Raw genomic sequence first — 1153433 nt, 5'->3', positions numbered from 1 at the left:
GTGTAGGCACTTTTCGAACTATGACTTTATAATTTTTTCTTACTTATTTTGCTCCAGATGAAACAAGCGAGAAAGACCGTGAGGATGAGGATGAAAATGACAGCTCGCAATATGTCCCGATGGGTGATAGCGAATACGACACTGACGAAATACCAGACTCTGATGAACAGCTGGAGGAACCTGAACCGAACGAGAATGAAGTACCAAACTCTTCTCATGATAGAAGTGCAATTAAAGAAAATAATACATCGCAAAATTCTTCCTTGAATTCATCTGCAAACCGTACAAGTATCGGATGTGACGATGCCCATCTCAACGTAGATCCATCAAACGGCTCTAAAGGGGCTGTAAAATTGTATTATTGCATTTTCTGTGGTAAAAAACAAACCAAATTTGCTCGACATTTGCTACGAGTACACAGTGACGAAACTGAAGTGAAAAAATTCCGTTACTTACCTGCAAAAAACCCTGAGCGACTAAAATTCATCACTACGCTTCGAAACAAAGGCAGTTTGATACATAACAAAGATATCACTATAAATAATGGAAAGTTACTTGTCTGTCGAAGACCTCAGGCAAAAATGAAGAAGGCTGGTAAGGACTTCGTACCATGCTCGAAATGTAAAGGTTTTTGTGCTAAAAGCAATATTCGTCATCATTATCAACGTTGTGCAAATCCAAAGAGCGGCAATACTCGAACGATATTGATAGAGGGGAGAAAACTTGTTAAACGCAACCACCTTGAAGCATCTTTCAAGATTAGCAACAAAATTTTACCCGTACTGAGAGATGACATATTGCTACACATGATCGACTAATTGTATTATTTGGCAACAAATTATCTCGTAAATACCAGCATCCACATCAAGATAAAATGGTAAGAAGTCAATTGAGGTTTCTTGCTCGGTTTGTGATAGCATTAAAAGACCTAGATCCAGAAATTACGGATTTGCAATTTCTATATGATCCTAAATTTTATGATACAGCTCTGAAAGCAGTGAATAAAGTGGCTAAATTCCGCGATAAAGACGGTACTTATGAAACTCCAGCTCCAGCTGCGGCACTTGGAACATGCTTGAAGAAAATTGGGGCTATTCTAAAAAGTGACTGCATCAAACGACATGATGCTGAGAAGAAACAGCTAACTATAGACTTTTTGATATTACTCGAAGAAGATTACGGTTGCAGTGCAAATAAAACTGTTATAGAGACACAGTCCCAACAAAAAAGGCAAAAAAAGGTTGTTTTGCCAAAAAAAGGTTGTTTTGCCAAAAAAAAGATGATATTGCTCTGTTACAAATATATTTAAAAAGACAAAGAGAAATTGCTAGAGAGCTTTTGGAAGTAAAGGTAACCAGAGACGCGTGGATGTCAGCGGAGGCAACACTCTTCACAACTCAAGTTTTCAACCATCGTAGGGCTGGTGAAATAGAAAGAATTACAATTGAAGATTTCAAGAATAACGTTCGGTTGAATAAAGATACAAATAAGGATTTGTTTGAATCTTTATGTGCTTCAGACAAGGAATACGCCGAACGACATGTTCGATTTTTCATTCGTGGAAAGCTTGATAGAACGGTACCAGTCATTTTGGACGTAGAATTACTGCAAGACTTCAATACCATATTAGCGGCACGATCAAATGTTGGCGTAAACGATAAAAATCCATTTGTGTTCGGAACAAGCTCGGACAAGAAAGCTCACAAGTACCTGGATGCATGCAAACTCATGAGAGAATTTTCCAGCAAATGTGGAGCAGAAGATGCTGAAGCTTTGAGAGGAACAAAATTAAGTAAGCACATGGCTACTGAATATGCCACTATGAACATATCAAAAAACACACTGGAAAATCTATGTGAACACATGGGTCATCATGAAAAGATACACAAAACTATATATCGATATATCAAAAATGTTGGAACACGCACAAGCACGGTCTAGTCATCACCAAAACGACAATTTTTGCGACGAAAATGAGAGTGACCATGGTATGTAGAAACAAATAATTATCACCTACTTCAAACGTAAAAACTGCGATTATATTGCTCAATTATTTATTTTCTTTGATCGGTATATTATTTCTATTTTCATTTTAACTTTCTTCAGACATGACAGAAGGAAATGCTGCAGATGATTCGGATAACATCAAAAACATTAATAATTTGGATGACCTCAATGATGATACAGATCAAAGTTTGTGTAGGAAAAAAAAAAACTGAAGATCACGGATACCTAGCGAATCGTCGCTCTAGTGAGTATACAGCATTTTATACCAACTTCATCAACTCCAAGATCTCATTGTCTCGTATCTTAAATGCATTTTATAGTACCATTGCTTTGATTTTAAAATGCGGGATTCTAAGCAAGAACGACTAACTGTAAGAAGTGATAGAATAAAAAGGTACAAGTGAGTCTATGGTTGCCTTTCGTAGAAAACTAGATAAGCTTCACGTGTGATTTTTATACGAGATATTACTGGTTATGTACTCATCAGATGTCATTCCATGATCGTTTCGGCAATCTTGATTTCAATTTTCAGCATCACCATTTGAGAAAGCAAAGCGCCGCAGATGGAGTTCAGATGAAATCCAGGCCGTTCTTGCTTCATTTGGTGAAGCAATAGAAAATTACATTGTACCACCCTTACCACATATTCGGAAGGAAATTAAAAAATACGATTGTTTACAAAATCGCAACGCTCTAACAGTAAAGGCTTGGATTGATAATAGAATCCGAAAAAACCGAAGAAGAACAGCCAATGATAGACAAAGTGGCCGAAGGAAGTGAAGGAGACCACACATCAGGTCACATCCTTGTAATGATTTAACGTTGCAAATCGAATTCCTTTTCGAGTGGGCAGCTGTTTGGGCAAAACATCTATTATTTAAAAATAATGTACCGCATTTCATAAGGAAATCTTCATTTTCAGTTTTTTTGAAAGCCATATTTTGTTTGCTAATTTTAATCGAACTTTCGTAAGTGACTGATTATCCAATAACAATGATATTTCACGAGTTATCCTTTAAAACGTGATGCTCATTTTAATAACATTGGAAACTGTTTACTTCAATGATATCTGATAACAGATTTGATAGCTGATATATCGTGATAAAGACATGTACGTCGTTTTCAAAGTTTGTAAACCAAAGTCTAGTTTTTGTTTCTATAACCGAAAACTTCACTTTAACGTACTGTAATACTAGATATAATAATAAGAGTTCCTGTTCACACTACGTACTATTTATAGCAATCTTTTGGTGCATTACTTGATAAAAAAATTTTCTTCAACAACTATCTTTTTATATATGAGATTAATCTTTTTACTATTTTATGTGATCGTTTTTGTAAACATTGCTTAGAAGAACTTGGATGTTATTCGTCAGGAATATTGTATGCATGTATCGATTCGTATTGCAATTGTTATGTACAAGACATCACAAGTTCTCTTCTTTAACGATGTCCATGTTCACGCCATTATTTAATTTAGAGGTAAAAGAAACAGTTCAAGAAATGTCAATTTATTTGTTTTATGTTTTCAACGATAGTCTACGTATTTTTTATTTCTTTTATGATTCACTTTTGCTTTTGGAAAAATAAAATATTTCAATTTTTTTTCTTACGTATTATGTACACTGTAATCTGTACAAATTACAAATATCGATACGTATTCAGGGATTTGCATAGCACTATAGTCTTACTGAGTATTTTCAGGCCAATAGGCTTACAGAAGCTAATATTTACTGTTATTTCTATACCTGTGTATAAAATAAAAAGAGTGGCTAAAGGTTCCATAATTGCTTGAAATATTTTTCCTTTTATTAATCTTGTGAGTGTTCTCCTTTCTTATGGGCATTATACTTGTTAATCCAAATGAACTTCACTGCTATGTTCTAATCGATGAGGAATTATTTTTCATGTCAAGGTTGTTTTAACGACCTATTGAGTAATTTATTTTCATGTCTATTGATTTCCAAATTTTGTTTTTCAGGCAGACATTAACCCATTAACGCCTGAAATACAGGTTTCCTATATTGCAAGTTCAATTATGTGCCACTTAACAGGAATGAAAAATAAACTTATTCGAGATGCATATTGGGGTATTTTTAAGGTCCCTCTTTCGTTTGGCACCAATAGAAATACATAATAACCTTAAAAATTCATTGATTTTGTTGTTTTAATTTAAAAAATCGCATTTTTTTGGACTGTTTTTTTCTTTTTACGGTGATTTTCACTGTGGAATACCTTTTCTTTTCATGTAAAACCTATTTAAATGGTGTAATTGAAACTTGAACTAAAAAGATACATACATAGAAAAATTAATTTCAACATGGCGGATCCAATATGGCGCCTGAAATAATCTATGGCCAAGCTCAAGTTTCATGATTTTTTTACACCGAAATGGTCAACTTTAAGAAAAAATTTTATGGAAGCAAAAGTGCTGGAAATAACTCGAGCAATACCTCTGATTTTTTTGAGAATTTTTAGAGACATTTTTGGATTTTTTCAAGAATGACTTCATGCAAAAAAATGAAAAAAATCTCAGAATAATCTGAAAAAATTCACAAGTACTGTTTGAGTGATTCGAAACACTTGTTTTCTATCAAATTTTTTAAGTTGCATTTTTTCAGGGAAAAACTGAAGAAAACTTTTGTTCTTGTTAATCTCACACTTTCTTGATTTGTGCGAGTGTGTACATACAGACTAGTGTATGAGTTTGTATGCATACGGCTATACTTGGTGTATGTGTATGCGTGTGTGTAGGCCTATGTGAGTTTGTTTTGTGTGTGTGTGCGTAGTGTCTGTGTATGTGTAAGTCTACGTGAGTTTGTTTTGTGTATATGTGCGTAGTGTGTGTGTATGTGTGTGTATGTGTGTATGCGCGCGCGCGCGATTGTTTGTGTGTGTGTGAAATTATCCTGGTACAATTCCACAAAAATGAGCAGTATGAATATGAGATTTTGACTTCCAGGAGCAAGTCATGTCCTTAGCCAGAATAAAAGAAATACTCTGTTGCCCGATTCTCACCGCGTGGAGGTTGACATGAAGAGAATCTTTGTTTTTTTTGTTTTTTGTATTTTTTAAAAATTTTTTATAATTTTTGTAATGTTTTGTTATATTTTTTTATTTTTTTTTCGATTTTGCTTTTTTTCTTCTAATTTTTCTTCCTATTGCCCATTTTTTTTTGTATTTTCTTTATGAGTTACAAAAATGTATACGTCCATATACATGGCCATCATTCATTTTATACTCTAGTTATAATAAATTCAGTGAAATCTTGTAGTACATTCACAACATAAGTTCAAATTGCAAATTGGACAGAATCGTGTTGTCCTCTTTCCACATTTTCCACCACAGGCTTGGTTTAATCCTACTTTTATAAAATGTTTTCTTTTCTCCGCGTTTTCATTCAATTTCTGCAGGTAATCTTCACTTATTTTTAACGCAAATTCCTTAGTGCCAACCTTCTTTCCATCTCCTTTAGCCAAGTTATAGAGGACAGTTGCATTTGTGATAGAGGCTTGAATTACTCTCATCAGGATAACCCAAGTCCATTTCTTGGATCTTATTGAGGGTAGAAGTTTGTTGCAATGTTGGTCGTGAAGGTCCACACCACCCATAAACCTGTTATAAGCACGAAATGCATTAGGAAACTGCACTTCAGCTTTCTTCTTCTCAATTTTACTGTACCTCTTGACTGGCTGAAGTGGATACACTCCCACAGCGGTTGAGAGAATCGAAACATTCTTTGAATCCCGTACTGTTATAAAATTTGTTCCACTTGATTTATCATATTTTGAGCGGAAAGTACCTCTCGGAGCTTTGGAATCAATTTCGTTAGTTTCTTTTATCCTATCTTTCCTTACGGTACCAGTAGCTCGGACACCTATTTTTTTTAAGTGTACTAATAAATCTGGACTACAAAATAGATTGTCAAAATATATGTGGTACTTACCCAGATTTCGAGGAGACGTAGACAAAAGTAATCCCTTCAGCATCTGCAACACCACTTGACTGCCCTGAGCCACATTGCTTAAAACTCCTCTATCAGCAGTCTTACCACAATATACATCCAAATCATATAAAAATCCTTCAGGACTGCAAATGCCCCACATTTTTACGCCAAATCTGATTGGTTTCGTTTTTATGAATTGTTTTATCGACAATCTCCCAAAATATTTTATCATCATCTCATCTATTGAAAGTGCTGAAGTGAACATTCCAAATTGCATTGCATTTTTCCTGAATATGTCCAACATTTTTCGGACTCTCCAAATCTTATCATTATCATCTCGATCTTCTTGTTTGCTGTACTTAATATTTTTTTTTTATTGTTTCGAATTTATCTCGGGACATTGCAGAGGTCACCGGTTTAGCAGACAAATGCACATTTTTGGACTAGTAATCTCTGAGAATGCCTCTTATTGTATGATGAAAAAATTATTATGCCAACAAATGTTTCGAATTCTTCCTTTGATATGGTACAATTATTCGCAGCGGTTGCTTCAATTATATAACTTTTCAATTCATCTGAAAAAAATAATTCAAATAATTCGATGAAGGAGCTAGAAAGAATTTTTTTTCTTTGCTACAAGCGATAGTAATATTTCATTATCTAATCTATCATCATATACTTTTTCTCCTTCGACCCAGTTGTATATATGTTCTGGTTCTAGTTTTTTCTGGTTTGAGTTATAATTTTCTAAAACTGTGGTATATGAATGCGTGGGAAAAGTTATTTCTGTCAAATCAGAATCATTGTCGCTATTTTCAGTGCTGCTTTCATTCTCAGATATACTATCATCCGAATTACAAGAATCAGATTCTCCCGAATTATCAGCATTCGGAATAAGAGAAACCGAAAAATAATCATCTCTCTCTTCTACCTCTGTATAACGATTCCTGCGTGATTTTTTTGGAGTATCCAAACTTGAGATCTCGGTCGAGAAAGTTTTCATACGCTTTTTTGACATGATAGATGTTGAGGTGAAATAATATATAATAAAAGTAGTCAAACTATTCAGCAGGTTAGAACAGAGTACTTATCATACGCCCAGTAAAGTTGTTTGGAACTTATGAGTTACGCGCTCCACTTCTTTTGTGAGATCTGTCGCCACCTATTGGTGATCAGAAGATTCTATGGATTATATTTCGCGGCTATTTCAAAATCAACTTTGCAGGGACCGATTATCCTGAGCAATATTTTGGAACCGCAGGAATATACTTCTATGCTTAAACTTAAGAAATTTGATAGAAAAAAAGTGTTTCGAATCACTCAAACAGTACTTGTGAATTTTTTCAGATTATTCTGAGATTTTTTTCATTTTTTTGCATGAAGTCATTTTTGAAAAAATCCAAAAATGTCTCTAAAAATTCTCAAAAAAATCAGGGGTATTGCTCGAGTTATTTCCAGCACTTTTGCTTCCATAAAATTTTTTCTTAAAGTTGACCATTTCGGTGTAAAAAAATCATGAAACTTGAGCTTGGCCATAGATTATTTCAGGCGCCATATTGGATCCGCCATGTTGAAATTAATTTTTCTATGTATGTATCTTTTTAGTTCAAGTTTCAATTACACCATTTAAATAGGTTTTACATGAAAAGAAAAGGTATTCCACAGTGAAAATCACCGTAAAAAGAAAAAAACAGTCCAAAAAAATGCGATTTTTTAAATTAAAACAACAAAATCAATGAATTTTTAAGGTTATTATGTATTTCTATTGGTGCCAAACGAAAGAGGGACCTCAAAAATACCCCAATATGCATCTCGAATAAGTTTATTTTTCATTCCTGTTAAGTGGCACATAATTGAACTTGCAATATAGGAAATCTGTATTTCAGGCGTTAATGGGTTAAAGTACAAAAAATAGTTTGAAGAGTAGTCTTTGTACTATTCATTCACTTTTTCCTAGATATCGCGTTGTCGATTGAACAATATATATGTGAAATCAATACATAGTGATAAAGGAAAATGAATTCTCATGCAGAGGTTGTTTCCACATTTATTTCATTATATTCCACACAAACGAACAATTATGAGAGTATAATTCGGCTACTAGTAGAACATTATTCATCTTTGCGCATCGGAGAAGTGAGGTTTGGAAAAAACCTTCATAACCCGAGTCCTGAAAAGCACCGTTGAATGTATTTTTGTGATACATTTAATGGTAACTCGTGAGAAACAATTTAAAGTATTGAATATGAGCAACTTTGTATCTTTTTTATACTTGTATGTGTGACAAAGGATTTTATTTCTAGTATTGGATAAAATGCAAAGTACCTACCATAGTTGAGAAGTTCAATAAAACATGAGAGGCTACGATAAGGAATTCAAAGATATTGTGGGAATGAAGTCGAACACACAATAAAACATGATGAGTCTGTCGTGTTTGCCACGAATCCCTAAAATATTCAATCGAAATCGATTATGTCCCATCGAAAATTTCCCCTGGTGTCTTAAGTTCTGGATACAACTTTTACAGGCAGAATCCTGGGAAGTACCGTCAGATTTATTTTGTCATATATGCAATGGCAGTTTCCACACCCAAACAACAATTTTTTTTAAATTGACTTGAAGCTAATGAATTTATAAGACACAGTGTAAGCTGTTTAGTGAAACTCCTCTGTACCTTTTTCGGTATTGCACATGTGGAAATGGATTTTATTGCCACATTCAAATAAATTGCAAAACGTGTACCTTGGTTGAAAATTTCGGTAGGTCATGATAGATTACGGTAAGGTAATGTAAAGGATATTATGGGCAAGGAATCAGAGACGCAATAAGTTACGATAAGTGAAGCGTATTTGCTATAAATTACGACAATCTTGGATAGGGGCCATTCATGAATTACCTAAGACATTTTTATCCAATTTTCGACCCCTCTCCTCCCCCCTGTAAGGAATCGTAAGATGTGACGTTGCACCTAGAGTGCAAGTCACAACAAACCCCAAACCCGCGGGGAAGAGCCGAACGGGTGAGCCCTGTCCCGTCGGAAAAGACCCGAACATCATCGAAGCCCCCCGACGCTCGGCAGAGCCGAGCGCGAGATTCAGTACGATCACGGCCGTAAACGCAGCAACACCGTCGACGCCAAGGATACGAGCGAAAGAGAGAGAGAGAGAGAGAGAGAGAGAGAGAGAGAGAGAGAGAGAGAAAGAAAGATAGTGAAGCACAAATACACACACACCGATACAACCCCGCTACACGCACGCCGACGACTCCAGGAGAGAGAACCGGAGAGGCCCAACTACACTCCACCCCACCTCGATACACACCCACACACGTTGACGACACCAGGTTAGCCTGCACTCTACAGCCGATCTGCTCCTCCCCTCGCAATACCAACCCTTTCGACCTCACACTCCCCGTCACACGACATTCCCCGTCCCCTGGCAATACCAACCCTTCCTACCTCACATTCCCCGGCACCTCACACTCCCCCCCCCCCCCCCCCCCCCCCCCCGCGCGCGTATCTGTAAGTTAGTATTAAGGAACGCTAAGGGCTGAGGCGTGATCAGCCACCACTAACGTCTACAACCCTTTTGTACCTTTCCTAGTTTAAGTCGACTCATTCCCCCGATCGCAACACCTGTACACCCCCCCCCCGTCACAAATATACACATCAAGTTTTACCGATTATATCCGCCCCGTCTCTAATTGTCTTCCCCACCCATATTATTCGTGCGGACTCAAAACCCGTCACAAAGATTTTTCACAACCCCTCTCCTTCTTTACAGTCGGTCATCGATTGGGAGAAGAATTTGCCTTTTGGAATTCATTTGAGTGAAACTCGACCGCTTACGATCATTATTGAAGGAAATATCGTATGTGGAAAAACAACTTTCACCATGAGGTTTTTAGCAGATCGCCAGGTCTGTACACTTTCAGAACCTCTTGAGGAATATCGAGACGTACCTGGAATTAATCTTTTAGATTTGATGTATCAGAAGCCAGATCGTTATTGCTATTATTATCAGCATTTCGCTCAAATGGTTATGTTAGATAGACATCTTCAGACGACTCCATTACATGTAAAGGTGATGGAAAGATCGATATTCAGTAGCAATTGTTCCGTAGAAGCTCGTCGAAGGTTAGGTAATTTTTGCGACTTCGAATCTCATTTAGTGATGAAAAATTTCGATCTTCTCATTCGCTCGTCTGAGCTCAGAGTAGATTTGATTGTTTATTTGCGAGTTTCCCCAGAAACTTCTTTTGCTCGAGTTAGTTCCCGTTCCCGTGAGGAGGAATCGAGCATTTCTTCAGAGCTACTCAGAACTATTCATGAGGTTCATGAAGATTGGCTAGTAAAACAAACCTTTTCTTCTTTATCGGCTCCTGTTTTGGTTATCAATGCAGAATCTACAGCCGATCAAGTATATTCTAGTATCTGTCTTGCAATGACACACGGACAAGGTTAAACCTGTAAATTTAATTTTTATTCAAAAAAAAAAAAAAATTATTAAATCAAATATTTACATTCTCATAAATATTTAAACAGTAAAAACTAAATAATTTGGAAATAATAGGCAGTTTTGATAATAGTTTTTAATTCAGTTTTTACGGCCTCGCATTATGGACAGCCTTCGGTTGGTTTTTCAATGAAGATTAGACTTTCTTTACGGGCTTCACAGGAGGTATTATTCTAGAGAAAGGTTGCATGAAAGTCTGCTTCACCACGCAGATGTTCGGGACTGGAATTTTCAAAGATTTTCAATCGATTAAAGAAAAATTAATTAATTAATAGGAAGGGGTTGTTTCTTGTGTTTATTTTTTCATTTACCTGTGGGTGAAGCATGACGAACAGAGGAAACCAAGTTTCCCTTTTTTGATTTTTCCCTCAAAAAAACCGCAGGAAAACTTTTTCCATGTGTCTTGACATTTACTTTCCAATTCTTCTTCTGATAGGTTTTTGAAGTTCGTAAAATTGAAAGTTTGAGCCAGAATTCCGGCATTGATTAAATTATGGATTTGTGACATGTTTCTTTTAATAAAGATAACTGGATAATGATTTGTTATTTCTGGGTTGTTAATAAACTCGAAATTTGTTTTCTTCGATTGTTTCTTTCTAGAAACTTCTTTTGAATCGGATTTTGTGTCGGATAGGCTTTGGTTTCTTTTATGATGTGAATAGGGCCACGATTATTTTTCGAGGTCGATGAGCGATTGCTTGATTTTCACATTTTATTAACTTTAAGTGTCAGTTTTTGTGAGTACTTTTTCAGGTTATTTGACACAGCCTTTTCCCATCCAATCTTTCCCCGATTCCTGAAGATGACTGGTGGTCTTATTTTGAAGAAGGACGCAGAAATGATTCAGATAAGATCGTTTCTGTTCTTTTGAATACATATTTAATTTATTTTATTCGTGTATTCTCCCAAATTCACTTAGTGAATTTGAATTGTTATACCATCACTCACATTTGTCCTTCCAAAACTCTAGGGTGAGCTGTTTCTTAAGAAGATTAGGATCAGTCACCCATCTATTTCCCTATTTCCTGTGAAAAGGAGTCTGTTTCTATCCTGTTTGGACCTGGAATTTTCGGTTCCCGCCTCGATGTTTTCACCCGAACCTGTTTCGTTTCGGCAATCCTTCAGAAAGAGGATTGGATTTCTTTTCGACATCGATCTGGACCGATGCTGATAACTTCGAATTCAATATTTTTAATTCTTCAATAACACTTATATAATATCTCTTAACACGTAAAAAACTAAACTTAATCGATAAAACTAGTTACTTCTTATTAACTAATTTAGAAAGTAACGCAAGCATTTTTTCATCCATTTCCAAGCGCTTCTTATGTCGTTTCGCACGCGCTTCCTCCTCTTCCGATTTTTGCCAGAGTCTCTTTTTCACGAGGGATGCCACGTTTTCTCTTGTTTTCCGGCTCGAGGATTAATCTGAGAAATGAAAAATGTCTACAAAATCTGGAGTAGCAACTAGTTGCATAGAAACGAAATTGATAAACATACCGGATGACACTTCGCCCTCTGATTCCTGACTTCTTTGCGAGGAGACTACTGACGAAGACGCTACTGCAACTGGTGAAGCCCAGGCTTTTGCATGGAAAATAGTGTCCATTTTCTACAGAGGAATGAGCATATCATTTAATCCAAGAATGAAAATAAGTTTAGAAAACAAATATAAAAACATACAGACTTTGTTTTTCCTTCATAAAACAACCATGTTCGTCTTTCATTGCCACTTTTGTTATGGTCTTTGACACTCTTGTACGTTTTTCTTTAAACTCCTCATCTTGGCTGCACATTGAGGTCCAGTGATCAGTGAAATTTTGCTTCTCATAGTTTCCGCAATGTCTTCCCAAATTTTTTTTTGGAAAAACTTCCTGCTGGAAAATTTTTCCTCTCTCTCTGCGTATGTATCGAGGAGGAAGAGCACCATCTCCGTAGTCCAACGATATAATCCTAGAAGGCATATAGCATTTTCGAAATTATCGTTTGCATTAATTTATTTGGGTAATATGCTCTAGATACCACAGACTGATTAACGTACCACTCACTTGCTCTCTTGCGATTGCGAGTGACCCTCTATATTTTCTAAATCAAAAATACCAACAATGTAATAACCATTTTATTTTTGACTCTTCAATAGGCACGCCATAAAAACTTACAGATTTTTATGCCTTCAAACCATTTGTATATATGCATATTTAAATTGTTTAAAAGAAAATAGAGCCTGCGTACCGCTATCAGTATTGTCAGCATCTTCCTGCTGCAATCCCACAATCGTTGCGGCCTTTTCTTGTAATGCACCATTCATTAGTGCCGTTGCAAAGTGTAAATGTGGAATAAAAAAACTCAGTTCGTTAGAAAATGTATTAGAAACGATGAAAATACATGACCGTTCATGAACACATCTATCGCAAGAAATAATTAGAATTGAATGAAACAAAATCTCAAATAATTATTTATATTGATATTTAGAAAATATGATGTGTTCCATTTTTTTCAACAAATAGAATGACGCACAGAACGAAAAGTTCTATTTGAGTTTGGGATAAGAAAAACGCAATTTTTTCCCAAACCAAAGTTATTCAATTGAAAATTATATTTTATCTTCAAAATTAAGGGGCCACTAACCATTTTCGGCACGCCTCGCATCCTCCACTGACACTGTCACTCCCACTGCAATGTCAGTTTCAGGATTGTACAAAGTTATTTGTCTCGTCGCCATTGTTGTTTTTTCGAATTCCCGCCACGTTTTGGTGAAAGCCCACTCTGACCCACCAATATTTTGTGGGCGATGTGGGCGCGATGTGGTCGCCAACAGTGACGTCATCTATGACGTCGAACGATCGCTCGCGACGACCACGGGCCTTAGGTGGAACGATACAGAGGGTGTTGCAATCGTTGCGGGCGTTTAGTGGAACGTACCCTGTGTCTCCTGTCCTGCGGCCATCTTGACCGGGCCTAAGCGGGACGGTAAGATTGGAAGCTTTAAGGGGATAATTAGCGATATGGCTTTTGGGCCAAGAAAGGTTCGAGAAGATCCACAATCGAATAGTGCTGCTGTCACGAGCGCCGCATATTTACCCAAGATTATATTACCGATCATATATTATTATTATCTCTAGAAACAAGGAAGCATAGTTTTAGTTGGTCTATACAAAATATTTTATTATAATCAGTTCGTGGAGTAGCCAAGCGCAACGGCGTAGTTGGACAGCCCGCAACGTCAGCGTCTTCGCGCCCGCCAGATCCCGGGTGTAATCAACACCGGGATGAGGCGAGCGCGAAATCACGCGCTTCGAGGATGACTGTCGCGAGGTGAGCCTTTGTCTGGAACTGTGTATTTAGCGAAAACATCGAATTGTAAATTCAGCGGAAACTCGATCGCCGCCCGACGTTCCAAGGGGTGTCGGACGAGCGAGCGAAGTCAGTCCCCGTTAGAGACAGCTAAGAACGACATCTAAGGAACCCAGGCTCCTTCAGAGCTGCTGTGTGAAGAGTATCAGACTTAGAATCACCGACGATTAGAGCGAGAACACCTCTAATTCTACAAGCGGTATTCCGGAGCATCTCGCGTCGCGGCGTCAGTCTTTGAAGCTAGTAATAAGCGCAATCGTATAAGCCACGAACTCTATAGAGCAGTGTAGCCTGTAAGTGAGTGTGTGAAGGTGCGTAAACTTCGGCACCATCGAGGCCGAAGCAGCAAGCGAGAGAGAGCGAGAGAGAGAACGTGAGTAGAGTAAGAAAATATTGTAAGCTTCCTTGTTTAGAACCTTTTCTGCTTTTAGTTTTTGATTCATTAAACATCTTTACTTGCTTTCCATCAAACCATTGGTGCAATATAATTGAAATCTTCCAAACCTATTCCCAGGGAATGCCCTGTAGAGGACGTTCACCTACCAACCCACCTAAAAATTGAATATAAACCTTTGTGAGATCTTAGAGGGTTGAAGCCATCGCGTGCGAGACCGCTCCGCACGTGACACTGCTACTGGTTGCGATAAAATTTCGAAGTTAAGAAACAATAACGGAATCCTAGCGTTCGCTTGGATCGGATTACAAAAATCTAACGATTCGGGAGACGGAGGGGTTTCCGCAGTTCCCCGTTCGTGCGGCTCCATCACTGGTTTCCCGCACACTGTTTCGGGCACGTCACCTTAAGTGTATCCGACTGTCACACACCGAAAACAGTATAAACCAGTCGCGGTTCCGGGACAATTCGTATATCTGTGACCGGGTTTTCTACACTGGTAACAGATTAGCGTACGTCTCGGACTTGCCAGAAATGGGTTGCCAGCGATCTCAGGAGAGTTATTCGCGATGTCCGCGGTATCCGTCTGAGCCGTGGTAGCGGTAGGAGTGGTTGGCACACTGGTGTCGTTTCGACTACTGGATCGCGGTGCTTTACTACGTGGTTGCGCACTTCGAACGTTGGGTCTATTACCCTGTGTGCCACGATTAGGTGTCGATTGAGCAGATTGGGTCGCGTTGGCTAGTTCCGTCTCGGGTTTCGGGTCTTCCTCGAAAAAGTTGAGTGCTGCGAAATTATTGCGAGAAGGCCTTGGGTTTCTTTGCCCGCGGTAGGCTAATTCGGGTAGTACCGATCGTTCCGGTGTTGGCGGTGCATGGTAATTACTTGCAACCCGGAAGCTGATTTCTATTCGACTCGCAAGGTCTTCTAATTCATCCAGGTCCTGTAGTTCGTCTCGTCGAATTAAAATTTGTAATCGCGGTAGTAAATTGCGATATGTGTAATCTAATTGTTCATCTTCCTCCCACGCGGGTCTTAATCTATTGAAATACGCCCTCATGTATGTTAAATAATCGGAAACTGACTCGAATTCACCCTGGGTTCGTCTACGAATTTCCTCCCTTGATGCGAACTGTAACTCGGGATTGACAAACCTACGACGCCACGCGGCTTTGAACTCTGCGAAAGAATGCCACGTTTCACGTTTGTTGCGGAACCAGTAAATTGCGACACCTGACAAAAAGAAGGGGATGCTATTCAAGATATCCTCGTCGTGAATGTTAATGAGTGATCGCCCCTCGTCTATACGTGCGAGAAATGCTTCGGCGTCCTCGTTACGCGCTCCTGAAAACTTGAGGTTTCATTTCCTCATGACTTCGTATGCTGCTAGAGCTGTCGGCCTAGACGGTGATGCTGAGTTGCTATTCACGCTCGGTCGCGGGAAGTTATACTGGCTGTCTTCGAAACATTGATTGCGGAAGGCAGGTCTCCGCAGCGGCGGTGCGTCGCGATATTCATAACGTGGGGAACTCCCTGTGCGGTAGTCGAACGGTTGCGGATTCGCCGGGTGATACTCCCGTGGCTCTAACGATGGTTGCTGAACGAGCGCCGGTTTAGTCGGTGCGTTATTGCTGGGAAGGAATTCTGGCGATATATTTCGCGGGCTAATTCGGCTAGGTTGCGGTTCCGGTGGTTGTTTCCAAACCGCGCCGGTTACTGAAGTATCGGGGTTACTGTTCGAAGGCCGTGTCACGTCACGAATTTCGTCGTCGGTGTAAGTCACGGGATTAACCGGTTGTGTCTGTGTAGATAACGTCATGTTATCGCTGTCGTCTGTCGGTGTAGTCATATTAGCGTCGTCGAGAGTAGGGAGGTCGTGCATGCCTAGGCCGTATTGTTTACAATAGTTCATAAGCCGTTGACGACGGACTGGCAATATACCCGCTATTGACAATGAGCGTCCTTCCAATTCAGTGTTCAATTCGGCGTCCGTCAAGGAGTCTACCCACGCCGTGGTGGACGTGTGGATTGACATAAGAAACAATTACCAGCGATATGTGACCCAAAGAAAAAGAAATTTCGCTATTGACGGATTATTGAATCGGTTAAGCTAGCGTGACCCTATAAAGCCGGAAACTGCGATATAAACCACGGGAGATTATACTAACCTACCCAAGCCGATAGTTTAACAATAAATTTTGGCGCCCAAGAAAGTCAATACAGTAACCTTGTTGAAGAAATCAAAACACAGCGATCTAGAGAATCGATAACAAGTTTAATCACAACAGGGGATTACTCCTGCCATACACTGGACTCAGTAGTTTATAGAGTCAGAATGTTTACGTCGTATCGTATTATCCCTGGGTTTTTCTGTTATTATTATTTAACTAGGGGCTTCGCCCCTGCGCGCTTCGCGCGCCAGCCCCACCTCGGCGCTCGCTTTGCTCGCCGCCGAGGTCTCGGCGCTTCGCGCCTCACTATTTCTTTATGCATTGTCTATTAGACAGGTGAATTCATTTATGTTGATTTGATGACAGGTCTGCAACTGTTGATCGGTTGTTTCCGATCAACCCGACGTTGCTATTGGTTCCCTATGCAGGTCTGCTCAGATTATTTTCGTAAACAAATCCACTCACATGTACAAAACTCCCGATGCCATGCAATCCCAATTGCATTCGGCGACTTATTTTGCTATAGTTATTATTTTCAGATTTTTTGCGGATATCTACGTATAGAGATATAGAGTCTACTGCGTCTGGTTAATAAGTACAAATAATTGATAGCAATCCTTTTTCTTTCAAATAAATTTATTTAACATTTTTCACTGATTGATGAAAAATTTCGATCTTCTCCTTCGCTTGTCTGAGCTCAGAGTAGATTCAATTGTTTATTTGCGAGTTTCCCCAGAAACTTCTTTCGTCCGAGTCAGTTCCCGTTCTCGTGAGGAAGAATCGAACATTTCTTCAGTGCTCCTCAGAACTATTCATGAGGTTCGTGAGGATTGGTTGATAAAACAAACCTCTTCTTCTTTATCAGCTCTCATCTTTATTATTAATGCAGAAGCTACGGCTGATCAAGTTTTTAAAGATTTTTGTACTTCCTTGACATGCGTAGGTTAATCTGTACTAGCTTTATTATGGAATAAACCTAATTAAGTGAAAGACAAAAAAAAGTAAAATAGATTTTATATATTGGAATAACACAAAGATTGCATGAAATAGTGTTTCAAAATTTGCTTTCCTGCAATCATTATTTTGTGCAGCTGGTCTCCATTTTGTAGGTTCGAGGTGGGGTGACGCTTTATTAGTCGAAATCGGGTTTCGGTCAGTTTGATTTTCTGCGTTGTACCTAACGCTTAGTCGGAATCGGGTTTCGGTCAACTTCATTTTCTGTGTTGTACCTAACAATCGCCCCGAGCGTTGCTCTGTAATTAAGAGAGAATGATTTTAAGATAGGCTTGATTTTTTACGGAATTAGAATTGAATTATTTCTCATTAATTAACAAACTTTTCAAAGAGCTTACATTCGTTGTCATCAAGGCGGAGCAAGATGCGGGCACAGCTCCTTGGACCGTTAAGATCCCATTGCGCGGACCGATGTTGAGCCGTGAATACGTACCTTCTTCGATCCGCGCAATGGGATCTTAACGGTCCAAGGAGCTTCACCCATCTTGCTTCGCCTTAATGGCAACGAATGTAAGCTCTTTAAAAAGTTTATTAATTAATGAGAAATAATTCAATTCTATTTCGAAAGACCCGTAAAAGAACAAGCCTATCTTAAAAATCATTCTCTCTTAATTACAGAGCAACGCTCGGGGCGATTATTGGGTACAACGCAGAAAATCAAGTTGACCGAAACCCGATTCCGACTAAGCGTTAGGTACAACGCAGAAAATCAAACTGATCGAAACCCGATTTCGACTAATAAAGCGTCACCCCGCCTGGAAACTACAAAATGGAGACCAGTTGCACAAAATAATGATTGCAGGAAAGCAAATTTTGAAACAGAATCTCTTGTTCTTTTACGGGTCTTTCAAAATAGAATTGAATTATTCCTCATTAGTTAATAAACTTTTTAAAGAGCTTAAATTCGTTGCCATCAAGGCGGAGCAAGATGGGCGCAGCTCCTTGGAACGTTGAGATCCCATTGCGCGGACCGATGTTGAGCCGTGAATGTGGAGCCCTGGTCACATATTTTCTTCGGGCTCTCAGTCGGTTACCGTTTTTCTTTAAACGGCGTAGGGTTGTTGGCTTGTTCTTTTACGGATCTTTCAAAATAGAATTGAATTATTTCTCATTAATTAACAAACTTCTCAAAGAGCTTACATTCGTTGCCATCAAGGCGGAGCAAGATGCGGACGCAGCTCCTTGGACCGTTGAAATCCCATTGTGTGGACCGATGTTGAGCCGTGAATACGGAGCCCTGGTCACGTACCTACTTCGGGCTCTCAGCCGGTCACCATTTTTTTTTGAACGGTGTAGGGTTGTTCGACACATTATCGACCAATATTTGGAAGGGCTCTTGGGGGAATTGAGGAGTTGTGCAATTGTGGAGTTGAGGAGTTGAGGAGTTATGGAGTATAGGATAGGCCCCGGCCGGCGTGCGTGCCGGCCGGAGAACAACAACGAACTGATGTCTTCAATATTCGAAGTAGTTTGTTTTGTATTGGTCTTTTGCTTTTCCATGAGTTTTGTTTCTTTCTAGAAACTTCTTCTCTTGAATCGAGTTTTGTGTCTGATAGGCTTTGCTTTCTTTTATAATGTGAATGGAGCCAACATCATTGTTCGAGGTCGATTTTTTTACGTATATCTACATATAGAGATATAGAGTCTACTGTGTCTGGTTTATAATGTACAAATAATTGATCAATCCTTTTTTTTATCAAATAAATTTATTTTACATGTTTTACTTTAAATTTAGTTCGAAGTTGACCTCTTTTGTTTTTGGGACTTAGGGATGTTTTCGCTGTGGGAGGATAAATTTTTTTATCATTTTCTTTACATTACCTTGTATAATTTTCATTTACCATACGTAGACGGACCGCTCTTCGTCGTCCGTCTCAAGCAACAGCTCCTCCTCTGCTGCTTCTGCTGCTGCGCACAGCAGATCATCTAATCCGTCATCTTGTTTTGGTGAGGCGTTAAATTATTTGCTTAGGTATTCATACGTGTTTGACTATATTTTCAAATGTCGATATTTTTTTCTTTTTTTGACAAATGATTGTATAAAAGTAATTATTTTTCCATTTTTTATGGCTAGATGTAGAATTCACTGGTAATGATTCTCAAAAAGAGTCCGGCTCTTTGGTTTGCCGCGTTGAATTTGGATTTACATACAATTATATTATATCGATATGCTTTACCTGGTATTGCCTCGCCCGACCGCTGCAAAACCTCATCGCTGTCCTGTTTCGAGAATGTTCATTAATTTTATCATACTGCTTACTTTGCTATTTATTCATTCATATTTCCAATGGTATACTTACTTTGTTCGGCATGTTTGATTTAATTTATCCGTTTACAAAACAAAATATCACCAAACTGGGCAGCGTTCACCTATTCTTATTTTTTTGCTTCTTTGCTTCTTTTTATTAGCTACGGTGTTTCATTTGAACTGTCAAATGTCGGAATATAATTATTTGTAATTAATTTTGTTTTTGCATGTATAGGTATAATAGATATGTACTTATATATTTCTTTTATTTATCTAAAAATTTAATGTGGTGTTACGTCCGTGAGTAGAGTTACTCCTGAGCGGTAAGAGTAAACTGGTTGGCTTCGCTTTTAAGTTCCAGGACAACCGGAAATCAGGATGAGGATTGAATAACGTAGGGTTTGTTAGAGATATTACTTATATATTTATTTCGAGGAAGCTCAGATGGCGGTAAAAACGAAGTTTGCTGTATGAAGCTGTGTAAGAAGTCTAGATGTGACGTTGTTGAGAGTTATAATAGGAGTGTGCCTCGAGACGTGAAACGTACGGGTGCAGAAAAGGTGTGACAATGCTGGGAGTAAGGGATGGAATTTGATGAGTAAGCGCGATAGTGAATAGCGTGAGACTACGTAGAGATAAGAGGACAGGACAGAGACAATGAGATTAATGTAAGAACTGTGGGAGAATTAGCGAGTAGGAAAAATAGAGAGAAGTGGTATGCTGGACGTAACACTGGTATGAATATCGTAGAAATATTTGAAATTTTACATTAACAAATTTGCACTTTTACCATTTTTTTATTTCTCATAATTTACAATTTTTTCTCATCTTCAACTCAGTCAATACATGCTTATATCTTTTTTCTAATTTTACTATTTGTTTCCTAATTTCATAGGCTAACTTTTATTTTCTCACAAGTTTCTATTTCATTGCATGCGTTTCGGTTTTTTCAGCAAATGAGCGACACGTGTGAATTTACATCTGAATAATCACAAAATAGGAAAATACTTAGTGGAAGTGTTTTATGGATTTGAACATCCAATTACAAATCACGATTGTTTAAATTTCCATACGTTGTGCTTTATTTCCTCTTTATCGTTTGATACTGCTACCTATTTTTGCATCTTCTTGCTTCTCTTGGCTTTTCTTTCTCTTTTCTCTATTGTCCATGTTTTCAGTGATTTTTATATTCTTGCTGGTTTTCCTTTCGTTGCTGATTCTGTATTCCTTTCATTTGTATTCTCTCCTCCTTTTTCTTTTAATTTCGCTTTTTTTCTCCTTTATACAGTACTTTTTTTTCCTTCTTCGTATGAGGTTCCGGTGGAGTCAGTAGAGGGGGTCAACCCCTCGGCCTCTCGAACTCCTATCACCTCCTGTGCATTTTTCTTTTAAGTTCATCTATGTTTATTTGTTCGTTTGTGGCCTTGATGTACATACATTATGCAGTATTCATTCAATAATTTCCTTGTACACAATGTTCTTTATTGCATTTTCATTTTTTTTCTGTTGAATTTTTATACCTTTCTTGGACGTGCATCGTGACAATGCAACGTAGAGTTCACCATATCCAAAGATTGGTCGATCAATAAATAGTCCCACGTAGTCAAAACTTTGTCCTTGTGATTTATTTATAGTTATTGCCAATACCAACCTGACTGGAAACTGTCGCCTATGGAGGATAAATGGCATATCTGTGTCTCCCCGCATATCTAATTTAATTCTTGGTATTTCTACTATTTGCCCTTTTCGCTCTCCGGTTAGAAGTTCACCAATCTAAAATATAGAGTGAATTTCTCTTACAAATAACCGTGTTCCATTGCATAAACCATCTGTTATTGATAAATTTCGCAATGACATCACAATTCCTCCGACTTTCAGCTGTAGATTGTGTGGTGGTAAACTTGATGGCGTTAATCCATTTACATACTCTATCGGTTATCGCAGAGTAGCTTCTTCGTCAAGTGCTGCATCCGCAGTATCAATTCCTTGTAATGTTGCGTAATCTATGCGTCTTGATTCGAATATATTGCCATCCATTCTGCGTAGTATCTCTGTATTTAACTGATTTTCGACATCCAATGGAGCTAAGATGGCTCTGTTTGTTAATTCATCAAGTGGCAGATTTCTTGGATATAAATCGTCTATTAAATTGTTGCTTTGTATTTCTTTCTCTGGTACAAACAACTCCACTTCTCCATTACCTATACAATTAAGTAACCACTCAAGAAACTGCGGCATCCTCCTTTGCTCGCATATTTTTTTTCAAGCTTAATTTTTCGAATATACTCCAAAGTGTAGAGTATTTAATTGTTTCCTCTATTATTTGTTGTTTATCTCCTCGTCTCACAATTGGTAAAACTTGTCTGAAGTCTCCACCTAGTATTATAGTCTTCCCACCAAACGGTGATGCGTCTTCCATTATATCTTTTAACGTTCTGTCGATCAATTCTAAAGCATTTTTCGGTATCATCGAACATTCATCCCATAAAACTACATCTATACTTTGTATTTTTTTTTTTCATCGTTGCATTTGTGAAAATCGTTCCTTCCTTTTGCAGTGTCAATGGTAATCCAAATGTTTTGTGTGCGGTTGTTCCATACGGGAGTAAGATGGCTGCTATACCTGTCCAAGCAATACATGCAACATTTTTTTTTTCAGATTTCAACATGTACACTGTAAAAAATTTTGAGGGTAAATTTACCCGTGTGGGTGGTGCAACGCCTTGTTACCTAGTCTGGGTAGAGAAATATGCCTACCCATGGGTATGTAGTTTTATTTTTTTTTTGGGTCGATAAATTTACGTAGTATGTGGGGACATAAATCAAGATTATCCTCGTTGAAGGGTAAAAATAACTCCGAGGTGAACAGAGTGGATTTTACAACCCGTGTAGGTAAATTCAATCTGCGTGATAGGTGATTTGAACTACCCGCATCAACAAATTTATGGCATTAGTAATGAATTATAAATTTATACTACATATTATTATTTGTCTCTATCACTTCTTAGTTCATTTGAATCTACAATATAAATTATGGAGAAAATCATGTTGAAAAAAAAAACAAGTAATTATTTGAAGAGATTAGTCCAGTTCTGATCTGAAGGTTATAAGATAATCGCAGTAATTTAATAAATCAATTGATGGGTTGGGTGAAATTATATACTGAAAAGTGACAACGAACAAGCGTAAAAGTTGATAAATATATTTACAAAAAAATGGCAACAAAACAATTTGACAATCAATAACAAAACACAGTCATCAATCAATGAGTAAATATTATACTTGATAGCTGTAACTTGGAAACAATACTCTGATCAGTATAAAAGAAAAAAAATTTGAAAAAAGAGAAGAACTCGACGATCAGGCTGAAGCAAGTACCTTCGAACCTAACCTTAAAAAGTTAGTTTGAGAACTACATACGTGAAATAGAAGCAAACTCCACCATCTACACCAAAACATGCGTTGCTACTCGTACCCCAAACCCCAAACGCAATGTCAATTGATATCACATACCTTTATTCTCTGATGAAAAATGCAAAAAATTCCACTTGATCCACTCCACCTACTTAACCGCACACACAACGCGGAAGCGTGTCTAAACGCTTCTTGCGTATCTCCCGTCTGCGATGGAAGCGCCATCTCAGACTACGCAAAACTCAGCATAACTTGGGTGGTCACAGAAAATTTTTCACATTCTCACTTGAAACTAAACTTGAATCTGAATTATTATGTTGCCAGAATACAACTGCTGTAAATTTCGTAACGAAAATCACATCCATTTAATTTATCTACCGAAAAGATCGTTCGCGAACGCCTAAGTTTTGCCGAATTTCAGTCGGTATGCGCGTCGCACACATTATTTTATCGGTGATGCAGATAGATAATTTTACCACTTTGGGTACGTTTAGCCAAAACGCATACCCAAATGCTGAATTTACAGTTCGGCACCAAAATTTATCTGTCTGTATGCGAAAATTACGTATAACTTGGGTAGTAAAAAATGTCTGTATGGGTAGACGATCGATTGTAAAAGACCAGTGGGGAGGTAAAACTGATTTACAGTTGAATGATGAAAAATTACCTACCCATGTGACGGTTAAATTAACCCTTATTTTTTACAGTGTAGTATAACGTGTTGTATAACGTGTTGTATAACGTGTTGTATAAAAATGTTTTTCCTGTTCCTCCTGATCCATCGATGTAAAAGCATTTTTCTTGTTTTCTACCGGTACTTTTGTCATACATAATTTTATCAAAAATTTGTGTATAAATTATTTTCTGATCGTTGTTTAATTGTTCCACCAGTTCACTGCCTTTCTTTGCAAAGGTTTCCATATTTTCCACTGTTATTTCTTCTGCTTCATTTTCGAAAATTATCTCCGGTATTGGCTAGTGAAAATCTGCACATGATCTTGGTTCAGCATCTGAGAAGATGCTCAATTGCACATAGTGCTCTATTTTCATGCTGATCCACGAAGTCTTCAGATAGTGCTTTCTTCCAAGTATCCCATAAATCTATCGCGTTCGATGGCATTTCACCGATTCAATACCACAGAAAAAAATGACGCAACCGTTTCGGCATAAGTATTGAAACAGCTTCGTCGAATATCTTGAAAGCTTCGTCATTTGTCGCAGTTACACCCATATCCACTGCAGCATCTCTAAATGTGTTCCATTCTTTCTGTTCTGTTTGAATCACAACTCGTCCAACTTTCCTTGTTATTGCCATTGCATCTTGGTACTGCCGTTGCATATGTCGCATGCTGCCAGAAAATGTTGATGGTAAAATCATTTGGTTCTCAAGTCTTGTTCGATCCGACGTATTCGCTTCACTATCTGAGTAGATAGGATATGACAGTTCTAAATCAAAACAAACATTATGTAACCAGGTGACGTAACCAGGTGACGTAACCAGGTGACGTAACCGGTTGACGTGAACACGGCGGCCATTTTGAAAATGGGGGCCATTTTGATTTTTTGACGGCGGTCATTTTTTATTTTTTGATGGCGGCCATTTTGATTTTTTATCGTCGGACAGTTTGATAATGTGATTTTCGCTATGACGTCACCAGTATAATCGACCGATTTTACCGTCTGACGGCGGGCATTTTGATTTTTGCTTAGTCGGATGGGCAGCCATTTTGATTTTTATCGTCAGCCAGTTTGATAATGTGATTTATTTCTCGGTCGGATGAATAATATTTTCCACGTACTTCGAATACATTCTTTTGCGTTAATCGACCGGATGGTGACATCGCAATTAGATAGGCTGGGGATGTTGTTGACGATCACTAAACTTTCACGCTAACAGTTTGCCCCCAGGGCGAAAATAATATTTTCGATATACCATTTTGATTTTTCACCGTTACCCGTAAACTTCCACGCTAACAGTTTACCCCCTTGATTTTTCTCCGTTACCCGTAAACTTTCGCGCTAATAGTTTGCCCCGGGCGAAAAATAATATTTTCCACGTACTTCGAATACATTCTTGTGTGTTAATCGACCGGTTGGCGACATCGCAATTAGATAGGCCGGGAATGTTCACCACAATTAGATAGGTCAGGGAATGTTGATGACAATCCGTAAACTGTCACTCACGCTAATGGTTTGCTTTCACTATCACTCTCCCAAATTCTTACCTTACCCAAGTGCAACACGATCGTCACATGCGCGCAAAGAATTGCTCCATTTGCGAAAAGCCGTTTACCCCTGAGGAGAAAAAGTGCCACGACCACTGTCACTTCACGGGTAAATATCGTGGTCCTGCTCATAATCGGTGTAATTTGAATTTCAGAGAGACGCGCACAATTCCAATAGTTTTCCACAATTTGTCCGGTTACGATTCTCACTTTTTAATAAAATCCCTCGCGTCAACTTTTCCCGGTGAAATTACCCTGCTACCCATAAATAAGGAAAAATATATATCCTTCACGAAACGCGTTGATGGGACGATGATGCACTTGAGATTCATCGATTCGTTTCGATTTATGACTAGCAGCATCGATAAACTTTCCAAATATTTGAATGATGCAGACAAGCCCATAACACGTAAATTTTATAATAATCCGACTCAGTTCAGTTTGATGACCCGCAAAGGCGTTTTTCCCTATGGATACGTCGATTGTTGGGGGAAACTCGATGAACCGCGATTACCTGCAAAGAAACATTTCTACTCGCACCTCTGCGATGCAAATATAAACTAAAAATCTCACTTTGGGAAACACTTCTGACGGTATAAACTACTTTTCAACCATGGTTTCATAAAAGAAAAGAACGATAAATTTTCTGCTAATTTGAAAGAGTCCAATGAGTGTAATATAGTATAACGATAATTACCGAGGGTGGTGTAGACGGACAACCCCGAGTCGGGTGGATAAGGAAACTGTGGTGGCAACGAGGGTGATCTCGATGCCGAGAGGTACGACGGTGTCGTGCCGCCAAGGTATCCTCGAGGTGGTCCGCCGCCTCCTCCACCCCCACCACCCCCTGGACTCGCACCCTCACCGTCCATACCCATGTTGACGACTGTTCCGTAGCTGTCGTTGCTCAAATCTGTCGAAAAAATTGAGAAGGAAAAGTGTAAGCATCGATTTACAGTGGAATACATTCATCTACTAATTATCCAACAGTTGTGAGCGTTTTGTTTCAAGGAACTACGAACCTCGAAAACACGAAGAGAAGAATGTAAAAAAAAAAAAACTATAGCCAACTAAATCGAATTTTTGTCCGAAAACCACGGTTACCTGCAGATAAAATCGTTTAATAGGTATTTCTGATTTTGATAAAAGTATAACGAGTATAATTACATCTGCAATATTACACATCGATGAGCCGTGCTTGAGGTCTATGTGCTTGATTATAAGTTTATTTATATACCATCTGTAAACGCGTGTTCCGCATTATGTGAATATAGAAAGTGTTCTTCCTCTTCGAGACACAAATTTGTAAGAATGTCTGTAAGTGTTTACATTTTGGAATCTTACGCTTCTTGGTGCGAAGCTCGTAAGACGGTCAATGACCGTCTAATATTGAAATGCGGATATGCATCATCAATATTAATATTAATCACGAGGCAATTTTCATTTTGTGAAACGTATATAATTTTTGAACTACTGGTAAATTCGAAAAATTAACGACGGAGCCAGGAGTCGAACAGAGGAAGAACACTTTCTATATTCACACATACTATTTATTACAGCACAAGAAAACAAATTTGAACTTACTGGTGATGAGAGGAATTAACGACATCAGAGTCAGGGCGGCTAGGTGGTCTAGTGGAGTAAGGCTCCGGTAAAGCATCGCTAGATACCAGGTTCGATTCCTGGCTCCGTCGTTAATTTTTCGAATTTACCAGTAGTTCAAAAATTATATACGTTTCACAAAATGAAAATTGCCTCGTGATTAATATTAATATTGATGATGCATATCCGCATTTCAATATTAGACGGTCATTGACCGTCTTACGAGCTTCGCACCAAGAAGCGTAAGATTCCAAAATGTAAACACTTACAGACATTCTTACAAATTTGTGTCTCGAAGAGGAAGAACACTTTCTATATTCACACATACTATTACAGCACAAGAAAACAAATTTGAACTTACTGGTGATGAGAGGAATTAACGACATCAGAGTCAGGGCGGCTAGGTGGTCTAGTGGAGTAAGGCTCCGGTAAAGCATCGCTAGATACCAGGTTGGATTCCTGGCTCCGTCGTTAATTTTTCGAATTTACCAGTAGTTCGAAAATTATATACGTTTCACAAAATGAAAATTGCCTCGTGATTAATATTAATATTGATGATGCATATCCGCATTTCAATATTAGACGGTCATTGACCGTCTTACGAGCTTCGCACCAAGAAGCGTAAGATTCCAAAATGTAAACACTTACAGACATTCTTACAAATTTGTGTCTCGAAGAGGAAGAACACTTTCTATATTCACACTGTGACGGATTTTGAGTCCGCACGAATAATATGGGTGGGGAAGACAATTAGAGACGGGGCGGATATGATCGGTAAAACTTAGTGTGTGTATTTTTTGTTTTCTTTTGCCCCAGGGCTCGACTTAAATTAAGATTTACAAAAGGGTTGTAGACGTAAGCGGTGGCTGATCACGCCTCAGCCCTTAGCGTTGCTTAATACTAACTTACAGATACGCGCGCAGAGGGGGGGGGGGGAAGGAGTGTGGGAGGTGACGGGGAATGTGGGGTCGGAAGGGTTGATATGGCGAGGGGAGGGTGGTGTAGAGTGACGGGGAGTGTGTGGTAGACAGGGTTGGTATTGCGAGGGGAGGAGCAGATCGGCGATAGAAGGCAGGCTAACCTGGTTACGTCGACGTGTGTGTGTGGAGGTCTTGAGGTGCGGTGGAGGGTAGCTGGGTGTTCGGTGTGTGTGTGTGTGTCGGTGACTCTCTCTCTTTCTTTCTCTCTCTCTCTCTCTCGCTTTCGCTCTTGGGTTTCGTCTACGCCGGTGTGGCTGCTGCTACGGCCGTGCTCGTACTGAATCTCGCGCTCGGCTCTGCCGAGCGTCGGGGGGCTTCGATGATGTTCGGGTCTTTTCCGACGGGACAGGGCTCACCCGTTCGGCTCTTCCCCGCGGGTTTGGGGTTTGTTGTGACTTGCACTCTAGGTGCAACGTCACAACACATACTATTACAGCACAAGAAAACAAATTTGAACTTACTGGTGATGAGAGGAATTAACGACATCAGAGTCAGGGCGGCTAGGTGGTCTAGTGGAGTAAGGCTCCGGTAAAGCATCGCTAGATACCAGGTTCGATTCCTGGCTCCGTCGTTAATTTTTCGAATTTACCAGTAGTTCAAAAATTATATATGTTCCGCATTATGTCGGTCGACATGCTCAGGCGGGAGCCTGTAATAATTCATAATTAATCATCTGTTTTTTCTACGGTTTTTTTTCCATACTTTTATTTCCAGCCCTACCCCCCATAGATGTACCTGTTATAGGCATATGGGGGTAGTCGCCACACGTTACGCTGCAGATATAAAATACGAGTTAGCTCACGTCACAATCATCTGCCCCGATCGTGGGGTAGATATACTGACTGTACCGACTCCGATCGAGGGTAGATCGAAGCCCCGAGCCTCCCCGAATAATTACCATTTAGTCCACATCGCATCTCCGACCCTCGCTTTCACTATCTATCTGTCTTTTGATCTTATCAGTCAAGTTTTCTAATACGCTGGAACGCTTCAGAGTTTTGGTAAAAAATAGTTGAAAAAGACGCAATCATCGAAATATTCTATGTCGAACTAAAATGCGATGTTGAAGAACACGCTTAATTTCAGGCAAAAAAAATTAGTAATCGAACAACCGATCCGATATTCACAATATACTGTACTTGTCACTTTTTACGTGAAAAATAAAACATTTTCGAGTATATTCCGTAATTTTCCGAGTGCCATTATGAAAATAAGATTATAATTAAATCGCTACTGATATTCCAGGGGTATAACACATACATGGAAAATTCGAGATCCAAGGAAATTTTTCACACGGTAAACCAAAAACCATTAATTGAAAATATACAAGACTGAAAAAGTCGAAAATGTTGATTTTCACAGTTTCTTAACATCAGCTTCAAAATGAATTTCACATTCGGAAAGATCAGTCTTTTTTTTTAAATAAAAGACATGGTACGTCATATTTTTTCTGACAAAAGGAAGTGAGAAGACAAATGTTCAATTTGAAAACATGATGAAATCGATCAATGCGTTTGTCGAAAACGGTGAGACCAAAAGACCTAAAAATGTGAAAATTTTATGTCGCAATGTATTCTATATCGTGACCAGATTTTAGTCAGATCAAAGTTGCGACCGTGAAAAACTGGCCGAAAATTAGTTTTTTTTTTTTTTTTTTTTCACAAGGGGCGTGACAGCGATACGTTGACGCCCTTTGTAACAGCTCGTTATCGATCATCATCGCGTGCGTAAAATTTTTCACGAGGATGAATAGTCAGCGTAGGCTTGTGCGGCAGGGTTTTAGGCGGAAAAAGGTCTATGAACAAGTGCAGTTATAGGCACAGTTATTAGCTATAAGAAAAAATACGAGATAACACAGAATCGTACATTACTGCTTGTCAGTAGTAATAAATAACACAGTTTTCGTGTAACGCTTGGCACGTATAACAGGACAGGAGACTCCAACCCCCTGCCGATAATGACCTGGATCACCTCTTCGTCCGGTTATGCTATATAATGCCCTCCATATGTCGAGAGGAGTCACACTAGAACGACTTTGCACGCCGACCCGCAACGTGCTTCTATCTTGATGGCAGGGTGACGATGACAGGGGGAAAAACTTGTGGCGATATAAATAGATCACGAACAAAAGTTCGTAAAAAAATTAAACTCCAAGTATTATCAAATCGTTTTGTTCAGACAGCTTATTATGAACTTGAATTATAATAATTCTTACTATTAATAACTAATTGTGAGATAAAAATTTTATAACAGCTTTCTGTGGGGAAATATTTTTTGTGCTCGTTTTTCTTTCGAAAATTCATTCGGAACGAAATGCGCTGGTATATTTAGTTAAACCGAACGAACGGATGAACTTTTTGCACTATTCAAGTTGGCGGTTTTCAGTTAGATTTTTTCAACATTTTTTTCTATTCTGCGATTTGAAATTCTTATTTAGTTTCTTTTTCTTCGGTGACGCTTAATTTTTGTCAAAATTCTACGCAGGCTTATCTAATTATGCTTATTTCTAATACATGTATATTACTCGACTCTAGAAAAAGCTTGACATTGTTGTTCACGAGACAAGATTTTTCACTCGTTTCGAAAAGCCGTGTTACTAAAAATCAGATTCTTATTTTGCGCTGAAATATTTCACCGAATAACAAAACCAAGTATGCCTATTTTTATAACCGTGACACATAATCTCACATTTTCATAACTACTTGACCATTTAAAGTGAAAAAAAAGTTGGCAAAATATAGCACAAAATTCTGAAAATATCTCAATCAATTCACATGGATTATAGTCTGCTTCGAGAATTCTCTTACACTGAGAAAAATTTCAGTAAACAATTCAGTAAAACAGGTATCGTTAAAAAAACTGTTTGAATGTAGTTGGGATTATATTATAGACAGTTACAAGAAAATAGAGAAACAGCGATGATAATGAGAAAGAATAGTAATAACGGATACTAGACTTTCCGGTAACAGCTAGAAAACTAATTTTCATTTTGTACCTTCAACTATATTTTTCGATTGTGGTAAAAAATGGAAATAGTTAAGTACTGAGCTGTAACCGAAACTAAAAATTTCTCTCAGTGTAGGATGTTGATATCAGATGGAATCCCGAACCAGCGCGGCGGCGAGTGCAAAAATAATCCGGGAATAATTAATAGGGAAGAATACGGCACGTGCTGCGAAATGGCACTTCCGCCCGGCGTAACGGCGCAGGTAAAATATCAGCAGAATCGCGTGTTACCTAATCTCCGGCCTGAAATCAGGGGCTCACATTGCCGGCAGTTAGCGGTAGTCGTTTCTTAAATATTTTATCAGCTTGTGTATCCGCGAAAGATATCAGCTGCTGTGCAGGCGTTGGTTCCTTAATTCCGTGACGTGTGACGAACTTCCCGATTTTTACAGCTAATGCCCTTGAACTTTGAAACCTGTCCATTCTTCACCCTTGCCATTATTCTTCTCATTAACTGAAACGGACATGCGCAACTCACCGTGGTGACTTAAACTCGAGTCCAGATCCACTTTCAGCTCGTCTTTGTCCAAGAGCTTTTCGTGCCGAGGCGAGTGTTCGCCTCCGCTGCCGCCCTTCATGCCCCGGAAATACTGCGACCATCGAGTCCTTCCCGCGTCCTTTTTTAATCTCTTCTCCTTCGCTCTTCTGCGACAGCGGAAAGAAAATTTCAGTTTAGATTTTGAGGAAATGTAAACATTTTTTAACGCGCATATTCATTACGATCTTTGAGATGCAGACAAGTTATGCAGATAAGTTGGATAACCTGACAAATTCAGGCACTGGAACTTTGGATGGAAATTTTACATGGAATGTCAAATTATTGTTGATATTCACGTAAACAAATAACTTCTGCGACGTGGAGCAACAAAGAAGAATATCTCAAGTTTCATTTTGAAATTTTCGTGAAAGCGCCAAAATTTTTTTTCTTACATTCAATACTGTACCGTAGGTAATATAATATTGCTTTCGATCGTTTGATATCTGAGAAATCTACATTTTTTTCAGCATCTGACTTTAAAATTCCAAGAAATTACAGTAATCGGTAATATCGCACAATTTAAAAATAACGTCGTGTTGAACAGATTTTCAAATCAACCATTTCAACTAACTAAATAAAAAAAAATTTTCTAAAATTTGGGATATCGATTCAAAGTTTACTCTAAAATTTGCTTCCTAATTCTTCAGAAAGTTCGATGAATTCGGAGTTCCTTGAGTTATTATCGCAAGAAAAAATTAGGAAGTCCCAGAATAGTGAAATAGAATATCAATAAATATTGATACGATAGTAAAAAAAAAAAAAAATGATGTTTTTCGAGGGAAATTGTAAATGGTGATGCAGGCATAAAAGACACTATGTGTTGAGCATTTTAAAAATGTTCTCCGATCGTAAATATTCTTAGAACCTCTGCAAACTTGGATAATTCAGAATTTTCAGTCAAATTGTCGAAGAAAAATTTCGTCCGAGGTTCAATGCCCGAAAAAGCTTCGAGAAACTCCAATGTCTAAACAAAATCGCACGTACTGAGGTGTGGCCACATTTTGCGAGTTTTAAAGCCGCTTCAGACCTGAAATCTGGCTTATGATTACTCGGGGTATAAATTGCGGTGAAAATAGATTTTGATCGTTCATCTGTGGCACGTCGGTGCCTGGAGCTGGAGTATCTGGACCCTCATCCAAGCCGCGGGGCTTCGGAAGCCTTTGGCAGTTGGTGGTGAACCCCTTTGGACCGACCGAATACCATCAAGTTCAGAAGCGATATTAACGAGTGAGGCTACGAGTCCAAAGCACTATTTACACAGCGAAAATTTTCACCCGTGTCGATTAAAGTGGTCTATCAATTCATGGCTGAATGATATTTAAAATGGTTTTGTTTTAATTACGTATTTAAAACACAAAATTGAATCCAAAGGCATTTTATGACGTTTTGAAATTTTAGATCCGACTTCCCGGGACTTTACTTCATTTTCAGCTTAAAGAGGGTAATTATTTAGCAATGGATCAATTCTAGCATCTTCGGATGAAGCGGTGACTTGATATTCATATTGACTCAATTGTGCGTAAAGACTGTAAGAATTTTCTTTCGAAGCGTTCCAAGGAAGACTGGATATTCAAAACTCCAATTTATGGCTATTGAAAAACTGTTCTTAGAACACGACACTTGTTTCCATGTAGACATTTTTTAAGGTATTTCCCATTTCACTGTGACGGGTTTTGAGTCCGCACTAATAATGTGGAAGGGGGGGAACAATTAGAGACGGGGCGAGAAAGTCGGGGCCGATAGAATAGGCAAAACTTGGTGTGTATATTTGTGAGGGGGGGGGGGGGGGTACATGTGTTGCGATCAGGGCGGGGGGTGAGTTGACTTAAACTACGAAAGGTACAAAAGGGTTGTAGACATCAACGGGGGCTGATCACGCCTCAGCCCTTAGCGTCACTTAATCCTAACTTACAGATACGCGCGCGGAGGGGGGGGGAGTGTGTAGGGCGACGGGGAGTGTGAGGTAGGAAGGGTCGGTATTGCGGGGGGGCCCGGGTGGTGTAGTGTGACGGGGAGTGTGAGGTAGAAAGGGTTGGTATTGCGAGGGGAGGAGCAGATCGGCTGTAGAATGCAGGCTGACCTGGTGTCGTCGGCGTGTGTGGGTAACGGTGTGTGTGGGTAACGGTGTGTGTGCCGGTATCTCTCTCGTTTTCTCTCTCTCTCTCTCTCTCTCTCTCTCTCTCTCTCTCTCTCGCTCGTCCTCTTCGCTTCTCGTGGGTTTCTCTCCTTTAGACTAGTTACTGCCTCGCAGGCCGTGGTCGTACCGCTCGCTGGCGCTCGGCTCCGCCGAGCGTCGGTGGGCTTCGGTTACCTTCGGGTGTTTCCCGACGGGACGGAACTCACCCGTTCGGCTCTTCCCCGCGGGTTTGGGGTTTGTTGTGACTTGCACTCTAGGTGCAACGTCACATCACACATCAAATGCAATTTAAAGCAGTCTCTGAAACCAACCTGTTCTGGAACCAGACTTGAACGACGCGCATGTCCAGCCCTGTGTCTTGCAAAAGCTGTTCTCTCACGTGCCGCGCAGGTTTTGGACTGTTGTTGTACGCCAATTTCAGCGTTTCCAATTGCTTCGCTGTTATCGTCGTCCTTGGCCGCTTGTTTGGCTGATCGCCGTCTATGCTACTGCCGTCAGCCAACTCTGAAATTCCATTTCAGTTGATGTAAATTTCTGATGATGTGTATACTGCTACAGTAACATGTGACCTTAATATTAGATAAATGATTTCACTGGTTTTCATCTTCATGACGGTTTTTCATGATAAATTCCAGAAAAAATTCGCCATGATAAAGTTATACCGTGTTCATTTTTGCACTTTCGCAAAATCTTTACACGTTCCCCCTTTTTTTGCATAATTTTATTCAGAAAACTTTCACGTTATTTTAGTTTTTGTCTATAATTTCCTAAAATGTGTGAATATCACGAGTGGAAGATTTTAAAAATTACAGACTTTTGGAGAACTGCAGAAAAATCGTGAGGTTCTTCGGAAAATACAAAAATTGATTCTGAAACTCGAAATAATTGACAATATTATACTCATGCGACTTTTCTTTGCTAATTCGGCTTTATACGCAGATCTTCAATGTCTGTGTGAAATTTATACTGAAATTTTCAGTAAACCTTACATCAATATTCAACATTCAATGAGTACTTGAAATCAAATGATTGGAAATTTTTTTTTCAGCTTTGCATGCAAAATTCTTGCAGGTATCAAAGGTTCATTCTTGAAGGATAAAAGTTGGGTATTACTGACCTTTGGCCTTGGCCTGTTCGTAGTCGGGTTTGCAGACCAATTTCCTATCCTCCATGAGATAGAACTCGTCACCGGTGTCCAGTTGCCGCGAGCAAAGGGCGCATGAGAAGCAGGTGAGGTGGTACACAAGTTCTTGTGCTCTGCGTACAACCTGGGATGGTGCCAAGCCCTTCCCGCAGCCAGCACACTTCGTTCCGAAGCGCCTGCCACACCAACAACACACAACACCTTCACATTACATTCGTACATGTCATTTGCTTGGATCGGTATGACCGAATTTGTTAATTAATAAAATTTTCGGCATTTTCTCACCACTTTCAACAGCACATCGATATAACAAACCATCCGGACGATTCGCCGATCGGTTACTTTCTGAATCGGTTACATCCATTCTGTGGATGGGTTGTCTACACTGAACGACTTTTTGTTTACTCTGTTTTTCTTTTTTAAATCTGCAGGCTCAGAATTGTAGTATTGTTTATTAACGCATGTGAATGTTTTATGACATTCCCGGTGATAACCTCCATCTGTATATTCATCAGGTAAAATAATGTTCGCATATTTAAGGTTATGTTTTTTTCTAACTTTCAAAACAGTTTGACACTTCTTTAATGTCTCTTCAGAAAGCAAAATTAATTTTCCCTCACTTTTCTCACAAATGAAACAACTTAATTTGTTTTCATCCGTTTCTTCTGTTTCCATTATAACACTTTACCACAACTGGACCACTTATTCACGTATATGTATATTCATCGCGCGCACGCCTGGAGTAGACTTCAATGTGTCTGGGAAGATAGGGGAACCATCGAAAGTGACTGGGGATTGTGGAAACATTATTCGTATAATTTTCTGAATAACATATATAAAAGTCAGATTTTGTACTATGACGAAAGTGGATTTATAAATAATTAGACTGTGAGGGTGGCTGGAAAGGGGTTGTTACCGTCCTAAGTGTCCGCCAATAGACAAGGCGGTTTCTAATATGATGGTAAGTTAAAATATATGAAAACTAAGTTTTATACTATCACAAATTTGAAACACAATTTTACGCACCTTTACTACCTGTTACCTGCCAGAGCCACCGCGACCCAGGTTGTACAGGCTGGGTTTGCTTATACCTGTATAGGGGACATATATAGAAGAATTTCCAGCTTTTATAATATAACGAAGGTCTGGGCGTCGCAGGCTCTCACTCTATTACCGCGTGCACAATAAATCGGCGTCCGCGAGGTATCCTGGACCGAACACAATATCGGGAAATTTGTTGGGCGCCTGGCGTGATCAACACGCCTCGAAAGCGGTGATGCGATATACCGCGACCATATACTCGGCAGCTCAGTACCGCGAAGAGTAATTTTTGGGTAGAGAGAGATACGAAATACGTACGCCAACACGTTATTTTACAAAGCACTGATGAAATCGACAAATATATTTTCTTCGAATGATAATACTAACAAAAAATAATATACAAAAAAAAATAATTATTCAAACGTCGCTCACTGCGACTCAAAATACCACGAGAAGTTATAATTCGTAATTTGCTATTCGCGACTCATACTCCACTACGTAGATCTAACAAACAAAAGAAAAGAAAATAATATAACAGAAAAGAAGAAAGAAAATTAAATGACTAAATCGGGATGAACCCTCATTTCTACGGGCGCTAATCGCCACCTTACTGCCAAACATTAATTCAAAAGAAAAAAAAACAAAACAAGGGAGGTGACTCGACGCGCTAATCGCGACCAAATTAGTAATACTAGGAAGCTTTTCTTTTCGTGCTTGCTTATAGCGTATTATTACGCATCCGAGCTCCAGTCGTAGTTGCTACTTCAAAAAAAATTTGCAAACCGTCCCGCGAATCTGAGTGTCTACGCACGATGATACGCGACCTACACGAGAGGTGACACGTTTTATCTACGCAGACTCGACGAGACCCTGTGCAGCGGAATTTGGCTACATTCAATTTCGAACCGAAATTGGCTCCAAGCACAACCTTGACTTTACACGAGACCCTACAGGAACCGGATTGACTCCATGCGTTATCGCGAAACTCAGGCTACGGTCACCAACAAGGAGATCGGCAAACGAATTTCGAGTACTATTCTAACTCAACCAGGGCTTGGCCAACCGGGTGCCGGTGTGCCGATCCACTTACACTCGAAATGCATCCGCAAGGAATTAAAAACGCTTAGCGCTTCGTAGCCACACCAAGAACTCGCCTACGCCAGTCTCAGCCATCTCACTCACACAAAATTAAATTCTTTTTTTTTTTTTTGAAAGCTTGACCGTCGTGAAGCGTCGCCAGGACTCGAGTGTCGAGCTCCGCTAATCGGAGTCGCAATTCGAACATGCCTCGAACATAGGCGCTATTCGTCGTGAAGAACTCTCCTGCTCTCATTGGTGTTTTCTTTCCGAAATGCTTATGGCCTAACTTATCGCTATATTTGGCGCTCGCTGTGGCGGGGTGATGATTGGCTGTCCAGTCTCCGCTATCTCGTAGTTTGACAGTGGCGTGGTGACGACTTCGCGAGGTTGCCTGACGTCAGCGTGGTGAGGGGAGGCTACGGCTCGCCGGCCACCAACGGGAATCTCGTCCGCCTTGGGTTCCCTCCCGGCAGAGCTCTCCGTTGACGCTCTCTCCGTAGCCTCGTGTGGAGCCCTCCTTTCGTCGCGATCCGCCGCGACTGCCATCCGGTAACGTCGTTCGAATTCGCCGCCGATCCCCTGCATGATGCCGCATTTACTCGCAACAAAAAAAATAAACAAAAATCCTGAAAAGTCGTATTCGCTAGACCGACAATGGTCCCCTCTCAGAGTCTCGGATGCGTGACCGTTGTCCTGGCGCTCTTTTTCGAAATAAGTCGCGGTCTGATCCGCGGGTTCCCTAATTTCGTGACCCGTCCAGGGTTCGGGGAGCCGTTTGGAACGCGCATCGGAAATGCCACGTTACAAGGTAAATAATACTCAAGAGCATTAATACGCAACATACGACAAACCAAAGAGACCACGGACAACTAAAATCAGCGGTATTAGTGAAAATGAGTACATGAAAATAGAATAACAATAATGTAATAAAATATAGTGTAATAAAGCTTAACCTAAGAGCTTAAAACTAAGAAAACTAAGAAAACTAAGAAAACTAAGAAGAAGCATACAGAGTACAGAGTCAAGACGCAGAGAAACCGCGAGCGCATATAAACACAAATAAAGCATAAATATAGCACAAATAAAGCATAGAAATAGTGCAAAGAAAAAGAAAAAGAAAAAATAAAAGGAAAGAAAAGAAAAGGAGAGTGGCAAGCAAGCCGATTAACCGCACGCAATGAGAGCAACCAAATATATTAAAGTTGGGAAGCCAGCAAATGTGTCCGCAGATCTCTCTTGAAGGTGGAGAGACACTGCAGAGTTGTGATGCTGGGAGGAAGGGAATGCCAGAAATAGAATGCAGAGAGAACAGAGGAATTGCGTAATGTGGAGGTACGATGTAGGGGGATGGAAAATGTTGGTGCAGAGTGGAGACGAGTTGGACGAGTTGATGTGGGAGCAAGAGAGAAGAGGTCGTGGATGTAGGAAGGGAAATCTAATTTGAGGAGCTTGAAAATAAGAATGCCCATAAAGTAATTTCTGCGATTAGAAACCGTAAGCCAAGATAAGCTATTGCGATATGGGGAGATCTGGATGTCACGACGTACGTTGAAAATGAAGCGAATACAGTTATTGATTGATCGTTCCAATATCAGGTTCTGTTCACCGGTTAAATCGATATAGGCGAGGCAACAATAATCAATAAGAGGAAAAACAAGTGAAGTTATAAGCATGATGCGCCATTTCTTCGATAGAAGGTTCTTGTTATATTTTAGGCGAAAGAGAGTGAAGTTCACCTTGGACGAAATGTGCATAATGTGCTTGTGCCACGAAAGATTAGATTGCATAATGATGCCCAGGTTGCGTGCGTGCGAGACATAGGGAAGCTCATTTTCCCTGACTCGAATGCGAGGGAGAGTCGAAAAATCAATTTGATTAATGTAAGCACCACTGCCCAAAATCATAACCTTTGACTTCGCAAGGTTTAACATGAGTCCATTCACCACAGCATAATCGAAGATATAATTCACGTCGAGAGTCAGATCGGATAGAGCACGAGCCAGGTCACTGGGGTAGCAGGTGAGATAAATCTGTGTATCATCCGCATAAGTGAGGTATTGGGTATAGTTCAGACCAATGCCAAAACCCGGATGAAGATTGAAAAAAGAAGAGGACCAAGAACCGATCCCTGTGGAACACCCATATTGGTGGAGCACCAGGAGGAAACAGTTCCCCTGTCATCAACAACTGCTTGCGATCGCTTAGATAAATATGAGAAGAACCAGGCAAGCACTCCATCCGAGCAACCCAAGAGACGAAGTTTACGTAGAAGTAGGTGATGTGGAACCATGTCAAACGCCTTGCTAAAATCAAAGAGAACAAGCACCGTTAGTTTTCTGTCATCAACTACCTGTCTGATATCTTGGTTAAGCTTAAGCAGAGTAGTCAACGTGCTGTAACCCTTCCTGAAGCCCGACTGAAAGGGATTGGTAAGATCATTGGCCTGGAGAAAGTCAGCAACCTGACCGAAAACAATTCGCTCCAGGGCCTTAGAGAGCTCACAGAGGTTTGCGACTGGTCTTGTGTCAGATGGAGACGACGGAGGAACAGTTTAGAGTATCGGGCGAATGAAGGCACGTTTCCATAAAGACGGGAAATGTGACAGACGGAGGCTTGCATTGAACAAATCCAGAAGTCTGTTGAACAGAAGCGGGACAGCTTTACTAATCGCATACTTGGAGAGTAAGTCGGGGCCCTGGGATAATAAGGAAGAGTGGGGAACACTCAAAACTGACGACAATGACTTAGCGGTTATCTCGGCAAACTCGAACACAGGTTGAGAGGGAGACAGTAGGGGTAGACATAGGGAAGATAGAGAGTCTGGATAGGGAATATCAGAGGTTGAGACAGCGGAATAAAACTGATTTAGGCTATCAGGAGAAAAACAGGAAAAAGGAGAAGATCCCCTAGCTTTAGTGAGACCAAGAGACGACAGCTCCCTCCAAATTCCAGACGGATCAGAGATCGACGAGATGCGGGAGCAGTAGAAATTATCTCTAGCGATACGTAATTCACTACGAAGGGCATTGCGATATTGACGCTAGACGGCCATGGATAGCAAATCACCCGTACGCCTAGCTCGGGTATAAAGCGAATTTCTGTACTTAATTTTCAATCGTAGTGAATCGGTTAGCCGTGGCGCCATCCTTCTGATTGTGGTCCATTGCTTCAGCGGAGCGTGGGTATCAAAAGCCTGAGCGATGGCAGACGAAACACCACGGACCATATTATCAAAGTTATCAGATGAGGAAAGAGTAGAGAAGGACGGAGCATTTAGTCGGGACAGAGAAGATGACAGCGATGCCAGATATTCTGTCACAACAAAGTGTTTAAGATCTCTGCGGGCAATTATGTGGGCTGGGCGAGGATCGGGTTGAAAATTGTAAGTGAGCTCGAGCAAATCGTGACCAGCGATGAAAGGAGCCGAGGATTTATTGGAAGAAAGGACCTTAGAGGAAGAATCAACTAGGAAAAGATCAAGTAGAGAGTGAGAGGTAATTGTGTGAAAGGTCGCTCCAGCCTCAACAATATGAAGAGCATGTGTTCTGGCAAATTCACGGAGTGAGTTTGATTCGAAATGATTCTGTAGTAGTTTACAGTTAAAGTCGCCAGTTAGGATAATGTTTTGGTAGTTTATGGCAATAGAAGAGAATATGTGCTCAAAATTGTGAAATAAAAAGCCTTTTGGGCGTCGATATATAGTGGCAAACAGAACTGAGCGGTCCTGGGCATTGCGAGTCTCGAAGATCAGATATTCTGGAGCATTGGAGAAATCAGGCGTTGAGAGCGCCAATAATTTAAAGCGTCATCATTTGTGAATGCAGCAGGCAACCCCACCACCTCTCTTGCCAACTCGATCATTGCGTAAGAGAAAGTAGTCTGGCAGTTGTACGAGATCGTCTGAAATATTGTCATGAAGCCACGTTTCCGAAATAGAGATGATGTGATAAAAGTTAAGAGCAACATGCGCAGTGAAGAACGGAAAATGGCCAAGGAGCGAATTAGCATTAAAGGACGCGACCTTGAGAGGTGACATAGATGGTTGCATTATCATATTCGGCAAAGTCGGCTTAGTACGTCGCGGTAGTCAGGCAAATCGATTAAGATTCGACTCGGACTGGAGAATTATAATATCAGGACAGCATTCTCTCCGAACCTTGAGAACACCCCGATTAGCCCACACATGGCTTAGGTTGAGTTCACGAGCTCTAGATTTGGCTAACAGTGAAAGCTTATGGATATTTGATAGAAGCAATTCACTAATGTAGATGCGGTCATCACAGTTCATAGAGAAGATGTCACGGACGGTAAGGACCCTTCTAGCTGACACTTTTTTAAGGACAAAGTCACGAGTTGCCGATGATTTCAGGCGAACCACCAGCGATCTCTTGGACACAGCGCTCGAAGTGGAATTACGAACGTGAGGATCATTGGGCTGGCCCGTTTTCGGTTTCATGACGCGTGAATCCAGAACGTCGCCTAAGAGCTGAGAGACACCCAGAGTGGAGAAGATGGCACTCACAATCTCAGAGTCGGATAGGGAGAGCTCCAATGGTAGACCGCGAACAACAAATTCCGTTGTCGTAGATAAAGCTGGTGCAACAGATTCCCGAGACAAGGATGAAGTCGAGGCAATAAAGGAGGCCAAATCTTGCTTAATTGCGGATGTTTCTTCGACATGTCGTTGTTTTATCGAAGTGATCTCCTCAGCCGACACGAGAGCTTGGCATTCAACACCAGCAACTCTCGACAAGATAGTACTCTGACCAGCAGATAGGCCAGCAACATCCTCACGAATGGTGGAAATTGTTTGGATAACTCCGGCCACTGTGCCTTGAATATCTTCATACTGCTGCATCATGTCGAGTTTCAAGGTCTCAATTTTTTTATCGAGTTTGGCATCAAAGGCAATAGTGAGGTCCATTTTGAGTTAATCGATTTTTTTATCGAGTTTAGAGTCTCGGGCCACAGCATTAACATGTAGCTAGTACATCACATCGTCGATTGTGAAGCGAGGTGCAGCAGTAGACGCTGCAGTCACAGTGGTGGCCATTGCAGTTGCAGTAGTTGGCGCTGCAGTCGCTTGCATCGAGGTGGGAAGCTCCAAATTCAGATGGTCGAGTGATGATGTGGGCGAATGCTCGAGTATGGTCGACCGACGTCGCATGCATTGTTCGCATTTGAATTCCGAGGGGTCGAATTTGTATGCAGATTCAACGCATGAAAGGTGAAAGTCGCGCGAACAAACACCCGTACAGGAGGCAAAAGGCTCTTTGCGTTTGACAGCGACATTGCAGATCGCACAGGTTGGAGCCATGGTGATGTAAAGGAGAAATACTTGATCGATCGATCAGCGTGTTCACAAGTAGATAATTTGAATCTGTGTAGTCCCAGATGATAAGTGAATGATCCGATGATCGACAGAGCTCGTTATCGATAATTGCTCATGAAATGAAAAATGAATTCCAGCAGATGACGTCATGGTCTCACTCCGTGTGGCGCAAGTGAAAGTAGAATCCCGACAGATGGCGCCACCAGTCCACAATGGAAAAAAGGCGGGATTGACAGGTGAGCAGAAAGCGCGCCAATGAGTAACCCAAAGATTGAGGTTAGGAAAACCGTCAAATCCAAAACCAAAACGTGCCGTGCAGAGGAAGAAAAAAGGCCAGTTTCAAGAGAGCAGTTTGAAAAAGGCAGAAAAAGAGTATGCCATATAATAGTAGATATGCACGCGCTGAAGCACACAGGAACCCAGCATTGACGTAGATAGGTACTTGAAGATTGATTCCAGTTTCAGAGTATTGTTTCCGAGAGTTTCCCTAGCGGTCGTCCAATAGGAAGAGGGAATTCCGGAAGGTAGCGTAGGAGTTGTAAACAGCGAAATCGTCCGTCCGTCAACTGCCAAGTCGTTCCAGTCAAGAATTTTAGGTTATAGGATACCAGTCTTCAGTTTATTGCCTCATCCCGTAGCTCAAAAGAGAGAGCAACGACGATTTTCAGCTCAAATTTTTCCGTGAGCGACGGGGAAGGAAAAAAACCTGGAGGCAGAGCCCGAAAAACGGGCAGGGAACAGCAGAAAATGGGCAGAACGGGAGAGCAACAGAAAGTTAACCAGACAGGTACTCACCAATCAGAGAGAGAGAGAGAGAGAGAGAGAGAGAGAGAGAGGGAGAGAGGGAGAGAGGGAGAGAGGGAGAGAGGGAGAGAGGGAGAGAGGGAGAGAGGGAGAGAGGGAGAGAGGGAGAGAGGGAGAGAGAGAGAGAGAGAGATACGATATATTGCAAGTAATTCCTTAGTTTCACAAAACAGAAGATATAACAGGCATCGAAGATGCGGTAACAAAAGCGAGAAACTGAATTTACGATACAAGAGATACAAGAAATAGATAGTAATAGCTGTACGATATATGAATAGCACGTCTTTTTAGAGTGAAAACTGAGCGTAGAGTGTCGAGACGAGCGATGATCCTGATTTTCGTCGTGCTGCTGTCACGTGATTCTTCCTCAAATTTGCGTTATTCTGATTCGGCCAGCAGGTCGCGTAGGTCGGGTCTACAGGTAGACGGCGATAACCCCTCGCCGCTTGTTTTCTTCTTCATCGCTGACAGGTATCGAGGTATCGGGACGTCGGAAGGTGGTCAGAGATGTTTTCCCTCAGCTGTGCGGTATCGTTGGTGAGAGGGGAGGTCGTACTGCTCATGTGTTGCGATATTGAGGTGTGCGGTAATATGACGTCAACGGTCTCCTGGACTTGCGACAGACTGTAACTCACTCCTTGCTTTACTGGTACTCCCCGTTGTAGCTATTTCGTCGGCGCTGCATCCCGGCCCTCGCTCATCGGAGCCCTCATGCCGGAACGATCTGGTGGTGATGGCCCTCAACCCGGATCCCCACACTAGATCCACCAGATCCACGTGGTCAGCATATCATTAGCCTATTCCACGCCGCAGTCCTTCGATAGGACGGTTCGTGAAAAGAAAACCGTCCTCTATTTGATAGTCAACGACTTAGTAGATGTTAGGGTCGGTTCAGCTCCAGGCTGATAAGTACCGTCGACGGGAGGCTTCGTTGTGTTTTTGACGCACAGCCCTGTACGCCGCCTGACGATGCATCCGGGCGGTAGAAGCATTCATTCGTGGTTCGGCTCCTGGCCGATAAGTCTTAAATAGTCGGAGGTACTGTTTGTGCATCACGCACGACCCTGTTCGACAACTAGATAGGCATCCATCGGAAGTTGTTTCAGCGGTATTCGTTCGTCTGTAGTCGGTGGTGGTCGATGTTGAGCTGGTACGTGACCCCTGTCAGGCAGTGTCCTGGTATCTTGACGCGAAGGTCTCGTAAATGGTTCTCGTAGAGCGTTACAGAATTAGAAAATAGCATACAATTAGCTTAGTAAAGAGAATTCAACTTAAAGATAATTAGTCGTTCATTTTTGGAGTATTGGCCTCAGACGTGTTTTCGTTATTTTTAGCGATATCTGCACCTAGGGGAGTGCGATAATTAAACAAAGTTACGGGGTACGAAATACCACGTCACAGGAGATACGTATTCATCCCGCCTCACGTTGAAAATGAACCTAATACTGAAATTTATGAGAATCTGTAGTGTCGTATTCTGTTCTCCCGTCACATCGTTATAAACCAAGCAGCAGTAGTCCAAAATCGGAAATATGAGCGAGACGACTAAGGTGGTTCTGAGTTCACGTGAGAGAGCGTTTCTGTGAAATTTGAGTTTATGGAGCGAAAAATGGACTCGCTTCGAGATTGACAGAACATGATTGCGCCACGAGAGGTTAGAAGTCATGATTACACCAAGATTGCGCACCTCGTTTACATAGGGAATTGTTATCCCATCTACGGTGATGGGTGCCAAACTATGCAAATCAAGCTGGCCGATGTATGCACTACTGCCCTGAATAAGCACTTCAGATTTTTTAAGGTTGAGTTTAAGGCCATTACAGTTTGCATATTGTGCTATTACTTCAACATCACGTGTAATCTTGGCAATCCCAGTATTAATCTCGGAAGGCGAGCAGCTCAGGTAAATCTGGGTGTCGTCAGCAAATATTTAATATTGTGAATATTTTAGATCGCTGCCAATATCATTAATGAAGAGGGAAAACAAGAGCGGTCCAGCGGTAGAGCGGTACCCAAACTTGAGGCACTCCCGTTGAAGTACTCAGCCAGTCAGAGCAGCTACCATTATTATCAATCACGTATTGGGTCCTTCCAGTTAAATACGAAAAGAGCCGTCTGAGCACGCTGGATGAGAACCCCAATTTTCGAAGCTTTATATGTAAATGAAGATGAGATACCGTATCAAACGCCTCACTGAAGTCGAACAAGAGGAGAATGGTTAATCGCCGTTCATCGACTCCTCGCCTGACATCTTCACAAATGCGAAGCAACGCTGTTTGCGTGCTAAAGCCCCTTCTGTAACCTGATTGAAGCTGGTCGAATGAATTGTTTTGTTCGAGGAATAGAGTAATTTGGTTATGTACTATTTTTTCACGGATCTTACAGAGCTGACATAAATTTGCGATCTGTCAAGTGTCAGACTCAGAGAGAGGTGGGTTAAACTTCAGTAAAGGACGTATAAATGTATGCTTCCAAGATGAAGGCAAGTAAGCAAGTGATAAAGAGTGGTTGAAAAGAGATGTAAACAGATTTCCAAGTAGCGGTAGAGATATGTGAACTGAGAAAAGACAAATTCGATCCGGGCCAGCCACATAGGAAATAGAAGTGGTGGACGTGATCAATGTAAAGACATACTCAGAAGTAACTGACGAAAACTCAAAACAACCCGAGCCGCTGGAATATGCATAGAGGCAGAAATGAACTCGTCCCAGTCACGTGTAGGTGCGGCTTCGGAAATGCCCGCAAAAAAGGAATTCAACTCATTTGGTGTGAAAAAATTAAGCGGAGATGACTGATTGGGTTTGACAAATCCCAGATTAGCCAACTCCTTCCACAATTTCGATGCATCGGTTATACTATTAAGTTTTTGCAGGAGATAGTTATTCTTAGCGCGCTTTGAGTCCTGTGTCAACTCATCTCTGAACAGCCTGAAAACAGCTAACTCCAACACACTATCTGAACGCCTCGCACTCTTGTAAAGACAATTACGTTTTTTGATATGTAGTTTTAGATCAGCAGAGAGCCAGGGTGTGTACGGCTTGTTAACAGTGAAAGATTGAACAGGCGCATGGTTCAACGCTAGCAGAATCGAATCACAAAGGCGATCGGTAAAACAATCTAGATTCACTATCGAAGTGCATTCGCGGATTGTCGTTAACTGGTGAGATTGAACATTCAAAGTGAGTGAATCTAGATAAGCAGCTACATCAAAATGTTTATAATTGCGACGAGTGATGATCTCATCACTAATGGTTGGTACATCAAACTCATACCGTAACTCTATGAGGTCATGGGCTGCAATGAACGGAGCATGTGATTTCGAAAAGCCAAACTTTATTTCAGAGGAATCAATAGTAAAAACATCTAACCAGGTATCAGCTGAAGAAGAATAGTATGTTGCTTCTGATTGCACTACATGAAGAGCTCGCGAAGAGACAATATCGCTAAGAAACCTAGCTTCGAAATTAGAGCTCAGTAAATTGCAGTTCAGATCACCACTAGTAATAATATTTTTGTAAGCTAAGGAGTAATTATCAAATATATCAAAAAAAAATCATTAAAAAAAAGCCCTTTTGATCTTCTGTATATAGAAGTAAATAATAGTGATTCAGCATTCGGACCTACTATTTCTAGCATGATGAATTCCGGCGAATTTGAAAACTCACTTGGTGACGACGCAAGTATCTTACCTCTAAGGGATTCGTGAATATAGCACGCAACACCCCCTCCACGTTTTCCTACTCTATCACTTCGTAGTAGTAAATAACCATCAAGTCGTACTAAATCATCAGAAATCCCTGAATGAAGTCACGTCTCAGATATCGATATAATGTGATAAAAATGAGAAGTTAGATGCACTTCAACAAGATCGATATGGCTCAATAAAGAATTCGCATTGAATTGCGCAATATTAATGAAAGTGGCACCATCACGAGAAACCGTAGGTGCAATATCAGTAGACAGTGTAGGCCCGGGCAAGAGTCAGGTGAAGTTAGCGAAATCTGCCTCCGATCTAATGCTCAAGACAGGAGCACCATCATGTTTCCGAACCTTAATCTCGCCAGACCTTTGCCAAACATACTTATATCCACATTCTGCCGCTTTGGTCTTAGTGCGTCGTAGCAGATTATAGAGTGGTGCCGGTAAAAACTCATTGATAAAGATATTGCCTCTCGTATCTATTGAGAATCCCTCGGCAATAGTCAACTTCTTTTTCTCACGCCTTTTAGTTATAATGTGGTCACGCACTAATGGAGACTTGAGCGTAACAACGAGGGATTTACGGGAAGGAGGGGTCGCGCTCAAAGGTCCCTGACTATCACCTATTACATTGTTCGGTTTCTTAATTAAATTCCGAATATCAAGCACCTCACTAAGCAATTCCGGTACACTTAAGCCATTAAAATTTTTTTGAACTATCTCTTTTGGTGCATCAGCAACGGTGGTCGGAATTCCAGTTAAGAAAATTTTAGCATAAGTATTTTGTGTTTCAATTTTCAATAGGCGATTCGCTAGATTAATAATTTGATCTTTAATCTCTCTGTCTTATTCTTATAAGGCAACAGTTTCCGCACGTACCTCATCGACATTTGCTTCGAGCGTCTTAATTTCGTTCGTCATTGCCCCCATGGGAAGCAGAGAGGTCTGAGACATCGGCTCGTATTTCTGCAACATTTTGCTCTACGCCTGCAAGCGTATTCCGTATAAGCTCAAGCTTATTGTCTGTTGAAGCGCTTGAACGCTGTAGTTGTGACATCAAGTCTTTGAGGGTCACCAGTTTCAGCGCCTCAGTATTAGATTCAAGATGAGTAGAAGACAGATTTTCTGGTGAGCGTGGTGTAATAAAGGAGCGCTGCATAGCGCAAGAATCGCAACGGAAGGATGATACCATACTCAAACCAGAAAGGTCAAAAGGAAATTTTTCAGTTGCACATTTCGCGTGGAAACTCTCGCCACATTCGCCCTGACAAGCGATAATATCTCCACCTCTTACCCCACCTACAATTTTTTTAGTAAGCGAGTACAAATAGTGCACCGTGTCGACATCTTTGTGCCGAGAAAGAACGAGCTTCGCAGATAAGAGTACAAGATAATAATTTGGAAAAGATATTATCGATAATCAATCGTCTGTAAAATAAAAATTCATTGAAAGATAAAATCGACAACGATCCTTGACAGCAATAAAGCAGTAAGCTTAGTCCACATGATAAACAATTAACAGTCGATACGAGAGTAGAGATGACAAGAAACCTGTGGGGGTTCACGTAAACAGAAGCTCATGAAGAGAGACTTAAGATGTACACGCTTAGCACGCCAGAAGACAGCTGTAAGACATGTCAACATTGATCGAATAGTTCGACTAGAAACTTGTAATGAGAAACAGTGCGAGTATTGAACAATCAATACAAGCACAAGCTCAGTACTCACGCGCACGCAGTAACGTCAGGTTCAGAGAACAACAGAGCGAGATGGCGGAAGTCATCCATTACTTAGTCTCTCTACCTGTGGCCTATATCCGAGCAGGTTCATGTTCGGAACTGCATTTGGGGGATGCATGTGATCGGGTAGAGGTTGTCAGGCTTCAAACGCCCGATTGGCGTTTTGGTCTATCGTCGCTTCAACGAAGCGGGATGTTACCAGTGGAGAGACGTAGCATTCGTAGCTGTTGTGGTTGGCTGCTCCACAGACTCCGAACCCTCCTGAGGGTTGGGCTGGCAAGTCGTCTTGGGCTGGGACACTCGGTTGCGGAATTCCAGCGTTCGGGATATTGGTTCTCACCAAATCACCTGCTGGTGTCACAGCGTTATTTATAGCTCGACAAAAGTCGGCTATTGGTTCTGGGATCAAGTTGATGGGGGATTCCTCATCGGCGTACCTGTCCTCCGCGTTGATGGTGCGAACGTGATCTATTAACGTGGCATTTAATATGCCTGTCATCACGTGCTGAAATGCACAGAACGGCATTTCGCGTCTCAGTTTGGGGTTTTCAGCCTCAAGGTCTGAAAAGGTCCTTTCACATAAGAGCGGAAAGGTTGACATATCCAGGTTTTGGGCGTAGATCCATGCCAATGAATGAGTTCCGGAGAATGGACCGTCTGCCCAGAGGGGCTCATCTTGCAGAGTCTCCTTTGTAGCTTTTGTCACTCCCGTAGTCTCCGAGGCGTCGGAAATTTCCCTCTTTGTGGTTTGAGACGAATTTTTCTTGTCTCTCCACTTCTTTGCCCTCTCCATCTGTTTGGGTTTGGGCTTGACTTCTCTAGAAGGGTTCTGATTTTTAGGCCCCCATGCGGGATCCCAATCGTCTGCCCAACTGGAGGGAGAAGGGGACTGCGCGTACTTTGCAGCATTGAACGCCTGCATCCTTCTTTGGCTCCTATTCATAGGGGGTTTTCCGCCCTGTACTTGGTTCGCCATCCGGCGTTCTTGCTCCATCTTTGTTTGCACAAAGGAATTAGAATTAAAAAAAATCGACTGTGGATACACAGTAACCAGTGTGTGAGGTAAGTAGCTTGGTGTCTGCGATCTGTATGTGAGGTTTGTGACATGTAGCGCATGCGTAGTAGATGAGGATTTCGTAACGGCTCGGTGAGAAAGATGATCCAGAAAGTGACGGAGAGAATCGGCCAACAATTTGTCGATTTTAAACTTTTTGATGATTTTATCGCCACTGGAATGTTAGGTCAATTGGTGAGAAGCAGAATTTAGCAGGCTCGTATCCTGAAACAACAACGCCCACAGGCAGTACGCAGCAGTAACGAGCCAAAATGACAAGAGCGATGTGAAAGACGTCAATTCGTATTTACAGAGATTGATTGATTTTTATTATGCCTTGGTTGTAACTTCAGGCAACGAATTATAAAATGTGAAAACATAAATCTGAACAGTCATAGATAAAGCAGAATCAAATATGAAGTAGAACTAAAATAAGAGTTTTAACTTGAATTATAATAGTAATGACTGTACCATTGGGTATGCCAACAATAAACAGTTATGGTTGATTGTAGGAAAATTTATAATAATAAACGTAAAAAATATGTAATGATATACAATGAGATACATATTATACTTTCTAACTGTTGATTATGTAGGATTAACATCACGTGTGAAAAGGTAATCAAAAAGGCGCGTTTTAAGAATTTTCACAGTAGGCGCAAGAGTGATATCAGTTGGCAGGGAGTGCCAGAAATAAATAGATGCGAGATGGAAGGAATGACGATATGTAGAAGTACGATGATGAGGTATGTGGAATGTCCGAGCAGCTTGCTGGCGCAACAAACGGTTTGGTGGTTGTGATAAGGTGAAAATATCAGACAAATAAGCTGGGGCATCATTATGTAAAATATTAAATACAGTTGTGCCTAAGAAATACAGCCTCCTAGATCGCACAGTCAACCAACGGAGCTGTCTCCGATATGGCGTGATATGCTCATCTCTGCGTGAATTAAATATGAACCTAATACCACAGTTTATTAATTGCTCAAGATTTGTGTTCAGCTCACCCGTTACATCATTGTATGCCAAGCAACAATAATCGAGTAGTGGAAATATGAGTGAAATAACCAGTGTAACTTTTAGATCAAAAGAGAGAGCATTCTTGTTGTACTTCAATTTATAAAGGAAGAAATTCACTTTTTTAGAAATAGACATAACATGGCTTCTCCACGATAAATTGGATGCCATTATAACTCCCAAATTTCGCACTTCATTGCCATATGGGAGCTTAGTACCATTGACTGTTATCGGGGCAAGCTCGTCAAGTGTTACACGATTATCATACTCATTACTACCCTGGATTAACACTTTGGATTTACCTAGGTTAATCTTAAGACCATTCACATTTGCATAATCAGCTATAACGTTGACATCGTGCGTTATTTTGTCAATACCATCATTCAGTTCCGCTAACGGGCAACTCATATATATTTGGGTATCATCAGAAAAGATCATATGCTGTGAGTATTTTAAATTTACTCCTTTGTGTCATTAATATATAACGAGAATAAAAGAGGGCCAAGTACAAATGCTTGAGGTACTCCAGTTGTTGTAGGTAACCAAGTCGAGCAATTCCCATTATTATCGCTGACAGCCTGAATCCTACTAGTTAGATATGAAAACATTCAAGTTAGAGCACTATCGGAAAATCCCATTTGCGAAGTTTAATAAGCAGATTGATATGTGGCGGCATGTCAAAAGCTTTGCTAAAATCGAATAACACTAAAATAGTGAGGCACCTCTCATCTACTCCTCTCCTGACATCATGACAAATTCGCAGTAACGCTGTCTGTGTGCTAAAGCCACATATATAGCCAGATTGACGCGGATTCAGTATATTGTTTAGATTTAAGGGATCGTCTCAGTGTGACACTCCGAAAAATCACTGATTTTCGCGAATTTTTTTTTTAATGTTCACATAAACTAATCGGTCCGGTTTTTTTTTCATAAATAAATACGTTTATGAAGAATACAAAATGATTTTTTTAAAGTTTATTCATTGAGTGCATCATTGTTGTATAAATTATTGTATTTTCACGTGAAAAAAAAGGTGCTGCACGGTTTCCACGATGACGGCCGCAATTTTGATCTGAAAAAAAAATTTCAAAAAGATTATTGATCTGTAGGAAAGTCGCTATCGCGCTATGGAGGGTTTTTTTTTTTTTCAAATTTGACAAAATGGCGGCGGTTTGAACAAAAAGTGTCGAATGTGGCCCTTTTTTTCGACAGTTTTTCGTAAAAAAAATAGGAAGTTTTCAAAAAAAAAAAAAAAGCTTCCATAGCGCGATAAAGAATGACGTTTAAAATGTTCTCCCGAAATTGGAACTAGATATCTTTAAAACTCTTCCTTTGAGAGTGGAAACCGTTTTGAAAAACACCATTCTGAGAAAAACGCGTTTAAAGATTGAAGTTGGAAAAGTTTATATAAATCGTTTACTTACGATCAATCGGCGATGCCAGGTCTTGATTTTTTTCTTGGGGGTTTCTCTCGTACATCTATCCGTGGTGGATGTCAAAAACGAACTGAAATGCTTGGACAGTTTATTCTGCAAGGTTATAGAACCTAAGCACCTTAGTACTCGCGCAGGTAGAAAACCCGTTCCCTTTCTACAAGAAACGCTGTAGCGACCGTAATAATTTGAATTTCGATTTGAAAATTTGAGAGAATGTTTAGAACAGTGTATACTATACGATAATGCAAAAAAAAAAAACAATTTTTTGAAAATTTCACACTGAGACGATCCCTTAAGAAAGTTACAATCTGCTTATGGATAATCCGTTCATAACATAAATTTGCAATCGGTCGCGTATCAGACGGGGATCTAGGAGAACTCAGTTTTAAGAGCGGTCTTATATAAGCTCGCTTCCAAGGCTGAGGAAAGTGAGAAAATTCCAAACAATAATTGAAAAGTGCTGCGAGATGCTTTGACAATTGTGGTAACGACTTGTGCAGTGCAAACAGAGATAAACCATCAGGACCTGCAGCATGAGATGGTGATGTGGTCGAAGTTATAAGAGACTTTACATAATCAGAAGAGATCGTAGTAAATGCAAAAAGCGGATCAGTTTGAGGCCACTCAGTAATAATATCGCACAGATGTACATTGCACTCTGGTAAAGTATTAGATATAGTCACATAATATGAATTGAGTTCGTCGACTGTGAAAAAGTTTAAAGGAGAGTGTTGATGTGGTTTTACTAGTCCCAATTTTGACAATTCTCTCCACAATTCCGACGGTTTCGTTATTTGAGATAGCTTGTTTAGATAATATTCATTTCTAGCTTGCCTAATAATTACAGTAAGCTCATCTCTATATAGCCTGTAAATTGCTAGATCAAGTAAACTACGTGAGCGTTTGGCATGCTTTTGCAACCGATTCCTTTTTTTAATGCGCTGTATAATGTCTTCTGAAACCCACTGGGCATGCATGTCGAGCAGTGAGACCATCATTATACTTACTGAATTCGTGAGATTTTCAATATCTAAGGTAGATGCGCACTTTACATGAACAGGCGAGGTCCTGCCACGTAGTATGGATACAAGGGAATTACAATAGACAAGGTCATTAAATCGCTTAAAATTCCGGCGAGTTGTAATGCGATCAATAAGTGGCATCACTTCAAACTCATAATGAATCACAATTAAGTCATGTCCTGCTGTAAACGGTGAATCAGATTTTGTAAAAAAAGTAATCTTATCCAGGGAGTCGATTATAAAAACGTAAAGCCATGTTGTGACGGGTTTTGAGTCCGCACTAAATATGTGGAAGGGAGGAACAATTAGAGACGGGGCGAGAAAGTTAAGACTGAGTGAATGGGTAAAACTTTGTGTATGTATTTTTGAGGAGTGTAAACGTATTGAGATCGGGGGGGGGGGGGGGGGGGGGAAGTTGACTTAAAACTACAAAAGATCTGTAGTGGTTGTAGACGTTAGCGGTGACTGATCACGCCTCAGCCCTTAGCGTCACTTAATTCTTACTTAAAGGTACGCGCGGGGGGGGGGGGGGGGACGGTGTTTGCCGGCAGTCGGCGGGGAGTCGGAAGGGTCGGTATTGCGGGGGGGAGGAATGGGAGGAGGTGCAGATCGGCTGTAGATCGCAGGCTAACCTGGTGTCGTCGGTCGGTGTGGCTGAGTGGCGGTGTGGAGGGGGACGTCCTGCTTGTCACTCCGTGTCTCTCTCTCTCTCTCTCTCTCTCTCTCTCTCTCTCTCTCTCTCTCTCTCTCTCTCTCTCTCTAACTTAAACTAGACTAAATAATGAATGAGATTATATACTTAAATTTAACACAACGAAAGCATAACTATATCTACATTTAAAAAGTGGTTTGCATTGCTGCCAAAATCATAGGCAGAGAGGGGTCATTAGATCTCAGTGTGGAGATGGATCGGATTGCATGATCTCGTGCAGATCGTATCTCTGCATTGAAGCATTTAGCTTCTAGTAGTTCCCACTTCCCAAAGTAGGAAATCCTCACTTCTTCAGGAACCATCTGGGATTGATATGATGCTAGATAGAATTGCCACATTTGTTGCAAGGGTGTACGTTTAGCTGGGGTGTTAATGACATCATCCACAGAGATAGAGATCAGCATCAGCTGTGGATGGATGTTCACCCCTACTCCTTCTAATTTAAGGCTGCGGGGAGTACAAGCAGGGAGGAGAGGAGAAAAGAGGGTGTAAGGAATTGCAAAGTCCGGGAATAGAATCTCTGGTTGAACCAACAACCTGGCCTGTTGTTCATAGTAAAACCCAGTTGTCAGAGCAGGGAATGATGCTGCTACTCTAGGTATGGTTATGGCATTGGCAGGTAATGTCTCCCCGGTGGCCCGTTTCGACGTATTTAGATTGTACTTCTCCTTAATCATGTTCATGAGGGAAGCAAATTCTTTGTTACTCTTGGAAGAGATCTTAGCAAAGGAGGACCCTCTAGTTGCGAAGATCATACATATCAATTTAACATCCTTGGATAAAGGTTCGTTATCTGTGTAATCAATGCTAGTAGTCTTATCATTCATTGTGACTGTCAGAGTCATAGTTTGTAATGCTCTTTCCTTGTCCCTTATTGACTTAGCCCTGGCTTTACGAGAGTTGTTCATCATGGTTATGACCAAAATCGGGTTGAAGCCTTCATACTTCCCACACTCGATCATTTTAGCCCAGAAATTGGTTTCATCCCTATAGTGTATAGGCATTTGAGAAGTAATCCAGTCTCCAATGTCTTCTGGTTTGATGTTCGTCATCACAAATAATTTGAATATATGCTCTCCAAATGAAGCTGGCATATGACTTCTATGAGCATGCCTAATGCAGATGTCTTTCAGTTCAGCCTGGCTCATAGCTCCAGCTTCTGGGTTTCTCCTGGGAGAGACTGGTCTAGGTTGTTTGGGCCTGGCTCCTGTAGAAACAGAGGGTGCCTCCCTGCCTCTGGTTTCTTGCAAGATGGGAGAACCTCTTCCTGAAACACCAGGTCTAGTTGGGGATCCCCTACCTGAAACAGTTTGTCTAGTAGGAGAACCTTGAGGGCTTCTCTGAGACTGCTGCCTTGGAGATCTTGGGGATACTTGATTTGGGCTGTCTGATGAACCCCTTTCTGAGTCCTCTGGAGTGGATGAATCAGTGAACTCACTGATCTCCATTCCTCTCACTTTTAACTCATTCTGTAACTGTACAATTTTAGTTCTGATGAAGGATTTGTCTATCACACGTTCATCAGCTTCTTCTGCTTGACAAGCTGCTAATTCTGCCCACAGCTCCTCTGCTGTGAAGTCATTAAGACTTCTTGGCTGTCGCTTAGACATGGTTGGACTCTAACTCTCAATCAGTCACAAGACAAACTGGTTTGACTCGTAAGATACTCCTAATGATCAGATTTAGTATTGTTTGCTTAGTGTGATCTGTCAATGTGCGAACACTCTCTCTCTCTCTCTCTCTCTCTCTCTCTCTCTCTCTCTCTCTCTCTCTCTCTCTCTCTCTCTCTCTCTCTCTCTCTCTCTCTCTCTCTCTCTCTCTCTCTCTCTCTCTCTCTCTCTCTCTCTCTCTCTCTCTCTCTCTCTCTCTCTCTCTCTCTCTCTCTCTCTCTCTCTCTCTCTCTCTCTCTCTCTCTCTCTCTCTCTCTCTCTCTCTCTCTCTCTCTCTCTCTCTCTTTCTTCCTTTCTGGGGTTCGTGTTGGATTACGTCAGTCCTGGTGGCGAGACGTGGTCGTACTGCTGGCTGGCGCTCGGCTCAGCCGAGCTTCGGTGGGCTTCGGGTAGCTTCGGGTGTTTCCCGACGGGCCGGGACTCACCCGTTCGGCTCTTCCCCGCGGGTTTGGGGTTTGTTGTAACTTGCACTCTAGGTCAGTGCTGCCAGAAAGCGAGTAAGAAGTACCCCTTCCACAGATCCCGCGCATGATTTCACACAACGTCAGCGGTGTACGTCGGTGTGTCGGGATGGCGACGGAAGCCGAACGATGCCGAGTTAGCTGACAAATCGAGGGGAAATGTTCCCCTACCAAGCAATGAAGAGAGCGCACACACACAACGACAGCTGTGTGTACGTGCGAATTCCACGAAAGCGAGCGAAGCCGAATGCCAAATTTTAAACCAGGAGCGCGGGGAAAATCCTGCATTTAAAATTTATCTTTTTGTCAATTAAATTAATTATTATACTTATTAAATTGTTAATTATTATACTCGTTAAATTAAATATTATAATATTAAATTTATATCAAAGTTATACATTTATATTAAATTAAAAAAGCATGAAAACATTTTTTATTGAACTAACCTTACTAATAATAACAATAAAAGTAATGGCAAATATAATTAACGATAATGGATTCTGGTTACTGGTTACTGGTTACTGGTTACTGGCTACTGGTTACTGGAAATACCCAAACACAGCTTTTATATAAGTAATCAGCTCAACATCTCAACTCCACTGTGGGCCAATGGGCTACGAGTCAGCCTGGCAAGCGGGGAGTCTTGTGTTCGCGTCCGCGGCATACTATTTTTTTTTTTTTTCTAAAATTTATTAAATTATTTATATTTAATTTTACAATAATAATTAAAACAATTTTACTTAAAGTGTCTGGAAAAAAGTAGTTTACAAATCGGCTATCTCAAAAAAATTTATTTTCCAACCCACACCAAGTGACTGCCAGTTGAACGAGCTTCACGCTGAATCAAAATTACGGTCGCATTCAACTGGCAGTCATTTGGTGTGGGTTGAAAAATAAATTTTTTTGAGATAGCTGATTTGTAAACAACTATTTTCCTGACATTTCAAGTTTTTCAAGAGTCCGATAGGATAATTAGATAATGACATTAGTCCAGGATTTAAAAATGTTTTTGAAGCCAGGATTTACTGTTAAAATTTCGAAGCGATTCGTTAATTTTTCACCGAGCCACATCATTCGTTTATAAACATGTCTAAATTTCGATTATTTATAACTTTTGATCTATTGGTCAGACGGGAATCTACTAAAAAGCAAATTATAGCTTTTATGAAGCTCTACAGTTGTTCTATGAACATTGAAAATGTACGAGTTAAAGTTTCAGACAAAAAATTATGCCAGTGCAGTTTTTTAAAACGGCCTATTTTTTTTATAAACTAATTGAAAGCGCGCTTAGGTTTTTCTATAATTTTATATTATCTTATGGGATATCCAAAAACAGCCTATCAAAGAAAATCGGAGCTATAGCTAGTTAAGTAAACCTAGGTAAAATTAACAATACTTTATGTGGGTGAATAGTTTATCTTTTATATTCATAATTGTCTACAACATTTCAAAATTTCAAAAATTCATGAGCAAATGAAGAAAAGAAAATTCAATAATTAATAACATTAATTGGGTTAATTTAATAAAAAAAAAAAAATAGCTTCGCCGGGAATCGATCGTGGAGCGTCAGCATGGAAGAGTTAAATGCTAACCCTACACCTGCAGTGCGAAACGAATATGAAAGGCTGGAACTTGTACAAGCTCATACGCTTGAAAAAAAAATAAAAAAAAAAATAATAATAATCAGCAGCTTCTATGGAGGAAAGTCCTATCTAAAAAATAAAAAAACTATCAATTAATACTGAATTCATTAATTAGCACAAGACAGTATTGCACCATTCATAATACTGTTATTTTTCCAGAGGAAACGAATAATGAAACGAGTAATGAAACGAAAAATCATTCACTGTAAAAAAAGTATTAGTTTTATAGATATACGCGTTGGTTTTACTGTTCAACCATTTCCCAATCATCACCATCATCATACGCTAGCAAACTCGCTTTCTTCGACTCGGGCTTCCTCTTTCTCGGGTACAAACAACAAGAAGACATCAAATCAATGTAACTCTTATCAACCGTCATCTCCGTCGCATCTTGATTCCGCGATTTGGCTGAAGTTTTTATAACACAAATCGAATTTAAGGTTACTGGACTAAGACTGTTCCTCTTTTTTATTTTAATGTCAGGTATGAGAGAAAACGCCCTCTCAGCAGCAGCATTTGAATGGGGGAGTGTTCTTACCATACTCAACAACGTGCGTAAAGCTGGAAACTGAATGATCCCATCTGAATCAACGAAAGTGCAAATTTCAAGCCACATCTGGTCAAATGATAATTCGCTCCATCGTTTTATCAGTTCAAAATCCGCACAGAATAAGGAACGCCATTCCTCTTCCAGAGATTCCTCTTCCGGAATACCAAGTGTACGGCAGATGTTTTTTAATCGACAAAACGAGGTTTCTCTGTCAGAATCACGAAGAGCTGATTCTGGCTCCAGAATAGTCAAATCTGAAAGAAAAACTCATCGTCAAACGGGAGCCTTTCGCGAATTTGTTGCGAAGCTTTCACATAAAAATCTAAACAACGAGTACGAACCTGGTCGATGTCTGACTGTTTGACATCCGGAGAACCCTGTTGAGCGAGCAAATAATTTCTACAATCGTCTCCAATATCAATCTCAGACAAATCGTACTGATTACCAATTTTTTGGAAATCAATATTTCGAGCCTCTTTGTTGAATATTACAGGATCCAACAGCAGCGGCTTCAAAAACCTCTGGAGCACTCCACGAAGCAATCTCATTGAGGAAGGTTGCAACTGCTGAACTAATGTACCACTGCCTTGGAAATGAGCATTAATCTTGTTAAAAGAAGCAAGTGCAAATCTCAAGAAGACCAGATACGCTTTCGTCATGGGGTCGTTCATGACGTCGAGCAAGTCAATGGCAGTTGCAATTTTCTCATGAGCCTGATCCGTTAAAAAAGTATGAATTGACGACCAATTATCCAAAATCCGACCAATAACTATTTGACGAGACAGCCATCTTGTTGGAGCATACTTCAAAACTTTGGAAGGATGATCGTCGAAAGTAAGCTGAAAGTCACGAAACAGGGCTAATCTTTTAGGGCTTCCATTGATGAAGGTAGGAATCCCTGCAATGAAACGATGGATATTTAGTGGAATAGCAGAACATGCATCTTTACAGATTAGAGCTAAAGAATGGCATATACACGGCAGCGTGAAGATGTTCGGAAGACTTCGGACCATACGAGTCATGAAAGAGTTATTCTCTCCAACCATCACTGATGCATTGTCACATGCAAAGCTGATGATTTGGTCCATGGGAATTTTATTTTCTGCTAATGCATCTGTGAACTCTTTGAACAGAGCCTGCGCAGAACAATCAGCTGCGTTGATGTGAATTAACTGCGGTAATTCAGTCAGAAGTCTCGTCAACATATGTAGAAAACTTTGCTTTTTGCAAATTTTCGACAATACGTTGTGATTCGTGGACACTGACAACTTTGTTGATGATTTCGGTTGTTTTGGTTTTGCCCATTTTCATAGCCTGCAAGACAGCAGATTCTCTACCAATGAACTTAAACAACTTTAAAATTTCAGGTGCCATCGCTAAAGGTATATTATTTTCAGCGCTGAATGACGCATACCGTATTTCAGCTTCTTGTACTCGTTCAGAAAAGGTCAGTTCAGGTGAAGATGAACCAACCTCTTCTCGAGAGCAACTTGAACAAGGATTAACTACTGGAGGAATCACGCTAGCAGATACTGCATCATCGAAACCCTTCAAACGCATGTTCTTTTTATGCGGCTCACATAGGGAATATTTTTTTATTTCTGAAACTCCACAAGTCAAAGTTTTATTACACGCAACAAAAATATATTTTTTTGAATCAAACGAACATTCTTTAACCCATCTCTTCCAACAAGGATAATCGTCGTACCATTTATGATTAAAGCTTTTGGGGCTTCTCACTTTTTGAGCTAGGGGCTCATCTGGCACACTCATGATAAAATAAAGATTAAAAGCACAGACGCAATGATACTTTCAAAAAGTTCAGAAAATTGTCGAGGAAAGATGAGAATGCGAACAACCGTGAAATGTCAGCAAAGACAAGTAAAATATAACCAATCACGATGAAATGGACGTAAAAATTATATTAATAATAAATAAAATGACTCATAATCATTAAAATTAATTAATTAATGACAAAAGAATAAAATCTTTACTTAAATACCTTCAACAGTTGCAGGAAAATCACTAAAAACATCCGATGTATTCCAATGGCTCTTTGAGTGACACGCACTAGCTTAGTATTCACAAAGAAGTGAACTACGACTACACCACGGCCCGAGCATGTTTACCGGAGAAACAAAAACATCGTGCTGTGGAAGCGTCGTCTACGCGACGTCGAGCACTCCCGCGCTGAAAAACCGCGGGACTTGAGCGTGAGACTTTTCTATTTGTTGATATGACATTGAAAAAGATTTTCATTTTTCTAGGCAGGTGAATTAATTATTAATAAATTAAATAGTACAATCAGAAGGCATCATTAATGGTTGACAATAAAACACGAGAAAAATTGTCTTAGTTGATGTTTCAGGCGCGCGAGTTGTCGGTAACCAGGTAAAGTCTCACGACCAGTACGATTGGAGAGCATCAGAAGTCATACAACTAGATGAAACTTTTTCCTCAAAAGCTGTTTTAATTGTTTATATAAAATATAAATAATCTAATGCATTTTAGCAAAAAAAAAAAAAAAAATAGTATGCCGCGGATGCGAACACAATCCCCGCTTGCCAGGCTGACTCGTAACCCATTGGCCCACAGTGGAGTTGAGATGTTGAGCTGATTACTTATATGAAAGCTGTGTTTGGGTATTTCCAGTAGACAGTAACCAGTAACCAGAATCCATTATCGTTAATTATATTTGCCATTACTTTTATTGTTATTATTAGTAAGGTTAGTTCAATAAAAAATGTTTTCATGCTTTTTTAATTTAATATAAATGTATAACTTTGATATAAATTTAATATTATAATATTTAATTTAACGAGTATAATAATTAACAATTTAATAAGTATAATAATTAATTTAATTGACAAAAAGATAAATTTTAAATGCAGGATTTTGCCCGCGCTCCTGGTTTAAAATTTGGCATTCGGCTTCGCTCGCTTTCGTGGAATTCGCACGTACACACAGCTGTCGTTGTGTGTGTGCGCTCTCTTCATTGCTTGGTAGGGGAACATTTCCCCTCGATTTGCAAGCTAACTCGGCATCGTTCGGCTTCCGTCGCCATCCCGACACACCGACGTACACCGCTGACGTTGTGTGAAATCATGCGCGGGATCTGTGGAAGGGGTACTTTTTACTCGCTTTCTGGCAGCACTGCTCTAGGTGCAGCGTCACAACTCCCCCCTCCCCACGCGGGGTGAGGCCTATAGGGTGAGCCGGCTTCATGATGTTTTTGTCAATTTGTGATGGGTTTTGTGGTCATTTCGTCTGTGTTTTTCCTTTGGGGTTGGTTTTCTCCATTTGGTATTTTCCGTCGTTTCTGTGCGCTGTCGTATCCTTTTGCCGTTGTCCGGGTTGCTGTTTGCTCCGATCTGTCGGGGTTGAGGGATTTGAGTCGGGTTGTATTTGCGGGGGTGTGTGTTGTGTGTTGGGGTTGTTGGTTGTCTTATATCTACTTATTCTATGTTTTGTACTTGCTTTTAGTGGTTGTGTTGGTTTTATTTATACCCTACTCTGTCCTACTTAGCCTATTTTTGTTTGTGTTTTAATCTACCCTATTCTACGTGGTCTCCTGTATGTATTTATCAAAATTATGATTTTTCTCTTGTACTAACTTATACTGTTCTTATACTATTTTGTAGGAACTTTGGTGTTCTTTTTGTACTTTGTGTTTTTCTTAAGGGCGTTGCCTAGCTAGAAAGCGCGGGCTACTCCGCTTCCCGCGTTAACCGTGGCGAGAGAGAGGGTAAAGAAACAAGTGAGACGGAGCAACCGAGCTGTCGCCGGAGTGGGGCGGGTGACGCGGCTAGCCTCTTCCACCCCTCACGGCATTCGGTTTCAAATACTTTTAAACAGCCCAGTGTATCGCGCTCGGCACGACGCAGCACCTGATGAATAATAGAAAAAAAAGTAGACTCCTTTCAGATTCCACTTGAAAAATTTACTAGTAATACAGAATTTAATAAGGAACCCGAAACTATTTTTTTTATAATTCGAAAACTTGTCATTAATGAGGTAAAAATCGTCAAACATTTGAATTGTTTATAAAAATTGGGATTTTCAATAATGTTCAACATTGCATTTTTTTTATGAAAGCTTATTCGTTCACCTTCCGAATGCACTGTAAAATGATGTCTTTACGTCGAATAGAACCGGATATATCCGAGCTCCTTTTGGATCAAAATTGAATGATTGTCTTGTAACTGTGATGGAGCTGGAACATTTCTAATGAAATGTAACAGTTTATATCCTCTCGTAGGAACATGCCGGGGGTCATTTAGATGAGTACAAAATTTATCATGCAGCGTAGCCCGCCTTATGCGCTTGGCTTTCTTATCGGCAGCAGTGCTCAAATTACGCGATTATGCACTTCATATGCACTGTCGCCGAGCCCGGCGAGAGGCCGTGTGAGCAGTCTCAATACTGCTTCCAGGCGTAACGCACGTCTAATTTAATATAATATAACGTTAACACTTCCTTTTACCATTTTTGTTATCAATCATCATTCAATTCTCTGTTTGAATAAACATATAAATACCTATATAATCGTTGCGCAATATTTGCATGACAAATTTGGCGATCCTGCCAGGATCCGGTTTAAACCAACGAACGCGGCGCGCGTATCAAACGGCCGGATCATAGTGACGAATTTTGGAAGTGAGTGCGTAAGCCCAATAAATTCACGCGCGAACCTTCGGCTACGCGTTTATAAGTAATTATTACGAATTGTACCTAGCAAGGGATAGAGTGAAAGGCCGCCTTGCGTAGACAATCAAGGACTGCGTGTAGACCACTTGATAACCAGGGACTGAGTGTAGACCGCCTGATTCTACACTGGACAATTCCTATAGTGAACTTGTGTATTTATTGGAAAGGAAGCAAGTATAAAATTCTGCACTCCTTAGATACAATAAACTTCGCGTTTAAACCATCTAAGTGAAGTGAAGTGAGAATAAGGACATCGAGACTCGAACCGCTCTTATATTCTTGCCCCCGGTGCCTGTCAGAGACTCCAGGACATCGAAGCCTCGTACCGACGGCTACCACGATCTTCGAGTGTGATGCTTCACACCTCAATTTGGCTACTCCTAGCGTAAGTACAAGCATTTTGTTACTTACTCGAGTCACCATAAACTTATCGAAGGACAAATCGTGATCGAAACTAAGAATTTGATGGTCAAACTTGAATCATTCAAATAAATAAAGTCAAAGCTTGACTCAAGGTAAATTTAAAAAAAAAAAAAAAAAAAAAAAAAAAAAATAAATTCACAATGGACGTGAACGAAAACAATGACCGGAGATCGGCAGTACCTCCCACTATTGTTGAGACTGCAGAAGATGGACAATCCGTCACTTCTGAATCCCGGTTTGAAGAGAGATTTTGGGATTTGACGAACCAAATGACTCAGCTTGTGAATAGGCTACAAGAAGCCACCGAACGTAATGATTTAACTGCAATGGGTAGATACCGTCTTGGTCTAGAGCAATTAAACGGAGAGAGGTTAACTGCGCGTCAACTTGCTCGCCGCGAAGATTTGCCTATAGAAGAGGTTACCCGTTTTATTCAATTGAGAAATCAAGAACGCCGTGAACACGACTTCATTCGTCGCAATAATGTAGAAATAAATCGAAACTCTGAAACAGTTCCGCGTCCCGAAGACACGCTTGAAAGCGTCACCAACCGTATGTTTCAGGAAATGCAACAACCGAATAACCAATTAACCGAAGAAAACCGTCAAGAGGAAGCTCTTACAAATAGTAATACCAATCGAGAAGCAATCAATAACTATTATCGCTTAACAACTAGCGATGATCCGAATGTTTCTAATATTTTGAGACCGCCCGGAAACCATACCGGAGCGATACCGCGAATTCAACTAGATACCGCGCGTCTCGTTGAATCAGAGGTGGAAGGTCCTTCTCAGATAGCTCCCTCAATCGTAACAAACCCACCACGTTACTCGGCATTATACGGGCTCGCTCAAAACCGATTGCTGCCACCGACACCGCGCATCAATGAGGTGGGCTCCCCAGCCAATTCAGACTCGGACCATCAAGGTATAAATGCGATGGCAGTACCGATCCTTCACCAAAATCGCTCATTAGAAAACGACCGATTCTCCACCGCGCGAGCCAATGTAAACCATGATATCTTGTCGGATACGGATTCGACACTGCAACGCGTTCTCGAGGAAAGCCGACGTTTATCACGGATGCCGAACGTACGCCTTACACCAAGGCCTAGTCCACAGTGGCCTAATGGTCCGACGGATTACGAAATCCCACGAGGTACTGGTAGCAATACCCGTAACAACGTCCCGCGTCGTCGTCTAGAACAGCAAGAAGAGGATGAACTTCGAAGAGCCTTGGAAATGTCTGCTACTTTACCACATCGTCGTCCGGACACTGTGACGTTCAGTATGTCCCAGTTGCTGAGTGATCCCGAAGCTTTACGCCAACAGCAAGAGATAATGAGAAACATTGAGGAACTTGCGCGAAGAAACCAAACAAGAATTCAACTACCGGCAACTGCGCCACCCCGAGACGTGCTTCCCCCTCGGAATCCAAGAGACCCAGGCCCGTATGCACGAACGGAAGCTTACTTGAATGATGTCAGCCTACGCCCCGATGCTGCCGGAAGATACCCCGGAGAACCAAATCGCCCAGCGGACGAGCCCTATGCGATCCAAGATTTCCTACCCGCGTTTCAAGCCATCAAGATGATTGATTGCAGACTGGAAGGAAAAGCAGGCGAAGACGTACACGCTTGGATCATGCAAGTAAAAGCCGCCGATATGGTAGTTATGCCAACCCAACGTTTCCCGTTTTTGAGCATGGTAATCAGCTTGAAGACAGGAGGAGCTCTTCAGAAGACCATCAACCAGAGGAGACCTCGTACAATCCCAACTTTACTCGAAGTCATAAGATCAGCCGTTATTGTCGAGAAAAGTGCCACCACATTGGAAATGGAGCTTGGCAGAACAGGCCAAAAGGGCGACACTGTGGACGCCTACAATCTCAAATTCAATCAGATCTACCAAGACCTCGTAGCTGCCTTCTCGAATCAACAACTACGAGCGAACATCGATCCTAATCTTCAAGACCTCGAAAATAGAGTGTGCCAGTACTATCTATATGGACTTAATCCGAGGATATTCCATCAAGTCAAAAACCGTCAGTACTTCAAGTTACTAGAAGCCCAGAAGGCCGCGAAAGAAGCCGAAGGCGAGGAATTGAATTTCCGAATGCATCAACAACAGCTGATGAACAGTAACGACACAGCCTCGAAACCCACGTTTTGGAACAAGTCCCAAATTTACGGGCTAGGCAGCGCATCAGATACGCGAAGATTCCAGGTACAACAAAGAACCTCGACGAACTCGCCAAGGTCAACTCCTCGACCACCAGCGTCTGTCCACCACCACGATGAAGCGGAACAAGATGAAGATAAAGAACTCCAGAGATGTGAATGCCACACCTGTAACACACATCGGACCGCCCATGAACAACAAGCAGTATGTCATAATTGCGGAACCAGAGGACACTACAGCCGGAACTGCTACGCTCCGCGCCGACCACAGAACGACCAACGCCCTAATACTAACGGCAATAAGCGAGACGCAAATTTTCAAAACGCCAGCCTCAAAGACAAACCGCCCAACGACCAAGTCAATTGCACGTCAGAGGAACTCCAGTCAGAGGAAGAGGAAATAAAGGGACAGGAGGACGAACTAGAGGACGAGTGCCAACAGGAGCCCGTGTATGTTCAGTTTCACAGGGGTTACTACAGTGTGCTGTAATAAAATTTGGAGAAACAAAGCAAGGAGTAGCCCTTATGGTCGATATAGGTGCATCAATAAACCTCATAAAACGGAAGGTTATTTATCCATCGGATAAACAAATTTGTCCAATTATCAAACGCAAAATTTCCTTTAAGACTGGCAAAGCGCTAAATTCCGCGAATGAAATTGCTGTACTAACTCACATGGGGCTAAAGGACGAATTCGTCATTATACCAGACGATTATCTGCCTGACGAAGAAGATGGAATCATGGGAAACCCGTTTATGAGGAGGCGAGATTTCCAGTTGAATGCCTCGACGCTCACCCTGAAGAATAAGATACACCACCTTAGTAGCGACCGAAAAATTCGATTTAAACCAAATTCGGTGAACAAAATTGCCATCGATACCGACGAAAAGAATCTCGATCTCATGTTACGCATGGTCTATAAAGACGGAATGCCTATGGAAAATATCCCGGTGCAGATTGTACACACGAACAATCATGGTACGGCTTATGGAATCATCACCACCGCTGAAGACGAAGATATCGAGCTCGGACTGGAGAACGTCCAAGTCCACCGAGTAAAGAGTATGTCAACCCCGGGTGTATGGCAACAACCACGTGATGAAAGAGAGCAGGCGCTCCAAAATACTGTCGACTTGAAACACCTACCGGAGGAGTACCAGAAAGAAATTTGGAGTATTCTTCAGGATTTCAGCGATATCTTTGCCTTACAGGAGGAAGACATGGTCAATGGAACTTCAATGACTGAACATCGCATCGAGTTGTCAGATCCTCAACGCATTGTAAATGTGAAAAGTTTCCGTGCTCCACAGCTGCACCAGCAGGTTGTAAAAGAGGGAGTAGAGAAAATGTTGAAACAAGGAATAATAACGGAATCCGAGTCGCCATACAACTCGCCAGTTTGGGTCGTACCCAAAAAACCGGTCCCCGACGGAAAGCCCAAGTATAGAATTGTGATCGATTTCAGGAAGATTAATGAACTTACCGTTCAGGATTCTTATCCGATACCGATAATCGAGGATTTACTCGATCACATGGGAAGGGCCAAGTTCTTTACTACTGTCGACATGGCCGCAGGATTCCACCAGATCAACATGGCTACTGACTCCAAGAAATACACTGCCTTCTCAACCCCCGACGGGCATTTCGAATACCAACGAATGCCTTTCGGATTACAGAACGCTCCTGCGACCTTCCAACGCATGATGAACGATGCGCTGAGAGGATTGAATCAGATGATCTGTTGCGTCTACATTGATGACGTAATAATTTTTGGTGAAACGGAGGAAGAACACCATCGAAATGTAAGAACCGTATTTCAGCGTTTAAGACAATGTAACTTGAAACTCCAGCCAGAGAAGTGCGCCTTCATGAAAACTGAAGTGAGATACCTCGGATATGTCATCACTGACGAAGGAAGCAAACCAGATCCGGAAAAGACCAGGGCGATACAACAATTACCCGTTCCAGTCAACGTTAAGACGATTCGATCCTTTCTTGGTTTGACGGGGTATTACCGAAAGTTCATACAAAACTATTCAATGTTAGCGAAACCATTAACAAGGTTAACAAGAAAGGACATCCCATGGGATTGGTCAGCAGCCTGCCAAGAAGCCTTCGAAACCCTGAAAGAAAAGTTGGTCACACCACCGATACTTGTGAGATCAGACCCAGCTAAACAATACGTCGTAACCACCGACGCGTCAAACGATGGAATTGGAGCGGTACTATCTCAAGACGGCCACCCCATATATTTCTTATCTCGAACCCTGAATGATGCGGAAAGGAATTACAGCACGACGGAGAAGGAGATGCTTGCTGTTGTATGGGCCGTCAAGAGACTAAGAGTATATTTGCTCAATACACCGGATAAACCCTTCATCATCCGCACCGATCATCGTGCACTCGTATGGCTGAAAAATTGCGTAGACCCCAGTCAACGCCTGCTGCGTTGGAGACTAAGATTGGAGGAATACTCATTCCTGATAGAACATGTTTCGGGAAAAAGTAACGTGGTAGCGGATGAGTTATCTAGAGTCTTTCGCACAAAGGAAGAGATCTTCGGAAAACTCACCGAATTGGAAAAGGGACTATACGAAATCACACCCATTGACAGGAATCCCAAGTGGGTCCACCATATTGCCGCACGCCACATTGACATCGAGAGATTGTCACTCACAACAGGCAGAACAGAATCTCACGTCAAACTCGTTCCCAACCGAAATCGAAAAGGGGAGGACGGCAAATGGGTGAAGATTACCCTAGAAGAAAAGGATGCCTCTGACAACACCCTGATTATACCAAAGAATCAGACTGATAGACGTGAGAAACTCAGAAACTACATTCATCCGAAAAGGTACGAAAAGATATACTTCTGGATTGACCCTAAGAAAACCACCAAAGAAGAAACCAATTCGATCATTGAAGATCTCAAGAGGATACGTCAGGACTCAGGTGCAGACATATCATTTTGCTTGACAGGAAAGGATGTGCCTAACAAACAGCAACAGAAAGAAATCATGGCCAGCGCTCACAACGACATCAATGGACACTTTGGCCTAGCAAAAACAATTGACCGAGTAAAAGAAACGGCCGTATGGTCACGCATGGAGAATGATATCAATTCATTTATCCAGGCATGCCCCACGTGTCAGATGTATAAAAAGGAAAGGATACAAATGAAATCACCCGCCATTCTTTTTGAAACCTTTGCTGAAAAACCTAACGATCAAATTTCAATAGATATCGTCGGACCTCTGGTCGAAACTTGGAATAAACACCGATATATCCTCACGATGCAGGATTCAATAACTAAATTCATTAAATGTGCCCCACTTACGAACAAAACCGCGACAGAAGTTATCAAGGCTCTATCAGAGTACTGGATAGGTAACTTCGGGTGCCCCAAAGTAATCTTGACGGACATGGGAAAGGAGTTTTGTAACGAGCTGACCGATTCCTTTCTCGAACACTATAATATCAAACATATCACCACAACTGCATATCACCCGCAGTCGAACGGCTCTATAGAACGAATGCATAGTGTCTTGAAAGACTATATTCGAACTGCCTGCAAAGAGAGAATACACACTTGGGACAAGGTTTTAATAGAAATGGCACGTGCCTATAACACTTCCGTTCATCAATCAACAGGTGAAACGCCTCACAACCTCATGTTCTGTCACGAAGCCAACAATCCTGACGGTTTCCGCGAAAACCGATTGGAAACCGTGATTAGTAAGAAAATGTTGTGGATACGAAAATGGGAGGAACGGTTCGAGAAAGCTCTGGTCTGGCTTACCAAATCCAGAGAGAAAAACCAAAAACAAGTGGACCAAGGAACACGACGACAAACTCCTTTATATCAAGTGGGAGATAAAGTAATGATCAAGAACCATACGCGACAGAACGCCTTGGAAAGGATTTGGAATGGACCATTCGTCGTCGTCGAGATCAACGAACAAAAAGGAAATATCACTTACAAGAAAACCGCGGATGATTCCACAGCGTCTTATTGGAAGACCCATCTGAATAATACCAAACCGTACTACGAATACGACACCGGACCAAGGGAAAACGATCCAGTCCCTAGAATTAAACTAAAACGGGTTCAGGGTAACGATTGGATCTCCACGGAATAGAGTCTTAGTTTCTTTTGTTATAGGTGTAGCAGTCTGTCCCTAGCCTACTTCGATGTCTCAGTTATCAATGGGACTTTACTCCAGGAGGGAGTGGGCAAAGTATACATGTACCAGGAAAGATGGAAGATATTCCAATCCATTGACGCAAGTGGGTTCACCAAACCATTACTCGACATTCACGACAAACTCGGAGGCCTCCAGACGATACGGGATACCTATCTGGACCATTGGAACCCTGGTCAGCGATCCCTCGCCCAGTCCGCCCTGGACGCTTTAGATTTAGAATTTGCCCGCGCCTCGTCACACAAGAATATTTTGGAAGTCATTTTAGACTTGGGTGCGCCTATTCTTCAAATGACGCGCCGCCCCTCTAAATTAAGGGAATCTCAATCCCACGGAACCAAAACAAGTACTCCGAAAGCGCTCGCGTCGGGCGATGTTACTTACGAAGCCTCGCGCGAAGCTGAGGCGGTATTTGGAAAACATGTCCTCCTGACGGGCCTTGCAAATGAAATGTATCCCCTAAGGAAATCTTATCTCACGCCAAATATCAGACCGAAAAGAGGAATGTTTAACTTTTTAGGAACAATCCAAAAATCAATCTATGGAACTGCTGACGCGGATGATTTGGAAATAATTAATGGGAATCTAGCCTCACTAAAAAATGTAACGGACACTCTAAATCTTGTTGTAACCAAGTCCTTGCACATCAATCAAGTCCAAATTAATATCTTGAATACAAATCAGCTCAAACTTAAACACTCTTTGGAAACTGTATGGGGACAATTAGAATCATTAAAAATAAAAGGTAACGAAACGCTTGCTTATCAGGAATACATGGAAGCTATAACTCTAAGTTTATTTGAAATTAAGGAACTGCAACGACTAATCGACCTGGTAATGACTGCCGTGCAATTAGGAAGGCATGGTATCATCGATAACACCCTTTTTACTCCAAAGGAGCTTATGACAGCTCTTCAAGCTTTCGACGCCAATGACAAAAAGACACTAATACCTATTAAAGAGGAAAATTACGAGAAGTTTATTAAAATAAGTGATTTAACTATAACCACAGATAAAGGCAAACTTATCTATATACTCACAGTGCCTTACTTAGAAAAGGAACCTTGGGTAATAATTCAGAATACCCCGGTACCCGTAAGAATAAATCACACTTATGTAACGCTTAACCCAACATATGCTTTGAAATTAGTACGTAAGAATTTTATAAGAGAAGTCACATATTCTCAACTGAAACAGATAACCGATTATTTCATTGGTGATTACCGCGATGTGGGACATCGCAACGATACTATTGAACTTTGTGAGAAAATATCTGATCCCATACCACGAGGATGCACTCTGAGTCGTTTTCTCGTCACAGATATTGCTTACATAAGAACGCAGGGATCGCAAATAATCTTACCTTCGAAGCCAATTGAGGTAACCATAACATGCGCTTCAATGCAGACTTTTATTATTCAAATCACCAAGCCATCCCTGATAACCACGAATCAGAGCTGCGAACTTCAAACTTTGAAAACGCGAGTCAAATTAATCGTAGAACATATGACTTCTCAATTAACAGAAATACATGCAGATACCATTTCCCCGCTAAACAAATTTGTAACAGGCCGGGAAATTGTATTGCATCACGTGATTAACTTGGATACCCTCAAGGATCAAGGACAAGCCATTTCAGACCTTGAGAGTGTCCTCGCGAATAACGAAGCGACCCTTCGGGTCAACAATACATGGGCTAACTTCAAAGGTATAGGGATCCCATCAATAGCTGTCGTTTCTGGAACGATATCCGTCTTGTCTATTCTACTCTTGCTGTGGAAATTTAATATACCAACCTATATTTCGGCGTTCGCCGGATATTGTTGCCAAAGGAATCCCTCTGCTTTGGAAGTAGTAGAACGAAGGAAATTAAAACGCAGGATTGAGACACAGGCTAAACGTAACGAAAGAATCCTACGAGAAATTAGAAGCCGCAGAGACGCGCCTTTGTCTTCGTCGGGGGATGTGATGGAGCTGGAACATTTCTAATGAAATGTAACAGTTTATATCCTCTCGTAGGAACATGCCGGGGGTCATTTAGATGAGTACAAAATTTATCATGCAGCGTAGCCCGCCTTATGCGCTTGGCTTTCTTATCGGCAGCAGTGCTCAAATTACGCGATTATGCACTTCATATGCACTGTCGCCGAGCCCGGCGAGAGGCCGTGTGAGCAGTCTCAATACTGCTTCCAGGCGTGACGCACGTCTAATTTAATATAATATAACGTTAACACTTCCTTTTACCATTTTTGTTATCAATCATCATTCAATTCTCTGTTTGAATAAACATATAAATACCTATATAATCGTTGCGCAATATTTGCATGACATAACTTTCGAAAACAAACATAATTCGGACGAACACCAAAATGCGTGTCGATTCTTTTTACCTTTATTTCATGTGAAAAAAAGTATGAATAGATTGAAAAAATACGAGGTCATTTTTTGATTGACGTGACGTAGAATTCCTTATACGTATGTTGATATAGATATACATTCTTCATATTTCAACGAAAATTACATTCACCGGCGTCCGTATTTCTACGCAATGCGATCACGTGACTGGTAATAGTCTAATAGCCGGTATTCATAGTCAGGTTCGATTTGCAGGACTGTCTTGAGGCAGCTCAAAGCATAGCTTGATCGGCTGAGAGCTGTTCCTAATACAGTCTCGAAAATAATACGTAACTATTTACGAATACCGGCCAGACGTCGTCACAGGTCATTTTAAATTGAAAATGCAACGAATAGCTGTGAGCAAATTCATGATATAGCAACGAAAATATCATCAATCTCCCAGGTCTCACCACGTGGAGGTCGCTATCAAACAGAGACCCGTCTAACCCGTTCCTGCCTCCCAACCATGATCGGGTTTGCACCAAACAAATACAAAATGATGAAAAATAATATAAAATGGTAAAAGTAAAATTGAACTTGTTTAAACTTGATAAACATAATCACGAAATCTGTATGAGAAGAATCTCATAGAAATTAAATTAAAACAGTATAAGTGAAACATGACAGTAATCTTGATAAAGAAAATTGATATAACAAAGCATCGAGCATTGTATACATTATATGGCTAAATAAATTCTATAGAAAGCGCAAACTATGGAAAGTAGTACGTCACGAGTGCAGGTCACAGATAGTAATGAAAAAATAGGCTATAGAATATTTACATAATATATAGGTATACACGCAGTCTGGTCCGACTGCAGAAAGTATTCCTGGAATGAATAATCAGATATATAATTATAACGATATGACTAGCACATTTTAGCACAGTAATACATATAACTAACTAAACATAAATCACAGAAATATTGCACGTAAGCTATATACAAAGCTATTATATTTATGTACATATGTACATATATTTAGATTACAGTGTTCTGTCGTCTGTCGGTCGTGAATTTACTGTTTCTTACGCGCGGCCTTATCTGGGCTTCGATGATTTGAGAGGGTTCGCGGATTGAGCGTTGTCGGGCGCGTCTAGAATCTACGATTTCGGGTTACAAACAAAAGTAAAAGAAATCTGCTCATTTATTCTCCATTTTTTCGGTCCAGAATTTATCGTCACGTTTTATTTCATCAAAAATCAATCCCTTTGGCGTCCAAACTATAAAATCGCACCACTTCCTATTCTTAATGTGCAGAAGACCTAGGACCTGATACATGTAATTATGAGAAAGCTTCAACTTGGCTTTTCCACCGATTAATTTCGTCTCAAATATTAATTCCGTATCCCAAAAATCTATCGAGCGAGCGCAGCAAACGAGCAAAATTTTTAAATGTTCAAGCGAAATCCCACAAAAAGTACTGATATCCCCAAAAAGCACCTCTGTTGCAAAAACCTTTCGCTAAGTATATTAATGTGACAGCCACCCAAAAAACAGTTACCTACAAAACTGTCATCAAATCAGATACTGCTGCCAAGTATAATTTATTTAGAAGCTAATGATGATTTTGATATACTATAATTAATGACGACAAAAAAAAAATTGAAATCAAAATTGAAATTGAAAAAAAAAAATGATTTTTATAAAAAAAAAAAAAAATTGGAGATAGTGGTAAAGGCGGGCTTTTTTAAAACAAGCACAAGAAAATACAAGTCGAGCTATATCAATGTTGTAATGGCAATATAAACATGGGCCCGCCAAGTACCACGTACTCCAATTTTTTTTTTTTTATCAAATTTTTTTTTTTTTTTGTCATCATTAGTTATAGTATATCAAAATCATCGTCAGTTTCTAAATAAATTATACTTGGCAGTAGTATCTTATTTGATGACAGTTTTGTAGGTGGCTGATTTGTAAGTAATGTGTGCATGTATGATTACCCCAGAATTACGTCAAGTTTATTTCTAAAAACAAAACGCGCGTATTTTAGTGGCCTAATACGTACGCGCCGTATTTACTTTATATGGAAAATTCTGCCATGTACATTGTAATTCTACCTTGGATACTTAGGTAGTCACAATAAGTGATAAGAATATTCCTTATGATCGACAAAGTGTAAACACTCATGCTAATTGCCGAATATCGATTTCGATCATTTAACCTGAACACGTAACAAATTGATGACATATTTTAGCGACTAATGCAAACCGGGCTAGTACCACACGTCACAATGCATTCTAGTTTATATTTTCGTATGTATAAAAAAAACTAGAGAATGAATTTATACTGCTATTATGAACAGCAATATTGGCTCTTGAAAGTACCTTCTTAAATTAAAGCCCTGCGATTGTTCGTACTCAAGTGATTGAATCTCGAAGTCAGAGAGGGTGCACCATCAATCATATAAATAATTCGATTTACCTCCTTTTTTCCTGAAATTTAGCCAAAATCTTTATGCCGGGTCGTTTCTACTTCTTCAAAGACACATTCCCTCTCTTCTTAGCCATCGCGGGAATAAATACTGATTCGAAATAATAAAAAACACTGTAGAAAAACACAAGCAAAAATAAAAGCGCGGAACACTATCCACGTGCCGAGCGACGAGGATTCGAAGGAGGGGAATTGTAGTGGGGGGGTTTGAGTCTACTCTCCTCGCCTGTAATTCGCATGGTCGCCCTCCAACGCAGTCGTGGCGCTAGCAGCCGCCCGCCTTTTGCGCGAAAAATTTGCTGTTTTATGTTTCGTGATTTTCCTTCTCATTTCCTCATTTGTAAAGATACTTAGGTTCTTAGGGAGTCATTTTGAAGATAAAGAATAGATCTGTGTCGCCTCTTTCGCCGAATTGCGAAAAAAAAATTCACTGTCCGCTGTGTTTCACTTCAAACATAACGTACTTTCAAGTACGTTTTACGCAAATCTGAAAGCGAAATCGAAAATTCGGCCAAAAAGGCGACACAGATCTATCCTTTACCTTGAAAATGACCCCCTAAGAACCTAATTATTTTCAAAAATGAGGAAATGAGAAGGAAAATCATGAGTCTCTGTTTTCGCGCGCTCTTCGAGGCATGGGCAACGCCCTTAATCTATTTTCTTATGTGTTCTACTTGTACTTAAATTTTTGTTTTTGGTTCGTTGGCTCTCGTTGGTGTGGGTCTTGATAAGTTTCTGCGTTGTTCCTTGTTCCTTGTGGCTCGTGGTTGCTTCTCCGTGGTTCTGCGTTGGTGTTTTTGGGTTGTGCTTTGTTCCTCTGGCCTCCGTCTGTCGTTGTTCGTCCGTCGGTTTGGTGTTGTCAGTTTATCTAGTGTTTTCTGTTTTGTTCTTTTTTCTGTTGACGTATTGTTTTTCTTTTTTTGTATCGTCTTGCGTCCCGTGTTGTGTGTGTGGTTGGTTGGGGTGTTTGTGTCTGTTCGTCTGTGTCGGTGAGTGAGGTGGTGTCGGTGTTATTGTCTGTGTCGTCGTCTGTCTTTTGTGTCTCTTGCGTGGTTGTGTGTGTTGTTTCGATATGTATGACTGTGTCTGCGGTGGAGGTGGTGGAGTCTGTGTCGGTGTCGGTGTCTGGTGTGTTTGAGGGGTGTGTTTTGTGTGGTACTGTCTGGTGCGTGATGTGTGGTTGGTGTGTGGAGGTACTGGCTTCTGTCTCGTCTGTGTTCGTACGTTGGTGTGCCCGTCTGATCATGTATTTGTCTGTTTCTGCTTGTAGTTCTTCGTCCAGGGTGCTTGCGGCTTGTATATTTGCGATGATTGCAATTATTTCTGGGGTTGGTCCCCAGTGTTTTCTGTCTGTCTGTCTTGTATGCGTTGGTTCTGTGGGTGTGTCCATGTTGGCAAATGTTTCTATGATTCTCTCTTCCATTGTCTGTGGTCTTCTGAGTCTGGTGCGTGTCCATAAAGGAGGTGATGCGGGGAGTAGTGTGTATCGAGGTTGTGTGTGTCGTGGTGTTGGTGTCGATGTGGGGTGTGTGGTTGTGTGGGGTGTTTATTTGTTGGTGAGTGGGTGTGTCATCGTGTGCGTGGTTGTGGTTCATGTAGTTTGGGTGACTGTTGGTGGGCGTTGTGTGTCTGTGTTTGTTTGTGTGCAGGTCTGTATGTGTTGTGAGTATTTTGTGCCCCGGACCAGCCCGTTGCACTTTGGGCATTGCATTGGTCCGGAAAGTGTGACTGTGCGTGTGATCATTGGTGTGTGTGTTTGTGGGTGTCTCTGGGTGGTTGTGGGTGCGGTGGTTGTTGTGTGTGTTGTTGACGTGGCATTTTTTGTTACCTGTGTGTGTGTAGTGGGTGTCGGGAGTAGGGTTCGTCGGGTCTCTGTCTGGTGTGTGCCGTCGCGTCCGTATCTGTGTGGGTGTGGGGCCTGTCCTGGTGTTTGTAGTAGTGGTGTTCTTGCTCTGTTTGTCTGTGTGTCCGTTGTTGCTGTCGTCGGTCTCGTTAGTTGTAGTGACATTAGGGGCGGTATTTTTGGTCGTCTGTCTGCCATGTTGTCTTTCTGTGGGGTGAATACACATGTTAGTTCATTTTCGAGATGTGTTATCGGGCGTGGTTCTTTTATTGCTTATTTGATCATGTATATAATTTCAGGTCTTCTATGTGGCATTTTCCCATATTTTTACCGCTTTCTGCTGTCAATTCGTATATTGTGGGTGAGATTTTCCTTGTTATTATGTATGGGTCTGTGAATTTTTTACTTAGCTTTGCTGCCGTTCTTTCTGGTCCGGATGAGAGTGTATGGTTCTTTTTCAGTACTCTGTCTCCTTCCTTGAATTGTATGTCTCGTCTTCGTAGGTTGTAGTAGTGTGCTTGTTTTTCGTTTGCTTCTATTAAGTGCCTCTGTACTTCGTCTCTAAGTGTTTGTAGTTGTCTCAGGTGATCTGTCCATCTGTCTGTGTCTTGTAATTCTATTTCGTCGTCGGTCTCTAATTGATTTCTTAGGCATTGTGTAGGATTTAATTCCCTTCCTAGGTTCAAAAAGGCTGGTGTGTGTTTAGTTGATGTGTGTGTACATGTATTGATTGCGAATTGTAAGTCTTGTAAGTGTGTCACGAGCGCCGCACATTTACCCGAAATTGTAACATATTACCAATCATAACAATTATCATTTTTTCATTATTATTATCTTTAGAGACAAGGAAGCATAGGTTTAGTTAGTACATATAAAATATTTTATCATAACCAGTTCGTGGTATAACCAAGCGCAACGGCGTAGTTGGACAGCCAGCAACGTCAGCGTCTTCGCGCCCGCCAGATCCCGGGTGTAATCAACACCGGGATGAGGCGAGCGCGAAACCACGCGCTTCGAGGATGACCGTTGCGAGGCGAGCCTTTGTTCGAAATTGCAAACGTCAGCGAAAACTCGCTCGCCGTCCGACGTTCCAAGGGGTGTCGGACGAGCGAGCGAAGACAGTCCCCGTTAGAGACAGCTAAGAATGACATCTACGGAACCCGGGCTCCTTCAGAGCTGCTGTGTGAAGAGTATCAGACTTAGATTCACCGACGATTAGAGTGGGAACCCCTCTAATTCTATGAGCGGTGTTCCAAAGCATCTCGCGTCGCGGCGTTAGCCCTTGAAGTAGTAATAAGTGTTGAACCTCGAGCCACGAACTCTATAGAGTAGTGTAGTACGTAAGCGAGTGAGTGAAGTGAACTTCGGCACCTTCGAGGCCGAAGCAGCAACCGAAAGAGAGAGAGAGAGAGAGAAAGAAAGTGAGAGAAAACGTGAGTAGTATAGGAAAATACTGTAAGCTTCCTTGTCGATAACCCTGCTGCCTTTTAGTTTTTCATTAAATATTTCTACTCGCTTCCATTCAAAATTGGTACCACATAATTGAAATCCTCCAAACCATTTCCCACGGAACGCCCTGTAGAGGACGTTCGCCTCCGAATCCACCAAAATTAAATATAAACCTCGGTAATAACAAAGAGGGTGAAGTCGTCGCGTGCGAGACCGCTCCGCACGTGACAAGTGTATGTCCCATTCTGTGTGGTCGTTGTTTACGTAGGCTTGGATCATTGTTTTAGCGGTTCTGTTGACTCGTTCTACGGGGTTGGCTTGTGCGTGGTATGGGGGGATTGTTGCGTGTCTTATATTGAATTTTTGTGTCAGTTCGCGTATGAGTTTGTTTATGTATGGTGTGCCGTTATCCGTTAGTAGTATGCGTGGTGTACCCCATCGTGATATTACGTGTGAGTGGAATGTCTGTTCTACTGTTTTTGCGTTTGCTTTGCGTATCGGTATTATTTCCACCCATTTGGTGTATAGGTCTTCGAAAACTATGATGTATTGGTTTCTTTGTTTTGATAGTGGGAGTGGGCCCATGATGTCTGAGGCTACTACTGTCCATGGCTATTTATTATTCTTGTACCCATTAGCCCTGCCGGTCGCGTTTGTATTGTTTTCATTCTTTGGCATGTGTCACATTTTTTTATGTAATTTACTGTGTCTCTGTACATACCTGGCCAATAATATTCTTTGGCTACTCTTTGATATGTCTTTTCGATCCCTAAGTGGCCTGCTTGCATTACGTCGTGATTTTCGTGTAGTATGTGTGTTATTTTGTCTTTGGGTATTACTAGTTTCCATGGGTTTGTGTCTGGTAGGAGGTTTGAGTGTGAGGGGTTGGGGCGGTGAAAGTATAGTTGTTTGTTTCTGATTCGCCATGATTCGTTTTTCTCTGGGCGTGTTTGTACTTGTGTTTTCTTGTATGTGTACCATTTGTCTGTCGTGTCTTCTATTGTCTCTATGTGTTCGTCGTCTTCGTGTCGTCTTGAAAGTGCGTCTGGTACGTCGTGCATTGTACCTTTTCGGTGTGTAATGTCAAAGTCGTATTCTAATAGTTCTAGTGCCCATCGTGCAAGTCGGCCTGTGGGGTTTTTTAATTCTCTTGGCCACTTCAGTACGTGGTGATCTGTGATTACTTTGAAGTGGTATCCTTCCACGTAGGGTCTGAATTTTTTTATGGACCAGATTACCGCCAAACATTCTCTCTCAGTGGTGGAGTATTTTCGTTCTGCCTCGCTCAGCGCACGGTTAGCGTATGCTACGACATGCTCTTCGTCATCGAGAGATTGTGTTAGTACGGCACCTATCCCTGTTCCGCTAGCGTCTGTTTGTAGTGTGAATGTTTGTGTGTAGTCTGGGCATGCGAGTGTGGGTGGTGATGTGAGTGCGTGTTTGATTGTGTTCATTGCGTTTTCTTGTTCTTCTCCCCAGTGCCATTTCCGGTCTTTTTTCAGTAGTCGTGTTAGTGGTTCTGTAATGTGTGCGAAGTTAGGTATGAAGCGTCTGTACCATGATGCCATGCCAATTAGTCTCCGTAATTGTTTTATTGTTTTTGGGCTTGGGTAGTTTTCTATGGGTTGTGTTTTGTCGGGGTCTATGTGTAGTCCGTGTCTGTATACTATGTATCCGAGATATTTTACTTGTGCGCATCCGAATTCGCACTTCTCTGGGTTTATTGTTAGTCCCGCATCTGTAATCCTTTTGAGTATTTGTTCTAGTCTTTGTAAGTGTTCGTGAAATGTTTGTGTTACTATTATTATGCCGTCTAAGTATGCGAATGCATATGGTTCGCATTCTGGGCCTATGAGTCTGTCTAGTAGTCTTTGGAATGTCGCCGGTGCGCCTGTTAGTCCGTATGGCATTCTTTTAAATTGAAATAAGCCCATTCCCGGGACTGTAAAGGCTGTTATGTGTTTACTGTCTTCGTCGAGTGGTATTTGGAAGTATGCTTGGCTTAAGTCGATTTTTGATATGTACTGTGCTGTCCGTAGTTTGTCTAATATTGCCGTCATGTATGGTAGTGGGTATGCATCTTTTTTTGATACTGAGTTTACTTTTCTGAAGTCTATGCAGAAACGATATGTGTTATTTGGCTTTTTTATCATGACGATTGGGCTCGACCATTCACTTTCTGATGGTTCTATCACGTCTTCTCTTAACATTTTGTCTATTTCTGTGTGGATGGCTTCTCTAATTTTTGGTGATACCATATAGTATCTTTGTTTTATGGGTGCGTGTCCTTGTGTGTCTATTTTGTGTTTGATTAGGTGTGTTAGGCCGAGTTGGCCCGGTAGTGTTGAGATTTTCTGCTGTATTGTCTTCTGTAGTTGTGTGTGTTGTGATTGTGTGAGTTCTTGTATTCCTGCGCATATCTGTGGTTCGGTTTCTTCGTCCGTTTGTGTGTCGTCTGTTGTGTGTGCGTTTGTGGGTATGATTTTTTGATTTGTGATTTGTGTGTTCTGTGGGTTGTCTTTTCGGGGGGTGTTTTCCGGTGGTGTCTTTGTGCTGGGTAGTGTTGGGGTTAGTGGTTTTTGTTTTATGGTTGTTTTTTCTGTGTTTTCGTGTCTTTCTGTTGTTTTCGGGTGCGTTTGTTGTTTCGTTGCTTCTAGTTTTTCTGCTTTTGCTTGTTTTGTGTGTGTTTGTGTTGATTGATGTCGTATTTTTCTTGTTTGATGTACTTGTGTGTATTCTTTGAGTGGTGTAGGTAGTTCTTGTGGTCTGGCTTGCATGTCGTAGTGTGTCTGTGGGTCGTCTATAAGTGACCATGTGCTTTCTCCATAATTTATTTGTATCCCAAATCTCATTAAGCCGCTGTTCCCAATGATACATTGCGAGCCTAAGTTTGGTATTAATCCGAAATTAATTTTTTTTGTTATGTTACCGAGGCGTATTGGGAGTGTTACTGCTCCTTCTATCGTCACCTGTGTTCCGTTTTCCATTGTAGCTGTTCTGTCGGGCGTGTCGGCTATTGGTGTGTCTGTGTTGTGTAGTATTTGTATTACTTCTGCGCCTAGGTATGAGTGTGTCGCGTCTGTGTCTATTAAGGCGTTAAATTCGTGACCGTGTATTTCGATTCTGATGTGAAATCTACTTTCCGTTCTGTTGTTATCTGTTGTCGGTGCTACTGTCTCGGGTGTGTTTGTGTTGTTTGTGGGGCTGCCCTCTACCCTTGCTGGGTCAACCCTTACTCGTTTCCCCGGTTCTGTACCTGTGTGCATTGCCATCTGAGGTGTCCGGGTTGGTTGCAGTTAAAGCATCTGCGTGGTGTTGTGCCTGTGTTCGAGTTCGTTTGTGTTTGTTGCTGAGTGTAGTGTGGTGAGTTATAGGTGATTGCGGGGTATCGAGTTTGTTGCGTGTTTTGGTTTGTTTGGTTTTGTCGTATGTTGTCTGTGAGTGCCGGTGGTATATTTGGTGTTGGGAGTATTGCTGGGCGGGGTTGTGTTTGTGCGTACCTGTATGGGATGTATTGTGTGTGGTGTGTTTGGTGTGTGTAGGTTTGTTGTGGGTGTGTGTAGTTATTCAATATTGTTTGTCTTGTGTTTTCCCATTCGATATTTGCTTCCCATTCTTTCGCGGCTATTTCCAGCTGGTCGAAGTTCGTGAAGTCGTATGGTTTTATGTATGCCTTGTATTCTATTTTCATGTTTCTGTATGCCAAGTCTAATCGTGTTCGTGGGTGGTATGGCGGTTTTAGTTGTGATAGTAGTGTTCTAAATTGTATTAGGAATTGTGTAATTTTTTGTGTTGGTCCTTGTACGTAGTTTTTGATTTTTTGTTCCAGTCTGTCCCTGTGTTGTATGTCTTGAAATGCGTGTATAATGTCTCTTTCGAATTCTTCCAGTGTTCGCCATTTGCCTCTATTTAATCTGTACCAGTTTTTTGCGTCACCTTCGAGTATCGGGTTGAGGTTGTTGATTAATTGTGTATCGTGTATTTCGTATCCCGTTTGGTAGTCGCGGAGATTATGTAAAAATTCGTGTATGTTTTCGTTTGTATTTCCCGAGTATTTTATGTTCCATGTTTGTATTGTTCTCATTGCCATTGCTGGCTGATTCCAGTATGTACTGTTCGGGTTTGGTGTGTGGTTTAGGTGTGTCGTGTTTTGGTTGCCTGTGGGGTGTATTGACTGTGTGCTGTATAGGTGTGGATCTTCGTATTCGTTTCTGTCGCTTGGTAGTGCTCCGAGGTCTATTAGGTTTTGTATAATTCGTGTGTTACGTGTGTTGGTGGCTAAAAATGTGTCTGTTCCCGTGAAGTGTCGGTTCGTTTGATTGTTTATTGCCGTGTTAGTTTGCGTGTGTGTAGGTGTTGGGATTGTATTGTATGATTGTGTGGGGTTTGTTGGTTCTGAGCTTTCTTGTGGTTGGATTTGTGTACTATGTAAGTTGTGGGTATTCTCTATGATAGCTGCATCGATTATATTTATTGCGTTTGGTGAATTTATCGTGGGTCGTCTATTTATTTCCTGTGGTTGGGTCGGCGTTTGTCGGTCTCGTGTCGCGCGCGGCTCGCTCTGTGTCAAGTTGTTTTGGTTTCGTTCGGGTGTGTGTATATCCACGTGTTCGCGCGCCAGACCTTGCGGTTCCCTGTGTCCTTGGTCTGCCATTGTGTATATCGTGTTTGGTAGTGTGTGTGTTCAACTGTCTTAATTCCAATTTTCGTGACTGTGTAGCTTTGTTTCGTGAGTCTATGTGTACTTTGTTAGCGTTTATTCTAGTGTTTTGTCTCTTAATTGTTCGGATTTGGGGTAAAAATGTGGGTAATTTACGTTGGGCGCCACTTTGTGACGGGTTTTGAGTCCGCACTGAATATGTGGAAGGGAGGAACAATTAGAGACGGGGCGAGAAAGTTAAGACTGAGTGAATAGGTAAAACTTTGTGTATGTATTTTTGAGGAGTGTAAACGTATTGCGATCGGGGGGGGGGGGGGGGGGAGTTGACTTAAAACTACAAAAGATCTGTACAAAGTGGTTGTAGACGTTAGCGGTGGCTTATCACGCCTCAGCCCTTAGCGTCACTTAATTCTAACTTAAAGGTACGCGCGGGGGGGGGGTGCGATGTAGGGCGACGGGGAGTGTGATGGTGGAAGGGTCGGAATTGCGGGGGGGAGGAATGGGAGGAGGTGCAGATCGGCTGTAGATCGCAGGCTAACCTGGTGTCGTCGGTCGGTGTGGCTGAGTGGCGGTGTGGAGGGGGACGTCCTGCTTGTCACTCCGTGTCTCTCTCTCTCTCTCTCTCTCTCTCTCTCTCCCTCCCTCCCTCCCTCCCTCCCTCCCTCCCTCCCTCCCTCCCTCTCTCTCTCTCTCTCTCTCTCTCTCTCTCTCTCTCTCTCTCTCTCTCTCTCTCTCTCTCTCTCTCTTTCTTTCTTCCTTTCTGGGGTTCGTGTTGGATTACGTCAGTCCTGGTGGCGAGACGTGGTCGTACTGCTGGCTGGCGCTCGGCTCAGCCGAGCTTCGGTGGGCTTCGGGTAGCTTCGGGTGTTTCCCGACGGGCCGGGACTCACCCGTTCGGCTCTTCCCCGCGGGTTTGGGGTTTGTTGTGACTTGCACTCCAGGTGCAACGTCACAATGTATCGGATGATGCAGAATGATGTGTCGCTTCAGATTCAACAATATGCAATGCCTGTGATGAAACAAGTTTACGGAGATAAGCTCCTCCATAATCATGGCCAAGCAAGTTGCAATTTAAATCACCTGCAATGATTATATTAGAGTAGGCAAACGAAAATTGATTAGATAATTTCATAAAATCATTAAACATGCGCCCTTTCGGTCTTCTGTACTGTAACGCTAAATTCTGTTACCCTCGGAGGAGGACTTACCGTTGACACTTTGGCGCGATTCTCCACTTATTCAAAATATCAAACTATAACAAATCAATTATGTTGGGCGCCAGACGCGTTAGCGTCGATTTTCAAACAATAATACGAATCAATAAAAATAACACAAAACCGTACAAAAATAAATAGAGAACCCATTGCATGGCTGGCTAGACTCAGGTACGCACACGTACAACCTGGTAGAGTGGCGGTATTCAAGGCAGCTAACAGTAATTACAGAATTAAAGAAAATAATGAAATAGAGAATAAACTCAAGTCAGAAAGAAAATGAATAGGTCAATCGATCATATATTGTCGAGAAGTTTACATGGTTGAGACAGGCAAATAAAATGGTATCGACAGCGGTAGTTAATAAAATAAGCAATCGTCGTTCACATTAATTTCGGTAGAATGGCAGTAAACGGTAGCTTTAGAACGAGAGACGGCAGTCAACAGAGAAAAATGAACGTAGGTTGGGAGATGCGATATAATGCAAGAATTTACTTAAAACCACACGTCACTGGGCGACGTGATCTTACCCAAGGTGCAAATGACGGTACGGAAATTATTATTCTGTCAATTAGAAACGAGAGAACTTTACTGCACGTACACGCTTGGATCATTCGTCGCAATAATGTAGAAATAAATCGAAACTCTGAAACAGTTCTGCGTCCCGAAGACACGCTTGAAAGCGTCACGAACCAAATGTTTCAGGAAATGCAACAACCGAATAACCAATTAACCGAAGAAAACCGTCAAGAGGAAGCTCTTACAAATAGTCATACCAATCGAGAAGCAATCAATAACTATTATCGCTTAACAACTAGCGATGATCCGAATGTTTCTAATATTTTGAGACCGCCCGGAAACCATACCGGAGCGATACCGCGAATTCAACTAGATACCGCGCGTCTCGTTGAATCAGAGGTGGAAGGTCCTACTCAGATAGCTCCCTCAATCGTAACAAACCCACCACGTTACTCGGCATTATACGGGCTCGCTCAAAACCGATTGCTGCCACCGACACCGCGCATCAATGAGGTGGACTCCCCAGCCAATTCAGACTCAGACCATCAAGGTATAAATGCGATGCCAATACCGACCCTTCACCAAAATCGCTCATTAGAAAACGACCGATCCTCCACCGCGCGAGCCAATGTAAACCATGATATCTTGTCGGATACGGATTCGACACTGCAACGCGTTCTCGAGGAAAGCCGACGTTTATCACGGATACCGAACGTACGCCTTACACCAAGGCCTAGTCCACAGTGGCCTAATGGTCCGACGGATTACGAAATCCCACGAGGTACTGGTAGCAATACCTGTAACAACGTCCCGCGTCGTCGTCTAGAACAGCAAGAAGAGCCTTGGAAATGTCTGCTACTTTACCACATCGTCGTCCGGACACTGTGACGTTCAGTATGTCCCAGTTGCTGAGTGATCCCGAAGCTTTACGCCAACAGCAAGAGATAATGAGAAACATTGAGGAACTTGCGCGAAGAAACCAAACAAGAATTCAACTACCGGCAACTGCGCCACCCCGAGACGTGTTTCGCCCTCGAAATCCAAGAGACCCAGGCCCGTATGCACGAACGGAAGCTTACTTGAATGATGTCAGCCTACGCCCCGATGCTGCCGGAAGATACCCCGGAGAATCAAATCGCCCAGCGGACGAGCCCTATGCGATCCAAGATTTCCTACCCGCGTTTCAAGCCATCAAGATGATTGATTGCAAACTGGAAGGAAAAGCAGGCGAAGACGTACACGCTTGGATCATGCAAGTAAAAGCCGCCGATATGGTAGTTATGCCAACCCAACGTTTCCCGTTTTTGAGCATGGTAATCAGCTTGAAGACAGGAGGAGCTCTTCAGAAGACCATCAACCAGAGGAGACCTCGTACAATCCCAACTTTACTCGAAGTCATAAGATCAGCCGTTATTGTCGAGAAAAGTGCCACCACATTGGAAATGGAGCTTGGCAGAACAGGCCAAAAGGGCGACACTGTGGACGCCTACAATCTCAAATTCAATCAGATCTACCAAGACCTCGTAGCTGCCTTCTCGAATCAACAACTACGAGCGAACATCGATCCTAATCTTCAAGACCTCGAAAATAGAGTGTGCCAGTACTATCTATATGGACTTAATCCGAGGATATTCCATCAAGTCAAAAACCGTCAGTACTTCAAGTTACTAGAAGCCCAGAAGGCCGCGAAAGAAGCCGAAGGCGAGGAATTGAATTTCCGAATGCATCAACAACAGCTGATGAACAGTAACGACACAGCCTCGAAACCCACGTTTTGGAACAAGTCCCAAATTTACGGGCTAGGCAGCGCATCAGATACGCGAAGATTCCAGGTACAACAAAGAACCTCGACGAACTCGCCAAGGTCAACTCCTCGACCACCAGCGTCTGTCCACCACCACGATGAAGCGGAACAAGATGAAGATAAAGAACTCCAGAGATGTGAATGCCACACCTGTAACACACATCGGACCGCCCATGAACAACAAGCAGTATGTCATAATTGCGGAACCAGAGGACACTACAGCCGGAACTGCTACGCTCCGCGCCGACCACAGAACGACCAACGCCCTAATACTAACGGCAATAAGCGAGACGCAAATTTTCAAAACGCCAGCCTCAAAGACAAACCGCCCAACGACCAAGTCAATTGCACGTCAGAGGAACTCCAGTCAGAGAAAGAGGAAATAAAGGGACAGGAGGACGAACTAGAGGACGAGTGCCAACAGGAGCCCGTGTATGTTCAGTTTCACAGGGGTTACTACAGTGTGCTGTAATAAAATTTGGAGAAACAAAGCAAGGAGTAGCCCTTATGGTCGATATAGGTGCATCAATAAACCTCATAAAACGGAAGGTTATTTATCCATCGGATAAACAAATTTGTCCAATTATCAAACGCAAAATTTCCTTTAAGACTGGCAAAGCGCTAAATTCCGCGAATGAAATTGCTGTACTAACTCACATGGGGCTAAAGGACGAATTCGTCATTATACCAGACGATTATCTGCCTGACGAAGAAGATGGAATCATGGGAAACCCGTTTATGAGGAGGCGAGATTTCCAGTTGAATGCCTCGACGCTCACCCTGAAGAATAAGATACACCACCTTAGTAGCGACCGAAAAATTCGATTTAAACCAAATTCGGTGAACAAAATTGCCATCGATACCGACGAAAAGAATCTCGATCTCATGTTACGCATGGTCTATAAAGACGGAATGCCTATGGAAAATATCCCGGTGCAGATTGTACACACGAACAATCATGGTACGGCTTATGGAATCATCACCACCGCTGAAGACGAAGATATCGAGCTCGGACTGGAGAACGTCCAAGTCCACCGAGTAAAGAGTATGTCAACCCCGGGTGTATGGCAACAACCACGTGATGAAAGAGAGCAGGCGCTCCAAAATACTGTCGACTTGAAACACCTACCGGAGGAGTACCAGAAAGAAATTTGGAGTATTCTTCAGGATTTCAGCGATATCTTTGCCTTACAGGAGGAAGACATGGTCAATGGAACTTCAATGACTGAACATCGCATCGAGTTGTCAGATCCTCAACGCATTGTAAATGTGAAAAGTTTCCGTGCTCCACAGCTGCACCAGCAGGTTGTAAAAGAGGGAGTAGAGAAAATGTTGAAACAAGGAATAATAACGGAATCCGAGTCGCCATACAACTCGCCAGTTTGGGTCGTACCCAAAAAACCGGTCCCCGACGGAAAGCCCAAGTATAGAATTGTGATCGATTTCAGGAAGATTAATGAACTTACCGTTCAGGATTCTTATCCGATACCGATAATCGAGGATTTACTCGATCACATGGGAAGGGCCAAGTTCTTTACTACTGTCGACATGGCCGCAGGATTCCACCAGATCAACATGGCTACTGACTCCAAGAAATACACTGCCTTCTCAACCCCCGACGGGCATTTCGAATACCAACGAATGCCTTTCGGATTACAGAACGCTCCTGCGACCTTCCAACGCATGATGAACGATGCGCTGAAAGGATTGAATCAGAAGATCTGTTGCGTCTACATTGATGACGTAATAATTTTTGGTGAAACGGAGGAAGAACACCATCGAAATGTAAGAACCGTATTTCAGCGTTTAAGACAATGTAACTTGAAACTCCAGCCAGAGAAGTGCGCCTTCATGAAAACTGAAGTGAGATACCTCGGATATGTCATCACTGACGAAGGGAGCAAACCAGATCCGGAAAAGACCAGGGCGATACAACAATTACCCGTTCCAGTCAACGTTAAGACGATTCGATCCTTCCTTGGTTTGACGGGGTATTACCGAAAGTTCATACAAAACTATTCAATGTTAGCGAAACCATTAACAAGGTTAACAAGAAAGGACACCCCATGGGATTGGTCAGCAGCCTGCCAAGAAGCCTTCGAAACCCTGAAAGAAAAGTTGGTCACACCACCGATACTTGTGAGATCAGACCCAGCTAAACAATACGTCGTAACCACCGACGCGTCAAACGATGGAATTGGAGCGGTACTATCTCAAGACGGCCACCCCATATATTTCTTATCTCGAGCCCTGAATGATGCGGAAAGGAATTACAGCACGACAGAGAAGGAGATGCTTGCTGTTGTATGGGCCGTCAAGAGACTAAGAGTATATTTGCTCAATACACCGGATAAACCCTTCATCATCCGCACCGATCATCGTGCACTCGTATGGCTGAAAAATTGCGTAGACCCCAGTCAACGCCTGCTGCGTTGGAGACTAAGATTGGAGGAATACTCATTCCTGATAGAACATGTTTCGGGAAAAAGTAACGTAGTAGCGGATGAGTTATCTAGAGTCTTTCGCACAAAGGAACAGATCTTCGGAAAACTCACCGAATTGGAAAAGGGACTATACGAAATCACACCCATTGATAGGAATCCCAAGTGGGTCCACCATATTGCCGCACGCCACATTGACATCGAGAGATTGTCACTCACAACAGGCAGAACAAAATCTCACATCAAACTCGTTCCCAACCGAAATCGAAAAGGGGAGGACGGCAAATGGGTGAAGATTACCCTAGAAGAAAAGGATGCCTCTGACAACACCCTGATTATACCAAAGAATCAGACGGATAGACGTGAGAAACTCAGAAACTACATTCATCCGAAAAGGTACGAAAAGATATACTTCTGGATTGACCCTAAGAAAACCACCAAAGAAGAAACCAATTCGATCATCGAAGATCTCAAGAGGATACGTCAGGACTCAGGTGCAGACATATCATTTTGCTTGACAGGAAAGGATGTGCCTAACAAACAGCAACAGAAAGAAATCATGGCCAGCGCTCACAACGACATCAATGGACACTTCGGCCTAGCAAAAACAATTGACCGAGTAAAAGAAACGGCCGTATGGTCACGCATGGAGAATGATATCAATTCATTTATCCAGGCATGCCCCACGTGTCAGATGTATAAAAAGGAAAGGATACAAATGAAATCACCCGCCATTCTTTTTGAAACCTTTGCTGAAAAACCTAACGATCAAATTTCAATAGATATCGTCGGACCTCTGGTCGAAACTTGGAATAAACACCGATATATCCTCACGATGCAGGATTCAATAACTAAATTCATTAAATGTGCCCCACTTACGAACAAAACCGCGACAGAAGTTATCAAGGCTCTATCAGAGTACTGGATAGGTAACTTCGGGTGCCCCAAAGTAATCTTGACGGACATGGGAAAGGAGTTTTGTAACGAGCTGACCGATTCCTTTCTCGAACACTATAATATCAAACATATCACCACAACTGCATATCACCCGCAGTCGAACGGCTCTATAGAACGAATGCATAGTGTCTTGAAAGACTATATTCGAACTGCCTGCAAAGAGAGAATACACACTTGGGACAAGGTTTTAATAGAAATGGCACGTGCCTATAACACTTCCGTTCACCAATCAACAGGTGAAACGCCTCACAACCTCATGTTCTGTCACGAAGCCAACAATCCTGACGGTTTCCGCGAAAACCGATTGGAAACCGTGATTAGTAAGAAAATGTTGTGGATACGAAAATGGGAGGAACGGTTCGAGAAAGCTCTGGTCTGGCTTACCAAATCCAGAGAGAAAAACCAAAAACAAGTGGACCAAGGAACACGACGACAAACTTCTTTATATCAAGTGGGAGATAAAGTAATGATCAAGAACCATACGCGACAGAACGCCTTGGAAAGGATTTGGAATGGACCATTCGTCGTCGTCGAGATCAACGAACAAAAAGGAAATATCACTTACAAGAAAACCGCGGATGATTCCACAGCGTCTTATTGGAAGACCCATCTGAATAATACCAAACCGTACTACGAATACGACACCGGACCAAGGGAAAACGATCCAGTCCCTAGAATTAAACTAAAACGGGTTCAGGGTAACGATTGGATCTCCACGGAATAGAGTCTTAGTTTCTTTTGTTATAGGTGTAGCAGTCTGTCCCTAGCCTACTTCGATGTCTCAGTTATCAATGGGACTTTACTCCAGGAGGAAGTGGGCAAAGTATACATGTACCAGGAAAGATGGAAGATATTCCAATCCATTGACGCAAGTGGGTTCACCAAACCATTACTCGACATTCACGACAAACTCGGAGGCCTCCAGACGATACGGGATACCTATCTGGACCATTGGAACCCTGGTCAGCGATCCCTCGCCCAGTCCGCCCTGGACGCTTTAGATTTAGAATTTGCCCGCGCCTCGTCACACAAGAATATTTTGGAAGTCATTTTAGACTTGGGTGCGCCTATTCTTCAAATGACGCGCCGCCCCTCTAAATTAAGGGAATCTCAATCCCACGGAACCAAAACAAGTACTCCGAAAGCGCTCGCGTCGGGCGATGTTACTTACGAAGCCTCGCGCGAAGCTGAGGCGGTATTTGGAAAACATGTCCTCCTGACGGGCCTGGCAAATGAAATGTATCCCCTAAGGAAATCTTATCTCACGCCAAATATCAGACCGAAAAGAGGAATGTTTAACTTTTTAGGAACAATCCTAAAATCAATCTATGGAACTGCTGACGCGGATGATTTGGAAATAATTAATGGGAATCTAGCCTCACTAAAAAATGTAACGGACACTCTAAATCTTGTTGTAACCAAGTCCTTGCACATCAATCAAGTCCAAATTAATATCTTGAATACAAATCAGCTCAAACTTAAACACTCTTTGGAAACTGTATGGGGACAATTAGAATCATTAAAAATAAAAGGTAACGAAACGGTTGCTTATCAGGAATACATGGAAGCTATAACTCTAAGTTTATTTGAAATTAAGGAACTGCAACGACTAATCGACCTGGTAATGACTGCCGTGCAATTAGGAAGGCATGGTATCATCGATAACACCCTTTTTACTCCAAAGGAGCTTATGACAGCTCTTCAAGCTTTCGACGCCAATGACAAAAAGACACTAATACCTATTAAAGAGGAAAATTACGAGAAGTTTATTAAAATAAGTGATTTAACTATAACCACAGATAAAGGCAAACTTATCTATATACTCACAGTGCCTTACTTAGAAAAGGAACCTTGGGTAATAATTCAGAATACCCCGGTACCCGTAAGAATAAATCACACTTATGTAACGCTTAACCCAACATATGCTCTGAAATTAGTACGTAAGAATTTTATAAGAGAAGTCACATTTTCTCAACTGAAACAGATAACCGATTATTTCATTGGTGATTACCGCGATGTGGGACATCGCAACGATACTATTGAACTTTGTGAGAAAATATCTGATCCCATACCACGAGGATGCACTCTGAGTCGTTTTCTCGTCACAGATATTGCTTACATAAGAACGCAGGGATCGTAAATAATCTTACCTTCGAAGCCAATTGAGGTAACCATAACATGCGCTTCAATGCAGACTTTTATTATTCAAATCACCAAGCCATCCCTGATAACCACGAATCAGAGCTGCGAACTTCAAACTTTGAAAACGCGAGTCAAATTAATCGTAGAACATATGACTTCTCAATTAACAGAAATACATGCAGATACCATTTCCCCGCTAAACAAATTTGTAACAGGCCGGGAAATTGTATTGCATCACGTGATTAACTTGGATACCCTCAAGGATCAAGGACAAGCCATTTTAGACCTTGAGAGTGTCCTCGCGAATAACGAAGCGACCCTTCGGGTCAACAATACATGGGCTAACTTCAAAGGTATAGGGATCCCATCAATAGCTGTCGTTTCTGGAACGATATCCGTCTTGTCTATTCTACTCTTGCTGTGGAAATTTAATATACCAACCTATATTTCGGCGTTCGCCGGATATTGTTGCCAAAGGAATCCCTCTGCTTTGGAAGTAGTAGAACGAAGGAAATTAAAACGCAGGATTGAGACACAGGCTAAACGTAACGAAAGAATCCTACGAGAAATTAGAAGCCGCAGAGACGCGCCTTTGTCTTCGTCGGGGGATGTGATGGAGCTGGAACATTTCTAATGAAATGTAACAGTTTATATCCTCTCGTAGGAACATGCCGGGGATCATTTAGATGAGTACAAAATTTATCATGCAGCGTAGCCCGCCTTATGCGCTTGGCTTTCTTATCGGCAGCAGTGCTCAAATTACGCGATTATGCACTTCATATGCACTGTCGCCGAGCCCGGCGAGAGGCCGTGTGAGCAGTCTCAATACTGCTTCCAGGCGTAACGCACGTCTAATTTAATATAATATAACGTTAACGCTTCCTTTTACCATTTGTTGTTATCAATTACCATTCAATTTCTCTGTTTGAATAAACATATAAATACATATATAATCGTTGCGCAATATTTGCATGACAATGGATTATGATACTGAAAATTCAAATCATCTGCCTACTTGGAAATTTATATGGAGAACAACATAATAGAGATTATAGTTAGCATATTCTTGACTGTATTATATTTTGAGCAGGTATGTGATATATGATTAGGTCTTGACGTGTAGTAGGATCAACAGTGTTGACAATGTATAACCAAATGTAAATGTTGTCACCCTAAATTCTGCTACCCTCGGATGAGGACTCACCGTTGACACTTTGGCGCGATTCTCCACTTATTCAGAACATTAAACCATAACAAAATCAATTAGGTTGGGCGCCAGACGCGTTAGCGTCGATTTTCAAACAATAATACGAATCAATAAAAATAACACGAAACCGTACGAAAAATAAATAGAAAACCCGTTGTATGGCTGGCTAGGCTCAGGTACTCACACGAACTGGTAGAGTGGCGGTATTCAAGGAAGCTAACAATAATTACAGATTTAAAGAAAATAATGAAATAAAGAATAGACTCAAGTCAGGGAAAAATAAACAGGCCAATCGATCATATATTGTCGGGAAGGTTACATGGTTGAAACAGGCAAATGAAATGGTATCAACAGTGGTAGTTAAAAAAATGAGCAATCGCGGTTCAAAAAAACATCGGTAGAATAGAATTAAACGGTAGCTTGGAAACAAGAGAGGGTAGTTAACAGAGAAAAATGAACGTAGGTCGGGAGAAGCGATATAATGCAAGAATTTACTTAAAACTACACGTCACTGGGCGACGTGATCTTACCCAAGTTGCAAATGACGCTACGAAAATTATTATTCTGTCAATTGAAAACGATAGTGAGAACTTTACTGTAATTGGTATAAAACAAAGTAACGATAGCTCGGTAGATAATACGACGAATTTACCATAGATTATAACCAGTACGAAAGATTGACATTTATAGACAATTTACAAAATCGGTAGCGTAAACGATCAACTAGATAATTTTCGGTAGAGTTATTCATAAACGATAGAATCGATAATTTACAATAATTACGGATCGGAGAAATTAAACAATCAAATCCTAAACGTAACTTTCGAGAGAATACAAAATACGAAATCATGAGAGAGTGAGAATTTCGGAGAGTTTACAAAATAAAGAAATACACTAAACACACCGCAGTACAAAAGAATCAAGAATAATACGCAGAACTTAACTTGACAACATACAGAGAAAAGAATAACAGGCAAAAATAATATAAAATTGCCAACAGCAATAGAAAAAGGTGCGGTAATATTTAGAGGCTGATTCTACGCTCGGTTAAACTCCAAGGAACTCGATATACGATACAATAGGCACGAAAATAAATAGAAATATAATAAGCAGTAACAGAAATAAAATATAAGGCACACTACTATCACAAATAATTATGAAACGAAAGGTCAAGCCACTAGGGCTCAAAATACGATAGAAACTACAGAAGCAGACTAATAGAAATTCATAAATAATCAGGAAAGTCGAAAATACAAAAGAATTAATTATTCGGCAGTTACGAGGTCGCTCAGACACGAAAATAATTAATTACTGAAATCATGCAGTCACACAGCGGCTTACTGCAACTCTAATCCGTGGACCATGATTCACACAAAGTCGATGAATACCATAAGAAAGGATAGAAACTATGAGCAACTTCGTAACGATACAATACAGAGGCAAAAGCCTTACCTTAACAGACGATCTCAGGCACACAACACTGAGTCTTATTTAAATAAAACTTATTATATTGAACAAGTGAAACAGGAAGGACAGAAAGGACTTGAATTTAAAGGAAGAATCTAACGGTAGAGCAAAACGAAAGTAATACTGAAACGGTTGCGGGATGAAAGACGGTAGTACGATAGAAACGGTAGCGGTAGAGGAAGAAGTATCGAGAGCTTATATCGGGAGGATTCGGAAATTCGTGGCTGTCACTCAGCAGGTCAGGCGTAGAATAGACCAGGGGTACGACACTCAATGCTTTGGGACAGGGACGAATTTCGTCCACTCTGGGAAGGCATTCCCGCAACTTTCCGGAACTAAATACAAAAACCTGACGAATATTTACTTTTAGCGGATAGTATGTTGGTATTGCGTTGAAGTTTTATTATCGCCCTCTGGTGATCGTAAGATATAGCGGGAAAACGACAATGATTTAAAGAAGTAATGATTAAAAACGAATATAAAAATAAATATAAAAATTTGTCAATGATAAATTATTTATTAAGAAAAGTCTTGAAAATTTTTAGATGTATTAGTATTTTAGTATCATAAATAAAAGAAATCAGCACACATTAGAAATTTTTTAGTTTAATAGAAAAATTAAATTATTTCTGAAGGAATATTTTTTTAAGAATTGCATTTATAGCTTTTTTTAATTTTTACACGTGAAACTCTGTTTATAAATTGTTTAACAATAAAAGATGTATTAAAAGAAGTCGCAAAAATTGTCAGATGTCTTCTTATTTCAGTATCATAAATAAAACGGAAAATTATGAATAAATTAAGTGATACCCGCATGGAAAAATATATATTATTATTATTATTATTTATTTATTATTTTTCATTATTATTATTTTTTTTCATACATGTGGAAAATATATCTGACATATATGTCACATATACAAAATATATGTGCGCAAAAAAATAAATGTTGAAATATATATATTGTGACGTGGATTTTTCCCGCTCCTCGGTCACTCGGAGCAAATAACCGAGAACTTACCGCGTGCACAATAATTTGGCGTCCACGATGTCCCCTGAACCTGCAATAAGACCGCGAAATTTGTTGGGCGCCTGGCGTGGTCAACACGCCTCGAAATCGGTAATACGATATACCGCGACCATATACTCGATAGCTCAGTACCGCGGAGAGGGGAGGGGTAATTTTTGGGTATAGAGAGATACGCCACACGTACGTTGACAAGTTATTTCACAAAGCAGCGAGAAAATTAAACAATATATTTCAAAATAGCGATAATACAAAAAAAAAAATAAAAAATAATAACAATACTGCGGAAGCTTGTCCTCGCGATCCCAAACGCAAGCGCTTAGCTTACATAAAAAAGAAGAACGAGCAAACAAAATAATCAATCAAGAAGAAAAAAAAAAAAAAAGAAAACAAAAATATGAAGGGATCCCGAAGACCTCTACGGCCTACGTGCGCTAGTCACTATACTACTAGTGACCACTAATTGACACACTAAAAGAAACCAATAGCAAAATCGGACACGACGCGCTGCTCGCGAACGTCCTTTACAAAACGGCGCTGATCGCCAACTTAATACTAACTGATTATGCCAAAAAAAAACTAAACTGAGGCGAGGCTCGTCGCGACACCCACGACCCTTCTCTAAGAACGCATATTTTTGTCAGCGCGCACCCGAGCTTCACTTTCTCTACGACGGCGGGACGTAGTCGCGAATTCGAATGCTCCCCGTGAGACTGCTCGCGACCTACACGAGAATGGAGGGTGTACCGGACGAAGTAAAATGACCCCGTGTAGCGGACTTCGGTTACACTCAAACTCGAGGCAATAATGTCTCGGCTCAACCCGTGACTCGACTCGATTTCCTGGATCCCCCGAAATTAACGCTACTCCCTTACGCGCAACTCAGGCTACGGTCACCAAGCAAATGTATCGGCTAAAGAATCTCGAGTACAGTTGTTAACGCCAATCCTCACTGGCTATCCGTCCTCGGCAAGCCTTTACTAATGATCTCTCGAGATTCTCTCGCAAGAAGGTTAACAGCGCTTACCGCTCCACATCCAAGACACAAACGGGCCCACTCCCTCGTGATCCCTGGTTGCCATTTCTCGCAAACTCGCTACCACAGAGAAAAGAACCAACGTATACTCGACTAGCTCACCCGCTCTCTACAAACGCCAGAACTTGAGTGATCTCGGATGGTCGCAACGCCGATCTCGTCACGCTAATTTTTCGTGACGTCATCGCCCTAAGAATGCGCAACAATCGATCGGTCATCGATTTTGGGGATTGCGCAACTTGCCGCGCACCTGTCGTCTCTACTCGGCGCAGAACTTAATGCTAGATCGCGATGTCGTCTCCCGCGCAGCTCTACGTAGGGGAGACCTAGGAGGGTTGTGACAGTTTTTACTTTAGGGGCCATATTTCGCTCAAGAAACATTCCACAGTTATGACCCATGTGATTAATTTAGCGGCATTCCTCCTGTTTTCAAAACAATCACCAAAATTAATTTACGTATTATGGTTTCTGAGAAAATCGATAAAATTAAAGACCACTCCCTCTGTCACAACTCTCCTACTACCGAGGTAAGTTGTGACCGGTACCGAGGTAAGTTGTGACAGCATTATATTAGGTATAAAAAATATCATTACACTTAATATTAATAAATCAAACATTTTTTTTTAGGAAAAAGTACTCGTCGTAAAAGTGTCGTTGCATAAATAGCTTGAGCCACACATCTCCTGCTTTTTCATTTTTGTCCCATGACTCTGGAACTTTTTTTTTATATTTTTTGGCTAACTTATATGCAATGACTCTAGTTTCTTTCGTTGTCAGCCCATAATTAGATGCTGCACATGTTAGCAAATAGTCGCTTAATATATTCTCCTCCTCTTTTGTAAAAATAGTCGGAATGGTATAACCCATAGACGGAGCTTCGCCTTCTGGGTTTGCTTGAAAAGCCTCTTTCTTCTTAATATATCTTGATAAAGACATGTAGTTTAGATTGTAAGAGGCCGCAGCATCTCTTAAACTTTTACCTTTTAACTTAACTTCTTCAAAAGCCAGGTCGTAAATTTCGACACTAGCGGTTCCTCTATCAGTCTTTCGTGTATATTTATTAGACATTCTGAAACAAGAGCCATTCAGCATGCAGTATGCCATTATATACATTATGTACCTACCTACTAAGACATAAACAAACATCTAAAATTAATAAAAAACATTAAGGAATTAGCCACGGTTGAAAATGGAATAATATAGGAGAGTTGTGACAGGCTGTCACAACTCGCCTAGGTGTTTCAAATGACGACTTGATCTGAATAATAATTCATATTTTATAAACACGATGCGCACACAAAAGATTATTGCAACGTTTTGAGAGTTGAATAACCATACAACTCAAGAAAAAATAAGAAAGCAAAGCACATATAATAAGGAATGATATAAATTCAAATAAAATTTTAAAGAAAAACTTACTTTTCGCATTTTTTTGTACACAACCGTCGTATTTACGCAACAGCGCCTCGTGCGTCGCCGGCATGTGCTGAGTCGAGTAGCGCGTATCGAAAGCGTCATGCATGCGGCTTTGCCAGCTCGCTACCTATAATAGGTTGGGAGAAATCGTCCTTGTCACAACTCACCTCTGTCACAACCCTCCTAGGTCTCCCCTAGTCCTGGGGTTGGGCGGGGTGGTGCTCCCTCGTCGCTAGCTGGTATCTCGCGGTTGCCTTGGTTGGGCGTAGGCGGGGTGAGCGTGGAGGCTGCGGCGCGCCGGCCGCCAGCGGGAATCGCGTCCGTCTTGGATTCCCGCGCTGCAGGGATCTGCGTTGCCTCCCCCTCCGCAGCCTCGGTGTCCTTCTCGCGAGATCTCCGTGGTTTCGCCTTGCCTCGAAAGATGTTCAGCGTCGGAGTTGGTCGCTGGAGGGTAGCCGGTGCATTAAAAATAAAAATAAGAAAAACAAAAGCCTGAAATATCTTGGTCGCAATGCGCTATTTCGTCCCTGTCGAAGCTAGGGTGCGTGACCCCAGTTCTGGCGCTCTCTAGGATTATTTCGCGACTCGATTTTCTAAACCCTGATTCCGGGATCTCGCCCAGGGTTCAGGGAGTCTCTTGTAACGGGCAGGCCTAACCGAACTGCCACGTTACAACCCCCCGCCCCCCTAGACGGATCGTGGGGTGCCAGAGCGCCAGCGCTGCATCCCGCGAGCCGAACTTCGCGAGGTGACCGCAAGCTCGAAGTACCCACACGCTATTGCGCGGTACTCACCGAGAATCCCCTCCCAAGAGGACGATAAAACAACAAAAAAAAACAAAAAAAAATTTTCTCCCGTGTGGCCAGATGCCCACTCGCATGTCCTCCGGGATTCTTCGCGAGCTCAACTGATCCCCTTCCTCACGCCATGGTTGTCTAGGGGAGCTCTCTACTTCGCCACTGGACCTGAAATTTTTCTCAAAGCCCGCCATCTGGGGTCTAAGAAAGAAAGCGGACGCCATTTATAGTCGATAACTAAGAGTTTATTATACATACAAACAAAGAAAAGATAGAAAAGAAAGAGAAAGAAAAGAAAATTGTTATTATAATAACAAAAAAAAAAAAAGAAAAAAAAAAAATTCTCGCTGTTTCGGCCTAGCCGCGCCGCCCCGGCCGGCCTCGATCCCGGCCCCGGCTGGTCGTGGACGCCACGATCCGTAGGCGGAGCATCTCGACCTCCACGCATAGTTCCGCCTCCCTCGAAACGGTGGGGGGTGACTGGGTGGCTTCCCTCGCAATAGGGGGGTTCGCGGGGGCTTTCCTCGCAATTTCGGGGTGCGGCGGGATGACTTCCCACGCGAATCCGGGGGGTGGTGGCACCCACCCCGCGAGCAAGGAAGGGATCGCTGCAACCTCCCTCGCTACGGGGGTTGCTGGGGTTTCTGCTGGTGACCAGCGAGGGGGTCCCCTGCCGGGCCTGCTGGGCTGGTTGTAGCAGTCGGGGCAGGTGGTTTTGATGTACCCCGGCCATCCGCATCGGCGGCAGAAGACCCCCAGCTCTTCCGCGCAGTCCCGGTAATCGTGGAACTGCCACCAACAGTTCCAGCAACCCCCCTGCGGCAGCCACTGCCGCCAGGTCGCCGGTGCAGGCCGCCCTGGGTGACACCCGGTGGAGGCGGGTGGGCGCGGGATCCTCTCCCACGCCAGCAGGTCCCGGATGGCCCTCACGTCCTCCTCTTCCCTCGCCACGTCTCCGCCAACTAAGGAGAAGAGTCAGTTAGGATCGTGGCTATCGTCGGTTCCTCCCCCCCCCCCCCCCCCCCCCCGGGGAGCCTATTTCCCCCTCACGGTTCCTCCCCGTTTCTATGCGCAATTGCCTCAGACTCCACGTACCGCTTCAAAACCTTTATGTGGTGTCTACCGAGACCCCCTCCTTCGCTATCCTCTAATTCGTAGACGACGGCCGAGATTACCTGCGCAACGCGAAATGGACCGGCAAACTTGGGGGCTAGCTTCGCAGCGACCTGTTGGGCGGCCGAGGACAGAACTCGGTTCCGCTTCCACACCCACTCCCCTACTTCGAAACGGATATCCCGGTGCCCTTGGTTATAATAGCGCGCCTGTCGCTCGTGGGCCTCCTCGAGATGTTTTGTCACTAAGTCACGCAGCTCACATAATTTCGCCATTCGGTCCCCCCATACTTCGGGACGGGGAACGGGGATTTCCGCGGGACCTTCTACGAGCCGTCGCAACTGCATCCGTGGTTTGGGATCGCGACCCAAGTTTAAAAACGCGGGACTGACTCTCAGCGAGCTGTGCACAGCGGTATTGTACGCAAATCGAAACTCGTGAAGGTGCACGTCCCAGTCCCGATGAGCTGCCTCGATGTACGCTACGATCATCGTCTTTATTACGCGATTTACCCTTTCCACGGGATTGGCTTGCGCGTGATACGGTGGTACCTTGGCGTGGGTAATATTGTACGCGACGCATAGTTCGTCGACAGCCTTATTCGCGAATTCCGTGCCGTTATCCGTCAGGAGCACCTCCGGGGTACCCCATCGGGACAGCACGAGATCTTCCAGCGCGGCAAGAATGTTTTTCGCGTTTGATTTTCGCAACGGCGCTACCTCCACCCACCGGGTAAATAGATCTTCGAAAACCAATAAATACTCGAACCCGGCGCGACTTCGGGGAAATGGACCCATGACGTCGGCTGCAACCACAGTCCAGGGCGTGTCGACGACCCGTCGACCCATAAGGCCCGCTGGTGGCACCTGCTGTACCTTGCACTCCTGGCAACGCTCGCACGCTCGGACCATCAAAACTATATCGCGATACATTCCAGGTCAGTAGTAGTCGGCTCTCGCTCGCGCGTAGGTCTTTTCGACGCCAAGATGCCCTGCCTGGGGGTCCTCGTGGACTTCCGCAAAAATCCGCGATCGCTGCTCCCTCGGGAGCACCAATTTCCACGGCGCCAAGTCCGCCAGTATTGGCTCGACTAAGGGGTCCGCCCGGAAATGGTATAGACGCCCCTCGACTACCGACCAAGTTCGGAACTTGTGTGGGTAGTCCAGGACGTCCTTGACGCGATGTTGGTACCAGGGATCGACGACGGCTTCCCAGGCGGCCTTACGCTCCGCGCCTGGTCTGCCGTTCCCAGCGACGTCGAGGGCGGCCAGCGTGTCCGTCCCCTCGTCTCCGCCTTCGTAAATCCGCGATAACGTATCCGGCACATGGTGCATCGCTCCCTTTCGATGTTTGATTTCGCAATCGTACTCGAGCAAATCGAGCGCCCACCTAGCTAACCGACCCGTCGGATTCCGCAATTCCCGCAACCATTTTAGGCTCACGTGGTCGGTTATCACCGTGAAGTGATATCCTTCCAGGTATGCTCTAAACTTCTTGACGGCCCAAATCACCGCGAGGCATTCCTGTTCGGTAGTGGAATACTTACGTTCCGCGTCTGACATGGTCCGACTCGCGTACGCGATCACACGCTCAATTCCGCTAATAGTCTGTGTCAAGACGGCGCCAATACCAAAGCTACTCGCGTCGGTCTGCACGACGAACTCATGCTCGAAGTCGGGACACGTTAGAACCGGAGCCGACGTCAACGCGGCTTTTATGCGTTTGAACGCCGTTTTCTGCTCGCTACTCCAGCCCCATTTCCTATCTTTCCGCAACAACCGGGTAAGAGGCTCCGCCACACTCGCGAACTCGGGAATGAATTTCCGATACCACGAAGCCTTACCCAAAAATCGCCTCAATTGCCGCAGGTTTTTCGGCGCGGGATATTCGAGAATCGGTTCCACCTTGTCGGCATCGACCTGTAGGCCGTCCTGGTTCACCTTGAACCCTATATACCGAACTTCGCTACGACCAAACTCGCACTTTTCCGGGTTGATGGTAAGCCCAGCCAACACTATCCGTTCGATAACGCGGGATAGCCATTTTAAGTGCGAACGAAAATCGGTGGTCACTACAATTATGTCGTCGAGATACGCGAAGGCATGCGGCTCCATCTCTGGAGTAATTAATTTGTCAATTAACCGCTGGAAGGTGGCCGGGGCTCCGGTAAGCCCGTATGGCATTCGCACGAACTGGAATAATCCGCGACCCGGGACCGTGAACGCCGTTATTTCGCGACTCTCGCGTGTCAAGGGAATCTGGTGGTACGCCTGACTCAAGTCTATAGTCGAGATGTATTTGGTCGACCGCAATTTATCTAAGATGCCGTTCATAAACGGTATCGGGTACGCATCCTTCTTTGAAACGCTATTTACTTTCCTGAAGTCCAAGCAGAACCGATATTTTCCGTTTGGCTTCTTGAACATCACGATTGGCGTCGACCACGAGCTTTGGGAAGGTTCGATTACTCCCTCCGCGAGCATGCGATCTACCTCCTCGTTGATTGCCTCTTGTACTTTCGGAGATACGAGATAGTACCGCTGCTTGATAGGTGCGCTAGCCTGCACGTCTATTTCGTGCTCCGCGAGATGAGTGAGGCCCAAGTCTCCCGAGACTTTCGGTAACTCCTTCGCTAAGAATTCTTGTAATTCTCGATTCTTGCCATCCGCTAGCTCTACGATACCGCTACAACCTGACACATCGGTAACTTGGATCGGCCGACCCTCCTCAAATTTTCCCATGTATTCCGGAACATTCGCGATCCTCCATGTTTCGCGCGCACCGTCTATCGAAAAGCCGAATTTCCGTACAAAATCCATGCCGCGGACGCAATCTCCAATTAAGGGGGGGGGGGGGGGGGGGGGGGGGGTAAGGTTAATTCGGTGAAAAAAAAGCATGTTTTTAAGATTTTTTTTGGCAATACAGATGGTATTAGTTTATTCAGGCAATCCATACATGATAATGTAACATTTGAACAATATTTCCCTAAATTTTCATTGCAAAATATCAAAAATTGAGCGACTGACGGTGAATCTCCGGAGGCGCCTCGAGAAAAAGTTGTTTTGCGGTGCCCATCATAACTCGCAACCAAATCATCTGAAACGAAAAAATCAAAATGCATTTGTTAAAGGAGATGTTTGTCGAGGTATTCACGAGAGGATTTTTTTTTTCGATTTTTAGATTTTTCGTAGCACTTAGAAGCCAAAAACCAGATTTTCGCTAAAAAAATGTCTAATTTGTTGTTGTAAAATTGATAATTATTGAAAAAAAAAAGCTCTCTACAATACCTGGTGAATAATGTGAAAAAACACTGTGCAAAATTTCAAAACGATTGGTCCAGTAGATTTTTAGTTATGGTGGGCACGGACTCCAAAAATGACAAGTCTCAGAAAAACGCTTCAAAGTTTTGCGTACTGAAAAATTCAACATAAAATTCGATAATTTTTTTATACTCACACAGAGTCGTCGATGCCAGGTCCGTAGAGCAAAAGGCTTCCATCAAGATGGTCTGGAGCATCTTTTTGCATTTGCCTACGCAAAACTCTTTCTTCTTTACTGTCACGCGCTGCTTGCTCCTCTGCTCTACTAATTCGCAACTCGTCAGCTTGTCGTGCCCATTCGTGAGAACTTGGCCCTGTCGGGATGTGCATCTCTTGCATAAAGGCCAGCAAGGCAAAAGAACCTTCATTGAAAGTACATGCAGCTACATGAGCTGCAATTTCAACGATTGTAGCGGTGCCACTGACAGACTTTGGAGAGATTTTCCAAATGAGCTGATTGAGACTCTCATTATTATTTTGCGTAAAACCTCCAAGACATCGCTGCAACAGTTCGTCCTTGCTCAAGTCGTGACAAATGGGCCTGATGGCTTCCAGAATGTCAGTAGGAAGAGCTGTGTAGCTGTGTTTGAATGATCCTAGAGCATCTGCAGCTGGAGCTCTCTGCCATTTGCACCAGGAGTCTTCGCCGCTCGGGCATTTCTCGTGCTAAGGGTTCTCGTCGGTTGAACTGTAGTGATGATAAGTTGCCCATATGGCATTTTTCATCTTCTCAACTGAATCATGATTACGTCGAATAGCCAGTCCATAGTAAACAGTCAATTTGTCGATCATTTTAGCAGTAAGCTTTCCTCTGCCAGAAAGGCTTTTCACAGTCTTTCCAGCCTTGGTTTTTGTTTCAACTACGTGTTTTTTTACTAGTTCACGCAGGCGTGTTCCCATCCTCTTTTAGACATGCCCTATGCATTCTTTTTTGTTTATTAAAAGATCTTCACCGTAAGGTTTCGCATTAACAACGCCGCTGTACGTCTTTGAGTCACCGTCTCCGATGTAGTTACGAAACTTCACTCCAAGATTTTCCACCGATCGTTGGAACATTTCTATAACTGCTGATACCTCCATGTTTCCAGCGGGTCCGTCGTGGTTGGCTTTGCAATTGCCACTATCAACATGCTCTTCGTATCACGCTTCGTATTCGGCAGAATCCAATTTGTTTGTCCAAGTCTTACAATCGTGGCAGTAACTGCTTTTCACAAGAATGTCTAATACCTTTCCAGTATAATATTCAATTAGCGAAGTAACGCCAAACAACGAAGAGAACCCTCTTTTTTTCCATGTGCCATCGCCAGACACGGTCAATTCTGACGGTTTTTCTGCATCATTCGCTTCACACATTGCTTCTTTCTCTTCTCGTACAGCCGATGCGAAGAACTTCTTGGCAAAATTTTTTATCGATTCACAATTTTTGTCAATATATGAATGATAGGTTGGTCTCGATGAGAAAGTACTAGCCAAATCCATTAGTCCGCAAAACTTATTGCATCCGGATAAACCTAAGCCTAACACTCGCATTACGAAAGCGAATCGATAATTGACATCGTAAGCACCAGCATTAATTCTTTCACTAGATGGAATGTAATTCGGCTGTTTACACTTTTCACATGTGACCTTGATTTTGAAAACAAGACCCTCTTTTTTGCACGTTTGGAATGTGATTTTTCCATCACACTTTACACATTTGACCAAAGTAGCAATAGTCGAAAAAACAAGAACAAAATCTACGATTCTGTAATGTTTTTGGACATCTTCTTCTACTTCTACTACAGGATTATTTTTAATTTTTTTCGCTGACGCGCTAGTAGCTTCCACTTCGTCGCTTCCACGCTTTTGTGGAGGCAGTTTTTTTTTAGGTCGGTATAACCTCTCATTAGTGTTCCTACGATCTTCTCTGCTAATTTTTCGGGGCATTTTTCGATGTACGAACACGAACGATAACAAAGTCAAACTTTCGAGGTATGAACACGAAGATTTTTCGAGGTGCGAACACGAACGAGAACGAAGTAACACTTTCGATGTACGAATTGAAGGAAAACAGAGTCAAAATTTTAGCGTCACTTGTTACTGCTCAGCGCGGCATACAGTGTTTAACTGATGTATATACCATGCCTCGAATATTCTTGACTCTACCTGAACAGACCCGTTTGGTTTTGTTTGGGCCGGGTGAGCGCGTTGCGCAGCTGTCGGTCAGGTATAAAACCTCATCCCGGGGCAACGGACGCTTACTCATAACTTCGTCAATTTTGCTTCAATCGACTTGAAATTTTAACACAATATTCTTGACATATTGTGCAATCAATTAGAAAAATAAAAAAAAAAATGGAAAAAAAAAAAAATTTAATACCTTACCCCCCCCCCCCTTAAGGTGGGGATAATCCGCAACGAAAACTCATGCGCGACACCCAGCAACGTTATCAGAAGCTCTACCTCTCCGGTTATTGCTTCTACCGATCCATTCGCCGATACGACACTCGAACAGCTGGTGATCTTACTTGTCGTCCGTACTCTAACACGATCTGATGTCCGACTGTCCCGAGAAATGTTCGCGATGAGCCGGTGTCTAACAACGCACTGACCCATTTGCCCTCGATACATACCCGCAAAAACCAGCGTTGGCCGAACTCCATGGTCTGCATCGGAAAGCACGTCGCGATTTCCCTCTCGACGCCACGCAATGTCGTGGTGCCTTCCACTCGGGGCGCCGCCTAACGAGGCTGCCCGTCCTGGTTCCCCGAACACCGCGGACAATCTGTCGAATACACGTCGTCGTATCCGCAATGATAGCAAAAGATCCGCAAAGGGTCCGGACAGCTATTAAACCGGTGACCGGGACGATGGCAATTCATGCACAAGTTCTTGTCCCACACCTTGTCGCGACGAAATTGTACGGCCCGGGGCACCCGCGTTGCTGGCTGGTCAGCAGAGGTAGCCGCTCCCCTTCTTGTTCCTCGCGCGGGTCGCCTCGGCGAGGTTGGCCTCCACGGAGCCGGGATTCCGCCACTTGTCCGTGCGCCGCTCGCCTTCTCCTTCTGGGTCGCTACCGCCATTGCCTTCAACAATTTCTCCTCGAGCCCCTTCACCTGGGCCGCTAGCATCGTCTCTATGGTCTGCGCTACCGTTGGCTCGACCCCCAGTTCCGCCAGCGCGGCTAACCCAGGCTCGCTACGAGTCGCCGCGGTTTTGGTCCGGCACGCTAATTCACTAATAAACGATTCTTTCGGCAGTAGTATAGCAAGGCGGGTTCTGAGTACAAACACCTTCTTTACCGACCGAGCCGCTCCGCGCAGCCCACCGAGGCGCTCCGCGCAGCCCAGACTCGAACCCTTTTCCGCTCCGCGTAGCCCAGACTCGAACCCTTTTTCGCAATGACGTCACAGTCTGCCGTACCAAAGGTCAAAACCGTGCAACCTTACCGACAGTTATTCGATCGAAGGTCAAAATCCCGCGATGACGTCACAGTCTGCCGTACCGAAGGTCTGTAGTGCTCGCCTGCCGACGGTAGAGGGCGCAGCGGGGGGCGAGAACTTTTTTACCGTCCCGCATTCTTTTCCCACAATATGACTGCTGATGTGTAACATTAACCACTCCGAATTCCTTTCCCAATATCACTGATGTGTAACATCAACCACCCCAACATTCCTTCCCACGTTATCAACCACGTGACATTCCAAAATTAATGGTTCCGAGAATCGTGTTTCACTTATTCGGATGTCGGTTTGATATCAACCACGTGACATTTTTTGGCTTGTAACTGCCGTGTGAACTCAACGATGAATTTTGAACGGGTTCAGTCAAAACCAGCGTGCAAGGTCGACCGATAGCCGCGGTACATTCAAAGTCATGGATCTGCGGTGTTGGGTTACTATCGCCCTGGGAATGCTAAAAGGTGCGCGCGCATACACAAACATACGTACAACTGCCCTATAAAAAGGACGCTCATCACTGCAAACGATCATTACGTCACAACTTGTCAAGTATACGTGAGGAAAAAACTCAAGATGGAATCCGCGAAGTGTTTGAGATTGATCGATGTTATGGAAACGGCGTTCAAGATTTTATCTGAAAACTCGTCGCTGGCAGAAATTGCAAAATGGTTAAAATTTGGAAGTCAAAATATTCGGCTTCTGAACAAAATTTTGCGAAAGGCTTCATCGATTGGAGAAAAGATGAGAATTATCACAACGATCGGACTCTTGAAAGCGCTCACGGAAAAATTCAAACGTCTTCAGAAAACGGGTGGAGGTACGCGGAAAGTAAGAAGAAGCGATCGAGTTCACTGGGAAGATTTGGAATCAGCTTTCGAGGAGAGAATTGGAACTGGATCCATCGTCAATTTGAAGCATAAAGATGTGGAGAGATTTCTAGAAGACGCAAAGGTACTAGCTGTGACGAGACTGAAAAACGCTCTGAAGAAAGACAGGAGCTTGAAAGCCAACGTTATCCTGGCTTGTAAATTTGAAGTTAGAAAAGACGATCGCACGGTGGAAGAGATCAAATTTTTTAATACGAAAAATGAAATCATCCTCCAGACAACGGATATCAACGAATGGTTCATCGAAAACGCGACGGAGCGTTTGTTAAAAAAGGTGAAAGATTTCCAGGAAAAGGATTCAGGCTGGTCGCTGACTGAAATAATCAATTTGACTGCGAATATCAACAAGTACGTACCACTACGAGGCGGTGTCTTAACATACACACCACTACCCAAAGATATTCAAGATAAGAAGGCTGTCGTCAACATCCGTAACAGCGACTCGTATTGCTTCCTCTGGTCGGTCACCGCAGCTCTGTTCCCAGCCGACAACAACAATTCCAGCAAAATTACTTCGTATCCACATTTCAGCTCAGTGCTACAATACGACGGTTTGCATTTTCCAATGCCTTTAGACCAGATTCCAAAATTTGAGAAACTCAACAAACTTTCAATTAACGTTTATGGTATGGATAGTGCGGAAAAACAAAAGCGCAGTAAAATCGTACCCATTTATTTGAGTCGAAACAAGTCTGATAAACCTGTAATTCATCTTTTGGTGATAGAAACTGAAATCACTGACGATGATGATGACGATGATAGTATGGAAAATATTGAAAAGAATGTAACACGTCATTTTGCATGGATTCGAAATCTGTCTTGATTAACAAGTTCTCAAATTTCTAAACGTAAACGTCGTACTTGGTTATGTGATAGGTGTCTATCACACTTTCAATCGGAAGAGTGTTTAACAAAGCACAATGTAGATTGCATGAATTTAAACAAAACCAAAGTTATTCTACCTACAGAGGAGGAAAAAATACTGAAATTCAAAAATTTCAAGCACAAAGAAACAGTTCCATTCTGCATTTACGCGGATCTCGAATGTTTACTGGAAGCTACGCTCAAAAAGATGGGTACAAGAACAATTTATCAGAAGCATCTCCCGTATAGTATAGCTTACTATCTACATTGTGCGTTTGACGATTCGCTTTCAAAATTCAAAATTAATCGCGGAGAGACTTGCGTTCAATGGTTTGTGAACGAGTTAACGGAATTGGCACTTTCGTTAGAGGGATATTACAAGACTGTTGTACCGATGGAACCACTAAATTTCAATCAAATCAACGAATTTCACTCAACAACAGTGTGTCACATTTGTGAAAAACCGTTTACACTCGCAGACGTGAAACATCGTGATCACTGCCATTTCACGGGAAAGTACCGTGGTGCTGCTCACCGAGGTTGCAATCTATATTACCAAAATTCGCACATTATTCCAGTGATATTCCACAATCTGTCGGGTTACGATTCACATTTTCTGATCAGAGCACTGGCTACATCGTTCGAGGGCACAATTGAGCTTCTACCCGTAAACAAAGAGAAGTACATTTCTTTTACAAAATATGTCGAGGGGACAGATATAGGTAAAGTTTAGATTCGTAGATTCGTACCGTTTCATGCCCAGTAGTCTTGAGAAATTAGCAACGTATCTCGGTGATGATCAGAAATCAATCACACGAAAATTTTATCGTAGCTCAGATAAATTTCAGTTATTGACCAGAAAAGGAGTGTTCCCGTACGAATACATAGACAGTTGGGAGAAGCTCGTGGACACACGGCTACCATCCAAACAATAATTTTACTCAAAATTAAATGATCGGGATATATCAGACGACGACTATGCACATGCATGTAAAGTTTGGCAAACTTTTAACGTTCAAACTTTGGGAGAGTATTCGGACTTGTATTTACAGACGGACGTGTTTTTACTAGCCGACATTTTTCAAAACTTTCGACAGAGCTGTTGGACGACGTACAAACTGGACCCGTTACATTACTACACAGCGCCCGGTCTGTCGTTTGATGCAATGTTAAAATGTACAGGCATCGAACTCGAGCTTCTCACCGACATAGACATGGTTATGTTTATCGAAAAGGGTATTCGAGGTGGTGTATCACAGTGTTCGAACAGATACGCAAAGGCCAACAATAGATAAATGGGAGAGGAATTCGATCCTGAGGTCGAAGAATCTTATCTCATGTACTTTGACGTTAATAATTTGTACGGTGCTGCTATAAGCTTTGCTCTACCATACAGTTCCTTCGAATGGTTATCAGACTTCGGACAATGCGACGTTCTTACCATCTCGGACGATGCGGAGTTTGGTTACATACTAGAGGTAGATTTGGAACATCCTGAGGAACTGCATGAAATTCATAAGGATTTACCACTGTGTCCGGAGCACTACATACCTCCGATCTCGAATAGTAAGCAACCGAAATTGACGCCCACGCTACTTTCCAAGAAAAACTACGTTGTTCACTATAGGGTTTTGAAACAATGCTTACAATTAGGCTTAAAATTACTCAAAATACACAGAGTTCTCAAATTCAGACAAACCCCGTGGCTCAAAAAATACATAAATTTGAATACCGATTTGCGCAACAAATCTCAGAACGAATTCGAGAAAAATTTTTACAAACTGATGAACAACGCAGTTTTTGGCAAAACAATGGAAAATGTTAGGAAGTATAGAGATGTCAGACTGATCACGAAATGGAATGGAAGATACGGTGCTAGAGCTACCATAGCCAAACCCAATTTTCACAGCTGCACCGTTTTCGGCAAAGATATAATTATCGTTGAAATGAGTAAGACGAAAGTCAAGTTGAATAAACCATTGTATGCAGGTTTCTCCATCATGGATCTGGCTGAAACATATATCTACGATTTTCATTACAATTACATTGAGCAGAAATTCGGCAACCGAGCAAAATTAATGTACACGGATACCGACAGTTTGATTTACAATTTTACCGTCCCCGACATATACGACCACATTAAGGAGGACTTGCACAAATTCGATACGTCTGATTATCCGCTTGACAACGTTTACGGAATACCTCGAGCAAACAAAAAAGTTCTCGGCTTGATGAAAAATGAGAATAATGAAAAAATAATGCTGGAATTTGTAGGATTAAGAGCTAAACTGTACGCATTCCGAGTCTTGGGAGATGAGAAAGACAATAAACGTGCCAAAGGTGTCAAAGGATCAGCGTTGAGAAAAATAACTTTCAACGATTATTTGGAATGTGTTTTGAACCGTGAAAATCTATCCTCAAATCAGCATTTGATATTGAGTCGAAAGCACGAGGTATACACCGTAGAACAGCAGAAAGTAGCACTGAGCTGGAATGACGACAAGCGGATCGTGTTTCAAAATACAACCGACACGCTTCCGTGGGGCTACAAGCCTACACCTTAGCTTTGTAATTTACAACTGTACCATGATGTATAAAATATTATTATGTAGGATAGTGAATAAGAACGCTCCGAAATATAAGAAATTATACAACGATGCATATGTCTGTCGATTGTCTAAAAAATAAAGACGCATACTTGTTGAGCGTCGGATATAAAATCAAGAGGGCCATACGTTTTTACAAAAAAATTCATTTATTCAAATGTTACATATCCGATTCGTTTATCCAACTGTTGTGTGTATTGTCAAAACCTAACCATTTAACGTATATTTTTCTTCCGCGCTTCTTGAGCACCTTCTCCACCAGATAGGTATCCGGATGCTCAACCTTGAGGAGCTCTTGTTCGTAGAAACCACCAGCGATGGGTTGATCTCGGTAGTCTCTGAGCTTGTACGTCGCAGGATGAGTATTTTCCACTCGACTTATCGTGAATATTTCAGTCGTCCAATTGGGAGTGTAACCTTTCTCGAAGACATTTTTGAATTTGCTGATTCGAACTTTGTCGTCAGATTTGAATTTTGCCGATATGTTAGGTATCGCTCGAAGCCCTCCGTACGCCTGACGTAATAACAGCCTCTCGTTTGCAACGGTGACATCCGACGGTTTCATTCTTATGGTTCGGTGTTTGGTGTTGTTGTAAGCCGAAACCAAATCGGATAAGATATCGAGCCACTTGTAGCTTCCTTGCATGCTGAACCGTGTCCACATTTTACCTTTCAGCGTGCGATTGAAACGTTCACAGATCGAAGCCTTCCAATTACTGTACGTGGAGTAAAGTTTGATTCCGTAACGTGTCACAAGCGATTCAAATTTCGAGTTGTAAAATTCCGTTCCTCTGTCGACGTGTAAATTTTTCGGCACCCGTCCTTGAACAAGCACAGATTCCATTGCCTTTGTAACATCTCTCCAGACTTGCTCTTTATCGGTACAGCCCACGCATACTTTGAAAAAATATCAATGACTGTGAGCATGTACTTGTAACCTTTGTTTTGTCCAGCGTATGACGTCATATCAACAAGATCCGCCTGCCAGGTTTCGTCGATGCCGCGCACGTCTACACGTCGACGCGGGTAATTCCGTCGTGCAGGCTTATGCAGTTCCGTCCCCAGTGCTTGCTTTTCCTCGTTCATATTCCAACGCTCTTAGTCGGGTGTCCAATTGAGAAATGTTATCAGCGTTTCGAATCGACAGGTCTCTGCCTGTTTTAAAGTCTGTGTAAAAGGTATCCAAGGCTTTCCCCGTGGTGAGCTCTAAAGCTTTGATCATTTGATCGAGGTTGTCGATTTGTTTTTGCAGCACGTTGAATTTTCGTCTCAAGATTTTTAAAGTTACAGCATTGTTCGGCTCTGCGGTGTGACGGATTTTGAGTCCGCACGAATAATATGGGTGGGGAAGACAATTAGAGACGGGGCGGATATGATCGGTGAAACTTAGTGTGTGTATTTTTTTTTTCTTTTGCACCAGGGCTCGACTTAAATTAAGAGTTACAAAAGGGTTGTAGACGTAGGCGGTGGCTGATCACGCCTCAGCCCTTAGCGTTGCTTAATACTAACTTACAGCTACGCGCGCAGGGGGGGGGAAGGAGAGTGGCAGGTGACGGGGAATGTGGGGTCGGAAGGGTTGATATGGCGAGGGGAGGGTGGTGTAGAGTGACGGGGAGTGTGTGGTAGACAGGGTTGGTATTGCGAGGGGAGGAGCAGATCGGCGATAGAAGGCAGGCTAACCTGGTTACGTCGACGTGTGTGTGTGGCGGTCTTGAGGTGCGGTGGAGGGTAGCTGGGTGTTCGGTGTGTGTGTGTGTGTGTGTCGGTGACTTTCTCTCTTTCTTTCTCTCTCTCTCTCTCTCGCTTTCGCTCTTGGGTTACGCCGGTGTGGCTGCTGCTACGGCCGTGCTCGTACTGACTCTCGCGCTCGGCTCTGCCGAGCGTCGGGGCTTCGGTGATGTTCGGGTCTTTCCCGACGGGACAGGGCTCACCCGTTCGGCTCTTCCCCGCGGGTTTGGGGTTTGTTGTGACTTGCACTCTAGGTGCAACGTCACAACTCCCCCCTCCCCACGCGGGGCGAGGCCTATAGGGTGAGCCGGTTTCGGTGACGCATTTTGTGGTCCTTTCGTCTGTGTATTCTCCTTTTGTTATTTTTGTTGTTTTTGTGTTGTCTGCTCCGATCTGTCGGGGTTAAGGGATGGAGGTTGGGTTGTATTTGCGGGGTGTGTGTTTGGTGTGGGTTGTGGGTCGTCTTATATCTGCTTATTCTACTTAGTCTCTTTTTTTTTTTTTTTTTTTTTCTTATTTTTTTTTTTTGTATCGTATTGCGTCCCGTGTTGTGTGTGCGTCGTTGTTCGTCCGTCCGTTTGGTGTTGTCAGTTTGTCTAGTGTTTCCTGTTTCGTTCTTTTTTCTGTTTCCGTATTGATTTTCGTTTTTTGTATCGTTTTGAGTCCCGTGTGGTGTGTGTGGCTGGTTGGGGTGTTTGTGTATGTTCGACTGTGTCCGTGAGTGAGGTGGTGTCGGTGTTACTGTCTGTGTCGTTGTCCGTCGTTTGTGTTTGTAGTGTGCCTGTGTGTGTGGTTTCGATGTGTATGACTGTCTCTGCGGTGGAGGTGGTGGAATCTGTGTCGCTGTCGGTGTCTGGTGTGTTGTGGGGTTGTGTTTTGTGTGGTGCTGTTTGATGTGTGGTGTGTGGTTGGTGTGTTGAGGTGCTGGCTTCTGTTTCGTCAGTGTCTGTGCGTTCGTGTGCGCGTCTAGTCATGTATCTTTCTTTATGTGCTCGTAATTCGTCGTGTAGGGTGCTTGCTGGTACTAAACTTGCGATTATGGCTATTATCTCGGGGGGTGGTCCTGTGTATTGTTTGCATGTTTGTTTTGTCTGTGTCGATTCTGTGTGTCTGTCCATGTTAGCGAATGTCTGTAAGATCCTGTCCTCTGTCTTCTGTGGTGGTCTCGCGAATGTGGTGTGTGTCCATTGGGGGGTCGGTGTGGGGGGTGGTGTGTACCGTGGTGTTGGTGTGGGTGTGGGGCGTGTGGTTGTATGGGGTGTTTGTTTCTTGGTGGGTGGGTGTGTAGTCGTGTGTGTGGCTGTGGTTCGTGTGGTGTGGATAACTGTTGGTGGGTGTGTGATAGTTTGTGGTGGGTGTGGTGTGTCTGTGTTAGTTTGTGTGCATGTTTGTATGTGTTCTGTGTATTTGGTGCCCCGGACCAGCCCGTTGCACTTCGGGCATTGCCTTGGTCCGGAGGGTGTAATTGTGTGTGTGGTCATCGTTGTGTGTGTTTGTGAGTGTCTCTGTGCGGTTGTGGGTGCAATGGTTGTTGTGTGTGTTACTGTCGTGGCGGTCTTTGTTACCTGTGTGTGTGTAGTGGGTGTCGGTAGTAGAGTTCGTCGGGTCTCTGTCCGGTGTGTGCCGTCGCGTCCGTATCTGTGTGGGTGTGGGGCCTGTCCTGGTGTTTGTAGTAGTGGTGTTCTCTCTGTGTTTGTTGTTATTGTCGTCGGTCTCGTCAGTCGTAGTGTCATTAGGGCCGGTATTCTTTGTTGTTTATTTTCCATGTTGTGTTTCTGTGGAGTGAATACACATGTTAGTTTATTTTCGGGGTGTGTTATTTGATTATGTATATAATTTTAGGTCTTCTATATGACATTTTCCTATATTTCTACCGCTCTCTGTTGTTAATTCGTATATTGTGGGTGAGATTTTTCTAGTGATTATGTATGGGCCTATGAATTTTTTATTTAACTTAGCTGTCGTTCGTTCTGGTCCGGATGAGAGTGTGTGGTTCTTTTTTAGTACCCTGTCTCCTTCCTTGAATTGAATGTCTCGTCTTCGTAGGTTGTAGTAGTGTGCTTGTTTTTCGTTTGCTTCTATCAAGTGCCTCTGTACTTCGTCTCTAAGTATTTGTAGTCGTCTTAAGTGGTCTGTCCATCTGTCTGTGTCTTGTAATTCTACTTCGTCGTGGTTCTCTAACTGATTTCTTAGACATTGTGTGGGATTTAATTCCCTTCCTAGGTTTAAAAAGGCTGGTGTGTGTTTAGTTGATGTGTGTGTACATGTATTGATTGCGAATTGTAAGTCTTGTAAGTGTATGTCCCATTCTGTGTGGTCGTTGTTTACGTAGGCTTGGATCATTGTTTTAGCGGTTCTGTTGACTCGCTCTACGGGGTTGGCTTGTGCGTGGTATGGGGGGATTGTTGCGTGTCTTATGTTGAATTTTTGTGTTAGTTCGCGTATGAGTTTGTTTATGTATGGTGTGCCGTTGTCTGTCAGTAGTATGCGTGGTGTACCCCATCGTGATATTACGTGTGAGTGGAATGTCTGTTCTACTGTTTTGGCGTTTGCTTTGCGTGTGGGTATGATTTCCACCCATTTAGTGTATAGGTCTTCGAACACTATGATGTATTGGTTTCCCTTTTTTGATCGTGGGAGTGGGCCCATGATGTCGGAGGCTACTACTGTCCATGGTTCTTCAATAATTCTCATGCCCATTAGTCCTGCTGGTCGCGCTTGTATTGTTTTTGTTCTTTGGCATGTGTCACATTTTTTTATGTAGTTTACTGTGTCTCTGTACATCCCTGGCCAATAATATGTTTTTGCTACTCGTTGGTATGTTTTTTCGATCCCTAAGTGTCCTGCTTGTGTTACGTCGTGGTTTTCGTGTAGTATGTGTGTTATTTTGTCTTTGGGTATGACTAGTTTCCATGGGTTTGTGTCTGGTAGGAGGTTTGAGTGTAGGGGGTTCGGGCGGTGGAAGTATAGTTGATTGTTTCTGATTCGCCACGACTCGTTTTTCTCTGGGCGTGTTTGTACTTGTGTTTTTTTGTATGTGTACCACTTGTCTGTCGTGTCTTCTATTGTGTCTATGTGTTCTTCGTCTTCGTGTCGTCTTGAAAGTGCGTCTGGCACGTCGTGCATTGTACCTTTTCTGTGTGTAATGTCAAAGTCGTATTCTAATAGTTCTAGTGCCCATCGTGCAAGTCGGCCTGTGGGGTTTTTTAATTGTCTAAGCCACTTCAGTGCGTGGTGATCTGTAATGACTTTGAAGTGGTAACCTTCCACGTAGGGTCTGAATTTTTTGATGGACCAGAGTACCGCCAAACACTCTCTCTCAGTTGTTGAGTATTTACGTTCTGCCTCGCTTAGCGCACGGCTAGCGTAGGCTATGACATGCTCTTCGTCATCGAGAGATTGTGTTAGTACGGCACCTATCCCTGTTCCGCTAGCGTCTGTTTGTAGTGTGAATGTTTGTGTGTAGTCTGGGCATGCGAGTGTGGGTGGTGATGTGAGTGCGTGTTTGATTGTGTTCATTGCGTTTTCTTGTTCTTCCCCCCAGTGCCATTTCTGGTCTTTCTTCAGTAGTCGTGTTAGTGGTTCTGTAATGTGTGCGAAGTTAGGTATGAAGCGTCTGTACCATGATGCCATCCCAATTAGTCTCCGTAATTGTTTTATTGTTTTTGGGCTTGGGTAGTTTTCTATGGGTTGTGTTTTGTCGGGGTCTACGTGTAGTCCGTGTCTGTCTACTATGTATCCGAGATATTTTACTTGTGCGCATCCGAACTCGCACTTCTCTGGGTTTATTGTCAGTCCTGCGTCTGTAATTCTTTTTAGTATTTGCTCTAGTCTTTGTAAGTGTTCGTTGAATGTTTGTGTTACTATTATTATGTCGTCTAGGTATGCGAATGCATATGGTTCGCATTCTGGGCCTATGAGTCTGTCTAGTAGTCTTTGGAATGTCGCTGGTGCGCCTGTCAGTCCGTATGGCATTCTTTTAAATTGAAATAAGCCCATTCCCGGGACTGTAAAGGCTGTTATGTGTTTGCTGTCTTTGTCGAGTGGTATTTGGAAGTATGCTTGGCTTCAGTCGATTTTTGATATGTACTGTGCTGTCCGTAGTTTGTCTAATATTGCTGTCATGTATGGTAGTGGGTATGCGTCTTTTTTTGATACTGAGTTAACCTTCCTAAAGTCTAGGCAGAAGCGTTATGTGTTATTTGGTTTTCTTATCATGACAATTGGGCTCGACCATTCGCTTTCTGATGGTTCTATCACGTCTTCTCTCAGCATTTTGTGTATTTCTGTGTGGATGGCTTCTCTAATTTTTGGTGATACCATATAGTATCTTTGTTTTATGGGTGCGTGTCCTTGTGTGTCTATTTTGTGTTTAATTAGGTGTGTTAGCCCGAGTTGGCCTGGTAGTGTTGAGGTTTTCTGCTGTATTATCGTCTGTAGTTGTGTGTGTTGTGATTGTGTGAGTTCTTGTATTCCTGCGCATATCTGTGGTTCGGTTTCTTTGTCGGTTTGTGTGTCGTCTGTTGTTTGTGTGTTTGTGGGTATGATTTTTTGATTTGTGATTTGTGTGTTCTGTGGGTTGTCTTTTTGGGGGGTGTTTTCCGGTGGTGTCTTTGTGTTGGGTAGTGTTGGTGTTAGTGGTTTTTGTTTTATGGTTGTTTTTTTTTTTGTGTTTTCCTGTCTTTCTGTTGTTTTCGGGTTTGTTTGTTGTTTCGTTGCTTCTAATTTTTCTGCTGCTTTTGCTTGTTTTGTGTGTGTTTGTGTTGATTGGTGTCGTGATTCTCGTGTTTGATGTATTTGTGTGTATTCTTTGAGTGGTGTTGGTAGTTCTTGTGGTCTAGTTTGCATGTGGTAGTGTGTCTGTGGGTCGTCTATCAGTGACCATGTGTTTTTTCCATAATTTATTAATATTCCAAATCTTATTAAGTCGCTGTTACCAATGATACATTGCGAGCCTAAGTTTGATATTAATCCGAACTTAATTTCTTTTGTTATGTTGCCGAGGCGTATTGGGAGTGTTACTGCTCCTTCTATCGTCACCTGTGTTCCGTTTCCCATTGTAGCTGTTCTGTCGGGTGTGTTGTTTATTTGTGTGTCTGTGTTGTGTAGTATTTGTATTACTTCTGCGCCTAGGTATGAGTGTGTTGCGCCTGTGTCTATTAGTGCGTTAAATTCGTGACCGTGTATTTCGATTCTGATGTGGAATCTACTTTCCGTTATGTTGTTGTCTGTCGTAGGTGCTACTGTTTCGGGTGTGTTTGTGTTGTTTGTGGGGTTGCCCTCCACCCTTGCTGGGTCAACCCTTACTCGTTTCCCTGGTTCTGTGTTTGTGTGCATTGCCATCTGAAGTGTCCGGGTTGGTTGCAGTTGAAGCATCTGCGTGGTGTTGTGCCTGTGTTTGGGTTCGTTTGTGTTTGTTGCTGAGTGTAGTGTGGTGAGTTATACGTGATTGCGGGGTATCGAGTCTGTTGTGTGTTTTGGTTTGTTTGGTTTCGTCGTATGTTGTATGTGAGTGTCGGTGGTATATTTGGTGTTGGGAGTATTGCTGGGCGGGGTTGTGTTTGTGTGTACTTTAATGGGATGTATTGTGTGTGGTGTGTTTGGTGTGTGTAGGTTTCTCGCGGTTGTGTGTAGTTGTTTAATATTGTTTGTCTCGTGTTTTCCCATTCGATATTTGCTTCCCATTCTTTTGCGGCCATTTCCAGTTGGTCGAAGTTCGCGAAATCGTATGGTTTTATGTATGCCTTGTATTCTATTTTCATGTTTCTGTATGCCAGGTCTAATTGTGTTCGTGGGTGGTATGGTGGTTTTAGTTGTGATAGTAGTGTTCTAAATTGTATTAGGAATTGTGTGATTTTTTGTGTTGGTCCTTGTACGTAGTTTCTGATTTTTTGTTCCAGTCTGTCCCTATGTTGTATGTCTTGAAATGCGTGTGTAATATCTCTCTCGAATTCTTCCAGTGTTCGCCATTTGCCTCTATTTAATCTGTACCAGTTTTTTGCGTCACCTTCGAGTATCGGGCTGAGGTTGTTGATTAATTGTGTATCGTGTATTTCATAACCCGTTTGGTAGTCGCGGAGATTTTGTAAAAATTCGTCTATGTCTTCGTTTGTGTCTCCTGAGTATTTTATGTTCCATGTTTGTATTGTTTTCATTGCCATTGCTGGCTGATTCCAGTATGTACTGTTTGGGTTTGATGTGTGGTTTGTGTTTGTGGGATGTATTGATTGTGTGCTGTATATGTGTGGATCTTCGTATACGTTTCTGTCGCTTGGTGATGCTTCGAGGTCTATTAGGTTTTGCATAAGTCGTGTGTTACGTGTGTTGGTGGCTAAAAATGTGTCTGTTCCTGTGAAGTGTCGGTTCGTTTGATGGTGGTTACCGTGTTAGTTTGCGTGTGTGTAGGTGTTGGGATTGTATTGTATGTTTGTGTGGGATTTGTTGGTTCTGGGCTTTCTTGGTGTTGAATTTGTGTACTGTGTAAATTGTGTGTATTCTCTATGATAGCTGCATCGATTATATTTATTGTGTTTGGTGAATTTATCGTGCATCGTCTATTTATTTCCTGCCGTTGGGTCGGTGTTTGTTGATCTCGTGTCGCGCGCGGCTCGCTCTGTGTCGAGTTGTTTTGGTTGCGTTCGGGTGTGTGTATGTCCATGTGTTCGCGCGCTAGGCCTTGCGGTTCCCTGTGTCCTTGGTCTGCCATTGTGTGTATCGTGTTTGGTAGTGTGTGTGTTCAACTGTCTTTATTTGAATTTTCGTGACTGTGTAGTTTTGTTTCGTGAGTCTATGTGTACTTTGTTAGCGTTTATTCCTGTGTTTTGTCTCTTAATTGTTTGGATTTGGGGTAAAAATGTGGGTAATTTACGTTGGGCGCCAATTTGTGACGGATTTTGAGTCCGCACGAATAATATGGGTGGGGAAGACAATTAGAGACGGGGCGGATATGATCGGTAAAACTTAGTGTGTGTATTTTTTTTTTCTTTTGCACCAGGGCTCGACTTAAATTAAGAGTTACAAAAGGGTTGTAGACGTAGGCGGTGGCTGATCACGCCTCAGCCCTTAGCGTTGCTTAATACTAACTTACAGCTACGCGCGCAGGGGGGGGGGGAAGGAGAGTGGGAGGTGACGGGGAATGTGGGGTCGGAAGGGTTGATATGGCGAGGGGAGGGTGGTGTAGAGTGACGGGGAGTGTGTGGTAGACAGGGTTGGTATTGCGAGGGGAGGAGCAGATCGGCGATAGAAGGCAGGCTAACCTGGTTACGTCGACGTGTGTGTGTGGAGGTCTTGAGGTGCGGTGGAGGGTAGCTGGGTGTTCGGTGTGTGTGTGTGTGTGTCGGTGACTTTCTCTCTTTCTTTCTCTCTCTCTCTCTCTCTCGCTTTCGCTCTTGGGTTACGCCGGTGTGGCTGCTGCTACGGCCGTGCTCGTACTGACTCTCGCGCTCGGCTCTGCCGAGCGTCGGGGCTTCGGTGATGTTCGGGTCTTTCCCGACGGGACAGGGCTCACCCGTTCGGCTCTTCCCCGCGGGTTTGGGGTTTGTTGTGACTTGCACTCTAGGTGCAACGTCACAGCGGGATCTGCGACATTGCACAGTCTCTTGTTCCGTATATTACGCTTCGACTGCCATGACTTTGACGTTGATATAAGCTGAACTTTGTATAACTTTTTTGACTTGCATGTATCATGTAAGACTGACGAGTCTGCATCGGATGCGTTGAACTTATAGAGGTGTGTTCAAAAAGTAAGGTGACTTTATATTTTTATGAAAAACTATTTATTTATTCATCAATATTTATGTTGTCCCCTTCAAAGTAATCCCCCTCAGATATAATACACTTGTGCCAACGCTTTTTCCAATCCTCAAAGCACTTCTGATAAGCACTTTCTGGTATAGCTTTGAGCTCTTCCAGCGATGCAGTCTTTATCTCCTCAATCGTTGCAAATCTCCGTCCTTTTATAGGTCTCTTCAGTTTTGGGAACAGGAAAAAGTCGCATGGGGCCAAATCCGGTGAATATGGTGGCTGAGGCATGATTGTGGTGTTGTTTTTGGTCAAAAAACCTCTCACAAGCAACGATGAGTGAGCAGGTGCATTATCGTGATGCAAAAGCCACGAATTGTTTTTCCACAATTCCGGACGTTTCCTTCGTATTGCTTCTCGCAAACGGCGCATAACTTCAAGGTAATACTCTTTATTGACCGTACGACCTTTTGGTAAGAACTCCTGATACACTACGCCACGGTAATCGAAGAAAACAGTGAGCAAAACCTTGACATTTGATCGAACTTGGCGTGCTTTTTTCGGTCTTGGCTCTCCTGGGCTCTTCCACTGGGACGATTGGACTTTGGTTTCGATGTCATAACCATATACCCATGATTCGTCACCAGTTATGACCCTTTTGAGTAAATCAGGATCATCATTGACGTCATTCAACAGCTCCTGAGCGATGCTCATGCGACGATTCTTCTGGTCAAAATTAAGCAGTTTCGGAACAAACTTCGCTGACACACGTCTCATACCCAAAACATCCGAAAAAATTTCATGGCACGAGCCAACCGATATGCCAACATCCTCAGCAACTTCTCTGATAGTGATTCGACGATTTTCAAAAACAATTTTCTTCACTGCTTCAACATTTTCATCTGTTGTTGACGTGCTGGGGCGTCCAGAGCGAGGTTCGTCATTGTCATCTTCTCGGCCATCTTGGAAGAGCTTGTACCACTTATAAACGTTTTTTTTACTAAGAGTAGACTCACCGTATGCCACTGTCAACATTTCAAGTGTTTTGGAGCACTTAATTCCATTTTTTACACAAAATTTGATGCAAATTCTTTGATCCATTTTTCTTGATAGCAAAAAATCGCCGAGCACACCAAAATACGTCTCACCTTTGTATCTGTCAAAAACAAACTAAACATGCTATACACTTGAAACTGTGTACAGATGTTCGGGACAAGTGTACCAACATAACATAAAAAAAAAATCGAAGATCGAACGGACATAGCCCGCGAAATTAGAAAAGTCACCTTACTTTTTGAACACACCTCAATTTCGCGATATTGTTCTAGGTCCAGGATACATCGCGGACGCCGAATTATTGTGCCCGCGGTAAGTTCTCGGTCATTTTCTCTGAGTGACCGAGGCGCAAGAAAAATCCACGTCACAGCATATGCTACGTATGATTGAAAAAACTGTATTACTTACGTTTTGGACACTTGATCAATGTTTGAACTTTCGTGTGATGATACAGTGGACCTAATATGGCAAAGTCCAGTCACAGCAAATACGAAGAAACATTTGATTTAAATTCCGAATGCTCGATCCGCTGTTCAATAGTCAAACTGTGCATCAAATTATGTATGTTAAATTTGAAAGCTGACGATGGAATAAAAAGTGTATATCAATTGCAGATTTATTATTGATTTATTTATGCAAGAGATTGCGTATGACTGAAAAAACGGTATTACTTACGTTTTGGAGACTTGATCAACGTTCGAAATTTGGTGCGAAACAGTGGACTTGTATATGGCAAAATCCGGTCACAGCAAATTAATATTCACCCTATAAATGAGAAATCGATTACTTATGTTTTGAACAGTTTCAGCTACAGTTTATGTGATTGATTACGAAAGGGAACTGGATATTCTACATATTTGTCACGTATAATACTGTAACGTAGTTTAGTAGTTTTATGATAACCAAGAATATATTTTAAGTAATAACATAAACGTTCATTCAGATTAGTGAGTTTACAGTAGTCTAGGAATATATACATTATAGATGGGACTGTTGCCTAGCGGATAGCATCTGTCTTATGGTGCTACATATGGCTAACTATAGTTGTCTATCTATTTCAAAATTACGATTCGCTTACTCACGTTTTAAACATCGACACCTCTCTAGGTCACACGAAACTGACAGCCACCAGCTCTGACGAACGGCTCATTTCAGACGCGAACGGTCTTCGAGTTTCCTGCACAGCCGATCGGAGCGTGAATGAAACGACAACAATTCATTGTAGGCAGAATTCGATAGTAGTATTTCTCCTATTAAGTTGCGCAAAGTTCGACCACTACAATTATTTTTAATAATTGAAACGTATAGAACGACGGCGTTACGGCGCTGGGACGGGAGGGGGTTCGGGGGGGCAGAGCTCCCCCGCGCAAAAATAAACAAATTATAGAACTATTATAAATTTATTAAATACAGAAAAATCTGATTTATTTATTATTTTCAATTATTATTAATATTTATCGTAACGTGACAATTTACAAAATGAAACGGTATATTTTGACGAACGTCAAAGTATCGCTCTCACTTTTTAATGCGAAAAGAGTGCCGCAGAGATGGCGCGCGCGTATATACCTTGGAATCGCTCGCATACTCTTATACATTCCCGCACGCTCACCACATTCCCGCACGCTCAGCTACATCCCCGTTCGCTCAGTTGTATTCCCGCACGCTCTTGTCAACGTGTGGAAAAGTGGTACTTTGCGAACGCAAATGCATGCGCAAAATCGAACTTTGCGTACGATAATAGGAAAACTAGAGAAATCCGAAGGTATTACGATTCCACATGTGTTACACATTATCGAAACATGAGTCTTATTGACAATGAATCAAATTCACGGAAGTATGGAATTGTCATTTGAGAAACCACAATATGTTAGTATTTAACCAGTGATAGTAATTTTACTTAAGCTCGTCTCCACACCACCGTAAGCGGTAGAGCACTCAGCGTGTTTTTTGTACGTTGTATCCCCAGTGGGTCTACTCCACAAAGAATGGTTGAAAGATGGATCTTACGTTCTTCAAAAAATTACAGATGACTTTTTGTCACATAATAATTATCTTAAATTGATTTTCACAATCAATTTTCACTCGCGCCTATTCGCAGTTCATTCAAAATCTTTGAATTCATATAACCCGCTGACTATTTATTATCGATGAAAGATGACTGTTTTAATGATGGATTAAAGATGGCTGTTTTATTTATGGATGGAAGATGGTTGTTTCAATTATGGATGAAGGGTGATTGTTTTTATCTCATATACGAACGGCGATTGACTTTGGAATCTTTCGTACTGACGATCGACACTTCGAAATATGCAAATGGTTCTATACTTGACCTTAACAAAGACGGGAATGACCTTCCGGTGGCATACGCATACAGAATTCTGAAAAGTGCGAAAGTTAAGTACTCCTATTTGATGAAGAATTTATAGCCGTCGTCTGGTCCATAAACATTCGCGACCTCGTTTATATGAAAGGACATTCACACTAATCAGTGATCACAAACCCGTACGATGGATCAAGAACGTTGCGGACCCGACATCCTGACTACTATACTGGAGATTAGAGCTAGAATAGTATTCATACACCACTTGTGACGTCCCGGAATAATTAATCAACAAAAAAACTAAATCAATTTGTTTTTGCAGATCGCTTACATCGAAAAATCTACAAACTATCACCGAAACCCTGTTTTTGGTAGGGGACTCGGGCCCCCGCTACGGACTGATACGATCGGAGGGATAACCGCAGCTGAGTAATTTTTATGTTATATAGTTTGCGCGTACCTTTTAATCCACGGTGCTCGTTTCTACCCCGGGCTCTGGACTGCTCTTTCGGATGATCCATCCTTCGACCTCATGTTCTGGAAGTAATGAATATGCTCGAGGACTCGGAATGTAAATCTCTAGCTGATTCTTGATGCCTCGGATGCGAGCGGATTTCGTTGCCTATCGGTTACGACGGCGTCTTATACTGATGAATTGGCGACGTCGAGTGGATTTAGTATTGCGTTTTGGCATTTTTACCAAGGAATGGATGATGGGTAAGTGAGAGGAGTGCACTGAGTTCACTTTAACTTATTTTGCAAAGAAAATTTCACACGATAAATTACTTTTTCGGATCTTGTGTTAATCCCGTATATTGTTACAATCTAATGTCTTTTAACTTATAGACAGTTTAAATACTAAAGATTATTACAATCTTATGAATATAGTTTATGAGTTTTAACTCGAATATGGATGAACCAGCCTTTTGATTTTGAGATATTATAATATTTCTACATAGGAATTCTACTGCTCAAGTAGTGAAACCAATGCGACTGTTCAGTTCAAATACTGAATACAAAGTGATGTCTTGGTCAAGGAGGATGGGATAAAGAACCAGCCAACCGTACAGATTTTTATCAGCGCCATCTGTTGCGTAAGGGAGGAACTATCTGATATATTCGAGATTCGAAAAATAACCGATTTCACGTTGCACCCAGCCAAGCGGCGTAGTAACCTATTAACTTGCTATTAAGCTCTTTCGCGTCGGCATCTCCACGGTGTCCGTAGTACTGTTCAACGCAAGTAGGAGTTCAACGTAGTCGTACATAAAAAATATAACGGTAGCGATTAATAATGCCGCGTAAATGTGACGTGGTTAATTGTCGAAATCGTTCGGAGGAAGACTTTCATTTCTTCACGTTGCTGAAGAACGAAGACCGATACGTATATTCTCTCATTCGCGCATTTAAATAGTAACGTAGCGTATTCGAATTACGTGAATTTTGTGCTAGCTATGAAGATATCTATTTTTTCAGTGCGACGGAATGGATAGAATTTTCAGGACGAGAGAAAACCATCAACCGGAAAGATTTTCGTATCTGCAGCAAACATTTTCCGCCAGACAAAATTTGTAAACTGAAACCTCGTCCTCTTTTGACCCGCGATGCTGTGCCATCATTGTACGGCCCAAAAAACGGATCGGCTTCGAATTCGTCCAGCATCGAAGACAAGATTTCAGGACCGACTGTTAACCATAATTTGACATTTTTTTAAATAAATTCTCGGTGTTAACCTGTTGTAAATTTACAGATGTGCCACAGGAAAATGAAGCCGTTCCGCAGAATTTGGCAAGTGGCAGTAGTTTAGGTAAGATTGTAAAACAGTAGTAATAATAACTTCTAAAAAAATCATGAATTTTTATAGCCACTGAAGGTTACAATTTGTACATACAGAAATTTATTTTCGTTTATTTAAAAATATCTATTCAATCAGATCAAGTATTTAGCATCCTTAATTCTGATAATATTGTATTAATTAACGATCAACGTTGCAAACTCAGTCCCACTGTGCAAAAAGTTTCCGATGAATTGTAAATAATGACAGATATTCCATTGTAATGCGGATTATAATTCTTGAGTTTAATCATTTGAGTTGCATTTTAATTTAGATCAAACAAATGCAACGGAAAAGTATACAACTTCTGTGAGTTACAGCACAAACACATTATCACTTCATCTACATCAGGAAGAACAAAGACTAGGTCACCTAAAACCTTACAACTCATTAACCGATTAAATATGTCTAGGAACATGTGGCGTAACAGACACCTTAGGTTAAGATCTCAACGTAAGAAAGCAAATAAACCGAGCACTATTAATGAGTATAAATTTAGTCTTAGTAAAAAAGCTCAAGCGTTATTTATGTTCCAGATCAGAGTAACAAAACAGAATAAATTCCATCGCAGGTACTCTGATAAGGTGAAAGAGTTAGCTATGAATATATATTATCATTCCCCACGTACATACAGATACCTCAAAACATTCCTATCCCTTCCATGCATCAATATGCTGAAGTCTTACCAGAACGAGATCCCTGTAAATCCGGGTTTAAATGAAGTGGTATTATCAGCATTGAAAAGAACTTCGTCATTAACGTCAGACAAAAAACTAGGGAACCTATTATTCGACGAAATTCATTTGACTTCTGAAATCCACTATGATTCGAGGCTAGATAAGTTCGTTGGTTTTGCAGACGACGGGATTACCCTACAATTTAAGAAAGCTACTAGCGCACTCGTGTGCATGATAACTTGGATCAGCTGCAAGAGAAAGCAGGTTTTGGGGTTTTGGTTCTTGGCTTCCAAAGGAAACCAGGAGCGAATTGACATTATCATTGCGGATTGCATGCAAAAAACTTGCGAAACGGGTCTAGAGGTTAAATGTATAATCAGCGACCAAGGACCCCTCAATCTCAGCTTTGTCAAACGGCGCAATGTAACTGGAGAAAAATCTTTTTTCTTACTCAATGAGCAAAAAATATTTGTTATTTTTGATCCGCCGCACTTGCTTAAGGTCCCGCTGACCTGGCATGTCCTATATATATTTCGTGACGTCAGAAGCGGGGAAATCGCCCGCACAAATCCTGATAAAACGGGGGTATGAATCTGACTGGGAAAATTTTTAAAAGATAGCTTGAATAAAATTGTACGTCTGTATCTCAGTCACTACTATCGCAGATCACTGATAACGTCTAATAAAAATAATGATGAACTCAATAAAATCACGTCGCGTCAAAGATGGCCGATCGGGCTAGCGACTTGTTGAATATTCACCGTTTGTACGATATCAGAATTTCTTTCACTTTTGCCAGGGAGATACAGACGTACAAAAACACACACATAATCCGGGAAAACCTATAGCACCAGTCAGTTTTCTGTAAATATGTCACGATTTGTGCGGGCGATTTTCAGGTGACAGGAGCCCATTCTGATGCACGAGAAGTCTGTAATTTAGTTCAACGTTGAACCTCCAGAAGCGTTGTAGTCGACCGAAGCGGTACCAGATGGTAAAACGACATGGTAATACGCACACGTCCTATGTTTCTGCTAAAGCAACAATCTGCAGTGCCGACGAGAGCATAGGCTTTTAGGTGGATACGAAAAAATGTACAACTCACTCAGAATAACCGCTAGATTTTGAAATTCGTGCACATCATAAGGCATCGTTTGGAAATTGTAACATCAGTTCACAATCGCGGTAACTATTCGTAATCGCACGTACCCGACTGTATGTGAACGAGGCATTCCATGCGAAACCGACCAACCCGTGACCCCGACCAATTTTGATTCTACCGAAAATTTTACACTTTCTTGTACCTGCCAAAAGCAGTCTTTCTGAAATATTTTAGATGTTTGTCTCAACCCATCCAAACACCTTAAATTTATCAAAATTTCGCACAATTTTTTTTTAAATGCTCATGGCTTTTCCAAAACCCGATATTAAAATAACATACTGTTTCTTTTCTCGTTTTGAGTCGTAGTTCCGCAAAAAAAATTATTCTTTTTCATTTTATTGAAGGGTTTTGGGGCATTCTACATAGAGTACGCACCACTTAAATCTGCCTTTTTTCATCGATTTGATAGAAAATCATTAACAAAAACGAAAATACCTATCCTATAATTCCTGTTCCTCGAAAGGGCAGATATAAATGGAGAATAATTGACATAGAATGCCCCATATACGCTCCGGATATCCTCATCTAATAGGAGCATCGATGTCCGCAAAATTGTCATACTTACAGATTATTGACCGAAAGATTAGATGCGGCAGTAAAATTAATACCGAAATTGCAGAAAACACGCAAGTATAGGCATGAGGGTTTAGGGTTGAGATAAAAAATTGTGCTCTTGAACAGACCATTATTTATTTATTTATAGCAAATTTGGGGGAGGGGGGGGGGGCGGTTGACAATCGTCCGAACCTGTTTTAAAGATTACCCTAATATATACGTGAAATTGTTTCTGAACCGGATGTGTTTAACAATAGTAGAAATACATCCCGCAAAAAACCTATGTCACTGTACATACATACAATTACCGCATACAATGGTTCAAGATTCGTTGCAAATATTTTACAGGGCCGATCCTTGTTAAAACTCTGATGAAGATTTGCTTGCCAATTTTTTCTGTTTTTAATTCTCAACAAATAAGGATTTCATGCTAAAATTTGCTTCATTTCATTGGTCAATTACGCCTAGTTCTGAATGATGCTACCAAATTTTTTTTTTACATTAGACGAATTACCTGAAAGTTACTCATTTGGTAGAAATCGTTATAAAACTACATACCGTGACTTCTCGTAGATGGTATACGCTACGGATACGCTAGTGAGTTTTGGGTTGGTTTCCGCATCGTATACGACCTACGAAGTCAGGGTATGTGTTACTGCTGTACATCAAAGTCCGGCACGGTCAATCATGCGCCCAACTGAAAATTGCTACGAAAAACCATAAAAAATCATTCGAAGACGTTACAATTTTCTACGGATTCACTCCAATCTTGTAAGATTTCACAGAAATTTGGAACTCTCGAAGGAATCAACTTCTTCGGATTCCAAGTACTATCCCTCCTTTTTTGAAATTCAATACCACTCGTTTATATTATAATCCTCCCTCTAGTTTATTGAATGTGAAACAATAACAGTTTTCCGTGAATTTCTATCAAATGAGGAACTTTCATGAAGCAATTTTTCTAATGACGAAATAACTTATGTAACATCAATGATGTCTGGCGAAATTGCCAAACAATGCAGAAATAAAACATTGATCAATAAGTAAAATTGATTCCCTCAACCATCGCACGAGAGATTTTGTCATGAATATAGGACTTTTTACGTGTGTATCAATAAGTGCTATGAATGAAAAATTCCTAATATTTTAAACATTATTACCTGCATTTCTTCTCTGCCAGATATTTATTTTCCATCAGATTGACGCGGACGGGTAAAGTACAATATAAAAAAAACATTCGCGTTTTATTGTATCGGTATAGGGAATACGTGTTACGAGTGCTGACTTCAACCCTGGTTTTCTAGTAAATGCATGAAACAATTGTGTTAAAAATTTGTAAAGATATTAACCGTTATCCAAATGAAAAATTTTAAAAAAACCGAGCTCGATTACACACCACAGAGCTTACCGTAGTAATATCTTAATTTTATTTCGCAGTAAACAGATAATTCGGGCATGAATCCAAACTAATTCAAATCAGCTTGACTTCATTTTCCAGAATTCATTTATTTTTCAGTTAATTCTCATTATTTCAGTTAGAACTTTTAGTAGTTCAGTTTTCAGTTATTTCGTATTAATTCAATTAATTTTCATTAATTCAGGTGCATTATAATGAATTCACAAACCTATCGGCACGACAATTCACCGAGTTATTTCCCCCTCGGGCTGCACGGTAGGGTTTTCTTGAACGTGATTCGTAAATAGGAGGATTATGGGAAGTTGTGGGATGAATAGTACTGACCAGATCAAGGAGAGTATTTTGAAAAATTATATTTTATTATATAAAAAAATATTTAATAGAAATTAAATGTAGGTTGGTTCCCCCCCCCCTCTCCCGCCCCTTCGATTTCGCCGACCACCTCCTCGACGGCGGCGGTTTCGGTTGCGGCGGCTGCCTTCCCCTCGAGGAACGGGACCGCCGGTGGCCATAGCGGCTGCCACTGCCACCCGGACGGCCTCCGTGATCCGTTCCTATCAACAACCAAATAATTGTGATCCAATGTCACGAGCATATTTGACCGATGAGCAGCTATTCTATATGAAATTATAAAATACGAAAACAGTGAAAAGTAAAACTGTTTCGCCACGGCAGTGACAGTATACAGCGGTTCACACGCGGCGAGGGTATAACATCCCAACTCCTTGGGCAATAAAAATGTGTCAGAAAAATATGGTATGCTTCGCGAAGATATCTACTGACGGTCATCGTTACATTATACTGGCTACTGCATAGTTTTTGAAAATTACACAATTAAACCACTTTTTAATTCTTAGACAGACTCTTTCAATAACTGCAAAAAAAAAAAATTGGAAACAATCAAATATGTAGTTGGGGACGTACCTCAAGCGTCGGGCTAGCCGCGCGATCAGGCCTCGCCGCCGAGGAGGCAGCAGGTGAGGGGGGCGGAACCACCATCGCCGGGGATTGAATTGGCGGCGGTGGCGGCTGTAAAGGGGCCGCCATCAACAGCCCCTGTCGGTCGCCGTACAATTCCGGAATCTAGGCAAAGAAAATGCATAAGCACACGCGTAATTGCGTACGAAAACACAAGATTACTTACCGGCGTTAGGGGCTGTTGGGGCGCCTGCCGCCAACCATACCACTGGGGCGGCGCGTAGCCCCAGTGGTATCCCGGATGCTGGGGATTCGGGGTGACCCCCCACGCCACCCCCGGCTGTTGGAGTGGGACCGGGGGCCTCAGCCGCACATTCACACCTCCGGGCCATTGAGGCTGTGCCTCAACGCCCGGAGGTGCTGGCTGGTCGGGGTCCACCCGAATCCCCGCCGGATTTGAATACCCTTCATTGATATTTGCTAAAAAATAAAGTTCGCAAAATTAGTCCCATGCCAAATCAACGATTTATCAAAATCAACGCGAGCGACCTTCCCTACATCTGCGTTGCTAGTGCGGCAGTTGCCAGGTGTTTAGGTATACATACAGTACTTGGAGATACAGAAAAATATATCGCTCACGAATAATATAATTCATCAAAATCTTGGTCCCGAATTCACAGCCTATATACCGGATCGCGATGGCCACTAAGCTAAAAATAATCGATGCATCGGTTAATCGAGTCGAAAAAAAATTATGGAATAAGACTCGATTGAATCGGTAATAATTTATCGATTAATCGATCATTTGATATTTTACTGAAATTGTGCATTCGAATCCCTAATTTAGTGCGGTTTATAAATATTCTCGAGCTGCTGAAGCTGAATAGAGGGTGGCTCAAAAAAACAAAAAAAAACAAACAGAAAAATTAACGCCCCAATTCAAAACCTGAATAAACTAAGATCGCGTTTCTCTATCCGCAAGATCTTTTTGAAGCGAAGCTTTCCAAATCAAAGCTCTTACGCACGTTTGTAATGGGGATCTAACTCAAGAAAAGTGAAACGTCAGAAAGGGAAGTTGCAACGCGTATTGCTGCTGTGAGTAAAGCGAACCAGAGTACTAGAGAAGGTAACTGCGAAAGTTTCAGTGTAATCGGGTTATAAATATTATAACTATGAATGATTTTATAAAAAAACGCTCGGTGTGCGAGCGGCTTGTACAGCGTTCGTGCGCTGCGGTAACGGAATATTACGCGTTATTCGCAAATTTTGTTAACACTGCGATGGTACATTGCAAAGTTTATTGTCATTTAATTATTTACAATGTTTATGTGTATCGTTGATCGTACCCACGTACCATTGGTCTCGCCGTTAATTATTTTCAGACATGTGTGAAAATCAACATTTGTCATGTGTTAATAAATATTTAACAACAGAGAGCGTAGAATAGGTATGCGAAAAAATTGATTAACGAGTACAAAATTTTTTATTTCGAGAATTTCGCGTGGATTTCGACGTAAAAAATGTTGAATTTCACAATGAAAACAGTGGGACGTATTTTCATAAAAAACATAGTTAACAATTCCCGGAGTTTCCGAAAAAAAATCCACGACATTTCCATGACTATTCCAGAATTTCCGAATTCACAGGCTTTTACAGGTTTTCCAGAATTCCCTGACCAGTAGCCACCCTGTTATTTATAGCTCAAATGATATACATACATTACATAAAAAAACCTAAGAAGATGTAAGATCAACATTTTTCACGTATTATGTGAGGATTAACATAATTTTGATTATTACGGAATTTGGCTTTTTGCGAATGGCTTTGGATTGGACCTACTACCTTAAAATATTTTGTACGCTATTGATGTTTTTCGATAACACCAATAATGCGAAAGAATGCATTTTCTGCGTGGAAAAAAGTATTTACGCGCCAAATATTATGATTGGTAACAAATTACTTACGGTTCATCGTTGTCGAAGGTTCGTGAACGACTGACTCTCTTCGGTGTCCTTTGGCGGCGACGCTTGCGCTTCACACACGCCACTGTCCCCCACTATCCGCGCGGCCGTCACTTCTGCGTTTGCTCGCGTACCGTCTACATCCACTTTTCGCGGCGAACGAAGCAAACGCGAGTGTTTTGGTAATTTGCCGTGTCACAAGTTCTAATCACGTGCAAATTTTCACGCAGCCAGTGTGTATACATATATTTGTTACAAAAAACAATAATTTTGTGAGTGCAACAATGGATAAGTCACGTCGCACGGCTGAATCGAAAAAAAGGTTAAATTTGACGCGCCGACGAACGAATCGTTCGTTGCAATGGTAAGTGTTTTATAAAAAATATATACTGCAAATTTCTGTTATGCAATTATAGATATCATTTACAAGAATCCTGGCAAATCTGCACTTGCTATGCAGGGTGATTCGTAATTCACAGCAAATACTTGACAGGGCGAATCCTTATCAAAATTGGAATCGAAAGAACGATGAAAAATTAGGGAATAGAAAACTTTGAGGCAAGATTATTAATTAATTTGAAATCTGACAATAAAAATGCATCCAACCTTTTTTATAGAGGATTTTGTTATAAACAATTAGACTTATTATTTTTTTTTTTTTTCGCTTCGTTGTTATTGATTCTTATGGTAAATACTGACTAATAATTTGTAAATTATACTCTCAAACAGAACAATATAATAAAAGGAAAAAAACGGCTCGAAATCACTCATCAACTATTTTGAAATTTAAATATAGCGAAAAATAACTAAAGAATTCGTTTTTACAGTTTTATATTAATTCGATATTTGAAAACAAAAATATTATATCTGAATGAATTCAAACAAATCATTGAATTTAAAAATTCTCTATTAGAAATCATTTCGAATTATTAACATTCAGTCAATTCAAATTAATTAAATAAAAAAATAATTAACCTCAACGTCATATAATAAATTCCAATAATCCGTAAGCAATGGATACCTTTTAAAACTAAAAACAGAACGAATAAACTTTCGAGAAACGACAGTTTTTTTTCTCGATTACGAATAATTAAGAATTTAATAATCATACGAGTTTTATATTCTTATAAATTGCTAAACTTCGGATTATTATTATTTACTTTCAGGAACAAATAAAAGAAGAAAGGAATTCGGATGTATTCCGTTTAAATTAAATGAAGAAGAAATAATAGAATTTAATTACCGTAAGAATCAATAACAACGAAGCGAAAAAAAAAATGATAATTCAAATTGTTTAGAACAAAATCCTCTATAAAAGAGGTTAGATGCATTTTTATTGTCAGATTTGAAATTAATTAATAATCTTGCCTCAAAGTTTTCTATTCCCTAATTTTTCATCGTTTTTGGTTTATAATTTTTTTATTATTAACATTAGTGCAAAAAGTTATGGGAAAAAGTTATGGGTAATTGTATCAACTACAAAAAAGCTCTTGACAAAATTTTTGTCAGCCTCACGGTTACGGAGGTAAATAACAAAAACCAATCACACCCTTGATCTCAATATGGCGGCCGTTCGCTAACCCTTTCGGATCCGGAAACTGAGTTTCACACTCATGGCCGACGCCCCAGAGAATTAAAAAAAAAAATAGCGTTCTATCCAAAATTCTCAGCGAAATCACGCTTTGCCTGGACTAATAAAGATGACCCCGACACGCGCTCGTAGAAAAATTAACAATGCTCCAGAACAATAATAGGTAGGAAGCCGAAAACTTTCACAAAACTTCTTCGAAGCATTGTTAAAATGTTGGTGTGATTGAAAAATGAAAACTTCAAATTTCGTCGTACAACTTTTTCATTGTATAGTATAATAAGGAATCCTGCATGAAATCTTTGGAAAAAATCGCAATTTTGTTTATATTTTATATTCAGGATTGTAAATGGGCTTCAAAGTCGAGGGATACATTCAAGTTTGTCGTGTTAAAGTTTCAAAAATAAATATCAATACTGAATAAAGTTACGCCGATTTGAAGTGAAAGAAAAAATATCTTTTGCTTTTACAAAAATGACCTCTTGTATTTCAGAAACTATAAAAATTATCAGTAAGGTGTATTTGGGATAAAGATGCGTAATGAAACCAAAACAAGTTGTCATAGTGTTAGACAAGTGCATGGTGATCAAGTTGTAACACAGTTAGAAAAGTATGGTGACGCGACATACAATAATTAAAATGTTCCAACATGTTGTTTACAACAATTTGCTTATTATTGTTATTATTACAACAAACGCCGGTAGTTGATAAGATAAGAAAACTTGTTTTGGCTTTCATTTTCCGTGCCGTTGAGAAATTGTTTTTTATTCTGTATCTCTGATTATACCGGGCAATGAGCTATTTTCGGCAAATTTAGTTTCCGAAGATAATTAGAAGTGAGGTCCGCGAGGTATTTGCTAGTGAATTTGTCCATCTTCTCTTTGTGTAGGCGGCGCCGCGCGGCGTTCAATCGTGCAACAGCCGAAGAGACCGCCAACTCTTCGGCTACGATAGCTGCTGCTACGCACGCCGAGACCCCGCCTGCGCAGGCAGGTGAACCACTCGAGGTCGTATTGAACCTCGACGAACCGAGCACGTCTGGAGGTACTCGCCGACGCATGTCGACTCCCGAACTGTTGCGCATCTTGCAATCAGAAGATGATGATAGCGACGCAGAAGAACTTGGGGACCACGATAACGTTCGCGACAATGATTGCGACATAGAGAGAGCCGCTGCAGTATCCGACTTTGAATGGCCTGAAGAAGACGGCCTGTCCGATTACGAGTTGGTTGTATCTGACGCTGAACCCGACTCGTACCGTTTAAAAGAAGCGCACATCGATGGCCGCCGTATTGTAAACTTGGAGCATCTTTTCACTGATTTCATTCGGAAATTCGGGAATCACGCACCGGCCCTAAATTGTCCGATGAGTTCCCTGGTAATCGTGGATTCGCGCCGGCAAGGCTTGAAGACACAAGTGTTTTTTCAATGCCAAATGTGCCTTTACAAAGACAGCGTCTGGACTGAACCGGAAAATCTTCAATCCATGGACATACATCATAGCGCGGTGGCCGGATGCATTACGAGCGGAATAGGGTATTCACAATTGGAACAACTCCTTGCAGCGGTTGATATCCCAAACATCTCGCAGCGGACCTATCTGAGGTACGAGAACGATATAACGGTCCAGTTCATGAATGCCGCCCACGATGAAATGCGAGCTGCTGGAGAACTTGAGAAGGAATTAGCTCTCAAGCGAGGTGACGTCGTTGATGGCATCCCTCATATTCCCGTCGTAGCGGATGGTAGCTGGATGAAACGATCTTACCGAACCGGAAAGTACGACTCTCTGTCTGGAGTTGGAGCGATCGTCGGGTATCATACGCAGAAGGTCCTCTTCATCGGAGTGCGTAATAAATTTTGTGCCACGTGTGAGAGGGCGGCCCGTACTGGGAAGGAACCTACGGAGCACACGTGCTACAAAAATTGGGATCGAAACCGCAGTTCGACCAGCATGGAGAGTGACGCTATCGTCGACGGATTCACGTCCAGCATTGATACGCATGGACTTATCTACTCCACTTTGATCGCCGATGGAGACAGTAGCGTGTACAAGAAGATCTTGGACAGCAATCCGTACCCGAATATGATTGTTAAGAAGGTCGAATGCATCAATCATTTGTTGCGTAATCTGGCAACGAAAATAAAAGACACGCTGAAAAATAAAGGTCGCATAGGGAAATTGCGCCAAGTTGTAGAAGGTAGCGTACTCAGGCTGCGAACTGCCGTATCGAAGGCTGCAAAGTTCAGATCGACGGAAGACGGTCCCACAAGCCTGAAGGCCCGGAAGCTTTCTGGAGATATTTTGAATATCCCGAGCCACGTGTTTGGTGAGCATAAGAAGTGCGCTGAACTGGGCTACTTTTGCGATGGATCGTTGAAAGAAGGCGAAGAAAACCACGTTCCAGCTCTAAAGGCTTTCGGACTGTACGACAAGATACAGGAAGCCTTTTCTAGTCTACGTTGCTACTCTGACAGCATAATATTAGGCGTAAACAGCAATAGCGTGGAGAGGTACAATTCCATCATTTGCAAATACATCGGTGGTAAACGAATAAATTACGGGGCCAGAGGTTCGTATACCGGAAGATGTGCCGCGGCTGTCCTACAGTTCAATACGAATAAATCTTTGAGCGTATTGAGTGAAGCTGTCAATGAGGAACCAACAGCGACGTTGAGGCACATGGAAGAGCGGCACATTCGGAGGAATGAGAATAAAGCAGCAAGCAGAGACAGGTGTGCCGAGAAACGAAAAGCTGAAAAGAAAAACGACTCGAGTGCAACATCGCGAAAAGTTGGACGTTCGAACACAACCGAAGACTACGGACCTAATTGTCAACGTCCCGACTTATCGGCGGAAGAAAACGCAATAAAAACGCAGTATCACTACGATCAGCTGCTCGAATGGCAAGCGAACCGCGATGAAATTGAACGGACAACAAGGCAGCAAGGACAAAGCGAGCGTTGGCTGTCAATACGGAAAAAGATATTGACTGCATCGAATTTTGGACGAGTGTGTCGCATGCGAAGTGATACATCGTGTAAAAACACCGTCAAATCGCTGCTGTTTCCGACACCGTTGCGGCTTCCTGCTATTGAATATGGCCGGCAATGCGAAGAACAGGCGCGAAAACAATTGGCCACCGAGCGCAATATCAACATCACGGAGTGTGGCTTGTTCATCGATGAGGAGCTACCGTACATCGGCGCGTCGCCAGACGGTGTAATCGGCGACGATGGGATTGTGGAAATCAAGTGCCCGTTTTCCATAAAGAACTTCGCCCCGGAAGAAGCGATCGCACAAAAAAAAGGAAATGTGCATCGTATTTTTGACAGCCGAGGCGAGAACATGAACGAGAGTCACGAGTACTTCTACCAAGTGCAAGGTCAGCTGCACGTCACCCGTAGAAAGTACTGCATCTTTGCTGTTTGGACACCACGAGGTATGAAAAGTATAGTCGTTGAGAGCAACGCCGACTTCTGGTCTAAAAAAATGCAACCCTTCTTGACGAGATTCTATAAATGTTGTATGGTACCTGAGATCATTGACAGCCGCCTGCTAAGAAATATGGAGATCAGAGAACCACAGTACATTTTAGACGCTCGTCAGGAAAAAGAAAACAGGGCTGCGAGTAAGGCAAAGGACCAAGCCAAATAAATAATATTTCAGTTTTGTTTCCTCGTACCACGTTTCTGATGAATGTACAAATCACAGTTACTCACAGTTGTCCGTAATTTCAATCGAGAGATAGGGTTATATCGTTCTAGCGGGCAGTCGTGTGACAGATAAAAATTCTTCGTGACGAATCTCCTGTGACGTAATTTGTGTTGTACATTTATCGTGGTGCAGGTAATCGTTAGAATACAAAATTCCATACTAGTATAATTTTGAGTTTTTCATACAATCAAGCTTTCGAATATATCTATCATATGTATTTAGTTGTGAGGTATTTAAAATATTTCAGCCGCCTATGTTGCTGAATTTGTAGTACTGTGCGTGATATTCGTTTGTGAAATATTGGAGGTGATCAGAATATTATTTAAATTAGAACCATTTTATGTTATTTAAGTACATAGCCATTACACATTCCTGTGAGCATGCCGCGACGCGTTACAAGAATTCCAGGAAATGATTACATGAATAATGGCATAAAGACATTAGAATCTCTAAACATCCTGATGGGAAATATGTTTATCGAGCCTGTCATACGACTGTCAGCTAGAACGACACCCGCTCTCGATTGAAATTACGACCTACGGAGATTCAGATCGATTACTGGCGCATTAGCGGTTTGCCGGTAATCTCTTGTGAATGTTCAAATGATTTGTTATACATTTTTTAAGATATTCAGTAACCAAATTGTATACGTGTTGCAAATTTTTTTTTCTCTGTTTTACTGATATATAATCATTTTGATTTTTCGTTAGGAGTGTGCAGAACAAGAATTTTATCGGAGCCTAGATTCGAATGCTCGGAGGGTTCAATTATTATAATCGTACGGTAATTTTTTTTTCCGATAATTGGTGAAATTTACACGTGTTGACATATACCCTAAGTACGATGCAAATATGCGAGAAATTTCAAATCTTGAGGAAAATAAATAATACGACTGTTATTATTTCATCATATAAACCATAAAACGTCAGTTGGGACGAAATTTAGGTTCTTGAGTCCGAAATATCATCCTGACAAAAAATGACCGCGTATTTTCCAAAACAATGAAAGCTTTTTCGAAGTGATATATGAGCATAAAAAGTCAAAACCTATTTCTACGATTTTTTTTCCGGAACCGCCGAGTCATTTAATTTTGTTGCAAAATGAGCGCGCAGCAAACTTGAAGAATCAATATCTCATCTCCGGTTCTATTTGACGTAGAAAAATGATTCACAGCACATTCGCGAGCAGAGAGGATAAGCTTTCGTAGAAAACTTTGGTTTATCCGGAAACATTGAACATTGTAATTGTTATTAACGAACGAATTGTTTAATGGTACCATTTTTTGGCGAGGCTTCTACCATTTTATACATTCTGTAAAAAATCTTTCCGATTACAAATAATCCGTCGGGTTTGACGAGGAATTTCCCATTCATATTCATTCCGAATGACCATACGTTAGATATCTGCTATCGGTAGTAAAATATTGAACACGGTGAAATTTAGAGTGATTCGTAAAAAATGAATATCTTAATTTCAAAAGAATTATCTCAACTTTTCGGATTATTCAAGACCATGCAAATTTTTAATCACATTATTCCATTTCATCAGATTCGACCATTCGCTTTTAACATTTTTGGGTATAGTGAGATGTCGCCGACACATGGTTGTAAGAGAACAGAAGAGGACCCATGTATTTGTATGTGTCTTTATATGATAAGGAGGGGAGGGCACGAATTCTCTGCCAAAGTATATTTTTATCGACAAGTACTCATCATGTTATGGATTTTGCATTGAAAAAGCGAAACAACCACATGAACACGCTTATATTTTACAGGATAATTCGTCGTAACCGTTGGACGGACGCAATGTCACATGCCGCGAGGATATCTTCATGGAGTGGTGAACTATGTTCAAATTACATTACTTCGCAAAGGATGTTATAAACTCCCATCAACCGGGAGAAGGAACTGTTTCGCACAACCCGCAGCTTCATAGTACCTCGAATCTCAGATACTGTTTGCTTGCATTTAATATTTCAGAGGGTATAAAAATAATCCTCAACGTCGATGTCAACAATTGTTTCATATATCCATAGTAACATGAATAAAGTGTTACAATATTATATATAATCATTTTTTGAAACCCTTTTCACTAGTAAAATAGCTTCGAACATAAAATTATTTCATTATTGTCAGTAGAGTTGTGTGTAACAAGCGATGTACAATTTCAGAATGATTCCGATACAGTAATACCCCGAAGTTACGCTATGGGTCGTTCCGGCATTGACGGCGTAAGTCGAAAAAAACGTAAGTCGGGGTGCACGTTTTATACGACTCTATAATGTACATATATATATATGTATAAATACTCACCAGAGATAATCATGTATGTACCTCATAGAAAACCTCTGAAGAAGAATGAGAAATACTCTTTATTTTGGAAATATAAAATGTCGAGCACAGTCGTCTGCCGACACAAAGTTTTTTTTTCTCGCGCACAGTCACTATCCGTAGACTGAGCGAATAATCGAATACAATGTAATGCACGGACGGAAAATAAACATGACCATTCAAGTTTGCCGACAAGGAGTAGCGGAGTTGGGCGGGGGGGGAGGGGGGCGACCGATGGCGTAACTTCATAAAACGAAACCACAACGATTCGTACCCGTTTTGTTTCAATCGTATTTTTCGAACATATTTCCAAATATTTACGAATGGTGAATGGTGATATTTATGAAATCATTTTGAAAATACTTCGTGCTGTGTAAAATTAATATTGCGCGATACGTTTTAATGTACTCGTATATGGGACATTCTTTTACAACCAAACACCTTTGTGACCGACACATTTTTGATTCAGCTGAAATTTTTTTCGACGAGTTCTATACCGAAAAAATACGGATACGTATTCGAGGATTTTTTATTTCACATATTTCGTAAAATAGAGGGGATCGAAAATTTGATAATTTGGTATTTTTTGGCTTGGAGGACTCACTTTCAAAAATTCATAACGCCAATTCTATTTGAGCTGGAAAGTTCGTTTTTTTCATCTCAAAGCTAATGAAATGAATTTTATTACAACAATTGTTTCATTAACGATTATTCCGAAATTTATACTGTTATAAACAATTAATATGTTTTAATCGATCTTTAACAATTGCCCCAACCTCGTAGCGAGTTCTTAGCACAACCATCGTATTCTACGTCAAATTTTTTATCCATAACATATTTTGAATTGATGGAGAATACGATGGTCGTGCTGAGAACTCGCTACGAGGTGAAGGCAATTGCTAAAAATCGATTTAAACATATTAATTATTTATAACAATATAAATTTCGGTTAATCGTAAATGAAACAATTGTTGCATTAAAATTCATTTTATTAGCTTTGGGTTGAAAAAACGAACTTTTCAGCTCAAACAGAACCGGCGTTATGAATTTTTGAAAATGAGTTCTCCGTGCCAGAAAACACCAAATTATCAAATTTTCGATCCCCTCTATGTTACGAAATATGTAAAATAAAAAAATCCTCGAATACGTATCCGTATTTTTTCTATATAGAACCCGTGAAAAAATTTTAAGCTACATCAAAATTGTGTCGGTCGATTTTTATCTAAATCTCTCCGATTCGTCAAAGAATGTCCCATATTCAAGGGTGTTTCACGGAACAATAAATTGAATTTGCTATATTCACCGTAAAACCATCAAAATAATCAGTTCGGTCGTGATGCAATCGTTACACACATGACGTCATTATTTGCATGCAAAATTCGGGTCAATCCTGTTGGTATGGTTACCGACTCAGATTCAGGCCTCTTACCGACCGCGTTTTGTCTAATATTGTGTTGCGCTACTCCCCGGTGGAGAGTACCACCTTCGAATGGTTTAGAACCGAGGAAACTTACGCAGAGGGCGCTTCGATCGATTACAACTTTTAGATCCAGGTCAGCGGCACCTTAAATCAGAGCGAAACAACCTTAGCGATAGAGATCTCATCTATGACGGCAAAATAGTTTCTTGGCGAGTAATACTTCAAGTTTACCAACTTAGTCAAAAATCTCTATTGAATATCATTCTCAAAATTAAGGACGAACACTTTACTTTATCTAGATCTTTTACAAAAATGAAAGTATCCTACGCTGCTCAGATATTTAGTCATTCGATGCACATCGCAATTACTTGCTATAACATGACGTTTCCAGAAGAGTTCCACCATTGGCCTACTGAAGGCACGACTGCTTTCGTGAAAGAATGGAAAATTTATTTGATACTGCTAATAGATTACTTGCTGAAGAAACGATTTCTGAAAAATACAATTATGCCATATGTGTCACATCGAAGCATCAAGCCTTCTTAGAGCAAATCAAAATTAAATTACAAGCCTGTAAATTTGTTAGCGGACGAAAAAGATCTCCCTGTGTTGATGGATGGATCCTTACAATTAACAGTATTCTTCTATTGTGTGAACATCTCAACTCTAAATACCACATTGACCGACTGAAAACTAGACATTTATGTCAGGATCCGTTGGACAATTTTTACGCAATCTTACAACAGCATGGTTCAGATACAAAACCCTCTCCAAGTCAATTCACTTCCGGATTTCGACAAACCATCATTTTACAAGTTTCTGAATTGTCGGAAAGAGCAAATTGTAATACCGACGACAATATTGTTGCTTTGCAATTAGGCGGTATCCAGGCTGAAGTATCCAGACAGAAGAATGCACAAGTGCAAAGCTTTGAAGAAGTGGTCCCTCTTGTCATTGATTCATGCCGTTTTCGAGTCTATAAAAGTATGGGAAAGATCATTCAACGTTTTTATGAAAAACCATATGCACATTAATAACGTGTCGCAACTACTTTATGGGATTCTCACCACGGAATCTGTATTGCATTGTGTTCTCCAAAACACACTGAAATATTTATGAGATCGTACATAAGTATCAAATGCTACTAGGAAGCTCGCTTTGATAGGATAGCGTCCGGCCCGAAGAAAATGGTAGATAAGTACTCCAGATTTGAGCGTTAAATTCGTTTTAGAATTTCTCGAGGAATTTCTGTAGTTATTAGACTCGATGGAGCTACGTCATAGTACATATTACATGTAATGTATCGGAGAATAGAAATGAGTTAAGGCAGTGAGTATATTTAGAAGGCATTTATTTACATTGATATGTGCTGTACACAGATCGAAGGTTGGTCGACGACTGACTGTGTCGTAGTGTTCTTCGCGCATTAGCGCTACAATTCGTGAATGCCATTGTTATTACTTAACGTCGCTAGTAGCTAGGCTTACATATGTTACACTTTCTCTCCGCTTAATTTTTGTTCTCTGTCTAGGAGCCGAGCGGATCCACGCAATAACACAGTTTTCTCAACGTTAGCTTTTTCGTTTGTCTGTGCAACGTCATCTAATTCAACCGTTTCACGAGTTACTATTTGATCGACGTGGCGTTTATCCACTTTACCTGATTCCCATTCAATCAAATAGTTTACTGGTCCGATTCTACTCTTTATTTTTGCTTCCAACCAAGGAGCAGCGTTTTTGCTAAAATTCATCGCCCATACTAAATCGCCTTCTTTAAATTCGATTATTCTTTTCCCCCTTTTATGTTGAATTTGACAATCATGTTTTTCATTAACTTTTTGCTCCGTGTTTGGAAGTAAAAGAGTGAATCGTGTTCTCAATTCTTTACCGAGCATTAGTTTAGCAGGGGTTTCTCCGGTTGTACAATGTTTAGTAGTTCTATAGTCGAATAAAAATGTGTCAATTGCTTTTTGAGTGGATAACCCCTGTCTTTTCAATTTTTTATACGCTTTTTTGAAAGTTCGCACTAAATTGTCCGCAGCCCCATTAGTTTCTGGGTGCTTGACAGCTGATTTTACATGTTTTATTCCTGATTTTTTTACAAATAGTTTAAATTCTAGAGCTGTATACTGCGGTCCGTTGTCAGTTATTAAACACTCAGGAAACCCGAATCGTGCGAAAACTTGACGAAACATTTTTATTAAACTTTCTGAAGTAGTGTTAGGCATTAAAAAAATTTCTGGCCATTTCGATCGAGCATCTAATATTAATAGGAAAGTCAACCCGTCTATCGGCCCTATTAAGTCGGAATGAATTCTCACCCAAACGCCGCATGGCCATTTCCACGGATTTAAATAGCTCGCCGGCGGATTGTCTCTCTCGCGCGCACACTCGTCACACGCCTTTGCTGTACGCTCAATGCACGCGTCAATCCCGGGCCACCAAAAGAACGATCTCGCAACTGCTTTCATTTTTACTATTCCTAAGTGCGTTTTATGCAGTTCATTCAAAATTGTATTGATCATTTTTCCTGGTATTATTACTCTATATCCCCATAAAATGCAATCTTGCTCAATTGTGAGTTCGTCCTTTCGGTTCAGGAAGGGTGTAATTTCGTCTGGCAACTTGCCTTTCGGCCATCCGTATTTAACGTAATTCATAACTTTTGCTAATACTAAGTCTTTCCGCGTTTCTCTCGATACAATTTTCCAATCTAAACATTCATTTGTTTCATTTTCTATATAATTCAAATAAGTGTTTTCTTTTACATTTATTTCTTTTTCATTAAGGTTAACCAATCGTGAGAGTCCATCCGCACAATTAGCAGATGATTTTACATATTTTATGTTATATCTAAAAGCACTTAGAAATTCTGCGTAACGCTGCAGTCTTCGAGCCGCCATTATCGGAATCCCTTTTTTTGGACCGAAAATACGCACTAGCGGTTCATTGTCGGTTTTTAATGTGAATTCTCTACCGTAGATATAATCATAAAACTTGGTGACACCGAAAATTATTGCTTTCGCTTCTTTATCAATAATTGCGTAATTTCTTTCATGTGAATTTAGCGCTTTAGCAGCGTATGCAATTGGACGCTCGCCATCTTTAGTTAGATGCGACAAAACAGCTGAAATTCCGTTATCGGACGCATCGCATGTTAGTATAAGCGGTTTTTTTGGATCATAATTGATCAGTAGATTGCCTGCTTTTAATTCAGTTTTCGCGTTTTGAAAGGCTATTTTGCATTCTTGCGTCCAATTGAAACTATTCTTTTTCAAACAATTATAAAGTGGAGCGAATTTTTCTGCTCGATTTTTAATAAATTTTTCGTAATAATTTATTGTGCCTAGAAACGATTGTAACTGTTTTAAATTTTTTGGTTCTGGAATTTTATCGATTGCTTCGATCCTCTCATTTATTGTGCGTACACCATTTTTATCAATTTCCACGCCTAAATAACGAATACGATCGCGCAATAAGTCACATTTTCTCTTCCGTATTTTTAACCCGCATTCTTCCAAAATATTGAATACAGTTTCAAGCGTTTTTAACATTTCACCTATATTTTTAGCTTTGATGTAAATATCATCGATAAATATGTAAGTTTGTGGCCTGTTTACCCAAACTTATCTCTGAAAAACAACAAACACGCTGAACGGGTTACGGAAAGGATAACCAAGAGTGACCATCGCGGAATCATCGCCTCGGGAGAGAGGGGAGTGATTGACAGGCGCTCGAGACATCCACTAGTGTTATAGTGGATACTCAGTAAAATATATTGTAAATTATATTGTAAATTTATTCTTTTCATTGTCAACTAAGCCTATAATCCCGATCGTCAAAACCGACATTGTTGTTGATTTAGGTGACTATAAGTGTTATAATTATTTTTGTTATTATTTATGTAATTATTTGTGATTGGTGTTAATATAATGTTTTAGTATCGTTTCTACATCAACCCAAGTCGTTGAGACTCAGGAATTATTATTTCCGCAACCCTTTTAAGTTATAAGAGTCACGCTTATAACTTAAAAATCAACAACAAGATGGAGAAGGTCAAGGTCAAATTCCAGTTCGCCGCAGAAGCCTGGGATGCCAAGACGACCGTCATCAAGGTTAAATCCATCCAAGTATTGGAACAGGAACAAATTTTTTCTTTTGAACAAAAAGATCAACCGATTTCGAATCATGCTGAGCTGGCCAAATTACCAGTGGTCAAAGGAATTATCAAGAGTCTGGATAAAAGAGGGAAGCAGAGAAAAGCTATCGTCTCACTGGATGCGCATCTGCAAAGGTTATACTTCGATGAAGAGGGTAATGTAGTGTTCAACGATTATTACCTGGAGGAAATAGAAACCCCCCAACCCACTCCAAACTCATCCAGTTTATCAGTTCCGGCACGTGAAACCCCGATCCAATTGATTTCGAAGGGCATTTTATTAGAAAAATTTTCAAACAAAAATCAGAACGCTAAATCATGGCTCACTTTATTTGTTCTTGAATGTGAAAGATTTAAAGTGGAAGAAAATCAATTCCCCGAGGTTCTGAAACTAGTTTTAGAAGGACCAGCCGTAGACTGGTTTACATCAATTTTTAAAACTTATGGTATGACGAAACCTTGGAGCTTTTGGGAAAGTTCCTTTCTGGAAACATTCGGGGAAAAATCGTGGTCAGAGGTCGAATACGCTTACTCTTTTCGTTGGATAAGTGGACCATATTTAGATTTTGCATTAAAAAAGAGAAACCTATTAATAGATGCAGATCCAGAATTAGGCGTCAGTTCACAAATAAATTTTATCGTTATTGCCCTGCCAAAATTTGTTCGATCACACCTTCATAAACGTGAATTGAAAACAATAGAAAATTTAATGTCTAGTCTGAGTCAACTTCAACCAACATCAAACAATAACAGCTCACGTATAGAAATAAATAAGCAAAATCGAAAGTTCGATCCATGTCGTATTTGCGAGAAAGCCGGTTATAAAAATAGATTCCATCCAGAGGAAATTTGCAGAAATGCAAGATCAGCGATTATCAAATCTGCCGAATCAAAAAACTAGATAGCCTCCCACTTATAAGACTACATGTTATCGTAAATTGTAATGAAAAGGCAGTGGCTCTTTACGATTCAGGAGCCAATGTGTCCTTGATTAATTATACATTTTACAAAAAATTAAAAATGAATATCTCTATGAGTGGGGGCTCAACAATAAGAACAATGGGCGGCGTAGCAAGTACGAATGGAAGGGTATTTCTGAAATTAAAGATATTTGAAATAGAAAAAGTAGCGCCATTCCTAATAATGAAAAATGATTTATTTGAAGAAGATTTGTTGCTTGGCTTGGATTGTATAAAATCATTCCGATTGCGTCAAAACGAAAATCTTGAAATTTCTCAAAATATAAGTTCGAACCAAAGTTTTGATTGCGTTAAAATAAACTATGCTTCGAACAATAACGAAGATAGTCTGAATGGTGTGTTAAATAAATACGATTCAGTCTTCGCCAAGGAAAAGTTCGATATAGGTACAGTCAGAAACTTCGAAGCAAGAATAAAATTAACGGAAAATAAGTACATATCGAGAAAACCATATAAGTGCTCTATTCCCGATAAATTAGAAATAGAATTTCAAATAAAGAAATTATTGGAATTAGGATTGATCGAGGAGTCGTATAGTCCATATGCCTCACCAGTGACCATAGTACACAAGAAAGATGAAGACAAAAAATCGCGACTATGTATTGATTATCGCGAACTAAATAAACTCATAGTACCAGAAGGTTACCCCTTTCCTAGAATTGATGATCTGATTGCTCGTGTTGGGAGGTGTGTTTACTTCTCGAAGTTAGATATCAACTCAGCATTCTGGTCAATACCATTACGTGCGAAAGATAAATATAAAACGGCTTTCGTCACACACCACGGTCACTGGCAATGGGCGTGTCTTCCTTTTGGTTTACAATCGGCTCCAGCAATATTCCAACGAATACTTTCAACCATAATTAGAAACAACAATTTAGACACCTTTGCAATTAATTATATCGATGATATTCTGATATTTTCGAAAAATTACGACGAACACGTACAACATATTAAACAAACATTGGAAGTTTTACATGAGCAAGGCTTGAAATTAAACACGAATAAATGCAGTTTTGCTAAAAAAGAAGTTACGTATCTAGGACACACAATATCAAACAATAGTGTAAAACCGATTAATGACAATTTAATAGCGATCAAAAACTTTCCGATTCCGAAAACAAAAAAACAAGTTAGACAATTCCTGGGGAAAGTAAATTTTTATCTGAAATATATTCCTAGATCCTCAATTATCTTGGATCCATTGCACAATCTCTTGCGAAAAAATGTGCAGTTCGATTGGTCCGCTAGATGTCAAAACAGTTTTGATAAGGTTAAGGGTTGTTTATGTGAAGCACCAATTCTAGCAATATTCGACCCCACTAAACCAATTTTCATATATACTGATGCTAGTTTAGAAGGCGTGGGTGCAATACTAAAACAACCTCAAGGAGATAACACACTTAAACCGGTCTTCTATTTTTCGCGAAAGTTGTCAGAATCTCAAAAAATAAAAAGAGCTATATTTATTGAATGTTTAGCAATCAAAGAGGCGATTCTATATTGGCAATATCACTTAATAGGACAAAAATTTAAAATATTCACAGATCATGAACCTTTACGTAATTTCAACATAAAAAATTGCAAAGATACAGAACTTTTACACATATTAAATTACATTTCACAATTTACATTTGATATCGAATATAATCCCGGCATAAATAATTCAGAGGCTGATTGCTTATCAAGAAACCCGGTTCTATCAGAAAACAAAAATGATGAAGGTTCTAAAATACAAATCGTCAACTTCATAACTATGCAAAACATCTTACAGAACCAAAAAGAATTAAAGTGGGACAAACACTGTAGTAAAGAAAATGATATTATATACAAAACCTTGAACAGAAGGAAAAAGATCTGGTTAACAGAAGAATATGGTATTGCAGCCCTTGAAAACTTACATAGGTCACAAGGTCACATTGGAACTAAACAGATGACACTTACGATTACACCAATATTTTATTTTAAAAATATGCACAAACATATTAAAATGATCTGCAGATCATGCGAAACTTGTATCAAAAATAAAACAAGATTTGGAAACTTTAAGGCGCCATTGTCGCAGTTGGGTCCTGCGTCCAAGCCGTTAGAAATAGTTTCATTAGATACAATAGGCGGTTTCACGGGAAATAAATCTCAAAAAAAGTACATGCACTTAATGGTAGATCAATTAACTCGATATGCATTTATCTCCACTTCAAAAACACAAATAGCAAAAGATTTTATAAACCTAGTCCAAATAATAGAAAAGAGAGGTAAAATTCAAACAGTTCTGACAGACCAATATCCTGGGATAAATTCCAAAGAATTCAAGAAATATTTGAAAGAAAAAAATATAACACTGATTTTCACAGCGGTAGATTGTCCGTTTTCCAATGGACAAAACGAGCGTACAAATCAAACATTGGTGAACAGAATTCGCTGTAAACTTTACGAAAACCAAAATAAATCATGGACAACAATTGCCGAACAATGCATAAGTGAATATAACAATACAGTACATAGCTCTACAGGTTTTTCACCAAACTATTTGCTCTCGGGAATGGACAGGTCAATAATTCCAAAGGAATTAAATGAAAACACAAAAGAAAATTTAGATGTCAATAGAGCAAAAGCATTAGAAAATTCCATAAAATCGCATAACAGGAATAAATTATACTACGACACTCACACAAATGCAATAGAATATAACGAAAATGACTTAGTGTATATACAAAATGGGAATAAATTAAATAGAAAAAAATTAGATCCCGTCCGAACTGGACCATTCAAAATTACAAAAAAAATATCTAAATCCATTTATGAAATTGATATCGGTACAAGAAAAAAAGATGTAAATATTTTTCACAAAAGCAAAATGGTCCCATATTCACAACCCGTCCCAGAGTCCTAACCAATCCTCTCCGGGAAGGGGGGATGTAAGTTTGTGGCCTGTTTACCCAAACTTATCTCTGAAAAACAACAAACACGCTGAACGGGTTACGGAAAGGATAACCAAGAGTGACCATCGCGGAATCATCGCCTCGGGAGAGAGGGGAGTGATTGACAGGCGCTCGAGACATCCACTAGTGTTATAGTGGATACTCAGTAAAATATATTGTAAATTATATTGTAAATTTATTCTTTTCATTGTCAACTAAGCCTATAATCCCGATCGTCAAAACCGACATTGTTGTTGATTTAGGTGACTATAAGTGTTATAATTATTTTTGTTATTATTTATGTAATTATTTGTGATTGGTGTTAATATAATGTTTTAGTATCGTTTCTACATCAACCCAAGTCGTTGAGACTCAGGAATTATTATTTCCGCAACTCTTTTAAGTTATAAGAGTCACGCTTATAACTTAAAAATATATAAACGTTTGGTACTTTTGCGAAAATTTGCTCCATTTTCTTTTGAAAATAACCCGGCGCCGAAGCAACACCATAAAACAATTTATTTGGTCGATATAACCCTTTGTGAGTGCTAATCGTTAAACAATCTTTGCTGCTGTTTTCAACTTCTACTTGTGCAAACGCTTCTTTTAGATCAATTTTTGAAAAAATTTCACCGCCTTGGGCTTCAGCAATTAAGTGTTCGACTCGCGGCAAAGGGTGTCTATCGATCACCATCAAAGGGTTAACGGTTACTTTATAATCTCCGCATATTCGCACTGTGCCGTCCGGCTTTAGTACAGGAACGATTGGTGTTCCCCATTCACTTACGTCGACTGGAGATATTATTTTCTCTTTCGTTAGGCGATCTAATTCATTTTCTATTTTTTCTTTTAGTGCGAACGGTACACTTCTTGGTTTATGGTAAATCGGAACTGCGTTGTCTTTTAAATGTATTTTTATTTTACCTTTAGTAAAAGTTCCGATCCCCGGGGAAAATAAATTTGCATGTTTTTCAAAAATTTTTTCTCTTAAAGACTCTAACTCGTTTTCTTTTTTTATGCAATTTATAGTATTGCTTAAGCAAGGTTTTACAATTTTTTGTTTTATTTCTAAGGGCCACAGGCCTAGTTTTGATAACCAATCGCGTCCAAGAAGTGGTACCCCGCTTCCTTCCATAACATATAAATTTCCAGTAGTCGCGATTTGTTCGTATTCAATTTTTAAATCTCGTAAAATTCCTACCGGTCGACTTTCTTTACCGCAGTAATAATTAATTTTCAAGTTACAATTTTTTAATTCATTTTTCGCAAAATATTTTTCGTAATCTGATTGACTTATAACCGAAATTCCGGCGCCACCATCTACTTCCATTTTCAAAACTTTATTACCGACTTTTACATTTAGATATTGCGGATCGATTTTCTCTTTTTTTTCTAAAGAGTTAATTTTCATTACAGGATCACTTACGCTTATTCGAAAAAAATCGTCAAACCATGATTCATCGTCCGTGCTTGACTGCTTATCTTCTTTCTTCTCTTGTAGATTTTTCAATGTTGCTTGGTTTTTACCGCCGCTCCAGCAGACTGATTCGAGATGCCCTTTCTTGTTACACTTGTTACATGTTTTGTCTTTATGCCAACATCTGCTTTCTTCGTGATTCGGCTTTCCGCAACGATGGCAGTTTGAGTTCGAATTGTTACGTTTATTGTTTTTGTTTCGCTGCTGGTATCGTGAAGAATTTTTGCCTTGGAATTTTCCTTTGTATAGGTGAAATGTAGAGCCTCGCTTGTGATTGAACCTTTTATTTGCGGAGCCCCGGAATATTTCTGATTTAAGCTGTAACAAGTCTTGTTTGTTTTCGGACTGTTCACCGTTTGCCTTTACCTTACTCGACGCTACTTTTGCTTCTTCGCAAGCCGTCGCTGTTTTCAAGGCTAATTCTAAGGTTAGATTTTCTAACTTGAAAAGTGTTTCGCGAATGTCATCGCTGAGTATGCCGCTTAGAAATTGGTCTTTAATGGCATCTGAAGAATCTTTGAATTCACACTTTGTCGCCAATTCTTGCAATGCTGCTTCGTATTGCGCAACAGTTTCACCCATATTTTGATTTCTTCTACGGAACTGCGAACGCAACACAGTAACATTCACTTTTGGTTTTAGATGATTTGTTACTTTGTCAATAATTTCAGTTAGTGTTACATCATTGAGTTTTTTCGGTGCACAGATTTGTCGAATTTCCGCGTATATTTTTGAATTCACTTTTGATAAAAATATCGCTTTTTTCTTTTTTTCTTCTTTAATTTCGTTTGCTTCAAAGTAAAATTCCATTCGCTCTACGAACTGCTCCCAATCATCTTGACCCAATTCGAAATTCACTTTTGCGTTAAATTCCATTTTTTTCTTTAGTGTGATTGTTTTCACTCCAAGTTCTTTTTTATCTAAGTTTTCTGTACTGTCTTCAGAACTCTCACTAGAATCTTTTTGTTCACTTTTAACTAACTTTTTTAGTATTTTTCGCAATTTGTCTAATGTTAATGATTCTTCTTCAAATGTTTGCCTTTTTTTTAACTCTTCAATTACTTGAGATTTACTCAAATCATAAATCCACGAGATGTTTTTCTTATTACTCATTAGTATTTTTAAATGCGGTATTTATTCACTTTTAATTTTTAATATTTTATTTTAATACGCGCACCAGTTTACCTCGTCGCCACTGTAATGTATCGGAGAATAGAAATGAGTTAAGGCAGTGAGTATATTTAGAAAGCATTTATTTACATTGATATGTGCTGTACACAGATCGAAGGTTGGTCGACGACTGGCTGTGTCGTAGTGTTCTTCGCGCATTAGCGCTACAATTCGTGAATGCCATTGTTATTACTTAACGTCGCTAGTAGCTAGGCTTACATATGTTACATTATAAATATTGTATTTATCTTATTATTTCTCTTTCTTTATCTTTCTCTATCTTCACCCTTCAAAATCTACATCAGTCTGTATGTACGTGGGATAACCGCATGGTATTTTTCTTCACTAATGTGGTGTAAAAGTAGGAGGGCTTAATAATAAACATGTCGATTCGAAGCATTATAATGCACAGTATACGAAGCGAAGTAGAAAAAGACAAAAAAATGAAAAATGACAAAGACTGTAAGGATTCAAACATTTAATTAATAATATTAAGCATTATTTACCTAAAAAATAAGATTATTGTGATATTTTACTAATAATGTTTGTTATATGCTACAAAAACGCAAAAAAATAAAAATGAATGTATGGATACTTTTGTCACATGCCAAAAGTGTTATGTTTTTATTTCATGCCAATGAATATCACCCTAATACAATAAATAATACCTCTATTGCAGCATTTAACTTTTCTCACCTACGAGGCATGACTGCTTAAAACAATTCTCCAACGTTAAAGTACGTCCGTATAATATGATGAGTTTCAAATTAAGCGGTCATGTTTGCTTTCATTAACATGAGATTCAAAATCCATATGTATTGCAGTGATGGGAGGTTCTTAGTTCCGCCCTGACTCAACAGAGGTGCTACAAAACTCTGTCCGAAGCTTAACATTGGCACTTTATGGCGGCTGGTTCTCTATCCCATCTTCCTTGGTCTTGGTCCGCTGCGGTTAACCGTCTCGCTTCGGAGGGAAAGGATCCCGATTCGCATGTCCAGTTCCCCTCACTTTTGGTTGCTGGTGACCACGTAGGCCCCGCTCTCGCTCGGACCGTCAGCTAGCGGTGTCTTCTCCTGACCCTCGTGACGTCAATGTCACGTTGGGGCTGATTTTGTAACTTTTGATCTATTCGTCTGTAGCGAGATTCTGTGGACGAGATTCGTTAGCTAACGATATCGTTAACTGCAATTAACAACGAGCGTCGCCACGAACCATTCTGTAGGTAGAAGATAGCAATGCTTATCACTAGAGTGTACCGCTACTTCGCGAAAAGCATCGTAAATTTTTCGAGGGATCTCGGAGGTCTCGATAATGTTTAGCAACGCTCGATAAGCATATTATATACGTGTAGAACGATTTAAAAAAACAGGCCCGTGTGGGGTTATGTACTCAAGTCTCAAACGCATTGTTCTGATATTGTGAAATTATCAGTACATATAATATTTATTCAAGTAAGTATTTCCAAGTAATTTTTGTTAATTATCGAATTAATTATTCCGATATAGACGTGGAAAAGTGCATCTTTCATAGGTTATGTACTCTGAAGTGTTTTATTATTCAATTGCAGCATATGATATCATTTTTTAAATCTTGTATAATATTTCGCATGTGATGACTTATTTAAAAAATTCCGATTGTATATACTGTAATCCTCTTGATAGTGCAGAATGGCAGAGGGGTAAGAATCTGAAATACCTTAATCGTGACGGCTGGTGGAAGAAATCCAAAACCATTATAAAATGTATACCTGATGTAATTAAAATAGAAAAACAATTAACGGGACCCGGTGGTCTAGTACTTACGAAAAATCGATTTTTTTTTTTCAATATTTCGAAAGCATAGTATCTTGAGAATATACTGTGAAAATTTGATAATGATATTCACAGTATTTCAAGTTTTACAACCCATTGAACGTCGGCGCGAAAGTAAGTAGAAGGGTCGGTCCGCTCAGTGAGTAGTTCTATTGTTCGTAGAAAAGCAGCTGCTACCTGAGTTGTAGTGAAAATGTGAGAGAAGAGTATGAGAAGACTGAAGGGATATTGCATAGTGCGGGCATTTCAGATTAATGTAAGTACACGTTTAAATCTAATTTTTTTGAGAAAATACTTATTTGAAATTTTAAACGCGTTTATCTCGAAACTACTTTTTTCGGTACAGCGGGGGTGAAAACAAAAAAACTATTCAACCGAATCACTTGAAATTTGGATATGTTGTACACAACATGTATGGCTATCGTCGGAACTAGAATCATAATTTTATTTAAATAATTTTCTATTGTTTACACTAAAAAACTAGTGAAAAAGACCCGATTTTACGATCTTTTTTTTCAAACGCGCGCCATTTTGTCAATTTTTAATTTTTTCGATTTGTTCAAGTTCCGACCATAACTGCACTCTTTCTGATTAAGAATCTTCTTGAATTTTGTGTTTCAGATAAGTAGAAGTCTCGAAATCACCTACGCCGTCCGGGTCCGATTTTTCGAAAGGGTCATCTTCAGCGGCATTTTTGTAATAATAAATATTGTTTTTAAAATATGAAAAAAAAATTTTTTTGTAAACTCAATAAACGTAGTAATACGCCCGAAAAGTTGAAACATCATTTTTGAAATTTTTAATGGCAAAAAAAATAGTGAAACTAGGTAAAATTTTCGTGCTCTAGACCACCGGGTCCCCTTGAGGGCGTTGCCTAGCTAGAAAGCGCGGGCTACTCCGCTTCCCGCGTTAACCGTGGCGAGAGAGAGAGTAAGAAACAAGTGAGATGGAGCAATCGAGCTGTCGCCGGAGTGGGGCGGGTAGCGCGGCTAGCCTCTTCCACCCCTCACGGGCATTCGGATTCAAATCCTTCTAACCAGCCCAGTGTGCCGCGCTCGGCACGACGCAGCACCTGATGAATAATAGAAAAAAAATAGACTCCTTTCAGATTCCACTTGAAAAATTTACTAGTAATACAGAATTTAATAAGGAACCCGAAACTATTTTGTTTATAATTTCAAAACTTGTCATTAATGAGGTAAAAATCGTCAAACATTTGAATTGTTTATAAAAATTGGGGTTTTAAATAATGTTTAACATCAAATTTTTTTTATGAAAGCTTATTCGTTCACCTTCCGAATGCACTGTAAACGATGTCTTCACGTCGAATATAACCGGATATATGCGCGCTCTTTTTGCATGAAAATTGAATGATTGTCTTGCAACTTTCGAAAACAAACATAATTCGGACGAACACCAAAATGCGTATCGATTGTTTTTACCTTTGTTTCATATGAAAAAGAGTATGAATAGATTGAAAAAATACGAGGTCACTTTTTGATTGACGTGACGTAGAATTCCCCATACGTATGTTGATATAGATATACATTCTTAATATTTCAACGAAAATTATATTCACCGGCGTCCGTATTTCTACGCAATGCGATCACGTGACTGGTAATAGTCTGATAGCCGGTATTCATAGTCAGGTTCGATTTGCAGGACTGTCTTGAGTCAGCTCAAAGCATAGCTTGATCGGCTGAGAGCTGTTCCTAATACAGTCTCGAAAATAATACGTAACTATTTATGAATGCCGGCCAGACGTCATCACAGGTCGTTTCAAATTGAAAATTGCAACGAATAGCTGTTAGCAAATTCATGATATAACAACGAAAATATCATCAATCTCCTAGGTCTCACCACGTGGAGATTGCTATCAAACAGAGACCCACCTAACCCGTCCCTACCTCCCAACCATGATCGGGTTTGCACCAAACAAATACAAAATGATAAAAAATAATATAAAATGATAAAAGTAAAATTAAACTCCTTTAAACTTAATAAACATAATCACGAAATCTGTATGAAAAGGATCTCATAGAAATTAAATTGAAACAGTATAAGTGAAACATGACAGTAATCTTGATCGAGAAACTTGATATCATAACAAGGCATCGAGCATTGTATACATTATATGGCTAAATAAATTCTATAGAAAGCGCAAACTATGGAAAGTAGTACGTCATTGTTGCAAAAATTAATTATTAGTTATCATCTATTTAAAGTAAAATGTACGCTTCCTTTTTTGTAGAGCATTCAATTTCCTACAAAAATCTGTGTTCACAACAACCTTGTGAAACCAACTTGTCGGTCACGCGCCGTACAATTCACGCACCGCAACAAGCGTTTCACGGTTTCCAGTCGCGCGCCACAGAAGAAAGCACTCTACGTCACACGCGCCGCTCACGCCACCCACGCAGCCGAGCGCGTCCCGCAATCAGCTAACGTGGTCTCCCGCTGCTGAAGTGGAACCGAGGCTGAGATAAGAGACCACCGATCTCACCGATCGGCAGGACAACTTCGGTCTCGCCGGAATTGACCAGACAATACGACCACCACTGTTACGCTACGTCACCAGTACGCTACAGTTACAGAACAGCACGCATGCTTTTTTGGACAACTGCATGACTGACTCTTACAACCTGCCACCAGCCAGTCCAACAAAAAGGGCAAGCTTCCTCAACCCCCCAGCTCCTTGGGTGCTCCGACCGGTGGACCTCTCATCAAGGCCTTTGACAAGGCCACCCAGCATTCTGCTGTCGCTGTGGGACGTCCGACGAGCCAGGGTCACATCGCCGAGATACAACCGCAGCATCCCGGCAGCGGTCTCTCCATTTGTGGAATCACCACCCACATACGTGTCAACGGCCACGCAGACAACACCATCGGACAGCGAGTGGGAATCGTCACTACCAACGACCGGACCGGAGAATCGCCGTCCTCCAACGCCGCCTAGCTCACCAAAGAGCCATTACACGCCGCCACTGAGCACCGCATCGATTCATCGCCGCACATCATCGCTGCAGCCTCCACCGCGGTGCAATAAGACCACGACTATCCCTTCCCTCGCGTGGCAACCAAATAACTAACTACCTTTGTATATATATATATGAATAAATAAGGTGTAAATACAACAACATCAAATTCTCATCTTTCACACCACAGCGATCAACTCCTTCCACGCGGCTCGGTCGAAAAGCTATCAACAAATAGCGAACAATCTGTCTTTAGATTTTTTTACGACGCTTCGTTAGCTAGTTATAAAAACTAGAAGAAGCAAACAACATTTATCCTATGTTATTCCTATGGAAAATCGAAAAGTGCTATGCGCCACCCCTTAATATTAATATTGAAATCCTAAATTTTAACTAGTGACTTTGTATACCTGAATGAGATTTTTGAACCTGTTTGGAAAGGAAAAAAAAAAATTTTTTTTTTTCTGAATCACCCTATACACGCAGTTCGGTCAGACTGCAGAAAGTATTCCTGGAATGAACAATCAGATATATAATTATAACAATATGACTAGCAAATTTTTGGCATAGTAATACATATAACAAACTAAACATAAATCACAGAAGTATTACACGTAAGCTATATACAAAGCTATTGTATTTATGTACATATGTACATATATTTATATTACAGTTTTTTGTCGTCTGTCGGTCGTGAATTTACTGTTTCTTACGCGCGGCCTTCTGGGCTTCGATGATTTGAGGGGAGGTTCGCGGATTGAGAGTTGTCGGGCGCGTCTAGAATCTACGATCTCGGGTAACAAACAAAAGTGAAACAAATCTGCTAATTTATTCTCCATTTTTCCGGTCCAGAATTGATCGTCACGTTTTATTTTATCAAAAATCAATCCCTTTGGCGTCTAAACTATAAAATAGCACCACTTCCTATTCGTAATGTGTAGAAGACCTTGGAGCTGATACATGTAATTATGAGAAAGCTCTAACTTGGCTTTTCCACCGATTATTTTCGTCTCAAATATTTATTCTGTATCCCAAAAATCTATCGAGCGAGCGTAGCGAGTGAGCAAAAGTTCTTAATGTTCAAGCGAAATCCCACAAAAAGTACTGATATCCCCAAAAAGCACCTCTGGTGCAAAAACCTTTCGCCAAGTATATTAATGTGACAGCTACCCACAAAACAGCCACCTACAAAACTGCCATCAAATCAAATACTACTGCCAAGTATAATTTATTTAGAAACTAATTATGATTTTGATATACTATAACGACAAAAAAAAAAAATTGAAATCAAAATTGAAATTGAAAAAAAAAAAAAATTTTTATTGAAAAAAAAAATTGGAGATAGTGGTAAAGGCGGGCTTTTTTAAAACAAGCACAAGAAAATACAAGTCGAGCAATATCAATGTTGTAATGGCAATATAAACATGGGCCCTCCAAGTACCACGTACTCCAATTTTTTTTTTTTTTTATCAAAATTTATGTTTTTTTTTTTTAGAATTTCAATTTTGATTTCAATTTTTTTTTTTTTTTTGTCATCGTTAGTTATAGTATATCAAAATCATCGTTAGTTTCTAAATAAATTATACTTGGCAGTAGTATCTGATTTGATGACAGTTTTGTAGGTGGCTGATTTGTAAGTAATGTGTGCATGTATGATTACCCCAGAATTACGTGAAGTTCATTTCTAAAAACAAAACGCGCGTATTTTAGTGGCCTAATACGTACGCGCCGTATTTACTTTGTATGGAAAATTCTGCCAGGTACATTGTAATTTTACCTTGGATACTTAGGTAGTCACAATAAGTGATAAGAATATTCCTTATGATCGACAAAGTGTAAACACTCATGCTAATTGCCGAATATCGATTTCGATCATTTAACCTGAACACGTAACAAATTGATGACATATTCTAGCGACTAATGCAAACCGGGCTAGTACCACACGTCACAATGCATTCTAGTTTATATTTTCGTGTGTATAAAAAAACTAGGGAATGAATGTATACTGCTATTATGAACAGCACTATCGGCTCTTGAAAGTACCTTCTTAAATTAAAGCCCTGCGATTGTTCGTACTCAAGTGATTGAATCTCGAAGTCAGAGAGGGTGCACCATCAATCATATAAATAATTCGATTTACCTCCTTTTTTCCTGAAATTTAGCCAAAATCTTTATGCCGGGTCGTTTCTTCTTCTTCAAAGACACATTCCCTCTCTTCTTAGCCATCGCGGGAATAAATACTGATTCGAAATAATAAAAAACACTGTAGAAAAACACAAGCAAAAATAAAAGCGCGGAACACCATCCACGTGCCGAGCGACGAGGATTCGAAGGAGGGGAATTGTAGTGGGGGGTGTTGAGTCTACCCTCCTCGCCTGTAATTCGCATGGTCGCCCGCCAACGCAGTCGTGGCGCTAGCAGCCGCCCGCCTTTTGCGCGAAAAATTTGCTGTTTTATGCTTCGTGATTTTCCTTCTCATTTCCTCATTTTTGAAGATACTTAGGTTCTTAGGGAGTCATTTTGAAGATAAAGAATAGATCTGTGTCGCCTTTTTCGCCGAATTGCGAAAAAAAATTCACTGTCCGCTGTGTTTCACTTCAAACATAACGTACTTTCAAGTACGTTTTACGCAAATCTGAAAGCGAAATCGAAAATTCGGCAAAAAAGGCGACACAGATCTATCCTTTACCTTCAAAATGACCCCCTAAGAACCTAATTATCTTCAAAAATGAGGAAATGAGAAGGAAAATCGTGAGTCTCTGTTTGCGCGCGCTCTTCAAGGCATAGGCAACGCCCTTAAAGGCTTTCGTATGATCGCTTTTCCACTCCTAATTCACATTATCTTTCAAAAGGTTACGCAGGGGTGTTACTTGACTTGCATATTTGATACTGAATTGCCTATAATACAGTCCGACCTCCAAATAAGAAACCCGGCAATAAGAAACTTTCCCCAGTTCCTCACTCGAGCGCTTCCCCCACTCCGACTTAAACTCCGAGCTCGAGATTTTTGTGCGCGAAACCTCTGGTTAAGAAACCAGCCCGAAAGGGAATATTTTGGCGAAATAGAGTGAACGCTGTGGTGTCAATTAATGTGTGGATGCGTGCGTGAGTATGTGTGTGTGCGTGTGTGAATGTAACACAAAATTTGAAAGTTCATTTGAATCTTTTTGTATTTACTTGACAGATATATGTGGGCGTTGACAATATTTCATGGAACATAAAAACAGAGAGTAGGGCATTTAAAGATTTTCATATAAAACAGCAAAAGATTCCGAGACGTAATGAAAATCGTTTTCGTCTTGTTGAGTATCATTTTGTTCCACAACGCACTCAGCTGACGGTCGAATATTTTCGAGGCAGTCGAACTCTGCCATCGAAGATTAATCCTCAGAAATATCGACTGTTTCTTCTTTTAGATTAATGGGATAAAATAATATGGACATAAAATTAAACTTTTATACTCACTAGACGATGGCATGACGAGCATAGCTCATGGCCAATTTTAAAGAAGAAACAAAAAAAATAATACGTTACTTTTTTCGGTTTTTTGAATCCAATTTAATACCGTTGTTGCGCCTACCTCTTCATATCCGTCGACTTTTTTCATGAGATTCAATAGCTCGATTACGTCTCGATCGTCTGCAGTTATCGATTTAAAGGTGATGTCAGTGCCCACAGACATATCGAGATTATCGATAATAAAAGAGTCCTCGTCCGTTTGAGTCGACGCATCTCTGATTTCTTTGGGCCATAAGTTTTTCCAGCATTTCTGGATCGTTGTGGGTTTGACCTTTTTCCATGCATCAGCAATCCAGAAAATCACTTTGTGCACGTCAATTGTCTTCAAAAACTCGATCAGCGTCACGTTTTCATTTTGAGCCTCAACGATTGCATTTACGAGGTTAATCTCGTAATGTAATTTGACGGTTTGGATAATGCCTTGGTCCATAGGCTGAATCAGAGAGGTGACATTTGGCGGAAAAAAATTTACTTTGATGTCGTTAATTTTTACGTATCCATGAGATCGACAATTGTCGACGAGAACTACTGCCGTCTTTGGTAAGTTCTTGGAGTTGAGAAAACTTTCAACTTTTGGAACAAAAACATCTGTGAACCATTCCTCAAAAATCTCTTATTTATCCACGCGTTTGTCTGACTGCGGTACCAAACTGGCAATTCATCTTTATTCACGTTCCTCAGACAGCGTGGATTTTTTGATTTTCCAATCAAGATTAGAGGCAACATGAAAGAGCCATCGGCATTAGAACACGTGGCTATAATAACCCGTTCCAACTGTTTTTTCCCACCAGCAGCTTGTGCCTGATCAGCTGCAACAAATGTCCTCTTGGGGGTACTTTTATACACTAGCCCACTCTCGTCCATATTGAAAACTTGGGACCCTTCAAGTTTTTTTGTAGCCACCATTTCAGCAAATTCTGCTTTATACACATTAGCTGCTTCCACATCGGCTAATAGTTTCTCCCCTTAAAAGTCCATAAGACAAATATCATCATTTATTGGACAATTTTATTTAACTATTTACTAGTTTTTTTGATCATTTATTTAAAAAATAATTCTATTTTTGTTTACAACGGAAACCGGAGCAAAGAGAGTAAAAGAAAGTTCAGAATCAAGTAAAAAGCTAAATTAAGTAAAAAGTAGAATAATGAAAATTCCATTTTGAATAACCCGAAAAACAATCATAAAATGAAACATATAAACCTCACAAAGGCCAGGTTTCTAATCTAAATACAAGAGTCGCAATTTTTCGCAATACATTTCGAGTAAAACACAAAGATATTCCTTAATTACGAGGAAAAAGGAGGAAATAAGGTAAAAGAGTGTTTTTACTAACACAAAACTATACATATTTTGTTAGGTGCTCCGATCTTTTTCCTCCCCTATATCTCCAATCACCTGTGACCTGTGATAATACTTACCGGTGATTTTTAAATTTTTAATGTGGGTTCGTCTCTTCCATTTCTCTAGCCACCCGTGGCTTGCTTTGAAATTTTCTGGTTCGCCGATTCGAGAGTTTATCACGAGAGCTTGTCGGCATAGCATTGGTCCAGAAACTGCAATGCCTTTGCAACGATAATCAAGAAGCCACATGAATAATTCGGCGTCACGTTCATTTGTTTCTGAAACTTTTTTCAATGTTTTCGAATGGCTCGTTTTGGCGGCATTCTTTATTATCTCCTCATTGGATCTCCATTTTCTGAGAACACTTTTATTCAAGCCGTATTTCGCACAGAGTTCTCGAGAGTTCAGGGTTTTACACTCTTTCAAAATTTTCTTCTTTTCTTCAAACGTATGTCGATTACGTTTGATCACAGCAACCTCTTTGTTTAAATTAATATCACTTTGTGGCGGAGATTCCGTAACATTCTCTTCGACTTGTACACTGCAGTCTGATCTCTTACGCTTTTTCAACATTTCGGTCATTTTAAGACAGTTATATGATCGAAATTCAGACGTGAAACAAAGATTCGCTAGATAAATGTCCACGCGCAGTCAAAAAAATTTTTGCATGAGCGATGGGAATAACAAGTAGGAACTTGTTCGAGTGTGTTTCCTATTGAGAGGATCGCATGCGGAAAAGAGTGAGAGAGACGGACAGTGTCACTGAGCGTGGAGCGCGCGCCAGATGGGGGTATGCGATATATACGAAAAACGCTTCCCCTTGGGGGCTTTTGGTTTCTTATTGGGAGGTTGGACTGTAATTACATACGCCTAGAAATTGTTGAAGTTGTTTTTTATTGGTAGGTACTGGAAATTTCTGAATTACTGCTAACTTATCTGGATTTGGATGTACACCAGCGGGTGTAATTATAAAACCTAGAAACGGAACAGATTCTCTGCACAGTAATGTTTTCTTTAAGCGGATAGTGAAATTATGTTGCATCAAACGACCAAATACCAAGTTTAAATGGTGCATATGAGAATTAAAATCAGGTGATGCGATAAGTAAATCATTTACATAACAGGTCAGAAAAGCAGAATATTCATTACCAATTGCTAAGTTAAGCGCACGAATGAACCCGCTTCCTGCCGTTTTAAGACCGAAAGGTATCCTGCAAAATTGGTATACCGTACCTCTATATACAAAAGCAGTAAACTTACGAGAATTTTTCTCAAGAGGAATTTGCCAATACCCGTGTGTTAAATCTGTTGTCGTCATAACTTTTACACCATGATGTTTTCTCATCAGTTCTTCAATCAATGGCGGTGACTCGTTATCTGATTCAATAATATTATTTAAATGACGCGCATCTAGACAAATTCGCACTCCACCTTTGTTTTGAGGTACGATTAAAAGTGGATTACAAAAAGGGCTATTAGAACGTTCTATTATACGATCTCGTAACATATTTTACAGCTCTAAATCTACAGCTTCTCTATATTTTAATGGTATGGGATACGGTCGTTTTACGAATGGTCTATTAGTTACAAGTTTGATTGAATGTTCATAAATTTTAGTACAGCCTACTTTATCAGAAAACAGGTGCTCATACTGACACAGCAATTTTCAAGAGCGACTCTTTGCTCCTCGCTCAAACCCATAAGACTTGTCACGATCGCTCGGACATCTTCAAAAAAACTTTGATCATTTTTCGTACTTCTAATTGTTCTACTGAAGCAATTTAAAGATTCTTCTATTACATTATTATCTTCACACAAGTTATAATCTTCTTTTGGATTTTGATTTTTCCTATCATTTGTTTTTCATTATTGATTATCAATCTATCACATTCATCAATTTCATCACAATTAATAGTAACATTTTCTATTTCACTACTTCTTTCTATTTTTATTTGCAGATTTTCGTCAGCTTCTTTCTCTTTATCTATACTTTTGATTACATCATTAATACTCACAAAGTCTATATTATTGTTACCTTTTACACAAATATTTTTAACTACGTTTTCAGATTGTTTGACATTATTCATCACATTATTGCTTATTGCTAAATTATCATTTTCACATGACTTCAAAATGACTTTATTATCAATATTAGATTCTTTTCTATAATCTAATTTAATTGCATTATTACTCATTTTAACCACTTGTATATATGTTTTTTGATTCCACGCAAATGATTTTAGCTGTTCTGAAGATTTCCGACCGTACGAGTAAAACGATGGTGCAACAAGCACCACATTTAATCCAATAGTTTTACATCCATAATCTAATACGACTTTGTTTATAAACAACCAATCGTTGCCAAAAATAACATGATTTACTAAATGCGGTACGATTAAAAAAACTGTACGCATAACTTTGTTCCCTATACTTACATCTACAAGTATTTGTCGCCTGACTGCAGTAGTTTTTTGTCCTATAGTCGATAATACTAAAACATTACTTACAGGAAGTTCATTCAAATCATGTTTATTTTTCAGCTGTTTATAAAATTTTTCCGACATGCAAGTTATTTGACTTCCAGTATCTACCAAAGCTGAAACTTGATTTTCCAAAATAACAATATGTATGTGTGGCTCCTTGAATAAGTGGTGTTCTGTATCATGAGTTTTTGTTACATACGGATTATTGTCAATATCACCTACAAGGTCCTTAGCTAAATTTACGTAGTCACAACACGATGCGGGACCCAATCGCAGCGCGTTGTTATTTAGTTTAAATTTCTATTTATCACGTTATCAACGCCTTGTTTTCCTACGACTTGATGATGTGTACTTAATGATGGAGGTGGTGGATATCTTAGATTAGGTAATATTGTATGATTATTTGTAGACGCTGAAAAATTATTCGGATTTTGCCCATTTGACATCACATTGCCTGTATTTGCAACTTGCGAACTGTTATGGCTATAATTCTGATAATTGCACTGAAATTGTGGACCAATTTGGTTATTAGTGGGTTGATAATTTATATATTGACTATCATTATATTTATACGTTGTATTTCTAAAATTTTGAGATTGAGTCATCGGATTACTGATATTTTGACGTTTTTCATTCTCTCGCTCTTGATATGTGCTGTCCAATTGTGATAATGTCTGTTGTATTTGTTTGGTATCAGAACAGTTTACTGTTGTTAATATATCACGCATTCTGTTTGGCAATTGTTGAATAATAGTGTAATTAACTTCAAAAACATCTAATTTCGGAGTAAAATATTTGGCTTCGACAATTTGCTTGAAAAAATACATTTGTAACTGTTGAAATATTGAGTTCGTCTACAAAAGTTTCTCTCTTTTGTGATATTATATTTCTCATATTTAAGTTTTGTCTATTTGTTTTAAAAGTGAAAGTTTTCACTTTTTGCAACATCTGGTAAACACATTGTCAGCCCTGTAGCGATTGCTTTTATGATTTTCTGGAAGTAAGGATGGGAGCACTCGAACAGAGCCATATAACCAGGTATAATTTTGCACATGGTATAGACCCTTGAAATATATATTTTTACAATACAGCTGCAGTGGTATGGCTCCAAGGAGCCAGTTCACTCTGGCAGTTCACTCTGATCCTTCAGTTGAGAAAGACATACCTCCGACACTCTACTTTAAATAAAAAGAACAATGTTCCTAAAATAAATCTTTGATTATTTGATTAAAATTAATCACACCAACATCCATAATCCCAACAGTAACGATTCATCTTGTGATTTGTATTTTCGAGGACTCCACCTATTTTTTGTCTTAACTTGTATGGGAATTGATAAGAGTAGAATTTCGAAATTTTCAGGTGAGTTGAAAAATTAATGACAGAGCCAGGAATCGAATCTGGTATCTAGAGATGCTTTACCGGAGACTTACTCCACTAGACCACCTAGCCGCTCTGACTACAGTGTCGTTAATTTCTCTCATCACCTGTATTTCGAGGATTGTTGTTTTCGTGTGCCATTGAATATGTTTACATATCAGAGGTTTGAGATTCGTCGCGAGGAGACACAATTTTGACATGTGTGTAAAGCTTGTTGGCATGCGTACACATGTGCTATACGTGGATATTTATGTGGATTAAATTTAATTCACTTACCACTTGAACGGCCGTGCCGTTTTATTATTGTTGTTCGCTATTTGATAGCTAGTAGTTCGACCGAACCGCGTGGAAGGTGTGGGTCGCTGAAGTCAAAGATGAGTTTGTTTTTCTTGAGTTTATTTTACATCTTATTTATTAGTTATTTTATTTACATATATACAAAGTTAGAGTAATGGTTGCCACGTGAGAGAAGGAGAGGTCTTTGTCTTCTTGAATTGTGGTGGAGGCTGTAGAGAGGATGTTGGGCGTCGAGGGGAGTCGGTCTCGGTCCTTGGTGGTGGCGTATGCCGGCTTTCTGGAGAGCTCGGTGGTGTCGGGGGACGGCGGTTCTCGATCGTCTTTATTGGAGACTCCCACTCACTCTCCGACTGGGTCGTCTGGGTGGCAGTCGATACGAATGAGCACTGCGGCTCGGGAAACTGGGAAACTGGAGCCGGGATGCGTCTGCAGTAGCTAGGTGATGTTAGACGAGCTCTCCTCACGTCCCACAAGGAAAGTAGTACAGCCGGGGGTCTGGTGAGAGGCCGCGACGGGATATCTATCGGGTGCAATACCCAAGGAGCTGGAGGGTTCGAAGCTGCTGTGTTTGGATGTGGGCTGGCCGCAGCCAGATAAACAGGATCCGTCATGCAAAGAGGCTGCTATCCGGTCTGTCTTGGAACGTGGCGTCGTAGCGTCAGTAAAACGTCGTAGTGGCGTAACGTCAGCGTGGCGTTGAAGCGTAGGCAAGGCGTGGCGTTGTAGCGTCAGCGTCAGTAGAGTCGGTCAAGTCGAGGTGAACCCGAAGTGTCCTGCCGATCGGTCTGATCGGTCGTCTCTTATCGCAGCCTCGGTTGGTCTTTGGCATCGGGAGACCACGTTGGCTGATTACGCAACGCGCTCGGCTGCGTGGGTGGCGTGAGCGGCGCGCGTGACGTCATACTTTCTTCTGGGTCGCGTGACTCAGAAAGTGTGAAAGGCTTGTTGCCTCGCGTGGGTTGGAAGGCGCGCGACCAACGAGTTGCGTTCACAATGTTGTTGTGAACAATTGTTGATATGAAATACAACATATCATATTTTATGGGAATAGAGTAAAATTTTTCCAGAAATGTTCGTTTAAACGCATCATAACTTTCAATCTGCTGTTTGATCGAACTCCACCATAACTTAGCTCTGCCTTTCAATTTATTCTCTATAATTCCTAATTTCTATTGACCAACAATATTTTTTAAATTAAAATAGCTTTCCATGTTACCTAAGAATTCTATTGGATTTGAACTCTCTTCGTCAAAAAATTCCGGAATATTTAAATCTATATGTGTCCTTTGCAAACTAGCTACCAATCCACTCACCAACGTATCATCATTATTCACTGTTTGCGCCTGTCGAGGACGAATCGTTTCGAGCATTTCCCGCTGTTCTTGATTCTGAGTCTTCAATATTTGAATTTCTCGGGCTAATTCGTCATTTCGTGTTTGTTGATTTTGTAACTGTGTCACACATTCCTTTATACTAGATAGACTCGCTAACTCTTCCTTAAGACGTTCCAACTGTTCTTCCATGTTCATATTTATTGTGCGTTTTTGTGTACTTGACTTTGTCTCTTTCTTTGTTGTTATTGGTGAATGTACAATTTTGGATCTAGTTTGAATAGTTGAACGGTGAGCCATCAATATATATTACATCTATTTTACATGACCTTATTGCTCTTCATGCTGTATAATTATCATAAAACAAAATTTACAAATATATGAAAAAGATAAAAGGACTTTCGTTCGGGCGCCAATTTTGTAACGAATTTCTTGTTTTGCCAAGCCAAGTGCTATAAACGCATCATGGGGAAGGAGATCTTATAATGATATGAATGGTTAGACAGATAAAAATTGGTTAGGAATCGTGGTGGAAGATGAAATAAAATACAATAATAATAAATACTTAAAAATGACGCTTATCTTTTGGAGGCGTCGTATGATAAAAATAAATGTTTTTCCGTTTTATTGATTCGTCAGTCCTTATATAATGTTTATTGTCATCAATCTGATCATTGGTGTCAGAATTTTGTCACTTTCCCAACAGGGTTCGCAAATATTACAAAAAAAAAAAAAATAAATAAATAATTAAAATTCTGTCTTGATACGGTCTTTACATTTATGACAGATGTTGATGATTTGATGGATACTGACCGATTGACCATTCTCGCAGCCTCGCGATTATCGACACCACACGTATATGTGTTAACTTATACGTGTGATGTCCAGATTCTTACAGCTTATTGCAAAAAAGCATATGACTGAAAAACTGAGATGTAACTTTTCCCCCGCGTAACGACCATCTCTGGTCTCTTCTCTTTTTTTCCTTGGTAAAGGGTGATTTCTTGAAGAGAGGAAGTGGAAGTGGAAGATTAAAGCGCCATGGATCTGTTAGATATGGTACAATTGACAGCTTTTTCACTAAAAAGTCAAAATCAGTATCTGAGGAACTAGCTGGGTCATCTTCTTCGATGCCTTCTATTTCTTCGGAACAGGATAGTCACGCACCCATTGATGCTGATGCCGGACTTGTTAGTATTGGTTGCGGATCGTCTGACTCTGCTGTCGAAAAGGAAGACGAACCCCGGGCTCAGTTTCAGTTTTCATCAGATATCAGTTGCTACAGAGGACATACTAACGTTATAGATGATTTTATTAAAGCTATGCTACTCGAGCGACACTGGACACCGCCTCCAAATTATCATTTTCCTTACTGTGTCGTTCCAAGAAAGGGAAAGAGACAAAGAAGTATGCCCAGAGATCGCATCTGGAAAAATTTCACTGGCTTGTGCTGTCTCACAATGATCGGGGACCTTATTGTGAATACTGTGTTCTTTTCGCTAGATCTTCGGGTGGTGGTCTTTTGGGTCATGAGACATAAATACTCCTACACATCGTTTAGTTAAAGGACCCTTGAAAGCTTTCGACGACCTGCTTGGCGAAAAAGGAGCACTTTGAACTCATCAGCGAAACCAGTACCATCAACGGGCTGTTGAAGCTGGAAAGGACTTTCTTTTAACTTATCACCAACCTGCCCTTGATGTCGCTAATCGAGTCTTGTTGAAATATAAATTGAACGTCGATATTAGTTGTATATACAGGATGTCCCTAAATTGGGGGACACGGACCAGCCAGCGTGATACCTGACTCAAATCCAACCGAGAATTTCATTGCCGGAAGCTCGTCCGACGCATAGTTTTTGAATTATAAGCGATAGCGTTAGGCCAATCAGAGTGCACCATTTCATCTGGATTTGCCGCCACGGAAATTGCTGTTTTGTTCGTCTGGGTGAATTATTATTATTCGGTTAGAAAGTTAATATCGGCACCTCCCCTCTCTCGCTGTTGTACCACTTCTCGAGCGCTGACCTCGGTATTGTTGCCGCGGCACACGCTGCCGGCCGCACACCCACGGACGCACACTCGTGTGTGTGAAACATAAGTGAATGCCCAGCTGCACAATACTACGAAACACACATCTACGAGTGAAAATAAAAATAAATCTCCAAATAAATCAGCGGATTTAAGATTTAATGTTATAAAACACTTCCAATCATCGATGTATGCATAAAACTGGAGATTTTAGATGATTGATATGCCGTTAGGGTTCATAATTAGTCATTCAATCAATCTGAATTATGCTTTCCGAACATTTTTTGTGTCTTTGCAACATAATTTTTCCACTAGTTTGAAATTCATCATTGACATCCGATTTTTCAATAATGCGAGGGAAAAATAACTCGCTGAATTGACGTGTCAATAGGTTTGTAAATCAATTACGATTCACCTGAGTTAACACAAAATAACTGAATGAATGAGAATTCACTGAATCACTAAAAATGATAACTGAAATCATGAGAATTATTTGAGATATAACTGAATTAGGAAGAGTTGTAATAAGTCAAGTTACTTTGAATCACTTTAGATTCGTGCAAAAATTTTATGTTTGGAGAGAAAAATAATTAAATTCAAATAAAAAAGTAATTTTAAGTGAAGAAGAAGGAAATTCCCAAATACCTGAATTCAAATGAAGCAATTTCAATTTAATAAATCTATCTGAATTTGAGGAAAAATAATTATTATTATTCGGAATAGAAAAATGAAGTCGAATTACATGAATAAATTCAATTAATTCAACTCAAAAAAATATGGTGTCATTCAAATTCCCAGTTATTTCCTCGTCGATTCAATGTGGGTCTGGAGTGGCAAGTAACGTTAAGATTGTTGAGATCAATGCTAGTGATGGCCGCTTATCTGAGAATAATCGATGTATCGATTAATCGATTTCAACAAAATAATCGGACACGGCTCGATTGTATTGGTAAAAATTAATCATTTTGGTAAATTTCTGCGTGTAGTCTTAAAATCAGAAGAGATATTTTGATAATTCATAGTCTTATTCAAAATATTTTTAAGTTTGATAAATTTTGAGTAATTGATACTTAAATCACATACATCGATACTGTATTACATCGTTCCTGTGAGTTAACAAGCAGCTCCAGACCCACATTGAATCGACGAGGAAATAACTAGAAATTTGAATGACACCATATTTTTTTGAGTTGAATTAATTGAATTTATTCATGTAATTCGACTTCATTTTTCTATTCCGAATAATAATAATTATTTTTCCTCAAATTCAGATAGATTTATTAATCTGAAATTGCTTCATTTGAATTGAGGTAATTGGGAATTTCCTTGTTCTTGATTTAAAATTACTTTTTTATTTGAATTTAATTATTTTTCTCTCCAAACATAAAATTTTGGCACGAATCTAAAGTAATTCAAAGTAACTTGACTTATTACAACTCTTCCTAATTCAGTTATATCTCAAATAATTCTCATTATTTCAGTTATCATTTTTAGTGATTCAGTGAATTCTCATTTATTCAGTTATTTTGTGTTAACTCAGGTGAATCGTAATTGATTTAAAAACCTATTGACACGTCAATTCAGCAAGTTGTTGTTCCCTCGCATTATTGAAAAATCGGATGTCAATGATGAATTTCAAACTAGCGGAAAAGTTATGTTGCAAAGACACAAAAAATGTTCGGAAAGCATAATTCAGATTGATTGAATGACTAATTATGAACCCTAACGGCATATCAATCATCTAAAATCTCTAGTTTTATGCATACATCGATGATTGGAAGTGTTTTATAACATTAAATCTCAAATCGGCTGATTTATTTGGAGATTTATTTTTATTTTCACTCGTAGATGTGTGTTTCGTAGTATTGTGCAGCTGGGCATTCGCTTATGTTTCACACACACGAGTGTGCGTCCGTGGGTGTGCGGCCGGCAGCGTGTGCCGCGGCAACAATACTGAGGTCAGCGCTCGAGAAGTGGTACAACAGCGAGAAAGGGGAGGTGCCGATATTTAATTCGTAAACGAATAATAATAATTCACCCAGACGAACAAAACAGCTATTTCCGTGGCGGCAAATCCAGATGAAATGGTGCACTCTGATTGGCCTAACGCTATCGCTTATAATTCAAAAACTATGCGTCGGACGAGCTTCCGGCAATGAAATTCTCGGTTGGATTTGAGTCAGGTATCACGCTGGCTGGTCCGTGTCCCCCAATTTAGGGACATCTTGTATATTCTGTTTATGTCCATAGGTAAGAGTAGGTATAGTACGTATGTGTGTGTGTGTAGGCTGAGCAGTAGCGTACCGGCAGGTAGATCGGCTCAGTGCGTATTGCGAGTTAGCTCTGAACGCAGCGTTTGCTGGATAGCCAACATTTGTACTTAAAATAATATTAGTAAAGATCCGGGTCTTAATTAAAATAAACTGCAGTATAAATAAATAAAATATCATGTGTACATTTTTCATTTTACTTCCACAACCTATATCAGGTTATGGGCCCAGTTACAAGGTTTAACGCGAAAAGTCAGTGATTAGCTCATCGACGGCTTATTCAAAAGTGAAAAACCAATATGGCAGCCAGTACGTCGTTGAGCGGGCTTCAGACAATTGAAAAGTTGAAAGGCCGCGAAAATTACGATGATTGGGCAGTGGCAATGGAAACTTACTTGACTCACGAAGATTTGTGGGATTTTATTAATCCCGACGATGCAGCGGCAGTTCCTACCGACCCCCAGAAAGATAAGAAAACTCGCGCCAAAATCATTCTTGCGGTCGAGCGGCAGGTATACGGACACGTAAGAGATTTGAATACGGCCCGTGATGTGTGGTTGGCTCTAAAGAAAACCTATGCAGATACAGGAGTGACCAGGGGTCTGCAACTGATAAAGTTGGTTACAGACACGAAGCTCGAAAATTGTTCGTCCGAAGAAAATTATATTGATACAATTGTATCGGCATCTCACCAGTTGAAGAGCATCGGCTTGGATTTTCCGGACAAAGTAATAGGAGCAATTCTGTTGAATGGTCTTCCTGAAGTATACAAACCCATGGTCATGGCTCTATAAAGTTCCAAAGTCGATCTAACGACAGACTTGGTGAAGACGAAGATTTTACAAGACGTTAAGTCGTTTTCAACGGAACAAAACAGTGACTTGGCATTCTTTTCGCGCGCAAACGCTGGATACAAACAAAACAGAGGTAGAAGAGGCGTTCAGAGAGGCAGATCATCATTAATTTGCTATAGATGTAACCGTCCTGGACATTACGCAAGGAATTGTCGTCGAGTTAGTGGTAATAGCAGCAACGGGAGTCAAAACAGTAACAACAGCGGTAACAACAGGAGAGATGGGTCTGGTGCCATGGCAGCTCAAGGCGGTGATGAAGAAGACGAGTACGAGAGCGCCGAGATTGAGTATGCGAGTGTGTCGCTGATAGCGATGGGCACATGTAGTAGCGACTCATGGATGATAGACTCAGCTGCTTCGAGGCATATGTGTAATAATAGAGGTATGTTCGAGAATATGCGTGATTCGAAAATCAAAATAATAATAGTAGCGAATAAACAGAAGCTCAAGGTATGCGGAGAGGGCGATGTAAATCTGTATACGCACCATAATAATAAGAGAGTATTAATTAAATTAAAGAATGTTTTGTATTCATCAAAGTTAGCTTCGAATTTATTATCCGTAGGTGTAATGACAAAATCGGGTTGGAATATTGATTTCAAAGAGAAAGATTGTAAGATTTTTAATAAGCGTTCAGATATTGTTATTGTCGGAAATAAAAGTAAAAACGGTGTGTATGTCTTAGATATTAGGAATGATAAAATAAATAGTTCTAAATCTATTTTCAGTTGCCCTGCAGTAGTGAAGAAGGTTCAAAGTAAAGGAGAAAGTTTGGAATTATGGCATCGGAGAATGGCTCATTTAAATGTTGATGCTTTGAAAAAATTGTTAAGCAATTATGTAGATATTCAAGTAGTAAATGATAAAAATTTTTTCTGTGAAATTTGTCCAATGGCCAAGCATCCAAGACATTATTTTAAATCCAGTTTTAATAGAGCCAGTAAAAAATTAGAGTTAATCCATTCAGACGTTTGCTAAGTTCCAACTTAGTCTTACGATGGATACAAATATTTTTTAACTTTTATAGATGATTACAGTCGAAAATCAGCAATTTATTTCCTTAAATCCAAAGATCAAGTTACTAATATGTTTTTGCAATTTAAATCTTTAGTTGAAAATGAAACGAGTAGTAAAATTATTAATCTAAGGTTAGATAACGATACTGAGTATTTAAATAAACAATTTAAGGATATTTGTATTAAAGCAGGAATAAATATTCAAACAACGATTCCAGGTAATCCTCAGCAAAACGGCCGAGCGGAAAGGCTACATCGTACGTTACTAGATAAAGCTCGTTGCATGTTGATAGATGCGAATTTGTCAAGTAAATTTTGGAAAGATGCCGTAGCGACGGCCGCTTATTTATATAATAGGTCCCCTCACGCGGCACTTGAATGGAAAACTCCCGAAGAACTTTGGAGTTGTAAACTTCCGGACTTAACGAGCGTTAAAATTTTTGGTTGTAAAGCGTTCGCTCGAGTGCCGTCGGAGAAAAGAAAAAAATTAGATCCTCAATCTGTAGAATGCAAATTTATAGGTTATTGCCCGAGTCAAAGAGGTTTTAGACTTTGGGATATTGTAAATAAAAAAATTTTAGTAAGCAGGGATGTAATATTTGTTGAAAAATCTGTAAATTCTAAATGTTCTGTTGATAATGTTCAAAATAATTCTAAAAATATCGCTTTACTACCTATTCAAGAAAAGTCAGAAACGATTGATCAACCGAATCTCGAACGAAATCGAAATCGCGATAACGTGGACGAGATGGGTGCCGATGAACAGGCTAAACAACCGACTGAACCTGTAAGTGGAAGAACATCTACTAGAGATAAAAAACGTCCAGCATATTTACAAGATTACGTTACAAATTTTTCGTCGACGTCCAGTTCAAATCCATTTTCAGCGAATAGTACTTTAAAAACAAATCAATCAATTGATAGTAATAATTCTTTTGATGATTATCAAATGGTCCAAATCGGTTCCACTCCTGCAACATACCGAGAAGCGATCGAGAGTCCTGAAAAATCTTCCTGGATCCAAGCGATGGATAAGGATATAAGTTTTTCATATTTATTTTGGAATGAGTAACATAGATCTTTTTTACACACAAACCATTCACGCATGCATTCCCTCACGTCACATACACTCCTTCACACACCGAAGATTTCTATACATGATATAAGTGAACCTTCCCGTTCGCATTCAAACACTCAGGGACAGTTTCGTTCATACAGGCCAATAATAAGGATATTCACGCCTGCATTCCCTCACGTCATACACACTCCTTCACACACCGAAGATTTTTATACAGGAGATAAGTGAACCTTTCCGTTCGCATTCAAACACTCAGGGACAGTTTCGTTCATACAGGCCAATAATGAGGATCGCTTATCTGATATCGGCGGCCTTTCCCACGTTGGCTCTTTCCCTTGTTCCGAGGTCTGCTGATCGGCGGGTTGGGCGATTTCGTCACGTTCCTTGCCCTTGAACAAGGAGGAGATTCGGGTCTCTGAATTTGCCTGGCCAGGACGAGTTGGGACCTCCCGGATGACCCCCGAACACGCTGTTGATTTGATCCTGCTCAGTTGACGACCCCGGAACGAAAGAGGCAGAGCTCCGGTCTCACGTGTCGATCTCGCTAATAATTTGGAGGGTTGGGATTGGCGTGTCGAAATATCGATTCGACGAACTTACTTCGAGAAATCGATGCGGGATACTCGATGTTGATCCTCGCGATCAACATTGTTCGTTACAAGGAGATGAGCTCGATAAATAAAAATAATACTTGGACACTTGTAGGCTTGCCTATCGATCGAGAACCAATAACTTGCAAGTGGGTCTATAAGAAAAAGGTTGATGAAAGGGGTAATGCTTTCTGTAAAGCGAGACTCGTCGCTCGCGGTTTCGACCAAGTTCCAGGAATAGACTACAGCGAAACGTAATCGCCAGTAGTGCGCTATACGACTCTACGCGTGTTGTTCCCCTATGCAGCTAGAAAACGTTTGGATACTTTTCATTTCGATGTGGAATCTGCATATCTTCACGGTGAGTTGGATGAAGAGATTTATTTAACTCAGCCGGAAGGCTATGAACAACAGGGTATTGAGGGAAAATTCTATCTATTAAAAAAGGCACTCTACGGTTTAAAACAAAGTGGCCGAGCATGGAATAAAAAGATAGATGGTGATTTAAAATTGATGAATATGACGCAGTCCAGGCAAGATCCATGCGTATATTTTTATATCGATGAAAATGTCATTTTAATTACAGTTATTTATGTCGACGACATTCTTATGTTCACAAATAGTATACATTGCGTAAAAATTCTTTTTGATAATTTATCTAAGAAATATCCCATGAGGAATTTAGGTGAAGCGAAGAGATTCTTAGGAGTAAATATAAGTCGCGATAAAGAAAACGGTTGGATAAGCTTAGATCAGGGAATCAGGATTTGTTTGGCTATAGCGATGCTAGCTATAATCGAAGTCTGCAAGATCCGAGACCAGTCGTGGCTTATGTTTTTATTATGCAAGGAGGCGCAGTCAGCTGGCGTTCCACAAGAAAAACTTTAACCAGTATTTCGTCGGAAGAAGCAGAATTTGTAGCAATGTCAGATGCAACCCAAGAAATCATTTGGTTGAGAGAATTGACCATTGAATTAAACATCATATCAAATAGTCCTATCCATTTAAAATCTGATTGTCGACCAGCGATTGATCATATCAAAAACGCGAATTATAGTTGTAAAACTAAACACATAAATGTAAGAATGTCTTTTGTCAGAGATCATGTACTTCAAAAAACTATCACATTAGATTTTGTCCCAACAAACGAAATGGTAGCTAATGCGATAACAAAAGCTGTAAGAATTAATAAATTGAATTTTTTCACCACCCATACAGGTTTATGTTAAAAAAAAAAAAAAATATTTTTTTTTAACTTTTCATGTAAATACATTTTTTTATAATATATATATTGTAACCAGATATTTTTATATTTGAGGGTATAAACAATATAACGATAATTGGTTACCCTACGGCGCAGTCGCTAACCTAAATAATTAGATAGAGAGAGATACTAAGGGAGAAAGATACAATTGTTGGGCGCCAGACGCACATGCGTCAAAAATAGATAATTAGAGAAAAAGACAACGATAAAGATAAAGGTAATAGATAAAGGTAAGGTCAGGTTCTACGACGGTTTTGCACAGTTCGCTCAGAGAGACAAGATAATGGTAGAGGGGCGGAGTCGAATCCAATAGATAAAATAAGAAACAGGTGAAGCAGGAATAATATCAAATATATTAAACAAGAAGCGATAAGTTTACTGACAAGCAAGTAGCGGAAGAGTTTGCGATACAAATACGATATATGCAATAATTAACAATAGTTACAGCCAGAGAAAGGTTAAGCGAGAGAGTTAACAATTAACGGAACGTTTTCCGAATAAGCGGGAAATATGAGCAAGCTCGCGATATTAAAGGTAATGATTAACACGGTTTTATGACAGGTAGGCAGAACAGAAGAGATACACTGTACTTAAATTAAGCGGTAAGCAAATAAATCATAAAATGTGAGAAGCGATTATAACTCATGCGAAATACAACAATTGAAATAGTTATCACATTACCAGAATGATCAGAAATAGGCAGACAGGGAATTATGAATTACAAGGTAAATTCAAGCGATAGGTCAAATAGAAAATTATTATAAAATATAGAGAATAAAAGATAATACGTAGTCTCTGGTTTGCGGTAAGTGCGAGAGAAAGAAAGATAATAATCGGTACGATAAAAGGTAATTCAAGATAAGGCAAACAATATTCAAGGTAATTAATATGCCACGTACGGCAAACCCAATAGACTACGGACAACTACGATCAGCGATATAAGCGAAGAAAATAGTGAAAAAGATGTTATGCGATATGGCACAATACTCCAATGTCAAATGAACGACGAACGGGACCGCGCAGCGATATAAGATCGCTCCCGCGGTACTCTCACTAAGATGCGATAATCAACGATAATAGATAAAGAGACAGATAGAAACTAATCAGAGAAAATATAACAAAATAGTAATGCTCAGTAGCTAAGATAAAAATTGATCCTTTAACGGAACGCGCTGCTAGACAGCGATATTAGACATTCAAATATTCTAAAAGAGAAAGATAATAAGATAAAGCGATAGTCACTACAATGCGTAAGTAATAATCAACCAGTCGCGAAGTTACTTGCAATAAGACAGAGAAAGGGACAAGATAAGAGATAATAAGGTACGAGCCCAGGTGGCTCAAGCAGACCAACTGCAAGGTAAAGAGAAAAGATACGAGCCCAATTGGCTCAAGCAGACCAACTGCAAGGTAAAGAGAGAAAGAGATAAAGGTAAAGGTACGATATATTGCAAGTAATCTCGTGGCTTCACAAAATAGAAAAGGAACCTCACTTACGTAAAAGAAGATATAGTAGATACTACAGGATGCGGTACACTAGCGATAAACTTAATACAATGATAGCCAAAAAAAACTCTATTACAGATATCGAGAACACGTCTTTCTTAATTGACAACTGAACGTAGAGTAATGAGATGAGCGATGATCCTGATTTTCATCGAGCTGGTGTCACGTGATTCTTCCCAAAATTTGCGGTATCTTAATTGGACCAGCTGGTCCCGTGGCCTGGTCCACGGATAGGCGGCGATAATCCCTCGCCGTTTGATGTTCTTTTCCCTCGACGACGGGTATCGAGGTATCAGGACGTCGGAAGGTGGTTAGAGATGTTTTCCTGCAGCTATGCGGTATCGTTGGTGAGAAGGGGGTGGGGTCGTACTGCTCAGGTATTGCGATATTGATGTGTGCGGCAATGTTACGTCACCGGTCTCCTGGACTTGCGACAGACTGTAACTCACTCCTTGTTTTACTGGTACTCCCCGTTGTAGCTATTTCGTCGGCGCTGCATCCCGGCCCTCGCTCATGGAAGCCCTCATGCCGGAACGATCTGGTGGTGATGGCCCTCAACCCGGATCCCCACACTAGATCCACCAGATCCACGTGGTCAGCATATCATTAGCCTATTCCACGCCGCAGTCCTTCGATAAGACGGTTCGTTAAGAGAAAACCGTCTTCTATTGTATAGTCAACGACTTAGTAGATATTAGGGTCGGTTCAGCTCCAGGCTGATAAGTATCGTCGACGGGAGGCTTCATTGTGTTTTTGACGCACAGCCCTGTACGCCGCCTGACGATGCATCCGAGCGGTAGAAACATTCGTTCGTGGTTCGGCTCCTGGCCGATAAGTCTCAAATAGTTGGAGGTGCTGTTGTGCATCACGCACGACCCTTTTCGACAACTAGATAGGCATCCATCGGGAGTGGTTTCAGCGGTATTCGTTCGTCTGTAGTCGGTGGTGTTGATGTTGAGCTGGTACTTGACCCCTGTCAGGAAGTGTACTGGTACCTTGACGTGAAGGTCTCGCGGATGGTTCTCGAAGAGCATTACAGAATTAGAAAATAGCATACAATTAGCTTAGTAAAGGGAAATCAACTTAAAGATAATTAGTCGTTCATTTTTGGAGTATTGGCCTCAGACGTGCTTTCGTTATTTTTAGCGATATTTGTACCTAGGGGAATGCGATAATTAAATCAAGTGACGGGGTACGAAATACCACGTCACAATATATATATATTGTTACAAAGGGTGAAATCACCCGTTTTGCCCCCTCTTTAATGATCTAGTAGTCAGCATAGATAAAAGACGTTTATAAACCTCTTATGTCTTTAAAAAGAATAAGGTTGCTGCGCCAACCGATATTATTGTAAAAACAGTCTTGTTTCAGACTTTAAACAAGAAACACGTATATTGCATTAAAAGCTTTTCACAACATTTTAATTTCGCCTTTGATTTTGGCTTGTTATTCACGCTCTTGATTTCGTCGACTTGATAAGTAAACTCGCGGATCCATATTTTATTAACGTAACGCCTAAAACGTTACATTGGTGTCAGAAGTGCGATCTTGAGTTCTTGTTAATAAAGTCGATTCAGTGCGTGTAATAAACGATGAGTTGTAGTCGTATGACGCGCTCACGTCGAAGAGAAAGTGGAGAAGAATCTTCTCTCATAGAAAATCCGAGGGTTCCAGAAGAAATTTCAACACCTTCTGTGGACCTTCTTTCAACTCCTTCGACGGTCTCTCAACTTGATCTATTAAAGATCTTAACACAACAACAAAAAGCGGCAAGACAACAACAAGAAGCGGCAAAACAACAACAAGAAGTTGCTGCTCGACAGCAGCAACAACTAATCCAGCTGCTTCAAGAGCAACAAGAGCAACGGAGGCGAGAAGGGGAGGCTCGAGAACGTTCCGAAACTAATCTGCAAGACCTTCTTCGGACGACTGTGGCGGCCCTTCAATCCGTTCATCAAATGAGTGGAGTTGGAGGACCGGCTGTTACACCACAGGGTTCTAGAGTCGCTACTCCTGTTCCCTCTCCTGTTCCCTCGCCTGTTCCTGTTCCCGTTGTTCAAGAGATCCGACATCCAGGGCGAATCCAGGATGTTCGAGATTCAAGGTCTGTGCCTTTTACTAGGGGAGTAGTTGAATCCCCAGTTTGTAGAAATAGAGTAAACAATGAGGTTGATTTTTCCGAGCCTCTGTCTCAGGTCCAGCCTCGATACTCTAATTTGAGTCAATTAAATAATTCGAGACTTCCTGGGGTTACTTCTCAGATTAATGAGAAATCCTTTTGTCCTTTGAAACCGCCAATTTTTGATGGAAAGATTCCATGGGCGGAGTATGAACGTCAATTTAATACAATAGCTAAACATAATCAGTGGGACTCCGCCATGAGGGCCCACAGCCTTGCTTCTTGTCTTCGGACGCCGGCTCTGAATGTTTTAACGGCATTGTCTGAAGAAGAAATTTCTGATTACGAAAAACTTAGTTCTGCATTAAAGTTAAGATACGGGAATGACCACTTGACGAAACTGTACACGGCTCAATTACAGACTAGGAGACAAGGACGAGACGAAGACCTCGCGTCTCTTAGCCAGGATATAGAACGGCTTTCACGTGTAGCATTGCCAGATCACGAGCCGTCTCGTAATTTATTAGCTACTCAAGCCTTTTTAAATGCAATTAGTGATCCAGAAATTAAAATGGCCGTTGGAACATCGGGCCTCACTTCTCTGCGGGAGGCAACGGCCAAAGCCCTCGAGGTGGAGGCAATGAGAAAGCAATATTTTGGGCTGAACAAGCTTCGTCGGATTGAGGTGTCTGAAAACGCCTCAAAAAGGCGAAGTTTTGAACACTCGGAGGAGTCAAAACCTCAAAATTATAAAAATAGAAATAACAGTAACAATTTTAAACCAAGAAATCGAGGTTCTTTTCAAAACCAACAAAACCAGCGTATAAATAAAAACGTGGTCGTGACAAGTCAAACTAGCTTGACTTGTATATTTTGTAAAAAAACAGGCCACGACGCCAATCATTGTTTTTTAATTAAAAAAATTAGTGGAAAGCCGATGCAAGGCTCGAATCCAAATTCTTATAATTGGCGTAAGAAAAATATAGAAAAAGGGGAAGCAGATCCTCAATCGAGTTCTTCAACAGGAACTCACTCAAAAAACTAGTTTCAGATGATTTGTCAGGGCGAAAATCATCGCAGATTGTTAATAGTGAAAGCCCTCTTAGAGAACAGTTTTTAATTAGAAGTCTACGACAGTCTGGTCTTCACGCGCGCGGTACTGTGAATGGCGTCGATTGTCTGTGGGTAATAGACACGGGCGCAGAAGTAACCGTAGTTCGATCGGATCTCTTTAAATCCGATGACCGGATTGTTCCCTCTTTTTCTCTGCGAACAGCGACTGGAGAGACGACCCCGGTTTTGAGACAGGCTACTGTCCAAATTAACCTTTTTGGGTGTATCGACTCTCCACATAAGGTTTTTATAGCAAATATAGAGGATGAAGGTATTTTGGGAATAGACTTTCTTACAGCTCATAACTGTGTTATCTCGACTAGGAGAAATTCACTAGCTTCAAACAATCGCGAAATAACTCTTTGTACAAATAGGAATGGAATTTATTGGACTCCTCCTAGAATTCGAGAAATAGAACTGTCGGAAGATGATTTGCAACAACATTTTCCTCTTCATTTACGGAGCCTTGTTGAGAAATCTTCGATTTCGTTAAATTTAGCTCAGGAAGAATCGTTTAAATCTCTTTTACTAGAATTTAAAGATTCTTTTGCGAAACATAGTAGTGATAAGGGCCGATGTACTTCTGTCAAGCACAAGATCGATGTCGGAGAGAGTTCGCCAATTAAACAAGCTCCTCGAAGACTCGCTCTCAACGCCCGAGAAGAGGTGAAGAAGCTGGTGGAAGACATGTTAAAGAACGATGTTATTGAACCATCGTCTAGTCCCTGGGCCTCACCAATCGTCCTTGTTAACAAAAAGGACGGATCCAAACGATTTTGTATCGATTACAGGAAGCTGAACGATATAACGAAGAAAGATTCTTACCCTCTACCCAGAATTGACGAGACACTCGACCTGATAGCTGGTGCAACTTGGTTCAGCACCATAGATCTTCAGAGCGGATACTGGCAGGTCGAAATGGATCCTCTAGATAAAGAAAAAACAGCTTTTGTTACGGGTTTAGGAGGATTATGGCAGTTCAAGGTTATGCCGTTTGGTTTGAGTAATGCCCCGGCTACCTTTGAACGAATGATGGAGGCTGTTCTCCATGGGCTCACTGGCAAAATATGCCTCGTTTATTTAGACGATATAATCGTTTTTGGCAAGAACTTTGAAGAAGAAGTTCAAAATCTCAGACAAGTTTTCGCTAGGCTGAAGCAAGCAGGTCTGAAAATGAGCCCGAAAAAATGCCATCTGTTCCAAAAAGAAGTTGGCTTCCTTGGACATATCGTTTCAGCACAAGGTGTGAAGACCGACCCATCCAAAATAGAGAAGGTTTCTTCTTGGCCGACACCTAAGAATAAAGAACAAGTTCAAAGCTTTTTAGGCCTTTGTACGTATTACAGAAGATTTGTAAAAGGTTTCGCTAGTATAGCTAAACCTCTCCATCATTTGACCGGAATCAAGATTCCTTTTGACTGGACCCCGGAATGCGAAGAGGCTTTCAAGAAATTAAAAGAAAATCTTATTTCTTCGCCGATTTTAGCTTATCCAGAGGTCGAAATTCCTTTTATTTTAGATACGGATGCATCTCTTTCAGGAATAGGCGGGGTTCTGTCACAAATTCAGGGAGGTCAAGAGAGAGTGATAAGCTATTTCAGCAGAGTTTTGAGTAAAACCGAGAGGAATTATTGTGTCACTCGTAGAGAGCTTTTAGCTGTTGTTAAGACCGTAGTACATTTTCACCATTATTTGTACGGCAGGAGATTTTTGATACGTACAGATCATGCTTCTTTCAGGTGGCTACTTTCGTTTAAATCTCCCGAAGGTCAGGTAGCTAGATGGTTAGAAAGGCTCGGTCAGTACGATTTTGATATTCGTCATCGAGCAGGAATTCATCATGGAAACGCCGATGCTCTCTCTCGTAGACCCTGCGAGGAAATGCCAGAGTGTAAACAGTGTGCACGATTAGAGAAAAATCGTGACCCCTCTCTTGTAATACGGAAGATTTCTTTCGAAAATAACCAGGAGGAATGGAGAAAATCGCAACAAGAGGACGACACTTTGAATCAAGTGAAGTCTTGGAAAGAAGCAGAAACTCGCCCAGACTGGCAGGATATATCTTTAGCCGAGCCAGATTTGAAAATTTATTGGGCTCAATGGGACTCTATCCTTTTAATTGATGGAATTTTATACCGAAAATGGGAATCTGCAGACTTGAAAGAAATCAGGTGGCAACTTTTGGTTCCCAGGTCAGGAGTTCCGGAGATTCTTGCTCTTTATCATGATTCTCCTGCAGGTGGACATTTCGCTTCAAATAAAACTCTGGGCAGAATTCGCAACTTCTACTTTTGGCCTCGTTGCCGGATGGACGTTGAAGATTGGTGTCGAAGATGTCGAGTCTGCACGGCAAAGAAAGGACCTCGAGCGAAGGGACAAAGCTCTCTTCAAATTTACAACGTGGGAGCTCCATTTGAAAGAATAGCGATGGATATTCTCGGACCTCTTCCGATAACCCATTCTGGAAATAAATATGCTTTGGTTATTGCTGATTATTTTACTAAGTGGCCTGAAGTGGTTCCTCTCGCTGATCAAGAAGCCTCTACTGTAGCGCAGGCATTCGTTAAAGAATTTATTTGTAGACACGGAGTTCCTCTAGAACTTCATACTGATCAAGGCCGAAATTTTGAGTCGACCTTAATGAAAGAGGTTACTCAGATTTTAGGGGTTAGAAAAACTCGTACAACTCCTTTGCATCCGCAATCTGACGGCATGATAGAGCGTCTGAATCGGACTTTACTACAATATTTGTCGTCCTTCGTAGAGCAGAATCAGAGAGACTGGGACTCCTGGATCCCTTTCTTCCTCTTATCTTACAGATCTGCGATTCACGAGACGACGAAACAGACGCCAGCCCTCATGCTTACTGGAAGAAATCTTCGACTTCCGTCAGATTTAGAGAAAGGCCCTGTTCCTGTGCAAAGACAGCATCAAACAGATTATGCCTTTTCATTACAACAACGTTTAGAAGAAATTCATCACTTTGCTAGGAATAGAATTTCTATGGCTTCAGATAAATTAAAAACTCGTTATGATATTCGAGCCAGAGATTTAAAATTTAATCCTGGAGATTCTGTTTGGCTCTTTCAACCTCGAAGACAGAAAGGACGATGTCCAAAGCTACAAAGAAATTGGGAAGGCCCTTACTTAGTGGTTAACCGGATAAATGATGTTGTTTATAGAATCCGAAGATCCCCTCATTCGCGTCAAAAAGTGGTTCACTTGGATCGTCTTGCTCCTTTTGAAGAGGATCAACCTGGAACAGTCTCTCCAAGACCAGGAACATCCTTTGAGGTTAGATCTTCAAACGAACACCCTTGACGACTGTGATCGATTTGGCCTTCTTTACAGTCGGTCATCGATTGGGGGAAGAATTTACCTTTCGGAATTCATTTGAGTAAAACTCGACCGCTCACGATTATTATAGAAGGAAATATCGGATGCGGAAAAACAACTTTCACCAAGAGGTTTTTAGCAGATCGCCAGGTCTGTACACTTTTAGAACCTCTTGAAGAATATCGAAATGTAGCTGGAATTAATCTTTTAGATTTGATGTATCAGAACCCAGATCGTTATTGCTATTATTTTCAGCATTTCGCTCAAATGGTTATGTTAGATAGACATCTGCAGACGACTTCATTGCCTGTAAAGGTGATGGAAAGATCGATATTCAGTAGCAATTGTTTTGTAGAAGCTCGTCGAAGGTTAGGTAATTTTCGCGACTTCGAATCTCATTTATTGACGAAAAATTTTGATCTTCTCATTCGCTCGTCTGAGCTCAGAGTAGATTTGATTGTTTATTTGCGAGTTTCCCCAGAAACTTCTTTTGCTCGAGTTAGTTCCCGTTCTCGTGAGGAAGAATCGAGTATTTCTTTAGAGCTACTCAGAACTATTCATGAGGTTCATGAAGATTGGCTAGTAAAACAAACCTTTTCTTCTTTATCGGCTCCTGTTTTAGTTATCAATGCAGAATCCACAGCCGACCAAGTTTATTCTAATTTTTGTCTTGCAATGATACACGGACAAAGTTAAACCTTTGAATTTAATATTGAAAGAATTTTATTCTTAAAAAATTTGGTTAAAAAAAAAAAAAAAAAAAACTACATTAAACTACATTAACGGGAAAAGGCGAGTAATATTTAAAATCTTCTTAATTTCTTCCTTGACATTATCGCATCCCTCGCACCCTTCCGTTTTCTTTACTATATCAAAAAGACTCTGTTTGCATGAGCGACAAAGCACTTTTTCTTTGAAAAAGGTCAGATGAAGAGAGACTTCTTGAAGAAGAAATTCGGGTTTAGAACTAAAAAGAAATGATTGAAACAAAAAATTATTTTCTTATAATTTATTTGTGTTATTCGATATGATGTACTCACTGTGACTCAAAGCAGCTTTGGCATAGCAAGCCGCTTCTTCCTTTTTCGGAAACGGCGTTCAGCTGGCCGCAAGACATCTCTCTCCAAAGAGAGTTAAAATAGTTAGAGCTTTCCATTTCGCTAAGTTCGTCCGAATTTTCGAGAGGGAATACTTTTATCAACATAGCTGCATTCGTGGAAGTATGCTCTTTTGTATCCATGTCTTGTCTGTCTTTAACGACTACTTTTCTTATAATGATTTGTTATTTCTACGTTGCTAATCAATTTGAAATTTGTTTTCTTCGGTTGTTTCTTTCTAGAAACTTCTTCTCTGGAATCGAGTTTTGTGTCGGATAGGCTTTGGTTTAAGGAATAATGTGAAATGAGCCAGGATTATTTTTCGAGGTCGATGAGCGATTGCTTGATTTTCACATTTTATTAACCTTAAGTGTCAGTTTTTGTGAGTACTTTTCAGGTTACTCGACACAGCCTTTTCCCATCCAATTTTTCCCCGATTCCTGAGGATGACTGGTGGTTTTATTTTGAAGAAGGACGCAGAAATAATTCAGATAAGATCGTTTCTTTTCTTTAGAATACATATTCAATTTATTTTATTCAAGTATTCTCCCAAATTCACTCAGTGAATTTGAATTGTTATACCACCACTCACATTTGTCCTCCAAACTCTAGGGTGTGCTGTCTCAGAAGAAGCTCTGGAATCAGTCACCCCCCGATTTCCTTATTTCCTATGAAGAGAAGTCTGTTTTCGTCTTATTTGGTCCTGGAATTGTCGGTTCTCGGTTCGATGTTTTCATCCGAACCTGTTTCGAAGGGATCCTTCATGAAGAAGATTGAATTTCTTCCCGACATCAATCTGGGCCGTTGCGGATAACTTTGAATTCATGAAGCCACATAACACTCATTAACACTAACCTTTATAAAACATGGCACATAAATTTTTGAGATTATTTAACGCTCAACTATCTGCTCAAGGTTTTCTGTGGTTTACCTTGAGACTGTGGGCAAATGCCAGATAGTTAAAAAGGGAGTTCTTGAATTTTTAGAGCCACAGCTCCAACTCACCTTTGAGCACTGACTACTAGAATACTTTTATAATCATTTTATCTTTCCCGAGTCGGGACGACTCTTTTCCTCGGGGGGGAGTAGTGTTACAAAGGGTGAAATCACCCGTTTTGCCCCCTCTTTAATGATCTAGTAGTCAGCATAGATAAAAGACGTTTATAAACCTCTTATGTCTTTAAAAAGAATAAGGTTGCTGCGCCAACCGATATTATTGTAAAAACAGTCTTGTTTCAGACTTTAAACAAGAAACACGTATATTGCATTAAAAGCTTTTCACAACATTTTAATTTCGCCTTTGATTTTGGCTTGTTATTCACGCTCTTGATTTCGTCGACTTGATAAGTAAACTCGCGGATCCATATTTTATTAACGTAACGCCTAAAACGTTACAATATATATATATATATTATATTATATATATTATATATATATATATATATATTGTTACAAAGGGTGAAATCACCCGTTTTGCCCCCTCTTCAATGATCTAGTAGTCAGCATAGATAAAAGACGTTTATAAACCTCTTATGTCTTTAAAAAGAATAAGGTTGCTGCGCCAACCGATATTATTGTAAAAACAGTCTTGTTTCAGACTTTAAACAAGAAACACGTATATTGCATTAAAAGCTTTTCACAACATTTTAATTTCGCCTTTGATTTTGGCTTGTTATTCACGCTCTTGATTTCGTCGACTTGATAAGTAAACTCGCGGATCCATATTTTATTAACGTAACGCCTAAAACGTTACAATATATTTGTTCTTGTAAGTAGAGTTCAATTTAGGGGCAAGTGTTGAAATATAAATTGAACGTCGATATTAGTTGTATATATATTCTGTTTATGTCCATAGGTAAGAGTAGGTATAGTACGTATGTGTGTGTATGTGTGTAGGCTGAGCAGTAGCGTACCGGCAGGTAGATCGGCTCAGTGCGTATTGCGAGTTAGCTCTGAACGCAGCGTTTGCTGGATAGCCAACATTTGTACTTAAAATAATATTAGTAAAGATCCGGGTATTAATTAAAATAAACTGCAGTATAAATAAATAAAATATCCTGTGTACATTTTTCATTTTACTTCCACAACCTATATCAAGTCTCTGCACAGCGTGAACCACAGGTTAACCCTTTACGGCACAGGGGACCGTATACGGTCCACCTAGATCGAGTGAGTTTTTAAAGTATTTTGGGGTGCAACTGATCGTTTTTCTTTCGGTTTTTTACTTTTTCAGGTTTGTTAGATGTTGAAGAACACATGTTAATGTATCCCCGGACATTGCCAGTGGCCAATTTCCCAAAATCGGCCAACAAAGTCCAAAAAACGTGTTTTTTTTCGAAACAATTCATTATTGATGACATCCTTCACCGTGTTTGTGCCAAATTTGGTACAGGGACAGGTTCAGTGTTGGAGACTGTGCTGCTGTCGGGAGGTTAGTTACTATATGACGCCAGAGAATATGGTTTACAAGTTGTCTATTGCCAGAAAAATCGGGTTACACAGTTGGATGGCGTAGTAGAAATTGCGGAAGGCAGGGAAAATAAGCGAAACGAGTTGATAGATACGTATGTGCCAAGAGCGTGGCGAAGACTGGGTAGAGATGAAGAAAAAGTCCAGGCTCGCCCCCGAGTCGAGGCCAAGGGTCGCGTCGCGCCATAAATGCGACATGTAGGGAAATTTCCGGCGCGGTCAAACCCTTAGCCCTCGGCTAGCGAGGCGAGGCCTGGACACTCGAAGGTTAGTTGTAAAGAACTATAGAAAAAGATACACATGGAGAAACGGAAATATTTTAATGGTTTTTCGCCGGCTTGCCGGTGGCGGGTGTCCGCCACAGAGACCACGAATTTGGGGTCAGAAATAGGAAATGTCCATATTCAAGATGGCGACGATACAATAGAGTGGACGATTTTTGGTAAATTTTTTGTAAAATTTATTTATTTGATCTCTGGCAATCCACCCGGGAGCTTTCGTGGTCCCTGAGCACGAATCCGAGGTCAGATTTTCAAACTTTGCAGATGGCGCGCCCGTACCGCACATGCGCAGGAAGGAACTGATTGAGAATCCGCAGGTTTACATTCAAATTTGGTACTCGAGGGTTTTTGAAGTCGCTGATCACAAATCCCAGGCCAGATTTGGAAAATTTGCAGATGGCGCTACCATACGGCACATGTGCAGGAGGAAAACGGTTGAGGATTCGACGGATCACCTGGAAGCGTGGTGCTTGTGGGTTTTTGTCGATCCTGGCCATGAATCCGGTACCAGATCTCGAAAATTTGTGAATCGAAGTTGCGGAACCGGTGCAAAGGACACACAATCTATAAAAATTGGAACATTCTGTCCGAATCTCGTTACTCGAAGGTTCCTGTGGTCATTGATAACGACTCTGCAGTCAGAAAATGTCCCTCTCAGATTATTACCACACTCAGCCGGGCCCAGAGACACGAATGGGGACGTGGTGATGATTGTCTCCATCTTTTTTTTTTTTTTATATTTTTTAGTTTTTTTTTGTATTTTTTAATATTTTTTAGTTTTTTTTTGTGTTTTATAATATTTTTTTAGTTTTTTTTGTATTTTTTTGTATTATTTTTATAATTTCGGATTTTTATGTTGTTCTTGTATTTCGGAACTATTTTTCCCTCTTCATTTGTAATTCATGATAAGATTCCATTCAAGTATGAAAAGATAAGAAACAGTTACTGTCCGGTTTGACACATAATGGTACATCACAAGTGCTGCATTTCCAAATAGTCCGATTCGTATGGGCTTTTGTACTGCAATGAGTACAACGGCTTCGACAGTCTATATAGATAGGTAAGTGAGCCGATTGACTCCGCCTTTTCTCGCTCGATACCTGAGGTTTGGAAAAATTGTTCTCTGTTACAGAACGTTTCCTGCCTTTTTTTGTCAGTACTTTATGTCCAACTATTTCTTCTACTAGCTTCAGACGAAATGTTTTTGAACTCATGTCTCGGTTGAGACCCGTTTGCTTGTAAATAATAAAAGCATTTACGAAGGTAGCATCTATAAAGTGCCAGAATATTCGGTGCCACCACTTCTTGGACTTACGACCTATCTTATACGTTGATATTAATTGGTCTGATTTATCAACGAATCCCATGTAACGGTTATAATCGGAACATATTACTGGGGAGCTTACTTCCTTCAATGAGCCATCTTTTTCTCTGCGATTAACGGTTGTCGTTTCGGAAGGGTCATGATAATTTGATAGGAACTGGACTGGTTTCTTATCCATCCATTTGACCCACCGAATTCCTGTATTTGAAGTCTTCCATTCCTATTCCCCATGTCCCATATTTTTGTCAGGTATTTCACTCTTTGGTAGTCTCACGCAATCTTTACGGACAGTACCACACGCGAAGATATTATCTTTCTTTAGTTCGATCATAAGACCAACGCTGGTGAAATAATTATCAAAATATACGTGGTGATTTTTCCCAACTAAGTCACGGGTAAGGTCTGTTACAACTCTTGGTCCTAGTCGATTTTCAACACGTTCTTTTTTACCTATATATATTTCGAATTCGCAAATATAACCCGATTCATCTGCACGCACCCAACATTTATACCCTCGTTATATTGGCTTCGCTGGCATATATTGTTTGAGACTGCTCCGACCTTTGAATTTAATCATTGATTCATCTACAGATTGATACTTACTTGGCCCCCAGTGCATTTTATAAGTATCATTCAATTTATTCAACATGGGCCTTATTTTATATAATCTATCAAAATTGGGATCAGTTCTCGTTGGTTCCTTATTATTGTCAGCCATATGTAGATTCCCAAGGAAAAACCCAAATCGAGTGATTGTCATTTTTGAGGCTACGTAATCATCATGTAGTTCAGGGTTAGAAGACCAATAATCTCGATATGAGGGTAGTTTTTTTACTCCCATTAGAATATTTAGACGCAAGAAGATCAGCAATTCATCTTTCGTTATCGGGTCGGCTTTTCGCTTAATTTGTACTGCATAGAGATTGGTCTGAGCTACTATTATATCTAAAAGCTCATCCGGAAATAAGCATAAAAATATCTGCAGTGGTGTTTTAATATCATCTGGGAGTTTAGGCCCGAACTCCTCCGTGAATGGAAGGTCATCCTTTGTTTTCGTGGCTTTCTTCCATTTTTCAATGGCTAGGTTGTTTGATTCTTCTTCATTATCTGTATCGTCATCTCCATCATCATCATCTTCTATAGGATTTGATGCCAAATTTTATCCAAATCCCTTACGTTTCCAACGATACGTCTTCTACCAACCACATGAGATGGTGGTTCCGTATCTTCAGTTCCTGAATCACCTAGCCCATCAACAGATTCAGAATCACTAGGGATGTCAGTGACAATCCTCTTACGTGTCCTCCCCATTGTGATTCTAATACAAGAGAAGTGAGAGCAGCCCCCTGACACACGCTGCTAAAAGTGGTTCGCAAAATGTCCCTCGATTCTGCCGCCAATTTTCACCACTAGTGACGTTAGTAGTTACCTGACGAGCTTGCGCGCGGTCAGCGAGGGCAGCGAGCGTGTAGAAGTCTACTAGCGCCACGCAGAGGAACTAAAAAACGGAGACAAGACGCCTACAATTTTTTAGTATACGAGCAGTGGTGAGTATCAGGGGGCTGATTGAGGGTCACTGATGTGATTTGCCATATTGGATCGGCCATCTTGAATCCGCCATCTTGAATTTTTAACTTTTTGAGTGCGGGTTCATAATCAGCGATCTCAACAACGCCCGAGTACCAATTTTCGCTCTCGTCAAACGACTTCTGCGTTTTGATCCGCCATATTGGATCCGACATCTTGAATTTTTAACTTTTGAGTGCGGATTCATAATCAGCGACTTCAACAACCCCCGAGTACCAACTGTCGCTCTCGTCAAATGACTTCTGCGTTTTGATCCGTCATATTGGATCCGCCATCTTGAATTTTTCACTTTTGAGTCCGGATTCATAATCAGCGACCTCAACAACCCCTGAGTACCAACTGTCGCTCTCGTCAAACGACTTCTGCAGGGTTCGTACGCACCCGGAAAACCTGGAAAACCGGGAAAAGTCAGGGAATTTCTTACAGCAGGGAAAAGTCAGGGAATTTCGAAAATAACAGTGGAATTTTATGTCTGTCAAAGAAATAAACTCTTTTTCTGTACAAAGTACTATTGATCTTAAGGGGAAAAAATTGCCCTTAAAATTCCGTTTCGTCACACCACTTCATATATTTTATATGTTTGGCGCGTAAAGTCGCAACGCTATAAAAACTTCGGGCAACGTCGGCCTCGCTCGGATCAACGCCACTCGTTAACGCCTCATGCCAGTAGAAACTCGTCACCGGAATACGTCACGGTCTAGCTTGCCTGTGTGCGTAGCGTTTGTGAAACTCATACATATGTAAATCGTGAAAATAGTATTTACCACCAACGCGTCAACGTATAAGGAAATTGGCGAATCAAAAAGAAGAACGAAAATTAATATAACGTAAGTAGATCATCATTATGTCGCGATAGGTTATACAATATACGTAAAGTGCATGTATTTTGTTCAACATGTCAAGTATGATCACCATTGTTTACCCGCGCTTTTCGATGACTTATCTCTCGGAAGTGAAAAAGTTGCAATTGACGTAATAACACGCAGATTAATCCTTACACATTTAATATAGAAACGATAAAGTCAGTCGAAGGGTTTTAAAGATAACTATGCATTGAAAAAATTGCTAACTTATAAAGCCTAGTCTACGCTTAAAATTTTGAAATACGAATTCATGTGAAATGCAGTCGATGTGATTATATAATGTTATTTTTGGAAATTGATTGCCATATCACTTGTGATCATTGTATGGCCAAATAACTGCAGTAAAATATGTTATGAGATTACATTGTATGAGTTCTGCATTGGAATGACTAATGAGGAATAAACTTTGTATGTCATAAGTATTCTAAAATAACATTTCAATGGAGGTCAATGCAGTGCGGTCTTGATCGAAATGATGAAATTTTACGTATGCTATCCTTTTTTCTCAGATCAATGCCTTTTTCTAAATCAAGGAGATCCACGTTCAATATTCAACGGCTTAACGAAGATCAGTTTTCGCCATGGCTGAAGAATGCAAAAATCACAAGTTTGCATTTTATTGCATCATGTGTAAGAAAACCGTGCTACTGAGCAACATGGGCCGACAGGCTTTAACTAGTCACATGAAAGGACGTAAACACGAACACGCTGCGAGGAGTCAAAATAATACTTTTGGAATCGGAGTATTTGTATCACCGAAAACAATAGACGTCCCAAAATCTACTACACTTAGACTTGGTGAGTAGGCTGCTTAACGTTCGAAATTTTTTTTCGGTCGACTATCTGTGAGATTCTTCCAGCCTTCAGCGAAATCCAAATTGCTCAGCGTCTCCAGCCACGGTTAAAAATTGAGCACGCCGATCACAAAAGGGCGTCTCCGCGCGAAATTCGGCAAAAGTATTGTGCACAGGCAGAAAGCGGAATGAAAAAATAGGTGTCAAATAAAAGAAAATAAAAGATACTAATAACTAAACCTGCCGAAAGTCAACATTTATTGCTGATATCATTTATAAATCCGATTATTAGTTGAAGTAATAATTAATAAAAATTGCATTTTTCACCGCGACCAAATTCGATGTTATCAAAACTCAGCTCGCCGATTCTAGCTCAATGACTAGTGAAATGATTTGAAATCTTTACTGCATGTTCAGAGTACATACGTTACACCTCCAAAGTCGATAAAACACATAAAAACTGCATTTGTTTACTTATATTCAATAACAAGTGGCGGGGTATCGGTAAACGGATTTCGGACAATTATTGGCGGAAAACAGTATGCGAAGAACTTCAACTTTGAGAAAACTTCCACCGAGCCGTTTTCCCATGACGTTTAAAAAAAACTTTCCAAAAATTTCAGTGTAATCGGGTCATAAATATTGTAACTATGGATGATTTTCTAAACAACGCTCGGCGCGAGCAGCTCGTTCAGCGTTTGGGCGCTACGTGCGGTAACGGAACATTATGCGTTTCTCGCAAATTTTTTTAACACTGCAATGGTACATTGCAAGATTTATTGCTATTTCATTATTTAGAATATTTATATCGTTAATCTTACTCACGCACCATTTTTCTCATCACTAGTTTTTTGATTTTATGTCACGTGCGGAGCGGTCTCGCACGCGACGGCTTCAACCCTCTAAGATCTCTCAGAGGTTTATGTTTAATTTTTAGGTGAGTTGGGAGGTGAACGTCCTCTACAGGGCGTTCCCTGGGAATAGGTTTGGAAGATTTCAATTTATTGTACCAATGGTTTGATGGAAAGCAAAGTAAAAATGTTTAATGGATCAAAACTAAAAAGCAGAAAAGGTTCTAAACAAGGAAGCTTACAATTATTTTGGTCTTATACTACTCACGTTCTCTCTCTCTCTCGCTTGCAGCTTCGGCCTCGAAGGTGCCGGAAGTATACACGCCTTCACACACTCACTTACAGGCTACACTGCTCTATAGAGTTCGTGACTTAACGCTTGCACTTATTTTAGCTTCATAAAACTGACACCGCGACGCGAGTAACCTTTTACGGCCGTGGGTAGATTAGGCAATTACGCTCTAATCTTCGGTTTTGGAAAAAGGATTTATATCTCTATACGCGGTCGCTTCGAAGGAGCCGGGTTCCGTTGATGTCGTTATTCAGACGGTCTCAAGACGGGACTGACTTCGCTCGCTCGTCCGACACCCCTTGGAACGTCGGGCGGCGAGCGAGTTTCCGCTGAATTTACAATTCGGCGTTTTCGCTAAATACACAATTCCGGAACAAAGGCTCGCCTCGCGACAGTCATCCTCGAAGCGCGTGATTTCGCGCTCGCCTCATCCCGGTGTTGATTACACCCGGGATCTGGCGGGCGCGAAGACGCTGACGTTGCTGGCCGTCCAACTACGCCGTTGCGCTTGGTTACTCCACGAACTGGTTATAATAAAATATTTTATATAGACTAACTAAAACTATGCTTCCTTGTTTCTAGAGATAATAATAATTGATATAATCGGTAATATAGTCTTGAGTAAATATGCGGCGCTCGTGACATTTATTTATATTAAATATTAATTTCCTCACCTGTCTGAAAACAATTTTTATGTGTTTTATCGACGTTGGAGGTGTGATGTATGTATTCTGAACATACTGTAAAAATTTCAAATCAGCTCACCAGTTATTGAGCTAGAACCAGCGAGTTGAGTTTTGAAAACGTCGAATTTGGGAGCGGTGAAAATTTATAAATGATATCGGCAAAACATGTCGCCGTTTGCCAGGTTTAGTTGATGGTATTTTTTTATTTTTTTATTTGACACCTTTTTTTTCATCCCGCTTTTTGCCTGTGGACAATAGTTTTATCGAATTTTGCGTGTGACGCCCTGTTATGATCGGCGTGCTCGATCGTGGAACCCAAACGTTGCATCTCATGAATGGTGTTTCATTTCAGATGGAAGTTTGATTGCAAATGTTGAAAAAATAGCCGAAGTACAAGAAACTGAGAAGACGAGAACGATTTCGCAACCAAGCACGTCAACACAACTAGAATCAACGCCCCTCTCGCACATACTACCAAAGTAGCGGGGAATGGATCGTTTCATTGAAAAGGAGAAAGTTACGCGAGCAGAGATAATCTGGTGTCTTCAGACTGTATTCTGCTGCCCTTGCTGCCGCAGGGAAATGCACAGAAATTTTCAAACCAATGTTTGATGAAAATGGGACAGCTAAAGCAATGACACTGGGCTCCAACAAAATGGGTTATACAATTTTGCAAGGCCTCGCCCCGTTCTTTAAAAATGAGTTACTAAATGCTATACCGCAAAACGAGTGCTTTGTCGTATTGTTTGACGAAAGCTTAAACAAAGTATGCCAATTAGAACAGATGGATTTTGTTTTACGGTACTGGAGCAAAACCAAAGACGAGACCGTTAGTAGATATTTTGGATCTGCTTTCCTAGGTCATACTACGTCGGCCGATCTCTTGACTGCTTTTAAAAAGGAATTGTCCTCACTGAATATGAAGAATCTCCTTCAGGTATCTATGGATGGGCCTAACGTAAACCTCAAGTTTCTACGTGACCTAAAGAGCGAACTAAACGATGGTCCTGATACTTCAGTTCTTTTAGATATTGGAAGCTGTGGGCTTCATAATCTACATAATGCGTTTAAAGCTGCCGTGAAAGCAACGGGTTGGAACATCGTACAATTACTACGCGCTATTTACAATTTTTTTGCATATGTACCCGCTCGCAGAGCGGATTACATTCGATTCTCCGGGTCCCGGCAATTTCCTATGAAATTTTGCGCAGTAAGGTGGCTGCAAAATGGTGCTGTTGCTAAACGAGCCGGCTTGATATTGCAGAACTTAGAGAAATACATTTCTGGAGTTCAAAACGAGACGAAAAAACCAAAATCCGATTGTTACGAGTTGATGAAAAAGGTCACGAAGGACAAGTTTATGAAGGCTAAGCTCGCATTTTTCCAGACTATTGCTGCTGAAGTAGAGCCATTTTTGACTGCCTATCAAACTGAACAACCGATGGTGCCATATCTTTACACTGATCTGAATGAAATAATTATTTCAATCATGGGCCGATTTGTTAAAGAAGAAGCATTGGAACAGTCCACGTCAGTGTGTGACGTGGAAGTTTCAAAAGCGGAAAATCTAAAAAAAGCAAAAAATATCAACATCGGACATGACACTCGTTCAGCGTTCCGGGCAATGGACGGTTTTAATACAAAAGAGGAACTTCTTTTGAGGCAAGATTGCCTACCGTCTCTACAAATGTTTTTCCGAAAACTGCAAGACAGATCCCCTATCACATATCGTCTGACGAAAGCTCTTTCTGTCTGTGATCCTAGAATTATCCTAGAATCTCGAAACATCGCCTCAAAATGACTTTCGGCCGCCTTGACTGAGTTCGTTTCTCATAAGTGGATCAGTGGCATCTCAGCAGATAGAATCGAACGAGAATTTATAGCGTTAAGCGCAAAGCCAGCGATAATCGAACAGCTAAAGGAGTTCACAAGAGACGAGCGTTTGGACCATTTTTGGAAAAACATGGCTGTAAGCAACAATCTTTCCTCAGAGTTTATGTCATTCGTCAAAAAGCTCTTTGTCATGTCACACGGAAACGCGTCTGTCGAAAGAGGATTTTCAGTGAACGTGAGTGTCTGGTTGAGAATCAATCGGAAAAATCATTAGTTGCCCAGAGACTTATATGCGAAGCTATTCGAAGTGCAGGAGGAGTTGACAAAGTATCTATCACTAAGCACATGAACCACTATGCGAGAAATTCTCGTGCTAGATATCATGAAGATCTTGAGAATCAGAAAAAAGGTGCAACAGAAAAAAAACGTCAAGAGAACGAGAGAAAGAGATCAACCAGATAGTAAAAGAATTACAATCAAAGAAACGAAAAGTAATGGCAGAAGCACACAAAGAAGCCGAGATATTGGATGACCAAATCCGTGCCATTTCTAAAATTTAATTTATTGTGTTGCGTCTATTTTAATTTCTCATAAGTTGTATTCCTTTAATTCTGTGATATCGAAATATTTTATGCTAGTCTTTTAATTCATGAAGTACCTGCAGTTACTAGTCGAACATTTGAATGTAAGATTGTTACCTATTTCAGTTTTTTATTATTTCTTGCGAAACAAATAGAGCTGTAAAGTTGTAATATTATTTTGAACAAATATATTAATTCAACCTTCTTTCATCTTTTCGCTTACAGAAAATCGCAGTTTGTCGCTTGTAAATAGATGGTCAGACAGAAAGATATTTACTAGGTGATATTGAGTATTATTGTGTAAAAAAATTGTCATTAATCAGCGGCATATTTCGTGAAAGGTTACTGGAAAAATTGTATTTTCAGGCTGGAATACCTGGAAAAGTCAGGGAATTTCAGATTCCAAAAAGCGTACAAACCCTGTTCTGCGTTCTGGTCCGCCATATTGGATCCGCCATCTTGAATTTTCAACTTTTGAGTGTGGATTCATAATCAGCGACCTCGAAAACCCCTGAGTACGAACTTTCGCTCTTGTCAAACGACTTTTTGCGTTTTGGTCCGCCATATTGGATCTGCCATCTTAAATTTATAACTTTTGAGTGTGGATTCGTAATCAGTGACCCTGAAAACCCCTGAGTACCAATTTTGGCTCTCGTCAAACGAGTTTTTGCACGTTTGGTCCTCCATATTAAAGCCGCCATCTTGAATTTTCAAATTTTGAGTGCAGGTTCGTAATCAGCGATTCCAAAGGTCTCGAGTACAAAATTTCAAGTCGATAGTAAGTGAAGAAAAATGTGTGCCGGTAAGGGTTAAGGAAAATCGAAAGCGTTTGTGACCAATTATCAACAGCATTATATTCTGTGGTTGTCAAAATATTCCTTCGCATGGTCACAGGGATGATGGTTCGTTGTACCATTCCAGTACTGATGATCATGAAGAGGAGAGCCCTGTCGCTAATGATGGCTACTTCAGAGCTTTGTTGCGCTTCAGAGTTGATTCTGGTGACTTAAACCTGCGCCATCATCTAGAAACCGCTTCTTCCAATGCAACGGACATAAGCAAAACTATACAGAACTAGCTCATCGACGTACGCAAAGGAGAGATCCAAGAATTCATTTTGGACAGAGTTAAAGAAGCAAAATTCTTTTCCATTATGTTTGACGAAACAAGTGATATATCTCACATCGAGCAACTCAATCTATCATTTCGCTACCTTCACGATGGAGCTCTTAGGCCGGCATTCATAGTCAGTGATTAAGACCGGACTCGAATAAGACGGTCTTATACGAGGCCTTAAGATGGCGTTTGGTTCCATAGATGTCAAACAAGACGGTCTTGAGACGCGGCAAATAAGACGGTCCTCATCAAGTCGGTCTTATTCGAAGCGTGCTTACAAGGTTGCATAGTCCAGTCTTATTTGAAATAAGCATGGTCTTGAGCACGCAACGTTTCATACTCAATTAACGCAGTCTTATTTACGTATCTTGATCAAGTCGAGTTCGGACTGCACTTAAGCAAATGCTTGTTGCCTAAATATTACTCAATTGTTCTGATGCGTACGAAATTGATAATTACGAATTGTTTGGAAAATATTATATTCGAACAATATAAATTAACAGGAATAGATTGTGAAGGAATGTTTGGGAAAGTGCAGCTGGGACGGGATTATTTACTGTAAAAGGGTAGCAACGGAAACTTGCAATTGAAATAGAGGTTATGAGAGCATTCGCTTTGAAAAATTTGTGAAGTGAAGTGAATAGTGAAATTCTATTGACATGGCGAATATGCAAGATATGTTTAATTTCTACGATCAGATCGAAGAAATGAATAATATGATTGAGGTGGTTGCAATGGTCAACGTTGGGCCGAATGACGAAGACAAGGGTGAAGTACAGCGAGCTCCGAAGAGATACATCAGAGATGGTCAAAACCCGTTCGAGTTTTATTCCGAGCAGGAGTTCAAACGGCGATTCCGATTTTCAAAGGATGGTATTATGTACGGAATACTACCTAGAATTGAAGCTGCCTTAGTCAGTGCCAATAATCGTGGTCTACCAATTCCACCTGTCATGCAATTATTAATATGTCTACGATTTTACGCTACCGCTAGCTTTCAAGTAAGGATCATTGTGATTATAATTCCTGACATTCTACTGAAAATATAAAGTGATTTCATTGCTTCCTGTGATCATGGAATAAATGATTGCTAATACATTTTGTACTGTACAGCTCGTCAACGGAGATCTGATGACTATATCGCAGTCTACAGTATCGAGGATAATACATAGAGTATCGGCTTAAATTGCATCATTGATTCACGCAATTATCAAAATTCCTAGTACGGAAGCTGCTATGATCGCAAACAGAGATCTATTCAGACAACTTGGTGCACGCAGGGAGGGTATCGGTTTACCTGGCGTTGATGGCGCTATCGACTGCACTCACATTCGATTATGTCATACGAAATTTGCAGACCTGCAGGAGGTTTATAGGAATCGTAAGGGATATTTTTCCCTCAATGTACAGGTATGTCGCGTTGGCGATAACCGTTTACAAATACCATAAGTTGCAATTAATTTTATCTAGGATACAAATAAACAATACTATTCTATGAAAATCGGTACTTTTAATTTAAATGATACCACAGGCAGTTGTCGGACCCAATATGGAATTCTTGGATGTGGTTCCGGAATGGCCTGGAAGTAACCATGACAGTCGAATATTCCAAAATTCACGAATTTACATGCGGTATCATGAGAGACAACTTACTGGAACCCTGGTTGGAGATGCCGGCTATCCGTGCTTGCCATTTCTGCTGACTCCACTGGCAAATCCAATTACAGACGCTCAACAAAGGTAAGATAAAGATTATCGCATTACTTTAGATTTCGATAAGTAGTCATAAAATTGACAAAGTATACATGTGTGAATTAACCAAGTCGGTATCTTGATAGGTATAACAACGTACAAAGCAGAACAAGGCAAATTGTTGAAAGAACATTTGGAGTTTGGAAGCGACGTTTTCCTTGCCTATCCCGAGGTTTGGGAACCAAATTGTTGTGCTCTACCACAATTGTTGTAGCTTGTGCCGTACTACACAATTTATCACTAACATTGGATAATGCTCTTCCGGAAGATAATCGCATCGAAGAAGAAGAAGCGGATGAATTGCCACCTCAAGCACCGCATTGGCAGCCTGGAGAGGGTTTTGCAATACGCGAAGCTCTAATCGAACGGTTATTCACTTAATCAAAATATATGTATATCAAGTTAATTTAATTGTAAAGACTAATTGATTTTAGAATGAATATACTCCAAATATTTAATAAAATTGAATGTAATTTGTACAAACAGTTAACATTAGAATACATATTTTACTCATAACTTATCATTGGTTCTCATTTTATTTTTAAACCCCTCACTTACTCATGAAAATACTGATATGTACGTAATTGTACTAAGCGTCAGTCTTATAGTTACGATAATGCTTATGAAAATTTGTCTACGTAAAAATATTCAATACATTATAAATACAGCCATTAAATATAACTAAAGTTGCTCTTTTGAACTTTGAAGATCAAAGGTTGTCCCTTTCACGCGCATTTTTTTGCAAGTCTGCACCGGGATTCCTTTTAACATATCAATACAATTTATTTATCAATAACCGGTATAGAGGTTTACATAATGATATAGGTTAAAATATGTGAGATTTTTACCTGATGAACAGCTTGGAGTAGGCTCTGTCGGTGGTCTATCAATTGACGCATCTAACAAGTATTCGACATCTTGAAATTCAAAAAGTGAATCATCGTCATTCTACAGAACGCTACCTGGAATATGGAAAACATTATTGAAATATAGTTTTTTCAAAAAAACAATTTTGTATTAATATGATAGGTAATTTGGTAATATAATAAAAGTTTTCTACGCTTTGTAGAAAACCTGTACATATATTTAACGTCTATAAAGCGAGCTTGATAAAAGTGTTCCTTCATCCTGCGGAGAAGCTTATTGCCCTGCAAACTCATATTCAGGAACAGACTGAAGTGGCACCATTTTCCCAGATACTACTACTGGGTGAGATCCTGCTTTTGAACTTGATAAAGGAATCCACACCTGGAAAAGGATATCCAATGACTACAGAAGAAAAACCATTAATGTTGTTTGCTAAAGAAAACAATAACGTCGCTCTACCGATCGATTTGGAGCTTCCAGATCAAAGGTTGTCCCTTTCACGCGCAAGTTTGAATTCAGCCAACTCTGCTTCTGCTGTGGCTTTCCTGATTTCAAGTTCTTGAATTCGTAAAAGGTGTTGAACTTTCAGCAGATGAATGTCGTTTTCGTTATCTTCCATTAATTTTGACATTCTTTGCTCACGGTCTTTCTTCATCTGAAAGAGCTCTCTGTCCTCAGCTGAGAGAGCGTCTAGTCTCTGAGTCACAGCTTCCTCCATCGCCTTCTGAGCTATAGATTTTGACGCTGAAAAATGGCTCGATGATTCTGACCGACTTCGCTTTGCCGCCGCACGCATTTTTTTGCAAGTCTGCACCGGGATTCCTTTTAACATATCAATACAATTTATTTATCAATAACTGGTATAGGGGTTTACATAATGATATATGTTAAAATATGTGAGATTTTTACCTGATGAACAGCTTGGAATAGGCTCTGTCGGTGGTCTATCAATTGACGCATCTAACAAGTATTCGACATCTTGAAATTCAAAAAGTGAATCATCGTCATCCTCCAGAACGCTACCTGGAATATGAAAAACATTATTGAAATGTAGTTTTTTCAAAAAAACAATTTTGTATTAATATGATAGATAATTTGGTAATATAATAAAAGTTGTAATCACCCATGGCTATTGCTTGCTCCCCCGGAATAATATTGGAACTGAACTCGGTCGGGGCAAGAGTCATTAAATGCGGCACAATTGTCTACCTGTGCCTCTGGAATCTCCGGACCACCCCCAGTAGCTATACGTGCTTGCTTTTCCTGGGTCAAAGCATCCCGCTGGCTCTGTTTCATGTTAGACCACAGCTTTTTAAGTTGTGGCACTGTTCTCTAAAAGAATGAACATAAAATATAAGAAAATTCTGTAGACTTTAATGAAGCGTCGAAAAATTTATTATCATATTTAAGTGATCAAACGTACAAAAAATATGGCCAATAAGTGAATTGAATAACTCACCGTCTCACCGATTTGTAGTACACCATTGAATTTGTCAGCAATTTCATTCCATGCTGACTCTTTCTCACGGAGAGATCCTCCGTCACGCTTTTTTTGCTCAACAATATTTTTATATTTTTTCAAAATTTCTAAAAATATTTTTTTATCAACCGCAGTGTAATGCTTGCCGCTTTTGCCTTTCGGAGCCATGGAGTATTACAAATCTCAAACTCCACACACCGTAAACTTCAAGTTTTTGAAACAAGGTTAGAAAAGTATACGGACAACCCCTGACACTCACCACTGCTCGTCAGTACTGCTGCTCGTGTACTATAAAATTCTTCTTCTTCTTCTTCGTTTTATAGCTATACCCCCACTACAAAAAATTGTACGCGATTTGCTCCCGTTTTTTAGTTCCTCTACGTGGCGCTAACGTTGTTGTGTTCATAAACTATAAAAATACTCAAGAGCTGCATGCCTATACGAATATCTTGCACAGGCTGAGAAATAAAATCCGAGCATCTTATTGGGGGATACATCGGAAATATTCCGAACATAACCGAACGTCGAATAAGACTGTCTCAAGCTCAGTCTTCGCCAAGACGGTCTTGAATGAAATAAGCTAGCGCTTGAGACCAAATTCTTGACGAAGACCGTCTTGTTTTCCGACTATGAATACATAGCATCTCAAGACGGTCTTGAACGAATAAGACGATCTTCACCAAGACGGTCTTAAGCACCGCCTTGAGACCTGACTATGAATACGGGCCATAGAGAGGATTTTATCACATTCTGTAATGCGTATGAGATTATTCGTCCCGAAGATGCATCTGAAGAACTTCGTCTCACTGGCGTTGCCCTGGCACACATAGTTGAAGATCTTTGCAAAAGATTCAACGTGGATCTGACGAAGTGCGTTGGAATCGGCACTGACAGTTGCTCAGTTATGGCTTCTGAAACGAAAGGTGCCGTTCAAGAACTCACGAAGACAGCCATTCACGCGAAACGTTGTCCTTGTAGCAACCATAACCTGAACAATTCACTAGCAATTTCTTCTAAGGACGTGCTCTGTCGCAATACATCGGCAACAATGAAGAAAATCGTTGCGTTTGCTAACGTCTTGGCAAGGAGACATAAAGTCTTTCAAGAAGCACTTGGCGGAACTGCACTTCAGGGGATCTGCGAGACGCGTTGGGTTGAAAGGCACGACGGGCACCTACAGTTTCGGAGTGACACATTAGTGAAAATATGTGATGCTGTCGACCAAATTTCATTGTGGAAAGATAGTAAAACTGCATCTGATGCTCAACGCCTTCAACAAGCTTTGCGCAGTCCGGAGTTCATTATCTCTTCTATTTGCCTGAGTGACGTATTGGGTGAGAGTTATTTTTTAGTTCCTTCCGCAGTAACAGCGCTTAGCACTATTCAGAGCTTTATTTTCACTTACTTTTATCCATAACGTTTCAGGGACAACTGTGTCATTCAGCCGCTTTGTTCAAACATCGTCTATAGACTTGAAAAGAGCAACAGATGCCATGAAAGATACCGTGAGCGTCTTAGAGCAGAAGAGACAGGAAGCTGAATCTGTTTTCAGGCAACTGTTTTCCGAAGCGCAAGAGCTTGCTGCACAATTGGATATAGAGCTGAAGGCACCGCGTACTGTTTCACGGCAGATATATCGAGAGAATCATCAGCCAGGTCAGTCCACTGAGGAGTATTTCCAGAGAGCAACATACGTCCCTCTCCTAGACAATATCATCTCCGATCTAGGAGAAAGGCTCTCCCCTTGTTTGCGCGCAGTTTATATTATTTCGTATATTTCAAGTGTAGCGCGCCAATCGTAATTTATCGACCAGCCGTATTGTCGAGAGAGCGCTCTCGCGGACGAAAACAAGGACAAAGGTGGCGAGAGGTGAACTGGGGCAAGAGCGAGCAGTTGCGAAGCACGAAAGCGACGAAACACACGCCTTATTTCTATTCCTCTTTTGTTAACCAGATATGTATTGAAATAAAATATATTAAAATGAGAAAATAAACCAAGAGTGGACTCAAACCATTAATTTGAAATCCCATCCTTGACACCCCTGATGTAATGAATCTTTTCAATCTGAAAGTTTTCTTGCCTCGTACAACGTATGCGGAAGAAGATCTCATAGCTGTGCGCAAAGCCGCGAATATATACTGTGACGTGGATTTTTCCCGCTCCTCGGTCACTCGGAGAAAATGACCGAGAACTTACCGCGTGCACAATAAATCGGCGTCCACGATGTACCCTGAACCTGAAAAAATACCGCGAAATTTGTTGGACGCCTGGCGTGATCAACACGCCTCGAAATCGGTAATACGATATACCGCGACCATATACTCGGTAGCTCAGTACCGCGGAGAGGGGAGGGGTAATTTTTGGGTAGAGAGAGATACGTCACACGTACGCCAACAAGTTATTTCACAAAGCAATAAAGAAATTAGACAATATATTTCCAGATAGCGGTAATACAAAAAAAATAAAAATAATAACAATACTGCGAAAGTTTTTCCTCGCGATTCCAAACACAAACGCTTAGCTTTAACCAAAAAAAAAGAAAGAGCAAAAAAAATAATAAAAAAAATGAATAGATCTAAAAGACCTCTACGGCCTACGTGCGCTAGTCGCTGTTCTAATCATAACCGCTAATTTACAAAAAAAAAAAATCCAAAAACAAAATAGGACCCGACGCGCTGCCCGCGATCGTCCTCTACAGAATGGCGCTAATCACCAACTTAATAATGAACTCCTCGACGGAAACGGAACCGACTCCTCAGCCGACGCTGTCCGCGATCGGTAATAAATCAAGCGAAAGAAATAGAATTGCTTATGACTACGGGCGCTGATCGCCACCTTAATCCTAACTAATAATACCAAAGTCCAAACGGAAGAGAGGCTCGTCGCGTCCCCCGCGACTATCCTCTACAAAAGAATACTCTCACTAACATGCACCCGAGCTCAACTTTCTCCGCGACGTCGGGACGCGGTTCGCGAGTTCGAACGCTCCCCTTTCGACAGCTCGCGACCTACACGAGAAATGAGAATGTATCGTACTGATTTGACGTGACCCCGTGCAACGGAATTTAGTTGCACTCAAATTACAGTAGTCTTGCCGCGACTCAAACCCGGGACTCTATTTGACCTTCTCGGTCGCTAAACTGTGGCTCTACGTTAGTACGCGCAACTCAGGCTACGGTCACCAAGCAGATTTATCGGCTAAAGATTTTCGAGTAATTTCGTGAACGCAAATCCTCAATGGCTATCCGTTCCTCGGCAAGCCTTTATTTATTATTCCTCGAAATTCTCTCGCAAGAATATTAGCAGCGCTTACCGATCCACATCCACGCCACAAATTCTCCAACTCCCTCGTGACCGTGTCCGTCCATCGGGCCTCGCAACAACACTTCACCCTTCTACTCAAAAAAAGAAACGGAACTCAAGCACCAAGTCAACGGGATAACCGTTGCAGTTAACCGCCAGAACTGGAGTGATCTCTAATGGCCGATCGGCCGCAACGCCGATCTCGTCACGCTAATCCTCTGTGACGTCATCCCCCTAAGAATGCGCAACAATCGATCTGTCATCGATTTTGGGAATTGCGCAACTTGCCGCGCACCTGTCGTCGCTACGCGGCGCAGAACTTAAGGCTAGATCGCGACGTCGTCTCCCGCGCAGCTCTACGGGGTCCTGGGGTTGGGCGGGGTGGCGTTCCCTCGTCGCTAGCTGGTCTCTCGCGGTTGTCTCGGTTGGGCGTAGGCGGGGTGAGCGGGGAGGCTGCGGCGCGCCGGCCGCCAGCGAGAATCGCGTCCGCCTTGGATTCCCGCGTTGCAGGGATCTGTGTTGTCTCCCCCTCCGCAGCCTTGGTATCCTTCCCGCGAGATCTCCGCGGTTTCGCCTTGCCTCGAAATATCCTCGGCTTCGGAGTTGGTCGCGGGCTGGTAGCCGGTGTACTCGAAAAAAAAAATAAAAAAAAACAAAAGCCTGTAATATCTTGTTCGTAATGCGCTATTTCGTCCCTGTCGAAGCCCGGGTGCGTGACTCCAGTTCTGGCGCTCTCTAGGATTATTTCGCGACTCGATTTTCGAAACCTTGATTCCTGGATCCCGCCCAGGGTTCAGGGAGTCTCTTGTAACGGGCAGGCCTAACCGAAATGCCACGTTACAATACAAACCACTCCTAGATGCTCCTGTCTCCTCTGTCTTGACGGAGTTTCAACTGTGGATTGCCAAATGGAAACGCGAAGTCGGGAGCGGTGTTGCGAGTCACAATGATTTGATACAGATTGTAGAATCGTAAGACATAGATCTATACCCTTCCATCAACACATTTCTTAGAATTCTAGCTACATTGCCCGTTAGTGTATCGACTACGGAGCGTACGTTTTCAACTCTCCGCCGTGTCAAGACTTGGCTCAGGCAACTATGGAAGAGCAGCGGCTCACTGGGCTCGCTTTACCGTATATCCATCGAGACATTGACCTCGATATCGACGCTGTCATTACAAAATTTGCTAAGTGCACCAAAAGATGTCTTGAATTCGTTCTGTAACTGTAGGCATTCTTTGGCGAATCCAAGTATACCCATGGATTAGAAGAATAGCGATGAAATATGTGAGCTATGAGTTTTGGTTATTGTATGTACCCGAGCTCACTAAAAATATCCATTATACTATTATATGTTTGATATTAATTAAACTATATCTGAGTTCTTGAAAACGTTGGACTAATTCGGTTCACCTGTACTCCGATACGACCGTGACCCCCCCCCCCCCCCCCCAAATCAGAAGTCTGGATTCGCGCCAGCATACATGTATACATACATATAATTTTCTATCAATATACATGATATAACGTATGACCAGGTAGAAAATAAAAAATATTGAAAAACTTGGTTATAGAAGAAAGTCAACTACACGTACTGCAGAATAATTCACGTGCAATAAGGTCAGGATGAAAAAATATTGAACACTGTATTGTTTGATATACATATGTGTTATAAACAATATTATTTTTGTGTGTAAGAGTTAGAGAATAAGTGAGATGAGATTGGTTACCCTACGGTGCAGTTACTAACTTGAATAATTAGATATTGACAGATAATAAAAGAGAAAGACATGATTGTTGGGCGCCAAACGCACATGCGTCAGAAAATAGATAATTAAAGAAAAAGATAAAGATAAAGACAAGATCAGGTTCTACGACGGTTTTGCACAGCTTGCTCAGTATAGACAAGATAATGGTAAAGGGTAGGGGTTGAATCCAATAGATAAAATAAGAAACAGGTGAAGCAGAAATAGTATCGAATATATTGGCTAAGAAGCGATGAATCTTAATAACAAGCAAACGACTGAAGAGATTGAGATACAATTAAGATAGGTGAGATAATTAATTTACAGCCAGAGCAAAGTTAAGCGGGAGATTTAACAAATAACAGAAGTTTTCAGAATAAACGAGAGATATGCGTAGGCTCGCGATAGTATGATTCGAGGTAATAATTAACAAGGTTTTATAATCAATAGGCAGAACAGAAAAAGATATTCGGTACTTAAATTAAGCATTGATCAAGAAAACCATAAAATACGAGAAGCGATTATAAGAAACATGCGAAAAACAAAAATTGTAATAGTTATCACATTACCAGAATTATCAGAGATATAACAGAGGCAGGGAATTATTAATTACGAGGTAAATTCAAGGAAACAGGTCAAGTAGAGAATTATTATAAAATATAGAAACTAACAGATAATACGTAGTCTCTAGTTTGCGGTAAGTGCGAGAAGAAAGAGAGATAATCTTCGGTACGGTAAAAGATAATTTCGGGATTAAGACAAATAATACTCAAGAGAGCTAATATGCAACATAAAACAAACCAAAGAGACTACTGTTTATTCATGAACGAGGAAACTTACGAAGACACTTATTCTATGTGAAAATAACTTGGACCAGGGAATTTAGTTGGGAAAAAGCCGTAAGGCATAAAAAACCCAAATTTATTTATATTTCAACACAAGAACAAAGGTTAGATGAAATCAATTAAATATCGAAGAGGTATGAATATTTAATAACGTGTGAATGATTAAGTGTGGGAATTGGGAGGAGACCGCTCGACTCCACGAGGAAAGTCAGGAGGAGAAAATGCTCGACTCCTACGGACGGGCTCGTCAGCCCGTCGCGTTATATTGTGAGAGACAAGCTCGATCGTATGATTCAATTGAGAGACAGCGCTCGATCGTATGATTTAGTTGAGAGACAGCGCTCGATCGTATAATTCGTTTGCCAAAGGCAATTGCTTTAAGAAGGTGTATTCGATTTTATATGGGTTTATATGTTTTTTGCTCCGGGACTCCGTGCGTACGATAAGAAGGTTTCGCGATAACTGAAACTTCAGTTGCTACAACAAGAGTCCTTTTTTTGAAAGAAGACTCTCGCGAGCTAGCAAATGTTATTTGTTTATGTGTGTGTTGTGACGTGGATTTTTCTGCACCTCGGTTACTCGGAGCAAATAACCGGGAACTTACCGCGTGTACAATAATTTGGCGTCCGGCGAGGTATCCTTGATCTGAAACAATGTCGCGAAGTTTGTTGGGCGCCTGGCGTGATCAACACGCCTCGAAATCGATAATACGACACACCGCGACTATATGCTCGGTAGCTCAGTACCGCGGAGAGGGGAGGGGTAAAGTTTGGGTCGAGAGAATTGCAACACAGGTACGCCAACGCGTGATGTGGCTAATTACTATACAATTCCAATGATATATTTCTCATTAGCGATAATACAGAAACAAAAGAAATAAAAATAAAAAAAAAATAAAAATGATGATAATACGACCACGCAAGTCGTCTTTCACGATTCCAAATACAATGTTACTTTTTTTTCTAAACTAAATAAGAAAGGTAGAAGTACTCCAAATGAAATAAAAATAAAAAAATAATAACAACAAAAAAAAAGGTGAATAAATCTAGGAGACCTCTACGGCCTACGTGCGCTAGTCGCCGTCTTAACAATACCCTACTTCCTAAAAACCAAAAACAAAATCGGACTCGATGCGCTGCCCGCGAACGTCCTTTACAAAATGGCGCTGATCGCCAACTTAATACTAACTGATAATGCAAACAAAAAAAAAGAAGAAAGGAAAAAAAAAAAGGATATTAAATAACTAAAAAGAATATTAAATAACTAAAGTGATGCGAGGCTCGTCGCGACACCCGCGATCCTCCTCTAAAAACGCATACGCTTATCAGCACGCACCCGAGCTTCACTTCTTCGGCGACGGCGGGACGCAGTCACGAATTCGAATGCTCCCCGTGATTGCTCGCGACCTATACGATAATCGAAGATGTGCCGGATGACGTGAAATGACCCCGTGTAACGGACTTCGGTTACACTCAAGCTCGAGACACTAACGTCTCGGCTCAACCCGTGGCTCGACTCGATTTTCTGGATTCCCCGAAGTTAACGTTACTCTCTCACGCGCAACTCAGGCTACGGTCACCAAGCAAAAGAATCGGCAAACGAATTTCGAGTACTTTTCGACACGCAAACTACCAAACGGCTATCCTTTATCTGATCAGCCTTTACTCAATTACCCTCGAAATTCGATCGCGAGAATGTTAGCAACGCTTACCGCTCCACATCCACTCGACAAAAGGGCCAACTCCCTCGTGGTTTCTTCCGGCCATTTTCCTCGCAATCACTCAAAGCCCAAACAACAAAAAACGCACAATCGCTACGCTCACTAGTTCTCGTGAACCGCCAGAACTAGAGTGATCTAGGATGGTCGCCACGCCGATCTCGTCGCGCTAATTTTTCGTGACGTCATCACCCTAAGAATGCGCAACAATCGATCGGTCATCGATTTTGGGGATTGCGCAACTTGCCGCGCACCTGTCGTCTCTACGCGGCGCAGAACTTAAGGCTAGATCGCGATGTCGTCTCCCGCGCAGCTCTACGTAGTCCTGGGGTTGGGCGGGGTGGTGCTCCCTCGTCGCTAGCTGGTACCTCGCGGTTGCCTTGGTTGGGCGTAAGCGGGGCGAGCGGGGAGGCTGCGGCGCGCCGGCCGCCAGCGGGAATCGCGTCCGCCTTGGATTCCCTCGCTGCAGGGGTCTGCGTTGCCTCCCCCTCCGCAGCCTCGGTGTCCTTCCCGCGAGATCGTCGTGGTTTCGCCTTGCCTCGAAAGATGTTCGGTGTTGGAGTTGGTCACTGGAGGGTAGCCGGTGCACTCGAAAAAAAATTAAAAACAAAAGCCTGAAATATCTGGGTCGCAATGCTCTATTTCGTCCCTGTCGAAGCTCGGGTGCGTGACTCCAGTTCTGGCGCTCTCTGAAATTATTCCGCGACTCGATTTTCTAGACCCTGATTCCGGGATCTCGCCCAGGGTTCAGGGAGTCTCTTGTAACGGGCAGGCCTAGCCGAACTGCCACGTTACAACTCCCCCCCCTCTAAACGGATCGTGGGGTGCCAGAGCGCCAGCGCTGCATCCCGCGAGCCGAACTTCGCGAGGTGACCGCAAGCTCGAAGTACTCACACGCTATTGCGCGGTACTCACCGAGAATCCCCTCCCAAGAGGACGATAAAACAACAAAAAAAACAAAAAAAAAAAGATTTTCTCCCGTGTCCTCTGGGATCCTTCGCGAGCTCAACTGATCCCCTTCCTCACGCCATGGTTGTCTCGGGGAGCTTTCTACTCCGCCACTGGATCTGAAATTTATCCCAAAACCCGCCACCTGGGATCTATGAAAGAAAGCGGACGCCATTCATGTTCGGGGTTAAGAATTTATTATAATAAAAAAAAAGAAGAAAGAAAGATTACAAGAGAAAAGAAAGAGAAAGAAAAACAAATCCTGGCGGTTGTCGGCCTAGCCGCGCCGCCCCGGCCGGCCGCGATCCCGGCCCCGGCCGGTCGCGGACGCCACTATCCTCAGGCGGAGCATCTCAACCTCCATAGTCAATTCTGTTTCCCCCGCAACGATGGGGAATGACGGGGCGGTTTCCCTCGCAAAGGGGGGGTTCGGCGGGGCGACTTCCCTCGCGACAGGGGGGTTCGGCGGGGTGACATCCCTCGCGAAAAGGGGGTTCGGCGGGGTGACTTCCCTCGCAAATCCGGGGGGTGGTGGCACCCACCTCGCGAGCAAGGGGGGGATCGCTGGCAACTTCCTCGCTACGGGGGTTGCTGAAACTTGGGTTGGTGTCCAGCGAGGGGGTCCCCTACCGGGCCTGCTGGGCTGGTCTTGGCAGTCGGGGCAGGTGGTCTTTAGGTAGCCTGGCCACCCACATCGTCGGCAGAAGACCCCCAACGCCTGGGTGCAGTCCCTGTAGTCATGGAACTGCCACCAGCAGTTCCAGCACCCCTCTTGTGGCAGCCACTGCCGCCAGGTCGCCGGTGCCGGCTGCCCTGGGTGACGTCCGGTGGAGGCGGGTGGTCGCGGGATCTTTTCCCACTCCAGTAAATCCCGGATGGCCCGCACATCGTCCTCTTCCCTCGCTACATCTCCGCCAACTAAGGGGAAGAGTTAGTTAGGATCGTAGCTATCGCTGATCACTCCTTTCCTTTCCCCGAGAAGCCTATTTTCCCCCTCACGGTTCCTCCCCGTTTCTATGCGCAATTGCCTCAGACTCCACGTACCGCTTCAAATCCTTTATGTGGTGTCTACCGCGACCCCCTCCTTCGCTATCCTCTAGTTCGTAGACGACGGGCGAGATTACCTGCGCAACGCGAAATGGACCGGCAAACTTGGGGGCTAGCTTCGCAGCGACCTGTTGGGTGGCCGAGGACAGAACTCGGTTTCTCTTCCATACCCACTCCCCTACTTCGAAACGGATATCCCGGTGCCCTTGGTTATAATAGCGTGCCTGTCGCTCGTGGGCTTCCTCGAGATGTTTCGTCACTAGGTCACGCAGCTCACCTAATTTCGCCATTCGGTCCCCCCATACTTCGGGACGGGGAACGGGGATTTCCGCGGGACCTTCCGCGAGTCGTCGCAACTGCATCCGTGGTTTGGGATCGCGATACATTCCGGGCCAGTAGTAGTCGGCCCTCGCTCGCGCGTAGGTCTTTTCGACGCCAAGATGCCCTGCCTGGGGGTCCTCGTGGACTTCCGCAAAAATCCGCGATCGCTGCTCCCTCGGGAGCACCAATTTCCACGGCGCCAAGTCCGCTAGTATTGGCTCGACTAAGGGGTCCGCCCGGAAATGGTATAGACGCCCCTCGACCACCGACCAAGTTCGGAACTTGTGTGGGTAGTCCAGGACGTCCTTTACGCGATGCTGGTACCAGGGGTCGATGACGACATCCCAGACGGCCTTACGCTCCGTACCTGGTCTGCCGTGCCCCGCCACGTCGAGGGCGGCTAGCTGCTCCGTCCCCTCGTTTTCGCCCTCGTACATCCGCGATAGGGCATCGGGCACATGGTGCATCGCCCCTTTTCGGTGTCTAATTTCGCAATCATACTCGAGTAAGTCGAGCGCCCACCTAGCTAACCGACCCGTCGGATTCCGCAATTCCCGCAACCACTTTAAACTCGCGTGGTCGGTTATCACCGTGAAGTGGTATCCTTCTAGGTATGCTCGAAACTTCTTAACGGCCCAAATCACCGCGAGACACTCCTGTTCGGTTGTGGAATACTTCCGTTCCGCATCCGACATTGTCCGGCTCGCGTACGCGATCACACGCTCAATACCGCCAATAGTCTGTGTCAAGACTGCGCCAATGCCAAAGCTACTCGCATCGGTCTGTACTACGAACTCGTGCTCAAAATCGGGACACGTTAAAACCGGAGCCGACGTTAACGCGGCTTTTATGCGTTTGAACGCCGCTTCCTGTTCGCTACCCCAGTCCCATCTCTTATCCTTACGCAATAGCCGGGTAAGGGGTTCCGCCACGCTCGCGAACTCGGGGATGAATTTTCGATACCACGACGCCATACCCAAAAATCGCCTCAATTGCCGCAGGTTTTTCGGCGCGGGATATTCGAGAATCGGTTCCACCTTGTCGACATCGACCTGTAGGCCGTCCTGGTTCACTTTGAACCCGAGGTACCGGACTTCGCTACGACAGAACTCACACTTTTCCGGGTTGATGGTAAGCCCGGCCAACACTATCCGTTCGATAACGCGGGATAGCCATTTTAAGTGTGAACGAAAATCGGTGGTCACTACAATAATGTCGTCGAGATACGCGAAGGCATGCGGCTCCATCTCGGGAGTAATTAATTTGTCTATTAACCGCTGAAAGGTGGCCGGGGCTCCGGTAAGCCCGTACGGCATTCGCACAAACTGGAATAATCCGCGACCGGGGACCGTAAACGCCGTTATTTCGCGACTCTCGCGTGTCAAGGGAATCTGGTGGTAAGCTTGACTCAAGTCTATAGTCGAGATGTACTTGGCCGACCGCAATTTATCCAATATACCGTTCATAAACGGGATCGGGTACGCATCCTTTTTCGAAACGCTATTTACTTTTCTGAAATCCAAACAAAACCGATATTTCCCGTTTGGTTTCTTGACCATCACGATTGGCGTCGACCACGAACTTTGGGAGGGTTCGATCACTCCATCCGCGAGCATACGGTCTACCTCCTCGTTAATAGCTTCCTGCACTTTCGGGGATACGAGATAGTACCGCTGCTTGATCGGGGCGCTTCCCTGCACGTCTATTTTGTGCTCCGCGAGATGAGTGAGACCCAAGTCTCCCGAGACTTTCGGTAATTCCTTCGCTAAGAATTCCTGTAATTCGCGATTCTCGGTATCCCCTAGCTCTACGATACCGCTACAACTTGACACCTTGGTAACGGGGATCGGGCGACCCTCCTCAAATTTTCCCTCGTATTCCGGAATATTCGCGATTCTCCATGATTCGCGCGCGCCGTCAATCGAAAAGCCAAATTTTCGCACGAAATCCATGCCCAGAACGCAATCTCCAACTAAGGTGGGGATAATCCGCAACGAAAACTTATGCGCGACACCCAGCAACGTTATCGGCAGCTCTACTTCTCCGGTTATTAATTCCACTGATCCATTCGCCAATACGACACTCGAACAGCTGGGTGATTTTACCGGTCGCCCGTATTCTAACGCAATTTGGTGTCCGATCGTACCGAGAAATGTTCGCGATGAGCCGGTGTCTAACAACGCACTGACCCATGTGCCCCCGATACACACCCGCAAAAACCAGCGTTGACCGAACTCCATGGTCTGCATCGGAAAACACGTCGCGATTTCCCCCTCGACGCCACGCAATGCCGTGGTGTCTTCCACTCGGGGCGCCGCGCCGACACTTAGCGAGGCTGCCCTCCCTGGTTTCCCGAACAACGCGGACAATTCGTCGAATAGACGCCGTCGTACCCGCAATGGTAGCAAAAGGTTCGCAAGGGGTCTGGGCAGCGGCTGAATCGGTGACCGGGACGATGACAATTCATGCATAACTTTTCGTCCCACACCTTGTCGCCACGAAATTGGTCGGCCCGGGACACGCCAGGGGCCGGCTGGTTAACCGAGGGGGCCGCTCCCCTCCTTGGTCCTCGCACGGGTCGCTTCGGCGAGGTCGGCCTCGTTGGAACCGGGCTTCCGCCACTTGGCCGTGCGCCGCTAGATTTGTCCCTCTGGGTCGCCACCGCCATCGCCTTCAACAATTTCTCCTCGAGCCCTTTCACCTGGGCCGCGAGTAGCTTCTCGATCGTCTGCGCTACGGTTGACTCGACCCCTGCTTCGGTAATCGCGGCTAATCCAGGTTCGCCTCGAGCCGCCGCGGTTTTGGTCCGGCACGCTAACTCGCTAATAAAGGACTCTTTCGGCGTGGGCGGGGGGCGGTATTCGCGAGATAACGCGAGGTTTCTTTCCCGCTCCGTGGCGAGATAGATCAATTCGCTCCACGTACGAATTTCCCTTCGACGGAGGACTTCGCGAATTTCGGGACGCAGGTTCTTAAAGGCCAGGTCTATTTGCTGTTCCAGAGTGTACGGACGCGGCATCCGTCTCAACAACCCTCGAACGCAGGAAAGATATTCAGTAACTGACTCTACTGATCCCTGAGTTCGCGACCTAGCCTGGTCCTCCACGCGACTTCCGACTGTCCCGTCCCCGAACCACAAACGCAAGGTCGCGCGAAACTCATCGTACGTGACCCAGCTGTCCCGTTCGCAACGCAACCATTCCAAGGCTACGCCCGAGAAGATCATCGTGAGCGAACTCAACACTTCGTTCTCGCTCAATTCCGACAAACTACGCCACTCTTCCAATCGCGTCAAGAAATCCTCGACACTCGGCTCGCCAATCCCAGAGAACTTGAGGTTCCACCCTCGCAGGGCCCTCGGGATGTCACGTATTGTTTCCCGGGTACGCGATTCGATATTTGAATCCCGGGTACAGGTCGGCCGGGCAGCGGTCGCCATACCGCGAGGAATTGTTGCGGGATCGACCGGTAACGACCGGAATTCGACCCGCGAAGCTGGTGGCCCCGCGACTAGCCGGGTAGAATCCACGATGGGTTCCTCGAGCCCGTGTCGGTGCCCCTGGATCGGGGAGGCCTCCCCCCAGTGCCCCTGGGCTCCGCTAGCCATTGAAAACGGAATCGAGTGGAAGGGTATTCGCGTCGGAACCTGGTACGCGGTCGGTCGCGAGGTGCTACCATACACCGCCGAGGTGGGGGTAGCCGCCGAGGCGACGGCTACGCTCACCACCGTACTCGTCGTCGCTACCGTGGTTAGCCGGGTCGCGATGGTAATATTCACGGGCTCTAACAGCCGCGAATCGCTAGCCCTTCGGGGCTGTTCCCGCACCGGTTCCGTGATGGTCGCTAATTCGGCCAATCCCGCGAAGACATCCTCGTCCTCTGGTTCCCAGGTGACCGACAAATCCCCGCGCTCACGCAAGAGGTGTCGTACGTACCGGTCACGACGCACCAGTAGGTCACCGGTGGAATTTACCCTCGCGGTCACTAATGCCAACTCGAGCTCATCGCTCGTCATCTCGTACAACCATGCGCCAACGGTTACTTCCGCCATGTTGAATTTACCCGCGAAATTGAAGAGCAGGAATAAAGGTAAAAGCACGCAAAAGAAAAGAGAAGCGATGAAAGTGAAAGCACGCACAACCACTATTCGCACCGAAAGACAAAAGCCGTAGGTAGAGTCTGAGCGCAAGCAATGATACCCAGTATGGATACTTCCGCGAAACTTGTTGAATTAATTCGCTATTTTCCACCAGCACCAACAGAACGTGAGAGAGATGTTTCCTCGTATTGGTGTAATCACCTCTATTACCTTAGCGATATCAAAATTGCGAATAAAAGCGACAACAAAAGAAATACCGTAAACAAAATAAAACAGAACAACAAAAAAAAAGACAAAAGACGGGCTGGAAAAAAAAAAATATGTTGTCGCATCAGCAACAAAACCAAAAAAAAAAATTTTTTCAACCGCGATGCTGAACTCCGTCTTTGAAACACACAAAAAAAAACAAAAACAAAAAAAAATATTTCGAAATCGCAGAAAACAAAAGAAAACAAAAGAAAACCAAAAGGGAAGCAGAAATCCAAAAGCGATAACAAAGAAAATAAAATGACACAAGCAAGAGATTGGCGGTAAAAGCAGGCGATCTTATCCCTAGTATTAGAAATATACGGTGTGAATATACACGGGGTACTTTTTCGCCACCCGATATATTCGTCAAATCGTAGCCTGAGTCGTAAATCGCCAGTTTCGGTGTTATTTGCCACCCTTTGTATCCAATTTTATTCTCGTCCTCTGTATTCAAAATTGTCTCGCTGTACTGCAAACGTCAACACGCTTATCCGAAGTGTCGCGCGACCTCTCTCTCCCGTAATCTCCGACCGCTATTTTCGTTACGCGAGCGCTATCCGTTACTAATTCGAAATTTCCAAAGCGCGCAACGCTACTTTCTTTCTCGGAAATTTACAGCGGAAATTTCGCGAAGGCCCCACGTTGGGCGCCAATTTGTGACGTGGATTTTTCTGCACCTCGGTTACTCGGAGCAAATAACCGGGAACTTACCGCGTGTACAATAATTTGGCGTCCGGCGAGGTATCCTTGATCTGAAACAATGTCGCGAAGTTTGTTGGGCGCCTGGCGTGATCAACACGCCTCGAAATCGATAATACGACACACCGCGACTATATGCTCGGTAGCTCAGTACCGCGGAGAGGGGAGGGGTAAAGTTTGGGTCGAGAGAATTGCAACACAGGTACGCCAACGCGTGATGTGGCTAATTACTATACAATTCCAATGATATATTTCTCATTAGCGATAATACAGAAACAAAAGAAATAAAAATAAAAAAAAATAAAAATGATGATAATACGACCACGCAAGTCGTCTTGCACGATTCCAAATACAATGTTACTTTTTTTTCTAAACTAAATAAGAAAGGTAGAAGTACTCCAAATAAAATAAAAATAAAAAAATAATAACAACAAAAAAAAAGGTGAATAAATCTAGGAGACCTCTACGGCCTACGTGCGCTAGTCGCCGTCTTAACAATACCCTACTTCCTAAAAACCAAAAACAAAATCGGACTCGATGCGCTGCCCGCGAACGTCCTTTACAAAATGGCGCTGATCGCCAACTTAATACTAACTGATAATGCAAACAAAAAAAAAGAAGAAAGGAAAAAAAAAAGGATATTAAATAACTAAAAAGAATATTAAATAACTAAAGTGATGCGAGGCTCGTCGCGACACCCGCGATCCTCCTCTAAAAACGCATACTCTTATCAGCACGCACCCGAGCTTCACTTCCTCGGCGACGGCGGGACGCAGTCGCGAATTCGAATGCTCCCCGTGATTGCTCGCGACCTATACGATAATCGAAGATGTGCCGGATGACGTGAAATGACCCCGTGTAACGGACTTCGGTTACACTCAAGCTCGAGACACTAACGTCTCGGCTCAACCCTGTGATGGAGCTGGAACATTTATAAATGAAATGTAACAGTTTATATCCTCTCGTAGGAACATGCCGGGGATTATTTAGATGAATACAAAATTTATCATGCAGCGTAGCCCGCCTTATGCGCTTGGCTTTCTTATCGGCAGCAGTGCTCAAATTACGCGATTATGCACTTCATATGCACTGTCGCCGAGCCCGGCGAGAGGCCGTGTGAGCAGTCTCAATACTGCTTCCAGGCGTAACGCACGTCAAATTTAATATAATGTAACGATTTAGGCGTTACGTTAATAAAATATGGATCCGCGAGTTTACTTATTATCAAATCAAAGGCGTGAACAAAAATATCGTGATAAATGCTTTTAATGCAATATACGTGTTTCTTGTTTAAAGTCTGAAACAAGACTGTTTTTACAATAATATCGGTTGGCGCAGCAACCTTATTCTTTTTAAAGACATAAGAGGTTTATAAACGTCTTTTATCTATGCTGACTACTAGATCATTAAAGAGGGGGCAAAACGGGTGATTTCACCCTTTGTAACACTACTCCCCCCCGAGGAAAAGAGTCGTCCCGACTCGGGAAAGATAAAATAATTATAAAAGTATTCTAGTAGTCAGTGCTCAAAGGTGAGTTGGAGCTGTGGCTCTAAAAATTTAAGAACTCCCTTTTTTACTATCTGGCATTTGCCCACAGTCTCAAGGTAAACCACAGAAAACCTTGAGCAGATAGTTGAGCGTTAAATAATCTCAAAAATTTATGTGCCATGTTTTATAAAGGTTAGTGTTATTAAGTGTTATGTGGCTTCATGAATACAAAGTTTTTCGCAACGGCCCAGATTGACGTCGGGAAGAAATTCAATCTTCTTCATGAAGGATCCCTTCGAAACAGGTTCGGATGAAAACATCGAACCGAGAACCGACAATTCCAGGACCAAATAAGACGAAAACAGACTTCTCTTCATAGGAAATAAGGAAATCGGGGGGTGACTGAATCTAGAGCTTCTTCTGAGACAGCACACCCTAGAGTTTGGAGGACAAATGTGAGTGGTGGTATAACAATTCAAATTCACTGAGTGAATTTGGGAGAATACTTGAATAAAATAAATTGAATATGTATTCAAAAGAAAAGAAACGATCTTATCTGAATTATTTTAGCGTCCTTCTTCAAAATAAAACCACCAGTCATCCTCAGGAATCGGGGAAAAATTGGATGGGAAAAGGCTGTGTCGAGTAACCTGAAAAGTACTCACAAAAACTGACACTTAAGGTTAATGAAATGTGAAAATCAAGCAATCGCTCATCGACCTCGAAAAATAATCGTGGCTCATTTCACATTATTCCTTAAACCAAAGCCTATCCGACACAAAACTCGATTCCAGAGAAGAAGTTTCTAGAAGGAAACAAAACCCTTAATAAAGCAAGTACAAGTTAACTATATACTATCCGCATGTTAAGGAAGTACAAAAATCTTTAAAAACTTGATCGGCTGTAGCTTCTGCATTGATAACTAAAACAGGAGCCGATAAAGAAGAAAAGGTTTGTTTTATTAGCCAATCTTCATGAACTTCATGGATAGTTCTGAGTAGCTCTAAAGAAATACTCGATTCTTCCTCACGAGAACGGGAACTAACTCGAGCAAAAGAAGTTTCTGGGGAAACTCGAAAATAAACAATCAAATCTACTCTGAGCTCAGACGAGCGAATGAGAAGATCAAAATTTTTTTTGTCAATAAATGAGATTCGAAGTTGCGAAAATTACCTAACCTTCGACGAGCTTCTACAAAACAATTGCTACTGTATATCGATCTTTCCATCACCTTTACAGGCAATGAAGTCGTCTGCAGATGTCTATCTAACATAACCATTTGAGCGAAATGTTGAAAATAATAGCAATAACGATCTGGGTTCTGGTACATCAAATCTAAAAGATTAATTCCGGCTACATTTCGATATTCTTCAAGAGGTTCTAAAAGTGTACAGACCTGGCGATCTGCTAAAAATCTCTTGGTGAAAGTCGTTTTTCCGCATCCGATATTTCCTTCAATAATAATCGTAAGCGGTCGAGTTTTACTCAAATGAATTCCGAAAGGTAAATTCTTCTCCCAATCGATAACCGACTGTGAAGAAGGTCAAATCGATCACAGTCGTCAAGGGTGTTCGTTTGAAGATCTAACCTCGAAGGATGTCCCTGGTCTTGGAGAGACTGTTCCAGGTTGATCCTCTTCAAAAGGAGCAAGACGATCCAAGTGAACCACTTTCTGACGCGAATGAGGAGATCTTCGGATTCTATAAACAACATCATTTATCCGGTTAACCACTAAGTAAGGGCCTTCCCAATTTCTTTGTAGCTTTGGACATCGTCCTTTCTGTCTTCGTGGTTGAAAAAGCCAAACAGAATCTCCAGGATTAAATTTTAAATCTCTGGCTCGAATATCATAGCGAGTTTTTAATTTATCTGAAGCCATAGAAATTCTATTCCTAGCAAAGTGATGAATTTCTTCTAAACGTTGTTGTAATAAAAAGGCATAATCTGTTTGATGCTGTCTTTGCACAGGAACAGGGCCTTTCTCTAAATCTGACGGAAGTCGAAGATTTCTTCCAGTAAGCATGAGGGCTGGCGTCTGCTTCGTCGTCTCGTGAATCGCAGATCTGTAAGATAAGAGGAAGAAAGGGATCCAGGAGTCCCAGTCTCTCTGATTCTGTTCTACGAAGGACGACAAATATTGTAGCAAAGTCCGATTCAGACGCTCTATCATGCCGTCAGACTGCGGATGCAAAGGAGTTGTACGAGTTTTTCTAACCCCTAAAATCTGAGTAACCTCTTTCATTAAGGTTGACTCAAAATTTCGGCCTTGATCAGTATGAAGTTCTAGAGGAACTCCGTGTCTACAAATAAATTCTTTAACGAATGCCTGTGCTACAGTAGAGGCTTCTTGATCAGCGAGAGGAACCACTTCTGGCCACTTAGTAAAATAATCAGCAATAACCAAAGCATATTTATTTCCAGAATGGGTTATCGGAAGAGGTCCGAGAATGTCCATCGCTATTCTTTCAAATGGAGCTCCCACGTTGTAAATTTGAAGAGAGCTTTGTCCCTTCGCTCGAGGTCCTTTCTTTGCCGTGCAGATTCGACATCTTCGACACCAATCTTCGACGTCCATCCGGCAACGGGGCCAAAAGTAGAAGTTGCGAATTCTGCCCAGAGTTTTATTTGACGCGAAGTGTCCGCCTGCAGGAGAATCATGATAAAGAGCAAGAATCTCTGGAACTCGTGACCTGGGAACCAAAAGTTGCCACCTGATTTCTTTCAAGTCTGCAGATTCCCATTTTCGGTATAAAATTCCATCAATTAAAAGAATAGAGTCCCATTGAGCCCAATAAATTTTCAAATCTGGCTCGGCTAAAGATATATCCTGCCAGTCTGGGCGAGTTTCTGCTTCTTTCCAAGACTTCACTTGATTCAAAGTGTCGTCCTCTTGTTGCGATTTTCTCCATTCCTCCTGGTTATTTTTGAAAGAAATCTTCCGTATTATAAGAGAGGGGTCACGATTTTTCTCTAATCGTGCACACTGTTTACACTCTGGCATTTCCTCGCAGGGTCTTCGAGAGAGAGCATCGGCGTTTCCATGATGAATTCCTGCTCGATGACGAATATCAAAATCGTACTGACCGAGCCTTTCTAACCATCTAGCTACCTGACCTTCGGGAGATTTAAACGAAAGTAGCCACCTGAGAGAAGCATGATCTGTACGTATCAAAAATCTCCTGCCGTACAAATAATGGTGAAAATGTACTACGGTCTTAACAACAGCTAAAAGCTCTCTACGAGTGACACAATAATTCCTCTCGGTTTTACTCAAAACTCTGCTGAAATAGCTTATCACTCTCTCTTGACCTCCCTGAATTTGTGACAGAACTCCGCCTATTCCTGAAAGAGATGCATCCGTATCTAAAATAAAAGGAATTTCGACCTCTGGATAAGCTAAAATCGGCGAAGAAATAAGATTTTCTTTTAATTTCTTGAAAGCCTCTTCGCATTCCGGGGTCCAGTCAAAAGGAATCTGGATTCCGGTCAAATGATGGAGAGGTTTAGCTATACTAGCGAAACCTTTTACAAATCTTCTGTAATACGTACAAAGGCCTAAAAAGCTTTGAATTTGTTCTTTATTCTTAGGTGTCGGCCAAGAAGAAACCTTCTCTATTTTGGATGGGTCGGTTTTCACACCTTGTGCTGAAACGATATGTCCGAGGAAGCCTACTTCTTTCTGGAACAGATGACATTTTTTCGGGCTCATTTTCAGACCTGCTTGTTTCAGCCTAGCGAAAACTTGTCTGAGATTTTGAACTTCTTCTTCAAAGTTCTTGCCAAAAACGATTATATCGTCTAAATAAACGAGGCATATTTTGCCCGTGAGCCCATGGAGAACAGCCTCCATCATTCGTTCAAAGGTAGCCGGGGCATTACTCAAACCAAACGGCATAACCTTGAACTGCCATAATCCTCCTAAACCCGTAACAAAAGCTGTTTTTTCTTTATCTAGAGGATCCATTTCGACCTGCCAATATCCGCTCTGAAGATCTATGGTGCTGAACCAAGTTGCACCAGCTATCAGGTCGAGGGTCTCGTCGATTCTGGGTAGAGGGTAAGAATCTTTCTTCGTTATATCGTTCAGCTTTCTGTAATCGATACAAAATCGTTTGGATCCGTCCTTTTTGTTAACAAGGACGATTGGTGAAGCCCAGGGACTAGACGATGGCTCAATCACATCGTTCGCTAACATGTCTTCCACAAGCTTCTTCACCTCTTCTCGGGCGTTGAGAGCGAGTCTTCGAGGAGCTTGTTTAATTGGTGAACTCTCTCCGACGTCGATCTTGTGCTTGACAGAAGTACATCGGCCCTTATCACCACTATCTTTGGCAAAAGAATCTTTAAATTCTAGCAAAAGAGATTTAAACGATTCTTCCTGAGCTGAATTTAACGAAATCGAAGATTTCTCAACAAGGCTCCGTAAATGAAGAGGAAAATGTTGTTGCAAATCGTCCTCCGACAGTTCTATTTCTCGAATTCTAGGAGGAGTCCAATAAATTTCATTCCTATTTGTACAAAGAGTTATTTCGCGATTGTTTGAAGCTAGTGAATTTCTCTTAGTCGAGATAACACAGTTATGAGCTGTAAGAAAGTCTATTCCCAAAATACCTTCATCCTCTATATCTGCTATAAAAACCTTATGTGGAGAGTCGATACACCCAAAAAGGTTAATTTGGACAGTAGCCTGTCTCAAAACCGGGGTCGTCTCTCCAGTGGCTGTTCGCAGAGAAAAAGAGGGAACAATCTGGTCATCGGATTTAAAGAGATCCGATCGAACTACGGTTACTTCCGCGCCCGTGTCTATTACCCACAGACAATCGACGCCATTAACAGTACCACGCGCGTAAAGACCAGACTGTCGCAGACTTCTAATTAAAAACTGTTCTTCAAGAGGGCTTTCACTACCAACAATCTGCGATGATTTCCGCCCTGACAAATCATCTGAAACTAGTTTTTTGAGTGAGTTCCTGTTGAAGAACTCGATTGAGGATCTGCTTCCCCTTTTTCTATATTTTTCTTACGCCAATTATAAGAATTTGGATTCGAGCCTTGCATCGGCTTTCCACTAATTTTTTTAATTAAAAAACAATGATTGGCGTCGTGGCCTGTTTTTTTACAAAATATACAAGTCAAGCTAGTTTGACTTGTCACGACCACGTTTTTATTTATACGCTCGTTTCGACGGTTTTGAAAAGAACCTCGATTTCTTGATTTAAAATTGTTACCGTTATTTCTATTTTTATAATTTTGAGGTTTTGGCTCCTCCGAGTATTCAAAACTCTGTCTTCCTGAGGTGTTTTCAGACACCTCAATCCGACGAAGTTTGCTTAACCCAAAATATTGCTTTCTCATTGCCTCCACCTCGAGGGCTTTGGCGGTTGCCTCCCGCAGAGAAGTGAGGCCCGACGTTCCAACGGCCATTTTAATTTCCGGATCATTAATCGCATTCAAAAAAGCTTGCGTTGCTAATAAGTTACGAGACGGCTCGTGATCCGGCAAAGCTATACGAGAAAGCCGTTCAATGTCCTGACTAAGAGACGCAAGGTCTTCGTCTCGTCCTTGTCTTCTCCTCTGTAATTGTGCTGTGTACAGTTTTGTTAAGTGGTCATTTCCATACCTCAACTTTAATGCAGAACTAAGTTTTTCATAATCAGAGATTTCTTCCTCAGACAACGCCGTTAAAACGTTCAAAGCCGGCGTTCGAAGACAGGAGGCAAGACTGTGGGCCCTCATGGCGGAGTCCCACTGATTATGTTTAGCAATTGTATTAAACCGGCGTTCGTAATCTGCCCATGGAACTTTTCCGTCAAAAATTGGCGGTTTTAAAAGATAAAGAGGCTTCTCATTAATCTGAGAAGCAACCTCAGGAAATCCTGAATTATTTAATTGATTAAAATGAGAATATTGAGGTCGAACTTGAGGCAAAGACTCGGAAAAACCAACCTCATTATTAACCGTTACTCTACCAATTGGGGATTCAACTACTCCCCTAGTAAAAGGCACAGACCTTAAGTCTCGTACATCCTGGAACTGTCCTGGATGTCGGACCTGTCGAACAGCGGGAACGGGAACAGGAGAAGGAACAGGAGAGGGAAGCGGCGTAATGACTCCGGAACCTCGTGGAGTGACAGCCGGTTCTCCTGAGCCATTCACCTGATGAACAGCCTGAAGAGCTGCCACAGTCGTCCGGAACAGTTCGTGTAGACTAGTTTCGGATCGTTCTTGTGCCTCTCGATCAAGCCTGCGCTGTTCCAGCTGTTGTTCCTGTTCTCTTCTTTGCTGTTCCAACTGTTGTTCTTGTTCTCTTTTTCGCTGTTCCAACTGTTGTTCTTGTTCTCTTTTTCGCTGTTCCAACTGTTGTTCTTGTTCTCTTTTTCGCTGCTCTTGTTGATCAAGAAGCAGCTGAAGAAGTTGCTGTTGTTGGCGCTCAGCAGCCTCTTGCTGTTGAGACATGATCTTCAGCAGATCAATTTGAGAGATTGTCGAAGGAATTGGAAGAGGGTCCACTGAAGGCGATGGAATTGTTTCAGGGACCCGCGGATTCTCCATAACAAAAGGTTCTTCTCCGCTACTTTCTCTTCTTCGTGAGCGCGTCAAACGACTGCTACTCATAATTAAAGTTCGCGCACTGAGTTGATTCAATTAATAAGAACTCAAGATCCCGCTTCTGACACCAATTGTAACGATTTAGGCGTTACGTTAATAAAATATGGATCCGCGAGTTTACTTATTATCAAATCAAAGGCGTGAACAAAAATATCGTGATAAATGCTTTTAATGCAATATACGTGTTTCTTGTTTAAAGTCTGAAACAAGACTGTTTTTACAATAATATCGGTTGGCGCAGCAACCTTATTCTTTTTAAAGACATAAGAGGTTTATAAACGTCTTTTATCTATGCTGACTACTAGATCATTAAAGAGGGGGCAAAACGGGTGATTTCACCCCTTGTAACAATAATATAACGTTAACACTTCCTTTTACCATTTTTGTTATCAATCATCATTCAATTCTCTGTTTGAATAAACATATAAATACCTATATAATCGTTGCGCAATATTTGCATGACAAATTTGGCGATCCTGCCAGGATCCGGTTTAAACCAACGAACGCGGCGCGCGTATCAAACGGCCGGATCATAGTGACGAATTTTGGAAGTGAGTGCGTAAGCCCAATAAATTCACGCGCGAACCTTCGGCTACGCGTTTATAAGTAATTATTACGAATTGTACCTAGCAAGGGATAGAGTGAAAGGCCGCCTTGCGTAGACAATCAAGGACTGCGTGTAGACCGCTTGATAACCAGGGACTGAGTGTAGACCGCCTGATTCTACACTGGACAATTCCTATAGTGAACTTGTGTATTTATTGGAAAGGAAGCAAGTATAAAATTCTGCACTCCTTAGATACAATAAACTTCGCGTTTAAACCATCTAAGTGAAGTGAAGTTAGAATAAGGACATTGAGACTCGAACCGCTCTTATATTCTTGCCCCCGGTGCCTGTCAGAGACTCCAGGACATCGAAGCCTCGTACCGACGGCTACCACGATCTTCGAGTGTGATGCTTCACACCCCAATTTGGCTACTCCTAGCGTAAGTACAAGCATTTTGTTACTTACTCGAGTCACCATAAACTTATCGAAGGACAAATCGTGATCGAAACTAAGAATTTGATGGTCAAACTTGAATCATTCAAATAAATAAAGTCAAAGCTTGACTCAAGGTAAATTTAAAAAAAAAATAAATTCACAATGGACGTGAACGAAAACAATGACCGGAGATCGGCAGTACCTCCCACTATTGTTGAGACTGCAGAAGATGGACAATCCGTCACTTCTGAATCCCGGTTTGAAGAGAGATTTTGGGATTTGACGAACCAAATGACTCAGCTTGTGAATAGGCTACAAGAAGCCACCGAACGTAATGATTTAACTGCAATGGGCAGATACCGTCTTGGTCTAGAGCAATTAAACGGAGAGAGGTTAACTGCGCGTCAACTTGCTCGCCGCGAAGATTTGCCTATAGAAGAGGTTACCCGTTTTATTCAATTGAGAAATCAAGAACGCCGTGAACCCGACTTCATTCGTCGCAATAATGTAGAAATAAATCGAAACTCTGAAACAGTTCCGCGTCCCGAAGACACGCTTGAAAGCGTCACCAACCAAATGTTTCAGGAAATGCAACAACCGAATAACCAATTAACCGAAGAAAACCGTCAAGAGGAAGCTCTTACAAATAGTAATACCAATCGAGAAGCAATCAGTAACTATTATCGCTTAACAACTAGCGATGATCCGAATGTTTCTAATATTTTGAGACCGCCCGGAAACCATACCGGAGCGATACCGCGAATTCAACTAGATACCGCGCGTCTCGTTGAATCAGAGGTGGAAGGTCCTTCTCAGATAGCTCCCTCAATCGTAACAAACCCACCACGTTACTCGGCATTATACGGGCTCGCTCAAAACCGATTGCTGCCACCGACACCGCGCGTCAATGAGGTGGGCTCCCCAGCCAATTCAGACTCGGACCATCAAGGTATAAATGCGATGGCAGTACCGATCCTTCACCAAAATCGCTCATTAGAAAACGACCGATTCTCCACCGCGCGAGCCAATGTAAACCATGATATCTTGTCGGATACGGATTCGACACTGCAACGCGTTCTCGAGGAAAGCCGACGTTTATCACGGATGCCGAACGTACGCCTTACACCAAGGCCTAGTCCACAGTGGCCTAATGGTCCGACGGATTACGAAATCCCACGAGGTACTGGTAGCAATACCCGTAACAACGTCCCGCGTCGTCGTCTAGAACAGCAAGAAGAGGATGAACTTCGAAGAGCCTTGGAAATGTCTGCTACTTTACCACATCGTCGTCCGGACACTGTGACGTTCAGTATGTCCCAGTTGCTGAGTGATCCCGAAGCTTTACGCCAACAGCAAGAGATAATGAGAAACATTGAGGAACTTGCGCGAAGAAACCAAACAAGAATTCAACTACCGGCAACTGCGCCACCCCGAGACGTGTTTCCCCCTCGGAATCCAAGAGACCCAGGCCCGTATGCACGAACGGAAGCTTACTTGAATGATGTCAGCCTACGCCCCGATGCTGCCGGAAGATACCCCGGAGAACCAAATCGCCCAGCGGACGAGCCCTATGCGATCCAAGATTTCCTACCCGCGTTTCAAGCCATCAAGATGATTGATTGCAGACTGGAAGGAAAAGCAGGCGAAGACGTACACGCTTGGATCATGCAAGTAAAAGCCGCCGATATGGTAGTTATGCCAACCCAACGTTTCCCGTTTTTGAGCATGGTAATCAGCTTGAAGACAGGAGGAGCTCTTCAGAAGACCATCAACCAGAGGAGACCTCGTACAATCCCAACTTTACTCGAAGTCATAAGATCAGCCGTTATTGTCGAGAAAAGTGCCACCACATTGGAAATGGAGCTTGGCAGAACAGGCCAAAAGGGCGACACTGTGGACGCCTACAATCTCAAATTCAATCAGATCTACCAAGACCTCGTAGCTGCCTTCTCGAATCAACAACTACGAGCGAACATCGATCCTAATCTTCAAGACCTCGAAAATAGAGTGTGCCAGTACTATCTATATGGACTTAATCCGAGGATATTCCATCAAGTCAAAAACCGTCAGTACTTCAAGTTACTAGAAGCCCAGAAGGCTGCGAAAGAAGCCGAAGGCGAGGAATTGAATTTCCGAATGCATCGACAACAGCTGATGAACAGTAACGACACAGCCTCGAAACCCACGTTTTGGAACAAGTCCCAAATTTACGGGCCAGGCAGCGCATCAGATACGCGAAGATTCCAGGTACAACAAAGAACCTCGACGAACTCGCCAAGGTCAACTCCTCGACCACCAGCGTCTGTCCACCACCACGATGAAGCGGAACAAGATGAAGATAAAGAACTCCAGAGATGTGAATGCCATACCTGTAACACACATCGGACCGCCCATGAACAACAAGCAGTATGTCATAATTGCGGAACCAGAGGACACTACAGCCGGAACTGCTACGCTCCGCGCCGACCACAGAACGACCAACGCCCTAATACTAACGGCAATAAGCGAGACGCAAATTTTCAAAACGCCAGCCTCAAAGACAAACCGCCCAACGACCAAGTCAATTGCACGTCAGAGGAACTCCAGTCAGAGGAAGAGGAAATAAAGGGACAGGAGGACGAACTAGAGGACGAGTGCCAACAGGAGCCCGTGTATGTTCAGTTTCACAGGGGTTACTACAGTGTGCTGTAATAAAATTTGGAGAAACAAAGCAAGGAGTAGCCCTTATGGTCGATACAGGTGCATCAATAAGCCTCATAAAACGGAAGGTTATTTATCCATCGGATAAACAAATTTGTCCAATTATCAAACGCAAAATTTCCTTTAAGACTGGCAAAGCGCTAAATTCCGCGAATGAAATTGCTGTACTAACTCACATGGGGCTAAAGGACGAATTCGTCATTATACCAGACGATTATCTGCCTGACGAAGAAGATGGAATCATGGGAAACCCGTTTATGAGGAGGCGAGATTTCCAGTTGAATGCCTCGACGCTCACCCTGAAGAATAAGATACACCACCTTAGTAGCGACCGAAAAATTCGATTTAAACCAAATTCGGTGAACAAAATTGCCATCGATACCGACGAAAAGAATCTCGATCTCATGTTACGCATGGTCTATAAAGACGGAATGCCTATGGAAAATATCCCGGTGCAGATTGTACACACGAACAATCATGGTACGGCTTATGGAATCATCACCACCGCTGAACACGAGGATATCGAGCTCGGACTGGAGAACGTCCAAGTCCACCGAGTAAAGAGTATGTCAACCCCGGGTGTATGGCAACAACCACGTGATGAAAGAGAGCAGGCGCTCCAACATACTGTCGACTTGAAACACCTACCGGATGAGTACCAGAAAGAAATTTGGAGTATTCTTCAGGATTACAGCGATATCTTTGCCTTACAGGAGGAAGACATGGTCAATGGAACTTCAATGGCTGAACATCGCATCGAGTTGTCAGATCCTCAACGCATTGTAAATGTGAAAAGTTTCCGTGCTCCACAGCTGCACCAGCAGGTTGTAAAAGAGGGAGTAGAGAAAATGTTGAAACAAGGAATAATAACGGAATCCGAGTCGCCATACAACTCGCCAGTTTGGGTTGTACCCAAAAAACCGGGCCCCGACGGAAAGCCCAAGTATAGAATTGTGATCGATTTCAGGAAGATTAATGAACTTACCGTTCAGGATTCTTATCCGATACCAATAATCGAGGATTTACTCGATCACATGGGAAGGGCCAAGTTCTTTACTACTGTCGACATGGCCGCAGGATTCCACCAGATCAACATGGCTACTGACTCCAAGAAATACACTGCCTTCTCAACCCCTGACGGGCATTTCGAATACCAACGAATGCCTTTCGGATTACAGAACGCTCCTGCGACCTTCCAACGCATGATGAACGATGCGCTGAGAGGATTGAATCAGAAGATCTGTTGCGTCTACATTGATGACGTAATAATTTTTGGTGAAACGGAGGAAGAACACCATCGAAATGTAAGAACCGTATTTCAGCGTTTAAGACAATGTAACTTGAAACTCCAGCCAGAGAAGTGCGCCTTCATGAAAACTGAAGTGAGATACCTCGGATATGTCATCACTGACGAAGGAAGCAAACCAGATCCGGAAAAGACCAGAGCGATACAACAATTACCCGTTCCAGTCAACGTTAAGACGATTCGATCCTTCCTTGGTTTGACGGGGTATTACCGAAAGTTCATACAAAACTCTTCAATGTTAGCGAAACCATTAACAAGGTTAACAAGAAAGGACATCCCATGGGATTGGTCAGCAGCCTGCCAAGAAGCCTTCGAAACCCTGAAAGAAAAGTTGGTCACACCACCGATACTTGTGAGATCAGACCCAGCTAAACAATACGTCGTAACCACCGACGCGTCAAACGATGGAATTGGAGCGGTACTATCTCAAGACGGCCACCCCATATATTTCTTATCTCGAACCCTGAATGATGCGGAAAGGAATTACAGTACGACGGAGAAGGAGATGCTTGCGGTTGTATGGGCCGTCAAGAGACTAAGAGTATATTTGCTCAATACACCGGATAAACCCTTCATCATCCGCACCGATCATCGTGCACTCGTATGGCTGAAAAATTGCGTAGACCCCAGTCAACGCCTGCTGCGTTGGAGACTAAGATTGGAGGAATACTCATTCCTGATAGAACATGTTTCGGGAAAAAGTAACGTAGTAGCGGATGAGTTATCTAGAGTCTTTCGCACAAAGGAAGAGATCTTCGGAAAACTCACCGAATTGGAAAAGGGACTATACGAAATCACACCCATTGACAGGAATCCCAAGTGGGTCCACCATATTGCCGCACGCCACATTGACATCGAGAGATTGTCAATCACAACAGGCAGAACAGAATCTCACGTCAAACTCGTTCCCAACCGAAATCGAAAAGGGGAGGACGGCAAATGGGTGAAGATTACCCTAGAAGAAAAGGATGCCTCTGACAACACCCTGATTATACCAAAGAATCAGACTGATAGACGTGAGAAACTCAGAAACTACATTCATCCGAAAAGGTACGAAAAGATATACTTCTGGATTGACCCTAAGAAAACCACCAAAGAAGAAACCAATTCGATCATTGAAGATCTCAAGAGGATACGTCAGGACTCAGGTGCAGACATATCATTTTGCTTGACAGGAAAGGATGTGCCTAACAAACAGCAACAGAAAGAAATCATGGCCAGCGCTCACAACGACATCAATGGACACTTTGGCCTAGCAAAAACAATTGACCGAGTAAAAGAAACGGCCGTATGGTCACGTATGGAGAATGATATCAATTCATTTATCCAGGCATGCCCCACGTGTCAGATGTATAAAAAGGAAAGGATACAAATGAAATCACCCGCCATTCTTTTCGAAACCTTTGCTGAAAAACCTAACGATCAAATTTCAATAGATATCGTCGGACCTCTGGTCGAAACTTGGAATAAACACCGATATATCCTCACGATGCAGGATTCAATAACTAAATTCATTAAATGTGCCCCACTTACGAACAAAACCGCGACAGAAGTTATCAAGGCTCTATCAGAGTACTGGATAGGTAACTTCGGGTGCCCCAAAGTAATCTTGACGGACATGGGAAAGGAGTTTTGTAACGAGCTGACCGATTCCTTTCTCGAACACTATAATATCAAACATATCACCACAACTGCATATCACCCGCAGTCGAACGGCTCTATAGAACGAATGCATGGTGTCTTGAAAGACTATATTCGAACTGCCTGCAAAGAGAGAATACACACTTGGGACAAGGTTTTAATAGAAATGGCACGTGCCTATAACACTTCCGTTCATCAATCAACAGGTGAAACGCCTCACAACCTCATGTTCTGTCACGAAGCCAACAATCCTGACGGTTTCCGCGAAAACCGATTGGAAACCGTGATTAGTAAGAAAATGTTGTGGATACGAAAATGGGAGGAACGGTTCGAGAAAGCTCTGGTCTGGCTTACCAAATCCAGAGAGAAAAACCAAAAACAAGTGGACCAAGGAACACGACGACAAACTCCTTTATATCAAGTGGGAGATAAAGTAATGATCAAGAACCATACGCGACAGAACGCCTTGGAAAGGATTTGGAATGGACCATTCGTCGTCGTCGAGATCAACGAACAAAAAGGAAATATCACTTACAAGAAAACCGCGGATGATTCCACAGCGTCTTATTGGAAGACCCATCTGAATAATACCAAACCGTACTACGAATACGACACCGGACCAAGGGAAAACGATCCAGTCCCTAGAATTAAACTAAAACGGGTTCAGGGTAACGATTGGATCTCCACGGAATAGAGTCTTAGTTTCTTTTGTTATAGGTGTAGCAGTCTGTCCCTAGCCTACTTCGATGTCTCAGTTATCAATGGGACTTTACTCCAGGAGGAAGTGGGCAAAGTATACATGTACCAGGAAAGATGGAAGATATTCCAATCCATTGACGCAAGTGGGTTCACCAAACCATTACTCGACATTCACGACAAACTCGGAGGCCTCCAGACGATACGGGATACCGATCTGGACCATTGGAACCCTGGTCAGCGATCCCTCGCCCAGTCCGCCCTGGACGCTTTAGATTTAGAATTTGCCCGTGCCTCGTCACACAAGAATATTTTGGAAGTCATTTTAGACTTGGGTGCGCCTATTCTTCAAATGACGCGCCGCCCCTCTAAATTAAGGGAATCTCAATCCCACGGAACCAAAACAAGTACTCCGAAAGCGCTCGCGTCGAGCGATGTTACTTACGAAGCCTCGCGCGAGGCTGAGGCGGTATTTGGAAAACACGTCCTTCTGACGGGTCTGGCAAATGAAATGTATCCCCTAAGGAAATCTTATCTCACGCCAAACATCAGACCGAAAAGAGGAATGTTTAACTTTTTAGGAACAATCCAAAAATCAATCTATGGAACTGCTGACGCGGATGATTTGGAAATAATTAATGGGAATCTAGCCTCACTAAAAAATGTAACGGACACTCTAAATCTTGTGGTAACCAAGTCCTTGCACATCAATCAAGTCCAAATTAATATCTTGAATACAAATCAGCTCAAACTTAAACACTCTTTGGAAACTGTATGGGGACAATTAGAATCATTAAAAATAAAAGGTAACGAAACGCTTGCTTATCAGGAATACATGGAAGCTATAACTCTAAGTTTATTTGAAATCAAGGAACTGCAAAGACTGATCGACCTGGTAATGACTGCCGTACAATTAGGAAGGCATGGTATCATCGATAACACCCTTTTTACTCCAAAGGAGCTTATGACAGCTCTTCAAGCTTTCGACGCCAATGACAAAAAGACACTAATACCTATTAAAGAGGAAAATTACGAGAAGTTTATTAAAATAAGTGATTTAACTATAACCACAGATAAAGGCAAACTTATCTATATACTCACAGTGCCTTACTTAGAAAAGGAACCTTGGGTAATAATTCAGAATACCCCGGTACCCGTAAGAATAAATCACACTTATGTAACGCTTAACCCAACATATGCTTTGAAATTAGTACGTAAGAATTTTATAAGAGAAGTCACATTTTCTCAACTGAAACAGATAACCGATTATTTCATTGGTGATTACCGCGATGTGGGACATCGCAACGATACTATTGAACTTTGTGAGAAAATAACTGATCCCATACCACGAAGATGCACTCTGAGTCGTTTTCTCGTCACAGATATTGCTTACATAAGAACGCAGGGATCGCAAATAATCTTACCTTCGAAGCCGATTGAGGTAACCATAACATGCGCTTCAATGCAGACTTTTATTATTCAAATCACCAAGCCATCCCTGATAACCACGAATCAGAGCTGCGAACTTCAAACTTTGAAAACGCGAGTCAAATTAATCGTAGAACATATGACTTCTCAATTAACAGAAATACATGCAGATACCATTTCCCCGCTAAACAAATTTGTAACAGGCCGGGAAATTGTATTGCATCACGTGATTAACTTGGATACCCTCAAGGATCAAGGACAAGCCATTTTAGACCTTGAGAGTGTCCTCGCGAATAACGAAGCGACCCTTCGGGTCAACAATACATGGGCTAACTTCAAAGGTATAGGGATCCCATCAATAGCTGCCGTTTCTGGAACGATATCCGTCTTGTCTATTCTACTCTTGCTGTGGAAATTTAATATACCAACCTATATCTCGGCGTTCGCCGGATATTGTTGCCAAAGGAATCCCTCTGCTTTGGAAGTAGTAGAACGAAGGAAATTAAAACGCAGGATTGAGACACAGGCTAAAAGCAACGAAAGAATCCTACGAGAAATCAGAAGCCGCAGAGACGCGCCTTTGTCTTCGTCGGGGGATGTGATGGAGCTGGAACATTTCTAATGAAATGCAACAGTTTATATCCTCTCGTAGGAACATGCCGGGGATTATTTAGATGAATACAAAATTTATCATGCAGCGTAGCCCGCCTTATGCGCTTGGCTTTCTTATCGGCAGCAGTGCTCAAATTACGCGATTATGCACTTCATATGCACTGTCGCCGAGCCCGGCGAGAGGCCGTGTGAGCAGTCTCAATACTGCTTCCAGGCGTAACGCACGTCAAATTTAATATAATATAACGTTAACACTTCCTTTTACCATTTTTGTTATCAATCATCATTCAATTCTCTGTTTGAATAAACATATAAATACCTATATAATCGTTGCGCAATATTTGCATGACAACCCGTGGCTCGACTCGATTTTCTGGATTCCCCGAAGTTAACGTTACTCTCTCACGCGCAACTCAGGCTACGGTCACCAAGCAAAAGAATCAGCAAACGAATTCCGAGTACTTTTCGACACGCAAACTACCAAACGGCTATCCTTTATCTGATCAGCCTTTACTCAATTACCCTCGAAATTCGATCGCGAGAATGTTAGCAACGCTTACCGCTCCACATCCACTCGACAAAAGGGCCAACTCCCTCGTGGTTTCTTCCGGCCATTTTCCTCGCAATCACTCAAAGCCCAAACAACAAAAAACGCACAATCGCTACGCTCACTAGTTCTCGTGAACCACCAGAACTAGAGTGATCTAGGATGGTCGCCACGCCGATCTCGTCGCGCTAATTTTTCGTGACGTCATCACCCTAAGAATGCGCAACAATCGATCGGTCATCGATTTTGGGGATTGCGCAACTTGCCGCGCACCTGTCGTCTCTACGCGGCGCAGAACTTAAGGCTAGATCGCGATGTCGTCTCCCGCGCAGCTCTACGTAGTCCTGGGGTTGGGCGGGGTGGTGCTCCCTCGTCGCTAGCTGGTACCTCGCGGTTGCCTTGGTTGGGCGTAAGCGGGGCGAGCGGGGAGGCTGCGGCGCGCCGGCCGCCAGCGGGAATCGCGTCCGCCTTGGATTCCCTCGCTGCAGGGGTCTGCGTTGCCTCCCCCTCCGCAGCCTCGGTGTCCTTCCCGCGAGATCGTCGTGGTTTCGCCTTGCCTCGAAAGATGTTCGGTGTTGGAGTTGGTCACTGGAGGGTAGCCGGTGCACTCGAAAAAAAATTAAAAACAAAAGCCTGAAATATCTGGGTCGCAATGCTCTATTTCGTCCCTGTCGAAGCTCGGGTGCGTGACTCCAGTTCTGGCGCTCTCTGAAATTATTCCGCGACTCGATTTTCTAGACCCTGATTCCGGGATCTCGCCCAGGGTTCAGGGAGTCTCTTGTAACGGGCAGGCCTAGCCGAACTGCCACGTTACAGTGTATATATGTGCTGATATACATATATATTTATGTTTTTACTCTTCCTACGGAACATACTCACCCCGTTGCGAGGGAAACGAGGAATATTGTGTCAATTTTTGTGTAAAGGTTTGTGAAACGTTTAATATTTAATTCTCGGTTGGGAGCGGACAAAGCTGCGTAATGTTTCTTTGGTACGTTCCGTTTGCCCTCTTTATAGTAGCTACTCGAATGATGCCGTCTTTTCCTGGGTACACTTCGACCACCATACCCAGTCTCCACTGCATGCACGGGATATTCTTGTCGATGATGATGACGATTGTGTCGACTTTGATTTCACCCTTTGACTTATGCCATTTTTGTCGCCTTTGTAATTCATGAAGGTATTCTTGATACCATCTTTTCCAAAAATCTTGGCGAGCCTTCGTGATGAAGTGCCAACTCGAGAGACGATTTTCTGGAACAGATGAAAAATCATTTTCGACTAACATAGTCATAGGACGACCAATCAAAAAGTGAGCCGGCGTAAGTGCAAGGGGATCGTTTGGGTCTGTAGAAATAGAGCAGATAGGTCGCGAATTTAATATGGCCTCTATTTCGATTGTCAAGGTGTTGAATACTTCAAAAGTCAATAATTGGTTGCCTATTGTTCGGTAGAAATGGTGTTTGAAAGACTTGACGGCTGCTTCCCAAATACCCCCAAAATGAGGAGATATAGGAGGGGAAAAGTGCCAAATTATATTCTTTCGGATGGCAAATGTATTCAGATTCTTCTTGAAATCTTCTGAGTTTAAAAGAGCGTATAATTCGCGTAATTTGTTATTTGCACAGACGAAATTTGTACCGTTGTCGGAATAAACGTGTCGAGGTATTCCCCTTCGTCCGATAAAACGTTTAAACGCGCCTAAAAAGCCATCTGTTGTCAAGTCACTCGTTATTTCAATATGAATGGCTTTAATTGACATACATATGAAAATGCACCCGTACGCTTTTACCCGATTGCGATTTGGAAGTTTCTTTTCTTTTATGTAAATGGGACCGAAGAAATCGACCCCTACATGGGTAAAAGCTCCCGTAGCCTTGACACGCGACTCCGGAAGATCTCCCATTCGAGCATGGAGTAAACTCGGTCTATGTCGAATGCAGCGCACGCATCGTCGTACAATCTTTCGAACTTGATTTTTCCCGTCTGTTATCCAAAACCGATGACGTATCGCGCTCAAGGTACCTTGAATCCCGGCGTGAAAGTTCTCATGGTGAATCTTTTTGATAATTAATTCGGTTACATGATGCTGAGGGGGCAACAGAATAGGGCACCGATAATCGTCCGTTACTTCAGCATGTCGTAAGCGTCCACCTACACGAAGTAATCCATACTCGTCTAGAAACGGATTGAGAGAGGAGAGTCGTGAGCCTTTTGCGCTACCGGTCTTTTTTATATATTTTATTTCGTCTTGAAATTGTTCTTGTTGAATAATTTGCAGAATTCGGCGCTCTAATTCGATTTTTTCTTGCACGCAGATATTTTTTTGAACATATGTATTGTTTCGACGTACACGAAGACAAAATGCTAGCACATGTAACATTGTTTCATACGAAGAAAAAAGTTTGAACAGTTCGTTAGGCAATTCGACTAAGCAACAGGTGTCTTTTGACCTTGAAATCACAATTTCTAAGTTCTCTGGCCATTGATTTTTTGGTTTTGAAAGCCACGATGGTCCCTTGAACCACGTCGTGTTTTTTAGAAATTCAGCAGGAAGTTGTCCTCGCGAAAGTGCATCCGCTGGGTTATCCTTTGTACGCACGTGTCTCCACTCGACCTGATCTCGAAGAGATTGAATTTCGGAAACACGATTTCTTTCGAAAACTTTCAAGGTCTGTGGAGATTTTTGAAGCCATTGTAATACGGTTGTCGAATCTCTCTATCTAATAAAAAAGTTTCAAACAAATGAACGTAGAAAAAGATTATAATAACAATAGTAAAAAAAAAGATTATAATAACAATAGTAAAAAAAGATTATAATAACAATAGTATACGCATGAAGTTGGCGGTGGGCCGAGATCCCGAAAACAAAACAAAAAGCATCTAGGAAACCCTTTGACAGCTGTCATCGGCTGTTTATGACAAATATCTTCATAGGTATCTGTTTCTGACGCGCAAAAAATGACAATGCAAATGAAAATTATCAAGATGATTCCCGACGGGAATTGTCTTTTTCGCGCGTTGGCGTATTGTGTATACGGGACTCAAGATCGACACGCAGAGGTGAGACTGAGTATCGTTTCAAATATAGTGGATAATTGGTCTACATTTGCGGGTTTTATTACAGGTAATGAGTCAAACGGTGCTGTGATTAGGTCACTTGGTGATTACAAATCGCACATGAAGAAAAATGGAATATATGGGGGAGAAGCAGAATTAGCTGCAGCTGCGGACATTTTTAAAATATGTTTAATCGTGTATCGCGAAGAACAAATTCATCCGCACCGGATCGGATCACAAAATGAAATACAATTCTCACTACTCTTTACCGGCGACGGAGACAGTGGACACTTTGATGTCTTGCAGAACCAAAATAAAATTCAGACAGTGAGTAATAAGTATGAAAAGTAACAATCAAATAATAGTAAATCTAAATATATCACCAAACAGTCAAAAGGACAGCCCGGATTTACGATGACAATGGAGAAAGAAGGAGTTTCAAGCAGCAGACAAGGCGATGAAGATGGTGGATGGTCGGAAGTATCACAAAAGAAAGAGGAAAATAAAATTGTAAGTGCGAAGAACCAAACAAGCCATAGAATAATATCCATCAAATATTCGTATAACTAGGTAAGAGGACAACCAGGATCGATATTGACCACAAGAGAAGGAGGTGTTTTGCGGAATGAACAGCAACGCAAATATAGAGAAAAAAATAATATAAAGAAGGTGATTTTGGAGAATAACCGGCAGAGCGGTAGTAAAAATAATTCAACGAAGGGTGTAGAAGAATTGGAAGAATCGATTGTGATGATTGATTTGGAAAATAAATCAAGAGGACGACCAACCAATGTGATCGACATAGAAGAGCGAAAAATTAGACGACGAGAACAGCAGCGAAAATATAGGGAAGCGAACAAAAAATATCATACTGGCTTTTCAACCAACGAACAGAAAGGAGGAGTTTCAACCAGCAGACAAGGCGATGGAGACGGTGGATGGTCGGACGTATCACAAAAGAAAAAGGAAAATAAAATTGTGATGATTGATTTGGAAAATAAATCAAGAGGACGACCAACCAATGTGATGGACATAGAAGAGCGAAAAATTAGACGACGAGAACAGCAGCGAAAATATAGGGAAGCGAACAAAAAATATCATACTGGCTTTTCAACCAACGAACAGAAAGGAGGAGTTTCAACCAGCAGACAAGGCGATGGAGACGGTGGATGGTCGGACGTATCACAAAAGAAAAAGGAAAATAAAATTGTAAGTGCGAATAACCAAATAAGCCAGAGAAGAATAATAAACAAATATTTCTATAATCAGGCAAGAGGACGACCAGGATCTATGTTAACCACAAAAGAAAGACGTGTTTTGCGGAGTGAACAGCAACGCAAATATAGAGAAAAAAATAATATAAAGAAGGTGATTTTGGAGAATAACGGGCAGAGCGGTAGCAAAAATAATTCAGCAAGTCAAGGAGATAGATCGATACCAATAGAGAAGGAACACCAATTTTCAACCAACGAATGGAAGCTTAGATTGATGAAAAAAAGAAAAGCAAGCATAGAAGGAATTGAAGTGGATAGCAAGAGACAACGAGATAAAACGACAGACGAAAACGTGTGTCGACGACTTATAAGCAAGAATAACGTGTCGGAAATTCATGTTTGTGATGAAATATTAAGTGACAGTGATACGTTGAAATCGATGGAGAAGGAACTGTGTGTATTCAGCCAAACAATAGAAGATAACAGAGACAGGTTGGAATTAGACAGAAACAGAGAACGAGTGGAAGCAATGAACAGTGAATCAATCATTGCTGAGCATCGTTACAACGGGGATATTGAAAAAGGCACTTTTAAAACTGTAGAATAACTACACATGGGTGAAATGAACGTAAAATGTAAACATTGCAATGCAGAAAGGTTCAAATATGAAACAGGAAGGGTGGCAAATAATTGCTGTCATGGAGGAAAAATAACATTACCACCATTAACGGAATATCCTGATGTACTTCAACGTCTGCGAGAAGGGAATGACGAAGTATCAAGACACTTCAGACAACATATACGATCATATAATGACGCGTTTGCGTTTGCATCATTTAATTGTACCGTGGCAGATATGGGGAATTCAGGACCATATGTGATGAAAATAATCGGGGATGTGAGTTACAAAATATCTACAAGTTTAGAGACCGCAAACAATAACCGACCGAGATATGGACAAATTTACATCTACGACTTACAAACTCAGCTAGCGCTGAGAGAAAATGATGCAAGAAGAGCAAATCTGTTAGAAATTATTGGTAGACTGATAATAGATATCAATCCTTATGCAGCAAATTTTAAAACAACGTACGAAACACAATTTCATGTAATCTTTGTGTTATTTCAATATAGAAAATCTATTTTACTTTGTTTTGTCTTTCATTTAATTAGCTTTATTCCTTCATAAAGTAAGTATAGGTAAACCTACGCATGTCAAGAAAGTACAAAGATCTCTAAAAACTTGATCAGCCGTAGCTTCTGCATTAATAACCAAGATCGGAGCTGATAAAGAAAAAAAGGTTTGTTTTATCAACCAATCCTCACGAACCTCATGAAAAGCTCTGAGGAGCTCTAAAGAAATGTTCGATTCTTCTTCACGAAAACGGGAACTGACTCGGGCGAAAATAGTTTCTGGGGAAACTCGCAAATAAACAATTGAATCTACTCTGAGCTCAGACGAGCGAAAGCGAATATCGAAATTTTTCATCAATCAATGAAATTCGAAGTCAACTTCGAACTAAATTTAAAGTGAAAAATGTTGAATAAATTTATTTAAAAAAACAAAGAATTGATATCAATTATTTGTACTTATAAACCAGACGCAGTAGACTCTATATCTCTATACGTAGATATACGTAAAAAAATCTGAAAATAATAACTATAGCAAAATAAGTCGCCGAATGCAATTGGGGTTGCATGGCATCGGGAGTTTTGTACATGTGAGTGGATTCGTTTACGAAAATAATCTGAGCAGACCTACATAGGGAGCCAATAGCAATGTCGGGTTGATCGGAAACAACCGACTAGACAATACGTAAGGAAATAGTGAGGCGCGCAGCGCCGAGATGGGGTTGGCGCGCGAAGCGCGCAGGGGCGAAGCCCCTAGTCTGACCAAAAAATAATTTTATCGAGATGAAATTCGAAGGTCGACCGAGCTTCAATGAAAAGTCGCGAAAGAGTTAGAGCGCCGCAAAGTTCCAACCGAGGAATAGTAGTCCCATCTTCATTTCCCTTTAAGGGAGAGACACGAGATTTTGCGCAAGCTAGTCGTACGATCGTTTCGTTATTTTGATTCGTAGAACGCATATATAAGCATGCTCCATAGCCTATCTTACTTGCGTCACAAAAACCATGAAGCTCAATTCGCGTTGGATCTTTGATTAAAAGCCGTCGTTCTACGGATACATCGCGTATGAGATTCATTTGGCTCGCGAAAGAGGACCAAATAGTAAACAAGTCCTGTGTGACTGATTCGTCCCAATCGATTTTCGCGTTCCAACATTTTTGCATGATGGATTTTGCAGTTAAGATTATTGGGCCTAACAAACCGAGAGGGTCGAAAATTTTAGCGATTTCCGATAAAATGATCCGTTTCGTAATTTTTGTTGTTAAATCAATGGGCTTTGCACTGTAGACAAAAGTGTCACGTTGCGAGTTCCAAGTTACTCCCAACGTTCTCAACACGGTATTTTGCTCCACCGCGCAATCAACTCCGAAAATTTTCTCATTAATGTTGTCGAGAGCGTGTGTATGATTTGACATCCACTGACGTATAATAAATCCGCCGCGTTTCAACAACTCGATGACTTGATCACGTACTTGTAAGACTTCTTCCATAGAATTCCCTCCCGTAAGAAAATCGTCGACGTAAAAGTCGCGTTTTAGTACCTTCTGCGCCAGCGGAAAAGTCGCTCCTTCATCATCCGCGAGCTGTTGAATTGTCCGAATAGCTAAATACGGTGCGGACGCAACACCAAACGTCACAGTGTTCAGCTCATACGCTTTTATTTTATTTTCGTGGTACCAGAAAATACGCTGGTATTTTCTATCGCGAGCGTCAACGAGAACTTGTCGGTACATCTTTGCGATATCAGCTGTGAGCACGTACTCGTACATGCGAAATCGGAGTATATGCTCAAACAATTTATTCTGTATGGTCGGGCCGACCATCAACGCGTCATTTAAAGAAATGCCCCTTTCAGTTTTCGCGGACGCGTTATACACTACCCGTAGTTTTGTCGTTGAGCTTGATTCTTTAATCACAGGATGATGAGGCATATAATATCCTTCTTCAATTTCATTTTCTATTAATGACATATGCCCAAGAGTTATATACTCTTGCATTACTTTGCTATATTCCGCAAAAAGATTTGAATCCGTTTTGAATCGACGTTCGAGACAATAAAAACGACGCAAAGCTGAAGATCGAGAATTGCCTAGTTCGATATTCTCTTCTCGGAATGGCAAGCGCACTATGTATCGTCCAGCCGTATTGCGCGTTGTATTTTTCCTATAATGTGACTCACACAACGATTCTTGGGAATCTTTTGTGTTTTTCGTATAAGGCTCTTCGATTACCCAGAACTTGTTCATTTGTGACGTTAACTCGCTATAATTGCACGTCACACGATTCTTTGCATCTTGAGAATTATTTCCTCCCACGATTGCCCAGCCAAGCAAAGTCTTTTGGGCGTAAAGGTCGAAATTTCCTTGGGATAAATTGATCTGATCGATAGACAACAATGATATTGTAGCACCCGAACCTATCAACATATCTATTGGACGGGGTATATTGAATTGCGGATCGGCTAGTGGTGAATCAGGGGGAATGTTGAAGTGTTTTCGCGGGAAGATTTTGTTCGGTGAGAATTCTGCGATTTTCGGAATCATTAGAAAATTCAACGATTTTTGATAATCGCTGTGCAACGATCGGAAGCTAATATCAATACACCCGTTTGATTTCGTTTCCATCTCGTCGATCGCACTGATGGATATCGCACATTTGCGTATAGGTAAATTTAATGACCGCGCGAGTTTTGTTGTGACAAAATGTGCTGTTGCGCATGTATCGAGTAATACTCTTGCTTGAATAAATGTCCCGTTCGCGTTTCTTACACGAACAATCGCACTTATTATCAATTGTGGTTGAAAAGTGTGTGCAGCGGTACTCAAAGCAATGTTGGCTAGTCATGCTTGTTTTTGAGGATTATTCGTGTCTTGATCTTTTTTCTGGTAGGACAACTGTCCCAATTTCGTCGCAGATTCTCCGTGTAAGAGCGTATGGTGATAAACGTTACATCGCTTGCAATGGGTGGCGGTACAACGCCCGGGATGAGCGCGAAGACAATTGCGGCAAAGTCTTGCTGTTTTAATTACGTTCCATCTTAGATTGATCGGTAATTTTTCGAAAATTGGACACTTGAACAACGGGTGAGATTCTTTGCATTTGGGGCAAGAGTCTGAGGTACCCGTGATGAAAGCGCGAACGCCCGACTCGTGTCGTCGATATTTGTTTCCGCTCGAAATTTGATGTCCGCCCCGTTTTATAGCGATACTTCCTCCCCGCCGCGACTCATCTCGTTCAAAGGTGCGAAGTCTAAATATCGTCTCATTAATGAACTGATAAAATTTGTTTAATTCCGGTAGCTCGTCCAGGCTCAAAGACTCTTCCCATTTTCTATGAATATGCACTGGCAATGCCCTTTCTAATATTCTGATGATGACTCTCTCGTCTGGCTCTACTTGCAAGGATTGTAACATGCTCATGCGTTGTCAATAGTCGAAATGTTTAATATGGCATCGAGATGCTTGGATACGAGCACACGTTTGCGGTCATAAGAATCGGTCAAAAGTTTCCACGCGTTCTCGTAATGTTCCGCGCTAAGATCGTAGATTGATAATTTGTTGAGAGCTTCTCCTTGTAACGCGTTTCTCAAGTAAGTGAACTTTATGACGTTATCTATGTCAGTACGCGACTCTACCATAGACTTAAAAGTATTCTTGAACGATAGACACTTGTCGTGATTTCCATCGAATTTCGGAATTTCGGCCGCTGGTGATTTCAACAATCTCTGTCTCTCCATGAACGTTGAATTTCCGATAGGCGCGGTAATATTATTTTCGGCGTTAGCTACTTGCATCGTTTGAATTCGGCTCGCGACCCGGTAATATTTGTCTCTGAGACTGTCAATCTCTTGTATTTGTACGTTATCGGCATCGAGAATAGCGAGTTCGTCATGGTGTTCTTCATACGCGTGAAATAAAACAGTAATTCTTTCTAAGCGAAGTTTTGCATTTACGTAATCAATCTCCGCTTGTTCGAGCCCGTTGGTCAATATATTCAATTGTTCGTTAAGGCCTTTGCCTTTTTGAACGATAAGGGCAGCCTTTTTCGCGTCTCGACTCATTTTTTATCAAGGAAAATATAATATTACAATCAAATTAAATGAAACTGGTAAAAATGTAACAAGGAAAAACTGAACGTATTCTTTCAACGAGGTATGAAGCGCGTAACGATAATCTTCGAACTTGTTATCACAAGGAGTGTCCAATTGTGTTCACTTATCTTTTTTGATTGAAGTTATCCGTGGTGAATGCTGCTGGTGGAGACTGGGCGGCTGTTGTATCGTGATGATGTAGTCCAAAACGTTGACAAAGCAGAATTATAATCCAATGGGAAATGCTGACCGAGCTTCACAGGATGTACTGCCACAAATTCGATGAGACAAGCTCGATCGTATGATTCAGTTGAGAGACAGCGCTCGTTCGTATGATTTAGTTGAGAGACAGCGCTCGATCGTATAATTCGTTTGCCAAAGGCAATGGGTTTATATGTTTTTTGCTCCGGGACTCCGTGCGTACGATAAAAAGGTTTCGCGATAACTGAAACTTCAGTTGCTACAACAAGAGTCCTTTTTTTGAAAGAAGACTCTCGCGAGCTAGCAAATGTTATTTGTTTATGTGTGTGTTGTAACCAATATTTTTATAACGTTGAGGGTAAAACGATAGAACGATAATTGGTTACCCTACGGCGCAGTCACTAACCTGAATAATTAGATAGAGAGAGAGATACTAAGGGAGAAAGATACGATTGTTGGGCGCCAGACGCACATGCGTCAAAAATAGATAATTAGAGAAAAAGACAAAGGTAAAGGTAAAGGTAATAGTTAAAGGTAAGGTCAGGTTCTACGACGGTTTTTGCACAGTTCGCTCAGAGAGACAAGATAATGGTAGAGGGGCGGAGTCGAATCCAATAGATAAAATAAGAAACAGGTGAAGCAGGAATAATGTCAAATATATTAAGCAAGAAGCGATAAGTTTAATGACAAGCAAGCAGCTGAAGAGATTGAGATACAATTACGATAAGTGCGATAATTAACAATATTTACAGCCAGAGAAAGGTTAAGCGAGAGAGTTAACAAATAACGGAACGTTTTCCGAATAAGCGGGAAATATGCGCAAGCTCGCGATACTAAAGGTAATGATTAACACGGTTTTATGATAGATAGGCAGAACAGAAAAAGATATACTGTACTTAAATTAAGCGGTAAGCAAATAAATCATAAAATATGAGAAGCGATTATAAACACATGCGAAATACAACAATTGTAATAGTTATCACATTACCAGAATGATCAGAAATAGGCAGGCAGGGAATTATGAATTACAAGGTAAATTCAAGCGACAGGTCAAATAGAAAATTATTATAAGATATAGAGAATAACAGATAATACGTAGTCTCTAGTTTGCGGTAAGTGCGAGAGAAAGAGAGATAATATTCGGTACGATAAAAGGTAATTCAAGATAAGGCAAACAATATTCAAGATAATTAATATGCAACGTACGGCAAACCAAATAGACTACGGACAACTACGATCAGCGATATTAGCGAAGAAAATAGTGAAAAAGATGTTATGCGATACGGCACAATACTCCAATGTCAAATGAACGACGAGCGCGACCGCGCAGCGATGTAAGATCGCTCCCGCGGTACACTCACTAAGATACGATAATCAACGGTAATAGGTAAAGAGACAGATAGAAACTAATCAGAGAAAATATAACAAAATAGCAATGCTCAATAGCTAAGATAAAAATTGATCCTTCAACGGAACGCGCTGCTAGACAGCGATTTTAGACACTCAAATATTCCAGAAGAGAAAGATAATAAAATAAGCAATAGTCACTACAATGCGTAAGTAATAGTCAACTAGTCGCGAAGTTACTTGCAATAAGACAGAGAAAGGGATAAGATAAGAGATAAGAGAGAATAAGGTACGAGCCCAGGTGGCTCAAGCAGACCAACTGCAAGAGAGAGAGAGAGAGAGAGAGAGAGAGAGAGAGAATGAGTGAATGAATGAATAAGTTTTATTATGCCCTGGAGAAAAGACTCCGTGGGCAATGCGTACATGAAAATAGAGCAAATATAATCTAATGAAATATAATGTAATAAAACTTACCCTAAGAGCTTAAAACTAAGAAAACTAAGAAAAAGCGTGCAGAATCAAGATGCGGAGAAACCGCGAGCACAAAAGTGTAAATAAAACATAGAAATAGTGCAAAGAAAAAGAAAAAGAATAAAAGGAAAGAAAAGAAAAGAAAAGGAGAGTGGCCAGCAAGCCGATTCACCGCACGCAATGAGTGCAACCGAATATATTAAAGTTGCGAAGCCAACAAATGCGTCCGCAGATCTCTCTTGAAGGTGGAGAGACACTGCAGAGTTGTGATGCTAGGAGGAAGGGAATGCCAGAAATAAGATGCAGAGAGAACGAAGGAATTGCGTAATGTGGAGGTACGATGCAAGGGGATGGAAAATGTTGGTGTAGAGTGGAGACGAGTTGGACGAGTTGATGTGGGAGCAAGAGAGAAGAGGTCGTGGATGTAGGAAGGGACATTTAATTTGAGAAGCTTGAAAATAAGGATGCCCATAAAGTACTTTCTGCGATTAGAAACCGTAAGCCAAGATAAGCTATTGCGATATGGGGATATATGGATGTCACGACGTACGTTGACAATGAAGCGAATACAGTTATTGATTAATCATTCCAATATCAGGTTCTGTTCACCGGTTAAATCGATATAGGCGAGGCAACAATAATCAATAAGAGGAAAAACAAGTGAAGTTATAAGCATGATGCGCCATTTCTTCGATAGAAGGTTCTTGTTATATTTTAGGCGAAAGAGAGTGAAGTTCACCTTGGACGAAATGTGCATAATGTGCTTGTGCCACGAAAGATTAGATTGCATAATGATGCCCAGGTTGCGTGCGTGCGAGACATAGGGAAGCTCATTTTCCCTGACTCGAATGCGAGGGAGAGTCGAAAAATCAATTTGATTAATGTAAGCACCACTGCCCAAAATCATAACCTTTGACTTCGCAAGGTTTAACATGAGTTCATTCACCACAGCATAATTGAAGATATAATTCACGTCGAGAGTCAGATCGGATAGAGCACGAGCCAGGTCACTGGGGTAGCAGGTAAGATAAATCTGTGTATCATCCGCATAAGTGAGGTATTGGGTATAGTTCAGACCAATTCCAATATCACGGATGAAGATTGAAAAAAGAAGAGGACCAAGAACCGATCCCTGTGGAACACCCATATTGGTGGAGCACCAGGAGGAAACAGTTCCCCTGTCATCAACAACTGCTTGCGATCGCTTAGATAAATATGAGAAGAACCAGGCAAGCACTCCATCCGAGCAACCCAAGAGACGAAGTTTACGTAGAAGTAGGTGATGTGGAACCATGTCAAACGCCTTGCTAAAATCAAAGAGAACAAGCACCGTTAGTTTTCTGTCATCAACTACCTGTCTGATATCTTGGTTAAGCTTAAGCAGAGTAGTCAACGTGCTGTAACCCTTCCTGAAGCCCGACTGAAAGAGATTGGTAAGATCATTGACCTGAAGAAAGTCAGTAACCTGACCGAAAACAATTCGCTCCAGGGCCTTAGAGAGCTCGCAGAGGTTCGCGACTGGTCTAGTGTCAGATGGGGACGACGGCGGAACAGTTTTAAGGATCGGACGAATGAAGGCACATTTCCATAAAGACGGGAAATGTGACAGACGGAGACTAGCAATGAACATGTCCAGAAGGCTGTTAAAAAGAAGCAGGACAGCTTTATTAATCGCATAATTGGAAAGTAAGTCAGGGCCCTGGGATAATGAGGAAGAGTGGGGAACAAACAAAACTGACGACAGTGACTCAGCGGTTATCTCGGCAAACTCGAACACAGGTTGAGAGGGAGACAGTGGGCGGAGACATAGGGAAGATAGAGAGTCTCGATGGGGAAAATCAGAGGTTGAGACAGCGGAATAAAACTGATTAAGGCTATCAGGAGAAAAAAAGGAAAAAGGGGAAGATCCCCTAGCTCTAGTGAGACCAAGAGACGACAGCTCCCTCTAAATTCCAGACGGATCAGAGATCGACGAGATGCGTTAGCAGTAGAAATTATCTTTAGCGATACGTAATTCACTACAAAGGGCATTGCGATATTGACGGTAGACGGCCATGGACAGCAAATCACCCGTACGCCTAGCTCGATTATAAAGCGAATTTCTATGCTTAATTTTAGATCGTAGTAAATCAGTTAGCCATGGCGCCATCTTTCGGATTGTGGTCCATTGCTTCAGCGGAGCATGAGTATCAAAAGCCTGAGTGATGGCAGACGAAACACCACGGACCATATTGTCAAAGTGATCAGGAGAGGAAAGAGTAGAGAAGGACGGAGCATTTAATCGGGACAGAGAAGATGACAGCGATGCCAGATATTCTGTCACCACAAAGCGTTTAAGATCTCTGCGGGCAATCGTGTGGGCTGGGCGAGGATCGGGTTGAAAATTGTACGTGAGCTCGAGCAAATCGTGACCCGCAATGAAAGGAGCCGAGGATTTATTGAAAGAAAGGACCTTAGAGGAAGAATCGACTAGGAAAAGATCGAGTAGAGAGTGAGAGGTACTTGTGTGAAAGGTCGCTCCAGCCTCAACAATATGAAGAGCATGCGAGCTGGCAAATTCACGAAGTGAGTTTGATTCAAAATTATTCTGTAGTAGATTGCAATTGAAGTCGCCAGTTATGATGATGTTTTGATAGTTTATGGAAATAGAAGAGAATATGTCCGCAAAATTATGAAATAAAAAGCCTTTTGGGCGTCGATATATTGTAGCAAACAAAACTGAGCGGTCCTGGGCATTGCGAGTCTCAAAGATCAGATATTCTGGAGCATTGGAGAAATCAGGCGTAGAGAGCGCCAATAATTTAAAGCGTAACGATTTGTGAATGTAGCAGGCAACCCCACCACCCCTCTTGCCAACTCGATCATTGCGTCAGAGAAAATGGTCTGGCAATTGTACGAGATCGTCTGAAATATTGTCATGAAGCCACGTTTCCGATACTGAGATGAAAGTGGGAAGCTCCAGATTCAAACGGTCAGGTGATAATGGGGGCGAACGCTCGAGTGTGGTCGACCGACGTCGTATGCATTGTTCGCATTTGAATTCCGAGGGGTCGAATTTGTATGCAGATTTAACGCATGAAAGGTGAAAGTCGCGCGAAGAAACACCCGTACAAGAAGCAGAAGGCTCTTTGCGTTTGATAGCGCCATTGCAGATCGCACAATTAGGAGCCATGGTAATGTGAAATGAGAAAAATACTCAATCGATCAATCAGCGATCGATAAAAGTGTTCGCAAGTAGGTGATTTGAATTCTTGTAGTGCCAGATGATAAAAGAAACATCTGATAACCGACAGAGCTCGTTATCGATAATTGCTCGTAAAATGAATCCCAGCAGATGACGTCACGGTCTCACTCAGTGTGGCCCAAGTGATAGAAGGATCCCGACAGATGGCGCCACCAGTCCACAATGGGGAAAAGGCGAGATTGACAGTTGAGCAAAAAAGCGCGCCAACGAGCAACCCAAAGATTGAGGTTAGGAAAACCGTTGAATCCAAAACCGAAAAGCGCCGTGCAGAGGAAGAAAAAATGCCAATTTGAAGAGTGCAGTTTGAAAAAGGCAGAAAAAGAGCACGTTATACAATCTGTAACCAAAAAGCCTGGAGGCAAAAAGCGGCAGAATTTGAGCTTGAAAGACGAGCCGAAGAGACACACAACAGGCTGTACTCACACAGAGAGAGAGAGAGAGAGGGAGAGGGAGAGGGAGAGGGAGAGGGAGAGGGAGAGGGAGAGGGAGAGGGAGAGGGAGAGGGAGAGGGAGAGGGAGAGGGAGAGGGAGAGAGAGAGAGCAATGTGCCCCCTAAGGACAACACAATATAGAAAATATTTAAATCAAATTTGCGCAATTAAACAACAATTCAACAGTATTACTGGCCAAATATTCCCCAAGTTTTAACCTAAAGACATTCACGGAAGATGATTCGCGAATTGAGGTAGGCAATGTGTTCCAGCCGACACAAGCCGATACAAGAAACGATCTTTGGTATCAAGTTGTTCGGTGTAAGGGAACAAACAGATCCTTTGGGTCACCTCTAGTTAATCGGTGACGTATTGCTGACAAGAAAACCAACTCATCAGAGATATAACTAGGTGACCCGAGACTCATAGTATTGAACAGAAAAGTTCCCAACAGGTAATTGCGCCTATCAGCCAAATCAAGCCATCCAAGCACACGGTAGTATGGGCTGATATGCTCAGATTTGTGCACATCAAATACGAATCGCACGCAAGAATTGAGGGCGCGCTTTAGCTTCAGCTCCAGACCAGCTGTTAAATCGCAATAAACTAATGCACAGTAGTCGAAGACAGGTAAAATTAGCGAGTTTACCAACGAGGACCGCAGGCGAGTTGGCAGAAGTTCTTTATTGGATTTTAATTGCCAAAGAGTATTATGCACTCTCCGCGAGATAAACAGCACGTGTTCCGACCAAGTCAGAGTATTGTTAATGATAACACCCAGATTCTTGGCCTGGACAACGTACGGGATAACCTCATCTTTAACCCGGATAGGAGGAACATACGATGATTCAATTGAGCTGCGGTACCGAGCACTGCTAATTATGAGTGCTTTCGTTTCAGAGGTATTGAGTGATATCATATTCTTCAGCACCCAGTCATGAATCATCGCGACGTCCTCGGTAACTCTCTCCACAGCCTGAGGAAGCTCATCAGGATAACAATGTAAGTATATCTGTAAGTCATCCGCATACATCATATGCTTACAGTGTTTCAGCGCGAGGGGCATATCCTTAATAAAAATAGAGAAGAGGAGAGGCCCTACAACAGTACCCTGAGGTACACCGCATGAGACATCTTGCCATGAAGAGAGATTGCCGTCATGTCCTACAGTAGCCTGTTTTCTGTCGCATAGATAAGAGTGAAACCAATTCAAGGCCGAGCTAGATAATCCAAGGTCCGCAAGCTTAGTGACAAGGAGTGGATGGTTTACCATATCGAAAGCTTTTCTTAAATCGAAGAGGACAAGTACTGTGCATTTCCTATCATCGATGGCACGCCTTATATCGTCAGTGACCCTAATAAGTGCAGACTGCGCACTATACCCCTTCCTGAATCCCGATTGGTACGGATCACGATGACCATAAAGGTCAAGATAATCAGAAACTTGGTCGAAGACTATTCGTTCGAGCGATTTGGAAAGTGAGCAGCCAATGGATATAGGCCGAAAGTCCTGCTTACTACCAGGGTGTTTAATCTTTGGAACAGGCCGAACAAGCGAGCTTTTCCAGAGTGTGGGATAGACACTGTTTGTCAATGAGAAGTTAAATATATCAAGTATAGGAAGGAGTATAGCAGGCATGCATAGTTTCAGAAAGGCAAGTGGAATAGCATCAATGCCCTTAACATTAGATCTTGACTTGAACAAATTACGCATAAGACATTCCGTAGTTACTGACTTAAAATAAAAGTTACCGTCTCTGAAGGGTACAAGGCGCGACGTCATTGTAGCTAGTTTATCCACAGTGCTGGCATGCCTGTCGCGTTCAAAAGGTTCAGCGAAAAAGTTGTTCAGGTCTTCTAGAGATATATTCCCAGGCACATTGTCTTCATTCGATTTGGCTATTCCAATACTCCGAAGTTCGCGCCATATTGACTTCTGATCTTTGAGTCCTCTAAACTTCGACATGTAGTGTTTGCTTTTTGCAGCTAAAATCATGGCTTTGACACGATCACGCAGGACTCGGTATTTATCTCTGACGACAAGTGATCTAGTTCTCCGGAATGCTTTGTAGAGAGCGTCCCGCTCTCTCATGAGCGTCTTAATATTGTTATCCAGCCAAGGAGCTGGAGGACCCCTTAGCTGGACTTTACGAACTGGAGCATGTTTATTTATTGTCTCTAGTACGAAAGTATTTAGTAGGTCAACTTTGGCGTCAATCGAGGTAGCAGTAAATACCTGCGACCAGTCGCAGGCTTCAATGTCAAGTTTAAAGGCTTGGGAGTTAAGGAGCTTGAAGCCTCTATATATGATTTCGCGTGGTTCAATCTTATCAGAAATAAACATAAAACTGACACTAATCAGGTCATGACTTGATAAAAAGGCAACAGGTAATTGTGAATAACCCGAGACTTTGGAGAGGTCATTAACCGCGCAGACGTCAAGCCATGTACTGCTTGTAGCAGTGTGATGCGTCGGGCAGTAAGGAACAATATCCATACTCACACTTGAAAAAAATGACTTAAGATTATTAGCATCAAAGCTATTCGAACACAAGTCTGCATTAAAGTCACCCATGACAATATTACTTTTATAGGCTTGACTGTACTGCAGGAAAGCTTCCTCAAAGTCTGACATGTAACCAATCTTAGGCGGACGATACACTACGCTGAAGGCCAACTTAGACCTACATGCGCTGGAAATTTCAGCAATTAAAAACTCCGGCCTTGCAGAATAGGCAGAAGAGGAGCATACAAGAACTTTCGCCTTCAATGATCTATGTACATATAACGCTACACCTCCTCCGCCAATGCCAGTGCGATCGCAACGAAGAATATTGTAATCCGGCAAGTGAACAGCTTGATCAGCTATATGAGGTTTCAGCCAGGATTCCGATACGGCAATGATGTGATATTGTTTTGAGGAGAAATAACCCCGAAACTCATCAACATGAGATACCAACGATTGGGCGTTCACGTGACAGACATCAATATACTTACACATAGCCATTGAGAATATAATACTTAGCAAGAAAAACAAAACAAATCGATGAGACATGGCCCAACCTAGCACAGCTAGACAGACTAGCATAAGTATACACAGTGATCATACATATATAGAGGTTAAAGACGGAAGCCAAAAGGCCTAAAAGGATTAACGCGCAACGTAAGTAATGTAAATATAAGACAAAAAGCAAGTTTAACAGGTGAAGCCAATTTCCTAATACAATCAGGTAAGCGAATAAGTTGGCAGAAACAGGAGTAAGTAGGACTATTTGCTATGAAGATATAGTAGGTATATCTGTAATCTTGACGACGTGTATAAGTGGTGCCCCATCCCTTTCTCTCACGTAGACGTTGCCATTCTTTGTCCAGGCATACATGACAGTTTTCGCCCGCCTGGCTGCCCTTGCCGCAGCAAAGAGTTTACGCGATAACGGAGTTAAGCTTTCGCTGACAAATATATCATGAACCTCGTTGTCCTTCCATTGCAGGTCCCGCGTTGTCAGTTTACCCCTTCGCTTCCGGATGCAGGTTACTAGATTCACCACTGTATCACGGCGCGTGAGAACGGCTGTGATTGGAGATGGACGAGTTGGATCTTTGGATGGTAGCCGATAAATTGAGCTGACATCTGCAGTATCTAGAGTTGATCCAAGTACATTGCCAATTGAATGGAGGATACTGTAGAGGTTCTCATTAGATTTTACCGGAATTCCTCTAACTTCAACCGAGTTGAGAACCAGTTTTTGGTGGAGCCTATTGTTCTCGACTTCCAGCGCATCCATCTGCAATTTGAGTTGCGACAGAGAACCCCGAGTGGATTCACCTTGCGCATCATATTCCGCCAACCTGGCTTTCAATCCAGCGATTTTATTAGAATTAGCCTGAGCAGTTTCATGGCAGGCTTCTAATGATTTTATTATCTCCGCCGTTTGTCGATTTTGACTGTCCTTGTACTCATGCAGTGCCGCCGTATTAGCCTGAATAGCCTTCATGATATCCGCTAGCGAAGGTTGCAAATTCGAGTTGGCCCCACTGTCCGATCCTCCGCTGTTAGTGCCAGCCATCGTAGATTTACGCGTAGAGAGTGAGCCACGCATTCGGCTTCTATTCTGGCAAGAAGTGCAGGAGCCAGACGGTGAAGTAAACTTTTTACAAACAGGACACCGATTTTGATCAAGACTCATAACGGTCGAGCAGCAATGAGTGGTGTGAAGTGTATTATTCACCAGCACACAGAGAGATAACTAGTCTGTATTACACCCACAGTAAGAGAGGGAAGGTCAACACAACACAACAGTCCAAGCACAGTATATTGGGCGCCAATGATATTGAGTCAGCTGATAGCAAATCAGCTGTCACTGTGGTCAGCTGACCGAAGTCAAACTGTCAGCCGTTACACGTTAACCGCAACGAGCGATCCTGCTAAATTGTCTAACTTGTAAGAGAAAGTGTTGAAGAGAGTACCACTTCCTCGCCACTTGCAGTTGATAAAAAAAAAAAATTTAGCCACATGTATTAGACTCAGGCACTCAACAACCATAAAGGACCGAACACCCACAATGATCGAATTAAGGAGGTGAACTATGAAACTGTCAGTGAGCCCAGAAGATGCACGCCGTTCCACTGGTCGAAGAGATAATTGTTTAATATTTCCGAAGAGTACCACTTCCCAGAAAAAATGGAGAAGCACCTCAATAACAACCAGTGATTAACTGAAGATCTATACTATTATAGCTTGTACTTTACGCAGCAAAATGTACACTTATTCACTTTCCTGACAGAGCAACTTCAAACACGTCTATCCGTCACCGCGTCACCGGCAGAGAGAGAGAGAGGGAAAGGGAGAGGGAGAGGGAGAGGGAGAGGGAGAGGGAGAGAGAGAGAGAGAGAGAGAGAGAGAGAGAGAGAGAGAGAGAGAGAGAGAGCTGTTTATTTCGTGCTCTGGGACTGAGGTCCCCTAAGAGCACCGTGCAAAAAAAAACGATACAGGAGAATTTAGTAGAAAGGTTACAGGCAATCATGGAAGCTTAAAACTTAAAAGTAAACAGTGAAACAGTAAATATAAGTATTAAAGAATAAGAAGGAAAATAAATTTTCACATATATGAAAATTTGTACGAGAGAGCGCACAAGACGCACTTACTCTAGATGGAAACTAGAAATAAAGATAAATGAAGATAAAATCAAATAAAATAAAATAAAAATGAAATAAGATATAGTTGTACATTAATAATTAAATTAAATTAAATTATGCTGACTCTACAAGCTTACATACATTGTGGACTAAGCATCACCACCTGCAAGCAATAACGCACGAAAGGCCGTCTTAAAACCTTGCAAAGAGGCTCTCCTCCTGAGGTCTATTGGTAGAGAGTTCCAGAGTGTGCAGGCTGAAACCGCGAACGACTTGCGGAAACACTCCGTACGGAATGGTGGGATCATACAGTCTAGATCAAAGCGCACACGTCGAGTGCCATGCAAAGCGACGGGAACAGGACGCGCAATAATGTCGAGCAAGTAACGCGGTGCTCCAAAAAACCAAGTTGCAAACACAAAGGACCCCAGGAGGTAGCGACGTCTTTCCGCCACCTTTTACCAACCCAAGGCCTGAAAGTAAGGCGTTATATGCTGATCCCGGCGCACCTCAAATATAAACCGCACGGCGCGATTCAATGCCCTCTGCAAGAGAAGGTCCAACTCGAGCGTAATATCCGTAAATAGCAGATAACAATAATCAATATGAAGTAGCACTAGAGACCTCACCAGCATTTTGCGAACATCACGGGGCAGTCTACAACGACAAGTACGCAGACGGTACACGATGCTGTTAATTCGACGCGAGGTCCGCAGAAAATGTTCACGCCACGACAAAGTGTTCCCGATGATAACACCCAAGCACGACACCGAGCTTGATAGCGGGACAATCACGTCCTTCACACAGATGGGCGGAAGCACTGACTCCTGAAGGGTACTTACATAGCGCGCGTATCCAATGATGATCGCTTTTGTTTTTGCAGGGTTAAGCCGTAAGCCACGAGACTCAGCCCACTCACAGATGGCTCTAACATCCTGATTCATACGGGCAATGCTCTCTTCTATTGCTGCAGGAGGACACGACAGATAGATCTGTAGGTCATCGGCGTAGAAACTATAATCACAATTAGAGAGAGCATCCCTGAAACCGTCCAAATATAGCGCAAATAATAAAGGGCCAAGGACCGAACCTTGAGGAACCCCGGAACTAAGCGAGCCCCCACGAGGAACGATTTCCATCATGATCATACACAGCCATACGACGACCACCGAGGTAGGACGCGAACCAGCTCACTGCAGAAACCGAGAAATTAAGTTCGGCAAGAGTGACAAGCAGTAGGTCGTGACGTACATAGTCAAACGCTTTTGAGAAATCAAAAAAGAGCAGAATAGACACATTCCGGTTGTCGATGGCCATACGAGCATCGTCGACAATACGTAGTAGGGCTGATTGCGTACTATGATACTTCCTGTAAGCTGAGTGAAATGGATCGCGGAGATTACGTGAGTCGAGATAAGCCTTGACTTGCTGTGCCACAATACGCTCAAAAACCTTGGACAACGTGCAGAGTAGCGAGATAGGTCGATAATCCGAAGTTGAGGTCGGTGTAGCCACCTTGGGAATAGGACAAACAAGCGCGTGTTTCCAGGCCAAAGGAAACTCAGATGAGCAGAAGGAGAAATTCAGCAGGTGCAATATATGTTCGCGGATGACAGGGAATGCCAGTCGAAGCATTGTTGCCGATATCCCGTCAATACCCAGTGCATCTGAAGCCGTAGCGCGCAAGGCCGCCTCGAGACTCTCTCGCGAGGCCGGTTGAAGTCGAAAGGCATCCACCACACCCACTGAAGACACTTGGAAATCCTGTGCAGGCACACCAAGGCCGGCGGACGAGAATTGCGCATTCAGCGCTTCGAGGGGAAAAACCCGAGCAGTCTTGGCCTTTCCTGATGTAAGTAGTCCCAAGTCCCGGAGCCTGGACCAGATCTTCGCCGCATCGTCCGTTTCAGCTTGGAAGCAGTCAAGGAAGTAGCTGTCACGTGCAGCCCTGAGCATTGCCTTAACCTCATTACGCAATGCTATAAATCGAACATGCAGATGAGGCAGGCGCGTTTTCACGAAGGCTCGACGGAGCCGATCCCTGCGACGAATCCACTCTCGCAATTCAGCGGTGAGCCACGGGGCGGGACGCCGCTTCATATAGACCTGCTTTTTTGGCGCATGAATGTCAAAAACTCCCAAGATAGCTGCGTTTAGAAAGTCCACCTTCTCGTCGACGGATTGAAGTTGGTACAGGGGCTCCCAGTCCAGGGCCGAGAGGTCTTGGAGAAGAGCCTCCGCGTTCACCCTCCTGAGCCCGCGGCAAGTAAATGAGATAGGCTCGCGCGCCGGCACGATAGCATCGTACACCACGAAAATAAGGTCATGTGCTGATAGGAATGGCACAGGATATTGGCCAAAAGATCGAACCTTAGATGCGTCATTGACAATGCAAAGATCCAGGCGGGTACTTGACGTCGCAGTGTGATGCGTGGCCCCATGAGGGACAATATGTAGTCCATTTGCCGTACAGAAATCGCGGAGGTGCACAGTATCGAACGAGGCCGCGTTTAAGTCCGCGTTGAAGTCTCCAAACACAATACCGTGAGAGTAGTCCGGAATAATCTCAGTGAACCGATCCTCGAACACAGAGAGATGGCCCAGATGAGGGGGGCGGTACACTACCGCCAGCAAAAGCGCCGGAGCATTGGGAAGCTTGAGTTCCACAATAAGAAATTCAGGCAAGCGGCAGTTAAGTTCAGGCGACGCCGAGAAGACAGAGACTTGAAGACTGTCAGCCACAAATATTCCCACCCCTCCTCCAAGTTTGCCCACCCTGTCTCGGTGCAGTAACTTATAACCCGGTACCTCTACCATCTTGTCCAAAATCTCGGGCTTAAGCCAGGTCTCCGTCAGGCAGATTACATGGTAAGTTTTGGACATGAAGTGCAGGCGAAACTCATCGATATGAGGCAGCAGCGACTGGCAATTTACATGGCAGAAGGAGAGATGCCGGCGCCTAGTAGAAGATAGGGATCTATCCATAGTTAATTAGGCACGCTTTGGCCTCAATCCTCCTCCGTAGGATGGGACAATGAACACTTTCCAAGGCCGAATGTCCGCGATCAGGTAGCTTTGCAACTGTACAGTTGTGACACACCACAGGAACGTCTTCAAAGACACAGGTGTTAGAGCGGTGATTGCCAGCACAGTGGCCACAGTGAACCTCTTTGTTACAATCCTTGGCCAAGTGTCCGAAATTAAGGCAATTAAAGCACTGGAGCACCCGAATGTGATCCGCGACACGAGACGAATTCCAGCCCAGCGAGATCTCAGGTAGCGTAAGAAGACGCTTCCGATTTTCCGCCGTGGTCTCAATAACGCAACGAGTAAAACGACGCCCCCGAGGTGGATACATATATACGAGTTTTGTGTCTTCTGCTTTACTCCCGACAAGGTTTAGCGCGAGAAGGTTTGCCAAAATTGCATCGCGACTCATTGCAGGCGGGACATTGTGCAGGATCATTCGAGGGTTGAGTCTTACGTCCTCCTTGACTACGAGACCGGCCGCTTCCAGACTAGCAAGTCCTTTTAATCTCGTGAGGTCTCCTTTCCTAGCCTGCAAGCGCACGCCATGATTGCGCACACTTGAGTCTCGCGATATTTTAATACCCAGGGCCGCCGGGTCTACCGATCCATGGAGCGCTTGCCTAGTGACCTTGACAGACGTGAAGCGGGCTGCTTCAGACGCCTTAGGTTCGATAATAACGCGGTTCTTAGCGGCTTTTGGCACCATAAACGAGGAGCCACGTGCAAGGTACACCGTTTCACCGTGCCCAGCAACGGCTTCAGCAAAAGAACGCGTAGCAGGGGCCCCGATCCCGTGCGTAGCACCATCGCCCAAGGGTTCTTTGGCTTGATTTGCCTTAAACAGCCTATCACACGCGACGATAGTTTCAAGACTAGTGAGCAGTTAAAGATACGCGGAGCTTATGGCGTGAAGAGAGTCATGATAGTGGTTCAAGGCCCCATTTACCCGCTTGCGCCTATCCACCGATTCCTTACTTGTCAGTAATACAGAGGCTATAACTTCTCTCGAGTTAGTCATCGAATTTAGCATTTTAGTGACGTCTGTATGTGAGTAAGGAATATCTCGCATAAGCCCAGCGAGCCCAGCGAGGTGTTTAGGCGTCATCCTGACCACTGACTCCGGTGACTTCGCGTCAACATCTTCAACGGACTCGAAGTCCGACTCATTCTCCGTCTCATCGCAGTCTTGCCGTGGAGTGAGAGGCGACGACCCGGAACCCGCCATAGGAGTAAGAGAGAAAGAGAGAGAGAAGTTCAAAGATTAGGCTGCCCACAGTGCCGTGTACGCCCCAGCCAGCCAAGAGAGCGACCCGCTCCCCACTATCACTTGAGTGTCAACCGTCAACCGTCAACCTTCACCTCACACACAGTCCCCACTCGCTTACACACTGCCAGTCGAGGGAAACATCCTCGCAACTAGACGGACAGGCGATAAACAGACCGTGACCGCCCACGCACACCGAAAGATCTCTGTTTGTTTGTTTGTATTTAGTCTAAGAACAGCACTAAAATAAAACCACACGCACACTTGCTCACGGTACACAATCTCGTGTCACCTTTGAGTGATGGCGAATCCGAAACCAAGGAAAAAGGTACGAAACTATTACCAAAAATCGCCGAGTTCAGTACTTTACAGTATAATATGCTGCACCCGCCCCCCCCGCTGTTACTGCATACGCCCAAGGCAAAGCTGCCAGCAAGGCGGCAATGTACACAACGCCTCGTTTAATAGAGAAAAACTTCAAGTAAACGGAGCGATTTAATAACACGTCTATCCGCTATTTAATAACGTCTGAGAAAGAGAGGGAGAGGGAGAGAGAGAGAGAGATTTAGATTAGATTTATTTTGATTTTATGCCGTGGCCTGTAGGAGCCAATGGGCAAGTTTAACAGAGACAGAGAAAATAATAGAGTATCTCAATAGTATAACTAGAAATAGACATGACATAAACAGGAAGAGCAACAGCAAACTTATAATACTAAATAGATACAATGCTATATAGTGTAACGTGGCAGTTCGGTTAGGCCTGCCCGTTACAAGAGACTCCCTGAACCCTGGGCGAGATCCCGGGATAAGGGTCTAGAAAATCGAGTCGCGGAATAATATCAGAGAGCGCCAGAACTGGAGTCACGCACCCGAGCTTCGACAGGGACGAAATAGAGCATTGCGAACAAGATATTTCAGGTTTTTGTTTTTTTTTATTTTTTTTGAGTGCACCGGCTACCCTCCAGTGACCAACTCCGACACCGAACATCTTCCGAGGCAAGGCGAAATCACGACGATCTCGCGGGAAGGATACCGAGGCTGCGGAGGGGGAGGCAACGCAGATCCCTGCAGCGCGGGAATCCAAGGCGGACGCGATTCCCGCTGGCGGCCGGCGCGCCGCAGCCTCCCCGCTCACCCCGCTTACGCCCAACCAAGGCAACCGCGAGGTACCAGCTAGCGACGAGGGAGCACCACCCCGCCCAACCCCAGGACTACGTAGAGCTGCGCGGGAGACGACATCGCGATCTAGCCTTAAGTTCTGCGCCGCGTAGAGACGACAGGTGCGCGGCAAGTTGCGCAATCCCCAAAATCGATGACCGATCGATTGTTGCGCATTCTTAGGGTGATGACGTCACGAAAAATTAGCGCGACGAGATCGGCGTTGCGACCATCCGAGATCACTCGAGTTCTGGCGGTTCACGAGAGCGAGTGAACGGAGCGATTGTGCGTTTTTTTTTTGGTATTTTGAGTTTTGAGTGATTGCGAGGAGAATGAGCCGACACGAGGGAGTTGGTCCCTTTGTCAATTGGATGTGGAGCGGTAAGCGTTGCTAACATTCTCGCGATCGAATTTCGAGGGTAATTGAGTACAGGCTGATCAGATGAAGGCTCGCCTTTTGGTAGTTTGCGTGTCGAAAAGTACTCGAAATTCGTTTGCCGATTCTTTTGCTTGGTGACCGTAGCCTGAGTTGCGCGTGAGAGAGTAACGTTAACTTCGGGGAATCCAGAAAATCGAGTCGAGCCACGGGTTGAGCCGAGACGTTATTGTCTCGAGCTTGAGTGTGACCGAAGTCCGTTACACGGGGTCAATTCACGTCATCCGGCACAGCTTCGATTATCGTACAGGTCGCGAGCAATCACGGGGAGCATTCGAATTCGCGACTGCGACCCGCCGTCGCCGAGGAAGTGAAGCTCGGGTGCGTGCTGATAAGCGTATGCGTTTTTAGAGGAGGATCGCGGGTGTCGCGACGAGCCTCGCATCACTTTAGTTATTTAATATTCTTTTTAGTTATTTGATATTCTTTTTTTTTTCTTTCTTCTTTTTTTTTGTTTGTATTATCAGTTAGTATTAAGTTGGCGATCAGCGCCATTGTGTAGAGGACGTTCGCGGGCAGCGCGTCGAGCCCGATTTTGTTTTTGGTTTTTAGGAAGTAGGATATTGTTAAGACGGCGACTAGCGCACGTAGGCCGTAGAGGTCTCCTAGATTTATTCAACTTTTTTTTTTGTGTTTTGTTTGTTTGTTAATATTTTTTTTTATTTTTATTTTTTTTATTTGGAGTATTTCTACCTTTCGTATTTAGTTTAGGTAAAAGTGAAATTGTAGTTGGAATCGCGAAGGACGACTTGCGTGGTCGCATTATCATTCTTTTTATTTTTTTTTTTTTTGTATTATTTACTTTTATTTCTTTTGTTTTTGTTGTATCGCTGATGAGAAATATATCATTGGGAGTTTATAGTAATTAAGCCACATCACGTGTTGGCGTACCTGTGTTGCAATTCTCTCGACCCAAACTTTACCCCTCCCCTCTCCGCGGTACTGAGCTACCGAGCATATAGTCGCGGTGTGTGTCGTATTAACGATGTCGAGGCGTGTTGATCACGCCAGGCGCCCAACAAACTTCGCGACATTGTTTTAGATCCAGGGTACATCGTGGACGCCAAATTATTGTGCACGCGGTAAGTTCCCGGTTATTTGCTCCGAGTAACCGAGGTGCAGAAAAATCCACGTCACAAATTGGCGCCCAACGTGGGGCCTTCGCGAAATTTCCGCTGGAAATTTCCGAGAAAGATAGTAGCGTTGCGCGTTTCGGAAATTTCGACTTAGCAACGGTCAGCGCGCGCGGAACCAAACAGCAGCGTTCGGAGAATTCGGGGGAGAGAGGTCGCGAGACACTTCGGTCAAGCGTGTTGACGTTTGGAGCACAGCGGGACAGGTGTAAATACGTGGCGAGGAAATAAAATTGAATACAAAGGGTGGCGAATAACATCGAAAAGTTGCGATTTACGACTCAGGCTACGATTTAACGAATATACCGGGTGACGAAAAAGTACCCCGTGTATATTCACACCTTACATTTCTAATAATAGGAATAAAATCGCCTGCCATTATCGCCTATCTCTTGATTGTGTCATATTTTATTTTCTTTTGTTATTATTTTTGATTTCGAATTTCTTTTTGTTTTTCACTGTCTTCTGCGGTTTCGGAATTATTTTTTTTTGTTTTTGTTGTTTTTTTTTGTTGTGTGTTCAACGACGGCTTTTAGCATTGCGGTCAAAGATTAAAATTTTTTTTTTTTTTTTTTTTTTTGTTTGTTGCTTGCGCAACAATTTTTTTTTTCTCTTCTTTCTCTCTTTTCTTTTCTTTTCTTTTCTTTTTTTTTTTGCTTTTTCTTTCAGCTCGTCTTTTGTTTTTGGTTTGTTGTTTTCTTTTGTGGTTTTGTTTCATTTTGTGTGCAATATTTCCTTTGCTGGCGCTTTTGTTAAAATATTAGCGGTGATTTCACCAATACGAGGGGTCCATATTGGATACCCTTGCTTGCGCTCAGACTCCACCTACGGCTTTTGTCTTTTGATTCGAACAGTTTGATTTTGCGTTCTTGTAATTTCATCACTGTCCCTTTCTCTTTTTGTGCGTGCTTTTACCTTTATTCCTGCTCTTCAATTTCGCGGGTAAATTCAACATGGCGGAAGTAACCGTTGGCGCATGGTTGTACGAGATGACGAGCGATGAGCTCGAGTTGGCATTAGTGACCGCGAGGGTAAATTCCACCGGTGACCTACTGGTGCGTCGTGACCGGTACGTACGACACCTCTTGCGTGAGCGCGGGGATTTATCGGTCACCTGGGAACCAGAGGACGAGGATGTCTTCGCGGGATTGGCCGAATTAGCGACCATCACGGAACCGGTGCGGGAACAGCCCCGAAGGGCTAGCGATTCGCGGCTGTTAGAGCCCGTGAATATTACCATCGCGACCCGGCTAACCACGGTAGCGACGACGAGTACGGTGGTGAGCGTAGCCGTCGCCTCGGCGGCTTTCACCACCTCGGCGGTGTATGGTAGCACCTCGCGACCGACCGCGTACCAGGTTCCGACGCGAATACCCTTCCATTCGATTCCGTTTTCAATGACTAGCGGAGCCCAGGGGCACTGGGGGGAGGCCTCCCCGATCCAGGGGCACCGACACGGGCTCGAGGAACCCATCGTGGATTCTACCCGGCTAGTCGCGGGGCCACCAGCTTCGCGGGTCGAATTCCGGTCGTTACCGGTCGATCCCGCAACAATTCCTCGCGGTATGGCGACCGCTGCCCGGCCGACCGGTACCCGGGATTCAAATATCGAATCGCGTACCCGGGAAACAATACGTGACATCCCGAGGGCCCTGCGAGGGTGGAACCTCAAGTTCTCTGGGATTGGCGAGCCGAGTGTCGAGGATTTCTTGACGCGATTGGAAGAGTGGCGTAGTTTGTCGGAATTGAGCGAGAACGAAGTGTTGAGTTCGCTCACGATGATCTTCTCGGGCGTAGCCTTGGAATGGTTGCGTTGCGAACGGGACAGCTGGGTCACGTACGATGAGTTTCGCGCGACCTTGCGTTTGTGGTTCGGGGACGGGACAGTCGGAAGTCGCGTGGAGGACCAGGCTAGGTCGCGAACTCAGGGATCAGTAGAGTCAGTTACTGAATATCTTTCCTGCGTTCGAGGGTTGTTGAGACGGATGCCGCGTCCGTACACTATGGAACAGCAATTAGACCTGGCTTTTAAGAACATGCGTCCCGAAATTCGCGAAGTCCTCCGTCGAAGGGAAATTCGGACGTGGAGCGAATTGATCTATCTCGCCACGGAGCGGGAAAGAAACCTCGCATTATCTCGCGAATACCGCCCCCCGCCCACGCCGAAAGAGTCCTTTATTAGCGAATTAGCGTGCCGGACCAAAACCGCGGCGACTCGAGGCGAACATGGATTAGACGCAATTACAGAAGTAGGGATTGAGCCAACCGTAGCGCAGACGATCGAGAAGCTGCTCGCGGCCCAGGTGAAAGGGCTCGAGGAGAAATTATTGAAGGCAATGGCGGTGGCGACCCAGAGGGGTAAAGCTAGCGGCGCACCGCCAAGTCGCGGAAGCCCGACTCCAACGAGGCGGACCTCACCAACGCGACCCGCGCGAGGGCCCAGGAGGGGAGCGACCCCCTCGGTTAACCAGCCGGCCCCTGGCGTGTCCCGGGCCGAACAATTTCGTGGCGACAAGGTTTGGGACGAAAAGTTATGCATGAATTGTCATCGTCCCGGTCACCGATTTAGCCGTTGCCCGGACCCCTTGCGAACCTTTTGCTACCATTGCGGGTACGACGGCGTCTATTCGACGAATTGTCCGCGGTGTTCGGGAAACCAGGGAGGGCAGCCTCGCTAAGTGTCGGCGCGGCGCCCCGAGTGGAAGACACCACGGCATTGCGTGGCGTCGAGGGGGAAATCGCGACGTGTTTTCCGATGCAAACCATGGAGTTCGGTCAACGCTGGTTTTTGCGGGTGTGCATCGGGGGCACATGGGTCAGGGCGTTGTTAGACACCGGCTCATCGCGAACATTTCTCGGTACGATCGGACACCAAATTGCGTTAGAGTACGGTCGACCGGTAAAATCACCCAGCTGTTCGAGTGTCGTATTGGCGAATGGATCGGTAGAATCAATAACCGGAGAAGTAGAGCTGCCGATAACGTTGCTGGGTGTCGCGCATAAGTTTTCGTTGCGGATTATCCCCACCTTAGTTGGAGATTGCGTTCTGGGAATGGATTTCGTGCGCAAATTTGGCTTTTCGATTGACGGCGCGCGCGAATCATGGAGAATCGCGAATATTCCGGAATACGAGGGAAAATTTGAGGAGGGTCACCCGATCCCCGTTACCGAGGTGTCAAGTTGTAGCGGTATCGTAGAGCTAGGGGATACCGAGAATCGCGAATTACAGGAATTCTTAGCGAAGGAATTACCGAAAGTCTCGGGAGACTTGGGTCTCACTCATCTCGCGGAGCACAAAATAGACGTGCAGGGAAGCGCCCCGATTAAACAGCGGTACTACCTCGTATCCCCGAAAGTGCAGGAAGCTATTAACGAGGAGGTAGACCGTATGCTCGCGGATGGAGTGATCGAACCCTCCCAAAGTTCGTGGTCGACGCCAATCGTGATGGTCAAGAAGCCAAACGGGAAATACCGGTTTTGTTTGGATTTTAGAAAAGTCAATAGCGTTTCGAAAAAAGATGCGTATCCGATCCCGTTTATGAACGGTATCTTGGATAAATTGCGGTCGGCCAAGTACATCTCGACTATAGACTTGAGTCAAGCTTACCACCAGATTCCCTTGACACCCGAGAGTCGCGAAATAACGGCGTTTACGGTCCCCGGTCGCGGATTATTTCAGTTTGTGCGGATGCCATACGGGCTTACCGGAGCCCCGGCCACCTTTCAGCGGTTAATAGACAAATTAATTACTCCCGAGATGGAGCCGCATGCCTTCGCGTATCTCGACGACATTATTGTAGTGACCACCGAATTTCGTTCGCACTTAAAATGGCTATCCCGCGTTATCGAACGGATAGTGTTGGCCGGGCTTACCATCAACCCGGAGAAGTGCGAGTTTTGTCGTAGCGAAGTTCGGTATCTAGGGTTCAAGGTGAACCAGGACGGCCTACAGGTCGATGCCGACAAGGTGGAACCGATTCTCGAATATCCCGCGCCGAAAAACCTGCGGCAATTGAGGCGATTTTTGGGTATGGCGTCGTGGTATCGAAAATTCATCCCCGAGTTCGCGAGCGTGGCGGAACCCCTTACCCGGCTATTGCGTAAGGATAAGAGATGGGACTGGGGTAGCGAACAGGAAGCGGCGTTCAAACGCATAAAAGCCGCGTTAACGTCGGCTCCGGTTTTAACGTGTCCCGATTTTGAGCACGAGTTCGTAGTACAGACCGATGCGAGTAGCTTTGGCATTAGCGCAGTCTTGACACAGACTATTGGCGGTATTGAGCGTGTGATCGCGTACGCGAGCCGGACAATGTCGGATGCGGAACGGAAGTATTCCACAACCGAACAGGAGTGTCTCGCGGTGATTTGGGCCGTTAAAAAGTTTCGAGCATACCTAGAAGGATACCACTTCACGGTGATAACCGACCACGCGAGTTTAAAGTGGTTGCGGGAATTGCGGAATCCGACGGGTCGGTTAGCCAGGTGGGCGCTCGACTTACTCGAGTATGATTGCGAAATTAGACACCGAAAAGGGGCGATGCACCATGTGCCCGATGCCCTATCGCGGATGTACGAGGGCGAAAACGAGGGGACGGAGCAGCTAGCCGCCCTCGACGTGGCGGGGAACGGCAGACCAGGTACGGAGCGTAAGGCCGTCTGGGATGTCGTCATCGACCCCTGGTACCAGCATCGCGTAAAGGACGTCCTGGACTACCCACACAAGTTCCGAACTTGGTCGGTGGTCGAGGGGCGTCTATACCATTTCCGGGCGGACCCCTTAGTCGAGCCAATACTAGCGGACTTGGCGCCGTGGAAATTGGTGCTCCCGAGGGAGCAGCGATCGCGGATTTTTGCGGAAGTCCACGAGGACCCCCAGGCAGGGCATCTTGGCGTCGAAAAGACCTACGCGCGAGCGAGGGCCGACTACTACTGGCCCGGAATGTATCGCGATATAGTTTTGATGGTCCGAGCGTGCGAGCGTTGCCAGGAGTGTAAGGTACAGCAGGTGCCACCAGCGGGCCTTATGGGTCGACGGGTCGTCGACACGCCATGGACTGTGGTTGCGGCGGACGTCATGGGTCCCTTTCCCCGAAGTCGCGCCGGGTTCGAGTATTTGTTGGTTTTTGAAGATCTGTTTACCCGGTGGGTGGAGGTAGCGCCGTTGCGAAAATCAAACGCGAAAAACATCCTTGCCGCGCTAGAAGATCTCGTGCTGTCCCGATGGGGTACCCCGGAGGTGCTCCTGACGGATAACGGCACGGAATTCGCGAATAAGGCCGTCGACGAACTGTGCGCTGCGTACCATATTACCCACGCGAAAGTACCGCCGTACCACGCGCAAGCAAACCCCGTGGAGAGGGTGAATCGCGTATTAAAAACCATGATCGTGGCCTACATCGAGGCAGATCACCGGGACTGGGACGTGCATCTTCACGAATTTCGATTTGCGTATAATACCGCTGTGCATAGCTCACTGAGAGTCAGTCCCGCGTTTTTAAACTTGGGTCGCGATCCCAAACCACGGATGCAGTTGCGACGACTCGCGGAAGGTCCCGCGGAAATCCCCGTTCCCCGTCCCGAAGTATGGGGGGACCGAATGGCGAAATTAGGTGAGCTGCGTGACCTAGTGACGAAACATCTCGAGGAGGCCCACGAGCGACAGGCACGCTATTATAACCAAGGGCATCGGGATATCCGTTTCGAAGTAGGGGAATGGGTATGGAAGCGAAACCGAGTTCTGTCCTCGGCCACCCAACAGGTCGCTGCGAAGCTAGCCCCCAAGTTTGCCGGTCCATTTCGCGTTGCGCAGGTAATCTCGCCCGTCGTCTATGAATTAGAGGATAGCGAAGGAGGGGGTCGCGGTAGACACCACATAAAGGATTTGAAGCGGTACGTGGAGTCTGAGGCAATCGCGCAAAGAGACGGGTAAGAACCGTGAGGGGGAAAATAGGCTTCTAGGGGAGAGGAAAGGAGTGACCGACGATCGCCACGATCCTAACTAACTCTTCCCCTTAGTTGGCGGAGCGGTAGCGAGGCAAGAGGACGAGGTGAGGGCCATCCGAGATCTGTTGGCGTGGGAACGGACCCCGCGACCACCCGCCTCCATCGGATGGCACCCAGAGCGGCCGGCACCGGAGACCTGGCGGCAGTGGCTGCCAACAGGGGGGTGCTGGAACTGCTGGTGGCAGTTCCACAACTACCGGGACTGCGCCAAGGAGTTGGGGGTCTTCTGCCGCAGGTGTGGGTGGCCAGGGTATATTAAGCCCACCTGCCCCGACTGCCACGACCAACCCAGCAGGTCCGGTAGGGGACCCCCTTGCTGGCCACCGACGGAAGTTCCAGCGACCCCCGTAGCGAGGGAGATGGCCGCGATCCCCTCCTTGCTCGCGAGGTGGGTGCCACCACCCCCCGGATTTGCGTGGGGAGCCACCCCGCCGACCCCCCCTGTCGCGAGGGACGTCACCCCATCGAACCCCTCTGTCGCGAGGGAAGCCCCAGCACTCCCCCCCCCGATTGCGATTGCGAGTAGCGAAATCGAAGCCCTCCGTCAGCGGATCCTCGCGTCCGCCACCGGCCGGGGCCGCGATCGAGGCCGGCCGGGGCGGCGCGGCTAAGCCAACAATCGCCAAGATTTTTTTTTTCTTTCTTCTCTTTCTCTTTCTTTTCTCTTGTAATTTTTCTTTCTTCTTTTTTTTCTTATTATAATAAATTCTTAGCCCCGAACATGAATGGCGTCCGCTTTCTTTCATAGATCCCAGGTGGCGGGTTTTGAGGAAAATTTCAGATCCAGTGGCGAAGTAGAAAGCTCCCCGAGACAACCATGGCGTGAGGAAGGGGATCAGTTGAGCTCGCGAAGGATCCCAGAAGACACGGGAGAAAATCTTTTTTTTTGTTTTTTTTTGTTGTTTTATCGTCTTCTTGGGAGAGGATTCTCGGTGAGTACCGCGCAATAGCGTGTGAGTACTTCGAGCTTGCGGTCACCTCGCGAAGTTCGGCACGCGGGATGCAGCGCTGGCGCTCTGGCACCCCACGATCCGTCTAGGGGGGGGGGAGTTGTAACGTGGCAGTTCGGTTAGGCCTGCCCGTTACAAGAGACTCCCTGAACCCTGGGCGAGATCCCGGGATAAGGGTCTAGAAAATCGAGTCGCGGAATAATATCAGAGAGCGCCAGAACTGGAGTCACGCACCCGAGCTTCGACAGGGACGAAATAGAGCATTGCGAACAAGATATTTCAGGTTTTTGTTTTTTTTTATTTTTTTTGAGTGCACCGGCTACCCTCCAGTGACCAACTCCGACACCGAACATCTTCCGAGGCAAGGCGAAATCACGACGATCTCGCAGGAAGGATACCGAGGCTGCGGAGGGGGAGGCAACGCAGATCCCTGCAGCGCGGGAATCCAAGGCGGACGCGATTCCCGCTGGCGGCCGGCGCGCCGCAGCCTCCCCGCTCACCCCGCTTACGCCCAACCAAGGCAACCGCGAGGTACCAGCTAGCGACGAGGGAGCACCACCCCGCCCAACCCCAGGACTACGTAGAGCTGCGCGGGAGACGACATCGCGATCTAGCCTTAAGTTCTGCGCCGCGTAGAGACGACAGGTGCGCGGCAAGTTGCGCAATCCCCAAAATCGATGACCGATCGATTGTTGCGCATTCTTAGGGTGATGACGTCACGAAAAATTAGCGCGACGAGATCGGCGTTGCGACCATCCGAGATCACTCGAGTTCTGGCGGTTCACGAGAGCGAGTGAACGGAGCGATTGTGCGTTTTTTTTTTGGTATTTTGAGTTTTGAGTGATTGCGAGGAGAATGAGCCGACACGAGGGAGTTGGTCCCTTTGTCAATTGGATGTGGAGCGGTAAGCGTTGCTAACATTCTCGCGATCGAATTTCGAGGGTAATTGAGTACAGGCTGATCAGATGAAGGCTCGCCTTTTGGTAGTTTGCGTGTCGAAAAGTACTCGAAATTCGTTTGCCGATTCTTTTGCTTGGTGACCGTAGCCTGAGTTGCGCGTGAGAGAGTAACGTTAACTTCGGGGAATCCAGAAAATCGAGTCGAGCCACGGGTTGAGCCGAGACGTTATTGTCTCGAGCTTGAGTGTGACCGAAGTCCGTTACACGGGGTCAATTCACGTCATCCGGCACAGCTTCGATTATCGTACAGGTCGCGAGCAATCACGGGGAGCATTCGAATTCGCGACTGCGACCCGCCGTCGCCGAGGAAGTGAAGCTCGGGTGCGTGCTGATAAGCGTATGCGTTTTTAGAGGAGGATCGCGGGTGTCGCGACGAGCCTCGCATCACTTTAGTTATTTAATATTCTTTTTAGTTATTTGATATTCTTTTTTTTTTCTTTCTTCTTTTTTTTTGTTTGTATTATCAGTTAGTATTAAGTTGGCGATCAGCGCCATTGTGTAGAGGACGTTCGCGGGCAGCGCGTCGAGCCCGATTTTGTTTTTGGTTTTTAGGAAGTAGGATATTGTTAAGACGGCGACTAGCGCACGTAGGCCGTAGAGGTCTCCTAGATTTATTCAACTTTTTTTTTTGTGTTTTGTTTGTTTGTTAATATTTTTTTTTATTTTTATTTTTTTTATTTGGAGTATTTCTACCTTTCGTATTTAGTTTAGGTAAAAGTGAAATTGTAGTTGGAATCGCGAAGGACGACTTGCGTGGTCGCATTATCATTCTTTTTATTTTTTTTTTTTTTGTATTATTTACTTTTATTTCTTTTGTTTTTGTTGTATCGCTGATGAGAAATATATCATTGGGAGTTTATAGTAATTAAGCCACATCACGTGTTGGCGTACCTGTGTTGCAATTCTCTCGACCCAAACTTTACCCCTCCCCTCTCCGCGGTACTGAGCTACCGAGCATATAGTCGCGGTGTGTGTCGTATTAACGATGTCGAGGCGTGTTGATCACGCCAGGCGCCCAACAAACTTCGCGACATTGTTTTAGATCCAGGGTACATCGTGGACGCCAAATTATTGTGCACGCGGTAAGTTCCCGGTTATTTGCTCCGAGTAACCGAGGTGCAGAAAAATCCACGTCACAATAGATATAAATAGAAAAAGAAAATAGAGAAGTACATTTGTCAGATTATCAAGGGCAATGTAACAAGATAACAAAATAACACCTATAATTACGATAATGAGGTAGGGAATAGACTTAACCTAAAAGGGAGTGAACGAAACTTAGTAATCAGAGCCTCGGCGACGGTGCTAGATTGACGGCTGCTAACTCCAATGCGAAAAGCCGATCGAAGAGTTTAGCCTCGAAGACCGCCAGAGAGGAGGATTGCCGGAGTGATAGGGGTAGACTGTGCCAGAAATAAATAGCCGACAGGAGAAATGAATTTCGGTAGCAAGTCGTGCGATGAGCGGGGATATGAAATGATGATGGGTAATCTGTAGTTGGAAGCCTCAAAGAGCGACGTACGTCGGGATCTGTTTCGACAAAAGAATTTCGTAAATAAGTCGGTATAGACGTCAATAGAAGCTGATACAGAAAAGAGCCTAAAAAGTACAGGCGACGATTTGCTACCGACAGCCATTTCAACTGAAGACGGTAAGGTGTAATATGAGTGTCCCTACGACAGTTGTAGATAAATCGGATGCCACAGTTTACGAGCCTCATTAGTTTAAGATTTAGATAATCAGTAAGGTCGCAATAGACGAGGCGACAGTAGTCAAGATGAGGGAGAACTAGCGCATGAACGAGCAGCGTTTTGACTTCCGGTGATAGAATATTTCTATGTTGTTCTAATTTATGAAGAGTCCCATGGACTCTGCGAGAGATGTGAGCTACGTGAGCGTTCCAAGATAAATCGGCAGAAATAAAGACGCCAAGATTTCGAACTGAGTTAACGTATGGGATACACTGTCCATTTATAGTGACTCGTGGAAGATTGTCGTGACATAGTTGAGTAAGATAGGAAGAGCTACCAAGGATAATGGCCTTGGTTTTCGCAACATTGAGCTTTAAGCCGTTTTCGGGCGCCCAATCCAACACGGCCCCTGCATCAATACTGACCCGGCCGAGAGCCGAAGCAATGTCGGTCAGGGAGGTATGCAGATATATCTGGAGATCGTCGGCAAGTACAATATGCTTCGTGTGGGTTAGTACATGGCCAATATCGTTAATGAAGATAAGAAAGAGAATCGGACCCAGTACCGAGCCCTGAGGAACTCCTGAATGGTTTGTTAAGAAACTAGAATGTGTGCCGAAGAGAGTTTGGACGGCCTGGGATCGGTTTGAAAGGTAAGAGTAGAACCACCTAACTGCATCGGCAGTCAGCCCGTAACGAATGAGCTTAGCCAGTAGTAAACGATGATTTATACTATCGAACGCCTTCGAGAAATCGAAAAGGACTAAAATAGTAACGCATCTATTATCAATCGCTTCTCTCGCATCGTCCAGTAACTTGAGCAGGGCCGACTGGGTACTGTAGAATTTACGAAAACCCGATTGATACGGATCTAGTATGGCATTCTGCTCGAGGTAGGCCATAAGTTGAATTGCTACTAGCTTCTCAAAGACTTTCGAAAGATGAGCTAGATTGGCCACAGGTCGAGTATCTGATTCGGAGGCAGGTGATTGACATTTGTTCAACGGGATGACATAAGCCCGTTTCCAGATCTCAGGAAATGAAGTATGACGAAGGGAGCAATTGAAGAGGTTTGTCAGAAGAGGTGCGATCACGTTTAGGTGATCCCGGAGGTGTAATAATTGGATATCGTCAGGGCTCTGACCGCGCGATTTAGTAAGACAGGATGAGAGTAGGCGCAGGACTTCGGATTCAAGGACAGGTGAAAACGAAAACTGAGATTTAACCAAAGGTAAAACGTCTTCTAGCAGCTGATCTAACTCATGAGTTGAGCAGGGAGGATGGGCATTTGAGATGGAAGTATAAAAAACATTTAGTTGGTCAGCCCCGAAGTGATGTAAGGGGGAGGCCAGCGGACCCTTTGATACAATAAGCCCAAGGCGGCCAAGTTCGCGCCAGACGCTCGATACATTGGAGAGATTCGATAAGCGATCATTAAAATATACGTTTTTTGCTCTTTTAATCTCGACTTTGATAGGGCGGCGTAGAGCGCGATATTGAGACACCAAATCAGCTGATTTTAGACGTTTCGCCGAGGTATATAAGTAATTTCTAGCGCTTATACGCCGCTTAATTTCTTAATTTATTAATTTCTAATTTATCAGAGAGAGAGAGAGAGAGAGAGAGAGAGAGAGAGAGAGAGAGAGAGGGAGGGAGGGAGGGAGGGAGGGAGGGAGGGAGGGAGGGAGGGAGGGAGGGAGGGAGGGAGGGAGGGAGGGAGGGAGGGAGGGAGGGAGGGAGGGAGGGAGGGAGGGAGGGAGGGAGGGAGGGAGGGAGGGAGGGAGGGAGGGAGGGAGGGAGGGAGGGAGGGAGGGAGGGAGGGAGGGAGGGAGGGAGGGAGGGAGGGAGGGAGGGAGGGAGGGAGGGAGGGAGGGAGGGAGGGAGGGAGGGAGGGAGGGCGGGAGGGAGGGAGGGAGGGAGGGGGGGAGGGAGGGAGGGAGGGAGGGAGGGAGGGAGGGAGGGAGAGAGAGACATTAGATACAAGATCCGGATTGTACAATAGATCCAATGATAGTAGTGTAACATAACAGAAGTATAACACAATAAAAAGGATATATTACTAACTATCGAACCAGAAAGATAAAGTAAATAGATAGCTAACTAATAATAGATATACAATTTAGAGTTGATAATCGTTGAAAATGATGATGGTTTATAATTTAAAGAACCGACGGTAGGAATAAAATAATAGTGCACAATTAGATAGATACAGGATAAGAATAGGTAGTACAAGAAAATATATAAAATAAATTATGAATAGTAATAAAATTAAGAATAACAATGAGAATAAACGTAAAACATAATAAAACAGAAATAGATTGAGAAATAGAACAACAGTGGATAGACGAAAACCAGATAATTTATAGTTTGTCCAGGCTGTGAATTTTCCTACTCTACGGCCGCTGCTAATCATAGCCTAGATCTTATTTGGGTCACGGAAGAGCCCGATTCTGCTGCTAGGAGATAGTGGTGGAGCTTAGTTCTGAAAACTTCAAGCGACGGGGAGTTTTTTAGGGATGATGAAAGGCTGTTCCAAAACCGCATGGCAGATAAGAGAAATGAGTTTTGGTAGACCGTTGTCCTGGCCAACGGAATAGGCAGCATCATGCCCTGAGAAGAGGCCGCTAATCTGGATGATCGTCGCGTACTACTGTCACGTGCGGAGCGGTCTCGCACGCGACGGCTTCAACCCTCTAAGATCTCACAGAGGTTTATATTTAATTTTTAGGTGGGTTGGTAGGTGAACGTCCTCTACAGGGCGTTCCCTGGGAATAGGTTTGGAAGATTTCAATTTATTGTACCCATGGTTTGATGGAAAGCCAAGAAAAAATGTTTAATGGATCAAAAACTAAAAAGCAGAAAAGGTTCTAAACAAGGAAGCTTACAATTATTTTGGTCTTATACTACTTGTAACATATGTAAGCCTAGCTACTAGCGACGTTATGTAATAACAATGGCATTCACGAATTGTAGCGCTAATGCGCGAAGAACACTACGACACAGTCAGTCGTCGACCAACCTTCGATCTGTGTACAGCACATATCAATGTAAATAAATGCCTTCTAAATATACTCACTGCCTTAACTCATTTCTATTCTCCGATACATTACAGTGGCGACGAGGTAAACTGGTGCGCGTTGAATAAATACCGCATTTAAAAATACTAATGAGTAATAAGAAAAACATCTCGTGGATTTATGATTTGAGTAAATCTCAAGTAATTGAAGAGTTAAAAAAAAGGCAAACATTTGAAGAAGAATCATTAACATTAGACAAATTGCGAAAAATACTAAAAAAGTTAGTTAAAAGTGAACAAAAAGATTCTAGTGAGAGTTCTGAAGACAGTACAGAAAACTTAGATAAAAAAGAACTTGAAGTGAAAACAATCACACTAAAGAAAAAAATGGAATTTAACGCAAAAGTGAATTTCGAATTGGGTCAAGATGATTGGGAGCAGTTCGTAGAGCGAATGGAATATTACTTTGAAGCAAACGAAATTAAAGAAGAAAAAAAGAAAAAAGCGATATTTTTATCAAAAGTGAATTCAAAAATATACGCGGAAATTCGAAAAATCTGTGCACCGAAAAAACTCAATGATGTAACACTAACTGAAATTATTGACAAAGTAACAAATCATCTAAAACCAAAAGTGAATGTTACTGTGTTGCGTTCGCAGTTCCGTAGAAGAAATCAAAATATGGGTGAAACTGTTGCGCAATACGAAGCAGCATTGCAAGAATTGGCGACAAAGTGTGAATTCAAAGATTCTTCAGATGCCATTAAAGACCAATTTCTAAGCGGCATACTCAGCGATGACATTCGCGAAACACTTTTCAAGTTAGAAAATCTAACTTTAGAATTAGCCTTGAAAACAGCGACGGCTTGCGAAGAAGCAAAAGTAGCGTCGAGTAAGGTAAAGGCAAACGGTGAACAGTCCGAAAACAAACAAGACTTGTTACAGCTTAAATCAGAAATATTCCGGGGCTCCGCAAATAAAAGGTTCAAATCACAAGCGAGGCTCTACATTTCACCTATACAAAGGAAAATTCCAAGGCAAAAATTCTTCACGATACCAGCAGCGAAACAAAAACAATACACGTAACAATTCGAACTCAAACTGCCATCGTTGCGGAAAGCCGAATCACGAAGAAAGCAGATGTTGGCATAAAGACAAAACATGTAACAAGTGTAACAAGAAAGGGCATCTCGAATCAGTCTGCTGGAGCGGCGGTAAAAACCAAGCAACATTGAAAAATCTACAAGAGAAGAAAGAAGATAAGCAGTCAAGCACGGACGATGAATCATGGTTTGACGATTTTTTTCGAATAAGCGTAAGTGATCCTGTAATGAAAATTAACTCTTTAGAAAAAAAAGAGAAAATCGATCCGCAATATCTAAATGTAAAAGTCGGTAATAAAGTTTTGAAAATGGAAGTAGATGGTGGCGCCGGAATTTCGGTTATAAGTCAATCAGATTACGAAAAATATTTTGCGAAAAATGAATTAAAAAATTGTAACTTGAAAATTAATTATTACTGCGGTAAAGAAAGTCGACCGGTAGGAATTTTACGAGATTTAAAAATTGAATACGAACAAATCGCGACTACTGGAAATTTATATGTTATGGAAGGAAGCGGGGTACCACTTCTTGGACGCGATTGGTTATCAAAACTAGGCCTGTGGCCCTTAGAAATAAAACAAAAAATTGTAAAACCTTGCTTAAGCAATACTATAAATTGCATAAAAAAAGAAAACGAGTTAGAGGCTTTAAGAGAAAAAATTTTTGAAAAACATGCAAATTTATTTTCCCCGGGGATCGGAACTTTTACTAAAGGTAAAATAAAAATACATTTAAAAGACAACGCAGTTCCGATTTACCATAAACCAAGAAGTGTACCGTTCGCACTAAAAGAAAAAATAGAAAATGAATTAGATCGCCTAACGAAAGAGAAAATAATATCTCCAGTCGACGTAAGTGAATGGGGAACACCAATCGTTCCTGTATTAAAGCCGGACGGCACAGTGCGAATATGCGGAGATTATAAAGTAACCGTTAACCCTTTGATGGTGATCGATAGACACCCTTTGCCGCGAGTCGAACACTTAATTGCTGAAGCCCAAGGCGGTGAAATTTTTTCAAAAATTGATCTAAAAGAAGCGTTTGCACAAGTAGAAGTTGAAAACAGCAGCAAAGATTGTTTAACGATTAGCACTCACAAAGGGTTATATCGACCAAATAAATTGTTTTATGGTGTTGCTTCGGCGCCGGGTTATTTTCAAAAGAAAATGGAGCAAATTTTCGCAAAAGTACCAAACGTTTATATATTTATCGATGATATTTACATCAAAGCTAAAAATATAGGTGAAATGTTAAAAACGCTTGAAACTGTATTCAATATTTTGGAAGAATGCGGGTTAAAAATACGGAAGAGAAAATGTGACTTATTGCGCGATCGTATTCGTTATTTAGGCGTGGAAATTGATAAAAATGGTGTACGCACAATAAATGAGAGGATCGAAGCAATCGATAAAATTCCAGAACCAAAAAATTTAAAACAGTTACAATCGTTTCTAGGCACAATAAATTATTACGAAAAATTTATTAAAAATCGAGCAGAAAAATTCGCTCCACTTTATAATTGTTTGAAAAAGAATAGTTTCAATTGGACGCAAGAATGCAAAATAGCCTTTCAAAACGCGAAAACTGAATTAAAAGCAGGCAATCTACTGATCAATTATGATCCAAAAAAACCGCTTATACTAACATGCGATGCGTCCGATAACGGAATTTCAGCTGTTCTGTCGCATCTAACTAAAGATGGCGAGCGTCCAATTGCATACGCTGCTAAAGCGCTAAATTCACATGAAAGAAATTACGCAATTATTGATAAAGAAGCGAAAGCAATAATTTTCGGTGTCACCAAGTTTTATGATTATATCTACGGTAGAGAATTCACATTAAAAACCGACAATGAACCGCTAGTGCGTATTTTCGGTCCAAAAAAAGGGATTCCGATAATGGCGGCTCGAAGACTGCAGCGTTACGCAGAATTTCTAAGTGCTTTTAGATATAACATAAAATATGTAAAATCATCTGCTAATTGTGCGGATGGACTCTCACGATTGGTTAACCTTAATGAAAAAGAAATAAATGTAAAAGAAAACACTTATTTGAATTATATAGAAAATGAAACAAATGAATGTTTAGATTGGAAAATTGTATCGAGAGAAACGCGGAAAGACTTAGTATTAGCAAAAGTTATGAATTACGTTAAATACGGATGGCCGAAAGGCAAGTTGCCAGACGAAATTACACCCTTCCTGAACCGAAAGGACGAACTCACAATTGAGCAAGATTGCATTTTACGGGGATATAGAGTAATAATACCAGGAAAAATGATCAATACAATTTTGAATGAACTGCATAAAACGCACTTAGGAATAGTAAAAATGAAAGCAGTTGCGAGATCGTTCTTTTGGTGGCCCGGGATTGACGCGTGCATTGAGCGTACAGCAAAGGCGTGTGACGAGTGTGCGCGCGAGAGAGACAATCCGCCGGCGAGCTATTTAAATCCGTGGAAATGGCCATGCGGCGTTTGGGTGAGAATTCATTCCGACTTAATAGGGCCGATAGACGGGTTGACTTTCCTATTAATATTAGATGCTCGATCGAAATGGCCAGAAATTTTTTTAATGCCTAACACTACTTCAGAAAGTTTAATAAAAATGTTTCGTCAAGTTTTCGCACGATTCGGGTTTCCTGAGTGTTTAATAACTGACAACGGACCGCAGTATACAGCTCTAGAATTTAAACTATTTGTAAAAAAATCAGGAATAAAACATGTAAAATCAGCTGTCAAGCACCCAGAAACTAATGGGGCTGCGGAAAATTTAGTGCGAACTTTCAAAAAAGCGTATAAAAAATTGAAAAGACAGGGGTTATCCACTCAAAAAGCAATTGACACATTTTTATTCGACTATAGAACTACTAAACATTGTACAACCGGAGAAACCCCTGCTAAACTAATGCTCGGTAAAGAATTGAGAACACGATTCACTCTTTTACTTCCAAACACGGAGCAAAAAGTTAATGAAAAACATGATTGTCAAATTCAACATAAAAGGGGGAAAAGAATAATCGAATTTAAAGAAGGCGATTTAGTATGGGCGATGAATTTTAGCAAAAACGCTGCTCCATGGTTGGAAGCAAAAATAAAGAGTAGAATCGGACCAGTAAACTATTTGATTGAATGGGAATCAGGTAAAGTGGATAAACGCCACGTCGATCAAATAGTAACTCGTGAAACGGTTGAATTAGATGACGTTGCACAGACAAACGAAAAGCTAACGTTGAGAAAACTGTGTTATTGCGTAGATCCGCTCGGCTCCTAGAGAGAGAACAAAAATTAAGCGGAGAGAAAGTGTAACATATGTAAGCCTAGCTACTAGCGACGTTATGTAATAACAATGGCATTCACGAATTGTAGCGCTAATGCGCGAAGAACACTACGACACAGTCAGTCGTCGACCAACCTTCGATCTGTGTACAGCACATATCAATGTAAATAAATGCCTTCTAAATATACTCACTGCCTTAACTCATTTCTATTCTCCGATACATTACACTACTCACGTTCTCTCTCTCTCTCGCTTGCAGCTTCGGCCTCGAAGGTGCCGAAGTATACACGCCTTTACACACTCACTTACCGGCTACACTGCTCTATAGAGTTCGTGGCTTAACGCTTGCACTTATTTTAGCTTCGTAAGACTGACACCGCGACGCGAGTAACCTTTTACGGCCGCGGGTAGATTAGACAATTACGCTCTAATCTTCGGTTTTGGAAAAAGGATTTATATCTCTATACGTGGTCGCTTCGAAGGAGCCGGGTTCCGTTGATGTCGTTATTCAGACGGTCTCAAGACGGGACTGACTTCGCTCGCTCGTCCGACACCCCTTGGAACGTCGGGCGGCGAGCGAGTTTCCGCTGAATTTACAATTCGGCGTTTTCGCTAAATACACAATTCCGGAACAAAGGCTCGCCTCGCGACAGTCATTCTCGAAGCGCGTGATTTCGCGCTCGCCTCATCCCGGTGTTGATTACACCCGGGATCTGGCGGGCGCGAAGACGCTGACGTTGCTGGCCGTCCAACTACGCCGTTGCGCTTGGTTACTCCACGAACTGGTTATAATAAAATATTTTATATAGACTAACTAAAACTATGCTTCCTTGTTTCTAGAGATAATAATAATTGATATAATCGGTAATAGTCTGAGTAAATATGCGGCGCTCGTGACACTACGATCATCCTCAGGGATTAACTTATTTAGATAAGATGGCCTAGACATTACGAGCACTTGATAGAAGAGACATAGAGTAAAATAAAGCCTACGGTTCACGACAGAGAGCCATTGGAGCTTGACACGATGAGGGGTTATATGGATGTCTCTCCGCAGGTTAAGGATATATCTAATGCCACTATTTACTAGTCTTTGTAACTTGAGATTTAAGTACTCTGTGGCATCATGGTAGACTAAACTACAGTAATCAATGTGAGGCATGATGAGCGCATGGACTAGCATGGCCTTCACCCGAGGAGAGAGCATATCGCCCCTGTGTTTGAGCCTATAAAGCGAGGCATAGACTTTTCTCGACACTTGCGCTACGTGTCCATTCCAGGATAGGTCCGCAGATATATGAACACCGCGATTTCGGACTGTGTCAACGAAAGGCACTGATTTACCATCGATGATAATCGGTGGTTTTGATTGGTGTTTTAATTGCTCAACATAGGCAGAACTACCTAAAATAATTGCCTTTGTTTTGCTGACGTTCAACTTTAGGCCATTTGTCCGGGCCCAATCCGCGACTGATTTCGCGTCCAGATTCAATTTGGTTATAGCCTCTGTAATACAACTGGATGAGGCATGCAGATAGATCTGAAGATCATCGGCGAAGATTACATGCTTGGTATACCTCAACCCGAGTCCAACATCATTTATAAATACCAGAAAAAGCAGCGGCCCAAGAACAGAACCCTGCGGCACCCCGGAGCTGTTGGGCAGAAAAGTAGAGTGGTGGCCGCTAAGATCTTGCACGGACTGGGTTCTACCTGTAAGGTAGGAATGAAACTACTTTATCGACTCATTGGAAAAGCCATAATCCTTGAGCTTGATCAGGAGCAGTCTATGATTAATACTATCGAACGCTTTACTGAAATCAAACAATAAGAGAACGGTAACATACCTATCATCAACAGCTTTCCGTCAATCATCAGGCACCTTGAGGATAGCAGTCCGGGTGCTATGGTGCTTTCGAAAGCCGGTCTGTACCGGGTCCAGAATGTTATTTTGGTCTAAGAAGTTAGTAACTTGCTCTGACACTAATCTTTCAAGTACTTTGGCCAGGTGACTGAGATTCGCTACAGGTCTTGTGTCCGACTCGGACCTGGGTGGGTAAGATTTGCTCAGAGGAATGATGTAAGCAGTTTTCCAAATGGTCGGGAACAAACAGGAGGACATCGATGCATTGAAAATGTCAGTGAGGCGCGGTACTAGTATTGACAAAAGATCCCTTATATGGATCAGCTTGATGCCGTCAGGGCTTTGACCACGCGAACTTGTGAGAAAGGATTTCAAGATTTTCGATACCTGCTGGTCCGTGACATGAGAAAACGCAAAATAGGAATTTACACTTGGTTGCTGAGTCAAGATAAGTGCTAGTTCTGACGCTGAGCAAGGAGAGTGGGCACTTGTCACCGAAGAATAATAAGTGTTCAATTAATCTGCCGAAAAATGGTGGAGCGGAGATGACGATTCCGTATTTATGGCAATGAGACCCTGACGTCAAAGTTCCGCCCAGATGCTATTTGGACTGGTAAGTTTAGCTAGCCGCTCCTTATAGTGTATATAGATTTTAAATAGATTTTATATAGATTTTTCGCACTTTTTATATTATGCTTGACCTGTCTCCGAATGACTAGAAACTGACTGAAGAGTTCATTGGAGTTAAGACGCTTGGCAGCTGCGTAGATTTCATTCCGCAGTTTGATGCTACATTTGAGCTCTGGTGTAAGCCAGCCAGCAGGAGGTTTACCTACTCCACGTGCGATTAGTGGAGCCTGATTATCAAGCGCAGTCACGATAGAGCGACACAGCATCTCTGTATAGAGATCGAGATCTGGGTTTGCACTTATATGCTCTAGTGCATTGTTTAGAGTTGAGAGAACGCTATTCCGAAGGGCATTGACATCACACCCTCGAAAATTGCGATATATTTTGACACTCTTGGCGAAGGTCTTGATTTGCAATCTATATTCTAGCTCGAGTAGTTTGTGACCCGCTCTAAACGGAGATGAGGACTTATCATGTGAAATTAGTTTCTCAGCTGAGTCCAATATGACGACATCCAGCCATGAGTCCGAGTGGGCCGTATGATGTGAACTTTCATGGGAAACAAGAAAGAGCGACTGACTATAAATAAGATCTCGTAGATAATCTGCCTCAAAGTTCTGTCTGTTTAGATCACAATTTAAATCTCCAGTGATTATGACATTAGTATAGTAATGAGAGAATTTGTCGAACTCCACTAGAAAGGCATCTAATAAAACGCTCTTTGGCCTACGATAGATGACGACAAATAATATTTTATCATTCTGAACTGTCAGCTCAAGTATTAGGAATTCTGGAGAATTTGTAAACAGAGATGGAGATGAATTCAACGTCTTGCATTTTATGGATTTGTGGACATACACGCCCACTCCTCCTCCTATTTTACCGAGTCTGTCATTCCGCAAAAAGCAATAATCGCTAATGGTCACCACATCACTAGCAATGTCCGTGTGTAGCCATGTTTCAGTGACAGAAATTACATGGAAGGATTTCTTGGAGAAGTGAGATCTTATCAAATCGATGTGGGCCGGTAAGGAGTTCGCATTGAAGCTGGCAATCCTCATGTTGTGATGGTTTCGGCCAGCTGAACCGCCCGAAGAGTTCGCACCGTCAGAAGCAGCTCCTGTAGACCCCGCAATAGTCTCCTCTGTCGGCAAATCCTCTGGGTGGCGTCAATCTCTCGGAACACGAACTAACAAGTCTAGGTCCGCCTCCGAGTTGATAATAAGTTTATCTGCCCCTACGCTCTTTTTCACGTGGACAGTTCCATTCTGTATCCACACAAAGCGATAGCCACATTCCTTTGCCCGAGTCTTGACTGTCGCTAAGAATCTCACTAATGAGGGGGGAAGATGTTCATTGATGAAAACTGGTGTATGCGGGTGGTTTCCGGCAAGACTGATCTCATCAGCATGGATGGCACCTTTCTCTCGCTTGGCTGAGAGAATCTCGTTCGAGCATTGTACAGTCCGTAGACGGAAGAGGATCATTCTGGGCTTATTTGTGACTTTGGTGCTCCTGGTACGAGTGGCTTCAATGAGGTCATTGCGAGTAAGTATGATTTCAAGTTGCCTAAGCAAGGACCTAAAAACGTCTTGGAGATTTTCGGACTCCAGCTCCGCGACTCCAGATACTAACAAATCACACATTAGATTTTTCAATTCTAGATTTTTCAGGCGATCACGAAGTTCTGCGTTAGACTCTACAACCTGCCGGACATCCACATGGTGACTTTGTTGGACATTCTCAAGTTCATCTAGGCGAGCTGCGTGCGCTCGATTTTCTGTAGCTGCGGCTTCTTTTTGAGCAGCTAGCTCAGCGTTCAGGTCGGCAGTTGATCGCGAGAGTGCATCAACTTTCAATGACAGTTCGTTCATCCTAGCTGGTAGGGCCAAGAGCCCATCAATTTTTGACTCTAAATCAGCTTGTTTTCGCTGAGACTCCCTAAGAGTTTCCGCATTCGCTTCAATCGCCGCAAGAACAGTCTCCAAGCTGGGTTGATGTGCCGGAGAGGATACAGTGGCGCAATTTGAGGGAGTAGACTGCATACGCCTCATGTTAAACTCCGAACGTTCAGATGCACTCGCTGCGGATGAACAAGGTCTGCACCTGGCAACCGACTTGCTTTCATACATAATCCTTGTCATTTTAGTACACGCTGAATGATAGTGATTACGGCAGAAATGGCAACAGACAGCGTTCTTCACCTCCTTCTTGCATCTTTTGCAGGTTTTAAGGAATTGGGCCGACTGGGGCTGATTTTGCGAAGTGCTTTCCTCAGACATTGTAAGCTGTCAACTTGGATGCGATTTTCTCGTGTAAACAGCTGATGTTAGCTTGGATGACAGCTCCGACTGTATACAATGTAACACTAGCTTACTGAAGCAACACACACAGTCCTCATACAAATAACAACATGATCCACTGAAAATCCGAATGTCAAGGTCCAATCCTCACACTCACATTTGCACATATACTTAAATCAGAGCACACACCACGAGGGTCTCGACAATAAGTAGAGCTAGGATCATACACACAGATCAGCTGTTTTGGACACGCACATACACAGTACACAGAGTTCAAGGTGCTCCGACCAATTCAAACGTCACGCTATCAGAGTGGTCGTTAATATTTTTGAAGAACTTTGACAGTTTGTGATTTAAACGAAAGCAATTTCAAAATTGCGCATACACAGTCAGCTGGTGAGTGTATTATGCAACTGTCAGTACACAGTGACACACATATGATACACACGCAGATGATAATACGCAATTTACCATGGCGAAAGACAACGATAACGGTTCACGCACAATCGATAAGAAAGTTTTTACGAATAGAATTTGGAGTAAAACTGGAAAAAAGGTCACAAAATTCCGGTAGTTGAAAGGTATATGTTCCGCACTTCCATTAAACTATGCTAGAACTTTTTATGACAGAATATTCCGTTAATAAAGTGATAAGAACACGGAGCGAAACAGAGCACGTCAACTCAACGAAGGGGTTAAACAGAGAGAGAGAGAGAGAGAGAGAGAGAGAGAGAGAGAGAGAGAGAGAGAGAGAGAGAGAGATAGATGGATAGATGTTTTATTATGCACTAGAACACTTTGGGGCAGGAGAAAAACTACAGTGTAGGAAAAGTATTATAAAAGTATATGAGTATAAAAGTAAAGTAAAATAAAATAAAATAAAATCAAATGTAATATAAAATATAAAATAATAAAATTTAGATAGAATAAAGTAAAGTAAGTAGATTAAATGAGAAACACAATCATATAAGCGAAATAAAATAAAACAAAAATAAACTAGCACTACGCAATACTATTACTTCGGGTAGTTTAAACATAGGTTAATTAATCGGGCTAGCTAGGGCAGAAACCTCATTTGATAAGAAGTACTCATCCACCTTAGCCTTGAAAACAGCACATGAGGACGAGGAAGTAATGTCAGGAGGAAGAGAATGCCATAGGTAAACAGCAGTGAGATGGAAGGAGTTGCGGTAAATGCAAGTTCTATGTAGCGGAATATGAAAAGTATCAGCCATGCCCAGACGTGACGAATGACGAGCAGAATCATGATGTAGGGGCAATAGTTCAAGTAAGTACGACGGGGCATTGTTATGCAGAATATTATAAGTAACTATAGCTACAAAGTACTTCCTCCTGTTTGACACTGACAGCCACTTCAACCGTAATCGATGCGGGGTGATATGTACATCACCACGTAGATCAAAAATGAATCGTATCGAACTGTTTACCAGTCGCTGAAGTTTTAAGTCAAGCTCGTTTGACAAATCATTATAAACAACACAACAATAGTCAAGTAAAGGAGAAATTAGAGTAGAGACTAATTTTATGCAAAGTTCAGTTGATAGTGAGTTCTTATGATATTTTAATCTATGAAGGGTGAAATTCACTTTGCGAGATATTGTTGTTACATGACTAGCCCAAGAAAGATTTGCTTGCAATATAACTCCCAGATTACGAGCCTCTAGTACATAAGGTATAGAGGTCTGATTTATTGCCATGACCGGCAATAGTTTAAATTCAATGGACTGAACGTTTGATCCACTACCACAGATCATTACAGAAGACTTCGCTAAATTTAATTTAAGGCTATTTTCATTCGAATACTCAGATATCTGGTTGATATCATACAGTACCTTAGCTAACCTTACCTTGAGCTCTGACAGGTGACAGCTCAAGTAGATTTGAGTATCATCAGCAAACACTATGTGGTCGGAATACTTGAGAGAAGCTCCTATGTCGTTGATAAAGATAGAAAACAATAAGGGTCCTCATACAGAGCCTTGCGGAACACCCGATGTAATAGGAAGCCAGTCCGAAATATTAGTTTTATCTATGACAGTCTGAGTTCTACCAGTGAGATAGAAGTAAACCCAGCTCAGAGACGATTCAGAAAAACCAATGTCACGGAGCTTCTTCAGCAGAATGGAATGAGAGACCGTGTCAAAGGCTTTGCTGAAATCAAAGAGAACTGAAATAGTGACACGTCCACCATCAGCAGACTTTCTAATGTCGTAGCAAAGGCGAAGCAAGGCTGTCTGTGTACTGTGAGCCGTGCGATATCCTGATTGGCGAGAATCCAAAATATTATAGTCAGTAAGATATTTAATGATCTGGTTATGAGCAATCTTTTCATAGATTTTGGAGAGTTCGACAAGTTCGCAATTGGTCGAGTATCCGAAGGAGACAAAGGTGTATTTTGTTTTGACAAAGGTCTAATGAATGATCGTTTCCAACTCGCCGGAAAGGACGAGTTATCAAAGCAGGAATTGAACAATTTCTGTAAGAAAGGAACCAGCAATGGAGCTGCTTTTTTAATAATGAAAGACGAAATACCGTCAGGTCCAGTCAAATGAGAATTAGAGATATAAGACATAATTAACCGGAGCACATCATTCTCCGTTACATGCTCGAACTAAAACAGATGATTCGAGGTATCAACATAACTTTTAATTGACTGCAATTCACCTTTAGAACAAGCTGGTAAGGAACTAAAGATTGAGGAATAATAAGAGTTCAATTGATCAGGCGTGAAAAAATTAAGAGGGGAGGTTGACGATGTTTTTACTAGCCCAAGGGTCGCAAGCTCCTTCCACAGTTTGTTAAAATTGTTAACATTGGCTAGTCTGGTGAAGTTGTACTCACTTTTCACACGTTTCAACTCAGACGTCAACTCATCTCTGAATTTTCGATAAATTGCATACCCTAATGGGCTATTAGCCCTTTTTGCTTGTTTATAAAAGACGTTGCGTTTTCTAATACGCAATTTTAATTCTGGTGTGAGCCATGGTGCAATAGGCTTGCGTACAATAAAATTCTTGAAAGGAGCATGAATGTCTAGAGCTAAAAGTAAAATACCTTCTAAGGCCTTGTCACGTGCGGAGCGGTCTCGCACGCGACGACTCAACCCTCTAGGTATCTAGGTAGAGGTTTATATTTATTTTTTTATGTGGGTTAGGAGGTGAACGTCCTCTACAGGGCGTTCCCGGGGAATAGGGTTGGAGGATTTCAATTTATCGTACCAAAATGTTATGATGGAAAGCCAAATGAAAATGTTTGATAAAATCAAATGAAATAAAAGCAGAGAATTTTGAGACAAGGAAGCTTACAATTATTTTTAACTTAATGCTACTCTCTCTCTCTCTCACTTACTCTTCGCTGGTTCGGCTTCGAACTCGCTGAACAGCTCACACCTTCACACTCACACTTGCTTACAAACTACACTGCTCTAAGGAGTTCGTGGCTTAACGTTCTGCACTTATTACTAGCTTCGCAAGACTTATATCGCGACGCGAGAAGCCTTTCCGGCCGTGTGTAGGATTAGAGTACTACACTCTAATCGTCGGTGTCGGAAAAAGGGCTTATAGCTCTACACGCGGTAGCTTAGAAGGAGTCGGGTTCCGTTGATGTCGTTACTCAAGCGGTCTCAAACGGGACTAACCTCGCTCGCTCGTCCGACACCCCTTGGAACGTCGGGCGGCGAGCGAGGTTTTTTTGCTGAATTTGCAATTTTGGAACAAAGGCTCGCCTCGCGACGGTCATCCTCGAAGCGCGTGATCTCGCGCTCGCCTCATCTCGGTGTTAATTACACTCGGGATCTGGCGGGCGCGAAGACGCTGACGTTGCTGGCCGTTCAACTACGCCGTTGCGCTTGGTTGTTCCACGAACTGTTTATAATGAAATATTTTATATAGATTAACTAATATATTTACGCTATGCTTCCTTGTCTCTAAAGATAATAATAACTGACATAATCTGTGATGTATACAGTGTAAATATGCGGCGCTCGTGACAGCCTCAAGAAACACGTTAATATCATCAGAGATTGAGGAATTTGTGGGTACAAGCTCTACTATCTTAACAAGCGATAATTCCACAGTTGTATTGAATGCACAAACGTAAAAATTCTTGAAGTTGCGGCGAACTATCATCTGGTCAGGATTTTGCGGTGTAATTAAGGCATACGAGAGTTCAAGAAGGTCGTGCCCCGCGATAAATGGTGTTTTAGACTTTGTGAAGGCAATGTTTTTGTCACTACTATCAATAATTATGACATCAATAAGCGTATCAGACGTGGATGTATGATGCGTCGCTTGGGATTCAACCAGGTATAATAATAGGGAAGAAACCATCTCACTAAGATATCTAGATTCAACAGAGTTAGACAAAAGATCACAATTCAGATCACCAGCAATGATGACATTTTTGAAGGAATGACTAAACTCGCAGAAAGTGTTTATATAGTCAGTGAATAGTTTACTTTTGGGTGGCCTGTACATGGACGTGAATAATATAGAGTCCTGGTTAGGATAGTGTATGTCAAGCAGGAGAAACTCAGGTTGATTAGAATACAAACAGGGTGAAGCTGCTAATAGATTGGCTTTCAATGACTCATGAATATAACACGCAACACCTCCACATCCCTTTCCTATTCTATCATGACGAATAATAAAATAGTTCGGAATCTTAACAAGATCGTTAGAAATTTCAGGTTTGAGCCATGTTTCAGATATAGAAATAACGTGATAAAAATGTTCGCTAAGATATGATTTGATATAGTCAATGTGGCCCAATAACGAGTTTGCATTAAATTGACAGATTTTCAAGGACGTAGCACTATCATGCAATCTCACTGCTTTTCGAGAGTTCCGTACACGATTTAGTCAACCTAATTTGTCTAGATCAGCCTCAGAGGTGATGCGAATAGGCTGAGATCCATCTTGCTTACGTGCATAGATCTGACCCTCCCTAGACCATACATATTTCCAATTTCTGTCAGACGCGATCTTTTTAGTTTTGCGCAACAAATTATAAGTGTTTGGGTGAAGAAACTCGTTGACAAAAATATTGCCACGCTTATCACATGCAAAAACATCACTAACCGCTAATACGCCGTGCGAACGCTTTTTCCTTATAATATGGCTACTGATCTGTGAGGATTTAAAGAAGACAATAAATGATTTTGATGCCTCACTAGTGTTAACCCACTCAGGATTTTGGCTCGAAGGAGCTCTGCGGGTGATTAGACGAATGTCGAGTATGTCAGAAGCGAGTTCAGGGACACCAAGCACAGTCAGAACTTTAGTAACGACTTCTAATGGATTATCAGTCACTGTAAATGGTATACCAGCAATGGTGATCTGGGCTGAGGAGTTGACAGGTGTATTGGCTAATGAATCTCGTAAAGAATCAATTTCCCTAGTTAGTAACACGTTGCTGGCCTCTAATTGTGCTATTCTTTCACCTTGATCACTCACTGTTTTGACAATATTTTCAATGGTATTAAGTTTAGATGCCATATTAGAATTAAATGTATTCTGACAGTTAATGAAAGCATTAAGTGTTTCAACATTTTTATTTAGAAGGGCTGCTATCGAGTCTAGAGTTTTGCCCGATTGAGACATGACTGGTGTATCAACAATACAATTCAACTGTTCTATGATATTTTGAGTACTACTCGATGGCTTGTTACCAAGATTTTTATAACAACAGGGACTAGAGTTTCTACTACTCGTATAGTATCTATAACACCCTGGATGAAAACTTTTTGAGCAGTCTACACACCTGAGTTTTTCACCGGCTACAAGCCGTTTGCACTTAAAGCAAGTGTCAGACATGCAACCGATTTGGTGTAATGAGAAGCAACAACAATACCGGCTGAGAGAAATGTAACAGAGACACGGTAAAAGGTCGTGTTGATACTAACACACCGCATAAATCGAACTCACAGTAGACACGCACACGCTGAAGCACACGGGAACCAAGCATTGACGTAAACAGGTACTTAAGATTAATTCCAGCTTCAGAGTATTATTTGAGAGAAATTCCCTAGCGGTCGTCCAATGGGAAGAGGGAAGGTAGCGTAGGTGTTGTATACAGCAAATCGTCCGTCCGTTAACTGCCAAGTCGTTCCAGTAAATAATTGTAGGTTAAAGGATACCAGTCTTCGGTTTATTGCCTCATCCCGTAGCTCAAAAGAGAGAGCAACGACGATTTTTAGCTCAAATTTTGCGTGAGCGACGGGGGAGGAAAAAAACCTGGAAGCAGAGCCCGAAAAACGGGCAGGGAAGAGCAGAAAATGGGCAGAACAGGAGAGCGACAGAAAGTTAAGGGAGCTTTCCAGTGTGACAGCCCGAAAAATCGCTGTTTTTCGCGATTTTTTTTTTTAAAGAAAAAATAATCTAATCGGTCTGGTTTTTTTTTGTATAGTAATTGGGTATTGAAGAATACAAAACAATTTTTTAAAGATCGATTTATTTATTAATTAATATCTATAAAAATGATGAAACAATTGTTGCAGAAAATGCACTTGGATGTGGTGTCCACGTTGGGGGTCACAATTTTGATCTGAAACAAAAAACGCAAAAAGATTATTGATCGGTATATAATTGGCTTTCGTGCTATGGAGGCTTTTTTCTTTTTTTTTTTTTTTTGCAAAAATGGCGCCGGTTTGAACAAAAAGTATCGATTTTAGCATTTTTTTTGGCAGTTTTTTTTACAAAAAAATAGGAAGATGTCAAAAAAAAAAAAAAAGCTTCCATAGCACGATAAACAATGACGTTAAGTATATTGTGTAAAAAATTCAACTCGATAGCTTTAAAACTCTGCCCTCCAAGTTGGACACCGTTTTGAAAAATGCTGTTTCGAGAAAAACGCGTTCAAAGTTTGAAGTGCGGAAATTTTAGGTAAATCGTTTACTTACGGTCAATCAGCGATGCCAGGTCCATACGATATCCCTTCTGCTTCTTCGAAAAGATCGTGCTCAATGGATTGTTCAGTCCGACGAGCTGTCCTCGCCTCTTTGCTATCCAGAGACGCCCGGCGGTTTGCTTGGGTGATGCGCGCATTCTTGTACTTAGCGGCGAAATCTGCGGCGCTCGGCCCTATCGTGCATCCCATCGTCTCCAAAATTTTTAAAATTGGGTCGTAACCTTCATTGAAGATGCACACAGCACACTGCGTAGCGATTTCTACTATCTGCTTGCCGCAGAATACGTGCTTTGGGGCTAGTTACCATACACAGTGATTGAAGCTCTCGTTATTGTTTTGAGTGTTCGCGCCCGTACACCGCTTTTTTTTTTGAAAATCGAGTGCGACAAAAAAATAAGTCGCGCGACTAATTTACGGCTAATTAACGGCAAATTATGCAATAGTCTGAATTCACATTTTCGACAATTGGCGAACCAAGTTCATGTACGTGTAGGTAGGAACGAGACAATAGAAATGACGGTCGCACGGGCAGACGGCCGACGCGGCAGCTGTAGCGCTCCGTTACCTTCTTCCAAGAAATGCTGTACAGTAACCGAAATAATCTGAATTTCGGCATGAAAATTTCAGGGAATATTCGGAACAGTGTATACTATTCGATAAAGCAAAAGAAAAAAAATCGATTTTTTGAAAATTTCACACTGGAAAGCTCCCTTAAACTGACAGGTACTCACCAATCCAAGAGAGAGAGGCACTTGAGAGAGAGAGAGAGAGAGAGAGAGAGAGAGAGAGAGAGAGATTTGTTTATTTGTCCATGACAATGTTGGACAAGAACAAGACTACCTGCATTTACAGTGAAAACATGCAGGTAGACTAGACAAAGACAGAGTGTGAACAGAAAAGATTGAGAGATAGTTACAGAATTAGATGTGGAGAGAAAAAGATACAGAGTGCTTAAATCTAGGAAACCTAACCTAACTTAAGCTACAGGAGGACGAGACGAGGACACCAGAACCAGCTATACCAGGGACGGAGAAGATGTCAGGCGAGATAAGGTTAGTAAGATAAGGCGAAATAGATATTTAGTTCTTTTAGAGAGAACCCGGCGCACTCGCTAATCTGGGAGGAGGCCAGCCCGGCGATGAGTGGGCAGAGGAGGGGCTGGTGCGCGCCTCCTGTGTCACCTCACATTCAGCTAAAGGAGGCGGACGCGAGACGACGGCACCCCTTGGTGTATCGCGGGTGGAACCACGCGAGCCACGATAGAACGGTGGTTGCAAAGTACGGCCACGCACGGAACCGGGCTTAGGTTGACGGCCACAGGGACCCGGGCGGGACGGAGAGGCATCAGAGCCACTGCCGGGAGAGGCGGAGGGAGACTCGACCTCAAGTGCTTCGAGGTCCTGAACTGTGCGTATACGCCGAGTACGCTCGCCGTCCCTGGACTTCAGCAAAACAACGCCATCGCTATGCCAGACATATTTAAATCCTCTAGCTTTGGCCACAGTACGGGTTGTGACAAGAAGTTTGTAGACATCCCCTGGGAGAGCCGCGTTCACATTTATGACAAGCGGAGGAGTGGTGCGCCGGGGGAGAAGGTCAGAGGTGCGGAGAATCCCGTGTGCCTTCTTGGCAGCAATGAGCCGGAGACACAAGTCTCGAGAGCGATAACTGGCAGCGGAGCATCACCCTGGGAGGTATCCCGGCGGGCACGGGATCGTGGGACTAGGAAGCGCGAGGATAGGACGTCCTCGTCTCCCAGAGTAACGCCAAGGGAGGCTGCAACCTGCAGAATGACTGCGCGAGTGCCGTCAGGGGATGGGCAAGGAACCCCTGAAATAATGAGCTCCGCCTCACAGAGCCGGGCAGAGGCGTGCCGCAGTTCCTGTTGACCAGCAGCCTGGTGACGATGAAGGTCAGCGAAGGCTGTCCGCAACTCATCGAGTCTCTCAGTGAGGGTACGGTTTTGGTACTCGAGATCTTGTATGCGGGCTGCATTTCTGTCAACTTGCTCTTGCATAGCAGTCAATGGGCCAAGACGATCATCAATTCCATCGATGCGACCTCCAATGTCGTCGAATCTGCTGTCGATCCGGCGCATCATTTCTTCGAGAAGCGTAGTGTGAGTCGTAACGGCCGGGGTAAGGAGAGATCCGGAGGCAGTAGGAGCAGCCGAAAGCGGAGGCTGCGAGCCTAAGACAGAGCTAGAGCCGAGCACGGGAGCGGAAGGCGAGGACGGTGGTAGTTGAGAGATCTCCATATTTCGCACCTGTTGCAAGTGAGTATCACGGCAGCAACGAAGGGTGCCAGTGCGGGTTGCCTTAATCTTTAGACAACTTCGATGGTAGTATGAGTTGCATTGGGCGCAGTGGACGGCGTCAAGGACCGGCTTGTTACAGCCAGCGCAGAGTCTGGCAGGACACATGACAGCTGGGCCGGCTGCCGAGGAGTGGAAGTTCCCTACCTTATCAGCTGGACGAGCAAGCGGCGGCGAGGCAAGAGAAAGCGACGGTGCCGATAGAACCGGCGGATGGAGCCACAACTGCCACAGTCACGCTATCGAGAGAGACCCAGCCAGACGGAGATGGAGAAGTAAACAGACCCAGGCATGCGCAGAAAGGAAGCCGGTGGCAGGTGCAGGTTAGGTAGGCCCAGGTAGCCCAAAAGTCCAAACCAGAAAAGTGCAGCAAGGGCGTGAGAGAGGCAGCTGGACGTGGAGATAAGCAAGGCAGAGGTGGCTTGCAAAAAAAGCGCGTGCAAAGGGTCTGCAAATAAAAGGGCCCGAAGGCAGAAAGAGGCAGAAAAAGCTCGGTAAAGGAGGTGCGAAATGAAAGCGTGCAGGCACTACTTACGCCAGAGAGAGAGAGAGAGAGAGAGAGAGAGAGAGAGAGAGAGAGAGAGAGAGAGAGAGAGAGAGAGAGAACATTTATTTGACTCTGGAGCAATGCTCCCTAAGGGCCACAGGCAAATTGCAAAGAATACATGTATATCATAAAATAAAATAAAATAAAATGCAATCATATAGATAGTATAAATATAAAAATAATAAATGTACATAAAAATATAAAAAATTGTAAAATATAAATATATAAAAATATTAAAATATAAAAAATGAATTAAACTTCAAACTAAGGTTACAATAGAGATTAAAAGTAGATTACACTCCGGTCAATCACCCGGACATCCCAGCCTCGCGCTCCTCCTCGGATAGCAGATACTTAAAAACAAGATGGCGAAAAGTTAAAAGTGTGGAAGCACAAGTGATTTCTGGCGGCAAGGAGTTCCAGAATTGGATTCCAGTAACCAGAAAAGATTTCTGGAATGTAACCGTCCGGGCAGAGGGGACATAAAGCGTGTCCGTCCGGGTCAAATCACGGCGTCTCACCAGGTCAGACCTAAGTTGAAGCTGGTCACCGAGGAGTCCCAGCTCACCCAGACACAGCGTTCTAAAAAATAAACAGCCAATAAGAAGCCTTCGACGGTTAAATGGTCTGAGCCAGCCGAGACCTCGCCGGTAAGCTGAAATGTGTTCGTGACGTGGCACCCTTAGTAGGAATCGAACACAGTTGTTGAGTGAGACCTGAAGTTTGAGTTCCAGCCCTTCTGACAGATTGGTGAGCGCAGCCACGCAGTAGTCGAAATGGGGGAGGACCAGGGCAACAACCAGGCGACGCCTTAACTCTAGAGTAAGATGATTATCGTTCATTCGAACGCGATAGAGGGCACATGCAGCCTTACTGCACACCTGTGCCACATGCCGAGTCCACGACAGGGTACTGTCAAGCATGACCCCGAGGTAGCGAAACACTGGCACAAAGTCAATAGACTCCCCATGCAGTGAAGGTGTCGGTAGTGATGAAAAGTCAAAGTCGTTGATAAACTTAAAGCTACCAAAAATCATTGCCCTGGTCTTACCCGCGTTCAAGCGCAGATGGTTTTCGAGACACCAAGATACGATAGACTCAACATCCTCATTTAACAAATGCATACCTTCGGCGAACTGTGCAGGCAGATAACGAAGGTAGATCACCAGGTCGTCAGCATAAAGTAGGTGCGAGCAGTGACGAAGACATGAGGGTAGATCGTGTAGAAAGAGCGAGAACAGGAGAGGACCCAGAACGCTGCCCTGCGGAACACCTGACCGAATGAAGAGCCAATCAGAGAGACCATTCTCACCGTCGCGAACCGCTTGGAGGCGGCCGCTTAGATACGAACAGAACCATGAGATCGAAGTCTCCGAGAATTGCAAGCCTCGAAGCTTTTGGAGCAGTAATGAGTAGTCAACTATATCAAAGGCCTTGCTAAGGTCGAAAAACACAGCGATAGTGACCATACGGTCGTCTATACCTTGCCGGATGTCATCCACTAGTCGCAGCACAGCGGTCTGAGTCCCCATACCTTTCCGGAAACCCGTCTGACGCGGGTCGAGTAAGTTATTTACCACGAGATACCGCGTTACCTGGTCAAAAACTACACGCTCTAAAACCTTTGAGATAGCGCAAAGTAGTGAGATAGGCCTAAAATCAGTGTATACTTGTGCACTACGCACTTTAGGGAGAGGTGTCACGTACGAGAACTTCCAAAGGGAGGGGTATATGTATACCGTCACGAGGCGAGGTGTGAAAGAGAGACACGATGAAAGGCATAATTAGCTGACTAAACGACTTATAGGCTTGGATAGGCAGATCATCGGGGCCGTGCGCGCGCGTAACAGCTCTAGCCATAGCATCACCAACACACTGTTCATTTATACGAGAAAAGGAAAATTGCCCGTTCACCGCAGTGAGACTTCGAGAGACGGCGGCATGTAGAACGCTGGGAAAGAGATCAGGAGGGGATACTGACGTAAAGTATTCATTCAGTGACGATACGGAAAGGTGAGACGGAAGCACACGGTCTGCAGATTTACGGTTGGTTATCCCTAGCCGATCTATTACCCGCCAGAAAGAACGAGTATTTCCGGAAGCAACGAATTTCGATTGAATGAAGGCCGACCTAGCTATACATAGTTCTTTTTTAACGTTCCGGCGCAGCAAGACATATCTCTCATGTAGTAGTGGTGAGCGAGATCGCTTAAAAGCCCTAAAACATGCGTCTCTATTACGCATTAAGCATCGTAAGTCCTTAGAGATCCAGGGCGCTGCTGGGCGCTTTGCGACAACTTCTTTTATCGGCACAAAGTGTTCAATAAGGCTATTCATGAGAGAGTTAAATACAGATAATTTGCAGTTAATGTTTGGCTGATGTTCTAGAAGCGTCAAATCTAGTGCAGAGACTATACCAGCAGCGCCATCGAGATCGGCTGCATCCCAGCACCTATAACGAAAAGACCTCGGCACGAGCTGCGGCACCGCATACCTAATGGACACATATATAAGGTCGTGGCCTGAGAGAAATGGCTGCGCAGATTGGCCCCAGGTGGCCAGGGAGCTATGTACACTGCCAGCGCAGACGTCCAGCCATGTATGCGATGACTGTGTGTGGTGTGTTGGCGATAAGGGAACGATGCGGAGGCCTTGTGATGAGAAGAAATCGTTGAGATGAGTAGAGTCGTAGGATGATGACAGTAGATCGGTGTTGAAGTCCCCGAAGATACAAACTAATTTGTAGCGGGGAGCGAGTGCTACCAGTTCCGCTTCGAACAGATTCAGGAATCCGACCTTTGGCGGTCTGTAGACTACTGACACCAAGATCTTAGGGCGGCCGACAGCCCACACTTCAGCGATAAGAAATTCGGGGACTCCGTCTCGCGCCATCAAAGCTGAGGAGGCGACAATCTTCGCGCTGAGTTCTTTGCGCAGAAAAAGGCCAACGCCACCACCATGTCGCCCTCTGCGGTCTATCCGGAGGATGGAATATGAGGCAAGTGCAATCTGGTCATCCTTGATGCGATCATTCAGCCATGTTTCTGTGACGGCGATGAGGTGATACGGATTGAGTCTGAAAAATTCGCGAAACTCGTCGATGTGCGCCGGAAGAGACTGCGCGTTTAGGCAGCAAGCGTTGAGTACCGGATCACAGGTGGTAAAAGGTGGGGGCGCGCGAGAGTTCTTTGAGTCAGATGGTCAATCAGAGAGTTGAGTCAGATCGGTGGAAGGGAGAAGTCTGATAGGTTTTGAGGAGGGATCTTTGCGAATAAAAACGGACGCATCTGTGATCCATACTTGTTTAGGCAGAAGAGAGGGGCACTGCTGGAGAATCCGAGCGCGCAGTCGATGTAGCTGAGCAGGCTGGCGATGGTTCACGTAGACCTTGCGATCACCAAATTTAGCGTTGAGCCTGCAGGCCCGTAAGTCAGGTACCGATCTTTTCCCTTCAATGAGCTGTTCGCACTTCGCCTTAGTTGTAAGCTCAAGAAGAATGGTACGAGTACTGGCAATAGCTGGATTAGCGCCTGGATCTTGAGTCCGCTTCTTGCCCATGCGCTCCACCGTAACAATATCTGCGACAGACAGGGGCACATCCAGTACTTCAGCTAGTTTGAGTGCAAGGCGATGGGGGTCTTCTACTCCATCGGAGGCCTCAGGTACACCAGAAACCACGAGCTGTGTAGCCATGTCGCGACATAACATGCGCAAAAGAATGGCTTCGTTACCTTGTGACAGGCTGGTGGACTCGCTGGACGGGTTCAGTGGCCCGTGCGGCTAGCGCGGATTCGCAGAGAGAGAGAGAGAGAGAGAGAGAGAGAGAGAGAGAGAGAGAGAGAGGGGGAGAGGGAGAGGGAGAGGGAGAGGGAGAGTGAGAGTGAGAGGGAGAGGGAGAGGGAGAGGGAGAGGGAGAGGGAAAGGGAGAGGGAGAGGGATTGATTGATGTCGTTTATTTAGCCCATGGCTACTTCAATGGTACATTTTACAGAGGTACAAATATGACTGTCACTTGGGAGACTTATTTTAGGTCCCGGCATTAAAGTACCGCGTGCATATCTGCACGGATTAGGGAAACCCAAGAAAAACCCAATCAGACCTCGTCTTAACAGTCACATAACGGTTCATTGTTCACACAACTTTCTCATACATACATCTCTTTGATATATTCTTTCGCTTTACGTCTAAATGTGTTCACATTGTCAATTGATTTTATACCGTTTGGTAAGTCATTATAAATTTTAAATCCGCTATATATTAGTGTGTTTTGTGATGTTGTTTGATTACGCTTTGTGATGTGTATATTATTTCGCTGTCGTGTGTTATAACTATGTATTTCGCCAACTAGAGTTACACTTTCCGCAAGGTAAGATGGACATATCTTTAATTTAATTTTATGCACAAATATAAGCGTATTTAGAGTAATTCGCTGTTTAACATTAAAGAAATGTAATGCATTTAACATTTGTTTCATCGGTGTAAATTTACTACATCTAATTATCGCTCGCATCGCTCGATTTTGCACTTTTTGCAATGAATCAAGTTCAGTTTCGCCAATGCTTAAGAAAATCGTAGGACAATAGTCAAAGTGCGGGGCAATCAGACTTTTATAAATAATAGTCCTCGTTAGCGGCGACACAGAGTCTCCAATTCGGAACAAAAAATCTACTTTTTTAGCAATTTTTTTAATTGTATACTTTACGTGTTCTTTAAAGTTTAAATGCTTGTCAATAATTATACCAAGGTATTTAATTTCGTCTACATTTTCAATTAAGTTATTTTCAATTTTTATATTACATTTAAAATTGTAACCAGAGGTTCGCACTCCTCTTACCAACATGAATTTAGTTTTAGCAACATTTAAACTTATCATGTTTCTGTTTAGCCAAGTAGATACCTTAGTTAAATCATAGTTAATCTTATTTTCAATGTCAATGAAATCAGAGCTACTATAATATATTATTGTGTCGTCCGCAAACATTTTACATTTACAATATTTTAATTCTCCTTTTAAATCATTAATATAAATCAAAAAGAGAAGTGGGCCCAATATTGAGCCTTGTGGAACACCATATTTCGTCTTTCTCTTTGTGGAGATCACATTGTTAAACTTTACTTGCTGAGTGCGCTCAGTCAAGTAACTTTTGAACCATTTTAGCACATTATTTTTAATACCGCATTTGTTTAATTTTTTTATTAATATATTTCTGTCAATTGTTTCAAACGCTCTCTTAAAGTCCAGAAACGCAACGCCAGTTTTTAATCGATTATTACAGTTAATTTTCCATTCGTTTAATACATTTTGCAAGGCAGTTTCGCAGGAATGACTTTCGCGGAAGCCAGATTGCTCTGGTACTAGAATATTTTTATTATCTAAATATTTAACTAATTGCTTACGAACTACAGTCTCTAGTATTTTCTCAAAGGTCGGAAGTACATTTATTGGTCTGAATTCACTCGCATTTATTGTATTTTGTACTTTTTGAATAGGTGTAATTAGTGAATTTTTCCAATCAGATGGAAATTCACCCATTTGCAATGAAACATTTACTAGATTAACAAATTGATCATCAATATAAGTTTACGCTTTTTTAATTATTTCCGCATTCATTCCGTCTTCGGTACACGCTTTGTTTTCCAGTTTATTTACACTTTCTGTCAATTCTTTTATCGTAACTTTACTAAAGTTAGACCATCTGTCATTATTACTATCATTAGTTGGTACATTATCACAGTTATTATTATTATTATTTTGATTAGAATTTAATATTGCATGGTTAATTTCATTTATACTGTTGATAAAAAATTTATTGAAATTATCAGCAATATCTTCATCCTTATCACAGATTTTATCATTAAATTTTACTTTACTTACGCTACTTGTTCGCTATTTGATAGCTTGTAGTTCGACCGAACCGCGTGGAAGGTGTGAGTCGCTTGAAATCAAAGATGAGTTGTGGTGTTGAGTTTATTTATACTTATTATTTATTTTATTTACATATATACAGTTATTGGAATGGTTGCCAAGTGATACATGGGGTAGTTTTAGTGGTAAAACAATGTGGTGGAGGCTTCAGTGCAGATGTCGGTCGTCTAGGGGGTTCGGTTACAGTCCTGGGTGGCGGAGTGTATCGGCTCTCTGGTGAGCTGGGAGGCGTTGGGGGACGGCGGTTCTCAGCTGTTTTCACCGGAGACTCCCACTCGCTATCTGTCGTCTGGGTGGCAGTTGACGCAAAAGAACGCTGCGGCTCAGGAAACGGGGATACTGGAGCTGGGATGCGCCGGTGATAGCTCGGAGAGGTCAGGCGTGCTCTGCGTACATCCCATAAAGAAAGAAGTATGGCTGGTGGTCTGGTCAGTGGTCGTGATGGAATGTCAATTGGATGTAGAATCCAAGGGACAGGCGGGTTGGATGCAGTTGTTCTTGTCTATTCGCTGGCCGAAGCCAGATAAAAGGGGTCCGTCATACAATGTCTTGTATTCCGGTCTGTCGTGGAGTCAGTCAGCTGTCGCAGAGTCAGTCACAGTCGTTGTAGCGTCAGTCAAGTCGGCGTAGCGTTGATGAGCTGGAACGGCGTGGGGTTGAAGCGTCAGTGTCTGTTGGGTGCGTCAGGACGAGTTGAACCCGAAGTGTCCTGCCGATCGGTCTGATCGGCCGTCTCTTATTCCAGCCTCGATTGGTCTTTGGCAGCGGGAGACCACGTTCGTTGATTGCGCAACGCGCTCGGTTGCGTGGGTGGCGTGAGCGGCGTGCGTGACGTCACACTTTCTTCTGGGTCGCGTGATTGGAAAGTGTGCGAGGCTGGTTGCCTCGCGTGAGTTGGAAGGCGCGCGACCAACGAGTTGCGTTCACAACGTTGTTGTGAACACTACTTTTTGATTTTTTACTTACAATTTGTTTCAAATGTTTCCACAACTTTTTACCATCTTTTTTGTTTTTATCAATTACCGTATCATTATACTCTCTTTTCTTTTGCTTAATTAATTTAGTTACTTCATTTCTAATTTTCTTAAAGTTCTTCCAATCAGTTTCATGATTAGTTTCTTTGGCACTTTTATATAATTCATTTTTCTTATGTTTCAAAGCTTTTATTTCGTCGTCGAACCATTCTTTACTCTTCCACTTATTAATTACTTAAAGTTTAGTCAATGGAACAACTTTGTTTAACGTCTGTTCAATTGATCCGATCATATTATTGGCCATACTGTTTACATTGTTGTCATCAGATTTATCTATCCTATTAATCATCTCATTTAAAATTTTTACAAATTTAACATTATCAAGTTTTTTAAAATTTCTGCCAATGAAATAGTTTTGTTTACTTAAATTATGTTGATTTTTGGGTAATTTAATACTTAGGATGTCATGGTCAGTTATTTTTGGGGAATCCCAAACGTCACAACTTAAAAATTCATTTGAAAAGGCTAAATCAATCATTGTTTGTGAATTGTTAGTAACGCGTGTAAACGTAGGGACATAGTTCTTTAGTCCCATTTTACTCATTATTGATTGAAGCTTAGTTGAATAGTAACTATTTTTACTAATGTCAATATTTAGATCTCCCAGTAAGATAAATTGTTTATTTTCAGTAAAATCATTTATAATTTCTTGTAAAATATCCATAAAGAGTGCATCACTCGTACTTGGTGAGTGATACACTACTGAAATAGTTATCTCATTCAATAATTGAACAGAAAACGTTAAGTTCCACGTGTTAGAGGAATAGTTTTTATTATTAATTATTTTAAATTGCGAGTCATTTCTAAAATAAACAAGAATGCCGCCCGTAAATTTATTTTCTGAGTTTACTCTTATAAAATTATAATTATCCATAATTAATTCTGAGTCATTTATATCGTCAGTTATTCTGGCTTCTGTTAAGCGAACGATTAGAGGTTTCTTGTCAATCATTAATTGTTCGATTTCGTCTTTATGTGCTAAATAACTTTGTGCATTGAGATGTAGTAACAATTCATGTGGCTGTAATTGCTAATTATTCTCTTCTGCTCTTTTCTTATAGCTCTCAGCAATTCTAATATAAATAGGACAACTTTTGTCAAAAGCATTGTGCTTGTCATCATAAATACTATCATTATTCTTTATCATATTTTTATGCGCACAATTAGTGCATTTTAACGCAGTTGATTGGCATGTTTTGCTGCAGTGTGCACCTTTACATTTGCCACAAGTGACCTCTCTCTTACAATCATTCGCGTAATGGTTAAACCCGCAACATTTAAAACAACGAATTACGTTAATGTGCTCAATCACTTTGCACTATTTCCATTCAATGGAAACTTTTTCCAAAAATAGTAAAACTTTTTGCAACTCGGGATTTACCTCAACAATTACGCTGAACTCGTCTTTCTTGGTATAGCCAATTCGCTTGACAATTTTCATCTCTACTTTCTGGCAGTACTCGTTCAATTTATTTTGTTTCACAATGTCATTGATTAATTGTTCATTTTCCAACGTCGCTTCTTCGTCCTCAATGTAAAGAATTTTAACAAATTTCTTTTGAGCTTTAAGAGCTTGAACTTTAAACTCTTCTCCGATTTTTTCTTCAAAATCCTTTTGTAATTGTTCTTTGTCATTAACATTTTTAAATGTGACAACAACCGTTCCGTTCTTTTTCTCTTTAATATTTTTGACTCCGACTCCAAGATCTTTAACATTAATATTACCTTTCACGTTGTTCAAATTCTCGTTTTTTTTGACACCGTCTTGGGCGGCAGTGTCGACCTTTACAGGCTTTACAACGATCACTACGTCTTTCCTTTTATTTTGAACAACATTAGCATACGACGCAACACCATTACTATTAGCTTGAACGTTATCATTAATATTTTGCAATTTTACATTTTCATTTGTTAATTTATTTACAGTTTGTTTCAAGCTAACAATTTCGCTTTGCAGCTCGTCAATTTTATCCGATAGTGGACGTACCTCGGCCCTAATTGCGTTTAGAATTGGCCGCCTTAGTACCTCCTCGTCACCGGCGTCGCTGCTGTCTATCCATGAGTCTTCAATCCCCACCTCTCGTCTCGTTCTCTTGTTTCAGTTGCCGTCTTGTTTCTTCTGCTCGGTCTGCCCGCATGTGCCATCATCGCTGTTTGACCCCGTATGAGTCCCGTCGCATTCCATTGGAGTTGTTGTCTCTTTTTTTTCTGTTTTATTTGAATGGTCACAAAGTTGTTTTCGCAATCCACCATTTCGCCCTTTTCGTTCTTTGCTTTGTGATATTTGACACAGGCTGGGTGATATGCCTTGTCACACTTTTCACACACACATGCAATTATTTTCAACTGCTGCTTGTCTTTTGCACAAATGTATTCTTCTTTGTTCTTATCATTCATTTTTCATCAGTGGTTCGACAACTCAGTATCATGAAGTGACCGAAGTTCCGTAGCACCCCGTGTTGATTGCCACTATCAGATACCCAGAGCCCCGAAATGATTGTCAATTCAAACCCTTTGAATGTGTCGTGCTGATCGTTACACAATAAAGACGTCTGCGCAGTAAATCGGCGCAAGGCACTGTCGAAACCGTTTATCGCGAGATTGAAACATGAAAGTGGAAAAACTTGATAACAGACCGAAAAATGCACTCGCGAGTCAGAAATTACGGCTACTGATAAATTATTGAATTAGGCATCTGATGAGCCATAGAAAATAAAAAACTGATCCCTCCTTCTCGAGTAAATTGAACGGGTTTACACAGGTCGACGTGACATACGTCAAACCGCAGAGAGAGAGAGAGAGAGAGAGAGAGAGAGAGAGAGAGAGAGAGAGAGAGAGAGAGAGAGAGAGAGAGAGAGAGAGAGAGAGAGAGAGAGAGAGAGGGAGGGAGAGAATAGAATAAAATAGAATATGGTTTATTATTATACGTAGCAATGTTGGACAAAGATAACAGCAAGGTACAGAAAGAACTTAAGACTAGTTAAGGTAGGCTAAATCTAAGTATACAAGTAAGTAGGTCTACGCGTAGGTAAGAGAAAGCAGGGAGAGGTGCGCAAAGGATGCGAAAAGGATGCGCAGTGAAGCGAGACGCCCTGCCATCACCGAGCATCTTCCGTGCTGAAAAGAAAAACATGCAAGCGACGCTTGAACGACTGGAGTGAGAGCGCAGACTTAATGTCGGCAGGCAAAGAATCCCAGTGATGGACCCCCGCAACAGCGAAGGAGCTCTTAAAGAACTCTGTGCGCGGGTTTGGGACGATAAACTGGGAGCGCACAAGTCGCTGCGAGTGGTGCACAGGTGCATCGCGATCAACAAGAAGCTCACGTAGGTAAGAGGGGCGGCCAGTGCGAACCGCAGTAAAGAAAACCGACAGAAGAAAGAATAGTCTCCTATCCCTAATCGTCAGCCATCCTAGTTCCCACCGAAACGGAGTGATGTGTTCATCACGTGCTACACCACGTACAAAGCGTACGCATGTATTGAGAAGACGTTGCAGCTTTGTATTTAGAATCCCAGACACATCATTGTACACAACGCAACAGTAATCAAAGATCGGGAAGATTACCGTTGTAACTAGCATCTTACGTAACGGCTTCGAAAGGAGGCGCCGGGAGGCAGAAAGCTGACGAAGAGTGCCATGTACACGGCAAGAGATGTAATTAATATGAGCTGTCCAGGCCAGCTTATTGTCAATGATAAGTCCCAAGTTGCGGGCCGACTCATTAAAGGAAATGCATTGTCCATCCAGCATCACTCTAGGCAACCCCAAGAGATCTATTTTTGAGACGAAGGAACCGCTGCCGATTAACAGAGCATGAGTCTTTTTCGTATTCAGACGCAGAGAGGATTCCCTCGACCAAGCAGACACCGCTTCAATATCCTGGTTTAGATGAGCTATTGCTTCAGGAAGATCATTGGGTGCACACTGCAGGTAAATTTGCAGGTCATCGGCATACAACAGGTGATCAGTATGGCGAAGCACCTTGGACAAATCATTGACGAAAAGCGAGAAAACCAAAGGATCCAGTATCGAGCCTTGCGGAAGTCCGAGATCGAGAGGAGCCCACGAGGACAGACTCGTGCCATTAATTGAGACCGCTTGAGCCCTATTCTGGAGGTAAGATGCTATCCACTTCAACACGTGCTGCGAGAATCCAAGACCAAGAAGCTCAGTTAGTAAAATAGCATGGGAGAGCGTGTCAAAAGCCTTGCTATAATCGAAAAGTACCAAAATAGTCACCTTCCGATCATCAACACCTCTACGGACATCTTCAGTAAGCCGAAGCAAAGCAGATTGGGTGTTATGGCCCGGTCGAAAGACAGTTTGGCGAGGATCTAGTAGGTTCCGCTCCTCAAGGTAATCGGTTATCTGCTCTAGGACGATTCGCTCAGAGATTTTGGACAGCAAGCAGAGGTTTGAGATGGGACGAACCTGATCGAGTGAGGTTGGAGACTTCACTTTCCCTATCGGACGGATCCGAGCTTGCTTCCAGAACTCCGGAAAAACAGAGGTGCTGAGCGAGTAGTTAAGCAGAGAAAGAAGGTAAGGAAAGATAACTGGAAGCGCAAGCTGAATGTTGGAGAGCGACAATTCATCAACTCCACGCGATTGCGAAGAGAAATGACGAATCGCAGATTGGAGCACAATAGGCTAGGTGTCCTTGAAGTAAAACTGCTCATCACTATAGCACGCGGGAGGAAGGTCCGCGCAGAACGCACGTACTTCCGATGAGGAACTCAGTCGCTGAGAAACTGCGGCAAAGTGAGAATTAAGCTCATCCACCGAAAAGTCACCAATGTCATTCCCTTGTGCAGGGGCAATGCGTAGATCCCTGAGCTCGTTCCAAAGCGCACGAGGTTTAGTGATGGCCAGAAGACGAGATGCAAAGAAATCGGAGCGAGCCGCGGAAATAAGCCTATGAAGCTCATCCCTAGCCTCTCGATACCGAGCAAGGGAAATTTCCGTACGAAGGCGCTTGTAAGAACGATACAATGAGTCCCCCGCCCGTGTGAGAGCAGTGAGGACCGGTGAGATCCATGGGGGCATACTACGCTTGACAGTGCAAACGCGGTAAGGAGCGTGCCGATCTAGGGCCAGAGTGACATTGTCCTGTAGGCAACGCAATAAACTATTGACCGGATTCTGAGCCTCAAAAGATGACCAGTCGGCGGACGCTAAGTGACCCAGGAACGCATCAAGGTCAAGGCTGCCGAAAGAAAGTGCTCTGAAGGATCTGCGACCAGGTGGCGGAGCAGGAGTATGCAGTTCCACCGAAATTAAGTCATGCCCAGCAATGAAGGGTGCGGAGGACTGGCAAAACGAGAGCACAGTATTCTGATCACTAACCAGGCACAAGTCAAGGAGGGTATCCGATGTATGGGTATGGCAAGTGGCCCGGAAGGGTACAAGATAAAGAGCCCGAGAGGCGCAAAAATCACGCACGTTATCCGCATCATAGGACTGGCTTAGCTGATTAGCATTGAAGTCACCCAACACTACTGAAAGACTATAGGCAACAGATGTAGCGTCGGAGGCAGATTCAAATGTAGCAAGGTTGGCTGACTTAGGCGGGCGGTAAACCACAGCAACAAAAAAAGGCGGGCTAGATGGAGAGTTGATTTCCGCAATAAGAAATTCCGGACTATGCGTATACTGCGACGGTGAGACAGCCAGCACTTTCGCACGAAGCGAGGCATGCACATACAATGCGACCCCACCTCCTATTTTGCCGGCACGATCATTACGTAGAATACCATAGCCCGGCAGTGACACCATAGAGTCAGGAATCAATGAGTGTAGCCACGATTCACTGATAGCGATGATATGGGTAGAGCAGGAGGCAAAGTGATATCGTAGTAAGTCGATGTGACCTCGTACGGAATTGGCATTAACATGACATATCCGCAGATGTTGATTGCAAGAATATTGCATATGTCCAGCAGGCTTTGGAGAGTGCAGGTGATGGTCCACGGATGGTCGCAGGGATGGTCGGCGTCAGTCAAGGGCAGCCGATTCAAGATCCACGGCAGAGCAAATTCGAACGACAGGGGTGAGAGGGAGAGAGGGAGAGAGGGAGAGAGGGAGAGAGGGAGAGAGGGAGAGAGGGAGAGAGGGAGAGAGGGAGAGAGGGAGAGAGGGAGAGAGGGAGAGAGGGAGAGAGGGAGAGAGGGGGAGAGGGGGAAAGAGAGAGAGAGAAAGAGAGAGAGATAACATGTACTAGAGAATGCGATACGATAGCGGTACGAAGAACTTTGATAGCGATAGCAAGAACACGTCTGTTATTGTTGAAAACTGAACGTAGAGTGTCGAGACGAGCGATGATCCTGATTTTCGTCGTGCTGCTGTCACGTGATTCTTCCTCAAATTTGCGTTATTCTAATTGGGCCAGCAGGTCGCGTAGGTCTGGTCTACAGGTAGGCGGCGATAATCCCTCGCCGCTTGTTTTTCGTCTTTCTCGCTGGCAGGTATTGAGGTATCGGGGCGTCGGAAGGTGGTCGGAGATGTTTACCCTCAGCTGTGCTGTATCGTTGATGAGAGGGGAGGTCGTACCGCTCATGTGTTCCGATATTGAGGTGTGCGATAATATTGCGTCACCGATCTCTTGGACTTGCGACCGATTCTACTTCACTTCTTGCTCTACTAGTACTCCCCGTTGTAGCTATTTCGTTGGCGCTGCATCCCGGCCCACGCTCATCGGAGCCCTCATGCCGGAACGATCTGGTGGTGATGGCCCTCGACCCGGATCCCCACACTATATCCACCAGATCCACGTAGTCAGCATAGTCTAGCCTATTCCACGCCACAGCCCTTCGATAGGACGGTTCATTGAGAGAAAACCGTCCTCTATGTGATAGACAACGACTTAGTAGATGTCGTGGTCGGTTCAGCTCCAGGCTGATAAGTATCGTCGACGGGAGGCTTTGTTGTGTTTTTGACGCATAGCCCTGTACGCCGTCTGGCGATGCATCCGAGCGGTAGAAGCATTGATTCGTGATTCGGCTCCTGGCCGATAAGTCTCAAATAGTTGGAGGTGCTATTTGTGCATCACGCACGACCCTATTCACAACTTAGATAGGCATCCATCGGGAGTGGTTTCAGCGGTATTCGTTCGTCTGTAGTCGGTGGTGGTCGGTGTTGAGCTGGTAGGTGACCCCTGTCAGGCAGTATCCTGGTATCTTGAAGCGGAAGTCTCGTAGATGGTTCTCGTAGAGCGTTACAAAATTAGAAAATAGAATAGAATTAGCTTAATAAAGAGAATTTCACTTAAAGATAACTAGTCGTTCGTTTTGGAGTATTGGCCTCAGACGTGCTTTCGTTATTTTTAGCGATATTCGTACGTAGGGAAGTGCGATAATTAAACTATGTGACGGGCTTCGAAATACCACGTCACTGTGTTAACGGCGAGCTTTACTATATACTTATTATGAGCGCGAGAATGAAAGCGAATGCGATATGACTGAGAACGAACTATTACGTATACGCATGTAGGTACGTACGTACGTATGAGTGATAGGATTAAGAGTGCCTATAATTAGAGAATAAGAAAAGTATCAGTATGTTCAGGATTATCAGACATACGGGTCTGCGCATGTTCACGTACGCAAAACCCTTGCTCCGAATTCTTATAATTTGGTATTTTTTTAGCTGTCTCTATGTTAAAGTTGCTATTGAGCGCATTCTGTGTAACGTTATGTGTTCTTGTTAAATCTAATTGTCTTGAGACGGCAAGTACGCCGAATATCTCTGCGGTAAAATATGTTATTAATTACCAGTTTTCGAGTTATAGAACTTCTACTCGTAGTTCCTGCCATTCTCCTGACTTTAACCTTTAAACAAAATGTAACTCGCTCTTAACATATGTATAAATATAATTCTGTCAAAATAATATAAAGTGTGATGAAAAGATTCAAAATAGGTTGAAAAGTATTTATAAAAAAATCTAAACCATATGCGGTACGATATTTGAGAAGTTTATAATAAAAGGTGTATGAATATAATTCTCTATAAGCATCTTATATAACAAAATGTATTACGAGAAGACTGGAATCACTATAAAATGTTTCTATGAATATAATTTACGTATGTTTTAAGTTATGAAATTTAATAATGAAATAATTTTTTGAAAAAATTCGATATTTTCATTACTTTATTTGCCTTTAAATCCGGATATGATCAACCGACGGATGAAAGTCAGTTCGACATTTCAAGTTATGTTAGAACAACTGATGGTGTCAGTAAACTCGAAAATATTCACAATGTCACATCAACTTTAACTAGATATTGCTTAATACTGGTATATGAAATTTCTCGTCAACATTACATTTTATTTGAGTGAAACTTGACAGTACGAGTTTGTGGATTCAACAGTATTGGTCGTTTAATTGACATTTAATTTAGTTTTTTGTAACTTCTACGTTTATTCTTTATTCCATAATTTCACTGTTGGTACAATCCTCGACTATATTACATTTTGAGTTGATATTGCATCTTATTTATGTATGTAAAATATGACATTACCAATCTGTAGGATTGACAGGATCGACGTTTTAATCTACATACAATGACATTCCTTTAAACGGTTGCGTGTATTCTTTAGTACTGTCCCACGATGTCAGAATAACTATAGAACTTGTATTTCCGAATACATTATTATAATGTTGGTACCACTCTCGAGAACATTAAGTTTGGAGTAAATAATGCACCTTATTTATGTAGATCTTGAGATTACGAATCTGTAGCTTGCTATATGCTCAATGTGACGAGAAGGGGGGGGGGGGGTGGCGGTGAAGAAAAAAAAAGGAAAGGGAAGAAAAGAAAAAAAATGAACAGAGGCGGAGGGGGGGGGGGGGGGGTAGAGAGAGCTGGGTTGGAGAGGGGCGGCGAGCCAGGAAGAGAGGAAGGTGGATAGGGAGAGGAAGATGTGAGAAGAAAGAAAAGAATCCTTAGAAGGACTGTTGGTTCGTTATATTGCTTCTTTTATTCTTGGCTGGAGCCGAAAGCGGGATGCAGTGGTGTGGTTGCCGGGGCGTGCCAGAGAGTTGTGTTCTCTCCCGGCCGGTAGCCTCAGGCTTATAGACCGGCGCGGACCATGGAGAGAGGCTGGCCAGCCGAATGACTGCGCGGAGCGGCTGCGGGGGCATTTGCGCCGTGTATACGGCTGTGCGTGTTTTCCATAAGAATATGTGCAAATTTGCCCGCGCCGGGTCCGTTCGCGCTTTTCGGGCCGGCTATGGCACGTGAGCGTCGGGCTGAGGGTTGTGGGTAACAAGCTTCAACGGTATCAATTTGTTGCATCGACATTAGATTGCATTCCTGTTAACGTATGCGTTCGTTTTTTAGAACGTCATTCTGATGCTGAAATAATCATATCATGTGTTTATATTACGGAAACCAAATGTTCTTTTAATGTTCATTTTTTTAACATACTACCATAGTTGTTCACAACAACTTAGTGAAGTCAACTAGTCGGTCGCGCGCCTACAACTCACGCACCGCAACAAGCGTTTCACGAATAAATGTTCGCTATTTGTTGTTAGCTATTCGACCAAGCCGCGTGAAAGGAGTAGATCGCTGTAGTTTCAAAGATGAGTTATTTGATTTATTGTTGTATATACACCTTATTTATTTACAGTCTTTAATACATGTATATAAGGCAGTTAATTCATTGGTTGCCACGCGAGGGAAGGAGTAGTCCTAGTCCTGTTGCACCGCGGTGCAGGCTGCAGCGATGAAGTGCAGCGATGAATTGGTGTGCTCCTTCGAACCGGATACAGAGGACAAGGTCAACGCTTCAACAACCAGAGAGCACCGCAGCACCTTCGTCTTCGTATATAACCACCCAACGCAGTCATGGATCGTTCATTCGAAGAGCTGATCCGGAGCCAGACGGAGCTACATGGAAGGATCACAAGGATGGTTGAGAACCTCGGGAAGACCGGCCAAGCAAACATCAGCGCCGGAGCCGTCCAAGCACGCATCTTCAATCTCGACAAATACTGGGAGAAATTCGAGAGTCAACACGAAGTTCTTCTCAACAAATTCAAAGATGAGTTAAAGAAGCACGATTATACAACGTTCTCATCAATGGTGGAAGAAGAGTACAAGTCTCAACGCGGCACGCTCATCGACTTTGCTACAAGGCTAAAAGGAGAACCAAGGAATTCTTCTGCAAACACCCAACCACAGCAGAACAACAGCCGAGTTTCACTACCTCGCATCCAGCTGCCAATGTTCTCGAGCAATTACGAAGACTGGCCATCCTTCAGAGACCTGTTCAAATCTTTAATCGACCAGGATGCATCGATCAGCGAAGTCGAGAAACTCCACTACCTCAAGGCGAGCCTGAAGGGGGAGGCCAACTTATTGGTAAAAACTCTCAGCATCACTGCAGAAAACTACAAACAAGCCTGGAACGCGTTGAGCGGCCTATACGAAAACAAAAGGGCATTGATCAGATCATGCCTCACCAAATTCACATCCATCCCAAAGGCAAAGGCGGAATCAGCAAGCGAACTTCAAAGGATCTTCCATGGCATGATCTCAACCAGCAGCTCACTTGACGCCATTGGAAGACCCATCGGGCAGCACAAGGACTTGTATGTCTTCCTGGTGGTCGAACTATTCGACAACAAAACACGTCGAGATTGGGAGACCTCTATCGCCGAGACAACGGAGCCTCCTACCTACAAACACCTCAGGAACTTCCTCGAACGCCGAATCCAGACGCTTGAGGCAATCCAGCAACCAAAAGGAGAACAGAAACCTCCCGAGCCATCACCATAATGGAAAAATGCACATCAAGCCAAGAACAACATTGGAAAGAAGAAAGCAAGCGAGTCCGACCAAGAGCAGAGGCGCAGTGCACCCACGGAAAGCTGCATCATCTGTAACCAGGCACACTACATCATGTTCTGCCCAACCTACAAGGGCAAACCAGCCAGGGAACGGTTGGACACAATTTTGCAACACAACCGCTGCACCAACTGCCTGGGCAAGCACAATCATCACGAATGTCCATCCAAGAAGACGTGCCGAACTTACTCGGAGGGACATCACACCACGCTGCACGATGCCTTGGCCGCTCCGAAGCCAGCAACCTCAGCCAATTGACTCATTGCCAAGCAGCGCCCAGCGACAACAGTATCCGTTCTGCTAGCCACAGCCCGTATCCGGGTAGCAGATCGCTTCGGCAACCTACACCACACACGAGCGCTCATCGATCAAGGTTCCGACACAAGTATGATCACCGAGAGGCTAGCACAATGCCTCCATATCACTCGAGCAAAAACATCAATCGCCATTTTCGGAGTAGGTGGAGACCAAACCGCAACAGCAAAGGGGAAAGTCGAGCTGAAGGTTACTGCTCGTCACAAGGACACCACCATCGGAACGACAGCACTGATCCTCCCCAAACTGACACTCTACCGCAACAACGTAGAAGCATCTAGGCGGGAGTGGAGTCACATCAAAGGTTTCGATCTAGCAGATCCAGACTTTGAAGCCTCCGATCCCATCGACGTCCTCCTCGGGGCCGACATCTACGCTCAAATCATGGACACCGGTTCCCGGAAGGGAGGCAAAAATCAACCCATCGCCTAGAAAACAATCTTCGGATGGATTCTATCAGGCACCACCAATGCGTCAAACGCATCCACCAATACCACAGTGAGCCACCACTGTTCAACGAGGGACTCACTATCATCCATAGTTCGACAGTTCTGGGAACAGGAGGAACTACCCAACGCTCCTCCTTCCTTGACATCCGACGAGCGAATTTGTGAGGACACATACGCCACCGGACACTCACGAACACCCGAAGGTCGCTACATCGTGCGACTATCAACGTCATCAAGAACAATGGACTTGTCGGACACCCGGAGAGCCGCCCAAAGAAGTTTCAATTACACCTTCAAGCGCTTTAGACACAACAAGGGGCTTGAACAACAGTACCAGAAGTTCATGTCCACCTACGAAGCCATGAAGCACATGGAAGTGGTCGAACGACCCAAGCCAACTAGCAACGTCTGCTACCTTCCTCATCACGGAGTATGGCGAGAGTCCAGCACCACTACATCACTTCGAGTAGTGTTCAACGGATCCTGCCTAACTCAACAAGGAATCTCTCTCAACCATTTCCTGCTAAAGGGGGAGAATTTGCTGCCAGCTCTATCTGACCTCTTGCTCAGATGGAGAACCCATCGCTTCGTCATCGCTGCTGACATCGAGAAGATGTACAGGCAGATTCTCGTACATCCAGACGACAGAGACCTCCAAAGAATACTGTGGAAAACCGAGCAAGATCAAGACCCACGCGAATACCGATTCAACACCGTGACGTACTGTCTCGCTTGTGCTCCCTTTCTAGCCATCAGAACCATCCAACAACTGGCTCATGATGAGCAGGCAAATTTCCCACTTGGAGCATCTACTCTTCAACGAGACATCTACGTTGATGACATCCTCACTGGGTCAGATAATCAAACGCAACTCCTCAGTCTTCAAAAGGAACTTTGGGAGATATGCATGGCGGGCGGATTCCCACTCAAGAAATGGATGTCAAACGACTCCACTCTGCTCACACACATTCCAGAGTCAGATCGTTTGGTAAAGGGCAACATGTCTTGGGCTCCAACAGAGGAAACTCACTCCACTCTAGGGCTTCAATGGAGCCAGCAATCGGACACCTTCCCATTCACCGTTCGACCAACCACCACCAAAGCTACTACGAAGCGATTATTTTATCGCAGGCTGCTCAACTCTTCGATCCGTTAGGATGGCTCACACCCGTAACAACTCGAGCAAAAATCACCATCCAGTCAACATGGTTGATCAACGCCAAGTGGGACGATCCTCTTCCTCAACACATCTTACAAGACTGGAGGGAGTTTCACACTCAATGGACAACACTCTCCAACATTCGCATCCCCCGCTGGCTAATTAGGACCAACAGAATCGAACTCCATGGGTTCTCAGACGCCTCCGAACAAACCTACGCAGACGTACTTTACTTAAGAGCTCTCCAGGAAAATGGCCGTAGCGAAACATCATTAAGGTAGTTCTGTAGTTTTGTCCAAATCTTAGGAACGGCCTGAAATTTTATTATGGTGTAAAAACAACCTCCATGGACCGACTCACAAAATTTGAAACCGATTTACCGTCCCGTTTGGAAGATATTTGCAATTAAAAATCGATCTTTTTGCACGCGCGGCCTATACCTAACACGCAAATTGACGGACTTTGTCTAGATTTTTTATGGTAGCTCCCGAACGGATCTTACGACTTCATTGAAAAATCACTCTCGTGTTGAGCACTACTGTAGGATTAATTTAAAAAAAATATACATATTTTTCACCGTTTAGTTTCGAAGATATCGATTAATGAAAATGAATAATCTTACGCGACGGGGAACGGAGATACGATCAGCTGTGACGAAACGGCAACAGTGTACGGCGGCAGGGAACAGATGCGCGCGTCGTAAAAGCCGCGATGGTAAAATTTTTCGTAGGTTTCAATAATTACGACAAGGATAGAAAATAAATTTGTTGTTTTATTTAATTAAATTTCGTTTATTTATTCGTATACATTGTGTACTATTCACGTATATTGTGTCATATATACTATGGTCGTGTGTGTGAATATACAAATGAATAGAATATATATATTGTTGTAAATATATATATAAAAACAAAAATTGCGGACAAAGTAAAAATAAATTCAATGAATAACTTTTTTTTTTAAATTCTGATAACGATAATAAAGTTTTTGTCAAATAAAAACTTTCAAATAGAAATATCAATTAATGATGAACAAAAAATAACGCTTGTTTCTCAGGTGTTCAACAACGGTCTTGATTATTTTTTTTCACTTTTGTAAAGCGTTAGTTTCATGTATATTGTGTCATATATATTATGATCATGCGTGTCGAATATACGTATATAAAAACAAATATTGCGGACAAAGTAAAAAATAAATTCAATGCATACATTTTTTTTCAACATTGATAACAATAATAACATTTTTTTTCAGATGAAAACTTTTAAATATAAATGTCAATTACTGATAAACAAAAATTAACCCTTGTTTCTCAGGTGTTCAACTAGCGTCTCGATTATTTTTTTCGCTTTTGTAACCCGTGGTTTATTTGAGATCGTTTTCTCCGATAATAAAGATTTTATTCCGATGTCGCCATCTTTCGCGTACACCTCTTTTAAAATTTCATAATGAATTCCGGCTCCTGCTATTTTCAGAATCATTTGATTTGATATCACGCCTTTCAAATATTTTAGACTTGGTGACAGGAGTTTCCCCATTATCACTTCTTTATAAAGCTTACAAACTTCAAGAAACATTTCCTTTGTGGCAAAAGTATCACATAGTTTCTCGAGAGTTTCAACATCGAATAGGGCTTCATGAAATTTATCGGATGTTCCGAAATTCAATAAGTCGCGGGCTAAAATTGGTAAATTGAAACTTTTTTTTTCGGCTTTTCGTTCAGGCAAAACTTTTTTCATCACAGTCAAACTGTCTGAAAACCCTGCGATATTTTTAAACTCTCGATCATACCGTAATCTATTATATATCGCAGTAAATGAGAGGAGTCGAACGATGCATTATGAGCAACCAAAACGCATGGCTTCGATGAAAATTCGAGAAACTGTTGAAATGGAATTAGAGCTTCACGAGGCGTAATTGTGGCTACTTCTTTGCTGTGGAAATACAGTTTTCCTCCAACGTATTTCAACCCCGTAACCCGGGAAGCATCAGCATCAATCGACTTGGACGGATGGAGATAGACGCTGAATGTTGAATTCTCAAATTTTGCTGCGATTTGTAAAATTTCTGAGTCCTTCGAGAACTCACACGTCTCCAAATCGAAATATATTATATTGCAGCTGTCTACCGATACTGCGATGGTTGGCAAAATATCTAAGAGAAGTCGAAAATCAACAGTTCCCCTGCTCTCTGAACAAGAGTTGATGCCGCAGTTAGTTTCATATTGAATCTCTTCAGATTGCTCCATCGACTTCCTGGAGGCTTCTTTTTTTCGTGCCAATAAATTTCTTCGAGCTTTAGTTGTTGGTAATTTTGCCTTCATCGCTCGTTTTTTTCTTTTTGTGTCCAACACCTTCGCGAAAGATGCAGTGTGCTTCTCCGGTGATACATTCAATTTCGAGTTGACGTCCATGATGTGTTTTTCGCCTTCGTTTTTTGTGCATACAGTGCTAGCTAATCGGTAGTCCCCTGATTCGCTCAGGCTGTAGCAGCAATTTTTAGGTACTTTGTGAGCCATTATATTGTTAATACTTTCATTCGCTTGACTGGAGGCAGCAACAGAAAATTTTGCAGCATTTTCAGCATATTTGCCAAATAGCTCTGAAAGCTTGGTGTATAATTGCTGATTTTTCAGTTCAATTTTATGTGTACCTTTACACCAAACTCCACAATTTTCATACTGGCCAAAAACATGCTCAGGGATATTGCGAATAGTTTTCCCTAACTCGGCACTATGTCCTTTATTTTGCACGAGTGCGTAAGAAAAACATTTTTTCAAATGAGGAATAACTTTCTTGTTTCTCATTTCACTGTAACCTTTTCGTAGTTCATACAAAGCATTGGCAAAATTTTTCTTCAAATGATTGCTGTCTGCGAGTTTGAAGACTGTTTGAAGATTTTCCTGTCGTACTGCTCCGATAGTTGAACTATCCTCGTCCCCTATCAGAACTCTCACGTTCAGCCCGATATCTTTGAGAATCGAACTCTCGTTGACTAGAGCGGCGCCTACGTCAGACTCCATCGCCTTCGCACTGCCGCAAAAATTTTGCCTACACTCGTGATCGGATTTGCTGTGGCCGTTGGTACACATTCTACATTTCCGATTTCGCACTGCAAAGTCCAGCACTTTTCCACTCAGAAAACCGACAATCGTACCATAGCCATTTAAACTATTGTAGCTTCGACCATTGCCCCGCTTGCTCCAGCCCATATCATAGGAAACGATGATATTCACGATGTTCCCTATTGCTGTGTCAAATTCCTCTCTTCTCCTTACATCATCGTCGATTGTTTGAGGATGAAGGTTGGGGTTAGTGAGAGAGCCGAGGGTCCGCGCGAATGGATAAACTTCGTCGACTATATCTAGTGGCCTGATAACGAAAAGAACGATAAGCATTTTATTCCAATTTATTGTTTTTTATCATCACCATATATACATATATCTATTACATATGCCATTATGTCACTGTTGCAATAGTTTCAACAGCGAAAAGTTATATAAAATTTTCCACCTTGTAGCCGTACTCTAAGTTACAAATTCTTTAAAATATCAAGTATAACCGTATTTGCTATTTAAAAAAATATTATTTTACAGATGGATTTGATTCTCACCGCTATATACAAATTTAATATAATTACAATAAGGGATTCATAAAAAGGGAGATGGAGTGCCACGCTGATAAAATGTTATGCTCAACGCAGTGAGAATTTATCATTTCACTGCAATGAATATTGACTGCGATGACACTAAATCTATATCATTTCACCTGACGCAGCAGTAAAACTGATTTTACAAAATTTCTTACAGTGTTGTATACCATAACTATTTCCTCTACAATATCTGTCACCACAGTGAGAATTTATCATTTCGCTGCATTGAATGTTAACTGCGATGATACAAAATCTAGATTCCTGACGCAGCAAAATTTATTTCACAAAATTTCTTACGGTATTGTATGCCATGATAACTATTTTCGTTACGATAACAGACACCGTGGAGTTAATTATTGAGATAAGTCACATTTGCAAAAATTACACGTACGTTTTTTTTTCTCAACAATAAACACTGAAATCACAATAGCAGCTTGACCGCAAGTTAATACTTGGTGTCGAGGCGCTGGAAAAAATCTATAGCAATCCTGCATTCCAGTATGCAAAGGTGACACTGCGAATGAACTCAGATGCTAGTGAGAGCTCTTGCGCCGTCTCAGTCTTATCCACTGGGATGTAGGATTGTTATAGAAATATTAGATTGTTGTGAAAACTTACAATTCCAGGCACAATCTTTCCATATTCTCTATAACTAATTTCTTTTCCTCTTGAGCAGCTCTACGGCAGGAATCTTTCGCAGCAGCTTCCAATGCTGGTCCAATTTCTCTTTCATATTTTTTAAAAACATGGGACCCGATGGTTGGGATGTTTAAACAATTCAATAATTTGTTCAACGCCGTTTCTCCAATGCCAGAATGAACTGCACCTGTAAAATGCATTTTGATATTAGGCATATCCTTGGCAGGTTAATCCGTTCTTCGAATTAATTTCTATATTTTGCACAATTGAAAAAATAACTCACCCAATACAGCGTTCGTATTCACATCACCGTGCGTCTTATTTTCCAACGTTACGTGTGTTTTGCCTGTGCGTACTTGGGTTATAGAACAACACTCGTCGCAGGCAATGTGCAGAATTGAGTTCAATCCCATTCGCGTTTCTTTCACCGCTTTCCTCAATAAAATATCTTTTTTGCAGCGAATACACTTCAATTGTTGGGCCAGATATTCTAAATCGACGATTCGGCGCCTTTCGACAGCAAATTCTTGTTGCCGATCATGGAGGCTATGTCCACTGTCCTCTCGTTTAGCGGCATTCGCTGGACACATGGCGGAAACTGCTTTTAGTTTTTTATCGAGCACTTTTTTCTTCACAAACTGACCCTTGAATCGCGTTTGGGTTGCCATTATCAAGATTTTTTTTTCACAAAACAAATATAACTTTACAGAACTCTGACACTTTCACGTTGGACGCTACTATATACTGAAAAATTGCGATGTTGCCAAGTTTACAGAGGCGCTCTCTATATGTGTAGGGGCCCTATCCATGCATAAGGTGTGATTGTGTAGGACATGAAGAGTGTACAGCATCGCCAAAAGTTCGAGACAGGCAGCGCCACGTACGTATGAGATCTTACTGTACACTGCGGTCGAAACTTTTGGCTGATACGTGTACATTAGGGTGCTTTTTTTTTCGAATATTTTTTTTTTTTTCGGTCCCATCGTGAAATTTTGTTGGAAACACCTAAAAAAAAATTCCCTGAAAGTTTTAACCCTTAATATTAATTTTAAGTGCTCGCCCTGGTCATCCAAAGATTTTTCGTCTAAAATACACGTAAACTTGGATTTTTTTTCTTAAAAATTCTATAGTTCAGAGGCATTTTATGGCATAATTATGGCGATTAATAGGTTCTCTTCAGAATTGAACGCTCTACAAAAGTGCCCATTGCGGCAAAGCCATAACTCATACTGACGAGGTAGTACGGGCCACTAAACCTATTTTTTCTATGAAATTCGCGTTTTTTCGCCTCTATCTCATTACTAACATGAGTTACATGAAAAATGTAAATGAGAAACTTAAAGGAAATTTAATTTCCTACAAAAAAGTCTTTAACGCTATCTCGCTAACATCAATACTTCTCGAGATATTTCAATTTTAAGTTTATGAAGTTTTAAATTTACATAAAATATCACGTCAAATTATTAAAAAATATAATTTCTCTATTATTTATCACTAAGTTTTCAACAAAGTACTTTTTTTTTGAAGATGAAAGGGTAAGAAAATGTTAATAATCGAAAATATGTCAGACATAAAAATTTTATATATAAACATAATAACAAAAAATTCTTTATTTATCTTTTCTTTGACTGTATAGTGATTTTGTACACGATGGGTGCTCTGAGCGATGGTTTTGAACAGTCAGAAAAACTTTTTGCCTCACCTCTTCATTATTTGTCAAAGCTTGATTGAATTTTTCAGCTAGTGCTACTCCTCGCTCGGCAATATCATTCACTACCTTCAAATTGTTGAATGTTTTAAGACATTGCTGATACTCTTGATTAGTTTCCCATGTATTTGGTTCTGAATTCAAAAATCCACAAGGAAGATTAAATTGTTTAACGATAAATAATGAATTGTTCGTCACAAAATCACTTATATTTTGATCTGCCATCGAAGATATTGCACTATAGGCTACTGCATAACGTTTACTAGACTTTTTAGGGACTACTGTAGTATTAATTTTCTCTACAATTTTTAATTTTTCTTCTAGTGAAACAGTTTTATCAAAAAGTGCCAAGCCAGCTAGCTGCTCATGTAAATACCACAAATGCCTGCATAATTTATCCAGAGCTGCATTTGCAATATCAGGATGAATGTCTCGATATTGTATGAGACTTTTCACTAATTCCAAATCTGAATTCGGTGCTTTTATCGCATTTGGAGCCGTGAACCATATTTTAACATAGAATAATACGATAAAAACACATATTTTACGTAAAACATTCACTTCTTTGATTGAAATTTTGAACTGACTGCGGAACATATATATTTTTAAGCAGTAGAGAGCTTTTGAAAGCCATCTTGCATGATGACAAGCTCCTGGCGCTGTAAATTTAACTTCATGACTTTCTACACCATCCAAAAATATACGACTCAGCATCAAAAACTCTTTGTAGTCATCTCTTGGATGATGAGTCTAATGAGATAAAAGAATAAATAATTTAAAATAAATACACAGTAAAAAAATTGATCTTTTGAAAAATCGTAAAATTATTTCTGTTCATAAGAAAGTATGAAAGTAATGGAATTGAAAGTATGAAATTAAACAATTATTTGAAAGCATACCTTTAACTGATCTTCGATAAAATCCAGTATATCTTGTTTTTTATCGTTTAAAATATCTGCTATAAGCTCATCTTTTATGCCAATTTCATACACTGATGTATCAATCTTTGGCCAATAGTCTCGGAATCTTTTGAAAATTGGCACAGTTGGACCATTCGTAACTGGCCAAGCCACTTCTGCCACATTTCTCAACATTAATTCCGATATATGATGCCGACAAGCAAGGTACAGCAAATCACGACCAATCATTTTTTCGAAAATAGTACAAGCGCCATTTACATCACCTGAAAAAGTTTATTGTATTTTAGAATTTAAATTTATTATAATTATGAAATCTAAAATTGAATTTTTCAACATGTTTATTCATAAAAACTTTCGTTGTTATAATTCTTTGTTGCTTCAATTCGCCGTATGGATTTTAAATATTACATCAATAAAAAAAATCTGGAAAACGGTCGACCCTAAAGGCCATCCCTGCAACTTCCCGCTAATTTTTAGCACCAAGCGTTTATGTATATGATGTTTTCGAGCTCTTCGAGCTCAAAAATGTATTGTTTCTGCTGTTTTTGAGCTCTTCAAGCTCAAAAAAAATTAGTTCTCCAATAGACTAAGCTCACCGAGCTTCAAAAGATAGCTGTTCTATGCTTTTGAGCTCAAAAATTTAATGGAAATTTAATAAAATACAATTTTTTAATTTTCCAGCTGCCATAACTTTTGAATGAGTTAACCGATTTTCACCTGGTTGGCGATGATCGATGTAGTTTTTTGAGTATTATAAAAGAATTAAGACTACTAATCGATCATATGAAAAATTTCGGAGTTATTGCAAAAAAACACTTTTTTCGATTTTTTTCGTTCACGATATCTCACGAACAAATCAACCGATTTTCAATCGCTTGAGCGCGATCGACGTTGTTTTTCAAGCTTGAGAGCTGATTAGTTTTTGGAATTGATCGGTCAAGCCGTTCAAAAGTTATTCCGCAAAAACCACATTTGAAAAAATTTTTTTTCTTAGTTTTTTTGAGTTTTTTCAAAATATGCTGGTCACACACACACACACACACACACACATACAGACACAGTGATAACCTCTCAGAAGGAGTCAGGGAAGATTCCTAGGGCCTCAAATATCGAGATCTGTTGAAAACTCGATTTTTGCAAAACGGGGTAAAACCAATAACTTCCCGATTTTTCGAAAATCTTGGATTTTCTTAGCGGGAAGTTAAAAAAACTAATTAAAGCTTTGTAAATTATTTTGGGAGACTTGACTTGACTATGTACTTACTTTTTTGAAATTAAAGTATGAATAATTTATTACTTGAACAAAATGAAAATTTACCAGTATTTGAGCTAGTTGTGTCGAAACACATCGCTTTAATTTGATCACAAAGATCCCATTTAGTTAAAGTGTTGAATATGGCTGAAGCTTGACTCGATCCAGTGCCATCAGAAAGAAATGGAGCTTCTAGAATTCTTGAAGTATTTGTTCCAGAAATATGTATGTATCGCCAGTCGTTCTGCTTTCAGTGTACCCTGTCCTGTAGGAAGCTTCTTACCATCCCAGTGAACTACAAAAGAATCGTCGTCTTCTTTCCTCTTCTTTATTGTATCAACAATTTCTTCACGTTTTGCAATACGTGCGTTACGAATTGAGGAGTAACTTAAATTATATTTATCGATATCAAGGCCCAGGCTTTTTATTACAGCTGCTATAATAAACATCGCATTTCTATCGGTAGTTTCAGTACGATCAAGTGCTGATACGAGTTCAGAAGTCAAAATGTTGAACTTTTTTATTTTCGGTGCAGGAATTTCATTTTCATAATCGGAGGAAGGTCGTTTTAATTCCTTAGAACTCGATACGTTACTGGAGAAACTGGTTAAGGTTGTTTGTTGAGATAATCTAAGACCTAGAATGGAACATTTTTAGTGTTTAATAATTAAACTTAATAGTTATAAAGAAGTGAAGAAAAATCTTTAAAAATACAAATTTTTTTGGTAATTGTTTATAATCGCGGCTTCACCATTTTCGGAGCATGAAATTAATTTTCTTTAACCAATTATTTATTTTTTTTCTTAAATTTCATCAGAAATTGAATATTTGAAAATAAAAACAGCCACGACTCTGAACAATTACCAACTTTGTTAAGTATTTAATATTTTATTTATTGTAACCATTGAGTGAATATTTAAAAACTAACCTATTTCTTCTTCAATGTTGTCATTAGCTTCATTATCTACGTCGTGTTCCATAGCTGATTGATTATCAGAAATCATTTCTGGTGAAACATAGGTTACTGGCAAACGTTTATTACCATTCTTCCCTTGACACTCAAATAAAAAGTTTCTAAGTTCTTCTGGCAAGTTTTTAATTGCAGCGCCATTGGAAATATCAAACAATTTATCAAGTTTTTCCGAAAACTTGTTTACATTGCTTTGTTGAACTTTTGATTTTTTTACTTTTTTACGGTGTTTTTTAATGTTAATATATTCCTCATAAAACTTTTGTAGCTTTTGCTTACTGTGCTGAGGACAAATAGTTGGGATCAAAAAGCCGGCCCAAACAGCATTAATCTCATTAATAACATTCGATGCACTATTCCCAACAGTTTGTTTTAAAGAATGATGCTTGTACATAAACAAGCTCAAAACATCGCGATATGAAGGTAATTTATTGTTATTGACTGTTTTTATTTCAAACCCGATTAAATAATTATAGATTTTGTCACCAATTTTTTCACACATTGTTAATAATTATGATTTTAAAGAAAAAAATACGTAACGCAACGTTAACCGCAAACAATAGACACTTTGAGGTTAGCGTACACGAATCTTTGTTTATTACCCCCGCGACACTAGTAATAAGTGGTAGGAAAGAAAGAAAGCGCTGTAATTAAGCGGAAAATTCAGTGAGTTAATTAAAGGTCAAGCCAAAATCTGATTGTTACGCGGAGAGGAGTGGGGGATCTGAGTTAACAAGAAATAATCAGCGCTAAAATACACACGTACATTTTACCTCTTTCTTTTTCTCGTTACGCATTTTAACTTTAGCTAAAATTTTATAAGCCATAAAAATTTCCACTGACATATTTTCGATTATTAACATTTTCTTACCCTTTCATCTTCAAAAAAAAAGTACTTTGTTGAAAACTTAGTGATAAATAATAGAGAAATTATATTTTTTAATAATTTGACGTGATATTTTATGTAAATTTAAAACTTCATAAACTTAAAATTGAAATATCTCGAGAAGTATTGATGTTAGCGAGATAGCGTTAAAGACTTTTTTGTAGGAAATTAAATTTCCTTTAAGTTTCTCATTTACATTTTTCATGTAACTCATGTTAGTAATGAGATAGAGGCGAAAAAACGCGAATTTCATAGAAAAAATAGGTTTAGTGGCCCGTACTACCTCGTCAGTATGAGTTATGGCTTTGCCGCAATGGGCACTTTTGTAGAGCGTTCAATTCTGAAGAGAACATATTAATCGCCATAATTATGCCATAAAATGCCTCTGAACTATAGAATTTTTAAGAAAAAAAATCCAAGTTTACGTGTATTTTAGACGAAAAATCTTTGGATGCCCAGGGCGAGCACTTAAAATTAATATTAAGGGTTAAAACTTTCAGGGAATTTTTTTTTAGGTGTTTCCAACAAAATTTCACGATGGGACCGAAAAAAAAAAAATATTCGAAAAAAAAGCACCGTACATACAGAACTACCTTAATAGCCGCAAAGAGTAAAGTCGCACCACTAAAACAGGTGTCACTCCCTCGACTGAAACTTTGTGCGGCACATCTCTTCACTAAGTTGGCTCACCACACCCTCAGGCTGACCAACTGGAATAATATTACAACATACTTGTGGATAGACTCCACTGTCACGCTGGGCTGGATCCAGGCGCCTCCACAGAGATGGAAGACATACGTCGCAAACAGAGTCGCTGAGATCCAAACGCTGCTTCCAGAAGCCTAATGGAACCACATTCCAGGTCAGCACAACCCCACGGATTGCGCCTCACGAGGGCTCTCACCACGGGACCTGCTCACAAACCAACTTTGGTGGAAGGGACCAGAGTTTCTCTCCAATGACGAGAAACCTCCACGGAGTAATCTCCAGACAGATCTTGACAACCTTCCAGAAGGGAGGTCAACAGCCCATGCAGCAACAGCCAGAGAACCACCAACTGAACCCGAGATGCTCAGTCTGTTTTCCAGCTACAGCAAGCTGCTCAGGATCACTGCTTGGTGTAGACGTTGGCTTCTCCAAAACTGCAATCACGGAAATCTCGTGTCCCCAGCCGAGATCATCCAAGCCGAGATCTGGTGGTTAAAACTCGTGCAACAACGCCATTGGAAGGAAGAGCTCAGACACCTTGCAACCAGCGGCATCAAAAAGGGAAATTCAATAATATCCCTAACTCCCTACCTAGATGACAAGGGCATTTTATGAGTCGGAGGAAGACTCAAACATTCATCACTCTCCCTCGACGAGAAACACCCAATAATCTTGCCACACGATTCAAAATTCTCATCCTTTTTGATAGATCACCTGCAAACGAAGACACTATATGGCGGGGTTCAACTTGTCCTAGGAACATTACGCCAGCGGTATTGGATCCCCCGAGGACGAAACCTCATCAAATCACGCATACGCCAATGTGTCACATGTACGCGATGGCGGGCGGAACCACCGCAACAACTCATGGGAAATTTACCGCGCTCACGAGTAACTTCAGCAAGACCGTTCCAATTCACTGGAGTAGACTACGCAGGATCGCCTTAAAAACTTCACCAGGACGAGGGCACAAGACCACCAAGGCCTTCTTCGTCATCTTCGTGTGCATGGTGACCAAAGCAGCGCACTTAGACATAGCTACCGACTACTCCACGCAAGCCTTCACAGCAGCCTTGAAGCGATTCATATCAAGAAGAGGACTCTGCACCAAGCTCTACAGCGACCAGGGTACCAACTTTGTAGGCGCAAACGCCGAGCTGCAAAAGCTGATCAAAGCTGCAACAAGCGAACACAACTCTTTCACAAAGGGGGTCGCGCAACTGGGCATCACTTGGCGGTTCAACCCACCAGCAGCTCCACACTTTGGCGGGCTATGGGAAGCTGCCGTGAAATCTACGAAGTTTCATCTTCGCCGAGTCATCGGAGAAGCTTCGCTTACATACGAAGAAATGAGCACCGTCCTCTCACAAATCGAAGCGTGCTTAAACTCTCGACCTCTCAGCGCACTGACTGATGATCCTGGCGACGTAATGGCCTTACCCCTGGTCATTTTCTCATCGGTGCACCCCTCAACACAGTTCCTGAACCAACGCTTGAGGACACACCAACATCACGATTGTCTCGCTGGCAACAACTCACCCAGATGCGAGATCACTTTTGGACAAGATGGTCCCACGAACACATCCAAAGGCTCATCCCAAGAAACAAATGGCTCCAAGCAACAGACAACATTAAAAGGGGTCGTCTCTGCCTCCTCCGCAACGAAAACACTCCTCTATCAAAATGGCCGCTGGGACGAATCATCGAAACGCTACCAGGAAACGATGGTCTGATCAGAGTTGCCGTCATAAAAACCACCGCAACCACGCTGACCAGACCAATCACCAAGATCGTTCTCCTCCCAATTGCTGCAGAAGAATGACGATCAACAACATCACTATGCTCACATAGTAAGGCGGGCGGAATGTTCACAACAACCTTGTGAAGTCAACTAGTCGGTCGCGCGCCTTACAACTCACGCACCGCAACAAGCGTTTCAGGCTTTCTAGTCGCGCGACACAGAAGAAAGTATTGCTTCACACGCGCCGCTCACACCACCCACGCAGCCGAGCGCGTCGCGCAATCAGCCAACGTGGTTTCCCGCTGCTGAAGATCAACCGAGGCTGCGATAAGAGACCACCGATCTCACCGATCGGCAGGACACTTCGGTCTCGCCGGAACTGACCAAGACGAACGAACTGCACTGCTACGCTACGCTACGCTACACCACGCTACGCCACGCAACGCCACGCTACGCTACGATTACAGACCAGCACGCAGACTTTTGACAACTGCATGACGGACTCTGTTCAACTGGCAACAGCCAGTCCAACCAAAAGGACAAGTTCTTACAACCCACCAGCTCCGTGGGTGCTTCACCGTGTGGACCTCCCATCAAGGCCTCTGACTAGGCCACCAGCGATCCTGCTTTCACTGTGGGACGTCAGAAGAGCGAGAGTAACGTCTCCAAGTTACTACCGCAGCATCCCGGCAGCGGTCTCTCCGTTTGCAGAGTCTCAACCCACCTACGTGCCAACGGCCACTCAGACAACACCGTCTGACAACGAGTGGGAGTCTCCACAACAAGCGACCAAGCCGGAGAATCGCCGCCCTCCAACACCGCCTAGCTCTCCGGAGAGCCGATATACGCCGCCACCAAGGACCGCACCAATTCATCGCTGCACTTCATCGCTGCAGCCTCCACCGCGGTGCAACAGGACTAGGACTACTCCTTCCCTCACGTGTCAACCAATGAATTAACTGCCTTGTATATATGTATTAAAGACTGTAAATAAATAAGGTGTATATACAACAATAAATCAAATAACTTATCTTTGAAATTACAGCGATCTACTCCTTTAACGCGGCTCGGTCGAATAGCTAACAACAAATAGCGAACAATAGTCAACACTCGACATTAACGATGTATGTTGAATTAACATGAATTTCGTAGTGGACCTTCTAGGACATGCAAATCATTATTAAAACATTTTGAATTTGACATTTTTTTTCTAACCGTGTACATTTTTTCCGAAATTCTCCTTTAAATCTTGATATGCTTTGGCTAATTCTTTTGTCCATTCATAAGGTATGTTATTTTTTAATAACATTCGTAAGGCTTCGAAGTAATACGCGTGTTTAGTACTGAATTGGTGGTCAAAATTACATGCACCTAAAAATCTTTGCAACTGTTCTTTATTTGTTGGTTCTGCACAATTATTCAGGTACCCCACTTTCAAATCCTTAATTACATATACGCCACAAACAACTCACGCAAATACACCACTGCCGACTTAAGAATATGGACTGAAAGCTGGCAGCACACAATGACTGCAGTTATTGAACTGGCCGCCCGAACTTGCAGTGAGAATTTAAACAGCCGTGAAAAAGGAGGGGACAAGCTATTTCATTTTTTGAGCTCCAAGTTTTTTACGTTCCATTTGACCAGAGAAACTAATTTATTTTTATCGTATGTTTCGCATGATACGTCGGAACAGGCAGATAAAATTAGAACTTCGCCGAAATAAAATGTAATTGTTTTGGTGCTTCTGCGTCACAAGATAACCTTTATTTATTCGATGGTGTACAAGCCGTTCTATGTTAACTTTCTGATTTCTTTCAATTTTATGGAAAAACGAATAACCAAAGTTCTAAATATTGACAGCATTAGCCATGTTGATTCCAAAATTATAAACTCACAAACTACTAAAATATCGGGCTCCGGAAGATTTCACGATCGGAAAAGAAACTGCCAGAAACCGTTCCGCAATTTGAGGGTATAACGAATTTTATTTTTATTTTAAAGAATATGTTGTGACAAGCGTGACACTTTATTTATTGTCTGAAAAAAGGACTCTGCTCTTTACATGAGCTGTGCATGTATGACGTGGGTTTGCAAGAAAGAAAAAGAGAAATAAATAAGAGAATGCCAACTATCTAACCTAAGCTCTAATCGCTAACAAACATCGAATGTTTAAAATTGTGAATATAAAAACTGTTCGAAAACCGCGCCATGTCCGTATGGCGGCAGCACCTCTCGAGAGAGGCAACTGACGCGCCATCCGACGTCTCAATTTCAGATTGCCCGCGAAAAGCTGACCAATGGGAGAATTACCAATTCAAATACTTGCGCCTGCGCAATTAACTTATCAAAACCACGTGCACCTCTGGAATTTTCTCATTGGTCAAATATCACGCCACAACTCGTGTAATTTTTCTTTTGGTGAAATTTCTCGTCGTCTCATCGCGGAATTTTCTAAATGGTAGAAAATTCCAGTCATGCGCAATTTAGTCGTCTCCAACGGACAACACAACGTGTTCTCAATTCTTCCGGAAGAAGCTATCTAACAGTGCGGACGCCATTCTCTTGTTATCAAATTACTACGTGTATTCCCAAATAGTAATGTCAATTTTGTAGTACCATCTCAAGCAAATCTCATAGTTTTCTCTTAAATATTGAAGCTCAACATTATTCTGAGTTTTCTGCAACAATTATTTTGTTTAACAGTTTGCTAGAACCTCTCGTCTTCGTCTCAACTCAGTTCAACGTGTTAACGAACACGTGCAAGCCACGTTCTCAATTACTTCATTAAGTTTTGTCGTAATTAGCAACATTTCGTCGTCTCAACGAGTTTGTTTGTAAATAGTGTAAATATTAGCCGTGATAACAAAAATAAAAAATTAATATCTTTATAATAATCTAGTGTCGTCTCGGTGTCAAAATTCTCTAGCAATGAATCCTAACCTACCTACCTCATCACCAGTATTTCTCTTAGAACATCTCAAACAAAAACAAAACCAATCGAGGCCATACAGGAAATTGAAACTAAAGAAATATCAGATAAATTACACATGGCGAATATACAGGGTGGTTCATTTAAGTTGACACAACAGAATATCTCAAGAACCAGCCATTTTAGAGAAAGATGTTTAAAATAAAAGTTTGATGGTTCAAAGAGGGAAAAACACTGTGCCATCACACTTTCGATTTGGTGAATGTTTACGAGGTCATTTGGAGGTCGACATTATTTTTTTAAATAGAAACATGGATTTTTTTCCACATATTTGCATCTTACACATAAAAATGAAAAACTTTTAGCCCAAACTTTTTTTCATGCGACATCAATTTTTCAAGGTATTTGATATTGTGCAAATAAACAGTAAATTACAACATAAAAAAAAAATAGCCATTTCGGTCTATGCTCAAAATTATGCCTGTCAACTTCAATACATCTCTCAATACGTTTTATAAAAGATGCGAGACAGCGTAATAAAGTTCCTCTATCGATGCCCTTGCAAGCATTTCCAATTCGTTCCTTAATATTTTCTGGAGTGGCTGGTATGGTGCTTGTTCATGTGATAGGGTATTTTCATTGTAAGACTTGGCAACCGTGGAAATAAAGAGATCGAGGCGCCACCTCAACCAAAGTTTAGAAGTAACAAAAACATGGCGACGAGCGAGCGCCAAGAAATTACGCGTGCTCGTTTCATTAAAGTATTTACAGCAAATTAGTACAGCAAGGGTTTTAATTTCTTAACCACACCAAAACAAGTGCTGTAGACTTTTTCTTTAATGTCGTATAAAAAATTTTTGATGAAAGTTCTTTATTTTTATATGTAAAATGCAAACGTATGGAAAAACTACATCTTCGTATTTAAAAAAACAATGTTGACCTCCAAATGACCTTGTAAACCGCCACCAAATCAAATGCACGATGACACAGCGTTTTTCCCCCTTTGAACCATCAAACTTTTATTTCAAACATCTTTCTCTAAAATGGCTGGTTCTCGAGATATTCTGCTGTGTCAACTTAAATGGACCACCCTGTATAACTGGAATAAATATATACTAAGACCAGAATAAAAAAAAAAGCACGCAGCAAATAGACACTGAACTAGTTTTCGATAGATAGAGCGCGGCGATCTCGAGAAACTATGATGGCGCGATATCCAACGACCTTCAGTCACCAAACAGTGCCATTTTATTGGGAATTCGGCTGCAGTGTATAAGGGTAGTTCCCCCCTTAACTGACGTTATTTTGAAAAACGCATAAACACGTATCCCCTACTTTTTTCTGCTGTTTTAAATTCAATTAATTTCATTGAAATCCGAACAACGGTTTTTTAGTTACAAATTTTTTTTAACTTTCAAACCCCTATAATTTTCGACTATTCAACCCCGTCGTAGCCGGTCAGAATGCATTTTTCATTATTCGCCATAAGAATTATTCTCCAATTAGTTTTATTCAAATATCTCAATTGGAAGTACGCGAAACTATGAAACTACCACTGGGGATGCACAACTTTGGGGGGTAATTTCACCCGTTTAAGCCGTTTATCCCTCGATAAAAAAAAATACGTGTCACTTAGATTTTGATAAAGAATATCATATCCTTAAGTGGACGATATCGAGCGAGGACACCTCAGGCAGTTTCCTTGTCAGTGATATCTACACCCTGTAAAAGTTATGCTACATAAAAGAGCATTCTGAATCGTATTAATCTTAAATATTTCGTGTTTTAATCTCGATAACCAGAAGACCTCCAACACAATTAACCCTAATATTCGATTGCGAAGGATTTGGTATATTATACAGTTGTGGGCGTTGGCTGTTATTTCGCGTCTGGTCTAAGGCTGGTTTGCTGGGTCTCCTGCGCGATATTGAGTGTTTGTATTGTCCTGTTTTTGACGATTAGTGTTATTTTGGAAAACTTGGCGCTTGGTGGACATTTGGATTCTGGAGATATTGGGAACGATTTGAACGGCACTTATCGCTTGAGTAGCCTCTGCGACCACAAAGCGTGCAAGGTGTATTATTGCGGTGCCTTGTTCAGAAGTTTAAGTATTTTAAGTCTATCTGATAATAGTTTTTCTGCTTAGTGACCGTATCTATAGCCACTTGTAGAGTTTGTGGATCCTCGTGAGCCAGTCTTATTTCTGATTCGTCTAGTAAACCTTTCATAAATCTTTTTAAATCTAGTTTTGCGGTTTCTTTGATATTTTTCTTCAGCATCTGAGCATCACTGATAGACTCTGAGCCTTCTATTGATTCGCACGATTGTCCTCACAGGTGTTTTATTCTAGCACCATAATTTAAAACACTTTCGTCTCACTTCTGTGCCGATTATGCGAGGTCTAACTAGATATCTGGGAGGTGTTGTTTAGTTGAGTAGGCCTGTCTTAGACAGTTTAGCAAATCTCGAAGAGAATCTGGGTTATCTGACTCGACATACTTACTCGCGTTGCCTTCGATTTCCGTGCGAATGAGTGTGGAAAATAAATTCAGATCTCTGGCTAAGACAGCCGGCTTTGTGCATTCTACTTTAGTTATAAATTCGGATACGGGCATATTAGTTCCATTAAACGTGAGAATCAGAGCAAATGCATCTTTAAAAGGCAGGTGCAAAAAAGTGGTTCCAGTATCCATATTATAAGTTTTAACTTGGGAGTTGTGGACTTACAAAGTGGAGATGAAGAGAAGGAATGCAAGTAGATGCTACATTCTTCCATAAAGATAGTCGTATAGCGATGTCATGTCTGTAGGTAATCATGACGTCGACGTGCGTTATGTTGTCTTAGACGTCGTGAAGAATGAAGATTTCCTCGTAGTAGCAGCAGAAAATAGTTTGGCAGAAATATACATTTGGAGATGCAGATTTGTTTTTGGCGTTTGTATGAATCAGAGATCTTTGATTATTGCGTTAGACATAGAATGTAATTTTCTTCGGTGTGTCCTCAACACTATGACACAATAGTGTCACTTTTATATTAACATGATTGAGCTTGTACTATTTGGAATCAGTCTGTTGGAAAACACTTCATACGTAGCACACACGTGAAGAATTGTAGTGTTGAATTTCAGAAAAGCGAAGACCACCGCTAGCCACTAATGTTACGTCCGTGACGGGGGATTACTCTCGAGCGGTAGGAATTGACTGGTTTGGCTTCGCTTTTACGTACTAGGACAACCGGAAGTTAGGATTTAAGTGGAATAACCTTGTGTTTGTTTGAAATATCAATTATATGTTTATTGTGAAGAAGTTGAGACAACGGTAAGAACGAAGTGTGCAGTGCGAAAGGTATATAAGAAGTCTAGATGTGACATTCTTGAGAGTTAGAATGGGAGTGTCCCTAGAAACAAAGCGTATGTGTGCAAGAAAGATATGAGAATATAGACGGAAGGGAATGGAATTAGCTAAGGGCGATAGTGGAGTAGCGTGAAGCTAGATAGAGGTAAGAAGACAGGACAGAGACTGTGATATTAATAAAAGAAATGTGGGAGAGTTAGTGAGCAAGAGAAATATACGAGTGGCGATACGTCGAACGTAAACATCGAGACGGTTTTTGTATTTGTTTCAGTGAATATCCCATATTGCTCATTCCACGCCAAACCAAACGTTTTTCGTTAAAATTTATGATCAATAATTCCGACTTTACTTTAATTTTGCAGACGTGTTCTATATATGAAATAATGATACACGTCTTTCTCGAAAGAAATTTGTGAGTTTTTGGAGGAAGATATGGACGGTTGAAAGTTGCAAGAAATCACAAAAACGTCGCGCATACGAATATTCAGACGACTATTGTCGAACTCATTAGTCGTATAAAAATATGCATGAGGTCGATTTTCAAGATCTTGCCACATTTTGTGTACTGGTATATTTAAAACTTGTGTTTGACATTAATAAATCATTACTAATTTGTTTATAAATTTCATTAGCATTTTTCATCAACTTATCAACTTAGAATTTTGAAAATATATCATCGTGTTCCCACTTCAATTCGAAAGAAACAGTGAAAATTCGAAAATGGAAGTTAAACGGGCTCTATGATCAAAAAATTCTTTTAAAGGTTTCGTCGACAATATTGAATACTTTATGCTGAGAAATAAATCGAAAAAAATCAACCTCGATAAAGACAATAAGAAAATTTAATTTAAATGATAGTAAGGTCCAAGATTTATCAATTAACTGTTTGAACAAAACATTGTTTAAAAATATTAAGAAAAATCTTGACCTCAATAATATAGTTGGGTGGAGAATTTCTTGGAAATGTAGGTTAGGAAATGTCGAAATACAGACTCCAATTTTTTCCAACGTTTCGGCTCTTTCTGTGAGCCCTCCTCAGGGAAACAATTTTATTCTATTCAGTCATAAGAAATCAAAAAATTGTATTGTACAATCGCACAGTGATTAAAGATGAAAGAACAACCTTGTTATATACTTACCATTAAGAGTTAGGCGCAGACTTATATTACTTATCGCTGTGGAGTTCGTCTTCAGACAGTTTTAATTTGGTTATAATACATGGTAAAAAAGATTGAGGTCCTTCATGTCCATAACAATTGGTTTAAACATAGACCATTTCCCATGATATCTGTGTGAACAAATGGTCTTACTTTGCGACCAACTATCTAAAGTAGTAAAACAAAAACCAAAACAACGACATTAAATTAAAAAACAAAGATTTTATTCGTACTCCGTAACTGTAACCGCATACTTTCAAGCGGTGAATCTTTTTTGTGGATGACTGTAGAAAAACGATAAGACTCAATCGTGAAAGAAACCGCTGAATTTGATTCGAAAAAAATTAGGTATGAGATAGAGTAACGACTAACCTTAAAACAAATCTTTAAATTACATGAAGAGAGAAACCAGTATCAAGACACGGAGACAAGCTCGCTAAATAACTTTCCTCTTTTTCCATCATTTCCATGCCTCCATACGTCCAAATTGAATTTCAAACTACTAAATTGAACAGAAGAACAAAGAACACGTGCGTGCTTTTCAACCAGTATAGGCAGAAAGAGACCCAAAAAGAACCCTAATTATGTAAATTGAAGATTAGATGGGCTATGCTATTGGTCTGATGACCCGATCGATAAATTATCCCTAGATCCGTTCGGTAATCAAATGAATATAGATATCACTAAGCTTTTCCACATCCTGTCTAAGGTTTACAGAATCCTGGTGTTTTAGAATGTTACACATCTCCAATCAAATACGTTTAAAGTAGTTTGATTCTTGGTGTAAAACACTAACATTTTCGTAGTGAAACTTGTGATGTGTTCGGTTAAAACTGTATAATGATCTTCGTTATCCTTAATATTATTTTTATGTTTATTACTTTTAACTGAAAGATATCTACTGGTTTGTCCTAAATAAGGTTTTTTATCATTTCTTCAGTCAATTTTGTGTACCAAATTCGACTTTTTCTCTTTCGGTAGTCTATCCGGAATCAAACACAGAATGTAAGTCATTCATATTTTTACCCACGAATTGAATATCATAGTTATTGAAAGATCGATTTAGAGATTCTAAAGGGCCTGCGACATATGTGATGGCCACAAATGTTTTCCCTTTTTCGATTAGTAGCAAGGACCCTGTGTTGTTATTGTTCTCATGCGTAGACAAAGTATCCAAACGCACATTAATGGTTTGGTTTAAGACTACTAAAGGGTAACCATTGTTTAACAACGCCTCTTTAATTGTAGATAGATTTTTTTCCCGGAAGCATTGATTTGCCAGTTTAATTCCTCTACCCACTAAATTGTTTATAGTGCCAATTTCGTATGCTCTCGGGTGATGTAAGTCAAAATTTAAATAGCGTTTAAACCATGTCGGCTTTTGGTACCAATCCATCAAAATAGTCAAATCACAGTTGATAATCCATACATCTCGAAAACTAATACGACCTGAGTTTTCAATTTCATACGTGAATTGTAACCGCTGGTGGTATTCGTTAAAGCAATTAATTAACACATCAATGTGTGACCGAGGAATTGTCGTTAAAATGTCATCAACGTATCGAAAGTGAAAAGACAAATCAAATGGAAGTTCGTTGATGCAATGAGACTCCAAGTCGTCTATAATAAGATCTGCTAATATCGGTGAAAGCGGTAAACCTATCAGTAAACCAAAGGTCTGAGTATGTAACTTATAACTTTTACTATCAGATTTGAAGAATGGCGCATCAAAATAAAGGTTGAGTGCAACTAACAGTTGGTCGTTTCAGTTACCAGGTTACGCATCTTTCGGTCAATCTGGCGCGGCTTGAGTGACCTCAAATGATAGCCAGACTGCACTTTTTGATAATTGTACAACGCATTAAGCCATCTGACAAATTTTCGAAAATACGAGAATAAGTTCATGCCAGACTCATTTCCCAACTCCAAAAACCCCCAGACTGATTTTTTAATAATTTTCATTATGATGCTAACTAGTACGAGTTTCGTCTATGCCAAAATAAGTACTGGGAATCGAGAAGAAAGCCCGATTTTTGTAAATAAAACAGAACCTGCCAGACTAACTTTCCAACTCCGGAAACCAGCCAGACTGCGTTTTTAATGAAGCTTTAGGGTATTAGTAATTAGTACAACAAATTTCATCATTGCAAAAATAAGTAGGATGAGTTTGCAATTTTCATTCATAAATTCCATTGGAAATCAAAAACCAGACTGTCGATTTGTTGAAAAACATCAATTGACCCAAAACTGCAATTAACATGGGCGTAAAAAATAAATTCGAAAAAAAGTTCACCAGCTCCCAGACTATATTGGGGGAAGAGAAAAGAAAAGCTATGCAGATTGTGCCATACGTAAAAAAAAACTAGTGGACAGTAGTATAGCAAGGAGAGTTCTGAGTACAAACACCTTCCTTACCGACCGAACCGCTCCGCGCAGCCCAGACGCAAACCCTTAAAAGTTACCCCCACTCTCGTTAGATAAGACCATGCAACCTGACCGACAGTTGTATCGGTCGAAGGTGAAAATCGCACTGCTTTGCCGGCAATTCTTATCGATCGAGGGTCAAAATCGTGCTGTTTTACCGGCAATCTTACCGACCGAAGGTCTGTAGTGCTCGCCTGCCAACGGTAGAGGGCGCAGCGGGGGTGAGAACTTTTTTACCGTCCCGCATTCTTCTCCCACGATAGGACTGCTGATGTGTAACATGAACCACTCCGAATTCCTTTCACACGGTAGGACTGCTGATGTGTAACATCAACCACCCCACATTCCTTTCCCACGTTATCAACCACGTGACATTCCAAAATTAATGGTTCCGAGAATTGTTTTTTATCCACTCGGATATCGCTGATGTGTAACATCAACCACCTCACATTCCATTCCCACCTTATCAACCACGCGATATTCCAAAATTAATAGTTCGAAGAATTGTTTTTTACCCACTCGGATATCGCTGATGTGTAACATCAACCACCCCACATTCCTTTCCCACGTTATCAACCACGTGACATTCCAAAATTAATGGTTCCGAGAATTGTTTTTCACTTACTCGGATGTCGGTTTGATATCCAAGGTCGACCGATAGTCGCGGTAGATTCAAAGCCATGGATCTGTGGTGTCGGGTTACTATCGCTCTTGGAATGCCAAAAGGTGCGCGCGCATCCGTACAGCTGCCCTATAAAAAGGACGCTCATCACAGCAAACGATCATTACGTCACAAGCTGTCAAGTATACGTGAGGAAAAAGCTCAAGATGGAATCCGCGAAGTGTTTGAGATTGATCGATGTTATGGAATCGGCGTTCAAGATTTTATCGGAAAAATCGTCACCGGCAGAGATTGCAAAATGGATTCGACTCGGAACCCAAAATATCAGGCTTTTGAATAAAATCTTACACAACAACGCCTCAACGATCGGGGAGAAGACAAGAATTTTGACTACAATTGGAATTCTGAAATCGTTGACAGTCAAATTTCAACAATTGCAGAAAGTGGGTGACGGATTACGAAGCCGACGAAGAAGCGATCGAGTACGGTGGGAAGATTTGGAATCAGCTTTCGAGAGTAGAATTCGAACTGGATCCATTGTCAATTTGAAGCATAAAGATGTGGAGAGATTTCTAGAAGACGCAAAGGTACTAGCTGTGACGAGGCTGAAAAACGCTCTGAAGAAAGACAGGAGCTTGAAAGCCAACGTTATCCTGGCTTGTAAATTTGAAGTTAGAAAAGATGATCGCATGGTGAAAGAGATCAAATTTTTTAATACGAGAAATGAAATCATCCTCCAGATAACGGATATCAACGAATAGTTCATCGAAAACGCGACGAAGCGTTTGTTGAAAAAGGTGGAAGATTTCCAGGAAAAGGATTCGGGCTGGTCGCTGACCGAAATAATCAATTTGACTGTGAATATCAACAAGTACGTACCACTACGAGGCGGTGTCTTCACATACACACCACTACCCAAAGATATTCAAGATAAGAAGGCTGTCGTCAACATCCGTAACAGCGACTCTTACTGCTTTCTCTGGTCGGTCACCGCAGCTCTGTTCCCAGCCGACAACAACAATCCCAGTAAAATTACTTCGTATCCACATTTCAGCTCAGTGCTACAATACGACGGTTTGCATTTTCCAATGTCTCTAGACAAAAACACCATTTCAAAATTTGAGAAGCTTAACGGTCTTTCAATTAACGTTTACGGTATAGACCAAGGTGATCGGAAAAAAAATGAAATAGTACCGATTCACCTGAGTCAGAATGAGTCTGACAAACTTATAATTCATCTTTTGGCGATCGAAACTGAAATCTCTGACGATGATGATAATGATGATGATATGGAAAATTATGAAAAAAATAGAATCTTTCATTTTGCATGGATTCGAAATTTATCGCGGTTGACAAGTTCCCAAATTTCTAAACGCAATGGTCGTACTTGGTTATGTGATAGGTGTCTATCACACTTTCAATCTGAAGAGTGTTTAACAAAGCACAATGTAGATTGCATGAATTGAAACCAAACCAAAGTTATTCTACCTACAGATGAGGAAAAAATTCTAAAATTTTAAAATTTCAAGCACAAAGAAACCGTTCCGTTCTGCATTTACGCGGATCTCGAATGTTTACTGGAACCTACGCTCAAAAAGATGGGTACAATAACAATTTATCAGAAGCATCTTCCATGTAGTATAGCTTACTATCTACATTGTGCGTTCAACGATTCAATTTCAAAATTCAAAATTAATCGTGGAGTGACTTGCATTCAATGTTTTGTGAATGAGTTGGAGGCATTGGCACATTCTTTAGAACCTTATTTCAAAACTCTTGTACCGATGGAACCGCTCAATTTCAATCCAATCAACAAATTTCATTGAACAACAGTGCGTCGTATTTGTGAAAAACCGTTTACATTCACAGACGTAGAACATCGTGATCACTGCCATTTCACGAAAAAGTACCGTGGTGCTGCTCATCGCAGCTGTAATCTGAATTACCAAAATTCGCACACAATCCCAGTGATATTCCACAATCTGTCGGGTTACGATTCGCATTCTCTGATCAAAGCACTGGCTACATCGTTCGAGGGAACAATTGAGCTTCCACACGAGAACAAAAAAAAGTACATTTCTTTCACATAATATGTCAAGGAGACAGATATAAAGTTCAGATTCATAGATTAGTACCGTTTCATGCCCAGAAGTCTTGAGAAATTAGCAACGTATCTCGGTGATGACCAAAAATCAATGATACGAAAATTTCATCGTAGCTCAGATAAATATCAGTTAGTGACCAGAAAAGGAGTGTTCCCGCACGAATACATAGATAGTTGGGAGGAGCTCGAGGACAGACGTCCACCATCCAAACAACAATTCTACTCAAAATTGAATGATCGGGATATATCGGACGACGACTATGCACATGCATGTAAAGTTTGGCAAACTTTCAACGTTCAAACTTTGGAAGAGTATTCGGACGTGTATTTACAGACGGACGTGTTTTCACTAGCCGACGTTTTTCAAAATTTTCGACAGAGCTGTTGGACAACGTACAACCTGGACCCGTTACATTACTACACAGCGCCCGGTCTGTCGTTTGATGCAATGTTAAAATGTACAGGCATCGAACTCGAGCTTCTCACCGACATAGACATGGTTATGTTTATCGAAAAGGGTATTCGAGGTGGTGTGTCACAGTGTTCGAACAGATACGCAAAGGCCAACAATAGATATATGGGAGAGGAATTCGATCCTGAGGTCGAAGAATCTTATCTCATGTACTTTGACGTTAATAATTTGTACGGTGCTGCTATGAGCTTTGCTCTGCCATACAGTTCCTTCGAATGGTTATCAGACTTTGGACAATGCGACGTTCTTACCATCTCGGACGATGCGGAGTTTGGTTACATACTGGAGGTTGATTTGGAATATCCTGAGGAACTGCATGAAATTTATAAGGATTTACCACTGTGTCCGGAGCACTACATACCTCCGATCTCGAATAGTAAGCAACCGAAATTGACGCCCACGCTATTTTCCAAGAAAAACTACGTTGTTCACTACCGCGTTTTGAAACAATGCTTACAATTAGGCTTAAAATTACTCAAAATTCATAGAGTTCTCAAATTCAGGCAAACCCCGTGGCTGAAAAAATATATAGATTTGAATACCGATTTGCGGAAAAAATCTGACAACGAATTTGAGAAAAATTTTTACAAGCTAATAAACGACGCAGTTTTTGGCAAAACAATGGAAAATGTTAGGAAGTATAGAGATGTCAGGCTGATCACGAAATGGGATGGAAGATACGGTGCTAGAGCTACCATAGCCAAACCCAATTTCCACAGCTGCACCGTTTTCGACAAAGATATAATTATCGTTGAAATGAGTAAGACGAAAGTCAAGTTGAATAAACCATTGTACGTAGGTTTCTCCATTATGGATCTGGCTAAAACATATATCTACGATTTTCATTACAATTACATTAAGCAGAAATTCGACAACTGAGCAAAATTAATGTACACGGATACCGAAAGTTTGATTTACAATTTTACCGTCCCCGACAGATACGAACACATTAAGGAGGACTTGCACAAATTCGATACTTCTGATTATCCGCTTGACAACGTTTACGGAATACCTCGAGCAAACAAAAAAGTTCTCGGCTTGATGAAAGATGAGAATAATGGGAAAATCATGCTCGAATTTGTAGGATTAAGAGCTAAATTGTACGCATTCCGAGTCTTGGGAGATGAAAAAGACAACAAACGTGCCAAAGGTGTCAAAGGATCAGCGTTAAGAAAAATAACCTTCAACGATTATTTGGAATGTGTTTTGAACCGTGAAAATCTATCCTCAAATCAACATTTGATATTGAGTCGAAAGCACGAGGTATACACCGTAGAACAGCAGGAAGTAGCACTGAGCTGGAATGACGATAAGCGGATCGTGTTTCAAAATACAACCGACACGCTTCCGTGGGGCTACAAGCCTACACCTTAGCTTTGTAATTTATAACTGTACCATGTCTGTCGATTGTCTAAAAAATAAAGACGCATACTTGTTGTGTGTGTCGGATATAAAATAAAGAGGGACATACGTTTCTAGAAAAAATTCATTTATTAAAATGTTGCATATCCGATACGTTTATCCAACTGTTGTGTGTATTGTCAAAACCTAACCATTTAACGTATATTTTTCTTCTGCGCTTCTTGAGCACCTTCTCCACCAGATAGATATCCGGATGCTTAACCTTGAGGAGCTCTTGTTCGTAGAAACCACCAGCGATGGGTTGATCTCGGTAGTCTTTGAGCTTGTACGTCACAGGATGAGTATTTTCCACTCGACTTATCGTGAATATTTCAGTCGTCCAATTGGGAGTGTAACCTTTCTCGAAGACATTTTTGAATTTGCTGATTCGAACTTTGTCGCCGGATTTGAACTTTGCCGATACGGTAGGTATCGCTCGAAGCCCTCCGTACGCCTGACGTAACAACAGCCTCTCGTTTGCAACGGTGACATCCGACGGTTTCATTCTTATGGTTCGGTGTTTGACGTTGTTGTAAGCCGAAACCAAATCGGATAAGATATCGAGCCACTTGTAGCTTCCTTGCATGCTGAACCGTGTCCACATTTTACCTTTCAGCGTGCGATTGAAACGTTCACAGATCGAAGCCTTCAAATTACTGTACGTGGAGTAAAGTTTGATTCCGTAGCGTGTCATAAGCGATTCGAAGTTCGAGTTGTAAAATTCCGTTCCTCTGTCGACGTGTAAATTTTTCGGTACCCGTCCTTGGACAAGCACAGATTCCATTGCCTTCGTAACATCATCTCCAGACTTGCTCTTTATCGGTATAGCCCACGCATACTTTGAAAAGATATCAATGACTGTGAGCATGTACTTGTAACCTTTGTTTTGTCCAGCGTACGACGTCATATCAACAAGATCCGCCTGCCAGGTCTCGTCGATGCCGCGCACGTCTACACGTCGACGCGGGTAATTCCGGCGTGCAGGCTTATGCAGTTCCGTCACCAGTGCTTGTTTTTTCTCGTTCATATTCCAACGCTATTAGTCTGGGGTCCAATTTGGAAATGATTTTCGCGTTTCGAATCGACAAGTCTCTGTCTGTTTTAAAGTCTGTGTAGAAGGTATCCAAGGCTTTCTTCGCGGTGATCTCCAAAGCTTTGATCATTTGATCGAGGTTGTCGATTTGTTTTTGCAGCACGCTGAATTTTCGTCTCAAGGTTTTTAAAGTTACAGCATTGTTCGGCTCTGCGGGATCTGCGACGTTGCACAGTCTCTTGTTCCGTATATCGTTATGCCCGTCCGCTGTTATTCGAAACCCGACACCCGGAGGACCGCGAGTGTTCGCGGTCGTGTTTTTATTCAGCTGACGTCCAAACACGTCGACGCTCATCTCGGTAATGAATGCAAAAATGACGGGAGCTGCTTAATAAATGATTCCTGCTTCGCGTAGCTCTTCGATAATGGAGATTATTTCGTTATTGTGACTCGGATTTCCCGCTGCCTGAGATGCCAGGAGTAAACGAAGACGCTCCACCAACTCGATTGGATCATCCCAGAAGACGTATTCCGTTTCAACACCTTGTCTAGTGATCATAGCTTGCGGAAGTAGACCTTTACCCTTTCGGCGAGGTGATGGGGAATAATCCATTAATTCGGCAATGACATTTCTAAATTTGTAACTGTTATCGTTTCGAACAGCTCCATCGGATGAGTGATACTTCTTATGCGCGTTCGTTGCGAGGATTATGTTTTTAAAATTTTCCCGATCTCCGGCGCTCACAGAAGAACCGTCAGCCTTCTTTTTAAACAAAAGTTCCAGCAAACCTTTCGTTTTCGGGTAACGCGTGTCGCCAATACGAACGTAGTCACTCTCAAAAGATATCAACGAATCACCAATCATTAGTCCGATGGAGAGGTTGCGTACACCGTACACGTTGTCCAATTCGCCTTTTGTCTTCGCATCTCTCATCAGTGCAAAATACTCGTCCTCGACCGGTGTTTCTACGACTGTTTCATCCCCCGCCGAAGCAAAGGAATCGTCCATTTCCGAGACAGTTTCATTTTTCGTTTCATTTTTCATCTCCTTTATTTCTTCTTTAATTTCTTCCACCTCTTGTTTGACAGGTTTGGTATCTTTTGTAACATTCACCAGTTCTTGCAACGGAGTCACTACTGGTTTGAAAACGTCACTCAATTTCTGAGTCGTAGATTCCCTGCCCGACTTGAGCAATCTGTGTTTTCGACGGATCGCCGCACTTGCTTGAGCGATCTGATGTGGGTCATCTTTTTGCTTGGAAATCTCAGAGCTCTGCATGTTGACGCAACTGAGTCTGCAACGCTACTGCGTCTCTCGCTCGAAAACGGTAGATTTTATTCCTTTTCCAGGCTAACAAAAGAATCGAATCCCCTCCTGTATCGTCCTTCGTTGAGCTCACTGTCTTTGTCGATCACCAGAAACCCGTACTTCTCACCGTTTCAGCATGCAGAGCACACACTTTTAAACTCTGTGTAAGACATATCGGTGTTCACATGGTCGTTGAATACGTGTCTCAGGTTCATATCGTCTTGTTTGAATAACACGAGTAAGTTTACGTTGTCGCGCACGAGATGTTTGGGAATACGCGCGTACGTCTGACAGAGATAGCAACAGTCAACGTCGTGATGTCTACCCATGCAAAAGTAGGCTCTAATATTGTCCTGCTTCTCGCACGCTACATCGTCAAATATGATTATTGAGTTGGGCCGTGCTTCTTCCGGTGGAATCACTTGCTCACGCTTGGTAAACGCAAAATACTCCGTATTCTCAACATGGTCCAGCAATTGCTTCACTAATTGGTATTTAGGTTGGTTGAGAGATTTCGAGTAGATGTAGATATTTTCAAATCTGAGTCCATTGGGATGGGTTATAAGTGTGAGCAACGCATTAGTTTTACCACAATTCGACGGTCCACAGAATATCGCACGTACACTGTTCGGGAGTAATTCACCGTGCCGTTTGTGCTTTTCGACATTTTGCTCCGAAAGTTTGTCAAAATTCATCACGGGAAGCTTGGTAGGTTGTTTCTCAAACCGCATCTCGGACATGACTGATCGGATTTGCTATGAATACCCCGTTTTAAAGCACTTTTCTTCAGTCAACGCACGAACATGATCGCGTACAGAGGTAAACAAAGCAGCAGCAGGCGGCAACATCGTGGCAAGGGTCTGGTGAATAGAATCATCAACAAACTTCCGATCGAGTTGCATGTTCCCGGTTACCAATACTGCGGTCCTGGTACGAAGTTGACGAAAAGACTCGCGAGAGGCGATTCCGGTATCAATCCTCTCGATGCAGCGTGTAAGGAACACGATATAGCGTATTCGAAAAATCGTGAGAACCTTGAGATTAGAAACTAGGCTGATAGGGTGTTGGCTGAGAAAGCTTGGAAACGGGTTCTCGCAAAGGACGCAAATTTGGGTGAGCAGGCAGCCGCTTGGGCAGTAGCTAATACAATGAAAGTAAAATCAAAACTCGGAATGGGAATGCGAAAGTCAAAAAATGTGACCTTGAGAAAAATTGTAAATGCTGCAAAACGTTCTATGGTTCCAAGCAACGATGCAAAAGTAGCTATCGAATCTGCGCTGAAGGGAGCTGAGAACGCCGTTAAAAAGCGGGTGGTAAATGTAAAGTGCGAACACCTCGCGTCCTACCGGTACCTTCGAAAGTCGGTGGTTTTCTACCGTTTCTGATTCCTATTTTTGCTGGTCTCAGCGCTACGGGTGCGTTAGCCGGTGGTGCGGCAGGTATAGCAAAAGCTGTGAACGATACGAGCGCGGCTAAACGAGAATTGGAGGAAAGCAAACGACACAACAAAACTATGGAAGCTATCGCGTTGGGCAAAGGGCTTCATATGAAACCGTACAAAACAGGTCTTGGTCTCCATCTTTCAAAAAACTAGATGCGATGCTACCACGTCGAGCGTTGACTGATTGGGACTTGTTGAAATATGCAAAAATCTTGAGGGTTCCGCATTTCCGCGGTGTTTTCATGCGAAACGAAATGCCCGAAAACGGTCCACGAAAAAACGAGTCAGCTATAATCAACCTTGACGACAAAGACGGCCCGGGAACACACTGGGTTGCATACAAGAAACGTGACAATAATATCGATTACTTTGACAGTTTCGGCAACCTTCAACCACCCTCAGACCTCATAAAATACCTCGGCGTTGGTAGCGTCAAATACAATCATGAGAGGTACCAGGATTATGATGCATTTGAATGCGGACACATGTGTCTGAAATTTCTAAGTGGTGAGCTATATAAACATGGTGCGTGATTCGTCAAAGTCAGTCTACCACTCGCAGTCATGGATGATTCGTTAACGTTAACGATTTCGGGAACCTCTTCGATACTCGAGGCACAATATTTCCCACCGATCGAACTTGCTCGTGATAAAAGTTATGCTCTTGGCTTGGTAGACTTGTTAACCTTTAATTCGATTCCCAACGTTGATGTCGGTCACAATAAAATTTACGTAGCTGACAAAGTGATCACCATACCTACTGGCAGCTACGAGATCGAGGACATAGAGAAGTATCTTCAAAACGTGCTAAGAAATACTGATATCAGGCTCGCCATCAAACCCAACAATAATACATTACGCAGCGAAATCACATGCAACCACACGATTAACTTTGAGCCGAATGATTCCATTGCTCAACTTTTGGGATTTACACCACGTGTATTGGAGGTTGATAAAACTCACGAATCAGACGTGCCTGTAACTATACTCAAGGTCAACGCGTTGCGAGTCGAGTGTAGCATTACAACGGGCGCCTACGTCAACGGACACAAAGTACACACTATTCACGAGTTTTTCCCGACCGTCCCACCAGGATATAAGATCGTGGAAGTACCGTCGCACGTCATTTACCTTCCGATCACCGTCAAGACCATAGATCACGTTCAGCTCCGGTTAGTGGATCAAGACGGAGACCTGGTTAATTTTCGTGGAGAAGTTATTACTGTGAGACTACACATCAAATCGCAATAAACGATGGGAATTGTATATAACAGACTGTCAAAGAGTAGGTATATCAGTAAGTCGACATGCCCCGATCAAGTCAGTCGTCGTTCGATTCCCGAACCGCTAACACCTCGAAACGTGGAGTTCCTGATAGCTCTGGGTCTGAAACTGACACCTTTTGGAAGAGGAATTTCCGACAAATAAAAATCCGATTTTGTTTTTTTATAATCTGCTACGTGCGATGGAGGAGGAAATCTTGAGCATTCAAACACCAGTCGTCTTTGACGAATCCGTTGCGCATTACGAGATTCACGCTCACAAACCTTACGCCTCGTCAACTTTCAACAACAGCGATGAAATTCGAATCACCGTTCAGCATCAGGATTTATGCATATTACCCAGCAAAAGTTCGGTACATATCCACGGACGACTCCTCAAACCTGATGGTACAGCTACTGTGAACACACAGCTCGTAAACAACGCCATCTGTCATCTGTTTGAAGAAATTCGCTACGAAATTAACGCAGTTGAGGTTGATAGAAGAAAGAACGTTGGCTTGACAAGTCTCATGAAGGGTTACGCTTCCCTGCACCCTGGTCAGACTTGGCTGATGGAGAACGCTGGATGGCTCGATGTAGAAGAGAAGAAAAAATTAACCGATGCCGATGGTAACTTTGACGTACTAATACCGCTCAGCATGATATTGGGTTTCGCCGAAGACTACCGCAAGATCGTTGTCAACGCTAAACATGAGTTAATTTTGACGAGATCAAAAACTGACGTCAACGCCATCATACAGACTCAGGAGGAGGAATTCAAAATCACGGTCAATGCAGTGGAATGGCTAATACCGTATTTGAAACTCGCGGATCAGAAAAAAGTAGACCTACTAAATTTCATTCAGAGAGATCCGCCTATTTCGATGAGCTTCCGCAGTTGGGAATTGTACGAATATCCCTTACTTCCCACAACATCGAAACACGTTAGGACTGTGAAAACTTTCACTCAGCTTGAAAAACCTCGGTACGTCATTTTGAGTTTCCAAACAAGTAGAAAGAACAAGACCGGCAAGAACGCAAGTCATTTCGATCATTGCAATATCACGGACGTCAAGCTATTTTTAAACTCTCAATCTTATCCGTACGGTAACCTGAACCTCAACATGAGTCGTAATCTGTACGCGCTCCTGTACGAGATGTACGCAAACTTCCAAGCTACCTACTACGACAAGAACCCCGAGCCGTTGCTGACAAAGAGTGAATTCCTTCGAGACGTCCCCTTATTCGTTATCGACTGTTCAAAACAAAACGAATCTTTGAAGTACGGACCTCTCGACATCCGTCTTGAATTTGAAGCTAAAGCCAACTTTCCCGCTGAAACATCGGCGTACTGCTTGATCGTTCACGATCGTATTGTCGAATACAACCCGCTCAGTGGTGGGGTGAAAAAGTTGGTATAAAAGCTGACCCGTTCCCACCATCTCGCACAATTCAAAGATGGAGCTTATCGTTGACATACAAGGCTTTCGTAGACCTTTCAACAACACCTTCACATTAAAAGAATTGGCTATAATTTTAATCTACTCGGAAGCATCTCCATCAGTGTTTTTCTTCAAACCACCTTACAAATGGAATTTACTGGACGTCAAATACAAAAGCCAAAATTCTTGGTTAGAACGCGATTCTCACGGCTTACGTTGGAGCTGTGGAACCATACCTTTTGAGGAAGTTGAGCGGACCATTCAAGACAGGCTGTGCAAAGCTCAAACCGTGTACGTATAAGGAGAAGAAAAACGAGATTGGTTGCTCAAAATCGTTCCGAAAGTTCAAATCATCGATATGTTGGACTTTGACTGCCCGTCGCTTGAAACCCTGCAAAAAACTTCAGCTGTGTCTCTGAGATGCAACCTTCACACAATACCCAACGCAATCTGTGCAGCACGAAACGTTTGCATACTTCAGAATTGGCTACAAAATCATCGTACTGTCCGGATGGCGAGGCTGTACGATTTGTGTTACTGCGCAGAAGCGTCTACAAGAACGGTCCCGCATTCCTGGCGAATATATCACCCTGGTCATGATACTGTTGAATAGAATTATTGTACTATTTTTGTGAAGTAATTGTCAACCGTACTCTCAAAATTGTACTCAATAAAACTGTTTTTTTAAAGAATATTCATGAAATAATTTTATACCTTCACCTTAGCTCTTAAGAGAGAATTTTTTTCGATACGAAGCTTATGTAAGATTCGACCTTGCTCTCCATCCTTGACCGAGCTGTACTCAATCCGAGTTATGTTTTGCATTCCTAGAGCGATAGTAACCCAACACCGCAGATCCTTGGCTCTGAATGTACCGCGGCTATCGGCCGACCTTGCACTCCGGTCTGAACCCGTCCAAATACTCATCGTAGAGTTCACATTACATGACGCAGCTCGAAACCCTCCATCGTTGCTTAGTGGTGTTCGGAGTAGCATTTTCTTAGGTTTTGAGACTTAATTCTAGATACAATTACAAGGTACAAAACGTACGTAGGATCAAAGGTATACAAGATGGATAAATGAAAAAATATTCATAATTTAAATCTTTTTTTTTGTTTATTGAACGTAAGACTTACACAGAACATTGGATATTTGAATGCGATACTCAGATTATACGTATACAAATTCAAGTTGACCGTACGGTCCGCCAAGATAGCGTAGATGCAACCGTATCTCCTTACTGGCTGTCGTCACCTTCTGGAACAAATCTTCATTTTCGTGGAGGGCCTTGGTCAGTCGGTTGGGCAGAAAAATCGTGAAAGCGTCATCCAAGTCCAGAACGATTTTGTCTCCAAATTTCGTTTTAACCCGACGAACGCCACTGACCCGGTATTCGAAGTAGACTTCGAGGTCCGAGAGCTTTTTCAACGGCAGAAATGTCTCCAGGCGAGCGACTTCGTTCAATTTTGAAAAGTCCATGATCGTTACGGTCCAGTTGTAGGTGCTCGAAATCTCTTGTGAGTTGATTGAGGTCGGATCTGATTTTCAGCAGATGTTTTACTTCTTCAATATTCTTGAGGAGCAGTTCTAGTCGTTTCTTCAATTCACGTTGTTCCAGAGCACTTCTCATTTGCAAGAAGAACAGCTTCAGACTGGCGATGAAGTTTTCACTTTTCGCTTATATAACGTTCCCCCACCACATAATTTGATGGAGGGTAAGGAATGTCACGGGGCTGATATCAAATACGTATGTTTGTGTATGCGCGCGCACCTTTTGGCATTCCAAGAGCGATAGTAACCCGACACCGCAGATCCATGGCTCTGAATGTACCGCGACTATCGGTCGACCTTGGATATCAAACCGTCATCTGAGTAAGTGAAAAACAATTCTCGGAACCATTAATTTTGGAATGTCACGTGGTTGATAACGTGGGAAAGGAATGTGGGATGGTTGATGTTACACATCAGCAGTCCTACCGTGGGAAAGGAATTCGGAGTGGTTCATGTTACACATCAGCAGTCCTATCGTGGGAGAAGAATGCGGGACGGTAAAAAAGTTCTCGCCCCCGCTGCGCCCTCTACCGTTGGCAGGCGAGCACTACAGACCTTCGGTCGGTAAGATTGTCGGTAAAACAGCACGATTTTGACCCTCGATCGATAAGAATTGCCGGCAAAGCAGTGCGATTTTCACCGTCGACCGATTCAACTGTCGGTAAGGTTGCATGGTCTTATCTAACGAGAGTGGGGGTAACCTTTAAGGGTTTGCGTCTGGGCTGCGCGGAGCGGTTCGGTCGGTAAAGAAGGTGTTTGTACTCAGAACTCTCCTTGCTATACTACTGTGGACACTAGCAGACGAAAGGGTAGTCTGAAGTCAATAAGGACCATAAACATATTAATGTATTCACGATACTCACAACGAAAACTGTACAACGCAAGCAAAGATAATGGAATTAAATGTATCACGAAAACTCAGCTGATGCTGAATATGCAAAGGTTAAATAAATACTACGATTATAATTATTGCCAAGTACAAGAATTACAAGACAGAAATAAAATCATGTGGGAATAAAAATCTGTAGTACTTACGATATTTTTTAACCAAAGGTTTCATGTTTGGAGAGGATTTCCTCAACAGTTACGTATTGTCAATTACATCAAAATTTATTGAAAAACACAGTATACGAGTGATATGATACAAGGATAAAATGAAAATTAAGTGACATCAAAAATCATACAAAACATCATGACAACTTTTAGGAATTATAAGCGAAAAAAATATGGAGATATTGTACATATTCTTATGCAAAACATGTAACTATGTATGTATAATATTTATATTTTTCCACCTATTTTTGATATTATGATTTCACACACAACCATGAATAAATCAATATTTCTCATTGTCAAAGTTTAAAATATAATCAGGTATAATATCATATAAAATTTGATTGGTTGTAACTAACGATTTAACGTCAGTAAATGTATCTGTTACGTTTGTTAACCTGAATATCTCATTAACTGATGTGTGGTAATATTGTACAACTACGATATTCAAGACTAACATTGCCGATATAAAAAGTAGATGTTTTAAGGTTATTACGTGTAGTCTATCTTTATTATATCATCACATAGTGAGAATCCAGAGTCGCCAAATAGCACTAAAGTTTCCTGTGGTGTGAATTGATACGTAAAGTATTATATTAGGTTTACTGCAAAATTTTATATGGCGGTGATTACAGGGGAAAGGTTCATTAACAAAGCAAGTACCTGTGTACAATTGTAGCTAACTGGTGGTATTATATCTCCCTTATATGCACCCTCATATATAGTTGATCTGTATTTTCACTGTACACGTACTCGTCTTTGCAAAAAAATGTCCTAATAGTCCAGGAAATAATCCATTTTTGCATGACACAAATTCAGAACGGATGAGACCGTCCTCTATATTCTTATAGAGCTGATGGTCGTGATGAAGGCCTATGTGTTTCCGACCACAATTCTGTTGGAAAATAAACAAAAATGCGGAGCGTCCAAAGTTGGTGATCGCTCAGAATCTATTGATCGGAGAGAAAAAAAGTTGCATGTACATCTTTGAAAGTCTCGTAATATATGTCTCTTGGTATACTAAAAAAGGGTGCAAAACCGGAGCTCTATCGGATTAATACTTTTTGATAAAAGCTTTTTGTTATTAAAAAACCGACTTTTTTGGCACGGAATTTCCGGGCTGTAATATTATCGAAGAGCAATAAAATTGGCAAAATATTAATTCCGAAGAGTCGCACTATCATGTAAACTATGTGTAAGGCAAAACGATTTTCTACAATTAAGTGGGTGAAAAATGACTCTAAAAAAGGGTATGTTTTTTACTCGCAAACAAATAGAATTACTCGGCCAATTTTGATGTTACAGAATCGGGATTAGTATTATTGAATAGCTGATATTTCTACACGAATTTAGAAAGAAATGAAATTGATCAACGTTAATTAGTGGGGGAAATAATTTTTTTTTCAAGAATTATCGCAGCTGCTCTTTCAAACATAAAGAGTTAAAATTTGGGTACAATACAGACCAAGACTCTTACTAACCGGCATATAATTTTCGAAGACATTACTCATGAATGGACTGTTCATTTTTACGGTCAATTGGCGGACAAGATGTGTGCCCGCGTATGGCGACGGAGTGGGGGAAATCCATCTCCGCCTGGGAGGCGCTGGCGCTGAAAGTGGATTCGCGGGTTGAAATTCCACGAACTTCGAATATCTCTTGAAGAAATAAACGTATGTATGTATGTAATATTTATTGATCCCCTTGGGGTTGCAAGGACTTCCCTTTTCCTCTTCCTTTACAATATTTTTTTTTTACATGTTTTCTTAACATATTCTTACCCTATTCTTACTTCCTACCTTATCCTTACTTAATTTCTAATTGCCTGTGCCCTGTGCCGTTGCCTTGCCATTCCCTTACTTTCCCTCTTATCCTTTTCTTATTCTTTATCCTTATCTTTACTTAACCTTATCCTATTTTACCTTATTCTATTCTCTAATTCGTCCTTATCCTAATCGACTTCCATTTCCCATTCAGCTCTCACTCTTTCATTCTCTTGTACATCCCTGATCCTTTCCAGTTCTCTCATCCAGACTTCTCCCACCCCCTCCTCACCTAGCATCTCCCTCACCACCTCCTGCCAGCTTTCCCCCCTTCTATCCCAGCCCACGCACCTTTCCCATACGTGCTCCCATGTTTTCTCCTTCCCCCCGCACACCCTACACCTTCTCTTTTCCTCTTCTTCCCAGTACCTTGCCTCCTTCATCTCGCTTCCTAATCTAAATCTTGCCAACCTTGTCCACCTGTTTTCCCTCCATCCCTTTCCCAGATACCCTGGTATCCCTTCTCCTTTCACTAGCCTGTACCATCTGTTGTACCTCGATTCCCTTATTTTCTCCCACCTCTCTTTTCTCTGTTCTTCCCTCTCTCTCTCTCCTCTATTTCCCTAAACTCCATCTCGCCCCTCTCCCTTCTCGCGACTACCTCTCTACTCTCTGCTCCCCTTTCCGCAAAGAAACTTTCCCTTTCTCTTTCCCACCTCGATCCCTGCCTCCCAGCTTCTGCCTTTTCCCTTATCTCTTCCCAGCATATCCTAGCTAACTCGCTACCATCCCCTCTCTCCAGCTTCCTTTCAAAATTCCATGCCCTTCTCCCTGCCCTAATCCTTAGCTTCTCCCTCTGTAGTTCCTCCCTTACTAGATATCCCGGTGTTCGCCCATCCACTCCTAATGTCCATCTCAAAAATCTATCCTGTACCGCCTCGACCGCCCTCCACTCCCTCCACCCCCATATCTCCGATGCATACTCTATTACCGTCCATACTAGCCTGTCAAATAACCAAATCCTTTTTTCCCAATCCCTCCCAAACCTTCTTTTTCCTATTCCCCATACCTGCCTCATTACTACCCCTGCCTTCCGTACTCTCTCTTTCACCTGTGCTTCCTGTCACCCATTGCACTTGACTCTATACCCTAGATAGCTGAACTCTTTCACCTCCTCTATCTTTTTCCCTTTCCATCTCCAATCTGTGTTTTTCCTTCTACCGCCACCTTTCCTAAATCTCATAATCTTTGATTTCCCTACATTTACCGTTAGCCTTTTCCTACCCATATACCTTTCTAACTTCCTAATCATTACCTCCATTTCCTCTTCACTTTCCGCTAGTGGCACTATATCATCCGCATAAGCTAACGTACATACCCTGCCGCCGGCCAACTCCACCCCCCCAACCCTTCTCCCTCTCCCCATTTCCTCTTCTAAATCCGCCAGCAGCAGGTTGAACACATGCGGACTGAGCGGGCATCCCTATCTTACCCCCCTCGCCGTCCAGAACGCCTCTCCTACCTTTCCCCCGCTCCTCACACGACTCTTTGTTTCCTTGTAAATTTCCTCTATCCTTACCCTTAGCCCTTCCCTCACCCCTCTCCTTTCCATAGTCTCCTACAGCACCTTCCTGTTCACTGAATCGATCGCCGCTTTCAAGTCCACAAAGAACGCCACCATCTTTCCCTTATCCTTTCCCACCTGCCTATTGATTAAATAATTAAGTACATATACATTATCAATTGTACCCATGCCTTTTCTGAAACCCGTTTGATTTTGCGGTATCAAGCCCTTTACCTCTACCTCTCTTTCTAGCCTATCCACTAATGCCATCGCATACACCTTATATAGAGTTGGCATCAACGTCACCCTCCTATACTCTTCTACCCTTTTCCCCTCCCCCTTCTTAACTATCGGCGCTATCAATCCCTCACTCCAATCCTCTGGCCAGCCCTCTCCCACCCAAACTCTGTTACATGTTTTCCATATCCACTGCTCCATTTCTTCCCCCCCATATCTCCATATCTCGCTAACTATTCCATCCCCCCCTGGTGCCTTTCCATCCCTCAGCTTTCCTAGCACCTTTTTAATCTCTTCCCTCTGCAGCTCCCCTTCTCCGTCCCCCTTCCTATTTACCGTCTCCCCGCCTTCTGTTACCTTGCTTTCTACTCCGCCTAATAATCCCATGAAATACTCCCTCCACTCCTGATCTCCTATTTCTTCATTCACCCTCTTCCACTTCTTTCTTTCCCTGTTCACTATCTCCCATACCTTGCTTTCTGTCCTTGCTTCCGCTGCTTCTTTTATGAAACCCTCATTTTCTTTCTTTTTCCTCTCCTCGCATAGCCTATTATATTCCCTTCTTTCCTTTCTATACGCGTCCCCTTCCCCCTCCCACTTTCTCCATTTCCTTAGACTCTGCCTAACTTCCGCTTTTTTTCGCCTACATTCCTCATCCCACCATCCCTTTTTCGCTTCCCTCCCTCTCCCTCCTACATCTAAGGCTAGTCTAAACTCCCTTATTCTTTTCTCTATCTCTTTGCCTACATACGCTTCTCCTATCCCCTCCCATTTGACTTCTGTTCTAAACCTCATCCTACCCTCCTCCGTCCAGTCTCCTCTACTAGTTCCCCCTACTCTTTTTCCCTTCCTTGTCCTAGTCACTGCCCCCCTCATCCACACTATTACCGGGTGGTGATCCGAGTCAACCCTATCCCCAATCTCTATCCTTTTGACCCTATCCCTTACCTCGCTATCTCCTATAGCGTAGTCTATCACCGTCACCCCCGCCCCTCCTACATACGTAAATTCTCCCTCCTCATCCCCTTCTATGTTCCCGTTCATTATTGCCCATCCTGTCTCTTCTAAAAATTGCACCAGCTGCCTACCTTCCGAGTTTATTTTCCTGTAATTTGATTTCCTACTCCTACTCTCCTCCTCTCCTTCCCCCCAACATCCTCCCCCCTCCTGCCCTGTCCTGGCATTAAAATCACCCCCCACTAGCACTTTTGCACCTCCCTCTAACCCTTCTGCCCGCTCCTTCAATTCCCCTATCTTCTCTTTTAGATCCCCATTTACGTATATTCCTATTACTACCCATTTTTCCCCCCCTACACTTATTTTCCTCATCATCATGCCCTCTTTTACCTCTTCCCTCCCTCCCTCCCCACTTACTATCTCCTTTCTTACCCCTGACAGCATTCCGCCTATTGCTCTTCCCTTGAAGAAATAAACGTATCGAAATGTTTTTTAGTTAAATCCCGGCTAACTTTTTCCGCTGATCGTGAATTTGCTATCAACATTTCAAGAAAACTATTTTTTCAGTTCGAAATTCGAATATTAATTTTTTTTACTTATATTTAATCAATTTTCAGATTTAATGTGAATTGCCTTTCATCTATGTGAAGTTCCTCAATGACTTTACCGAAAAAAAATCGACTCAATGAAAAATATATTGTTTCCGGAGCACGGGTTGTTACGTTCTGAGGTAAATGTCATGAGTAATGTATTCTAAAATTGTATGCCAGTTGGTAAGAGTCTTGGTCTGTATTGTACCCAAATTTTAGCTTTAACTTTGATCAATTTCATTTCTTTCTAAATTTGTGTAGAAATAACAGCTATTCAATAATACTAATTTAGGGTTGGTGGTCGAGTGATTGAGGTAGATGACACAATAGGTTTACTTTAACACAGAAGAATTATTTATTATAAAACACTTGATTAGATTACAAAGAAAATAAATGATGTAATGTAATATTTGAATACGCGCTGGCAGAGTTGATGAGCGCGGGTGACTGTTGACTGTGCACGTCAGTCACTGTTGAGTGTCAGAGAGAGTCCCCGAGTCTGTACTTGCGCTGTGTCCGTGCATCGGTTTTATGCACGAGGAAACAGTTAGGAAGTAGGTGGATGGAAGGGATTTCTTGTCTGTGATAGGACGAAAAGGTACAAAGGAGATGACATGCAGAAAAAATGGGGAAAACCCAGTAATTAGGAAAACGTGCCTAAACTGCGCATGCACGATCAAGTCATAAAACTTGGATCTGCGTGCGGGCGGTCGAGTTGTAAAAACTCGAGACGCGCGGCGGCGTCGGTTGTAAAGGCTAGAGTACAGTGTATTGAGAGAAAAAACGAGAATACATTTAAGTACTTAGGAGTTCATAATTGCGGTGCAATAATTAAGGATTAGGAGAAATATGGATTTTTAAATGCATTTGGGATTTTTGGGATTTGTCGCGTCCGGTTGTAATTTTCTGTTTAATTTTTGTGAGGCGAAGCCGCCACACTAATCCCGATTCTGTAACATCAAAATCGGCCGAGTAATTCTATTTGTTTGCGAGTAAAAAACATACCCTTTTTTTGGAGTCATTTTTCACCCACTTAATTGTAAAAAATCGTTTTGCCTTATAGTTTACAAGATAATGCGACTCTTCGGAATTAATATTTTGCCAACTTTATTGCTCTTCGATAATATTGCAGCCCGGAAATTCCGTGCCAAAAAAGTCGGTTTTTTAATAACAAAAAGCCTTTCTCAAAAAGTATTAATCCGATAGAGCTCCGGTTTTGCACCATTTTTTAGTATACCAAGAGATATATATCACGAGACTTTCAAAGATGTACATGCATTATTGGATAAATTATTCGTTGTTGTAGAAATGACGGTTTTAACAGGTTTTTATTACATTGCAAGAAAACGAATCAATCATTTTCAATTTGTGACCAGCCAAATTGTTCGTTTTTTTAATACCTATAAATTTTTATGAAACTTTTTTCTCTCAGATCAATAGTTTCCTCGCTATCGCTCAGTAACTTCGTTTCACCAGCTTTGGACGGTCCGCATTTTTTCTGTTGCCAACACAATCGTGGTCGGAAACAAATAGGCCTTCATCACGACCATCAGCTCTATAAAAATATATAGGTCCCATCCGTTTTGAATTTGTGTCATAAACAGACCTTTTTTGGCTTTATTTTCTGGACTATAATTACCACTTCACATTTTTATAACACGTTCAGTGCATACTCCTCGCCATAATAACTGTAAAATAAACATTCCATAATCGTGTTGGTCAGAGGTGATATTTTTTCTCTGCTCGCTTTGTATTGCGGTATACACCAAGATAAAATTTCAGCATTGTTTTTTTTTACTTCTCTTATGTATTGTCATTATTATCCGATCTGGCGTTTATAATAAATTTCAATAATGAAAATTCATTGGTAGTTCAAACGAATATTCTGTATGGCTATAATAAGATTGTGCAGACCTGACAGTTATGAACCTTCAATTTTAAACATTTTTCAGAAAATTTTAGAAGGAACGTATTTCCCCATATTTTTTTAAAGTCATTATCAGATTTGGAATGCTGGAAAGAATTTCTGGGTGTGTCTCTTCAGCTGCATAAAAAAAATGCCACTGAGAATTTCATTCCTTTGAAGCCGAATCTGAGAGCATTATAAACGCAGGGACGTTTGAATAACTCGTCTCGGACTGCACTATTGACGTTAAATAGAAAGTAAGAGAGTTGTCCGTGCTAGAAGTTTTATGAAGTATCAATATGCCTGCTTTTAATGTGATTGTTCAAATACCGTTTCTGCCGGAAAGCTAGACTACATTTGCTACAAATAAACGGTTTTTCTTCAGAGTGAACCAGTTGATGCCTCACAAGCTCTGATTTTACTCTGAACCTCTTTGAGCACACTTCACAAGCATGATTTTTTTCTCCAGTATGCGTTGTTATATGTGCTAACATTTCTTGTTTGCGTCGAAACTTTTTGTGGCAATAAGAACATGGATGTGGAAACTCATTGGTATGGAGTTTGCTGTGTATATAAAGCGACGCTTTGGACTTGAATGTGGATCCACACGACTCGCAAATGTATGGTCTTTCGCCCGTGTGTGTGCGTCGGTGGTCTTCTCTGGTGGCCTTGGATGCGAACGATTTTCCACACATATCGCAGGGAAAGTTTTTGAGCTTAGCGTGAACGTCTTTCAAATGCCTAGATAAGCCGCCTGAATCGCGAAACTGCTTTGCACAAACGTGACAAGTGAAAGGTCGCTCGTTCGTATGAATTCGAATATGCCTTTGATATGAGTCTTTCAACTTGAAATGTTTTCTACATTCGCTACATTGATACGATCCTTGGATATCAGGTATACCTTTCTGAATGTTGAGGTGATCTGTTGACTGTTTCGAATGGATCATAGTTTTCACGCAATTATTATCAGCTCCTCTGTTTTCCATTATTGTTTCTCTGACATCTGATTTTAGACATTTCCGAGTCGATTCCGTATTATGAAGAAGGTGACTATCTTGTAATGAGGTATCACCAAATTGCAATGGATCAGATGCTTTTTGGGGTTGTTCAACGGCAGACTCTGTTACTGCAATCCATATTGATTCCGTATCGTCTTCACTGACAGCTTTCTTATTAGCTCTGAGGTTTGATTTTTCGTATGGCTTCCAAAACATATTTTGCCTTTCTAGGAATACTTTGAATGGCATCTGGATTCTACGGGACCTGCAAGATAATAAAAACTTGACTTCACATTCCGAGTATTAGGCAGTGTGGCAGCAAGGTGAGTGTAACACATTAGATTAACAAAAAAGTGACTTACATCTGTCATTTTTTTGTATAGATTTGTATTTACTGAATTGACGAATTTTTACTGATTAGCACAAGAGTTGGAAGACATTTGAATATGGCTGTGAACTAGATATAAAGACACCCAATTCACTTGATACTGACTGCTCAAATGATTTCAATTCAGCTATCATTTTCATACCATTTTCTGTACTCACAAGGGGAAGGTACGGCAGTTGAATTTTTTTAAGTTTTCGTACTCATGGTACGTGAAGCTGAGAATTCTAATACTAATTTCCCAAAGCAGTTCAACGCCATGTTCGGAAATTCTCGAGAAAATGGACTTCGAAGTTTTCTGAGCGCTTTATGTACACCAAACGTTTTACAATTTTACATAAACACATATGCGCACGCACACACACGCAAACACACTCACGCACACGCGCATTATATCAAATCAGACTTTGATCGACGAAGAATTGGTCGCGGAAGACATGCCAACCGAAGACACGATAAGAGATAATGTTATCGAGTTTGACGAGGTAAGATCCCCGACAGAATTCTTCGAAGTCGATCTGTTTTGCTCAAAAGTAATACCCAACTCTCCGATTTCTATAACGGCAGCCAATAAGGAGACGACAGTTATAGGTACAAGCACATCCGTAAGTGTTTCGCCAAGAACCGACAGTAATGTGGTAGCAGACCATGAGTTGCAATTAGAAAGGATAGTGGATCAATCCAAGATCGAATCAAGTCCTCACTACCGTACAAAATATGATCCTCTTTCGGGTGTAGCAGCAATAGTAGGGTATAGGGCGGAAAAGTTTTGTTCATCGGGGTTCAAAACAAGTGTTGTTCCATTTGTAATAGGTCGAAACAAAGGGAGTCAAAATCAGTCGTGGATCATAAGTGCGCCAAAAACTGGCGGGGTTCTAGTACCGCGATGGAATCTAACATAATAGTAGAGGGATTCAAATGTAGCTTAGAAATGCGCGGCCTAAAATATAATAAATTGATAGGAGATGGAGATAGTAGCGTCCACCGGAAGCTTATCGATGCAATGCCGTATGGACCGGAGGCACTAGTCGTAAAAATCGAATGCCGCAACCATGTGCTCCGAAATTATGGTACTCGACTGCGAGATATCTGTGTCAGCCGTATGGTCAGTACAGTGATTCTCCAAAATTCTTTGCGCAAAAAATTGAAACGCCTGTGTTGTGCAGTAACTTCTGCTATTCGTCAACGAAGAGCAGAAATGAATAAGCCGCGATACGTTCGGATCGAGGACTTGCGTAAAGATATAAAACACGGTCCGAATCATGCTTTCGGGGAACATCGGTTGTATAAAGACCGCGGTTATTTCTGCGACGGTAATTCGAAGCCAGGTGAAATAAACCTTGTGCAGGATATGAAAGTGACTGGTATCTTCCGCGAGATGCTTGCGGCGATGAATCGATTTACTGAGCACGTATCTAGCCTGATACGAGACGTCGACAACAATGTGGCCCAGTTGTAAAACGCACATGTTGCTAAGGCTATAGGGGGCAAGCGTATCAATTTTATCCTTCGCGTATCATATCAAGCAAGATGCGAATCTGGCGTAGTGAGGATGAATGTCGGTGAACAGTTCCATGCGTTAGTCAGTAAAAAATTCGGTATGGGTGGGCCGAGGAAATTCACCGCCAAGTACTGCACAACTGAATCGAGAGCTCTTTACTCTTGAAAGCCGGCTTTCAAATCCAAATCGACATCTTTCGTTGTCCAGTCCGCTGACACCGACTACGGCCCGGACGCTGCATGTCCGTCGCAACCAGACATGCTCGAAGAGAAATTGGCTGCCGCTAAGAAGGATTTCCTGCAAGCCTTGTATTCGGTGTATACACTGGTAATCGAACGGCAAACTAGAGGACAAAGCATGTTTGACGAATGGTACGATGAATGTAAAAAGCGGTTAACTACCTCGATGTGTGGTGAAATTTGCAAACGACGGTCACAAATATCTTGCACAAAATTAGTTGAAAGAATTCGCTATACCGATTTCAATGGTAACACGAGTACAAGGTAGGGTATCGAAAAGGAGCCTTTGGCGATCAGTCAGTTTGCTTCGGAACATGGAGTTATGGTGGAATCCTGTGGTATGATGATGGACAAGGAGTTACCGTTCCTCGCGGCGTCACCTGACGGATTAGTGGACGAGGACGCAGTTACCGAAGTGAAATGTCGGGCTTCTGCCAAAGGGCTGACTCCAATGGAGGGCTTGGAGTCAAAAAAAAAAATCAAATTTATGTCCATTACGAATGGTGAAGTCAAGTTGATCACATCGCATAATTATTTTCAACAGGTTCAGGGTCCTCTCCACATTACGAAAAGGAAATGGTGCGATTTCGTAGTTTGGACACCAAAAGGACTGATCTTTGATAAAATTATTCGAGACGGCAATTTTTGGACATTGAAAATAGAAAATAAATTGGCCGACTTTTTTCATTTCTGCCTTTTACCAGAAATAGTAGACTGCAGACTTGCTCGACGACAGAAACTGCAATTTGTACAAATTTTCCCGAAACTCATGAATTAAATTGAAATTGTTTGAATTATTAACAAAAAACTGTTAAAAATAGTGTGCATTGAAGTTTGACGGTGAATATCTTCTGAACAGTGAGGTATACAAAAAAATTGTAGGAGACCTTTTTTGTAGAGAATTCAATTTCCTACGAAAATGTCGTACACATTTTTTTTTTATAAATAGTAGATACCGAGATATGTATTTTTCTTCCTCACCATGAGAAAAAAATAGAAAACTGCGAGGCGGAGGACCTTCCTATTAAAATTAAGAGCTCATACTTGGAGAGAATGTTTCTGAGGTCTCTACCAACCAACTTTTCAGAGTACAAAGTGAAAAAAAAAACAGTCGATTTTTTTGGCCCCCCTTACTGTACATATTTGTATATTTTTTCTTTCATTTATAACTATTTCACAATAATGTTATACAAAAAAAACTATTCTTGATTCAAGAATATTTCATTTCTTAAAGCAAGAATATGCTATTTTTTTAATCAAAAATATCACATATTCTTGAATGGACAATGTACATCACTTGATTCAAGAATTTTTTTTTTTGATCCAAGGATTGTTTTTTTTTTTTGTGTGCAGGCCATTTTTTTCATTTTTTGTATTACAAATCAATCCTCACATATAAATATCCTGCTTGTCAAAATTTCATTTTTTAGTTACAGCCCATTCGAAATTTTGCACGGATACAACGTGGTTTCACGTTATGTTTTCAAGTGCAGAAATGCATGAATTTACGAATAACAATCTTTCATATTCGTTTCCTAAATGTTTTTGGATTGTGTTCGGTCGAACGAATAGTCAGAGGTGCCCAGGCACGAACGGTCGCTCGCGCGTGTATACGAACACATGCGTCGCGCGGCCGACTCTCTCTGTTTAGTCTTTGCATGTGTTTTATTTAGACGAGCATGAAGGTGGAGGAGATAGCGCGGGCCAGGCCGCGTCAGTCAAGTAGTCGGGTGACTCGGGGTCAGTCGTTCATTCTTTCTGGGTTTATTTTCTCTGTGCGTTTTCGGAGAGATGGATAAATCTAAGGGGTCTCCCTGCAATTCGATCGGTACTTGTTCGAGCACCGAACTTCGCGGGCATCGTTTTCCCCGTGAGCGCCTTTTGCGGCGAAGCAAAGACCGACGACCGATAGAAAAAGAAAACATGGCATCGAGTTCAGCACGCGCGATCTTTTTGTTACCATTATTTTCTTATTAAAGTTATTATTATCAATATAAAGTGCACGAATTCCTTCATTATCCTTCTCGGATCGACCCATCAACATTTACGAACATAATTTGGTCCTTCGAAGTTTTGTGAGAGTTAGTGCTAGAATGAAAACCGTCGCAGAAATTTCGAGAAGGTTCGGGGCTCGGCTCGTGTAGAGCACTTCACGACGAGCACGTTTTTTACGAAGAACGAACTTTTTTGCAGTGCTCGCAATTCTCATTCCACGAAAAAAGTTGGACATGGGATCTTGCGAGAGTGAGTACAGTGAAATTTTTAAAATTGAGACGCAAATCATCAAAGACGAGTCTTGCGTCATCATCACGACGCAGGCCGGCCGTCGAACCGTCGTTCGCTCGGCCCGGCTACCGCCGAGGGCGTACGCGCGACTGACATCGCTTCGCGTGCTGGGCAGTCAACGAAATACTTCGAGGATTTTGAGGTTACGCACACGGTCGTACAGCCTCAACGCTCAACAACGCGGTCAACGCAGAACGTCGGGTTTCGAGGTTAACGACACACGGTCGTACAGCCTCAACTCTGAACAACGCAGTCAACTTCGGTGGATGCTGCCAGTGTGAGCCAGCACTGACATCACAGTCACCAAGCGGGATATTTAGCAGCTCAGGAGAGAAGCTGAATCAACGACACGACAGCAATCAACGATACTTCGTAGTCGACAATCAGCATCGACGACGAGTCGTCTCAAATGACTCTGAGGTCACCACCCGCCAAGGAGAAAAATAAGACCACGAACTCTTTCGGCGTCATTAACTCAATTAAAAAAAAGCAAAGCGACTATTAAAAGTCAGCTAACGCGCACTCAGACTACTTTTTCGGGTTTAAGGTTAGGTGAAGCAGACCCGACGGAGGTGGAAGCGAGACTTCAGAAAGTCTACGATCTGTAGGAGACGTTTAATATCACGCAGTCAAGTATGGAAGAAATCGATGAAACGGAGGCTCAAATCGAGAAGCGCGAGCAATTTGAAAACGCGTATTACAAGACGGTCGCAATGGGCAAAAGGTTTCACGCTCCGCCTCCGACGGCGAGCACTAGTAGGCAACGTACACCGTCAGTCGAGCATGACGACGACGAGCTCGGTACCGTATCAAATATAAAGCTTCCGACGCTCAGTCTTCCCAAATTCGATGGACCGTACGTTCAGTGGCTTCCATTCCGTGACACGTTCAACGCATTAATTGACAAAAACAGAAATCTAACGGATATTCAGAAATTTTATTATTTGCGGTCTTCTCTGCAGGAAACTGCGAGTCAAGTCATTCAGTCGTTAGAGATTAGCGCGGGAAATTACAGAGGAGCGTGGGCATTGCTCAAAGACAGATTCGAAAACAAACGTTTGTTAATTCATTATCACGTTCAGGCATTGTTCGGTCTCGAGTCAAATCAGAAAGAATCGGCAACTCAATTGCGCAGGCTTGTGGACAACGCGTTAAAGCATCTCCGTGCTCTCAAGATCCTCGGTCAGCCGGTTGATAGTTGGGACAGCTTAATTATTTACATGATTACCACGAAGCTCGATCCTGTCACGCGTCGAAAATGGGAAGCGGGTATCAATAACGAAACAGTTCCAACGCGAAACTCGCTCACTGATTTCTTAACGCAGCATTGTTCAATGTTGGAGACTCTTCACCCCGCAAAATCAACTTCCGGTAAACCAGTAAAACCCTCGAACGCGTCAAAGAAAGCCGAGGAGTCAATTGCATGTATTAGCAGTAAAGGCGAGCAACGTTCGAACGATACAAAAACGTGTCCGAGTTGCGGAGGTGAACACTCGATTTATCACTGTACGAAGTTTAAGGGACTCAATACGCAAGCAAAGTGGAGCGAAGTCAAACGTATAAAGATTTACTTTAACTGTTTACGCGAAAATCATACTGCAGATTCATGTCGATCGAGTAATTGCAAACATTGTAGAAAAAGACACAACACGGCTCTTCACATTGAGGAGTTTCATCCCAAGAACAACTCGAACAGTGATCAATCGACTACCGGGTCGGGAGGACCGTCGAACAGCGGCGAGCTCTCGAATAATGTAACATTGTCAAGCGTGCAAACGAACAAGACAAGTGCGATGTTGTCAACGGCATTAATACTTGTAAAAGATAGATTTGGCGAGCCTCATGTATGCAGAGCGGTGTTGGACTGCGGCTCCCAATCAAATTTTCTCACTAAGGCGTTACATAGCCGATTGCAGCCGCCAGAACGTTCCGAAAACGTGTCAATCTCAGGCGTAAATTTGAGTCAGGCTCACACGAAGCAATCGGTCAATGCAACGATTAAATCTCGAGTAAACGCGTTCAGAATTGAATTACCGTTTCTCGTCATCGATAATATTACGCAACCGTTACCCACGATAATGATACGCACTCAAGAATTCCGAATTCCGGATAACATAACGCTCGCTGACCCTTCATTCAACATTCCAGGTGAAATTGACGTGCTGCTGGGTGCCGGCGTGTTTTGGGATCTCTTGTGTGTAGGGCAACACATTGTCAATCGAAATCAACCGCGTCTACACAAAACCAAACTTGGATGGATCGTCGGAGGCTTAATGGCGGCTCCAAACACGCAGTCGGAAAACGCGCGATCGGCGATTTGCTGTTTCACAACCGAAACAACACTGCACAAGCAAATCGAGCGTTTTTGGAGCATTGAAGAGTACCAGCCAACGAAACATTTTTCTGAAGAAGAATTACGTTGCGAGGAAGATTTCGTAGCAGCGCACCACAGAGACGAACATGGGCGTTTTACAGTCGCACTGTCATTCCGCGAGAGTCCGGAGCAACTCGGTGAGTCGAAGGACATCGCGATCAAACGCCTACGCGCTCTGAATCGCAAACTCGAAAAACAGCCCGAGTTGAAAAAACAATATGAAGCTTTTTTGGACGAATACATTGCTCTCAGACACATGACGGAGATTTCTGACACGGAAAAAACGATAGACAAACCTCATTGCTACATCCCTCATCATTGTGTAGCGAAGGAGTCGAGCACGACCACAAAATTGCGGGTGGTTTTCGATGCATCATGTAAAACAACGTCCGGGAAATCACTCAATGAGATTCTCAGAGTTGGACCCACGATCCAGCAAGATCTGTTCGCAATTCTCGCACGTTTTAGACAGCATCAGTACGTGTTGAGCGCAGAGATTCAAAAGATGTATCGTCAAATAAGAATTTGTGAGGACCATCGAGATTTCCAACGAATTGTTTGGCGTGCCGACTCCCAACAAACTATCAAAGAGTACAAACTTAACACTGTGACGTACGGCACAGCTACCGCGCCATTTCTCGCCATACGCAGTCTGCACCAGCTGGCCTACGATTGCAAAGAAGACTTTCCCGAACTCAGCGATATCATTTTGCGGGATTTTTATGTAGATGACCTGCTGACAGGCTGCGACGATGTGACTAACCTCAAGATGACGAAGCAAAAGCTTAAGCGGGTCCTGCTGTCCGGTGGATTTTCACTGTCCAAATCGGTTTCAAATGTGCCATCGATCGTGAACGCATCACCCGAGGACGATGGGAACACCGAGCGCCCCATCGGTGAAGAAGTAACGACACTCGGACTGATTTGGAATCCCCGAGACGACACTTTTCGGTATCGTACAAAACTCGGAGACATCACCTCGCGACCCACGAAAAGGAATATTCTCTCAACGATTTCTCAAATCTATGATCCACTAAGTTTGATCGGTCCAGCGTACATCTCAGCAAAGATTATTTTGCAGCAACTTTGGAAGCTAAAAATAGGATGGGATGAGTCGCTGCCAAATGACTTACACGAAGCATGGAAAAGGTATCACACGCATTTAACGGCTATTAACGAAATCTCGATTCCTTGTGCAGTCGTGTGCCAAGAGCCCACGAAAATCGAACTGCACGGGTTCTGCGATGCCTCGGAAGCAGCCTATGGAGCTTGTATCTACGTTCGATTTTGTTCACAAGGCAATCAATATACGACACCCTTACTCTGTGCGAAATCACGAGTAGCTCCACTCAAGAACGTCAGTCTCCCAAGACTTGAACTTTGCGGCGCTGTTCTGCTCGCGCGAATTGCGCAAAAAATAACACAAGCGTTTACGCTCCAAGTCGACACGAAATATTACCGGTCAGACTCAAAAATCGCGCTCAGCTGGATCGCAGGCGAGGCGTGTCAGTCGAAGACATTTGTCGCCAACAGGGTGGCAGAGATTCACGAGTTAACAGACAAAGCACGCTGGCAACATGTACGCTCAGAAGAAAATCCGGCCGACGTGATTTCCCGTGGAACTACGCCCGATCAGCTGCGAACACACGAGCTGTGGTGGATCGGCCCAGCGTGGTTGCTGGGACCCGTGGAAGATTATCATGGTTCAAGTACGGAAATCCAAAATGAAGACGTCATCGATACTACATTGCTCGAAGCAAAACAAGGTCTTTCGTCTCTCACTGCCATCGTCAACGACTTTGATTTACTAGGCAGATTTTCCTCGTTACGCAAATTAAAACGTGTTGTCGCCTACTGTCCACGGTTTGCATACAACTTACGACACGTGACAGAACGCAGAAATGGTTCTCTTTCGGTCGACGAACTCAAATCAGCCGAGAAAACCGTCATAGCGATCAGCCAATCGGAACAATTCCCACGAGAAATCCACAACCTACGTGAGGAACTTCCGGTACCCTCAAACAGCAAGCTCGCATCGTTACTCCCATTCATCGACGTCGACGGACTCATAAGAGTTGGAGGAAGACTACAAGAAACAGAATTGCCCTACGCACAAAGATTTCCCATCGTTCTTGCGCCTAGCAGCGCGTTGACACGTCTTATAATTCGCGATGCTCATCTCAGAAATTTACACGCGGGGTTGCAAGCACTCTTGGGCACTCTTAACGAAACCTTTTGGATACTTTCGGCGAGATCCACAGTTAAACAAGTTTTAAGCAAATGCGTTACGTGCTTCAGATTTCGACCCAAAGCATTGCAGCAAATCATGGGCAACCTTCCTTCCGTTCGGGTCAACCCGTCTCGAGCATTTTTGAATGTAGGGGTTGACTACGGCGGTCCGTTCCGAATCAAATTCTCGAGGAATAAGACAGACAAGGCATATTTATGTCTCTTCGTATGTCTCACAACGCGCGCAATTCACTTGGAATTGGTCTCCGGCTTAACAACTGTAGCGTTCCTTAATTCTCTTAAGCGATTCATAGCACGACGTGGCAAGTGCGCCCACGTGTACTCCGATAATGGAACCAATTTTACAGGAGCTAACAATGAACTCAAAGAACTAGCGAAATTACTCCAAACCGAAGCTCATAAGAGAAATGTTATCGATTTCGCTGCGGACAACTCAATTCAATGGCATTTTATTCCGCCGTATTCTCCACACATGGGTGGAATATGGGAGGCCGGAATTAAATCTGCAAACCGCACTTGAAGAGAGTTCTCGGCGAAGCGTTATCGACGTTCGAAGAGTTATATACGTTGTTCACGGAAATCGAAGTGATTCTAAATTCGCGACCGCTAGTGCCGATGTCGAGCGATCCTTCCGATCTGTCAGCACTCACGCCCGGGCATTTTTTAATTGGTGCGCCTTTAACCGCGATACCGCAAGTCGATTTACAAGAAATTTCTTCCAATCGGCTCACGCGATATCAACTTTTGATCAAGTTACAACAACATTTTTGGGCGCGTTGGAGCCGCGAATACTTGACTCAACTACAAACACGATCGAAGTGGAGGGACCGTAACGCGAATAGCGAGCTACAAATCGATAGTCTCGTTCTGTTAAAAGACGACAAACTGCCTCCACTTCAGTGGAAGATAGGACGCGTCATTGAGTGTCATCCAGGGCGAGACGGACGCGTCCGTGTAGTCAGTGAAAAACCTCCAACGGAATTACTCAACGCAGTCTGCCAAAAATATGTGTTCTCCCTGCCTACGATTAGACATAAGATTTGACATGTATTAGTTGTAAGCACGATTATTCTATGTTTGTTTCTCTTTTGTTTTATTTTTACTTGTTGACAAGTACGTATTGTCAAGGCCGGCGGGATGTTCGAGCACCGAACTTCGCGGGCATCGTTTTTCCCCGTGAGCTCCACTCGCGGCGAAGCAAAAACCGACGACTGATAGAAAAGAAAAAACATGGCGTCGAGTTCATCACGCGCGATCTTTTTTTTACCATTATTTTCTTATTAAAATTATTATTATCAATATAAAGTGCACGAATTCCTTTATTATACTTCTCGGATCGACCCATCAACATTCACGAACACTCAGAGAGAACTTGAGCTAGTTTGTGCAGGTGCTGGTCCAGCAGTGGGTGAGAGGCAGCCCAAGGACTTATTGAGCGATTTTTCCGGAGCTCCGAATACGTTCTCGAATTGGGAGAAACAACTGAATCTATTAACCCGTTGAGGACACATGGGGTCCAACGGACCCCAGACAAATTTCAATGCAATTTTAAATCTACAAAGACCCTTAGGAATGAGATATATAGCACCATTTGTTGTTGTTTGAAGTTTCCACAACAAGTTTTGACACGTTACGAAGGTCTCTTTGGCATTAGTCATCCTGCAGAGACATATTAGTGCGCACGTGTTTTTTTTTGGGGTTCTGTAGACCCCGTGTGGCCTTACTGTGGCAAAATCTTTTTTTTACTGTGACAAAATCATGCTTTTACATTTTTCTGCATGTTTAGTTGTACTATTTCTTTATTACAAGAATGACCGAGATTCGTGACGTCAAACTTCAAAATAAATATACTTTTTTCAGACTTCATCAGAATTTTATTTTTTTCTCGAAAAAATATTGTTTTTTGAATAAAACGCCGTCGTTTTTTTTTTTGATATTTTGAAAATTAAAATTTCTAATACTATTTTTATAAAAAAAGTTCAATTTCGTGAGTTTTTTTTTCTTAACAATATTTTAGTATTTTAAAATCATAAAAAGATTAAAACAATCATAAGATTATTCAGAGAGAATATAAAATTAAAGTTTCGCACCGGTTTTAAGTCGATACATAGCGTAAAACACAAATGAAAACTGTTTTTCTGCGTGGGGTGCGCTGGACCCCGTGTGTCCTCAACGTTATTTTTTCGATGTGTGTCCTCAACGGGTTAAAGAGCTCATACGATTTAGACGACCACTCGAATCGAATACTAGTGGGTTCAAAACTGAAAGCGAAAGCACCCGACTGGTTTTATTCAAAACCTGAACATATCGAGATGGATCTTGAAAGATTACTGGCAGAAATGCGAACGATGTTCGACCATCGTTCAAACAGAGTTACTCTTCGCTGACAGTTTGAGAACAGGCAGTGGAAAAGTGGGAAGACATTCCATGTTTATCATTACGAACAAATAATATTGGCCAATCGGATTGGTGTACCGGAAGATGAAATCGTTGAATACATCATTGAAGGAATCCCAGATATGCGACTACAGGATCAAGCTCGAATGCAAGGATTTAACGATAACGCTTCTTTATTGGCAGCTTTCGAGAAAATTTCACTCCGCCGCGCCATTCAGAACTGAGGGGAGTAAGGATCGCAGTAGATACATCGCGCAACACGGAAATGTTTCAACTGTGGTAAGGACGGGCATATAAAACCGCAGTGCCCTGAACTCTCGAAGTAGGAAGTAACTTGTTTCATCTGCAACAAATCGGGGCATTATGCGAGGGAGTGTCCGAATAAGCCAGCTCCCGTCAACAACGTGTATCCAGCACCTGTCGAAGACGACGAGTATTGTAGAAATGTTTTGTATACAATGTACTCAGACGAACAGAAAAAAAATTTTGAATTATTGACTTTGTTTGATACTGGAAGTCCGATTAGTTTTATTAAATTGCGCTACGTTCCGAGCAATGCGATCGAAAATACCGATGATTATTCTCACAAATTCCGAGGAATTAATAGCAGTAGTTTGGTAATTCTCAGTATAGTTTATCTCGATATCCAAGTAGACGGAAAACAGATAAGAAATTCGTGTTTGATGGTTGTCCCGGATTTTACGATGGTATCGTGTGTAATTTTGGGTCGTGATATCATGAAACAATTAGGTCTAGGTCTAAGAGAGTTGACAACAAACGAGTACAAGATCGAGGTCATGAATATAGCAAATATTGATGTTTCCTTACCGAGAGAGGACGAAGCCGATACGCTGACTATAAATCACACGATACCGATTGAAACACAAAAGCAGGTTCAACAGATTTTTCGGGAAAAATATTCGGAAACCCGCTCGCCCGGAAGAACCAAAAGTAAAAGCGGAATTAAAATTAACATTAACTAACGAGCAGCCTTTCCATTTCGCGCCTAGAAGATTGTCGTACGGCGAGAAAGAGTAAGTGTGTGAGATAACGGATAGATTGTTGCAAAAGGGGATCATTAGGTCGAGCGAGTCAGAGTACGCTTCACCGATTGTATTGGTTAAAAAGAAAAATGGAGAGACGCGAATGTGTGTTGATTATCGAACTCTGAATGAATTAACTCTTCGGGATAATTATCCCCTCCCTCTCATTGAGGATCAACTCGATGTATTGCAAGGTAAACAGTATTTCACGGTGCTCGACTTAAAAGACGGGTTTCACCATATTTCAGTAGCCGAAGACTCGATTAAATATACGGCGTTTGTTACACCTGTCGGGTAGTTCGAATACGTAATAATGCCGTTTGGGCTTAAAGGGGCGCCACCGAAGTTCCAAAGATGGATTAATCAAGTTTTGAAAGAATTTATCGTTCGCGGTGACGTGATCGCGTACCACGATGATTTCTTGGTCGCTACAAAGTCCATCGAACGGAGTCTTTACATACTCGAGGCTGTTCTCACGACGCTTGTAAACAGTAAATTAGCGCTCCGTGTTGACAAATGTAAATTCTTGTTTACAAAAATCGAATATTTGGGATATCAAGTCTCTCAAGAGGGAATTAGTCCAACAGAAGATGGAATCGCGGCAATAACACGATATCCCCCACCCCAAGATGTACGAGGTGTTAGGAGTTTTCTCGAAATGAGCTCATACTTTCGGAAATTCGCTGAAGGGTTTTCAGTAATCGCGAAACCGCTACATGAATTGTGCAAAAAAGATGCGGTGTTTCAATTCGGTGAAGTCGAGATAAAAGCATTCGAATCATTGGAAAGAAAACTTGTTGAAGCACCGATATTGGCGATTTATAATACGAAGGACAAAACTGAGCTGCATCGCGAAGGTAGTGCACAAGAGTATGGTAGCGTGCTGCTCCAGCGAAAGGCTGATCGCAGATTTCACCCTATATTCTATTTTTCTAAACTCACGAGCGAAACAGAAAGTAGATACCACAGTTTTGAATTGGAAACTCTGGCAATTATCTACGCCTTGCGAAGATTTCGAGTCCATTTGCATGGAATCTGGTTCAAAGTTGTGACGGACTGCAATTCCTTGAAAATGACCTTGAATAAGAAAGAAATCAATCAAAGAATAGCAAGATGGGCGTTAGAGCTTGAAAATTTTGATTATGAGGTCGAACCTCGAGCGGGAAATAGGATGCAGCATATCGATGCGCTCAGTCGTGTGAAAAACGTGTGAGTCGTCGAGGATAACCCGTTTGGGGTTAATCTCGCGGTAAGTCAGAGCCGTGATCCCGTAATCAAAGATCTACGAGAACGTTTCGGAAAATCCGAACATCGTTTGTTTGAAATGAGAAACGGTCTTGTGTACCGAAAAGACGGAACGGATTTATTGTTTTATGTACCGCAGGGTATGGTCACTCACGTAATACGGAAATCTCGCGATGAGATGGCGCATTTGTCGGTCGAGAAGACGTGTGGAGCGATAAAGTCCACCTATTGGTTTCCAAATATGAAAGAGATAGTAAAAACCTATGTTCAAGATTGTTTAAAGTGTATCGCTTTTAAGCTAATCACGGGAAAAGTTGAGGGTTTCTTACACAGTCTCCCGAAGGGTAACGTGCCATTTGCAACGGTACACATCGATCATTATGGTCCGATAGAAAAAGAGCGACTGGCAAAACGTCACATTCTCGTCGTGAATGATTCCTTCACAAAATTTACCAACTGTATGCGACCAAAACTACATCGTCGAGTGAGGCGATCGATTGCTTGAAGCGTTTTTTTGTAAATTATAGTAGGCCGAAATGCATTGTCTCCGACCGAGGTACGAGTTTCATATCGTGCGAATTTAACGAATTTCTCAAGGAAATAGTGTTTTTTGATACTAGTGCGTGAAGGTGGCAATGCCCGCACAAGCGTGAAGGCGCAGCACGAGCCCGGAGACGAGTTGAAGGGCGAGTGTGGCGCATTCACGCGAGATAGGCATTACCAACTTTCGTACGTGTATCGAACTCTATTTTTTGCTACACCTGTAATGGAAAGTCCGACATACACGATTATTTTTAGACGAAACCACGGCACGATGTCTGTTCAGTGACGATGTCGAACACGGCAAAGAGTGACAAACTATGCCATCGGTGGCACTAGTGCAGCTGTTTGCGAAATGCGCAACTGTGGATAAAAGCGCGACCGTCTTTTTCGCACACCGCTATCAATGTGCGAAGGTTTATCTTATACCGCCGGCAATGTGCGAAGGTTTTTTTCTCACACCCCTAGCAATGCGCGAAAGTTTTTCCCGCACATGTGTATAAAAGACTACTTTCGGTGCTTGTAAATGGTGCATAAAAATGGACTTTCCATGCAGATGTTGCAAAAATAATATTAGACATGTGTAAATTGCGACGGCTTCACCCAAGGCCAATGGCCAAGTCGAACGGGTTAACCGAGTATTAGGTACCATGCTTGGAAAATTAATTGACAATGTATCTGGTCAATATTGTTACAAAGTTCTAGACGACGTCGAGTTCACCTTAAATAACTCGATTGATAAATCCACGGGTGAAACGCCCTCAAAGCTTTTATTTGGTATTAATAAACGGGGAAAAATTCCTGACGAAATAAAAAACTATGTAGAGTCTACCGTTGTAAATGAAACGCGCGATTTAGAAACAATGCGAGCGAAAGCGGCTGAGAGAATAGAAAAATCTCAGGATTATAACAAGAAGAATTTTGATAAAAAACCTAAAGGAGCGCATAAATATGAGGTAGATGACTACGTAATGATAAAAAACTTTGAGAGCACAGCAGGGGCAGCTCACAAAATAATTCCGAAATTCAAGGGTCCATATCGAGTAATTAGGGTATTGCGAAATGATCGTTATGATGTCGCGGATGTGGAAAACCATCAGGTTTCGCAACTACCATATTGTGGTACCTGGGAAGCAATGAATACGGAGGTCCTGGTGTTCTCGCAAGGTTCCGAGTACCAGCAAAGATGAGAGTGCGAATAAATAAAAAATTATATATATTTTGACGTGCACTGCGTGAAAGATAAGTTGTACCCGAATTTTAAAGGATGTAAAATATTGCTGTATGCTGACGAATACTATTGTACTAAAAAAAAAAAAAAAATGTATGTATCCTTGTGTTATCGAAAAGAGGAATTTCTATATCGTCCGAGAGGGACTTTTATTAGGAAAGGCCGAATTGTGAGCGTCGGGATAAGTGTTACGACGCTCGCCTGGTAATCGCTTAAGGGTGTATGGGTTGTTTACTGTGTGTCGACTGTTCGACGCGAGACTCCGTGCTCTATTGACGACACGAGATATTTGTTAAATACCACTCGAAATAAAATAATATTAGAAACCCAACAAGCCATCTCTGTCCTGCCTAATTTATTTAATTCTGATTTTTATTAACCCTTACACATGACAATATATGAATTTTAACTTCACTTTCATGCTCGTTTTATTCAATCCGTAAATTACAATTTAATAAAGTATTGAGAATAGCATATGTATTTAAAAAATACCATTTTCCAAACCTGCTTAGATATAATGTGGGGCAATCAATCAGTACACCTTACAACGCTGATTTTTATCACAATAAAAAAATTTTTCGAAAACGTACAAAGACGAAAAGCCAAGAATGACGTGTAAATCTCCACCTCCTATCTTCGCAGCACTATCGCTTCCCGTGGCTGCATTTCGAACCCAAATTTTCACCACTTTCACGGTTCACGTTTATAATTGGGAAATCATCCACTCAGATACGCTACCTGACAGATCAAATATAAACTACTCTATGCAGGTCAAGCTTAAACTGCTGATATCAAATATAATATGTGAGAAATGTAGTTTAAAAGTGTTGAACTTTTTTTTAAATATTAAGTAATCAATTATTATCTATAAGCTTAGTTATTACTTAAAAACATCTCAAATTTCAATATTTGATCAAAAAATTTAATCATGGAGTTTCCACCACGAGAAAATAAAAATAAAACTTTCTGCTGCGTGTATGGGTGTAATAGCAAGTCTAGTAAGAACAATACAGTTCGATTTTACACTTTTCCTTCGGCAAATTCTAGTTTTGTAGTAATCAAAAATAAATTTGGTGAAGATGAAGTAATTGATCGTCGATTAGCTTGGATAAAAGCATTGAAAATTGGGAATGAGGTTACACAGTCAAAAAAAGTGTGTTCATTACATTTCACTAAAAATGACTTCATACCAACATGTAAGTAATTACCTATAGAATTTCATTTCATAATTATTTGTTTATCATCAATATGAAATGAAATTTTTTGTAGTGTAATATTTGTCAGAAAAAATAAAAAACAATAAACATTAAATTTTATTTTTCATTGCAGCCAATGTCAATCCTCTTCGTTCTCATTTGAAAAAAACAAGCGTTCCGTCATGCAACCTTCCTCAAACATCATTAACATCATTTGATAAACCAAATGTGAGTCAAATCCAAAGCAGAAACGAAAGACAACGTCAAAGATCATTGAAGAAAAAATCATCTATTATCACTGATACGTTTGAAGGTATTTCCACAGCTACTCGAGATGACCCCTTAGACCAGACACGAGACAATCCGTGTAATGTAGATCCGTGTAGTGGAGATCAATCTAATGTTGAAGTAACGACTGAAGACTTGCTGCTGTTGTGTAACACGGTATCTGTTGATAACGTGACAAGATCCGAAAATAGTTCTCCCTATTATACATCGTGATGTTGCGATTCAAGTCGAGAGTGATTATCTGACTCCCAAATTATCGAGTAAAATAAAAACTGATAAACAGCTTAGTATGTTGACTGGATTATCTAATTTTCAAATTTTATTTACTATCGAGAAGTTAATCATCAAAGCACAATCAATGCGTCGTATCTCAATCGCTTGTATTACATTTAATTTACGAGAGTTAATTATAATGACTTTTATGAAATTGAAGCAAAACATGTCATATGCAACTCTAGCAATTTTCTTTGAAGTATCCAGTCAAGCTTGCAAAGAATTGATTTGGAAAATGATCGACATTTTATACGTTGTTTTAAAACCCAGTATTCGATGGCCTAGCAAAGAAAATATTTTAAAGAATATTCCTTTGTGCTTCAAAGATTTTGAACAAGTTCGAGTAGTTGTTGACTGTACTGAAATTAAAATTCAGAAACCTTCCAAACTGTGCTGTCAACTACAAGCCTACTCTTACTATAAATCTACATGTACGATTAAGTTTATGACTGGTGTTACATCAGCAGGGCTCATTTCTTTCGTAAGCCTTCCGTATGGTGGACGTGTGTCAGATAATGCCATATTTGAACAAAGCAATATTATTACTATGATGGATAAAAAAGACATTGTACTGGCAGATAAAGGATTCACCATGAATGAGTTTTGCAGAAAACATGACGTCACGCTGTGTACACCTATTTTTCTCAGAGACAAACAGCAATTTTCAGTTGCTAAAGCTCGGGTACATATTGAAAGAAGTAATCAACGCTTGAAAGCTTTTGACGTTTTAGGCACAACTATGCCTGCATGTCTTATGAGTAAAGTTAAAGAAATTTTCACGATTATTTGTGGTGTGGTAAATATGAGTGCGCCGATTTTAAAGAAAGATGAATTTTATAGCTGAAAAAATAGATTTATTATTTTTTTTGGTTTGTAAAAATTCACAAGTAATTAAATTTTGTAAATCGATGTTTATTTATAATATTTCCATATAAATATAAATATTTTTTTATTCACAAAAAAATGTTAATTATAATCTGTGAATTTTTTAAGTCCAAACATTTTTAAAATTCAATAAAAAATAGTAATTATAGTTGTGCTTTTATAACTACAGTAATAAATTACACAAATAATTATTAAACAAGTAAGAATGTTATTTAATCAAACAAACAGTTGTTAAAGATATAATTATTAAAAAGGTTAATAAAGAAATATTTTTTGATGGTAAAAAAGTAGTTAAATTTTTTTAAAACATAAATATTGTCAATTACAATGATAAAAAATAAAATTTGTTCAATTATTATTGTTAGGATCATTTGCAGTTTGAGCGATGCAGATGTAATGAATCATTTTATTAAAGTAAATACCTTTCAAAGAATGCAGCAATTCTTTTGCATACAATTCATCAAAATTAACAGTTAATACAGCTAATTTGTTATCAAAAGATGGATAAATAATAAAATCAGTGACTGACATGTTTAAAACAGCCATACCTATTTGAACTTGAGCGTAATAGGAGTGTTTTTTTTTTAAGCTTCAAGTTCCATTTTCAAAAACTAACCATGTTGATAATTGTAATACTTCTTCTAGTTTTCGCTTTTTACCCTCATAAGGACATTTTATCTCAACCAATTTTACAGGATTATTATTTTTGTCAAAAACCACACCGTCTGGTGAATATGCTAACCATGGGTTTTTTTCAGAGACAACAAGACCACATTCAGCTACTGTGATAGAAGGTTCAGATTCATCGTACAGGTTTCGAGCTAAAGGCTCATTATTTAAACCGTGTTGTGTGTAAGTATTAGTTATCGATTCTGGATAAAAATATTTTTTTGATTTTTGACGCCAATCAGGTTTTTTATTATTGCGATAGGTAAATAATTGATAAGAATCACTACCAGTTATTCTAAACTGTCTTTCTTCCAGCCAAGTTGAATGAAACTCCATTGTTTTTACACAGATATCAACAACATTTCCATTCAACCCAGATACTATTTTTTGGCAGCATTCTTTGATAGGTTTTACTTTAACTTGCTCTAGCTGACTTAAAAAATTAGAAGAAAGTTGATTTTTGAAGAGTGCTTGGATTCTAGATAGATCACACGTAGAATTATTATTAATAATCTCAAGAACGTCGTGTCTTCCAGTTCTAAATAAAACAAAGAATTGAATAGTTAACAAATGTGCAAAATTAATAATTGTATGACATAGAAACCAGTAATTCTACAAAAAAAAAGAAGAAAAAAAATATACAAATTATTTAGTTATATATATTTCGTTACATGTGTTCCTTCAATGCACTGCAGGGTAAATTTTCTAACATAATACTTAGCAGTTCGTCATTTTCTTCTTCAGTCAGCTTTATTGGTTCCACACAAACCGGTGGGTCTTGATTTTTTTTTATGTTTTTTACCTGGAGCCTCCAAATTTTTCTGTAGCTTTAATTGAAAACAGTCGTGTTCTTCCAATGGTTTAGGTTCATACTTTTCAAGCGCAGCCTTTTGCAGAGCACTCCACGTGCATTTTTTGTCAGTGCAAGTGATAAGCTGCAATTTTTCAACAGCATTTCTAAAAAAATTGAGATACAATATTAACAGTAGAGTCATTTTATAGAATTAAATTTTACTATGCTTGTTAAATTTATTTATAAGCAAAAAACTAACCTGTTTCAGTAGAGAAGTGTAGCTACTACAGTGAAACCTCGTTTATACGATTCGCACTTGTACGTTTTTCTCGTTTATACGTAACATTCATTTGGCCCCGGCGGTTTCCGCATATAAACCATGTAGAAAGATTTCATTTCTACGTTTCTCGTTTATACGTTTTTCACACTTATACGAATACTTATTCGGTTCCCGAACGGTATTTTCTATTCACTTATACGTCATTATGACAGCTGATTTTCTGATGGATACTCGCGTTACTGTATTTCATTATCCTACCGCTAGATGGCTGAGCCTAATGTTTCGCTTCGCAACCGCTAGATGCCGCGGCTTACAATTTATGCGTATTCGCGTATAAGTTGTCTCGAACAAGTTCTGGCGTGTTCTGGTGTGTAGTGTCACCCAATATCGTGGTACGTCATGGCAAATCCAGCAGGGGGGACGTAAAGAAAAGCAATATCGCTGCAGAAGAAGCTGGAAATTTTAGAGGAAGTACATGATAACCCACAAGAACCGAAGATCAGTGTTGCAAAGCGGCTCGGTCTTCCATATTCAACACTGATGACAATTATCGCCAATTCGGCAGACATTAGGTCAAGTACGTCTAAGGCAAGACCTTTAGGCGAGAAAAGAACACGAACTCAAGAGGGCCCATTTTCAGACTTGGACAAAGCATTGCTCACATGGTTCCAACAAAAACGGGCCGCGAACATACCCGTTAGTGGTCCAATGCTGCAAGAGCAAGCTTTAATTTTTGCAAAAAAATTAAATGTAACTGCTGACTTCAAAGCATCGGCTGGCTGGGTGTTCAAATTTAAAAAACGTTGCGGCATAACCGGCAGAAGTGTTTGTGGGGAAGCTAACAGTGTCGACGAGGCTACTGTAGAGCAGTGGAAGAACATCGATTTGCCTCGAATCATAAAGAACTACGATCTCCGAGATATTTACAACACCGATGAGACAGGTCTGTTTTTCAATCTCCTACCATCTAAAACATTGGCTGAAAAAGGAGACCCCTGTCACGGAGGGAAACAGAGTAAACAGAGACTGACGGTGCTTCTAACAGCGAATGCAGATGGCTCCGATAAACTTCGTCCCTTGGTCATCGGGAAATCACAGAAGCCGCGTTGTTTTAAAGGCGTAAAAAGCTTTCCTACAGAGTACGCAGCAAACAAAAAAGCATGGATGACTGGAGCATTATTTGAGTCGCAGTTAGATAAGCTGAATAACAGAATGCGTCGTGAGAAGAGGAAAGTCTTGTTGTTGCTTGACAACTGTGCCGCTCACCCCCCGGCACTCCGTTTTAGCAACATTGAACTGGCTTTTTTTCCGGCCAACTGTACAAGCCATCTGCAGCCCCTGGATTTAGGAATCATCGCTGCTTTGAAGGCCAAATACCGCAAGATGCTGGTACAGCGGGCAGTCGCGGCACTCGACGCGGGAGAAACGATGCCGAACTTGCATGTTCTGCAGGTGAGTTCGTGATGTTTGGAAATTTTCAACATAAGCACATAGGCCTATAAAATCGGTATTATGCATTCAATTAAGAATGTTTCCGACACGTGATGTTTAGGCAGTGTTTAAATCTTGGAATTTGTTTCTTGTCTATAGGCAATGCAACTGACCGGTATTGCATGGAACCAAGTACAGTCTGACACCATTGCCAAGTGCTTTCAAAATGCAGGAGTCGTAAAGGCGAATGATCTCGATGCCTCTTCTAACGAAGAGAATGAGCTTGAGGGTTTCGAAGAGCCCGGAGATTGGGCACAAGTGTGTGCTGGGCTTCAGTTCGAGGATTTCGTTCATTACGATGAAGACTTGAGTACATGCGCGGTACAGGATGACGATGACATTGTAACTGAAATTCTTGCACAAGACTCAGACGGGGATTCGGACGAAATAGACGAAACTGTCAAAGAAGTCCCGGTGAAATTTTGTGAAGCTTTGTCGGCACTGGAAATTACAAAGCGATATATAATGTCCAAGGTTATCGATGGTAAAGGCATGCAACTCGTCAGTGACTACGAACGTTTCATGTACGAGTGCTCGTTGGCAGAAAAGAAACAAGCCACCATTGACAGCTTCTTCAAACCTAAATAACTGAATCAGCTTTCCTTATCTGACTTTTGTTCCTATTTTACTGTGATTGTTTTTAATCCGTACTTAAGACTAAATAATATATATGATACATAGTACAAATGTAAGAAATGTGCAATATGTACAATACAAATACATATTACTGATTAATTGCGGCGAGTTTCGTTCATTCAATAATGTGTGTGGGTGTATGATTCTAACCTCGAAATGTACCTTGATTTTCTTCGGAACATACAAAATTGGGTTATATGTATATTCCAAAATTCGAAATTTCACTTGTACGATATTGTCACTTATACGTAATTTTTAGCGTACCCCTTGAAATACGTATAAGTGGGGTTTCACTGTACATGGTTACAGCTTTCACTTAGACCAGCCTTGCACGAACATGACATTCCCATTATTTTCCCATTTTGCGATATTGCACCCACAATTTCATGCGGTGGATCTTTTAAACGAGAAGTTTGGAGACAGAATGCAATTATTTTATACTCATTATCACAACTAGTATCTGATTGCTGTAGGCCACATTTCATTAGATGTCCCGCATCAAGTATATCTTCACCACCAATAAAATTTTTATGACTAGGCTGAGTATTTGCAAACTCACAAATTTCTTGTATTGAAATTTTCATATTTTATTGAATTTTTTTGGAAAATTCGAGTTTAATAACTGTAAATAAATACACGCTTTCACATAAGAACACGACATCTGATTTGAAAATGCGTTTCAGAATAGTTACTGCTTCTGCCGCAAGGAGAAGCCACGCCCCCGGCAGATTTCCCAATACTTTTCCTATAGGCGTTCGGGCTCCTTTACTCTAGGCTCCATGGCGCCGCGCAGTGGCCAGTAGTGGCAAAAAAAAAAAAATCTGGACAATAACGCGGCTACTCCCACCACTCAAATTTCAGTTGCTTGCAAGACCTGTATGTCAGACCGTGGCCGCGATAAACATTTGGCAACACTGATCGGACTGGTTCGGAACGCGGCACATGCGGCGGACGCGTGCGAACCTAACCAGATGAGTTGACTACGGGCTACCTAGGACGAATGAATTATCTATTGTTTTTTTTTATTTCATAACACTACAATTTAATATTAACGACATCGTTTTTGAATCTTGGAACACAGAAACAGGTCTATACAGGTGAGTTAACATTTTAATTTCTTTGTTATAGTAATGTGTCTAGACATTCTATAATATTAATTGATTTCTAAATAAGACACAATAGGGACTGTGCACACTAATACATGCATACTAGTTGCGACATCTTAAGTCCAGAACGAAAACTTTGGTCGTGAAAAATGTATGCACGTGCACTAGACCTGTCCTTAAGAAGGCCAAAATCGAATTTTAATGGTCTAACCCCCCAAATTGGTTCGTCATAATTCAAAAAAAATATCAGAATTTAAAAAAAATTTTCCCTCCATATTTACCCACCGCTAGGAAGCCTTACTTTTTCCCATAAGAAAAGCATTGATTTTTCGTGATTGTTAATCTTTTTTTTACCGCTGCCCTAATTATCAGCTAAATAATCGTGTTAAGATTAATTACTTTAACCATGATACATGGAAACTAGATTTAAGATAGCACTAAGCGCAATGTGAATGCGCCTTAAGAATCTCTTCCAGTTGTGTAGCGACATGCGCAGAACACAAAATGACAAAACTAGTCAGTCAGTCAGTAATGGACGTGTCAAAAGACAATAAGAAAGCTGTAAGAGAATCCGTCTCGATCGTCATTACCTTGTGCAATACACCGTCAGTCAGACAACAAAATTAATGTCAGAATATCACTCTATATTAACACATAACGTTTTTACTGAAACAAGAACAAAAGGTATGTAAAAGTAAAACAAATAAGTTGGGATTATAGAACCCTCGTGTAAACGACCGCCATGCAACATGATATATAAAACTACTATAATTTCAATGTTGCAGGCGCCTTTTTTTTGTTATTATTTCAAGAATCTTATTCAACAAATAAAGTCAACAAATACAATAAAAGGCTGTATTTTACTTCACTCTCGATACCCATCTTCAAGTCGCAACAGGTTATGGGCCCAGACATGACCAAGGGTATGTAAGAGAGTTGAAAGGAAAGTCTGGATATAATCGAGTCATGGATACAGTAAGATCGCAACTGGAAAGTCTTGCCCAAGACAGTCAGGGCGAAGTGAACTACGAGTCATGGAGGTTCAAGCTGAATCTAACCTTAAAAACGAAGGACCTATTTCAAGTCGCAACAGGCGTTGAGAATAGACCGCATGGACCAAACACGGACGCAAGCGTCAAGGCCTGGTTGAAGAAGGATATCGAAGCTCAAACGCTAATAGGGTTAAATGTAAGTAGTGATATAGCAAAGAAAATTTGTAATTGTACGACTGCGATGTTGATGCTTGAAAAATTAGAAACGTTGTATGAGAAAAAGTCAGATATTACCATTGAAAATTTGCAAAGATTATTCTTCAGTTATAAATACGACGAAAGTAAATCCGTAATTGAAAACTGTATGAAAATCCAACAATATGCCGACAGACTAAAAGCTGGAGGCGAGGAAATTAAAGAGAGTTGGATCATGTCGAGAATTCTAAATATGTTACCGCCAAAACTATATCATTTTAGAACTTCTTGGGATTGTATGAGTGCTATGGATAAAAATCTAAACAAACTTTTTGAGTTCTTACGTTTAGAAGAAGACAGGTTAAATGAAAGTAAAGACGAAAGTCAAAATTCTCGAAATGCTTTTATATCAAAACAGACAGGAAAAGATTATAAGCCGCCAAGTCAGAAAATTGAATGTCACAAATGTGGAAAGTCAGGTCATATGAAGAAAGATTGCCGGGGTAAGCCATGTGCAAAGTACTTAGAGTACTGTAAGAAAACCTACGGCTGTAATATATGTAAGAAAAGGGGTCATTTTGCAAAAGACTGTTGGAATAACAAAGAAAAGAACGACAAATCTGATAAAGAAGAGTCGACAAAAAAATAAAAACGATAGACGAGCATTCATAACAATAGGTCTATCAGCTGTGGATGTGAAAAATATAAATTCTAAGCAAAACTGTAGTAAATTATGGTATCAAGACTGTGCTGCGACACAGCATATGACTTCTCATGTAGAGTGGATGAATGATTATGTAAAACTCGAAAAGCCTGTGATGGTCTTAATTGGTGATGCAACCCAAATTGAAGGTGTCGGTATGGGGAACGTTAAGTTAGAAGCATTTGATGGTGAACAATGGTGTAAAATCGAACTAAAGGATGTATTACTTACACCAAAGATGCCCTTCAATTTAGTGTCAGTGACAAAAATTTTAGACAAAGGTTATACCCAAACCGCGGATGCCAAAAATTCGGTTTTCATGACCAAAGACCAAAGTGAGATCGTAGCGATAGCAAATAGAGAAGGAAATTTATTTAAAATGATGTTTCGCATGGACAAGTCAGAAAACATACAGAGTGATACAGTCCACTCAACAAGTTGTCTAGTTAGTATCTCTATCAAACAGTGGCATGAACGAATGGCGCACCAAAATATCAAGTACGTCAAAAACATATTAGATAAAAGGGGTGTTAAATATATCGATGACTGGGAAGACTATGTTTGTGAAGGATGTGCTTACGGGAAGCTACACAGAGTGTCTCATCCCAAAAATACCAAAGTAGCCTCGCAACCGTTAGATCTGATACACGTAGACTTAGGCGAAATAGACAATAGATCTCTAGGAGGAGCGAAGTATTTTCTGTTACTAAAAGATGATTTTACACACTACCGAACAGTGTATTTTCTTAAAACAAAAGACGAGGCAGTTAATAAATTAGACACATTTTTAAAATTGGTGCAAAATCAATTTGGCAGGAAGGTTAAAAATTTAAGGTCAGACAATGGTACAGAAATCAAAAATTGTGACACTAAGAAATTGTTAGACAATTTAGGATTGTTTCATAGCAAAACAAATACATACACGCCAGAACAAAATGGTAGAATTGAACGCGAAATGCGCACAATTGTCGAGGCAGCTAGAACCGCAATACAAGCTAAAGATTTAGAAGAAAATTTGTGGGCCGAAGCAATAAATTACGCAGTATTTACAATAAATCAGACAGGTACAAGTTCGCAAAAGGAAAAGACACCAGCTGAACTGTGGTTCGGACGCACGATTGATATAAGTAAGCTAAGAACCTTTGGATGCGACTGCTACGTTCTACTACCAAAACATAAACAAACAAAAATCGGTAAAAAGTCGATGAAAGGTATATTCGTGGGTTATGACTTGGATTCACCAAGCTATAGAGTTTATGTCAATGATAAAAGTGATGTGATTAGTTCTGAAAATGTAATTTTTGATGAAAAATTTAAATCCAATCAAAGCGGTACTGAAATGCAGATACCTTTGACTAAAAACGAAGACAAAAATAATGAAATAGAGCCAGTAGACTCAGATTACGAAACACCTGATAACGATACTTCGGACGAGAGTCAAAACTCTGAAGTAATCGAAATCGAAGATCAAAGTGAGGGTGTAAACTTACGAAATCGTAGTAAAGTAAGAATGCCTAGAAAGTTTGATGATTATGAAATGGGCTGGATAAACAGCTCAGAAAACTTTGCAATGATAGGTGGAGTAGAAGATGTACCTGTGTCTGAAGCTTTGAAAGATAAAAATTGGTACAAAGCAATGCACGATGAGTGCAAGTCTCTAGTCAAAATGAACACATGGAAATTAGTAGACCTACCGAAAGATGTTAGACCTTTATCCTGTCGTTGGGTTTTACGTCAAAAGTTCGACGGCACCTTGAAAGCTAGACTAGTAGCGCGAGGATTTGAACAAGAACAAGGCATAGATTATTTTGAAACGTTTAGTCCCGTTGCTCGACACACATCTATTCGACTTGTGTTAAGTCTCGCCGCGTCAAACAAATTGAAACTAATGACTTTCGATGTCAGAACAGCATTCTTGCATGGTGAATTAGAAGAAAGTATATACATGTATCAACCAGAAGGATTTGACGATAATTCGGGACGCGTTTGTAAGCTTATTAAAAGTATATATGGGCTAAAACAATCGCCTAAAAATTGGAATGAGAAAATCTCATCGTATTTAAAGACTCTAGGATTTGAAAATACTGATGACGATCCGTGTGTCTATTACAATAAAGAAAAAGACATCATTATGATTCTGTTTGTTGATGACGGCATAATTGTGGGAAAAGATGAATCTAAACTGATCCAAACTTTAAGAAGGGTGAATCAAAAATTTGAAATAACATTTGATACTGCAACAAGCAATCGTCTGTCATATTTAGGTATGAATATTGAAGTGAAATCAAATGGCATTTTTGTAAATCAATTCCAGTATACTGAGAAAATTGTCAAACGATTTGATTTTGAATATTCAAATCCTGTATCCACACCAATGGGACGTGGTATGATAACTGACGAAGGAAAACTTGTAAACGACAAACCTCTTGATGGACTAAACTCATATCGTGAAGCCATAGGTAGTTTACTTTATTTAGCTACAATCAGTCGTCCAGATATTAGTTTCGCGGTAAACTATCTTAGTAGGCAGATGAGTAAACCCATGATGAGTCATTGGAAAATGGTGAAACGTGTCTTTCAATATTTAAGAGGCACAATAAACTTTGGAATTTTCTTCAACGGAGACGATAACGTCATAGCTTATACAGACTCCGACTACGGAGGAGATTCAGTGACTGGACAGTCAACGAGCGGTATACTTATTCTAAGGGGAGGTCCTATTGTATGGTACACACAAAAGCAACGTCATGTAGCAAATTCAACAGCCGAAGCCGAATATCGAGCAGCAGTATCATCTATCGATGACATTTGCTGGATAAGACGTTTGGGTAGTGAGTTAGGCTTTGTAAACTTAAGTAAACCTACAACCCTATATATTGATAACAGATCAGCTATTTTTATGTTACAAAATACCCATGAAGGGAAAATCACTAAAGGAAAGAAACATATTGACATTTCACGAAAGTTTATTCAAGAACATTTGGAATCAACTATCACTCTAAAGCATGTGAAGAGCGCTGAACAAATAGCCGACATCTTAACAAAACCTTTGTCATGTACAATCTTCAAACAATTGCGAAGTAAAGTAATTAAGGAGGAGTGTTAAGATTAATTACTTTAACCATGATACATGGAAACTAGATTTAAGATAGCACTAAGCGCAATGTGAATGCGCCTTAAGAATCTCTTCCAGTTGTGTAGCGACATGCGCAGAACACAAAATGACAAAACTAGTCAGTCAGTCAGTAATGGACGTGTCAAAAGACAATAAGAAAGCTGTAAGAGAATCCGTCTCGATCGTCATTACCTTGTGCAATACACCGTCAGTCAGACAACAAAATTAATGTCAGAATATCACTCTATATTAACACATAACGTTTTTACTGAAACAAGAACAAAAGGTATGTAAAAGTAAAACAAATAAGTTGGGATTATAGAACCCTCGTGTAAACGACCGCCATGCAACATGATATATAAAACTACTATAATTTCAATGTTGCAGGCGCCTTTTTTTTGTTATTATTTCAAGAATCTTATTCAACAAATAAAGTCAACAAATACAATAAAAGGCTGTATTTTACTTCACTCTCGATACCCATCTTCAAGTCGCAACAAATCGTAATTCTCAGAAAATGTTGACAGTTATGTTACCTTTTTGTCGAATTTTTTGGAATTCGTTACAAGCATTTCTGGGCTAGATCAATCACATCTTTATTCTCTGTATGTTGCAAAAAACGCGGAAAAAAGCAAAAAATGTCGAAGAACGTCGTTTTGAGAGCTAAAAATAGGAGGAATAAAATGGCAGAGGTTACTGTTGAAATATAGATAGACAATAAAGCTGTACTAAAGTTACTAGGGATTTCTCGCTGTATCTAGTCCCTAGAGACTTTTGTAAGGTGGTACCTAACAACCTTTCTGTAAGACTCGCTCTCCTTTTCTTTCGAATGGGTAACGCGCACGGTCGCAACAAAATTAATACACGTGGTTTCTCAAAAGATATATTGTATTACAGACATATAAATGTGTTGAATAAAACAAATATAACCTGATTCTAAAACACCTAGCCTCGTTAAACATAATCCCAACAGGTTATGGGCCCAGACACCGCGGATCGGCAAAATAAACGTGGATTACAAAGCGAGGTTAGGCTACGGCGTGCAAAACGCCGGTCGGTAGAGTTCGGTAGAATCAGTGTCCGGTAGATATGGAGAAAGTGTACGTAAATACGGGCGTGAAACTCGAGGGGAGCAGCAACTGGAGTATATGGAAGTTCCAGATTAGAGTGATATTACAAGCCATGGGGTTATTTGGTTTGGTCGAGGGCAGTGTGCCAAAGCCGGTGCTAGGCGCGGAAGGATACGCCGACTGGATTTCAAAGAACAGTAAAGCACAAGGAATCCTAGTGACGCACTTGCAAGAAAAAGTCATGGTACATGTAATAACAACGAATTCAGCTCCAGAGATGTGGAACAAACTCATGTCAGTGTACGAGCGGAGATCAGCGACAAGCCTGCATCTTGAACAACAGAAATTTTTCGCGTTGAAGTGCGAAGGGGATGATATATCAGTCTTCCTCGCAAAACTCGAAGAAATGCGGGCCAAAATAGCCCAACTGGGAGAAATAATCTCAGAGCGAATGATCATAACGAAAGTGTTAACGTCACTGCCAGAGAAGTACAAGCATTTTGTTGCGGCATGGGAGTCGGTACCAATACAGAGCCAGAGTATGGACGAGTTGATAGCTAGGCTACTCGTTGAAGAAGAACGATCGACTGACAGAGACTCACCGGTAAAAGAGGAAACGTCGGTAGCGTTAGCGAGCGACAGCTCTCAGAGCGTTGTGAAGTGTTTCGGGTGTGGTAAAGAAGGACACTATAAACGTGATTGTCGGACAGTAAAAGGACACTATAAACGTGATTGTCGGACAATGGAACCGAGTTCGTCAACAACGAACTGAGGCAAGCGTTCGACGAGCGAGGGATAAGACACCAGACGACGGTAGCATATAACCCACAACAAAATGGTAAGAGTGAAAGAGAAAACCGTACAGTTGTAGAAGCGGCAAGGTCCATGCTCATGGCAAAAAGTCTCCACAAAAATTTGTGGGCTGAGGCAGTTAACACTGCAGCATATGTAATAAACAGAACAGGCCCGAGTAAAGTACCAGGAAAAACACCGTACGAAGTATGGTTTAACAAGAGTTGTGACATCAGTAATTTCAAGATCTTTGGTTCTAAAGCAGACGTCCTCGTCCCAGATCAACGCAGACTGAAATGGGACCCAAAAAGTAAAGATGTGTTGTTTGTTGGATATGGAGAGAATACAAAGGGCTACAGGGTGTATTCTCCAGAAACAGGCTCGGTGGACATAAGAAGAGATGTGGCTTTCTGGCCAAATCAACAACAAGAACAGGTCATATTACTTAACCACCCGAACGAAGAGGAACAGCAAAACGAGGAGAGTGAAGACGATGATGATCAGGCAGACCGTCAATCGGGCAGCAGCGTCTTTGAAGAGTGTTACGAGGAGTTAAGTGAAACAAGTGAATCAAGTGGGTCGCAAGTAGATTTAAATGCCACAATAATACGTGAACCGGGGAAACGTAAAATCGTTAAGCCTAATAGATATGCTGATTACGAAACCGGCTTTATAAGTGTACTCAACGAACCGACTACCTATGAAGAAGCAGTTCAAAGCATCCACTCCGATAAGTGGATAGACGCGATGAACAGCGAGCTAAGTGTGTTGCGAGAAAACAAAACTTGGACCGTAGTACCGACCCCGGTAAACAAAAGAGTAATAGATAGTAAGTGGGTTTATAAAATTAAGGAAGACAACGATGGTAATCCATCTCAATTTAAAGCGCGATTAGTAGCAAAGGGTTTCCAGCAAAAAGAAAACTTTGAGATATATGAGGTATATGCACCTGTTGCAAAAATAACAACATTCCGAATGGTATTAGCTATAGCAAATAGGTTAGGATTACCGGTGTACCAGAGGGATGTTAAAAGTGCCTTCCTATATGGAGAGATAAATGAGGAAGTATACATGAAATTGCCAAGAAACGTAGAGAACGGACAAAACACTGTGTGCAAATTAAACAAGTCGATTTATGGTTTAAAGAAATCACCAAAATATTGGAATTTAAAGTTTGATGACATAATAACCAAAAAGGGATTTGCCCGTTCTCAAAACGATTTTTGCCTATACACTAAGTGTAATTCTGTCACTAAAGCATTCTTATTATTGTTTGTAGATGATATCTTGATTTTTGGTACAAACGAAGCAGAAATCTGCGACTTGAAAGTATATCTGGGAAATATATTTAAAATGAAAGATTTAGGTCTGGTATCAAATTATCTAGGCATACGCATCACGCAAAACCTAGAAAAGGGAATTACAGAATTAAGTCAAGCTGCCTACTTAAAGCAAGTATTAAATAAATTTGGTATGGAGGACTCGAAGCCGATGTCGACACCTATGGAAAATAAATTCCAGTTTACTAAACCTGATATGACTAATCCGGTACTAGAGTCAAAATGCCGAAGAATAATAGGCTGCCTTATGTATGCAGTCCTAGGAACCAGACCAGACTTATGCACTAGCATATCGTACCTAAGTAGATACCAAAATTATGCAAATCAAGAACTATATGTAGCACTAAAGCGAGTACTGAGATACGTCCATAAAACTTTGTATATAAAACTAGTATTTAAGAAGAAGACAAGTGTTGAGACCCTATGTGGTTACGTGGACTCTGATTGGGGTAGCGACATAAATGACCGAAAGTCAACGTCGGGATTTGTATTCAAATTATTTGATTGTACAGTTGCTTGGTCGTCACGGAAACAGCAAACAGTTAGCCTGTCCTCTACGGAAGCGGAGTGCATAGCTCTAAGCTCTGCGGTCGTTGAAGCCTGCTGGCTGTTGAAAACCTTAAAAGATTTTAAGATAGCAAATAGAAATCCGATAACCATTCATGTCGATAACCAAGCAACCATAAATCTGGGAAACAACCCAGAAAACAACAAACGAGTCAAACATGTAGACATCAAGTTCAACTTCATTAAACAAAAAATTGAAGAAGGTATTATAACTCTAAAATATATCAAGTCAGAGGACCAACCAGCTGACCTATTTACAAAGCCACTCCCGAAAGAAAAGTTTGATAAATTTGTGAAAGAATTGAACCTTATCTAAAGGAAAAAAAGGGGCGAAACAAATGCAATAATATATGTATTTAGACAATAGAAATGTGCTCCTAAATCGTCCAAAATCAGGGGGCGCACAAGAAGTTCTAGAATAAGAAGAAATCCTATATGTTTGTTAAAATTATATGTACAGTGTATGTAAGATATTTAAAAAGAAAAAGAAAAGAAGCTTTATTGAGGGGGCGTGTTGAAATATAGATAGACAATAAAGCTGTACTAAAGTTACTAGGGATTTCTCGCTGTATCTAGTCCCTAGAGACTTTTGTAAGGTGGTACCTAACAACCTTTCTGTAAGACTCGCTCTCCTTTTCTTTCGAATGGGTAACGCGCACGGTCGCAACAAAATTAATACACGTGGTTTCTCAAAAGATATATTGTATTACAGACATATAAATGTGTTGAATAAAACAAATATAACCTGATTCTAAAACACCTAGCCTCGTTAAACATAATCCCAACAGTTACAAAAAATAGGAAACTTTTCGCTGAAGATGGTAAATTCTCAGAAATCGGTGAAAATATAAAAATATTGAAAAGTATCTTTCAGAGGTCTAAGTAGAGAAGTTAAAATCGGTTAAGTCTTCACAGATTTCATTATTATTATAGAATAATAGAGCAGAACTTCTAGTTTATAAATATTATTTATAAACATTATTTATAAAAAAAGTAACATAACTGTGAACATTTTCTGAGAATTTACGATTTTTTGGCTGATAATTAGGGCAGCGGTAAAAAAAAGATTAAAAATCACGAAAAATCAATGCTTTTCTTATCGGACATAGTAAGACTTCCTAGCGGTGGGTAAATATGGAGGGAAAAGTTTTAAAAAATTCCGACATTTTTTTAAAATTATAACGAACCAATTTGGGGGGGTAAGACCATTGAAATTCGATTTTGCACTTCTTAAGGACAGGTCTAATATTATATCTATGAAGGCCAAGCATTATAGCATTTTTACATGACATACATTTTTTGCGTATAAAACCGAAACTAATCAAGCAATCTTAACGATGTGAATGAGAGAATTGTAGATAACTGAATTACGAAGAAAATTCGGGGTCGATCGACCCGATCGGACGATTAGAAACGGATAAAAGTCGGAAAACCCGTAAAATTTTTGCGTTTTCATAAAAAATTCACAACCTCGACATTTTTAATATTAACAGCTGTTACTTGGCTCAGTAGTAGCTATTTACATGTACTTTATGTATGCGAAACCTAGACTCGGTCGGATGAATAGTTTTTGAACAATTGCCATTTGAATTTTTTCTTTGCGATATTTTCGCGGAGGGCTGTTTGCTCCTGAGGTCGTGGGATTTAAATGTGAAATATGGATTTCGAAACTAGCTGTCATCAGCAACAAAACGTCTATTTCGGTTTTTCTATAAAACGCATTGAAATTTGTTAATAACAAATTAACAAAATAATCTCGAGCTGGAAACTATGCAGTTTTCATCTACTAACTGTCTTAAACATAATTGCACAGTCAGTTGTCAAGTAGTATTCACTTCAAATTTCGGCTGTTTTTCTGCTCTGTTGCTTGGCGTAGTACATTATATTTATTCAGCCAATAGGGGTATACAATTACATTAGGGGTATACAATTAGTTGTGAAAGAAGACGTTTTACCAATACATGCTCGCTACTTTCACGAACGATTATTCGGCTGAGGATAGGAGGTATATGTGGCGGCGCGTGGAGGGGACACACAGCGGGCTCGCCGAGTCATAGACTTATAAAGATAGACTGAGCGCTCCTATTGGTAAGTGGTAAGTACAAGTACTGTCGCCTGGTGTTCAAAATTTAAACTAGCGAAAACGGGTCAGCTGTCATATGGATATTGCTCAACATATTGATAATGTAAACTTTAATTTACAATTATTGAGTTTTTTTTATTGTTAGCTAAGAAACAAACTAAAATTAAAATGGAAAGTGTTGTTGATGATTCGGGTGTACGTTTTTCTCCGAGGGAAACAAAAAGTAAAGCTTTTTGCAGTGTGTATGGATGTAAGAGTAAAGCTTGTAGGGATTCAGATGTCAGATTTCATCTTTTTCCTAAAAAAAACAATTTCATAAAAATTATAAATACGTTCGGTGAAGAAGAAAAAGTAGACTGCCGAAAAATGTGGCAAATTGTGTTAAAAATTGGTAAAAATGTTACCGATAACATGCAAGTTTGTTCTTTGCATTTTAAACAGTCCGATTATTTTTCACCAGGTGATTATATTATATTATATTTGTTTTTTAATTATCTTAATAACTTTTTTATTTGCAATATTAACTAAGGGCATTACTTTCTTATGTAGATTTAAGCTCCAAAGGCAAACGAAGATTAAAACAAAATGCAGTTCCTTCATGTAATTTACCTTCTACAGACAAGACACCAAGATTAATCACCAACAAAAATACTGACAGAGAGACAAGAAGATTACGAAGAGATAAGAGTAGGAATGAAGTATTGCCAGCTAGTCAGCTTAGTTGTCAAGATCAGGATGTGTTAGATACTAATAACTTAGATACTAATAATTTGACAGAGGAACCGGATGACCAAGGAGAAAGTAGTTCCATCAGTTTAGTTCAAGATACACCTCTGCTTACAGAAAATGACCAAATTTTGGCTACAAAACGCCTGGTTGATATTGGTGTTCAGATTAAAAGCGGGGATTTAATCACAGATTTTTGTGATATTTTAAAAACTGAAAAAGAGCTCAACACACTAACTGGTATTATTAATTTTGATATCTTAAAAACTATTATTGACGTGGTAAAGGATGGCTTTCCTAAATATAGATTTGAAACGATGAACCTTCGAAGTAAAATAATAATGACATTCATAAAATTGAAGCATAATTTATCATATGCAATCTTGGCAGTTTTGTTTAAGTATTCATCTTTATCACAGTGTCGAAGAGTAGTCCTTAAGATAATCGATATGCTTTATGTTTGTTTGAAAGAAGGCATTCCTTTTCCGGATAAAGATGAAATTTCTAAGAATCTCCCAGTATGTTTTGATGATTTTAGAAATGTGAGAATCGTTCTAGATTGCACTGAAATATTTATCCAAAGACCAAAAAATCTATGCTGTCAACAAGCAAGTTATTCTCGGTACAAAAGTACTTACACAATAAAATTTATGACTGGAGTAACTCCTGGAGGAATAATATCATTTATTAGTGAAATGTACGGAGGAAGAGTTTCAGATGATGCGATATTTGAACAATCCAAAATATTAAATTATCTAGAAAAAGGTGAAGCAATAATGGTTGATAAAGGGTTTCGAGTTGATAAATTATGCAAGGAAAAAGATATTAAGCTTATAAGGCCTCCATTTAAGAAAGAGCAGCTTCAATTTACCAGAGAAGAATCACGATTGAACGCTAAAATAGCGAGAGCTCGTGTACACGTGGAACGTTCTAATCAACGACTCAAAGTCTTTAAAGTTTTAGGTTCGCGAATGCCAATTGGTTTAGTGAAGAAAGGCAAAGAAATTTTAACAATAATTGGTGCAGTTGTCAATTTAAGCTCTCCGATTTTGAAAGATGATAAATTTTTGTCTGAAAAGGAATAACTTTATTATAAATTAAATCTATTATTCGTAATATTACATTAAAACTATGTAATTCACCTAGAATGTTAATAATAAATGAAAACACAATTGAATATGTTGCAGGTATTTATTTAAATTTAAAAATATTTTTAAAGAACGGTTATTCACAAATAATCAACATTTAATTTTATTTATGTTCATCTGTGCATGCATAGTGTAACATTTCATTGAAATATATTAATTTTAAAGATGTGAATAAATCGTTTACGAATTGTTTATCAAAATCTACTGTTAAAACTTTCATACTTTTATCAAACGAAGAAAATATAATAAAATCAGTTTTTTGAATATTTAAAATACCCATTCCGAACTGAATTTGGCCATAATACTTATGATTTTTTTTTAAACTCAAAATACTTTCATCTTTTGGATTTGTTTGAATGAAATTGAGTTTAGAAATAACTTCATTTACAGGTAAAGATTTACCCTCATATGGACATTTAATCTCTAACAATTTAATTGGTTTATCCTTATCGAAAATAATACCGTCAGGAGAATATCCTAACCACGGATTGTCTCTAGAAATTATTAGTCCGCATTGAAATACATTGGTAGATGGATTTAATTCTTGATATGTTTCTCGAGCAACAGGTTCAAATTTTAGACCATGTTTCATTGCTGGAGTGCTAATATTTGTCGGATAGAAATATTTCATAGACTTATTTTTCCAATTGGGTTTTAAATTTTTTCGATAAGTGTATAACTCGTAACATCGCGAGCCAGTTATTCGAAATTGACGTTCTTTCTGCCAAACACTATAAAATTTTTGAGTTTCTAAACAAATATTATAAGGATTCCCAATTAATTGCTCTAAAAGTTTCTGGCAACATTCTCTCAGTGGTCGGAAGGGTTTTTCAGAAAGATTGAGTAGGATTGATGACGAGAATGAGTGTGAAATCAAACGTTGGATAAGTTGTAAGTTCTCAGGAGGTACAGTTTCAATAGTAGGTTGTTGCAGTGGAGCATGCCTTCCAGTTCTGTGATAAATACATTCAAAAACGTGTGAAAATAAAAATTAAACACAACATGATTGGAGAGTCATAAATTTTGATGAAGTAAATGTTACATACAAGTCATGATTAGAATTGATTAAATTATTCCATCGAAATAGTAAAAAAGTTTAAATTCATCGGCAAATATATACAAAATTGATTAAATTAAAAACAACAATTGTTTATATAAACAGTGAATCATAAAATTGTTTTCATGAAAATTTACTTCAACAAAATTTTCATTAAAAAAAAAATCAATCATAAATAAATTAATCATTCACGCTCGTACGCATGCTCTGACAAAGCTGATTTTAAATTCTTCGAAAAAAGTTTTTCCTTGATTGACTTCTTGACATCATCACTTAGTTCCTTGTGATTTTTCTTTATATTGAAGCAGCCGTGTTCACTCAAAGGCTTTGGATTATATTGTTCCAAACAAGCATTGCGAGGTGCACTCCAAAGACATTTCCTGTCTGTTGATGAAACCGTTTTGAAGCCAGCCAAATCATTACTAAAAAAAAATAATCAAAATATAATTAATTTGGCTTGGTAGTAGAAATTACATACCAAGAAACATTGAAAAAATATATCCCACTGTTTAAACTTGCCGTGTGCAAAACACCAAAACACCAGCACTATGTTTACATGTTCCACTGTTCCCAGCTGTACAGCTGCACACTGAGGAAATAACCTTATCAGTTTTACTAATAACTGTTGTTATTTCGTGAGGATCTCCCCGAGTATTGGATGATTGTATACAATATGATAATAATTCATACTGCTCTTCATTTTCACTCAAAATTCCCGTATAAATTAAATGATTCGCATTGACAACTTGCTCGCCTTCAATAAAATTTCGGCTTCTCGTTGTAGACTCCAAATAATCCAATACTTTGCACATTGATAAAAACATTTTTTTTATTATTAATAGAACTTAGGGTAATGTCCTTTTTTAATGTTTATTATTAATAAAATTTAAGAAACGGATTTGTTTACATACAGTTTACATATGACATTAATCAGCCGACCCGTTTTCGCTAGTTCAAAATATAGTCACCAGTTGGCGTGATTGCAACTCCCGCTTACCAATAAGAGGCACTGACAATTACATATAAAGGACAGAGATATACCGGGAGTACTGCTCTCTCTTTTCAATCGGCGTCATGGTGGGAGACAACGGAGCAGTGGAAGTGGAACAGCTATAGATATAGGCGCATAATTTCGCCTCATTCTCCTCTACCGCCTCGATCCCCGCCACAAATATCGTCAGAGAGAGAAAGGAGTACTCCCGGCATATTTCTGTCCTTTAAATGTTTGCTTCAAGCGGCTCATAAGAGCGCTCAGTCTATATAAGTCTATGCGCCGAGCCTGCTCCTATATCTATATATATGTTACGGCTAAAGTCTCATATTAGCTAAAACTAGGTTCAGTCGGCTGAACTTAGTTATACCCAAAACAGCTGGATAATGCTGACAAAAATAACGAATTTTGGGCTTTAGCCAGCTAATGATAGTATTAGCCAAACACCGCTGGATAAAGTTGAGATTTGTTCTATATCATTTGAAAATGTAAACAATGATTCATACTTCTTGGCGGTTAGTCTTATACTGTCTCGTGTTGGTGTTACTTTTTCTTCTCGAGTCGTTATTATTATCATCGATTAAAATTATCGGTTGATACTTTCGTTCATCAGTGTAGTAAATGTTCTCGAAGGAGCCTGTCGTTTCAGTTTCTGTGTGTGAAAATGTGTGCTAATCCAAAAGAAAGCTTTAAAAAAAAGTTTAATGAAGAATTTGCTGAACTATTGAAACATAAAGATTCGAACAATTTTTACATGGACGAAGAGCAATACAAAGCGTATTTACACGACATTAAAAGTGCGAAAGAAGCCAAAAGTTTGACAATGTTACAGCGTAGACGATTGCACCGATTTGATATTTTTCTCGTCAGAAGTGTAGAAAAATTAATTGTTCCTTTGAAAGAAGGTAATTGTTTAAACATATTGAGAAGTAAATTTTTTTAATCTATCCAAAATGTATTGAATTTTGTCACGAACGCCGCATGTACATACACATAAATTTATCATTACACGAATATGTCATTACTTATTAATATTTGCTTAACGTAGACGAGGAAGCATAGCCTTAATTTCACTATTAAATACATATGAGTTAACCATCTTATAATTCAGTTCGTGGCACGACGAAAGCGCAACGGCGCAGTTGACCGCTGCAACGTCAGCGTTCCCGCGCCCGCCAGATCCCGGGTGTAATCAACATCGGGATGAGGCGAGCGCGAGATCACGCGGCGAGCCTTTGTTCAAAATTGTAAATTCACAAAAATCTCGCTCGCTGTCCGACGCTCCAAGGGGTGTCGGACGAGCGAGCGAAATTAGTCCCGTTAGAGACAGCTAAGAACGGCATCTACGGAACCCGGCTCCTCCAAGGCTGTTGTGTAAAGAGTATCAGACTTAGAATCGCCGACAATTAGAGAGGGAATCCCTCCAATTTCACAAGCGGTATTCAAAAGCGTCTCGCGTCGCGGCGTTAGTCCTTGAAGTTAGAATAAGTGTTTAAAGCTCTGCCACGAACTCAGTCGAGCCGTGTAGTGATAAGTGTGATCATAATCAAGTGAGAGAGTGAGTAGAAACCACCCAAGAGTGAGTAGACGAATGAATGAAACATTAGGTTAAGAACGTTTCCTGTAAGCTTCCTCGTCACCAATTATCTTGCTTTCCAATTTCATTTGATCATTAAAAAGCTTGTCCTCCATCGTAAACATTTCTAAAACTTTAATAATCAATCCTCCATCCATTTCCCAAGGATCGCCCTGTAGAGGACGATCACCTACCAACCCACGCAAAAATAAATATAAACTTCTGCGGATAACTTGGAGGGTTAAGTCGTCGCGTGCGAGACCGCTCCGCACGTGACAATTTCATAATTTTACAGGAGGAACAAGCATAAAATATTATGTTAAAAATGACGAAATGTTCGATGTCTTATATGAAGCCCATATTTCTGTAGGGCATGGCAGAAAACATCGAACAATCTCTGAATTGAGTAAAAAATATAAGAACTGCACACAAGAAATCATACTGTTGTTTTTGAAATTTTGTGTTTCGTGTCAAAAGAAACAAAAATCAACGAAAAAAGGCCTGGTCGTAAGACTTATGATTTTTTCAGAGATGAATAGTAGATGTCAAGTTGATCTTATAGATCTGCAATCAAGTGCAGATGGACCATACTTTATTATGGTGCACCAAGACCATTTAACGAAATTCATTCAATTATGACAATTGACTTCTAAAAGAGTCGTAGAAGTGGCCAAAAATCTACTTGACATTTTTTGTATTTTTGGAGCACCAAATATTTTACAATCTGATAATGGGCGAGAATTCGTTAATTGTATTATACAAGAATTGTGCACGATGTGGCCTGGACTACAGATTGTTCGTGGAAAGCCTAGGCATAGTCGGTCGCAAGGCAACGTAGAAAGGGCGAATCAAGACATAGAAAACATGCTTATGACTTGGATGACAAATGAAGATAGCAATCAATGGTCAGAGGGACTACGTTTTGTTGAATTTATGAAAAACAGGTTGTTGTTTGTAACATAAGAATATATTTTTTCAATTCAATTTATTCAATTATTAACCTTTTTTTAATTTTGTAAGAGCACATCATGCTGGTATACAACGATCTCCGTTTCAAGCGATGTTTGGTTGAAATGCAAAATTAGGGTTATCCACAACAGCCCTACCGAAAGAGGTTTACTTAACCGTTCGTACCGAAAAGGAATTACAGGAAATAATGGAACACAATAGCGCGATTGCAACGGAGCTAGAGATCAACCAATTCGCTGACGACATCTCTGAACAAGAATGCGATTCTAGACAAGATGCAGTAGGCACGCAGACAAAAAGTCTATGTGAATATTGTAACGCCTCGGAAACGGAAAACGGAATATGTGAAATTTGTAAAAAGGAGGCTGATATTACTAACACCAGAATAAATGCTAAGGAATGTTTAATGTCACAAGCTAAAAAAATGAAAACACAATCAAATTCACAATTTCCAATTTGTAAAATTGGTGACACTGTCAGAGTACCGATACCTGGCGTCGATAGAAGACGAAGTGACTTTCAAAATACTTTAATGGTTAGTATTGACGTAGATGACACAAGATTGTATAAGTTAGGGAATGCTGACGGTACGATAAACACAAGATTTACTAGGAATCAATTTACACCATGCAACGCAGAACTAGTCAATCTAACAGCGGTATCAGATGAATTAAAAAGTTTGCGACAACTCGCGAACATTCAATCGCATACTTGTTGACTTGGTTCGAGCGGGGTCCGACTATACCGGTACCTCGACTCTCGAGCTACCGGTAAACGACGCGAGAGGCGTCGTACCAAAGTACAGAGAGAGAAAGCATTCGTATTCTTTTTCAGTTCGTCTCCAGCTCTGTGAAGGAGCACTTACAGACAAAGTCATTCCGAGCTTAACCTGTTAACTAATTTTCGCTATCATTCTAATAAAGTTTACTGTCGTAATTATTATTGTAATTTTCGAGTGTAACAATTTTATTGCAACCCCTTCTACCAGTCATCCAATTATCACTTCTCTTTGAACTTATTGAGTTTTTCTTTTCTATCCAAAAAAAATCCAATAGGTTATGGGCCCAGTCACGCTGACTGCGAGAAGGGATCTAGATTGGTAGAAAAGCGGTTCTCGGAGTGTCGCGAAAAGAGCGGTTTCGCTACGCGAGAAGCGTAAAACGCGGTTTAAAAATGCGGGAAGCGTACCGGTAAGCAATCCCGGTTTGAAAGTCACGTGGTGTAACCGGCGGACGGCCATCTTGAATATTGTACCTCGTGTGAGAGTTCGTGCCACGGAGGCTAGATAGAAGGATTGGGTTTTCCGCAGATAGTGGGTCCGGTAAAGTGAGGATACCTCATTTTCGTAAATATGCCGCTAGGGCGACGCTGCGTTCGGTAATATCAGGGAAATGGCGTCTATTTGTTATTGTTTAGTAGCATGACAATAAATAAGTTTTGAAAGTTTAATAGTTATAAAATAATTAAATGTTGTGCTGATCAATAAAAAATGGTTAATCGTTGTGTAGTTAATGGCTGCACAAGTGGCAGTGCAAGTGATCGTAATAAGCATGCCAAATTGGGAACGAGAAATACGTCCTTATTTACTGTGCCACAGGTAACCTAAATTTTTTCATTTATGATTTACTATTAATAAAAATATTTTAATTAAGTAAGGCAATGATAAACATAAGCAGATAATTATATTTTTTTTTTAATTAGCTTAAAAAATGCTTGACTTGTATTTTTTTCTTTTGAAAAATATAGTTAATTAAATTACGACAAGCTGAGGGAGTGGATTTTTATTTTTTATGTCCATCTAAAAATTATGTGTTATTTTAAAATAAAAAATTGAATTGTTATTTTTGCCTACCTTGATCTATAAATAATAAATCTACGCAGTTCATAAGCTTAAAATTAATTGCAATGCTCATATTCATATTTTTTTTATAAAGCATCCTGATCTGTTGGAATTGTGGGAGTGTGGACTTGTTCAAAAACTGGTTCCGAAAAAAAATTATGTTTGTGAACTGCACTTTAATGAAGAGGATATAATTAAAAGTGATATAATAAAAATGCCCAATGGCACTGAAGAATTAAAGAGGCAACGATATGCACTGAACCAAGGTGCTATTCCAACTTTGAACCCTACAAAGTTAAATGAGAGTAGGAGCACTAAAGATGATGATATTTCAAATATTTCGTATACTCAACCATGTACGAATGAATCTAGCAATATCGTTCATGTAAATGAAAATTGTTTGCAACAACATGCAGAATTACTGAGTGGTCTTGAAAATTGCAATTCAATTATAAACTCTGAAGAAATGAATCACGAGAACGAAGAACCGGTAAGATAAATAAAAATTGTGAATGTTATGTACTACTAGATACTAATGTCCTAAGGGTACAACTGGTTGCAAATATCAATTTTTTATTTCATAAGTGCTATTATTTTATCAAAATAAAATTGGTAATTTCATAGTTATATTATTTTGAATAAAGGTGCTAGAACCACCTATTTCGGAAGTGAATATTGAAGAATTTTCGTGGTTAACAATTGTTAATGCACTTAAATTTAATTCTTTAGCTGAAAATTGGAGCTGGACTACCGATTTGCTTGATTCAAAGAAACTTGTCTTATGTTATATAGAGAAAGTTTCCATGAAATTGAAGTTGCGTGTTAAAATTAATCAAAACTTTAAAGTCTGGGTAAGGAATTCTCGTAGAAGTATTTTCTCTAATAATCTAATTTAAAAATTTTTTTTATTAGCCGACCAACATTAAAACTGAAAAGGTAATTGACGTTAACAAAAGTTTTTCCGATATATCCGACTACTGGAATTTTTTAAAAGAATTGGAGAATTACCCGTTATGTGATGGAACTGGATTTGATCAAGAAAAGTAAGAGTTATGACTCTTGATATTTTTTTATCCGGAAATTAATTTTTAAATTCGACTTTTTTTATGAAATTATAGATGTTCTTCGGATTGCACTGGTGTGGCATTGTCTCATGAGAAGTATAAAAAGCAATTGAATATTTTTCGTTGTGTAGCTTGTCGAAAAGCAAGACACAAATTACAAAATCAATCATACAAAACTAAGCCTGATTATAAAGAGCGTTATGATGAATTGAAGTACCAGGAAAGTCTTAACAATAAACAAATTCAACGTCTCAAACGCAGAGTAAGTAATAACAATTTTCTGTTTTATTGTTGTATCAGGAAACTACAAAGCTTGGTCGTCAACATATTATTTATCTCGACGTACTGTAATACGAATTTTTATTGTTATGCCTTTAATTATTTGCGTTTCTATATAAATACGTTATTTTAAAACCCTAAAACATTAAACGATAAATCTAAACATTGTCTGTTAAATTTTCTTGAACTTTTTACCTCTTTATAAAGCCCTTAAAAATGCGCAATGCAGACATAAAACGTCGCGCCATAATAAATTTCTTTTTATTTTTATATTAAATTCTTTACCATCTCAAATTGCAACATAAATTATTATACAAGTTTTAAAATTAACACAATTTTTGGTATTTAAAACTTCATCATTACTGGTGTTTCATTACATGAAAAATGCCTCAAAATTTTTTTAATGTTTACAGAATAAGATACTCAAAGAAACAATTAATATACAAAAAGCCTATTGCTTAGCTATTAAAGATGAAGCTTTAAGAGCTGAAATTTCAATTTTACCTCCTATTCAACAACAAGCAATACGTGCTTGTTTCAACGCTGCAAAAGTTTCAGATCCGAGGCAAAGAAGATATACGGTGCAGTGGGTGTATGAATGTCTCTTGCTTCGCGTTAAAAGTGCATCCGTGTATGATAGATTAAGAGAACGAGAAATCTTACCTCTTCCTTGTAAAGACACTCTTAACAGATACATACAGAAGTTGGACAGTGCTTTTGGCTTCCCTAAAGCTGTATTTGATACTCTACGTATAAAAAGTAGAACTATGGAAGTATACGAGAAACGGGGTATTGACTTACAATTAAAGCTGTACTTCTACTGCGAATCTTCGATAAAACATTTTCAGTAGTGTATCAAACTTACAATTCGCCTAACACAACCTATCGACACGAGAACTATTCTCATAAGATAAGCTTCCTATAACTATTCCTAACAAGTTGACTTAGATTTAGACCATGCTTTTATTAACCAACCCATGCGTAGAAAATTTGTGCTTAAAAAAGTACATTTCTTCTAGTATTGTAGAATAACTTTCTGTCAAGCTTTATCAAAAGTAGTTATGATTAGTGTTATATATCAATTTTAGCATTATATTCTAATTATCGATAATTGACTTTTAATAGGTACACTTTTAATCGACGAAGTTGCTTTAAGCGAAGCCATCAAGTTAAATCGTAAAACCATGCAGCTAGATGGTTTTGTCAATTTGGGAACACATACACCGCAAAATCTTCAAAACACGCGGGCTGATCACGCCCTAGTGTTCATGTTCCAGCCTTTCCAAGGCGATTGGGTGCAAGTTGTTGGCAGTTTGCTCAGTAGGAATTCTGTCACTAGTGCCATTCTCCACAAATTGCTTATAGAATGCATTATACTGTTGGAAAATGCTGGGTTTTTTGTGGATGTTGTTACCTCAGATGGTGCACAATGGAATCGAGGAGCATGGACACTTTTTGGCATAAAAGATGGCCAGTGTAGCTGCGAACATCCATGCAACTCCGACCGAAGACTATGGTTTGTTTCGGACTTCCCACATTTGATTAAATGTTTTAGGAACAAAATTTTGGAGAAGTTGTTTTTTTGGGTACGCTATAATATTTAATGTATGATCAATTTTTACGATGACTATGTAATCAGCAAAATAATTGTCTTTCTTGATACTTGATGCTATTGTTCTTTTCATGTAGACACCAGATGGTTTTGTAAGAAAAAGTCACTGGGAAACTTTGTTAATTCATGAGAATTATCTTAAAGCTAATTTAACAATAGCTTATAAATTAACTCCACAACATTTGAATGCTGAAGGATACCAAAAAATGAATGTTCCTTTGGCCTATCAGGTAATAATGAAAATATAAACTTATTTCTTTTATTGTTTCAATACTAATGTTTATAATTATTCTCTGAAATTTTAATGATTATAAATGATATCTTTTGTTTTTAGTTATTTTCCAAAGAGATTCAAGTTGCCATGAAAGTATATAAAAATAGAACGGAAGAACTCAGAGATTGTGATTCTACGATTGCTTTCATGGAAAAAGTTAATAACTTAATTCTAGCAATGAGTTCACGTACTCCATCTGATGCTCCGCGTTCCGATCCAGAGTGTCCTCCAAAAAGGGTAACATTTAATATATTATCAAAGCTTGTAATAATTTTTTGCAGTAATAGAGCGAAAATTGAAATTTTAAATGGATACTCATTATCAACATTAAAAATTCAATATTTGTGAACTTAAATACTGGAATGAAAACTGAAACAATTCATAAAGTTTGTGTAAGTAGAAAAAAACTTGAATAGCTCAAAAACACTACAAACTAATCATGACATTTCTCCTATTAATGGTCAATTCATAATCAATCTCGAAAATTTATTTTATCCATCACTATCATAAACCAATACTCAGTGGGATAGACGAATTCAACTAACTTGAATTTACTCATTTAAAAATGCTTGGGACTTATTGTAAGTAAGATGTACTTCTAGCATTTATCCTAATCTCTTCCAAATTTGAATATTTTTATTATAACTATAATTCAAATACTTCTTGTTGTATATTCTTTTACAATTGTCACCACAAAAAAATTAACAAACAAAATAATAAAAAACTTTGTTTTTGTTAGGCAATAAGTGACTTTTTAAGTTATTTGAAAATTTGGGAAGCTAAAGCAAATGAGGAGAAAGAACTCAGTAAAAAGAAGAAGAAAAAGAAGAAGCAAATAGAAAATGTTGCAAGTGAAGAAAATGAAAAATTTTTCTTCGCCATTACTCCGAGTACTCTGAATGGATTGAAAATAACGTTGCAAGCTACTCTTGAGTTAAGTGAATTTTTGCTAGGAGAGTGCAAATTTGATTATTTAATGACGTCACGCCTAAACCAGGACCAGTTAGAAGTATGTATTTAACCAAAGATACTAATAATTTACTATTTTGTGGATATTTTAATATTTTAACTTGAATTCTTTTTCAGAAATTTTTCGGCATAATGCGAAGTGTTTGTCGCTGTAATGATCATCCTGATACCATTCTTTTCGGCCAAGTTTTCCGCCTATTATGTTCCTACTCATTGGTCACCCCGCCGAAAGGGTCAAACGTCACCGCTGGTGAGCTTCTTCAATCATTGATGCAGACGAAAGAATCTTTGGCTGCAGCAACTGCGTTGAAGAAAAATTGGCTCGCAGATATTGATGCTATTATTGAAAATGGGATTCTTAACAATGCAAATTCATCTCACAGAGATATTAACAATAATGCTGTTCTTCAAAATCTTTCTGTTGCTAAGAAACCTTTTGAGAGTGTGCTGGACGAAGACAGTGATGAAGAAGCTGTGGACAATGGTTGTTCTTTCATTAGAAAACCATTTGATAGTATTTTAGATGAAGATAGTGATGATGATGATGATGATATTCATGAAGATGTACATTCACACCAGGATTATTATTGTCCGTTTAATGATGTGTTGGACACAGAAAATGATAACTCTGTAGATAATGAGTACCAAGAAAACACTGACCATAGTCAAGACGAAGAAGAAGAAGATCCTGATTTTCGCGATGATCCACATTGTCATCATGATTATGATGTTGTTTCCACAAGTGATGGTGTGGTAGCTTACATCGCTGGATATATGGCAAGAAAATTTCAACGATTCTCCCCGTGTTGTGATTGCATCGATACCTTACGTTCTGATAATCCTTCTAAACGTGATGAAGTGATTGAGTTAATGAGCAACGGTGAATTAATATTTCCTAGTGATAATCTCTTTAAACTGATAAAGAAACTTGAAAAAATTGTTCTAACTGTGGTCGGTACTAAGACAGTGAATATAGACACTATGCATAAAGTGTTAGAAAGAGTAGCTAAAGCTAAGTATCTACCTATTTTAGGCTGTGATACTCACAAAAAAGAACTTATGGCTAAAATTTTAAATAATTTTATAGTGATGCGTGGAAATTTCTTAGTAAATTTAATTAATCGAACTCTGAATGAGCGACGTAGCATGACAAAAAAACACCGTAAAAATTCTAAATTATCTTAAATCATAATGTATTAAAATAAAAACTTTTTACTGTTCCTAGTCTTTTAAAATTAGAATCACTAAGCTAATATTTAATTATTTTTCAATATTAATTGGATTATTTTCTTTTTTAATATTCTACTTTTCCTTAAATACAGCCGGATACGGTAAGATAAAATATTGTATTTATTATTATACTATTAATATTTATTTATTGTTTATTGTGCATTAATAAACAATAAATATTCATTTCTTATAGTATTTTATTGTAGCACAGTTAATATGTTTTGTAGTTTTTTTTTAAATTTAACTTTCAATTGAAATTGTAATAAAAATAATAATAATAATTATTATTATTATTCTAAAAATTGATTTTAAAATTTTTAATTTTCTTATCAATTAACATATAAATACAATCACTACATTCCGCGGTGAAAATTTCAAAAACCTGACATTAGCACATTACCAACACTCACGCGCTCTAGCGAGAGAGTGCGAGAGATGATGTCTCCTTCAACTCTCGTGCGCTTGCAACACTTGGCGAGCGTCCTCCTTCTATTTAGCCTCCGTGCTCGATCTGGTTGCCGAGTTAGGCAATGCCATCGCCGACGCAACTCCGCGCCACCAGGTCGCTGAGTACGCGGGGAGTGCGGGTAGTCTCGAAGCCTTGGTCGAGCAAGTAACGGCAAGCCTGGCTACCGCCGTGGCCATGCAGAAACAGCACCAGCAGGACATCGCGGCAATCCAGCGGAAGGTGGACGACCAGCCGAGCCGATCACGCACACGTTCGCGGCAGCGTTCGCTGACCAGGAGGTCGATTCTGTACTATACGCAATGAAGGGTCGCTATGAAGCGACGCAACACGAAAGGTCGCTTGCGAAAGCGACGCTATTATAAAAAGCGATTCTGTACCGGGTGCTATTTTGCGTCAGGCGTTACAAGCAAGCGGTTTCGCCGGCGCAATGGTTGCGTTCAAACCGTGGTTTGAACCTCCCGTTCTAAAGGAAGCCGTGAGCCTAGACTTGTCAGGCGGCGATGTAACAGTTTTTTCATGTTACATTGTATTTGCAGTTTTGTTGCATTGTATTGCATTAATAAACCATCGAAATTTTTGTGATTTCGAAATTTGTGAAGAATCAACGTACAAAATGAAGTAAGTAAGGAAATAATGTATGAGATTAATATTTATATGAAATTAATACATAAGTAATGAAATAATACATTTATATTAATATATAAGAGATCATAACCTTAATTATGATCTCTAGAAAAGTTTTTTTTCATTGTTCTGTGTGTTACTTCTGTTAGCTACATTTATTCACAAAATTGCTATTTAAAAAATCTGTTATAAGACGTTATAAGACTAGGCATATTTATAAGATGATAATGGCAGGTTTTATGATGTCACATTAATATGAACATGGATTTGTTACAGTCCTACTGAAGCAGCAAAACGTTCCCACAAGCACAACAGTAAGCAAAGGAAATATTTGATTGAATATATGTATAACCATAGAGAGTTTGCAGCAGGACGGCTTATACCGGGACAATCTCTTGAAACTATACATATAATGCGCATGCGCGAGTTTTATCGCCTGCTCGGGCAGGTTGGCCACTCCGAGTTTCAGCTGTCAAACTCTGTTTCTGGCGGCGTTGTAGTTCATACGAATTTTTGAGGTTAGAATCTCAAACAGTCGAGGTAATGACTCGGAAAGTTGATGATAATGCTCTTTGAAAATTGGCTTTATTCGACTAAAATGAGAAATCTGTTTAAATGTTGGGTGCTTGGAAGAAACGCAGCAGGTAGGTGCGAACACTTTATTTAATCATTTTTATTATTTCGTACATTAGAAATAACAGTGGAATTTTTATCTATCAACAGGTGATACGACTAAAATAATTACATCTCTGATATTCACTGTTATCTGCCAATTCAATTTGTCAGACGTACAAAGATCATCGCCACTTTCAAGCAACTAAGCAACTTTTTCACTCTTTTGTGATTTCAGGCGGTAATATTGAATTTTATCACTTTCGAAAATGATACATTAAATCGAGCGTTCAAGAAATTTAAATATCTCACTATCTGTAACGGAACTGTGAATCTTTTTTTGCTTGAAAATAGTTCAACAAAATTTACGAATAGTCGATAGTCAATGTATTTTTTCCGATTAACAAATTATTGCTACTACTATTTAAAATTTCCTAATGATTATCAGAATTTATTTCGCAAATTTTCAATGATGTTCGATTAAATAAATGAAGGGAACCTAATACTCAAATTGAAAATTCAAGTAATATTAGATTTATTAAAATGATTTCTGTATTTCATGTAAGTGCGGTTCGAAACAAAGAAAAACTAATCGAAAGCGTAGAACTCAGGAACGTAAATCACATCCTGTGACACAAGTTGAAAATCAAGTTTCTCAAAATGCGCCTTAATGTCACAATTAGCTTCAAGGACAATCATGTTTTAGAGTAATGTCAATTTTAAAGTAATGTAAAGATTGTGTCCCTTGTTCCATCAAAATAAATGAATATCTAATTTTTAACGAAGTTTATGAAAATTTTTTTCCAAATAATGTAATCCGATACAATATCTTGTTTATAGTCCTCCGAACATCACGTTCTAACAAGGATATTTGGAAAGAGTCCCTTTGTTGCAGAAACCATTATAAAATTCTTGGTTTTCAATTCGTGCTATTGAATAACTCTGTGTTTCAGGTTCCATTTTCAATCTCAAAATGGGATTTTTTTTGCTCCAGATAATGCTAACATGAAATGCAGAAATAATTGCGGTACATGGAGATTCACAAGCTTTCAGTCTTAGCGTAGGACCCTATAAAGAGTGTAAAATTGAATTTGGTTTCAAGTTATCGTGCAACTAGCTAGCCAGATGACACCGTCAACTAAGATTAAATTTAAAGACATTTTTACTGAACTTATTTAACAGTTCTAGATTTAGATTGATTCAGTTTGCCTAGCAAAATTCAACCCTACAATCTAATTGAGGACTTGAAAAACTATTTATCTGAATTCAATGCCAAAGAGAGTAAAAGTAAGCTTCAAAATAAGATACCAAATCAAATGGTATAAAGTTTGAAAAACAATGCTGGTCAATAATAATGCTTAAATTACAATGGTGCACAGAATGATTCCTCGGTAGAATGAATTGGCAGCAACGGTTAAGTAACAAACTTATCGCTATTGGCTCGATCAAAGTAAAATGATGGGATATTCAGCCATTATGATCTGTAGTATATCCCGCTCTTCAATTTTGCCTCAACTGATGTTAAGAAGGTGGCGATGGCCTGATAAAATTCACTCTGGCACCTGATGTCTGACGAAACAACCAGGTTCGATGGTTCTAATGATTGCACCGCTCGAGAAACCAGGATCCTTGCCACCTAAACGTTTTGACCATCAGGTAAGGCATAATTTTCCTCGTGTTAATTAAAGTTTAAACTTCGAGCCTGCTGAAAAAAAAACAATTTTATCATTGAATCCATGTTAAAATATTGTCATTGTCAAAGATCACGTAATTGGAAATTTACTTACATGCTTCCGTGCCTGACAAATTTAGTCCCGCTTTGACAATGAATTATTTCGTACCTGAAAATATTAGAAGCTATTATTATCAAACAGGATCTTTCGGTATTTTTGAAGGCAAAAGAAACGGCAGCACTTTTTGAAAGGCCACCAATGGCCAGACGAGGGGTGATCAGAAGAGTGGAGATTGGTCTCCCAGTGTTATCGGACGATTGTCTTGTAAGTTATTGTTTGTTTCCTAATTTTTCATTAATAGCATGATTTACACTGTAATATTAACTGTTGTTCTTTTTCTCTTTTGATTCTTGGATATCTGGTGAACCCTCTTTGTTAACGGAACATTGATTGTTGTACAATGGAGCTGCAAAAACTTTGTCAACTAATCAATGATGTCGGCGAGGTTTTTTGTGAGTATTGCGTCGGGTACGTTTTCTGTTAATTGCTACTCTTTGTCCTCCTAAGCTTCGTGTTTAAGGTGAATAATTTCTTTATTCCTTGTTACTCATCTCTTTTATTTATTTCATGTTCATCGGCACTAATTACTGACTTCTGGAGCACTGCACCGTAACGAATCTACTCTGGAAATACCTTCTACTGGGTCTCAACCATTCATTTATTTTTAATTTTATGTAAATAAAGAATCTGTTCACAATAAACATTGTTTTTACTTACCTACCTCTGTTTGTCCAGATTCCCACTTGTTAATGACATTTCACGTTGAATGTTAGATTTCTTCTTTCAATAAATAACACCCAATTTCTGTATCATTTGATATTTGCTTTTCCGTTAAATTCTTTATTGCGTCGGTTGAATATCTTCCGAAATCAACCACGGTATTGCTGAACGATACTATTCTTCTTAGACAATTCACGCTACGTAAAAATAAACAGCAGCATAACCTCAATCCACGGCTTTACGCGCGAGAGAATTACAGCTTTTGTTTCATTTTGTGTACGTTGGCGCCTTGCTCAGCAGATGAAAACATCACCGCGGCGCGATTTCACCGACCAATGAGATTAAATTATTTGGCGCATGCGCGTTATATGTATAGTTTCAAGAGATTGTCCCGGTAGGTGCTCGAGGAAAAGAAAAAGGGGACGAATTGTGGAAGGCACTGACAAGGGAATTGAACTCCTTAGGGTTTGAGAAAACTCAAATTCAGTGGCAGAAAGTGAGGAAACTTCGAAAACCTTTATTCCTTATAAAAACGTTGATTTTTTTAACACTGTTTATTTGCAGTTAGTGTAATTTACTTATAGATGAAACCATAATAGGTAAATTTTTTTATTCTCATTCACCAAGTTTCTACCAGAACTGAAATAAAAGTTTTAAAACGAGACTGAAAGTTTTGTGACGGTGGAAACTCTGTTTTTGAAGAACAGTTCTTATGGCATTTTTTAGGTTCGGAAGGATATAAAAACTCGAGTCAGAGCCAAAGCTGTCAGCCTTAAAAATGCCCGCATTAAAACTGGCAATTTTCCTGTGGATAGTAATACGCTATCGGAGGAAGATTTAATGATCCTCGGATTGATAGGACCTGCTGTAACAGAAGGGTGCAGGGTCCCTGATTCGATGCCTGAAGAGATGGTATGTAATGAGAACATTAAATACAAAAACTGCTTACAGAAGATATTCTTTTAGATAGATTATTTACCGAGAACAAGACGAGATCAAAATTGTGGCAAATAATTTGAAAAATATGCGTGAATGAACGATAATAACTGATAGTATTAAAGTAAGTTAAATTTAACGCTGAACAAAGGAACTCATTTATGTCGTATCAACTGCTCTAGCTCAGCCCCCATAAATGGTATACAAATTAATCCCTTCCATTTAAATGATTGAAAAGCCAAACATGTTTATTCATGTACATATTTCAGTCTGCCATTACACAACTGCGGGAAGCAGACGAGTCGGTGTTAAACGAGATACCTACTCATATATCAGTATTCGAAGAATACAACATAGTTTCGACAAACACCACAATTGGTAAGCGTATGTCCCGAGCAGCCACGTGTATTACTAACAATAATGATGTACGATATGATGTTGTGGCAACGTGTTTTATTCGTAGAATCAGACACGGCAATAGGACAGGAGGAGGAACACACCATACAAGAAGCTGATGAATTAAAGCACCTTTCAGAACCCAAAACATTGGTAGAAGTTGTCTGCAGTGATGATGGCATAGCATCATCATCGCACACACTGGCACACCCATCATTGCAGCAGACAACCCCAAAGATAAAAACAGCCACACACCCTGTCAGAGCCTTGCGCAAGAAGAAAAACAAAAGAAGAGATGATGTCTTTAAGACGGTTGTAGAAATGCAACAAAAGCAGAACGAAATACTTGAGGTATTTCTGTTTAAACTGTATATGAATAAATCAATCTGCAAATTATTATGCCAGTGGAATTGTGCAAATATTTGTACTTATATGTTTTAGAGAATGTCACAGGCGATGCTAATGTCTGCAAATAACGAAGCCAAACGACTGGAGCTGGAGAAAGATAAATTATGCCTCGTGTCTCGTTCTCCGATCACTAGGTAGTACCGCTAGAGTACGCAGATGCCGCCACAAGCTTCAGCGTCTAAAACTTTTCCAATCAGCTAGCCGGCTCATGCTCCCGCTCGCGCTCGTCATAACGCTTTTTGTGCGCGAAGCGGGAGGCCACAGCTCAGCACGTGGGAAGTATTTTGAGGTTAACAATGGGAAGAAAGAGGAATCGTTCACCTTCGTTGAAGAAGTTGAACGCTCAGCTGAAGGAGGTCCAAGAGCATATTGCTAGAAAGTTAAAGGAAGATGGGCTACAGCCCGACGACAGTGTGAATAAAAATGCGGATTTAATCAACGAATTACTCGAGGCTACACCGCCGTCTCCGCCGCCGAGAAAGGAGGACGTTGAGACAGATTCAGCAGGTAGGTCAGGTGGTCAGAGGCACGTTTGTTTAGAGGCATGGTTACTCGGAAAAGCGATGAGTTTACACGAGAGGTAAAACAGATCGCACATATGGACGACGAGCTCACACGAGAGGTGAGACATGTCGGACATTTCTACTAGGTTTATGCAAAGACCTCGGTGTCGAAAATGTATAACCTAGAAATCTTGCCCTTCTAGATTCGCAAGAAGACGACAGAGAAGCGTCGGACGATCTAGAGGAGGACAAAGAGAACGATGACTCGACTAATCAAGCGGGCACAGTCGAACCGCCGACTGAAGAATTCGCGGAATTAGACAGCGAGACGCTGCAGCTCTTGAGTGACGACGAGGAGTCGGACAAAGGCAAGAAATTTAGTTTGCATCCTAAGTTAGCCAGTACTTGGCAGAAAATTTTGTCGGAAGGATTAAAGAAAGAGAAAAAGATGGCACTGCTGGACAGATACCCGAGAACGGGAAATTGCCCCTTCCAGACGCCTAAGCTCAATGTTGAGATTGAAGCGAGTATTAAGGAAGCCAGCCTAAAAAGAGATAAATTTTTTGCGGTTGATTTGGACCTGTGTGGCTCTAGTCTATCAGCTTTGGGATCTGGAATCTCCATGATATTCAATGGCTCGACACAAGAAATCGATACCAAGGAATTGTTGACGAGACTAATTGAGTCAGGCAAATTAATGTGCGAGTTGCACAATCAATTAATAAAGGCAAGAAAAGCCTTTCTCTATCCATGCGTCGACAAGAAAGCTCGACAGATCTTAGATAAGACACAGCATGGAGAATTTTTATTCGGTCCCGATTTATCACAGAAGATTAAGATTGCCAAGGCGGTAGAAAAGTTGGGCTTGTCGTTAAAGCAACCAACGGCAGAGAAAAAGCCGACATTCCAAGCGTCGTCATCTTTAAACTGGCGAGGCCCGTCTGCACGAGGCCGAAGCAAGGCGGGTTTCAGGCGCTTCCAGAGAAACTCCGGCCAGTACGGATCGCAAGGATTCGCCCGCCAGCCGAACCGTCAACAGAACAACCAGACGCAACAGAACCCGACCAGCGCGAACTTCAAGAAGTAGAAGCGGTAGGTCGTATAGCGGGACGTTTGAAACAGTTTTTAAATGCCTGGTCCGATATAACGAGTGATTCGTTTATTTTGCAATGCCTAAGAGGGTATAAAATAGAGTTTAGTTCTAAACTATTTCAAAAGAAAGCTCCGAGACGTAATTGTTTAAACAAAAAAGACGAACCCCTTTTGGGAGAAGCTATAGCAAATTTATTAAATTTGGGAGCGATTAAGAAAGTTTCGAAATCAAGTAAACAATTTATTTCATCTTATTTTTTAGTGCCGAAAGCAAATAAAAAGATGCGATTTGTATTAAATTTGAAGAAATTAAATAGGTTCATTCCTAAGAATCATTTTAAAATGGAGGATTTTAGGACAGCTTCGAAATTAGTTTCAGAGGGATGTTTTATGGGTTCGGTAGATCTAAAAGATGCTTACTTCTTAATTCCGTTGCATAAAGCAAGTCAAAAATATGTATGTTTTGAATGGAATAATGTGAGGTACGAATGGAATTGTATCCCATTCGGACTGAATGTAGCCCGCTGGTTATATACGAAAATTATGAAACCAGTAGTAAATTTTCTGAGGAGCAAGAATTTGTTATCGGTAGTGTATTTAGACGATTGGTTATGTTTTGGAGATACATATAATGATTGTTTACGAAACTTAAATTTAACTATACAGACGTTAGAGTCCTTTGGGTTTTATCATTAATAGGCAGAAAAGTAGTTTAATTCCACAGAATAGGTGTCAGTTTTTAGGCTTGATTTTAGATTCAATAAATATGACGATTGAACTACCAGAGTCAAAAAGACAACAAATTGTCAATTTAATAAAGGAATTAAGAGGTAGGGGAACTTGTACTATAAGAGAGTTTGCAAGGCTAGTCGGTTGCATTGTCGCGGCGTGCCCAGCCATACAGTATGGGTGGCTCTATTCTAAAGGGTTAGAGAGAATAAAGTATCTCAGATTACTAAAAAACGATTTAGACTATTCAGCCACGATGGTTATACCACATTCCTTATCAGCGGATATGGATTGGTGGGAAGAAAAAATTTCTTTTAGTAACAATAAAATTCGCCAGAATAAATTCGAACTAGAGATATTCTCTGATGCCTCAGGCTCAGGTTGGGGTATTGCTTGCAACGGAGAAGTTGGTTTCGGTGCATGGAATGAAGAGGAACTTAAAAGTCATATTAATTATCTCGAATTATTGGCTGCATTCATTGGATTGCAGATTTTTTGTAGAGACAGACGTAATTGTGAGTTGCTACTTCGGATTGATAATACTCCCGCAATTTCGTATATAAACAGGATGGGCGGTATTCAGTACCCAAAATTAAACCAAATAGCTAGACAAATTTGGCAATTTTGCGAACTGCGAAACATTTGGGTGTTTGCATCGTACATCGCGTCAAAAGAAAACGTCGATGCAGATTTCGCATCGCAAGCGAACAACGTTGATACGGAATGGGAATTGGCGCAATGGGCATTCAATTGTATTACAAAGAAATTTGGCAACATAGAGATAGATTTATTTGCGTCTAGCGGGAACAAAAAATGCGAGCGGTATTGTTCATGGCATCCGGACCCGGAGGCATTTTGCGTGGACGCATTTACAGTAGACTGGAAGGAGTTAGCATTTTTTGTATTTCCTCCTGTAGCACTTATCTTGAAAACTATTCAAAAAATAAAAAATGACCAGGCACAGGGTATACTAGTTGTTCCATTCTGGCCCTCACAACCATGGTATCCACTATGGAATACCATGTTACTGGGAGAGCCAATAATATTTCCACCGGATAATAATTTATTATTATCTCCATGCAGGACGATTCAACACCCCTTGGCGTCAAAGATGCAATTAATGGCAGGGGTATTATTTGGGAGGCTTACCGGAGACAAGGGTTTGAAGACGAAGCGATTACGATAATAGTCCAATCTATTTCGGAATCAACATTGAAACAGTATTCGAAACCGCTCATGGAGTGGACTAGTTTTTGCGGAGATCTCAATTACGACATGTACAATCCAGAGATCGTAGCTTCCTGGCTATGCAATAAATATTCAGGCGGTGCGGCGTTTAGTACAATTAATACTTGTAGAGCTGCTTTATCTTTAATTTTAGGTGATAGAATAGGTAAAGACCCTACGATAAGTAGGTTACTTAAGGGTATTTATAACAATAGACCAGCAAAGCCAAAATATGATAGAATATATGATCTAGATCCTGTATTATCAGAGTTAGAGAAACTATATCCTCTGGAGAGATTGAGTCTACCAGAGTTGACTGATAAATTAGTAGTCTTATTAGCATTAATCACTGCACACAGAAAACAAACAATCTCCTTGATCTCAATAAAAAATATAATCAGAAAAGCTAGAGGATATGAAATAGAGATTCCTCAGAGAGTAAAAAATTCCAAATCAGGAACGTTTCAACCATTACTGCTTTTACCGGAGTTTACAGAGAAACCCGAGTTATGTATTGTTCAGACTCTAAATAGATATTTAGAGGTAATAAAAGATTTGCGTAAAGAGAGCGATAAGTTAATCATTACGGCAAGAAAGCCTCACAGGGAGGCATCCAAAGATACCATAAGTAGATGGATAAGAGCATTTTTAGTTAAATGCGGAATAGGCAAGGAGTTTGCTCCGCATAGTTTACGTCATGCTGCTACGTCAGCAGCTTTGAAAAAAAGAGTAGATTTAAGTGTAATTAAGAGTTTAGCCGGATGGTCTAATAGGTCTAATGTCTTTAACCGTTTTTATAACAGACCTATTGTCCCAGATAGAAGCGAATTTGCAGAGGCAGTAGTGTTAAGGAGAGAATCAATAACAAATTGTTAGTTTGTATTTTGTAATTTTGTATGAAAAGTTCATATTGTTCAGAAGAATGTATTCAGGTTCCAAAAAAAAAAAAAAGATCTTTTAAATGTAGGAACCAGCTCTAAACATCTACCTAGTGATCGGAGAACGAGACACGAGGCATAATGGACGGATCAAGCGAGTCCGCCGAAGGCGAGGGCGAAGCTTGATCACGATTATGCCGAGAGTTTCGTTCGAAAGATCACTCCCACCCTTAAACGCATATGAAAAGTATTTGCATATATCGAAAAACCTCATATCAGTTTTTTCCCCCACCCAAGATAAATTTTAGCAACAACAAGGCATGCAGGCAACAAAACTCTGAACTCATGACGAGCGCGAGCGGGAGCATGAGCCGGCTAGCTGATTGGAAAAGTTTTAGACGCTGAAGCTTGTGGCGGCATCTGCGTACTCTAGCGGTACTACCTAGTGATCTTTCGAACGGAACTCTCGGCATAATCGTGATCAAGCTTCGCCCGCCTTCGGCGGGCTCGCTTGATCCGTCCATTATGCATCATTTTATAATCTGATGATATTGAATATCAGTACGACATAATTTATAAACGTATATCTAAACGCTTCGTAGAAAAAGAATTAGAAGCGGACGGGCGACGGATGCACAATTAGCGGCAATGGTGCAGTTTTTCGAAACACACAAAGGGATTGCGGAAGGGAAATTCCTAATTATGAATTGAAAGTAAGAACTCCGTAAAAATGGGATCAATTGGCAAATGCTTTAAATATGACCAAAGGTGCAACCAAAACCACAGATCAATGGCAAGTAGTACGTATAATCCAAGACATAATATTTTTAATTATATTCTACCAATTGCAATATAAATAACTTGAACGATCAAATTTCATGTACACAGACTTGGAGAGATATGAAAAGTCGAACATCACAGAAAGCACGTAATATTAGTAATCAGCGTAATGCAACAGGCAATAAAAAAATTGACGAAGTTCCATTGACACCATTAGAGCTAAGAGTCATTGGAATCATTGGCAAAAACTACGTTGAAGGTAGCTCTGACTGTCCTGATAGCGTTCCTGAAGAAGAGGTATTTATTATATAGTTTGTGGAAATTACATTTAAGTTGACATTGAAGTAGTTGAATACATGATTTGTAGCACTATTGATACTCCCATTGTACCATTGAATTTTTGTTTCATTGACTTGAAATAGGAGTTACAACAACAGCTTGCTGCAGGCGACTCCTCACCATTATTAAAACCTCCACGTGTAGTTAGCATCTTTGACCACATAGCGAGTACATCAACATGCACTGATGTTTTTGAATCAGACATTGCCAATAACTATGGAGATAACGGTATGACTTTGTTATTATGAAGTATTCTGAATCGTTGTTCCATTTCGAACATTATTATTTTTAATACCGATAGAAAACCCCAATGTTGACCTCATTGACTGGGAATATATGGAATTGAGCAACACTGAAGAAGGCATTTCAGAAAGTAAAGTGCAAGTCAAAAATATAAAAGAAAATATAGAAAAACACGCACTAATAGAAACATTGGACGTACAAAACAAATCGGCAGCAGTCAAAGCCAAGAGCCGCCGATACTTCAAAGATTCACAAAAAAAAAACCTTACACAACCGACAGTGCCCCAACTACACGACCAAGAAAACGTATACATTCTCAATTTGCATTGAACTTAGAATGTTGTACGTGATTCTGTCATGAATGTTACATGTGTACAATATTATCATTTATGAATTTTAAAGAACACTGATACGATATCGAATATAGACTATGTACTAACAATTATGCTATTCTGTTTCAAGGAACACAATCTAAACAATTATCTTCTACACGGGACCAGTTTGCAGCAATTGCTGAGTCACATGCCCAATCAATGATGGTTAGATTGTAATTTCAGTAAAACTGCTATCTATTTACTATATGATATAGGATAATTTTTATTTACATGAACTATTTTCGCAGATGCTAGCTGAAGCTGCAAAATTACAGGCAGAAGGGACAAAGCGTCATGCCGATGCTATGGGTCGATTGGTAGAAGCGATGGAACAGCAAGCTGATGCAGCTGTGCAAAACGCTAACAATGAAAAAACGAGAATCGAAGTCATGTCTCAGCTAGTAGAAGTACTATCACAGATTTTACCAACTTACCAATAATAGTACAGTATAGTGTAGTGTAGTGTAGTGTAGGACTTCATCGTAAACAACAAACTATTGAACATGGACCAAAGTTTATATCAATAAGTATTATTTAAATTCAATATGCCAAAACGTATTATAGTCAAAATATAGACATTATGTCTCGTTTTATGATATACAAATATAATATTAAAATGTTAAACCGATAAGTAATATAGTGAAAATACAGATATATGTACTCGTCTTGCAATATACAAATATAATATTAAAATGTTCAACCAATAAGTAATGTATAAGAAATTCAAATACACATTATAATTTTATAATAATAATAAATACGTACATTATTATTCAGATTTTACAATTTATTTAAAATTCGGTGAACCAAATTTAATATTATGTCGTATTACATTGTGATATCCCTTGGTTTCACGGACGCGAACCAAGCAAGAACTACCCATCCCTTTGCCCAGGGTACCGCTATCCCTAAACAGCTAGCAGGCCCATACACCCGTATACTTGAGTATAGCCTACGCGCCGCGTCAGCCAAGTCAGTGGTACGGAGTTTGCCAAAAACAAAAACATAAAACCACCCCTGATTTGTGCCACCTCCACTGCGGTACGTAAACATATATTGAGTCTATAAAGAACGGCCGGACCCAAAAGTCCCAGTGTATTGACAGAAAAACTAGAGCCAGAATTCATAAAATGCGCGATATTTATAGAAAGTAAAATTACCAAAAAACCGTTTGAAAATAATAGAAGTAGAGCGGGAGAAATTCCGGAAGTTATTCATACGGATCTTAATGGGCCTCACCCAACGGAAACGCCGGGGAAAAATATTTTTTAAGCTTTATAGATGAATACAGTAAATTAGCAAAAGTCTACTGTATCAGAGCCAAGTCCGATACATACAATTGCTTTGTCGACTACGTGAACTTAGTTGAAAACATTGCAGGTAAAAAGGTCAAAAATTTGGTATATAATAACGGAAAGGAGTACCTAAACGCAGAAGTTCATAGATTCGTCAGAGAAAAGGATATAAAAATGATCCCGTGCCCACCGTATGTTCACGAGCTAAACGGGGTAGCGGAGAGGTATAACCGATCATTAATGTATATAGGACGATGTCTTTTGAAAGAAGCCAAGGTTAATAGAATGTTTTGGCCAGAAATAGTAAAAGCAGCAGCTTACCTGAAAAACAGAACGCTTGCCAACACGTTAGAAAAAAAAACACCCTACGAAATATTTTTTAATGCAAAACCAGATGTGAAATACTTGAAAATCTATGGGAGTAGAATATTTGTTAAAATCCCATGTTCGGTCGAACGAATAGTCAGAGGTGTCCAGGCACGAACGGTCGCTCACGCGTGTGTACGAACACATGCGTCGCGCGGCCGACTCTCTCTGTTTTGTCTTTGCATGTGTTTTATTTAGACGAGCATGAAGGTGGAGGAGATAGCGCGGGCCAGGTCCGCGTGAGTCAAGTACTCGAGCGACTCGAGGTCAGTCGGTTCATTCCTCTTGCCTTTTTCTTTTCTGTGTGCGTTTCCGGAGAGATGGATGAATCTAAAGGGTTTGACTGCAATTCGATTGATACTTGGATTTTGTGGTGTCTTGTATCTTCAAATCTTTCCTGATTGTTGCATGTAGGGGAGCCGGAATAACTTCGGAAGTACACAAACACAAGCGCAGTACGTCCCGCCAGGCAGACCGGCGCAGCCCGGTTGTACCAATGAGCAAGCGCAATGCTTGACGGAAGTAATCTACCGATTACTTGTACATACTTGGATTCACACAAGGTAATCCTTCAGGTACACCGAATCAAGCGGTGATACCTGAGCACAAGCGCAATGCTTATACGAAGTCGCCAGCGACTTTATTTACCACGATTACACTGCACGAAACAGTCAAGACGCCCAGCGCAATTATATATAAATATAGATTCAATTCGGATTTTTTCAAACCGTCTCCTAATCGTAGATTTCACCTCCGAAATAATTCATTGTGTGAAATATATTTGATATGATAAATATCCTATACACATTGTAAATTCAACATTTGCGAGGGGTTTTTTCTCTGAGATTCATACCTTAAAGATTTTCCTCTCTGAGCCATAATAAAACATAGAACTGATGGCTCAAAATGTATGTTTATTTCATTTATTCCTATCCCCTAGATCCTTGTTTTGTAGAGTTGGAAATCGTGACCAAATTAAAAAATACGCGGCCTCGTTTTTATTAAAGAGGACGCGCTCCACGAAACATGGTGCCTCCTGTGAGGTGAAATCTACGTGATACCCTCTGTATATGTTTTTTTTTTCTCTTTTCCTCTCTCTTGCATGATATAAGGTGAATTCCGCATTGGATTTTCCTCTTGCTACTGCATTTCATTTTTTCATTCGGTGGTCCTATGATGCATGCAAATAACTCATAAGGATCGTTGGAATGGGACGTGTAAAGGGGAAAACCGATTACGCGGGAGGAAAGAAGTTTTCGAGGAGCAGACCGGGGCCGTGCGTCAACGGTCCCGAATGTTTTCACTTGCTTATCTTCAGCAATAACACTTATAGTCCGGGAGCCAATGACATTTTTAGGTTGATCATTTGAAAGTGGATGGGCCTTTCAGAAATACTTAAGGTAGGTGTATAAAAAAGAATTATAAGCATTGTTAGCCGCACCAACGATGCAAAAGGTTTCCGCGCGCCCGGAAAAGTCGGAAAAATAGAAAATAGATTTAGTGATGTGAAAGTGGATGGGCCTTTGTCAGATGTTAGTTTATATAATATAATTAAGAAAGAAACACTTCAGCGCGATGTGGGACAATGCAAAACCCTTCCGCGCGCCCGGAAAAGTCGGAAAAATAGAAAATAGATTTAGTGATGTGAAAGTGGATGGGCCTTTGTCAGATGTTAGTTTATATAATATAATTGAGAAAGAAACACTTCAGCGCGATGTGGGACAATGCAAAACCCCTCAGCTCAAGCATAGAAAGGTGTAAAATTAAATGTAGCGGAGCGCGCGGTTGTCTTTAAATAAAAGACATCAGCCGAAGGATTTTGCATTGCCATACAACCAGCTGAAGTTTTTTTTTCTTTTTATATTGTATAAATTTACATTTTACCAAGTTTCAGCCACTTTCAAATGACAAATTATAATTTTATATTAAATAAATCACATATTACGCTTGCAAAAGGAGAGCAGGTCGTAAATTTTGTTTGAATGTTGAAAAAGATAATCCGAAAATTTTTATTTAATAGGAAAAATTATTATGTCATCATAGTTATTCGCACTGAATTTTACTTCCACCCTATTTTAATATACCACGCAAATGTATAAATATATGCTCAAGTATACATACATGTATACCGTATGATTTCGAGCAAAGCGCACGTGTGAAGATCCATACTAATAGATGAGTTCGAAAAAAATTTTCTACACACGAAGAGAGGGTATTTCACTATAGAGCACAACACAGCTCCGTCAAACACGTTGCACGCTGTACACACATGTTTGACGATGCATGCATTGTCCTGCATATACCTTGCAGCGTTCGGTAGCATTCGTAAGCTCTAAACAACAGTGCGTGCTCTCTAAGTTACTTTGCACCAAGGCGCTCGGCTCGTATTGTGTTTGACTAAGCTGTGCTGTGTTCTATAGTAAAATCTCCCCTTCGTCACTACTATGTAGTAGTTTGGTCCTATTCCAATACTCACACGCGCGAGAATAATATAACCTATAAGTTCCGTACAGCGTGGGTGTGTTGAACGCATACAAAGCATTGAGCACACGCGTTCAGGAAAAAGTACATGGCGGCGAACTTTTAGTAGAGTCTGCAAAATGGCTAACGTTAATCCGTATTGTGTATTTTGTAAAAAAAGAAAACCGAAAAAGTTTTTACCCTTCGTTAAAGATAGTTTATCCAAGTGTCAAAGTTATCTGAAAGTACGTATAGAGAATAATTTAGTTTTTAAAGATGTGATTTTGCCAACGGAGTGTAATAATTTTCAACTGTATCACAGTAAATGTTACGCAAAATTCACTGCTTTACCACCTAATCTCAGAGAATCAACTTCAGTGTCCACCAATGCAGATTCCAATGCAAGGTACGTAAAAACTTAATAAATAATAACTGTTATTAAGTAGGCTTTCTAACTTCGAGTATCATTTCTTCTTCTAAATCAGTTTCGCTTCGACATTTTTTGGTTAGGTTTCTATTGTACGCGTGATCTATACAATTAATCGATTTTTTTACCTCTTTTTTTCGTTTTGTTTTTTAATATTAAATTTCACCAAATTACGAACTTAAAAAATAAAATCTTAAAATTAATTTTCATACAAGATGCAGTTGATGAAGATTCTACTGGCCCGAGTGAGCAAGTATGTGAAATTGTTGATGAAAATGTAGCCGGTCCAAGTAAGCAGGTTATTGATACTAACAAAAGTGATATTGACTCAAATGACGATATAAATGTTGATCGTGAATGTGTAAACGACAATGAAAATGTAGTCGTAGGTGCAGATGATAAGTTGACAGAAAGTAATATAGTTTGTTTTATATGTGCCAAAAATAGAATGACTCTCAAAGGTAGGAGAGTAAATTTATCGATTTTAAATGAAAGTGGAATTGATTCAATAAAAATCGTAGCACAAACAATTGACGATGCTAAAATAATTGAAAAAGTGCAAAACTTAACGGATGAAGCGCATTTTATACATCAGAACTGCAGGGTCGCTTACATGAATAAAAGTAGGGTAAATTTATCACAAAACGAAGAAAATAGTGATTGGCATGTTTCTCGAAAAATTCAAGCTGAAGCTTATAAAAAAGTTGAAGAGTATGTGATGAAGGAAATAATTCAAGAAGAGCAATCGTATTTTTTATCGTTTTTAAACGAAATTTTCGTTACACACTTACAAGAAAATAATCAGGATGTTTCGTCTTTTACTCTAAAACCATACCATTTAAAAGAGAGATTGCTAAAAACATTCCCTAAAAAAATAGATATAATTACTCTTTGCGGTAAAACTGTTGTAAAACCTTATAGAGGAGTTGTAATGAAAGATTATACTTCCAGTCTCGCCCTCCTGATTACATGTATACAATTTGTAGTGCCATCTCTTCTAGCTATTCTAACCACGTCTTTTAGAGTTTAAAGATTTAAATTGACCGCGTATGGTGCCTCCAGTGGAGGTGGCGGCGCCACACGGTCACTTTCGTCATAACATTTTTTCGTGCTAACAAGTAAACACGTAAGAGTTTTTTAATCAAAACATTTTAATTTATTTAACGGACGATTCAAGTTTTTATTACTTAAAAATGGGTGGACATAAGAGGAAATCTTCTGATCGAGACAAAGATTATGAAAAATTAAAAAAGCGACTGCGTGAAATGGAAAAGAAGCTGGAAAAACGCGAACAGAGGATAAACAACGACAAGGAGAATGACAATGGCGGTGCTCAGAATGGAAAGTTAGGTGAGCCGGAACAAACAAATGTCCAAGCAGCTCCCTTAAACCTGTCAAAAAATCGAAGCAAGTATTATTTAGGCAATTATTGTAAAATATATATATATATACATACATATCCGTCAAGGTTATGCGAGACATAACGTAAGTACGGAAATTAAAAACAGCTGAGCTTATACGTGAGATAAGACAAAGCTGAAAATATTATGGTTGAACTTACACGAGAGGTAAGACATAACCAAAATAAACTATTTTCTCTCTCTCTTTTACAGAGACTCCAGGGAGCACTGTGAACGCCACACCGAAAAATCCGGAGGAGAGAGAAACTCCAGTTATAGATTTATCAAATGAAAATGAAACTGGGGAAACATCACAAGAAACACAATCAGCCAGTGGGGTTACAGAAACTTTAGACCTGGACCCAGAGATCCTAAAAATCATCGGAGAAACTCCAGCGTCTGAGCCAGAAGGCTTAAAACTATCAAGTCATATTTCTAATCGCTGGAAAATGTGGCTCAAAACGGGACAAACTAAAGAAACTAAAGAGCTTCTACTCAAAAAATACCCCAGAAAAGGTGAATGTTCTTTAGAGGCCCCGAAGTTAAACCCTGAAATTGCTGCATCACTAAATGATGGGTCTCTTAAGAGAGATAAATACTTCTCAAACACCCAAAACTTAGCTGGCTCTGCATTATCAGCATTAAGTTTGGTCATCGATCCCTTACTCACAAAGAAACGAGAAGAAATTGACATAAAAAAGATGTTAGAAAATTTATGGGATTCTTCACAAATTTTAATTGAGTTGTACCGAGGACAGACTATAGCCAGAAAAGCTTGTATTCTGCCTAGTCTAAACAAACAAACGGCTGCACTATTGGGGAAGACTGAGACTGGTGAGCTGTTATTTGGAGACAAGTTGGGGGAAAAGATTAAGGAATCTAAGGTTATTGATAAAATAGGGACAGATATAAAATCCCAACAGTCTTCTAAGAAACCTGGAGCTCCAACGAGCCATTTAAATGTGAAGAGCCCGTCTGTTCCACGATACCAAGCTCAGGCGGGCACAAAACCAAAACCATCCAAGCCGAGTTACAATCAGAAATATTCCAGCCAATCGAAAGGTCCACAGAGTCACCACCGGGGTCAGAACAGCAAGAATCGGAGCCGATATTAATCAACGAATCTCAGGTAAATATTGCAGGAAGGCTAAGCGCATTTTTAAGCAAGTGGCGTACAATTACATCAGATCCCTTCATACTGCAAGCTATTAAGGGGTATAAAATACCCTTTAAGTCAAAACCATACCAACCGAAACCACCACTCGAGCGCAATTGGACAGATCTTGAAATTTCCGCTATAAAAGTAGAAATTCAGAGATTATTAAAATTAGGAGCAGTAGAGAAAGTTTCACCGACGGAAGACCAGTTTATATCCTCGTTCTTCTTGGTCCCAAAGCCAGATGGATCTAACAGATTTATAATTAATTTGAAAGATCTAAACGAGTTCATCGAGGTGGATCATTTTAAAATGGAAGACATGAGAACAGTTTGTAGATTACTCGCACCAGGAGTTTTTATGGGTACTATTGATCTTAAAGATGCCTATTTCTTAATGCAAGTGAATAAGTCAGATAGAAAATATCTTAGATTTGTTTTCCAAGGGGAAATCTACGAGTTCACATGTGTTCCATTCGGTCTTTGCTCAGCCCCGTTCGTATTTACGAAGGTATTAAAACCTGTTATCAATATCCTTCGAGAGGAAGGATTTTTATCCGTTGTATACCTTGATGATTTTCTCTGTATGGGGCTAGATATCAAATCTTGCTTGGCAAACTTAAGAGCGACGAAAGAATTTCTAATTTCTCTCGGTTTTATTGTAAACGAAGAAAAAAGTAATTTTAAGCCAAGCAGACGATGCAAATATTTGGGGCTGATCATTGATTCAGAGAAGTTCTGTCTACAGTTGACTGACCAGAAAAGAGAATCCATTTTAAATCAAGTAAATATTTTAATGAAGAAGCAGACATGCAAAATAAGATTTTTAGCCCAAATAATTGGGACACTCATAGCTGCTTGCCCAGCTGTTGAATATGGTATGCTACATTGTAAGCTACTCGAAAAAGCCAAAACAGAAGCTCTAACAGCAAATTATAATAATTACGAAAAAACCATGTTGTTACCAAAATATATTTCTGAAGATCTCAGATGGTGGGGGGAAAAAATCCCCATAGCTTCACGTAAAATAAGGATAGCGGATTATAAAAGAGAAATTTTCTCAGACGCTTCACTTACAGGCTGGGGAGCGTATTGTGACGGAAAGCATGCTCGAGGTTTCTGGAAACCAGAGGAAAAAAGCTTACATATTAATGATCTTGAACTACGAGCAGCTTTTTTGGCATTAAAGTGCTTTGCAACAGAGTTGAGTGATTGCGAGATTCTAATCAGAGTTGATAATTCAACAGCAAAGGCTTATATAAATAAAATGGGTGGTTCGCAATTCCTGCACTTACATCTACTGGCCAAAGAAATTTGGGACTGGTGTGAAGAACGGAGGATCTGGCTTTATGCTTCTTACATTCCATCAAGAGAAAATTATACTTCATGTCTCGCCCTTTGAGATTACAATGTGTAGTATAGCTACTTGTTGCCTTCAAACCACACGTTCAGAGTCTAAAAGAAATTTTAAATTCCCGCCTGGTTGCTCCTGGCGCCACCAGGTGTTCGCTTTCGTCATTAGTTATTTGTGTGCCAAACAGACAACACGTCAGAAAAAATCTACTCGTTATTCTTCATTATTTTGAGAGAGAAAAAATTGCAGAAAAATGGGAAAACATAAAAAACGTACACGCAGCGAAGACAGGGAGGAGGAAACGAAGAAATTACGGCGTGAATTGAGAGACCTGAAAAATTTGGTGATGCAGTGTCTGGCAGCGAAATCCAGAGATGATGCGTCCAACAGGGACGCCTACGACAGTGATGACAGTATCAGCGAAGGTAAAAACCAATTAAATATTATCGGGCGAGAATTAACACTTAAAAACTAGGAGAGCTCGTACGGGAGACGAGTCATATCCTAAGTCTCGGGTCAAGCCTGCACGAGAGGCAGGATTAAGACCTAAAAATTAAAAAATACAAAGCACAAAAATTTTGGTAATGACACAAGATCACACGAGAGGTGATTAAAAAAAAAAAAAAAAAAAAAAAAAAAAAATTAAATAAATAATAATCACACGAGAGGTGATTTAAAAATACAAGAATAATAATCCCTATCAGTAATACTGGAAAGTGGGAGATCATGAAAAATCACACGAGAGGTGACACATGATCGTTTTAAAAAATTTCTACCAAGTGAGCTAACCTTAAAATTTTTCGGAATCTATTTTATTACAGAAGATCCCCCAAGCGATGTGGACAGTCAGGATATACGAGAAGATGTAAGGGACCCAGAAGCGCCACAGACCCCTGAGACAGGGGCTAAAAATGGATCACCAGACCGGCCTGGTGACACAGGCAGCGCGCCAGAAACAACTTCTCAGGCTGCACCGGCTCAGCAGGAGGATACAACAACTGGGACCAAAACTCCCACGGAATCCGTTAGTCAGAAGAATAAAGAGCCCGAAGGAGCCCCAAGCCTAAATGAAGAAGTTATAAAAATAATTGGCAAACCGCCGGAAACGGAGGAAGCTTGTCAAAAAATTCATCCGGACGTCTCAGTCCGGTGGAATGCGTGGCTGAAATCCGGACTAAAGAAAGAAGAAAAGGACGAACTGTTGAAAAATTATCCTCGAGGAGGATCCTGTCTCTTAGAAGCGCCAATCCTGAACCCGGAAATAGCATCCACCTTAAACGAATCGGCGCCGAAGCGAGACAAGTATTTCTGTGCTACCCAGAAACTAGCAGGATCCAGCCTTTCAGCCCTGGCGCCGGCTATTACCCTGCTCTTGGAGAATGAAACAGTTGACTCGAAGACAATTCTGACTAACATCTGGGATGCAGCAAAAATTCTGGCAGAGCTTCATCATTCACAATCCGTAGCTCGCCGAGCGTACATTTTACCAAGTCTCACAAAACAGGTAGCGTCCTCGCTGGAGGAAAGGCAAGTCGACACATATTTGTTTGGGGAAAAACTGGGAGACAAGATTAAAGAAATAAAGAGCATGGACAAACTAGGACGAGACTTAAAAATCCAAAGTGCGAAGAAACCTGTCCCAGCCAGTTCGGGAAACTGGAGCGGCCCGTCAGCAATTCGAAGACCGACCACCTTGACGGGCCAGAGATTCAAATTTCAGAAGTCGGCAATAGCCCAGAGGATACCATCGAGACAGTCCAACCAGAGCAAAACGAGCCAGATCCAGAATCAGGCTTATCGTCGTCGGCACTCGTACAACAGCAGCAGCACCAGCAGCAGATCGAGGACTCATTGAGTGACCAGCAAATACAGGTAAAGTTAGCAGGCAGGTTAAGTAAATTTCTGAAGGCATGGGAACAGATTACACCTGATAAATTTATTAAGCAATGCGTGACGGGCTATAAAATTAATTTTAAAGAAACACCACATCAGGTATCCCCTCCGGGAGAAAAAATCTGGTCTTCCCAAGAAACCTCAGACATCCAAAAGGAAATAGACAGACTCCTGTCAATCGGAGCGATTGAGAAGTGCTGGGACACGGCTGATCAGTTTCTATCCAGCTATTTTCTGAGAGAGAAACCAGATGGCTCAAAAAGATTTATCCTAAATCTACAAGAGCTAAATCTTTTCATTAATACCGAGCATTTCAAATTAGAGGATCTCAGATCCGCGTGCAGGTTACTAGATCGATACATGTACATGGGGTCAGTAGATATTAAAGACGCGTACTTTGCAATACCGATTCATAAAAGCAGAAGGAAATATCTGAGATTCAAATTTCAGGGCCAAGTATATGAGTTTACGTGCTTACCTTTCGGTCTCTGTGAGAGCCCGTACGTATTTACGAAACTCATGAAACCAGTGATGTCATATCTCAGGCAGAAGGGTTTTTTATCAGTAATTTACCTGGATGACATTCTATGCCTAGAAAACTCGATAAAGGAATGTGAAAAATCCCTACAAAGTACTATTAGCTTACTTGAAAAACTTGGTTTCATAGCTAACAGGAAAAAATCAAACCTTTCGCCTAGTCAACACTGTAAATATCTCGGGTTCATATTAAACTCTAGAGATATGCTAGTAGAACTGCCGAGGGAAAAAAGAAACTCTCTTATTGCACAGGTCGGATCGCTAAGAAATAAAAAGACGTGCAAAATAAGAAAATTTGCACAAATAATAGGTACGCTGGTAGCTAGCTGCCCAGGGGTTGATTATGGGATGTTACACTGTAAGCTGCTAGAAAAAGCAAAACTAGAAGCTCTTGAACATAGTAGGATGAATTATGATGCGCGTATGGACATTCCAGGCTATATAGCAGACGACTTAAAATGGTGGCATAACAAATTACCGACAGCAGTCAGAAAAATCAGAAATTTCCAATTCCAAATGGAAATTTTTTCGGACGCGAGTTTGTCGGGTTGGGGCGCTTTCTGCGGCGGCGAGGGAGCCCATGGAATATGGTCTCAAGCCGAAAAAGCTTTGCATATCAATCACTTAGAGATCAAAGCAGCCTTTTTAGCTCTAAAACTATTCGCGAAAGACCTGGTTTCCGCGGAGATCCTACTGAGAATAGATAACACGACTGCAATAGCATACATAAATAAATTAGGCGGGACAAGGTCCGAAGATCTGCATGACTTAGCGAGAAAATTATGGGACTGGTGCGAACAGAGGGACCTCTGGGTACACGCATCCTACATCGCATCAAAAGACAATGTTGAAGCAGACTCGTTATCACGACTATCAAACCGAGATACGGAATGGCAACTAGCAAATTACGCATTCAAAAGCGTAACTCGAAAATTCGGTGTCCCTGAAATCGACTTATTCGCATCCAACGAAAATAAAAAGTGTGCTATCTACTGTTCATGGGACAGAGATCCAAAAGCTCTCGCGATAGACGCCTTTACAGTTAACTGGAACCCATGGTTCTTTTACGCGTTCCCACCGTTCGCGACAATCGCCAAAGCAATTCAAAAAATTAAAGCCGACAAGGCAGTAGGAATCCTCATAGTGCCTTTTTGGCCCAGCCAGAACTGGTTTCCCAGCCTTCAAAAAGATGGTAGTAGGCGATTGGATGACATTTAAACCTAACAATAAACTATTATTTTCTTCCAGCGGCACGGCACATCCACTGAACAAAAACCTTACCCTGGTGGCCGCGAAATTATCCGGCAGGCGCTGTTAAATAAGAACACATCGGAGGAATCCGCTGAAATCATGATCGCGTCAGTGGAAAACTCAACTCTCAAGCAATATGAATCTTCGTATAAACTTTGGTGGGAATTTAATCAAGAGACCCAGTCTGACCCTTTCAGCATCACAGCCAAAAAAGGGCTATCTTTCTTGACGAAAAGATTCCAAGATGGTGCCAGCTACGGAACCATCAACTCTGGAAAAGCGGCGCTAGCACTGATAGCGAGAGAGGAAATCGCTAACTCCGATCTCATCAACAGGTTTATGCGAGGCGTATACAAGAAGAGACCTGGCCGACCTAGGTACGACACAATCTGGGATGTAGACCCAGTGCTGGATAAACTTGCGGAGTGGTATCCCCTCGAACCTCTCAAACTAAAAAAGGTCACCAAAAAACTAGTACTACTCTTAGCACTAGGAACAGCACATCGTATTCAGACGCTAGCCGCTATAAAAATAAGTAACATAATAGAGACTCAAAAAGGTCTGGAAATAAAGATTCCGGAACACATAAAAACATCCAGGGCAGGAGCCGTTCAGCCCCTGCTAAAACTACCGTTCTTCGAACACAAACCTGGACTATGCATCGCAAGAACTTTGCTACATTACTTAACAATAACTAAAGACTTAAGAGGAAAAGAAGACTACTTGCTGATATCTTTCCAAAAACCACATGCAAAAGTCTCAAGAGACACCATTGGGCGATGGATAAAAAGTACGCTTAGAGAACTCGGAGTAGACGAGCGATATACTGCCCACAGTACACGACATGCTGCGACGTCGAAGGCGGCCGAGAAAGGTGTCAACATAGACGAAATAAAAAGAATCGCGGGATGGTCCCAGAAATCGAAGGTCTTCGCGGATTTCTACAACCTCCCGATCAAGATCCAAGACGACGACTTCGCGAAGAGGGTCATGTTGACATAAAAACAAAAAATTTTTAATAGACTCTAAAAGTCCACATTGTAATCTCAAAGGGCGAGACATGAAGTATAATTGAACCATCAAGCGAGGCCGCCGAAGGCGGCCGAAGCTCGATGATAATTATACGAATGTCTCGCCCGAGAGATTACCCACCCAATAAAGGTTGTGAACCATTTGAGGTCAATTAAAAGACAATAAAATCAGAAATGTACAAATCGAGCTTATTTTTCCCAACCCAATCTCTCGGTAAAGTATTAAAAATTTTTTATTTTTTCCACAAGAGGATAACACTCTAAACGTAATGACGAAAGCGAACACCTGGTGGCGCCAGGAGCAACCAGGCGGGAATTTAAAATTTCTTTTAGACTCTGAACGTGTGGTTTGAAGGCAACAAGTAGCTATACTACACATTGTAATCTCTCGGGCGAGACATTCGTATAATTATCATCGAGCTTCGGCCGCCTTCGGCGGCCTCGCTTGATGGTTCAATAAAGAAGCAGATAATCAATCTCGCGTAAAAAATATAGATACTGAATGGAGTTTAGCGGACTATGCGTTCAAACGCATCATAAAACGGTTTGGTGAACCGGCAATTGATCTATTTGCTTCACGAAATAATTCTAAATGTAGAAAATATTGCGCTTGGGAACGTGATCCGGATGCTATGGTGATAGATGCTTTTACAATTAATTGGAAAAAATATAAATTTTACGCATTTCCACCTTTCGCTTTAATAGCGCGAGTATTACAAAAAATTATTAATGATGGAGCATCTGGTGTCATTGTAATACCACTGTGGTCAACACAACCGTGGTTCCCACTGCTTGAAAACCTTATGACTTCTGATATGTTAATATTTAAACCTAATAATAATCTTCTAATTTCTCCGCTTAGCGACCAACGGTCCCATCCCATGGCGGCGACACTTACCCTGGCGGCCGTCAGATTATCAGGGAAGCGTTCTCAAGAAAAAATCTACCAGAATCATCATTAGAAATTCTGACAGCGTCTCTAGCAGAGTCTACTATTAAACAATACAATAGTGCGTTAAAGGACTGGTCGATGTTTTCAGTAGCAAAAGAACGGGACCCATTTGTCGTTGACGCAAGTTCAGTACTAGATTTTTTATCACAGAAATTCAAGGATGGCGCAGCTTACGGGACCCTCAACACTACAAGATCGGCTATATCTCTAATATCAGCAGTGGACATTACTACTGATCCTAATATTGCTCGGTTTTTCAAAGGAATTTTCAAATTGAGACCTATCAAGCCCAAATATGACTCAACATGGGATACTGAGCCAGTATTAACAAGAGCTGCAAACTTATTCCCATTAAATAAACTGTCGTTACGCCAACTAACAGAGAAACTAGTTATTTTATTGGCTCTGGGAACTGCACATAGAGTTCAAACCCTGTCATTGATTGCAATCGAAAATATTTCTCGCTATAAAAACAACGTGCAAATTAAGATCCCGGATATTATCAAGACATCACGGCCTGGAGCTTCACAACCCCTGTTAGTTTTACCTTTATTCACTGATAGGCCAGAGCTTTGTGTTGCAAATACTTTACTGGAGTATATAAAAAAGACAGAGGAGTTACGAGTAAATGAAAAACGTTTGTTGATTTCTTTTCGCAAACCACACAAAGCGGTTTCATCGCAAACGCTTAGTCGATGGATCAAAAAGTTTCTCAGCGAGTGTGGAGTAGACGAAAAATTTACTGCCCATAGCACTCGACATGCATCGACTTCAAAAGCAGCAGAGGCAGGAGTAAGCCTAGATCTGATAAGAAAGACAGCTGGTTGGTCAGAGAAATCACAAGTCTTTGCAAAATTTTATAATAGACCAATAAACAGTCAAAATAATAATAATTTTGCTGAGGTGGTTCTGCTTAATCGCACTAAAGATAAGTAAACAACTATATGTATGAATAAGTGTTTCCTGTCTCTTGGTTTTTCTTGAAAACTTAATAAACAAAAAAAAAAAAAATTTTTGTCTCTAAACATCTACAAATTGTATACATGTAATCAGGAGGGCGAGACTGGAAGTATAATTAAACGATCAAACGAACTTACCTGTACGTGAAGTTCGATCGTTATTATACGATAGTCTCGCCCGAACTGATTACAGTCCCACCCGAGTTCCAATGCACCCTAGGATATTTAAAGAATATCCTTCTCCCATGTAAGAATCAAAAATTTTCTTTTTTGCTTTCAACGATATGACGAAAGTGACCGTGTGGCGCCGCCACCTCCACTGGAGGCACCATACGCGGTCAATTTAAATCTTTAAACTCTAAAAGACGTGGTTAGAATAGCTAGAAGAGATGGCACTACAAATTGTATACATGTAATCAGTTCGGGCGAGACTATCGTATAATAACGATCGAACTTCACGTACAGGTAAGTTCGTTTGATCGTTTAATTATCTTACAAAGGTGGAAGCTATTGATACAGCTGCACTTATTTTGTTTGATGAAGCTAAAGAAATTGAAATAACTAAATTACCGACTAACTTTACAACTCAAGATGTAATAAAAGGAGAGTGTGAAATTCCAGAATTAGTAATACGCTTTTATAAAAAAGCACTCTCAGGTCGTAGTAATCGAAGATTTAAAAGTAAAAAAACTGCAAGAACAGCTGAATCATATTCAGAAGATTATGTCTCTGCAGTCTGGAATGAACGAATAAAAACTTCCAAGCACATGACATTGGGTTTAACTTTAAAAGTTTTAACAAATGACAAAAAAGTAATTAGTTTAGTCCACCGGCACGGACATTGTAGCAGCTATACTGTATTGGAAGGCATCGAAACGGAAGGAACTTACTCATCTTGCAATTTAACCGATGTTTGCCCCGACGGTATTATTAGATTACCAGGAATAAATACTGGAGTTGCTTTTGACAACTTTGACAAATTTGTCGATACGAAGACGGGCAAAGATACTCTCCACGATACTGTTGGCATTATCTTCCAAATTAATGATGAATCAATTTTCAATGAAAAGAGTAACGACATTCCTTCTCTTTCAGAAAGTCAAAATAAAATTGAAGGCGATAAATCTGTGGATACAAATATCGTGAGAAATGGTAACTCATTAACCGCACAAGCTTCTCGAAAATTCAGGCGAAGTTTTGATGCAATTGATCGAGAAGAATTACAACCAGTAACAAAACGACCTCGTTTAATGGAAACTTTATTACCACTTGATTCTCCATTGCGAAAAAATAGTGCTAATGTTAAATCATTCAATCACATCGATCTCGCATGGATTCTTTCACATTGGAGTCATGTGGGGCAAGTGTGCGCAGCGGGTAAGTGTGCGCAGGCTCATTTTTTATAAAACTGTTGACAGTAGAGTAGGGGAACTGACTGCCTTTAGTAGTCACTACGACGTTGGACAAAAGACTGGAGTCTTGTCTGACAAGGTTACGTAGTTTTAGTAATATTGGTAAGTAAAAATTTTGGTTATAATTCTTACGATTTTTCTCAAGTTGTGATCGAAATACTTTTATATTCATATTACGGTAATCAGTATTTGTTGTATCCAAGTATATTCGTTTATATATCTAGTTTTACTAATTACATATCAAAACTTGGTAGAATGACGCAACAGTGTTTAAATTTAACCTAATTTTGTACAGGCGGTTTGGGTTAAGTGTGCGCAGAAGGTTGTGGGGTAAGAGTACGCATATTTCAATGCGTACTTTTACCCCGATGGTCATAGTTGTTTGTGTATTGACATTTCTTTTTATTTGTTTCAAGTTATACTTATATATTTTATAAAAACAATCGACAATGCCTCGAAATTATAAGCGGAAGGCTCCACATAGATCCGTCGTTTCAAGTGATCAATTTGATGCTGCTAAGCGATTAATTGCTGAAGGCTTAAGTAAAAGAAAAGCAGCTGAACAAGTTGGAATGAAGGAGAGTACTCTGAGGAAACGTTTGAAATCTGACTCAACTGCAGCTAAATTAGGAAGATTTAATCCAACATTTACTATTGAGCAAGAGAATGAGATTTATAACTATTTGAAAAGATGTGATGATCTCTATTATGGCCTTAATATGACCACTCTAAGAACACTGATCTACGAGTATGCTGAATTAAATCATATTTCTCATCGTTTCAATAAGAATTCAAAGATGGCTGGACGTGATTGGGTATATGGTTTTTTAAAAAGACACCCTGACTTAAATCTACGACAACCCACGCAAACTAGCATAGCTAGAGCAATGGGATTTAATCGTATTCAAGTTAATCAGTTTTACGACAACTTACAGAGTCTTCAAGATAAATATAAGTTTAAACCTTCTCGAATTTATAATATGGATGAGAGTGGTATCAATACTGTACCAAAGAAGATTCCTAAAGTTATTTCAATTAAAGGTGAAAAATTAGTAGGTAAAATAGTTTCAGCTGAGAGAGGTCAGACAATTACATTGGTTTGTGCCATGAGTGCTACGGAGAGTTATGTTCCACCAGCTTTTATATTTCCTCGTAAGAGAATGAAGGGTTATTTACTGAATAATGCACCTTCAGGAAGTATTGGAATGGTTTCTGATTCTGGATTTATAATTACCAATCTGTTCTTGGAATATCTTCACCATTTCAAAGAAAACGTACAGCCGACTAAAGAGAATCCAGTGCTGTTAATATTAGATAACCACAGTAGTCACCTTTCTTTGGCTGCTGTCAACTTTTGTGGTGAGAATGGTTTCCACTTACTTACGCTTCCACCACACAGTAGCCACAAAATGCAACCCTTAGATCGTGGATTTTTTGGACCATTAAAAATTAAATTTGCTTACGAGTGTGACAAATGGTTAAGTAGCAACCCAGGGCGTGCCATTGGGCAACCGGATGTGGCCCAACTAGTTAATGAGGCTTTTAAGAAAGTCGCGACAGTTAGTAATGCTACTTCAGGTTTTAAAACTTCTGGGATATGGCCTATCGATAGGGAGATTTTTTCAGAAGAAGATTTCACGGCAGCGTCTGTGACTGATATTAACCTTCCATCTACGTCATCAGAACAAAATATCTCACAGAATATCATAACTACTATATCGACAGCACTTTCCGTATCAGAGTCTTTGCCAAGTACTTCTAATGCTTCAATGTTACCAGAACCTCAACCGAGTACATCTTCAAAATTATGTACGCTACCAACTTCATCACACTCGAGAACTGGAACAGATTCGGCTTTAGCTGTCGTGACTACACCATTAGGTTCTCCATCAGCTGTAGATCCACATTCTAATGAATTTACTCCACTCTCATCAATACAACCGTTTCCAAAAGCAAAAGTACAAACTAGACGAAGAAAAGGCAAAAAATCAGTAATTGCTACTGATAGTCCTTTTAAATCAGAGTTAGAAAAGAAAAGTCAAGAAGAAGAAGAAAAAATAGCTAAAAAAAAGCGACGTTTAGAACTAAAACAAGACAAATCTTGTGCAAATAAAACTGCCAAAAATTCTAAAAAAAAAAAAAATAAGATTGATACTACTAAAAATAAGACTGTTGAAATTAAGGCTAGTCAAAAAAAAGTAGAATCTAAGGAAAATGATTATTTTTGCGCGTTGTGTGGCGAAAAATACGTTGATCCACCTACAGAAGATTGGATTCAATGTAGCTCATGTCATAGCTGGTGGCATGAACAGTGCACTCATTATCAAACAGGTACTTTTATATGTGATATATGTATAACTGATGACTAAGATTTTATTATAATTCGTTGAAAATGATCTCGTTTTAATTTATCTCGATACAAAAATGTTAATTACTTTAAGCCTTATTTTCGATATAAATTGAGATAAACAGTATTTATGAGAGTATATATTTAATATATAAATATTAAAAATAAAATAAATAATGATAAATGTTGATAAAAAATGATATTTATGACATTAAATATAGTTTAACTATATTTAACAAGCTACCGTTTAAGTTATTATAAGTGCGTACACTTACCCGCAGTGCTGCGCACATATACCTCGATATTGGGGTAAGTGTACGCATTCTGACTAAGTTTTATTTTATTATTTTTCTAAAATTACCATTAAGTAAATTTGATTTCATGTTATGTAATTGTTAAATCAATAAAGCCTTTAAATGAATAACTTTTTTTTAATTTATTTCATACGAAAATTATAATTTTATAATAATTGAATAAAAAATGCGCACTCTTGCCCCACATGACTCTATTGGTGACCGGATATAGCCACCAGATCGTGTAAGATGCCGGCAGACGCTGTAACCGACGTGCGAGCTGCGCTAGATCGAGTCGCTGCGCATATTCCACCGTTTTGGCCCGCAGACCCGGAGATTTGGTTCACACAAGTCGAGAGCCAGTTCGCGTTAGCGGGGGTGGTGGGAGACGAAACAAAATTTAGCTACGTCGCAGGCAATATAGACGCGAAGTACGCCGCGGAAGTGCGGGACATTCTTACGCGGCCGCCCGCGAGCGGCAAGTATGAAAAATTAAAAACGGAACTAATCCGTCGTCTCAGCGCGTCGCAGGAACAGAAGACGCGGCGATTACTCGAGCACGAGGAGATGGGTGACCGCAGGCCCTCGCAATTTCTACGGCATCGTCAGGCGCTAGCAGGCGTCGTTGTACCGGAGAGCCTCGTGCGCTCGCTGTGGCTCGGCAGGCTACCCTCGTCGATGCAGGCTATCCTCGCTACGCAAACGACCGCGAACCTCAATACGGTTGCCGAGTTAGGCGATGCCATCGCCGACGCAACTCCGCGCCACCAGGTCGCTGAGTACGCGGGGAGTGCGGGTAGTCTCGAAGCCTTGGTCGAGCAAGTAACGGCAAGCCTGGCTACCGCCGTGGCCATGCAGAAACAGCACCAGCAGGACATCGCGGCAATCCAGCGGAAGGTGGACGACCAGCCGAGCCGATCACGCACACGTTCGCGGCAGCGTTCGCTGACCAGGAGGTCGATTCTGTACTATACGCAATGAAGGGTCGCTATGAAGCGACGCAACACGAAAGGTCGCTTGCGAAAGCGACGCTATTATAAAAAGCGATTCTGTACCGGGTGCTATTTTGCGTCAGGCGTTACAAGCAAGCGGTTTCGCCGGCGCAATGGTTGCGTTCAAACCGTGGTTTGAACCTCCCGTTCTAAAGGAAGCCGTGAGCCTAGACTTGTCAGGCGGCGATGTAACAGTTTTTTCATGTTACATTGTATTTGCAGTTTTGTTGCATTGTATTGCATTAATAAACCATCGAAATTTTTGTGATTTCGAAATTTGTGAAGAATCAACGTACAAAATGAAGTAAGTAAGGAAATAATGTATGAGATTAATATTTATATGAAATTAATACATAAGTAATGAAATAATACATTTATATTAATATATAAGAGATCATAACCTTAATTATGATCTCTAGAAAAGTTTTTTTTCATTGTTCTGTGTGTTACTTCTGTTAGCTACATTTATTCACAAAATTGCTATTTAAAAAATCTGTTATAAGACGTTATAAGACTAGGCATATTTATAAGATGATAATGGCAGGTTTTATGATGTCACATTAATATGAACATGGATTTGTTACAGTCCTACTGAAGCAGCAAAACGTTCCCACAAGCACAACAGTAAGCAAAGGAAATATTTGATTGAATATATGTATAACCATAGAGAGTTTGCAGCAGGACGGCTTATAGGTGCTCGAGGAAAAGAAAAAGGGGACGAATTGTGGAAGGCACTGACAAGGGAATTGAACTCCTTAGGGTTTGAGAAAACTCAAATTCAGTGGCAGAAAGTGAGGAAACTTCGAAAACCTTTATTCCTTATAAAAACGTTGATTTTTTTAACACTGTTTATTTGCAGTTAGTGTAATTTACTTATAGATGAAACCATAATAGGTAAATTTTTTTATTCTCATTCACCAAGTTTCTACCAGAACTGAAATAAAAGTTTTAAAACGAGACTGAAAGTTTTGTGACGGTGGAAACTCTGTTTTTGAAGAACAGTTCTTATGGCATTTTTTAGGTTCGGAAGGATATAAAAACTCGAGTCAGAGCCAAAGCTGTCAGCCTTAAAAATGCCCGCATTAAAACTGGCAATTTTCCTGTGGATAGTAATACGCTATCGGAGGAAGATTTAATGATCCTCGGATTGATAGGACCTGCTGTAACAGAAGGGTGCAGGGTCCCTGATTCGATGCCTGAAGAGATGGTATGTAATGAGAACATTAAATACAAAAACTGCTTACAGAAGATATTCTTTTAGATAGATTATTTACCGAGTACAAGACGAGATCAAAATTGTGGCAAATAATTTGAAAAATATGCGTGAATGAACGATAATAACTGATAGTATTAAAGTAAGTTAAATTTAACGCTGAACAAAGGAACTCATTTATGTCGGATCAACTGCTCTAGCTCAGCCCCCATAAATGGTATACAAATTAATCCCTTCCATTTAAATGATTGAAAAGCCAAACATGTTTATTCATGTACATATTTCAGTCTGCAATCACACAACTGCGGGAAGCAGACGAGTCGGTGTTAAACGAGATACCTACTCATATATCAGTATTCGAAGAATACAACATAGTTTCGACAAACACCACAATTGGTAAGCGTATGTCCCGAGCAGCCACGTGTATTACTAACAATAATGATGCACGATATGATGTTGTGGCAACGTGTTTTATTCGTAGAATCAGACACGGCAATAGGACAGGAGGAGGAACACACCATACAAGAAGCTGATGAATTAAAGCACCTTTCAGAACCCAAAACATTGGTAGAAGTTGTCTGCAGTGATGATGGCATAGCATCATCATCGCACACACTGGCACACCCATCATTGCAGCAGACAACCCCAAAGATAAAAACAGCCACACACCCTGTCAGAGCCTTGCGCAAGAAGAAAAACAAAAGAAGAGATGATGTCTTTAAAACGGTTGTAGAAATGCAACAAAAGCAGAACGAAATACTTGAGGTATTTCTGTTTAAACTGTATATGAATAAATCAATCTGCAAATTATTATGCCAGTGGAATTGTGCAAATATTTGTACTTATATGTTTTAGAGAATGTCACAGGCGATGCTAATGTCTGCAAATAACGAAGCCAAACGACTGGAGCTGGAGAAAGATAAATTAGAAGTGAAGAGGCAGATATGCCAGGCTCTAAATTCAATAGCGGTAGCGATGACAGGATTCCATTAATCTCCATCATATTCTTATTAAAATTTTTTTTTTTATAATATGAAACTTTATGTATGATTTCTTACACACGGACGTGGTTTTGTTTTTAAGAATTTTGTGCCAGTGACATGCACGGAAAGAATGAGATAGATATGAGCGCCATCTCGGATTGTACCCAGACCCATCTGTAAAAAAATAATATTCAGATGGTAGCTACGACTATGTGAATTGTACTGGGTACAGTCTGCGTTTAACTCACTACTACCCGAGATTGTACCCAGACCCATCTTACATTGTTAGCTAGAGATAGTCGTGGATACTATGCGCATGTCTCTAGGACCCATGTCACACGGCAGCAGCGCCCACTTCGCATTGTACTGAAACCTATCGGTAGATAGTACCTATTCCTACGTTACCATTTACTCTGTATCCATCTTACATTTGCGTGGAGACCGTAAGCGATTGTACACACAACTATCTCAGATTGGTCTGAGACCCATCTCATTATTTTATGCGCTTAGACTCATTCATCTTGCGAAACACGTCATATAGTTACAAATAAAGTGAAGTGCATAACATTTTCCTTGACTCCGTCAGCAAATTAATATTGCTCCAAAGAGATATTTGTCACTTGAATGTTTATTTCTGACAGAATATTATTTTCAATAATAATTTGAAAAATATAAAACTAAAAGGTAAGTTATTAAAAGTACAGAATCTTAACCTCAAAAATTATGAAAATTATTCAGGGTTGTTTTTTACTTGAAAAAATTATTGATGAATTTGATTACTTGTTATCTGCTTCTCTGTTGTAAAAAAAATCCATTGTTTTAAACGCAGTTATCATGCACGATGTAATTTTCATGAATTTTCTTTCACCGAGTTTTAATTTTATAATTACTTTACTTTCACTGCTTGAAATTTCATATTTTGTAGGTGTGAATGACAAATAACTGTAGTTCTACATTTCATCTCAACATGTCGGAGAGCTCCCATAAAGAACCACAAGGGACTGAGATATCAATAGATAATTTTGAAAACATAATTTCTCCAAGTTCCTTCAATATTGTTTGCAAAAAATGTAGTAGTCTAGTCGATTCAAATTCGGTCACCTACGTCTCTGAAAATACTGATTTAGTAACATTGTTAAGAGCCACATTGACAGGACAATTAATTTTAAGTTATCATAATATTCACAAGAATTTATCAGATAGTTTAGCTAATAACCTAGCGGAAATAGTAATTCATCGAGAAATTCAAAAACTAATAAGAAACAAGAACGTTACCCCAGAAACACGTTTGTCGACACTGGAGTAAGAAATTACTACTACCATTGTAAAGCTTTTACCATTAACATTTAATATTCGTAATTTATAGGGCAGAAGTATTGTTTGTAGTCAATATATCCGTTTCAGCCACTTTCTGCCCAAATTACGGTATAAACAATTTGATTAATTGAAATGAATACAATGAATTTCTCTACATTAACTTGAATTTGAGTGCGTCTAACAGAATACTTCTACCCTATAATTATCAGTATTTTAAAATTGAATTTTTTAATACAATCTTTCCTCATACTCATAATAGTTATCATAATAAAAAAGCTCTACTTTTCATAAACCTACACTGCATTCTTTTTGTACATTCTTTCGGTATTCATGTGTTCCAATTATTATTATTTTTCCATGCACGTTTCATACTTAGCGAAGTAAAACTTTTTGATTGTTCTTAAAATAACATTTTTTAGATTTTCCACAACCTTACTGAAAGATCTAGCAAAAGAACTGAGCGGCCGTTTCGGTGGTAGAGCCGGAATTTATTATTCACCAGGACTAAGTAACGGAAATGATAAAATAAATCCAGCGGGCAAACTACAGAATCAACTTAGTCATGTACGGAAACAACTAGCTGATTCAGGATTATTAATTACTTCACATCGAAAGAATTCACTAGCGGTGGCAGGATTAAAAAGTAAATTCATCCGTATTATATATATATATTATTATTATTATTAATTTTCTTGATTTATATGAACAATATTTTTTAAACAGCCACTCCAAGTTCCGAGGCTCATCTTAAAGTGCTTAGTAGAAAAGATTTCAGCGATTGGGACGCAATCAAAGTAGTTTGGACAGAAGCATATACCTGTAGACAGCAATTGAGCCTATGGGTCAAATAACGACTTAAGTCGACTTAAGTCACTTTTTCAAAGAAGCTGATCTCGGTGTTCTGTATAATCTTCGCTATAAACCCTGTGAATCTTGGATGTTTTCGTCAACTTTTAATGCTGTAGTAACCATAACAAGCGGTGCGCGCACCGCCATTGAGTTAGCCGGCAGTAGCAGCGAAGCGAAGTAGGCTAATCCACGCGCCTCCGCTAAACAGACGCACGTGTTTATCTGCCTGTCTGTTAGATTTCGTGTAAAGCTGCAATATTTTCTGCGCGAAATAATGAACGAATCTACAACAACTACAACAGCATCGACTAGCCCTACTGCTACAGTTACGGGGAAAAAGAGAAAAATTCGACAAGATAGATGGGAACAAAATAGAAAGAAGCTTAAGCGTGACAGTGGTAAAAGTTACGCTTCTCAAAGTGGGAATAAAATACCTCGAAAAAAATTCAGGCACACTACCGACTGCTGCAAGAAAAACTGTTCGTCTTCTTTCGATTATAAACGTCAGCGTGAAATTTTCAAGACTTTCTGGGCAATGGCTGAGAAACCGAGTCAGGACACTTTTTTAATCAGTTGTATACAACGTGAAGAAATCAAATACGTCAAAACCGTAACAAAACGGAAGAACAGATCTTGGTCTTGGAAATATTCTTTCAAAGTAGATGGCCAGGATAAAACTGTCTGTAAAGGATTTTTTCTGTCTCTTCTCCAAATAACTGAATCCAGAATGAAAACGGTGCTCCGATTTTGTAAATCAGGTAAATGTTTATATTATTTTCTTTCTAAATAAATCAATATTTACGAATGCTTGACTCGTTTATTGGCGTCTTATAACAAAACAAGTCAGGTCTGGATTAAAATATGAAAATACTGATTGTTTCAGGTACGACAGTTGCTACAGAAAAAAAGGGTAAGCAACCCAACCCTGCCAAAATTTCGAACGTGGTATGGAGTTTAGTGAAGGAGCATTGGTCGACTTTCCCGAACAAAAAATCGCATTATGGAAGCTCCAAAACTGAAAGAAAGTACTTCGAGAATCCAGACTTAAACGTAAAAAAAATGTTTCACGCATTCCAAGAATATTACTTTGATAAAACAGGGAAGCAGCTCTCACTAAAGTACCCAACGTACCATAGATATTTTCGGGAAAATAGTGATTACTCGTTTAGGCAACGTAAAACAGACGTCTGTGATTTTTGCACCGAATGTAAAATCAAACTATCGGCAAATTCATCAGATCCGTGTAAGGAATCGTTCCGTCTACATGAAGTAAAAGTTGCGGAATACAAGGTTTTGCGGCAACAGTGCACAAAGAATATTAACGATGATACTCTAACTGTTGAGTTCGACTACGCACAAAATCTTCCGCTTCCAAAACTGAACGTTAGCGCACAATTTTACAAGCGATTATTGTGGCTGTATGTTTTCAACACACACTGTTTTAATGACGGTGACAGCAAATTTTTTTGCTTCTTAGAATGTGATGGTGGCAAGAACGGTAACTCTGTGTGTAGTTTTTTGAACGATTTTCTGGTAAAAAAATTGACTGAAAATCCAGAATTAAAAAAAGTAGTTCTTTTGTCTGACTCCTGTGGGGGGCAAAATAAAAACAAGACTCTCGTACGATATTGTGCTTGGTTGTCGGTCAAAATGGGAGTTGAAATAAATCACATCTTTCCGGTGCGAGGTCATTCATACTGCCAATGCGATAGAAATTTCGGTGTTTACGGAACTGTTTTAAAAAAAGTAGAGACCGTCGAAAATCCTATCGAGTATCTCGAAATAATGAGGACCGTAAGGCACAAACCAAAAGCTTTCGAAGCAGAGATGAGTGCCCACTTATTAAAAGAATGGGATAAAACTTTGGATTCATTTTTTCTAAAGGTTCTAAAAGCTAAGGGAAAGAAATTCACGATCCAAAAGTATGTGAAGTTATCATACAAGCCAACAGGCACCATGTCCGTTTACGCGGACTATAATGGCGCTCCGCAAAATTTCAACCTGTTCAAATTAAACGCTTTTGTAAGTAAAGATACCGAACTAGCATTAGCAAACCCGGCTCCTGTTGGAATTAAGACAGCTAAAAAAAATGACGTGCTATCTTTAATGCCTTTTGTAAAACCGGTTAATAGGGAATGGTATAAAAATGTGCTGCGGGGTACCTGCAACGACAATGATTCGGCTGAAACAGACGAAATGGACTCTGATTGAACCTGATACATGCCGTTTTTTAAATGTCAATTCCTAGTTTAGCTTTTTTTATATGTGTTCACCGCGACCATGAAACACCCATTACAGTAGAAACTGGATGGACTATTATCGTCATCATATTATTTTAATCCAAAAACGTGTTTGTACAGATTAAAAGTCGTTCTACAAAAAAACGACTTAAGTCTTACTCCGAATTTCCGTGATAGCACTGTATTGGACAATATTTAATAATTGTTATTACGTTTGTATATCATTTTTGGGTACCCCACCTATGTAAAAAAATAAAAGTTCCTTGTAAAATGCCTTGTCAAAATTGAAATATCGACTGTTGAATCTTTACTTGCCTTTTTTATGCCAAAACTTAAGTCGACTTAAGCCGTTATTTGACCCATAGGCTCAATTACGATCGGATAAAAAAGACAAACTCATCGAATTTAGTCTTTTCCCTTGTTTAAATTGTAATAATGCTTTAAGCTTGGTAAGATAAAATAATTAATACATAAAAATACCTAGTAATAATTGCTGTTATAGGTATTAAAATATAATTTTGTTCTCCAGATTAATGACGACTTCAATAGAGTCTACAAAAATTTAAAGCCTTTCAGTGATTCATGGAAAGTAGTTCAATCTACATTAGAAGACTTTATCTTGTCTAAGAGAATAGACAACTTTAAGCATAGCAGTACCATAGAACAACTTTTTGAATTGACTAATGGTTTGTTTCGGCTTGATACTTAAAAAAAAACTTATCATATAACAATAAAAGTAATATTACATTTTTTAATTGCAGCTGACACAGATGCAATTATTCTTGCATTGTTACTCGACGCAATAAAGTCTACGACACCAAGTTCTACGAAGCGTCGTAAAGTAGACGACGATCAACCCATTGATGAAAAAAAAGGGCATCACAGAATCATTTGTTTTAAATGTAGAGGTAAATTTTATAATTTTGAGACATAAACTTAGAAAAAAGTACGCTGTTCATTGCTATAAAAATGTTTAATAAAATTTTTTTTTTACAGAGCGCTGATGATTTGGATACGGAAATTGATAGAAGAAGAAATTTTATAATTGCCAGCAAAGAACCCGTTTATCCGTTCATGGTTTTTGTTAGACCTTTTTCTTCGCCAACTAATTTTTACGTTGTTGTTAACAAAGTTAAATATTCTTGTGACTCGGCTGTTGCTGCATTACATCTAGCTTTCCAAGTTTACACAACTACTACGTGTTCATTCCCAAAAACTTCTTGGTTTGTGTGGGTGTTTATTAAAAAAGTTGTTTACCGAATAGTATCTCAGGATAAGTCATCAGTTCTTCTCCAAAAAGCATTGAGTTTTATAGAAGAAAAATTAAATATTAAATTGACCGACTAAGTTATAAAAAATTGATCCGAAAAAATTTGCCGAACAAATGCAAGAGTCTGCGGCACTTTTTGTAGCTAAACTATACGATCTATCGGATTTACCTAGAAATCGGGTCAGTGAAATAACGAAAGATATAACTCATATTCTCCAACAACCACCTATAAAATTATTATTCAATCAGCTTCTCAATAGATTACAACATTTAGGCGAATCATCAAGTAATATTTCTGCCTATACCACAATGCTAAACACGTTACGAAATCCATTTCAATCAATAAGCACTGAAAATCAATGTTTTGAATATTTTAAAAATCGTCATACCTACATACCACCTTCTGAAATAATAATTGGAGAAAAATTTATATTTAAATCTGAAAATGACAGTACTGTGATAGGCACCCAAAATTTATATGTACAAGTTGTGCCATTAAGAGATGTTTTTACCAAATTTTTCCATTTGCCCAATATCTTTGAAGATACGCTCGCTTACTTAAGTAAATTACAAAAACAAACTAAATTAATAACGAATGTTACACAATGTACTATATGGAAAAAAAAATTATCTACTTTTGCTAATAAATTAGTTCTTCCGGTTTTTTTGTATCAAGATGACTATGAAACAAACAATGCGTTAGGTAGTCACAAAGGTTTGGGAAAACTCGGAACAGTCTACATCATCATTCCATGTCTGCCACCGCATTTGCAATCCAAAGTTGAAAATATTTTTTTATTAGCCTTGTATAAAGCTGAAGATTTAAAATATGTTCCTTTAGAGACTGCACTGCATCATGTAATAGAAGAAATAAAACATCTTGAGTCTACTGGGGTTACTATTAATACTTCATCAGGTCCAAAACAATTATATTTTTCATTAGCCGGAGTCATCGGAGATAATCTTGCCATTCATTTGCTACTGGGATTCATTGGCAGTTTTTCATCACATCACCCGTGTAGATTTTGTACAATTGACCGTGAAGAAATTAATACCACATTCAGTGAGTCAAGGTGTAATTTGCGTACACAAGAAAGCTACGAAGCAGATCTGATCAAAAATACACCTTCTGTAACCGGAATCGCTAGACAATCAGTGCTCAATAGTATTGAATCATCAAAAACCATTGATCTTTTAACAGTTGACGTTGTGCATGATATTCTGGAGGGTGTCTGTGAATATGACTTGGGTTTAATTTTAAATTATTTTATAGTTACTGCTACATTTTTTACTCTTGAAACGATTAATGATAGGATTGAGAGTTTATTTTATGGAGACGAAGTCCGAAACAAACCAAGAACTTTAAAGAAGTCTCAAATAACAGATAAATATGTCAAAATGTCTGCTGCGGAATCACTCTGCTTTATCAGAAACATCGGAGTATTAATTGGACATTTGATACCGGAAAATGACCCACACTGGAAATTATGCATAATGTTAAAAGGTATAATCGACATAGTAACATCACCAGTAATTCATTCCGACTTGTGTGATTATTTAGATAATTTAATATGCGAATACCTGAAGCTGTTAGTTTTATTGTTTCCTGGATCTCTAAAACCTAAACATCACTTTCTCATACATTATGCCAGAATAATGTTGCTTATGGGTCCTCTCTGGAATTTAAATACAATGAGAAGTGAGAGTAAAAATAAGGAATCAAAAATTGCCGCACGAGCAGCTGTTAATCGAAAAAATATTATAAAAACTATAGCAATCAAACACCAACTACATCTCAGCTATAGATTTCTGCTAAATGCACACACAAGTCAATTCAGTTATGAACGTAGTGCGTTTACCAAACTATTAATTAATGATTTACCTGAATTTCAATCTTTCGCAAGTTGCTTGCCAAAACATATTGAAAACCAGGTTATTGAATTAACTTTTATTAAATATAAGTCCCGTACAATAAAAAATAATAGTATATTAATGTTAGCATCAGAAACAGGTCCTCAATTTTTCTTGGTGCATACTTTATTTGAAGATTATCAGAATAATTTGTCTGTCATTACGAAAGATATAACTATGTATGCATTTTATGACGAGCACTTCCATGCATATCGGATTTATGAAAATGCTTTCCTCGATACTTCTGATTGGAAGCGATTTAATCTTGAAGATTTGGAACAGTGCAGTATAACTCATTTTACGTTCAGTGGTAATGGGCATAAATATATTGTTAAACGCTGGGTTTAAAACCTTTATCTTTAATTTCATATTAAATAGTTTCATTTATGTATTAAAAATGTCTTAAATAAATTTGCATTCTTTTTATTAATAAATTTTAATTGATTGGAATATTATTTAACCATTAGCCTTCTACCTCCCATGGCACCGACATGAAACAAATCACATGAAACATTCAAAACAACTATCATTTTGACTGTACCTGAGTTGTTTTAATTTTGTGCATTTTGTTACTATTTTATTCATTCAAACTAGTGATTTTTGATTTTTTATGATTCGATAACACTAATGAATAAATAAATTATGTAATTTCTTTTTTGAATTAAGACTGACAATTTAAATTATTATGGACTTGAAGATTCGAACGTTCAATCGTAAAAAATAAATAATTGTACATGTTCTTTGACCGTGCTGATTTTAATTTTAAAATACTCAGGAGACTTCCAAAAATACACAAGATCCTCCGACCGTCGGAATCCTTTCAAAAAAATTTTCTGTGGCTATCGATATAAAAAAATGTATAAAAAATGATTGCGACAACGTTCAGATCATCAGGAACACAAATAATTTTTTATCATCTGTCAAAATTTCTCATCATCAGAATAATAAAAAAATTTTTATAAATACAAAATACACTACTGTTTCCAAGAGTGAATTGTGATAAATACTTTGTACGCCACATTTTCTTAAACAAATATTGTGTTTTTTACCATCGCAAAAGTAATTTTTTTAATTTCTAAAAAAATTAATTTTCTGTAAATTTTTGTTTATTGTTCTAATTGGTTTTTATATTTATTAACTCATATATACACATTAGAAATCATTACTCCACCTTAATACATTTCTGTTCATTTTTATTTTTATTTAATTTGTTATATCATACTATAACAATTTGAAATTGCTGTTTTTCGGTTTTTTATACAACGACTCTTGATAAGTTACATTAAGGAATTCAACTATTTCGGTCAGATGGATCTCAGACCAATCTGAGATAGTTGTGTGTACAATCGCTTACGGTCTCCACGCAAATGTAAGATGGATACAGAGTAAATGGTAACGTAGGAATAGGTACTATCTACCGATAGGTTTTAGTACAATGCGAAGTGGGCGCTGCTGCCGTGTGACATGGGTCCTAGAGACATGCGCATAGTATCCACGACTATCTCTAGCTAACAATGTAAGATGGGTCTGGGTACAATCTCGGGTAGTAGTGAGTTAAACGCAGACTGTACCCAGTACAATTCACATAGTCGTAGCTACCATCTGAATATTATTTTTTTACAGATGGGTCTGGGTACAATCCGAGATGGCGCTCATATCCATCTCATTCTTTCCGTGTGCTCAGAAATTGAGATGTAAAATAAAAACGCCGAATGAGTTCAGGTTAAATAAAGTTTTTAATTTTTTTGAACGCCCATCTTTTTTGGCAGGTTATGCACATTTTTTTGTTCGTTTTCTCTTAAATTCCGTAGGATTGCCATGGAAACCTTAAAACATAGTCAGCAGCAGAGTAAATCACAAAAGTTACTTTTCATAGCGAAAAATCGATGAAAGACAGTAGACTTTAAGGAAGCAATACAAATTTAAACTCACGCGCTCTTTCTCATTCAAAAAAATTCAAATTATATACAATTTCCGTCACGTACAGGACATCTCAACGCTAGAGATATGGTATAAGATATATATCTATCAAGTCTCACCAGAAACATACAGTAATGCTCCAAAGTATTTTGAGAATATAAAATTCGTCATCACTTTGATCGATCGTTTCTCTTACTTTTCTTCATTTCAACTTTATTTTCGAGTAATCGAGAGATCATTTTTAACAACTATATAGAACATCGAATTTGTTTCAACAAATAATATTATTGATTTTTGTAGTTTATTCTTGCATGTGATTAACTCAATTACTATGTTTGTCAAAATACTTTTGGGCGCTACTGTATTTCATATGATTTTCCGGATTTTTCACGAAGTCACATATACACCGCCAACTACAAGTGCATAAAGTTGTCTCGGATAAGTTGTTGTTGTACACGGCGTCCCTCAGCAAGGCGTGCTCTTCCTTCAAGAGGTTCAGCAATATAAGGTCCGGGTGCTGGCATAGCATTAGCCTGTGCGACATCTTCCTCGGCGATCTCTTCAAATGGTATTCGATAATGCAAACGCATATTATGCAACATGGCACAAGCATTGATTATTCTTCCCGCCATATCAGGCTCGTACATTAATAAACGTTGCTGAAGTAGAAAAAAATATAAAATGACAATGAGAATAATTCGCTCTAAATTGAGTTTATAATTGTTGACTATTCTGACCACAAACTCACATGTGACAAGCATCTCCATACCGATTTGAGTGCACCAAAACATCGCTCTATAACTGAGCGGGCACTACAATGTGCAGCGGTATATATATATACTCAGGTGATCCATTTGGAGCATTCGATATTGGTGTCAAGAGCCATGGTTCCAAAGGATAGCCTGAATCATCTAAGTAGTAAGATAGGTAGATGAAATTGGGAATATATAACTAGTGAGAAGGAAAGAATAAAATTGACATTCCGATTCCGGAATTACTAACCCAACAACCATGTTTGCCTCTCGCCTTGCCTGTGACACAGCTCCATAAGATTGCGCACAGGTGATTGCATCCAAATTACAGCATCATGACGAGATCCTGGGAATCTGGCGCTCACATTTAAAATACGGTGTTCTGGATCACAAATCTAAAAACAGCATTTTCATTTCAATGGATTCATTATCGACAGTGAAATGTATTTTGCATTATTGTTCATCGATAGTATCAAGAAAATAATGATAATCAAAAGCACCCATTTATTTACAAATTCGAGTGATTACCTGGTAGTGAACTCATGCGTTATGTATGATAATATACCTACATTAATTCTATCATGCATTACACTTGTACTTCAATTTCAGCTAACCATTTGAACATTCATAGAATGATAACCATGGTGATTCACAAAAGCTTCCTCATTCTCTTTAGGAGCAACAATTCCGACATGAGTGCAGTCTATTGCGCCAATTGCTCCAGGAAATGGTCGTGGAGCATTAGCAAATTTTATTTTAGCTGCCTCTCTTTGCTCCGGAGTGGCAGGGAATTTAATCCATCGGCAAAGCATATGATCGTTGATAGCAACGGACACTGATCTGATACACCGGCTGACTGCAGTCTGACTCAAAGCCAATGCAAAATCCTGTCCTATTGCTCTTTGATAAGAACCAACTGCATAAAACCGAATGGCGCAAAGAACCTGTAGGAAGATAAAGAAAGGATCATTAATTGTGAAATTCTTTTGTGATAAGCGCACAGAATGCGCGTATGATAACATTTGCTTGTAACTCAATCGACATACTTTCAGATTATATACTCACTTGAGTTTCCACTGAAAGACCATTTGGGCGTTCACGTTGCAGATGTGGTCTCAGTTCTGTCACGAGGTCCCTCACTAAATCTTTTGAAACTCTGAACAAATTTTTGAACTGAATATCTGGTAAATTGAATACATTCAGCTCATCGCGCAACCTCTTGCAGGTGATTCGTAACTGTAATAATTCTTCGTCCTCTTCTTCAAAATCTGCTATATCGACGAGTAACATTACCATAGCCATCTAAAAATTCAATATTTGATACATGATCTATGGAAAGAAATAGAAACAGCACTTCACTGCTGTTAAGCATACCACTATTAATGCAGAATTCACAGCACCTTATATTAATTGCCGTACACTCGACATCATTCAAATATTATATGTGTACTAAAGCCAGACACTTTAAGGGAATGTGAAACCCTATCCCCTCCTCAAATCTTAAGATGCAGATTTTTTCAAAAGAGTGATGAGTTTTTGGGAATAAGAAAAATATTGGCTTGCGTAAAATTTATAAACGTAGTCCGTAATATTTTGCTTTTTTCCAAAATATTAGAGCACCCATAAAAAAATTTTTAAATATTTTTTGATGTCGGCCGTCGGTGTTTCACATACTCTCAAGAAGAGGTCCAATTAAGTCCCTTCTCTGCCTTTTCGCAGCGATTAGCGCGAGGGAAATGGAGCAAAAAATTCATAACATATTTTTCCCTTAAATGAATGACTAGAAGCATTTAAAATAGTGAAGGCTTCTGCATCTAGCAATTAGACAAACAGCCCAACAATTTTAGTTTCCAATCCATCAAACGATCTTTCAGAAAAATCTGTTAGTATTAGTTTGAGGTTATGTCGTACTGACGCCTCGCTGTAATCGTTTCCCCCTGTGTTCTTGAGCTAATTACTCATTTACAAGTGTATCGTAATTTCTTTTAACATCGTCCTTGTTGTATAATTTACACACATATATGTATATGATGCGCATCTTTTATTTAATAAAATTTTTGGTTTGCTTAGTTCTTAAAGTATATCGCGTAAATCGTATGTGCAGTGTACTTACATTTTAACACTCCGTTCACAAGTATTTAACAATACAAAAGATAATGTAGCGCGAAACACGAAAGTACGGGACTCTAACCTCACTATAACACACTTTCCACAAGTAATTCAATAATAAGATACGTCACATGTTACATTTTACCTCACCTTGCAACGCAATGAAAGACGCAATCTTGATTGCACGGGATCGACAGCCTGCACAATATTCTGACGCTGAATATCGTCACTGACGCAGTTACTGCGCCAATTTGAGATGATACAGAATCGCGTCGTACGCAATATATAACGCTTCCGACGCTATGTCGACTTTGCGTCGGACGCTATTCGATTGCGCCTAGTACAGAATCGACCCCCAGGGATCGTCAGCGTGACCGAAGTTGCAATGGTGAGTGTTGGTACCACGCGCGGTTCGGAGCCAACGCTACAAAGTGCACAACACCGTGCACCTACCTGTCGGGAAACGCGACGGGGGGGGCGTTAGAAGCGGTAAACGACCCCTGCCCAAAATCGCGCAGCTTATACGTAATGGATCGGGCAACGAAAACGCGATTTCTTGTAGATACCGGGGCCGATTTGTGCGTGTTTCCGCGAACTCAGGTGCGCGGCCCGCGCGCCAAAACATCCTACGAACTTTACGCGGCAAACGATACAACGATCGCAACATACGGATTCGTTACGCTCAACCTGAACTTCGGACTCCGTCGGGAGCTCACTTGGCGTTTCGTCGTCGCTGACGTCACGAAGCCGATTATGGACGCGGATTTTCTCAGCCATTTCAGGCTACTCGTCGACATTCGCAATCAACGGCTCGCAGACGGGGTCACTTCTTTTAAGACACCCGGCAAGATCGCAGAAGATAGCCCTAGTATTAAAGCCATTTCCGGAGAATCGCAATACCACGCACTCCTCGCTACGTTTCCGGAGATTACGCGACCAGCGGGGGCACACGTTGAGCCTAAGCACTCAACCTGCCACCACATCCGCACGACGCCCGGACCTCCAGCGACCAGTAGACCACGCCGTTTGGCACCCGAAAAACTACAGCTCGCGAAGAGAGAATTTAGAAATCTTCTGCAACTGGGAGTCGCTCGCCCTTCGTAGTGCAGTTGGGCATCACCGCTGCACATGGTACCCAAGAAAGGAGACGAGTGGCGACCTTGCGGAGATTACCGTGCTCTCAACGATCGGACCGTTCCGGATCGCTACCCGGTTCCGCGTATCGAGGATTTCCCCCAGAGCCTCCAGGGGAACAACATATTCTCCACAATAGATCTGGTGAAAGCGTATAACCAAATCCCCGGAGCACAAGAAGACGTTCCGAAAACAGCTATCACGACTTCATTCGACCTGTACGAATTCACATTCATGTCGTTCGGCTTACGCAACGCAGCACAGACGTTTCAACGTTTCATGGACGAGGTACTCCGCGGCTTGGAATTTTGCTACGTCTACATCGACGATATCCTCGTAGCCTCACGGACAGAAGAGAAGCATCTGCAACATCTGGGGGAACTTTTCAGGCGCTTGAAAAGCTACGGAGTGCTGGTAAATCCAGCAAAATGCATTTTCGAGGCAGTAAAAGTAAAATTCCTGAGCTATAGCGTGTCCGGCGAGGGCACTCGGCCGCTGGCGGAAAAGGTTGAAACCATCCGCACCTATCCAAAGCCCGTAACTACAAAACAGCTACGACAATTCTTGGGTATGGTAAACTTCTATCGTCGTTTCATATCCAAGGCTGCATACCTGCAGGCACCCCTGAATGATCTTCTTCAGGGAAACGCTAAGGGACGAACCCCGGTAAAGTGGACCACGGAGGCTGAACAGGCTTTTGAAGCGTCAAAGGAAAGCCTAGCGCAAGCTACGTTGCTAGCTCATCCCGCAAGCGACGCCGAACTCGCAATCGTCTGCGACGTTTCAGATTTCACCGTGGGAGCAGCACTACAGCAACGCGTAGAGGGAGATTGGCAACCATTGGGTTTCTTTTCGAAGAAGCTCAGCACAGCCGAGCAGAAGTACGGAGCGTATGACCGAGAATTATTAGCCATCTATTTAGCTGTGAAGAACTTCCGGCATATGGTCGAAGGCAGAGAATTTGTGATTTTCACCGACCATAAGCCGATCACATTCGCGTTTCGACAAAAGTCCGATAAGTGCTCACCACGCCAATTCAGACACCTGGATTTCATTGGGCAGTTCACCACGGACATTCGACATATTTCGGGGCTGGACAACGTTGTAGCCGATGCTTTGTCGAGGATCGACGAAGTAGCAGCACCGATCGACTATAACGCTTCAGCGCGATCGCAGGAAGGAGACGACGAACTGCGAACGTACCTACGTGGAGAGTCTGCCTTCCAGCTCAGGCAGGTGCAGATTCCGGGAACCGACGTAGCCGTCTACTATGACGTTTCCACTCAAACGGCGCGTCCATTTGTGACAACGCCTTTCCGAAGAGCATCTTTCAACGCCGTACATCACCTCTCGCACCCTGGAATCAAAGCGACGGTCAAGCTCGTGACGCAACGCTACGTCTGGCCGTCGATTAAGGCGGATTGCCGGCATTGGGCAAGCGGCTGCGTAGAATGCCAACGAGCAAAGGTTTCACGACACACGTCCGCTCCGATCGGGAAATTTTCTCCACCATCTACGAGATTCGAGCACATCCACATCGATCTGGTAGGTCCTCTGCCGATGTCGCAAGGGTTCAGGTACTGTCTCACCTGCGTGGACCGTTTTACGCGCTGGCCTGAGGTATTTCCGGTCGAAGACATCAATGCTGCCACCGTCGCTCGTACCCTTTTCGCGGGCTGGATTGCGCGGTTTGGCACCCCGCTGAGGGTGACGACTGATCAGGGACGGCAATTCGAGTCGCAGCTGTTCAAACAACTAGCAGTTTTGGCAGGCGCGACCCACCTGAGGACAACGGCGTATCACCCAGCAGCCAACGGACTCGTGGAACGTTTCCACCGCCAGCTGAAAGCAGCAATTAGATGCCACACGACAGAGGGATGGACGGAGATCCTGCCTACGATCTTGTTGGGAATCAGGTCTGCATGGCGCGAGGACCTTGGGGCGACAGCAGCGGAATTAGTGTACGGCGAACCATTGCGTTTAACCGGCGAATTCCTCGTATCACGTCGTTCTTCAAGCTGCGAGGACGCTGCCGACTACATCAAGGAGCTCAGGCAACACTTCGCAGAGCTGCGCCCCATACCGGGAACACGACATGGCGAAAGGCGAACTCTCGTTTCGAAGGACCTAGCGACGGCCAGCCATGTGTCCGTACGAGTGGACACCCAAAAAGGTTCCCTGCAGCAACCGTACGAGGGGCCTTTCCGAGTGGTCAGCAGGGGCGCCGGACACAAGACCTGCGTGGTCGAAGTCCGGGGGAAGCACGTCACGGTTTCAATCGACCGAGTAAAACCGTCGTACGTAATCTCCCCGGATGAGAGGCCAACAGAGGGAACAGCCGAAGACGACGACATCGACCTGGCTCGGCACGAGCCAGCCAGAGACAACCCCAACCCACGGAACACCACGCGATCGGGCAGACGCGTCCGATTTCCGGATCGCCTGCAAGGCGGCTTTTCGTGACTCCATCACTAGCAGGGGGGTGATGTGGCGGACACCCGCCACCGGCAAGCCGGCGGAAGACCATAAAAATATTTCCGTTTCTCCACGTGTATCTTTTTCCATAGTTCTTTACAACTAACCTTCGAGTGTCCAGGCCTCGCCTCGCTAGCCGAGGGCCAAGGGTTTGACCCCGCCGGGAATTTCCCGACATGTGGCATTATGGCGCGATGCGACCCTTGGCTTCTACTCGGGGGCGAGCCTGCATTTTTCCCTCATCTGTAACCAGCCGTGCTCTTTGCGCATACGCATCTACCAACTAGCTTCGTCTTTTTCTCCTGTTTTCACATTTCTATTATACTATCCCATTCTTGTAACTCGATATCTCTAATAATAAACAGTTTGTCAATACCATATCACTATCAACCACAATCTCTGGCGTCATCCGTTTCCTAACCTCCCCATAGCACCACAAATCGTACGGTTGCGTTTTCGTCTGCATGGCCACAAAGACCGTCCACCGTGAGATTGTGAGCGATCTCAGTACTGACGCGTTTCTCGCGGCGTTTCGCCGTTTCATCGGTCGTCGTGGGGTCCCCAGCCACGTATTCTCGGACAACGGGACAAATTTCGTCGGAGCAAACAAACAGCTGCGCGAACTCTATGAGTTGCTCGAGACCGAAGAGCTGCAACGGACCGTTGCCACATACGCGACTCAGCGCAACATCATATGGCGATTCAACCCTCCCTTGTCGCCGTATTTCGGAGGTTTGTGGGAGGCCGCGGTGAAGTCCTTCAAACACCACTTCATACGGGTCGTACGAGATCAGGCCTTCACCATCGAGGAGTTCAGCACAATGGCGATAGAGATCGAAGCGATTTTAAATTCCCGACCTCTCTGCTCTCTCTCCTCTGATCCAAATGATCCAGTGGCCCTCACGCCAGCTCAGATCCTCATAGGACGTCCCCTCATAAGGTTGCCAGAGGCCGATATGTCCGAAGTTCCAAACAATCGGTTAACGGTCTGGAATTTTATTACCAAGGCACGTCAGGATTTTTGGCGCCGATGGTACCTCGAGTACTTGAGCGAGTTCCAGAAGCGGCAAAAATAGCAGAAAACCACAGGCCAACTTCATCCAGGGGCTGTGGTGATTCTGATCGAGAAGAACCAGCCGTGTACGCGGTGGCCGTTGGGAATAATCCGCAAGGTTCATCCTGGCGACGACGGAGTCGTTAGAGTCGCAACCGTCAAGACGATGCAAAGAGAATACAAACGAAACTGTACTCGACTGTGTTTATTACCAGACAAACTTTAAACAATATCAATTGTATCATTACATAACCATTTACATATTTGCAGAATATACGATTATAAAAAAGAAAAACATGTTGCTTGCTCTCCTCGCAACGGGGGAAGTCTGTTCGGTCGAACGAATAGTCAGAGGTGTCCAGGCACGAACGGTCGCTCACGCGTGTATACGAACACATGCGTCGCGCGGCCGACTCTCTCTGTTTTGTCTTTGCGTGTGTTTTATTTAGACGAGCATGAAGGTGGAGGAGATAGCGCGGGCCAGGTCCGCGTCAGTCAAGTACTCGAGCGACTCGGGGTCAGTCGGTTCATTCCTCTTGCCTTTTTCTTTTCTGTCTGCGTTTCCGGAGAGGTGGATGAATCTAAAGGGTTTGACTGCAATTCGATTGATACTTGGATTTTGTGGTGTCTTGTATCTTCAAATCTTTCCTGATTGTTGCATGTAGGGGAGCCGGAATAACTTCGGAAGTACACAAACACAAGCGCAGTACGTCCCGCCAGGCACACCGGCGCAGCCCGGTTGTACCAATGAGCAAGCGCAATGCTTGACGCAAGCAATCTACCGATTACCTGTACATACTTGGATTCACACAAGGTAATCCTTCAGGTACACTGAATCAAGCGGTGATACCTGAGCACAAGCGCAATGCTTATACGAAGTCGCCAGCGACTTTATTTACCACGATTACACTGCACGAAACAGTCAAGACGCCCAGCGCAATTATATATAAATATAGATTCAATTCGGATGTTTCAAACGGAACCAGCAATCAATACAACCACATATATATATATATATAATGTCTCCTAATCGTAGATTTCACCTCCGAAATAATTCATTGTGTGAAATATATTTGATATGATAAATATCCTATACACATTGTAAATTCAACATTTGCGAGGGGTTTTTTTTCTCTGAGGTTCATACCTCAAAGATTTTCCTCTCTGAGCCATAATAAAACATAGAACTGATGGTTCAAAATGTATGTTTATTTCATTTATTCCTATCCCCTAGATCCTTGTTTTCTAGAGTTGGAAATCGTGACCAAATTAAAAAATACGTGGCCTCGTTTTTATTAAAGAGGACGCGCTCCACGAAACATCCCAGAAGAGTTGAGAAAATCAAAGTGGGATGACAAAGCGAAACTGGGAGTACTGTTAGGTTACACTGGAACGGGCTACAGAATGCTAATTAATAATAGAGTATCCAACGCCAGGCATGTAGATGTGATAGAGGAAGGAGAAAAGTGCATAGGATTAACAGAGGATAATGAGACTGATAACGAGAGTGAGCTTAGCCAAGCAGAAACCGAAAATGAAAGTTACCAAACTATAGAGTCAGACCAGTCAGAAGAAATATTGACAGAAACAAAAGAGGTGGAAAATAATAATGAACAAAAAACCAAAACTATAGACAAACAACCTGAAGTAAGACGTTCCTCACGAAAAACACAAAGTAATATAAAGTACTTTAACAATGATTTTGTAAGTAACTGCATTTATGTAAACTACTGTGACGCGAATGCACTGAATACGTTTGAGGAGGCGATTGAGTCTCCCAACTCAAAAGACTGGAAAACAGCTATGGATTTTGAAATTGCAAGTCTAAACAAAAATAAAACATGGAAGTTAGTCGATAAGCCAAAAAATAAGAATGTGATTGATGTGAAATGGCTATATAAGAAGAAAGATGAAAATAGATATAAAGCAAAATTAGTCGTCAGGGGCTACCAACAAAAGGATCAGTTAGAAAATGTTTACTCCACAGTTGCAAAACCACAGACGCTAAAAATACTACTGTCCTATTGTTGCCAAAACAATCTACTAATAGACCAAATGGACGTTGAAACTGCTTTCTTAAATGGTAATAGTATCTCTGAGGTTTATGTAAATCAACCTGAAGGATATAGAGTAGGAAATGGTAAGGTCTATAAACTACTAAAGTCTTTATATGGATTAAGAGAAAGCCCACGCTTATGGTATGAATGCTTCAATGATTTCATGACTAAGCGAAAGTTTGAACGAAGCGATCGTGACTATTGTCTGTATACAAATAACCAAGACCAGCAACCAATTTATGTACTACTATTTGTAGACGACTTGCTCATATGCAGTACAAACCAAAACAGTATTGATAATATAAAAGGAAAATTGTCAGACCGCTTTTGTATGAAAGACTTAGGTAAAATTAAGAATTATATAGGTATTAACATTGACTACAATATGGACAAAAATACTATGTTTTTAAGCCAGGAAAAATACATTGACTCCCTAGCTAAGAAATATAACTTAGAGAATGCAAAACTATACAATATGCCCATGGAAACTAATTTAAAACTAGAACCAGCCAGTGATATCGATGTCACAATTAAATATAAGAATCTGATTGGCGAACTTCTATATGTGAGCACAGGCACTAGGCCAGATATTTCTTATTGTGTAAACTACTTAAGTAGATACCAAAACTGCTACAACGAGACACATTTTAAATACGCTTTAAGAGTTTTGAAGTATCTATATCTAACCAAACAACTAAAATTAACCTACACTAAAACCAATAAGACTGATGTACTAGACTGTATGGTAGATGCAGACTGGGCCGGAGATAATACTGACAGAAAGTCTACAACAGGATATGTTATCCGATTATTCAACAACGTTATCTATTGGAAATCTCATAAACAAAATACTGTAACCAAGTCTTCAACAGCCGCAGAATATGTAGCCTTATCCGAGGCAGTAACCGATGTAACTTTTGTATGTAATATGATACGAGAGATTTTTGATTTTGAAACCAAATATCCCGTAAAACTATATGAAGACAATTCAGGGACAATAACCATTGCGAAGTATGGAAATTTCACGAAAAATTCCAAACGTATCGAGGTACAATATCACTATGTAAATGAAAACTGTGAACAAGGTATTATGGACGTTATTAAGATTAAGTCTGAGGACAATATTGCCGATATATTTACTGAAAGTCTATGCAAACGTAGTTTGTAAGATGCCGCAATATGTTAAATATTATATAACCGAAAGAAAAGAAAACTGTTAGATATAACTAGAGGTAAAATACTAAATGTAAGGAGGCGTGTAATAAGAAGAAGGGTAATAAGAAAGAAGCAGTCGCACTATGTTGTAATAGGAATATAGGATAATCGTATCTAACTCAACGTCAGAGTCGAAATTCCTAATGATAAGGTACCCACAATTAATAAATAGCTGCCGAGTCACTTAAAGTCATTTAAATATTACGCGCCGTTACGCCATATTGACTCGAGACGAATAGGGTACAGACATTCAAATTCAGGCTAGCGCGCAGGCGTCAAATTGTCGAGCGAATTATCGATCCAAGCCACGTGCGGCAGGAGCCGACACACTTCTATGTCAGCTTCAGTGGGTAGCATTGGCGTGGTTTGACTCTTGTGTCAACCTATTACACGATTTTATAATTCGACTTTTGTGTCGACCTTTGTACGTGACAATTACATAGTTTATTCTTGTGTCAACCTTATTGTTAGTGCAGTATATTTTGTGACTTGACTATTGTGTTACTTCCGTACAGTTTGACTCTTGTGTCAACTAGTACGTAGTATTGTCTTGTAATTTGACTGTGGAATCAATCCCATCGTAATTGCGAGAGTCGGATTTCGATAACAATTTGTAAGTACAAATAAACTTGTATATCCTGTCCAATTCTTTATCTATGTTCTTGGAAATTTGGATTCTCCCTTCCTCGGGTCCCCAAATGAACTCCCTTGCGAATAGAGTCTATAAATGAAACTATTATTGTTATTTGTTAGCCAACTGAGCTTAGCCGTTATTTCGTTTTCGTTAATTTTGATAATTAACTGGCGCCCAACATAGTATAATAAAATTGTCTGAGCCTCGACAGCACTTGACCCAGGCCGCGTCGAGTAGAAGCAATTCAAAATAAAATATAGTTCAGTATAAATTGTTAATAATCTTGATAAATTATTAAACAAATACAAGGGAGTGAGTTGCTTTTGTCTCAATGTATTATTCTAATTAATAAACATCTAATAATGAAATACCTATCCACGGTTATTTAACAAAGAGAAACCAGAAACTCAAATTTATAAAGCTGTAAATAATTGTTTTCATTTTTGCCTGTTCTTATTAATGTGGGAGTAAAATAACATATGTCAATACGGGGATATAAATAATATAAATAAGGGAACGGTAAAGAATTTGAATCTCTTGTTGACATAAAAGAAAAAGATGAAATCAATGGACAGGCTTAGAAAAAAATAAAATAAATGACGAAAACGATAATAAATACGACTTTGACTATCAATTGAATAAATTAAATATAAATAAAATGTAAATGAAATATAAATAACATATAATAACTCTTTAAATCCTGTCCATCGTCAAAATAATTAAAATTACACCTTCATTCAAACAGTCACAAATAAATTAAAATAAAATACGCCGGAATTAATACACACTGGGATACAAAAATCTTCTATGATGATAATTAAAAAAAAGTTGATAAGTCATAAATATGTTAAAAATCACTCATCCCTTAATTTAGTCCTCGGCAGCAGCTCCGTTGTGTGATTAATTAGATTATGTTGGGACTTCTTCGATGAGGTTCACGATCACGGCTTTTTGAAAGTTTTCCCTTCTTATCTCAGTATTGAGGGACCGACAGGTTTCGTAGACTGCACACGTTAAATTTGTAATAACAGTAGCGAAGTTCACATAGATTCCTCGTATTTGGTGTAATTCGTGTTGTGAATAATTGAAATAGGTATCGAAGTTAAGACAAGACTGAAATTTTGACTGCTGCGGAGTATTCCATCGGAGGACTATTCAGGTTGGTGTCTTTCCGCAGACTCTTTGAAATACTCAGCCGTTTCGCCCGCCTGACGCCGAAATCGTGATGGCTGTGCTAGGTAAGATTTCGCGGGCAATTTTGAATTTAAAATATCGTCACAAAGCAAAGAAAATTCTTGATAATGACGGAGTTCAAACCGATACTACTAACAACAACGAACCGAAAAATTCAATCCATTTAGCGGATAATAAAGATATGCTAGATAACAATGGAGTTGAAACTCACTCTTCAAAACAAAACAAACAAGAATTGACTGTATGTAGAAAGCTTTTTCCAGATGATTGGAATAATTCCAACTATAATAAAATAGTTTTGCTTACTTCCTCTGAACTCAACGATGCTCCCAATATTACTGCCTATGACAAATCTTGTGGCGCTAATGTAAATGGTACATTCACAATGTTTGGAGAACAACAATCTGCAGAATTTCTCTCACTCGATGGTACAAGCGACATCTGCAATATAACATCCCCAAACACTTATCAATCGTCACATTCTGTGAATTTTTCAACCAGTGTGAATCTTAATGGATTTTTTAATGATATTCGTTGTAGCAACCAAAGTATAGCTGAGCAATGAAACTTGAACAGGTTTTTCGTTGAAGTACCTGAGATAAATACAAAGGACAGTAATGTACAGCGCGCAAAAAAGTTGAGGATAATATCAGATGAGATAATCAACATTTCCACCGGAAATGAAACAACACATATCTCAGGAACGGAAACGTCAGGTGATTTTACAGACATGTTCTATCCTGGCATTAACAAAGAGAACTTACTTAGTTGTGAAACAGCATTACCACTCATAGGCACCTCTAACATCCCTTCAAAGAGCTTAGCTTCAGAAAACGTAGTTGATGCTCCACATAAGTCGGGCGCAATTAGTACACCGCTACAAGGGAATCCAACTCTTGGGAACACGAATGAGAATGGTGAGTCTGATTTTGAAAAGATAGTATACCAAGAGTTCTCCTGTATATCGCACCTGTTACAACTATCGCTTGAACTACTAGGCGGTTGAGTGACGCTGCCCCAACTATTTGAGTAGCGAACAGGGTGATGTATGGCAGACAGCGTTAAATTTAAAAAATTGGGTTTGAGAGTCAATTGTAATTGAAACAACATTTTGGGTGAATCACTTTATCGCAACAGACAGTAGTATTAATGTCATTTCAGACCAAAATCATGTATTTTTTATTCTTAAATGTTTGAAATAAGGATAAAATAAGACACTTGTAATATTAGTAGTAACTCATTTTTGTTACTGTGAAGATGAATAGACAATAAAGTAGTTGGCTAGGGAGTTTTTCCTGCTCTTCACCAAAGAGTATAAATGATAGAGTGGAAGGTACCCGTATCGCCCTATTCCAGTGCCCCTAGCGACTCAGAGGAAAAATATAACGCGTATGTGTAGCGTCAGTGAAGATGTGATTGAGTTAGTATAGTCGGTGTGATGACGCGTCGCCCTAATCTTCGGGTAAACATTGGGTTATGAACAAACATTTTTCCAAAGATGCCAATTTATTGTAACGTCAAATTATGTTACAATAACAAATATGTCAAAAATCAAAGCATAGATAATGGACAATGACGTTTTTCGCGTTACCAAAAAAAGAGCAACTGTGAGTAAATATGAATATATAACCTCACTTTAACGGGAATGTTTTGGGTCCTCACGTATCTTCGTATATTATGAAAAAAAATGTACATCGTGATTTTTCATAATACAGGCGTAAAAAATGGCTTGAGTTCATTCAAGCCAAGAATCCGAACCGGCGAGATTTTCGTGTATGTAACATACACTTTGAGTCAAAGTATAGTTATAATAGTTTAAAAGACATAGCTCTTTCTATATATTATCATTCATCAAAAGCATACAAATTTTTAAGATCCTTTGTAATATTACGGACAAGCAGAACCCTTCGAACGTATCAGAGCTTTTTTTCTATTAGAGCCGGGATTAATGAACAAGTACTATTGAAGTTGCAAGATAAATTTAAAGATGAAAAAATTGAAAACAAAGTAGTATCCCTTCTGCTTGATTGATTGAATATGCTTCATTTAGCTCGAAGCTACTATTTCTCACATGGAGGTTATATTTTTACATTTCTTACATTCTATGCTTTATTTATCTATGCTTTACTTCATTCATTATTACACTTCCACTTACATTCTTCTTTCACTCTTTACATATTCTTTTAGCAGTCGCTTAAACATATCAATATTCCTCACTTCATTTATTGCTTGTGGTAATTTGTTGTAGTAGTCGAAGCCTGTGTAAGTTATACTTTTTTTGCCCTGCATTTGTTTTGCAGTGCTGTATATTTATGTTTCCTCGTTGTCGTGTGTTATAATCATGAGTTTCTCCTACCAGCCTCATTTGCTCTCGTAGATAGTTGGGCGCTAGAGCCATTTTTATTCTATGTAAAAACAAACAAACATTATATTTCATTCTCTGTCGTATATCGAGGAAACACAGCGCGTCGAGCATATGCCTCACTCTTTTATACCTGTCACATCTCAGTATTGCTCGCGTCGCTCGATTTTGTGTTTTTTGTATTATGTCCATCCAACATTTATTTATGTTTAGCATTAACGTATTACGATATTCAAAATGAGGTGCAACGACTGTTTTGTATATGATGAGTAGAGTTGGGACTGAGATATATTTATTAAGCCTATACATGAAATTCATCTTTTTTGCTACTTTTTTAACGATGAACATTGCCAACTTGTCAAATCTTAAATATTTGGAAATTACTACACCTAAATATTTTATCTCTTGTACCTCCTCTATCTTCTTTCCTTTTAGTTTCATGTTACAACAATCATTCGTATGCATTTTCCGCGGGTCATAAATTACCATAAACTTCGTTTTGTTTACATATTGAAACTGGATGAATTAGAATTACCGCGAAGAGAAGATTTCTATTCAGCCCTCAGCAATTCGCACATAATGGAGGACGATTATCAGCACGCGAAAAACGTTTGGCGGAAATTCAATCTGTATACGTTGGGCGAATACTCGGATTTATATTTAAAAACAGACGTCCTTTTGCTTGCCAATATATTTGAAAATTTCCGCGCTAGTTGTATGAAAACGTAAGAGTTAGATTCCCTACATTACTACACCGCATCCGGGCTTGTATTCGATGCTATGCTAAAGCAACCGGGGTCAATCTTCAACTCTTCGATGACCCCGAAATGGTGTTGTTTATCGAGAGAAGCGTACGAAATGGTGTGGCTCAGTGTTCCAATTGCTACGCCCAAACGAATAATCGGTTTATGAGCGTCAATTTCGATCCTAGTAAAGAGGAATCATATACTTAATGTATATCGATGTGAACAACTTGTACGGTGTGGCTATGGGTATTTACCCCGTCATTCTTTCGCGTGGTGTGACAACAAAGAGATTCAGGTATCGTCCATTCCCGATGATTCGCCAGTTGGACACATTCTCGAGGTCGACTTGGATTACCCGGTGAAATTGCACGAGATTCATAAAGATCTACCACTCTGCCCTGAACATTTTACACCTCCGGGTGGCAAATCGGCAAAACTTGCAACCACACTTCTACACAAAAATAAATACATCTTACACTATCGTAATTTGAAACAGTGCTTAGCTTTGGGCATGAGTGTGGTTCAAGTGCACAGGGTTTTGAAGTCTGTACAATCCCCATGGTTGAAACCCTACATTGATCTAAATACCGAAATGCGGTAAAATCTAAAAACGAGTTTGTGAAAAATTTTTACCAACTAATGAACAATGTGGTTTTCGGCAAATCCATGGAAAATGTGCGAAAGCATAAAAATCTAAAATTAGTACAGATACGGGAGGGTAAGGGTGGGGCGAGGAGTCTGATTGCGAATCCGAACTTCCATAGCTGCACAGTGTTCGATGAGAACATGGTTATCATTGAGATGAAAAGGTTGAGGGTCTATTTCAACAAACCTATTTTCATCGGCGCCGCCATTCTGGACATATCCAAAATCGTACTATACAGTTTTCATTGCAACTACATTAGAAGTAAGTTTCATAATCAGGCTAAGTTATTATATACCGATACTGACAGCCTTATATACCAGTTCAACGTGTTCAACATCTACGAAATCGTCAAACCTGATGTGGATGAGCATTTTGATACCTCAGACTATCCCCTCGACAGTGCATATGACATCCCCGGGTGAACAAGTAGCGTTTGGGTTTGGTGAAGGATGAAAATATTGGTAAAATTATGACTGAATTCGTCAGTCTACGCGCAAAACTGTATGCATTTCGAACTATGGGGGATAGTGACAAGAAACGAGCAAAGGGAGTCAAAGGTTCAACCCTAAGAACAATCACGTTTGATGATTATAAGGAATGCCTGCTTCGACATGTAGACGTTAAAAAGCCTCAGCATCTCATTAGAAGTAGGAGGCATGCTGTCAGTACAATTGTGCGAAATAAGTTAGCTTTAAGTTGGCGCGACGACAAAAGACAGTTGCAGGATGGTGAAACAGATACCCTACCCTGGGGTTTCGAACCCAAATTACCTGGGGCTATTTAAGAGCTCAGGTCAAAAAAACCTAGGGGGGTAGGGTATCTGGCGCCTCAAAATCGTCGCGTCTTGTATATATATCTATATGTATATATTTTAGAGTAGAAACAGTGTAAATATGTATAAATATTTTCTAGTATGTATAAGTATAAATAAGTATTTAGCATTTAATTTGAATATTACCAGCCTCAGTGAAAAAAAAGAAGTTCCGCGCGCGCGCGTGTGTGTGTGTGTGTGTCTGTGCGTCTGTGTGTAAATAATATATCCTCTAACATTTTAAAAATAGTGGATTAAGCCTACTGGGGATATCAATAAAAAAAAAAAAAAAATGCACAGAATTATCTACTTCTACTAGTGGTGTGGAAACGATAATACTATATTTTAATTACATTTGATCAATTACCCTAGTGTATATTATTATTTTCTAAGACTGTTTTTTTTTTATAGACAAAAAATAAAGAGAGTACCGAGTTTATGCCTCTACACTGTAAAAAATTAGCGGTGGAAACTGGTTCGGAGTTCGTGCTCTAAGTGAATTTGGGAGAACGCACGAATAAGACGAATTGAATATTTATTGAAAAGAAAAGAAACGATCTTATCTCATTTATTTTGTGTCATTCTTCAAAACGAAGGCCACCAGTCATCCTTAGGAATCGGGAAAGGTCGGAAGGAAAACGGCTGTTCGGCAAATAACCTGAAAAGTGCTTACAAAATCTGACACTTGAGGTTAATAAAATGTGAAAATCAAGCAAACGCTCATCGATCTCGAAAAATAATCGTGGCTCTATTTACATTTTAAAAGAAACCAAAGCCTATCCGACACAAAACTCGATTCCAGAGAAGAAGTTTCTAGAAAAAAACAAAGAAGGAAACAGATATCGACAGAAACAAAAGCTAATCATCGACGTCTTCATTTCCCTGACAGGCAATAAAATAGGTTGGGAATGCCCGTCACGCATAACCAAAATATTTCAAAGAAAGAGGTTAACTCAAATAATGATTTTATATAAAAACGTCTGAAACTAGTTCCTGAAACCAGCCTCAGACGAAGAGTTAGATTGAGGATTGAGGATTACCTTCCCCAACCTCTATATCTCTTCTTCGCCAATTGTAGGAATCTGAATGCGAGTTTTGTATCATTTCTCTACTATTCCTTTTAAGTAAAAAGCAATGATTGGCATCATGTCCAATTTTATTACAAAATAAACAAGTTACTACGGTTTGATCTGTCGTAACTGCGCCTCTAATTTCGTGTTTGTTACTCTGATTCTGAAAAGAACCACAATTTCACGATTATAATAATTATTATTATTTTTATTTCTGTAATTTTCAGGCTTTGTCTTTTCCGAGTGCTCAAAATCCCGTCTTTCTGAGGTGTTTTTGGACACCTCAATCTGGCGAAGCTTATTTGTCCCAAAATATTGCTTACGCATAGCCTCCACCTCGAGGGCTTTGGCCGTTGCCTCTCGCAGAGAACTGAGACCCGATGTCCCAACGGCCATTTTGATTTCCGGATCACTAATTGCGTTTAGAAAAGCTTGGGTCGCTGATAAGTTACGAGACGGCTCGTGGTCTGGCAAAGCTACACGAGAAAGCCGTTCAATATCTTGGCTAAGTGACGCGAGGTCTTCGTCTCGTCTGTCTTCTGGTCTGTAATTGAGCTGTATATAATTTTGTAAGATGGTCATTTCCGTATCTTAATTCAAGCGCGGAGCTAAGTTTTTCATAATTAGAAATTTCTTCTTCTGACAATGCTGTCAATACATTGAAAGCGGGAGTTCGAAGGCAAGAGGCAAGGCTATGAGCCTTCATGGTGAAGTCCCACTGATTATGTTTTGCTATTGTGTTGAATTGCCTTTCATATTCAGCCCATGGAATTTTTCTATCAAAAACAGGTGGTTTTAAAGAACAAATGGGTTTCTCGTAAATCTGAGAAGCAACCCCAAGAAACCTCGAATTATTCAATTGACTCAAATGTGAATAACGTGGCTGGACATGAGACGGAGGCTCGGAAAAGCCAACGTCGTTTTATACTCTGACTCTACAAATTGGGGATTCATCTACTTCCCTAGTAAAAGGAACGGACCTTGAGTCGCGAACATCCTGGGATCGTCCTGGATGTTGGACCTCCTGAACAGCGGGAGAGGGAATAGGAGAGGGAAGCGGAGCAGCTGCTCTGGAACCCCGAGGAGTGACGGCCGGTTCTTCAGAGCCGTTCACCTGATGGACAGCTTGAAGAGCCGCTACAGTTGTTCGGAACAGGTCGTGTAGACTGATCTCCGAACGTTCCTGTGCCTCACGATCCAATCTCCACTGTTCCTGTTGATTGACGAGTTCTTGTTTCCGCTGTTCTTGTTGATCTGCGACTTCTCTTTTCCGCTGCTCTTGTTGTTCTAGAAGCAGCTGGAGAAGTTGTTGTTGGTGACGCTCGGCGGCTTCTTGTTGTTGTTTCATGATTTGAAGCAACAGGCCGAGGATATTTCGAGGCGAGGCGATACCGCGGAGATCTTGCGTGAAGGATGCCGATGCTGCGGAAGGGGAGACAACGCAGATCCCTGCAGCGCGAAAATCCAAGGCGGACGCGCTTCCCGCTGGCGGCCGGCGCGCCGCAGCCTCTCCGCTCACCCCGCCTACACCAGACCATGGCAACCGTGAGAGACCGGCTAGCGACGAGGGAGCACCACCACGCCCAATCCCGGGACACCGTAGAGCTGCGCGGAAGACGACATCGCGATTTAGCGTTAAGTTCTGCACCGCGAAGCGACGACAGGTGCGCGTCAAGTTGCGCAATCTCCGAAATCGATGACAAATCGATTGTTGCGCATTCTTAGGTTGATGACGTCACGAAGAATCCGCGTAACGATATCGGCGTTGCGGCCGATCGGCCATCTGAGATCACTCTAGTCCTGGCGGTTAACTGAGGCGCTGGCACACTGTGACAGTTGCGTTTTGTTTCGTTGGTTTCGGAGAATTAGTGTGGTTACGAGTTACGATGACCCAGACGTATCACGAGGAAGTAGGCGAGTTCGTCGCTTGGATGTGGAGCGGTAAGCGCTGCCAATATTTTTGCGAGAGAATTTCGAGACACATTAACTAAAGGCTTGCCGAAGAACGGATAGCCATCGAGGATTTGCGTTAACGAACGTACTCGAAATTCTTTAGCTGATAAATCTGCTTGGCGACCGTAGCCTGAGTTGGGCATACTAACGTAGAGCCACTGTTGGGTGACCGAGAGGGTCGAATAGAGTCCCGGGTTTGAGTCGCGGCAAGACTACTGTAATTTGAGTGTAACCAAATTCCGTTATACTGGGTCACGTCGAATCAGTACGATAAAGTGTAATTTCTCGTGTAGGTCGCGAGTCGTCAAAGGGGAAGCGTTCGAACTCGCGAACCGTGTTCCGACGTCGCGAAGAAAGTTGAGCTCGGGTGCGTGATAATAAGTTATTCAGTAGAAGACGGTCGCGGTTAGCGCATCGAGTCACATTCTTTGTTTTGGGTTTTTGAATTATTGTTTATCAGTAAAGTGGCGATTAGCGCCCGTAGGCATAAGGAATTTTCGAGATTTATTAACGATCGCGGTTAGCGCGTCGATTGTGATTTCGGTTCAGTTTTTGTCGAGTGGTTTATTGTCAAGTTGGCGATTAGCGCTGTAGTTAGTAGAGGACGGTCGCGGTTAGCGCATCGAGTCACATTCTTTGTTTTGGGTTTTTGAATTATTGTTTATCAGTAAAGTGGCGATTAGCGCCCGTAGGCATAAGGAATTTTCGAGATTTATTAACGATCGCGGTTAGCGCGTCGATTGTGATTTCGGTTTAGTTTTTGTCGAGTGGTTTATTGTCAAGTTGGCGATTAGCGCTGTAGTTAGTAGAGGACGGTCGCGGTTAGCGCGTCGAGTCAAATTTTGTTTTTAGTTTTGAGTTATTGTTTATCGTTCAAGCAGCGACTAGTGCACGCAGGCCTTAGAAGCCGTCCAGAGTTAATCACCTTTTCTTTTCTGCTATTCTGTTATTTTATTTTATTTTTTTTTTTGTTAAATCTAAGTATTTGAGTGTCAATCGCGAATAGCGAATTATGAATTGGTATTTCTCTCGTTTTGCCGTTTGACTCGCGAAGAGCGAAGTTTGAATTATTATTTTCTCCATTTTTTTTCTTTTGTATTATCGTTGACTGAAATATATTATTTTGATTTCATATTAATTTGGTGACATAACGTGTTGGTGTTGCGTCTCTCGCTCTCTCTATACCCAACAATTACCCCTCCCCTCTCCGCGGTACTGAGCTACCGAGCATCTTGTTGCGACATAGCGCATCACCCATTTCGAGGCGTGTTGATCACGCCAGGCGACCAACAAACTTCCCGAAATTGTTTTTAGGTTCAGGATACATCGTGGACGCCGAATTATTGTGCACGCGGTAAGTTCTCGGTCATTTGCCCCGAGTGACCGAGGTGCGGAAAAATCTACGTCACAATATATGTAAAAGTTGTTTGGTTGTATAATAGCCTGGTCATCACAGCTTCAGGCTCAGATGTTTTCGCAGCTTGTTGGCTATCAAAACTATTAAAAGACTTTCACGTAACTATGGAAAATCCAATTTCAATCTTGGTAGATAACCAAGCGGCTAGCGGCTTAGGAAATAACGCAGAAAATAATAAACGAGTAAAACACGTAGATATTAAGTTACATTTCACTAAACAAAAAATTGAGGAAGGTTTCATAACGTTGAAGCATGTCAAAACAGAGGAGCAAATGGCTGACCTATTTACCAAACCTTTACCAAGGCAAAAATTCGAAAAATTTGCTACAGAATTGAATCTTGTTTAATTTAAAATAATACGTCACGTGCGCTCACAACAAGGGGGCGCCACCATAAACATTTATAATTTTCTTTTTTGTGTTATAAGAAAGAAGGGGATCAGGACTTTATTGAGGAGGCGTGTGAAGATAAATAGACAATAAAGTAGTAGGCTAGGGACTTTTTCCTGCTCTTCACAAGTTCTAGTCTAGTATTCACTAGTGAATATTACCAGCATGCAATGCCTTCTTGCACCTCTCCCTTTCCCCTGTCGGTTCCTGCTCTGTTTTGTCTTGCCTCCCTCTCTGTTGAACGTTGATTAAGTGAGTCTAACTACCAGGACAAACGACTGCGTGTCAAGTTATTATTTGCATAATAAAATATTACTTCATACTGCTAAATACATGTTTTCTAACTCAAACCTTCATACTAATGCTCATTATACAGTTACTATCTCTGCCTTGATGTACAAGAGCACCACATTTATTACTAATTAAATGAATAACTAAATCTAAATAACTAAATATTTTATAGAATTTCGTACAGTTGAACAAATTTTAGTTTACTTATAAGACTCATCTATTGAGAAAAGGTAAGTTTAAAAATATAAGACAATTCGCTAAATCCGTTTAGATCACACTTAAAAGATGAGAAATTCGGTCTTTGAATTTAGAACCAAATTTTGCTAGGTACTCAAGTTGTTTGCAATAAGTTTCCCTTATGAGGGAGATTCGACATCTAGCGGTGATTCAAAAATAGTATTCCATACTTTCTCGTAGATATTCGTAGTCTTATTGATCTATATTATATTCTAAACTTGTCGATCGTCACAATTTTTCGCAGAAATTTATACTTTTTAATGAGAATTTATGGAGTTCATGGAGAGTTGTACTTGTCAATAAAATTGTGAAAATGCTACGAAAAAAAATGTATGTAATCTGGGTCTGAAAGGATAATTACCTTTTATAAAAAATTGTATTTTTTATGGAAAATAGTATAATTTTCAACGATTTTCCACAATGTTCTACACTTTCTGACGAATTCCTACTAATTTTCAATGAACTGCAGTTCATCGTAGTTTGGCGGAAACATCATTTTCACCAGGCAATAAAGCAATTTTTTTCACTTTATCTGTTTACACATGTTTAATATTGAATGATGGATAATTTTTACTTATTCTCAAATGTTTAGGAGTATTGCTTTACAATAAAGTATGCATCGAATTTTATTTACAGTTAGATCAAACTTTTACATGCTACCTTCTGGGAAATAAGTTTGATGAACAATAACAGTTTAAATAAAATCCTTACTAGGGATAGCTAGTGCATGTACTAGTACTAATTTTGATAAAGCTCGATCCATTTGAAATCAAAAAGTTCAAACTTCAATGAAACCCATTCAAAAAACAGTTTGAAAACTTTTCATCGTCTAAAAATCAAGTATGTTTGGTCAAATAACGGTATTTCAACCTATTCAGAACTCGAAGAGACCAAAAAAATGTTTTCGCAAAATACGCCCCACTTTTCTTCACAAGTATAGATTTCAGTAACTTTTATCTCCAATCAAAATGAAGCCTTTCGGAAAGATTAGACGACATTGAAACACTATTTCATTTCTGAGGATAACATCAAAAAACTCAGCAGAAGGTATTACTTACAAAATACGAATCCTTGTAACAAAACTTATTGTTAACTTCTGTTTGCAAGTGAGGTGCTTCAGGCCGTTTCGACAAAGTTTAACTTTCACCCTTTTCGATTACTACCTTGATTTTTTATATTGTAGTATCACTGAAAGTAAGAAGCTACGATTTTTTTCAAATTTTTGAGGCCATCATCTAGCGAAATTTTTTTTCCCATTACTTCAATATTCATTATAATTCAGTCGAATGAAGAAAAGGATCCCGATATCAGTATTTCTAATATTGAGGATTTTTATGCAATATTACATAAAACCGATGACTGAATTGATCAATATGATATCAATGGGTGAGTATCTACTTACGACTAAAAAACATCAACATCATATTTCATAAATGTGCATATGTAGATGTGAAATTCATCTGTAAATGAAATAAGCAAAACTTTCAAAGTTTGAATTACAATTATTTAGAATTGTTTTTACAATTTCAAATAACTCGTTTTACTGCATTGTTTTGAATCTTGATCAAAGCATTGTAACGTAGATCGGATTTTCGATTAACAATGATAAGCTGTTTATAACACTTAATTAATTAATGATGCGCAACGTATCTGCTATATATTTCATAATATAATGTCACGAACTGGTATTACATAGAAAGGCATGTTAATTTTTATTGTCTAACTATATTATAGGTTATATATGTTACATCTCCCCCATTTTTTTTGGAGATTCATTGGTTGGACTGGTTTGGTTATTCTTCCTGATCTGGTAATTTTTTGACGTTTCTTTGTTGGTATTGGCAGTGCCTGTTCTTGTACTTTTTCAGGTATCACGTTTCGTTTTCCTGGGTGTCCTTCCATCGTCTTAGTTGATGAATTTTGTCTCTCATCGGGTCAATTAATCGTTCCGTTATGACTTACTTCTTCATTGGCTTGAGTAGATTCTGATAGGACTACAGTATGTGTTTCATTGGTAGTAGCCCTCGTTTTATGTAATTGGCTAGTATTTCTTCGGAACGTCTTTCCACCTTCGATTTTATTAATTTTTTATCTTCGATTAGGGGTTTTTTCTATTACTTTTCAAGTTTTCCAGTTTTGATGTGACATCTGAATACTGATTTTATCTCGTGTATCTAGTTCTTTGGATTCTTTTGCTGTTCTGTTTGCATAGCTTCTTCGTTTTGAGCGTAGTTGTTTTAGTTTCTCGGTAGCTTCTTCAACTATTTCTGATTTTAATTTTTCTTTGGATATTGGTAGAGTTGTCCTGGTTATTCGATTAACGAGTTGTTGGTTCGGGGAACGTATTTGGTCATTTCTCGGTGTATTTCTTTAGTTAAGTACCACTAATACGATATCGGAGTGATTCATCGTATAGTTACTAAGAATGTTTTTCTCTGTTAGGACTCCTCTTTCTGCTAATCCATTACCTCTGGGGTGATAAGGACTCGATGTACTATGCTGAAAACACCAGGTTGTTCCAAATTCTTGGAATTTTCTTGATGCATATTGTGGTCTGTTGTCTAACTCTAAGCCTTCGGGAATGCCATAAGTAGCGAACCAATTCTTGAGGTGGTTGATAATTTCATCTGAGGTGTGTGATTTGAGTAGCTTAAAATCAATGAACCCTGAGTAGCTATTACAAATGACTATATATATTCCTTTCCTTGAAAAACAAACAGGTTGATTGTGCCTTTGTCACGGCAGCGTTGGCATATCTTTTATGACAACTGGTTGTTTATCGTTTGATTTTTGTGTTTTCTTGGCATATTTTCCATCTTGCAACATAATCTTCGATATCCTTATATTGGCATTTCCAGTATAGTAGTTGTCGGGCTCTTCGTAGGCAGCGTTGTATTTCTGAGTGTCCTGTGTGTATGTTTTTTAACATTTTCGGTATTTGTACTTCGGTACTACCATGTAACGGAATGCCCGTTTTCCATCACAACGGAATAAATAAATTAAAAGAATAAATAATTTGGTGTATATAATAAAACTGTCGTTATTTGTATAAAAATGATAGAATGTGAGGAAAAGGAATATAAATAGATGTATGTTAAACTTATCAACAGCAATCCACGTGTGATTTTATCCTCGTTTTTGGTCCAGTTTCGTCCGTTAATTTATTCGACTGCGCTGTGTTGTGTTTCCGTATGTTCCTTTAAAGATATATATTTTTCCTTTTTTTGTCTTTATGCGTAATTTAAGTGAATATTCAACTATAAAATTTAGTGAATTTTCAAATACACAATTAGTTTTTCATTTACAAGTTCACTCCATTTTGATAAGTGTATCTATTTATGTGTTGACCCATGTTATTCGTTTGGTGGCCGTCGAGGGAGTGAGAGCGAGAGACGGTGAGGATAAAATTTATAGGCTACGACGGTCTAGCCTTTACATCTACATTAAAATCTTGTTGTGATTTAGGTGGGCTTATTCGACTGTTACAACCAGCTTTTCACCCTTAAAGATGAGTCCGTTGTATTGTGATAGTTCAACACAAAAGTTGGAGTAGTGTTCAATAGTATTTGGTAGTTTTAATTTGTCGTCTGCAAATCCGTTTTGAACGAACTGTAGAAGTGTTTATAACTCTTCATCTTCTTTCATTGCTTCCGTTCATTTTATTTTTGCTTCTTTCGATCCTGCGAGTATTATTTGTATTTCTAATTTTTCTTCCACGAGATCACTGTCTGTTTGTTTGCAATCCCTGCTGAGCGCATCTGCTATTGGGATCTCTGTTCCTTTTTTATAAATTACTGTTGGCGGATATTGCCGTACATCGATAATATTCTTTGTAATCTCGAAAGTGCGTTTTGAATTGGTTTCTTGAAAATTATTTCTACGGGTTTGTGGTCTGTTTCAACCGTAAGTTTCTTGTCATAAACGTATTCATGAAACTTGGTGCATAAAAACTTGATTGCTAAATCTTCTTTTTCAATTTGCGGATAATTTTGCTGGGATGTTGTACCAGTAGAATTTGAGGACTGGTGCTGTAGATAGAGTTGTCCTGGTCTGGTTAAATGCTTCGGTATGTTCCTGTTCCCATCTCCAAGCGACTTCTTCCTTCGGTAAGTGCCTTAGAGATTCCGTTAATTCAGACATATTTGGTATGAATTTGTTGAGGAGCGTAACCATACCCAATAGTCGTTGAATTTGAGTTTTGTTTTCTGGTTTGATTAAACGTTTTATGGCCTCAAATTTTCCGGGTTGATTTCAAGGCTTTTTTTTAATATTATATGACCTAGAAATTTAATTCTGGTTGCTTGAAATATACATTTATCTTTGTTTAGTTTTAGTCAAGCTTCTTTGATGACTTTTAGAACTTTCTGTGTATTGCTTTTTAGTTCATATATCGATGCAGCGTGAATCGAGTTGTCATCCATTGAACATTCAACATTTGGTAAGACTTGAATGATAGCATTAATGGCTTGCTGAAAGATTTCAGGTGCCGATGATAAACCAAACGGTAATCGGGTGCAGCTATATCTGCCCCACGGTATGGAAAAGGTTACATATTTTTGTGTCCTTTCACTGACCTTGATTTACGAAAATCCTCTTTTGCAGTCTAGTAACGTAAAATAATTTGATCCACTTAGCTGTGCACTAATTTCTTCCACTGTCTTCACCGGGTTTCTTCTTAAAATATTTTTGTTGACTTCGGTTGGGTCTATGCATATTCTAATTTTATTGTTCTTCATTACAATAACGATGAGGCTTACTGTCGGAGTAGGTTCTACCGTCGGCTTGATGACTTCTAGTTTTACTATTTTGGTCTAGTTCTGATTTGACTGCTTCTCAAATCGAGTGTGGGGCTCTTCTTGAATGGATAATTTCGAATTTAGGATCGTCTATTGGGTCTATATGATATTCGAAATTTTTTAGACAGTCTAATCCTTTGAATAGTTCCTCACCATCGGGTTCCAAGTTAATTTCGTTGACTCTTGAAATCAGCTCCAACTTCTCGCACGATTCTCTTCCGCGTAACGACGGAACTCTTTCACCTACAACTCTAAATAAAATTTGAGTCTCCTTATTTTTAACCTCGCATATTATTTTGATTTCGCCTATGGCCGAGATTTTATGCTCGGTGAAACTAATTAGCCTTTTTGTGTTTGAAGGTTTCATGTTTGCTTCTAGTATTTTGTGTTGAATTGAGCACCTGGGTCTAACTTGGCTACAAAGTTTATTTTATTAGCAAGTATTGTCTCCTGCCAATCTCCTGATTTCTTGGCTTTTAGCTTACTTCTGTAGACTGTTATGTTACTGTTCGTCATTTTCATTTTCTTCTTCGGCTTCTGCTACGTTGACTTTTTTGTTTTTATTACTTTGGTGTTTATCAGTTTTAGACCAGCATATTTTTGCGAAGTGACCCAGTCCTTGGCATTTTTCACATTTATTTTTAAATGCTGGGCAGTTTTGTCGGTTTTGTCTGACGGTCTCTCGTACCACATCTTTTGCAATCAAATTCTTCTGTTTGGCTGCTAGCAGTCGATTTTTGTTCCTTTTTTACCAAATTTATTTTTTGAGAATCGGTGTGAGTGATTTCTTGCAATTGTTTGGTAGCTTATTCACTTGTTCGACATAATACAATAGCTTTATCTAACGTCAGGTTTTCTTCAGTTAACAATTTTTCTTTTAGTAGACTATCGTGTAGGTTTCCGAATTCACAGATTTTTGCCTGTGTTTTTACTTTTCTTAAAAAATCGTCTAACGTTTCTCCTTGTTATTGTGTAATCTTGAAGAAATTGTATCTCTCGAACGATTCATTAATTTTTGGCATGAAGTAGTTTTTGAATCTATTTTTGATTATTTCTAATGTCTGTTTGTTCTACCTGAGTAAGATTAAAGTTGTTGAATACCTGTATCGCGTTTGGCCCTATTGTTGGCATAAGTGTAGCTGCTTGTACCCCCTTCGCTTTTTTTCCTAGCTAGCTAGCTATTACATACGACTCGAATTTTTTTACTTAAATTTTTCCAGATTGTCTACATATCGTTGGAGAAAACTAATTGCTTGGGTGGTCAATTTCCTTGAACTGGCACAATTTCTTTGCCATTTGCAGGGTTGGCGTTGCTCGTGTTTTGGTGTGGCATCTTTAATTCATGTTTACTTTGACTTCTTTTCTTTCTATAGCTTGCTCTTTTTCACGATTGTTAGTCACTTCTGACATGTAACGTGGATAAGATTCTCGATTAACAATCATAAGCTGCTTATAATAATACTTTATTAATTAATGATGCGTAACGTATCTGCTAGATATTTTATAATATAATGTCATGACTGTGTGTTACATAGATGGGCATGTTACTTTTTAGTGTCTAACTATATTATAGGTTATCTATGTTACAAACATGTTATCTAATTTAAAATGAAAATAATTTCAAGTTTTGATATCAATATATTAACGTCGCAATTATCAGGATAAAACATCAAGTACACCCTCAGTTCACAAGTACATCACCACGAAAAATCATACGTAAGTTAATTCGGACGCTCACCGGATCAATAATAATAGGGACAGTTCATTGGACTACTCGTCAAAATTGTAAGCTGGATAATTAATACAATCCCCAGTCATCATGGTCAATCTCAGTGTTCATTTCAACATAATAAAAACTTGCTCAGTGCATTAATACATTTTAGAATCATTGTGTTTCATTTATTATTTACCATCTTCACTAAATTCCTGAACCGCTCAAGTAATTCTCAAACACGTATGTATCTCAAACGCTAAATACTGAGTCGCGGAAAGGAATGGGACGGAAAAAGGGACGGGCAAGATAAACCTCACTTTCTGTAACTCAAGGCTTGCAAGGCGTACATGATTTGTAGTCTGAGATAGGTGATGCAAGCATCGTAATAGTATGTAAAACCTGGTGCGTTAACACACCTAAGATAGAACTTGCGATTCCGAATATTGAGATCTCAGATTGTCCAGGTGTAAAGCATGTTGTAAAAGGCAAAGCAAAGGGTAGACTCGTCATTAATTATGATAATGAAACTTACGGGGTAAACACTCTATTTACATTTATTAACGCAATTCTGGTACACATTAAATATAGAAAATTTGAATTTATACTAGGCCTAATTTACATAAGCCCCTTAGTCGACATGAAGCAGGTCACGACGAAGTCTGAGAGAAGTGCTGACATGTACCTAATCTATTTTGATGTACGATTACGCAGAAGTAGTGCTCACTGTGCTCGCGTATAATTTTTGCCTTGGAAAAACAAAGGTAGGTATTCCATACAACCAACTGTCGATAACAAATAGCGACTAAGCTTCATTTATGAAAACTTACCCTTCAGAATGATCCGAAAATATCTATTATGTACTATGCACGATTCGCAAAACTTCATATCAATGTAAAGATTGTGGTGGTGGTAGTAATTTAGGCAGCTCACACGATATGATTTGAGTTATTTTATTCAGTATGCGAAAGAATGTTAGTTACAGCAGCCGCGTCTAACGAATTGGATCCGCGTTGCTTGACGAACAGACTGAAACTATTTGGTTTCTCCCAAGAGTCCCGGGTTGTCTTTCTTCCTGCTAGTTGTCTTTCTTCCTGCTAGTTGTCTTTCTTCCCGCTAGGCTTAAACTGGTAGACTGTCGTTAAACCTCAATAGGTGCTTTCCATTTACTTGTGTCGACTTTTGTCGCCTAAAGTGCTTTCCATTTGATTTGTGTCACCGTATGTCGGCGATACAAGGTCCACTCGGGAAGACTCTGCTAGAATGGTGAGTTTATGACAGTTGAACATTACACATACAGCACTGTTGAGGATTGTCCCCCCATTTGATTCACGTAGTCGGAGCCCACCGAGGGCAAGAGAGTGGGGCGGCCATGCTGCGAGCGCGTAACTAGTCAAAGTTAGTCGTGTGAGAACACCCGTTGCGCAAAGCCAAAGCATTCCACACTCCAAAGCGATATTGCCAAAAGTTCTTTTGTAATAATTCGAATAAAAAAAGCATTTGTTAAACATTTCTCTACAACAAACTGTTTGCGTACCTTATTCCTACCCACTAAGCCTTAACAGGTTATGGGCCCAGGTTACGCGCTCGGAAAAAGGTTAGGAAAAAAGTGTGGAAGCGGGCGGAACGGCTTGATCGAGTCGGCCATTACAGAGCACGCGCCAGAGCGCGTAGCGATACCAGTAAAGTGAAAATCAAGAAAAATCACGGGCATCGCGGGTGCGAGCGTGGTGATAAATACATCGTTGAGTTTCGCGGAGTTTTGCAAACGTGTTCGAATGTATATTTTTCTCGTCTCGGGCGATCAGGGCCGGATTTAGGGGGGGGGGGGCAACCGGGGCTACAGCCCCGGGGCCTCCACGAAAGAGTGGCCCCCACAATTGAGACTTCGAAAAAAAAATTTTCAAATTCCAACTAGTATATAAACACTAGTAAACATTTTTTTACGCTGTTTTCGCTTTTAGAAATTTTTCTTTCACTGTTTTACCTTGCAAGTGGCAAGTGTGAGTTTTGTTTCTTTTTATTGTAATCTTCAAAAGCCCTTTGTCTGTTCGTGGCTATCTAGAATAGAATAAAAGTTGCCAATTCGATAAGGAATTGATAGAGTATATTCTGCGGATTTTGGCAGTCTATTCCCCGTATTTGCGTGTCGATACAGCGATACCCGTTTCCCCCGTTTTTTGTCTGTACGATCCGTCGTAGCCTCGACAAGTGTTCGCTGAGTGGCGTGCTTGTAGCAGGGAATCCCGGAGTTTTATACATTCACGTGTGTCCAAGAAGCTACGAACTTGCGAAAATTGTCCAACAAATGTAAATTCTTTCGAATTTGTACGGACAGACGTAAGTATTTTCATCTTTATCTTGTAATCTACAATACAAACTGAATGTGATAGTTGATTGTGCAATACGAAAAGAAAAGTTGTTTTTCTCAACATTTAAATATACGAAATATATGCAAAGAACAAGAACATAAAAAACGTTTACGGAGAGGTTATGATTTATTGTTTATCATGCGTTTGTTTGGTTCTGCGTAAGTTAATTATTTAATCGTTTAGGCGACTGGAATATCATGATCAAATGCCAATATTTAAAAGGTAAATTAACGCTTGCTCATTCAATTTTGAAATACTTTTTCTCAATTCACTCCTGTTTTTGTCTCTTATTTTTGAGGGCATGCACATAACTGGTCAGGTTTCGATACATAGCTCGCAGCTTCTCTATTCTTTCCATTTTCCATGTGCACTGCTCGTAACTCTTTTTTGTGTTTCTGCTAATATTTTTGTTTGCTCGACAATCATCTCCAGAACTATTTTCCTATTGGTTAAGGGCTTTTTCAGGCGTATGTTTTCTTAACATTTCTTTCATAGTGGAATCATGAGTGATCGTCACAAAACTCCTCGAGTTTTTGCCAGTGGCTCTCAGAAGAGGAAATTGCAAGCAGAACGGGTCAAGAAATCCGAAGAATCTTTAGCTAAAACACCCAAATTGACCAGTTTTTTTACGTCGTTGAGTAAAGAAGAAATCCCTCAAGATCCTATAAAAACAACAGGAGATTCAACAGTAAATAGAGATGTCGATAATATCCAAGATAATCCTGAGGGCCCAGAGGCTGAAGTTTCATCAGGCGACACCACACAATTTTCTATAACCGAATCTCAAACCCAAAAAAAAGCAGAGTTGAGCGAGGAATTAAGCGGTCTCAAAAATGACATAGGTCTTTGGCCTGTTAATATAACAAAGGAAATGATCGATTATTGGGCGAAAAAAGGTTCCACGGAACTTCAAAATTGCGATCAAGTATCGTTGCAGAATTCAGTTCCTCAAGATCAACCTCGAGACACTTCCAACTTTGTTCGGAAATGTACAAAGAACATGTTTACACGCCGCAATAAAAATCAAGAGACCGTCAATCGATTCTGGCTTTGCTTTTCTCCAACTACGGGGAAAATATATTGTTACGCGTGTAAATTGATGTCCACTCAAAATACGAAATTCAGTGGACAAGGCTTCAGTGACTGGAAGCATGCATCTGATCGTCTGTGTGAACATGAGATTTCGAAGACTCATTTGGAATCAGTAATGAGTTTACTGCAACGGGGAAGAGTCACAGGACGCATCGACCAAGAGCTAGCCATGCAAGAGGCACAACAAATCGAGTATTGGCGAAAAAATCTCAAAATTATCGTTAGTACGATCAAATTCATTGCTGAACGCGGATTGGCCTTTCGAGGTGACAATGAAATTGTTGGCTCACCGAGAAATGGAAATTTCTTGGGAATTTTGGAATTGTTAGCCGAGTATGAACCAATCCTGGCTACCCATTTAAAAAGGCATGCAAACAAAGGGAGTGGTCATGTCAATTACCTTTCGTCCACGATTTGCGAAGAACTGATCAGTTGCATGGGAGATAAAGTCCTAACTGAAATAGTATCCAGGATAAAAAAAATCCAAATATTATTCGGTATCAGTGGACTCTACTCCCGGTGAATCTCACATCGATCAGCTAACTACAGTTGTTCGATATATGGAAGGATCAACGCCAAAGGAAAGATTTCTTACTTTTTTACTAAACTGCGGTCATAGTGGCAAAGCCACAGCAAACGCTCTACTCACATTTTTAGGTGACCATCAAATAGACATAATGGATTGCCGCGGCCAATCGTACGACAACGCTGCAAACATGAGTGGCAAATACAAAGGGATGCAGGCTCTTATTTTGGAGAAAAACCATTTATCGGCGTTTGTACCATGTTGTGGTCATTCCCTTAATTTAGTTGGAAAGGCAGCTGCCAACTCTTGTCCATCAGCTGTTCAATTCTTTGATTTCGTCCAGAATTTATACACGTTTTTCACAGCAAGTACAGAACGATACGGAATTCTGATCGAGAAATTGTCGAAGAAAGAAAGCGGACAGTTTTACGTCTTGAAAAAGCTAAGTGACACTCGTTGGTCCTGTCGAGCTGAAGCTATGAAAGCCATAGTCGACGACTCTTCAGAAATCGAAGAAGCTCTAACCAGCATATCTTCCGATAAAGAGCAAAAAGACATCGCGAGGAATGAAGCAGCGCACCTTCTACAGAAGATGAGTAGTCTCGAAACCGCTTTATTCGCAATCTTTTGGAACGACATCTTGGAGCGATTCAACGCTACAAACAAGATGTTGCAAGACCCGCAAATGATTCTTGAATCGGCAATGCGTGCATCAGAATCATTGAAATCATTCGTGGAATCTAAAAGGAATGATTTCGATAAATACGAGGAAGCTGCCAAAAAAATATCTCAGACTGACGAATACGTACAATCACGCACCAGGACCAGAACGAGAAACGTGAGGTTGAATCCGCTTGATTACGGGAAAGCACAAGACGCAAATCTGTCACCGAAGGAGAAATACAAAGTACCCGCTTTTATCCCAGTGGTCGACCAGCTATGCGTTTCGCTTACCGAAATATTGCATGCTTATGAAACTGTACGTTCGAGATTTGGATTTCTCAATCACATCGACAAGATGGATGCTGAAAATCTGCACGCTGCAGCAGAGGCATTGGTGAAAGTTTATCAGGATGATTTAGAACCTAGTCTTGGTAATGAGTTGGTTCAATTTGTATCTTTGATAGACTCATACAAAAAGGACTATGGAAAAGACCAATTTCCGGAACTATTTTACTACCAAATTCTCGAAGATCAAAATTTCAGAGCTACATTCCCAAACTTTGAAATTGCATTGAGAATGTATTTGGTTTTGATGGTATCAAATTGCACGGGAGAGCGCTCATTTTGAAAAATCAAAATTATAAAAAATAGGCTTCGAATCACGATGGGACAAAATCGTCTATCAAAGCTTTCTCTCCTGAGTATTGAAAGTGATCTACTCCGGGAACTGGATTTCAGCGAAATCATCAACGATTTTTCGGCAAAAAAAGCTCGGAAGATTCCGTTCGTTAACGCTAGAATTTAATTTCAGATAATTCTAGTTTCCGATTATATTTATATGTTTGTTAAATAATAAAATAATCTATCCTTGGTTCCACAACAAATTATTCATTGAAAAGCTCGACGGAAAAAAATTGTCCACTTTTTTTGGAAAATAATTTGGGGCCAGGGGGCCTCCACTCCTTTGTTACCCCGAAGCCTCTCGACCTCGAAATCCGGCCCTGCGGGCTATATTTGAAAATTAAATTGAAAAAAATCACGGGCATCGCGGGTGCGAGCGTGGTGATTAACACATCGTTGAGTTTCGCGGAGCATCACGAACGTGGTCGAGTGTAAACTTATATTTCTTTCTCTCTTGTGCGAAGAAAAAAAAGAAACACAATGTCCGACGAAGGTCTAGTGAGGTCAGTCAAACGGTTCGACGGCAAGAACTTTCAAGCCTGGAAGTACAAGGTCACCGCCGTGCTAAAAGCCAAGGAAATCTTCGACGTCGTCTGTGGAACGAGAGTGAAACCTGAAAATGAAGAAGGTGCGAACGCAGGTAGAATGAAACAGTGGCTCAAAGACGACGCGAAGGCGACGGCAGTCATTACGCCGACAATGGAAGACGATCAAGTAGACTGTGTGCTAGTGTGTGCCACCGCCAAAGAGGTGTGGGACTTGCTCGGAACGATGCACGAGCAAAAATCGGCATCGAACGCCGGAACACTCGAAGAACGCTTCTACTCGTACAAAATGGGGTTAACGGACACCGTAGTTCAACACGTGAGCGCGGTCCAGAACATGGCAAGCAGATTAAAGGATCTCGGAGAGCCAAAGAGCCAAACAGTGATCAACGCAAAAATTCTCTCGAGCCTAACGGCGAAATACAGCGTGTTCAAAGACCACGTGGGCAAGTGTAAATCCAGAACGGCAAACCGTGGCATACTTATTGGAGCGTCTCATCGAGGAAGACTCAAACCTCGCGGGTGACGGTGAATCAACGAGTGCGTTGTCGGTGACGTCAAAGAGCGGGGCAAAGAATAACACGAGACAGAAAAACTGGATCAAGAAAAAGCAAAAAAGGGAAATAGAGTGTTACAGGTATCAAGACAAGGGACATTATGCGAACAAGTATCCGAAAAACAAGAAAACGGAAGCGAACAATAATTCCGACAAAAGTCAGTCGAGAAACAAGTGTGCGTTCGTGGTTGACTCGAAAGTGAAAAACAGTGAAGTGCTGACAATAGACACAGGGGGGAAACTACCGTCGGTCGAGCAGATACGACAGTTGCAGGATGCCGATAAAACCGAGGTCTGGATAACCGACAGCGGAGCGTGGGAACATGTGACCTAGAGATGTACACCGGTCACGTGACGAGTAATTTTACGCACTTTCGACCGTCAGAAAACGGTTTTGTGACCGATAGAGTTGTGACGAGACAGTCACAAATGACTGCCATCTAGCGGAATATATTTCAATTACAAGCGATAACGTATTTTAGCGGGAAATCATCGGACCTGGAGTGTATTTGTCCTTTTCTATTTCAGTAATATGCACGTGGTCATATCGTCAATCTGTTTCGATTATTAATTATTTAATCATTTTTTTTTTGTATTCACTTGAATGTGTGAGTATGTTTATGATTTAAAATATACTATTTATTCTAAATTTCAAGCATAGTTACTAATTTGTTTCTGTCAATAAATCAAATGATGACGTTTTTTTTTTCCTAAAAGTTAGGTTACTTTAAATAATTTATATAAATTTATTTATTTGAAATTTCAGAATTATGACGAGGGCTCATTTAAAAAAAATCATTATTCGAAACTTTGCTGGAATTAATTTTCATCCAAACCAAAAGATGAAACAATACAAGTGTAATCATTGTAATAAAAAGTACGCAATCAACGTCACAAGAATGGCTAAACATCTACGCAAAGAATGTAGGACCTGTCCAAAAACGGTGATTGACCAATTAAACTCCATGTATGCTACTAACACAAGAGAGGAACTAAATCAATCATCTGACCATGGATCAACAGACAACTCTTTCGTGGTCGAAGAAGTTGATGTTAATAGTAGCAGTATTCCTTCAACTCCTGATGATTCGACGGAGAATCCAAATCGTTCTGATCAGATCTCAAGTACGCCTAAATCACCCAAGTGTTCGTCCAATTCTATGAGTAAATTTTATGATTCTATGACTGAAAAAGAAGAAAAGAATCTCAATAATTTATTGGCACTAGCTATTTACTCATCAGGTACGCCATTCAGTATAACTGAAAACACTTATTGGCAAAAATTTTTTAATGCTATTCGTCCATCTTTTAAATTGCCACCAAGACGTAAAATTTCCAATATTTTACTTGATTCTACTTATGAAAAAGTTAAAGGTCAAGTTGATGAAAAAATAATATCTGCTCGAACTGTCGGTATGCAATGTGATTCATGGTCAAACATACGAAATGAGTGCATTATGAATTTTATTGTTACAACACCAACACCCGTATTCTTTAAAACTTTGACTACATCCAGCGCATCTAAGTCAGCAATTAATTGTTCGAGGAAGATGATGGAAGTAATTGAAGCAATTGGTCCACAAAAAATTATGGGTATTTGCACGGACAATGAGCCAGTCATGAGATGCACTTGGGAAATTTTAGATGAGCAATATGAGGAACAGAGTATTTCATTTTACGGTTGTACTGCTCACATTCTTAACTTATTAGTCAAAGACATAGCTAATATACCTTCGGTCAGCGAATGCGTGCAGAATTCAACTTCTATTATTAAAGAAATTAAAAAAAGTCATGTTCTCAGCGCTCTCTTCGTCCAAGCTCAAAATCAAAACTCGAACAACGAGAAATGTACTTTAAAACTACCAATTAAAACTAGGTTCGGCTATTTGCTTCACTGCTTGGAGAGTCTTTTGAAAAATAAAAATAATTTAGAATTATTGGCTGTTATGCCAGATGCTCAAAAATATTTGAGCATAGCGACGAGGAATAATATTCTTAATAATGAGTACTGGATTCGAGTGACAAAAATCAATGAGTTAATTAAACCTATCGGGCAATGGATTCTTTATTTAGAAGGAGATGATCCTAAAATAAGTCAAGTAACTGAAGCGTTTGGTGAGCTAAGTCAACACTTTATTAACGAATTGGAAAATTCAAATCTAAGAGTTTTGAATTCAACTGATATTAATAATTTTTTTACGAATTTTCGTAATAGACGAGTAATGGCTTTAAAACCGATTCATTACGCAGCTAACTTATTGGATCCCAACTATAAAGGGGCTAACTTAACTATTGACCAAGAAGCTGAAGGTTATGATTTAATCTCAAAAGTATCTAAAAAATTAGATCTCGATTACAATCGTGTTATGGCTGAATATTCAGACTACGTAGGCAATGATGGCATTTGGAGTAAAGATCATATTAAACAAGCCATTACAGTGATTTCTCCTTTAAAATGGTGGCAAGTTTGGTGTGGTAAAACTCAACTCAGCAAGATAAGTGTTGCTATTCTAGGATTACCACCAACTTCATCTGCTACAGAACGTTCTTTTAGTACACATGGGTGGATACATTCTTCAAAAAGGAATCGCTTGACAGTTGAACGAGCTGGCAAAGTCACTTACATTGCACACAATGTCAGACTTTTGGATAATAAAAAAACAAAAAAAATTCAAGGCGATGCAGATGATGATGATGATGAATCTTATGATGAAACGTCAGATGATAATGAGACAAGATAGAAACAATTAATGAGGTAGAAGTGTCTTAAATAATATTTAATAATAAAAAAACTTGACTAGTCATGAATTAGTCACTAATATTACTGATCTCACAGGATTTAAGTATTTTATGGTAAAAATTGATATATTTAAAAAAAAGATTGATAAATTATAAGTAAATAATATAATAAAAATTATTTTTTTATTGAAAACAGATTATTAAAATATTCAAATGATATTAAAAATATCCAAAGAAAAAAAAATAATTATATGTTTTAATGAGATGTAAGTCGTAATGTAAAATGAATCTTTAAATAATAAAATAATAGTTGACATAATTTAAATTTTTTTATGCGATCGTAAGTAAATTGAGCCAATTCCAGTCTTGAAATTCTATTTATTTATGCAAAAAATTATATTTTTTAATGAAACATTTCATTTAATTTGTACACTAATTTGTTTTTTCCAATTAAATCAGCAAACATTCCTATTTCTGAACTCTACACAGCATCGACAATGAAATTGTTGTCAATTAGGTAAGTAATTAATTTAAAAAAAAAAAACCGTCACGAAACGTCTATCTAGTTGTATTTGACGGTAACAATTGTGACCGACCTTGTGACCGTCATTTACACAACAGACCTACTGAAAAAAAATTTGTGACGTCACTAACCGTCAGAAAACGGTATTTGTGACGGTCACGTCACATAAATTGAAAATACCGGTAATTGCACATCTCTAATGTGACCTCACGGCGCGACTGGGTTGAGAATCTGCGGTCGGTAACGGGAGAGACTGTTGTACTTGGGGTTGACGGCGAGTGCGAGATAGCGGGCGTCGGTAACGTTCGAATCGAAAGGTTTGTCGACGTCAAGTGGGAGAACGGAATTATCGAGAACGTGTTACTAGTTTCTCGGGTAAAAAGAAATCTGCTCTCGGTTGGCGTCTGTATGGACAAGGGTTTTCGAGTAAATTTTCAGAACGGGATCGTCGAGGTGCTTCGCGGTGGTTCGGTCGAGGCGACAGGGATAAAACAAGCAGATGGCTTGTGTCGAATGTTTTTCCGGAGACCCAGGCTGAAACGTGGCACGAACGACTCGATCACCTACACAAGCGGGCGCTTTCGAACTGGTGCGCCGAGACCTGGTGGAAGGAGTAAGCGTGAAAAATACGGAGAAGTTTTTCTATGAAACATGTTAGTACGGCAAGCTCCACAAACTCCCTTTTCGAAAAGAAACCAGGAAAGTCGCCAGCAAACCAGGGGAGCTGATACACAGCGACGTGTGTGGCCCGTTGCCAGTCAAATCACTAGGAGGAGCACGTTACTACGTGCTGTTCAAAGACGAAGCCACAAGCTTCCGGTTCGTATTCTTCATCAGTCACAAATCTGACGTGTAAGATCGTTTTATAGAATTCGAGTGGTTGCTGAACAACAAATTCGGGCGCGCCATGAAGACGTTGCGCACCGATAACGGCACAGAGTTCCGCAACGAGAAAATGAAGAGCTACATGAAGCAGAGAGGAATCACACTGGAGACAACGGCGCCATATACACCAGAGCAGAACGGCAAGTCGGAACGGGACAACCGAACGATTGTTGAGTCGGCAAGAACGATGCTCCAGGCGAAGAAACTCCCAGCGACTCTGTGGGCAGAGGCGACAGCAACTGCAGTTTACACGCTCAACAGGACCGGACAGTCGAGAGTGGGCGGAAGCTGCACCCCGTACGAGCAATGGTACGGAAGAAAACCGAGTCTCGGGCACATGAGAGTGTTCGGCTCAGACGCCTATGTTCGAGTGCCAAAGCAGATGACGACGAAGCTCGAACCTCGGGCTAAGAAAGCCACAATGGTGGGCTATGACAGCGAATCAACGAACTACAGGTTGTATAATCCTGTGTCGCATAAAGTATCTGTTTCAAGGCACGTGGTGTTCAACGAGCAAAGAGTCGGGACGAGTCCAGAATCGTCCACAACGCAAATCGAGTTCACTCTGTCAGGGTCAGACGAAAGCGAAGACGAGGATAACGGCGACGATGAAAACGAAAACGGTGCCGGTGTGGACGACGCAGCTGTCGGCGATGTAGGATAAGTTCAAGCAGCGGAGGACGTTGTCGAGGCCGAAAACTAGGCTCAAGATATTCAACAAGATGGCGCAGCAGCAACAAGGTCGTTGCGCGACCGCCGGACTCTGCGTCCACCGACAAGGTACGCGCTGTGCTTTGTCGAACACAACGCTCCCACAACGTATGAAGAGGCGATGTCGAGTCCGGAGGCTGCGAATTGGGCGGAAGCAATCGAAGACGAGCTGAAGTCACTCGAGAAGAACAAGACTTGGGAGATCGTTCCGAGAATCCCAGGGGGGAAAACCATCGATTCCAAGTGGGTGTTGAAAATCATGAGGGACACCGAAGGCAACGTGGCAAGGTACAAAGCCCGCCTGTGCGCTCGCGTGTTTATGCAGCGGGAAGGCGTGGACTACACAGAAACGTTCTCACCAGTGATGCAATATGACTCGCTCAGAGTGCTCCTGGCCATCGTCACACATGCGGACATGGAGACTGTGCAATTCGACGTACGCACAGCTTTCCTGCATGGAGACCTAGACGAAGAAATACGGATGGAGATTCCAGTGGGACTTCACGGCATCAAGGAAGAAAAACGTCAAGAAAACGCAGTGTGTCTGTTCCGAAAATCGCTATACAGGCTGAAACAAGCACCGCGTTGCTGGAACCTAAAATTCGCGAACTTTTTGAGACGTTTTAACTTGGAGGAGACAGACGCGGACAAGTGCGTATTTTTCGGTGTTTATGAGGGGCGCGAAGTGTATCTCGCGTTGTTTGTTGATGACGGGATTGTCGCGTCAAAATCGTTGGAAACAATCAAGAAAATAATCGGAGCTCTGCGGGAAGCGTTCGAGATAACGCTCGGGGACTGTAGCTCATTTGTTGGGATGCAAATTTGTCGCGATCGAACAAACAAAACTATGTTTATACATCAATCGGCATATGCGCGAAAAGTCATTGAACGGTTCGGGATGAGCCAGGCAAAAGGGGTATCCGTGCCGGCGGATCCACACTCGGTGCTATATCCAGTCGAAGACGAAAGCGAAAAACAAGCTGTACCTTATCGCGAGGCGATCGGGTCCTTAATGTTCGTCGCAGTAGCGACGCCTCCAGATCTCGCGTACTCGGTCAACGCTGCCAGTAAATTTTTAAATAATCATAACAAGAGCCACTGGGCAGCAGTGAAACGCATAATTTCATACTTAACCCCGCTGCACACGGCGCTTGTTTTGCTGATAGATCGTATGCGGGGTACTAGGATGGCTGCTCTGCTGGGAGCGCTGCTAGAAAGTGGCGCCTCTGATGGCTCTGAAGCGTGGTCGCGTGCTGGATTTCGGTGATAGAACGTGTGCTATTTTTCGTGATGGTTTTCTTGCGCGTTTTCATTGTTCTCACTTTTTTCGACTGAGATCCACATTAAAAAATGGCGCAAAGGTGGTCCGCGGAGCAAATAACAGTTTTAATTGACGCATACAAAGAGGAGCCGTGTTTGTATGCAACCAATACGCCGAACTATCATAATAAAAACCTTCGAACCATGGCTCTTAATCGAGTGAACAACGCAGTATTGAGGTTAAGGCCAGCGTCGACGACAAAAGAGTGCTCAAATAAATTCCATAATTTGCGAAATCAATTCAATATCGAGCACTCAAAGGTTAAATCCTCTTTAAAAAGCGGGACTGGCACCGATGACGTAAGTATTCTTTACTATTCAACTAAAAAATCTAAACTAACCTTAAATAAAAAATATAACCAATAATAAACATTTATGTAAACATTTCCAGATTTATAAACCGAGCCTGTGGTACTACGAAAAACTTTTGTTCCTCGATTCCTACGTGATCCCGCGTAGAAACAGGACTTCTCTTGATAGTCAGGTTTCGCTGTCCGATATGCCGCTGAGTCAGGTAATGCTAAAAATGATAAAACATGAAAAAAACCTTTGTGAATGCAAAACTCATGCCTTTTTGTTTGTAGGGTACAGCAACACACATGATGGAAGAGAACTCCGAAGACGGAGCTTGTTACGAGAACGATGAGTACGTGGAAGATGTTTTTATCACAGAGCTTGCCGGGATGATTCGAGCGCAGGAGAATCTCTGTGGATCTTCTTCGACAATACAAGTGTCGCATACGAATAGTACTTTGCTGCAGATCCATAAACATTCATCACCATCTCCACATAGGAGTCGCTCATCATCCCTTTCATCAGTAACGGCCAAGCACCTGCAAGAAAATACATTTCCACGTCCTCATAGTTCCTCGCAATCCAGCTCTTCGACGTCTGGAGTAGGCTCTTCGGCAAAACGTAAAAGAAAGAATCCGCGATTGGACGACAGTGACGAATTTTCCACCGTCATAAAAAATTTAACAGATTCAATAAATGCGCCTATCACCATCAACACGCCTCCGACAAATTCAACTCCGGACTGCGTAGATGGATTTTTAACATTCATGGGGAGCTTACTGCGACAGTTTCGAGATGAACAATTGAAGCTGGAGGTAATGAATGAAGTTACCCAATTAATTATCAATGCCAAAACTACCGACTACCAAGGATCAAAAAATTAAAAAAAATACCTCAGCTCTTGAAGCCTTAAGCAATGTACGTAAATCGATGTTAAAAATTGAGAGAAAAAGAAACTAAAAATCCGAATTTATACCTGTACGTGATTGATCTTGATGTATAAAAAAAAAACAACAAAAAATATGAATTTTATTCTGGTTGATGTGTAGCACTACGAATATAAGCCACTGTATTTTGCTATGAATATCGATGTATCGTGTCTCTACCTCTGTAGAAAAGCAAAATACTATTTTTAAAAACCTGATAAAAAAACGACGAACGAGAAATTTTTATTTTCCACGTGTTCCTTTTCAAAATTCAAAAGTCGAAAAAAACACCCTATCGTTCCTCTATCTCTGTGAGAAAGTGAAACATTTTTTGACGAAAACAATAATCAAGAGAAAATTTTATTTTTTCCGTTTAAGTCAAATTTTCAGAATCTGTAGAATCGAAAAAAACACCCTATCGTGCCTTTATCTCCGTAGAAAAGCAAAAAAAACTTTTAAGAAGCCTGAAGGGAATGATAAATGAGAAATTTCCATTTTTCATGTGTTCCTTAAATTTTCAAATTTCAAAAATCGACAAACAAACCAGAAAAAAATGATGAACGAAGGAAATTCTTGTTTTCCACGTTTTCCTTAAATTTTCAAAATTCAAAAATCGAAAAACAACAATCATGACAATTTCTTCGTTGTAAAATCTTGTTCGATCGAGGGGGAATAAATTCGGGTTAGAAAGTGAAAGAAAAAGAGTACACCAACCTGTTTCGACATCACCGACAACCAAAAAATCTTGATTTTCATTTTCTTTTATAAAAATTCCATTCCATAAGTCTCCTGTTTGTTTTTTCATTTCGTTATTTATGTTTAATATTTCACGTCATTCTTTATGTATAATTGTAAGCATTAAAAATTACTCCAATTGCTAAAATTAAGGTCAACGCGAAGCGGCGAGATCGATGAAGGAACAAAAATTAACTACAGTTCACAGTTCTCAGGAACTATGGATTTTTCTCGGTCGAACTTTTCTCTCTGACACCAGCTTCGATAATTGTTGAGAAAAAGTCGTAAAAAAATATAATCGTTCCCTTCGTCGCTTGCACTTCGGACGACACTCTGGCCATTCACACTCTCCGGAATTTCTCGAAATTTCCCAGAAGTCCTCGGCGAATATCCAAAAACTCGAGAATCTGTGTAATTTTGGAGGGATTCTTTTTTCAATTGTCGATGCTGCTTAGTCAAAGAGATATTTTCAAAAGTCTTTCGTACACAAACAAAATTCGAATAATATAAAACCAGTAATGGTATTTATTTATTTCTGTATAAACATAGTACAAATACTGTCAAATACAAATACAAGTCGCGGCCACAGTGCTATTAAATAAATCAATAAATGAATAAATACTATGAACTTGCTCGTAGAGCAACGACTAATAGTTACCTCGTTCAATAGCGGTATATTGAAATGGCACTATGCCTGTAGTATTAAAGTATTCACAAAATTTATCTCGTATCTCTAGAGCTTCATTACTGCTTCGGTTATTTCTCAGATATTGGGATCTGACATGGAGGCGTGGCCTAATTCAATATGGAGCATACCGGGGTGCAGTCGCCTGTCAAAACCGTGTAGTAGTAGGCTTACCGTGTAAATATAATATAAGTTATAAATATGAATGGCCGGCAATGGTAGTTATAACTATTCAGGATATTTGTCAATGGTCTGGTTCAACTCCTAGTCATCGAAACTTTCGAGAGGGTGAACGCTTAGTGGCTGCGAAACATTTACTAAATTGCGGTATCGTAAAAGAGGATAGTGACGTTTTCGAGATATCGGCGTCGTGTATTCAAACGTCAAATGTGCGTGGATCTCCTCATGAAATACACGGAATTTTGGGGAAAAATGGAGAAGTTAAGTCAATTACGTGTTCGTGTAAAGCTGGACTTGGCGAAAAATGTAAACATATTATGGCTGCACTACTGTTCTGTTCCAGGTACGTTCATAACCTCAAATTGTGCTCAAAAACAAAGCTTCCTTCGAAATTACCCTGTTGTGTTTTTTTTTCTAGAAATGAAATTTCAGTACTTTCTTGCACTGATATTAAATGTCAGTGGAAGCAAAAGTATAAAGACACGCTACAGAATTACGTGGCTCGCTCTTTGGAGGAACACGAATGTCTGAAATCCACGAACAACAATAATCCCCTGAGCGAAGATGTAGAAATGGCAATAAAATCGATACTGTTGCAAAATTTGCCATATTCTGCGGTAAAATGTAGTCTTCTTGTTGAAAATGCAATGAACACACTTTCATGTGAGCATTTATTTTACAGTCAATCCTCAAAGCGTTCTTCCATGCTTTTAGTTGCTCCACTTTTTCCATTTTACCGAAAAAATTTTTCTGGTATACCCAACGTGCATTTTTTTGAGGGAACTTATGAAATGTCAATTCACGGTTTTTTTGGAAAGAACTTCCACAACCATGTACGGAACATGCAATTCTTCTTTTAGATGGTTTGCGAGACGTAAACACACCTTCTTCGTTCATTATTTCTTTAATTTATCAAAACCTCCTATGTTAAACATTACGTTGCGACGAGCGATACACCCCGGTTTTAGTTTTGAAATGTACCACCAGATGTCTCATTGATTTTGTCAGTTCCCAATAGGGAGGCATTCTGCCCTTCGGATAATTGTACTGCATTACAATTACTATCAACGCGGGTTGAGATTCTGTAATTATGCGGCACGTACCATTGACTGGAATCATTGTTAGATTTATTGAGTAAATAATTATGTAAAAGCACACACGCGTAAGTTATTGTCTCTACTTTTTGAACGGAGCGAGATATCGTAGAAAGTAAAACTCGCCATCTGTTTGCCAGTATGCCAAAAGCGTTTTCAACAGTTCTGCGAGCACGGCTCAATCTGTAGTTGAATATTCTTTTGTCAAGCGTCAAGTTTCTATCCGGATACGGCTTTAACAAATTAGGTTTCAAGGCAAATGCGTCGTCACCGACAATCACGTACGGTAATTTGTAACAAAAGCCTGGAATTTCACATGGAGCAGGTAAGTTCAACGTTCCATCGTTGATCTTAGTCCATAATGGGCTCTCACGCAAAACAGCAGAATCGTGCATACGTCCATTTCTTCCGACGTCAACGAACAAAAATCTGTATTCAGCATCGACAAGACCCAGAAGCACAATGCTGTCTTTTTCCTTATAATTACGGCAAATCGATCCGTCACTTCGAGGGGGACGAAAATTGATGTGTTTCCCATCCAGCGCACCGATGCAATGAGGAAAATTCCATAAAGTATCGAATTTGTGAGCGATAACCTGCCATTCCTCCGGCGATGATGGGAAATTCCATACTTTTGAGTCGACTACTTCTACTATTGCTCTTAAAGTTTCGTCAATCACTTTTGAAATTGTGTTCGCGGCTATGCGAGTGGAGTAGCTCAAATCTTGAAACGTATTGCCCGTTGCTAAATATCGGAGAGTCACAATGAGTCTGTCCCTCGGTGATATAGCTTGACGCATAACGGTATCCTGTTTTTTTATGGCCGGAGTCAGAAGTGTCAACAACTCATTCCAGTCATCTTCCATCATTCGAGTATAATTGGTGAAACTGGCTGGATCTTCAGGGCTAAACAAAAATTTAGTATAAATATGCATTGAAAAGTCAAGTATAAAATTGAAAATCCAAAAAAGTAATAATAAATAAAATGAAAATCATATGGTTACATACCCGAGCTCACGAAATACCATATTTAGAACATTCTGTCCTCTATCACGCCGTAACAGCCACTCGCGACTCCACAATTTACGTTTTCGTTGTTTCAGTAGATATCTACGTTTAAAAGCAGTTACTACAGCTGACACGATAATTGCTTTCCTACGTCGAATTATTTCAGCCGCAATAGTTTGTTGCACTCGAGCGTCCATAGTACTGTTGAGGTTAGAAATGCTGGGACTACGTATTCGCCTATACTTTCTCTCTAGGCTCCCTGCACGCCAGCACGCCTAGCGACAAGCATCGTGTGAAGCCAACCCAACGAGGGCGCCATCGTTGCACCCAGCGCCACAGCCAACTTGGAACCCAGCGGCAAAATTTAGCAAGCAATCTAGCAGCAAAACAAGCGTCGTGTGCGGGGGGCTTAACTTACTTACGCTGATAAATATTTCGGCATTTCTTACAGTTCAGAAGTGGGATAAAGAACTTGTTTTTATCTTTTGTGGTGTGCGTGTAATAGTGTGACAACTACTGTGAGGACGGTGTGAAGTGTACGAGTGATCGTGAATGTGTTAAACTATTATACGATGGGTCGCTCGGACGGCAGATCTCGTAGATCTCGATCGAGATCTAATTGTCGTAAGACAACCTCTCGATATACACCGCCTCCGCGATCGAGTCGTAGACGACGCGAAGAAAAGGAGAGATCATCGGAGATTCGCCGCGAGCGCTCTCGGGGACGATCTCGCAGCAGACATTATCGGCGGCGTACACCGATCGATCTATGCACACCTAGTGACGATCGTTCTTCGGACTGGCAGGGAGCCTTTCAAAAGTTAATCGAGACAGTGACAATCGTCGCGGAGAAGCACGGACCGCGAAAGACAACGGAGGGCAAGCGGTCAATTCCATTGTTTGACCCTAGACAGAAGAGTCAGACGATCGAAGTGTGGATCCAGAAGGTGGAGGAGTTGAAAAAGATCCACGAATGGGATGACATCGCCGTTAATAGCTTCGCGCTGCAGAATCTACGAGGTGTGGCGAAGACGTGGTACGACGGATTGACAACCGTCGACTTCAGTTGGACCGAGTGGAAGGAGAAGTTACTCGAGGCATTCACCGACCACACATCGCTACCCGATAAGCTTGCTGTAATGTTGGCACGGACGAAGACAAAGAACGAGAGTATGATGCGATACTTTTTCGAAAAAGCAGCCCTTGTAAGAGCATGTGGGATCGAAGGAAAAGACGCTGCAGATTATATTGCGCAAGGAACCTTCGATCAGTCCTTGAAAAACGCAATCAAGCAAAACGATTTCCAAACACCCGAGGCACTACGTATCTTTTTGAGCAAAACAGATACTTCAACGGAAAAGCGTGTCGACACATGTGCTGGCAGAAAGGACAACGACCGTGGACGGCAAGACTCGGGCGGCCATAACAAGTGGAAGCCCAAGTGGGTCCCGCGAAACGACGAAAGGGAAAAGCGAGGGCCAAGTGGATCATCAGGGGGCCCTTCGAACAAGCTGGCAACTATGCGGTGCTTTCGCTGTAACGAGGTGGGACACATGTCACGGCAGTGTCCGAAGGTGAAAGAGGAAACAGTGAAAAATGTGCGGAGTATCGGTGTTGAACAAAAGAGTGGGGATATGCGGCTGTATGACGCGATTCTCGACGGTACACTTTTACGAGCGTACATCGATGGCGGGAGCGAATGTGTCACTCTGAAGAAACGCGAAACGGACAAGATGCAGCTACACCTGCAACCAACGGACGTGGTCCTCCGAGGGTACGGTGGAGAGGAGGTTCGCCCGTATGGCACTACCAAGGCGAACATGAGGATTGACCTGGCAGAGGGGCAAGTGGACGTACTTGTCGTCCCAGACGAGATCCAAGGGGTACCGCTCATCGTGGGACAACCCTTTTTGGGGTTACCTGGTGTCACCACGGTCCAGAGAGATGGCAGCTTGCGGCTGTTCGACGTGTCGCTGGCTACATTGCCGGAAATGGAGCAGTTGCCACCTCGAAAGGTGACTCTGAGGGCAGCGGAGGAGACTATCATTCCCCCGCGTCATGGAGCAGACATTAAGGTAGCGGTGCAAAATAATTATTCTGGTGATTTATACATAGAGCTGAGTGTACGAGTCGAAGAGGGCAGAGAATACCGCATCCCAAGATGCCTTATTAGTACTAAGTCGGGAACATTGCCAGTTATTAATTTGTCGGATCAATCGTTGAAAATTCACAAAGAAATAATTATCGCTAGGGCAGAGTTAGCAAGACCAGAGTCGCTTGCCGAAAGTAAATTTCGAGTTGTTTGTAAAATTAAAAGTGCAGGGAAAGAAGGTCTTCCAAGAGATCAAGTTAAAGTCGACCCTAGTGTATCAGAGGATACAAAGAAAAGCCTATTCGAATTACTTGACTCGTACCGCGACTGCTTTGCACTGAACATTTCGGAATTAGGGGCCACTCAAGCCGCGGAAATTCAAATAGAATTGAAGAGCGATTCAGTTGTAACTTGTCGACCTTATCGACTCTCTTATTCAGAGTGGGAAAAGTTTAGTAAGATTATAGACGAGTTAAAGGAGAATAATATCGTGCGAGATTCGAATTCTCCGTTTTCAAGTCCCATTTTACTAGAACGCAAGAAGAACGGGGACATTAGGATGTGTGTCGATTACCGCGCGTTAAATGCAATTACGAAGAAAGATAGATACCCACTACCGCTGATCGAAGATCAGTTAAACAGTCTGCAGGGCAGCGCCTGTTTCACGAATTTATTTGGCCTCGGGGTATTATCATATACCATTTGCAGAGAAATCAATAGAGAAAACATCTTTTGTAACACCGGACGGGCAGTATAAATTTCTTCGAATGCCTTTTGGGTTGGCAAATGCGCCCGCAGTCTTTCAACGTTTGATAAACAGAGTAGTAAACCCGCTCAAGGGTCAGATTTCTGTCCTAGCGTATATGGACGACATTCTTATCCATCTAAAGACGTCACATCGGGTTTGCATGCACTGGAGTTAGTATTGCAGGCATTACGAGAGGCACAACTAAAACTAAATATGGGTAAATGCACATTCCTCGAAACAAAGGTCGACTACCTCGGGTACGAAGTGACCCAGCAAGGGATACGGCCGGGTAGTCATAAAATCGACGCCGTAAAAAATTTTCAAGTGCCTTCGAACGTGCATCGTGTGAGACAGTTCATCGGCCTTGCGAGCTATTTCCGAAAATTTATTCGAGACTTCGCCGTTATTGCTTGACCCCTTACTACGTTGACAAAGAAGACTGTAGCTTGGTGTTGGGGTGATGAGCAACAGCGTGCCTTCGATATGTTAAAACAAAAACTGATTTCGAGGCCTATCCTAGTGATATATAAGCAGAGTGCAGAGATCGAATTACACACGGACGCGAGTCAGCTAGGGTTGGGCGGTGTCTTGTTGCAACAACAAATCGAGAATGATTTAAAGCCAATTGCTTACTTTAGCCGACAGACCACTAAAGAGGAACAAAAATATCATTCGTATGAACTCGAAACGCTCGTGGTCGTAAACAGTCTGCAGAGATTTCGTGTTTATTTATTAGGAGTCCGGTTTAAAATCGTAAGCGACTGTAGTGCGTTGCGCGCGACTTTTGTTAAACGGGATCTATTACCACGCGTGGCGCGGTGGTGGATCCAATTGCAGGAATTCGACTGTTCCATTGAATATAGGGCTGGAAGGAAAATGCCATATGTCGACGCATTCAGCCGCAACCAAGACAGGACCGATGATAAATGGAAAGAGATAGAGGACGTAGGGTTATTATATACCGAACTCGGAGATTGGTTGTTAATTGCGTTGATGCAAGATCCGCGATTAAGATACGTGCACGGAGTGTTAAACAGAGAAGCGAAAGGTGCTTAGGAAAAACAAATCAAATCTGATTACGCGCTCAAAGAGAACCGGGTGTTCAGAAAAACGCCGGACGGCCTCAAGTGGGCTGTGCCGAAAGCAGCGAGACAAAAGATTGTGAGACTTTGCCACGCCGAAATGGGTCATTTCGGGGTGACAAAGACGCTTGAGAAATTGCAGGCGGACTATTGGTTTGGTTAGATGCGGCGTTATGTGAGACGTTACGTCGCCACATGTTTGGAGTGCCTTTATAACAAAGAACCGGCCGGAAAGCGGCCAGGTTATTTGAACCCGATAGAAAAAGTCTCTATGCCTATGCACACGGTACACATAGACCACTTGGGACCGTTCGTAGAATACAACCAATAATTCATATTTACTCGTAGTGGTAGAATCATTCACGAAATTTGTATTTGCGAGAGCGGTTAAGAACACCAAGACAATGTTTATTGAACGACTGTTAACCAGCATTGGTGAAACATTCGGGTTTCCGCAACGTATTATTAGTGATCGAGGAAGTGCGTTCACTAGTAAAAAATTTAAAGAATTTTGTAAGGAAAGAGGTATCAAACACATAGCAACCGCAGTAGCCACTCCAAAGGCGAACGGCCAGTTCGAGCGATATAACAGGACGATCCTTAGCACGTTAGCGGCTAGCTCGAGTGAAGAAAAGAGATGGGATCAGGATTTGCCGCGAGTACTCTGGGGTTTAAATAACACGGTCAATAAGGCAACGGGAAAATTCCCTTCGGAATTATTGCTGGGTTTTAGACCTCGCAATGCGGTCGAGTCACAAATCCTTAATAGCATAGGAGAACCTCGGTACGATGACAACCGAGAAGAAACTCGAGAGGCAGCCGGTAAAGTTATGCGGCGGAATCAAAGCGAGCAAGAGGCAAGGTTCAATAAAAAGAGAGCTGCTCCCAGAAAATTTTATTGCGGAGACATTGTTGTAGCCAGACGTATTGTCTGTACGAACGATGGTGCGAGTAAAAAGTTGTTGCCAAAGTACGCTGGGCCGTATCAAATCACTAGGGTAATAGACCGTGATAGGTACGTCATCGAGGACGTCAAGGGTGCTCAGCGCACGCAGAAGCCGTACTGTGGCGTGGTTCCGGGCGAAAAACTAAAGCTTTGGAATACAGGAGTCAGTGACACCGAGTCGGATGATAGCGAGGAAGAGCTTCAGGTCCCAGGCCCTGCTGAGACGCGCAACGTGGAAGGTGAGCCCTTGCAGCCCGTCCAGGTTTCGTCCTCAGGGGATGATAAATTATCGACCGGTCACGGATCCGGAATGACTGGGTGACCGGGAGGTGATCGGCATTATACGAGCTAATGCGCGATCATTGGAGATAGTTGAACGGTCACGGATCCGGAAGGACGGGGTGAAGGGGTGACGATTGGCATTATATGTGTTAATGCGCGATCGTTGGAGGAAGTTGGACGGTCATGGATCCGGAATGACGGGGTGACCGGGTGACGATTGGCATTATATGTGTTGATGCGCAGTCGTCGGGGACGATCGGATGGTCACGGATCCGGAATGACGAGGTGATCAAATGATCGAATCGTTGGATCAATATGATCGTTGCATGAGTCGTTTAATGAGCATTAAGCGATTAATTGGGCCCAGCTTGGATTATGCACACAAACTGCACGTGAAATAAAACATGCTAAGTGGTGAAAAAGGGGGGTAACGCTGCAAGCTATTCAATGTTGTTTTATGTCTTCAGACGAGCGCAGAGTAACCCGAAGCATGGCCACGCGGGGGGGCATGAACATCCACACGGTCTCCCACGGGTGCGGGTCAACCGAGTGCAACATCGTAAGACCCGAGATACTACCTTCGCGAGGACGCGAGTACGTCAGGATGGACGACTGAACGCAACGAACGCAACAGTTTCTCTCGATGCTCGTGTTGACGAAAGGGGCCCACTTGAGACCAACGTCTCGCTTTCGGCGACGGTCACCCGAGCTGCTCATCTGAGGCGATAAGTGGCTAGGACAAAAGGGCTAGTGAGCCCCACGAATCGCTAAGGGATCGACGCTTCGACCAGCGAGGCGACGATCACTTCTCGATAGAGTTCCAAACGAACAGCATCGTCATCTTGAGCTCATTATTACTTGTTGCTTACGACTCTACGTAATTTTGCACTGATTATCAAATATAACTTACTTACGCTGATAAATATTTCGGCATTTCTTACAGTTTATATATTTTTTATTATTTTTATGTTTTTGTATTAATTTAAAATAAAAAATTATTATCAATATTAATGTTAATATTAATCTTTTTATCATTAATATCAATTTTCTAAAGTAAAAATTCAAAAATTTGAACTTCTACTTTTGCGCACCTCACAAGCGCCACTCACGGCTGTCTTCAATAGTACAAGTTTTCACGTAGTCTCGGTTTTCCTGTCTACAAACTGCATAACCTATTTTTATCCACTTCAGTTTGAATTTATATCGTGACGTCTACTTCTTGGAACATTCTGCTTATTAATATGATTTAATTTATTTATATTGTGATAATTTAATTGAAGCTGATAAAAGTTGACTCAAAACAAAAAATAAATGAGGTAAATGAGTCGTTAATTAACAATGGAGTAAGAAAAAAAACACGGGCTTGACCGCAATCAGCATCGACTCAACATGCTCAGTATTTACCCTTATTAAATGATATTTTTCAATACAATTTATTCTGACGAAAATCGAAATCGATAATTGATTTTTTGTTTTATTAATCACGCTGACAAAAACCGAATAGGACATGATTTTGAATCACCATGTCATCATCCTGCGAAAAGTAAATTGAAATGCTCCAGTTTGACAATTGATGAGATTTTACAAAGTCGAACACTTTTTTATAATCAGAAAACTAAAGTTGCGCAAGATATGTTTTTAACCAGGCTTATGGGTCCAAATAAGCCAACTCAAATCAACTATGCAGCTACTTCAAATAAATCCAAGCCTCGATTATTTAGCAATCATTTTTATTTATATAAAAAAAATAAACGTGTGATAAGCGTTTGCAAAAAACTCTTTCAAGCAGTTTTCTCTGTAAGTGCAAAAAGAATGACAACTGTCGGTAAAACAATTTTTCGTGGCAAAGTACCAAAAAAGAATAGAGGTGGAGATCCAAAATCTCCTAAAAATTTGAGAAAACGGGAAAATGTTGCTAAATTAATTAGATTATTGCCAGCAACAGAAAGTCATTACTCAAGAAACAAATCAAAACGAATTTATTTATCATGTAGATTAAACATAACAAAACTTTGGATGATGTACAATAACACAACTGAAAATGAAAGTTTAAAAGTCAAAGAATCCACGTTTCGTGATGTGTTTTTAAAAAGATTCAATATTGGATTTTCCTCTCCAGCATCAGATGCGTGTAATACGTGCACTGTGGTGCTGTCAGGAGGTTAGTTACTGTATGACGCCAGAGAATATGGTTTACAAGTTGTTTATTGCCAGAAAAATCGGGTTACACAGTTCAGATAGCGTAGTAGAAAATGCGGGAGGCAGGGAAAATTAATGATCCATCGTCGGTGTTTTATGTTTTGTTATTCCTTTTAAATAGTTTTACAATTTGTTCATTAAATTATTTGTTAATTATAATTCAAAAATTATAACTCATTGTTTCTAATTCAGTATTTTATATAGTCAATTGTTCTAATTTTCAATAGTTAATTTTTCATAGTGGTTTTATAAAATATGTTATTATTTCCAGAAATAAATAATTTGTTGAAAAATTTTTGTTTGTTTTGGATAAGAAAATATTTTTCGATGATTATTTTAATCAAGTAATCCAGAAACATCTTTAATTATTTTAGATAAAGAAAAAAATTTTTTTTAAATCACCCGAAATAAAAAGATACATTCTTTAATAACTTTTGATCAAAAGGGTATATTTTTTGTCACTTTAAATCAAAAGGGTACTTTATTTCATCACCTCGGATCAAAAGGGTGCTTTTTTTCTATGACTTTAGATCACAGGGGTATCTTTTTATAAACTCGGATCAAAAGGGCACTTTTTCTAATTTTAAATATTAAGGGGGTATTCTAGTGTAGAAATTTGAAAAAATCGATTTTTTTTTTTATATTTTCAAAGCTTTACCTTTCAAGAATGTGTCCTTAAAAGGACAAGTCAAAATTTCAATTATTTTCAGAAATATAGCTATTTTAGTGACACGTCTTCAATACTGGCTCGGCTGGAACGAATCGAACAAAAGGCGTTGGGGATAATCTGACCACCTGCGGTCTCCTTCGGTTGCAGATACCTATACATTCATACTTTTGTATTGTACCCTTTTATTCTAGTCGTATTATAATATATATGTGTATATAATTCAAGGTTACCCGATTGATCTTTGAACGTTTTATACACTTAGTGTTTATCAACAGCCAGTTTCCAACAGTTGAATTTTAACCTTCCAGCAACGTAGATGCACGTGCTCTGAGTAAAAGAGAAATATTTTAATTGAGTGAATATTTTATTTTAGTGAATTTTCGAAATTTAATTTAGTTAAAATGGATCGAAAACACGCCAAAAGTAGTACTTCTCGTGCTGACCGATCAAAGAAACGGCGATTCCAGGGCAATAGATTTACTGTAGAAGAAGATACTAGTTTTACAAGTGCATCAGCAACTAAATTAAGCAAATCTAATGATGAAGAAGTGATCATTTCCAATAATTATGGATATTGTATTTTGGAGTTTTTCTTGGTTTTCACAGCTATTTCATCATTAGTTTTGTGTGCTACGTGCAAGAATGAAATAAAATTTTCTCGGACAGCTCATCGTGGACTGGGATTTAAAATTGCAGTACAATGCAGTTGTGAAAGTCCGCAATATATAGCATCTTCTCCATTTGTAAATAAATCATTTGAAATAAATAGAAAAATGGTTTTCGCTATGAGACTTTTGGGAGTTGGAAGGGAAGGAATCAATATCTTCTGCAGTATGATGGATATTTGTCAAGGAATATCCATCGGCACATACTACAGTTGTCTTGAAAACGTGTATACAGCTGCATCTATAGTTTATAACTTGATTATTTCCAAAGCTGTTGAGGAAGAGAAAAATTTAATTTCAGCTTCTGATCCGAATGCTGATTCAACTAATTTCACGGTTTCTGGAGATGGGACCTGGAAGAAAAGAGGTTTCAGTTCTCTATTTGGGGTTACCACACTCGTTGCTAAAAACTCCAAAAAAGTTGTAGATACAGTTGTCAAATCTAGCTTTTGTCAACGCTGTAATGTCTGGAAAAATAAAAAACATTCCGATATTGAAGCGTACAATGATTGGTATGAAGACCATGAAGAATCTTGTACGATAAATCATAAAGGAAGTGCAGGTAAAATGGAAGTTGACGCTATTATCGAGATGTTTGGTGGATCAGTTCAAAAACACCAAGTAAAATATGTCAAATATATTGGGGATGGTGATACTAAGACTTTCAAGGGTATATTCGACATAGATCCCTATGATGGTGACCCAATTGTTGAAAAAAAAGAATGCGTGGGACATATACAGAAAAGAATGGGTACAAGATTGCGGAAAGCAAAAAATGAAAATAAAAGCAAAGGAATTGGCGGAAAAGGTCCAGGGAAATTAACCGATAAGATGATAAATAAATTGTCTTTATATTATGGATTAGCGATTCGCCGGCATCCGGATTCTATAGAGGACATGAAAAATGCAATTTGGGCAACCTTCCATCATAATAGTTCTACAAATGATAATCCACAACATTTATATTGCCCACCTGGTGCAGAAAGCTGGTGTAAATAGCAAAAAGCTGCACATGAAGGTACATCTGAAGAGTTTGACCACGAAAACCCGCCTCTGTCTGACAAAGTATTAGAAATTATAAAGCCGATCTACGAGAGTTTATCGTCAGAGGATTTACTGGTTCGGTGCTTAGGTTCTGAGACCCAGAATAACAATGAGTCCCTGAACTCATTAATTTGGACTTTTGCGCCAAAACATATACATGCCGGCTTGCGTGTAGTAGAAATTGCAACTTTTATTGCAGTTTCCATATTTAATGAAGGCTTCATTCCTATTTTGAAAATGATGTCTCTGATGAGGATAGACATTGGTTCAGAAGCCCATGCGTTCGCCACCAAACGAGATAATGCCCGGATTAATCGTTCAGAAATCCGAACTTCTAACGCCTCCAAGGAAGCCCGAACTGCTCGTTTAGAAGAAAGGAATGCAGAAAATGATTTGTTTGAACTAGAGGAAGGTCCCATGTATGGAGCAGGAATCGCGGATTAAAGAAATGTAAGTATAAAATGTCATTTAATGGTTAACATCGGGCGTAATTTTACTCGAAACTTTAAACGCGTTTTTCTCAAAACTACATTTTTCAAAACGGTTGACATGATTTCTCAAGTTCTATTGAACCGATTTACTTGAAATTTGGTGAGAATCTTCTCAATACATGTCTCTATCGCACGAACTATTATTATGACGAAATAATAATTTTTACTATTTTTTAAAAATTCAGAAACGTCCAAAAAAGTAAAAAAAAACGTATTATTTTATCGGACAGCCGTAATTTGGCAAAAAAAAAATTTTTTCGACTTTTTTTTAGTTAGTACGATAGCTGCATTTATGTAGATTAATAATCTTTTTTTTTTTTTCTGATTTTGAAAATGCTTGCAATCGTGACAACATTGGCGCGCCATTTTTTTTGTACCCCCCACTTCAACAACTCATAGCACTTTCAATTTTGTATTTTTTGACTTGTTTTTTTTTTTGTAATCGTGAAATAGTAATAAACGCCTGATAAAAAAATGGATGGTAAAAATATTTTTTGTTTTTTGTTTATAGCACTTCAAAAAACACCTCAAATTCATGCCTCTACACTAGAATACCCCCTTAATTACACTAAGAGTTAAAAAGATTTTTTGGTAAAAATTAACTCACGGCTTCTATTACCACAAGCACTATGCACGTGAATCAAAAAAAAAATAACAAAAAAAATTATAGCTTAGAGTAGACAGTTTTTTACTTGTATTGAAATAAAAACTAAATAAAAAAGATACCCTTTTGAAATTCAGCTCCTCATTTACATGTATTGCCTGGCCAGAAAATTACGTTTTAATACACCTAAACGCCAAGCTTCATCGTTTATAATAAACTCTCCTTCAGGCTCAGGTGCTGCCACTTAACCGATTAACGTCCGAAATGACACTTTTCGTATAGTCATGTTTGACCGATTGCCAACAACGCTAGGATAATAAGATTTTGATAAAAATTGGTACCCGACTATTTTCAAGGGTGCACTTTTAGAAGAAGTTGAGCACGTACTTGTTTATCGTTATAGTGGCTAACAACGTCAGCGATGTAATTTTGGATGCGCGGAATTTTGCGTCTTCTATTGGCGATATTCCGCAATAATAAAATATCTTCTACGTCATCGGAATTCTGTGACGAGTTTAACTCCTCGATTATTCGTACTTCATGAAATGGCTCTGCCATACTTGTTTTGCTCGAACCGCTCTGACCCCTGCTGTCTTGGCAGATTTTTGTTCATAGACCAATCAAAATTTAGTATCTCAACCGTCACTCGAACATGCGGTCACTACACTCAACCTGCTCGGTTTCCACTCGAACACAAAACTCGCTCCTGGAGTGCTCTGTGAGCATTCATTCGAAAACGTCACAAGTTCTCGGGCTTGTCAAGCTCTTGGCGTTCAATTCAATCTCCAATATTGACACGGGTTGCAATAAGTTTTACATAAAAGGAGCGAATAGAGACGATAATGATGTTTTTACAATACTCACGGGAAGCTATGAACTTGAGGATATTAAAAATTCTCTGTAGAAGACTCTACCTAAAGATATTGCGATCAGTCTAAAGGCTAATATCAATAAGCTGCATAGCAAAATTAGGTGTAACTAAATGGTGGACTTTAGACCACGGGATTCCATCGGGCGATTGTTTGGTTTCAAGCCGAATCTTTTCGGGGGTGGCATGAATCATAAATCCAAATTACCCGTGGCTATACGCATAATAAATGCCTTACGCATTGAGTGCAATATAACAACGAGCGCGAGTAGCACAGCAAGGCGGGTTCTACTTACAGATTCCTGTTACCGACACTTACCGACATTATCCCCAGACTCAACCTTTTTCCGCGATGACGTCACAGTCTGCCGTACCGACTAGAGGTCAAAACCATGCAACCTTACCGACAGTTGTATCGGTCAACGGTAGATATCGCACTGCTTTACCAACAATTCTTATCGGTCGAAGGTCAAAATCGTGCTGTTTTACCGACAATCTTACCGAACAAAGGTCAAAGTCTTTATTTAGTGCTCGTCTGCCAACGGTAGAGGGTGCAACAGGGACGAGAACTTTTTTACCGTCCCGCATTCTTTTCCCACGATAGGACTGCTGATGTGTAACATCAACCGCTTCAAATTCTTTTCCCACGGTAGGACTGCTGATGTGTAACGTCAACCACCCCACATGCTTTTCCCACGGTAGGACTGCTGATGTGTAACATTGAACACCCCACATTCCTTTTCCACGTTATCAACCACGCGACATTCCAAAATTAATGGTTTTGAGAATTGTTTTTCACTTACTCGGATGCCGGTTTGATATCAACCACGTGACATTCTTTTTGGCTTGTAACTGCCATGTGAATTCAACGATGAATTTTTGAACGGGTTCAGTCAAGACCAGAGTGCAAGGTCGACCGATAGCCGCGGTACATTCGGAGCCATGGATCTGCGGTATTGGGTTACTATCGCTCTAAGAATGCTAAAAGGTGCGCGCGAATACACAAACATACGTATTTGATATCAACCACTTGACATTCTTTAACCCCCACCAAATTTCAAATTATGTGGTGGGGAAACGTTATATGAGTCGAAAGTGAAAACTTCATCGCCAGTCTAAAGCTGTTCTTCTTGCAAATGAGAAGTGCTCTGGAACAACAACGTGAATTGAAGAAACGACTAGAACTGCTCATCAAGAATATTGGAGAAGTAAAACATCTGCTGAAAATCAGATCTGACCTCAATCAACTCACAAGACATTTTGAGCACATACAACTCGACAGTAACGATCATGGACTTTTCAAAATTGAACGAAGTCGCTCACCTGGAGACACTTTTGCCCTTGAAAAAGCTTTCGGACCTCGAAGTGTACTTCGAAAACCGAGTCAGCGGCGTTCGTCGGGTTAGAACAAAATTTGGTGATAAAATCATTCTGGACTTGGTAGACTCTTTCACGATTTTTCTACCGAACCGACTGACCAAGGCCCTCCAAAAATATGAAGATTTGTTCCAGAAGGTGACGACAGCCAGTAAGGAGATACGGTTGCATCTACACTATCTTGGCGGACCGTACGGCCAACTTGAATTCGCATACGTATAATCTGAGTATCACATTCAAATATCCACTGTCTTGTGGAAGTCTTACGTTCAATAAACAAATAAAAAGGATTGAAATTATGAATATTTTTCCATCTATCGTGTAACCATTTTGTATACCTACTTAATCCTCCTGTTATTCGAACGTACGTTTTGTACCTTCTGATTGCAACTAGAATTAAGTCTTAAAATCTAAGAAAATGCTACTTCAAACACCACTAAGCAACGATAGAGGGTTTCGAGCTGCGTTTGCGTAACTGTAATGAGAACTCTACGATAAATTCTGAACGTGTTCAATCAAGACCAGAGTGCAAGGTCGACCGATAGCTGCGGTAGTATACATTCAGAGCCAAGGATCTGCGGTGTTGAGTTTCTATCGCTCTAGGAATGAAAAACATAACTCGGTTTGGGTACAGCTCGGTCAAGTATGGGGAGCAAGGTTGAATCTGACATAAGCTTTGTATTGAAAAAAATTCTCTCTTGAGAGCTAAGGTGAAGGTGAAGGTGTAAGATTATTTCATGAATGTTCTTTAAAAAACAGTTTTATTGAGTACAATTTTTAGGGTGCAGTTGACAATTACTTCACAACGATAGTACAATAATTCTATTCAACACTATCATAACCAGGATGATATATGTATTCGCCAGGAATGCGGGACCGTTCTTGTGGACGCTTCTGCGCAGTAACACAAATCGTACACCCTCGCCATCCGAACAATATGATGATTTTGTAGCCAATTTTGAAGTATCAAAACGTTTTGTGCTGCACAGATTGCGTTTGGTATTGCATGCACGTCACATCTTAGGGACACAGCTGAAGTTTTTTGCAAGGTTTGAAGCGACGGACAGTCAAAGTCCAGCATATTGATGGTTTGAACTTTCGGGAAAATTTGAGGCAACCAATCTCGTTTTTCTTCTCCTTTTACGAACGCGGTTTCAGCTTTGCACAGTCTGTCTTCCATGGTCCACTCAACTTCCTCAAACGGTATGGTTCCACAGCTCCAAGGTAAACCGTGAAAATCGCGTTCTAATCAAGAATTTTGGCTTTTGTATTTGACGTCCAGTAAATCCTATTCGTAAGGTGGCTTGAAGAAAAACATTGATGGAGATGCTTCCGAGTAGATTGGAATTATAGCCAATTCTTTCAATGTCAAGGTATTGTGGAAGGGTCAACAAGAGCCTTGTATGTCAACGATAAGCTCTATCTTTAAACTGTGCGAGACAGTGGGAACGGGTCAGCTTTTATACCAACTTTTTCACCCCACTACTGGGCGGGTTGTATTCGACAATACGATCGTGAACAATCAAACAGTACACCGATGTTTCAGCGGGAAGGTTGGCTTGAGCTTCAAATTCAAGACGAATGTCGACAGGTCCGTACTTCAAAGATTCGTTTTTTTTTGAACAGTCGATAACGAATAAGGGGACGTCTCGAAGGAATTCACTCTTTGTCAGCAACGGCTCGGGGTTCTTGTCGTAGTAGGTATCTTGGAAGTTTGCGTACATCTCGCACAGGAGCGCGTACAGCTTACGACTCATGTTGAGGTTCAGGTTACCGTACGGATAAGATTGAGAGTTTAAAAATAGCTTGCGTCCGTGATATTGCAATGATCGAAATGACTTGCGTTCTTGCCGGTCTTGTTCTTTCTACTTGTTTGGAAATCCAAAATGACGTACCGAGGTTTTTCAAGTTGAGTAGAAGTTTTCACAGTCCAAACGTGTTTCGAGGTTGTGGGAAGTAAAGGATTTTCTTACAATGCCCAACTGCGGAAGCTCATCGCAATAGGCGGATCTCTCCAAATGAAATTAGATAGGTCAACTTTTTTCTGATCCGCGAGTTTCAAATACGGTATTAGCCATTCCACTGCATTGATCGTCATTTTGAATTCCTCCTCTTGAGTGTGCATGATTGCGTTGACGTCGGTTTTTGATCTCGTCAAAATTAAATCATGTTTCGCGTTGACAACGATCTTGCGGTACTCTTCAGCGAAACCCAATATCATGCTGAGCGGTATCAATACGTCAAAAGTACCCTCGGGATCGGTTTATTTTTTCTTCTTTTCTTCTACATCAAGCCATCCAGCGTTCTCCATGAGCCAAGTCTGACCAGGGTGCAGGGAAGCGTAACCCTTCATGAGACTTTTCAAGCCAACGTTCTTGCTTCTATCAATCTTAACTGCGTTAATTTCGTAGCGAATTTCTTCAAACAGATGACAGATGGCGTTGTTTACGAGCTGTGTGTTCACAGTAGCTGTACCATCAGGTTTGAGGAGTCGTCCGTGGATATGTACCGAACTTTTGCTGGGTAATATGCATAAATCCTGATGCTGAACGGTGATTCGAATTTCATCGCTGTTGTTGAAAGTTGACGAGGCGTAAGGTTTGTGAGCGTGAATCTCGTAATGCGCAACGGATTCGTCAAAGACGACTGGTGTTTGAATGCTCAAGATTTCCTCCTCTATGGCACGTAGCAGATGATAAAAAAGCAAAATCGGATTTTTATTTGTCGGAAATTCCTCTTCCAAAAGGTGTCAGTTTCAGACCCAGAGCTATCAGGAACTACACGTATCGAGGTGTTAACGGTTCGAGAATCGATCGATGACTGACTTGATCAGGGCATGCCGACTTACTGATACACCTACTCTTTGACAGTCTGTTATATACAATTTCCATCGTTTATCGCGATTTGATATGTAGTCTCACAGTAATAACTTCTCCATGAAAATTAACCAGGTCTCCGTCTTGATCCACTAACCGGAGCTAAACGTGATCTATGGTCCTGACGGTGATCGGAAGGTGAATGACGTGCGACGGTACTTCCACAATCTTATATGATGGTGGGACAGTCGGGTAAAACTCGTGAATAGTGTGTACTTTGTGTCCATTGAGGTAGGCGCCCGTTGTAATGCTACACTCGACTCGCAACGCGTTGACCCTGAGTATAGTTACAGGCACGTCTGATTCGTGAGTTTTATCAACCTCCAATACACGTGGTGTAAATCCCAAAAGTTGAGCAATGGAATCATTCGGCTCAAAGTTAATCGTGTGGTTGCATGTGATTTCGCTGCGTAATGTATTATTGTTGGGTTTGATGGCGAGCCTGATATCTGTATTTCTTAGCACGTTTTGAAGATACTTCTCTATGTCCTCGATCTCGTAGCTGCCGGTAGGTATGGTGATCACTTTGTCAGCTACGTAAATTTTATTGTGACCGACATCAACGTTGGGAATCGAATTAAAGGTTAACAGCTCTACCAAGCCAAGAGCATAACTTTTATCACGAGCAAGTTCGATCGGTGGGAAATATTGTGCCTCGAGTATCGAAGAGGTTCCCGAAATCGTTAACGTTAACGAATCATCCATGACTGCGAGTGGTAGACTGACTTTGACGAATCACGCACCATGTTTATATAGCTCTCCACTCAGAAATTTCAGACACAAGTGTCCGCATTCAAATGTATCGTAATCCTGATACCTCTCATGATTGTATTTGACGCTACCAACGCCGAGGTATTTTATGAGGTCCGAGGGTGGTTGAAGGTTGCCGAAACTGTCAAAGTAATCGATATTATTGTCGCGTTTCTTGTACGCAACCCAGTGTGTTCCCGGACCGTCTTTGTCGTCAAGGTTGATTATAGCTGACTCGTTTTTTCGTGGACCGTTTTCGGGCATTTCGTTTCGCATGAAAACACCGCGGAAATGCGGAACCCTCAAGATTTTTGCATATTTCAACAAGTCCCAATCAGTCAACGCTCGACGTGGTAGCATCGCATCTAGTTTTTTGAAAGATGGAGACCAAGACCTGTTTTGTACGGTTTCATGTGAAGCCCTTTGCCCAACGCGATAGCTTCCATAGTTTTGTTGTGTCGTTTGCTTTCCTCCAATTCTCGTTTAGCCGCGCTCGCATCGTTCACAGCTTTTGCTATACCTGCCGCACCACCGGCTAACGCACCCGTAGCGCTGAGACCGGCAAAAATAGGAATCAGAAACGGTAGAAAACCACCGACTTTCGAAGGTACCGGTAGGACGCGAGGTGTTCGCACTTTACATTTACCACCCGCTTTTTTAACGGCGTTCTCAGCTCCCTTCAGCGCAGATTCGATAGCTACTTTTGCATCGTTGCTTGGAACCATGGAACGTTTTGCAGCATTTACAATTTTTCTCAAGGTCACATTTTTTGACTTTCGCATTCCCATTCCGAGTTTTGATTTTACTTTCATTGTATTAGCTACTGCCCAAGCGGCTGCCTTCTCACCCAAATTTGCGTCCTTTGCGAGAACCCGTTTCCAAGCTTTCTCAGCCAACACCCTATCAGCCTCGTTTCTAACCTCAAGGTTCTCACGATTTTTCGAATACGCTATATCGTGTTCCTTACACGCTGCATCGAGAGGATTGATACCGGAATCGCCTCTCGCGAGTCTTTTCGTCAACTTCGTACCAGGACCGCAGTATTGGTAACCGGGAACATGCAACTCGATCGGAAGTTTGTTGATGATTCTATTCACCAGACCCTTGCCACGATGTTGCCGCCTGCTGCTGCTTCGTTTACCTCTGTACGCGATCATGTTCGTGCGTTGACTGAAGAAAAGTGCTTTAAAACGGGGTATTTATAGCAAATCCGATCAGTCATGTCCGAGATGCGGTTTGAGAAACAACCTACCAAGCTTCCCGTGATGAATTGTGACAAACTTTCGGAGCAAAATGTCGAAAAGCACAAACGGCACGGTGAATTACTCCCGAACAGTGTACGTGCGATATTCTGTGGACCGTCGAATTGTGGTAAAACTAATGCGTTGCTCACACTTATAACCCATCCCAATGGACTCAGATTTGAAAATATCTACATCTACTCGAAATCTCTCAACCAACCTAAATACCAATTAGTGAAGCAATTGCTGGACCATGTTGAGAATACGGAGTATTTTGCGTTTACCAAGCGTAAGCAAGTGATTCCACCGGAAGAAGCACGGCCCAACTCAATAATCATATTTGACGATGTAGCGTGCGAGAAGCAGGACAATATTAGAGCCTACTTTTGCATGGGTAGACATCACGACGTTGACTGTTTCTATCTCTGTCAGACGTACGCGCGTATTCCCAAACATCTCGTGCGCGACAACGTAAACTTACTCGTGTTATTCAAACAAGACGATATGAACCTGAGACACGTATACAACGATCATGTGAACACCGATATGTCTTACACAGAGTTTAAAAGTGTGTGCTCTGCATGCTGGAACGGTGAGAAGTACGGGTTTCTGGTGATCGACAAAGACAGTGAGCTCAACGAAGGACGATACAGGAGGGGATTCGATTCTTTTGTTAGCCTGGAAAAGGAATAAAATTTACCGTTTTCGAGCGAGAGACGCAGTAGCGCTGCAGACTCAGTTGCGTCAACATGCAGAGCTCTGAAATTTCCAAGCAAAAAGATGTCCTACATCAGATCGCTCAAGCAAGTGCTGCGATCCGTCGAAAACACAGATTGCTCAAGTCGGGCAGGGAATCTACGACTCAGAAATTGAGTGACGTTTTCAAACCAGTAGTGACTCCGTTGCAAGAACTGGTGAATGTTACAAAAGACACCAAACCTGTCAAACAAGAGGTGGAAGAAATTAAAGAAGAAATAAAGGAGATGAAAAATGAAACGAAAAATGAAACTGTCTCGGAAATGAACGATTCCTTTGCTTCGGCGGGGGATGAAACAGTCGTAGAAACACCGGTCGAGGACGAGTATTTTGCACTGATGAGAGATGCGAAGACAAAAGGCGAATTGGACAACGTGTACGGTGTACGCAACCTCTCAAACGGACTGATGATCGGTGATTTGTTGATATCTTTTGAGAGTGACTACGTTCGTATTGGCGACACGCGTTACCCGAAAACGAAGGGTTCGCTGGAACTTTTTTTCAAAAAGAAGCCCGACGGTTCTTCTGTGAGCGCCGGAGATCGGGAAAATTTTAAAAACATAATCCTCGCAACGAACGCGCATAAGAAGTATTACTCATCCGACGGGGCTGTTCGAAACGATAACAGTTACAAATTTAGAAATGTCATAGCCGAATTAATGGATTATTCTCCGTCACCTCGCCGAAAGGGTAAAGGTCTACTTCCGCAAGCTATGATCACTCGACAAGGTGTTGAAACGGAATACGTCTTCTGGGATGATCCAAACGAGTTGGTGGAGCGTCTTCGTTCACTCCTGGCATCTCAGGCAGCGGGAAATCCGAGTCACAATAACGAAATAATCTCCATTATCGAAGAGCTACGCGAAGCAGGAATCATTTATTAAGCAGCTCCCGTCATTTTTGCATTCATTACCGAGATGAGCGTCGACGTGTTTGGACGTCAGCTGAATAAAAACACGACCGCGAGCACTCGCGGTCCTCCGGGTGTCGGGTTTCAAATAACAGCGGACGGGCATTACGATATACGGAACAAGAGACTGTGCAACGTCGCGGATCCCGCAGAGCCGAACAATGCTGTAACTTTAAAAACCTTGAGACGAAAATTCAGCGTGCTGCAAAAACGAATCGACAACCTCGATCAAATGATCAAAGCTTTGGAGATCACCACGGAGAAAGCCTTGGATACCTTCTACACAGACTTTAAAACAGGCAGAGACTTGTCGATTCGAAACGCGGAAATCATTTCCAAATTGGACACCAGACTAATAGCGTTGGAATATGAACGAGGAAAAGCAAGCACTGGTGACGGAACTGCATAAGCCTGCACGCCGGAATTACCCGCGTCGACGTGTAGACGTGCGCGGCATCGACGAGACCTGGCGGGCGGATCTTGTTGATATGACGTCGTACGCTGGGCAAAACAAAGGCTACAAGTACATGCTCACAGTCATTGATGTCTTTTCAAAGTATGCGTGGGCTGTACCGATAAAGAGCAAGTCTGGAGATGATGTTACGAAGGCAATGGAATCTGTGCTTGTCCAAGGACGGGTACCGAAAAATTTACACGTCGACAGAGGAACGGAATTTTACAACTCGAAATTCGAATCGCTTATGACACGCTACGGAATCAAACTTTACTCCACGTACAGTAATTTGAAGGCTTCGATCTGTGAACGTTTCAATCGCACGCTGAAAGGTAAAATGTGGACACGGTTCAGCATGCAAGGAAGCTACAAGTGGCTCGATATCTTATCCGATTTGGTTTCGGCTTACAACAACGTCAAACACCGAACCATAAGAATGAAACCGTCGGATGTCACCGTTGCAAACGAGAGGCTGTTGTTACGTCAGGCTTACGGAGGGCTTCGAGCGATACCTACCGTATCGGCAAAGTTCAAATCCCGCGACAAAGTTCGAATCAGCAAATTCAAAAATGTCTTCGAGAAAGGTTACACTCCCAATTGGACGACCGAAATATTCACGATAAGTCGAGTGGAAAATACTCATCCTGTGACGTACAAGCTCAAAGACTACCGAGATCAACCCATCGCTGGTGGTTTCTACGAACAAGAGCTCCTCAAGGTTAAGCATCCGGATATCTATCTGGTGGAGAAGGTGCTCAAGAAGCGTGGAAGAAAAATATACGTTAAATGGTTAGGTTTTGACAATACACACAACAGTTGGATAAACGAATCGGACATGTAACATTTTAATAAATGAATTTTTTGTAAAAACGTATGTCCCTCTTTATTTTATATCCGACACACAACAAGTATGCGTCTTTTTAGACAATCGACAGACATGGTACAGTTATAAATTACAAAGCTTAGGCTTGTAGCCCCACGGAAGCGTGTCGGTTGTATTTTGAAACACGATCCGCTTGTCGTCATTCCAGCTCAGTGCTACTTTCTGCTGTTCTACGGTGTATACCTCGTGCTTTCGACTCATGATCAAATGCTGATTTGAGGATAGATTTTCACGTTTCAACGCACAGTCCAAATAATCGTTAAAGGTTATTTTTCTTAACGCTGATCCTCTGACTCCTTTGGCACGTTTAGTGTCTGTCTCATCTCCCATGACTCGGAACGCGTACAGTTTAGCTCGTAACCCTACAAATTCGAGCATGATTTTGCCGTTGTTCTCGTCTTTCATCAAACCGAGAACTTTTTTGTTCGCTAGAGGCATTCCATAAGCGTTGTCAAGAGGATAATCCGACGTGTCAAATTTATGCAAGTCCTCCTTCATGTGTTCGTAAATGTCGGGGACGGTAAAATTGTAAATTAAACTATCTGTATCTGTGTACATTAATTTTGCTCGGTTACCGAATTTCTGTTTGATATAATTGTAATGAAAATCGTAGATGTATGTTTTGGCTAGATCCATGATGGAGAAACCTGCGTACAATGGTTTATTCAACTTGACTTTCATCTTACTCAATTCAACGATAATCATATCTTTGCCGAAAACGGTGCAGCTGTGAAAATTAGGCTTGGCTATGGTAGCTCTCGCACCGTACCGTCCATCCCATTTCGTGATCAGTCGAACATCTCTGTACTTTCGCACGTTTTCCATAGTTTTGCCAAAAACTGCGTTGTTCATTAGCTTGTAAAAATTTTTCTCAAATTCGTTGTCAGATTTTTTTCGCAAATCGGTATTTAAATCTATGTATTTTTTCAGCCACGCAGTTTGCTTGAATTTGAGAACTCTATGAATTTTGAGTAATTTTAAACCTAATTGTAAACATTGTTTCAGAACGCGGTAGTGAACAACGTAGTTTTTCTTGGAAAATAGCGTGGGTGTCAATTTTGGCTGTTTATTGGTCGAAATCGGAGGTACATAGTGCTCCGGACACAATGGTAAATCCTTATGAGTTTCATGCAGTTCCGCAGGATATTCCAAATCTACCTCCAGCACGTAACCAAACTCCGCATCGTCCGAGATGGTAAGAACGTCGCATTGTCCGAAGTCTGATAACCATTCGAAGGAACTGTATGGCAGAGCAAAGCTCATAGCAGCACCGTACAAATTATTAACGTCAAAGTACATGAGATAAGATTCTTCGACCTCAGGATCGAATTCCTCTCCCATGTACCTGTTGTTGGCCTTTGCGTATCTGTTCGAACACTGTGATACACCACCACGAATACCCTTTTCGATAAACATAACCATGTCTATGTCGGTGAGAAGCTCGAGTTCGATGCCTGTACATTTTAACATTGCATCAAACGACAGACCGGGCGCTGTGTAGTAATGTAACGGGTCCAGTTTGTACGTCGTCCAACAGCTCTGTCGAAAGTTTTGAAAAACGTCGGCCAGTAAAAACACGTCCGTCTGTAAATACAAGTCCGAATACTCTCCCAAAGTTTGAACGTTAAAAGTTTGCCAAACTTTACATGCATGAGCATAGTCGTCGTCTGATATATCCCGATCATTTAATTTTGAGTAAAATTGATGTTTGGATGGTAGCCGTGTGTCCTCGAGCTTCTCCCAACTGTCTATGTATTCGTACGGGAACACTCCTTTTCTGGTCAATAACTGAAATTTATCTGACCTATGATAAAATTTTCGTGTGATTGATTTCTGATCATCACCGAGATACGTTGCTAATTTCTCAAGACTACTGGGCATGAAGCGGTACGAATCTACGAATCTGAACTTTATATCTGTCCCCTCGACGTATTTTGTAAATGAAATGTACTTTTCTTTGTTTACGGGTAGAAGCTCAGTTGTGCCCTCGAACGATGTAGCCAGTGCTTTGATCAGGAAATGTGAATCGTAACCCGACAGATTGTGGAATATCACTGGGATGGTGTGCGAATTTTGGTAATTTAGATTACAGCTGCGGTGAGCAGCACCACGGTACTTTCCCGTGAAATGGCAGTGATCACGATGTTTCACGTCTGTGAGCGTAAACGGTTTTTCACAAATATGACAGACCGCCGACAAATCAAATTCGTTGATCTGATTGAAATTTAGTGGTTCCATCGGTACAACAGTCTTGTAATATCCCTCTAACGAAAGTGCCAATTCCTTCAACTCGTTCACAAACCATTGGATGCAAGTTTCTCCACGATTAATTTTGAATTTTGAAAGCGAATCGTCAAACGCGCAATGTAGATAGTAAGCTATACTATACGGAAGATGCTTCTGATAAATTGTTCTATTTTCCCCAAAACTTTCACGCGTGGGTTGCAGTAAACATTCGAGATCCGCGTAAATGCAGAATGGAACGGTTTCTTTGTGCTTGAAATTTTTGAATTTCAGTATTTTTTCCTCATCTGTAGGTAGAATAACTTTGGTTTTGTTTAAATTCATGCAATCAGCTCGGTGCTTCAACAAACATCTTTCGAAATTGAAATGAGACAGACACCTATCGCACAACCAAGTTTGACATTTATGCTTGGAAATTTGAGATCTTGTTAATCGAGACAGATTTCGAATCCATGTAAAATGAAAGATTCTATTTTTTTCATAATTTACCATTTCATCATCATCGTCATCGTCAGTGGTTTCAGTTTCTATCGCCAAAAGATGAATTACAGGTTTATCAGACTTATTCTGACTCAGGTGAATCGGTACTATTTCACTTTTTTTCCGATCACCTTGGTCTATACCATAAACGTTAATTGATAGGTCGTTAAGCTTCTCAAATTTTGAAATGGTGTTTTTGTCTAGAGACATAGGAAACGTTATACCATCATACCGTAGCACTGAGCTGAAATGTGGATACGAAGTAATTTTACTGGGATTGTTGTCGGCTGGGAACAGAGCTGCGGTGACCGACCAGAGGAAGCAATACGAGTCGCTGTCACGGATGTTGACGACAGCCTTCTTATCTTGAATATCTTTGGGTAGTGGTGTGTATGTGAAGACACCGCCTCGTAGTGGCACGTACTTGTTGATATTCACAGTCAAATTGATTATTTCGGTCAGCGACCAGCCTGAATCCTTTTCCTGGAAATCTTCCACCTTTTTCAACAAACGCTCCGTCGCGTTTTCGATGAACCATTCGTTGATATCCGTTGTCTGGAGGATGATTTCATTTCTCGTATTAAAAAATTTGATCTCTTCCACCGTGCGATCAACTTTTCTGAGTTCAAATTTACAAGCCAGGATAACGTTGGCTTTCAAGCTCCCGTCTTTCTTCAGAGCGTTTTTCAGTCTCGTCACAGCTAGTACCTTTGCGTCTTCTAGAAATCTCTCCACATCTTTATGCTTCAAATTGACGATGGATCCAGTTCGAATTCTACTCTCGAAAGCTGATTCCAAATCTTCCCACCGTACTCGATCGCTTCTTCGTCGGCTTCGTAATCCGTCACCCACTTTCTGCAATTGTTGAAATTTGACTGTCAACGATTTCAGAATTCCAATTGTAGTCAAAATTCTTGTCTTCTCCCCGATCGTTGAGGCGTTGTTGCGTAAGATTTTATTCAAAAGCCTGATATTTTGGGTTCCGAGTCGAATCCATTTTGCAATTTCTGCCGGCGACGATTTTTCCGATAAAATCTTGAACGCCGATTCCATAATATCGATCAATCTCAAACACTTCGCGGATTCCATCTTGAGCTTTTTCCTCACGTATGCTTGACAGCTTGTGACGTAATGATCGTTTGCAGTGATGAGCGTCCTTTTTTATAAGGCAGCTGTACGGATGCGCGCGCACCTTTTGGCATTCCAAGAGCGATAGTAACCCGACACCGCAGGCTCTGTACCGCGACTATCGGTCGACCTTGGATATCAAACCGAGTAAGTGAAAAACGATTCTCGGAACCATTAATTTTGGAATGTCACGTGGTTGATAAGGTGGTTAGACAAAACAATGCGTTCGACAAGTTTCGACGGCGAGCGGTATGCGGTCAAAGGATTTCGGTGCGACGTTGGGACAAACAATTCTCGGAACCATTAATTTTGGAATGTCACGTGGTTGATAAGGTGGGAAAGGAATGTGAGGTGGTTGATAAGGTGGGAAAGGAATGTGAGGTGGTTGACGTTACACGTCAGCAGTCCTACCGTGGGAAAGGAATTCGGAGTGGTTCATGTTACACATCAGCAGTCCTATCGTGGGACAGGCGAGCACTACAGACCTCCGGTCGGTAAGATTGTCGGTAAAACAGCACGATTTTGACCCTTGATCGATACAACTGTCGGTAAGATTGTAGGTAAAACAGCACGATTTTGACCCTCGATCGATACAACTGTCGGTAATTGACGTTCGGTACGTCAGACTGTGACGTCATCGCGGAAAAGGGTTTGAGTCTGGGCTGCGCGGAGCGGCTCGGTCGGTAAAGAAGGTGTTTGTATCCAGAACCCCCCTTGGTATACTACTAAAACACCAGCACTATGTTTACATGTTCCACTGTTCCCAGCTGTACAGCTGCACACTGAGGAAATAACCTTATCAGTTTTACTAATAACTGTTGTTATTTCGTGAGGATCTCCCCGAGTATTGGATGATTGTATACAATATGATAATAATTCATACTGCTCTTCATTTTCACTCAAAATTCCCGTATAAATTAAATGATTCGCATTGACAACCTGCTCGCCTTCAATAAAATTTCGGCTTCTCGTTGTAGACTCCAAATAATCCAATACTTTGCACATTGATAAAAACATTTTTTTTATTATTAATAGAACTTAGGGTAATGTCCTTTTTTAATGTTTATTATTAATAAAATTTAAGAAACGGATTTGTTTACATACAGTTTACATATGACATTAATCAGCCGACCCGATTTCGCTAGTTCAAAATATAGTCACCAGTTGGCGTGATTGCAACTCCCGCTTACCAATAGTACATGAAAAATTATACCGAAAACATATTCTCAAGTTGGTTGTTACACGTTTATCGGAACCGCGTGATATTCGATTAAGTGCATTCAATTAAACGTATAATAATTGTTTACGGATATCGTTTTTACGTTAAATCAACACACATTAAGTACGTGTATTATTATAAAAAAAATTTTCCAATGAACACGCTTATTAAACGTGTTTGAACCACGAAAAATGGTGGCTATAACAGGTATATATTAAACGTCTACGTTAACATTTAAATTGCGTTCTTTCATACTTGTTTCATTACGTTTCCGAAAACCGTAATTTCGACGTTTACTTCAACCGTGGAATATCCGGATCATAATCACTAACAGAAAACGTTGATGAGCGCAGTCGAAAAAACCTATATCAGGGCGGACATTTTTCACAAGAAAAAACGTATGTGCTGAACGATTATTCAACTATATACAACGTTATTTTTCGACGAATTTCTTAGGATTTATTTACCAGCAATGTTTATTGGGTAGCAGGCAAGCTAGCCGCGAGTTACAGGAGAACCTGCTGACTCAACGTTTGAAAATCCTAAAAAAATTCTTAAAAAATTCTCAAAAAATGTTGTTTTTTATCCTGATTATTTTGACACCCACGCCATGATCGAACCATTTTCGACTACTTCTTGTGCACCCGAAACATTTTAATCACAAAAACACCAGGAGGTGTTGAGGATTTTCAAACGTTAAAACATGGTTTTTTTGTTGAGCCAAAATATGTAAGTGCTAAACAAAAACCGAAAAGAAAATCTATAACCCCCTCATCCATTAATTACAAATATAGGAAATACTATAATTTCCCTTATATTTTCCTAGATGATTACAAAAAAGCAACGGAGAAAAATGTTAACTTTATTGCGCATGGGACATCTGATAGCGGAGGCAATGCAGATCATGCAGACGTTACTGGATGCGAAGATGAAACGTTTTCAAGAAATGAGAATAATAAAAAAAAGCGCAGGCATGGAAAACATAAACACAAATCTAAAAAATCTACAAAAAAAGCTAAGAAGCATGACAGGTACGAAACTTCCAGCATTTCTCGAAGCCCTAAGGCGTGCACGTCTAACTCCTGCGAGCCCAGTACCTCTCGAAGCTCTGTACCTAGCACTTCTGAGGATCTCGAATCCAGTACTTCTGGAAGCCACATACGCACTTCTCGGAGCTCTAAATCAAGCACTTCTAAGTCTCGCAAACCTAGTACCTCTCGAAGCCCGACACCCAGTACTTCTCGAAGCTCTAAATCAAGTGCTTCTAGGTCTGGCAAACCTAGTACCCTTCGAAGCCCGATGCCTAGCACTTCTGACAATGAATCTCATGAACCTAGCATTCATCGAAGCCCCACACGCAGCATTTCTCGAAGCCCCATACGCAGTATTTCTCGAAGCCCCGATTCTCAAAAGATACACAATACGCCTAATGCTATGTCAGAACACATGTCAGATGACATATCGGTCGGCCATGGTTCGATGAGATTGCTAACCTCAACACCAGTTCAGGCCGCTGAAATGTCTGCTTTTCGTAGCACTTCCCGAGGTGTGTTGAGTGGAGGAACGAACGTTACGTCTGGCATTCGTATGGACCCACCGATGTCATTCCAGCAGCAACTTTTAAACATATTAAAGAATGTTGGATCCATGTGCGAGCAAAATCAGATCCTACTCGGTGAAATATCAAGAGGACAGTTAAAAGCATTCGAAGTAGCAGAAAAGCCAGCTGATACACCGATATTTCCTTTTGAAACTGTCCACGAAATCGAGAAATACGATCGGCGTTTAGGAAGTAGAGAGACTCATCGTTTGTACCTCGTAAGTAAGAATTTGATCACACCTTCACCTTCAGAGATTCAGTTACTGCATTTGCACATTCTCAATGTACATATGTTACGATCGCACTTTTTTTTCTACGGACCTCATAATAAACCCGTGGTTTTTTCTAACTTTCATACCAAAAAGAATCCCGTACAAGTCATATTTCGTCATTGAGAAAATAAACTGGTCATTGGCACCAATCAAATATATTATTGATTTTTGTCATAAGGTGATTTTGTTCTTGTAGGGGAGAGCGGGACAAAGCGAGCAGCGGGGCAGAAGGGGCACGTCGGCAAAGAGAAAAAAAAAATCCGAAAATTTTATATTTCTTTTTTCAATTCAAAATATGTTAAAAAAAAATAATAAATCAGAAATTTGATTAGAACCAAAAATTTTTAATTTTTGCCTTTGTTTTTTGAAAATTTAGGAAATTTTTTTGTTCGAAAAGATTATTAATTGAAAAAAAACCTAAAATTTTAGCACAATTTTTTTTTCTGAGGTGCCCCCTTTGCCCCGCTCTCCCCTATACCTTTGTTTCCTTAGGACGTTAGTTAAATTATCAGTAGTACATGAATCTCAATATTTTTGCATTGTTGCCAAAGCTTTGTGCTTTTATAATTTGAATTTTCCACGAAAAATGTTGTCCAGTGTAAATTCGAGACTATTCAATACATTTTTTTCATTAACATATAAGGCCGTTCAAAGAAGTCACTAAATACTCACGTATTCCTCATTCATCAACCAGTGTAACTAATAAATGCTCATACAGATAAAGAGACTTGCTGCATTGGGTGGCTTGAATCCAAGAAAGGCAGCTATGAATATGATGCGCTTCCTCATTGCGGATAAAGTTGGAATGGAATATAACTGGCTTGGACACAACGAGAAGGAGCCCTTCTACAAAAAAAAATACAGTCACATGCATTTTGGGTGAGAAGACTATTCTTGTAATCTAGTTCATATTCTATACGAAATGGATTATGTGAAAAAAATTACAGAGCAGGCTCCTAAATTAACCCATATAAATTCATTTTTTATCTGATATGACGATAGAAGGAAGAGTACTTGAAATAGAAGACCATATAGAGAATCAAAAATCGGTCTTTTATGCTTTCTATGACCATGAATAATCCTAGAACGGATACCATTATTTTTATATCATGATACTATGTGACAAGAGAAACATTTTCAACTTTGAGCGCAGGGGTTTGAATTTTTTTCTCTCACATGCTACTGACACTACTCAAATATTAAGGTATGTCATTTAGGATCTCGCCTTTTATAGTCATTTAGTGCTGCAACAGCTGATTTTCATCCAAGATTCCCTAGGGTCTTCCCTTAACCAATAGTATGAATAAGAAGTGCTCGTACATACGATTACACAGCCACACAAAAAAAAAGTGTAGAACTTTTTTAGAGACCATTCTCTTCCTATGTATTTTGAGGCGCTAAATCCGAATTTGAGGTCAAAATACTTTCAGCACGTGGTTGGCTGTCAATACTTGTAGTGCCAACCCAATCGTATATTAAGGTAATGGAACAACGATAGTAATATAACTGATCTGACCTTATTATTGAATTCAGTGGCTTGAAATCCATAATAACACCATGTTTTTCCATCATATACTCGAAAAATAGGTTTTTCAATGTTATCTCCAAACTGAATCGGATAAGATGCTATTTTGACCTCAAATTCGGATTCAGCACCTCAAAATACATAGGGATACAATGGTCTCCAAAAAAGTTCTACACCTTTTTTTTGTGTGGCTGTGTTATTTGAATAGCCTTTCGTCAATGAGATGTCAACATTTTGTAAGACAGACAAAAATATAATCTCGAACCACATTTGTCATGTTTATAGACAATTAGATCCACTCCATAAAAACCAAAACGATATCTGTCCAGATATTGTCGTAAATTCCTTCGTAATATTATTCTGGTAGACCTTGCTTTTCGGTATAGAAAGGGTAAATTTTTCGTGCCAGTGACGCTCGTTTACAGCAATTTCTTATCCAGTTTTTTGAACCGCTTGTTTTCATCCTCAAATAATTAGAAATCTTTCAGTACAATTCCAAACACAGACTTTGATCTGTGTATCACTCAACATTCTAATTTTACAAAGTGTTGAATTAAAAACCTATCATTTGCTTAAAAAGTGAATACGGATGTTCATAATGCGCTTACGCATATTTTATCAATTTCAGAAGCAATTCGTTTGGTCTTCAAGATAAAAGAAGGAGCTACAGACAGAGCTATAGAAGACGCGATTGAAGATTGGTTGAAGCAGTCGAAGCGAAGACGGGATCTGCGCAAATCCTAATATAATGATCGACTTTGAAATACAAGTTCAAATTTATAAGTTTTACGTATAATTAGTGTTTTAAGGAATGTTGTTGATCATACATTTGTGAGACTACGATAGTGTGTGTTTATCAGCCAAGAGATGCGATTATTATATTTGATGTCGAGTTATTGTTTTCGAGATTTTAGTTTGTTTCTTGATAGAAGTATTTGACTTATATAACCTTCCAAAAAAATTAATATCATGTCATTAACCTAAGGAACAGAGGAAACCAAAGTAGTAGATGTTCGCCTTTATAATACAAGTTCAAATCAATAAGTTTTACGTTTAATTAGTGTTTTAAGTGTGTTTATCAGGCAAAAGATGCAATTATTATATTTGATGTTGAGTTATTGTTTTCGAGGTTTTAGTTTGTTACTTGAAAGAAGTATTTGACTTATATAACCGTCCAAAAAATTGATATCATGTCATTAACCTAAGGAACAGAGGAAATTAAAGTAGTAGATGTTCGCCTTTATAATACAAGTTCAAATCAATAAGTTTTACGTATAATTAGTGTTTTAAGTGTGTTTATCAGCGAAAAAATGCGATTATTATATTGAATGTTAAGTTACTGTTTTCGAGATTTTAGCTTGTTACTTGAAAGAAGTATTTGACTTATATAATCGTCCAAAAAATAAATATGTCATTAACCTAAGGAACAGAGGAAACCAAAGTAGCAGATATTCAACTTTATAATACAAGTTCAAATTAATAAGGTTTACGTATAATTAGTATTTTAAGGAAGTTTATTTAAAGTAAGAGCGTTATTATAACGATGATATAAAAGACCGAAGAATGTACGTCCATACTCCATATAAATAAAGAAGATTAAGTATTGTAATTGCTGTCTCTCGTTAATTCCTCCCAATAAGCATAAGTATTTCAGCATATTAAGGGAAGCAATGCGCAATTCCACTTTTAATGAGATCATATGAATACATTTTCTTATTTATGTTGTTCAAAGCTGTTTCGAGTTCATATCACTGTAAGATTGATTGCTGACGGCAACGGAAAATTGATTATACGTTTATTGCCCGTATTATACAGGCTAAAAACCACAATTCACATTTGGGTAAAAAATAGTGAGTTACGCAAAATACACGTATTTAAGATAAAAAATATACGTGTCATTAGACGTGGAATAGGCGTATAATTCACGCGAATTGTACAAATTTCATGAACTACAAGAATTCCGTATACCAGGCGGACATCGTACCTGAAAATACATAGTATTTAACACGTGTATTCTGGGTAGAATAAACTTGTATAGGGCCGTTTCAACGTTCTCTCAACGTGTCTTGACACGTTTATTATATATCATTTCAACCACTGTGTGTTTATTGGGTAACTTTCGAGTGTCCAGGCCTCGCCGCGCTAGCCGAGAGCCAAGGATTTGACCGCGCCGGGAATTTCCTTACATGTGGCATTTATGGCGCGACGCGACCCTTGGCCCCGACTCGGGGGCGAGCCTGCACTTTTTGCTCATCTGTAACCAGTCTTCGCCGTGCTCTTCGAGCATACACATCTACTAACTAGCTTCATCTTTTTCCCTGCTTTCGCATTTCTATTATACCATCCAATTCTTGTAACTCGATTTCTCTCATAATAAACAGTTTGTTAATGCCATATGACTATCAACCACAATCTCTGGCGTCATCCGTTTACTGACCTCCCTACAGCACCACACAGACGATCGAGGTCTGGATTCAAAAGGTAGAAGAATGAAAGAAAATCCACGATTGGGATGACATCGCTGTCAGCATTTTCGCGCTGAAAAATCTACGAGGCGTGGCGAAAACGGGGTACGACGTATTGACAACCGTATTCTTCGAGAAAGCAGTGCTTGTAAGAGCATGTGGGTTCGAGGGCAAAGACGCGGCAAATTGTATTTTGCAGAGAATCTCCGATCAGCCTTTGAAAAATACCACCAAGCAAAACGATTTTGGAACACCCGAGGCACTACGTATCTTCCTGAGCAAAACAGATACTTCGACAGAGAAGTTTGTTGACATATACGCTGGTAGAAGGGATAATGACCGTGGACGGCAAGACTCGGGGGTCATAACAAGTGGAAGCTCAAAGGGGTCCCGCGATACAACCAAAGGGAAAAACGAGAACCAAGTGGATCGTCAGGAGGTCCTTCGGAAAATCTGGCAACTATGCGGTGTTTTCGCTGTAACGAGGTGGGGCATATGTCACGGCAGTGTCCGAAAATGAAAGAAAAGGAAACTGTGAAAAATGTGCAGAGTATCGGTGTTGGACAAAAGGGTGGGGATATACGGCTGCACGACGCGATCCTTAACGATACCCTTTTACGAGCGTACGTCGATGGTGGGAGTGAATGTCGGCACTCTGAAAAAGAGTGAAGCAGACAAGATGCAACTACACCTGCAACAGACGGATGTGATCCTTCGAGCGTACGGTGGCGGGGAGGTTCGCCCGTATGGCATTACCAAGACGAATATGAAGATTAACCTGGTGGAGGAGCGAGTTGCCGTACTCGTCGTCTCAGATGAGATTGAGGGGGTTACGCTTATCGTGGGACAGCCCTTTCTGGGTTTACCTGGTATCTCTGCCGTCCAGAGAGACGGTAATCTGCGGCTATTCGACGCGTCGCTGGCCACACTGCCGGAAATAGAACACTTATCACCACGCAAGTTGATTCTGAGGGCAGCGGAGGAGACTATCATCCTGCCGCGTCACGGAGCGGATATTGAGGTCGCGGTGAAAAACAATTACTCTGGTGATTTATACGTAGAACTGAGTGTACGAGGCGAAGAGGGTAAAAAATATTGTGTGATAGAGCTGGAACATTTGTCATAAAATGTAACAGTTCTATATCCTCTCGTAGGAACATGCCGGGGATCATTTGAATGAGTGCGAAATTCATCGTGCAGCATAGCCCGCCTTGCGCGCTTGGCTTCCTTATCGGCAGCAGTGCTCCACTTACGGGATTATATGCACTTTATATGCACTGTCGCTGAGCCCGGCGAGAGGCCGGGTAGTCAGTCTCAATACTGCTTCCCGGCGTAACGCACGCCTAATTTTGCTTATAAATAAATTTAATATAGCGTTAACGCCCGCACTCACTATTGTTGTTATCAATGATAACGTAATTCTCTATTTTGAATAAACGTATGAATATATATAATCGTTGCGTAATTTTCACATGACAAATTTGGCGATCCTGCCAGGTTCCGGTTTAAACCAACGAACGCGGCGCGCGTATCAAACGGTCGGATCATAGTGACGAACTTTGGAAGTAAGTGCATAAGCCCAATAAATTCACGCGCGAACCTTCGACTACGCGTTTATAAGTAATTATTACGAATTGCACCTAGCAAGGAATAGAGTGAAAGGCCGCCTTGCGTCTAGTAGACAATCAAGGACTGCGTGTAGACCGCTTGATAATCAGGGACTGAGTGTAGACCGCCTGATTCTACACTGGACAATTCCCATAGTGAACTTGTGTATTTATTGAAAAGGAAGCAAGTATAAAATTCTGCACTCCTTAGATACAATAAACTTCGCGTTTAAACCATCTAAGTGAAGTAAAGTCAGAATAAGAACACCCAGACTCGAACCGCTCTTATATTCTTGTCCCCGGTGCCTGTCAGAGACTCCAGGACATCGAAGCCGCGTACCGACGGCTACGACGATCTTCGAGTGTGATGCTGCACACGTCAATTTGGCTACTCCTAGCGTAAGTACAAGCATTTTGTTCTTTACTCGAGTCACCATAAACGTATCGAAGAAAAATCGTGATCGAAACTAAGAATTTGATGGTCAAACTTGAATCATTCATATAAATAAAGTCAAAGCTTGACTCAAGGTAAATTTAAAAATAAATGCACAATGGACGTGAACGTAAACACCGACCGGAGATCGGCAGTACCTCCTACTATTGTTGAGACTGCAGAAGATGGACAGTCCGTCACTTCTGAATCCCGGTTTGAAGAGAGATTTTGGGATTTGACAAACCAAATGACCCAGCTTACGAATAGGCTACAAGAAGCCACCGAACGTAATGATTTAACTGCAATGGGCAGATACCGTCTTGGTCTATAGCAATTAAACGGAGAGAGGTTAACTGCGCCTCAACTTGCTCGCCGTGAAGATTTGCCTAAAAAGAGGCTACCCGTTTTATTCAATTGAGAAATCAACAACGCCGTGAACGCGACTTCATTCGTCGCAATAATGTAGAAATAAATCGAAACTGAGACAGTTCCGCGTCCCGAAGCCACGCTTGAAAACACCACCAACCAAATGTTTCAGGAAATGCAACAACCAAATAACCAATTAACCGAAGAAAATCGTCGAGAGGAAGCTCTTACGAATAGTAATACCAATCGAGAAGCAATCAATAACTATTATCGCTTAACAACTAACGATGATCCGAATGTTTCTAATATTTTGAGACCGCCCGGAAACCATACCGGAGCGATACCGCGAATTCAAGTAGATACCGCGCGTCTCGTAGAATCGGAAGTGGAAGGTCCTATTCAGATAGCTCCTTTAACCATAACGAACCCACCACGTTACTCGGCATTATACGGGCTTGCTCAAAACCGATTGCTGCCACCGACACCGCGCATCAATGAGGTGGGCTCCCCAGCCAATTCAGTCTCGGACCATCAAGGTATAAATACGATGCCTGTACCGATCCCTCACCAAAATCGCTTATCCGAAAACAACCGATTCTCCACCGCGTGAGCCAATGTAAACCATGATATCTTGTCGGATACGGATTCGACACCGCAACGCGTTCTCGAGGAAAGCCGACGTTTATCACGGATGCCGAACGTACGCCTTACACCAAGGCCTAGTCCACAGTGGCCTATTGGTCTGACGGATTACGAAATCCCACGAGGTACTGGTAGCAATATCCGTGGCAACGTCCCGCGTCGTCGTCTAGAACAGCAAGAAGAGGACGAACTTCGAAGAGCCTTGGAAATGTCTGCTGCTTTACCACATCGTCGTCCGGACACTGTAACGTTCAGTATGACCCGGTTGCTGAATGATCCCGAAGCTTTACGCCATCAGCAGGAGATAATGAGGAACATTGAGGAACTCGCTCGAAGAAACCAAACGAGAATTTAACTACCGGAAACTGCGACACCCCGAAACGTGCTTCCCCCTCGGAATACTAGAGACCCAGGCCCGTATGCATGAACGGAAGCTTGCTTGAACGATGTCAGCCTACGCCCCGATGCGGCCGGAAGATACCCCGGAGAACCAAATCGCCCAGTGGACGAGACCTACGCGATCCAAGATTTCCTACCCGCGTTTCAAGCCATCAAGATGATTGATAGCAGTGGATGGATTGCACCCTATATATTTCTTATCTCGAACCTTGAATGATGCGGAAGAGAATTACAGCACGACAGAGAAGGAGATGCTTGCTGTTGTATGGGCCGTCAAGAGACTAAGAGTATATTTGCTCAATACACCGGATAAACCCTTCATCATCCGCACCGATCATCGTGCACTCGTATGGCTGAAAAATTGCGTAGACGCCAGTCAACGCCTGTTGCGTTGGAGATTAAGGTTGGAGGAATACTCATTCCTGATAGAACGTGTTTCGGGAAAGAGTAACGTAGTAGCGGATGAGTTATCTGGAGTCTTTTGCACAAAGAAAGAGATTTTTGGAAAACTCACCGAATTGGAAAAGGGACTATACGAAGTCACATCCATTGATAGGAATCCCAAGTGCGTCCACCATATTGCCGCACGCCACATTGACATCGAGAGATTGTCACTGACAACAGGCAGAACGAAATCTCACATCAAACTCGTTCCCGACCGAAATCGAAAAGGGGAGGACGGCAGATGCGTAAAGATTACCTTTGAAGAAAAGGATGCCCTGACAACACCCTGATTATACCAAAGAATCAGACTGATAGACTTGAGAAACTCAAAAACTACATTCATCCGAAAAGGCACGAAAAGATTATTATATTATTAAAGATATTATTAAAGATAATTATATTTCTAGATTGACCCTAAGAAAATCACCAAAGAAGAAACCAATTCGATCATCGAAGATCTCAAGAGGATACTTCAGGACTCAGGTGCACACATATCATTTTACTTGACAGGAAAGGATGTGCCTAACAAATAGCAACAGAGAGAAATCATGGCCAGCGCTCACAACGACATCAATGGACATTTCGGCCCAGCAAAAACGATTGACCGAATAAAAGAAACGGCCGTATGGTCACGTGTGGAGAATGATATCAATACCTTTATCCAGGCATGCCCCACGTGTCAGATGTATAAAAAAGAAAGGATACAAATGAAATCACCCGCTATTATTTTTGAAACCTTTGCTGAAAAACCTAATGATCAAATTTCAATAGAATATCGTCGGACCTCTGGTCGAATCTTGGAATAAACACCGATATATCCTCACATGCAGGATTCAATAACTAAATTCATTAAATGTGCCCCACTTTCGAACAAAACCGCGACAGAAGTTATCAAAGCTCTATCAGAGTACTGGATAGGTAACTTCGGGTGCCCCAAAGTAATTCTGACGGACATGGGAAAGGAATTTTGTAACGAGCTGACCGATTCCTTTTTCGAACACTATAATATCAAACATATCACCCGCAGTCGAACGGCTCCATAGAACGGATGCATAGTGTCTTGAAAGACTATATTCGAACTGCCTGCAAAGAGAGAGTACACACTTGGGACAAGGTTTTAACAGAAATGGCACGTGCCTTTAACACTTCCGTTCATCAATCAACAGGTGAAACGCCTCACAACCTCATGTTTTGTCATGAAGCCAACAATCCTGACGGTTGCCGCGAAAACCGATTGGAAACCGTGATTAATAAGAAAATGTTGTGGAGACGAAAATGGGAGGAACGGTTCGAGAAAGCCATGGTCTGGCTTACCAAATCCAGACAGAAAAACCAAAAACAAGTGGACCAAGGAACACGACGACAAACTCCTTCATATCAAGTGGGAGATAAAGTGATGATCAAGAACCATACACGACAGAACGCCTTGGGAAGGATTTGGAATGGACCATTCGTCGTCGTCGGGATCGATGAACAAAAAGGAAATATAACTTACAAGAAAACCACGGATGATTTCACAGCATCTTATTGGAAGACCTATCTGAATAACACTACACCGTACGTACGATGCTTTACGGCACCACACTACGAGTATCTGGAGAATTTTTCATCAACCAAGATCTTCCGGCCGACCCCCAAATCTTCATCGAGAGATATCGGGAATTGATACGAGGGATTCGACCTACGCCTACGGCTCACCACAACAAAGCACGATTATTCGTCCTGAAGGACCTGTATCGATGCTCACACATGTACCTACGAGTCGACGCCGTCAAACTACTTCTGGAACCGCCCTACGCGGGCCCCTACAAAGTCATACGACGACTCGACGATCGAAGATTTGTCATCAACGTGGATGGCCAAGAAAAAACAGTTTCGGTGGAACGATTAAAGCCGGCTTACACGGCGAAGGAAGAAACAGCAACACAACCCGAAGAAGACGACATCCAACCGCACCAGTGGGGATCGATGATGGACAAACCTATAAAAACATATAAAAAAAAAGTTTCGTTCCCCGACACTAAAGTCTCGCTCACTGGAGGGGGAGTAGATGTGGCGGTCGAGCCACCTTTCTCGCTAGAGAATGCTCCCCAGCGCGACGACAGCGACAAGCGGCAGAGACGAAAACAAGAATTGCAACCACGGAAAATTTTCTCGATGCTTCGAGAGGTCGAAAAGTAACGAGCAGATCTCTCCCCTCTTGATCACGGCAATGGCTGTTTCTCTTGCTTTAATATTAACAAAACTTGTGATATTAAAATAATAAATAAACATTGGTTAGTTGGTAGCGTCATTATAAAGTGCAGCGTTTGTCTACAATCATTTCTAGCTATAGAAGCACGAACCCGTACAAGTGGGAAAGGTGGAAGATATTCCAATCCATTGACGCAAGTGGGTTCACCAAACCATTACTCGACATCCACAACAAACTCGGAGGCCTCCAGACGATACGAGATACCTATCTGGACCACTGGAATCCTGGTCAGCGATCCCTCGCCCAGTCCGACCTGGACGCTTTAGATTTAGAATTTGCCCGTGCCTCGTCACACAAGAATAATTTAGAAGTCATTTTAGAAGAAAACCCAGTCTTCGACAGAAACCATAGCGGTAAGAAAGATCGCTGGGCGGCTATCTAACTTCTTTAAAATCTGGAAGAATATTACGTCAGACAAATTTGTTTTGGCTTGTGTACGGGGGTACGAGCTAAAGTTCAGTAGACCCCCTAATCAAGCATATATTCCTTTAGAACCCTCGTTTAATCCTGAAGAATTTCTTAAGCATAAGGAACAGATCAACCATCTTCTAATGCTAGGAGCGGTTGAAAGGTGCTCTTACTGCCCAGGCCAATTTATTTTTACTTATTTTTTAGCCCCGAAACCAAACGGTTCTGACAGATTCGTATTAAACTTGAGAAAGTTGAATACCTTTATTGACACCGAACGTTTTAAGATGGAGGATATACATTCGGCCACGCGCTTGATTTCTTTGGGAGCTTTTATGGCCAATTTAGAACTGCAGGATGCATACTTTTTAATTCCCGTTGGTAAGAAATGTAGAAAATTCTTGAGATTTTCGTTCGAAGGGCAATTATATGAATTCACTTGCCTGCCGTTTCGACTTTCCTCAGCACCTAGAGTCTTTACTAAGGTCCTTAAGCCTGTGCTTAATTGGCTGCGTAGCAGGGGGTTCTTATCAGTTGCCTACTTAGATCACATCCTATGCATCGGGGATAATTATAAATCCTGTTTGGACAATGTGAAGAGCACATTAGATATATTTGAGTCTTTGGGATTTATCGTTAATAACAGAAAGAGTAATCTCACACCCAGCACCCAGTGTAAATTCCTAGGATTTATCTTAAACTCAGAAAATCTAACACTGGAACTACCTCAGGAGAAACGAGATAGAACCCGAAAACTTATCGTGCTTTTTAGTTCAAAGAAAGTGTGCAAAATCCGTGATTTCGCTCACTTCATCGGCATTATAACTTCTTGTTGTCCGGCTATCAAATATGGCTGGCTTTACTCAAAAAATTTTGAACGAGCCAAATACTTATCTCTATTGGTAAATGAAGGAAATTACGAGGCTCAAATGCTTCTTCCCGAATGGCTGCAAGAGGATTTTGCTTGGTGGAAGGTTAATATAACACTTGCGGTTAATCCAGTTAGAAAGTTCAAATTTGAAAAAGAATTTTTTTCAGACGCATCTACTACCGGATGGGGTGCATTTTGCGATGGGAATACAGCTCACGAGTTTTGGAAGAGCTCTGAGATAAACTTACATATCAACTGTTTAGAACTCATAGCGGCTTTTATGGCCTTAAAGTGCTCTGCTAAGGATTTGAGCAATTGTGAACTCCTACTCCAGATCGATAATACTACGGCAATTTCTTATGTTAAAAGAATGGGGGGAGTGCAATACCCAGGCTTAAATAAGGTTTCTAAAGATATCTGGCGTTGGTGTGAAAAGAGAAATATATGGCTTTTTGCAACGTATATTCCATCTAAGGAGAATGTAGAGGCGGACAGAAGTTCAAGGATTAAAAATATTGATACTGAATAGGAGCTGGCAGATTACGCTTTTGGTATGATTGAAAGGTCTTTTGGAGTACCAGAAATCGACCTGTTTGCTTCTAGAAGTAATACAAAATGCATCAAATTTTGTGCTTAGCAGAGGGATCCAGAGGCACAGGGTATCGACGCGTTTACTTTAAATTGGTCCCAATGGCGTTTTTATGCATTCCCTCCATTTGCTCTCATTCTGAGGGTATTAAGAAAATTAATTCAAGATGAGGCGGAGGGTAAAGTTGTCGTCCCATATTGGCCGACGCAGCCTTGGTACCGTCTGTTTAGGTCCATTTTGGTTAATGAACCGATTATTTTGAAGCCATCGGCTAATTTTCTGTCATCTCCTTGTAGGTCCCAGTTGCATCCTCTAGCCAGGACGCTGGCTTTAGTTATAGGAAAGTTATCGGCGAGGCCTACAAACGAAAAAACGTTGCAGATGCAACGATAGATCTCCTCATCGCTTCTCTGGCAGATAACACTATTAAGCAATATAGTGGTCCATAAAAGACTCGGATACAATTTTGTGGAAAATTCAAAATTGATCCATTTACGGGTCATGAAAACCAAGTATTGGAATTTTTGACGGAACGCTATGAAGCAGGTGCTTCATATGGTACCCTCAATTCCTGCAGAGCAGCGATTTCACTAATATCTAACGAGAATATAGGAAAAAGCCCGACAATTGGCAGATTTTTCAAGGGTGTTTTCAAAACAAGACCTTGTAAACCCAAGTACGATAGAACCTGGGATATAACCCCAGTATTAAACAAGATTTCAGAAATATTTCCTTTAGAAAAATTGGGTTTACAAGATCTTACTGTCAGGCTAGTCACGCTGTTAGCCTTGGTAACTGCGCAAAGGGTACAGACTCTGGCTTCTATTAAACTTAGCAATATTAAAGAAACTCGTGACGGATTCGAAGTCAAGGTTACGGATATTTTGAAGACTTCAAAACCTGGGTCTAGTCAACCTCTTCTGTTGTTGCCCCGCTTTGAGCAGCAGCCTAAACTATGTATAGCAAGTGTACTAGAGCGGTATATCGAAAGGACTAAGCCCCTAAGAGGCAATTGCAATACTTTACTAATTACAAGTAAAAAACCGTACAGAGCGGCTTCGTCGCAAACTATTAGCAGGTGTATCAGGAGCATGCTAGCTCGGAGTGGGATTGGCGAGGAATATTCCGCGCATAGTACTAGACACGCATCCACTTCTGCAGCCTTAAAGAAGGGTATCGATATTAATATAATCAAGTCGGCCGCGGGATGGTCTAAAGAATCCCAGGTGTTTGCCAAATATTACAACAGACCTATTGCTAGTCTTAAAAATGGTTTTGCTTCCTTCTTACAATAATAGGCACATAGTATATTCCTCCATATTTATGTTACCATTAAAAATAGTTGATAATTATCCACATATGTGAAAATTCTAAGAGTTGAAGGTCCTCCAGAGGCTTTATATATAAAATAAAATAAAATGTAAGATTCTCTAAACATCTACCTTGTAATCTGGAGAACGAGACTCTCGGTATAATTGCTCGATCAAATGAACTTACCTAAGTGAAGTTCGATCGAGATTATGACGAGAGTCTCGTTCGAAATGATTACAACCCTCCCAGTGTGCTAATTTTCCGGCAGTGAAAATTTGTTTTTACCCTACCCTGACATTTTTTATTGTATATATAAATGCTATACTTTAAACATAATGAAGCATGAGCGGGAGAGCGGGAGGAAGAAGGGAGAATGGGTTGTGAATTTTATATTCTGAAGATTGTGGCGACATCGTGCGAGAAGTAGCGGTACTACCTTGTAATCGTTTCGAACGAGACTCTCGTCATAATCTCGATCGAACTTCACTTAGGTAAGTTCATTTGATCGAGCAATTATATGAAGGGCCTCGTTCGAGATGATTACCTCCCTTCCAAAAAAACCAGCCTTTTCTTTTCGCTAGTGCCCAAATATAAATTCCGTAATCATCTCAAAATTTTTTGACCGCTTTAAAAATATGAAGCATCGAGATAGAAGGCATAAGAGTGGAGACAAAAAGTTTCTCTCTCTCTAAAGACTAGTGGCGACAACGTACAGACTTGCGTACTACTTAGTAATCATCTCGAACGAGGCCCTTCATATAATTTAGATCGAACATCACTTGGTAAGTTCGTTTGATCTATTAATTATAAGGTTATACATAATTAATAAATAGCTTCCGAGTCACTTAAAATCATTTAAATATTACGCGCCGTTACGCCGTATTAACTCGAGACGAATAGGGTACAGACATTCAAATTCAGGCTAGCGCGTGTCACGAACGCCGCATATTCATACCCGAAAATATCATTATAACCATGTCAATAACTATTAATATCGCTTTAGAGACGAGGAAGCATACCTTTAAATTCATTAGTAAATTCATAATTATTCATTTTTTAAAACAGTTCGTAGCACGACCAAAGCGCAACGGCGTAGTTGATTGTCAGCAACGTCAGCGTCTCCGCGCCCGCCAGATCCCGGGTGTAATCAACACCGGGATGAGGCGAGCGCGAGATCACGCGCTTCAGGAATGATCGTCGCGAGGCGAGCCTTTGTTCTAAATTGTGAAATCAGCAAAAACCTTGCTCGCTGTCCGACGCTCCAAGGGGTGCCGGACGAGCGAGCGAAGTCAGTCCCGTTAGAGACAGAATAAAATCAACATCTACGGAAACAGGCTCCTTCAAAGCTGTCGAGTATAGAGTTATCAGTCTTAGAGTCACCGACGAATAGAGAGTGAATTCCTCTAATTCTACACGCGGTGTTCAAAGCGTCTCGCGTCGCGACGTTAGCCCTTCGAAGCTAGACTATGAGAGTAGAAAGTTGTGCCACGAACTTAATCAAGTTGTGTAGTCTTAATTGAATGTGAGTGTGAAGGTGTGAGCTGTTCTGCGAATTCGAAGCCGAACCACCGAAGAGTAAGTGCGAGAGAGAGAGAGAGTAAACATTAAGATAAAGAACATTGTAAGCTTCCCCGTCTCCCATTTATCTTGCTATCTTTTTCATTAAGCATTTTGGTTCCATAGAAAACATTCGTAAATTTAATATTGAATCCTCGAACCCTATTCCCGGGATCGCCCTGTAGAGGACGATCACCTCCTGACCCACGTAAAAAAAAAAATAAATATAAACCTCTACAGATACCTAGAGGGTTAAGTCGTCGCGTGCGAGACCGCTCCGCATGTGACACAATCTCTTGTGCCCTCCCAACACTTGCGAGAACCCTAACCCAAGTGACGCATTACCGCCTTGGCTAACCTGGGCTATAGCCTAAGGCAGCACAATTTGGGGGGGCGGCAGATTCTACGATTTTTTTCCGATTTTTTTTTCCTTTTCTAGCAAAAACCTGTGCTACTCTTTTTTCTTCAGTTTTACCAAAAGCGCAAATTGACTCTGTTAAATTTGTTTTGACTATTTTTCGTCTAATGCTGAATGTGCTTATTTATTTTATTTTATTTGAATAAAGCGTTCTTAAAATTTCATTTGAGATTTGCTACTCAGCGCCATCAGACGGTCCAGTGGAGGAGCTACAATAGCGTTGGGAGTTCTAATGGTAGGGCAAGAACATCAGATGTCAGATTAGAAAACCTAGGAGTCCCGAGTTTCTGAGAGTGTACAAGATTGTTGATGGTGGTATTCCTTGTGATGAATCTAATTCCTTCTATTATTATATTCATTTATTCGTATTCATTGTTAGAATCAAATCAATATCATTGTTGCGATGAATAACGCCCGAAAAAAATTGAGTGGTGCTGAGTATAAGAAAAGAGGACATGAGAGGTTAAAAAATGAGTCGGAAATTCTTCAAAAAATTCCAAAACTCGACAATTTTTTCGGAAAAAAGAAAAGTCAACAGCGATTGAAAACACTGGGCAGCAAGAACAAGGACAATTAGGTGTCTTGCCAGTGTATTCTGATGGTAAAAATATTATGTTTCAATGCTACACCTCGTGGGCTATCGAAAATTGTTCATGTTCATGATTTATATCTTCATATCTATATGTAATGTATCGGAGAATCGAAATGAGTTAAGGCAGTGAGTATATTTAGAAGGCATTTATTTACATTGATATGTGCTGTACACAGATCGAAGGTTGGTCGACGACTGACTGTGTCGTAGTGTTCTTCGCGCACTAGCGCTACAATTCGTGAATGCCATTGTTATTACATAACGTCGCTAGTAGCTAGGCTTACATATGTTACACTATATATATAAATTACAGCTGATTACGACGTACCCGGAATTCCCAGCAATCCTTCTCTCGAGAATGACTCTGCAGAAAATCCTTATACTCCTAAAAATGAAGAAGGTTCGCTAGAGAGCCAACACGCATGCGAAAATTCTTTTGAAGTTCACCGGGAGAAATTTGATAAAGCGTCAAGGACAACCACGATGGGTCATAACGATTTAGGCCAGATTGACCGACTAAAGCTTACAATCGCTACAATAATTACCAATGATCCCGCTGAGTGGATCGTCAATGATACAACCCGCGATATTATACTCAAACGTGGTATAAAATCAAACTCAGATGCGGATTGTTCTCGTACGAAGCGTGATTACCCAGACCAAACGAGATTTATGTCGAAATCTCTCTTTACTCGAACTCTCATAAATGGTGAAAGTCAATTGCGTTCATGGTTAGTTTATTCGGTCAGTAAATTAGCTGTGTTCTGTGCACCCTGTAAACTTTTTTCGAAAACGTCTACGCTTGCAACGGTCGGGTACAATGATTGGAAAAATGTTTATCAGCGCCTCAGAGAACACGAAAATTCTTTTGACCATAATTTTGTTGCTTGAACGCTGTCGAATAAATGGAAGAATTGACGAAGCTTTAGTTGCCCAAATTGGGAGGGAATTAATTTATTGGCGGAGTGTTCTCGCACGTGTTGTTGAGGTTATAAAATCGTTGGCAATGTCTGACTTAGCCTTTAGAGGTTCAATCGCGCATTTCCACTCCGAATCCGGTGGAAATTACATTGCAGCGCTTCAATTGATTGCAGGGTTTGATCCGTTTTTGCCGGAACACATACGATTGCATGGGAATAAGGGTAGAGGATCTACATCATATCTATCGTCAACTATCTGTGATGAACTGATAAATCTGATGGGAAAGCACGTTACCATGAAAATTACATCGCAAGCCAAATCTGCTAAATACTTTTCGATTCGCATTGACTCGACCCCAGATATTTCTCACGTTGATCAGTTAATGTTTATCATACGTTACGTAAGCGAAAAGGGATATCCCGAAGAACACTTCATCAAATTCCTTCCTAACACCGGTCACAAAGCGGAAAAAAAGATCTCTCACATTTTATCAACGCTCGAAGAATACGATCTGGATATCCAAAACTGTCGTGGTCAGTCATACGATAACGCGAGTAATATGTCCGGAGTATACAGCGGTCTTCAAGTAAGAATTAAAGAGATCAATCCCTTAGTTCACTACGTACCATGCGCAGCTCATTCATTGAACCTCGTCGGAAAATGCGCGGTCGAGTTAGGTTCTACAGCGGTTCGATTCTTCGCGGTTTTACAGAACTTGTATACATTTTTTTCGGTATCAACTCATAGGTGGGAGATTCTATTAAAATACCTGAACCTTAACGTCATTGACGGCCCGCGCTCTGTAGTAAAAAGTCCCTCTCGAACTCGATGGTCTGCTCATTCGGATGCCTGTAAGAACCTATGTCAATCGTGGGATGAAATTCTCGATGCACTCACTGAAATTTGTGAGAATGTTGATGAAAAAACTGAGACGCGTGCAACAGCAACAGGGTTACTGAATTCTCTAAATACATTAGAAAATTGTTTTATTGCCGTCGTATGAAACGAAATACTGAACAGGTTTCACGCCGTAAGTAAGGCTTTCCAACACGGAGAAAAATCTCTCTGTCCAGATTACCGTACTTCACAGGTAAAAATTTTATGGTACTGAGTACTAAAGATTTTTTCACACTTATAAATGTGTACATTTTAAAGTACATGCGTGAATGTAAAAACTGCTACAAAGTTACGGTGTTTTTACTGATGTCATAATGGTAGAGTGTACCATTATTCTAGTACTATATACATTTCGCATAATCGAGTTAACTAGATACAGACGAACGCATGATTCACCGATTAGTTGGTAAGTTCTATCACACAGCGTAGCGAATTGTGTACCAGCCTCGTCGGTGAAAGTACCATAGAAGCGGTATGCATTACACGTCACTCTGGTGAAGTTTACTAGTCTATGCTCGTAACACGTTTGGAGGGAAAATAACCGAAACGCGAGGTGAATTTTACCGGCTCTGTCGTAGAAAGACTAGAAGACCAGTTGGATTTTTCATGCCGCTACGGTGGTATTTACTAGTCCCTGCTTGTAAGACGTGTTTTGGAGGGAAAATTACCGAAGTGCGTGGATCGGTAAACGGTAAATTTAGTTTCTAGCACAGTTATGTTTGTAACCCTCTATCAGTCGTAAAAAAGCGGGTTAAACTTGAGGCATCATGGCTCATTATGTTAGTGGCGTGCAGTGTTCAGCAAATAGGAATAATCTGTCTTTCCAAAGCTTGGATCAAGACCAAAACTTAGTACCAGGCTACTTTTCTTCCCTTTCTTCATTGTTAGAGCTGGGAAATGGTAAGTACTTTTGTTCATTCACTTTTACTCGTATATAATCAGTGTTTTTGTTTATTGGCCTCAGTTTCTATATATATATATATCTATATATATATATATATATATTTTCGGGTTCTTGATTTCAGACCCGCCTTGAAAAAGGTTATCTTACCGTTGAATATTTCAACAAACCACTATAGATAACACAGAATATGAATCTGTGAAGAAAAGGCTTCTTGAAAGCCAAAAAAATCCTTTGGCAAAACCAGAATTACACAGTTCATCTTGCATAAAATGTACCCATCGAAAAATAAAGCCACGCTCAGCAAAATCAGCTGAAAAGAACCGTGCCAGACAACAAGAGTATCAGAAACTCAAGAATCTAGGAGGCCAAGTTCTAAACGACATGTATCTTGAAATGTCAAAGTGTGGATACGCTCATGAACACAACATTACATCAGCTTTCTCAAAGAATTTGTTAAAAGTGTACAATGAGTATCTCGAATCAGGGTATCTTGAATCTTTAAAATATACTGCAAGTGTAATCGCCGCTTTATCTGAAAAGTCGTTACTACAACAGACTGTTTCCTCACTTTATATTGAAGAGGAGAAGATAAATCAAAGCGGAGCCAAACAGGATACTGGAACCGAAGATCCTACTTCAGAAGAAGATTTAGAAGCACAACAGTTCGTTGAAGAATATGAACAACAGCTTCGGGATCAAAGAGAAATTAAAGAAGATGCACAGGACATCTATGATGAACACAAATCCGGTCAGATTTCTACTGCCATAAAAATGAGCTTTCCTAACTCTAAAAGCTTCTTGGGCAAACAAAAGTTCCCAATTAAAATGAAGACAACTCAGAGTTTTAAAATTCTATACTCTGAAGAAAATGGTGTTGATGACTATCATCATTCTATCTTATTTCATGAGAAGAATGGATATGACGAACGGAAAGTATATATATATATATATTTATATATATATATATATAACCGCGCAATGTACACGGCACGATCGGATGAGGTTAGACCCAGGGAGTGGGGCACCTGGTCGCGAATTTGAGGAGAAAATTAAGGGTTTTTGTCTACGTCTCTCCAGGAGGAAGGAGGTGCGGAGGTGTTCCTCTCTGAAACGAAATCGTAACTGATCGAAAGTCGACTAACTGAGAATAAAAAGTAAATTTAAACTACGAGGACAAACCGTTCAAAATAATCATTAAACACTCGAAAAGCCAAGCCAAATTTAAAAAGAGACGATAAAACGAAGATCATTAAAAGTGAAATCAGAAAATATAGTGCCTCGACGAAAAACCATGATTAACAATAATTGATAATTTCAACAATATCCACCAATTTTAACCATATACACTGTTTTTAACCATATACACCTGGAATGAATGTATTGTGGAATGGATGAATGAATGAATTTTAAACCTAATGACGGCTCATGTGTGGATATATTTATAAATAAATTAAAATTTTCACTCCAGTACTCATAGTTTGTAAAATATTTTTAATATTGATTTAGCCTAATTTTTAATTTTCAAATAATCTTATAATATATATATTAGGGTGGTCGTTAAAAATTAAAATCTTTGCGGCGCCCGAAAAAATCCTTCCTTCTGATGAGAAACTACGGAGAAAATTTTGCTTATGCGATTTAAACAAAAATAACACGTGCCGACGGCCAATTGAAGTTAATTTTTCGATAAAATTATGGTTTTTTTTTTTAATTTGTCTCAGTAGTTAAGTTTGGGTAAAAATCATCAAAAACGGCTTGTAGAAAATTAAATTCTCTATAAAAATGTTCCTTTAAGTTTCTGATAACGTTCATATCCATCGCAATAATCTCAATATCAAATTTATAAATTCTAACTTATTATCAAAATCACTGCTGAAAATTTTGTTTTTGCTAAAATATAAATAATGTTCTAAAACTATCTTGAATTTTAGATATTTCGTTATGTGTAAATGATTTTCAAAAGGAACCTCTATCGGTAAGTTATCTATGATTAATCTGTAATGACGTCGATATCGATATTTTTCTATGTTATCGACACTTCTAAAAAACTGTTTACAGTAGACGTTGCGTGATTCATTTATTGTGACTGTACTCATCACATCATTGACTTTAATGTGGTGACGTGTAATTTATTTCTGTATTTCAAATTTAAGCCCTTAATCGAGGTATTGAATTATCGGATTGTATCTATCATAATGAATACATTGTAAAATGTGATTGCTGCAGTGTAACGTCATTTGCATTCGTGAGGTTATAAACTGAACTAAAGTTCAACAATTCGATTAAAATCTGCTGATCATCTGTTATAAAAGTTGCTCATCAAACATTAAAATTTTTTTCATTAATTTGATCATTTATATATTTTAATATAATCGATAAGATAAATATTTGTTTTTCTCTTTAAAACCATCATGGCGTTGCAAGACGTAAAAGAAAACATATTTTTAATTGGGGACACACTTTCTCAGATTGACGGAAATCAATTACCATCTAATTTACAAGTTTTACAATTTTTATTTCATAACCTTCGAGTATTAAAGCATACTTTAATTGATAGTAAGAATTTAGTTTATGAACAAGTGATTACCTTTTGGCAAAAAGTGAAAATACCAACACAGCAAAAATCTCGATGCATTACAAAAATTGACAAATTATATAATGAGTGGCGCAATTTGCAAAAAAGCTCTTCATTGAAAGGAATTGCCCAAAAAAGAAACGAGGAACCTTTTTCATCACACCTTAACAACTCATTTGACATTGCTCATAATGATGCTTTGACGATGGTTGATGATAAGACTAAAATTTTTTTATTAAATCAACGTAAGCCTTGTCGTGTTGGGTTTATCGAAGAGGTCGAAGATTCAATTTCTGGTAAATATTGAAATAATTGATGTATTCTATGGATTATATTTAGAAATTACAATTTTTTTTATTTTCACTTTAGAGAGTTCTGAACCTAGTTCACAAATCGTGTCATCAGAAACAAGTTCTTTCAGTCAACGAAGTCTTCAGAGAGATCCAAGTTTTGTAATAGAATTAGATGAATCACCACCATTGAAGAAATCCCGAGGAACAATCGATATTTTCACTCCAAAATTATGCACAATGTTGGATAAATGTAAAATCAGCGATCGTAATGCGACTGGTTTAATGATAAGTTTTCTTCAAGCTGTTGATCTCGATGCTAGCCAATACGTTGTTAATAGAACTTCAATAAAACAGAAGCGTGAAAAGTTTCGGGAAAGAAGAGCTGCAGAAATTCAGCAGAGATTTAAACATTCAGAACTCAGCAGATTAATTATTCATTGGGACGGCAAACATTTACCTGACATTACTGGTAGAAATTTCGTAGAGCGTCTTCCTATTATAATTTCAGCAGAAAAAGAAACTAAAATATTATCGATACCCAAACTTGACAATTCCACCGGTCGTGCAATGGCCGATGCAGTTTTCGATGCTTTGCAAGAATACGGAATTAGTGAATTCGTAGTTGGTTTGTGTTGTGATACGACAGCTTCAAACACGGGACAATTCAACGGTGCAGCAGTGTTGATTGAACAATCATTGGAACGAAATCTCATTTTATTACCATGTCGACACCATATATTTGAAGTAATACTGAAAGCTGTATTCGATTGTCAAATTTTCAATTCATCTGGGCCGAACGTACCTTTATTTGTAAGATTCAAGAAAGAATGGGATAAATTAGACCTTACAAAATTTGAATTTGGAATAAATGATCCAATGATTTTTGATATGTTGCAAAATGATATTCTCGGCATTCGTGAGTTTGTAGAGATTCAATTAACTTTGAATCATAATAGAGACGATTATTTAGAATTTCTAAAGTTGACATTGATATTCATAGGAGTAGTACCCGATAATTTTACGTTTCATGTTCCTGGAGCTATGCATCAAGCAAGATGGATGGCAAAGGCTATTTACTCTCTGAAAATTTATCTTTTAAGATCTACGTTTAAGCTGAATTCAAATGAAAAAAAAGCCTGGGTATAATTTGCGTTTTCATTGTAAAAATTTATATAAAAATATGGTTTATCGCATCATCATCGGTCAAAGCTCCCAATACTGATTTTAAATTGATACAATCGATTTACAATTTCCAATTAATTGACAAAAAAACGTCCTCTGCTGCTTTGAAAAAAATTTTAAATCATTTATGGTACCTAGCTCCAGAAAACTGTTTAATGGCATTGTTTGATGACGACGTTGACAAAGGAACGAAAAAAAAAATGGTTCAAAATTTGTTCGATACTTCAAATAAAACACATGATTCTTTAGATGAAAGTCAAATCTACAATCCGAAGAAATTAGTTATTGCTGAAAAAGATGTACCAACATTCTTCGAACAAGGATTGGAACAGTTTATTAACCCTTCTTCAATTAATTTCTTTCTTAAGCTGGGTTTGAACACAAGTTGGTTAAAAGAAGATTGCGAAAAATGGCAAGAAAATGAAAATTACCAGAGCTTTTTGAAAGTTGTAAACAATTTATCAGTTGAAAACGATGTTGCTGAACGTGGTGTAAAGTTAATGCAAGAATATAACGATTTATTTACAAAAGATGAAGATCAGAAGCAGTTTATAATTCAAATTTTGGATGATTACAGAGCTCGAAACATAAAAAATACAAAAGAAAGCTTAATTAAACCTTGGGATTGATAAATTAATCCATAGAAAATGATATTGTACTTTTTCGTTCTTTAAATAAATAAATAATATCAAATATAACTTGGTAATCATTAACTAAATCTATTTAAATCAATAATTGCGAATAGAAGTTAGAAAATTGTTCATATTTTAGGAAAAACAGAATTTTTAGCTCTAAATATGGTGATAAAAAAAAAATTTTGTAGAGAATTTAATTTTCTACAAGCCGTTTTTGATGATTTTTACCCAAACTTAACTACTGAGACAAATTTAAAAAAAAAACCATAATTTTATCGAAAAATTAACTTCAATTGGCCGTCGGCACGTGTTATTTTTGTTTAAATCGCAAAAGCAAAATTTTCCCCGTAGTTTCTCATCAGAAGGAAGGATTTTTTCGGGCGCCGCAAAGATTTAAATTTTTAACGACCACCCTAATATATAAGATATATACGAGGTGTGTTCAAAAAGTAAGGTGACTTTTCTAATTTCGCGGGCTATGTCCGTTCGATCTTCGATTTTTTTTTATGTTATGTTGGTACACTTGTCCCGAACATCTGTACACAGTTTCAAGTGTATAGCATGTTTAGTTTGTTTTTGACAGATACAAAGGTGAGACGTATTTTGGTGTGCTCGGCGATTTTTTGCTATCAAGAAAAATGGATCAAAGAATTTGCATCAAATTTTGTGTAAAAAATGGAATTAAGTGCTCGTATATATATATATATATATATATATATATATATATATATATATATATATATATATATATATATATATATATATATACAATTTTCCGATATATAGATCAGTATATCGTCCCACATCAACCCAACACTACTTCACATGGCGACCCCCCTATGAATGCAGAAATCCTAAATTTTGATGAAATAAAACAGCCGGAGATATTTAGTGGGTTCGATATTGATTCTGGAAAAAACCACAGTTTATCCGATTTTTGGTAAAGTAACAGATATTTTTATGGTCGGACACAACCCCTACTTTTTAGTTAATATTTTGCCATCTTGTAGATTCGATCGTCATTTTTGGGGCTACGAAATAATTGAAAATCCAGGTATTGATAAACATCCAAGTCTCATTTCTTTTAAAATGTTACCAGACTCACGTCCGTGTAGTTTGTTACTTATAAAACAGTCTAAGACTTACGTAACTACACGTTACGCCTTGTAATTTCTTGCAATTGTTATATGTACCTGATCAATGTTCATGTTTCATGTAAATTGAAGGAATGTTGAATAAACTGCCAAACATTGTAATTACAGACTTATTATTTCTATAACTATACCTTGCATGTTAAATTTACTTAACTTCTGGTAAATTTCACTAGACTGGCAAGTCCGTATATGGATAGAATGCCTGTACTGTTAATTTTACCAAAAACTTTAGTACAACAAACAGAACAATATTTTAGCTACAATTGCACCGATCGGTACTCTCAACTATAGACACTGGTAACCAGTGCATGGATTATTCCTTCAGCTTGATAAGGATACCGTACAGTTTGGTTATTCCAACAATACCAGCAGGCTCAATGAACCACATTGGGGCAGTAATTTCAACTTTATGGTCTTGTAAATTTATCGTTGTTTTGTCGTAGCAATTGAAGCATTCACTAATAGATTTATTGTTGTTTTGTCGTAACACTTACAGCATCGACTAATAAATAAGCTGTCTGGACAGAGTAAATATAATATGCGTTTTTGTAATTCTGATGCTCGGGATTGGTTTTTAGAACCAAAATTTGAGTTTCGAGCCTTACCAGACAAATAAAATAGGAATTACCGTACAGGCATTCTGTCCATATACGCGCCAGCGACTTCAGTAAAAGTTACATTCATTACGGTATTCTGAACCCGGGATTTTTCTCCGTGAAGCTATTGGGATCCAACATGTGGGCGGGGCCTATCCAAAATGGCGCAGAAAAGTTCCGCTGTCACATGACAGACGGTATGTGTGGCATGAGTTTTGTTGTCTAAATGTTGCTTAATTTAGAAAATATTTGCGATTGGGCAGGTACAAATCCTGCTCAACGAAATTTTGTAGAAGGAGAACGGGTATTAGCTGCGAATCACATATTAAAATGTGGTTTGAGCTACGAAGGTGCATCGAGTGACGAGATGTGTTTCACAGCTTTGTGTTTACAAACATCTTGTATCCGTGGTCCACCGCATGAAATAAATGGCAAAGTACAAAAAAACGGCAAAATAATATCGGTGAAGTGTTCGTGCAAAGCAGGGCAAAGTGAAAAGTGCAAGCACATCATTGCAACTCTCCTCTATTGCTACCGGTTATAAGCTAACCTAAAAATGTGACAGCCTTAAAAAATTTTACGCCAACAGCATGAGATTTGTCTTCAACTCAAATATACGTTTACAGGGCTGCCACTCTGCCTCTAATGCCACTATGTTGCCACTTTTTTTTATGATGCCACTTTTTTGCCTCTTTTTTGCAGAAATTGCCTCTAATGCCACTATTTACATGTATTTCATTGCGAAATTGAAAATTTTCATAACATTTGCGTGAAAAAAAAAATCGTGTCCATATGCTGTTAATTCGGTTTCAAATACCGCGCGTACGCTTAGTGCTAATTTGCGCCGTAGCGTCGCCATTTTCCATGGTGGTTTGTGTCGTCTGTCACAGCCACCATAATGGATTTTCGCCGCTAGTCGCAGCAGCCCCCCGAGGCACCACGTGGTCTCCGCGTTCCGCGTTTTATGTAGCAGTGACAATACAAGTGACGTAAGTATTTATTCTTATTTGTACGCAAGTTATTTCAAATAACAATGCCGTGGATTTAGTATATACTGCTGATAATGAGTTACTAGTTCAGTTAATTTGAGTTAACAAGTTAATACCCATTTCTAATGAAAGATTTGATAGAGGTTATGTCGCATCTGTCGTAGTATAGGTATTTCCAGAGCTTGACCAGACTCTGTCTTTATTATTTGAAGGCGCCAATGTTCTCGCGTATTATTCAGTCGAATTCAGTGTAGAGTGACATTATTTTCTTTTTCTTTTATAGTTGAGCGATGGTCCGTCAATATAAATTTCAAAGCAGCTGGCTGCTGAGGAATGATCCTTTAGGATATAAGGTATCCACGTGGTGCAAACAAATTGATACAGGCAATGAATTGTATTGTCAAAACTGCAATACCTCATTTTCGTACGTAACGAAGGGTTTTCATTCTATCATTCAACATTCTTCCTCCACAAAACACAAGCTGGAAGCTCGTACTAAACTGGATCAAAAGCAACTAAAATTGGATGGATCTGTTCCTGCTGAGGACGGCCGTGCCAAGGAACCGCAACGAATGGTGTTGTGCAACCAACTTGACGCTGATATGAAAGCTGAAATCATTTGGGCAATCAAAAATGTCCATAGTAATATGTCAGCAGCATCATGTGATGATTTGAAAGAAGTTTTCCAAGCCATGTTTCCAGGAGCTATTTCTGAGAAGTTCAGTCTCGGCCGTACAAAGCTAGGATACTTAATCACTGAGGCCTTAGGACCATATTTCAAGAAAATTCTTACCGACGATGTTCAGCAGTCTACAAGTTACTGTCTCTCATATGACGAAACAACTAATGTAGAACATAAAAAAGAGTTGCAGGTTAGAGTCCGATATTTTTCTGAAACTAACAAAGAAGTTGTTGCCCATCATGTACAAACATTTTTCATGGGTCATGCAACTGCCGAAGAATTAGCTAAATGCATCAATAAAGCTATTGTGGAAGCTGACTTTCTACAGGATAAGTTAATCATGCTGGGCGCTGATGGTCCGAATGTTAATAAAAAAGTATGGTCAATCTTAAATACAGAAGTAAATCAACTGCGTGGCAAGGGACTACTTGATATCGGATCGTGTAATATTCATATTATTCACAATGCATTTCTAAAAGGCCTCAGTGAACTTGGCAACGAAGTCAGTGACCTCATATTGCAAATTTACTATTTTTTCCATGGGTGGCCATCTCGCTGTGAAGACTTTGAGAAGTGTCAGATTGAAGAAAATCTTCCAACTAACCACTTCATCAAACACGTAGCGACTCGATGGCTGACACTAGAACCTAGTGCACAACGCGTTTTGGAACAGTGGAAAGGACTTACCAGGTATTTTCTACGGTTTATCCCGAATAAGAAAGATTGCAAGCAACTCATGGCATCACAAAAGTACCTTACGATATGTAAATACATACGGCAGAAAGATATGAAAGCTCAATTCTATTTTGTCATTGATAGTGCTGCTATTTTCACTAAATTTTCGTTACAATTCCAAAAAGAGGAACCTTTAATACATATTTTGTTTGACGAACTTCAAAATGTAATACTTACACTCGCTGGTCGAGTTTGTAAAGTTGAGAGCCTAAAGAATTATAAGAAAAATGATATGAAAGGACATATATTATTCGCGGACACCAATTTATGTCCAATAAATTCTATCGTGATTGATAAAACAGTGCAAGAATGTCTCAATGACAATGCATTGAGTGATAAGGAGAGACAACACTTCTTGCTGCAAGCTCGAAACCACTACAAAGAAGCAGCATTGCACATCTTGAAGAAATCCTCACTTCAAGCATATCCACATTCAAATCTCATCTACTCGTGCCGATGTCTACAACCACAGAGAATAAAGCGAACCATAAGCTGCTCACACATTGTAAAAATAGCGGAAGCAATGCCATTGCTGGAGGCTATTTCATCAAGTACACTCTTAGATGAATGGAAACTCCTACAATTAGAAGATCTACCAGAACTTGAACAAGATCGTATCGATCATTACTGGCAGAAAAATGTCTTCAGTGTGAAAGATTCAAGTAACATCCAAAAGTATCCAATAATCACCAGAGTTGTTAAAGCATGCTTGGCTTTAGCTCATGGTAGTGCGGACGTAGAACGAGGTTTCTCTAGATCTAAAAGGATTTTATCAATAGATAAAGCTGCAATGTCTGAAAGGACATTGAATGCTCGATTGGCGATTTGTGATGGAACTAAAAAGTTCAAAAATAAACCCCATCTAGTTCCTATAACAAGAGACTTAATTACCAGCGGACGCTTAGCACATCAAAACTACACATGCTTCTTAGAGGAGGAACGGAAGAAAAAATACAAAACTGCCGAAGCGGCAAAAGCCGAAAAAATGAGACTTGAGCAAGAAAAAGAAAATTTGAAAGAGATAGAATCGAAGAAACAGAGTATTGAAGACCTTGAAGTGAAACTCAAAGTAGCACAGAAAGAGCAAGACATGAAGAAACAAAGCGCTGACGCTCTGTTATCAGAAGCAAATAAACGATTACAAGTAGCGCTTAAAAACCAGGATTTACAAGCAGCCCAATTGGCACAAGGTTTGATTGAGGGTGCCGAAAAATTACGAGAACAAGAGAGAACTCAAGAAAATGTTGCATCCCGATTGGCTAAGCAAGTAGAAAAAAGAAAGAGTGGACTGCTATCAGATTTATTTGCCAAGAAACAAAAAATAACCAAAGATATTTAAATCGACTGATCACAGCATATGCTCAAGTTCGGTTAAACGAAGACTAACTATATGGTAATAATAGAATTAGAAGACTAGGATTAAATATATTAAAAAAATGTTTTTCTGGTCAAGTACGAATAGTACCTAATACTTTCGTCATTATAAAATATTCTAACGTACTATTTTATATTCCTTTATCAATGTTCACGTCCAATTAATAAATGTGATGAGTAATGTTATTTTTAAGTATATTAAGTAAAAGTAATATGATTTCGTGTTATGTTACGTTGGAAACTAAATGTGCAATGTAGATATATTTGATACACACTGTGATGAAAAATAAATAAATTTCATAAAATTATCGAAAATTCTTGCATATTTTTCACACGTTATTGAGATTATGATCTATAACCAGTGAAAAGATGTGATTCTGTTAGGCATTTAAGGCCACTTTTTTCCTAATCCTGTGCCACTTTTCTCCTGATTTCATGCCACTATTGCAACTAATTTGAGGTCCACCAGGTAGTGGAAGCCCTGCGTTTAATATGCATAAAAAATAGTGAATTTGAAGAAGAAATTCCATTCAAATTTTACTAATTTGATTTCAGAAATGACCTAGATAAAATTGGCACTATCTCTTGCACCGACAAACCGTGCAAATGGAGAAACTTGCAAGATGCTGCACTGAAATCGTACGAACCAGTTCCTTTAAACAAACATCAGTGCCTTCAGCCTCCAGAAAAGAAATACCAGAATAATGAGAGCTTGGATGACGCCCGCAAAAAAATAATTATGGAAAATCTCCCCAACTCGGCGTATGTGCAACATAAGTAAGACCAAAAGTACTTTATGAATTTTGACTAATTTCTACTGAGTGTACGGTCCAATAATTGTAACCAGAGAAATATTGTTTTCAGGAAAGGCCGTCATGAGCCCATTTTTTCGGTGTCAAACGATGCCAAAGTTTTAACAGAAACTGAGCTCAAAAGCATCGAGTCAATCTTTGACAATCAGTCAAGTGAATTCATGGAAATAATTAAAAAAACAACTGTACAGCTGTTGAAGTATTGCTGTAAACAAACATTGCAGTTGTTAGAAACAGATTGTCGTCAAGTCTGTAGAGAGACGAAATTGTCGTACGGCAAATGGCTAGACGAGCGAAAATATCGCATCACCGGCACTACTTGCTACAGTTTGTTTACTTACTCCAGCAACAAACAACCTAATTAGGATAAAAAGTGCTCTACATTCTTTGAACCGAAAGATTTCAAAACCGAGTACACCGAGTATGGTAAAGTCACTGAAGCCAAAGCAGGTTGTCAATTTGAAGAAGTGACGAATCAAAAAGTTGTGGAAACTGGGCTCGTAGTTTCACAACAAAATTTTTGGCTAGCATGCTCCCCTGATGGTGTAATTTTCGAAAAGGGAAAGCCAAACACATTGGTAGAAATTAAATGCCCGTTTGCAGGCAAATCGATGCCAATCGACGAGGCGATGAAATCGCAATTTGGCAAGTGTTTGTCACGAAATGACAAAGGAGAAATGAGCTTGAAGAAAAAGCATTGTTATTATGGCCAAGTACAATTGGGAATGGCTGTGCTGAATATTGAAAAATGTCTGTTTATTATTTATGCAGATTACGATAAGAGTTTTATCAGTTTGACCGTCAATTTTGATAAAATATTTACGTTGAAAATGTTGACAACGCTGAAAAAAGTCTATTATAATATTATGGTGCACAAAATTTGTGCGAAGTCAGCTGATATCGATATCAATAATCAGAATATTGATACGAACAACAACTTCAGTGGTAGGTAACTTCTATTAGGCGATTAGTCTAATTATAATGCAATGACTGAAAGTTAGCTTCCTATGATACAAGAATTTAATTGTATGTGATACGACTACCAAATTATTTGTAAGCCAAAGAAAGAAAATAAATTTTTCTACGTTTTGAAATACTTTTATTGTTCACACATGATTTTTTCCCTGTTTACAAAATATTTATTTTATTTAAAATTTCATTTTGTACGTTTACAATATCAATATGTTGACAAGTAATTGAATGAGTGTTTTCATTGATCTTTCATGAATTTATCATTTGCCAAGATAGGAGAACTGAGATTGATTGTGGCACATCCCGTGCAGAAATTTGAACTGGAAAGCCAGGCTACTCTCTAGCACCTCGTAGTGATTTACTGGCCAGCGCAACCTGTACAGGCCCTGCCTCGGCATTGGCGAGTTCGGCCCAATTCCGCGTTCCCTAGCCAACACTGTCCAGAAACTGGTCGTTGTTCGCTGATGAAAACTTATTACCGGTGTTTACCATTATTTATCAGTACTCCAACTTATAATTTTTAAAGTTTACTCCAGACGTCCACTGTGATATTTGTGAGTTGATTTTCGTAATCTTCGTAATGGGAATGTAGAATACCATAGTAAATATGTTTTGAAGGTAACATAACCTAAAAATTTCTATCCTATCATTTTTATGTTTTATTGTCTATCTATTTCAGCATAATGAATAACATAATTGAAAAACGACGACGAACACGCGACCGTGTGCGAAGGCATCGTTTCGTTCATCAAAACACTATTGTGCCACAGAACCATCCGCTAAATGATGACAGTGACTCTGACATCAACTCCGAAACTGAATGTGTGTAATATAAGCATCAACCTATAAGTGAAATAAAATTTCAGTTGTTATAAAGCAAGTATGAATTGCAGGTGTCAGTGATCAAGAAAATAGTAATAGGTCTGAAGAAGATGTATCCGAGGGTGGTATTTCTGAACAATTACTTGAACATAGCCAAAGTGAGATCGACGAAGAGAATGGTGACTCAGGTGACGGTTCTCAGATAGACCACGAAGAAAGTGTATCATCAGCCAGTGTCATTGATGAAAACAGTGATATCGGCTCATCTATAAATGAAGCGACTGACGATAGTTTGAATGAACGAAATGAAGCTGAGGAAATTCGAAAATGGGCAATAAAAGAACACCTTAGTCATTCTCAATTGGATGGGCTTTTGGTGATTTTGAGGAGAAGATTGCTGCCTGAACTTCCAAAGACAGCAAAAACATTTCTACGTACATCGGCAGTGGCCTATGATATACAAGACATGGAAGATTATGATGGAAATATGGGACAATTCGTGTACTTTGGTATTGCTGAAAGGCTTCGAGCCTGTGTCAATGAAGAAGTGCACATAGGTAATGAAATTTTGATCCAAGTTAATGTCGACGGACTGCCTCTCTTTAAATCAAGTAACACTCAACTGTGGCCCATTTTGTGTAAAGTTGTCCACGAACCAGACATATACGAGCCGGTGCCTGTAGCTATATACGCAGGTTCTACAAAACCAAAAAGAGTTGATGAGTTCTTGGATGAGTTCATTGAGGAAATGAACCAACTATCAGCGAATGGTATTGACATTAATGGCAGACTGTTTCAAGTAAAAATTCAAAGTTTCATATGTGATACGCCAGCTAGGTCTTTCCTCAAATGTGTTAAGGGTCATACTGGATATTATGCGTGTGAAAGGTGTACCGTGAGAGGATGCAGACCTGGCAGATCTACTGTATTTCCTGATGCGGATTGTCCTGAACGAAGTGCTGAGGACTTTAATAGACAAAGGCAGCGAGAGCATCACAATAGTGTTTCGCCATTGCTACGTTTAAGACCTGCAGTAAACTTGGTCTTGTTATTTATTCTCGATTTCTTGCACTTAGCTTGTCATGGTGTGATGAAGAAACTTTTGAAAGACTTTTGGCTTTTAGGCAATCTCCATCTCAGACTAGGCCGCAGAAGTCGAATCGAACTGTCTCGCAGAATGGAGTATTTAAAAATTCTGGTAACTTCTGAATTTCAACGTAAACCACGGTCCGTAGCGTTTATAGCAAAGTGGAAGGCCACCGAGTTTAGATTTTTTCTATTATATTGTGGAGTTGTAGTCTTGAAGGGTATTTTGAACAATAGACTATATAAACATTTTTTATTATTTCATGCGGCATGCAGAATTTTATGCTGCGAAGATCTAGCCCTCAGGTACAACAGGTTTGCAAAGAAGTATCTCAGAAGTTTTTTCTTAGTTATGCGCCAATATTATGGCCCAGATTCGCAAATCATGAACCTTCATAACTTAATTCATATGGCCGATGATGCTAAGAACATGAAGTGCTCCCTTACAAAGATAACTACATTTCCTTTTGAAAATGCACTCGGTCACATAAAAAAGTTAGTCCATTCGCCAAATCGACCATTGGCTCAAATCTGTCGCCGCTTGAATGAGAAATTTTCGATAAAAAATCATAAAGCAACTCTACCCCAGTATGTAGAGATACTCAAGGAGAATAGTGATATCCCAAATTGTAGGATGAATCACAAAGCGATATCGAAACTGAAATTCAAAGGGAAATATATACTTTCGGTCAAGGCTCCCGATAATGTAGTTCTTCTTAAAAATGGCACTATTCTCGAAATAAATCTTATGTCGTACCCTGATGACAATCTAGAAGACGTGACAATTATTGGAAAAAAATGGAAAATCAAAGAGTCGCTGTATATGTATCCGTGTGATTCGAGAGTGCTGGAAGAATGGGTGCTTGAAGACAGATCATCTGCAACTACAATTACGTGCCCTATTGATCAAATCAAACGCAAAATGATAATATTACGTTTGCCTGGAAGAGAGAAAACATATGGAATATCTCTATTACATTAATTTAACACAGGTCGGTTGAAACGTGGTATACAGTGTAATGTTACGTATATACTTGTATTAATCCGAAAAAAGTAGCTGGATATCTTTTTATATTTTAACAATAAATAATATTTTTCAGTACTCTAACCTCAAAATCTCGACCAACGCGACTTCGTCGTGATTTCGTGGCTCTAGTGATGAAAAGTACAACTCGAAACTCGTATGGATAAGGTTTTTTGACATGCGTGTTACAAGCACTCGCCTTCGGCTCGCGCCGTAAACCTCACGTCTCGTCAAAAAGCCTTATCCATACTTGTTTAGAAATGTACTATTATCCCTATTTAATTTCAGGGCGAGTGTCACAAGGTGTAATGCGCAAGCTTATTTTCACGAATAATATATGTATAAATATACATATATATTATATATGTATAATACATATATCAATATTATTCGTTTGAGTATGGGAAGACCGTCAATCAATTGCCGACACTGGAATTATTTTTGACGAGGACGTTTCTGATGTGTCTCGATATTTAAATAACGCGCGTGACTGTGGCGACATGTCGATAGTGGCGACTTGTTGACTATCGTCGTTCTGGCACGTGTTGTGTACAGCGTCCTAAAAGCCTAGAAGTGCCTGGATTTTTCTTTCACGAAAATTGCAATCATTTGAAAAAGCTGGAATTTTTTTGTAAGTGGTTCATTAAAATTATTACGAAAGCAAGCTGTTTTGAACTTTACGAAGTGAGAAGTGATCAAAAGTGTACAAAACACAAAACGTGCTGCGCAAATACCGAACGGCTCGCTGAACGTGTTATCCCACGTGCTAACCTTACATTGCATCGCTTATCATTTTTTATAACAGCTACCTGTGCCATCGACTATTCTTCGTAAGTTGTCCTTGAATATTCAAGTACAGACATTTATATTTATTACGACACAATAAGAAACTATTTATATAAATATGACACGTGCGTACTCTACCCTAACCTAACCTAATCTTACTAAACCTGTAACAGCGCATATATACATATAACAGACGCCTTTATATTATGAACAGAATCCCTCTTCGTATTTTAAGCATATAATGGGAGATGATAAAGAGGCAGAAGAGGCCATCAAGGCTTTTCAATTAGTCGAATTCGATCCACCTAATAGAAAACAAAAACGAGGCACGATAGAATGCGTACCATCGACTTGGATTTCCTATAACCCATCGACTGGCAGATGCCAATGCAAATTCATGCCACCTCCGTATTCAGTAGAGGACTCTGAACTTTTGTGTTGGCTCGTCAAAGAACAAAGCCCTCTACAAGAATCTTGGCCTGTCTACCCAATAACACTCAAGGGACATGCGAGTAAGTAAATGATCTGTTGCGTTTTCTATTAGATTTGTATATTGTTCGGAAATAATCATCAAAGGGGAATAACTGTTAAATTTTGAAAAGATGACGTATTCAGTTCATATCACAAAGGTTCGTCTGTATAGTCTCACTATAACGCCATAAGATTCGATCAGTATTTAAAGTCACTGCTCTCAGAGAGTTATAAGTAAACCCAGTTATATGTCGACGGAGCTGAAATCAGAAGATATGAAAATCTTGGGTTCTGAGGGTCATCCGAAGCTCACAAGCTTGCACTGTGTAGCCGTCACATAGTCTACGTCTGAAACTTTTAACAGAGTCAATATTGTAGAAGCCGGCTTTGCAAAAATTCATATATTTTTGTGGGTTGTGGCAACGAATAACACAAGCACATGATTGATTTCGTGTCTTCTGATCTCAGATCTAGACGTATACCGATCAAATATACATTGAGCTTTTTAACACATCAATTTTGAATCGTGTACATGTGAAGACGAGCAATAAAAAGTTAAAATTATCAAAATTTATTTTTCACTGCCAAATAATTTGTATAGCATCAAAAAGTTCAGCTGAGAGCAACATTTCTTGTAAATAATGGAAGGTTAAAAATTTCTGTTATATTTTTTCTTCTTCTAGCAACTTATGATGATGCAATGAAACGTCTCAAAGTATTAGCAGACAAGAAATTTGTATACACAGAGGATGGAACGTTACCAGAAAAAAAATCAGAGGCAGCTAAAAAAGCATATCAGAGAATCAAAGTCAAAGGCGATAAAGCAATTGCTGAAAAGTTGATGCAAGTGCAACCCATTAACACCTCCAGGAATGACGATTATGCATCAAATGTAGACTGTAAATATAATATATACAATATATATATTATACATATATAAATTAGACACTTGGGTGACCAAAATGGCGGCGCAATTTTCGCTTCTTCGATAGGGCCCTCAAAATTTTCACTCTTGTGCAAAATCAGAAGTGCGGATATATTGTTACAGCATCCTTTGAAACATCTGACCCAATTCCTTGTATTAACAGCATCAAGGCCAAGAAAAAAAATACAAAACTTAAAAATATGACAGAAACTGACAATGAGTCAACAGCTGATGAAAACAGCAATGTGATCAAACCCAGAAAAAAACCGAAGCAAAAATCAAAACAAGAACATGCTTCCTCTACCGGCAAAAACCACGTTCAAGGTGTGTACAAAAACTATTTAAATTGTTTAATTCAATTGCCGTTTTTCGACATTTCTGGAACCTAATTTGATATGAATAATTTCTAGAAACACCAAGAACCTCGTCGAATAATACATCATTATAATTAATTTTTTTACATCAAAATTTTGTTCTAGAAATTGAACGAAAACTGAGCAAAAGATCATCACGTGAAGTGTCAAAATCCACAAAAAATGTGCCTAAAGAAAATAGCTCTGAACTGAATCAGAGAGATTGTGATATCCTTAGCGGACTGAGATACGATGTTCAAATGCTAACCAAAGCCATCGACAAACTCAAGGCCATCGTTGAAAAATCGGCCTTAGCGATGGATGCTCATGGGGCAAATGTCCAAAGTTTTACGACACAATATGATCTGAACCTGCCTGTAACGACTTTGAAGGACTTTGACGCATTCGACGAGAAATTAAAAGCTGACAAAAAATTTCGTAAAGAATTCGTGAGTAAAAAAATTTGGATACTGAATTTGTATTGTCACTTATACAATATCTCACTCATTGCTTCAATCTCTCTATAGACTAGTACATTGCATTTCGTTTTCGACCACAATGCAACCTTACCAAAAAATGTGACGGCATTATTGAAAAAAAATATTTCACGGGATGTGGCCTTGAATTTCAACGCAGTGAAGGCTGGCATGGATAAACGCATTTTCAAAGAGACACAACTTTGTGGAATATTGCTGGGTAACACAATTATCGTTAACCTCAATCGTTAAATCATACCTGATAGATTTTTGTTCACTCATCTTCGAAGAATCCGTATAGGTATGCCAAAAGGTTTTTCCCATTTTAAAAAGAGAAAAGACAACTGCCTGCTTTTCGTTTTTGAAGTAAATTACAGTACAATTCAGGGTATGTCAGACTTCGCCTTGTAGGTATAGTTGGATTCAGTCTAGGTAAGACCTATCATCGTGAAGACTTAAAGCAATTTTGAAATTGATGACACCAACTTTACAAACTAATAGACTTTCCACCACGATTTGCTCTTTTAGAAGAAAAAGAAAGCAGGGTTGTTTAGTTTTTTTAACTAAAGTCTTTTCTTCCAGATGTGCTTTTGTTGAAATACAAAGAGGGAGCGCAGGGATCAATGACACATGTAACTGAAAAGAGTGTTTATCGAGAACTCGGTAACTGCCTGAGTAATGCCGTCGATTGGGATGGGCATCGTAAATCTCGACTAAAGAAAAAAGCTGCAAAGAGTACTACAATCGCTGCAGTCCAATCAGTTTGTGTCAATGTACATTGCAGCGGCACCAGCATGGAATCGTTGTCTCGTAAATCCACAGACAAATCTTCTTAGTAACGTATTCGAAAACTTCCCAAAATAGTTGTGTACTTTTGTGCTTACTGATTAAAAAAAAAGTATTAAAAAAAAAGTCATTATTTACGTACTTTTCTACTCACTGATGGGTTTGAAAAATAAAAAAAATATGTGTTACTTACGTATTTTCTATTTAGTGATGTATTAAAAAAAAAAGAAATTCACTACTAACATATTTTTCACTTACATGTTTAAAAAAAAAAATCCTACGTACTTTACTGCTGACTGATATGATGTATTGAAGAAAATAATAATATAATAATATAAATGAATAGAACTTTCATACGTTGCGAAATATTCATTCTAGAATTTATCCTTTATCCTTTTTTCCGATAATTATATGAATAGCTACTTGCAAGGATTCTGGCTAGACCCTATTAACTTTACTGGTTAGACCCTAGTCAGACCTTCTGGCTAGGCACTGCGTAGAAATGTGTTACACGCCAGGACTGGCTCAGCCCAGCTGACCTAGCCATTGCCAAGCCAGATTCATGGAAAACTAGCCAGGTGCTAGGCAGCACCGGAATTAAATTTCTGCACGGGATATGGTTGTAAATATTTCTCTAGCAAATGGGAGGAGACTGACAGGCATTGTATCTCCTAAAATACTAAAAGTTTTTATTCTCTGATTCGATCTTTCAACATGAACTCTAGCTTTCGCAATATTGCATGTCAGTAAAGATTCAGATTTAGAAAATTGTTTTTTTTTCTTTAAAAACGGTGGTCTAATCAGCTTCCAACCACGTTCGGCACACATTTTATCAATTAAAAAACCACGATCAACCATAACGCCATCCCCCGGCTCCAACAAGTCTTTTAAATCGCATTGCTCAAAAATATCGGTGTCAGAGACTCTGCCGCCATAAGGGTTTGAGATGTACGAAATATTTCCTGCGGGTGTAACTGCAGTCATAACTTTAAATGTCTCAGACTTTTTGTAATGAGAATAACAAATCACTTGACAGCAGAGCTTTGACGGTCTTTGAATAAAAATTTCAGTACAGTCGATAACTGCTCGAGTATTTTCAAATCCCTCAAAACATTGTGGCAAATTTCGCGATATTTCGTCTTTTGAAGGCCACTCTATTGCTACTTTTAAGCTCTCACTCAACAATTGGATCATTTCTAGGAAGACTCTTTGACAGTGCTGTGCTGTGTAATATTGAAACAAGCCGGCCAAAAAGCTGTATGTTATATTTTGTTTCAACTTTACATACGTCATGACCACTTTGTTTCTTAAACTCATTCTTGAATTATATTGATCTGGATGTTTTTGTAACGTTATGCCGACAAGATTAACAATACAGTCTAAAATCGCATATTATTCTATTCCTGTGGCAGTGCTCAAAGCACTGTCATTGGGGAACAAATCCAAAAAATTAGGCATGATATCGCTCGTTTTTACTTGAACTCCGATATCTTTAGTCAACTCAGGAGTAATTGACTTGTTACAATGCGTTAAGACATCATTAATTGAAATATCATTGTCAATTGAGTATCCAAGCGACCGATGTAGCGAATCATCAAAGGATAGCGCCGGTAACCGCTGCGCTGAGACATCACTCTTTGTCACCTTGAATTCTTCTCCCATCTCTTCGTGAAAACTGGATTCGCACTTCTCGAGTCGAATGGTCTCTTCTTGAGGTGCAATTGCATCGAGCCTCTCGACGTTATTTCGTCTTAAACGTCTCTCAAATCGTTGACGATCAATTTTTTTTTTTTTCGCAGATTGCATGAGACCGCTGCTAGATGGCAAATTAATAGAAGGGATAGCGTTTTTCTTTAAAAAACGCTTTTTTGCTGCAACATCTGTAAGAATTAATTGCGTCATGAAAAAGTCAGTCACTGAAGTTTCATAATTTCTAGGTTATGTTATGCTAAGATTTCTTACTTACCAGGCAATAAATAATCCTCCTTTGTAAAGTGTAATGCACACACTCTCATTTGACCCGTCACTGTCTTAATTTTTAAAGCCTTTGTCCATGCTTTAAAACGGTCAATCGTTTCAACAGTGTCGAAATGATTTTTGACATAGACAGAGCGCGCACCAATTTTTGGAAAGGCGTGAAAACTTAAGTCTATGTTTTTTTTTGATGAACTTTCACACCCTTGTACAACACAGTGAAAATTTTTTTTCCCTGGTGGTGCACGTGACGAATATTTTGCGGGGTGCATTATTGCAATTGCAATGTTTTGCAATCGATAAAAATCCACATAAAAACACGTGAACTGACTAACTACTATTCCTCCTTTTTCTGTTTCCGCTTTCGACCACCAGATGTCATGTCTCCCTATGTTGGATCCCAATGGATATCGAGTTACCCATTGTCGTAGAGTTATACAACTCTCTCATCGAGTTTATAAAAGGGTTTCGAGATCAATTCGATGTCTACGAACGCAAAGCTCAAGAGAAGTCTGGTATCAACGAGTATGTACAAGATACGTCGCGACCGCGTAGGTGTGCAACGAGGTTTCAAGAAAATTGCGAGAATGAGAATATTTTTCCGGCAGAGAGAATCTCAAGGTCAACACCTTCTACTTTATAATAGATAAACTTATCAGTGAGTTAACTTCTCGCTCAAAATCGTACGTGACGTTGTGAAAAAAATTCAATTTTTTTACACGACTTGGAGAGATGGACCACAATGAAATCAGATCGAGAACACGTGATCTGTAATACCTCTATTCCGGAGATTTAGAAGAGTCGATTGAAATTGAATGTCAACATCTTGGTGCACATTTGAAAACCTTAAAAATTCAATCAATTTCAGCAAGTTAATTGTGCACAATGCTGCTCGAGAGAAACTTGGGTCCAGTATATCCAAACGTCAACATTGCTCTTCGAATATTATTGAGTATGCCAGCAACTAACTGTTCGGCTGAGCGCTGATTTTCGGTATTACGCCAAGTTAAAAACTATTTAAGATCGACTATATCACAAGAGCGTCTTAATGCTCTTGCCATCTTGTGTATCGAATCAGAAATTATAAAGAATACCCAATTTGACAACCTTGTTACAGAATTCGCGCGTGCGAAGTCTTGCAGAGGTTATTTCGGTTCAGTAATGGTACAAATAAATTATCTGTACTTGGGAGTCACGAGTTTTATCTCTCTATCTAATAAAAAAGTTTCAAACAAATGAACAGGTAGAAAAAGATTATAATAACAATAGTAAAAAAAGACTATAATAACAATAGTATAAAAAAGATTATAGGAACAGTAGTATACGCATGAAGTTGGCGGTGGGGTGAGATCCCGAAAACAAAACAAAAAGCTTCTAGCAAACCCTTTGACAGCTGTCATCGACTGTTTATGACAGTCTTTGACAAATATCTTTATAGGTATCTGTTTCTGACGCGCAAAAAATGAACATGCAAACGAAAATTATCAAGATGATTCCCGACGGGGATTGTCTTTTTCGCGCGTTGGCGTATTGTGTATACGGCACTCAAGATCGACACGCAGAGGTGAGACTGAGTATCGTTTCAAATATAGTGGATAATTGGTCTACATTTGCGGGTTTTACTACAGGTAATGAGTCAAACGGTGCTGTGATTAGGTCACCTGGTGATTACAAATCACATATGAATAAAAATGGAATATACGGGCGAGAAGCAGAATTAGCTGCAGCTGCGGACATTTTTAAGATATGTTTAATCGTGTATCGCGAAGAACAAATTCATCCACACCGGATCGGATCACAAAATGAAACACAATTCTCGCCACTCTTCACCGGCGACGGAGACAGTGGACACTTTGATGTCTTGTAGAACCAAAATAAAATTCAGATAGTGAGTAATAAGTATGAAAAGTAACAATCAAGTAATAGTAAATCTAAATATATCACCAAACAGTCAAAAGGACAGCCAGGATTTACGATGACAATGGAGAAAGGAGGAGTTTCAAGCAGAAGACAAGGCGATGAAGATGGTGTTCAGTGCCTACGAGTCTTTTGCGTCCGGGGCCATGACGATTTTCGGTTGTTAGCGCGTTCGACCAACTCGCGTCAACAGGGATGCCAAATCTCCAATGAGCGAGGAGGCGAGCGTGCAATACACGTAAAAATAGTCAGTAAGACGCGGTCGTCCGTCGCGTAACGACACCAAGGCGAGAGAGTCCTGTGCTCTCTCACATACGACTTCCCAAAAGAAGGGAGATAATTCGATAATCGAAGCGATCGGGTGAACGGTCGTATGGTTCCAGATTCTCCGAACGCGGGTGAACAGCCATACGATCCTCGATTCTCCGATCAAAAAATCAAACGCAAACCGAGGATTGCAATGGCACGGACCAAACTGGCTTCTTGACAAAGGAAAAAACGTAAACAACATAAAACGTCGTGGGTTTTTATGCCGCAAGGCTTTTCCCACAAGAGCCAACAAACGACAAAAATCCGATGGCTCAAATCGCGAGTGTACTTTATTTCGAAACCAAAACCTTCAACCTTTATCCTTCAAAAGAAAAAATCAAAAAAAAATCAAATATACAGAATCACGAGGCAACTTTGAAAATAAAGGAACTTCGACTATAAAAAATGGTGTCAGAAGCGGGATACGAACCCACGCCCACATAGAGGACAAGAAGAAAAAGGTGCAAACGTGCATCGTATTCAAGAAATCGTGACACTCTTCGACTAGCCAGCCATCGTCTCCAAACTCGTCACCCCCCAGTTCGCCATCGGTGGAAAACGATCATCATCTACAAAAATATAAGTGTACAAACGGTTCACGATTCTTAATATCGTATTATACACTTTCTTTGGCGTTATACGTCTTTCTATAGTTCATAACGTTCGACGTAGTCGAAAACACATTTCGGTCCAACGCATGCTTTGTGTGAAGAACGACAATCACGTGTATAAAACATAGGTCTCGTTTTGTTATGAGAGTTTCGATATATAGGCGTTGAATCGTAACCGCCGCACGGGGGGGTTTGTTTACACTTGACGCGGGCCGCGCTCGGTCTCTTGATCTTTGTCGGTGGACGGACGAGTTCGTGCGCGTTTTCGAAAAGATACGCGCTGTGCGGGGAGAGGCTTAGAGCCGACCCTTGAGAATCAGTCGAGCTTCGACATCGAACGCATAGACGTCGTATCTCGAGGCGTCGATTCGCCTGTTTTTCTCGAAGATCTCGTAAATATTTTGTCCGCACAAGCTCAGTAAAATGGCTGCCCGCGTAAAGTTTATTAATCAAAAGCGTGCGACTTTAAAGGCGAACATTGCAAAACTCGAGCGATTCACGGAGGACGCGGATTTTGAACCCGCGAACATAAAAATGCGGGCGGATCGTGTAAAAAAACAATTTCGGACATACGAGGAATTACACGATGAACTCGCATTATTAACCGACGGAGACGGTGACAACGTCGATGAGTTCGACGAGTTGCAGGATCGATTCTACGCGATCGTAACTAAAATCGAGACAGATTTATTATCGACAACGCCACAACATCCCGGTACAGCAAACGTAACGTCGCTGCCACGGTCTTACATACAGGTCTTGCGACTCAATAGAATTCCAATGGTAGAGAGTGGCTCCTCTGTTGAAGAAAAATCCAGATGGAGCTGCGATCGAGGGATGAATCAACATAACCTACAATGTTTGAATAAGCCTTTGACGACTGACGTGCGTGTTCCGTATCGTGTTTCGTTCACAATTTCGAAGTCCAAACTTATTAGTGAGTTGTGAAGAATTTACGTGGATCAAATCGTGAGATAAAGACTATTTGAGACATGACGAAGCCCTGTATCGTACCGCAGTGTAAGACTGGGTCAAGAAGTGTAAAAACAAAACTTTCGGTCTTCAAAGTGCCATCGAATAGTGAAAGACTCAAAAAGTGGCGAAGTGCTATTCCCAAAAAAGTTTTGACTTCTTCGCATTATGTATGTGAAAGAAATTTCGAAGATCAATGTATTTTGCGAAAGTACATCAAGCATGATGCAGATGGAAAAGTTATCGCAGAGGTGAGTTCTGATTTCTTTCTATCATGTAGAGGAAGTGAGTAGAAAAGAAACTAGTAAACTTCACCACTGCTGTCTATGTAATTATGAATGAAGAGAAAATGACATTGCTAAATGTTTTGTTCTAATAAACCCTGGTGTGTTTCCTGGTTTTTTTGTTCACAGGTTTTGTACAAGCGACCTCGCCTCAAAGAATCAGCAATTTCGACTATATTTGATGAGGCAATGGATATCGACGCAGTAACGAATTCCAATGATGCACCGTTGGATGGCCTTATAAAAGGTGTGTACAATGTATGACGCTTTATTTTTTGTCTATTTTCTATCGGTGTATTTAATTTTGTTATTTCTTCAGAAACAGCGTCGATTCAAAGTTCCAGCTCGGGTAATGAGGAATCGTCGATACATGCAACCGACATCCCAATGAAGAATACACCAGGTAATATATTCATATAATATTTGATACTGTTTACTCGAGTATAAAAGTGGAGCAGGGTTTGGGATGGTTTCTTTCTCCGATCTTTGGCGCTGAACTGTTGCCACGATCGTTGATGAATCGAAATGTTTTGCTATGCTCCGAATTCATTTAATAAATGCAAAAATATTGTTCTTTTTTCAGAAACAGCATGGACTCATTATTCCAGCAGCACTGATGACATTGGAATACATGCAACCGAGGTCCAAATGATAAATGGACCGAGCAATGCCTTATTTCCATCTCACCAGGTTGTCGCAGACATGAAATTGGACATTTCACCAGTCGCCATTAGCCGAAGTAAGTTTTTTGTTGAATCTTCATTGTTTGCAGTACCTTGAAGATTGAAAATAATTATTTTCAAATATATAGAAATTTTGATCTTATATAATAAGATTATAATGTTACGAAGTGGAGTTTGGTCCGTCGTAGCTCCTCTTTCTAATCCTCGGTTGCAGCAGCGACTGTTGATTTGTCGAGAAATATTTCACTCTAATAGAACTTAATTTTATAAGGGCAAAATTATTGTAATTTGAGATTGAATGAACATAATACTAAAAATTAAAACTTAACTAAAATAGAAAGAGTAAAATCTGCTTACCACGGTCCTCGGTACCTTACCTTGTAATGATGTATTCTTACTCTTGATTATCCTATTCGGCTCGCACGTCGCTGCTTCTCGGAGTCATTGGTTCTTTGTAGCCAAGCATTCTCACAATAGTGATGCTGATATTTTTTTTTGCACAATCCGCATTCTTTTTCCACCCGACCAGAAGTAAGCCTTTGCTTAGCACTCGTTGCTTTCAAGCCAAAAAATATTTACGCAGGAATTCTTGGGGATATTGCAGATGCGTCAAGTGCACATCTCGACGACGGTGCTCATTCTGTCGCAAGTCTACCAGTGCCTTGGGTTGCGGGTAAACTATCCTCATGGCCAGATCAGAGTCTTGTATTTCTGTATCCAGAAATCATAAAAAAACGTGGCATCGGATTTCCTATAACGGCCAAGACTGTAACAGTTGACAAGGAGAAAAACGTGCGTTACTTCGTCCATGGCAATCTCGTTAAGTAAATCTTCAAGGAAAATTGGACTCTCTGACCGATCTTCCCAATATTTTAATCAAATTCGCAGACTTGAAAATGTGTTGCGGTATAGGAGAAGTAAATGTTAATTTCTTGCCAGCTGAGGAAAGCTTCAAAGATTATACAGATGGATGGCACCACAAAAAATGCTCTTTACTATGGAAAAAACGTAGATGCGAGAATTGTTGCAAGCTCCGGAAACGTGTTCTGCAAAAAGTAAAGAGAACGGAAAGTCTGTATTCCTTTAATCGAATCTCTGGCCTATCAAACCCTGTCGACAACCAAAAACTGAAAATCATTAAAAAAAGAATGAAATGTGAGAGACGCGGAAGAACTCGAGCCAAGTCCCGGCTTTCAATCCTGCGAAATTCTTTCAAAGCTCAACAGCTGGAAATCGCTGCGATTCAAGAAGGATCACTGGAACAAAGATGCTCCAAGTTGTTGGTCCCAGCGGCTCAGAAAACAGCCATGAAAGAAATCATCGCAGCTGCATCCGCAAGAAATGCGAAAGGAAGACGGTACTCCGAAGATTGGATCATGCTGTGTATGTTGATGAACATCAGGTCGCCTGCGTATTATGAGTTTTTGAGAAAAAACAATGTGATGCCGCTGCCATCGAAACGAACGATCCGGTCTTATTTGTCATTAATAAGTACAAAATGCGGATTTGACGAACAATTTAGCCATCTCTTGAAAAGGCACTTCGACGAAAAAACTTCCATGCAACGACACGGCGTACTCCTCATAGATGAAATCAATCTAAGGAAATCTGTTGCTGTTTGTTCGAAAAATCTCACGTATGTTGGCTTAACGGAACTCGGCGACGATGGACCACAATCTTCGAACGTGGAGAAACAGGCAACGCATGGCCTCGTTATGATGTTCCGATCATTGGCCGACAAACACACCCAACCGATTGCTGTATTCGCGTTGAAAAATTCAGTTAAAGGCGACGAGTTGACTAAACTACTCGTAAAGGCGGTTGTTTATTTGGAGAATTGTGGTGCCAAAATGCAGGTGCTTCAGCACCAACAGATCGTTCGTCCCAGAAAAGGAATTTTAAATCTAAGCGTTCAAACAAACGCATGGATAAGTTCAGAGCTGTGAAGTCTGACGCGAACACTTCTTCCGAAATACGCGCCTTGACCGAACGGCTGTTCTTTGGCTTTAGGACCGAAGCAGAGGCTCGCAATGCTATGCAGATAGTGACCGTACCTCGCTCCATCGTCCTGAGCTTGTCCACTAGAGGCATCGGCTTTGCCGTTCGCTTCATCATATCCAAGTTTGCTCGTCTGGCAATAAGGAATTTAAATTTTCATAACCTTTGTTCTTCTCTCTATCGAATATTTTTATTACAATTGGAAATTAAGACAATGAGGGTTATGGCCAATGAATTTTCTAGGAACATTGGTCATCATGATTTTAGAAATCTTGAGATCGAGATTGGTTTCGTACGACGCGTTGGTGAGCTGGGTGCTCAATATACACCAATAGTCAACCTCATTTCATCTGTAGGTGTATTGAAGGCTTTTGGTACACAGTACATCCCTAGATTCGCAAATTTGCAATCTCGTAATAATATTATTACATGGGATCCAACGCAAGTCACATTCTCAAATCTCCGTAACTACGTGACTGCTATGTCGCATCAAGCGACACCACAGCTAATTAGGCAGTACTTTTATGATCATAGTCCTCTCCCTAATGCGATATGGAATTGTCCTCCTCGCAAGAGAGCTATTGAAGGTGGTCCCGCCGTTGATGAGCAATTTCCGCTGTTGCTTCATCCGGATGAGATCATGCCACCTGATTATAACCTGCATAATGTAGGATTTTGGAAAAACGGCGACAGCGCCACGAGCGAGTGCGAATGATGTGTGTGTGTGTGTGAGAGTGCGTGTTTGAAAAGATCGCCGCCAGAGAGCGCGCGAGAGCCACGAGGCAGTTGACACGAGGCAGTCGAAGAGTAAAGTCGACGTCGCGAAATTAGCATCGTAAGATTCTTTGTTCAATTCAATAAAGTATTTTCCTCTTTTTTCATCAACCCCATGAATTCGTCATTACCCGCGCGTATGTTCCAATAACACCAGGAACAGAAATTAATCCCATAAATTTGGGGGCTCAACCGGGATGACGCGCAGTATGGCGAATTTTCTAACCGCCGTTTAGAAAAAGTGTGAAACAAAGACGTAAGACGAGGTAAGACGAAAAGACGAAAAGACGAAAAGACGCAAGACGAAAAGACGAAACGACGAAACGACGGAAAGACGAAAAGACGAAAGACGAAGATAGACGAAAGACAAAGGACGGTAACGACGAAAAGACGAGATCGAACGTGTTGAAACGCGGTAGCAACCGCGTGTCGAGCGTACAGCGTGTGCCCAAGACGCATAGAGGACACGTAGAGGTCGCGCGAGGCGCGTTCAGTGTAAACACGCGTCAGAGTAAAGAACGTTCGAGAAAGTGCTACGAGTGAAAGACAAAGACACGAACAGCAAAATGTTAGACCCGAAGAAGTGTACGACGAAAGCGTTAAAAGAAGCGCTGGCGTCCTTGGACTTGCCGACAACTGGCAATAAAGCCGAGCTGTTGCTACGTTTGACGAGAGCCGAAGGTTTCGATATGTCGACTCTGGAAGGATCCGACGGTCATACCGAAACAAATCAAGACGAAAATGACGACGAAGGTGCCGCTTCGATGCAATGCATGTTGGAGCTGTACAAAAAAGAGAAAGAACTTGCCGAACGCGAAGTCGCGTTGCTACGACGAGAGCTCGAGATGGCGCAGCGGAGGCAGACGGACGACGAGGCACGAGGTGCGACGAGCGCGGAACAACGGCCCGCGGTGACCTCGAGCAGAACGGTTGTTCACAACGATCAAGGCCCCACGCGCGTGAGTCTCTCGATGCTCGCAGATCTGTTGAGTTTCTTCGATGGAAACAACGAAGCGTACGAGAGATGGGAGAGACAAGTGCTTTTCCTGAAAGAAGCGTATAGACTAGACGAAGATTCAACGAAAATATTAATTGGAATGAGACTGAAAGAGAGGGCGCTAGAGTGGTTTCACTCTAAGCCCGAACACATTCAAATGGCGACGGGCGAACTGTTGCGTGAGTTGCGTGGAATGTTTTTCCAACGCCCGAACAAAATCGCTGTGAGACGACGCTTCGAGGAGCGAACATGGAAGAAGACGGAGACGTTCAATGATTACGCACACGAGAAAACGATCCTAGCGAACCAATTGGGTTTGCCGGAAGAAGAGATATTGCAATACATCGTAGACGGTATTCCGGATGCCAACCTGCGCGACGCCGCGCGCATTCACGGATTCACGACGAAAGCGGGGCTTCTCCAGGCCTTCGAAGAGATAACGCTGCGCGACCGCAGCGACACGACGAGAAGTACGGCGAAAAGTGAAAACAAACAAAGTGCGACGAAGACACCGGCGAAAAGTGAATCGAACCGATCGAGCGAAAGACGCGAAACAGTGCCAAGTGTCAATAAGAAAGATCGAGCTGTTGCACAGCGCTGTTTTAATTGCGGTGAGCGAGATCACGTAAGCCCAAAGTGTCCGTCGAAAGAATTGGGTCGAAAGTGTTTCAAGTGCGAAAAGTTTGGACATATCGCGGCGGCATGTCCCGGTGCGAGTGAGACGAAGAAAGCGTGCGTGCTTGCAGACACTTCGGCGAAAAACCAAAAGCAAGCGAAGCGTGTTGTTGTGAATGGAATGATTGTAGATGCGATTATCGACACTGCGAGCGATCTTACGATTATTCGAGAAGATCAGTACGACGATTTGGGAAAACCAAAACTCGTAGGTGAACCGACGCCATTCCGTGGCGTGGGGAAAGAAGTAAACAAGACGGTCGGGTTTTTTAACGCGACAATGAAAATTGACGAGCACGAATACGAGGTTCGGTTGTACGTGGTTAAAAAAGAATTGTTAGACCACAAACTCCTGATCGGTACCGATTTTCTCGATTGCGTTAAACTTTTCCGATCCCGCGGAATTTGCAAAATCGAACCATTAAACGATGTGAATGATGAGAGTGCAAGTGTGCCTGAGGTTTTGCGAATTCAAGCGATCGAGTTGAACGACAGCGACACAGCTGATTTGTCAAACGTATGTGTGAACGAAAATCGAGAAAAGATTGCAAGAATGATTAAAGAGTACAAGCCGGAAAGACGACGCGAAGTGGGTGTTTGCATGACGATTGTTTTGAAAGACGATGTGCCGATATATCAACGAGCGCGTAGGCTAGGCGAAGCGGAAAAGCGCGAGGTAAACGAACAAATACAAGAGTGGATGAAAGACGGGATCGTGCGCGAATCGCATTCCGATTACGCTAGCCCGATCGTCGTAGTTAAGAAAAAAGATGGTTCGAATCGTTTATGCGTCGATTATCGATTGTTAAACCAAAAGATTATTAAAGATCGCTACCCACTCCCGCTTATCGAAGATCAGCTTGATCTTTTGCAAGGAGCGAAAGTTTTCACGACGTTAGATTTGCGGAATGGATTTTTCCACGTCCAAGTTGAAGAAGCGAGCAGGAAATACACGTCGTTTATTGTCCCAGACGGACAATATGAATTTTGCAGAGTTCCTTTCGGACTTTGCAATTCACCTGCAGTTTTTCAGAAATTCGTTAACGCAGTTTTCCGAGAGTTGATTAAAGAGCGCGTTGTGTTAACGTATATGGACGATTTGATAATTCCGTCGAAAGACGATGCGAGTGGAATCGAGAACCTCGAACGCGTGTTTCAAGTTGCGAGCGAAGCGGATTTGATTTTTAAATGGTCGAAATGTAACTTTTTGCAACGCGAAGTAGAATTCTTGGGTCACGTGATTGGTCAAGGACAAGTTCGACCATCAGAGAGAAAGACGGAAGCCGTGCGTAAATTTCCGGAATTAACAAACATCAAACAAGTCCAAGCGTTTTTGGGGCTTACAGGTTATTTTCGCAAATTTATTCCCAAATATTCTTTGATAGCTCGTCCGCTGACAAATCTTTTAAGAAACGGTGTAGAATTTCGTTTCGAAGACGACGAACGAAATGCTTTCGAGAATTTAAAGATCGCTTTGACAACTCGCCCAGTTTTGAATTTGTACAAGACGAATGCTGAAACTGAATTGCACACGGACGCGTCAAAACACGGGTACGGCGCGGTGTCAATTCAAAAGAATGTAGACGACGACAAGTGGCACCCAGTGTATTTCGCGAGCGGCAAGACGACCGCAGCCGAGGAGAAATATTTTAGTTACGAACTGGAATGTTTGGCGATCGTGAAAGCTCTGAAAAGGTTTCGAGTTTATCTGTTAGGGATAGAATTTAAGATTGTAACCGACTGTCGAGCGTTTGCGCTTACGATGAAAAAGAAAGACATTTGTTTGCGTATTGCGCGATGGGCTTTTTATTTGGAAGACTTTAATTATAAAATCGAACATCGCCCAGGAAGAAACATGATGCACGTCGACGCGTTAAGCAGGAATCCGCTGCCTACTTGCCTGCTGATCGACGGCCGAGAAGACGGTCTTGCAGCGAAACTGAAGAAAACGCAGCGTGAAGACGAAGATTTGAAGAAAATTATTGAAAATGTCGAGAACGGAGCGAAGACGGGGTACGTCATGCGCGGAGGAGTTCTCTACAAAGGAGTTGACGACGATATACGTTTGGTGGTTCCTCGATCATTGTGTTCGACGATTATTAAACGTGCACACGAGAAGGGACACTTTTCGGTAGCCAAGACCGAAGCAATTTTGGTAAAAGACTATTGGATTCCAGGGTTACGCGAAAAACTCGAAAAGATAATAAGAAATTGCGTCGATTGTATCGTGGCAGAGCGTAAACAAGGAAAACAAGAGGGCTATCTCAACGCCATCGCGAAAGGGATCACGCCATTGGACACGTTCCACATCGACCATCTCGGTCCCTTACCATCGACAAAGAAGAGCTATAAGCACATTTTGGTCGTTATTGATGGATTCACGAAGTTCACGTGGCTTTACGCAACGAGGTCTACGACAACGCTTGAGGTCATCGATCGTCTGAGCAAGCAAGCCGCAATTTTTGGCAATCCTCGTAGGATAATATCCGACCGTGGTACCGCGTTTACCGCGAAAGAGTTCGAAGATTACTGCAAGAAGGAAGAAATTGAACACGTTCTAACGACGACAGGAATACCCAGAGCGAACGGCCAAGTAGAGAGGGTTAATCGAACGTTAATTCCTCTGATCTCCAAGTTGGCAGCGCCGAAAGTAGGAGAATGGTTTCGATACTTGAGTCTAGCGCAGCAGTATCTCAATACATCTTTCCATCGCAGCATCGGATCCTCGCCTTTCCAAGTGATGTTTGGAGTACGTCCGCGTTTACGAGAAGACGTTTCGCTTCGAGAGATGGTAGAAAAAGAGTTCATCACGTCATTCGAAGAAGAGCGCGACGAGATCCGATGTCAAGCAAAAGAACGAGTGCAAAAGATCCAAGAAGAAAACAAAAACAGCTACAACAAAAAACGAAAGAAGGCGAGAACGTACAAGGAAGGTGACTTGGTCGCAATCAAGAGGACACAGCAGGGTCCAGGGCTGAAATTTGCGTCGAAATTTCTTGGTCCGTACGAGATCAGTCGCGTGTTGCGCCATGATCGATATCTGGTCCGAAAAGTTGGAGAACACGAGGGCCCACAGCAGACTTCCACGGCAGCCGATCACGTCAAGCCATGGGTCGAATACGAAGATTCGGAGGACGACGCAGGAGATGTCGAAGAGCCTCATCCGAGGGCGGATGAAAAATTTCAGGACGGCCGATTGTAGGATTTTGGAAAAACGGCGACAGCGCCACGAGCGAGTGCGAATGATGTGTGTGTGTGTGTGAGAGTGCGTGTTTGAAAAGATCGCCGCCAGAGAGCGCGCGAGAGCCACGAGGCAGTCGACACGAGGCAGTCGAAGAGTAAAGTCGACGTCGCGAAATTAGCATCGTAAGATTCTTTGTTCAATTCAATAAAGTATTTTCCTCTTTTTTCATCAACCCCATGAATTCGTCATTACCCGCGCGTATGTTCCAATAACACCAGGAACAGAAATTAATCCCATAATAATTTATATGAGGACCTTAATATCTTAATGGATTCTACGGAACTCATAAGCAGGAAGTACCCTAAATATGTACACGTCGGAGTTATAGACTATGACGCTAACGGACTTCAAACACAACTTGTATCAAACAAAGTTGAGAATATCCGTTGTACCGATCTCGTTCAGGCCAACCCCATCTTGTATACAGATTCTCATTTAACTGGTACTGTACATAACTTTTGGTCACCAGAGCATTTGAATGACTCCGAGTTTTACCTTGGAACTATGCATTTAGTTGGTGAACAACCTCGTTGTAATTCACAGACCTATGCTATGAAACCCTATTTGATATCGATACGCAGCACGTCGGGAACGCCAGAGCATGTCCAAAGATAACCAAGCGTCACATCCAATTGGATAACACGTCCAAGATGCGTGTCCGTCTAGCGACTCAGGTATTTTGAATCTCTATTTTTTTTTTGACTTCCAAATATTTCCTGCACGGAAAAAAAAATTCAGCTCGTGGAACTAAATATTAGATAGTTACTTGTAAACAGTTCGTCGAACTAAACGTTCTGTTGTTGGAAGAGCACTGCATGGTTCGTATAACTGACTGTTAGTCAGCTGTCATAGCTGTACGTTGTTCAGCTCTCTCAGCTAAACAGCTTCGTTCGAAGAGCTAGACCAGAATTTTTCGGCTCCGCTCACAGCGCTTATTATTAAATAGTACAATTATATTGCTATTAGTATTATTTTTCATCATTATTATCATTATTTATTCAGTGTCATTTACATATTTGAATGGACTATTTAAACAATTATCTATCAACTGTATTTAAATTATACTCATGAAATTTGAAGGTTATGAAATATGTCAACGCACCAGAGCACAGCGCAACTTACAGCTCTTAGAGCAAAACCATTCAGCTGTGAGAGCTGAACAACTTGCAGCTATCAGAGCTGACTAATATATAGTTGCTGTAACTACAAGATAGACCGTAGAGTGCGTATAGTTACTGGAGCTGTAGAATACAGCTCGCCGAACAGAATTTTTTTTTCCTTGTGTAATCGAAATAGATGATAATGTAGTATCATGTCCAAAAATTTTTTCAATTCTCATGATGTTCACAACAACGTTGTGAACTCAACTCGTTGGTCGCGCGCCTTCCAACTCACGCGAGGCAACCAGCCTCGCACACTTTCCAATCACGCGACCCAGAAGAAAATGTGACGTCACGCACGCCGCTCACGCCACCCACGCAGCCGAGCGCGTTGCGTAATCAACGAACGTGGTCTCCCGCTGCCAAAGATCAACCAAGGCTGGAATAAGAGACGGCCGATCAGACCGATCGGCAGGACACTTCGGGTTCACTCGTCCTGACGTACCCAACAGACGCTGACGCTTCAACGCCCCGCCGTTCCAGCTCATCAACGCTACGCCGACTTGACTGACGCTACAACGACTGTGACTGACTCCACGACAGACCGGACTACAAGACATTGTATGACGGACCCCTTTTATCTGGCTTCGGCCAGCGAACAGACAAGAACAGCTGCATCCAACCCGCCTGTCCCTTGGATTCTACATCCAATTGACATTCCATCACGACCACTGACCAGACCACCAGCCGTACTTCTTTCTTTATGGGATGTACGCAGAGCACGACTGACCTCTCCGAGCTATCACCGACGCATCCCAGCTCCAGTATCTCCGTTTCCTGAGCCGCAGCGTTCTTTTGCGTCAACTGCCACCCAGACGACAGATAGCGAGTGGGAGTCTCCGGTGAAAACAGCTGAGAACCGCCGTCCCCCAACGCCGCCCAGCTCACCAGAGAGCCGATACACTCCGCCACTCAGGACTGTGACCGAACCCCCTCGACGACCGACATCCGCACTGAAGCCTCCACCGCATTGTTTTACCACGAAAACTACCCCATGTATCACTTGGCGACCATTACAATAACTGTATATATGTAAATAAAATAAATAATAAGTATAAATAAACTCAACCCCACAACTCATCTTTGATTTCAAGCGACTCACACCTTCCGCGCGGTTCGGTCGAACTAAGAGCTATCAAATAGCGAACACATGATGTATCCATTTTTTAAAAGAACCATATTGTTAGGTGCTTTGGTCGTTAGAAATGTAGCGTAATTTGTAGTCAATTTCTTTATTATTAGGTTACCGTTTACGATATCGCTTTTATGAATTGTGAATTCTTTCGGCAAAGTGACGTTTTCACTCTGGAGCATTTTGCGCTCATGCTCTCTGCGACAGACTTGAGCCAATGGTTTCACAGCAGTTTGAAGCCTACGTTTGATTGCGCCTAAAGCGCTTTCGAATGGAAAACAATTTATTCGACTCGGCGAACAACCAAGAGTTATAACATCCCCCACGTCGGTTGCCACCTTGTCGTGGTGTGGGGGCTTGATGGCCGCGATGAATCTTGAGGACCCGACGCCTTGGGACTCTAAAATCCTGGGGCGGGAGTGACTCTAGACGAGTGTCCACTAAGAACAGCCGGCCCAGCCCCCCCGGGGCTGGGTGTATGAATGGCGGTATGAATGGGCGATTTGTACATGGGATGCGGCTGGGGCCCCTGGGGCGATTTCCCAGAGACTAATCAAGGAAGGAGTAGTAGCCGACCGACCGGGGCTGCGGGTGAAGTCAGTACCTTTACCGGACCTCTGTGGCGTACTACGGGTAAACGTAAGGCCACGGAACCTCGGTTCCCTGGCGAAGGTCCCAGGAAACCACATGTCCAAAGTGGGCGAACCGCTCCCCGCGGCCGTCTGGAGCCAATCTGGGAGTCAAGCCTGGTGCCCCGGGCGCATGCGTGGAGGATTATCTGGTCAATATTTCCTCATACCCGACGTCCGGTAGGAGGTTAAATCCGGTAACGTCTTACTGGGTCGGCGCGTACCCTGTTTCGGATTGACAGGGGAATCCCCGGCCTGGCGACGCTAAAGATGTAGGGATGGGGGGTTCGCGCGGATAGGGCAGACCACCCGACAAGTCGATAGCGGCTTCCGTGCGAGGGGGGTAGGTACATTCCGGCGAGGATAGACGCCACACCGCGGTGTGGCTGCCATGATGGCCGAACCGTCGTAAGATCTTAATAACCAAATATGGATTCTTTCAGACACCAAACACAGGTAAACAAACAAAGGATAGGGGACGCAGGACAGGAGGCGGAGAGCGCGGGGGCCCGAGACAACGCACCGAGAAGGCCGATAAGCGGGGAGGGCCCGAGCACCCTCCGCGGCAACGATACGCCGGAACCAGGAGGTGGAGAGGAACCGCTCTTCACGGCATCGGATGCTACACCGCTTCCGCAAAGGAACAAGCGGAAGGGAGAGGAGCTGATACCACCGGACGGACGCCCGGGCTCGGATGAAGAGCTGTTCCAACCAAGGCAGCTAGGGGGAAAGGCAGGGTGAGCACAGTGGGATGGGGCTCCCCGGCGATCAGAACTCTCCACAACAGAGGAGGAGATAGGCGAGGGGGCCTCCTCGGAACAGGAGGAAGAGGGAAGGGTGCGGAGAGGCCTGCGCCCCAAGGGCAAAAAGAGGCGCAAGGCCACACCTAAGGCAAAGCCCAGCGAGGGGCCCGCAGGGACGGCGAATGAGGGACCGGAGTGGGACGAACCAGGTCCGAGCACGAGGCCGACGACGGGGCCCGCCCCGCCAGCACCGACAACGTCGCGGCAACCAAAACCGCAGAGGAGAACGGTCGCAAGTTTGCTGGAGGGCTCCCCAGAGGGAGTAGGCCCAGTGGAATACCGGATCATGTCAGCGGCGGACCTAGGGACCCAGATACGGGAATGGCTGGAAGAGACGGATGCCATCCGGGTCAAGTGTCGGTCCATCTCGGGAAGGCTGAGTGGCGACATGAAGAAGCGGCTAAGCTGGGCGAAGGAGGCACTGCTAACCCTCACAGGGAAGGCAGTATGGCCCTATGACCCTGCACCGCTGAGGGCGCGAAATACAGAGCTCTCAGCCCAGCTCCGCAAGGCTGAAAGGGAGAAGGAAAAGGCACAGCGGGAATTCGCGGAGGTAAAACGGGAACTGGAGAGAGCCAAGGAACAGGCGGTCGACCGTAGCGTGACGACCTACGCCCTCGTGACCAGAGACGGGGGGGCAGGAGGAGGGGCGAGAACCACCTCACGAGCCGACAGAATGGGACAGGGCCGAGCGCTCACCCCGCTCAACATAAAGACTGCTAAAAGCAGACACGAATGCCTCGACCCAGCAGCGGAAACGCCGACGCCTGGTAGCGCCCCGGATTCCGGGCTGCGACTACCGGAGGCCGAACTTGGGCTACTCCCGGCCAGCCTTAGAGAAAGGGAGACAGCTCTTGAACGGCAGCTGACTTCCATCGGCGAAGTCTGGAAGGAACTGAGGAAGATGTCGCGACAGATCCAGCTTCTGGGGGACATGGACAGAAAGAGGGCGTCGCAAACACCGGGTGAGCCCGAACTCCCCGCACCAACAAGCGGGATAACCGAGACCCGCGGAGGAACAACCGCCACACCAAGGGAGGGTGGCGAAGACGTGTGGACATCCGCTGGTAACGGTAGGCGGAACCCAAGGAGGGACCAGGGCGAGGCCGTCAGAGTAGAGCCACCAGCAGGTGCTTCCGCCGCAGCCCAGCAAACTGCCGCCAGGCCCACTGACGGACAGCAACGCGAAGGAAACAATCAGGCACAGGCGACGGCGGCTAAAAAGAACGCGAGACGGAGGCCCCTGAGATCAGCCGCCGTGGCGATCAAGGGGACCGGGGACAACGTTAATTACGGGGACATACTGCGTAGGGCGAGAGAGAAGATCTCCCTCACGGGGCTGGAAATGCCAGCGACAAAGATCCGGCGCTCTGCTAACGGGGGGGTACTAATCGAAGTAGCCGGCCCAGACGGAGCACAAAAAGCCGACGTACTGGCGGCGCACCTCAGCGAGATGACGAGGGCCGAATATGGGGACGCGGTTCCAATCTCGCGCCCCACCACCAAGGGTGCAATTCGAGTCCTGGGCATGGACGACTCCGTGACGGCGGAAGAGCTTGCCGCCATAATGGCTGCAACAGGAGGGTGCGGAATCGAGGCGGTAAAGGTCGGACCCCTGCGGGAGATGATCAACGGCCTGCGGACCGCGTGGATCCAGTGTCCGCTGACAGCGGCCAAGAAAATAGCCGCAAAGGGGAAGATACGAGTAGGATGGACGACGGTGCGAGTCAACCTACTCGAGGCCCGACCGCGGCAATGCTTTCGGTGCTGGGAATTCGGACACATCGGGGCGACCTGCAAGGCACCCAAAGCACGCGGGGCAGCGTGCTACAGGTGCGGCGGCGAAGGGCACCAGGCGCGAACGTGCATGGCGGCCCCCAGATGCGCCATCTGCACAGAGAGGGGTGGTAACAGCGCGCACAGAATGGGCTCCGGACAATGTCCGGCAGTAGAGGAGCGGGGTCGGAGGCCCGCGGCGGTGACAAACCGAAATGGCCAGGATACCCCAAGCACTACGAGTGTTGCAGTGCAACCTCAACCGTAGTTGGCCGGCCCGGAACCTGCTGGCACAACATACGGCGGAGACGGGGACGGATGTGTGCCTCATCTCGGAGCCACCCACCGCCTCGGACACGCCGCGCTGGATCAGCAGCAGGGATGGACGGGCCGCAGTAACCTGGGGGTCAGGGGACTTTCGGCATGGTTGCCGGTAAGGTAGCAGAGGAGAGGGGTACGTTTCCGTTATCTGCCGCCAGATAACGGTCATTTCCGTATACATCTCCCCAAACATCACCCTGGAGGATTTCTCCGCACGCCTCGATAACCTAGGGGAGGCCGTTCGATCAGCGGACCGTACTCAGGGGGTAATAGTGGGCGGGGACTTCAATGCCCGCTCACCAGCGTGGGACCCCACAGGCGCGAACCGCCGAGGAGAGATCCTGGAGAGCTGGGCAGCATCCCTCGGGCTCTGCCTACTCAACACCGGTGCAACGGCGACCTGCGTCAGACCCCAGGGGTGTTCAGTCGTGGACACCACCTGGGCCACGCCGGGCCTAGCCGTAAGGGTAAGGGGATGGAGAGTTTCCGCGGGGATCGAGAACCTCTCGGACCACCGATACATCGCCTTCGAGGTGGCGGACCGTCCTCGCGCCGGTGAACCCCCGCCGAACAGAGGAACGACTGGCCGCGAATGGAACTTGAACAAGTTCAAAGAAGAGAGGTTCCACGAGTCCTTAGCGCTACAGCTGGCGCGGGGACCGACCGGACCGGACCGCACGACGGCAAATGGGCTTGCCAGGTGGATCGGGCAGGCGATGACAGAAGCCTGCGACGCGGCGGCGCCCGGGTCCCGCCCACCTCCGCACAGGAAATCCGTGCACTGGTGGACGGACGAAGTAGCCGAGCTGCGCAGAGCCTGCATCCGAACTAGGCGACGGATGACAAGGTGTGACCACACCCTGCGGGCGGACTCGCTGTGGGAGGCGGAACACAAAGAAGCCAAACGCAGACTGCGAGAAGGTATCAGGGCAGCCAAGGCTCGGGCCTGGCAGGACCTGATCAGTGCAGTGGAGACGGACTCCTGGGGACTGCCGTACAGAATGGTATTTAACAGGCTGCGGGGGTCCTCACCGGGATTGACGGAGACCTTGGACCCGGTCATCACCGAGCGGCTGCTGTCCTCCTTATTCCCGCATCGGGCTCCGCGCGGCGAAGACCAACGGGAGGAGGAGGCGGAGGCACACGGAGAAGAGGGATGGCGAGACGAGTGGGCAGTGAGCCCGGAAGAGGTCCGCACGGCCCTCAAAAAGAGGTGGTGCCATACTGGCGAATTGGGAGGAGTGGTTCAGCGCGGAACACGGAGGGGTAACTTTCCACCTGACCCAAATCGCGACGGGTCATGGATGCTTTGAGAGCTACCTGCACAAGATAGGCAGAGCCGCGGAACCAGTATGCAAGCAATGCGGGGGGGCCGTGGATACAGTGGAACACACGGTGGAGGTGTGCCCGGCCTGGGAGACGAAGCGAGAACAACTACGCGGAGTCACGGGGGCGGACCTGACGCTACCGGCGTTGGTCAAAGCTATGAGGAGGAGCAGGGAAGGGTGGGCAGCGGTCACGAGGTTCGCGAGCGCCATCATGACAGAGAAGGAGCAAGCCGAGCGGATGCGCCAGCGGGGCCGGGCGCGCGCGGCGGAAAGAGCCTCCAGCGACACGGGCTCGGGGGGATAAAGGAGGGGGGCATCTCGGAAATGGGAAACGGGATGAGGGGGGGCGCAAGCAGATCCCGGTAACTACGGGTAGGGGCCCGGAAGAGCTGGCGGGGCCGGGTGCTAGGCTTGGGTAAAAAATATCGATACATCAAAATATCGATATTTTATCAGAAAATAATCGATATAAATCAGCGATATTTTTTTCCCGCGATATATCGACTTTCGATATTTATTTTTAGATATCAAAATCGATATATTTTTTAAAGTTCTGCTGTCTGCTTTTGCGTCACATCATGTATTTGACTTTTTACAAATCTGATGTCTTAAATTTAGAAAAAGAGTAAATAGGCAGTGCAGTAAAACACAAATAAAAATTACAGTCTATGACCTGCTTGTCTATGACAATGACACTGCTTGTTGGTTTGGTTGGTATCACTGCGCTTACTGCGTGTGTGTGTTGGTACGTACGTTGTTTATTGTGCTGCGAGTAAGCTTAGCGTAGCTCATTGTTATTTTTTGTGGGAATTGTGTTAATCTGTTAATGATAAAAAGTCATGTCTGCTGTATGGAAGTTCTTTAAAAAAAAAGTGAACAACGAACCTGTTTCTTGCATCTTGTGCGGCAAAACGTATAAAACTTGTGGAAACACAACAAATTTGGCAACACATTTAAAAGTGAAGCACCATTATGCTTATTTGCAAATGGTAAACATACAAAATTCATCGAAAACCGAAAAGTTTAGGAATGATACTATAGATGTTGCGTCGGTAAACTTTGATGACACCAGTGTTGATGTAAGTCTCAAAAGATCCAAATTAAAATTGCAATAGTTAGTCAACTTTGAATATAGGTTATGAAATTATTTTTGTTCTGTTGATTATTGTTAGGTTACTCTTCCAAGACCAAGTAGGGATACGAATACATCTAATGACGATTTTCAAATACAAGAGATTAGAGAAAATTCTGCACATTCTCCAAAAAACCAATTCTCCAATCAAGCCGTAAAAAAAAGAAAGCCAATGCAAGAAATGCAACTTATGCAACCTACATTAGCAAGCTGTTTAGAGAGAAGTTCAAGCTTTGAGGGTAAGTTAGTGCCATGGTTTAAAAAAAAAACATTTTTATCTTAGTTTTGATAATAATAACATTCATTCATACATTCCGATAAACAAATTAGAGTGATTCACGACATTTTAGTGATGTTCCTCAATCGATTTGCAAATATATATAGTTTAGGCTTGACTTTATTTATATTTGTGTTTCAAACATTTTTTTTTAAGTAAGTAATTATCAATTATATTACTTAAAATAATTTATATATTTCAGAAGGTGGACAAAAGCATTGTGAAATTACACAAGCATTAATTTACATGATATGTAAGGACAACTTGCCACTATCGTGCGTTGAAAAAAAGGGACTACAAAAATTTATTCGCACTGTTTGCCCTCTCTATAAACTGCCTTCGAGAAAAAAGGTTGTCTTTAAATTACTTTTGTTCTAATTTATATTTTTAATATTAAATTGCAGTGAAATAACTGATACTTTTTACTTTCAGGTAACTCGCCTAGTAGAAAACAGATACAATACTACAAAGGAGGTCATAATAAAAAGATTAAAAGAGATAACTTTTTTATGTTTCACAAGTGACATACTTACAATTACTAATTCTACAAGGAGTTTCTTAGTATTGACGGTTCACTTTGTTGACATTGTAAACGGATCACCTGTCCTCCAGAGCTTAAACCTATGCGCCCAGAAACTTTCTCAGGTATATTTGATGTACTTTATAAATTTTAACCCCACCTCTAAATTATTTTGATTCGCAATTACTACATTTTATACAGTGTACAAATATAATAAACTTATTGTAGGGTCATTCAGGACAGTACATCCAAGAATGTTGGAGAGAAATATGTGAAGAGTTTGAAATTGACACAACTAAAATAGTATCTATTACTACTGATGGCGGTGCAAATATAGTGTCAGCGGTACGATTGTTTTTAGGTAATAATCATCGGATTTCCTGTATGGCTCACGTCTTAAACCTTGTAGTCGATGGAGTATTGAAAGAAATTAAAGAATTTTCAGCACTCACCGACCAGGTCAAAACCATTGTGACGTTCTTTAAGCAGTCAGTCAACGCTATGGACCAATTACGAGCCGAACAAGAATCATCTGGTAAAAAAGAAGGTGAGGTGTTGACATTGATACAAGCTGTCAGCACTAGATGGAACTCTTGCTTTGACATGCTAGAGATATTCGTCAAACTGTCTGCACTAGTAGCTAAAATTTTAGCCACAAAAAGCCAAACTAGCAAGAATACACCAGATATGGTTCCATCGTCGCACCTTAATGTAATACGGGATTTTATTGCTCTTCTTGGCCCTTTCAAAGAAGCTACTGAGGAAATAAGTGGTGCGAATTATGTAACGTCCAGCTTAGCCATTCCTCTTACAACTCTAGTTACCCAAGTAACAGATCAAGCAACTCCATCGACCTCTTTAGGGCTGATTGTAAAAAAGGCTTTACTCAAAAAAGTTGAAGACAAACTGGCTCCTTTAGAACAAAATCCTTTTCTTTCCGTAGCTACCATTTTGGATCCTCGGTTCAAGCGTATCCACTTTACCTCGCCAGTTGTCGTGTCAAATGCTATATCCAAAATTAGTGCTGAGATTCGTGCAGAATATCGCCGTAGAGGACAACGTTCTCCGGATAAAAATCCTGATCAAGCAGCATCAGAACAAGCTAGTGGGTCCTCTATCTGGTTAAGACATGAGAAATTATTAAATCTGAACATAGCTACGTCAGAGGTTCCAAGCAGTGGCTGTGTCCCCAATGAACTGAAGCAGTATTTGGACCAACCACTTTTAGAAAGAAAATCTGATCCAATAAAGTTCTGGATAAATTGTCGTCATTTCACGCCGGTTCTCTCGGATATAGCTCTAAAATATATGATTTGCCAAGCTTCTTCAGTGTCATCTGAAAGGGTTGCTTCAGTGGTGAATTTGGCTGTACCGAATGAAAGGCGCAGATTAACAGGGGAGCACATCAAACAAAGAGTGCTCCTGATGTCAATATCAGACAAATATTGGTATGAATGAATAATGTATTTCTGTTGTGTTGATGATGTTGATTTTTCTTGGCTTTTCTGTATTTTCAAATAATAAAACTGATGTCAAAACCACCAGATGTGTATTTGCTTTAAAATTTCGAATATTTCGGCAATTTTTATAGATAATCGCTAATTGCACAGACAATATCGATATATCAACATATCGATATATTTAGTCACTACTTATCGATATATTTGAAAAACATTGATACGATATATATCGATATTTTTTCCTCATTTGCCCATCCCTACCGGGTGCCGGCGGGCCTCCCCTCCGCCCTCTGCGGTGGGGCTGCGGTGTGTGCGGGGCGGGGGTGTCGATCTCGGAGGTTGTGGGGGTGGGGACGGGCGGGGGCGCTCGTGGCGTCGTTGATGATAGGGTAGCAGGTGACAGATCAGAGGTATCGTCACGGACGCCCGTGCTTCGTCTCCTCCCCTTTCCCCTCTGCTTTTCCCCTTCCTTGTTCCCCTCTCCGCGGTTCATGCCTATACGGGGGTGGAGAAGGACGGCTTTGCTGGTGCTTCTTTTCCCCGGCGCCCGAGGGGATGGGCTGCCAGCGGAGGGGGCAGAAACCAAGCCGCTGGCGCAGGGAGGCAGCGTCCGCACGCTGAGCGGCTCCAGCGATAGAGCGTCAGTCAACAGCGAGAAACCGGAGCTGGTCCCTAGGTATGACGCGAGCCAAGCATCGTGAACCGAGCGGATTGGGAGGGAGGGGAGACGCAACTCCCAAGCTAGGAGTGAGCGCACGCGCGCTGAGGTGCCGGGAGACCCCCCGAAGTTATGCTTCGGTGGTTCCGGGGAGTCTCCCATCCCGTACCAGGGTGGCCGGTGGGTTTTTAGTGGGGGCGGGTCCCACACTCACGCAAGAAACGCAGGGTGTGCATGAGGCATTTTCCCTTCGAAAGAAAAAAAAAAAAGAGTTATAACATCGTCAGCTATATGGAGAAGATTATGCATATTCATCACTAGCGCTGCGGTACCATATAAGAGGGGCAGGGCTAGAACGAATTTTTGCAAATACCTTTTAGCAACTGCATTGGAAGATACTGCAGACTGGTCGCTACATAAAATTCGGAATGCGACGTGCAATAGCAAAAAATGTCTGTATAACTTCTCAGGAATAACATTTTTCAAGACAATTGGACCGGCGTATAAAAGAAAGAACCTGAACTCTGTCGCCTTCCACTGTCGAACATGAAAAATGGATCTCGTTTTCCTTTGAAATTCTGAAGGCAATTGCAATCTTAAGCACAGAAGCCTTCTCGAGATTTCCATTTTTTGTCTTCTACTCAATCTAACTGACAACGGACCAAACATTAGCATCTCTAACAATTTTTTTATTACACCCGATCCCAAGTGCATAAAATCTGAAAGACTAATCTTCGGCATATCTATTTCGGGACAAATTTTTTCTAATGGGGAAAACCCAGTGTGGTGTTCAGGGTCATCATGATTACGGAAGGAAGTGTTCGTTCTTTCTGGAAAGTTAGAACCGGGATAAACGGTAGATGAGCCTTTTCCGACTTTGATTCGCATCCCATACACAGTGCATCTCTCACATGCACAGTATCCTCCATGACCTTTCGTACACTTTAAGTACGATCGCGCCGGTGTGTCTGCAACCAGGCACTTTAATTGAACTGTGTATTTTGTTTCACATATTATAATTCCGTGTTTTTGTAAGTGGTTTAATTCAATTATGAAATCCTCATGATAAAATGAAAGATCCTTCGGTTTGCTATCACCGCAGTAATTAGCCACTATAAAGGGCTTATAGACATCGGGTATATAATGCACCTTGCATAAAATTGGCCAGAAACACTTCCCACCTGACTTTGTTAAAGGCAACCCATATATGTTTACAATTAATTCAATGGCTTTTTTGTGAAAACTGGTATTTATGCAAGACTCCAAACCTGTTGCAATTCCCAAGTATACAAAGTCTCCAGGAACTCCATCGGGAGAGGAATCTTGCATTTCAACGATGTTATATTCAACCAAAGTTGTCTTGAGAAATGTTTTCGAAGATTTTGGCAGGTCCGGAAGTAATCTTTTTCGCAAGATCTTCAACAGTTTGTCCAAAGCGGAACAGCTAAGATTGGACTCAATGGCCCAAGTTCGTATGTCTTCGATTTCTGTATTTCCTGCTTCTGTTATATTTTGTGAATCAGCGTCTTTTAGGCCATTCTGCAGATCAGCTCGCAATAATTCCTCTCGAAAATTAACGGGATTTTCAAAGTCCAGAATCTCTTGTTCCATTTCTGGTTCACACGCCCCACCTAGTTCGATGCCATGCTCTTCGATATCTCGATGAGAGTTTCGTAAATTGTTATCACCTATAGTAAATATTTTATTATAGTATAACATTATGGTATAGTAACAATTTTTGTGGTTATGAAATATATTTTATTTAATTTACCCGTGACATCTGTATTTTCCTTAATACCATCCGTACGCATGTTTTCCAGCACTTTATCCAAATCTTTGTTACATGCTTTTTTGAGCGCCCGGTATTTACGCTGCCGATTGCGGGCACATGCTTTCTCTGAGAATTCGATTGCAAGTTTTCACAGAAAATCGACAGTTTTTTTACGATTTTCATTTCGAAAAGATAGGTTGGAAATACCGTTGACTGCGCGCGCAGCATATCACCGCTGTTCCCGCCAAAGAGTAATATGCACGGTAATATGTTCCCGCGCTGCATGGCATGATGCCACGCGGTGGTGAACCGGATACAGCAACGAGGCTATCTTGTTCGCGTTCATTTTGATATCGCATGAAAGTGCCGGCAACAGTTCATTACAGTTACTCCCCGAAAAAATACAACAACGAAGTGTACCATAAGTAAGTAGAAGTACTTCACCGCTGTTTATTTCACTTTTGATGTATAAAAATTTCCTGCCATAACGCACCGAATACGTATTTTGTTTGGGCGAAGAAACATAACCTCACTCGCTGCATTGCGTCTTGATTCATACCTACAGCATTTTTTTTCTACTCACGATCAACCACCTTTATCATGAGCTTCGTCGATTTGACTCGGACTCCTGATTTTCTTTTATCCCACAGTACTATAAGACAGGGTGGCCACATACTTGGAAAACCTGGAAAACCTGGAAATGTCAGGGAATTAAAAACGGGTCGTGGAAAACCTGGAATTGTCAGGGAATTTTTATTTTGGTCATGGAAAAATATGAAAATATCAGTTTTCTTAAATTGGGATACGAAATTATTTTTTTAAGTGACGAATTTATTTTTTTTTTCGTAGAGAAAAAAATTGTCTTAAACTGACTTTTTGTACATGATAGCAGTGAGTGCTCCCATCTAGCTGTCGTTTATTATTCATTGTCGTTTTTCTTTACCAATATCATTGCGTTGCCCGGATTATGTCCACAGCCTTCTTATAAGTCCAAGTACTCGACTTATAAGAAGGCTGCATCCAAGTACTGGACTCTCCATCTCGCAGATCACCAGAGCTGACCGATTTAGGATTTCAGTCACTCACTAGAACTGGCAAAATGTCTGGGAAAAACTGGGATTTAGGTCCTGGAAAACCTGGAAATGTCATGGAATTTTTTTCGCAAAAATTTGTGGCCACCCTATAAGAGAAAACAATTTCAATTTTCACCGAGGTTTCTACTTTCGTTTTGGAAATATAATTTTTGGAAAATTTCCCACTTACGTTCTTGTAGCTACCCAGGTAGCATTTCATGCGCCGTCAGATCATGCAAGATCTTGATCAGCAGCGCCATACGGCAGAATAATGCATGATTGGTGTATGGCGACGCAAAACAAGCGAGCCAACAGCAAAGCTGTAAGGGACTGTCTAACAGCGCTTGCTGCAGCATTCATGCGACGTCTGCCGCAATTCTGTTCTTCGTACTTCGCAACCTTCCCGCACGTGCGCGCAGGATGCTTATACCCTATATATTACATACAATAATAGCGGGAACCGGGGAAGCTTGGGGATCCCAGTAAAACGTGTAAAGATATTGTCGACGACATTTTATCAGCCGTAAGACGTACACGCGGTGCTGGAAGGAAAACAAAAAGAAACACAATACTTCATTTCACAGAGTAAGTGTCGTTTCAAATTATCTTTCAAAATTAATGCACATATGGAGACCTGCATGTCGGGTTCAAATGTTGACATATAATACAATATTACCTATATTAGCTCACTTTTTAAGTTAAATTTTTGGCCATTGCTATTACTGTTACGTACGAAAGTGATATTTCGTCAAATTTCAAGTCCCGTAATTCTCAAAGATTTGTATTTGTTGCCTCTACTATAACTATATATGCAATATTATTAATAATTTCTGTAGCTTGTCTATATACATGCCTGAATCATGATTAGGCTGAAACGAAACCCCTTTAGTCAACTCACACAAAGGCAACGGCGTAATCGTTTAAATGACCGTAGAATGGCGAGGCATGCCGATGCTAATCCTTATTTACGTTGCAATATCGTCAATAATGATAGTTCTGAGGAAATATCTTTGAATAATGGAAACGTCGTAGCATCTATTTTACCAAATGACAGTCCTCCTCACGAACCGCAAAGTTCGGTTACTTGGAATAACTTAGCTCACGAGGCGAAAGATAATTCTTCCGAATATGAGTGTTCAGATTCAGATGCTATCTGTGAAGACGATAGTAACAGTCAGTCTATGGGTGAAGAAGGCAGTATTCGATTAAAAAATTGCTTTCGAACACAGTTAGCTGATTGTTTTATTGAGAATAACATCAACAATGTCCAGGCGAACTCAATACTTACAGTTCTCAGATCACATCGCTGTTTGGCCTCTCTTCCACAAGATGTAAGAACATTGATTGGGACTTGCAATCGTCGCGTTGAATTGATTGATGTTGAACCCGGAAAATATTGGCATGTAGGTTTTGTTGCTGGAATTTTAAAAGAACTGTCGAAACACACATATGCCATACCTAATATCTTAGAAATCGATGTTAGTACTGATGGAGCTGCTGGTGCAAAAGACGGTTCAACTCAGTATTGGCCTATCCAGTTCCGAATAATAAATATTCCTGATAGCTCTATACTTATCGCAGGTGTTTATTATGGAAAGGGTAAGCCAAAAGACCCGAACAATTTCTTTTAAATGTTCACAAATGAAGTCCAAGAGGTTTTCGCCAGCGGTGGTATCCATTTCAAGAATCATTTAGTAAAAATAAAATTCAGATGCTTCATAGCTGATGCTCCGGCTAGAGCTTTTATATTAAACCACAAAGGACACATGTCTTCAAAACCGTGCTCTAAATGCAAAGTTATAGGCTCAAGGTTCGAAGGTAGAATGATATTCCGAGGTACTGACCACTGTTTGCGAACTGACATAGAATACGACCAGGAACTTGAAGAGGATCACCACAAGGAGGGAGGCAGCCCTCTCACTCTTCTTAGAATAGGTAGGGTAACAGGTGTACCATATGATGAAATGCACCTTGCATTCTTAGGGGTAATGAAGAAACTGATCGAAGCAGGGGTTGACGGTAAGTTTTCTCGTGCTGCAAAGTGGTCAGGCCGACAAATCAGTGTAATATCTTCACGTCTAAAAGATATTGGAAAACTATGTCCACGAGAGTTCTCACGTCCTCCTAGGCCAATTTCTGAATTCAAACGCTACAAAGCAACTGAGTTTCGCCAGTTCCTCTTGTATACTGGCCCTGTCGTGCTATATGGTGTATTAGAACCTGACTACTACCTACACTTCCTGCTTCTTCATATAGCTATTCGCATACTTTCAACTTCGTCCGCATCACCTGAAGATCTTTTATTCGCAGAATATGCTTTGAAATTGTTCGTCACATCTGCAGAAGACTTATATGGCCCAGCATTTCTGAGTTACAATGTACATGGTCTGTTGCATCTGGTTGACGATTACCGACGATTTGGTGCTCTAGATTCATTTTCCGCTTTTCCATATGAAAATAACATGCCTATCTTTCGTAAATATGTAAGGAACCAACATTGTCCTCTTCAGCAATTTGCTCGGCGACTGATGGAGCGTGATTGTTATACAACATTTAATAAAGTATCCCACAGCCATGAAAACAGATTATTAGGAATGCACAACGCTGGACCCCTTCCTGAGAATTGCGATGCAAGTGCCAGGCAATTCGCTAAATTGAAATCTGGCAAAAAAATTTTCAGTATTAATGACGGTAACAACACTGTTATGCTTAAAGATGGATCTCTTTGTGAGATTTGTAACATTCTAGATATAGGTGGTCATCAGGTTCTCGTAGCTAGGAAGTTTAATACTGTACAAAATTTATACAATGTTGGCAGATCATCATCGTCCGTAGGAATTTTCAAATGTACTAATGTCTCGAGTGATATTGAATTAGTGGCAGTGTCAGACGTCGCAGCAAAATGTTATCGCATGCCGCTTTGGTCTGGTACTGGCACAAATTCAAATAGAGTTGTGGTTGTAATTATGACCCTGTTGCATCATGCTTGAGTTTTTTCGGAAGATTTTCCAAGTATTTCTACTTTCCTATCCTAGATTATTATGTAAATTTCTTTCTTTCTTCGCAGTATAATTTTTCTTTTGTTTCATGTGTTCAATAACTGTGCAGTAAAATGCAGAAGAAATCAATAACACTGAGCAGCCAAGGACGCATTATTCAAAAGCCAGAGCGATATTGTACAACCGAGTCGTCCGCAGATGAGAGAACTGCAGCTCCAAACCTACTAAAGAAGCGCGTATCCATGGAGCAACGCATTGCGATGATGGCGAATCAAATTACTTCAAAAGACTCACAACATTTTGAATTGGCCAGTGATCATGATGACTCTGAGGAAATCATCCCAAATTCACAATTACACTCGAGCAACTCTATAACATTTAGCGATGTAGTACGACTAACCACAAGACGACAAAATCACGCGGAAGAGCAAAATAATCATATTCCTTTGAATTCACATGGAGCATCAGTGAATCTACGTCCGGTCACTGTATCAGGTTAATATAACAATTCTGATCTTTGCTGTAAGAACTGACTCAAGTGTTTTTCATTCACTAGGGGCTTCGCCCCTGCGCGCTTCGCGCGCCTCGTTGTTCGGCGCTTCGCGCCTCACTATTTCCTTACGCATTGTCTAGTAGACAGGCGAATTCCTTCATGTTGATTTAATGACAGGTCCTGCACTTGCTGTCCACTTCAATTCCTTCTGTGCTTACTTTTCTTTTTTTCATCAATCTAAGCTTCCATTCGTTGGTTGAAAATTGGTGTTCCTTCTCTATTGATATCTGTCTATCTCCTTGACTTGCTGAATTATTTTTGCTACCGCTCTGCCCGTTATTCTCCAAAATCACCTTCTTTATATTTTTTTTTTCTCTGTATTTATGTTGCTTTTCACTCCGTAAAACACCTCTTTTTTTTGTGGTCAACATCTATCATGGTCGTCCTCTTGCCTGGTTATAGGAATATTTGTTTATTATTATTCTCTGGCTTATTTGGTTCTTCGCACTTAAAATTTTATTTTCCTTTTTCCTTTGTGATACTTCCGACCATCCACCATCTTCATCGCCTTGTCTGCTGCTTGAAACTCCTCCTTTCTCCATTGTCATCGTAAATCCTGGCTGTCCTTTTGACTGTTCGGTGATATATTTAGATTTACTATTATTTGATTGTTACTTTTCATACTTATTACTCACTATCTGAATTTTATTTTGGTTCTGCAAGACATCAAAGTGTCCACTCTCTCCGTCACCGGTGAAGAGTAGCGAGAATTGTGTTCCATTTTGTGATCCGATCCGGTGTGGATAAATTTGTTCTTCGCGATGCTCGATTTAACATATCTTAAAAATTTCCGCAGCTGCATATATTGCATTTTTATTCATATGTGATTTGTAATCACCAGGTCACCTAATCACAGCACCGTTTGACTCATTACCTGTAATAAAACCCGCAAATGTAGACCAATTATCCACTATATTTGAAACGATACTCAGTCTCACCTCTGCGTGTCGATCTTGAGTGCCGTATACACAATACGCCAACGCGCGAAAAAGACAATTCCTGTCGGAAATCATCGTTATAATTTTCGTTTGCATGTTCATTTTTTGCGCGTCAGAAACAGATACCTATAAAGATATTTGTCAAAGACTGTCATAAACAGCCGATGACAGCTGTCAAAGGGTTTGCTAGATGCTTTTTGTTTTGTTTTCGGTATCTCACCCCACCGCCAACTTCATGCGTATACTATTGTTATTATAATCTTTTTTTACTATTGTTATTATAATCTTTTTCTACGTTCATTTGTTTGAAACTTTTTTATTAGATAGAGAGAAATGAGAAAATCTCACAATATATAGTTTTCTTTTTTTTTTATTTGCCAATGAGAACCTGTGCATTCTGCTCTTCGTGAATACCGGCAGACCCTTCGAGAATCATGCATGATCTGCAGCAAGCTTCTGTCGAAAGCACACATGCGCACGTCTTCCTACAACTGCGGAAACAGGCAGATAGTGGTCTGCCGCCAGAGCCATGCACGCGCCACGTGACGACCATAACGTGAACTTGCGACAGAATGCTACCTGGGTATATTATAGCATATCGTAGTATTTCTTTTAGGAACAGCTCATGTCTTTGCTATAAATTAAAATGCTGAGATAAACTGTTTCTAATACACAACCGCTGGGATAAGCTGCTTTTGTTAAGAGGCATCGTCTGATGCTAATATATTTCAAATCTCTGCTAAGAAAAAATCTCTAAAAGCTTATTCATTGCTGTCATTTACTGATGAGCGTACAGAGACAGGCCTGAAGAAGATAGAATGTGTACCTAGTGCGTGGATAAAATATGACGAGGCGCTATGTTCATGCGTGGTTCATTATATGGGTCTTCCTTACAACACAGAAACTGAAAGATTATTAACCGATCTTATTAAAACCCAAGGAGAAGCCCCAGCAGATTGGTCCTGGTACCCGATTGAACTACGGGGCCATGCAGGCAAGTTCTGGTTTTCATGACATTTTTTGCAGTCTCATCAATTTTCATTGCGACATACTATGTTTTCATCATTTTTTACAGCAAACTATAAAGAAGGGATCCAAAGGCTGCGGGTGCTAAAAAAGAAACCGTATGCGTATTCAACTGACTCCGAGACACATGGCAAAGAACAAGCTGTTAGAATGACAAAAATCCACAAAGATACAATTCCCAAGTCTGTCACTGTTGGGGAAATTTTGGCAGAAAGCGAAGAATCAAGTTCGTCAGAGGTTGATACACCTAGCAGTACATGTAAGGCTGTTCCCTTACTTGATTGGTTTTATGGACGATTTTCATACAATACTGCCCGTTGATTGTTCTCGTTCAATATGTGCTCACTCGAGTATCATTATCTTTTTGATTATTCTATCTCAAACCTAATTATAATTAATATCCTAACATCCATGGAATCATGATATACAGCGTGAATTTTCATCATCTGAATACTTCCATAAACAAAATCTAAATATCATAATTTGAAACCTGCGCCATTACATATAATATGATATATGATATGATTTTTACCTAATTTACTTATTTTTCAGCATACGCTACTGAAGATTCTAACTTATCATCAGACGATGTGTTAACAGTTGTCAAAACCCGAGGCAAAACCAAGAAAAAAAATTCAGAAGGCGATAGAGATAGATTTGTAGCAGAGCAACAGAAAAAACAGCCAGTTATACCCACAACTCCAACATCCAAGCTGCAAAAAGATAACGGTCGAAAGAATGACAGTACTTCAAAAAGTACCTTGAATACATTCAAACAGCAAGGTATTGTCCCTTATTTTGTACAAATAGGACTATTTTCAAGTTGTCAAATGAAAAGCTAATCTAAAAAATTACTATACAGTTTAAACTAAAAATGCTATAAAATTTATTGTTGTAGAAAACAATCCCAAATTTGTGCCTGGCAAAAACGTTGTTGAATTGGAGGAAAATCTTGTAATACAAAGTACAGTTGAGAAGTTTCCTGCGTTAGAGGAGCTGCTTCAGCTTGGAGACCTTTCCAAAGGTACATACCTACTAGTTCATAGTTCTGTTATACATTAATGTGTATATTGCACATATGTATAATTCAGTAAAATATCCATAATAACATGCATTTACTGAATAAAAATTTGTTACAGACACAGCAGTTATCTAGGGCTTTTGACTCGCCAAAATAGCAGGAAAAATTAATTTAACCGGAGAATAAAATTTTTGAGAATTTTCAACCGTCGAAACATGGTTTTTTCTCGAGTCAAGTTGTTTAAAGTGCTAAAAGTCTAGAAAAAAAGTCAGTCTCATCATGGGAATGGTACCAAAATGATCGGAATAAAAAATGAAATTTTTCAGAATTTTTGTACATTTTTAAAAAATGCTGATTTTTAGTTGGGTTTGGATAATCATGAAAAATTAACGGTTGGAGAAGAAAATCTGAAAAAATTCATAAGTCCTTTTTTCAGGTCGGAGAATCGTACAAAAAATTGTGAAGCAAATAAAAAATATTGGGCGAAAATCATTGGTCGAGTTGACATGGAATGCCCCACAATTTATGAATATCAAAAGCTCCGAATTTTTCGGTACTTATAAAAATGCCTCTTGAAAAGTGGTGAATTTTTTCAAAAAAATCGAAATGGTCCAAGTTTTGAAAAAAAAATATTTTGGGTTTAAAACTGAAAAAAACATATGAAAATAAATTTCGATTTTTTTCGTATTTTCTTTGTGGAACTACAACTCAAAACGAAAAAAAAACCTAGTATTTTATTTTGATATCTCTGTTTTTGAAAAAGGTATGAGCATTTAAAAAAAGAATTGTGCGAAATTTTGAAAAATGTATTGTGTTTGGACGAGTTGAGACAAAAATCTAAAAAAATTCCGAAAGACTGCGTTCAGTAGGTACAAAAAAATAGAAAATTTTCAACAAAATCAAAAATGGTCGGGGTCACGGATTGGTCGGTTTCGTATAAAATGCCCCACAGTCAAGTAGATGAAATAGATATGGTATGGTATATAGAAATGGTTCCAACGCTAGAATGACTACAGGCTCGACGTTTGTTCAGCATTGGAACCATTAATTCATCTCTTACTTGACGTAACAAACGCACCGTTACTTCTTACTCCAGTTACTTCCAGCCCCGGCCTCCCATACAAAACGCATTATGTATGCATTGCTCAGCAATAAATTATTATTGAATAACTGCTACTTTTATTCTTTATTCCAACACATAGGAGGGGCTTCGGCTTGCATTTGGGCCCAAGTTTGATACCCAATGTAGGCCCAAGTTCGATATCCAATGTCGGCCCCAATTTGACACCCAACGTCGGCCCCGATTTCACACCCAATATCGGCCCCAATTTCACACCCAATGTCGGCCCCAATTTCACACCCAATGTCGGCCCTAATTTCACACCCAATTTTGGCTCCAATTTCACATACAATCTAGAGGCCCCAATTCGACGCCCAATGTAGGCCCCAGTTTGACAACCCATATAGGGCCAAATCAACAAAGCGTGACAAACCGATATTGGCCCAACACGGGTGACCAAACTTGGGCCTACATATTATTGAAGAAAATTAACTTGGCCCCTACTAGTGCCAGAAAAGAATTTCTACACGGGAAAGTGCCGAAAAAAAGTTGAAAATTTTTTTCCACATTTTTTTTCACGAACAGTTTTATGAAGAATTTTTTTCTCTGATAAGAGCCTGCTTTTCTGCACTATTCTTGTTTAAAGAACATTGGGAATCTGTAAAAATCGTTTCTAGAAAGACAAAATTTTTTTTACCTTACTGCCGGTTTGGTTGTCATTTCCGCTATGCGAATATGTAAAGTATTTTGTTCAACACGTCCATGAAATAGGCCCTTTCATGTAAAGTGGATGGAAAATTGCGCATTTCTAGTGCAGGGTGGCCACAAATTTTTGGGGAAAAAATTCTATGACATTTCCAGGTTTTCCACAACCCGTTTTTAATTTCCTGACATTTCCAGGTTTTCCAGGCATGTGGCCACCCTGATTCTTATTCCTTATTATATAAATATATAAATATTCAAAAGAACTTATACATGCACTTTTTGAAAAAACCATTCTGTGCAGAGGGAGGGTAATTTCTAGCTCGGGTAAGATGATGGTGCACTCGACTCCAACTTGTGGACCATCATGGGACCCTCATTGGAAATAGCCCCCCCCCCCCCCCCCTCCGTTGTACAATGTACTATTTTTTGCTGTACAATGACTCATAACTTTTCATCTTCTAGTGCCTATTGCAGCAGCTGATAAAACAGTACAGCTGAAAAAATTTTCATTATTATCATTTACCGGGGAACTTTCACCAGAAGGCTTAAAAGAAGTGGATTGTGTACCTAGTTCTTGGGTCAGATACGACGATGAACTGTGTTCATGCGTTGTCCATTACCCGGGTCCTCCTTACACGGCAGAAAAAAAAAATTATTGCAGGATCTTGTTAGTCTACAAGCTGGAGCACCTGCGGACTGGCCGTGGTATCCTATTGAACTGAGGGGTCACGCAGGTAAGTTCTGATATCTGTGAAAAATTTTGCACTCTTTTCAATTGTCACAGAAACCTCATGAGTTTATCTCGTTTCTCAGAAACTGATGCGGCAAACATGCGAAGGCTAAAGGTATTAGAAAAAAGGCCATACGCATACACAACTGACTCAGAAGCACATGCGAAAGAAAAAGCCGATACGATGACGAACATTTACAAAAATCAAAGTAACGCACGTACCTCCAAAACACTTGAGGAAATCTTGTCGAACAGTGAGCAGTCAACTTTGTCAGAACATGAAGATGATTCCGACGATGGTTAATGTGATCCTTCAGTTAATTGATTTTAAGCAAAGATCAATACAATATTTTCACTTGATTTACTTACTTACTGTTTTTAGCACACTACATTGAGGGCTCTAGCTCAGACGAGGTGTCTGCAGCTATCAAAGAGATGAAAAATAATTCACGAAAGATTAAAAAACTTACTGTATCGAAGGGTGTGCATGGTTTAAAAAATCTAAGCCAATCAAAGCATGCAAGTTCACTTCATACTGGAGCTAAAGGAATAACTTCTACTGACAGTGAAAAATCATCAGAATGTGTAGGAACATCTTCAAAATGTAATCATACGCCGCAAGACAAAGGCGATCCTTCGAATATCTGCAGTATGTCTAAACGTATATTAGAGACGATTAAACAACAAGGTAGTAAGGTTCCTTTTTTTTTTTTTTGTAAAATTATATTTATTTTGTACTTGCAAAATAAAAAGGCAATTAACTATTTTTATAGCGACAAATCTGAGCTTGGTGCCTGAAGAAAATCAAGCAGAAATACAGCATTTGCTTGACGAGCCAGCTGCGTTGGAGGACACGATAAAAAAGTTTCCTTCAGGTAGTGCAGGTTCATATTTTTGTTTAGTAGCTTCTTCATCTAGGATCATTATTGTCAAGAAATGAAACACCTGATTTTTAGCTCTACAAGTAAAGTGGATTATTGATAATGAAATTGAAATAGATTTTAGTAAATTTCAAATGATTGAGTGAGTGATTAGTATAAAACAAAATTTATGAAAAAATATCGTACATTCACCTATTACGAATTTGTTACAGAGACTGTGTTCATTTACATGGCCATAAAAAAGCTGACGACAACAGTCAATACCGTTGTAGAAGAATTACAAGCACTGCGTAATTCTGTTGAACGAATCTTGAAAACCAAAGTGGATCAAGTCTCTATAGTCACCTTCTTACAAAAGTACAATTTCGAAAAGCTGTCAACTGTAGCCGAATACGAAGCCTTCAATGAACGATTGGAGATTGATGCTGAATATGTGAAGGATTTGGTGAGATTGTTGAATGAAATTATGGTGCAATAGTCCTAACTTATCAGTTAATAATGATTTTTGTAGAAAATTGCGATGGAATGCTTGCTGGATTCAGATGTACAACGAACGATCACAGGAACTATTAAAAAATTGTTTCATCGAGATCTCGCTATGCAGTGTACTGCTTTTCGAAAGTCGAAAGACAAATTTCTACTTAAAGGCACTCTGTTCTATGACTTGCTTTTTGGTATGAATGCATATTTTCTCACTCACAAATAATTTTTCTTTTCCCGAAAAAATACACAATTTGTTACTAACTTTTAGACTTTGTGACTCGATTTCACAAGGGACCATCTGGCGGGGTTGTGACTGAAAAGGAGTTCTATCACACACTATCATCTTGCTTGACCAATTCCAAGGATTGGGATGGCAATCGGAAACGACGCCCGCTACAACCTCCGGCTGCAGCAGTTCCCAAACAGTAAAGTATTGACTCCGAAATGAACGTAAATATCTCGGTAAATAGGTATACGAACCACTTGAATCAAGACTCAAGTTACTCACAAAATATATACTCCAAAGAATATAAACTAATCTCATTGAACGTACTGAAATCAAAAGTTCCTAAGTAGTAGAATACCGTGTTGCGTCGAACATACGTCAATATACAGATAATTATGTTACAAAACTTTATGCGCATTATACGGTGGATACTGCATAAAATCATTTCCTGCAATACTACACGGAGAGAATTTTATAGAAAGCGTTGTCTTACTGATATAAGTCGACTAATCTCAGACTTCTGAGGCCTCGTATTATGGCCTCGTAGTTTGGTAACAATTACCTCAATTGTGACACCGGTTACCATACTTATAGTACCAGGTCTCAGAAGTCTGGGATAAGTCAACCAACCTATACCAGTATGACAGCGCTTCTCATAAAATTCTCTCCATGTATAACTACCTAGCCCGTTCCGATGTACATACTCATCAATAGGTTAGGCCACTTTGGGATTCGAAAAAATGATCCTTATTTAGAAATTTTCACCTCGAATGAATTGTTTCTTCGAAAAAAAATTCACTTAAATTTGGTTATTCAATATTAATGATTCAAGAAAAATATCGAATCAAAAATATTAATAGTTAACTGTGGCAAGTTCCATCCTGTAATATGCTGCATTTTCGATGAGCAGTATGATTCCGGGCAAACGAGTTATTTAAAATCAGCAAAAAATATGCTTTCTACTTCTTATTTAAGTATTTTTCAATTATGTACGATAATTTGAAAATTTGTACAATTGAGGTAATGGTGATGAGTCAAAAATAATCACGCAAACTGCTACTACTTTTTAATAATTCATCGTCATTATTTCAAAATTTGAACTCTTCAAATTTCCGTATGTGACATAAAAATAACTCACAAGTAGAAAACATATTGATCATTTGTTCCACATAAGACATTTATCCGAAATCATGTATAACGTTCACACTGATCGAAAATACACCTCGGGATCAAACCTGGCACAGAAAATAATTAATGTTTTCTAATTACTCCTTTTTACATCATTAATACACCATGTAACTGTACTTGAAAACAAGTGAAAATAATAGAGTTGTCATATAACCTATTTTCAAATTTCTGATATAGTTTTGAAGGCCCAGGATGATATAAATTCCTAAATATGATCAATATCGAAAACCAACAATTTTGACTCATATTTGGTCCAATACGGTATTTTTAAACAACTAGGGGCTTCGCCCCTGCGCGCCTCGCGCGCCAACCCCATCTCGGCGCTACGCGCCTCGGGCACTCGGCGCTGCGCGCCTCGTTGTTCGGCGCTTCGCGCCTCACTATTTCCTTACGCATTGTCTAGTAGACAGGCGAATTCCTTCATGTTGATTTAATGACAGGTCCTGCACTTGCTGTCCACTTCAATTCCTTCTGTGCTTACTTTTCTTTTTTTCATCAATCTAAGCTTCCATTCGTTGGTTGAAAATTGGTGTTCCTTCTCTATTGATATCTGTCTATCTCCTTGACTTGCTGAATTATTTTTGCTACCGCTCTGCCCGTTATTCTCCAAAATCACCTTCTTTATATTATTTTTTTCTCTATATTTGCGTTGATGTTCATTCCGCAAAACACCTCTTTCTCTTGTGGTCAACATCGATCCTGGTCGTCCTCTTTCCTGGTTATACGAATATTTGGTGGATATTATTCTATGGCTTATTTGGTTCTTCGCACTTACAATTTTATTTTCCTTTTTCTTTTGTGATACTTCCGACCATCCACCATCTTCATCGCCTTGTCTGCTGCTTGAAACTCCTCCTTTCTCCATTGTCATCGTAAATCCTGGCTGTCCTTTTGACTGTTCGGTGATATATTTAGATTTACTATTATTTGATTGTTACTTTTCATACTTATTACTCACTATCTGAATTTTATTTTGGTTCTGCAAGACATCAAAGTGTCCACTCTCTCCGTCACCGGTGAAGAGTAGCGAGAATTGTGTTCCATTTTGTGATCCGATCCGGTGTGGATAAATTTGTTCTTCGCGATGCTCGATTTAACATATCTTAAAAATTTCCGCAGCTGCATATATTGCATTTTTATTCATATGTGATTTGTAATCACCAGGTCACCTAATCACAGCACCGTTTGACTCATTACCTGTAATAAAACCCGCAAATGTAGACCAATTATCCACTATATTTGAAACGATACTCAGTCTCACCTCTGCGTGTCGATCTTGAGTGCCGTATACACAATACGCCAACGCGCGAAAAAGACAATTCCTGTCGGAAATCATCGTTATAATTTTCGTTTGCATGTTCATTTTTTGCGCGTCAGAAACAGATACCTATAAAGATATTTGTCAAAGACTGTCATAAACAGCCGATGACAGCTGTCAAAGGGTTTGCTAGATGCTTTTTGTTTTGTTTTCGGTATCTCACCCCACCGCCAACTTCATGCGTATACTATTGTTATTATAATCTTTTTTTACTATTGTTATTATAATCTTTTTCCACGTTCATTTGTTTGAAACTTTTTTATTAGATAGAGAGAAAAGCTATTATTAAGTATTATTCTAAGTACCAAAAAAAATTTTTATATTATATATTACATTTTATATATTACTGTTACTACCTACATCAAAGATGTATATTGTTTATTATTTGTGATATACTGCATTAAAGTACAAACGTGATAACACTTAAGTTCAAAGTATTGTACTATCGTATATACTGTAGTACAAAACTGTGCATTGTGTGTGTGCAATAACCAATAAAACATTATTAAATGAACATTACTATTCAGATTTATTTCAGCATAAATATGAGGGCATTCGTGGGCCTGGCGGGGGTTTTATAGGGCTAAATTAGGCTTGAAATTGGCTTATAATTTGACCCAAGGCTGGCAGCCAATATCGGCCCGATCTTAATATCCAAGTTGGACAGCCCATATTATATTATGTAGGCCCAAATCTGATCGCCTGTATTAGGCCAATGTCGATTACTGTCCCGTTTATTACATTTGGCCTGATACATGCTGTTAAACTTGGGCCAATATTGGTTTTAATATGTAGGCCCAAGTCTGGTTGCCCGTATTGGACCAATGTCGATTTGTCCCGGATTCTTCTTTTGATCCCATATACGCTGTCAAGCTTGGGCCAATATTGGAGCCACTATTGGCCCAAGTTTAAAGGCGCGTATGGGGCCAAATGAAAAAAGCGGGACAAATCGACATTGGCCCAATACAAACGCCCAAACTTGGGCCTACATAATAACGAGGAAAATTAACTTGGCCCCTATTAGCGCCCAGATAAAATTTCTACACGGGTCTCGGCTTCGGTCAGAAATTATTTTATTTCAAATTTCTGTTTGAACCGACTCATGACTTTCATGCGCAAAAAAGTTGCGTCATGAAACTCACGCATACTCTGGGACCCTTTCTCTACGCTGCATGTATGCATTCGGTAGAGCTCACATGCGCTGCTCACGCGGTAGAGTGGGAGTTGATGAGCTGAACAGTTTACTCCTGCTTCAGTTCGATTTGAAGCGGCGGAGAGTGAACACCTTGAATTTCCTAGAATTATCGTCTTCTGAATGTCTTTGAACTGGTAAGTACACATTCTTTTATCCTATAAAAATAGATACACGATTGATAAATCCGTTTAATTGTCACTCTGTTGTAGTTTATGATTAACGTATGACGATCTGCGTAATATGCAGCACACGTTTGACCGTGCTTGTATCTTTGTATACATGAACGTAATTCCACCTCAGTAGGATTTCGAAACCCCAAATAGATGGCGCTACGGAGCGTATAATACATACACCCATGACTCACACTTGTAACGTGCTTGTGTGTTACTCATACATCGTATCTTAGATGTTTTCGAATTGTGTAGGTCAAGACTAATAGAATTACTGAGATTTACTAATTTTCCTTCAAGGCTCTAAAGATGATCAGGTTCAATTTCACTTTGAAGTTATCGACAAAGTACTTTATGGAATATCGTAGTGTACTACAATTGTCGCTTTTCGGTCAAGACCACTATTAACTCACTTTATTATGCTCATTGTGACATATTTCAAAATCCAAACAGTTTTCTTGAATTATCGAGGTGAGGTTTTTGCAACTTTGAATTCTAGAGATCAACAATATTCTTGGCTGATTTTGAATTACCGTTATATTTTTTTTCGAATTATTTTAGCAGTTTTCTGAAGGTGAATGGGTTTAGTTTCAAATTTTAAATGTTTTTGGATTGGGGAGGTTCGAATTTGATCAGATTCACCTTAGTAAAGAAATATAAATGTATCGATGCTTCACCAATGGTTGTTGTTATTTTTCTGTGTAGTTGTGATTAGCATGACGAGCGTAACTCACGTTTTTTGTTTAAATACACAACCGACGCCGCTGATGCGCTGAGTGGACACATGATATAATAAAGAATACACTGTCGCCTGGCTCTTGTTCAGCGTGCCGACACTGGCTTTATGCGTACATAAAGTGTCGAAATAAAGTCATTCTTCGCCGACTCTTACCATTTCTGAAACGAATACATTCCACTCATTTCAACATCAAACGAATACATATCAACGGGGCCGATGGAAACAGATGTATTTAGGCGAGAAATTTAGAACGGACGTATTTCGTCGAGCGGCTAGAACGGACGCTATAGTTAGTATATACAAAGTTCTACACACATCTAGTAGAGTCGACTGATTGTGGGATACGTCCGTTCTAGCCGCTCGATGAAATACGTCCGTTCTAAATTTCTCGCCTAAATACGTTCGTTCTAGAAGGTCCACCGAATTACGTCTGTTTCCATAAGACCCGTCAATATGTGAAAGGCAAATTCAATAGGACTCATATTACAGGCGTGAAGCTGCCCCTTCTCGATTTAACTGATGCGCTGCCTCAATATCGCAGTTTCGGAGACGTTCGCGGAATCCCGGATGCCAGAAGAGTATACCTTGGTTGGTACAGACTGACTATAGCATGCACTTAATCATAATCTTACATTGTTTCAGTACAATTGAAATTCAGATTTCAGTACATAACATAAATATTAAGCAATATTTAATGCAATATGTTTGTTCCAGGAAATATGTTTTCTCTTGTCAAATTTGACGACGAACAGTATGAAGTCATCTCCTCCAAGCGTGTCAAAGTTGTACAAGACGCGGAATGCATAGTTAAATATAAAAATGGAGCGAAATACCACGCATCTCTCCTGGACACAGCAGGTGTTATATTTTTTTCCGACAGTAAAGTAATGAACTTATAACAAAAAGCAGAAGATAATCATTTGTTCAATCGTCTTATTTCTTTAATCACGTAATTTCTTTGTGCTCTTTTTGTAGTGCAAGGCGAATTTTCTTTTTCTTGACCTTGTTTAGAAGAAACTGATAATATGAAAGTTCATATTGCCGGCCGATAACGTGGTTGGGTATTTTTTTATTAAAATTTCGTGAATGATTGGAAAAAATTGTTTTCGTATCAAATTATTTTGTTTATTCCATAATACTCATTCAATTTCCAAAAAGAATTATCATGAGATTTTTTGTAAAGTCAAAAGTTGAATTTTTAAAAATTTCAAAAAACATAAATCAGCCGGTCTTTAACCCCTGGAGAGTGAAATGAAAGAGGAGGTTTTTCGATTATTAAAATTTTTCATATCTTCTGTGAACTTCAGGTAATAACATCTACATAAACAGATCGACATATTTTTTTTAACTCCTAAACTTGTTTCTTAATTTATTGAATCTAAAAAATAACTCATCAGGTTGTCAGCAGGAATTTTTATATTCAGCTCCTTCTGAACACGATAGCACGAAAAAAAATAAAAAATTGAACCGACAAGTTTTTTAGAGGCGTGCGCCTGTTCGTCGTGCGCTCTTATTTTGTTTCTTGATAATTTTAGTTGATCCTCGTAAATGCTGGTCTTGTTGCAGAGACTGAAGAGCAGTTAATCGAATTTTTGGTGAAAATTCAGCGGAATGACGATAATCGACAATTGATATCACCAAAAAATATTGAGCAGGACGATGGTCATTATGAACATCTGATATTACCGGAAAATATTCAGCCGAATAATAAGAATCGAGAGTCAAACTTACCGGACACTATTCAGTAGAATCATAATAATCTTGAGGCCATGTCACAAAAAAATATTCAACACAATAATAACAATCGAGAATCAACATTACCGAATAATATTCAGTACGATAAGAATCAAAAATCAACATCGCCATTGTCATCCATTGTTGATTTGAATATTATAAATTCGATATTCGTATCTAATTAACAGTCATTTTCGAACAATTCATCAACACCGGAAAATGTTACACAGTCAAAGTCAAATTGCTTTTTTGAAGAGATGGAATTGTTGAATATCCTGGATAATTCATCGATACATGCCTCCATGTCTAGTGATGCACCAACTGGCATTACTGAAATTGAAAATGCAATCGGCGATAGTTGGTTGGGTGTTTCTGAGCAGTCCGATGAAGGTCAAAATGAGCATGTCGCCACGAGGGAACATGCCGAAGAAAAAAATACCCGTGAATCATTGAGCAGCAACGATAATGATTTTGTAAATGACGATCTCAACGAAGATTCTGAGTACCGGCCCGATCAGTCTACTATTTTTATTAATGAAACACCTCAAACTTCAACAAACATTTCTGAACTGGAAAAATCGTCGTTATTGGACGAAGCACCCGCTGTTGACGTACGTGAGTAGAAAATTCCTTCATCAAGAAAGCATTAAAAAATAGGTACGAAAAAACATTTTTGTTTATACTGTAATACATTGCAAGCAAAGATTGCTCGTCATCTGACGTTAAAGCATAAAGACCAGGCAGACGTAAAGAAATTCATCCATCTTCCTCCGCTATGTCCTGAAAGGAAAAAAATAATCGAAGCAATCAGGAGAAGAGGTGATTATCTTCACAATACGAAATCTGAGTTAAATACAGGAATCCTCATCTTATGTAGACAACGTCAGGTAAAATTCAAAAAGTGTGCTGAGGACTATATTTGTTGCAAGAAATGTAAAGGATTTTTCTCCAAGGCAACTCTTCGCATTCATTATTCTAAATGTGACAAAAATCATAAAAAAGGGGTCCGTGAAATTACTGCCGCTGGTAGAAGACTAACCGGTTACATTCATAACGAAGCCAATGAAGTCCTTCGACGAATCGTTTTTCCAGTACTCAGAGATGACAATATAACAAGGTACATTAAATATGATAGGTTAATTATTCTATACGGCAACAAACTTTGTGATAAGTATACGTTGGAGCATCAACATAATATGATTCGGGCTTATTTAAGATTATTGGGACGTTACAAATTGGCCATAATTGAAATTGATAAAGAAGTTTCGGATTTCGCCTCGATATTTAAACCTCAACGCTTCGATGCTGCAGTACTAGCTTTACGCCATGTTGCTCATTGGGATCCCTAAGCTATGTGGTTCAAAACACCGGCAGTGGCCAATAACGTGACAACTTTGATCAAAAATTTAGGCCAAAAGTTGATATCTGAATGCATTAAAGTTCAAAACTACTCTCAGAAAACTGATGCGGAGGATTTTCTCTTATTATGGAATGAAGAAGTCCTTGCTCTAATTAATAAGAAGGCTCAAGAGGACCAGATTTTACAAAAGAGACAAAAGAAAGTTACGCTTCCATCGAAACATGACATCAAATTACTGTATGAGTATCTCAAAAAGAAAGCTAACATTGCATATGAAATTCTTCAAGAAGCTTTCCGTTTAGATGCGTGGAAATTACTAAACGAGTGCACGTTAATATTGATACAAATTTTCAATCGACGAAGAGCTGGTGAAATAGAACGATTGAAATTGTCAGATTATGAGAATAAACAGAAACTGCATGACAATCTAAATGAGGACCTCTGTAAAAATTTGTCTGAGGAAACTAGAAAATGTGCCCAGCAATATGTCCGTCTTACTTTACGTGGTAAGTTGGATCGAACCGTTTCTGTACTCTTGAGTCTTTTTATGATGAACTATATAGAAACTCTTATCAACTATCGCAAGAATGCTGGAATCAAAGCTGATAATAATTACGTTTTTGCTGTGCCGAATACGAATCACCTAAAAAAAAAATATATAAGAGCTTGTCCATTGATGAAACGATTTTTGAACGAATGTGGTGCAGATATTCCTAGCGCACTTCGCGGTATGACGCTTCGCAAACATATCGCTACATTCACAGCTACGTTAGACGTGCAAGATACAGAAGTCGACCGACTTGCAAATTTCATGGGCCATCATAAAGATATCCATAGGACTATATACAGAATGCCAGTGCCCGTGGCAGAAATGACTGACGTATCCCGACTTTGAGTCGCAGCAATGGATGGGGACGAACGTTACGAAGATGAAAGTGAGGCTGAAAATAGTGACAGCAGCGTGGATAATGATGCTGATGATCAGAACAATAATAGTAATTTATCTCCGATTCAGCCTTGTTCTCGAAATGCAGCAAGTCCTGAAAATGACTCTGATTCCGATCTGTCACTTTCAGTCAACAATCCAACTAAACGAAAGTCTCGAAGCAGTAGGTATTCCACGTTATTTCGCAAAAGGAAAGTATCAGGCTTCTGGGTCACAGACTTGAAGAGGAGTGTTGCAGGTGATTTTTCGGATTGAGACTGGAAGTCCGATCAACTTCGGACTTTGAGTTTCGAGCGAAAAATCATCTGAAACAGTCCCATATCCATGATCAAGAATGCCGATACTCTCATGGTAGTAGGGATGTTATAAAAAAATTTCTTTACAAAGAAAATTATTCAATTACAGCTTCACCTTTTGGAAAGACGAAACGCGTCAGGTGGACTGACGAAGAAAAATGAGTAGTTACGAAACACTTTGGAAAATTAAAAAACTTGAAACGTTTGCCAACACTACAACAATGTAAAGATGCGATTAAAAATACAAAGTGCTCCAAAGACGGGGTCCACAGCAATTAAAAACATGGATCGACAATCAGCGTAAGTCTGAGAGCCGACGTATGGCTTATAGTAAAAGAAAATCATAGTTATATTTCGTGCCTCGTTCTTCGTGATTACTAAGTAGTACGCAAGTCTGTACGTTGTCGCCACTAGTCTTTAGAGAGGGAGAAGCTTTTTGTCTCCACTCTTATGCCTTCTATCTCGATGCTTCATAGCATTTTCTAGTGCGTAGAACGCCACTGGTTTCTATAAGACCTCTCATATAAAAACATTAAATTCACATTATATCGTATAAATAAATACAGCAAGATGGGAAAATCTTCAAAAAGAAAGAGAGCACGCAGTTACGAAGAAGAAGAAGAGAGGCTACTCAGGAAACTTCAAAAAATACACGAAAAAAAGATGCGATAGCGATCCCCCGACAGCTTTTCGCCGTCGGAAAACGAGGAAATACAAGAAATTGTTGCTGAAATTGAACCTCAGGGTGAGTAAAATATACAAAACACGACTGAGCTAACACGCGAGGTTAGACATAGTCGATGAAAAGTCTGGGTTCGAGTTCGCACACGAGGCGAAACATAACCTAGCAAACATAACCTAGCACGCGGTCGGCCACGCCCGCATCCGCGACGTGTCGCGACGAGACCAAATAAGATAATCGCATATAATAAGGAAACAGCGTGCGCTTCTCTCCTTTACGGAGAAAAACTGTCTGAACGCATAAAAGAAAGCCAATCCATCGAAAAAATTGGACAAAATATAAGACCGCAAGAGAATGTTAAAAAACCTTCCATCCGAAGCATAATTTCTTTAAACCGAAATGGCCCACCTGCGAAAGTGACAAACCAAACGGTGCAGAGTGGGCCTCGAAAGTATTAAACACGATACCCCCACCAGGCCAGGACTTCATCGTTCAGCTACAAAACGCCGACATACCCCAGGAGGAACCTAAGTCCAACGAGGAATCGGAGTTCTTCATCTCAGCCGTACCGTCACTGTCGTTAGAGGTACAGAAAATAGCAGGAAGGTTACCAAAATTCATAACGAACTGGAAAACTATCACGAAAGATGAGTTTATCCTCCAGGCAGTAAGAGGATATAATATTCCCTTAAAATCAGCGGTTTATCAAACAGTAATGCCATCGGAGACAAATAGATCGCCAAGGGAAAAAATGGAGATGGAAATTGCCGTTGAAGAGCTAATTTCGAAAGGGGCTATTGAGCCATGCAAACCAGTAGAAGGACAATTTATTTCAAAGTATTTTCCAGTCGATAAACCTAATGGGAAAGAGCGTTTTATCCTGAACTTGAAGAAGTTCAATGAATTCGTGGAAACGAGCCATTTCAAAATCGAAAATATAAGAACTGCGGTCAAATTATTAACTCCTCAATGTTTTATGTGTAGCATAGATCTACAGGACGCATATTTTCTCATACCTATCCACTACGAAAGTATAAAATACCTGAGATTTTGCTTTGAGGGAAAATTTTTCCAATTTACTTGTATGCCTTTCGGACTGTCCTCGTGCCCCTATGTGTTCACAAAGATAATTAAACCAATTATTGGTACGCTCAGGGAAAAGGGTTACGTATCCACCGCATACTTGGACGATTTCCTAATTTTCGGAACGTCTAGAGAACTGTGTAGAAATAACGCTCGCACAACCTCGCAATTATTAGTTTCGCTTGGTTTCATAATAAATAAAGATAAATGCAGCTACGAACCGAAAACTGCCTGCAAATATCTCGGTTTCATCTTAAATTTGAGCAAATTTAAATTGAAAACACCAAACGAAAAGGCAGAAAAACTCATTGAATTAGCTTCAACGCTCAACAAAAAATCACAAATAAGAATTCGAGACTTTGCACAAGTAATCGGCTCCTTAGTGGCCGCATGCCCGGCAATAGAGTATGGGTGGATGCACACGAAAAAATTAGAAAAAGAAAAATATCAAGCATTGCTGAGATCAAGAGGGGATGACGATTGTTATGTGAATATTCCAACTTATCTAAAAGAGGATTTAGAATGGTGGATCAAAAAATTACCTGATGGATATAACCCAATAAGAAAATTTCAATTCGAAAAAGAAATTTTCACAGATGCCTCACGGACAGGTTGGGGTGCGGTTTGCAACGGACGTGAAGCTCAGGGTTTTTGGTCCGATACTGAACGAAAATACCATATAAATTATCTAGAGCTCCTTGCCGTGTTTTTTGGACTGAAATGTTTTGCAACAGAATGTCGCAACTGTGAAATTCTATTGAGAATCGACAATTCAACAGCAGTTTCATATATAAACAAAATGGAGCGAAAACAGAAAATTGTGGCTATTTGCGTCGTATATACCATCGCAAGAAAACAGCGAGGCTGATAAACTCTCCAGAATAACAAATATTGATACTGAATGGGAATTATCTCAAAACGTATACGCTTCCGTCACGTGCAAATTCGGGTGTCCCTCCATAGATCTTTTCGCGTCAAGATTAAACTCAAAATGTAAGCTTTACGTTTCCTGGCACGCCGACCCTGAAGCGTACGCTATCGACGCTTTCACCCTATCGTGGAAAAATCTACGGTTTTACGCGTTCCCTCCGTTTACACTCATTTTATGAGTTTTACAAAAAATTCGGGTAGATAAAGCAACGCGTATTGTAGTTGCGCCGTATTGGCCAACCCAGCCATGGTACCCCATATTTAAATCAATGCAAATCGGAGATTTACTCATCATTGAACCACATGCACAAATGTTACTTTCTCCTTGTAGGTCGATGCAGCGTCCACTGGCGCGCAAACTGTCGCTAATTGTAAGCGTATTATCAGGGAGGCTTTCAGACTGAAAGGGACACCGGAAAAGACAACGGAAATTATGATCGCATCCCTAGCCGAATCTACGCTCAAACAATACAGCGGATCTATATCAAAGTGGATAAAATACTGCGAAAAAACGAATGTGAAGTGGTTTCAACCATCCGTAGAAGAAATTATGGAATATTTAACGGGCAAATTCCACGAGGGAGATTCCTATGGAACATTAAATTCACACAGATCGGCGATTTCGTTAATTATCCAGCAAGAAACTCCCAAAAACGAATCGCTACGACGTTTCTTCAGAGGCGTATTCCGACTACGACCGCCGAGGCCGAAATATAACGAGCTGTGGAACGCAGACCCGGTTATCGAACACTTGGGTTCTCTAAACCCCTTATCAGAGATAAACCTAGAAAAACTGTCGTACAAACTAGTAGCGTCCCTGGCTTTAGCCACCGGACATCGAATACAGACATTTTCTTTGATAAATATCGAAAACATAGTCTTTAACGCGGAAGGCGCAAAAATTAAGATTCCAGAGTTAATCAAAACCTCTAGACCCGGGTCGCATTAACCGTTGTTGATTTTACCTTTTTTCGAGAAAAGAAAAGATTTATGCGTGGCTCGAACCTTGAGAGAATACGTAAAAAGAACAGAATCAATCAGAAAAAATACAAATAGATTGATTGTGACTATTGAAAAACCGCATAGGGCAGCATCGCCACAAACGATTAGCCGATGGATCAAGAAAACCCTTGACCAAAGCGGTATCGATACAGAAATCTTCACAGCACATAGCACGAGGCATGTGTCTACCTCAACTGCATTCAAGCGAGGCTTAGATTTAAGTGTAATCCGGGATACAGCCGGTTGGTCGAAGACTTCCGAAGTCTTCGCAGTTTTTTTATAATAAACCGTTAACTAAAGACAGAGCCAAATTCGCCTCAGTCGTATTAGAATAAGATAAACACGATCGTTAAAATAAGACTTGTGGAAAAAAGTTTATACTTTTGGTTAAAAATCATTAAAGATAACATGGATGTGCAAAAAATTTCTATCCTTTTAACATCTACTTAGTAATCACGAAGAACGAGGCACGAAATATAATTAATAGATCAAACCAACTTACCAAGTGATGTTCGATCTAAATTATATGAAGGGCCTCGTTCGAGATGATTACCTCCCTCCCAAAAAACCAGCCTTTCTTTTCGCTAGTGCCCAAATATAAATTCCCGTAATCATCTCAAAATTTTTTGACACGCTTTAAAAATATGAAGCATCGAGATAGAAGGCATGAGAGTGGAGACAAAAAGTTTCTCTCTCTAAAGACTAGTGGCGACAACGTACAGACTTGCGTACTACTTAGTAATCATCTCGTTCAATGTTCATGTTTCATGTAAATTGAAGGAAGGTTGAATAAACCGACAAACATTATAATTACAGACTTATTATTTCTATAACTATACCTTGCATGTTAAATTTACTTAACTTCTGGTAAATTTCACCAGACTGGCAAATCCGTATATGGATAGAATGCCTGTACTGTTAATTTTACCAAAAACTTTAGTACAACAAACAAAACAATATTTTAGCTACGATTGCACCGATCGGTACTCTCAACTATAGACACTGGTAACCAGTGCGTGGATTATTCCTTCAGCTTGATAAGGATACCGTACAGTTTGGTTATTCCAACAATACCAGCTGGCTCAATGAACCACATTGGGGCAGTAATTTCAACTTTATGGTCTTGTAAATTTATCGTTGTTTTGTCGTAACACTTACAGCATCGACTAATAAATAAGCTGTCTGGACAGAGTAAATATAACATGCGTTTTTGTAATGCTGATGCTCAGGATTGGTTTTGAAAACCAAAATTTGAGTTTCGAGCCTTACCAGACAAATATGTAGGAGTAAAGAATATTTTCTATGTTAAGTTTACATTTTAAAGTAAAGATAAGATTGTGTTTATTTTTAAGTGTCGTAAATTTAAGGATTATGTTGTGACAAAGGCTATCCAACATGCTGTTGCCAGATGAGGAAACGTGGCTAGTTGGTGAGTCTCGGTCACTAAAGTACGAGTCGTGTGAGAGCGAGAGAGAGAGCCAGGTATGAAGTATGGAGTACAAAGTATAAGTAAGGGTATGAGGGTGGGGGTAAGAAAAGGCCAAGAGGCCCTGCATGCACCTAATAGCTAAGCAAAAGTCAGTCTAAGACCATCGGGACTACTGTAAAGATGTACTTGTCACTTTGTCATAATAAAGAAATACTTCTATAAAATTCAAACCTGCCGTCACACTGCAAATCTTTCTTTAGTAAAATTAATAGCATCAAACCTATTATTATCATTATACTACATTTGGGGGCTCAACCGGGATTGCAGTACGGCAATTATTTTACAAAAGTTTAATAAGCTACGACGTAAGACGAACGGCAAGTGACATTCAATTAAAGACGTGGAGTGTTGTTTCTGTTCAAATAGTTAAGTGAGTTGCGTGGAGACAATGGCTGACGAAGTTATTGACAATGTTGCGCGGGGTGTTAACGCGATGGAGCTGGGCGAGGATCAGCTCGCGCGAATGAGGGTCCCTGAGCTCAAAGCGGAGCTCAGACAACGGCACCTGCGAACCGTTGGTCGTAAGCGTGAGCTACTTAAACGTCTGCGAGCGGCACTTTTAGTTGAACGGGAACGAGTTCGAGAAGAAGAAGAAGCAAAGGACGACGACGACGACGAAGAAGAAGAAGAAGAAGAAGAAGAAGAAGAAGAAGAAGAAAAAGAAGAAGAGGAAGAAGAAGTGGTTGATCCCGAAGGGAACAATCCCCAGAACCGACCCCAGGTTCAGGAAACCGACGACGAAGAAGGTGCTCAAGGAACACCGCTTATCCGCCGGCCTCGAGCTAACCGGCAACGCGTGCTTTTGACGTTCAAGGACGTTGAGGGTACATTAAAGAAGTTCAGTGGGGATGACCATACTGATGTACAACGATGGCTCCAAAAGTTCGAGGAGATGGCCGAGCTGTGTGAATGGAACGACGTTCAAAAGGTCGCGTACGCCAAACGACTTCTAGACGGTTCCGCGGAATTGTTCGTGGAGTACGAGGGCTGCTGTAAAACATGGGCGAAGCTGAAGAAGGCACTGAAGGAAGAGTTCGAGAAAACCGTTGATAGTTTACAAGTGCATCGAGAACTTGTGAAACGAAAGAAGAAACCAGATGAAACATTACAGACTTACGCCTACAAGATGCTTGAGATCGCTGCTCAAGTTAACCTTGAAGTAAGTGTAGTTATTAAGTACATCATTGAGGGTATACCGGATGAAGCGGTAAGCAAATCTATTTTGTATGGAGCTCAAACAATTAAGGAATTGAAAAATCGATTCAGCCAATACGAGAGTATGAAGCATGAAGCCACGAAAACGAAGCCAAAAACAACGGAACGGAACGATAAATCTGGAAAACCCGATGATAGAAATAAAAAGAAGAACGGTGACGCGAAAACGAACACAGTAGCAGTGAAACGTTGTTTTAATTGTGGAAGTGATAAACATATGAGTTCCGCGTGTCCTGATGCGCAAAAGGGCAAGAAGTGTTTTAAGTGCAATGGGTTTGGGCATATCGCTGCAGAGTGTCCAGATAAAGATAAGCCCAAGGATGTCTACGTCATTTCAAGACCCAAGGAAGAAAAATATCAGAAGATTGTTTCTGTTAATGACTGTAAGACGTAGCATAGCGATTTGACGCTTATTTGTAAGAGTGAGTACGAGAGGTTGGGGGCACCGACCCTTAAAGAAACACAGGTATGTTATGAAGGCTTGCCGTCTGGAATAAATGTAACTTTGGGTGAGTTTGCTGCTAACATGACTGTAGAGAATGATGTCCATACTGTTAATTATCATGTTGTACCTGATACTATGTTAAAACATCCTATCCTCCTGGGTACTGATTTTCTAGACCAAGTTGAACTCCGAGTCCGTCACGGTGACGTTACATTTTTAAAGATTAATAAAGACGATCATGTTGAATTAAATGAATCTGACGAATCTTATATTCACCGGATTAATGTTATTAGTAAAGCTGACGATGTAGATTTATCTCATACGACGGACGAACGTTATCGGGAAGAGATTCGTAAGATTATAACAAATTATAAGACAGTTAAAACAGAAGATGTTGGAATAAAAGCCAGAATAGTTTTAAAATCTGATGAGCCGGTTGTTTCTAGACCGCGAAGACTGTCTCCGTCTGAACGTCGGGAAGTTGACGATATTATAAACATGTGGTTGGAGGAAGGCATCATCCGTCCTTCAAATTCAGAGTATGCGATTCCGATTGTTTTGGTAGGGAAAAAAGACGGATCAGCCCGTCTTTGCGTAGATTACAGAAAATTAAATAAACTTATTTTGAGACCGGTTTCGCCTTTGCCGTTGATTGAAGATCAAATAGATAGGCTAGCAGGAGGGATATATTTTACGATTGCTGATTTAGAGAATGGATTTTTTCATGTCGAGGTCGCGGAAGAATGTCAAAAATTCACAGCTTTTGTAACGATGGGCAATATGAGTTTCGAGTACTTCCATTTGGAATGTCTCTCTCTCCTACATATTTTCAACAATACATAAATGCTATTTTTAGAGATTTAATACGTGCGGAAATATTGGTCGTTTACCTAGACGACTTAATTATCATTGCGAAGACTTTGGAAGAGGCTTTAGAAAGAATGAAGATAGTTTTTGGAGTTGCAGCTAAGCATGGGTTGAAAATAAAATGGTCAAAATGTCAGTTTGTGAAGACTACAGTAGAGTTTCTGGGGCATATTGTATCCGGAGGTACAGTAAGACCCTCAGAGCATAAAACTTTAGCTGTAAGCAATTTTCCGGTTCCAAATATGATTAAGAAAGTACAGAGTTTTTTGGGTTTAACAGGGTACTTTAGAAAATTCATACCCAGGTACTCCTTTATTGCTAGACCCCTGACTGATTTGTTAAAGAAGGACGTTCCGTTTCACTTTGGTGCAAGAGAGATAGAAGCATTTAACGCATTAAAGGCCGCATTAGTATGCGGGCCTGTTTTGAATTTATATAGAATAGGGGCTGAGACGGAGTTGCACACTGATGCGTCACGCTTAGGGGCCGTTCAATTATTACGTAAGCACTATGGGGGGGCGGGGGGGTCTTTGCTTTGCTTATTTTGGATGACATGGGGGGTAGGGGAGTCTAGATGATGATTACGTCATCGGTAGTTATTTTCTTTTTTACACGAATGGCAACCCACACATTGTCTTTGCTTGAAAACGAAAAGCATTTTCGGGGATTCCCGCAAGTAATACATACATTTAGTGAACAGTGCGCGGTAATTCCCCTACTCGCTTTAGAACCGAGTAAGGGAATTACCGCGCGCTGTTCACTTGTCTAAATTTCCTCTATCAGTGTATTGTTTCGTTTGGCTGCTATAGCGAGTAGACGTATTGTAAGCATAGTAAAGCAAGTTAACATTTGTGTTACCATTCATTCCATTATCCAAAGTTTAATGTTTAAATAAGATGTCATTTCAAATAGACAAATCCAAGTTATACCAAAAATTGTTTGAAAGTTTTAAAAAATCTCATACAAGTACGAAAGTACAAAATGTACAAAAGTTAGTTAACGAAGTGTGGCGAAATTATAAATTACAAGCAAAATCCGACAAGGAACTAGATATTATTGTATCTAAGAGAATCGAAAAAGAATTGCAAGCAGCGACTAAGAATAAATCCAATTTACTACATTTTTTTTCTAAGGTGAGTGACGAAATCATTTTAGGTACCTATGAGTACCTACTAGAAATATTAGAAATCGCCAAAAAGTTTCTCTTTGCTAATTAGAAAATATTATGGCCTATCTTAAAGTATAGAGGTAATATTCATTATATAGATTTATTTCTTATAATTGATTCCGTCAATTGGTCACAAAATACAGGATGTCAGTTTTATACATATATATATATATATACCTACAGAAAACTATACTCTATTCAAATAGGTATTTAACAGAATGTAAACGATCTTTATATGTCTTTTTATTGAAATATGTGGTTTAAAATGATAAACTGTGTAAAATCTGTTGTGATTCATTTAAAAACTCAACCAATATTAAAAAATTGCTTTTCTGTAAGTACATAAAGGTGCGTACAAACATCGTGAGGCGTGCGCCGCGAATGGTTCGCACGTATACATGTGCCGTAGCATGCCTCAGGTTGATGTATGCGAGACGAACCATTCGCGGCGCAAGCCTCGCGATGTCTGTACGCACCTTTACAGATATCTGATTTTATAATTGCATATTTCAATAAAAAGACATATCAAGATTGTTTATATTCTTTTAAATACCTACTTGAATAGACTATAACACCCTGTATTTTGTGACCGGAACGATTTGCTCGTTTAAAGATATTAGATTTAAAGCCATAGGGTTTTGTATTTACCATATTTATTGCCATACTTTGTATTTATGTAGCTTAATAAGAGAATCTTTAGCAGAACCCATAGAAAGTTTTTATTTTTAGGCAACCTGTAAACCTCCAGAAAAAACACAAATTACACAGCCAGCTTCAAATATTGAAAAACAGGAAGAAGATAAAATAAAAACCGGTAATGAATCACAACAGCAATGCGAAATTAATAAAAATACAGATAAACAGAGACCAAAACCTTCTCAGGAAGCTATGAAAAATAAGATTGCTCTACTCGAAAAAAATTTGAATGCTTTGTATTCTGCCAGAGATACTATGTCAATCCGTGCTGAAGTTGATAAACAGATCATTAAGTTGCGCGAGGAAATAAAAACAGCAAAACAGTCTTTAAACAGGAAGGTTCAAAACGCAGTTGCCCAGAAGAAACACAGGGATGGTATGAAAAGAAAGTTAGAAGATATTTGTCATGAAAATCCAGAAATGAAAAAAAGACTATCTCTGAGGGATTCAGTGGGACGTCCTAATCTTGAAAGCAATCAACCTTTACTATTGAAAACAATCGCGGATATAGCTTTATTTGGGAGTGCAGCAGATGATAGAAGACGAACGGAATCAATTCGCAGCGTAAAAACTCTTGATGAACTCACACAAGAATTACGTAAAATGGGATTTGACATTAGTCGCAGTGGGACATATCTTCGTTTGATTCCCAGAAAATCTAATTCTGCAGAGGGACGAAGACATGTATCGACAGTCCCTGTTAAGCTCATTCGGGCTCAAACTGATCACCACAAGAGCCACTTAGATAGCAAGTTCGCTGAAACATCAATCCATTATTTAGAGAACATAGCATCCATACTAGGACCAGATCAAGTATTTTTCATATCTCAAGATGATAAAGCTCGAGGCCCTATTGGCGTAACTGCGGCAAATAAGCAAGCACCTCTTCTAATGCACATGGAATATAGAATCAAATTGCCTGATCACGATTGGGTAATCGCTGAGCGTCATAAATTAATACCATCTGTTTATGCTGGTATCAAAATCACTTCCAATATGCTAGGACAACCGCAAGCCGTTGGATATTCTGGACCAACATACATCGCTATTCGAAGTGGAAAGCATAGTTCATCTACTGCTAATACTCATGCTCAGGATTTCGAGACGCTTCTCGAACTTGAAGAGTTTCGACCATTAGCTAAAACTGACCATGGACTAGTAAAACCAGTGGTAATCATGACGGTTGATGGAGGGCCAGATGAAAATCCGCGTTATCAAAAAGTCATAGGGTTTGCTATACAACACTTTAAGCGACATGATCTCGATGCATTGTTTTTAGCTACCAATGCTCCCGGAAGAAGTGCGTATAACAGAGTAGAGCGCAGAATGGCTCCTCTTAGTCGGGAACTGGCTGGTTTAATATTGCCTCATGACCATTTTGGGTCTCATTTGGATGAACGTGGCGTTACAATTGATGAACATTTAGAAAGATCTAATTTCGAATTTGCAGGAAAAGTATTAGCTGAAGTATGGAGTTCAATGGAAATTGATGGCTATAATGTTAATGCAAAATATGTTGGGGCAGGTGAACAAGATCTTCCTGATTTTCCAGACATTAAATGGTATTCAGAACATGTGCGTGAAAGCCAATACTTGCTCCAAATTGTAAAATGTAGAAATACAGAATGCTGTCGTCCAAGAAGTGGACTATTTACGAGTAGATTACTAGACAACAGGTTTCTTCCACCACCTGTAAAAGTAAAACAAACAGTTGATGACTTGGTTTTAGATGAAGGAGGGCAATTTCTTAATCTTCCAGTCAATTTAGCTCTACGCTTAAGTGCTTCACTCAAAGATTTCCTGCAAATGCCGTACGATTATTTTTGTCCGACGGTACAATTGAGGCTATCAAGTCGAACATGCAAAACGTGTGGTCTTTATCATGCTTCCGTCAAGTCACTAAATCGTCACATCGAAAAGATCCATAAGAAAGTAAACACGCACACTGATAGGAAAGTTGGACCTGTAAGAGTCGCTGCTCGTCGTGCTAATGAACTGATGTGCATTATTCAAAATTTAGAGCACCATGATGTTGAATGGCTCGATGAGAATGACGTAGACATTCCAAAATCGGATGAAAGCGAGCAGACTCACAACACTGAGCAGCAATCGAAGCAATCCAATGTCATCGAAAACTTAGAATCATGGATTCGGGTTTCATGGACTGAAGACTGTTAATTTGAATTTAATATATGTACCAAAAATTTAAAATAAGTTTGTTATGTTAGTAAGATATAATATTTTTGTCCTTTACTCTATGTTGAATACCGTTTCAGTAAAATATAATCTCTATCCTAAATCTATTTTCTTATTTTTCAAATTATAATTATAACATTATAAAATTAAAAAAACAATACATTAATTGACAAATGTTTACGTAAGCATGGGGGGAGGGGGTAAGAGCTTTGCTTACTTTTGCTGACAAGGGGGATGGGGGGGTAAATAATTGCAATAAATCTGCTCACGTAATACTTGAACGGCCCCTTAGGGTATGGCATGATTCTGATGCAAAAGAATTGTAACGATGGGAAATTCCATCCAGTATATTATGCGAGCGGTAAAACTACCGAGGCCGAGTCTAAATATTGTAGTTACGAACTTGAAGTGTTGGCAATAGTAAAGGCCTTGGAAAAATTTAGGGTTTATTTATGGACTATACCTTTTAAGATTATCACGGATTGTCAGGCCTTTACGGCCACAATGAAAAAAGAAAAGTTGTGTTTACGAGTAGCCAGATGGGCTTTACTATTGGAACATTTCAATTACGACATTCGACATAGGCCTGGTAGAAGTATGATTCATGTGGATGCCTTAAGTAGAAATCCATTACCGACAGTTTTAATTGTACGCGAGAATGATGATGGAATTTTGGCGCGTGTGAGCAGTGCGCAAGAGAAGGATGATGATTTAAAAATTATATTGAGTAATCAAGAGTGTGATGATACGAACGGGTATGTTGTGCGCAATAAGTTAGTTTATAAAGATGTAAACAATCAATTGTTAATTGTGGTGCCGAAAAGTATGCAATATCAAGCGATAAGACGAGTGCATGAAAAGGGACAGAAGAAATTCTCAAAAAGGACTTCTGGTTTAAAGGGATGAGGCCAAAAGTTGAGCAGGTAGTCGAAAGTTGTGTTCCTTGTATCTTAGCTGAGAAAAAACACGGTAAGCAAGAGGGACTGTTAAATCCCATTAGCAAAGGTGACGTCCCTATGGATACCTACCACATAGACCACGTGGGTCCGATGACGAATACAGGTAAAAACTACAAACACATTTTGGTTGTAGTAGATGCATTTACAAAATTTTTGTGGTTATATCCAACGAAGTCGACTGATACAGCGGATGTACTTAACCGACTTCGAAGCCAATCAGCTATTTTTGGGAATCCAAGAAGAATTATTTCAGACAGAGGAACGGCGTTTACATCCAATGATTTCAAGCGGTATTGTGAAGAAGAAGGAATCCAACATTCATTGATAGTAACTGGAGTGCCACGAGGAAACGGTCAAGTCGAGCGAATCGATCGAACTATTGTACCTTTTTTGACAAAGCTGACGTCTCCGACACCTGAAAAATGGTATCGACATGTCGACACGGTACAACGCTACCTGAATGCTACCCCGAGTCGTAGTACAGGTAAAACACCGAGTCAGCTGATGTTCGGTGTCAATATAAGACTCAAAGATGATTTGCGTTTACCTGAACTATTAGAAGAAGAATGGACCACTCAGTTTGTGGAAGACTGTGAAGAATTACGTCGAGAAGCAAAACAACAAATTGCGAAGGCTCAAGAGGAAAATCGCCGAGGATTCAACAAGAACCGGAAAGCAGCAAGAAGTTATCAAATTGGGGACTTGGTAGCTATCCAGCGAACCCAATCTGGTCCAGGATTAAAGCTGAAGGGTAAATTCTTAGGCCCATATCGCATAACCAAGGTCCTGAGGAACGATCGTTATGTGGTGGAGAAAGTCGGAGAGCACGAAGGACCGCAGAATACATCCATTTCTGCCGATCACATGAAGTATTGGGCCATGGAACCTGAAGAAAACAATAGCGACGACGAGTTGGAGTCCATTGACGACATCTGAGGGCAGATGTCACTGCAGGATGGCCGAATGTAGGAGTAAAGAATATTCTCTATGTTAAGTTTATATTTTAAAGTAAAGATAAGGTTGTGTTTATTTTTAAGTGTCGTAAATTTAAGGATTATGTTGTGACAAAGGCTATCCAACATGCTGTTGCCAGATGAGGAAACGTGGCTAGTTGGTGAGTCTCGGTCACTAAAGTACGAGTCGTGTGAGAGCGAGAGAGAGAGCCAGGTATGATGTTCAGTGCCTGAGCGTCGTTTTGTGCCCGTGTCATTGCGATCTCCGTGCGAGCCGCGCTCGAACGATTCGTCTCCGCAGGGATGCCAAATCTCGCGTAGATGAGGAGGCGAGCGCGCATCACGCATTTTTTAAAACAGTCCAGTTAAGTCGTCCGTCTAGTGACGATCGTGAGTGACGCCGTGCGTTCTCTCGTACCACGACCAAAAGACGAGAGGCCCAAATATACTCTCGTATACGTTCGCTTTACGGAGTAAGGTAGATGAGTACGGCCCGAGTGTCTCTCATTCTACACGGGACCGAGTGCCCATACACGCATACCAAGGGTCTTGCACCCTTTCATCATACAACGAGCCCGAGCGCTCTTGGTGTACTACCAACACCAATCATACTCTCATACACGTTCGCTCCTCGGAGTAAGGCAAACGCAAATCATACGAAATTCGATCGAATCGAATAAAACAAAAATCGCAATACGAAACGCACTCGAGATCGCGGTGGCACGAGCCAAACGGGCTGTAACCGGCATATACACATTCATATACACAATCGACACATGCTTTTATACGTTCACAAATACACGTTCAGACTTCGTGGGTTTTTATGCCGCAAGGCTTTTCCCACAAGAGCCAATAAACATTCATAATTCGATGGCTCAAACGCGGGAGTTTTTTATTCAAGAAAACCTCAACCTCTATCCTTCACACAAATAAAAAAGGTTCAATTCAAAACTACGAGGCAACTTCGCCTATGAAGAAACTTCGACTATACATATGAAGTATGGAGTACAAAGTATAAGTAAGGGTATGAGGGTGGGGGTGAGAAAAGGCCAAGAGGCCCTGCATGTACCTAATAGCTAAGCAAAAGTCAGTCTAAGACCATCGGGACTACTGTAAAGATGTACTTGTCACTTTGTCATAATAAAGAAATACTTCTATAAAATTCAAACCTGCCGTCACACTGCAAATCTTTCTTTAGTAAAATTAATAGCATCAAACCTATTATTATCATTATACTACATATGAATTCAGTAGTACGAGCAGACATCGGTCTGATTTATCTATGACCGTCACAGCGTGTGGTGACGCACGTTCACCGACGCCTAATAGTCTAGAAAAAACGAAGCCTCAGTTTTTTGGCAATAACTCAAAGAGTAAAAACGCTAGCGAAAATTTCAAAAAGATTCGTAAAGACGAGGAAATTTCAAATAAAAAAGTACAAGCACCCGGAATTCTATTTTCAGTATTAGTAATTTTAATTTAACGCTGAACATAGGGCTCTGCGCAACTGTTACGGCATGGACGCGCCGCGTCTAGACAGTACACCGCTCAAAATAATTGTTTTACTGTATTGAATGTCAATTTAAAAATTTTGATAAATTGTGGTGTATTCTTAACACTTGAAAGAAAAATGTCCCGTTGAAAAAATATTTTTAAGTATATTTTTCAAAAAGTTACACATTCGTTAATTAGCCATAATTCTTCGAACCTCGATTTTTATTGCAAACAGCATAAATGTTCAAATAATAGCTCTAAAAATATTTCGCTTCTTGGAGCCCCTTCTTAAATATATACTTAACAAGACCACGGAAATGGAAATTTTCATTTCTTGTCAACTTTCAAAAATCATAATGAACGAAATAAACAACTTTTAAAAACTTTTATAACGTGGTCTTGTTGAGTTTATATTTAAGAAGGGGCTCCAAGAAGCGAAATATTTTAAGAGCTATTATTTAAACATTTATGCCGTTTGCAATGAAAATCAAGGTTTGAAAAATTATGACTAATTAACAAATATGTAACTTTTTGAAAAATAAACCTAAAAATTTTTTTCCAACGGGACATTTTTTTTTTCAAGTGTTAAGAATACACCATAATTTAACCGAATTTTTGAATTGATATTTACTACACTAAAGAAATTATTTTGAGCGGTGTACTGTCTTTAGACGCGGCGCGCCTATGCCGTAACGGTCGCGCGGTGGCCTATTTTGAACGTTAAATTAAAATTATCACTACTGAAGATAGAGTACCGGCAATCCGCACTTTTTTATTGGAAATTTCCTCCTCTTTGAGAATCGTTTTTCAAATTTTCGATAGCGCTTATACTATTTAAATTATTGCAAAAAAACTGAGGCGTCGTTTTTATTTTTGTTTGTTTTTTAATAATAACAATTGCAATTTTCATCGGTGGGAAAAACGCAAAAAACGTCCTTCTCAGAATCGCATTTCGAATCGAATGAGCTGTCGCTCATATTTTTAGGAGACTTGGAACGATTTTTCGGAGGAATCACACTTTTTGACTAGACTATAAATGTCTCGATAAATGTTATACATATAGAATATGTTCTACAGAACTGCATTACTCGGTATACGGCTGGCTCGGAGGTGAAGTATACTGTCTCTTGGATCGGTACAGTCTTTCCCTTCGTACGCGTTTTATTTGACTTAAAATGTCCCACGCATACGCAGTGGCTGGTAGAAAGAGACAGCATTCTCCTTCGAGCTATCTCTCTCTCGGGTGATTGAAACGCCACCACCGTGGTGATACTTTCAGTTGTTTTTATAGTTCAGTGATCAAAACACCGGCATTCTCGACGCTCGATTCAACGGAGAATTACTCAAAACATGGTTTGTAAATATATAATTACTACTTTTATCTACATTTTATTGCATTTGTTATCGAAGTTACTGTACAGCTCTAATTTAAATGGCGGGATTACTGAAACCGAAAACCCATTCACAAATGCATGCGTTCGTTTAATAATATAAACGAACGTTAAATAACGTTTACTGCTTAAAAATCAATACCCATTACTAATAATAATGACTACGAGAATTACCCTCATTATTAATTCTCGCTATGCATTTAATTAGTTTCCGTAAACTCGTGAATTCAAAAAGTGAGCGCTACGGTGTCACTATCGAAGTAAGTTGGGTAATCCCACGCTATTTTACCGATTATTCAAGTATATGTAATATTTATAAATGTTATTAAATAATATACATAAATATTATTTAATAACATTCATTTAACATGTGGTTTGAAATTTTTTTCATGTATCAAATGTCTAAATAACAAATAATGAAACATGCGAATGTATATGTCATGTAATATCTGAACGTTTGACCAAACCCTTGCTTGCAACATTGTAATTGTGCGTGGTCATCCGTCGCACCGTACTTCAAACATACTATGCCCGAATGAAATACGAAAAACGCGTACATAACAATATAAAAAAGTTGAAGTTCGGATAACAGAATTAATAAAATTTTCAATATTTCCGAAATTATTCACATTCTTGGTTGTGGCGCATTCGTTTTTTCAAAAATTCATAACTCCGGCTACTATTTTCGTACGGGAACTGGCTCCGGCTCATTTTCTTCGCAAAGAAGGAAATCGCAAGAAAAAATAGTCTACTCGATCTTTTTGGCCTAAATATAAAATATTCTCAACTTTCTAAAACAATTCTAGGTTTTAGCAAAGGTTTTTCTTCAATCTGAAATAATTCACAGGCATATAGGTATTTGTATTCTCTCAGTGCTGTGTAAATTTGGTCCTGGGACACGAGGCGAGTTTTTCTGATTTTTCATTTTTTCATTATTTATTCTGAAATGCTTTTCACCATAATTTCTTCGGACTAATCAAAGTGTAAAAAGAGCAGCTCACAACCATTCTACGTATACCGTATTGTTACATATTAACACATTTTTTGTTCCAGAATATCCACTTATAATTTTTGTTTGATTTTAACATGTTTTTATCTCAGAATAATTAATTTTTATATTGTATTATGAAAGAAATGTAGAATAAGTGCATATCCCACGCGAGAATACGAATTGATTTTCTGGAACAAAATTCTCTACTGAGTACAATGCTGTAGTACGTTTCACAGCGTGTATACCATGCAATGCATAGACTTCTTTTCAGATACAATGTCTTCCAAAGCGAGAAAAACTTCTTTCACTGAAATGTGGCTTTTGGATCCTGCACTTTCTTCCTGGTTGCGACGAGTCGAAAAAGACCCTTATTCCGCCTATTGTTCAACATGCCGTACATCATTTTCTCTCAGCAATATGGGAAAACAGTCAGTAACGAGTCACATGCGTGGGCGGAAACATACGTCTGCTGTTTCGATCACAACAAAATCTGCGAGTTTAAAGTTGTATTTTCGAAGTAATGACGCAACAGGACATAATCAAACAGTTCGAAATATCCACTTGATGCGGCTGGACCGTCATCACGAAATTCTTCAGAACCAGCTCCAGTCATTACACCAATCGAAGACAGTGGACATCGATCGGCGTCACAAACAAATTGTAGACAACAAAAATCGCAAGGACTTCAGCCATTTGTTATGAATGAAAAAGTCACGACAGCTGAAATTATTTGGTGTTTACACGTGATCATGCACCATCACTCTGTTCGCAGCAGCGCATCTACGGTATCTGTGTTCAAATCTATGTTTCCTAACTCAGAAATCGCGAATAAAGTACAACTTGGACGAACCAAAATCGGGTATACGCTCTTGTATGGAATCGCGCCATTCTTCCAAAAACAACTATTCGACATGATCACTACTTGCTCTCATATAGTCGTCGGGTTTGATGAATCTTACAAAAAAATTGCACAACAAGGACAAATGGACATCTCTGTACGATTTTGGAACTCCAAGTCTAGTGAAGTATGCGTGCGATATTTTGGCTCATCGTTTCTCGGATATGCAACGGCTGCAGATTTGCTGCAAGGATTCACTGAGACTTTGAGTGGAATCAACCTAATAAGAAACTGTTGCAGGTGTCCATGGATGGCCCCAACGTGAACCTGAAGTTCCACAAGGATCTGCAGACTTATCTGCAAGGTGACCCTGATGACCCTACGTTATTGCAGATTGGAAGTTGTGGGCTCCATGCATTACACAACGCATTCAAGCAAGGGATGAATAAGACTGATTGGAAGGTGGTTGATTTTCTTAGAGCACTATATAATTTATTTAATCGTGTGCCAGCGCGACGCGCGGATTACACTCATCACTCGGGGTCCAAAAGCTTCCCTTTAAAATTCTGCGTGATTAGATGGCTCGAAAACGCCAAGGTAGCTGAGAGAGCCATATCAATTCTTCCAAATATTATAAAATACGTTGATGCCGTTACAAAGAACAAACGGACGCCCACCTGCAACAGTTTCAAAATCATCGCGACAGCTATAGAAAATAAGATGCTGGGTCCAAAACTAAGCTTTCTTCAGTCATTGGCATCAGACGTAGAACCATTTCTGCGAAAATTTCAATGTGATGCACCGCTGGTACCGTTACTCTATGGGCCTTTAATCGCAACGATGCGGACTGTAATGACGAGATTTGTGAAAGCAGAAATTATTGACACTGTGAAAGACTTATCGAAAGTGGACCTTTCTGACAAAGAAAACCTTATTGGATATAAAGAAATTGATTTGGGTTTCGCAACACGAGACACTCTCCGCCGTACTCATGGCTTAAAGGATCGTGACATTAGCGATTTTCGCCGGGACTGCCGCAACGCAATGGTAACACTATGTCAGAACTTAATGCAACGTTCACCCCTCAAATTTAAACATACGAAAGTTATTTCTTTTCTCGATCCTCAAATTTCTGGGCAGTCTACTATTCGTGATAAATATCTGGCAACCACATTTGAGATATTTGTAGAATATAAATGGCTGTCTGGTATTGTCGCAGACAGAATACAGCGACAGTTCAAAGACTTATGCGCTACAAGTCACTTTGTCGAAGCTTTGAAGACATTTTCTGGTAATGAAAGATTGGACCATTTTTGGTTCCGTACAGTGTTGAGCGAATCTGAGGTTCCGGAAGAACTATCATCCTTTTTGAAAATGATTTTCATTCTTTCCCATGGGAATGCATCACTAGAGAGAGGATTTTCAGTAAACAAGGAATGTCTCGTGGAAAATCTTGCCGAAGAATCACTGGTCGCACAAAGGCAAATATACGATGCTATTATCGCCAATGGAGGATTGGAATCGGTTCCGATTACAAAGCCACTCATTCTTAGTGCTAGAAACGCTCACCGCAGATACATTGATGAATTGGAGAAACGCCGCACTGAGGCAGATGCCGAAAAGATTGCATTACAGGAGAGAAAAAGAGCTGCGATTAGGGTAAAAGAGTTATCTGCGAAGAAACAAAAGGTGTTGGAAAACGCTGCGAAAGAAGCAACATTGATAGAAGAGGAGATACAAACGCTTCGTAAATAAGCGCTTGGTGATACTACGAAGTCTTACTTACTATATGAGACAAATTTAGTAATAAAAATCCGTACTGTGATGTACTGTTTGTGATATACTGCTAACTTTGAGCAATTCCTATTTCTGCTAACAATGTTTATTCTATGTTGATAGTAATATGTATAGGTGTAGAAGGAGATACAAACCCTTCGTGAATAAGCATCAAGACTTACTAAATATAAAAGAACGATGTACTAACCAAAATCCTTACTGTGGTATACTAACTTTATGCAATTTTCGTGTTTGTTGATAATTTTTATTTGATGTGTTTAGTTCTATAAGTTTATTAGTAAGCGATTCAGTGATGTCTGATCATTCAATAAATGTGTGTCATGTTTTTAAGGCGTCAATTTTATTCCTTATCAACGATTAAAACTATAACACAACCCGTAAAGATGAATGTATCGTCGTTTTTGGCCATACTTTACCTAGGTTACTATAGTTTTTAGTGATTTCTGCACAAATTGTGCATCAAAATGTCAGGGAAAAATAATGATTTTAGTCAGGGAAAACCGGGAAATGTCAGGGAATTCCGTGAGCGGAATTGAGTGGCCACCCTGTTAATAGCATAGGAGAACCTCGGTACGATGACAACCAAGAACAAACTCGAGAGGCAGCCGGTGAAGTTATGCGGCGGAATCAAAGCGAGCAAGAGGCTAAGTTCAATAAAAAGAGAGCTCCTCCCAGAAAATTTCATTGCGGAGACATTGTTGTAGCCAGACGTATTGTCTGTACGAACGATGGTGCGAGTAAAAAGTTGTTGCCAAAGTACGCTGGGCCGTATCAAATCACTAGGGTATTAGACCGTGATAGGTACGTCATCGAGGACGTCAAGGGTGCTCAGCGCACGCAGAAGCCGTACTGTGGCGTGGTTCCGGGCGAAAAACTAAAGCTTTGGAATACAGGAGTCAGTGACACCGAGTCGGATGATAGCGAGGAAGAGCTTCAGGTCCCAGGCCCTGCTGAGACGCGCAACGTGGAAGGTGAGCCCTTGCAGCCCGTCCAGGTTTCGTCCTCAGGGGATGATAAATTATCGACCGGTCACGGATCCGGAATGACGGGGTGACCGGGAGGTGATCGGCATTATACGAGCTAATGCGCGATCATTGGAGATAGTTGAACGGTCACGGATCCAGAATGACGGGGTGACCGGGCGGCGATTGGCATTATATGTGTTAATGCGCAATCGTGGGAGATGGTTGGACGGTCACGGATCCGGAATGACGGGGTGAAGGGGTGACGATTGGCATTATATGTGTTGATGCGCAGTCGTCGGGGACGATCGGATGGTCACGGATCCGGAATGACGGGGTGACCAAATGATTGAATCGTTGGATCAATATGATCGTTGCATGAGTCGTTTAATGAGCATTAAGCGATTGATTGGGCCCAGCTTGGATTATGCACACAAACTGCACGTGAAATAAAGCATGCTAAGTGGTGAAAAAGGGGGGTAACGCTGCAAGCTATTCAATGTTGTTTTATGTCCTCAGACGAGCGCAGAGTAACCCGAAGCATGGCCACGCGGGGGGGCATCAACATCCACACGGTCTTCCATGGGTGCGGGTCAACCGAGTGCAACATCGTAAGACCCGAGATACTACCTTCGCGAGGACGCGAGTACGTCAGGATGGACGACTGAACGCAACGAACGCAACAGTTTCTCTCGATGCTCGTGTTGACGAAAGGGGCCCACTTGAGACCAACGTCTCGCTTTCGGCGACGGTCGCCCGAGCTGTTTATCTGAGGCGATAAGTGGCTAGGACAAAGGGCTAGTGAGCCCCACGAATCGCTAAGGGATCGACGCTTCGACCAGCGAGGCGACGATCACTTCTCGATAGAGTTCCAAACGAACAACATCGTCATCTTGAGCTCATTATTACTTGTTGCTTACGACTCTACGTAATTTTGTACTGATTATCAAATATAACTTACTTACGCTGATAAATATTTCGGGCATTTCTTACAACTATAATAACAATAGTATGAAAAATATTATAATAACAATAGTATACACATGAAGTTGGCGGTGGGGTGAGATCCCGAAAACCAAACAAAAAGCATCTAGCAAACCCTTTGACAGCTGTCATCGGCTGTTTATGACAGTCTTTGACAAATATCTTTATAGGTATCTGTTTCTGACGCGCAAAAAATGAACATGCAAACGAAAATTATCAAGATGATTCCCGACGGGGATTGTCTGTTCCGCGCGTTGGCGTATTGTGTATACGGCACTCAAGATCGACACGCAGAGGTGAGACTGAGTATCGTTTTAAATATAGTGGATAATTGGTCTACATTTGCGGGTTTTATTATAGGTAATGAGTCAAACGGTGCTGTGATTAGGTCACCTGGTGATTACAAATCACATATGAATAAAAATGGAATATACGGGGGAGAAGCAGAATTAGCTGCAGCTGCGAATATTTTCAAGATATGTTTAATCGTGTATCGCGAAGAACAAATTCATCCACACCGGATCGGATCACAAAATGAAACACAATTCTCGCTACTCTTCACCGGCGACGGAGACAGTGACACTGTCAGAGACGGAGACACTTTGATGTTTTGCAGAACCAAAATAAAATTCAGATAGTGAGTAATAGGTATGAAAAGTAACAATCAAATAATAGTAAATTTAAATATATCACCAGTCAAAAGGACAGCCAGGATTTACGATGACAATGGAGAAAGGAGGAGTTTCAAACAGCAGACAAGGCGATGAAGATGGTGGATGGTCGGAAGTATCACAAAAGAAAGAGGAAAATAAAATTGTAAGTGCGAAGAACCAAATAAGCCATAGAATAATATCCATCAAATATTCGTATAACCAGGTAAGAGGACGACCAGGATCGATGTTGACCATAAGAGAAAGAGGTGTTTTGCGGAGTGCACAGCAACGCAAATATAGAGAAAAAAATAATATAAAGAAGGTGATTTTGGAGAATAACCGGCGGAGCGGTAGTAAAAATAATTCAACGAAGGATGTCGAAGAATTAGAAGAATCGATTGTGATTATTGATTTGGAAAATAAATCAAGAGGACCACCAACCAATGCGATGGACATAGAAGAGAGAAAAATTAGACGACGAGAACAGCAGTGAAAATATAGGGAAGCGAACAAAAAATATCATACTGGCTTTTCAACCAACGAACAGAAAGGAGGAGTTTCATCCAGCAGACAAGGCGATGGAGACGGTGGATGGTCGGACGTATCACAAAAGAAAAAGGAAAATAAAATTGTAAGTGCGAATAACCAAATAAGCCAGAGAATAATAATAAACAAATATTCCTATAACCAGGCAAGAGGGCGACCAGAATCTATGTTAACCACAAGAGAAAGAGGTGTTTTGCGTAGTGAACAGCAACGCAAATATAGAGAAAAAAATAATATAAAGAAGGTGATTTTGGAGAATAACGGGCAGAGCGGTAGCAAAAATAATTCAGCTAGTCAAGGAGATTGATCGATATCAATAGAGAAGGAACACCAATTTTCAACCAACGAATGGAAGCTTAGATTGATGAAAAAAAGAAAAGTAAGCACAGAAGGAATTGAAGTGGACAGCAAGTACAGACCTGTCATCAAATCAACATGAAGGAATTCACCCGTCTACTAGACAATGCGTAAGGAAATAGTGAGGCGCGCAACGGCGAAGCCCCTAGTTATATAAATAATAAATATGCATATATGTAATACAAATACATACGTATATGTAATATTAGCGTGTTTCAAAAAAATGGACTTTTTTAATTTTTTCAAATGGTCAGCGAATTCTTTCAGAGAATGTCAAAATAAAGACCTCGTCAAAATATGAGTTCTTAATTTGAAGATTTAGAGGTCGCGGATCGTAATTTTCGATTTCCCATTCATATAACGTAGGAAAAAAAATTTTTTGACTTTAGAATTTTATATCTCTGTATTGAATCAACATATGGTAATGATCATCACTGTTTCTTATACAAAATTTAACGCTCTACAAAAAAGGTCTCCTATCATTTTTCCATAAATTGATTCCTTCCCAAGTTATTCGAAGTGAAAATTTGATTTTCATCAAATTTTCGGTTTTTTTTTAACTTTTATAGAACAATTATGATTACAAAAAAAAATTTATTGTTTATTTTGAAATATATTGAATTTCATTGGAAATAACTATGGATTATATTGAATTTCTATGAAATAGTTAATATAAATTAATGGCAAATTCTGATTAATGGAAAATAATATACCCTTTAACTATATTTCTTATTATTGAGTAAGAATTTCTTCTCTGCATGCACTATGTAAGGAGACTGTAGTGTGTAGATGTTTATGTTTACCCTTTTCAATCCTTTGCTTCCGATGAGAAGCCCGTAAGACGGCAATGCCGTCTAATAAATGAGATGCGGGTGTGCAAATCATTAATCTACGAGAGAATTTTGTTGAGAATATGTAAATTTGAACAACTGGCGAATTTGAATTTTTTTTTATTTCTTATTATTTATATTTCTTATTATTAGTGACAAAAAATCATTGTGATAGATTCATTATGTTTAGTAAAAAAGTATTGTTAACAACTAACTCTGTTTAAGTAATCATTTTACTATCTGATTTTTGATTGGTTATCGATTCTGTAATCCCTCTGCTGGTTACATGAGTCAAAATCGTGCTTATATATGAGTGTATCGACTACGAAGAAATATATACGTATTTCTTTGAAACAATGATTGTTAAATAATTTAAAGTGGACATTATTATTTCTATTTATTTAAAAGATTCAAAATTCACCATCATGGGAGAAGAAATCTTTTTAATTGGCGAAATAACTCAAGATTGTGTTGGAAGAAAGCTTCCATTACTCAAAGAGGTTATGTCGGTTTTCTTTTACCACCATAAAACCTGTAATTTAACAGTTAAACAAAGTTCAGCAAGTAAGACAAAACAACTAATAGAACTTTGGCGACAAACAGAAATCCCACTGCGTCAAGAATCTTCTATAATCTTGTCAATAATTCGATTTCATCACAGAAGGATACTTTTATTAAAGAGTAAACGTCAGAAAAAATCTCCAACACAAAAGAAAAAAGAATCAAATTTTTATAATGATTTAAACAAATTATTCGATATTTCCCATGCAAATGCTCTCAATGAAATTGATGCTACAAAAAAACTTTTTTTGCAAAGCCAAAGACAACTATCTCGACGTGGTTTTATAAACAATTTTGAGCCTAGTACCGAAGCTATGGAAATTTGTTGTATAGATCAGAGTGAAACGAATTCAAATAAAAATTGTAACATTGTTATTTCTATTTTGTTCGTAAATAAATATCTATGGATGATACAATTTTTTCATTAAAATGATATTCATTAATCTTAAGATAAATTCTTAAGGTTAATTAGGGCCTGTTTACATGAATGATACCGATTAACAATTTTTGATTAATAACGTTTGATGCCGTCAGAGTGCGTGGTTGTAAGTGCGCGGTAATATTCGAATATCTATTTGAATTATTAACATATTTTTTGATTATTTCATTGCTAAATTTTTATATGATGACGTATTTTTCTATTTGTCTATAATCGAAATTCATTAAAACATTACTTTTTCCTACATTAATTAAATGAAATAATATTCGCAAATTATTATCATCCGTCTCAAAAATTGCGTAAAACTAAACATAATTTTATTTAAAAATAGTTACTTGTTGGAGTAATATTGATGATGAATTATCAAAATAGTTTTTTTTTCTTGTCATTCAATTCACTTAGTCAATAGGCTTTATAAAGTCTATAACTTATTGTTTTAAAATTTTATCTGATTTTTTGTTGTAATTATAATTCATTTTAATTTGAACGTTTTAGAAAATGAGGCACTTATGAACACCGAGACCCTTCTTCTTACTCAAAAATCAAAATCTACCGTTTCTACCGTTAGTCAAGCTTCTCGCAATATCTCTGATTTTGAAGATGAAATCATCAAAAAGAAATGAAAACCGAAATCTCCTCTAATGAATATCATGACACCGGAACTGGCAGCTGCCCTTGATCGTGGAAAGGTTAGCAGCAGAAATGCCGTATTTATTATAGCTGCTATTCTCAAAAGGGCTAACATTGACATCTGTTGAAGATATATGTACAATAAGAGATTCGAATAATACCGCCAAAAAGGGAACCTAGAACTAAGAAGGTTGGCGCCTCTGTCGGCACCCCCGCCTTTAACTTACGTATACGTACAAGAAGTAATAAGCAAGTTCTTCGGATCATATATAAAAGAAGACTCTTATGTTAATCAATAAATATCGTCTCAATCAACAATCGTATATTAATTAACCCGATAATAACAACAACATCAAAGGCTGTAAATTGAGTCATTCGACAATTCATCGAGCTCGCAAAATGTTTCGGAGACTTATGGCTGCTAAATTAAAAGATGGACTCAGAAACCAGGATAATTTTGTGTTGCATTGGGACGGGAAAATATTACCTGATATTGTTGGTACAGAAAAAGTTGATAGACTACCAATTATTATATCGTCATCAGGCAGTGAACAAATCTTAGGTGTACCCAAAATGGGGTCCGAAACTGCAAAAAATCAGGCTGATGCTATTGTGAAAATTCTTTTTGATTGGAGAATTAGTCGTAAAATAAAAGCACTGTCATTTGATACGGCGGCAGTTAATACAGGTGTTAATTGATATTGTTGTCTTCTGAAAATCTTTATCATGATATAAATTATATCATATAATCTGCATTAATATTAAGATTTTAACTGATAATTATCACAAAAATTCATTTTATACTTATATTCAATTTTATATTCTAATATGTAGGAAATCATGGCGGAACTTGTAAACTGATTGAAGACGAGTTGGAGAAAAAATTGGTATATCTACCATGCAGACATCATATATTCGAAATAATATTAAAAAAGTGTTTGAAATCTACTGGCCTGCTTCATCCGGCCCAAATGTTCCAATTTTTTTACGCTTTTAAAATAAGTGGAGTAATCTCAACACGTCTAATTATACTCCAGGAATTTTGGACCCAATCATACTCAATGCGCTTGGAGATGTAAAAGAGGAAATAGTAACGCTTATTACGAATCATTTACAAGCAAGGTTATAATATATTCAAATGTTTTTAGTTATCGTGTGCAAGTCTTAAGGACGTTGTATGCGAAATCCGAGCAAAAAGTTTGTGACGTCGTCTTTTATAAGAAATAGTGAATGCAATATTTTTTTATTGAAAATTGAATTGAGACGCCGTTAGAATTGCGAAATATTTACGATAAGAATAGTAAAAAATAAATTTTTGATCCGAAAAGCGAAAAAAATAGTCGAAATCGTTCATGTTTTTGGCATCAAGAACGATATTTATCGCCGCGTCTGTACCCACTACAGCTGTAGAGCCCTGTCACGCATAGGCAACGCGGGGGACAATACTAACGCACGACACGAAAATTCGGTCGTGGCAGCGTCGCATGAACCTAACCTATAGGCCACCCGAGCTTGAAACGAGTAACAAGTGATTTACCAATATTGTTGAATTTTCTAAAGTTGTTGTCGGACGAATAAAAAAAAATGAAAAATGGAAAGAACCCGCTATAAAAGCCGATTTGTGCGAAAAAAAAGCTGGATCGGAATTTGAAAGCAGTGGTCACATTGCGTGAAGGCAAAAAGAAAAAATCAAATATAACCTCCGAGGAAACCATTCCCGAAGGAGTTTGTGAAGGACGATCCATAGTAGAATTGCGGGAACTGGCCAAAAACTTGCAGTGTACGAAATGTCAGTGCTTACTACACTTGAGAGACATAACTCAAGAAATGAAGAATGGTGTTAGCGTAAGCTTATTAGTCAAGTGTACGTCATGCGGGACTCTGAATGAGGTTCATTCTGGGAAAAACCACATCTCGCATAACCGACAAAAACTTTGTCACGACACCAATACAAAACTGGTACTAAGTGAGTACAGTATAATATTTAGTCTTGTATAACAATAAATTTTGTTTCTTGCTGTACATTTTTTTCTTTGCGATTCCTTACAAATGTCTCGTTCATTGTTTGTTGCAGGCGCTATTCACGCTGGAATTGGCCGTACAGCTTTGGACAAGCTTTTGGCATGTTTGAACTGCCCGACAATCAATCCAGCATTGTTCAAAAAATATGAGCGTGAAATTGGACCAGCCATTGAGCAAGCAGCGAAAGAAAGTTGCAGAGTTGCTGCTGAAGAAGAGCGTCAGCCTGTCATTTCCAACATCGAAAAATTTTGCACCGAGTTATAAGATGCTATGTTATTGAATTTTCACATTGATAACAATTATATCTGTTTCGATGATTACACATGTAATTTGAAAAAATATAAATTTAATAAAATGAAACATCCTTCTCATGTAAACGTAATATTGACATATTTGCACTTTATTAACACTCAATCCTATCCCCCTTTCTCTTAATAGGCCTTCACACATTGTGAGTGAAATTTACCCCGAGCTATCCACAATTCGCAATGATCAGGAAACTTATGATGAGAAAAACAACAGCGAAACTGCACAGAAGGATTTCGATTCAACATTGGGAGAAATTGTCAACATCATTGTCTCCTATGATATGAGATGGTCAAAAAGAGGAACCGGCAGAAGTTACGACAGCCTCAACGGTTATGGAGCGATTATTGGTTTTCTAAGTGGGAAAATCTTAGATTACGGAACGCGTAACAGAAAATGTCGTCTCTGTGACAAGGGACATGATCCAAACGATCATGACTGTCGCAAAAATTTCATGGGTAGTGCGAAAGCTATGGAAGCTGATCTAGGTGCTGAACTCACAAATAATAGTCAAATTTTGAAAGAAACGAAATTGAACGTTCGAGTCCTTATCGACGATGAAGATAGCTCCACAATTGCAGCTGTCCGTCGTGGTAGCTCTCACAGTATACTAAAATTAGCAGATAATAATCATCTCCGCAAAGACTTGGTAAATGAATTATACGAGCTCAAAAAAATTCACTCGGAAATGTCTAAGAAAGAAGTAATTCCCCATTTACAGAAATGCTTTGGATATGCCGTCGCCCAAAACAAAGGAAATGTTAATTTGTTAGCAGCTTCACTCCGGAGCATTCCCGATCACGTCTTCGGTGATCACGAAAATTGCGGTGACTGGTGTCATCGACACTCTGAGCCGAATAGTCAGTCGCAAACTGTTTTGTTGAAAGATCAATGGCTTCGCGAAAAACTTCGTGCAGTATTCGATAAATATGCAGGCAATGCATCGAAATTTTCCAGTGCTGCATCTAGCCAAGCCAATGAAAGTTTCAATAATACCGTTGCTCATAGAAATCTGAAAAAAGATTGTCATTCGCTGAGTGAGTCGAGCGATTATCGAGTCGCTAGTGCTGTATGCACAAAAAATAAAGGTGATGGTTATTTGGAAAGGGTACAAGACATTTTGAAAGTCTCGCCTAGAAAACACTCGGCATTATTCGCAGCCAAACAAGACAGAATGAGGATAAAGCGGGCTGAGATGGGAAAGCTGCGTACTTCAAAGTTACGAAGAAATATTTTACGGCAACAAAGAGAGTCTTTGCGAAAAGTCAAAGAAAAATCAGAAGGCACTATGTACGAACCAAATTGTGGTCTCGATTTGGATATAGCCGTAAATATGGAACAAGACGATGAATCTTCCGCGTCTTTTCTTTCACCAGATCAGTGTCACTTTATATATTTTGACTTGGAGACTTCTGGACTGTCCCTGTCGGCAGATATTCTGCAAATCGCTGCTGCAGATCAAGATTCGTCGTTCATGGTGTATATTAATCCTTCTCAGGCTGTTACAATATCTGCCTCTAAAGTTACAGGCTTAGAAAATATTCAAGGAGAATTATTCCATCATGGAAAAAAAGTTGATTCAATTCCTATCAAAAAAGCTTAGGATGGAATATCTTACAGTATCTAACAACGTTATCACGACCAATTATTCTCATCATTCATAATGCTTCATTTGACTCTCGTCGTTTGCTTCGTGCGATTCTTATAAATTCGATGACGGATGCGTTCAAACCATTGACTTTTTTTGACGGTTTTCCGATACATTGTCGATCCTAAAAAAAAAGTTTCCAACTCGCAAAGGGCCAGGGCAATTTAAATTAGCTACTCTAGCTAGAGATTTTTTTGATATAAACTCCATTGAGCAATTTCATGATGCCACATACGATGTATCTGTATTAAAAAAATTGTGTTCCTCGTTAGTTTCGGTGTTACGTCCAGCATACCATTTCTCTCTATTTTTCCTACTCGCTAACTCTCCCACAGTTCTTACATTAATCTCATGGTCTCTGTCCTGTCCTCTTATCTCTACGTAGTCTCACGCTATCCACTATCACGCTTACTCATCAAATTCCATTCCCTACTCCTAGCATTGTCACACCTTTTCTGCACCCGTACGATTCGCGTCTCGAGGGACACTTCTATTCTAACTCTCATCAACGTCACATCTGAACTTCTTACATAGCTTCATACAGCACACTTCGTTTTTACCGTCATCTGAATTTCCTCGAAATAAATATATTAGTAATATCTCAAACAAACCCTACGTTATTCGATCCTCATCCTGATTTCCGGTTGTCCTGGAACTTAAAAGCGAAGCCAACCAGTTTACTCTTACCGCTCAGGAGTAACTCTACTCACGGACGTAACATTGGTGGCAGCGGCGGCCTTCGCTTTCCGGAAATCCAGTGATACTATTTTACGTATGTGCTACGCATGAAGTGCCATCTGATAGACCGGTTCTGAAGTGTGCGAGCTCAGTGATGTTAATAGAAAAGTAATACCACTGTGTGATAGTGTTGAAGACACTCTGAAAGCCATATTCTACGTTAACGCAATCAACGATCTCTGATTCACACGAACGTCACAGACAAATCCGTATCTCCAAATCGATATTACTGAAAGACTATCTCCTGCTGCTACTACGACGACATCTTCATTCTTCACGACTTCTAGTACGACACAACGCACACCGACGTCATCACCGGCTACAGACACGAAATCGCTGGACCAACACCCTCACGGAAGAATGCAACATTTTATTCCGTTCCTCCTCTTCATCTTCACTTTGTAAGTCGACAAATCCTAGATTAAAATTTACAACATGGCTACCGAAGGCACTTTTCCGCACCTGCCTCTTAAAGATGCATTAGCTCTGATTCCCACGTTCAATGGCACTAATATGCCCGTATCCGAATTCATAACTAAAGTAGAATGCGCAAAACAAGCTGTCTTAGCCAGAGAACTGAATTTATTCTCCACACTCATTCGCACGAAAATCGAAGGCGACGCGAGTAAATATATAGAGTCAGATAATCCGGATTCTCTTCGAGATTTGCTATACTGCCTAAAACAGGCCTACGCGTCTAAACAACACCTCCCAGATATCCAGCTAGACCTCGCACAATCGGCACAGAGGCGAAACGAGAGTGTTCTAGATTACGGTGCTAGAATAAAACATCTGTTAAGACAAGCGTGCGAATCAATAGATGCCTCAGAATCTATCAGTGATGCTCAAGTGCTAAAGAAAAATATCATAATGAACCAACAACAACATCAGCAATCAGCAACGATGGAAAGCACAACACCTGCAACTGAAGAACAAGCAACCTCATCGAGAGGAAGCTCAAGAGGCAGAGGAAGAGGCACCTCATCCCGGAATGGGAGAGGAAGAGGCGGAGGCTTCAAGCCCAAACCTCAGCCAGGACCCATAGCTACTGCGCCCAGGCCAGAGCAAGGAGCAAAACCTCAGCCGAAAAAGTTGTCAACTGTAGAGACAGCACCTAGGAACGACCCGATGTGGCTCGATTTCGATGCCGAAGGGTTCGAGGGTTTGACACCTTACGCGGCCCGTAATGATTTTGCAGATACGTACGAAGGCTTCATGCCTTTAGTAGAACGCGAGTATGACTTGATCCACACTGTGGACAAGAGTTTCACAAAATTCGTATCAAAATCTGTATTTACGTGGTACTGCGTACAACACTTGTACGCGCGTAAAATAGTGATTAAAACAACCAGAGGCGACACGACATTTGACGAAGATAAACATCTCATCTATGTTAAAGGAGCCCAACATCCGGTACCCTCGTCAATATACGAATATCTTAGGTCGATAGGGGATACTCAGGATAACGCAACTACTAAATATAGATTAGCGTTTCCCAACTGGCCGAATAGAACGGGAGACTTTGGCCGTGTCAGTGCGCAAACGCACTATAAGTATGAAACGACACCAGCCCCGGCTATATTAGCCCAGACAATACTAGAGGATCTCAACTACACACTCGATCCGACCAGAAACCCAACGTGGAATCTTCCAGACAGGTTGATCCCAGAAGAAGAAGGAGCGGGATTACCTACGAAGAATTTACTAGGGTGGTCTAGGGCAACAGCCCTTACAGCAAAACACGACAGTACACATTATTCACCTCACCAGCTGATCTTCGGCTCGGAAGCTAAACTACCGACAGATGCGATACTAAGCAACACATCCACGCATACATATGATACATTCCTCCTCTATCTAATAGCGAATCTCACAGACATCCATAAACGCGCCGCGTTGAACCTGAAACAAGCTAAACAGAAAAGTAAAGAACACTACGACAGAACGATTAACCCACAACGATTTGAAGTAGGACAAACTGTCTACCTATTGAACGAAACAAGGTCAAAATTCCAAGATCATTATAAAGGCCCGTATGTAATCAAACGAATAATAGATGACGTTAACGCCGAAAAATACCTCACTCTAAACAAAACTAAAATAGTTCATCTCAATAAACTGAAAATCGCACATACATAGTAAAATCCCACATTAACCCCTTCAATAGCAACTACTATATTGCTACCAAGATCTGCTGTTGCGCTGTCAAACAGACACAAGTAAAGTAAATACTTGTGTACACTACTGCACTAAAATGATTGTAATGACGATCTTATACCCTTAGTTTACAATTAGCCCAAAATATATCTACACTCATAACCGATATCATTGTACGAATAGGTCAAACTCTGTATCTCGATATATCAAGAAAAAAAAAAAAAATATAGTATTACTTAGTACCCAGCTAATCAGAGAAATCATTGTTGTTTAGTCTTAAGTGTACTAACCCGCTTCCATGCGCATTAACCCTAGGCGCCTAGCTTTAAACAACATTATGTAACCATAGTATTATAACTATATGCCTTACGCTCATTCGTGATCCAGAATATAAACCATACACTACCTATAATAAGATAAATTGTAAAACTAATTTTAAGCACATACTTTAAAATCATGTTTCACATTTCCACCTTCTTGCTTCCCATATTCGGGACCATACCTACCGCTATGCTCCCTCTGACGGGGGGGGGTGTTACGTCCAGCATACCACTTCTCTCTATTTTTCCTACTCGCTAACTCTCCCACAGTTCTTACATTAATCTCATGGTCTCTGTCCTGTCCTCTTATCTCTACGTAGTCTCACGCTATCCACTATCACGCTTACTCATCAAATTCCATTCCCTACTCCTAGCATTGTCACACCTTTTCTGCACCCGTACGATTCGCGTCTCGAGGGACACTTCTATTCTAACTCTCATCAACGTCACATCTGAACTTCTTACATAGCTTCATACAGCACACTTCGTTTTTACCGTCATCTGAATTTCCTCGAAATAAATATATTAGTAATATCTCAAACAAACCCTACGTTATTCGATCCTCATCCTGATTTCCGGTTGTCCTGGAACTTAAAAGCGAAACCAACCAGTTTACTCTTACCGCTCAGGAGTAACTCTACTCACGGACGTAACATCGGAAGAAACATTATTCGCTGGGATCAAAACGACGAAAAATGTATTAATCTCCATGGCACGATCAAAAAATGTGGGTGCAATAACGAAAACATTGGAGCCATTGCAAACTGTTATTTCAAATAACATGATAAAAAAAATTGCTCAAAACGATATCAGTTACGATAATTTGAGAGCTGTCTTGTCTGAAAATGGAGAACTCGGAATTGTGAAACTGTTATCGAATAGAGGGGACGATGGAAAAGTTCTCGTTACTAAAAATAAAAAAATCCTGACGAGTATCGTCAAGTTCCTCCAAAATGTCTAAACCGAAGAGTCCTGCGTACTTTGCTAAAGTGAAAGACATTCTGCGACTCTCGTCATTATATTCATAAGAGAAGGAATAATTCCAAAGAAGATAAATATTCTTATAAGCTTCATTTAAGTACAATCGTCCTTAGAGTATCTGATTTTATAAAAGTGCAAAATTGTTACGAATTTGAAAAAAAATTATAATGATGTACGTTATTAAAAAGTGATCACAGAGATTAAAAACATGATTGAATACAATTATTTTGGCAAAATTTTTCATCCCAACCTTTTTTCATAACCATTGTTGTAATGACATTCAGTTATGAAAGTCATAAAAAAATTGAAAATTAATAAAAAATATAAAAAATTAATATATAAATTATTAGTTATTTTAAAAAAATTGAATGGTCAAAATCATTATTATCCGATAAATATATTGCTTACAATTATTATCATTCATAATCGTCAAGATTCCAATTGGGACTTCCGAATGTTGTGAGACGGGGGAATGAGGTTGTGTTGCACAACGGACAACTCAGACGGCGTTGCCAGTTTGGAACAGCTGACTGCTCGGGATTGTTCTCCTCATGCAATCTTCACGAACTTTCCCTACTTTCGGAATTAATTACGAGATAACGACGTGGTGGAAAAATATTAAAAAATTCTAATGGATCCAAAATTTATTGAATAAGATGATACTAGTTTTTCAAGCATTTCTATCGACCCGTTTTCCAATTACATATGCAAACCTGAATTTTGTCAGGTATTTTGCGGATTTTCCCATAAGCCCTGTGTTAATTTTCGGATTTTCAAATTCGATTTATTCTCAAACGACGTGGTCAATCGTATTGAAATTTGGCAAGAAATTTGGAAATATTACAATTAAAAATCGAGCAAAATTTTAACAAAATCTGTCGAAAAGGGTGTTTTGTATACAACGTCCTTAGGCGTATGTCTTACATTTTATTTTTTGAATTTAAAAATCCAGAAAATGTATCCACTCGTGTAAAAGTTTACATTTTAAATAATTTCTAGTAATATATAAAATAAAATATACGGATCACTTATCATGTCAATTGATCATTTTATTAACTAATTTTCTAGGTATCGCAACCAAGAGATGATTACTGTGAACTTCTGGAGCTATCATTACTATTCTTAAATACTACTTCAACTACACAAATTTCTTTTACACGACCTGGTGCTATGCACCACGAACGTTGAATGGCAAAAGCGATCTATTCTTTAAAAATATTTATGTTCCTCAACCAATTTAACCTTGACTTTAGAGAAATAACAGGAATACGACAAATTTGCATTTTTGTTCTAAGATTTTATATACCAGCGTGGTTTCAGGCTCCATCTGGCATATCAACAACGCATAGTGATTTAACTTTAATGAAAGACTTATTATTATACAGCCAAAACAATCCTTCTTTCGCTGAAATTGCTGCTGACAAAATGTCCGATCACTTATGGTATCTGTCTGAGGAATTAGTTGTTTTAGCTTTATTCGATGTAAATGTTTCAGTGGATATGTGTTTAGAGAGGTGGCAAAAGGATATGGATCATCGACGTGGGATCCGCGAATTAGTGATGAGAACGAGTGTAAATGAAACGAAAATGATGTTGAGAAGAAGAGAGATAATGAATACCGATAAACGAGACTTTTATTGGTTTCGATGAGGCGAGACATACCGTATCGCAAGAGAACGTTACAGAGAGTGATGATTTTACAGAGCGAGAGAACACATAGACTTACACACATACATGATTTTGAGACAGTAGACAATACATGAGATACAGCTGATAGGTTTTGAGTCGCGACACGGGCAAGCGGCGAGATTTGACGCAGAGACGGCAAGTAAACATTGCACGTGAGTGTGCGTACATGTGTTACATCCTCGATCTCCTCTGCCCCTACCCACTAGTTTTATCTTTTCTATTACCTCTTAATTTAATACATTTATATTTTATATTTTTATCTTTTACTTTTATTTTTGCGTCTCCGTATGCATTGCATGCATACGGCTCTCTTTATCACCTTTTTATAACTTCTGGAAATGAACACGTGCAACGGATAGATCCGTATGGGTCTATCTCAAGTGTCTGTTTGGGCAATATTGGCCCGAACATTAAAATAAGGATATCTTTATTATATACAAACATAAAACGGAAATTCCTACCCGCACGTGTGGTAAAGGCGGGATAGTTAATGATAAATTCTCATGCTACACCGTACCCGATGGGCGGGGGTAGTCTTGACGAATAGAAAAACTCAAAATTTTATCAGGCCCTCCTGATTGGTCCAGCATCCCCTAAAGATACTGGTAACCAATCAGGAAGTAGTTCAGACAAGACCACCCGAATCTTTTAAAAGAGAGTTGTCAATGGGTAGTCAAACAGTAGTCGATCAGTAGTCAGTCAGCTTTAAAGAAGAAGTCTTTCTCTCAGTTTTTTATTACAAAATCCAATCACGTCAAGCGCTGAGCGAACTCCGCGTTATTTTACTCAAACACAAACTTCCTTTCTACCATAGTACATAACTAACCTCATTTTTATCGAATAAACGTATAATTGTAATTAAACCCATATCGAGTGTAAACCAGTCATTTAATACCGTATACCTCCTCGCCGAGCACGCAGAGCCGCCCCACAGAGCCCGAAAATCAACTGCTAACAACAAAGGTAAGTGACCATTTTTACATCAAAGCCAGTTTAATTAAGGGGGGAACGGTGTCAACAAATTCAAATAATATATCCGGAAAATTTAGTCTCAACTAAGCGTTATACGTATCGAGTGGTTTGGTCTTCAGCCAACCCAGCTCATAACACATGTGCGAGGACGATTTTGAGTGTCGCGAGACACACATTTAACTATTCGATACTTTGCCGAAACAATATGAAAAAAAAAATGGTTGTAAATATTAAAACTTCGAAAGGTAATCCAACAAATTTTAAGCGACTTGTGATAAAAGAAAATGTAAAGTCACTATCAACAAGTGATTTATGTGACTTTGTCTCAGAACGATCTCTGTTTTTGTTAAGAACATTTAATTTACTGTATAATTTTCTCAATAATGATGTTTCATTATGGCCAGCTAATGAGAATTACCAGAAAGCTGTCTTATTTTCAAGTGAAATCCGAGTAACGAATGATACAGCAGAACGTGGTGTATCTTTAATAACTGAGTATAATAAAACTCTGACTGAAATGAAGAAGATTTTCAGTATTTGTTACAAGTTATGAAAAAACATAGAGAGATGTATCCTAATTGTAATAAAACAGCTTTACTATAATAGTAAAGCAATAAATAACGTTCAATTTTTACAGCTTTTTAGTATATAATATATAATTTGCTGTCGAAGTATTTGTTTTAGTTTTTTTTACAACACTTCCTATGTCTCAGATATAAATGTATGATTTTTTTTTACTTGTATAATGAAAAACCTCAAAAAAAACCCGAAAATTTGATGGAAATCAAATTTTGACTTCAAATAACTCGGGAAGGAAACAATTTATGGAAAAATGATAGGAGACCTTTTTTGTAGAGCGTTAAGTTTTGTATAAGAAACCGTGATGATCATTACCATAAGTTGATTCAATACAGAGATATAAAATTCTAAAGTAAAAAAATTTTTTTTCCTATGTTATTTAAATGGGAAATAGAAAATTACGATCCGCGACTTCTAAATCTTCAAATTAAGAACTCATATTTTGACAAGGTCTTTATTTTGGTATTCTCTGAAAGAATTCGCTGACCATTTGAAAAAATTAAAAAAGTCCATTTTTTTGAAACACCCTAATGTAATATATATAAATATATGTGTAATATAATATATAAATAACATAATTTTATACGACATTATATTATATTTTTAAATTTGTACTTCACTGTGATTACTATACTTGGATTGGATGACGAGTAATTGCGGAGGGGGCGGCAAAAAATGAGATTCGCTTAGGGGCGCCCCAGACCGTAATCCGACCCTGCCTAACCCAAGTTAGAAATTTGCCTTTAGCATCCAGTCCTTACACTGATTCACGTGAATACGACATTAAGCGCACGTCATACTGATCTCCAGACGTATTAATTTTCATTGTGACGCGCTCACCTCTCCTTTACGGTTCACAGCTGTGAAAATATTAAATCGCTTGCCAATGTAACATGACTTAGAGCATACCATTTGAGCGATTAGAATCATGAAGATCATGAAAAAGCCAAGCCTTCGAACTATGAACGAATAAGAATGGTGTTGGTTCGAAAACGCTATCTTATACATACTCTCACAGCAGGAGATAATTACGAAAGTTTAATAAAATAAACCCAGAGGAGTGTTGCTGAAATGAGCAAATTTCTATGCCTAAAGTCCAAATTCTTGAATTAGGCATATTATGACTGATACGTTTTCAATTTTATTTCTGGTTCGAGTTTGATAATCCGTCATATAAGAATAAGTTATACACAAATCAGGCACAAATTATACTTTTAAAAATACCAAGACGGTAAAATAGAAAAGTACAGATAATTCGAATTTATATGAGTCGCATGAAGGAAATCATTTGATACGATAATTTATGAGTCAGATAATTGTATTTGAGTTTTACTTGCATTTTTAATGATCTTCAAAAGATACGGTGTCCGTAGTAATTTCAAAGTCAAGGTGACATTTGAAGAAAAGAAAACAAACAATAGTATCAATGAAAAATATTTGTGCATAACGAATGTGAAAACCATTATTTAAAAAATATGAGATCGTTGCCAGATATAGAGAATCGTTGGTTTAGATCTAAGATTCAATCTGATACATATCTCGCTCAGTATCCTTTATTATCCAAGCATATGAATAATTCAGGTATCTTTGTATTGATTAGATAATTCTGAAAAAAATATATAAGCTGTAAACAAATTCTGGTTGAAATATGTTAAGGATTCAGATTTGGGCGCATAAGTAGTAGGATAGTCAAGTAAGCAAAAGGTAAAACTCGAGGCTGTGCGACAGCATTAGCACACCATCCCATCCTTGGTAGAAGTAAATGAGCGAGAACTTGAGTCGAGTGCGTGCGTGATCAAGAGTGCTCGACGTCTTCTAGCCGTGATTTTGTAACTTTCTCGGCGTACATGTGCGGAAAGTTGTTATTAATTAACTTTACTTTGTTCAACTTCACACTGTGAAATCTTATCCAATGCCTTACGCACAATATTATTAAAATGAAGTGACATGAAGTGACGTAAATATCAATTCTTGAACGCAACCTAAACATCTTTTTTTTTACCATCCTAACCAGTGAGTCGCTGATCGATTTGCAGTTTCTGATAAACAGTAATAAAAATTCGTTTCTATATAATTTCCATAAAATATTGGCGATCCTACCATCCATTCCTCAATAACATGATATCATTTTTATGAATAAATGATAATTACTCATTGAGAAATACACGATTGATCCGTCAAATGTGAATATTTTATTCACGATTCAACTATAATTTTTCAACTAAATGTAATGGTATATTCAAAGTTCATTTTTTGGGCAAAAGTTGCGGTGACTCACAATCACTCATATCGTGTGTCTTTCAAGCATATGTTTTTATGGGTGTAGAAATGGTTTGACTAATTCCGTATCTATTCTGTGGCATGGAGTACAAAAAATACGAAGTTGGGAGGATAAAAATTTTTTTGTTTTACGACACTACTCAGTCATTAAATTTGCAAAATTCGAGTTCAATACAATTAGTCCGACATATTTTGATGTTAATGTTATGTCCTCCAGACCTTAGATTCTTTTCCCACACTCTTACAACTATCTTATACTTTGAATCCTCTTGTTGTCATCACCTCGCTGCCTTGCTTCCCATACCGCATCAGCAAAATGCTCTTTCAATTCCTAAACTATAACTAGCCAGTCCCGTACATCCTTCCTCCCATATATTCACTCTCGAGCCATCTTTCATTCGGGCAACATCCAAATTTATCTCTCTTCCTTTTTTTGTTCTCCACATCTTCTCATTGTACTATCTTCATCTTTTACAATAAAACAATTGTGTACTCAATTATTCAACTCCTCAATATAAGTTCCCCTCATTTCCCCTTATCCTTCGTACGTACGCATAGTCGACGGGTTGTGAACACAAAATATGCCGCAATAACATCATGGCTGGGCGTGGATGCGGTCATCGACAGCCAATCGCCGTGATCACAACTATTCCCGCCGTAATACTAATTCCATAAGTTGATTTCAAAATAATTTCTAAGTAAATTACCTCCTGGCATCAATTGTAGTCACCGCTTCATTGCAATCTCCTCTGACCGCAAGCTGCTCTTCTGGCTAGAAATAAACACGAAATATTAGTAGAATAGTTACAAAACTAAAATTTAATGGATGCAGCATCAGATTTACCTATGGGCCGGAGCGGCCCGACAAAAACATAAACTGACAACATTATCTAAAGACGGTACGAAATTTAGTCTGTGAATACATATTTTTTTCCTAAATCAAAAAATGATACTCAATTTTTGTAATATAAATTTTGTTTTTAGTAGAAATAGGTGTTTTTGTAACACCTGCATGGGAAGTTGAACTTCGCGCACTAAAAAGTACATGCGAGACGTTCGATTCGTCTAAACTGCGCAAACTGTTCGATAATATTGAAAACTGTTAGGTAATGTTCATTACGATACAGGTTTCTGTCAGGTAATACTCATTGCCTAACTGTTTTCGACATTAGCTAACAGTTTTACGACATAACCCAACAGTTTGGGAATTGTTGGGGAACTGGCCGCCACGCGCACCCTCTTTGATTTTGATGCGCGGTGTCGATCTTCCCATTATTCTCTCGATGCGCCAAAACAACTAGCGCCACGCGCGACGACCAGCTGAAGTTATCAATGGACGCGATGTGAATTTGCTAGTGTAAATATGTGCTAAAGTATTCTTTTTGCTGTATTATTTTCAACAGACTGTGGCATTTCGAAAAATAATTTGCGTGAATCATGCAAAAATTCCTGGAAGATTGTCTTTAACTCGTTGTAAGTATAAATTTCTCACAATTTGACAGCGTATAACCGCTGTAATCCGGTGACAGTGATACCTGTCTAAATGAATGCCCCTATATTCTTTAATACAGTAATTCATAATTATTCATAAATATAATACGTTGTCATACTGATATACAAATACGTATAAACGTAGATCTCAGGTTTGGAATGAATATTCTTATGAATTTGATTTGTGATAGGATTTGGTCACTTTTAAAAATAACTACGTACAGTCTTTATACATGAAAAATGGATCTCATCATTAAAACTGGATTTGAAGCAGTCACGCATTCCATTAGGTTCAACCTGGACGCGATAATAAAGGGCAAAGCTTTCACAGTTACTCATATAGTCAGAGTTGAAAAACTTCGAAGTGGTGGAAAACCTGAATGTATTAGATGTAGCGTAATTCGGCAAACAGCAGTAACATCAACTCCTTATAAATTCGTGTTAGAGGTACATTTCAAAAATCTACACTCCCAAGTGAATGGAAAACCTCCCGGAGTATATACATTACTATTATGTTTCTAAATGACTTATGATTCCTTCAAATCGTTACAGCTTGATTCAAATCGCCACATAACTTCAGTCTCATGCACATGTGTCGCACAGGCAGGAGAAAAGTGTAAGCACACGGATAGAAGTTCAAGCAAAACAAGTATCACACAAGAATGGGAAAGCCCTTCTGATGCATAAATAGCAAAAGACTTATATGCAAAAGGTATCCTATTTACTGACGTTTTCAAAACTAAAGTTAAACAACAAGAACCACAAGTTCTTCCATACCGCCTTCAATTGTCTGAACTCTCTGAGCCATGTGCTTTACGCACGTATCTTAGAGAATTTACTAAGGCAGAAGGAGAGTCCATTGTAAGGTACATCTTACGTGCCGTTCTTAATAACGTTATCACATCAAGACTAGAAAGTAATTTTTGAAATTTTTAGTAAATTTCTAACTGATTCACATGAACAGATTTTTTATTTGGATTTAGTGCATCACAATATGTGAGAAATATATTTAATCGTGTTAAATCAATTTTTTTATTAATGTAAATACAATTTATAACACTTTTTAGGGATTTTTTTTTGCAATTTATTAATATTTTTAAGGGCCTACAGGCAAAATAAACTTCAGATTTATACTCAGCGGATCGAATCACATGTAAAACTTATTTGATTTAATTTAGACATGTTTTTTATCACCAACACTGCAGTTTTTTCCATTTTTTACGGTTTTTTGTACTTTCTCAAAATTTTGAGGGTGTACGGACCAAACGAACCTCAGATTCGGATTCAGCGCATCAAAATAGATGAAGATAGGTGGGTCTGTTCAGATGTATAGACAACTTTTTTTTGTGGGCCGGTGTAATCATTGCACAATTTTAGAATGATTCTCAAGAAGTCGGTTTTTCAAAATAAGTGTATTTTCTGTTTATCATGGTTTACTAAATTTCAGATATGCTTAAACATTTGAAGTAACGATTCTTCTTAACTATGCATCGTTATAGTAATGTTACTAACTTTATCCTCATAATATTTTATTATAATAGAACATTGATAATTTTGTACAGATTTGTCTTTATCACCAAACAGATCCTTTAAAGGAAACTGTCAAAAATGATACAAAGCCATAATAATGCACAAATAGAATTATACGAAGATATAATAAGGTGAATTGTGCGACTTTCTTTTTTCAACAGAATAAATACATTTCATTTCAACCATATATTCGGATCTACAGAACTATGTATTTTCAAATTGATCAGAGTCGCTATCCATAATAATTGGCGGTTGTAAATTTACTAATACACCGCACGTAAATATTATGTCATCTTCAAAAGGTATCTTGTTCAAAGTGAATTTGGTAAGTATGTGATATGTTTTTAATCGCTGCTTCGCTCAATGTGTATTCTGATACTGGCAACTTTATGAGTTCCTTCTACTTCTTCTGCAAAGAAAATGTAGTTATGCAAGAATGGTGGCATTACAATTATGACACCCATACCATTTTCATCAACTGTTGACTTTATTCTTGGAAAACCTTTGTCAGCAAGAATCAAGTCTCCAGGTTCTAGCAATTCGAGAAATCCAGAACGGTTGATTATCTGAGAGTCGCGTCCGTCCACCATAGCATCTCGATAAGAAAGAAACAAGCTCCCCCGGAGTGCATCCAACAAGAACCTTTACTGTTAACCTGTTCTTATAATGAGAATACAGTTGCACACGTTGCTCCACAGTAGGAGGCTGTTCTACGAGAATTTCAGTGCAGTCGATAATGACTCTACAATCTTTGTAAGAATAGGTAAACTCGGTAGGCATTGTAGCTTGAATAATCTCTTTCGATGGCCATGTAACAAAATCTTTAGTTGCAGCTGCCAGGTACTGCGGAGTAGAAATAAAAATTCATGATACGGTTGTTCGATGGATATCAAAGAGCACTCTTAGCGCAGAATATGTTAAACCGCACTTCATTTTAATTAGAAAAATAATTAATCTGTTTTCTTTCGAGATCTCTGTTCGTTTAGCAGTGGACCGAATTTTGAGAAATAGTCTGAAAGTGCAAAGGGTGACACCAGCAAGGTCAAGCATTTCTTCAACTGTTTTTATGTTGGATACTCCATGAAATCCAGACTTACATGTCAAAGAATTTTTGGAATCTATATCTTCGCAATCTAGCCCGACAGCTCGTTCAACATACACAATGTTTTAGCCACAACTCTTCTCTGCTGTGATTTTTTTTCAGTACACTAATTCCCCTATGTTCGTCAGGAAGGTACATTTGAGTTCCAGCACTACAAATATCATTTTCGACTAATCGATCACACATAAATACCGTAGTGTCACCCAACTTAAATGTTTCTGTTTGAAAATACACTTGTGTCTCCGCCTTAAATTTCTCAGGCAACATATTGTTGTCTGCTTCATTTTGTTGACACGTATCCATTAGTTGCAAGGCCTCGTCATCAGCTGTATTATTGTCACGAACATCAGTTACACGAGCTTTTCGTTTCAGATGACATTTATACCTGTAAATGTGACGATGATTGAATTATTCATATAATTTTAATAATTGCAGCTTCTGTGCTATTGAAGAAAAGTTAATGTGTAACTGATGGAACCAATGTTCTCGCCTTTTCACAGCAGAGTCCGTATGTGCAGCCTGTTTGTGATAAACTTCAGGAAAAATGGTTGCATTGTATGAAGGGCTTCGAGGACCTTCTAATTTTGCATTTCCAACAAAGTGGTGACAGCATTTACGGGAATGTATGTTTGGCTCCCACAATGATTTGTCCGGACTAGAAATAATTGAATTATATGCAAATCAATACGCACAGAGATCGCAATAAGATCCAGGTTAGGTTATAAAGCTGTAATATCCCCAGATACTTACTTGTTTCTTTTGACGGCAATTATCCATCGCTTACGACGTTTCAGTTTGTACTTAGAGACAGGCAACGTGTAAAAATGAGTCCCAGGAGGTGTATTACGAAAGGTATTATGATAGTTTACAACACAGCAGTGTGTATTACCCTTACGTGATTTTCCTGATGTCGACATTTGTACACACGTCTCCGAATGCATTCCACAAAATATTCCCACAGTTATTTTCACTTTTTCGTTACTACTTTCAACAAGATACACGTGAAACTAACACATCATCACACATTTGGCTGGATTTGACTGCACAACTGCAGTACACAACTGCTAAACCATCTACTGAAAAATGCACAATTTCGCCACTGCGCGTGCTGGTAGTCATGCGGCTCGCTGGTTCAAGGTCGTGCACGCAGAGAATAGGTATTACAAAACATAGAATACGATACTATTAGTCTGACTGACTCAGGTGAGACATTCTGTAAAGTTATTAAAATGTGTAACCTAGCATTTTTGATGACCGTTACAAAAGACTCCCTGAACCCTAAGAGGGACCAAAATTATAGATCTTACAGTGCCAAGTAGCAAAATATTTGAAAAAGAGCGCCAGAACTAGATTCACACATCCTGGATTTCAAGACGGGATACTATAAAGAATAGCGAATACGACGTTTCAGGCTTTTTGTTTTTTCTATTTTTCGAGTTTCAACGGCATCAAGCATGCAGTCAGTAACAATTTTCAGGAAATTGCTGAATTGCGGAATACCGACTACTTTGAGAGAAGGATGTCGAGGCTGCGGATAGGGAGCCGATGAAGATAGATATATCGCGGGAATCCAAAGTGAACGCGATTCCCGCTGATGGCCGGCGCGCCACAGCCTCTTCCTTGTTGCCCGCCAACGGCTGACCGCCGAGTTCCGAGTAGGCAAGTTGATTTAAAATCGATTTTTTGGATCCATCAGAAGCACTGGATCGATTCGGTGAATCGATTCATGAACCTCTGGAATCCGTCCGATTCACATAAAAAAGTAGTAATTGACAATATGACTCATTTAAGTTATGTATGACAAGTATTTAAATAATCACAAAACGCGTTTCTTTTTAAAAATAGTAAGTACAAAATACAATTTATTTTTCCAGATTTTTTAATATCCTCTAATTGTTAATTATTGAGGATAGTTTTAAATTGAGCGCACCCAGACATGGTACACAGAGAGCGATGCGAGATGGCGTTACAATAGCGGTACTAAAACTAAATAGAAATTAAAAAAAAAGAAACACGGTGTTCAGTAAATTTTAAGGTTATAGTCATTTAAAAGAAAAATTTTAAAATAAATATGTGTAGACAAGCATTGTCTACTGAAAACTAAACTGGAGTGTGTATCTAATCTATGAACCCTTTTCTTACTAAATATATACCGGGATAATCTCTTGAAACTATACATACCATGCGCATGGGCGAGTTTTATTGGCTGCTCGGGCAGACTGGCCACTCCGAGTTTCAGCTGCCAAACTCTGTTTCTGGCGGCGATGTAATTCATACGAATTTTTCAGGTTAGAATCTCAAACAGTCGAGGTAGTCGAATATTTTTTAAAGGAAGATTCGATGATTAATAATAGGCTTTAGCATAAAAAAAAGTTGCAAATGTTTTTTCCATAAATTTTAACATGTGTCTGATTTTTCAGAATTTTTTCAAATTTTTCGGTCGCCTCTTAGTATTTAATAACTGCAAAAATCGAAAAAACACGTTTTTTCGTCAGAAAAACCCCTCGGAATTGATGTGGAAAGCTGTAATTTTGCACAAAATTTTTTTTTTAGGTTAGGAACTTGAGAAAAAATCGGTACCACAAAATTCGGTGGAGGCAGATTCACCATTCTTATCCGGCTAGACCCTTTCGTTGCTCAAAAACCTTTTAAAGAAAAAAATGGTATTGAAGGTGCCAAACAACTGCTAAATATTGTGAAGGATATAACTAGATACTGGAAACAGAACGTAAATGCTGCTCAAGCTATTCGTAACGTGCAAAATAATACAGCAGTACCATTCGAGCTGATTCAGTGAGCCTGTACGAGATGGAACTCGATTTACTATCAACTACTATGGTTTGTAAAATTATCGGAGCTAATTGCTGCAATTTTACTCAACCACCCGAAAGCTCCATCTATGTTGACAGTAAGTCAACTAGATGATGTTTAAGATCTTGTAAATATTGTAAAACCTGTGGAAGCTGTGACGAAAGAAGTGTCTGCAAAAAATCTGTAATTTCAAGCAAAATTATACCAATATTATGGTTATTTTCCCAACCCGCCCAGGCGGAATCGAGGGAGAAAGCGCGGGAAGGAGAAAGCAACGAGGCGAATACTTCTAGGCCAGAGATTTTATTTTCAGGTGTGCTTCGTAATACATTCGATTGGCGATTAACTCTCCATGCAAAAGTCTGCCGCGGCTGGCCTCAGAATCTTCTCCCATCTCCTTTAGTTCTAGAAGCGTTCGACTATCGTCGGCGTAGGCGCTCAACTTTCTGCCTTTACAACCAGCCGATGTCTCGACACGTTAAACCTCTTCACACAGCCGCCTCATGCCGCGGGCCCATGTTATCATCATCTGTATGGTCTCTTACTCTTTTTTACCACCTTATGTAACAGATCAAATTGCCGCCACCCTATATGGCTGACGACCCCCTTTGATCACCCTATGTGACAGGCCAGACTTTGCGGCCACCCTATATGGCGGACGACCCTTTTTGGTCACCCTATGTGACAGGCCAGACTTTGCCTCCACCCTATATGGCGGACGACGCTTTTTTGTCACCCTATGTGACAGGTCAGTCTTTGACGCCACCCTATATAGCGGACGACACTTTTTAGTCACCATATGTGACAGGTCAGTCTTTTGCGTTTGATGACTTATATTTTCTCGTTGTTTACCCATTTTACATATATATGTCGCATCACCATATTGTGTCATTGTTACATTTTGATCACCGGTTGTATCACGTTGATGGAACTTGTTTTGGTTTGATTTGTTTTGTTCTTGTTTAACTTAGTTACTTCTTTTTAGAATTATTTCGAGACGATTTGAATAAAGTTGTATTTTTCCGTGTCACTGCTGTTTTCAATGAAATAAACGGAGTAATTCTCTTTATTAATCTTCGTATATCTCACATCAGAGGTGGGATAAAGAACGTTTAAGCGTGTAGAAGTGGAAACTGAGTAAATTTTAGAGATAGAGATGGAACGAAACAAGGAAGATTTTAGTGTGGCAGAAGATGTAGAAGAAAGTGTGAGGAGAAGTGCAAAGAGTGACACAGGCAGAGTAGAAACTTCTCGAAAACGAAAAAGAAATCACCAATCCCCGACGACATCGGAATCTGAACATTCTGATGATTTGCGAAGAAGGAAGCACGGAAGACGTAGGCACAGTAAACGTCAGGCAAGATTGGAGAAGGAAAATCTGCAACTGCTTGCACTGCTTTCCAGACGAGAACGTGTTCCGATGGATCTCATCAAATTTGATCCGAAAACGACTGACGCGATTGGTTGGGTGAAAATGGTTGACGAGTGGATTCGCCGTTATAATCCTGATGAATATGAAGTTGTCCAACACTTGGCCAAAGCATTTAAGGACGAAGCGGCACAGTGGTTCACAGGTATGGTTCCCTCAGGAAAAAGCTGGGTAGAAATACGATCTGAGTTTTTAAGTGCGTATGCAAAAAATAAGAACGTTGCGTCGGAGCTGCACACGATTTGGATGGAAGACGCAGAGTTTACACTTGAAAATTTTATGAAGAAAGGGAGAAAATTAAAAGCGTGGCTCATTGAGAGAAAAACGGTGGACGAGACTGCAGCTCAACTTACGGGATTATCCTATTCGGCGCAAAACAGATTCGTTCGCAACATCTTTGTGCGTGAATCACCTAAAAGTCTGCAAGAAGCGATGGCGTAACTTGATGGACGAACGAACGACTTCCATCAACCGCGTGCATCCTCCAGAGCCCCTGGTCCACATACTAAGACTTTGGCACCGCGAGATGGTAAGTCGCACCGTTTTGACATCGAGTGCGACAATTGTGGAAGAAAAGGACATCGGAAGGCCGAATGTCGATCAGATCTACAGACACAGCGTGGCAGCGACTCACGGGTCACCAAGGAACTGGACAGTAGAGGTTTGGGGTCAAAGAAGCCAATAACATGCTACAACTGTAAGGAAGAGGGACACATTGCCCCGAGTTGTCCTAAGAAGAACGAGAAGGTAGTGAGGCTTTGTAATTCTACCTCCACTGAGAATACTCTGAAGCTTGCTGACGGTAAGGTGTTGACGTTCATTTTTGACTCTGGTTCGGACTGTTTTCTTATAACAGAGAGTTTGGCAGAGAGGTTGCCTGGTAAAAGACAAGTCGTTTGTATGCGTTTGAGGGGCTTATGAAATGGGTATGTGGATTGCCGTGAGATGATCTCAGTGTGTGCAGAGTTGAATAGCATCAATGTTGAAATTGATTTATATGTAGTACCGGACGAAAGTTTGTCCACAATAATAATTCTGGGTAAAGAATTGCTAGCTAATGGTATCTCAGTCACTTTAAATGGAACCATAGTTAAATTTGCAAAATTAGACAAATTTGTTGGTGCGTGTGTTGTAACAACTAATTTTGACACTGTAGATTGCGATGTGGATGAGATGAAAGAATCACTTATAAAATTGTTGAAACTGTACGCGGGACATATGAGTGTTGATACTCCTAAGATTCGTGTAACATCTGGCAGCTTTGAGATTAGACTGAAAGATGAAAATAAAACTGTACAGCGAAGACCTTATAAGCTAGAAATTTTAGAGCGAGAGAGTGTTAAACATATGGTAAATAAAATGCTCGAGGCATGAATCGTTCGAGAAAGTAGGAGTCCGTTTTCTAGTCCAGTAATCTTAGTTAAGGAAAAGGATGGATCAGATAGATTGTGTGTTGATTTTCGGGAGTTAAACGCCAACACAGTAGCAGATCGTTATCCGCTACCGTTGATTCAAGATGAATTAGATCGATTGTGCGGTGCGTACTATTTCTCGTCATTAGATATGACGGCAGGCTTTCATCAGATATCTGTAAAAGAGAATTCAATAGAAAAGCTTGCTTTGATTACACCGGACGGATAGTTTGAATATTTAACAATGCCATTCGGGCTAATAAATGCAACTGCCGTATATCAGAGAGCAATCAATAACGCTTTGGGTGAATTGAGATATTCTTTTGTGATTGTTTATTTGGATGATGTTCTTATACCCGGTAGAACTGCACAGGAAGCTTTGGATAGGTTGGCAGTCGTGATGGCAAAACTTGCGGAGAAAGGATTTTCATTCAATTTAAAAAAATGTAAATTTTTGAAAACAACAATTGATCATCTGGAGTATACTGTGTCACATGGAGAATTGAGGCCAAACCTTCGAAAAATCGAAGCCCTGGTGCAATCACCTATTCCTCGGACACGGACCCAGGTAACGCAATTGTTAGGGTTAGCATCCTATTTTCGTAGATTTATACCGAGATTTTCACAAGTGGCTGCTCCTTTATACAAACTTACTGCAGGTAGTACCAAAACGATCACATGGACAGACGAACACACTGACGCCAGGGCCAAGCTTGTCAGTTATTTAACATCAGAACCGTTATTCAGAATTTTTGACCCTAATCTTCCAATCGAACTACATACCGATGCTAGTGTACTCGGGTATTGTGCCGTATTGTTACAATGTGTTGAAAGAGAAAAACATCCCGTCGCTTATTATAGCAAACGTACCATAGACGCTGAAACTCGTTACCATTCTTACGAACTTGAGACTCTTGCAGTTGTTAACGCAATCAATTTTAGAAAATATTTAGTAGGACGTAAATTTTTAGTTGTGACTGACTGTAATTCGCTTAAAGCCGCAAGCCTCAAAAAAGATCTTACTCCACGAGTTTATCGCTGGTGGGCATATTTGCAGTCATTTGAATTTTAAATAGAATATCGCACGGGTGAACGAATGAAGCATGCGGACTTTTTGTCAAGAAATCCAGTTACAAAAAAAAGTGTACTCAAAATAGTTAAGAAAGATTTGAATAAAATAATTGAATTAGCTGATGACTGGTTCATGGTAGCTCAGCAGAAAGATGACGAAATAAAAACTTTGTACCGTGAGGTAATAGAAGGACCAGAGAGAGCAAAAACATATTCAATTAGAGACAAAATTTTAATGCGGGCGATAAACAGAAAATCGAAACAGATAACGTTACCTGTAGTGCCGAGACTGATGGTATGTATGGTCACTGATACATCGCGTACATGAGAATATCTGCCATTTGGGCTGGGAAAAGACTTTAGATAAGTTGTACGAGCTGTATTGGTTTCCTCAAATGCCAAAGCGTGTTAAGAGATTCGTTGAAAATTGTATTTTGTGCCAAACTTGTAAATCGGTGTCAAGATCGACACAAGCTCAGCTGCATTCTACAGAAAAACAAGATATTCCGTGGTATACGATCCACATAGATATATCCGGAAAATTATCAGGTCCTTCTGACAAGAAAGAGTATGTTATTGTAATTATTGATGGATTGACGAAATTTGTAACGCTAAATTTGATAAGTTGTTTGGATACAGAAACAGCAATCAATCAGTTGGCAAAACACTCGTTTATTTTTGGAGTTCCGAGACGAATCATTTGTGACAAAGGTTCAAGATTTACAAATGCACGGCTTAAGAAATACTGCGATGAAAAGAATATTGTGGTTCACTTCATAGCTTCAGGAACGCCTAGAGCTAACGGTCGAGTTGAAAGAGTTATGTCAACCATCAGGAATATGTTGTTAGTATGCAAAGCTCAGGGGAAACAATGGCAGTCCGAGTTAGGTAAAGTACAGCTTGCAATAAATTCAACTGTTCAGAAAACGTTAGGAAAAAGTCCCGCTGAAATTTTGTTTGGCACAAAAATAAATTCAATAGATATAGGACGTGTGAAGCATAGGTGCGTAAAGACTGACAATGTAAATTTAACTCAGCTCAGGTTAGAGGCTACAAGTAGCATTACAGCAAAAGCCATGAAAGACAAAGAACGGTTTGATAGAAAGAACAAACCAGCTAAACCATTTAAAATTGGGGATTTTGTTATGGTTAGAAACATCGATAGAATTAAGACAAAGTTAGATGCGAAATATCGCGATCCTTTGGAAGTTGTCATGGAGCTTCCGAATGATAGGTATTTAGTTAAAAAAATAGGCTCTTCCGGATTTAGAGGTCGTAATAGCATTAAGGTGTCTCACGATAAACTGATCGCAGCTTCTGGACATGGTGCGTGTCAGGACATCTGTGTCGCAGGAAGTGAAGAAGGTAAGAACAAAGTTCCGAAGTGACTTGTTTGTTTTAAAGAGAAAAATTGTTGTAGTGCACAAAGTCATGAGTGCAAACATGTTTTGCTGAGATGAACCATAAACCCTTGTGGGTTAGTACAATCGGTTGTTGAAAACAAATGTAGCGATAATTAGCAGAAGCATGGTTCTGGTTGAGCCGGATTGAGAAGTAGAAATTCGAAGAGAGCATGGGACTCTGTTAATTGATTTAGCCGGATTTACTTGAAGAAATCCGAAGAGAGCATAAGACTCTGTTGGCTATCGCTGTTTCATTTCGAGAGTGCGACTTTGGCTTTCGAGGCTCGCTGGACTTGATCACCCAGAATCCTTGAACCCAAAGCCTTGATGTAACTTGAGAATGATTCAGTAAGTCACAATAGTTAGAACATGTACGGATGCGTAAGGCATGCCTGCAGAGCTATTGTGGATGAAGGCAATAGTTAGAACGTATACGGATGCATAAGGCATGACTGCAGAGCTATTGGTGCCTTGGATAAGGAATTTGAGAGAAGTCATGAAACAAATAAAGCAAAGCACACGGTTGCACACATGATGTAGAGATAACAAGGGATTTGACTGAGCAAAGATGCCAGGCTTGTATGATCAGGAAAGCCGAACGAGATTTAATGAAGGTTTCTTCGATGTCTTTTTTTGTTTCAGAAAGAAATTAGAAGAATGAAAAACTGGCACTCGAGACGCGTGCTAGTCAGTATGGCCGTGTCGCATCACCATATTGTGTCATTGTTACATTTTGATCACCGGTTGTATGCCGTTGATGGAACTTGTTTTGGTTTGATTTGTTTTGTTCTTGTTTAACTTAGTTACTTCTTTTCAGAATTATTTCGAGACAATTTGAATAAAGTTGTATTTTTCCGTGTCACTGCGGTTTTCAATGAAATAAACTGAGTAATTCTCTTTATTAATCTTCGTATACCTGATATATATATTTTTACGTTCCAACTGTGCATTTACGCACTAAACACACGACAATAGCGGTGAAGCAAGTATAAACAAATGATTATCACTGTGCACAAGTGACTAACGCGAAATTAACTGGTCCTCTGACCATTATATGACAATTAACTAAGGTGACTCTACAAGGACGAAAATAGGACTAATAAATTCACCTTGCGCAGGTTTGGTCTGACATAAGTATCTTACCTTTTAGAAACATACAGTATAATAAAAACTGAAACAGATATTGGGGCAGCAACAAAAAAATGTAATATCAGACGGCTTAAAGAAGAGATTTGGAATGGTGGAACAAGTTCACATGCTAGCTATCATACTACTGGGTCCAAGGTGTAAGAAAATTAACTTTTCCGGTAGAATAGCATGCTCCAGAGCTAGGGATAAAATAAACTATTAAACACCATGATTTTTTCTTCAGAAGAAACAATTGGAAAATAATTCAAGTTTTGAATTCAGAAAATGATTCGAGACGGCAGATTAGGGAGGGAGAAGAACCCAATATTTGGGAATTTCATCATAAACTAGTACAAGATCAGCTTCAATTAACTCGACAAGAAACTCCAGAGGAAGGTTTACAAGATGAATTGAAGCATTATTTGACACAGCGCATCGTTGACCTCAAAATAACAAATCCTATCACTCACTGGTATCATCAAAAAAATTTGTTGTATAGCTCAATAAAACCGATTGCCGATAAATATTTGTGTATTGTCGGAACATCCGTTGCTTGTGAGCAACTTTTCTCCGTTGCAGGAAATATTACGACTGACGAAAGAAGTCATCTAGATCCAAAACGATTGAATAAATTGATTTTTTTTAAATCACTTGACTTAAAATATTGGGAAATGTAATAATTCAATTACTTGATTCAGTAAAAAAATATAATTTATCTATTGTTTCATTTTTTGATTGTAAGTTTGTATGATTGCACTGAAGGCAATATTTTTTGTACCTTGTCAGCACTGTCAAAAAAATCAGAGAAATGCTGCTGCGTAACCGAACAATCGGAAAAAATAGAAATGGATTGAGAATTTCAATACGATCTATTCCGATTTCTTTATCCAAACGGATGTTTCGTATTCTTTGAAAAGAATTAATTCGGATAGAAAGAATTGAATCGTATTGATAATTGCCATTCCTTATTCTAAATAAATAATTGAAACGAACAAGCTATTAGAGGTGTCATTGTCGCGAATATGACGGGATAGGAAATAACAGATAAAATCGAATAGAAACGAACAAATAAATTAAAACGAACAGTGTCTGATTGAAATAACTCATGCTTAATTCGGAAACTTAAAGAAATGGGATTCATAATTCTGCTAATCGTTCCGTTTCTATTCTTTCCCGATTGTTGGAAACCATCTAAGCGCCTCCAGATTTGACTAACACGAATCTGGCGGGTAACATGGAGAACGTTGGGTGTGCTCAAGTCACTTTTAAAACATTTGTAGTAAAGAGGAAGAATTGATCACTTTCAATTCAATTAAAAATTTTTGAATAATCAATTTTCTTAGCGAAAAGTTAAAAATCTACTTATGATTCCACTAATCGAGAATCGATCTTTTAATGCTCGATTCAATCGAGAATCGATTCTAATACGTTCGATTCGAATCGAATCGAAGATCGATTTTTTTTAGAATGAATCGACATGCTTAGTTCCGAGGAACCGACTAGCTATGAGGGATCATCTGCCGCACCATCATAGAGCTGCGCGGAGGACGAAATTGCAATCTAACGTCATGTTCTGCGTCGCGATATTCCAATAGGTGGGCGTCGAGTTGCGCAATCTACCAAATGGATGATGGCGAATTTTTCTCAATGGAGAGGATTGCGAAGATTTTGCCGTGAAATTTTGCGGATGTTGACGCATTTTCATTCTGAATGTGGAACGGTAAGCGCTGCTTATATTCTTGCAATCAAATTTTGCAAGGAATTGAGTAAAGCCTTGCCAAATGACGGACAGCCATTTTGGACTTGCATTGCCGACATGTGCTCTAAATTTGTTTGTTGATCTTCTTGCTTGGTTACTGTCGCCTGAGTTTCGCGATTTTGAGAAGAGTACATTTTGAGTTTGTTGAGCATGTCGATCGAGTCATGGTTCCGAATTACGTCTGTAATTTGCGTACAGCCTAATTTTTCAGTGTCACCTCTCGTGTGGGTCGCGAATTGTTGAAATTGAGAGTTCGAATTAGCGAATGGAGTGTTTGAGAATTTTGAGGAAGTTGTGAGTCTGGATGAGTTTCGATTGTATTTGTAATTTCGGATTAAATTTACGATTAACGAAGAGAAGTCGCCAACTGAAACCCACGGATTTGTATGAGACTTCGTGGAATAAAAGATTAATAAAAATAAACTCACACGTATTTCGGCTTATCCATAAACACTTGATTTTTTCCGAGAAAATAACGGTTGAAGTTTCAACACCGCTTCATGAGTCCGCGCAGCATGCTCAAGTGGATCGGTGGCATAGAGACTAGCGTTACAGCTTCGAGTTTTTGCGCCTGATGTTGAAGTCCCTATGAATTATTTTTTCTCATTTCTTCGTCAAAGTATGCTGCACGAATTATTCTTATTTTATTGATTTATACAAAAGTACAATATTTAAATTACAATTTATCATTCCAAAGAAATTGTCCGTCATTTCGAAATATGCTACAGGGTATTAAGTTTAAAAATAATTGGCACTAACAAATGTTTAATGCGGGTAGCTTGATTTTTGTGTATATTATTACATTATTACAATTCAAGAGGATCCGGCGCATTCCTCGGGATGATAGTTATCATAAAAACATTTGGAGTATAAGAATTCTGCACACAACGAGCAGCGCAGGAAGCTACTTTTGCAGCAGTCTCATATCTCGGTGTGAACGTTTTATTATAATACAAGTAGAAATGACGTTATCCAAATACACGCCTTGATTTGTAATCAGTTGCACGCGCCTGCATTTGAGAAAATGATTCGGTATGCATGGTTTGTCGCAAAATTATCACCGGATCGCAAAATTTGGAATAGTCTGAATCCTTTTCCAGGAAACATTCACACCGAGAAATGTGAATGCGTGAAAAGTACCTTCGTGCATTACTCGTGGTGTACAGAATTTTTATGTTTCGAATGTTTTTATGATAGGCCTCACCTCGAGGAATGCAACGGATCCTCTTGAATTGTAATAATGTAACAATAAACACAAAAATCAAGCTATTCGCTATTATACATTTATTATTTGCAATTATTTTTAAACCTAATACGCTGTAGCAAGAGGCCCAAATACTTTAAGCTGTAACGCTAGGTACTGCGCGACTGATCCGCCTGAGCACGGCACGCGCGAGTGGACTCACGTAGCAGAGTTGAAACTTCAACCGTTGTTTTCTCGGAAACGGTCGAGTGTTTATGAATAAGCCAAAATACGTGTTCTTTTATTTTTATTAATATGCCATTCTACTAAGTCTCGTGCAAATCCGTGGGTTACAGTTGGCTGGTTCTCCTCGTAAGATTTAAATTTCGTTAAGTCGGTTTCATTAACGGTTGCGATGCGAATTTTATATTTTTGAATTGCGATTACGTTTTGTATTTAAAATTATGTTATGTCGTCCTGAGTCGAGTACTGTTCGATTTTATTTCATTTGAACTAAGATAAAGTTGAAGTTACTAGTAATTTAGTCGAAATTTCGTTACATTGAGTTGAGTTTCGTGCGATGTTGAGTTTTGTTAGATTTAGTTCAGTTAGGTTCAGTTAAAGTTAAGGTTTAGCTTCGGTCTAGTTATTAGTTTAGTTTGTTAAATAATCTCGCGGTCGCATCGAAGCTCAGAGTCGGGTGATACCGAGAACGCCGTCTGTGTGGTAGCCGGGTCGGTACGCCGTCGAGAAATTAGTTACAGTGTTATTTTGCAGCAATGATCGCTTTTTAATTAAGATTAGATTTAAACTTTAGAGTTTGGTTGCGTCTTCAGGATGTCGAAAGTTGAGTTTAGTTTGTACCGTATCCGGGTCGGCATGCCGTCGACAAATAGGATAGTTTCTGTGTGATAGCGACTATCGCTTTTCGGTTGAACTCAGGTTTAGAATTTAGAATGAAGTCGTGTTGTGAGAATTTAGAAGATTGAGGTTAGTTTCAAGCTATCTTACGGTTGTACCAAAGCTCCGAGTCGCATAATAAAGGTGAATGCTGTCTGTTCGCTAGCCGGGTCGGCATGCCATCGAGAATTTAGGATAATTCTGGTTTTAAAGTGATTGTCGCTTTTTGAGTAGTGTTAAATTTAGAATTGAGATCAGAGCTTATGAGAAATTTGATTCGAGATTGATTTTAGTTACGAGCGGTAGAGCTCGACGAATTAAGTTGAGTATAGTTTATTTACGATGAATGTCTGTTATTTTGATCATGAATTGCGAAGAGCAGATTTCAGATTATTTTGTTTCTTTTTTTTTTACATCGCTGTTTCACAGAATATATATACATACATTGCAATTGTTATATTGCATGTTATGAACCGCCACCTTCACCTCAATTTATCCTAAAGATCGGTAGCGACGAGAAGTCTTGGCACACCACAGGGGCGAGATTATAATTATTTATAATATATCCGTATCCCTTTTGTTTGTAAATATCTGTTCCTATGTCCCGCACCTCCCATCCCTTCCCACGGGCAAGCGGCCCGAGATAATACACTCGCCAGAAAAAGGCCGACACTACTAGGAATACGCTGGACTACCTTCCTATCATCACCCCTCACGGGCGATTCAACGCCTCAGCCAGAATACCTGGGTCACAGGTTACATAAGTACCGAAATATCAGCAAAACTATTGTCCATACCGTCAATCACCCAGACTGTGTCAACTAGCTGATGGGACGGATCAAACTGGGTCAAAACGCCGTAAAGTCGGGTCATACCTGTACCGAGATCGCTACCTACCTATCGTCGAAGCATCAAACTACGAACTCCCGTACTCTCGCATTGCAGTCCCATCTACCGTGAGCGGGCACAAACCCTTCTACGGAGGACTGGGAACAGTCCCAACTACCGGCAGTGCCCGTAACTATCTTTGTCTGACCTCACTAAACCTGACGGTTCGCGGCCTCTCGACTCACGCCGGAGACCCGGAGAAAAAACTGAGTGCCGCGAACCCTGCCTAGACATCTATCGACGAGCTTTCCTAAAATCCACGCAACAATGCCATCTCCCGACTGTCTTCTGTTTGTCTTTTGACGAAGCTTCCGAAAAAGAGTGGAAGAACGCAATGATAGCGTCACTTCTCGTGCTGCTCTCGTCTTGACTTAACGCATACGCAAATTTTTTCCTGGTTTTTCTTGTTTGTATTTCTCCCGTGCTAAAAACGATTTTTATGTTTTTGTTAGTTTTTTCTTCCGTTTCTTATCTCTGCACGGATATTGAATCTATATTTTGTCATAAGCTTTCATTCCCGGACGACTCCCCGAGTTATTGTCTTGAATTCTATCTATTGAAATTATTTCGTTAAAATACGATGCCACCAGTCGAAGTCGCCATTGTCGATCTCTCGACCTGTTGCATCTTCGCTCAGGTTTTCGTGTATTATTACCTTCAATTAAAAATATCCTTTTCTCTCGTTATTATTCTGGTGTGTGACTCTACTTCTTTTTGTAATTCCATGATAATCATTCCGTCTTCTTGTATATCGCCTACATCACTCCCTTTGTGTGCGCGCGTGTGTGCGTAATGTGTGTTGGTGTGAGTAACGTATTTCCGCATTTCACCCATATCTGAAACCCACGGATACTACTGTACTATATTCTAACGAGGCCCGACTACAAATAAGATTGTTCTATTATAAATCATTCGTAATTTAATGATGTACATTATTATCCGCTAATTCTTTAACGTGTTATTATTCGCCTAATATCAGCGAATGCAAAGCATTCCTTATCGTTTTATGTATTACAGTTTTCTTGAATATTGCTTAATTAAACTGAATTCAGTTCGGGCTGGTTTGTTTATTTTGCCTCTTTCGAGATATTCAAAGCATGCCGTTTATGGTATAACATACCGTGAATCACAGTTATTGTTAAACGAAAAGTGTTATTTTTATGTTCATGGTATATTTGTGAAATTTTATATATCTGTGCATGTGCTGAGTTTGCCCCCCCCTCCCCCATCTTGGCCTTCCGCAACGCGTCCCGGGGACTCGACTATATTTTGTATTGTCGACCGGATGAAGTGCATATAAAAGGTAGTGTTCGAGATTTGCCTTACCCTTCTCCAATAAAGTTTCTGTTTTACCTCTAACCTCTTCTATCGTATGCATTCAAGTTATAAGCGTGACTCTTATAACTTAAAAGGGTTGCGGAAATAATAATTCCCGAGTCTCAACGACTTGGGTTGATGTAGAAACGATACTAAAACATTATATTAACACCAATCACAAATAATTACATAAATAATAACAAAAATAATAACACTTATAGTCACCTAAATCAACAACAATGTCGGTTTTGACGATCGGGAATGTAGGCTTAGTTAACAGTGATGAAAAAGAATAATTTACAATATATTTTACAGAGCATTCACTATGACGCTAGTGGATGTCTCGAGCGCCTGTCAAGCACTCCCCTCTCTCCCGAGGCGATGACTCCGCGATGGTCACTCTTGGTTATCCTTTCCGTAACCCGTTCAGCGTGTTTGTTGTTTTTCATGGATAAGTTTGGGTAAACAGGCCACAAACTTACATGCATATGTTATGTTTCACTCATCGCCGCCACGTTCCCCTCTGCAAACCTGACAGCTGAGCAGATCGAAAGGTCAAAGTTAACGGCTGAGAGCAGCTATTCGCCTTCTTTTTTCTTTTTATCAAGTCGAGATTATTTGTTTACCGGATATCGTCTTTTCAGCTTTCAAAGCCTGACACCCAACTGTTTTATCGTGTTTTGAATTATCCACTTGATAATACGTTACATGTTTCTTCAATTTTTGATATCTCTTCTCGTTGATTCCTGGAAAAGTTTATTAATATTGTAACGTTCTTTGACGTTACGGAAATAAAATATGGATTCGCGAGTTTAATTATCAAGTCAAAATCAAGAGTGTGAATAAAATGTTGTGAAAAAGCTTTAATTGCGTAATATGTGTTTCTCGTTTAAAGTCTGAAACAAGACTGTTTTTACAATAATGTTGGTTGACGCAGCAACCTTATTCTTTTGAAAGACATAAGAGGTTTATAAACGTCTTTCATCTATGATAACTACTAGATCATTAAAAGGGGGCAAAACGGGTGATTTCACCCTTTGTAACATTATATATTAATGGCATGGTGAACGAACTCTCAAATGACTGTGATATAACTTTATTTGCGGATGACATGATAATTTATACGAAGGGAATAGGATCAGAGGATATAGAAACTAAATTGAACGAACAGCTGAAAAAAATAGAAACCAGGCTATGCAAAAACATATTAAAAATGAACGCGAAAAGAACGAAATTTATGATAATAAGAGGACCAAGGCAGATAGCTTAACAATCAAAACAAGAGACGAGGAGGAGTTAGAGAAAGTGTCGGAAATAAGATAATTAGGAGTTACGATTGACTCACGACTGAATTTTAATGCGCAAAAAGATTTTGTAGTAAAACAACCGGGAAAAATAATAAGTTTCTTAAATAGGCTAGGAAAATTTTTATCTCCGATGACACGATGTATAGTATTGTTACGTAAGAGGGCGAAATAAATAATTAGGAGAATTCAAAAAGATTGGGGCAGTTTATTTAGGACAAAAGTACATGGAGACGTGTGTCGTTTAAAGTTTGTTCAAGGGATTATCCAGAAAGATCCTCATTGATTTCAATCATTTTGATTAATTAAATGAATACATGCATATTTGAAGGGGGAAACCGTAACACTACTCCCCGCCGTGAAAAGAATGCCGGCCCGGCAATCAGACTAGGGACTATTTGAGGTATTGCAACGTTCAAATTCTCAATAATTGAAAATGAAATAACAACTATTAAAAGAAAAGAGAAATTTGAAAATTGAAAGGTCTCACATAAGGAGGGCCCTTGTTTGTTCTTCAACTAAAACCTCCCAGAAATCACCATTGAAGAACAATCCCGGAACATTCACACGTGTTTGATTCTATATAAATAAGCAATTTTAGAGGGAACGTGTAATACAGGGATTTAAAATGTTTTAATAATCAAAAACTGAGTCATGTGTTAATCTCCATTCATACAAATCGTTGTTGTTAGAGTTTGTGAGATGAGACTCCAATAAAAGACAAATGTTGATTGGACATTTTCCTCTGGCAAGGGAACAAAATCTGCAAACAATAAAACACAAAAATTCCTCGAAATAGAGAAAGGAAACAGAAGACATTCAATAATTTCTACAAGGCAATTACATTTCCAAAATTTACTATTTTTCTGGTTTAAACAAAATCTTTGGTTTACTGCTTTCAAACAAATGTTTATGAACTTTTACACTCAGGTTAATTCTGTTAAATCCACAGAATGATTCGATATATCCATGAATACTTTTAAAATAGCTAGACTCCGTCAAATCCACGGATGAATAAATGTTACATTCCGTTAATCCACAGAACAATTCGTTGAATCCACGAATAATTTTTTTTTTTTTTTGCCAGTTCTGTTAAATCCACAGAACAGTTCGTTATATCCACAAATAATCATTTTTTTTGTGGCTAGATTCCGTTAAATCCACGGAATAGTTCGTTGAATCCACGAACATTTTTGAAAGCAGTTTTGTTGAATCCGCAGAACAATTTGTTAATACCACGAGTTTGTGATAGGTGGCTAAAAGAAATAAACAATAACGAAAAAGATTTTGTTTTGAATCACAGAAAATTAGTTGCGATAAAGAAGCTAATTTCAAATAAGTTGAAGAATTAAGGTTCAGGGTGTTCCTCCTCAGAGGGTGCCATACGTTCAACATGCAGATTGGAATGACAGTGATGAGGTTTGGGATAAATGTTGTGTGAATTTTATCATCCATTGTTGAGAAAACGGTTATTGTAAGACTGTGACATTTGACGTTTACTGTTTAAGAGAGACGAGATCGATTTTGATTCAGTAGCTCTTTCGATCGCTTTTTGTAAAGATTCGAGACGTTCAGAACGAAAAGTAAACTCGATTTTTGGGTTCTCGATTCCATTAATAAAAGAAAGGAAAGCGATTCGATCTTTATGTTCTTCGGGGAGATCGAGATACGCGAGTCTGACAAGACGTTCAATGTCTTCAGCGAATTTAATGAAATCTTCATCTTTCGTTTGTTTCTCGTTTGTAAGTCGTTGAAATACATTCGAGATAAATGTTTATCGTCGAATCTTCCATTTAGAGCGTTCGTGATTTTTTGATAATTTTTTAAATCATTTCCCGAAAGCTTTTCAAAAATTATTTGAGCTTTATCGTGAAGACGAGTTAAAAGTTGAGCTGCTCATCATCATCATCGTCATCATCGTTTACAGTCTCTATTATTAAAAGATGGATTGTAGGTTTATCAGACTTGTTTCGGCTTAAATAAATGGGTACGATTTCACTGCGCTTTTGTTTTTCCGTACTATCTATACCATAAACGTTAATTGAAAGTTTGTGTAGTTTCTCATATTTTGGAATCTGGTCTAAAGACATTGGAAAATGCAAACCGTCGTACTGTAGCTCTGAGCTGAAATGTGGATATGAAGTGATTTCGCTAGGATTGTTGTTGGCTGGAAAGAGGGTTGCGGTGACCGACCATAGAAAGCAATACGAGTCGCTGTTACGGATGTGACGGCAGCCTTCTTATCTTGAATATCTTTGGCTAGTGGTGTGTATGTGAACCCACCGCCTCGTAGTGGCACGTACTTGTTGAGATTCACGGTCAAATTGATTATTTCAGTCAGCGACCAACCAGAGTCTCTCTCTTGAAAATCTTTCACCTTGGTCAACACTTTTTGCTTTACGTTCTCTTCGAACCACCCGTGTATGTCAGCTGGCTGGAGGGTGATCTGGTTTCTGGTGTTAAAATATTTCATCTCTTCAACAAGTTCGGCGTTTTTCGTTGTATTGAATTTACAACACAAGACACAGTTTGCTTTTAAACTTCCCACTTTTCGTAGCATTTTCTTCGGTCTTGCAACGACGAGGTGTTTCGCATCTTCCAAAAACCTGTTCAAATCTTTATGCCGCAGATTGATAATGGCTCCCGTTCGAATTCGGCTCTCGAAAGCTGTCTCCAAATCTTCCCACCGAACTCGATCGCTTTTTCGTCGGTTTCGTAATCCGTCACTCACTTTTTGAAATTGTTGAAATTTGACTGTCAACGATTTGAGAATTCCAATTGTAGTCAAAATTCTTGTCTTCTCCCCGATCGTTGAGGCGTTGTTGCGTAAGATTTTATTCAAAAGCCTGGTATTTTGGGTTCCGAATCGAATCTATTTTGCAATCTCTGCCGGTGACGATTTTTCAGATAAAATCTTGAATGCCGTTTCCATGATTTGTATTAATTTCAAACACTTTTCGGAATCCATTTTTCTTCTTCTTTCGATCATGCACTTGACAAAGATAGAGTTGCAAAGCTTGCTCTAGAATGATCGCTCTAAGCTGACACGGTCCCTTTTATTGGTAAACAACGACGCGACTCACACGTCGAGGCGGCTTCTTCACACGGCTCATGAACTCAACGTTGCACCGCAATCCGTTGTCCGCAGGCCGTTCGCCGTCAAGTTGAAACTCGTCGGACGATTCCGAGTATTGTTTTCGTCTAACGATTCCGAGAATCTTTCAGGGTCAAAGAAGCTTTTTCTCACGGTCCCGGACCGCTGGTCGTCAAGTCGAAACTTGTCGAACGCATTGTTTGTCAGCCTACATTCGTTTAGGGTCGAAGCAGCCGCATACAAATTCCAGAAACTTCCAGAATTCGACGTCGCACCGAAATCTTCTGTCTGCATGCCGCTCACCGTCGAGTCGAAACACGTCGGACGATTCCGAGTATTGTTGTCGTCGGACGATTCCGAGAATTGTTTGTCTGAAATTCGTTCAAGGCCAGAGCGGGTCTTTCAGAATTCAACGTCGCATCGAAATCCTTTGACCGCATGCCGCTCACCGTCGAGTCGAAACACGTCGGACGAATTGTTTGTCAGTCTAGATTCGTTCAAGGCCGTGTGAATCTTCTCGAGCCTTCTGGAAGCTCTCAAAACCTGACACATGCCAGGATTTTCGGTCGAACGTTCGAGGATCCACGGGGTCCGCTCGAACGCCTGAGGATTCACGGAATGCGCTCGGTAACGCAGTTATCGATCCCGCTCGATGGTGTGATTTTCTTTACCGACAAAGAGCACAATTCATCCCACATGGAGTAATACCACGGTAATTTCAGGCATTTTTTGCCGACGATCATGGTCATTTGAAGGATTTTTTACCGACAATCATGGTCATTTGGAGGATTTTTTACCGACGATCATGGTCATTTGGGAGATTTTCTTACCGACGAGTGCACAGCAGAGCACGTTTTATCTTATGAGAGTGGGGGTAACCTTCAAGGCTTTGCGTCTGGAAAGCACGGATAGGCGGATTGGTCGGCTTGGTCGGTAAAGAAGGTGTTTCTACGCAGAACCCGCCTTGTTATACTACTATGCATTTTTCGTGACATTTTTTTTTTTTTTTAAATATGCACAAACGTCACTTTCAATCCTTAATTTTGAGCACTTATTTTTTCCTTTCTACTTTTAACACCAATGTTACGTAAGAGGGCGAAATAAATAATCAGGAGAATTCAAAGAGACTGGGGCGATTTATTTAGGACAAAAATACAAGGAAACGTGTGTCGTTTAAAGTCCGTTCAAGGAATGATCCAGAAAAGTCCTTATTGATATCAAGAGGCGATCGTTGTCCGGGAACATCAGATCTTCATTCTGATTAATTAAATGAATACATGCATATTCGAAGGGGGAAACCGTAACCGTATATAAGTCAATAATAGCACCGCACTTTGAGTACTGCAGTACCATAATGATAAGTATGACGAAAACTGATATAGAGACCATACAAAAACAACAAAATCGAGCGACGAGAGTGATACTATAGTATAACAAAGAAGCAAGGATGAAAGATATGCTACAGGCACTATGCTTTTTAAACATAAAAGAGCGGATGGAATTGAATGTTTTAGTATTCGTGCATAAAATGATATTGGAGGAAAAACGAAAAGATCAAGAACAGAGAACATCAAGATACGTGGGGATAAGGGGAGGGATGGGAACAAGACAAGCCGGAAATTTGAATATTAATTTCACGAAAAGATTGATAGGACAAAGAAGTGTGATGTACGACGGACTGAAACTGTATAATGAGCTCCCAAAAAATATGAAAGAGGCAAAAACGACACAAGAACTCAAACGAAAACTTGCCGAATATGTAAAACGCGGGAGAGTATGAAGTAAAATATGGTATAATGTAGTAAAAATAATGTTAAGGATAGAAATAAATAAAGATCGTTTATTCATTCGCATTTTTCACGTTTCACATTTGTGACAAGAGATGTCGATTATTGGCCTTACCGTCGGAGCACATTACCCGGGGCTCCTCGGGAATCTTAGGAAGTAGGGATCGATTATAAATTCATACTTAAGCGCCCGAATTTGAGTTGGGAGAATAATTAGACCCATCGGAAACGTATCGAATATGCGTATCGGTGACCCACGCGAAAAGCGTGGAGGTAGGCTCGGGCATTCTGCGCCGAACCCTCGAAGGAAGAGGTTTAGTTTTAACGGCAGATAAGCCGATATTTGTAATTGTATAACGTTCTGTCTAAGAACATTTGTGCCGCGTCCAATTAGCATCGTAACATCGATTATTAATATTATAAAATGATATTTGTAATTGTATAACGTTCTGTCTAAGAACATTTGTGCTGCGTCCAATTGGTATTGTAACATCGATTATTAATATTATACAACGAAGACTATTGAAAGAGTCGATCCCCGAGAAGCCCGGACTGAGAATAAAAGTACGAGAAACATACAAGTACAACGAAACTGTAAGTAAGAATTATTTGATCCTATCTATTGAGTTTTCTATCTTCATTGCCTCTCTACACTGAGTCTTCCAACTCACTTTCACTCCCTAAGATTTAATTGATCGTTGTTGTTAAACGTTGAAACAACTGGCACCCAAACATTCCGAGGATTGTTATAATTAATCAAATTTATTATTGAACGATTCTTGAGCCCCGGCAGCTCTGACCCAAGCCGCGCGGGTGAAAGGCTTTCAAGAGAGTAAAATTAGCTCAAGAAAGGTGTATATGTGTTGTTAAAAAAAGCCTGCTTCACATTTATATGTATGACGACTACTGTGGTCCATGTGCTGCTGAATTGTGGCATAGAGTTGTGGTTATATAGTTTCCTAAACTATCTTCGGTTTGGGCGATCGTTGCGCCATTGTGCTGTGAATTGACACTACTCAGCGGAGAGATTTCTAGCAACATGTCAAAGTCCAAGCGTGCTCTTTGTTATCTTACTAGGGAGTCGCATATGGTTTCCACTCAGTTGAGTTGTTTACATTCTTTTCACTTAGATTGTGTAACTGTTAAGTATGCGGCAGATCCCGGTCTTGTTGTGGATATTGTTAAAAGAAAGTGTCCTTGCTGTTCTTTTGAGAAACGTATGAGTGACTTGTTAGACAAGATCGACAAGAGACTTGAAACGTTGGGAGTTATGAAAGAAACTATTAATGGTGTTTTTAAGGATGTTGCAATTCTCAAAACTGAGCAGGCAACGTTGCGTGATGGTCTGACGGAGTGTAAGGGCAAGAGTGCTGCAGCTTCTGATGGTGCGCAACAAAATGTCACTAAAATTGCTGAGTGTGATTCACGGATTAAAGTTGTAGGAGAGAAAATTAAAGGGAGATCTTTGGATTCAACGTCTGTGGCTTATAGTACTGCTATGCTACGCGTGGCATGTTTGAGCGCTGCAAATCAACTTGTTGTGACAGGAGTACCTGAGACGAAGGGTACTATTGACCCTCAGCGATTACGGTTAGAGTTTGTTCTAGCATTGGATAATGTGTTGAATGTTCCTCTGGTTGAATCAGAAGTTATACGAGTACAGCGTATGGGCCGTAGGCTTGATAACTTGCCGGATGGAAGTCCCAGTAGATCACGTTCAATTTTATTGGAGCTATCGTCGGTGGCGAAATGTAATTTAATGGTAAAAGAGAGGAAAGAATTGCCAAATTCTCTGGCTTCATATATTGATGCTACTCTTTCAGCTAATAAAGTAGGCATCAATATACAGATTCCTCAAGAGTTGCTAAGATTGCGAGAAGTGGTTTATAAGAAGTTCCCGAATGTTGATCGCAAGTTTATTTGGATTGCGAAAGGTGCCGTCTTTATGCGTGAGGATCGTTCGTCGAAGGCAATTGAAATATTGCCGGCTACGGATTTAGATAATATTAATTTATAGCCATCATCAGGGTCAGCGTTTGAAAAGGAATTAAATTCGACTGGGTCATCTAGATTATCTGCTATTAATCTGCGCTGTTTTAATGCTCAATTCCTGGTGTCTGCTACTCATATTGATGAATTTAGAGACTTTTTTCACAGAAATAGATACGATATAATTGCTGTTACGGAGTCCTGGTTGAATTTAGATAATAATTTGATTGAATATGTCACAAGTTACAAGTATTTGGGCGTAGTTTTTGATAATGCTCTTAATTGGCACGCGCATATTGCTAATATTAGGAAACGAGCGGCAGGAGCGTTATATAGAATACGAATGAATGATGCACAGCTGAGTGTGGCACTCAATAGAAAGCTTATTACAGGAATGGTTTTACCAATTTATGATTATTGTGCTTGTGTGCTAACGAATTTATCATTTGATCTCGAAAGATCGCTACTAGTTTCTCTGAACAACTGTGTGCGTTTTGTTTTGCGAATTCGACGAGTGGAGCATATATCGGAGCATCGGCGGGCGCTTGGATGGCTTAATTAAGCCATAGAATAGTAGATTGCAATTAATAGCTAGTGAGTTTTATAAGGCGCTTTGTCTAACGTGCCCAAGTCTTTTTAGTCATCAGTTATTGTTTAAAGCAAATGCTGCAGAACGTCGTGATTTAAGTAAAACAAATTCATTGCAAGTGCCTTTTGCACGTACAGCTGGTTATTATAAATCATTCATCATTACGGGTTGTAATTTTTGGAATGGCGTGCCAGTCACTGTTACGTCAGCTGTGACGTTAGATAACTTTCGTTGTAAATGTCACTTGCATTTATTAGAAATAGAAAAAGTCAGTACGATCTGAAGTGTTTGATTATGATAAGATATTAATTGCGAGAAAAAAATGTCTGAGATTGCTTAATGTTTGAAATTATAGTTATAGTCATAGTTATAGCTATTATATTTTAATTAGCATTATGTTTATGATTATTATTATTTGTATTATTACTATTACTTGTATTATGTTATAAATATAACAACTTTGTAATAAAAAAAATTTTTTTTGGGATTTGTGATCGAAAGGGGAATTATCTCCATGATCAATAATAATAAATAAATGAATAAATAAATAAATAAATAAAACGCGGGAGAATGTGAAGTAAAGTATAGTATAAGGTAGTAGAGAATTTAAGGGAGAATGGTATGTTTAATTAGATGATAAAATAATGTTAAGGATAGAAGTATAAAGAGAAATAATGTAGCGTAAATGGGCAAAATAGCAAATAGCTAAATAAATAAAGATCACTCATTCATTGTCTCGCTCTCTCTCTCGCTCTCTGAATCTCGCTCAATTTTATGTGCGCTAGACACACAGGCGCCATTAGTCACTAGGCAAGTAGGTAAGCCAACCACTGGTTGGTTTACGCTTGAAATCAAATCCCGTATTCGGGCTCGAAATAACTTGTATGCGTCGGCAAAACGCCTAAGTTCCAGTGTACTTTTTGCCTGCTATCGGGCCTTACGTAGTGCTATAAAGTCCGAGATAAAAGGTGCAAAAATGCGTACATTAAGGACCGCTTAGCTAATCTTTCAGACCCTTCTAGTATCTGGTCTGAACTTAAACGCCTTGGCCTTGTTGGTGGCGAGAGTAAATCCACATCTCCCCTCCATCATTTCTCTGCTGACCAGCTGAATCGGTATTATTGTTCAGTGACAAGTACTCATCCCAGCTGCTCCTTAGCTGAACTGCCTCACATTCTTGAAGTTCAACAGTCTAACGTTGATTCTCAATTCCTCTTTTCTCAAGTTTCTGATGATCAAGTTTCCGAGGTACTTCTATCTCAAATGGCGAAGTCGCGCGAATAAAGCCCTGATGGTATCAAACTCGTCTACATCAGGAAATTGTTACCTGTATTGTCACTGCATATCACTGCCCTTTTCAACACCTCTTTACAAGCCAGCTCCTTTCCCACTATGTAGAAAACTGCGTACGTTGTCCCACTCAGCACGTCCTATCCACCTGCCACTGAATCTGATACTAGACCAATAGCTAATCTTTGTCATCTTGCCAAAGTCTTTGAAAGGCTAGTATCGAATCAGCTCACCGATTACCTTGAGAATGCCAATATCCTGGATTCAGCTCAGGCTGGCTTCCGCAAGCACCATAATACGCAGACAGCTGTGCTTAAAGTGTTCGAGGATGGCAGAAAAGCCATCGCTGACAAGAGCATTACCATTCTATTGTTATTTGATTTCAGTAAGGCGTTCGATAGTATACACCATAGGTTACTCTGTCTAAGCTCAAAGGTTATGGCTTTTCAAACGATGCGATCACATGGTTCCATTCGTACTCAACTGATATAATACAGGCATTACAGGGTATTTCAGGCGAGCCCTCCAGTTTCCTAACCAACTTTTCTGGAGTGCCTCAAGGCTCTGTTCTCGAACCCCTACTTTTTCTCATATTTCTCAATGATTTTGGCTCGGGATTGAGGCACACCATGCATGTCATTTTTGCAGATGACTTGCAAATATATCGGCATGCCCCGCCCAGTGGTATCCTTCAGGCAATTGCTAAAATTAATTGCGACGCTCAGGTCGTTGGTGATTGGGCCCTGAGAAATGGCCTGAAATTGAATGTTGGAAAGACTACAGCGATAATCCTGGGAAGTTTTCTGTACACTGAACAATTAAAGCGGCAAAACCTTCCACCCATTCTTAATAATCAACAGCCTGTACCCTATGTTGACTCGGTTCGCAACTTAGGGGTGCACATAACATCTGATCTTACGTGGAATCGGCATGTGGCGCAAGTGGCTAGGAAAATTTATGCAACACTGCACAGGCTCAAGTAGCGCAGCGATGTTCTTTCTTCTCATGAGAATCCATGCTTGTCCGAGCATTAATTTTACCCCACGTTGACTGCTGTAGTTTAGCATACCATGATGCCACAAATTATCTGAATCTCAAACTTCAGCGCCTAGTCAATTGCGGAGTCATGTTCGTTTTCAACCGGAGAAGGGATGTGCATATTATGTCTTATGGAACTAGATTACGGTGGCTATCAGTTGTTGATCGTCGGCTATACTTTCTCGGCTCAGTCTTATATCAACTCATTGAATCGTCCTCGCCCTCATATCTGCGGGAACTATTCCCTGAAGTGACCTCCGATAGCCGCCGGTCTTATAGGCTGGCAGCTACAGACCGGGGCCCGCCGCTAGTCGTTCCTCCTGCTGGAACGGCCATGTATCAAAACTCCTTCGCCGTGTTCGCGATTCATTTTTGGAACAGTCTGCCGTTATCTATAAAAAATGCCCCGTCTATTGATGATTTTAAGTCTCAGATATATGATTATCTTTTAACAGTGGAGTCCAGCTCCCACACGGAAACCAGATCCAGGTCATGACTGCAAATTTCATGTAACTGTTCCTATTTTGTTCACATTGTCCTTACTCTTATTATTGTACCATGTACTATCCATTTATAGCATTCTTTGTTATGTATTGAGTCATTTTCAGTTAAATTCCCTTGCTATGTTGAAATGCATTCCCCAGTGGGCTACGCCCGCATGAAAATCACACATTGCAATGATTTAGTGTTTAAGTCTATTCGCATTTACTGTACCCTAATTGTAACCTAATTTAACTACACCATACTGTTACTGCCTTATGCATGTAAAATGTTTGTATCCATTTATTACTTCTTTGTAATTTGTCTTGCCTCAAAGCCTTGTTAAGCTAAGGCATAAAGAACACATATTTATCTATCTATCTCTCTCTTCAAAATGACCCCTTGCCTCTCAACCGCACTGAGCTACCGAGTATGTTATCCGACGCTTATCGAAAATAAAGATTGCGAGGCGTGTGAACCACGCCAGCCACACAACAAAATTTTGCGATGTCTTTTGTAAAGTTTGTTGCAGTTATTATCGCGGGTGCCAATTTTGTTATGAATACGATAAGTTCTCGGTAACTTCTCCAGGTGACCGTATCATAGGAAAAATCCGGCGTCACAGATGTCATTGATTGATCAATTTGTTTAGTTTGCACGTTCATTGGTAATAAAAGGCTATTCCTCTGCCTCTTTATCGCAGAGTTGAAGAGGAAAAATTGGATATGATAGTTTGTTAGATTGAATAATTTATTAAACCTATTATTACTGCCAATATTATATAATTACTATTGTCGTCGTCGTTATTATTATTATTAATCAATAACATTTTTATTTCATGTATAACTTTTACAAAATGTCTCATTTAAGTGAGCCAGACTAATAAACACCTATTCCTACGATAAACAAAGTTTTTTTCACAAATAATGCAAACAAATTATTTTTTGATTAACGAAGAAGAAATGCATTCACAGAACAAATTTTTCCGCGAAGATAACGCCCCTCTAGGCCTAGGCCTCTGCGGCTTATAGGTAAATCCGGCGCTGAATGGATGACCGATTTTTCAACCAATATTATGTGTACAAAGTTGGAAGGCACGCTTTAATGCACGTAAGAGTAGATTATGTGACGAATTATGGAACGAGAATATGCAGTCTCCTGTCTTAAAATCGAACTCCTATGGATGTAGAATTTAGCTCACTTACCAATTGACGTTTGAATGATATACGAGTGTCCAGTACTGTCGATCCAGGACATTCTTCATCCAGTGAATTCTCCAAACTGGTAAGCTATAAAATAAACGTAGAATTATTGATACAGGATGATTACAAATTCTAAATACCAGTATTCGGTCAGAGGGCTACTAACACGGGAAAGTAATACCAAACGCATGTTAATTAATTGAATTTAAAATTATTTATGAGGGTGGTTCTTTCGCTGAGGAGCGTATAAGGTGGGTTCCAACTTAGAACGTATGTAAAATTGCAAATAAACATATAATTGTCACTCAAACAAAATTGATATGAATCATAAATTTGATACGACAAAGATTGTGCTGTTTACCAATGAATTTACAAAAATTGTAACAAGTTTTATCATGACTTGCGAATTTTTATCACCCTAGAAAACGACAATTGTATCAGCATCGCCACCTTCTTTCACCTTCTCATCATCGGACCGTTCGTTATCTACGTAGTATACTGATTTTCTGTTATCTGCTGTTGTAACACATGATAAATTGAAGGAAGATATAGGTGCTATTTACATCACTAATTTCAAATCTAGCACGACATTGATTACAGGCCTTAGAGCGCTCACGATCAAATGCGTTTTGTATACTTTTTATTCACTTTTTTATTTAATATTTCTTCAGAAGTTGCGATGGCCTATATATATTTTTTGTTATGTACAAAATTTTGATATACAGAAGTAAATATACCGCATTTATTTTCCGTGTCTGAAGATGAGACTTTATCATTTTTTAAGATAGTTTTATATCGCCTATGTTCCCGATAATTGACTCCGAAACTTCATATACATAGACTACTGTATTTTGTGATCGAGTTATCAGAGAATGAGACACTCCATAAACCAGTTGGTTAGTGGAAGAACCACTTTAATTAGTCTTTCAATTATTAAATTCCATTTCTACATGTGTACGTTATATATTGTTTGAAGATAGCGGCCATATGATATGTAATACTTTTTTGTGATTCATTGACATACGGCTTGACCATTGAAATATACTCTACCTGAAACACATAACGCGTATGCTTTACTACAGTAGAACTCCTATATATTCGAACCACTTAAATTCAACTTCCCTTTCTTTGGAGGAGAAATTGCTTTTCCTACTCCTTACTTCGTGACAATGCGTCTACTTTACTGCGCAATGCGTAGAGTATGCGCAGACCGCGACAAAGTGAGTTTTAACGGTAAAAAATAGAAAATAACCTTGAATGCGTTTTGTTTACTGTAGTTGAATAGGACTTCTTTTAATGAATAATCTTTAATTCGCTGTTATTAATAATGGCGTGACATTGTATGATGATGAGTAGAAAAAAACTGAAAGATAAGTTGCAAAAAAGAGTAGACAATGAGGTCTCAGTATTCATTAAAATGAGTTAGAACGAGGTATTTCATCAACGATGAAGTACCTATTACTGGACCCATGATGAAGCATGATGACCGAAGCATTCAAATTTAGTTTACTTTTTAACACGCCAGACACGCTGTAATGATTCGAATATACCCGCTAAATGGACACACCGAGAGCGGATGAGAGTTTGATCCATGATGTGGGACACGTGGTGTTTCTTCACCAATTTCGAATATATTCATATGAAGCGGCTCTTGGTCAAAGACTTTCTCGGAGGACCGAAGTACGGAGGTTCCCGACTTGGTAATCGAACATCAGATGCCAAAGGTCGACGAATATGTAATGAAGGCAAATTTACAATAAAGATAGACATTTCGAAACTAAAAAGTAAAAACTTCAAAAACCACATAAAAATTAAAGAGAGACTATTTAAAAGGAGGCAACAAAATAAACAAAGTGAAATCCAAACGTAAAGTGCATCGACGGAAGAAAAATTATTTACAATTTTACCAATGTACACCATTTTAAAGAATTTACACATGGAATGGATGAACGAATGAATTTTAAACTTAATGTTTAAACTTAATGGCTCGTGTTTTAGATATCGATAAAGAAAAGAACAAAAGAAATAGTGCTATGTTCGTCGTACTTTATGAAATATGTGTAATGTTTATTCGTTAATTAATTGAATAAATTTATATATTAATAAATTCTTATAACGATTACTGCTAGCAATGGCTGGTTGAGGAGTTGGAAGAATAATTTTTCAATCTCATTAAACACTATTTGTGGCGAAAAGTTATCCGCTGGTACCAAAGTAATCGATCCTTTCAAACAAAATTTTTTAGATTACGTTGAAAAAAAGAATTGACACCTGATCAAATAATTAATGGGGATGAAGGACGACTTTTTTTTATCATAAACTATTACCTAAAATAATAATGTATTGTAACGTGGCATTTTTACTGCGCGTTCCACACGGCTCCCCGAACTCTAGATGGACCACAGACTTAGGAAGCACGCGGAGCAGACCGCGGCTCATTTCAAAAAAAGAGCGCCAGGACAACAGTCACGCATCCGAGACTCTAAGAGGGGACCATCGCCGGTTTAGCGAATAAGACTTTTCAGGATTTTTGTTTATTTTTTTTTGGGTGGCGAGTAAATGCGGCTTCAGACAGGGGATCGGCAGCAAATCCGAACGACGTTACTGGATGGCAACCGCGGCGGATCGCGACGAAAGGAGGGCCTCGCACGAGGCTACGGAGAGAGCGTCAACGGAGAGCTCTGCCGCGAGGGAATCCAAGGCGGACGAGATTCCCGTTGGTTGCCGGCGAGCCGTAGCCCCCCCCCCCCCCCCCTCCGTCGCCCAACTGACGACAGGTACCCTCGCGAAGTCATCACCACGCCACTGCCAAGCTACGGGGTACCCGAGACTGGCCAGCCAATCAACACCCCGCGACAGCGGAATTCAACGATAGCGATACGCTGGATTGTAAGAATTGCGTAACGAGAACCCCAATGCGATCGGGGAAATTTTGACTATGGATGGCGCCTACGTTCGGGGCATGTTCGAATTGCGGCTCCGATTTGCAGGACTCGTCACTTGAGTCCTGGCGACAGTTAGCGACGGTGAGGAGCGCAAAAATAAAAAAAAAAAAGGGAAATAGAGACTTGTGTGTGACATGGCAGAAACTGGAGTAGGAGAGTTCCTCGGGTGGCTGCGGAGCGGTAAGCGCTTATAATTCTTTGCGGGCATATTTCGAGCGCAAGTCAAATTGGCACACTGATAAACGGTCGGCCCACGTAATCTTAGAGTTAGAGTAGCGCTCGAAATCTGTTTGCCGATCTCCTCGAGGATGACCGTAGCCTGAGTTTTCGCGATAACGTGTAGAGTCAAGGGGATCCCTGTAAAGTCTCGCGTCGAGTCACGGTTTCGAGTGGGGAACAATTTCGGAGTGAAATTAAGTGCGGCCAAATTCCGCTGCACGAGGTCTCGTCGAGTCTGCGTACGTAAAAAGGGTGGTGAACTTTGGGGAAATAGGGACTCCGACTGGAGCTCGGATGCGTCATAATACGCTATACACTCGCACGATCAGGAAAGCTTCCTAGAGTGATTAATTTGGTCGCGATTAGCGCGTCGAGTCACGTCTTTTTGATTCAGTTTATGAATTATTGTGCATCAGCAAGGTGGCGACCAGCGCCCGTAGAAATAAGGTATCAGTTAGATTTAATCACAATTGCGATTAGCGCGTCGAGTATGATCTAGATTACGTTTTGTTTAGCGGTTTATAATTAAGTGACGAGTAGCGTCGTAGTTGAGGCCGATCGCGGGCAGCGCATCGAGTCCGATTTTGTTTTTGGTTTTTGCGAGTTAGGGTATTATTCAGACGGCGACTAGCGCACGTAGGCCGTAGAGGTCTCCTAGATTTATTCATTTTTTTTTATTATGTGGTTTGTTTCTCCCTTTCTTATTTCTTTTGGATTAAATTTAAACCTTTGTATTTGGAATCGCGAAGGACGACTTGCGCAGTCGAATGATTATTTTTATTTTTATTTTTTTTGTAATATCGCTGACGAGAAATATATTATTGGAATTTTATAGTGATTTGGCCAAACCACGCGTTGGCTTACTTGTGTTACATCTCTCTCTACCCAAAAATTACCCCTCCCCTCTCCGCGGTACTGAGCTATCGAGTATATGGTCGCGGTATTTCGCATTACCGATTTCGAGGCGTGTTAATCACGCCAGGTGTCCAACAAATTCCGCGATATTGTTTTAGGTCCAGGGTACATCTTGGACGCCAAATTATTGTGCACGCGGTAAGTTCTCGGTCATTTTCTCCGAGTGACCGAAGTGCAGAAAAATCCACGTCACAGTATTAAAAGAAAAATGATCGCCAACTGGCATGAAAGGATGTCAAGCAGCCGTAACTGTCGTGACGGATTCTAGTGCCTCTGGTACTTGTAAATTACCTCTTTTCATAATTGATAAATCAGGAAATCCACGAGCGTTAAGAAAAAAAAAAGAAAAGTCGTTGCCTGTATCTTATAAGAGTCAGAAGATAGCCTGGATGACTGGTGTCGTGTTTAAATCTATGTTCAAAAATGAATTTTTGCCTGCTGTCGAAAAGTCTACACAAAATGTTGGACTACCCTTCAAAGCTCTATTTGTAATTGATGATTGTTCGTCTCATAATACAGCAGTACGCACGGAAGGTATAACTGTTAAGTTCCTTCTACCTAATACAATTTCCTCGATTCAGCTAATCAATCAAGGATGTTTGCAGCCTTTGAAGTTGTTATACAAACACCATTTAATGGAATATACAGCTGACTCGATTGATAAAAAAAGTATCTTTATTTCGAAAAATTAAAAATATTACTTTAAAAGAAGCAATGAATTGAATAGCTGCTGCTTGGAATGAGGTGTCAACTGAAACAATTCAAATATCATGAAATTGAGTAAGTTAATTTCATTATTCCACGAGAATATATTAAAACATCTGTATAAAATATTAATTAAATTATGTTTTCTTTTGTCAGGTGTGGCCTGGGGCGATGTAAACACATGGCAAGTTTATTTGACTCAACAACCACATATCAATGATTTGTCCAAATATTTTTGTACTTGTTTACAAAATCTTAATGCTTTTAATATGTTGAATGCCTTTAAATTAGAGCAATCGCTAAATTCTATTCATGATAGGGGGGTACAGTTGTAATAGGGTACGGTTGAAGCAAAGTGAATATCTCGCGAATTAGGGCGAGGGGGGGGGGGGGGGGGGGGGGGGAGCAGTTTACGTGTCCGAACGTATTCATCAATGTTACGCCAGTTACGGCATACTACAGTCACGTACAAGGGGCGCTATTGTGCGTGATCGGAACAAAGTAATATTGAAAATAGGATACTAAGTGTTTTTCTGCTTGATCAGTAGACTTTATATGTATGTATGTATGTAACATTTATTGTTCCCCTTGGATTTACAAAGACTCCCATTTTCCTCTCCCTTTACAATGGTTCTACATGTTTTCATCACCTATTCTTATCCTATTCTTACATCCTACCTTATCCTTACTTATTCTCTGATTGCCTGTGCCCTGTGCCGTTGCCTTGCCATTCCCTTACTTTCCCTCTTACCCTTTCCTTATTCTTTATCCTTATCTTGACTTAACCTTATCCTATTTTACCTTATTCTATTCCCTATTCGTCCTTATCCTAATCGACTTCCGTTTCCCATTCATCTCTCACTTTTTCATTCTCTCGTACATCCCTGATCCTTTCCAGTTCTCTCATCCAGACTTCTCCCGCCCCCTCCTCACCTAACATCTCCCTCACCACCTCCTGCCAGCTTTCCCCCCTTTTATCCCAGCCCACGCACCTTTCCCATACGTGCTCCCATGTTCCTCCTCCCCCCCGCACACCCTACACCTTCTCTTTTCCTCTTCTTCCCAGTACCTTGCCTCCTTCATCTCGCTTCGTAATCTGAATCTTGCCACCCTTGTCCACCTGCTTTCCCCCCAGCCCTTTCCCAGATAACCTGGTATCCCTTCTCCTTTCACTAGCCTGTACCATCTGTTGTACCTCGATTCCCTTATTTTCTCCCACCTCTCTTTTCTCTGTTCTTCCCTCTCTCTTTCCTCTATTTCCCTAAACTCCATCTCGCCCCTCTCCCTTCTCGCGACTACCGCTCTACTCTCTGCTCCCCTTTCCGTAAAGAAACTTTCCCTTTCTCTTTCCCATCTCGATCCCTGCCTCCTAACTTCTACCTTTTCCCTTATCTCTTCCCAGCATCTCCTAGCTAACTCACTACCCTCCCCTCTTTCCATCTTCCTTTCAAAATTCCATGCCGTTCTCCCTGCCCTAATCCCTAGCTTCTCCCTCTGTAGCTCCTCCCTTACTAAATATCCCGGTGTTCGCCCATCCACTCCTAACATCCATCTCAAAAATCTATCCTGTACCGCCTCAACCGCCCTCCACTCCCTCCACCCCCATATCTCCGATGCGTACTCTATTACCGTCCAAACTAGCCTGTCAAATAACCAAATCCTTTTTTCCCAATCCCTCCCAAACCTTCTTCTTCCTATCCCCCATACCTGCCTCATTACTACTCCTGCCTTCCGTACTCTCTCCTTCACGTGTGCTTCCTGTCCCCCATTACACTTTACTATATACCCTAAGTAGCTAAACTCTTTAACCTCCTCTATCTTTTTCCCTTTCCATCTCCAATCCATGTTTTTCTTTCTACCACCTCCTTTCCTAAATCTCATGATCCTTGATTTCCCTACATTTACCGTCAGCCTTTTCCTATCCATATACCTTTCTAACTTCCTAATCATTACCTCCATCTTCTCTTCACGCTCCGCTAGTAGCACTATATCGTCAGCTTACGCTAACGTCCATACCCTGCCACCAGTCAATCATTAGACTTTATAGAATATGGAATTTAACTTTTCTTTTGGGTTCCGAATTGTCATCACTTTCAGCCACAGAACATAGATAACGTTGACGAAACGGGCGTTACTACGGTTTAGAAGTCAGATAAAATAGTACCAAGATGTGGCACACGATAAGTCAGGGCACTGTCGTCTGCAGTAAACCTTTGCGTATTCCCTCGAGGCCGGTTTATGAAAACTTGCTCGGTTTAAGCAGGTAATCCATCAGACTGGATGCAAAACGAAATATTCATTGTATTACTAAAACACTTTCAAAAAATAACTAACTTCTAATTCGCATAGAGTAGTACTTCTGAGAAGTCTTCTCTAGAACTTCTGCTGGATAACCACCCATCGCACATTCACATAAGTGTATTGGTTTTTTGCAAATAAAACGGAATAGTTTTGCTTTCGTTCCCTCCCCATTGTTCTCATAAGCTCTAGCCTCTAGATCGATCTGTATTCAGACCATTAAAGAAAGCTATAAATTCTACCTGCGAAACTTTGGGTGAGAGCTGATGCTTATGGATTTGTTTATGAATTTCAAATCTACACTGGAAAAATAAACGGTAAATCAGAAAAACTTTTAGGGAAAAGATTAGTCAAGGATTTGGATTGTGCTTTGGTACACAAAAATTATCACATTTATTTTGATAATTACTTTAATTCTGTAGATTTAATGACACGTTTATTAGTAGATGAAATTCTAGTGTCTGGAAAATTGGGAAAAGATCGGACGGATTTACCAAAGCTTCAAAAATATTCTCAAGAAATGTCACCAGGGGATAGTGAACTCCGAACTTCGTACAAGGGTGTTTGATGGTTGAAGTGGATTGATAAGAAGTCAGTATTTTTTTTATCAAATTTTCATAACCCTTCCGTTGTATCTACAACAAACAGGAGACAAAGGGGTGGTACTTTGAAAACTGTTACTTGTCCAAAAATGGCAAAAGACTACAACACCGACATGGAATGTGTTGATAGAGCGGACATGCTTAAATCATATTATGAAATCAACCGCAAGACTGAAAAGTGGTGGTTTCGTATTTTTTTTTTCATTTCATTGATGTAACTGTACTTAGTAAACGCATTTATTTTACTCAAAATGCTTATTCTAGACAAAGACGTGTCACTCAAAAAATTTCGATTAGCAGTACTTGAACATTAAGTAGGGTTCCCGGAGCACCCAAAACAAGGAAGACCTAAAAAAATTACTTCATCGAAGAATTACAAGCCGAAAGTATTTGATACAGTTGGAAAGGCTCAGAGGCAACATCTTCCAGGTTTAAGGGACAGTTTTAGAAAATGCGACTATTGCAGTACGAAAAATCATGATAAGCGAACAAGATATTATTGCAAGATATGCAATGTTTTTTTCATGCATTGAAAAAGTTGATAATTATTATCAAAAGTACCATGAAGCACAATAAAGTAACAAAATAGCTTAGAAAATATTCAAAATTGAATAATAAGGTCAAAAATCAAAAATCATAAATAAAACAGGAAAAAAAATATAAAAATAAAACAAAAAAAAAAACATGAAAGGAACTAGTTTCATCTCACTTTCATGTGGTTCGTTCTACACCCAGAAAAATGGTTTGTCATTTTCAAATGAAACCCTCTATTTAAAAAACATTTGCTTCAATGAAGGAATTTTCTTTTCTGATCAAGTGAAAAACCTTTTACAACAAATAGAAGCATCTATTTACGCCAACTCTAAAACTCTATTTAAATAATAATTTAGTGTTAACAAATAAAACTCTTCACTTGAAATCCTTCTATTTGGACTAAATTAATTTTTCCTCTTGTCAAAAAAATGTTGTTTCTTCCCAAATAGTGTCACTTAATGGCGTCGAATAAAATCTTCTTTCCGAAAAATGAATAATTCTTTGAAACGGATCCCTTGATCACATATAGGTTTAGTCAACCCAGTTAATGACTAATTCTAATGAAGTAAATGTTATTTTCCCTCAAGTAGTGTCAATTATTGGCGTCAAATAAAAAACTCGTTTCTGAAAAATAAATAATTCTTCGAGACAGATTCCTTGATCACATATACGTTTATTCGAGCCAGAGATTGATTCATTTGATTCGAGAAAGTGTTATTTTCTCCCAAATAGAGTCAATTATTGGTGTAGAATGAAAAAATTCTCTCTATTTCAATTTTTTTGTTTCGTTATTCCGTGGGTCAGTTATTTGTTCGCAGTAAGTCTATATTTTCCTAGGCTGCCTCTACAGCTATTTGTGCGTCATTAAAATATTATTGTTATATTATCTAACTCCTATAATTATTCATTATTCCTTCACTTTGTGTACTTCTGTGAAACATATCTGTGATTTTATTGTGGTATAATACTTACATATTTTTACTATAGTTCCTTCTAATTTTTCACATAATGATTTCTCAATTGTCAGAAATGTATTTTCAAAAAATAATTATTTCATTTTCATGAGTGTGATTTTGGCAGACAAAACAATTTCAAAAAAATAAATAAACTGAGGAAATAATTACAAAATTGAAATTAAAAAAAATGCACATACTAAATTTTTAATTTTCTAAACATGCATTTTTTTCTTTTCCACTTATTACCTTTTTATTTGCTTTTTTATTAATTTAAAAATGTCATTAATATCTGCTAAGTTCACACTCATTTATTCACACATTTGTTAATTCGATCGCTGTAAACGAATCTGCCTTTCATTTTCATTTTATATTACTTTTACTATTTCATGCAAAGAAAGTGTTTCAACATGGCTTGTAAAAGATACATTCATTACATATCATCAAGGTACTTTCCGACTTTACGTTATTTAAAAAGTGCGCCAAAGCAAAGCGGAAATTCGTCGCTGCTTGTCAATTTCTCTATTACTTTTGGCGCTTCCTTTAGAATTTATTCTTCGCTACTCTAGCGCCACCCTTATTTTCGGCGGATAACACAGAGTTCAGTGAGCGAACCCTGCGCGATGTGTCGACGCAAGGCGCCTAGCAACGAATGCGCATGCTCGGCAGCGCGCGTGACTCGGTAATCCGGAAATGTCTTTCTTTCTTGTTTCGTCCATGGCGGGATGAGGTTCTTGTCGGAGACCGAGCTACGCATCAACCAATTGTGGGCACGTGTCTCAAATAGAATATAGAAAAAGCCACGGTCTTCTACACAAAATTCTGTGAGAACAATGGCCGAAGAAACCCGAACAGTGCTAACCGGCCGAGGATTGACAGAATATATCCCAATATTTCAAGGTTAGTACATTTTATATATCGTATTCATAATGCTCACTTCCAGCTTGTATATTCGATTCAGACGCACGCGGATATGAAACGTAGCTGGGGCTGTAGATTCATTAAACAAACTGGATATTGCCGCTATTGTCTTACGATTTTTTTGGAATAGGTTTTCACAAATTTACTTCGGCTCAATTTACACGGATTCAACTAAAAATCTACCCAAATAGAATTTAATTTGGGGCAATGATATATTGATTCGTTTTACCGAAATTTCTACCACATTAAATAAATTTTGCTTGAATAGAAAGATATTTTTCTTCAAGCAACTACGCATTTATTAATCGAATGAAAATAGCTTCTTATGTAGGTATAATAAACATGCGAAGCTGCCGCCATTTCATGTTAATCCCCTTTATACGCAGCTTGAAAGTACATAGAAACATGCAAACTACATTTGTATCCGCATTCAGAGAATATACACCGAGAAAAGAGTATTTTCTATTAACAAACTTATACTAGGATATGGCGAAGTGAATGTATAGTTATTATTATAAAATTTCAATTCAGCCAAATAATATTCATGACTGAGTTTTTTATTCAACTACTGACACATTTTCATCGAGCTTTATTCGAAATAACTAAATCTTATTTGACTGCACGAAATTTTTCTTCTCCATTTTATTTTACTGCTTACTATTAATCAGTTGAACATTTTGAGAGATCAATTTTTTAAATGAAATAAGTTCCACTAAGGTGACTTGAAGATAAGATTTATTCATTTAAATGGTGAGATTATTAGAAACAAAGTTTTCTCTGGATTCTTTCAATATTAGGGCGGTCACAGTTTCCAATTCCTGCAACACTGTGGACGACACCACGTTGACAGGAGAATACGAAGACTGATGCTGCCACAGGCCTACAGCGAAAAAAAATCTTTGTTTTGTATCGCAGCAGAGTCAAATAGGAGGTGCCAGAGACTGTGAGGATTGACGCCGTAGCCCTACGCTCAAAGTTTTCCTTGTCCATAGGGCCACAGTTTTACATGCATTTTCCCTCTTCTACACACATATCGTGCATACGTATATCAGGCGCTAGCACAAAACACTTTTTTTATTTGATCTGAATCAAAAGTGTATTTCAAACAATTCGTTACTTTATTTCAAGTAATGCTGTATATTCGATCCGAATCGAAAAATTTATTTCACCCAAGTAACTATTTTATTTGGACCAACGAGTTCATATTCCATCCGACTAAAAAATTTATCTCATTCAAGTAATTATTTTGTTCGAATTAAAGAAGTACATATCCCGACTGATCACAAAATTTATTTGAATTAAGTAACTTTTATCTGAACTAACGAGCTACAAATTCCGTTCAACTAAAAAATTTATCTTATTCTGGTAACTATTTTATTTGAATCAAAGTAATACGTATTCCGACCGATCAAAAAATTTAGCGTCTTCAAGTAACTATATTATTCGAATTAAAGTAATACGTATTCCAACAAATCAAAGAATTTCGCTGAATCAAGTAACGATTTTATCTGAACTAACGAGGTACAAATTCCGTCTGACTAAAAAATGTATCGTAATCAAGTAACGATTTTGTTAAAAGTGATAGAATAAACATTTAGATTGAAGAAACGAATTCTTTCTGTAAAAAAAAATAGCAAGATTTATTTGATGTTTCTTTGATTCAATTGCTTAACTTTAATGTTCAGCAAGTGCATATTTATTGATGTCAAATAAAATACGTGCGCATAAAGAAACGGTTAATAGGTTCATATACAAACAATTTTTTCCACATGAATGTAGAGCTACTAATGCTTGGTTGACAATCAACACGGAATATCATGGAATGCTGGCGACAAATCTCACGAGGATGTGACTCAGATTGTGAGAAAAATGTTTGAAAATGCGTGCTACGTGTACGTCAAAGGAGTAGAGAAGAAAACATGGCTGACGGAGATTATCAACGGTACGCCGCAAGTTATTAATATGGAAGATTTGCACGTTGTACCCCCTACACTGGAAAAACTGAAGTTTATGGAGGCGGTACCCCGGCATGACTTCAATCATGGAAACTGCCCAAACGCAAAGTTCCAGAAGTATATGAAAGAAGGCTCGATTGGGGTAAATCTTAATTGTAAATACATCCCGACGTATGATTGTGCGCTGGAAAACGTTCAACGTCTGCAGCAATGGTATTCTAAGGAATGTACAGCTTCTCTCGAGAAATCTTTCTACCTCTTCAAAGAATTGGGCGACTTGAGAGCGATGAGACCCGAGGATATAGCGTGTTTGCCAAAAGAATTCGTCTACAAGTTCGCATCAAACTCCATCAATGATGCGTGGGATAAACTACCAGAGAATATGAAAATGGACTACGTCATCGCAAGTTTGCGCAGATGTAGCACACATTATACACCAGGACCTAATGGCGATATAGTGGATGGACTGAATCCTCTAATTAAAGACTGTCTAGGTTGCAATCGTGTGTATAGATAATATGGACAATATTTACCAAAATAGCAATAGAATTTATTACAATATATACAATTATATTCGAGTTTATATGTAGAATATTCAATAGAATTAATCTCAATTGTATTATAGCTTATACATAGAATTAAAAAAAATTTACTATTCGATAAAATTATAATCTAGAAATAGGATACATTACAAATATATATCTTTATAACTTTCACCCATTCTTGTCATACAAATGTAAATGTTATGAATTTTTACTTGTGAAAAATATATAATTGTTAAGAATATTTGAAAACCACTAAATGCTACATATACTATACATGAGTATAGGCCCAGCGAGGGCGCTGTAGCTTAGCCTTAGCTACAGCACTGTACCAATTAGTCTGCGTCGAGCTGCGCTTACGCTCGCACGTCCAAGCTCGCGGTCCGTTCGGAGCACACGCATGTCTCCTCAATTCTGTAACTCACTCTCTAATACAATAAAGCTTCCTATATACAAATAACCGCAGTCTAGTTTTTATCAGGTTATGGGCCCAGGCTGTTGGGTGTGACACATACAAGGTTAAAGTATAGTGTTGATTGCAATTGGACTCTGTCGCCAGCCTCCGTGCGAAAGTGCAAAAGAGTTGTCTTGTGAAAATGGATACCGATCCAGTGAGAATCGCAAAGTTGAAAAACATTGAAAACTGGGGAGTGTGGAAGTTCCAGATGCGTGTGTTGTTAACCTCTCATGATGAATTTAATGTTGTGAACGGAACCGAAATTAAGCCGGAAGCTCCACCGGAAGCTGCCGAACCGGCAGAAGTGCTAACATACGAAAAGGAGCTGAAGGATTTTCTAAAAAAGGATGGAATCGCACAAAAGTTCATTGCTACTTCAATCGAACAACAGCCGATGACGCATATTATGAATTGTGTGAGTGCAAAATCCATGTGGGACAAACTCCTGGCGATTTATGAGAATAAATCTGATATAAATGTGCATGTGCTTCAACAGAAGTGGTTCAGTTTCAAGAAAGATCCGAGTGATGATATTGCAACGCACATTTCGAAAATTACTGATTTGTGCAATTCACTGAGAACACTCGAAGAAGAAATCTCAGAAGGCATGTTAATCACAAAAATTCTGATGACTCTTCCATCTAATTTCAACCATTTTCGTTCAGCGTGGGATTTTGCTGCAACGGATCAGAAAACCGTTGAAAATTTAACATCGCGCTTGATCATGGAAGAGATGAGAATGAAAAGTCAAGAAAGTGCCGAAAACAGTGCGTTTTTAGCGGGAAACGAAAATAATCAACGCTTTCCAAAGAAAGTTCAAAATTACAAGTCAAGAGGGCAAAATTCGGAGAAGAACGCAGAAGGCCAGTCAAAACAAGGTAAATGCTGGCATTGTAATAAGCCGGGACACCGCAAGAGCGAGTGTTGGAATCTTCTGAGAACTCCGGAGCAAAACAAGTCCGGCCCGAAGCAGTTCAACGGCGAGTCGACGAGAAGGAGGGACAACGCGCTGGTAGGAGAGGTAGCTGCATTACCGACAGAAGAGGTACTCATCACTCCGTCAGCTGACTGCCAAGATCGTTCGACATCGTGGTTTCTGGACTCCGGAGCATCAGCCCACATGTGCGACAAGCACGAATGGTTTGCTACATATGAAGATATAGAGCATAGACCGGTTACATTAGGCGACGGTAAGATTTTGTACGCTGTAGGAGAGGGAGATATTGATGTATTAGCATTTAATGGGACAAAATGGGAAAGTAAATATTTAGAAAAGGTTTTGTATGTTCCTGGTTTAAAATACAATCTATTTTCAATGGGTAAAGCTCTCCAAAAACAAATGCTGTTTGAATCAAACAATACGAAATGTACCTTTTATAAAAATGATAAGACTGTTGTTGTCGGGTGTAAAAAAGAGCACGAAACTATTTTTACGATGAAAATTAAAGTTGAGATTATTGAAAAAATATTGATGGGCAATGAAAATATTATTTCTGATAAAAGCGAGATGCAATTATGGCATGAACGATTGGCACATCAAAATTTTTCTTACGTAAAAGAATTTCTCAAAAATAATGACATAAAAGTTAAGGGTGATTGCAAAAATAATTTTTGTGATGGATGTGCACTTGGTAAATTACATCGTTTTTCATTCCTACCTAGTGACTTTAAAACAAGCAGAGTAGGAGAATTGTTACATGCAGATCTCTGCGGTCCCATGGAGGAAAGTTCTATAGGAGGTGCTTTGTACTTTTTCTTGATAAAAGATGATTATTCGCAGTATGTTACTTTGTATTTTTTGAAAAGCAAAACTGAAGTTAAAAGTTGTTTTAAAAACTTTATACAGAGATTTGAAAAAGAAACCGGAGAAAAAGTAGATACATTTAGAACTGATAACGGGTTTGAATTTACTGAAAAAGACATGAATGAAATGTATTTCGCGAATGGTATCAAGCACCAACGTACTGTAGTGTACACTCCGCAACAGAACGGCAAAGCCGAACGCGAAAATCGCACGTTGGTAGAGGCAGCGCGTACGATGCTGTACTCTAAAGGTCTGCCGAAGCGTCTTTGGGCAGAAGCGGTAAACACGGCCGCGCATGTTTTGAATAGAAGCAGAAAAACTCGCTTTGTAAACAAAAGTCCGTACGAACTTTGGCATGGTCGCAAGTGTAGTGTGAAACACTTTAAATCGTTCGGGACGGAAGCGTATGTACACATTGATAAAAGTCGTAGAAAAAAGTGGGACGCGAAATCGAAATTAGGAATTTTCGTGGGTTATGACGATTGCACAAAAGGTTATAGAATTTTAACTGATAAAAACAAAATTGAGATACATAGAGATGTTTGGTTTAAAGATGAATTTAAAACTGATAACTTGGAAGTTGACCAAGAAAAACATGATGATTACTTTTATGATATGTTAATCAAATCAAAACAGTTTGATGCAGTTGTTGAGCCAAACATTGTTGCGAATGATAACAATCAAAATGTTCTTGATAATCAAAACATAGAAAATGATTTTGAAAATGATAATTTAGCTGAAAATAATCTTGAAATTGAAAATAATCTTGGTGATGAAAATGTAAACCAAAATTTATTTGAGAATAATTTAGAAATGAATGATCAAAATAATTTTGAGATGGATAATGTGAATAATTTTGAAAATGCTATTGAAATAAGAGATCAAAATGTTGAAATGCAAAATGAGCCTGCCAATGTAAACAATGTAAATAATGAACCAAGGTATAATTTGCGAGATCGACGAAATTTACAGCCACCAGACCGTGGAGATGTTGTTAACAATTTTGTATTTGATTTCGAAAATGTAGAAGAATTATTTTTAGCAGAAGTTGATACTCCTAAAAATTTTAAAGAAGCGATAAACAGTGTTGATTCTGAAAATTGGAAAAAGGCTATGAAAGATGAGATGATCGCATTACATAAAAATAAAACTTGGATTTTAGTAGAGGCTCCGAAAAATGCAAAAGTGTTATCGAATCGATGGGTTTTTAAAATAAAATATGAGCCTGGAGGGGAAAAGAAATTTAGAGCTAGATTAGTTGTTAAAGGTTATTTACAAGAAGAAGGCGTAGATTACACTGACTTTTTTAGTCCAGTGGCTAGGTATACTTCATTAAGAATTTTCTTATCTATAATCATTTCTAAAAATATGTACAGTCAAAAGTTCGATGTTACCACAGCCTATTTGAATGGCAAAATCGATGAAACAATTTATATGAAACAACCTGAAGGGTTTAGTGATAACTCAAATAAAGTTTGTTTTGTGAAACAAAGTTTGTATGGTTTAAAACAATCAGGCAGATGCTGGTACAAAATATTTATAGAATGTTTGAAAAAGTTTGGTTTGTATCCTACTGACGAAGACTCTTGCGTTTTTGTTAGCAAAGATTCGAATGACTTTGATTTTCTAATCATAATAACTTATGTCGATGATGGTATCGTGGCTTCTAGAAATAAAAGAAAAGTTGAAGAATTTCTGACATACCTTAAACAAAATTTTGAAATCAAAACTGATGAATTAAATGTATTCTTAGGAATCGAGATTAATAATTTAGCCAATGGATCAGTACTTATAAATCAAAGAATGTATGCTGAAAAGATTGTTAATAAATTTAATATGTTAGAAGCGAACACTGTACGTATACCAGCTGATCCAAATAGTATGTCAAGTATGTTTGAAACGAGAAAATGTAGTAAAGAAATTAATTTTCTATACAAAGAGGCGATCGGGCACTTAATGTTTCTTGCATATGGATCACGTTTAGATATCGCTTACGCAGTGGGAGTATTGAGTCAGTTCAATGAAAATCCAGATAAAATCCATGTAAGTGGCGTAAAGCGAATCTTAAAATATGTAAAAGCGACGCTTGATTATGGTTTAATTTATAAGAGAAATAACAATTGTAAAGAAATTTGTGCTTTCAGCGATGCTGACTATGCAGCAGATCAAATGAGCAGAAAATCAATTACTGGTTTTGTTGTAAAATTGGGTAGTAATGTAGTATCATGGGGATCTCGCAAACAATGTACGGTTTCTCTGTCTACTACTGAATCTGAATTTGTAGCAGCATGCACTGCAGTCCAAGAAATCGTCTGGACAACGCGATTAGTCAAGGCCCTGTGTGGCAATGATATACAGAAACCTCTTCTATTGGTTGATAATCAAAGCGCCATACATTTGATAAAAGATCTAAGATATCACTGTCGTACTAAGCATATAGATGTAAGATATAAGTTTATAAGGGAAAAATACAATGATAAAGTATTTGATGTTAGATATGTAAATTCTGCAAATCAGCAGGCTGATATCTTGACTAAGGCGCTTCCTGTAAAAACATTTGAATATTTAAGAAATTTGTTAAATGTAAACTCTAAATGAAATGTATGTTATGAATAGAAATGACATGTAGCATTTGCGATTTTCAGTGGGAGTGTTAAGAATATTTGAAAACCACTAAATGCTACATATACTATACATGAGTATAGGCCCAGCGAGGGCGCTGTAGCTTAGCCTTAGCTACAGCACTGTACCAATTAGTCTGCGTCGAGCTGCGCTTACGCTCGCACGTCCAAGCTCGCGGTCCGTTCGGAGCACACGCATGTCTCCTCAATTCTGTAACTCACTCTCTAATACAATAAAGCTTCCTATATACAAATAACCGCAGTCTAGTTTTTATCAATAATCAATAATTGCGAATTTAGCGTGGTTTATTCCTCAAAATAATCCATAAGATCATTATCGTTATCCTGTTCGCTAACATTATCATCATCATTATCATCATCATCATCATCATCATCGGTATTTTCGGCATCTATAATTATAGCTATAGTTTCCTCTCCCCATTTTTTTATAATAACGTCCATACGTGTATCACCATAATTTATATAATGTTAGCTGTTTGGCCTCAATCGAGCAGCTCGCACGTCCTCAATGAGGTCCCGAAGCTCCTCCAGCGAGAACTCAGGAGTTGCTCCGGAAAAGCCTATAATTATCTCGTCCTCAGCCTCTTCATCCTCACCCCAATCAACGATTGCCCAATCGTCATCATAATCATCACTCGAATCATACTCGCAATGGGGATGAGATGTCATTTTTTTCAAAATTGATTCGTGATGAAAAATCTGTAAAAAGAGCAAACCGAAATAGAAAAGTTGATACTGCTGCACTCGTCATTTATATGCATGATAAATCTCAAACCCAAAAAAGTTTCCACATATTCAAAATGAGTGATACGACGAAAGTATGGAAGATACTAGAATTTTATTTTAATGTGGTGTTACACACCAATCCTCGTTCGAATAATAACCATCATCGTCAGCTCTGTCGAGGTCTCCCAGCAGTTGATGGATTTGATCGATCTCATCCAGAAGCAAACCGAATCTGATGTGTATGTCTTCACAACCGTCAAAATCATTATCAAACTCAATGCCCACTTCCCGTACATTCACCTCTACCCACTCGTCATCACCATCACCGCCATTCCAAACACCCTCCTCCTCCTAGTCATTGCACACTCCAAACACTGCTCGCTACCTGCTTTTCGTTCACCGATTTTTCCAATCACATGTCCCACGCTGATTAGGGTTGGTGTGTGCAGGCTCAGACCTGTTTATCATAAAAATTTTTGATTCTTTGATGGCGGGGATGGTACAAAGCTTGGACCCCTCACCATCACACTTGAATTCTTGCGATCTATCGGCCTATATATAAGCTCAACGCATCCGATGCAGACTTATCAGTCTTACACGTTACGTGCGAGTCAAAAGTTATACAAAGTTCTGCTTATATCAACGTTGAAGTCATGGCCGCTGAAACATACTCTGATCTCGTCAAAATGATGGAGAACGCACACGATTTGTTGGGCGAGATGCATCCCGAGCAGGAGAATGACAACATCTTCAAGCACTGAATTGGCGTTGGAATGGATAATCTTCAATTGCTGCGTGATGTTTCCAAGCATCCGAGAACGAGAATAGGGACGAAACTGCAAATCCAGCATACAATCACGCTCGTACAGTCCTGGATAGCAAAGATTCGGCAACAACTGCGGCAGGGACAGCAGCAGCGGCAGCAGCAGCACGCCGTGGTGATGAGTGCTAATATCGGCAGTCCTGCAAGCGTACAGTGGGACGACGTCGATAGTGCTTTTGCCAACCGGATCCGAACGGGAGTTGTCACAAATCTCGGGCATAAGAATTTGGAAGCCTTTTTGGACGACGCGCAGCGAATCGTTGTTGAGCGATCGAGGCTGATACTACGCGAGGAGGGAAATGTGAAGGTTAACCTCACATTATCGTGCAAATTTGAAAACATAAAGCACGAGGGGATTGCGGAAGAAGTTAAAAGCTTCAAAACGTCCAACACCGCGATCCTCCTCTCGAACGGTATAGACGGTTAGTTCACACACGCAAGGAACGATCTACTTGTGAAGGTTGAAGATTTTGAACAACGCGATTCTGGGTGGAGCATGATCGAGATCTTCAATACTGTCGTAAACATCAACCGGTACCAGCCGCTCGCCGCGGGGCTTTCGACATTCGTTGAGCTGCCCAAGGATATTCAGCGGAGGAGAGCGGTGGTGAAAGTGAAAAACAAAGATGAAAAATGCCTTCTCTGGTCCGTAACAGCAGCCCTCCACCCGGTCAACATCAACACCGATAGGACTAGCCATTATCGCCGCTATATTTCCGAGTTGGACTGTACGGGTATCAAATTCCCTGCTACTCTACATGATGTGAAAAAGCTTGAGAGATTGAATAATTTGCGCATCAATGTATATGGTATAGAATCTCAAACTTTTTCGCATCATGCAAAATCAAATACAAGCGTCATAGTGCCAATTTATTTGAGCGATCATTTGAGTACCGCGAACTTTGACACGATTCATCTTTTGATGGTTGAGAGTAACCCAGAAAATGATATGGCTCGCGAGTTAACACCAAGATTCCACTTTGCTTGGATTAAAGATCTTTCACGATTGGTGAGCAAACAATTGTCTGATCATAATGGTCAACTGTTTTTATGTGACAGATGTTTGTGTCACTTTAGTGTGAAACATGCCTACGACAACCACCGACAAGATTGCATTATGCTAAATAAAGTACGCATGGAATTTCCCGAGTTTAAAGATTTAACATTTTCAAATTTTCAAAACAAAGGCACCGTCCCGATTGTCGTTTACGCCGACCTCGAATGTATATTAGAGTCTGTACCAGTTGATCAATTCCAAAATCACGTTTCAAGCCGTAAAACATGTGAATTTCAAAATCATATCCCGCACAGTGTAGCATACTATGTGCGTTGCGCGTACGATGAGACTTTATCGGAGTTCCACAGTAAACGCGGTGTCGGTTGCATAGATTGGTTCATGCAGCAGCTTAAAGATTTATCGACTCAAGTAGAGTCACGCATCAAAAATATAATTCCGATGGAGTCTCTTACCCAAGTGCAACGCGATCGTCACATGCGCGCAAAGAATTGTTATATTTGCGAAAAGCCGTTTAGCCCTGACGAGAAAAAGTGTCACGATCACTGTCACTTCACGGGTAAATATCGTGGTCCTGCTCATAATCGGTGTAATTTGAATTTCAGAGAGACGCATACAATTCCAATAGTTTTTCACAATTTGTCCGGTTACGATTCGCACTTTTTAATAAAATCCCTCGCGTCAACTTTTTCCGGCAAAATTACACTGCTATCCATAAATAAGGCAAAATATATATCTTACGTGGCTTCTTATCGGAAGCAAGGATTCAAAAGGGTAAACACAACATCCAGACATTATAGTCCTCCATATACACAAGTGCTTGAAGAGAAGAAACTTGTTATTCACACATAAACTGGGCACAGGAAAACAAATTCGAAACTCTTTCGAAAATGAAAAAAAGTTTTCCAAAATATACAATGTACATTAATTGTATGGAAAAATTGTGTATTGTCGTCGTCGTCGTCGTCGTTATTATCGTATTTATAGTAACGCGTATGACACATGTGCGTACAAAGGGGATACAGCGGTACAGCAGAACAGAACTGTGAATCTTAAATCCGTCATCACAGCAATAAAGGTCGCCATGCGACTGGGTTATAAAGCCGTCGAGTCGGCGTTGGCGGGTGCTCGTGCAGTTGCGCGTGGGACTGAGAAGAATGTTCGTATGCCTCGCGTTATACCTGTGCCTGATAAAATTAGCGGCATCCTGCCATTTCTCATTCGAATTCTGGCTGGTCTAAGCGCTACAGGGACCGTGCATAAACTGTAGAGGCAGCACCGTCGCTGACGCCACCGCACTCTTGTGTCAAGTAACCGAACTTTTGTGATGCAGCCTGTCAGTTATCAAAAATGAAAAAAATTATAACATTTGGGTTTGTTCCCATCGTTTATAATTTCACTCGAGGCCAGAATGAAAGAAAAGGCGAAAAATTATTCAGATCCGGACACGTTAGAAACGTTGTCGAAACCGTAGATTCAAATCAACCGGGTACAATAACCTGCACGGTTGTAGCGCAGACCAAAGTTTCGAATGTTTACACAGTGAAACTAATAGTATGTATTTAAGAATCATGTATATGAATTATCATAAAAATTATGGTTAATTTTAGGAAAATAATCTTTCAGCTTGACCACAATAGGCACGTTACCTATGCCACATGCACATGCAAAGCCGGTCTTTCCAAAAAATGTGAGCATGGATGCGCTTTAGTGCATTTTATAAATTCACCAGAGTCTTCAGCATCGACAACCAACCAGCCGCAAGGATGGGGAAAACCATCCCATCGTCAGCTACTGGGCTATGATAAAGATGCGAAGATGTCCAGCTTGTTTCCAACACCGTCTTTATTTTCAGAAACAAGAAAAAAACTTGCACCGTTGGAAATTTCTACGTCTGAGGTGGGAGATTCTTTAGCCAAAACACCACTGTTCACCATGCTGAAGGTTGAAGAAAAAAATGAAAAAGAAATACTTACAGCCGCGTCGTTGGTAGAAATAATCCAAGCTACCGAAAAGAGTATCTGTGAGGAAAGAGCAAAGCAAATAACTTCAGAAATATTAATGCTTTAGTTCGCAAACATTTGATATAATCCTGAAATCATTATCGCGAAGGAATTATTTGATTTTTATTCAAAGAACGTATGCTGTGATATTAATGCTGCATTGACGATGAGCGTCCAAACGATCACTCAATCGAAAAACCCAGAATGGTTCAAGGAACGAAAATTGAGAATTAGGGCAAGCAGTGCACACAGATTAAAAGGGAACAAGTTCGATAAGGCCAAAGTAATTGGAAGTTTCTTAAATCCTGGGAATGTCGAGACCGCATCGATGTCGTACGGATAAAAAAACGAAGATCGTGCGCTCCAGGAGTACAAAAAGTTATTAAGTCTAGGATGCGAGGTGGTTAAAGTTGGGCTCATCGTTTGCATCCAGCAACCATGCTTGTGCTGTTCACCAGATGCTATTCTGACCTACGGACGGAATATTTGGGATAAAAAGCCATTGAGATAAAATGCCCCTTCACGTGTCGGAATAAACCGATCTTCGATCAAGAGAAAGTTGAATTGAATGTCAAGTACTTAAAGTTGGGTGAAAATGGCATACAACTCAGCAAAAGCCATTCGATTTACATCCAAGTACAAATACAAATGTATGTGATGAATATCGCGCTCTGTGATTTATTCATTTATTCTCCAAAAGCAAGTCTTCTCATCCAAGTAAAGAGAGACGACGTACTTTTGAGTAATCTAGTCCCTCGATTACAAAAATTCTATTTCAACGATTACATTCAAAGATTATTAGAAACGTATTCATGAGTGATGCATCATTCGTAACATTGTGATCTGCCAAAGAAATATATCGCACTGTTATTCATCACTGTTACAAGAGTTTATGAAAACGTTAGATTTAATACAAAGTGATTAATATAAAGTTATGTATCATTCGTAAGATTGTGATATGCCAAAGAAAAATATCGTACTATTGATCTTCACTGTTATTTAAGTTTTTAAAAAATGTCAGATTGGAAACACATTCGAAGTGCATTATTTTCCAATCAAAAGAATAATAATCATAAAAGCATCGTGAATCAAATTTAAAGATTTATTCAATCCCATAATTTACATTACAATCGTGACATATGTTATTTATTTCAGAGCATACAGAATAGTTTAGAATATTATACAATTATTATTTGATTATAGGTTTACCCAAATTGACCAGAGCGCAAATAACGAAAACAATTTCATCAATATGAGGAAATAATGCTACCGGTATTTTGTTTAAAATATTAAATTCTTTAGTCCTTTGATTTACTCGCTCAATATGGATTCTTACTGATGCAATATTATATGTCTCTTCAACTTCTTCAGAATTAAATTGATCACCATGAGAAAATGGAGGCATAACAAGGATTGCATTTTTTTTTCTTTACTTCAGTTCTTATCTGTGGAAAACCTTTATCCGCTAGAACAACATCGCCTGGTTCTAATAAATCTACAATCCCACAGTCATTTGTAATAAAACAGTCACCAGCTCGACCGCCATAACATTTCGAAACGAAGCTGATGAATCCACTCAGTGTACATCCTACCACAAACTTAACTGTGTGGTGATGCTTGTACTCTGAGTACATTAAGACTCTTTCTGTCACCTCCGGCGGTAATTCAGTATTAATTTCAGTACAATCGAGTACGACACGTGTCTCAGGGTAGTTTTTTTCGAACGCTTCCGGGAGAGTTGCTCTTACACTATTTTTAGAAGGCCAAAATATAAACTTTTCCAGCAAAATATTTAATTGCTGTAAAATATCTATAAAAATTCGTTGCGCGGTAGTACGATGTATACTGAACAATACAGATAGTGCAGTGAAAGTGAGTCCCGTTTTTAATTTCATCAACGTGAGTAATAATCTTGTTCCTTTATCCATTTTCGTGGTTTTATAATCTGGAAGTTTGCCCAGAATATATGAATATGTCGCAAAAGAAACACCAGCTAAACTGCTCAAAGACTCATCAGTTGTAATCGAAGTCATTCCATGAAAGCCCTGACATAGTAAATGTCTTTCCTCTTGATCAATCGGATCACAACTGAAATCTTTAACAGTTTTCTTTAAGACTGGTAAATCAACTTCACAGATCTTGTCAACGGATTTTTTCTCATGGATATGCACTTGTAATTCTGCAGTACACACACCGTTATCGCACCTCAAATTACAAAGAAAATACGTTGGCTCATTCGGAATATTACTACTAACTTCATCAGTTTGGCAAGTTATACTGCGTCACGCAACTATAGGAGTAATATTTGAAGTATCGGTCTCCATGCGATGCTGCGTCTCTGCTTCAGTGTAATTGTCTTGCTCCATTTCAGTGCTGCTTGTTGATGCCATCGCTTTCACTGTTGTCTTTGATTGACGTTGTTGGAATCGCTTATATCGCTGCAGTGATTGAGTGCATTATCTCAAATTTTCTTTGCCAGGAAAGATGGTCGGAATGTACGAAGGGTGCTGAGGATTTTCCGATTGTTGGTTCTGGATGAAATAACAGCTACAAATCCTCGTATTCTTCATTGGTTGCCAATCCACGGGCTTTTTGCTAAAATTATTTGAAAAATATGGAGAGGTTATGTTGTGAAATAAATGTATATTCAGCATTGTTTCTTAAACATTATTCCTGAGTTAAATTTAATTCTTATAAACACAAAATAATTTTATATCGAACACAGAATATCGCAATGTACTAATTAATTCACTTTTGTTTGAATTTATACTCACACGTGTTTTTTATAGCACTTATCCATTTCTCACGCTTCGCTGTCACACATGGAGAATTAATCGCACTCTCCGGGATGCGATAAAAAAAAAAAAAGTCTATTTTGGTTTAATTAAAACACAAAAATGATCACTGACGTAAATAAGCCCGATCACTTGCATCACTAGGTCTTCGCTTATCGCCACCAGGCAGCGCTGAAGTCATCACGCACGGTCCCTCCTGGGGCTTTTGCGGGTGGTGCTGCGGGTATAGCTAAAGCTGTCAACGAAGCTAGTGTCAACAAATATCGGTTGAACGAGACCAAACGGTACAATACAACAATGGAGGCGATTGCTTTGGGCAAGAGATTATACCTGCGACCCTACCGCAGCGGAATGGGTCTGTACTTATGTACGGCAAAAAACTAATAAAGCTACCACACCAAGCTCTCACCAACATTGATTTACGCAACTATGCTAAAAATATGAAAATTTCACATTTTCGTGGCGTTTTCATGTGGAATAATCTGACGAAATCAGGTCCAAAAATGCGAGAATCCGTAATTATTAATCTTGACGATAAAAACGGTCCAGGGACACAATGGGTTGCATACAAGAAAAATGGTGACCATGTCGTGTATTTCAATAGTTTCGGTGATTTGAAACCGCCTAAGGACTTCATGAGGTATCTCGGTGTTTTTAGCGTTGAATACAATCATAAGAGGTATCAGGAATATGATACTGTGATTTGCAGCCACTTGTGCCTCAAATTTCTCAGCGAACAACTATAAAAAGACAAGTGTTACATGAGCAAGCATTAGTCATGTCGGAATCGTTGACGTTAACACTGTCAGGCACATCCTCCGTGCTGGAGGCTCAATATTTCCCCCTAATCAAGTTATCACCAGAGAAGAACTATGTTCTCGGACTTGTCGAGTGCCTGACATTCAATTCAATACCCAATATTCATGAAACGTGTAATAAATTTGACCTGAAACGAGCGGACAACAGCAGAGAGAGCATCACGATACCCACGGGAAGCTATGAAATTGAGGATATTGAAAATTTTCTGCGTGAGGAGCTACCCTCCAACATCACCCTTAGTCTGGGAGCTAACGACAACGAGCTGAACAGTGAAGTCACGTGCAATCATGTGATAGACTTTAAGCCCAAAGATTCCATCGGCCGATTATTGGGATTTGAGGCGGTTGAGCTAGCACGAAACGTTACTCATAAATCTGAATTACCAGTAGCCATACTGAAGGTTAATACTTTACGCGTTGAGTGTAGCATAACCACAGGGGCTTACATAAACAAACGTCTAGCTCACACGATTCACGAATTTTTCCCAACCGTTCCATCGGGATATAAGATTGTCGAAGTGCCTGCCAGCGTCATTTACCTGCCAATCGCCGTACAGTCAATACATCATTTACAGCTGAGAATAGTCGATCAAGACGACGAGCTGATCAATTTTCGCGGCGAAACGATTACTGTGCGTTTACACGTGAAATCACTCAAATAATGGGAATCGTGTTTGAGATGAGAAAGTTGGGCAAAAGTTATAAAAGTCAAACGTCATGGTCAAAAATCATCAGTCGCCCGACACCTCTGACAACGTTTACACCGCCTACGAGACTGACACCTCTGAACGTTCGGTTTCTCCAGAGCCTGGGTCTTCGACTACGTGGAAATTTTGGAAAATAAGAATTCGTGTTCGCTGCATCCTGTGTATGTTGCCATGGAGGAAATAATAAGAACACAGAAACCCGTGATATTCGAGGAATCGATTGCACACTCTGAGATTCATGCTCATCAGCCGTTTGCGTCATCCACCTTCCATAACAACGATGAAATCCATATTGCTGTTCAACATCAAGACTTGTGTCTACTGCCCAGTAAAAGCTTTCTCCACATTCACGGAAAAATTACAAAGGACGATGGTGTAAATCCTGTGATGAGCACGAAATTGATCAATATGGCTGTTTGCCATTTGTTTGAGGAAGTTCGCTACGAGTTGAACGGTGTGGAGATTGATCGGAATAAAAATATTGGTATCACCAGCGTCATGAAGGGGCACTTATCCCTAAGCCCGGGTCAGCAATATAGTCTGGAGAATACCGGTTGGTTGAGCGGTGATACCAAACTAACCAATGCTTCCAGAAATTTGACGTTGTTCTACCATTGAATTATATGCTGGACTTTGCCGAAGATTATCGTCGAGTCATCGTCAATGGCAAACACGAGTTGATTCTCACACGTTCCAACACCGATTTGAATGCGGTGATTCAGACCCCGCCCACGGAAAACCTTAAAATTACCCTTAATAAAATCGAGTGGTTGCTACCCTACATTAAACTAGCCGATAAACCGAAAATCCAGTTACTCAACTACATTGCTAAGAATCCGGCCATATCCATGAGTTTTCGTTCTTGGGAAACGTACGTGTATCTGGTACTCCTGTCAACGACGCGACATGTATGGGCGGTCAAGACATCGACGCAGTTGGAGAAGCCGAGATATGTCGTTCTAGGATTCCAAACTGCAAGAAGAAACGATCCCCAGAAAAATGCCAGTGAATTTGTCATTGTCGAATCAGCGATGTAAAACTCTTCCTCAACTCGCAGTGTTATCCCTATAGAAATTTGAATCTCGAGATATCCAACAATCAGTACGCCATTCTCAATTCAAACCGTCTACTACAACAAAGAGGCCGAATCTTTGTTATCGAAGCGTGAATTTATAAACCAAGCTCCCCTCATCGTTATCGATTGCTCGAAACAGAATGAATCATTTAAAACCAGACTGGTGGATCTTCGATTGGAATTTGACGCGAGCGTGGAATTTCCCGCAAACACCGCAGCCTATTGCATGATCTTGCACAATCGTATTGTCGAGTACAACCCGATTAGCGGCACGGTTAAGAAATTGGTATAAGTCAATTTTGAGATGGGATGTTTAATTATTATTATTATTATTATTGTGCGAATAATGAAAATATGTGTAAGGTTATTTGCTCAATTTGAAATATGATGATCTATTTCCATTATTATGTATAAGTTGAAAACAGAATGTAATTGTTAATAAATAAAATAAACAAATATTCAAAGCATCGGACCGTTATTTTTTAAAACGTTAACCCCCAACCATACGATGAATGAATAAAAAATTTGCCATCTTGGTGCAAGCATTGGAAACATCGCGCAGAGTCAATCGATGGAATATCGATTGATCGATGATGCGATGGTGGGGGCGCGACATACCACGAACCTGCGGTAACACCCCGTAACACCAACTGTCGGTAAAATTGGGGATAACAATTTCGTCGGTAGAATGTTTACCATCTAACAATTAAAAAAAATAAAAAATTTGAAATGTTTGCTTATCCGACGATGAAAAAATCAAAATGGGAGCTCATCCGGCTAAGCAAAAAATCCCATTATCAAACTGTCTGACGATAAACAAATCAAAATGGCTGCTCATCCGACTAAGCGAATAATCAAAATAACTGCTCATCTGACAAAGCAAAAATCAAAATGGCTACTCATCTGAATAAGCAAATAATTCATTGTCAAACTATCTGTCGGTAAAATCGGACAAAAATAACGGTGGCGCTACCTATGGTAACGCTACAGTCGGTAACAATATCGTAGGTAAGGCTCATCATCGCGGTGGTAAAATACCGACTGTCGGTAAGGTAGGAAGGAGTCGGTACACCGCCATCCTGAGTTAGAACTCTCGTATATAAACTACTGACCATTATATGTAGATTGCATACGAATATTAAAGCTGAAAACGTTATTCAATAAAACAAGTTGTCCCATATGATTACACGTATTTCTCTACGGGATATTAGTTTCTGTCACCCCCCCATTTAAATAAAATTCCGAGAGATGGCGGTGCCGCTCCGCGCCAAAGATCGCATCTTTAAAAATTTATTTCTAATATAATGATATATTTTATGTTAAAATAATCTATAAAATGTTCAAATAATTTGTAACATAAAATTTTCAGATAATTGTAATTCAATCAAAATATGAAATAATAGAAAACTGTAATATCAAGTGTAAAATTGGTTGTATGGGCTAGTACCCAAACCTTATGTATTTTCTTTTTATCTCTCAGTTGAGAGAACTTGATAAAAAAAAAATACGTTCGTAGCATATAGCATTCAGTTGTTTAACGATTCACGGCACTTACTGACATACCCATTGACATACTATATGTCGATGTACATACCACTGGAATATATTTTACCCACAAGAAAGCAGCAGCCCGAATAGGTTAATCGCAACTCCGTTGTTGATTAAACTCTATTTACCAATATTTTACAACGCGAAAATTCATTGACATAAGATAGCGCCACCATTAATTTTTCGGCTCGGCGCTGAGCCGGCGAGGCCTTGCCACGGCCGAACCCAAATCCCGTGGGCCCCGTCCGCTGCATTTTAACCGATATGATAAATTGACGCTGAAATATACAGGTAAGTATTTGAACAAAACATATGAAACTATTTAGATTTATTATAATTTGCTAGATCGTCGTAGTGTCCATATGAAATGCTTATCAATTTTGAATAACTCGCGAAGGTAACCATACGTAATTTGCGTGTATAACCTAAAACTTATCATTGTTCACTTGTGACGAAAATGTCTCTACCGTCGTATAATTAAAAAGAGATAATGAGATCCATTGACAAATTTTTCTGAAGTACATTATTCATTATTCTGCTTTTGACTTTAGATAGAATGTTATTTTAAGACTTGCCGCCAAATGTTGGAGATATATATTTTAACTCCAATATTACGAAAACAAAGTTTGAATCATGAAGTATGTTACCTAGTAGAAGGAAAACTGGTTACGGTTACTGCAGTTATAGTTTTGTTAGAGACATATTGAGCCTTGCCGGAAAAGTGAGATATATATATGTATATTAGGGTGCTTTTTTTTTTGGACTATTTTTTTTTTTCGGTCCCATCGTGAAATTTTGTTGGAAATACAACAAAAAAAAATTCCCTGAAAGATTGAGCCCTTCATATTAATATTAAGTGCTCGCCCAAGGCATGTAAAGATTTCCCGCTTAAAATACACGTAAACTTTAATTTTTTTCTTTAAAACATCTACAGTTCAGAGGCATTCTATGGTGTAGTCTAGGACGTCGGTAGGTTTTCTTCGGAATGAAATGCTCTACAAAAGTGCTCATTGCGGTGAAGTCGTAACTCACACGGGCGAAGTCGTACGGGCCACCCAAACGCAATTTTTTCATGAAATTCTTGTCTTTTTACCCGTATCTCGTAAATAACAAGAGCTACACAAAAAAAATTTTCAACAAATTTGTAGGAAATTTAATTTTCTACAAAAAACTTTCAGAAAACCAAATTGCTAACATCAGTATTTATTGAGATATTGGGCTTTTAAGGTGAGGAAGTATGGAATTCTCATGAATTATTGAGTTAAATTGTCGAATTATTGATTGTCGAATATTTTTTTGTTTTGTAGCTCTTGTAATTGTAATGATGTACAAATAATGTAATGTACAAATTTATTGAACATTTCTTTTTTTGTAGCTCTTGTCATTTACGAGATAGGGGCAAAAAAACAAGAATTTCATGAAAAAATTGGGTTTGGGTGGCCCGTACGACTTCACCGCAATGAGCACTTTTGTAGAGCATTTCATTCCGAAGAAAACCTACCGACGTCCTAGACTACACCATAGAATGCCTCTGAACTGTAGATGTTTTAAAGAAAAAAATTAAAGTTGACGTGTATTTTAAGCGGGAAATCTTTACATGCCTTGGGCGAGCACTTAATATTAATATTAAGGGCTTAATCTTTCAGGGAATTTTTTTTGTTGTATTTCCAACAAAATTTCACGATGGGACCGAAAAAAAAAAAAATAGTCCAAAAAAAAAGCACCCCAATGTATATACATATATAGATGGCGCGTCGAGCGAATGCGACGTTGATAGGGAAGCAAGTGTGGAGCGGGCGCTGCCATGATGAGAAGCGGTTGGGCAGTTGCGAACAGATAGCGGAAGAGAGTAGAGACGTAGTCGAGTGAAATGCGTACGGCAGTTAATGGCCGCGGCGGAAAAGTGTAAAGCGTACGGTAGTTAATGGCCGTCGTTAGGCGACGATTGAGTCGCGTAGTCGAATCAGTGTTGCCACTCTATTACAATTGTAACAGATCTATTACCTTTGAATAGGATTTAGTACGCTAGTACGCCGATAGTCGATCTATTACGTTTGAAAAAGTAGATCGCGTCAGTAGATGGCGCTGATGGCAAAATTCATCTTGAGCTTACTTTTTCTGCCGTGCAGGCACATGTGCGCTTCTTTAGCAACGATTGACCAATCCTCGCTCGTAAACAGTGAGTGCGCCGAGCCGAGCCGCCGACGGCGCGGACGACAAACGACAAACGAACGACGAATTGACACAAGTGACTTATTCTTTGGTGTGTTTTCCTGAATATTAAAACCATTTCAAAATTAAAACTAATCAACTAATGTCGAGATTTTCGCGATCGGCGCATTGAGATTATTCGAGATGGTCAAAGTGTGAGGAGTGAACTCGGGGCTTTACCGCCGAGCCGCCGACGACAAACGACAAACGAACGACAAAGTGACAATTGACTTTTATTCTTTGTTGTGTTTTTACGAATGCTAGAACTAATATCGAGATCTTCGATATGACTTTGGTCAAAGTGTGAGGAGTGAACTCGGGGCTTTACCGCCGAGCCGCCGACGACAAACGACAAACGAACGACAAAGTGATAATTGACTTTTATTCTTTGTTGTGTTTTTGCGAATGCTAGAACTAATATCAAGATCTTCGATATGACTTTGGTCAAAGTGTGAGGACTGTGACTGTGAGGGTAGCGAGTGCGGAAACAAAGTCTCATCCGAGTCGGTATTAAACGAATGTCCAAAGATGAGACGGTAAGTAACATTTTTCAATAGTATATAGAATATTTGACTTGATTTTCTGCTCGTTTTTATAAAAAAAATACCCGTCAACATTTTTCCCAGATTCCTCGTTCCTCGACGAAAGATAGACGATGTTGATTCATCGGATATTGAGAAAGCTAGTCCTTCGAATCCTCCGATATCGTCAATTAATCAGCTGTCTGTTGTGCCAGTAAATAAGTATGTATGACTTGATTTTTTTCTATAGAAATATATTGTCATCATAAAATAAAAAGTATCATGAAAATTTTGCTTAATCCATTATGACCGTTTTGTGTGTCTTATTCGCTTACAAAAATGTGTCCTATTCGCACTACAAAAATACTGCTGTTTCGATCCAAAACTTATCGATGATGATTTTAGCAGGTATGCCGATGCCGAAAAGAATTCTGATTGTTCAGAAAGTACGACAACTGATACTGACACTACAACTGGTCTAGCTGAAGATTCCTATGCATCAGATCATTATGTCAAAGAACCCTCCAAGAAAAGACGTAAATCGTACCAACAAAGATTCAAGGACAGCTGGCAACACGGTTTTCCATGGTTGGAAAAAAAGTCGGACAAATCGTTCTGCACGGCGTGTCTCAAAACGATTAATGGTGGGTTCACTCACTTAAAACGACACGAGGTTACTGATTTTCATATAGAAAATATGAGAAAAGCTGAGAGGACGGTCAAGATTAGTGAGCATTTTAACGACGAAAAAAAACAACAGGAGAAACTGGTTAAATCGGCTGAATTGAAGCTCACGATGTTTTTGCACGAACACAATTTGCCGTTCCTCTTAATGGATCATTATAGCTGATATATATCATATATATGATCATAATGCCGAAGCTGGTTGCGTCTGTATGCCCGGATTCGAAAATAGCAAAAGCGATAAAATGCTGCCGAACAAAAGCTACGAACTTAACAAAAGACGTGATCGCCAAGGAACAGATATCAGTCATTTCGGAAAAGTTAAAAAATTGTGTTTTTTCGATAATTATCGACGAAACTACCGATATCAACACAGAAAAATCACTTGCTATCGTAGTGAGATTTTACGATAATGACGAATGCAAGGATAGATTTTTGGGGCTGATAAAAGTACAATCCTGCACTGCGAATGATATCTTTACCGCAATCTGCAATTTTTTCAAAGAGAAGAACATTCCGGTGACACATATGATCGGTTTGGCGGCTGACAACGCATCTGTAATGATGGGAAATATCAACGGAGTACAAGCCCGCTTCAAAGCAATAATACCACATCTGTTCGTCCTTGGATGCGTTTGTCATTCATTTCATCTGGGCTCTTCAGCTGCAGCTAAAAAGTTGCCAAGAAGTTTGGAAGATTTGATACGAGCAGTCTATTCTTACTTCTCGCACTGCAGCAATCGATCTGGAAGATTACAAGAGTTTCAGATATTCGTAGAACTGAAACCTCGCAAACTGTTGCACCCGAGTGCAACGCGGTGGTTGTCTCTTCAAGTAAGTGCGTTACATCGGTTGTGTTCAGGAGTGTGCATGTAATTTTGCATTGTCTCGACTGCTTATTTGTTTACTTCTGTACTTTTTCAACCTCAAACTTGGCATTTTTTTCCTCAATCTAGGCTGCTGTTGATCGGGTGTTACAGAATTGGGAAGCTTTGATCCTTTTTTTCACGCACTAGTGCTTCGAAGATGACTTGCCTGCAACGCAAGCGATTTTGAATCAATTAAAAAATCCCATTTTCAAAGTATATTATACTTTTCTCTCTTACATTCTCGAAAGTGTAAATCGATTGAATCGAGAGTTTCAAGCGGAGAAACCGCAACTACATCTTCTTTTGAAAAGAGTTTCCGATTTGTTCCGAAACATTTTGAGGAATTACGTGAAAAAGTAATATCTGGATCGTGTTCCGATTAAAAACATTGAAGTCACTGATCCACGAAATTTCATTGCATTGGAGAAAATATATTTCGGAGCAAAAGCTGAAATATTAATGTCAAACGAAAATATCGATCGAAACGAGTTGCACAACTTCAGAGTGCATCCTTTGGGGTTTTATGTGATGCTCGCGGAACAGATCAAACGAAGGTTTAATTTCGATGACCCGGTTTTATTTTTTGTAAGCTATTTCAATCCGCGCATAGTGTTATATATTATATCAGGGCTGTTTGATATATCAACACTGCGTTGTGAAAAATTGTATTCAAGTATTTTTTATTTGATTTGCAGAATGGGTGGTATTTGAAGGATTTTCAGGGGTGACCGAGAGACGTTTAGGGTTTAGGGGGTGATGACCGTGTCCGTCTGGCAACACCGTCAGAGAAATAAACATCAAAAAATAAGACCAATCGCTACAAAAACAATTTAATACTTCGGGGGAGTGGATAAAAATGAAGTTTACCGATAACTTATCGACTCACAACTATATATACGTAAACATTTCGTGCATCTTTCCCTCTCTTCTCGTTCGTTGCGTTTTAGTACGTTTTCTCGCCACCGTCCAATACGAAATAAAATTTTGGACTGGCAACACTGAGTGGAATAGTCACTAACCAGTCTATTAATTATCTTCGTAATTGTAATAGTAAAATATATATTTATCCTGAAATAAAAAGAAGAAAATAAAGAAAACAAGAAACTTTAACAGTTTATAAATCTAATCAGAACATTTGATTTTAGAAATACAGATAATCTAATCAACATTAATTGTAAAGTAGTATTCCGAAAGTAGCCAGAAAAAATTATGCCGGTTGGGATTGTGCTAGGATCGTATGACAAGATCTTTAAAGCGATTACACAACTTAGATGACATGCCGAGAGTTTGCTGTACAATCAGTAACACTGTCGAAAGCTACAATGTTATTGTCAGATAGTTCAAAGAAGAGAAGCGTATTTATTGCCGAAGCGGAAATTCTTACAGCGCTAGGGCTGTTATACAATTCAACACACCATAGTCGTACTCAAAGTTGAGTACTGCGATGGAAAAGAATCCAACTACCGAATTTCAACTACAAGCAATTTTTTTAACCATTCTAATTATGATAAGAATTGAAGTAACACTATAAAACCAAAACAGCTTAGCTTACAGTTTATTTGCATACATCATATGTTTTGACTAAAAAATTTTATGCACTACGTAATATTACACTATAGCGCATAACAGCCCTGCTTCCTCGGAAGCGAAATGAAGATTTGTTTTTAATTTTTTAGATGAGGTACCTTGCAGCTTATTCGCTTGATAGCTTGAAAATGTACAAAATTGTACGAAGCAAATACTGCAAGACAATTTTGAAGAAGTCCAGAATGTATACGGTAACACCTCGAAAATGGTGTGATGTGGAAAGACTAAAACCCTGAAGGTGATACTCTGCACGTATGGAAATATGACGAAGATGATATGGAGTCAGTATATGGATCGTCGTGATCATTCTGGATGATAAGTAGACATAGCTCGACATACTACGTAACTTGCACATGATTTTCTGAATCTCATTTTCTCAAATTACAACTCATACGAGATATTGGAAAGCAATTTTCGAAATAATCGTCTCTTATTTCACAGGAACTCTGACGCTAAAGGTTGATTGATGCGTCGGGTACACACGCTTGACTTTGAGAGGGCCATCAGCTTGACAGTACACGAAGCAACGCATGTAACATTGTTTAATATAATCATTAGAGTGATCCTTAAAAGGTTCAATTTTGTATCTGAACCAGCTTGCACCTGGATCGGTTGAAAATAATTAAAATTTTTTTTTTTAAATGTCAGCAAGCTAGTTGAACTAGAAAGGATGCCTGTGAGCATAAATTCATTTTGAGTTTCGAATTTGAGCAGGAACCGCTAATAATCACTGACGATGAAAAATCTATGCAAATAATGAATTATTACATCAGCAGTTTAAACAGTATTTCCATCGTAGTGGGGAAATGAGGAAAATATCATAGCTTTGTACGTTGACACTCCTGAAACAATTCAAACTTTGGCAGAAATATTCTTTGAATATTGAAGATAAAATAAAAAGTTGAATCATTTATAATTTAATTACAAATCGATCAGTCGTTATTCCCAATCTACACTCATCATTCATTACTTGAAGTTAGCGATCGATCATCATCGCAGAATATTTTAGTTTATCTCCAATGTTCGAAAAAATTTTCCAATTTTTTTTGCAGCCGATCTGGGGATCATTTCCAGATAAACTTTTTAAAGACCACTCTAATTATATATGATTTTTTTGTTGAACTATTTCTGAAAACATTTTTTGCAAATTTTTGTAACTGATAGGAAGTGGAATAAAAAAGTTGACAAGTAATTATCCTGTATACGTCGATAGTAACATAAATGCGTACTTGTGTTGTATTTCAAAATATTGACTGATCTATTGGGTAATCCTATTCTTTTTAAAGACCATTCTAAAGCTACGTTATTATATCAAATAATGACATCTCTGCGTAAGCAAATATTACTATGGATGATTAACAAGTTTGTAATTGATTTATTATTTGGAATTGATCATACTATTACATGCTCTGATTAGACGTGAAATAGGTTTCTGTTCCGGAATACAATACAGAAATAAAACTACATCGTTACAAATAAATCAGTCTTTGATACCAAAGAATTAATGTTCTGTACATGTTCTTGTCAAAAAAATTTCAGCAATTTGGGACCCCAGACACCATAAATGAAAAAATTTGCATATATGGACGCTCCTGACCGACGAAGTTCCTATGTTGACCACCAGTCAACTCTGCCGTCGACTACAAAGATAGCGGCCACAGTGGTTCACTCTTAAGGCGTCTAGCCACTCTGGAATTTTTTTTTTAATTGGTTGAGGTTAGAAGGTTGAGCCACTGCGGGCGGTCAAACAGCTCATGCAGCTGTCGTATCGTGTCCTTTTATGTGATGAATCATTGTGTTTATTGTGATTTATTGTGTTACCTGAAGTAGTGTAAGAACACTTTTCGGAATTTAAGTCCAGTATTTCTAGTTTCACTAGCGTCAATTAGTATTCGACGTTGAACGCAGAAGCACGTCAAAATATTCTAACAAAAATATAACTAAAAATGTAAGAAAACCAAGCATCTCGACATTATGTGGACGAAAAGGGTTCGAGGAGTCGAAGAAGTCGATCGAGCAGTGTTAAAAGTCATCACCGCCCGGCTAATCAATACGAAATCGAGCCGGAAAAGGCGAGTACGAGTCAATTGGGAAAAAAATTAAAGTCCGATGAAGAAACCGACGTACTGGTTAGTGGGAATTTCTGATACCGTATCATCAAATTTGTGACCGTTTTTTCTGCACTTAGTAACATTGTGAAGTGCAAAAAGTGCGACGGTGACATAACGTTTTCGGAAATGAGTATTCGTGGACTCGGTTTCAAGTTAGTGGTGTCGTGTGACTTGTGTGAACCAACCATAGTCAATTCAAGTCCTCTCATTAATGACAGGGCGTACGACATAAATTGACGAATCGTATTCGCGTTTAGATTATTGCAAATTGGTCAGAAAGGAATCAATAAATTTTGTGGCATCATGGATTTACTGAAAGCCGTATATCACTCGGTTTGCGACACCGTTGTCAAACAAATTCTCACCGCTGCAGAAAATGTGTGCAAAATATCGATGGAAAATGCTGTGAGAGAAAAACAAAAATTAACAGCAGAGATGGAAAAAGGTCCAGGGTTGACTGTTTCTGGCGATGGAACTCGGTGCAAGCGTGGTTTCTCTTCGCACTATGGCGTATCGATGATTATTGGATACTACTCAGGGAAAGTGATCGATGTAATAATTCAATCTTCTTACTGCAAAGCTTGTGAGTATTGGAGTAAAAATCTTGGCACCATTGAATTCGAGCTGTGGAAAGAAGATCATAATGAAGAATGTGTCGCCAATCATGAAGGGTCCGCTGGAAAAATGGAAGTCGCCAGCATAGTGGAAATATTTTCGAGGTCGATGGAGAAATAGCGACGGAGATTCAAAAACGTATAAAGGAATCGTTAATGCCAATCCATACAAAGAAAAAGTGATGAAAAAAGAATGCATAGGTCATGTGCAGAAAAGAATTGACACACGCCTTCGTAAAGTAAAAAAGAAAAAAGCGGTCTTGGTGGCAAATGAAAGCTAACTGACAAGTTAATCAACGAGCCAACAGTATATTACGGTCTCGCTATTCGAAGATTCTCCCATTCGAAAGACGAAATGAAGAATACGATTCGGGCGACATTCATGCATAAAATCTCGACCAATGAAAATTTGCAGCATGACAATTGTCCTCCGGGAATTGATGGGTACTTTAGACGAATATGAGCATAAGAATGCACTAGCTCAAATAGTCCAAGATACCATTCGACCTATTTATGAGGACCTCACTGCAGATGATTTGTTAGAACGGTGCGAAGGAGGCTTCACGCAGAATAATAATAAAAGCGTCAACTCCGTCATCTGGTCAATGGCTCCAAAAACGAATTCCAGCAGTGCAAATATCGTCCAAATTGCCACGTACATTGCTACCAGTACTTTCAACGATGGGTATAAGAGTATTCTTCCGATAATGAATGTTCTAAACCTAACCGTCCGAGATCGCAGCTACAGTTATTGCACTACAGTAGACGATGAGCGCTGCGCTACAGCAGACATTCGCGCTCAAAATGATTCTAAGGAAGCAAGAATAGCACGAAGGGATAGTCAAAAAAGGGCCCAAGACTCTTGATCAGCTGCCGAGGGAGTCGTCTATGGTCCAGGGATCGCTGATTGAAGGTAGGACTCACCAAAATCGCGCCGTCAGCTGAATAACTGCACGGTTACTTTCTTTGGTGATTATCTCGAAACTACATTTTTTGACCTGGGGCCTTCGAGATCTTGGAAACTATCCGTCCGATTGCTTTCAAATTTTAACTGAATATTCTTAGATACATTATCTACAATGTTACGTAGGATTTTTTTTGAAAATTTTTTTTTTCGGCTCACCATAATTTTGCTAATGGTCCAAAAAAAAAGGCTACGCTACATTGTAGTCACACTACTTAAGAATGACTTAAATTTTTTGTTTTTTTTCTCAGATGTACCATAACCGAGTACCAGGTGGGACAAGGACCACGCGTATCGTGTGGAGGACCTCCGCGACAACCAACATCACGGCGCCATTTTTTTAATATTTGCAAATAAAAATTCACAATGTTATTTTTGAAACCCTTTATGATATTAAGTTGAAAGATAAAAATATTCCGGCCCATAGTTTTGAATTTATGAATTAAAAAAAAAAGTGCATTTTTTAGTCCGCCAGGGTGGCCAGACGCCTTAACAAAACCTACTAACCTGATTTTTTTGTTTCAATTCACTTTCCATTTGCAGAAGAGTCCGTTCAGCTTCCAAACAATCCTCGACTAATTCATGCCATGCCAGAAGTATACCGGCACAATGGTAACATAGACGTAGAGGCAGATTGTCTTCTTCAGACACCTAGAATCCACAATTTCATAGTACCATTCTGTGACACAGTTTTATAGTGCAAGAGCCCAGGACCAAAACCATGTCTCATTGCACCAAGAACAAAATTATAAACAATCAATAGTTTAGTTGACCCTAGACCCCACTTGGGGGGTAGTAACCTTCAAAAATCTTGCAAGGTCACAGGGACGATTTCTGCTATGTAAAAAAAAAGCCAGATCATATGACGATATGTCTGACATTGAAGATGTACACCTGGAGACAATGAATCTGAGACGGCACATTTTTTACACAGGACAGTTATGTTGGTAACACAGAGAAACCTACAGCGCCACAGTCAGCCATATTAGAATAGAATATGAGTCAATCTAACACGTCTTTATCCCCGTGGTATTCTGAGGTTAGATCCTTAGGTCATGGGTTATGTTACGTTTATTGAGATTGAGTTTGTTTCGCACTCGGCCGACTGTGGTGCTGTAGGTTTCTCTGTGTTGCCAATATGTCTAGTATAAAAAATTAGTCGTCTCAGATTTATTGTCCCCAGGTGTACATAGGGTTTGTTATTTTATTACTATAAATACTGTTTTCAAACATTGCATCTGCCTTGAGCACATTTCTAAAAATGTCAGAAAATTTAGCCGACTCATATCATTGCAATTAACTTCAAATTTGTTTTAAATCTTTTGTATAGCTAGCGAGATTTCCAAAATACTGTTTTCAATCATTTAGAATCTTGCCTATAATGTTAAAAGCGATAAAAATATTTTGGGACGTATTGATGATTGCAACAATGAAAATGAGTCTGACAGTGACTAAAAGCAGTCACGAAACTGTTATTTTCAATAAACATGTTTTACTCACCCTTCACCCCTGTTTTATTTTGTAATATTTATTTCAAAAGTCCTTCAATTTCAGTTCGATGGTTTCGGGTAACCTTTTCTTTAATCAACATCTAAGAATTTGAGAGGTGCAACTTATTGCGGAGATGTTAATATGGATAGATAAGATTTTTTTTTTTTACCATCGTAAAAATTGTCTAATAGGGCCAGACTCAAATTGTTTTATATCGGTTTATTCTGCATCGGGGCAACTTATTTTATCATGTTGAATAGTTTTCACACATTTTGCAATAATATCGACTGGTAAAAATTTATTACATTTTTTAAATGCTCCCAAAATGTATGGCAAATAGTCTTATCGGAAAATTGATTATTTTGTATCAATTAAACCAAATTTACTTATTCATGACATTTTTTAAAATGCGCTCAAGTCAGATGCAAAACGCAAAATTTCAGAAAAGGTAATTTTGGGCTCAGATTCATCTAAACTATTGATTCTACATGGTTTTACGTGTGGTGCAATGAGACAAAAATGTTAGTCATGGGCTCTAGTACTATTAGCGAACATCGAACATGAAAATGATATTACATGATCATTACTCAACGATTATTATAGGAAGTATTAACGAATGTGGATGATGTTCAATTTACCTGAATTGGCAAATATCGGTGTATCTTATTGTGAAGGTCCTGTTCAAGGCCTTCGCCTTCAAAAATTGGGATCAAATAATCATTGGTATTAGCGCATATCCTACAGATTTCACCCCATGATTTACGTTGATCAATTACAGCGGTAGCGTCAAGTACCTCCATCCCAGCACTAACTGCTAGTTTTTCAGGATTTTCTGAAACCTCAGTTACAACAAAGTATTTGCCACCTTGATTACTGTTGTGTCCTACGACATCAGTCGCGTTCTGAATTATTATTGTTGGATCCTCAAATTTAGCCACCATTTCTACGTGACCAATCTCCATTCTACCTGTACAAAAAAAATTCCAAATTGGTTGTAAGTGATTATCTTATATAGTGAATAATGATAAATTATGTCACTAAGCCTCCAGAAATTATCATTTTGACTGTAATATGGTTATTTGCCAATAATTGATGTGAGTTCTAAGGTATTTTCTCTAGAATACGTTAACGAAGAATATTTTGAAATGGTCGTAGAAAATAGATTTTTTCGAATCCTGTTGAAAATCATTTGTTTTTGCTTGACGCCTGCATTTTATTCCTCTTGCCTGTTATAATTAAGCCACCCTACGCTATATACGCCAAAATAGTACTTCATATTTTCAAATATCAAAATCTGAAACATTTTCTGGAACCGACGTCATGTACGACTTTCGTATGAAACATAAAAAATAAAATAAAATGCTGTTGATGCCTGACAATATAAGAACGGTATCTTGTCATCGGACTTATGTATTATTCTTCTAAAAGCATGAAAATGAGTCAGTACTGGTGCAATAGGTAACATGGGCTGATTATGTATTCCAGAACAATACCATCTTAATCCATAGTGTCAATACGACTGATTGTTAATACATCATGTTTATTGGTTATGACTTGTCACCAAAGTTATGTTTTGTGAGTGTAACTAATGAGAGAGTTATTTTTCTACCAAGTGCCAACTATATATTTTCAATTAAAATGAATCACTGTCTAGCTTAATCTCTGGTGAAATTATTACGCACTAACTCCATGAAAATTATCAGTAAAACCATCATTCCCCAGGGATCCTTTGGGTGTTTTTTATGTGTAACAATAAATAAATTGTCTGTTCCTTCAAAACATAACGATGACTTCATACCCAACAGTTTCAAAAAATACGCAATGATGTATTAAAATAGAGTATAATATTTGTAAATTATAAAGTTGGCACATACCACACCAATGACTCTGAGAACCAAAGGGTGATCATGAATATAACTGCTCATGTGCATTTCTATTTTTAAACCTTAATCACGTACAGGTGCAAATTCATACCAGTCTAATTGAAAATAAAGTGATTTTTTTAAAAAAGGGATTAATTCTAAGGCAGTTTTCACCGATAAAATGATATTTTTCAGTGCTATGCAACATTCCACGAGATTTCTTACCCTTTTGAATTCAAATAATTAAAAAAAAAAAAGAAGTCGATATCGTTCTAATGAATGTGAAGTTATAAACCGTAAAAGTTTCATGATGTAAATTCTTATCTGCGTATATACCTAAGAATACCAAAGATAATGTAATTGAAGGGTTAATATTTGATCAAACCTTATATGTAAGCAGAACTCTGAAGAGTTAATAATATCAAAATGTACTGATGAAAACATTGTAATAAAACGCTTGTGCCATTCTTTTAGCAGTAGTATTTCTGTAAACTAAATTATATTAAAATAAGATAAATACATTGAAATCGAAAAATCAATTCGTCCATGGGGTAAAAAATTTGGCTTAAAGTTTATTTCGATTTTGATAAATAAGAATAGGGAAGTTTTCTTCATCGTTTTTTCTGAATGCGAAATAATGATTGCAGGAGATTTGAACAGACTGTAACTATTTGCACACGTACGATTCAAATGGAACAATACTAAAGTTACGCTTGGAAGTCATGGTTAGAAATCACATCTGAATGCATCTTGAAACTATTGAACAAAGAGAAAGGATATTAGTTACTTGCATTCAAGAGTAATAATAAATAACTTGGAAGCACCTGAGCGATTTTTCGGAGATCAACCAAAGTCAGTGAATATCCGTGACAATAGCCCTCTAATGGTCATTGACATCAGCAGCATTGCTAGTAGATCCTTGCGTGTTGTGGTATTTAGATGACTACAAAAAACTTTCAGTTCATGTACCAATTGCAGTATTTGCACCTTCTTTTTGTGAGTATTACGACTCTACTCAGTTCATTCCTCTGCAAATAATTTCTGAAATTTTGATTATCCCAACTTAATTGAAAATAATTCCAACAGCAAATGGAGAGATCAGTGCAATATTCAACTGCAATTTTACCATTTCTTACTCTGAAACTGCCAGCTAAAATTCGTTTACTTTACAGAAACTAATCAATGGAAACTTCACTGGATAACGAAGCATGTCTGTGCAAAAAGTCTGCTATGCTTGCTTAGATTGTCGTTGAGTTTTTACCTCAAATTTTCGCGGAATAATTTTTGTGCAGCAAATTTACAGTAATAATTGTTTGTTCTTTTGATAGCTTTTGACAGCTTTTGCACAGAATGATTTGCTTGGCTTTTGATAGCAATTGAAGACACACCTTGTTCTAATATTGCTGGCAATACTTTGCAACCAGAGCTGTCTTTTTGCTCCAAAATTCCCATGCATGTTGTTATCCGGGTATTGCCCATTGCATACAGCCATTAAAATTAGGTAATGCAGATCATTATAAAAACTAATTTGCAAGGTAGAAAAAAAACCTAAGGCAGCATGGAAAAATTGTATTGACACCTAATAAAATCCACGTCATATTATTCTTTGAAATTGGACGTTTATAAAACGATATTCAGTTTGGAGGAATACTATTACTGTTTTCCATCACTTACTCATCCCTATGAGATATTCAAAAATTTGAAAAACATTCACTAACCCTGAACTCTTATTAATTTTTAGAATAACTTTTCACATTTTACCCCTAAGCTTGAATATAATTATTCATTTTATCACTTTTATAATTTCTTGCGGGTATTTTAAAAAGATTTAATACATGATCTAAACATTGGATAGACAAAGGAGTTACAGAAAACATAAGATGTAAAACATATGCTAAAACGGCAGTAAATTCCATATAATTTAAGAGTTGGATATTCTATTAAATTGATGAAACGTGACAATTGCAAAAAATGGCTATTACTGATTTTTTTTAAATTCCTACCTGAAATTTGACATCAAAATACGCAAATCTTAAAGTTTGCAGAAGTGAGAAATAAAGAGAAGCTATTTGAAATAGTGCTGTATCATTATTCTGACTGACTTAACCAATTCAGACAGTTTTTTTGCGATTAGTTGATTAGCTAGAGGTCAATGTGTAGATTAATTAACTAGTAAATCGATTAAGCTAGCCTAAAAATTTAATCTGACAATACGAACCAGCCAAGAAAACCGAAAATACAAATGAAGAATAAAATACAAATTATGTTTCAAAAAGTTGATTTTATAAATAAAATGAGTTTTATGATTGTTACGTCTGGCGTAGCGCCACACGTCCCTCCCATTTTTTCCGACCATGAAATGCCTCTACTTGCCAACTCTTCTATGTTCTGTAGAGTACCGTTAAAGTCTTTATCCTGTCCTCCTATTTCCATCTAGCCTTACGACACTCATTACCACCCTTACTCCGCTGATTCTATTCCCTACTATTCTGCTTTCTCACACGATTTCTGCACTCGTATTCTTTCTTCCAAGCGACTTTTATTCTATTTTCCATCAAATACATGTCTAATCCATATCTCATCAAGAATATTTTGAATCTATATCCAACAGGTCAATATCCATTCCATCATTCCAATAAGAAACAGTCAACTCCAATTTCAATATTCAAACAATCCACTTTGTTTAACTACAAATTTGAATTTATCACTATTTCAATAAAGCATTTATACATTCAATCATAAACTTTACTTATATCAGTTCTAACTCCTTCCTCCATTCCCTCACTCGAGCGCAGCTACGAGAACAGACCCAAAGGTAACCGAAACATCACAGGGTTCATAATTGCAAGATGAATATACTTTTCTAGATTTCAGCCATGAATCATAAATTAATAAATTCTGAAGACTCCTCAACTTTCCAACTAAGATCTAAGATTCAAAAAAATACTTCATTTTGTTGATGTTACCAACTTCAAGATGCAACTCATTTATCCGATTCAGTTCTACCTTTCAGAAGGCATTTGAGGTTCTCATTGATCAAATACATGGAAAAATGATCAATTCACACTGTGTGCTGTACATAATATTTTGTCTAATTCTCATGCTCATATGTAGTGTGAATCATGAACGGAAACTATTCAAAACAGAGATATTTGATTAAAAAAAACTCCTTTCTTCCTCAACCATAGGTTAGAAAACTCTGAAACAACTTACCAGCGATATTTGCATCCACAGCTATAGACCAAAAAATTCATCTGAAACTCTGCAAAAGTAAGGTTCGGTAAGCGTTCAAAAGTGTCTGAAATACGTACCGGAATACACATGTCGATATTACATTGATAAGGTATAGAATGTAAACATTTAAGTGAACTCACATTTTTCACAAATGCTATCCATTACGCCTCGGTAGGAATAAAGATCAATTTTGCTCTAATCGTAAAGTTCTTTTTCTTGACAACCAGTGTATAAAGAAGACACAACCGAAAATATTGCAATTGCATTATAATTACAAATTTTACTAAACTGTCCACATCACCGTACCGGCCACAAGTATTACCGGTGCTGTGGTTGCGGCATGGGGTTGGAATTGGTTGCATCTAGCTTCGGTCATGGAGTATATGACGTACTGTGACGTCGGTACGGTAGCTCATGGAAATTTCCGGTTGCTAGACACTGGAATCGATCACACAGCGACAGTTAGACTCGCGTCATTGGATCACCAATTACCGATAAAGTATTAAAATATACCGGACAACGGCCATTCTATCGCTCTAATCAAACGAACCGAGGAAGGAGTAAATTGTTAGATAAAAATTTTAGATTGGCTTACCTTTTGAGAATAATCTGGATATGATGAATTGCAGCGCAGATTGGTGAGAGGGGTTAACGAAATGACTGATTTGGATATATTTTAATAGTTTGATTAACTCGGATTCATTTTATAAGTTCAATATTTCGAGTCACAATAACGGAGTTACTCAATGTAAGATCTTAAATTAATATGACAAAAAGGAGCTGAAAGCTCGCTGGACTTTTGGGCAGAGTAACGTTGTACGAAAAGTTTAAATGCAAAAGGCAAAACGATTTTACCGCGAGACTGTACCGGAACAAGGTGTTGATCGTTGCGCAGAACGATCCCCTTCTTTAGCTTTTGACAACTTTTGCGCACCTTCCCCCTTTTTCTAGGAATTAGAATTAGGGCACGACATCTTCGCCGCATGCACGCCTGTGATCTTAGTTCTTTAGCTATTACTATATTGCAAGCTTTTACATATGGTATGACGCTGTGTTGGTGCTGTGGTGTAGGTGTGGGGTCGTTGCTCTGTAATTTTCCATCTGGCGTGGGCTTTGGTGTTGGGGCAGCAAGCCCACCTTGGCCCCCCGGCTACCGTGCTTCTTCCCCCCTGTGGGCGTTAGGACCCGGGCCGATTTTAGCAGTTATTTCCAAATATGGTAATCGCTGTGCGTATGCGCTAGAGATGACCCATGTTTCGTGGTGTACGTTAGTGCCGTGTACATTTTCTGAGTCACAATGCGCTGAATTCCAGTCGTAGTTTACTTCTTAAATATTCTCACTATCCTGTTCGTTACAAAGTCTATATATTAAGATTGTCATATCGGTTACTTGTCGTTTTGTTAGTTTTATAGAGTGTAGATATATAAAATTGCATATGTATTATAATTGATTACTGTCGTTATTCACCTGGAGTACAATAGCGACTGTTTATGAGACATAGTTGCTATTTGCTTATCATTATTATGATCGCGCTGCTGCGAATATTCTTAGGTGTTTGTGTTGTAACTATCTTAACAGATTTAGGGTATTTAACAATTTGATAATTCGTAGTTTTAGAGCAGGTTTACATGTGTGCTTTTGTATATAATTCTCTTCTGTAATTAGTAATTCTTATATTGATATAAATCGGCTTGGAAGCTTCTAGAACGTTTTTCTTATGTTTGTTGGTTGCCTGTTACTGGGCGTTTCCACGTATGCATCTTTGAGTTTATTGCGAGTTAATTTACCTACAATCGTTTCGTCATTAAGCTTACTAATATGTTTTCGAAATGGGGTTCTGTATGGCTCCACATTGGAGATCTGCATTACCTCCATAACGTTTATGCGCGTTGACTACAACACGGCGTTACGGAGGAAACTCCATAATTCATGACGTATAATTGGTATTTATATCTTCAGTCAAATTTACGGTTTTGAAGGTTTTGCTGTCACTGGTTTTATGGATTATTACAGCAGTGCATCTATCTTTACATTATATCAGTTATATATGAAGTATTCCATGCCAACTGAGAGGACATTTTCCCTGACCCCCGTCAATTTGCTTCATTATTTTTTATATGATTCTACAACTTAAAAAAAGCACTCACAATTTTTTTCAGATTTTTCGTCCCAACCATTATTTTAAAAAAAATGTTATAAACCCTTTTATGGTACTAAAAAAAACGCCATTTTTTATTTTTTTACAAAAATTAACATAATTTCCAGGTCCCTAAACAAACATTTGAAGCCACAGTTGAGATTGGAGAATTGATCTTTTGTATTTTGTAAATATTTTTTTGGAGGAATAAGTTTTCTTTTTTTGTACGTATACAAAACATATGTTATGTTTGTAACATTTATTCAAAAAGAATGGTTGGGACAAAAGATCTAAAGAAAATGGTGAGTGCTTTTTTTAGGTTGTAGAATCATATAAAAAATAATTAAGCAAATTTACAATTTGTATACATACAAAATAAGAAAAATTATTCCTCTAAAAAAATATTTAAAAAATACAAAAAATCAATTCTCCACTCTAAACTATGGCTCAAAATGGTTGTTTTGGGACCCAGAAATTATGTGAATTTTTGAAAAAAATAAAAAATGGCGTTTTTTTTAGAACCATACAAGAGTTTGTAACATTTTTTTAATAACAATAGTTAATTATGATGTGAATATAATAATAATATATAATATTGTATAATATTATAGCTCTTTGTAGTCCGAAGATCTCGTAACATGGTTTTAGGATCTAGTTAATGAATTTCATAGTTATTTGCATCTAGGGATATTTCAAATAGTTAGATGGTTGTTTTAATACCTTATGTTTACAAGATTCTCGTACTTCGAGTTTGGTTAGTTGACGAAAGTGACATGCAATAATAATAGTCAATAAAACATACGGACGTTCCAGTCAGATGTTACAATAATTTAAAAATAAAATCGTACACAGGGTGGTTGAGACAGTTCCCCAGAGTGCGTTCGAAAAGTATGTCTAATCAGAGCGGGAGTTTTAGATAATTCCAGAAGCTAGATACTAGAATCCATTCAGAAAAATGCACCTAGATTCACAGGCAGTAGTGTGGGTCGCCAAATACAAATTAAGCGTTGAAATGCAGTAGGAGATTTGATTCAAGTTCATAACGTTAGCACCCGAAGTCGATATAGGTAATCGATTGAAAGTAGTTTAAATCGTTTGCGCGGTGCTTGAAGAATATCACTCGTCCTCGTTTGCGCGTTCACTCGTTTTTTGAGAAAAATGCGAATAAAGTTAAGGTGATTTTTGAAAATGGTATTATGCGAAAGAATCATAGAATTTCGGATACATTGTCGTGTCAATCGTTTACACATCGTTTGCGCAACCAACACCGCGAAGTAAGTAGTCAGAAAGTATCAAAATTATCAGTAAAATAATTATTTTTTCTAACTGACAGTGTTAGCCACCAGAATAAATTACTGCGCATGCGCAGAGAGCGGTTCAATTCTGTACGTGCCAAATTCCAACCGGATAGACCGTAACTAATGTGGTAAATAGCTGAAATAATGCGTTTCAATCACTTTAAATCGCTCACGTGGTTTGCGCGTCGCTCGAAACCACGGACTTATGGACGGTTCATGCCCTTGCGCGACGTGCACGGTGTAAAAATAAGAGGTGGTCCGACTGGCCCTCGGTCGCTGTGATTATTTTGCCTTAGTACGGTGGCAATCCACCAGGGGCCTCATGCGTCGGTACGGATGAGGTAAACAATAATGGCGGTGATTTAACCACACAGTATTTACGAAAGTTGACGGGCAATCCGGGATCGACGTTTGGGTCTCTGTCGTTTACTCAAAAGACAAGAAAATGGTGAATTGTTTGCCCGATTGTCGGAGCGGATGTCTAGGAGCTGACGAAACAATCTCCTTGTTTCGTGCTCCCAAGGATCCTATTATATTTCAAAAGTGGTCCAGTGATGTGAAAAAATTTGGCGTCGATCTTAAATTCATTCATTTTATTTGCGAAAAGCACTTCAACTACGACGTACCTAATTTATATCAGGAGACAGTTGATGATGCTCTAATAAATTGTAAGTTCTCGTTTCCATGTGATTTGCATAAGGAAGAAATCATTGCATACTGTCTACATCACTATACAGTCATGAGAATGCGTCAATCAATTAAAACAAAAAGTCGGGAAATGGTAAAGACTAGTGGGGTAAAAAAGAAGCAAGCAAAACTCTACTCTACGTAAAAAAAATCACGTTAAATTTTTGAAATATTTTAATATAAGAATAATAATATTATAAATAATACGTAATTATTTTATTATTACCCCAAACATTTATTATTGTGCATCCTTTGCATTTGATTTTGATTTGAAATTGATTCAGTGTAATTACCGTATTCTTTTTATCAAGAAAGCGTACCGATAGAATTTTATTTGATCTTTGGTATTTCGATTTATCATGCATTTCATTTTCATTATTCTTTTTGGACGTTACGGAAATGAATATGGATTCGTGAGTTTGATTATCAAGCCAAAATCAAAGGTGTAAATAAAATGTTGAGAAAAAGCTTTAATTGCAGGGTACGTGTTTCTGGTTTTAAGTCTGAAACAAGACTGTTTTTACAATAATGTTGGTTGACGCAGCAACCTTATTCTTATGAAAGACATAAGAGGTTTATAAACGTCTTTTATCTATGATGACTACTAGATCATTAAAAAGAGGGCAAAACGGGTGATTTCGCCCTTTGTAACACTACTCCCCCCCTCCCCCGAGGAAAAGAGTTGTCCCGACTCGGGAAAGATAAAACAATTGTAAAAGTGATCTACCAATCAGTGCTCGAAGGTGAGTTGAAGCTGTGGCTCTAAAAATTTAGAGACGCCCTTTTTTACTATCTGGCATTTGCCCACAGTCTCAAGGTAAACCACAAAAAACCTTGAGCAGATAGTTGAGCATTAAATTGAATTTCAGAAATTTATGTGCCTTGTTTTAAAAAGGTAAGTGTTGTTTAGTGTTATGTCTCCTCATGAGTTTGAAGAAATCAAAATCATCTGGATCGACATCGGAAAGGAAATCCATTCCTCCGGCAAATACGTCGAGGCGGGAAACCGTAACCGGGAAAACTAGGACTCACTAGGCAAGGAAAAGGCTGATTTCCTCCGAGAATCTTCAAAACGAAGGCCACCAGTCATCCTCATGAATCGGGAAAGGTCGAAAGGAAAAGGCTGGTCGGCAAATAACCTGAAAAGTGCTTACAAAAACTGACACTTGAGGTTAATAAAATGTGAAAATCAAGCAATCGCTCATCGACCTTGAAAAATAATCGTGGCTCTATTCACATTATAAAAGAAACCAAAGCCTATCCGACACAAAACTCGATTCCAAAGGAAAAGTTTCTAGAAAGAAACAACCAAAGAAAACAAATTTCGAGTTGATTAGCAACTCAAAAATAACAAACCATTATCAAGTTTTCGTAATAAGAAGAAACATGTCTAAAATCCACAATTTAATAAACGCCGGGATATTAGCCCAAACCTTTGACTTCTGAAATTTTAAAAACCTTTCGGAAGAAGAAATGGAAATTGAATTTGAACAAAAAGGGAAGGAGTTCTATTATGGATATTTCAACGGAAAAGTTGAAAAAGGAAGACCCGGGTTTTTATGTCCATCATGCTTTGAGTAAGTGGAAAAGTAAACATAAGAAACGAATTCTCTTCATTGACCTTTTGTTAATTTTTCTATTCTTGGAAAGTTCCAGTCCCGAACAACTGCGATGCGAGCTGGATCTTCATGTAACTTTTTATAAGGACAAGACTTTTTGCACAGGCTGCAAAGACAGCATCATTTTTATCGAGAAACCGACCGAAGGATGCAACGAATGCGAGTCCGTCAAAACGGAACTTGAATCAATTATCAAAACCGTTTTTTATTTTCCAATTGTCTAATTTATGATTTGAATATCTATTCTAAGAAATTCCTTTAAAAACCAATCTTCAATAGAAATGTTTAGTATTGAATTCAAAAACTTAACCCTGTTCTCGTGACATTGCAAAACAGAGATTAGAATAAACTTGGTCGGCTGTAGCTTCTGCATTTATAACCAAAATAGGAGCCGATAAAGAAGACAGTATTTGATTCACTAGCCAATCCTCATGAACCTCATGAATAGTTCTGAGTAGCTCTGAAGAAATGCTCGATTCCTCCTCACGAGAACGGGAACTTACTCGAGCAAAAGAAGTTTCTGGGGAAACTCACAAATAAACAATTAAATCCACTCTGAGTTCAGACGAGCGAATGAGAAGATCAAAATTTTTTCTCAATAAAAGAGATTCGAAGTCGCGAAAATTACCTAACCTTCGACGAGCTTCTACCAAACAATTGCTACTGAATATCGATCTTTCTGTTCCGTAGGAAGAGTAAAAACATAAATATATATGTATATCAGCACATATATACACACACATAAACAAATAACATTTGCTAGCTCGCGAAAATCTTCTTTCAAAAAAAAAGGACTCTTGTTGTAGCAACTGAAGTTTCAGTTATCGCGAAACCTTTTTTTCGTACGCACGGAGTCCCGGAGCAAAAAACATATAAACCCATATAAAATCGAATACACCTTCTTAAAGCAATTGCCTTTGGCAAACGAATTATACGATCGAGCGCTGTCTCTCAACTAAATCATACGATCGAGCGCTGTCTCTCAACTGAATCATACGATCGAGCTTGTCTCTCACAATATAACGCGACGGGCTGACGAGCCCGTCCGTAGGAGTCGAGCATTTTCTCCTCCTGACTTTCCGCGTGGAGTCGAGCGGTCTCCTCCCAATTCCCACACTTAATCATTCACACGTTATGAAATATTCATACCACTTCGATATTTAATTGATTTCATCTAAACTTTGTTCTTGTGTTGAAATATAAATAAATTTGGGTTTTTTATGCCTTACGGCTTTTTCCCAACTAAATTCCCTGGTCCAAGTTATTTCACATAGAATAAGTGTCTTCGTAAGTTTCCTCGTTCATGAATAAACACTTTCCATCACCTTCTGGGTAATGAAGTCGTCTGAAGATGCCGTTCTAACATAACCATCTGAGAAAAATACTGAAAATGATAACAATATCGATCTGGGTCTTGATGCATTAAATTTAAAAGATTAATTCCAGCGACGTCTCGATATTCTTCAAAAGGTTCTAAAAGCGTACAGACCTGGCGATCTGCTAAAAACCTCTTGGTGAAAGTTGTTTTTCCGCATCCGATATTCCCTTCAATAATGATCGTAAGCGGTCAAGTTTTACTCAAATGAATTCCAAAAGGAAGATTCTTTTTCCCATCGACGACTAACTGTAAAGAAGGTTAAGTCGATGATAGTTGACAAGGATGTACGTCTGAAGATCTAACCTCGAAGGATGTTCCAGGTCTTGGAAAGTCTGTTTCGGGTTGATCTTCTTCAAATGGAGCAAGACGGTCCAGGTGTACCACTTTTGCCTTGGAGTAAAGGTTTTTTCGGATCCTGTAAACGACATCATTGATCCGGTTAACCACAAGGTAAGGGCCTCCCCGATTTCTTCGTAGTTTTGGACATCGTCCTTTCTGTCTTCGAGGTTGAAAGAGCCAGACAGAATCTCCGGGATTAAATTTGAAATCTCTAGCTCGAATATCATAACGAGTTTTCAATTTGTCTGAAGCCATAGAAATTCTACTTCTAGCAAAGTTATGAATTCTTCTAATCGTTGTTGTAAAAGAGAGGCATAATCTGTTTGATGATGTCTTTGCTCGGGAACAGCGCCTTTTTATAAATCTGACGGAAGTCGAAGATTTCTTCTAGTAAGCATGAGGGCTGACGTCTGTTTCGTCGTCTCATGAATCGCAGATCTGTAAGATCAGAGGAAGAAAGGGATCCAGGAGTGCCAGTCTCTTTGATTCTGCTCTACGAAGGACGACATATATTGAAGTTCGATTCAGACGCTCAATCATGCCGTCAGATTGTGGATGCAAAGGAGTCATACGAGTCTTTCTAACCCCTAAAATCTGAGTAACCTCTTTCATCAAGGTTGACTCAAAATTTCGGCCTTGATCAGTATGAAGTTCCAGAGGAACTCCGGGTCTGCAGATAAACTCTCTAACGAACGCTTGAGCTACAGTAGACGCTTCTTGATTGGCAAGTGGAACCACTTCGGGCCACTTGCTAAAATAATCTGCAATAATCAGAGCATATTTATTTCCAGAATAGGTTGTAGGGAGAGGTCGAAGAATATCCATCGCTATTCTCTCAAGAGAAGCTCCCACGTTGTAAACTTGAAGAGAGCTATGTCCTTTAGCTCGAAGTCCTTTCTTTGCCGTGTAGATTCGACATCTTCAGCACCAATCTTCAACGTCCGACGGGCAACGAGGCCAGAAGTAGAATTTGCGTATTCTGCCTAGAAGTTTATTTGAGGCGAAGTGTCCGCCTGTAGGAGAATCATGATGAAAAGCAGGAATCTCTGGAACTCGTGTTCTAGTTGCCACCTGATTTCCTTCAAGGCTGCAGATTCCCATTTTCGGTATAAAATTCCGTTAATTAAAAGGATACAGTTCCATTGAGCCCAACAAATTTTCAAATCTGGCCCGACTGAAGATATATCCTGCCAGTCTGGGCGAGTCTCTGTTTCCTGCCGAGACTTAACTTGAGTTAAAGTGATGTCCTCCTGTTGAGATTTTCTCCATTCCTCCAGGTCTTTTTTGAGAGAAACCTTCCGTAATAAATGAGGGGGGTTTCGGTTTTTCTCCAATCGTGCACACTGTTTACACTCTGGCATTTCTTCGCAGGGTCTTCGAGAGAGAGCATCGGCGATTCCATGATGAATTTCTGCTCGATGACGAATGTCAGAATCGTACTGACCGAACCTTTCTAACCATCTAGCTACCTGACCTTCGGGGGATTTTAATGAAAGTAACCACCTAAGAGAAGCATGATCTGTTCGTATAAAAAATCTCCTACCGTACAGATAATGATGAAAATGAACCACGGTCTTAACAACAGCTAAAAGTTCTCTACGAGTGACACAATAATTTCACTCGGTTTTACTCAGAACTCTACTGAAATAACTTATCACTCTCTCCTGACCTCCCTGAATTTGTGACAGAACCCCACCTATTCCTGAAAGAGAGGCATCCGTATCCAAAATAAATGGAAGTTCGACCTCTGAATAAGCTAAAATCGGCGAAGAAATAAGATTTTCTTTTAATTTCTTGAAAGCTTCTTCGCATTCCGGGGTCCAGTCAAAAGGAATCTTGATTCCGGTTAAGTGATGGAGAGGTTTAGCTATACTAGCGAAACCCTTTACAAATCTTCTGTAATAAGTACAGAGACCTAAAAAGCTTTGTCCTTGTTCTTTATTTATAGGTGTCGTCCAAGAAGAAACCTTCTCGATTTTGGACGGGTCGGTCTTCACACCTTGAGCTGAGACGATGTGTCCGAGGAAGCCTACTTTTTTCTGGGATAAACGGCATTTCTTCGGGCTCATTTTTAGGCCTACTTGCTTCAGCCCGGCGAAAACTCGTCTGAGATTTTGAACTTCTGCTTCAAAGTTCTTGCCAAAGACGATTATGCCGTCTAAATAAACGAGGCATATTTTGCCAGTGAGCCCATTTGCCAGTGAGAACAGCCTCCATCATTCGTTCAAAGGTAGCCGGGGCATTACTTAAGCCGAGAGGCATGACCTTGAACTGCCATAATCCTCCTAAGCCAGTGACAAAAGCTGTTTTTTCTTTGTCTAGAGGATCCATTTCGACCTGCCAGTATCCACTCTGAAGATCTATGGTGCTGAACCAGGTTGCACCAGCTATCGGGTCGAGTGTCTTGTCGATTCTGGGTAGAGGGTAAGAATCTTTCTTCGTTATGTCATTCAGCTTCCTGTAATCGATAAAAAATCGTTTGGATCCATCCTTCTTGTTGACAAGGACGATTGGTGAGGCCCAGGGGCTAGACGATAGTTCGATCACATCGTTCGTTAGCATGTCTTCTACGAGCTGCTTCACCTTTTCTCGGGCGTTAAGAGCGAGTCTTCGAGGAGCTTGTTTGATTGGTGAACTTTCTCCGACGTCGATCTTGTGCTTGACGGAAGTACATCGGCCCTTATCACCACTATTCTTGGCAAAAGAATCTACAAACTCTAATAAAAGAGATCTAAACGATTCTAACTGAGCTGGTTTCAACGAAATCGGAGATTTCTCTACAAGGCTCTGTGAATGTAAAGGAAACTGATGTTGAAAATCGTCTTCAGAAAGTTTTATTTCTCGAATTCTAGGAGGCGTCCAATAAATTCCATTTCTATTTGTACAAAGAGCTACTTCGCGATTGTTTGAAGCTAATGAGGTTCTCTTAGTCGAGATAACACAGTTATGTGCTGTAAGAAAGTCTATTCCCAAAATACCTTCATCCCCCATATCTGCTATAAAAACCTTATGTGGAGAGTCAATACATCCAAAAAGGTTAATTTGGACAGTAACCTGTCTTAAAACCGGGGTCGTCTCTCTAGTGGCTGTTCGCTGGGATAAAGAGGGAACAATCTGATCATCGGATTTAAAGAAATCCGATCGAACTGCGGTTACTTCCGCGCCGGTGTCTATTACCCAAAGACAATCGAAGCCATTTACAGTACCACGCGCATAAAGACCAGACTGTCGTAAACTTCTAATTAAAAACTGTACTTTAAGAGGGCTTTCACTTTCAACAATCCGCGAGGATTTTCGCTCTAACAAATCATGCGAGATTAGTTTTTTGCTCGAGTTTCTGCTGAAGAGCTCGATTGAGGATTTCATTCCCTAATTTCTATATCTTTTTTCCGCCAATTATAGGAGTTTGGATTTGAATTTTGCATTGCTTCCCCACTAATTTTCTTAAATAAAAAAACAATGGTCACATCATGACCAATTTTTTTACAAAATAAGCGAGACAATACAGTTTGATCGGACGCAATTACGCTCTTAATTTCGTGTCTGTTATTCTGATTTTGAAGAAAACCACGATTTCCTCGTTCAAAATTATCATTACTATTTTTATTTCTATAATTCTGTGGTTTGGTCTTTTCCGAGCGCCCTTGTTTTCGTCTTTCTGAGGTATCTTTGGTCACCTCAATTTGACGAAGTTTGCCCGGCCCGAAATATTGCTTTCGCATGGCCTCCACCTCGAGAGCTTTGGCCGTTGCCTCTCGCAGGGAAGTTAAACCTGATGTTCCAACAGCCATTTTGATTTCCGGATTGCTAATTGCGTTTAGAAAAGCTTGAGTCGCTAATAAATTGCGAGACGGCTCGTGATCTGGTAAAGCTACACGAGAAAGCCGTTCAATATCTTGGCTAAGTGACGCGGGGTCTTCGTCTCGTCCTTCTTTCCTGGTCTGTAATTGAGCTGTGTAAAGTTTCGTCAGATGGTCATTTCCGTATCTCAATCTAAGCGCGGAGCTAAGTTCATCATAATCGGAAATTTCTTCCTCTGACAATGCTGTCAATACATTTAAAGCGGGAGCTCGAAGGCAAGAGGCAAGGCTGTGAGCCTTCATGGCGGAGTCCCACTGGTTATATTTTGCTATTGTATTGAATTGTCTGTCATACTCAGCCCATGGAATTTTTCCATCAAAAACAGGCGGTTTTAGAGAACAAAAAGGTTTCTCGAATATTCGAGAAGAAACCCCAGGAATTCTGGAATTATTTAATTGATTCAAACGAGAATAACGTAGCTGAACATGAGACGGAGGCTCGGAAAAGCCAACCTCGTTTTCTACCCTTGATCTACAAATTGGGGAATTGTCTATCTCCCCAATAAGAAACACAGACCTTGTGTCGTGAACATCCTGGGATCGATCTGGATGTTGGACTTCCCGAACAGTGGGAAAGGGAATAAGAGAAGGAAGCGGAGTAGCTACTGTGGAACCCCGAGAAGTGACGGCCGGTTCTCCACAGCCGTTCATTTGATGTACGGATTGAAGGGCCGCCACAGTCGTCCGGAGCAGGTCATGTAGACTCGTTTCCGAACGTTCTCGCTATTCTTGTTGCTCTTGAAGCAACTGGACAAGTTGTTGTTGTTGTCGTACAGCGGCTTCTTGTTGTTGTTTAGCTGTATTCAGAAGCTGTCGTTGATGTCGTTCGGCGGCTTCTTGTTGTTGATTCATTAATCTTAGGAGATCGATTTGAGAGAATGAGGCCACCGGAGGCACGGGAAGAGGGTCCACTGAAGGTGTCGATCCTGCTTCAGGGACTCGCGGATTTTCTGTAATTTCTTCTCCGCCACTTTCCCGTCGCTGAGAGCGTGTCATACGACTATTGCTCATAATTATTAAAATTTCACGCACCGAATTGACTCGATTGAAACTCCTAATCCCACTTCTGACACCAGTGTTACGTTCTTGGATGTTACGAAAATAAATATGGATTCGTGAGTTTGATTATCAAGCCAAAATCAAAGGCGTAAATAAAATGTTGAGAAAAAGCTTTAATTGCAGGGTACGTGTTTCTGGTTTTAACTCTGAAACAAGACTGTTTTTACAATAATGTTGGTCGATGTAGCAACCTTATTCTTTTGAAAGACATAAGAGGTTTATAAACGTCTTTTATCTATGATGACTAATAGATCATTAAGAAGAGAGCAAAACAGGTGATTTCACCCTTTGTAACAGTATATGTATTTTATTACATTTTATATTATTTATTATTTTATTTTTTATACTACATTCATCATACGATTATTGTCTTTTGTCAAATATTAATGTACCCATGTAATCTTAGCAGCAGATTGGATTTTCCACATGCGAACGTCAAACTTTCGTGAATACTGTCTGCTAGAACAAGATCCCTAAATTATACAGACACGCGTGGGCAAAAAGATTAGTGAGAAAGCGCAAAAAGTTTCGTATGACAATGGATGCTTTCCATTTAGAGCACAATATGACACGGTGTAAACATTTCTGGTCTATTCCTTTGCCTGGATTGGCCGCTTACAATAGAAATTTGTACACTGTGTCACACTGTGCTCTAAATGGAAATCATCCGGTGTGGTTCCGATTCCTGACCTGTCACAATGATTAACCTCAAAAATATACGTGCTTCTATTTATTTCGTGAACGTCAGGACATTAAGGGCGCACCTCGTTAATGCTTAACCTCAAAAAATTGAGCAAGATTGGTCAAAACTGGTTAATGCGGTAATGTAAGTTTGATATTTTTTGGGCGAACGCGCATAGAATATTTTTGCCCACGTTATAGTGAGAAAAACTGGCACACGCGTGTATAATGTATAATCTAGGGACCTTGTGCTAGATCGCTGCCATTATTGTTTACCTCATCCTCACTGACGCATGAGGTCCCTGGCGGATTTTCGCCGTATTAAGACATAATAGTCACAGAGCTCAACACAGGGAGTATAGGGCACTCGGACCACCTCTTATTTTTACACCGTGGCGGCGTGCGGCGAAAGACGAAAGGGGAATCAGCCATGGCAGTCATCTTGGAGAAAGTGTCTGCGCGCCACATACAAATCGTAGCCCTATATAAAAATTACGCAATTGACATAGCGTTGCGATTAAATCGGCCAAATTTTTATTTATTGTTTTCTTGACTCATTCGAGATAAGTAACGTATTCTTACAATAGTAGATACCAGAAATAGTAAAACTAATCGTATAGTATCGAATAGGAGTATTTATGTAATTCTCAAGGGGGGAATAAGGGTTTGCACTTTCGAAAAATCGAATTTTGTTTTTGTGTCTTATCTTACTGTTAAACATTTCAAGAATATATTCCCAAAATTTTAAGTCGATCTGAGCAAAACTCTTGAAGTTATTGTCTAGTTAGTCTCCGGCCGTTTAACACTATAGCTCTGACAGCAGGTATACAGCTTATTCACTTCTATCGTTCTGGTACATTATCCTGTTTCGAAAATATTTTATTTAGTACAGACAGGTAAGTAACGCCATAAATACATATTTTATATTTGTATGTATTCTATACATATACTGTACAGTATTTTAAAACGAGAGACGAGCGTCAGTTTGTCGTTGCACGTTCGATCGTGCGCTTGTGATTTTTTCTCAAAACTACTTTTTCAAACTGCGTGTTCACTGCCATTTAAAAGCTACTTGACCGATTCATTTCAAACTTGGTACACGTTTTCTACATATAAAATACCTCCCCCCAACGTTGAGTTAAAAGTTTTTTTTACATTAAGGGGATTTCCTACCCACAAAATGGCGGGATTTTTCGTGGAAAATAGCAGTTTACACTTTAGATGGCCACCAAAAATTTTTGAATGAAAAAAAAAAATCATGGAACGTTGGGGGGAGGATTTATTGATACTCTGACTAAATTTTAATGGTATTTGATTTCAGATAATTTCCGACCGAGATGTAGTGAACACCGCAAATTGTTTTTTTTCTAAGACGTTCTGGGGCAAGCTCTATCACCGGCTTGTTCTTCAATATTTCCGCATAAAAAAATTACAGAATATTGTTGAAAGTATACTTAATAATGTACAAAAGGTTTGACTTAATTTGCTCAATCCATACTTTAAAAAAAAACTCACAAGAAAAGTGTTTTTTTTTTACGCTGAAACTTAAATAGATTAGAATAGATAGCAAAAAATACAGTTATAAATAAAATTTCTTTATTACAAAAATGAACAAACCGTCATTATATACTTACAGATACAATCACTTCGAATTTTGATGCAAATTCTCTCATAACCATTCGTTTTGTACAGTCAGGAAATTTTTTTTTAAAGTCTGACAATACTCGCATTAAAAATTGCTTTTGTTCTTCGTCCCTTGATAAGATATTTACATAGCCTTATACCAAACTTACAGCTCTTTCTGCTGTATCGTTGATAATTTTTAATCCTGTGACAATTTTGAGGCCTATCTGAAAATTTTCGTCTTGAGCCCAAATTTCAGGATCCTTCTGCAGAAAATCAGTGTTAATTTCAAACCTCTCGAAAAATTTTAGTGACTCCGAACTAATCAAATCATCAATTTCTTTATCATATAACTTTTCAATATCTTTAGAATGATAACGATTTTTTTCCAATTATTTTCACACGATTCTTCATCTTCACTAATTTTCATTTTTGTTACCATCTGTTTCTTCATATCATTCGACAATTCTGCATCGACAAAAGACATTGCAGCTGCCTCTGGAGTGAGATACCACAAGTGATGACCAAATTTTCTAAGTGTTATTTGAGACATTTTGAAATCAATAGATTTGTAATTGTATCATTTTTTTAAAAACTGTAAATCACGGTTTGGCGCTTGAGGCGCTAGAGGCGCTGTAAACCACGCTCTTACATATATTATCACAATGAAAATGCATATTTCTAAAAGAGCTTTCTTTTCATTCGCTGTCAACCGAAATTGTGAACGAAACAAAAAAATTTTTAGCTAATATATCGCCTTTGACATCCAGCGAGCATGGTGAAATGCCCCTGGATGTTTGAACTTGACCTCATGAAGCGGAATAACACCGCAAAACACTCTTGTCAGTTCCAACAGTTTTTTATAATCATTACGTGGATGATTTACCTTCAGCATTTCATCCACAAATAACAGAATGTTTTCAACATGGCTTTCCAATGCATTCTTTACCGTTTCGTCGGCTAATCCACTCAAGTAGTTGGTTGTATACAAACCTTTCCATGTATTTCGGAATCTTTTGAAAATCTCAACATTTGGACCGCAAGTCTGAGGCATTTTTTTATCAAACACACTTTTTATAATCAACTCGTAAATATGATGCCGGCACTGAAGATATAAAATTTCGCTTTCTAATAATTGTTCCAAGTTTATTGCAGCACCATTGATAATACCTAAATTAGACGGAGTTGTGTCACAACACAATGCCTTGATTTTATCCGACACCCCCAATCCTCCTGTTCCGGAATCATCGCTAAACTTATTCTTATTTACAACACATACATACGTTAAACTCGGTCTCTCACGCACACATACACCCAAGCGGAAGAAACTTATTTCGAGCAAACATCTTTCTTTCTCGACGCGAAGTTGGAGCTCGAAGACCAACCCACTGCAGCCGCCGGCAGCGATGGACACCATACAGCGCCGTCGTCTCACCGAAAGCTACCTCCGATTTCTCTCCCCTCATTCTCAGGAAAGTACACCGAGTGGGCTTCTTTCAAGGATAAATTTTCGAGTCTTATTGAAAAAGACGCAAGCTTGCAGCCAGTTAACAAGTTGCATTATCTCAATGCCTGCTTAACGGGTGAAGCTAAAAAATGTATTGGAAGCATTTCAGTGTGTAACGATAATTACGATCGTGCCTGGCAAAGGCTCCTTTCGCGCTATGACAATCAATGCGCAATTATCACGTCGTACCTTAGTAATTTGTTTCAACTAAACAAGATTTCTTCAGAATATTTCTCTGCGCTCAAGGCACTCCGAGATGGCACGACGGAATCCGTCGAAACTCTGGCAGCTCTCAAACGTCCTGTGGATAAGTGGGACAACCTCCTCGTTTACTTGACAGTTTTACGATTTGACCCGACAACTCGACGAGACTGGGAGACGCACCTGGGAGCTTCAACTCGCCCGAGCACTTACGAAGAGTTGGACGACTTTCTTCAAGGTCGTATTCAGGCTTTGGAACACGTAGAGCAGTCTACTCTGTCTACCCTGTCCAATTTTCCAGCTGACAAGCCGACAAACGCTTCGAAAAGGCAGCCCGCTTCTCAACCCAAAGTACACACATTGGCGTCTGTTAAAGTCAAGTCGTCATGCTGCTCCTTTTGCAAGCAGTTACACTACATAGCGAGATGTGACAAATTTCGTGAAATAAATGTTGACGATCGAAACGCCTTCGCTGTATCTAGTCGCCTGTGCTTTAATTTCCTAGGTACTCACCTGCTTCGAGTTTGTCGCTCTTCTGGAACCTGCGGTACGTGTCGTGGAAAACATCATACTCTGCTTCACGGTGCTACCATTAGCAGCTCATCGTCTACTTCACCAGTCAACCCGCCGAGCTCCTCGTTCACGCCAAGTGTTTCAGACTCTCAAGGTCATCAGCCACCCACGGAAGTCTCTGCTAACGTCGTGCACTCAAATCCGAAAATTCAATGTTCCACTTGGCTCGCCACTGCACGAGTCAACATAATTCTAGACGATGGAAGAGAGTCTAAACTCCGAGCTTTGATTGACCCGTGCTCTGGAGCATCATTTATTGCTGAGTCAGCAGTTCAGCGTCTCAATATGCCGCGTCGTTCAGCTTTTGTTCCTGTTCCAAGCATAGTTGCTACCCGCGACCAGACAGCGAGGTCCAAGGTCTCCGTATCGCTGACCTCTCAGTATGACAAGAGCAAGAAGTAGATCACTGACGCCTTGATACTTCCCTGCCTTACCGACTATCTACCGTCACCTCGCCCGTTCAGCGTACAGCTCGCTTTCGTGAGTGGACTGCCGCTCGCAGATCCACGCCCCAACGCACAAGATCCAATTGAAATGATTCTTGGCATTGACCTCTACACAAATTCATTGAAAATGGCTTACGCAAAAGTGAAAATGAGGAAGTAATCGCACAGCAGACGGCTCTCGGTTGGATCCTCTCAGCGCAATCAGGCAATTTAGACTCACCCACGGGCAACTCGATCTCAAGTTTTCAGTGTTTAGTCGACACTGATCTCTCTGCAAGCTTGCAGCGATTCTGGGAACAAGAGGAGATTTCCGTAAACCCTGACTTGCTTCTCACCCCTGATGAAAGGGAGTGCGAAAAACATTATACAACAACTTTTCGTTGGACAAATACAGGCAAGTACGAACTGTGTTTGCCATTCAAGAAACCCGTTAAAGAACTCGGTGACTCTTACGAGGCTGCAAGAGCAATGTTGGAGCACACGGAGCGACGCTTTTCTCGTGATCACCAATTCCATTCGCTTTATCAAGACTTCATGAACGAGTATCTCTCGCTCAGTCACATGCGACCCGAGCTTCCGGGGGAGGCCTCCAGCGGTGAAATTGGCTTCTATTTGCCTCACCACGGCGCGGCGTTCTAAAGGCTGGCCGACTTCGAACAGTCTTTAATGGGTCAGTGAATTTCTCATCTGGTCTCCCCCTCAATAAATGCTTATACGTCGGAAAAAACCTCTTAATTGACACGGTGATCATCATGTTGCGTTGGCGCATGTTTCCTGTAGTTTTCTCAGCAGATATCGTTAAAGCTTTTCGTCAAATCGGCATTGCCAGGGAGGATCAGAGATTTTTGAAGATTCTTTGGAGAAGGACGCCATCGAGTCCTGCTGAAACCTTTCGCCTCTGCACCGTAACGTACGGCGTAGTCTGCTCTCCGTTTTAAACGAATCGCACGATACAGCAACTCGCCAAGGATGACGCCGCACGTTTCCCCGCTGCTTCGCGGATTCTTAAAGAATTATCCACGTCGATGACGTGTTAGCTGGAGCAGATACTCTAAAAGAAGCTGTTTCTCTGGAAAAGGAACCCGTGGATCTGCTCTTGGCCGGAAAATTTCCTCTCCGTAAATGGATAACGAATAATCAAACTCTGCTCATGAAGATAAACCCCGAAGATCTCGCACCCGCGCTATCACTTGGATGGAAGTATGCGCCCGAGCTCTAGATGTTGGGCATCTCGTGGAATCCGTCAAGCGACTAGTTCAGCTTTCACTTCAACCCTCAAAATTCAAAAAATTCGAATACCAAAAGAGGAGCTCTCTCAATTATCGCCCAGCTGTACGACCCCCTGGGATGGATTTCGCCTGTGACCATTAACTTCAAGATCTTCATGAAATCTCTTTGGAAAAATGAGCAGCAGTGAGATGACCCACTTCCACTTGAACTCAAGAATAAATGGATAAGCCTGCTATCATACTTAAGTGACCTGCATCTCGCCTCACTGCCTAGATGGGTAGCCTACTCACGTAGTTGTCAGCTCGTAGAGCTTCACGGCTTCGCTGATGCCTCAAACGATGCATATGGAGCCGTGGCTTATCTCAAGACTGTTGACTCCGCGAGCACAGTCAACTCAGTTATTTTGACCTCAAAATCGAGAGTTTCGTCGGTAAAACAAACCACTATTGCTCAGCTGGAGCTCTGTGGAGCCTTGCTACTTGTAAAACTCGTCAAGCAAGTGCTCACCGCTTTAGCTACAGAAAATCTAGCCTACCACCTCTGGCTAGACTCTATGGTTGCGTTGTCTTGGATCAAGGGACAACCAACTCGATGGAAAACGTACGTGGCCAACCGTGTAGCGGAAATTCAATCATCTCTTCCGAATGCAGCATGGCACTACGTTAATACGCCAGAAAACCCTGCCGATCTCGTCTCTCGAGGTACTACTCCACGAGAATTAAGTCAATCTTCACTGTGGTTTCATGGCCCAACCTTTCTCTGCGCATTAACGACCCCATGGCCAGCTTCTGAATTTATCCCAGATTCGACGTGCACAGATGAACTCAAGGTCACCAGTCATGTTGTCAAGGTAAATCTGGAAGAATGGGATCTTGTACACCGCTATTCTTCACTCACCGAACTGCTCTCCGTCACAGCCTGGTGCCAATTATTTATTGAAAGGGTCAAAAATCGCATCGCATTGTAGCACCAAGGTCAGCAACTGGAGCAGTTGAGTCTACGTGCAGCCGTGCCGAATTTCCTGGTTTTCACACCCTCTCAAATCTAGGCAGCATTTTATTTTTGGGTTTCGCACGCTCAAAAAACATATTTTTCAGAAGAAATTCGAGTCCTTTCTCGCAACTCTATGCTACCGAGAAGGAGTTCGTTAATCAGGCTGAATCCGGAAATCGACGCACACAACATGCTGCGAGTACGAGGGCGACTCATGCACTCGTTGCTCGAAGACGATGAAAAACATTCGGTTATATTGCCGCGTCAAGCTCAACTTGCAAGTCTCATCGTTCTCGACGCTCATGAGAGAACTTTACTTGGCGGAACACAACTTACCTTAAATTTTTTACGCCAACGGGTTTGGATAGTCCGAGGGCGTCAACTAGTCAGAACCCTGATCTTTAAGTGCCTCAAATGTTGGCGCTTATGTACTCGTCCGACAACTCAACTGATGGGAGATCTATCCGCCGCTCGAGTAAGACCCTGCCGGCCGTTCTTACATGCTGGAGTGGATACGCCGGACCAATAAACATTCGATTTTCCGCTGGTCGAGGTGCCAAGTCTCGAAAGGGTTACATCTGCGTCTTCGTATGCTTCGCCACACGTGCTGTTCACCTCGAAGCCGCTTCGGACTACTCTACCAGGGAGTTTATAGACGTTTATCGTCGTTTTGTTGGGCGGCGAGGAATTTGCGCAACACTTTATGGTGATTGCGGCACAAATTTCGTAGGTGCAAGTTTCGAGCTTAAAAAGCTCTTGTTAGAAGCAGGAAGCAGCAGCAGCGACATCGCTCGACTCCTTGCAAGAGACGGCACCGAATGCAGATTCAGCCCGCCTTCGGCTCCACACTGTGGAGGCCTCTGGGAGGCGGCAGTAAAGTCTGTAAAATATCATCTCAAGCGGGTCATCGGAGAGTCTACTCTTACTTTCGAGGAGATGTCGGCCTTACTCGTACAGGTAGAAGCTTGCTTGAACTCCAGGCCTCTGTGCCCCCTAAATGATGACGTCTCTAATCACTCTTTGCTCACACCAGCTCACTTTTTGATTGGAGAACCATTCAAGCTTGTGCCCGAGCCATCTGTATTTTCCATTCCTGACAACCGACTTGCGCGCTGGTAACATGTAAGAAAAATGTTCGAACATTTCTGGCGTCGTTGATCGTCTGACTACTTACATGAGTTGCAGCAGCGCCCAAAATGGCGATCTAAAAAGCCTTCCGTTAATGTAGGGGACTTGTGCGTTATTCGCTCAGAACAATTTCCGCCTTGCAAGTGGCCCATGGCGCGAGTAATTGAAGTATTCAAGGGAACCGATGGCTTGGTACTTGTTGTGAAGCTTCGTACTGCCTCATCGACTTTTACTCGACCGATCGTCAAGATCAGCGTTTTACCCGTAGAGAACTTATTTCTTCGTCAGGACTGACGAAAGGAGGGGGCATGTTCCGGAATCATCGCTACACTTATTCTTATTTACAACACATGCATACGTTACACTCGGTCTCTCACGCACACATACACTCAACGATAAATACGAGATGTCGATGCGAGAAGTTCAGTTCTCGAAAGTCCGCGAGAGAGAGAGAGAGTACACGCGCTTCACGCTTTACATAACACGACTACTTGAAGCTTAACTGGTTACTTAGTGAAGCTCATCATTAATTATTCTTACATCAGTGAATTTAGAACAATAGGGGAAAGGGGAGTAGCCCCGGCCAGTTTTCTATTTCTATGTGTATGCCACAAATTAAGGTTCAATAATTAATTGGAATCGCATGAATATTTCAACAAAGATATATTTCAACAGAATATCGAACAAAAAAAAATTATAAATTATCAACAACTTAAAAAAAAAATGTTAATTTTTGGCTTAAATTCATCTTCCGAAAAAAAGTGGCGGGTAGCTCCGGCCACTGCGATATTTAATTCCAAAATCGTTCTTTGGCTACACAAACGTCACACGCGTAGTATAAATCGCCTGGATTTATATCATCGCATTCCTCGTGAGCCCAGTCTTGACATTTGTGGCATTGGATCCAGTCCTCGTCAAATGTTTCGCCACAAATTATGCACTCGGTGTCTTTTTTTTTGGCACGCGATTTCGATTCAGCTTTTCTTTTTGTGACGTTCCTTTTTTTCACCGCGATCTTTTGCTTTTTTTCGGAACTGCTGATTTCTCAATCAGCTGATTTTGATAAGAAGATGACGTCACAATTTCACATCTTTGAGTTCTTCTTTTTCGAACGGACAGTCTCTTCTCTGAGGCGTCTGGAAGAGGCAACAAGGTATTCAAAACATCGCTAATTGTTTCAACGATGTTGGACGTGCGATTAATCGAATTCTTCGTCTGGCGGGTAGATGTGGACGGACATGTCGATGTTCTTGGGTGGTTATCGCGATCTCCGGGTAGTGCAATATCTGTCAAAGCAGAACACAAAAAATCCAAGTCTGAGAAAATTTCCCGATCGAAGGGCACGATGCCTGTGCAGCGAAAGGAACTTTGGGCCGTTTCCAATTTGGCCACTTTAGTGAACGCTACGTTAACAAGTCCAGCAATATCATAATCCATCAGTCAAGCTCCAGGATTTCGACGCATCCACGTTGCACCTGCCGATCCATAAGCCTGTTTGAAAGGCTTGAAAAATGCACAGTCGAGGGGCTGCAGTCGATGTGTTGTGTGTGGAGGAGTGCTTAGCATGTGAATATGGTGATCTCGAGCATATTCAATAAAACTCAGCTCTTTGTGGCTAGAATGTCCATCCAAGATCAAGAGAATCGGATCAGCTTCAGAAGAATGAACATGTCGCTCGAAATGTTGAAGCCACTGAAGAAACAACTCTCCATTCATCCAGCCACTTTTAGCCGCGACGCCAATACTTTCTGGAGGAGCACCACCATCAGACAACCAATTTTCTCCATTTTTGTCCTTGGGAAAATGAACATGGGCGGTACAAAGTGACCCACTGCATTCATAGCAAACACGGTGGTAATATTACGTCCTCGTTCTGCTGACGTGAGCTTCCCAACTTGTTTTTTCCCTTTTACTGACAATACTTTGTCATTTTTGTGGACGGTGGTGACTCCTGTTTCATCAGCATTGTACACTTGTGAAGCTTGAAAACTGAACTGTTCTTGAAGTTTTAGAAGAAGGTCATAAAATCGATTGACTTGTGCCTTATTAAAACCAGTCGCTCGGCTCAAGCTTGTCGGCTCGGGCGTTCTCAGAGCTGAATCTGGATTTCTTTTCTTGAAATTACTGAAAAAACCTTTCCCAGCCATCTGTTTTTCCTGATTGAATCGGTGAGGAATTTCGAGCTTTTCTGCTAAATCGAAAGCCAAAACGTGAAAATTCTTTTCTCGTCACAGGCATGAGACGATTATCCAGATCTTTAATGTGCTTACAAAGCTGTTTTTCGTATTCAGCAGTGAACGTTTGCTCGAACCGCCCGAGTTTCGGCTCAAGATTAATCAAAGAACCTTGTTTTATGGCCTTAATATGGTCGTGTAGTGTGGTGCGAGGAATCTCATAACGTTTTGCAGCAACTCTTTCAGAAGACTTACTTTCAAAAACTGCTTTTATGGCTCTTCTCATATTTTCGCGACTTCAATTTCCTCGGTTCGTAGTTCTTCCTTTGAACTTAGCCATTTTGACGCTCACCTACGAAAACAAACGACATGTAATTGCAGTAAACCTTTTTTTATCAAATTTCGGTAAGAAATAGGCCTTTGAATAAATGGCCGGAACTACCCTCCAAAGTAGTGGCCGGAGCTACCCGATTCGATTTTTAGCAGAATTATGGCTTCAGCACTAAAATAAATATTAATTTTTCCAAACCAAAAATTACATGTAAGATTTAGTGATTATAATAAATGTTGGCCAGGTAAAAAATGTAATGACTTACGTTTTTTCAATGGAACACACTTTTTTACTTTGAGTATAACGTGATCGTGTTTCACAGAAATCGATGTTTACGTTTTCACGACCGGACACAAAGCCGAGGTGAGCTCTACTGCTCGCGCGTTACTGGTGGGACGCGAAATAACACAGAACAATGGAAACAATCGAAATAAAGACAAAGCGAGCATAGATTTTAAATATGGCCGGGGCTACCCGCTGGCCGGGGCTGCCCCCCTTTCCCCTATACGATTATTTTACGAACAACTGTGCGAGTATTTAATTCAACACCTTGCATCCCGGCACCCTCAATCATCCAACTCATTACACCTCCAGTAATTAAAAAATAGCTGTTGCTTGAGATAAACCCTTACTATTTTCCGGCTCAGGCACTCCTAACAACTATTCAATATTTCCATCCGATATAAGAACAGGTAATCTATCAGTTACTTTGTGCTCTAACAAGTTACGCGTCAATTTCCCATCCCAATGTAATACAGCTGCGTTCAATCCTGTGTTCTTGAATATTTCTTTCACAGTTGCGGCTCTCGATTCACGCAATTTTTCTCGACATTTGCGAATGGATGTTTTGTTAATAATCAATGTATTGACATCAATGTTCAATGCTTGCGCTATTGAGATTATTAAATGAACGCCATTTCTGTCACTGACTTTGCATTTATCCAAAACCGCAACCAACTTTTCGTCATGACAATTATAGATCCCCGTGATGTCCTCGATTCAGATGGTTCTTCTTCACTGGGCACGTATGAAAAATCGGACGTTGTCGCTGATTCATGGGACAAAGCACTTTCTTGACTCGAAGCCAAAGATAAAATAGCAGGACTTTGCTTCGCTTGAGTAAATGGGCCTAAAACAGAGTAAATGAGTTATTTTTATGGGAAAATCAGCTGCCACATGTGACAAATTTTTTTAGTAGTCCCAAGTTTATGCAAGGACATTACATAATTTATTGCGTTTGGCTGAATATTTTATTGCTCAACAAAAAAAAATGAATACAAAAAATGACAGATGACGATAAATGAGAAATGTATTGTATATAATTTCTCATAGTCGTACTTTACGTGGAGAAATAACTTTATAAAATACTTACTTTTCTCCTGTTTTCTTCTTTTATGTGGCCTCGGAGAATCATCTCCACCGTCGTGATTTCGAGCAAGTTCCTCAGTACCATCATGAACGATACAAATATTCCCAATATAACCTATCCGCCCTTTTTCTCGTTGTTTCGACAAAAATGATTTCTGCTCGTCATTGATCATATCATCCACTTGTGCATAAGCAATATCAAATAGGTTATCAAATTCAGAAGTGAATTTTATTCTTTTTCCAAGTCGCATGATCTGCCGGCAGTTTTTTGCAAAATTCTCAAATCTTCAGACAAAGTTTTCAACTTCGTGATACAATGATCCTGTCTATGAGTTGGTATTCGAGCTTTTTGCCAAAATACTTCCACTTCTTTTATCAAAAGCCTTGCACTTTCATGTATTGGTAATTTCACTTGTCTTATATTGAACAACAAAACTTTCAACACCTGGTTTCTTGAAAGTAATTTATTACCACGAATTTGAGTGTCAGTGGGACCAATTAAAAAAATATTTTCAAGAATAGTTGCTGAAGAAGACATTGTCACTGAATCGCATATTGATTAGCTTAAATTAAATACAGAAAAGACCGTTCTTTTGAGAGTATACTGTAGTTTTCACTTTTGAGGTCAGACTGATCCAATTCGGGTGAAAATACAGAGCACAGATACAGAGAAACCGAGTATACGAGCTACATACCGCGAGTATGGACATTTTTTTTTAGCCCTGTATTAGGTCGTCCTCTTGCGGCGATCTGTGGCACTCTCTTCGAGTACGAAGATAGACAGAGAACGGTAGTCTAAATGGTAGTCGTTGGCGTAGCTTTCAGTGGAAGGCGGCAGATGTCGTATCGGGCAAAAGTATTGAAAAAAGGGTAAAAAACGTACACTGAGAAGTACACCTGGGCTGAGTTCAGAAACCTTACTCGAGTGACTCGAGTATCGTTGTGTCTTTGTTTAATCTCATGTGTTAGACAGAGACAGTATGATATCCGAGTTCACTCGGGTAAGGTTTCTGAACTCAGCCCTGCGGTTACATGAATTATTATTCGTTGCTATTTTGATTTATTAATTTCTTATTCTAGGCTTCCTTACAATTTTTTAAAGAATAATTTCTAGGATATATTTTTTTGGACGCCATGTTGAATATTCCATCATGAAAAATTGAAAATGTTTGAGTGAAAAGTATTTTCAATCCCAGATTTTTTTGTCTACCGTTTCATTTTTTTAAATCATTTTAATATTGAAAAATATCATGATCTGAAACAAATTGAAATTTCATTAAAAAAAAAAAAAAATTGAAGAAATTATCGGCACACCTTAATATTAAGATAGAGCATTGAAATTTGGAGGATCTTCTTTTTTCAAGGTTAAGTTTAGGTCTTTCAACTGGGAGCACAAATTTTTTTTTAACGGTCAGTCTAATATACTGTTTTAGTTTTAAGTGCAGAATTCTTTGTCGAAGATGTCCCTCAAGAATTCCAAGCCATACATGGACGGGATGATGAAAAACAATGGTTAACGGCTGTACAAGAGGAGATTACATCGCTCATCGAAAATAAAACTTGGAACTTGGTACCATTGCCTCCTGGAAGTAGAGTCATTGACAACAAATGGGTTTTCAAAGTAAAGAAGGATGATGATGGAAATATAAATAAAAATAAGGCTCGTTTGGTGGTCAAAGGATGTTCGCAAAGAAGAGGACTGGACTATGAGGAAACGTACGCACCAGTTGCACGTCTTACTACGGTACGGGCTCTTTAGTCGATCGCCAATGAACAAAGGTTAAAACTCAGACAATTAGACGTCAGAAATGCATTTATACATGGAACTATCAGCGAAGAAATTTGTATGAAACAACCACAAGGGATTGCAAACAGTGAGGGTTTTGTATGTAAATTAAAACGCTCCTTGTATGGACTCAAACAAGCTACAAGGGCTTCGAATGCCAGGTTTAACGAATTTATTCTGAAGCTGGGACTTAAAAGATCAGAACGAGACCACTGTTTTTATACAGCAAAACCGGAAAATTTACGTCTGTATCTTATACTTTATGTTGATGACATTTTGATTGCAGGTGAAGATGGAACTCGGATACAAAATGTTGTAAATGCTTTGAAGGGTGAGTTTGCCATGACAGATGTTGGTGAACCAAAGAGCTTTCTCGGTATAAAAATTCAACAGATACCGAGAGGACTGTTCCTGAGCCAGAAGGCGTATGGAGCGAATGCTGATTCATTTTGAAATGTCAGACTGCAATTCATGTAAAACTCCTATGGAACTGAATTTTGAAAGAAACGAAGATGATGAAGAAGAAATAATAATCGAGACGAAACCTTACAGAGAACTAATCGGATGTTTGACGTTTCTCATGTTAAATACACACCCTGATATAAGTGTGGCTGCAAATTACTTCAGTCGTTTTCAAAGCAATGCAAAATTATCTCACTGGAAAGGGCTGAAACGAATTCTTCGTTATATCAAGGGTACTATGGATTATGGTTTGCGGTTTGATCAAGGCTCGAATTCAGAAATGCTTCTTCGGGTGTATGTAGATGCAAATTGGGCTACAGAAAACGATCGTAAGTCGACGACGGGTTTTCTACTACAAGTATACGGATCAACGGTGACTTGGTCAACGAAGAAACAATCAAGAATTATTCTTTCTTCGGCTGAAGCTGAGTATGTTGCTCTAGCAACAGCGATGACGGAAGTGATTTCGTTAAAAGGTTTTTTGGAGGACTGTAATCTGCATAGTGTTAACATGTAGCGGAAGGCGGGGCAATGTGGACACCAAAAAACTAATCCAGGCATAAAAAAAATATCATCGACCCAGGTTACATGTTTACGGATAAATATCGTAGTTTACACTTCTAGGAAACAGTCTATCATAGTCAGACCCTATACTTTTGTGAAATCGTTGTGTTACAATAAAAACAAAGCTTACCTGCAAAATGATCACTTTACCCCGCATACGGGGTAAAGCGAACAAGCCTATGGGGCAAAGTGGTTCAGACTGGAAAAATTTAACTACACATTTGTTTGAGTATGTGTGATGAAGGAAATTGAATTGTAATTTAATTGTAGAAGGTACTTTTTTGTATCAACAATATTTATTACACAGTTTTACGATCTTTCATATATTTTTTAACTGTTATACATATCAACTTCGAATAAGCATCTACTTAATATTAACAGTCAGCAACCTGCGCTTTCATATAAATAATCTTGTAAAAAATAATGGCACACGACATTTTAAGTAGTGTGACGGGAATTTTTCCCGCTCCTCGGTCACTCGGAGAAAATGACCAAGAACTTACCGCGTGCACAATAATTTGGCTTCCACGATGTACCCTGGATCTAAAAACAATATTGCGAAGTTTTGTTGGGCGCCTGGCTTGATTAACACGCCTCGAAATCGTTAATGCGCTATACCTCGACAATATGCTCGGTAGCTCAGTACCGCGGAGAGGGAAGGGGTAATTTTTGGAGAGAGAGAAACACTCGAAAACCACACGCTGCGTAACAAAAGAAGTAAAATAAAATCTGACTACAAAAGCACATGTAATCGGCCTCCGCTTATAAATTTTGATGATCTAAAATCATCAAGGTTGAAAATGTCTGCATCAGAAATGCAGACTTTTATACTTCATGCGGGCTTACTGTTCGGTGATCTGATTTCAGATGAAAATGATGAATACTGGGAACTTTTCAAATTACTCGGGCAAATTCTTTCAATCACCTTATAAACATCCATTTCAAAAGGGACATCTACTTACCTACAATGTTTAATTGAGGAACATCATATGCCATTCGTAAAACTGCATGGCAATAAGCTAATACCTAAGCATCACAATATGATTCATTATCCGGGAATAATAGATAAAGTTGGACTTCTGCGCCATATCTGGACAATGAGGTTTGAAGTAAAACATCGACCTTCAAAAAAGAGTGCTGCCGTTAGTTTCAACCGTATGAATGTTTGTTACACTATAGCTCTGAAAAATCAATTGAATTATTCCAATACTCTGATATACAATAAGTCATTCGCGGATGATGTTTCCTTTAAAAAAATTTAAAAAAAGCCAAGAGTACTCTGTGATCTCCCTCTTGATGCTGCTGAGCCCATAAGCGTTAAATGGATTCGTGTAAATGGTGTTAAGTACACAGTTGAAACAGTTATTTTGATAGGTATTAACGAATTACCTGTATTTGGCAAAATTCTACGTATTTATTTGAGGCGGAAACTTGTAAATCCTAGAAAGTCTGATATTTTATTTTTAGTTGAAACTGTTGAGTGTCAATACTATAACGATCATTTACAAGCTTACGCTATTCGTAACACAAATACATTGCAGTATAAACAACTAGAATCAGTTGTCCGCGAAGATCACTATAATGTTATAACGATGCCTTGCGGAACATAGTATTATAGTACATACAATTTTGAGGTAACCGAAGCAGGTTATTAATTCCCTGAAGATATCTATATGTGATACATACTTAAATATAATCCAAAGAAAAGGAATGTTTCTAAAATACTTTATATTATTTTATTTCGTTTGTTTAGTAAAGTGAAGATACAAGAGCTAAACAGTACTGTATAGTTCTTTAGTTCTATTATGTCTAGTCTCATTGCCTCAACCGAAGGCAACTGACTGATGATTTTGATAAATGATATATATTCATAGATATATAACTTATGCAAACGTATATGCGTATAACATACGTATATATGTGAACACTGCAGATTTCCACAAATGATTATTTTAATTTAGAAAAGTCACTACGCAACGAGTATGAAACAAAGTAAACTGCGTTATAGCTATGACATTTACTTGATAAGTTATCAGACTAAATCATTTTTTTTTTTTTTAACGTGAACTACTTCGCGTTTTGAATTTGTGATTCTGTCATTTCACGTGTTGAACGAAACCTTTTAGATGTAAGTATTTGTCACTGCATATTTTATTTGTATTGTAACTTCTGCATATGTTGTGAATATACGCTAAACGTAGATATTAGAACATGTTTATTGAATATTGATCTCATTATCATAATTCAACAATTCAGAAAATATTTTTGTTCAAAACTTTCCATGTAAGAATATAATATATAATTTATGCAATATGTAGATTAGAGTGGGTTTTTCTTTTAACTTTTTTTTACGTACTCTGTGAAACGTTAGTTTCTAGCTTTGAACGAAGTCTCGTGAAACCAGAAGTCGGTAGCAAAATTTCAAGAGGTGCCTTATCGCGATTTCCTATTTCTCATTCGAATACCATGGGGAATTTTTTTTTTAAACTCTCGAATCTAATACTCGTCAACGCATTAGTGTACTAATAAAACCAGAACGTATTTTGTGAGGAAGTGAATGCTGTACAAAAAAGGTTTCTTATCCTTTTTTGATAAATCCGCTCTTTCAAAAGTTATTTAAGGTCCTTAAATACATTTCGAAAGATTGGATTTATCAAGAAAATATATGAGATCTTTTTTGTGGAGCGTTCAATTCCCTACAAAAATACGTTGGTCTTATGAGTATGCTAATGCGTTAACGAGTTGTGAATTTCCAAAATTCAAAAAAACAAATTTCTCATGTTATTCAAGTAGGAAATGGAAAATCGGGATGAAGAGCCGCTTAGAATTTTACTACCGACTTTTGGTTTCACGAGGCTTCGTTTGAGGCTACATAATAACCTTTCGAGTGGAATGTTAGAAAAAAAAAGGTATGAAAAATTTCAAAAAGAACCACGCTAATGTGGATATACGGTTGAGTTTGTTAAAAGGGGACCAACTGAACTTTTGACAAGAACCATTTATTGTTTCCGTTTTTGAAATGATTTGAAACAATCTAATTAAAAATCATTTCCAGCAAAACTCAGGTAATGACGGTACGTGCGTTGAACGCAAATATGAACGTTGTGTTACGAAAGTCTATGCGCAAAAAACCCTTTGGCCGTGGTACGCTGAAAATATTTTGTGACAGGTTCCCTGCGCACAAACTTTCATTGCAACACATTCACATTTATTTTCAATACACATAATAAGATTATCTGAATTTCGATGGACGGAATTACCGATTTGATTTTTTTAAGTCATTTTAAAAATGAATGAATCGTTTCTGTCAAAACTTCACTGGAGTCACCCCTTCAAGTATATAAGTATTAAAGTTGTGTTGATACTATAATTCGTTAAAAAAAAAAGAGAGACATACTCAATGTGGCCGTTCTTTTTAGACAGTTTCATCATTGATGCGCACGTGATAAACTATAAGATATTGTATCAATAACTAAATTTCACAGTCAGCCAATACAATTACTATAGTTATATTGGCATACAATATTTTGCAACGAATCTACATTATGATTAGAACAACACATTTAATGGCGTGTGCGACCCAATATTATAGTTTTTTAGAATTTTATAGATAGTGTGAGTAGACTTAAATATGGTTAATGCTGATACAATAATTCGTTAGACAAGATCATACGAACATAGTTTCACCGACTATATACATATGGTCAGGTCTTCGTATCGTACCGTTAACTATGCAACTTTTGTCAGATGTAACCATAAATTCATAGTTCGGAACAACATAATGCAATAAGTTCTATTAACCATAAATTCGTATTGTCCCCTGAGCACACTGTTTTTTATGGTAAAGATAACCACAATTTTCTCTGAGTGTACGTATACAAAACATATGTCATGTTTGTAACATTTTTTAAAAAGGAATGGTTGGGACGAAAATTTAAAAAAAATGGTGAGTGCTTTTTTTAGGTTGTAGAATCATATAAAAAATAATGAAGCAAATTGGCGGGGGTCAGGGAAAATGTCCTCTCAGTTGGCATGGAATACCTCGTATACATATTAAGTACAGAAGTAATTAATTAGTAATTGAATTTTTGTAAATTGCCCATTACAAAAGTAGTTTGTAATTAAATATTTTTTCATCACACAATACAAATATAAATACCAATTGAATGTGTAATATTTGAATTGAAAATCTAACCGAAGACAAGCAACATAATAGTACAACTACGATGAGGTTTCTTACACTTTGCCATTTGCTTGTGTGACTGCGTGCCGCTAACGCATGAACGCATATCACTTCCAACATTGAAGACGCAACTTACGATTAGTATTGGGGTCGATGAGCGCATGCGTTCAAATATCAGCATGTTGCTAACAATTATTCACAACATTTGTAACAGGGTAACTTTGAAGCTAAATATTTCTTCATTGTGTTCCGTCTCTATAAGAGGAACCTTGACCCGTTCATTTTAAAACTAAAATAATAACTCGAAACGCCTTTATTCCATTAAAGAAACACTTTCTGGACAATTTTGAGATTTTTTGGACATGTTTCAGAAATTGAGTTATTTTCAAAATTTATATTTTTCTCTCAATGCGACAATAGTTCTACAAAATGAAGCAGCAATCGATTTGTCAAAAAATTTTACCCTTATTTCATTTACTTGATAATAATTTAATGTGCAGTATGTCGCGAGAAAATCGTATAAAACAAAAATCAAGATCGTACACTGTCGTATACAAAAAAGCGAATGGGTTAACACACACACAGCCTAAGCGAATTATCCTCAAGCCTGAATTTTCACCCGATTGTAACTTTAGTCAAGCGAAAATACAAATGAATTATTCAATATAAATGTACTCTACTCCTGAAGTGTTTTTAAACGCCGCGAGGAGATTATGCATCTTCCGATCTCTCGGTTGTGATTAAGCAAATGATCGCAGTATATAGAGTGCTGTAGCCAGTGAGTAAATTCCTTTGTGCAGAACCATAAGTCTGCTGTTTCAAGCCAATCGCGTTCGAGAATAAAGTGGAAACTACCAATGAGTTCCCAGGCTGCCACTAGAAATGCATAAACGAGCACACTCACGATCAGTGATAACAGTGACAGTTGCCTGACTTCTTGTACCGAATACCAGATGGTGCTACACACACACTTTTTTCTGTACCATTTTTTAGATAGCCGAACAAGCGGTTATCTAATGGCACCGAGTCCAGTTCATCCTGCAGAGCTGAAGCCTGCAGACGCTCTGATAACGTCTCAGTTTTAAGAAGAACGCAGTCTCCAGTTGAATACTACAATATAAAAGTAAGTACTCACCAGTGTTTCGCAGTACTAAGTACAAAGTTTCGAATATTTAAATTTTCATATCAACCATTTAAACCAAGTGAATTACTCCCGAAATCATAATTTTTCCAAACACCAGCTGTCTACGTTAATTTAATAACCGGCATTGTAGACATGCTATTTATAGTGTCATTATTGATCAAAGGCGTTATTACTCCGTTAAAATCTTTTGTTAATAAAAAAAGAAACTGTGATGACTGCTAATCAGTTAATTAGTATAATATCAGCATCGTGAAAATTCTCCGTTTATAAAGAATTCAAATTTATATTGTATAAAAATGTATCGCACAACTTCAGTCGCACCGTTTATAAAAAAGTGAGTAAAGAAGGTCGACCCCGGGTAATTTTTTGTGACACCTTAATGCGCTTGGGTGGGCCTGGGTTCACCATCTTCCTCACCCCCTTTGCGTCTATCACAGGAAAGCCCAGTAGACTGACTGCCGTTGGTATTCTACCGCCAATGGTCGTACAAACATGTGTCATGTAATTGTTACGCTGGACTCCGTATAATGAAAATAGAAAGCAAGTGTAAATATCGTCAAATCATAGGATTGACAAAACAGTAGTGACAACAGTTACTGAATTAATTCATACTAAAAATAAAATTTACCGAAGACTGAAACTTGATAAATTCTTTTAAACGTATCTGACAACACGTTGTATCGATGTTCATAATTATAATTTTTTAAGGTATATGAATGGTTAAATCATCCGAAATGTAAAAAATATTTCGTCCCGTTTCCCACGAGAGTCTTCGGGAACACATCAAAAATATGTTCCGTCACGGAATATAGTGGAATGTACTTGACGTTTAATGCTACTGTGCCGCTTGACAAAGAAGAATAACTCCATAAAAAATCGACATCAATTACGCAAGCTACGACAGATGAAAAATAGATAGACTCTGATCTTGTTTATTTCTTATATAACTGGTAGAAAAGGCAATGGTTGTTTATACATATTTTTCAAAGTTTATCGACTGTAATCTTTGACGATTGTCCGCAAGTTGCGCTGTTAGTTGTATTTTTTTCAATCTGCTCGATTCTACATGTCATACGTAAACCCTTTTTTCCGATGGAAAGTACCTGTACAGTGTAATTTTAAGGATACTCGTACTTCAGACAAATTATTATTGCATTCTAGCACGTTTAACAGATGCTGATTTTTTTTATATGTACATGGTTTTTTCAATAATTTAAATATTCACAATACTTCTGAAATCAAAAGTTTTGGTACATATAATGTATATGTATTGTGATCATGGTATGCGCAATTTAAACCGTGTGTATGCAAAATACCACTTAGATCAAATTTCATAAAACAGAGTGTCTTAAAAATAAAATCTAGCGTAAAAAAATTATTTGAGTACAAAGACATACATCCAAAAATGTTGTCTGCAATGGAACTCGCGTAAGGGTATGAAAAAATTATACCTGCTTTGTTGGGTAATTCGCCAATTCTCGATTCGCAAATTTCACTAATATATCGAAATCGATCGTACATTTTAATGTCTAGTATATTATGACTCGCCAGTAAGGTGCGTGGCTTTCTTATCAGAACTTGAAAATGATTAATGTATTGAAATTTATTTTTCCTATTTCGGAGATTTAAATTATGAAACGTAAACTCACGGACTCTCTTTCCGTCTTCGACCTTACTTTCGGGGCACAAGTAAAGCAATGCGCAAATTTCAGTAAGATTTGTTAACACTAGAACTGCCAAACCAGTCAAAATGAATGGTTTTACAATTTCGTTTTAAAATTCACGGCTACACATTCGGGTGTCCTTAAAAAGGTCATTTTTGAATTTCGACTGTCCTACCCCCCAAATTAGCTCCAAATAATTAGAAAATGACTCTCTAATTTTTTCACGGGTTTATCTCAACGCTAACCCCTCCCGCCAATCGGATGGATTTCCCCATGTAAAACACACGTGTTTCGGACACATTTTCAGTGTATATTTTATCAAAGAAGCAATAATGTTCAATAAGATTGTGTATTTGAAATGCTGAAATCCATCCTGTTGGGTGGAGCAGTTAGAGTTGAGGTCAAGATCTGAAAACATCAGGGAATTACTTTTGAATCATTTGGAGCAGGTTTAAGAGGTAGGACAGTCGCAATTCAAAAACTACCTTTCTAAAGAACACTCTACTACACATTTGTGAATTTTTTGGTCAGTCACACCCTGGTATCTAGATGATTTCCCCAATTGATTAACCGTACACTCTTCGAATGTTAATCGATTCCCAAACATTCATTTTGCAACGCATAGAATAAATTGTACATAAATTCGACTCGATCTGGCAAATATGCGATAGGAATTTGAATTACAAATACTACGGGTATAATTCGTAGGATCGACATAATTTCAAGAGTCCGACATTACGTCCGTCTTTATTTCGGTAAATGGAGCATTATTTTTTAAATCGAATATGCTTTGAAGTTCAAATTTTCAATTTTCTTGATTTAAAAAAAAATAATATTCTTTTGGAAATCTTTATTTTCATATCTTCTTAAGTGATGAATTTTCCGAATATTGTCTGTTTAAATTCTTCAAACAAATATTATTAGAAAACGAAATGAGATGCCGGAAAAGTCGAGACTTTTTTTTCGTCTTGAACCCTGGATTCATAAAAACAAAACATATTGTAATTGTACTTTACAAAAATTACTAACTGCATTGAACTTCAAACAATATTTTTCTTCTTATCATAAGGATTTAGTGTTATTTTTTTGAGAAATAATTATTCGCGAAATTTTTATTATTCATTTGAACGTACCCTTTGTTTGTCTATAATCGCAAAACTTCACCATTATTAAATTTAACACAATCGATTTACAAGTGCATAATATAAAGTCCCTCATCGAAGTCACCGACACTGTGGACACGTTTTGAATCAACCATTTTTCCATAAAAAATTTTGATTGCTCTTCCTCCCACTTCACGGTATGGAGCATATAACATAAACATTTGAATTAAGCGATAATTGTAATTAATGGCGTTGAATACTGGTTATGTTATGTTGCAACAATATGTCAATTAAAAGTAGTCAGAAGAACACAATTAAACTGCAATTTTCAAAAATGTACCATCGTGTAGCGCTAAAAACCATTCAAAAATGTATAAATTTCTTGAATTCATTCGGAGTTAAACAATTTTTATTGGAATAAAAGCGATTATGCATAAAATAAATGTATTCTTTCTTCAAATTTTTCAAGTTAACGATGCCATGTCTGAATTTGTAAGGCTTTATTGAATGCTATGCACTGATAAAATGTTTACAACCTTATTAATAACAATTTGTTACTTGCAAAAAAAAACTAGCGTTCTTTAAAACTGAAATTGTGCAAAATTTATACAGTTCGCTTGTAAACACACATGAAATATATTATTTGTATAAATGTCGTATATTCTCGAAATCCTTGCTACCGGCGAGGACTTTTCTTCATATTTTATGTGATACTGATGATATTTTGATAGGCGGTTGAACTTATAGAAAATAAACAGAGCTACAAAGTGCAGCTAAATTGATATCGTTGTGTGCGATTCTTGGAAATTAGGTCACGTTAAAGTCTGAAAACTATAGCTAAAAATCTGAATTTTGTACCCAGCTGATGAAATTTTAATTTTCACTGAGTCAGAATTTCTTTGAATCGGTAGGTTATCTGTCTAGTGTGTAGATGTCATTGATTTCCCAAATTTTTTTTTTTTATCCAACCTTTAGATATAGATTTGTTATTTTTTGTGTCCTTACTTCTACGTGATCACCATCCTTCTGTCTAAAAAAAAATGTTCACATGGTTTTTTGCGAATGAATTTGTATTTAAAATTCTTATCATTATGGCTCAATTATTTTTCGTTAAATACTTTCGATTTTTGTTTATGTCCAATAAATCATTGATACAGAACTCTCATGTTTTCGATTTCAATACTTTCTAACAATATATTTTCAATCTACTTTTCTACTTCTTGTACACGTGTATGAACGCAAGCTTTATTCACAACAACCGAATATATTTTGTTCTTATTCTCAGTAGTTGGGTAAATCCACGAGGGCCTAATTTTTATTTTCTGATTTTTCCGCAGAAGTTTTCATCTACCAAAATGCAAAGCAAATCGATATCTCTCTACTTGAAACTTGAAGAATATCTAGGGTAAAACGAGGCAAAATGATTCCGTAGGGCAAAACGATCGTATCAAAGTTTAAGCCAATCCGCTATCAGATCATAATTTCAATTATGCACAGTGTACGTGTCGCGACCAACGTAAATAAATGATGTAAGTACAACAAAGCAGCCGTGCGTGTTACTGCAGATGAGAGATAACTGGGCTTACTTCAATCGCATACTCTTGTAATGCAAGTGTTCTATTATTTGTGTCACGCAAATCTTTCCCTTATCAGGATCCGAACAATAACCGTATTATATAGATGAGCATACATATGGGTCACATTGTGTGCATACATTTTTCGTGTCGATGATGGCACAGTACGTGGGGTTGAATTATACTTTGCGTTTGGAGCAAAATAGTTATTCATGGGCCGGGCCAAAACGAACATAGGTAACTCAAATGAAACATAACCGGCGACCGTTCACCATTGGGTTCTTAATCAGTACGTTTTCGGGATGGGCTTACAATACCCGTGCCGCCATTAAGGGGTAAGGCCACTATAGCGCGGGAAAAAGTAAGCATATTTTGGGATTTTTTTTCAGCGGGACAATCGAACAAATCAAATTTCTGAAAAGGGTCCTTCATTGTGCATATCGTAAACTGGATAAATAATTTTTTTCAAAGTAGTATAAATGAACATGGCGGCTGCAAAGCTTTTCTTCGACGAAGCTTTCTTTTTCAAAGGCGCGCGTTCGGGCCAACTCTAGCTGCAATTTTTAATTTACAGTCAATCAAAATTTTTTTCTCGATTATACACATAATAGCTACAGAACTGCGTCGGTTTTTTTTTTTTTTGATACTTGAATTTTTGAAAAAACGGCGCATTTTTTAAATATAAGTTTAAAGTACCAAAAATAAAAATCGTCCAGAAAGTGTTCATAAAAAAAAAAAAAAAAAAATATGTAATATATCGGGAAAATCCTTGGTACTTCTGTGCAGAATGTAATTGTGAATACACAGTTAAAATTTCAAGACCATCGGTCAAGATTTGTTCTCTTTTGTTGTTTGTGCTCGAGTTATGAGTGCGGACGACTTGAAAGATGTAGTTTCAAGAAAAACGCGTTTAAAGTTTTCGGTACGGAAAAATGATTCAGTATTTCTTTGGATTGCTAATCCGTAATAAATAGTTAAACAAACCATTAGCTTTCCGGTTAACTTTCCTTTTCCGCCAAGGCCTTTCCCTTTTTTTTTAAAGTACGCAATCGGGTGCTCATCCTTTTTTGCACGTGGTCAAGGTATTCTTTCTTGAGCACTGTAAAATTCTCATACGGCTTAGCATCTACGATTCCTTTCATATTTTTCCCACCTTAGTCATTCGAGTATGTCATTTTTAAGGTATCAAAGCATTTTTTAAAAAAATTTAACGAAAAACAATTTTTTGATATTTCTACAGTGGCCTAACCCCTCAATTCCGATTGTACAGAGCTTACATTCCAAAACCGTTGATTACGCGAACCAACAATCGAAGTGGTACAAAACATGCTTGTAACAAATGAAACGTTACGGTAAAAACCCATGTCTTCACAAAATAAAACCCCTGCGCTGTAATAAAAGCTGCCGGCAATGGATAATTAATTTATTTCGAAACGTGAATATGTATCAATATCACGACATGAAAAAATAAACATCTCGTGGTGACTATTTTGCCCCGCGACACGAGGTAAACGATCATTTTGCATCAGAGCGCTGTTTTGCTAATTACAGCAATAGTAGCATCTTATAAAATCTCTGAAAATTAAAAATTATAGCCAAAAGGTGGTGGAATTGACATTAGATGTCACCGTATTTTATCAATCTAGTTGATTTTTCTTTAGGAGGATTATTTTTTCCCGGTCTCCGTTACTTAGGTACCCGTCAGAAGGTTAGTCGCGAAGTACTTTTAAACTTTTAGCACATACAAAAAAATGTACTATTATCTTTTCTATGCGTACGTATACGGTGTTTTCTTACTCTGTAGCACTGAAGTAAAAGTGTTTGTAGTGGAATTTCCAAGAAAATGATAATGCTCCAGCCGCACTCTAAAGGTCATTTCTAGTGACCGAGTCTACTCTTATCTAAACACAACCCAGATAGCACCACATGCAAAATAACTACGTCAAAACATATTACCAGTTGTAGTATGGATGTGGCGGAAATTATTTTCAGTATCTGATATTAATTAGCGAGTACCCCATAGTTGTGCACCATATCACGACGTATCAAAATTGTCATGATAAATATGGAAAGTTTTGCAGTGAATGAGCAATTTATTTGCGTGATCTTTGCGCGGATTCGATCAAAAATTTACGCTCACTCTTGTGCAAATATTGAAACGTGTACGCTGATTGTGTTTTGTAGTAATGAACAAAACTTTGATCATTGTATGTCATAACTATCCGAATATTGGGATTGTCACTGTGCACTGCGTAATCTGATGGAAAAAGTCAAACCAATATAGCCCAGGTGACAGCTAAACATTGACAGTGTTTTGTCGCGCACGGATAGTAGAACAGGTATATTATTGATTGCGTTTCTTTAATTTCTGTCACATGAGTAATTTGAAACCTCGAGAATTACAATTTGCCGTCATTAAAATTGAAAACTTAGGCTATCAGGTGATTAAATAGCACCGACAACAAGGCTCTGACGTCATGAGGACATTTTCCAATGCCGTTGATACAGATGAACGTACGTAACTTGCAGTAATCTTGAACCTGCGAAACGCAGAGAGGAAATGTCAGGACCCACACAATTTTAGTAATATTCGCGTGTGTTCAATGATTATGACATGTGATAACATTTCAATGTAGGTATTACCAGGAATCGCAGCCGTGGCGCGAAGCTTGTATTTAAACAATTCCATCATAATACGACAATCTGCTTTTAAGTTCTAAAGATATCAGTGAAATACTGCAATAAATAGATTGATATCTCCCGGTGAATTTACTGAAACGGTAATCATAATGGAATTATTTCATTCGGTTTCGCTTTTAGACTTCATCTTGACTGAAGTACGCAAATGAAGATGCGGGTTTCGGTAGCAGGGGCGATGGTGCTATGCCTTTACGTCAACGCTGCAGTTGCGAAAGAAGTATGGTACGTACAGTTTCAATAGTAATTACAAAAAGTATCTTACCTGATACGAATATGAAATATTTTTCTCAATAAGCCTAGTTTCGTGTCCATTTTGAAGTGTTTCATGCAATCAGTTTTAAATACGCAAACAAGGAATTTATTTATACATAGCAGATCATATCATATGGTGGTATTTGTACTTATATTGATCGTAGTTTTTTTGATTAACACTTCGATGTTCAATTGCAATTTAATAACTGAACGGCTTTTATCGGTAGAACGTAATTGATATTTTTAGCTGGTCGAAAGTCATTGCACTTCGTTACAGTATTGTAATCAACAATATTTTCCAGAATCGGAGACAATTGTCGCAATTATATTCCGACGGAATCAAAAATTAATTACTTTTTTTTAGCCCCGATAGCGTGATTAAAGATGCTATACTCAAATTAGCACACGCAATGCGGATTAATAGTCAGAAATTAGAACGACATGAACTTCGTGACCGTCAAGCAACAGAACATATGAACGAGGCTGTGGGAACTTTAGTTCAAAAAGCGTCCGTTCTTGACACGATCACGACACATTTCACGAAAATCGAGGATCGGATATCTGGAATTGAGCAGCTCATTTCGCAGGTAAGTAAGAGGTGGTTCTCTCTGAGAAATTCTATACGGTTTCACCTGGCATCGGGCGGTCACGATTCCTGATTTTGTTACGACCTCAGCGTATAGTGTAGTCCTCTCAAATACGACCACCCGTAATTTTATTTTCGATATCCCTCACCGTTCCAAAGCCAAAAGCTGTCAAACTTCTAATCTTCTGGTCATTTATTATAAGCTGCAAGAACTACAGAAAATTCTATGCAAAATTGCAAAATTTTTAAGCCTGCTAAAAGTTCGTAATTCGTCGATAATTTATAAATTATTCATCACGGTTACCATTCAATTTATTGTTCGAGATTTTTCCGGAGCTCTGACAAATCTGAAAATGAATTACAGAATATTGTAGGGGAAATTGAAAATATTTCAGGCAAAAGAAGTTTCTTTATTCTTCGAAATTATAGCCATATTGTGTAGAATTTGATGTAATTTTCTTCACATTTGTTTATAAACTGGCCCCCAAAAATCTAGAACAGTAATTGAGTTGTAGCAGTATTAAATAATTTATATCTAAACCAACAAAGAAACCACTTCCTGTACGGTTTTGTAATGTTTGTCATTTGGTGTAGAATTTTATGTAATTTTTACACATCTATTCGACATTTGCTCAGAAAATCTTAAGTCTAATGATTTTTAACTTCGAAACGGTGGGAAATATACATAGAAAAAGACTTATGATTCTGGTTAAAAGTACTTATATTGTGTACTGAAATTGAGAAAACTGTTGAATAGTGACCGTTCAACGCTGGACGAAACTGTTCGAAATTCCCTGCACTCATAATAAGTCGGCACTCAAGGCCTATTGAATAAAATATTATCGTCAAAAAAGGTAGCCTTTTGTTTACTCTCCCAACATTATATAGCCTAAATAAATGCAAATATCAGCCATGAACCCTAATTTACTTTTAGTTGATATCATAGTCACGTTTATACTTATACCGGTGTCGGAAAATATGTTGAGCCCGATTTCATCCAATAAACCTATATTTATACATTGTGGATCAAAGTATTGTCACCGAATCTTACTTTTTTTCGCCGTTGATTTCTTCTCTTTAAATGTTAACACGATCTAGTTTACATAAGTAGTAAGTCTGACTGTACAGGTGAAGTGTTCGGAATGTAATAGATTTCTGAAAGTGGAATCGCAATATTCGTAAGCTATTGAAGCTGAATATCAAAAATTTAGTAAGTCTGTCAAAGATTATAATTAAATGAAACTCCACATGGTCTTCAAGTTTACCAACGAAAAATTTTTCTTTCATAGAAGTCATCGTTATATGAACACGTTCCGTTCGTTGACCTCGCTGCTATGAAGTGTGGCACATATTCCATCGCATGAACAGACAGTATTGTAGTTAGAAATCACTGACCCAGAGAGCCGCCAGGGGGGTGGGGGGGAGTAGAAGGATGGTTATATATAATATCAGTGAAGGGGAGGGTGGGAAACTGTGATGTTTTTTTCTGAAAATACGTTGAAAAGTTATTTTAACTCTATCTATTATATAATAACGGCAGTACATTGAGATAATAATAATAATATCATCGTAAAATTATCGATTTCCGTCTATAGTAAACTGAACAGTAAAATTTCAACGGATTGATGATCGTATTCAAATTGACATGAAATCATCTATTGCGCTATCTTAGTAAAACTCTAAAAAGTGAGACCGATAAAATAAAAGAGAATACATAGCTTATATCCTTGGAGACTATCAATGCTGTTTGGACTAATAGTGACATTAGTTTTAGTCAGTGAAGGCTCTCAAATTCCGAGATTGTAATTGCTAACGTTAACGTAACGAAATACTGAAAGAAAAATCACAATTTCACGCCTATTGAATGACTTTGTATAGGCGCTGAGTTTGCAAATATGAGTACGTTCTGCATCGCTTACCGAATCTTGCAGACAATCTTAAAGCTGTGAAATAATGTTTTTGAGAATCGCATCCCTATATCAATGTTAGTAATGTTAACTCGTCCTCAAATGCACTACAATATTCCCATACACTCATACCCAGGTCAACTTAGCTGATGCAGCGTATGACTATACATTTTTGCAACGTTTGGCCGAATTTTTATAAATTTTGACAAGCGCGGAATTGTTATTTGCACTGTCTGATTCTAAGAGACTTATGATTAGTTTGAATTAAACAAAGAATATTTAACCGCATGCACATTGAGAGTACATTCCAATTTTCAAGTCAGTACAATCATCAGACACATTCGTGTATAATAATATAATGTTAATAGTCAGGATTTACAGATAAAATACTATTAGGTTGAGAAACAGTTAAATTTTCAACTCGAAGTAGCCACGAAATAAGTAAATTTCAATATACTGGATAGTCTAAAGTATGCATATGTATTTGATTCTGAGGAACTATTTAGCCTTGACAAAAGATATTTTATCATACGTTTTCATAAGAATATTTTCTCCTTTGTGTTGTCCTAATCTAGAAAGACGAAAGAGAAAGAATCCAGTTGCAGAAAACCGTGGATTTGGTAGAAAAGTTGGAGAAATTTCTGGAAACACAGTTCAAGGAAATGAAAACTAAAATGTCCGAAATGAGTGAACGTACTGAACTAACTACACCATCGACAACTCCTGAATCCACATTGATGTTAGATATAATATCCAAGATAAACGATACAGAAGAACATTTAATAGAACAAGTTGCAAGGATTGAATTTGGCGTTAGCAGGATGGCCAATAAAAGTGACGATAACATTGCTGTTCAATATGAGAGACTACAGACCGTAATTGACGAAGTAAAGCTTTTTTGACTTATATGCTTTTTCCAAATCATTTAATTTCCAGTTGGTAATTAGATTGATAGTCTGTCGATGACTTAACAACAGTTGAATCCTGTCTTGAACAAAAAATGACTTTGATATTATCAAAATTATAAAAATATACAAATGATTATTTTACATATCATGCAAGTACAGGATCCTGTCAGTGAACTTTTTGTCAGGCAATTTCACCATTGTATGAATTTTACACAGGTACAAAACATAAGCGGTAGAATTACAGACATCGAAACATCTCTCGAAAAAGATCACGAGATCTCCAAAAAGGACAAAAACGAAACTATGGAGCAAATGGTTAACGTCGGATTAATTCTGCAACAGCAGAATGAAACACTTGGAACAGTTACCGAACATTTGGAAGGCATTGCGAACCGTGTCCAAGTTTTACCAACGTAAGATAGTTTCTGTCCCTTTTATTCTATTGCAGTACGCAGTAGCAGTTAGTTCAAAATATTTGATGTTTTTCAAGAATTTCAAGAGTAAACGAGCTAAGAATCAATTTAAACGATCAACAGTAATTTAAAAATGTACCACAGCTATTTCCCCTGTCTACATTTTATGTTACCGACAGCTTGATAAACAAAGAATGTTCTACGTTACAAATTCTAAGAGAGCTCGTGTGTTCCTTTAATCCGTAATTTAACAATTTTTACAGCAATACTTAATACTTGCAGAAGAATTTCCCCACCTTGTCATATTTTGAGATTGAAGACTCGATTACGAAATATCTTATAGACTTTTCATTACAAAACGTGTCACGTCGATCAAAAAATTTATCTTTAACTTCAAAGCGCAATTTATCGGTTATAGTTTTCAGCCTTTTCATTAAGTATGTGATAACATTAAGAAGATTTCTAATTTTAATTACAACAAGCGATGTGTCCAGAATCAGTATAATGTCTAATTGATCGGGTGGCTATTTTCGTGAAAAATTGAGTATTCGGTGACGGGGTGACAACAACTGTTCAATCGCCCGTGATATCTGGTTATAAAGTGGCAGCTACACACTTTTCAAAATTTGTTCACTCTTGGGATGGCATCCTGAATGCATTTTCATGAAGTTTAGTATGCGGTCTTTTGATATTGATCTTGCATATGTTTATGGATCGTCAAATTCAACAATAGCGGGCTTTGGAACGACATAATTTCTTAGTAATGACGAGATTTATACGTCGCAGTAGGTTACGATTTTGAACGCAACAACATAAAAAAACCATGATTGTTTTAGGCTGTTATTGAGTATTAATCAGTAGTGGGTAATGTAATTGGCTCTGTATGATATATGTCTTTCTGTGTTTAAAACGATTTTAATTGAATATGCAGTCAAAAGCGATGAACCACTTGCGCTTAACAAATTAACAAATTGAAAGTTTTTAAAAATAAAAATTTCCAATTAACGTAGGAACAAAGGTCATATGTCGGCATAAATCACCATTTGGTATTATTTCTTAATGGACTCGACCCAAAAAAAAAAATTCTCAGATAGAACTCGAATTCGGTTAATCTATAGCCCAGCTGGATTGAAGTCTGTAGTAGATTTTTTTTTACATTTATACAAATGATTATCAAATTTTCAAGGGTTAAATTTACAACTTTAGCTCACGCATTTTTATCTTTGAATGTCCCTAACTCCGATCCTTACAATGAAGCAAATCGACTTTACTCGGAGTGTTTCGGATTCATTTGCTCACACGATTTTCATTGTTACTAACTATTTCACATTATATTCAAAGGACCGGATATTTCGAAAAAATGTATCCACCCCTATGCCATCTTTCGGCTTCAGTTACTTTTTTCGAAGCTCGTACGATCTGAAGTATTTAGTATGTGTACTTTTGTCAAACTTAAGATTGAAATATCGTGGAGGGTAGTATTGATGACCTTGTATCACTGACTTAACAATTTTGAATTACCCCATTACAAAATCAGAAAAACTATAAAATGTTTTCGCTTTACGAACTACTCGAAGTAGTATAATAGCGCTGAAGAGATTGTTTGAGACTTGTAAATACGCGAAGCGATGCACATGAGTGGAATCAAAGTAAATTTTATCCAAGAATAATTCGTGTTTTATTTGAAGGGTATCTGAGGTTGAAGCTCGTCATCTCGAAATAAAGGAGGCAGTAAAAGGAACTCAGCATACGTTGGCAGGTTCACTTACCAATGAAATTGACGGATTAAGGAATCAAGTCTGTGAAAGTGAAGAAAAAATCAAAAACAGTGTTGCAGACCTAAGGTGAGACAAGAAGAGTTTACTGTGCTTATTACAGAAATTTGATAATATTCCTTACTTCAAGCGTCCCACAAACAAGACTGTAGGTATTATGTGAAATGTTTTTATTTGAGTAACTGGATCGAATCTTGATAAAAATTACATAACCGCGACTAGCACAAAATGAAAATTTAATATGATGATAGTCGAAGTATCGTCACTTAATGTTGTCATGATATTCCGAATGTGTCAAGTAATCTGTCTCAAGATTAACTATGGTGAAAATTCATATTCCCACCAAAATGTTCATTAGCATTCGGATAATCTTGGCCGTTGAGAAGTCTCCATTGCAGCAAGATAGCCATCTCTAGCTGCATGGTTTTTACGATACAAACATCACCGAAATGACACCATATCTGATTTATAATGAGTTAGTGATGGTACGTGAGTTATCCACGGTTGCCTTTGTAGCGAATTATAGTTACTTGCTCAGCAGTTTTTTTTTTTTTACCTTTTACCTTCAAAATCGAAGTACATGGTGAAGCAAATGAGATATTTCAATAATTAAATTTTAGACCCCCTCTTTCAGGTTTAAATCTAAAAATATCGGCCTTGGAGAAAAAATAATAGAAATAAAAATTGTAGGAAATTCATTTCCTGCAAGTTTGTCCAATATCATTTTTATGTAAAAGTCAACTACAAACGAGATAATGCAATAATCAAATCCCTCGCCCTCCCTCCCTTCGGGTTAAACTAAAAAATTATCGATCACAGAGAAAAAATAGTAGTGTCTAAAATTGTAGAAAATAATATGTACTTCAGATTTGGTTTTGGCATTTTTACTGTGAAGTTAAAAATAAACGACTAATGTAATAAATAAGAAAATTCACCCTTAAATTCGATATGGTGACCGAACGACGAAGAGTGGATTCTCGAAAATCTGGATTTGGGCTACCCCCCCCCCCCCCCCCCCCCGGCGACTCGTGAATGAAAATTGTTGTTCCAAATTTATACAATTTGAAATCCTCAAATGACTGGACCAGAATAAGACTCAACATCAGGGATAAAGTCTCACTCTCAACTCTGTTCAAGTTCAAGTTGATCTTCAATTTGAAGATTGACCAGCTTTTTTTTTCTTGTCCGCCGTGACTTTCTACTTATCAGTGTCTCGGAAATTTTTCATGTGTAACAATTTCCACTAGTCAACTAATTGAAAATTTGGTAAACCCAATGATCGGAATATAAAGTAGGCACCTAAAACTGATGACCTGAATTGTTGGGAAATTTTTGACAAGCCCTAAGTGAGGAAAAGAGAGCCCAGGACAAAATCGCCCACGTTGGCCGGCAACGTGAGTAAAAAACTACGTGGCTGTTGGAGGGTTAGCTACCAAACCCGATGTTCTTGGGTACGAATTTCTTTTCGGCATTACATCACTTTCTGGGACGCAGGGTGCGACGAAACCGAACGGACAAACTGTTTCTCCCTGATTATAGTTTATTACATTTATTCTAATCAATTAAAGATTTGATTTTTATTATTCTAGCTTACAAAGATACTTAGTTCTACTTAATGGTTGTAGAAATAACTTTGTATAAGTATTTTTCGGTTGGACTGCATAATACGAACCGCATACTACTTTAATGTTGTTATAGTTGCGTTCGGTATTTCGCTTGTATCGACCCGTTTTTTGAATTATTTGGAATCTCGTTGTAAATTGTGACTTCGTGAGCTAGTAGAGACTGCATTTACTTCCGGATTTTTGATACGCATTCTTGTTACAAGTATGACTTCCCATCTATGCAGTAGGAATCAAAAATGCCTCAGACTACCATCACCGATTTATTGGTAGTTGCTCATCCCTTACAGTAAGGAATATCCCTGCTTTCTAATACTCAAAAATCTAATTTTTTTACTATCCTCTAAGCTCAGAGGTTATTTGCGAAACCGCGTTGACAACGCTAAATCTTAGAGCGTGAACGATCCTCAATTCTGTGAAACTTTACATTTTAACACACCATACTGACCAATTATCGTGAGATTTGTATGCCTTTCAGATACTAATTGTAAGTACTTAACCAAGGTCCAAGGTTTTAAGTGTTTGAACTTATTGTTCGTTGGAGAATGAAAGCAATGCCTACCGCAGGATGGAAGATGTTAATCAATGTATTGTACATCCATAGTATCCGACAAAGAAATTGTTGCATCACAAAACTCAAAATCTATGGTAATTTTCCGTAAAAATCACTTGAAAGCGACGCAGCATGCTTTCTCAAGCTAGAGAGTGGAAGTACCCACACCAAGCAGCCTGTCCCCCTAGACATAAACCCGTAGTACTGGAAAACAAAATAGTTTGCTAACAAACGCCGAAGAAACAACAGCTCTTAATTTCAATTGCCAAAATCGTTTATAAAGGTCTTACTATTAACGTTTTCTAAAACTTCAACACTCCATATAATACAACATGAAATAACAATTAATGCAGTTCACATGATAGTAAAGATAGTAAAGATAATTTGCAAAATATAAAAATGAATGCAACTGTTCCGTTATCTGTAAAAATCTAAGGCAACCATCGTCATCTCCATTTCGAAAAAACTTAATTTTCCTCCCTTTAATAAATTGCAGCGGGGAAGTCGTTAAAATCGCGAAATCAAGGAAGCTCGGTTCCTGCCGGATGGAGATTTACACCCTTTGCCACCTCTCATATCCTGATCGAAGGATGTTGGGCTAGCTGCCCACCCCTTCCTCCTCAATTGGTTCTGAAAATTTGAAAAAATACTTTTGGTGAGGGACCTAACTGTACACGACTGTCAGTCGTTCCATCCCGTAATTTCAGGAATGTCGGAAAATTGGTCACTCTATTTTTAAGAGTAAATTATGCGCTCTCAGAGTATGGGCTTATAAAGTTTTGCCCGAACTCACAATCAGTTACGTACCACGGTTCTTATCATGAGCAAAACTCTTGGGTTGCCGAAACTCATATCTCTTTCATCTCACAATAATTTTGTACAACTGACCTTTTATTATATTGGTTGGCGTTATTGTACCGTAAGATAAGTAATTTGTGGATGTTTTCGTACATGAGCATTACCTGTATAATTCCGCTATCTGCGACTGTTCGGCGTAAATGATGCGTATAAGGTTTCGATAATTGTGAAAATTAGTTACTTTAATTTGACATGGCCAGTGAAAACTAACTACCACGAAATACGATTCAAACGTGGCGAATATGAAACAATAAAATCACAAATAAGTTCTGAGTACTAGTCCACGCTAGTTGTGGCATGGAAAAAATTCAATTGAGTGCTATTTACAGAGGGAATAAATGATTACAGTTCGTTTCACGTCATTTTTCGATTTCATGGCAGAGACTTTTCACATATTGGTTATGTTTGAATCGTATTTGGCTATGGTCAGTTTAGTAACTACTTGAATTTGGTATCATTTATTTTGGTTATTAACAAGACCTTGTACGTGTCATTCGTACAAAAAAATCTTAAATGTCGTATTTTTATTACGATGCTAAACACAAATATGCGAATACTGTTCATCTTACGCCAGGATAATTCGCCGGAGAATATGTTCTTGCAACTCTTAGTAATGATTGCTATAACATCGATTACACGAAATAATTGTGAGTTGTGTACAACCCAAGGTTCGACAATTGGTAATGTTACGTATTGCAGTCTCAAAGTCGAATGTATCTGGCAAAAGATTTGTAAAATCATATTTATTACTCTTTACTTACGACAGGTCAGATTTCGCCATGAATTCAGAGAGTGTGAATAAGGAATTAGCACTCCTTACTCAGGGTCAAGCCGTGATGGAGTCTACGGTAGACAACGTAATAGATACAGGAACGAAGGTGGAAATTGGAATCCACCAGATTATTACGGGTGTCAAGACATTGATCAAAGACCAAAATACAGTATTTAATGATAACTTTGACGAGAAAATTAGCGCAGTTTCAAACAATATCATCGGAAATCAAAGTAAGGCTCTGGCAAACTTGACAACTAAAGTCGAAAATGAAATTCTTACGGTAAGTTTTTCTCGTAACATATCTTTCGATTTGAAGTATAACGTTTTTGGAATCGTGTGTTTATAACTAGCCAGCCTCAATAAATTTAATGACATATATAATAATTCCAGGTTTGGAGAGAAATACATGCGATGTATCAAACGATGTCTCAAAATGCTGCAATACTAGAGAAACTTCATCAGAAGAACGAAGTGTACGTCAATGATACAACTTCGACCATAGACGGAATAGAAACCCAGGTTTGTAATTTCTTCAATGTAATTGAGAAACAAAACCAAAACTTTAACCAGCACAATTCATCGTCCGTCTTCTTAACCCATGGGTTTTGGCGGCCGTCGTGTGATGACAAAACAACCATAACCATATTGTATTCCCAGCGTGCAGTGCCAACGCTTTATAATCGGGCTTTCGTTGGCCCACTAGTTTCACCCAACCGTCAATTATCACCATCCTTGCAACTATGGGCCAGCGAATGTTTTCCTTAAACCATAATTGGCTCAACGGTTGCATCCAAACGTCGAGTAATTCAAATTGTTAACTTTGGCCCAGCATTGCCAATGATAACACCATGCTAGCCCGGTTGTTAAGCCAACGTCGGCTGAACGTGGAACTGATATTTCCTTGTCTGAGAATTAAATCTTGATCTCGTATCCAAATATGATTTCACGGAATTAAAGTGGGATCGAAAACGTATGATATGATCCTTTATTCTCGTCAGTTCCGAGTTGAAAATTCTTCCCAATTTTTAAAATTATTAGAAAAACTGGGTTTGCGTGTATTTACAGCTTTATTATTTTCTATAACTCTATAAATTTTCAACTCCAACTTTATATTCATAATTATCGATTTTACCACTATTCGAATTACAAAAGTTCAAACGCTGAATAAGGAAAAAATTAGCTGTTTCAGAATTCGTGTTCATATGTATACATCATCGATTTAAATTTAATGTTTTGGCGCGATTATTATCACCAGCTTTTACCTTTAAGCAAATATTTCCGAACCATTCGTGCAAGCCTGGTGAAATGTTAGCCTCATCACGATCTGTGACACGAATTAAATTAAAGGATTTTCATGGTACTGTAAAACCGCACCGGAAAACAATTGAGGACACGAAATTTGCACATGCATCACTGCTGATTTTACGCATCGAAAAAAATAAAATTCTTAAAAAAATTCCTCGAATCTCAGTTCTTACATAAGTTGTATAATTTTCCGAGATATTCAGGACATGGCAAAAAGTAGAGATTTGATTGTCAACTTTCAAGGTGCTTCTTTAGCTCAGGAGTCTTTTTCCGATATCAATCTGTGTATTTAAATAAAATTCAGTATAATGAAAAGATCCATTTACAATTAGTATCTACAAAAGTTTTGTTGTTCTGCAAAAGAATGCCGAGGTGCAGCCGAATCTTGCATCTCAGAAAACTGTTGAGATACCGTCCGTAGATTTTCTTTGCTTCATAAGACGAAATGAAATTTATATTTAACTTTGCTATATAGACCCAAAAGGTACGTCTCAAAAAATAGTATGGGATCCATATGAGAAACCCTATTTATTCGACGCATTCATAGTGAGCTTCAGTTAAGAATAAAACATACAGTAAATGATTCAAAGTTTAACCAACCGCAAGCCCAAAAAAAAATATCGTCTGCACTAGTATATTTTACGAATTTATCACGCTGCTTCGAAATGGTCCCTCTTCACAGAGATTAGTGAAAACTAAAGAAACAACCCCCCAGTTAATTCAGTTTTCAAAGACATATCACTCACGATATAAATAGTATCTCATCTGTGCGCCAATAATCTGCAGTTTTTCAAATAGATCATTTTTATAAAAATTCTGAAATAGTTTTGTAAATAAAATATTGCGAAATTGTATTTAATTCTTCTTTTACAGGTGACAGATATGTCGAAACGTACATATCAAGTTCACGAAAATTTGAACGTTTTAATGAACCGCATCGGCATGGTGTCCGACGAATTCGGTGAAATCAAAATCGCACTTGAAACAGCACTGGATAATATTAAAGCTTCGTTCAAAGAAATACAACAGAAGGAAAAAAATATTACTGGTGTAGTACCACATCCTATTCCAGACGACTATGACGAGCCGGAAGTGAACCCTGATACTTCAAAAGTTAACATTAATCTAAACACAAGAATACCAATCTCAGACGTCAAACCTAACTGAGCTTGCGTATGTAACTTTATGCATAATAAATTGATAAATAATTTTGAATATTGCCATTCTGTGATGAGCGAAAGAAGGATGATTTTCCCGCATAAATCGTCATTTATAGTGATCATTAAGAGATAATCGATTTATTTGAAACGACAATAACGTTATTGCAATTTAAACGGAAACATAAAAAATTGAAGAATTAATGCGAGAAATTATTCATACTTCGAATATAATTTTATTGTATCACTTCAATTGAATTACAAAGGATTTCATGCTATTATTGTTACAAATATTTCTTATTGACTATTATTTCGCTTGAAAAATCAGTTTAATAACTTTTTTGATAACCTGATTGTAGGGCCGCTCAAAAGTGGCAAAAAAATCGAAGAAATTACATTATAATCAGTAGTTCAAGTTCAATGTACTTGCCCTCTACCTTTGTATATAAGCAGGTGCCCTAAATCATTTAACTCGTTGCAATAATTACAATATTTACCATCCACAATTTTGTAGTACATTGAGTGTAATATAACTCTTGTATTGTGCACACTTGAGAGCCGAATTTAACATCGTATTTTTAGAATCTTGAGCGGTAAAGGTGTGTAATATTTATTTGTTTATTGCGACAGGTTATATTCTATAATTATAGTTATATACACGATTGAGTAAAACAATGCAGAATTTATTATAGACAAGAGCTCTCCGGGCTGGAATAATCAATAGAAGATGCGAATGTGTAAGATTTATCATTTCCTTAGGATCAAGATATTCATATATGCGCAAATAGTACATTAATATTAAATTATTACAGACCATTGGGATAATGATGTTGCGGAATAGTTCAGTACATAATTTGGAAAATAAAGAAGGAGTGTCTTTAAAATTGTATAAAGACGAAAGAACAACAATTAGAAACCATTAACAAAGAAATATGCGATATGATAAAAGATACAGTAGCAGGGCAATCTAGCTCATAATTTCGTAGAACTTTCGTTCATAATGACTAATAGCAATAACAAAGAATAGCCGACATGATAAGATTTACATCAGTACAATTTATCTTACAACTCCATAAAAATTTGTTCATGATAATTTACATGGCCTTAATCTACATCGAAAAGGATTACAATAAATAACAGGTGCTTCATAGATTGAATATACAATATTGTACGACAATATCGTTAAAACATGTAGCAAGATGTTATTTACGATAATTGTTCTGCTTCGTGGAACAAGATTAGAAAGCGGAGTGCGGTACAAAAATCCTCATCCCCAAGATGCCCAATCATACGGAGGCGAAGTGAGTGAAACAAGCGGAACGCTAATTGTAATGAAACAGAAGAAACAGCTGTCAAAAATAATCCAAATTGTACAGAAGATATATCAAAGTGAACTTACCCCTTTCGAGGTAGACGAGTGGCATGAACCAATAATTATGATGTGTGGATTAGAACGATACATATAAGTACGGATATATAAAAACTAACAAGTTGTATTGCTCAGTCTGACTCCGAACGTGTATCGTCTAAATCTAAATATAAATGGTATTATAAGCTTGGCAACAGCCTGCGTATACAATGAACAAGAGGAGATAGCCCGTGACCATGTGCCTATACATCCATGTATTAGCTTGATCCGTTCCAGGTAACTTCAAATAATTCTGGACCTGATCACTCAAGTTCAAGTGGCCATAAAAAATAAGCGAGGAAGTGAGTATTCCTTTTTCTTCATCAAGCCGAAGAAGGTATTTTGCATACTTCTTTAATAACGCCTGTTCATTACCAACCAAACTTTCTTGAGTTACATTTTCCCTTAAATCCAAACTACCTATCGGCGCAAAGAATATATTTTTCATCGGTATGACCCAGTCGAATTATTATTAAAATTAAAAGAACTTCCTTCCTTTTGCCAACTTTAACTGTAATTGGTTACGCATCATTAGAATCGCATAACGGTTGGACGGGGTGAAATCACCCCAGCTCCAAAAAAGTGATATCCTGGTTCAAAAATGAATTCCAAGAATATAAAAAGAAATATCTAGGTATTGTTCAAGGATCGCGAAAAAAGCTCTCTCAATTTTCCTAGTCAAAATTACAACAATTAAGGGGCGCTACGAGAAAAAATTTTTGGGGTGAAATACATCCTCAGTAACCAATTAGTTAACCTTCTCCTACCTAAGTTTTGAAAAAAACCGCGAGGCTTGTTTCCACGAGTAAATAACTTTACGATGGGTTTGAAAGATGTTTACCTTTCTTCTCTTATCCCAATTACCTTTATAATTCGTTTCATTACTTGTCTGAAAACGGCCAAAAATTCTATAAACCTATCAACTAACTGAAATTTCTCATTCTTTCTTCCGTGTCCATGCCCTTCTTTCTGGAAGAGTACTATTTTAGTGTTATCCACATTTATATGCAGTCCATTGATCTCGCAGTACTCATATAAGGCTCATACATATACAGGGTGGGGCATTTAAAGTGTGACAGAGCAATAGCACTCAAACTGTTGGTGATACTGAAAAAAGTTTCATACGAAAGTTATATTGTTTGAAAAGGCCGACATCCCATTATTTTTTCGGTGGAGGCACTGAAGCTACGTCAAGGTCAACTCCACTTTTTTAAATGGAACTATGTATTTTTTTCCACGATATTATTACTGACTTTAAGACAAATTTAACGACCTACAACACAAGGTCATTGTAAGCACGCAAAGTATGAAAATAGTCGAAAAATCAAATTGAATCGAAATAATTACTTTCAAGTTAGGAGTCTCGTGAATACTTTTGAGATAGATTTTCAGGCGAATTTTCAAGCGGCACGATTCTCTTATGTTTGGCCTGTATATTATATATATGTATAGTTCAGTACAACTTCCCAGCCTGTTACAAATTTATCCAACGGGGAAATCGCATCGGTATGTAGTTCAATTAATTGAGAAGTCATGTATTCTATGTTCAACTTGACTCGTGCATCTGAAGTGTGAAGTTCACAGCTTCGGTTCGTGGTTATAAGAGACGGCTTGGCAATTTGGATGGTAAAACTTTGCTTTGGGGAACATGTTACGGTTACGTCAATTGGCTTCGAGGGTAAAATCATTTGTGTACCTTGCATTTGCTTTTTAGCGATATCTATTAGGAGAAAGCGACTGAAGGTACATTCACTTGGTATGGGATTGGTTAATTTTTCGCAGAGTTCTATCGTATCGTCACGATGTGCCACACCATGGTAACTAGCAATAAAATAATCGGTTATTTGTTTTAATTCAGGAAAAGTGACTTCTCTTAAATAATCGTTTGGTGTTAATTTTAAAGCATACGTTGGGCTAGGTGTTACATAACTATTATTCATTTTTACTAGTACCGGGGTATTCTCGATCATTATCCACGGTTCCTTGTCTGAGTCAGGCAAAGTGAGTATATAAATAAGTTTGCCTCTATCAGTAGTTATCATTACATCGCTTATTCTAATAAATTGCTCGTAATTTTTCCATTTAATGGATATTAGCATCTTTTTGTTATGAGCGTCGAAAGCTCGAAGAGCCGTCATTACTTCCTCTGGAGTGAAAAGAGTATTATCAATAATACTGTTTTGGCAAAGTAGCGATGTACAATTTTGAACAAAAGTATTTCGCACTCATCACATTCTCATTTCACTCGCTATTTGAAATCATCCTGACACAGGTACTCACACTCGCGTGCAATGTTTACCTGTCCTCTTCACCTCAAATCTAGCCGCTTGCCTGTGTCACGACTCAAAACAAATCAGCTCTTCATCTTATGTCCTATTCTCCACTGTTGCGAAATCATGTCTGTGTATCATCTATTTGTATTATCGCCTTGTAAATCCTCAGTTGTCGTTCCGTTCTCTTGCGATACAAATCATATCGCTTTGTATATTTCTCGAATAAAATATCCTTCATTGATAATTAAACACAATCTATTTCAATCCTCATCCCGGTTCCTCGCTATACAGTCATTCATCACTAATTCGCGGATCCTACATCAACGATCCAGTCTCTATCGTTATCTCTCCAAACAAATGCCATATTTCCCTAGTTGGATAGCAGTCATCACTAAATCAATTAAACGTTGCAATTCCTTAATTTTGAATAGAGTTAGAGTTACGGCTTCCGTGTACTCATGATACATAAGCATTACATTTCTTTCTATTTTTAATAATTTTAATCGTCCCTATATGTTTTCTAGTGACTGTTTGAGTTTGACCTGGTTTGCATTCAAGGTGTTAATTTGGACCTGATTAATATGCAAGAATTTTGCCACAAGATTTAGAGTGTCCGTCGCAGTTTTTAGTGAGGCTAGATTTACATTAATTATTTCTAAATCATCTACGTCGACATATTCCACAGATCGTCTTTTGGACTGTTCCTAAAAAGTTGAATATTCCTGTTTTATGTCTGATGTCCGAAAAGGGATCAAGCTTCCTCGGGGAAAACATTTCACTTCTAAGAGCATCTCGGGCGACCTCCTTTCCAAATTCTGTTTCAAACATATCCAATGTTTCGTAACTGACGTCATTTAATGTAAGTGCTTTGAGAGTATTTGTTTCGGTTCCGTGAAATAGAGATTCTTTCAATATAAGAGGACGGGGAGTCATTTGAAGAATAGGCGTTTCCATGTTCAAGATTGTCTCTAAAGTATTCTTGTGTGAAGAAGTGCAAGCAATTTCTAAGTCTAATGCATCGAGGGCAGACTGGGCGAGGAATCGCTGACCCGGGGTTCAATGGTTCAGATAGGCATCACGTATCGTCTGTAGGCCTCAGATTTTGTTGTGAATTGCTTATGATGGTTAAGTGAAACTGGTTGCATCAATAGATTGGAATATCTTCCACCTTTCATATGTGAGAAGTTAGCATATCATTTCTCAACACATCGAAAATTAGATGGAGTTCTATTTGCATCTAACTGAGTTCTATAGTTCCTGATAGTTTTCAACAATAGTTCTGGTCATTTGATACAAAAAAACGAAAATTGAAAAAATTGTTCGCTAACTTCGCATAGCATATCACTGTTCAACTACTTACTTCAGTTGGATTTTTTAGTTTTCGGTGAGTTCTATAGTTCTATAAACAAAACTCAAGGAGTTCTGTCAGAAAAACCGTGGAGCCTTTTTTTTTAATTAAAAAATTTAATAATCAGATTTTAAATGTACGATCAAGATATGTTGAAGCTTCTACGGGAGTTTTAGGCTTTGATAATTTTTTACGTTGCAGTATTTGTGTTGCCGAACAATCTTCCGAAGTTTTCTCAATCTCAGCATAACCCGAAGCCAATGACGTGGGCGTATTGAGAACTGGCTCCCTTTCAACATTTATTTTCACTACATTTATTTGAAAATTTTTTTTTTTGTTTTTATCTTCTTATTGTTTATTTATTTACTTTTTTTTTGCTTTTTTGCTGTTTAGCTTTTTTGCTTTATTTTCGTTAAAATATTAACTCATCAAACTGTATAAACTAGTGTTGCCCAAATTCAGTCTTGGTCTTGCAGTCTTGGTCTTGTTCTTGCGTTTTTGCAAGACCAAGACCAAGAACAAGACCGCGTATTTTTAGCAAGACCAAGACCAAGACTGACCGTGCAAGACTTGAGCAAGAACAAGACATAGCCTGCAAGACTCTTGCGTCTTGCAGCTAGGACTTAGCGCTATTTCACTGAGTAGTTAGGTGTAACAGTTCGGTGTATAGGTAGGTACGCTTAGAAATTCTATGAGACGCAAAAAACTGTATCAAAGAATAGGTATGAAAAACTGGACCTATCTATTAAAATCAAACTGAGTGCATGCATAGTTATGTTTTAACCATCGGCACTTTGATAATGCGGCTTCAAAGGTTTTGTACTTACTTCTCAAAGAAATTTGCCGCTTTTCGGAAGTACATGGTTACGATACACGCGCCGGCGGCTTCTTTTGAAATCTAAAACAATCGTTGCCGCCACGCCGAAATCATAACATTTGACACTATTTGATTGCCGCCATAGGGCGTAGGCGTAGGTATACTCGTGCAAAATAATTTCGAATTTTAAGAGTACCTACAGGTGTTCCAAAGAATAAATAAGTTTCAGAGTGCTTAGAATGAAAATGAATACATTATACTGATCACGCAAGTAGTATTATGATTGGGATAAAATGGTAAGGATAGGTAGTAGATGTCAAATTAATTCATTCTAGTAAGTATATATTATAATATTGATTACTTATATGGTTTTAAACTAATTACTTAGGTACTATTATTGTACATTTAGTCATTATATTTCTTAAGTTTTTACAAGAAAAAATAGCAAAAAAGTGTTCAAATATCACCCCGCACCCGTTTAATAAATATTGTAGCCACTTTTAAATATACTTGAAACGTGTAAAAAAATTCTACAAAACTAATAAAATAATATAAAAAGCGTAGGTACTTACCTACTAATAAAATAAAAAGCCTGCGATAAGAGTTTTGTATTACTTACCAGCCCGAATATCTCTGAGAGAGATGATGAGAGTAAGTATTTACTAGCTGTGCCCGCGACTTCGTCCACGAGGAATAGTAACTTTGGAGGTATAGTGACGTTCAGGACTTATTTATTTATTTTAAAACTTCTGTCATCAAACATACAAACGAACTCTTCAGCTTTATAATATTAGTATAGATGTACGCCAAAACATTCACTTATATGTAAAGAATAGTGATTTTCACTAATTCTTTATATATATTTTATTCACGCGTCGCGTCTGTACAAGTAGGTAATATTTAGTGTGTGTTTGTACGCCGCACGCGGCATTATTTGATTTGCGGCGGCATCCTTTTCATAGAGCCGGGACGTGGCGAGGCGGCGCGGTAGAAAGCAAGGAAACGTACTATAAATAAAGGAATTATTTTAATTCCAGTCATTTCCAATTGAGCTGTGCTTCGAGTCTAACTTAATAATTGTTTTTACTAATTCTTGTTGTTTTCTAAAAACGTATCACGTGTACAATTTAATATGAGTGACGAAGATTCAAATTATTCGAGTCCGAGTAACGAGAGTTTGAGTCACAGATCTAAAAGACCCAAAAGCAAATTTGAAGAGTTTTTCGAAATAATTCATGCATCCCAAACTGCCTTCTGTAAATTGTGCCAACATAAAAAGATTGAAATAAAAATGAAAAACAGAAACACTTCAGGCTTAAGGAAACATCTAATATCTTTCCACAAAAAGGAATCAGAAATATTTCTTCCTGTTAAACCAAAATTAAGTGGAGATATCACAAGCTTTTTAGTAACCGCTGGAAGAAGTGGACAGGTAAGAATATTTTTTTAACTCTGCATAGCTATTCATGCGATACTTTCAAAAACGCCATTAACTTACGTAAGTATTTTTGAGTTAGTGGTGTTTTCATCTAGGGGTGCGACATATTAAGTATGTAATTATCGTCTTAAATATTTTTTATAAACACCCATATTTTCATTTAATCGGCCAGTAACAACTAAGTACTTTATTTTGGTAAATTACAGTACAGTGCAACCTTAATATAACAAATATCAATTTAACGATTTTCTCGATTTAACAACAACATACCTCCTCCTCTTATATGCTCAAACCTTGTATGTTTTAAATAATAACACAAGATTTATTGTTTTGTTTCAGTCGGAAAACAGCAGTGACAACATCACGACAGCTACAGTTGATTGGGTGGTGAAAAAATATCTTCCCTTCTCATTTTTCGATGACGAAGCTACACAAGTATATTTTCGACGTATTTGCCCTAATATGGTGTTTCCTAAAAGGTCTACACTTAGAAGGAAAGTCAAAGAGCGATTTGAAGAGCTCCAATTGAATCTCAAGGAACGACTTCAACAATTATCATCTAAAATGTCTTTTACCATTGATGGGTGGACGTCAATTGCTGGTAGGAGTTACTACGGGGTTACTATTCATTATATAGACAACGAATGGAAGTATCAATCTGTAGTTCTTGATTTTATACCATCACGCGGTCGACATACTGGGGAAGATATTGCAACGATTTTCCATGAATGTTTATTGGAATATGGCATAATTGATAAAATACAAGGTATCACGGTCGACAACGCAACTGCAAATACCAAATTTATGTATGAACTGGGCAAACAGCTGCCGCCACACTTTGATTCAGACAATCAACATTTCCGGTGCTTTGCTCACATTTTAAACCTTGGTGTACAAGATTTATTAAAGACCTTAGCATTACACTGTGAGTCTGACACTAACGCGCAAGATCAGCAGTACGAAGACTATGCAGACGAAACTGAGGATGAGGAAGATGAAGAATCTGCACCAAATATTGCTGACTCGCGTACATCTGTAACAAAGTTACGCAGTGTTTCCAGTAAAATAAAAAGAAGTGAGATAGTGAAGAAGAAGTTTCAGTCTGCTTGTGAAGCAGCTGGCGTGCCATCAAATCTAAATGCCATTCTTGACTGTCCAACGAGATGGAATTCCACACATGATATGATTGGATTTGGTTTAAAAGTGAGAGCGGGCATTGACATATTGTGCAGTTCTGTCACCGAATTAAATGATTTTCAAATCACAGCTAATGAATGGCAGGTACTCGAAAAATTACATAAATTTCTAATAAACTTTAAACTTTTAAGTACAAAACTTGGTGGAGACAAATATGTTACATTACCGCTAGTCATTGTATCATTCAATCTTTTGCTAGATAAAATTGAATCTATGGTAAAACAGTTAGATGAGAAACCTAATCGATCTGAAGTGGATGAAAGGCTCATTCTAGCTTTCCAAGCAGCTCGAGACAAAATGCTTAAACATTACAAAAAGAGCAACTGGATTTATTGTACTTCTTTAATTTTAGACCCAAGGCATAAGGCTCAGACTTTTGACCTGACAATGTGGGGGAAGCAACTTAAAACAGAAAGTCTGCGCAAGTTCAATGAACTTTATGAAGAATATAAAAATCTACACTCACTGAACAAATCTCTGGAATTACCAGAAAAAGAAAATAAAGTATGTGATGAAGATGAAGACGTAATAGACTTTGATAAACTCTATGAATGTCCCTCGACGTCATCTGGATCTTGTCTTCAAGGCTTAGTGATAGACGAGTTGGAGGAGTACCTGAGAAAACCAAGAACTGCCAGCTCGGAAGACATTTTAGATTGGTGGAGGACGCATGAGACAGAGTATCCGATTTTATCGAAAATGGCCCGTGATTTTCTCTCAATACCTGCAACTTCAGTACCTGCTGAGAGGTTATTTTCTAAAGCATCATTAGTAATTAGAAAACATAGAAATAGGTTAAATGATGAGTCAGCCAGATGGTTACTTTGTATTAATTGTTGGTCAAAAAAATTGATATAAAGTATCATAACCTAATGATAAAGCTGTTGATTAGTGTTGTATTTTATTTTTTGTTCAAATAAATGATAAATCGTAAAACTCTTTTATTAAATTTCTTATAAGTTGAGGGTTCAATCTCTTTTTAGACAGATAAGTATTGTTCTTTAAAATACAGTCAAGTTATTGTAATTAATTTGTTTTTTTACATGTTTTAGCAAATGTAAGCTTATAAATCATAAATGTTTATTAAGAAACAGTTACTTCCATGGAAAACGACATATAGGTCAGTTAATTTTTCGAATTTCTTATTAAATCTTCAGTTATTTGTTAATCTGCTTGATCTTTACTATGGCTATGTTAATTCAAGCTCACAATGTTCCAATTCTAATACGTTTTTTTAAGATTTAAAGTAAACTTTAATAAATAGTAATAGACTAATAGGTAATTGCAAGACTTGCAAGACTCTTGCTGCAAGACCAAGACCAAGACCAAGACTGGGAGCGCAAGACCAAGACCAAGACCAAGACCAGGTGTATTGGCGCAAGACCAAGACCAAGACTGGCTAAGTCTCGTTTTGTTCTTGCATTTGGGCAACACTAGTATAAACTGAGTAAAAACTTTGTAATATTTTATTCAACATTTCTTGTTTCTTTGGTTTTTTTTTAGCTTAGGTTTTTATCTTGTTGGTTTTTTTTTTAATCATTTTTTTTTTTACCGCGTTCATGCGTTTTTTCTTCGAAATATCAACTCATCAAACTCTATATTCCAAGTGAAAATCTAAATAGGGCTTAACCACAAAACTTTGTAATATTTTATTCGTTGAATGTAATCCATTCGATCCCGCGCCGCACTTTCACCAGCTCCCTTTCATTAATTTTAATTGTTCCAGTAATGATTCATCCCGTTTCTTTTTCATTATATCTTTCTGCGTAAAACTGTAGAAGTATAGAATCGCTTGTTGAATCTTTTTTTTTCAACCTCCTGAAATTGAAAATTTTATTAAAAGTAATGATTGAATTTTCATAAAGAGACCTCGTATTGTTGCCTCTACGATCGAGTTTTATAGAAGGTATTTAACATTGATTAAAGTTTAAAACACAATTACATCAATTACGCGGATATTGATGGGTCCTAAGATTGGTGCGTGTTTATTTGGTATCGTTGCATATCGCGTACCTACATAATGAAATGCGGCTTTATCTGGGTTTGAGGACTTACTATTCTCGATTTGTCATAAGATCGTTATAGCGATACCAGTATATTCCTGCTGGCGCGTACGCTATATAGTGCTCACTTTCCAGAATATAATCGACTACTCTCATTAACATATACACCTTGTCTCATACCTCTACAGTTTTTGATATGGAGCCTAATGTATGAACAGCGAGTTTGTCCTTATTTTCGTAGCCATCGCCTGTCACAATACTCGAATCAATAATCAAGTGAACCCTATAATCTGTGCCATTTTCGACTGATTTTGTGCACCCGAAACAAGATCTATCGACTTATAAAGTATCGTCGATCGCTTCTTGCATTAGATGAAGTCCACCACATAACATGATATCGACTTTGACACTCAACAAAGGATACTTATTGCTGAAGACGATTTTTCTTGATCTTGGTGAATTGTTGAATAATATTATTCTTGGATATGAAGGTCGTGAACATCAAAACACGTTTTTTGTGTTAACGTTTCAGCTCACTGTCATCGATCAGTTCCAACAATAATAATGATGCATCTGGTGCACAAGTTAATCAAAGAAACTTTGTTTCCATCCCATACGTTACAGGGTTGTTTGAGTCACTCAACAGAATATTCTCTAAGTATAAAATCCAATTTGTGGATAAAAGTGCACATGATCTATCCTCTATGTTTGATTCTGGTAAGGACCCTTTACCCCCGTGTATGCGTTCTTATGTAGTCTACAAAACTCCCTGCAACCAATGCAACATGTCCTACATAGGTCAAACAAGTATGCAACTACACACCAGGATAACTGAACATAAACGCAATATCCATGAACATGAGGATAATTATACTGCACTGACGAGGCATGCCATCGATTTCGACCATTCATTCAATTATTCTCAAGCCAGCATTATTGACGTTGAACCATTGTATTACAATAGGTCATTGTTAGAAATGTGCAATATTGTTGCACATCCCAATTCTGTCAATCGACGACAAGATATTGAACATCTGAGAACTATTTACACCTCTGAGATACACTCATCGTAACTATCTATTACCGACTGAGCTTGCGCTCGATTTTACCTTCTTAACAAATTCTGGTTTCTATTTAACTCGTTGAATCTGTGCTTGCTCTGATAATGACTGATATCGGTCTCCCCCCACTACACACTGGACGTTCCACATGTTCAAAAGTGCTCCAGACTCAAAACCTAAAACGGTCGCTGTGTGTTTTTATTAAATTAACAATAAGGATGAATGCTTGGGAGTTTCGTATCGCTGTCGTAGTGTTTTTTTTTTTTTTTTTAATGAACATTTGTGTTTCATTCGATTATTCTAACACGCATTCACTACATACTAGTGGTTCCTTTTCTTCGGTAATTGAAAGTGTCAGTTCACACCAGGTAATCCCTCTCGTTTATATTTGCATAGACATCCCTGCTTATTACCTAAACCTTTCATATTTAATTTTGTTATAACGGAGTTGTACATTATTTTATTATTTCTGTTCGCGACAGATGTTTTAAATAAATTGTTCTGAGGAGGGCCCCCATCAGGGCTGAAACGTTAACACAAAAAAAGTGTTTTGATGTTCACGACCTTCATATCCAAGAATAATATTATTCAATACTTATTGCTGTTGGAATATCCGCATGGACACTCAATTTTGTACGAGTAAGTAGTGTCCCTAAATTGGGGGACACGGACCAGCCAGAGTGATACCTGACTGAAATGCAACCGAGAATTTCTTTACCGGAAGCTCGTCCGATGCATAGTTTTTGATTTATAAGCGATAGCGCTGGGCCAATCAGAGTGCACCATTTCATCTGGATTTACCATCACGGAAATTGCTGTTTTGTTCGTCTCACAGTGGTCCGAAAGCCCGAATTCTCGGCCAAAACCCCCAAAACCGAAAGTTATCATCCGAGGTGAAGCTTCACATATTTTTGAATAGATAGCATTAGAGCTTTGAAATCCAGAAGGGCAGATGTTCATATTCATTCCATGGCCTGTGGTAAACCCTCGAAAGTGATCATTGTCGAGACTCGCGCGGAACGCTTTCGAGCGAGCGAAAAAAAAGGCTGTAGTTTTTTCAATTTTCATCAAAATCGAGTGAACCAAAATGGATATTAATCTTCAAGGTAAGTGAATTAAATAAATTTTGTGAATGAACCAAGTTTCGGAATTTATGGCGATGATATTAATCATGCAATACGAGTGCTGCAAAATAACCTATTTCATTGAATTGCATTACCATCTGTAGAGAATTAGTTATGATCCCCGGAGTTCCTGCGGAGATCTCAACGATTCCTAGTGTGAAAAAGTATAGAGAATGTGAAACCGTTGGCATCGCGTACTCTTTTTTGCTCCATTGGTCAAAAATACGCATTCTTTGAAGCATTGTTTTGTCGACTCGGTCGGAGCCTCGTGGCCCGCCTCGTGGGATTAGTGTAGCGGGGCGATGCAGACCTTTTCTTTTGTTTACATATACCTGGGGACCGTTAGAAATGTATCTGATGTTATATACATGGTGTCCAATTTGAATTTCATTAGACTCGCACTACTGAATATTATCATGAAAGTGAATAATTCTAATTTATAAATTATAAGAAGTAAGTAAAATATTTTGCATTTTCAATGATAGGATCCAAGACGGAGGTTGTGCAGTGGACACGACAGCAACTGTTTGATGCCGTGCATGAGGAATGGGACGAAAATCTCGATACCCTTATCGAAAATTTGGGCGTTAAACTGCTCAATAAAGCACCACATTTCCTTCGCATCGAAGATCGTTCGCGACAGGCGTTGAAAAAAGTCATTTGCAATTTCAAAATGAAATGGCGAAATGCTTGCCGCATTAAGGATCGTTTTCTGAAATGACGGCAATACGGCTCGGCGTTTTTTTGAAAACACTGAAACGTCTGCTCGCATTCTTGGGGTCGATGCTGAGTTAGTGAAAAGATTTCACGTAATTTTGCAAGTTATTTCATGCGGGTTTAACGTCAAAGTGGATTCGTTTGGAAAATATCGCAACGAGACTGCTGATCGATTCGCTGAATTATACCCATGGTATTGTATGTCCACAACCGTACATAAGGTACTTATGCATGGCCCACGGATTGTCGAATTAGCCATTTTGGAAATAGGACAGCTCTCTGAAGAAGCTCAGGAGTCGCGAAATAAAGACGTACGGAATTACCGCGAACATTACTCACGAAAATGCTCGAGAGAAAAAAATATTGAAGATATATTTCTCCGACTTCTAGCTTCTTCAGACCCGCTTATTTCGAGTTTGCGAAAGGCACCTCCAAAAATGGGAAAAAGTTTGTTTCCTGAAGTGATCGCGCTTCTAAGTTATGAAAAATTTAGTTTTGAAGAAGGCGACGCAGACAACGTCATTTATCAAAACGACGTCGATGATAAGAATTCAGATAGCGATTAATATGTATCTTTGAAAATTATGTTATTTTGTTTTATAAGAAAAAAATCTGTATGAATTAAAAAAATTAATTTACAAAATATCACTTTTAACAAAGTTGTGCCATTTTACACGAAATATTCCCGCCATTTTCGGTCCACCATTTTGAATTTCGCATTTTTGCATTCGTTTTCAAAATCAGCCAGCCAAAAAACTATAGGTATAGTAATACTAGCAATTTTCACTGAGAATTATTTGAGTTATTAGTTTTGACCAGGGATTCGGGCTTTTGGACCACTGTGGCGTCTGGGTGAATTATTATTATTCGCTTACGAATTAAATATCAGCACCTCCCCTCTCGCCCTGTTGTACCCCTTCTCGGGCGCTGATCTCGGTATTGTTGCCGCGGCACACGCTGCCGGCCGCACATCCACGGACGCACACGGCGGGAGAGCAATAAAACCCAAAAATTTAGGGATGGCGGGTCGGATAAAGGGTGGACCCAGTCGTCTCTGACGTCATTTTTCCCTCCGAGATGCGCAGAACGCAGTGCGCACCGTTTCCAAATTCTTGCGATCTATCGACCTATATATATATTGTAACGTGGCAGTTTTACTGCGCGTTCCACACGGCTCCCCGAACTCTAGACGGACCACCGACTTAGGGAGCACGCGAAGTAGACCGCGGCTCATTTCGAAAAAGAGCGCCAGGACAATAGTCACGCATCCGAGACTCTAAGAGGGGACCATCGCCGGTTTAGCGAATAAGACTTTTCAGGATTTTTGTTTATTTTTTTTTGGGTGGCGAGTAAATGCGGCTTCGGACAGGGGATCGGCAGCAAATTCGAACGATGTTACTGGATGGCAATCGCGGCGGATCGCAACGAAAGGAGGGCCTCGCACGAGGCTACGGAGAGAGCGTCAACGGAGAGCTCTGCCGCGAGGGAATCCAAGGCGGACGAGATTCCCGTTGGTGGCCGGCGAGCCGTAGCCCCCCCCTCCGTCACCCAACTGACGACAGGTGCCCTCGCGAAGTCATCACCCCGCCACTGTCAAGCTACGGGGTACACGAGACTGGTCAGCCAATCAACACCCCGCGACAGCGGAATCCAACGATAGCGATACGCTAGATTGTAAGAATTGCGTAACGAGAACCCCAATGCGAGCGGGAAAATTTTGACTAGGGATGACGCCTATGTTCGGGGCATGTTCGAATTGCGGCTCCGATTTGCAGGACCCGGCATTTGAGTCCTGGCGACCGTTCGAGATAGTTTGATTTTGATTTGTGATTGTTATGGCGGAGACAGACGTAGGAGGATTTTTGGTGTGGCTGAGGAGCGGTAAGCGCTTATAATTCTTTGCGGGCATATTTCGAGCGCCAGTTAAATTGGCACACCGATAAACGGTCGGCCCACGCAATCCTAGAGTTAGAGTAACGCTCGAAATCTGTTTGCCGATCTCCTTGAGGATGACCGTAGCCTGAGTTTCGCGATAACGTGTAGAGTCAAGGGGATCCTTGTAAAGTCTCGCGTCGAGTCACGGTTTCGCGTGGGGAACAATTTCGGAGTGAAATTGAGTGTGGCCAAATTCCGCTGCACAGGGTCTCGTCGAGTCTGCGTACGTAAAAAGGGTGGTGAACTTCGAGGGAATAGAGACTTCGACTTGAGCTCGGATGCGTCATAATACGCTATACACTCGCGCGATTAGAAAAGCTTTCTAGAACGATTAATTTGGTCGCGATTAGCGCGTCGAGGCACGTCCTTTTTGATTTAGTTTATGAATTATTGTGCATCAGCAAAGTGGCGACTAGCGCCCGTAGAAATAAGATACCAGCTAGACTTAATCAGAACTGCGATTAGCGCGTTGAGTACGATCTAGATTACGTTTTTGTCTAGCAGTTTATAATTAAGTGACGATTAGCGTCGTAGTTGAGGCCGATCGCGGGCAGCTCGTCGAGTCCGATTTTGTTTTTGGTTTTTGCGAGTTAAGGTATTGTTAAGACGGCGACTAGCGCCAGAAGGCCGTAGAGGTCTCGTAGATTTATTCATTTTTTTTAATTTTTTTTTATTTTGTTTGTTTCTCCCTTTCTTATTTCTTTTGGATTAAACTTAACCCGTTGTACTTGGAATCGCGAAGGATGACTTGCGCAGTCGTATGATTATTTTTATTTTTAATTTTTTTTTTGTAACATCGCTAACGAGAAATATATTATTGGAATTTTATAGTGATTTGGCCAAACCACGCATTGGCTTACTTGTGTTACATCTCTCTCTACCCAAAATTTACCCCTCCCCTCTCCGCGGTACTGAGCTATCGAGTATATGGTCGCGATATTTCGCATTACCGATTTCGAGGCGTGTTTATCACGCCAGGCGCACAACAAATCTCGCGGTATTGTTTTAGGTCCAGGGTACATCGTGGACGCCGATTTATTGTGTACGAGGTAAGTTCTCGGTCATTTTCTCCGAGTGATCGAGGTGCAGAAAAATCTACGTCACAACATATATATAAGCTCAACGCATCCGATGCAGACTCGTCAGTCTTACACGATACGTGCAAGTCAAAAAAGTTATACAAAGTTCAGCTTATATCAACGTCAAAGTCATGGCAGTCAAAGCGTAATATACGGAACAAGAGACTGTGCAATGTCGCAGATCCCGCAGAGCCGAACAATGCTGTAACTTTGAAAATCTTGGGACGAAAATTCAACGTGCTGCAAAAACAAATCGACAACCTCGATCAAATGATCAAAGCTTTAGAGCTCACCACGGAGAAAGCCGTGGATACCTTTTACACAGACTTTAAAACAGGCAGAGACCTGTCGATTCGAAACGCTGATAACATTTCTCAATTGGACACTCGACTAAGAGCGTTGGAATATGAACGAAGAAAAGCAAGCACTGGTGACGGAACTGCATAAGCCTGCACGGCGGAATTACCCGCGTCGACGTGAAGACGTGCGCGGCATCGACGAGACCTGGCAGGCGGATCTTGTTGATATGACGTCATACGCTGGACAAAACAAAGGTTACAAGTTCATGCTCACAGTCATTGATATTTTTTCAAAGTATGCGTGGGCTGTACCGATGAAGAGCAAGTCTGGAGATGATGTTACGAAGGCAATGGAATCTGTGCGTGTTCAAGGACGGGTACCGAAAAATTTACACGTCGACAGAGGAACGGAATTTTACAACTCGAAATTCGAATCGCTTATGACACGCTACGGAATCAAACTTTACTCCACGTACAGTAATTTGAAGGCTTCGATCTGTGAACGTTTCAATCGCACGCTGAAAGGTAAAATGTGGACACGGTTCAGCATGCAAGGAAGCTACAAGTGGCTCGATATCTTATCCGATTTGGTTTCGGCTTACAACAACGTCAAACACCGAACCATAAGAATGAAACCGTCGGATGTCACCGTTGCAAACGAGAGGCTGTTATTACGTCAGGCGTACGGTGGGCTTCGAGCGATACCTACCGTATCGGCAAAGTTCAAATCCGGCGACAAAGTTCGAATCAGCAAATTCAAAAATGTCTTCGCGAAAGGTTACACTCCCAATTGGACGACTGAAATATTCACGATAAGTCGAGTGGAAAATACTCATCCTGTGACGTACAAGCTCAAAGACTACCGAGATCAACCCATCGCTGGTGGTTTCTACGAACAAGAGCTCCTCAAGGTTAAGCATCCGGATATCTATCTGGTGGAGAAGGTGCTCAAGAAGCGTGGAAGAAAAATATATGTTAAATGGTTAGGTTTTGACAATACACACAACAGTTGGATAAACAAATGGGACATGTAACATTTGAATAAATGAATTTTTTTGTAAAAAACGTATGTGTCTCTTTATTTTATACCCGACACATAACAAGTATGCATCTTCATTTTTTAGACAATCGACAGACATATGCATCGTTGTACAATTTTTTTATACTTCGGAGCGTTCTTATTAACCATCCTACATAATAATAATATTTTATACATCATGGTACATTTGTAAAAAAAATTAAGCCCTACATAATAATAATACTTTATACATCATGGTACAGTTATAAATTAAGTCCTACATAGATTACGATACGGTAATTACAAAGCTACGGTGCAGGCTTGTAACCCCACGGAAGCGTGTCGGTTGTGTTTTGAGACACGATCCGCTTGTCGTCATTCCAGCTCAGTGCTACTTTCTGCTGGTCTACGGTGTATACCTCATGCTTTCAACTCAATATCAAATGCTGAGTTGAGGATAGATTTTTACGTTTCAACGCACAGTCGAAATGATAGTTGAAAGTTATTTTTCTCAACGCTGATCGTCTAACACCTTTGGCACGTTTATTGTCTTTTTCATCTCCCAAGACTCGGAATGCGTACAATTTAGCTCGTAATCCTACAAATTCCAACATGATTTTCCCGTTATTCTCGTCTTTCATCAAGCCGAGAACTGTTTTGTTTGCTCGAGGTATTCCGTAAACGTTGTCAAGCGGATAATCCGACGTGTCGAATTTGTGCAAGTCCTCCTTCATGTGTTCGTATATGTCGGGGACGGTAGAATTGTAAATCAAACTGTCGGTATCCGTGTACATTAATTTTGCTCGGTTGCCAAATTTCTGCTTAATATAATTATAATGAAAATCATAGATATATGTTTTAGACAGATCCAGGATGGAGAAACCTGCATACAATGGTTTATTCAATTTGACCTTCGTCTTACTCATTTCAACGATAATTATACCTTTGTCGAAAACGGTGCAGCTGTGAAAATTGGGTTTGGCTATGGTAGCTCTCGCACCGTACAGTCCATCCCATTCCGTGATCAGTCTGACATCTCTATACTTCCTAACATTTTCCATTGTTTTGCCAAAAACTGCGTTGTTCATCAGTTTGTAAAAATTTTTCTCGAATTCGTTGTGAGATTTTTTGCGCAAATCGGTATTCAAATCTACGTATTTTTTGAGCCACGGGGTTTGTCTGAATTTGAGAACTCTGTGAATTTTAAGTAATTTTAAGCCTAATTGCTAAAGCCAAGACTACTGGGCATGAAACGGTACGAATCTACGAATCTAAATTTTATATCCGTTCCCTTAACGAATTTTGTAAATGAAATGTACTTTTCTTTGTTTACGGGTAGAAGCTCAGTTGTGCCCTCGAACGATGTAGCCAGTGCTTTGATCAGAAAATGTGAATCGTAACCCGGCAGATTGTGGAATATCACTGGGATAGTGTGCGAATTTTGGTAATTTAGATTGCAACCTCGGTGAGCAGCACCACGGTACTTTCCCGTGAAATGGCAGTGATCACGATGTTTCACGTCTGTGAGTATAAACGGTTTGTCACAAATGTGACACACTGTTGTTAAATGAAATTCGTTGATTTGATTGAAATTGAGCGGTTCCATCGGTACAACAGTTTTGAAATAAACTTCTAACGAATGTGCCAATTCCGCTAACTCATTCACAAACCATTGAACGCAAGTCTCTCCACGATTAATTTTGAATTTTGAAAGCGAATCGTCAAACGCACAATGTAGATAGTAAGCTATACTATACGGAAGATGCTTCTGATAAATTGTTCTTGTACCCATCTTTTTGAGCGTAGGTTCCAGTAAACATTCGAGATCCGCGTAAATGCAGAATGGAACGGTTTCTTTGTGCTTGAAATTCTTGAATTTCAGTATTTTTTCCTCATCTGTAGGTAGAATAACTTTGGTTTTGTTTAAATTCATGCAATCAACTCGGTGCTTCAACAAACATCTTTCGAAATTAAAATGAGACAGACACCTATCGCACAACCAAGTACGACATTTATGCTTAGAAATTTGAGATCTTGTTAATCGAGACAGATTTCGAATACAAGTAAAATGAAAGATTCTATTTTTTTCATAATTTTCCATATCGACATCATCATCGTCATCGTCAGTGATTTCAGTTTCTATCGCTAAAAGATGAATTACAGGTTTGTCAGACTTGTTTCGGCTCAAATAAATGGGTACGATTTCACTGCGCTTTTGTTTTTCCGTACTATTTATACCATAAACGTTGATTGAAAGTTTGTTAAGTTTCTCAAATTTTGGAATCTGGTCTAAAGACATTGGAAAATGCAAACCGTCGTATTGTAGCACTGAGCTGAAATGCGGATGTGAAGTAATTTTACTGGAATTATTGTTGTCGGCTGGGAACAGAGCTGCGGTGACCGACCAAAGAAAGCAGTAAGAGTGGTTGTTACGTATGTTGACGACAGCCTTCTTATCTTGAATATCTTTGGGTAGTGGTGTGTATGTGAAGACACCGCCTCGTAGTGGCACGTACTTGTTGATATTCACAGTCAAATTGATTATTTCAGTCAGCGACCAGCCTGAATCCTTTTCCTGGAAATCTTCCACCTTTTTCAACAAACGCTCCGTCGCGTTTTCGATGAACCATTCGTTGATATCCGTTGTCTGGAGGATGATTTCATTTCTCGTATTAAAAAATTTGATCTCTTCCACCGTGCGATCATCTTTTCTAACTTCAAATTTACAAGCCAGGATAACGTTGGGTTTCAAGCTCCTGTTTTTCTTCAGAGCGTTTTTTAGTCTCGTCACACCTAGTACCTTTGCGTCTTCTAGAAATCTCTCCACATCTTTATGCTTCAAATTGACGATGGATCCAGTTCGAATTCTCCTCTCGAAAGCTGATTCCAAATCTTCCCACCGTACTCGATCGCTTCTTTGTCGGCTTCGTAATCCGTCACCCACTTTTTGAAATTGTTGAAATTTGACTGTCAACGATTTCAGAATTCCAATTGCAGTCAAAATTCTTGTCTTCTCCCCGATCGTTGAGGCGTTGTTGCGTAAGATTTTATTCAAAAGCCTGATATTTCGGGTTCTGAATCGAATCCATTTTGCAATTTCTGCCGGCGACGATTTTTCAGATAAAATCTTGAACGCCGTTTCCATAATATCGATTAATCTCAAACACTTCGCGGATTCCATCTTGAGCTTTTTCCTCACGTATACTTGACAAGTTGTGACTTAATGATCGTTTACAGTGATGAGCGTCCTTTTTATAGGGCAGTTGTACGTATGTTTGTGTATGCGCGCGCACCTTTTGGCACTCCCAGAGCGATAGTAACCCAACACCGCAGATCCATGGCTTTGAATGTACCGCGGCTATCAGTCGAGCTTGCACTCTGGTCTTGACTGAACCCGTTCAAAATTCATCGTTGAGTTCACACGGCAGTTACAAGCCAAAAAATGTCACGTGGTTGATATCAAACCGACATCCGAATAAGTGAAAAACAATTCTCAGAACCATTAATTTTGGAATGTCGCGTGGTTGATAACGTGGGAAAGGAATGTGGGGGTGGTTGATGTTACACATCAGCGATATCCGAGTGGATAAAAAACAATTCTCGGAACTATTAATTTTGGAATGTCGCGTGGTTGATAACGTGGGAAAGGAATGTGGGGGTTGTTGATGTTACACATCAGCAATCCTACTATGGGAAAAGAATGCGGGACGGTAAAAAAGTTCTCGCCCCTGCTGCGCCCTCAAGCCGGTACGGCAGACCGTGACGTCATCGCGGAAAAAGGTTTGAGTCTGGGGAGAATGTCGCAAGTCAGTACGGCGGACTGTGACGTCATCGCGGAAAAGGGTTTGCGTCTGGGCTGCGCGGAGCGGCTCGGTCGGTAAGGAAGGTGTTTGTACTCAGAACCCCCCTTGGTATACTACTAGTGCCGTTTTTTAAAAAAGTCTGCGATTTTTGGTTACAATATTCTGCAATTACTTTTTTTTCCCAGAAAACGCGATGGGCCAGTTCAACGAGGGAATAATCTGTCGAATAAGTCTCTTCTCGATAAGTTCTGTTACCCAAGATTGCGCTTATCACGACCTGAAGCATTGAATCGAAAGCACACGCATTTTTCACGTTCAAGTTCCAGCTGTCCATTTTAACGGTACCCGTTATATTTCCATTTTTAAGAATCGGGATACGTCCGATTCTCGCGTTTTCAATAAAATCCCATTCCCGACAATCATCCAAGTAGGATGGCTTTAAGCGTTTTGGTTTTGGGGACTTAATGCTCTCGATTGTTTTTATATTTTTTTCAAAACCGCCCCACGTTTCGCAAACAACCCATTTCTTATCGGCTTGGATATTTTCATCCATATCGCCTCGATTTTTATCGCACGGTGTGATTTCTGCGATTGATAAGTCGAGAACACTTTCTCGAATATCGAGGATTGAATATTTGGCAGTCGAATTTCATCTGTTTCCAGCAGAACTATCTCCCTCATTGTCATTCGATCCAATAAATTCTTTGCCATCACTTGTCAAATTGATTCTGCGTGATGACTAATTCGATACACAGCTGCTCAATATATCTTTATCAGTTTCGTTTAGAGTGCTGGACGCATGTTTATGTCCAGAGGCAAAATAAACCTCTGTTTTCGATAACAATTCTATCGGTGGTAGTAAAGAGCTTTGACCATCCATGATCTCCCTAACTTTGTCAGCCTGATCAAACGAGAAAACATCCGTGTCATTCGATGCCAGCGTGATTTTATCATCAATATTCCCTACATCCTGCAGTACGAACTTGTCTATCCTCGTAGGTAATTCTGCCTCGAAACCACGGCGTTTAACATTGCAGAAGTCCGATTTAATAGCAGCTGATTTTGCAGTACATCATGGCACGTAAGGGAGTTGTACTGCTTGAACCTCTTATTGTTAGCAAATTCTTCATTATAACAGGCATTTATCGTATCGCCAACTAATGAATCAGGGTTAGTCGTAATATCTCTCGCTGCATCATAAAGATCGTCGCTGCATGCTTTCCAGCAGGAATTGTCGCTTTCGTTGACATCGGGATGTGCCTCTGTTTCTCTATTTTCTTCATCCGGATGTTCATCAGAATCCGAGTTGTCGTCGTCTGCTTCTTTCATCGACATACCTTTCGTTTTATCATTTAACCTTTTCAGGACGGGAATTTTTACGTTGAAATCGACCTTTTATTTTACACGAAATTTGTGTATAATATCAATAAATTTCTCACTTGGAGTGTCCGACCAACCCAGTGGTCGAAATTTTGACCACTCCCGTCTGCAACGTAAAGTCCAATGTTAAAAATTTGATTTGGCGAGTTAGGAGGGCTTTCCTATGTAATTGGATACGCTGAATACGAAAAAAATAGTGAAAGATGTCCAGAACACATCCTTGATCTTGAAAATTACATTTCAAGGTTAAATTTATTGCTTCTTCTATTTTAACCCGAAAATGATAAGAAATCCTCCGCAAGAAAAAACAATGTGCTGATCTGTCAGTAGAAACTAACGGTGATCAAATATTTCGACTTTATATTCACCTTGAAGATGCGTTTTACCATATGCAATACTATTTTTTTCGAATTCAGTGCGCCAAAATACGTGGGTATACCAATTTTCAGGTCGAAATACTGAATAAAAAATTTGACCTTGAAATCACTATTTCAAGGTCAAATATGCTTCCTAGAATGGTTGCACTATTTTTCCTATATTCAACACATAATATTATCCCCAAAACAACTCGAAATCATTATGATACTTGAGTGGTCGAAATATCAACCGGTCCCGTCCTAAAAACGTTAAGAAGCTCATACGTTCTTCGGAAGGCGGAATTTCGTCAGAGCAAGTATGGCCAATGACCTGACTGAGTGCGACACAGAGAATAGACTCTACCAAGTTAGACTATTCCCCCATGTTCGAGGTTTGGTACATTTTTGAAACGCAACTCAAGTGAAATTGTCGCACAAGGCATTTATCTTTTCCTTTCAGGCAGTTCCAGCGTAATACCATCGCTACGAGATGGCTTACATCCATTCGAACGTACGACGATGGTAGCAAAGTCGATTTGTGGACGACGGCATCATAGCCCTTTTGGAGATAATCGCTAAAGCTTGAACATTTTCCAAATATTTCGGCGACTGCTATTAAAAGTGCCCATCCAAAGTCTGTAATAACAATTGGCGGAATTGGTACGTTTACGGTCAGGATAAGGCGCAAAAAATGGGCAACATTCAACGCTCGGTGATCAGCCGTCACCATTTGAAATGTGGGAACGCTACCTTCGCTTAACACGAGCATGCATTGATACAGAAATATATACGGCTCGTTCCCTACATCTCATTTGGCTATGCCGCCCGTAGCATCGAGAGCAAGCCTTGCGTTCGGGTTCTTCCGGCAGCGTGCTGAGTATATTTGAAGTTGTCTAGTCTCCAATAGATGCAACTGAATTTGAGTAAAGATATGAAATGTATACAACCAACATACTACCATACTTAGAACCGTTTAACAAATTCAACGCCGAATTCGAAAATTTCACTCCGTATTTTGCCAAAAGACGCTCTTCTTTTGCTTTACGTAACATGGCGGTACTTGGCAAGGTCGGCGGATTCTTTCCTGCGACGAGCCTCCTGACGTTGCAAAATGAGTGCGTCTTTGGGCCTATTTATCATAGAATTAGCCATTGTGCAACGACGCGGACGGTCTCCTCCCAGGTGTTTTCGTCTTTTTTTTTTTAATGGTAGCGAGCCTTGATGACCTCAATGTGACATTTCAGTACTACATCAACTTCTTTGGATGTTTCTTTTAGCAGGCTACCACTGATGGTGGCGTTATATTCGATGCAGTACCCGAAAAAGGAGGAGTGTTTTTGAGCGATGGCACTTTGATGTACGGTGTGGTTTTTAAACGAAAATAAACGCGATTGTCGTAAGATTTCTCCATGGGACGTGTAGAATGGAATTTTTCAGACGATATCACGACATTGATATAAATAGTCACAGATGTATCCGAAATTTCCAAATTCGTATCATTTACAGACCGAATTAAATTGATGGAGAAATCCGCCTCATTAATACAAATGCTTAATTCACCCTGTTTTATATTAAAAGTTTTCAAAACAAACTCTTTAAAACTATTACGGTTGTTATTGACGATAGTATGCACATGTTTCGGAGTTATCAGTGATCCTTGTTCGAGCATGAGTTTCGCAATCAGATCGCAAACTTCATCGCACGGTGGGCGATCACAGCCTTGATCGGTAAGGGGGCAACATCCGGGTTTTGTTAAAATTTCCTGCAAAGTAAGTGTTTGCTTGATTTGTGTCACAAAGGGAGAATTCGAGGAGGATTGGATAATCGGGTTTGTGAATGATAACACAGTCGTTTCGCGGCTAATTTAGTGATTTACAACTTGCTCGGGCGTAAAAACCCTCCCAGCGTAGAGGGAAAAGCTCGAGCAAATCGGAAAGTGCAAGCAGGTTTATTGACTGAAGTAACATCAGACCCAATTACATAAATGGGGGTAAGTTCTTGGAAATGAAGGTCATAATAATAACGTAGAAAAACTTGTTGACGTTTCGACCCAAGGTGAGGGCCGTCCTCAAGACGAAATGTATAATTGGATCTGTTCAATCAATACACCAAATAAAATTACAATCTTGAAACAAATACAAATAACAGTTATATTACAAACATTATATATAGAAATCATAATAAAAATAAACTTAAAAAATAAGGTAACCAAAAATTTAACATGAGTATAATTACCTCAAGTGCAGTGTATCGAGTCATGTGCACTTATTGTATTTGTATCACATACAGTTTAAATGTTTAACGAAAAAAAGTTATTCGCGACAGAATTAAAAAAAGAGTAAAAAGAACATGAAGATGAATGGAATTTAAATTTTTCCAAAGATTATTTTGGCTGCTAAGGCCATTTTTGTTAGATAAATGGATATACGTAAAATCCAACAGCTCATGTTCAAAGACATACTTTGTTGAAGAGATCAAACAATTAAAATAAATGAATTGTCAAAACAGAATTATAACGGTTAACTGCCGTGCAGCAACTGAGGAAGAAGCAGTGTATTAGGATATAATCAAGAGTCAACAACTCCATAACCGAAAACAATATAGAAGACAAAAAGGCTCATTGAAATTTATCGATAGAATGAACGGTCGGTAAGAAGAAATAGGTTGTTACCGTCTAATGATAGAGGTATATACGTTACTTGAGTATTCTATACTTGGCGCAAATTAACGCTATTTGAATGGCATAAGATGTTGCACATTTCTCAGTAAATTCTACGATATACAACGGTTCTGTTTCTAAAATACTAGTCATATCGTAATCGAAATTATGGTCTGCAGTGATCATATGCTTCGTCAAGGCAGTGTGATGTTCTTCGTTGTCTTGTATATCCTTTTTATGTTCGTTGATTCTCGTATAGATTTGTCTGCTCGACTGAAGGATATAAACCTTGTTACAATCTTTACATGGAATTTTATAGACAACATTTGAACGCTTATCCTTCTGGAGTACATTTTCGCCAGTATCAAAAAGATGGTTGAGATTATTATTGGTGGTAACAACAAACAAAATTTCATATTTGTTGAAAGTGCGGTTGAGAGGTTCAAAACGACATGAATATAAGGTAAAGCTACATATTTTTTTTCTGTTAAGGGCGTTGCCTATGCCTCGACGAGCGCGCGCGAACAGAGACTCACGATTTTCCTTCTCATTTCCTCATTTTTGAAGGTAATTAGGTTATTAGGGGGCCATTTTGAAGATGAAGAATAGATCTGTGTCGCCTCTTTTACCGAATTTTCGATTTCGCTTTCAGATTTGCGAAAAACGTACTTGAAAGTACGTTATCTTTGAAGTGAGACACAGCGAAAAGTGAATTTTTTTTCGAAATTCGGCGGAAAAGGCCACACAGATCTATTTTTTATCTTCAAAATGACTCCCTAAGAACCTAATTATCTTCAAAAATGAGGAAATGAGAAGGAAAATCACGAAGTATAAAACAACAAATTTTTCGCGCTAAAGGCGGGCGGCTGCTAGCGCCACGACCGCGTTGGCCGGCGACCATGCGAATTACAGGCGAGGAGAGTAGACTCAAACCCTCCCACTACAATTCCCCTCGTTCGAATCCTCGTCGCTCGGCACGTGAATAGTGTTCCGCGCTTTTATTTTTGCTTGTGTTTTTCTACCGTGTTTTTTATTATTTCGAGGCGGTATTTATTCCCGCGATGGCTAAGAAGAGAAGGAGCCTGTCTTTGAAGAAGGAGAAACGACCCGGCATAAAGATTTTGGCAAATTTCAGGAAAAAATTAGGTGAACCGAATTATTTATATGTTGGTAGTATAGCAAGGCGAGTTCTGAGTACAAACACCTTCTTTACCGACCGAACCGCTCCGCGCAGCCCAGACGCAAACCCTTAAAGGTTACCTCCACTCTCGTTAGATAAGACCATGCAACCTTACCGACAGTTGTATCGGTCGACGGTGAAAATCGCACTGCTTTGCCGGCAATTCTTATCGATCGAGGGTCAAAATCGTGCTGTTTTACCGACAATCTTACCGACCGAAGGTCTGTAGTGCTCGCCTGCCAACGGTAGAGGGCGCAGCGGGGGCGAGAACTTTTTTACCGTCCCGCATTCTTCTCCCACGATGGGACTGCTGATGTGTGACATGAACCACTCCGAATTCCTTTCCCACGGTAGGACTGCTGATGTGTAACATCAACCACCCCACATTCCTTTCCCACGTTATCAACCACGTGACATTCCGAAATTAATGGTTCCGAGAATTGTTTTTTATCCACTCGGATATCGCTGATGTGTAACATCAACCACCCCACATTCCTTTCCCACGTTATCAACCACGTGACATTCCAAAATTAATGGTTCCGAGAATTGTTTTTCACTTACTCGGATGTCGGTTTGACATCCAAGGTCGACCGATAGTCGCGGTACATTCAAAGCCATGGATCTGTGGTGTCGGGTTACTATCGCTCTTGGAATGCCAAAAGGTGCGCGCGCATCCGTACAGCTGCCCTATAAAAAGGACGCTCATCACAGTAAACGATCATTACGTCACAAGCTGTCAAGGATACGTGAAGAAAAAGCTCAAGATGGAATCCGCGAAGTGTTTGAGATTGATCGATGTTATGGAATCGGCGTTCAAGATTTTATCGGAAAAATCGTCACCGGCAGAGATTGCAAAATGAATTCGACTCGGAACCCAAAATATCAGGCTTTTGAATAAAATCTTACGCAACAACGCCTCAACGATCGGGGAGAAGACAAGAATTTTGACTACAATTGGAATTCTGAAATCGTTGACAGTCAAATTTCAACAATTGCAGAAAGTGGGTGACGGATTACGAAGCCGACGAAGAAGCGATCGAGTACGGTGGGAAGATTTGGAATCAGCTTTCGAGAGTAGAATTCGAACTGGATCCATCGTCAATTTGAAGCATAAAGATGTGGAGAGATTTCTAGAAGACGCAAAGGTACTAGCTGTGACGAGGCTGAAAAACGCTCTGGAGAAAGACAGGAGCTTGAAAGCCAACGTTATCCTGGCTTGTAAATTTGAAGTTAGAAAAGATGATCGCACGGTGGAAGAGATCAAATTTTTTAATACGAGAAATGAAATCATCCTCCAGACAACGGATATCAACGAATGGTTCATCGAAAACGCGACGGAGCGTTTGTTGAAAAAGGTGGAAGATTTCCAGGAAAAGGATTCGGGCTGGTCGCTGACCGAAATAATCAATTTGACTGTGAATATCAACAAGTACGTACCACTACGAGGCGGTGTCTTCACATACACACCACTACCCAAAGATATTCAAGATAAGAAGGCTGTCGTCAACATCCGTAACAGCGACTCTTACTGCTTTCTCTGGTCGGTCACCGCAGCTCTGTTCCCAGCCGACAACAACAATCCCAGTAAAATTACTTCGTATCCACATTTCAGCTCGGTGCTACAATACGACGGTTTGCATTTTCCAATGTCTCTAGACAAAAACACCATTTCAAAATTTGAGAAGCTTGACGGTCTTTCAATTAACGTTTACGGTATAGACCAAGGTGATCGGAAAAAAAATGAAATAGTACCGATTCACCTGAGTCAGAATGAGTCTGACAAACCTATAATTCATCTTTTGGCGATCGGAACTGAAATCTCTGACGATGATGATGATGATGATATGGAAAATTATGAAAAAAATAGAATCTTTCATTTTGCATGGATTCGAAATTTATCGCGGTTGACAAGTTCCCAAATTTCTAAACGCAATGGTCGTACTTGGTTATGTGATAGGTGTCTATCACACTTTCAATCTGAAGAGTGTTTAACAAAGCACTATATAGATTGCATGAATTTAAACAAAACCAAAGTTATTCTACCTACAGATGAGGAAAAAATTCTAAAATTTGAAAATTTCAAGCACAAAGAAACCGTTCCGTTCTGCATTTACGCGGATCTCGAATGTTTACTGGAACCTACGCTCAAAAAGATGGGTACAAGAACAATTTATCAGAAGCATCTTCCGTATAGTATAGCTGACTATCTACATTGCGCGTTTGACGATTAGCTTTCAAAATTCAAAATTAATCGTGGAGAGACTTGCGTTCAATGGTTTGTGAACGAGTTAGCGGAATTGGCACATTCGTTAGAGGGATACTACAAGACTGTTGTTCCGATGGAACCACTAAATTTCAATCAAATCAACGAATTTCACTCAACAACAGTGTGTCACATTTGTGAAAAACCGTTTATACTCACAGACGTGAAACATCGTGATCACTGCCATTTCACGGGAAAGTACCGTGGTGCTGCTCACCGAGGTTGCAATCTATATTACCAAAATTCGCACATTATCCCAGTGATATTGCACAATCTGTCGGGTTACGATTCACATTTTCTGATCAAAGCACTGGCTACATCGTTCGAGGGCACAACTGAGCTTCTACCCGTAAACAAAGAAAAGTACATTTCATTTACAAAATACGTCGAGGGGAGAGATATAAAGTTTAGATTCGTAGATTCGTACCGCTTCATGCCCAGTAGTCTTGAGAAATTAGCAACGTATCTCGGTGATGATCAGAAGTCAATCACACGAAAATTTTATCGCAGCTCATATAAATTTTAGTTATTAACCAGAAAAGGAGTGTTCCCGTACGAATATATAAACAGTTGGGAGAAGCTCGAGGACACACGGTTACCATCCAAACAACAATTTTACTCAAAATTAACTGATCGGGATATATCAGACGACGACTATGCACATGCATGTAAAGTTTGGCAAACTTTTAACGTTCAAACTTTGGGAGAGTATTCGGACTTGTATTTACAGACGGACGTGTTTTTACTGGCCGACGTTTTTCAAAATTTTCGACAGAGCTGTTGGACGACGTACAAACTGGACCCGTTACATTACTACACAGCGCCCGGTCTGTCGTTTGATGCAATGTTAAAATGTACAGGCATCGAACTCGAGCTTCTCACCGACATAGACATGGTTATGTTTATCGAAAAGGGTATTCGTGGGGGTGTGTCACAGTGTTCGAACAGATACGCAAAGGCCAACAATAGATATATGGGAGAGGAATTCGATCCTGAGGTCGAAGAATCTTATCTCATGAACTTTGACGTTAATAATTTGTACGGTGCAGCTATGAGCTTTGCTCTGCCATACAGTTCCTTCGAATGGTTAACAGACTTCAGACAATGCGACGTTCTTACCATCTCGGACGATGCGGAGTTTGGTTACATACTGGAGGTTGATTTGGAATATCCTGAGGAACTGCATGAAATTCATAAGGATTTACCACTGTGTCCGGAGCACTACATACCTCCGATCTCGAATAGTAAGCAACCGAAATTGACGCCCACGCTATTTTCCAAGAAAAACTACGTTGTTCACTACCGCGTTTTGAAACAATGCTTGCAATTAGGCCTCAAATTACTCAAAATTCATAGAGTTCTCAAATTCAGGCAAACCCCGTGGCTGAAAAAATATATAGATTTGAATACTGATTTGCGGAAAAAATCTGACAACGAATTTGAGAAAAATTTTTACAAGCTAATGAACAACGCAGTTTTTGGCAAAACAATGGAAAATGTTAGGAAGTATAGAGATGTCAGGCTGATCACGAAATGGGATGGAAGATTCGGTGCTAGAGCTACCATAGCCAAACCCAATTTCCACAGCTGCACTGTTTTCGACAAAGATATAATCATCGTTGAAATGAGTAAGACGAAAGTCAAGTTGAATAAACCATTGTACGCAGGTTTCTCCATCATGGATCTGGCTAAAACATATATCTACGATTTTCATTACAATTACATTAAGCAGAAATTCGGCAACCGAGCAAAATTAATGTACACGGATACCGACAGTTTGATTCACAATTTCACCGTCCCCGACATATACGAACACATTAAGGAGGACTTGCACAAATTCGATACTTCTGATTATCCGCTTGACAACGTTTACGGAACACCTCGAGCAAACAAAAAAGTTCTCGGCTTGATGAAAGATGAGAATAATGGGAAAATCATGCTCGAATTTGTAGGATTAAGAGCTAAATTGTACGCAATCCGAGTCTTGGGAGATGAAAAAGACAACAAACGTGCCAAAGGTGTCAAAGGATCGGCGTTAAGAAAAATAACCTTCAACGATTATTTGGAATGTGTTTTGAACCGTGAAAATCTATCCTCAAATCAACATTTGATATTGAGTCGAAAGCACGAGGTATACACCGTAGATCAGCAGAAAGTAGCACTGAGCTGGAATGACGATAAGCGGATCGTTTTTCAAAATACAACCGACACGCTTCCGTGGGGCTACAAGCCTACACCTTAGCTTTGTAATTTATAACTGTACCATGTCTGTCGATTGTCTAAAAAGTAAAGACGCATACTTGTTGTGTGTGTCGGATATAAAATAAAGAGGGACATACGTTTCTAGAAAAAATTCATTTATTAAAATGTTACACATCCGATTCGTTTATCCAACTGTTGTGTGTATTGTCAAAACCTAACCATTTAACGTATATTTTTCTTCCGCGCTTCTTGAGCACCTTCTCCACCAGATAGATATCCGGATGATTAACCTTGAGGAGCTCTTGTTCGTAGAAACCACCAGCGATGGGTTGATCTCGGTAGTCTTTGAGCTTGTACGTCACAGGATGAGTATTTTCCACTCGACTTATCGTGAATATTTCAGTCGTCCAATTGGGAGTGTAACCTTTCTCGAAGACATTTTTGAATTTGCTGATTCGAACTTTGTCGCCGGATTTGAACTTTGCCGATACGGTAGGTATCGCTCGAAGCCCACCGTACGCCTGACGTAATAACAGCCTCTCGTTTGCAACGGTGACTTCCGACGGTTTCATTCTTATGGTTCGGTGTTTGACGTTGTTGTAAGCCGAAACCAAATCGGATAAGATATCGAGCCACTTGTAACTTCTTTGCATGCTGAACCGTGTCCACATTTTACCTTTCAGCGTGCGATTGAAACGTTCACAGATCGAAGCCTTCAAATTACTGTACGTGGAGTAAAGTTTGATTCCGTAGCGTATCATAAGCGATTCGAATTTCGAGTTGTAAAATTCCGTTCCTCTGTCGACGTGTAAATTTTTCGGTACCCGTCGTTGGATAAGCACAGATTCCATTGCCTTCGTAACATCATCTCCAGACTTGCTCTTCATCGGTATAGCCCACGCATACTTTGAAAAGATATCAATGACTGTGAGCATGTACTTGTAACCTTTGTTTTGTCCAGCGTACGACGTCATATCAACAAGATCCGCCTGCCAGGTCTCGTCGATGCCGCGCCCGTCTACACGTCGACGCGGGTAATTCCGGCGTGCAGGCTTATGCAGTTCCGTCACCAGTGCTTGCTTTTTCTCGTTCACATTCCAACGCTATTAGTCTGGTGTCCAATTTGGAAATGATTTCCGCGTTTCGAATCGACAAGTCTCTGTCTGTTTTAAAGTCTGTGTAGAAGGTATCCAAGGCTTTCTCCGTGGTGATCTCCTAAGCTTTGATCATTCGATTGAGGTTGTCGATTTGTTTTTGCAGCACGCTGAATTTTCGTCTCAAGGTTTTTAAAGTTACAGCATTGTTCGGCTCTGCGGGATCTGCGATGTTGCACAGTCTCTTGTTCCGTATATCGTAATGCCCGTCCGCTGTTATTTGAAACCCGACACCCGGAGGACCGCGAGTGCTCGCGGTCGTGTTTTTATTCAGCTGACGTCCGAACACGTCGACGCTCATCTCGGTAATGAATGCAAAAATGACGGGAGCTGCTTAATAAATGATTCCTGCTTCGCGTAGCTCTTCGATAATGGAGATTATTTCGTTATTGTGACTCGGATTTCCCGCTGCCTGAGATGCCAGGAGTAAACGAAGACGCTCCACCAACTCGTTTGGATCATCCCAGAAGACGTATTCCGTTTCAACACTTTGTCCAGTGATCATAGCTTGCGGAAGTAGACCTTTACCCTTTCGGCGAGGTGATGGGGAATAATCCATTAATTCGGCAATGACATTTCTAAATTTGTAACTGTTGTCGTTTCGAACAGCTCCATCGGATGAGTAATACTTCTTATGCGCGTTCGTTGCGAGGATTATGTTTTTAAAATTTTCCCGATCTCCGGCACTCACAGAAGAACCGTTAGGCTTCTTTTTGAACAAAAGTTCCAGCAAACCCTTCGTTTTCGGGTAACGCGTGTCGCCAATACGAACGTAGTCACTCTCAAAAGATATCAACAAATCACCGATCATTAGTCCGTTTGAGAGTTTGCGTACACCGTACACGTTGTCCAATTCGCCTGTTGTCTTCGCATCTCTCATCAGTGCAAAATACTCGTCCTCGACCGGTGTTTCTACGACTGTTTCATCCCCCGCCGAAGCAAAGGAATCGTCCATTTCCGAGACAGTTTCATTTTTGGTTTCATTTTTCATCTCTTTTATTTCTTCTTTAATTTCTTCCACCTCTTGTTTGACAGGTTTGGTATCTTTTGTAACATTCAACAGTTCTTGCAACGGAGTCACTACTGGTTTGAAAACGTCACTCAATTTCTGAGTCGTAGATTCCCTGCCCGACTTGAGCAATCTGTGTTTTCGACGGATCGCAGCACTTGCTTGAGCGATGTGATGTAGGACATCTTTTTGCTTGGAAATCTCGGAGCTCTGCATGTTGACGCAACTGAGTCTGCAACGCTACTGCGTCTCTCGCTCGAAAACGGTAGATTTTATTCCTTTTCCAGGCTAACAAAAGAATCGAATCCCCTCCTGTATCGTCCTTCGTTGAGCTCACTGTCTTTGTCGATCACCAGAAACCCGTACTTCTCACCGTTTCAGCCTGCAGAGCACACACTTTTAAACTCTGTGTAAGACATATCGGTGTTCACATGGTCGTTGTATACATGTCTCAGGTTCATATCGTCTTGTTTGAATAACACGAGTAAGTTTACGTTGTCGCACACGAGATGTTTGGGAATACGCGCGTACGTCTGACAGAGATAGAAACAGTCAACGTCGTGATGTCTACCCATGCAAAAGTAGGCTCTAATATTGTGCTGCTTCTCGCACGCTACATCGTCAAATATGATTATTGAGTTGGGCCGTGCTTCTTCTGGTGGAATCACTTGCTCACGCTCGGTAAACGCAAAATACTCCATATTCTCAACATGGTCCAGCAATTGCTTCAACAATTGGTATTTAGGTTGGTTCAGAGATTTCGAGTAGATGTAGATATTTTCAAATCTGAGTCCATTGGGATGGGTTATAAGTATGAGCAACGCATTAGTTTTACCACAATTCGACGGTCCACAGAATATCGCACGTACACTGTTCAGATGTAATTCACCGTGCCATTTGTGCCTTTTGACATTTTGCCCCGAAAGTTTTTTAAAATTCATCACGGGAAGCTTGGTAGGTTGTTTCTCAAACCGCATCTCGGACATGACTGATCGGATTTGCTATAAATACCCCGTTTTAAAGCACTTTTCTTCAGACAACGCACGAACATGATCGCGTACAGAGGTAAACGAAGCAGCAGCAGGCGGCAACATCGTGGCAAGGGTCTGGTGAATAGAATCATCAACAAACTTCCGATCGAGTTGCATGTTCCCGGTTACCAATACTGCGGGGTCCTGGTACGAAGTTGACGAAAAGACTCGCGAGAGGCGATTCCGGTATCAATCCTCTCGATGCAGCGTGTAAGGAACACGATATAGCGTATTCGAAAAATCGTGAAAACCTTGAGGTTAGAAACGAGGCTGATAGGGTGTTGGCTGAGAAAGCTTGGAAACGGGTTCTCGCAAAGGACGCAAATTTGGGTGAGCAGGCAGCCGCTTGGGCAGTAGCTAATACAATGAAAGTAAAATCAAAACTCGGAATGGGAATGCGAAAGTCAAAAAATGCGACCTTGAGAAAAATTATAAATGCTGCAAAACGTTCTATGGTTCCAAGCAACGATGCAAAAGTAGCTATCGATTCTGCGCTGAAGGGAGCTGAGAACGCCGTTAAAAAAGCGGGTGGTGAATGTAAAGTGCGAACACCTCGCGTCCTACCGGTACCTTCGAAAGTCGGTGGTTTTCTACCGTTTCTGATTCCTATTTTTGCCGGTCTCAGCGCTACGGGTGCGTTAGCCGGTGGTGCGGCAGGTATAGCAAAAGCTGTGAACGATGCGAGCGCGGCTAAACGAGAATTGGAGGAAAGCAAACGACACAACAAAACTATGGAAGCTATCGCGTTGGGCAAAGGGCTTCATATGAAACCGTACAAAACAGGTCTTGGTCTCCATCTTTCAAAAAACTAGATGCGATGTTACCACGTCGAGTGTTGACTGATTGGGACTTGTTGAAATATGCAAAAATCTTGAGGGTTCTGCATTTCCGCGGTGTTTTCATGCGAAACGAAATGCCCGAAAACGGTCCACGAAAAAACGAGTCAGCTATAATCAACCTTGACGACAAAGACGGTCCGGGAACACACTGGGTTGCATACAAGAAACGTGACAATAATATCGATTACTTTGACAGTTTCGGCAACCTTCAACCACCCTCAGACCTCATAAAATACCTCGGCGTTGGTAGCGTCAAATACAATCATGAGAGGTACCAGGATTATGATACATTTGAATGCGGACACTTGTGTCTGAAATTTCTAAGTGGTGAGCTATATAAACATGGTGCGTGATTCGTCAAAGTCAGTCTACCACTCGCAGTCATGGATGATTCGTTCACGTTAACGATTTCGGGAACCTCTTCGATACTCGAGGCACAATATTTCCCACCGATCGAACTTGCTCGTGATAAAAGTTATGCTCTTGGCTTGGTAGAATTGTTAACCTTTAATTCGATTCCCAACGTTGATGTCGGTCACAATAAAATTTACGTAGCTGACAAAGTGATCACCATACCTACCGGCAGCTACGAGATCGAGGACATAGAGAAGTATCTTCAAAACGTGCTAAGAAATACAGATATCAAGCTCGCCATCAAACCCAACAGTAATACATTACGCAGCGAAATCACATGCAACCACACGATTAACTTTGAGCCGAATGATTCCATTGCTCAACTTTTGGGATTTACACCACGTGTATTGGAGGTTGATAAAACTCACGAATCAGACGTGCCTGTAACTATACTCAAGGTCAACGCGTTGCGAGTCGAGTGTAGCATTACAACGGGCGCCTACGTCAATGGACACAAAGTACACACTATTCACGAGTTTTTCCCGACTGTCCCACCAGGATATAAGCTCGTGGAAGTACCGTCGCACGTCATCTACTTTCCGATCACCGTCAGGACCATAGATCACGTTCAGCTCCGGTTAGTGTATCAAGACGGAGACCTGGTTAATTTTCGTGGAGAAGTTATTACTGGGAGACTGTATATCAAATCGCAATAAACGATGGGAATTGTATATAACAGACTGTCAAAGAGTAGGTGTATCAGTAAGTCGGCATGCCCTGATCAAGTCAGTCATCGATCGATTCTCGAACCGTTAACACCTCGATACGTGTAGTTCCTGATAGCTCTGGGTCTGAAACTGACACCTTTTGGAAGAGGAATTTCCGACAAATAAAAATCCGATTTTGCTTTTTTATCATCTGCTACGTGCCATAAAGGAGGAAATCTTGAGCATTCAAACACCAGTCGTCTTTGACGAATCCGTTGCGCATTACGAGATTCACGCTCACAAACCTTACGCCTCGTCAACTTTCAACAACAGCGATGAAATTCGAATCACCGTTCAGCATCAGGATTTATGCATATTACCCAGCAAAAGTTCGGTACATATCCACGGACGACTCCTCAAACCTGATGGTACAGCTACTGTGAACACACAGCTCGTAAACAACGCCATCTGTCATCTGTTTGAAGAAATTCGCTACGAAATTAACGCAGTTAAGATTGATAGAAGCAAGAACGTTGGCTTGAAAAGTCTCATGAAGGGTTACGCTTCCCTGCACCCTGGTCAGACTTGGCTCATGGAGAACGCTGGATGGCTCGATGTAGAAGAGAAGAAAAAATTAACCGATGTCGATGGTAACTTTGACGTACTGATACCGCTCAGCATGATATTGGGTCTCGCCGAAGACTACCGCAAGATCGTTGTCAACGCTAAACATGAGTTAATTTTGACGAGATCAAAAACTGACGTCAACGCCATCATGCAGACTCAGGAGGAGGAATTCAAAATCACGGTCAATGCAGTGGAATGGCTAATACCGTATTTGAAACTCGCGGATCAGAAAAAAGTAGACCTACTAAATTTCATTCAGAGAGATCCGCCTATTTCGATGAGCTTCCGCAGTTGGGAATTATACGAATATCCCTTACTTCCCACAACATCGAAACACGTTTGGACTGTGAAAACTTCCACTCAGCTTGCAAAACCTCGGTACGTCATTTTGAGTTTCCAAACAAGTAGAAAGAACAAGACCGGCAAGAACGCAAGTCATTTCGATCATTGCAATATCACGGACGTCAAGCTATTTTTAAACTCTCAATCTTATCCGTACGGTAACCTGAACCTCAACATGAGTCGTAATCTGTACGCGCTCCTGTACGAGATGTACGCAAACTTCCAAGCTACCTACTACGACAAGAACCCCGAGCCGTTGCTGACAAAAAGTGAATTCCTTCGAGACGTCCCCTTATTCGTTATCGACTGTTCAAAACAAAACGAATCTTTGAAGTACGGACCTGTCGACATCCGTCTTGAATTTGAAGCTAAAGCCAACTTTGCCGCTGAAACATCGGCGTACTGCTTGATCGTTCACGATCGTATTGTCGAATACAACCTACTCAGTGGTGGGGTGAAAAAGTTGGTATAAAAGCTGACCCGTTTCCACCATCTCGCACAGTTCAAAGATGGAGCTTATCGTTGACATACGAGGCTTTCGTAGACCTTTCAACAACACCTTCACATTAAAAGAATTGGCTATAATTTCAATCTACTCGGAAGCATCTCCATCAGTGTTTTTCTTTAAACCACCTTACAAATGGAATTTACTGGACGTCAAATACAAAAGCCAAAATTCTTGGTTAGAACGCGATTTTCACGGCTTACGTTGGAGCTGTGGAACCATACATTTTGAGGAAGTTGAGCGGACCATTGAAGACAGGCTGTGCAAAACTCAAACCGTGTACGTAAAAGGAGAAGAAAAACGAGATTGGTTGCTCAAAATCGTTCCGAAAGTTCAAATCATCGATATGTTGGACTTTGACTGCCCGTCGCTTGAAACCCTGCAAAAAACTTCAGCTGCGTCTCTGAGATGCAACCTTCACACAATACCCAACGCAATCTGTGCAGCACGAAACGTTTGCATACTTCAGAATTGGCTACAAAATCATCGTACTGTCCGGATGGCGAGGCTGTACGATTGTGTTACTGCGCAGAAGCGTCTACAAGAACGGTCCCGCATTCCTGGCGAATATATCACCCTGGTCATGACACTGTTGAATAGAATTATTGTACTATTTTTGTGAAGTAATTGTCAACCGTACTCTAAAAATTGTACTCAATAAAACTGTTTTTTTTAAAGAATATTCATGAAATAATTTTATACCTTCACCTTAGCTCGTAAGAGAGAATTTTTTTCAATACGAAGCTTATGTAAGATTCGACCTTGCTCTCCATCCTTGACCGAGCTGTACTCAAACCGAGTTATGTTTTGCATTCCTAGAGCGATAGTAACCCAACACCGCAGATCCTTGGCTCTGTACCGCGGCTATAGGCCGACCTTGCACTCCGGTCTGAACCCGTTCAAATACTCATCGTAGAGTTCACATTACATGACGCAGCTCGAAACCCTCCATCGTTGCTTAGTGGTGTTCGGAGTAGCATTTTCTTAGGTTTTGAGACTTAATTCTAGATACAATTACAAGGTACAAAACGTACGTAGGATTTAAGGTATACAAGATGGATAATTGAAAAAATATTCATAATTTAAATCTTTTTTTTGTTTATTGAACGTAAGACTTACACAGAACATTGGATATTCAAATATTATACGTATACAAATTCAAGTTGACCGTACGGTCCGCCAAGATAGCGTAGATGCAACCGTATCTCCTTACTGGCTGTCGTCACCTTCTGGAACAAATCTTCATTTTCGTGGAGGGCCTTGGTCAGTCGGTTGGGCAGAAAAATCGTGAAAGCGTCATCCAAGTCCAGAACGATTTTGTCTCCAAATTTCGTTTTAACCCGACGAACGCCACTGACCCGGTATTCGAAGTAGACTTCGAGGTGCGAGAGCTTTTTCAACGGCAGAAATGTCACCAGGCGAGCGACTTCGTTCAATTTTGAAAAGTCCATGATCGTTACGGTCCAGTTGTAGGTGCTCGAAATCTCTTGTGAGTTGATTGAGGTCGGATCTGAGTTTCAGCAGATGTTTTACTTCTCCAATATTCTTGAGGAGCAGTTCTAGTCGTTTCTTCAATTCACGTTGTTGTTCCAGAGCACTTCTCATTTGCAAGAAGAACAGCTTCAGACTGGCGATGAAGTTTTCACTTTTCGCTTATATAACGTTCCCCCACCACATAATTTGATGGAGGGTAAGGAATGTCACGGGGCTGATATCAAATACGTATGTTTGTGTATGCGCGCGCACCTTTTGGCATTCCAAGAGCGATAGTAACCCGACACCGCAGATCCATGGCTCTGAATGTACCGCGACTATCGGTCGACCTTGGATATCAAACCGACATCCGAGTAAGTGAAGAACAATTCTCGGAACCATTAATTCTGGAATGTCACGTGGGAAAGGAATGTGGGGTGGTTGATGTTACATATCAGCAGTCCTACCGTGGAAAAGGAATTCGGAGTGGTTCATGTTACACATCAGCAGTCCTATCGTGGGAGAAGAATGCGGGAAGGTAAAAAAGTTCTCGCCCCCGCTGCGCCCTCTACCGTTGGCAGACGAGCACTACAGACCTTCGGTCGGTAAGATTGTCGGTAAAACAGCACGATTGTGACCCTCGATCGATAAGAATTGCCGGCAAAGCAGTGCGATTTTCACCGTCGACCGATACAACTGTCGGTAAGGTTGCATGGTCTTATCTAACGAGAGTGGGGGTAACCTTTAAGGGTTTGCGTCTGGGCTGCGCGGAGCGGTTCGGTCGGTAAAGAAGGTGTTTGTACTCAGAACTCTCCTTGCTATACTACTTAGGGAACGTACCCATACTACGTGACCCGTTTAAGGGGGGGAGCGGAGTCTTTAAAATACTACAATCAGTCACAGGAGGGGGGGAGTGGCTCAGCTTTTTGTCACGTAGTCGATTTTACTGAGAGAAATCTCGTATTCTTTAGACCTGTATTTGAATACTCGTATAGCGCGCAGTGTTTAGCGCTTTTTAAACTCACAGTTGGTGGCGCTGACGCACATATGCCGAGACGGCAGCCAATTGTAAACAGACACTGTTTGTCAGACAGTTTGTATTTCAGTGAAGTTAATACTACGTGAAAAATAAAGGGGGGGGATGGGGGCTCTTGGCATATACTACGAGAAGTCACCGAAGGGGGGGAGGGGTCGAAAAATCTAAAAAAATAGGTCACGTAGTATGGGTACGTTCCCTTATGTTTGATGTCGCATCCTCTCCGACTTCGAGATTCAATCACTTGAGTACGAACAATCGCAGGGCTTTAATCTAAGAAGGTACTTTCAAGAGCCGATATTGCTGTTCATAATAGCAGTATAAATTCATTCACAAGTTTTTTGTACATACGAAAATATAAACTAGAATGCATTGCGACGTGTGGTACTAGCCCAGTTTGCATTAGTCGCTAAAATATGTCATCAATTTGTTACGTGTTCAGGTTAAATGATCGAAATCACTATTCGGCAATTTACATTAGTGTTTACACTTTGTCGATCATAAGTAATATTCTCATCACTTATTGTGACTACCTAAGTATCCAAGGTAAAATTACAAGGTATCTGGTAGAATTTCCCATACGAAGTAAATACGGCGCGTGCGTATTAGGCCACTAAAATACGCGCGTTTTGTTTTTAGAAATAAACTTGACGTAATTCTGGGGTAATCATACATGCATACTAGGGTGGGCCAAAAAAATCGACTATTTTTTTTTTTCACTTGGTACTCCGAAAACTTGGTTGGTAGAGACCTCAAAAACATTCTCTTCAAGTATGAGCTCTCAATTTTAATAGGAAGGTCCTCCGCCACGCAGTTTTCTATTTTTTTCTCATGGTGAGGAAGAAAAATACATATCTCAGTATCTACTATTTATAGAAAAAAAATGTGTATCATATTTTCGTAGGAAATTGAATTCTCTATAAAAAAGGTCTCTTACAATTTTTTTGTATACCTCACTGTTCAGAAGATCTTCACCGTCAAACTTCAATGCACACTATTTTTAACAGTGGCGTTAGTTGCGCAAGACAAACAGACGAAGCGATAGGATTTAAAACAAAAATGCTCTCGAGCAAAACATTTTATGCATAATTTGTGAAAAAAAGTGCTAAAATGTTCTCTGAACAAACGCCATAAAAATAATTAAGAGCATGATTGGGATTTCAAAATATTAAAAAAAAAATTTGTAAAAATACTAAAAAAAATTATAAATTACGAAAAGTTTTTGAAATAGAGAACTTCTATAGTAGTTACTTCGACGACAGAAACTGAAATTTGTACAAATTTTCCCGAAACTCACAAATTAAATTGAAATTGTTCGAATTTGTTCGAAAATTGAACCTTTTTTATAGAGAATTCAATTTCCTACGAAAACATGATACACATTTTTTTTTCTATAAATAGTAGATACTGAGATATGTATTTTTCTTCCTCACCATAAGAAAAAAATAGAAAACTGCGTGGCGGAGGACCTTCCTATTAAAATTAAGAGCTCATACTTGGAGAGAATGTTTTTGAGGTCTCTACCAACCAAGTTTTCGGAGTACCAAGTGAAAAAAAAGTCGATTTTTTTGGCCCACCCAAATGCATACATTACCTACAAAACAGCCACCTACAAAACTGTCATCAAATCAGATACTACCGCCAAGTGTAATTTATTTGGAAACTAATGATGATTTTGATATACTATAACTAATGATGACGAAAAAAAAATTGAAATCAAAATTGAAATTGAACCTGAATCAAGGACACATTTTTGTTATGAAATTCCATACTTGAGAGTCGAATCGCTCTATCAACCAAACAATGAATAGTTCCAATTTTGTAAGATGTGGGATGGTGAGAATGAAAATTTAAGTACCTTTGTGACCAGGTAGCCTTATGGAACCAATCTGTTTTGATGAGCTGGTTATCATTAATGATCAAAACATCTAAAAAGCTAATTCGATGATTAAACTCTATTTCAGAGGTGAATTGTAATCTCGGATGGAATTGGTTGAAGACAGATAGCATTTCTGCAACTTTATCCGAAGGGACAGCTGTGATTATGTCATCTACATATCTGAAATAGAAAGAAGGCTTGAAGTCCAGTTTGTTGAGACAATATTGTTCAAGATCATCCAAAACCAAATCCGACAAAATTGGAGAGAGAGGCGAGCTCATCGGTAAACCATAAGTTTGAGCATATATGTTCTGATTAAATTTGAATATGGCAGCCTTAAAGCAGATGTGTAATGCTTTTATGAGTTCATTAAGTGGGACAGGAATTTTATCCATCAACTGATGCCAACGCTGTTTCACCGCGTTGATTGCTAGATCACGTGGAACATTGGTAAACAATGACACAACATCCAGCGAAACTAATACATGATCAGGTGGGAGACGAAAGTTCCTGATAGAATTAACCAGAGCAAAACTATCTCTTACACGTGACAAGGGAGGGACGATGTTGTTACCAATCCTTTGACTGAGGAAGCGAGCTAGATTGATAGTCGGACTATCTGTGAACGACACTATAATTCTTACCGGTTTATCAGGTTTATGAATTTTAAGTAGCCCGTAGGCTCTAGGTGGTAAATAATCAGTTTTTGCGATTTGACGTCTAAGTTGATCTGAGATGAGTTTACTTTTGGACCAATCCATTGTCAATTTTTTAACTTCGTGTTGCAGGGTACAGGTAAGATCATATCTAACAACTTTGTAGGAGTTGTTGTTAGAGAGTTGTTGTAACATTTTTTCCTCATACATTTGTTTGTTCATCACAACAGTCGTGTTTCCCTTGTCTGCCTTCAAGAAAAGTAAATCCTGGTTATTGTTTTGAAAGATCTTAGTTTCATTAATTTTATGAAGGATATTCTTGTCAACGTGAACGAAAGAAGGGATGTTGATGAACTTTTTTAAGGCGTTTGTAAAATCTTGGCGAGCCATATTGCGGCGGTTAGAGGGAATAGAAGAAATCTTTGATTCGAAATCAGAAATACGTTTGTTGGTTGGGATGCGGTGGGGCTTAAAAGGAATGCCATATTTGGGTCCCATTTTTAGAACGTCATTAACATTGACAGGCATTTCCGTATTGCTGAGGTTCACAATCCAATTTTCAAAGGTCGAGTCAATTAGATTAGAAGTGGGACTTTTTTTTGTTATTAATAAGATTAGCTAACTTGTTGATGTTAGACGCCTTGTGAGCATTGAAAGCCGGTTCCAATTTCAGGTGTTGTGTGTCGAAAAATTTTTTTGACAATTCAACAGGTAATTCTATTAAAATATCGTTCTCAAGCGCCAGTAAAATATTTTGATACTTAATGTGGCCGCATGAGCGTCACTAATCTCGAGATTAAGTAACGACTTTTGAAATTTGTGTACATTATGTTGGTAAGCAGTTCGCGACTTGGACATTTTAAAACTAATACCGTTCGAGATAAGCTTAGGGAATTTTAAATGGGTTGGTAAAATCGATCGTTTCTTGCAGATTAAAAGAAAGATGCGGTGGTTTTTTAGCTTCAACAGAGACTCGGATATTGTGGCCCAACGTCGCAGCTTCCCCGCCAAAGTCTTCCCATATGCAAGAGAGATATCACGAAGTATAGATACAAGGAGTCTGAACGTAATGTTGAACGAATGGTCGTAATTTAGGGGACAGATTTTTTTGCCGGTAGAGTGCGCCACTTTTTAAGAAGCACTCGTTTAAATTCTTACGCGGGAAGTCTTGTTGCTATTGACACCTCTCTGGAAAAAAATATTCTGAGAAATGTGGAATTAAATACAAAGTTTTAGGATTTACATTTAACTTTTCTCTCCGTAGCACTTTTATTAAAACATTTGACTAGAAAATGCCCCCGCATTATTATGAAATTGTTAATTATTTTTTTTGTTAATTCTTTTTTATGCTCGTCACAGCCAACAAAAATTGATATATTTCTTGTCGTATCGTCATTTATATCAGAGATTGTTGAAGAATCATTATTTAATAGCAAGCTACAATTGTTTTCATTGTCGTCATTAGTATGTGATTTTGGCTCAGCTTTCTTCCTCAAATGAACTTTCTGGTATTCATACACATATACACTACCATCTTTTAAAATCTCTCGATCAGTTTTAATCACATTCTCTGGATTAAAGTGTAATTTGCAAATAAAACTGCTAGCTTTTAATTCTTGTCCCAAAGCTGAGCTCCATTTACTACGCAATTCAACATCCTTAAAAGTAATATATATTTTTATATTTAAGCACATAAATAAAAATATTTTTCAAATATTAGAAAACTACATAAATTTTAGAATTATTTGTTAATAACACAAATTTTCAATATTATTGTGAGGTTACTCACTTTTGGTGCTTTGAATAAAGCTACTTTCTCTACATTCTCACTTGCCTTTCGGCCACTAAGACAACCATGAACAGCACAACACCTACCCATTGTTTTCTTAAAATTAATTTTAAATAGATAAATTTTTATTCTATATTTAATTTAATTAATTTTAACATTCGCGAGCTAGTATATGGTGTATGTTTACGTGTAATAATAATAATAACAACGGTACGTCCTGAGTACTTGCGCAGCCAGTGGCAGAAAAGAGAACTATGATTTAGGTTTATTATTGCGTACATTAATACTATGAAAACCCCGATACCGTTCAGACTCCTTGTATCTATACTCCGTGGAGATATCATGAAAAAACCCCATGGTTCCCACGTTTTATCCCGTTAGTATGATGAAGACGATTTTTTTTGACCTTAGTGACTTGTTGACTAATATTATTCTTGGATATGAAGGTCGAGACATCAAAACACTTTTCTATTGTGTTTACGTTTCAGCCCTGATGGGGGCCCTCCTCAGAACAAATTTATTTAAACCAACTGTCACGAACAGAAATAATAAAATAATGTACAACTCAATTATAACAAAATAACATGAATAGTTTGGATAATAAGCCAGGATGTTTTTGCACTATAAGTGAGAGGAATTACCTGGTGTGGATTGACACTTTCAATTCCAGAAGAAGGGACCACTATTAAGTGGTGAATGCGTGTTAGATAATAGAATAAGAACAAAAAAAAACAAAAAACCAAAACACACTGCGATCGCGATACGTAACTCCCAAGCCTTTATCCTTATTGTTAATTTAATAAAATAAAACACACGACGGCCGTTATAGGTATGAATCAGGAGTACTTTTGCACATGTGGAACGTCCAGTGTGTAGTGGGGGGAGATCGATATCGATCGTTATCAGAGCATACGCAAAGTCAACGGGTTAAAAGGAAACCAGAATTTGTTGAGAAGGTAAAATCGAGAGCAAGCTCAGTCGGTAATGGATAATTACGATGGGTGTATCACAGAGGTGTAAATAGTACTCAGATGTTCAATATCTGGTCTTCGGTTGACAGAATTGGGATGTGCAACAATATTGCACATTTCTAACAATAACCAATTGTAATACATTGGTTCAACGTCAATAATGCTGGCTTGAGAATAATTAAATGAATGGTCGAAATCGATGGCATGCCTCGTCAGTGCAGTATAATTACCCTCGTGTTCATGTTCGTGTTCGTGCGCCACACGGAAAAAAAAATTCAGCTCGTGGAACTAAATATTAGATAGTTACTTGTAAACAGTTCGTCGAACTAAACGTTCTGTTATTGGAAGAGCACTGCATGGTTCGTATAACTGACTGTTAGTCAGCTGTCATAGCTGTACGTTGTTCAGCTCTCTCAGCTAAACAGCTTCGTTCGAAGAGCTAGACCAGAATTTTTCGGCTCCGCTCACAGCGCCGCTCAACTGAGTACAGGGAAGTATTTGTAAGCGCGCCATAAACACTGTGCCTCTTGTATGTGAAAACTTTAAGTCAAAAAATGTAAAATAAATTTAAATATATGAACAATGGACTCTTATGTGCAAAATATTTTGGCTGAGTGGAATCTTTCTGATTATGTCAATGACTTTATTGGTGAGTATTGCTTTTTTTCAAAAGAACGTCCTTCTTAACCTAAAATGCAGTGGTACAAAAACAACTAGACATTTTTTTTTGGTTTATTTTATGAAAATGAGATTTACATATTTACATAAATAAAAATATTTAACACTAGAAATTTTCTTAGTGAATAGGTATATTTTTTTGTATATATAACAGTGGCTTGATCAAAATAACCAAAAATTTGTCAGACATTTTATTGTTGTAACATTGAATCCAATGGAACTACTGGTTGCATTTTCTGAACTTTAAAATATTATACAAGTGAATAAAAAAAAACTAAGTAGTAAAAAAATGAAAAGATAATTATTCTTGAGTCATAAATTTTATTATTTAAAGAGTTGTAAAAATGCTTATTTATTTTTTATTTACTGTATTGACACCTGCTTATACATATATGCACATATATAAATATATAACTGGATATGTATATTTAGAACAGGACATTAGTCAAGAATCCTTCGAATGCTTGGACGAAGACCTGATAAAATCACTTTTTCCGAAAGTTGGACCACGTGCAATTTTTAAAACGAAATGGGCAGCCTTAAAACAGAATTCTAATGCGAAAAATTCTCACGTAGGCAAAATTAAGAATTTAATTAACTTTTTATCAATGACTTACATATTTTATCATCAATTTATATTTTAATTGTATTAGGTGCAAATAATAAACGTTACTGACGACGACGATGTTTCCCCTGTAAATATCGGTTCCTCAGGTAAATTCAAATTAAATTTCAAATCCTAATTCTCAGATTTTGATTGTTACATTCTGTTTATTTGTATTTATTTATTATGTTATTTATTTTACTTCATTTTGTAGAAAATGATGGAGTGGGAACTGAGGACGTTGTCGTTGAAAACAGTATTGATGAATTTGAAATAATAGATAACACAGACATATCATTAAAACTTTGTAACCCAATAACTGACTTGATTGAGTGCTTGCGAAATTCTCCTATGGGTGCATCTGTTTTAAGTTATTATCGCAAGAATCACACGCTATCGGATAACTATAGACTTTTGTTATGTGATATTATTTTAGAAGTCGAGTTACGATCAAACACAGAAACACAGTAAGCTTCGTTGTTATTTGCTTGCCAATAATAAATCTATGCTTTTGTTTTTCCACTAAATACATACTATATTGTCTTTTTAACCATTTTTTTTCTTCTGTACGGAAAAAACAGTGATGCTAATTCAGTAGATTCACTAAATATACTCCAGTACATATATGATCTATTTCACTGAGCAAAATATTGTACCACCTGATTAGGAATTTGTGTAACGAAAAAAATTTTTACCTATCAATCAAACAATTTATCTACTAATGATCATGAACTATGGTTTGATTTATTTTTAGAGTCTCTTCAGCACGCTTAATAGAGTTAAGTAACCTTATCATTGGAGTGTTTCCTACAGAACAAACACAGATTTATTACGTGCCTTACTTCCATGACAAAATTACAAGAACCAAAGTAGCCGCCAAAGGTAAATTGTATGTGAGATATTGTCACAAGAGAGGTATTCTGCTAGAATCTGGAGTTGTAGTGACTTCACGAGGATTAAAAAGGAAGATTCCCCAGAAATCTCTAGTTTACCTAGGATTTTATGATAATTTTGCTGGCCAAGGTAGGTTTGTGTTTTGGATAATTAAAAAAAAAATATTGTTATTTATGATTAATTTATTTTTGTTAAATAGAAGCTAGTAATGAAATAGATCGACAAATAGACGACTTGCAAGATGATATTGACGAGTGGCCGACGATCGTAAAGTATTGGAGAGATACTTCGGTCATAAGATTGAAAAGACTAGTAGACGACAAAGATACCACCAGTGCAGCCTACATAAACAGCTTCCCAATTTTGCAACACGTAAAAAATGCCCTAATATTGGTAGGTTATAATTTATCTGACGAAGTTTTTTAATTTTTACTAATCTGGATATATATAAATTTATTTTATCAAGATTAATATCGATTTCGAAATACAATATCCATCAAAAACCAATCAATTGGAAAAAGAATTGAGTAGTTTCAAAACAGAAATATATAACTTGTGTAAATCAAAGAGAAAGCCAGACAAAGAATTGAAAGTACTTATTTCTAGTTTACAAAAAGTAATAAACACAGACAATGAAGGTATGAACAAAAACATATAAACTTAGATAAAGTTAATAATAAGTCAGTAAAAATATTTATAACAATATACCATATTTTTTCCAGAGATCAAAGAAATTATAAGTTTTCGATTACTTCCGTTGTTGTTACCTTGTCCACCTGCTATTTATTTTCGTGGAAAAGAATCATATCGTCCAAAAAAGGTAGATGTTCAAAATGAGTTTCTGTATCACGCCAAGGTTTGTTTATTATTCACTTAATTAATGTTAATTGAAAGATAATTTAGTTGCATTCATGTTCATTTTATCAATTGTTTTAGGATCGACAGGCCCTGACAGCTTTTTTAAAGGGAAGAAAAGACAATTGTAAATCCTATGGTCTGAGTGAACAGCCTTTATCTGTAATTGTTGGCGAGACGCTAGAATCGATACACACATATTATTTAATAATTAATGATATTAAGTATGAGGCTAGCTCCATCAGAGAAGTGATAGATTTGAATTTCAAAAGCTGCTACAGTTTCCAATTGGCATTTTCTAAGGTAGCGCTTCATCCTTGGGTTGTTCTACAAGAACGAATTTATAAAATACGAGGGGAAACTGACGAAGTCAGACCTTCGATTACATCATTTTTAACTAGTCTAAAAACTGCGGTTTAAAGTTATCTGAGTTGTCTTTTATATTTATTTCGTAATAGTTTTTACATCGTTTTTATTATTTATTTGAAAAATTTACTTAAGGTTACAATGACTATCTGCTTTATTTGTAAAACAAATATTGTGCTAAATCAGTTACAGCAACATTTTAATAATTACCATCATTATGGTAATAATCTACCCTTTAAATGTGCTGAACTAAAATGTTCAGGTACTTTTGAAAACTTCACTTTACTGTATCAACATTTAAACACTTAACATCACAGCGTACAATTAAAAACTTTGAAATTAAATCCAGATCAAGACTTAAAAATCTCCGCAATAAATGTTCAACAGCATGTTCGATCGAAATTAATTGAAATCTTCACTAACCTCTATGAAACAAATGTCTCACATCAGCACATACAACATACAATCGATGTTATTAAAGATGTAGTATCTTCTGGGTTGGATGTTGTTAGATCAGAGTTAGAAATCGTTTATAAAAATAATGTAAATAACCGTCAATTGATATCTGATATAAATCTCATGTTTAAAACTTTTATTAACAGTTTCGAAGAATTCGAGAGTGATCATAAACGCCTTCAATTTTTAGAAAGTGGTAGGGGAGACTTAGGAGGGTTGTGACAGAGGTGAGTTGTGACAAGGACGATTTCTCCCAACCTATTATAGGTAGCGAGCTGGCAAAGCCGCATGCATGACGCTTTCGATACGCGCTACTCGACTCAGCACATGCCGGCGACGCACGAGGCGCTGTTGCGTAAATACGACGGTTGTGTACAAAAAATGCGAAAAGTAAGTTTTTCTTCAAAATTTTATTTAAATTTATATCATTCCTTATTATATGTGCTTTGCTTTCTTATTTTTTCTTAAGTTGTATGGTTATTCAACTCTCAAAACATTGCAATAATCTTTTGTGTGCGCATCGTGTTTATAAAATATGAATTATTATTCAGATCAAGTCGTCATTTCAAACACCTAGGCGAGTTGTGACAGCCTGTCACAACTCTCCTATATTATTCCATTTTCAACCGTGGCTAATTCCTTAATGTTTTTTATTAATTTTAGATGTTTGTTTATGTCTTAGTAGGTAGGTACATAATGTATATAATGGCATACTGCATGCTGAATGGCTCTTGTTTCAGAATGCCTAATAAATATACACGAAAGACTGATAGAGGAACCGCTAGTGTCGAAATTTACGACCTGGCTTTTGAAGAAGTTAAGTTAAAAGGTAAAAGTTTAAGAGATGCTGCGGCCTCTTACAATCTAAACTACATGTCTTTATCAAGATATATTAAGAAGAAAGAGGCTTTTCAAGCAAACCCAGAAGGCGAAGCTCCGTCTATGGGTTATACCATTCCGACTATTTTTACAAAAGAGGAGGAGAATATATTAAGCGACTATTTGCTAACATGTGCAACATCTAATTATGGGCTGACAACGAAAGAAACTAGAGTCATTGCATATAAGTTAGCCAAAAAATATAACAAAAAAGTTCCAGAGTCATGGGACAAAAATGAAAAAGCAGGAGATGTGTGGCTCAAGCTATTTATGCAACGACACTTTTACGACGAGTACTTTTTCCTAAAAAAAAATGTTTGATTTATTAATATTAAGTGTAATGATATTTTTTATACCTAATATAATGCTGTCACAACTTACCTCGGTACCGGTCACAACTTACCTCTGTAGTAGGAGAGTTGTGACAGAGGGAGTGGTCTTTAATTCTATCGATTTTCTCAGAAACCATAATACTTAAATTCATTTTGGTGATTGTTTTGAAAACAGGAGGAATGCCGCTAAATTAATCACATGGGTCATAACTGTGGAATGTTTCTTGAGCGAAATATGGCCCCTAAAGTAAAAACTGTCACAACCCTCCTAGGTCTCCCCTACTTATTATATACCTGCAATTGAATTGATCATTGGTCGAAGATCTGCAGCTTCTGAAAATAATAAGCATGCCGAAGAACAGTTTACTGAAGTAAAGGCGTATTTATTTCCATTACGAGATATTTTTAAAAAAATTTTTGAAATTCCAAACGTTTATAATAAGGTATTGAATTATAAAGAAAAGCTAGAGAAATCAAATTCACCCGTTATTTCAAATTTTGTTCAAAGTAAACTGTGGAAATCTATACTAAAAGAATTTCCTTCGAAAGTAGTTTTTCCTTTATTTTTATACTATGATGACTATGAGACGGGTAACGCACTGGGCAGTCATTCAGGTGCTAATAAAATTGGAGGCACTTATGTTTCTATTCCTTGTTTTCCACTAGAGTATCAATCTTCGTTAGGTTCAATTTTTCACGCTCTTTTGTTTTATACAAAAGACCGAGTACACTTTGGAAATAATGCTGTGTTTAGAAAATTAATTGAAGAATTGCAGTTTTTATAAAGAGAAGGAATAGAAATAAACTTATCGAAGAGCAAACATAAGATTTATTTTAAATTGAGTTTGATACTAGGAGATAATCTCGGTTTGCATTCTTTATTTGGATTCGTTGAGTGCTTTGTAGCTAATTACTGCTGTCGAATGTGCAAAATGAATAAAATTCAGAGATCATTAGCCACTGTGGAGGATAAGTTCTACTTGCGAAGTAAAAAATCCTACGAGACAGATGTGAAACTGTATGATTCCAGTGCAACTGGAATTAAATCCGAATGTATTTTTCATGAAATCCCGGGATTCCATGTGACCAATAATTTATCAGTAGATATCATGCATGATCTAATTGAAGGTAGTTGTCGTTCTGATATGATAGCTATCATAAACTTTTATATTACGAATGGAGTGTTTACCTTAGACGATTTGAATGATCGAATTAAAAATCATGATTTCGGTATGGTTGACCATGATAATGTACCACCCCAAATCAACAGCAATAATTTGAAAAATAATACAATTAAGATGTCAGCGTCGGAAATGTGGACATTTGTTCGGCACTTTGGCTTAATGATTGGAGACCTAATTCCTGAAGACGATTTGCCGTGGCAACTTTGGATTAACTTACGCCAAATTCTTGCTCTTGTATGTTCTACTTCTATTCAAAAAGAATGTAGTATAACTCTGAATAACTTGGTTAAAGAACACAACTATTATGCTCGGAAAATTTTAAAACGAAAATTAACGGCCACTGATCATCATCTTGTCCACTATGGAAGGGTTATGGATCAATCCGGTCCTTTAATTTTCATGTGGTGTATGCGCTCAGAATCTGTGCATCAAAATTCAAAGGCAACATTGGATTCATCCAATTCTAAAGTCAATGTTTGTAAAACGATTTCCAAAAAACAGCAATTAAAATTGGCCCATATGATTTATTTTAATACGCTATTTTCCGAAGATTTGAAAACTGGACCAACAACAATTCATCGAGTTTCAGATTTGCCAATTCAATGTAATAAAAATTTTAAAGAATATCTATCTAGCAATACCGTAATAAACATCTGTAATTGGGCAAAGAAAAATGGTAGTACATATAAGCCTGGAATGGTTATCTGTGTTGGAGAGTTTGATAGTATTCCTCGATTTGGGTTAATTGAATTTATTTTTCATCAAAAAGATTCACTATATTTTATTTATCAAGATTTGATAACTATTTTCAATTATCACTATTATGCCTACATAGTTTTGGGAACCGTAGATTCACATAGTGTAATGAAATATGAAGATTTATTCCATCCTCGTCCAACAGGGTTAATTAAAAAACCAAATAAAACATTTATTGTTCTCCGTGATGATTTATAAATATAAGCAAAAAAATTTTTGACATGTCTTAGTTAAAAAACATATACTTAATAATTATATTTGGACTGTATATTTGTTACGATGAATAAAATATTATTTGGTAAAAATTTATTATAACATAACATGCACAATAAATAAACAAGTAAATCAGTCAAAACCTTTCGAATAATAGTTAATTTATTATTATTATTATTATTAGCAATTATAGAGCATATCTAAGAATCATTTAAATAGTAGAAATACGAACTCATCTAGATTCAATAATAATTCTTAAAACTAATGTCCCAAGATGATAAAGTTGAAAGTTAATCTCAAAAATGCTCACGATTTTCATTTTTGTAATCTTCAATCATTGACGTTATTTTTTGCTGATTGTTTTGAGCCAGATCTTTCAAGTTATTTGAAATATTTTAGAAAATCAATTTAAATTATTTTGAATCAATTAAAACATTAACTTTTGATATTTTACTTAATTTCATTGAGCAGAAAAATTAAAAAAATCTCCAAATTAAGTTTTTTAAGTATATATGAATTTATTTCTTTAAATTTAAATTAAATATAATATTCGATTGATTTTTTTAAGTAAAAAAGTCTATTTTCGTAATAGCAATTACGAAAGATGTATTTTTAACGTTTATTATTAAACAGTACAATTATATTGCTATTAGTATTATTTTTCATCATTACTATCATTATTTATTCAGTGTCATTTACATATTTGAATGGACTATTTAAACAATTATCTATCAACTGTATTTAAATCATACTCATGAAATTTGAAGGTTATGAAATATGTCAACGCACCAGAGCACAGCGCAACTTACAGCTCTTAGAGCAAAACCATTCAGCTGTGAGAGCTGAACAACTTGCAGCTATCAGAGCTGACTAATATATAGTTGCTGTAACTACAAGATAGACCGTAGAGTGCGTATAGTTACTGGAGCTGTAGAATACAGCTCGCCGAACAGAATTTTTTTTTCAGTGCATCAGGGCTGAAACGTAAACATAATAAAAAAAGTGTTTTGATGTCTCGACCTTCATATCCAAGAATAATATTAGTCAACAAGTCACTAAGCTCAAGAAAAAATCGTCTTCATACAGAATTAATATTTGAGACGAAAATAATCGGTGGAAAAGCCAAGTTAGAGCTTTCTCATAATTACATGTATCAAGTCCAAGGTCTTCTTCAAGGACAACCGACAGACGACAAACAACTGTAATATAAATTGTAACGTGGCATTTCGGTTAGGCCTGCCTGTTACAAGGGACTCCCTGAACCCTGGGCGGAATCCAGGAATAAGGGTTTCGGAAATCGAGTCGCGAAATAATCATAGAAAGCGCCAGAACTGGAGTCACGCACCCGGGCTTCGACAGTGACGAAATAGCGAATTACGAACAAGATATTGCAGGCTTTTATTTTTATTTCTTTTTCGAGTACACCGGCTACCAGCCAGCGACCAACTCCGACGCCGAAGATATTTCGAGGCAAGGAGAAAAAGCGGAGATCTCGTGGGAAGGATACCGAGGCTGCGGAGGGGGGAGACAACGCAGATCCCTGCAGCGCGGGAATCCAAGGCGGACGCGATTCCCGCTGGCGGCCGGCGCGCCGCAGCCTCGCCGCTCACCCCGCCTACGCCCAACTGAGGCAACCGCGAGAGACCAGCTAGCCACGAGGGCGCACCACCCCGCCCAATCCTAGCACCCCGTAGAGCTGCGCGGAAGACGACATCGCGATCTAGCCCTAAGTTCTGCGCCGCGTAGCGACGACAGGTGCGCGCCGAGTTGCGCAATCTCCAAAATCGATGACAGATCGATTGTTGCGCATTCTTAGGGTGATGACGTCACTAAGGATTAGCGTGACGAGATCGGCGTTGCGGCCGATCGGCCATCTGAGATCACTCTAGTTCTGGCGACGAGCGGAAACGGTAGTAACTTGTTTGTCGCGCTGAATCAAGTTCGTTGAGTGTTGTTAATAACGTTGAGGTTGCGGATCATAATGGGGGTCCACCGTCACGAGGGAGTAGGCAGCTTCGCATTCTGGATGTGGAGCGGTAAGCGCTGCTAATATTCTTGCGAGAGAATTTCGAGAGATATTAAATAAAGGCTTGCCGAGGAACGGATAGCCATCGAGGATTTGCGTTAACGAAAGTACTCGAAATTTTTTAGCCGATAAATCTGCTTGGTGACCGTAGCCTGAGTTGCGCGTACTGACGTAGAGACACAGTTGAGTGACCGAGAAGGTCGAGTAGAGCCCCGGGTTTGAGTCGCGGCAAGACTACTGTAATTTGAGTGTAACCAAATTCCGTTACACTGGGTCACGTCGAATCAACTACGATAACGTGTAATTTCTCGTGTAGGTCGCGAGTCGTCGAAAGGGGAGCGTTCGAATTCGCGAACCGCGTCCCGACGTCGCGGAGAAAGTTGAGCTCGGGTGCGCGTTAATAAGAATTTTCTTTTGTAGAGGATAGTCGCGGGTGACGCGACGAGCCTTTTTTTCGTTTAGACTTTTGCCTCAGTGGTTAGTGATAAGGTGGCGATTAGCGCCCGTAGGCATGAGCAGTTTTATTTCTTTGTTTTTTTTTTGTTTGATTTATTACCGATCGCGGACAGTGTCGGCCGGGGATTCGGTTCCGTTTCCGTCGAGGAGTTTATTATTAAGTTGGCGATTGGCGCCATTACGTAGAAGACGATCGCGGGCAGCGTGACGGGTCCTATTTTGTTTTTGGTTTTTGTAAATTAGCGGTTATTATTAAGACAGCGACTAGCGCACGTAGGCCGTTGAGGTCTTCTAGATCTATTAAAATTTCTTTTTGGTTTGTTCTTTCTTTTTTTTCGTTAAACCTAAGTCTTTAATTTTGAATCGCGCCTGGCGACTTACGGGTTATTTTTTCTCTGTATTTGTAATTGTAATCGCGAAGAACGACTTTTGCCGCATTATTATTTTTATTTTTGTACTGTCGCTGGCTGGAAATATATTATTGGAATTTTATTATTGCTTTGTAAAATAACGTGTTGGCGTACGTGTGTCGTATCTCTCTCTACCCAAAAATTACCCCTCCCCTCTCCGCGGTACTGAGCTGCCGAGTATATGGTCGCGGTATATCGCATTACATACCGACTTCGAGGCGTGTTGACCACGCCAGGCGCCCAACAAATTTTGTGATATTGTTTTAGGTCCAGGATACCTCGCGGACGCCGATTTATTGCGCACGCGGTAAGTTCTCGGTCATCTTCTCCGAGTGACCGAAGAGCGGGAAAATCCACGTCACAAAATATATGTACATATGTACATAAATATAATAGCTTTGTATATACCTTACGTGCAATATTTCTGTGATTTATGTTTAGTTAGTTATATGTATTACTGTGCTAAAAATTTGCTAGTCATATCATTATAATTATGTATCTGATTATTCATTCCAGGAATACTTTCTGTAGTCTGACCAAACTGCGTGTATGCCTATATATTATGTAAATATTCTATAGCCTATTTTTTCATTACTATCTGTGACCTGCACTCGTGACGTACTACTTTCCATAGTTTGCGCTTTCTATAGAATTTATTTAGCCATATAATGTATACAATGCTCGATGCCTTGTTATATCAATTTTCTCTATCAAGATGACTGTCATGTTTCACTTATACTGTTTCAATTTAATTTCTATGAGATCCTTTTCATACAGATTTCGTGATTATGTTTATTAAGTTTAAACGAGTTTAATTTCACTTTTATCATTTTATATTAGTTTTCATCATTTTGCATTTGTTTAGTGCAAACCCGATCATGGGTGGGAGGTAGGGACGGGTTAGACGGGTCTTTGTTTGATAGGGACCTCCACGTGATGAGACCTGGGAGATTGATGATATTTTCGTTGTTATATCATGAATTTGCTCACAGCTATTCGTTCCATTTTCAATTTAAAATGACCTGTGACGACGTCTGGCCGGTAGTCGTAAATAGTTACGTATTATTTTCCAGACTGTATTAGGAACAGCTCTTAGCCGATCAAGCTATGCTTTGAGCTGACTCAAGACAGTCCTGCAAATCGAACCTGACTATGAATACCGGCTATTAGACTATTACCAGTCACGTGATCGCATTGCGTAGAAATACGGACGCCGGTGAATATAATTTTCGTTAAAATATGAAGAATGTATATCTATATCAATATACGTATAAAGAATTCTACGTAACGTCAATCAAAAAATGACCTCGTATTTTTTCAATCTATTCATACTTTTTTTTACATGAAATAAAGATAAAAAGAATCGATACGCATTTTGGTGTTCGTCCGAATCATGTTTGTTTTCGAAAGTTACAAGACAATCATTCAATTTTGATCCAAAAGGAGCTCGCATATATCCGGTTCTATTCGACGTCAAGACATCATTTACAGTGCATTCGGAAGGTGAACGAATAAGCTTTCATAAAAAAAATGCAGTGTTGAACATTATTGACAATCCCAATTTTTATAAACAATTCAAATGTTTGACGATTTTTACCTCATTAATGACAAGTTTTCGAATTATAAAAAAAATAGTTTCGGGTTCCTTATTAAATTCTGTATTTCTAGTAAATTTTTCAAGTGGACTCTCAAAGGAGTCTACTTTTTTTTCTCTATTATTCATCAGGTGCTGCGTCGTGCCGAGTGCGATACACTGGGCTGGTTAGAAGGATTTGAAACCGAATGCTCGTGAGGTGTGGAAGAGGCTAGCCGCGTCACCCGCCCCACTCCGGCGACAGCTCGGCTGCTCCGTCTCACTTGTTTCTTAACTCTCTCTCTCTCTCTCGCCACGGTTAACGCGGGAAGCGGAGTAGCCCGCGCTTTCTAGCTAAGCAACGCCCTTAACAATATTTGATACAGAATGGCTAGAGTTGGAATCAATTGTTGCAAGTAATTCACGCTTAGATTTTATATATTTTGTTAATACGTGAGAAGGATAATCATTGAAACTTAACACTTGAAATATAAGATTTAAATCTTTTTCATGGAATTCAGGGTTAGACAGCTTGATAGCACGTTTGACTAGGTTGTTCATTGTGCTAATTTTTTAGGACTTGGGTTGATGTGAATTATAGTTTAAGAAATCTTGCGACTAAATTTTTTTGTGATACCAGTCCGTTTTTAGATTTAAGTTATCATTGATAACTAAGACATCTAAGAAGCTAATCTCATGTTCAAATTCCACTTCAATTGTAAATTGTAATCTTTGGTGATATGTGTTGAAAAGCTCGCGGATTTTATTAACCTTATCGGTGGGAGATGTAGTAAGAATGTTATCAACATAACGGTAATAGAAAGGTGGTTCAAAATCGAACTTTTCAATACAAGTTTACTCTAAATTATACATCACTAGATCAGCCAAAACAGGTGACAAAGGTGATCCCATCGGGAGACCAAAGCATCGGGCAAAAATAGTTTTAATGAACTTAAAAATAGAGGCTTTAAAACAAATATTCAGAGCTTTGATCAACTCTCTTTTTGGAATGGGAATATAAGGTTGTAACTCAGGCCAATGTTTGTTGATAGCTCTTATAACCAGATCTTGAGAGGTATTGATAAATGAGGAAACGACATCTAATGAAATTAGTACGTAGTTAATCGGTAACCTAATATTTTTGATGACATCAACAAATCCAAAACTGTCTTTGATTCTTGAGCGTGGAGAAGTAATGTTTTTAGAAATCCAATTATTTAAAATACTAGAAAAATTGATAGGTCGAACTATTAATAAACGAAAAAATAACACGTACAGGGATATTTTCTTTGTCGATTTTAGGAAGTCCATAGGCTCTAGGTGCCACACTATCATTATTGGAAATGGAATATCTATTTCGTTTTGTGGTATAATCGTTGTTAACCCAAACCGTTGTAATTTTGCTAATTTCCTTCTGCACGGTGTTCGACAAATCGTGTTTTACAATTTTATAGGTTTTAGCGTCGTGTAGTTAGTCTAGCATTTTATCAATGTACATTTATTTTGGAATAACATAAAGATGAGGACCTCCAGAGGTCAACCTTAATTCTTAGCTTAATTATCGCTATCTGAGAGAGCTCTCTTATTTGAATCTAATTATCGTAGGAGAACGGTCTTGAAAGTAGGCGAAAGAAGACTTGAACCAATCCATAGAATTGTGGAAAGCACACCCCATCTGAGCCAGCAACGCGACCCCAGCCGAGGCCTCTTCCACATTGTAGGATGATGGACTCAAGGTCGCAAAAGGGGTGTGACCTGGCGGCGATTTTAAGATCACCTGCCCACGAGCACATCATGTGAGTCATCCAGCTGATGCTCCCTGACTAGCTTGATGAGCTAGTCGAACAATTGGCTAGTAGCTCTGAGAGACGAGCCCATAATCGAGAGTGGACCCAACACAGGGCGACCAATTGAGGGTAAGGCAACTTACGAAATATGCGCTGTAACTATTGCTGACAATTTATTTCAGATAGAGTAATTGTGAGGCCGAAAATACGGTTACCCTACGGCGCAGGTACTGGCCTGAATAATTGGTTATTGAGATCATTGAAGAGAAAGATATGATTGTTGGGCGCCAGAAAATAGATAATTAAAAAAAAAAATATAGCTGAAGACAAGATCAGTTTCTACGACGGTTTCACACAGCTTGCTCAGTATAGACAAGGTAATGTAGTGGTAAATGTCGGTGAGCGGTCATTAAATATGTCACGAATATTTTCGTTAACGTTTCGGCCCGAGTAGGGGCCCTCCTCAGAACGATCAATTTTTTGATGTGAAACATCTATAGCCGCACGTAAAACAGATTTCTGGCGTGGCGACGCAAGCCGTGGCGACGCGTCGCCACGCTATATGATGGTAGTACGGTGTGGCGACGCGTCGCCGTGCGCAATCAACTGTCCATTGTATACTCCCGGAGTGTATACAGTGTTTTGTTTTTGTTTACTACAGTACACATAACCTGTGTTTTACTTGAAAACAAATTTTTATAATTAAAGTGTGCATTTATCTGTGCATTAAGCACGTGTATATTTGGTGTGTTTTAACGCCAGTAAATGTAAAATCTACTTTCTTAGTAGATTAAAATTCACATAAATTTCATTGCATACAATGTTTTTAAATTGATTATTAATTTTAATTAATTTTAATTTCATTCTAATTAAAATTAATGCATCAGAACAATTGCTTAAAGAATAAATTTTATAAAGACTGATAAAATTGTATTTCAAAATCATCTGATGGCGTGTAGCGCACGAATGTTTTTCTTATTACAAAATAATGTCGATGTTTCACATCTGCCAGGCGTCCCGTTACGGCTCACATTTTTTTTATTTAACTGTCAAGAACATAGATTCCATCGGTAAGAGAATAACATCAATGGATACCATACTATTGAGAATTATTATCTATTGTACATTTTTTTTTTTTTATTTTATTTTATGTCTGGTACAAAAAAATTCTATAGAGATGCAGAAGCATCTGTACATAGAACCAGAAGTACATCTAGTTTAGAAAATGAACATTATGAAAATACAAAAAAAATTATTACTTATTGTCTATACTGCTTAACAAAGTGATAGGAACCAGAATTACACATAAAAGTACATAGTTATCAAAGTAAGGACTAGTAATTTGAGGAAATAATCCAACATTTCAGTTTCTTCCTCAAGGTTTTTTGCTTACACTCTAATGACTTTAGGCAGTTAGGTAATAGATTATAATACTTGATTGCGACATAGTATGCATTTTTAGTGCTAATTGTCTTATTAATCTTAGGTAGAGTTAGGAGATTAGATCTCGTTTTCATCTGTAATTGACTATTAAATAGTAGATTTTTGCATTCATTATAATAATACATTATTGCACTAACAATAAAGGATTCGTTAATATTAAGGGGAGCAGAGACATCTTTGCACGACACTAGGAAATTTATTAATCTTTTTTGTATATTAAGTAACGGTTTTACAGCATTGTTGTACGCACCTCCCCACGCTATTAATCCATAATTAATTATACTCTCAAATAATCCATGATATATAGTTTTTAATATTACAGGCTTTAGACTTTTGCTTAGTTTAAAGAACAGAAAAGAGAAATACCTTATTTTTTTAGTTCGTTCATTTACATGTATATTCCATTTCATATTTGAATCAAAGAAGATCCCCAGGTATTTACAATTTTCATCTCTACTGAGCTCTCTGTCGTTTATGTATAGATGATAGTTTTTGGGTACACTGTCACTATAGCTTCCAAAGGTGATATAAGTTGTCTTATCAATGTTCAAGGAAAGTTGATTAACTTTTAACCAAATGTCCAGTTTATTTAACCAGTTATTTAGAGTTACGTTCAGTTCAGTCCAATTTCTACCTGAACATAATACTGCAGTGTTATCCGCGTATGCTACAAGAGCATTTGGAGGTAAAACATCAAAAATATCATCTATGTACATGATAAACAACAGGAGACCCAGTATCGTACCTTGAGGGACACCAACTTTCACCATCTTAGTTTCACTTGTGCAGTTATTAATCTCAACACATTGTTCTCTATTAGTTAAATAATTCGTTAATAGTTGATGTGGAATACCTCTTATTCCACGTCTCCATAGTTTATCTAATAGTATCTTGTGGTTAACAGTGTCAAATGCCTTTGCAAGATCTAGGAAAACAAGTACAGTTGGCAGGTTGTTGTCAATATTATTATATATAAAATTAGATGTGATAGCAAGGGCATCACTTGTACCCCTATTTTTTAGAAAACCAAATTGATTGTTAGAGATTAAATTGTTGGAAATGCAAAAAGAATATAATCTATTAAAAATTATTTTTTCAAATATTTTTGCTAAGTTAGATATAAGCGATATAGGTCTATAGTTGGTAGTTAGATGCTTATTGCTTGATTTAAAAATTGGAATAATATCCGCTTTTTTTAAGGCAGAAGGCCATATTGCACGATTAATACACATGTTAAAAATATACTCTAGGGGAACACTGATATCATTTGCAATAATCTTTAGAACTCTACTACTAATACCATCAACGCCTCCTGATTTGTCTTTCAGATCAAGTATTGTTTTTTCAATTTCAAAGCTATCAGTTGGAGTGAGAAAAATACTATTTGAATTATGTTTCACATTTTTTTCTATGTTTACTTGTAGTTTATCAATTTTTTTAGCTAGTTCATCACCAATATTACTAAAGTAGTCTACGAAGTTATCCGCAATATCCCTGTTATCAGTGACTATCTCTTCGTTACGTATTATATAATCTATTTCAGTAGAGACATTTTTATTCTTTCCCAGTTTACCATTAACATAATTCCATAGCTTCCTACTATCTTTATATATGTTTTTTACCATCTCATTCTCGTATTTATTTTTTGCTAGTGATATTAACTTATTTGATAATTAGCAATATGTATTATATTTCTGTTTCAGTGTGTTATTACTCCTATCCAGATTCCATAAATTATACAGAGTTTCTTTAGTTTTACAAGATATCATAAGACCTTTTGTTATCCAACTACTACGTGGTTTATTATTGTTTTTATGCTTAGTCATAGGATCTTTAGACGTGCAATCTCTGATTAGAGATTTTATATTATCAATAAGTGTGTTAAAAAATATATCCGGATCAGATATATTAAGCAAAGCAGACCAGTCAGTGTGGCTGCTACATTCAGCAATACGTTTGTAGTTGATAACATGAGGTCTTTTTGATTGAAATTTAACAGTGTTTGTGCCTAGTGTGACAAAAATAGGGTAGTGATCAGTAAAAACATTCGTATACGTAAATGATTTGGTATTAACATTGTTCGTTTTAACAAAAAAGTTATCAATACATGTGCCTCCGTGGTCATTTGGTCTAGGGACGCCATTAAAATATGGTAAAAAACTGCGATCAAGGAGTTTACTCAAGAATTCATTAGTAATACTGTCAGAGCTTAATAAATTTATGTTAAAATCACCTACGATCATATGAATGTTTTCATGTTTTTTACCGTCAATAAAGTTAATGATTGAATTTACGAAATTTTCCTTATTTAAATCATGACACCGATAAATACCAGAAATTTTTACAGATTTGTTGTCGTTTAACTTTATTGACGTAGAAATTATTTTTAGATCACCAAAAACATCTAATGGAATACAATATTTTAAGGATTTTTTAACATATATAACCACACCATCAGCTTTATTAACATTACTATAATTATAGTGGATATCATAATATTTCAGTTCAAAGAATGTAAAACAAGTTAGAGCCCAGGTTTCTGAACATATAATTACATCAGGTTTAACTAATAAATTTTCTATAAAAAGTTCTAATTTATTAAAATTGCTATTTAGGCCTCTACCATTTACATGCAGAACTAAAATATTATCAGAACTCAGTGATTTATTTGAACTGTGCGAATCAGCAAACAAATCTTCAATCAGTAGATCGTCGCTATCAGCCATCGTAATATATTATTGACTATTTGGATTAGATCTGTTTCCTAGTTTACCCACTGAGTTCGGTATTAATGGTTTAACAGGATAGTCAGTATTATTTATTATTTTATTTAGTCTGAAAACAAGATATTCACAGCATGTATCCGTAGCACAATGATTAGCCGGTCTGTTTTTATGATATCTGTCATTGGAGAAAACATTAAATATATCTGTTAAAATTAAAAATATATACGAACACTTAAGGGATAATTTACCTTGTATAAGAAGAGATTAAAACACTGGTCAATATCATAAAATTCAAACAGAGGAGAGATGGTTCTTCAGCTAAGATGACAAAAGGCCATTTTCATCTTCTCCAATCATTAAACAATGTCGGTGTTGTAACGTGGCATTTTTGATGCTCGTTACAAGGGGCTCCTTGAACCCTGGGCGAAACCAAAATTTAGGAATTTCCGAAATTGAGTCGCGAAGTTTTTGCAAAAGAGCGCCAGAACTAGAGTCACGCATCCGAAACTACGAGAGGGGACACCTTAGCGAAAAACGTAAGATATTTCAGGTTTTTTTGTTGTTTTTTTTTATTTTTCGAGCTACAACGGCATCAGGCAAGAAGTCGACACCGAATTCGAGGAAATTGCGAAGTGGCGGACTAGCGACAATTGCGAAGGAAGGATGTCGAGGCTGCGGAGGGGGAGCCGACGCAGATCCCCGCATCGCGGGAATCCAAGGTAGACGCGATTCCCGCTGGCGGCCGGCGCGCCGCAGCCTCTCCCCCTTCACCCCGCCAACAATTGACCAGCGAACTTGCGACGGACCGACTAGCGACGAGGGAGCACCACGCTCACCGCCAAGACGTCATGGAGCTGCGCGGAGGACGAGATTGCGACCTAGCTTTAAGTTCTGCGCAGCGATGCTATTGAAGGTGCGCGTCGAGTTGCGCGATCGACGAAATCGATGACGGATCGATTATTGCGTATTCTTGTGGGTATGACGTCGCGTGTGGGATGGCGTATCGAGATCCGTGTTGCGGCAGGTAGTAAGTTTTTGAAACCACTCTAGTTCTGGCGGTCGTGATTAGTAGTCACGTTTTGGGGGAGTTTCGCGAAGCAATGGAGTCGCCCAAAAATCGCGAGGGGAATGGAAAGGGGGTTGCAAGGATGTAGAAGGTAAGCGCTGCTTCTATCCCCGCGATTGAATTTCGAGCATAATTGCGAAAAGGCTTACCGAGTAACGGATAGCCGTTTTGGATTTGCGTTGTAGAGAAGTACTCGAAATTCTTTTGCTTGATGACCGTAGCCTGAGTCCGCGTGTTAGAGTAGAGTAAATTTTGAGTTCCTGAGAAAGTTGAGTAAAGTCACGGGTTTTAGTTGAGTCTTTCTCATTAGTGAAATCAAGTATAGCCGAATTTCGCCGTACCGGGTCGAGCCGCGTTATCGTTTTTTTTTAGTGTCACCTCTCGAGTAGGTCGGTAAGTGCCGAATTGGAGTGCTCGGATTAGCGGGTAACGTTTTGGAGGATTTTGAAAAGATTAGATTTCGGATGCGTTGCGATTGCGTATAGTTTAGGTTACGTTTAGTTGCGCCTGCATTGAGTTCCGTACCCGTTATTCAAGATAATGTAGATTGAGTTGCGTTACCTTGAGCTTGTGTTGAGTGGAAGTTAAATGTAGTGGTGCTTGCGCTTAGTTAAGTTTACGTTTAGTTAAGATAGTGTTTAGTCGAGGTTTGGCGATGTATAGTCGAAATGGCCGTTGCGTTGAGCAGCAGTTGAGACGAGAAGTTTGAGCATTGAGTTTTGGTTGCGTTTAAAATATAGTAACGTTTGCGGATTCGTTTAGACTTAGGGCAGCTCGCGGTAGCGTCGAAGCTCCGAGTCGAGTGAGATCTCGGGTGAGATTGAGGACGCCGTCTGTTCGGTAGCCCGACGGCGCACCGTCGAATAATTAGTTTTAGTTTCGTTTCGAGCAATAATCGCCATGGAGAACAAATGGCGAACTTGCAAATTGAGAATTGCGTATGAGGATTTTGTGATCGTTGAGTGACGTTTTAGTTAGGGAGCCGCGAGCTCATTAAAGTAAGAAATAGAGTAGGTTACGTGTAATTTTCTGTTTAGTTTTAGACTTGCGATGATCGATTTTTGGATTATGTTTTTTTTTTGTTTTGTATCACCGCTATTGTGAAATATAAGATTTTATTCTACTTTTGTTAAATAGCGTGTGTGCTTCGAGTGTCTCTCTCTTTCTCCAAAAATTACCCCTCCCCTGTCCGCGGTAGTGAGCTATCGGACGAGGAATAGCGTATTAATGATTTCAAGGCGTGTTAATCACGCCAGGCGCCCAACAAAACTTTGCGATATTGTTTTAGATCCAGGGTACGTCGTGGACGCCAAATTATTGTGCACTCGGTAAGTTCTCGGTCATTTTCTCCGAGTGACCGAGGAGCGGAAAAAATCCACGTCACAGTGTATAATATTTGACTCTTAGTATATAAATCAACAATGAGATATTCACAAAGCACCATTCATAAAATTAAAAAAGTGAAAAAAAGGGGTTAAGAGAGTTAACATAGTTACAACGATGCCGACACATTAATATCGGTATCATTATCTCTCAGTTTTCCCTATCAGAAACAATTTACTCAATGGTTTAACTCAACTAGTAAAAAATGACTCCTGGGCGAATCACCTGTGACCCAGAGTGAAGGCAAGCAAGTATAGCAAAAAGTAAAAATAATAGCTGAGTGGGAACATCAAATTATGTACCACTTATTGTCAAGGTTAGACAATGTGTGACATGTGGTCAGTAATAAGCGGTTTGCAAAGATTGCTAAGGTGTTCGACATATTGTCTAACGTTAACAGAATTTGAATGCCCTACAATATTACATATTTCTAATAATGAACGTTTATAATAATTAGGTTCTTCAAAGAGGATATTTACATTATCGTAATTGAAAGAATGTGCGTTGTTGATCACATGTTTTAGTAGTGCCGTATGTCGATCATCATTCTTCTGTACATTACGTTGGTGTTCTTTAAACCTTGTATCGAAATGGCGGCCAGTTTGTCCAATGTAGACTTGATTGCAGTCTTTGCAACATATTTTATAGACAACATTCGATCGTTTGCCCACAGGGATCCTATCCTTTCCAGAATCAAAGACCAGTTGTAAATCCTATGAATTTTTTCCCGCAAACTTGACATCATATTTTGTAAACAACCTGTTCAAAGACTCGAAGAGACCAGATATATATGGGATGGAGGTAAATGTGGTGGCAGGTCTGTTGTTGTCATCTACGGAAGCAGAATCAACATTGTTGTTAAGAAAATTATTGATATGGATGCGTCTCTTATTTATCTATTTGCACGAAAGGTCATGTGGATAGTCATTCCATCTTAAAATATTGTATATTAGCGACAAATTTTTTTCATGGAATTCGATATATGATAATTTTATGGCCCGGTCAACCAGATTAAAAATAGTACCTATCTTGTAGGACATCGGATGGTGGGAATTGAAATTCAAATATCTTTGAGACCACGTTTTTTTGTGAAACCAGTCTGTTTTGACGTTAGAGTTGTTGTGTATCAGCAATAAATCGAGAAAATTGATAGAGTTATTCACTTCTATTTCCATGGTAAATTGTAGTCCAGGATGATATTGGTTGAAGATAGTAGTACAGCAAGGCGGGTTCTGAGTACAAACACCTTCTTTGCGGACCAAGCCGCCTATCGCATCCCAGACACAAACCCTTGAAGGTTACCCCCACTCTCATAAGATAAAACGTGCTCTGCCGTACCAACCTGAGGTCAAAAACGTGCAACCTTACCGACAGTTGTATCGGTCGACGGTGAGAATCTCACTGCTTTACCAACAATTCTTATCGGTCGGAGGTCAAAATCGTGTTGTTTTACCGACAATCTCACCGACCGAAGGTCAAAGTCTTTATTTAGTGCTCGTCTGCCAACGGTAGAGGGTGCAGCGGGGGCGAGAACTTTTTTACCGTCCCGCATTCCTTTCCCATGGTAGGACTGCTGATGTGTAACATCAAGCACCCCACATTCCTTTTCCACGTTATAAAACACGCGACATTCTAAAATCAATGGTTCTGAGAATTGTTTTTTATCAACTCGGAAATTGCTGACAGCGACATTGCAAAATTAATGGTTCTGAGAATTGTTTTTTATCCACTCGGATATCGCTGATGTGTAACATCAACCACCTCACAGTCCTTTCACACATTATCAACCACGCGACATTCCAAAATTAATGGTTCTAAGAATTGTCTTTCACTCACTCGGATGCCGGTTTGATATCAACCACATGACAATCTTTTTGGCTTGTAACTGTACTGTGAACTTTACGATGAATTATGAACTGGTTTAGTCAAGGTCAGAGTGCTAGGTCGACCGATAGCTGCGGTAGTATATATTCAGAGCCAAGGATCTGCGGTGTTGGGTTACTATCGCTCCAAGAATGCAAAACACAGCGCGCGCACACACAAACACACGTACAGCTGCCCTATAAAAAGGACGCTGATAACTGCAAACGATCATTCAGTATCAACTTGTTAAGTACACGTGAGGAAAAAGCTTGAGATAAAATCGACGAAGTGTTTGAGATTGATCGATATTATGGAATCGGCTTACAAAATCTTAGACAAATCATCATCAACAGCAGCGATTCAGGAATGGATGAAATTCGAAAGTCAAAATATTCAGCTTCTCAACAAAATTTTGCGAAAGGCTTCATCGATTGAAGGAAAGATGAGAATCATCACAACGATTGGACTCTTGAAAGGGCTCGCGGAAAAATTCAAACGTCTTCAGAAAACGGGTGGAGGTACGCGGAAAGTAAGAAGAAGCGATCGAGTTCACTGGGAGAATTTGGAATCAGCTTTCGAGGGGGGAATTCGAACTGGATCCATAGTCAATTTGAAGTATAAAGATGTGGAGAGATTTCTAGAAGAAGCAAAGGTACTAGTTGTGAAAAGACTAAAAAACGCTTTGAAGAAAGACATGTAACAGTTGAATAAGCCGCCAAACCAGTGACTACCGGACTCAGTAATCGGTAGGACCGTAGGCGGGGGCCTTCACCTAAGCGGTTATATGATATATGTACGGTCATTCAATCGAGAAGTGTAAGCTATAGACGACGGATGAGCGGTCGATCGTTATCAGAGTGCGCTCTAAAAAAGAAATCATATCGAACGAATTGATAAAGTTGACGGAATGAAATAAAACGCATACGGATAACATTTGCGATAACGAAGGAAAATTAGCAGCGACCCGTCTTTTTACGGATTCCCGATAAAGGAAAACCACCTAAATATGACGGACGAGGGGAGTCCAATTGACCGTGCACGGAATTAGCGAGTGCAACATGGAAAATGGAAACTGGAATGTGAAGCAAATCACAAAAAAAGAAACACTTATGATAAGTTTTTATATTCTAACCTGTTCTATTTTTATTTCTAATTTTACGAGTATACCGTTTGTGGAATTGTAATTGTCATAGATGTCCGCCGTGCCCATTTTATTTATACAATTTATTTATCATTTTCTTTTATATGTATACGCTTTTTTTATTCAGTTTTAGTTTATAGGTGCATGCCATTAGGTCACACCGAACATCCGAAATTCCGTTCTAACTGAAAAAAAAAAATAAAATAAAAAGTATATTGATAGCGGATGATTTTTGTCAATTGCGAGAGGCTCCTCAGTTGGAGTTGAATCCTGGTCGGAGCAAACCGCGATAACGAAAAAGACCGTTACAAAATTGGCGCCCGAACAGAATTAAGCAAAAGATTAACGTAAGGACGATTAGACGTATATTTGTGTATAATCCTAATTTTGTTATATGTCTCTTAAGCATTCACCTGTTGTAACTAGATCTCGAGACAAAAGGTTAACATCGCTGAATAGTTCGAATTCACAACAACAACAAACTACGAAACAGACGAACAAACAAGAAAAAATGGAGGAAGAACTAAAACAGTTGCGTGAGAAGGTCGATACAATGAAAGATCTGCAAAAAATGGTGGATGCCTTATACGCTCAGCAACAGCAGAATCCGAAGATTTCTGAAGAGATACAAGAATTACGTAAGCAGAATGAATTGCAGCGTATAGAATTAGAAAAAATTAAACAAAGTAGAAGTACCTAGTCAACAATCTAGTAATGAAAGTAGTTTAATCAGTGGGCTGATAGAGAACTTGCAACAACTAAGAGTTGATTTAAAACCCCCAGAATTTTCAGAGGAAGAAGGAGTTAATCCGAGAGAATTCCTGGAAGATGTGAAAAATTACTTAAAATTTAAACATATCTCAAATGAGTGTCATTTATTCGTTGTAGAAAGTATGCTCAAAGGTCGAGCCAAGATATGGATAGAATCTTGTCGAGGACGATTCTTGGATTTGAAAGAGTTTGAAGATAAGTTTTAAAAAAAATTTTGTTCCAATCCATTGCAAATAAAAGCCGTAGAACATTGGCGATCTTGTCGATATAGTTCACAAGACGGTACTTTACAAAATTACTTTTACCAACAAGTGAAACAATCTAATTTTGCCTTTCGAATTTAAACACGTATAAACTTAATTTTACAATAGTACAACAAATGCCTGTGCGAGTCAGAGATGCACTTGCATTAGCTGATTTCAATAAAGAAAGTGAAATAGTACAAACTTTATCGATATTAGATGCTGGTTATGAAGCTAGACAAAGAGATGATCAGAGAGATAGAAAAAGTATACTAGTAGTTCGAGTCAAGTAAACACTTACTCAAATTTGAATCAGGGTAAACAAAGTTATAAGAGTGACGCGAACAAAATCCAAAACAACGCGGCTAATCCAAACGTACAAAGTATTCAGAGTCACGGTGGTGATAATCAATATTTACCAGTTGGACATTCAACTTTTTCTCGTCAAACTTATCATCAACCGTTAACAGCAAATTGGCAAAATAATCCACCAAATAATTATCCGCATTATAATCCAAATATGGTATTTCCAAACACTCAGTATCCTCCACCTGTAATTATAGATGCTCATAGGAATAGCTTAGGTAACAACAATATAAATACAACAAATGCAAATCCAAGCAGGCAGCATTTAAACTAATGTGCAACGCGGTACAGCTAGGTCCAACATCGGGTTGCGCATTATCTTTTCAAGATATAGAACAGGACCTAATTTCAGATGTAGAGTTAGAATTTAATGGGAACGCACAACAATTTAACCAGTCATATAAATGTTCGTTTATTTTTGGTAATATTGAAGGTGTTCCTGTCTCTATTTTAGTAGATACGGGAGGTCAAATTTCTTGTATATCCGAAAAATTATTTAGACGTCTAGAAAGTGTGAAAAAATTTGACATTTTACCGGTTAGTAATATCCTAGTGTTACCTGGAATTGGGAAAAAGGCAACTCCAATAAAGAAGCAGATACTAATCGAGGTTAAAATAGGTGATATGTTGAGTAGATGTTGATTTCTTGTGATACCAGGATTAGCGAATGAAGTGATATTTGGCAATGATTGGCTTTCGATCAATATAGCGATATTAGACTATAACAAAAAGACGATAGTAATTAATGGGAGTTTGCTTAGTGCGTCGTTGGTATCATACGGGTGGACCTCTTCTGAAAGATTGCTCTCTTATTTAATTTGTAATAAAATATGTACAAGGATTTTAAACGTAGAGGTAGAGGAGATAGCAAGTGAAAAAACTAAAGTCATTGAAGCAGAGAGAAATGAGAACTATGGGAGTTCGACAATTGTTACAAATAGCGGCGTAAATGAATACAATTAATCTGAAACTTAAATTTCGGATAATAATTTGGCAAATAATTTAGTAATTAGTAGAAAATCTATACTCGTTGAAAAAGAAATTGATATAAATAATATTGTTAGACTAGGTGATAATAATAAAATTGATAATCATAATATTGAAATTGTTGGGGAAGAACCTTTACTTAATAATAATAATGAAATTGATCGTAATGATATTGAATTTCTTGTGGAAGAACCTTTACTTAATAATAATAATGACTTTGATCATAATGATATTGAATTTGCTGTGGTAGAACCTTTGTTTGATAATGATGAAATTGATAATAGTGATATTGAAATTGCGTTGCAAGAAACGTTAAGTAATACTTGTAGAATTGATAATAATGATAAGGATCTTAGATTAGAGAGAAATTCTGTTGATGAAAATTTTTGCAAAAAAAATCATAATTTAGATGGTTAGACACTTGATGATTAACCTGAAAATGATTTGGTAACAATAGTTGAAAAAGAAAATGCTAGAATACAGAAGGAGGGAGAAGACCACAACTTTTTTGACGAAGTTGTAGCTAATTTGAACTTAGTAAGCTTTAATGAATCAGATAGGACAAGCGGCTTTTTGGAGGATGTCCAAACGATCGCGGATTCAATTAGGATGATTGACGACAAACAACGGCAGGCTCTAGTTAATGTACTGTCGAAATATGAAAAGTTATTCTCAAACGAAGTAGGATGCGTTAATATCTATGAACATAGTATAAAGCTAAAGCATAGTAAACCTCATATAAAAAGATCTTATCCAGTCCCTTTGAAATTTAGAAATCCAGTAGCTGCAGAAATTAATTTAATGTTGGAGGCAGGAATTATTGAAAGGTCCAATAGCCCTTATTGTAATCCGTTAAGAATTGTACACAAATCAGATAATAGTATTAGAATTTGTCTCGACGCTCGATTCCTAAATAAAGTTATTGACACGGATAACGAAACTCCACCTCCGATACATGAGTTAATAAATAAACATCACGGTAACAAATTTATAACTACAACCGATTTAAGGCAGTGTTATTGGCAGATACCGTTAGCTGCGGAATCGCGGAAATATACAGCTTTCTTACATAATACATCGTTGTATCAATTTACGAGAATTCCTTTTTGGATTGAAAACTGCCGGAAGTGGGTTTATGAGAGCGTTAAATTCAGCAATTGGGGAGCACTGTTCTGAATTTTTGACAACTTATATAGATGATCTTCTAATAACTTCAAAATCGTTCGATGAACATCTCAATCATCTGCAAATGGTATTTCATCGGTTAATGGTTCATGGTTTTACACTGAAACTCAACAAGTCGGTATTTTGCCAAGAATCAGTTTCTTTCCTAAGATTTGTTTTATCACCCAACGGAATCACACCTAATCCAGATAAGCTCAAAGTAATACAGGAGTTTCCTGAACCGAAAAATGTAACACAATTACAACAATTCTTTGGGATTTGCAATTATTATAGACAATTCGTAAATTAAACATGCAAACTTTGTCAATCCATTTCGTGATTTATTAAGTAGTAAAGAGACATGGAATTGGAAACTAGAACATTCGATAGCATATCAACAATTGAAAAATAATTTTTTAAACTGCGTAACTTTACATCATTATATACCTAACGTTCCCTTTAAACTTCAAACTGATGCTAGTGACATAGGAATAAGCGGCGTGCTTTTTCAGATTGACGAAAACGGAGATAAGAAAATAATATCGGTAGCGAGTAGATCAGTCTAACAAAAACTGAACAAAAATATTTCAGGACTGAAAAGCAAATACTTGCGATTTTACACTCTATAAGAAAATTTAGAACGTACTTAATTGGTGCAGAATTTAAAATAATCACGGATCATAAGGCTTTAATATTTATTCAAGAAACTGAATTTAAAAACGATAGACTCATGCGATGGAGTTTATACTTGCAACAATACACATTGTGACGTGGATTTTTCCCGCTCCTTGGTCACTCGGAGAAGATGACCAAGAACTTTCCGCGTGCACAATAATTCGGCGTCCGCGAGGTATCCTGGACCTAAAACGAGACCGCGAAATTTGTTGGGCGCCTGGCGTGATCAACACGCCTCTAAATCGGTAATGCGATATACCGCGACCAGATATTCGGCAGCTCAGTACCGCGGAGAGGGGAGGGGTAATTTTTGGGTATAGAGAGATACGAAACACGTACGCCAACACGTTATTTGGCAAAGTTAATATAACATTCCAATAATATATTTCTGGCCAGCGATAATACAAAATAAAAATAATAATACTGCCAAAGCCGCTCTTCGCGATTCCAATTACAAAGCCAGAGAAATAATAATCCGTAAGTCGCTATGCGCTATTCAAAATTAAATACTTAGGTTCAACAACAAAAAAAAGGGAAGAAAACAACAAAAAAAAAATTTTATAGATCTAGAAGACTTCTACTGCCTACGTGCGCTAGTCGCTGCCTCAATAATAAACGCTACCTTCAAAACACAAAAAAAAAGTTTTACTCGGCGCGTTAGCCGCGACCGTCTTCTACTAACGACGGCGCTAATCGCCACTTAACAATAAACAATTATTCGATACTGAAACAACAACAGAATGCAACTCGATGCGCGAGTCACATCTCCAGTCGGTATTTTTAATAGCGCCGGTCACCACTGGGATCGCCTGGCTGTTATTTAAACGCATCCGAACTCGACTTTCTCGGTGACGTCGGGACGCGATTCGCGAACTCGAACGCTCCCCTTTCGACGACTCGCGACCTACACGAGAAATGATATTTTATCAGACTGATTCGACGTGACCCCGTGTAACGGAATTTGGTTACACTCAAATTCGAGACAATAGTGCCTCGGCTCAAACACGTGGCTCGACTCGACCTTCTCGATCACTTGAAATTGGCTCTACTTTATTACGCGCAACTCAGGCTACGGTCACCAAACGAAGGAATCGGCAAACGAAGTTCGAGGATTTTTCGACCAGCAAATTACAAACGGCTATCCTTTCTCGGACAAGACCTCGCTTAATTGCTCTCAAAATTCGATCGCGAGGATCTCAGCAACGATTACCGCTCCACATCCAGAAGAGGAAGTCACCAATCTCCTCGTGATTCGCAACGGCCATCGTCTTCGCAATATTTCGGAACTTCTCTTTTCCGCAACTCTCAAAAACCCGCAACTAACAAACTCCACGGTACCTCTCGGATCCGTCGCCAGAACTAGAGTTATCGCTCATGGTTGATCGGCCGCAACGCCGGTCTCGTCCTTCGTGACGTCATTACCCTAAGAATGCGCAACAACCGATCTGTCACCGATTTTGGAGATTGCGCAACCTGAAGCGCACCTGTCGTCGCTACGCGGCGCAGAACTTAACGCTAGATCGCAATCTCGTCCTCCGCGCAGCTCCATGGTGTCCGGGGGTTGGGCGGGGTGGTGCTCCCTCGTCGCTAGCTGGTCTCTCACGGTTGCCTCGGTTGGGCGTAGGCGGGGTGAGCGGGGAGGCTGCGGCGCGCCGGCCGCCAGCGGGAATCGCGTCCGCCTTGGATTCCCGCGCTGCAGGGATCTGCGTTGTCTCCTCCTCCGCAGCCTCGGTATCCTTCTGGCGAGATCTCCGCGGTTTCGCCTTGCCTCGAAATATCTTCGGCGTCGGAGTTGGTCGCTGGCTTGTGGCCGGTGTACTCGAAAAAAAATAAAAACAAAAGCCTGCGATATCTTATTCGTAATTCTCTATTTCGTCCCTGTCGAAGCCTGGATGCGTGACACCAGTTCTGGCGCTCTCTATGATTATCTCGCGACTCGATTTCCGAAACCCTTATTCCTGGATTCCGCCCAGGGTTCAAGGAGTACTTTGTAATGGGCAGGCCTAACCGAAATGCCACGTTACAACATATACAATCAAATACTGCAAAGGCAAGGATAACATTGTAGCAGACTTTTTCAGCCGTAACATAAATGGTTTTTCGGTACCAAAAAAAACAAAGAGAACTAATAGTATTATAGGCTTAGTGAAATAGAAAATAATAAAAATCTAGACAGTTTTTTGAAGTAGTGGCACTAAATTTAGAACCGGAGTTAAAGACAAGATTAAAAAACCTAGCAAACTTACAGATGGAAGATACTCAGTTAAAACTAGTTAGGCAGAAAGTAGTGGACGAAATTAATGCGGATAAATATAAAATACACGAAGACATACTATTTCATAAAAAATTTAATGAACAAAATTGGAAAATAATGATACCTGCAGAATTGATTTGGCTATTAGTAAATACAATGCATGATAAATTAGGCCATGTAGGGGCATTCAAGACGTATAGCTATCTTACGCAATTTTACTATTGGAAAAATATGAGGCACTATCTAAAAAAGTTTGTGACGTCATGTGATCTATGTCAGCGAGTAAAGCCATTGACGTATAGTATGGAAGGAGAATATGGCTGAGTATCCGCAAGAAAACCCAATGAACTATTGACACTGGATTATAATGGGCCGTTACTTAAATCAGTGGGTGGTGTTCAATTTACATTAGTGACGATTGTTTCATTTTCAAAATATGTTAAATTATATACGCTAAAAAAGGCCACAACATTCAGCATAATAAATAAATTAACAAAAAATTATTTTATCGAGGTAGGAAAGCCAGAGAGAATTTTAACAGATCACGGAAGCAAATTTACGTATGCTAAATGGAAAACTATGCTAGAAAAAGAAGGAGTTCATATAAGTTTTTCTTCAATCAGACATCCGCAATTAAATCCCACAAAACGGGTTATGAAAGAATTAGGCCGTTTATTTCGAACCTTCTGTGCAGATAGACATACAAAGTGAGCTGTTCATATTAGGCAAATAGAAGCGCTTTTTAACATTACTACCCATCATAGTACAGGTTTCACTCCACTAGAATTACACTTCAACAAAAAACCGAGCGATAAAATCGAACAGATGGTAAAATTTCCAACAGGTGAAGAGAAACCAATTAACGTGAAAATAATGTTAGCAAATGAAGCTCTGACAAAAAATTTCAACATCCGAAAAAAACAGCAAAGAACAAAATCAAGAATCGTGCTGGACATTGATGATTTAGTCTTGTTAAGAATCCCACATCAATCTAGTGCTTTGGATAAAATGACAAGTAAATTTTTTCATATTTTCTATTGACCTTATAGAATTCATAAGAAGTTAGGAGAAAATGCCTACCAACTTACTGACATAAATGATAAAGATAAAATTTTAGGTAACTATAATCGATAAAATTTAAGAAAATATCATCTGCCTACGTAATTATTGAAATTGGTGAATAGGGGGGGATTGGAAAGACAGACAATTGTTCTAGACTCTCCTTCCATTTTTTTTTTTTTATATTTGTGAATTTAGTAAATAAGCTTGACTGTGTTGTTGGTAGTTACGAAATTAGCAAATTTTGACGACATATTCTTTCTCTGATTGGTTGAAAGAAGTAGAATAAATAGGAAATAAAGCTTGTCGACATTGGGAATAATGTTATGTTAGTGATAAGGACTCGATGTACAGCAAGAAGACCGGATTTGTCAAGATGTGAAGTTAATTTAAGAAATGACTCAGTGGGTGAATGCACAGTGGTAGATGTAATTTTCAGACTTTTATTTATACGCCGCAAGATTTTGATTGTCATTGTAAAGAATTAAAACGCCATATCAAAATCAGGGGGGGAATTGTAATAGTTGAATAAGCCGCCAAAGCAGTGACTACGGGACTCAGTAATAGGTAGGACCGTAGGGGGGGCCTTCACCTAAGCGGTTATATGATGTATGTTTAAGTTATAAGCGTGACTCTTATAACTTAAAAGGGTTGCGGAAATAATAATTCCTGAGTCTCAACGACTTGGGTTGAAGTAGAAACGATACTAAAACATTATATTAACACCAATCACAAATAATTACATAAATAATAACAAAAATAATTATAACACTTATAGTCACCTAAATCAACAACAAGGTCGGTTTTGACGATCGGGAATGTAGGCTTAGTTAACAGTGATGAAAAAGAATAATTTACAATATATTTTACAGAGCATTCACTATGACGATAGTGGATGTCTCGAGCGCCTGTCAATCACTCCCCTCTCTCCCGAGGCGATGACTCCGCGATGGTCACTCTTGGTTATCCTTTCCGTAACCCGTTCAGCGTGTTTGTTGTTTTTCATGGATAAGTTTGGGTAAACAGGCCACAAACTTACATCCCCCCTTCCCGGAGAGGATTGGTTAGGATCTGGGACGGGTTGTGAATATGGGACCATTTTGCTTTTGTGAAAAATATTTACATCTTTTTTTCTTGTACCGATATCAATTTCATAAATGGATTTAGATATTTTTTTTGTAATTTTGAATGGTCCAGTTCGGACGGGATCTAATTTTTTTTCTATTTAATTTATTCCCATTTTGCATATACACCAAGTCATTTTCGTTATATTCTATTGCATTTGTGTGAGTGTCGTAGTATAATTTATTCCTGTTATGCGATTTTATGGAATTTTCTAATGCTTTTGCTCTATTGACATCTAAATTTTCTTTTGTGTTTTCATTTAATTCCTTTGGAATGATTGACCTGTCCATTCCCGAGAGCAAATAGTTTGGTGAAAAACCTGTAGAGCTATGTACTGTATTGTTATATTCACTTATGCATTGTTCGGCAATTGTTGTCCATGATTTATTTTGGTTTTCGTAAAGTTTACAGCGAATTCTGTTTACTAATGTTTGATTTGTACGCTCGTTTTGTCCATTGGAAAACGGACAATCTACCGCTGTGAAACTCAGTGTTATATTTTTTTCTTTCAAATATTTCTTGAATTCTTTGGAATTTATCCCAGGATATTGGTCTGTCAGAACTGTTTGAATTTTACCTCTTTTTTCTATTATTTGGACTAGGTTTATAAAATCTTTTGCTATTTGTGTTTTTGAAGTGGACATAAATGCATATCGAGTTAATTGATCTACCATTAAGTGCATGTACTTTTTTTGAGATTTATTTCCCGTGAAACCGCCTATTGTATCTAATGAAACTATTTCTAACGGCTTGGACGCAGGACCCAACTGCGACAATGGCGCCTTAAAGTTTCCAAATCTTGTTTTATTTTTGATACAAGTTTCGCATGATCTACAGATCATTTTAATATGTTTCTGCATATTTTTAAAATAAAATATTGGTGTAATCGTAAGTGTCATCTGTTTAGTTCCAATGTGACCTTGTGACCTATGTAAGTTTTCAAGGGCTGCAATACCATATTCTTCTGTTAACCAGACCTTTTTCCTTTTGTTCAAGGTTTTGTATATAATATCATTTTCTTTACTACAATGTTTGTCCCACTTTAATTCTTTTTGGTTCTGTAAGATGTTTTGCATAGTTATGAAGTTGACGATTTGTATTTTAGAACCTTCATCATTTTTGTTTTCTGATAGAACCGGGTTTCTTGATAAGCAATCAGCCTCTGAGTTATTTATGCCGGGATTATATTCGATATCAAATGTAAATTGTGAAATGTAATTTAATATGTGTAAAAGTTCTGTATCTTTGCAATTTTTTATGTTGAAATTACGTAAAGGTTCATGATCTGTGAATATTTTAAATTTTTGTCCTATTAAGTGATATTGCCAATATAGAATCGGCTCTTTGATTGCTAAACATTGAATAAATATAGCTGTTCACAACAACATTGTGAACGCAACTCGTTGGTCGCGCGCCTTCCAACCCACGCGAGGCAACCAGCCTTTCACACTTTCTAGTCACGCGACCCAGAAGAAAGTGTGACGTCACGCGCGCCGCTCACGCCACCCACGCAGCCGAGCGCGTTGCGTAATCAGCCAACGTGGTCTCCCGCTGCCAAAGACCAACCGAGGCTGCGATAAGAGACGACCGATCAGACCGATCGGCAGGACACTTCGGGTTCACCTCGTCTTGACCGACTCTACTGACGCTGACGCTACAACGCCACGCCTTGCCTACGCTTCAACGCCACGCCGACGTTACGCCACTACGACGTTTTACTGACGCTACGACGCCACGTTCTAAGGCAGACCGGACAGCAGACTGATTGCATGACGGATCCTGTTTATCTGGCTGCGGCCAGCCCACATCCAAACACAGCAGCTTCGAACCCTCCAGCTCCTTGGGTATTGCACTCTATCGATATTCCGTCGCGGCCTCTCACCAGACCCCCAGCTGTACTACTTTCCTTGTGGGATGTACGGAGAGCTCGACTAACATCACCTAGCTACTGCAGACGCATCCCGGCTCCAGTTTCCCCGTTTCCCGAGCCGCAGCGCTCATTCGTGTCGACTGCCACCCAGACGACCCAGTCAGAGAGTGAGTGGGAGTCTCCAGTAAAGACGACTGAGAACCGCCGTCCCCCGACACCACCAAGCTCTCCAGAGAGCCGGTACACGCCACCACCAAGAGCCAAACGACCCCCCTCGACGCCCGACATCCTCGCTGCAGCCTCCACCACAATTCAAGAAGACAAAGACCTCTGCTTCTATCACGTGGCAACCATTACTCTAACTTTGTACATATGTAAATATAATAAATAAGATGTAAAATAAACCCAAAAATAAAAACAAACTCATCTTTGACTTCAGCGACCCACACCTTCCACGCGGTTCGGTCGAACTACTAGCTATCAAATAGCGAACAATAGCTCTTTTTATTTTTTGAGATTCTGACAACTTTCGCGAAAAATAGAAGACCGGTTTAAGTGTGTTATCTTCTTGAGGTTGTTTTAGTATTGCACCCACGCCTTCTAAACTAGCATCTGTATATATGAAAATTGGTTTAGTGGGGTCGAATATTGCAAGAATTGGTGCTTCACATGAACAGCCCTTAACCTTATCAAAACTGTTTTGACATCTAGCGGACCAATCGAACTGCACATTTTTTCGCAAGAGATTGTGCAATGGATCCAAGATAATTGAGGATCTAGGAATATATTTCAGATAAAAATTTACTTTCCCCAGGAATTGTCTAACTTGTTTTTTTGTTTTCGGAATCGGAAAGTTTTTGATCGCTATTAAATTGTCATTAATCGGTTTTACACTATTGTTTGATATTGTGTGTCCTAGATACGTAACTTCTTTTTTAGCAAAACTGCATTTATTCGTGTTTAATTTCAAGCCTTGCTCATGTAAAACTTCCAATGTTTGTTTAATATGTTGTACGTGTTCATCGTAATTTTTCGAAAATATCAGAATATCATCGATATAATTAATTGCAAAGGTGTCTAAATTGTTGTTTCTAATTATGGTTGAAAGTATTCGTTGGAATATTGCTGGAGCCGATTGTAAACCAAAAGGAAGACACGCCCATTGCCAGTGACCGTGGTGTGTGACGAAAGCCGTTTTATATTTATCTTTCGCACGTAATGGTATTGACCAGAATGCTGAGTTGATATCTAACTTCGAGAAGTAAACACACCTCCCAACCCGAGCAATCAGATCATCAATTCTAGGAAAGGGGTAACCTTCTGGTACTATGAGTTTATTTAGTTCGCGATAATCAATACATAGTCGCGATTTTTTGTCTTCATCTTTCTTGTGTACTAAGGTCACTGGTGAGGCATATGGACTATACGACTCCTCGATCAATCCTAATTCCAATAATTTCTTTATTTGAAATTCTATTTCTAATTTATCGGGAATAGAGCACTTATATGGTTTTCTCGATATGTACTTATTTTCCGTTAATTTTATTCTTGCTTCGAAGTTTCTGACTGTACCTATATCGAACTTTTCCTTGGCGAAGACTGAATCGTATTTATTTAACACACCATTCAGACTATCTTCGTTATTATCGTTATTGTTCGAAGCATAGTTTATTTTAACGCAATCAAAACTTTGGTTCGAACTTATATTTTGAGAAATTTCAAGATTTTCGTTTTGACGCAATCGGAATGATTTTATACTATCCAAGCCAAGCAACAAATCTTCTTCAAATAAATCATTCTTCATTATTAGGAATGGCGCTACTTTTTCTATTTCAAATATCTTTAATTTCAAAAATACCCTTCCATTCGTACTTGCTACGCCGCCCATTGTTCTTATTGTTGAGCCCCCACTCATAGGGATATTCATTTTTAATTTTTTGTAAAATGTATAATTAATCAGGGACACATTGGCTCCTGAATCGTAAAGAGCAACTGCCTTTTCATTACAATTTACGGTAACATGTAGTCTTATGAGTGGGATGCTATCTAGTTTTTTGATTCGGCAGATTTGATAATCGCTGATCTTGCATTTCTGCAAATTTCCTCTGGATGGAATCTATTCTTACAGCCGGCTTTCTCGCAAATGCGACATGGATCGAACTTTCGATTTTGCTTATTTACTTCTATACGTGAGCTGTTATTGTTTGATATTGGTTGAAGTTGACTCAGACTAGACATTAAATTTTCTATTGTTTTCAATTCACGTTCATGAAGGTGTAATCGAACAAATTTTGCCAGGGCAATAACGATAAAATTTATTTGTGAACTGACGCCTAATTCTGGATCTGCATCTATTAATAGGTTTCTCTTTTTTAATGCAAAATCTAAATATGGTCCACTTATCCAACGAAAAGAGTAAGCGTATTCGACCTCTGACCACGATTTTTCCCCGAATGTTTCAAGAAAAAAACTTTCCCAAAAGCTCCAAGGTTTCGTCATACCATAAGTTTTAAAAATTGATGTGACGTTGCACCTAGAGTGCAAGTCACAACAAACCCCATGTTAGGTATGTATTGATAGCGTTTAGGCGAGTGGGAGCGAATTCGCACGTATGTGTGTGTGTAAGTATGTGTGGGCAGGAGCGTGCGGGCAGCGAGGCAACGCGAGCGCGGGGAGACGGAAAATGGCTATCGTGCTCGCCACTACTTGTACCTAGAGTGGAAGTTACATCAGAATAAATCTATGACATCTATGAGATTCGCGATTTGTTATATATATCCTCCTCTCCTGCATCGGCCATATTTTGCACATACACAACAAATTGGCGACGAGGATCAACATTTTCATTATATTTTCGGTGCCAAAAACTTGAAATTTAACGGTGTTTAGTGCTCCAAAAAGTTTTTTGTTTGTTGCTGTGTGTGTTTTCGCAAGCGCTCGTGAGTGCAGAAAGTTCATCTCAATCTCTCCAAAATTGATTTGTTCAAATCTTTCGCGAAGCTTGGAGGCGGAAGCACTAGCGAAAGCGAAAGTGATTGTGAGAGTGAGACCGAAAGTAAACCTTTGGCATCGGTCACTGAAATGTCAGCACCACAGCAACCTGCCCCAGCAGCCGGAGCGGCAACCGGAGTAGCAGTTACGACTTCAAATGCATTACATATCACACCGTTTATCCCGGGGGAGACGTCTTGGGCTCGTTGGTTGAACAGATTCGAGGGCGCTTTAAAAATTATGAAAATCGAAAATTCAGATAAAGTAGTGTATCTGCTCCATTTCGTCGGCGATACAGCTTATAATGCTTTGTGTGATACTTTTGGTGAAACGCAGGTCGATCAGAAGTCCTACGCCGAACTTGCGGCTAAGTTAAAAGAATTGTACGCTCCTCCGGTGTTAGAAATCGCCGAAAACTTCAAATTTAATTCGCGCAAACAGCTACCTGGTGAAAGTATTCAAGAATTTGCAACGGCTTTGACAAAAATGAGCGCCAACTGCGGATTCGGCGATCACACATCAAAAGCCTTACGTAACCAGTTTGTGTTTGGCCTTGCTACGCCTCGTATACAAAGCAGGCTTATTGAAACCAAAGATCTCACCTTCGAATCCGCCCTCTCTACGGCTCTTACAATGGATACTTGCGATCGTGAAACTTCTTGTATACGTGACAGTGCGTCAACCGTTAATTACCTTAATGCTCAAAAGAAGAGATCTGACGCATCGAAAAGAAAAAAATTGCAAACTCTGCTCCAAAACAGCAAGTTCCTCCGGTGGATTTCACTAAGCCCTACTGTTTCAGGTGTGGAAATCCAAACCACAAAGCCTTCACTTGCAGACTACCTACGTCTACAGTTTGCCTTTCTTGCCAGAAACCTGGACATCTATCCAGAGTTTGCAAATCTAAATTTAATCAAGTACACCAAGTTGAAGATACCGAGTACACTGATGAGGATTACTACGGCGTGGAGATCGTGGACATTCAAATAGTGGATTCTGAGGACGTCAACTGCCTGGCTCTCCGTGAAAAGTTCATCAAGCAATTCATCGTCAATAACCAGAAGGTCGAGTTCGAGTTAGACAGCGGTGCAGCGGTCTCACTGATGTGGCTCGAAGACGCAAAGAAGCTTTTCCCAAGATCCCGGTTGCAGCGCGCCTCAATACAATTGGTCACATACTGTAAAACCAATCTTAATGTATGCGGTCTTATTAAAGTCATTGTAACGTTTGAAAACACTAAATTCAACTTAGACTTGTATCTTACTGATGTAAACCGCCCTCCGTTATGCGGTCGCGAATGGATACATAGTTTCATAAAAATGCACGGCGCGCAAAGCCTATTTACACCTATACTACAAGTTAATGCCAAAGAAATTTCCAGTTTCGATAAAACTGCGTTTACCAAAGAATTGTCCGTTAAATACAAGAATGTAGTTCGGCAAGATTTTTCCCCTATTATAGGACTGGGGCTTGTCTCACTAAAACTCAAACCCGACGCCAAGCCGGTGTTCTACAAGGCTCGGAACGTGCCCTTCCGCCTCGTCGAGCCAGTCGACTCAGCCCTGGATAACTGGGAATCTTACGACATACTTGAACCGGTGCCCGCCTCTCTCTACGCAACTCCTATCGTCCCAATACTGAAGAAGGATGGAGATGTCCGCATCTGTGGCGATTACAGTGTCACCATTAATCCTCAACTCATCATCAACGACTGCCACATGCCTACTACAGACGAAATGTTCATGGATCTGGCGGGTTGTATCTGTTTCGCCCGCATCGACTGTTCTTGGGCCTACATTCACATGCCTGTCGATGAGGCTACGGCGGACCTTCTTACCATCAACACGCCCCGCGGATTGTATAGGGTAAAACGCATGTTATTTGGTATAGCTGCTGCGCCAGCTATTTGGCAGGAAAGAATGAATTTCCTTTTCCGCTCTATAAAAGGCGTTTGCGTCTTCCAGGATGATTTGAGATTGGCTGCCAAAACTCTCTCCGAGTTAATTGCTCTAATTCATGTAGTGTTAAAAATTTTCGATGAGCACAACATTAAAATTAATCTACGTAAATGTTCCTTCTGCGACTTGGAAATTTGTTTTTGCGGTCACGTTATTAATGCTCAAGGTATACACAAAGATCCTGCCAAATTCGAGGCAGTCACTGATATGCCCCAACCTCAAAACATCTCTGAATTGCGTACATTTATCGGCATGGTGATGTATTATAATCGCTTCATCAAAAATGCAAGTACTGTACTAGCTCCGTTATACAATCTGTTGAAAGAAAACTCTAATTTCTCTTGGACAAAAGAATGTCAAGATGCTTTCAAATCCATCAAACTTGCCTTTACTAAAGATACTTGCTTGACATTCTTTGACCCAAAGAAACCGCTTATTCTTGCGACCGATGCAAGTCCAGTCGGGGTCGGTGCTGTCATTTCCCATAGTTTCGAGGATGGTACCGAAAGGCCTATTCAATTCGCTTCTCAAAAATTAAACAAAGTTCAGCAAAAGTACAGCCAAATCGATCGCGAAGCCTATGCCATTGTTTTCGGTGTTAAAAAATTTTATCAGTACCTATACGGTCACAAATTTACTCTCATTTGCGACAACCGTCCTCTTGTACAAATCTTCAGCCCAGATAAACCCCTACCAGCTTACAGCGCCATGCGCATGCAACATTACGCTATTTTCCTACGCGGGTTTTTCTACGATATCAAGTATCGCAGGTCGGAATCTAACAGTAATGCTGACTGCCTTTCGAGACTACCTCTAGCTATGGAGGGTGACACGCCTCACACCTTAGATGTTATAGAAGTCTATCACGCGCAGACCCTACATATAATGTCTGTTGACGTCTTCGATATGCGAGAACTTGTAAAAAATGATGCGAAAATTCAATCGGTCATCGAAAATTTGCGTGCTGGTAAAAATTTATCTCCTAAAGACACCTGGAATGTCGACCCCAGAGAATTCTCTGTTGGAGATAATCTTTTATTCAAGTCCGATAGAATTGTCATTCCAAAAAAGCTCCAACAGAGAATTCTTGAGGAACTGCACGTCGGCCATTTCGGTATCGTGAAAATGAAAAGTTTAGCGCGAGGCCATTGCTGGTGGTCCAATATTGACAAAGATATCGAGAACTTGGTTCAATCTTGCGAGTCTTGTTTGCGCAACCGAAATAACCCAGCAAAAGTGCCTATTCATTTGTGGGAACCTGCCACCAGACCATTTGAGCGAATACATATTGATTTTGCAGGCCCCTTCATGGGCGTAATCCTGTTCATTCTTGTAGATGCCTACTCCAAATGGCCAGAAATCCGCGTTGTCAAAAACATGTTAGCCTCAACTACCATAGATGTTTGTACCGATATTTTTGCTCAATTCGGCTTTCCGGAAGTACTCGTTTCTGACAACGGCGGCACTTACATTTCTTCAGAATTCGAATCATTCCTAAAACTACACGGTATTGCTCATAAATTCTCTGCACCCCACCATCCCGCCTCAAATGGTCAGGCTGAAAGGTTCGTTCAAATGATCAAATTTGCTTTAAAAAAAGTCGACGATAAAAGGAATGTGAATGCTAGTCTAAGGAAAATATTAATCCAATACAGAAACACACCGCATAGCACTACCGGTAAAACTCCAGCAGAACTATTTTTAGGGCGTAAGATAAGATGTAAACTGGATTTGTTGAAGCCAGTAGTAGCCAAAGAACAAGCTACCAATGTAAAAGCTTGTAAATTTTCTATAAATCAAAGAGTACTAGTCCGTAATTACACTAAAAATAATAAATGGGTCTTCGGTAGGATTCTAGAACACAGGGGCAATCTGTTATTCAAAATTAAATTAGACGACGGAAGAATCTGGATTAGGCATGCTAATCAAATCTCTGCTATAAAAGGTACCTTGAAACAATGTAATGACTACGACTACTTCGTACCTGTATCGGAGCACGTTTCTCTGTATGAACCTAACAATGCCTCCGCAAGCGTGCCCACGACAAACCCAACTATTGTAATTAACGAGCCAGATGCTTCATCTGATGATGCAAGCAATTCTAGACCTAAGCGTAAAACCAAAGGCCCTACCCGCTTCCCGGATTCTGAAAATTACTTTGGTGATAAAAGCTCCTAAAGCTTTCCTTTCTCACAGGGGGAAGTGTTAGGTATGTATTGATAGCGTTTAGGCGAGTGGGAGCGAATTCGCACGTATGTGTGTGTGTAAGCATGTGTGGGCAGGAGCGTGCGGGCAGCGCGGCAACGCGAGCGCGGGGAGACGGAAAATGGCTATCGTGCTCGCCACTACTTGTACCTAGAGTGGAAGTTACATCAGAATAAATCTATGACATCTATGAGATTCGCGATTTGTTATACAGGGTGTCCCTAAATTGCCTCCCACGGACTAGCCAGCATGATACCTCGTTAAAATCCAACCGAGAATTTTTTTTCCGGAAGCTCGTCCGACGCGTAGTTTTTGAATTATAAGCGATAGCGCTAGGCCAATCAGAGTGCACCATTTCATCTAGATTTGCCGCCACGGATATTGCTGTTTTGTTCGTCTGGGTGAATTATTATTATTCGTTTACGAATTAAATATCGGCACCTCCCCTCTCTCCCTGTTGTACCCCTTCTCGAGCGCTGACCTCGGTATTGTTGCCGCGGCATACGCTGCCGGCCGCACATCCATGGGCGCACACTTGTGTGTGTAAACAGAAGCGCATCCTCAAGCATAAGGGGTACAGCAGCGAAAGAGGGGAGGTGCCGATATTTAATTCGTAAACAAATAATAATAATTCACCCAGACGAACAAAACAGCAATTTCCGTGGCGGCAAATCTAGATGAAATGGTGCACTCTGATTGGCCTAGCGCTATCGCTTATAATTCAAAAACTATGCGTCGGACGATCTTCCGGAAAAGAAATTCTCGGTTGGATTTTAACGAGGTATTATGCTGGCTAGTCCGTGGGAGGCAATTTAGGGACACCCTGTATATATCCTCCTCTCCTGCATCGGCCATATTTTGCACATACACAACACCCCAAACCCGCGGGGAAGAGCCGAACGGGTGAGTCCCGTCCCATCGGGAAACACCCGAAGGTAACCGAAGCCCACCGACGCTCGGCTGAGCCGAGCGCCAGCGAGCAGAACGACCACGGCCTGCGAAGCAGCAACAAGTAAAAAGGAAAGAAATCCACGAGAAGCGAAGAGGGCGAGAGAGAGAGAGAGAGAGAGAGAGAGAGAGAGAGAGAGAGAGAGAGAGAGAGAGAGAGAGAGAGAGAGAGAGAGAGAGAGAGAGAGAGAGAGAGAGAGAGAGAGAGAGAGAGAGAGAGAGAGAGAGAGAGAGAGAGAGAGAGAGAGAGAGAGAGAGAGAGAGAGAGAGAGAGAGAGAGAGAGAGAGAGAGAGAGAGAGAGAGCGAGAGAGAAAGAAAACGAGAGAGACACCGACACTCACACAGTTACACGTACACCATTACCCGCACACGCCGACGACACCAGGTTAGCCTGCATTCTACAGCCGATCTGCTCCTCCCCTCGCAATACCAACCCTTTCTACCTCACCTCCCCCCCGATCGCAACACATGTACCCCCCCCCCCTCACAAATATACACACCAAGTTTTACCTATTCTATCGGCCCCGACTTTCTCGCCCCGTCTCTAATTGTTCCCCCCCTTCCACAGTATTAGTGCGGACTCAAAACCCGTCACAAATTGGCGCCCAACGTAAATTACCCACATTTTTACCCCAAATCCGAACAATTAAGAGACAAAACATAAGAATAAACGCTAACAAAGTACACATAGGCTCACGAAACAAAGCTACACAGTCACGAAAATTCGAATAAAGACAGTTGAACACACACACTACCAAACACGATACACACAATGGCAGACCAAGGACACAGAGAACCGCAAGGCCTAGCGCGCGAACACATGGACATACACACACCCGAACGCAACCAAAACAACTCGACACAGAGCGAGCCGCGCGCGACACGAGACCAACAAACGCCGACCCAAACACAGGAAATAAATAGACGACACACGATAAATTCACCAAACGCAATAAATATAATCGATGCAGCTATCATAGAGAATACACACAACTTACATAGTACACAAATCCAACATCAAAGAAAGCCCAGAACCAACAAATCCCACACAAACATACAATACAATCCCAACACCTACACACACGCAAACTAACACGGTAACAACCAGTCAAACGAACCGACACTTCACGGGAACAGACACATTTTTAGCCACCAACACACGTAACACACGATTTATACAAAACCTGATAGACCTCGGAGCACTACCAAGCGACAGAAACGAATACGAAGACCCACACATATACAGCACACAGTCAATACACCCCACAAACGACCAAAAACGACACACCTAAACCACACACCAAACCCGAACAGTACATACTGGAATCAGCCAGCAATGGCAATGAAAACAATACAAACATGGAACATAAAATACTCAGGAAACACAAACGAAGACATAGACGAATTTTTACAAAATCTCCGCGACTACCAAACGGGTTATGAAATACACGATACACAATTAATCAACAACCTCAGCCCGATACTCGAAGGTGACGCAAAAAACTGGTACAGATTAAATAGAGGCAAATGGCGAACACTGGAAGAATTCGAAAGAGACATTACACACGCATTTCAAGACATACTACATAGGGACAGACTGGAACAAAAAATCAAAAACTACGTACAAGGACCAACACAAAAAATTACACAATTCCTAATACAATTTAGAACACTACTATCACAACTAAAACCACCATACCACCCATAAACACAATTAGACTTGGCATACAGAAACATGAAAATAGAATACAAGGCATACATAAAACCATACGACTTCGCGAACTTCGACCAACTGGAAATAGCCGCGAAAGAATGGGAAGCAAACATCGAATGGGAAAACACAAGACAAACAATATTAAATAACTACACACACCCACGAGAAACCTACACACACCAAACACACCACACACAATACATCCCATACAAGTACGCACAAACACAACCCCGCCCAGCATTACTCGCAACATCAAATATACCACCGGCACTCACAGACAACATACGACGAAACCAAACAAACCAAAACACGCAACAGACTCGATACCCCGCAATCACGTATAACTCACCACACTACACTCCGCAACAAACACAAATACCCCGGTTTGCAACCCGGACACTTCAGATGGCAATGCACACAGGTACAGAACCAGGGAAACGAGTAAGGGTTGACCCAGCAAGGGTGGAGGGCAGCCCCACAAACAACACAAACACACCCGAGACAGTAGCACCTACAACAGATAACAACAGAACGGAAAGTAGATTTCACATCAGAATCGAAATACACGGTCACGAATTAAACGCATTAATAGACACAGGCGCGACACACTCATACCTAGGCGCAGAAGTAATACAAATACTACACAACACAGACACACCAATAGACGACACGCCCGACAGAACAGCTACAATGGGAAACGGAACACAGGTGACGATAGAAGGAGCAGTAACACTCCCAATACGCCTCGGCAACATAACAAAAAAAATTAATTTCGGATTAATACCAAACTTAGGCTCGCAATGTATCATTGGGAACAGCGGCTTAATGAGATTTGGAATACAAATAAATTATAGAAAAAACACATGGTCACTTATAGACGACCCACAGACACACTACCACATGCAAGCTAGACCACAAAAACTACCAACACCACTCAAAGAATACATACAAATACATCAAACACGAAAAATACGACACCAATCAACACAAACACACACAAAACAAGCAAAAGCAGCAGAAAAATTAGAAGCAACGAAACAACAAACGAACCCGAAAACAACAGAAAGACACGAAAACACAGAAAAAACAACCATAAAACAAAAACCACTAACACCAACACTACCCAGCACAAAGACACCACCGGAAAACACCCCCCCCCCAAAAGACAACCCACAGAACACACAAATCACAAATCAAAAAATCATACCCACAAACGCACAAACAACAGACGACACACAAACCGACAAAGAAACCGAATCACAGATATGCGCAGGAATACAAGAACTCACACAATCACAACACACACAACTACAGACGACAATACAGCAGAAAATCTCAACACTACCAGGCCAACTCGGCCTAACACACCTAATCAAACACAAAATAGACACACAAGGACAGGCACCCATAAAACAAAGATATTATATGGTATCACCAAAAATTAGAGAAGCCATCCACACAGAAATAGACAAAATGCTGAGAGAAGACGTGATAGAACCATCAGAAAGTGAATGGTCGAGCCCAATTGTCATGATAAAAAAGGCAAATGTTTTTGCACCTTTTCGTTATGCTCCGATGAACGTATTAGGGTCTGTATTTCCTGGATTTCGTTTTTAGCCCCAACAAAGTTTGTGCCATTGTCTGAGTACATAGAATTACAGCGGCCGCGTCTGGCAGTAAAACGTCGTAGTGCGGCAATTAAGGCATCGGTGGTAAGATCGCTCACTAATTCTATGTGAACTGCCTTTGTGGCTAAACACGTGAAGACAGCTATGTAGGTCTTGACCTTGTTTTGATTGCGTACACGTTTTTCTTTGATGAAGAATGGACCGCAATAATCTACGCCTGAATGAATAAATGGTCTAGCTTCTGATACACGGACGTTTGGCAGTTGACCCATTTTGTAATTAATTGGACGAGGATTCAGTTTGGCACAGGTCACACAGTGTTGGATTACGTTGCTTATTTGTCGTCGTCCATCGATGATCCAGTAGTTTTTTCGAAGGTTGTACAGGGTAGCCTGAGTACCTGCATGGAGGCCCGAGATGTGTTCCTTCCGGATGATGAGTTCTGTGATCTTGTGGTTTTTTGGTAAAATTATAAGATGCTTCTGATTATACGAAAGAGATGAATGATTTAAACGACCGCCGACTCTTATGACTCCGTCTTCATCAATCCCAGGGTCTAAAGGTGTTAGACAACTCCTTGAATTAATTGGACGACCTCGTTGCAGATCGTGTAGCTCAGATGCGAAGCAGATTCTTTGGATCCATGCGATAATCCGTAGAGTAGCTGTTCTTAGTTCTTCTACTATGAGCGGACCTGTTCTTCGGTTTTTAAATCGCAGACAATAAGCGGTGACTCTTTGTAGTTCAGTAAACGTACTGTATCGTTCAAGCATCGAGTCTCCTCCGGCGGTGATAAGGCAGGTTGCATTACGTAATTCTGGAATTTCCTGTGCTACGTTCAGTGTAATCGAGGGCCATTGGGTTTCGTCTTCTGTCAGCCAGGCTGGACCGTGCATCCAAAGACTGTTTTTTGTAAATTCGGTCGGTAATTGTCCGCGAGATAAAGCATCGGCGGGATTGTCCTTTGTTCGGACGTGTCTCCATTCTACCGACTTCGCTCGTGATTGGATGCTTGCAACTCGATTTGCCACGAAGGTTTTTAATACATGTGGAGATGTATTTAACCAGTTCAACGTAATTGACGAGTCTGACCAGAATATTGTTTTACTGATCGGTACCGAGAGAGTTGATTTGATATTCTCGTACAAATTTACGAGTAATTGCGCTGCGCATAATTCGAGTCTTGGTATAGTTTGTACCGTTTTTATGGGGGCCACTTTTGATTTGGCACAGAACAAGGATACCTGGGTGTTACCATTGTCTGATCGGAGATAAATACAGGCTCCATAAGCCTTTTCTGATGCGTCACAAAAACCATGTACTTGGATATCCTTCGCATTTTTATGAAGAAGGTTTCGATGAAATGATAATTGGTTAAGCAGGTTGAGTTGCCCTGCGAACTCGGTCCATTTGGTATGAAGCTATGTAGGAATGGATTCGTCCCAATCGAGTTTCATTCGCCAAAGTTCTTGCATTATCAGCTTAGCATGAACAATGACTGGATTTACCAATCCTAAGGGATCGAAGATTCGCGCAGTTTCGGAGAAGATTGTCCTTTTTGTAAAGCGCGATGAAACGTTTATAGGTTTGACGGTGTATATCAAATTATCTGTTCCGGAGTTCCAATATACGCCCAGAGTTTTGAGATTCGAATCATCACCGGCTAGAAGTTGTAGATTTACTTTGGTTGCGGGCAAGCCTTCTAACACACGTATGTCGTTCGAAGCGCATCGGCGTAAGTTGAAGCCTCCTCGTTTCAGTAGAGCGACAACTTCGTTCCTCAAGTTAATAGTTTCTTCGATTGTTGGTGCACCTGTTAGCAGATCATCGACATACAGAGCATTTTTTAAGGCCTGGGATGCTGCTGGAAAGTCCTGACCTTCGTCTTCAACTAGTTGAGCTATGGTTCTTATCGCGAGAAATGGGGCTGACGTGAGTCCGAACGTCACAGTGTTGTGCTCGAACGTAGCGATTGAACCGTCGGTTTCTTCCAGAGAATTCGTAGATATTTCCTATCCTCCGGTCGAACAAGACATTGCCTATACATTTTCTCGATGTCTCCTGTTAAGACGTAATTGTGAAGTCGAAAACGTAGGATTAAGGTAAGAAGATCGTCTTGAATAGTTGGTCCAGTCATGAGACATTCGTTCAGCGATATCCCTGTGGTTGATTTAGCGGAACCGTCAAACACTACTCGTACCTTCGTGGTTTGACTGGTTTCCTTGATGACAGCGTGGTGTGAGAGATAAAATCCTTCTTCGTCGTTAGATGGTACCCTTGTCATGTGTCCGAGATTTATATACTCTTCAATGACCTCGGTATATTGCTGTTTGAAATGAGCGTCCTTAGCGAAGCGTCGTTCGAGAGTTTGGAGACGTCGAAGAGCGAGATCTTTGGATAATCCGAGCTGGTTTTTCTTTTCGTTGAAAGGTAGGGCTACGACGTAACGTCCGCTAGGATTGCGAGATACATGTTTTGTGAAATGATCTTCATACGATTGTTCTTCTGCTGAGAGATATTTGGTGGTGGGGCCTTCTTCCAGCTCCCAGAACCTGCTCATATCCTCCTGTAGTTTCAACGTGTTGCAAGTAGCGCTGCTTGTTTGCTGATCGATTATTGTATGGGAAGAGATATTACCCACGATGACCCAACCAAGTAAGGTTTTTTGTAGATACAGATCTGGGGCCTGAGTTGATGAGAGACGGATTGTCCCGATTGAGAGCGTGGCCATAGAGGGACCTGCGCTCAACAAGATCTGTAGTGGAGCTGGTTTGTCAAAATCAGGATCAGCCATCCGAATGTTTTTTGGGATCACTATAGAGGAGCAATCGACATGTTCTGGAGGCGTGAGTGAGCTAATTTGGGGAACAATGAAGAAGTCGAGTATCTTCTTGTATCCGGTAATCCGAGATTGGATTGTGGCTTGGATTACGTAGTGAGAAATAGTTGACATACCATCTACAGCGCCGATGGGAACGGAGCATGTCCCTTTCGGCAAGTTGAGTTCATTTGCTAAGGTTTCAGTGATGAGATTAATCGACGAAGCTGTGTCGAGAACGGCTCTACACGATATGAGTCGTTCAGAGTTATCAAACACAAGAATTTTCGCAGTTGCAATCAATTGATCGGCGACTGTGTTAGATGATGATGCAGAGCTGGGCTGCGGAGTTCGTGATACTTCGGTTTCTGAAGCTAGTCATGCTGATGTTTCGTTAGATTTCGTAGCTGGCTTAGTTTCATGTAACAAAGAGTGATGTCTCTTGTTACAAGTTTGGCAATTTCGCGCTGACAAACAGGTTTTTGCCGAATGTTGCCTTCCTAGACAATTCATGCAGAGTTCCGCCTTCGATACAGCTTGGATCCGCTCTTGAGTTGTCATTTTTTGAAAGTTCTCGCAACCATAAACTTTATGAGATTGGTTGCATATGGGGCACGTTGGGTTGGTTAAAGAAGCGTTCGTCGTTGTAACAAAACTTTGACCGCGGAGGTGCGTTCCCTGTCGTTCGCGATACGCCGTACCTGGCTTAGAGTTTCGCGAGTTGATGGCCCTTGGGTTCGAGGTTGTGGTCTTTGGCGCGGTCCAAGTATGTTCTGAACAATTCGCTCGCGCTTCAAGGAAATCGAGTAAATCGGTGTGTGATTGAACTTCGTTAGTTTTTATCGATAGCTCCCATTCTGTCATTAACGATACGTTGATTTTTGACCGAATGAGATGAATTATGGGGATGCTCCACGTCTTTACGGATTGACCCTTATTTTCGATTGCTCGGAGATGTTGTCGAAAGGCATCCACTAATTCTTCTAACGATCCGGATGATTCCTTTGCGACACGTGGAAATTCGCTAAGAGCATTCCAGTGTCTTTCAATTACCTGCCGTTTCCGATCATATTTTTTGTTCAGCATTGTTAGGGCATCCTCGTAATTTCGTCCGGTTGTTTCTGATGATTCTATGGTTTTGAGAGCTCTTCCTTTAAGTGCAGATCGTAAATATTGAAATTTTTGAACTAGAGTTAGATCTTTGTTCTCGTGAATGAGCGCGGTAAACATGTCGTAAAAGGGCGCCCAGTCTTCATGATTTCCGTCGAAGTTGCTTAGTTGGATTTGTGGTAACCTCACCGGAATATTTGAAGAACTGGGTACTGAGATGCTTGCTTGAGGATCTGATACCGTCGTGGTAGACGAGGTGTCGCGTTGCAAGTTCGGCAATATATTGCTAACCTTCGCGATGATGTGATAATATCTATCTTCCATGTGTAAACCTTCATCCTGTTCTACATCTGTAGGATTAATTCGTTCTATTTTTTCTTGTATGGGTACAAATTTGTTCCAACGTTCTTGAAGAGTTTGGAATTGTTTATTGAGATACACGCGATCCGATTCACTTGTTCCTGTTTCTTCGACGAGCATTTCTTCAAAGTGCGTAAGTCGACGTTTCATTAGACCTCACGATTGATGCAATTCTACGAGTTCACTTGCTCGATCTCCACTAGAGCCTTGCGTTTCTGGCATTTTGTACGGAGTATTTGACAGTTGCGTGGTAATTTAGGAAGAAAAGGGAGACGATTGGTGATTTGATAAATTAACGAGCTTACCGATTGTTGAGGTTTGCGTGGCTGCTACGTTGAGTGGCGATGAATTACCGTTGTTGTGGGTGATTTTCCGACGTGGACTTTTTTATGGCAATAGTTCTTGGATAACAATGATACTTCGTTGAAAAAGTCGTTAGTTTCTGTAGTTATCCGGCTCGAAGGACCAAAATGTTTGCGCTCGGCATCGATGGCGGTAAGAGATTTTTTACCAACGAGGGTTGTAAATCGTCGTCAAACCAATCGGGAAAGATTTTCGATGCACTGGCTTCCTTGAGACAATCGGGTTTGACTCAAAGATGATTCAATGTTGTAAGGTTTAGTCAACAAATAGATTTATTAACAGACTTGAAATAATTTGTTTACACTGTTGAGTTCGGTTGTATGAGATTCACGCGGGGTAGTGAGAAGAAGTTGTGGCAGTAGAGTAAGTTGGTCTTCTCTTCGCGTTGGTCGAAACGAATCTGATCTTAAAGGTAGATTTTAAAAATTAGCTAAGTTCCGATGGCCAAAAAACTACTGGAAGGGGTAGGATTGTCCCTTGAGAGAAGGGATGAATTTTGCTTGGGAGTGGGAGTGAGCACGTGAGCCAGAAGCAGAAACGTACATTTCCAATGTGCGATGCACGTGCGGGCGTTTTAGGATACACGTCATAAAAAAAAACAAGGAACGAAAAGTGAAGATTAGAGGATTGGTAGGTAGGCAAAGGTATTTACGAGTAGAAAGTAGAGAATTTGTCGAGATTGCAAGACTGGCTGCCAGATGTGGCAGACTGGCGTAAGGAGTATCCTTTTTTGCAAATCAGTCGACGCAATTCGTCCATAAGGGATGGGAACATCCAGCAGTTGAATAGTTTATGACCTTAAAACGTGACTAAAATGTCCACGCAGAGATTAGGATTAAAGACTGTAAAACGTGAAAAAGAATGCCGCTAATTTACAGCGCGGATTCAACACCAAATAACACATATCGCTTCTGTTTAGACTTCAGAAAAGTAAACTCAGTATCAAAAAAAGACGCATACCCACTACCATACATGACAGCAATATTAGACAAACTACGGACAGCACAGTACATATCAAAAATCGACTTAAGCCAAGCATACTTCCAAATACCACTCGACGAAGACAGCAAACACATAACAGCCTTTACAGTCCCGGGAATGGGCTTATTTCAATTTAAAAGAATGCCATACGGACTGACAGGCGCACCGGCGACATTCTAAAGACTACTAGACAGACTCATAGGCCCAGAATGCGAACCATATGCATTCGCATACTTAGACGACATAATAATAGTAACACAAACATTTGACGAACACTTACAAAGACTAGAACAAATACTCAAAAGAATTACAGACGCGGGACTAACAATAAACCCAGAGAAGTGCGAATTCGGATGCGCACAAGTAAAATATCTCGGATACATAGTAGACAGACACGGACTACACATAGACCCCGACAAAACACAACCCATAGAAAGCTACCCAAGCCCAAAAACAATAAAACAATTACGGAGACTAATCGGCATGGCATCATGGTACAGACGCTTTATACCTAACTTCGCACACATTACAGAACCACTAACACGACTACTGAAAAAAGACCAGAAATGGCACCGGGGAGAAGAACAAGAAAACGCAATGAACACAATCAAACACGCACTCACATCACCACCCACACTCGCATGCCCAGACTACACACAAACATTCACACTACAAACAGACGCTAGCGGAACAGGGATAGGTGCCGTACTAACACAATCTCTCGATGACGAAGAGCATGTAGTAGCATACGCTAGCCGTGCGCTAAGCGAGGCAGAACGTAAATACTCCACCACTGAGAGAGAATGTTTGGCGGTACTCTGGTCCATAAAAAAATTCAGACCATACGTGGAAGGATACCATTTTAAAGTTATTACAGATCACCACGCACTGAAGTGGCTTAGAGAATTAAAAAACCCCACAGGCCGACTTGCACGATGGGCACTAGAACTATTAGAATACGACTTTGACATTACACACAGAAAAGGTACAATGCACGACGTGCCAGACGCACTTTCAAGACGACACGAAGACGAAGAACACATAGACACAATAGTAGACACGACAGACAAGTGGTACACATACAAAAAAACACAAGTACAAACACGCCCAGAGAAAAACGAGTCGTGGCGAATCAGAAACAATCAACTATACTTCCACCGCCCGAACCCCCTACACTCAAACCTCCTACCAGACACAAACCCATGGAAACTAGTCATACCCAAAGACAAAATAACACACATACTACACGAAAACCACGACGTAACACAAGCAGGACACTTAGGGATCGAAAAAACATACCAACGAGTAGCAAAAACATATTATTGGCCAGGGATGTACAGAGACACAGTAAACTACATAAAAAAATGTGACACATGCCAAAGAACAAAAACAATACAAGCGCGACCGGCAGGACTAATGGGCATGAGAATTATCGAAGAACCATGGACAGTAGTAGCCTCCGACATCATGGGCCCACTCCCACGATCAAAAAAAGGAAACCAATACATCATAGTGTTCGAAGACCTATACACTAAATGGGTGGAAATCATACCGACACGCAAAGCAAACGCCAAAACAGTAGAACAGACATTCCACTCACACGTAATATCACGATGGGGTACACCACGCATACTACTGACAGACAACGGCACACCATACATAAACAAACTCATACGCGAACTGACACAAAAATTCAACATAAGACACGCAACAATCCCCCCATACCACGCACAAGCCAACCCCGTAGAGCGAGTCAACAGAACCGCTAAAACAATGATCCAAGCCTACGTAAACAACGACCACACAGAATGGGACATACACTTACAAGACTTACAATTTGCAATCAATACATGTACACACACATCAACTAAACACACACCCGCCTTTTTAAACCTAGGAAGGGAATTAAATCCCACACAATGTCTAAGAAATCAGTTAGAGAACCACGACGAAGTAGAATTACAAGACACAGACAGATGGACAGACCACTTGAGACGACTACAAATACTTAGAGACGAAGTACAGAGGCACTTGATAGAAGCAAACGAAAAACAAGCACACTACTACAACCTACGAAGACGAGACATTCAATTCAAGGAGGGAGACAGAGTACTAAAAAAGAACCACACACTCTCATCCGGACCAGAACGAACGACAGCTAAGTTAAATAAAAAATTCATAGGCCCATACATAATCACTAGAAAAGTCTCACCCACAATATACGAATTAACAACAGAGAGCGGTAGAAATATAGGAAAATGTCATATAGAAGACCTAAAATTATATACATAATCAAATAACACACCCCGAAAATAAACTAACATGTGTATTCACTCCACAGAAACACAACATGGAAAATCAGCAAACAAAAATACCGGCCCTGATGACCCTGCGACTGACGAGACCGACGACAACGACGACACAAACAAAAAAAAAAAAAAAACACCACTATTACAAACACCAGGACAGGCCCCACACCCACACAAATACGGACGCGACGGCACACACCAGACGGAGACCCGACGAACCCTACTACCGACACCCCCCACATACAGAAAGGTAATACAGACCACCACGACGACAACACACTTAACAACCACTGCACCCACAGCCACACAGAGACACTCACAAACACACACAACGATGACCACACACACAAGTACACCCTCCGGACCAAGGCAATGCCCGAAATGCAACGGGCTGGTCCGGGGCACCAAATACACAGAACACATACAAACATGCACACAAACTAACACAGACACACCACACCCACCACAAATTATCACACACCCACAAACAGTTACCCACACCACACGAACCACGGCCACACACACGACTACACACCCACCCACCAAGAAACAAACACCCCATACAACCACACGCCCCACACCCACACCAACACCACGGTACACACCACCCCCAGCATCACCCCCTCAATGGGCACACACCAGATTCGCGAGACCACAAACAACAGAAGACAGAATCTTACAGACATTCGCCAACATGGACAGACACACAGAATCGACACAGACAAAACAAACATGCAAACAACACACAGGACCACACCCCGAGATAATAGCCATAATCGCAAGTTTAGAACCAGCAAGCACCCTATACGACGAATTACGAGCACAAAAAGAAAGATACATGACCAGACGGGCACACGAACGCACAAACACTGACGAAACAGAAGCCAGCACCTCAACACACCAACCACACACCACACATCAAACAGCACCACACAAAACACAACCCCCCAACACACCAGACACCGACAGCGACACAGATTCCACTACCTCCACCGCAGAGACAGTGATACACATCGAAACCACACACACAGGCACGCTACAAACACAAACGACGGACAACGACACAGACAGTAACACCGACACCACCTCACTCACGGACACAGTCGAACATACACAAACACCCCAACCAGCCACACACACCACACGGGACGCAAAACGATACAAAAAACGAAAATCAATACGGAAACAGAAAAAAGAACAAAACAGGAAACACTAGACAAACTGACAACACCAAACGGACGGACGAACAACGACGCACACACAACACGGGACGCAATACGATACAAAAAAAAAAAAAAAAAAAAAGGGACAAAACAAAAAACACCAAATACACTAACAACACCAAACCGACGGACGAACAACGACAGACGGAGGCCAAAGAAACAGAACACAACCCAAAAGGGGAGAAGAAACCACGAGCCACGAGGTACAAAGAACAACGCAAAAACTCACCAAGACCCACACCGACGAGAGCCACCGTACCAAAACCAAAAATTCAAGTACAAAATAATATAAGAATAGAATAAGTTTATATAAAAAAAAAAAAAAAAAAAAAAAAACATGATTTTGATTAAGACACACGAGACTAAGTAGAATAAGTAGATATAAGACGACCCACAATCCACACCAAACACACACCCCGCAAATACAACCCAACCTCCATCCCTTAACCCCGACAGATCGGAGCAGACAACACAGAAACAACAAAAATAACAAAAGGAGAATACACAGACGAAAGGACCACAAAATCCGTCACCGAAACCGGCTCACCCTATAGGCCTCGCCCCGCGTGGGGAGGGGGGAGTTGTGACGTTGCACCTAGAGTGCAAGTCACAACAAACCCCAAACCCGCGGGGAAGAGCCGAACGGGTGAGCCCTGTCCCGTCGGGAAAGACCCGAACATCACCGAAGCCCCCCCGACGCTCGGCAGAGCCGAGCGCCAGATTCAGTACGATCACGGCCGTGACAGAATCGAGACCAAAAACAGCCTAGGCTACGAGCGAAAGAGAGAGAGAAAGAAAGAACGAGAGAAACCACCACACTCACACCGACACACCCCGCTACACACACGCCGACGACTCCAGGAACCAACGAGACCCAACCACACTCCACCACACCTCGAGACACCCACACACACACGCCGACGACACCAGGTTAGCCTGCATTCTACAGCCGATCTGCTCCTCCCCTTGCAATACCGACCCTTTCTACCTCACACTCCACGTCACGCTACACCACCCCATCCCCTAGCAATACCAACCCTCCCGACTTCACATTCCCCGGCACCTCACCCACTCTTCCCCCCCCCGCGCGCGTACCTGTAAGTTAGTATTAAGAAACGCTAAGGGCTGAGGCGTGATCAGCCCCCGTTCGAGTCTACAACCCTTTGTATTTTTCTTAGTTTAAGTCGACCCCTTTTGCTCAAATATACACACCAAGTTTTACCTTTTACATCCGCCCCGTCTCTAATTGTCTCTCTCACCCCCCACATTATTCGTGCGGGCTCAAAACCCGTCACACAATCAATCAATCAATCTCTCTCTCTCTCTCTCTCTTTCTCTCTTTCTCTCTTATGCTCTTTCCTTCATAGATCAAAGAAGCTGATGAATACGGTACAATAATTGTATTTAACGAACAAATGCGTAAGAAAATTCGTACGCAACATGCCGAACAGATCATGATTTTGTTGCCGCAGAACGGAATGACCTGTTGGCAGAGAAACAAAATAAGGAAGAAAATAATGAAAACGGGTTATTCATTTTCCGTTACTCGTAATTTAATATTCCAATTCGTTTGATAATAGCGATACGGGTAACGCGCGGTATGCGACGACAGAGAGACGGGCCAAGCCTCGAGCGCGAGAGCTGCGATTGGACTCGTGCATATATATTCGGTGACTCGTTACAGCGCCGTATTCGGTCGTTACACAAGTTTTCTCACAAGCTTTTCAAATTTTTCAGCTTTTGGCTGAGGTTGTGTCGTTTATCGTCGAGGGCTTGTTGATTCCTGAGTCTGGCGAGTGCGTACATTCTCACTTTTAGAAGATATTTCAGTGCATAAATGTGATGTTCCCGACACAGGTGCTCGGAATCAAACCATTAAAGCAGTTTTTGATCCGTCATAAGCACGCAACCGTGCATCGTATTTTTGAGAACATCCTCTTGTGTCCAGTAGTTTCCAATCGTATTATGAAAATACTGGAGTTGCACGAAGACGACTTTTTTCAGAATATCTTGTGGTCGCGTCAGTTTTGTAATTAATGGTTCATCTTCGTTCGGATTCTCATACTCTCTCGCTGCCAGATAGAATTCGTCATCGGTGATTTGCTCCATAGGCGTCTTTGCAAGAACATCGCGACACTGAGTGCAATTGAACTTAGTGATTGTGCGGAACGCTACAAAGCTACTCAAATTTGCTAAAGCGTTCTGGTCGTAGCCCTTGAACACGTTGAAGTCGAATTGAGCATCCTGGGTAATGCTTCGAATATCTTCTTCCATCTGCTCGATATATGTTGCAGAATTTCTGCATCGAAGCCGACGCCAAACGCATTACGCACGCGGAGACATCTCTGAGCGACGCGGCAAAAAATGCGCGCGCGCTCCAAAAATCCACCAGGAAAGACGAAGAAGACGAAAATTTGGCCATCGAAGGACAAATGTATGGTGCTGGGATTGCAGACTAACGGTAAAATTTTTTTTTACCTTCTTTTTTTTATTTTTTCCAATAAAAAACTATTCGCAAAACTTTAAACGCGTTTTTCTCGAAACACGGTTTTTCAAAATGGCACGCAGCATCACTCGAACAATTTTCATTTTTTTTTCTTGAAATTTTGACTAGATATGAACATTAACATTATCTTGAGAATGTCGATCGGGATTTTCAACAACTTTATTTATTGATTTTTTATTAATAAAAAACTAGCCGTTTTTTTCGTCAAAAATCAATTTTTTTTTTTCAAACGCACGCCAAATCCACAAAAATTGATACTTTTTAAAATCCGATCGACATTCTCTAGTTATAACCCTCTAGGTTGATGGTTTTTTTTTTTTTTTGTTCTAGATTCAAAAGTGCACCAGTGGTGCTGCGTGCCGCGAAGCCCTGCAAGCAGAACATGCCCCGGGAAGATACCTGTGGAACTGCCATTTTGTTTTTTTTTTGCTGTAAAAAAATTTTATAATAAAGTTTAATGTATGCGCGATAACACCCTTAAAAGTTTTTTTTCAATTACCTTCAATTTTGGAGGCAAAAAATTCGTGAAAAAACCTTTTTTTTGGACCGTTACAGTGGCCTTACCCCTTAAATCCCCCACGTTGCCGCAACTTAGAAAAAATTTGTTCATCCGAGTATTGATTGCATAATCCCGTTGCAAGTTCGAATCCGCGAAATTCGTCTTTGAGATAATTGCAGAGTGAGAGTAAGGCTGTCACTGTTTGCCGAAGGCCTCGTATCAATTGCAGTTGCTTGCTTTTTGCAATTCGGGATAGTACTTCACGATTCACACTCATTGATGAATTCTTGGAACAACTTTGCAGTATCGGGATTCATATCCGATAAAACTCGTTTTTTCCCCACAGTGATTTTCAAGCTGTACGAGTTGCACGTATCAATGGCATCATTTATCTTCTTCGCAAAATTTGATGAAGCTTTCCACATGTCACTTTTCAGTTGGCCGCTCGTTCCCGCTGTTTTTATTGCGCACGAGAAACGGTTGCTGAACAACTGAAATGCTCGTTCCACATTCATCGATTCGAAAGTCTTCGGTTTTATGTGTCTGTCAGTGATGTGAGACAACAGGTTTGACCCAGCTTCCGTGGCACAATCGATTCTCCACGTGTTGACGAAATAACTCCAAGCTACGATAACTTCAACATTTTGATAAAGTTTCTTGGAGTCATCTTTGCCCTCTCTGAAGAACGCCGCAAGCCTTTTAATCAAATGTGGAAAGTCGCTTACTGCATAATACAGCCTGCCCTTGTGCGTGAAATATGGCTGCTCAGGTGTCATCTTAAGCTCGGTACTGTACAGCTTCTGGTTTGGCCCACCTTGATCGCAGCAGCATGTCATGCGGACATCAGGTCCAACGGCAGTGACTTTTTCCAAACACATCGTGACCAACTCACGCAGATGTGTTGCAGATACCGCCGAGTGCGACAACACGTAGGCTATCGGTTGGCGGTACGGTTTTTGAGCGTTCATACTTTCAATTGAAAATACCAAAATGTCTGTCGCTCGCTGATCTCGTCGTCAAAGAGGGCCAAAAGATCGACTAATCCTTCGACTTGGTCAATTGTTTCAGAGTACTCCTCCATACTCTTTATTTTCGTTTCGTCGAAAATCAAAGAAAGGAGTCGTTGCTTGGGAGGTAAATTCAACAGTTTCTCCCCCAGGGCCTTGAAAATCAACTCAGTAAACCCAGGTTTCATGTCGTAATCCATAGCCCAACGTTTCATTGTAGATGAGCTAGGAAAATTGCATCCTGCTTGTCGAAGTCGACTCATGCCAACTAGAGAGTAATAGTGCAATAGTTTTGCCAAATTTTTCTTTTCCTCCGAGAAGGGTGCATTTTCAGTATGCAGTTGCAAACATACCATCGCTTTTGCACCTGCCGATAAGTCTGAGAGTGACAAAACTATTTCACGTGTACTTTTCCCGGTGAACGTGTGAGCTTTTGTTTTTACTCAATTCTTGCGTTCGTTGATATTTATGAACTTCTTTTTTAAGGCGCGCAATCCTTTCCGAAGGTCATGATTTTCTTTTTCCAGTAACTTCACCCTCTTCAGGAGATTATACGTCGGAGCTTCAGTTATGCGAGGTTGATCGTGTTCCATGGGTTCTTCGGCAAATGAATGCAATTCAACCGCGAAATCCTCCAAGACTGATCGTGCTCCATGATTTCCGGAGAGTTATTCAGGGCCGATGTGTTATGATCGACAGGAACAGCGGTGCTTTTTAAACGATCAGGCGTCACTAAATCATCCTTCGCAAAATGTGATACACAAACGCCAGACTTGACGAGCGATGTTAAACTTCTTTTCACTAAATCAGAGTTGCCTGTAGAAACATAGAAAAGTAAGCACTGCTGATCTTAATGAAAGTTGTACAGAAACTTCGGAAATAAACAAATCACAATTTACAGATGTACAGAATAAAAGTTAGGGCCTTACGTATACCGTGGGCGCCTCGATTTTCGAACATTTTTTTTTTATGAAGGAAGGGGAAATCTTTTTTTTTATTTTCCTGGATTGTTTATCAACTATTTAATTCTATTAAAAAAAAATTTTATTTTCATTTTTCATTTTTCAATGGACAAAAATTTTATTAGATCAGAATTATTGTACTTCGTGATTCAATAAAAATCTGAAAAACTTTAGCAACAATTGGCATACTATGAACTACAGTAACCAACATTAATATCACTCGAAAGATATTAACTAATTGTTTAAGCAATTAATTATTTAAAAACATAATGGTGACCCCTTGTTTTTTTTTTATACGCATCAAATTTTTAATCGTGCTGATCGCTTATGAATTTTTTCAAAATTTTGTACAGATTTTGAAATTTCTTTTTAAAATATATAGAATGGCCCTATACATGCCTAGTGCCTTTGAAACTTTGCAAGTCTAATGTTAAACCTGTCCTCAAAAACATATCCAAAATTCACATTTCTTAGTTTATATTTTGTTATTTTTTTTCAAAATATTTCAAAAATGAAAAAAATTGGAAAAATAATTATATTTGTTTACATTTATTTCGATCGTCGTTTTGTTTACATTTGGTCCGAACGAACCAATTGTGGGGTCGATCTGAGATGGTCGAAAAAAATGTGGCCGAGTTGACGGAGAATCTTTCTTTTTCGGGTTAAATTCCGAAAATATCGATTTTTGGAAAAAAAGGTAGAAACCGAAGTTGTTCAGAATTTGATTCTCAACAAGTTTGTCGCTTTCACTTATGCTATTAAGTTGAAAATAAACGAGATAATGGAAATATTTCGAATTTGTTGCTGTTTTCAGGTTTTATTCCAAAAATCTTGATCCTAGAAGAAAAACTGTAAGACTAAACTTGTAGAGAATCAAAATTGATACAACTTTTGTTCCCACGGTTTTTCTATAAAATCAAAACCGGCCGACTTAGTCAAGAAAAGCCATTTTTCGAATATACGCATAAGCATGATTTGGTCGCCATTTTGAATTTACACTCCCAGTGACCCCCCCCCCCCCCCCCCCCGAGACAGCTGTAAAAAAAAATTCACTAAATAATTATTCGTGGGTTCGATCGGTTTTTTGCCTATAATGACTGGACTAATATGAAAATACAAATTTTTTCAGATTTTTCTTCTACACAGTTATCGAGTAATTGAACATTGAAGTTCACGTGTATAAGCATAGCGTTTCCATACGTTTATTCAAAACAGAGAATTACGTTATAATTTATAACAACAATAGTGAGTGCGGGCGTTAACGCTATATTATACTTATGTATAAGCAAAATTGGGCGTGAATTACGCCGGGAAGCAGTATTGAGGCTGATTACCCGGCCTCTCGCCGGGCTCAGCGACATTGCATATAAAGTGCATATAATCGCGTAATTTGAGCACTGCTGCCGATAAGGAAGCCAAGGCGGGCTATGCTGCACGATGAATTTCGCACTCATTTAAATGAACCCCGGCATGTTCCTACGAGAGGATATAAAACTGTTACATTTTACGACAAATGTTCCAGCTCTATCACACCGCTCTTCGTGGTGCGCCAGTTTTATACTCTTCCGGAGCTGTTGTTGGATGATCCTGTCGACGTCATTTCCCTATTCGTGTCTTGTTTTGGGTTGTCGTCCTGGTATGCGTTGTTCAGCGTCCGTCGTCTTTGTTTATTATTTTGGATGTAGCGGGTCACGGTCGCCATCGACGGTCGTCTTGATCAGCTGTCTGTGTCAGTTGTTGTCATGATTTATGTATGTCACGGACATCGTTGGTGTTGGTGTGATTTTGAACAGCTGTCCGTTACAATATACAGGGTGTCCCTAAATTGAGGGACACGGACCAGCGAGCGTGATACCTGACTGAAATGCAACCGAGAATTTCTTTACCTGAAGCTCGTCCGACGCATAGTTTTTGAATTATAAGCGATAGCGTTAGGCCAATCAGAGTGCACCATTTCATCTGGATTTGCCGCCACGGAAATTGCTGTTTTGTTCGTCTGGGTGAATTATTATTATTCGGTTACAAAGTAAATATCGGCACCTCCCCTCACTCGCTGTTGTACCCCTTCTCGAGCGCTGACCTCGGTATTGTTGCCGCGGCACACGCTGCCGGCCGCACACCCACGGACGCACACTCGTGTGTGTGAAAATAAGCGAATGCCCAGCTACACAATACTAAGAAACACACATCTACGAGTGAAAATAAAAATAAATCTCGAAACAAATCAGCCGATTTAAGATTTAATGTTATAAAACACTTCCAATCATCAATGTATGCATAAAACCAGAGATTTTAGATGATTGATATGCCGTTAGGGTTCATAATTAGTCATTCAATCAATCTGAATTATGCTTTCCGAACATTTTTTGTGTCTTTGCAACATAACTTTTCCACTAATTTGAAATTCATCATTGACATCCGATTTTTCAATAATGCGAGGGAACAACTCGTTGAATTGACGTGTCAATAGGTTTGTAAATCAATAACAATTCACCTGAGTTAACACAAAATAACTGAATAAATGAGAATTCACTGAATCACTAAAAATGATAACTGAAATCATGAGAATTATTTGAGATATAACTGAATTAGGAAGAGTTGTAATAAGTCAAGTTACTTTGAATAACTTTAGATTCGTGCCAAAATTTTATGTTTAGAGAGAAAAATAATTAAATTCAAATAAAAAAGTAATTTTAAATCAAGAAGAAGAAAATTTCCAAATACCTGAATTCAAATGAAGCAATTTGAATTTAATAAATCTATCCGAATTTGAGGAGAGATAATAATTATTATTTGGACCAGAAAAATGAAGTCGAATTACATGAATAAATTCAATTAATTCAACTCAAAAAAATATGGTGTCATTCAAATTCCCAGTTATTTCCTCGTCGATTCAATGTGGGTCTGGAGTGGCAAGTAACGTTGAAATTGTTGAGATCAATGCTAGTGATGGCCACTTATCTGAGAATAATCGATGTATTGATTAATCGATTTCAACAAAATAATCGGACACGGCTCGATTAAATTGGTAAAGATTAATCGATTTGGTAAATTTCTGCGTGTAGTCTTAATATCAGAAGTGATATTTTGATAATTCATAGTCTTATTCAAAATATTTTTAAGTTTGATAAATTTTGAGTAATTAATACTTGAACCACATACATCGATACTGTATTGCATCGTTCGTGTGAGTAAACAAGCGGCTCCAGACCCACATTGAATCGACGAGGAAATAACTAGGAATTTGAATGACACCATATTTTTTTGAGTTGAATTAATTGAATTTATTCATGTAATTCGACTTCATTTTTCTGGTCCAAATAATAATTATTATTTCTCCTCAAATTCGGATAGATTTATTAAATTCAAATTGCTTCATTTGAATTCAGGTATTTGGAAATTTTCTTCTTCTTTATTTGAAATTACTTTTTTATTTGAATTTAATTATTTTTCTCTCTAAACATAAATAAAATAAATAATAAGTATAAATAAACTCAACACCACAACTCATCTTTGATTTCAAGCGACTCACACCTTCCACGCGGTTCGGTCGAACTACAAGCTATCAAAGAGCGAACAGTAGTAAACCATCCAAAATTACTTCTTTTCATTTCAGCCAGACAGAAATTCTTTTTACCGACGTAGCAAAGTTGTTAGTTCATTTTTTAAACACCATTCTAGGTCAGCGCTTTTTTCACTTTATTTCCAAATACAGAACTTGTTTGTAAACAATTACTCCACGATTTTCTGTTTACTTTTTATCCTGTATAAAGAATCTAGTAGATAATCACATTTAAAAACAAATTCTAATTTGTCAGTTCATGAGTTTTTTCAATATAACAGTGTTTGATGTCTTCGCTTTATAAAAAGGTATGTTTTATTATTATTTATATTGTTTCGGTCATCTTTTTGTGCTAACCTCAAAATAGTTCAATATATCTAGTTACTTTGTAAATATTTTTGTATTTTTATTCAAAATTTGCAACTGAAATATATCTGTATTCTGGTTTTTGACTGTTTTCCATGTTATTCTTCCGTAGATTCAAAATGTGCTTTAAACGACAACTGAGATCAACAAAACCATCTGGTTCTGGTGAATGGTTAATTGGTGAATACCATAAATAGTTCATAACCACTAAACTTCCTTCTCGTCGTGAAGTACTCAGCTTTTTCTTGTTCCAACATTGTGAAAATAAATTGACAATTGCTGATAGTTGGAAATTGACTACTCAAAAAATTCAACAGTGCTGGAAACCAACAGTAACCATCAAGGACTTTCATATCAAAGAAAAAATTAAAAAAATATTTGATACTTGGCAAAAGTTAAAGAAGAATCGTTTGAGGGATTCACAAGTCCAGCGTGAAAACGAAGACACGTTTCTAAATTTTTTAGACGACGTGTTTGAATGTACACTTCAAACAGAAAAAAACAATTCAACAACAAAACCTGTTCCACATTCTAAAAACAATTTGTCACTAAATAATTTAGAACCACCTGTACTATTGTCTCAAAAAAGTAATGCATCAGGTTGTAGTGTGTCATCACACGAATTTTATCCTTCTCCGCCTAAAAAAAGAAAAATAAGTGAACCGCGTAGAAAAAATATTACAACTCCGGCATTATCAAACATGTTAGATCGAACAAAAACTTCACATCGTAGCGCAACATTTATCGTAGCTGCAACATCTGTAGCTTTAAAACAAGAATTATCAAAAGTTAGTGTAAGTAAAGACACCATCCGTCGTACACGCCAAAAACATCGAGCAAAGGCCTGTGAATTCATAAAAGAGTCATTTAAACCAAATACATGTCTCACTGTGCACTGGGACTCAAAATTAATGGGAACGTCAAACTCTTTCGAAGCTGAAGACAGATTAGCAGTATTAGTTACAGGAGAAGGCACATCGAAACTTTTGGCTGTTCCTTTAATCGATGGATCATCTGGTATGAATCAAGCAACAGCTGTTTACAATTCACTTTTGCAGTGGGATATTGCTGATCAAGTTCGGTCTCTGTGCTTTGACACGACTGCAAGTAACATAGGAGTACATGAAGGAGCTTGCGTTCATTTGGAAACAATGTTGGAGAAAAAACTGCTTCATTTCGCTTGTAGGCACCATATACGAGAACTGATTTTAACAGCAACATTTTCTTCACAATTAGAACCCGTCACGAGTGGTCCCCAAGTAAAATTATTTGAGCGTTTCAAGAAAGAATGGCCAAATCTTGACAAAAAAAAACTGAATGTGGAAACATTCAAGATAAAAACGGAATTGAAGAATTTATCCTTGATCAATTGAAAACTCAACATGCAAGAGATGATTATAGGGAGTTATTAACTTTATCCCTGATTTATCTTGGTGAGTCTACTAATTTTACAATAAATAAGCCTGGGGCATATCATCGAGCTAGGTGGATGTCCAAAATAATTTATTGTTTGAAAATATATCTTTTCCGGGGTCAGTTCAAACTTTCTAAAGTAGTCTTGAAAGAACTCGAAGAATTTAATGCATTTGTAATTAACATATAACTGAAAGCCTGGTTTCTTTGCCAAATTCCTACGATCGCCCCAAGAATCGATTTACAGTTACTTAAAGATCTGGTGCAATACAAAAAAATAAATAAAAAATTAGGTTCTGCGGCATTAAAAAGTTTCTCAAGGCTTTTGTGGTATGTTAGTGACTATTTAATTGGATTGAGATTTTTTGATTCTGAAATTTCAATTTAAACAAAGATTAAAATGGTGTCTGCTTTGAAAACACAATCTGGACGGCAGCCGTTAAATCGTATTCAAATTGAAGAAAAAGAAATCGAAAATAAAGGAATTCACCATTTCGTGAATCAAAATACACGATATTTTTTCGAAGCTTTAAGCTTGGGTGACGATTTCCTCAAAACATATCCTGCAACCTGGAATTCAAATCAGTCTTACTTAAGAAGTTTAAGTACAGTTCGTGCATTACATTTGGTTAATGATATTGCTGAGCGTGGTGTTTCAATGATGCAGGAGTATCTACAATTTGTAAAAAATGAAGATGAGCTGCAAAGAGTATATATATATTGTAACGTGGCGTTTCAGAGTCGCCCGTCACAAGGGCACACAACCGCTATTATTTTTAGTTTACGCGTCCTCAGCAGGGTACTCCAACCGAACTCGATACAAAATAGGCAATAACTACTTTTAACTAATTCTTTGTTGTAAATTCTTTATTTCGCGCTTCGGCGCAAGTTAACAAGGTACTTGGACGACAACGATCCCGACCAACAAGGGACCACTAGCTACCGTTTGCAGCTCTCGACGACTTCGCCTACTGACGGTCTCATCAGACTATACTGGCTACCTTGGTGCACCTTTATATACACCTGGGGTAGCATCCAGCCGAACCTTCCGTATCGCCTCGACTGCCGGTGAACAGGGAGATAAAAATCCTCCCGGCGGCCGAGGGCACCGTTTCTCGAAGAGGAACCAGCCGCCCGCTCTATCGGATGCCGTAAGGATAGCGTGAAGGGCGGACCGTAGCCTGCCATCTTCCGACTTACCGGCCTGGTGCCGGACCGAACCCAAATCACTACGTCCAGGTTGATGAAGCCGTCGTTCCGAGGATCGACGCTGCCTTCCCATCGGCAAGGACTAATTGTGTGGGTCGTGGACCTCGGTTTGACCAACCGTCTGACTGCACGACCTCGAGTACAGGCAGCTAGCTACTGTCTGTGCAAAAGCCGGTGGAGATGAACAATGAGGCGTCACTCTCCACTCGGTAACTTTGGCCGAGAGGCACCCTGTGTATGCCTCTGTCAAAGAAGTCCCCGATGATAGGCAACCTGGACCGTAAACCGAAGCAGCTACAAAATCGTACGAGTTGGTGTCAATGACGAAATCGCGAGCAGCACATTACGCATCATCTAGCGGTAATTTTGGAAAACGTATGACCACGCCGTAACCAATATTCGCCACAGGGGGATGGCCTACTTGCGGTGGGGGTCAACCCAACCAATCAAAGGAAAGAAGAATCACCTCGCGACAACCGCGAGATCAGCGAGCCGAACTCCGACCTCCTTCTATTCTACGCTTGACCTGCTGGGTGACAGCATTGTATTTCTTCATCCCCCCGATCTAAGCTACCGATACCTTTCCTTCTACCGCTATCGTTTTCTACCGTTGATCGTCCCGCTACCGTTCTATCGTTTATTCTACCGTAAAATTTACCCTATAAACTCGTTTCATTCTTTTTCCCTTCCTTCTCAGTTTTGCTAATATTCAGTATAATTAAAAGTACAGTCAGTTTGTCTGCCTGAAGTCACCAACCGAGGTAAGGCTTCTGCCTCTGAATTGTATCGTTACGAAGTTGCTCATAATTCCTATTCTTTCTGATGGTACTCATCGACTTTGTGTGAATCATGGTCCACGGCTTAGAATTGCAGTAAGCCGCCGTGTGACTGCATGATTTCAGTCATTTATCATTTTATTGTCTGAGCGACCTCGTAACTGCCGAATAATTATTTCTTTGTATTTATGATTTTCCTGATTATTTGTGAATTACTATTAGCCTGCTTCTGTACTTTCTATCGTATTTTGAGCCCTATTGGCTTTTACATTTCATTTCATACTCTTTTGTAATAGTAGTGTGCTTTATATTTAATTTCTGTTATTGCTTATTATATTTTTATTTATTTTTGTGTCTATTGTATAATATATCGAGTTCCTTGGAGTACAACCGAGCGTAGAATCAGCCCCTAATCATTACCGCACTTTTTCTTTATTGCTATTGGCAATTTTATATTATTTTTGCCTGTTATTCTTTTCTCTCTATCTTGTTAAATTAAGTTCTGCGAATTATTCTTTTGTACTGCGGTGTATTTAGTGTATTTCTTTATTTTGTAAACTCTCCGAAATTCTCACTCTCTCATAATTTTGTATTCCGTATCTATCAAAATTCATATTCAGGAATTCATTGTTTATTTCCTCAGGTCCGTGATAATTATAATTCATTGATTCTATCGTTTGTAAATAATTCTACCGAAAGCTATCTAGTCGATCGTTTGCCGACTTTGTAAATTGTTAATGAATGTCAATCTCTCGTACTGGTTATACTTTATGGTAAATTCGTCGTACTATCTACCGAACTATCGTTACGTTGTTTCCTACCGATTGCAGTGAAGTTCTCTCGTTTCTAATTGACAGAATAATAATTTTCGTAGCGTCATTTGCATCTTGGGTAAGATCACGTCGCCCAGTGACGTGTAGTTTTAAGTAATTTCTTGCATTTTATCGCATCTCCCGACCTACGTTCATTTTTCTCTATTATTATAACTACCGTCTCTCGTTTTAAAACTACCGTTTACTGCTGTTCTACCAAAATTATTGTGAATGACGATCGCTTATTTTATTAACTACCGCTGTCGATACCATTTCATTTGCCTGTCTCAACCATGTAAACTTCTCGACAATATATGATCGATTGACCTGTTCATTATCCTTTTGACTTAAGTTTATTCTTTATTTTGTTATTCTCTTTAATTCTGTAATTACTGTTAGCTGCCTTGAATACCGCCACTCTACCGGGATGTACGTGTACGTACCTGAGCCTAGCCAGCCATACAACGGGTTCTCTATTTATTTTTTGTACGGTTTTGTGTTATTTTGATTGATTTTCATTATTGTTCGAAAATGGACGCTAACTCGTCTGGCGCCCAACATAATTAATTTTGTTATAGTTTGATATTTTGAATAAGTAGAGAATCGCGCCAAAGGTAAGTCCTCATCCGAGGGTAACAGAATTTAGCGTTACAATGCATACTGTACACTGTACAATATTTTGAAACGAGAGACGAGCGTCAGTTTGTCGTTGTACGTTCGATCGTGCGCTCATGATTTCCTCTCAAAACTACTTTTTCAAAGTCCGTGTTCACTGCCATACGAAAACTACTTGACAGATTCATTTCAAACTTGCTACACATTTTCTACATATAAAATACCTCCCCCCAACATCGAGTTAAAAATTTTTTTTCACATTAAGGGGGTTTCCCACCCGCAAAATGGCGGAATTTTTCGTGGAAAATGGCAGTTTACACTTGAGATGGCCACTGAAAATTTTTAAATGAAAAAAAAAATAATCAAAGAACGTTGGAGGCAGGATTTGATGATACTTTGACTAAATTTCAATGGTTTTTGATATCAGATAATATTCGACTGAGATATAGCCAACACCGCAAATTGTTTTTTTCTGAGACGTTCTGGGGCAAGCTCTGTCACCGGCTTGTTTTTCAATATTTTCGCATGAAAAAATTACAGAATACTATTAAAAGTATGCTTAATAATGTACAAAAGGTTTGATTAAATTTGCTCAATCCATAGATTTGGAAAAAATCACAAAAAAAAGTGTCTTTTTTACGCTGAAACACCCCCCCCCCCCCCTTCCAATAACGAGCGAACAATCCAAGAAACGCAGATACAATTGAATGTTTCAAGACATTGAAAGTACAGCCAGAGCCAAGTTGAGCGCGAGAAATGACAAATAAATAGGGCGTAGATATGATAAGCGGGAGGCACGCTGATGTTCGCGATACTATTAACCGAGGTACCAATCAATAAGGTTTTACAACAATCAATCAGAATAGAGTAGCATGCAATCCACAACCTCAGATTCTTGAATTAAGCATTAGTAATGCAAGCCGTAAAATATGAGAAGCGAGACGACAAGTGAAAAGCACCAAAGTGATGTGAAATTATACGAACGGCGAGAATCATAAGAAATGTACGAAGTATAGAAATTGTAAAAGGTATCACATTACCAGAATTATCAGAAATATAACAAGTGTAAGAACTGTACGGATTATGAGAAATTCGAGGAAAAAGGCCAGGAAAATTATCATTTAAACTACAGCGGAAGGAGATCTGGCAATATACCTAATTAAGTAATCAGGTAGAGAATCATTGTGGTAGAAATTATAAGGAATACGCAGTCTCTAGTTTGCGGTATGTGCGATACGAAGAGTGATAATAAACAGAGCAGCGAGAGATATTCTTATTATTGAGAAAAGAAATATTCAAGACAATTCATATGCAGTATACTACAGTAGTGTATATATGACAGTTCTAAATCAAAGATGGCGGCGCTCCCCCTAACTTCCCCCTCCCCTCCCCCGACTCGCGGCGCTCACTCTCTCACGCACCCCCCCCCCCCCCCTGCCGCCCCGGTCATTTTCGATGGCTATTTTCACAGGATTTGACACACACACACGCGCGCACACACACACACACACACACACACACACACACACACACACACACACACACACACACACACACACAAAGTAATTCCTGTCGAGACTTGTCCAATGGAAAAATTGTAGTGGGGGTGGGTGCTATATAAAGCGTACGTCTATCATGATCGTCTTTCTGTTCTCATCGTATTCTCATTGTGAACTGTTCTCGCTCGTGAAATAACCTCGAAACGCGATGGATTTAGCAAAAGTTAACCACGTCAGCCGCCTGGAGAATCTGCCAACCAAGAAGATGTCGGAACTCGAAATTGGGGGAGTGTATGACGTCATCGGGTTACAACTGGTCAAAACAAAATTCGGAGTACGTGTTCTGGCGACGATCGATGGAGAATACAACGTCTTCTTACCACTGAATAGAATCTCAAGAGTAGAATCGCAAGAGTTCTACAAGAAGATTCCAGTCAGCTGACTGAAATGTGTAGCATCGCCGGGGAAGATCGTCTGCAAATGAAATACCTTGGTGGAGAATGCAACAAGTTCGAATTTTCATGCAGTTATGCGCCTTAAATGAACTATGCGATCCCCCTCTACTTCCACAAAATTCATCCACGAGGGGGTAAAAGCGGGTGTGCTGGAGATGGAATAGTCAGTCTTCCACATACCATCCGTCAGTATATAATCGAGCGCAACATTATCACTCCTCAACACGGCGATGATCCTAGACGTGCAATGTTTTATCGGTCATGACATGAAGTTTGTACCCAAGAAAGTCGCAGTCGTGAATGTAAACGGGTCGGGTCTGGATTACATCATTTTCAAGCCGCCCTATGATTTGGCAAGCTTACCACTTGAATGTAAAGCTACCAATGTATGGTTGACGCACAATCACCACGGAATATCATGGAATGCGGGCAACAAATCTCACGAGGATGTGATGAAGATTGTGAGAAAAATGGTTGAAAATGCGTGTTACGTATATGTCAAAGGGGCGGAGAAGAAAGCATGGCTGACGGAGATCGTCGATGGTACAACGAGGGTTATTAATATGCAAGATTTGCATAACATACCCCCTGAAATGGAAAAATTGAGGTATATGGAAGCGGCATCGTGGCACGACGCGAACCATGGATACTCTCCAGCGAGTAACCTCCAGCAAGCAGCAGCGCCAGGCTCAATTTGGTATGATGACAACTCTGAATACATCCCGGCATAGAATCGCGCCTTTGAAAATGTGCAGCGACTAAGGATTTGGTATTCGAAGGAGTGTACCAGCTCCCTCGAGAAATCCTTCCGTCTGTACAAAGAATTGGACGGTTTAAGGGGAATGATGTCCGAGGATATGGCTTTTTTACCAAAAGAATCTATCTGCACGTTCGCATCAAACTCCATCAATGATGCGTGGGATAAACTACCAGAGAATATGAAAATGGACTACGTCATCGCAAGGTTCCGCAGATGTAGCATACATTACACACCAGGACCCGATGGCGATATCGTGGATGGACCGAATCCTCTAATTAAAGACTGTTCAGGTTGCAATCGCATGTATAGATAATATGGACAATATTTACCAAAATAACAATAGAATTTAATACGATATATACAATTATATTCGCGTTTATATGTAGAATATTCGATAGAATTAATCTCAATTATATCATAGCTTATACATGGAATTAAAAAAATTTACTATTCGATAAAATTATAATCCAGGAATAGAATACGTTACAAATATATATCTTTATAACTTTTACCCATTCTTGTCATACAAAATGTAAATGTTATGAATTTTTACTTGTGAAAAATATATAATCAATAATTATGAATTTAGCGTGGTTTATTCCTCGGAATAATCCATAAAATCATTATCGCTATCCTGTTCGTTATTATCATCATCATCATCGCTATTTCCGACATCTATAATTATTATAATAGTTTCATTCGCCCATTTTTCTACAATTATTTCCATACATATATCACCGTAATTTATATAATATTGGCTGTTTGGTCTCACTCGAGCAGCTCGCGCATCCTCAACGAGATCCCGAAGCTCCTCCAACGAGAACTCGCGTGTTGCTCCGGAAAAGCCTATAATTATCTCTTCCTCAGCCTCCTCATCTTCGCCCCAATCAACGCTCGACCACTCATCGTCATCATCACTCGAATGAGATGACATTTTTTTTCTTTCCAAAATTGATTCGCGATGAAAAATCTGTAAAAAGAGCAAGCCGAAATAGAAAAGTCGATGCTGCTGCACTCATCATTTATATGCATGATAAATCTCCAATTCAAAAAAGATTCCACCTATTCAAAATGAGTGATACGGAGAAGGTGTGGAAGACACTATAATTTTATTTTAATGTAGTGCTACACACCAATCCTCGTCCGAATAATAACCATAATCGTCAGCTCGATCCATGTCTCCCAGCATTTGACGGATTTGATCAATTTGATCCAGAAGTAAACCGAATTCGATGCGTACGTCATTACCATCACCGCCATTCCAAACACCCTTGACCTCCGCTTCCTCCTCCTCCTCCTCCTCCTCCTCCTCCTCCTCCTCCTCCTCCCCCTTCCCCTCCCCCCCCCTCTTCATCCCCCTCCCCCTCCTTATCCTCCTCCTCCTCCTCCTCCTCCTCCTCCTCCTCCTCCTCCTCCTCCTCCTCCTCCTCCTCCTCCTCCTCCTCCTCATCCTCCACATCACTCGATGATGATGATGATTCTAGATGATGCTTGCCAGCCAAATTATGTTCAAACTCGCGATGATCATCACCAACACTATCGTCAATACATCGCTCGGGGTCGATAATTAGCGTATCAGCATCACTATCAGTCAGGTCATCCTCATCATCCTCCTCATTATGAGCCGCCCCTCTGCATACCCGCTTATACCGGGACAATCTCTTGAAACTATACATATAATGCGCATGCGCGAGTTTTATCGGCTGCTCGGGCAGGCTGGCCACTTCGAGTTTCAGCCGTCAAACTCTGTTTCTGGCGGCGTTGTAGTTCATACGAATTTTTGAGGTTAGAATCTCAAACAGTCGAGGTAGTGATTCGGAAAGTTGATGCTAATGCTCTTTGAAAATTGGCTTTATTCGACTAAAATGAGAAATCTGTTCAAATGTTAGGTGCTTGGAAGAAATGCAGCAGGTAGGTGCGAACACTTTATTTAATCATTTTTATTATTTTGTACATTAGAAATAACAATGGAATTTTTATCTATCAACAGGTGATACGGCCAAAATATTTACATCTCTGATATTCACTGTTATCTGCCCATTCAATTTGTCAGACGTACAAAGATCATCGCCACTTTCAAGCAACTAAGCAACTTTCTCACTCTTTTGTGATTTCAGGCGGTAATGTTGAATTTTATCACTTTCGAAAATGAGACATTAAACCGAGCGTTCAAGAAATTTAAATATCTCACTATCTGTAACGGAACTGTGACTCTTTTTTTTCTTGAAAATAGTTCAACAAAATTTACGAATAGTCGATAGTCAATGTATTTTTTCTGATTAACAAATTATTGCTACTACTATTTAAAATTTTCGAATGATTATCAGAATTTATTTCGCAAATTTACAATGATGTTCGATTAAATAAATAAAGGGAACCTAATACTCAAGTCGAAAATTCAAGTAATATTAGATTTATTAAAATGATTTCTGTATTTCATGTTAGTGCAGTTCGAAACAAAGAAAATCTAATCGAAAGCGTAGAACTCAAGAACGAAAATCACATCCTGTGACACAAGTTGAAAATCAAGTTTCTCAAAATGCGCCTCAATATCACAATTAGCTTCAAGGACAATCATGTTTTAGAGTAATGTCAATTTTAAAGTAATGTAAAGATTGTGTCCCTTGTTCCATCAAAATAAATGAATATCTAATTTTTAACGAAGTTTATGAAGATTTTTTTCCAAATAATGTAATCCGATACAATATCTTGTTCATAGTCCTCCGAACATCACCTTCTAACAAGGATATTTGGAAAGGGTCCCTTTGTTGCAGAAACCATTATAAAATTCTTGGTTTTCAATTCGTGCTATTGAATAATTCTGTGTTTCGGGTTCCATTTTCAATCTCAAAATGGGATTTTTTTTGCTCCAGATAATGCTAACATGAAATGCAGAAATAATTGCGGTACATGGAGATTCACAAGCTTTTAGTCTTAGCGTAGGACCCTATAAAGAGTGTAAAATTGAATTTGGTTTCAAGTGATCGTGCAACTAGCTAGCCAGATGACACCGTCAACTAAGATTAATTTAAAGACATTTTTACTGAACTTATTTAACAGTTCTAGATTTAGATTGATTCAGTTTGCCTAGCAAAATTCAACCCTACAATCTAATTGAGGACTTGAAAAACTATTTATCTGAATTCAATGCCAAAGAGAGTAAAAGTAAGCTTCAAAATAAGATACCAAATCAAATGGTATAAAGTTTGAAAAACAATGCTGGTCAACAATAATGCTTAAATTACAATGGTGAACAGAATGATTCCTCGGTAGAATGAATTGGCAGCAACGGTTAAGTGACAAACTTATCGCTATTGGCTCGATCAAAGTAAAATGATGGGATATTCAGCCATTATGATCTGTAGTATATCCCGCTCTTCAATTTTGCCTCAACTGATGTTAAGAAGGTGGCGATAGCCTGATAAAATTCAATCTTGCACCTGATGTCTGACGAAACAACCAGGTTCGATGGTTCTAATGATTGCACGGCTCGAGAAACCAGGATCCTTGCCACCTAAACGTTTTGACCATCAGGTAAGGCATAATTTTCCTCGTGTTAATTAAAGTTTCAGCTTCGAGCCTGCTGAAAAAAAAACGAATTTTATCATTGAATCCATGTTAAAATATTGTCATTGTCAAAGATCACGTAATTGGAAATTTACTTACATGCTTTCATGCCTGACAAATTTAGTCCCGCTTTGACAATGAATTATTTCGTACCTGAAAATATTAGAAGCTATTATTATCAAACAGGATCTTTCGGTATTTTTAAAGGCAAAAAAAAATGCAGCACGTTTTGAAAGGCAACCAATGGCCAGACGAGAGGTGATCAGAAGAGTGAAAATTGGTCTCCCAGTGTTATCGGACGATTGTCTTGTAAGTTATTGGTTTGTTTCCTAATTTTTCATTAATAGCATGATTTACACTGTAATATTAACTATTGTTCTTTTTCTCTTTTCAATCTTAGATATCTGGTGAACCCTCTTTGTTAACGGAACATTGATTGTTGTACAATGGAGCTGCAAAAACTTTGTCAACTAATCAATGATCTCGGCGAGGGTTTTTGTGAGTATTGCGTCGGGTACGATTTCTGATAATTGCTACTCTTTGTCCACTTAAGCTTCGTGTTTAAGATGAATAATTTCTTTATTCCTTGTTACTCATTTCTTTTATTTATTTCATGTTCATCGGCACTAATTACTGACTTCTGGAGAACTGCACCGTAACGAATCTACTCTGGAAATACCTTCTACTGGGTCTCAATCATTCATTTATTTTTAATTTTATGTAAATAAAGAATCTGTTCACAATAAGCATTGTTTTTACGTACCTACCTCTGTTTGTCCAGACTCCCGCTTGTTAATGACATTTCACGTTGAATTTCAGATTTCTTCTTTCATTAAATAACACCCAATTTCTGTATCATTTGATATTTGCTTTTCCGTTAAATTCTTTATTGCGTCGGTTGAATATCTTCCGAAATCAACCACGGTATTGCTGAACGATACTATTCTTCTTAGACAATTCACGCTACGTGAAAATAAGCAGCAGCATAATCTCAATTCACGGCTTTACGCGCGAGAGAATTACAGCTTTTGTTTCATTTTGTGTACGTTGGCGCCTTGCTCAGCAGATGAAAACATCTCCGTGGCGCGATTTCACCGACCAATGAGATTAAATTATTTGGCGCATGCGCGTTATATGTATAGTTTCAAGAGATTGTCCCGGTATGTCGGCGATCGTGGTGGTGAATGGGGTGGGGAGTCTGATGGCCCCTTTTTCTGTCCGTTCATATTTTTTCGATATGATTCTAAAATTTTTCCAGAATTTTCATGGATACAATGATAGGGAATACAGAAAAGTTCAAACAAATCAGAAAAAACTTTCATCAACATACTAATCAAATGCGATAATCATTACGGAATTCAACTCAACATTCACAGTATCGTAAGAGGATTGGCGTAGCACCATATACATATATATGTGTATTCTATAAAGTACTCACAAAAAATATAAACTCGTTGAAGTCTTGAGATTTTTCCAATGAACACCGATTTTTTTTTCTTTCTCACAGCTCACTTTATCAAAAACGCCTCTTTGGACACGAAGGATTTTTCAAAATTACCACAGAAGTTTTCAAACCACTGTTCGAATTAATACTAAAGGACTCGCACCCGCCCTCCACCGAGCAAAACCCAGCCGGCCAATCATTCGTAGAGCACGCACCACGTGACATAGAGACGAAAGAGTGACGCGGGGAGGCGGTATAAGCTAGGAGAAAATTTTCTCAAGAGCTCGCCAGCTTTCCGTTGCATACCCCACGCTAATATGGTTGGGGATGTGCAGGCTCGCACTTGCTCGCTATGAAGAGTCGTAAAACCCAAAAACTACATGTGCTCATACCATCCGGTGAAGAGCGGGCAAGATAAGATTTTGCTCACACCAAACACTGTTCGCCACCCGCTTTTCGTTGACCGATTTTTCCCACCACATGGCCCACGCTGCTTAACGACTCATAAAACCCAAAAACTACATCAAGCTGTGGTGGGTTTGTGGAGAGGGGGAGGGGGAGGGGGTGAAAACCTGTCCCAACACGCTTTTAGGCAAGATGCAGCTTAGGAACCGGGTGACTTCAAACGAGCAATAAACTGCAAAAATTTAGGGATGGTGGGGGCGGGGGCTGCGGACCCCAGCCGTCTTTGGCGTCATTTTTCACATGAATTTCATCATCTCTGCAGAGCCGGGAGAGCAATAAAACCCAAAAATTTAGGGATGGCGGGTCGGATGAAGGGCGCACCCAGTCGTCTCTGACGTCATTTTTCCCTCCGAGATGCGCAGAACGCAGTGCGCACCACATCTCTGACGTCATTTTTCCCTCCGAGATGCGCAGAACGCAGTGCGCACCGCATCTCTGACGTCATTTTACCCTCCGATATGCGCAGATCGCAGTGCGCATCGTTCCGAAATTCTTGCGATCTATCGGCCTATATACATATAAGCTCAACGCATCCGATGCAGACTCGTCAGTCTTACACGATAGGAGCAAGTCAAAAAAGTTATACAAAGTTCAGCTTATATCAACGTCAAAGTCATGGCAGTCGAAGCGTATATGGGACTTGCGGAGCAGATGGAGAGGACGTACAATTTGCTGAGAGAGCAACCACCCGGAGAAGATAATGACGCCGTCATCAATCATTGGGCTGATATTGGAATTGCGAATATCCAAGTTCTGCGCGATATTTCCATGCAACGAGGAACAACCGTTGGTGCAAAAATACGGATCCAACATACGATCGCACTCCTGCAATCATGGGTGACGAAGATCAAGCAGTTGCAGCGGCGCACAGTGGTGACGGGTGGAAATATCGGTACTCCTACAATGGGACGACGTGGATAGCGCTTTTGCCAGCCGAATCAGAACGGGGGTTGTCACAAATCTCCGTCATGAAAATTTGGACGCCTTTCTGGGCGATGTGCAGCGCGTCGTCACCGAGAAGTTGGAGCTGATACTGCGCGAGGAGGGAAATGTGAAGGTTAACCTCATATTATCGTGCAAATTCGAAAATGCCAAGCACGAAGAGATCTCCGCCGAAGTCAAGAGTTTCAACACCTCCAACGTGACGATTTTTCTCCCATCGAGCGATATAAATGGTTGGTTTACACGTGCACGGGGTGATCTGCTATCAAAGGTGGAAGATTTCGAGCAACGTGATTCCGGCTGGAGTATGATTGAGATCCCCAACATCGCTGTAAATATCAATCGCTACCAGCCTCTCGCCGCGGGGGCTTTAACATTCATCGAGCTGCCCCAAGACATTCAACGGAAGAAGGCTGTGGTGAACGTGAGGAACGAGGACGAAAGATGCCTTCTCCGGTCCGTCATAGCAGCCCTCCACCCGGTCAAGATCAACACCGATAGGACTCACAACTATCGTTGCTATATTTCCGAGTTGGACTGTACATCATCTTCACTTTACTTCAGCGTGAAACACGCCAACGACAATCATCGGCAAGATTGTATTATGCTAAATAAAGTACGCATGGAATTTCCCAAGTGTAAAGATTTAGTGCTTTCCAATTTTCAAAACAAGGGCACCGTTCCATTTGTCGTATACGCCGATCTCGAATGTATATTAATCCCTGAACCTGTAGATGAATTTGAAACTCGTAAGACTTGTGAAATTCGAAAGCATATCCCGAACAGTGTAGCGTATTATGTACATTGCGCGTACTGTAACGTGGCGTTTCAGAGTCGTTCGTTACAAGGGCACACAACCGCTATTATTTTCAGTTTACGCGTCCTCAGCAGGGTACTCCAACCGAACTCGATACAAAATAGGCAATAACTACTTTTTAACTAATTCTGTTTTGTAAATTCTTTATTTCGCGCTTCGGCGCAAGTTAACAAGGTACTTGGACGACAACGATCCCGATCAACAAGGGACCACTATCTACCGTTTGCAGCTCTCGACGACTTCGCCGACTGACGGTCTCATCAGACTACACTGGCTACCTTGGTGCACCTTTATATACACCTAGGGTAGCATCCACCCGAACCTTCCGTATCGCCTCGACTGCCGGTGAACAGGGAGATAAAAATCCTCCCGGCGGCCGAGGGCACCGTTCCTCGAAGAGGAACCAGCCGCCAACTCTATTGGATGCCGTAAGGATGGCGTGAAGGGCAGACCGTAGCCTGCCATCCTCCGACTTACCGGCCTGGTGCCGGACCGACCCCAAACCACTACGTTCAGGGTGATAAAGCCATCGTTTCGAGGATCGACGCTGCCTTCCTATCGACAGGGACCAATTGTGTGGGTCGTGGTCCACGGTTTGGCCAACCGTCTGACTGCACGACCTCAGGTACAGGCAGCTAGCTACTGCCTGTACAAAAGCCGGTGGAGGTGAACAATGAGGCGTCACTCTCCACCCGGTAACTTTGGCCGAGAGGCACCCTGTGTATGCCTCTGCCAAAGAAGTCCCCGATGATAGGCAGCCTGGACTGTAAACTGAAGCGACTACAAATCGTACGAGTTGGTGTCAACGACGAAATCGCGAGCAGCACATTACACCACATCTAGCGGTAATTTTGGAAAACGTATGACCACGCAGTAACCAATATTCGCCACAGGGGGATGGCCTATTTGCGGTGGGGGTCAACCGACCAATCAAAGAAGAAGAATCACCTCACGACAATCGCGAGATCGGCGAGCTGAACTACGACCTGCTATTCTACGCTTGACCTGCTGAGGGACAGCATCGTTCTTCCGCATCCTTCCGATTATTCTCGATTTCATCTACCGATCCTTCTTCCTTTCATTCTACCATTATCGTATCTACTGTTTTTCCATACTCTTGATCATTGCACTACCGTTAACTTCTTCCTGTAAATTCAAGTCCTTTCCTTCCTTTCTACTTTCGTTTTATTATTCTAAGTTTAATTTAAAATAGAGTCAGTTTGTGTGCCTGAGGTCAACCGTTAAGGTAAGGCTTCTGCCTTTGAATTGTACCGTTACGAAGTTGCTCATAATTCCTATTCTTTCTTATGGTATTTATCGACTTTGCGTGAATCATGGTCCACGGCTTAAAGTTGCAGTAAGCCGCCGTGTGGCTGCATGATTTCGGTCATTAATATTACATTTACTGTTTCTTGGTTGCATCGTGTGATGCCAGTTTTGTGTGAATCATGGTCCACGCCCAAGAGTTTGCAGTAAGCCGCCGTGTGACTGCATGATTTCAGTAATTTATTATTTTCGTATCTGAGCGACCTCGTAACTGCCAAATAATTACTCCTCTTGAATTTATGATTTTTCTGATTATTTGTGAATCTCTATTATCCTGCTTTTGTATTTTCTATCGTATTTTGAGCCCTATTGGCTTCATATTTTATTCCATACTCTTTTTGTAATAGTAGCGTGCTTTATATTTTATTTCTGTTATCGCTTATTATATTTTTAATTATTTTTGTGCCTATTGTATCACATATCGAGTTCCTTGGAGTACAAGCGAGCGTAGAATCACCCCTAGATATTACCGCATTTTTCTTTGTCACTACTGACCATTTTATATTATCTTTGCCTGTTATTTATTTCTCCGTATTTTGTTGAATTAAGTTCTGTGAATTATTCTTTTGTATTGCGGTGTATTTTAGTGTATTTCTCTATCTTGTAAACTCTCCGAAATTCTCTCACTCTCATAATTTTGTATTTTGGTATTCTCTCAAAAGTTATGTTTAGGAATTCATCATTTAATTCCTCAAGTACGTAATCATTATAAATTGTCGAATCTACCGTTTATGAATAATTCTACCGAAGGCTACCTAGTCGATCGTTTGCCGACTTGGTAAATTGTTACTGAATGTCAATCTTTCATACTGGTTATAATTTATGGTAAATTTGTCGTATCATCTACCGAACTATCGTCTCGTTGTTTTATACCGATCGCAGTAAAGTTCTCTCGTTCTAATTGACAGAATAATAATTTTCGTAGCGTCATTTGCAACTTGGGTAAGATCACGTCGCCCAGTGACGTGTAGTTTTAAGTCAACTCTTGCATTATATCGCATCTCTCGACCTACGTGCATTTTTCCCTGTTAACTACCGTCTCTCGTTCTAAAGCTACCGTTTACTGCTATTCTACCGAACTTTCTGTGAACAACGATTATTTATTTCATTAACTACCGCTATCGATACCATCTTATTTGCCTGTCTCAATCATGTAACCTTCTCGACAATATATGATCGATTGACCTGTTCATTTCCCTTTTGTCTGGAGTTTATTCTTTATTTAGTTATTTTCTTTAATTCTGGAATTACTGTTAGCTGCCTTGAATTCCGCCACTCTACGGGGATGTACGCGATCGTACCTGTGCCTAGCCAGCCATACAACGGGTTCTCTATTTATCTCTTTTGTACGGTTTTGTGTTAATTTTATTGGTTTGCATTATTGTTTGAAAATCGACGCTAATGCGTCTGGCGCCCAACGTAATTATTTTGTTATAGTTTGATATTGCGGATAAGTAGAGAATCGCGCCAAAGTGTCAACGGTAAGTCCTCATCCGAGGGTAACAGAATTTAGCGTTACAGTACATAGCACTTGAGATTCATCGATTCGTTTCGATTTATGGCTAGCAGCATCGATAAACTTTCCAAATATTTGACCGATACCGATAAACGCATAACACGTAAATTTTATAATAACCCGACTCGGTTCATTTTGATGACCCGCAAAGGCGTTTTTCCCTATGAATACGTCGATTGTTGAGGGAAACTCGATGAACCGCGATTACCTGCAAAGACGCATTTCTACTCGCACCTCGGCGATGCAAATATTTCAGACACCGATTACGAGCACGCGAAAACTGTTTGGGAGGAATTCCATTGAGAGTCATTGGGAGGCTATTCAGATTTATATTTGAAGACCGATGTTCTTTTGCTTGCCGATATTTTCGAAAATTTCCGCGCTAGCTGCTTCACAACATACGATTCAGATCCGTTGCACTACTACACTGCACCGGGACTTGCTTTTGACGCGATGCTCAAGCATACTAATGTAAATTTGCAACTTTTAGACAACCCTGAAATGGTGTTATTTATTGAAAGAGCCATTCGAGGCGGCGTAGCGCAATGTTCCAATCGACACGCTCGGGCCAATAATAGATTCATGGGAAAAGATTTTGATCCAAACAAAGCGGAATCGTATCTCATGTGTTTTGACGTGAATAATCTGTACGGTGCAGTTATGAGCGTGCATTTACCAATCGGTTCGTTCGAGTGGGAGTATCAGCACATCGATATAACGAACCATCCGGACGATTCGCCGATCGGCTACTTTCTGGAGGTAGATCTGGACTACCCTGTGGAACTCCACGAGGATCACAAAGACTTACCTCTTTGTCCCGAACATTTTACTCCTCCAGGTAGTAAAAATGCCAAACTCGCGACCACCCTTCACCCCAAAACAAAGTATATATTGCATCATAGAAATTTGAAACAGTGTTTGAGTTTAGGATTAAAAGTAACGAAAGTGCACAGAATTTTGAAGTTTGCACAATCTCCATTGCTCGAGCCTCACATTACTCTCAACACAGACATGCGTAAGAGGTCGAGGAATGAATTTGAGAAACACTTCTACAAACTCATGAATAACGCTGTGTTCGGCAAGACTATGGAGAATGTGCGAAATCATAAAGATGTTAAATTGGTTACAAAATGGGAGGGAAGAGGTGGTGCGAAAACGCGTATTGCACGAGCAAACTTTCACAGCTGCACCATATTTGGCACTGATATGGTTATCATTGAAATGAATCGTGTCAAAGTTCACTGCGCCAAACCTATTAACGTCGGCGCATCAATTCTAGATCTGTCTAAAATCTTTCCCTACGATTTCCACTATAATTATATTAAAACCAACTTTTCGAATAAACAAGCTAAATTGATGTATACCAACACAGACAGCCTTATTTATCAATTCAATGTGCCTAATATCTACGATATCATCTAACGTGATGTAGATGAAATGTTTGATACCTCTGACTATTCGCCCGACAATGTGTATGGTATTCCCCTTAAAAACAAAAAACAACTAGGGCTAATGAAGGATGAAAATAATGGTACAATCATGACAGAGTTTGTGGGACTGCGAGCAAAGCTGTACACATTTACTACGATGGGAGAGGATGGGGAAAAATATGACTGTGGCGTGAAAGTGAGTAAGCGCGCCAAGGGTGTAAGAAATTCGTCGATAAATAGCATCACGTTTGATGATTATGAGCGCTGTCTGACGGCTCACCAAGAGTTCACTCTTCCACAGTGTTTAATACGCAGCAAAAAACACGAAGTAAGCACGATAGTACAAAAAAAATTGGCTCTGAGTTGGCAGGATGACAAGCGGCACCTGGACAGACCGACACCGTACCTTGGGGGTTTGTCCCAGCCCCCCAATAGCTATAGGATAAAGTGTAGACATAAAATTGATGTAAATATTTGATGTTTGACGCCTCGAACGATGTACCATCGGACGGAAACGTTTCACGATCAATACGATATTTAATGGATTTGAAGTTACAAAATGCGAATTCATACACTCGACAATTATTTATTCATTTATTATTAATATATTAAGCAATTATTCATATTTATTCGTTTACCACGTGAAAAGATTTCAGAAAATGAAAAAAAAATTCAGAAAACGCAAAAAAGTTTTCAGAAAATGAAAAAAAGTTTTCAGAATGTTACGGAGTAGATTGCGTAGGTTCCGATGAGCGGTAATCGGAGCTTACTCCACGCCCAGCCAAGGTGTTATTTGGCTATTGTAGGGTCCGTTCACGTCGACTCTGCACTCGCGTGCTACTACTCCCCATGCAGGAAGTGAATGGAATAGAAAGGGATCGGTATTAAGGGAAGGTAAACGATTTAAAGTATATGGTTGTTTATTAGTGGTCAATGCAACGGAGTCGGTGAAGGGAAAAAGGTATGGTCTTGGTTTAAAGGGATAGGTGTCTTGCTTGAGCGCTGGGATGGATCTGCCTGGTTTTGCCGGATGTAGCAGGCAAGCTAGCCGCGAGTTACAGGAGAACCTGCTGACTCGCGAACGATAAGGGTAGACTACAGAGCGTAAGGTAACTAAGAGCGTGGGAAAGGAATATGAAGTCTGGAGAACGTAACACGCCCCCCCTTGGGGAAGAACATTCGGTGAGGGTACGAAATAGGATGTTCGGAAGGAAGCGGAATGCCATGAAACGTAGTGACTCATTTACAGAATATTACAAAGAAAGGTCTTAAAATCTAACGCCTAGATATTAGTGCGCGTTTAAATGGGTTAGTATACATTATACATTACAATAATAAAAAAAAAAAAAAATTTATAAATGACATCTTATCGTACTGAATCACTTACAGAATATTACAAAGAAAGGTCTCAAAATATAGCGCCTAGATGTTAGTGCGCGTTTAAGTGGGTTAGTATACATTTGAATAAAAAAAAAATTTCTAAATGACATCGTATAAATGTGGTGGTATATATGATAGATATTGTATATATGATAGATATTGTATATATGATAGATATTGTGTATGTTATAAACGAAACTTATGCAACGTGCTGATGATTATATTATGGCTGCAGATTATTATGGGCAGAAAAAGGCAATGAAAGAATATAATTGCTAATAGCGGAGGGCTTAGCGCCAGACTTCGAGTGGTTCGGAGCTATCGTTAAGGCTTTGCTCGGGGAGCAATTTACGCGGCTTAGGTATGCCTAGTTCCGTCATTTCAATCTCCGATTGGTTCCGGAGCAGCGACGAAGAGCGAATAGGCAGGTCATCGGGAAATGGTATTATTTCTAGGTGCGGGTGGTGGATGGCATGGCGCGTAGGAATTTGGGGTTTTGTACGACGCGGATGGGGGATATGTTTAAGGTTGGAAATAATTTGTTCTGGTGATAGAATTTTAGGCTGGACGATACCTTTTTTGAGCGAAGGGGATAGCGTCTACTAAAGTGGACAGGTCAAGTTCGTATTCGTTCAAGCGTCGGTTAAGTGTGCCAATTTCAATTTATTGAAATGGACGATCTTAGTTTTTCGGGGGTAATCCAAATTTCAGCGTTAATATTGTCAATTATACGTTTAATCGTATACACACCTTTATAGTGGTCGTCGAATTTGGATCGGGTTTCGTTCAGTAGGTAGACCTTTTGACCTGCTTCGAAATTTTGGCTGTTGACATTACGGTCGTAATACGTCTTGGAACGATGCTTTGCTTGTTGTAGGTTGGACCCGGTGTGTTTTCGTATGCTGGATAGATTAGCGATCAAGTCTAGAAGGAAGGAATCGTAGGAACGAGTATACGCGCTGGCAGGGTTCGCATCTGTTGGGAGTCTGGCTTGAGAGCCAAAAATTAGTTGGTGGGGGGTGAAGTTAGTACCTTCGTGCTTCGCGGTGTTATAACAAAAAATTGCAAAGCGGATGTAATCGTCCCAGTCTTTAACAGCATCCGTGTAGTGTTTGATGTGCTCAGTGAGAACAAGGTGACTGCGTTCTAGCGATCCGTTAGACTGTGGGCGGTAAGCTGTGGTTCGTATTTGCTTAATTTTGAAAAGTTTACAAAGTTGTTTGATGACTGTGCTCATAAAATTCTGTCCTTGGTCTGTAAGTATTGCTCGAGGAGCACCGTAACGTGTAATGTATTCTTTTGCGAATGCTGCGCCTATAGTTTTGGCGGTGGCATCAGGTAAAGGGATGGCGTCCAGGAATTTTGTCAAATTGCATTGTATCGTCAAAAGATATTTGTTGTTCGATTTAGTAAGGGGTAGAGGTCCAACAATATCTAATGCCACTTTGTCGAATGCATCGGCAGGCGTGTCCGTTATCATCATTGGCAATTTGGTTTTTACTCTTACCAATTTTTTTCTTTGGCAACTCTCGCAAGTCCTTATGGAATCTTGGATTTGTTCTTTTATACGGGGCCAAAAATACTTTTGTCAAATGCGGTTATATATTTTAGTGACACCTTGATGACCGCCGATCAACGATTGGTGGCATTCTCTGATTATTTCTTTTCGTAAACATTCGTCTGGGATGACAGTCGTGTTTCGACAAAGGATGATTCGAATTTCTAAGTCTGCGAAAATATAGGATAGAAGTTTTCGGATAACGCGAGGATCGAGAGCGTCTAAACTGTCATCGGTTATCGGGAGAGCAAGAGACTTTAGGTTTGAATCGGCTAAAGCCGTTTTCAGTTTGAACAATAGCTTGAAGATATCGTATAGGTTGCTTTTATCCGAGCTTTTTGTTTTTAATACTAGGGTGAAAATACGTCGACTATTGTGCTTAGATTCAATGATATCAAATTTTCGCGGACGAGGCTTCATTACTATTTTTGGGTCAACGATATTCTCGCCGGCAAGTTGGGCTGGTATACCCTTGATCCAAGCGCAGTCTGTCGATATGAAGTGCGCATAGTTGGTTTTGAGCATCAAAAGTCCATCATTGGTATCTTTGACATTGTCCGATACTGGTATGTCGTCCAAGTTGTCAATAAAATATGCGAAACCGTGAGGGTCATTAATTTGATCATCGTTAGTGTTGAGAGCACTGTCATGGTTATGGTCAGCAATTTGCATATGGGAGTCGAATTGTTGCGTGCACGTATAGTATTCAGCGTCTGTGAGCAAGTCGGAACTGTCGTCGTTATCAGAGGTGGGCGGGAGGGGCGAGGGGGGAGGGGAACAGGAGTGTAAGGAAGGGTTCGTCGGCCTGGAAGTAGCGGGGGGGTATCTCCTAGCGGGACGCGGAGGCCCGACAGGGGGGGGCATGATGACGTCAGTGGGTGGGGGTGGAGGTGGAATCGGACGAGGTGCTGCAGGTTTAGTCGGACGTTCCGATTCCTTTCGGAGATGGCGGCGGGGGGGTAATCCAGATGTGGAAGGGACAGGGTCAGGGAGGTTAGTATAAACGGGTGGGGGTGTAATGCAGGGGCGCGCGGACGCAGGAAGCGGAGAGTCGAGGCGGCAAACGGTGATTCTTATTTTCGAATTCTTAAAAACGTAATGGATCATTCTGCGTACCGCGCTCCATTCTAATTTGTCGAGTCCGCAACCTATCAATGGTACCGAGACGGATGTTACGCCATCTTCTTGCAAGGTTTTCCTAAAGTTAACCAAGGTGTCAAAAAAAAATGTGGGGCAAAGGTTTGTCACTGTGTTTGGACTTCGTAACTAGGTTATAGATTTTCCGGTTTCCATGTACCACAGAAATAACGTCAGCCACAGTCGGGTCGAATTCTCTAAGTTGTTCGCGGTTTATGAATTTACGTTTCGTCAGTTCTGAAGCGATTCCTTTCGACATTTGGCAGTCAGCCGATATGCAATGAACCAAGTTATCCTTTTGCTGTAATAGGTCAGCTTTTATTTCTTTGATACGTCTATTACGCATGAGAGGAAAAGTTTCGCTTTCTATGAGGAAATCGCTATAAGAAGGGCCCGGTAAATCGGTGGCTGGACAAAAGTCATCGGTTCCTGATTCAGTTTCTGGGGTCTGTAAGTCATCCGAACTAAGGGAAGAATCTGAAAAATAGCTCAGGTATGGTCTTTTATGAGGCCCAGGATTTGTTGAAGAATTTTTTTCGCGATGGCGTTTAGGTTGGCGATGTACTGGGATCGGTGCCGGGGTAACGAGGGGGGGTTTGAGCAACGGAGTTTCTTTATCGCTGAACTCATCGTCGGAGAGATCAGAGGTATCAGAGGAATCAGAGGAATCAGAGGAGTGTATCATCTTACAGGGTTGTGAGATTTTAGGGTGTTTCAGCGGAGCTGGGTTGGTGGACTCGTCTGTGGTCTGTCGAGGGCGTCTGGGGTACTGATGAGTCTTTTTAGTGCGTTTTTTTGGTTTATCGCTAGAGGCTTCAGTCGTTGGACGGGGGCGTTTTGCATCTATGGGAAGAATTTGAGCGGTGTCGGGCGGTGCGTTCCTGGACAGAGCATCAGCGTTGGTATTAGATTTTCCGGACTTGTATCTCGTATCGAAGTCATACTCTGCTAGTTCTAAGCTTCATCGTAATAAACGGGAATTAGGCTTCTTGACGCTTTTTACCCATTTGAGTGGCTCGTGGTCTGTTATTAAAGTGAACTTCTGACCATAGATGTAGGGGCGGAAGTGATTCATACTCCAATAGGCGGCTAAGAATTCTTTATCAGGTACCGAGTAGTTTAATTCAGCGGGATTGAGGGCTCGGGATGCGTATGCTACCGGTAGGTCGGCACCGTCTTTATCTTGACTGAGAACTGCACCTATCGCGAATTTTGACGCGTCTGTAGTAAGCGTGAATGGTTTGTTGAAGTCCGGGTGCTGTAGAATTGGTTCTTTACATAAACAATCGCGTAAGGTTTCAAAGGCAGACTGGTGTTCGGACGTCCAGATGAAAGGGGTATCCTTCTTCGTTAAATTGTTAAGGCATTTAGCAATTTTTCCAAAATTTGGAACAAATCTTCGGTAATAACCTAAAAGGCCAAGGAACTGTCTAACATTTTTGGGACTTTTGGGGACAGTATACTCTTTTACAGCTATTAATTTACCAGGGTCAGGTTTTACTCCTGACTCAGTTATGAGGTGTCCGAGTTAAACGACTTCCTTGCGCAAGAATTCGCACTTGTCTGGCTGTAGAGTTAAACCAGCAGCGGTTAGTCGCTTCATTAATTTCCGAAATTTAATTTCATGTTCTTGCAAGTTTCGAGCGTAAATAACTATGGCATCTAAATATACGAACATCTCGTTGCCTTGTAGGCCTAGAAGGACTTGGTCCATGAGCCTTTGAAACGTGGCGGGGGCGTTCTTTAGTCCGAAGGGCATACGAGAAAATTCATAATGGCCTCTAGGTGTTGAAAATGCAGTTTTCGTGCTGTGATCCGGATGCATGGGAATTTGGTGGAACCCGGAAGCAAGGTCGAATGTGGAAAAGTATTTAGCTGAGCCAAGCTGGTCAAGGATTTCCGTGATATCGGGCATGGGGTATGCGTCGCCGACTGTTTTTTCGTTAAGTTTTCTGTAGTCGATTACCATATGCCATCGTTTATTGCCGTCACTATCCGGTTTTTTTGGAACTAGTCTAAGAGCCAGTGGACGGCTACCTGCATGTATTTGACCAAACCTGGGATTTTGTACAGTGAGGCCCCTATACCTACCATATATGAGATGGGGGTTCACTAAGCCCCAACTGGTGGACGCGGCGCGCGCTCAGGTAAGACAGGTATCGATTTTTGGTGAATTTTAAATGCATTTGACCACGTCTGCCGTTTTGATATATGAAAATATATTATTATTATTATCTGAAAATAACAATGGCAGACCATTACCACGCGTTTAGCATAGTGGCAGACAGTTTTGAAAATGCTGAAAAAAATTAAATTTTGAAATTAATTGACCAAATCTGCCATTGATATATTTTGTTTATTAGGGTCTTAAAAACTTATATTCATCACGGCAGACGGCTTCATGGCGTACACACTTCAGCAGACAACAAAACCTTAGCTACTATCCGGTCATATGTATACAGAGTGTCCCTAAATTGCCTCCCACGGACTAGCCAGCATGATACCTCGTTAAAATCCAACCGAGAATTTCTTTTCCGGAAGCTCGTCCGACGCATAGTTTTTGAATTATAAGCGATAGCGCTGGGCCAATCAGAGTGAACCATATCATCTAGATTTGCCGCCACGGAAATTGCTGTTTTGTTTGTCTGGGTGAATTATTATTCGTTCAAGAATTAAATATCGGCACCTCCCCTCTCTCGCTGCTGTACCCCTTATGCTTGAGGATGCGCTTCTGTTTCCACATACAAGTGTGCGCCCATGGATGTGCGGCCGGCAGCGTGTACCGCGGCAACAATACCGAGGTCAGCGCCCGAGAAGGGGTACAGTAGCGAGAGAGGGGAGGCACCGATATTTAATTCGTAAACAAATAATAATAATTCACCCAGTCGAACAAAATAGCAATTTCCGTGGCGGCAAATCTAGACGAAATGATGCACTCTGATTGGCCTAGCGCTATCGCTTATAATTCAAAAACTATGCGTCGGACGAGCTTCCGGAAAAGAAATTCTCGGTTCGATTTTAACGAGGTATCATGCTGGCCAGTCCGTGGGAGGCAATTTAGGGACACCCTGTATACATATATGTATTAAGTTACCTATTTTACATCAATATGATTTACTTTATCATGCATCCATATTAATTTAAAATTTAATTTTGTAAACTATGTACTAAAAGTGATGAGTTTGACGATAAGAAAGCAAATATATTTCGGAAGAATCTCAAATATTAGGGTATATTGCAGATAACAAATAATAATTCAAATATTTATTTAGTTTTCTTCTTTTTATTTATTTAAGACAAAATTTGAAAAAATGAATAAAAAAATATGAATCGTGCATGCTTTACAAAACATTTATTTTTTCCGACTAATTTCAATCTTCATTCACCGTCATCGGAGTCAAGTCTGTCGTGGTGTGACTCGTCTTGCATCATCCGTAGAATTGGAATCTGTAAAAATTAAACATTAATTATGAAATAAAAATAATTGGAAAAGTGATCCGAACATATTCGATAAAAAATTTATTATTATGAACTTACCAGGGACTTCGGTGATTAAGTCACTCACAGAAGTTGGCAGCTGATCACCATCAAACCATTTGAATACAAATTTGTCGTCCTGCTCAATCCAACCATACTCTGATGGGTCCAATGTGGTAGGTTGCTTCTTATAAGCATTTCTCCAAACACTTGAAATATAATGAGTTCTTAGAAGTTTGCTGGTAAAGCTCACTCTTACACGGTGGTATTGAGCTTTCATCAAAATTCAGTATTTTTTTAGTGAAATTTTCATTCACGTCAGAAGCTTTATAATTGTTGACGAAAAGTTGGTACCTTCCATCATCAACGTCAATAGATTTTTTCGCATTATAGAGCTGGCAGATAAACTTCTGAATACTATCAAATACCTCTATTAACTGGTCGCCTGTCAAATTTTCTTCACCGAGAGTAGCGAATGCTTGTTGAAATTCAATATTTTTTTTTAGCAAGGTAAAAGGACTTTTCTTCCCTTTATTAAAGAAACCTGGATTAAAATCGCATCCTGTGAACGCATGGAAGCCGATTAAGCTTTTGGCTAACAATTCACCAAGCTCTTTATAAATTTTTGTAACGCCAGTGTATCGTTCGTTATTTCCTGTTCCATTGAGCATCCAAATATTGGAATCTGAATTTTTTAATTGTGTCATATTACCAATCATTATAATTAAAATATCAGTATCAGAGGCTCTCATAACAATGTTAGACGGCTCTGCGATATTGCAAGCATGATAAATTATCTTGGTATCAGCTTCTTCATGTGAAGTACAACATAAATTTTCAACAACACTTGATTGGATCTTGTCATTAACAACTTGATACGATTGACAATTTCGGAAATTTAAAAATACCTGTCGGTTGCCTAAAAATGATTTCATTTCCTCAGTCGACCAATGTTTTGTAAAAAAATCAACCAAAGCTTCCTTAAATTTAGTATTCTTTAATTCTTTAGCAAAATCTGATGGTCGCTTCTGTTCAGGCCCCGAAATTATGTAATCAATCAATGATGCTTCATGCCGTAGACATCTTTCACTATCCTTTATTGATGGAAAAAAATATTGGTTAAAAATTACGTCAATTCTTCGAATGGAATATTTTAACACCATTTGCAGAAATTTCTTCGAAATACCTCCGAATGTTTGGGGAACTTCTTTCATAGAATGAAGAACGAAAAATCCATCAATTAACAATACATCGGTATTACGTGGTGGTTCTTGATCAATATTTGGTTCAAGGCATTTTACAAGTACAGATTTGTCAGTTTTACAGAAACCACCATCTAGATGACATAAAGCAAGAGGTACAGGAGATATTGGATACGCTAAAATTTTTAGAACATCAATTTGATGGTCCATCGAAATTCCCAACGAACGTCCGAATAAATCTCGTTGTAACTTAATCTCTTGCTCCTTACCACCTATTTTCACAGATTTTTTCTTTACCAGTAGACTTGAAAAGTTGTGTATCGATGTTTTTTTGATGGCTTTTTCAAATCTTCTCGAATCAGATGCACATTCCGATATAAAAGTTGTCCGTAGCTCTTCCCCATTTTTTTGGATGTTTAAGAGAAAACCTTCTACTTCAGATGATGCAGCTTTCCCGGAACCTATGTTAAACAACTGATCAGGTGATAAATCTAAGCTGAAGGGATTCACATATTGATCAAACGAGTCGATAAACTTTTCAAGTTGTTGACAACTTTTCTTAATATTATGTGGCTGTAAGTCTGCTGAAATATCTTGCTTCTTGGTAATTCCTAACTCATCCAATACGTGTGTAATTATACTTGAGCGGATGTCGTGGCTTCTCGCCCACCGTTGACGAGCTGAAATCGAGTGAGTCAGATTTGTGATTCCGGTAAGTGTTCTCGCAGCATCTGCATTAATAGTCTGCTCTAATGTAAGATCAATAGGCTGCCTTGAAAACGGCTTATCGGTACGCTTGATTCCGAAAAATCCTTTTTGGAAGTCTTGCTCTAATCCAGGATGAGTAGTGGCAACTTTCATTAAATCGCAATGATATCGGACAGTCCATTTTGCATAATTCTGATGGTTACATACAAAAAATAAATTTGTTATTTTTGGTAAAATGTCAATATACAATTGAAAGTCACCAACACGAATGCTCCTACTCAGTTGTAAATAGTAATAAACAAGCTTGATGTAAATCACATAAAATTGAGCTGTTTTACCATGTTCACCATTTAATGTTTCTTGCTCGTAAATAGCGTAATCATTACAGAGCTCCTTCAAGCTTTCATTGTGAATAAAAAAGGAAGGTGACTGACAACTCTGTAATCGTTCAATTTCGTCAGTGATTTCTTCAGAAATTTGAATATTTTTGGTTGTTAGAAAAGATCTAAAATGCATTATTTGTAGACCTAAAGCCATCATTGGATGTAATCGTTTACAGCGATTGAAATGTTTGCCCTCAATGAAACTTGAAATGGATCCACTAGCAAGCATTTCGCTTTCAACCATGATGGTTGATAAACCACAATCATTAACAAATTTTCCGATCGCCTTGAAGTATGACATCATTATGTGAAAGGCACCCAAGTGTATGAATAATTTTTGGAAGGTGTTACCTTCTGTAGCTTGAATTTGGAGCGCAATCTTTGCGATAGCTAAATCGCAAGTTACTTGCATGTACTCTTGATTTAGTTCTTGCAAGGCTGTCATGCATTGCTGCATAGTTGCCAAAACTACAGCATTGCTTGTTGGTGAGCGATTTATCGGAGTCAAATACGAAATCAATTGTCGTGGAGTATCATCTGTCATAATTTTACTGTTAAAACCAGTCCACATAGGGGTATTTAATGATCCTACAGCATGACTTAGCATCCAAATATTATCAATCCGATCGTAAAGACTCTTATGCACGATTATATTAACCTCTTCCTCACTTTCAGGTTGAATAGTACAAGTTTTTTTGAGTTTTTTAGCACACTGTGGTAACTCAAAATCAATCTCCTCAAAAGATCGTCTTCTACGTTTATCATGCTGATTAGCTTCAGTTCCTTCTTCATCTTCTTCTTCTAAATCGTCGTCTTCGAGGTTGGGGTGAATATTTTGATACATTATTCCCACTGTATCATGGAGAGTGTCTTTTCCAGTCTTGGTATCAACAAATCGGTCATAATTGTCAAATGCCATACCTGCTACAAGATTTTCATTTGTATTAATTCCCTATGGGCATATACCGGTACGTGAGACTGATGAAAACATTGCTTCTGTTTCTAGCTCCTCGACAGCGCTGTAACTTATACAATGACCATAACGATTTATTATATCGATAACCTTACGACTGCTTGTAATACTTTTTAATGTCATGCCTAAGCAGATGTGTTTAGAGGTTTTAATGTTACCATTGTGAGTCATATATATGATGTCCTGTGACAGAGAATTTACGTGACGTTGGAAACTGTCGCAATTTCGCCGTTTACGACGGTAACCGCCAAGAATTGATGAAAAAAATTCGGAAATCAGGGGTGGTGTTGAACATTCACCTTTTATTAGCCGCTGACTAGTTAAATACTGAGGTAATTTTTTTCTTTTTATACCTTTAATTTCCGCTCGTAAAATGGCAGCAGCTTCCTGCAAAATATCTTGATCTTTCAAATGGGCAAACAATAAATCATCAATAGTTGAAATGCCTTTTGGGGCAACAACTTTTCTTTTGTTCGATGTAAAAATTTGAATTTTATCATCAAATTTCTTGTGAATCTTTTCTTCTAAATAGTGTGTGCTAAATATTGATGTTGCGTCAGAGCCATCACTTAAATCTTTAAACATTTGAAGATATTCCTTATGTAAGTAACTCAGAAAGTAACAGCGTCCTCGATTTATGACATTATCTTCAATTAAATAACATATTTCTTTACAAACAGTTTCATGTATTTCTCGGGAGATGTGCCATGAAGTACGAACAGGACTTTTTACGAGTAATCTTTTTTGATTTCTAAAAATTTGACGGCAATTATCATGATAATATACTTCACGAGAGGCAACACTTTGTATTTTAGTCAAAGTTTCGCTGTAAATTTCAGTATCTGGCTCAAAGTTTGATAAAATGCTCTTTGCAAATTGATCCTTATCTGAAGTGTGTAATGGCTCATTCTTACACCGATATTGTTTCTTTTTTTTATTACAAAAAAAAACACAAATTTACGCTTGTTGGAGCTACAGTATCAGTAATCTGAGTAGTTGATGATTCTGCTGAATCTTCAGGTGGTCTTTCCTCCAACGGCTGTTCTGCTTCAGCGTCAATTTCTTTCTCTACTTCTGTCTCAGGAAGATTCACATCTTGTACCAGGGAATCATGTACAATTGTATCATCAATTATTGAGGTATCAGCTGATGTAGATGGCTGTTCAATTGCAGACAAAGACGTACTGGACTGTGATGGTACTTTTCCTTTACCATCTATCGAGTAAAATTGTCTCTTCAATGCTGTAAATGCCTTGTAACAACTACTATGATATGCTAAATCATAATTTTCGTCCGGTAAAATAACATCTTTATATTTCAATTTATGAATTTTCCTTAACCTCAAAATCTTCTGACATTTTGACATACTTTCTTCTGAGAATATCAGTGATTTCTCATTTTTCACCTTATTACAAAAAACACACTTCAGTTCTTCTGTTTCACTCGACATAATGTCAGATATATTTAATAAATAATAGATAAAACAAAATAAAGCAACACTATGTATTTTATTTAATTCACGAAACACGAGGCATCTGTATTGGGAAATCTGCCGGGGGCGTGGCTTCTCCTTGCGGCAGAAGCAGTAACTATTCTAAAACGCAGTTTTAAATCAGCTTTCGTGTTCTTATGTGAAAGCGTGTATTTATTTACAGTTATTAAACCCGAATTTTCAAAAAAAATTCAATAAAATATGAAAATTTCAATACAAGAAATTTGTGAGTTTGCAAATACTCAGCCTAGTGATAAAAATTTTATTGGTGGTGAAGATATACTTGATGCGGGACATCTAATGAAATGTGGCCTACAGCAATCAGATACTAGTTGTGATAATGAGTATAAAATAATTGCATTCTGTCTCCAAACTTCTCGTTTAAAAGATCCACCGCATGAAATTGCGGGTGCAATATCGCAACATTGGCTGCAATGAAAAATAAAATTTGATGTTCATTGTTTTTTATTTTTTCTGACAAATATTACACTACAAAAAGTTTCATTTCATATTGATGATAAACAAATAATTATGAAATGAAATTCTATAGGTAATTACTTACATGTTGGTATAAAGTCATTTTTGGTGAAATGTAATGAAACCACTTTTTTTGACTGTGTAACCTCATTCCCAATTTTCAATGCTTTTATCGAAGCTAATCGACGATCAATTACTTCATCTTCACCAAATTTATTTTTGATTAATACAAAACTAGAATTTGCCGAAGGAAAAGTGTAAAATCGAACAGTATTGTTCTTACTAGACTTGCTATTACACCTATACACGCAGCAGAAAGTTTTATTTTCATTTTCTCGTGGTGGAAACTCCATGCTTAAATTTTTTGATCAAATTTTGAAATTTAAGATGTTTTCAAGTAATAACTAAGCTTATAGATAATAATTGATTACTTAATATTTGAAAAAAAGTTTAACACTTTTAAACTACATTTCTCACATATTATATTTGATATCAGCAGTTTAAGCTTGACCTGCATAGAGTAGTGTATATTTGATCCGTCAGGCAGCGTATCTGAGTGGATGATTTCCCAATGAACGTTCACAAATATACTGAAAACATCTGGAAAAAAACCGTTAGGGTGGGGATATAACTGAAGGCCCTCTCAGGTATAAAACCCGATTTATTTGAATGCTAGTAAGTATAAAAGAAAATACTATAGGCTGGAATGAGTATAATAGTAATCCATAGAGGAAAAAAGAAAGATAGCTATAAACAGTCTATGCATACATCTGACCGGATAGTAGCTAAGATTCTGTTGTCTGCTGAAGTGTGTACGCCATGAAGCCGTCTGCCGTGATGAATATAAGTTTTTAAGACCCTAATAAACAAAATATATCAATGGCAGATTTGGTTCATTAATTTCAAAATTTAATTTTTTTCAGCATTTTCAAAAATATCTGCCACTATGCTAAACGCGTGGTAATGGTCTGCCATTGTTATTTTTAGATAATAATAATAATATATTTTCATATATCAAAACGGCAGACGTGGTCAAATGCATTTAAAATTCACCAAAAATCGATACCTGTCTTACCTGAGCGCGCGCCGCGTCCACTAGTTGGGGCTTAGTGAACCCCCATCTCATATATGGTAGGTATAGGGGCCTCACTGTACAAAATCCCAGGTTTGGTCAAATGCATGCAGGTAGCCGTCCACTGGCTCTTAGACTAAACGATCCACACCGGGGAATTATACGGAGATGAGGAATGTTTAATAAGATTTTGTTTGAGTAGTTTATCAACTTGTGATTCGATTTCGTCTTTGTGAATTTTGGGAAAACGGTATTGTTTGGTATGAATAGGCGTATTGTCCGTCGTGGGGATAGTGTGATGAGATAAATTGGTGTGGCCTAATTTATCACCTGGGAGATAAAAGAGATGGTTAAATTCTGTTACGAGGTTAAATATAGATTGTTTTTCGGTCTCATTCAAATGATCAAGATGTAAGCTGCTCTTTAGGACGTCCAATCTTTCTGACCTACTGTCAGTCAAGAGCACTGTTGCGGCACCGGGACAGGGTGTACTGTTGTCAGGGATAGGAGGATCGGATTGCAGTTGCGCGAGGTCAGTGGACTGGATGGGGCAGGAGGGGGGATTATTAGTCGGTCGCGATGTACGCTTGGCGGCAGAAAGAATTAATGAGTTGCTGAGGAGAGGGCCTGGGTGCGAAACGAGGGTTTTGGCGCGGGCATCGCTGTGGTGGTTACTCGATGCAGTGGGCGTAGCGTTGGGCATGACTATACTCAGTGGCTCGTCGAACTCGTCTAGGGTTACTGTTGGGGGACTTATCTCTACGGCAGATTCGTTACAATTGAACGCGTACGAGTAAGCGATGCCGTTCTGGTTTTCAACTAACGCTTCACCACATAGAACATTGTTGCCTAAATCGATGCGTTTAAGGTAACCTACTTTAGTGTCTGGGTTCGCAACTATTAGTGGGATGGCTTCCACGGTACGGGCCTGTATTGTAATTACGCGCGTTTTTTCGGGCGCGGACGAGGGTTCATTGAATTTATCAAAGTGGATTGGCAATGAGGATCCAAGCATCACCGAGTTCGAGTTGAAAAAAATAGTTGCTTTCTCTTTTCGTAAGAAGGGCTGGCCTAAGATGCCGTCGTGCGGAATCGGAAACGAGTCAGGGACCAAGTGAAAGGTATGGGATTTATTATTAAAACGTATTTCCGTTTTTGCGATAGTTTGCGTCTTTTTGTCTGTTATACCAGTCAGCGTCAAACGTTCGTCGGATGTTCGTCGTACGAGGGGCCTAACGGAACTTTCTTTGACCAAGTTGACGTCTACACCGGTGTCAATAATAAATGTAGATATTTTTATTAGCTCGGGGGTGTCGATCGAAATTAGTGGAGGGTCAGCTGAAGCTGTTATGAGGATATGACTTGAAGATCGGAACGCTAGTTGTTTGCATTGCTCGCGGGCGCGTTCTCCCCGCGGGCGCGTTCTCCCCGCGGGCGATGTTCCCGTTTAAATGTTTATTTGAGCCTGCATTGCCTTGGTTATTACGCGGAAAGGATCTACATCGGTCTACTGTGTGGCCTCTGCGATTACAATTGTCGCAGTGCAGTTCTTGGTTTACGTTGCATTCATTGTGGAAGTGGCCCATTCTGCGACATTTGGTACAATATCTTTTACTTTGCAAACGGTGACATTCCGTGATGGAGTGACCCTGGTGGTTACAAAATTAACAAGTGCTGGGCAGAGCATTAACGTGGTCAGCAGAACTGGTGTTCGGATGGAGCGCTTGGGCGTAGGTTCCGGGTTCGGTACGAGGCGCTGGTTGATAAACGTAACCACGTGTGGGCAATGACAGCAGGGGGGGGATAGAGGAGGCCGCGGTGGGCACCTGAGACGGAGGAGCAGTATGGGGGGGTAACGGCAGACACATGGGTGTAGAGGGGGTAAAATAATGTGCAGAGAATTGCATCTGACGGTTAATTAGCTCGGCTTCTTCACCTTCGGCGATGCTGACGGCAGTTTCGAAGGTTGGTAATGGTCTGATAGTAGCGATTCTCCACTCCAATTCTGGCCGAAGCCCTCTAATAAACGATCTAGAGGTATCCTTCTTTAGATCGTTCAGTAGAAGCGTTGCTAAGTCTGGTGGGTGTTTGGCTATGATCGCTGTGCTTATTTCTTTTGATATTGCTCTTATTCTGCACGAGTAATCTATGATGCGCTCATATGGTTGTTGTGTAATTCTACCTAATTGAGCGGATAACTGGCGTATGGGGATATCCGGGCGGTATGCTCGGCTAAGGGCAGTTATGAGGTCCTCGACGTCATTACAGTTAATGCCTATTAAATATTGAGAAGCGGGGCCTGTAACCTTTGATTGCGCAAATTTGGCGAAAGACATTTTATCCAAAGCTTTTATAAGAGTCTCTACGTGACGTAATTGTTCTACAAATGAGTCAAAGGGCATGTTGTGGCCGTCGAATGGGGGGATTGTCGGCAAGACATCTTATACTGACCAAAAATTTGAACCGGTTTCGTTAGTTGGTGCCATGTTGATTTAAGCAGGGTATTGCAAGTACAGGAATAAAAATATCAACTTAACACTAAGACTTAGAATAGACTGACAGGGCGAAGGTAAACGCAAAAACAGAGTACAGCGTGGTTCTAGGCAGCTGGACGCAGGTGAAACTTGAAGAGGCGATACACGTCATGCGTCGGCACGAGAAGGGTATAGATGAGGTACTCCGTGGCGTGTTGATAAATAAGTGTGGTAATCCAGGTCTTAGGGCGATGTCACTTTCGGGTCCAGATTCTCGTCTTAACAGGGTTGCAGGAGTCCGAATGAGCGGGAAGGGTCCATTCAATATTTGTCAGTTCCAAAGGTGATGTGTTCAGATGCGGTGTGCGGCTTAACTTGGCTATCGCACTGGATTTCCACTCGCTACACAGTTATTCGACGTCGTACGTATCGATGAATATCAATAGTACCAAAATGTGACAGAGTTATTGAAATTGGGGACTGTTTGCAGAGCCTGTGTCCGTGGCGAGTTGAATAGGTTCTGCATGCCTGTCACAGTACTTTGTGGGCCGGAGTTCGTTCGTAACACGGCTATCACTGATTGACACGGCGTTAGAAATTTTGAGCACTGAACACTTTCGTAGAAAACATGCAGCACTGCACTGACGGGTAGGTCGACGGGCAAAACCGCTGCCACCAAAATGTTACGGGGTAGATTGCGTAGGTTCCGATGAGCGGTAATCGGAGCTTACCCCACGCCCAGCCAAGGTGTTATTTGGCTATTGTAGGGTCCGTTCACGTCGACTATGCACTCGTGTGCTACTACTCCCAATGCAGGAAGTGAATGGAATAGAAAGGGATCGGTATTAAGGGAAGGTAAACGATTTAGGGTATATGGTTGTTTATTAGTGGTCAATGCAACGGAGTCGGTGAAGGGAAAAAGGTATGGTCTTGGTTTAGAGGGATAGGTGTCTTGCTTGAGCGCTGGGATGGATCTGCCTGGTTTTGCCGGATGTAGCAGGCAAGCTAGCCGCGAGTTACAGGAGAACCTGCTGACTCGCGAACGATAAGGGTAGACTACAGAGCGTAAGGTAACTAAGAGCGTGGGAAAGGAATATGAAGTCTGGAGGACGTAACAAGAAATTGAAAAAAAATTTTCAGAAAACGAAAAAATGTTTTCAGAAAATGAAAAAAAGTTTTCCAAAAAATAAAATGTGTAATAATCGTATGGCGAAATTGCATATTATCATTATTATTATTGTTATCATTATTATTTTCGTAGTACAGAGTATGGCACATGTGCGTACAAAGAAGATAAAATGAGGAAATATTTGTATTCAGAATCTTTTATTGTCATTCCGAAAATACATACAAATCATGTTACATGTCTGTTTTATTTATCCAACTATTGTGCGAACTATCGAAACCCAACCACTTCACATAGAACAGATTCCCCCGTTTGCGTAATACTTTCTCCACAAGGTAGCCGTCGGGATATTTCGCTTTGGCGAGCTCTTCCTCGTATTGTGATGCTTCACGAGGGCTTTGAATTCGCTGTTGTAAAATTCTTTGCCTCGATCAACGTGCAGATGTGTAGGTATACGACTCTGGATCAGTACAGATTTCATGGCAGCAGCAACATCTTTCCCACTCTTGGACTTTATCGGCACCGCCCACGCGTACTTGGAAAATATATCGATGATTGTTAGTAGGTATTTGTATCCCTTGTTGCACGAGCTGTATGCGGTCATATCGACGAGATCAGCTTGCCAGGTCTCATCCAGTCCGCGTACATCTACGAATCGGCGCGGATAGTTGCGTCGAGCCCATCTGTGAAGTTCGGCAGCTATTGCAGTCTTCATTGTTCCCAACTCTTCACCTATCAATTTTTCGAATTGCTGTCCAACCACTCTGGTTCCTCAATCGATATCAACTCCCTGCCGGTCTGTCCCAACGTTGGTGTTGCCTGCTCCCCAATATGTTTGATGCGATTCAACGTATTTTCAATGATTTTTTTATTTATGCGTAGCTGTTTCAACTCCTCGTTGTGATTATGCGCGAAATTCTCAAAATTTGATTGAAAAGTATCCACAATATCCACAGCCATGGACTGTAAAGCAGTATTGAGAACTTTTAAGGGAACGGCGTCGGTGGAGTGCTGCGGATCAGCTATGTTACACAATCGTTTACCGTCCAAATCATACTGATTGTCGCTGGTGGTTTTGAATCCAACACCCGGTGGGCCCTTGAATAATTTTTTTACCCCCACCACGCTCCGAGTGTCGCCCGAATATGTCTATGCTCATCACTGGACGGTCACTGAACAAATGATGATTTCATGTTTACATGCGGCTAATAAACGATTCCACCCTCACGCAACTCCTCAATAATGGAGACTATTTCGTTGGAATGGCTGGTATTGCCTGCAGCCTGTGACGCCATAAGCAGCCGGAGACGATCTACAATATCATTTGGATCATCCCAGTAGACGTAATCGACATCTTGCCCCTCCTTTCGCGCAATCTTACAGTCGGGTAAGCCTTTACTTGATTTTTTCGGCGAGCCAACGTGTTGTGCAATGAAATTGCTATACTTTGCGCTTTTTAAATCATCTCGAAGGCTTCCATCGACTTGGTGACGTTTTCGATGCGCATTTGTCGTCCTTACAATTGTTATATAATTATTCTTATCCACGTCATTTACAATCGATGCATTGGTTGATTTGTTGAACAGTAATTCGAGTAATCCAGGTGTTCTCTCATAACTTTTATCCCCCACATTGACCAGATTATCAGTGAAATTGATGGGCGTATCACCAATCATCAAACCGTTTGTCAACTTTCGAACACTGTACGTGGTATCCGAATCCCTCTTTTTACTTGTGCTGAACATTTTCAAATATTGCGCGGTGGAATCCGTTGTTTTCTTCACCGGTGTACTTGTAGTAGAAATTTGACCAAACTTCAGTGTTTTATCATTTGCATCCATGAAATTCCCCTCATCCATATCCTCATCCTCCTCATCATCATCGTCATCCCCGGTACTCTCGTCATGTTTTTCTTCTTCTTTCTTCATTGTCACATCCGGTAGTTTCGTTTTAATTTCATGTTTAATATGCTGCTGTCTCGAGGTATCAACCAATTCTTGCAACGGTGGTACTTAAGGCTTGAATACCTCGCCCATAACCTGTTCGGTCGTGTCCGTGTCCAACTTGAGCATCTTATGCTTCCGCCGTATGACATCGGATGCTTTCGATCTTTCACACAATGTATCGCTATGCTAACGAATCTTGACACTCTCCATGTTGCCGGCTCGATTTTTGCAACGAAACTGTGCAATTTTATGTTAGTTTATGCTTATAAAACAGTCAAACCCCTTTCGATATCGCCCCCCATTGATTTCGCTATCCTTGTCAATTACGGTAAAACTGTAATTGTCATCATTCCAGCATGCCGAGCACAAGTCTTTAAATTGCTGATACGTCATGTCCGTGTTCACATGATCGTTGTAGATATGTTTCAGATTCATATCATCCTGCCGAAATAGCACCAATAAGTTTGCATTATCACGCACTAGGTGTTTTTGAATGCGCGCGTACGTTTGACTCAGATAAAAGCTATCGATATCGCAATGCCTGCCCATGCTGAAGTATGCTCTGATATTATCCTGCTTTTCACAAGCCACATCGTCGAAAATCATAATAGAGTTGGGGCGAGCATCTTCCGGTTTTACAACCTCATCGTTCTCGTGAAACGGGAAATAACCCACTCCCTGCACAGGTTCTATTAACTTTTGCAAAAATTGATACTTTGGTTGGATGAGAGATTTCGAATAGACGTAGACATTTTCGAATCGCAATCCATTGCCGTGAGTGATGAGTGCGAGAAGAGCGTTAGTTTTACCGCAATTGGATGGCCCGCAGAAAATTGCTCTCACGGTATTTGGCAGCAATTTTCCATGTCGTTTTTTTATCTTTCTCTTACCACGTCTAACCATTTTATCGAAATTTGCGATAGGTAGTTTATCGGGCTGATCTTGAAATCTCATGATGCTTCGTTAGCATGACAACGAAAACTGAGATGACGGTATATAAATTCCGCCTTTTATAGAAGTCGCGTTAGTTGTTGCCTGACTATGAGGATGTGCACACGGAAGAAATGCGGTGGTGGTTTGTTAAATAAAATCATCAATCATCTCCCAGTTGAATTGCATGTGCCAGGGTATCAGTACTACGGACCCGAAACGAAATTGGCCAAGAGGTTGGCTCGTGGAGATTTGGGGATCAATCCGCTGGATGCCGCGTGTAAAGACCACGACATTGCATACGCAAAGAATCGCGATATCGCAGCGAGAAATCTTACCGACAAAGCGCTCGCTGAGAAGGCGTGGAATCGCGTTTTGGCCAAGGACGCCAGTGTGGGTGAAAGGGCTGTAGCCTGGGGAGTCACCAACACCATGAAAGCTAAAGCTCAACTCGGAATGGGCTTAGCTGCAAAACGGTCGAAACTTGGAGTGGCTGCGAAGAAGAAATTTGGAACTGACGGGAAGAGTAAACAGCGGAAGAGAACTGTGAATCTTGAATCCATCATCACAGCAGCAAAGGTCGCCATGCGACCGGGTCATAAAGCCGTCGAGTCGGCGTTGGCGGGTGCTCGTGCGGCCGCGCGTGGGACTGGGAAGAATATTCGTATGCCTCGCGTTATACCTGTGCCTGATAAAATTGGCGGCATCCTGCCGTTTCTCATTCCAATTCTGGCCGGTCTAAGCGCTACTGGGGCTCTTGCGGGTGGTGCTGCGGGTATAGCCAAAGCTGTCAACGAAGCTAGTGTCAAAAAACATCAGTTGAAAGAGGCCAAACGGCACAATGCAGCAATGGAGGCGATTGCTTTGGGCAAGGGATTATACCTGCGACCCTACCGCAATGGAATGGGCCTGTACTTACGTCCGGCAAAAAACTAGTAAAGCTGTCACACCGAGCTCTCACCAACATTGATTTACGCAACTATGCTAAAAATATGAAAATTTCGCATTTTCGTGGTGTTTTCATGCGGAATGATCTGCCGAAATCAGGACTAAAAATGCGAGAATCCGCAATTATTATTCTTGATGATGAAAACGGTCCAGGGACACATTGGGTTGCGTACAAGAAAAAAGGGGACCATGTTGTGTATTTCGATAGTTTCAGTGATTTGAAACCGCCTAAGGACTTGATGAGGTATCTCGGTGTTGGTAGCGTTGAATACAATCATAAGAGGTATCAAGAATATGATACTGTGATTTGCGGCCACTTGTGTCTCAAATTGCTCAGCGAACGACTATAAAAAGACAGGTGTTACATGAGCAAGCATTAGTCATGCCGGAATCGTTGACTCCAACACTGTCAGGCACATCCTCCGTGCTGGAGGCTCAATATTTTCCCCCAATCGAGTTATCACCAGAGAAAAACTATGTTCTCGGACTCGTCGAGTTCCTGACATTCAATTCAATACCCAATATTCATGAGAGGTGTAATAAATTATACCTGAAACGAGCGGACAACAGCAGAGAGAGCATCGCGATACCCACGGGATGCTATGAAATCGAGGATATTGAAAATTTTCCACATAAGGAGCTACCCTCCGACATCACCCTCAGTCTGACAGCTAACAACAACGAGCTGAACAGTGAAGTCACATGCAATCATGTGGTAGACTTTAAGCCCAAAGATTCGATCGGCCGATTATTGGGATTTAAAGCGGTTGAGCTATCACGAAACGTTACTCATAAATCTGAATTACCCGTAGCTATACTGAAGGTTAATACTTTACGCGTTGAGTGTAGCATAACCACAGGGGGCGTACATAAACGGGCGTCGAGCTCACACGATTCACGAATTTTTCCCAACCGTTCCATCCGGATATAAGATTGTCGAAGTGCCTACCAACGTCATTTACCTGCCAATCGCCGGACAGTCGATACATCATTTACAGCTGAGAATAGTCGATCAAGACGACGAGCTGATTAATTTTCGCGGCGAAACGGTTACTGTACGTTCACACTTGAAATCACTCAAATAATGGGAATCGTGTTTGAGACGAGAAAGTTGGGCTAAGGTTATAAAAGTCAAACGTCATGGCCAAAAATCATCAGTCGCCCGACACCTCTGACAACGTTTACACCGCCTACGAGACTGACACCTCTGAACGTTCGGTTTCTCCAGAGCCTAGGTCTTCGATTACGTGGAAATTTTGGAAAATAAAAATTCGTGTTCGCTGCATCCTGTGTGTGTTACCATGGAAGAAATAATAAGAATACAGAAACCTGTGGTATTCGACGAATCGATTGCGCACTCTGAGATTCATGCTCATCAGCCGTTTGCATCATCCACCTTCCAGAACAACGATGAAATCCATATTGCTGTTCAACATCAAGACTTGTGTCTACTGCCCAGTAAAAGCTCTCTACACATTCACGAAAAAATCACAAAGAATGATGTTGTGGCTGCGGTGACGGTTACAAAATTGATCAATATGGCCGTTTGTCATTTGTTTGAGGAAGTTCGCTACGAGTTGAACGGTGCAGAGATTGATCGGAATAAAAATGTTGGCATCACCAGCACCATGAAGGGTTACGTATCCTTGACTCCAGGCCAGCAATATAGTCTGGAGAATACCGGGTGGTTGAGTGGGGATAAGGAACTAACCGATGCGGCTGGAAATTTCAATGTTGTTTTGCCGTTAAATTATGTGCTAGGCTTCGCCGAAGATTATCGTCGAGTCATCGTCAACGCTAAACACGAGTTAAGTCTCACACGTTCCCACACTGATTTGAATGCCGTGATTCAGAACTCGGCAACGGAAAACTTTAAAATCACCCTGAATAAAATCGAGTGGTTGTTGCCCTACATCAAACTGGCAGATAAACCGAAAATCCAGCTACTGAACTACATCGCCAAGGATCCGGCCATATCCATGAGTTTTCGTTCTTGGGAAACGTACGTGTATCCGATGCTCCCATCAACCACGCGGCATATATGGTCAGTCAAGACATCGACGCAGCTTGAGAAGCCGAGATATGTCGTTGTAGGATTTCAAACTGCTAGGAGAAACGAGCCGTTGAAAAACGCTGGCGTATTTGATCATTGTCGGATCAGAGATGTAAAACTCTTACTCAACTTACAGTGCTATCCCTACGGAAGTATGAATATTGATATTGTAACGTGGCATTTTTACTGCGCGTTCCACACGGCTCCCCGAACTCTAGACGGACCATAAACTTAGGGAGCACGCGGAGCAGACCGCGGCTCATTTCGAAAAAGAGCGCTAGGACAACAGTCACGCATCCGAGACTCTGAGAGGGGACCATCGTCGGTCTAGCGAATAAGACGTTTGAGGATTTCTGTATATTTTTTTTTTGGGTGACGAGTAAATGCGGCCTCAGACAGGGGATCGACAGCAAATTCGAACGACGTTACTGAATGGCAATCGCGGCGGATCGCGACGAAAGGAGGGCCTCACACGAGGCTACGGAGAGAGCGTCAACGGAGAGCTCTGCCGCGAGGGAATGCAAGGAGGACGAGATTCTCGTTGGTGGCCAGCGAGCCGTAGCCTTCCCCCCCCCCCCCCCCCCCCCCCCTCCGGCGCCCAACTGACGACAGGTACCCTCGCAAAGTCGTCACCACGCCACTGCCAAGCTACGGGGTACCAGAGACTGGCCAGCCAATCAACACCCCGCGACAGCGGAATTCAACGATAGCGATACGCTAGATTGTAAGAATTTCGTAACGAGAACCCCAATTAGATCGGGGGAATTTTGACTACGGATAGCGCCCATGTTTGGGGCATGTTCGAATTGCGGCTCCAATTTGCAGGACTCGTCACTTGAGTCCTGGCGACATCGCGTAGTGGGTGGATTGAGCGTAGTGAGCAAAGTAAAAGAAAAGAGAAAAATCGCGTGCCATTGCTGCAACGGGAGTCGGGGAATTCCTCGGATGGCTACGAAGTGGTAAGCGCTGGTAATTCTTTGCGGGCATATTTCGAGCGCAAGTTAGATTGGCACACTGATACACGGTCGGCCCACTTAATCTTGGAGTTAGAGTAGCGCGCGAAATCTGTTTGCCGATCTCCTTGATGATGACCGTAGCCCGAGTTTTCGCGATAACGCGTAGAGTCAAGTGGGTTCCTGTAAAGTCTCGCGTAGAGTCACGGTTTCGAGTGGGGAACAATTTCGGTTCGAAATTGAGTGCGTCCAAATTCCGCTGCGCGGGGTCTCGTCGAGTCTGCGTACGTAAAAAGGGTCACCTCTCGGGGGAAGCCGCGTGTTACTGTGCGTAGATGCTCGGTTTAGCGGGAAGGGTTGCGAACTTTGTGGAATTGGTGACTACGACTGGAGTTCGGATGCGTCATAATACGCTGCACACCCGCACGATCAGTAAGCTTCCTAGAGTTATTGATTCGGTCGCGATAAGCGCGTCGAGTCACGTCTTTTTGATTTAGTTTACGAGTTCTTGTGCATCAGTGAGGTGGCGGCTAGCGCCCGTAGAAATAAGACATCGCCTAGAGTTCATCACGATTGCGATTAGCGCGTCGATTACGATCTAGATCACGTTTTTGTTCAACGGTTTATAATTAAGTGACGATTAGCGTCGTAGTCGAGGACGATCGCGGGCAGCGCATCGAGTCCAAATCTGGTTTTTGGTTTTTGGCGAGTTAGGGTATTATTAAGTTGGCAACTAGCGCCCGTAGGCATGAGAAATTTCATCTCTTTTACGTTTGATTAATTTATTGCCGATCGCGGACCGCGTCGGCCAGTCGCGGGTGACGCGACGAGCCTCGTTTCCGTTTAGTTTTTTTTTTTGCATAATCCGTCAGTATCAAGTTGGCGATTAGCGCCATTCTGGAGAGGACGATCGCGAGCTGAGCGTCGGCTCCTATTTTGATTTTGGTTTTCATATCGACTGTTTTGGTCATTATTATTATTATTATTATTATTATTTTGTGAAATTTCGACTATGGCGATAATCATTCGACGGTTTGGAAGTGAAAAGAGAACTTTTCAGGTTTGGCAAGTAAGAAAAAACATTTCAGAAATACGGTTTCAAACGAAATTCAGTTAGGGCGGGATGTACGTACTTTGTTGTTGTCTCGGTTGAACTGGAATACCGCATATACATTAGGGTGGTCGTTAAAAATTAAAATCTTTGCGGCGCCCGAAAAAATCCTTCCTTCTGATGAGAAACTACGGGAAAATTTTGCTTTTGCGATTTAAACAAAAATAACACGTGCCGACCGCCAGTTGAAGTTAATTTTTCGATCAAATTATAGTTTTTTTTTAAATTCGTCACAGTATTCAAGTTTGGGTAAAAATCATTAAATACGGCTAATAGAAAATTAAATTCTCTATAAAAATGTTCCTTTAAGTTTCTGATAACGTTCATATCCATCGCAATAATCTCAATATCAAATTTATAAATTCTAACTTATTATCAAAATCACTGCTGAAAATTTTGTTTTTGCTAAAATATAAATAATGTTCTAAAACTATCTTGAATTTTAGATATTTCGTTATGTGTAAATGATTTTCAAAAGGAACCTCTATCGGTAAGTTATCTATGATTAATCTGTAATGACGTCGATATCGATATTTTTCTATGTTATCGACACTTCTAAAAAACTGTTTACAGTAGACGTTGCGTGATTCATTTATTGTGACTGTACTCATCACATCATTGACTTTAATGTGGTGACGTGTAATTTATTTCTGTATTTCAAATTTAAGCCCTTAATCGAGGTATTGAATTATCGGATTGTATCTATCATAATGAATACATTGTAAAATGTGATTGCTGCAGTGTAACGTCATTTGCATTCGTGAGGTTATAAACTGAACTAAAGTTCAACAATTCGATTAAAATCTGCTGATCATCTGTTATAAAAGTTGCTCATCAAACATTAAAATTTTTTTCATTAATTTGATCACTTATATATTTCAATATAATCGATAAGATAAATATTTGTTTTTCTCTTTAAAATCATCATGGCGTTGCAAGACGTAAAAGAAAATATATTTTTAATTGGGGACACACTTTCTCAGATTGACGGAAATCAATTACCATCTAATTTACAAGTTTTACAATTTTTATTTCATAACCTTCGAGTATTAAAGCATACTTTAATTGATAGTAAGAATTTAGTTTATGAACAAGTGATTACCTTTTGGCAAAAAGTGAAAATACCAACACAGCAAAAATCTCGATGCATTACAAAAATTGACAAATTATATAATGAGTGGCGCAATTTGCAAAAAAGCTCTTCATTGAAAGGAATTGCCCAAAAAAGAAACGAGGAACCTTTTTCATCACACCTTAACAACTTATTTGACATTGCTCATAATGATGCTTTGACGATGGTTGATGATAAGACTAAAATTTTTTTATTAAATCAACGTAAGCCTTGTCGTGTTGGGTTTATCGAAGAGGTCGAAGATTCAATTTCTGGTAAATATTGAAATAATTGATGTATTCTATGGATTATATTTAGAAATTACAATTTCTTTTATTTTCACTTTAGAGAGTTCTGAACCTAGTTCACAAATCGTGTCATCAGAAACAAGTTCTTTCAGTCAACGAAGTCTTCAGAGAGATTCAAGTTTTGTCATAGAATTAAATGAATCACCACCATTGAAGAAATCCCGAGGAACAATCGATATTTTCACTCCAAAATTATGCACAATGTTGGATAAATGTAAAATCAGCGATCGTAATGCGACTGGTTTGATGATAAGTTTTCTTCAAGCTGTTGATCTCGATGCTAGCCAATACGTTGTTAATAGAACTTCAATAAAACAGAAGCGTGAAAAGTTTCGGGAAAGAAGAGCTGCAGAAATTCAGCAGAGATTTAAAAATTCAGAACTCAGCAGATTAATTATTCATTGGGACGGCAAACATTTACCTGACATTACTGGTAGAAATTTCGTAGAGCGTCTTCCTATTATAATTTCAGCAGAAAAAGAAACTAAAATATTATCGATACCCAAACTTGACAATTCCACCGGTCGTGCAATGGCCGATGCAGTTTTCGATGCTTTGCAAGAATACGGAATTAGTGAATTCGTAGTTGGTTTGTGTTGTGATACGACAGCTTCAAACACGGGACAATTCAACGGTGCAGCAGTGTTGATTGAACAATCATTGGAACGAAATCTCATTCTATTACCATGTCGACACCATATATTTGAAGTAATACTGAAAGCTGTATTCGATTGTCAAATTTTCAATTCATCTGGGCCGAACGTGACTTTATTTGTAAGATTCAAGAAAGAATGGGATAAATTAGACCTTACAAAATTTGAATTTGGAATAAATGATCCAATGATTTTTGATATGTTGCAAAATGATATTCTCGGCATTCGTGAGTTTGTAGAGATTCAATTAACTTTGAATCATAATAGAGACGATTATTTAGAATTTCTAAAGTTGACATTGATATTCATAGGAGTAGTACCCGATAATTTTACGTTTCATGTTCCTGGAGCTATGCATCAAGCAAGATGGATGGCAAAGGCTATTTACTCTCTGAAAATTTATCTTTTAAGATCTACGTTTAAGCTGAATTCAAATGAAAAAAAAAGCCTAGGTATAATTTGCGTTTTCATTGTAAAAATTTATATAAAAATATGGTTTATCGCATCATCATCGGTCAAAGCTCCCAATACTGATTTTAAATTGATACAATCGATTTACAATTTCCAATTAATTGACAAAAAAACGTCCTCTGCTGCTTTGAAAAAAATTTTAAATCATTTATGGTACCTAGCTCCAGAAAACTGTTTAATGGCATTGTTTGATGACGACGTTGACAAAGGAACGAAAAAAAAAATGGTTCAAAATTTGTTCGATACTTCAAATAAAACACATGATTCTTTAGATGAAAGTCAAATCTACAATCCGAAGAAATTAGTTATTGCTGAAAAAGATGTACCAACATTCTTCGAACAAGGATTGGAACAGTTTATTAACCCTTCTTCAATTAATTTCTTTCTTAAATTACCAGAGCAGTTTGAAAGTTGTAAACAATTTATCAGTTGTAAACGATGTTGCTGAACGTGGTGTAAAGTTAATGCAAGAATATAACGATTTATTTACAAAAGATGAAGATCAGAAGCAGTTTATAATTCAAATTTTGGATGATTACAGAGCTCGAAACATAAAAAATACAAAAGAAAGCTTAATTAAACCTTGGGATTGATAAATGATTCCATAGGAAACGATATTGTACTTTTTCGTTCTTTAAACAAATAAATAATATCAAATATAACTTGGTAATCATTAACTAAATCTATTTAAATCAATAATTGCGAATAGAAGTTAGAAAATGGTTCATATTTTAGGAAAAACAGAATTTTTAGCTCTAAATATGGTGATAAAAAAAAATTTTGTAGAGAATTTAATTTTCTACAAGCCGTTTTTGATGATTTTTACCCAAACTTAACTACTGAGACAAATTAAAAAAAAAAACCATAATTTTATCGAAAAATCAACTGCAATTGGCCGTCGGCACGTGTTATTTTTGTTGAAATCGCAAAAGCAAAATTTTCCCCGTAGTTTCTCATCAGAAGGAAGGATTTTTTCGGGCGCCACAAAGATTTCAATTTTTAACGACCACCCTAATATACATTCACACAAAAAAATATTGAAACAAACAGTTATTGAACCGACCTGTACAATGAGGTTGAATAAAATTTCCCGCTGAAGTCTATTTTGAACTGAAAATACTTTATCGGAAAAAATATTTTACTGGGCCGATTAGATTCAGAATTTAATCATTTATGACTTATAAAAAAGAGCGTGTTACATGAATTACTCAAAGACTACTCAACTGAACAAATCCGGAACCTGATCACTTCTAAGTTGAAGCGAGAGGAAAAGCTCAGAAAACTGAATTTTCATTCTTCAGACTGAATAGATTTATTCCGAATTACGCTACGAGCTCCTAATTTGGAGTTTCAAAAATTTTATAGGAGTCGACGTAAACAGGTTTGAACGGCATTTTTTTCCGAACCGTGCGATTCGACTAATTCCGGAAGTTTTGGCGCCTGACAAACTTGAAAATCAGCATCAAACAATCGGTTAATTTGGATGACTTTAACGATAGAATAGTTGGATAAAATATTATCTAGTGATGAGAAAATTTTGGTCTACAATCAAATGGTAAATGATGTGTTGAAGATAATCATTTCTCGGTCTGGATTTCTCTTACCATTTATCGATCCAGTTTCAATCGGAAGTGATCTCAAAAGCAGTCTAATGTTAGTAAATAATGTTTTAATAGTTTTCATTTCATTCTTGTTTTTTGATTTAATTCGTTATGTTATCGGCTTTGTTTGTCTGTCTATCGTTTGATTTTGCGAGTTTATTTTTTGGGGGCTTATTTGTGATCGATATCTGAATCAATCGTCGGATTCGTCTCCGAGTCAGTGCGTGGATTTGTTTGCTCGGGAGTTATTTCGCGTGTTTTTTCACAGTGGTAAAACACACAACGTGGGATGTGTTGAACGTCCGCTGTTGTCTTTGCACGGTCAATGCGAGATGGGGTGTAATATCACCCCGCTGAAAAATTAACTACGTCTAGGGTTCTGTGACGTTGTCCGAGGCTTGGATGTAGCATCTGGTCTACGTTCCGTTACACGGCTTTATTTTATTAGGCTGGAGATATCGAATCGCGCGATGAAAATAAATATCTGCGTATATTGATGCGCGAAATGGCAAATAGAAGATTGGTATATGTATATATTATTAATGGCTGCAGTGCGTTCCGAATTTGTTACAAAATACGGGCAATTGATTTCTACGATTGTACAATTTCAAGGTATCATGTATACGTCGCTAAAATTTCATGGAAAGATACCGAGTTCATATTTTAGATCGTCGATAAAATACAATTTACACTACTGCGGTTTTAAATAATTGCCAATACAGTTTTAATTTAAGTCTGCAGTAGTAAGTAAGCGCGAAAAATATTTAGGTGAACTTAATGTGTCGAATAAATCTACTGTGAGTTATACTTACACTTGTATGATCTTTATTGTTAGTTATAAGACTCGGTAACCGAGTTCTCTATTTGAGGTTTTTTTTTTTATAAGAAAATGTAATATTTCTAAAATCGAATATTTTAATCTCGACGCGAAGTTCACTGACAACAAAGTGAAAGAGAATACGTTATTGCATGCTTGTTCAGTATAATTACTGATATAATATTCGGGGAAGAGTTTTTTTCAAATATTTCAAGTGAGAAATTCACTTGCATTTTGATTTAGATTATAGATTTAGTCTGCAAGGATAATTATAATAAAATCAACGAAAATATCCTGATTTGCAATTTCTAATCTGGCCGTTTTTAAAACGATTAATAAAGTGAAATAATAGTATCAGAAATACAGATTTTAGTATTAGACATTTATTTGTCAATTCAATCATTTACAATGACAACAGAGCGTTACAAATTAAATATGCGAGTTCTTATCATTACCTACATACATCATTATATGAATTACGTTATAATCGGTTCAAAATTATCATCACATTCTAATGAATGCATGATAAATTTCATAGAAATATAACATTACATTTTTTAAACCTATATGTTACACCTATTCTTGTAACAGAAATACTTGGAAGAAATATTTTTTTTTCTTTTCATATTTGAAATTTTTTTTTTTTTCTATTCTACTATATCGCTAGTATTATTATCAAATCGTTCACGTTACTTTGACGGCCTTCAAAATTTATTGTCAATCGAAAGAATTGCTAGTTGCCGTCAAAGAAAAATGAAAAAACTTTGAAATATGTCTAAGGATTAAGAAATTTACAAAAATGGAGAAACTGGGAAATGCTTAAGAATTAAGATATCTATACAAGCATAAGTCTTAGTCAATAACTGGCGTGCCATTTGTCGTAAGATGAGATAAGCTCCTTTGAAAGAGACGCTTAAGTCACGTCAAAAACTTACACAAGTGTCGTGCACTGGATGTGTCCGGTGCGTCATTCAAATTTCCTCCGTTTCCTGATATGTTGTCAGTCTCGTTTTCGGTGCACGTGGTATCTTTGTTATACAAGGATAACCCGTTCAGTAATGAACTCACACAGGGAACGGCTCGCGAACCTTCACAGAATCCTGAATCGACCACCAGTGGGTCGTGGAACCTGACCTTCTTGGGACTGGCTTTCCTGTTTCGATCGGAGGTCCTTCCCCAGCCGTCTTGGCCGTCAGCCTGCGGCGAACGGATGCAACTTCCGCCTCGCTTTTGACCATTCTTCTTTTTGTGTTTTGGTACCGATATCCTGATCGCACCGTCTTCTACGGTGCAGGTCGTAAACGTTATCTCTCCGTTTCTGTCCCTCCCTTGCACCACGTAGCTGTAGGATAAACGTTTGGTTCTCGAACCCGACGCCTTGTGGAAGCTACAAGAGGGACGTGGTTTGCTCGAACACAGAGCCTTTGAACAGAAACTGCTGCCCGAACTCTTGGCGGGGATCGAGATGGGCCGATTCTCTATTTCGTCGTCCTCCTTGCATTCCAGTGCCTCCAGCAGCTTCTTCACGAAGTTCGCAGAAGTTGAAGATGAGTAGCTTGACATTGCCTTCTCCGATCACGACATTTCGCGTTCAGTTCCTCGATTATTTCTTCTACGTAACTTCTGGTCGGCGATCGTTGCTCGTGTCTTTGTATAATCTTTTCCATGACAGTCGACTTCCTTGACTACACGAAGAAGCGGTTGTGGTCCTCCGCGTCCAATTCGTCTTCGAAAAAATTGTCCCTCTTGTCTGTCTCTTCGGATTTCATTTCGCTATCGGTCAGGATCTCCTCAATATCACTCAGCCACCTTTCGCCCTGCGTTTTCACCGGGCAATTAAATTTTTTCGGAGTCGATGTGGCGAATGGTAGTATTTGCTTAATGTTTTCGAGGCTCGAAATTTCCGACGACGAGACTTAGTTACAGTCCATGTTATCCTCGGGCGGTACCTGGTCTTCCGAACTCGACTTCTTCGCCGGAGCGAATTCCTCGACGCGAATTACGCTGTCGGTGCTAACGACCATCTCGTCTTCCTCCAGGTTGTCTAGTTTCTCCGTAGGAACAGGCGGAAGGACCAGGTTCAAGTTCTCTACCTTCGGTGACCCTGACATTTTCGGCAATGTCTTACTCACGTGCATCTTCGAGTAAGCCGCTGACAGTTTCATGATCTCCCCACGCATGTCTAATTCCGGACGTGGAGACCGTTGTGCGGTCCTTGTCAAAATCGACGTCGTACCGGCTGTAAAAACAACATGATACAATTTTAAATAAGACACCGTTTGTCAGCCGCCAAGAAATTGATTTTTCTAAAGAAACGAGACGTTAAATTCAATTTATTTCCCGAATTTGAGAATCAAGTTTTTCGAAAATCATGAGGTTAAAATTTCTAATTTTTCTTTTACCTTTTTTTTCATACAAAGGTACGTTCGTTGCAAATATTTCAATACCCGGAACATAGATCCTTCAGACGATGAGTATGGAGCATTCAATTAAAGATTTGAACCGCGTATCTAACTGTCGTTCAACTTGGTTCGTTTACACCGCTATTTTGTAATGACACATCGATTCTTACCTTCCATTGCCGCCATGTACTTTTTGCCGAGTTCGATCAAGTGTGCCTTAGTCGATTGAAAGCTCTTCCTAGTGGATGGGCGGCTCAGGGTCGGTCGTGGGGCAGTCATCCTACCTCTACGCCTATTCTTAAAGCAATCGGGCATCGTCAGCCGCTCGAATGATTTCTTCGCCCTCATTTCGATTTCGCTCGGTCGACGTGGCTTCTGAAAAAAGTAGGAAAGAAACATGGTTATAATCGTGTCATTTATTCGGAAAAAGACGAACACTCGAAAGTTCTCAAAATAACCATTACGTCTATCAATATCGTTGAAACATCAACGTCTCTGTCAAATTAGCAAAAGAATAAATAAAAAAAGTTCAAAACTTTTCAACTTACGTCTTCTTCGTCGTTTTGGCAAGTTGTGTTGCTGAAACAGCAGGGAACAGACATCGAAGCCATCGTAGTCGATTTTTTTTTCCTACTCAACAGCTAGACAAATCAAACTTTAAATCCAACTGGACTTGAACAGATTCTGTTCGAAACTTTAACTCGGGATACCGTGCAACTTCAAGGACTAGCTCAGACTCTACAGGCGTTACTACCTCTGCGATTGACTGAGGAATAATGCTCATCGGGTCAAGACGTGCGATATTTATACTCTACGCTAGAAATACCGTTATCACCGCCAGTTCCAGGCTGACCAATCAGGTGCCGCCCTAATGAGCAAAGGGACTACCTGGCCGGCCGAAGGGTGTTTGTGATTCGACGGTCCACCCGAACCTCTGCTGCACTTGCCTTGCAGCAGACTTTTCGAAAATGTCGGGAGAGGGGCGGTGCGGTATGCGATTTTAACATTTTTCGATCTGGGTAAAAAATTAGAAATATCGAATAATTGAAGGGTCGCAATATCAAATATCCAAAAACGTGAAAGCGTAACTCTTACATTTAAATGATGTAAAAAGTCGAAGTGTGGAATAAGGCGAAGCACAAGATATGGATTTGAATCATGACGATTGTATGTTCCGGTCTTAATCATTCCGAGGACTTTATATTTTGGCATTTCTACATTTTTAAATTCTATGAAATAGATTTTCGCGGTTTAGAAAATTCTATGCTGTGAAGCTTTACCATTTTTATCCTTCAACCGAAAACTTGCGTACATCTTCTATCCAGGGAAAAGAAGAGACTTTGTGCCATTCTTATCATGGTTATCGGACGAAAATATTTCTCAAGTCTATCGGAAATGAATTCCGACGAATCCCGTTCTCGTACGTATTAAGCGGTAATGCTTTCTCATTCATTTAACTTATTGTGTTTGTTATTGTTCAGGCTTCTAATTATTGACTGGAGCATTTTCTTTCACCCATTTGTCCCAAGTTTAAAACAAGTTTATCATTTTTCTTGGATTTGTTTTTCTACAACGATTATACTCGTTTATGTATCGTTGTACGAAGCTGAAAAAATGCCGATTTTGAACACGTTGAAGAGATTTTCCACATTCTTTGTCGGCAAACGATCCTTTCGAGCAATCGTCCAATCGCGAATTATTTTTATTTCTATTTACACGCTTCTGATTCCAAAAAATGTTCTTCTATTCGTTTTTCGAAATACGGACGAATTGAAAATGAATAATACTCTTGAAAAAAGGTACACTGAGAAAAAAATGTTATCGGATTTCATAAATATTAATTGATCCATGATAATTAATCCATGCGTTTGTAAAGTCGTGAGACCACATTTATTCAAAGCGACAATTTATGTAGTTTTTAAATTACATCCGAACACGTAATGTACTACTCTAGGGCATATAAATGTTGTGTAAATTTGCTGGGCTACATAATTTAAGATTTTTTTTTCAATACGTTATGCTATTGTTATTGATTGCCACCGAACAAGTGTAGCAGCGTCACTCCAAAATAGTTTTTGGAAAACATGGCTGGATCAAAACTATAACCCAACATATCGCTTCGGATACCCTCACGAAAAAAAACCCTCAATATGGGGGTGAATTCGTACCCTCAATTCTTTACTTATGGGAATTCAGCAATACCTATAAATTAGGGGTACGAATTGACACCCAAGTTGAGGGTTTTTTCCGTGAAGGTATCGTTGGCAGATTCGTATGAATATAGATTAATTCAATGCGAAGGATTCGGGTACACAAGCATTTTTGAAGCTACTTTTCAATCGAGGAAGCTTGCCGTCTACAAGTGATTGAAATTGGTACTACTTCAAATCAATCATCATTTCGATTGAAAAATGTGAAACATGCACGTCAACGTCGTGGTGACCACTGGTCAGGGAATTCTGGAAAACCTGGAAAACCTGAAAATGTCATGGAATTCTGCAATTCCCGCATAGTCAGGGAACCGTTTACTATATACTTTTTTCATACAAATACGTCCCAAAGTTTTTTTAAGCTTTAGATAAATCAGATCGAATACCAATTTTCTTACCATCACCGCAAGGTTCGCTTCAAACTTTGATTATTCCTGGATATTACATTACAAACGACTGCGCATCGACTAGCTGTGACAGTGTAACTGAGTTACAGTTCGTACTTTCGTTTAAAAAAAAAAGAAAAAATTGTATGGAAAATACGTATATGTTTTGACGAATATATTCAAATGTTTCAAGGAAAGTATTGAGATTTTTGTCTGGCAAACCTGGAAAAGTTGAGGAATATCGTGATGGATATTCACTGGCTACGCTGCAGCTTAGTCAGACCGAGTGAAGTACGATCGTACTTTCGAAATTGGTTCCATAAGAGATATCTTTTAGTGAGGATTCCTTCCGGCTGTATGTGAAAAGAGTTTTACAAGTGAAAGCCCAAGAAAAATTTCGCTCCGAAACCTGGAAACACACCAGTGTGAGTCATCGGTATAGGTATACCTAAGCGACGGTCGTTCAATAAACCGAATATCAACCCCCCGATGTTTAATGGGCTCGCGTTTTGGATTTGGCATTAGTCAGTTTTCAGTCATTTGGAGTTGTTCACAGTCAAAGGGCTCGTCACAAGGGTATAAATGACTTACCTGAGCCGTACGAGAGACAGAATGAATTCCCGAATCAGTGGAAGATGTGAGCTTGAGCAAACGTTCGAGGAAGGAAGGGTAAAGAAATCGGTTCAAAATCGGTTTTATTTCTCCACACTGCCATGCGAAGTCCTCGAGCCGTCCCAGATTTCGGGGCGACATTTTCGCAACGGCTTAAATACGCGCTAAAAATTCGTGAATGAAGTTTTGAAACTTGTTTGACTGTTATACAACCGTTTTAATTAAATAAAGTGAAGGCGTTTATATCGATCAATTGTTTATTTAATCAGCGAGAATATGAAATAAAATTATCTACGTGGAAACGCAGCTTATAGATATTTTACGCTGGTTCAATCCACTTATGCCAATTGCCGAATAAGCGCGATAGCTGGCTTCGAACTTTGCACAAGCCGTAAAGCGGCTCGTGAAAAAGCGACACCGCGAATAGGAGACTTGTGTGAAACCGAATGTCGAAACTTATCGCGAACGAAAACTGAGGACGATTATCTCGTTCTTCGTCAAGGTATACGAATTTTACGTAATAATTGTGATAGCATTTCAGTTAAAAAAAAAGGCTGAAACCGCCGTAAGCGCTGTGTTCAAAAATTCGACTTTCAAAAATTTTGTTTTTTCAGTTGTAGCCGGTGATCTGGTCCGACATTCAACGAAGAGACTCACTTCGTTCCTTTCAACAAGCAAAATCCTTTCTGGTCTCAATTACAGCTAAGGATTATGGATTGACCAAAAAGCCATCATGACTCCATTTTCCCAGAAGTGTGCAGTGTTGGCCTTTATTCGACAACTCTACAGCAATATTTGTCTGGAATTTAGTGCCCTCGCAGCTAATTATTTCGATACTCCGCCAATTTGTCCTTCTTCAAATAGACGAGCCCGGGCAAAGTCCATAATCCAAATCCGACAATCAAGGATGCAGGTATAAGTCTCGAATGTCAACGGAAATGCGGTTATTCACCCGACAATATCGAGCGGCTTACAATTCCCCAATATGATTCTCGCTTTTCCTGACCGGGGTAGGTGGTGAATTTTCAATTCCACTGGGCAGGAATCGCACTCAAGAAAGAGTCACCCCGGGGGTACAAGTCACGCTGCCAGACGTCCAGTTTACCTGACCCCCAATAAAGCGACGCCGATAAACTTCGGAACATTATTTGCGAACGGAGTCGACCACACAAGTTCCAGGAACAATGTTAAAGCGAGAATAATCGAAAGACCCGAATAAGTTCCGGCAATGTATTGACTCGACGAGTCATACTTGAAATTCATGTAAACCATTTTACCACTATATCCGAGAGTGTACGATCATACTTCACTCGGTCTGACTAAGCTGCAGCGTAGCCAGTGAATATCCATCACGATATTCCTCAACTTTTCCAGGTTTGCCAGACAAAAATCTCAATACTTTCCTTGAAACATTTGAATATATTCGTCAAAACATATACGTATTTTCCATACAATTTTTTCTTTTTTTTTTAAACGAAAGTACGAACTGTAACTCAGTTACACTGTCACAGCTAGTCGATGCGCAGTCGTTTGTAATGTAATATCCAGGAATAATCAAAGTTTGAAGCGAACCTTGCGGTGATGGTAAGAAAATTGGTATTCGATCTGATTTATCTAAAGCTTAAAAAAACTTTGGGACGTATTTGTATGAAAAAAGTATATAGTAAACGGTTCCCTGACTATGCGGGAATTGCAGAATTCCATGACATTTTCAGGTTTTCCAGGTTTTCCAGAATTCCCTGACCAGTGGTCACCACGACGTTGACGTGCATGTTTCACATTTTTCAATCGAAATGATGATTGATTTGAAGTAGTACCAATTTCAATCACTTGTAGACGGCAAGCTTCCTCGATTGAAAAGTAGCTTCAAAAATGCTTGTGTACCCGAATCCTTCGCATTGAATTAATCTATATTCATACGAATCTGCCAACGATACCTTCACGGAAAAAACCCTCAACTTGGGTGTCAATTCGTACCCCTAATTTATAGGTATTGCTGAATTCCCATAAGTAAAGAATTGAGGGTACGAATTCACCCCCATATTGAGGGTTTTTTTTCGTGAGGGTATCCGAAGCGATATGTTGGGTTATAGTTTTGATCCAGCCATGTTTTCCAAAAACTATTTTGGAGTGACGCTGCTACACTTGTTCGGTGGCAATCAATAACAATAGCATAACGTATTGAAAAAAAAATCTTAAATTATGTAGCCCAGCAAATTTACACAACATTTATATGCCCTAGAGTAGTACATTACGTGTTCGGATGTAATTTAAAAACTACATAAATTGTCGCTTTGAATAAATGTGGTCTCACGACTTTACAAACGCATGGATTAATTATCATGGATCAATTAATATTTATGAAATCCGATAACATTTTTTTCTCAGTGTACCTTTTTTCAAGAGTATTATTCATTTTCAATTCGTCCGTATTTCGAAAAACGAATAGAAGAACATTTTTTGGAATCAGAAGCGTGTAAATAGAAATAAAAATAATTCGCGATTGGACGATTGCTCGAAAGGATCGTTTGCCGACAAAGAATGTGGAAAATCTCTTCAACGTGTTCAAAATCGGCATTTTTTCAGCTTCGTACAACGATACATAAACGAGTATAATCGTTGTAGAAAAACAAATCCAAGAAAAATGATAAACTTGTTTTAAACTTGGGACAAATGGGTGAAAGAAAATGCTCCAGTCAATAATTAGAAGCCTGAACAATAACAAACACAATAAGTTAAATGAATGAGAAAGCATTACCGCTTAATACGTACGAGAACGGGATTCGTCGGAATTCATTTCCGATAGACTTGAGAAATATTTTCGTCCGATAACCATGATAAGAATGGCACAAAGTCTCTTCTTTTCCCTGGATAGAAGATGTACGCAAGTTTTCGGTTGAAGGATAAAAATGGTAAAGCTTCACAGCATAGAATTTTCTAAACCGCGAAAATCTATTTCATAGAATTTAAAAATGTAGAAATGCCAAAATATAAAGTCCTCGGAATGATTAAGACCGGAACATACAATCGTCATGATTCAAATCCATATCTTGTGCTTCGCCTTATTCCACACTTCGACTTTTTACATCATTTAAATGTAAGAGTTACGCTTTCACGTTTTTGGATATTTGATATTGCGACCCTTCAATTATTCGATATTTCTAATTTTTTACCCAGATCGAAAAATGTTAAAATCGCATACCGCACCGCCCCTCTCCCGACATTTTCGAAAAGTCTGCTGCAAGGCAAGTGCAGCAGAGGTTCGGGTGGACCGTCGAATCACAAACACCCTTCGGCCGGCCAGGTAGTCCCTTTGCTCATTAGGGCGGCACCTGATTGGTCAGCCTGGAACTGGCGGTGATAACGGTATTTCTAGCGTAGAGTATAAATATCGCACGTCTTGACCCGATGAGCATTATTCCTCAGTCAATCGCAGAGGTAGTAACGCCTGTAGAGTCTGAGCTAGTCCTTGAAGTTGCACGGTATCCCGAGTTAAAGTTTCGAACAGAATCTGTTCAAGTCCAGTTGGATTTAAAGTTTGATTTGTCTAGCTGTTGAGTAGGAAAAAAAAATCGACTACGATGGCTTCGATGTCTGTTCCCTGCTGTTTCAGCAACACAACTTGCCAAAACGACGAAGAAGACGTAAGTTGAAAAGTTTTGAACTTTTTTTATTTATTCTTTTGCTAATTTGACAGAGACGTTGATGTTTCAACGATATTGATAGACGTAATGGTTATTTTGAGAACTTTCGAGTGTTCGTCTTTTTCCGAATAAATGACACGATTATAACCATGTTTCTTTCCTACTTTTTTCAGAAGCCACGTCGACCGAGCGAAATCGAAATGAGGGCGAAGAAATCATTCGAGCGGCTGACGATGCCCGATTGCTTTAAGAATAGGCGTAGAGGTAGGATGACTGCCCCACGACCGACCCTGAGCCGCCCATCCACTAGGAAGAGCTTTCAATCGACTAAGGCACACTTGATCGAACTCGGCAAAAAGTACATGGCGGCAATGGAAGGTAAGAATCGATGTGTCATTACAAAATAGCGGTGTAAACGAACCAAGTTGAACGACAGTTAGATACGCGGTTCAAATCTTTAATTGAATGCTCCATACTCATCGTCTGAAGGATCTATGTTCCGGGTATTGAAATATTTGCAACGAACGTACCTTTGTATGAAAAAAAAGGTAAAAGAAAAATTAGAAATTTTAACCTCATGATTTTCGAAAAACTTGATTCTCAAATTCGGGAAATAAATTGAATTTAACGTCTCGTTTCTTTAGAAAAATCAATTTCTTGGCGGCTGACAAACGGTGTCTTATTTAAAATTGTATCATGTTGTTTTTACAGCCGGTACGACGTCGATTTTGACAAGGACCGCACAACGGTCTCCACGTCCGGAATTAGACATGCGTGGGGAGATCATGAAACTGTCAGCGGCTTACTCGAAGATGCACGTGAGTAAGACATTGCCGAAAATGTCAGGGTCACCGAAGGTAGAGAACTTGAACCTGGTCCTTCCGCCTGTTCCTACGGAGAAACTAGACAACCTGGAGGAAGACGAGATGGTCGTTAGCACCGACAGCGTAATTCGCGTCGAGGAATTCGCTCCGGCGAAGAAGTCGAGTTCGGAAGACCAGGTACCGCCCGAGGATAACATGGACTGTAACTAAGTCTCGTCGTCGGAAATTTCGAGCCTCGAAAACATTAAGCAAATACTACCATTCGCCACATCGACTCCGAAAAAATTTAATTGCCCGGTGAAAACGCAGGGCGAAAGGTGGCTGAGTGATATTGAGGAGATCCTGACCGATAGCGAAATGAAATCCGAAGAGACAGACAAGAGGGACAATTTTCTCGAAGACGAATTGGACGCGGAGGACCACAACCGCTTCTTCGTGTAGTCAAGGAAGTCGACTGTCATGGAAAAGATTATACAAAGACACGAGCAACGATCGCCGACCAGAAGTTACGTAGAAGAAATAATCGAGGAACTGAACGCGAAATGTCGTGATCGGAGAAGGCAATGTCAAGCTACTCATCTTCAACTTCTGCGAACTTCGTGAAGAAGCTGCTGGAGGCACTGGAATGCAAGGAGGACGACGAAATAGAGAATCGGCCCATCTCGATCCCCGCCAAGAGTTCGGGCAGCAGTTTCTGTTCAAAGGCTCTGTGTTCGAGCAAACCACGTCCCTCTTGTAGCTTCCACAAGGCGTCGGGTTCGAGAACCAAACGTTTATCCTACAGCTACGTGGTGCAAGGGAGGGACAGAAACGGAGAGATAACGTTTACGACCTGCACCGTAGAAGACGGTGCGATCAGGATATCGGTACCAAAACACAAAAAGAAGAATGGTCAAAAGCGAGGCGGAAGTTGCATCCGTTCGCCGCAGGCTGACGGCCAAGACGGCTGGGGAAGGACCTCCGATCGAAACAGGAAAGCCAGTCCCAAGAAGGTCAGGTTCCACGACCCACTGGTGGTCGATTCAGGATTCTGTGAAGGTTCGCGAGCCGTTCCCTGTGTGAGTTCATTACTGAACGGGTTATCCTTGTATAACAAAGATACCACGTGCACCGAAAACGAGACTGACAACATATCAGGAAACGGAGGAAATTTGAATGACGCACCGGACACATCCAGTGCACGACACTTGTGTAAGTTTTTGACGTGACTTAAGCGTCTCTTTCAAAGGAGCTTATCTCATCTTACGACAAATGGCACGCCAGTTATTGACTAAGACTTATGCTTGTATAGATATCTTAATTCTTAAGCATTTCCCAGTTTCTCCATTTTTGTAAATTTCTTAATCCTTAGACATATTTCAAAGTTTTTTCATTTTTCTTTGACGGCAACTAGCAATTCTTTCGATTGACAATAAATTTTGAAGGCCGTCAAAGTAACGTGAACGATTTGATAATAATACTAGCGATATAGTAGAATAGAAAAAAAAAAAAATTTCAAATATGAAAAGAAAAAAAAATATTTCTTCCAAGTATTTCTGTTACAAGAATAGGTGTAACATATAGGTTTAAAAAATGTAATGTTATATTTCTATGAAATTTATCATGCATTCATTAGAATGTGATGATAATTTTGAACCGATTATAACGTAATTCATATAATGATGTATGTAGGTAATGATAAGAACTCGCATATTTAATTTGTAACGCTCTGTTGTCATTGTAAATGATTGAATTGACAAATAAATGTCTAATACTAAAATCTGTATTTCTGATACTATTATTTCACTTTATTAATCGTTTTAAAAACGGCCAGATTAGAAATGGCAAATCAGGATATTTTCGTTGATTTTATTATAATTATCCTTGCAGACTAAATCTATAATCTAAATCAAAATGCAAGTGAATTTCTCACTTGAAATATTTGAAAAAAACTCTTCCCCGAATATTATATCAGTAATTATACTGAACAAGCATGCAATAACGTATTCTCTTTCACTTTGTTGTCAGTGAACTTCGCGTCGAGATTAAAATATTCGATTTTAGAAATATTACATTTTCTTATAAAAAAAAAAACCTCAAATAGAGAACTCGGTTACCGAGTCTTATAACTAACAATAAAGATCATACAAGTGTAAGTATAACTCACAGTAGATTTATTCGACACATTAAGTTCACCTAAATATTTTTCGCGCTTACTTACTACTGCAGACTTAAATTAAAACTGTATTGGCAATTATTTAAAACCGCAGTAGTGTAAATTGTATTTTATCGACGATCTAAAATATGAACTCGGTATCTTTCCATGAAATTTTAGCGACGTATACATGATACCTTGAAATTGTACAATCGTAGAAATCAATTGCCCGTATTTTGTAACAAATTCGGAACGCACTGCAGCCATTAATAATATATACATATACCAATCTTCTAATTGCCATTTCGCGCATCAATATACGCAGATATTTATTTTCATCGCGCGATTCGATATCTCCAGCCTAATAAAATAAAGCCGTGTAACGGAACGTAGACCAGATGCTACATCCAAGCCTCGGACAACGTTACAGAACCCTAGACGTAGTTAATTTTTCAGCGGGGTGATATTACACTCCATCTCGCATTGACCGTGCAAAGACAACAGCGGACGTTCAATACATCCCACGTTGTGTGTTTTACCACTGTGAAAAAACACGCGAAATAACTCCCGAGCAAACAAATCCACGCACTGACTCGGAGACGAATCCGACGATTGATTCAGATATCGATCACAAATAAGCCCCCAAAAAATAAACTCGCAAAATCAAACGATAGACAGACAAACAAAGCCGATAACATAACGAATTAAATCAAAAAACAAGAATGAAATGAAAACTATCAAAACATTATTTACTAACATTAGACTGCTTTTGAGATCACTTCCGATTGAAACTGGATCGATAAATGGTAAGAGAAATCCAGACCGAGAAATGATTATCTTCAACACATCATTTACCATTTGATTGTAGACCAAAATTTTCTCATCACTAGATAATATTTTATCCAACTATTCTATCGTTAAAGTCATCCAAATTAACCGATTGTTTGATGCTGATTTTCAAGTTTGTCAGGCGCCAAAACTTCCGGAATTAGTCGAATCGCACGGTTCGGAAAAAAATGCCGTTCAAACCTGTTTACGTCGACTCCTATAAAATTTTTGAAACTCCAAATTAGGAGCTCGTAGCGTAATTCGGAATAAATCTATTCAGTCTGAAGAATGAAAATTCAGTTTTCTGAGCTTTTCCTCTCGCTTCAACTTAGAAGTGATCAGGTTCCGGATTTGTTCAGTTGAGTAGTCTTTGAGTAATTCATGTAACACGTTCTTTTTTATAAGTCATAAATGATTAAATTCTGAATCTAATCGGTCCAGTAAAATATTTTTTCCGATAAAGTATTTTCAGTTCAAAATAGACTTCAGCGGGAAATTTTATTCAACCTTATTGTACAGGTCGGTTCAATAACTGTTTGTTCCAATATTTTTTTGAGTGAATGTATATGCGGTATTCCAGTTCAACCGAGACAACAACAAAGTACCTACATCCCGCCCTAACTGAATTCCGTTTGAAACCGTATTTCTGAAATGTTTTTTCTTATGTGGCGGACACCCGCCACTGGCGAGAGAAACCGTTGAAATATTTTCATGTCCGACTAGCCTTCGAGTGTCCAGGCCTCGCCTCGCTAGCCGAGGGCTAAGGGTTTGACCGCGCCGGAAATTTCCCTACATGTGGCATTTTTGGCGCGACGCGACCCTTGGCCTCGACTCGGGGGCGAGCCTGCACTCTTTCTTTACCCTAGTCTTCGTTGCGCTCTCGTAACATACACATCAAGTAGCTAGCTTCATTCTTTTGCTTTCTGTACTTTCATCAATCAATCGTGTAAACTCAGCACCTCGTTTGTTCTCTGTTTCAATAAAGCATCTATTAATTTCTTGTTATCGTTAACCATAATTATCGGCATTAATCATTTCGCTAATCACTCCACAACTCCAAAACTCTACACTTACTTGCCAAACCTAAAAAGTTCTCTATTCACTTCCAAACCGTCGAATAATTATCGTTAAAGTCGAAATTTCACAAAATAATAATAATAATAATAATAATAATAATAATAATGAACAAAACAGTAAATACGGAAAGCCCGAGTTGAGCTTTGGTAAAAAATGCAAAAAAGAAGTTTAAAAACAGCCCAAGTGGTCTTTGAATTTTTGCAATCTCAGATTCGCAAGGGGTATAGGAAAAATTTGAAAACATTAGGTCTTTTGTTAACACGAGGAGTCAGGTTTTTCACTATGGAAATCTATAATCAGCGACAGTGAGGGAAACAGTTGTCTCAGTTGAGCTGGAATATTCCATATTATTCGAAAATCGATTCGTTTCTAAATTTCGTGCATTGATGCCCATTCCGACGATTCAAAACGACTCGCCTCGTCTGATGTACAGGTTATATGTATAGGCAAAAGCAGACGACATCGGTGGCCTTGAGACGGTTACTATCCACAGCGGGAGGTGCGCACAAACATTCCATCCACACGATAGTCTCGGTCTAGATACATAGTAGAACCAAGTTTCGCAGTAGGGGGTATCAATGCTTGGGCAGCCAAGTGTACGGCTTGCTCTTCTTAGCGGTTTTCACACCATCGCCGCGTCAACATTGTCAGACATATTCTCACATTCCCTACAGACTTCTTTTGGCAGCCTTATCCAGACGAGCATTTTTTTTTCAATTTTTTTTAATTTCAATTTAATTTAAAAAAAAATTAATTCGTCTTCACTAACAGCTGGAACTGGACTATCAAAATAATTCACCCTAGATTCGAAAGCTCATTCTTACGAAACTTTAGCTAACCGAACATATGATACGGTGATTTTTCAACGCGATAGTGAACTTCTAAGCAGAAACGTAAGTGAGATATTCGTTACGCATGGACTTCACCGTCATTCGGCTTCTTAACCTCATCCTCTATAGAACGATCACCCTCGTTCCCGGTTTTGGACTTCGAGTCAAAGTGCCTCTCTTACTCTGAATACCCAATTCAGTATAGCGATCGCGTGAACAGAAAATACGGAACACTTTTCTTACAGGCGAAATTTCATTGGCACCTGGTAGCCCTTTCAACATTCCACCCTTACGATGCAAAAGTATCCGCACATGGTATAGATTTTCAATGCATACCACTAAAGCATTTTTACATGTAGTTGTGTAGCAGGATTTCCCTGAATTTGGTTAACTTTTTGCTTTTGGTAATCGCCGAGACATATTTTAAAGGGAAACAAGACCATGTAGTGGCGAATAATTCATGTTTTTATTTGGAGGTGGGTTTGAAACGATTGGATTGCACGCGCGATGAGCGGCTCTGAAGATCTTGACTCATCCTTTTCACCGAGTATATGTATATAGGCATCGTGCAAGGTTCGGAGCAACGAATAAAACAATTTAGGGCAAACCGGTAGCTTAACGAGAGTTTTAGTGCTTTTTCTCAGAAATGAAGGCATCAAGCATTCTCTGGTAGAAACCCGAACGCGCGATTTCACTAAAACGAGGGGTAGCCAGCCTGTGGGGCAAATCTTGACGCAGAGTGTGCTGGAAACTTAAAGAGCAGGATTCGAGCCAGTCTCCTTGGCGCCGTCTCATTGACTCTTCTCCCAACCCTCCGTATCCTTGCCCAAGGACGTCGTAGATACCGCAAGAGGGAAGCAGATCTGCGTCATAGACGAAGCGTAGGTTGTCGGGTCGTGCGATACGCGAAACGAAACGGTCAATGGGAAGCCGGAGAAGCGAAAAAACGGCTATATGACCGAACATTTCGTGCGGGTGCAATACGCGAAATTCCCATAGCGGGTGTTCGTCCGATTGATTTGCCATGCAGAAAAAATTGGCTATCAGATTCTATAGGACGGGAATATTGAACTCGGACGGAAAGCTCAAACCGAAATGAAGCTTGAACCGAAGCATTTAAAGATGGGAGACGCCCAAGTGTGAAACATTTTTATCTGTGAATGTGGCTGAACCAACTTCAAATGCGTATTTCTTGTACGAGGATGATCTTGTTGTCCAAATTTTAAGCACTTTGAAACCAGTAACTGCGTAGATGCAACAAATAATGCTACTAAAAATGGGATAATTGAAAATCCTCCTTGTAGGTTACAAACAATTTTCAGGGATCATGTTGAAACTGCAGAATACTTTTTCTCGCGCAAAAGTGCGTTACTTTATTTATGCAAGTCAGTTCAAATGTGATTATGAATGAACGTAATTTTTCAATTTTCGGTTCCTGGTATTCTCAAACGAAAGAATATCAACTGTGCAACAAAGTGTGTTATCACGGCAAAAATGGGTCGTTATAGAAGTCTCGAAAGAGAAATCATGAGTACAAAATGATAACTGAAACGGAACGCAATGAAATGAGAAATTAATATTTACCGATATTTTCCAATTACTCCATCGTTTTGTCGTAATTCAGCGCCCATGATTATCGTGGCATTTAGAAGGCGTGCGGAACGCCTGCTTAGTCCGCAAAGGTCGTAAGTTTCCGAATCAGCTCCGCGAGCTTACCGGAATCCCGTTTATAATGAATCTTTTTCCTGAAGTACGAAAAATTACTCACTAGCAGCGCTATTGGTTCGGTAGGGACAAACACTGTCTAACCCCCATATAAACACACAGTAAAGTGCACTAAAAAAAAATGTTTTCAACAGAAGACGACGTTCCTGGAGCAAAACTAAAATTTGCAACCGTAAAAGACAACAATTTAATAATACTAAAACGTTGGCTTGCGTGCCGTAATTTAAAAGTTACCGGAAAAAAAACGAATTAATTGACAGGTTTGTATACAGACTCTAGTGAAAAAATAGCGGGAGATTCAAACTGTAATAAGAGGAATTGAAACTAATAATAAATTTCAGATTTATTTCAGAGTGAAATATGAATCAAATATAGATGGTAATGAAAGAAAATTAAATAAATGAATATGATTTAGTAACAGATAGAGGTTATATGTCATTCTAGTCAATGGTAATTAATAATGAAAAAATCAACTATTCATTTTTTATTCATTTAATTCATTTTTTTAATAATTTCGAAAACATATATAAATGATGACTCTCAGTGATGAGTTTATCAGTTAGTTAGAATTTAATAATTTAATAATCTTTTATTGGTACGCATTAGGGTCAACGATTGTATAAATAACGGAAGAGAAGGAGTTATTTTTGAAAGTGTCGACAAAGGAATATGGTTAGTGGAGAAGAAACAACGCTTGCAAGCATCTTTAATAGTCTCATTGGCATCTACATCTGGATCAACAGTGACATCAGATTCTTCTACAACATTACCCATCCATACTACTTTCTATCCTAATGATAATTGGCAAACATTTCCATCTAAACAGGTTCCTCGTTCATTTTGTTACGGTATTATACATGAGTACATTACACAAGGTAAAAATTCACAGGAAAGCGATGACGATGATCAAGAAATGGACGACGATTCAATTCCTGTCTCTGGTAATTCTAAAGCCATTCAAAGAGGTAGATTGTACTGTATTAGTGATCGTATAAAAGATTTACAAGATAATAGTTGTAACAATATTTATTATCAAAGGGCAAAAATCCAATCATCCTTTAAAACTACGATTTACGATGTGGTAATAGGTCTTGATGACGATGGAAACGTAATAAATGCTGCATGTCAATGTCCAGCGTCTGAATCTTTTAATTGCTCACATATTGTAGCATTACTTTTTAAACTAGAAGAATATACGCTTCAACATGGTTTTGAACCGCTAACTTGTACTTCTAAAATAAAAGAATGCAATCAAGGTTGCAAAACTGGAAACGATTTATCAAGTATCATCACTGCTGAGTATAAAAAAGTTGAATCAACGAAAAATTCAAGTGAAAAGCCTACAAAAAAAAATTGTAATGAAGCTGATACAAAAAAAGTAATTGATTTTAGTGCGCAGTCGAACCTAAGCAGTTCTGTGAGTGCTGATATAATGACGACTGATTTTATTCAACGCTTACAACACAAAAATGAAAAATCAATGTGGATCGACTTACTGCAAATACACTATGATGATTATGATTTGGACTGTGATCAAAAGTTAATGTTAAAATTAAAAATTGCAGAGTTTCAAACTAATTTAAGCTCATCAACGCTTGGTCCATTCGAGCTTCAGGTAGAACAAAATAGTCCGGCATGGCTCAATGCACGAAGATACCGAATTACTGCATCGGATTGTAAGTCATTTTATACAAGCAAAGATTCAACAACTTTAATAAATACAAAGTTATGGTAAGAAACAAAAGATATTAGTCACTCACCTGCGATTGCTTACGGTCGAGAAAATGAATCAACTGCAATCCAAGATTACCTTACGTCTATTAATAGGACTCAGATTAAAAAACCAGGATTGATTGTTAATAATCGGTTCCCAGGACTTGGTTGCAGCCCAGATGGCTTAATTGTGGAAAACAATGAACTGCTCTACTGTATTGAAGTAAAGTGTCCTTACAAATTAAAAAATTGCTCACCTCTTAATTTAGCTGAAATCAAAGATCAAAGTAATCTGTGCTATACGGTTAAAAATGATCAAATTACTTTGAAAAGAAATCATGCTTATTACTACCAAATTCAGCTGACATTAGCTATTTTGGAATTACAATATTGTGACTTTATTGTGTGGTCGCCTAAGAATGGTTTTGTAGTCGAGAAGATTTCTCGAGATGAAAATTTTATAAACGCTCTAACAACTAAATTATGCAAAGTCCATAATGTCTTAGCTATGGAATTTTTTGAGATGAGACTACCACGAAAGTTACCACTACTTGTGATGGACATATGAGTGCAATAAAAACTACAGTTAACTTATTTTTAATAATGGCATGAGATATGTGTATGTTATTACTATAAATGTTTTATGATTGTTTTTTGTTAAAAAATATTTTAAATCTTATGACTAATAATACTCTACTTACTGAACTAATCAGATACAACAAAATGGTAATAGTGTTATAATTATTTTCATAAATTTTATTGAAATATTTAAGTAACAAGTGGCTCTTGAAAATTTACTCACATTGCAATTACAAACACAATTTGTGATACAATAGGCAATAAAGTTTTGGGTATAATTCTTTGCATTATTCTAAACTGTTTCATTCGACCAATGAATCGTTCCACGTGTATTCGAGCCGAAGCAATTTCTCTTGCTCTTTTAACTTCATTTTTCGTAAATTTTTTTCTTGATTTCAGAAACGATGGCATTAATACTGTGCATTTATACTTATTACATAAATCTTTTATGTTAAAACCACGATCTGCTAATATTAAGTCACCTTTCTCCAAATATTTAAGAAATCCACTTTTCTCGGTGATACTTCTATCAGTTATGCGTCCTTCGAAACCTTCTGAAAGAAAGCAACACCCTCCAGTAGGTATAATTCCAATCAAAAACTTCACTGTGTTATGAGATTTGTAACTCGAATACGTATTTCCTTGTTGACTAAAATTTTTTGGATTTTCCATGTTCCATTCAAAACAATCAATTATTACTCGTACATTTTTAAATTTCTCAAAGGCTTGAGGTAAGTTTTTATTGATATCTTTAGCTGATGGAAAATTATTTAGTTGTTTAAATTTACAATACATTAGTTGTATCCAGGTTGTTGTTAGTTTAAAAATATATCCCATACTGACACCAAACCGGCAACTCAAATCATACAATAAAAAACCACATCGTAATCTCACAAGAGTTAAAAATAATTGATTTTTTAACGATAATGCTTTAAATTGTTTTATCGTTATGCGTTTATTAGTATCAGATCGTGAATGCCAGATCATCAGTGATGATTCAGTTGGCGGACCTAAGAAATTCCACAGAATATCAAAATCTTCTGGCATTAAGCCTGTATAAAACTTAAACCTTTTACGATCATTCATGCATGATTCATAATTAACAGTAGATGTACTCAACTTTTTCGTAAGTTTTTGAATCTCGTTTTGTAATTTTATTACAAAAATACTTTCAACTTCCATACAAGTTTGACTTTCTGCATGAGCTACAGATTCATTGATGTGCTCTTCGTTACTTAGTGATAATTCAATATTTCAATTTAGTGAATTGAGGAGTTGAATAGTTATCTAATGGAATATCTTGAGTATCGTTTTGCTGAATTGGATTTGAAAACTCTGAGTTAACATCTTTCCCTTTTTTCGATTTTTGGAGCGGACTGCACAAAGAGTCGATCGTTGATGTTGAAGGACGTTTGCTTCGTGCTTTTGGGATCTATAAAAATTATAAGTTTATGACTAAGAAAAATTTTTTAAACAGGTAATAAAATTATTTATTTACCCATAACTTTAGTAATAAATTTGTCAATTAGTTATGACTTTGACGCTAGCAGACATTAATTAATTTTCTCCAGTAGCATATCAGTCTATAAAATGGCTAAAACTTTAAAATAAAAAAATTCACATGTAGAAAATTACTAGATCAGTATGTGTACTTTTTATAAATAGTATTTTTCAGCTTTTTTTTACTCAAGTTAAATTTTTTCACGTCTACTACGTCTATAATAATTAATATTTCAATACCAATTTTTTTTAATCCAATCGCTAACATAATTAGTTTAAAAAAAATGTAATATTACTTACTTTACTAATCGTTACAGAAACAGGATCTGGATTTTCCTCAGTAGGACCTTTTCCGCCAATGAAATGTTTAGAGCACACATATGAATATTTATTTATTTTTTCTACTATTAAATCCACTCTCCTTGATGCATGTATCCATTTATTACATCTAACCCCATCAATATGAGATTTTATGTATGGTATAAAAAACACGTTTTCCTCCGGATAGCGGTTATCCGACGAACACTTCGCAAAACTGCAACGCTTTGTTGGCATTGTAATTGTTAAAAAAAAATGTTTGTGTTCGATTTATGATTTTAAATCATAAATTTATATCACGTAAATAACACTGCGTTAAATGTAAATATTTTATGTTTGTCTCTACTACTAGTGCTGCCTCTCGTGGCACGTTTGCTGTACTATTCTCAGTAAAAAGGCTAATTCATACGGAATGTTTAGACATCGCTGTGGGTATACAAGTTCAATCACGAAGTGCTCGCGCTTGGTTAAAGCCTTCAACTTGAAGGGTTCCCCGACTTGCTCAAATTACGGGAATATACCAAGTCACAACGTTAATCCAGCCCACCCCGTATCCTTACTGGGGGGTGATAAATTTTCACGATCGATAAAATTCAACCCCAGAACTAATTAACTTCCGATTCTATCGCCATTTTTGCGAACTAGTCAGATTTCAACCTGCAGCCGACGCTCTGCCGGGCGGATTGTTCATTTAACGATCATTATTCCCTGATTAACGACCCCTAGCACTGAAATTCACGCCTCAATGATCAGCGGAGGAAAAATGTTTTCCAACTCCAGCATTCCAGGATTTGATATTTTTTTAAAGTCGCTCTGGGATCGAGAAAATTTCCGACTGTATAAACGGACCGGACAGTTTTGCGCAGACGATTAACTACAGATTACCCTTCTCCGACACTGCTGCAGAAACTGCGAACTGCAGACTCGTCGTTTTTGCGTGTCATATAATATTCCGTGGGCGGATATCAGAATTTGAACCCAGAATTTATCACGTAAGCCAAGTATTCGTACGGCTAGCATCTCGCGTGGATCGAAGAACGCGGATGTGACGAGTGCTGATGATTTCTTATTTCTATTATAAAGTTATTGTTTGTAGAAATTTATCAAGATGAAAGACGCAGGTATTTTTGTAACGATATTGCTCGATGTCGAACAAGCGGTTCCTTATCGAGGCGTTGAATGAAATTTTTCACACTGTGCGCGAACCCTTAGTGCCTTCTTGTTTCAGCATCCAGTAAACCATTAGCAAATTCCGATGTTCGAACATGTACAAGCGTGCAGCGCAGTCTACTCAATTCACACCATTTCACAAGGCTGCATCATCGAGGCACCGCTTCAATACCTGGACACCTGGTACGAAGGGTTAACTATGTCAGCAACCAAAGGAGCGACAAGTAGTTGGTGTCAATATTTTCATGTTGACAATAAATCTGGCAATGCTAAATGTAAATATTGCCCTAAAATTTTGAAAACGTGTGGTAATACAACCAATTCAAAGCAACACATGGAAAGGCAACACATGGAAAGGCAACACTCTGGTATCATAAGTAGTATTGAAAATAAAGAGGTAAGTACCTACTATTTTCTGCTTTGAACCATCCAAATGATGAATCAGGGCACTATTTAAGATGCCCGGGCAATATGAATACACATGTTTATATGAATAAACAATTGGCAGGAAGAATCAATTGCAGCTTTGTCTGCTAATTGTAAGCCATCGACATCTACATATTCTGAAGACTCTATGATTATGATGCCGACCACTTCCGCATCTCAAATTGAAGATCCAGTAGGGCCTTCATCTCCTAATCGATATAAAATGGGCACAGAAGCATCATTCTCAAAACTATTAGAATTTGGATCAGAGGGTTCAAAAAAACAAACAGATCCAGACGCTACAGCGCTATTGACGTATTGCGATAATTGTTCCTTTCAGCGTGGTCGAAGGACGAGGGTTTGGAAGATGGATTGACTTGCTTGCACCATCAACAATTTAATTCATACCGAACAATTGTATTCATACCATGCATCAATTATACGACGGAGTCTCTTGGATGGATAGAGTCGATTATCATTTTCACACAGTATAGGTACTCATCAGTCTACGAAGATCACAGTCCCAAACTTACCCGCGGACTGGTGTGCGGAATGACCTTCCGCAGCTCGCCCGGCTCCGCCACTGGGTGCAGTGGCACATATACCTGGCCGGCGTCGCTGGAGTTGCGAGAGACGCGCGCTCCTAGCGCGCGCGTGCGGTACTTGGACAGTGCTCGCGGTACCGCGCGGCGACAACATAGCGGCAGCGAAGGTCTGACCCTGAGACGTGAGGTGTTTCGGAGTGAGTTCCGAGTCGCTTCGATCTTTCTCTCGATAGTTCCGGTATAATCAAACGCAGCTCAGGCCAGAAATATACTGAGAGAATACGCCTCTTGGATAACTCTAGTGGCGCGGCTCGGTGGCAGATTCAAACTACACATGGACTTGCGAGTGCGGTCAGCTGTGCGATTTACGTATTAATTCAATTAAAACGTACTCTCCGAAATAATCAAAAAATCGGTGATACGAGGCACCATTGTGTTGTGGATTGCAAAAATACCCAATCGAAAAATCCAGAGTTAGCTTTTCATTCGTTTCCGAGACGAAATTGGGAAATCAACAAGAGAAATGAGTTGATCAAGGCTGTCAGAAGAATGTCAATAATATTATAACAATTTGATACAAGGAATTAACGTATTGAAAATATGCAAACGTCAGATTTTCTGTAATCTTTTATTTTTATAGTACACCAGTAGTCCGGTCAAATTAGACCAAAAAATAGGGGTGAGGTTACAAAAATTCACACTCGTCTGAAAATTGATAGGATTGTTCGAAACACTATTATACATGAAATAGGAAAAGTCCTCATCGATCCGACGCCTGGAAAAGAATTTACTCGGGTTCAAAGGTCACAAAATCGGGTTTTTCGCGATTTTCAGCAAAAGCGTAAGTTTCATCATAAAATTAGCCCAGACAAAAATTGTAGATCAGATAATTATCTATAAAAAATGTCAAAATACTTGTTTCCTCAGAGCCACTGTTTTAGAGATGTAACGATTCAAAAAGTTGGGGGAGTTGCATCGTTATAATGTGTATAAGTACACCACGTATATACATCACTGAAACTGTAATGCAAGTAAAAATATCGTTCTATCGGTCAGTGTAACTTACACATAAAATATTATAAATATGAGAATTTCGGGCAAAAAGAATCCCAGTCCCTCATTTTATACGCCAGTGTAACCTTGAGCAACATCTGTCTCCCATTCAACTTGTGAGGGATTTTTTATGGTCAACATCAGTTATGAAAATATTAGTGAGAGAACATTTTTATTTATTGGCGTTTTGACACAGAAACCGGCAAAATGGGTTCACAAGGTGACTAAAAAATAAGAAACAAGAAACCATTCAGACATCACTCACACCAAAAAACTTAAAATACGCCTATCAGCCTGTGTCTAAGTTAAATGAAATATGGGTACAGGAAAAGATACTGAAAGGCTAGAAAAAGGAAAGTAGAAAATGACGTTATGTGTGACTCGATACAATGTTAAAAACTTATCTTGTTGGTGGTCTAATGGCCTGAGTAACGAACTGTGACACAAGACGACTACTAATTCGTTACTATTGACGTTGGCTCTCGCTTCGATCCACGTGGCGACGATCGGAGAATGATAACGAATATTATGGTGTTCTGGTCAGATAACATTCCATCAGGATTCGACGTGTTCACTGGACAGTATGCTAGCAGTTACATTTATACGATTTGATTTGTCGAAGGAATTTGAATTAAAAAACAAAGAAAAATGGAGGCGGTTCACGAGGTATTAGGTGTGCGACTCATTGCCGTGGCGTCTTCTCGCAGAGTCTCTTTGCCGCGAACGGATATCCCGTGAGTTTGACTAGTATTGCTACATTTGTGAAGTATCAGTGACCAGAAGGTAGATTGAAGAATGAGGAAGGTTTAGTCGAAATCCGGTCAGGTAAATAGATATATTTAATTGTTGGGCAAACGAACATGTTTGCGTTTGCAACGTTTCAGCCGGGCCGTGCCGACCATCATCAGGCTTTACAAAAATTACAAAATGTTTCAGAAGACAATTCTGATTAGAACAGAAATTCTATTTTTTAAATGTTGTGACGTCTGTCCAATATAACTTTTGCTACAGTCTCCACATGGTATTTTATACACACAATTGATTTTATCTAAATTAGGAGTTACAGATCGTGAGTGAACAAAAAGAGGATATTTAGTAGTATTATTAATTCTAAACGTAATTTCGATGCCTTCAATTTTCAAAACTTTTTTAATTTGGCTAGATACATCTTCAATGTAGGGTATAGTGATGGTGTTCTTAAATTTGTCATAATCATTAGGTTGATTGTTAGAGTCTATATTTCAATCAATAGAATTGTACATTTTTTCAACTCTATACTTTTTAATATCATTGATGAAATGTAAAGGATAGCCATTTGAAATAACAGTTGTTTCCACGAGTTTTAAGTTTTTTTTTTCTTCGAGAAATTGAGGGTTCGAAATTTTAAGACAACGATCGAACAAAGCTATGGCGACAGATTTTTTATGTTTCATAGAATGATTTGAACGATAATGAATGTATCTACCATATATCCATAAAAATCCACTTGAATCTTACTGTCAAATAACTTCCAAAGTAAATCAAACAAAAGAATTTTTAAAACATCATAATCACTTAATCGTCACTGATGCTGACAAAGGCAATATAACAGTTGTCATGGACAAGATGGATTTTAAACAAAAATGCCAACATATTCTTAATGATTCCAACACATACACTCTTATCTCTCGTGATCCCACCAATAAGATACAAAAACAAGTCAATGATATGATAAACCTGTGGCACCAGAAAAAATTTATAGATTTAAACTCGGTAAAAAATCTCAAAACCTACAACTCTCTGCCTCCTAAGACATATTTTCTACCAAAATTACACAATATCAATGTACCTCTCAGACCAATTGTATGCAAGATCAATTCACCTACGTACAAAATCTCCAGATTCTGCTCTAGTGTACTCTCTAACATCACAGGTAAATCCAACTATTGTTATGAGCTGGGTCGGCTGAAGACCAAACCACTCGATACGTATAACGCTTAGTTGAGACTAAATTTTCCGGATATATTATTTGAATTTGTTGACACCGTTCCCCCCTTAATTAAACTGGCTTTGATGTAAAAATGGTCACTTACCTTTGTTGTTAGCAGTTGATTTTCGGGCTCTGTGGGGCGGCTCTGCGTGCTCGGCGAGGAGGTATACGGTATTAAATGACTGGTTTACACTCGATATGGGTTTAATTACAATTATACGTTTATTCGATAAAAATGAGGTTAGTTATGTACTATGGTAGAAAGGAAGTTTGTGTTTGAGTAAAATAACGCGGAGTTCGCTCAGCGCTTGACGTGATTGGATTTTGTAATAATAAATTGAGAGAAAGACTTCTTCTTAAAAGCTGACTGACTACTGCTCGACTACCGTTTGACTACCCATTGACTACCCATTGACTACTCATTGACTACTCATTGACTACTCATTGACTACTCTCTTTTAAAAGATTCGGGTGGTCTTGTCTGAACTACTTCCTGATTGGTTACCAGTATCCTTAAGGGATGCTGGACCAATCAGGAGGGCCTGATAAAATTTTGAGTTTTTCTATTCGTCAAGACTACCCCCGCCCATCGGGTACGGTGTAGCAGGAGAATTTATCATTAACTATCCCGCCTTTACCACACGTCCCGTGCAGAAATTTAATTCCGGTGCTGCCTAGCACCTGGCTAGTTTTCCATGAATCTGGCTTGGCAATGGCTAGGTCAGCTGGGCTGAGCCAGTCCTGGCGTGTAACACATTTCTACGCAGTGCCTAGCCAGAAGGTCTGACTAGGGTCTAACCAGTAAAGTTAATAGGGTCTAGCCAGAATCCTTGCAAGTAGCTATTCATATAATTATCGGAAAAAAGGATAAAGGATAAATTCTAGAATGAATATTTCGCAACGTATGAAAGTTCTATTCATTTATATTATTATATTATTATTTTCTTCAATACATCATATCAGTCAGCAGTAAAGTACGTAGGATTTTTTTTTTTAAACATGTAAGTGAAAAATATGTTAGTAGTGAATTTCTTTTTTTTTTAATACATCACTAAATAGAAAATACGTAAGTAACACATATTTTTTTTATTTTTCAAACCCATCAGTGAGTAGAAAAGTACGTAAATAATGACTTTTTTTTTAATACTTTTTTTTTAATCAGTAAGCACAAAAGTACACAACTATTTTGGGAAGTTTTCGAATACGTTACTAAGAAGATTTGTCTGTGGATTTACGAGACAACGATTCCATGCTGGTGCCGCTGCAATGTACATTGACACAAACTGATTGGACTGCAGCGATTGTAGTACTCTTTGCAGCTTTTTTCTTTAGTCGAGATTTACGATGCCCATCCCAATCGACGGCATTACTCAGGCAGTTACCGAGTTCTCGATAAACACTCTTTTCAGTTACATGTGTCATTGATCCCTGCGCTCCCTCTTTGTATTTCAACAAAAGCACATCTGGAAGAAAAGACTTTAGTTAAAAAAACTAAACAACCCTGCTTTCTTTTTCTTCTAAAAGAGCAAATCGTGGTGGAAAGTCTATTAGTTTGTAAAGTTGGTGTCATCAATTTCAAAATTGCTTTAAGTCTTCACGATGATAGGTCTTACCTAGACTGAATCCAACTATACCTACAAGGCGAAGTCTGACATACCCTGAATTGTACTGTAATTTACTTCAAAAACGAAAAGCAGGCAGTTGTCTTTTCTCTTTTTAAAATGGGAAAAACCTTTTGGCATACCTATACGGATTCTTCGAAGATGAGTGAACAAAAATCTATCAGGTATGATTTAACGATTGAGGTTAACGATAATTGTGTTACCCAGCAATATTCCACAAAGTTGTGTCTCTTTGAAAATGCGTTTATCCATGCCAGCCTTCACTGCGTTGAAATTCAAGGCCACATCCCGTGAAATATTTTTTTTCAATAATGCCGTCACATTTTTTGGTAAGGTTGCATTGTGGTCGAAAACGAAATGCAATGTACTAGTCTATAGAGAGATTGAAGCAATGAGTGAGATATTGTATAAGTGACAATACAAATTCAGTATCCAAATTTTTTTACTCACGAATTCTTTACGAAATTTTTTGTCAGCTTTTAATTTCTCGTCGAATGCGTCAAAGTCCTTCAAAGTCGTTACAGGCAGGTTCAGATCATATTGTGTCGTAAAACTTTGGACATTTGCCCCATGAGCATCCATCGCTAAGGCCGATTTTTCAACGATGGCCTTGAGTTTGTCGATGGCCTTGAGTTTGTCGATGGCTTTGGTTAGCATTTGAACATCGTATCTCAGTCCGCTAAGGATATCACAATCTCTCTGATTCAGTTCAGAGCTATTTTCTTTAGGCACATTTTTTGTGGATTTTGACACTTCACGTGATGATCTTTTGCTCAGTTTTCGTTCAATTTCTAGAACAAAATTTTGATGTAAAAAAATTAATTATAATGATGTATTATTCGACGAGGTTCTTGGTGTTTCTAGAAATTATTCATATCAAATTAGGTTCCAGAAATGTCGAAAAACGGCAATTGAATTAAACAATTTAAATAGTTTTTGTACACACCTTGAACGTGGTTTTTGCCGGTAGAGGAAGCATGTTCTTGTTTTGATTTTTGCTTCGGTTTTTTTCTGGGTTTGATCACATTGCTGTTTTCATCAGCTGTTGACTCATTGTCAGTTTCTGTCATATTTTTAAGTTTTGTATTTTTTTTCTTGGCCTTGATGCTGTTAATACAAGGAATTGGGTCAGATGTTTCAAAGGATGCTGTAACAATATATCCGCACTTCTGATTTTGCACAAGAGTGAAAATTTTGAGGGCCCTATCGAAGAAGCGAAAATTGCGCCGCCATTTTGGTCACCCAAGTGTCTAATTTATATATGTATAATATATATATTGTATATATTATATTTACAGTCTACATTTGATGCATAATCGTCATTCCTGGAGGTGTTAATGGGTTGCACTTGCATCAACTTTTCAGCAATTGCTTTATCGCCTTTGACTTTGATTCTCTGATATGCTTTTTTAGCTGCCTCTGATTTTTTTTCTGGTAACGTTCCATCCTCTGTGTATACAAATTTCTTGTCTGCTAATACTTTGAGACGTTTCATTGCATCATCATAAGTTGCTAGAAGAAGAAAAAATATAACAGAAATTTTTAACCTTCCATTATTTACAAGAAATGTTGCTCTCAGCTGAACTTTTTGATGCTATACAAATTATTTGGCAGTGAAAAATAAATTTTGATAATTTTAACTTTTTATTGCTCGTCTTCACATGTACACGATTCAAAATTGATGTGTTAAAAAGCTCAATGTATATTTGATCGGTATACGTCTAGATCTGAGATCAGAAGACACGAAATCAATCATGTGCTTGTGTTATTCGTTGCCACAACCCACAAAAATATATGAATTTTTGCAAAGCCGGCTTCTACAATATTGACTCTGTTAAAAGTTTCAGACGTAGACTATGTGACGGCTACACAGTGCAAGCTTGTGAGCTTCGGATGACCCTCAGAACCCAAGATTTTCATATCTTCTGATTTCAGCTCCGTCGACATATAACTGGGTTTACTTATAACTCTCTGAGAGCAGTGACTTTAAATACTGATCGAATCTTATGGCGTTATAGTGAGACTATACAGACGAACCTTTGTGATATGAACTGAATACGTCATCTTTTCAAAATTTAACAGTTATTCCCCTTTGATGATTATTTCCGAACAATATACAAATCTAATAGAAAACGCAACAGATCATTTACTTACTCGCATGTCCCTTGAGTGTTATTGGGTAGACAGGCCAAGATTCTTGTAGAGGGCTTTGTTCTTTGACGAGCCAACACAAAAGTTCAGAGTCCTCTACTGAATACGGAGGTGGCATGAATTTGCATTGGCATCTGCCAGTCGATGGGTTATAGGAAATCCAAGTCGATGGTACGCATTCTATCGTGCCTCGTTTTTGTTTTCTATTAGGTGGATCGAATTCGACTAATTGAAAAGCCTTGATGGCCTCTTCTGCCTCTTTATCATCTCCCATTATATGCTTAAAATACGAAGAGGGATTCTGTTCATAATATAAAGGCGTCTGTTATATGTATATATGCGCTGTTACAGGTTTAGTAAGATTAGGTTAGGTTAGGTTAGGGTAGAGTACGCACGTGTCATATTTATATAAATAGTTTCTTATTGTGTCGTAATAAATATAAATGTCTGTACTTGAATATTCAAGGACAACTTACGAAGAATAGTCGATGGCACAGGTAGCTGTTATAAAAAATGATAAGCGATGCAATGTAAGGTTAGCACGTGGGATAACACGTTCAGCGAGCCGTTCGGTATTTGCGCAGCACGTTTTGTGTTTTGTACACTTTTGATCACTTCTCACTTCGTAAAGTTCAAAACAGCTTGCTTTCGTAATAATTTTAATGAACCACTTACAAAAAAATTCCAGCTTTTTCAAATGATTGCAATTTTCGTGAAAGAAAAATCCAGGCACTTCTAGGCTTTTAGGACGCTGTACACAACACGTGCCGGAACGACGATAGTCAACAAGTCGCCACTATCGACATGTCGCCACAGTCACGCGCGTTATTTAAATATCGAGACACATCAGAAACGTCCTCGTCAAAAATAATTCCAGTGTCGGCAATTGATTGACGGTCTTCCCATACTCAAACGAATAATATTGATATATGTATTATACATATATAATATATATGTATATTTATACATATATTATTCGTGAAAATAAGCTTGCGCATTACACCTTGTGACACTCGCCCTGAAATTAAATAGGGATAATAGTACATTTCTAAACAAGTATGGATAAGGCTTTTTGACGAGACGTGAGGTTTACGGCGCGAGCCGAAGGCGAGTGCTTGTAACACGCATGTCAAAAAACCTTATCCATACGAGTTTCGAGTTGTACTTTTCATCACTAGAGCCACGAAATCACGACGAAGTCGCGTTGGTCGAGATTTTGAGGTTAGAGTACTGAAAAATATTATTTATTGTTAAAATATAAAAAGATATCCAGCTACTTTTTTCGGATTAATACAAGTATATACGTAACATTACACTGTATACCACGTTTCAACCGACCTGTGTTAAATTAATGTAATAGAGATATTCCATATGTTTTCTCTCTTCCAGGCAAACGTAATATTATCATTTTGCGTTTGATTTGATCAATAGGGCACGTAATTGTAGTTGCAGATGATCTGTCTTCAAGCACCCATTCTTCCAGCACTCTCGAATCACACGGATACATATACAGCGACTCTTTGATTTTCCATTTTTTTCCAATAATTGTCACGTCTTCTAGATTGTCATCAGGGTACGACATAAGATTTATTTCGAGAATAGTGCCATTTTTAAGAAGAACTACATTATCGGGAGCCTTGACCGAAAGTATATATTTCCCTTTGAATTTCAGTTTCGATATCGCTTTGTGATTCATCCTACAATTTGGGATATCACTATTCTCCTTGAGTATCTCTACATACTGGGGTAGAGTTGCTTTATGATTTTTTATCGAAAATTTCTCATTCAAGCGGCGACAGATTTGAGCCAATGGTCGATTTGGCGAATGGACTAACTTTTTTATGTGACCGAGTGCATTTTCAAAAGGAAATGTAGTTATCTTTGTAAGGGAGCACTTCATGTTCTTAGCATCATCGGCCATATGAATTAAGTTATGAAGGTTCATGATTTGCGAATCTGGGCCATAATATTGGCGCATAACTAAGAAAAAACTTCTGAGATACTTCTTTGCAAACCTGTTGTACCTGAGGGCTAGATCTTCGCAGCATAAAATTCTGCATGCCGCATGAAATAATAAAAAATGTTTATATAGTCTATTGTTCAAAATACCCTTCAAGACTACAACTCCACAATATAATAGAAAAAATCTAAACTCGGTGGCCTTCCACTTTGCTATAAACGCTACGGACCGTGGTTTACGTTGAAATTCAGAAGTTACCAGAATTTTTAAATACTCCATTCTGCGAGACAGTTCGATTCGACTTCTGCGGCCTAGTCTGAGATGGAGATTGCCTAAAAGCCAAAAGTCTTTCAAAAGTTTCTTCATCACACCATGACAAGCTAAGTGCAAGAAATCGAGAATAAATAACAAGACCAAGTTTACTGCAGGTCTTAAACGTAGCAATGGCGAAACACTATTGTGATGCTCTCGCTGCCTTTGTCTATTAAAGTCCTCAGCACTTCGTTCAGGACAATCCGCATCAGGAAATACAGTAGATCTGCCAGGTCTGCATCCTCTCACGGTACACCTTTCACACGCATAATATCCAGTATGACCCTTAACACATTTGAGGAAAGACCTAGCTGGCGTATCACATATGAAACTTTGAATTTTTACTTGAAACAGTCTGCCATTAATGTCAATACCATTCGCTGATAGTTGGTTCATTTCCTCAATGAACTCATCCAAGAACTCATCAACTCTTTTTGGTTTTGTAGAACCTGCGTATATAGCTACAGGCACCGGCTCGTATATGTCTGGTTCGTGGACAACTTTACACAAAATGGGCCACAGTTGAGTGTTACTTGATTTAAAGAGAGGCAGTCCGTCGACATTAACTTGGATCAAAATTTCATTACCTATGTGCACTTCTTCATTGACACAGGCTCGAAGCCTTTCAGCAATACCAAAGTACACGAATTGTCCCATATTTCCATCATAATCTTCCATGTCTTGTATATCATAGGCCACTGCCGATGTACGTAGAAATGTTTTTGCTGTCTTTGGAAGTTCAGGCAGCAATCTTCTCCTCAAAATCACCAAAAGCCCATCCAATTGAGAATGACTAAGGTGTTCTTTTATTGCCCATTTTCGAATTTCCTCAGCTTCATTTCGTTCATTCAAACTATCGTCAGTCGCTTCATTTATAGATGAGCCGATATCACTGTTTTCATCAATGACACTGGCTGATGATACACTTTCTTCGTGGTCTATCTGAGAACCGTCACCTGAGTCACCATTCTCTTCGTCGATCTCACTTTGGCTATGTTCAAGTAATTGTTCAGAAATACCACCCTCGGATACATCTTCTTCAGACCTATTACTATTTTCTTGATCACTGACACCTGCAATTCATACTTGCTTTATAACAACTGAAATTTTATTTCACTTATAGGTTGATGCTTATATTACACACATTCAGTTTCGGAGTTGATGTCAGAGTCACTGTCATCATTTAGCGGATGGTTCTGTGGCACAATAGTGTTTTGATGAACGAAACGATGCCTTCGCACACGGTCGCGTGTTCGTCGTCGTTTTTCAATTATGTTATTCATTATGCTGAAATAGATAGACAATAAAACATAAAAATGATAGGATAGAAATTTTTAGGTTATGTTACCTTCAAAACATATTTACTATGGTATTCTACATTCCCATTACGAAGATTACGAAAATCAACTCACAAATATCACAGTGGACGTCTGGAGTAAACTTTAAAAATTATAAGTTGGAGTACTGATAAATAATGGTAAACACCGGTAATAAGTTTTCATCAGCGAACAACGACCAGTTTCTGGACAGTGTTGGCTAGGGAACGCGGAATTGGGCCGAACTCGCCAATGCCGAGGCAGGGCCTGTACAGGTTGCGCTAGCCAGTAAATCACTACGAGGTGCTAGAGAGTAGCCTGGCTTTCCAGTTCAAATTTCTGCACGGGGTGCGGGTAGGAATTTCCGTTTTATGTTTGTATATAATAAAGATATCCTTATTTTAATGTTCGGGCCAATATTGCCCAAACAGACACTTGAGATATACCCATACGGATCTATCCGTTGCACGTGTTCATTTCCAGAAGTTATAAAAAGGTGATAAAGAGAGCCGTATGCATGCAATGCATACGAAGACGCAAAAATAAAAGTAAAAGATAAAAATATAAAATATAAATGTATTAAATTAAGAGGTAATAAAAAAGATAAAACTAGTGGGTAGGGGCAGAGGAGATCGAGGATGTAACACTACAATCAAATGGTAAATGATGTGTTGGAGATAATCATTTCTCGGTCTGGATTTCTCTTACCATTTATCGATCCATTTTCAATCAGAAGTGATCTCAAAAGCAGTCTTATGTTAGTAAATAATGTTTCAATAGTTTTCATTTCATTCTTGTTTTTTGATTTAATTCGTTATTTTATCGGCTTTGTTTGTCTGTCTATCGTTTCATTTACGCGAGTTTATTTTTTGGGGGCTTATTTGTTATCGATATCTGAATCAATCGTCGGATTCGTCTCCGAGTCAGTGCGTAGATTTGTTTGCTCGCGAGTTATTTCGCGTGCTTTTTCACAGTGGTGAAACACACAGCGTGGGATGTATTGAACGTTCGCTGTTGTCTTTGCACGGTTAATGCGAAATGGGGTGTAATATCACCCCGCTGAAAAATTAACTACGTCTAGGGCTCTGTGACGTTGTCCGAGGCTTGGATGAAGCATCTGGTCTACTTTCCGTTACACGGCTTTATTTTATCAGGCTGGAGATATCGAATCGCGCGATGAAAATAAATATCTGCGTATATTGATGAGCGAAATGGCAATTAGAAGATTGGTATATGTATGTATTATTAATGGCTGCAGTGCGTTCCGAATTTGTTACGAAATACGGGCAATTGATTTCTACGATTGTACAATTTCAAGGTAACATGTATACGTCGCTAAAATTTCATGGAAAGATACCGAGTTCATATTTTAGATCGTCGATAAAATACAATTTACACTACTGCGGTTTTAAATAATTGCCAATACAGTTTTAATTTAAGTCTGCAGCAGTAAGTAAGCGCGAAAAATATTTATGTGAACTTAATGTGTCGAATAAATCTACTGTGAGTTGTACTTACACTTGTATGTTCTTTATTGTTAGTTATAAGACTCGGTAACCGAGTTCTCTATTTGAGGTTTTTTTTTTTTATAAGAAAACGTAATATTTCTAAAATCGAATATTTTAATCTCGACCCGAAGTTCACTGACAACGAAGTGAAAAAGAATACGTTATTGCATGCTTGTTCAATATAATTACTGATATAATATTCGGGGAAAAGTTTTTCTCAAATAATTCAAGTGAGAAATTCACTTGCATTTTGATGACTTACTGATAAAATTTTACAATTTAGATTATAGATTTAGTCTGCAAGGATAATTCTATAAAATCAACGAAAATATCCTGATTTGCAATTTCTAATCTGGCCGTTTTTAAAACGATTAATGAAGTGAAATAATAGTATCAGAAGTACAGATTTTAGTATTAGACATTTATTTGTCAATTCAATCATTTACAATGACAACAGAGCGTTACAAATTAAATATGCGAGTTCTTATCATTACATACACACATCATCATATGAGTTACGTTATAATCGGTTCAAAATTATCATCACATTCTAATCAATGCATGATAAATTTCATAGAAATATAACATTACATTTTTTAAACCTATATGTTACACCTATCCTTGTAACAGGAACACTTGGAAGAAATTTAATTTTTTTCTTTTCATATTCGAAATTTTTTTTTTTCCATTCTACTATATCGCTAGTATTATTATCAAATCGTTCACGTTACTTTGACGGCCTTCAAAATTTATTGTCAATCGAAAGAATTACTAGTTGCCGTCAAAGAAAAATGAAAAAACTTTGAAATATGTCTAAGGATTAAGAAATTTACAAAAATGAAGAAACTGAAAAATGCTTAAGAATTAAGATATCGATACAAGCATAAGTCTTAGTCAATAACTGGCGTACCATTTGTCGTAAGATGAGATAAGCTCCTTTGAAAGAGACGCTCAAGTCATGTCAAAAACTTACACAAGTGTCGTGCGCTGCATGTGGCGATCGGATGTGTCCGGTGCGTCATTCAAATTTCCTCCGTTTCCTGATATGTTGTCAGTCTCGTTTTCGGTGCACGTGGTATCTTTGTTATACAAGGATAACCCGTTCAGTAATGAACTCACACAGGGAACGGCTCGCGAACCTTCACAGAATCCTGAATCGACCACCAGTAGATCGTGGAACCTGACCTTCTTGGGACTGGCTTTCCTGTTTCGATCGAAGGTCCTTCCCCAGCCGTCTTGCCCGTCAGCCTGCGGCGAACGGATGCAACTTCCGCCTCGCTTTTGACCATTCTTCTTTTTGTGTTTTGGTACCGATATCCTGATCGCACCGTCTTCTACGGTGCAGGTCGTAAACGTTATCTCTCCGTTTCTGTCCCTCCCTTGCACCACGTAGCTGTAGGATAAACGTTTGGTTCTCGAACCCGACGCCTTGTGGAAGCTACAAGAGGGACGTGGTTTGCTCGAACACAGAGCCTTTGAACAGAAACTGCTGCCCGAACTCTTGGCGGGGATCGAGATGGGCCGATTCTCTATTTCGTCGTCCTCCTTGCATTCCAATGCCTCCAGCAGCTTCTTCACGAAGTTCGCAGAAGTTGAAGATGAGTAGCTTGACATTGCCGTCTCCGATCACGACATTTCGCGTTCAGTTCCTCGATTATTTCTTCTACGAAACTTCTGGTCGGCGATCGTTGCTCGTGTCTTTGTATAATCTTTTCCATGACAGTCGACTTCCTTGACTACACGAAGAAGCGGTTGTGGTCCTCCGCGTCCAATTCGTCTTCGAGAAAATTGTCCCTCTTGTCTGTCTCTTCGGATTTCATTTCGCTATCGGTCAGGATCTCCTCAATATCACTCAGCCACCTTTCGCCCTGCGTTTTCACCGGGCAATTAAATTTTTTCGGAGTCGATGTGGCTAATGGTAGTATTTGCTTAATGTTTTCGAGGCTCGAAATTTCCGACGACGAGACTTAGTTACAGTCCATGTTATCCTCGGGCGGTACCTGGTCTTCCGAACTCGACTTCTTCGCCGGAGCGAATTCCTCGACGCGAATTACGCTGTCGGTGCTAACGACCATCTCGTCTTCCTCCAGGTTGTCTAGTTTCTCCGTAGGAACAGGCGGAAGGACCAGGTTCAAGTTCTCTACCTTCGGTGACCCTGACATTTTTGGCAATGTCTTACTCACGTGCATCTTCGAGTAAGCCGCTGACAGTTCCATGATCTCCCCACGCATGTCTAATTCCGGACGTGGAGACAGTCGTGCGGTCCTTGTCAAAATCGGCGTCGCACCGGCTGTAAAAACAAAATGATACAATTTTAAATAAGACACCGTTTGTCAGCCGCCAAAAAATTGATTTTTCTAAAGAAACGAGACGTTGAATTCAATTTATTTCCCGAATTTGAGAATCAAGTTTTTCGAAAATCATGAGGTTAAAATTTCTAATTTTTCTTTCACCTTTTTTTTCATACAAAGGTACGTTCGTTGCAAATATTTCAATACCCGGAACATAGATCCTTCAGACGATGAGTATGGAGCATTCAATTAAAGATTTGAACCGCGTATCTAACTGTCGTTTAACTTGGTTCGTTTACACCGCTATTTTGTAATGACACATCGATTCTTACCTTCCATTGCCGCCATGTACTTTTTGCCGAGTTCGATCAAGTGTGCCTTAGTCGATTGAAAGCTCTTCCTAGTGGATGGGCGGCTCAGGGTCGGTCGTGGGGCAGTCATCCTACCTCTACGCCTATTCTTAAAGCAATCGGGCATCGTCAGCCGCTCGAATGATTTCTTCGCCCTCATTTCGATTTCGCTCGGTCGACGTGGCTTCTGAAAAAAGTAGGAAAGAAACATGGTTATAATCGTGTCATTTATTCGGAAAAAGACGAACACTCGAAAGTTCTCAAAATAACCATTACGTCTATTAGTATCGTTGAAACATCAACGTCTGTGTCAAATTAGCAAAAGAATAAATAAAAAAAGTTCAAAACTTTTCAACTTACGTCTTCTTCGTCGTTTTGGCAAGTTGTGTTGCTGAAACAGCCGGGAACAGACATCGAAGCCATCGTAGTCGATTTTTTTTTTCCTACTCAACAACTAGACGGATCAAACTTTAAATCCAACTGGACTTGAACAGATTCCGTTCGAAACTTTAACTCGGGATACCTTGCAACGTCAAGGGCTAGCTCAGACTCTACAGGCGTTACTACCTCTGCGATTGACTGAGGAATAATGCTCATCGGGTCAAGACGTGCGATATTTATACTCGACGCTAGAAATACCGTTATCACCGCCAGTTTCAGGCTGACCAATCAGGTGCCGCCCTAATGAGCAAAGGGACTACCTGGCCGGCCGAAGGGTGTTTGTGATTCGATGGTCCGCCCGAACCTCTGCTGCACTCGCCTTGCAGCAGACTTTTCGAAAATGTCGGGAGTGGGGCGGTGCGGTATTAGATTTTAACATTTTTCGATCTGGGTAAAAAATTAGAAATATCGAAAAATTGAAGGGTCGTAATATCAAATATCCAAAAACGTGAAAGCGTTACTCTTACATTTGAATAATGTAAAAAGTCGAAGGGTGGAATAAGGCGAAGCACAAGATATGGATTTGAATCATGACGATTGTATGTTCCGGTCTTAATCATTCCGAAGACTTTATATTTTGGCATTTCTACATTTTTAAATTCTATGAAATAGATTTTCGCGGTTTAGAAAGTTCTATGCTGTGAAGCTTCACCATTTTTATCCTTTAACCGAAAAATTTGCGTACATCTTCTATTCAGGGAAAAGAAGAGATTTTGTGCCATTCTTGTCATGGTTATCGGACGAAAATATTTCTCAAGTCTATCGGAAATGAATTCCGACGAATCCCGTTCTCGTACGTATTGAGCGATGATGCTTTTTTATTTATTCGACTTATAGTGTTTGTTATTGTTCACGCTTCTAATTATTGACTGGAGCATTTTCTTTCACACGATTGTCCCAAGTTTAAAACAAGTTTATCATTTTTCTTGGGTTTGTTTTTCTACAACGATTATACTCGTTTATGTATCGTTGTACAAAGCTAAAAAAATGCCGATTTTGAACACGTTGAAGAGATTTTCCACATTCTTTGTCGGCAAACGATCATTTCGAGCAATCGTCCAATCGCGAATTATTTTTACTTCTATTTACACGCTTCTGATTCCGAAAAATGTTCTTCTCATCGTTTTTCGAAATACGGACGAATTGAAAATAAATAATACTCTTGAAAAAAGGTACACTGAGAAAAAAATGTTATCGGATTTTATAAATATTAATTGATCCAAATAATCCATGCGTTTGTAAAGTCGTGAGACCACATTTATTCAAAGCGACAATTTATGTAATTTTTAAATTACGTCCGAACACGTAACGTACTACTCTAGGGCATATAAATGTTGTGTAAATTTGCTGGGCTACATGATTTAAGATTTTTTTTTCAATACGTTGTGCTATTGTTATTGATTGCCACCGAACAAGTGTAGCAGCGTCACTCCAAAATAGTTTTTGGAAAACATGGCTGGATCAAAACTATAACCCAACATATCGCTTCGGATACCCTTACGAAAAAAAACCCTTAATATGGGGGTGAATTCGTACCCTCAATTCTTTTCTTATGGGAATTCAGCAATACCTATGAATTAGGGCTACGAATTGACACCCAAGTTGAGGGTTTTTTCCGTGAAGGTATCGTTGGCAGATTCGTATGAATCTAGATTAATTGAATGCGAAGGATTCGGGTACACAAGCATTTTTGAAGCTACTTTTCAATCGAGGAAGCTTGCCGTCTACAAGGGATCGAAATTGGTACTACTGTAAATCAATCGTCATTTCGATTGAAAAATGTGAAACATGCACGTCAACGTCGGGGTGACCACAGGTCAGAGAATTCTGGAAAACCTGGAAAACCTGCAAATGTCATGGAATTCTGCAATTCCCGCATAGTCAGGGAACCGTTTACCATATACTTTTTTCATACAAATACGTCCCAAAGTTTTTTTGAGCTTTAGATAAATTAGATCGAATACCAATTTTCTTACCATCACCGCAAGGTTCGCTTCAAACTTTGATTATTCCTGAATATTACTTTACGAACGACTGCGCATCGGCTAGCTGTGACAGTGTAACTGAAGTTACAGTTAGTACTTTCGAAAAAAAAAAAAAAAAAATGGGTGCGTGAACTCATGTACGCGCGTGAGAAGTTATACTTCTTTGGCATCATCAAAAAACAATAAAACAAATAACGGATGTCTTACATTATATTTAAATGATCTTTTAAATTTTTGTCACGAACTTTTTATTGAATCTTCTATTTAATTTATTTCTTTATTTTGTATATATCAAAAAACCAATAATAAATACTCAACATTGATAATTTAATAATATTTAGTATTAATTAAATTAAATAATGATATTTTAATTTATATCAATAAATAATACATACGGCTAACTAACCTCAATTATATTGGAGCACTTGAAAAAGTATTTTAGCACTATTTTTTCACTAATATTCACAAATAGTAAATAATATTAATCCAAATATTCCATTTGAATTACTACTGAATATATTTTGTTACCACATATATATTTCGCACTTGTATGAAAATAAAACACGTGTTGTGACTCGAGACTCAATGAATTCGGTTGAGTAGGCAACTTCATCCTGTTAATTTTGTGTTACAGTGATGCGCGCTCATCTTGAAATTTCACTCTCATCAGTTTTTCATAACGCGCCTAAAGAAGTATAACTTCAAAAAGTAGAAATTGTATGGAAAATACCTCTTTTTTCTCAATATGTTTCAACGAATATAGTCAAATGTTTCAGGGAAAATGATAAGATTTTTGTCTGGAAAGCCTGGAAAAGTCGGGGAATATCGTGATTGATATTCACTGGCTACGCTGCAGCTTAGTCAGACCGAGTGAAGTACGATCGTACACTCTTGGATATAGTGGTGAAATGGTTTACATGAATTTCAAGTATGACTCGTCGAGTCAATACATTGCTGGACCTTATTCGGGCCTTTCAATTATTCTCGCGTTAACATTGTTCCTGGAACTTCTGTGGTCGACTCCGTTTGCAAATAATGTTCCGAAGTTCATCGGCGTCACTTTATTGGGGGTCAGGTAAACCGGACGTCTGACAGCCTTACTCGTACCCCCGGGGTGGCTCTTTCTTAAGTGCGATTCCTGCCCAGTGCAATTAAAAATTCACTACCTACCCCGGGTAGGAAAGGCGAGAATCATGTTGGGGAATCATAAGCCGCTCGATATTGTCAGGTTAATAACCGCATTTTCGTTGACATTCGAGACTTGTAACTGCATCCTTCATTGTCGGATTTGGATTATGGACTTTGCCCGGGCTCGTCTATTCGAAGAAGGACAGATTGCCGGAGTATCGGAATAATTAGCTGCGAGGGCACTAAATTCCAGACAGATATTGCTGTAAGGTTGTTAAATAAAGGCCACCGCTGCACACTTCTGGGAAAATGGAGTCATGAAGGCTTTTTGGTCAATCCATAATCCTTAGCTGTCATTGAGACCAGAAAGGATTTTGCTTGTTGAAAGGAACGAAGTGAGTCTCTTCGGTGAAGGTCGTACCAGATCACCGGCTAAAACTGGGAAAACGAAATTTTTGAAAGTCGAATTTTTGAACACAGCGCTTACGGCGGATTCAGCCTTTTTTTTAACGGAAATGCCATCACAATTATTCCATAAAATTCGTATACCTTGACGAAGAACGAGATAATCAGCCTTAGTTTTTTTCGTTCGCGATAAATTTCGACATTCGGTTTCACACAAGTCTCGTATTCGCGGTGTCGCTTTTTCACGAGCCGCTTAACGGCTGGTGCAAAGTTTAAAGCCAGCTATCGCGCTTATTCGGCAATTGGCATAAGTGGATTGAACCAGCGTGAAATATCTACAAGCTGCGTTTCCACGTAGAAATTTTCACTTCATATTCTCGCTGATCGAATAAACAATTGATCGATGTAAACGCCTTTACTTTATTTAATTAAAACGTTTGTATAACAGTCAAACAAGTTTCAAAACTTTATTCACGAATTTTTAGCGCGTATTTAAGCCGTTGCGAAAATGTCGCCCCGGAATCTGGGACGGCTTGAGGACTTCGCATGGCAGTGTAGAGAAATAAAACCGATTTTGAACCGATTTCTGCACCCTTCCTTCCTCGAACTTTTGCTCAAGCTTACACCTCCCACTGATTCGGGAATGCATTTTGTCTCTCGTACGGCTCAGGTAAGTCATTTATACCCTTGTATCGAGCCATTCGACTGTGAACAACTCCAAATGACTGAAAACTGACTAATGCCAAATCCAAAACGCGAGCCCATTAAACATCGGGGGGTTGATATTCGCTTTATTGAACGACCGACGCTTAGGTATACCTATACCGATGACTCACACTGGTGTGTTTCCAGGTTTCGGAGCGAAATTTTTCTTGGGCTTTCACTTCTAAAACTCTTTTCACATACAGCCGGAAGGAATCCTCACTAAAAGATATCTCTTATAAAACCAATTTCGAAAGTACGATCGTACTTCACTCGGTCTGACTAAGCTGCAGCGTAGCCAGTGAATATCCATCACGATATTCCCCGACTTTTCCAGGTTTTCCGGACAAAAATTTTATCATTTTCCCTGAAACATTCGACTATATTCGCTAAAACATATCGAAAGAAAATACGTATTTTCCATACAATTCCACTTTTTTTTTTTTTTTTCGAAAGTACTAACTGTAACTTCAGTTACACTGTCACAGCTAGCCGATGCGCAGTCGTTCGTAATGTAATATTCAGGAATAATCAAAGTTTGAAGCGAACCTTGCGGTGATGGTAAGAAAATTGGTATTCGATCTAATTTATCTAAAGCTCAAAAAAACTTTGGGACGTATTTGTATGAAAAAAGTATATGGTAAACGGTTCCCTGACTATGCGGGAATTGCAGAATTCCATGACATTTGCAGGTTTTCCAGGTTTTCCAGAATTCTCTGACCTGTGGTCACCCCGACGTTGACGTGCATGTTTCACATTTTTCAATCGAAATGACGATTGATTTACAGTAGTACCAATTTCGATCCCTTGTAGACGGCAAGCTTCCTCGATTGAAAAGTAGCTTCAAAAATGCTTGTGTACCCGAATCCTTCGCATTCAATTAATCTAGATTCATACGAATCTGCCAACGATACCTTCACGGAAAAAACCCTCAACTTGGGTGTCAATTCGTAGCCCTAATTCATAGGTATTGCTGAATTCCCATAAGAAAAGAATTGAGGGTACGAATTCACCCCCATATTAAGGGTTTTTTTTCGTAAGGGTATCCGAAGCGATATGTTGGGTTATAGTTTTGATCCAGCCATGTTTTCCAAAAACTATTTTGGAGTGACGCTGCTACACTTGTTCGGTGGCAATCAATAACAATAGCACAACGTATTGAAAAAAAAATCTTAAATCATGTAGCCCAGCAAATTTACACAACATTTATATGCCCTAGAGTAGTACGTTACGTGTTCGGACGTAATTTAAAAATTACATAAATTGTCGCTTTGAATAAATGTGGTCTCACGACTTTACAAACGCATGGATTATTTGGATCAATTAATATTTATAAAATCCGATAACATTTTTTTCTCAGTGTACCTTTTTTCAAGAGTATTATTTATTTTCAATTCGTCCGTATTTCGAAAAACGATGAGAAGAACATTTTTCGGAATCAGAAGCGTGTAAATAGAAGTAAAAATAATTCGCGATTGGACGATTGCTCGAAATGATCGTTTGCCGACAAAGAATGTGGAAAATCTCTTCAACGTGTTCAAAATCGGCATTTTTTTAGCTTTGTACAACGATACATAAACGAGTATAATCGTTGTAGAAAAACAAACCCAAGAAAAATGATAAACTTGTTTTAAACTTGGGACAATCGTGTGAAAGAAAATGCTCCAGTCAATAATTAGAAGCGTGAACAATAACAAACACTATAAGTCGAATAAATAAAAAAGCATCATCGCTCAATACGTACGAGAACGGGATTCGTCGGAATTCATTTCCGATAGACTTGAGAAATATTTTCGTCCGATAACCATGACAAGAATGGCACAAAATCTCTTCTTTTCCCTGAATAGAAGATGTACGCAAATTTTTCGGTTAAAGGATAAAAATGGTGAAGCTTCACAGCATAGAACTTTCTAAACCGCGAAAATCTATTTCATAGAATTTAAAAATGTAGAAATGCCAAAATATAAAGTCTTCGGAATGATTAAGACCGGAACATACAATCGTCATGATTCAAATCCATATCTTGTGCTTCGCCTTATTCCACCCTTCGACTTTTTACATTATTCAAATGTAAGAGTAACGCTTTCACGTTTTTGGATATTTGATATTACGACCCTTCAATTTTTCGATATTTCTAATTTTTTACCCAGATCGAAAAATGTTAAAATCTAATACCGCACCGCCCCACTCCCGACATTTTCGAAAAGTCTGCTGCAAGGCGAGTGCAGCAGAGGTTCGGGCGGACCATCGAATCACAAACACCCTTCGGCCGGCCAGGTAGTCCCTTTGCTCATTAGGGCGGCACCTGATTGGTCAGCCTGAAACTGGCGGTGATAACGGTATTTCTAGCGTCGAGTATAAATATCGCACGTCTTGACCCGATGAGCATTATTCCTCAGTCAATCGCAGAGGTAGTAACGCCTGTAGAGTCTGAGCTAGCCCTTGACGTTGCAAGGTATCCCGAGTTAAAGTTTCGAACGGAATCTGTTCAAGTCCAGTTGGATTTAAAGTTTGATCCGTCTAGTTGTTGAGTAGGAAAAAAAAAATCGACTACGATGGCTTCGATGTCTGTTCCCGGCTGTTTCAGCAACACAACTTGCCAAAACGACGAAGAAGACGTAAGTTGAAAAGTTTTGAACTTTTTTTATTTATTCTTTTGCTAATTTGACACAGACGTTGATGTTTCAACGATACTAATAGACGTAATGGTTATTTTGAGAACTTTCGAGTGTTCGTCTTTTTCCGAATAAATGACACGATTATAACCATGTTTCTTTCCTACTTTTTTCAGAAGCCACGTCGACCGAGCGAAATCGAAATGAGGGCGAAGAAATCATTCGAGCGGCTGACGATGCCCGATTGCTTTAAGAATAGGCGTAGAGGTAGGATGACTGCCCCACGACCGACCCTGAGCCGCCCATCCACTAGGAAGAGCTTTCAATCGACTAAGGCACACTTGATCGAACTCGGCAAAAAGTACATGGCGGCAATGGAAGGTAAGAATCGATGTGTCATTACAAAATAGCGGTGTAAACGAACCAAGTTAAACGACAGTTAGATACGCGGTTCAAATCTTTAATTGAATGCTCCATACTCATCGTCTGAAGGATCTATGTTCCGGGTATTGAAATATTTGCAACGAACGTACCTTTGTATGAAAAAAAAGGTGAAAGAAAAATTAGAAATTTTAACCTCATGATTTTCGAAAAACTTGATTCTCAAATTCGGGAAATAAATTGAATTCAACGTCTCGTTTCTTTAGAAAAATCAATTTTTTGGCGGCTGACAAACGGTGTCTTATTTAAAATTGTATCATTTTGTTTTTACAGCCGGTGCGACGCCGATTTTGACAAGGACCGCACGACTGTCTCCACGTCCGGAATTAGACATGCGTGGGGAGATCATGGAACTGTCAGCGGCTTACTCGAAGATGCACGTGAGTAAGACATTGCCAAAAATGTCAGGGTCACCGAAGGTAGAGAACTTGAACCTGGTCCTTCCGCCTGTTCCTACGGAGAAACTAGACAACCTGGAGGAAGACGAGATGGTCGTTAGCACCGACAGCGTAATTCGCGTCGAGGAATTCGCTCCGGCGAAGAAGTCGAGTTCGGAAGACCAGGTACCGCCCGAGGATAACATGGACTGTAACTAAGTCTCGTCGTCGGAAATTTCGAGCCTCGAAAACATTAAGCAAATACTACCATTAGCCACATCGACTCCGAAAAAATTTAATTGCCCGGTGAAAACGCAGGGCGAAAGGTGGCTGAGTGATATTGAGGAGATCCTGACCGATAGCGAAATGAAATCCGAAGAGACAGACAAGAGGGACAATTTTCTCGAAGACGAATTGGACGCGGAGGACCACAACCGCTTCTTCGTGTAGTCAAGGAAGTCGACTGTCATGGAAAAGATTATACAAAGACACGAGCAACGATCGCCGACCAGAAGTTTCGTAGAAGAAATAATCGAGGAACTGAACGCGAAATGTCGTGATCGGAGACGGCAATGTCAAGCTACTCATCTTCAACTTCTGCGAACTTCGTGAAGAAGCTGCTGGAGGCATTGGAATGCAAGGAGGACGACGAAATAGAGAATCGGCCCATCTCGATCCCCGCCAAGAGTTCGGGCAGCAGTTTCTGTTCAAAGGCTCTGTGTTCGAGCAAACCACGTCCCTCTTGTAGCTTCCACAAGGCGTCGGGTTCGAGAACCAAACGTTTATCCTACAGCTACGTGGTGCAAGGGAGGGACAGAAACGGAGAGATAACGTTTACGACCTGCACCGTAGAAGACGGTGCGATCAGGATATCGGTACCAAAACACAAAAAGAAGAATGGTCAAAAGCGAGGCGGAAGTTGCATCCGTTCGCCGCAGGCTGACGGGCAAGACGGCTGGGGAAGGACCTTCGATCGAAACAGGAAAGCCAGTCCCAAGAAGGTCAGGTTCCACGATCTACTGGTGGTCGATTCAGGATTCTGTGAAGGTTCGCGAGCCGTTCCCTGTGTGAGTTCATTACTGAACGGGTTATCCTTGTATAACAAAGATACCACGTGCACCGAAAACGAGACTGACAACATATCAGGAAACGGAGGAAATTTGAATGACGCACCGGACACATCCGATCGCCACATGCAGCGCACGACACTTGTGTAAGTTTTTGACATGACTTGAGCGTCTCTTTCAAAGGAGCTTATCTCATCTTACGACAAATGGTACGCCAGTTATTGACTAAGACTTATGCTTGTATCGATATCTTAATTCTTAAGCATTTTTCAGTTTCTTCATTTTTGTAAATTTCTTAATCCTTAGACATATTTCAAAGTTTTTTCATTTTTCTTTGACGGCAACTAGTAATTCTTTCGATTGACAATAAATTTTGAAGGCCGTCAAAGTAACGTGAACGATTTGATAATAATACTAGCGATATAGTAGAATGGAAAAAAAAAAATTTCGAATATGAAAAGAAAAAAATTAAATTTCTTCCAAGTGTTCCTGTTACAAGGATAGGTGTAACATATAGGTTTAAAAAATGTAATGTTATATTTCTATGAAATTTATCATGCATTGATTAGAATGTGATGATAATTTTGAACCGATTATAACGTAACTCATATGATGATGTGTGTATGTAATGATAAGAACTCGCATATTTAATTTGTAACGCTCTGTTGTCATTGTAAATGATTGAATTGACAAATAAATGTCTAATACTAAAATCTGTACTTCTGATACTATTATTTCACTTCATTAATCGTTTTAAAAACGGCCAGATTAGAAATTGCAAATCAGGATATTTTCGTTGATTTTATAGAATTATCCTTGCAGACTAAATCTATAATCTAAATTGTAAAATTTTATCAGTAAGTCATCAAAATGCAAGTGAATTTCTCACTTGAATTATTTGAGAAAAACTTTTCCCCGAATATTATATCAGTAATTATATTGAACAAGCATGCAATAACGTATTCTTTTTCACTTCGTTGTCAGTGAACTTCGGGTCGAGATTAAAATATTCGATTTTAGAAATATTACGTTTTCTTATAAAAAAAAAAAACCTCAAATAGAGAACTCGGTTACCGAGTCTTATAACTAACAATAAAGAACATACAAGTGTAAGTACAACTCACAGTAGATTTATTCGACACATTAAGTTCACATAAATATTTTTCGCGCTTACTTACTGCTGCAGACTTAAATTAAAACTGTATTGGCAATTATTTAAAACCGCAGTAGTGTAAATTGTATTTTATCGACGATCTAAAATATGAACTCGGTATCTTTCCATGAAATTTTAGCGACGTATACATGTTACCTTGAAATTGTACAATCGTAGAAATCAATTGCCCGTATTTCGTAACAAATTCGGAACGCACTGCAGCCATTAATAATACATACATATACCAATCTTCTAATTGCCATTTCGCTCATCAATATACGCAGATATTTATTTTCATCGCGCGATTCGATATCTCCAGCCTGATAAAATAAAGCCGTGTAACGGAAAGTAGACCAGATGCTTCATCCAAGCCTCGGACAACGTCACAGAGCCCTAGACGTAGTTAATTTTTCAGCGGGGTGATATTACACCCCATTTCGCATTAACCGTGCAAAGACAACAGCGAACGTTCAATACATCCCACGCTGTGTGTTTCACCACTGTGAAAAAGCACGCGAAATAACTCGCGAGCAAACAAATCTACGCACTGACTCGGAGACGAATCCGACGATTGATTCAGATATCGATAACAAATAAGCCCCCAAAAAATAAACTCGCGTAAATGAAACGATAGACAGACAAACAAAGCCGATAAAATAACGAATTAAATCAAAAAACAAGAATGAAATGAAAACTATTGAAACATTATTTACTAACATAAGACTGCTTTTGAGATCACTTCTGATTGAAAATGGATCGATAAATGGTAAGAGAAATCCAGACCGAGAAATGATTATCTCCAACACATCATTTACCATTTGATTGTAGACCAAAATTTTCTCATCACTAGATAATATTTTATCCAACTATTCTATCGTTGAAATCATCCTAATTAACCGATTGTTTGATGCTGATTTTCAAGTTAGTCAGGCGTCAAAACTTCCGGAATTAGTCGAATCGCACAGTTCGGAAAAAAAATGCCGTTCAAACCTGTCTACGTCGACTCCTATAAAATTTTTGAAACTCCAAAGTTGGAGCTCGTAGCGTAATTCGGAATAAATCTATTCAGTCTGAAACATAAAAATTCAGTTTTCAGAGCTTTTCTTCTCGCTTTAACTTAGAAGTGATCAGGTTCCGGATTTGTTCAGTTAAGTAGTCTTTGAGTAATTCATATAACACGCTCTTTTTCATAAGTCATAAATAATTAAATTCTGAGTCTAATCGGTCGAGTAAAATGTTTTTTCCGATAGAGTATTTTCAGTTCAAAATAGCCTTCAGCGGGAAATTTTATTCAACCTTATCGTACAGGTCGGTTCAATAACTGTTTGTTTCAATATTTTTTTGAGTGAATGTATATGCGGTATTCCAGTTCAACCGAGACAACAACAAAGTACCTACATCCCGCCCTAACTGAATTTCGTTTGAAACCGTATTTCTGAAATGTTTTTTCTTACTTGCCAAACCTAAAAAGTACTCTTTTCACTTCCAAAGCGTCGAATAATTATCGCCAAAGTCGAAATTTCACAAAAAATGATAATAATAATAATAATAATAATGAACAAAACAGTAAATACGGAAAGCCCGAGTTGAGCTTTGGTAAAAAATGCAAAAAAGAAGTTTGAAAACAGCCCAAGTCGTCTTTGATCTTTTGCAATCTCAGATTCGCAAGGGGTACAGGAAAAATTTGAAAAAATTAGGTCTTTTGTTAACACGAGGAGTCAGGTTTTCCACTACGGAAACCTGTAATCAGCGACAGTGAGGGAAACGGTTGTCTCAGTTGAGCTGGAATATTCCATATTATTCGAAAATTGATTTGTTTCTAAATTTCGTGTATTGATGCCCATTCCGACGATTTAAAACGACTCGCCTCGTCTGATGTACAGGTTATATGTATAGGCAAAAGCAGACGACATCGGTGGCCTTAAAACGGTTACCATCCACAGCGGGAGGTGCGCACAGGAATTCCAGCCACACGATAGTCTCGGTCTAGATACATAGTAGAACCAAGTTTCGCAGTAGGGGGTATCAATGCTTGGGCAGCCAAGTGTACGGCTTGCTCTTCTTAGCGGTTTTCTCCAGAATTGAAGGCTCTCGGAAAACCATCCGTTCGAATCAACTGCTCGACCCCCGAGGGGTGGAAACCACCGAAAAACTCAAAAAATCAGTGTAACTTTTGCACGCAACAACTTACAGAGTTCGTACGGGTGCTCAAAATTACTTCAGAATTGAAGGCTCTTGGAATTCCTCATCTTTGAATTAATTGCTCGGCGTTTTTAAAAAAAAACCCGCGGCGGTGCCAGCTCGAGATAAACCAGACTTCAACAAAAAAATCATCAAGTAGGTAACATCAGCTCTTCGTTGAGTTTTTCAAGTGTTTGGCAAAAATTTCCATCAAAAGACTTACCAAAATCATTTAATGAAGCATCGATTTATGATTATTTGATTTCATCTTGCATAGTGGGAAAAGAAAGTTATGATTCCAGTGATGAGGATAATATTTTAGATTACAGCACAGCTAAGCCTCTAAAAAGAGGAAAGCTACATGTTGACAGTAACCATGTCACTGATGTTTTTGATTCTGTTACATAGCAAAACATTTATTGTTTGAAAAGTACGATAAAAGCTTCATATGAAGTCAAAATTAGCTACACAGTACAAGCCATGATAAATTCTGGAAGTGGAAAAATTCTACATGGAACATGTGAATGTGAATCATCAAGCTTCGGACGTTGTGCACACGTTGCTGCTCTCCTGCATATTTTGTTGATGCAATGTAAAGAAGCTGCTAAACAAAACGTAGCTTGTACAAGTCAACTTTATGTCTGGAATCAGGGATCTAGAAAAAAAAAGCTCACGCAGCTGATCATCAGTATAAAGTCAATTATAATCAAAAAACAAAGTTGAGAGCACCAAAAATGTAGAACCTGATGCACAAAAAACGTTAACCTTTTCACGTGATTTGCAAATGTTACACGGTGCCAAAATACGTCCAAGTATTTGGGAGCTACTGATAACTCCGAAATATGAAGATTATGAGCTGGATTTACCTCAAAAAGCAGCTTTACGTAGTCTGGTCTACCAACTAAATACTTCACTGTACAATGATCTGAATGAATCACGAGATTCAACTGCTGGAATCCAATCTGACTGTGATAATTAGTGGAGATACAGAAAAATTATGATTACGGCTTCCAAAATCAAGTATCTATGCTTGAAAAGGAGTGACGAGCAAATTTGTACTTTGATTAAATATCACCTATGGAAAGATTAAAATTTTGACAATTTAGCCCTAAAATATGGTCGTGATAAATTTGGGTTTGAAATTTCTAATTGTGGAGTGTGGGTTAATCCAAAATTTCAAGGAATACGAGCTTCTTCGGATGGACTTGTTACAGATGTACGTAATAACACACATGGATTGCTTGAAATTAAATGTCCAAAAATCTTGGAACACATTGGACCAACTGATTTAGATATGCTAAAACCTCAGTAAAAAAGTTCATTTTGTTGTGAAGTACTCAAACCAAGATCTATGAAATTAAAACGTAATCATCAGTATTATTATCAAATTCAAACACAGATGGCAATTACGGAGAGACTATGGCGTGATTTTGTTGTGCGGCCGTCAAAAGATTTTCGTATTGAAAGGATGAAATATGATGCAAATTTTATTGAGTCGATATTAAAAAGTATAAGTACTTTTCACCAAGGCATTTGAGCACCTGGGTACTTTGAAATACGCATCGGTCTGACTCTTCAATCAACTATAATCAACGTCTGGAAATTAACTAAACATGAACATATAAAAACAATTTAAGACATAGATGAACGTAAACTCAAAGGTAACACTTTCTCCAGAAGTCAGATTTAGTTTTATTCTTCCAATAACATGTTCCATGTATTGTAACGTGGCGTTTCAGAGTCGCCCGTCACATGGGCACACAACCGTTATTATTTTTAGTTTACGCGTCCTCAGCAGGGTACTCCAACCGAACTCGATACAAAATAGGCAATAACTACTTCTAACGAATTCTTCCTTTATAAATTCTGTATTTCGCGCTTCGGCGCACGCTAATAAGATACTTGGACGACAACGATCCCGACTACCGAGGGACCGATATCTACAGTTTCCAGCTCCCGATGACTTCGCCTACCGACGGTCTAATCAGACTATACTGGCTACCTTGGTGCACTTCTATACACCTGGGGTAGCACCCACCCGAACCTTCCGTATCGCCTCGACCGCCGGTGAACAGGGAGATAAAAATCCTCCCGGCGGCCGAGGGCATCGTTCCTCGAAGAGGAACCAGCCGCCAACTCTATCGGATGCCGTAAGGATGGCGTGAAGGGCAGACCGTAGCCTACCATCCTTCGACTTACCGGCCTGGTGCCGGACCGACCCCAAACCACTACGTCCACATTGATAAAGCCATCGTTCCGAGGATCGACGCAGCCTTCCTGTCGGCAAGGACTAATTGTGTGGGTCGTGGTCCACGGTTAGCGAACCGTCTGACTGCACGACCTATAGGCAGCCGGCTACTGCCTGTACAAAAGCCGGTGGAAGTGAACAGTGAGGCGTCAGTCTCCACTCGGTAATTCTGACCGAGAGGCACCCTGTGTATGCCTCTGTCAAAGAAGTCCCCGATGATAGGCAACCTGGACAGGAAACTGAAGCAGCTACTAAATCGTACAAGTTGGTGTCAATGACGAAATTGCGAGCAGCACATTACGCATCATCTAGCGGTAATTTTAGAAAATGTATGACCACGCCGTAACCAATATTCGCCACAGGGGGATGGCCTATTCGCGATGGGGGTCAACCAACCAATCAAAGGGAAGAAGAATCACCTCACGACAACCGCGGGATCGGCGAGCCGAACTCCGACGTCCTTCTATTCTACGCTTGACTTGCTGAGCGACAACTCAGAGTGATCCGTATATTCTTCCGTTTTAAGCTACCGATTTTTTTTCCTCTCGTTCTATCGTCAACTTATCTACCGTTTCTCCACACCCTCTATCGTTGCACTACCGATAACTTCTACCTATAAATTCAAGTTCTTTTCTTCCTTCCTATTTTCTTTTGATTATTCCAAGTTTGATTTTAAATTAAGCTCAGTGTTGTGTGCCTGAGATCATCCCTCAAGGTAAGGCTTCACCCTCTGTATTGTATCGTTACGAAGTTGCTCATAATTTCTATTCTTTCTGATGGTATTTATCGACTTTGTGTGAATCATGGTCCACGGATTAGAGTTGCAGTAAGCCACCGTGTGACTGCATGATTTCAGTAATTAATTATTTTCGTGTCTCAGCGACCTCGTAACTGCCGAATAATTAATTCTTTAGTGTTTCTAACTTTTTTGATTATTTGTGAACTTCTATTAGTCTGCCTCTGTATTTTCTATCGTATTTTGAGCCCTATTGGTTTTATGTTTCAGTTCATACTTTTTGTAATAGTAGTGTGCCTTATATTTTATTTGTTATTGCTTATTATATTTTTATTTATTATTATGCCTATTGTATCGTATATCGAGTTCTTTGGAGTACACTCGAGCGTAGAATCAGCCTCTCAATATTACCGCACCTCTATCCTATTGCGATTGACAATTTCATATTATTTTTGCCTGTTATTCTTTTCTCTGTATCTTGTCAAGTCAAGTTCTGCGTATCATTCTTGATTCTTTTGTGCTGCGGTGTATTTGGTGTACTTTTTCATTTTGTGAACTCTCCAAAATTCTCACTCTCTCATAATCTTGTATTTTGTATTCTCTCGAAAGTTATGTTTAGGAATTCATTGTTTAATTCCTCAGGTCGTAATCGTTACAGATTATTGATTCAATCGTTTATGAATAATTCTACCTGAAGTTATCTAGTCGATCGTTTACGCTACAGATTTTGTAAATTGTTAATGAATGTCAACCTGTTGTATTGGTTATAACCTATCCTGAATTCGTCGTATTATATACCGAGCTATCGTTACCTTGTTTTCTACCGATTGCAGTAAAATTCTCTCGTTTCCAGCTGACAGAATAATAATTTTCGTAGCGTCATCTGCACCTTGGGTGAGATCACGTCGCCCAATCACGTGTAGTTTTAAGTGAATTCTTGCATTATATCGCATCTCCCGACCTACGTTCATTTTTCTGTTAACTGCCGTCTCTCGTTTCGAAGCTACCGTTCAATTCTATTATACCGAAATTATTGTGAACAACGATTGCTATTTTATTAACTACCGCGGTCGATACTATTTCATTTGCCTGTCTTAACCATGTAGCCTTCTCGACAATATATGATCGATTGACCTGTTCATTTTCCTTCTGACGTTAGCTTATTCCTTAATTCATTATTTTCTTCAATTCTGTGATTATTGTTAGCTGCCTTGAATACCGCCACTCTACCAGTTTGTACGTGTGAGTACCTGAGCCTAGCCAGCCATACAACGGGTTCTCTATTTATTTTTCGTACGGTTTCGTGTTATTTTTATTGATTCGTATCATTGTTTGAAAATCGACGCTAACGCGTCTGACGCCCAACATAATTTATTTTTTTACAGTTTAATAATTCGAACAAGTGGAGAATCGCGTCAAAGTGTCAACGGTAGGTCCTGCTTCGAGGGTAACAGAATTTAGCGTTACAGTATATACGTTGTTTGGCGATTCGTTTTGTCTCCATTTCTTCTTGAGCTGATAATCGTTCTCTGCCATTCAAAGATGGTGGTATATTTAAATACGCTTGTTTTGATTCAACAATGTCATGAACGGTGAACCCTCCATCAGCCAAAACTAAATCTCCCGGCTCCAGATGATCAGAAGTATTTGATTCGATGAATATTTCACGGCCTGAAATACGACCTTCAAATACATCAGACACAAAACATACACCTTCGTTTGAAGTACATCCAATTAATGCTTTATGAGTAGTTCGAGCTTTGTAAGAGTATAAATTTCTTTGATGTTCGAAGTTTGATGGTGACCGACATTGGAATTCCGTACAATCAACGATAACTCTTGATATTTTTGAAAGATTCAAAAGTTTTTGGTAAAGTCTCCGCAAGTTTTTTCCTAGACGGGAACATGAATGGCTTCGAATTACGTGTACATTCATCGAATAAATGCTGTATCCGAAATTCGATACTTTTAGAAACTAAAGCAGTGGAAATTTCAAATCTCAAAGCTAAATCTTCAATTAGTGTGCCTAGACGTAATCGGTTAAGCACTAAAATCAGTTGTATTGAGTTCAATTTTTTGTGACAATTATTACTTTTCTTATCTTGATAATTTTTTTCTGTTACACTTTTTCAATCCGAATTTACAAAATTGTGTGAAGTAATAATTTCATCGTACTCCAGGCTCGTGTAAAATTTACTTTTTTCAATGTTCCTTTTCAGAGACTCTTCAAATTTATACATCACTGAAGCTGAACGTACACTGACTTGAATTTTTTTACTAGTAAATTTTCTAATGTCAGTTCGCATACCTTGGTCGCATGTCAAGTACGGGGATATTTTCTCTTGCTCGTGAGTTTCCGTTGTTAAAATCTCACAGTTAGCACTGATGACTGTTGACTTGGATGTGTCATCAGCAGTACAAGAGTTAGAATCCAATGTTGTAGTTACATTTTGACTAAACAAATCTTTCATAGTCTCTTCATTTATTCCTACATTAAAAGACTCTTCATAAACATCTCCATCTTCACAATCCATGTTTTCTATAGGATTATTTGGGGTCTCAGTACTTCGATTGCTATTCTAAAACAGAAAAATTTTTCTTTATTAGTTTGGAGCAGATGTGAATTTTTTTCACTAAACTGCAATATTTTACCATCAGTTATTATTGAAAATAATCTTACATCATTTGTTTCTTAATATTTTTGATCCAACGAGGTCCTTGTGATTTTTATCTGAAAGCAAATTTATTGCTTGAGGTTAAAGTATTACCCGTTACGTTAATAATTCAATGTATTTTAATTACCTTAATACAAGATTTATTTTTTCCAGGACTAATAGGGTCTGGATATTCTGTTGTTGGGTCCATTCCTCCATCGAAATGAAGTGAACAAATGTATGTGTCTTTATTAACATTATGTATCCCTTGAAATCGACCATCACCTCGTCCACATCGTTTGACCCACAAATCACATTTGGCACACTTGGGGCAAGTTTATAGATTTTTTATTGTTGTTATAATACGTTGTTGACGATATCCAAAACACGGCTTTGGGAAACTAAAAAGATAACATAAACTCTCCAAAAAGGATCTACTTCGCGTATCACTAAAGCATACTCCATAACAACAATGTTTTTGCACCTTCTTCAACCGATAACATTTTTTATTTCAAAAAAATACTTGTTCAATTTTGATATAAGTATGTATTGATCAAAATTTCATTATTTATAGCATACAAGTGATTGAAATTACTGTTTTTTTTTCAGCACATTACATTGAAAACGTGATATGTACTGCTTATTCATTTGTAAAGTGCCCGAAAAACATGGCGAAAGTTGGGACATGCGCACAAAAATTTTCAACTATTAAAAAGGCTATATGATTACGTATCATACTAGGAACGAGACTAGCTGTTGACTGATTATTGATATAAATTATTTTATTTTTCATTATTGATTCAAAAAAATCTTATGTTACATAAATAGACGTATGAACTTTTCATATTATACTTTGTTCTTGAAAAAAAAAATAAACAGAACTTGCTATAATCATAAATATATTTTTCTCTATTCAATTGTTTTTACTCAATTGTTTTGAAAGAGGAACGAATGAACTGATATAGCGATCTAGTACGTCATTGGATTAGGGATGTGAAAGAATAATCGATTATGGAAATAATCGATTAGAATCGATTTTTATACTCGATTTGAATATTCCAAATTATCGATTAGTGATCGATTATCAATCGATTTTTTCTATAATAAAAAATCGATCATAGTCGATTTTCATCTGCCACCCCCCGACATTAGGCCTGGTCTTTTGTAACCCGGAGCGCAAACTATGAAAGAATACTATCTCCATGGAGATAATATTACATTAACGCCATCTGTGCGTCTACGATGACAGCCCTTCTGTGCTTTTGAAACATTACTTCATTAATTTAGCTAATAGAACATTCACTAGATGGAGTTAGGCAACGATTGTGCTATTTATTTTACCAACATTCGGCTGATATGTCATTCATTATTCGTTATTGAAGCTTCATTTTTCAAACGACAATTTTGAAAGTTTTTCGTGACAAAAAAAAATTAGTGTTTGTAAGAATCTTGTTCTTAACAATGTCAGCAACCAAAGGAGCGACAAGTAGTTGGTGTCAATATTTTCATGTTGACAATAAATCTGGCAATGCTAAATGTAAATATTGACCGAACATTTTAAAAACGTGTGGTAATACAACCATTTTAAAGCAACACATGGAAAGGCAACACTCTGGTATCATAAGTAGTATTGAAAATAAAGAGGTAAGTACCTACTATTTTCTGCTTTGAACCATCCAAATGATAAATCGGGGCACTATTTAAGATGCCCGGGCAATATGAATACACATGTTCATATGAATAAACAATTAGCAGGAAGTATCAATTGCAATTTTGTCTGCTAATTGTAAGCCATCGACATCTAAATATTCTGAAGACTCTATGATTATGATGCCGACCACTTCCGCATCTCAAATTGAAGATCCTGGAGGGCCTTCATCTCCTAAACGACATAAAATGGGCATAGAACCATCATTCTCAAAATTATTAGAATTTGGATCAGAGGGTTTACGAAACAAACAGATCCAGACGCTATAGCGCGCTATTGACATAACGCGATAATTATTCCTTTCAGCCTGGTCGAAGGAGAATGGTTTGGAAGATGGATTAACTTGCTTGCACCATCGATAATTTATTTCATACCGAATGATTGTATTCATACAGTGCATAAATTTTACGACGGAATCTCTTGGATGGATTGAGTCGATTATAATTTACACAACATAGATACTCATCTGTCTACGAAGATCACAGTACCAGACTTACCCGCGGACCGGTGTGCGGAATGACCTTCCGCAGCTCATCTAGGACGCCGCTTGGTGCAGTGGGATATATACCTGGCCGGCGTCGCTGGAGTTGCGAGAGACACGCGCCCCTAGCGCGCGCGTGCGGTACTTGAACAGTGCTCGGGGTACGGCGCGCAGCGACAAGATAGCGGCAGCGGAGGTCTGACCCTGAGACGTGAGGTGTTTCGGAGTGAGTTCCGAGTCGCTTCGATCTTTCTCTCGATAGTTCCGGGATAATCAAACACAGCTCAGGCCAGAAATATACTGAGAGAATATGCCTCTTGGATAAGTCTAGTGGCGCGGCTCGGTCGCAGATTCAAACAACACATGGACGTGCGAGTGCGGTCAGCTGTGCGATTTATGTATTAATTCAATTAAAACGTACTCTCCGAAATAAACAAAAAATCGGTGATACGAGGCACCATTGTGTTGTGGATTGCAAAAATACCCAATCGAAAAATCCAGAGTTAACTTTTTGTTCGTTTCCGAGACGAAATTGGGAAATCAGCAAGAGAAATGAGTGGATAAAGGCTGTCAGAAGAATGTCAGTAATATTATAACAATTTGATACAAGGAATTAACGTATTGAAAATATGCAAACGTCAGATTTTCTGTAATCTTTTATTTTTATAGTACACCAGTAGTCCGGTTAAATTAGACCAAAAAATAGAGGTGAGGTTACAAAAATTCACACTCGGCTGAAAATTGATAGGATTGTTCAAAATACTATTATACATGAAATATGAAAAGTCCTCATCGATCCGACGCCTGGAAAAGAATTTACTCGGGTTCAAAGGTCACAAAATCGGGTTTTTCGCGATTTTCAGCAAAACGGTAAGTTTCATCATAAAATTAGCCCAGACAAAAATTGTAGATCAGATAATTATCTGAAAAAAATTTCTGAATACTTGTTTCCTAAAAGCCACTGTTTTAGAGATATAACGATTCAAAAAGTTAAAGGAGTTGTAATCGTTATAATATGTATAAGTACACCACGTATATACATCACTGAAACTGTAATGCAAGTAAAAATATCGTTCTATCGGTCAGTGTAACTTACACATAAAATATTATCAATATGAGAATTTCGGGCAAAAAGAAACCCGGTCCCTCATTTTATACGCCACTGTAACCTTGAGCAACATCTGTCTCCCATTCATCTTATATGGGATTTTTTATGGTTAACATCAGTTATGAAAATATTAGTGAGAGAACATTTTTATTTATTGGCGTTTTGACACAGAAACCGGCAAAATGGGTTTACAAGGTGACTAAAAAATGAGAAAAAAGAAACCATTCACACATCACTCACACCAAAAAACTTAAAATACGCCTACCAGCCTGTGGTTTTTCCAATTAGAAAGGCAAAAATAGGGTTATACTTGTGACTCTAAATACGAAAGGCAAATGATTCTGAGTTAAATGAAATATGGGTACAGAAAAAGATACTGAAAGGCTAGAAAAAGGGAAGTAAAAAATGACGTTATGTGTGACTCGATACAATGTTAAAAACTTATCTTGTTGGTGGTCTAATGGCCTGAGTAACGAACTGTGACACAAGACGACTACTAATTCGTTACTATCAACGTTGGCTCTCGCTGCGTTCCACGTGGCGACGATCGGAGAATGATAACGAATATCATGGTGTTCTGGTCAGATAACATTCCATCAGGATTCGACGTGCTCACTGGACAGTGTGCTAGCAGTTACATTTATACGATTTGATTCGACGAAGGAATTTAAATTAAAAAACAAAGTAAAATGAAGGCGGTCTACGAGGTATTAAGTGTGCGACTCATTGCCGTGGCGTCTTCTCGCAGAGTCTCTTTGCCGCGAACGGATATCCCGTGAGTTTGACTAGTATTGCTATATTTGTAAAGTATTAGTAACCAGGAGGTAGATTGAAGAATGAGGAAGGTTTAGTCAAAATCCGGTCAGGTAAATAGATATATTTAATTGTTGGGCAAACGAACATGTTTGCGTTTACAACGTTTCAGCCGGGCCCTGCCGACCATCATCAGGCTATAATAATTACAAAATGTTTCAGAAGACAATTCTAATTAGAACAGAAATTTTATTTTTTAAATGTTGTGACGTCTGTCCAATATAACTTTTGCTACAGTCTACACATGGTATTTTAAACACTCAATTGATTTTATCTAAATTAGGAGTTACATATTGTAAGTGAAAAAAGAAGAGGATATTTAGTAGTATTATTAATTCTAAACGTAATTTCGATGCCTTCAATTTTCAAATCTTTTTTAATTTGGCTAGATAGATTTTCAATATAGGGTATAGAGATGGTGTTCTTAAATTTGTCATTATCATTAGGTTGATTGTTAGAGTCTATATTCCAATCAATAGAATTGTACATTTTTTCAACTCCATACTTTTTAATATCATTGATGAAATTTGAAGGATGGCCATTTGAAATAAGAGTTGTTTCCACGAGTTTTAAGTTTTTTTTTTTTTTTTTGAGAAATTGAGGGTTTGAAATTTTGAGACAACGATCGAACAAAGCTATGGCGACAGATTTTTTATGTTTCATAGGATGATTTGAACGATAATGAATGTATCTACCATATATCCATAAAAATCCACTCGAATCTTACTGTCAAATAACTTCCAAAGTAAATCAAACAAAAGAATTTTTAAAACATCATAATCACTTAGTCGTCACTGATGCTGACAAAGGCAATATAACAGTCGTCATGGACAAGATGGATTTTGAACAAAAATGTAAACATATTCTTAATGATTCCAACACACACACTCTTATCTCTCGTGATCCCACCAATATGATACAAAAACAAGTCAATGATATGATAAACCTGTGGCACCAGAAAAAATTTATAGATTCAAACTCGGCAAAAAATCTCAAAACCTACAACTCTCTGCCTCCTAAGACATATTTTCTACCAAAAATACACAATATCAATGTACCTCTGAGACCAATTGTATGCAACATCAATTCACCTACGTACAAAATCTCCAGATTCTGCTCTAGTGTACTCTCTAGCATCACAGGTAAATCCAACTATCACATCAAGGACACTTGATCCTTTGTAAATAAAATCAGAAATACACCAATCCCTAGAGAACACCTATTAATCTCCTTAGATGTCAAATCACTGTTTACTAATATTCCAACAAATTTAGCAATTTCTATAATCAGTAAAAATTGGCCCAAATTAAAATCACACACTAACATCAACAAAAAAGAATTTCTTGTAGCTACAAAACTTTGTTTCAACTTTTGCTACTTCGCCTACCAAGAAAAATTTTACCAACAAATTTTTGGTGTAGCCATGGGCTCACCAATTAGCCCAGTGGTAGCAAATTTAGTACTTGAACATTTTGAACAAAAAATTATCTCACAGCTCCCCTTTAGTCTCCCTTTCTACTACCGTTATGTAGACGATATTATAACTTGTGTGAAAAAAGAAAACTTACAATTCCGTCTAAATAAATTTAACAATTTTCACCCTCACATACAGTTTGCAATTGAGTTGGAAAAAGATGGTGAAATCAGTTTTCTTGACACCTTGGTGATTAATCAAAATGATACTGTAATCCAAGATTGGCATCACAAACAAACTTGGTCTGGTAGATACATTTATTATCGTTCAGATCATCCTATGGAATATAAAGAATCTGTCGCCATAGCTTTGTTCGATCGTTGTCTCAAAATTTCAAACCCTCAATTTCTCAAAAAAAAAACTTGAAGCTCGTGGAAACAACTCTTATTTCGAATGGTTACCCTTTAAAATTCATCAATGATATTAAAAAGTATAGAGTTAAAGAAATGTACAATTCTATTGATTGGAATATAGACTCTAACAATCAACCTAATGATAAAGACAAATTCAAGAACACCACCTCTATACCCTATATTGAAAATCTATGTAGCTAAATTGAAAAAGTTTTGAAAATTAAAGGCATCGAAATGACGTTCAGAATTAATAATTCTACTAAATATCCTCTGTTTTCTCACTTAAGATCTGTAACTCCTAATTTAGATAAAATCAATTGCGTGTATAAAATACCATGTCGAGACTGTAGCAAAAGTTATATTGGACAGACGTCACAACATTCAAAAAATAGAATTTCTGGCCATCGCTCAAATATTAAATGCCATGAAACTGACAGATGCGCTCTAGCAGAACACACCTTGAGTCTTGGACATCATTTTGATTTTGATAACTCCATAACCTTAGCTACAGAACCTACTTGGTATAAACGTAATATTAAGAAAATGATCCATATCTTCAAGAACAAAAGTAACTCTGTCAACAAGCGCACAGATATCCAACATCTCAGCCATCTATACTCTAACATTCTCTAGTTTTCAAAATTGGCGCCCTTATTACGTTGTATCAGTCTCAAATCCATTTTGCTCCAACATAGATCAATATCACACCTCATTACCATAGATTTTTGGATCAATATCCGCTAATTTCCACTTCCGTCCAAAATGCTGAACTAAAAACACCCAAGCAGGCACAGGTCGTCAAATTTTGTGAGTAATCCGTCCGTATCTTGTTTTATCTCTTTTTATTCCAATTCTTACACAATTATTAACCTCTTTAATCGTCAAACTTCATTCATGTAACCTATATTTTATACTATCGTTGCTAACCGCAATTTTCACACTTAACCTGAAAAATTGTCACTCAAACATGTGACAATATATATTATATAATTAAGTTAAAATAACAGCAACTATTCTTACCAACATAGTCTCTGTTCCAATTGGAATTGTCTTGTGAAACATTTTGTAATTATTATAGCCTGATGATGTCGGCAGGGCCCGGCCGAAACGTCGCAAACGCAAACATGTTCGTTTGCCCAACAATTAAATATATCTATTTACCCGACCGGATTTGGACTAAACCTTCTTTATTCTTCAGTATTGCTATATGTGAACGCTTATCTGACACTAGTTGTTATATGGTAAGACAGAGAGACCGGTGTTCGGCCGCTTCCGTAGGTGTCGCCTCGTGAATCTCGTTACAAACTTCAGCAACATCTTCATCTTCTGATATTTTATTTGATCAATCTATGACAATTTCTACCAGTCGACAGAAATTTCTTGCAAATGCAAAAAAACTCGGTTCATTTTAATGTTGAAAGAAAAGTTTACTGCTGAAAATATATTGGTAAAACAAGCTAATAATGATGCTGATGTAATGATAATTGAAACAGCAATAGAGCAATTCAATTTAACGAATACAACTATTGTTATAAGTGAAGATGTAGGCAGCGATGCTATTGAAGGTGCGCGTCGAGTTGCGCGATCGACGAAATCGATGACGGATCGATTATTGCGTATTCTTGTGGGTATGACGTCACGTATGGGATGGCGTATCGAGATCCGTGTTGCGGCAGGTGGTAGGTTTTTGAAACCACTCTAGTTCTGGCGGTCGTGATGAGCAGTCACGTTTTGGGGAGTTTCGCGAAGTAATGGAGTTGCCCGAAAATCGCGAGGGGAACGGAAAGGGGGTTGCAAGGATGTAAAAGGTAAGCGCTGCTTCTATCCCCGCGATTGAATTTCGAGCATGATTGCGGAAAGGCTTGCCGAGTAACGGGTAGCCGTTTTGGATTTGCGTAGTAGAGAAGTACTCGAAATTCTTTTGCCGATTCTTTTGCTTGATGACCGTAGCCTGAGTACGCGTGTTAGAGTAGAGTAAATTTTGAGTTCCTGCGAAAGTTGAGTAGAGTCACGGGTTTTAGTTGAGTCTTTCTCGTTAGTGAAATCAAGTATAGCCGAATTTCGCTGTACCGGGTCGAGCCGCGTTATCGGGTTTTTAAGTATCACCTCTCGAGTAGGTCGGGAAGTGCCGAATTGGAGTGCTCGGATTAGCGGGTAACGTTTTGGGGGATTTTGAAAAGATTTTTAGGTTACGTTTAGTTGCGCCTGCATTGAGTTCCGTACCCGTTAGTTGAGATAATGTAGATTGAGTTGCGTCATCTTGAGCTTGTGTTGAGTTGAAGTTGAATGTAGCGGTGCTTGCGCTTAGTTAAGTTGCTGTTTAGTTAAGATAGTGTTTAGTCGAGTTGAGGTGATGTATAGTCGAAATTGCCGTTGCGTTGAGCAGCAGTTGAGACGAGAAGTTTGAGCATTGAGTTTTGGTTGCGTTTAAAATACAGTAACGTTTGCGGATTCGTTTAGACTTGGGGCAGCTCGCGGTAGCGTCGAAGCTCCGAGTCGAGTGAGATCTCGGGTGAGATTGAGGACGCCGTCTGTTCGGTAGCCCGACGGCGCACCGTCGAATAATTAGTTTTAGTTTCGTTTCGAGCAATAATCGCCATGGAGAACAAATGGCGAACTTGCAAATTAAGAATTGCGTATGAGGATTTTGTGATCGTTGAGTGACGTTTTAGTTAGAGAGCCGCGAGCTCATTAAAGTAAGAAATAGAGTAGGTTACGTGTAATTTTCTGTTTAATTTCAGACTTGCTATTGGGAAATATAAGATTTTATTTTACTTTTGTTAAATAGCGTGTGTATTTCGAGTGTCTCTCTCTCTCTCTTCAAAAATTACCCCTCCCCTCTCCGCGGTACTGAGCTATCGAGCATATGCCCTAGGAATAGCGCAATAATGACTTTGAGGCGTGTTAATCACGCCAGGTGCCCAACAAAACTTCGCGATATTGTTTTAGATCCAGGGTACATCGTGGACGCCGATTTATTGTGCACGCGGTAAGTTCTCGGTCATTTTCTCCGAGTGACCGAGAAGCGGGAAAAATCCACGTCGCAGGAGTTAGGCAACGATTGTACCATTTATTTTACCAACATTTGGCTGATATGTCATTCATTATTCGTTATTGAAACTCCATTTTTAAAACGACAATTCTGAAAGTTTTTCATGACAAAAAAAAATTAGTATTTCTCAAAATCTTGTTTTCAACAATGTCAACAACCAAAAGAGCGACAAGTAGTTGGCGTCAATATTTCCATGTTGACAATAAATCTGGCAATGCTAAATGTAAATATTGCCCTAAAATTTTAAAAACTTGTAGTAATACAACCAATTTGAAGCGACACATGGAAAGGAAACACTCTGGTATCATAAGTAGTAGCGAAAATAAAGAGGTAAGTACCTACTATTTTGTGCTTTGAACCAACCAAATGATAAATCAGGGTACTATTTAAAATGCCCGGGCAATATGAATAATGACATGCAAGTCAAAGTTTCATTTTGACAGTTGTAGTTTAGGGTTGAGTGTTTACAAATCGGAAGATATACTTACCGATTCAGATGATAAATCAATTTACGATCTAAACAGTGATTAATCGAGTCAAAATTTATTTTTATTTTAACCGGCAGTTTATGATACGTAATATTTTTTTAGTTTAGTGGCCATTTGCTAAAGGATATTTTTGAACAATTTTAATTTTGTTGAAGGATCATGCAGCCAAGTCGGGAAACAATTGGCAGGAAAAATCAATTGCAGCTACATCTACATACGAGTATACTGAAGACTCTATGATTATGATACCGACCACTTCCGCATCTCAAATTGAAGATCCTGTAGGGCCTTCATCTCCTAAACGACATAAAATGGGTATTGAAGCATCATTCTCAAAAATATTAGAATTTGGATCAGGGGGTTCAAAAAACAAACAGATTAGAGACGCTATAGCACAATTGATATACCGCGATAATCTTTCTTTCAGCGTGGTCGAAGGAGAAGTTTGGAAAATTGATTAAATTACTTGCACCATTATATAAAATCCCATGTCGCAAAACGATAACCGACATGATTGATGGAAAATACGAAGAGAAAAAAGCTATTATAATCAACAAGTTACAATCCGTTACCAATGGAAAGATTTGCAAATGAAAAGCTATCTAGGAGTAACTATTCATTTTATCAAAAATTTTAAGATTGTTTCTTTCAATAAAGCTTGTGAGCCGCTTGCAAAGAGTCATACCGCTGAATACCTATCAACCACCATAAAAAATATTTGCGAAAAATGGGAAATACCTGAAGTAAAAATTGTGGCTGTCACTACCGACAATGGTGCAAATATTGTAAAAACCATTGAATCGGCATTTGGAAGAGCAAAGCATATTCGTTGCACAGCACACACGTTGAACCTTGTTGTACAAAATTCAGTCACGGTGATAAAAATAAAATTATTATTTGATAAATTTCGCAAAATTGTACAATGGTTCCATCAGAGCGGAGTTGGTGCAGACCAATTGACGAATTCTCAAAAGGCTGAAAATGTACCGGAAGGGAAAATTAAACACCTGATACGCGATTTTTCAACACGGTGGAATTCTTAATTGCACTTGCTTGAAAGGTTTTTAGCTATAAGAGGGACAGTGGGTGGTATTTTGTTGAATCACCCTAATGCTCCGCCTACGATTCAAGCTAGTGAAATATCTGATCTTCAATATGGAGCCATACAGAGCTCCATATAGAGAACAAATTAAGAAACTTAGCGACGAAACGATTGAAGGTAAATCAACTCGCAATAAACTCAAAGATGCATACGTGGCAACGCCCAATAACAGGCAACCAACAAACATAAGAAAAACGTTCTAGAAGCTTACAAGCCGATTTATATTAATATGAAAATTAATAATTACAAAAGAGAATTATATACGAAAGCACACATGTGAATCTGCTCTAAAACTACAAATTATCAAATTGTTAAATACCCTAAATCTGTTAAAATAGTTATAACACACACACCTGAGAATATTCGCAGCAGCGCGATCCTAATAATGTTAGGCAAATAGCAGCTTATGTCTCACAAACAATCGCTATTGTACTCCAGGTGAATAACGACAGTAATCAATTATAATACATATGCAATTTTACATATTTACACGCTATAAAACTAACAAACGACGAGTAACCGATATGACAATCTTAATATATATACTTTGTAACGAACAGGATAGTAAGAATATTTAAGAAGTAAACTACGACTAGAATTCAGCGCATCGTGACACCGAAAATGCACACGGCACTAACATACACCACGAAACATGGGTCACCTCTAGCGCATACGCACTGCGATTACCGTATTAGGAAATAGCTGCTAAAATCGGCCCGGGTCCTAACGCCCACAGGGGGGAAGAAGCACGGTAGCCGGGGGGCCAAGGTGGGCTTGCTGCCCCAACACCAAAGCCCACGCCGGATGGAAAATTACAGAGCAACGACCCTGCACCTACACCACCGCACCAGCGCAGCGTTAAACCATATGTAAAAGCTTGCAACATAGTAATAGCTAAAGAACTAGAATCACAGGCGTGAATGCGGCGAAAATGTCGTGCCCTAATTCTAATTCCTAGGAAAAGGGGGAAGGTTCGCAAAAGTTGACAAAATCTGAAGAAGGGGATCGTTCTGCGCAACGATCGACACCTATAAAAACGGCGACCGATCATCTGATCGTCCTCTTGGTTTCTACCACCAGATTCGTCAATCTTGTTCCGGTACAGTCTCACGGTAAAATCCTTTTGCCTTTTGCATTTAACCGTTTCGTACAACGTTACTCTGCCCAAAAGTCTAGCGAGCTTTCAGCTCCATTTTGTCATATTAATTTAAGATTTTACACTAAGTAACTCCGTTGTTTGTGACTCGAAATATTGAACTTATGAAATAAATCCAAGTTAATCAAAGTATCCAAATAAATTGAAATCACTCATTCAGTTAAATTCTCTCACCAATCTACGCTGCAAGTCATCATATCCAGATTATTCTCAAAAGGTAAGCCAATTAATTGAACCTTTCGTCCAACAATTACTCCTTCCTCGGTTCGTTCGATTAGAGCGACAGAAGGCCCGTTGTCCGGTGTATTTCAATACTTCATCGGTAATTGGTGACCCAAACTACTGATGTGAGTCTAACTGTGGCTGTGAGAACGATTCCGGTGTCTAACATCTGGAAATTTCCACCAGGTACCGTTCCGACGTCACACCGGTTTTACGTTACTAGTTCTATGGCTCACATAGGCGTGATAGCGCGCAGCGCGGTCGAGCGGTAACCAATCAAAATGCCGTAAATATAGTGTACACTAGATTTCAAGGGTTTGTGACGTCGTACGGTACCTCGTGGAAATTTCCAGATGCTAGACACTGGAATCGATCACACAGTTACAGTTAGACTCACATCAGTAAAGAGATATTTATCGATTATCCGATGACCGCCATTTGTCACAGTTGTCATGGGCACACAATAAATAATCATGCATATTTGCCACTACTTCTTGGTTCGTCATTATAGATAGCTCAGATGAAGAAGTGTTCGAATACAATAGAGATTCGTTGAAATTAAGAAGTCATTCTCCGATCTAAACTAACGTTTTTCTTATAATTTGTTGGCTCTCTAGTATCAGACAAGCCTGCTTTTATAGAAATATCAATTTCCCCACAACCCTTAATAGACACCCTCAAAATCTTGTTTTTCATCAGACACCTTGAGGTCCTTCTGCGTCCGATGCGGATTTAAAAGTGTTATTGTTTGTTCATGGATTTAAAAAAAAAATAGATGGTACATATGGGTAACTCCACCAATTAACGACAAATGAATGGGACGTCAGAAATCCGATCAAAAATTTCGGTCTTTCATAACTTGTACTCAGATTGGATAGTCCACCGAGTTTCAGCCCTTTGCAACTCACCGGTGGCGATGGATCAGACATAGTCCGTATGCTAGGGGTCGAAAGGTATACAATATATTCCGTGCGCGAATTTAAACCGGGAACTGGTCGGGTACCGGTCAGTTCTCCAGGTTTCAAACCGGGCGCTGGCAGCTTTTCCGGCCAGCTCCCGGACAGTAATGTTGTAACAGTTTGAATACGCCCGCCAAAAACAAAGACAACTTGACTCATTAATAGGTAAGCCCGTAGGAGAAGCCTTGACCAGGGCGGTTATTGGGATGATAGATTCTCCAGATCTCAAGGGATTCCTTGGACGACGATTGAACGATCGAGATTTATTCGAGCGCGCTCTTCAAGAACGAAAATCCAGAAATAGATAAAAAGGGCATAGCCGGATAAGCAGGTCGAATCGGCCCCCGCTGAATTTTTTGTCGGTACTTCAGGGATCAATTTGGACCCAAATGAAAATAATTCAGTGAAAATTTCAGCTATTAATCTTAAACGGTTTCCGAGTAATTGAAAAAAAAACCTATTTTTTAGTATTTATTTTTTTTTTAATAGTAAAATTAGAAATTTTTTTTTGCTGATTTTTTTTTAAATACTTACGAGTAAAAGCTGTGAAAATTTTTTTTTTTTTATGATTTCTAGACTAATAGCCGATTTTTAAACTAAAAAACAAAATTACAATTATTTTTTTTTATGCCTATTTTGAAACATGCAATCACCAAATTTGGACAGAATACGTCTTTTATACCCCTCTGTACTCGGGAATTTTTTCAATTTTTTTGGTTTGGTGCAACGTCATGAAAAAAATTAAAAACCAATTTTTTGTTAATTATTTTGTATTTCAACTGCTTAGAACACTACTTACAACTAATTATAAAATGTATTTATTCATAAAAATATTCATCAAAAACGTAAGTGGTCATCAAAATATTTGTTAATATTTTCGTCAATCTTCATCACTGTCTTCATTAATAACTACACAGCGCCCGGTATTATTGAAAATGCGACTTAAAATTTCTGCTGGTCTTACAATTCTCGATAAATATCTAGCATGTGATAGGTAATAAATAATAGCTGCTACATGCGAACAACAACCAACTGTACGCCGACCGTTGGCACAATCACAGCAATATCGAGAAATTCCGTTAACTCCATTTTTGCCACGATGATACTCAACGAAGCAGCGATATGTTTTTGCATTAATATGCCGAGATCTTACTTGAAATCTAAGAATGTTTTCAGCCGATCTTACGTACTGAAGGCTTATATTATTATCTTCATCCATCATCTCAGCTAAGTATGACACTGCTTGAGAAAGCTGGTATGATCCTGTCAGTAAAATATGCAAAAAGTCGCATTTTCAATAATACCGGGCGCTGTGTAGTTATTAGTGAAGACAGTGATGAAGATTGACGAAAATATTAACAAATATTTTGATGACCACTTACGTTTTTGATGAATATTTTTATGAATTAATACATTTTATAATTAGTTGTAAGTAGTGTTCTAAGCAGTTGAAATATAAAATAATTAACAAAAAATTGGTTTTTAATTTTTTTCATGACGTTGCACCAAACCAAAAAAATTGAAAAAATTCCTGAGTACAGAGGGGTATAAAAGACGTATTCTGTCCAAATTTGGTGATTGCATGTTTTAAAATAGGCATAAAAAAAAATAATTGTAATTTTGTTTTCTAGTTTAAAAATCGGCTATTAGTCTAGAAATCATAAAAAAAAATTTTTTTCACAGCTTTTACTCGTAAGTATTTAAAAAAAAATCAGCAAAAAAAAATTTCTAATTTTACTATTAAAAAAAAAATAAATACTAAAAAATAGGTTTTTTTTCAATTACTCGGAAACCATTTAAGATTAATAGCTGAAATTTTCACTGAATTATTTTCATTTGGGTCCAAATTGATCCCTGAAGTACCGACAAAAAATTCAGCGGAGGCCGATTCGACCTGCTTATCCGGCTATGCCCTTTAACAAAATAAAGTTCATGCGTATTGATCAAACTTGTGGTTACAAAGAAAAGAAACTATCAGCGACCAAATTTTTACGGATCAGCAACAAATAAATCGCACCAGAACATGACGGACGATGGGAGTTCTATTGGCCAGGCCAAGAATCAGTGAGTTCAACAGAGGAAAGGGAAGGCGGAACATGAAAAAATATCCAGAAAGAAACGTTTATGATAAGTTATAATTTGACATGTTATTTCAGTAATTTTATTGGTATACATTTTATTGAACTATTATCGTGATAGATGTTCGTCGTACCAATTTTAGTTGTACAATTTCTTTACATCGCCTTTTTAAATATTTATTCGTCTCTTTTATTCGGTTTTCGGTTTAATAGTCATGTAATTGGTTCGAACCAAATGTCCTAAATTCCGTTCCAATCATTTGAAACATTAAGTAAGTCTCGTTTCAATCTGTGTCCTGTAAGGCAAATAGATAACAAAAAAATGATAACGGATAATTTTTTTACTTGCGAGAGGCTCCTCAATTACCTTTAAATCTTTGTGGGAACAAACCGTGATAAGAAAAGTCCGTTACAATGTTAAGCTCGGCTAGACAGCCTAGTCCCAGTTGCGCTATACGGTAGCTATCCAGGATTTGCCGTTATGAAAAAGAATATTAAAAAAATTGTTGATGTTAATATTTTCTGTAAGCACAAATAGCATTTAAACAACTTATTAGCAAATAACATTCATCATAACGCATTTTACATTTATTAGAAAACGTAACGCATTATTTTGTGCTAATCGGGGCTCGAACCCCGTCGATTGCAGTGTTCAAGTTTACTATTCGGGTATCCTATCTACTACGCCAAACTACTTTGTAGGATTCATGACTTTATGTCATTGCTAATACAATGCACGGTCTAGAGACAGGTATGACAGATAATGCAGTCACTGAAAACTCATCAATAAGATTATAATTTCAGAATTCGTACTCACAATACAATTTTCTATGAATTTACAAAAGCTTCTTGCTTTTTTTCAAATTTAGTGAATTGTTAGATAGACCGTAAATTTATAGTGTAATTATCTGAAATTGAAAAATTACTTATACCAAAATTAACGTGGTAATTCTTTGGGCTTTGCTTAGATCTGATACTGTTAAGTATTTTGTGTTAAGTTTATACGCGCACAACTTGACTAGATTCACAAGAAAATTCCGTGAGTTTCCAAAATCTATTGAGAAACCATCGGAGAAACCTTGCGATACAGTACGCGTGACATACTATCAACTAAAACTAAAATTCTCCAGGGTGATTTCAGAATTAAGATTTGGGAAATTCGAAATCTGACTAAGGAACTTAGGGTCCACAAGCGATATTTCCGAATTTAGTTCTGAGATATTTCAGATGCTCTTAACTCCTTCTGCTGCGATACATTTTTAATTTCAACAGACTGTAATCAAATTTATTTGTACATTCATGGCGTGAATTCTAGCAGAATGTTTAGTAAATTCCAAATGCCGTATAGCAAATGTACAGTGAATGTACAAATATAATATATTGAGTTACATTTTTGTACAGTACATGTGTAGTAAATTGACCGTTTTGAACAGTGTCAATATATTTATCACGTATATTATATATTATTATATAATATTATTATATTATACATTATTATTATATTATATAATATACGTGTAGTAAAAATGAAATAAATTTTGTTTGAAAATATACTCTTTCATTTCCAATTCATAAGTATTCAAAATAAAAAATAGTCTTCACGAAATCGGCATTGTACCCGAACAATAAAGAAAAAAAATTTTTTCACATAAAAAATTCCGTTGCTTATAACTTGACGTTCTAAAACTCACATTTCCGTACATTTCCATAAAAATGAAGTAATTACTTACGTAACATTTATTATTCGCAAGAATAGCGGAAAGAGAAGAATCCTTACAAACCATAACCACTTACACCAAAGTAACGCGGGTTGCCCTATTTTCATACTTGGGGTGAATTTCCGCATCGGTTGTGTGTTCACACTAGATGGCGGCGACGCGCGGCACACAGCCGAAATATTCCCAACCTGGAGCTCACAAAAAATCGCCGCGGTGCGCCGCCGTCTAATATGAACATCTGTATGGATAACTGTACGAACGAAAATTTCGCCGTCGTCCACCGCCGTCCGCCGCGGTTTAGTCGGCGTCAGCCTTAACTGTTAACCTAACAAGCCACAAGCATTGAACATTTGTCGTAAGAAATAAAATATAATTATATGGTCGTATTTTTCGTGCCAAATCGAAATAATAGATTATCGAGAATTCGACGAAGATTGCGGAATGCCTCAAATTCATTCATGATCCCGAGAATAAATTTCAAAGTCTTTACAGGCAAACAAAAGAACTAAATACTTCTAGCTTCTAGGTTTATAGATATATTTATTTATTGTCAATATTCACAATAAGAACCAAAAATAATGCGTAATTGAACAATGGATGTGTATGTATTGTACATACGTCCCAAGCCACTCCAGACACGCGAAAATGTGGCATCAGTCACACGAATGTATACAAGATAATTGATGTGGCGTTTCCACGATGTCAGCATCGTTCAGTACCTAATTCGGAAAGCGCGGGAGGTTGCATCGAATTATTACCGATGGATATATATTATTATTGAAAATTAATTTCTCCATTTGCTTACCAATACCATACACCTAATTTACTTTGACGACTCCGGCTGCTGCATGGAAATCGCTTCCATCCTAAGGGTTAGAAGCAATCAAAACGGGTCTTATTGTGCGTCATGCACTATGAAAAACACTACACAGACATGGTTGATCTCTTCGCTTTTACAATTTCTGCGAAGTTGCATTCATTGTACTTTTATGGTCACTAGACTAAGGAGGTCACTGAGGCGGAAAGTCCTACAGGTGTAATAAAATGGCAGATTCTTGCAGCTTTCCGTCCCAATTAACTCCGGATTAGAGATATTTAATGGTACTCTTTGTGTATTCCCTACCTGCGATGCCTTGCAGTTGGAATAAACTGAGGTTTGAATTTGATTTGATTGCTTTTCCATTTTAATTGCATCAAGTATACATTTTACAATATTTTCGAATTTCGTCCACCAGTCGTCACGGCTGAAGATTTCAGTTTCTTGCCCCTCTGCCATTCTGTCCTACCAAGAGGATTACAGTATATGCAATTGGCAATTTTTTCCACAAGTCATCATACGTGGAATATTATACAAGATTTAAAAAATGATATCATATGCTGCAATTTGATAGTAAAACGTTCCAGAGTACATAACCTACAAAAGATGTGCATTTCCACTTGTACATCGAAATGATTAATTCGATAATTAACAAATATATTATACTTATTCGAAAAAATATTATATAACGATAATAATTTCACAATATCTGCACAATGCTTTAAAGACTCGAGTACATAACCATACGCGCGCCTGTTTTTTTTTTTAAATTATCGCTCACAAATATGTGTATCAAGCGTCACTAAACACTGTCAAGACCTCCGAGATCCCTCGATAAATAAAACTTGCGATACTTTTTGCGAAGTAGCGCTACACTTCAGCGATAAACATCGCTATCTTCTACCTACAGAATCGTTCGTAGCAACGCTCGTCGATAATTGCGGTTAACAATATCGTTAGCTACCGAATCTCGTCTACAGAATGTCGCTACAGAGGAATAGTTCAAAAGTTACGAAATCGGCCCCAACGCGACATTGAGGTCACAAAGGCAGGTGAAGACACCACTGATATTATATACACTGGACTAGGATATTACCGTATACTCCACGTGTAAGCTCGTGCGTCCAATTCAACAATTGAATTTCCGCCATCTCGTACAGAAAGTTGTCACAAAATGCTCGCTAGATTTGAACTGCGTAATATATGCTATTTAGATCTAACGATATATTCGTCACAGAAAAAAGTTTTTGACGAGTAAAATGATGTTTGATACATTAAATGAAGAACAAATCATTTTTTCGAAAGTATATTAATATTTACAATTATATGGTGTAAAAGATCATTGAATAATATGACGAAAAACTTGTATTCAAGCGTTATTTTTCTTTTTGTTCAAAAGAAGTCCTCAATTCTAAGAAGTTTCCGTCCATTATCCTTTATCCTATGGTGGGCTGAATTCCATACGGTTTATTCAAAGATTTGTATAACACTAATTCAACCGTTAGAGAATCCATTTACCATCCATTGATCATCAAAGTGGAGCTCAAGACATGAGAAAAAAGTTTTGAATTAAATTATATCGAATTGGGTGAGTGAAAACTTTATTCAAAAATATGGAGAATAAAACATTCCTTGCAAACGTTGAGGCATTTTTATAGAGTTGCGTGCGATAAACCACAACCGTAATATAATTAGTAGTATCAATCCACAATCCATTCGCATGAAGAAAAAGTTACAATCACAATCAAAAGAAAATAAAAACGATGTACATATCTGAGCATGCAAATCAGGTACAAATGTGTAGGTGATCATGTAATTTGGTTACATTCACTGTGGTGGGCCGATCGAATTCATCCTGAAATTCGGTCTGCTGCAAGTTTTCACCTACAGATAAGTTAATAATGAATAACGACAATGGAAATACACAGAAATGTGTCACACACGATTTTTCTGTAACAGAGCACTTTATAATCTGTAGGTAATTAACCGCTTTGATGGCATTGACGCAATAGTGCATCACATCAACGTGTCTTTATGCACACTGAGTTTTCTCTGACCTAGAAGGGATTAATAGTTTCAGATCTTACCAAATAACGTTGGGATACTGTCTTTGCGTAGAGTTACATAATTTTTACTTTTTTTCTGTGAGCAAGAGGGTTCAAAGTGGTCGGAACACAAAATGCTATCACTTGAAGGAGACCACGGTCCAATGTTTATATTTGCGATCCACTGCTTCATAATATCAGGTTCATCCAATGGGAACCTACATAACAAGCAAAGTTTAAATTTATCAATTCATGCGTTATGTTGCATTGAGTAACGGTACTTACTTGAGGAATGTATAGCCACGTCTATATTACCTTAGTCGGTGACAAGATGAACACTCTGATTTTGTGTCAAATATAGTTGGTAGACTGTTCTTTTTGAATGTAATTAGGAATCCTGTCCTATCGAAGCAGTTATTTGTAAAATGAGCTGAACACATTGTGCTATTTCGGTTTGGCTTCCAGTCCTTCCTCTTCATTTCTTTTAACCACTGCTGAAGGCGCAACACATCTTTCTCGAGTAATCTACATATCGATATATAATTTAATCCCTGAGTCAATAATACCCGAGTTTTCAATTTCAATTATAATAAGATCGGTTCATAATTCAAATATTGTGAATTTTTACTGACACGATTCGTACGTTATAATACTCGTTAAATATAATTAGTAAATACTTCGTATGCTGACATAACCTCTGTAAGTTATCATTTGCAGAACGCTTCAGCGTTGTATACTCACTTGTGAAATGATCGCCCACGATATTTTGATTGCTTTGTTTTGCAAAAAATGCAGGTACTCATTGTGACCTCAATAATTGTTACTGTAATTTTTCATCGCAATCGATTATATACACATACATATATCACGTACATATATATATGTATAAATATATATATACATATCTGAAGTGACAAGAATCTGTACAAAATGGCTACCGTTCAATTGGCGTGACGGGGCCACGCTTAATCCAATCCAGTGTATATATATATCAGTGGAAGACACCACTAGCTAGGGACGGGCGACATCAGTTCTATATTACATATATCGATATCGTTAATTCGATATACCGAAATATCGAATCGAATTATAGGTCATGGTCTATCAGCGTATATCGATATTTTTCCATCGATATTTGCTTCGATATTCGTTTTTTTTTTTATAGTACGCAAAACGGATGGAGAGATAATACAGGAGAAGAGGGAGAACGGTGTGCCTCGTGGTCGGTTCGTCGGTCGGAGTCGCCATTGCGTGAGACACTTCACTCTCTCCGCAACGCAACAAAACTCATTTCACGAAAAGCTTCCCTCTGTAATGATTTTATAGTAAGATCATTTTAAAGATAAAAAAATATACTTAGATATATAAATCGCTGAAGTGAACCAAGACGAAGGATAAGGACAACATAACCTCAAAATATTAGAGCACGTCATACTGTTTTGCGCTGAATGCGCGCATAAGCGAGATTCGGTACACGGTCGTAATTTTATTCCACCAAGGCGTTTTCGAGAAAAATACGTCAAAATTTCGTCGGAGTTTTGTTCACCCAGCTAAACCCTCTGTATCGGTCTTGTACGAACCGCATTGCATCAGCTCTCCCGCACTCTAGCTTTTTATCGTCCGTCGTGAGCCTCGCCTTGATGGAAAAATGTTTTGTTTCGATCTCAAGGAGAAGTGATCCAGGATGGCCCTTTTGTAATTTGAAGTTCGGCGTCATTTCACAAAAGATGGCAAAGTGGCACAGCGTCAACACTGTCTGCAAGTCATAGTTTCGAACAGTTGCACAACAAGTATGTGGAGAAATGATGTGGAAAAAATATACGATCGAGAGAAATCTCGCCAATGAATAGACTGAGCAATTATTCGATAAAAAAATTACGTTCTATTCATATTCTAAACTATAGCAGTATAAATTGCAAACGAATTTGATTGACATTGTGAGAATATGTCTTAACAGATGTATGTAACATTTTTCCATCTACATCCACGACTCAGAAAAATCGAAAGGATATTTCGAAATGGAAAAAAGCCGAATAAAACAATACGATCGAGAGAAAGGGTGCCAATGAATAGAAATGTATATCCATTCAACAAGTATGATAACTAATTCGTCTGAGCAATCATTCGAAAGTGGAAAAAATGTTAGAAAAATTATGTATTTATATTCTAAAATATAGCAGTATAAATTGCGAACTGATAATTGGTGTATGTTGTAATTTTTCGTATATATCCAGGAGTCGAAATATCGAAAGGAAACTTCAAGACTGTGAAAGAAACCCAGGTACGAAATACGATAGATATTATCACTAGTGAATAGAAATATTGTTTCCACGAGTAATATTAATTATTCTATGTATTCATTGAAACCAAAAAAAGAATGAAACGGATAAAAATGTTATTTAGTTATCTTTGCAAATATTAAAATTGCAATAATAATGTTTTATTTATATTCCCATCGCATATTTTTTTTGTACAAATCCGATACGATATTTGTGATATCGATATTTTTGCACCAATATATCGGAACATCGTATAATAGCTTTGTGATAAATCGACATAAAAATATCGATATTTCGGCATTCCATACCCATCCCTACCACTAGCGGACGGTCCGAGCGAGAGGGGGGCCTACGTGTCACCCAAAACCAATAGTGGGGGAACTGGACATGCGCATCGGGATCCATCCCCTCCGAAGCCAGACGGTTCAACCGCAGCGGACCGAGACGTCACTTCGCATTCAGTATTTGAACTGAACAGTCGCATTGGCTTCGCAGCTTGAGCGGTAGAATTTTCATCTATAAATATTATAATTCCTCGGAATCAAAAGGCTAGAAAACGAAAAATAAGTTAAAGTGAACTCAGTGCACTCCTCTCGCTTACCCATACTCATCCATTCCGTCGTAAATATGCCGAAACCCAATTCAAAATCCACTATACGTCGTCACTTGATCAGCATAAGACGCCGTCGCAACCGAGAGGCAGCAGAAGCCGCTCGCATCCGAGGCATCAAAAACGAGGTAGAGGTTTACACTCACATCTCGAGTCCTCGGGCGTATTCACCGCTTCCGGAATCCGAAGTGGAAGGACGGATCATCCGAAACAGCAGTCCAGAGCCGGGGGTAGAAACGAGCACCACTGATTAAAAGGTAAGCGCAAACGCAATATCATAAAGATGACTTACCTCACGTCGCGGTCCTCCCTCTGATCGTATCAGTCCGTATCGGGCACCCGAGTCCCTTACCAAAAACAGTGCTTCGGTGATAGTCTGTAGATTTTTCGTTGTAAGCGATCTGCAAGAACAAATTGTTTTAGTTTTGTTTTTTTGTTGATGTTTCATTCCGAGACGTCAAAAGTGGTATATAAATACCATTTTAGCTCTAATCTCCAGTGTAGTTGTCAGGATGTCGTGTCCTTTACGTTCTTGATCCATCGTAGGGACTCGTGATCAGTGATTATAGTGTGAATGTCCTTTCGTATAAATAAGGTCGCGAATGTTCTATGGACCAAATGAGGGCAATAAATTCTTTATCGAATACCGAGTAATTAACTTTCGTTTTTTTCAGAATTCTGTATGCGTATGCCACTGGAAGGTCAGTGCCGTCTTTTTAATAGTCAACTACAGAACCAGTTGCATATTTCGAAGCATCAGTAGTCAAAACGAAAGGTTCCGGAGTCGATCGCCGTTCATGTATGAGATTAAAACAATCACTCTTTATCCATAATTGAAACAGCTATCTTTCATCTATAAATAAAACAACCATCTCTTATCCATTATTCAAACAGTCATCTTTCATCTATAATATATAGCAAGCGGATTATGTGAACTGAAAAATTTTAAACAAACTGCGAATATACGCGAGTACAATCGAATTGAGAAAAACAATTCACCATAATTATTGTGTGACATAAAGTCATCTTCAATTTTTCGAAGAACTTAGGATCAATCTTTCAACCATTCTCCGTGGAGTAGGCCTTCTGGGGATACCACGTGAAAAAAAACGCGCCGGATGCTCTACCGCTTGCGGTGGTGTGGAAACGAGTATAAATGAACTTATTATCACTGTTCAAATACTAGCATATTGTAGTTTCTCAAATGACAATTCCATTCTTGTGTAAATTTAACTGAGATTGTCAATGAAACTCATGTTCCGACGATGTGTATCACGTGTGGAATCGTAATGCCTTTGGATTTCTCCAGTTTAGTCAAAGCGAAGTTCACGTGAATACATTTTTCTTCTTGATAAATTTCATTTCATTATTAAAGTCAACAAGGAGTACATACCTTCGGTAATTTAAAGCATGGCAATTCCAACATCTTTCTCTCCCGCTTGACCTGTTGAATCCATACCGTGCAGAATTATTTAAAAATTTCTAAGACAAATTTTCGTACACGCTTGGTTTATAGATTACTTGATTGATTCTACTGTTGGACACTTTTTTCGAAAATAATTACATTCACGTTCTTAAATGAAGAGTTGACGGTTGACGTGATTCCAAAGCTCCCATTCATCTGAAACAGAAATACAACCAATTCCCTTGATGAGGAAGAATGTCATTGCGATAGTAACGAAGTGACAAACCAGAAGAAGAGATCAAAGTACGGCGACCCAGCGTGTATTTATATAAAGCACTGATATATAACTACACTGGATTGGGTATTACCGTATACCCAACGTAAAAACTCGTACATCCAATCGAACAGCTGAATTTCCGCCATCTTGTAGGGAAAGTTATCACAAAAAGTGCGCCAGATCTGAATTTCGTAATATCAGCTTTTCAGATCCGACGACATATTTGTCACACCGTTGCGTTGACTGAAGAATATATGTTCAGTCGACGGTCACACAAAAATAAGTTTGTGACGTGTAAAATAATGTTTAATACGTTAAACGAAGAACAAATCACTTTTTCGAAAGTATATTAATATTTATCATTATGTGATGTAAAAGGTCATCTGCTGATATGACGAAAAACTTGTATTCAAGCATGATTTTTTTTGATGCTCGGAAGAAGTCTTCAATTCTCAGAGGTCATCAACCATTATCCTTTACCTAATAGTGTGCTGAGTTTCATATGGATTATTCGGAAATTCGTATAACACTACGCCAACCGTTATGGAATCAGCATCCATTGACCATCAGAGTGGAGCTCAAGACATGTGTATAACGTTTTGAATCGAATCATATCAAATTATAAGTAATAACTGTATCATTGATACCTCAGTTTTCAATTTCAACTATAATAAGATTGGGTTATGATTCAAATATTGTGATTTTTTACTCACACGATTCGTACGCTATAATACTCCTTAAATATAATTAGTGAATACTTCGTATGCTGACATGACCTCTGCAAGTTATGATTGACATTGTGAGAATATGTCCTAAGGCAGTTCTATCGGTATACATTTGAGCCAAAAGTTTTGTCCGTTCCGTATAGTTACATCCTATTTCTAGAATCAGCTGTAGGGCAAAAATTTTTAACAGAGACTGTACGCCTATACACAGAACAGTCATATACAAATGGCCACTCACACATAGACGCATAGCGACGCTGAACGCGGCAACAGCGCGATTCCCAACTTTTATAAACCGTTCAACAGTTTTATAAAATACAACCGGCAGGTTAGTATTTGTCTTTCTTTCTATAGGTAACGTTTTCTTCATTTTGTCCTATTTTAAATAAAAGTTTGCTGCATTTCACAGGCGCTTCGAAACGGAAAAATCAGCCTCTTGTGATCAGCGATGATGAGGATGAAGCTATGTTGAACTCTACACCATCTAACGTACGTCCCACTCCAGCACAAGATACTATGAAGAAAAATATTGCTAAGCTGCATATGGATCTTGACTCAACGGAAAGGCGCAAAAGGTCTCTTGTAGCTGACGGCACTGAATTCGATAAAGCATGTAATTTGCGGCGAGAAATTGACATTTGTGAGAAGAAGCTCAAGCTTGAAGAAAAACAAAGAGTGTACTCCATGACGCACAGACAAAATCAAAAACAAAAAATAATTGAATTATGTTCAGAGAATCCCGATGCAGCCAAGTCGCTGACGCCTCGTGCTGGCCCTGGACGCCCACGTTTAGAAGAAGAACAGTCTGAATTGCTAAAAACAATAAGTGATTTAGCCCTGTTTGGTGCTTCTGCTGAAGAGCGACGCCCTTGTGAGATAGTTCGAACGGTCCATACGCTTCCAGAACTTACAAATAAACTAAGCGAGTTGGGATTTAATATTTCACGGAGTGCTACTTATATTCGACTATTGCCTAGACGAGTAAATACACGAGAAGCTAAGCGCCATGTAGTGACTGTGACGGTGAAGCTAAGTCGTCCTGAAGCTGACCATCATGAGGCACACAAAGACCAATGCTTTTCTGTGGCCTCCATAAGGTCGCTGGAAACGATAGCCTCAGTACTTGGTCCTGACTCCGTAATTTTTTTATCTCAGGATGACAAAGCCCGCGTCCCCGTCGGCCTGACAGCGGCGAACAAGCAGGCGCCATTATTAATGCACGTTGATTATAAAGTGTCGTTACCAGATAACGACTTTGTGATTGCTTCGAGGCACAAATTAATTCCAAGCGTATATGCTTTATGTGGAGTGAAACCCAATGAGATGGGACGACCAGAAGCTGTTTCATATAGTGGACCAACTTACATAGCAATACGAAGTGGCAAGCACTCTTCGTCAACTGCAACTAGTCACGCTCAAAATTTGGACACTCTTTTAACAATTGAGACTTTTTCCAAATTTATAAAGAATATAGACAGCAAAGTTAAACCTGTTCTTATAATTTCAAGTGACGGTGGGCCTGACGAGAATCCGCGATATCGCAAAGTGATCGCACACGCCATAGAGCATGTTAAACAATATGATTTAGACGCAGTATTTATTGTGACTAATGCCCCTGGCAGGAGCGCATTCAACAGAGTAGAAAGACGCAGGCTCCACTCAGTCGAGAACTAACAGGCGTTGTTCTTCCCCATGATTTTTTTGGGACACATCTTCACTCCAGCGGCAGAACATTAGACGAAAGTCTCGAAAAGGATAATTTCAAAAAGGCAGGGGATATTTTGGCTGAAATATGGTCTGCAGTGTGCATTGACGGACACGAAGTAGTCGCTAAATATATAGACCCGAATAATCACACTTCCAGCGTTCCAGACCTGCCAGCCGAAGAATGGTACACTGAGCACGTTAGAGAGAGCGAGATTTATTCCAGGTACATTGCAGTTGGTTCACATTAAATTTTGATGCGTGCCTATTTTATTTTTTTTTTTTTAATTTTCTAACGAGTACGAATATCAAAAAAATTTTATTAGGAGTTACTAAGGGAAATTGTTTTTAATTTTTTTTTAGGTTGTAAAATGCGATGACCATAAGTGCTGCAACCCATGCCGGAGTGATCTGCATATGATTCTTCACGACCGTTTTCTGCCACCTCCATACCCTATCACTCAAGTTGATGGACACTTGACAATTCCGGACTTTAAAGAGCATGACGGAAAGTCATTTGCTCCATTTCTGATACACCACTGCCTACCGATTCAACCGCTGAATGCCTTCATCAGCACGCCTTATGATCTCTATTGCCCAAGTGTCCGAGATGATTTATAGAAAAGATGCAGCAGTACATGCGGTATTTACTTTGCATCTAGCACAAGAGCTGCAGAGCACAGGTGAGCAGCCCACATTGCACCAGCTAAGCAAGCGCGTATGTTCCGCAAAGTACGACCCTCACGGATTGTCACAAGACGAGCTGATGAGTTACTGTGCGCAAGCGCCAACGGATTAGAGTGGTTAGATCAGAACGAAGTTGAAGTAGCAGATGAATTTAGTGAAAATCATATGGACATGTTGGTTCCAATAGTCTCTCTTAAGACCGCGCATGATTCTCCATGGACTGAATTAGAGTTGATATTCTTTTTTAATCATAGTAGTTACGATTTAAGTATTCTATTGTTAAATTTTTATTACACTTATAATTAAACTCTCAGCAATATTGATTACTAGTCTTAACTAATCGTAAATAAAAGCACGAAGCAAATTTTGTTTTCTTTTTACAATAACAATTTGACGTGTTTACGTAAGAAACCCACATTTTGAAAAATCTCACGTGAGATTGGGGGAAGGGGGAGGGGATTAGGTCGAATCTCACGATATCTCACCAGGGGGGGAGGGAGGGACAGAAAATTAAAAAAAAACACCTCACGTAATTTATGGATGACCCCTAACCTCAAATTTTCGTTTGACGGTAGGCGTATTGTTGACCTACAATATCTTTCGGACCATTTGAAATGCATCAAATGCAAAAAAGATATTTTCTTGAGGAATACGGTAGAGAAATCGCGAATGGGTCTGAACTGTATGTTAAATATTCCCTGCGAAGAGTGTTCAACGATGATACAAGTGCACACCGGAAAAATGCATGGCACAGGAGATAATAAAAATCGAGCCGACGTCAATACGAAAGCTGTGTTGGGTGAGTAAATTATTTTGATAAATTATAGGATGCTATATGATAATCCAAAATGAGTTAAGTAGAACCGGTAGAACCTAAATATCTCAAATATTTTTTTAGGCGCTGTTCACTCCGGCATTGGGGAAACCGCTTTGAACAAGCTATTGGCCTGTTTGAGTGTTCCTCCGATATCAGCAAACCTGTACAAGAGATATGAACGGGAAATCGGGCCAGCTATAGAAGCTGCTGCAAAAGACTCGTGTCGGAAAGCTGCGGAGGATGAAAAACAATTAGTGATAGCTAATGTCGACAAGTTATGTCAGGAGATGTAAGTTTCATATTTTTTTCCTCAGCGTAGTAAAGCTTTTTAACAAAAGCATTGGCTACAGTGAGTAAGAAATATTGAGAAGACATTCTTCGCAGAATGAGTGATAATCATGAAACTATGTAGATACTGGGGGAGATAAGAAATTACAACATTTTTTACTGCGGTTAGATGGCCGTAGACAGTTTACTCTGTATTCACAACAATTTTTTTAAAAAAATTCTGAAATAGGAAATGTTTGTATTCAAAAAGAAACTCGACGGTGGATCAAAGTTAATTATCTCCCACAACGCTACAGTAAATTTTTTAATTTCCCTCGCAGTGCAAAATTTCGCTATCATTACTCTTGACTATGATTTCTTCTAATTTGGGAAACTATAGAGTACTTTGACACCAATTATTGGGAAGCCAGAGCTGCAACAATAGGATTTATTGTATAAATTAGTAATTAGATTTTTATAGCATTTTACAGCTATTTTTATAGGAATTTTGTATATGAATAATTGTATAATACGATTTTTCTCTGGTTTTTCACCTACAGACGTTTTTCACCAAATACTTGTATTTTTATCAATTGTAGTGGATGTTGACAAATAAACGGGAACATTTGACAATTTTTGAGTTTTATAGTTTTTCAAGCATCCTACAGATTTTCTCTTTCTTTTTTTTTTCTCTACCGTAATCAGGCCGAAAGACGTAGTCCAAGAGATCTTCCCTTTCATGGAGTCTCTGAGAGCTTCGACTAGTGTCGACGTTCAGCACCCTGAAGGTACAGAGGACGCCTTGGAGAAAAGAAAAACATTTGATACAGGCGTTGGGAATATCGTCAACATCATCGTGTCATATGATATGGGTTGGAGCAAACGCGGCAACGGACGGAGCTACAATAGCTTAAATGGTTATGGTACCATAACCGGATTCCTAAGTGGCAAAGTTTTAGATTTTGCAGCGCGTAATAGGAAATGCAGACGTTGCACCGCTGGTCATGATAAATCCGACCATGATTGCCGACAAAACTTTTCTGGTAGTGCTAAGGCGATGGAGCCTGATGTAGGAGCAACTCTGGTCAATGACAGTACGATCCTCAAAGAAACTGGATTAAACGTCAAAGTGCTTATCGGTGACGAAGACAGTTCAACAATCGCTGCAGTACGACAAAACAATCCTCAGTCAGTTCATAAATTAACAGATGCAAATCATCTGAGGAAAAATTTTATAAGCGCATTATACGATTTGAGAAAAAATTTCAAAGAAATGAGGGATAAGGAAGTTATCCCCAGTAGTATAGGGGCACTTTGGGGCGTCACAACAAACCCCCCTCGCACCCCTCTCCGGCGCCAGCCCCTCGCCTAGGAGTGACTTTGGGGCGCCTTCCCCTTCCCCCGCCGCCCCTCGCCAAGGAGTGACTTTGGGACGCCTTCCCCTTCCCCCGCCGCCCCTCGCCTAGGAGTGACTTTGGGACGCCTTCCCCTTCCCCCGCCGCCCCTCGCCACGGAGCGAATTTTGGGACGCCATCCCCTTCCCCCGCCGCCCCTCGCCACGGAGCGAATTTGGGACGCCTTCCCCTTCCCCCGCCGCCCCTCGCCACGGAGCGAATTTTGGGACGCCATCCCCTTCCCCCGCCGCCCCTCGCCACCGAGCGAATTTTGGGACGCCATCCCCTTCCCCCGCCGCCCCTCGCCTAGGAGTGACTTTGGGACGCCATCCCCTTCCCCCGCCGCCCCTCGCCTAGGAGTGACTTTGGGACGCCATCCCCTTCCCCCGCCGCCCCTCGCCACGGAGCGAATTTTGGGGCCCCTTCCCCTTCCCCCGCAGCCCCTCGTCAAGGAGGTATTTTATTCTAGAAGCTTCTCCGGACGACCACCCCTTTCCCGCAACCCCTTACCAAGGAGCGGTTTTTCCGCCTCGAAGTTCCGCGGCTCGTCAGCCCTTCGCCCGGGACCCCCTCGCCGCGTGGTGAATATCGTGTGACGACCCCTTACCCCGGGTACCGTTGACCGCGAATCAGATTCCGGACTCTACGGGATGGTCTCTGGGCCTGTGCACCCTGACCACGGGACGATCTCCTTCCCCTGGTGCCCCTGGCCGTGCGGTCGATTCTGGGGCCACCTACCCATCTGGCCCCGCTACCTCCGTTCACGAAGCGAACTCTGCGACTTGGACGTTTGGGGTTACAGGTCCTCCACCCCGGCTCTCCTTCTTTCTCCATCCCTGCTCTCTCTGTGTCGGGTGCTCGTGTCACTGACCTTACCCAGCCGTCAGTGTTTATCCTAAGGTTTACGTGCGCTTGGAAAATATAGACCTGGTCACTCTCTCTCTTTCTTAATGCAAGACTATAGGCATACTTAGATGTACGAGGATCAGGGTGGGTGGGTGAGGAAACAGAACTCAATGGTGGATTGCATAGAAAAATCAAATCTCATCCTCGCAGGTTTATTCGGTTAACGCAGGTGCAAATACATACATGGTTATTACTATTTGTTTGCTTGTTGTTGGAGCAGGATGTTTTTATTTGTTATAGTTACAGCGCCCCACATCACCACTATACTTATAATAATTATAGCAATCACGAGTATAGACAGTACCACCCATGGATAAGGCTGTTCTTCGGGCACGTACAATGGTTCATCTACAGCATCTGCGTTCGCTTGGCGGGGTGTAGCCGTGTTGATCCGAGTCTCTTCACACGAAAAAATTCTCAGGGTAACACATACGTCTGATATTTCCTCTTGATTAATTTCGAGTTGTACGGTGCCCTTGGTCTTCATTGCGAAATAGCGGACAGGAGGTTATCCCGATGCTTGATGATGGTAGTGTCGAAATAGTTTGTTCAGAGGCTGGCTAAGGCTTTGTCCTCAGTTTCGATGGCCTGCTTGATTTCAGCAGCGAGGTATGATGGAAACAGGCGGGTAATTTCAAGGAGAACAATACTGAGGTAATTCTCGGCAAAGGCAGGATTCGCTGACGACGCGATGTGTTCTAGGACAGCGCCGTATTCCTTCTCCGCTATTTGCCTGATGCGATGAAGACTCGGTTCCTTGAGCTGCGTCAGATTCACTTTCTCGGCTATGTATGCGACGTATGATTTCTTGCACTCGTTTACCGAATGGGCTAAACGCTGAAGCCTTCGTAGCCGTTCGTCGACACACACAAATATAGCTTTAAGTCCGTTGAATGTGGATTTCTGCATTACAATGGTGGGTTGATACACTTTCTGGCGTTTGGCGGGTGACTGAAAGTTCTCATCCTGGGTGGCCGTGTCTGCGCAGTCTGATTCCTTATCTTCTGATTCGGTGACTTCGGATTCCGTAGGTATTTCAAATCTGACGGCTCGCTCACCGTGTGCTGTTGACAATTCGACGTTGCAGCCACCAAGCTCAATCCGATTAAAATACCATTGGGCATCGGTGTATCCTTCTATGTCAAGGTATTCGGAGATATTGTCCAACTCATCTGCGAGTCGCGACCAGGCCGCTGGTGTCAGACGCACGCCTCCGGAGGAGTTGTTGACGAGTTTGATGACCGGTTCAAACTGATCGTCGAGCCGTAGACCGAGACCGATGACTATTTTCTTCGTAAAAGAATTATTTAGACTATACGTTGTCGACAACAGCAGATTTTTCTCAGTCTTTTTCAAAGCCTTCGTAAATGTTTTATACATTTTATTCACGTTGCCCATTGGTGCAGAAGATTTGGATGTAGCCATAGTTCACGTGAGGATTCTTCCGTAGTTGTCGCAAGACTGACGCTCTTTTGTATCTCACTTGAATATAGAGGGTGTAACCCCCACTCTACAAAATGGCGTTTGCAGCGTGACTAAAAAGAATTAACGAAATTCTAATGCCTCGTATGATTCAGGCGTTCCTTACCAGACTATATCAAGCTTACGCCGTTGATTATATTTCGTTTCCACGATGGGAGTAAGACAAATGTAAATATGTCGCCAGAAAACCCAACGATCTCGATAGGCCTGTATCAAACTTGCATTAGGTTTAGAGCTCGAATTCGGAGCTATGGTCGGTGCAAACAGTTGCAGTCTATCGAGGTATGTATACGTAGACATTGCAAGAGAAGAAAATAATGGGAAGGGTTACGGGTGTAGACAGCATGGTTCATGTTATACACGTAATGTTTGGGACTTGTGACGGTTCGTAGGCTGGCCCGCGCTTTTCCGACGTACAGCCTTAGGGTATGTTGTTTGTTATGGCTTAGTGGTCGACGAGGAAATACAAAGGGCCTCACCGGGTGTATCATTTCGTTGTCGCAAGATGAGTCTACAATCTCCGTAGGTCTGCATTAGGTTTACATCTCGTTTCCGTTTCTGAGGCTGGTGCAAACAGTTGCAGTCTATCGAGAGACGTATACGTAATCATTGTAACAGAAGAAAGATGATGGGAAGAGCTGTGGGTGTATACAGCATGGTCCGTGTTATACTTGCAATGTTTGGGCCTTGCGTCGGACGGTAGGCTGGTCCCCGCTTTTCCAACGTACAGCCTTAGGATATGTTGTTTGTTATGCCTTAGTGGTCGTCGCGGGAATACGAAGGGGCCTCACCGGGTGTATCATTTCGTATTCGCAAGATGAGTCTACAAGCTCCGTAGGTCTGCATTAGGTTTATATCTAGTTTCCGTTCCCTAGGCTGGCGCAAACAGTTGCAGTCTATCGAGGGACGTATACGTAATCATTGTAACAGAAGAAAGATGATGGGAAGAGCTGTGGGTGTATACAGCATGGACCGTGTTATACTTGCAATGTTTGGGCCTTGCGTCGGACGGTAGGCTGGTCCCTGCTTTTCCAACGTACACTCTTACGGTATGTTGATTGTTATGCCTCAGTGGACGAAGGAATACAAAAGGGGGTCTCATCGGCTGTATCATTTTGATGTCTCAAGATGAGTCTACAATCTCCATAGGTCCAGTATGCATTAGGTTTATAACTCGTTTCCTATTCTGAGGGTGGTACAAACAGTTGCAGTTTATCGATGGCGGTATACATAGACGTCGCATGAGAAGAGTATTAACATTATTCTCAAATACACTTGTTTCTAACCGTTACCAACCGTCGAATCAGCTCCACGATTTGAGGTAGGAATTGCGAGTGAATCCATCGGATCGTTTTCTATTTTATCTTTAAATTTCATATGTCTCGACGAATACCCGTTCTCCCGTTAATCAAAGTAGACTTTAGGGCATGCAAGTTTTTCAACAGGATAAATGACGTCAGCTGTACAACTTTGTTTAATTATGAGAAAACCATGATTATCGCTGTCAATAGATTTGTTTTGCCATATGTAGCAGGCAGCCTCCGCGTTGGGTCCGGATGGCTTTGGTTTATTTTCACCCTGGCTGCGGGTGTCTCACCGCGAACCGCCGCGGAAGGTTTACGCTAGCGGACCATAGTAAAATTTCGTATACTTAGCTCAAGAAGCGGCGTGGTAACGTATTGTAATAGCATTTGGCCTAAACAAAACCCAACCTGTTGAACTTATAAATGGTTGTGGGCCCGGAGATCTTCTCAGTTAGAAAATCGCAGTGTTGGCGAAAACAACGATTCTGTTTCAATTATTGCCATATTTTTAAAATAATGCAATCAATTAACGATCTCCGTTACGCGGTGGTGAAGGCAGCTAGCCAGGCTAGGAGGGCTAACGCGAGTCTTGTGCGGGTGTGCCCTGTTTTCCGTCGGGAGCTGTTGTTCCGCATGTCACATGCGGAATTGCTTCGGCATTTGCGAGAGCTTCTGGCGGTCTGCGGGGCACGGGCCCTGGCGCACCTCCACAGCACCGGTGCGTTGCGGGGTTACGAGTGCCTCAGTGTAGCCGCGAGTGTAATTCGTCAGCGGGGTGCCACCCGCTTCGCCGTTGTTCGGGCGCTGATGGCTGAGTACAACGAGCGAAACGGTAAGTTGTTATTTGTGTTGTGTGCAGTGTACGTTTGTGTGGAGTTTGAATTACCGGATCTTCAGAGTGGGGTAAAAAGATAAAAGAAAATATGTAATATGGAAAAATTTAGATCAAGTTTTCCAACCGTTAGAATTCCGCGCGATGCTGGAGGACTCCGCGGAGAATGAGGCGGCTCTTTGCGATATCGTCGTCGACGTCGCCGATGAGACGATTGCGTCGCAAGGAGTAGCGCTGGGGAGGCCCACCGAGGAGCCGGTTTCTACCGCTCGTGACGGTAAGTCCGGATGATTGTCCGTACGCTGTGACGTAGCAGGGAGTTGTCGCGTATAAATACGTTGTGCGCGAGTGGTATATCAAAATTTCCTTGTGTTAGAATTCATGATGGATACCAGCGAGAACGAGGCAGCTCTTCTCGAGGGCTGTGTTGCCTGCGAGGAGTTGGCGATTGCGGGAGAGACAGGGGTGAATGAGACGATGGTGAACGATAGGACCGCCGAGGAGCCGATTTCTGTCGGAGCTCGTGATGGTAAGTCCAGATGATTTGTCTGTACGATATGCCGTATATCATGGAGTACCCGTGCGTAAATACGTTGTGCGTGGGCGGTGTTCCAAGAGTTCTAGAATTCTTCTTTCACGCGTGTACTGAAGGTTATTGTGTCCGTTGCAGAAATCGATTCATCACAGGCGTCGACCTTAGTCTTGTCACGTCCAGGTCCGTCAGGAGTGTTGGAAATTCAAGGTATATAGAAAAAGTTTGAAAACAAAAAATGCAGACTAGGTATTTTGATATGAACTCACGAGCAATTTCTTCTCTGGTGGGGGCGGGTAATTAGATCCGGTCGATGCTCATGAGCCGGTGGTAGCAGAAGAAGAAGGAGACAATTATTCCATATCCCCAATGGATGAGGCGATAATATTCTCGTGGCCGCAGACACCCGAGAGTGGAATATTCACTCAGATGAGTTATACTCCGCCGGCGATGGACGAGGATATTTTTTAGGGGACCTAATCACGCGGGTACTCTAGGGTGTGCGTTTCTAGTAAAACCGCGAAATTCAACTATACTTGCGGATTGACGACGCTTTACCATGAGGGTTTAGTCTTATTTTTGTTTTATATGTACAACAGGGGGTCTTATGCAAACTGTTGGTCCGTTTCGCGTGAACGAGGGCGCCAGTACCTCGGGCATACAGATCGGCGGGGGTAGGGCCCGGAGGGCTCCGAATTACGATTCTGACGTGACATTAGAGTCAGACGATGACGAGACACAGACAGCTTCCGACGTGGCGATTGAATTCGACGACGATGCTGACGACGACGAGACAGAGGGTGCATACTCTGGAAACATGGGGAGAGAATCGGGGCTGGAGAGTGAAGCCGCGAGCGAGAAGGAGTCAAGTCAGGCACCCGATGACGGGGCTGATTCACTGGGTAACCGTTTCACGGTTATCGGTGAATCAACGAAATTCATTCGTAAATTCGCGGTCACAGGGCGTGAGTTGCGAATGAAGATCGCGGCCCCTGAATCGGGTGTTAATCTAGTGGAGTGGCTGGAGGACGCGTTCAGAGACCTGCATGCTTATGCCGTAGCAACGTGTCGGAGTAGCGACTACATAGGTTTCACGTTTAGCGCGGAGAGTTTTAATCATGGTCCTGCGTGGTTATCGTTCCGGCCGGTGAGGGATTCGCGGTACAGTGACCTCTGGAAGTTAGTTTTCAGCGTAGCCCAGAGCGCATCAGAGTTTGGCGTCGACAGCGTCTTCACCGTGACGGTACACAGTGTTGGAGTACCGGAGGGTCGCGGAAAGCCGAAGCCGATCACGCACGCGGGGGTACTCAAAAAATCTGTCGTGCAGATTGTCAACAGTGACGGGTTGTGTTTACCTCGTGCCCTCGTTGTAGCCAAGGCTCACGCCGAGAGAGGCCCGAACCGCAGTGGCGCTCTGCACGAGCATTACGAGATGGTGAGATTCGCTAGGTCCAGTTTCCAGCGTGCAGAAGCGCGTAATCTTGTTGCGAACGCCGGTGTCGAGATTCCGCCAACGGGGTGCACAGTGCATGAAATCGCACAGTTCCAGAACTATCTGGCACGCGAGGGATTCCTCATCACAGTGTACGAGTTGGGGAGGCTAGGTACCGGCGAAGCGGCATTTTACGACGGTACTGCCGTGGTGAGAGCAAACGGAACAGGCGATGTCAGGCACCGGTTGAATCTGCTGTATTATCCCGAAGAACAGCATTATTGCCCAATTGTAAATTTAACCGCGGCGGCAGCAGGGGCCTTTTTCTGTCAACCCTGCAATAGGAAATTTAACAACGGGTACGAACACCGATGTTCCGTAAAGTGCCCACAGTGCCTCGCATCGCCACCGTGCAACAGCCAGTCTCGCGAAATCGAGTGTCCCGATTGTAGACGCGTGTTCCGCGGTAACGGTTGTCTGGAGTACCACCGCAGGATCGGCTCCTTCAGTCCGCGTCGTTCCGTTTGTGCAACGCTGCGTATATGCCGGAATTGCGAGCGATTCGTAAATCTTTCGCGGAGGGCACACATTTGTGAAACTCGTTTTTGCGTCACTTGCCGCTGCAACAGACCGTACAATCACTACTGCTTCATGACGCCGCTGAAAGACGCGACAAGACCGAAACGTTACATCTTCATTTTTTATGATTTCGAAACGCAGCAATGCGAGACGGTAGACGGTGACGCGACGACAAACATACATGTGCCGAACTTGTGCGTAGCGCAACAAGTGTGTACGCAATGTATCCACGATCCCGATATATCGAACGGCTGTTCCGCTTGCGGGCTCGTGCGTGAGTTCGTTTTCAGGAGGGAACCGGTGAAGGAGTTGGTAGACTTTGCTACTCGGCCCGTTCAGGACTTTGCCCGCATCGTATGCATTGCGCACAATGCAAAAGGTTTTGACGCGCAATTCATACTGCGGCATATGGTTGAGCGGGATGGAAACCCGCCGCAGGTCATCCTAAGCGGCAGTAAGATCATCATGCTCGAAACGGGTCACACCCGATTTCTGGATTCCTTAGCATATATGCCTATGGCATTATCGGCGCTACCGAAGGCTTTTGGACTACCGACTACTTCCGTGAAAGGTGTATTTCCCCACCTTTTCAATACCCCTGAAAACGTGGGTTACGTGGGACCGCTCCCCGCAGCGAAGTTTTACTCTCCGGATACCATGAGTAGCGATGCGCGAGCAGAGTTTTACTCATGGTACAACGAGGCTGTAGCGAACGACCATCTGTTCGACTTTGACGCGGAATTGTTGTCGTACTGTCGGTCGGACGTGGATATTCTGCGACGTGCGTGCGTAGCATTCAGGGACATATTTCTGGAGTGCGGCAGAGTGTGTCCCTTTACCGAGAGCACGACAATTGCCTCGGCTTGTTCGGTGCTGTTCCGTAAAAATTTTTTACAACCGGAGCGAATAGGTATCCTGCCACCGGGCGGCTATCGTCTTGCCGATGCCCAGTCTCATAAGGCTCTGGAGTGGTTGGTCGTGAAAGAGCGCGAGCTGGGTATTGACATCAGGCATGCCGGAAACGGACGTGAGTTTCGGATTCCGGAGACGGGTCGCAAGGTGGACGGATACCATGTCGCGGGCGACGGTACGCGACACGTCTACGAGTTTCACGGTTGTTTCTGGCACGGCTGTCGTAAATGTTTACGAATCAACCGCGATAGGCGTAGCGTCAACGGCGAGACGTTGGATAGGCGTTACGAGGAAACTCGTGCAAAGATCAACCGTATGCGCGAATTGGGTTACCGCGTGACGGAACAGTGGGAATGCGAGTTTGATCGGAGCTTGAGGGAGAACGAGGAGATGAGGGAGTACGTGGCAACACACCCGCTGATCGCTGGCACTGCCACGAGCGAAGCACTCAATCCGCGTGATGCGTTCTACGGCGGTCGAACGGGGAACGCTTCCCGATACTACGAGGTGAAAACAGATGCAACGGGCAACGCGTACGAGGAAATACGATACGTCGATGTTTGCTCGTTGTATCCGTTCATCTGTAAGAATGGAAGGTTCCCTGTTGGCCACCCGACGGTCTACGTTGGAGAGGAGTGTAAGCTCTTGACAGGGTCGAGCGGTTGCGACATCACGCGAGTTGAGGGGCTCATCAAGTGCCGAGTTTTACCGCCTCGCAATCTTTATCACCCTGTTTTGCCGGTGCGCATGCATGACAAACTCATGTTTGCCTTGTGCCGCTCATGTTGTCAGAGTTTGAACCAGGACGAGTGTAGACATGATGACGAGGCTGCGCGAGAATTCGAGGGCACGTGGGTGTCGATCGAATTAAAAAAAGCCGTGGAAATGGGATACAAGATCAGGAGCATAAGCGAGATCTGGTCGTATACGGTGACATCGTTTGACCCGACTACTCGTCAAGGTGGGCATTTCGCCGGCTATATCGACACCTTCCTCAAGATTAAGCAAGAGGCAAGCGGCTGGCCTGCTGAATGCGAGGACGAGTCGGCTCGAATGCGCTACCTTGATGAGTATGAGCGGGTCGAGGGTATACGGCTAGATCGCGACCGTATTGCTAAGAATCCCGGCATGCGATCAGTTTCCAAATTATGCTTAAATTCGTTTTGGGGCAAGTTCGGGCAACGCGAGAATCTGGTAAAAACAGAGGTCATAAAGACGCGTCAGCAGCTGCTCGAGCTTTTGACCAACCCTGAAGTCGAGGTGTCCGGTTTGCTGCCCGTGAACGACGAAGTGTTGTACGTGCGTTGGTCGCACGCGCAACACAGCGTTGAACCGTCAGCGCTGGCAAACGTCGTGATTGCCTCGTACACCACTGCCCAGGCTCGGCTGAAGCTCTTCTCGTTCCTTGAGAAGCTCGATCGGCGCGTGCTCTATTACGACACCGATTCAGTAATTTATACCCGAAACCTCCGAAGGCCAAACGAGTATGAACCTCCCACGGGTAACTTTCTTGGCGACCTGACGGACGAGTTGGTGTCTTACGGCCGTGGGAGTTTTATACGCGCTTTCGTCTCGGGAGGGCCAAAATTCTATGCTTTTATCATTAAACGTCCGAATGGTGAAGAGGTGGAAATTTGCAAGGTGAAAGGCATATCACTGAATCACGCAACGAGCTCGAAAATCAACTTCGAGGCCATCAAGCGGATGGTGGTAGAAGCCGCTGCACCCATTCCCTTGGAGTATCGCGCCATTCGCCGAACGGAACTGCACGCAGTCGTGACGCGCTCCGAGCACAAAACGTGTAAACCGGTGTACGTGAAAAGGCGTTGTTGCATCACGAGTTTCGATACGCTGCCCTACGGTTATCGCACTGGATGATGACGAAGATCCCAGACTCCGAGCAGTTGCACACCACAGCTTCCGTCTTCTCACCCTGCGGTAGTACAGACACCCGGACGGCAAGCCACGCGCGCGTTTGAGCGACAGATAGATAGACAGACAAACAAATAGACGGACAGACAGAGGACACCGAAGGGATTCTTACCCCAACCGCCTGTTATTCCAACCGGCGAGACGCCAGGCCAACCCATCAGATACTCTCTTGTATGTGTCCCGCCAAACTGTATAAAGGTTAGTACCACGCTTAAACCCTACGCATGAAAAATTGTGAAAAAATCTCGCATTGCTCGTAAAAATTCATCTCGTAAACCGCGGCGGGGCGCGCTGTTTTCAAGCTGATATCACTGCGCGCACGCGTACGAATAAGCTCATGGCGTACGCGCCTCACGCACAATCAGCTCGACCGCGACCGCGCCGATGAGCTCGTACCTGCGCGGTTACGCTTCCGCGTGCGCTTGAATAAGCTCATGGTCAGCGCACGAAGGGAGTGCCGCCGCCGCCGCCGCCGCCGCCGCCGCCGCCGCCGCCGCGAGCAAGCTAGCGTAGTAAAAGAACGTGTTTTCAATTGTTTCAATTTTTTATAGATCCCGCATTATCCATGGATTCTTCTTCTTCTTCTTCTTCTTCTTGTTCGATGACGGACACACGTTGGAAACATCCGTTTTCGGCCATTGTAGCCGGGCCATCAGGGTGCGGTAAATCAAATTTCGTCAAGAACTTTCTGCGTCATGGAACGTCAATGTGCGACACAAGATTTAGTCGTGTGATATGGTACTTTGACGAATGGCAGCCGTTGTACGACGGGGACAAGAGTATAGAGTACCGCGAGGGGTTACCGCAACACGCCGATTACGAGGGTGACAAAAAACCGAAACTTTTGGTAATCGACGATCTGATGCGAGAGGCTTCAAACAATGTCGTCGTTGATCTTTTTACCAAGGTCTGTCATCATAAGAACCTCAGCGTTTTCTACATAACACAAAATCTCTTTCACAAGGGCAACGGTCAACGAGATATTTCCCTCAACGCAAACTACATAGTCTTCTTCAAAAATCCACGGGATCGTGCCCAAATTCAACATCTTGCCAGACAGGTGTATCCCGAAGATCCGAGGTTTCTTCAAGAGGCCTATCACGACGCTACCGCAGCGCCACACGGATATCTGCTTTTCGACCTGAAGCAATCCACTCCGGAGAATTGCCGTTTCCGATCAAACATCTTCCCTTCGGACGATAATCACTATGTCTACGTTCCGCGAAAGGATATAAAGGTCACCAATGCGCACCGGGTTCCAGTCGTTCAGCTGTGATGCCTCGAATACGCCGTACCGCGTCCGGTCGCAGAGCTCGTGCCGATTTCACCAAAGCAAACGCAGTAGCGCTGCACGCTCTGCAGAAATTGAACCCGTCGCAGAGATCGGCATTGCTACGCACGGCCGACAATTCGCTGGTAAAGACCATTTGTGAGTGTGCATTGAACACCTTGGAGGGTAACGTAGCACTGTCCAGAATTCAGAAAAATCGTCTGGCACGTCATAAACAGACATTACGGCGGTTGGCCAGCAACCGGGGTACCTGGAAGTCCAAAAAACGTTTTCTTGTTCAACGTGGGAACGGATTTCTCACCCTCTTGCTCGCTCCGTTACTCGGGACTTTAGCCTCCAGCCTCTTCTCCAAGTAGCAAAATGGAACGTACAAAGAAGATGGTTTTAATTCCTATGGAGAGTATGGAGAGATTTCAACAACGCGTCAGCGAGGGTATAGCCACTACGCTTTCACCTGGAAATACAACTACCACACACACCGATCCCGTTTCAAGACTCGACAACGAGATGAAGGACATCTTGAACAAACCGTCGAAAGACGACGCAGAAAAATGGAAACTCTATCAGCAGGTACTTCAACGATATTTGTTTTTTGCAAACGACGCACGCAAACCCATGAAATTAGACGTTCTCGAGGAAAAGGAGAAGGAGGAAGAGGAGGAGGAGGAAGAAGAAGACGGAAACACAGCCGAAGAATCAATGATATCTCCCACCGTAGCTCCGAGTCCTGGCAACGTTCAAGCGCGCGCAAAGAAAGTCGCGTCAGCGGTACCAAAGAAGTATCGTGCAAAGGCCGAAATGCTGATGCGCGAACTCGGCAGCGTACCGGAACGATTTTCTTGGGATGCCGCAGGAACCGTCTCGTTAGACGGCGTTACAGTTCCCGGCGCAAACATCGTCGACCTGGTCAATCACGCCATGCGATCTAGGAAGACTTTTACTCCTACAGGGGCTGGTCAGTTTGCACGGTTTCTTCAGACGATCAACGTACCCCGAGAATACGTGGGGAACGATACGCTTTGGAAAGACATACGCACATTCGACACTCCGGGTCTACCGACGGTAACATCGCAACAACTATCGACACACGTCAGTAGTTCCCCGACGAAGCGACGAAGTTCCGCAAACGTTACACCCGTAACCAGCCGTTCTCACGACGCAGGATACGCTCTACGCAAACGCGCCACCGGAGCAAAATCCGGTTGGAAAACACTTCGGCTGAAGAAAAATGACGACTCTTCTTGAAGAAACGTATTACAATCCCTCGCATACTGCCGGTTACGCGGGAGCACGAATTCTGGAAGATGTTGCACGCGAAAACAACTCTCGCGATTCGGTGAGAAAATGGCTGGCAGCTCAGGATGCCTACACCTTACACAAGCCCGTGCACAGGAAATTTCCGAGAGCAAGGTACAACGTTTCCAACATAGACGACGTATGGGAAGCTGACCTGGCTGACCTGAGTTCCATGAAGAGCCGCAACAACGGTTTTCGCTATCTCCTGGTGGTCATCGATGTATTGAGCAAGTACGCATGGGTGGTCCCGCTGAAACGAAAGACAGCCGCAACCGTTGCTGAAGGTTTCGAGCAAGTGTTACACACTACGCCGCGCAGACCCGACCTACTGCAAACGGACAAAGGTAAAGAATTTGTCGGGAGTGCTTTTCAGAAGATACTTCGCGACAATGAAATACGATATCGTGTTACTCGTAATCCCGATGTGAAAGCAGCTATCGTGGAGCGATTCAATCGTACACTCAAAGAACGCCTGTGGCGTTACTTCACGCATAAAAAGACGCAACGCTACGTCGATGTTTTGCCACAAATCGTGCAAGCCTACAACAATACAGTTCACTCGAGCATCGGCATGGCGCCGTCGGAAGTGACGCTTCGCAATGCTGCTACAGCACGTGCCCACATGGAAAAGCGTTATCCTCCGCGTCCAAATGGCAAACCGAGATTCCATAAGAATGATTTTGTACGAATTAGTAAAACCAAGGGAACATTTGAAAAAGGCTACGCGGCAAACTGGAGCGAAGAATTATTCAAGATCCGACGAGTGCTTGCACGTTCACCGATAGTCTACGTCTTGGAAGATCTCAACGGCGAAGTAATCGACGGCTTGTTCTACGACCCTGAACTTCAGCGCGTGGAGGGGGAAACACGGGGATGATAAAATAGCGTGTTATTGCAGCATGTCTCGCAGTCGTTGAGTGTTCACCGTTCGTTTCGTGCATCAAAGAAAATGTCCCGGGATCAGTTTTACCTAACTTTACCGAGCAACAGCTCGATGCAGTTTTTTCCGGAGAATCGGACGTGCTGTTACATTACCCAGTTACCGCGTCAGATTCAACTAACGGGAGACTGGGAAGTCGGGCTGGCCGAAATTCATTATCCACTCACGTTTGAACACCCTCGGGGGTATGCGCCAGTGAAAAATGAAACGATACCCTGTGTCACGCATTACAATAGTCCTGGGGAAGGTGCAGTTGAGGTATCAGATTGCAAGCTATCCGAAACCAACAAATCATCAAGGATCCCCGGCTGCCAGATGTTTATTTATTGCGATCTGGTGGAGCCACGTATCGTTGGAGATGTTTACGCCCCGCTGTTACGAGTCATTCAAACATGCGGCAAAGACAATATCTTACAAGGCGAATCAGAGATGAAAACACTATCGCCACTGTACTACGTACCACTGATGCTCACGAACTTTCAAACCATCGAGATCGATATAAGAGATCAATTCGGTAGGCCAGCACCATTCACGAGCGGGACACTGACGGTAACGCTGCATTTTAGACGCGTTCAGTAATTGACTGGAATCACAGGAGTCGCTCAGCACAAGAGAGAGGGAAAACATACCAGGTACGACATGGCTCATTATATACAACATTACGAAAATCAGCTCGGCGGTGGAGGCATTGAGACGGTTTACCGAGGAGCACCGCATCAACGCGGACACGGAATCGGCAGCTTCTTGGGAGGCCTGTTTCGTCGAATACTACCTCTGCTGTCCAGTGGTGCTCGCGCGGTCGGAAGAGAAGCACTGCGTGCAGGGATGAACGTCATGACAGACGTAAGAAACGACACTCCGTTCAAACAGGCAGTCAAGAGTCGTTTCATAGAATCAGGACACAAATTGAAAAGAGCTGCTGAAGAAAAAATTGATAAACTCATGAAGGGCAGCGGTTATAAAAGCCGAGCCGGCGGATTAGCGCGTCAGTCAAACATTGCCCGCGTCAACAGACTTGTCGGCGCGCACCGAGCAGCTGGTACTACGAGAAAAATTAGACGAAGGTCGAAAAAGAAAACATCGGCCAAGATACCCAAGCGTGCCGGAACCGTCAAGAAAACTAAGCGGAAAAAGTGTTGTAAAAAACGGGACCTTACAGACATATTCGGACCCCGGTAAGCCCACGCGCCGCTCGTCTTCAATCTAAACATCAACAATGGCCTTCCTGCACGCGCACTCGGGTGAGTGTATGAAGTCGGAACTGGATTTGTTTTCTCTACCACCAACGCAGACGTCTATTGAGGCTGGTCAATGGGTACACTACAAGCCCGTATCATCTCTAACCGACGATTCCCCGATTGAATTTGTTGTACCTGGAAACGGTGATGAGTACATCGATTTGGCACACACTATGCTTAGCGTACGAGTGAAGCTACAACCGTCTGCTCCTACCCCACCGGCAGGCGAAGGCAACGCGGCTACTCCGCATGCCACTCCGGTAAACAATCTGCTTCACTCGATGTTCAATCAAGTCGATATATTCTTCAATCAAAAACTAGTCTCACCAGCCAACAACTCTTACGCCTATCGAGCATATATAGAGACTCTACTGAATTACGCACCCCCTGCCAAGAAATCCCATCTTTCTTCGGCTCTATGGTACGACAGCGAGGATGGAGTATCGGATGTATACGACGCCGACGCCGTCGGTGCTGACCGAGGTTTCATCGAACGCAAAAGGATCATGAGCAATGCACGTACCGTTGATCTGATTGGACATCTGCACTGTGACGTATTTAATCAAGACAAATTTTTAATCAACGGTGTGGAACTGCGTCTTCGACTTGTGAGATCAAGAGACAGTTTTTGCATCATGGAAGCCGAAAATCGCCACAAGCTGCACATACTGGAAACTTCACTGCTCGTTCGCCGAATGAAGATCAGCCCTGGAATCTTGCTGGCGCACGCACGGACGCTAGCCAAAGGTACGGCAAAATATCCCGTAACCAGAGTCGAGGTGAAGTCTTTCACCATACACGCAGGAGTACAGGCAGAAACACTGGACAATGTCATACTCGGACAACTACCGAAACGAGTGATAATCGGTTTTGTCAGCAATAAAGCCTTCAACGGCGACAGACAGCGCAATCCGTTTAATTTTCAAAACTACTCTTTGAATTTCCTGTCGTTGTACGTCGACGGGGTGCAAGTCCCATCGAAGCCGCTACAGATGAGTTTTGGCAAAGACGAACTCTACGTGGACGCTTATCACACCCTCTTCTCCGGTACGGGGATTCATTTTCTGAACGAAGGAAACGGTATCGGCCGGCAGCAGTTCGCTAAAGGAAATTGTCTATTGGCTTTTGACCTAACCCCCGATCTCTCAGCCAACTGTACATCGCACTGGTCGCTCATCAAACATGGAACTCTCAGGGTCGAAGTGCGGTTCGACGATGCTCTCAAAGAAACTGTGAATTGCCTAGTGTACGCTGAATTTGATAATCTTATTGAAGTTGATGCTGCACGTCAGGTCATTACAGATTTTTCGGGCTAAGAAAAAGAGGGAGATCACGCCCCTCCTATCACGGCCGCTTCTATGATATACCAGGTGGTGATTTCCGTTAGAGAGAACACTGTGACTACACCACGCCAACGTCTTCAAGGGGAGCAACAGACCGGCTGGAGACACCCGATAAACAAAAATTGAGACGGGGATTGTAACACAAGGCTGTATATAAACACCCGTAACTACGGTGCCGAGCCAGTCAGCATTCAAGCTACGTCACTGCAGGTTCGCTCTTCCAGCTCTCTATTCATTCGACTACATTCTTTCAAGTTCAAGTATGGATTACGTGATAGATATTCAAGGATTTCGAAATATCTATGGTAAATTTATACCGAAAGAGGTGGCAGTCGTCACCATCGATCACCGCTACTCGGCGCATTGGTTAATACAACCGCCATATCCCTTCACGGATCTGCCGCTCAAAGAACGTGGCGTGAACAATTACGTAACCTGCTACCATCATGGCATCGAGTGGTTTGAAGGTGATATCTCGCTGGTTCAATTAGACGTTAACCTCCGAGAAATCGCACGTAACGCTCATCGAATCTTTGCCCGTGGACACGATAAATGTAAATATATTGAAAGTAGTACCGCGCGTCAAATATTCAACTTGGAGGACATCGATTGCCCGGCGTTCGACAAACTGGAACGGTCTTCGGTATGGTGCTTCTTCCACGGTGTTAAGAAGGAGGAATTTTTCAAATGTGCGATGAACAACGCACTCAAACTGAAGAAATGGATCAACAACAACGATATTCTAACTAAATACGATTATACAGAAGCATTGTCAGCCAGTAAGCCCAAAATCACCGGAGAGGAGAGTTCGACTAGTAATCAGCCACTGCAGGTACCAAAAAGAAATTTCACGCTACAAGCAGTAATACCAGAGTCAGTCGCTTCACTGAAAATCTCTCCTGATCCGTCTGCGCCTACGTCAGACGGCGAAGTTACCGTTCCCTACGAAATACTTACTACTGCGATTGACTCACATACCTCCTCACAACCTTCTACGAATGGTATGATTATCTCCGATAACGAGGGTGAAGAAGAAGAAGAAGGAGAAGAAGAAGAGGTACAAAATGGACAGTCTACAGATATGGAGCGCGATGCCGGCGATTCCGAACGGGAAGACCGGGGTTTTTGCAGCGGATCAGATACCCCTCATCTGGACACGCCCGACAGCCTTTGTGTCAAACACGGATGATCACACACGCCCCGGTAGCCACTGGGTGGCATTTTTCGTCAGTTCCTCCGGACACGGTACATACTTCGACAGCTTCGGATTACCACCATTCGTCCCTCACCATAAGCGGACTTTACGAAGAAATTGCAGACGATACGACTGGAACGACAGACAGCTTCAAAGCCTCACTTCTGATGTATGTGGACAATTTTGTATTATGTTTATGCACTTTATGGCTGCTGGTTTTTCTCTGCGGGATTTTCTCAATATATTTACTCCTGACCTCGAAAGAAACGATCGTATCGCAGAATTATTCCACAACCGAATAGCCCATGTCACAAAACGCAAAACTAACACCATCAATTCAAATCACATTTATCCTATAAGTTGTCTTCAATGTTGTACCTCTAAGAATTGTAATGTTGCTGATTATAAGGCTGGTAAATAAAAAACCTTGATAACATATCTTGTGTAATTATAAGAACATTGTAATTATCTCTTAGTCGTTATCTGTAATAACCATGTATGTATTTGCACCTGCGTTAACCGAATAAACCTGCGAGGATGAGATTTGATTTTTCTATGCAATCCACCATTGAGTTCTGTTTCCTCACCCACCCACCCTGATCCTCGTACATCTAAGTATGCCTATAGTCTTGCATTAAGAAAGAGAGAGAGTGACCAGGTCTATATTTTCCAAGCGCACGTAAACCTTAGGATAAACACTGACGGCTGGGTAAGGTCAGTGACACGAGCACCCGACACAGAGAGAGAGCAGGGATGGAGAAAGAAGGAGAGACGGGGTGGAGGACCTGTAACCCCAAACGTCCAAGTCGCAGAGTTCGCTTCGTGAACGGAGGTAGCGGGGCCAGATGGGTAGGTGGCCCCAGAATCGACCGCACGGCCAGGGGCACCAGGGGAAGGAGATCGTCCCGTGGTCAGGGTGCACAGGCCCAGAGACCATCCCGTAGAGTCCGGAATCTGATTCGCGGTCAACGGTACCCGGGGTAAGGGGTCGTCACACGATATTCACCACGCGGCGAGGGGGTCCCGGGCGAAGGGCTGACGAGCCGCGGAACTTCGAGGCGGAAAAACCGCTCCTTGGTAAGGGGTTGCGGGAAAGGGGTGGTCGTCCGGAGAAGCTTCTAGAATAAAATACCTCCTTGACGAGGGGCTGCGGGGGAAGGGGAAGGGGCCCCAAAATTCGCTCCGTGGCGAGGGGCGGCGGGGGAAGGGGATGGCGTCCCAAAATTCGCTCGGTGGCGAGGGGCGGCGGGGGAAGGGGAAGGCGTCCCAAATTCGCTCCGTGGCGAGGGGCGGCGGGGGAAGGGGATGGCGTCCCAAAATTCGCTCCGTGGCGAGGGGCGGCGGGGGAAGGGGAAGGCGTCCCAAAGTCACTCCTAGGCGAGGGGCGGCGGGGGAAGGGGAAGGCGTCCCAAAGTCACTCCTAGGCGAGGGGCGGCGGGGGAAGGGGAAGGCGCCCCAAAGTCACTCCTAGGCGAGGGGCTGGCGCCGGAGAGGGGTGCGAGGGGGGTTTGTTGTGACGCCCCAAAGTGCCCCTATACTACTATCCCCCATTTAAAGAAATGTTTCTCTTACGCTTTGGTTCAAAATAAAGGGGACAGCGCCAACTTAACCAAAAGTCTTCGCAATATTCCCGAGCATTTCATCGGTCGCCACGAAAATTGCGGAACGTGGTGCAAAGAGCCGCACAAAATAGTGCTACAAAACGTACAACAGTACGCAAAATTGTCGGAAATATTCGAGAAATATGCGGGCAACGCTGCTAAATTTTCGGTTGTCGCTTCACGTCAGCCAAACGAAAGTTTTAACAACATGATGGCTCACAAAACGCCGGAAAACTGTTGTTATAGTCTGAGCAAAGCAGCGGATTATAGACTAGCCAGTGCCGTGTGCACGAAAAACGAAGGAGAAATGTATATTTTGAACGTCAATTCAAAATATTTGAATCTTTCTCCTGGAAAATACACCAAATCTTTTAGTAAGAAGTTGGACCAGAAGAAAAAAAAGAGAGCGGTAAAGGCAAAATTGGCTTCAAGTAAAGCACGTCGAAATGTACTCGCTCAAAAGACAGAAACTCGTAGAAAATCAATGGAGAAGTCTGAAGGGACACGATACAAGAGAAATTGTGGTATGGATATCGACGTTCAAAATTCTACAAGTATTAATTTAATGTACCACTGAGAAATACTGCTGAAAATTTACTCGATGTTTTTTTATCTAAGAATGACTGCAACATCATCTATTTCGATCTCGAAACATCTGGGTTGTCGAAAAATTCAGAAATTTTACAAATTGCAGCAAAATTTAAGGATCGAAAGTTCAGTGTGTATGTCAATCCATCAAAAGCTATTGATTCTACTGCGTCCAGAATTACAGGACTGAAGTTCATAAAGGGACATCTGTTTTTTAACGGCAAACGAGTCCCGTCGATGTCACCGCGGGATGCTTTAGAATCATTTCAAGAATTTATCGACTTCTCGTCCAAACCTTGCATTTTTGTAGCCAATAATGTTTCGTTCGATTCCGGTCATTTGCTTCGGTATATTATCGAAAATGGAATGATTGCTAATTTTCAAAAGATCGCGGGATTTTCAGACAGCATGGTGATTTTGCGAAAAGTTTTACCTGAAAGAAAAAAAGAAAATAGAATGTTTAAACTGGAGACGTTGGCGCGTAATTTTTTGAAATTAAAAATAACTGACGAATTTCACGAAGCATTATTTGATGCTGAAATATTAGAGCAGTTGTGCCATCTGCTTATCAAGAAGGAAAATTTTTGTTTGCACTGTAAACCATATAAAAACTCAGTGTTGATGAAAATTTGTGCACCATCATTGCAAAATTTGAAAGGCGAAATAATAAAAAAAATAGCAAGCGCTGGGTTCGATTTCGAAATTCTGACAACAGTTTACTCTACAGGCGGAGAAGCTGCAATTCGAGAATGAATGGCCAAAGAAACAACTGCAAAAAAACCACGCGTCACCAAAATGAAAAAAATTATTGATAACATCATAGCGCGCCTGCAAAGCAGGTCTTAACTTAAAACTGTTAAGTATATCGAAAAATATTGAGTTTTCGTCATTTCGTATAAAATCTTCGTTAATACTTTGTTTTTCCATAATAAAAATTTGTGTGTCATTATTTCATTACAATTTCAATAAATCTTTGTCAATCGTTTAGAAACAAACGAACATTCTTTCCCTTATCTTGCCAAAAACAGAAAACTTGGGCTCTATCGATTTAAATTTCGCGAGCATATTGCCCGCTGCCACCTTACATCGTTGCCACATCGTCACAATCACTCTCCTTCACGTACAGTGTCGGGTGCAAATTATAGCTTTCGACAGACGACTAATCCGAAACTAGATGGTCGAACATTTTCATTTTTTGTTTCAAATGATCTTTACATATTTGAGTACATCGTGTTCACTTTTCGAACAAATGGTAAGATCCGTTCTCTAGTTATAATTACTTATGTAACTGAAGTCAGAGTCTCTCACGGGTTAAGTATAGAAAACGTTCCCCAGAAAAATGATTTTTGATAGCGTTTATTTAACAAACTAGATGGTGAATCGGTTTAAAAATTTGAGCATTTCTTTATAACTGTACTTTCTATATATCAAAATTTCAAATGAGTCGTAAGATTTTGAAGAAACCATAGAACTGCCTTAAACAGGTCAAAAAAATTATAAGCCTCGGCTGAAAAGTCAGTTTTGTAATGTAAAAATTCGTCTCTATTGAACATCATTTATAATGGCTAAACTATAGTACTATATTAACTTGACGGTAAAAATTCACATGATACGTTTGTAGAGAATTCAAATGCTCGACAAATTTAGAGAAAAAGAAATCTAATATCTTCCCCATGTTATTTTATATTGGAAAAAAATTGAATTCTCAGAGCGACATTTCGAAATTGGTTGTATAAGAGATATCTTTTAGTGAGGATTCCTTCCGGCTGTATGTGAAAAGTGTTTTACAAGTGAAAGCCGAAGAAAAATTTCTGTGAGTTATACTTACACTTGTATGTTATTTATTGTTAGTTATAAGACTCGGTAACCGAGTTCTCTATTTGAGGTTTTTTTTTTTTATAAGAAAACGTAATATTTCTAAAATCGAATATTTTAATCTCGACCCGAAGTTCACTGACAACGAAGTGAAAAAGAATACGTTATTGCATGCTTGTTCAATATAATTACTGATATAATATTCGGGGAAAAGTTTTTCTCAAATAATTCAAGTGAGAAATTCACTTGCATTTTGATGACTTACTGATAAAATTTTACAATTTAGATTATAGATTTAGTCTGCAAGGATAATTCTATAAAATCAACGAAAATATCCTGATTTGCAATTTCTAATCTGGCCGTTTTTAAAACGATTAATGAAGTGAAATAATAGTATCAGAAGTACAGATTTTAGTATTAGACATTCATTTGTCAATTCAATCATTTACAATGACAACAGAGCGTTACAAATTAAATATGCGAGTTCTTATCATTACATACACACATCATCATATGAGTTACGTTATAATCGGTTCAAAATTATCATCACATTCTAATCAATGCATGATAAATTTCATAGAAATATAACATTACATTTTTTAAACCTATATGTTACACCTATCCTTGTAACAGAAACACTTGGAAGAAATTTAATTTTTTTCTTTTCATATTCGAAATTTTTTTTTTTCCATTCTACTATATCGCTAGTATTATTATCAAATCGTTCACGTTACTTTGACGGCCTTCAAAATTTATTGTCAATCGAAAGAATTACTAGTTGCCGTCAAAGAAAAATGAAAAAACTTTGAAATATGTCTGAGGATTAAGAAATTTACAAAAATGAAGAAACTGAAAAATGCTCAAGAATTAAGATATCGATACAAGCATAAGTCTTAGTCAATAACTGGCGTACCATTTGTCGTAAGATGAGATAAGCTCCTTTGAAAGAGACGCTCAAGTCATGTCAAAAACTTACACAAGTGTCGTGCGCTGCATGTGGCGATCGGATGTGTCCGGTGCGTCATTCAAATTTCCTCCGTTTCCTGATATGTTGTCAGTCTCGTTTTCGGTGCACGTGGTATCTTTGTTATACAAGGATAACCCGTTCAGTAATGAACTCACACAGGGAACGGCTCGCGAACCTTCACAGAATCCTGAATCGACCACCAGTGGATCGTGGAACCTGACCTTCTTGGGACTGGCTTTCCTGTTTCGATCGAAGGTCCTTCCCCAGCCGTCTTGCCCGTCAGCCTGCGGCGAACGGATGCAACTTCCGCCTCGCTTTTGACCATTCTTCTTTCTGTGTTTTGGTACCGATATCCTGATCGCACCGTCTTCTACGGTGCAGGTCGTAAACGTTATCTCTCCGTTTCTGTCCCTCCCTTGCACCACGTAGCTGTAGGATGAACGTTTGGTTCTCGAACCCGACGCCTTGTGGAAGCTACAAGAGGGACGTGGTTTGCTCGAACACAGAGCCTTTGAACAGAAACTGCTGCCCGAACTCTTGGCGGGGATCGAGATGGGCCGATTCTCTATTTCGTCGTCCTCCTTGCATTCCAGTGCCTCCAGCAGCTTCTTCACGAAGTTCGCAGAAGTTGAAGATGAGTAGCTTGACATTGCCTTCTCCGATCACGACATTTCGCGTTCAGTTCCTCGATTATTTCTTCTACGAAACTTCTGGTCGGCGATCGTTGCTCGTGTCTTTGTATAATCTTTTCCATGACAGTCCACTTCCTTGACTACACGAAGAAGCGGTTGTGGTCCTCCGCGTCCAATTCGTCTTCGAGAAAATTGTCCCTCTTGTCTGTCTCTTCGGATTTCATTTCGCTATCGGTCAGGATCTCCTCAATATCACTCAGCCACCTTTCGCCCTGCGTTTTCACCGGGCAATTAAATTTTTTCGGAGTCGATGTGGCTAATGGTAGTATTTGCTTAATGTTTTCGAGGCTCGAAATTTCCGACGACGAGACTTAGTTACAGTCCATGTTATCCTCGGGCGGTTCCTGGTCTTCCGAACTCGACTTCTTCGCCGGAGCGAATTCCTCGACGCAAATTACGCTGTCGGTGCTAACGACCATCTCGTCTTCCTCCAGGTTGTCTAGTTTCTCCGCAGGAACAGGCGGAAGGACCAGGTTCAAGTTCTCTACCTTCCGTGACTGTGACATTTTCGGCATTGTCTTACTCACGTGCATCTTCGAGTAAGCCGTTGACAGTTCCATGATCTCCCCACGCATGTCTAATTCCGAACGTGGAGACAGTCGTGCGGTCCTTGTCATAATCGGCGTCGCACCGGCTGTAAAAACAGAATGATACAATTTTAAATAAGACACCGTTTGTCAGCCGCCAAAAAATTGATTTTTCTAAAGAAACGAGACGTTGAATTCAATTTATTTCCCGAATTTGAGAATCAAGTTTTTCGAAAATCATGAGGTTAAAATTTCTAATTTTTCTTTTACCTTTATTTTTCATACAAAGGTACGTTCGTTGCAAATATTTCAATACCCGGAACATAGATCCTTCAGACGATGAGTATGGAGCATTCAATTGAAGATTTGAACCGCGTATCTAACTGTCGTTTAACTTGGTTCGTTTACACCGCTTTTTTGTAATGGCACATCGATTCTTACCTTCCATTGCCGCCATGTACTTTTTGCCGAGTTCGATCAAATGTGCCTTAGTCGATTGAAAGCTCTTCCTAGTGGATGGGCGGCTCAGGGTCGGTCGTGGGGCAGTCATCCTACCTCTACGCCTATTCTTAAAGCAATCGGGCATCGTCAGCCGCTCGAATGATTTCTTCGCCCTCATTTCGATTTCGCTCGGTCGACGTGGCTTCTGAAAAAAGTAGGAAAAAAACATGGTTATAATCGTGTCATTTATTCGGAAAAAGACGAACACTCGAAAGTTCTCAAAATAACCATTACGTCTATTAGTATCGTTGAAACATCAACGTCTGTGTCAAATTAGCAAAAGAATAAATAAAAAAAGTTCAAAACTTTTCAACTTACGTCTTCTTCGTCGTTTTGGCAAGTTGTGTTGCTGAAACAGCCGGGAACAGACATCGAAGCCATCGTAGTCGATTTTTTTTTTCCTACTCAACAACTAGACGGATCAAACTTTAAATCCAACTGGACTTGAACAGATTCCGTTCGAAACTTTAACTCGGGATACCTTGCAACGTCAAGGGCTAGCTCAGACTCTACGGGTGTTACTACCTCTGCGATTGACTGAGGAATAATGCTCATCGGGTCAAGACGTGCGATATTTATACTCTACGCTAGAAATACCGTTATCACCGCCAGTTTCAGGCTGACCAATCAGGTGCCGCCCTAATGAGCAAAGGGACTACCTGGCCGGCCGAAGGGTGTTTGTGATTCGACGGTCCGCCCGAACCTCTGCTGCACTCGCCTTGCAGCAGACTTTTCGAAAATGTCGGGAGTGGGGCGGTGCGGTATTAGATTTTAACATTTTCCATCTGGGTAAAAAATTAGAAATATCGAAAAATTGGAGGGTCGTAATATCAAATATCCAAAAACGTGAAAGCGTTACTCTTACATTTGAATAATGTAAAAAGTCGAAGGGTGGAATGAGGCGAAGCACAAGATATGGATTTGAATCATGACGATTGTATGTTCCGGTCTTAATCATTCCGAAGACTTTATATTTTGGCATTTCTACATTTTTAAATTCTATGAAATAGATTTTTGCGGTTTAGAAAATTCTATGCTGTGAAGCTTCACCATTTTTATCCTTTAACCGAAAAATTTGCGTACATCTTCTATTCAGGGAAAAGAAGAGATTTTGTGCCATTCTTGTCATGGTTATCGGACGAAAATATTTCTCAAGTCTATCGGAAATGAATTCCGACGAATCCCGTTCTCGTACGTATTGAGCGATGATGCTTTTTTATTCATTCGACTTATAGTGTTTGTTATTGTTCACGCTTCTAATTATTGACTGGAGCATTTTCTTTCACACGATTGTCCCAAGTTTAAAACAAGTTTATCATTTTTCTTGGATTTGTTTTTCTACAACGATTATACTCGTTTATGTATCGTTGTACAAAGCTAAAAAAATGCCGATTTTGAACACGTTGAAGAGATTTTCCACATTCTTTGTCGGCAAACGATCATTTCGAGCAATCGTCCAATCGCGAATTATTTTTACTTCTATTTACACGCTTCTGATTCCGAAAAATGTTCTTCTCATCGTTTTTCGAAATACGGACGAATTGAAAATAAATAATACTCTTGAAAAAAGGTACACTGAGAAAAAAATGTTATTGGATTTTATAAATATTAATTGATCCAAATAATCCATGCGTTTGTAAAGTCGTGAGACCACATTTATTCAAAGCGACAATTTATGTAATTTTTAAATTACGTCCGAACACGTAACGTACTACTCTAGGGCATATAAATGTTGTGTAAATTAGCTGGGCTACATGATTTAAGATTTTTTTTTCAATACGTTGTGCTATTGTTATTGATTGCCACCGAACAAGTGTAGCAGCGTCACTCCAAAATAGTTTTTGGAAAACATGGCTGGATCAAAACTATAACCCAACATATCGCTTCGGATACCCTTACGAAAAAAAACCCTTAATATGGGGGTGAATTCGTACCCTCAATTCTTTTCTTATGGGAATTCAGCAATACCTATGAATTAGGGCTACGAATTGACACCCAAGTTGAGGGTTTTTTCCGTGAAGGTATCGTTGGCAGATTCGTATGAATCTAGATTAATTGAATGCGAAGGATTCGGGTACACAAGCATTTTTGAAGCTACTTTTCAATCGAGGAAGCTTGCCGTCTACAAGGGATCGAAATTGGTACTACTGTAAATCAATCGTCATTTCGATTCAAAAATGTGAAGCATGCACGTCAACGTCGGGGTGACCACAGGTCAGAGAATTCTGGAAAACCTGGAAAACCTGCAAATGTCATGGAATTCTGCAATTCCCGCATAGTCAGGGAATCGTTTACTATATACTTTTTTCATACAAATACGTCCCAAAGTTTTTTTGAGCTTTAGATAAATTAGATCGAATACCAATTTTCTTACCATCACCGCAAGGTTCGCTTCAAACTTTGATTATTCCTGAATATTACATTACGAACGACTGCGCATCGGCTAGCTGTGACAGTGTAACTGAAATTACAGTTAGTACTTTCGAAAAAAAAAAAAAAAAAATGGGTGCGTGAACTCATGTACGCGCGTGAGAAGTTATACTTCTTTGGCATCATCAAAAAACAATAAAACAAATAACTGATGTCTTACATTATATTTAAATGATCTTTTAAATTTTTGTCACGAACTTTTTATTGAATGTTCTATTTAATTTATTTCTTTATTTTGTATATATCAAAAAACCAATAATAAATACTCAACATTGATAATTCAATAATATTTAGTATTAATTAAATTGAATAATGATATTTTAATTTATATCAATAAATAATACATACGGCTAACTAACCTCAATTATATTGGAGCACTTGAAAAAGTATTTTAGCACTATTTTTTCACTAATATTCACAAATAGTAAATAATATTAATCCAAATATTCCATTTGAATTACTACTGAATATATTTTGTTACCACATATATATTTCGCACTTGTATGAAAATAAAACACGTGTTGTGACTCGAGACTTAATGAATTCGGTTGAGTAGGCAACTTCATCCTGTTAATTTTGTGTTACAGTGATGCGCGCTCATCTTGAAATTTCACTCTCATCAGTTTTCCATAACGCGCCTAAAGAAGTATAACTTCAAAAAGTAGAAATTGTATGGAAAATACCTCTTTCTTCTCAATATGTTTCAACGAATATAGTCAAATGTTTCAGGGAAAATGATAAGATTTTTGTCTGGAAAACCTGGAAAAGTCGGGGAATATCGTGATTGATATTCACTGGCTACGCTGCAGCTTAGTCAGACCGAGTGAAGTACGATCGTACACTCTTGGATATAGTGGTGAAATGGTTTACATGAATTCCAAGTATGACTCGTCGAGTCAATACATTGCTGGACCTTATTCGGGCCTTTCAATTATTCTCGCGTTAACATTGTTCCTGGAACTTCTGTGGTCGACTCCGTTTGCAAATAATGTTCCGAAGTTCATCGGCGTCACTTTATTGGGGGTCAGGTAAACCGGACGTCTGGCAGCCTGACTCGTACCCCCGGGGTGGCTCTTTCTTAAGTGCGATTCCTGCCCAGTGCAATTAAAAATTCACCACCTACCCCGGGTAGGAAAGGCGAGAATCATGTTGGGGAATTATAAGCCGCTCGATATTGTCGGGTTAATAACCGCATTTCCGTTGACATTCGAGACTTGTAACTGCATCCTCCATTGTCGGATTTGGATTATGGACTTTGCCCGGGCTTCTCTATTCGAAGAAGGACAGATTGCCGGAGTATCGAAATAATAAGCTGCGAGGGCACTAAATTCCAGACAGATATTGCTGTAAGGTTGTTAAATAAAGGCCACCGCTGCACACTTCTGGGAAAATGGAGTCATGATGGCTTTTTGGCCAATCCATAATCCTTAGCTGTAATTGAGACCAGAAAGGATTTTGCTTGTTGAAAGGAACGAGGTGAGTCCCTTCGTTGAAGGTCGGACCAGATCACCGGCTAAAACTGAGAAAACGAAATTTTGAAAGTCGAATTTTTGAACACAGCGCTTACGGCGGTTTCAGCTTTTTTTTTAACGGAAATGCCATCACAATTATTCCATAAAATTCGTATACCTTGACGAAGAACGAGATAATCAGCCTTAGTTTTTTTCGTTCGCGATAAATTTCGACATTCGATTTCACACAAGTCTCGTATTCGCGGTGTCCCTTTTTCACGAGCCACTCAACGGCTGGTGCAAAGTTTAAAGCCAGCTATCGCGCTTATTCGGCAATTGGCATAAGTGGATTGAACCAGCGTGAAATATCTACAAGCTGCGTTTCCACGTAGAAATTTTTACTTCATATTCTCGCTGATGGAATAAACAATTGATCGATGTAAACGCCTTTACTTTATTTAATTAAAACGTTTGTATAACAGTCAAACAAGTTTCAAAACTTTTTTCACGAATTTTTAGCGCGTATTTAAGCCGTTGCGAAAATGTCGCCCCGAAATCTGGGACGGCTCGAGGACTTCGCATGGCAGTGTGGAGAAATAAAACCGATTTTGAACAGATTTCTTTACCCTTCCTTCCTCGAACGTTTGCTCAAGCTTACACCTCCCGCTGACTCGGGAATGCATTTTGTCTCTCGTACGGCTCAGGTAAGTCATTTATACCCTTGTATCGAGCCCTTTGACTGTGAACAACTCCAAATGACTGAAAACTGACTAATGTCAAATGCAAAACGCGAGCCCATTAAACATGGGGGGGTTGATATTCGGTTCATTGAACGACCGACGCTTAGGTGTACCTATACCGATGACTCACACTGGTGTGTTTCCAGGTTTCGGAGCGAAATTTTTCTTGGGCTTTCACTTGTAAAACTCTTTTCACATACAGCCGGAAGGAATCCTCACTAAAAGATATCTCTTATAAAACCAATTTCGAAAGTAAGATCGTACTTCACTCGGTCTGACTAAGCTGCAGCGTAGCCAGTGTATATCCATCTCGATATTCCCCGACTTTTCCAGGTTTTCTAGACAAAAATTTTATCATTTTCCCTGAAACATTCGACTATATTCGCTAAAACATGTTGAAAAAAAATACGTATTTTCCATACAATTCCACTTTTTTTTTCTTTAAACGAAAGTACGAACTGTAACTTCAGTTACACTGTCACAGCTAGCCGATGCGCAGTCGTTCGTAATGTAATATTCAGGAATAATCAAAGTTTGAAGCGAACCTTGCGGTGATGGTAAGAAAATTGGTATTCGATCTAATTTATCTAAAGCTCAAAAAAACTTTGGGACGTATTTGTATGAAAAAAGTATATGGTAAACGGTTCCCTGACTATGCGGGAATTGCAGAATTCCATGACATTTGCAGGTTTTCCAGGTTTTCCAGAATTCTCTGACCTGTGGTCACCCCGACGTTGACGTGCATGTTTCACATTTTTCAATCGAAATGACGATTGATTTACAGTAGTACCAATTTCGATCCCTTGTAGACGGCAAGCTTCCTCGATTGAAAAGTAGCTTCAAAAATGCTTGTGTACCCGAATCCTTCGCATTCAATTAATCTAGATTCATGCGAATCTGCCAACGATACCTTCACGGAAAAAACCCTCAACTTGGGTGTCAATTCGTAGCCCTAATTCATAGGTATTGCTGAATTCCCATAAGAAAAGGATTGAGGGTACGAATTCACCCCCATATTAAGGGTTTTTTTTCGTAAGGGTATCCGAAGCGATATGTTGGGTTATAGTTTTGATCCAGCCATGTTTTCCAAAAACTATTTTGGAGTGACGCTGCTACACTTGTTCGGTGGCAATCAATAACAATAGCACAACGTATTGAAAAAAAAATCTTAAATCATGTAGCCCAGCTAATTTACACAACATTTATATGCCCTAGAGTAGTACGTTACGTGTTCGGACGTAATTTAAAAATTACATAAATTGTCGCTTTGAATAAATGTGGTCTCACGACTTTACAAACGCATGGATTATTTGGATCAATTAATATTTATAAAATCCGATAACATTTTTTTCTCAGTGTACCTTTTTTCAAGAGTATTATTTATTTTCAATTCGTCCGTATTTCGAAAAACGATGAGAAGAACATTTTTCGGAATCAGAAGCGTGTAAATAGAAGTAAAAATAATTCGCGATTGGACGATTGCTCGAAATGATCGTTTGCCGACAAAGAATGTGGAAAATCTCTTCAACGTGTTCAAAATCGGCATTTTTTTAGCTTTGTACAACGATACATAAACGAGTATAATCGTTGTAGAAAAACAAATCCAAGAAAAATGATAAACTTGTTTTAAACTTGGGACAATCGTGTGAAAGAAAATGCTCCAGTCAATAATTAGAAGCGTGAACAATAACAAACACTATAAGTCGAATAAATAAAAAAGCATCATCGCTCAATACGTACGAGAACGGGATTCGTCGGAATTCATTTCCGATAGACTTGAGAAATATTTTCGTCCGATAACCATGACAAGAATGGCACAAAATCTCTTCTTTTCCCTGAATAGAAGATGTACGCAAATTTTTCGGTTAAAGGATAAAAATGGTGAAGCTTCACAGCATAGAATTTTCTAAACCGCGAAAATCTATTTCATAGAATTTAAAAATGTAGAAATGCCAAAATATAAAGTCTTCGGAATGATTAAGACCGGAACATACAATCGTCATGATTCAAATCCATATCTTGTGCTTCGCCTCATTCCACCCTTCGACTTTTTACATTATTCAAATGTTAGAGTGACGCTTTCACGTTTTTGGATATTTGATATTGCGACCCTTTAATTTTTCGATCTTTCTAATTTTTTACCCAGATCGAAAAATGTTAAAATCTAATACCGCACCGTCCCTCTCCCGACATTTTCGAAAAGTCTGCTGCAAGGCGAGTGCAGCAGAGGTTCGGGTGGACCCTCGAATCACAAACACCCTTCGGCCGGCCAGGTAGTACCTTTGCTCATTAGGGCGGCACCTGATTGGTCAGCCTGAAACTGGCGGTGATAACGGTATTTCTAGCGTAGAGTATAAATATCGCACGTCTTGACCCGATGAGCATTATTCCTCAGTCAATCGCAGAGGTAGTAACACCTGTAGAGTCTGAGCTAGTCCTTGACGTTGCAAGGTATCCCGAGTTAAAGTTTCGAACAGAATCTGTTCAAGTCCAGTTGGATTTAAAGTTTGATTTGTCTAGTTGTTGAGTAGAAAAAAAATCGACTACGATGGCTTCGATGTCTGTTCCCTGCTGTTTCAGCAACACAACTTGCCAAAACGACGAAGGAGACGTAAGTTGAAAAGTTTTGAACTTTTTTCATTTATTCTTTTGCCAATTTGACACAGACGTTGATGTTTCAACGATATTAATAGACGTAATGGTTATTTTGAGAACTTTCGAGTGTTCGTCTTTTTCCGAATAAATGACACGATTATAACCATGTTTCTTTCCTACTTTTTTCAGAAGCCACGTCGACCGAGCGAGATCGAAATGAGGGCCAAGAAATCATTCGAGCGGCTGACGGTGCCCGATTGGTTTACGAATAGGCGTAGAGCTTCGCTGAAAATCCTGACTGACCCACGACCGATCGAGAGCCGCCCATCCCCTTGGAAGAGCGCTCAATCGACTAGGACACGCTTGGGCAAACTCTGCAAAAAGCACAGTGCGGCAATGGAAGGTAAGAATCGATGTGTCATTACAAAAAAGCGGTGTAAACGAACCAAGTTAAACGACAGTTAGATACGCGGTTCAAATCTTTAATTGAATGCTCCATACTCATCGTCTGAAGGATCTATGTTCCGGGTATTGAAATATTTGCAACGAACGTACCTTTGTATGAAGAAAAAGGTAAAAGAAAAATCAGAAATTTTGACCCCATGATTTTCTAAAAACTTGATTCTCAAATTCGGTAAATAAATTGAATTTAACGTCTCGTTTCTTTAGAAAAATCAATTTCTTGGCGGCTGACAAACGGTGTCTTATTTAAAATCGTATCGTTTTGTTTTTACAGCCGGTGCGATGCCGATTTTGACAAGGACCGCACAACGGTCTCCCCGTCCGGAATTAGACATGCGTGGGGAGATCATGAAACTGTCAGCGGCTTACTCGAAGATGCACGTGAGTAAGACATGGCCGAAAATGTCACGGTCACGGAAGGTAGAGAACTTGAACCTGGTCCTTCCGCCTGTTGCTACGGAGAAACTAGACAACCTGGAGGAAGACGAGATGGTCGTTAGCACCGACAGCGTAATTCGCGTCGAGGAATCCGCTCCGGCGAAGAAGTCGAGTTCGGAAGACCAGGAACCGCCCGAGGATAACGTCGACGACAACGAAGTCTCGTCGTCGGAAGATTCGAGCTACGAAGACGCTGAGCAAATACTACCATTAGCCACATCGACTCCGAATAAATTTAATTTCCCGGTGAAAACGCAGGGCGAAAGGTGGCTGAGTGATATTGAGGAGATCCTGACCGATAGCGAAATGAAATCCGAAGAGACAGAAAAGAGGGACAATTTTCTCAAAGACGAATTGGACGCGGAGGACCTGAACCGCTTCTTCATGTCGTCAAGGAAGTCGACTGTGATGGAAAAGATAATACAAAGGCACAAGCAACGATCTCCGACCAGAAGTTTCGTGGAAGAAATAATCAAGGAACTGAAGGCGAAATGTCGTGATCCGGAGAAGGTAATGTCAAGCTACTCATCCTCGACTTCTGCGAACTTCGTGAAGAAGCTGGTGGAGGCACTGGAATGCAAGGAGGACGACGAAAAAGAGCATCGGCCCATCTCGATCACCGCCAAGAGTTCGGGCAGCGCTTTCCGTTCCAGGGCTTCATGTTCGAGCAACCCACGTCCCTCTTGTAGCTTTCACAAGGCGTCGGGTTCGAGAACCAAACGTCCATCCTACACCTACGTAGTGCAAGGGAGGGACAGAAACGGAGAGATAACGTTTACGACCTGCACCGTGAAAGGCGGTGCGATCTGGTCATCGCTACCAAAAGACAAGAAGAAGAATGGTCAAGAGCGAGGCGGAAGTTGCATCCGTTCGCCGCAGGCTGACGGGCAAGACGGCTGGGAAAGGACCTTCGACCAAAACAGGAAAGCCAGTCCCAAGAAGGTCAGGTTCCGCGACCCGCTGGTCATCGATTCAGGATTCTGTGAAGGTTCGCGAGCCGTTCGCTGAGTGAGTTCATTACTCACGCAAGTTATTGACTAAGACTTATGCTTGTATCGATATCGCAATTCTTAAGCATTTTTCAGTTTCTCCATTTTTGTAAATTTCTTAATCCTTAGACATATTTCAAAGTTTCTCCATTTTTCTCTGACGGCAACTAGTAATTCTTTCGATTGACAATAAATGTTGAAGGCCGTCAAAGTAACGTGAACGATTTGATAATAATACTAGCGGTATAGTAGAATAGAAAAAAAAAAAAAATTTCAAACATAAAAAAAAAATTTCATCCAAGTGTTTCTGTTAGAGGGATAGGTGTAACATATAGGTTTAAAACATTTAATGTTACATTTCTATGAAATTTATCATGCATTGATTAGAATGTGATGATAATTTTGAACCGATTATAACGTAACTCATATAATGATGTGTGTATGTAATGATAAGAACTCGCATATTTAATTTGTAACGCTCTGTTGTCATTGTTAATGTTGAATTGAGAAATAAATGTCGAATACTAAAATCTGTATTTCTGATACTATTATTTCACCTCATTGATCGTTTTAAAAACGGCCAGATTAGAAATTGCAAATCAGGATATTTTCGTTGATTTTATAGAATTATCCTTGCAGACTAAATCTATAATCTAAATTGTAAAATTTTATCAGTAAGTCATCAAAATGCAAGTGAATTTCTCACTTGAAATATTTGAAAAAAACTTTTTCCCGAATATCATGTCAGTAATTATATTGAACAAGCATGCAATAACGTTTTCTTTTTCACTTCATTGTCAGTGAACTTCGGGTCGAGATTAAAATATTCGATTTTAGAAATATTACATTTTCTTATAAAAAAAAAAAAACCTCAAATAGAGAACTCGGTTACCGAGTCTTATAACTATCAATAAAGAACATACAAGTGTAAGTACAACTCACAGTAGATTTATTCGACACATTAAGTTCACATAAATATTTTTCGCGCTTACTTACTGCTGCAGACTCAAATTAAAACTGTATTGGCAATTATTCAAAACCGCAGTAGTGTAAATTGTATTTTATCGACGATCTGAAATATGTATCTTTCCATGAAATTTTAGCGACGTATACATGATACCTTGAAATTGTACAATCGTAGAAATCAATTGCCCGTATTTCGTAACAAATTCGGAACGCACTGCAGCCATTAATAATACATACATATACCAATCTTCTTATTGCCATTTCGCGCATCAATATACGCAGATATTTATTTTCATCGCGCGATTTGATATCTCCAGCCTAATAAAATAAAGCCGTGTAACGGAACGTAGACCAGATGCTACATCCAAGCCTCGGACAACGTCACAGAGCCCTAGACGTAGTTAATTTTTCAGCGGGGTGATATTACACTCCATTTCGCATTGACCGTGCAAAGACAACAGCGGACGTTCAATACATCCCACGTTGTGTGTTTTACCACTGTGAAAAAACACGCGAAATAACTCCCGAGCAAACGAATCCACGCACTGACTCGGAGACGAATCCGACGATTGATTCAGATATCGATAACAAATAAGCCCCCAAAAAATAAACTCGCGAAAATGAAACGATAGACAGACAAACAAAGCCGATAAAATAACGAATTAAATCAAAAAACAAGAATGAAATGAAAACTATTGAAACATTATTTACTAACATTAGACTGCTTTTGAGATCACTTCTGATTGAAACTGGATCGATAAATGGTAAGAGAAATCCAGACCGAGAAATGATTATCTCCAACACATCATTTACCATTTGATTGTAGACCAAAATTTTCTCATCACTAGATAATATTTTATCCAACTATTCTATTGTTGAAATCATCCAAATCAACCGATTGTTTGATGCTGATTTTCAAGTTTGTCAGGCGCCAAAACTTCCGGAATTAGTCGAATCGCACAGCTCGGAAAAAAATGCCGTTCAAACCTGTCTACGTCGACTCCTATAAAATTTTTGAAACTTCAAAGTTGGAGCTCGTAGTGTAATTCGGAATAAATCTATTTAGTCTGAAAAATGAAAATTCAGTTTTCAGAGCTTTTCTTCTCGCTTCAACTCAGGAGTGATCAGGTTCCGGATTTATTCAGTCAAGTAGTCTTTGAGTAATTCATATAACACGCTCTTTTTTATAAGTCATAAATGATGAAATTCTGAATATAATCGGTCCAGTAAAATATTGTTCCCGATAAAGTATTTTCAGTTCAAAATAGATTTCAGCGGGAAATTTTATTCAACCATATTGTACAGGTCGGTCCAATAACTGTTTGTTTCAATATTTTTTTGAGTGAATGTAGATGCGGTATTCCAGTTCAACCGAGACAACAACAAAGTACCTACATCCTGCCCTAACTAAATTTCGTTTGAAACCGTATTTCTGAAATTTTTTTTCTCACTTGCCAAACCTAAGAAGTATTCTTTTCACTTCCAAACTGTCGAATAATCATCGCCAAAGTCGAAATTTCACAAAAAAAATATATATAATAATAATAATAATAAACAAAACAGTAAATACGGAAAGCCCGAGTTGAGCTTTGGTAAAAAATGCAAAAAAGAAGTTTAAAAACAGCCCAAGTGATCTTTGAATTTTTGCAATCTCAGATTCGCAAGGGGTAGAGGAAAAATTTGAAAGAATTAGGTCTTTTGTTAACACGAGGAGTCAGGTTTTCCACTATGGAAACCTATAATCAGCGACAGTGAGGGAAACAGTTGTCTCAGTTGAGCTGGAATATTCCATATTATTCGAAAATCGATTTGTTTCCAAATTTCGTGCATTGATGCCCATTCCGACGATTCAAAACGACTCGCCTCGTCAGATGTACAGGTCATATATACAGGCAAAAGCAGACGACATAGGTGGCCTTGAGACGGTTACCATCCACAGCGGGAGGTGCGCACAGGAATTCCAGCCACACGATAGTCTCGGTCTAGATACATAGTAGAACCAAGTTTCGCAGTAGGGGGTATCAATGCTTGGGCAGCCAAGTATACGGCTTGCTCTTCTTAGCGGTTTTCACACCATTGCCGCGTCAACATTGTCAGACATATTCTTACATTCCCTACAGACTTCTTTTGGCAGCCTTATCCAGACGAGCATTTTTTTTTTCAAATTTTTTTCAATTCTAATTTAATTAAAAAAAAAAATTAATTCGTCTTGACTAACAGCTGGAACTGAACTATCAAAATGATTCACTCTAGATTCGAAAGCTCATTCTTACGAAACTTTAGCTAACCTCACATATGACACGGTGATTTTTCAACGCGATAGTGAACTTCTAAGCAGAAACGTAAGTGAGATATTCGTTACGCATGGACTTCACCGTCATTCGGCTTCTTAACCTCATCCTCTATAGAACGATCACCCTCGTTCCCGGTTTTGGACTTCGAGTCAAAGTGCCTTTCTTACTCTGAATACCCAATTCAGTATAGCGATCGCGTGAACAGAAAATACGGAACACTTTTCTTACAGGCGAAATTTCATTGGCACCTGGTAGCCCTTTCAACATTCCACCCTTACGATGCAAAAGTATCCGCACATGGTATAGATTTTCAATGCATACCACTAAAGCATTTTTACATGTAGTTGTGTAGCAGGATTTCCCTGAATTTGGTTAACTTTTTGCTTTTGGTAATCGCCGAGACATATTTTAAAGGGAAACAAGACCATGTAGTGGCGAATAATTCATGTTTTTATTTGGAGGTGGGTTTGAAACGATTGGATTGCACGCGCGATGAGCGGCTCTGAAGATCTTGACTCATCCTTTTCACCGAGTATATGTATATAGGCATCGTGCAAGGTTCGGAGCAACGAATAAAACAATTTAGGGCAAACCGGTAGCTTAACGAGAGTTTTAGTGCTTTTTCTCAGAAATGAAGGCATCAAGCATTCTCTGGTAGAAACCCGAACGCGCGATTTCACTAAAACGAGGGGTAGCCAGCCTGTGGGGCAAATCTTCACGCAGAGTGTGCTGGAAACTTAAAGAGCTGGATTCGAGCCAGTCTCCTTGGCGCCGTCTCATTGACTCTTCTCCCAGCCCTCCGTATCCTTGCCCAAGGACGTCGTAGATACCGCAAGAGGGAAGCAGATCTGCGTCATAGACGAAGCGTAGGTTGTCGGGTCGTGCGATACGCGAAACGAAACGGTCAATGGGAAGCCGGAGAAGCGAAAAAACGGCTATATGACCGAACATTTCGTGCGGGTGCAATACGCGAAATTCCCATAGCGGGTGTTCGTCCGATTGATTTGCCATGCAGAAAAAATTGGCTATCAGATTCTATAGGACGGGAATATTGAACTCGGACGGAAAGCTCAAACCGAAATGAACCCAGGCAACATAGTTTCGTAACAAACACATATAAATTATGTTACACTTAGTTCCGTGAATATCACAGGTATGTTGTATGAAACGTGAATGTAATGGTCCAGGCACTCTAAAATGTCCGCCACATATCATGCTACAGTTTCGTCACGATCGTGTTGAATGGCTACATGCTAGTTACGTTGCTGAAGCGTGAATTTGGCAGAACAGAGAAGTCACAATGTTACGTTAAGGCTACATAGCAATCATGCACCGCTTGAAATCGGAGTTACATGGCCTCCATGTCGCTAAGGTGTTTCAGGAAATGATGGTAGGTATCAGATACATCACGATCAATTATCCATAAATGTATCAAGTATATAACTATTGTTCTGTGAGATATAGTATTCTCGTTTATTATATTACGTATTACTTATTGACTTGCTCATAAATAGAGCATACAAAGATCTTATCGTACATTTGTACTAATTCTCATACGTATATATCTATTTAACACACAAACATAAATTCAAAAGCTTAATTGGATAATAGGAATAATTTCATTTTACAGTCTTATTGAATGTTTGATTCTTGTATTACCTAATCCACATCACAGAAATAGTTTATCTTAATATTATATTTTATTATTTAGGCCTTTATTTGATTGAGTATATATATTAATATTATGAAAGATATGAAATATGTGTCGAAATATAGTACATGGAGGAGAAAAAAAAACGTTTCATCAAACAAAGTGAATAATAAGCATTAATGTTCAAAAAATTAAGAAAGTAGCGAAGTAGAGAAGCCATACTTTTGTGTATAGTAGATCATTACTAAGTGAACTTTGAAGTTCATGTTGACCGCTCCTAACAGCAAGTCCCTAACTCGCGAGCTCCGGTTATAAAGACCTTAGGAGCTCCGAAAATAGCGATCTCTGTAATCGGACTATATAGAGTGCCTGAGATAAGTCTTTACAAGCGGAGCTCGTGAGTTAGGGTCTTGCTGTTAGAAGCGGTCGAGTGTATGTATACTTTTCTTCTTCAAACTTATTTAGTCATCTACTAATTTATTATACTTCATTGATGGGCATAGTATTGAAACTATTTCAAGGCACGAACACTTCAGTGCTTTCCTTTGTTATTCTATTGGTTAAATTATCACAATCTCGTAACTGGACGATGTGTTTGTTTTGATAAGGCCAGAAAAACTCTCACAATTAACGTAATCGTCGATATTGAATAGAGTGAAAGAAATAGAAGAAGTTTAAATAGTGAAAAAAAATGTCCAAATACTACGTGTAATATTTCTATTGTGACCACACTGTACGTGTATCTATGACAATATGAGCACGTAGCTCATTTTATATAATATTTCATCAATCAAATTTGTTTTTTTTAATCTTAATAATCTAAGTAAAAAATTTTCTCAACGTTGAACACGAATAAACTATAAAATAAATCTTTGTACTTTGTACTTTCCAGGTCTTTAATTGTTTGGTATAGACTACCAAAGTAAACGTTAGATATTTAGAAAGGTACGAAGACGAGGCAAGATAATGGGGAAATGAGACCTGCATCTCCTTCTTATGTACTGTAACGTGGCGTTTCAGAATCGCCCGTCACAAGGGCACACAACCGCTATTATTTTTACTTTACGCGTCCTCAGCAGGGTACTCCAACCGAACTCGATACAAAATAGGCAATAACTACTTTTAACTAATTCTTTTTTGTAAATTCTTTATTTCGCGCTTCGGCGCAAGCTAACAAGGTACTTGGACGACAACGATTCCGGCCAACAAGGGACCACTAGCTACCGTTTGCAGCTCTCGACGACTTCGCCTACTGACGGTCTCATCAGACTACACTGGCTACCTTGGTGCACCTTTATATACACCTGGGGTAGCATCCACCCGAACCTTCCGTATCGCCTCGACTGCCGGTGAACAGGGAGATAAAAATCCTCCCGGCGGCCGAGGGCACCGTTCCTCGAAGAGGAACCAGCCGCCAACTCTAACGGATGCCGTAAGGATGGCGTGAAGGGCAGACCGTAGCCTGCCATCCTCCGACTTACCGGCCTGGTGCCGGACCGACCCCAAACCACTACGTTCAGGTTGATAAAGCCATCGTTCTGAGGATCGACGCTGCCTTCCTATCGACAGGGACCAATTGTGTGGGTCGTGGTCCACGGTTTGGCCAACCGTCTGACTGCACGACCTCAGGTACAGGCAGCTAGCTACTGCCTGTACAAAAGCCGGTGGAGGTGAACAATGAAGCGTCACTCTCCACCCGGTAACTTTGACCGAGAGGCACCCTGTGTATGCCTCTGTCAAAGAAGTCCCCGATGATAGGCAGCCTGGACTGTAAACTGAAGCGACTACGAAACCATACGAGTTGGTGTCAACGACGAAATCGCGAGCAGCACATTACACCACATCTAGCGGTAATTTTTGGAAAACGTATGACCACGCAGTAACCGATATTCGCCACAGGGGGATAGCCTATTTGCGGTGGGGGTCAACCGACCAATCAAAGAAGAAGAATCACCTCACGACAACCGCGAGATCGGCGAGCTGAACTACGACCTGCTATTCTACGCTCGACCTGTTGAGGAACAGCTTCGATTTTCCAATTACTCTCCCGACCTTTCTACCGATTTAAGCTGCCGACACCTTTTCATTCTACCGCTACCGTCCTACCGTCTATTCTACCGCTATCGTTCTACCGTCTATTCTACCGAGTACCTTTATCCTTCTAAACTCTTTTCCTTCTTTTTCCTTTCCTTCCCCGTTTTGCTATTGTACAGTATAATTTAAATTAGAATCAGTTTGTGTGCCTGAGATCAACCGTCAAGGTAAGGCTTCTGCCTTTGAGTTGTACTGTTACGAAGTTGCTCATAATTTCTATTCTTTCTCATAGTATTTATCGACTTTGCGTGAATCATGGTCCACGGTTAAAGTTGCAGTAAGCCGCCGTGTGGCTGCATGATTTCGGTCATTAATATTATATTTATTGTTTCTTGGTTGCATCGTGTGATGCCGTTTTGTGTGAATCATGGTCCACGACTTCCGTGTGGCTGCATGATTTCAGTAACTTATTATTTTCGTATCTGAGCGACCTCGTAGCTGCCAAATAATTACTCTTCCTGTATTTATGACTTTTCTGATTATTTGTGAATCTCTATTATCTTGCTTCCGTATTTTCTATCGTATTTCGAGCCCTATTGGCTTCATATTTTATTCCATACTCTTCTTGTAATAGTAGTGTGCCTTGTATTTTATTTCCGTTATTGCTTATTATATTTTTATTTATTTTTGTGCCTATTGTATCGTATATCGAGTTCCTTGGAGTACAAGCGAGCGTAGAATCACCCTTAGATATTACCGCATTTTTCTTTATTACTATTGACAATTTTATACTATTTCTGCCTGTTATTTATTTTTCCGTATTTTGTTAGATTAAGTTCTGTGAATTATTCTTTTGTATTGCGGTGTATTTCAGTATATTTCTCTATTTTGTAAACTCTCCGAAATTCTCTCACTCTCATAACTTTGTATTTTGGTATTCTCTCAAAAGTTATGTTTAGGAATTCACTATTTAATTCCTCAAGTATGTAATGATTATAAATTATCGAATCTACCGTATGAATAATTCTACCGAAGGCTACCTAGTCGATCGTTTGCCGACTTGGTAAATTGTTACTGAATGTCAATCTCTCATCCTGGTTATAATTTATGGTAAATTTGACGTATCATCTACCGAACTACCGTTACGTTGTTTTCTACCGATCGCAGTAAAGCTCTCTCGTTCTAATTAACAGAATAATAATTTTCGTAGCGTCATTTGCAACTTGGGTAAGACCACGTCGCCCAGTGACGTGTAGTTTTAAGTCAACTCTTGCATTATATCGCATCTCTCGGCCTACGTCTATTTTTCTCTGTTAACTACCGTCTCTCGTGTTAAAGCTACCGTTTACTGCTATTCTACCGATATTATTGTGAACAACGATTATTTATTTTATTAACTACCGCTATCGATACCACCTTATTTGCCTGTCTCACTTATGTAACCTTCTCGACAATATATGATAGATTGACTTATTCATTTTCCTTTTGATTGGAGTTTATTCTTTATTTTGTCATTTTCTTTAATTCTGGAATTACTGTTAGCTGCCTTGAACTCCGCCACTCTACCGGGATGTACGCGATCGTACCTGTGCCTAGCCAGCCATACAACGGGTTCTCTATTTATCCCTTTTGTACGGTTTTGTGTTAATTTTATTTATTTGCATTATTATTTGAAAATCGACGCTACCGCGTCTGACACCCAACGTAATTATTTTGTTGTAGTTTGATATTGCGGATAAGTAAAGAATCGCGCCAAAGTGTCAACGGTAAGTCCTCATCCGAACGTAACAGAATTTAGCGTTACAAATCGGCGCTCGACGAGGGGCCCGAAAAGGCTTAGCGTTACAGTACCCCATAAATCTGTTTGGGGCATCTTATGGAAACTGTCATGGTTTAGCGCGTCATCATCTGTACTAATTATTAGCTGCAGGATGTGGTTGAGCTCCGTTCTTTTTTGTATTCTCTCTCTTGAACCGCTGTTTAGCTTGGCGGAACCATTCTGACACCGTATCTTCAAATTCTTTATCTGTACAGGTGTATGACAGTCTCACTCCATCTGTAGAGTTAAATACAAGTTAGTGTCGTATTGATGCCTACTCACTGTTCTGTGAATGTAGCTTTAATAATCACACTAACCTTTGATGGCTGCTGTGACTTTCAAATTTGAAAGTTGAAAATTGGCCCTCAGACCGCACCATGAAGCGTCTTTAGCGAAGTCGTTGGTGAATACTTGTCGCAATATTCTCAAAGTATTTTCTTTGGCACTGTTCCCGCCAATTTGTGCAACATACTTTACCTGAGAGTAACAATATTACCATAAAGATAATCATTTTCATTTGGAAAGTTTATGTATCAAATATTTTGTAAAAAAATGCCTGTACATGACCGATCAATTCTCATAGGAACATATTCAACGGTCGTTGCTTCGAAAGGATATTTTGAGAGAAACTCGCTTGAAATTTTGCCGAAATAGTCGGCTTTTGAATCTTTGAATGACTAGAAAAAGACAAATCGTAATACTCTTGCTATGAATTTCCCATGATACAATAAAAGTGATTAAGATTCCCAGCCGTACCTCTTCAGAAAAATTTCCTACACACACACTCTCATCAGAGTTGAATTTTTTACAATACATTTATTACCATAATCTAAGAATAATTGGAGGCATTTTTGATTTTCAGTTGATTCAACCGTCTGTTAATGTTTAAGAATACGAAAAGAAACAATTCTGTCCAAAATTGAATGAGCAGGTCTACTTGCTAATTCCCTTGTAAAAATACATCATGAATCACTCACAAAAGTACTGCAAAAATCTGCATCAGCCAATTTGTTTTCAAACGCTTGTATATCAGCAGTGTTTTTGAATGGAAGATCGTCTGTAACCTTTTTAAAATCTTTTCCGTGACCTACAGTTCCATGTTGACCCACTTTCTTTTCAATCTCAGCTAAACGTCGATCCACTAATTGTTGAGTGACCAACATCTCAGCCAATAGTGTGGTTAATGCCGAGAATTTTTCTGTACAAACACAAATACGTAATCGAAACTGAATACAAAATTCAAGCAGGACTTGGTCACTCTAAAATTTTTTAAAAACGAATCAAGGTTACCTTCTATGAGTATTCTCGTCTTTTCCTGAGAATCTGAAAGCAAAATAATCGTATTGTACTCGAGCCCATGTACTTCCATTGTGAACCATGAATATTATTTTGATCCAAGAAAATTTGCATTGCGTATGTCGCAATTTCTCATATACGTACTATTACATAAGTCAGGGAGACTACCGTCAAATAATATTGAGTGCCCTCCTAGACCCTGATGAGCAGAAGGGTGTAAAGCACTAGCATTTAGGGAAGGATCACCGCGTCTTTTTGTACTGCTTGGAAAGTCTGTAGATAAAAAAAAATACGCTTATCAACCAAATAAAAAATTTGATGGTACCCAATTATCATTCATTAAGGTTATTCTACACTACTAAATCCAAATCATAGACCACTCATGCACACATGCCACCTTTAGGAACTTGTATAAAAAAATACTATCCATATATGTACCTGCAGTTCCATTATCCGCATTTATGTCAAAATCATCTACTACAATATCGATGGGCCCAAGACTCAAATGCATGAGGTGTTGACGATAGGTTGGTATCTTTCCCTACGATATGTTTCGCTCGTGCCGGGGGGATACTAATAGTATTCGTATTAGTCGAGTTTAAATCAATGGGTAAATGCTCAATGTCTATTATTGTCTGAGAGTCTGATAGTGGATTACTATTCTTTGTTTGGCTTCGTTTTGATGACTTTGGGATATCTGTCTGATTAGGTATATCAGGGGATGATTTTTTTTTTTTGAATATCCGTCTGATCAGGTATATCAGTGGATCGATTTTTAACGGAAGGTTTCATATTCTTCTTTTTATCAAGTTTCGGTGGCTCTGGCATCGAGGTTGTTGTGGGATGTTCACTGTCAGGCGAATCTTCCCTATCGGATAGATTCTTCCCTTACGCGAGGAAGCGGCTGTTTCCTTTTTCTAAGATATGGTTTATCACCTTGACTTTGACTTGAGCTACTCTCACTTTCAGATTTTTTAGTTGCAGCCGCAGACCGAGCTTTCTCCAAATTTTCTGTAAATGTGAGAATTGTAAATATTCAATTATGTCTACCTAGCTTGTTACATTACGCTATTAATCGAATAAATGAATCATATTACGATCTGCTAAATTATCATGATTGGAAGATTTTTTCAAACGCTCAATGACATTCAAGTACTTTAAATTGCATAGTTTTTTTTTGGCATAAACACGAAGCATTCTACAGTATATCACGGAGCTTTAGACGATCACTTCATTTTCAATTGAGTTCACAAAAGCAAGGGGGCCTATTACATGCAGTTTATACAATTATTTACCGTTATAGCCTTCAAATTTAACATGGCAGAGTGTCCACTTTCTACTGTCTTTTACAGGGGGCTTTCGTTTTGTTATGTATGATTTTACGTCTGCCGTTTTCGGCCACCAACACTCAGTTTCGGTAGCAGTGAGCCATGTACTTGGAACTTCGGACGTTATATCACTAAAATCACGATCGTCCCCATCACTAAAATCATCTTCGTCGAGAAACGTAACGACAGCGTATGGCCCAGTCAGAGTCATTGTCAGTAAATGAATTCACTAGATAACAAAAGTATAGAACAATATATTATTAACAATGAATTTCATCACTTGAGATCAAGCAGGGTGGCAACGAAAGACCCAAGTTATGCAATCGACATCGCTAAAACATGGTCGATAGTTTCCTTTGAGGACTAAAAACTTTATATTTGTCAATATCAAAATATAAAATTCTGAATTTCTGAGGAAGACGTCGAGTCATGTAGTAGAAACATTAATTGGATATCTAATTCATTCTATCATAACCTCCCTACCTCAATTAGATGCTCTATTGCTATCTATTGTAAATCTTAATGGATCTCAACAATAAGTTTCATCGAACAATGTACTCAATTACTTCCATTATTTATATTGAAAACTTGAAGAATAGTCGCCGGGTTATGATCATTGAATTTTAATGAAAACCAAGGGATTTTTCGAAATATCTTCTTCTGTAAAATTAAGAAAATCGAAACCACAGATTTTCATCTCTCCAATCGCGCTAACAATATATCATTTGCATATAATATATCGCACGTGCATTTCGAGAATAGTACGATTTTTTCTCTTACGGTAAAGTACCTACATACATTTGCCAAATTTAATATTGATCAGGAATTTCTTCCATTTGGGATCAATTACTGCCTATTTGAATCTGCGGGGAATGCGTAATATATGCGAGACGAATTTATTATCGGTTGCACACGAGTTGCAAAAATGTATAGATTATAGAAACGTAAGTAGGTAGCAAATACCATAAGTGGTAACCTAGATCCAGAACTAAATTGAGTCGATTTTATCTGTAAGCTGATTAAATGTGAAAATTTGAAACAAAACAGAGAAATAAAGGATTATCGGTTCGGTACGTACCTTGCAAACCGCGTGGTGAGATCCGTACACGCACGTGTGAGACTTGTTGAAGCTCGGCTTGTAAGAGCGTTACAACGTGGTGCGTACGTATAGGAGCCTGCGCGCGCAGGGTAGGCTCGCATAGGTGAACTGCTTGTTTAATTACGCGTCGGAAATTCAAATCTCGTGAACCATCGGAAATACGACACTATCTCGCTCGTTTATGGGCATTTTCAAACACTTGTGTTCAATGTGTCTGGCCTCAATCACAACGAATTCGTAACGTTCCTCATCTACTACATTAATACCGACTTTCGAAGAGTCGCAGGGCTTATCGAAGAATAATTTCGAATCCCGATATTTTTTTCCGTACAAAAATATTTTGTTCTTTCTGAGGAAAATACGGTTGACGGCTATATGTTTCCATTGCGTAAAAGAACACAGTTATCACTTTTTTTTTTGTACCCAAGAAGAAGTTTTCATACTCTACTGACCTTATAAATCGTCTACCCTCACTGTCTTCTCCGGTGCTGGCAAATTTTATAATCGGATACTCTCTTTGTGCAGGATTTATTTTCAGTTCATTTTCTTCGTGGACCCTGTTGATAAATTGTTGTAAGGGTTTGTTCGATGTTTTAACTTTTTTCTTAATTTTTTGCATAAAATTTTCATATTTAAAAGCACTGTACTTTTCGAGAGGGCCGAGTGATTGTACATCGTCACAAATATGGATTAAGTTGTGAACATTGTGAGAAATATGTTCTGCACCGTACAACCGTGAATAATTTGATACAAAATATATCAATAAGCTCCGTGCGTAGTCTATCAGTGTAGTAGAATATTTTTCGCTGGATAAAATTCGTACAGCGACACTGAGGCTAAGAAAGTGATAATATTTGTCTTTATCTAAATGTTCTTTAAATATTATCGGTCCAGTATAGAGTAAGAGTTGTCTTAGCTCCGTTGCCTTATATCGATCGACTTGCTCTAACGGTCTCGGCTTTCTTGCAAATTCTTTAGATAATGTTGCGGCTAACGACATCAAGTAATCGGAGGCCGCCTTCGATTGTGCACTAGTCATCCGCACATTTTTTCTTCCTTTTACCCAGAATTGAAGCAGCTTTTTCATGATATCAAGGCATAAGAGATGCATATAATCCAGTGGGAACTGGCTCACCATTCCTATCTTCAAGTCTTCGAGAATGGATCGCTTCTTGTGATATTCTTCGTTGACTTTCAATCTGAATGATTCATCTGTTCTCAAAGTAGCATCAACTTCAGGATACGTCACACGATTTGTCTTAAATTTACCCTCTTGCATACATTTGCTACATCCAAAGTATGCGTTATGTCCTTTGGTACCAGTGATGTAGGCTTTCGCAGGTGCATCGCATATGAAGACATTCAGTTCACATGATATTTTGTGGCCTGCTATTTGTATACCCGACTCACAAACCTTCAAAGCATCCTCGACAAAATATTTCAAGAAGTCGTTACAATCCAGAGGTTTCTCATTGCCATGGTATATGCCAACGACGCAAGGCTGAGTATGAAAAGGTGCTTCAATAGCCGTTAAAATTGGCCAAAACTGGCTTCCAGAGCTTTTCGTTAAACGTAGACCATCCACATTAATATTGAATTTGATTACTGATGGAAAATCTTTAGGCGCATAATACTTCAAAACAGATTTAGTTAAAGCATTGGCCAAACCAAAATGATAATAGTTACCCGGTGACATACTGGTAGTTTTTATATTTTTTGGTGTTTGCATAAAAGTCCTTGCGTCAGATGGCAAATCATGTCCATGTTTCTTCAAAATTTTCAACAAATTGCTTAGATGGTTTTGACTTATTGATGATTCAATAGCCCAATTCTGAATTTCCGTATAGATATCAGAATTATTTTTGTTTCTATGCTGTTCACAATCTTCAGTATTCTTTGTGAAATAACTACCGCTACCGCTAGTATCAGGCTCACCATTGAAGTTTTCGTCTCTAGCTGGACTGCTTTGTTCTGTCTCGAGAAAATTATATTCTGAATACCCTGCCTCTGACGCTTCAACATTAGGATCTGTATTTTCTGAGCTATTGTCATTCAAATTATGCTCACATTTTTCACTATTAGTTTTTGAGCTTACTTTTTTTAGCACTTTTTTCAATTTCTTAGCTTCTGTTAAAATTAATCGTCTTCGCTGCCTTGTAGACAGAATAGTAATCTCCTTTCCAATCTTGGGCATCTTCCGATATATAATATCCTGTGAAAATGATCGAATGCATTGAAATGCTCATCAACCGCATTAGCATAATGATATGTTATTTGAATTTAGCTATCACAACCATTACAAAAAATTAGCTTAGACCCCAAGTACCGCATACTAATTAAGTATAATATATTCTTCAAATCGTGAACCCAGACAAAATTTTGAACTTTTTGCAGAGGAAACTAATCGTCTTCATAGGAAAAATATATATAACCTATAACAAATAATTGGTACCTGCAATACGTTGTGTACAATTTATTTTGGCAGAGGGGAAATGAGTGAATATTTTCATCTAATTGTAAAACACTTTTGGCTGATTCAAAATTTATACCTTTACCTATTATATGTTTATCAGAAGATTGAGCGTTTTCATTTATAAAGAGATACAGTACCGTAAAACGCTCGAATACTCGTCAAAGTATCCAGTTTTTCGATTCCTTAATTTTTTTCGTGGTTTTTATACAAATTCACTCACTAAACAGAGTCGATTAAACCGACGACTCGGCTTGAATAAGAAAAATATAAACTAATTACCTGATATTATATTTATAGTAACGAATTACCTGATATTATATTTATTAGTAATTGGTATTCAAGTCACAAATAAAACACACGACGCGTCTGCATAATATTATGCTTCACTTATAAGAACTTGCAGGTTATATGTTCGAGGTTATGTTTCCACTTTCAGAGATGGCGCAGTAGCAGATACGCAGAAACATAGGAGCCGTAGATCTCGGTATACGTTGCGCTTATGCGCACATAAGTTATGTATCCGTGCTGTCTCTTTCAAGGGATGGTACAATCAAAGATACGCTGTAACGTAGATGCGGCAGATTGCGGTTACAGCTTGCGTACGTTATGTTAGTTACGTCACACTTGATTCCTCAAATATGTAAAGTAAATGTTACACTGTTCCATATACGTTATGTACAAACGGTCCGTATGTCTTACATCATTTCTATGGAAAGTATTATCGCATATACACCATAGCATATACTTTACGTAACACGCTGGTGTGGCTGTGATGGATTGTCGTTATATGGAGTTTACGTTTCCGATATGTTAGTTCTACTTTTATTACGTAAAGGTTACGTTTACGGTTGAACGTATCAGGATCATCACAATAAAGACGTCACATTCATGTCAAAAGATTGAATTGTTACCTGGGTATATACGTAAACATTTCGTGCATCTTTCCCTCTCTTCTCGTTCGTTACGTTTTAGTACGTTTTCTCGCCACCGTCCAATCCGAAATGAAATTTTGGACTGGCAACACTGGCGTCGAAGGACCACAGGTCGAAGCACCCAAGGAGCTGGTTGGTTGAGGGAACTTGCCCTTTTTGTTGGGCTGGCTGTTGCCAGTTGAAAAGAGTCCGTCATGCAGTTGTCCAAAAAGTCTGCGTGCTGGTCTGTGACTATAGCGTAGCGTAGCAGTGTAGGTAATATAACTGGTCAATTCCGGCGAGACCGAAGTCATCCTGCCGATCGGTGAGATCGGTGGTCTCTTATCGCAGCCTCGGTTGGTCTTCAACAGCGGGAGAGCACGTTGGCTGATTGCGGGACGCGCTCGGCTGCGTGGGTGGCATGAGCGGCGCGTGTGACGTAACGCTTTCTTCTGTGGCGCGCGACTGGAAAACGTGAAACGCTTGTTGCGGTGCGTGAGTTGTAAGGCGCTCGACCGACAAGTTGACTTCACAAGGTTGTTCTGAACAGTCACCAACCGAAATAATCGGCAAACGAATTTCGAGGATTTTTCTACACGCAAATCACAAACGGCTATTCTTTCTCGGACAAGCCCTCGCTCAATTACTCTTGGAATTCGATCGCGAGAACGTTAGCAACGCTTACCGCTCCACATCCAGAAGATGAAGCTCTCAACTCCCTCATGTCGGTGCCCGTCCATCATGCCTCGCAACCCAACGAACTTCTTTTTTCTTTTTTACATCCTCTGATATTCCTAACTTATTCAAGCGCAACGCCACCTCCCTGCTCGATTGCCAGAACTAGAGTGATCTCAGATGGCCGATCGGCCGCAACGCTGATCGCGTCACGCTAATCCTTAGTGACGTCATCATCCTAAGAATGCGCAACAATCGATCTGTCATCGATTTTGGAGATTGCGCAGCTCGGCGCGCACCTGTCGTCGCTACGCGGCGCAGAACTTAGGGCTAGATCGCGATGTCGTCTTCCGCGCAGCTCTACGGGGTCCTGGGATTGGGCGGGGGTGGTGCGCCCTCGTCGCTAGCTGGTCTCTCGCGGTTGCCTCGGTTGGGCGTAGGCGGGGTGAGCGGGGAGGCTGCGGCGTGCCGGCCGCCAGCGGGAATCGCGTCCGCCTTGGATTCCCGCGCTGCAGGGATCTGCGTTGTCTCCCCCTCCGCAGCCTCGGTATCCTTCCCGCGAGATCTCCGCGGTTTCTCCTTGCCTCGAAATATCTTCGGCGCCGGAGTTGGTCGCTGGCTGGTAGCCGGTGTACTCAAAAAAAAAAAATAAAAACAAAAACCTTCAATATCTTGTTCGTAATTCGCTATTTCGTCCCTGTCGAAGCCCGGGTGCGTGACTCCAGTTCTGTCGCTCTCTATGATAATTTCGCTACTCGATTTCCGAAACCCTTATTCCTGGATTCCACCCAGTATTCAGGGAGTACCTTGTAACGGGCAGGCCTAACCGAAATACCACGTTACAATACTTACATATTTTCTACTCGAGTTCCATCTCGTTATTATTTTCAACTTTTCACTTCACTGTTACAATGGAAATATCACTTATTTGATAATATTTTGCTTATTTTGATATTTATCAGTATGCCTCTAGCGTAAATTAACACGCTGGCTGTTTAGCTTTTGGAACCGCTAGGTGACGGCACGAGCGAGGCTCACAGCGAATGTTGAAACTGTGAGGTAAAGAACGCGTGAGCATTTCAGAGATGGAAAAAAAAGGACGGGTAGCGCGCGCCCGCGCACTACGCACGCCGCCAAGCGCGAACAGAGTATCGCTCCGTCTCACTCGTGCCAGAGGTGCTCAGGCAGACATGTTCAGTTGAACCAGCATCTTCAATTCGGCTTTCTGCCCTTATTATCAAAGATAGGGAATTTGACGTCACATAACTTTATATGTATTTTATTATCCTGAACAACTTTCATTTGAAATGTTTTTCGATCGAGCCATTAATTTTTGAGATATAGCGATTTTCAAGTTTTCAACCCTTTTTTCGGGGAGTAAGGGCAGGTTCAGGAACAAAATTTCATTGTGGTCACTTTTATTATCCAACCACCTAGCTTCAGTAAAAAGTGCAGATTCTACGCAAAAAATTTTTCACTTTCGGCACATTTTGCTGGACTATTAGGGATGGGCGATCTCAAGCAAAAGATCGATTCTGACAATCGATTCGAATTGATTTTGGAAAATCGATTAATCAAAAAAGTCGGATACAAAAGATTGATCTTCAGAAGATCAGTCCATATTTTTACTTTTTAGTTTTAATTGAAACCGGTAGCTATATTGGAGATTAAAAATCGCGTCACACAAATTTAATGTACACGGAGAAAAATAAGTTATTGGATTTAGTAAATATTAATTGATCCAAATAATCCATGCATTTGGATAGTATTGAAAGCACATTTACTCGGAGCGACAATTTATGTAGTTTTTGATCAAACAATTCCGTACTTGAAACGAATAAAAAATAATTTGGGTGAATTAAATAAATATTAAGCTACAAACTTCACTGAGTTGCGCTTATAGTATGATATTGTAACGTTCTTGGACGTGTCGAAAATAAATATGGATCCGCGAGTTTGATTATCAAGTCAAAATCAAAAGCGTGAATAAAATGGTGTGAAAAAGCATTAATTGCGAAATATGTGTTTCTCGTTTCAAGTCTGAAACAAGACTGTTTTTACAATAATGTTGGTTGACGCAGCAACCTTATTCTTTTGAAAGACGTACGAGGTTTATAAACGTCTTTTATCTATGATGACTACTAGTTCATTAAAAAGGGGGCAAAACGGGTGATTTCACCTTTTGTAACTATATTTTCATCCAAACGCTACATGCTTTATTCCAGACAAACTGTTTACTCAAATAATATTTATAAGGTGTAATGGGATACTTTTTGATCGGAGACGATACGGCAATGTATATAATAGGGTGCTTCGTTTGAGACGACTATTTTTTTTTTTTTTTAATTGATTAATTTCATTAAATAGCTAAATTGGAAAATTCTTATCGAGAATATTAAAATCATTAAATGTTAATGTAAATAATATAAAACAGTTGGAGGACAAACCTATGTTCTCTGGTTGAGAGTAGCAGTAATTGGCGAAGACTTCAGAATGATCGGGCGAAGACATTTGAAGATTAAGATACATCGCAATCACGTCTATTTTATTACATTCATAAAAATTTGGGTATAAAAATTGTCAAATACGCGGACAAAATAGTGATGTTTATAGTTTTCTCATGATTATTTAATTTCATATTGGAAACTATCAGTTCTACAGTTTCAGCTAATGAAACTTTTTTGTAGGAAATTAAATTCTCTACAAAAAAGGTCCTTTACAATTTTGCTGCAAAGTTAGTAGTTTAGGAGAAAAATAAAAAAAAACATAATTTTCTAGCAATAATCAACTTTACAATTTTTTACTGGCGAGATACTTCATACATTCTAAATTAGCTGTAGGAACTTTTAAAGAGGAAGGATCCCTCTAAAACTTCCGGCCATGATCAATTAAATAGTATGAAAACTCGCGATGCTGTAGATAATTGAAAAAAAAAAATTATTTCTACCTGTTAATTGAATGGGAAAATTTCAAATTCATTTATCGAGTACTTGAAATTAAAATTAAGAGCTAGGCTTTGGTGGGAATTTTTTTTTATATGTTTAGAGTGATATTTCATCTATGGAGTGAAAAAAAAAAAATAGTCGTCTCAAACGAAGCACCCTAGTATATAATGAAATGAATTTACATGAAGCGATCGCTTATTCAAACCGACAAAGCGTATAAACAATGAAATATGTTACTCATGTCTGAAAAGGCCACATTCTTTCAAGATGACAAAATATGTTATCAATCTAAAACTACATGTTTCAAATAAAGTTGTACATTATTAGAATGAAACGAAGTATTTTCCGATATGGAGTAAAATGACCTTCAATCCGAATAAATATTTCTGTCAAAACAAAAATTATTATTTTGAGTCGAAAAAAATTTATCCTCTTCAACAATGACAGTTGCACCTATGTTCAAATTGGTCTATTGAAAGAAACGTACAATGATTCTAACATTATGACGTTTAAAAATCATTGAATATTTATTGTTTGGAGGCAAGGATGTTTCTACGATTTTGCGAATTGTTTCGAATACTGGTTTCATTTTAATTTATAGTTTGTATGCTACAATAGAGAAATTATTGGATTGCTGCAAAAAAATGAAAGGACTTCCTGAATTCGATGCATAATTAAAAAATCATAATTTGCAATTGGAACGATTGGATGTTTTGTCAAGAATTTAGAAAAAGATTTTAAGACTATTTTGAAAATTGAAAATTAGGCCAAATCAATATTAAGTATCTTTATAAAGTACGAATAGCAGAGTGATATTTTAATTTATTTATAAAGATATTAAGACATGAGCTGTCATCAGGTCCAAAATTCATTCATTCATCGATTCCACAATTCATTCATTCCAGGTGTATATTGTTAAAACTGGTGGATATTGTTGAAATTATAAATAATTTTAAATAACTGTCTTTCGTCAAGGCACTATATTTTTTGATTTCACTCTTATTGTTTCTTCGTTTTATATCGTCTTTCTTTAAAATTTTGTTCGGCTTTTGGAGCGTTTAATTATTAATTTGAAATGTTCGTCCTCGTGGCTAAGATTTACTTTATTATTATTAGTTTGTCGATTTTCGATCGGTTACGACTTGGTTTCAGAGAGAGAAACCTCCGCACCTCCTTCCTTCTGGAGAGACGTAGACCAAGCAACCTTTCTTCTTAAATTTGTGAACAGGTGCTCCACTCCCTGGGTCTAACCTGATCCGATCGTACCGTGTTCATTGCGCGGTCATATTTGAATCATTAGAAGATACTGAACGCTAGGGGCTGCTTTAGCCCCGGCTAAAGCAGTCTTCATGCTCCGTTCCTCCTCGAGACCAGTCGGACTGGATCCATCCTTTGGGGTTATATTCAAGGTTTCAGGTATTGGCAACTCCGCGCTTGTCTTTGAAGTTGATCATCTTATTGATCCTTGTTTACTGAACGAACCAAATGTTTCAACAGTCGTTTTTCTAATTCAGCGATTATCGGATTACCAACTCCTGTATACAAGAAAAAATGAGTACGTCCCAAAAAATGACTCCAGGCAGTCGTATTACATATAAATGAGATTAACTGCGGAAAATGGTGTGGATATATGAAAATCCAAGTAATTGGTCACTTATGCGTCATATGTTTTTATTCATTGACGTCAACACGAAACATATATATTTATTCACCTTTGAATAATGATATGAAATATATACTATACTATATAACTTGAAAATACATAACAATATCAGTCTGTATGGTGCTCTAACACGATGTGAGTGATTTTCGAGTGATCAAGTGGTATATACGTACTATCAAGGCTAGAAAACTATTTCACATATCTCGTAAACTACACAGTTATTGTAAGAAATATTCTGTCATCTATATCAGGCAATCGCTGATAGTATACCTTGAAGTGTAAAAGAAAAAATGTAATATTTTTTATTTCAAAATTCAATTGAAAAATATTATTTGAAATGACGACAAATAGATGCTGTCCCAAGTTTCGTCATTTCGAACTATTTAATCACGTACTACATTCTTCGATAAGATTCCATCGGCCGCTGGAGGTGTTTTATAATCTATTGAGTGAAAAGGTTTTAACCAGTGTTGTAAAGATTCGCGAAGACGCGCTGAGCTTTCTTCGTAAGCAACGCTACTTCCACCTATTTATTGCCAAGGTCGAAAATAATTACGTAGATATAAAATATACAATATGGCCGTGAGCGGAGGAGTCCTGGACCCTGGGGGTGGTGACAGACAAGTTTGTGGTTACTGTGAGGGTGAAGTAAAAACGAAGTATTTAGAATGTGAAGAATATGGAATTCCGTTTTACAACAGTTGCGTAAAAAGAGCGAGAACCGCGGGAGATAAGAGCAAATTACAGTGCTGCGCGGAAAAATAGGTTATGTACGAGCCGAATGAGAGTCTTATTATAGGCGAGGATGGCAAAGTGGACGGAAAAAGCCCAGTATGGAGGGAAAACGTCCTCCTGCGGAAACTAGTAAGAGAAATGGAAAGCAAGAACAAGTCGCTGATCGACAAAGTGAGAGAGCCCGAAGAGATGCTAAGAACAAGGGACAGAGCCCCATCCTCCTACGCTAGTGCACTGAAAATCGGAACGCAAACGAGCAGCTTATCGAGGAACATACACTGAGAGAAATTTATAGTTGTGTCAACTATTTTTCTACTATAAAAAGTAGCAATTAAACGGACTTGAACCGAATTATAGTATACGTAACCTCACTAAAGAAGAGTTGATGCAACTAAAATTTCTAGTTCATATCACTATTTGCTCAACTATTTCGAGATAGTAAGGAGTACTATAACCTTGGCAACTAAAAAAATTAAGTTCAACGTACCATTGTTGTGCGACATGAACAAATGGACAGATTAGCATGTATGACCATTTTTTATTGTGCTCATGACAGTATCGTGCGGTTTTGACCATTAGGGTATATGTATAGTTGCTCGCATTAGACCAAACAGTTGCACTGACTTTTAAGGGAGCTTTCCAGTGTGACAGCCCGAAAAATCGCTGTTTTTCGCGATTTTTTTTTTTAAAGAAAAAATAATCTAATCGGTCTGGTTTTTTTGTATATTAATTGGGTCTTGAAGAATACAAAACAATTTTTCAAAGATCGATTTATTTATTAATTAATATCTATAAAAATGATGAAACAATTGTTGCAGAAAATGCACTTGGATATGGTGTCCACGTTGGGGGTCACAATTTTGATCTGAAACAAAAAACACAAAAAGATTATTGATCGGTATATAATTGGCTTTCGTGCTATGGAGGCTTTTTTCTTTTTTTTTTTTTTTTGCAAAAATGGCGCCGGTTTGAACAAAAAGTATCGATTTTAGCATTTTTTTTGGCAGTTTTTTTTACGAAAAAATAGGAAGATGTCAAAAAAAAAACAAAAGCTTCCATAGCACGATAAACAATGACGTTAAGAATATTGTGTAAAAAATTCAACTCGATAGCTTTAAAACTCTGCCCTCCAAGTTGGACACCGTTTTGAAAAATGCTGTTTCGAGAAAAACGTGTTCAAAGTTTCAAGTGAGGAAATTTTAGGTAAATCGTTTACTTACGGTCAATCAGCGATGCCAGGTCCATACAATATCCCTTCTGCTTCTTCGGAAAGATCGTGCTCAATGGATTGTTCAGTCCGACGAGCTGTCCTCGCCTCTTTGCTATCCAGGGACGCCTGGCGGTTTGCTTGGATGATGCGCGCATTCTTGTACTTAGCGGCGAAATCTGCGGCGCTCGGCCCTATCGTGCGATTTCTACTATCTGCTTGCCGCAGAATACGTGCTTTGGGGCTGGTTGCCACACGCAGTGATTGATTGATTTTCAAGAATTAAGCACGCCATCCGCTTTTTTTTTGAAAATTGAGCGACTAATTTACGGCTAATTAACGGCAAATTATGCAATAGTCCGAATTCACATTTTCGACAATTCGCGAGCCAAGTTCATGTACGTGCAGGTAGGAACGAGACAATAGAAATAACAGTCGCACGGGCAGACGGCCGACGAGGCAGCTGTAGCGCTCCGTTGCCTTCTTCCAAAAAATGCTGTACAGTAACCGAAATAATCTGAATTTCGGCATGAAAATTTCAGGGAATATTCGGAAGAGTGTATACTATTCGATGAAGCAAAAAAAAAAATCGATCTTTTGAAAATTTCACACTGGAAAGCTCCCTTAATGATTGCTGTGCCAACCGATAAAATTCGTGTTACCAAATACATGATAACGTAAATTCAACGACTTCGTGAAGTTACCGTAACTCCAGTCTAATGTCAGTATCATCCTCATTCAATAGTACACTAAAATTTGAAAAAACGCTTCCACAACAACATTTTGTAGTTTTTGGAACTGCATCGTATGGTTGCATTTACGATAATGTATAATTGTTTCAGATATTATAATAATTACCTGTAGTATCGAGATTAGTAGTACGGACTATTTTGAATTGGCGCGTTAATTCCGCAGGATAGTTACTTTCGCCATATGTTATGTGATGTCTTCATACAGCAAGAATGTTCGTAACAACTATTTGAAATAATTATAGCAACTACTATAAGTGGGTTGGTATAAGAGCTACACACAGTATATTCGATTTTTTTTTAAGCTCAATTCAACTTTTTTGTATAATTGTATCTACGTGGACATAATCGTTCAGCTGATTTCGTGACACGATTACGGGTACAGGTTTGAAAGTTGAACCAACTACACTTCTCGCAAAAATTAAGAGAACAACAAAATTTTCGAAATTTTTTGGTGATTTTCAACAGGCTGTATTTCAGTGAAAAATGGTCGTACAAGAAATAAAAAAACAAAGCTTTTGAAGCTTGAAGACTTTAATTTTTGAATTTTTTGGTTAAAAATTTCTCGAAGCACTATTAGCCATGCAATCCTTTGATAAAGCACGAAGAAAAAATTTTCAAAATTTTTTACATTTTTTTTTGCTCTACGGGCATGGAAAAATTTTTCTGAGCTAAACCAATGCATAGGTCGCATAGCCTGTTTATTCAGCTTCAAGATCCTTTTTTTTAAACCTCGATACGACCATTTGTCTTCGAGATATCGAATTTTGAATGCCAAAGGATCCTTTTTCACTCAACAGCCGATATCTCTGGAACTACTGGTCGCACAGCGAGCCGAAGGGCAGTTTCTTTTTCTGCAGAAAATTTCCTACATAAATCTGTCTTGGTTGATGTCAAAAAAAAAATTTTTTCCACCTGTAGCGTTAACGTGAAAAAAAAGCAAAAAAATGCCATTTTGCCTTTTTTTGGATAATCGACTGTATCTTCGTCAATATTGGGGGGAAAGCTTAAGTTAGAAGAAAATTTCATGGCCTAATGTACCCCAAAGGTCCCTCTAAATCGGTAGATCGATCGGTTCAGCGGTTTTCCTTGACCGATTGATTGAAATTTTGAAAAAATTAAGAGAACAAGGTCCTTTAAGAAACAAAAACCTTGTTCCCTTGATTTTTTCAAAATTTCAATCAATCGGTCCAGGAAAACCGCTGAACCGATCGATCTACCGATTTAGGGGGACCTTTGTGGTACATTAGGTTGTAAAATTTTCTTCTAACCTAAGCTTTCCCCCCAATATTGACGAAGATACAGTCGATTATCCAAAAAAAGGCAAAATGGCATTTTTTTGCTCTTTTTTCACGTTAACGCTACAGGTGGAAAAAAATTTTTTTTGACATCAACCTTGACAGATTTTTGTAGCAAATTTTCTGCAGAAAAAGAAACTGCCCTTCGGCTCGCTGTGCGACCAGTAGTTCTAGAGATATCGGCAGTTGAGTGAAAAAGGATCCTTTGGCATTCAAAATTCGATATCTCGAAGACAAATGGTCGTATCGAGGTTTAAAAAAAAGCATCTTGAAGCTGAATAAACAGGCTATGCGACCTATGCATTGGTTTAGCTCGGAAAAATTTTTCCATGCCCGTAGAGCGAAAAAAAAAATGTAAAAAATTTTGAAAATTTTTTCTTCGTGCTTTATCAAAGGATTGCATGGATAATAGTGCTTCGAAAAATTTTTAACCAAAAAATTCAAAAATTAGAGTCTTCAAGCTTCAAAAGCTTTGTTTTTTTATTCCTTGTACGACCATCTTTCACTGAAATACAGCCTGTTGAAAATCACCAAAAAATTTCGAATATTTTGTTGTTCCCTTAATTTTTGCGAGAAGTGTATTACAATCGCTGTGATATAAAAGCTACACGTAGTGAATTCAATTTTTTTTACAGTAAATTCAATTTTTTTTTAACCTCTCGACGGCCGGCATCACTACATTAGCCGGGTTTTTGGGGTCACTGATCACGAATCTGTTGTCAGGATTTCAAAATTCCAAGATGGCCCTGTACTGCGCATGCGCATTGGAAAATTGCTCCCAAATAGGATTGCTGAGATGAAATTTGTTCGTAGCGTGACTACGAAGACTTTCTCTTAGCGTCACCCAGGGCTGATGACGTGGACGTGGGAAGATTTTTAGCCCTGTTACGTCCAGCATACCACTTTTCTCTATTTTTCCTACTCGCCAACTCTCCCACAGTTCTTACATTATTCTCATGGTCTCTGTCCGATTTGTAACGCTAAATTCTGTTACCCTCGGATGAGGACTTACCGTTGACACTTTGGCGCGATTCTCTACTTATCCACAATATCAAACTATAACAAAATCAATTATGTTGGGCGCCAGACGCGTTAGCGTCGATTTTCAAACAATGATACAAATCAATAAAAATAACACAAAACCGTACAAAAGAGATAAATAGAGAAACCGTTGTATGGCTGGCTAGACACAGGTACATTCGCGCACATCCCGGTAGAGTGGCGGTTTTCAAGGCAGCTAACAGTAATTCCAGAATTAAAGAAAATAACAAAATAAAGAATAAACTCAAGTCAAAAGGAAAATGAACAGGTTAATCGATCATATATTGTCGAGAAGTTTACATGGTTGAGACAGGCAAATAAAATGAAATCGACAGCGGTAGTTAATAAAATAAACAATCGTTGTTCACAATAATTTCGGTAGAATAGCAGTAAACGGTAGCTTTCAAATGAGAGACGGTAGTTAACAGAGAAAAATGAACGTAGGTCGGGAGATGCGATATAATGCAAGAATTTACTTAAAACTACACGTCACTGGGCGACGTGATCTTACCCAAGTTGCAAATGACGCTACGAAAATTGTTATTCTGTCAATTAGAAACGAGAAAACTTTACTGCGATCGGTAGGAAACAACGTCACGATAGTTCGGTAGATAATACGACGAATTTACCGTAAATTATAACCAGTGCGAGAGATTGACATTCATTAACAATTCACAAAGTCGGCAAACGATCGACTAGATAGCCTACGGTAGAATTATTCATAAACGGTAGATTCGATAATTTATAATGATTACGTACTTAAGGAATTAAATAATGAATTCCTAAACATAACTTTTGAGAGAATACAAAATACAAAATTATGAGAGAGTGAGAATTTCGGAGAGTTTACAAAATAAAGAAATACACTAAATACATCGCAGTACAAAAGAATAATTCGCAGAACGTAATTTAACAAAATAAAGAGAAATAAATAACAGGCAAAAATAATATAAAATTGCCAATAGCAATAAAGAAAAGGTGCGGTAATATCTAGGGGCTGATTCTACGCTCGGTTGTACTCCAAGGAACTCGATATATGATACAATAGGCTTGAAAATAAATAAAAATATAATAAGCAATAACAGAAATAAAATATGAAGCACACTTCTATTACAAAAAAAGTATGGAGTAAAATATGAAGCCAATAGGGCTCAAAATACGATAGAAAGTACAGAAGCAGGCTAATAGAGATTCACAAATAATCAGAAAAATCATAAATACAAGAGAGATAATTATTTGGCAGTTACGAGGTCGCTCAGATACGAAAATAATAAATTACTGAAATCATGTAGTCACACGGCGGCTTACTGCAACTTTAAGCCGTGGACCATGATTTATACAAAGTCGATAAATACCATAAGAAAGAATAGAATTTATGAGCAACTTCGTAACGGTACAATTCAAAGGCAGAAGCCTTACCTTGGCTGTTGACTTCAGGCACACAAACTGACTCTAATTTAAATCAAACTCAGAATAATAAAACGAAAGTAGAAAGGAATGAAAGGACTTGAATTTACAGGAAGAAGTTAACGATAGAGGGTATGGAAAAACGGTAGATACAATAACGGTAGAATGAGAGGAAGAAGGATCGGTAGCTTAACCCGTTGAGGACACATGGGGTCCAACGGACCCCAGACAAATTTCAATGCAATTTTAAATCTACAAAGACCCTTAGGAATTAGATATATAGCACCATCTGTTGTTGTTTGAAGTCTCCACAACAAGTTTTGACACGTTACGAAGGTCTCTTTGGCATTAGTCATCCTGCAGAGACATATTAGTGCGCACGTGTTTTTTTTTTGGGGTTCTGTAGACCCCGTGTGGCCGTACTGTGGCAAAATCTTAAAAAAATTCAATTTTTTTTTTATCGTTGATTGATGTTATATTGTTCCTATAAACGTAAGTATTTATGCATGAATTGAATTTTTTTTTTCAGCAATAAATAATGGTTATTAATTAAATATATATGTGTGTATATATACAGATGTCTTATAATCTTCGACCTCGAACTATCGCCAGCCGTCTAATGGAATAAAATTAAAGTTTCGCACCGGTTTTAAGTCGATACATAGCGTGAAACACAAATGAGAACTGTTTTTCTGCGTGGGGTGCGCTGGACCCCGTGTGTCCTCAACGTTATTTTTTCGATGTGTGTCCTCAACGGGTTAAATCGAGAGAATAATCGGAACGATGCGGAAAACAAAGCTGTCGCTCAGCAGGTCAAGCGTAGAATAGGAGGTCGTAGTTCGGCTCGCCGATCTCGCGGTTGTCGTGAGGTGATTCTTCTTCTTTGATTGGTTGGTTGACCCCCACCACAAATAGGCCATCCCCCTGTGGCGAATATTGGTTACTGCGTGGTCATACGTTTTTCAAAATTACCGCTAGATGTGGCGTAATGTGCTGCTCGCGATTTCGTCGTTGACACCAACTCGTACGATTTTGTAGCTGCTTCGGTTTACGGTCCAGGCTGCCTATCATCGGGGACTTCTTTGACAGAGGCATACACAGGGTGCCTCTCGGCCAAAGTTACCGGGTGGAGAGTGACGCCTCATTGTTCACCTCCACCGGCTTTTTGCACAGACAGTAGCTAGCTGCCTGTACCTGAGGTCGTGCAGTCAGACGGTTGGCTAAACCGTGGACCACGACCTACACAATTAGTCCTTGCCGATAGCAAGGCAGCGTCGATCCTCAGAACGATGGCTTCATCAACCTGGACGTAGTGGTTTGGGGTCGATCCGGCACCAGGCCAGTAAGTCGGAGGATGGCAGGCTACTTATCTCTACACAGTCTCACGCTATTCACTATCGCGCTTACTCATCAAATTCCATTCCCTACTTCTAGCATTGTCACACCTTTTCTGCACCCGTACGTTTCACGTCTCGAGGGACACTCCTATTCTGACTCTCGACAACTCCACATCTAGACTTCTTATATATCTTTTCGTACCACACAATTCATTCCTACCGGTATCTCAAGTTCTACGCAATAAACATATAATCTATACATCAAACATACTCAAGTTTATTCAATCCTCATTCTGATTTTCCGTTGACCTGAAACGTAAAAGCGAAGCCAACCAGGTTACTCCTTCCGCTCAGGAGTAAACTCTACTCACGGACGTAACAGCCCCATTTTTTTTCACATTTCTTAATTTTTTTTATTCCCTATATTTTTTTACCCTCAGGATGTTCTATTTTTAGCAGTGAACACCTCTTTGCGTGTGATACTGTTCAAAGCAAGGGAGTGCACACAATGCAACTTGACACTTACCACAACAATATTTTGTTCGTCTCCTTACTTTTGATGCACGGCACATTGCACATTCTTTTGTAGACTTTGATTGAGTCGGAAAATGTCGACCTGTAAGTCGGGAAGTAGGGGGTTCAAGTTCTGGTTGGACTGTGCTATCAACACCTAGCAAAGACGATATGACTTTGATTCAAAAATCGGCGAACGAAATTGCTCCTTGCAATTTATACAAAGCATGGGTATTATCAATACGAGATCAATGAGATGGAAAAATAATTTCCTATACCATTTGAGAGATTTCGTAATTGACGCAGTTATCGCTAACTGCCGGTCAACATTATCAACTCCCATATTCTTATTATAATCAATGATGCAACTAGGTTTTATCTCTTCACCAGTTACAAAATCTTGCTTGCCGCTGGAAGCGTATTTCAATCGGGATACCGTTCTAATAATCTGGACCTCTTTTTTCTTTTGCCATTTCGATGCCAACCAAATCATATTGTGTCCTACTTGAGTTTCCCCTTTCTGTAATTTTTCTGTGAATTTCGGTAGTCCAGATCTATTTTTTCTCACTGTGCCACATAGACCTGTATCTTTTTCGTGTAAAAATTCAGCTAGTGCAGGGGAAGAGTACCAGTTGTCCACAAAAACAATATGACCCTTACCAAAATAGGGTCTCAAAAATTGGGCAACGACATCCCCTGAAAAAATGCCCAAGCCAAATTTGTCATAGTCTGTGTCTGCCCCGGTAGAGACTATCAAACCCAATACGAAACCACTCTGGCAGTCCACTATTTCGAAAATTTTTATTTCGAAGCGACGTCTCTTCAACGGTAGAAACTGCTTGAAACGCAATCTCCCTTTCCATAAGAGGAGGCTTTCATCTATACACAAGTTTCTCCCTGGCCGCAGAAAATTTGCAAATTTTGTATTCAGATTATCAATGATGGTTTTGATTTTTTCGGTGGGCGATTCAAGAGGGTTGCACTATTCTGGAAATGTAAAAATCGTAGAATTTGTTCGAACTGATTTTGAGGCATTCTTTGGTGGAATATAGGAGTAACCAACAACGGATTGCGGCTCCAGTAATCGTCGAGGGCAACTTTTTTGACGTGCAACAAAATAGTTGAGCCCGAAAATTTTTTCAACTTGTCTTTTCCTGAATCTTCCCAAGCTTTCATTTTTTGGCGGGCCGGTTCAGGATTTTGGGACTAATGGAGATTTGTTTCTCGGACAATGACTTCTAATAAATTATCATCCATAAACAGGTCAAAATAATCTATGGTGTGACATTTTGAAATGTTTACGGGTGTAGAGAATTCACGTTGTCCCTGGTTAAAGTTTTTGTAGTAAATCCACAAAATTCATCCGAATCCGTTCCAAATCCTGTGAATTTGCAGGATTCCTATACGACCCCATCGAAAATTGGAACGAACCAGATGGATTCCATCGGACATTTGCACTAGGGGTGATTACAAATTAAAAATGCGGATTATTACGCATCGCTCTTCTACCTGCTGTTCATTTGACCGCACTATAGTATGGCCAACACACAATTCTAATTACTGTCGCCACTTGTACATTGTACGCGTGTAGCTTATTCGATCAGATTGTATGGTTTGATGAAGTAGTCGGATTGCAGAACAGTTTTCATCTACAGAATGAGGCAGGGCATAAAAATCAGTTACTAGATATAGTTTATACGAACATATTTATTTGTACTTTCAAGTTTATATTTAAATGTATGAATTTAAAACACATCACATACATTTACATGGAATATACAGTTTCATATTTGCACAGAGTCCTGGATGTTACATATATATATATACTAGCGGACCCGACAGACTTCGTCCTGTCAAGAAGATTTGTAATGTGGCAGTTTTTTGTTCCTACCTATTTTATAGTCGGGGCAAAAAATTCTCCTCAACAGAACCGTCCACCCTGGTGATAGGGCGTTGTGAATAAAAAATAATTAAATAAAATATATATAAGCATTTAAAAGTAAGTAATCGCTTTATTGTTAATCATGTGAATCATGATTATTAACAAAAATCAGTTTTATTTTTATTGTAGTGCTTTGTGATATACGATGTTTTTTGTTTGATTACCTGGCGCATAGACAAACAAATCTGATGGTTTTCCAACACGGGAACAGGCAACATACAATTGACCATGTGAGAAACATGGGTTTTCCAGATTAATACCACAAACACTTAATGATTGACCCTGGGACTTGTTTATGGTCATAGTAAAACCAAGCCGCACTGGAAACTGTAGTAGTTTAAACTCAAATGGCACATCAGTCGGAATCATTGGGATGCGCGGTATGAGAACATCTTCTCCTTTATACTTTCCTTTCAGTATAGTTGCTTCTATCACATTGTTTAGTAATTATTTTATCGCTAACCGTGTGCCGTTGCAAAGACGCGGTTGGTTGATATTTCGCAACATTATAACTACCGATCCAACCTTTGATTGAAGATTGTGAGGTGGCAATCCTGGCAAATCCAGCGAGTTTAAGAATTCCGGTGAATAGTTGACTACATCATCTTGATTAGTAGCCGAATCAACTGATTTATATGTCCTCGACTCGCCTGTAATTTGTTCTTGAATTTTTAAATTTAATTCATTTACATTTATGTTTTTTGCAGCCAATATAGCTCGTTCGCTCAACCAATCATGGTGTCTGTAATTTTGAGAAACATCTGGATACACCTTCTGAATAAGTTCATCTTTTGATCGAGTTAACTGACAAAAACTTTGAGGAAAGTTAATGCAGCCAGTCAACATGTCTATAGGAAATTTGCCATTACCAATGTCAATGAGTTGTTTAGAGAATATGTTTCCAAATTGGTCATTTTGCAACTCGACACGCATATTCTTGCTTAAATGAAGTACTTTGACATGTTTCCACAAATTGGAGGACTTTAGACATGCATTGAGTTCATCAGCTGGCGTTGATCGTGGAATCACTGGCAATGTTTGACAAAAATCTCCTGCTAATAAAATCATTGCACCACCAAATCGGTTATGATTGCTCCGTAGATCTTTTAAGGTTCTGTCTAAAGCCTCCAAAGATTTTTTATGTGCCATCGTGCATTCATCCCAAACAATCAATTTACATTGCTGTAAAACCTTTGCCATTGCAGAGTTCTTCGAAATGTTGCAGGTTGGAGTTTCATTGCTTTGCATATTTAATGGCAATTTTAGTGCTGAGTGGGCTGTTCGACCGCCTTCAAGCAAAGTTGCGATTCCCGACGAAGCGAGTGCAAGTGCAATTTTATTTTGTGAGCGAATTGTTGCTAATATTAATGAAATCAAAAAAGTTTTTCCTGTACCACCAGGTGCATCTAAGAAGTAAATTCCTCCAGTTTCATCATTTGTTACTGTCATAAGAGTATCAAATACATACTTCTGTTGTTCATTCAACAGTGGAAGATTCATTTCAATTAATTCTTTCAAAGTATTGAGATCATACAGTTTTTCTCGATGCAATTCTTGGTTAAAAGCATCATGCATTGGACGATTGGGCGCGGCCAGGCCTAATTGAATTAATAGTTTGTTTGACATCATCAAGCACATGTCCTCAATTGAAATCAATGCTTCGTTGTAAATTTCTTCACTGATTTGTATATTTGGATTCCCCATTCTATTCCGTATTTGATACAAAATATCATCACACATATAATCATTGTACTTGATCCACAAATCAATTGGGTTTGATGGGAAGCATGTAGATATGATTATAGAAAACAATGTTCGTATTTGATGAGCGTGTGATGATATTACAGCATCATTGAGAGTTTGATCCCAATGAGCGTCATTTTCTAGCAATTGCAAACGTTGACAGGCTTCTCTGTAAGATCCACACGATGCACCATTAACAGTTCGTAAATGTTGGAATGATGTTGGGCCACGTACATTGACTAATAGCAGTCGTAAATAAAAACATTCATCATTGCTTGGATGTACTGAATAAATTCGACCAATCGCATCGGTGGAATACACATCTGGGTATCCTGGACGTGGTTTTCCTTGTTTCCGTCGTATAAATCTCCTTGAGGATTGATTCCAAGTATAATATTTTGGCATTTCAGAATATAGCAATGTTTGTGCAAAATCATTGTTTTGGCATGTCTCAAAAAAACTGGTTAATGTAGTAGATGGTGGCTGAGCAGCTCTTTGTACTGCGTTCTGTGCTGTAAAATACACTCTTTGTCCATTTTCTAAATGCACAGCTAAGTGAACAACAGAAGGGTGTCTCTCATGAATAGGAAAAGAAAATATTCGCTAAACTGCTTCATTACTACTAACATAGCGGCCCATTTGGTATTGGGTAACTTCATCATTGGAATTCTCTGCACCAATTCCAATCACAGCCATATCACTCCCTTTGGTTACATATTTGCAAATGTATTTAATAGATTTCACTGAATGGCAAGATTCAACGTTGATGTGTGCTTTAAAGGTCTTTGATAAAATTGGTGAATATGGAACAATGCAACGATTATCTATTTCAATATCTTGTTGATTGTGAGATTATAGAAATAACAAAAATATATTATTTATGAGATTATACATAAGACCAAAACATATTTAATTCTGGGAATCTAGCTTCACCAGTCCGACGTCCGATTTTCCTTCTTTACAACAATTAAATAATCGAATATCGGTTCACTAACCGTACAATCCCTACAGGGCGAAATTACAAATTATGAGATTATACAAATAACCAAATATATTTAATTCTGGGAATCTAGCTTCACCAGTCCGACGTCCGATTTTCTTTCTTTACGACAATTAAATATTAGAATATCGGTTCACTAGCCGTACAATCCCTACAGGGCGAAATTACAATGGTCTGAGCAACTTATCTTTTCTAGATGCCTCGTCGATCGTTGGCTCTTTCTTTAAGACTCCGGGGACTCTCGGATGGTGATTTGGCGGAGAATTAATTGGTGGAATCTCCCGATGTTCAACTCGATCGGGATGGGCCGTCCGTATTCAGTCCACGTTACCCTCCCTTCCTCCTTCTCCAGTTCTTATAAATTGGCACGCGTCTGATCCCTTCAACGTCCCCGGAGAGAAAGAGAAAGAGATCTCGTGGTCCCCGAAAATCTTACCCCTTTCGCTGGCCGAGCGCCTACCGCGAACGTCTCGGCTATTAACGCTACTCGGCGCCGCGTCACCGATCTCCTCTAATTTGCCATCTTAGTGACCTAATAAGGCCGCGAATATTTGAACTGGGCATCGGCACTTACATTTTCCCCCTTTCTGTGCTGGGCGAACTTTTCGACCGGCGCTGAATTATTTATTACATTCGAAACAATAAACCTTCGCCCAATACATTCTGACCTTTATTACTCCTCTTTTCTAAGCTGTGCTAATCCTGCACCTGGTGTATTACACCCCACCTTCAATCTTATGTTACAATAACAAAGTCATCTTAAACTACTTAACTATTTACAATCATCTTAAATAACTACCTAAACATATCACCAGACAATCTTTTCTGAGTCATATAACTCTCGTCCCTGGCGCTGTACATACGCCTCATTCATCCTTATATTATCATGATAAAGTCATCTTACCTAACTACCTAATTCTAATACAGTCCTTTCACATACATACCTAATGATATGACAATTATCTTTCCTAACTATCGAATTCTATCACAGAAGAATTTCGACAGACAACTTCGCATTCCGCTCATTCAAAATTTGTTCATGCCTCCTCGTCGGACTCAGCAGCACCAACGACCGGCTCATAGTATTTTCGTAAATTAAAGCGATTGTATGTACCGACCTCAGCAAGATCTCTCTTAGGATCACCCAGAACGAATGCTTTTTGCCCGGCTATTCGGAGAATTTCGTACGGCCCCTCGAAGAGATGGAAAAATTTTTTTATCACTTTAACGAAGGCGTTCGAGAGATGCCTCACTCGCAACAACACCTTATCGCCAACAGCTAACTCAACATTTGAAGCATGTTTTTGACCTCTCTTACGATTCTCAAAACTTTTTTGAATATTCGCGCCCGCTAACGTCATCATATACTCGTGAGACAGGGCATGCGTTGGGGGGTAACTGATAATGCTATGGATCTCCTCCTGGATAGGCTTCCCAAAATGGAGTTCTAATGGGGAGAATTTAGTGCTCTGGTGTACCGTCACGTTTAAAATTCTTTCTATGTCTGGTATATATTCGACCCATTTCGTATGTCTAACGGCGCATAACGTTCGAAACAACCTCCCCAATTTGCGCATAACCCTCTCCGTGGGATTGGACTGTGGATGTCGAATCGAGCTATATAATACTTTAATCTGATTCGCTTCTAGCTCTGCCTTCCATAGGTGGGAGGTAAATTGCGTACCATGGTCAGAGAGAATTCTTTCGGGTTTGCCGAACTTCGGTATGAACTGGGTGAAAATTTTCTTTAGCGTCGTTCTCACGGTCGCGTTTCTCATTGGATATAGGGTAACGAGCTTCGAAAATGCATCCAGGATCACGAAAATATACTGCATACCCCCTCGAGCTCTCGGGAGAGGTCCATAAAAATCCACCGTTACTAAGTCATTAGGCTTTTCTGACGTGACACAACCGTATTCCCCCTCCATTGATCTCGATAGATACTTCACCCTCTGACATAGATCACAACTCGTTACAAATTTCTTTACTTGAGCAGCTAATCCCCTCCAATAATAAAATTTCTTTGAATGACTCTGGGTCTTATAGACTCCCGGATGACCAAGTTTTATATGTATCGCTTCAATCAATGACTTTCGGAGAATCTCCGGGATGACGATTTTCCAATCACCGATTTTTTCCTGGTGAAAAAGGATATTATTATGTAAAAGATATTGGGACTGTCGGTCAGGATTATTCCGCCATTCATCAATCGCTTTCTTTATATTCAGATCCTCATTTTGCAACCTCCCTAGTTCCCTGAAACTTTGATGAACGTTACTATCGCAGTCCAAGAGAGCTATGGTCCAAGATGTAGGATCCTCAACGCCCTTTTCTACCGGAAGAAAACATCGATGCAAGGCAGAAATAATTAACCTTTCTGACACCTCCTCTTCGAATTTCCCTCTCGGATTTCGGCTGAAAAAATCGGCTACTGTATTATCAATTCCACGACAATGCTCAACTGCGAAATCATATTGCTGCAAGAGCAATGTCCATCTCGTTAATCTCGAATTTTGAAATACGGCCTTATCTAGAAACGTTAAACATTGGTGATCCGTCACAATTACAAAGCTAATGCCCAGTAGGTACACTCGGAATTTTCCTATAGCATATACGATCGCTAACAACTCCTTTTCGGTTGTTGTATAGTTGCCCTCGTACTTCGTTAGGCATCGACTGACTACTCCGATCACATTGTGATAACCCTGTTTATCCTGCTGGTATAATATTCCACTAATTCCTCGGTCACTAGCATCTGTCTGTAATCTATACTGTGCGCCGGGAATGACGTGTTTAAGAGCAATGCAATTCGGAAAATCATATTTCAGCTTTTTGAATGACTCCGTATGTTCGGAATTCCATGCCCAGTCTTTATCTTTTGTCAAAAGGTCTCGTAATTTATCTATACCCGCGCTATGATTCACGTTAAATTGTCGGTAGTAGTTGCAAACTCCCAGGAATCGTTGTAGCTGTTTCTTGTTTCGCGGTTCCTCAAAGTTCTGGATCACGTCTAGCTTCCTAGGCTCCGGCGTAATTCCGGCAGCGGAGATAATAAATCCTAAAAAAGGCACTTCTTTGAGGAAGAAATTGCATTTTGATATCTTAATTGTAAAATTGAACTCGGATAATCGTCGGAAAACTCCCTCGAGTACTGCCAGGTGCTCGTCGAACGTCTTCGTACCTATCAATATATCATCAATATAACACGATATATATTCATCAAATTCTCCTCTTAGCGCATACCCCAGCGCTCTCATAAAGCCACTACCGGCGGTTTTAAGCCCGAAAGGTATACGGCAAAATTGATACAGATTCTAATCGAATAAAAATGCTGTATGTTGTCGAGAATCCCTATGCAATTGGACTTGCCAATAGCCCTGCGTTAAATCCAACTTTGAGAACCACCTAGCATCATGAAACTTTTGCAACAATGAGTTTATCAGCGGTGGAGATTGATGATCGTCCTCGATAAGTTTGTTCAAGAATCGGGCGTCTAGGCACACCCTCACGGAACCGTCTCCTTTCATAACAATCCTTAAGGGGTTACAATACTGACTCACGGCACGCTCTACGACTCCGTTTTCTACCATTTGGTCTATTGCTTGCTTGGTGAGCTCTCTTAGGCGAAATGGGACCGGATAGGTGTGTCGAAAACCGGCTCGCGCGGTGATCAGGCGTAACTGATGTTCGTATCCTCGAGCACACCCTGGTTTATCCGAGAACAACAATCTGAATCTCGCGAGGGTATTTATCACAATTTCTTTCTGCGCCATCTCAAGTGATATTAGTTTACACGCGACCGCGCCAAGAGCGTCCGCGAACTCCTCACTATTCACAAATTCTGGTTTTTCACCGATTTCGCTAATCACGAAACAGTCCTTATCTGATTGAATCACTCTCGCCGCTATCTCGCTCATTTTTCCCTCGTGATTATGAAGTCGCCCTGTCGTTTTCGAGATTTCTTCACAAGTGAATCGACTCTCAGGCCATTCCCCCTCGTTTGGGGGTACCCCTTCCCCCTTAGACTCAAGATCATTCACTGAATTTATTTTATTCAACCCTTCGCAATCATTTTCAACCGACTCCTCTTCTACGGGAAAACCCCTGAGGTCTATCACCAACACAAGAGTTTCATTATTATTTTTTTGTGAACAGCGAAGAGTCTCGGAAGCGCTTCGCTCGAATATCACCGTCGACGCAGAAAGAACTTTACCCTCGATCTCGCTATTTTTATAATCCAATACCACGCTATTTCGATCCATCCAATCGTTGCCCAATATAACCGTAGACGTTAACAACGGAATTATCAAAAAAAGAAAGCTCAATTTTCTACCCTCAATCTCTATATCCAACCAAACCTGTTGCTTTATAGTCGTGGATTTTTTCCCGATAGCCGTCGTGACGAATAAATTCGAGACAGGCAAGATGTTTAACTTTTGTTTAGCCGATATTTCTTTGTAGCAAACCTCAGATATTGCTGTAACCTGACTACCCGAGTCAAGGAGAATAGTTCGATCCTCCCCCAAGATCTTTACTTTGAGATGAGGACATCTCATTACCAACGGACTCGAATTATCGTTACTCCCGCGGTACATTTTTCCATTCACTCCCTCTGAAAGTTCGTCAATGAAATCAAAATCGTAACGACGCGTTGCCGGACCCTTATTCAGCGCGTCGCATGAGAGTTTAAATGACCGGTAGCTCTTTCCGTTTGACTGTTTGAACTAACATTCTGACTTGTCTGTGCCCGCGTATTCATCGGCGGTGGAAAACGCGTGTCTGGCCACCGTTCACTCAGCTGAGAGCCTTGAGCCTGGGCATGACTGTTGCTATTTTGCCCTTAACTATACCTGCCTCGTGGCTGATCATAAAACCGTCTATTGTCCGAAAATCGTCTATTTTCATATCGGTAACCATTATTTCGTTCCTGTTGCTCCATATTTACTTGTCGAACTCGAACCGGATGTCTCATAGCCACATTCTGATTTCCCGGTCGATCATCCCGAAATTTTGCTCGGTCCCTACGTATTCCGTCCAAACTTCCGAGCGTCTGGCCTATCAACGCGTCATTATTAAAGTCAACCATAGCTAACGCCTCTCTTATCCAGACCGGGTACTGTTGTATTACATTATAATTTATTTCGTATGAGGTTAGGCGCGGACTGAAATATCTCGAGTCTCTGAGCTGACGATAATAGTAAGTTTGTAACGACTCTTCGTTCGCGTTGCACCTCCGTTCTAGCCAACGATTTTTAAATAAAACTCGAATAGGAACTGAATAAAACTCACTTAGAAAATCGTCCTTGAAGTGCTCGTAATCACGAAAAGCTACTCTCAACTCAAACCATAACGCCGCTTTACCCTCCAACGCGTGCTCTATAATATTCATTCTATTTTCATTTTTTATATTTTTTATCTTGAAGACTTTGTCCATCTCCTCGAGAAACTCTGCGGGATTTCGCTCTATTTCATTATCGAATTTGGGCATTTTAATTTCCAAATGGAAATTTTGTACGTTACCTACAATCGCTGCTATCTCCTCAAACCTATTGTACTGGCCTTGATTTATTTCGACTTGCGGATTAACATAAGCCGCCTGTTGTTGTTGCTGCTGCCGTCCGCGATCCAGAGCTGCATGTTGTGCTTCGAACTCAGCCCGTAGCTGTTCAAGCTCGCGTCGCTGTCTCTCCAAATTCTGCTGCTCCATTTCTAACTCTCGTCGTTCGGTCGCTATGACCTCGTCATCACGCAGTATCGGCATGTTTGTTTTGATTTCTTCTGTACACCTATTTGAAAAATTGTAACGCTTAAATTTCTGCTTAGCTATTCTACCCGATTTTGTCACGTAGGTTTCAGTACGCTTTTCTTCCATACGCCTTATCGCGATTTATAACAAATTAATCTTTTGTTTATTATATATTAGCGTCGGTTTCGTGCCATAAGTTGGGCGCCATTTGTGAGATTATAGAAATAACAAAAATATATTATTTATGAGATTATACATAAGACCAAAACATATTTAATTCTGGGAATCTAGCTTCACCAGTCCGACGTCCGATTTTCTTTCTTTACGACAATTAAATAATCGAATATCGGTTCACTAACCGTACAATCCCTACACGGCGAAATTACAAATTATGAGATTATACAAATAACCAAATATATTTAATTCTGGGAATCTAGCTTCACCAGTCCGACGTCCGATTTTCTTTCTTTACGACAATTAAATAATCGAATATCGGTTCACTAACCGTACAATCCCTACAGGGCGAAATTACAAATTATGAGATTATACAAATAACTAAATATATTTAATTCTGGGAATCTAGCTTCACCAGTCCGACGTCCGATTTTCTTTCTTTACGACAATTAAATATTAGAATATCGGTTCACTAGCCGTACAATCCCTACAGGGCGAAATTACAATGGTCTGAGCAACTTATCTTTTCTAGATGCCTCGTCGATCGTTGGCTCTTTCTTTTAGACTCCGGGGACTCTCGGATGGTGATTTGGCGGAGAATTAATTGGTGGAATCTCCCGATGTTCAACTCGATCGGGATGGGCCGTCCGTATCCAGTCCACGTTACCCTCCCTTCCTCCTTCTCCAGTTCTTATGAATTGGCACGCGTCTGATCTCTTCAACGTCCCCGGAGAGAAAGAGAAAGAGATCTCGTGGTCCCCGAAAATCTTACCCCTTTCGCTGGCCGAGCGACTACCGCGAACGTCTCGGCTATTAACGCTACTCGACGCCGCGTCACCGATCTCCTCTAATTTGCCATCTTAGTGGCCTAATAAGGCCGCGAATATTTGAACTGGGCATCGGCACTTACATGATTTAATTTGACAATTGTTGATCTTCCATTGTCTACTGTCGATCGGCGACGATACAGTGGATAACCGTCATTACCAGTAATTGTTTCCGATATTAATGTACGTGGATATCGTTTTGAACATTTACCATCCATCTTACACGGTGAATTTTGATTAAGAGTTCCACAGGGACCATGTATCATGTTTTTGATAACTACCTCATGCAATCCAGGATCTACTTGTACATTAGGGATTTCAGCTGATATCACTGCATCAACTTCATTTGGCCTTATCTTTTCAACCAACCAAATCAAAATGTGTGCATGTGGCAATCCTCGTTTTTGCCACTCCACAGTATACATCCAGCAGCGTGTCTCGCCAAACACATAATGTTTTACGATGAAATCCATTAAAGATTTCAACTTTTGTCTAAAGACTCTGGCTGTAATATCATGACGATCAATGGGTGATTGCCCAGGAAATAACTCCTGCTTGATTTCTATCCAGTACGGATTACATGTAAATGTGATGAACAAATCTGCTGTACCATAATGACGAACATACGACATGGCATCTTGAGCATATTCGTGCATACGTCGAGGGCTTCCGATGTATGTTGCTGGAAGAATAGTCATCCGACCAACATTCTGTGCATTTCCATCAGTATTAATCGCATCTCGAAGGTGAATATACTCTTCAGATCGGAGTTTGGTCTGATTCAACCTAATGAATGTTAATCTCTCCGTTTCAATTTTAACATACATGTCAACAACATATTTGTGATATAATCGCCGACATTTCAATATATTATTGTCTTCATTTTCCCGGATCATTGGGCGGTATGAATAATAGTTCAATGAACTGACTTTTTTGTTGGTTTCAGAACCTGTAAATAGATTTTGTTTTAATAACATTGAAATATAAAATTAAAATTCATTAAACAGCGTGTCCCTCCGACTTTGACCCAGCGGGAAAACATGGCCTTAAAAATCCTTCTGAACAACTTTTCCAAAGTAATCATCGTCGAAATAAGCTTTTGAAAATTCATGTGTTCAGACAAAAATTTCAGTCACCTGATCAACTTAGTATGAAAAATATTTTTTTAAAGTTCATATTTCAACTATTGTTATTTTGAGAGAGCTGTTCAGATTGATTTTTAAAGGCCATAGTTTCCCGCTGGGTCAAAGTCGGAGGGACACGTTGTATAGTGACTTAGATATTATCGCCATAGCTAAACTAATATCTTAATTACCTGTAATGGGATTTATCATTTTTATTGAGAAATCATAGCCATCTTCACCTTGCCAAAATATAATAGGATATTGCAGTGCATCATATGAGCGGTGTGTTTCCTTTATACGTTGTAATTGATCATTCCGACGATGTAAAACAATATCACGGGATTCCAAGTTTTCTCCAACTACAACGATAGCAACTTCATCAATAGTTGGTGCATTAAAACGTCTTGCATGTTGACCCGCAGGTGTTTTATCATCTCTGATTACAATTTTGTGATTATCAGATGGCATCAGATCCAGTGCAGTTTTAAACAATATAATCAATTGATCATGTTCATGAAATAAAGTTTGTAATTGTTCTACAATAGACCTCTTTACTAAATTGTTATGTGCACAACGCAAATCAATTTCTTGTGGTCAATTGCCCACAAAATAAATTTGCAGGAATTTGTAGTTGCTATCTGACACTGGTAATAGTGAACCTGCGCTGTGATATATTTGGCCTAGTATCTGTAAATTAAAAAAAAATATTATGTTTGTACCAAACACTATAAAATAAAATAAATAAGCAATGTGGGGTATAAATTTATGGATTGTCAATGATCAAATTTAAATAATATTTGCTCTTAAAAATTATATCTGTCTCCTAACTTGAATCACCAAACAATATTTCATATGCTTAGGTACCTCAATATGTAATATTTTGTTGTAACTAATATCTATCATCAAATAATTATATTGGGTTTCAAAATAATAAAAGTGTCACTAAAACTGAATCACCAAATAATATGATGACTAAGTGATGATTATGATCTTATGATTAAGAAATTGAAGATTAGTGACACATCTTAACTTAGGTGACAGAAAATATTGTTCGCTAAAATAATTATGAATAACTGCTATAATACATACCTTGAAAGTTGGCATAAAATTTTCCCGAACTACATTTGTTGCCCCAAATGAAGTCATTTGAAAGCAATTGTTATATTGTTGGATATTTGTCAAAAAATGTATGGAATTGTTCCTATTCCTGAAACCAATGAGTTCAATGGCTCTGGTGGTGGATCCAATGGTATCAATTTCACTTTACCATTTGCGCAACACAATCCATTGGCTTCGTTTTTGTATTTCAATGCCTTACAATGTGAGCAAACAGAGTTCATAGAACCAATAACAACACATTGGTAGTTACTGTAGTCAATTGACACATCGTAATTGAAAGCAGCTCGATTCAAACTAGCGCGATTATTAGTTGAATGTCGCGCTTGCGCTTCACGCGTTTGTGATATCCGAATTCTTTCACGTTCATTTCGGTCGTCACGTTCTTGTGCACTATGATTAGATCGGTAATTAGCTTGGTTTGTGGCATTTCGGGTTCTTCTACCTAAATTGCTTCGTCTTATAGAAGGCATATCAAACATAAATTATTGTGTCACATGCAATAATTAGTGATCATAGGTAACTAAACACTCTGCTTAAAACACGATATACGAATTTGTTTCGTGTATCAGACAGTATCAGTTGACAAAAGCAAACTCAGTAGAATAAGTAACAGAAAATCCAAGAAAACAACACTTGTACACCGGCAAATCGACATCGACAGTTTTTTTTTTCTATTTTGTGACTATTCAATTTGGTCGGGTCCGCGATATCACTTTTGTTGAGTTTCGGAACGCGGCATTAAATCCTCCAACGATGTATTCTGTGCTCCAACGCACACACGCACACTGTATTGATATGATTGAATTTCAACTTTGTATAGCGGTAATAAAGTGGAAATTGACTCTTTGACGTTAGAAACACACCTACATTGCTTAAACAACAGTGAGTGCTTGTAATTTGATATGAACTTTATACAATAGCAATAGAGCTCAAATTGACTCAACGTTTTAGTTAGAAAACGTTTGTATGAGAAAAAGAAAAGGGCTGTTTTTACGGTTTTTCCGGCAATTATTCAAATTTCTCTCGCCGTAACAACCATCCTTGAACTTGAACGAACATTTAAAAAAAAGAATTGGCCAAATTGGTCCAGGAGTTGTTGAGTTATGCGCTTACCAACACATTTTGCGATTCATTTTTATATTATAGATATATATATATAAATGGTGACGTGGATTTTTCCCGCTCTTCGGTCACTCGGGGAAAATGACCGAGAACTTACCTCGTGCACAATAAATCGGCGTCCACGATGTACGCTGGACCTAAAACAATATCGCAAAATTTGTTGGACACCTGGCGTGATTAATACGCTTCAAAATCGGTAATGCGAAAAACCGCGACCATATACTCGATAGCTCAGTACCGCGGACAGGGAAGGGATAATTTTTGGGTAGAGAGAGATGCAACACAAGTAAGCCAACGCGTGGTTTGGCAAAATCACTATAAAATTCCAATAATGTATTTCTCGTCAGCGATAATACAAAAAAAGAATAAAAATAAAAATAATAGAACTACTGCGAAAGTCGTTCTTCGCGATTCCAAATACAAATGCTTAAATTTAATCCAAAAGTAACAAGAAAGGGAGGAACAAACAAAAAAATAAAAAAAAACAAAAGCCTGTAATATCTTGGTTGCAATGCGCAATTTCGTCCCTGTCGATGCTCGGGTGCGTGACTCCAGTTCTGGCGCTCTCTAGGATTATTTCGCGACTCGATTTTCGAAACCCTGATTGCGGGATCTCGCCCAGGGTTCAGGGAGTCTCTCGTAACGGGCAGGCCTAACCGAACTGCCACGTTACAACTCCCCCCCCTCCTAGACGGAACGTGGGGTGCCAGAGCGCCAGCGCTGCATCCCGCGAGCCGAACTTCGCGAGGTGACCGCAAGCTCGAAGTAACCACACGCTATTTCGCGGTACTCACCGAGAACCCCCTCCCAAGAGGATGATAAAACAACAAAAAAAACACAAAAAAAAACTTTTCTCTTCCGTATGGCCAGACGCCCACTCGCCTGCCCTCCGGGATTCTTCGCGAGCTCAACTGGTCCCCTTCCTTACGCCAAGGTTGTCTCGGGGAGCCCTCTAATTCGCTACCAGACCTGAAATTTTTCTCAAAGCCCGCCACCTGAGGTCTAGGAAAGAAAGCGGACGCCATTTATATTCGATAAATCAATCTTTATTCTTATTGTAAAAGGTCAAAAAAAGTTTCGCGTGGCCTAGCCGCGTCGTCCCGGCCGGTCGCGGGCGCTACAATCCGCCGTCGTAGGGTCTCCGCTTCCCCGACGAACTCGTCGGCCCTCGCAAGTGGAGGGGGGGGGGGTTCGGCGGGGCATCCTCCCTCGCAATAGGGGATGGCGGGACCGGCGTCTCCTTCGCAATGGGGGATGGCGGGACCGGCGTCTCCCTCGCCACTGAGGCTGGTGGGACAGGCGTCCTCTTCGCGACGGGGACTGGCGAGACTACCAGCGTCATCAAGGGGGGGATTTGCATGGATGGCTAGGGGCGGGAGAAGGGAGCCCCTGCCCGGTCGGCTCGGTTGATCGTGGCAGCTCGGGCAGGAGGGCTTGGCACAGCCCGGCCACCCGCACCGGCGGCAAAAACGCCCCAACTCCTCCTCGCAATCCCGGTAGTCGTGCGCCCGCCACCAGCAGTTCCAGCACCCCGCCAGGGGCAGCCACTGCCGCCAGTTCGGGGGTGCGGGACGGTCCCCACCATAGCCGGCTCTTGCTGGTGGGCGCGGGATCCTTGCCTACCGCAGCAGGTCCCGGAACGCACGGACGTCGTCGTCTGCCCTCGCTACTCCGCCGCCAACTGTGGGGAAGAGTCAGTCAGGATCGTGACTATCGCCCGTCACTCCTTTTCTCCTCCCGAGAAGCCTATTCTCCCCTCACTGTTCCTCCCCGTTCCTATGCGCAAATGCCTCAGACTCCACGTACCGCTTTGAATCCTTGATGTGGTGCCGACCGAGACCCCGTCCGTCGCTATTCTCTAATTCGTACACGACGGGCGAGATTACCCTCGCCACGCGAAACGGACCGGCGAGGTTAGGGGCTAACTTTGCAGCTACCTGTTGGGAGGGGGACGACAGAACTCGGTTTCGCTTCCACATCCTATCCCCAACTGCGAAACGGATATCCCGGTGCCCTTGGTTATAATACCGTGCCTATCGCTCGTGGGCGTCTTCGAGGTGTTTGGTCACTAGGTCACTCAATTCACCTAATTTCGCCATTCGGTCCCCCCACCCTTCGGGATGGGAAACGGGGATTTCCGCGGGACCTTCCACGAGCCGACGCAACTGCGTCCGTGGTTTGGGATCGCGACCCAAGTTTAAAAACGTGGGACTGACTCTCAGTGAGCTGTGCACGGCGGTATTGTACGCAAATCGGAACTCGTGAAGGTGTGCATCCCAGTCCCGATGATCGGCCTCGATGTACGCTACGATCATTGCCTTTATGACGCGATTCACCCTTTCCACGGGATTGGCTTGCGCGTGATACGGTGGTACCTTGGCGTGGGTAATATTGTACGTGACGCATAGTTCGTCGACGGCCTTATTCGCGAATTCCGTGCCGTTATCCGTCAGGAGCACCTCCGGGGTACCCCATCGGGACAGCACGAGATCTTCCAGTGCGGCAAGAATATTCTTCGCGTTTGATTTTCGCAAAGGCGCTAACTCCACCCATCGGGTAAACAGATCTTCGAAAACTAAAAGGTACTCGAAACCGGCCCGACTTCGGGGAAATGGACCCATGACCTCCGCCGCAACTACGGTCCAGGGCGTGTCGACGACCCGTCGACCCATAAGGCCCGCCGGTGGCGCCTGTTGCACCTTGCACTCTTGGCAGCGCTCGCAAGCCCGGACCATCAAAACGATATCGCGATACATTCCGGGCCAGAAGTAGTCAGCTTTCGCTCGCGCGTAGGTTTTTTCGACGCCAAAGTGCCCTGCCTGGGGGTCTTCGTGAACTTCTGTGAAAATCCGCGACCGCTGCTCCCTCGGGAGCACTAATTTCCACGGCGCCAAGTCCGCTAGTATTGGTTCTACTAAGGGGTCCGCCCGCAGATGATATAGCCGCCCCTCGACTACCGACCAAGTCCGGAACTTGTACGGGTGGTCTAGGACGTCCTGGACGCGGTGTTGGTGTGAGGGATCGACGACGACTTCCCAGGCGGCCTTACACTCCGTCCCTGGCCTGTCGTTCCCAGCGACCTCGAGGGCGGCCAGCGTCTCCGTCCCCCCGTCTTCGCCCTCGTACATCCGCGATAAGGCATCTGGCACATGGTGCATCGCTCCTTTTCGATGTTTAATTTCGCAATCATATCCGAGCAAGTCGAGCGCCCACCTAGCCAGCCGACCCGTCGGATTCCGCAATTCCCGCAACCACTTTAGACTCGCGTGGTCGGTTATCACGGTGAAGTGATACCCTTCCAAGTACGCTCGAAACTTCTTGACGGCCCAAATCACCGCGAGGCACTCCTGTTCGGTTGTGGAATACTTACGTTCCGCGTCCGACATGGTCCGACTCGCGTACGCGATCACATGCTCAATTCTGCCAATAGTCTGTGACAAGACGGTGCCAATACCAAAACTACTCGCGTCGGTCTGCACGACGAACTCATGCTCAAAGTCGGGACACGTTAGAACCGGAGCCAACGTCAACGCGGCTTTTATGCGTTTGAACGCCGTTTCCTGCTCGCTACCCCAGCCCCATTTTTTATCTCTCCGCAACAACCGGGTAAGGGGCTCCGCCACACTCGCGAACTCGGGGATGAATTTCCGATACCACGAAGCCATACCCAAAAATCGCCTCAATTGCCGTAGATTTTTCGGCGCGGGATACTCAAGAATAGGTTCCACCTTGTCGGCATCGACCTGTAGGCCGTTCTGGTTCACCTTGAACCCTAGATACCGGACTTCGCTACGACAGAACTCGCACTTTTCCGGGTTGATGGTAATCCCAGCCAACGCTATCCGTTCGATAACGCGAGATAGCCATTTTAAGTGCGAACGAAAATCGGTGGTCACTACAATAATATCGTCGAGATACGCGAAGACATGTGGCTCCATCTCTGGAGTAATTAATTCGTCAATTAACCGATGGAAGGTGGCTGGGGCTCCGGTAAGTCCGTATGGCATTCGCACGAACTGGAATAATCCGCGACCCGGAACCGTAAACGCCGTTATTTCGCGACTCTCGCGGGTCAAGGGAATCTGGTGGTACGCCTGACTCAAATCTATAGTCGAGATGTATTTGGCTGACCGCAATTTATCCAATATACCGTTCATAAACGTAATCGGGTACGCATCCTTTTTCGAAACGCTATTTACTTTTCTAAAATCCAGACAAAACCGATATTTCCCGTTTGGCTTCTTGACCATCACGATTGGCGTCGACCACGAACTTTGGGAGGGTTCGATTACTCCATCCGCGAGCATGCGATCAACCTCCTCGTTAATAGCCTCCTGCACTTTCGGAGATACGAGATAGTACCGCTGCTTAATAGGTGCGCTTCCCTGCACGTCTATTTCGTGCTCCGCGAGATGGGTGAGGCCCAAGTCTCCCGAGACTTTCGGTAATTCCTTCGCTAAGAATTCTTGTAATTCTCGATTCTCGCTATCCGCTAGCTCTACGATGCCGCTACAACCTGACACATCGACCCTCCTCAAATTTTCCCTCGTGTTCTGGAACATTCGCAATCCTCCATGATTCGCGCGCACCGTCAATCAAAAAGCCAAATTTTTGTACAAAATCCATGCCGAGGACGCAATCTCCAACTAAGGTGGGGATAATCCGCAACGAAAACTCATGCGCGACACCCAGCAACGTTATCGGAAGCTCTACCTCTCCGGTTATTGCCTCTACCGATCCATTCACCAATACGACACTAGAACAGCCGGGTGATTTTACTTGTCGTCCGTACTTTAACGCGATCTGGTGTCCGACCGTTCTGAGAAATGTTCGCGATGAGCCGGTGTCTAACAACGCACTGATCCATCTACCCCCGATACATATCCGCTACTTAGCTGTGCGCCGCTCGATTTTTTCCTCTGGGTCGCTATTGCCACTGACTTCAACAATTTCTCCTCGAGCCCCTTCACCTGGGCCGCTAGCAGCTTCTCTATTGTCTGCGCTACGGTTACCTCGACCCCCGGCTCCGCGATCGCGGCTAACCCGGACTCGCCCCGAGTCGCCGCGGTCTTGGTCCGGCACGCTAACTCGCTAATAAATGATTCCATCGGCGGGGTCGAGGTGCGGTATTCGCGAGATAGCGCCAGATTTCTTTCCCGCTCCGCGGTGAGATAAATCAATTCGCTCCACGTCCGAATTTTCCTTCTACAGAGGATTTCGTGAATTTCGGGACGCAAGTTCTTAAAGGCCAAATCCAATTGCTGCGCCATCGTATACGGACGCGGCATCCGCCTCAACAACCGCCGAACACAGGATAAATATTCCGTCACCGACTCGACCGGTCCTTGAGTTCGCGACATAGCCTGATCCTCCACGCGGCATCCCACTGTCCCGTCCCCGAACCACAAACGCAACGCCGCGCGAAACTCGTCGTACGTGACCCAGCTATCTCTCTCGCAACGCAACCATTCCAAGGCTACGCCCGAGATGATTATCGTAAGCGAACTTAACACTTCGTTTTCGCTCAATTCCGACAGACTTCGCCATTCTTCCAATCGCGTCAGGAAATCATCGACACTCAGCTCTCCAATTCCCGAGAACTTGAGGTTCCAACCTCGCAAGGCTCTCGGGATGTCACGAATCGTTTCCCGGGTACGCGATTCCATAATTGGATCCCGGGCCCAAGCCGGCAGGGCAGCGGTCGCCATGTCGCGAGGAATTGTTGCGGGGTCGGCCGGTAGCGACCGGAACTCGACCCGCGGAGCTGACGTCCCTGCTATCAGTCAGGTAGAATCCACTAGGGGCTGTTCATGCCCCTGTCGTTGCCCTTGGATTGGGGAGGCCTCTCCCCAGCGCTCGTGGGCCCCGCTCGCCATTGAAAACGGTATCGAATGAAAGGGTATCCGTGTCGGAACTTGATACGCTGTCGGCCGCGAGGCGCTACCATACATCGCCGAGGTGGTGATAGCCGCCGAGGCGACGGCTACGCTCACCACCGTACTCGTCGTTGCTACCGTGGTTAGCCGGGTCGCGAAGAGCCCAGCGAATCTTATCAATAAATCCCTTGCGAAAAAAAGGGGGGGAAAATCAGATCTTACCGCAGCTGGAGAGCGACAGCTGAGGGAGAATCCGGCTGGGATGAGGGAACGGTATGAAATATCAGACTGCAAGGTACGAATGCGATTTCGTAAAGCGCATGACCCGGTAGGAAAATCTGATTTCCCCCCGAGTGCAAATCTCTCGTTTGTCAACACCCTCATCCGACTTGTCTTAGGTGCTCCACGCTATGCGATATATTTATATATATCGTCCGAAGTGCGGCGGCTTGTCGACATTACAAATTTTGAGCCAGATTGCGAACCCTGCACATTAGTGAAGAAGAAAAAAAAAAAAAAAGAAAAAATAAGATGATTTTAGAACCCAGTTTTCCATGTGCGATGAGATGTTGTATCAAGAAATCCTGAAACTAGATTTCCGGAAGAACCTCTTTATGGGATCATGTCGTCAGGTTCACAGATCATGGTTTATTTTTTTCTTGTCACATAAGGTGTATTCGAGAAAAGTGCGGGGCACGGAAAATTGATATAATGGGCGTCGAGATTTCGGAGGATTTATTCTCGAGGCTCGTCAATTTGAGGAAGGATTGTTTGCTTTTCTTGTAGGTCGTTTGCTTTTCTTGTTTATGGCGGACACAAATGGAATGGTCCATGGGTGCCGTATAAGCGAGACGCTGCTGATGGATTCGAGTCGAAAATTGTGTTTTCCTCGTCCCAATTCTTCCCACTTATTCTTCTTGTTCGTACCTCGTCTTTTTTTCTTGTCTAATTGAGCGATAATTAAAAGCTGTAATCCGGTGACTCGGCCGAGCGGAAAACGGAGACTCGACATGCAACGAACTCATTAACGTAGCCCGCGATTCGCCGACGAAAACACGATGAACTTTTCGGTTAATGAAATTTTCTCTTGGCTGTTTATCCCTTAAATTTGATCTTCGCAGCCGATACACTTTGTTACACAGCAATTGTTTATTTTCCTCACCATTTCACCGGAAAATTATACTCACTTACTATTTCACAAGCTATTCTTTGTTCTATCCTAAAATTAGTGACAATCGTCGCGTTAAAATATTTGCAAAAGCGTGATCAACGAGCGTAACTTTCTTCTGTTCCACACCCACTTTCCATCCTTCATATTACTGGTTTTGTAAACTGACAGGTTTCGATTTTTCAAAATTTCTACATATTTTCTGTCAGATGCGATTTAGAAATTTAATCAAATCTCAATCAAGAAATCATGTGTTTTTCAGTGTTCTGTTAACTGTCCTTAGTAAAGACTTGCAGCTCTTTCAAGGAACGGTAGAAATCAAACAAACAATAACAAAACAAAATATGCCTACACAGCCTTTGCGCGTAAAGGAGAAATCACCAACATTGTACCGATATATACGTTCATTGTGATTGCGGTTGCCGGTTGGTAACGTACAAGAACAACGGGGTTCATTAATTCAACCTCATCGCGTGCTCAAAGTGCGCGTTGCTGTGAATTTTTTTCCATATTTTTCACCCCTTTTTTCTCTCTCCTTCGTGTCTTGTCCATGCAGCCTAAGTCCCAACGTCCTCGCGGATTTTCTCTCTCAGGAGATATTTATCTCTCTCTCTCTCTCCCTCTCTCTTAGCTGCCTTGCTTCGGTTTATTCAAATCACGCCCGAAATTGCGAGGTGGAAGCCACGGCTTTGACGCCCACTAACGTCGCCCTTGTTGCATGCTTCACCCATTTCCCAATTATCCAAAACTAATTCTTATTCAAACCAGTCGAGCAAAACACAAATTTCAGAGTAATGTGCGGGCGTAGCTTCTGAGTTTCGTATCGAGTCTCGCTCTCTCTTCCAACGGAATCTCAGGTCACGTAGATGCCTCGAATCGGTATCAGAATTCACAAAAATCGTCGTGAAAATATCAGTTTGGTAGTCCACCCGTATTTTCAGCTCCAGCTTGAAATAAATCTCTCCCCTGTCGGATGAGTTCATTTCACAAAAGTCAAGTGTGCGGTTCGCCGTCGGACACTCGCCTTCGTCGTGTACAAATACCATTTCTCCTGCGTGTTGAATTGAAGTTTCCCCGAACAACAGCCACCAGAAAAAAACTTGGAGTCAATACTACAGGGGTGGAATCCCACTCGCCGCAAATAAACTTGACAATAATTTCCTAATTGGGTTATCCAGGGGTTTCGCACGCGTGTAAGATACTCTTCAATCGCGAATTTACTTCTCTTCAGGCTGAACGTCCCTCGTCGTCCGGGCGCCGAATTAAAAGGGACAAAAATGTTGACAAAACGGGCGCATGGGCTACTCTCCTCCGCCTCCTCCTCCTCCTTCTCCTCCTCCTCCTCCTCCTCCTCCTCCTTCTCCAGTTTGCTCGTATTTCTCGTTGTTCTTTCCTCCGTGTTTATCGTGCGAAGGATGCACATGAACTTAACATCCACATGGCGCTGATACCGCCGCGGGTGCCGGACTCGTTCACTCGTCTTGTACTCGGGAATATTTTTGCGATTTACGTAAAGTGGATAACCAAGCAGCGCCTCAACTTGGTCCTGTTATCGAAAATAGCCGACCCTTTACAACTCGTTTCGCTCGCTTCGACCCGATGCAAAGTGTTCTTTCCGTTGACCGTGGAGCTGTGGCATACATATCTATCAGGCGCGGAAAGACGGAGAACGGATGTTTCAACGTTGTTAAAAAGTATCTATAACCTGGACTCATGCCCTTTAAACGATACCAAGGTGCAAATATCCCGAGTTGAAGTTTCGCTCGTGAATAAATTGTCGCAATATTCTTTCGGACAACTGTACTAAATTATTGCGAATTGGCCCTGAGTTGTGCACGGAATTCAATTGTACTCGGGAATGTCCGGAAACAAATCTTTCCTGTTTAATTCTCTGCTTGGGGTCGAAACTTAGTATCAAGACCGCGATATTGAGGGTGTCGTACAAATTATTCCAAAGTGTGTTATACAGATAACAAATAACAGTGTAGATAACGGTGCTTCATTTTAGGGGGGTACTCAAATTATTCCTCCCACAATAGAATGTCATTTGCGAAATAATAATAACTAACGAAGGGTCGATCGGTGGAGTTTAATCTTATTTGGATAACCGAAAGCTATTCTAACAAGAAAAAACTCCTTAGACCCACTACACAGATGTGTTATACGAAACTTTTTTCTGCTGTTCAATCGAGCTGCCCGTGTTTCTTTACGTCACCCAGCGTGAAAAATACGCCTTGTTAGTACGCAGCTAGTTCATTCGGGCATATGACGCTGTTATTGCTCTTGGACGTCTGAAGTAAAATTTAATTAAAACAGCTTCCAGCAGATACTTGAGTACGGATATTACTACGGGGGTGTTGATGTTATCATAAAAACCCGAGACGCTTTACAATTTTTGCTTATGGAGTCTACACGCGGTATTATGACATGTTTTTTAGACCTCGATAAATTTAATTTCACCAATCAATGACTCCATTTTTCTCACCGCACACGTCAACAGAAATTATTATACATTTAGTGAGCAAACTTCGTATCGTATCAGATGACGAACGAAATTTAGTAGAAATCGCTGCAAAAATTTGTCCACATATGAATTAATTGTCAAACGGACCAAGTACTGCAGGAAACAAAATTCTATTCGCATATAAACTAGAATAGAGAATTTATCTGCGATATGTAAATTTTTAAACGAATCAATTAGGCCGTTCTAAAATATTTCCATGACCTAATTAGCTTTTATTTGCTTGCAATGAGAAGTTTTTCACTTTCAGTTTCCAACAGTGCGATGATATCGTTCCCGTTCGGTATTGAAGCGGTGCGTCGATGACGCAGCCTTGTGAAATGGTGTGAATTGAGTAGACTGCGCTGCACGCTCGTACATGTTCGAAGATCGAAATTCGCTAATGGTTTACTGGATGCTGAAACAAGAAGGCAATAAGGGTTCGCGCACAGTGTGAAAAATTTCATTCAACGCCTCGATGAGAAACCGCTTGTTCCACATCGAGCAATATCGTTACAAAAATACCTGCGTCTTTCATCTTGATAAATTTCTACAAACGATAAGTTTATAATAGAAATGAGAAATCATCAGCACTCGTCACATCCGCGTTCTTCGATCCACGCGAGATGCTAGCCGTACGAATACTTGTCTTACGTGATAAATTCTGGGTTTAAATTCTGATATCCGCCCACGGAATATTACATGACACGCAAAAACGACGAGTCTGCAGTTCACAATTTCTGCAGCAGGGTCGGAGAAGGGTAATCTGTAATTAATCGCCTGCGCAAAACTGTCCGGTCCGTTCATACAGTCGGAAATATTCTCGATCCCAGAGCGACTTTAAAAAAATATCAAATCCTGGAATGTTGGAGTTGGAAAACATTTTTCCTCCGCGGATCATCGAGGCGTGAATTTCAGTGCTAGGGGTCGCTAATCAGGGAATATGATCGTTAAATGAACAATCCGCCCGGCAGAGCGACGGCTGCAGGTTGAAATTTGACTAGTTCGCAAAAATGGCGATAGAATCGGAAGTTAATTAGTTCTGGGGTTGAATTTTATCGATCGTAAAAATTTATCACCCCCCAGTAAGGATACGGGGTGGGCTGGATTAACGTTGTGACTTGGTATATTCCCGTAATTTGAGCAAGTCGGGGAACCCTTTAAGTTAAAGGCTATAACCAAGCGTGAGCACTTCGTGATTAAACTTGTATACCCACGGCGATGTCTAAACATTCCGTATGAATTATAAACGGGATTCCGGTAAGCTCGCGGAGCTGATTCCGAAACTTACGACCTTTGCGGACGAAGCAGGCGTTTCATCAATCATGGGCGCTGAATTACGACAAAACGATGGAGTAATTGGAAAATATCGGTAAATATTAATTTCTCATTTCATTGCGTTCCGTTTCAGTTATCATTTTGTACTCATGATTTCTCTTTCGAGACTTCTATAACGACCCATTTTTGCCGTGATAACACACTTTGTTGCACAGTTGATATTCTTTCGTTTGAGAATACCAGGAACCGAAAATTGAAAAATTACGTTCATTCATAATCACATTTGAACTGACTTGCATAAATAAAGTAACGCACTTTTGCGCGAGAAAAAGTATTCTGCAGTTTCAACATGATCCCTGAAAATTGTTTGTAACCTACAAGGAGGATTTTCAATTATCCCATTTTTAGTAGCATTATTTGTTGCATCTACGCAGTTACTGGTTTCAAAGTGCTTAAAATTTGGACAACAAGATCATCCTCGTACAAGAAATACGCATTTGAAGTTGGTTCAGCCACATTCACAGATAAAAATGTTTCACACTTGGGCGTCTCCCATCTTTAAATGCTTCGGTTCAAGCTTCCCAGGTAACAATTTAATCTTTTGACATCAATGTGACGTCTTTATTGTGATGATCCTGATACGTTCAACCGTAAACGTAATCTTTACGTAATAAAAGTAGAACTAACATATCGGAAACGTAAACTCCATATAACGACAATCCATCACAGCCACACCAGCGTGTTACGTAAAGTATATGCTATGGTGTATATGCGATAATACTTTCCATAGAAATGATGTAAGACATACGGACCGTTTGTACATAACGTATATGGAACAGTGTAACATTTACTTTACATATTTGAGGAATCAAGTGTGACGTAACTAACATAACGTACGCAAGCTGTAACCGCAATCTGCCGCATCTACGTTACAGCGTATCTTTGATTGTACCATCCCTTGAAAGAGACAGCACGGATACATAACTTATGTGCGCATAAGCGCAACGTATACCGAGATCTACGGCTCCTATGTTTCTGCGTATCTGCTACTGCGCCATCTCTGAAAGTGGAAACATAACCTCGAACATATAACCTGCAAGTTCTTATAAGTGAAGCATAATATTATGCAGACGCGTCGTGTGTTTTATTTGTGACTTGAATACCAATTACTAATAAATATAATATCAGGTAATTCGTTACTATAAATATAATATCAGGTAATTAGTTTATATTTTTCTTATTCAAGCCGAGTCGTCGGCTTAATCGACTCTGTTTAGTGAGTGAATTTGTATAAAAACCACGAAAAAAATTAAGGAATCGAAAAACTGGATACTTTGACGAGTATTCGAGCGTTTTACGGTACTGTATCTCTTTATAAATGAAAACGCTCAATCTTCTGATAAACATATAATAGGTAAAGGTATAAATTTTGAATCAGCCAAAAGTGTTTTACAATTAGATGAAAATATTCACTCATTTCCCCTCTGCCAAAATAAATTGTACACAACGTATTGCAGGTACCAATTATTTGTTATAGGTTATATATATTTTTCCTATGAAGACGATTAGTTTCCTCTGCAAAAAGTTCAAAATTTTGTCTGGGTTCACGATTTGAAGAATATATTATACTTAATTAGTATGCGGTACTTGGGGTCTAAGCTAATTTTTTGTAATGGTTGTGATAGCTAAATTCAAATAACATATCATTATGCTAATGCGGTTGATGAGCATTTCAATGCATTCGATCATTTTCACAGGATATTATATATCGGAAGATGCCCAAGATTGGAAAGGAGATTACTATTCTGTCTACAAGGCAGCGAAGACGATTAATTTTAACAGAAGCTAAGAAATTGAAAAAAGTGCTAAAAAAAGTAAGCTCAAAAACTAATAGTGAAAAATGTGAGCATAATTTGAATGACAATAGCTCAGAAAATACAGATCCTAATGTTGAAGCGTCAGAGGCAGGGTATTCAGAATATAATTTTCTCGAGACAGAACAAAGCAGTCCAGCTAGAGACGAAAACTTCAATGGTGAGCCTGATACTAGCGGTAGCGGTAGTTATTTCACAAAGAATACTGAAGATTGTGAACAGCATAGAAACAAAAATAATTCTGATATCTATACGGAAATTCAGAATTGGGCTATTGAATCATCAATAAGTCAAAACCATCTAAGCAATTTGTTGAAAATTTTGAAGAAACATGGACATGATTTGCCATCTGACGCAAGGACTTTTATGCAAACACCAAAAAATATAAAAACTACCAGTATGTCACCGGGTAACTATTATCATTTTGGTTTGGCCAATGCTTTAACTAAATCTGTTTTGAAGTATTATGCGCCTAAAGATTTTCCATCAGTAATCAAATTCAATATTAATGTGGATGGTCTACGTTTAACGAAAAGCTCTGGAAGCCAGTTTTGGCCAATTTTAACGGCTATTGAAGCACCTTTTCATACTCAGCCTTGCGTCGTTGGCATATACCATGGCAATGAGAAACCTCTGGATTGTAACGACTTCTTGAAATATTTTGTCGAGGATGCTTTGAAGGTTTGTGAGTCGGGTATACAAATAGCAGGCCACAAAATATCATGTGAACTGAATGTCTTCATATGCGATGCACCTGCGAAAGCCTACATCACTGGTACCAAAGGACATAACGCATACTTTGGATGTAGCAAATGTATGCAAGAGGGTAAATTTAAGGCAAATCGTGTGACGTATCCTGAAGTTGATGCTACTTTGAGAACAGATGAATCATTCAGATTGAAAGTCAACGAAGAATATCACAAGAAGCGATCCATTCTCGAAGACTTGAAGATAGGAATGGTGAGCCAGTTCCCACTGGATTATATGCATCTCTTATGCCTTGATATCATGAAAAAGCTGCTTCAATTCTGGGTAAAAGGAAGAAAAAATGTGCGGATGACTAGTGCACAATCGAAGGCGGCCTCCGATTACTTGATGTCGTTAGCCGCAACATTATCTAAAGAATTTGCAAGAAAGCCGAGACCGTTAGAGCAAGTCGATCGATATAAGGCAACGGAGCTAAGACAACTCTTACTCTATACTGGACCGATAATATTTAAAGAACATTTAGATAAAGACAAATATTATCACTTTCTTAGCCTCAGTGTCGCTGTACGAATTTTATCCAGCGAAAAATATTCTACTACACTGATAGACTACGCACGGAGCTTATTGATATATTTTGTATCAAATTATTCACGGTTGTACGGTGCAGAACATATTTCTCACAATGTTCACAACTTAATCCATATTTGTGACGATGTACAATCACTCGGCCCTCTCGAAAAGTACAGTGCTTTTAAATATGAAAATTTTATGCAAAAAATTAAGAAAAAAGTTAAAACATCGAACAAACCCTTACAACAATTTATCAACAGGGTCCACGAAGAAAATGAACTGAAAATAAATCCTGCACAAAGAGAGTATCCGATTATAAAATTTGCCAGCACCGGAGAAGACAGTGAGGGTAGACGATTTATAAGGTCAGTAGAGTATGAAAACTTCTTCTTGGGTACAAAAAAAAAAGTGATAACTGTGTTCTTTTACGCAATGGAAACATATAGCCGTCAACCGTATTTTCCTCAGAAAGAACAAAATATTTTTGTACGGAAAAAAATATCGGGATTCGAAATTATTCTTCGATAAGCCCTGCGACTCTTCGAAAGTCGGTATTAATGTAGTAGATGAGGAACGTTACGAATTCGTTGTGATTGAGGCCAGACACATTGAACACAAGTGTTTGAAAATGCCCATAAACGAGCGAGATAGTGTCGTATTTCCGATGGTTCACGAGATTTGAATTTCCGACGCGTAATTAAACAAGCAGTTCACCTATGCGAGCCTACCCTGCGCGCGCAGGCTCCTATACGTACGCACCACGTTGTAACGCTCTTACAAGCCGAGCTTCAACAAGTCTCACACGTGCGTGTACGGATCTCACCACGCGGTTTGCAAGGTACGTACCGAACCGATAATCCTTTATTTCTCTGTTTTGTTTCAAATTTTCACATTTAATCAGCTTACAGATAAAATCGACTCAATTTAGTTCTGGATCTAGGTTACCACTTATGGTATTTGCTACCTACTTACGTTTCTATAATCTATACATTTTTGCAACTCGTGTGCAACCGATAATAAATTCGTCTCGCATATATTACGCATTCCCCGCAGATTCAAATAGGCAGTAATTGATCCCAAATGGAAGAAATTCCTGATCAATATTAAATTTGGCAAATGTATGTAGGTACTTTACCGTAAGAGAAAAAATCGTACTATTCTCGAAATGCACGTGCGATATATTATATGCAAATGATATATTGTTAGCGCGATTGGAGAGATGAAAATCTGTGGTTTCGATTTTCTTAATTTTACAGAAGAAGATATTTCGAAAAATCCCTTGGTTTTCATTAAAATTCAATGATCATAACCCGGCGACTATTCTTCAAGTTTTCAATATAAATAATGGAAGTAATTGAGTACATTGTTCGATGAAACTTATTGTTGAGATCCATTAAGATTTACAATAGATAGCAATAGAGCATCTAATTGAGGTAGGGAGGTTATGATAGAATGAATTAGATATCCAATTAATGTTTCTACTACATGACTCGACGTCTTCCTCAGAAATTCAGAATTTTATATTTTGATATTGACAAATATAAAGTTTTTAGTCCTCAAAGGAAACTATCGACCATGTTTTAGCGATGTCGATTGCATAACTTGGGTCTTTCGTTGCCACCCTGCTTGATCTCAAGTGATGAAATTCATTGTTAATAATATATTGTTCTATACTTTTGTTATCTAGTGAATTCATTTACTGACAATGACTCTGACTGGGCCATACGCTGTCGTTACGTTTCTCGACGAAGATGATTTTAGTGATGGGGACGATCGTGATTTTAGTGATATAACGTCCGAAGTTCCAAGTACATGGCTCACTGCTACCGAAACTGAGTGTTGGTGGCCGAAAACGGCAGACGTAAAATCATACATAACAAAACGAAAGCCCCCTGTAAAAGACAGTAGAAAGTGGACACTCTGCCATGTTAAATTTGAAGGCTATAACGGTAAATAATTGTATAAACTGCATGTAATAGGCCCCCTTGCTTTTGTGAACTCAATTGAAAATGAAGTGATCGTCTAAAGCTCCGTGATATACTGTAGAATGCTTCGTGTTTATGCCAAAAAAAAACTATGCAATTTAAAGTACTTGAATGTCATTGAGCGTTTGAAAAAATCTTCCAATCATGATAATTTAGCAGATCGTAATATGATTCATTTATTCGATTAATAGCGTAATGTAACAAGCTAGGTAGACATAATTGAATATTTACAATTCTCACATTTACAGAAAATTTGGAGAAAGCTCGGTCTGCGGCTGCAACTAAAAAATCTGAAAGTGAGAGTAGCTCAAGTCAAAGTCAAGGTGATAAACCATATCTTAGAAAAAGGAAACAGCCGCTTCCTCGCGTAAGGGAAGAATCTATCCGATAGGGAAGATTCGCCTGACAGTGAACATCCCACAACAACCTCGATGCCAGAGCCACCGAAACTTGATAAAAAGAAGAATATGAAACCTTCCGTTAAAAATCGATCCACTGATATACCTGATCAGACGGATATTCAAAAAAAAAAAATCATCCCCTGATATACCTAATCAGACAGATATCCCAAAGTCATCAAAACGAAGCCAAACAAAGAATAGTAATCCACTATCAGACTCTCAGACAATAATAGACATTGAGCATTTACCCATTGATTTAAACTCGACTAATACGAATACTATTAGTATCCCCCCGGCACGAGCGAAACATATCGTAGGGAAAGATACCAACCTATCGTCAACACCTCATGCATTTGAGTCTTGGGCCCATCGATATTGTAGTAGATGATTTTGACATAAATGCGGATAATGGAACTGCAGGTACATATATGGATAGTATTTTTTTATACAAGTTCCTAAAGGTGGCATGTGTGCATGAGTGGTCTATGATTTGGATTTAGTAGTGTAGAATAACCTTAATGAATGATAATTGGGTACCATCAAATTTTTTATTTGGTTGATAAGCGTATTTTTTTTTATCTACAGACTTTCCAAGCAGTACAAAAAGACGCGGTGATCCTTCCCTAAATGCTAGTGCTTTACACCCTTCTGCTCATCAGGGTCTAGGAGGGCACTCAATATTATTTGACGGTAGTCTCCCTGACTTATGTAATAGTACGTATATGAGAAATTGCGACATACGCAATGCAAATTTTCTTGGATCAAAATAATATTCATGGTTCACAATGGAAGTACATGGGCTCGAGTACAATACGATTATTTTGCTTTCAGATTCTCAGGAAAAGACGAGAATACTCATAGAAGGTAACCTTGATTCGTTTTTAAAAAATTTTAGAGTGACCAAGTCCTGCTTGAATTTTGTATTCAGTTTCGATTACGTATTTGTGTTTGTACAGAAAAATTCTCGGCATTAACCACACTATTGGCTGAGATGTTGGTCACTCAACAATTAGTGGATCGACGTTTAGCTGAGATTGAAAAGAAAGTGGGTCAACATGGAACTGTAGGTCACGGAAAAGATTTTAAAAAGGTTACAGACGATCTTCCATTCAAAAACACTGCTGATATACAAGCGTTTGAAAACAAATTGGCTGATGCAGATTTTTGCAGTACTTTTGTGAGTGATTCATGATGTATTTTTACAAGGGAATTAGCAAGTAGACCTGCTCATTCAATTTTGGACAGAATTGTTTCTTTTCGTATTCTTAAACATTAACAGACGGTTGAATCAACTGAAAATCAAAAATGCCTCCAATTATTCTTAGATTATGGTAATAAATGTATTGTAAAAAATTCAACTCTGATGAGAGTGTGTGTGTAGGAAATTTTTCTGAAGAGGTACGGCTGGGAATCTTAATCACTTTTATTGTATCATGGGAAATTCATAGCAAGAGTATTACGATTTGTCTTTTTCTAGTCATTCAAAGATTCAAAAGCCGACTATTTCGGCAAAATTTCAAGCGAGTTTCTCTCAAAATATCCTTTCGAAGCAACGACCGTTGAATATGTTCCTATGAGAATTGATCGGTCATGTACAGGCATTTTTTTACAAAATATTTGATACATAAACTTTCCAAATGAAAATGATTATCTTTATGGTAATATTGTTACTCTCAGGTAAAGTATGTTGCACAAATTGGCGGGAACAGTGCCAAAGAAAATACTTTGAGAATATTGCGACAAGTATTCACCAACGACTTCGCTAAAGACGCTTCATGGTGCGGTCTGAGGGCCAATTTTCAACTTTCAAATTTGAAAGTCACAGCAGCCATCAAAGGTTAGTGTGATTATTAAAGCTACATTCACAGAACAGTGAGTAGGCATCAATACGACACTAACTTGTATTTAACTCTACAGATGGAGTGAGACTGTCATACACCTGTACAGATAAAGAATTTGAAGATACGGTGTCAGAATGGTTCCGCCAAGCTAAACAGCGGTTCAAGAGAGAGAATACAAAAAAGAACGGAGCTCAACCACATCCTGCAGCTAATAATTAGTACAGATGATGACGCGCTAAACCATGACAGTTTCCATAAGATGCCCCAAACAGATTTATGGGGTACTGTAACGCTAAGCCTTTTCGGGCCCCTCGTCGAGCGCCGATTTGTAACGCTAAATTCTGTTACGTTCGGATGAGGACTTACCGTTGACACTTTGGCGCGATTCTTTACTTATCCGCAATATCAAACTACAACAAAATAATTACGTTGGGTGTCAGACGCGGTAGCGTCGATTTTCAAATAATAATGCAAATAAATAAAATTAACACAAAACCGTACAAAAGGGATAAATAGAGAACCCGTTGTATGGCTGGCTAGGCACAGGTACGATCGCGTACATCCCGGTAGAGTGGCGGAGTTCAAGGCAGCTAACAGTAATTCCAGAATTAAAGAAAATGACAAAATAAAGAATAAACTCCAATCAAAAGGAAAATGAATAAGTCAATCTATCATATATTGTCGAGAAGGTTACATAAGTGAGACAGGCAAATAAGGTGGTATCGATAGCGGTAGTTAATAAAATAAATAATCGTTGTTCACAATAATATCGGTAGAATAGCAGTAAACGGTAGCTTTAACACGAGAGACGGTAGTTAACAGAGAAAAATAGACGTAGGCCGAGAGATGCGATATAATGCAAGAGTTGACTTAAAACTACACGTCACTGGGCGACGTGGTCTTACCCAAGTTGCAAATGACGCTACGAAAATTATTATTCTGTTAATTAGAACGAGAGAGCTTTACTGCGATCGGTAGAAAACAACGTAACGGTAGTTCGGTAGATGATACGTCAAATTTACCATAAATTATAACCAGGATGAGAGATTGACATTCAGTAACAATTTACCAAGTCGGCAAACGATCGACTAGGTAGCCTTCGGTAGAATTATTCATACGGTAGATTCGATAATTTATAATCATTACATACTTGAGGAATTAAATAGTGAATTCCTAAACATAACTTTTGAGAGAATACCAAAATACAAAGTTATGAGAGTGAGAGAATTTCGGAGAGTTTACAAAATAGAGAAATATACTGAAATACACCGCAATACAAAAGAATAATTCACAGAACTTAATCTAACAAAATACGGAAAAATAAATAACAGGCAGAAATAGTATAAAATTGTCAATAGTAATAAAGAAAAATGCGGTAATATCTAAGGGTGATTCTACGCTCGCTTGTACTCCAAGGAACTCGATATACGATACAATAGGCACAAAAATAAATAAAAATATAATAAGCAATAACGGAAATAAAATACAAGGCACACTACTATTACAAGAAGAGTATGGAATAAAATATGAAGCCAATAGGGCTCGAAATACGATAGAAAATACGGAAGCAAGATAATAGAGATTCACAAATAATCAGAAAAGTCATAAATACAGGAAGAGTAATTATTTGGCAGCTACGAGGTCGCTCAGATACGAAAATAATAAGTTACTGAAATCATGCAGCCACACGGAAGTCGTGGACCATGATTCACACAAAACGGCATCACACGATGCAACCAAGAAACAATAAATATAATATTAATGACCGAAATCATGCAGCCACACGGCGGCTTACTGCAACTTTAACCGTGGACCATGATTCACGCAAAGTCGATAAATACTATGAGAAAGAATAGAAATTATGAGCAACTTCGTAACAGTACAACTCAAAGGCAGAAGCCTTACCTTGACGGTTGATCTCAGGCACACAAACTGATTCTAATTTAAATTATACTGTACAATAGCAAAACGGGGAAGGAAAGGAAAAAGAAGGAAAAGAGTTTAGAAGGATAAAGGTACTCGGTAGAATAGACGGTAGAACGATAGCGGTAGAATAGACGGTAGGACGGTAGCGGTAGAATGAAAAGGTGTCGGCAGCTTAAATCGGTAGAAAGGTCGGGAGAGTAATTGGAAAATCGAAGCTGTTCCTCAACAGGTCGAGCGTAGAATAGCAGGTCGTAGTTCAGCTCGCCGATCTCGCGGTTGTCGTGAGGTGATTCTTCTTCTTTGATTGGTCGGTTGACCCCCACCGCAAATAGGCTATCCCCCTGTGGCGAATATCGGTTACTGCGTGGTCATACGTTTTCCAAAAATTACCGCTAGATGTGGTGTAATGTGCTGCTCGCGATTTCGTCGTTGACACCAACTCGTATGGTTTCGTAGTCGCTTCAGTTTACAGTCCAGGCTGCCTATCATCGGGGACTTCTTTGACAGAGGCATACACAGGGTGCCTCTCGGTCAAAGTTACCGGGTGGAGAGTGACGCTTCATTGTTCACCTCCACCGGCTTTTGTACAGGCAGTAGCTAGCTGCCTGTACCTGAGGTCGTGCAGTCAGACGGTTGGCCAAACCGTGGACCACGACCCACACAATTGGTCCCTGTCGATAGGAAGGCAGCGTCGATCCTCAGAACGATGGCTTTATCAACCTGAACGTAGTGGTTTGGGGTCGGTCCGGCACCAGGCCGGTAAGTCGGAGGATGGCAGGCTACGGTCTGCCCTTCACGCCATCCTTACGGCATCCGTTAGAGTTGGCGGCTGGTTCCTCTTCGAGGAACGGTGCCCTCGGCCGCCGGGAGGATTTTTATCTCCCTGTTCACCGGCAGTCGAGGCGATACGGAAGGTTCGGGTGGATGCTACCCCAGGTGTATATAAAGGTGCACCAAGGTAGCCAGTGTAGTCTGATGAGACCGTCAGTAGGCGAAGTCGTCGAGAGCTGCAAACGGTAGCTAGTGGTCCCTTGTTGGCCGGAATCGTTGTCGTCCAAGTACCTTGTTAGCTTGCGCCGAAGCGCGAAATAAAGAATTTACAAAAAAGAATTAGTTAAAAGTAGTTATTGCCTATTTTGTATCGAGTTCGGTTGGAGTACCCTGCTGAGGACGCGTAAAGTAAAAATAATAGCGGTTGTGTGCCCTTGTGACGGGCGATTCTGAAACGCCACGTTACAGTACATAAGAAGGAGATGCAGGTCTCATTTCCCCATTATCTTGCCTCGTCTTCGTACCTTTCTAAATATCTAACGTTTACTTTGGTAGTCTATACCAAACAATTAAAGACCTGGAAAGTACAAAGTACAAAGATTTATTTTATAGTTTATTCGTGTTCAACGTTGAGAAAATTTTTTACTTAGATTATTAAGATTAAAAAAAACAAATTTGATTGATGAAATATTATATAAAATGAGCTACGTGCTCATATTGTCATAGATACACGTACAGTGTGGTCACAATAGAAATATTACACGTAGTATTTGGACATTTTTTTTCACTATTTAAACTTCTTCTATTTCTTTCACTCTATTCAATATCGACGATTACGTTAATTGTGAGAGTTTTTCTGGCCTTATCAAAACAAACACATCGTCCAGTTACGAGATTGTGATAATTTAACCAATAGAATAACAAAGGAAAGCACTGAAGTGTTCGTGCCTTGAAATAGTTTCAATACTATGCCCATCAATGAAGTATAATAAATTAGTAGATGACTAAATAAGTTTGAAGAAGAAAAGTATACATACACTCGACCGCTTCTAACAGCAAGACCCTAACTCACGAGCTCCGCTTGTAAAGACTTATCTCAGGCACTCTATATAGTCCGATTACAGAGATCGCTATTTTCGGAGCTCCTAAGGTCTTTATAACCGGAGCTCGCGAGTTAGGGACTTGCTGTTAGGAGCGGTCAACATGAACTTCAAAGTTCACTTAGTAATGATCTACTATACACAAAAGTATGGCTTCTCTACTTCGCTACTTTCTTAATTTTTTGAACATTAATGCTTATTATTCACTTTGTTTGATGAAACGTTTTTTTTTCTCCTCCATGTACTATATTTCGACACATATTTCATATCTTTCATAATATTAATATATATACTCAATCAAATAAAGGCCTAAATAATAAAATATAATATTAAGATAAACTATTTCTGTGATGTGGATTAGGTAATACAAGAATCAAACATTCAATAAGACTGTAAAATGAAATTATTCCTATTATCCAATTAAGCTTTTGAATTTATGTTTGTGTGTTAAATAGATATATACGTATGAGAATTAGTACAAATGTACGATAAGATCTTTGTATGCTCTATTTATGAGCAAGTCAATAAGTAATACGTAATATAATAAACGAGAATACTATATCTCACAGAACAATAGTTATATACTTGATACATTTATGGATAATTGATCGTGATGTATCTGATACCTACCATCATTTCCTGAAACACCTTAGCGACATGGAGGCCATGTAACTCCGATTTCAAGCGGTGCATGATTGCTATGTAGCCTTAACGTAACATTGTGACTTCTCTGTTCTGCCAAATTCACGCTTCAGCAACGTAACTAGCATGTAGCCATTCAACACGATCGTGACGAAACTGTAGCATGATATGTGGCGGACATTTTAGAGTGCCTGGACCATTACATTCACGTTTCATACAACATACCTGTGATATTCACGGAACTAAGTGTAACATAATTTATATGTGTTTGTTACGAAACTATGTTGTCTGGGTATAGTTGTGAGTAGATAAGTTATCGGTAAACTTCATTTTTATCCACTCCCCCGAAGTATTAAATTGTTTTTGTAGCGATTGGTCTTATTTTCTGATGTTTATTTCTCTGACGGTGTTAACAGACGGACACGGTCATCACCCCCTAAACCCTAAACGTCTCTCGGTCACCCCTGAAAATCCCTCAAATACCACCCATTCTGCAAACCAAATATAAAATACTTAAATACAGTTTTTCACAACGCAGTGTTGATATATCAAACAGTCCTGATAAGTCAGTACCATTTTCTACCATTGATCTTCCCAATGCGCTCGTGGCCGAATGGCGAAAGGCCTCACTATCAACGCGAAGGTTCAGTGTTCGAACCTCTCAATTAACTTTTTTTTTTTTATCCATGGGTGAATATAAGTTGGTGATATGAGAAATGCGAACGGTTACAACTCTTTAATTGCTAAAAAAATAATAATTCATTTATATTCAGCATTGTATTTGAAAAAAAGGAAAAAGGGGAAAACTCGGAAGCGACCACTGATTACTGAACTATCGTTTCTGGAACCAGAAAAAGCTATATCACGTACATATTTATGATCATGCGGTTTGGCGATCAATTTTTTGACAAATAAATAACGAATATTAACAAAACGTGGTTTTCATTACTTCATTTTTTCACATACTTTATTGTCAGTGTCTGTAATGGAAACGTAATGCTTGATGAGACAGAACAGAGCTGGAAAGTTGAAAAACAAGTATTAACATGAAAGAGCTAAAAACGTTTCACCCCAAGTGATAGAAATAAAAACGGGAACAATTATTTTAATTTTGATATCAGTGAGGATTGAGGCTTCCACGTGTAACACAAATTATTGTTCAACGCCTCTTTAGCATGGAGAATGCTTTCGCACGTGCCGACATAAAGGCGATTTCGTATTTCACTCTTTATCAAGTCAAGTTGGGAAGAAACTCTCTCAGCTGCCGCCGAAGAATGTGGCAAACAGAGTATCCCCTTAACTAATTTTGTCAAGTTTGGGAACATTGGAATGTCCAATCGAGAGTTCAACTTGAAAATATTAGTCCAAAAATCTTCGATGGGAGGATTTTTTTTTGGCTTCCATTTCTTCCAAATCCGACAAAAGTCGCCACTCACTATTCAATTTTTCTATGTCATCCACGAGGTGTGGGAAAAACTTGAGTGCTTGTGTGGCAATACTGCTAATCTCTCCAGATAACACTATGCGCGGATTGAAATAGCTTACAAAAGATAAAACCGGGTCATCGAAATTAAACCTTCGTTTGATCTGTTCCGCGAGCATCACATAAAACCCCAAAGCATGCACTCTGAAGTTGTGCAACTCGTTTCGATCGATATTTTCGTTTGACATTAATATTTCAGGTTTTGCTCCGAAATATATTTTCTCCAATGCAATGAAATTTCGTGGATCAGTGACTTCAATGTTTTTAATCGGAACACGATCCAGATATTACTTTTTCACGTAATTCCTCAAAATGTTTCGGAACAAATCGGAAACTCTTTTCAAAAGAAGATGTAGTTGCGGTTTCTCCGCTTGAAACTCTCGATTCAATCGATTTACACTTTCGAGAATGTAAGAGAGAAAAGTATAATATACTTTGAAAATGGGATTTTTTAATTGATTCAAAATCGCTTGCGTTGCAGGCAAGTCATCTTCGAAGCACTAGTGCGTGAAAAAAAGGATCAAAGCTTCCCAATTCTGTAACACCCAATCAACAGCAGCCTAGATTGAGGAAAAAAATGCCAAGTTTGAGGTTGAGAAAGTACAGAAGTAAACAAATAAGCAGTCGAGACAATGCAAAATTACATGCACACTCCTGAACACAACCGATGTAACGCACTTACTTGAAGTGACAACCACCGCGTTGCACTCGGGTGCAACAGTTTGCGAGGTTTCAGTTCTACGAATATCTGAAACTCTTGTAATCTTCCAGATCGATTGCTGCAGTGCGAGAAGTAATAGACTGCTCGTATCAAATCTTCTAAACTTCTTGGCAACTTTTTAGCTGCAGCTGAAGAGCCCAGATGAAATGAATGAGAAACGCATCCAAGGACGAACAGATGTGGTATTATTGCTTTGAAGCGGGCTTGTACTCCGTTGATATTTCCCATCATTACAGATGCGTTGTCAGCCGCCAAACCGATCATATATGTCACCGGAATGTTCTTCTCTTTGAAAAAATTGCAGATTGCGGTAAAGATATCATTCGCAGTGCAGGATTGTACTTTTATCAGCCCCAAAAATCTATCCTTGCATTCGTCATTATCGTAAAATCTCACTACGATAGCAAGTGATTTTTCTGTGTTGATATCGGTAGTTTCGTCGATTATTATCGAAAAAACACAATTTTTCAACTTTTCCGAAATGACTGATATCCGTTCCTTGGCGATCACGTCTTTTGTTAAGTTCGTAGCTTTTGTTCGGCAGCATTTTATCGCTTTTGCTATTTTCGAATCCGGGCATACAGACGCAACCAGCTTCGGCAAATGATCCATTAAGAGGAACGGCAAATTGTGTTCGTGCAAAAACATCGTGAGCTTCAATTCAGCCGATTTAACCAGTTTCTCCTGATGTTTTTTTTCGTCGTTAAAATGGTCACTAATCTTGACGGTCCTCTCAGCTTTTCTCATATTTTCTATATGAAAATCAGTAACCTCATGTCGTGTTAAGTGAGTGAACCCACCATTAATCGTTTTGAGACACGCCGTGCAGAACGATTTGTCCGACTTTTTTTCCAACCATGGAAAACCGTGTTGCCAGCTGTCCTTGAATCTTTGTTGGTACGATTTACGTCTTTTCTTGGAGGGTTCTTCGACACAATGATCTGATGCATAGGAATCTTCAGCTAGACCAGTTGTAGTGTCAGTATCAGTTGTCGTACTTTCTGAACAATCAGAATTCTTTTCGGCATCGGCATACCTGCTAAAATCATCATCGATAAGTTTTGGATCGAAACAGCAGTATTTTTGTAGGGCGAATAGGACACACAAAACGGTCATAATGGATTGAGCAAAATTTTCATGATACTTTTTATTTTATGATGACAATATATTTCTATAGAAAAAAAATCAAGTCATACATACTTATTTACTGACACAACAGACAGCTGATTAATTGACGATATCGGAGGATTCGAAGGGCCAGCCTTCTCAATTTCCGATGAATCAACATCGTCTATCTTTCGTCGAGGAACGAGGAATCTGGAAAAAATGTTGACGGGTATTTTTTTTATAAAAACGAACAGAAAATCAAGTCAAATATTCTATATACTAATGAAAAAGGTTACTTACCGTCTCATCTGTGGACATTCGTTTAATACCGACTCGGATGAGAGTTTGTTTCCGCATTCGCTACCCTCACAGTCACAGTCCTCACACTTTGACCAGTCATATCGAAGATCTCGATATTAGTTCTAGCATTCGCAAAAACACAACAAAGAATAAAAGTCAATTGTCACTTTGTCGTTCGTTTGTCGTTTGTCGTCGGCGCCGTCGGCGGCTCGGCTCGGTGCACTCACTGTTTACGAGTGAGGATTGGTCAATCGTTGCCAAAGAAGCGCTCATGTGCCTGCACGGCAAAAAAGTAAGCTCAAGATGAATTTTGCCATCAGCGCCATCTACTGGCGCGATCTACTTTTTCAAACGTAATAGATCGGCTATCGGCGTACTAGCGTACTAAATCCTATACAAAGGTAACAGATCTGTTACAATTGTAATAGAGTGGCAACACTGTCCGACGCCGCCTAGTTCTCCAGAGAACCGCTACACGCCGCCACCGAGGACCACACCGATTCGTCGCCAAACTTCATCGCTGAAGCCTCCACCGCGGTGCAACAAAACCCAGACAATTCCTTCACTAGCGTGGCAACCAAATTACTGATCACTTTGTATATATGTAAATGAAACTATAAATAAATAGGGTGTACAACAACATAAACAAATAACTCATCTTTGAAACCACAGCGATCTACTCCTTCCACGCGGCTCGGTCATATAGCTAACAACAAATAGCGAACAGTGACCGCAGCCTGAGTTGCGCGTACTAAAGTAGAGCCAACTCCGAATGATCGTGAAGATCGAGTCGAACCACGTTTTGAGCCGAGGCACTATTGTCTCGAATTTGAGTGTAACCAAATTCCGTTACACGGGGTCACATCAAATCAGTACGATAAATTATCCTTTCTCGTGTAGGTCGCGAGTCGTCGAAAGGGGAGCGTTCAAATTCGCGAATCAGGGGGTCCGCACTCGAGTGTGGAGAGCTGAGATAGAATAGTTCCCAGGTGAGGGAGCTTAGCCATGATGGCGTTGTATGCGCGCTCGGCAATAAGTATAGTTTAGGCCTATCAGAATATACATGGATATACATTGTATTAAAAAAAAGTTCCTGTAATGTCTGAATATTTAAAATAAATAAATAAAAAATGTCGATGTCTTATTTTTGTGATTAAATAATTAATTTAAGTAGTAATTAATTATAATAAGTAATAATAAATAATTATTACACCCAATAATCGTAATAACGGTTGTTCATGAAATTCCCCAAACGCAGTTTATATACACAATCTCGCCATGCCCTTGCGTACTCGTTCCAGCCGTATGGACAGAGCGCGAGACTTTTAACTCTACGTACGTCGGTTCGAATCTCTCTTTTGCTGATATTTTTTTTTCTTTTTTTTTTACTTATTGATTGATTAAATTATTTGCAGCAAAATATTAGTGATGACATATAATTTTCGTTTCAGGAAATATGTCTATATTTTTTTTGCAATGACTGTAATTCTAAAACAAAACATCTATCATTTTTTTCAAGAAAAGGAAAGAAAATGGATTATTAATAAGCCGAAAAAGAAAAATGCACATTCAGAAAATTGAATAATGTTCATGTGCATTTTTTTAATTTTAAGTTTGTGAATTATCAATCCATTTATTCGTGATTTAAAAGTTATTTTTATATTTTCTGTAATCACATTCGTGTATTTTAAATGGTTTCTGTTTAGAAATTTTTTTAATGTCTCAATAGTCAATAAATATCTGAATGTAATAAATTATTAAATCCTTACTATCACTATTGTCTTTGACAAAGAAATTTTACTATTCTTTGTTTCATCCAGTTTACCTGCAAGTACCCGTAATTACTCGTGATTATACCGGGACAATCTCTTGAAACTATACATATAATGCGCATGCGCGAGTTTTATCGGCTGCTCGGGCAGGTTGACCACTCCGAGTTTCAGCTGTCAAACTCTGTTTCTGGCGGCGTTGTAGTTCATACGAATTTTTGAGGTTAGAATCTTAAACAGTCGAGGTAGTGACTCGGAAAGTTGATGCTAATGCTCTTTGAAAATTGGCTTTATTCGACTAAAATGAGAAATCTGTTTAAATGTTGGGTGCTTGGAAGAAAGGCAGCAGGTAGGTTCGAACACTTTATTTGATCATTTTTATTATTTCGTACATTAGAAATAACAATGGAATTTTTATCTATCAACAGGTGATACGGCTAAAATAATTACATCTCTGATATTCACTGTTATCTGCCCATTCAATTTGTCAGACGTACAAAGATCATCGCCACTTTCAAGCAACTAAGCAACTTTCTCACTCTTTTGTGATTTCAGGCGGTAATATTGAATTTTATCACTTTCGAAAATGAGACATTAAACCGAGCGTTCAAGAAATTTAAATATCTCACTATCTGTAACGGAACTGTGACTCTTTTTTTTCTTGAAAATAGTTCAACAAAATTTACGAATAGTCGATAGTCAATGTATTTTTCTGATTAACAAATTATTGCTACTACTATTTAAAATTTCCGAATGATTATCAGAATTTATTTCGCAAATTTTCAATGATGTTCGATTAAATAAATGAAGGGAACCTAATACTCAAATTGAAAATTCAAGTAATATTAGATTTATTAAAATGATTTCTGTATTTCATGTTAGTGCGGTTCGAAACAAAGAAAATCTAATCGAAAGCGTAGAACTCCGGAATGTAAATCATCCTGTGACACAAGTTGAAAATCAAGTTTCTCAAAATGCGCCTCAATGTCACAATTAGCTTCAAGGACAATCATGTTTTAGAGTAATGTCAATTTTAAAGTAATGTAAAGATTGTGTCCCTTGTTCCATCAAAATAAATGAATATCTAATTTTTAACAAAGTTTACGAAGATTTTTTTCCAAATAATTTAATCCGATACAATATCTTGTTCATAGTCCTCCGAACATCACCTTCTAACAAGGATATTTGGAAAGAGTCCCTTTGTTGCAGAAACCATTATAAAATTCTTGGTTTTCAATTCGAGCTATTGAATAACTCTGTGTTTCAGGTTCCATTTTCAATCTCAAAATGGGATTTTTTTTGCTCCAGATAATGCTAGCATGAAATGCAGAAATAATTGCGGTACATGGAGATTCACAAGCTTTCAGTCTTAGCGTAGGACCCTATAAAGAGTGTAAAGTTGAATTTGGTTTCAAGTTATCGTGCAACTAGCTAGCCAGATGACACCGTCAACTAAGATTAAATTTAAAGACATTTTTAACTGAACTTATTTAACAGTTCTAGATTTAGATTGATTCAGTTTGCCTAGCAAAATTCAACCCTACAATCTAATTGAGGACTTGAAAAACTATTCATCTGAATTCAATGCCAAAGATAGTAAAAGTAAGCTTCAAAATAAGATATCAAATCAAATGGTATAAAGTTTGAAAAACAATGCTGGTCAATAATAATGCTTAAATTACAATGGTGCACAGAATGATTCCTCGGTAGAATGAATTGGCAGCAACGGTTAAGTAACAAACTTATCGCTATTGGCTCGATCAAAGTAAAATGATGGGATATTCAGCCATTATGATCTGTATTATATCGCGCTCTTCAATTTTGCCTCAACTGATGTTAAGAAGGTGGCGATGGCCTGATAAAATTCACTCTGGCACCTGATGTCTGACAAAACAACCAGGTTCGATGGTTCTAATGATTGCACCGCTCGAGAAACCAGGATCCTTGCCACCTAAACGTTTTGACCATTAGGTAAGGCATAATTGTCCTCGTGTTAATTAAAGTTTAAACTTCGAGCCTGCTGAAAAAAAACGAATTTTATCATTGAATCCATGTTAAAATATTGTCATTGTCAAAGATCACGTAATTGGAAATTTACTTACATGCTTCCATGCCTGACAAATTTAGTCCCGCTTTGACAATGAATTATTTCGTACCTGAAAATATTAGAAGCTATTATTATCAAACAGGATCTTTCAGTATTTTTGAAGGCAAAAAAAAAGGCAGCACTTTTTGAAAGGCAATCAATGGCCAGACGAGGGGTGATCAGAAGAGTGGAGATTGGTCTCCCAGTGTTATCGGACGATTGTCTTGTAAGTTATTGTTTTGTTTCCTAATTTTTCATTACTAGCATGATTTACACTGTAATATTAACTGTTGTTCTTTTTCTCTTTTTATTCTTGGATATCTGGTGAACCCTCTTTGTTAACGGAACATTGATTGTTGTACAATGGAGCTGCAAAAACTTTGTCAACTAATCAATGATGTCGGCGAAGGTTTTTGTGAGTATTGCGTCGGGTACGTTTTCTGTTAATTGCTACTCTTTGTCCTCCTAAGCTTCGTGTTTAAGATGAATAATTTCTTTATTCCTGGTTACTCATTCCTTTTATTTATTTCATGTTCATCGGCACTAATTACTGACTTCTGGAGCACTGCACCGTAACGAATCTACTCTGGAAATACCTTCTACTGGGTCTCAACCATTCATTTATTTTTAATTTTATGTAAATAAAGAATCTGTTCACAATAAACATTGTTTTTACTTACCTACCTCTGTTTGTCCAGACTCCCACTTGTTAATGACATTTCACGTTGAATTTCAGATTTCTCCTTTCAATAAATAACACCCAATTTCTGTATCATTTGACATTTGCTTTTCCGTTAAATTCTTTATTGCGTCGGTTGAATATCTTCCGAAATCAACTACGGTATTGCTGAACGATATTCTTCTTAGACAATTCACGCTACGTAAAAATAAACAGCAGCATAACCTCAATCCACGGCTTTACGCGCGAGAGAATTACAGCTTTTGTTTCATTTTGTGTACGTTGGCACCTTGCTCAGCAGATGGAAACATCACCGCGGCGCGATTTCACCGACCAATGAGATTAAATTATTTGGCGCATGCGCGTTATATGTATAGTTTCAAGAGATTGTCCCGGTATATACATACTCACATTATAATGCGTAAACATATTCATATATACAAAAATACATGCATATATATACATATAGACATACATATATAGCTACATTTATATTTACATGTATAAATTGTAACAGTTGAATTTAGCCGCCAGAGAGACTACGGAACTCAGTGATAGGTAGGTCGGTCCGTAGGGAGGGGGGCTTTCACCTAAGCGGTGATACGACGGTAGAGAATCGATCGAGAAGTGGAAGAGAGAGGACGGTTGAGAATCGATCGAGCGGGAAGCGGGAGACGACGGATGAGGGGATCGTCAGCAGAGTGCGCTCGCAATAAAGAATCATCACGAAAGAAGAAAGACAACCGACGAAACAAAAAACGCATTCGGATTCCCGATCGAGGAAAGCCCACCAAGAATGACGGACGAGGGAATTCGAATTGGCCGGACACGGAATTAAGGATCTGAAGAATATCCTCAATAACGCTGATGACAAGTTTTATCTACGTTCTGACCTGTCCTATTTTATTAATAATTTTATGAGTATGACTTTTATGAAATTGTTGTCGTCCTAGATGTCCGCCGTCACTATTTTATTTATACATTTATTTATTCTTTTCGTCGATATTTATTGGCTTCTCGTATTCGATTCTAATTTTATCCATACATGTCATTGAGTCATACCACCGTCCGAAATTTCGTTTAAAATAAAAACAATAAAACACCATAAAAGAAAATTGTTACGGAAGATTTTCGTTAATTGCGAGGGGCTCTGCAATTGGAGTGAATCCTAGTCTACAAAAACCGCGAAAACGAAAAGACCGTTACAACATGTAAACATACGAGTATATTACATATGTACACGAGTATGATATCGACCGCGCTGCTCTCGATCGTTACTTGTTCGCAACTACTAAACAACAATAGATTTGCTGGTTGAAACTTCGGTTACGTGATTCATTGTTTTTTGCTAATTACTTTAGCGCTTTTTTCAATTACTGTTTTTGCTGATTGTACGACATAATTGGATGAGCAAAAATGTCGTATAAATGCGTTGTTTTGGGGTGTCGCTCGGGAAAAAGTGATCCAGGTCATCGTTTCCCCAGAGATGATATTCTCGCATTGACATGGAGGGATATGATTTATTGTGAATCCTGGGTCTACAATATTTCTTGTAATGATCTTCGTAAGTACCGAATTTGCCATAGACATTTTTCAGATGATATGGTAAAATTGACGGGAACACGAAGGTGCTTGATAAACGGTGCACATCCAGACATCAATGTTGAACTTCGGCGGGCTGTTGCCACAAATCCTCGAAGTGTCATAAACAATTCTGCTTTGTGTGATATTAATGGTAATCCGACGCATAGTGTTGGTGATGTTAATGTTGGTGATGTAAGTGTTGTGCAAAATATGTCGATAGAATCTACAAACAATGACGAGTGTTCGGATGTGGCAATCTGTGATCTGAGCGCAAATGTCATACACGACATGTCAGTAGATTCTATCAACAACAATGATCGTGCTGATGACATTTGTGGTGCTGTTGGTGTTCAAAACATTTCTGTGACTAATAACAATAGTGCAGTGAACATCAACAGCAAAAACCAAGACAATAGAAATGCTCATCAAGCTGAAATAAATAAACTGAAGAAAGCTCTTTCTAAACATAAAAGGCTAATCAAAACCTGAATTGTAGATATAAGAAAAAGTGCCAAGAAGTTGCGCAATTAAAAAAGGCACAAGCAAGTTTCTCAAACCCGTCCTTGACAGAAGTTCAAGAAATTTTCATTCAAATGCAATTTGAGCATACGGGAAAAAATCCACAGGTAAAATTTTGTTGTATAAAATATTTTGTATAAAATTTTTTGAATCGAGAGATAAATATCTCAATAGCTCACTACCAAATTTTCAGATCGATTTACCTCGTCGTTTCTGACTAATTAATTATTGAAATTGTGTTTTTTACACGTAGAGGTACAGAGAGATGATAAAGATAGTATGAAATCTTCTGTACCGCTCGAGTGATGCAAGTAGATTTCATACTAACTTTATCATTTCGCTACATCTCTACATGTAAAAAATGCAATTTCAAGAATTAATTACTCAGAAACAATGACGTGAATCGATCTGAAATTTTGGTAGTGAGCTATTGATGTATTTATCTCTCGGTGAAAAAAATTTCATAATTTTGGTAATATATAAATTTATCATTAATTTCATTCTTTTCATTACTTTAGGCACGACGTTTTTCAACACCGCAAAAGCTGCTATCTCTTATCATTTTTGAACGGTCTCCAACGGCATATGGACTGCTGTCAAAACTTTTTGTTGTCCCTGCTCCTGGAACTCTAAAAAAAGTTTTGGAGATGATGAATTTTGACACTGGAATAGCTCCGGTCATTTCACGTCATTTGAAGAGTGAAGGGCAACGCTTATCATCATCGTTGGATAAATATGTCACCGTCATTTGGGATGAAACAGCAACGACGCCTCATTTGGATTACGATTCCTCAAAAGATAAGATTTGGGGATTCGAGGATTTCAAATATAAGCGTACAATTAAGTTTGCTGATCATGTCATTGTGGTCGCTGTACATTCAGCGAATCGTGCTGATTGGTTTGTGCCGGTTTTTCACGGCTTTTGCGAGGGTCAAACTGATCCAGCTGATTTAACAAGAATTGTTAAATTAGTATTCGATAAAGTTATCGATAGTGGATTAGTTCCTGTGATTACGGTTTGTGATCAAGGCACAAATAATGTAAAAGTCGTGAAAAACTTAATTTTGCAATCAAACACGACGCGGTATAAGCTAGGACTGAATTCAGGTAAGAAATTTATTGCTATTTTTCTCAAGATTTATCTACATTCTTCTAAATTTCGCATTATTTTCTAGCTAATACGAGTCTCTGGCGTAATTGTGAAATCGTCCCATTGTTCGACAGCCCACATCTCACCAAGGGTTCTCGGAACAATTAATTGACGAAAAAATTGGAATATATTCACAAAGCTGAATCGAAACGGGATTATTCCGATTTATTCGAATATATAGATCCAAACGTTGCGACTACTCATCATGCCACATGGGATGACCTCGAGAAAGCCTACAGGATCGACAAAAACCGCACAGTTGGTTCAAGGCTGACAAAATTAACCGATGAACATATTTATTGTTCAAAAATAAAAAAAATGAGAGTCCGTCCTGCTGCCCAAGTTCTCAGTCGAAGTACAGTAAACTTAATGAAAAGTCTTGTTGAATCTCCAGGAAAATTATCGTTTGTGATCACCATTAATGGAAGTAGTTTCCGTTTCTTTCTTTTAAAAAGATTATGGTCCAATGTAAAGTACTAGAGTTTATTCTCTTCGTGCTATTCAAATGTTTCAATTATTCAAAGAACGAACGCGCGAAAGTCATCCCTACAATCTTTCAAATCTTCCAATTTAATACCTATAACTTGACTTCTTATTTCTTTAGCGCATGCGCTCTCATGGTAAGCATGTTCGCGCATAATACTTTTATTTAAATACCTGAAACACGTTCGCACATAGTTCTGAATGATCGCACTTTTATAGTTTCGTTTAAATCTTTATTAATGTAATTACAATTACAGTTCCCATTTCAGCTACTGAAGGGCCGTTGCAGCTGGACAAAAACTCGTTGTTCACAGCTGAAATTTTGAACTCCTTCAACAACTTGTTCGATTCAATGAATGGTTCACCTTTGCACATCAAGGATACTGCACCATATCGTACGAACGTCACCTGCAACAGTCCTCACCATCAACTTTGGGCGAGAATTAAATACTTCCTGAGTCCTTGCGATTCCTCGACCCAAAAAACAGTCAGCGTAAAGCTACATTTCCAACTCTGGAGAACTGGAAACTGAATGTGGAGGGGTTTGAGAAGCTATGGTCCATTTTGTCTTCGTATGGATTTGAAGAATTCTCTCCAAGAGATTTTAACCAGGACGACCTTGAAAGTATATTCGGACGGTTAAGGCAACGGAGCTGTAATAGGAAACCTTCTTGTAGGTTGATCACCTCGCACTTAAGAACTTTATTAATCGACAAAATCGGAAGATTCAAAGTACGTCACGGAAATACCGAAAACCGTTCTTCACATGATGATTCCGAGAATGTCGATTTTTCTGACATAATTTCTACATTCAAAAACTTTTTAGTTGACCTTGATTGTATTGATGATGATGGTCGTGAAATTGATTCTGAGAATGGAGATGATTCTATTGTTTCATCACCTATAGAATCCAGTATTCATTCTGAAACTGAATCGACAACAATCAGACCAAAAATCATTCAGCACTTATCTCGAAATAACGAGATTAGCCAGCAAATGATGAAAGTGGTTGAATGTATAAATTGTAAAACTTCTTTCGTGCGAAATCAAGAAATTAACCGTACGTCAGACTCAGTATTTGACCAGATGTACTTTCAAGTGTTGACAGCCATTAATAATGTCATGGTATCTATGTGCTACAAGACGGAAATAAGCAAGAGATTGAAATTGAGGGTTGATGAACTGATGAAGAGTAAGGTTATTAACGAACAATGGTCTTCGTGTTCAGAACATCAGCCCCAATTAAATCACTTGATTATTGACGTCATAGTACGGAGATTCCTGGCAGATTGGAGTGCTGCAGTCAATGATCTCTTGGAGGGCAAAATGGACCATTTGAAAAACGAAAATTTCGTTTTCAACCGGGCTTGGATGAAATTTCAAAAAACAAAATCTGTGGCAAAACGATCCACGTAGTTTTTATGCTTGATTTCTGGACTAATTTTGTATATATTGGTAAATATGTTGTGACGTGGATTTTTCTGCACCTCGATCACTCGGAGAAAATGACCGAGAACTTACCTCGTACACAATAAATCGGCGTCCACGATGTACCCTGGACCTAAAACAATATCGCGAAAGTTGTTGGGCGCCTGGCGTGATTAACACGCCTCGAAATCGGTAATGCGAAATACCGCGGCCATATACTCGATAGCTCAGTACCGCGGAGAGGGGAGGGGTAATTTTTGGGTAGAGAGAGATGTAACACAAGTAAGCCAACGCGTGGTTTGGCCAAATCACTATAAAATTCCAATAATATATTTCTCGTCAGCGATATTACAAAAAAAAAAATAAAAATAAAAATAATCATACGACTGCACAAGTCGTCCTTCGCGATTCCAAATACACAGGTTTAAATTTAATCCAAAAGAAATAAGAAAGGGAGAAACAGACCAAATAATAAGAAAAAAAAAATGAATAAATCTAGGAGACCTCTACGGCCTACGTGCGCTAGTCGCCGTCTTAATAATACCCTAACTCGCAAAAACCAAAAACAAAATCGGACTCGATGCGCTGCCCGCGATCGGCCTCAACTACGACGCTACTCGTTACTTAATTATAAACCGCTAAACAAAAACGTAATCTAGATCATACTCGACGCGCTAATCGCAATCGTGATTGAATCTAGCTAATATCTTATTTCTACGGGCGCTAGTCGCCACCTTACTGATGCACAAACATCCGTAAACTAAATCAAAAAGACGTGACTCGACGCGCTAATCGCGACCAAATTAATCACTCTAGGAAGCTTTTCTAATCGCGCGAGTGTATAGCGTATTATGACGCATCCGAGCTCCAGTCGTAGTCCCTATTTCCCCAAAGTTCACCACCCTTTTTACGTACGCAGACTCGACGAGACCCCGTGCAGCGAAATTTGGCCGCATTTAATTTCACTCCGAAATTGTTCCCTACTCGAAACCGTGACTCGACGCGAGACTTTACAGGGATCCCCTTGACTCTACGCGTTATCGCGAAAACTCAGGCTACGGTCATCCTCAAGGAGATCGGCAAACAGATTTCGAGCGCTACTCTAACTCTAAGATTACGTGGGCCGACCGTTTATCAGTGTGCCAATTTAACTTGCGCTCGAAATATGCCCGCAAAGAATTATAAGCGCTTACCGCTCCGCAGCCACCCGAGGAATTCTCCTACTCCAGTTTCTGCCATGTCCCATACACAAGTCTCTATTTCTTTTTTTTTTTTTGAATTTTTGCGCTACTCAACAGTCGCGAACTGTCGCCAGGACTCAAGTGACGAGTCCTGCAAATCGGAGCCGCAATTCGAACATGCCCCGAACATAGGCGCCATCCATAGTCAAAATTTTCCCAATCGCATCGGGGTTCTCGTTACGCAATTCTTACAATCCAGCGTATCGCTATCGTTGAATTCCGCTGTCGCGTGGTGTTGATTGGCTGGCCCGTCTCGGGTACCCCGTAGCTTGGCAGTGGCGTGGTGATGACTTCGCGAGGGTACCCGTCGTCAGTTGGGCGACGGAGGGGGGGGGGCTACGGCTCGCCGGCCACCAACGGGAATCTCGTCCGCCTTGGATTTCCTCGCGGCAGAGCTCTCCGTTGACGCTCTCTCCGTAGCCTCGTGCGAGGCCCTCCTTTCGTCGCGATCCGCCGCGATTGCCATCCAGTAACGTCGTTCGGATTTGCTGCCGATCCCCTGTCTGAAGCCGCATTTACTCGCCACCCAAAAAAAAATAAACAAAAATCCTGAAGAGTCTTATTCGCTAAACCGGCGATGGTCCCCTCTTAGAGTCTCGGATGCGTGACTGTTGTCCTGGCGCTCTTTTTCGAAATGAGCCGCGGTCTGCTCCGCGTGCTCCCTAAGTCTGTGGTCCGTCTAGAGTTCGGGGAGCCGTGTGGAACGCGCAGTAAAAATGCCACGTTACAATGTATGTAAATAATGTATATATGTGTTACGCCCCGATGTACCGGCTTGGCGTACCTTTTTCAAAATTCCATTTCATTTCATTTCTTCATTTCTTCAATGCACAGATATCATTTCATCAAAATCTCATATTCTAATAACGGCGAGTTCCACCCCTCCTGGCAAAAGTCACGTAGAGACCAACGACGATCCCTAGTATAAGGTTCAACTTTCTTCTATTTAACTGATACCAAGAACTGAGGTAGGAGACTGCTGAATTAGCATCAGTAGCGCTCAGCCTGGAAATATCCCTCTTTTTAAGTTAAAACTATAATCAATAACTAGGGTAAAACACTACCTTTAGAACCACCAAATTAAAATAGATTACTTATTGGAATGTATGAATGAATGTGTGAACATTGCATGTAAATATCTTTTGTTCATATCTTCAATGTGTCACCGACGAGATTGAGAATCGTCGGAACACCGTCGAAGAGCGAGAAGTAACGCTGACCATGTGGATTTGGGCACCAGGAGGTCGCCCTCGCACCTCATTGGCTAATTACCGTTGTAACTAATTACAACTGCAGCTCCTTGGACCCTCGGGCCCAAGAAGCCGCGTCTTTCGTCTGTCAAGTCGCGAAGTGCGTGGACGTCTACCCGGATTAGCCCTCTCGAGCAAGAGTAGCGTTTGGAAAATCTTAGTTGTGACCGACCTAAAGTCTCGCGCTAATTCGTCAAAACCGAGCATTCAGTTATTCTGTTAGCTGCAAGAGACTCACTATCTTCTACGTTTCCACCTTTTCTGTGCTTTACTAAATCTCATCATTTCGCGAATAGACATTTTTATGCCATTCCATTTTCCATAATTAAATTGAGTTCGGCCCTGATTCAACCGAATCAGGTAATTTTAAGTGATAATAATAATAATTACACTATCGTTTTTAATAAATAAATCGTTGCAATCATTTTTAACATACATCAAAATCAGAAAATAGACACTTTCAAGCTTTCGATAATAAGATATTCCAAATCTACAAAGAGTAAGTGACCGACGTTCAACATCCTTCGATTGATCAACTCTTCCAAACTTGAGGTGAGGCCCTGGTCCAGAATTCTACCGACGCAGACCGACACGATCCGACGGCTCTCAATCTCGTCGACCGATTCACCTAAAGCTAAGTCAATCCGAGTGTTAATTTTCGAAATTGAACGAACTTTTGTTTCACCTTTTTAATCAAAATTTACTTCAGTAATAGCAAGTCTAGAATTGGTGGCTAGCTTCACTACCCCCAATTAAATCGTACTTATTGTTTCCAAGAATTAACCAATAAGACTTAACAATAGTATATATAATTGATTTAAGATAATTTAAAAAGAGAGATACTATATCGAATAATCACGACCAGTTAGTTAACCACCGTTCAGAGTAGATGTTCCTGGTACCAAATAATAATATCCTTTAGAATAGTATAACACACGATTTGTATAAACTTGAACACTTTATAAATTGTTACTTTCGGCTCATATATCATTATCACCATTGATTGTTACCAGACATTTCAATCGCCAAATCGAAACAGAATATACTTCATCTTTTACCAGTTAAATCATATTAAACATTTATTTTGAACTACCTTTTTCCCATTTTTATTATTATAAAATTGCCTCAACAATTTAAACACACCTCGCAGACCTGTACAGGACTATAGCAACACGATCCTACAAATTACCGGCTTATCGAAAGGTAGGTCTTTTCTTAGTTTTAATAATTATTCATTGTCGTTACGTGGGAGCTTGATTATTCAATTAATCATTAACTACCACCGCTCAGTACACCCTCACCCCCACGTAACATATGTATATATACGTGTAATATTTGTGAATATGTATGTAATATTGTTGAATATGTATGTAAATAATGTATATATACACAAACAGAAGCTACAAATCAAATCATACAGTATTCAATATTCATTACTGCGTTAACGATGTGAGATGTTTTTAAGTAATGTATACGCAGTAAAACCAGCATATATAAAAATCGAAACAAACATGCTAAATTTTAATCATGTTTAATTTAAAATCTCGCATCAACATTTTTAGAGAATCACGTGCAAGTTATCTTTCATTTCATTGTTTTTCATCTATAAATATTATTAGTTCAAAATTTCATGCTTATCCTTAAAGATGAAATAGTCTCCACCAATAATATATTATTAGTTTCACATTCTATACCCATTCTTAATAATAAAAGAAAATCTGTCATTTGTTAATGTTGCTTTAAACCGAAATAAAAAATGTAGTTCTCTAAATCTAATTTCAATGACCAATATAATTAATCCTTTATTATTTATATTTTTTTGATAAGGAGATACATCTCCATTTTCCATTTCTGTTTTGCACGTATAGACGCAAAGTTCCTGAAAATATATTTTTTTACATTATTATTGAACTATTCATTCATCTCATAATTAATACATACCTCTGATTTCACTTCGTACGGCGGATTATGTACTTTCGTCCGTGGTATTACTTTCCCACGGACGATTCGTTCTCCACTAGCTTCATCATGAATTTCAACGACCTCCTGAACATGATGGCTTTGGAATAGTTTATACCCTAGAAATGTTTAATTAATTGATCATCGTATTGTGAGTACTACGATGATCCTAAAAACAAATACGTAGTAAAAATTAAAATGAATTTGAAAGAATATCTCATATGTTTCGTGCATTTACTTACCTTTCGACAAAATTTTCCGCGAAAGAATTCTGCATGGATATTCTGAAATCCACATTTGATGATAATGTGGCTCATAATATCACTTTTAATTTCGTATTGCACTAAGTAAAACAATAATTTGAAACGTGCCGTGATTGTACGCTTGTACGCTTTGTATCCCACCGCACGCAATACATTTATCACCGAAGATTTTGAAATTCCTATCTCTTGAGCGATACGGGTTGCAGGTTTCATCGGATCTTCTTCGGCACACAAATATAGCGCTAATTTTGTCTCATAACTTGTGTGTCTGTTCGGCTGCGATACCTTTACTGTTCTTCCATCGACACTTCCTTCTTGTTCGAACCGTATTACAATTTTACGTATCGTATTATGCGATGGGATCGGGCGATTTGGGTACGTTGGCGTGAAATGAGTCGATATCTCGCTGCCTCGTAACGTTGTCTCAAAATCGCCACTTTTTCTTCAACACTGAATTTACAATTCGGCATTTTTGGCAGTACTAAATTGGAAAGCAGATTCAATTATTGCATACCGAAGTAAACAACGCTTCAATCGCGAATAGACGCCGTAATAATGCAAAACCATCTGTTGATTTGTGGTTGCTGTATGGTAACGACGAACAAATGAATATAGCGTTCAATCTGGACGAGTTATTGACATGTAATCGTTGCATCTTTCCGCAAATCAATCGCGAACAATACTCAATAAAAATTTTACTTTATGAAGAACAGGGTTGTACATTTTTTTATTAAAAAAGTAAATGATAAATGTATTGCGTGCGGCGGGATACAAAGCGTACAAGCTGCAGAAACACCAAGAGCTTCTGCCTGGTGATGCAGGACGACGCCTCATATTTTGCGAACAGACGATGAACATTTATGATCAAAATACGGGGCTCAGAGTGTGCTTCAGTGACGAGAGCACGGTGTTTTTAGTGGGAATGCCGAATAGGCAGAATACAAGAGCGTGGTCCCAACATAATCCCTATGTTTTCCTTGGAAATCGAACACAGTACCCTGTCAAGGTCAACATTTGGGTGGATGTTGTCGACGGTCACATTATCGGGCCGTTTTTCATCGACGGAAATCTTAAGGGCGTTGCCTATGCCTCGAAGAGCGCGCGCAAACAGAGACTCACGATTTTCCTTCTCATTTCCTCATTTTTGAAGATAATTAGGTTCTTAGGGGGTCATTTTGAAGGTAAAGGATAGATCTGTGTCGCCTTTTTTTGCCGAATTTTCGATTTCGCTTTCAGATTTGCGTAAAACGTACTTGAAAGTACGTTATGTTTGAAGTGAAACACAGCGGACAGTGAATTTTTTTTCGCAATTCGGCGAAAAAGGCGACACAGATCTATTCTTTATCTTCAAAATGACTCCCTAAGAACCTAAGTATCTTCAAAAATGAGGAAATGAGAAGGAAAATCACGAAGCATAAAACAACAAATTTTTCGCGCAAAAGGCGGGCGGCTGCTAGCGCCACGACTGCGTTGGCCGGCGACCATGCGAATTATAGGCGAGGAGAGTAGACTCAACACCCCCCACTACAATTCCCCTCCTTCGAATCCTCGTCGCTCGGCACGTGGATAGTGTTCCGCGCTTTTATTTTTGCTTGTGTTTTTCTACAGTGTTTTTTATTATTTCGAATCAGTATTTATTCCCGCGATGGCTAAGAAGAGAGGGAATGTGTCTTTGAAGAAGAGGAAACGACCCGGCATAAAGATTTTGGCTAAATTTCAGGAAAAAAGGAGGTAAATCGAATTATTTATACGATTGATGGTGCACCCTCTCTGACTTCGAGATTCAATCACTTGAGTACGAACAATCGCAGGGCTTTAATTTAAGAAGGTACTTTCAAGAGCCGATAGTGCTGTTCATAATAGCAGTATACATTCATTCTCTAGTTTTTTTATACATACGAAAATATAAACTAGAATGCATTGTGACGTGTGGTACTAGCCCGGTTTGCATTAGTCGCTAAAATATGTCATCAATTTGTTACGTGTTCAGGTTAAATGATCGAAATCGATATTCGGCAATTAGCATGAGTGTTTACACTTTGTCGATCATAAGGAATATTCTTATCACTTATTGTGACTACCTAAGTATCCAAGGTAAAATTACAATATACCTGACAGAATTTTCCATACAAAGTAAATACGGCGCGTACGTATTAGGCCACTAAAATACGCGCGTTTTGTTTTTATAAATAAACTTGACGTAATTCCGGGGTAATCATACATGCACACATTACTTACAAATCAGCCACCTACAAAACTGTCATCAAATCAGATACTACTGCCAAGTATAATTTATTTAGAAACTAATGATGATTTTGATATACTATAACTAATGATGACAAAAAAAAATAATTGAAATCAAAATTGAAATTCAAAAAAAAAAAAAAAAAAAAATTTGATAAAAAAAAAAAAAAAATTGGAGTACGTGGTACTTGGCGGGCCCATGTTTATATTGCCATTACAACATTGATATAACTCGACTTGTATTTTCTTGTGCTTGTTTTAAAAAAGCCCGCCTTTTACCACTATCTCCAATTTTTTTTATTTCAATAAAAATTATTTTTTTTTTCAATTTCAATTTCGATTTCAATTTTTTTTTTCGTCATTATATTAGTTATAGTATATCAAAATCATCATTAGCTTCTAAATAAATTATACTTGGCAGCAGCATCTGATTTGATGACAGTTTTGTAGGTGGCTGTTATGTGGGTGGCTGTCACATTAATATACTTGGGGAAAGGTTTTTGCACCAGAGGTGCTTTTTGGGGATATCAGTACTTTTTGTGGGATTTCGCTTGAACATTTAAGAATTTTGCTCGCTCGCTGCGCTCGCTCGATAGATTTTTGGAATACAGAATTAATATTTGAGACGAAAATAATCGGTGGAAAAGCCAAGTTAGAGCTTTCTCATAATTACATGTATCAGGTCCAAGGTCTTCTACACATTACGAATAGGAAGTGGTGCTATTTCATAGTTTGGACGCCAAAGGGATTGATTTTTGATAAAATAAAACGTGACGATAAATTCTAGACCGAAAAAATGGAGAATAAATGAGCAGATTTTTTTTACTTTTGTTTGTAACCCGAGATCGTAGATTCTAGACGCGCCCGACAACGCTCAATCCGCGAACCCCCTCAAATCATCGAAGCCCAGATAAGGCCGCGCGTAAGAAACGGTAAATTCACGACCGACAGACGACAAAACACTGTAATATAAATATATGTACTGTGACGTGGATTTTTCTGCACCTCGGTTACTCGGAGCAAATAACCGGGAACTTACCGCGTGCACAATAACTTGGCGTCCACGATGTACCCTGGATCTAAAACAATGTCGCGAAGTTTGTTGGGCGCCTGGCGTGATCAACACGCCTCGAAATCGTTAATACGACACACACCGCGACTATATGCTCGGTAGCTCAGTACCGCGGAGAGGGGAGGGGTAAAGTTTGGGTCGAGAGAATTGCAACACAGGTACGCCAACACGTGATGTGGCTTGATTACTATAAAATCCCAATGATATATTTCTCATCAGCGATACAACAAAAACAAAAGAAATAAAAGTAAATAATACAAAAAAAAAATAAAAAGAATGATAATGCGACCACGCAAGTCGTCCTTCGCGATTCCAACTACAATTTCACTTTTACCTAAACTAAATACGAAAGGTAGAAATACTCCAGATAAAAAAAATAAAAATAAAAAAAAAATAATAACAAACAAACAAAACACAAAAAAAAAGTTGAATAAATCTAGGAGACCTCTACGGCCTACGTGCGCTAGTCGCCGTCTTAACAATATCCTACTTCCTAAAAACCAAAAACAAAATCGGGCTCGACGCGCTGCCCGCGAACGTCCTCTACACAATGGCGCTGATCGCCAACTTAATACTAACTGATAATACAAACAAAAAAAAAGAAGAAAGAAAAAAAAGAATATCAAATAACTAAAAAGAATATCAAATAACTAAAGTGATGCGAGGCTCGTCGCGACACCCGCGATCCTCCTCTAAAAACGCATACGCTTATCAGCACGCACCCGAGCTTCACTTCCTCGGCGACGGCGGGTCGCAGTCGCGAATTCGAATGCTCCCCGTGATTGCTCGCGACCTGTACGATAATAGAAGCTGTGCCGGATGACGTGAATTGACCCCGTGTAACGGACTTCGGTCACACTCAAGCTCGAGACAATAACGTCTCGGCTCAACCCGTGGCTCGACTCGATTTTCTGGATTCCCCGAAGTTAACGTTACTCTCTCACGCGCAACTCAGGCTACGGTCACCAAGCAAAAGAATCGGCAAATGAATTTCGAGTACTTTTCGACACACAAACTATCAAACGGCTATCCTTTATCTGATCAGCCTGTACTCAATTACCCTCGAAATTCGATCGCGAGAATGTTAGCAACGCTTACCGCTCCACATCCACGCGACGAAGGGTCCAACTCCCTCGTGACGATGGCTGTCCATCATTCCTCGCGATCACCACTTCTATACAATAACGCAAACCCAAAGAAAAGCCTGACCTAACGCAACTTCGCCACGTGACTACTGTCTTAGTTGGTCGCCAGAACTCGAGTGATCTCGGATGGTCGCAACGCCGATCTCGTCGCGCTAATTTTTTTTTTTGTGACGTCATCACCCTAAGAATGCGCAACAATCGATCGGTCATCGATTTTTGGGGATTGCGCAACTTGCCGCGCACCTGTCGTCTCTACGCGGCGCAGAACTTAAGGCTAGATCGCGATGTCGTCTCCCGCGCAGCTCTACGTAGTCCTGGGGTTGGGCGGGGTGGTGCTCCCTCGTCGCTAGCTGGTACCTCGCGGTTGCCTTGGTTGGGCGTAAGCGGGGTGAGCGGGGAGGCTGCGGCGCGCCGGCCGCCAGCGGGAATCGCGTCCGCCTTGGATTCCCGCGCTGCAGGGATCTGCGTTGCCTCCCCCTCCGCAGCCTCGGTATCCTTCCCGCGAGATCGTCGTGATTTCGCCTTGCCTCGGAAGATGTTCGGTGTCGGAGTTGGTCACTGGAGAGTAGCCGGTGCACTCAAAAAAAAATAAAAAAAAACAAAAACCTGAAATATCTTGTTCGCAATGCTCTATTTCGTCCCTGTCGAAGCTCGGGTGCGTGACTCCAGTTCTGGCGCTCTCTGATATTATTCCGCGACTCGATTTTCTAGACCCTTATTCCGGGATCTCGCCCAGGGTTCAGGGAGTCTTTTGTAACGGGCAGGCCTAACCGAACTGCCACGTTACAACTCCCCCCCCCCTAGACGGATCGTGGGGTGCCAGAGCGCCAGCGCTGCATCCCGCGAGCCGAACTTCGCGAGGTGACCGCAAGCTCGAAGTACTCACACGCTACTGCGCGGTACTCACCGAGAGTCCCCTCCCAAGAGGACGATAAAACAAAACAAAACAAAAAAAAAAGATTTTCTCCCGTGTCCTCTGGGATCCTTCGCGAGCTCAACTGATCCCCTTCCTCACGCCATAGTTGTCTCGGGGGGCTTTCTACTTCGCCACTGGATCTGAAATTTTTCCCAAAACCCGCCACCTGGGATCTATGAAAGAAAGCGGACGCCATTCATGTTCGGGGTTAAGAATTTATTATAATAATAAAAAAAAAAGAACGACTTCAAACAAACAAAAAAAAGGAAAGAGGGAAAAAAAAAATTTTTTTTTTGTGTTTGGCTTAGCCACGTCGCCCCGGCCGGCCTCTATCCCGGCCCCGGCCGGTTGCTGATGCCATAATCCGTCGACGGAGCCTCTCGACTTCCTCGACCTCCTCACTCGTTTCTTCTACTCCCCTCGCAACGGGGGTAAGGGGGATGGCTTCCCTCGCTATGGGGGACGTTGGGGCTGCCCTTGTGGAGTACCCCGGGGGGGGGAAAATCTCCCTCGCCATGAGGGAGGGAAGGCTGGCTGCTGGCCCGGTCCCCTCGCGAACGCCCCCCCTACTGGGGCGACTTGCCTGGTTGTGGCAGGCGGGGCACCTTGTCTTCGGGTATCCGGGCCATCCGCACCGTCGGCAGAATAGCCCGAGTACCCAAGGACAGTCGTGGTAGGCATGATAACCCCGCCAGCAATTCCAGCAGCCGCCCGCTGGCAGCCACTGTCGCCACTCGGGGCCTGCTGGGGCGGCTCTCCCCCAGCTGATGGTCGCCGGGGGGAGAGGGACCTTCGCCAAGACTAGAAGGTCCCGTACGGCCCGGATGTCGTCCTCCATCCTCGCGATACTTGCGTCCACTAAGGGGAAGAGTCAGTCAGGATCATAGTTATCGTCTGTGACCCCTTTCCCCTCCTCGAGAAGCCTAATTCCCCCTCACGGTTCTTCCCCATTTCTATGCGCAATTGCCTCAGACTCCACGTACCGCTTCAAATCCTTGATGTGGTGTCGACCGCGCCCCCCTCCTTCGCTATCCTCTAATTCATAGACGACGGGCGAGATTACTTGCGCAACGCGAAATGGACCGGCAAACTTGGGGGCTAGCTTCGCAGCGACCTGTTGGATGGCCGAGGACAGAACTCGGTTTCGCTTCCATACCCATTCCCCTACTTCGAAACGGATATCCCGGTGTCCTTGGTTATAATAGCGTGCCTGTCGCTCGTGGGCCTCCTCGAGATGTTTAGTTACTAAGTCACGCAGCTCACCCAATCTCGCCATTCGGTCCCCCCATACTTCGGGACGGGGAACGGGGATTTCCGCGGGACCTTCCGCGAGTCGTCGCAACTGCATCCGTGGTTTGGGATCGCGACCCAAGTTTAAAAACGCGGGACTGACTCTCAGTGAGCTATGCACAGCGGTATTATACGCAAATCGAAATTCGTGAAGGTGCACATCCCAATCCCGGTGATCTGCCTCGATGTAGGCCACGATCATGGTTTTTAATACGCGATTCACCCTCTCCACGGGGTTAGCTTGCGCGTGGTACGGCGGTACTTTCGCGTGGGTAATATGGTATGCAGCGCACAGTTCGTCGACGGCCTTATTCGCGAATTCAGTGCCGTTATCCGTCAGGAGCACCTCCGGGGTACCCCATCGGGACAGCACGAGATCTTCCAGCGCGGCAAGGATGTTTTTCGCGTTGGATTTTCGCAATGGCGCTACCTCCACCCACCGGGTAAACAGATCTTCAAAAACCAACAAATACTCGAACCCGGCGCGACTTCGGGGAAAGGGACCCATGACGTCCGCCGCAACCACAGTCCAGGGCGTGTCGACGACCCGTCGACCCATAAGGCCCGCTGGTGGCACCTGTTGTACTTTGCACTCTTGGCAACGCTCGCACGCTCGAACCATCAAAACTATATCGCGATACATTCCGGGCCAGTAGTAGTCGGCCCTCGCTCGCGCGTAGGTCTTCTCGACGCCAAGATGCCCTGCCTGGGGGTCCTCGTGGACTTCCGCAAAAATCCGCGATCGCTGCTCCCTCGGGAGCACCAATTTCCACGGCGCCAAGTCCGCTAATATTGGCTCGACTAAGGGGTCCGCCCGGAAATGGTATAGACGCCCCTCGACCACCGACCAAGTTCGGAACTTGTGTGGGTAGTCCAGGACGTCCTTTACGCGATGCTGGTACCAGGGGTCGATGACGACATCCCAGACGGCCTCACGCTCCGTACCTGGTCTGCCGTTCCCCGCCACGTCGAGGGCGGCTAGCTGCTCCGTCCCCTCGTTTTCGCCCTCGTACATCCGCGATAGGGCATCGGGCACATGGTGCATCGCCCCTTTTCGGTGTCTAATTTCGCAATCATACTCGAGTAAGTCGAGCGCCCACCTGGCTAACCGACCCGTCGGATTCCGCAATTCCCGCAACCACTTTAAACTCGCGTGGTCGGTTATCACCGTGAAGTGGTATCCTTCTAGGTATGCTCGAAACTTTTTAACGGCCCAAATCACCGCGAGACATTCCTGCTCGGTTGTGGAATACTTCCGTTCCGCATCCGACATTGTCCGACTCGCGTACGCGATCACACGCTCAATACCGCCAATGGTCTGTGTCAAGACTGCGCCAATGCCAAAGCTACTCGCATCGGTCTGTACTGCGAACTCGTGCTCAAAATCGGGACACGTTAAAACTGGAGCCGACGTTAACGCGGCTTTTATGCGTTTGAACGCCGCTTCCTGCTCGCTACCCCAGTCCCATCTCTTATCCTTACGCAATAGCCGGGTAAGGGGTTCCGCCACGCTCGCGAACTCGGGGATGAATTTTCGATACCACGACGCCATACCCAAGAATCGCCTCAATTGCCGCAGGTTTCTCGGCGCGGGATATTCGAGAATCGGTTCCACCTTGTCGGCATCGACCTGTAGGCCGTCCTGGTTCACCTTGAACCCTAGATACCGAACTTCGCTACGACAAAACTCACATTTTTCCGGGTTGATGGTAAGCCCGGCCAACACTATCCGTTCGATAACGCGGGATAGCCATTTTAAGTGCGAACGAAAATCGGTGGTCACTACAATAATGTCGTCGAGATACGCGAAGGCATGCGGCTCCATCTCGGGAGTAATTAATTTGTCTATTAACCGTTGAAAGGTGGCCGGGGCTCCGGTAAGCCCGTATGGCATCCGCACAAACTGAAATAATCCGCGACCGGGGACCGTAAACGCCGTTATTTCGCGACTCTCGGGTGTCAAGGGAATCTGGTGGTAAGCTTGACTCAAGTCTATAGTCGAGATGTACTTGGCCGACCGCAATTTATCCAAGATACCGTTCATAAACGGGATCGGATACGCATCTTTTTTCGAAACGCTATTGACTTTTCTAAAATCCAAACAAAACCGGTATTTCCCGTTTGGCTTCTTGACCATCACGATTGGCGTCGACCACGAACTTTGGGAGGGTTCGATCACTCCATCCGCGAGCATACGGTCTACCTCCTCGTTAATAGCTTCCTGCACTTTCGGGGATACGAGGTAGTACCGCTGTTTAATCGGGGCGCTTCCCTGCACGTCTATTTTGTGCTCCGCGAGATGAGTGAGACCCAAGTCTCCCGAGACTTTCGGTAATTCCTTCGCTAAGAATTCCTGTAATTCGCGATTCTCGGTATCCCCTAGCTCTACGATACCGCTACAACTTGACACCTCGGTAACGGGGATCGGGTGACCCTCCTCAAATTTTCCCTCGTATTCCGGAATATTCGCGATTCTCCATGATTCGCGCGCGCCGTCAATCGAAAAGCCAAATTTGCGCACGAAATCCATTCCCAGAACGCAATCTCCAACTAAGGTGGGGATAATCCGCAACGAAAACTTATGCGCGACACCCAGCAACGTTATCGGCAGCTCTACTTCTCCGGTTATTGATTCTACCGATCCATTCGCCAATACGACACTCGAACAGCTGGGTGATTTTACCGGTCGACCGTACTCTAACGCAATTTGGTGTCCGATCGTACCGAGAAATGTTCGCGATGAGCCGGTGTCTAACAACGCCCTGACCCATGTGCCCCCGATGCACACCCGCAAAAACCAGCGTTGACCGAACTCCATGGTTTGCATCGGAAAACACGTCGCGATTTCCCCCTCGACGCCACGCAATGCCGTGGTGTCTTCCACTCGGGGCGCCGCGCCGACACTTAGCGAGGCTGCCCTCCCTGGTTTCCCGAACACCGCGGACAATTCGTCGAATAGACGCCGTCGTACCCGCAATGGTAGCAAAAGGTTCGCAAGGGGTCCGGGCAACGGCTAAATCGGTGACCGGGACGATGACAATTCATGCATAACTTTTCGTCCCAAACCTTGTCGCCACGAAATTGTTCGGCCCGGGACACGCCAGGGGCCGGCTGGTTAACCGAGGGGGTCGCTCCCCTCCTGGGCCCTCGCGCGGGTCGCGTTGGTGAGGTCCGCCTCGTTGGAGTCGGGCTTCCGCGACTTGGCGGTGCGCCGCTAGCTTTACCCCTCTGGGTCGCCACCGCCATTGCCTTCAATAATTTCTCCTCGAGCCCTTTCACCTGGGCCGCGAGCAGCTTCTCGATCGTCTGCGCTACGGTTGGCTCAATCCCTACTTCTGTAATTGCGGCTAATCCATGTTCGCCTCGAGTCGCCGCGGTTTTGGTCCGGCACGCTAATTCGCTAATAAAGGACTCTTTCGGCGTGGGCGGGGGGCGGTATTCGCGAGATAATGCGAGGTTTCTTTCCCGCTCCGTGGCGAGATAGATCAATTCGCTCCACGTACGAATTTCCCTTCGACGGAGGACTTCGCGAATTTCGGGACGCATGTTCTTAAAAGCCAGGTCTAATTGCTGTTCCATAGTGTACGGACGCGGCATCCGTCTCAACAACCCTCGAACACAGGAAAGATATTCTGTAACTGACTCTACTGGTCCCTGAGTTCGTGACCTAGCCTGGTCCTCCACGCGACTTCCGACTGTCCCGTCCCCGAACCACAAACGCAAGGCCGCGCGAAACTCATCGTACGTGACCCAGCTGTCCCGTTCGCAACGCAACCATTCCAAGGCTACGCCCGAGAAGATCATCGTGAGCGAACTCAACACTTCGTTCTCGCTCAATTCCGACAAACTACGCCACTCTTCCAATCGCGTCAAGAAATCCTCGACACTCGGCTCGCCAATCCCAGAGAACTTGAGGTTCCACCCTCGCAGGGCCCTCGGGATGTCACGTATTGTTTCCCGGGTACGCGATTCGATATTTGTATCCCGGGTACAGGTCGGCCGGGCAGCGGTCGCCATACCGCGAGGAATTGTTGCGGGATCGACCGGTAACGACCGGAATTCGACCCGCGAAGCTGGTGGCCCCGCGACTAGCCGGGTAGAATCCACGATGGGTTCCTCGAGCCCGTGTCGGTGCCCCTGGATCGGGGAGGCCTCCCCCCAGTGCCCCTGGGCTCCGCTAGCCATTGAAAACGGCATCGAGTGGAAGGGTATTCGCGTCGGAACCTGGTACGCGGTCGGTCGCGAGGTGCTACCATACACCGCCGAGGTGGTGGTAGCCGCCGAGGCGACGGCTACGCTCACCACCGTACTCGTCGTCGCTACCGTGGTTAGCCGGGTCGCGATGGTAATATTCACGGGCTCTAACAGCCGCGAATCGCTAGCCCTTCGGGGCTGTTCCCGCACCGGTTCCGTGATGGTCGCTAATTCGGCCAATCCCGCGAAGACATCCTCGTCCTCTGGTTCCCAGGTGACCGACAAATCCCCGCGCTCACGCAAGAGGTGTCGTACGTACCGGTCACGACGCACCAGTAGGTCACCGGTGGAATTTACCCTCGCGGTCACTAATGCCAACTCGAGCTCATCGCTCGTCATCTCGTACAACCATGCGCCAACGGTTACTTCCGCCATGTTGAATTTACCCGCGAAATTGAAGAGCAGGAATAAAGGTAAAAGCACGCAAAAGAAAAGAGAAGCGATGAAAGTGAAAGCACGCACAACCACTATTCGCACCGAAAGACAAAAGCCGTAGGTAGAGTCTGAGCGCAAGCAATGATACCCAGTATGGATACTTCCGCGAAACTTGTTGAATTAATTCGCTATTTTCCACCAGCACCAACAGAACGTGAGAGAGATGTTTCCTCGTATTGGTGTAATCACCTCTATTACCTTAGCGATATCAAAATTGCGAATAAAAGCGACAACAAAAGAAATACCGTAAACAAAATAAAACAGAACAACAAAAAAAAGACAAAAGACGGGCTGGAGAAAAAAAAAAAAAAATATGTTGTCGCATCAGCAACAAAACCCAAAAAAAAAAAAATTTTCAACCGCGATGCTGAACTCCGTCTTTGAAACACACAAAAAAAAACAAAAACAAAAAAAAAATATTTCGAAATCGCAGAAAACAAAAGAAAACAAAAGAAAACCAAAAGGGAAGCAGAAATCCAAAAGCGATAACAAAGAAAATAAAATGACACAAGCAAGAGATTGGCGGTAAAAGCAGGCGATCTTATCCCTAGTATTAGAAATATACGGTGTGAATATACACGGGGTACTTTTTCGCCACCCGATATATTCGTCAAATCGTAGCCTGAGTCGTAAATCGCCAGTTTCGGTGTTATTTGCCACCCTTTGTATCCAATTTTATTCTCATCCTTTGTATTCAAAATTGTCTCGCTGTACTGCAAACGTCAACACGCTTAACCGAAGTGTCACGCGACCTCTCTCGCCCGTAATCTCCGACCGCTGTTTTCGTTACGCGAGCGCTATCCGTTACTAATTCGAAATTTCCAAAGCGCGCAACGCTACTTTCTTTCTCGGAAATTTACAGCGGAAATTTCGCGAAGGCCCCACGTTGGGCGCCAATTTGTGACGTGGATTTTTCTGCACCTCGGTTACTCGGAGCAAATAACCGGGAACTTACCGCGTGCACAATAACTTGGCGTCCACGATGTACCCTGGATCTAAAACAATGTCGCGAAGTTTGTTGGGCGCCTGGCGTGATCAACACGCCTCGAAATCGTTAATACGACACACACCGCGACTATATGCTCGGTAGCTCAGTACCGCGGAGAGGGGAGGGGTAAAGTTTGGGTCGAGAGAATTGCAACACAGGTACGCCAACACGTGATGTGGCTTAATTACTATAAAATCCCAATGATATATTTCTCATCAGCGATACAACAAAAACAAAAGAAATAAAAGTAAATAATACAAAAAAAAAATAAAAAGAATGATAATGCGACCACGCAAGTCGTCCTTCGCGATTCCAACTACAATTTCACTTTTACCTAAACTAAATACGAAAGGTAGAAATACTCCAGATAAAAAAAATAAAAATAAAAAAAAAATAATAACAAACAAACAAAACACAAAAAAAAAGTTGAATAAATCTAGGAGACCTCTACGGCCTACGTGCGCTAGTCGCCGTCTTAACAATATCCTACTTCCTAAAAACCAAAAACAAAATCGGGCTCGACGCGCTGCCCGCGAACGTCCTCTACACAATGGCGCTGATCGCCAACTTAATACTAACTGATAATACAAACAAAAAAAAAGAAGAAAGAAAAAAAAGAATATCAAATAACTAAAAAGAATATCAAATAACTAAAGTGATGCGAGGCTCGTCGCGACACCCGCGATCCTCCTCTAAAAACGCATACGCTTATCAGCACGCACCCGAGCTTCACTTCCTCGGCGACGGCGGGTCGCAGTCGCGAATTCGAATGCTCCCCGTGATTGCTCGCGACCTGTACGATAATAGAAGCTGTGCCGGATGACGTGAATTGACCCCGTGTAACGGACTTCGGTCACACTCAAGCTCGAGACAATAACGTCTCGGCTCAACCCGTGGCTCGACTCGATTTTCTGGATTCCCCGAAGTTAACGTTACTCTCTCACGCGCAACTCAGGCTACGGTCACCAAGCAAAAGAATCGGCAAACGAATTTCGAGTACTTTTCGACACACAAACTATCAAACGGCTATCCTTTATCTGATCAGCCTGTACTCAATTACCCTCGAAATTCGATCGCGAGAATGTTAGCAACGCTTACCGCTCCACATCCACGCGACGAAGGGTCCAACTCCCTCGTGACGATGGCTGTCCATCATTCCTCGCGATCACCACTTCTATACAATAACGCAAACCCAAAGAAAAGCCTGACCTAACGCAACTTCGCCACGTGACTACTGTCTTAGTTGGTCGCCAGAACTCGAGTGATCTCGGATGGTCGCAACGCCGATCTCGTCGCGCTAATTTTTTTTTTTGTG

The 1153433-nt window shown here is 40.2% G+C and overlaps 28 protein-coding genes and 1 long non-coding RNA gene across 41 annotated transcripts; 16 read left to right on the top strand and 13 right to left on the bottom strand.

The window, feature by feature from the left end:
• Positions 1-2358: 2358 nt before the first annotated feature.
• Positions 2359-6257, bottom strand: LOC124293421 (piggyBac transposable element-derived protein 3-like). The gene is made up of 3 exons (XM_046734271.1): positions 5954-6257; positions 5463-5758; positions 2359-2376 (listed from the first exon to the last, which is right to left on the bottom strand). The coding sequence occupies exons 1-3, from the start codon at positions 6255-6257 to the stop codon at positions 2359-2361; spliced, it is 618 nt and encodes a 205-aa protein (XP_046590227.1).
• A 6102-nt stretch (positions 6258-12359) lies between these two features.
• LOC124293550 lies at positions 12360-12538 on the bottom strand. Its single transcript, XR_006903398.1, has 2 exons — positions 12509-12538; positions 12360-12420 (listed from the first exon to the last, which is right to left on the bottom strand). It is a non-coding gene; the product is annotated as an uncharacterized LOC124293550 (long non-coding RNA).
• An 11653-nt stretch (positions 12539-24191) lies between these two features.
• LOC124293420 (LIM/homeobox protein Lhx3-like) lies at positions 24192-37400 on the bottom strand. Its single transcript, XM_046734270.1, has 7 exons — positions 37103-37400; positions 35737-35785; positions 34668-34870; positions 33862-34054; positions 31354-31520; positions 25985-26200; positions 24192-24484 (listed from the first exon to the last, which is right to left on the bottom strand). The coding sequence occupies exons 1-7, from the start codon at positions 37398-37400 to the stop codon at positions 24192-24194; spliced, it is 1419 nt and encodes a 472-aa protein (XP_046590226.1).
• Positions 37401-156603: 119203 nt separating this feature from the next.
• LOC124293419 (jerky protein homolog-like) lies at positions 156604-161869 on the bottom strand. The gene is made up of 4 exons (XM_046734269.1): positions 161365-161869; positions 160582-160908; positions 160005-160513; positions 156604-156648 (listed from the first exon to the last, which is right to left on the bottom strand). The coding sequence occupies exons 1-4, from the start codon at positions 161867-161869 to the stop codon at positions 156604-156606; spliced, it is 1386 nt and encodes a 461-aa protein (XP_046590225.1).
• A 26907-nt stretch (positions 161870-188776) lies between these two features.
• Positions 188777-190439, bottom strand: LOC107218347 (piggyBac transposable element-derived protein 3-like). The gene is made up of 3 exons (XM_015656189.2): positions 190373-190439; positions 189732-190265; positions 188777-188904 (listed from the first exon to the last, which is right to left on the bottom strand). Exons 1-3 carry the CDS (start codon positions 190437-190439, stop codon positions 188777-188779), a joined length of 729 nt encoding a protein of 242 aa, XP_015511675.2.
• A 7538-nt stretch (positions 190440-197977) lies between these two features.
• LOC124293397 (putative nuclease HARBI1) lies at positions 197978-200003 on the top strand. Its single transcript, XM_046734240.1, has 4 exons — positions 197978-198732; positions 198845-199141; positions 199263-199471; positions 199570-200003. Exons 2-4 carry the CDS (start codon positions 198968-198970, stop codon positions 199862-199864), a joined length of 678 nt encoding a protein of 225 aa, XP_046590196.1. The 5' UTR covers positions 197978-198732; positions 198845-198967; the 3' UTR covers positions 199865-200003.
• Positions 200004-200556: 553 nt separating this feature from the next.
• Positions 200557-201667, bottom strand: LOC124293395. 2 transcript variants are annotated; one of them, XM_046734238.1, is made up of 4 exons: positions 201474-201664; positions 201260-201373; positions 200810-201172; positions 200557-200731 (listed from the first exon to the last, which is right to left on the bottom strand). In XM_046734238.1, the coding sequence occupies exons 1-3, from the start codon at positions 201535-201537 to the stop codon at positions 200832-200834; spliced, it is 519 nt and encodes a 172-aa protein (XP_046590194.1). In that variant the 5' UTR covers positions 201538-201664; the 3' UTR covers positions 200557-200731; positions 200810-200831. The 2 variants fall into 2 exon arrangements, with proteins under 2 accessions (XP_046590194.1, XP_046590195.1); XM_046734239.1 differs by having other exon boundaries at positions 200721-200752; positions 201474-201667.
• Positions 201668-225858: 24191 nt separating this feature from the next.
• On the top strand, positions 225859-234279 carry LOC124293418. Its single transcript, XM_046734268.1, has 2 exons — positions 225859-225890; positions 232251-234279. The coding sequence occupies exons 1-2, from the start codon at positions 225859-225861 to the stop codon at positions 234277-234279; spliced, it is 2061 nt and encodes a 686-aa protein (XP_046590224.1).
• Positions 234280-235729: 1450 nt separating this feature from the next.
• Positions 235730-726494, bottom strand: LOC107228051 (zinc finger protein with KRAB and SCAN domains 8-like). Of its 3 annotated transcripts, XM_046735782.1 has the most exons (8): positions 726300-726494; positions 726139-726187; positions 723750-723966; positions 721702-722030; positions 720080-720223; positions 681013-681096; positions 649520-649584; positions 354459-357791 (listed from the first exon to the last, which is right to left on the bottom strand). In XM_046735782.1, exons 4-8 carry the CDS (start codon positions 722023-722025, stop codon positions 356813-356815), a joined length of 1596 nt encoding a protein of 531 aa, XP_046591738.1. In that variant the 5' UTR covers positions 722026-722030; positions 723750-723966; positions 726139-726187; positions 726300-726494; the 3' UTR covers positions 354459-356812. The 3 variants fall into 3 exon arrangements, with proteins under 3 accessions (XP_046591740.1, XP_046591738.1, XP_046591739.1); XM_046735784.1 differs by lacking the exons at positions 723750-723966; positions 726139-726187; positions 726300-726494 and adding exons at positions 235730-236070; positions 725675-725775 and having other exon boundaries at positions 357430-357791; XM_046735783.1 differs by lacking the exon at positions 723750-723966.
• On the top strand, positions 391530-393338 carry LOC124293710. 3 transcript variants are annotated; one of them, XM_046735787.1, is made up of 2 exons: positions 391530-391714; positions 392110-393338. In XM_046735787.1, exons 1-2 carry the CDS (start codon positions 391660-391662, stop codon positions 393300-393302), a joined length of 1248 nt encoding a protein of 415 aa, XP_046591743.1. In that variant the 5' UTR covers positions 391530-391659; the 3' UTR covers positions 393303-393338. The 3 variants fall into 3 exon arrangements, with proteins under 3 accessions (XP_046591743.1, XP_046591742.1, XP_046591741.1); XM_046735786.1 differs by having other exon boundaries at positions 392041-393338; XM_046735785.1 differs by having other exon boundaries at positions 391530-391951; positions 392041-393338.
• Positions 423029-431505, top strand: LOC124293712. Its single transcript, XM_046735790.1, has 3 exons — positions 423029-423187; positions 423451-424366; positions 431321-431505. The coding sequence occupies exons 1-2, from the start codon at positions 423031-423033 to the stop codon at positions 424350-424352; spliced, it is 1059 nt and encodes a 352-aa protein (XP_046591746.1). The 5' UTR covers positions 423029-423030; the 3' UTR covers positions 424353-424366; positions 431321-431505.
• On the bottom strand, positions 448914-451939 carry LOC124293714 (putative nuclease HARBI1). The gene is made up of 6 exons (XM_046735792.1): positions 451835-451939; positions 450934-451170; positions 450483-450812; positions 450119-450263; positions 449865-450027; positions 448914-449775 (listed from the first exon to the last, which is right to left on the bottom strand). The coding sequence occupies exons 1-5, from the start codon at positions 451904-451906 to the stop codon at positions 449912-449914; spliced, it is 900 nt and encodes a 299-aa protein (XP_046591748.1). The 5' UTR covers positions 451907-451939; the 3' UTR covers positions 448914-449775; positions 449865-449911.
• On the top strand, positions 490893-492268 carry LOC124293713. The gene is made up of 3 exons (XM_046735791.1): positions 490893-491082; positions 491174-491296; positions 491367-492268. Exons 1-3 carry the CDS (start codon positions 490927-490929, stop codon positions 491958-491960), a joined length of 873 nt encoding a protein of 290 aa, XP_046591747.1. The 5' UTR covers positions 490893-490926; the 3' UTR covers positions 491961-492268.
• LOC124293709 lies at positions 550025-552451 on the top strand. The gene has a single exon (XM_046735777.1). The coding sequence runs from the start codon at positions 550185-550187 to the stop codon at positions 552366-552368; it is 2184 nt and encodes a 727-aa protein (XP_046591733.1). The 5' UTR covers positions 550025-550184; the 3' UTR covers positions 552369-552451.
• LOC124292604 lies at positions 554577-557639 on the top strand. 4 transcript variants are annotated; one of them, XM_046735780.1, is made up of 5 exons: positions 554608-554741; positions 554867-555009; positions 555081-555566; positions 555654-557087; positions 557408-557639. In XM_046735780.1, exons 2-4 carry the CDS (start codon positions 554871-554873, stop codon positions 557075-557077), a joined length of 2049 nt encoding a protein of 682 aa, XP_046591736.1. In that variant the 5' UTR covers positions 554608-554741; positions 554867-554870; the 3' UTR covers positions 557078-557087; positions 557408-557639. The 4 variants fall into 4 exon arrangements, with proteins under 4 accessions (XP_046591737.1, XP_046591736.1, XP_046591734.1 ...); XM_046735781.1 differs by lacking the exon at positions 557408-557639 and having other exon boundaries at positions 554577-554741; positions 555081-555779; positions 555869-555936; XM_046735778.1 differs by having other exon boundaries at positions 554609-554741; positions 555081-557087; positions 557408-557638.
• Positions 557679-561085, top strand: LOC124293711. 2 transcript variants are annotated; one of them, XM_046735788.1, is made up of 6 exons: positions 558120-558417; positions 559060-559275; positions 559425-559625; positions 559781-560103; positions 560182-560350; positions 560713-561085. In XM_046735788.1, exons 1-6 carry the CDS (start codon positions 558147-558149, stop codon positions 560964-560966), a joined length of 1434 nt encoding a protein of 477 aa, XP_046591744.1. In that variant the 5' UTR covers positions 558120-558146; the 3' UTR covers positions 560967-561085. The 2 variants fall into 2 exon arrangements, with proteins under 2 accessions (XP_046591745.1, XP_046591744.1); XM_046735789.1 differs by lacking the exon at positions 560182-560350 and having other exon boundaries at positions 557679-558417; positions 560713-560865.
• A 15943-nt stretch (positions 726495-742437) lies between the features above and the next one.
• Positions 742438-743524, top strand: LOC124293417. Its single transcript, XM_046734266.1, has 2 exons — positions 742438-742456; positions 742575-743524. The coding sequence occupies exons 1-2, from the start codon at positions 742438-742440 to the stop codon at positions 743522-743524; spliced, it is 969 nt and encodes a 322-aa protein (XP_046590222.1).
• Positions 743525-746205: 2681 nt separating this feature from the next.
• On the top strand, positions 746206-746910 carry LOC107226152. The gene has a single exon (XM_015666860.2). The coding sequence runs from the start codon at positions 746206-746208 to the stop codon at positions 746908-746910; it is 705 nt and encodes a 234-aa protein (XP_015522346.2).
• Positions 746911-750143: 3233 nt separating this feature from the next.
• LOC124293356 lies at positions 750144-751397 on the bottom strand. Its single transcript, XM_046733977.1, has 2 exons — positions 750797-751397; positions 750144-750553 (listed from the first exon to the last, which is right to left on the bottom strand). The coding sequence occupies exons 1-2, from the start codon at positions 751041-751043 to the stop codon at positions 750327-750329; spliced, it is 474 nt and encodes a 157-aa protein (XP_046589933.1). The 5' UTR covers positions 751044-751397; the 3' UTR covers positions 750144-750326.
• Positions 751398-758819: 7422 nt separating this feature from the next.
• LOC107226154 lies at positions 758820-778210 on the top strand. 4 transcript variants are annotated; one of them, XM_015666863.2, is made up of 9 exons: positions 758820-758910; positions 766093-766194; positions 766589-766811; positions 769293-769604; positions 769842-770038; positions 771727-771882; positions 775613-775901; positions 776012-776140; positions 777800-778210. In XM_015666863.2, exons 2-9 carry the CDS (start codon positions 766118-766120, stop codon positions 778091-778093), a joined length of 1677 nt encoding a protein of 558 aa, XP_015522349.2. In that variant the 5' UTR covers positions 758820-758910; positions 766093-766117; the 3' UTR covers positions 778094-778210. The 4 variants fall into 4 exon arrangements, with proteins under 4 accessions (XP_015522349.2, XP_046590148.1, XP_046590147.1 ...); XM_046734192.1 differs by lacking the exon at positions 758820-758910 and adding an exon at positions 765246-765455; XM_046734191.1 differs by lacking the exon at positions 758820-758910 and adding an exon at positions 765593-765611.
• Positions 778211-786951: 8741 nt separating this feature from the next.
• Positions 786952-864746, top strand: LOC124293416 (uncharacterized protein K02A2.6-like). Its single transcript, XM_046734265.1, has 5 exons — positions 786952-787244; positions 826052-826320; positions 826391-826584; positions 860620-861149; positions 861413-864746. The coding sequence occupies exons 1-5, from the start codon at positions 786952-786954 to the stop codon at positions 864744-864746; spliced, it is 4620 nt and encodes a 1539-aa protein (XP_046590221.1).
• A 1349-nt stretch (positions 864747-866095) lies between these two features.
• Positions 866096-877468, top strand: LOC124293538. The gene is made up of 3 exons (XM_046734641.1): positions 866096-866107; positions 877038-877255; positions 877308-877468. Exons 2-3 carry the CDS (start codon positions 877047-877049, stop codon positions 877447-877449), a joined length of 351 nt encoding a protein of 116 aa, XP_046590597.1. The 5' UTR covers positions 866096-866107; positions 877038-877046; the 3' UTR covers positions 877450-877468.
• Positions 877469-913584: 36116 nt separating this feature from the next.
• Positions 913585-918529, bottom strand: LOC124293276. The gene is made up of 3 exons (XM_046733530.1): positions 917956-918529; positions 917162-917381; positions 913585-913615 (listed from the first exon to the last, which is right to left on the bottom strand). The coding sequence occupies exons 1-3, from the start codon at positions 918442-918444 to the stop codon at positions 913593-913595; spliced, it is 732 nt and encodes a 243-aa protein (XP_046589486.1). The 5' UTR covers positions 918445-918529; the 3' UTR covers positions 913585-913592.
• Positions 918530-963402: 44873 nt separating this feature from the next.
• LOC124293489 lies at positions 963403-964725 on the bottom strand. The gene is made up of 3 exons (XM_046734447.1): positions 964555-964725; positions 964308-964476; positions 963403-963945 (listed from the first exon to the last, which is right to left on the bottom strand). The coding sequence occupies exons 1-3, from the start codon at positions 964684-964686 to the stop codon at positions 963692-963694; spliced, it is 555 nt and encodes a 184-aa protein (XP_046590403.1). The 5' UTR covers positions 964687-964725; the 3' UTR covers positions 963403-963691.
• A 453-nt stretch (positions 964726-965178) lies between these two features.
• Positions 965179-970152, bottom strand: LOC124293415. The gene is made up of 7 exons (XM_046734264.1): positions 969940-970152; positions 969672-969814; positions 968474-969600; positions 968259-968309; positions 966259-966535; positions 965408-965616; positions 965179-965211 (listed from the first exon to the last, which is right to left on the bottom strand). The coding sequence occupies exons 2-7, from the start codon at positions 969808-969810 to the stop codon at positions 965179-965181; spliced, it is 1836 nt and encodes a 611-aa protein (XP_046590220.1). The 5' UTR covers positions 969811-969814; positions 969940-970152.
• A 57240-nt stretch (positions 970153-1027392) lies between these two features.
• Positions 1027393-1031721, top strand: LOC124293414. The gene is made up of 2 exons (XM_046734263.1): positions 1027393-1027420; positions 1027520-1031721. The coding sequence occupies exon 2, from the start codon at positions 1027528-1027530 to the stop codon at positions 1031719-1031721; it is 4194 nt and encodes a 1397-aa protein (XP_046590219.1). The 5' UTR covers positions 1027393-1027420; positions 1027520-1027527.
• Positions 1031149-1034145, top strand: LOC124293501. The gene is made up of 2 exons (XM_046734500.1): positions 1031149-1031973; positions 1032327-1034145. The coding sequence occupies exons 1-2, from the start codon at positions 1031949-1031951 to the stop codon at positions 1033049-1033051; spliced, it is 750 nt and encodes a 249-aa protein (XP_046590456.1). The 5' UTR covers positions 1031149-1031948; the 3' UTR covers positions 1033052-1034145.
• A 2373-nt stretch (positions 1034146-1036518) lies between these two features.
• Positions 1036519-1037856, top strand: LOC124293413 (uncharacterized protein F54H12.2-like). Its single transcript, XM_046734260.1, has one exon. The coding sequence runs from the start codon at positions 1036519-1036521 to the stop codon at positions 1037854-1037856; it is 1338 nt and encodes a 445-aa protein (XP_046590216.1).
• A 48051-nt stretch (positions 1037857-1085907) lies between these two features.
• On the bottom strand, positions 1085908-1087961 carry LOC107220210 (ATP-dependent DNA helicase pif1-like). The gene is made up of 2 exons (XM_046734259.1): positions 1086783-1087961; positions 1085908-1085964 (listed from the first exon to the last, which is right to left on the bottom strand). Exons 1-2 carry the CDS (start codon positions 1087959-1087961, stop codon positions 1085908-1085910), a joined length of 1236 nt encoding a protein of 411 aa, XP_046590215.1.
• Positions 1087962-1153433: the final 65472 nt, after the last annotated feature.

The sequence above is a fragment of the Neodiprion lecontei genome, chromosome 3 (genome assembly GCF_021901455.1).
Source record: "Neodiprion lecontei isolate iyNeoLeco1 chromosome 3, iyNeoLeco1.1, whole genome shotgun sequence".
NCBI lineage: Eukaryota > Metazoa > Arthropoda > Insecta > Hymenoptera > Diprionidae > Neodiprion > Neodiprion lecontei.
Note: the sequence above shows the minus strand (reverse complement) of the source record. Positions and strands in the feature narration are given on the sequence as shown.

Bases quoted from the DNA above. Each gene is read 5' to 3' on its own strand.
- LOC124293421 (XM_046734271.1), bottom strand. From the start codon at position 6,257: ATGTTGGACATATTCAGGAAAAATGCAATGCAATTTGGAATGTTCACT. The intron at 5,759-5,953 runs GTAAGTACCACA...ATTTTATAACAG, and splicing joins TACGTCTCCTCGAAATCTGG to TACGGGATTCAAAGAATGTT.
- LOC124293420 (XM_046734270.1), bottom strand. From the start codon at position 37,400: ATGCAGGGGATCGGCGGCGAATTCGAACGACGTTACCGGATGGCAGTC. The intron at 31,521-33,861 runs GTTGGTTTCAGA...CCGCTGTCGCAG, and splicing joins CAAGTCTGGTTCCAGAACAG to AAGAGCGAAGGAGAAGAGAT. The intron at 26,201-31,353 runs GTGAGTTGCGCA...TTTTTTCGACAG, and splicing joins CTCGAGTTTAAGTCACCACG to ATTTGAGCAACGACAGCTAC.
- LOC124293419 (XM_046734269.1), bottom strand. From the start codon at position 161,869: ATGACCGAAATGTTGAAAAAGCGTAAGAGATCAGACTGCAGTGTACAA. The intron at 160,909-161,364 runs GTAAGTATTATC...TGGACTTTTAAG, and splicing joins TAAAAATTTAAAAATCACCG to GGGAGAAACTATTAGCCGAT. The intron at 156,649-160,004 runs GTAGGCGCAACA...ATTTGTTGATAG, and splicing joins AAGTCGACGGATATGAAGAG to CTTTTCGACCGAGCCGCGTG.
- LOC107218347 (XM_015656189.2), bottom strand. From the start codon at position 190,439: ATGGGGAGGACACGTAAGAGGATTGTCACTGACATCCCTAGTGATTCT. The intron at 190,266-190,372 runs GTGATTCAGGAA...CAAATCCTATAG, and splicing joins TGAATCTGTTGATGGGCTAG to AAGATGATGATGATGGAGAT. The intron at 188,905-189,731 runs GTAAGTATCAAT...TCCAAACCTCAG, and splicing joins TAAAATGCACTGGGGGCCAA to GTATCGAGCGAGAAAAGGCG.
- LOC124293397 (XM_046734240.1), top strand. From the start codon at position 198,968: ATGATCGCAAACAGAGATCTATTCAGACAACTTGGTGCACGCAGGGAG. The intron at 199,142-199,262 runs GTATGTCGCGTT...ATGATACCACAG, and splicing joins ATTTTTCCCTCAATGTACAG to GCAGTTGTCGGACCCAATAT. The intron at 199,472-199,569 runs GTAAGATAAAGA...GTATCTTGATAG, and splicing joins ATTACAGACGCTCAACAAAG to GTATAACAACGTACAAAGCA.
- LOC124293395 (XM_046734239.1), bottom strand. From the start codon at position 201,537: ATGACTCTTGCCCCGACCGAGTTCAGTTCCAATATTATTCCGGGGGAG. The intron at 201,374-201,473 runs GTGATTACAACT...TTCATATTCCAG, and splicing joins GGAGCAAGCAATAGCCATGG to GTAGCGTTCTGGAGGATGAC. The intron at 201,173-201,259 runs GTAAAAATCTCA...ATATGTTAAAAG, and splicing joins TATTCCAAGCTGTTCATCAG to GAATCCCGGTGCAGACTTGC.
- LOC124293418 (XM_046734268.1), top strand. From the start codon at position 225,859: ATGCTTCACACCCCAATTTGGCTACTCCTAGC. The intron at 225,891-232,250 runs GTAAGTACAAGC...CTTTTGTTATAG, and splicing joins CCAATTTGGCTACTCCTAGC to GTGTAGCAGTCTGTCCCTAG.
- LOC124293710 (XM_046735785.1), top strand. From the start codon at position 391,660: ATGGAAAGTGTTGTTGATGATTCGGGTGTACGTTTTTCTCCGAGGGAA. The intron at 391,952-392,040 runs GTGATTATATTA...TTTCTTATGTAG, and splicing joins GTCCGATTATTTTTCACCAG to ATTTAAGCTCCAAAGGCAAA.
- LOC124293712 (XM_046735790.1), top strand. From the start codon at position 423,031: ATGGGTGGACATAAGAGGAAATCTTCTGATCGAGACAAAGATTATGAA. The intron at 423,188-423,450 runs GTGAGCCGGAAC...TCTCTTTTACAG, and splicing joins TGCTCAGAATGGAAAGTTAG to AGACTCCAGGGAGCACTGTG.
- LOC124293714 (XM_046735792.1), bottom strand. From the start codon at position 451,906: ATGCGCATCATATACATATATGTGTGTAAATTATACAACAAGGACGAT. The intron at 450,813-450,933 runs GTGAGTATATAA...ATCTTCCTACAG, and splicing joins GTCTTTCAGTGGAAACTCAA to GTTCTTTGCGCCATTCGGTT. The intron at 450,028-450,118 runs GTTAGTAATTCC...CTTACTACTTAG, and splicing joins GAGGCAAACATGGTTGTTGG to ATGATTCAGGCTATCCTTTG.
- LOC124293713 (XM_046735791.1), top strand. From the start codon at position 490,927: ATGGCTCTTAATCGAGTGAACAACGCAGTATTGAGGTTAAGGCCAGCG. The intron at 491,083-491,173 runs GTAAGTATTCTT...AAACATTTCCAG, and splicing joins GCGGGACTGGCACCGATGAC to ATTTATAAACCGAGCCTGTG. The intron at 491,297-491,366 runs GTAATGCTAAAA...TTTTGTTTGTAG, and splicing joins CCGATATGCCGCTGAGTCAG to GGTACAGCAACACACATGAT.
- LOC124293709 (XM_046735777.1), top strand. From the start codon at position 550,185: ATGGTGTTGTGCAACCAACTTGACGCTGATATGAAAGCTGAAATCATT.
- LOC124292604 (XM_046735778.1), top strand. From the start codon at position 554,871: ATGAATAACATAATTGAAAAACGACGACGAACACGCGACCGTGTGCGA. The intron at 555,010-555,080 runs GTGTGTAATATA...TATGAATTGCAG, and splicing joins CATCAACTCCGAAACTGAAT to GTGTCAGTGATCAAGAAAAT.
- LOC124293711 (XM_046735788.1), top strand. From the start codon at position 558,147: ATGGGAGATGATAAAGAGGCAGAAGAGGCCATCAAGGCTTTTCAATTA. The intron at 558,418-559,059 runs GTAAGTAAATGA...TTCTTCTTCTAG, and splicing joins AACACTCAAGGGACATGCGA to CAACTTATGATGATGCAATG. The intron at 559,626-559,780 runs GTGTGTACAAAA...ATTTTGTTCTAG, and splicing joins CGGCAAAAACCACGTTCAAG to AAATTGAACGAAAACTGAGC.
- LOC107228051 (XM_046735782.1), bottom strand. From the start codon at position 722,025: ATGGAGATTGGTCACGTAGAAATGGTGGCTAAATTTGAGGATCCAACA. The intron at 681,097-720,079 runs GTTAGTAGGTTT...TTTATTTTATAG, and splicing joins AATTGAAACAAAAAAATCAG to CTTACCAGTTTGGAGAATTC. The intron at 649,585-681,012 runs GTAAGTGAGCTA...GTTTATTTCTAG, and splicing joins TATCATTCAAACGTCAATTG to CCAGAAGAGCAGCTTGCGGT.
- LOC107226152 (XM_015666860.2), top strand. From the start codon at position 746,206: ATGTTGGCGCTTATGTACTCGTCCGACAACTCAACTGATGGGAGATCT.
- LOC124293356 (XM_046733977.1), bottom strand. From the start codon at position 751,043: ATGCGACTTGGAAAAAGAATAAAATTCACTTCTGAATTTGATAACCTA. The intron at 750,554-750,796 runs GTAAGTATTTTA...ACTCTGTTTTAG, and splicing joins AAGAAGAAAACAGGAGAAAA to GCCCATTTACTCAAGCGAAG.
- LOC107226154 (XM_015666863.2), top strand. From the start codon at position 766,118: ATGAAGATGCGGGTTTCGGTAGCAGGGGCGATGGTGCTATGCCTTTAC. The intron at 766,812-769,292 runs GTAAGTAAGAGG...GTCCTAATCTAG, and splicing joins TTGAGCAGCTCATTTCGCAG to AAAGACGAAAGAGAAAGAAT. The intron at 769,605-769,841 runs GTAAAGCTTTTT...AATTTTACACAG, and splicing joins TACAGACCGTAATTGACGAA to GTACAAAACATAAGCGGTAG.
- LOC124293416 (XM_046734265.1), top strand. From the start codon at position 786,952: ATGTGGGGGAAGCAACTTAAAACAGAAAGTCTGCGCAAGTTCAATGAA. The intron at 787,245-826,051 runs GTATCCGATTTT...ATTTATTTTTAG, and splicing joins TGGAGGACGCATGAGACAGA to AGTCTCTTCAGCACGCTTAA. The intron at 861,150-861,412 runs GTTTGTGTTTGG...CTACTGTTTCAG, and splicing joins TCAAAAGCCTTACGTAACCA to GTGTGGAAATCCAAACCACA.
- LOC124293538 (XM_046734641.1), top strand. From the start codon at position 877,047: ATGGAAAATCAGCAAACAAAAATACCGGCCCTGATGACCCTGCGACTG. The intron at 877,256-877,307 runs GTAATACAGACC...CTGCACCCACAG, and splicing joins CACCCCCCACATACAGAAAG to CCACACAGAGACACTCACAA.
- LOC124293276 (XM_046733530.1), bottom strand. From the start codon at position 918,444: ATGTCGAGTGAAACAGAAGAACTGAAGTGTGTTTTTTGTAATAAGGTG. The intron at 917,382-917,955 runs GTAAATTTGTGT...GATATTTTGCAG, and splicing joins ATACTGTAGCTCCAACAAGC to GAAGCTGCTGCCATTTTACG. The intron at 913,616-917,161 runs CTCACAATGGTA...ATTGAAATTAGT, and splicing joins ACAGGACATCATATATATGA to CGGAAAAAATAAATGTTTTG.
- LOC124293489 (XM_046734447.1), bottom strand. From the start codon at position 964,686: ATGGATGCTCATGGGGCAAATGTCCAAAGTTTTACGACACAATATGAT. The intron at 964,477-964,554 runs GTGAGTAAAAAA...ATCTCTCTATAG, and splicing joins AAAAATTTCGTAAAGAATTC to ACTAGTACATTGCATTTCGT. The intron at 963,946-964,307 runs GTAACACAATTA...CTTTTCTTCCAG, and splicing joins ACTTTGTGGAATATTGCTGG to ATGTGCTTTTGTTGAAATAC.
- LOC124293415 (XM_046734264.1), bottom strand. From the start codon at position 969,810: ATGAATAACATAATTGAAAAACGACGACGAACACGCGACCGTGTGCGA. The intron at 969,601-969,671 runs GTGTGTAATATA...TATGAATTGCAG, and splicing joins CATCAACTCCGAAACTGAAT to GTGTCAGTGATCAAGAAAAT. The intron at 968,310-968,473 runs GTAACTTCTGAA...TGCGGCATGCAG, and splicing joins TGGAGTATTTAAAAATTCTG to AATTTTATGCTGCGAAGATC.
- LOC124293414 (XM_046734263.1), top strand. From the start codon at position 1,027,528: ATGCAAACTGTTGGTCCGTTTCGCGTGAACGAGGGCGCCAGTACCTCG.
- LOC124293501 (XM_046734500.1), top strand. From the start codon at position 1,031,949: ATGTGTCCCGCCAAACTGTATAAAG. The intron at 1,031,974-1,032,326 runs GTTAGTACCACG...AATTTTTTATAG, and splicing joins TCCCGCCAAACTGTATAAAG to ATCCCGCATTATCCATGGAT.
- LOC124293413 (XM_046734260.1), top strand. From the start codon at position 1,036,519: ATGGCCTTCCTGCACGCGCACTCGGGTGAGTGTATGAAGTCGGAACTG.
- LOC107220210 (XM_046734259.1), bottom strand. From the start codon at position 1,087,961: ATGGGGAATCCAAATATACAAATCAGTGAAGAAATTTACAACGAAGCA. The intron at 1,085,965-1,086,782 runs GTTGGATCGGTA...CTCATTCTGTAG, and splicing joins CTCACAATCTTCAATCAAAG to ATGAAAACTGTTCTGCAATC.